This window comes from Lissotriton helveticus, chromosome 11, assembly GCF_964261635.1.
Source record: "Lissotriton helveticus chromosome 11, aLisHel1.1, whole genome shotgun sequence".
In the NCBI taxonomy this organism is placed as follows: Eukaryota; Metazoa; Chordata; class Amphibia; order Caudata; family Salamandridae; genus Lissotriton; species Lissotriton helveticus.
In genome coordinates this window covers 1001787727-1002941159 of record NC_136072.1, presented here as the reverse complement: position 1 = coordinate 1002941159, position 1153433 = coordinate 1001787727, and the positions used below count along the sequence as shown (strand labels likewise).

Here is a 1153433-nt window from a genome sequence, read left to right as displayed (position 1 = left end):
TCGATCACCAGCGTCCCTTCCCTGACCCTGCAAGCTTCCCCCATGTACCCTGACTGCCCCCGCTCTCACACGCACAAGTCATGAGCCCTCCCCTCCCGCATGACTCTGTCTCTGAGAAATCGCACCCCGCGCCTGACCAAACCCCTCCTGTCCCTCCATGAATACCCCTCCTTTGATGACCTCTTCCTCTGAACCTAATTGTCTACATGGATCGTTGGTCATCCCTTAGCCTGAGGATACAGTTCATTGCCCACTACTGTATGCACTCGCCTCTCTTGAAAGGAGCCACTATTGATCATGACCACCCCACCCCCTGAGATTCGATCAGGAGTACACATTCCAACGGAATCAACAGCACACTCAGCTGCATGACAGCCCCCTCCTATTGTATGGAGGATAAGGGCCCCTACTGTAGCCACGTGTTGGAATATCTTCGTACTTTACAATGTCTTGATTGTACTGAAGGATGTGTGTGTGTCATAAACCTGTGTATAAAAGACAAAGCCTCAGAGAAACTTGTTAGAGCACCTCCCGAAGACACTATGCGAGTGTCCCAAATGACATGCTCTCCTCATGAGTAATAAACTCTGTTCTTGTTTTCCTACTTCCAGTGCCCGTCTCTTCATTTGGTAATTATTTATGATGGGAACGAAGAGTCGCCCTGCACCAGCAGCCTGGGCATCGGGTGCGATGTGGGCTGACTTTTCAACACTTTCATGGCTTTAATGTATTCAGATCTGTTTTCTATTCCTAATGGGGAAAATTAGAATAGCTTCTATTAATATCTGCGGACTGAATGACCCTGGAAAAAGGTGTAGGATAAGTCATGACGTCCAGATCTTGAGCGCTGATATTATTTACCTTCAAGAAACCCATATAGAAGCAGGAAGAAGTAAAATCATAAATCTAGATGGGTTTCAATTAATCTCATGGACGACGCAAAATGTTAGAACTAAAGGAGTTGCAATATGTGCACGCGCGGTCTTGCTAATTTTTCACGATCTCTTTCGGATAAATTTGGCAGATGGGTAATTTTGCAATGCTTAATTGATAATTACACGTTTACATTATTCTCTGTTTATGGACCGGTATTAGATGAGCCTGAGATGTTCAACTGGCTGAGTTTAGAATTGGTTGGTTGGCCACTTCCAATTATATGATGTGGCGATTTTAATATAAAATTGAGCTGTCCGTTATCTGATCACCCTGAGATAGAGTATCAGGGGCGGAAACCAAAAGTTTATAAGTCTCTTTCCCAACTAAAAGAGTTGCATGGATTAGTAGACGTCTGGGTGCAATTAGAGGGAAATGATACAGGGTTTACCTATTTCTCCGCCCCGCACAGAACTCACGTAAGATTGGATTATTTTTCTACCTCTCAATGTATGGCTCAGGGCAGTAAGATTACCAAATTTCCGAAAGTAATGTCCGACCATAATCCTCTGGTATTGGAAGTAAATATTAAATGTAAAACTCAAGCAACCAGTTGGACTTTTAATAGGGCCTTGTTAAATGACAATTCTTATAATCACTATATGGAAACGTGGATCCCAAGGTTTATAGAGGAAAATCTGGGAAGTATGTGCATTCAAAATGTCTGGGATATCCTGAAAGCAGGCATTAGGGGCAAGACGGCAAAATTTGGCTGGGAGATTCAAAAGAAAGAGAAGAATAAAATCAGCGAACTGTATGACGTGCTGGGAAAGGCTGAGACTAATCTTGTTAAGGTTTTATCTGAGGGTGGGGAGGCTGATATTGCACAAACAAGGGTTACAATTGCGAAATCTGCCATAACTGAAATCTCATTTGCTAAATCAGCTGGTAGATATTTAGCCTGGCTGTCTAAACTTTATGAGAATAATGAAAGGGTGGGCCACATGTTGGCTGTTCGGATTAGAGAAAAGGAGGCACAAACACATATTACAGGAATCCTGGATCCTGACATTGGCTTACTTAATGACTCAGGAGCAATACTTGCAGCATTTCAAATATTTTACCAAAAACTATACTCGGAAGACATAGATGATAATTGCGGGATCCAAGCTGAAATCGAGAATTATCTCAATGAGATAAAATTTGGTAAACTGACTTCTCATGATCAAAATATGTTTAGATGCTCTGATTAGAGAGGAAGAAATACAAACAGTTATTGAATCTCTCCCGCCTGGTAAAGCGGTCGGGACTGATTCTTTCCCAGGCAAATTATATAAGATTTTTTGGACCCAATTGATGTTAATATTGTTTGAAATGTTCAGCTTAGTGCAGGGTGAAGAAGCACCCCCAGATTCTGGGAAAAAAGCTAAAATTGTTGATTTTTTTGAAGAAAGGTAAAGGGGTGACTGATCCCGGGTCATATAGACCTATTACTTTCTTTGATCAATAGTGATCCAAACATTTATTCCAAGATTTTTGCAAACAGAGGAGCGTAAGTTGGTATCTCCCCAGCAACATGTTTTTGTTCCTGGCAGGGAAACTATTGACCACATCCGTCGGAAAATAGCCCTATTTGATTACACTAAGGTTACAGGAGACCCTATGGTCTTAATTCTGCTGGATGCAGAAAAGGCATTCGATAGGGTCTCCTGCCCTTTTTATGGGCCGTCATGACACACAATGGTATAGGGAAAGATTTTTAAAAGCTATCCAGAGCCTGTACAAAGACCCAACTGCTAGTATAGCATAGATGGGAGCTCATTCGGGGCTAATTAATATAGCATGTGGCACGAGACAAGGATGCCCGTGCTCTCCTTTATTATTTGCCATCTACATCGACCCTTTAATTAGGAAAATTCTGGAAGACCAAAGAATCCAACCTGTCTATGCTAAGGCGGGGGGGGGGTCAAAATGATGGCATATGCTGATGATTTAGCTATTATAACATCTGCTCCTTGCTCCGCTCTTGAGGAAATAAATAGGTTAACAATACAGTTTGGTAAATTATCTGGATATCATCCTATCGAAACATAAGATTCAAATTGTCATTAATGACAAAAGTACACTAGTGGATCACCGAATAGTACAGAGTGCCAGATAGCTAGGTATAGAAATTAGTTCTAAACCAGAAGATATTGTTAATATTAATTTGAAACCATTGATGCTGAAAATCAAGTCAGATTCTCGAAGAATGCATAATTTACATTTGACATTAATTGGGAGGAGCAATATAATCAAAATGATATTTTTACCCAAAATGTTATATTACTTTAGAGCGATTCCTCTTGAGTTAAACAAAACTTGGTTTTTAAAGTTAAATCAGTTAGTCTTGTGGTTCTTATGGGCCGGGCAACGCCCACGTAGGGTTCTTAAATATATGACTTTAACCAGAGACCGGGGAGGGTGGTCTGTGCCTAATTTTCAAATCTACTATTGGGCATCAGCTTTGAAACAGATTGTTGAGTTGTTGAAAGGGGAACATTTGGGATATGGGGAAATATCAATTTATCATTTAATTTAATTTATGGGGTAGAAGCTAAAGAACTTTTTATGCGCCATATAGACTATGCCTATTTCAAGAGGGTAAAATTCGAGGTTTTGCTTGGTGTGTTTAGGATCTTGACCGCCGTCAGGAAAAAGTTTCTGATTGGGCGGACACATAGATACTCCCCCCTCAATAATAATAAATTACTCCCGGAAATATTTCAGGATGTATATTTCAAACATTGGTACAAGAAAGGAGTTTTGTGTATAGGAGATCTTTTAGTCAATACCGAAATACTTACTGTTGACGTAATAAAAGAGAAATTTGGGATCGGGAATGATAATTTTTTAAAATATTTGCAGATAAGGGATTTTGTTTCCAAAAAATTAACTTCTCGGAACAGAATTCCTTTATTAGATCTGATTTTGGGGGGACAATCTACCACGTCCACTTTATATAAACTTATAAATGAAGGGATGGGTGATGATATGTCAAAGCATCTTGATAGGTGGCAAGTGATGTTACACGCAGTGCAGGGAGAGTGTGAAGACTCCCTCTTGTTTAGTCAAGCCACATGTATATCAGCAAGTTTACAAATACAATGTTACAAGACATGGTGTAATCTGTATATTACTCCCGCTCGTATTCATAAATGGGGAGGGATTTCTGGGATGCGTTGCTCTTGGTGTGGGCTGCTGGCAGCAGAAAGCACCCACATGTTTGCGACCTGCCCTAACCTCTTTCAACTGTTGGTTAAAATTGAACAACGCCTTGATTCTATATTGGGATATTCTGTTGCATTAACCCCCCAGGTTATAGTATTAGGGATTAGTAATCAGTAAATGGAGGAATCCGACCGGAAATTGGTTTATATAGCAATGTCAGTGTTTTGGCTGTGTCTTGCCAGTGTTTGGCTCGATAAGAATCCTCCTTCTATACATGTTTGGTTTGGTAAATTACTGTCTATTTATAACTGGGAGATCTCAGTGTTTAGGAGAAGGGGAGTTAGGGCAAGGTTAAGGGGGGAAAAGATCTGGGAACCTCTAACTAGATGGTTAAATAAGGATGAATCGGCTAATGTATGTAAATAACTCCTTGCTTTTTTATTTTTTCATGTTTTCTTCTTTTTTTCGCTGTCTGGTATTATTCTGTGTTGCCGAGATCCACCGGGGGTGGGGGATGGGGGGGGGAGAAAAGTAGAAACCTGGACCTCAGTTAATTGTCGTATTATGTAAATTTGTGTAACACTTTATTTGTTCTGACGTCCTAATAAAAATAAAAAATAAAAACAAAACACATTTTGCCAAGTTGCAAGACCACTGACTTCTCAACTCCTCCCACCCTTACACAAAACCTAAAAAGACAGGAAATTCACCTGCGACCTCACCTGGAAAGTGTAGAGGCTGGATTGCTTATGTCAATAGGAGAGTGAATGTGCGATATTTTCAGTGAATGAGTGACTATGTTCATGTAATGTGAAATTAAGTGAATTGGTAATTTAGCAATCATTTCTTTGTGTAAGTATACTTAGTTACTGAAAAGGGCTACATCGAGGGTATGCGCCATTGTTTTGTTCATATGCTTCATGTATCATATTAAGGGATGAAATATTTGTTATATGTTACAGTATGTTTTTTGTATGTTTCTGCTCTTTTCCCCTCTTAAAGTCTGATTCTAGCATTAGTGATATAAATGTTGTACTGTGGAATTATATGATTGAAATAAGGTGTGTGATCAGAAAGATTGCATGCTAGGGCTACCATTAATATTATGTATTTTTCTGAAACAGGTGCTTTTCTCCTCTTTTTAGTTTGTTGTACACACTATTGATTTGTATCACAGTTAACTAAATGTTATTTTTTTCAGTGAGTTTTAAGTTTTTTTAATTGAAACCCAAATCACCTAGAAAAGAATATGGTTCACGTTTAGTAGGATAATAAACAACATGTGGTTATGTGGGGATGGTGAGGGGTCTGAGAACAGTAGTGTACTCATGGGTTGTGCCTCTAGTCTTCATGCAAAGCACAATAACTGCCAGTCAGATTTGACAGTACATATATCATAACTTGCCTTGTCAACAACCAGAGAGGACTTGCTTGGCCCTTTAACAGCTGCCCCTGCATCCAGCTCCAACCTTACAGGATTTGACAAAGAGCCAAAGGAAGCATCTGATGTTGTTTCTTCCCTGGCTTGAGGCTGATCACTGGCACCAGGCAAAAATGAATATCAGTGGCTAAAGGATGAGTATAGGTGATCATAGGCTGTACTGTGTATCAATGCTCCTAGGAAGTAACAACCTTTAATGGTCTTAGCCATTAAGGAGCTTCAATGATCCCAGAATGTAACCATCATCAGTGTTATCAGGCAGTAAGGATTGTAAGAATCGATCTCAAAATAATGACCACCAGTGGGGCATGGCTAGCAGCCAAACAGGGAGGCTGTGTAACGTAGGAGCTCTGTAGGCAAAGCGGCCCCTTCTCATAAATCCGCACACTAATCCGGCGCAAATTTACCTCTGGAAGCAGAATCCGAGGTAGGAGAACGTGCGGCACCGTCCGACACAACCCCGAGGAAAATCCGTTGCCGGGAACCGGGGAAGACACAAAGTGCTCGGTTAAGGCCTACCTGCAATCCAGCAGCACCGGTGTCGAGTGACCGTCTGCCCAGGCGGATGTGAGAGGAGGACGGGTGCGGCAACCGGAAGACAACCTGGACTCCGGTGGTGAGCAAGATCATTAAGGAAGCGCGACCGGCGGCGGAGTGGCTGAGGGAGCGTGGCATCGGTGGAGGAGGCGCAGGGGGAAGTCGGAGGGTCTATCGACGCAGCAACGTTGGCAGACAGCGGAGGCATAAATCACGCCCCGCCATCGCGATTCTATCTGACGGACCCCGCTGCAGGAAGCAACACAGCAATTGACCCATCGTCGTGGGACAGCCGTAGCGCTCATTGATCTCTTCCTCCCTCCCCACCCCCCCTCCAAAAATAGCCGGCACCGGAAGCCCGGAGGGCTGAGGGACCCCGCAGAGTGAGCAGAGTTCTCAGCCGGCTGCTAATGACAGGCGGTGCGAGCCCGCACCACACAGTAAAGACACAGAAAAGACACGAAGCGCCCAGGTGGAGTACCGATGCGCACAGCAGCCTAAGGGGGGCGGCGGAAAGGCTCGGCGACAGCGTCGGTGTTGTGGGCTCCCAGAAAGAAGAAGACGTGCCACTACACAGGGTCGAATACACAGTACTGCATATGTTCTGATTCAGGCACAATAGTCATAGCGTATCCAGTGAACGAGACGCTACAGAGAGAGTGCCTCCATAAGGTGAGCACATAGCAGCAACACCTGACGGCGTCTGGACTGACACGTCTCTGGCAAAACCGGCAGACAGTGACAGTGGGCTGTATACAGACATCGTAGCGCCCCACTACAGGGTACCCCGGCGCAGTGTTAGTCACAGCGAATCACAGTGAGGCGTGCCGAGAACAGGATAACTGCTGGTGAAGAGTCACCTACGCCCTGCAACTTAGATAAGACGAGAACCATGACAGGCAGGGGGCCGAAAAATACGACAACGCAAGCAAAGCTTGACAAATACGCCTATGAAAAACACAACCCGCCACAGACGGAGGGACGCACCTCCACGGGAAAAGGCCAAGATGGAGAGGGGGCAAAGAAAGTAACGTTGGAGGACATAATGAAAACGCTATCCAATGTACAGACAACGGTAGGGTCCATCTCCACGGATGTGAACCTATTACGAGCAGACTTACACAAAATGTCAGAGAGGGTTGCACAAGTGGAAGTGGTCACGAAGTCCTTGGTGGAAGACACCTCGGAGCTACAGCTGGCAATGGAACGTATGGAAGCCGTAAATAAAAAACTTCAAGAGAAGCTGGATGATCAGGAGGGGCGATCGAGAAGGAATAACGTGTGAATTTTAGGAGTGCCGGAGTCGGAGGGCAAACGTGCGATGGACCTGTATGTAGAGGAACTGATCAAGACCAAGTTACAACCCAAAGGCCTGTCACATTTTTTCTCCGTGGAGAGAGCACATAAGGTGCCCGGCGGAACTCCGAAACTGGGTGCTGCACCACGACCAGTGCTGGCCCGCTTGTTCAACTTCAGAGATAGGGATGAAATACTCCAAGCAGCGAGGATTTCGCCACCGATCAAGATTCAAAACTCAACACTTGCCTTTTTCCCAGACTACACGGCGGAAGTAGCCTGTCGTCGGAAAACTTTCGCAGAAGTCAAGAAAGCATTAAGAGCGAAAGAACTGCCTTACTCGATGCTGTTTCCGGCACGACTGAGAGTAGTTGCCAACAACAAAACATGGTTTTTTGACACACCCGAAACTGCACAGGACTGGCTGGAGGGTTGGCGACAGGTGGGAGCACCTCACCGCACCAATAGAAGCCAGCGGAACCAGCAGACCAGAATCCTCACAGAGACACAGACGCCGGAACGGGACATTCTGGAAAACCCATCAGAGGCGGGTTCCGAGGACGGCAGACAGCAGCCAGACTCCTAAGGGGCCGACTATCGAACAAATAACGTCTGTCGTCCAATATGACGGACGTGCTGCCCTTGGACTCTAGACCGGAAGAAGCTAAAGAGGGCGGAGGGGGCCGCTGCTACCATGAGACTCCTTACCCCCGCGAGCCAGTACATGGTTGGGCATGGGACAGAGCACTCTGCTGAGTTGGGGAGGCGGGCGGTTTTATGCCTGTGGAGCAGGGAGGCAGGGAGGGGGGCTGGGGAAGAGGGTTCAATTGTTCTTGTTCAAGTTACGACAATGAATACACACACACCGCCCAACAAGACTGCAGGTATATCACACTGACGACGGAGAAATGGCTGGGCACATTCAAAACACCTCACTATGGCACAACACTTACAATCTACCGCCAATAGTGGCATGATCCAACATACCACGGTTCAACCCCTACGGATTCTCACTTGGAACGTGAGGGGGCTGGGGGACAAAATCAAGAGAGGGTTGGTACTGCAAGCTATCAAGCGTTAAGGCCCCGCCTTGGTGTTACTACAAGAGACACATCTCACAGGAAAGGCGTACCAGGCGCTAGACAGACGAGGCTACAGAATGGCAACGCACTCCGAATTTACCACAGGATCGAGGGGAACAGGCATCCTGGTAAAAAAGACCTCACCATTCATTCTTTTACAACACAGGGTGGATGACCAAGGACGTTTTGCAGCGATCCATGGGCAATGGGAGGGCCGACTTCTAAACATAGTGTCAGTCTATATACCGCCAGCCCTTCATGCGGTTGCTTTGCCGGCACTGGGAGAATTTCTACTGAATCTCCCGGCGGGAGATACCATCATCGGAGGAGACTTTAATTCGGTGGTGGACCCAATATTGGATAAATTCCCGATACGAGCACGCACATCCGGTCCCTCCAGTTTCCAGGGCTTTCTAGACACAATGGGCCTGACAGACATTTGGAGACACAAACATCCCACCGCGACACAATACACCTACCACTCATCAGTACACAACAGTCTGTCCCGTATAGACTATTTCTTGATGCTTGGCAACGGACTGAGCAACGTTGATAACATACATATACTGCCCAGGGTTCTGTCGGATCACTCTCCGATGGTGTTGACTCTCTCCAGCTTGGAAAAGACTCGTAAGAGGATATACCCCATATACCCTAATTATCTGAAAGTTCCCAAACTTAAGAAAGACCTCAAGAAAGCAACTACATATTACTTCAATGAAAACAAAGCTTCGGTGACATCTCCCACGATCCTTTGGGAAGCATATAAGACGGTCCTTCGAGGACAAGCAATAGATTCCATTACTGGCCACAAAAAAGCACAACAACGGGAGCTTTCTGAGTTGGAACTGTCACTACACACAGCAAACGTGACCCATATGGCAGACCCCACGGCGGAATCTGCACACCTCTGCAATTGCGCCAGCAGCAATATAAGGAACATCTCAGGCTGCAAGTAATCGACAGTATCTCAGCTACAGCCCGTAGAGTTTACGATATAGGAGACAAGGCCGGAAAAATGCTAGCCTGGTTAGACAAAAAGGGGGGGCAACAGAGGCATACAGCAACTACGCACAAGAGAGGGACTACTACAAACGCGCCCAGAAGAGATTGTACACACACTGGCAGTTCACTTCCAAACAGTCTATACCCCAGAGAGAGAAATCACAGAAAGTGCAGCATTAGATTCCCTTAATCACATAGTCATCCGGACACTCCCACCGGAAGCAGTCCAAGACCTAGAAGCGGACCTCACGGTCGATGAAATTCAACTGGCGATACATGCGATACAAACCGGGAAGGCCCTGGGACCAAACGGGATTCCCATAGAATGGTACAAGCTCATGTCGGAAACGCTTAGCCCGCCACTGCTGGCAATGTACACGGAGAGCTTAAGGGCGGCGGAGCTTCCACTGGATCAGCGTACCGCAACGATCGTAGCGATCCCGAAGCCCGATAAACCGCCGGTGGAATGCTCCTCCTACCGTTCGATATCTCTTCTCAATGCAGAAGCAAAAATTCTCACAAAACTATTAGACAATAGATTAATGACCCATCTCCCGCTGCTGATACACCCAGATCAATCGGGCTTCATGCCCAATCGGAGCCCCGCTCTCAATCTCCGGCGTGTGCATGGGGTCCTAGCGCGAGCTCCGTCGTTGCTGGAACCGGCGGTGATCCTCTCCTTGGATGCCAGAATGGCATTTGACATGGTGGAGTGGGGATACCTCTTCGCCTTGCTGTCCCATATGGGATTCGGCCCTAAATACATGGCTTGGATACGCCTCCTATACGCCAACCTGGTCGCTCAGGTTACTGCTAACGGCCACATCTCTCTCACAATACAGCTAGCAAGAGGGACCCGCCAGGGCTGTCCCCTGTCACCCTTGTTGTTTGCCCTGGTTTTGGAACCGCTGGCGACATTATTAGGAACAACGCCGTTATTAAAAGGGATTAGCTGGAAGGAGGGATGGGAGGATTGTGTATCGCTATACGTGACGATATGTTGGTATATTTAATGGATCCAGACAGGAGCATTCCAACACTCCTCGCACTCTGTGATGGCCACGGGAAAACGTCGGGATATACACTAAATTGGTCAAAATTCGTAATATACGTCCTGAAGGGACCAGAGCCCTCACTCAATGTGGACTGCCCGCTTATGCTGGCATTGGGCTCCTTCAAATACCTTGGCATATGTATCACCAACAGCGCGACGGAATTCTTTGATAGGAATCTGAAACCTCCCCTAGAACGTCTGAGACACGATGTGAAACACTGGGCGTCATTACCACTAACACTCACCGGCAGAGCGGCACTCTATAAAATGATGGCACTCCCGAGGTTTTTATACGCCCTGGAAAACACCCCGTACCCGGTCTCCCCACGATACTTTCAGCAAGTAACAGCGTTGGTCTCCAATTTGTTGTGGAGTAACCGTCCGGCACGCATAGCCCATATCATACTAAACAGAAGTTGGTACGAGGGGAGGATTGCACTGCCGAACTTGCAAATGTACTACTGGGCTGCACAGCTCAAAATAGTGAACCAATGGCTACATGCACCTCGGGACGATCCAGCCTACAGGGCCGATAGGGCACAATTAGGCACAGACAGCATGCTATCAGTGCTCTATAATAAGAACCAGGCGGCAAAATTAGTAGGACCCACGAAGCAAACGGCAACGCTATGGCACACGGCGCAGGCAAAATTGGGTTGGAAGAGAACGATCACTAAACTCACCCCACTCTGGGACACAAAAGCGTTGGGACGACTGAGACGGAGTAAGGGATTTACACAATGGTATAACATTGGAATATCCACGGTGGGAGACTTATGGGATAAAGGGACCGTGATCCTGTTCACCCTGCTCCAGCAACAATATGACCTGGGGCCGAACGAAACTTACAGATACGTGCAGATCAGACACGCATTGCTACAGGCAATACCGACGGACTCCGACATCCCGGAGGATTGTATGACTAAACAACTACTGCCTGAACCACGACTTCCTGAACAACGAAAGTTTAACCACGACCTATTCTGAACCACTACTTATTTTTTAACGACTTCCTGAACAACGAAAATCCTTTAAATGGCCAATTACTAATTGATGAGACTATTTTCTTTAAAATAAACAAGTTAATTCTGTGTCTTTCTTCGTATAATTGCAAATAGGAACTTGCAGTTCCAGCATAGTAATTAGCTGCATATTGATAATATTTGATCGATATATACAGCCCTACAAGGAATGCTTGGTAATTACTATTATTGAAGGGCAAATGTTCTTTTTGATTGTTATTTTAAATAAGTTAAGTACCGGACAAATCTAGGAAGACACAGGACCCTTGCGCTTAGATTACAAAATATCTGATGAGGTGTACATGAATTCTATGATAGGTGCCACTAATCTCATTATCTGAAGTAGAAATAGCAATGAGATAGAGGCACCTAATAGAGATGGATTCACATAGGGCTCTCACTATCAATAAAACTTGATTGACAATGGCATTCATTCAGTCTGCGCATATCAGCCTACAGGTGTATTAGAATGTTAGAATACACATCTAAACGATTGTATGACTAAACATAAACACATCTAAATGAGAAAGAATTGACCACGTTGAACAACAAGCCAACACTGCCATCTACTGGCTAAAACAGGTAACTATATTCTAAACCAATAGCATCAGCATCAGTCTTTGTTCCGACCTTCGTGGATCAGCCCTTCGTTGTTCCGTCCTTCGTTGTTCCGACCTTCGTGGATCACATGGGGACACTCCTACAGAGCTTTGGGCCGCTCACTCTTAGAGCTGACTGGTGGCCGCGGCTGTTTTTTTTCCTTTTTTTTCCAGTTTTATATAGCGCGATCTCAGCATGAAGGTAATGGAGAACTTTATATGTGCCCCAGTTGCATTACAGACGGGCATATTATTGTGTTAGGCACAAGGAGATGAGGTGATTTGCCCAGAATCACAAGATGCTTGAGCATCTCCGCCGAGACAAGACGGAGGTCTTCATCCTTGGATCCACCCCCTCGGCCTGGAACGACTCCTGGTGGCCGACCACACTGGGAACAGCTCCAACACCCACCGACCACGCACGCAACCTAGGGGTCATACTCGACTCCCCCCTCCTCCATGACTAAGCAGGTGAACGCCGTCTCTTCCTCCTGCTTCAACACCCTCTGCATGCTCCACAAGATCTACAAGTGGATACCCACCGAAACGAGTAGAACGGTCACCGAGGCCCTCGTCAGCAGCAGGTTGGACTACAGAAACGCCCTCTACGCAGGAGCCTCGGCCAAACTCCTGAAATGGCTTTAATGCATCCAGAACGCCTGAGCTCGCCTGGTCCTTGACATCCTTTGCCGCAGCCACATCACACCCCACCTGAGAGACCTGCACTGGCTCCCCATCAACAAGAGATAACCTTCAAGCTCCTCACCCATGCACACAAGGCACTCCACAACACCGGACCAGCGTACCTCAATAGCCGACTCAACTTCTACACCCCCACCTGCCAGCTCCGCTCCGCCGACCTCGCCCTCGCCACAGTCTCCCGCATCCGAAGAGCGACCTCCGGTGGCAGATCATTCTCCCACCTCGCCGCCAAGACCTGGAACACCCTCCCCATCCACCGACGGCAGACCCAAGACCTTCTGACCTTCAGAAGACTCCTCAAGACCTGGCTTTTCGAGCAGTAGATGCATTCCCCACCCCCCAGCGCTTTGAGACCCTCACCGGTAAGTAGTGCGCTTTACAAATGCTATGATTGATTGATTGATTGAGACTCGAGCTCACTTCCCCATATCCAAGGTCGGCCTCTTTGAGAGGGGGCATAGGTCCCGCCCACTTCCGTTCTACAAACCTGTCTGTATTCCATCCCACACAATAGGCCTCAGGGGTTATGGCAAAGCATAGCACTGGAAATACTGCATCAGATGCCATCGGGCTGATGTGTGTATTAGGAAAGAAAGTTAAGGCAGTGGGTCTGACGTCTTTATGGTACAAAGCACATGTTAAAGCCAACACCCATTTACCGATGGATCAAGCCTGGAGAAAGAACTGTATGTTGCTCTCAGAGGGAGAGGTTGTTGTTCAGCGGTGAGAGCTGCCGACTCAGGAGCTGGGGACCAGTGTTCAAGCCGTGTTGTCGACTCAACATCCGCAATTATTAGCAAATCCGGAAGTAGCCCTTTAAATTAAAAATAATTAAAGTGAGGGCTGCTTGGAAAGGGAACCTGCGCATGGCGTGCTGAATGTTGCAGGAAACCATATCGCGCCTGCAGTAGGAGAAACTTATTAAAGAAAGTAGTGCTTGCAGACTAAATAACAACAGAAGTTAAGTGGCCAGTAGCCTTGGAAGGTTACAAATGAAAACAAGGACGTACTAAGGAGGGATTAACAAGGCCATTACTCAATCCAACGCCTGCATTTACGAAGGACAAATACACAAGCCAATGAAAAATATGGGTGGAGAGTGCCATACTCCACTACAGCAGTCTCGCTGAGCAGAGCATGGATGCTGACTCACGCTCTTTAGGGTGTTTTTCTGTGTAAGAGCAATTACTTTTCAAAGTCTTCAGAGGTTGGCATGCCCCTGTAATCCCATGTAGGCCCCAATGTTCTTCGTTTTTTTCTACGCATCTTACCTTACCCAAAGGCCAGTGTGGTTTCTGTACTTCTTTATCCTCAACCTTATTCCCTGGCCTTGCCCAAGTACCAGTGAGGATGCACCCCTGTGACAATTTGGAAGCTTGCAGTTGTCCGGTGTCAAGTTTCAAATTGCATACGTGACACTGGGACTGCTGACAGTTGCCTTAGTCCTCATTGTCTTGCTAAAACATATTGAGAAGGAGAAACGTGGTAGTAGGCAGTTGACACTGTGAAATGTGTAAATTGGGAAGTATGACACAAGAGTTGGATAGTTTCGATGTGGACGTCATGATGGTTCCAACTGCTGGCACACATTATTGATGGTGTGCCTATTGAGAGGGTATTTGTGTATCACACCTCTCTCTTCCATGGTTTGAAAGTCTGGAAAGGGCCTGTAGATGGGAGTCTATCTTCCTGCTCTGTCACCGTACCTATGTGTGGAGTGTATACTCATCAGATGTTACGTCACATTGTCCCCAGTAACATTTACTTAGACAAACACAAAAAACATACCAATATATGTCAGTTCAAAACAGCATTTAAAAAGGTGTATACAATACATACAACACCATACACACTATTTCCAGCTATAAGGCAATTTGTGTAAAGCCTGGAAAAAAGGACAGTGAACTCGTATTTGGCCAGTGACAAATTTTGAAGAGGCCAATTTAAGCAGTAGACAGTACAAATGGTCCAAGGAAACAACACATGACTTACGGAGGTTTACAGGCTGTAATCACAGTAGGATCATGTTATGAATGCCATTTGCTAAACCACATTTGTCGGTAATTGCGCTCAGCACATCATTCCTACAACTGTAGCATGGTGTACACTGTCATTTTGTGAAGTCTGCATTGCACACACAATGACATACACTTCTAGTATACGCTGTACATTTGCATTAGTCTGCACATGGACAATTAAGTACTAAACACATAGGTCACTTACAATGTTCAAGTGAATTAAACTGTGTGAGTAGGGTGCGGTAAATTTGAGGGTTCTGGGGATCTCGCAAGTTTGCATTCTGTACCCCATTAAACCACACACCCTTTCTCCCCCTGAACATCACCCAGATTTAACATTGGCTGACAGTGGCTTTATCCAATGTCCTGTGGTGTACTTGCGAATCTTAATGGACATGGGCTGCTTGCTGCCTATGAAAAAGAGGTGAAGAAATACTGTAGCAGTGCGTTCATACTCGTTTAACCTGACAAGCGTTTTAGGCTCCTCTCAAGGTGACCATGTCAAGGGGGTGTGTGCGATTTACTTAGATGCTCCTTTAACTCACAATAATGTGAATCCAGACATATTGGAGGCCCAACCCACAACATTAGCAAATGTATTTGCGCCGACCGCAGCCTAATTTCAAAGTTGCGGTAGGGAGTTCTACCCCAGGCAGACTCAGCTATGGGCTGTTATTTGTTATACTGAAAGTCTCAGCTCATTGGATGTGTCCTCCTACATTGAAGACCTACCCAGTAAACCTCCATTCCAACTGGAACAAGCTGCATCATGGGCAGCTAGCAATTTTGAACCGTGTAGTGGGCGGAGTGTCACTCATCAATCAAAGCCATTGGATAAAGTCGGATGATGCGACCGATGCGGACCAATCCTTTTGATCGCCTACACAGAAGATCGCCTATGTGGTGTACATATATGTCGTGATTTGTAATACAACTCACTTGCTTTCAGAAACTGCAGTTTTCCAGAATTCCCATCTCTCTGTTGCTGCTTTCATCCTCTGGGTGCTGTAATGACACGCTGTACAGGGAGCAGCGCCCCTGCCTTCACACTTGAGGCGCTGGAGACCCTAGTAGACACGGTCCTTCCCCTGTATAAGCAGCTGTATGGTACACCAGAGGAGCAGGTGAGTACTATTCAGGCAGAAAGTACTTACCTACATGTCAGGTATCCATTCACATAGAGCACATTGTGGCAATGAAACCCAGATAGGCTTCTGATTACAATTGTATGAATGTGTGTTGGGAAATGTTAGGGACATATGTACTGGTGTATGTGTGACAGTACTGTTATGTACTTGACATTGTACTTGTCATGTTCACACATCACTATAGACCACATATGTTGTATGAGTATTTTTTAAACATGTAGACATCACTTTTAGACAATGTTAAATGTGCTAGTTTTTTTGCTAAAGATGTACTGGTGGAGTCATAGCTCTTCAAACTCAAATGTTGATTGTAATCTGTCAGTTGCATATGAGGATAATATGAGAAATGTATAGTCACAACAAAAACTCAACACACATAAGACCACATTAACGTTACGTCAGCCATATCACAGCACCTCAGATAGCAGTTCACGGATCACTGCCAGAATATCGACGGACCGAATATCGACCTACAAGAATATCGAGTACAGAATATCGATGGACAGAATATCGAAATCCTATCTCTACATATCAAAACCAAAATATCGTTGTTTAAAATATCGCTTAAAATATTGTTTTTTTAAAATGTCTTAAAAATAATATAAAATTAATTAAATAATAGATATAATTTATAAAAACATAGTTAAAAAGTTACAAATTAGAAATAATAAATGTAATATATAAAAAAATTAAACATACATATCTAAAAAATGTATATATATGAACATAATAATATTAATAAATAATTATTACATTTAATTATAAAAGGCTAGAAACATAATAAACATTATAAATACATATATATATATATACATACATAAACTTGTAATATAAATATAAACATGTAAAATATATACAATAAATTAAATTATTAAAATTAATATTTATTTATAAAAAAATATGTTACACTACATTAACTATAATAGTAGGGAAAAAGTTGGATAGCGTGGTGGATAAAATTACTATTCCCACTCCAGAGAGTGCAACAGTAGGGAAAGCGTTGGATAGCGGAGGGGAATAATTTCCTATTCCCACTCCACAGATGTAACTGTAGGAAAATTGTTGAACAACAGATGGGTTAAAATTACTATTCCCACTCCAGTAATTGCAACAGTAGGGAAAGTGTTGGATAGCGGGAGGGTAACAATTACTATTTCAACTCCAATGAGTGCACAAGTAGGGAAAGTCTTGAATAGCGGGTGGGTAAAAATTACTATTCCCACTTCAACAAATGCAACAATAGGGAAAGTATTAGATAGCGGGTGGGTAAAAATTACTATTCCCATTCCAGTGAGTGCAACAGTAGGGAAAGTGTTGGATAGCGGATAGGTATAAATTAATATTCCCACTCTAACAAGTGTAACAGTAGGGAACGTGTTGGATAGTGTAGGGGTAACATTTACTATTCCCACTCCAGTGAGTGCAACAGTCAGGAAAGTGTTGGATAGCGGGTGGGTAAAAATTACTATTCCCACTCCAGCAAATGCAACAGTAGGGAATGTTTTGGATAGCGGGTGGGTAAAAATTACTATTCCCACTCCAGTCAGTGCAACATTAGGGAAAGTATTGGATAGCGGAGAGGTATACATTAATATTCCCACTCCAACAGGTGTAACAGTAGAGAAAGTGTTGGATAGCGGGTGGGTAAAAAAGACAAAAAACTTTATATAAATATTATATAAAAAATAATAACAATTTTTATTAAAATTAAATTACTTCCCCCTCTACTCCCCTATCAATCCACAATCCTCTCCTAAACAATTTACACAGTTAACATATTTACCAATTAGTTATTAATAATTAATATCCAATTAATAACTAATTAATACAACTTTTTTAACACAATTAACAATATAAAATATTAACTACATAAATATTAATTAATACATTAATTAATTAATTAATTAATTAATTATAGTTAAATTACTTCCCACCCTACTCCCCTATTTAACCACAACCTGCTCCTAAAAACAATGACACAATTAACATATTTACCAAATAATTATTAATAACCAATTAAAAATAATTAACAACTAATTAATTAACAATATAAATGATTAAACACAAAAAATTAATTAATAACATAATTAAATTACTTCCCACCCTATTCCCCTATAAACCCACAACCTGCTACTGGACTAAAACACAATGGGGCAGATTTAGAAACCCCTTGTGCCACTTTTGCATCACTTTTAACAAGGGAAAAGCGACGCAAAAGTGGCGCAAGGGGCTTGTAAATAAGCCCCAATATATATATATATATATTTTTTTATAACTTCTGAAAAATGATTAATAATATATTATAATTAAATTACTTCCCAACCTATTCCCCTATAAACCCACAACCCCTGTACAGAATTAAAATTCGCAAAAATGAATTAACGTAAAATTAATTACTTGTAAAAAATTCAAACATACATTAGAAAAACAAACTATTCTTTTAACACATATACTAACATACAAAACACCCCCCAAAAATTCGATATTATATACAACAATATTTTTACTTACAATAATACTGACTTCGATATTAACTAAAATTATATTTCTTACCTGCATGTCGATATTCTTGTTGATGATATTCTTGCAGGTCGATTTTCTGTCACATCGAAATTTAAACATCGATATTATTGCATATCAATATTTAAAACTCGAAATTATGTCTGCATACCGCAATTCACAGTGATCAATAATGGTCATGTCAGATATAGAATGGCCACCAGATGTATAGGTTGTTATGTGAAGTCAGGCCATATGATGGTCATGTTTGAACAACAGTCCGAGCATGCAGAGTCGGAAACAAGACAAGGATTTAAGCCCTTTATGGTCCATTACCTCAGCTGAAGCACAGTTATGTGGCCAATGGTACTGATGTACAGAGTAGGCCATCTGTTGCTTTACATAGCATCTGTTGTGGCCTTATCACGTCTCACTGGACTATTAATTCGCAAATATTCTCTTAGTGTAGCAATATATGTACAGGTGCATGCAGTGAGACACAGACCCAGAAGTTACAAAACATGTACTCTTTTTGTTTATCAGTATGTTTGCCTGTAAGAAAAACCCTTTACCATACCTGTTAGCAGTAGACTGTCATGATTTTGCACATTTGCGATATCAAACATGTCAGCTGCAGATCTTTAGAGACATCTGCAGTGCAGTTCGGAGGTGCATCACATGCTGTGTTGTACTGTGGCAATGATTGTTGCACAATGGTATGTTGATGTTGTCCCCTTCACACTGGCACATATGGCATACAGTGTATTGCAGAAAATGTGTTTCGAAAGTCTACCACAGACAAACGTGATTTGTTTTCCTAATGTGTTGGACACATGTCCATTGTTCCTCAGAGTGAGATTATCAAGTTAAACACACATGCTGCCTTACACTTTGTTCAAAAAACGTTTACTCGGCGTAATGACAAGCTAGCAGTGTTGTTTTAGACAGTGTGAATCAGTTAAGTTGTCCAAACTAGTCAGGTGTATGTCCAGGGCAGAACTGCTACTGTTCCTGTCAGGAGGACACAATGGTGTGTGGGGTTGCCTGGTAAAACATTTCATACTACCTGTGGTCTGGTACCAACCAAAGTGAAGTAAGAGAGGTGGCGTAATCAATTAGGGCAAGGTCAGGATGGAGGGTGGTGCCAACAGAAATTTGACATCATTTAAATCTTTGTTTATTTTTTTGGTCACTATGTGTAGTGCAAACATTTGAAGTCTGCTAACTTGTCTGATTCCAGTGCATCCTTACAGGTCAATGTCCATGAGAAGGTGTTCCTGTGGAGGACCATCACACCGAAGGAGCGCTCCCTGGGGGTCATACGTCGGTGCAGTGTTCACTGTCGCAAACGTAGGCAGGACTTGAGAGGTTGTAGGTGAAAAATCACAGAAGTCTAGCTGAGCCTGTCACCCCCAGGCAGAAAGGGCATACACTGCACCCTGACCACCCCTAAAGGCCCGCCATACTGGTGGTGGCCTATCCCAATCTTAATGGGCAGTTGAGAGCCAGACAGCAGCAAGGAGGGGGTGAGTATGGGCCCTAGTGAACATTGTGCAATACCATGTATGTATTTTTTCCAGGCAGTTCTCACTTTTAGATTTAAGGAAACTCTGCACTCATGTAATGTATACAATTGAGCATATGCAACGATAGTAGTAGGTGCATGGTAATGTCCATTGACTGTGGGACATGTAAGGCTAAAATAGTCATGGTATTTCCAGTTGTGCAATTCCATGGTAGAATGGCCACATGGTAAGACAATGTCTCAGAAAATATACATTACACCTTGTGCTCATGCGCAACAATGATCCCAAAAATAACTATTTGTTATCCTAGTCTTTGGATTTAAGCACTCCTAGTTAAGTGATGCAGGACAACTTGACTGTGACATGCCATACAATACATTCATGTAGCCGACAATGTGCAATTTGAGGTCTTGGTAAGAGGGGATTTAGCTGTGTTGTGAAAGAGCTAACACCACTGGTGATATCTATTGTCCAATATAGAAGCTGGCAGGTGTGAACCTATGTGTAGTAATTTCATATGTTAGACTGGCCCTTACATAAATTGAAGGATTGAATGCATCATGTCTGATATGTAGCTAATTGCATATTTTGGCCTATATGTAGATGACAAAATATGTCTGTGATAGACTTACAGAGTAGGTGTCACTTAGTATCAGGGGTGTAAATACATGTATGTGAGAGTCACACATTCCCAATGGCATTGATTGGTGTCACAAGGCAGATCAAAATGTTGATGCAAAAACATGCACAGGTTGAAAAATAACTGACCTGTCTGGAATTGTGCGTTAGCATACCACTGAGAAGGACAGATTCAGTCAGGTGAGGAACATATATGCATCTATGAAGGGTCAATATGTGCATAATAAAATGTATCAGGGAGAGATTGGCTGACATGTTGGGGTGATATGTGTACATCAGATTTTCACTGTGATTCGTGTTGCCTTAAGATTGAAAGTTGCATGATTTTCCTTTCTGTTATGGACACAATAAAGGATGCTTCTGGGCTGGGAGGTATTGTAAGGCACATGTCCTTTCACTAATCTGCAATCATTGTTACTGGCTGAGTAATAAGCTGTGCTCACATGCACCAATGTTGACTGTGTGCTTTCCTAGGCAAGTTCTTGTACACTGGTCCTCTGTGCTGACATAACACACTACTTGGAGACATTTTTTGTTCTTTTAAGTCTTCTATTCTACAGGTGACTTCTATATGAGGTATGCATGTGGCTCTTACTACTGCATCATCTGCCAATGGTCAGGCGTGCAAGTGTCATTTAAACTGGGTGGAATGGCCTATTCCATGCCTCCTTCATCTTGAAGTAACATATTTAAATTGGTTCACTGTAGCAGGTGGTCTGCTGTTCAACATGGTCTGGATTAGGGACACCTCAACATCTGCTGATTTGTTAGTATTGACGCAAGAACTCATGTTTGCTTTCCGTGTGCAATCTCCCTTTGATAATATGAGGTAGGTATGTTATACTACAAGGGCATAGGAAGTAAGAGTCAATATATCTGCTGGTACATACATGAGGTTAAATTTGGAACAAGGTCCCACATGAAGTTGTAGCAGACTGTGGTTAGGACACCATTATGTGAGAGAGCGCCCAGGTCATGTAGCTTTATGCATGTGCTAATGGCTATATATGAACTAATGTACAATACTTTGACCGAGCACACACTAAGTCCAAACAAATCAATTATTATGACACATTTCTTGTATATCCTCTTGGTCTTTAATTTTCTTTCTCTTTTTCCCAGCCAGCCAACACGTACTTTGTCATTTTAGGGTGTTCCCCACGACTTCCTCAGGGCTGGAAAATAACATAAATATAGTAGTAGTGTAGTGTGAGAACACCACATATGATATTATACACATGAACCAACTAATATGATAAAAAATTGGCTGCCATTGGGTATCTTGGGGCATATTATCAAGACTGGCGATAAAATTATCGCCGCTTTAGCGGCAAGAAGCGGCGATAATGGGCTTGATAATATGCTCTTGTAAATTTCCATAGCAGCCCAGATTCTGCCTTGAGCCCCACCCTGTTCAACCTTTATGTGCAGCCGCTCGCTGCGGTCGCCGGGATGTGGGACCTTAACATCGTCTCATACGCGGACGACACGCAGCTGGTGGTTGCCCTATCGGAGGGTGCAACCGGGGATCATGTCAGATTCAGAGCTGGGCTGTCTGCATTGGCTGACTGGCTGACAGCTAACTGCTTAGAGCTTAAAGCGGCCAAGAGTGAGGTTCTACTGGTTGATAGGAACACTTATTTATGGGGAGACCACTGGTGGCCAGCTACTTTGGGGAAAGCTCCGGAACTGAAGATAGAAGTCAAAAATCTCGGAGTCTGACTAGATTCGACCCTCAGCTTTTCCACCCATACAAAGAAAGTTGCCGCCACTTGCTTTGGCATCTTGCGTAGTCTGAAACCTGTCTTAAAATGTTTTGACTCCGAGACCAGACAGATGATAGTCCAGGCCACAGTGATGTCTAGACTTGATTACGCCTGCTCATTATTGTTGGGCGCAAATCAGGCTGAAATTATCCGAATGCAACGCATTCAAAATGCGGCTGCTAGAGTTCTAGTAGGCTTGCCTAAATTCAGCCTGATTTCTGCGACCATCCGAAGGCTCCACTGGCTACCTGTAGCTCAACGAATACAGTTTAAGACCCTCTGTATTTCGTTTAAAATCTTAAGACTGACAACTCCCAGGATGCTCTGCCCGCTTCTGAACTTATATGCTCCTCTGCGTACATTACGTTCCGCGGGCCAAAATTTGGTCGAAGTGCCTCGGGTCAAACGTAGTAGAGCGGGAGGACGTTCTTTTCGCTTTCTTGCAGCTAAAGCCTGGAACGCTCTTCCATCTTACATCAGAGGAATTCAAAGTCTGTCCGTTTTTAGGAAAGCTATAAAAACTCATCTATTCCTGTAAACATTTTTTGGAGATGCCTATTCACTACTTCGCTCATGGTTCTTTTTCTTTTCTGGAGTTTCAGCGCCGGGACGCCCCTTCGCTGGGGCAGCTGTGCGCTTTATAAAATTTTATAACATAACATAACATAACATAACATAACATAATATGTCCCCTTGTCTTTTAATCGCATTTTAAATAGCCTTAAATCTGCTTCACCTAACGACATGCTCCCGATCCATATTCTCCAAAAACTAAAACCTAATTCATTATCATGGAGTTACTCAATGCATCATTGAGGGAAGCAATCTTACCAGCCACGTGGAAACACTCTATGGTTCTTCCCCTTCTGAAAAAACCCAATGCCAACCCGGCTGAACCCTCGAATTTCCGCCCGATCTCCTTGCTTCCCGCTTTCTCGAAATTTTTGGAAAAACACGTTAATAAACAACTCACTCAGTTTGTGGAATCTTATAAAATCTTGCATGCGTCACAATCAAGCTTTAGAGCAGGGTACTCCACAGAGACCACGCTCCTGGGAGTCACTGAAGCAATGCGCCAGCATCTTGACAGGGGTCAAACGGTGGCACTCATTTTGCTTGACTTGAGTACCACTTTTGACACTATGTCACACACTGTTCTATTAAAAGTACTTCAATCCCTGGGTATTGTCGGCTCGGTGTTTAAATGTATTAAAAACGTTCTAACCAGCCAGACTTTTCAGGTTTTTTCCCCATCTGCTAGCTCTAAGACCCATGCCTCTCCATATGGGGTACCCCAGAGCTCGATCCTAAGCCCTGTGCTATTTAATCTCTATGTTAGCCCACCAACTACAATTGCGAAAGAAGCTGGGTTGTCTATCTTTTCTTATGCTGATGACACCCAGCTAATCTTCTTCTTATCCTCCAACGAGCCATCCACTGTGTCATCTCTACAGGTAGGGCTGCGAAAGATAGCTAGCTGGATGCACACTAATTGCCTAAAGTTAAATGGTGGAAAAACTGAGGTTCTGATCCTGGGGAAAAACAAAGACCTCTGAGGCCCTCGTCACTGCCTCCCCCCAAATGGGCGATCTGCCTCAACCGGTGCAAACAGCACGTAACCTAGGCGTGGTCAGAGATGATCAGCTATCTATGAGGCAGCAAGCAGTCAAGGTCACATCAACTTGCTTCACCATCCTAAAATGGCTCTGCAAAGTACTTTGGATGTTGCCTGGTCCCACACAAAGAACTTGATCCAGGCCTTGATTATGTCCGGGCTGGACTATGGCAACATCCTGTACCTAGGAGCAAATTAGGAGGTAGTTTGAAAACTGCAAGTGGTTCAGAACTCTGCAGCTAAACTGCTCCGTCATGTGCCGAAAAAGTCCTCTATCTCAGGCTCTCTCCGTGACCTCCACTGTCTCAGGATAGAGAACCATACTAAATTTAAGGCCTTAAGTTATATGCATAAGATCAAGCTGGGCACAGCATCTCAATACCTGAGCTCCTTAGCCCATTCATATCTCCCTGCTTCGATCCTCCTCACAAGCCAGATTTCTAGTTCCCAGGTTCAAACTGTCACATATGGGCGGTCGGTCCTTTTCTTATCTGGCCTCCTTGCTGTGGAATTCGCTACCCACACCGCTCCGGCACGAAACCAGTTATAAAAACCTTTGTAAGGGCCTTAATACCTGGCTATTTAATAAGTAGATGTTGCTCTTTCTTTCGCACTGTGTTCTGTGGTGCGCCTTATAAATCTAATTTAATAATAATAATAATAATTTGTCTTTGTGGAAACCCAAACCTTTCTTACAAGGACATGGTAAATGGTGCACTGTGAAATTCAAATCAAAATAATTCTTTGCCACATCCGTAGAACATAATACACCACATTTAACAGCTGTATATAACCATACATGATTTATGAAATAAATAATTGAAATCCAGTGTGTCAGATGGGGTGAAGTGGGACGTGGTGCAGTGAAATCACACCTCTAAATAGGTGACTATTTACGCCTCCTTGGTGGGTCAATGCAATCTCCCATAAAGTGTGGACCTGTGATCTACAATCACGCAGTATGTTAAAAGAATGCAGCGCATACCTGTCTTCCTGGAATATCGCTTATTGATACCTAGATGGTAATATGAGCAAATTTCAGTCAGTGTATCAATTCCAAATGCGCCCAAAGCTTGAACCACAAGAATATGCCGCGAGTCTCAAAAACTATCCCACTTCCACGCTGGTTCTACTTCTGTCCCGACAAACACTGCAAGGATATCCCACTTGATCCGTATTCTGTGTAACAATAGTATCCAAAATAAAACCTAATTTTAGAAAGTTGTGATACATTTATATAGCATAAGTATAATGAATATGCAAAGCTTATCGATCTCACCTTATGATCTCTATATTGCACTTATAAGTAGCTCCGTATTTGAGTATCCTCAATATATATATGTTCATGCCCATGCAATGTGTATATCCATATCAGATTGCATGAGTGTCCCCCATCTATAATGACAAAAAATAAATATTCCAATGTAGGGGGCGTGGCTACGGGAGCAACCAAGATGGCCGCATCCGCGTAGAGCTCCGCCGGTCTGGCAATTCCAGCAGCCCTTTATCCTTGTTGAGCGAGCGGAACCACTTCAAATCTGCTCCCTCCGTGACCCGCGGAGCTGTGCTACTGAGGGAGGTCGATCCGTGGTGCCTGCGCCTCTCCGTTGGACGGTGACCTCCCCTGCAGAGTTCCGGCCTGTACTACGACATCGCCGACACCGCGACAGAGCCGTCGGAGACGGGGTGAGCCTTTTACTGTTTGCTTTGCCTGCCCGCGCTCCCCGCTCCGCTTCCCCCCGCGCTGGGATTTATCGCGGCGCCCGGTCCCCCAGAAGGTCCATCCTACCGGGCTCACGCAGCCATTGGGACGAGGCCGATTTTCGGGCCTACTCCGTCCCTCGGCGCCGGGGCCCACAGTAGGTTTGGGGGCCGGCCCGGGGCGCACTCGAGGTCAACGCGATGCCCTAGCAGATAGGAGGCAGGGGTGTGGCTGTGGACTGGCGAGGTGCCGGCGATTGGCCCCTACCCTCCTCTGAACACCAGAGGGGCGATTGTGGACTGCGGTGGAGCTCTGGAGTCGCTATCTCCCCCAGTCCCTCCCACGGTCTGGCCTGAGCGTTCGGCCCCCCGGGTGGGGAGCTGCAGGATATCCAGCCTGACCGTCCTGTTGGCCCATCTGCCGGAGCGTGGCTGATCTGGCATGCACTAGCCTGTGGCCGACTTCAATCACCTGCAGCCTCATCAATATCTGTCCCCACAGTGACGCAGTGAACCCACTTGGCACTCTACAGTCCCCGACGAACATACCACCCTGGCAGCACCCTGCAGGGCAAAAATCACTGTACCACTGGTGACCTCGGCGGTCCCACACCTACGGCCCTGGGTCTGCCCTCCTGCTGGCCTTCCTGCTTCCCGTGGATTCAACACCAAACCGACTGTCCGGCTCCTCAGTGCCTATACACACTGCAGACAGCGCCGTCTTACCTGGGCTCCACCTGATCTCCAAAATGGTTAAAAAAGACCCGAGACAGAGCAAGCTCCAATTTGATAAACCACCGGATGTATCCTCGGACCCAGCGGCGGACCCTTCTGCTGCGGTGGCCCCTCCTGCGGAGGAGACAGACTCGGACTCCCTGGCAACTGCCATGATTGCCGAAATGAGATCTGGCTTCAAAGCCCTAGACGCCCGCTTTGATGATCTCAATGGGCGTAAAAATCCAGGGCCACGACCGCAGGCTCGATGTGGTGGAATCCAGGGTCTCGGATCTTGAAGATGGCGCTTCTTCATCGCTGAAACGACTGGAGAGGGTCGAGAAAATCCTCAAGGATGTAGCGATGAAGAACGAAGACTTGGAGGCGAGGGGTCGACACAAAAACATCCGCCTTCTTGGCGTACCGGAGACGACGCCCACTGGTCGACTGGACATATTCGTGGAGAAGCTCTTGTCCGAACTATTTGGTAGAGAGACCTTCACCCCAGGATTTGTAGTTGAACGGGCACATCGGTCACTGGGCCCTTGCCCCCGCCCGGGCCAGGCCCCCAGACCGATCATTGCTCGTCTAATGAACTTTCGTGATCGGGACTCTGCCCTCCGAGCAGCTCGTGAGAAAGGGAACATCCAATGGCAGGGTAACAACTTATCCTTCTTCCCAGACTTTACGCTTATAGTACAAGAAGCTAGAAGGAAATACCAGAGCGTTAAGGCCATGTTGAGAAATCTGGGACTCCGGTATGGCATGCTCTATCCTGCCCGGGTCCGAGTGGACTTAGACGGCAGACCTAGAATATTTGACTCTCCACAGGCTGCACTGGAATTCTTTCACAATTTTAAACATAAAAAAGCGGCCAGACAGCTGGTTCTCGTCCTCCCTCCCCGTCACAGCAGTCTTCGCAATCTAGCGTAGACCTTTTTGCCCATTCCGGAAGTGCTGAATAATTGCTTCCTATTACTCCCTTGGTTCATCAAATGTTTGATGGTTGTTGCTTGTTCTAATGCATAGTTACCATTCTACTGTTTAAATGCTCTTAATGCTGGTTGCCTGACTGGCGTGGCGTCGCCATGCCCCATGATGAATACCTCCATGGTTTATTTTTGTGGGAACAATGTCTGGGTATTCTTCTTTCTAGTTAGGGAGAAGGTGGGCGGCAGGCGGGAGGGGTTCTATGTTGTGGTTATTATTTTTCCCTTTTTGGGCACTACTGAATAAGTATTGTGATTTGCAGAACATGGCCATCTTGGAGTGGGGTGAGTGGAGTGAGGCATTTCCATCTGCTAGCGCTTGTTTGCGCATGTGACGCCTGGGAACACCTACTTAATGCTCCTCCCCTAGCGCAGCGGGATCGCGCAGCGGGCGTGTCCTCGCGTGGCCGGAGTCGTGCCAGAGTCCTGCCCGTCCGCGCTCGGTTGCGCTGGTTTCGCGGTGGCCTTAACATCAGGTACATCATTAATTATGCTTACGTACACCAGGGAAACTCTCCTGGCGATTAACAATTGCCTGCCTCCTTGCGCTGGAGCCCGTGTTGACCCTTTGTGTGGCCCCCACCATTGTGCTTGTGGTGGTTGGCTACTCGAAGCACCATCTTGCTTGGGGTCCAGTATAGTGCAGCCTGCCATAAGCAGCAACGTCTCTCCGCGACATCTCACCATCTGGAATTTGAACGTAAGATCGGCGGTCAAGCATTATCAGGATATTGCTGATCTTATGGACAATGACCCCCCTGACATCTTCTGTCTGACAGAGACATGGCTGCAGGATACCGATTCTACTGTATTGAATTTGGCGCTCCCCGCGGAGTATTCCATCTACACGCTCAACCGCTCTTCGAGAGGGGGTGGAGTCGCTCTTGCAGTTAAATCTTGTTATCCTTGCGCCTGGAGAGTGCAGAACATCACGGGATGCGAGAGCGCCCTGTTCAAGGTTGCAGTTACATCGCATTTTACCATGTCAGGATTGCTTATTTATCGCCCACCTGGTAGTTCCGTGGCATTTAGGGAGGCTCTTCCCGAGGCTGTTAGTTCACTAGCAGTAGGGTCTGCCAATTTTTCTATCATTGGAGACTTGAATCTCCATTTTGACACTCTGTGTCTTTCTTCAGTGGGAGGGATGGTGGCGGATCTCGAGGCCCTTCAACTGTTCCAGCTGGTCTCGGACCCCACTCATAAGGGTGGCCACATTCTGGACCCCTTTTTCTCCAACTTAGAGAGGGCTACAGTGGCCCCCCCTCTCCCCCTGACCTGGTCAGACCACTCGCTCGTGACTATCTACTGTCCTCTTATAGAAGCCCCACTTAAGGCGCCACTGCGAGCTATGCCCAGACGGCGCTGGAGCAAACTTAAGGCGGAAGATCTCCATCGCCTTCTCACTGATGATCCTCTGGGTGCAGTGGAGAACGTGGAATCTGGTTATGACCATTTCTGCGGATGGGTAACCAGAGCCCTCGACTCCCTTATCCCGATGGTTTCCAGTAAGTGTGGCCTCCGCGCCCCCAGCCCCTGGTATGATGGCAATCTGAGGGCTCTAAAAAGTGTCTGTAGACGTGCAGAGAGAGACTGGAGGAAGAGGTATGACAGCAGCAAAAAAAACCTGTATATGGCTGCGGTTAAGTCCTATCACCGCGCGGTCTGTAGAACCCGGGCGGCATATTACGCTCTGGAGTTTCGCAGCAGTGGGAATCCTGTTAAAACCATCTTTAAGGCCCTTAAAGACCTTGTGGCTAGGAAGCCTGCCGGCAATTCCATCAGCTCCAATACCCACTGTGAAGCGCTGGCGGCTTTCTTCCTGGAGAAGGTCCAGACCATCTATAGGGCTTTCCCCACCACTGCACAAACCAGTACGGGGCCACCCATCCAGCAGGATCAGGTGGTGCTAGATTCTCTCCCCTGTCTCTCTTTGGAGTCTTACACGGCATTGGCCCTTCGAGTCAAGTCTGGGTCGCCGGTTGACCCGCTCAAGCCACCAATGTTCAGAGACCAGACTTTTGCTCGCCCGGTCTGCGACTTAATCAACATGTCGCTATCATCTGGCCAGGTGCCTTTGAAATGGAAGCATGCGGTAGTTATGCCCATTTTGAAAAAACCATCTCTCGACCCCTTAAAATCGGAGAACTACCGCCCGATTTCGCTTCTCCCGTGGCCAGCCAAACTCGCGGAGGTGCATGTTAACACCGCCCTCACTGATCATCTGTCGCGTGCCAACATTCTGGACGACACCCAGAATGGTTTTCGGGCCGGCCACAGTACGGAGACAGCATTGTTATTTATGGTCGAGCACCTGCGGGCAGTTCTGGATGCAGGTCAAACGGCGGCGCTTGTTTTGTTAGACCTAAGCGCCGCCTTTGACACGGTCTCCCATGAAATTCTCCTGCAGCGGCTGGAGGAGATAGGGGTGACTGGCACTGCACACCAGTGGTTTCGTTCGTTTCTCAGGGATCGTTCCTTCTGTGTGGCGTCCCCGCCCTATCAGTCCAAATGTCATCCTCTGTCTCTTGGGGTTCCGCAGGGTTCCTCGCTGAGTCCCACGTTGTTTAACATCTACGTGAGGCCGCTGGCTGAGGTGGTGAAGCTCTGTGGTATGACCATGGTGTCATACGCAGATGATACCCAGCTAGCGGTCACGATCAGCGGGGACTCTGGGGTGGATGCCCCAAGATTCAGAGAAGGACTTAGGGCGGTGGCTGGTTGGATGACGTCCAACTGTCTCCAACTTAACGCCAAAAAAACGGAGGTGATGGTCTTTGGGAAGCGGACGGACCTTTGGGGAGATACCTGGTGGCCCCCTGAGTTGGGTCCCACCCCCACTCCGGTTGCGGAGATCAAAAATCTTGGTGTCTGGCTGGACCCTTCCCTCAACTTTGTTGGTCACACTAAAAGGACGGCGGCGTGCTGCTTTGGCATCTTGCGCAATCTGCGACCTGCCCTTAAATATTTTGATGCCGCAACCCGTCAACTTGTGGTACAAGCAACGGTTTTGGCTCGGCTGGACTATGCCAGCTCCCTTTTCATAGGGTTAAACCAGGCCGAGCTAACCCGACTTCAAAGAGTGCAGAACGCAGCGGCCAGAGCAATCGTAGGTCTTCCTAGGTTTTGCTCGGCCGGTCCAACCTTGCGAGCCTTGCATTGGTTACCCGTTAGGCAGCGGATCCATTTTAAAGTACTGTGCATATCTTTCAAGATTCTGAAGGGCCTACCGCCTCCCTTACTGTGCCAACTTTTGTGCTCTTACATCCCGGGCCGCACTTTGCGTTCGTTGGACCAAGAACTAGCGGCAGCCCCTCGGTTCAAACTCAGTCGGGCGGGGGGTCGCTCTTTTAGGGTGCGGGCAGCCGCGCTCTGGAACGCTCTCCCCTTGAAACTCCGGACCCTTGGCGACTTGCTTTCCTTCCGCAAGGCCGCTAAAACCCTTCTGTTCTCTGAGTTATGTTAAAATCCATACCCCCATTTTTAAATAATATTTTCTGTTTTCTGTTGTGTTGTGTTCGCCACCTTGTCGGTGCGCCGGGACGCTCCTTCGCTGGAGCAGCCGTGCGCAATACAAATAGCCCTAACATAACATAACATAACATGAGGATGTTATTGAGTATTGTGGGTCACCTATGCTTTTTTCCAATTGTGCCTTATTTTCAATATGGTTGTGTTAGGAAATGTGCCCGGTCCATCCGGACTATCCTTGTTAACTTGGAATGTTCGGGGTCTGAACGATAACTGGAAGCGGAGACAAGTCCTGAGTTATGTCGCACGCCATAGAATAGACATCCTCTTTTTGCAGGAAACACATTTAACTACAGCATTGGCCTGCGGCCTCGCCTCTGGATGGGGCCCACATAGGTATTTCTCTGGTTATAGCTCGTATTCACGAGGAGTGGCTATCCTAGTACATAAGCGCCTCCAATTCACACACTTCGCCACCCACTGAGACCCAGAAGGTCGTTTTTTAATCGTCACGGGTCAACTACTAGGTCATAGGTTGTCACTGGTCTGTGTTTGTGGCCCAAACACTGACACTCCCTCCTTTTTTCAATCCCTATCCTCCCGTCTCCTAGCAATAGACACAGGCCTCCTGATTGTTGGGGGGGATTTTAATTTGCTCCTGGATCATGATAGGGACACCACCGCCTCCACCCCTGACTCCAAACCTCATTCCCGCCAGGCCCTTCAAGATATCTGTGCTCATTACTCCCTAGTAGATATTGAGGCACAATCACACCCTATCTCCCCCGCCTTTACTCACTACTCCAGATTCCACAACACTTGGACCAGACTGGACTACTGGCTAATATCCCCTACGATCGCCGGCTGGTTGGGATCACTCCACACTCTCCCTCGCACTCTCTCAGATCACTGCCCGGTTGTCCTTCAACTGTCGGTCCCAAGGGAGGGAGGCTACGAGAGAAGTTGGCGCTTCCCCGGTAGGGCATTATTAGATCCTGTCTTTATAGAGGAGGTGCACCAAGCTATAGAAGACTACTTTGACTTAAACACTGGCTCTGTAGACACATGGGCGGTCCTGCGGGAGGGATTTAAAGCATACATCAGAGGGGTGTGCATCTCCAAACACGCGGGAATCCTCCGGGACCTACGTTCCACCTTAGATAAACTCGAAGACGACATTTCCGAGATTGAATGGCGAAATTCTCAATGCCCCCTCGGAAACACTATCAGACACCCACCTAGCACTCTATCTTAAGTTCCGAGACGAAGCAGATTGGGAACTCTCCTTTCTAAACAAGCACTGCGTAGCGCGGCGTTATGGAGAGGGCGAACGCCCTGGTCGCCTGTTAGCTAACACACTGCGGCCCCCTAGAAGCCCAACCTGTATCATTTCCATGTTGGGACCAGATGGCTCCCTAATACACTCAACACCGGCAGTTTGCAAGCTCTTCGTCGCATACTATAAGACCCTTTACACCTCACACCTATCCTGGAATCCTACTGAGCAGGAGGAATATCTATCTGAGGTGGCCCTTGCGTATCTGGAGCGCTACATGCAAGAGTTCCTTTTAGTCTCTATTACCGCAGACAGTATCATTGAGGCCATTGATGCCTTACGCGGCTCTTCCCCCGGATTGGACGGCTTCTCTGCTGACTTTTACAAAACATACAAGAACCTCCTGGTGCCTCGCCTGGTTGAGGTCTACGCGGAGGCCCTGGAAATCGGTACACTCCCTCCAACTTTTAGGGAAGCGGTGATAATTCTACTGCCCAAATCCGGGGAGGACCCTCTTCTTTGTGGCTCATATAGGCCGCTGTCGCTGCTGAACACAGACTACAAAATCCTAGCCAAGGTAATGGCTATCAGACTGTCGCTTCTGATGGAATTCCTCATCTCTCCCGTACAGTCAGGGTTTGTTCCGCATAGATCTACTTCCCTCAATCTCCGTACCTTATTTACCACCTTACACCGTATCAATCCTGCCACTCCAGCCGCTGCAATATTACTAGATGCGGAGAAAGCATTTGATTCACTGGAATGGCCTTTCTTTCTATCGGTCATGCGCCGGATGGGCATGCCGGAGTGCTTCGTCGCGACCATAACTCTTCTGTACACCAGGCCCACGGCAAGGCTGCGGCTTAATGGCACATTATCAGGTCCCTTTTCGTTGTCACGGCGTACAAGACAAGGCTGCCCCCTCCTCTCTTTTGTTTATTCTTGGACTCGATCCATTGGCCAGGCAGTTCCAAGAAAATCACCTCCAGCGCGGGCTACAGTTCCCAACTGGCCCATTGTTGATGTCTATGTATGCCGATGACATGATTCTCTACGTCAGACACCCCCACAGTAATCTATCCCCGTTAATACGGGAAATGATTAGATTCGGTACATTCTCAGGACTAAGTACTAATTGGCACAAATCGGTCATTTTTCCACTTACCGCCAGCACCACTCCCTGTCCACTAGAGTTTCCGCTGGAATGGTGCCAGGATTCCGTTAAATACTTGGGAATACATGTCCATCTAGACACTGCACTGCTGATACGGTTAAACTATGGCGCCGCAATCTCCAAACTAGAGACACAGATCAATCACTGGATAAACTTACCCCTCTCCATGGCTGGGAGGGTCACAATCATCAAAATGGTGGTACTCCCGTGATTTTTATATTATTTTTATAATATACCGGTTCCTCTAACCAACACCTTCTTCAAACAACTTCGCTTCCTTCTTCTGCGCCTGGTGTGGGGTGACCGCACTCCCCGTGTCAGCTGGAGAGACCTGACCATGCTGGCTGATGGGGGCGGGCTGGGTGTCCCGACTTCTATTTGTATTATTTATTGGCCCAATGCTCCTATTCCTATGCATGGTTCCACCCGGATGCACGAATTCCATATCTACGCCCGGAAGCGGACTTAGTTCTCCCTAGGCAGCTGCTCACAATCCTCCCCACGGGCTTCCCCCGAGACCCTAGTGACATACAGACGGTATCTACCACAAGCTGGGCCTGGGTCAAACTACGTAAATTGCTGGGATTGCCGTACTCTATTCACCTGTGCTTCCCCTTCCTAATGCCTGCCTTCTCCCCATTACAGGAGAGGAGTTAGTGAAACGCACGTTAAGGAAATTTGACATTACCACTATCGGCGACCTCTTCCCTGAAGGCCACGTGTTCTCTTTGGCGGAGGACACCCGATTCTCTGACCGCTCCTTCATGGACACATTTGTCCTCACACGGATTCGATTAGCATTGAGGGCATGTTTTCCCTCCTTTCCTCTAGCCCCTGACGAAGTTCCCCCACTTACAGGGGGTCATACTTTGGACTTGGTTTTTACTAACTGTTCCAAAATCCTATGTTGTCCCCATAGAAGTGTAAATTGGTCTGACCACTTCCTAGTGGAGTTTTTCCTATTAGGCATAGGTAAGCCCTCTCTTAGGCCTTCCCTTCCACCCCTCTGGTGCCGTCAATGGCATAAAGTAACTATGGAAGATCTACAGAGGGAATGGAAGAAACCGGATTTTTTAGAAACAGATGATGTGGAATCTGCACTGCTTAAGTTTAACAACTCCCTAGTAGAGGCAATTAATAACATGGCACCCCTTAAACTCCAAAAACAATACCCTACTTCCAAACGTGAGGTATGGTATTCTGAACAGCTTAGAACAGAAAAACAGGGGTGTAGAAAACTGGAGAAAGCATGGAGGAAAACTCGGACGGAGGAAAGAAAGAAAGCCTATTTAGAAGCCCAATCCACCTACTATAAACACATTAGATCAGCCAGAAGGAATTGTTTAACCATGCAAATAGCCGAAGCAGGCAACTCCTCTAAAGAGCTATATAAAATCTTACAGACTTTTGTTAAACCAGGAGCTTGTGAAAGCCCAGATGACTTCTCCCAACCCCTATGCGATAACATCTCTGTATTTTTTGAGAATAAAATCGAGATGATATATGGAAAAATAATGAAGGCCCCCAGACCCAGTAACATCACTGTTAATATTCTGCCCCAATCATCCTTGTATGGTGATAGTTCGCTAATGATGTTTCCAGAAATTAATGACTCTGATTTTACATCCTTAATCAGTCATGTCAAAACAGGGTCCCCTGATGATTTTATACCTGCCAAAATGGTTGCCTCCCTGAGCACGTTGCTCAGGTCAGAGATGCAATTGGTAATGAATCGCTCCCTTAAGGAGGGAAAGGTACCCTTAGAGTGGAAGAAATCTGTGGTGAACCCTATTCGTAAGAATACAACATTGCCCTGGACAGTCCTTTCTAACCTCCGCCCCATCTCCCTCTTACCATATCTCAGCAAGATGACCGAGAGGCATGTAAACACCCATTTGTCTAAGTATATCGAGGTGGCGGGAGGTCTGGACCAATCTCAATCTGGGTTCAGACCTAATCACAGCACCGAATCTGCCCTCCTATCCGTGACCGATAACATCAGGATGGCGCTGTACGGGGGGGCTCTATGATTCTGGTGCTGTTAGACCTTTCCGCTGCCTTTGACACGGTGTCACATGGCATTCTTCTCTGTCGCTTGCAAAAGGTGGGGGTAGGAGGCAAGGCTCTGTCCTGGTTGGAGAGCTTTCTCTCCAACCGCTCCCAAAGTGTCAGGCTGGGTTCCCTACGTTCCACCTCTAGGGAGCTCACCAAGGGGGTGTGACAAGACTGTTGTTTGGGGCGGCACCTCTCCTTTGGTCACCAGATTGGTGGCCCCTAGATCTGGGGCCGGTTCCCTGTCCCAAGCTGATAGCAAAGAACCTCGGAGTACGTTTTGACCAGGCCTTGCTGCTAAGAGAACATGTCAGTCAGGTGTCTGGATCCTGTTTCCATACCATCGGACTTTTAAGACGTATTTTTCCATTCCTGCCTGATTTACACAGAAAGACCCTTGTTCAGACCCTTGTAATAAGTAGATTAGACTACTGCAATGGCCTTTACATCTCTGCCAATGAGGAACAACTCGGTAGGTTACAAGTGGTCCAGAACACCGCGGCAAGACTGGTCCTTAATGCCCTGACCAGATCTCCCTCCAGTTCCCTCCTTGACACACTTCATTGGTTACCAGTGCGACAACGTATTAAGTTTAAGGTTTGTTGCACTATATTTAAATGTCTTTCTGGCTCAGGACCAAAATATCTAACAGAAAAATTCATCCTTACCGACCTAAACGTGCTTTACGTTCTAGCAACCAAATGCTTCTTTGGGTACCCCACGTGAAGAAAGTGAGACAGGGAGGTCGAGCTCTGTCCTACAAGGGCCCCATAATGTGGAATTCACTCCCCTTTATCCTGAGACAGGGCATCAACTTCCAAACCTTTAAAAAGTCTCTTAAAACCCATCTCTTCCCGTCTATATAACTATAGAACATCCTACTTGCGTTTGATAAGCAACACAGCTCTTGGCACAAGCGCGGAGATACCCCTTCGGGGGTCGAATTCCTGCACTATACAAGAAAATAAAATAAAATAAAATACAGTAGTGATACAGAGCACATCCAATGCACACTTGATATCAAAGTTGTATCGACAAAGCGCATCACTTAAGCCTAATGATGACTCTAAAATTAGAGCCGCTTGGGAGGCAGATCTAGGCGGTCCTATATCAGATGAGCAATGGGCATACTGCTGTAGAGCCACAACGGACGTCTCCTTGAATAGCCGACACAAGTTACTGCAGTTCAAGTTTCTCCGGAGACTGTATTTTACCCCAGCACGCGCCCACAGGATAGACAATCCCCGGCCCCATCACTGCCAGAAGTGTCATTCCCCCTTCGCCGACTTTGCACACCTGACATGGACTTGCCCCAAGATACAGCAATATTGGCTAGAGGTACACACAGTCTTGGGTGATATACTCTCTATTCCCCTTTTACCCACACCTGAGATTGCACTGTTGGGGTACGTCGCAAAATTTCCCATGGGCATTCGTAAACTAGCAGCAATTTGCTTCATGCTGGCCAAGAGGGAGATATCTTTGCACTGGGGCAGTGGGAGGGTCCCCTCTCTGCGAGCGTGGCTACATAGTTTGGCATTCTGTAATATTAACAGTGTAGAGTACAGCACCCTTCCTCCCCCCACCTCCAGACCGGTTGATATATGGGAACCCTACCGCGCCTACATTTCCCGGCAGCTAATAGCACAGGAAACCCCGACACAATCCAGCATCACCCCGACTGGGGTAGGTTGACCATACCACGTTTCTGTATCAAAGCAACGCGATACTGACTTCTGCTTACATATCCAGCTGGCATTGCATTTGTAGCGATACTCGATTACTATAAGTCATTGTAACGTTGTGCACACTCCTGTTCAGTATATCGCCCTGGACGGTATTTCAAATTTAAGCTAGCAATGTGCTCCCTCTGCATACCATTATTTCGCCATATGTCAATTCTGTTTTTACTTTTTTTTGACCATGTATTGCTCCAGTATTATTATTGTCAATGCTTGATATAGTTTTGCACCATTATCATTAATCCATGGTTGTATTGCTTTATTATGTTTTTTGTCTCCTATGCTTTTTGCCCATTTTCAATCTTCTTTTGTCATGTACATGCTTCTATAATTTAAATAAAGGTTTAAATAGATTTGAAAAAAAAAAAAGCTCCACAAGAAAAAATAAAAAAAATATCCCAATGTAAATAAAGTATAGATTAAATGGAAATATGACTGCCGACCATCTAGGTCTTCTAGTCATGTAGATCACATATCCTATGATGTAAGCTGTTTTACCTCCAATGAAGATGCCAGTAAACATCCTGCTGATATTCGTCTTTCCCGCCGTGTACGGCTTCCGGTTATCAGAATTGACATATTGGGTTCTGATTTAAATATGAAGCAATGCTGAAACCGCGCTGAAGCGTGCTTCAATAATCACCCAATCTGGGCGCCATCTTAGAGGGATAATGTATCTCAAATGTGGAGCAACTGGGCGCATTGCATGGCCAACCATGGTCATAAATAATTTCTACATGTCAATATTTAGAGATTCTAACAGTGAGCGGTGTCAGCCAATATTTGTGCCAACGTATTCAAGTCCTATTAACATGTATTACGAAATGGCCCGATGTGGACGCCATGTTTGATGAGTATGTCTGCCATGAAGAGTGCCTGAACGTCCATATGAGCATCAAAAATTGCCCGACTTTATTTCCGGCAACTAATATTTAGACTTATGACCAATGTTTATAGAGATGTTTCTTCTGTCGACCCCTGAAATCTTAATGTGATACTGAAAGTGACTGTAGCGCGTGTTCATGCCACATATCACCATGTTGCCATTGGTAAGTCCGAATGTGTGAGCACCTTATAGAATATGGAGTGCATGTGGAGCCCATAAAGTATTGTGGTATTCAAAAATGTCTAACAGTGGTGTATACTGCATCATGTCCCTCTCCAATATTAGTTCACAGTTGCGATTAATTGGCATTATTGGGAATGAAATTCAGATAATAGAGAACAATTCTTACGAAATAAATGACATTGTTTGGCTATGTATACATGATAATTGCAAATATCTCATGTCTCTTGTTGTATATGGACTGAGATCATGACAATTCATCACAATATTATTGTACATATATGTATATTGTACTTCCATTAACCTCCAACTATGTTCCCATGGACATATTTTTTCCCCAAGAAAATACTGTAGTTCTTGATCGTTATTTAAACCATGCTCCACAGCTCTAAGACGCAGTATCCAGGTATCTTCCCTGCATCTTAAAGTCAGTTCCCTATTACCCCCAATGGGGTCCAGCTCAACATGATCCATGTCAAAGAAAGTAAAGTGCTTATGTGGACCTTGCGGCTTGAATTCCATTATATGTGTTGCCATTGGATATCTCACATCCTACTATTTCACAACTCTGATCTGTTCATTTATTCGTCCCCTTGGTGTTCTTATGGTGCTGCAACATATATGTGTTTGTAAGCACATTCCAAAATGTATATGACATATTTCGTATTACAATTAATACTATGTATAATGTCATAAGATCTACCATCTGCACCATTGAACTTCTTTTTCTTATCATCGACCCATCTACATGCCCCACAATTACCACATTTATGAAACCCCACTGTTAATTGGGTCAGCCAAGTGAAGATCAGTTTATGTCTGGGATAACTAGGGCTCAATAGTGATCTTAATGTTGTCTCGTCTATAAGTGATTCTGGGTGTATCCGTTGTGTATTCGTCCAGGGTCTTATCAGATCATAAAATATACCAGTGTTTGTAAATGCTTTTCCTCAGTATCTTGGACATTTCGTTGAAACCTGTGATCATTCTTATTCTCTTTGTCTCACTGTTACAACTCTGTTTGTCTCTTAGAGTATCTGATCGCTGTATTTTGAGGATCTTGCTTTCGGCATTCTTAATGATATGTTTGTGAAAACTTCTTGCCCTGAAGCTTGTCTTCATGTTTTCCATACATGAAAGAAAATCTCTATCCTTACTGTAGTTCATTCTTGCCTTGACTAGTTCACCAAAGGGTATGGCTTGAATCTGGTGTCTACGGTGTGCGCTACTAGCATGTAGCAGAGCATTACATGAGGTAGGTTTCCGATGCAACCTGCTAATGAACTAATGCAGTCATCCAAGTATATATTGTGAAATATGCAATTGTGGTAAGAGTTGTGTTTAGACCTATGCGGCCAGTACATGTAGACAATTGAAGTTAACTTTTTTACAATATGTTTTTCAGCATCACACAAGGGCAGTGAAGGAGACTGTCCCACAACTCTTGGGAAAGCAGTTGTCCTCAGTGGTTCATGTGGTGGCAGTGACCAAGAGGGACCCAGTGGCACAGAGTGTGATGGGAGTACCATGGAGGAACAGACAGATGCAACAGCAATGTCATTATCATCTGAATCAAGCTCCAGGAAGCCTTCCCAGGTGGTGGTGGATCCCCCTGGACCTGTGTCTACTCCATCTCAGTCCACCACCACCTCCACCATCTCTACCCTCACTGCTGCTCCCCAGCCCTGTGGTCGTTTCCCTAAAAGAGGAGAAGTCTCCTTTGCCTAAGGTACTTCACCACCTGCCTCTGTCTCTCCTGCTGCCCTGAGTGTGGAGGCCATTGACCTCCTGAGGTAGATCTCTGTGGGTCAGACAGCAATGCTGAATGTACTCCAGGTGCATACCAATCTGCAGACATAGATGGTGTCATACCTGGAGGGTATTCACTCTGACATGTCTTCCCTACAGATAGCAATTCAGGCTATAGGGTGCACACTCATGGCAACCTTCACCCAATTCCAACTTTCCACCCACCATTGTGTATCTTCCCCATCCACAATCTCTATTCCCATACCTACCCAAATCACATGCAGACATGACCACGCATCCACCTCAACATCCACATGCAGCACACAAACACAGAGACATAAGGCAAAAGATAGACACACACACACACTCAGCTGACAAGAGACACCCTCACTACTACATCCATTAACATACAGGCAGACTGCACGCCGACTGCACCACAAACAGGCAGACACCACAGCAGCAGACACAGCCACTACAGACACCACACCAGCAGACACAGACAAATCACATATATCACATCCCTCTTCCTCCACAACCCCAACCCTTATCTCACCTCATCCCCAGTCTCTCAAAAACTCTGCATGATTGTCCTTGACCTCTTCCCAACCCAAACGGACTCACCCCCTTCCGAACCTATGAAGAAGACCCTGCCACCCCTACCATCCCTTCCACATCAACCCTAAAAAAACAAGTCCAACCCACTACTAAAGCCCAACCTACAAACCAAGTAAACTGGAAAAAAGGGTACTTACCCATCCTGCCAATGCCCCACCCCCTCCTGAAGCCCAAACATAATCTTCCCCATCCCAGTTCTTCCAAGGGAGCAAACGTAGGCTAAAAGTTCCCCCCTTCCCTTCACAAAATTCCAAAAATGATGAAACCCAGGCCCCCACCAACAGAATCCTGCCCAACCACTGACCCAGCTGACCCTCCCATTCCTGAGCCCTTCCAAGGACCAACCATCCCACCCTAGTTTTGTCCTTTTGGTGACTGGCCTGCCTCCTGGATGCTCCTTCCTGGGGTGGGTGGGGGGGGGGGGAGGAGCAGGTTTATCCCTAGTGATGTATCTGAAGGCAAGTTTGGATGGGCCACAGTTGGCTCGCTCGCAGCGGTATCATTTGGACTGGCCATTGGCCTTTGTTTTTTGAAGAACCAAATTTATGGATGAATAAAGTACTTTAATTGTTTTTCTATTCCTGTTTCCAACAATTGCCACTGATGCTGTTATTCGTGTGTGCCAAGCAATGTGGAGTGTTTGTATATGTCCAGCTAGGATGTAACAGCTGAAAACACTGGCACATATACCCACATTCTTTGACTTCTGGGCTGTGGTAGAGTGGATCAGTCTAGTGATGTTTGGCTTTGAAACTAGTTTATTTTGTTCATAACAACAGGAGTTTGAGTGGCTTCAGATAACAGGGAATTAGGGTGGAGTCTCATAGGGATGTGTATCATGTCCAAGTGGCCACCTTTTACAGATATAAATGCCACATACATGTGATCTGAATTTAGTAGCACACATATGATATGTCATTACTTCTAGCATTGAACTAGATCTTAATAGGTGATTTCACTCATTGCATTGTACCCAAGATGCAAAAGGTTTTCTTATTGGCAATTGGGTGTTCTTTGCAATTCATTTTGTTGACACAAGTATAGCTTCATTACATAGGTATTGTAGTAGGTTCATTTCTGAGATTAGGACATTGTAATCATTGTATTACAGATATCTCCGCTATTACTTCTGGGGAAGTGGTAGGTGATGCTGCTTCAAACTCATCTTTATGTCTGTTCCTGATGGTGCTGCACTCAGTGGAGAGTAAGTGGAAGCCTTCTGTGCAAAATAGTTTTCCTACTGTCAATGCTATACACTATCATTCCCCAAACCACTTCATGGCCTGCTATACATCTGTCAGCGCTCGCTCCTCCAATGCACCTTCCTGTCCCCTCATGTGGTACTTCTCAAGGTATAGTGAAATATGTTGCACACACCCGATATTAAATCAGTTAATATATGATTAAACAATGACTTGCTTGTCTGAATTTTTGCTCTATTTACAATCATTTGGCATGGTGGTCACGAATTAAGCTGCCTCCCTCATGAACTAAATGATTTCTATGGCAAGTGCACACTGTCACTTGGAGCCTGGCCTCAAAGCAAAACATCTATTTAACTTCCTTGTACAAATACAATAAAAAATGTGTAAAAATCTTTTGCACTTGTTTTTTATTGTAATGGGTGATTTCCCACACTTATCGAATACTTTTTATAAAAATGAAAATTGAGAAGGTACATTCCTTGATGTTCATAGCGACATGATAAACATTTTTAGAAAATAACATTACATATTTTCTTGATCTTTGACGTAGAGATCAATGCTTCTCTCGAGGAGGTGTTATGCGTGCCCAATGCATTTCGGGAAGAAGATCCCTTCTTCAGGGGCCACTGCAAAAAATAATAATCAACAAGAATGCTAATTTCAATGTTCTCCAACATACAGAAAGGGGATGATTGTACAGACGCACTGTTGAGGTTTTTACAAGTGAATGTGGATTTCAGAAATACTAACATAAAAAGTGACTTGTCTAATTGCTTATGCAGCCATGGATAAAAGCCAGCTTGAACATTCTTTTGGCCACTGTGAAAAAAACAAGAATAATGCTGTGACTTAAATGGTGCAAAATGTGTTGAAACATTAATAGAGACTTAAGTGTGATATGCATGCGAAAAGACAGAGTGAAATGAAGTACCTACACCAGATGATTGACAAGGGATGCAAAATTAATGAAAGTGATTAAAGTGGAAAAAGAGCAAAACAATACCAACCGAAGTTCTCCTAGAATAGCACACACCTGCTTCCAGGCCGCCCGAAGAGCATCCAAGGACCCTTCTCTTGTCGGACCTGCAGCTTCAGCAGCACCCGAGCCGCAATCCACCCACCAGGACAGGACTCAACCACCTAAGATGCATACTCCTGAACACCCGCTCCGCACGCAAACACACCGTCGAACTCTGGGACCTACTCAACACATCCTCCCCGGGCATCATCTTCCTGACAGAGACCTGGATGAATGACTCCTTGGCACCCGACATTGCCATAGCCATCCCGGATGGCTACAAGATGACCCGTAGAGACCGCACCAATGGAGGAGGAGGTGAAATCGCCATTGTCCACAAGTCCACCCTCAAGGTTTCGACTAACTCTAACGAAACCCTCAACACCGCCAAACACCTGCACTTCCAGATCCACACGGATCCCAACACATCCCTCAGAGGAACTCTGATCTACAGACCCCCCCGGACCCCGGCCACTGTTCATCGACTCCATCGCCGACTTCGTCAGTACACATGCCCTCGCCTCGACGGACTACATCCTCGGAGATATGAAGTTCCACCTCGAGAACAACAACGACACCAAGTCCGCCACCCCGGTCGACTACCTCGCCAACCTCGGACTCAGACAGCTTGTGACAACGCCCACCCACTCCGCTGGCCACACCCTTGACCCCATCTTCTCCGTAAGCTCCCACGTGTCCTTCAGCCACACCTCTGAACTCCAGTAGACCGACCATCGCTGCATCCACTTCACCTTCCGGAAACCCATCACGCCCCACCACGCACCACCACACCCATCGGACCCCCTGTCGCAGCTGGAGCAAAATCACCGAAGACCAACTAAACACCACCCTTGCCCGAAGCCCACCCACAGACCCCACTGACCCCGATGCCGCTGCCAGCAACCTCAGATGCTGGATCGATGACTGCGCCAACACCATCGCTCCAATCAAGAATCCCTCCAACAGACGCACCGACAAGAATGCCAGCTGGTTCACCACGGACCTCCAGACCTCCACACAAAACTGCCAAAAACTGGAGAAGAAATGGTGCCACGAACAGACACCGTAGAACCAAGCAGCCCACACGAACGCCATGCGCCAACACCATCACCTAATCAGATCCGCCAAAAAGACCTCCTTCAAGGACCGTCTTGACAATAACGCACACAACAGCAAAGAGCTCTTCAACATTGTGAAGGAACTCTCCAACCCCAGCTCCAACACCAACAACATCCCACCATCGCAAGACCTGTGCAGCTCCCTTGCCTCCTTCTTCCACCGCAAGATCGCAGACATCCACGACAGCTTCGACAACCAGACCACCATGGCAGCCAACAACACCTCAGACCCCACGGCCACCACCCACAGTGACCCCCTGCTCACCTGGACTAACATCAACAACAACTACACCATCAAAATCATGAGCACCATCCACTCCGGCTTCCCGTCAGACTCCTGCCCTTGCCACATCTTCAACAAAGCCAGCACCACCATTGCCCCCTATATCTGCACGGCCATCAACATCTCCTTCAAGACCGCGACCTTCCCGGAGAGCTGGAAGCACGCCAAGATCAACGCCCTGCTCAAGAAACCCAAGGCAGACCCGAGGGACCTCAAGAACTTCCGGCCCATCTCCCTGCTCCTGTTCCCAGTGAAGGTCATCGAGAAAACCGCCGACAAACAGCTGACCCGCTACCTTAAGGAGAACAACATCCTGGACCCATCCCAGTCCGGGTTCCGTAGCAATTACAGCACCGAAACGGCCCTCATCACCGCCACCGATGACATCAGGGACCAGCTGGACAACGGCAAGACCGGAGCCCTCATCCTCCTGGACCTCTCAGCCGCTTTCGGCATGGTCTGCCACTGCACCCTACGCACTCGCCTCCATGATGCAGGAGTCCGAGGCAAATCACTGAACTGGACCACCTCCTTCCTCTCTGACAGAACCCAGAGCATTCGCCTCCCCCCTTCCGATCCGAGGCCTCCAAGGTCATCTGCGGTATACCCCAAGGATCATCCCTCAGCACAAAATAGTTCAAAGTCTACATGGCCTGCTCGTCCGCGTCACCAGACTGCATGACCTCAACACCATCTCCTACGCCGACAACACACAGCTGATCCTCTCCGCCAAAACTAACCTACGCGAAGGAATAGAGCCGTCACCGAATGGATGAAGAACAGCCCTCTGAAGCGGAACTTGTACAAGACGGAGGTCCTCATCATTGGCTCTATCCCCTCAGCCTGGGATGACTTCTGGTGGTCGACTGCCCTGGGAGCAGCACCGACACCCACCGACCACGCACGCTACCTGGGATTCATCCTCGACTCAACACTCTCCATGATCAAGCAAGTCAATGCCATATCATTCTCCTGTTTCAACACCCTCCGCATGCTCCGAAAGGTCTACAGGTGGATCCCCACGGACACAAGAAGAACGGTCATCCAGGCCCTCGTTAGCAGCAGACTGGACTACGGAAACGCCCTATATGTGGGAGCCCCGGCCAAACTGCTGAAACAACTGCAACGCATACAGAATGCCTCTGCACGCCTGATCCTCGACATCCCTCACCACAGCCTCATCACACCCCACCTGAGAGACCTGCACTGGCTTTCCCTCAACAAGAGGATCACCTTCAAGCTCCTCACCCACACACACAATGCACTCCACAACACCGGACCAACATACCTCAACAGACGACTCACCTTCTACACCCCGAACCGCCAACTTCGCTCCCCCGACCTCGCCCTCGCCACCGTCCCCCGCATCCGAAGAGCAACCATCGGTGGCAGATCGTTCTCCTACCTCGCCGCCAAGTCCTGGAACACCCTCCCCATCCTCCTACGGCAGACCGTTGACCTACTAACCTTCAGGAGGCTACTCAAGACCTGGCTATACGTGGAGTAGCAGCACCTCCCCCAGCGCCTAGAGACCCTTACGGCTGAGTAGCGCGCTCTACAAATGCCCTGATTGATTGGTTGATTGATCGTTCCGACATACTGTGCTGTTAGTATGAGAAGTTGAGTAAAAAGCCAGAACATATTGAGGATGATAGGGAATGGCAACTTACTTAAGGTCATGAAGATATGTTCAGCTCTCCGAAAATGTGAGGTTAAAAAACCTATGGAATAGCCAATATAGACATATGACTGTCGCCAAAAGAAATTTAAGTAAGCCAAATGGTGAAAAATGTGTCTGCATTCTAAGGCAATGATACCTTGCAGTTGTTTCCAATAGGGAAAGCAGCGCTGTCCTGATAAGCTAAAGATTGTTGGATTTACTGGATGTTGTCCCTAAAAAATAGTGGGATACAGTGAACTGTGATGTATGAGACTGACTGATAACATAACTGCTAACATGAAAAGTCCCCAGTAAAATTCTTATCTTTGGTAAATGCCGTGCATGACTCAGGAGTCTTTGTAAGGCAGCCAGGCACCTAGAAGCACGCCGCCACCGCCAAGAGTCACTTTGCAGCAGACTACACGCGCCGCCGCTCCGGGACCACAATTCCCGGCAGCCTACGCGGCGGCGCGCCTTGTGACACCGTGAGGGCGCCAGGAGGCGCACATAAGCGCCACAGGAACCGGCGGAGCGGGGGAGACGAAATCAAACTTACCTGCCAGACGCCGCCACCGCCAGGAGTCTTTGTAAGGCAGATACGCTAAAGTTTGTTGGATTTACTGGATGTTGCCCCAAAAAAATAGTGGGATACAGTGAACTGTGATGTATGAGACTGACTGATAACATAACTGCTAACATGAAAAGTCCCCAGTAAAATTCTTATCTTTGGTAAATGCCGTGCATGACACCGCGAGGGCGCCAGGAGGCGCACATAAGCGCCACAGTAACCCGCTTCGCGGGTCGCGAGCGGGACGCCCGGGGCGAAGCCCGGGCAAAGGGCGGGCCCTCTACGGCCCTCATCGGCAGGAGGAGGCAAGGGCAGGGCCAGAAACGCTGCAGGAAATATTACCTCAAGTAAGACTTATGGTTTTAAGATTCTCCTACGTGATAATATAATCGTACAAAAGTGATTTTGTGTGTACATTGTAAACATGTCTACAAAAACTAAGGAAGCTCCGCAAAACACTCTTGACAATTACCTTGTCCAAACTGTGAAAAAAATAAATACGCAGAGGAGAAATTCTCTGGGGTTGAGCCAATCCCCAGACCAACGATGTCTGTCCCCCTCTGCATCTGTTTTGATTGATGACACCATTCTGCAGGAAGCTTATCATGAGGGCATATCCAGTGGCCCTATTTCTCAAGAAACAAGTGGCACACCTGTTAACGTAGTCCCGGCCTCTGAGGTCTCCAATGTAGAGGCTGAGAGTGACATTGACATTGACTCCGATCAGGAGAAACAGACTTGTGTTTCATCTGACGAGCAGACACCCAAAGGGCGTGCCACCAGGCCAAGACGATTATGCACCAAAAATCCACCTAAGCAGGGTGGACCACAACCGGGGATAAGGAGGAAGAGGGCTATTACCCCAAAGCCAAAGCAAGTGAACACTGTGGAGGACAAACTAAATCATACATCTGAGGACGCTTTTTTTGAAAGAATCGCTGATTTTCTTGAGTTAAAAATCAACGCTATTATTAAACCCCTAATATCAAAAATGGACAAACTGCAAGCGGAGATTAAGAAACTGGGTGGACTCCATACTACGGTTGCAGGTGGGGTAGAAAATATCACTATGTTAGTCACAAACTTGAGTAATAACACAGGGGGAAATGTTGTCAGAAGAGATCTCACCGCCTCATCCACCAACATCGACTGTTAACAGCGAGGGTCCTCTATTAGTCAACATTCCAACAGTTAGAACCCCTTCTGTCAGCATCCCCCCAGTAAATGCTCACTCAACGGACCCCCTGCAATTTATAGTTGAAGCAACACCAGTGGTTTTAGTTTTAGCGAATGTCCCTCCTCTGGAAGGGGGAACAGCGGAAAGCTCCACTTCTCTCATAAGCAAGGCCTTACACTGGTTAACCAGTAACATGCGGCTAGCTCCAGGGGGAAAGTACCATCTGGCAAGCGTAATCAAGTCAGCAACTAGGGTCCCCTGGTTGGGAAACCGGCCGAAAAAGTTTAAAGGGGACTGTGTGGCAGTGAGCTTTTCAAATCAAGACGCCCTTCCCAACATTCTTGCTAACTTATTCCCTCCCCAACGCAGACAGGGTACTGTTGTTCCCTTAACCCTAAAGTTTTTTTACGGTGAACAGCAGAATGTTACCCACCCAAGGACTCCTGCGCCAGGGTGGGATAGAAATTGGGATTCAAACCTCAGATGGGGGCAGGACACAAGGTATAACGTAGCAGTCCCTCATTCCCATTTAGCACCGCACAATCCTTTTGTAGAACCTCTCCAACTGTTTAATCGCTATGCCCCATTATCCTTCATGGATCAAAACGATTGACTCTCTCCCAGACAAGACAGTAATGGTGAGGGTCTCTCGCTTGCTTCCAGATCACTAGATCGGAATTCTACAGGCATTAGGGTCTGCAGAATCATGAGCTGGAATGTCGCTGGCCTCAGAGCCAAATACAACCATAAGAACTGGCTGGAGATAAGTAGACCCAACGACATTCTTGCTTTTCAAAAAACCTGGGAAACGTCAGACAGACTTGCTCTGGACGGCTTTTCCCATTTCACTGTACCGGCAGTTCCTAGTAAAACAGGAAGGGCGAAGGGGGGCTTGGCTATATACATCTCCCTAGATATTCAAGGAAAGCCAAGACAGATTAAAACTAATTCAATAAATATCTTAGCAGTTGAACTAACTACACCAAATTCACAGCCCAGATTACTTGTTAATTTTTATAATTCTCCTGTCAGTCAAATACCGAATGAGCATTTGGTAACTCTAGAGGAATTCCTGTCTACCCACAATGAGAATAGTGTCCATGGGCTTGAGGTGATCCTTATGGGTGATTACAACACTCACCCATGCCATGTGGATTGCCATGTGGAACACGAGGATTTTTCCTCCTATTCCTCTACACCGCATTTCGAACACTCATCACGTGGAGAGGCTTTGGAATCGCTCCTAGCAACTTTTAATCTTTATGAATCATATAGCTGCCACACAGGCTCGAGGTTACCAACATACGTGGGTAACAACACAGGCACAATTGTAGATTACATTTTTTTATCTTCTAGTATTCTGCCTGAAGTGTTCAATTATAAGGTAGAAACTACAGTTTTTAGCGATCACAATCCCGTAATTTTAGAGATTGTTTCACAGGGAGTTTTGGGAAAGAGGGTGATTGAAGCTTTATGTGTGACAGATTAGTCCTGAGAGATCAGAACCGCAGACTGAAATGGGATCAAGTAACCCCAATCACCTTTTTACAGGATACTCTGGCTAAAGTTGAGGGGGAGGTTGCAATTTGCTTGGATAATAATAACTCTGCTACTACCATGATAGAGGCTTTCAATGTTATCTGCCGTCAGGTCAATTTAGACCTGACCGTAAAGAAAAAGCCTAATATGCTTAGGGGCCCCAAATGGTTTGACTCAAATTGTTCCAAGGCTCACTCAATCCTCCTGAATGCCCTAAAAAATAAACCAAGAGATAAAGAGCAGATAGCATCACTGAGGAAACAATACAGTTATGCTATCAGGACGAGGAAATCTGAGATTAAAAAGGAGGCCTGGAATGATTTATTGTCACCTGATATACAGAGAAATAGCGCTAGATTTTGGGCAATAATAAACCATCCATACTTCGTGGGACTAGAGAATCAGAGAGCAGACTGCATCATACCTGACGAACAGTGGGTCACACATTTCAGTAACATTTATAGCTGTCCTGATATCACTCCAGGCTGTGAAATGCAATTCACACAAGCAGTAACTACCATCTCTCCTTTTAGTTTAGAGGAGGTGAAAAAAGCAATTAATGACTCGCCCGATGGGGTTCCCGCAGATTTCTTTAAGAGTGCCCCTGAGTTGAGTGCCAAAATTCTCACAAATATTTTTAACGCTACAAGGGATCTTATTTTTCCTACTAGTTGGGCCAAGTCCACGATAATACCGATCTTTAAAAAAGGACAGAGAACAGACCCGGCCTGTTATAGGCCAATCTCTCTCATTGATTCCAGTGTCAAAATCCTGGGAAGAGTCCTTTTAGGAAGACTGACTCAGCTTTTAGAAGGGAAGGGTGTCCTATCAAATGCACAATATGGTTTTAGAGCCAAAAGAGGAACTTTAGATCAGTGTCTAAACTTAGAACTGATCATAAATAAATATGCAATCGCCAAGGGGGGCTCTCTGTACATGGCCTTTATGGACCTCTCCTCAGCTTTTGACCTGGTTAACAGGGCTAAGCTGTGGGGGGGTCCTTCTGACCATGGGCATTGACGCTCCTTTGGTCGGGTACCTGGCCGAGTTACACAGGGATCTTATGACCTCGGTCAGAGTGACCAGGGAAGGGAGATGCACTTGCCACTTTAAGTCAGAGAGGGGGGTTAGGCAAGGGTGTATCCTTGCCCCCCTTCTCTTTACTCTATATATAAACGATCTTGAGGCAGTCCTGGCAGCTTCCCACACCGACATTCCGCGTGCAGGTGAGACAAAGATACCTGTCCTCCTGTACGCGGACGACGCAGTCCTCTTGGCACGTTCCGGAGTGGCACTAAATAAACTCCTTTCATCCTTTGGGGATTTCATGTCCTCGTTGGACATGAAAACCAACACAGATAAATCTCATGTAATGATTGCAGGAGCTGCAGGCAGGAAAAGAAAGTCGAAAACATTTTTTTGTGCTGGGAAAGAGGTCAGGAGAGTTCCATCTTTTCCATACTTAGGGGTGTCCTTTGATGAAAAGGGCACGTGGGGCCCCCAGCATTCCGTCAAAAGCAACGCTGTGGCAAGAGCAGCCGCTGGGTTGCTTGGCTTTGCTAAAAAACTTGGAGCCCGCCCCATGGAAAGCATTATAAAGGTCTATAAAGCTAAATGTTTGTCGGTTGCCCAATACGGTTCTGTTATTTGGGGGTACACTAATCATGATAAAATCCAGAAAGTAGAAAATACATTTCTGAGAACCCTGCTTTCTGTCCCTCAATCGACTTCCACCCATATAATACATACAGAGCTTGGACTGGGCTATATAACCGACATTTTAAAACTAGCCCCAGTTACTGGATGGTTGAAAATTTGGCTCAACCAGGAGCTAACATTAAATCATATCATCCTAAAAGATTGTTTAGCCCTGGATAGAGCCCATGACATTCCGTGGGTAAAATACGTTCACATGCAGCTAATTTTAGCCGGCCGACCTGAACTTTTCTCATCTCCACATTTGATAAAGCAGGAAGATTTAAAAACAGTAAAAAATACCCTGACAAATTTTTATGTTTTTGAGAGGGAAGCCACAGAGCTAAATAAACCCCTGGTCAGGAAACACTGTATGTTGACATCTGTCCCAGGAATGGAACCATACCTTTTCCTGGTAACTAAACCATGCCATCGTTTCCTTCTAACGAGATTTCGTTTTGATCTGATTCATTTCATTCTGGGCAATTTTAAAATATGGAATAGACCTGATAATGCTGAACCATGTGATTGTGATCACTTTTCCACCCAGGATACGACTCATTTTATCATGTTCTGCGGCCATTATACTGAGATTAGGAAAAAATACCTGCTTCCTATTTTGTGCAATTTAGGTTTTACTCAGGTAAAACCAGCCTTGATGTTCCTGCAACTCCTTCCAAATGTAAAAGTAGCTTTTCATGTTGCTAGTTTTTTAGTTGCAGGAGCACGCATAAACAAGCACCGTACAAGAACTAGGCATCTTATTCCTGAACATTGATTACTCTTTTATATTTTACTGATTTTAATATTCTTAATATTTATGCATAACTTATTCTGTACATTGTGTTTTTAGAGTTTTAAACATTGACTGTACTAATTTGTGTTCTGATGAAATGTTGTTATGTATTAATGCTCGTTCTTTTATGATTTTTAATAATCGAATAAAGATAATTGACTGACTGACTCAATGCAGTTGATCGCAAAATGCGGTTGCTGCACTGATGAACAAATAAAATAGCTTTCTTTGAGAACAACAAAAAACAAGTATTGAAAATGCAATAGGTCTCGCCTTTTATTAAGTTAAAACCATATGCTTTGCGAATGGTATTGTATAGCAAAGCAAATGGCTTTAACTTAATGAAAGGCGAGACCTATTGCATTTTTAATGCTTGTGTTATGGTACGAAACCTGAATGCCAATAAAATATTCCAGTCAAATGCCTGATAACTTAACTGTACTCTAGAACTGGTAGCAATTGTGGTGCTGGTTATTAGCGAAAGATTTTGTTTGCAACTACATCAGTAACTATGACGAGCCAATCAGGTGCTGGTGCCTGCCCCGGGTATGCTAAGGTTCTCTATAAACCCACCAGCAACAAGCTCGAGGAGCGGCGCTTGCGCCCTAGGACACCACTCCACACTTCTTCACTTCAAATATTTTTTATTGAAGACACACAATAAGACAAATAATAAGATAATAAGATGATGTCAGTAATAATCATAGTAATATTCATATTAATGCTAAATATAACATTAATGATACGAATAATGATAATAATAATAATAATAATAATAATAATAATAATAATAATAATAATAATAATAATAACAAAAGTGTTAATTGCAACAAATAATGACTGTGCTCAAGAGCCAAATAAAACCTTTTTAGCAGAGCGCATACTCAATAGTACATGAGTGATCAGATCAACCCTTCCACATGGCAGGGCAAAAGCAAATGTTTACTCCACTGTTGCAAGGAGTAAAATACTCCACTGTTGCAAGGAGTAAAAGGCATTCTAGACATAACAATGTTTGTGAGATCATGGAGGGTCATAAAATGAAGGCGATGCGTCAAGGGATTTCCACAGTTTCCTGTGCGATTTCCGCCATGGTGAGGTATGGAGAGATTCATTATCAGCACCCCTCAAAGATTATAGCCATTACTGCCCCATTCTAAAAGAGACTTCACCAGCATTTTTCCATTTGCATAGAATGACTTTACATGCTAGAGTGAGCATGAGGTCCAACAAATGACGATCCTGCAAGTTCACAAGTTGAGGATCCAATACCCCATATAAAATATAGGAGAATTCTCTTGGAGGTAAGATATTAAAGGTTTTGTGTATATAATTGTAGATCTTGTCCCAGTAGGATTGTAGGGAATGGCAATAAAAGAGCATGTGGGCAAAGTCGGCCATGTGAGATTTACAGTTCCAGCATAGTTTAAGCGATAGCACCACTCCACACTTCTAACTATATTTTGTGTGCCATATAGTGCTCTGTGAAAAAGTTTGTTACTTCATAGCGCTGCAAGTGATAGGGGTCACTATTTCATTGTGACGGTCATTTTTATTGACCTCTGGAATGATGCCAAGCTATGGAGGCTGTGCCAGGATGCAAGCCTATTACAGGGAGAACCCACCGAGCCTTGGTAGTGTCATCCCTGTGCCTAGCAAGAAATAGACACCTTGTAAAATCCATATTTAAATAATCAGTACCTCGGATACATTTGACTCGTAGTTAAACTTTGTAAAACGTAAACTGGGAAAAATGTAAGCCCATAGTACAGTAGTGATGAGATGAAGTGTAGTGTCTACGTTTTCAGCTGTGTTACAGGATGTAGAAATGGAGGCGCGGGCCAGCGTGCCACCCCATGCCGGCCACCGTAACATGGAAAAAGCTAAACTATAAGTCCCAGCATGCATATGCTTAGTGTTATTAAAAAACACTCACTTTTTTAAAATTGCCGTCAGCCGATAGCAGAGATAAGGGTGATCCGTGCCCCCTTTCAAAATTTGGACATCCTACGTCGATTGCTTCACTGAGGATATAAAATATTTTTCGAAAACAGATAGCAATCTGTCTTGATGAAAACTGGAACGTGCCGAGGCAAAAACAGTAACCACAAGAGCAAACCATCAACAGAAAAAAAAAAGCAACTGCCACTCCCGCCCTTCCCCGGCCAAAATAAAGTGGCATAAACTCGAGACTTCGCCCTGGCCTGCCCGGACCATGGCAAAGCTCCACTGTGTACTGCTCTGACCCAGAAACACTGACCTGGGGCAGCTGGTACCGACCCAAGCCTGCAGCTTGAAATCTGAGAAAAGAAGCAATGGCCACTCCCGCCCTCTCCCAGACGAAATAAAGTGGCGTAAACTTGAGACTTCGCCCCAGCCCACCCATACCATGACAAAGCTCCACTGTGTACTGCTCTGACCCGGAAACACTGACCAGGGGCAGCAGGTACCGACCCAGGCCGAAAGCCTGTTCCTGCAGCTTACTATCTGAGCGCATAAAACCGGTCATGAAGTTGTTCCACCGGCGCAAACACTCAATAACGAGTTTAAAAAATAATTGAACTAGGTTGAATAATTGCAAGGAGCGCGATGCAAAAAAAAACACGCACCGCTATTGCCAAAGCCCTTAATGGGAAAATAAGTCCTCACAAGAGTAAACAAAGAAACAGTATCATACCGCCAGTACACGATACAATCCCAGTGGGCATGGCCTAAAGCGGACAGGGTGGCAACCAGCAGGGTCTAAAAATTCTCCAGTGCAATCATAGAAGTTTGTTTACCATAAGTAACGACGAGAAACGACACACGCCAAAGGAACTTGCAGGCGGAGCGGACACAGGACTTCTGGAACCGTATTGATTCCAAGAAGCCCTCGCATGGCGAGAGCAGCGCATGCTCGCTGCTAACGCCAGGCGAGGCCTATCCAGGACTAATCGTGGATTGAAGAAATTTGTTTTGTGAAGATATAACCCAATTTATGTCAAAATATGACCCAGTCTGTGGTGACACTATGGAATGTAGGTGTTCCCAAGTAATATGGATATGAACTGGATGAGAATAGAGCATAGTATCCTGACTAAGTCTGTTAATGTGGTGGTCAGTGAAGTCTGGTGCTGAAAAAAGAAGAAATAAAGAGTACCTTACCACAGAAGAGACTCATTTTTTTTCAATTCACCACTCGTGCGTGTTTGTTAAAAAATGTTGGGAATAGAGAAGGAAATTTGCTCAAGCGAAATGCATATGCAATGATGATAACTGACAGAAACAATGAATGTGATACAAATAAGAGAATTTGAGCTGAATGTAGGATTACAGCAAAATTGTTTCAGAATGAAAAATGGCTAACATGAAAATCTAGGTCGACCATATCAAGCATGTCTTAGTGCACTAACGTTATTTCAAAACAAACAATGATGATCTTGATAATCTAGATTAAACAAAGCACTAGCAAATACACTGATTTGTTACAATTATATATACATTGTTTCTGATGTCTCTAACATGGATCATCAGCGATATGGTGGTCTTGTTGCGCTCTTAATTGGTGTTGTGCCATTAACGGAACTGGCAGACACTGGCACATACACACGCTCTTTGACTTCTAGGTTGTGGTAGAGTGGATCAGTCTAGTGATGTTTGGCTTTGTAACTAGTTTATCTTGTTTTTCATAACAGGAGTTTGAGTGGCTTCAGATAACAGGGAAGCCCAATACCTATCTCCCTGAGTCGTTCCACAAGTCTCAAGGGGGACAGGGTATCGAACGCTGCGGTAAGATCAAATAAGACTAGTAAGGTGGTATGTCCTGCATCTACCTGTGACCTGATGTTATCAAATACCGCAGTGAGGGCAGTTTCCGTGCTGTGGCAGCTTCTAAACCCACGTTGAGAGCCATCCAAAATTTGGTGGTCCCTCAGATAGGCACTTAGATGGGCGTTCAGGTGGGATTCCAAAATCTTAGCTGGAACCGGCAGGAGAGAAATAGGATGAAAATGTTTATGTTTCGTCAGATCCAATGATACACATAAGTGTCTAAAAGCTTCTGAAGCACCAGGCCCGTACGTGCTATTAAAACCGCAGCATCCACATACAGCAGGATGGGAATGCAGGCTTTGTTAATCTTTGGGATGTCAGGGGTTGAATCTAACAAAGGGGCCAGAACTCTGTTTGTGTACAAAGAGTAGAGAAACGGAGCGAGAACGTGCCGCTGGTAGACCCCTGTCCCCCTATTAATAGGGAAACACCTGGTGCACTCTCCCTGCTTACCATAAGGGACACATGCCACTGCCCTGGGATATAGTTGTCTGATAAAAAGGATGATGGCCTTGTCGACCATCATATCCTTCATAATTCTCCACAGATAATGATGAGCCATTCAGTCAAAAGCTTCTGAGAGGTCCAGAAAGGCAGAGTAAAGCTTGACATGATTGGCTTGTGAGTATTTGGCGATGAGCAAATTTCCATTTTACACAATGGTCCTGAGTCCCTTTCCCCTTCTTAAAGCCATACTGGGTAGGGATCAGGACATTTTTGCTAGTATCCCATTCCTCCAATCTATTTAATAGGACCTGACCCATACGTTTAGCTGTACTGTTCAGGAGTGAAATAGGCCTATAATTTTTTGCCTCCAATTTCTCCCCCTTTTTAAATATCGGGATTATAACAGATTTTGACCATGACTCCGGTGGGGTAACCTTAGCCAGCACATTAAAAACATTGGTCAGAACAGGGGCCCAGAAGTCCAGGAGCACAGTGAAAACGTCTATTGGTGTGCCATCTGGGCCCGTGGCCTTATTATGTGTGCATTGAGAAAGAGCTTCTCTTACCCCAAGGAGGCTAAAAGTACGAACAAGGGGTGGATTAAGACTAATGGTATTCATGGGCAGTTGCCTTCCCTCGCTCCCATTTCCAAATATTATTGTAAAGTAAACCACCCATGATCCTTCATCCACATGACTGTCTTGGTTGGGGTCAAGGGATGATTTCAGAAATGGGGCATTAATTAATTAATGTAGTTAGTCATGTATAAAAGATATTTGTGTTTTGATTTTCACCATGTATGGTGTATATCTGTATGAAAGGTTTGGGACACATTTTGAAGGTCTCATCCATCATCCAGGTTTGACAATGGCTTAGTTTCAGTAAGTTATTTGCTGTAGAGAATATTAGGATTCATTTCTCATTGTCCAGGTTGTTATGTAAGAGGAAAGGTTCCTCGTTATGTGTCCTTGTTAAATGTTCAGGTATTTCTATCTCCTGATATCTTCTACGGGAGGAGTGTTGCAGGTGGTTTTATAGTTTGTGTAATTTACATTTTTAAACTGGGTATACGTGGTAGTTGGCCTGTGATGTGTTCGGGGACTTCAGTCAGTATATCTTTAACGATTTTTGGTGAGGGGTCCTGGGAGCTAGTGCTTGCCTCTCTTATATCCTGTAATACCTCCCTTACTTCTATTTCTGTTATGTTTAGTGGATTGTGCTCTCTTACATGAATTACACCACTATATTTTGTAGTGCCCTCCCATAGCATGCATTAGAATAATATTTGGCACATTTTTAAGTCATATTTTTTGTTGATTCACTCTCATGACTGTAGGTGTAGCCCATGTGATTTAGTAAGTGTTTTCCTTTCTGCTATGTTATGTATTTTGCTGTCTCTATTATTGTAACCGAAAGTAGTGCAATAGTATAAATATATGCAATATTTTAAAGTTTGAATGTCTGTTATTTACATGTAAAAAAATGCTACTGTTTCTATTTTGTATACTTACATGTATTTTCTGTTTAGATTTTTCAAACTGTTTTGAAGCTTTTCTGTTAGGGTGGTCTAATGTGGAGCAGATGCTTTATTTTCTGTTGGAGGATTAAAATGTTAGTTTCATTTTAAATGTTCATATACTGGTAGTTTGTAGAGGTTGAGGTTGTTAGTTTTATTTATACTTGTTATTTGGGTGATTTTATAGTTTTTTAATCATTTATGTATACTTTTTTTTATATAACTGTATTTAGCATATCCATAGATCATTGTACATTTCCAGTCAATATGGAAGTTATTGAATTACAAAGAAATATGTAAGTTACAGTCTAGGCAGGTAGGCAATATGATACAGATAATCATAGCAGGACAATAAAAAGGAAAAACTCTAGATGGATTTGCATATTTCACATCCACCCCCATCTCCAGGTTGTATATTGCGACTAATTGTGTTGAGGTTTACACCCAGTGCGCCAAACATACCATATTGGCTCTCCCTGAAAACCAACAAACCTTTCAAAACACTATGACAAAGAAGGGCGACTGAGATGGTAATGCAAGTTACCCCACACCCGTAGGGACTATGCCATGTTCCTCCTGAATAGTGGGTTCTGCGCGCTGAGTGGCCAAGTATTCTCTAAATGGGGCCCATATGTCTTTAGGTCTAGAAGATGGAGGGGTAGTGGCAGCATACAACTCACTTTTCATGGAGCACGTGGCGAGGCTATTCAGCCATCCTTTCACCAATGGTGCACGTTTCCCATCCTAGTGAATGGCAATTTCCCTTTTAGCTAGCAAAAGGCCGATGGTGACAAACCTACGAATTTTGGGAGTGAACTGTGCTACATACCCCAGTAAAGCAATTTCAGGTAGTGGCACCACCTGGACCTTCACCATGCTACTGACAGTGTTATGTATTTGAACCCATAATGCATGTATACTCGGGCAGGTCCATGCCAGATGAGCGAAATCAGCGTTGGGGGCTTAGCATTTAGGACAGTGATGGGACCTAGACGGGTCAACTCTGTGTATTCTAGCGGGGGTAATGTATATTCTGCCAAAAATCTGAAGTGTATTAATTTGTGGGGGCTATTAAGGGAAACATTTCTGGTGACTGAGCAGCAGTAGGACCATTGCTCATCAGTGATTTGAGTACCAATATCTGCCTCCCATGCAGTGCGGAGTCTATCATCGTTGACCGGGACAATCGCTGCACATGCCTTGTAAAGTTCGGATATCAAGTGTGTTCCACGCTCGCTTTCTATTACCAAAGTCAGCAGGGTGAATGACGGAGGTTCAAGTGGAATGTCAGGGGCTATGGCACGTAACATAGAGCGCAATCTCATAAAAAGAAATTTGTCCATGAACGTAGTGTCTAGGAATCTAGACACGTCAGCTGGGTTGAATATGTGGCCTTCAGGAAATAGATTCCCCCAGTTTAACTATGTTGAATTTAGCATATGTACGTTGTACAACAGTTTCGCCGGTAACTGGAAGCCATTTTGAATTCGGGAGTGGGAGTGCGGAGGAATAGAGAATAGGGGTGCGAGTGAGACACCTCAGTTTCTCCCATGCCCAACTGGTCATGGACGCCATTTGGATGTCTCTAGGATCTCTAGGAAAACCTATAGGTAAGATCAATGCTAGTGAATCCGGAAGGACCAGATCTGCTTCAGACCATAAATAAGGGATTCTGGCATCTGGGTGGTACCACATCTGAGTAAAACTGCACTGAGCTGCAAGATAATACAGCTGCATATCTGGGACACTATATCCCCCTCTATCATAGGATAATGTCATGGTTTGCCAGCTTACCCGGGCACCTTTATTGCCCCAGACCAATCAAATCAAATGGGAGCAAAGGGTCAAGAAAAAACGATTAGGCAGGGGAATTGGAATATTATTAAATAAATACAAACATTTAGGGAGGACGACCATTTTGATGAGGGCCACTCTGCCCGCTAGAGACAGTGGGAGACGAAGCCACTTGTCAACCTGTGCTTCCATGGCTGAAACAGCTTGCCCATAGTTTAGTCTGATGATGTGCTCAGGGTCCAAGTGTATATGAATGGCCAAATATTTAACAGAATCTGTGCACCACTCCATTGGGAACTCCAAATCCCACTCAACTGTAGCTGTCGTGAGAGGAAAAATCACCAACTTACGCCAGTTGATGCCCAGCCCGGAATATGTACAGAAACGCAGAATTTCTCTGAGGAGAGGGTCAAGATTAGTTTGTGGGTCCTGAACGTACAGGATTGTGTCGTCCGCATATAGCGATACCAACAGCGGGCCTGTATTGAACTTAGGGGCCAGATGTAGGAGCCCTAATACCGGTCGGTATCGGCCGAATTCGACCGTTACCGACCGGTATTAGGGTTTTCTGATGTAGGGGGCCTATATTTTACCGATTCTGTAAATTTACCGAATCAGTACATTTACAGAATTGGTAAAATACCGAATCGGTATATTTACCGATTCGGTAAATCCATATGTAGCTGGCACTCCTAAGAGTGCCACAGGCCCTTAAGAGTCAGTATTTTACCATCCAATCCTATTGGGTGGTAAAATACCGAATTCAGGTGTGCATGCACTTCTGTGCATGCACACCTGCGCAATGTGACACACAGACATGCCCTTAGGGCATGTATGTGTGCCACATGTCATACATGCCTGTACTTGGGGTGCTAGAGGGTGTGAAAGTGACACTCCCTGCACCCTTGCAGGATTCGGTATTTACCGATTCGGTAAATACCGAATCGGTATTGCCCATTGATTCCTATGGGCTTCAAGGCCCATTGGAATCAATGGGCAATTCCGAATCGGTATTTACCGATTCGGTAAATACCGAATGTTACAGATTCGGTAATTCAAAATAAAAAATTACCTGCATCTCCCTCCTTCTAATTTACCGATTCATAAATACCGAATCGGTAAAATTCGGTATTTATGAGTCGGTAAATTAGAGTTACCTACATTTAGCCCAAAGTGCCTTATGTAGGTACTTTTCTTGAAAATGACGCATTAATGGGTCCATAGCCAGAACAAATAACAGTGGTGACAGCGGACAGCCCTGCCTCGTACCCCGAGAAAGTGTGAAGGAAGTATACAGCGTTCTGTTTAATTGTAGCCTGGCAGTCGGCTGACTATACAATAGGGCCGTCGTGGCTACGAAGCCCGCCGGCATCCCCATACGTTGCATAATGGATATTACGAAAGGCCATTCTAAAGAGTCGAACGCTTTTTCAGTGTCTAAAAGGACTGCGGTGGCTAGGATCTCAGGGCTTATTCTGTGAAGTGTATTGAATAGAGTACGTAAATTGAAGGCAGTCGAGCGATGGGGGACGAAGCCAGATTGCACCGGCCAGATAATGGAATCCATCAATAGGGGAAGTCTAGTGGAGAGAGCTTTAGCCAATATTTTATAACCAAGGTTCAAAAGAGAGAGCGGGCAATAAGAGCCGCACAGAAGGGGGTCTTTCCCAGGTGTAGGGAGAAGAATGATAACCGCCTCTCGCAACGTAGGGGGCTAGGTCTGTCTTTCCAATGCTTCCGCATATACTTCTAGGAGTTGAGGAATCATTACATCTTTTTTTTTTTGATAATCAACTTTATTGAGTATATAAAACAGCGAAAAGCAATTCATTAGTTGCAGCTCATGAATCAACATATACGGCGGATCAGAATCAATAATACATATAGGCAGGGTAAGCCCATTCCAGTCCAGCAGCTCTTCCTACAGTACAATAACGGTGGAGCAAACAACATTCGATACAACAAGAATCATGGCGGAATCATGTTGAACCATTTCCCCCATATTTTGTGGAAAGTCTGAAGAGCCCCGGGCTTCAAACAGGGCCTCCTCCTGAGTGCTGCACCATTCAACCCCCCTCCTCCACCCCTTCACAGTAGGTGCAGCGGAACGCGACCAGTGCATCGCTATGTCTCTTTTGGCCACAGCCACCGCCGTCCCCAATAGGCGTTTGTCCATCCTAGAACCATCCAGGCCGTCAAATATCCCCAGCAGCATCCGCAGTGGGTCATGGGGAACCTACCATCCCAGGGCTTGTGTGAGTTCCCGCTCCACCCCCTTCCAGAATCTCCCTATCACCGGGCAAAGCCACACCATGTGGAAAAAATCAGCGGGGGTTGAGCCGCATTTCGGGCAGTCTGGGGAGGGTCGCAAGCGGTCACAGAAGAGTCGCTCTGGGGTGAAGTAAACCGCGTGTAGGTAGTATATCTGCACTAGGCATAACCTGGAAGACATGGTCAGGGTTCTGGGCGCCATAAGGGCATGTCTCCAATCTGCCTCCTCCAGGGGGCCCACCCAGTCCTCCCATCGAGCGTGCAATTTATCTAAGGACGCGGGCCATTATTCACTAGGGAGCGATAGATGCGGGACACTCCTCCCTTGCGTAGGTTCCCCATCATCACCTGGGCCTCCAGCGGACTGAAATCTGGAAGGGAGGTCAGCGAGGGGAGATGTGCGTGGATGGTGTGGCGCAGCTGCAGATATCGGAAGTGCTGGGCGTGGGGAAGGGCATGGCGCTGCTGTAGGTCTGCAAAGGCAAGGATATGGTCCCCCACCGAGATGCCAATCAGATCCTAGCGGCGGAATCCATTCAGGGACGAAACATCTCGGAGCCAGTTGCCATGCCAAAGCGGTGTGTGACGAGTGAGTTTACGGTCCCACCCCACGTGGCGCAGGGCGGCACGCCAGGCCAGCAGGACCGTCCTAGTGATTGGCGCTATGGTCTGTGGCACCGGGCTGCCTTATAGGAACGCCTGGATTTGTGGAAAGTCCGTAGCCTCAAGCTCTAAACGGTATGCTGGGTCGGACCAGCCGCCCGCATACCAGTCGTGGATGACTATCAGTTTAGTGGCAAGGTGGTAGAGATAGAGGCGGGTCACCCCTAGCCCCCATCAAAGGGGGGATGCGGCTGTGCGTCAGGGATATACGCTGTTGTCCGCCTCCCCAGAGGAATCGGGACAAGGTCCCATCAAGTTCGCAGAACCAAGTGCGGGAGGGGGGGGGACTTGGGGGAGATGTTTTGTAGGATGTAAAGGAAGCGGGGGAGGACCATCATTTTGAAAAGGGCGCTTCTCCCTAGGGGGTTGAGGGGAAGGGTTTGCCATTTTTTAAGATCCGCCTTCATCCGGACAACCAGGGGCGTGATATTCAGTACCCACTCGAGTTCTGGCAGGAGGGCTACCCATATCCCAAGGTACTTAACCGAGTGGTACCTGAGTGGAATAGACGACTGCCAGTCATAGCACTCCCTGGAGGGATGCAGCGGGACCAATGTGGATTTGGCCGCATTGAGCCTGGAGTCCAGAGACCTTTTCGATGGCAGCGAGGATCCGCAAGCAACTGGGGCCTGAATTTGCTTGGTCCGCCAGATATAGAAACACGTTATCAGCGTAGAGGGGTATTTTATCTACGTGGCTCTCGTTCCAGGCCCACCCCTGGACAAGGGGCTCCCGCCAGATGAGCGTTGCCAGGGGCTCCATTGCTAACGCAAACAGAAGTGGGGAGAGGGGGCACCCCTGGTGCGTACCTCTGCAGATCGGAAAGGCCTCAGAGAGTTCCCCATTGACAAGCACCCGGGCCCTAGGATTGGCATAGAGGACCCTGATGAGGCAGCGAAACAAAGGGCCAAAGCCCATCGCCTCCAGCACGCCCTGTAGGTAGTCCCAGTTCAACGTGTCAAAGGCCTTCTCGAAGTCGAGGAAGAGAAGGGTCAGGTACGGGACAGGCGGGCACGGTGGGCCAAGGCCAGGTGGAGGCGATGGATGCAATGACGGGTACCCCGCATGAACCCACACTGGTCGGGATGGACCAGGTCTTGCAGGAGAGGCTGAAGCCTCCGGGCCAGCATTGTGGCAAAGAGCTTGATCTCAGTGGTAATAACCGAGATTGGGCGGTAGTCCGCACAGCTCATGGAGGGCGGCTGGGTCTTAGGGATGACCACTATCGTGGCCAGGTCCGACTCGGGGGGAAAGAGACAGTCTCCGCCACATGCCGAAAGAGGATTCAATTCAATTCAATTCAATTCAGTTAATTTATATAGCGCGCTACATACCCATAGGGTCTCAAGGCGCTTGGAGAAGGGTGGGGAATTACTTGTCGAATATCCAGGTTTTAAGTTGCTTTCTGAATGTTAGGTGGTTCTGAGTGAGGCGAAGGTGAATGGGAAGTGAGTTCCAGGTTTTTGCCGCCAGGTAGGAGAAGGATCTTCCTCCCATGGTGGTTTTGTTGATGCGAGGTACAGCAGCAAGGGCTTGGTGGGAGGAGCGTAGCAGGCGGGAGGGGGTGTAGAAGGAAAGTCGTGTGTTGAGACATTCGGGTCCAAGTTTGTAAAGTGCTTTGTGTGCGTGGGTTAGAAGGCGGAATGTTATCCTCTTATTGACGGGGAGCCAGTGGAGGTTTTTCAGGTGACCAGAAATGTGGTCTTTACGCGGGATGTCTAGTATGAGTCTGGCTGATGCGTTCTGGATGCGTTGGAGTTTTTTCTGAAGTTTTGCGGTGGTACCGGCATATAGGGTGTTTCCGTAGTCCAAGCGGCTTGTCACCAGTGCGTGGGTGACCGTTTTTCTAGTTTCGGTGGGGATCCAGCGAAATGTTTTTTTGAGCATGCAAAGAATGTTGAAGCAGGATGATGAAACGGTGTTGACTTGTCTGGTCATCGAGAGTGAGGAGTCCAGAATGACGCCCAGGTTCCGTGCGTGGTCTGTCGGGATGGGTGCTTTTCCAAGGGACTCTGGCCACCACGAGTCGTCCCAGGCGGAGGGGGAGGTGCCTAAGATAAGGACTTCTGTTTTGTCGGAATTCAGTTTCAGACGGCTCTGCTTCATCCATTCGGCTACTTCTCTCATTCCTTTATGTAGGTTGGTTTTGGCGGTGTTAGGGTCTTTGGTGAGTGAGAGGATCAGTTGAGTGTCATCAGCGTAGGAGATGATGTTGAGGTTATGTTGGCGGGCGATGGCCGCGAGGGGGCTCATGTATACGTTGAAGAGGGTAGGACTGAGTGAGGATCCCTGTGGCACGCCGCAAATGACTTCAGTGTCCTCAGATTTGAATGGTGGGAGGCGGACTCTCTGGGTTCTTCCGGAGAGGAAAGAGGTGATCCATTCCAGTGCTTTTCCTTGGATTCCGATGTTTCTGAGGCGTTGTAGCAGGGTGCTATGACAGACTGTGTCGAAGGCTGCGGAGAGGTTGAGGAGGATGAGGGCGACTGTGTCTCCATTGTCCAGAAGAGTTCGTATGTCGTCTGTTGCTGCGATGAGTGCGGTCTCAGTGCTGTGTTTGGCTCGGAAGCCGGACTGAGAGGAGTCGAGGGATCAATAGTCGGGGAGCCAGGATATCCCGGAAGGCAGCGTAGTATTCCTGTGGATACTCGTCAGGGCCAGGCGTCTTGCTATGGTGAAGGAGGGGGATGGCCTGCAGAACCTCGTCCAAGGTAAAGGGGCAGTCCAGGGCTTCCGTGGATTCACGAGTGAGAGGGGAGCCGGGCACCAGCCCCGTCCAACAGGGTGGTCAGGGGCGCATCTGCTGGTTGCGCCGCATAGAGGCAGGTATAGAAGTGTGCAAAGGTTCCGGCAATGGCCGCGGAAGTCACCTGGAGGGTACCGTCATGTGCACGGACCTCTGGAATAATGCGATGAACTTTGGGATAAGAGACCAAGTTATGGAGGAGTTTACCATTTTTGTCCCCCCAGCAGTATACCCGCGCCACCGACGACCGCCACAGCATTTGGGCCGAGTCCAACGAGAGCTGACGGATTTCCTCTCGAACCAGCGCCAACTGCCGGGTGGGGTCTGCGTGCCCAGCAAGAGACCTCTCTGCCTCCAGCCGCGCAGCCTGGGACTCCAGCTCCGCAAGCCGGGCCAATTGGTCCACACGTTTGGCATGTACAAGCCCCCTTGCCACCCCGCGAATCACGGCCTTGCCAGCTTCCCACAGGGTCCGCGGCGAGGGAACTGAACCCTCGTTGGTGGAGAAGTAATGGCCTAGTTCCTGTCCCAATGAGTCCACCAGTGTGGGGTCCTGTAGGAACCAAGCTTTGAGACGCCAGACCGCCCGTGGGCCCATGGGGGAAGAGCCAAGGTCGGACAGTCCCCTGGGCAGAATAGCAGCTCCAGAGACCAGGTGGCAGTCAGTGGCCGGAAGTAGGAGAAGGTCAATACGGGAATGAGTATGGTGGGAGGCCGATGTGTGGGTATATTGCGCCTTGCGGGGATTCCAGATCCGCAACACATCGCAGAGCCCCAGGGCCGAGGCCCAGCACGATAGAGCGGCAGCAGAGGAAACCCAGACCACAGACGGAGTCCCGGTCGTATCGCGTTGAGGCTGCATGACGGTGTTGAAGTCTCCCCCAACCACCGTGAGGCCATGCAGAAGGGAGGAGAGAACCTGTGTAAGGCATCGAAGCGTCGGGGGCAGGAGGGCCGGGGGGATGTAGAGATTTAGGATATTTAGAGGGCAACCCTCCACCATGCCCGATATCGCCACATAACGCCCCTGTGGGTCAGTGTCGGCCCTGGTCAGGGTAAAGGGAAGGCCTCTTCTGAGCAGGATTGCCACCCCTCGGGACCCGCGTGTAAACTCAGAGTGCCAGACCGTCGCGAAACCATATCGGGCCAGGAAGTTGCATTGCGTACCTAAGAGGTGAGTCTCCTTGAGAAGAAGGACATCTGCCGCTTGGCGGTGGGCGGTCCGGAGGATGGCCGTGCATTTAATACGGTCCAGGAGACCATTGACGTTGCAGGAGAGAATGTGGAGGGATCTAATCAGCGTGTACGCCATTAGGGAAGGAAAAGACGTGGGGGGGCGGAGGATCGCCAGGGAGCGCACCCAGGAAGAGAGGGCCAGTGGCGCCTCATGGAGGCAGGAGGAATCGATCGAGGGCAGTTGATGGAGCAGGAGCACTGGAGGCCCGAGCAGGAAGGAGGGGGGGAGCGACCGCCCGCAGCCGCCCCCGTGGCGGGCCGTAGGCGGCCAAAAATAACAAAGAAGTGGATAATAGGAGCTGCGTGTCAGGTGTGGACCCACCCACCATATTTCGCCAAAAAGGAGAGCTGCAACCAGCCACCCGTAGGTAGCACCAACAATGGCAGAGGAGCAGCCGAACAAAGCTGAACCAGACAGGGGCCCGTAGGCGGCCAAAAGCAACAAACCAATGGGAGTCAACGGACTCTCCACCCACCCATGCCCCCCAACTCCCCACACCCTACACTTCAAAACAGGAAACATCTGTCACCCTAAATTCCAAGCAAACAGAACCCTGTTAGGGGAAGGTACTAAACTAAAACGGTTAGTAGGGAGCAGTAGCACCAGTCAAGAGTTTGCTAAGGAGGACCCCCTCCATATTTGAGGATGAATGCCAACAGCTTTAAACAAAAGAGCTTCGAAGATAAGTGTGAGTCAAGATAACAGTGTCAGTCTCGCAGAAGACAAAGGGGATGTGGTGTAAAGGGTGAGAGGAATATAGGGCAGGAGCACAGACTAGGAGAGCGTAGAGAGTTCAGGGCTCTCTCCCCACAGGGGATCGCCATGGGCAGGCAGCCCTCCAGGCATTGAGCGAGGCTCAGGTGGCTGGGCCGAGCAGACCCAGCAGGCCGGACCCGGCCAGGAGATCAGGCAACAGTTGACATCGGGTCAGACCGCCACATCGTCCGGAGAACCACGGATCACAGGGATGCCGGACAAGTCTGAGTCCGACCTTGCCTTCCACAGGCTCGCGCCTGCCTCAGGGGCCCCATCCATGACAGCCAAGGAGGGGGACAAAGTGGAGGAAGGGGCACCCTGCTCCATGAGCAGAGATGGGGCCCTCTGGGACCCCCTCCCCGGCGAGTGAGAGGCCCCCTCTTGACGGCGCCACCACGACCTGGGCCCCTCGAGGTTTAGCTGGGTCTTAGGCCTCCGGGCGGGGGATGGGGCTCGCCCGGGCAAGAGGGGGCGCTTCTCCGTAAGCCAGGTCCATGCTGCCTGCGGGCTGTCAAAGAAGAAGGTCTTGTCCTGGAAAAAGACCTTAAGTCGAGCCGGGAAGAGGAGACCATATCGCAGACCCAGCGCCCTGAGCTTTTGCTTGAACTCGTCGTAGGACCTACGCTGAGATTGGACCTCTCGAGAGTAATCTGGGAAAATCATTATCTTAGAGTTTTGAAAGAGCAGTGGGCCCAGGTCCCTGGCGGCCCCAAGGATGGCGTCCCTGTCCCGGAAGTTGAAGATGCGAAGAATGATGGGCCGGGCCGGGGCCCCATGAGGCGGCTTGGGCTCTATCGCAAACCAGGGGTAGAACATCTCTGCAGGCATCCAGGAGTGGATCCAGGTTTTGAGGAAGACGGCAATGGGCCCCCTCTCCACTCCCTCTGGAAATCCCAGGAGGCGCAAGTTGTTTCTGCGTGCCCGATTTTTGGCGTCCTCCGCCCTGCTATGGAGCTCCGACGTCAGCCTCTGAAGGCAGGCCACCTGGGTTTTGAGGGTGGTCAGGTCATCCTCCACCGTGGAAATACAGGATTCCGCTGTGGTGATCCGTGCCGTGGCGTTACGGAGGTCCTGTCGGATGAGGGCCACATCCGCCCTTACTTCCCCAATCTTGTTTTCCACAGAGGCCTGGGACGTACTTATCGCTTGGAGAATTCTGGTCAGATCCCCCCTCAGCCCCTTGCGCGGGTGGGGGGCAGGTGCTGGATTCCTGGTCCGGTTTAGTGTACTGGTCCTTCCGTATCTATGTCGGGGGGACCGGAGTCTGCGTGGTTTTCCCCCTGCCCATGGTTGAAGCAAGCCAGATGACGGCACTCAGGGGACGGTCCCGTCTCAAGGACCAAGTCCAGAGGGTCGAGCCTTCCGGCTACTTAAAGGAGGCCCGAGTCCCTGGGATCCAGCGGTGGAGCGGCAGACCCACTGCGGCCACAGTCCCCCAGGCCTCTCCCCACGGCGCAGGCAGCAGGATCCAGGGGGCAGGGAGGCAGGGGGAAGGAGGGGGGAGGTGCCGCCCCCCGTACAGCGAGGGACAAGTCAAGCGAGAGGTCCCCCGACGATCATGCAGGATGGGGCAGCGGGCTGTCAGTAGTCCTGGCTGGCTCCTCAGTGGAAGAAAGCAGGGCCCCACAGACGTGCTTCATGGGCCGCGTTGTCAGCCAGAGTTCCCACACCACCAACGCCCGGGCACCGGAGAAGAGTTCCAATTTCAGCAGAGGGAGAGGGTGCGGCACCCCGAGGGCCCCTAAACACGTGGGGAGTGGGTCCAGGGGACAGGCACTCGGTCAGTCAGATGTCCCCGTCGGTCAAATGCCTCCGCAGGACCCCAGAGGCACAGGGGCAGGACGCCGAGGGGGCCGGGCAGCCACCGGGCGGGAAAGCAGTCTCCAGCGCTAGTGCCCCTCGGGCTCCCCAGGCCTTCCAGCCCACTCACACAACACACGGGCGAGGCCAACGGGGAGCCCTCCGCCCAGCCCCAAGCCCCTCCTCACCTCTGAAGGCACTCGGCGGCCCCGGTCACAGCAGGCCGCGGGGGCAGGATCCACGGAGGCAGCGGGGCTGCGGCTGCTCAGGGCCGTCCCCACGGGAGCCACACACCGCCTCGTTGGCCGGAGCAGAGTGCCGGGGGGGCTATTCGCAGAAGCCGGCCTCAGGCGCCACGTCGCACACCTAGCGGCGGACCGGCAGGATTGGCAGGTAGCAGGTCGCGCCAGCAGCTCCACCCACCCGACAGGGGCAGGGAGCCGCTCAGGTAGCGGGGAGTCGCCGTCTGGGGCTCTCAGTGCCGGGCCGCCTCGCTGGCTCAGATGGGGGCCGCCATTTTGTAGACCTCGCGGCCAGGAAGGATCGGGCTAGCGGAGGTGTCTCCCAGCCCTGAAGAGACACTCCGCGGTACCGGGGAGTGCAGGGCAGCCAGGGGAGTCCGGCCACACAGGGCTGTGCACCGATGGCAACTGCTGAGAGCGGATGCAGGGCGGATGATGGATGGGGGGTCCGGAGCACTCTTAGAGTGCGACCGCCATCTTGATGCCTCAGGCCACGCCCCATCAATACATCTTTAAAGGCTTTATAGAAAGCTCCCGTGAAGCCTTCCAGGCCAGAGGGTGAAGAAGGATTGAGAGCTGTAATGGCTTCATCTATGTCCGTCTCGGTTATAGGTCCCACGAGAAAATCCTGCATATACCTCTCGAGATACACAAGAGCTACCTCAGAGAGATAAGCTTCCTGTCCTGTCCTTTCTTTTCCCACTCTGGAAGTATATCATTTCTTAAAATGCGCCAAAAACTCCCCCTGGATGTCCATTGGATCTGTGAGAAGTTGCCCTGAGTCCGCACGTAATTGAGCTACATATGCGTTTTGATAGGGAGGTCTAATCATCTGGGCCAGGACCCTACCCGGGCGCTCACTTTCACCGTATCGCAAGGCAGTCTGGTATTTCCCCATAAACAGGATTTCTTTATCGGCCGTGTCTCTGTAGTCAGCAAATAAGGACAATCATTGTTTGTCGAGTTCTGGGTTTTTCATCCGGAGTAGTCTGGAGTCCAATTTCGTGAGTTCCTGTTAAATTTTTGCTAGCGTTCTACGCAGATCCCGCAGCACTCCTCCATGTTTGGATATGCATACTCCCCTTAAGTAGGCTTTAAAGCCCTCCCACAGCATTGCCGCGGAGTCCACAGAGCCAGTATTGATTTCAAATTATTCTTTGATCGCCTCCCTGATGTCCTTATGGAATACTTCTTCCTCTAAAGCACGATTTGGGAACCGCCACTGCCTCTCGAAGCCCTCAGGGCGTGGGATTTTCAGTGATAATAACACCAGGGAGTGGTCAGAATATGTGTGCTGGAGCGTTCGGACGGAATGACACCAATTGAATATACCTGGGGAAGCCAGCCAATAGTCTATTTGTGTCCATGTGTTGTGAGACCTTGTGTAGTGGGTATAGTACCTGTGCGCTGGGGGCTAAGGGCACGACCGATGTCTATTAAAAAGAAGTGGTCCTTTAGAGAGGCCAAAGCTTTGCGTGCGTGAGGTTTCCGGTCTGGTGCGCTGGAGGAACTATCTAAAGTAGGATCAGGAGTAACATTAAAATCTCCCCCAAGCAATTGGAAGGTCGGGCAGATGCGTAAGAGAAGGGAAAGCAGGGAATAGTAAAAGTCTGGGGAGTCAATATTAGGGCCATAAACGCAAACTAACGCAACTGTATGGCCCATCAGCGTGCCCGTCACTATCATGTATCTGCACTCGCTATCCTTGGTCTCAGAGTGAAAGCAAAAGGGGATCTTCTTGTGTATAAGGATAGCCGTACCACTGGCATAGTTGCTGTAGTTGGCTAAGAATCTATGAGTGCCCCAACTCAAAGCGAAGTGATTTTTATCAGATTTGGCCAGGTGGGTCTCCTGGAGGAAGGCATTGTCAATTCCGTGTCGAAGAAGATAATGGAGTACTTGACGATTCTTACGTGGGTCATTTAGGCCACGAATGTTCCATGTCACAACAGCCAATTCTGAGGGGGTAGAGTCATGTCCTTTCTTAGCCATGTGAATACTGACAATACAAATCTGTCTTGCAACAATCTATCTTGCCTAGCATACCTGACCGTATTAGACTGAGTAAATAGCACATTAACAATGAGCAATAACCAAACCCCTCCCACCACCCCCCACGCCAGCCTCCCAACCCTTACTGAGAGGCCATCCCCATCCTGCTAAATAAAAACAATTCTCCTAGTGGAACAGAATTACCAAAAACAAATCCTGTAATAGGTTCAAAACTCTATCAGAAAACATTTATACGGTGTTCACCGGGGGTGGAGGCAACGCCTTAGTCGCCATAGGGCAATAAGCTAAATGCAGAATAAAGTACATCCCATAGCATTAAACATCAGCTGACGACAAAGAAAAAAAGAAACCTGTATAAGGATTCAACCATGTCCGTGCCTGAGAAAAGTTCCATACTAGATTCAGATCTGCTCTGTGGTGGTGAGAGTCTATGTTCATCTTTAGAGCGAGTGTTATTAGCCTTGTACTTATGGCAGAATTCCTGCACTTCAGCTGGACAGTCGTATATGCGGGACTTGTCATTGAGGTAAACTCTGGATACAACATGCCACACCTCAGTGTAGCTTTCACCCCGTTACATTTCCTTCTAGCTTCCTGCACCATAATTGTAAAATCCGGTAACAGTGATAGTTTGAAGCCCTGCCATATTGTTTCGCCGCGTTCATGTGCCAGTCGAAGCGCAGTGTCTCGATCCCTAAAGTACATAATTCGGCCTATGATAGGTCGAGGCAGGCAACCAGGATTTGGTCTAGGTCCAAGAGACCGATGTGCGCGTTCCACCACAAACCCAGCTGTAAATGTGTCTCTGCCAAAGAGATCAATGAGGACCGTTTCCACGAAGGTGCTCATGCGGCCGGTGGCAGTGGATTCTGGCACGCCAATAATGTGCACGTTTTTGCGGCAGCTATGCGATTCCAATTCCTCGTTTTTGATAGCGACCTCCTTTAGGATTCGTTCCACACGTTCTAGCCTCTTAAGCGTCTGCGCAGTGCCCTCTTCGAGATCTGAGGTGCGAGACTCCACAACATCCAGGCGTCAACCATGTGCTTGAATCTTGACCCCCATGTCTGCCATGTGTTTGTCCAGGGAATCAAATCTCACATCCAGCGCCCTAAAGCCAGCACGCATTTCTTGCAGGAGAGAGCTCATTTGGGTGAAGGATTACTCAGCAGCTGAAGTTTTCTGTCCCCCCTCTGCCATGCCGCTAGTTTGCTCCTGCGCTGTGGCTGACACTTTGTCGAAAGTAAGTAGACGCTGTTTCAGGTCTTTATGGCCAATGCCGCAGTTTGTCCTACATTGCAGGACTGGAGGTGCCGGTAAGGGAGAGCGGAACTTGTAGGTAAAGTAAAAACTGAAAACCCAACCGCTGGAAGCAATGGCACTTTTCTTGCGCTGCACAGTGGAAGATTGTAGGAGGCAATATGTCAGTATGCCAGAGCTGAAGCAAGCAGAGGGGTCCAGGCTGCAGGAAGCACACCACTCAGGCTACGCCGTCAGAATGAGGGCTTGCAATGCCTGTAGAGTAGAGGATAGTTCAATGGTCGACACAAGTCACAGAAAGGTGCGTGGGAACTGATGGCAGAAAAGGGGGGGCAATACGCCACTGGCGGCCCATGCTGCGGTGGTAATGGAGCCGCCGCGGGTGCTCAATAGGGGAACGAAAGGGCGAGCGCAGCAAGGGGGCTGAGTCGGGCGCCGATGTAATCGCTCTCGGAGCTGCCTCGCCGGCATCCACTGCAAGATGCATGCTCCAGCCCGGTCGGGCAGGAGAGTTCACCCGCGGGACCCTGTCCCTGCGAGCCAATGCCCAAATGCAGTATGCCGCGTGGGGGCCACCCCAGCACACGTCCACAGGAGGCCTAAGGACCCCCCGCTAGTGTTGCATCGGGAATGCCGGCACTCAGCCGATTAGCGCCACAACCCGCCCCGCCTACCTACCACAGACATTCGCTCCATGCCCCGCCACACGCACCGCATAGGCTGTCTCACCGCCGGGTTACTGCTGATCACGAAGGAGCAACCATCTTAAAGTCACAGGAATAGACGCCGTACACGTCGAAACTTCCCCGTGCAGGCACAGTTTCAGAGCACCCAAGAGCTCCGATGAATCAGAGAGCCCAGCGCATCTTCAGGCAGCACATTTCAGGCTTTTGGGTGACATAGGAGAGCAGGACGATGGTGAAATGCCCAAGCGGCCAGGGGAGCTTCAGAGTCGCACTGCCATCGTGGTCTGCGGCTTGGCCACGCCCCCCAATCAGTTATGTATACTTACTTTCTGATATCTTTTTTCTGGTTTGTGATAGATGTTTTTTTCGGACAGTTTATCATTTTTCCAAGTTATAGTTTTTTCTTTTAGGAAGTCAATGTAAAGAGATAGAAGTTCGAAAGTGTTTTATTAATATTTTCTATTTTACATTTTTAAGTTTATTAGCAAGTATGTTTTAGCCCTGCTTCATCAGAGCTGTAAAAATACAAATACATACAATATACAATCACAAACAGACCACAAAGGATCACATTACATTTAAAAGCAACGTACACATTTATAACAAGAATATATAAAAAGCACAAGAGACAAATGGGGAATGGAGTGAGACTCAACGTGCCAACTTTTTGACATGTAAACACAACACTTAAAAAGTCACCCCACCATATGTGCATTATGACAGATTAGTCTAAAAATAGGGAGTGGGGGACTGGTGAACTTGGAGGAGCCAACGGGTGAACTCATGTGGTTATAAAATGTCTACTTTAGGGGAATCATAGAATATCTATAGCTATGTCATCAGGAGCAAAAAGAAGCTAATCGAGAGTACAGTTGACACCCTAAGAGACGAGGGATAAGAATACTATGTATTAGCTGAGTGAGTTTTGAGAAAAGGGGAGTGTGTGCTCCTTGAAAGGTCAGAAGTGTACTTTTTTGGATAAATATCCGTTCTTTAAAAATTCCATATGGAGGACAGGACTACTTTAAATTGCAGTGTGACATCTTTATTATTTTGTTGTGAAACATGGACAGCCGACACATGTTTTGCCCCCTATTGGCGAGTTGCGCCAGGGCTTTCTCAAGGCTGTAGACAAAGATAGATGAAATGTTTTAGACACAACGAGATAGCATTTGACCCCAAGAACCGACAGAGAAACCACCTAGAGTGAAGAGTGGTTGATGGGTTTTCGATGCAAGAGGGCGAAAAAAGTACACTTCTGACCTTTCAAGGAGCACACACTCCCCTTTTCTCAAAACTGCTTTCTCTTATGAAGCTCAAGAGGTCCAGAGCTTCGAGTGTGTTTCCATCCACTTGAAAAACCAGCTTACTCAGCGTTGTTTAGCCTTGGAATCCTTGGACCTTTCCTGCTTTGTCAGTAATTAGCTGAGTGAGTCAAAGGAGGAAACAAGAGATGTGTAAGTTGCTTTTAAATGTTATGTGATCCTTTTTTGTCTGTTTGTGAATTTATATTGTATGTATTTGTATGTTTTACAGCCCTGATGAAGTTCACATGAGTCAACGAAACGTGTTGGCTGTTTTTCTTCTTTTGCAAGAAAAATAAAGAATATTCCGAACAAAACAGAACTAAATTCAATCAATATTTCAGAATACTAACTAAGCAGTGCCCTTCACAAACATTGGCTTAACTTTTCTGACCTTTTAGGGGTAGCATCTTTTGAAACAGCAGGTGCAGTGATTGTGCACGCAACATCTTTGCCTTGCAATATTGGACTTTTAATGAACTGGTGATGAGGGAGGTGCGATTTGGTTCTGGCTCGCTGTTTCTTTGTTTTGTAAGCAAGTATGTTTTAGTTTAAATATAAGTTTAATTGGTTAGGTGCTTGTTGAGATTTCTATATTTCTTCTTTTATGGTCTGGTCAGAGAATCTGGCGGAGTTTCCTCATCTTCCAGCATTTGTCGTTTTTGAAGTCTTTATTTGTTTATATTGGTCTGCCTTTTATATTGTTGATTTCATTTTCTATTATTATTGGTTACAATTGTTTATACATTTTTATTCTATTGGTAGGATTTGGTTTTGTTTGAATTCTTTTTTTATAATTTATTTCCTTCTATGGTAAATGCTAATTTAGGTTTTATTTATAATGTATTACATAAAGCTAGATAGTTTTGAGATTGATAATCTGCTGCGCAGACGAAACGCGTCTCTCTGTCATTGCGGGGTCGTGGGACACCTAAACAAAATAAATTAGCCTGATACATACAGATTATGCGTACATGCCACTTTCTCCTTGGAGTTGGATGGATGACTGGGATATATAAATATATATACAAATACCAACTCCTTATTGTAACAAGGACCACTAAGATTCGCCTGTGCTGTGAATTTCATTTCATGAAACAGCTTACATTCTTATTTTATTGGTTGGGTTAGTTGTAGTTTGAATATTTGTCTATCAGTTAGGTCCTTCTATGGTAAATGCTAATGTAGGTTTTATTTAGAATGTACGATACATAGTTTGATACTTTCTGTTTAAAAATCAGTTTTTTTGTAGATCTGAAACTGAGCCGACTTGTCAGTCAAACTTTAGCAGTCATTTGTCAGTGCCAGAGATATCTGGACTAGCAATTGGTGAGTGCACCCAATTTCAAATAAACTAAAACTATGGGACGAGTGAGCTTTTTCTTTTGTTTTCCATCTCTTGTCTACATGCTATAAAGGATTTGCAGACTTGAAGCTCTCTGACTGGCTGCAACTTGAAGAAAAATGCTGCCACTGTAATAACAGTATTATGTGGACTTGGTCCCTATGTCCATAAAAAGAAATGGAAGGCACCATAATGAAGCATGGGGAGCATCTCGTGACCCCTTGCTCAGGTGATGGTGGTGACCCAAACCGAACCCACAACACTTAACAAGGTAAAGTCACTTTTTTCATAGGGCCTGTGGACCACATGTCTAGCCTTTCTGCCCCAACACAGTCCCCCAGGGTCTTTGGAATCCCAGCAAGATGTTCTTGGACCACTGTTGAGAATCCTTCAGGAGTTCATGAGCTAGTAACAAGTCTATAGATCCCACCTGTGATGTTCAACAATGATTCAGGAGTTAGTGAATCCATGAACTCCAAATGTTAAATATGGTCATAAACCCTCAAAAAACACAGGGCCATGCCACAGGCCCAGCCCTGCAGCCAACCCGAAGGCTGTGCAGCAGGGGTTGGCTGCCCAAAGTGTGTTGGGTGGAGGCCCTGGCCAAATTCATCTGCACAGTGCCTAATGATGGGACTAGGGGTCAACCCTAGCTGAACACAGCTGAAGGATATGCATAGCAAAGGTTGACTTCTCACGGAGCGTTTGGTACAGGACATGGCCCTGCGGCAACTAGCACTGTGCACAGCTGAAGGGCGTGCGCAGTGGATACGCGTATACTCTCATAGAAGTTCTAAGTAGTATATGATACCAAAAAAAAGTGAAACTCACTGAAAAAGCAAAGGTTAGAGTGAAATTATGGTTAGCTGTGGTTATCTCCGCTCATAGTAATTATAAACAATTTCAGAAATTTACTGCAAGACACAGTCGAAGTGCAGTTATGCTTATGATTTTAAACCTAAAAATCCTTTGCAAGCTATGAATAGGACTGCAATCCATGGCTCGCACAACAGCCTACTTTACTAATGATTTTCAACATCATATGTAGGCCTTTATGTTGTTGGTTTCCCCGAACAGGGCCGCAACGCAGAATTTTGTTTTTCCCGTAAAATGGAAAACCATGCCATATAATTAGAACTTTTGTGTATGATTCAGCATTTCATGGTGGTGTGCGTCGGAAGCACCACAGCTTTGTGTAGTCTCACACAGCCAGTCAAACAACAAAACCACAGAATTTTGTGAGGCTTAACAGTTTCGCAGAGCACAATCGAAAAACATTTAAAGTTCGAAAATCCCCCGCGCATGGACGTATTGCATTTCCTGCCACCGCTGCTCATTGGGCCTCTTTGAGTACAAAGAAGGAAGACTAAACAGAGAAAACTATTGTCAAAGTTTCCGGTGTATATCTGTCCACGATTATCAGTAACAATAAAACAGCCTCATTTGGCAATGTCCAATTTGCTTTGGATTTTCGGCAGCTAAGTCTTTATTTCTCAGCAATGTGAGTAAATGCTCTCAAAGCATATTTGACCTGTGCTATTTCGTTAGGTCTGTCCCAGTGACCCTGGCCCCAATTCCACTGTTAAACAAAACCCGTCTATCCGGGGACCTATCAGGCTCTATTACAACTAATGTGGCCTGGCAGTTGGAGGGAGGCTTTGTTATTTTAATTGGATGTTGTAGTTCGAAAGGTTTTACATAGATCTTATACATTTGTGAGACATCTATTTGGCATACTTTTATTGGCAATGTGAATAACCAAATAGTTTACTTGTATATATAATGCACAGCTGTTAAGAATCTGTTAGTTGCAATGGAACGAGTCGTTCCATGTTCACATATGATACGTTTAACTGTGCAAAGGGATGGAAACCGGTAATGCATTCATATGAACCATAGATTGAGAAATGTATTTAAAACAAGTTCTGCCAGGGCCAATTGTTCTCTTTTTCAATAGCGAAAAGCTTTTTCGGTGTGGTGCTTGAGGTGGTAGTGAAGTGGGGGGCAGGTGGTAGTGGTGTGCTGGAAGATGATAGAGTTATGCAAAAAGTGTGATAGTTAAAAGTTAAATGCAGGGTGGTATAGGGCGATAGTGCAGTTTTGGGGGTTCTATGGTGGTGGTGTGAGGAGTGCAGTGTTCTCAGGCGGTAGTGTAATGGGGATATGTGTTACTGCAGTTGTTGGTTGGTAATGGAATTCTAGGGATTTGAAAAGTACTATTAAGAGGTTAATAGAATGCATTTAAAGGGCTTATGGTATGAAGGTTGCTAGGCACTGCTATAGGTTAGCAGTGCAGTACTAAGGAAGTGGTATTTAGCAGTGTGGGTATGGTGGTGTGTTCCTTCATACCTTTTCAAAACATATTCAGGTATATATTTCTCCCAGTTCTCTTTTGATCAGTCTCTCATCTCACATGCACTCTTTCGCCCTCCCCAATGACCTAAATTAGGACTCATCTTTACTCCTCTATCTGACCTTCTTCTATTTTATCTCAAATATGATCTCCCTGTTACCTCTGGCTTGACAGCGTAGCAATTGCTGGACCTTATGTGATTAACAGAGAAAAGCGCTTTACGGAGTATATCAGAGAGAGTGTCAGTGGTTCAGTGAAGATTTCGGGTATTCTGAGTATAACTTTTCTTGCAGCAAAAGATATGAGTTTCCACAGAATGTGTGTTTTTATTACACCCCTATTGGCTGGCGGTGGGGTTTTCCTAGCCCAATATGGTTGCCACGTTCATACATAATGACGCGTGGCATGCAAGATATAAATCCTCCGCCGTGCTGTAATGGCATTGGCTGAAAGGCTTTCCACTGACTGTATAGCATGACCCTGCAGCAGCTTGGTCAGCAGAGGTGCCATAATGCAGATAGCTACCAACTAGAATGCGGACAGATTTTTTTTGTAAAACATTTTAATTGCCATTTTTCATTATTACATACATCACATCTTTCATTGCCGATGATTTTGGCATTCAATGGATCCCGCATGGGGACTGATTACTACGACACACCAACATATGGGTTGAAGGCTATTATGCCCTGTCACTCAGTCCAATAATTGGCAAGGACCCTCACGAGTCTGTGTCCATGTAGAGGTAACCTACGCAGATGTTGCTCGCCAGGTCCCACTAGGGCTGTGAGGTGCCTTATCTCCCAGCACGCGAGCTCGTAGGGTATTCAAAATTTCTGCCTTATGTTCAAACCATGAATAAACTTGGGGTAGAAAACTGGGATGCACTGTGTCGTATGTTGGAAATGCGCGCTTGAGAACACCTGAGAGCGCACTATTGTGAGATACCATGATGTACTTGCGCCGAATCGGACTGGGGGAGGGGGAGGGACAACGCTCAAAGCTTTCTGCGTGGGAGGGTGGCAATGGGTCGATGACTACTATTTGGACTGACCCATTGGGTGTACTGACCTGTTGCATTCCCACTCGAGCATCCCCAGGGGCTATACAGGGCCTAGGGGAACCCCCCCCCCCGGCGTTTCCGCCACTTTCGCCGTTTCTTGTGTAAAGGAGTAAAGCAGAATGGCCCATGGCATGGGGATTGGATGTTTGCAAAATCCTTGGGCTTCCTCCCCCCGCAGAATTCCCTCTTCCGCTGAATCCCACTTCTTGACTGCACCCACCCACGCCGCCGGGTGGGGCATCAGGTGTCTTCCAGTGCATTGTTATGCACCGCTTGGCCAAGAGGAGTACTAGGGAGGCAAATCGCATTTCGACCTTCATGTGCTTGCGACGCTTACCGATTCCAAGGGGGCTGGCTTCCCACGTGTAAAGATCCCGGAGGCCAGTGACCATTCCAAGGGTAGTATGGACGGTGCACCAATAGCTGTGGAGGGACGGACAGTCCCACAGCATGTGAAACAAGCATTTGCAATGCAATAGGTCTCGCGTTAACTTAAGTTTGAACTATTGGCATTGCTAAATATTGCAACACCAATTGCAACAAAAGTCTATAAATTGTAGGCCCAAAAAAGTGTATTTATTTTTGTAGCAATGGTGGCTGGCTGCGCTATAGATGAATATGTTTAAAAGTAAAGTGCGCCATACTGCGATTGCTACAGTAGTTAATTGTGGACGTGTTAACAATTGATGTGTGCACTGATGGCTGGTGGTGTGTGTGCCTGTAGAAATTGTGCACTGATGTTTGGAGGTGTGTGTGCCTGGTGGAAGTGTGCACTGCCGGCTGGTGGTGTGTGTGCCTGGAGAAAGCGTGCACGGACGGCTGTTGGTGTGTGTGCCTGGTGAAAGCGTGCACTGACGGCTGTTGGTGTGTGTTCCTGGTGGAAGCTTGCATTGATGGCTGTTGGTGTGTGCCTGGTAAAAAACGTGCACTGACAGCCGTTGGTGTGTGTGTGAGTGTGCCTGGTGAAAGCGTGCACTGACAGCTGGTGGTGTGTGTGTGCCTGGTGGAAGTGTGCACTGACGGCTGGTGGTGTGTGTGCCTGGAGAAAGCCTGCACTGACGGCTGGCGGTGTGTGTGCCTGGTGAAAGCGTGCACTGATGGCTGTTGGTGTGTGTGCCTGTTGAAAGCTTGCACTAATGGCTGTTGGTGTGTGCCTGGTAAAATGCGTGCACTGACGGCCGGTGGTGTGTGTGAGTGTGCCTGGTGAAAGCGTGCACTGACGGCTGGTGGTGTGTGTGTGCCTGGTGAAAGCGTGCACTGATGGCTGGTAGTATGTGTGTGTGCCTGGTGGTAGCGTGCACTGACAGCTGGTGGTGTGTGTGTGTGTGTGCCTGGTGAAAGCGTGCACTGACGGCTGGTGGTGTTGGTGCCTGGTGAAAGCATGCACTGACGACTGATGGGGTCTGTGCCTGGTGATAGTGTGCACTGACAGTGTGGTTGTGTGTGTGGTTGTGGTTGTGTGTGTGTGTGTGTGTGGTTGTATGTGTGGTTGTGTGTGATGGGTTAAAGCAAAGGCAAGGTGGCAATGTTATAATGACGTGATGATGGGAGTAAAATGGTGCCTTAATGTTACTTCTGCACCCAAGGATTTTGGTAACTATAAGTCAAAAAATGCTTGTTTCAAAGTTGTAAGGACACTGTGAGCTGTAACTATGTCACATCAATAAAATATAAGTAGACTTTAGCATTTTTTTGTGCGCATTTGTTGGGGTTTACTTTTGTACTGGTTATTTTTCAGAGTATATTCTGGGGTGTACACCCACTTCTGACACTTCTGTGCAACCATACGTGCCCCTGCAGCCCCAAATACAGTGGAATTCAGGGTTAAACGTTTGGGTGCCATCCCTTAGCTCAGCGGGTTGGGTGAATGTTGCAGTGAGATGTTGGAATCGCTGCGAGACTGACTGCATCTTCCAAGCGTCAACGTTAAAGGACTATTAATGATTTCTACTTACCTACAGACAACTTAGTTTGTTTTCAGGGTTTTTAATATCGGAAACACAAACTGATAAACCAATGACATTACACTGTAGCGGCACACTTTTAATAGAAATATATATTCAGCCTTTAAGGGCTATCGGTTGTAACTTAAGAAGATGTTTTTATTTCAATCACAAGAAGATTTCTCGAACTCCAAATAAAAGGTAAATATTGGTATTTCTGAGTGGTAATCACACAGTGGGACAGAGAGCGATGCATTGGGCTCGGAAGGTGCAACTGCACCGGGCCCACACTGCCAGCCTTGGGTGCATCGATGGTGGTGCAGACGCATTGACACACTGGCTACCAGAGCGGCTGCTGTTTGTCACCAGAGGTGAGAGCCTCGTGATGCCTCGTGATACACAGTGCGCCGAATGTGAGAATCCTGCAGTGTGCAGGTTTATTTCATGGTCTGGACGGGTCCACGCTTCCTGAACGGGGGTGCCTTTATAATACAATACGGAGGAACTGGTTCAGTCAAAAAGTGACTAGCGCGGTCTGTTTTAACCCCCACCATATACTGCGCCCTATGCTGCGAAGCCTGTGTACACTGTTACCGAGGAGCCGTCATAATTTGGTTGCAGAAGCAGAGGGAGTAAATTCTAGTCCCGGCTCCCCTGTGTGCCAGGGTGTGTGATCCTGGGTCATCACCTTGTTCTTCTGTCCCTCGTCTCACTATGCTAAACGGTAAGGTTGTGAGAGGGACGGGCAAGGAAACACTTGTACTAATCATGATTTTTATAAAAACATGGCATTGCCACCGAGCCGCCTCTGTGTGGATGAAGCTGCCTGTGACGTGAATTCCACTTTTATTGTACTTAAAGAGTCTCTCCTTGTTTCATAAAGCCGGCAGCCAGCCTGTTTATCAGCGCCGCGCGCATCGTGAACAGCGCCGCGCACCTCTGCAGACTACCCCTGCATTCCAAAGTCAGTCACGTGAACTGTTCACGAGGCGCGCGTCGCGATCCAATTCTTTCGCCCATGCTTTCTAATGCACAAGCTCACGCGCGTGACCTAATCCTATTGGAAAATGCTGCGCGTGGCCAGATCTTGTCTCCCCTCATTGTCGGCTGAGCCGACAGCTATAGTTCTCTCTCTGAGAGCGTGCTTTCGCGCGCTTTTCGCAGCGAGCCCTAAAAAGGAGGAAGCGGGCTCTCGACATCTTGGGCAGGCGAAGGTACCATCGGGGAACTAATTCTGGAGCTTTGCAGGAGAGAGATATGCCCGATGCAGGATATGTAATTGTATGTTTTTGAAGCGGTAGTTGACCTTCTTGGTGTATGCTAGTGCTTTGACCCACTCCCTATCATTTAAAGGCCTGCAAAAGTCGTCTTCCCATTGTTCCCTGAGGGATGCAAGTGAGGGTTGCTTAAGGGATCGTATAGCTTTGTATTTCCAAGTAACTAGGTGCCTCCCTGGGCCCACCTGTAGGATTGCGTGAAGGACTGGGTGTGTTGGTGGCTCGTCCTCTAACGTGTGCCAGTGTTTACGACAGTCATTTAGGAGCTGCCTGTGCAGCAAGAACTGTCCCCCTGGGAGCTCAAAGTCATTCATGAGTGCCTCAAACATCTGCAATTGTCCGTCAAAATAGAGTGACCCAATGTCTGTCAGGGTGTGCTCCGTCCATATGTCGTCTGGTTCAGATACAAGAGGAAATAACTCCAAGAAACAGGTTTCTTTTTTAGAGAAAGGCCAACAACCAAAAATCAGGTACAAGGCACCATGGGAGATGAGAACGCGGAACCGCTTCTACAAATCGTAGGAGGACCGGGTACCGTTGTCAATCTATCAACAAAGATACTCTCCACTGACGAGGAAGCGGTCTTGAACCTTGGCCTCAAGTTCGTACCATGTAAAAAGACTGACTTTACCAAGATAAAACTAGAGGCTATAGGCTATAGAGACTATAGAGGCTATAGAGTTCTGTAGAATAATAAGATTGAAAGCCTTTTTTGCAAATCAACCAGCTATCATGAATAATGAGACTACAGGACTCAGAAATAAATCAAAGTTTGTCCCAAGTCAGAACATCCCAAAACAGATATATGCCTTTGAGCAGGTCTTGTTATCATCCATTAATAAACTTGAAAAAAGTAAGAAGTATATCCAGCAAAACATGAGTTATAGACAACGAGCGGCAATACGGAGCCTGAAAGAAGATTCATCAGTTGTGATAAAACAAGCTGATAATGGCAGTAGTCATTTGGCCTCGCGATATGTATCTATCTGACGGACTCAAACAAGTTACGAATACAACATGGTATCGACTGCTACCGGAAGATCCAGTCAAAGAAATTCAAGGTACAATTGCAGAAATTTTGCAACTTGGTAGAGATGGAGGATTTCTGGGTCCGAAAGAGTATGATTTTATATTGAAAAAGTTTCCCAGAACCCCTGTCCTTTATCTTCTACCAAAGATTCACAAAAATCTGAGTGAACCCCCGGGACGGCCCATAGTATCGGGTTGCGACTCGTGCCTTGAGCCTATCTCAAAATATGTCGATTTTATTCTGCCGGCTGGTGGTGTGTGTGCCTGGAGAAAGCGTGCACGGACGGCTGGTGGTGTGTGTGCCTGGCGAAAGCGTGCACTGACGGCTGTTGGTGTGTGTGCCTGGTGAAAGCTTGCATTGATGGCTGTTGGTGTGTGCCTGGTAAAAAACGTGCACTGACAGCCGTTGGTGTGTGTGTGAGTGTGCCTGGTGAAAGCGTGCACTGACGGCTGGTGGTGTGTGTGTGCCTGGTGGAAGTGTGCACTGACGGCTGGTGGTGTGTGTGCCTGGAAAAAGCGTGCATTGACGGCTGGCGGTGTGTGTGCCTGGTGCAAGCGTGCACTGATGGCTGTTGGTGTGTGTGCCTGTTGAAAGCTTGCGCTAATGACTGTTGGTGTGTGCCTGGTAAAAAGCGTGCACTGAAGGCCGGTGGTGTGTGTGAGTGTGCCTGGTGAAAGCGTGCACTGACGGCTGGTGGTGTGTGTGTGCCTGGTGAAAGCGTGCACTGATGGCTGGTGGTATGTGTGTGTGCCTGGTGGTAGCGTGCACTGACGGCTGGTGGTGTGTGTGTGTGCCTGGTGAAAGCATGCACTGACGGCTGGTGGTGTTTGTGCCTGGTGAAAGCATGCACTGACGACTGATGGGGTCTGTGCCTGGTGATAGTGTGCACTGACAGTGTGGTTGTGTGTGCGGTTGTGGTTGTGTGTGTGTGTGTGTGTGTTTGTATGTGTGGTTGTGTGTGATGGGTTCAAGCAAAGGCAAGGTGGCAATGTTATAATGACGTGATGATGGGAGTAAAATGGTGCCTTAATGTTACTTCTGCACCTGAGGATTTTGGTAACTATAAGTCAAAAAATGCTTGTTTCAAAGTTGTAAGGACACTGTGAGCTGTAACTATGTCACATCAATAAAATACAAGTAGACTTTAGCATTTTTTTGTGCACATTTGTTGGGGTTTACTTTTGTACTGGTTATTTTTCAGAGTATATTCTGGGGGTGTACCACCACTTCTGACACTTCTGTGTAACCATACGTGCCCCCGCAGCCCCAAATACAGTGGCATTCGGGGTTAAACGTTTGCGTGCCATCCCTTAGCTCAGCGGGTTGGGTGAGTGTTGCAGTGAGATGTTGAAATCGCTGCGAGACTGACTGCATCTCCCAAGTGTCAACCTTAAAGGACTATTAATGATTTCTACTTACCTACAGACAACTTAGTTTGTTTTCAGGGTTTTTAATATCGGAAACACAAACTGATAAACCAATGACATTACACTGTAGCGGCACACTTTTAATGGAAATATATATTCAGCCTTTAAGGGTTATCGGTTGTAACTTAAGAAGATGTTTTTATTTCAATCACAAGAAGATTTCTCGAACTCCAAATACAAGGTAAATATTGGTATTTCTGAGTGGTAATCACACAGTGGGACAGAGAGCGATGCATTGGGCTTGGAAGGTGCAACTGCACCGGGCCCACACTGCCGGCCTCGGGTGCATCGATGGTGGTGCAGGCGCATTGACACACTGGCTACCAGAGCGGCTGCTGTTTGTCACCACAGGTGAGAGCCTCGTGATGCCTCGTGATACACAGTGCGCCGAATGTGAGAATCCTGCAGTGTGCAGGTTTATTTCATGGTCTGGATGGGTCCACGCTTCCTGAACGGGGGTGCCTTTATAATACGATACAGAGGAACTGGTTCAGTCAAAAAGTGACTAGCGCGGTCTGTTTTAACCCCCACCATATACTGCGCCCTATGCTGCGAAGTCTGTGTACACTGTTACCGAGGAGCCGTCATAATTTGGTTGCAGAAGCAGAGGGAGTAAATTCTAGTCCCGGCTCCCCTGTTGGCCAGGGTGTGTGATCCTGGGTCATCACCTTGTTCTTCTGTCCCTCGGCTCACTATGCTAAACGGTAAGGTTGTGAGAGGGACGGGCAAGGAAACACTTGTACTAATCATGATTTTTATAAAAACATGGCACTGCCACCGAGCCGCCTCTGTGTGGATGAAGCTGCCTGTGACGTGAATTCCACTTTTATTGTACTTAAAGAGTCTCTCCTTGTTTCATAAAGCCTGCAGCCAGCCTGTTTATCAGCGCCGCGCGCCTCGTGAACAGCGCCGCCCACCTCTGCAGACTCCCCCTGCATTCCAAAGTCAGTCACGTGAACTGTTCACGAGGCGCGCGTCGTGATCCAATTCTTGCGCCCATGCTTTCTAATGCACAGCTCACGCGCGTGACCTAATCCTATTGGAAAATGCTGCGCGTGGCCAGATCTTGTCTCCCCTCATTGTCGGCTGAGCCGACAGCTATAGTTCTCTCTGTGAGAGCGCGCTTTCGCGCGCTTTTCGCAGCAAGCCCTAAAAAGGAGGCAGCGGGCTCTCGACATCTTGGGCAGGCGAAGGTACCATCGGGGAACTAATTCTGGAGCTTTGCAGGAGAGAGATATGCCCGATGCAGGATATGTAATTGTATGTTTTTGAAGCGGTAGTTGACCTTCTTGGTTTATGCTAGTGCTTTGACCCACTCCCTATCATTTAAAGGCCTGCAAAAGTCGTCTTCCCATTGTTCCCTGAGGGATGCAAGTGAGGGTTGCTTAAGGGATCGTATAGCTTTGTATTTCCAAGTAACTAGGTGCCTCCCTAGGCCCACCAGTAGGATTGCGTGAAGGACTGGGTGTGTTGGTGGCTCGTCCTCTAACGTGTGCCAGTGTTTACGACAGTCATTTAGGAGCTGCCTGTGCAGCAAGAACTGTCCCCCTGGGCGCTCAAAGTCATTCACGAGTGCCTCAAACATCTGCAATTGTCCGTCAAAATAGAGTGACCCAATGTCTGTTAGGGTGTGCTCCGTCCATATGTCGTCTGGTTCAGATACAAGAGGAAATAACTCCAAGAAACAGGTTTCTTTTTTAGAGAAAGGCCAAGAACCAAAAATCAGGTACAAGGCACCATGGGAGATGAGAACGCGGAACCGCTTCTACAAATCGTAGGAGGACCGGGTACCGTTGTCAATCTATCAACAAAGATACTCTCCACTGACGAGGAAGCGGTCTTGAACCTTGGCCTCAAGTTCGTACCATGTAAAAAGACTGACTTTACCAAGATAAAACTAGAGGCTATAGGCTATAGAGACTATAGAGGCTATAGAGTTCTGTAGAAAAATAAGATTGAAAGCCTTTTTTGCAAATCAACCAGCTATCATGAATAATGAGACTACAGGACTCAGAAATAAATCAAAGTTTGTCCCAAGTCAGAACATCCCAAAACAGATATATGCATTTGAGCAGGGATTGTTATCATCCATTAATAAACTTGAAAAAAGTAAGAAGTATATCCAGCAAAAAATGAGTTATAGACAACGAGCAGCAATACGGAGCCTGAAAGAAGATTCATCAGTTGTGATAAAACAAGCTGATAATGGCAGTAGTCATTTGGCCTCGCGATATGTATCTATCTGACGGACTCAAACAAGTTACGAATACAACATGGTATCGACTGCTACCGGAAGATCCAGTCAAAGAAATTCAAGGTACAATTGCAGAAATTTTGCAACTTGGTAGAGATGGAGGATTTCTGGGTCCGAAAGAGTATGATTTTATATTGAAAAAGTTTCCCAGAACCCCTGTCCTTTATCTTCTACCAAAGATTCACAAAAATCTGAGTGAACCCCCGGGACGGCCCATAGTATCGGGTTGCGACTCGTGCCTTGAGCCTATCTCAAAATATGTCGATTTTATTCTGCCGGCTGGTGGTGTGTGTGCCTGGAGAAAGCGTGCACGGACGGCTGGTGGTGTGTGTGCCTGGTGAAAGCGTGCACTGACGGCTGTTGGTGTGTGTGCCTGGTGAAAGCTTGCATTGATGGCTGTTGGTGTGTGCCTGGTAAAAAACGTGCACTGACAGCTGTTGGTGTGTGTGTGAGTGTGCCTGGTGAAAGCGTGCACTGACGGCTGGTGGTGTGTGTGTGCCTGGTGGAAGTGTGCACTGACGGCTGGTGGTGTGTGTGCCTGGAAAAAGCGTGCACTGACGGCTGGCGGTGTGTGTGCCTGGTGAAAGCGTGCACTGATGGCTGTTGGTTTGTGTGCCTGTTGAAAGCTTGCACTAATGGCTGTTGGTGTGTGCCTGGTAAAAAGCGTGCACTGACGGCCGGTGGTGTGTGTGAGTGTGCCTGGTGAAAGCGTGCACTGATGGCTGGTGGTGTGTGTGTGCCTGGTGAAAGCGTGCACTGATGGCTGGTGGTATGTGTGTGTGCCTGGTGGTAGCGTGCACTGACGGCTGGTGGTGTGTGTGTGTGCCTGGTGAAAGCATGCACTGACGGCTGGTGGTGTTTGTGCCTGGTGAAAGCATGCACTGACGACTGATGGGGTCTGTGCCTGGTGATAGTGTGCACTGACAGTGTGGTTGTGGTTGTGTGTGTGGGTGTGTGTGTGTGTGTGTTTGTATGTGTGGTTGTGTGTGATGGGTTAAAGCAAAGGCAAGGTGGCAATGTTATAATGACGTGATGATGGGAGTAAAATGGTGCCTTAATGTTACTTCTGCACCTGAGGATTTTGGTAACTATAAGTCAAAAAATGCTTGTTTCAAATTTATAAGGACACTGTGAGCTGTAACTATGTCACATCAATAAAATACAAGTAGACTTTAGCATTTTTTTGTGCATTTGTTGGGGTTTACTTTTGTACTGGTTATTTTTCAGAGGATATTCTGGGGTGTACCCCCACTTCTGACACTTCTGTGCAACCATACGTGCCTCCGCAGCCCCAAATACAGTGGCATTCGGGGTTAAACGTTTGCGTGCCATCCCTTAGCTCAGCGGGTTGGGTGAGTGTTGCAGTGAGATGTTGGAATCGCTGCAAGACTGACTGCATCTCCCAAGTGTCAACCTTAAAGGACTATTAATGATTTCTACTTACCTACAGACAACTTAGTTTGTTTTCAGGGTTTTTAATATCGGAAACACAAACTGATAAACCAATGACATTACACTGTAGCGGCACACTTTTAATGGAAATATATATTCAGCCTTTAAGGGCTATTGGTTGTAACTTAAGAAGATGTTTTTATTTCAATCACAAGAAGATTTCTCGAACTCCAAATAAAAGGTAAATATTGGTATTTCTGAGTGGTAATCACACAGTGGGACAGAGAGCGATGCATTGGGCTTGGAAGGTGCAACTGCACCGGGCCCACACTGCCGGCCTCGGGTGCATCGATGGTGGTGCAGGCGCATTGACACACTGGCTACCAGAGCGGCTGCTGTTTGTCACCAGAGGTGAGAGCCTCGTGATGCCTCGTGATACACAGTGCGCCGAATGTGAGAATCCTGCAGTGTGCAGGTTTATTTCATGGTCTGGACGGGTCCACGCTTCCTGAACGGGGGTGCCTATATAATACAATACGGAGGAACTGGTTCAGTCAAAAAGTGACTCGCGCGGTCTGTTTTAACTTCCACCATATACTGCGCCCTCTGCTGCGAAGCCTGTGTACACTGTTACCGAGGAGCCGTCATAATTTGGTTGCAGAAGCAGAGGGTGTAAATTCTACTCCCGTCTCCCCTGTTGGCCAGGGTGTGTGATCCTGGGTCATCACCTTGTTCTTCTGTCCCTCGGCTCACTATCCTAAACGGTAAGGTTGTGAGAGGGACGGGCAAGGAAACACTTGTACTAATCATGATTTTTATAAAAACATGGCATTGCCACCGAGCCGCCTCCGTGTGGATGAAGCTGCCTGTGACGTGAATTCTACTTTTATTGTACTTAAAGAGTCTCTCCTTGTTTCATAAAGCCTGCAGCCAGCCTGTTTATCAGCGCCGCGCGCCTCGTGAACAGCGCCGCGCGCCCCTCTGCAGACTCCCCCTGCATTCCAAAGTCAGTCACGTGAACTGTTCACGAGGCGCGCGTCACGTTCCAATTCTTTCGCCCATGCTTTCTAATGCACAAGCTCACGTGCGTGACCTAGTCCTATTGGAAAATGCTGCGCGTGGCCAGATCTTGTCTCCCCTCATTGTCGGCTGAGCCGACAGCTATAGTTCTCTCTGCGAGAGCGCGCTTTCACGCGCTTTTCGCAGCGAGCCCTAAAAAGGAGGCAGCGGGCTCTCGACACCTTGGGCAGGCGAAGGTACCATCGGGGAACTAATTCTGGAGCTTTGCAGGAGTGAGATATGCCCGATGCAGGATATGTAATTGTATGTTTTTGAAGCGGTAGTTGACCTTCTTGGTGTATGCTAGTGCTTTGACCCACTCCCTATCAATTAAAGGCCTGCAAAAGTCGTCTTCCCATTGTTCCCTGAGGGATGCAAGTGAGGGTTGCTTAAGGGATCGTATAGCTTTGTATTTCCAAGTAACTAGGTGCCTCCCTGGGCCCACCTGTAGGATTGCGTGAAGGACCGGGTGTGTTGGTGGCTCGTCCTCTAACGTGTGCCAGTGTTTACGACAGTCATTTAGGAGCTGCCTGTGCAGCAAGAACTGTCCCCCTGGGAGCTCAAAGTCATTCACGAATGCCTCAAACATCTGCAATTGTCCGTCAAAATAGAGTGCTCCAATGTCTGTCAGGGTGTGCTCTGTCCATATGTCGTCTGGTTCAGATACAAGAGGAAATAACTCCAAGAAACAGGTTTCTTTTTTAGAGAAAGGCCAACAACCAAAAATCAGGTACAAGGCACCATGGGAGATGAGAACGGGGAACCGCTTCTACAAATCGTAGGAGGACCGGGTACCGTTGTCAATCTATCAACAAAGATACTCTCCACTGACGAGGAAGCGGTATTGAACCTTGGCCTCAAGTTCGTACCATGTAAAAAGACTGACTTTACCAAGATAAAACTAGAGGCTATAGGCTATAGAGACTATACAGGCTATAGAGTTCTGTGGAAAAATAAGATTGAAAGCCTTTTTTGCAAATCAACCAGCTATCATGAATAATGAGACTACAGGACTCAGAAATAAATCAAAGTTTGTCCCAAGTCAGAACATCCCAAAACAGATATATGCATTTGAGCAGGTCTTGTTATCATCCATTAATAAACTTGAAAAAAGTAAGAAGTATGTCCCGCAAAACATGAGTTATAGACAACGAGCGGCAATACGGAGCCTGAAAGAAGATTAATCAGTTGTGATAAAACAAGCTGACAAAGGCAGGGCGGTAGTCATTTGGCCTCGCGATATGTATCTATCTGACGGACTCAAACAAGTTACGAATACAACATGGTATCGACTGCTACCGGAAGATCCGGTCAAAGAAATTCAAGGTACAATTGCAGACATTTTGCAACTTGGTAGAGATGGAGGATTTCTGGGTCCGAAAGAGTATGATTTTTAATTGAAAAAGTTTCCCAGAACCCCTGTCCTTTATCTTGTACCAAAGATTCACAAAAATCTGAGTGAACCCCCGGGACGGCCCATAGTCTCGGGTTGCGACTCGTGCCTTGAGCCTATCTCAAAATATGTCGATTTTTTTCTAAAACCATTCCTTAAAGAAGTGAAATCATATTTAAGGGACACTACACATTTTTTAACAAAAGTAGAAGGCATTCCTTTTGAGCAACAAACGCAAATAATGGTGACGATGGACGTGACGTCCCTCTACACGCAGATCCCCCAGGACAAGGCACTAGAGGTAAACAGATATCCACCAAGCACTCGTCTTTCAAATAGAGTCAATTAATCCAATGTTCATGCGTTTTTATTCCATCTTATCGTCATTTGATTTCTTCATCCAATGTGTTACACAATATCAGCCAACACGTGTTTCGTCTAGTCAGTCTATGACATATAGACTTCTTCAGGGCTGCAAATAATACAATAACCAATAATACATATCACAATCCTGTACTGAATATTCATACGCAACTCAAATGCACCGAACAGTGTATTTAGAAAAGAGTAAACAAGGAAGTACCAATCACCCAGAGTGAAGCCAGAAGTATCCAAATCGAGAAACAAGTGTGCTTACTACCCAAGTAAGAGTACCATGCACACAAAAAGAGACAGTTATAGTTGGAATGACGTACCAAACTTCAAATCCAATGCTGCAAATTTAATAATGGCAAGTAACCTGAAATACCAAATGAGACCCAGTCACAAACTATACCACACAGACATAGTCACCATGAAAAGTACAGCTAAAACCTTATTAACTCACCAATAAGGTAAACAATAGATCGTGTAGCACGTGAATTTCAAATTCAATTCTATCTCCTCAATCCAATACGAACGAAAATCTAATCTGTAAACAAAACTTATATCACTTTACATTGTCAGATTACTTATGCTAAAATTATCACTCGCTAGGCACCTTAATCATACATCAAATCTTAAACTCATGTGGCACATGTTACTCTCATTATTATACAATTCATTAGAGCCAACACATATCGTTTTTAAGTACAAATGTGTCAGTGGATATTATCCATTTGCTTATACTCAAGATATATTACTTGCTTAGGAAATTATGGTCTGTAAATATAGTTGTATAAATATAACTTATCAATTTGTTAATATTCAAAGTACCACTCGCTATACAGTTCACAGCAAAGTCTCTCATCAAATATCCAACTCACTTAGTACCTGAGAGTGTTAAGTAGTTCATAATCCAATTTATCAGTTCTAGGCGTCTTCAAATCAGAAACCGCATATCAGCGTAATGAAGGTCCCAAACCTTCATCGAATCAATTATAAATTCTAGCTATCCTCGTTTCAGTATGCTGCAAATAAAATGAAACTCGCATCAGTATTTACCCAATAATCAAACCTAACCACATACTGCAACCTCATAACTCATAATGCAACTCACCGCATCTCTGCCTTGACAATATCCAAATGGTCGCGTACTACGCAAGCGCCATCTTAGAGTGGCAATATATAGGAGAAACAGCGGGCGCCATCTTAGAGTGGTTATTCTGCGCATTCATAATAAAACCTACAATTATCTTCACCCAATCGTACCGTTTGCTAACTGAGATTTGCACAGAATTGATTATATTCATTAGATCTGCATTGTACAAATACAATAAATTAAATTGTTTGCGCGTCCCGCCGCACTTATTCTAAAATTAAAATAGTGTCATATATAGACCAAATTATAATTGCACCTAGCCATATTATATTCAAAGCACTTTCGAGTGGTGGCTCTTAAACACTCTATAATATCTAAACAGTAATTACTATATGTGCCATCTTACCACATATCTGCGAATATGTAAAATTAACAGACCCACGTATGACGGTATATGTGAATGAAAGGGTCCAAGTGGATTGTCATGTCTCATGTCAACTTAACAGCCAAACAGTCAGATCAGCACAACCAGGAACGGGGAGGATAGGCAAAAGGGGAACAAGGTGAATAGTACAATATACACCAGTAAAATAACATTATTCAAACTCATAAATACTGCGTTTTTTTGTATTTTTTGAGACCAAAAATACAATCAGTTGCTATACATTCAATAAATTTAAATAAACTTCAGAGCAAAACCTGAACTACATTATACATCCACAATTTATTCCTGCCCTAAGTAATATTCAAATTCGTGGTCAATATTTAGACCACGTTCAACTGCTTTAAGTTTCAATAACCACATCACTTCTCTGCGTCGCAGTTGTAATTGCCTGTTCCCACCTCTAACATCACGTTTGATATGATCAATACCATGATATCTAAACACATGTTTCTCTTTCTCATGAAAATTTCTAACAATGTGGGAGGCAATGGGATAACGTGTATCCCCAGTTTTCATTGCTCTAAAATGCTCTACCATCCTTTCTTTCAATTTTCTGATAGTGCTCCCAACATAAAACTGTTTGCATGAACAAACTATAACATAAACAACAAAAGTAGTATCACAATTAATAAACATATTAATTGAATGTTCTCCAGTATTGTTATAGTTAAACGTCTTAATCTTATTTATAGCCCATCTACAGGAACTACATCTTCCACATTTGTGGAAACCTATAGATCGCTCAGTGAGCCAATCAGGAACAGTATTCTTCAAAGGGTAACTCGGACTGACGAAGTTAGAAAGGGTACGACCCCTTCTAAAAGTTAGTCCAGGTTTATTTCCAATGTAGGGTATCAGGTATTTATCCATATACAGTAAGTGCCAGGGTCTATTTAAAATTCTATATAGTTTGGCACTATCAGTACTATAGTTTGTAATCAAACGGATCTTAACATCTTTGCTCTCACTGGATTTTTTCTCAAGAGTTTTTGACCTTTTAAATTTCTTAGCTCGAATCACAGCATTTTCAACCACTTTGCTCTGATAACCTTGTTTCAGAAATCTCTGTGATAAATCAATAAGATTATGCTCAAAGTCATTATCTGTAGAACAATTCCGTCTTGCCCTTACCATCTCACCATAAGGGATCGCATTTATTTGACTCACAGGGTGACAACTTCGAGCATGTAAAACAGCATTACAGCTAGTAGGTTTGCGAAACATGCGACTGCAAATTTTACCATCTTCGATAAACAGTTCAATGTCCAAGAAGCTGATGCTATTTCTGTCATAATGAGTAGTGAATGCCAGGTTCAGTGCATTATCGTTCAAGTAATCAAAAAAGCCTTTGAGTTCATCAACTGAACCTGTCCAAATAAGAAGGCAATCATCTATATATCGCCCCCAATAGTGTATGTATTGTATCCATTTCTTACCGGATGGGCCCCAGATTCTCTCCGTCTCGAAGAACCCCATAAAAAGGTTCGCAAAGGACGGAGCGAACCTAGAACCCATCGCGGTTCCAAGGCGCTGTCTAAACCATTTACCATCAAAGAGGAACACATTATTTTGAAGCACCAGTTTCGTCATCTCCAGAATCATCTGATTATGATCATAGTATTCCGCACTTCTATTACTCAGAAAGAAGTCAATGGCACGAATACCTAATTCATGATCGATGTTAGTATAAAGTGATACCACATCTAGTGTGACCAATATCATCCTGTAATCCCATATCAGATCATTCATTAGATTGAGTACATGCTTTGAGTCCTCAATAAACGAAGGTAAGTTTTTAACATAGAGCTGTAAAAAGGTGTCAACATATTGGGAAAGGCGCTCAGTTGGCCCCCCAATACCAGAAATAATTGGTCTGCCTGGTGGTTTAACCATTGATTTGTGAATTTTAGGTAGTGTGTACATGCATGGTGCACGTGGTGTAATAACCTGTAAATAAAGAATTCATTGTAGTCAATAAGCATTTGTTCATACCAAATTTTCAGTTGGTCATTAATAGTCTTTGACAGGGTTAGAAGAGGATTACTTTGTCATTTTTCATAATACAAAGTATTATTCAATTGGGAATAAACTTCCTCATTGTAATCAGTTGTATTCAAAATTACTACGTTCCCACCCTTATCTGCTTTACGTATGGTAATGTCAGGGTTATTCGTAAGTTCTTTTAGTGCCAACCTCTCCCCAGGCAATAGATTGTCTTTATAATTCTTCATTCTTCCAGAACATTTTGCATCCGTAATTCTATCAATGTCTTGATTGACCGCCTTAAAGAAGGCTTCAATTGTGCTACCAGATGCCACCTGAGGTGTCCATTTTGATCTTTCTTTCAACCCACTACCTTCACTCAAAAATCTTTCAATCTCCAAATCATCCAATAACTTCAATACAGTCACAGGATCTTCCTCTCTCTCAGTAAGGGACAATAATAATTGGGTTTCCTTAAGTTCTTGAATCGAAATGTTGCTCAAAGGTTTTATTCTCTCATGTCTAGTCTTTTCTGGTACATTAGCAAAGTACTTTTTTAGTTTAAGCCTCCTTACAAACTTGAATAAATCAATTTTAGTCAAATACCAATCAGACATAGTCATAGGGCAGAATCCCATTCCTTTTTTGAGTAAACTGATCATATTCTCAGACAACTCAGTTGATGACAAATTTACAATTTCAATATTTCCAACATCATTAGCATCATTTTCAACTATGGTTTCCATGATCTCAGTCGCATGCCTACCCTTCCCCCTTGTCCTCCTACCGCCTCTACCACCTCTCCTGGTTTTTTTGCAATTGCCGCTCGATTCCTCTCTATGTCCCTGTTCCCACGGCGTAACCTGCGCACTTCTACTAAAAAATTATTTTCAACTGATGGGAGGGAAGAGGAATCAGGAATTTCCTCATTGTCGCTACTAGAAATATTACTAGTACCAGGATCACTATCACTAGCAGATGGAGTGCCGCTCCTCTGTTTTCCAGTCATAGATTTGGTCATCAAATAATCAAACTTTCTTGCAAAGGTATAAACACGACCTGAACGGTAGTCTCTTTCGTCGCGCTTAATCTTTCTAGCTTTCCTTTGGTTAATGTCATTTTGTAAATCATTTAATATTTCATCTAAAATAGTATAGTTTTTAATGGTTGATTCAGGAAGATTCATCTCTTTAATTTCGTCTTCCACCTTCTGTATCTCAACCAATAATTTTGCTATTGTCCTCTCAGCATTCTCAATAAGGATGTTAATCAAATTATTAGAACTAGTATTAAGTTCCTTCTCCCATGTTACATAAAGGTCAGGCTCCAGATCTTCATATGTTGGTATAATCTGGGACCTGAGGCCCCGTGGAATCCTATTGAGTTTCAGATATTGTCTCAAAGTCGCGGCATCCCACCATTTGTTCAACTCAGTACGTTTAAGGGATTCAAGCTTAACAAACTTGGCTCTCAGGCCTTCCTTTTTAGTTTCTTTAAGATGGTCCCATGGCAGCTCCTATTGATCCTCCTGCCACTAACTTGTCAAATAGTTGTTCTGCCTCCTTATCTCTATTCATCTTAACTTATGCGGCTGCTCCCAAAACACAATAAACAATAATAATATAAGGGTAACAGTTAAACTGGAGCGCACTGCGTGTATAAGTGAATGTATATACAAATTCCAGTCCAATTGGTGCTCTAAGTGGAAAGAGTAGGTTACCACTACTCAAAATCAAGTCAACAAGTGACTAAACTTAAACAGATATCCACCAAGCACTCGTCTTTCAAATAGAGTCAATTAAATCCAATGTTCATGCGTTTTTATTCCATCTTATCATCATTTGATTTCTTCATCCAATGTGTTACACAATATCAGCCAACACGTGTTTCGTCTAGTCAGTCTATGACATATAGACTTCTTCAGGGCTGCAAATAATACAATAACCAATAATACATATCACAATCCTGTACTACAGGATTGTGATATGTATTATTGGTTATTGTATTATTTGCAGCCCTGAAGAAGTCTATATGTCATAGACTGACTAGACGAAACACGTGTTGGCTGATATTGTGTAACACATTGGATGAAGAAATCAAATGACGATAAGATGGAATAAAAACGCTTGAATCCCTTAAACGTACTGAGTTGAACAAACGGTGGGATGCCGCGACTTTGAGACAATATCTGAAACTCAATAGGATTCCACGGGGCCACAGGTCCCAGATTATACCAACATATGAAGATCTGGAGCCTGACCTTTATGTAACATGGGAGAAGGAACTTAATACTAGTTCTAATAATTTGATTAACATCCTTATTGAGAATGCTGAGAGGAAAATAGCAAAATTATTGGTTGAGATACAGAAGGTGGAAGACGAAATTAAAGAGATGAATCTTCCTGAATCAACCATTAAAAACTATACTATTTTAGATGAAATATAATGGTCCCATGGCAGCTCCTATTGATCCTCCTGGCACTAACTTGTCAAATAGTTGTTCTGCCTCCTTATCTCTATTCATCTTAACTTATGCGGCTGCTCCCAAAACACAATAAACAATAATAATATAAGGGTAACAGTTAAACTGGAGCGCACTGCGTGTATAAGTGAATGTATATACAAATTCCAGTCCAATTGGTGCTCTAAGTGGAAAGAGTAGGTTACCACTACTCAAAATCAAGTCAACAAGCGACTAAACATAAACAGATATCCACCAAGCACTCGTCCTTCAAAAAGAGTCAATTAAATCCAATGTTCATGCGTTTTTATTCCATCTTATCGTCATTTGATTTCTTCATCCAATGTGTTAGACAATATCAGCCAACACGTGTTTCGTCTAGTCAGTCTATGACATATAGACTTCTTCAGGGCTGCAAATAATACAATAACCAATAATACATATCACAATCCTGTACTGAATATTCAGTACAGGATATTCAGTACAGGATTGTGATATGTATTATTGGTTATTGTATTATTTGCAGCCCTGAAGAAGTCTATATGTCATAGACTGACTAGACGAAACACGTGTTGGCTGATATTGTCTAACACATTGGATGAAGAAATCAAATGACGATAAGATGGAATAAAAACGCATGAACATTGGATTTAATTGACTCTATTTGAAAGACGAGTGCTTGGTGGATATCTGTTTATGTTTAGTCACTTGTTGACTTGATTTTGAGTAGTGGTAACCTACTCTTTCCACTTAGAGCACCAATTGGACTGGAATTTTTATATACATTCACTTATACACGCAGTGCGCTCCAGTTTAACTGTTACCCTTAAATTATTATTGTTTATTGTGTTTTGGGAGCAGCCGCATAAGTTAAGATGAATAGAGATAAGGAGGCAGAACAACTACTTGACAAGTTAGTGGCAGGAGGATCAATAGGAGCTGCCATGGGACCATCTAAAGAAACTAAAAAGGAAGGCCTGAGAGCCAAGTTTGTTAAGCTTGAATCCCTTAAACGTACTGAGTTGAACAAATGGTGGGATGCCGCGACTTTGAGACAATATCTGAAACTCAATAGGATTCCACGGGGCCTCAGGTCCCAGATTATACCAACATATGAAGATCTGGAGCCTGACCTTTATGTAACATGGGAGAAGGAACTTAATACTAGTTCTAATAATTTGATTAACATCCTTATTGAGAATGCTGAGAGGAAAATAGCAAAATTATTGGTTGAGATACAGAAGGTGGAAGACGAAATTAAAGAGATGAATCTTCCTGAATCAACCATTAAAAACTATACTATTTTAGATGAAATATTAAATGATTTACAAAATGACATTAAGCAAAGGAAAGCTAGAAAGATTAAGCGCGACGAAAGAGACTACCGTTCAGGTCGTGTTTATACCTTTGCAAGAAAGTTTGATTATTTGATGACCAAATCTATGACTGGAAAACAGAGGAGCGGCACTCCATCTGCTAGTGATAGTGATCCTGGTACTAGTAATATTTCTAGTAGCGACAATGAGGAAATTCCTGATTCCTCTTCCCTCCCATCAGTTGAAAATAATTTTTTAGTAGAGGTGCGCAGGTTACGCCCTGGGAACAGGGACATAGAGAGGAATCGAGCGGCAATTGCAAAAAAACCAGGAGAGGTGGTAGAGGCGGTAGGAGGACAAGGGGGAAGGGTAGGCATGCAACTGAGATCATGGAAACCATAGTTGAAAATGATGCTAATGATGTTGGAAATATTGAAATTGTAAATTTGTCATCAACTGAGTTGTCTGAGAATATGATCAGTTTACTCAAAAAATGAATGGGATTCTGCCCTATGACTATGTCTGATTGGTATTTGACTAAAATTGATTTATTCAAGTTTGTAAGGAGGCTTAAACTAAAAAAGTACTTTGCTAATGTACCAGAAAAGACTAGACATGAGAGAATAAAACCTTTGAGCAACATTTCGATTCAAGAACTTAAGGAAACCCAATTATTATTGTCCCTTACTGAGAGAGAGGAAGATCCTGTGACTGTATTGAAGTTATTGGATGATTTGGAGATTGAAAGATTTTTGAGTGAAGGTAGTGGGTTGAAAGAAAGATCAAAATGGACACCTCAGGTGGCATCTGGTAGCACAATTGAAGCCTTCTTTAAGGCGGTCAATCAAGACATTGATAGAATTACGGATGCAAAATGTTCTGGAAGAATGAAGAATTATAAAGACAATCTATTGCCTGGGGAGAGGTTGGCACTAAAAGAACTTACGAATAACCCTGACATTACCATACGTAAAGCAGATAATGGTGGGAACGTAGTAATTTTGAATACAACTGATTACAATGAGGAAGTTTATTCCCAATTGAATAATACTTTGTATTATGAAAAATTACAAAGTAATCCTCTTCTAACCCTGTCAAAGACTATTAATGACCAACTGAAAATTTGGTATGAACAAATGCTTATTGACTACAATGAATTTCTTTATTTACAGGTTATTACACCACGTGCACCATGCATGTACACACTACCTAAAATTCACAAATCAATGGTTAAACCACCAGGCAGACCAATTATTTCTGGTATTGGGGGGCCAACTGAGCGCCTTTCCCAATATGTTGACACCTTTTTACAGCTCTATGTTAAAAACTTACCTTTGTTTATTGAGGACTCAAAGCATGTACTCAATCTAATGAATGATCTGATATGGGATGACAGGATGATATTGGTCACACTAGATGTGGTATCACTTTATACTAACATCGATCATGAATTGGGTATTCGTGCCATTGACTTCTTTCTGAGTAATAGAAGTGCGGAATACTATGATCATAATCAGATGATTCTGGAGATGACGAAACTGGTGCTTCAAAATAATGTGTTCCTCTTTGATGGTAAATGGTTTAGACAGCGCCTTGGAACCGCGATGGGTTCTAGGTTCGCTCCGTCCTTTGCGAACCTTTTTATGGGGTTCTTCGAGGCGGAGAGAATCTGGGGCCCATCCGGTAAGAAATGGATACAATACATACACTATTGGGGGCGATATATAGATGATTGCCTTCTTATTTGGACAGGTTCAGTTGATGAACTCAAAGGCTTTTTTGATTACTTGAACGATAATGCACTGAACCTGGCATTCACTACTCATTATGACAGAAATAGCATCAGCTTCTTGGACATTGAACTGTTTATCGAAGATGGTAAAATTTGCAGTCGCATGTTTCGCAAACCTACTAGCTGTAATGCTGTTTTACATGCTCGAAGTTGTCACCCTGTGAGTCAAATAAATGCGATCCCTTATGGTGAGATGGTAAGGGCAAAACGGAATTGTTCTACAGATAATGACTTTGAGCATAATCTTATTGATTTATCACAGAGATTTCTGAAACGAGGTTATCAGAGCAAAGTGGTTGAAAATGCTGTGATTCGAGCTAAGAAACTTAAAAGGTCAAAAACTCTTGAGAAAAAATCCGGTGAGAGCAAAGATGTTAAGATCCGTTTGATTACAAACTATAGTACTGATAGTGCCAAACTATATAGAATTTTAAATAGACACTGGCACTTACTGTATATGGATAAAGACCTGATACCCTACATTGGAAATAAACCTGGACTAACTTTTAGAAGGGGTCGTACCTTTTCTAACTTCGTCAGTCCGAGTTACCCTTTGAAGAATACTGTTCCTGATTGGCTCACTGAGCGATCTATAGGTTTCCACAAATGTGGAAGATGTAGTTCCTGTAGATGGGCTATAAATAAGATTAAGACTTTTAACTATAACAATACTGGAGAACATTCAATTAATATGTTTATTAATTGTGATACTACTTTTGTTGTTTATGTTATAGTTTGTTCATGCAAACAGATTTATGTTGGGAGCACTATCAGAAAATTGAAAGAAAGGATGGTAGAGCATTTTAGAGCAATGAAAACTGGGGATACACGTTATCCCATTGCCTCCCACATTGTTAGAAATTTTCATGAGAAAGAGAAACATGTGTTTAGATATCATGGTATTGATCATATCAAACGTGATGTTAGAGGTGGGAACAGGCAATTACAACTGCGACGCAGAGAAGTGATGTGGTTATTGAAACTTAAAGCAGTTGAACGTGGTCTAAATATTGACCACGAATTTGAATATTACTTAGGGCAGGAATAAATTGTGGATGTATAATGTAGTTCAGGTTTTGCTCTGAAGTTTATTTAAATTTATTGAATGTATAGCAACTGATTGTATTTTTGGTCTCAAAAAATACAAAAAAACGCAGTATTTATGAGTTTGAATAATGTTATTTTACTGGTGTATATTGTACTATTCACCTTGTTCCCCTTTTGCCTATCCTCCCCGTTCCTGGTTGTGCTGATCTGACTGTTTGGCTGTTAAGTTGACATGAGACATGACAATCCACTTGGACCCTTTCATTCACATATACTGTCAGACGTGGGTCTGTTAATTTTACATATTCGCAGATATGTGGTAAGATGGCACATATAGTAATTACTGTTTAGATATTATAGAGTGTTTAAGAGCCACCACTCGAAAGTGCTTTGAATATAATATGGCTAGGTGCAATTATAATTTGGTCGATATATGACACTATTTTATTTTTAGAATAAGTGCGGCGGGACGCGCAAACAATTTAATTTATTGTATTTGTACAATGCAGATCTAATGAATATAATCAATTCTGTGCAAATATCAGTTAGCAAACGGTACGATTGGGTGAAGATAATTGTAGGTTTTATTATGAATGCGCAGAATAACCACTCTAAGATGGCGCCCGCTGTTTCTCCTATATATTGCCACTCTAAGATGGCGCTTGCGTAGTACGCGACCATTTGGATATTGTCAAGGCAGAGATGCAGTGAGTTGCGTTATGAGTTATGAGGTTGCGGTATGTGGTTAGGTTTGATTATTGGGTAAATACTGATGCGAGTTTCATTTTATTTGCAGCATACTGAAACGAGGATAGCTAGAATTTATAATTGATTCGATGAAGGTTTGGGACCTTCATTACGCTGATATGCGGTTTCTGATTTGAAGACGCCTAGAACTGATAAATTGGATTATGAACTACTTAACACTCTCAGGTACTAAGTGAGTTGGATATTTGATGAGAGACTTTGCTGTGAACTGTATAGCGAGTGGTACTTTGAATATTAACAAATTGATAAGTTATACTTATACAACTATATTTACAGACCATAATTTCCTAAGCAAGTAATATATCTTGAGTATAAGCAAATGGATAATATCCACTGACACATTTGTACTTAAAAACGATATGTGTTGGCTCTAATGAATTGTATAATAATGAGAGTAACATGTGCCACATGAGTTTAAGATTTGATGTATGATTAAGGTGCCTAGCGAGTGATAATTTTAGCATAAGTAATCTGACAATGTAAAGTGATATAAGTTTTGTTTACAGATTAGATTTTCGTTCGTATTGGATTGAGGAGATAGAATTGAATTTGAAATTCACGTGCTACACGATCTATTGTTTACATTATTGGTGAGTTAATAAGGTTTTAGCTGTACTTTTCATGGTGACTATGTCTGTGTGGTATAGTTTGTGACTGGGTCTCATTTGGTATTTCAGGTTACTTGCCATTATTAAATTTGCAGCATTGGATTTGAAGTTTGGTACGTCATTCCAACTATAACTGTCTCTTTCTGTGTGCATGGTACTCTTACTTGGGTAGTAAGCACACTTGTTTCACGATTTGGATACTTCTGGCTTCACTCTGGGTGATTGGTACTTCCTTGTTTACTCTGTTCTAAATACACTGTTCGGTGCATTTGAGTTGCGTATGAATATTCAGTACAGGATTGTGATATGTATTATTGGTTATTGTATTATTTGCAGCCCTGAAGAAGTCTATATGTCATAGACTGACTAGACGAAACACGTGTTGGCTGATATTGTGTAACACATTGGATGAAGAAATCAAATGACGATAAGATGGAATAAAAACGCATGAACATTGGATTTAATTGACTCTATTTGAAAGACGAGTGCTTGGTGGATATCTGTTTATGTTTAGTCACTTGTTGACTTGATTTTGAGTAGTGGTAACCTACTCTTTCCACTTAGAGCACCAATTGGACTGGAATTTGTATATACATTCACTTATACACGCAGTGCGCTCCAGTTTAACTGTTACCCTTATATTATTAAGGCACTAGAGGTGATGGGACTGTATTTAGAACGTAGAGAGAGACCTCACAGAGTGCCTACATCATTTATTTTAAAATTGGCTGAAATTGATCTAAGAAAGAACTATTTTACCTTCAATGAGCAATTCTATATGCAAGTGAAGGGGCCCGCCATGGGGTGTCCTAATGCCCCAGAAATGGTGGTCTTCTTCATGGCACAATATGAAGAGAAATTTGTGGAGATGAATAATCCATTTGAGGACCACATTAATCAGTGGTTACGCTATATAGACGATATCTGGCTCCTGTGGCAAGGGAGCCAGGGTCAGCTGTTGGCGTTCCATGAATGGCTTAATGCCAGACATGAAGATATAAAATTTTCCCTTGATTACAGTAAACTTAAAATGACATTTTTGGATGTCGAACTAACATTAGCTGATAGACATTTAAAAACATCGCTGTACAAGAAGGCTACTGATAAAAACACCATCCTGCATCATAGAAGTGCCCATCCTAGAAACCTCAAAGCGAATCTGCCTTATGGGCAGCTTCTGCGAATACGTAGAACCTGCACGGAGTTGAGCGACTACTATGACCATGCCCAAACCTTCTATGGTGCAATGGTACAGAGGGATTATCCTAAAAAACTTTTAAAACACTCATTTAAAAGGGCTCGATTTACACCTTGAGAATGCCTCCTCCAGACGAAAAAGAAATAAGAGTTAGACAGATTAGTGTGTGTGACAACTTATGGCCCAGACACACACAAAATCAGACAGGCGGTACTTAAATATTGGCACCTTCTCGAAGGGTTAGAATGTCCCTTTCCGCGACCCATTTTTGCTTTTAAAAAAACCCAAAGCATAGGGCAGCAGATTGTAAGAGCGGACATCTCAATACCAAAGGCGAAAGGCGACTTATTGTCCCTTTGAAATATGAAACCATTGGAAGGCCATCACAGGTGTGGGAACTGTGTTGCGTGTCCCAATACAATCGAAGGGAAAGAGTTTAATCACTCAGGTGTTAATTGGAAACATCAATGTTTTACAAATTGTAAGACAAAAAATGTTGTCTATGTGATAATATGTCCATGTGAAAAGATTTACATTGGAAAAACAAACCAGCAAGTCAATCTCAGAATGAGCCAGCACAGGTCACGCATTAAAAAGAAGATCATGACAGCCCCAATAGTTGAACACTTTGTAGAGAAAGCTCATGGGGAAAATGATTTCAAATGGTCAATTCTATTTACTGTCAACCACACAAAATGCTCTGCTGATGTGGACAAAGTGTTACTACAAAAGGAAGCGTATTTGATCCTCAAATTTAATAGTACAGTGACAGGACTCAATAGCCTATCTGAATTATCTGAAGTGTAAAACACAGTAATCCAAAAGGACTTGCTACATTGTATACAAGCACATCCTACACAAGAAGTATTATAAACTGTGCACTGATCGGCTTGTCCAGATAAACATTTTGATACTATGTGCCATATAATGTCCCCAAACTCATTAGTACAGCAACAGGACTTCCTAGTCTGTTTTTTATCCAGAGTATAAATTTGGTGCCGTAATATGGCCTGCTCAAATGCGTATAACATCATCCCTACATAATAAGTAATACAAACTGTGTATTCTCTGATTTTGCCAATAATACATCCCGGCACTGCGTGCCCCATAATGCTTTGCTTTAGTAAGAGGAGCTTAAAGACGCGGCTTTCCAAGATGGCCGCCGCTCCATTTGTTGACGATTTGGTCTACGTGGGAGGTCGAGCTTAAGGTAAATTGCTGCCGGTCTGTCCCCGCTAAAAGAGACGCGTATGTAATTCAAACTGAGGTAAAGTTGGTGTTTGTAGCTAAGCACACTTTATTATGTTGGCAGGTACCGTGTGAGAACAAAGGTCGAACCAGCTGGCGAGTGAAGAGCTGGTATCGAATCATGATCAGGTACTCTTTAGATTCACGTTATGGGAAGCATGGGAATTTAATATTAGGCGAGTACACACAAAATGCCTACAATTGTACCAATCTTGTTCCCCCATTAGTTTGTTGCCGTATCTTGTGGGGATTACAAAATAAACCTCGAGCTGGCGAAAGCTGTTATCTTCAGCCGTGTCTAATACCGCTGAGGTATGTTGCTCACGCAGATAATTTCAGTAATGTGCATATTGAAACTGAGCTTGCTGTCTGTGAGTATACTCCTAATTGGCACTATGTTTTTGACAGAACCCGCCCCGAATTATCGATCGGCAGAATAAATATTGCTCCCACGAGAGACCTCGTAAAGTAAAGTTGAGGTAGGAGCCCATTATTTCTGTGAACTGTTCCCAGTTTGTATGCCCATGATAAACAAAGGCGGCCTCACACAAACGATATCCTTTGTTTTTGTAGGGAACAATTAACCCTGTTGAACTTAATGAGTCACGACCTTAGAAATAAGGAGACAGATAGAAAGGTCAATTTGATCCTTCCTTTGAAACCTGGAAGGTTCATGAATCAGTTCGTTACAGGTACACATAAAGTTCTTGCAGTGCTTTTTTGAGACAGGTTGAAGGCGTTTAGGTTTTAAATAAAACTTTATTGTTTTTTACATCTCACACAGAAAAGTGGCGAAGCCCTGATGAGAATCCGGGAACTTGTTTTCCCTGGATTTGAAACGTGAGAACGCAAGAAGTAATCGTTGTTTTGGCGATTGTGTTCCCATTTATGACTTTGTCCTTTCCTTTTTGGATTTATTTTATTTATTTTGAAAGTTTTATATAGCGCGGACAAGATCCTTGCGGATATCAGAGCGCTTTACACAGAAGGAGTACATGAGGGAGCATAGTCAGACAGGTAAATCAAGTGAGCAAACAGTACATCGTCAGACAGGTAAATCAGAAGGAGCAAACAGTACAATCAAGTAAATCATGCATAGGGTGCAATATGAGCTAACGATCGGTGCATAAAAAACAAGTAGAAATATAATACTGCAATAAAAGGCATATATCGCTAGTTGATAATAGTCTAAAGAGGCCATTTCTTAGGGTGCTATATGAGCTAACGATCGGTACATTATAAACAAATAGAAGTATAATACTGCAATAAAAGGCATACATTCGCTAGTTGATAATAGTCTAAAGAGGCCATTTCTTAGGGTGCTATATGAGCTAACGATCGGTACATTATAAACAAATAGAAGTATAATACTGCAGTAAAAGGCAGACACTCGTTAAATAATAATAGTCTAGAAAGGCCATTTCTTAGGATGCTATATGAGCTAACTATCGGTGCATTAAAAGCAATTGGAGGTATGATACTGCAAAAATGGCAGACATTCGCTAATTAATAATAGCCTAATGAGGCTTTCTTAGGGTGTGTTCAAGTAGTGAGAAAGACTAGTCCAGGATGGCCGACAAAGAGAGAGAGAGAGAGAGAGACCAGTCTAAGATGGCAGCCAAAATGTAGGGAATACAGAGTTTGGTTTCCCTTTCTACTCTGGGAATGTCGAGTTAGTCCATCTTCCATGTTGATTGAGGGGGAGAGCAGAGTTCAGCTTCTATGCTGCTAGATGGTGGCTTATCTCTGTTTTGCTGCTCCCTGACCGCGTTGGTATGTAGCTTCATGGTCATCTGGTGGGCAGGGGGGCGATTTTTGGTTCCAGCTTCATGGCCCCAGCCAGATTAGCCAATGGAGAGTGAAAAAGCCCGCGAAAATACCAGTCACAAAAAGATATCAGTGTAGAAGTCCGGGCAAAGCGTAAAAAACCTGCATGAGTGTTTAAGATGATGGTATTGCGAGTAGTTGCCCTTCGAGTCGCCCCTGAAGCTGTTCAAATAGTTTTGTGTGCTGTATTCCAGGCAGAGAGTGAAAAGACCTGCATGGGTATTTTGGTAAATAGCTCTGCGTGCAGTTACCTTACAAATCACCACTGACGCTGCTGCTCACATCAGGCTTCTCCCAAGTTGCGCAGTGGTTGCCCCCAACACACCGGTAAACAGGGCATACCGGCACTGTGAGGGGGGGGAAGCCTCCCGCCAAAATGCTGCCCCAAACAACTAGACAATGGCACACCGGAGCCGTTCCAGATGCCCCCCGTTCCGTACTCACCGAACCACTGGACGGCGGGGGGGGGGGGGGGGAGGCCTCCCGTCGAAGCACTACTGAAGACACAGTAGCATACCGGAGCAGCTCCAGACGCCGACCGCTCCGTTCTGAAAGAATCCTTGGAGGGGGGAGTGCTTGTTCACCCGCGCCGGCTCAGCCAGCGCCGAACTCCGTCCTCAGCGTCACCGATCCTATGCTGCCGAGGGTGCCCACCGATTCAGCCGTTCTAGGGATGGGTCAGCAACCGAGCTCCAGTGCTTTCCTCCGCCTTGTAGCGGGGGACCACTTCCAGCCCTCCGAAGTCGTCGAGCTGTCTGGAAAAGGCTCCTGGAGTTTCAGCCGCCCCTTTTGATGCGCCGCTCTTATGCCGCCTTGGATCCAGTGCAGGGCTGGTGGCAGGGTGGTCCGCAGTGTCGGCAGGTAGTCCGTGGTGTCGGCTCAGCAGCACCGCGTCAGCGATGAGTGTGTCAGAATCGAAAGTCCGATCAGGGCATTTCAGGGGTCATTATTCAATCCAGTTACTCGATCCAGTTACTCTTTTGTTCCGTCCTTCTTACTCCTTTCGTTCCGTCGTGCTGGTAGGTGCTAACAGGGATAATGCCCGAATGGGATCCCCAGCACTGGGAGCTCCTCACAGGAGCTCCTTACCAGGCGGCCATCTTGTTCATCCATATATAGATTCATATAGATATAGATTCATTCCATATAAAGATAAAAACATAAATGTATGATGTTTGTTTGTTTGATCAGCCACATCTCCAGCCACCTGAGGAACCTGCACTGGCTCCCCGTCGACAAGAGGATCACGTTCTGGCTCCTCACCAACGCACACAAGTCTCTCCACGACCTGGGCCCCAAGTACCTCAACGACCGCCTGACCTTCTACACGCCCACCCGCCAGCTACGGTCCACCAGCCTCGCCCTCGCAGCCGTACCACGCATCCGAAGAGCCACCGCCGGAGGAAGATCCTTCTCTTACCTGGCTGCCAAGACTTGGAACTCCCTCCCCATCCACCTTCGGCTGACCCAGGACCATCTCGCCTTCAGGAAACAACTCAAGACCTGGCTGTTCGAGCAGTAGCATACCCCTCCCCCCAAGCGCCTTGAGACCCTCCCGGGTGAGTAGTGCGCTATACAAATGGCATGATTGATTGATTGATTGATGTATTGTTTTTTGAGATATGTGATGTTTATTTAATTTAATTTTTTGGAATGTAATATATGTTTGTAAATAGCATTGTATATTAATGTAATTACTTGAATGTACAGTCTTTTCTCCTTTTTTTGCTTGAAATACAAAAAATAGACCTGAAAGTAGAAGGGTATAAATGAAAATAGCGGGTCAAACTTAATTATTTTGGGTTTGGTCTTTGTATTAAGTTCTCTTAATAAAGAAGTGTGGTGGAGGCAATTTTTGTTGATGTTCCGTCCATATGTGCAGCATTCTCTCCGTGTAGTGTGCGTGACCTTTGGGTAGCCCTACCAATGGCAGGAGAGGAGTACGGGGGCGCCGCACGATTCATTCTATAGATGCGTGCGAGACAGGCGTGCGCCATCACCAGCTGTATTGGCCTGGTCGGGGGGAGGGTGCAGCACCTGGTAATAGCATGCGATGGACGGCGGGAATTTTAAATTGTCCAGCCGCAGTGGTCAGGTCTCTTTGCGCCCGACCCGCTGTCCAGCAAGACACCCATTGTAATTGGGCGGCCAGGAAGTAAGCCTCAAAGGATGGCGCAGCTAGCCCTCCTTGGTTGAGAGGTAGCTGCAACTTTGCCAGGGCGATACGCCTGCGGCCAGAGCACCAAATAAGGGTCCCCGGCAAGGCATCTAGCTCGCTGAAATACGAGCGAGGGGGAACCACCGGGAGGTTGGAAAAGAGATATAGGAGTCTTAGGACTAGGATCATTTAACTAGAATGCTGACAGATGCGCTTAAACCAGAGTTTAGTTTTTACAGAGTTTAAGTGCTGCAACCAACAGGCCATACTAGTATTTGTTAATGTTATTGTGACTGCACCCTGCTCCGTCCTGATATCAAAGCTATGTCTGACTTCCGGTGCGTGCATGGTACGACAGCATGATCTCCCCTGAGACTCTAAGACCTTTGCCTGAGCGACTTGTAGTTCAGGCATGCAAGGTTGGAGTTGGATTCTGCAGTGTGAGAGGCTTGTCATTTCTGATATGTTGGTGTTTTTTTATTCCAGCTGTTGGGGTGACTGGCTTTAACCTTATTAGCGAAATCCCAATTTACCCTGCTAATGTTGGAATTCACTGTGACCCTTTCAGACTTCCTGTTCGTTAGTAGCTTAAATGTGTATATGTTGAGCATGCAGGCACAGGCATGCTATTGTAGAAGCCTAAATATAATCAAAGACAAAAGCGTCGATTTGATGGAGTATACTGTATGTTTATGACTGACAGAACCGCTGAAACCTTGAAAGATCGACATACCCGCCAACTTGGTTTTGGAACATTATTGAAAGGATGAGTGCTGGTTACTAAACTAGGACTCACGGGCCTGAATTGCACAAAAAGGACATCGCGGCTGAACGAGGGTAAACAGAGTTGGATTATCGCATTGGGATAGAAGCACCTAAAACCAGGGCCGGCTCTAGGCATGTGCAAGCTGTGCACCTGCACAGGGCCACCAAACCCCAGGGGCCACCACGACAATATATATCCTTAATATATTAATCCTCTGAGGATGGATACATATTTGCGTGGTGGCCCCTGGCAGGGATTTGGCGGCCTCCGGCTCTGTTCCACTTCTAAACACCCTGTCCCCCTCCCCTCTTTACTGGCCTGCGCGCTCCGCCCCGCCCGGACCCCTCTTCCGGGCCCCCTACCTACGCTCCTTGCCCAGGGCCACCATGAGCCTAGAGCCGGCCCTGCTAAAACTGCTGAATTGTCATAAAACCAAGTTCTGTCTGTGGCTCGTACCCACTCAGGAATGACATCTACTCAAGATAAAAAAAAAATCGAATGAGAATCTTTTGACTGACAATGAACATTCGCAGTAATGGCGGATGCTTCTAAGAACTTGTAGAAAGAAGCATCAGTCCTCTTTTGTCATCTATGACTGGAGTTACCAATGACAGTCAAAAGCGGTGCATTCAAACATAATTGTTATCGACATTTCCAACTATAACAAGCATTGTAAAAGGCTTACGGCAAAATGCATCTGCATGGTTAATAAACGGACATGTGAAACCAGCTGAGTGCTAGCAATCTCTTTGAAGAGTGTTGTTGATATGGAATATATATATATATATATATATATATATATATATATATATATATATATATATATATATATATATATATATATATATATATATATATATATATATATATATATATATCACGCTCAAGCTTGTACCAACAGGCGGGGGGAACGCATGCACGGACACGGGCCTCAAGCTGCAGCCCGATACCAATCCATGATCTAGAAGCTGCCTGTTTACCACATCCTTTAGCAGCCCCAGACACCACTGCCTGACGCGTTTCAATAAGTCTTCATCAGAGGCTTCGGTGAAGGAGAAAGACACACATATGCCAGTACTGCAGTTAGGCTTTATTATTGGCGCGCTGTGGATCAGCTGATAGCGAAATAACGCATTGATTGCTGGTACCTGCAGTCCAGAGGGATTTGGATATCTCCTCAGCATATGAGCGAAAAAATGTTCTGCTGGCAATTTCGGCCCCGCAATGGGCCCCGGCAAACAGGTGGGTTCTGCATTCAGTGTCCGTGAATCCACGAAGAGAGGGGTGCTGGATGCACTCCTCTGTGGCCCCCAGGGATAGAGGGTTGGTTCGCTACCAGCGGCATGGCGGCCGCTAAAACATCACGCTCAAGCTTGTACCAACAGGCGGGGGGAATGCATGCACGGACACGGGCCTCAAGATCCTTCTCTTACCTGGCTGCCAAGACTTGGAACTCCCTCCCCATCCACCTTCGGCTGACCCAGGACCATCTCGCCTTCAGGAAACAACTCAAGACCTGGCTGTTCGTGCAGTAGCATACCCCTCCCCCCAAGCGCCTTGAGACCCTCCCGGGTGAGTAGTGCGCTATACAAATGGCATGATTGATTGATTGATAGATGTATTGTTTTTTGAGATATGTGATGTTTATTTAATTTAATTTTTTGGAATGTAATATATGTTTGTAAATAGCATTGTATATTAATGTAATTACTTGAATGTACAGTCTTTTCTCCTTTTTTTGCTTGAAATACAAAAAATAGACCTGAAAGTAGAAGGGTATAAATGAAAATAGCGGGTCAAACTTAATTATTTTGGGTTTGGTCTTTGTATTAAGTTCTCTTAATAAAGAAGTGTGGTGGAGGCAATTTTTGTTGATGTTCCGTCCATATGTGCAGCATTCTCTCCGTGTAGTGTGCGTGACCTTTGGGTAGCCCTACCAATGGCAGGAGAGGAGTACGGGGGCGCCGCACGATTCATTCTATAGATGCGTGCGAGACAGGCGTGCGCCATCACCAGCTGTATTGGCCTGGTCGGGGGGAGGGTGCAGCACCTGGTAATAGCATGCGATGGACGGCGGGAATTTTAAATTGTCCAGCCGCAGTGGTCAGGTCTCTTTGCGCCCGACCCGCCGTCCAGCAAGACACCCATTGTAATTGGGCGGCCAGGAAGTAAGCCTCAAAGGATGGCGCAGCTAGCCCTCCTTGGTTGAGAGATAGCTGCAACTTTGCCAGGGCGATACGCCTGCGGCCAGAGCACCAAATAAGGGTCCCCGGCAAGGCATCTAGCTCGCTGAAATACGAGCGAGGGGGAACCACCGGGAGGTTGGAAAAGAGATATAGGAGTCTTAGGACTAGGATCATTTAACTAGAATGCTGACAGATGCGCTTAAACCAGAGTTTAGTTTTTACAGAGTTTAAGTGCTGCAACCAACAGGCCATACTAGTATTTGTTAATGTTATTGTGACTGCACCCTGCTCCGTCCTGATATCAAAGCTATGTCTGACTTCCGGTGCGTGCATGGTACGACAGCATGATCTCCCCTGAGACTCTAAGACCTTTGCCTGAGCGACTTGTAGTTCAGGCATGCAAGGTTGGAGTTGGATTCTGCAGTGTGAGAGGCTTGTCATTTCTGATATGTTGGTGTTTTTTTATTCCAGCTGTTGGGGTGACTGGCTTTAACCTTATTAGCGAAATCCCAATTTACCCTGCTAATGTTGGAATTCACTGTGACCCTTTCAGACTTCCTGTTCGTTAGTAGCTTAAATGTGTATATGTTGAGCATGCAGGCACAGGCATGCTATTGTAGAAGCCTAAATATAATCAAAGACAAAAGCGTCGATTTGATGGAGTATACTGTATGTTTATGACTGACAGAACCGCTGAAACCTTGAAAGATCGACATACCCGCCAACTTGGTTTTGGAACATTATTGAAAGGATGAGTGCTGGTTACTAAACTAGGACTCACGGGCCTGAATTGCACAAAAAGGACATCGCGGCTGAACGAGGGTAAACAGAGTTGGATTATCGCATTGGGATAGAAGCACCTAAAACCAGGGCCGGCTCTAGGCATGTGCAAGCTGTGCACCTGCACAGGGCCACCAAACCCCAGGGGCCACCACGACAATATATATCCTTAATATATTAATCCTCTGAGGATGGATACATATTTGCGTGGTGGCCCCTGGCAGGGATTTGGCGGCCTCCGGCTCTGTTCCACTTCTAAACACCCTGTCCCCCTCCCCTCTTCACTGGCCTCCGCGCTCCGCCCCGCCCGGACGCCCTCTTCCGGGCCCCCTACCTACGCTCCTTGCCCAGGGCCACCATGAGCCTAGAGCCGGTCCTGCTTAAACTGCTGAATTGTCATAAAACCAAGTTCTGTCTGTGGCTCGTACCCACTCAGGAATGACATCTACTCAAGATAAAAAAAAAATCGAATGAGAATCTTTTGACTGACAATGAACATTCGCAGTAATGGCGGATGCTTCTAAGAACTTGTAGAAAGAAGCATCAGTCCTCTTTTGTCATCTATGACTGGAGTTACCAATGACAGTCAAAAGCGGTGCATTCAAACATAATTGTTATCGACATTTCCAACTATAACAAGCATTGTAAAAGGCTTACGCCAAAATGCATCTGCATGGTTAATAAACGGACATGTGAAACCAGCTGAGTGCTAGCAATCTCTTTGAAGAGTGTTGTTGATATGGAATATATATATATATATATATATATATATATATATATATATATATATATATATATATATATATATATATATTTACCCACTGGCGGCTGCGAGTAGATAGTTATATTTAGGACCTTGTTTCCATAGGAAAAGCGTTTTTTGACTTGCCTATAACTTTGGCGCTGTTTGACGAATCTTCATGAAATTTACCCTAAAAAAGTGCTCCGGTGATACTTGTTGCACATGGAAAGTTTTGGGGGGATTTGTAAAGTGAGAGCTGAAATAAATGGCGTGAAAAAAAGGGGAAAGTTTGCAGTGTTAATTCCCATAGGAACCTGTTTACACAACTACAGCCCGAACCACTGAATATAAGAAAGATAGGTGCTGTTACGCAGATTGTTCTTTTAGTTATTTGGTGCAAATCTGTTCAATAGTCTTTGAGAAATTCAAGTTGAAAATTATAGTGATAGCTCTCGCGCAGATATTTTGCGACGATTTTGCGGTCGATCATGAATGCATGCGCCAACAGGAATGCTGTGATTGGCTAGACACAACCAGAACAGAAAGTTGCAGCTGCCATTTTATCCACCGGGATTGGTACCCGGGGCTGAAAAATTCTGTGAAAGCTAACAGTTGGGTCAGGATGGAGGAACTCTGACCCCATGTTTGAGAAATGAGGCTGTTAGTGACATAAGTAATGTGTCCACAATTGTTTTTTTTTAATTGTGCACAATGTTTGTGATGATGATGCGACTGCCAGCATGGCCCCGATGTACCGTCACGGAAACGTCGTGACTATCGAGACGACATTGCAAATATTGGTGGGGAATATAAAACAAAAAGTATTTATATCTGTATGTACACCCTAGCTGGTCTCAGCCGCAGACTCATGCACCTACTCACATATCCACTCATCCACCCACTCATATACCCACTCAGACACTAATGCACCCACTCACAGACTCACTCTGAGACCTATGTGTGTACTCAAATAAGCATTCAGAGGCTCATAGGCCCACTCACAGATGCATTCCGAGGACTCACACGCCCATTCACAGATCTACTCAGACACTCACGTACCCACTCACAGACCTACTGAAAGACTTATGCTTCTAGTCACACACCTACTGAGAGATTGATGCACCCATTCACAGTCCCACTCAGACTCATGCACCCACTCACAGACCCACTCAGACACTCATACACCCACTCAGACATCCACTCAAACACTCTTGCAACCGAACAGACTTAATCAAAGACTCATGAGTCTACTGACATACCCACTCACAGACTTATATACTCACTCACAGACCCACTCGGAGACTTGTGCACCTACTCACATAACCCAGTGAATCATTAATACACAGGGTTATAGAGATATGTAGAGAATGATAAAGGTTTTAATAGAGTTACTTAGTGATTTATCTAGTGTGATGATTAGAATTAATTATATAGTTATACGTTTTTTTATGTGGTGGAGTCTATCGTTTTCACGATGTATCTGCAATGGAAAATAGGTTTTAACAATGGTTTTTCTAGAAAACATGACTTTAGAGAATACATTAATAATCTAGTAGTGTGTAAAATACTGTAATATGTGTGCATATATGTGTTTTATACTTTATGAAAAAGGTGCGAGTGTCATGGTTAACGACGTCTACAACATGCAAACATGCTACTTTGGGAACAAGGACATGGGACCCAGGACCCAGTACACAGTCCCAAGGCTCGGGCCCCACGACCCATGTCCCAGGCCCCAAGAGCCAGGCACCAGAACTCCGGACCAAGGCCACTGACCCAAGACTCAGTACACAGGTCCCGGACCCAAGACCAGGACCCCGGGACACAAGCCTCACAACCCTAGCACCAGAACCTGGGACCATGGCCACAGGACCCATGTCCCAGGCCCCAGGCCCAAGGATTCTGGGCCCAGACCCAAGAACCCATGATCCAGTCCTCATGAGCCAGGTCCCTGGACTCAGGCATTAGGTCCTGGACTTAGGACCCAGGCACCAGGCCCCGGAAACAAGGCACCAATACTCGGGACCAAGTCCACGGGGGCCATGACCCAGGACTAAGGCCCCAGGTCTCAGGACCCTGGACCGTTCACTAAGGCCCCGGGAATAATCCACCAAGACCTGGGACCAAGGCCACAGGACCTAGGCCCCAGGCACCAGGAACAGGGTCACAAGACTCAGGAACCAGGACCAGGGTCACAAGACCTAGGCACCAGGACCCAGGCCCCAGAAACCAGGCCTCAGTACCAAGGACTCAGGACACAGGCACCAGGCCCCACCCAAACCCCATGACCCAGGCCCCAAGACCCTGGGAATCTGTCATGTAGCAGGCCTGAGGATGGAAATCAGAATGGGGCGCCCGGTCATAGGCCATCTGGTCACTGACTGAAAACAGCCAGACCACAAGGGGGTCCACAGTACCCTGTCCGTAGTAATCCAGAGGAAAGATACCCCCCTTTCTTTTAATCAATGTGCACCAGAGGCGTACATGCACCCAACTTCTTGGAGCCCTGTCTGGGCTGAAGGAAGCAAATGAACCCTCATCAGGACTTGCAGGGCAGCCCAGTTATCTGGTCGCCCCAGTGCAAAGAATGGTGTGCGACTAAATGGCCAGGCTCATGGATTCCTGAAGCCTGGGTGCTCGGAGCCCCAGCTGGGCTTCAGGCACTGGGGCCCTAACGGAGCTCAGACCCGGGACCTGCTGGCACCTTATCGCACAGGCGAAGTGGTGGAGGCTTCCCCAGGCCTGATGGAACCCCGTCCCAGGCTCTTGGTAGTATGACAGGCCAGATACTGGAGCCTGGGGCAGGCCCTCATGGCGGGCTACTTGGACCCGGTCAGAGCTCCAGGATCCAGGTCATAGGACCCAGGAGCCAGGCCCTAGGCACTAAGACCGTGGACCAAGGCCCCGGGACCAGGCAGCAGGACTCGGGACCAAGGCCACGGGACACAGGTCCTGGGCACAGGACCCAAGCCCTGCGACCCAGGCCCGGGACTGGGGACCCAGGCACCAGGTCCCAGGCCTCCGGCCCTAGGACCCGAGACCCAGGCCAGAGGTACCAGGGCCCAGGACTCAGGTCCCAAGACCCAGGCATCAGGACCCAGGGCCAAGGCCACAAGACCCAGATCCCGAGCCCAGGACCTGGGGCCCAAGCCCCACGACCCAGGTCCCAGGACCTAGGACCCAGGACCAAGGCCACGGGACCCAGGCCCCAGACCAAGTACTGCCCCCATTCTTGTAATCTGGGCGCACCGAGTGACAGAGGGGACCGAAAGCACTCATACACCTGACCTCCTGGAGCCCTGATTGGGCTCAAGGAAGCAAATGCACCCTCATCAGGACTCCCAGGGCAGCCCATACATCTCGCCGCCCCAGTGGAAACCATGGCATGTGACCAATGGCCAGGCTCAGGGAACAGTGCTGCAAGGGGGCCCTGATGGAGCTCTGACTCGGGGTCTGCGGGCACCTTATTGCGTAGGCGAAGTGGGGTACCAGATGGCCCAGGAAAAAGGCTCAGGATTCAGGCCACAGGGCCCAGGACCCTAGACCCAGACCCCTTGACCCAGGCCCCAGGACCCAGGCACCAGGACCTAGTACCAGGGTCACGGGACCCAGGTCCTGGGCCCATGACCCAGGGCCCAAACCCCATGACCCCAGTCCCAGGATCCAGGACCCAGGCCCCAGGACCCAGGACCAAGGCCACGGGACCCAGGTCCCAGACCCAAGTACTCAGGACCCATGCTCAATAATCCATGACCCAGGCACCAGGACCCGGGACCAAGGCCACAGGACACAGGACCCATGCAGCAGGACCAAGGCCCAAGGACACAAAACCCAGACCCAAGTACCCATGACACAGGCCCAGGACTCAGGTCCCACAACTTAGTCATTAGGACCCGTGACCAAGGCCACAGGACCCAGGCACCAGGACCCAGGATGTAGGCCCCCGGACACAGGACACAGGCACCTGGACCCAGGGCCAAGGCCCTGGAACCCAGGTCCCAGGCACCAGGGCCCATGTCCTGGGCCCCAAGCCCCACATCCAAGCACCCAGGATCCAGGCCCATGGACTCAGGTCCCAAGCATAAGGACTCGAGACCAAGGCCCCGGGAACCAGGCACCAGGACCCAGGACCATGGCCCCAGGAACCAGGTCCCAGGACCAGGACCCAGGTCCAGAACCAGGGATTTGTACCCTAGGACCCTGCAACCAAGGTTCTGGGACCAAGAAGCCAGGTGCCAGGATCCAGGCCATGTACTCAGGACCCAAGCATCTGGATCCTGGGACCAGGGACCCAGAAGCCATGCACCAGGTCCCTGGATCCAGGCCCCAGGATCTGGGACCCAGGCTCCAGGCCTCAGGCACCAGGACCCAAGACCCAGTTTCCAGGACAGAGGCCACGGGACGCAGGATCCAGGACAAAGGACCCAGGCACCAGGTCCCAGGACCCAGAACCATGCCACAGGCCCAAGGATTCAGGACACAGGCACCAGGCCTGAGGATGGGAATCAGGATGGGGGTCCCGGTCCTGGGCCATCTGGTCATGGGCTGAGAACAGCCAGACCAGAAGGGTGTCCAGGGTACCCTGTCCATAGTAATCCAGAGGAAAACTACTCCCCTTTCTTGTAATCTGTGCGCACCGATTGACAGAGGGGACCAAAGGCACTCATGCACCCGACTTCTTGGAGCCCTGGCGGAGCTCAAGGAAGCCAAATGAGCCCTCATTGGGACTTCCAGCCATCTGGCAGCCCGGCCATCTGGTCACCCCAGTGGAAAGCACAGGGTGCGGTCAAATGGCCAGGCTCAGGCGACCCTGCAGCCCGGGTGCTCAGAGCCCCAGCTCAGCCTTAGACATGGGGCTGCAAGGGGGGCCCTGACGGAGCTTCGACCTGGGGACCGCTGGCACCTTATTGCACAGGCAAAGTGGGCAAGGACTTCTTGGGCCTGATGGAACCCCGTCCTGGGCTCTTGGTAGTGTGGTAGGCCAGAGGACAGAGCCCATGGCGGTAGGGCCTACCCTGGGACCTGGCGGGTCCCTTGGGCCCAGTCGGAGCTCCAGGAACGAGGCCCCATGAACCAAGACCCATGACTCTGGACTCAGGCCCCAGAACGCAGGCACTAGGACCCTGGACCCTGGACCAAGGCCACAGGACACAGGCCGCAGGTCCCGGGACCAAAGCCACTGGACCCAGGTCCCGGGCCCAGGACCTGAGACCCAAGCCCTGTGACCCAGGCCCTGGGATTGGGTACAAAGGCACCAGGACCCAGGCTCTGGGACCCAGGCCCCAGGCACCAGGACTCGAGACCCAAGTTCCAGGCCTCAGGCATCAGGACCCAGGTTCCGGGACCAAGGCCACTGGACCCAGGATCCAGGACATAGGACCCAGGCCTCAGGTCCCAGGACCCAGTACCAAAGCGCCAGGCCCAAAGACTGAGGACCCAGGCACTCTGCCACGCGGCAGGTCTAAGGCAGGCATAAGGATGGGGGCCCAAGTCCTGGGTCATCTAGTCACTGTCTGAGAACAGCCAGACCATAAGGGAGTCCAGGGTACCCTGTCCATAGAAATCCGGAGAAAGCTACACCCCTTTCTTGTAATCTGTGCGCACTGAGTGACAGAGGGGACCAAAGGCACGCATCCATTTGACTTCTTGGAGCTCTGGCTGGGCTCAAGAAAGCAAATGAGCCTTCATCTGGACTTGCAGGGCAGCCTGGTTTTCTGGTCACCCCAGTGGAAAGAATGGCATATGATAAAATGTCCAGGCTCCGGGGACCCTTCTTCCCAGGTACACAGAGTCCCAGCTGGGCCTCAGGCACAGGGCTGCAAGGGGGCCCTGTCAGAGCTCCGACCCAGGGCCCTCTGTCCCCTTATCGTGCAGGTGAAGTGGTGAAGGCTTGGCAGTGCAGCAGGCCAGGGAGCCAGGGGTGAGGCCCTTGGGCCCACTCAGAGCTCCTGAACCAGGCCACGCAGGTGAAGCTTCTCTGTGTCAAGGAGATAGCTTTTCTCTCCAAGTGCACCTTATGCTGCCTAAAAGTAGCCCGATCATCAAAAAGTACTTCCAAGTATCTATACGTTGTTATTTTCTCCAATTATTTTTTCCTATGAAAAAATGTATGCTTCTTTTTTATTTTTCTGCTCACTTCCAGGATCTCTTTTTTAGGTTAACTGTCAGCCCATCTATTGCGGAATATGTAAAAAGTCGATCTATGAGTCGCTACAGGCTAATTTCTGTCTGGCTAAGTAATATAACGTCGTAGGCATATAGAATGCTAGATTTGGGAATGGAATCCTGTTTAGGAGAGTGGGAATTTACTTTATCCAGATCAGTTGTGAGGTCAGCTAAAAATACATTTCCATATTTATTAAATTCTTTAATTCAGCAATTTTCTGGTCGATTGCTGATCTGCTGTTGCCATTATAATGTAAATCAATTTGAATATCCATTTTCTCTCATTGATAGACCAGGGCCTCCAGTGTTAGCTGTGAAGTGCCTAATTTAATATCCCATACAGGGACTAGATTTTTGATTTACGCTCGATTCTGTTGAAAATAGGAGCCCATTTTGAATTCTTTTGATACCTCTTGCTTTTTTCCCATAGCCAAGAGGGGCATGCCCTACAGCTTTAAGAGCTTTCATATTGCAGTGCTACTTGCCCAGATCTTTCAGAAGTTGTTGGTTGTACCACTACTTGAGTTATTCCTTTGTTCACTTCAACTTTAATTTCTATTGGAAAGGGATTTCCATTTGTTAGAAGGAGAGTCGTCGGATCCACATAGGTTTGATCTTGTTCTTGATTATACGGATTAGGTGATATTGGTAATTATTGAAAAGAGTTCCAGATCACTAACTTGGCCCCATGTGGTCTCCTTAATTATATCCTCTAAAACTTGTGGTTTGGTTTTGGTAGTCTGAGGTGAACAATTCATTGTTTTTATTGGTATTATAAGGCCTGGTATAATAGTCGAATTGCTTGATGTAGAAAACAGAATGCTACTCGATCTTTTAAAAAGTGAAATCGTGAGATCTTTCAAACATACGGGCTTCTGGTGAAATTAGTGATTGGTTATCTCTTGTTGATTTGACTTTCATAGAAGATTATGATGTTTGGAGCCTTTTCTTTCTTTTTGTTGCATTATGAGGAATCCTTTCCCTTCCCGACCTCATGGCTTGGTTTTTGTAATAACAATAGCAATGGAAGTATAGCAGACTATTTCTCCCTACTGTTGATAGTAAAAAATTGCAGTTAAAGGAATTATATAATATATATATATATAAATATATATATATATATATATATATATATATATATATATATATATATATATATATATATATATATATATATATATATATATATATATATATATAATATATTCACTGAAAAAACCATAGGTTTCACACCAGTTATAGTTAGCTGGAAATTTTACTCGCATAAAACCATTGAAATTCCCACGTTATAGTTAGTTGGACTCACTATAACTTGCACGTCTGCAATGCACTGCTGATGACGTCACATATTACATCACTCATGACAGTGTTTTTAAAAAAAAAATTTGATTGGTTAACTGGCTTATTAAGTGTATCTTAGTGAATACATATATTAGCGAGTAATGTTTAAATATTTAAATATATGCATGAGTGATGTAATATGTGACGTCATCAGCAGTGCATTGCAGACGTGCAAGTTATAGTGAGTCCAACTAACTATAACGTGGGAATTTCAATGGTTTTATGCGAGTAAAATTTCCAGCTAACTATAACTGGTGTGAAACCTATGTTTTTTTCAGTGAATTTCAAAGGTTTTTTAAATGCTAATTCCTAACTATAACTGGTGTGTAACCTATGGTTTTTTCAGTGAATATATATATATATAAAATTTCTATGGCAAAATGAAACCCCTCATTTTGTTCCTTTTCAAATTAAATGTATTAAGTGTTACCACTTTATTCCAATCAAGATGACTTCAGGTGTGCCATACTTTTGTCATAAGTAAGACTGTTAGCGTTCTAGTTGTTCTTTAGAACACTCTGGGACATTCTGTCATTGGGCTATAGTTGGGCTACATCTGGCTGATATTTGGGCTACATTTGGGCTCTTTTGTCTCTGGTGGCCATCTTGGGAGACTGCATATCAGAATTTTTTTAATGAAATATAAGAGGATTTGAGAAGTCACTCAAAATGTGCCCTAATTTTTCTTTCTTCAGCACTAATCATAATTTCTATGGCAAAATGAACCCCCTCATTTTGTTCCTTTGCAAATTAAATGTTTTAAGTGTTAACACTTTATTCCAATCAAGATGACTTCAGGTGTGCCATACTTTTGTCATAAGTAAGACTGTTAGCGCTCTAGTTGTTCTTTAGAACACTCTGGGACATTCTGTCATTGGGCTATAGTTGGGCTACATCTGGCCGATATTTGGGCTACATTTGTTTTTTTTGTCTCTGGTGGCCATCCTTGGGCTACATTGGGCTACATTGGGCTACATTGGGCTACATTTGGGCTCTAACATATATATAGCCCAATGTAGCCCAATATATATTTTTTCAAAGTTAATTTTCGTAAAAACCACTGGAGCATATATCTTGAGACATAGCAAAGGCACATCGGGGTACCAGTCCCTACACTTTTGCCAAGTTTGGTGGAAATCCATTCAGCCGTTCGGGCTAAAAGTGAGTCCAACCGCCCTATGGAAATTAACATGGGGAAAACACGTTTTGGGACCCCCCTTTTATCTCGGCCTCCGCTTGGCGGATCCCCCCAAAACTTTCAGGGAAGGAGCGGAGCGCAGCGAGGCAAAGTTAAGGAAAATTACAGGCAGATCCCTCATTCGGCGCCAAAGTTATTCCCAATAGAATGTTGCGGATTTCCTATGGAAAACTATCCTAACTATAACTACCTACTGGCGACCGCCAGTAGGTAATATATATATATATATATGTGATCAAGCACTCTGTGAAGCGCAAAACGCGTCGTGATGACTGGGAGCACCGAGGCCGAATAAATTAATTTTGCACTGAAACTGGGTTCGTGTCCGTACTTGCAGCCTAGAAGTAATTCTGCGCCGTGCCGGATTATTCTTGGAATATATATATATATATATATATATATATATATATATAGCCTGCTGCCTGGCTTCCTCTAGCTGGGATCTGCAACAGACAAGCATAGTATTGATTACCATCAGTTGGTAAATTCCTAATTCGTTTCCAATACTTTCCTGGTCAAATTTAAAAAAAGGCTACATTGGTGCCACCTTCTCCTCAGGGTGACTAGTAGGGCACAAGCACACCTGCAGCCTTTTCAGAATCCAGAGACCGCTGCCAGGCCATTCAAGCAAAATCTACAGCACTTCTATCTGGTAGAGATTATTATGAGCTGTAGCAAAGGACTTTCCACTTCCTGTTGGTTCGGCGTCAAAATAAGCAATAAGCACAAGGTTATGGATTCAGCGTGGAGATTGCGCTTGGTGCTGGTGAAGTTTGGCGAAATTGCAGAAGTGCCGTGCCGTACCTGTACTTCTCCCTCCACTTTCCCCACTTGCATGCAACGCCGACATATGGCGCACAGTTCTAAAATCCAGCACCTGCTCTGATCCCCTCTTCCTACCACTGATGTTCCCACTCCAGGCTAAACATGCGGGGGATGTTCGGGAGGGGTTGCCTTACTGCAGAAATAGTGGTGAACTGTTGCTGTACGTTTCCAGGTCTCTAGACAGACCACAGGGCAATCAGATTGTGGCAGTCAGATGTATCACAGTATTTCTTTTCATAGGGGGTTACATAGGAAGTTTTTTGACAGAATATAAGGAGTGGGATAACTAGAAAAAGGGTGAGACGTGCACCCCCCCATGAAAAGCAAGCCACACCAGCCTAATGCCGGCTGCTTCCACCCCTGCTGGGTGACTGGCATGGCCCTAGAACCTCGCATGAACTTCCTTACACTCTTCTTGTCCACTCTTTGTCCGTTCCAAGCTCCTCCTAGCTCCCTGTGCTCCTAATGTACGCTTCAATCGTCTCTTACCACTGGGGTCTGTTCGTCCCAGAATTTAGACCGAGCCGGGGGCAGGGACCGGGAGTCACAAAGCACTAGGAGAACAGTTTGTGTAGGGTCTCGCCGGCAGTGATTCAGTGTGTGACGTTAGTACACTAGTACACGCCCTCCATTTAGTAGAGAAGGAGTCTAAAGTGGTTTCTGAGTGGTACTCCAACTAGAGATTACATTACACCTGGTTGAAACAGACGAAATCTCTGGGTGATACACAAGGGAACGCCTGTGTTTTTTTCCAGTGAATTTCTATGTTTTCTTCATTCTGTTTCCTAACTATAACGTCCCTGTAAAACTACAACTGGGCACAAGTAGGGGGGGATTGGGCGTCCCTGACTTGAGAGGATACTATTACGCATGACAGCTACAATGGCTGTCTTTTTGGACTGCCGGGCGTAACCTGCAAGAGATAGGGTTTACGGACCGTGATATAGATCGCAGCTCCATGCACACCCTGTTGTTACCCAATAGCAGGCTCCCGAAACATCTCCCCATTCTGCTGCGCACCACGCTTCGATGCTGGAAAGCGGCACTACACTACACTGGCAAACACATTTCTTATGCGGGTAACATCTCATTGTTGGGGATTACGTTGATGGATGGCCACATAACTAAACGTAGAATAACACCATGGCTGGATGTGGGGATCTGCACAGTGGCTGATTTGTTCGGGGATGGGACACTCTTGGACCACGATACCTTTGTGCATGAAATGGGAGCGCCAGCGCACTTATGTTTATTGCATTCTGCGCTGTTCCAATATGTAAAATCACAATGGGCCTCGCAGAGGCAGGAACTTGTTAAAATGCTTTACTATATGGGCAGAGGTAGACACCTTGTTAAGTGGCTATACGTAGGAATCCGTTTCCACACTGAGGTTGGTCTAGACTCACTGCGAGAGGCATGGTCAGAAGATGCAGGACGTGCCTTGACAGACAAGGAATAGGGGGTCATTGTGGAACGCCCCAAAAAGATTTTGCGGAACGCAAAATTTAAATGTATTCACAGCATGATCCTTCATAGGGAATATCTTACTCCCCATAAACTGGATAAAATGTTTCCACAGACGCCACAGATGCCACACCACTGCCCAAGATGCCTATTAGAAGGGGCTGGTCTTTTACATATGTTATGGGCATGCCCCAAAATAAGGGGGTTCTGGAATACTGTTAGGCGCATAGTTCGTGAGGCTACACGTCGTGTATTACAAACTACAGTAGAAGAATGTATATTAGGCTTGCATGCACATGTATCAAAACACAAAGTACAATACTGTTTTGTAGACCTGGCGCTCATTTTTGCACATATGAGCCATTACTATGCGCTGATAGTCGCGTAGGCCACCCACGGAGCACACATGGCATAGTGAACTGCTTCGATGGGGTGGAGCGGAGAGCGCTGCCCTGCGCCGAGAAGAACTGAGAGGACAACGTAAAATCCCAATAGCTCTGGAGTGGGATGTTATGTTGGAGGCTCTCAAGGCGGTGGACATAGAGCAGTATAATACTCCTGACTGCACACAATAGACCATATAAAATGTAGATCACATCCCGAACACCACGACCTGAGAAGTATTCCTGTCATTACTTACGAGTGTATAGTATTCACAAGAGCGGAAGAGGCTAGATAAGACAGCTTTTTGTATACCTAACCTTGCACAGGACTGGTGGGTGGGGGGAGGGGAGCGTTGTCTGGAAGTTTGGCCTCTGGCCTATCCTGAAAATAACTGACATACTCCGATGATAATGTATAATTGTTATGACATAGATTGCATTTGCACTATGCTAAGACAAACAAGGATCGAAATGTATAATTCTATATTACACGTGGCCAAAGTGTGATAATGACCGCTGTAATGGACTGCTATGAAGATACATGTTTTGAAAAACAATAAAAGTATGTTTAAAAAAAAAACTATAACGTCCCTGTAACCTTTGTTTTTTGAGTGAATTTCTAAGGTTTTGTAAATTCCATTAGCTAACTATAACGTCCCTGTAACCTTTTTGTTTTTTTCAGTAAAAGTACTAAGGTTTTTTAAATGTTAAGTCCTAACTATAACGTTCCTGTAACTTTTGTTTCTTTCAGTTAATTTCTATGTTTTTTTAACTAGTTGTCGTGTTTGCAGAGTGGTGGAGAAACGGGGCTGGGCCTAGGACCACATCTCAACAATCCTGCTGTCTGCGACTTACTGGAGGTAAGCAAAGGGGTTCCTGGTCCCAAGGACCCTTAGCATCTAAGGGGACGTCATTTCCCAACTAGCAGTGAACCAGAAGGTGTGTTTGCAGAGTGGTGCAGAAAGGGGGCAGTGGCTCCTGCTAGCCAACGTGCTCTTATCCAGAAACTTCATTTTTTACATCATATTTTCTACGCTGTCTTGCCCTTTTCAGTGCTTCCACAGCTCACTCATCATTTTATGGGGAGAACAAAATCTTCTTGTCGTGTCACTGGTTCTTCAATACCATTCTCATCTTTGGCAGACCATAATCCTTATTCTGTTCTTTCAACTAGTATGGAGAACTCTGAAAGTAATTCACCACTTTCCAATAAGGAAACTTTGGTAGCTTCATCTAATATTCTGCTATCCACCAACAAGCTTACTCCTAAATTGACCACTTCAACTATATTATCCTCTGGAAAACACATGAAAAAAGATTCTCCTTCACCTATTGCATCTCCTTCACCAAACATCCTGGAAGTGCTTCTTGAAGAAATAAGAGCCCTTCGACCATGCATGGAGGAAACAGATATGAGGCTTCAAGCTTTGGAAGACAAGTTGTCGACTAGGGAGACTAGGGTTATGTAGATGAAATCCGAAATTGCGCTACTCAAAAAACACGTGTAAAATTTGGAAAACCGCAACAGGTGTAATAGTTTGTGCATCTATGGTCTGGCAGAAGGCTTGGAAGGCTCAGAGCCATTTCATTCTTCAAATTCTTCCTTCCACAAGTTCCTGGTTTACCCAACTCTCCTGTTTTAAATAGTCAAAGAGCACATTGTTTAGGTCATATTCCAACCATGGCAGCCTCTTCAACCAAACCTCGAGGAGTTCTTATATACTTCTTGGAATATACATATTTATTGAAGATCTTGCAAGCAGCTAAACTCAAAGGCTGTATTTCATGGAAAGGCTCTAAACTCTTCTTTGCACAATATTACGCCAAAGATACAGCAGATTGAAGACAGAAATTCCTGGAAATTAGGCCAGCACTTCGTTCTATCAAATCCAGATTTGGTCTCTTTCACCCCTGTTTGTTCAAAGTGACTTGCAAGAATAGAACAACACATTATGAAGATCCTGCTTTATTACAACGATTCTTGGAGCAATGCAGAGAAGAAGATATGGATGCTTCCAGATACGCTACTGTTTAATCTTGTGCCGTCATTGGTCTAATATGCTCTGTTGTTCAGATTATGTTGTTTTTGTTCCGTTTAGTTAAGTCTCTCGAATTTCCCTATGTTATACTTACCTGTTATGTTTTCTCTTTTATTAGGTGCAGTATTTCCTTGATGCTTATCTTTTTGTTATTCCTGGTCTGCTTGGGTGATGTTCTCCCTCCCCGGCCCCCCCTGAGTTACCTGGTTAGTTGTGAGATTTTCCTCATGTGGCTTCACCACACTCATTTATTTCATGTCTTTTGTAGTCAGTCATTATGTTTTTGGAACCTATGGTATATGTTTTTTTATTTGTTATAATTGTTTCTTCCTCTTTTTCCCACTTTACCTATCCTTTTTCAGTCACTTTTCTTCTTTTACTAATGATTTTTCCTTTTCCCTCTTCTTTCTCTATACCTCCTCCTCCTTCCCTGCCTATCTTTATTTTTCCTACTTTCTCCTTTTTCATAACCACTCCTTTCCTTCTCTATGCTATTCATCTTTGCTGGTTTGGTATTGCAAACTTTATGCTGAACATTATTACGTATATCATACTGTTAAGTTTTAGTTGTTTTAATTATTATTACATGCATTTTATGTCTGATCGATTAATGTACATGGCTTTAAGAGTCGTTTCATGGAACGTTAAGGGTTTAGGTTCTCCTATAAAACGTCAACAGGTATTCTCTCATTTATCCAATCTAAAGCGTAATATAGCTTTCTTACAAGAAATTCATGTTTTAGAAAAGGAAATCGCTAAACTTAACTGACAATGTGTTGGCCATGTTTTTGCCTCTCCAGGTACAGGTAATCATAATGGTGTAGCCATTTTATGTCATTAACGTCTTGACTTACAAATTCTTTCACAAGATTCTGATGATGTGGGTAAATAGGCTTCTGTTTCACTGTTATTGAATAATATCCCTTTGACTCTTTGTAATCTGCATGCACCTACTGCCCCAGATGCTACTTTTTATCCTACAATATTATCTAAGTTGATGTCTTTTCATGATGATTACCTGTTAGTTGCTGGGGACTGTAATTTGGTTATGGGCCCTAATATTGACGGCAATTCCCAATCCAGATTAATTTCCTCTACCATACACTCTCAATTGACATCTACTATTCAACATAGATCTCTGGTGGATGCTTGGCGGTTATGCAATCCTACACTTTGAGAATATTCTTTCTTCTCTCCAGTACACTCTTCCAAATCTTGCTTAGATTATCTATTCACTTCAAAAGCACTCACACAGCATATGTCTCATTCATATATTGTTCAATATTGATTTCTGATCATGCCCCTGTTACTTTAGATCTAGATCTTCTTCCTTCTACTCAACGTACATGCAGATGGAGATTCAACAACTCCTTTCTCCTAGATTCCAAGTTTACCCAACAATTTGAATCTTTTATCACCACTTTTTCCTTGAGAATGAAACTCCATGCATATCCCCACAGATTATCTGGGATGTCTTTAAACAACCTCCAGAGAACAAAATAAATCTTCTTTACTCACTTTCCGATCAATTATGGCATGCATTCAACAATTAGAACCTTCTTTTTTCCATACAAATTCTAAATCCTCCTTGGATGAGCTATTTAAAGCCAAATTCGAATTCAACAAAATATCTACTGAAAATGCTAACTCATTTTTGCTGAAAACCGCAGGCAAATATTATGGGGGGCAAAATAAAGCGGGGAAAATTTTACCCAATTATCTTAAAGTTAAAAAAGGATGCACCAAAATTAGTTCTATCCTTTCTTCTAACCGTCACTTAGTTTACAGAAATGAGGATATTCCATCAGAATTCACTCAATTTTTTCCAACTCTTTACACTCCTGAGTACTCAGTACCTCAGGATGTTATACTTCAATACTTATCTTCTATTAATCCTCCTTCCTCTTCTGATCTAGATATTTCAGTGTTAGAAGATGATATCCAAGAATTAGATATTTTTTCTGCTATTCAATCCATTAAATGCGGTAAAGCTCCAGATCCTGATGATTTTACGATTGAATTCTATTCTTATTTTTCTCGTATTCTTATTCTTATTCCTAAATTGCATCAATTATTTCACTTCTTTATATCTTCTAAAAAGTCCTGTGGCTCTTTTCAAGAAGCTTTGACATGCTTTCTTCGCAAGGAATGTAAAGATAATTTTCTTTGTAAAAATTATAGACTCATTTCTCTAATTAATTTGGACTTTAAAAATTTTGCAAAAACTTTAGCTTTATGCTTAGAGAAATTTGTACCTCTATTATTTAGACGAGAACAATGTGGTTTTATTAATGGTAGACATCTCTGAGACAGCATTCGACTTTTCCTTAATGTCCTTACTAATGCCAAATAGTGTAAAGATTATTTAGTGGCCATCTCTTTGGATGCTAAGAAAGCTTTCGATAGAGTCGGTTGGTCATTTATTTTTTCCAGTTTGTCCTGGTTTGGTTTTGGTCATAAGTTTATAAATTATGGGCCATATGCATGAACACATTTTCCCAAAGACACCTTGCCTTTAGGTTTGCCCTCTTTCTCCTCTTCTCTTTATATTAGCTCTCGAACCCTTTTTAATCAGGAAACGTTCAAATTCTCAGATTACTGGTTTTCAATATGGCTCCAATGAATTAAAACTCTCTGTTTATAAAGATGATATTTTGCTCTTTCTATCACAACTGCAGATCTTTCTACCGCCTTTCTTATCGGAAGTGCATTCTTTTTCCTCTGTGTCTGGTTATAAACTAAATAGTGACAAATGTGAAAACCTCCCATTAAACAAACTATATTTTTCCGTGGATTACATTTCTTCAGGTTTTCGTTGGAACTCGGATAACATCAAGTACTTGGGTTTACAGTTCAAATCTTCTATTAAAGAATCCATGGTAACAAATTTAAGGGAACTACAAACAATATTAAAAAATACCACATCCAGGTGGAATCCCATGTTTTTATCTTGGTGGGGCCGTCTTGACACGATCAAAATTATGTTGGTTCCTATAGTAATTTTTTACATCTCTAATCTTCCCATAAACATTCCTAAATCACATTTTAAAACAAGTTATTGTATTCTATTGAAATTTCTATGGAGTAATAAGAAACCTTGTATGTCTTTACACAAACTTAAAAGACCAAAACAATTAGGCAGTGTCAATTTCCCAGAATTCCCAGTCTACCATACCGCGTTCTCTCTTAAACAAACCTCTCTGCTACTTCAAGAGGACAACTAGGATTCACCACTACTGTTGTGGACTACTGTTGAAAAACGATTTCTTTAACCTTTCTCCTTCCAAGAATTTTTATCCTTTACTCATCGTCCTTTGTCTTTCTCTTCCCATTTTTAATAATAGTTGCAGAATTCTTCAACCTTTACTTAATAATCACCTCTCTCCTAAAGATCGTTTTTGCAGTCTTCATTATGGTACAATAAACATCTTAAAACCAATAATAGAATTATTTTTTGGAGAGACTAGTATGTTAACGGGCTTCACTGGGTACATCAACATTTCCAAAATGCTACATGTATAATTTTTTCAGTTGTTCAAGCAAGTTTTTATTTACCTACCACTTATGTGTCTAAATATACATCCCTAATTTCGTACAACAATTTAGCACTCATACTTCTTCATTATATTTGCCTCCTACTATCCTCTCTGTCTTGCCTCTTTCTCCATCTGCATCTCAAGTTTATAAACATTTATCCTCTTCTCCAGTTACTCGAGATAAGACAGAGGTAGAACTTCTATGGGAAACTGATCTCCAATTGACCCTATCTATCATTACCTGGAATAAGGTCTGGATTAAAATTAGGAAATCCACTAGGGCTGCTAATACTACCCAAACTTTATTTTATATTTACAACAGACTTTTATTGACCCCTGTTTCATTATATAAAATAAATCCTACTCTCTGTCCCTCTTGCTGATCTTGTAATACATCCCCAGCTGATTTGCAACACGTTATTTACTTGCCCTCATGTTCATAACTTCTGGAAACTAGTGTGGAGACAAATTAATAATATCTTTCATGGAGGAGCCAAGCTGGCGACCGAGATGGCTGCATAGACGCTCGGCTCCGTGAGCCTTCTCACCCCGCGCATACATCCTGGCAAATATCCTGAGCCGTAACGACATATTTAAGTAGGCGAAGGACAACTTTCACTGACCGTTTGCTCCTGAGGCTTTTACGTGCGGCAGACCCGTGGAAATGTCCCCGACTGTTTTGCGGCCTTCACGGAGCTGGGACCGGGGTGTCGAGTGAGGAGAGTAGCCGGCCGCAACTGCGACAACAGCGGCCTCTGGTGGAGGTGGGGAGTCGGCCGGAGGGCACCGAAGATCTGATGGGCCGATGGCGACGGTGCCGACCCAGTCCATCTAGCGGAGTGCCTTGTGGGATGTGCGGTAAAGCAGGGTCGAGGGGAGTGCACGATACTTGGCCCCCTTTCCAGTGTTGTGTCCGGGCATGACTAATGACTTCTCCCGGACTCGGCGGGCGGCTCCCAGGGAGCGGCGGAGATTTTGTTTAGCCTTTTAGTGACCCTTCGCTGAGAAGCCTGCCTTGACCTTCGGGGTCCTCGTGGTGAATCCTGTTGCGCCCTGGTGTGGGGCCCGGTCCCGAGGTGAGGTGGAGAAGGACGAGGCCGGATCAGTTAAGATGGCGGAAGGCACCCTCTTACGCAGACCACATCCAGGCAGAGAAGCTGCTGTGCGGGAGAGTCCTGGGGTCTGGCGACACGAGATGGAGCCCACGTCCAGAGATATACTGGCTGCGCTAACAACCCTGCATATGACCCTGATCCGGGACGCCCGGGATCTTGGAGGAAGGATGGCCGCCATTGTTGTCCCACCGTTCCACACGGACATAGTTCGATCTCAAGGAAGCGCCGATGTGCCCGCCTCTGCGTCAGTGATGAGTGCTCCAGCTACGCCTATGCTCGTGGAGACGCTGGAAGACCCGGTTCATGAGATCGCTTTGGACAGATCTGTTGTACATGTGAGTGACTCGTCGGGGCACTTATCTGGGGAAACAACGTCGATCTATGGTTTGTGCTGCCCCGGCGGCGTTTCAGCGCTTACCGGATGGTGTGACTCTCTTTCCCTGGCTGGTGAGACTGTGTTCGGACTGGAGGATGTTTTCGGGGTCGATACTGACACAGTTGGATTTCCGCCATACATATTCGGCTGGGTTTTGGTGGCTGAAGTCCAATGGAGTAACAACGCTGCCCGGTCCGCCCGGATCTCTTGGACCTTCCACGCTGCTCTGTATGCCGATTCATAAGTGGATGTATGTTGGTACTACTGATAGAAAAGGCCAGGGGTGAGACCGTCTAGGACATAGTGGACCTTATTGTTGGCTGACGGTGATTTGGGGGACACTCAGCGGGGATGTTATTGATTGTGCTATCGGTGATTAATGTTTTCCATGGCTATTCTGATCTTGCTTTTAGGATGTTTACTGTGCGCGGTGGTGGTGGGGGGCCGGGTGGCCAGATCGATGGCTCTTCCCCACATTTTTTCTCTTTTTCTTCTTTTTCTCTTTTTCTATATTTCGGGTCTCTTATTTAGGGCGACAGGCACGCTGCTGGGGGGGGATAGGCCGTAGCCTTCTGCAGGGATGCAGGGTGGGGGGTAGGGGGATGGGGTTTGTTAATGTGTCCTTTCTTTGTTTCTATGGCCCTTTGTCTTTCTTCTTTTTTGGTGTCATTGTTTTTCATGTTTCCTACAGTATGTTTCGTTTTGAGGGGTGGGGTGCAGCTTTGTTACGAAACGTGTTTGTTTTTACATTTATCCTGACTTGTATGCCTTACCCCCAATACTTCAAACGTATTTGCACTATTTGCGGATTTACTGCTTTATGCTTGCTATTGTAGGACCTTGTATGACCGTGTGGCATTGATTCTGAGTTTTTCTTTATTGTAAAATGAACCTTCTCGAATCCTGAATCTTGCATTGTACGCTTGAATACAAGTTATATCCTGGACACTTATTAGACCCCGATTTTCGGGCTGCTGTATTCTTCTATATTGATTTGCTGTACTTACGACTTGACTAGCGGCCGGCCAGGATGGTTGTAGGCCCATGCGTGTATTTACTTGAAGTAACAATAAAGGTTCTCAAAAAAAAAAAAAATGATAATAATATCTTTCATACACAGATCCCCTTCACTTTTGTTAACATATTTCTTGGTGGTGTATCTTCTGATTGGGAATCATACTCAAACAATTTTCATATTATAAACCTACTCCTTGCGGTTGCTTTTCAACAAATCACTAAGGCATGGAAGTACACCGCCGATATCTCTTATCAAGCCTAGTGGTATGGGGTTTGTTATAATCACTGGTTAGATAGAGCACTTGTTCATCCCATCTCCCTTGCTATAAAACTAGAATACCTATGGTCATTTATTACTCATTTTCTAGACATATCTGCAAATATAACATGCACTCATAATCCCCAAGTTGAAGAAGTTCCTAAACCTCCATGAATTCATTTTTGTTGTTTATTTATCTATGTTTTTTTATAATCCATGTTATACATTTGTTTGTGCAATTTTCCATGTTTAATATGCATTTCAGTAGTTATTAATATTTATATAAGTGGTTCTGCTAAAATTAATATCTTACAAATGTCACTTTCCTCCCACCTCCCTTCCCCTATGTCTCTTTCCGTCCCTTCCCATATTACCTAACAGATTATACAGTTAAGATTGTATTCCCTATTTCTGTATTCATTGAGATGTTTTATATTATATCAATAAACTTCCTTTTCAATTTAAAAAACACACCAAATGCCTGCTCAACAACACTACAAGTTTTCTTTAAACATGTTTTAAATCTCTCTTGTCCATCAATTTGAAGATGTGCAAATGGAATCATCATCCGTGGTTGAAGAGCATATCATTGATACCTATTAAATATACCATAATTATCAGTAGTAAGAAACGTTAGCTAAAACATCAAAAAGTACAAAAATATCTACCAAATAGTAGTTTACCTGAAGATAAGATTAAGACAACATTGTGAACAAGAAAGTACATAAGCTTTTGTGTCGTACTTGCATTCCGAATGGTAAAGCAAGACAACACAAATTAATAAGTTAAGAATATTTATGGAGCCACATAAGTGCATATTTACAAAAGCTTGCAGGCCTTTGTAAAAACAAAAAGTAAAGGTACGCAGCAGATGGCAGTGAACGCCATGACAGTTGTTAGTGACATGCATTCCATTGGTAGAGCATCAATGTTACTGTACATTCGGCCAGGTAAAAGTTTAATAAAAGTTGTAAACCTGGGATGATATCTACATCGTGTGCCTAACAGATACACAGAAAGAGTTTTAAAAAAATCTAATCAACATTATTATGCAGTACACAAAGAAGAAAATAATTAGTCATAAGTTTTTATTGAATGCAGGGAGGAATTTTTGACAGCCTAAAAAAATACAAGGGTGTAACACAAGCATCCTTGCAGCAAGAAAGACACAGCACAGAGTGGGCCAGTGCTATGAGGAAGCTAAATTGCCATATAGCTGTATAATACAGTACATTTGTGCTCTCCTTGTGTCACACAAATCAGCAAATTGAATTACAGAATTTAACTACGAGAAGGAGTATTACATTAGGGTAGTAATAATGACATATGTAAAAATTGTAAAACTTTCCATAATATCACTAACAAAATTAGGGCCCGATTATGATGGTGGAAGTCCCACCACTGCCAGCTGTGCGGTAGCAGGCCCTCCCCCATCTGACTGCCAATTCCCCCTGCCACATTATGATGGCGGGGGAATCATTCCGCAAGCATGGCGGGCCCAAAGACCACCCGCCACGCTTCCATCACAGGCAATCATTACGATTGCCTGGCAGAGCGGACAGGACCTGCACAATGGTGGCGGTGCCTATCAGGCACTGTCCGCCAGATTACAATGCTGGCTTCAGCCAGCCTTTCCATGGGGGTGGAACCGCCATGGAAAGGCTGGCGGAGATTGGAATCGGGGACCCGTTGCGGGCCACATCAGTGTGGTGGGGGTGGTGCTCTGGGTGGGTACCCATGGTGCCCCCCAACATTTCCCAGCACTAAGTTGAAGGCACTGTGTGGTTCCTGCTACATAGTGCAGGAAAATGCACTGCTTGATGTTTTAACATTGTGAACGGTGCTGCAGCCAGCAGTAAAGTCTGCAATGTTAAAGCCCTGGCATGCGCCCGCCATACGGCTCATCGTAATTTGGTTGGTAGGACCACCGCATGACTGGCGGGTGGACCCAACCACCGCGGGTGGACTCAGGTCCGCCCACCATCGTAATGACCCCCAAAATTATTTTCTACTTTAATAACTAAATAATAAAATTACATAGGTAATCGAAACAAAAAGTATTTATTACATCTGTTAAGTCATAATAAAAACCATTATTACCGATCGGGAGTGAGTTTCCATAGAGGCAATCCTGGAAATGCTGATTAATCAAGCAGTGCCAGAAAATGTATGAATCATGGGCACTTCCTGGATAATTGCCTACAATATTGTATATTGACCTTTAGAGTCAACAATTGCCAAACATTAATTGAATAGTTGTGTTTGTGCTGGTGGAATATGTATGCTGTATCTGCAGTTGCTACCAATTACACTTCTGAGGAGTCAATTGCTGGATCGCCTCTTTCTTCCTCAGATCAATGAAGCTGATCTTTCTGCGAAATATCCATTACTCACTCCTTCACAGTAGCTTACGTCGATGCAAACGAAAGCTCTCTCCTTGGTTGGAAAGTGGTTAGAAATTATTGGCATCTGGCATTTTCTGATATAGGGATGTCATTGCGTGACTTCTTGCGCCTGCAAGGGATAAGCATTGCTTTCTGAAACATTTTGAGCATTGCAATATACTGCATGAGGCTGAATAACGCACCCTGTCCTTCAAGAATAGCACTGCATACGTCTTACATTAGGATTTACATGGGAACACCCACCATGCATACATTCAAATCTGCGTCATGCAAGCAAACGCAATGCAAGACTTGCAACATGCAGAGAAAAGCAATGCAATACGCACACTGCTTGGCTTTGTAAATATGACTTAAGCCTGTGCATTGACTTGCGTTGACTTGCACGACAATGCAAGAACTTAGTAAATGTGCCCCCCAATTTCTAGCAAAGGATACAACAACAAAGAATTAGCTTTTAAGTATTTACTAATACTTAGAAGCAAACCATATCCTTGAACAGGCACAAAACGTCTTCTGGCCTAAGCATAGTACAGACTCGGCGCTACAGGCAGTCACAGAGCAGCTACGGTCTGCTATGGATGAGGGCAGAACCTCAGCACTGATCCTGCTGGATCTCAGTGCGGCCTTCGATGCGGTCTACCATAGGATATTGCTATATCGGCTAGAGGAGATCAGGGTCAATGGTAATGCCTTGGCCTGGTCCACATCCTTTCTGACCAATCGGTCCTTCCAGGGTTCTGCCCCCCCTACACCTCCAATGTCCATCCTCTAGGCTGTGGTGTTCCTCAGGGGTCAGCCCTAAGCCCCACTCTATTTAACATTCATGTCCACCCCCTAGCCCCTGCTGGCCAAAGCCGGGAACATGGCTATGGTATCATACGCCGATGATACCCAAATGGTATTTACCTTCTCCAGCAATATTAAATAAGACCAGGCAAAATTCCACGGCGACCTTATGGCCATTTCTAAATGGATGACCAATAACTATTTTTAACTGAATTCCGCAAAATCAGAAGTGTTTTTGGTGGGTCTAGATACCCACCTATGGGGCAATCATGGTGGCCTAAAGCCCTAGGCACCCCTCCCCAGCCTAAAAGTGTGGTTAAGAATCTGGGAGTGTTGATGGACAGCACCCTTTCGTTCAAACTGCAGGCTAAGGCTGTGGCATTTGGTCTTCTGTGTGGCCTAAAACCCATTCTGAGGCTATTCGATGCATCCGCCCGACAGACGATTGTTCAATCCACTGTGCTGTCACTTTTGGACTATTGCAATGGGCTACTACTTGGCGCCAACAAAACTGTGACGAAAAAGCCTTAACCGGCTCAGAATGCAGCTGCCCGCATGCTTTTCGCACTACCTACACATTGTCATGCCTCTGACCTCCTTTGAAGGCTTCACTCGTTACCTATAGAACAGGGAGTTCACTTCAAGAAGTTATGTACCACACATAAGATCCTGCATGACCTGGGTCCGCAAATTCTGAGCGATGTATGCTCGGTGTATACCCCGGCTTGGGCCCTGGGTCGGCGGATCTACACCTAGCCTGTGTCCCGCGGGTGCGCAGTACCAGAGCGGAGGACGTTGTTTTAGGGCATTGGCCCTGCCCTCTGGAATACCATCCCTCTTGCTGCCCGTGGCATGCAAGACCACTGGGCTTTCAGGAGACTGATCAAGATATGGCTCTTTTTCAGTCTCTGGCCTACTTCCTCTCTGTCCGCCTATACCCTGGCTTAGCGATGGGAGCCCCGTTGCTGGGGCAGCCATGCACTCTATAAATGCTGATACCATACCATATTTCCAAAGTTACTTGGAAAGCTCATTCATCCTAGCTTTTGGGTGAATTAAAGAGATTAACTCATGCCAATACCTGAAATAATGAGCTATTATAACTGTTATAACCTAAATGGGTCGCAACATTCATTTGTTATTTCTTTATGAATTGCTTCCTTTTATGCTATATTTTAGCATGTCCACTTTATTGATGGACTGTCATGGTAACCAGCTCTTCTCCCTCATGTGTGACACTCTGATGCCCCCAAGGGCCTGGCTCAGCTAAACAAAACACCCAAAAATAAATAAATACAACAGTGCGAGTAGCTTCATAAAGGAAAGGCTAATTGCGCATTAGTTCTACTCAGCAAGGAGATGTTGACCAAAACTATGAGGTTAGACTCTGCTTCAGCTTTGTGAGGTTGTCAAAATTGTCATTCTACATCCTTGTCGGAGATTTCGTCCTCATCACGTTAGCTTGTTTCTAAATATTCACGTTTTTGGAGGTACTGTAAATAGTGCACAAGGACATAAAGGGTTTTGCCAAGGATCACACAATTGGGGGAAGAGGAGATGTGGTGGTTCTGCAGTCGACAAACAACGTAGCCCCTCGACCATAAGTTGTTTGTTGTACACAATGTGATGATTTCTGATTCATTTATCCCATCACACTTCTGTCCCTTTAGTTTTCCTTAGCCAGGAATAAGATTCCCATATTTTACCCTGTTGCTTCCCTCCTAAGATATATTACTAGTTTTCAGAATGTTTTCTTATTCATACCAACCAGGGCAATAGGAACTTTTGCGGATAGGCAGGAATACTTCATTCAAAAGAGTTGAATAATTCATAAAGCAACATAAATGTAAATTATGCAGCAAAAACTCAATTTGTGCGGCATAATTTGTGATTGAAGACAAATTATATGGAACATTATGCAGCATTATCTACCAATTAAGACATTTTAATTCACATTTATACAAAAAGGATTTCAATTCTATACAAGGTACAAATGTTTCCTCATAAACAAACCTACACATATTTGGCACGATTCACAAAGGTATCCACATATGTAGGCTTAACTTACACATTCAAACAGCCCTTTTAATGAATGTAAACCCCCATACCATTCTCAAAAAGTGTTTTACACTTGTAAAAGCGTTATCCCTGTAAATATTTTCATATGAGTAAATCTACTGCCTGTGGTGGGAGTGATATCAGAACAAGTATACCCTAAAAGTTAATGCACATCCACAAACATGCTTGCTTGTGAGTATTCCACATTATTTTCGTACATTCCCACCCTCGAAACAGATTTACTCTTGTCAAGCGCGTTAGTAAATTCCTTTTCCAGGGTGGTAATGAGGAAGGAACGCTCCCAAAGTTGTTTGGAGTGTAGGGAAAGGGGTATTTCCAGGGGGATAAGTATATGTCTGTAGGAGAGTAGGGTCTGCAATCCTATGATCACCCAGATTTTTGCTTTTTGCTGCACTGGTTTACGACTTTCCCTGGCTGTGGGCCTGCTAATCAGACCCACAGCCTAGCTGTTCTCTCTATCCAAATTGTACTCAGGTACTGAATTGGCACTGGGCCCTCTCCAAGTCCCTGTACCCAGGGCTGAGGTGCACCCAGAAGTCTCCCAGGGGCTGAAGCATGTATTGTGCTACCCCTGGACTGACTAACTAAACTGACACAACTGGCTGCACGACAGCTGGGGCAAGGTGGTGTACTCACCCTTTGCTTTAGATATAGTACACCTATATCTAACCCCAAAATGGACACACAGATCTCCTATCAGTCACTCCTATGGCAGGCCTTAACAATCCTGAAGGCAGAGTGCTTGGAATCGTGTGAGATGGTGCTCTGGCATGAGCTGAGCCTGTCTGCGGCTTTCGGGATCTATCCCTTAGCCGTTTCCATGATATCGCATACCATATACTCTTAAGTGCATTATAATCCTCGCGGTTATATGCCAACTCTGGTATCGCTTTATCAAAACATGTTGAGTAAGGTGTCATACGAATTGGAATACTAACCCCTCGCCAATTCTGGCGACGGGGTTAGCATTCCACCCTTCTAGAGGGACACGACATGTATGTAACCTGTAACCCCGGTTAAAGTCAAACAGAGCCTCAGCTCCACAAAATGGATGCTGCCACCGAGACACAAGTCTGCCCTCCTGCTGCTGGGAGTCCTCCCAGAGCAGGAGATAAGGACAAAGGGTTTCCTGCCAGGGGCGGTGCCAGCACCGTCCCAGACAGGATTTTGTGTATCCTAGGTAGGCAGGGCTTCAGAGGAAGGTGACTGCAAGTGGCACCCCGGTGCTCACTGTGCATAGGCCGGCTGAAACCAGTTCCAGGGGCACTCCAGCCCCTGGCCTGGGGAAAGCCCGCCAAAGGAGAGGGGTGTAACCACCCCCCTCCTGGTCCCACCCATAGGGCAGGACTTAGTCGCGTGCCAGCCCCCTTTTCCCAGATAAAGGTAGGAGCAGGCCCCCTTCCAAATTAGATCATCTTTGGAATCAAGACACGACTTTCTACGAAAGGACATCAAGATTTCTTCTTCAAGATTCTCCATTGTGACTAAGGAGTAGTCACCCTGCATCCGCGGGCACCACCTTAAGAACACTGCGGTCTGCTGCAAGTCCTTCCTCCGGAATCCGACTGCCCAGCTCGACAAGACCCGGCTTCCCTGGCACCTCCGACCTCTACTCACCTCTACAGCCAAGCTGAGAACTGTGAGTGCGACGAGACCTCAAGGGACCGACTATTGCCAAGACTGCACGACTTCTTCACAGCAAGCCCGCTGAGTAATCTCCTGGCGAGTGCTTTGGGGTCCGAGAAGCCCCAACCCTGAGCAGCTCCAGCACCGAAGAGCAGCCCCCCAGCATCTCCACGATCGGCGTGGGGCCCTTCTGCTTTTTGCTGCTCACCGCGTTGTTTGGCTACTAGCCCGCTGGCTTGTGGCCTTCTGAACGACGCCCGACGACATCACTGCTGCTGGTCTGGTTGCTCCAGACTGACTCTTGCTCCCTTCCAGAAGAGGAGCACCCCGGACCCTCCTGGTCCGCTCAAGACACCATTTTGAGTCCACCGCGTGGGCTTGAATTAGCCAAGGCTTTGTTGCCCAATCCTGGGTTCTTCGACGCCGACAGCTTCATCCATCGTGGGACAGCTCGCCCCTCCATCCTGGTCGCCGACAACGCCTCCTGGTCCGTGAGATCTGCAGAGCCCAGCGTCGCCCACTCACCTAGTCGAGGTGACTACCATCCGGTGCCCTCCTGGTGCCACCTGACTACTGGCTAGTAGTCACGAACTTGGTCCCCTCTGCTTTCAGGTGTCATCCATCTTCAAGATCCAGGCTTGGATCAACTCGAACTCTCTTCACTGGTCGCCTGCCAGCATCTTTCTTCCAGGCTCCTGGTTCGTCAACGAGGATTCCCGACGTCTTTTGAGACCTATGCAGCTGCAGCCCCTGGGCTAGGTAACTTCGGCATTTCGGTGCCCCAGCATAGCCTCACTATCCAAGGGTCAGGATCCACTTTTGTTTTCTCCCTACCAGGTCGGGTTCGCCCGTGAACACTAACTTTAACTTTACTAGCTATCATAGACTTTGTCCCGCATCCCGCGTGAGAGTGCACACTCTGCACCCGAGTCCCCTGGGCCTCCTAGAAGTAATCTAACGATTCTATAGTCAAGTCCTAGCGATTCCAAAGCCTATTAGTACTGTACTTACCTGCTAGTAGTTTCGCATTCCACTTTTAGAGTATATGGTTTTTCGTGCCCCTCGGGCATTTGTATATACTGTGCTAACTTAAGTATTTTCGTAAGAGTTTTGTTGTGTGCTTAGCTCCCTGACTCATAAAGAGTTCAGGGTAGTCTTGTTATAAATAAATACACTGTTTATTTTCATAACAACTTGTGTGGTGTCCTTTCACTGGGTGTTCAAGGGGTAATGTGATGGTAAAACAGCTGGCTTAACACGCCCTCTAGAGTCTTAGCCTTAGACTGCTCGTATCCATGCTACTAGGATAGCTGGTCTATAAGGTTGACTTACAACCAATCATCAATAAGGGTTGTTTGGACTGATATATAGTGATCACTAGAATAGTGAGCACTGCACATCAGGCCAACTTCTCACAATGTCCATGGAGACAAAATAAAGAAATATCCTTGAAGTGTTTTTGCGCTTGCTTGGGGATTTTCACAAATACATACATGTATATTTGCCATACGAAGGTGGATTTTAGGACTACTCTTGACAATACACAAAATCGGCAAACTCTGCTGTCAAGGAGTTCTCCTAGAAACGTTTGTAATTTCCGAAGTGTAACTCTGGCATAAATTTAGCAGAAAACCGATAGGTTTACATTTACATTTACCCTTTTATGTTATGAATCAGGTCTTCTAGGCACATCTTAGAGATTATTGTTTTTAGGCATCTTTGATGAATATGTCTTGCTTGGATGCAATTTTACTATGCCTATTCTTTGTAAATTACAGAGTGCAATAGATTACGTAAAACATATAGAGGGCTGCACTAAGCTAAAGATAAGTCTAAAACTAAAATACACATACTTTATAATTACAGGTATGAATCTTCTGTTCGTTCAGTTATGTTTTAAAACTTGCCTTCAGTTTCAAGTTTACTCTTTGTTCACACAATTGTGCTTGGAAGTATTCATTGCCTTAGAAACAGCCAGCAACACAGTATTGTACATTAAATGGCATGTTTATTGTATACAGTCTCACCATAACCTTGAAAAGAGAATTTTTATTTTTAGTTTCTTCGACACTCCAAACACCCTCTGAAATAACCGAAACTTCGATGTAAACGTACAATTGCATGATTAACGAACCAAACATGTTAATGACAAAGAAGGAACCATTCTTTGAATGTAGGATTTTTGCTTTCAGATACAGACAAAAACTAATGTCCAAGTTTGTCAGTCTGGGATATTAACAGCATCTGGTCAAAATTGGCCCCTTTTTCTTGCCGGACAACAGCAATTGACAGTTGATGCGTGACCAATTAACTTTTGCCAATTGTCGGGCCTCTCCTTGCACCCTGTGTACAGTTATGAAAACATGTTGTAAGAAATCGGGTTATTAGTTGAGTAGGTTAAGTACCCACCTCAGGTAAGACTCACTGGCGGCGCAAGGCACTTGTTAATAAGCCCCCTAGTTCTTTATAAAAGGTGCAGCTTTCCTCATTGCATTTAGATCCAGCCACTGACATTCTTTGTGAATTGTTCTAGTGATATTGCAAAACTAATATTTATGCTAGATTGTGTTTAGTTTTAAGGATGGGGCATATATACCTATCCCTTAACCATCATTGTGTCTTCCTGTATGAGGATGGCTTACAAATTTCAAACAGTAGACACAGTAACTAGCCTAACACATTCTGTGAAACTTGAGCAGGCATATGTGCAGACCCTGCTATGCTATATCTTCACATTCGGTCCCTGAAGACAGTGACATAGAGACAGGTGTAAGAGTAGAGGAAACCAGATATTGTTACTTAAAAGCCATTGATCATGTGAGAACCAAGTGTCTGAACTCCGTAACTATCTACTGAAGGAAATTGTAATTGCAAAACATTAGCTACAATTTTAGGGTGGAAGACATTGCCATGGTCAATACCGGAGTGGTGCTGAATTGAGATGTTGTAGTTTGTTACATTTTACAACTTAACTGTATCCAGTATCATTGGTGGTAAAGGGGAACATTTTATGATGCTTTAAATATTCATGCATAGGAATGTTTAGAAATACAAAGGCAATCAAACTAGTAAAAGTGATTATTTAATTACCTGTGTCTTTTACTTTGACTGCCGATGCCTTAAATTTACTAAAAATTATTTTGACATTTACATTTTCACTTTGTAAGGTAATAAATAACCAATGTTCACTCTGTGTTCGTTGCACAACCCAAGTGTTTACAAGTTTTATTTTCTGTGACAATTACTATGATGTTTGTGATGTATTGTTTTGTATTGTACTGTAATTGCATTTATATAGCACTTATTATTCCTGATGAGTTGTTAATAATTATTGTTGTAAATTTGTTGGTTATTTTGTTGGTCCTTTATGCTGAGGAAACTGAAGTGGTGGAATAAATTAATAGGATTAAGGTGTAATTATTAGAGTGAGTTCATACAAGGGGAAAAAATTTGATTAGTAAATAGGATGGACGAGGTTAGGTATAATGAGGTACGAAGGAGAGGTTACACAGAAGGGGAAAAAGTTATTTATGGGAGAGAGATAAGTCAATGGTTAGAAAAGGTAAGGTATTGCAGGAATTATTACTCAGAAGGAGAGTTTATCATTTGTAAGGATGAGGTATAGTTAGTTTACTTAAGTTTAGTGGAGTATAGTAGAGAGTGAGGAAGAAGACGTGATAGGGTAGGGTATATTCAGAGGCAGTACGGCAGGCAGATGATGGAGTACAAGAAGGGTATCTTTCAAATACAAAGGTAGGAGTGAGAATACTTTCTGACTATAAATAAGGTTAATTTTCATGCAGGGTTTAATTTTTGGGATATTGAGTTAGGATGCAATGTGATGTAGTACAAAGAGTAGAAAAGAAAGGTTGAAAGTTGATTATCTATTTTCATGTGATATAAGCTGTTAAGTTGTTGCAGTTTAGATTGTTCAATTTGGCGCTGTTGGTGTTGAAACACTCTGGGCCTGGTTACGATGTCGGTCGGACGGCTTCCGTGGTCCTGTCGGAGGTGGTCTGACCGCTGCGGTCTTGTTGGAAGCGGTCGGTGCGACCGCCAAATTATAATGCATGCTTTCTGTACTACGACTGACCGATGAAAGACCGCCGACTCCGACAGCCTTTCATGACCATGCGATAGAGAAAAACAACATCCATAGGGCAGTAAAGGGATCTCCGACAGCAGTCCGGATTACAATGTGAGTTTCCAACGACTCGACCATGGCGGTCTGGCCACTTGTCTCGAGTCATTGCAAACGATGGATTGGGATTCATACTCACCCAAATCAGCTTCTCCCTGACAGTCTCTGGTGGGGATTCCTTTCTCTAGGTCCCCTCTACACCTCGGCAGCTGAACCCCGAAGAGTACGACCCTGTTGATGCAGGAATGTAGGTAAGTCCGTAGGTGGCATGTATCTCCATTGACTGGACTGTGCACAGAGCTCTACACTCCAGCAATTGGGTACATGCTGCACAAGGCATATCCCCACATATGTCATGCATGTGTATACATATGACATGTTTCCTGTGATGTTGCATAGAGTTGCAGTGATATATTTGGGGATATGTCCACAGACATAGATGAAACCGCCGCAAAAGCAGCAGTTGCATTTTAATACGGCGGGGAAACTTTCCTGGCCTCAGCAGTTGGAATCAAATCACGGATGCGGCAGTCGGACGGTCGGTCCTACCTGCATCGTAATCAGGCCCTCTATTTTTTTTTACTTGGATTGTACATGGACTTCTGTTTTTTTAATATGGACTGTTAAGTTAAGTAACATGTTCCGATAGCGGGTCGTTTAGCTTTGGAAATTGGGATTTTGAGGATTGGCAATTCCTCGGATTTGAATTTATCATTCTGTTATGTGTTTGTTAGAGACAGACGCCTATGTGGTAAGTTTCTAGGGGTATGTGGTTATTCCTAAGATTTTACAGGGAGATGTAAAAATTAGTTTAACAAAGAAAAGGTTCAAATTACCCTATTCAGCATCTACATATGCATCAATGAGCAAGTGGGGAAAGCTGTTCTGAAGATAGTTAAAATACCCCTTTAACCCTGTTAACCACAGTCCTGTTGTTGGAAGCGATTACTCTAAATAACGTGAGGACATATTTGTTTGAATCAGTACTATTTTCTTTGTTGATTACGTTCAAATAGCCACAGGAGGGGCTCTGGAATACTTTTTTGACACTTTCACAGCCCCAGGAAGGATCCTTATCGCCAAGGAATGTCACACTGATGCGGCTTAGCGCTCACAAGATGTTACAGCAGACTATAATATATAAAGCACCTTCATGTTCCTCCCTTTTCTATTCACTTCTGTAGGGAAGGTACGTGCTGCTAATTGCAACATTCCTAGTGCTTACTGAGATATTTTAAATTCTATTTTTTTGTTTAATTTTCTTTTAAAATGAAGAAAAGAGGAGGAGGAGCTTCGCGCGCAACTGAGATGGTCGCGTGAGCACAGGGCTCCCGGACCTTCGCCACCTCCGGCACTTATCCTGACTATAATCCTGGATATGACTACGGACCATCGCAGATGAAAACCAGCTGATATGATAGCTGCTTTCAAAATTTGAATTGGTCCAAGAAAACCGATTTTATGGTGATTTGAACTTTCCTGGCCTGCTCCACGGTCCTGCCCCGGGCTCGAGTTGGTGAACTGCCTGGATGGTAATTGAATAACAGCGGCTTCCCTGGTCCCACTTTCCACCCTGGACTTGGCTTTCGGTTTCGCTTTTGGCCCAGACCCCTTTATGCAGCAGATCTGGCCCCGCCTCTCCCGAATCACTTCACTTCCCGGTCCCACTCTAGAACCGGGATTGTATACCACCGCTCGGTGTGTGACTTGGAACACACCGTCCTTTGGTTGAGCGTCTGTGGGTGATTTTGACGTAGCCATTTTCACCAGATCTCGGGGTCCCCTCGGTGGCGCAGCGTCCAAGATGGCTGGCAAGCCAGAGGTTGACAAGCGGAAGACCAAGGCTGTTCACCGTGGGGGCTCCGTACAATCTAATGTCATGGACCGATACACTCATCCCAAGGAGTCCCCCAGTGGCACTGGCAAGCCTCCAGCGGACAAGGGAGATGACCTTCCGGCGGACGAGGACCCGACTCTGCACGATATCATGGGCGCCATTGCGAGTATGCAGGCCTCCATCGGTGCGCAGTATGAGACCCTGGCTCAAATACTGGATACAGTGGCGATCGATGTCACCTTGATCAGGGCGGATTTGGCTAAGACAAACGAAAAAGTAAAATCCCTGGACTTGAAGACTTCCAGCCTCACTGCGGATGTCTCCGATCTACAAACGGAGGTCCGCGATCTACAGTCCTCTAATGACTCCTTCTCCCGTCGCTTGGAAGATTTTGAAAGTCGTTCTAGGCGGAACAACGTTCATATTGTGGGTGTCCCTGAGAATTCGGACAACTTAAATGTCGATCTTATTGTAGAGGACCTCATCGTCAACCATCTTGCACCCAAAGGCCTGAGTAAATTCTTTGCAGTGGAGCGGGCTCACAGAGTGCCGGGCGGTAAACCTAAGCTGGGTGCTACCCCGCGGCCCATCATCGCCAGGATATTTCATTTCCGTGATCGGGATGCTATCTTGCAGGCATCGCATTTGGGTGGCCCCACGAAATTTGAGAACACGACGGTGAGTTTTTATCCCGATTTCACTCAGCTCGTACAGAAGCAAAGAATGAGGTTTCAAGGAGTGAAGAGACGATTGAGAGACAGGGACATGAAATACGCGATGTTATTTCCAGCCCGACTGCGTGTGGAACATGGGGATCGGACGTTCTTCTTCGATCGCCCTGAGGCTGCAAGGGACTGGCTCGACACGCTGCCCAGGCAGCAGGAACACTCTGAACATTCTGGTGGAGCTGAGGGTGGACTGATGGACCAGGAATAATACTGTGACTTGGTTCGCTGGACTGCACCTAGATATTTCGGCATGTTTTGCGGATCCTTTAACTTTCTTTAATTGTGGTGGCCCTCCAGGGGTGGCGGGGGGAGTGAGTCTCTTCCTCCTCTGGGGTTTCTTTTCGTAGATTAGTTATTTGCTAGGGCGACAGGCACACTGCAAGTTGGGGGGGCCTTTGAGTCTAACGCAGGGGTGCAGGGTGGGGGGTTCTGTTTATTGGGTAGGTTTGGGGGTGGGGGGGAGTTGTTCTTGTTTTGTTCCCTTCAAGGCACTATATTGATGGACATTTGGACTTGGCTGCTGTGACTAATGTGGGGTGGATGCTGCGACTACGTTTGGGATGGGGGTAGGGGGCTAAAATTGCTGTGTTGGAATGTTAATGGGTTGGGGGACAGGATAAAACGGGGCGTGGTGTTACAACTCTTGAGACGTCTTTCCCCTGATGTTGTGCTGTTGCAGGAAACGCATCTGATGGGCAACACATGCCAGGCTATGAACCGTAGGGGCTACCGTCTCCTGGCACACTCCGGCTTTACCACTGGCTCTAGGGGGGTAGGTATCTTGGTTAGAGTTTCCCTCCCCCTTGAGATCGATGCTGTCATCCTTGACGACAGGGGGAGATATGCTGCCATTACGGGACGGTGGGAGGGAAAGGTCGTCACTTTGCTTTCCGTTTATGTCCCACCTGGCCTTCAGACTACGACCTTTGCTGACCTGGGGAGGGTGATACTGGGGCTCCCGGAAGGTATCCTTGTGGTGGGTGGCGATTTTAACTCTGTGGTCTCCGGACATGTCGATCGCTACCCGCCCAGGGATCTTGGGAGGTCACAGTCCTGGCTGGGTGGCTTTCTTGACACTCTGGGTCTAATAGACTGCTGGCGGCTGCTGCATTCTGGACAATGACAATCCACCTTCCACTCTGGTGCACACGGTAGTCTTTCCAGACTTGACTATATCCTGATGCCCGCAACACAGGCCCCTCTTGTTAAGAAGATCAGACATTTGGCTAGGGGTATTTCAGATCACTCCCCCTTATGGCTTGTAATGGAAACAGGTCCGGGAACTGAGGGCCGGGTAGCCCCGGTCGACCCTTGGTATCTCCGTGACCCTAAGATCCGTACTGAACTGATCAAATCACTCGACCATTATTTTGTGGAGAATGTGGGGTCTGTGTCATCATCTGTCTCGCTATGGGAAGCCTATAAGACGGTCGTCCGCGGCCAGGCCTTATCGTTAATTCATAACGCTAAGAAACGTAAATGCGAGGCAGTGGTCCGACTTGAAACTGAGATATCAGACATAGAAAGAGAGCTGGAATCTGATGTTACCCAGGACAGGTTACAGCTTCTTCACCTCAAACAAACTGACTATAGAGCATTGGTCACTGATGCCGCCAAGGTGATGAGTAGAGAGCAGCAAGTCCGGTTGTATGATGTGGGTGAAAAGGCTGGAAAGTTGATAGCTTGGTTGGACAAGAAGGAGAGGGCTAGTCGTGTGGTTCCTTTGATTGTTAGGGCGGATGGAGTGAGAGTGACTGACCCGTTGAGATTGTGGAGTGTTTTTCTGAGTATTTTCAAACCGTATACTCCCCTGTATCGGACAGACCGGAACAGGATTCGCATTTGCTTCTGAGGGACATTGATTTGCCCTGCCTGTCGGATTTGGATAGGGGACTGATGGACGCGACACTCTCTGTTGAGGAGGTCACGACCGCAATCCGCTCTGTGAGATCGGGAAAGGCCACGGGTCCGAATGGTCTCCCCATCGAACTCTATAAGTTGCGCCCAGACAAAATAGCACCACATCTTCGCTCGATGTTTTTAAAATCGCTTGATGCGGGTACCCTTACATCTGATCAGAGGCTTGCGTCTATTGTCGTGATTCACAAGGAAGGGAAGCCGCGAGATTGCTGCGCGTCGTACAGGCCCATCTCGCTTTTAAACGCTGAGCCTAAGATCCTCGCAAAGGTGCTTGCGAATCGCTTGATCTCTGTCGTCTGCGACCTGATCCATCCGGATCAGTCCGGGTTTATTCCGCACCGGAACACGGCGCTGAACCTTCGGCGTCTACATGGCGCCCTTGCGAGAGCGTCTTCGCTGCGTGAATCGGCCATTTTGGCTTCTTTGGACGTCACAATGGCGTTTGATACGCTGGAATGGCCATATCTCTGGGCTGTCCTTGCCAAGTATGGTTTTGGCCCAGTTTTTATCAGTTGGGTGAAACTATTATATCAAGACCCCTTGGCTCAGGTGGTTGTTAACGGTCGTGTTTCTGGCATATTTTCTCTCGGAAGGGGTACTCGTCAGGGATGTCCGTTGTCTCCGCTTCTTTTTGCTCTTGCTTTGGAACCTTTAGCGGCTTGGCTGCGCTGGGAGCCGTCAATGAAGGGAATACGCTGGACCCCTGATTTCGAGGACCGGATATCACTTTATGCCGACGACATCCTGTTATACCTCACGTCGCCTCGGAAGTCGCTGGTGGTGCTATTCGATGTCTTGACTTCCTTCGGTAAAAACTCTGGCCTTGTGATCAATTGGTCCAAGTCCTGCGTGTACGTTCTCTCGGGGGATCCTCCTCTCTTGCCGCGTGGGTGCCCAATACAGGTGGTACACGCGGGTTTCAAATATTTGGGGGTGTTTATCACCTTGGATCCTGTGGTTCGCTATGAACGTAACCTGCTGCCCCCACTTCAGCGCTTGCGATCCGATGTTGTGGCATGGCGTAGGCTTCCATTGTCCCCGCTCGGGTGTGCGGCTCTATTTAAGATGATGTCATTGCCCCGATTTTTATATGCGCTACAGAATACTTGCGATACCATCCCGGCCAGCTATTTCCGGGAGATTGAAAGCTTGCAGCGATAACTGATATGGGGTGGACGGTCTCGCATAGCACTTGCCAAGTTGACACTTCCTTGGTATGACGGTGGAATTGCTCTCCCGGATATTAAGCGCTACTACTGGGCCTCCCAACTGGGGGCGATTAACCACGGCATGTATGATCCCGCGTCGAATCCCGCGTTCGAAATGGATAGATGGTTGCTGCCTGGTGGTGAATACAATAGGGCGCTTTATACGAAATCTGCAGGGAAGCTGCTCACTGGCCCTACCAAGATAGCGGTACAAGTGTGGCATCGTGCGAATGATGCCATGGGATGGAAGAATAGACTTACACGCGCTACACCGCTTTATGCCTCTGAGAGGCTGGGCTCCCTATGGCAGACGAAAGGCTTTGATATATGGGACGTGATTGGTATATGCAGGGTGAATGATGTGTGGACTAAGGGTAGAGTTAAAACCTTCGACGAGTTGAGATTGGAGTATGACCTGAGTGACAGGGAGTTTTTTAGATATGCTCAGATCCGACATGCGCTGATGAATGAATGAATGAATGAAAATAATTTATAACGCGCAAAACAATAACCCGAAGGTATCAAGGCGCCTAACAATAAAATCAGAAAATAAAACCATTCATCCACTACACATAAGCTTGCAGAAAGAGGCGAGTTTTAAGTGCACCACGAAATGCCTGTAAAGTGGGTAGGGACCTAAGGTCGAGAGGGAGTTCATTCCACCATTTGGGGGCAAGGGTGGAAAAAGCCCTGCCACCCCATTTGGCTTTTCTTATACGAGGGGCTGACAGAAGCAGTTTCCCGGAGGAACGCAAGTTCCTTCCAGGGATGTAGTTGGAAACGATGGAGCTTACTCCCAGGTCACTGTTATTTGTGATGGCTCTATATGTCATGCACAGGACCTTGAACCGTACACGGTGTTCTACCGGAAGCCAGTGCAATGTTTTCCTGGCTAACGTAGCCGATGTACGTCTGGGGGCATCCAGGACAAATCTTGCCGTGGCGTTTTGGACCACCTGTAAGCGCTGCAGCAGGCTCTTATTCAGCCCCGCATACAGCGCATTACAGTAGTCTAGCCGCGAGCCTATTAGAGCCACAGCTACCTGCTTTCTGGATTGGAGCGAAAGATATTTCCTGATCCTCCGCAGGGTGTGTATTAGGCCCCAACATGTGGAGATGGTTCTGCTCACCTGTCCATTCATGTCCAGAGCTGGATCAATCATCACCCCCAAGTTCTTGGCCGAAATGGTGGGGGAAGGACAAGCTCCAAGTGAGTTAGGCCACCAACTATCTGACCAGATGTTGTTGTTCCCTCCAAACACCATTACCTCAGTCTTCTCTCCATTCAGTTTAAGGGAGTTCTGAATCATCCAGTGACCAACCGCCTCCATACAAGATCTAAACTTGGAGGCGGTCTGCACATCTGAATGGGAGAGAGAGACGAGGATTTGGGTGTCATCAGCGTAGGAAACTACCTCCATCCCGAAAGATCTTATAAGTCTGGCCAGTGGGGTCACATAGATGTTAAATAGGGTCGGACTAAGAGCCGACCCTTGAGGGACCCCACATAGCACAGGTCGGGATGGAGATAGAAACTCACCCAGTTTGACTCTTTGCTCCCTCCCAGCAAGGAAGGAGGTCAGTAGATCCAAAGCAGCCCCCCCCACCCCCACGTCCCTCAGACGAGATGTAAGTACTGAGGGAGAGAGGGTGTCGAAGGCCGCAGTCAGATCCAAAAGGACCAGGAGGGTGGTCTGACCCCCGTCCACTGTCCTACAGATGTTATCGAGGACAATGGTGAGGGCCGACTCGGTACTATGTTCCCTCCTGAATCCATGCTGAGAGGAGTCCAAACAGCCCGAACATTCCACGAAGGCCGCAAGGTGCTTGTTCAGATGAACTTCAAGCATCTTAGCCGGAGCGGGGAGCAGCGAAATAGGGCGGAAGTTTTTTAAGACCTCCGGGTCAAGGGAGGCCTTTTTTAGCAGTGGTTTTACCACTGCCTTCTTCCACTCCAACGGGAAGACACCATTTCTTATAGCTAGATTCATTATCTCCAGCAGCGGTGGTAAAAGGGTCTCCCGACACTGCTTAATGATTTTTAGTGGGCAAGTATCCATAGGAGAACCGGATTTGATTTTATTAGTCAAGAATTCAAGATCCTCAAGAATAAGAGGTGGAAAAGAATCCAAGGAACCCAATGAGGAGGAGTCAGTGGTTGGCGTGTCTATCTCAGCCGTGACAGTAGACACACTGATGCAGGCTCTTTGTTTTTCAAGAGCTAGGTGGATGTCCTCTATCTTCGTGTGGAAAAAAGAGGCAATCCTGTCGCATAAGTCCTGCGAAGGTACGACAGGGTCAGGGGCCTGTAAATTGACGAGGGAATCAACAATTTTAAAAAGCTCCTTCGGTGAGGAAAGTGAGGCTGTCAGGGTCACAAAGTAATCCTGTTTAGCCTGCACAATCTCAGCCTTATATTTCTTAATAAGGAGTTTGTGGGCCTCCTTATTTTTAAGGTCCCAGCTGGAGTGCCACAGCCTCTCCTTCCTCCTTACCTCTTGTCTGAGAAGCCTGAGGGAGTCGGAGAACCACGGGGCGGATGGTTTCTTCCTAGCTCGACGGCGGGTCAGTGTAGGGGCCAGTTCATTCAGAGCCTCAGTGATAACATACTCATGATGGCGGTTTTTCCTCCGGGTACTACTGTTCCGGAGGCGTCACCACTTGAGGATCGGGTGCTGGATGGGCACGTTCCCGACAGTATGATATCGCTTATTTATAAAAAGTTGATAAACGATAGGACTGATCTTTTACAGCGACTCAGGGAACTGGCGATGGTTTGGGGTTAGATGACGAGGACTGGCAGATGGCCATATCCTCGCCGAAAGAGGTCGCAATTCCGGCCCGCCTTAGGTTTGTGCAGCTTAAGATTCTCCACAGGATCTATGTCACTGGTCCGCGCTTGGTCAGTATGGGTTATGCTTCGGATGGGCTGTGCAGGCGTGGTTGTGGCCTTCCGGGCACCTTTCTTCACATACTCTGGGAATGCCCGGCGGTTGTTCGTTTCTGGAATCGACTGCATGCTGTAATGGAAGAGGTCACGGGTGTTGCGTTGTTGCCTGAAGCTAGACGATGCTTGTTGAATGTTTGGGAACCGAATGACTATGATTTGTCACAGACTCGGTGGGTGACCCTTGGCAACATGATTGCCAAGAGGGATATCGCCCAGTTGTGGGGCTCCCAGAGGCCACCCACAGTTCTGGCATGGAAGGAAAATATGGATTGGTGTATGTTCAGGGAAAAGACAGTGTATGTGGCCCGTGGCAGGCCCCGCAAGTGGGGTAAGATTTGGGGTCAATGGAATTCCTACCGGGGAGATATATGTACACCCCCCTTCACACACTTGGTGGCGGATCCTCCCTCCCCTTGACCAGACATTCCTGCTATCATGTTGCTTTGATTGTCTCAGGACTTGATGTATCCCTCAATCCTCCCATCCTGCAATGTCATTGATTGTATTATGGTCTTATGCTTTCCTCCCCGCAGGACGCACCGCCATTCGATTGATTGTTCTGCCTTGATTATTTCTTTTTGTTCATGTTGTTAAAAGTTTCAATAAAAAGAAATATAAAAAAAGTTTGGTTATGATGAAAGAGGTGCAAATAACTTACATAATACAGCGGGCTCCCAAACAACGCAGTGCAGAGATTGACATGTTGGAGAGTAAACCATTTACAATCTGAATCACTAAAACTTCCCAGATGGGAATGTATTTTTATGTGTATGAGTTCTGGTTTACCTGCCCTATCTGTACTGGAAAAGGCCTGCCTCCTGTTGCCATCTAAACATTTTTTCTGGCTCCAGAAGAGTTATAACTACAAGTTAGAATTAATTTACTGCGAGGCATTGAGAACCATTGTATATAATGGTCAAATATACTAAGAGTGTTTGAACTCTAGGAGAGCATGGAGTCATTAAAGGTACATGTAAGGGAGAAGATTATACCGGAAGAACCACAAATGGCCCAGCATGGGCAGAATTTGCTGTGGCAGGCAGAATGTTTAGCAACTAGATCGTGTTGTGCAGCAGTTATCAGGTGTAAATGTTCTTTATGGTGACGTGTTGGCTAATCAAGGCTGATCGAAATGTATCAGACCTGTTTGAAATACTACATATAATGCCTGATATTTTCGTGGTTATGTGTTGTCATGGGCTTTGTAAAGTGTTCAAACAAACACAAGGTGCAAATATTGACCCAAAGAGCAAGGAAAAGAGCGATAATATATTTTTATGTGCAGGGTTTAGACTACACGCTTCCCTGGTAAATGTGCTCTTTTATATAGAAAAAATGTGGTTTGCAATTTTAGCAAGGTGAATCGTTCTGCTCTTTTTTTTTTTAAAGAGGGCTGGGCTATGTATTGTCCAGCTCAATTTGTTAAAAGGTCTTGGGTCAGTCTGTAGAAACTGAAAACTGAAAACGAAATACAGTAAATAAAATGGCATTCCCTTAATTCATAATTCTTGAACTGTATTGAACCTATCAAATTTTAAGACCCAAGATTGAGTAAATATTCATAGTCTGAAAAAACGTTATCTTAGTTTTTCAGTAAAGCTTTTAATTTTTTCTTTTTAGCTGGTTTTATGCTGTGATCTTTTTTAGACTTTTATAGAAGCGCTGTTGTTTCCTTTAGTTATTATTTGTAATGGACGTGTGCTTGTCGTAATGACTCCCATGTTATGTATTTTATGCATTTTTTATATACACTTTTGTGATTTTTGTCAAAAATCGAATAACGTTTTACTACTACTACTACACTAAAATATCATCCAGACCCTCACAGCAAAGAATAAACATTTGAGTTATATAACAAAAAAAAGCATAAAAAGAGGGTTACTTTGGTAATAAAATTCAAAAATATCCCGTCCTTATCTGCTGACCAAACACTGTTTAGGTAGTATCGCAGTATTTTTTTTGTCTTTGATGTTTTAATACTGGAGCAACCCGTATATCCTTCTTAATCTAAACCAACAGTGACCTATTCAAATCACAGATTCAGCCTAGCCAGAATCCTGGTAGCTTCAAGTGCCTAGTGCAGAACAAAAAGGGGTAAACTATTCACCTTATGTCGGAGTGGATACGTCAGAATTGCACCATAACAATCTGAAACTCGAAATGGTCCTATATATTTGTCTAAAACAAGCAAATAATCCAAAATGGACGTCTGCTGAGTCTCATCAATCGCATCGATGCTGCAAGCCACAGGTGGCAGGCCTATCGACTTTCCCAGTGCAAAGCGTGTAGATTGATTTTTATTTGATTTTTATTCTATAATATTGTAAAGTTTAATTTTTAAAACGTTTTACTATCCCACTTGACCTACACACCAGTCATGTTTAACTGCTACTCCAAGGCGCCAGCATACACCCGAATATTATTTATTAGGCAAAAACCCCAAACTCCTGATGCCTTGTTGTCAATGAATTCAGTGCTTTCTGTGGGAAAAGCTCAGGATTTGGCTGAAGAGCCTAGAAGCCTGTCTGCCTGCTGAGCAAGGGAAGTAGAGTGCCTGGCCCTGCAGGAGGAGTGATTATCCAGGAGGGTAATGCCTGAGGGGCTCTCAGAGAAAGTTGACAAGCCAACGGAGCCAGCCAGAGGTGGCTTGTACTTTGACAAGATCTCCTGATCTCTGTTCGGTACATGAGGGAACTGTATCAAGATTGTACCAGAGCATACATTCCCATATTGCCTGGAAGCCTGCCATGGTCTTGGGAGACTTGTGCTACCAGAATTGAAGGGAAGGGGAAAGCCACTTCACTGCCAAAGTGGAGTGTCCTGATCAGCCCGAAAGCTGCAGCTGCCCAAAGACACTTCCATGTGGGATATGACCTGAAGGCTGCAACTGCCGCTGCTGAGGGTACGAGTAGTGTTGTAACAACAAAGATCTATTCTCTTAACCTTAGCCTTAGTCAAAATGTGTGGTTCATACACTCAGCTGCTTAAACATTCAGTGAGAGTTTTCTTGATTGTGTTAAATGCTTCCTCCTCAGTGCAATGAGTAGCATTCCAAAGTAAGGGATGGCGTTCTTGACCTGCAAGAAGGGCTCTATCAGCAAGTAAAGTACTATTGCTCGCAGTCTTCTTCCAAAAAAAGGTGCATTTTGGAATGTATTATTTTTATCATAAATTATCGCATAAAGAAATAGCATCTCGGGGTTTGAGGGGGAGAGCCCCGGAGGGTGGGATTGGCAGCACCACTCACCCCCAAGGTTATCATTTTTCAGGGCTACAGGCGCTCTGCTGATTGGGGATGTCCGGCGCAGTTGGCTGGAATGGCAGGGTAGCAGGGTGAGGGGCTTTTGTGGGGGGAACGGGGGGCTTGGTTCACCTGTGGTTTTTGTATTCTATCATGGTTCTAATTCCATCAACACGCTTGCGGGGCGGAGGGAGCGGAGGGGGGGAAGGGATGGTTCTTCCACATTAAGGGCTGGCAGGAGATATGGCGGGCACGCACTCACTTAAGACGCAACATATAAACATTTTATCCTGGAATGTGAACGGCCTGCAGAATAAAATCAAACGAACAGTCGTTCTACAGTACCTCTGCAGACATGCTCCTGATGTAGTCCTCCTACAGGAGACGCATCTGTTGGGGAATCACTGCAGGGCCTTGGACAGATTCGGGTATACCCTCCGTGCACACTCTGGTTTTACGACAGGCTCAACGGGTGTGGGTATACTTATAAAAAACTCCCTGCCATTGGTTCTGGGACAAAGTTGGTTTGATCCCCTGGGTCGCTATGTGGCACTATCTGCACAATGGGAGGGCCGCCCTCTGAACTTCTGCTCACTCTACATACCCCCGAGGTTGCACATGTCCACTCTACTGGATGTGGGGCGGTTGCTGCTGGACTTGCCTCCGGGGACGTTAATACTGGGCGGAGATTTGAATGATGTCATGGCCAGAGACTTGGATAGGTCGTCGCCCTTGCTGGGTGGGGGGGGGGGGCTCGCCACCTCAGGGACTTTACGCAAGCAATGAGTCTCCTTGATCTATGGCGAACACATAACCCGCACCTCAGACAGTACACGCACCTATCGGCGGCCCATGGGTCCTCCTCTAGGATTGACTATATTTTCACGCGCGCAGACAGCATGAACCTGTTCCGAGATGGACACCTTCATGCCAGAGGAATTTCAGACCATGCACTGGTTGGGGTCCAGTTGTTGGGTCCCACCCGGGACTGGAGCGTCCCCCTCGGCTTGACTCTTTTCTCTTTAAAGATAAGGACTTTCAAGAGCGCTTTGGGGAGAGAGTGGATCAATATTTTACTGAGAACGTAGGCTCCGTGGAATCCCCCGGGATAGTGTGGGAGGCATACAAAACCGTGGCAAGAGATTTTGTACAAGCCGAAGTAGGGCGGAGGCGTAAAGATAAATATGCACAGGTGGAACGTTTAGAGGCGGAGATTATAGCTCTGAACAATGAGACAGGGCTCACCCCGGACCAAGACCGAGTTAGACTGCATAGGGCGCGCCTGCTCAGCAAAGAAGTGAGGGATCTCCAGACGGACCAAGCACGGGCGCACGCACTAGCCACCCAGCGCAGAGTGTAAGACATGGGTGACAAGGTGAACAGAATGATCGTCTGGTTGGAAAGGAGAGACTGGGACCGTAGCTGGGTACCAAATATAGAGCACCCAGATGGATCGGTGAGTACCACCAGTAGGGCCATAGCGGAGGACTTTGCGCGCTATTGTGAAGAGGTCTACCGCTCCCACACGTCTCGTAATGGCCAAGACTGTCGCGACTTCCTTGCCCCCTTGCAACTTCCGGTCCTGGAGGCGGTGGACAGGGATGTGCTGGAGGCTGAAATCACAGTCAAGGAAGTAGAAGAGGCCATGGGGGATTTACAGACGGGGAAGGCCCCGGGACCCAACGGGTTTCCGGCAGAGGCATTCGACTGTGTGGCCAGCCACATTGCACCGCATCTATGCAATATGCTCCTTGAGGCGCGTGACGTGGGTCACCTTTCGCGGGATTTGCGCTTGGCCACGATCGTGGTGATCCACAAAGCGGGGAAACCACATGGTATCTGTGGCTCCTACAAGCCTATCTCCCTCCTCAACTACGAGACGAAGGTCCTTGGAAAAATCCTAGCTACGCGCCTGGGGGCGGTGATCCAGTCGCTGGTCCACCCGGACCAGTCGGGCTTCATGCCCCACCGGAACACAAGACTTAACCTGCGCCGGCTGTTTTGGGTTCTACAGACAGTCACCGCACCGGCGGGAGCTCCGGCGTCCTTGCTCTCCCTTGACGCCCATATGGCCTTCGACAGTGTCGAATGGTGCTATATATACGCCGTACTGGAGGAACTGGGTTTCGGACCGAACTTCTGTTCATGGGTGAAACTGCTGTATGCGGAACCACTGGCGCGAGTCCGAGTGAATGGGGCCACGTCTCGTGAGTTCTGACTGGGACGTGGCACGAGACAGGGTTGCCCCCTGTCTCCGACCCTCTTTGCCCTGGCACTGGAGCCGCTGGCACACTGGGTGAGGACGGACCCGGGGGTGTGGGGGATAGCAATGGATGGCGGTTGGGAAGAGCGTACCAGATCAACTGGAGTAAATCCCTCGGCTATGTTTTGACGGGACCCCAACCGCCCGTGGTGGTAGGATGTGAGGGCCTGGTGTGGCAGGAGGCGTTTCGCTACCTCGGGATATGGATTACGCCGACGGCCTCGGAGTTCCTCCGGCTTAATGTACAGCCACAACTTGACCGCTTGCACGGCGACGTGCAACACTGGCGCACCCTGCCGGTCTCCCTTATGGGGAGAGCGGTACTCTTCAAAATGATGGCCCTGCCACGGCTGATATACGTGATGCAGAGCTCCCCCTTTTTGATCCCGGACCAGGTTTTTAAAACGGTGGAGGCGGAGCAACGTTCCCTTCTGTGGAGCGGTGGCTGCCCGCGGATTGCCCTGAGCAAGCTGCAGCGCGGTCCCTATGAGGGGGGACTGGCGGTCCCTGACATCCGCCTCTACTACTGGGCGGCTCAGCTGGCCAATGTTAACGGCTGGGTTTTTGCCCCGCAGGAGGAACCGACGTATCGGGTGGATCGGGCAGCCATGGGCGTGGGTACCTATCTAGCGGCCCTTTACTCTGGGACACGGCGTAGTCTACCCTTACCCCCCCAGACCGCGGTGGTGGTCCAAATCTGGAAGCGGGCGACGGAGTTGCTCGGCTGGGAGAGGAAGCTTACGGCTCAGACGCCCCTATGGAAGGGGGACTTCCTGAGGGAAGTAGTTAAACTCCGCGATCTGCATAACTGGAGCCTCATTGGCATAGACCTATTGGGTGATGTCTGGAAGAGGGGACAAGTGGTGGAATTCGCGGCTTTGCAGTCTGAATTACAGATGGGGAATGGCGAGTTCCTCCACTACCAACAATTCGCGCATGCCATAAATTCACACTTATCGCAGGGGGACCAGCTACCTGAGTACGCCCCGCTCGAAGACAGACTGCTTCTAGACCCAATGATTGATCAGGCTATCTCACTCACCTACAAGAAGTTAATCAATAACCTCCCAGATATACTCGGGCCACTGCGGGAAAAATGGGAATCCGATTTGGGCTTACTAGAAGATGACGATTGGAGCGAGGCCTTACAGTGCCCCAGGGAAGTAGCGATTCGGGCAAGATTTCGTCTGGTACAGCTTCGTATACTCCATAGGTCTTACACCCCATGCACGATGCAATTTAAAATGGGATACTCTACATCACGCTTCTGCCTGAGAGGGTGCGGGTACGAGGGTACATTCTTCCACATCCTCTGGGACTGCCCCAAAATTCGCTCCTACTGGGTCAGGTTGAAAGACATAATGGAGGAGGTGGTTGGGGCGGAGGTGCCGCTGGAGGCCAGGTGGCATATATTAGGAGTCACGGGAGAGGTAACATGGCCCAAGGGAGAAAAGGTGTGGTTGGCCTTTGCGAGCTTGGTGACTAAGAGAAATATCGCGCGTCTCTGGGGGAGTGACCTGCTACCAACAATAGAGGAATGGGAGCAGGACTTGGACTGGTGCCAGAGGGCGGAGAAGGTCATATATAACAGTAGGGGCTGCCCCAGAAAATGGCAAAAGATCTGGCAGGCCTGGAGAAGGTACAGGGGAGAGTTGATGGACGCCTCGGAGGATGAGTAGAGGGGCCCTGCCAAGTCGGGCATCGCCCGTGATATGTCTGTGTTCCCTCCTTACAGGGAGGCTATGGTTTTAGGCTCGGCTTCGGGCTGCATTTTTAGAGGAGGGATGGGGGAGGAGGGGGAGTCCGGAGGATAGGTGGTTAGTTGGGCAGGGGACGGACTGAAGGCCGGAGTCAGGCTAGAGGGTACACTGGACTGGAGGTGGAACATCCCAATAACCGTTAATGATTGGACTGATGTGATTTTTGCATTGTAAGCTAATTCTGCTCTTTCACTTCTCCTAAGTATGTATTATGATGGAACTGTTTTTCTTTCAATAAAAAGATGTTTTAAAAAAAAAAGAAATAGCATCTCAGTTTTATGTGTAGAATTGTTCATTTTACATTGTGTGTATTATAAATTAGATGGTCAAAATATGCAGACATCCGCTCCTTAAATACCTGTCCATAATATGGTAATATCATCAGTGTATCGTCCCCAAAAACAGATATATTGTGACCATTATATACTCCACTGTACCAGGCATACACTCCCTCGTACCAACCCATAAATTGGAATAAGCAGGGACAAACCTTGTAGTAGGGGTGTGGCAACAGTGTGGGGTATAGGCACACCATCACACTGTGATGATGTGTGCCAGATATGGTTTTCAATATGGTTCTGTTCTGTTCTTTACATACAAGATTGTTAGGAGTTGTGATTACATAGTCTTTTGTTTCATGCAACATGATAAGAATTGAAGTATTGGAACATTTGAACTCACTGGAGAGGATAGCTTTCAGCAATTGGACTTTGTCAATATGGTGATTGACTTTGGAAATTATGGCACTATGAATAGCTATACAAGGATGTGAAAGGATGATGCATGAATACTAGTTAGTCCATTACTAGATATGTTTCTGCACACTTGGTAACCAGCTGCATTTTACATAATTTCTTTGGTGCAGACATGAGACACATTACCTGAATATTGAAATTATTGGTGAAAGACACTTGCAGAACAAGATTAGGGACTTCACAAAAAACACTCCTATAAGAAAGCCATCCTTTTCACATTGATCACCCCCATTTTTTGACAGATACTGGTGATAACTGACTCTGACTGCAGCGTGTGCTCCTACTAGCCAAGCCACAGGCCAGTACCATGATTGAAAAGGTATATGGTAATTAGGTGTAATTGCAATTGATACTGACAACCAAACTGTACGTCCCTAGTATATGATAGGGCATGTAGGTTTAGAGACCAAGCAGCTTAGAGTCCTCCCGCTTAGTTTATCTGACCAGGGGTCCATCGCGGTCAGCCTCAAACTTTTCTTTGTCCAGGTAAAGTGCGACCAGATGCCCCATGTTGGTGCTATATGTATTTAACTACTAGAAAGTGATTATTCATTAAAAATTCATATCTCGGGTTCCCCATATTGGATTGTTGGTGTCATTTTAATCTTAAAACTATATCCTATTGTTGTAAATTGGTTGTGGATTTTTATTGTGTCTTACTTATTCAATGTATCAGTGTTTTTAAATGCTTACATGCCTGTTTCCTAAGTTAAGCCTGGCTGCTCATTGCCAGCTACTAAGGGTTAAGCTAGGGGCTAATGTATTGAGACCTTTACTGGACCTTATATTGCATTTTTGGCCTTATTGCTAGTAGTAGGTGCACACTAACCCCTACCAATAATCCACCTTCCAACATTTGGCGTTCAGCAGTGAGGATACGTACTTGTGTTTAAATTACACTATACAGTAGATTAAGTTAGGATCTTTAAAAATCCTCTAAATTGACTTAGAACAAAACGTTTGTTTTAAAAAATTTGAAATTTGGACTAAACAGCTTTTAATAAAATTTGGGATTTTTCTAAATTGTTCTTTATTTGTTTGCAAAGTTCTTTTTGACCCAAAACTATGGATACCATGGAGTTTGATGATCTGGTAAATCTAACCAACCTCACAGTAGCTGAACTTAGGGGAGAGTTGAGGACTAGGGGGCTACCAGCTGCTAATAGAATCAGCCTGCACCCCAAAGGATTGCACTCTAAAGGACTGCCCCTGCTGCACCCTGGGAACTACAGTCCTGAGGACTCTGCCTTGCTTCATAAAAGATGAAGGAGTGGTCTTCCTGAAAGCAACAGGTTAAAAGAGCTCACCTACATCATCTCCCCCAAGAAGTCCTCAGCCTAGAGTGCGCCCAGTGGACTTTTAAGTATTTGGGCAGGTGCTTTATGGGAACTGTAGTCCCAACTTCTGAGGAACAACTCAGACTCTGGAACCTTGAATCTGTGTTGTGACCACCTTGAACCCTCAAGAGAAATTTCAGGAAGAAGCTCCAGACATTTGGAGAAGTTGGAGCCACATTTGGAAAAAGATCCATAAGGTGAGTGACCCAACATCGAGGGTCAAGCTGACTACTTCATACCGTGACTGGGCCTAGATTTCAGGTTTGTCCCGCTGAAAGCTGTGGAGCTCAAGACTACTAGGAATTGACCGGGTGCTCCCGCTGAATCAAACAACAAAGCTGCTGCGAATCCGGCCTGCTGGAGAGGCCCACTTGACATCGAGAGAAAATTCTCCAGAAAAGTTTCTAAGTGCGAAGGGAAAATTTTGACTGAGGCCTCCCACTTAGTGTATCCGACCTGGGCTCCATCGTGATTAGCCTCAAACTTTTACTTTGTCCTGGTCAAGGGCGACCAGATGTCCCGAGTTGAAACTATATGTTTTTAAGCACTAGAAAGTGTTTATTCATCACAAATTCATATTTTCGGTTCTCTATATTGGATTTTTGTCTTTTTGGTGTCATATTAATCATAAAAATATTTACTATTTCTATAAATTGGTTGTGGATTTTTATTGCGTGTTGTGTCTTACTTATTTAATGTAATAGTGTTTTAAAATCACCTAGATCCTCTCCCTCCACTCCATGGTTTTCGGAGGAGCTTAGACAAAAAAAAGCGGAATGCAAAATATTAGAATGCAGTTGGAGGCTGACGTATTCTGCGGAAAGCAAGACAGGTTATCGGGCAGCTCTTAAAGAATACCGTAGAATGCTTACAAAAAATAAAAGAGATTTTTTAGCGGAGAGAATTGACAATGCTAAAAGCGCTTCCAGGGAGATTTTTTAAATTGTTAAATCCTTCACTGATTCTTTAGCCCTCATCCACACTCACCCCCCTTCACAGAGTCTATGCAACAAACTCTCTGAGTTCTTTGAGGAAAAACTTGAAGTGATTTATGCTTAATTTCCTAAACCCGGGGAAGAATCCCAGATTTCTGTTGATCAGGGCCCAGGGAAGGCCCCTTTGTCAGTCCTCTCGGAGTTTGCAGAAGTATCAGAGGAAGCCTCTCTCCTGGAACTGCAGAAATGCAATTCTGGCTCCCCGAGTGACCCTTGTCCAGCAAAACAATATAAAGCCCTGGCGGGGTTCCTCAACCCGCACCTGAATCCCATCTGGAATTCATCACTCAGATCGGGAATCTATCCGATGGCCTGGAAACATGCCTTTTTCAAGCCAATGCTAAAAAAAGTTAATGCTGATCCGGAATTTCCTGGTAACTACAGACCCATCTCTCTACTGCCCGCCCCTCGAAGGTCTTTGACTAGCTAGCTTATCAACAACTGGCCGGCTTCATTGAGTCTAATGACCTTCTTCACGAGTCTCAATCCGGCTTTTGTGCTGGCTATAACACGGAATCAGCATTAATTGAAATGGCTGATTCGATACGCTGGGCGGTAGATGGAGGTTTAAAGGCGTGTTAGCGCTGTTAGACTTGTCTGCAGCATTTGACGCCGTCTCACACCCTATCCTTCTGAATCGACTTAAGGCCATAGGAATTCAGGTCACAGTACTGACCTGGATAACGTCCTTTCTCTCGGACCGCAAACAACAGGTCCGGATACCCACCCTTTTATGTCCTCTGGTAAACCTCTTAGATGGGGAGTGCCACAGGGCTCTGCCCTGAGCCCACTTCTTTTTAATGTTTACTTAACCCCGCTTGCGGAGGTGATCTCTAAAACTGGGATCAAAATGATATTCTACGCTGACGATACCCAGCTATTGTTCACTTTTAAGGCGGTATCTGTCACCACTTTTGATCCCCTCAAGGTATGTCTTAAGAACATTGCAGCCTGGATGGACCGCAACTTCTTGAAACTTAACGCTGATAAGACCGAGATCTTATTTTTTAATCAACCCTCCCCTCTCTCCTCCAGTCTGTGGTGGCCTGAGGAACTGGGCACCGCCCCACTTCCCAAAGAATCGGTCAGGAATCTAGGTCTTAGATGGGACAAACAACTATCCCTTGGAATGGAGGTGCCAACAGTCGCAGCCGCCTGTTTTGGAAAAATGAAAACCATCAGAAAATGTATTAACTATCTGCCTAACTCTACACGCAAAACGGTAGTCCATGCACTAATAACCTCTCATTTGGACTACGTGAATGGATTATACCTGGGCCTTTCCCTTGGATTGATCCGCAGACTGCAGACAGTACAAACGCTGCGGCCCGCCTTGTCTGTGGCGCTCCACTCAGACAACATATCTCCCCCTTTTTGCGACAACTTCACTGCTTCCTATCGCTAAGCAAATCGAATTCAAGGCCCTGACATTAGCATTTCGTGCGGGCAAAGGACTAGGGCCGGTCTATCTCAGAAGGAGACTTCGCCTATATGCTCAGACCAGATCTCTACGGTCCAACATTCAATGCCGGCTGGTTACACCCAGATTCAAAAAAGCTAGATCTGGAGGGAAATCATTTGAGGTGGGTGCCACTCAAAGTTAGAACAAACTTCCCCTGTACCTGCGCCTCATTCAGTCGGAACCCTTGTTTCCCAAATCCCTTAAAACTTGGCTATGTAGTCGTCAGGATTAGTCTAAGCTTGGTCAGTTGCCCTGCTCTTTGTCTGTGATAGCGCCGGGACATCCCACTGGGGTAGCTGCGTGCTTAATAAATGAATATTTATTATTATTATTATTATTTAAAATGCTTTACACTCCTGTGTCTTAAGTTAAGCCTGCCTGCTTGTTTCCAGCTACCAACGATTGAATCAGCGGCTAATGTTTTGAGACCTTGACTGGACCTTATTTTGTGTTGGTCGCCTTTAGCTAGTGGTAGGTGCACACTTACCTTTACCACTAATCCACCTTACACCCTCATTTGGGTAAGATTTTCTTATGATCTTGCAATGTACTTTATTCTAAAATAATAAGTGTTACATTTAGGGTGTGACCAAAAAAGAGATTGAACTCACAGTTTGGCTACACTCAACATGCTCATTTGGATAGTACAGTTTCCTGTGAGGTAGGTAGGCTCTGGTACTAACATTAAATAATTATGCTAGGGGAATAAAAAAGGGGGATAATGAAAATATAGTTTACATAGGCTCTATAGATTTCATAGGTTTAGCCATTGGTTTACTCTTCATCAGCCTTCTCATAGAGGTTTGGAAAATCACTATTTTATGGAAATCAAGTTTGTTTAGCTACAATAACCCATTTACCTATCATGACACATAACTATTGGCATAGTTCTGGAAGCCCTAGCTTTTTTAGAGTGAATCAAAGGGTGATAAATTTGTCCCAGGATATCGAATCGGACACATCCTTGTATGTAACCTTCTGTAGAGGCTTTGGCCCTAGGAAAAGTTGGAAACATCATGAGGTCTCTTTGTATTGTGGGAGGGTTCATTTTTGAATGAGACATCTTCCTAGCTCCTTTCTCAATATGGTATCCAAGATACAAAACTTCCTTCTGGCAGCTTTGCAGTTTTATCTGTGATACTTTGTGTCTGTCCTCTGCCAAATAATTCAACAGGGCAATGGAATCTTGTCTGCATTAATTCAGTGGGTCGTTGATATACTGAACTAAGACTGAATTGCGTGGCAACTGCAAGGTCTCTGCTCAATCTCTCGCATTATCACAAGGTACATCCTTATACCCTCCATTTACGTTCTCCCTCCATCCTTGCTGTTCTGCATCTAATCTTACGTCTGAACAACTATGGATTTCATTATTTGTTTGGGTCCAGGGGCGTAACACAGTCCCCCGCAGCCCACGCGGTGCGGGGGGGTGGGGCCCTAGCTCCAACGGGCCCCCTCAGCACTGAACGCTGGCCGGGATAGCTCCTGATTGAGCCCGGCGGGGGCCCCCCTAAGTACCGTGCAGGGAGGCCCCCTCACTTTTTGTTACGCCAATGCTTGGGTCTGATATTTCTCCTTCTCTTTTACATGTGCAGCTCGCTCTCATGCGTTCAAAGCATCATAGTGTGCAGGCCTGGGTGGGGGTTTCACCTGATACAACACTTACCTCAAATTCCCAGTTATTCTTAGATTGAAAGTTCCATGAGTGGGAAATTACAAACTTACAAGGACCCTATCTCTGTGTGATTGTATTCCATTGCTTGACCCAATTACATGTGCATAAAATGGCTTTGGCTGTCATGTAAAGTGCGGGAGAAGTCTAGGGAGGGGCAACCATGCTCAAACAAACAGGTATTAACACATCTTCATATAACAACGCTCTTCATTTCTTGCAAATTTTCATCTTTACTCTGTATGCAGCACAATACAGAATCAATAAACTTCAATTGAAATAACTGACAGTTCTCAGCAAAGCACAATGCAATATGCAACAATACTAGTGCCCAATCTCAGTGTGGCACCATTGAAGTTACAACACACAGCACAGCATTCTAAGGTATAATGATCAATTGCAGTGCGGCACAAACTAACTGACCGATACCAGTGAGGCATGTTATGACGTAACTCGCAGCAACTCACAGTGGTTCTTACTCAACAGTGATCACCTTCACATGAGCAATTATTGAAGAAACAAAACAATAACTCTTGCCTGCTCCACTAAAGATAATTCAAAATCAGCAATCACACTAGGGGAAGAATGGGCAATAGTGCCATTCAGGCACTATCACACACACAAAGTAAATTCTCGACCAGTGGAATATCACCATGACTAGTTCGATCTGCTTCTGTGCGCAATGGATTTGACCAAACATCAATCTTAGTTAGTACCCTATCACAATAGAAGTTTAATAAGTCCCTATCTTAAGTGTGACCAATAGTGCTACATGGTTCAACACCACAAACCTTAACAGACAAATCACAACCTAATATAACTCAATAGCTATCCCGGGATCATATACTATGACACTCCAATAACCAAACTTTAACTCTTTGCAGCAAGTATGTTTCTCTACATAAGAAACACACAAAACTGCATTTCAAATCTTAATTTCAACACAGAGCCCTTCCAGACCCGACTTGACACCACACTGCTCCAATATGCCGCATCTTTGAGTGCCAATGGTTTCAGCTACCAATTTTGGATCATAGCGAATACTCTTCCCAATTGTAGTGATATCAATAAAGGGTTGTGATTGGACAGTGTTCTCGCTGGATTGCTAGATAACCTGCTCTGCTATCTGAATGCAGCACTGGTGGTGCATTGGTGCAGAAAAACATCTGTGCGAGTGTGCAGGACATGATTTGGGGAGTAGTGTGACTACTTGTGGTGCATGTGGTATTTTGCCATCCAAACATTCCTCAAGTTCCAATTGAACACCCATACAGATAATGTCTTGCACCGCAGCCCAGCAGCAGTATGTAACAAGGGAGGGGGTGTGGGGGGGGTTTGCAATCCATGTATATTGAAGCCCATTACACAATTAAAGCAGCCTCCCATCAATTGATGCTCAAAATGCTCTTTAATCATTAGTGGAGTGATCATTTGTAGCAAACCTGCCTGCAGAGTTCTAGGGAGGTAAAACGTCAAAGGTTGGAGCTGCCTGTTGTTCAGATGTCCAGACATATTAATGTACTGCCCTTTTGGGTCAATCTGGTGTTCTATTACCTTGAAGAAACCATGGGTCGCATTCAGATCAATAATCACCTAGAGTATATAGTGTAGGCCTTTTCAAACAGCTGGCCTCTTCACATTCACTGTAGTTTCTTTTCCTCTGTCTCTGTCAGATGAGTTGTAAGTTTCCTGCAGCCAATTTGAACCCCTCGCCTCTTTAAATAGTCATGCAATTGTCTTCTTTCTTCAGCATTTTCCACCCTTTTGACATTCCAGGTTAGACAATTATATTCTGCTGGCCTGTCCACTGGTGTAGAGCAATGTATGTGTGTGCTTGGGCATGCATGAAAGTCATCTTGGCCGATATCCTCTCCCTTAGTGAACCATGCCCTCTACATGTGACAATATCACCTCTGCCTAGATGTGGACTTGCTTTACCTTACCCACAGATTGTGACCTGCTTCTTACTGCTTTTCTATGTCTGTGAATTTAGGAACTGAAACTGAAACTTTCCCAATTGAAACTCAAATTGTGGACTGGGTTTTTGTGAAGCTGGTCATGCAAGTCCTGCCTGGAAACTCCCTAGTGTTTATCTAGTATGGAGGCTTAATGTTAAGTGGATAAGTATCCTTTGAATTCTGTGTGGTGCAGACACAAAGTTGAGCCAACTGGTGGTGCACATGCATATTCCCTGCCACTCCATGGGTAGAGTACCACCCAGTAATGGGCTCCATCATTATATCATCTCATGGATGATACTTCCTTACTCTGCTCTGAATTAATTCAATACAGCTCATATCCTTGATCAGGGCTGCAGAAACATCCAGGACACAGAGTTAATGTAGCTATGTAGTTTAAATAAAAATAAAGTTATCTGCTGATCTTGGTGTCACCTTTGGCAGCGTTTCCATGCCAATGCTTAGTACCACTAATGTGCTGTCGTCCTCATTGCTGTTACAATAGTTTATCTGGCAATGACTGACCAACCTGGCCGCGAGAGGTGGCCACCACCAAAAGTGTCTCCTTTTGGTTCTCCTTTGCCTGCTCCACGGTTGGGGTTGTGAGTTTGGACTATTGGGTGCTTTGCTTCTGATTCTGTTTCTTACACTTACACCTGCCTTATCTGGTCTCCCAGCTCATGAAAGCACCCACCTCTGTGAGGTACTATAGTGTTTTCAACCCAGTCGCCCTTCTCTTTGGGCTCAGTGAAGTAACTCTTTTGATTCTTCATTATTTTCAGTTTGGCCAGAAACAATAAACCATATTTCAGTCCAATTTCGTGAAGTTTCCGTTTCACCCCCAGGAATGATGCTCTATGATGTTGTATAGCTGTTGTGTAGTTTGGGAACATTAGAACCTTTCGGTTGTCCGCTGTAAAGTGCAGCTGCTTCCTGACTACCTGCAGTATGGTCTCCCCATCTTTCAAATGCAACAGTTTGGCCACAATGGGGTTTGGTGCAGACCCTGGGCAAGCGGCTGATTGAAACCCGATGAACCAATTATAGGGAGAAAAAAGCCAATTATTCTGTGGCACAACTAATCCCAGGATACAGTTCTCAAGGCATTTAATCATGCTGTTGCCCTCAGCACCTTCAGAGATTTTCTGTGTCTTCCAATCTGTCTTTCAGGATCCCACTCAGTTCATAAGTTGCTGCACCTGGCAACGCACCTCCGAGGTCTGAGGTTGCAGTTGTATGATACACAGGTATGTAATCTAGGAATTTTCTTTAGACTCATTTGTATGGCGCACGAATCATCCCCAAGGGGATCTCTCGGCGCCAAAGAGGGAAGGCTAAGTATAAAATAAAATCTTTAAAATAGCCAGGTCTTGAGCATTTTTTTAAATTGTGGTAGGTTGGGGGCAGGCACGAATTTGTTCAGGGAGCTCGTTCCAATGTTTGGGGGCCAGGTAAGAAAACGCATGACCACCCATTTTGAATTTCCTTATTCTCCGGCTGCCGAGCAGGCTGCGATTGCTGGATCTGAGTTGTCGTCCAGGTTGATAGCGTTCAATTTTATTAGTCAAGTAAGCAGGTCCTGTTCTGTGCAGGGACTTAAAGACAATGCATAGCAGCTTGACGATAGCTCGTTTCCTGATAGGAAGCCAATGTAGTTGGCGTAGTAGAGGAAGGGAAGGGGTTTGTGCTCGTTTATTAAGGGCAGGACAAGCTGCCGTATTTTGAACAACCTTCAGTTTGGATAACAGGTCTTCCCTAATTCCTACCAGCAAAGAGTTGCCATAGTCAAGGCGATTGATTAGGAGTGACTGAATGAGGGCCTTTCTGGCGTTAAGCATGATCCAGGGGAAGATCTTTCTGAGCATCTGCATGGTCCCGAAACAAGTGCCTGACAGAGTCTTCACCTGTTCTTCCACCAATTTGTCATCTGCATTTCAATATGCCACTCACAAGGGCCAGAGACACAAACAGCATTTTGTAGTACATAAAGTACTACTTTAGTAGTATTACTTACTTACTACAAAATGCAATTCACAAACCTATGAGTGGAAATTTCCACCTTCACCTGTCCTATTTTTTTCCATGGGATTATCCTCACACATGTAGGTTTACTACCTAGTTGTAAATGTGGGAGGGCTCAGGGCAGTGGCTGGAAACTGTTGAATATCTACTACTCAATATAAATGGCGGAAGTGGGAGTAAACGGGTTTAGAGAGGTCTAAGCAGGAGTTTAGGGTAGGACATCCACCCACAAAAGAGAGCCCATTTCTACTTACAAACTACACTTCTGATGTGATTACAGCCAAAAAGAACACTTATGTGAGGGTGGCTCATTGTATATGAAGTACAAAGTGATGCATGTATGAGCAATAACTGTGCTACATTTGAAGATGGTTTACGCTAGAATAATAAACAGCTGCTGAATGGTAGCAGAGGAGATGAATTGATCAATGTGTTGTGAGAGAGAGAGAAGACAGCGTGAAAGCAGAGAAACCCTTTCCCCACCAGGTTCCTGCGCTGCACTTTGTTTTTAAATAGTGATATTTTTGCCAGTTTTCTTATGCTCTTGTTTTTCTTTTTATGTTTTTTTCTCTGAAGCTGTATATTTGCCAAACGTAACATATAACAATTTTGGCATTATTTGTATGTAACGGAACTCACTCTAAATGGGTTCACTCATGTCAAGCAGCCTGGCGTTGTGATGTCAGTGTGCTCTGTAGAGTCTCACTAAGTGTTAATAGTCTAAAATCCTGGACGTGAAACCTGCTTTATATGAGATTCGTCTGTATTTATCAAATAGAATCATAGATGGATAACTGTGAATCATGGGGCTGTTTTTCACCAAGTTGTTCTGAGTGACATCAAATAGCCAATGAGAGTGTTATGTATGATGTCACTCAGATCCTCAAGGTAAAAAAATATTCTGTTATTCACTTTTTGCCCATCTAAAATTTTATGTTGTATCTGGCCTCGCCAGATCATCTGCCCCTGCTTCCAAAGTGCATGCAGAGGCAGCGGAGTAATGGGGGATATTGAAATATATATTGAAATATTGAAAACGTATCCTAGCCTGCTGCCACTCACTGACATCACTCTCAATATATACCCTCACACTCCCCAAATAAAAAACATAAATGCCTGGCTTCATATCACCTGTTGAAAAATCCTGCCTGTCAAACTCCAAATATTAAACAAAAATACATGGCCTTCGGCCACTCATCCAAACTACTTTCTACATATACATATATACATATACTCCCACTCCTGCGAAAACTGTTTGTTTACGATGAAAGCTTCTTATGGAAGCCATGTACAACAAACATGTTAATGTTCAGCCAGCGTTGTTTCAGTTTGCGCACAGGGTCATTCCACCAATGAGGTGACGTTTCTTTGCGGGCAAATCAATAGATAGGATCAGGTTTATTCGGGGTGAGTCCATCTTTAAAGGTAAACACCCAAACATTTGTGTGTTTCTGAGCATACATCAACATTTTGCTGTACGTTTTTAAGCATGAAAATGAATTCAAATTGATCGAAAGGTTGAGGTTTTGTCAGGCCCGCTTTAGCGCCGGTGGCGGCCTGTGCGACCATTTTTGTGGGCACCCCCCCATTAACCACCTCTGCCATAGATTCCCTCGCTACCAGCTTTTAACTGTGCCCCTCAAGCCTCCTTAACCACTCTGTCTCTCAGATGCATTTAATTAGTTTTATAGTGCCACTCATACCAGTGTAGGGTGTAGGGTGTCAGAGCACTTTACATCACACACATTACACAGATACAATCATACATCTGTAAATCACTGTGTAGGAAATGTGACAGAAGACAGAGAACATGGTCTAGAAGTCACATGACAAACATACTAGTAGGCAGTATAGTTTAGATTGGTCTGGAGAAGCACAAACTCAAAATTTAAAATGTAACACCATGGTTGGGGGTTCTCTTTAATAATCAGAATTTATTTATATACAAATGAACCCTTTTTGCAACATTAGAATGATCAAATACCTTACAGCTTGCATGCAGCACTTTGATGACTGTTAATAGCTCACTGTTCTGTTAGGATTTTAACTTATAAACAACAAGTAACAAAAGGATCTCACTCACAAAAAGCAGTAACCCACTGACCTATTTACATTATATGCACTTTGTGAACTGCAGGGTACATGTTCTTTGAGGCAGGCACATTAACCCTCTGTGCTACCTTACCACAAGTAAAAAATGCCAATCTCTCTTTAGGAAGAACATTAATCACCAGACTTATCTTGACATTTATATTGTTGGCTCAAAACTGCTGGAGGGCAGGAACGCGGCAGCAAGTGCTTTTAAAACCATGATATACTTGCAAACACGACGCCCCCACCCGAAGTGCGTTCACACGGGTCGCACAGCCCTAGAGCCAGCCCTTGGTTCTGTGTGTAGAGAAAAAACCTACTTTATAAGATCGCTTTTTCACGGTCAGAAATGTGTATCTGGAGAACATTCTATGTGAAAACTGTTATACATTTGAGTATTGCTGTTCATCTACAACACACACAAATATCCACTGGAGGTCTTTCTAAATGATAAAAAGGTAGAACAAATGACTCCTAATATGAGGTGACCAGAGAATGTTCTTATGACTTAAATGCACCAATGTTCAACCTTAGTGATGTGATGTTGTCAGAGTTGCTGTGTTCCTTTACTCCTAAAATTATTTTAACCTTTATATCAGTTACAAGAAGTAGTTGGCACTTGGCACATCCAACCGAAATCAATTCAGCATCATAGGCATGCGCCTAATTTGTTCCATTGCATCATTTGGTCAAGACCTTGTCTCTCTTTCTGTGTGCATCAGAGACTTCCATTAGTGCAAGGACGCACTGTCTGAAACTTTATTTGTCTGTTTATTCATTTTGACGGTTCTGCATTTCAGTATAAAAATCATTTACTTTGTGTTCCTTCTTCTTAACCCACAACATGAAATATCCTGTTGAGTAGGTCTGCGCTAATGTACTCGCTGATCCATTACAACTTCACCTGTGTAGATTACATTATGTCACCTGGGAAGAGGGCAGATGCCTCTGTCTGTTGCTAGAATCATGTTACTGTTCGAGGAAGCGTTTTCTGTTACAGGTTCTGTATAAGTAGCAGAAGTCTGACAAAGAACGGGTCAGGTTGGAATAAAATCTGTGGGGTGCCTGCTTTCATGACTCCTTTCTTTGAAAGGACTAGAAGGCATGAAGCCAGAAAGTTGATAAAGCATTTCATTTACTAAGGATCAGTCATTTGGCACATGTATAATTACAGGTAATCTCGCCTGGCACCTCTTGAACATGTGTCTTTTAATTAGCCGCCATAGCATTCAAAGATGACCGTATAATATTAGATGGTTAGGAACATGTATATTTACCAGAAGTAAGGAAGTAATGTGATTAACCTCTCTACATTATCCTTTATCTCTGCTTTGCCGGTAATCAGTTTTCAAGAGCTAATTTTCATAGTTTCAATCGACCAGAGTCTGAGTGATGCTGAGAATTACTGGAGGTTTGGTACTCAAAGCCTAGTGGCAATGGGCTGTCTGGATGCAAAGCCTGTGACTACTATGTACTGACAGCATGGCAATGCTACCAGTAATCCACCTTCCTGCACTTTCAGCTCTCAATGATTTGCGGACCTACATTAAAAGAAAATGCCTCATTCCTGGTTGTTGGAAATGTGCCCTTTCTTGAGGGTCACCCCAGGTTTTTGCTTTCTTTGACAGAACTCATTTTTGTTCACCATAGGACTGTGCACACTTTACTACTGCTAACCTGTGGTAAAGTGCTTGTGCTCTCCCTCTTAAACATGGAGAAATTGGCATACACCTAATTGCCACATTTAATTTACCTATACGTCTCTAGTATTTGGTACTATATGTACCTAGGACCTGTAAATTAAATGCTACAAATGGGCTGCAGCACTCATTGTGCCTCCCCCAAAAGTAGCCCCATAAACCATGTGTACAGGCCTGCCCTGCCAGCCCTTGTGTACAGTTTTAAACTTCCATTACGATCTGGCAAAATAAACCTCTTGCCAGACCTAACCCTTCCTTTTTAATACTTAGAAGTACCACTAAGGTAGGCCCTAAATGCCCACGGTGAAGGGTGGTTGGTAGTTAAAATGAAGGGTATATTCAATTACAGTTTTACACCTTTTAGCGGTGAAAAAATCCCAAAGTTGTTTTTCACTGTGGCGAGGCTCCCTCTACCATAGAAAGGCACTAGGTTACATTATAACACCTTAATTTAATTACAAAATGTCACTCGTTCTTTCACCGTCACGTCAAAACTTTATGTTTTTTGCATCTTAATACTCTGAGAATGCCCATCCAGGCTTATTTGCAGGCAATATCTTAAAACTTCATGGTTCCAGAACATTCATTCTACCCAATGCATTTCGGTCCACAAGACCTTCTTCGGGGGTTTCTATAATGTTAAAAGCATATTTCAATGAACACTGCATTTTACACAATAATGTTGCAACAAACAATAAGCCCAAATATCTCTTATCAAACGTTTAACTGAATTATGTGTGTTGACTCCTAAACACGCTGTTCACTGCCCCATCCTGCAATCTTTGCGCTTCCCGCTAAAACTACCCCAGTTCACATTACACTTACTCTGGATGTGCCTTCCCTCTGAACCTCGCACTCAAGACCCCTTTAAAAAAGAACAAAAGTGAACCATAAACAAAAATACGAACTACGTCGATCTAAATAAAAGTGCGCCTCCATTCACCAACAGGTGTCCTCTCACAACTCAACATTTCTGTGTAAAATGCAGCGTTCGAAATGCTCGGCTAGTGATATTGTTTTAGGTCAAATGGCGCCACTTAGAATATCACACTTTATGTAAAAGGTTCAGTTTGTTGGACGGTGCTATAAGGTAAAGAGAACCACAATCCCTCTTTAAGTTTGGCAAAAGCCTACTCAAGTAAAAAGCTCCCTAGCACACTTTATAGATTAATGTTCTTCACAGTATATAATTGTTTCCACCATTCGTCACTCTTGCATTCATAAATAATTCTTGTCCTTAAGGTCCAGTAGATTCTTTTGTAGTTTTATTTCTGGAGATTCACAGCCGACACGTGTTTCGTCGTATTGGGACGGAGTCTTACGAAAGATCGGGGACTGAGGAGAATAACGATAGAAGCTGGCGAAAGCCACTTTTTCAAGAATTGGAAGCCACATACAGGCTACTTCAACCAATAGGATCATTACACAACAGACGCCCCCAAGTGAACCCCATTGCGGGTTGGAATTATCACCGAATAATAAATACGACCGATTTACTCTGGAAATAGCCTTGACAAAGTCGTGGTTTACATTCCCAATACGACGAAACACGTGTTTTGGAACCATGAAGTTTTAAGATATTGCCTGCGAATAAGCCTGGATGGGCATTCTCAGAGTATTAAGATGCAAAAAACATAAAAACGTTATGTCTTTGACGTGCCGGTGAAAGAACGGGTAACATTTTGGAATTAAATTGGAAATAAAACTTGGATGAATTTGGTCAAACTATGGAATATGTGTGAATATTGTTTACACAAGTGTATACGGCTGTGCAACTCCTTAGTCGTGTGATATCAAGTAGTTACGGACATTCTGCGCCCTTTTACAGGGCTTAATATGTCATGTGCTTGTTTGGGACGAAGCATATTGGAGCTTTGCATGCTAAACGGGATAAAAAACATCAAAAGAAACATTGAGTCAGACAATGAAAAAGAAAAGGGTGTGCTTCAGGTCAATTTAAAGTGAAATGATATCCAAACTCCCCACACATAACAGACTACCCATTATATCTCTATACAATGTGCATACCCATCACCCACATGAGTTTAGTGGGCACCTGGGTGTGCTTCAGGTCCTTTTTGCTATATTTCTCTTCACCAATGTGAACCGCAGGTGCAAAAGAGAATTTGATTCCATGGTAAGTCCACATCTCCTGGAATCTCTAGGAGTACAAATGGTGGAGTGGAAGGAATGGGCACTTACAGTATCGATGTGAGCTCCCCAATAATCTCTCACCAATATTCCCTAATGAGAGGACAACTTGAGAGCACATGAAAAACTCACCATTGGCGTCATCACATCTAAGGCAATTGTGGGATGGTTCCCTCCCCATTTAAAGAAGAGGTTGCAATTGTAATATACCCTGTACAATATTTTCAATTGAATGTGCCTGAAGCTTGTTTTTCTCACAATTTAACAGGGGGTGCATCAATGTGCTCTCCCTGTCTACATATTCCATCCAATCTATCTGGTCCATTATTAATGAGCATCTGGCAGGTGATGGGGATCGCCTTCGCAGGTATCCCCTCCGCCGGTTTTCAATAGGATTACAACAACTCCTCTAGGGTCTCGAATCAATCGATTCTGCCCAAGGACATGTCGTACTTGGAAATAGGGAAACACCTGTATAGAATCCAACTTATAGTCTTCCTGCAGGTCTGCAAAGGACTTCATCCCCTGTGTACCGGCCAGATTTTCCAACATTGAGATACCAATGGTATCCCATTTAACGTACCATACTATTTTTGGACTTCTTTAAGATTGTCACCTTTCCAGAAGGGGGTCATCTCACTACAGCTCCAGTGTCCCTCTATATATTGCACTACTTTGTCCCATGCCTCCAGCGATGCCTGGATGGCCCAAGGTGGACAGATCTGGGGCCCTATTTCATATATGGCGCACTTTCCCTGTTTGCGACACAGTGCACCTTCAAACAGGTGTGCTGTGTGCAAACAGGGAATGTGTGCCCTATTTTGTTGAATGTGCTGCCCTCAGGGCTGCTGTGAACTCATGCTGCCCTGGAGGCAGCGCATTCAAATGAAATACAGAGCGCCTGCTTCAAAGCCGCTCCGTGTTTTACTGTGGAGGCAGTACCCGCCTGCACTTTAAAGCGAAGAGAGAGATCCCTTTGCAGGCAGGTGCAGTGAGTGACTGCACCAGCATGCAAGGGGATGTCTGAGGGGTCCATAGAACCACCTTATACATCTCCAGAGGGCTGTCATGAGGGGGCGCACTAACAGCGTGCCACCTTTTTGTGGCGCACTGTCATTGTGCCTCCTGACAGCTTTTTTATGTCTGCGCCCACATCCATAATATGACATGGGTGCGGAGGTAAAGAAATTCCCTCATTTGCTGCCATGCCCCCATGCAAATGTGAGAACCCCACTTGAGATAGCTTTGGCACAACATGTGCGCCAGCTGTATCTATATTATATTAATGCCCATACAAGTGTCTGTGGCCCCTTCTGTTATACCAAAGTTCCCTCTGGTTGCATAAAGGAGGTGCAAATGCCCGTTGGGCCCCGCCCCCCGGGGCACTTCTGTAATATGGAGCCTGGTGTAGTTCTTGTTTTTGTGCTGTTTGACGAATCCACAGAAAACTTTCCATTCAAATAGCGATTGTGACTGAGTTTCAACATGTGATGTTTCATGCATATCTGTCATGGGGAAAAGGAAGGGGTCAAATAATAAGCGGGGTCAAATAATAAGCGGGTTCCATTTTAAGTCCCATGGAAAACTTTGCTTACTGCAACAGAAAAAACCTGTGAACATAATTACATAAAACTTGGCTTGAAAGTAGAACTTTTCTGAGATGTGTGCCCATGCATGGTTTGATGTAAATCCTTCAGTAGATTTTTGAGAAATGATCTTTACTCAAAGTTGTTTGGCAGATTTAAAATTGTTAATTCTAGAAATATCTTCATAGTTAGTTTGTGGACAGCACGCAGGCCCGCATTTTGAAAAATAAATAAGGGAGGTGTATTCTCTTGTAATTTATTTCACGTTTTCTGACTCAGATCCCAGTCAGGGAACCTAAAAGCTAAGGCTAGCTGTCAACTTCTGGAAAATCTGTGTTGCAGCTGCTGTTACCCAGAGCAGTGCTCGATGTCCACGTCAGGAAAAAAAGGCGTAAGTAAGATGATTAGACCCTGACCCCCAACCCATGTGGTGGACTTAAAGGACCCCATGTTAGACCTGGCATCATTGGCATGAGTCTCTCCTCCATTTTTTCTGTTTGCCTCCTCTGTTTACGATGTTTTTGCTGGTAAATGCTTTGGGCACTGTGCCACTGCTGACCAGTGCCACAGTGCAAGTGCTCCCTATGTGAAATTGCTGTATTGATTGAATTCCATGTTTGGCTTATTTGGTTTACTGTCAGTCCCTAGTAGAGTGCACCAGGAGTGCCAGGGCTTGTAAATACAAATGCTGCTAGTGGGCCTGCAGCACGTGTTGTGCCACCCACAAGAGCGGCCTAGTAAAAGTATGTCTGAAGGTCTACCATTGCTAGACCACGTGCAGTCTGGTACTGTCACGCAGACTGTGCAAGTACACCTACTTGCCAGTCCCTAAACCTTCCCTTAACTTCATGTTAGTCACCCCTATGGTAGGCCCAAGGGCAGGGTGCATTGTAAGCATAAGGTAGGACAAGCCTGACAAGGTTGGCATGTCCTAATAGTGAATTACAGCCATATTCGTTTTTCACTAGTGTAAGGTAACCTGCTCTCCATCAGTTAGAATGGGCTGCCAGGATTATTAATGCTATAATCCTAGCGGGCTCGGGGAGCATGGTGCAATGTCAAATTTGGTATCCCTGAACTCAGGGTTTAATAACGCATCCGTTTGGGTGGATGGTTTTTGGACTCTGTGTTTGAAAATAGCACTTTTAGAAAGTAGCTATTTTCTTGTCTAACTGCCTACCGGTCTCTGCTGGTTCTGGTGTGCGTGTGACAGGAGCTGGGTGGCTCCAGAGGTCTGAATGAGTGTGGGATGAGTGGGGCATTTGCATTGAGAGTAGGGGAAGAGTAGCTCCTGATAGCCTGCCCTGCCTGATACAATGCTGGCTCAGCCCCCCTGCTGGGCGACTGATGACTCTGTGCCTGCCAGGGACTTTCCTGGCCCACCTCCTGCCGGGCAACTGATGGCCCTGCCCCTGCCAGTGACAATGCTGGCTCCGCTCCTGCTGGGCGGCTGAAGACTCTGCCCTGCACAGTGAATAGGCCAGGTGCTTCGGCCTGGCAACACCCACAACAAACCCAAGAGGGGGGGAAATTCCCCTGCATGGACAAAGGGATCAAAGCCAAAAAGGGGTATAAGAGAAGGACCCCTGAACCAAGAATTTAGATCACTTCTGACAAGGAAACCTGAACCAAGGACAAGAAGCCTGCTGATCTAAGGACTGCCTACCCCTTCTGCCAGAGTGCTGTTTGTTGGGGGAATCCTGCATTGCTTCTTTATTTTTGCCAAGGAACCAGGAGAGAGGAACTGTGTGTGTACTCTCAATCTTTGCTAAGAAAATCTCCAAGGGCTGGAAGAGTGCCAGTCTCCTGTTGAAGTCACAGGGCTAAAGGACTTTATCTATTTGCTAAAAGTGCTTGTTGCTGGAACCTGAAATCCAGCACCTCTGAAAGAATCCAGCAATCTCGACGCCGACGGACGCCGCCGAATCCAGCTCGACATCGTGAGTAACGGCTCCAGTGTCCCGCACCTTCGACGCCGGCCGCCGGGCCCGATCAACGCCAGTAGCGACGCCAGTGAGTAGCGAGTTCGGCTCCAGCTCCAAGTGACCTCGTGTCGGCACCGCTGCTGATCGCATCGACTTCGAGCCCTCTCGACGCCGTGAGCGCTGCTCACTCTTGCAACAGCGACATCGATGACGCCGTATCCTGCTTCACCTCGTGAGCGCTGCTCCTGCCTGACTTCGGTCGACGCCGCTGCAGATCGCCCCGACTCCGAGGCCCGATCGACGCCGAAGACGCGACGCCGGACATCTCGACGCCGCTGATCATCGAGTGCTTCACTTTTCCAAGGTACTGTGTTGTTGGGGTCTGTGCGACTCCGGGCTCGACGTAGCGCTCCTCGCGGTCGACGCCGAACCTTTGGATTAACTTTGCCTCGACGTCGTGTGACTCCCGTGTGGGTTACATTGTTGCCAAGAATTGTGTTTTAGAGAAGAAGAGTTGCTTTTGATACTAAAGACTTTGTGCTAAGAAGAAACCGTGCTTGAACTATTATTTTTCCTTCCAAGAGTATTTATTGAGACTGTGGTATATTTTTGTCGTTATTTGGTCTTGTGCTAAGCCTTATATAAAAATCCTTATTTTTATAATACTACTGTGTCGTGTCCATTTGTAGTGTATTCACTTTATTACTGTATGTGGTCATAAATGCTTAACGCACTGCCTCTGAGATAAGCCTGTCTGCTTTGCCAAGCTACCAAGGGGGTGAGCAGGGGTTATCTAAGTGTGTGATCCCCTTGCCCTGACTAGAAAAGGTGTGTCCCTATTTGTCAGAAGTGTATACCTCTGCCAACTAGAGACAGCCGCTTTTAACACCCCCCCTTATCACATTTAAATTAAAAAGATATACTGGTTTTCACAAGGGTTTGCAACTTTTGGGTAGTTTAATAAATTCGCACATCTAAAAAGGAGGGTGGAATTTCCTTTAGAGTTCACAAACCTTGCAGTACATCAAAACTCGATTTGGGAAAGAGATGATGAAAGACCACTACATATTATATCAATGGTAAAAAAAAAGAATTAAAACTTTGTATACAGTTTTAACATGTTTCATTGCCAATACAGTTTGCGCACAGTTTTTTGAAAAAACAAGAACGATTAATACATTATGTCATCAAAACATCAACACAATCACTGAAAAAAACACGACAAGTCATGATACAATTAGGTTTGACCGGGATTTGTTAAAAAATATGTTTACAAAAGTTCATACATTCACTGAAAAACCACAGTTAAAGTGAAATTATGTTTACAAAACAAAAGTCAAAAAATCCCTGAAATTTACGAATTATGGTTGGTTGGCTACACCAAACATAACTTGTGTACTAGGCATGCACTTTTCTTGACACATGATGCCACTGATATTAATATTTATAACATCACTGATTATTTCTCAAATGGCATAATTGATGGATTCACTGATGAGATCACTGGTGACTTCACCAGTGACACCATGATTACATCACCGGTATACTCACTTCCCAATAAACACACTCACCTCGAGTAGCTTACAATATACTGTCTTGCCTACCAGTCCAGCCGCGACTCCTCATACAATAATCTCACTACTCATTTACAGACCATAAAGGAATCATGTAACCACTAGCACAAAAACACATACCTATCAATATACAATATCAGACTTACCATCATATACTTAATCAACAACTAAATGTAGAAGCATGCGCAAAGTTTTGCAATCACATTTCTATCATCATATACTATAAGAAAAACAAATACTCAAACACACCTACTATCAGATAGCCACACATCCACCAACACCAAAAAAAATGATAATATATATCACACAGATGGTAAAAAAGTAACTACTTGATATCACACGGCACTACACCTAACATCATACATTCACAAACCTATCTCATTCATCTATATCCTCCCAGTTATGTGGCCTTACACACCCACTATCAAAAAAAACATTCAAAAATAATTTATACTCAATCAAGCACTAACGGTCATGAGCACATCCAGCACCACAGAGTCAACTAAAAAGATTTTTTGTCTGCCCTTTAACGTCCTTCTGGACTTTTTCTTCAGCGCTTAGTCTTCTGAACTTTCTGGAAAGTAAACAATGAAGACTGCATGTGGATTTTCATGTGCTTCTTTTTTACCATAGGAGGGCTATTTCCACAGAAGAGTAGGTATTGTGTGAAGAAAAAGTATACTTTTCTGTGAGGTAGATAATGAGTGAATCAGAAATCCAAAGGTTTAGAAAGGTTTTCAAGAGACAAAGACAAAAAGACTGAGGAGCATATTAGCAAGAACCTCGTTAAAATTATCGCCGTAACTGCTGCTGAAACGGCGATAATGGGCTTGCTAATATGCGTTATAGAATTCCAATAGAAGCCCAGGTTAGATGTCCTGCACATCTAACCTGGGCTTCTATTGGAATTCTATAACGCCTATTAGCAAGCCCATTATCGCTGTTTTAACGGCAGTTTCCTGTCGCTAAAACAGCGATAATTTTAACGAGGTGCTTGCTAATATGCCCCCCAAGATTCCTGCTCCAGGAAAGTGTTGTCAAGCGGTAGAAAAAAAGCCTGCTGGGATACAGGCAGAGTGTTCTCCCTTAAATGAGCAGTGTCAATTTCCTAGTCTATAGCTCGGGGATTTCTTACGTTCAATAAAATTATCCTGAGTTTCTAACACACACAGTGTTGCAACTGTGGCCACTTCAGACAAGATTCCACCAATGGCTATTGCATTCCGGATTACTATCAGTGACCACCTCAGTGCATCAGCCAAGGTCACCATTAACAAAGTCAAAACAAGCTTTACACATTTCTACCTTATTGCTTTCATATGATATAGAAGTGATATGTGCCCCCCACACCTAAGAAAGAACATCAGTAATAATACTGCCCGACAAAGCATGAATTACCATTTAAATATCAGCACTAAATATATTTTCCCTCCAGATATCAGCTAATCAGAAAATACCCACATTTTACTTTTAAATACAACTTTTTTCAATTTTGGAAACATTCCTTATTCAACCAAACAAAAGCGTTTTAATTTACTAGGTTGTGCTACTCATATGGGGACTACTCACAGGAAGCCCTCTCTATTTGTTGGAGAACCTGCTATACAGACTGCAGCCTATCTACTTACATTGGCTACGCTTCTCTCACTTTTCCTTTAATACAGATTGCAAAATAGTTTTTTTTGTCTATGTTCTTATTGTAGTAACATTTTTTTTAAAACATGGCTTCTTTTGTCAAAACAATAAACGACAATTGGCCTATGTAGCATGCAACAGACAAATTCCTCCACCAAATCCAGAATAAAGGAAAAACTGTGTAGTGAGGAATTAGTAAGCAAGTTGTAGAAATTCCAGTTTCTTAGAGGGAAAAATCTAAAGTCAGCCAAAGCCCTCTAAGAGTTCAGGCTGATCAATAAAGCAGGATAGGCAGGATTCAGCCCGGAACAGCAGGAGGTGGCATGAGGAAGCAGGGGGGAGGAGCCTTCTGGAGTGAGCAACAAGCATGATAAGCAATGTTGCTGACTTCCTGTCTCCTTTGATATGCTGATAGGAATTTTACCCAGAAGATGAACTAGAACACAACAGGAAGTATTCTTTCTCCATAGTGGGTTGGGAAGGAAAGTTCAGAGGAGAGTATAAAAAATATAAAAAATAAGGTATCCCCAAAGTAATTTCAGGAATAGAACCAAAATAAAATAAAAGTAGAGATCAGGATTGATTCCACAAAGCAATGGCGCTATTGACTCTTGCTGCTAGCTGAACATGGGTAAGACCCAACCGTAGGAATGCAAATGCATGTGCATGCACTCAAGTGACCATGCCAGACCGCACCTGAGGCGGTGCGGCCAAATGACTCAAAGCTAAACTTGCGCAGTAGAAACCAGCAGAGTGTAACGCATCTGAGAAGCGGGCAGAGATGCCTCTGCAGGTAGAAAGCTTTGACATCAGGAGCTTCTCTGCCTCATAAAAATGGAAATGCCTTGACCTCTCAGCGTGTGTCTTAGAAAATGTGGCACTGGGATCAGCCTATGAGTGAGGCAATTAAGTGCTTACCGTTTCAATGGAGAAAACTTGATCGCTCCTCTCAGGCGAGTTTCCTCCAAACGGCCTAACGACTCCAACCGCTGGTTCAACGAGGAATTAAAGGCCTTCAAACTCTTGGTTCGCCAAGCCGAACGAGCCTGGAGACGTCATTATTGCCCCAGTCTTAAAGCCCAGTACACCTCCCTCCTGTCGCAAAAAAACTATCTTAACCACCAAATTGGACTACTTCTCTTCGAAAATCTTAGTTGCCGAGAACCAGCCCAGAGAAATTTTCTCTATAGTCCATAACCTTGCATATTCTGACAGAACCACTCTCAAACCTCCTCCGTCACAGTCTTTATGTGACTCCCTGAACATTTACTTCTTGGACAAGATTGATAAAATCAAAGCCAATATCCCCCCTCCCTCTTCCTCCTTTCTCATTCCCCCTTGTCCTTTCGCTAAGGCTCGTTTTGACTCGTTCCCCCCCTAAACGGAAGAATCCCTTCTCTCCCTTCTACCTTTGATTAAATCAGGTTCCCCATTAGACCCTTGTCCCGCTCACATCCTCAGGCTCATGTTCACGACCTGTGTGTTACCCCCACTCTTTTTTCTCAACTGTTCCCTATCTCAGGGCGTAGTTCCTCCAATTTTAAAAACAGCCATAATCCTTCCCATTCTCAAAAAACCTGGCGCTGACCCCTCTGCTCCTGTCAACTACCGTCCTATTTCTTTACTACCCTTTTTAGGGAAAGTTCTGGAACGACATGTGACCAGAGCCCTCACCACCTACGTGGAAGAAAACCAAGTATTAGCCCCCCGTCAGGCCGGATTTCGCCCCGCTCATTCCACCGAGTCTGTGGCGTTATCTGTCCTTGACAACCTTAGAGAAGGTATGGACTCTAATCTTCCCCAGGCCCTGGTCCTCCTCGACCTCTCCGCCGCCTTTGACACGGTGGACTACTCCATCTTACTTTCCCGTGTCAGGGCGGCCGGGGTCGGCGGTGTGGTCCTTGTCTGGTTGTCCTCCTTCCTAAGGGACCGCACCCAAGCGGTGCGGCTGGGCGACTTCTCGGCTGAACCCTGTAGGGTCCCTTGCGGGGTCCCCCAGGGTTCCTCCCTTTCCCCATTACTCTTTAATTTGTACATTGCCCCCCTCATCTTTGCCCTTCAACAAATGGAGGTCTCCGTATATAATTATGCGGATGACCTCCAGCTCATATTCTCCCTATCCTCATCCCCTGATTCTATGTCTAACTTTCAAACCACTATGATCTTTATCCGGGACTGGATGAACCACAACCACCTGAAATTAAACCCTGACAAAACCGAATTGGTTTTGACAGGTGGTTGTGCCAGTCCCTGGTCTCCACTCTTTTGGCCCCCATCCCTTGGTCCCCCACCATCCCCCTCTCCTTCCGTTAAAACGCTTGGCTTCAAGATCAATGATCAACTCACTCTGCACTCCCAGGTGAGTTAAGTGGTGTCCTCTTCCTTCCTCTCTCTCCGCACTGTCCGCAAGGTATCCCGCTTTTTCTCTTTCCCTGCCCTAAAGATCATTGTACTGGCTATGGTCATTTCTCGATTAGACTACGGCAACGCTCTATACTGTGGTATGCCCGCTTACAATGTTCGATGGCTACAGCTGGTACAGAACCAGGCCGCTCGCCTAGTCTACAATCTGGCCAAATACCACCACGTCACCCCGCTTCTAAAATCCTTGCACTGGCTTCCTATTCGCGAACGCCTCCAGTTCAAAATGGGTTGCATCACTTTTCAGGCTCAGTCAGGATCCGCCCCTGCCTTTATCTCATCCGAGATTAAAATCTATGCCCCCGCAAGGGAACTGCGATCTTCCTCTCAACACCTGTTGACTGTTCCCCGGTTCCAGCGAAAAAAAATGGGGAGGCTCCAAATTCTCTACACTCGCCCCCACCTTTTGGAATTCTCTCCTGCTTCATCTTAGATCCTCCACCCAATATCCTCTCTTCCGAAAGGCACTAAAAACCTTTCTTTTCCTACAGGCTTTTTCTCAATAATCCCTCTTTATGTACCCTGGTCCCCTCTGCTAATTGAGGCTCAATGAACGACAGCGCCATGAAACCGTCAGGTGTACGTGCGCTTTAGAAATGATTTAAACTCAAACTCAAATCTCTGAAGGAAAGCAATCAACTAGTGATCACAATGATAACATGATTACATCATGGGGGTGTAGCTCTGGCATTATTACATTTAGATAAGCATATAATATTTTCTGATTGTTTTTAGTGTTTGGACTTTAGTTAAATGAAAAAGTACTAGACAAAGCAACACCACATCATAAACCCTAACTTTGTTGGTAAGGTAAGGGATAGAAACATGAAGAATAATGAAGGAAAATACAGCCAATCAAGCAGCATTGTAAAACAAACCGAAAGTTCCCACTGTCTCTTGAAGCAGATAGCATCTTTCAAATCCCAGCATTCTGTGTTTTGGCAGTTGCCTCTCAGAGTCAGATTTTTTTAAAAGTGTTATTAAAGGTTCTCTCTAATGAAGCATATACTATTCATGGATGAAGGTCAGTGAAGTGGGAAGGCCATTATGCTTTACTTGGATGACAAGTATGTAACATTTCCTTCTGCATCTCAAGACCTTCATTGATATTCATAAATGCTACAATAGATTAGAAAGTTCATCCCCAACTGACCATGCAGTATCCAGAGATGAGTGGTAGAATATCGCCCTCATCACTACTATCATCCTGTAATCCAGCCGGAAAGATTCTTCAAACCAGCCTGGTTGTCTATAGTGTCTGCTTTGGTATATGAATCTATAATGCAATGTTTAGTGAAGGTAAGAAAAGTGAAAGTAGCAGCTTTACAGATTTCTTTCAGAGGTTTGTTTCTCATCCTAGCCACATATTTACTTTTCCCCTGGTGGAACGTGCCCTGGTCCTTTCTGTTTAAATACCATTGAGTAACAAAAAATATACACGAGACAAAGACTATTTAGACATCGATAGGCCTGTATGTTGCAGTTCATAATTAACTAAGAGCTGATTAGATTTCCTGATGTTTTATCTAAATTAGAATTGAGAGGCATTTCAACTAAAAAGACTGGTAACAAGGTCTGAAACCAGAAACCACTTTGGGAAGAAAAGGATTGGTTGAAAACCATAAAGACATTTTCCTAGCCAGTTAATCAAAGGAGCATTGTCAAGAGAACTAGGTTTCGGTTATCTCAATGCAAAGTATTGACATTTTGCATGTTGAGCAGTAGCAGACCTACATGTGGAAGTCCCATTCTGTCAAAGATGCTTGGCATCATTGATGACTTATTTGTGGTTTTGTTTCTAGTGCCTGCTCAGTATGTCTGCTTGTACACTGATGGAAGATGGACTGCCTTGAAGGACAGGTTCTTGGAAAAAGCCAATTCCAGATTGTCTGTGCTTGCAGAGAAATATATTTGGTTGTTGTGCCCTCTTGATTATTCAAGTAGTGCATCTTGGAGGTATGGTACATGTAGATTGAAATTGTTTTCTCAGAGAAAGTAGGAAGGCCTTGAGGCTAAATGAAGTGCCCTGAGCTTCAAGTGATTGATATAGCATTGAGTCTGTATCTACTGGAACAGTACGTCTCTACTTACTGTAGCACCCCAGCCTACAAGTGAGGCATCTGTGACAATGGCATAGGGAGCTACAGATGCAAGAGAACTCTCTTCAACAAATTACTCTCATTGCACCACCGTAGTAAATACTGCTTCTTTGACTGACATTGTCAGGTGCACCTTGTCTTCCCAATTGGTCCACTGGTCCTCCACACATTATGGATCCACTGGTCCTCCTCACATTATGGGTCCACTGGTCCTCCTCACATTATTGTAGTGGCCTTGTAAGGAGCCTGCTACTGGGGATAACACTGATACAAGAAACCATTCAACCTAGTAGAGGTGCTATTTGAACAATAGGTTTCAGAATTATGTGGATCTGATACTACTTGTTTACATTTATGGCACTTTCTTCTATGAAGGAAACACTTTTCCTTGGTTTGCATCCAGTGTCACCCTGAGATAGAATAGTGTCTGGACAGTTCCCATGGTGGACTTAGCCAGATTTACATGAAGACCTATCCAGCTTAGGTGAGAAGCTCCTCTATGAAAGTCTTTTAGTTGCAAACTCAGTACCCAGTTTCCTGGCTAGTAGTAATCCCCAGCAACCTCACCTCTGATATTTATAGTTTGTCACTGAGACTAAGAACTGTGGAAAAAGCCTGCATGTACTATGTGCGTCAAGGCACCTTTGACTCAAGCACTTCTATTATGGTCACATCACAGTCCAACCCAAATGAAATCTGATCTGTCGCAATGTTTTACAAACATCCTCTGACAAGAAGATACACATGAACATGATACAGTAACTAAACAAGCGGTGTAAATTATACAAATGCCATTTGGAAGCTCGTCTTCCGTGCATTTGATTACTCTCTGTTGGAAATGTTAGTGTTCTGTTACATTTTTTGGCGCTATACTATGCCACAGGGCACGTTTTCCTACTTATAGATTGAGATTTGCTAAAAATCCTGTTTGCACGTTGATATATTTTAGGTGAATGCTCATGTGCAATCATTATAACCAGTGATACCGAGAATGAGTGTAAATTAACAGAGGGGTTCTGTGATACTGCAGAGCAACAAATCTGCATATTGCAGTGCCACTTGCAACTATCTAAGAGTTATCTAGGCTTATTGTGAAAAGCTGTTTCTACTCCGTCTCCACAGTCTTGTTATTTGAAGCTCTTAGGGAGAAAGCACGGAGGGTTTAGTTTCTAATCCCCCAGTGCTTTCTCTCCCCAAGATACAAACAGTTGCAACACATGTCACTGAAGGCAACATAGGAGACAAGAAGCAAGGTCTCCATTGCTCCAGCAGCTCCGAAGTGTATGCTGCTCGGTGTCTGTTGTACTTTATATATGTAGTTGCAGTTGGGATGCTATTTATGGTGAAGGGTCAGCACTATTGCTGACACCTCCACCCTACCCAGCGATTGCTGCCATATAGGTGTCATTACAGACAAATTTTGCTGTTTGCCAGGCAACATTTCACAGTGGCGGCTGGCATATACTGAGGGGGGGGTTGTTGTTGCACGCACACAAATAAAATAAAAAAATAATGAAAATAAAAACACTTACCGGATCGTACAGAGACGACGTCCTCCTTGCTCCAGACCTCTTCTGCTGGGACTGCAGTGCTGGCCCCAGCAAACTCCCTTGACCAATCCTGGCCTGCTCACAGTGCACAGTATTTTGTTGGTTACATGTCATTTAATGTAATGCAGTGCTACTGACCCATGTGCTTGAACATATGAAGTTTAATATGTCCAACATGTCTACTATATGAAATATACTCTACATTTACATGAAATATTTCCCTGGATTTTTTCCCCTATGGATTCAATCCTGTGTAATTAACTGTGTCGCCACACATTTATATATATTTGTCCATTTAATAATACCCTTGATACATTATTGTTTGATATAGATTATTGCCCTGGTCTCTTTAGGGTTTATAGGCTACCTCCTGCATTTTGTTACCACATGTACTAGTGGAGAAGCGTGGCTCAGTGGTTAGAGGCGGCAGACCCGGAAGCTGAGCTCGGCCGTGGACCAGGGTTCAATTCCCCGCCTCGGCGGGTCTCGGGCTCAAAATTCCACAGACTCGACAATTCTCGCTCCGGTGCCTACTCGACTCACGGGGTCACACTCTGCGACTCTGGGCAATAGCTTGCTTAATCTCCACTACGGCCCCTTGCGGCGGGATGCCTGGCTATCACCTTGTGGATACCCTGCCGGGGTATCTCACAGGGGAATACCAGGATGGGTTCCCTAAGCAAGCGCCTTGATACCTTCGGGTGATACGTGCCCTATGTAAGTCGCAATACATACATGCTTTTAACGAGCATGAGAGCAGCACCCTGATTGGTGGGAGCGGCCTTTCTGGGCAGTCCCCAGCGGAGACCTTCATTTGCTCTCAACCTAGCTGTCTTTAGACAGCTGGGTTGAGAGGTTCCAAGTGTGCATGTCTTGCTGGCCGGCGCAGGACTGCTGGCCAAAGTGGCATGCGCACTTTAAACAGTGCACAGGCAGCCCTCTGCCCACCACTCCTCTCTGCTGCCACTCAGCAGGCCCTACTCGTCCTGACACTCAGTTCAGGATGGACTGATGAAAAATAAAATGGCAATGAATTGACATTTTATTTTTCATCTCTGGGGCTTTGGGGGCCACTTAAGTGTGGCGACAATCCTCCGCTCCAATGAAGTAGCTGCCTCTGGTATTTCAGTCTCACAAATAGCTATTGGTCCTTAGGTTTGTTTGTCTACCTGCCTATAGAGTGCTTCCTTTGTGTAGCTGCCACACCCTCTTCCCCTCATACTATTCGCTCCTCAAAGCTTCCTCTCCCCATACACTGTTGCTGTCTCCTTCCGCTCCATAGCCACCATCCACACCGCCAGCAACCGCAGAGGAGGATAGCCATCTGTACTTAGCCCGCCACTATCTCAGCAGAACATGCCAAGAAATTAAAATATAAGTCCTTTATTGATATACTCGTGCCCCTCAGTCCTCCAACAGTCGCTCTGTATGGTGTCCAAGCCCTGCCAGAAGGACCCACTACCTGCTATCTTTGTGATAGGTCCCAAAAAATGTAGTTTGTCATGATCTGTTTCTTTGGGTGTTGGCATTGCACTCCTTCTATGTATGTGGACTGTACTGATATGTAATCAATCAACCATATCATTTGTAAAGCGCACTACTCAATCGTGAGGGTCTCAAGGCGCTAGGGTGGGGAATGCTGCTACTGCTCGAAAAGACAGGTCTTGTGAGTTTTCTGAAGGTCAGCAAGTTTTGGGTCTGCTGTAGGTGGATGGGGAGGGTCTTGGCGGAGAGCTGGGAGAATGATCTGCCGCCGAAGGTGCTCTTCGGAAGCGGGGGACTGTGGCGAGGGTGGGGTCAGCGGAGCGGAGCTGGCGGGTGGGGGTGTAGAAGCTCAGTCATCTGTTGAGGTACGTTGGTCCGGTGTTGTGGAGTGCCTTGTGTGCGTGGGTGAGGAGCTTGAAGATTATCGTCTTGTTGACCAGGAGCCAGTGCAAGTCTCTCAGGTGAGGTGTGATGTGGCTGCGGCGAGGGATGTCGAGGATCAGGCATGCAGAGGCGTTCTGGATGCGTTGGAGCCGTCTCAGGAGTTTGGCCGAGGCTCCTGTGTATAGGGCGTTTCTGTAGTCTAACCTGCTGCTGACGAGGGCTTGGGTGACCGTTTTAGTCATGGAGAGGGTGGAGTCGAGGATGACCCCTAGGTTGCATGCGTGGTCGGTGGGTGTTGGGGCGATTCCCAGTGCAGTCAGCCACCAGGAGTCGTCCCAGGTCGAAGGGGTGGATCCGAGGATGAGGACCTCCGTCTTGTCCGAGTTCAGCTTCAGTCGGCTGTTCCTCATCCATTCAGCGACGGCCTTCATTCCTTCGTGAAGGTTGGTTTTGGCAGTTTTGGGGGTCCTTGGTGAAGGAGAGGATCAGCTGGGTGTCATCGGCGTAGGAGACGGAGTTGAGGTCGTGCCGACAGGCGACGTGGGTGAGCGGTGCCATGTAGATGTTAAACAGAGTTGGGCTTAGGGATGAGCCCTGGGGTACGCCGCAGATAATCCCGGTGGCTGCGGAGCGGAAGGGGGGAAGGCGGACGCTCTGTGTTCTGCCAGAGAGGAAAGAGGTGGTCCAGTCCAGGGCCTTCTAATGGATCCCGGCGTTGTGGAGGCGTGTTCATAGTGTGTGGTGGCAGACCGTTTCAAACGTGGCTGACAGGTCCAGGAGGATGAGGGCCGCCGTTTCTCTGTTGTCCATTCATATAGAAAAACAATGGTTCCTATGGCATATTACTTTTTTGCTACTTAATAAATGTATCAGGCTCAATAGCAATTCAATCATTAGAGGTAGGGTGGCAGGAAGAAGAGAGACACACAACTGTACCAGTTCAAGATATTTTCTTGTATTTCAAATTGACAACGAATAATGCTTATAATTTAGCTGCGACATACATATACTATACAAAGTGCAATGTGTCCCAAGTGATATAGTGAGCGAATCAAAAACGTGTACAATTGAATGAACTATACAAGTTTCAGCTGTGACTATTTACAAAGAAGGAAACTAGACTCAGAACAATTATTTCAACCAATGGTTGTACAGCTACTATACAATTATAGGAACTGTGTTAGTCTGGTTCATTTCCTAGTGCGTCTACGGCGTTTCGACCCTTAGAATAGGGGTCTCGTCAGGACTGGGCAGTGAGGGACGTCTACAAAAATAAATAATAAAAAATGTAACTATATGTATAATCGCCATGAATATTAAGTATTCACGGGAAAAGTCAAAAAGATTACCTTGCAACAGGGTATATATAGCCCATGCGTGAAGAAGTAAAATAAATGTACTTACAGTGAACCCGACCGGGCACTGTCGAGAAGTGGATAAACCATGAATTAGTGACGTACATTGGCATACAGACTAAACAATCCAAAACAGGACTAATATATCCGTGCAACTTACCACTGTATATGACAGCTGGTAACGTGTCCTATTTTGAATTTCACGGTCAATGCCGTCGCTGCGCAAAGTATTCAGAGATTATCTATGGCGAAAAAACGCTATCGTAAAAAGATAGTCCGAATATGCAATATATCCAAGAGTACACTGAATACAGTGGCTCTCTTCTTCGTACCTTTGCGTATCCGTCATTCAGCTCGATGGCTGCCTCCGATCGTTTGTATAATACAAAGTTTTTGTCGCGCAGTGCAACGTCATCACGGTTATAACGTGATATGCGACGTGTGTAGAAAAAATAGAAAGAGGACTGGCGGGTGTTTGCAGAGTTCGGGTCCCCATACTAATGTGTTAAGTCAAAATGTTAGACTATGTCAAAATGGGGGCGTATCCCGTGTGTAATCGCACTCAATACCGGCTGTCCATAATTCTAGTCTGTTGTTTATGCGTACAGTTACACGGTGTATGTATTGACCCTAAGGACTACGAATGTCAATTTCTCTGTCAATAAAGCCAACGTGAATTATATAAACACAACCTACATGGACATATCATAGTAATACAGCAAAATATAGCACAAGTATTAGAATCAGCAATGCATCTATTACAACAATAATATTGGACAAGGATCTTAAGGCAACTCTATATACTTCTGAGTGTTTACCACTGTATATACATTTTTAGAGAACACAGATGACACAGAATATAACCAAATTATTTCAATCTAAAATCTGAGCTTTTTCAGTTCTTCAGGAAAATTCGTTTGAAACTCTTCTCAAAGATCGCGAATTTAACATACAAGAGTCAGTGACAGGGTTAAAATTACCATCAACCTTTTACCCTACAAACAGTATGATGCCTCCTGAATTACTCACGTTTGAAAAACTCATTCTAGAAGAAGTGGACAAGTGGAGAAAAAGCAAACAATATATACCATACAATATTACTCTTTCAGAACGACAGGCGCTTAACAGCTTAAAAAAGGATACCTCCATCATATTGAAACCCGCAGATAAGGGTGGGGGGAATTGTTATTCAGGAAAGGACTGATTATGATGCTGAGATAAAAAAACAAATCTCAGAGGAAAAACATTATAAAAAACGTACCCGTAATCCCTTGTGTGAGATCAGAAAGGAGATTGCGTCTATCACCAAAGAAGGACTAGAGGAAGGCTTTATCACAAAAAAAAATTAGATTTTTTGAACTCATCAAACCCTAGAACCCCGGTTCTATACACCGTCCCCAAAGTCCATAAAAGTATAACACACCCACCAGGCAGACCAATCCTGTCGGGATGTGGTTCTATTTTGGAACCGATTGGTAAATATATCGACTTCTTTATAAGAGACTTTGTTCCCCTTCAACAGAGCTTTGTGCGCGACACCATGCACATAATTAACTTAGTTGAAGGATTATCGTATAACAAAGATACTGATTGGCTGGCTACTTTGGACATATCGTCCTTATATACGAACATCCCACAAAAAGACAGCATTTGCTGTATAAAAGAGCTTCTTGACACTAGACCGAGACCTTGGAATGTGCCAACTTCATTTATAATTTCATTATTAGAAGTAGCACTCCAGAGAAATTATTTTGTCTCTAATGGACAATTCTATGAACAGTGTTGTGGAACAAGTATGGGTGCAATTTTTGCCCCAAATCTGGCGAACATCTATATGAATCATGTGGAAGGACTTTATGTCTTGAATGATCAGAATCCATACTATGCCAGCATTAATTGCTGGCATAGGTATATAGATGATATTTTTCTTATTTGGAGGGGCAATGAAGAAGATTTCACCAGATTTATTCTGTATCTTAATACTGTCCAAACCCATCTTACTTTCACATCTACTTTACATAAGAATACCATTCCGTTCCTTTATCTGAATATTCTTAATATAGATGGCAAACTAGTTACATCTCTCCATAGAAAACCTACGGAGAAAAATACATTGTTATCATACAAGAGTCAACATCCAAGAGCTCTAAGGGATGGCCTGCCTTTTGGGCAATTCTTGAGGATTCGTCGTAATTGTGCACGACGAGAAGACTATATGAAAGAGTCAGAAGTCCTAAGAAATAAACTGCTAACGAGAGGATATCCTAACAAATTAGTAAAAAAATCACTAAAACGTGCCTGGTACTGTCCTCGAGAGCAATTATTGGTCATTAGACCAAAAAAAGAAATGAAAAAATTGTATGTGTCACTACATTCGGAGTCCATACTAATAAGATTCGGAAAACAATCACAAAAAATTGGAACATCATTAGAAGCATTGACCCAGAAATTGATGTACCTCTATTTGCATATAAAAGAGCGAAAAATTTAAAAGATCATTTGGTTAGATCATCCACTGAAACAACTGCCCAGAAAAGTGGGACGCTTGAATCCACTTGGAATCTGCCTCCCATTCTTGGTCATCACCCGTGTGGCAACTGTGTGATCTGCCCACTAACATGTAAAACAGCTAATTTTACACAAGGCAATTTTGATCACAAACTTGATTTCTTTTCAAATTGCAACACACGAAATGTCGTGTATTGCATTTGGTGTCCGTGCAGCTTACCCTACATCGGGCAAATGCAACAACTGATAAAAGCCAGAATAGGGCAGCATCGTAGCCGCATAAGGAAATCTGTTTTGACTGCACCTCTTGTTGCCCATTTCAAAGAATGTAATCACTCTGCAGATGAAATGAGGTGGCAAGTTGTAGATATTGCAACATTACCAGAAAGAGGAGGCGACATTTCTCAAATATTACAGCGCCGTGAATGTCACTGGATTGATAAAATCAATTCAATAAATGAAGGGTTGAACACTGCTGATGAATGGAGGGGCTTTGTATCTAACCTGACTTAAAATACATATTAAAAACATGTGTTAGATTTCTGTAAATGTTACAATGGTTACACTATGCACTATATTGACAATTCCATCTGTTCGTATTCTGTGTCATCTGTGTTCTCTAAAAATGTATATACAGTGGTAAACACTCAGAAGTATATAGAGTTGCCTTAAGATCCTTGTCCAATATTATTGTTGTAATAGATGCATTGCTGATTCTAATACTTGTGCAATATTTTGCTGTATTACTATGATATGTCCATATAGGTTGTGTTTATATAATTCACGTTGGCTTTATTGACAGAGAAATTGACATTCGTAGTCCTTAGGGTCAATACATACACCGTGTAACTGTACGCATAAACAACAGACTAGAATTATGGACAGCCGGTATTGAGTGCGATTACAGACGGGATACGCCTCCATTTTGACATAGTCTAACATTTTGACTTAACACATCAGTATGGGGACCCGAACTCTGCAAACACCCGCCAGTCCTCTTTCTATTTTTTCTACACTCGCGCATATCACGTTATAACCGTGATGACGTTGCACTGCGCGACAAAAACTTTGTATTATACAAACGATCGGAGGCAGCCATCGAGCTGAACGACGGATACGCAAAGGTACGAAGAAGAGAGCCACTGTATTCAGTGTACTCTTGGATATATTGCATATTCGGACTATCTTTTTACGATAGCGTTTTTTCACCATAGATAATCTCTGGATACTTTGCGCAGCGACGGCATTGACCGTGAAATTCGAAATAGGACACGTTACCAGCTGTCATATACAGTGGTAAGTTGCACGGATATATTAGTCCTGTTTTGGATTGTTTAGTCTGTATGCCAATGTACGTCACTAATTCATGGTTTATCCACTTCTCGACAGTGCCCGGCCGGATTCACTGTAAGTAAATTTATTTTACTTCTTCACGCATGGGCTATATATACCCTGTTGCAAGGTAATCTTTTTGACTTTTCCCGTGAATACTTAATATTCATGGCGATTATACATATTGTTACATTTTTTATTATTTATTTTTGTAGACGTCCCTCACTGCCCAGTCCTGACGAGACCCCTATTCTAAGGGTAAAAACGCCGTCGACGCACTAGGAAACGAACCAGACTAACACAGTTCCTATAATTGTATAGTAGCTGTACAACCATTGGTTGAAATAATTGTTCTGAGTCTAGTTTCCTTCTTTGTAAATAGTCACAGCTGAAACTTGTATAGTTAATTCAATTGTACACGTTTTTGTTTCGCTCACTATATCACTTGGGACACATTGCACTTTGTATAGTATATGTATGTCGCAGCTAAATTATAAGCATTATTCGTTGTCAATTTGAAATACAAGAAAATATCTTGAACTGGTACAGTTGTGGGTCTCTCTTCTTCCTGCCACCCTCCCTCTAATGATTGAATTGCTATTGAGCCTGATACATTTATTAAGTAGCAAAAAAGTAATATGCCATAGGAACCATTGTTTTTCTATATAAACGCACTGCCCTCTCTTTTTCGCGTTTCTCTGTTGTCCAGCAGGGACTTGATGTCATAGGTGGCGGCGCTGAGGGCAGTCTCGGTGCTGTGGTTGCTGCGGAACCCAGACTGGGAAGGGTCCAGGATGTTGTTCTCCTCGAGGTAGCAGGTCAGTTGTTCGTTGGCAGTCTTCTCGATGACCTTTGCCAGGAACGGGACTAGGGAGATGGGCCGGAAGTTCTTGAGGTCATTCGGACCCCCTTGGGTTTCTTGAATAAGGCGTTAATCTCGGCATGCTTCCAGCTCTCCAGGAAGGTTGCTGTCTCGAAGGAGGTGTTGATGACTTTCCGGAGATGTGTTGCGATGACTGTGCTGGCTTTTTTGAAGATGTGGTGTGGGCATGGGTCTGACGGAGATGCGGAGTGGATGGTGTTCATGATCTTGATGGTGTTGTCATCGTTGATGTTGGTCCAGGAGAGCAGGCGGTTGGTGCAGATGGTGGTCATGGGGGCGGAGGTCTCAGTGGTTGTCGGGGCGGTTGTGGCGTTGAAGCTGTCGTGGATGTCTGCGATCTTGCGATGGAAGAAGGTGGCCAGTGAGTCGCACAGGTCTTGCGAGGGTTGGACGTCGTTGGTGTTGGAGCTGGGGTTGGAGAGTTCCTTCACGATGTTGAAGAGCTCTTTGCTGTTGTGCGCATTGTTGTCTAGGCGGTCTTTGAAGGCGGCCCTTTTGGCTGTTCTGATGAGGTGATGGTGTCTGCGGGTGGTGTTCTTGTGGGCTGCGTGGCTGTCCGGTGTTCGTTCACGGAGCCAGATCTTCTTCAGCTTTTGGCAGGTTTGCTTGGAGGCCCGGAGGTCTTCAGTGAACCAGCTGGCTTTCTTGTTGGTGTGACTGTTGGAGGGTTTCTTGATCGGGGCGAGGGTGTTGGCGCAGTCGGTGATCCACTGTCTGAGGTTGAGGACGGCGGTGTCGGGGTCGGTGGGGTCGGCGGGTGGGCTCTGGGCGAGGGTGGTGGTTAGCTGGTCTTCGGTGACTTTGCTCCAGCAACGGCGAGGCATCTGTTGGATGCGGTGGTGCTTCGATGTCTGGGGCCTGTCCGTTTTTTTTATTTTAAAATGTGGTCGTCTTAAAAGTCGATGAAAAATATATGTATGTGTATTTTATAACCCTGGGCAAAGCACTAGGCTACGCTCGCGCAGTTTGCGAAGTTTCCACTATTTGCACTACGCGAATTGCACGTAGCACAGAGCAAACACGCGTAGCATATTGCAGCGGTCATTTTTTGCTTGCTCGCGGTCCTCAACATCAAGTTGGCAACCGCGAGCAAGCAAAATGACATCCCGGCAAGACTTTGTCCTCGTTCACGATCAGCAACATCAAGTTGCCGATCGCAAGCGTGGAAAATAAACCTCCCTGCGAGATTCTCAACGTGTTGAAGTCAGGTTTCTCATTGCGAGTGGTTCGCGTATGCTCGCGATGAGAAACTACCAGTCCGCGTTGAGAAAGTTCCCGCTCGAGTAAATATCTACTCGAGCGTCAGAAAACTGTAGCTCGCACTGTGCAAGATGCTGTTTTCATTTATTGCACAGTGCTGGATGCTTGTCGGCACTGTGCAATCATTGAAAACGGCATCTTGCACAGTGCAAAAAGGCTACTACGCAGTTCGCGTAGCTCGCGTACTGTGAAGTGCACTTCGCGTAGCTACGCATAGCGCTACTTCGCGAACTACGCAAGGGTTTGTATTTTACATACTATAACTGTGTGGCAAATACAAACCTCTATAATTCAGATGCACCAACATTGCTTCCTTAGATGTGTTGAAACCTGAGTTGGTGAATGTTATGTGATCACGTTCCAGTAAGACTGGAAGCCCCAATCTAAGGTAGTTACCTCATTTCCTAATAACAAATCCCAAGCCCATCCTTCTTCTGTTTTATCACTTTAAGCTGTAGTCTCTTTTCTTTGTTCATGACATACAGAGACTAATAGTCACATGGCTTGCCTTAGTGATGTAAGCACCCATGATCCTGCCGTTCCAACTAAATATGGCGGCAACTCTGATAGGCTGGGAAGGGAAGCACACAAGAGGAGCAGGACATGGTCAGGGAGTGGCTGAGCAGGAGCAAGAGCTGCCCTTGCAGTCCATGCTTATTGTGGAGAGTTTCGATCAGTGATTCAGGCCTGGCTGGGGGCGACAGAAAATATATACAGGGATTTTAGGCCAACAGGATATTTGTGCCATCTCAGTCATTCTTTGGGTGATCGTGTGGATCCCATGAGTAATGCTTGTGCTGGGATAATGTTGTTCATTTTTAGCATGTTATTTCATCACTGCTGCTGCCTCAGTCCTCAGCCTATAAGATTAGTGCGTCGTTTGCACATCCATCCATTCACTGACTAATTCATTCCCTCACACATCAAAGCATGCACTCACGTATTCGGCCACTAATCTGTCCACTCACCCATTCACCTGTGCATCCAACTGTTGACTCATTCTCACTTTGATCCACTGAACCATTCACATCACCACATACACAGTTGAAAATTATTGAAGAAGTGACTTCACTAATAACATAGACTGGCTTATTGGCTTTGGTAATATTCAATTGGACTAGATGCAACATGTGAGTTAATTTGCATTGCTGATAACTGCTAAAACTCTTCTCCAAAAAAGGCCCATGAAGGCACTTAGCTAAGGCATGATCCTTGTTAAGGTTTATGGATGCAGATCCCCCTCTCTTGAAGCCCCTGAGGCTGTGGCATGCTAGATTTTCTGAGCATTCATGAGTCGTTCCTACTAATGTCATCTGAGGGAGTGTATCATGTGACCGGGCAAGGCCCATGGGGCTATTAAATCAGTCTGTAATGAAAGCTGCAAGGGGTGAAGCAAGTTTAAAAATAAAAATAAGATCATCAATTTAGATGTCCCTAAAGACGAACTGCAGGATGGAGAGGAAGGAATGAGCATTTACAACGCAAGCCATAGTTCATTCACTGGGTCCACGCACTGCGCTTCCCTCAGATACCAGCGGATCTGAGGCTGCCCATGGAAGGACGCTACAGTCACCTGAGGAAGGAGGTAATTCTGTAGCTGGGGAACTTTCTGGAAGCAACCTCTCGCCGCTGCCTCATAATAACACTGTGGGCCACTGAGAGGGTATTGATACTCCTTGGGTACTGGTGGATGTAGCTCACAGCGAGCCAGCCAGCACTCCAGTTACAGGAGATGGAGTCGATTCTCCTCAGCCCCTTTGGACTGCCTAAATTGAGCTTGAGCAGGGCTCCCAAGAGAGGGGCAATGAGGGATTATAATCACTTGCTTACTTCGATAAAGTTATCGCTTGCCAAATCGGACCCACCATCTGAGCAAGTATCTCAAGTCCACCTGGAGTCAGTTCCTGGGAATCATCTCCATTTCCACTGGGCCAATGCAATGTGGGGATGTTAGTGTGGGTGGGGAGGCCAAAAGCATACCCTAAGGAATAGTACAAACTACGGCGAAAGCCAGGTCAAAGTATCGCTTAATTGGCAGTGCTGCCCAGTCTGTCCCTCCGGCAACCTCACTATTGGATTCTCTTCTTCACAACTTGGACGTAATTTCTTCAGCCTTCATATTTCACTCTGACAAATTGAAGCTTCAGGTCGATCTCCTTAATATTTTAGCCGTTCATTTAATGGGCAGCAATAACAATTGAAAGGCCTTTATCAAAATGAACTTCAGAGAGCAGGCTGATTCCATGACTAGTTATCATACTTGCCCATGTACAACCACACTTGACCTCCTCTCCTCTGTCCCGACAGTACTCTCTGACATTCTGGAGGAATCAAAGGTTCTAGCCTCTAGTTGGAAAATCACTAGCTGAGGCTGCGCCGTTTGGAGGAGTTTATTTCAGAGGAGGAAAAGGCCAATACGGTCACTCAAGTCCTCCCCTCAGGATGACAAGGGTGCAGGGTCCTCTAATGAGACAGCTCACCCCAGCAAGGTTCCACCCTGCCCCGGTCCTTCAGTCTGTGCCCCGATGTCCTCAGGTCTGATGAATCAGGCGTATCCTGTACCCCCTACACCTCATAGGATGCTCTAAAAAAGGGAGTGAAAATGGCTGAAGAAAGCTAGAAAGAACCAGGGCATCCAGGGCAAGCGTGTCAGTCTTCCTTGGGCTAATCAGTGGCGGCTCACAGAGGGAGTACAGCGGGCGGGGGAAGGGCAGGGTGGGTGAGTAGTGGAATTGGACTTACGACGGCCAGGAGTAAAGTAAGTAAATAAATAAATAAAACTATTTACCTTTCTTTTCGCTGCATCGCTAATTCGACGATGCAGCAAGTGCAAGGTAAATAGTTTTATTTATTTATTTACTTACTTTACTCCTGGCCTTCGTATGTCCCACTCCACTACCCCCTGCCCTATCCCTCCCCCGCCCACCACCCCGCAGCACTCCCTGTGCGAACCACCACTGGGGCTAATACAGATTTATTTGTCCACTTAACATCTAGTCCCACGGCTCGGACCTTATTATGAGTCATCCCATTATCCGCTTCAATAGAGAACATACCACCAAAGGGTAAGTTGATCTACCCCATTTTTCAGCCAACTGTTGCTTTAAGGCTCCCCAACTTCAAGTCTGGGTGGACATCAGTAATCAAGACTCAACTACCAATTCAGAGGCTCTCTCCTAGTGTCTTGTCCATCTCCTCAGATCACTTACAATTTACTTCTGAGCACTCCTCTCTGACAAAGACAGCAGCGCCCCCTCTGTTACCTGCTACATCCCGTGATTTACCCACTTCTTCTATAGAGGGGGCTGCACCAAACACTGAGTGAGTCATCTACAATCATCCCTACATAGAGGGAATGCCCCCAAACACCCTTCAAACCGACCAACATCAAGAAAATTGCCCTAAGAGATTCACAACCAGATCCTTAACGTATCATAGTACAGGTGCTCTGGCACCAGCATCTCTGTCTCAGGAGTTGTGGGAAAAGCTTGTGAATGTGGTTTATTTTACTCACAGGGAGTTTGAGATTCACACAGGGGCTGCCGGGTGGAATTGCTGTATGGCAACATCAACAGGCTCAGAGCTTTATAGCGGTTCCCTATTGCATATGAAGAAACTAGAGTTGACTCCCTGAGTGCTATACTTAAACTGATTGGCACTCTAGAAGTTTTGGAGCACATAACATCAAATGATCTTGAATTTATGGTGTTTAAGCCTCACCCGATGATGCAAGAAAGAGACATATCTGTGACCTCTTGGTCTACCCAGGAAAGGTCTGGGAATACAGAGGCAATATTTTTGACTGGGGCATTGATGTTGTATTTCAGACCCCTCTGCGTTATCGCAGCCCACTACATCTGACTACCTCTTACCCTGTTCTGTCTCATAGAGGTGTTTTTAGAGGAGCGCTTGGTGCAGAACAGCAAAGGAAGGATTTTGAGCATCTGCAAGTCACCCGCATTTATACTAATGGCCGATCCCAGCATATTGCCACATATCCTCTCATCCCTCAGGATAGTAGCTTGGGGTCCCGGTGAACACCGGAGCCCTGTAAAGCATGAAATCTGCACCTGCACTGTGTTTCTGGGAACTTAAGTGCTGAACCCAGTTTAATGCTGGCTGAACCAAGCAATGGGCCCCTTAGGTCAGCTCATGGTAGTATTCTACCCAAAACAACCACCCCGTCTACACAGAGGTGCTATGGAAAGAGACCAGTGGGAGAAGTGTGGAAATGCCCAGCTGGTTATTTAACCACCCTCGGGGTTCCCTCCTGGATCACCTTAATCCCTATGTCACAGAATCTCCACCCCCACTACTGAATATCACAAATAATCTGGCAAAAAAGCTGATGCTTCTCTTTCGGAATGTAGCTGGCCTGAGGAATAAGTGCCACAACGGCTCATCGGTTGATTTAATGGAGTCCTTTGGAATTGCATGTCTGCAAGAAACCTGGGTCATAATGCCTTCACATCTAAACGGTTTAAAGTTTAAGACTTTCCATATTGCTGCTTCCCCTTCTGCCTCTGGTCAACCCATGGGAGTTCTGGTAATTCACCTCTCAGTTATGGTTCATACTAAAAATCTCTTTTACAGTCCTTTGTATCAATTGCTCGGCCTTGAATTTCAGAGATGGCTCAAGGCTTGGCATTCTTAACTTCTACAATAATATTCCTTCTGTCGATGAGTTTTTTCTGGGCGAGACATGGACATGGACACCCTTATTTTAAGAGGAGGAAAAAATCTGAGCATTGTTTAAGGGGGAGTTTAATGTTCATATTTGCCCTCCTGCCATCTGAGATGCTTGCGCGGTTCTTGATTTAGATGGGTCTCCACAATCGCACTTTATGCATTATGTCCTTGGTAAAAGCATTAATTTTATTATGATTAATCATAATTTGGGCTTTGCTAACTAATCTAGCAGAAATAATGTTTCTTTTTTAAATACATTTGTGGATAGAGGTGGAGGCTCCCTCATTGATTTTTTACTTTTCTCGACCAACTTCGACTGCTGTATCAGCAATTTTGCCTCCCACTCATGCCCTTTTAGTGATCACCTGCTGCAAAGTTCATCCTTTGACATCCCTTCCTTACAGGCATAGCACACATCAGTGTTCATGACAAGAAGGGCTTGAGGATAAAGTGGGAAACTGTCACTACTGAGGATTTCTTATCTGAGCTAGTTGAGGACAGTCACCCATTGTTTAATATCTATTTGGATGATATGGCGAACCCTACTGTCTTTATTGAGGCTTTTTCATCCTTGTCTGAGGCTATTGATGCTTTACTTGAAAGGACCGGTAAGCCGCATTCAAGGAAGGGGAAAGACTGGTTTCAGATAGAATGTTCAAGCACAAACACAACACTTAAGCTTGCTCTCCAAAACCCTTCAGGAATTCGCAAGAAGTGACCCAGTGTAGGAAAGGCTATCATCAAGTAGTCAAGGCCAGTAAATATTTTCCGAAAATGAAAGCCTGGGAGGATCTTGAGGGACCTAGCCGTAAGAAAGATCCTAGGGCTTTCTGGTGTGTTGTGACCTGGCCTTATTTAAATGAGGCATATGAGCCCTCTCTATAAAGCTCCATGTGTAGGCAGGAGTAGGCTTTTTGGAGGGGTTTACTCTGCCGGTCCAGGGGAGGAGGAGATGAGTGAATCTAGGTTCGCTCCCTTTGCAGATCCAAAGATAGATTTCAGCCCAAATATCTACATACAAAGTCCTGGATGCCATTAGAATAAGCCCCAGCTGTAAAGCCCCCAGCCCCGCTAGGGTCCCACTGGACCTCTTCAAGAGTCAGTTGGAACTCTGGGCTCCATCGGTCACAAATGTTATTTGGGTGGCTAGTCACTCCAGGAAATTACCAACTTGGTTGCAATCATTCACCATCCCCATTTTTAAAAATGGGGACCAAGAGGAGTTGAGCTGCTACCTCCAGATCTCTCTTCTGGACTCTCTGGTGAAGATCTTGGGCCATGTTCTGTGATCACATATTGAGTCCTGGGCAGAGGACTACAGAACACTATCCGATGTCCAGTATGGGTTCAGGAGTGGGCTCGGGCGGGGGACCAATACCATAACCTTTCTCTCTTGTTGGGCAAGTATACAGGCTCTATTCAGAGTTCCTTTTTTCTGGGTTTCATGGACCTGTCCAGCACCTTTGATTGCATTTTGCATAGTAAAATATGGAACATAATGGAAGATCTTGGCGAGGACATGTCCATAATCAATCCCATCAGAGAGATTTGATTTACAGGGACTCGAGTGCCTCAGTGAGGTTTGGTTTGGGAGGGGAATGATTGGGTTCATAGTGGGGTAAGGCAAAGTTGTATTCTCATGCCTTTCTTCTTCACACAATACATCAACCACCTGGAGAAAGAATTGGTCCAGATGTGCAGGGACTTGCCCCAGATATGACAGCATACTATTCCAGCTCTGTTGTATGCAGGTGATGCTGTCATTATGGGGTGTACCCCCCTGGTACTGCAGCACCTTTTAGATCGCTTTTCAGTCTTCATGGAAGGGTTGGACCTTAAGGTTGATGTCAGCAAAACCTTTGTTATGTCTTGCAGCTCTAAGCATGCAGCTAAACTGGAATTCTTTTTGCATTCTGAACCCATCCAAACCACAAACCAAACAATTTTAGTTACCTGGGTCTAGTTTTTAATAATTCTGGGTCTTGGCACCCGCAATTGGAAACCAGAAACAGTGAGTTTGCGAGGAGCATTAACACCCTTTTTTGATTTGCCATTAACTTAGGAAGGAGATCAGTTCATCACATGCTTGCAATCTACCTGGCCCAGGTTTGGGGCTTTAACAAAGTTTCTGGGTTACAGATAACTGGACATAGGTTTGCCCATCATTTCTTTCCCTTCTCCAAAGCACTGCCACTTTTGTTTGTCTTAATGAGTTGGAGTTAATCCCCTTGGAGGACAAAATATGGCTACGCCCTCTTATGTAGTGGCTGTGATTTTGGACCAATGAGGCTTTGGTATTAAACACATTATATTTTTCTGTACATTTTACTCTAAACCCAGATCATGTACTATTAAAGCCCTTTTGAACAAATTCTCTTTAAGACATTGTTCGCAAGCACTTTACTTCCTGCAAAGCTTCGCTTCTGATGAGATCATAATGACTGTCTATACCTATCTTAGATTGGTAACAAACATCAGTAGCTCCAAGGGGAAAAGTGGGGATGCTACCACCGGGCCATGTATTGACCAACAACCTATGATATTATGATGTTGCAATCCCGTGTTGGTTCACTTTTTGGATCCTCCCCATATTCTGTTTTGTCAATATTACTATGCCTGCAGAAAGAGGTTTTGCACCCGGGTGTCATGTCCTTTAGGATAGTCCTGTCATGCACATACCAATTGCATACATTTTGTCCCATCCACACGACATAATAATCATACACGGGTGATCTTTTACCTAGGAACTTACTTCTGTCTTTTCAGCAACTAGGCTTGCGGTACGCTAACTTAATTTCAGTACCTATTGTACATAAACATGTCCCTAGGCACTGTAGATTTATTCTGTATAAGGGTCACCACTTTTTTCATCCATGGTCAACAGCCAGCTGTGCATGAGTGTTTTTGTTTAGAAAAGGATTAGCAAAGGATTAGTGAATTTTTTCAAAACATATTGGGGCAGATTTATGAAGGCCTTGCGCCGCCGGTGCGTCACTTTTTCCCATGTTAAAAGGTGACGCACCGGCGGCGCAAGGCCTTCATAAATCTGCCCCATTGATTCTGGAAAAAACCCTGGAGTGACCACTTTTGTATAAAAGACCCTCACTCACCCTTAGAAAGACAGAGGAGAATTCCTTCTAGGCTGGACCAAGAGTCTGCAGGCTGATCCTCCGACAGGCAAAAATCTGACATCCCTTGCAGGGTACCATCCTCGAGGCAGAGACGGGGTCCTTCATTCAGCACCATCAGGGGAGGGGTTAGCACTTCCCCAGGGGATTCTGGGCTCCACTAGGATCTATCCTGACATATACATACACATGCTTCACCTACATATCTAGGCTAGGTACATATAGGTAGGCTAAGCATCGTAGGAGTACGCCAATGTTATTGTTTTATATAATATGCTTTTATTCATCTTATCAGCACTATGGTAGAACTGTATCTACTTTTTACGATATTGGTACTAGCGATCACATTTGTCTGCTCGTGTCTTTTGATTGTCGCAGCAAATATGTTTTATACTAGATTGACGCTTGACCAATAAATAAAGAGCTGTCCTTCTTGGGGAGGTAGGGCCGGGCCCGCCGTTTTGGGGAGGGTGACCGCCCCGGGCGTACCCTTGCCAATCCCCTGCGTCCACCACGCGCTGCTTCTTATATTACAGCCCTCAGTGATGGCGGGCCTGACCGCACCACGTCTTCGGCGGAAATCACTTCCCGCTTCCTTGCGTTCTACTCTCGACTTTACTCCGCTGGCCCGCCCCCCTCTCAGGAGGATTTCAACCAGCATTTCGATTCCATTGCTCTCGTCTGGCTGGCCGACTACCACCCCAAATTTCTCGACTAACCTTTTTCAAGGGAGGAAATTTTGGCGGCAATAGGCGACCTGCCGAGTGACAAGGCACCGGGTCTTGACGGTCTGCCGGCCTCTTTTTATAAAACTTTCGCCTCCACCCTTGTTCACATCTAGCGGCCATGTTCAATGAATCGTTTGACATAGGCGAGTTTACACCATCCCTTCGCAAAGCCTCATTGACCCTGCTTTTTAAACCAGACAAGCCTGCTAACCGGTGTGACTCCTACCGCCCCCTCTCCCTCATTAACATTGATAATAAAATTTTCGCCAAACTGATCGCTTCTCGCCTTCTATTATTGAAGCCCACCATTGCCCTCCAGGACCATTCTGGCTTCATCCCCGGTAGGGCAACCTCCCATAACCTTCGCACTATTTTTTCCGTTTTGCACCAAATCAACCCTGAGCTTCCTGCTGTGGCTGCCTTGCTCGACGCCACCAAGGCGTTTGACACGCTGGAGTGGCCCTTTCTTTTTTATATCCTGTCGCGCATGGGCTTCAGTGCCCATTGTTTGCGAAATATTAAGCTCCTCTATACCAGTCCCACTGCCCGGCTTCGCATAAATGGCCAAGTTTCGGACCCCATTAGCATTGCTCAGGGCACTAGGCAGGGGTGCCCATTGTCACCCATGCTTTTTGCGATCGCCTTGGAACCCCTAGCTGCCCGGCTGCGACAACACCATACACATAGAGGCATTGGCTTTTTGTCTCGCTCCCTCCTGGTGTCCGCTCCCTCCTGGTGTCCATGTATGCTGATGATGTCACCTTCTATGTTCGCCACCCCCAAGATAATCTCAGTCCCCTGGTACGGAAGGTTATTCGTTTCGGCGGGCTATCGGGTATTCAGGTAAATTGGAGTAAGTCCGTACTCTTCCCATTGACCGACGCCACCCTCCCATTCATACCAGATTTTCCTTTTGAGTGGGCTTCCGGCCCTACGCGTTATCTGTGCATTTGGCTAAGTAGGGACCCAGACAAGCTTATCAGGTCCAATTTTGGCCGTGCGGTGGACTGGTTTGAGTCTAAGATACCTCTATGGAGCAGATTACCGTTGTCCTTGGCTGGCCGCTTGCCATAGCCAAAATGGTTTTCCTCCCTAAATTTCTCTATCTTTTCTTTAACATACCCATTCCTCTCACCGCTTATTTCTTTCGAAGGCTACGTTCTTTAGTCGTGTTCCTGGTCTGGGCGGGGCGGCAACCCAGGATTGCTTATGACATCCTGACCTTGCCCATGTCGGCTGGCGGGCTGGGCGCGCCGGACTTTCGACTTTACGCACTTTGCGCTCGGGCAAGTTTTCTCTATTTTTGGCTGAATCCCACCCCCTACCAGCCTCATGTCGCGGTTGAACTGGACATTGCCTCCCCCTGGCCACTGTCTACGGCCTTGTTTGCCCCTACGGTACGCCCCTGTACTGAGGTGAATACGGTGGAAACACTGCGCTGGGCATGGAAGGCGATTTGCCGTCTCGCTGGTCTTCCCCTCTTATCTGCTAATGTTGTGCCCATTACTGACCACCCAGACTTCCCATCCCTTCAGTCTTCTAGTATGTCTCGACACGCGGTGCTACGGGGCATTCGGACTGTTACTGATCTGTACCCCGAGAATTCCTTCTACAGAATCCCCTACCCTGATGGATACGCTCCTCTATTATCAGCGACCTGGCTGGAGGACGCTTCCCGCTGTCAGACGCTACTCTCGGAATTCTGGATCTGTTGCCCGCTAGATCTAGACCTCTTGATATCTGGGGCCCCCTGGTCACCTACCTCCGTCCCGCTCCTCCTGTGGCGAGAGTTCCTCCCCTGTGCTCCCCGTCGACCCTGTGCCCGCGGAGGCCACGCAAGCAGTCATTGCGTAGCCTCCTTTCCTCTCTCCCCTGCAAGCTGCTGGGCCACTTGGGATCCTACACCCCCCAATGTATCCCCTGCTCCTGCCATAGCCTCTCCCGCGCTCCCCGCCCGCCCATGGCCCGCGGCGACTGCCGGTGCTGGTCTATGCTGAGCCCCTCCCTTTTTTTTTTCTTTCTCTTTTCCTTTCCATTGGCTGTCCCTGTGCATCTCTGCCTCATGGGCCCCTCTCCCCCTGAGCCCACACGCCAGTGTGGAAACACTCCTGAGGAGTCCGGTCCTGCCAGGACATTGTGCTATGGGCCTCTAGTTACTTTTAAATTGCTCATGGTAACTGTTATGCCTATGTCGAATTGTACCTTATTATATTGCACTGTATTACTGTATGGAACTGCCTTTATGTATGCTATTATTGTACTGCGCCTACCTTCATAAACCGTTATAAATAAAATATATATATATATTTTTTAAATTATGCTGAGCAACATCAAGCGGGAAGCAGCAGCAGTGGCTATACGCCAAAGCCTAAGGGAAACACCTCCTGCAAACCAGGAGCGTGCATTACCAAAAATTATCGAGAACACCTATGCTTCACTAGACAGAGATAGTTTGAGAGCCAAACCAGGAACACCATAAGTGGTGAGTGATTCTGACAGGGATAACTCAAAGCCTGTACCTACTTCTTCTAAAAACAAATAGGATGATAATCAATCTAAAAATAATAATAAAATAAACACTTCACGATCAAGGGGTGGGTCTCCCCAAAGGGAGTCCTCTGAGAAGAGGTATAACCTTAGGAATCGTGATAACATTAGGAAACCTGACAGGTATCAGGGTACTGTTCCTTTCATTCCTTTCAGGGTTCATCAAAAAACTCGGAGAGGCAAGGACGATCAGAACAAAAAATTGACCAAAGGGAAACACATTGCACTTCAGATTTCATTTTCAAACAGGAAGAGCAACCAAAAGCAAAGACGCAATTCAAAAAGAAGAAAGTAGCCGGCTTAAAAATGAGAAATGCCCAGGTACTGAGGACTTAGCTTCTGAACGGGGAATGGGATCTAACGATGCTAGGCTGCATGGCATAAATAACAACAGCTCGCCAGAACTTGAAGGAATTTCTGGTGACAGCAGTATTGAATGAATACATCACGGTGGAAACACCTGATACAAGAGTGAGTGTCCCACACCTTCTACACAAAATTAATCTCCAAATAGAGGGGGACATCTCAAGAAAAATTAAAGGTCTCTTTTGGGAAAATTTGACCTTTGGAAATGACATCCTGTTAGCAGAAAAAATTGGCCGCCTGAATTTATAATGGATTACCCAAAAGGTGAAAGTGTCAGTTTGACTGCTTTTCCCGACCTCCTTACTGTTTCCTTGAAACACACGCGGAAGTGAGCACAAGCGCTAGCTCTGGCATTGTACCGCAACCATGTAGGGTGGAATGTGAAGTCCAAACACCATGAAATCCCATTAAAACTACTCTGACTACACAGAGACAGTACCCTATTAAAAATGAGGCGAAAAAACAGGTCAAAGAAATCTTAGACCAAATTAAATACCAAAGTGTGACTGAAACTTGCACCACGCCAATGAACAACCCTTTGTTTCTAGTAATGAAACCTGACAACACATATCGTTTGGTTTTAGATTACAGACAATTGAACACATGCACAAAATATTTGCAGTTCAGACCGCACATAGTGCCGCATTAATGAATAACATTGTGCGGAAGAACGACAAAACAGCACAAGATATTTCGAATGGATTCTTCTGCCAAAATATAGCTCCTGAAAGCCGATATTTGACGTGATTTTCTGCCCTCTGCACTCAGCGTCAGTTTTGTCGCCTGCCCCAGGTCTATAAGAACAGCCCCTGGTTATTCTCGGCAAGAGTGCCAGAGCTATTACAAACTTGCAATGAAGAGGCAGTGTCCTATGTAGATAATATTTATCTGACGGACGTTGAATTACTTGAACACTTGTGCAGGGTGAACAACATAATTATTGGTTTTGCCAATTGTGGCTACAAATGTATTAAAAAAAAGTCAAACATTGCCCATCTAAGCGTCCTATTTTTGGGATATAACCTTACAAGTGAAGGCAAAAGCCTGGCCGCAAATTTTCTAGAAAAATGTGCACTAATCCAGCCTCCAAAGATTCTGAAGGGTTTACAATCCATTCTAGGATACATTCAAGACAATGCAGAAAGAGTAAAACCTTTCTATGACCCAATCAGACCAGATTTCACAGCTAGCAAGTGGACTCAAAAACATACACTTTATGTTCAGTTCAAACTGACATGATAGCTTCAAAACACTTGCAGACACAGGTAAACGTCTGCAACCTGATAATACGGGTCGTCCCCGGGTTATCAGGGTATACCTACATCATGTTCAATGATGGTGAAACAGTTCCAATAGCATACAAATCTCATTTGTACACAAATGCTGAAAATCGATTTGCAGCAACAGAAAAAATACTGACTGCAGTACAAACTGCTGTGGGGAGAGAAAGATCACTAGCACTGGGGAAACGCATTATCGTTGTAACCCCTATACCGACTTTAGAAGCGGTAACCAAAGCCAGCATTCCAAATGCAAAGGTATTGCATCCACGTTAGATACAATGGGCTAATTCTCTCACTGCAACAGATGTAGAATATAGATATGATCCTACACTGAAAATAAGAGCATTCCTGCAGTATGAACAAGAATAACCTCTCCAGAATGAAATCTTGCCTCTAGATCAGTATGAATACATCATTTATACTGACGGTTCTGCTCAACCTGCCATTGGAAGTAAACAGCAGTATAGCGCTGTGTGTGCTATAGTGAAATGTCGTATGCGGGATGGTAAGTTCCATCCCAGCAATACGACTACGCAATCTCTGGGAGATTGTACAGTGCAGCTGGCAGAACTGAAAGCCCTGATACTAGCACTGCAGTACAAGGATCGGGAATTCCCCACACTGATTGTGTGCGATTTGTTTTACTGTGTGCAATTTTACAATGAATATCTTCACTACTGGGGCCAGAATGGGTATAAAGACGGCAAGGGTGGCACGATTAAACATAAATTGTTATGGGAACAAGTGGCAAAGCTGAAAGCATGCCTACCATCAGCTTAAGTTATTCCCACCTTGAGTCATCAGCGTGTTGGCATACACATTGAAAAGAATTCACTGGCTGATTAAACCCTCAAGGCGACAGTGCGAACTGCTGCAGTTGCTGCAATCACCCGTTGACATACGAGAATAGACGGAGTAATACTAGTAGCTATCAATGCCACAAAAAACGGCTCAGCCGTACTGTCAAAAGGCTTTCTACTCAAGTACTCCTACAAGTTAGATGCGCAAAACACACTGTATGCTCAAATTCCAGGAGTGGGGGATAGGGTATACTAAATAAAGAACGCAGATTAGGTTTAATTCCAGCTGCACACGAGGGTCTGAGCTCTGTACACGCAGGAGTCACGGCAACAATTTAATTATTGAAGCAGCGATACTGGTGGTCGGGGCTGACAAAACAAACATAGGACTATGTTCTAAAGTGCAATATTTGCCAGCAGACGAAGAGTTCCATCATTCACAGGCCACCACAAACACCATTAATGATATCAGGCAGACCTCTCGTATGTGTCTATTTTGACCACTGCTGCCCCTTAAATTCAGACGGGGCTTACAAGTACATCTTGGTGGCAGTGGATTCATGCTCTACAGTCCTATGGGTTTGGCCCCAGCACTCGGCTGATGCTCGAACTGTTATAAAGGATTTGAGAGTATTCATTGGGACATAAGCTATTGGCACGTTACATTCCGACCGTGGCCTAGCATTTAGCTGTCTGGCAAGGAAGCCATGGAAAGTATGGGTGTGGCCTTGCGGTACTCCACCCCCTAGCATCCCGAGGGAAATTCGGTGGTGGGGAAAAAAACTGGGACCTAAAGCAATCCTTAACAGCAAGGGTATTAGGCGTGGGTGCTACATGAGTCAATCACCTATATGGGGTCCAGAGGGCACTCAATAATATGCCAAGAAAATCCTTGGGAGGCCATACCCCTTATGAAATGCTGTTTGGGACAAGAATGTGGGTACCTCATCGTGATTCTGCCAGCACAGTGGCGGGTGCAAAACCATTTGAACTGAATGACTGTTTGGATGTTTTACGGGAACTCAATGAACTCAATGAATTCTGAGCATTACAAACAAAACGTGCTAGTCAAACGCACTGCCACTGGGGAAGTGAAACCAGTTCCAGCAAGACCTGCCTGGGTCCTGCAGGTTGGGGACCTGGTCAGGGAAAAGATCGTGGACAGAAGAGAGTTTAGGCCATCTTACAGAACAGCTGCATCTGTCCTGGCAATAAAGGGAACAAGAACAGTACTTCTTCCCCCTCTTGCCGGCAAAAAAGAGAAAAGAATTGTCTCCATTGATCTGATCAAACCGCATCATGTGGCCGATTCTCAACAGTAGGCCACGTGGGGTCCTAAGTAGCCGCATATCTCCTCTTGTTACTACACAGGAAGTTCAGACGCAGAGACTGATAACCTTTCAAGACTCCGCCACACAGAGTGACGGAGTAACGAATAATGGAGTACAAATCACATTAGTTGAAATTGTAAAACATCAAGAAGAAACAACATTGCAAGTTGCAATTCAGCCCAACAATGATGTCTACATTAATGTGCCTTCAAACGACACAGCTGCCAGTTCTGCTAAACCTGTAGAACTGCCAAAGATAGATCAAACTGTGTCTGGCTACTTCATCAATTACGATGATTTCTCTTCAGATCCAAATGAACCTGATCAAACGCCACTATTTCAAAGAAAGAGAAATTTCTACAATTCTATCTTTTGCTAAAAAAGACTTACTTAGTGCCACCATGGTTGCATATTTGGTTCGCAATAGGGGTAGTATACTTGTTAATTTGGATTTGCCCGTGACTGTCTTTTTTCTGCTTCTAAACGGACATTCTCTCTCAGAACGCTCTGCAGTGCAATCTGTGAACTTGGTGAACCAAGAGACTTGTCCCTGGTGAACATTACAGCAATTCCAATACCTGAAGGTAAAGTTTTGGATAACATTTCTTATGATGTATATGGCCCCACTGAACACTTGAAAATTCCACATTTGTTTAAAATTTCTTTAAATGATTTTATTACTCCCACTACATTCCCTGATGATTGGAACATTATACATGTAAATACCATGCTTTCAGATTTAGAACAATGTACTGCATTTTCTTACAGGGAATTGTATGAGGATACAACCAACTACGATACCATGTTTTGTTACCAACATTATGGTCACCATTTTTTGCATAGTGCAAGTGCACCACGCACTGCTAATGTGTACCATCAATGGGAACATTGCCCAACACCACCAAAGGGGAGTTCTGCCACATTCGCACAGAAATTTGCATACTTTTCAGAGTTCAATACATCAGACCCAGAATTGTTTTTCTACAAACTTGCTCAGACTAATGCAACCGCAAAGATTATGTTGACTAATACTAAACTGATATATTCAGCACCCTTTATTTCCCAACTGTCTATACAGGGTTTCAACTACTGGAGAGATACCATAGACACAAAATGCATCCGGGGACAAGAGAGTAACAGGTTCAGGGAACTGAGGCTTTATTCAGAGCTTGCCTCATATAATTACAGATGATTTTCCTGACCAGAACAGTGCAACAGACTACCTGTTACGGGTTCGCAAAAATCAAAGAGCTGAAAACACTGAGCATCCCCTCGCGCGCGGTAAACGTTTACCACAAAACTTTATCCCCGCAGGGAATCACAACGCGGTCGTTACAACGACTGCTTTGTGATTCCGCATACCATTACTCCGCAAGTCGGAACAGCGACTTGCGGAGGGGGGGAGGTGTTGGATTCCAACACCTTCCTTACTGTCCGCACAGATTGGAGTTGGAATAGTAAATTATACTATTCCAACATCCAGCACCCCCCCTCCGCAAGTCGTTGTTCTGACTTGTGGAGTAATGTTATGCGGAAACACAACGCGGTCATTGTAACAACTGCGTTGTGATTCCCTGCGGGGATCAAGTTTGCGAGATAATGACATACATTCCTCGCGCGCACCTATTAACAGTATCACAAAAAACCTAACAAGTGAGGGGACACATGGTACAAGTACATAAAATTCATCATCTCCCGGTTGGAAGGGTTGGCTGGTTTGGCCCGTAGACACAAATATGTGTAACTCGAGATTCAAGGGTACCACTGAAGGGTTTAGTATCCATAGGTCTGACCCACGCTATTTCCACTCAGACGATCCAAGGGTAGTGACTTCTTATAATGTTGGGAAGTTTTGCCTAGACTGGCTAAAGACCTCGACACCATCACAGGTGAAACAACACTTGTCCCTTCTGTCAGACAACATGGATCTTAGGGATTTCCTGTTAGGTTCCAAGAAACCACGTAGTAAATGCTTCCTGTATGCCATCTATAATGAGGTTTGGAAAGTCTGCCAACAGGAAGCTGCCAAGAGACTTCGTGAAATCGATAGAATTAACCTAGAAAAGGCCTTAGCTGTGGTAGACAACAGCATGACCATGCTCTTGTCTCGTATTTATTCATTGGGCAACATTGTCCTCAGCTATCGACATAATGGAACAAGATGTGTCTACTTTACAATAAGTGGCATTCGCAGCTACGCGCTATTGTGCTTTTAAGCTGGACGCTTCAATCATTGTGTTCTGGCCATGTTCCATGGTGCTACATTAAAGACACAAATCTGTTTTCGGCTTGCAATCTGACCGAAAGACAAATGACCATGGCATGCAGAGATGCGAAGTGCACCATGCTGCTCATTTAAAAAATAGAGAAGTTACCTTTTACTGTAGCAGTCACAGTTTACGGAATGGTTAATCCATGGCTATATCACACTGCCAATCATGACATTCCAATTCCAGTACTGCCTGAAAAATTAACCAGTAGGCAGGCATGAAGCGTTGGTCGAAGGGTACATACGAGAAACCTGGGAGTTACCATACACATATAGGTACAGGAACAAGGAAAAGGAAGTTTTCTTGAGTGGTTCAAACTGTGAAAAGGCCTTAAGTGGGTCTTTAGTGTAAAGAAATATTTCTTCACGGAGCATGTGATGTTTCAATAGCAAACTTGTCCTGCTACCTGAAGGGTTCCCCAGCTGCTGTAATTCTTCCAGTTGTTTAGTTACTTTCCAATGGGAGTTACTTGATGCTGAATGACCAAGGCTGCTGTCGTATGACGCCCGGCATTGCTTATCTAATGACAGCCAACTCCAGGGTTATTTGTTGTAAGCAAGTATTGTTTCCCCCAGATCGCACATTTAGGGACGCACCACTATGGCCTTCACTGTATGTATCCAACATAGGGTTTGATTCTTTGAGCAGACTGAAAGCCATGCTGTTTCAGTAAAATGTGGCCTTAACTTTCGCCCGAGAGAACTTTGATCTCCAAGTGGTAAGGTGTTCGGCAGAGATACAGACTCTGGTCCGTCCGAACTTCCCTCTCCATTTCAGAGAAATGGTCCATCGTATCTTTAACATGTCTGATACGCGGGGGATAGAACACTTATTTAAGAGCATTGGATCAGGTCTGTTAACCACCTTTTAAACCATTTTCGGAGTGATTCCATCACTTATACACTCCGTACTTGGAGGTGTTTTTGGAGGGCTTCCTTTGGTCCTGCTTTCAGTGGCAGGCATCCTGATTTTAATTCTATTGTTTCGCAATGGATGTCAACATCACTTGAGAAATGGAGAGAACTCTGCTGGACTGACTGTGTCGGAAGTGATTGGGGCTCCTCGTGGGTATACCTTGGCTACGAGAGCTGAGTGAGCATTGGTTCCTGTCTTTCAGACCGGCCTGGCTTGACTGCGACCTACCAGTATTTCGCTGCCTCTTTTGCGGATTCGGACGCATGTTGGACCCCTGCCTGACACTTCCATCGGTTGCGCCGCCGGACATAGACATGCTCTTGGCGCCTTTGCAGGCCCATGTGCACAGTTGTCCACAGCATATTCCCATGTTGATGATGGCATTCCTAGAGCCTCCACGGGACACTTCAGCTCAGGCACACAGGCATCTCATTCTTCCCCAACGACTGCCGTGGGAACAAATGATGACCACCTCTGCTCACTTGATATCATACTAGAGGTGCTAGAAGGACTGCCTCCTGTGGATGACATGTTCAGTGATGTTGAGTCTTCAGCGCAGGATTCTTAAACAATCAGGGCTTTCCTGTGCTGGGAACCGTTTGGCAACTTTTTAAACGTACCACATTAAAGGTAAAACTGACTTTTTTTTTCTTCTCTGCTCTATCTAAACATAGAGGCTTTCAAGATGCTCAGAAAAACAATGACAATATATTCAAACACATAAAGGACCTTTTATGAACACTTTTTAAAGAAGAAGGCTTTTGCTATAGAACTTGCTTTTATGGACACTTTTTAAAGTACTTTTTGTGTATATTCTAATATACATGATTGTCATGCCTTTTTTAGCTTTGCTATTGTTACCTAGCTGACCTTGTTGACCTTTTGATGAGGAGTGGGTGTCATGTCCTTTAGGATGATCCCGTCATGCACATACCAATCACATACATTTTGTCCCATCCACACATGCAGGCTGATCCTTCGACAGGCAGAGATCTGACATCACTTGCGGAGTGCCATCCACGATGCAGAGACTGGGTCCTTCATTCAGAACCATCAGGTAAGGGGTTAGCACTTCCCCAGGGGATTCTGGGCTCCACTAGGATCTATCCTGACATTTACATACACATGCTTCACCTACATATCTAGGCTAGGTACATATAGGTAGGCTAAGCATGGTACGCCAATGTAATTGTTTTATATAACATGCTTTTATTCATCTTATTAGCTCTATGGTAGAAATGTATCTACTTTTTACGATATTGGTACTAGCGATCACATTAGGCTGCTCCTGTCTTTTGATTGTTGCAGCGAATATGTTTTATACTAGATTGACGCGTGACCAATAAATAATTATTGAAACCGTTCCAATTGTCATTCTATGTGTATTTTGAGCAAGTAAGCATGAGTGACTAAGTGAAAGATACCATATTGTTTCCACGATACCTGAGGAATCAGGGTTGTCATGTTCAGTGATTGCCAGAAACTACCTACACCGCTGTAGAATAGAGGTGGGGTGATAGTGGCACTGTAGAGCTAGATGGTCTAATGGCTGACTCATCCTGTGGGAGTGTCCAGAGTCTGTCTGCACACGAAGCCCACAGCTTAGGTCATCCAAAACGTGCAGGTCCTGGGGGGGTCCTGGAACTACACGACAGGAGGTCCCGGTTTTGACTTTGCACTTTATAGCATTACTAATTTTTTTATTTGTGTATCAATGAATGTTTACTGCTTTTTATAGACCTTTATTTATGTATACCACTACCAGCACTTTAGTTAGTGGCCCCCGTCTGCCCTTTTCTGCCTCTCAAAAAATCATAGGACTGAGGCCCTTTGTATCTCTCTTCCTCTCCTGAGGTGTGAGATCAAGGTTCTGGGCTTCAGTAATGTGGTCCTGACATTATGCCTGCTATCACTGGTCATAATGTTGATTAAGCCTGATGACTACTTCTTGTAGAGCTAACATCCACAGTGAGTCGATCTATTGGCGTTCCCCCCTAGTAAACCTTAGATATCTCAGAGGTGACAAATAGGTATATAAGTAGCGCATAGCGGACACTTATCTGAGATTTTTGATGTCCTTCCCTTTCCATCGAATCTAATTCAAATGTGTAATGTTGTTCCCAGGATACTTTTGATTGGGGAATGCCCAGGCTTGAAGGTGCTTTTTAAGAATTGCTTTTATTATGTATTGTCAAAGGCATGTTTGGATATTAATTGTATTTTAATGTTTTTTCTCACTGTGCTTTTATGGTATATTTATTTAGATCGAATACATTTTATTCTGATCAGTTCTTCTGAGAGAGAGAGAAACTTTGTTTATTTAGACCACAGCCTTTTAAACAATACAAAACAGAATCAAGATCATACAGTGTAAACAATCTAATTTCTATTCCATAATAAATATTTAAAATACAATGCATGTTAAAAGAAGGTAGCACCCTCAGGACCTAAGATTCATTAAACACAATTTACAGAGCACTCTAAGTTTCAAAAGAAGGTGAATTTGCATTTTATAGTTGGCCTATAAATAATTAAAAACATTGCCTCTTCTATAGTTTTTCCCTTACAAATTCTTTTATAGCCTTCTGGAATTTTACCAATCCTATTGCAATTTCCAGTGAGGACATATCTGTAAGTAGGCAGGCCGCTTGGGCACGTGAATTTATCTTATGTCATAAAAATATTGGACGTAAAAACTGTTTCCGTATGGCAAGGACAAATGTGCAATCGAGCAATATGTGCAACAAATCATTTTTAAAACCTAGCCCACAATTGCATATGCCATCTGGGCCAATCAATACAGACTTTATTTTTCCGTCTATCTTCCAAGGATTAATCCTGACTCGGGTCCTTAAGATCTCATGTCTTAACCCTTGGTTAGGCAATATATCCAGATACGAAAACCAGGATTCGTTTTCCCATTAATTCTTTAACCACTGGACCGTTTTTTTCAATGACATATAGTCAAGGTCCTGGGCCCTTGAGGAAGCCCGACCTTGTTCCCTAAGCATTCTTTTTGTAAAATCGCCACCAAGGAGTGCTGGGAAAGTCTCACGTCGTTAAGGCTCCCTGCTACTTTCTGGAGGGTTCTTCTCACATCCTTTGTCCAACCAAGACGACTTGATTGGATCTCCTCTCTACACCATTGTGAGACCTTCTGTGCAACTCCAGGGTCCTTGCGCTTCCAAAATCTTAGTAATGCCATTTGAGCCTGCACTGCAGTCTTCCATATTACATGAGATAATTTAATGAACCACAGAGTACTGTACCATCTCATTCGCTTGGGAAATACTTTAAATGTTATGGTTCTATCCTGTCATGGTTCTATCCTGTCATGTGTTCCCCCTGGGCAAATTTGTGCTTGAGTTTCCTCTTTAACAGATAAGAGTGTGGTTTCAGGTGTTTGTAAATGACACCTTGATAATGAGAGCTACAGTTGCTCCTAATGGTATTCCAGAAACTATTTGGATGCACAAGTGCTGTGTTATTGTCTTTTCTTTTGTTAGAGCACTCAATATACAGAGACTGCTTGTTGGCCATTTCTTTGGTGAACATCAGTGGTGGTTTCCCTGCATGCTCTGGTCTCTAAAGAAGGAAAATAGCAGGGCCCATCTTTACTCATTCTTTTAAGCAGGACGACAGCATCCAAGTTTACCGGGTTGCATTGTGCAAGTGGGAAAACTACAAAGACTGACCTGCTACGAGTGTCATTCCCTGTGCTGGTGCTCAAACAAGGCTGCCTGTGCACTCTCTAGGATATGATTTGTACTGGCGCTATATTGTTCCTGTACAAAACCCAACATATAGACAAAGTCAAAAGGTTCCTATGAGGAAAGTCAGGGAAAGTCAGGAAAATGGTCAGGCGATTTAGTCGATGTTTCTTAAGTAATTTTGCCCGGCGTTAAACGCCTCTAATACCATACGAAGTTTATCAAATAAAGAGGCAGGCGCTGGAGACAGGAAGACAGGAAACAAGTTTTATTCCGACGGAGCAGAACACATCAGATCGGACAACAAGGTATCGTCTCGAGGTGCTCTCTAGCAGCCTCTCTGAGGCCTGGCCTTTTATACACTGGTTTACGACATGTGACCGCTCTTTATTACAATAAAGACATTGTGAAGTAATGAAAAATGACATCCCCGGTACCCCCCCCCCCCCAGTTCCGGCTCATTCCAACAGGTGGCTACAGTAGAGGTCCTCACCCCCCATACAATAGGAGGGGGCTATCACGCAGCTGAGTGTTCCGCCGATTCCTTTGGAATGTGTGCGCTTGATCGAATCTCAGGGGGTGGGGAGGTCATGATCAATAGTAGCTCCTTTGAAGAGGGGCGAGTGCATACAGTAGTGGGCAATAAACTGTATCCTCAGGCCAAGGGATGACCAGCGGTCCGTGCTGACAATCGGGCTCAGAGGAAGGGGTCATCAAAGGAGAGATATTCATGAAAGAAAGGATCAGTGTGGACAATCGAGCATAGAGGAAGGGTTTATCAAAAGAGGGGTATTCATGGAAGGAAAGGAGGTGTTGGTCAGGCGCGGGGTGTGATTCCCAGAGACAGAGTCATGCGGAAGAGGAGGGTTCATGACTTGTGCATGTGAGCGCGGGGGCAGCCAGGGTGCATGGGGGAGGCTTGCAGGGTCAGGGAAGTGCGCTGATGATCGATCGTGAACAGGGAGACCATGGTACCTAAAATGGCTGTCGTGCATGTTCATACGTGAGTCTGAGGAATGGGCAAGATGGCGCAGATGATGTTCAGTTCACGAACTAAAATTCCACACCTACGCATTTGAACTGTGCTGTGCAATATAGCACATTTCAATATGATGTTTTTTTTAATAGAAATGAACATATTCCACCATGTTTCCACCTGCTTCAAGTAGGCATTAGTTTTTGAGGCTACGACTGGTCAGGCTTTCTTAGCAGATCAGACTTTGTGTCAAAACCGAGAGATGCTTGCTCTGATCCATACTGATAACAACCCCTATAGTTAAGAGTCTTAAAGCAAAGCTGTGCGAAGCGGTGCAAAGCAGTTTTAGCATTGTGAAAAGTGCTCCATTCCAGCACAAAAGGTATTTTGCACTTGATAGTAAATATCATGCATATCTTGGTCTCTTTTTGCATCAAGTTAGTGGCAGCACAAACCTTTACTAAATCTGGGCTTAAAGGTGTAAATGATCAACGCTCGGTGATTCTTAATGTTAAACAACTCTTCTAAATACAATATGCCTTTTCAGTTGGATGCTGGATTAAATAAATGGGAGTATGAGCCATAGAAGAGGACTTGTGGCCACCTCTGGAAAGAAAATTCTTATTACCATACTGTTGATAATTGTTACCAGCAGATTGTAGCATCCCCATCGGGGAATAAAAGGTTTATGCCAGCTCTGTACTCAAAAGCTTGCATTGAGATATATTGCGCAGTAAGCAGTGATTGTCCTCTTCCTCTCTGCTTTTTCATTGAACATAATTCTCCTGTTCCACCACTCCTGGAATCATAAAATAGAACTCTCTACATAAAGATATTTGCAATTTAAAAAGGAACCATATTATCGACTAAGGACCTTACTACAAGTTTGGCGGTCTGTGAACCGCCGGACCCGCGGTCTGACAGCTGCGAGCTCGATGGTCCAACTGCCGTGTTACGAGATGGGCAGTGGCTCTGCAAAGACTACGGCCGACACCAACAGCCAACAACCAGGGTTGTGGTTGGGGAAAAGTTGCTGCCATATGGCAGTACAGAGCAGTTACACCGCCGTCAGTATTATGAGTTGGCTTTCCGATGAGTCGACCGCAGTGGTGGGACTGCCAGCTTCAAGATGGTGGAAGCGAAGGATTTGGGGTGCATAGTCATCTGTTTCCTGTTATTTCAGTCCAGTGTTCCCAGCAGGCTGCGCACATGCGCTCGCGCGCACGTCTGTGACCACCAGCGCGCATTGACCTGTGTGAAGCGCGCACTCAGGACAGCCCGCTAGAACGTTTGCGCCGCCGCATTTAAACGCGAGCGGCGCCAATAACAATAATTTTCTGTTTGGGGAAATGGTGTTAACACGGTGCAATAGGAGAGCACAAAAACGTGATGTCACAGCATGAGAGTGTATTTTGGAAAGCAGATTGGCAGCCTCTGCAGGCGTTCAGCAGCAAGCACCCCTGCACTCGCTGCTTTTGTTTTCTAATGGAGCACGGCAGCGGGCTGTTTATGGGCCTTCGTGAAAGTATTTGTTAATCACAGCGCCTGACTGCTGCGATTAACTGGAATACTTTCACAAATGCCCCACAATCGGCCCACCGCCGCGCTCCATTAAGAAAAGAAACGCAGCGAGTGTAAAAACAGGCCGTGTGTTTTACATGTCATGCTTTTACATTTTATGTATGTCTTTTCTTAATGGAGCGCGGCGGTGGGCCGATTGTGGGGCATTTGTGAAAGTATTCCAGTTAATCTCAGCAGTCATGCGCTACGATTAACATAAATACTTTCGTATTCAAAAATCTTTATTTCGATCACAGATCATAAAAGATGCAAAACAGTATATACAATTAAAAGCTTATTAAACAAGTGTGATCCGGCTTGAAGAAAATTAGTTTTAGATATTAAGTAAAACAGTGAGAAAAACCACTGATAGTGTCCATTATACCAGTCTTTCCATCATTCGACTGCGGGTGAACCACAATGAAGTTAAAAATTTTGAAAGTGCAAAAACTACAGGGGGAGAAAGGTCTGATTTTAAGACTCTATAAGCGGTTTGGCAAGATCTGAATCCCAAGTTCCTGAGCATCGGAACTAACCAATATTTCCTGCTCCGCTCGTAGCCTTTGCAGAAGAAGACCGCGTGCATGTCGTCCTCCTTCGGGTGTGCACACATTGGGCAAGATGGTACAGTGGAGCACGATGTCCAGGACGCTGTAAACGAAGCTAGAGGAAGGCATCCATAACGCCATTGTAAAAACAGTTTCCTTGTTAGTGCAGGGGAGATCTCATCTATTGTTTTTTCGAGGGAATAGGTGTCTTTCATTTTCAGGAATGAGTTTGTCAGGGACCCCTCTCGAGTGTCATTAGAGGCTCTTGTGAGCATCAAAGCGTAGTAGGCACTCGCGAGTACCTTTTTTGGGATCTTGGTACATGAATTAGGAGGATCTGTCCATAGTTCCGGGAAGCCCAATTCCTCGAACCTTCCCTTGACATAAGTGAGCCAAGGAATCCTCTGTATATTCCGTAGTTCCAAGAATTCCTGTAGTTCCTCTCTGTAGGTTACGAGGTCTGGGCTACACCACAGACGCCTCCAAAATTTTAGGGGTTTAAGTCCCAACTCCTCTGTTATGGGTTTAATTCCCAGGTCTAATCTAAGTGGTAGTAATGGGGTGCTCTGGGGGAGGGCAGCTATCTGTCTCAAAAATTTATTCTCAATGACCTGTAGCTTTGAATGCTTGGTGTAACCCCACAACTCACCCCCATATGTAACCCCTGCCCTAGCTTGTGTTTTATATATATGAATAATTGGGGTGAGTGGTCGATAACTTGATTTATTTGCCAGGCGCAAAGTGCCACCCGCCAACTGTGCCAGTTTGATGTTCACTTTGGCCTGGTGCGACGTCCAAGTTAGATGTTCATTTATAATAATCCCCAGGTATTCAATATTATGCACCCGTTCTAATTGAACCGTGCCTAGCTTAGGAGGGGCTCTATTTCGGGAGTTGGGATTTAAAATCATAAATTTTGTTTTTTGGGGGTTAACTTCCAGTCCCCGGTGAGAGCAGAACTCTAGGAAGCCATCCAAAATGCGTTGGATCCCCATCGGAGATTTAGACAGCAACAGGGTGTCGTCTGCAAACATAATTGCAGGCACCCTGTTGCCAGTCAACTTTGGGGCGTCAGAATTTGCAATCCTGTTTAGGTGGGCAACAACCCCGTTCACAAAGATGCAAAACAGGGTAGGTGCGAGCACACAACCCTGTCTTACACCTCTGCGAACGGGGAACCTTTCTGTTAATTTCCCACCTTTGCCACACCTAACGCGGGCGTAGTTGTTACAGTGAAGTCTCATCAGGATTGCCAAAATGTCCACGGGGACATTTAGCTCTTCCATGACTCTCCACAGCCTTGCTCTAGGCACCAAATCGAAGGTGGCGCGTAGGTCTACAAAGATGGTATAAAGACTGCCGCCCTCGATTACCGCTGTTCTCCAATAAAGCAGGTGTAGCCTGAATATCTGATCTATGGTGGATACACCCTCCCGGAATCCAGCCTGGTATGGGGACAGGATGTCCATTTCTTGAGTCCACATCTGCAAACGATTTAAAATCAGTCTGCCAAAAAGTTTTTGGGATATGTCAATCAGACTGATAGGTCGATAGTTGGATGGGAGCAGGGGGGATCCCTTTTTATAGATTGGGACTACCTCTGCTCCCCTCCAAGTGTCGGGCACAGTCATTCCCCCCAGAATGGCATTAAATATTAATGTGAGGTACGATGCCCAAATCCCTGGTTCCTGTTTAAACAGGTCCCCCGGGACCCCATCCAATCCCGGGGCTTTTCCAGCAGCTAGGCCTTTGATAGCCTCCCTCACCTCTTTTTCCGTAAATAAGGCCCCTGAGGAGGTAGGTGTAATTAAAGGTCCCTCACTTCTAAGATCCACACCTCCCTCTGCATACAGCGCTTCAAAGTGGGCCTGCCATACCGAGGGGGCTATGTTGGGCTCTATTGCTGAAGATAACTCAACCTTGCCATTTGCTACTACACGCCAAAATTTACGTGAGTCTCTAGTTGACAATGCTTTAACGAGATTCTCCCAATAGTCGTAGTCCCATTCCGCCCTAGCGTTCACTAAAAGGGATTTATACTTGCTTCTCCTGTCACGGATTTCTTCCCTGCTAAGGCGTCCCTTAATGGCAGATAGTAAATTGGCTTTGGCTTTCCTACACGTGGCGTTATACCAAGAGGTCTTTGGCTTGTAACCCTTCCATTTCATAGAGGTTGTGAACAAATCTTGTTCAAGGGAGTCAGTGATGTTTTTGTGGATTTGTGCTAACTCTCCTCTAATATCTTCATCTTGGTCTTTAGTGCCTAGGTGGAAGGCACTCTCCAATAATGGGATTAACCTTTCATAAAGACAGGGTATTTTGTCCGTGCTATTGGCCAACTTCTCCCACTTGACTTTCCTGCGATTGTTTTCAAGAAGGAGGCCCGACTTGTCTTTGCCAGATCCCTGTGATATGTCCTCGTTCCCAGGAAGGGAATAAGTCAGTTCCAGGGAGTTGTGGTCACTATCCGATCTTGGGCACACTTTAAAGTCGACTATTGCTGGCCACATAAAAGTTTTGACCATGATATAATCAAGTCTAGATTCACTACCCAGTTTATTGTAAGTAGGGTTACTTGGTATATCCGAGTTACAACGGCCATTACATGCCCTAAGACCAAGATTAAGAGTAAGGGCATTTATCTGTAGGGCTAGGGGAGTCCAGGCCCTTGGGGGTGGTGCCGCCGTCTCAGGTATAAGCCAGCAGGAATCTTCATCAAGGGAAGGACCATCACGTAATCCAGGCAAAGGTTCATAGTGGGAGTTAAAATCGCCCCCAACCAAACAGGCGAGATCACATGGAATGTCCTCTAAAAACCTAGCTAACTCGTCTACAGTGGGCGACTCTTTGTGCATTTGGGTCGGCCTAGAATAAATATTAATGACTAATAGCTTCAATGAGTCAGGCCATTCTAGTAAAACAGCCAACAGATCGTCGGAGGCGGTCTCCACGATGGTGGCTTGGCAGCCTAGGTCCGTTGCTACCCCTATCATTAATCCCCCAGATGGTCTCCCCTTTCCCCCCCACTTGGCTGTTTTGGAGAAAGAGGCAAAGCCAGGTAAGTCTATTGCTTCTCGCGCCCAGGTTTCTTGTAAAAGTATTAAGTTTTTAGATCTAATATAAGAGCCCCACTCTAAACAATCTAATTTACTAGAGAGCCCTGCCACATTCCAAGAGATTACTATTATGTGTAATGATTGGTCACAGGGCGAGCTTACAACAATATCGATGGGCTCAAGATGGGCCCATTGGTTTGGGGAGGGGTGGGTCGTACCCAATGGACTACTAGCAAGGGGTGAGGGAGGATTCGTCATACGTAAAATCTGGATCGGTTCACCTGAACTTGTTGTCGTTTGAACCGGCAGTATAGATGTATTCATATCAAATGAGGGAGCTGTAAGTGTGTTGATAACAGTTGGGGAGGTTGCGGAAGCAACGTTCCCCTTTTCAGCCACCTGTCAATCTACCATATCTAGGTTACTATATCGATTTTGTATTGGTAGATAGGCAGGATAGTGGGTTTTATATGGCCCGGGAATTCCCCTCCTATGGCCACCACCCCCTCTCCTCCTCCTAGTGACGGTTTCCCACCCATCCTCATCCCCGTAACCAGGGAAGTACTCAGCTGGTCTTCCCCTGTGTGCAGGGTAATTGTTGGTCTCTCTGGGGCAAATTTCCCAACCCTCCAATAACTCTTGGTGGTGGCCCCACCTGTGATCCTCTGAGTTATATAAATTGGAGGGGTAGAAAAAAGAGAGGGAAAGTGTTTGGATGGTGTTACCAAAATCCTCATCAGGAGCACTGGAGGAGATATATGCAGCTGTATTGGGGTCTCTGAAGGAGACCAGAATACAGTCTCCTCTGATGGATTTCCTAGTATGCCCCACCCATGCTACTCTCTTGGTCGTAGTAATATCACTCGCTGTTCCTCTCGGAAGTGGTCTATTTACCGAGAGCCAGTTTATCACTTTATTCTTGAGTGAAGTGTATGATTCAAATGTGGGGGGGTCGAGTTCAGGGACCCCAACCAAAACTACGGTATAGGGGGCTGCTTCTGGTGGGAGGTTAACAAACTATAATTTTCGTTTGGTATGTTGTTTCTCTCCCTCGAGTGGGAGATCATGCTTCGTTTTTATCAGTGGCGTAGGATTTGATTTTGATGCTGGAGCTGGTTTTGGGGTAGCGGTATTTGGTTGCTGTGTAATTGTCGGGGCCTTGTGTGCAACTATAGATTGTAATGCGTTGGTTTTTGCAGGTTGTGTGGCTTTAGATTTTGGATCTGATGAATTGTTTTTTGTTACAACCTGTGGATTATTACCTTTGACAGGTTTAGAGCCTGTACCCTCCTTTGATAATTTGGTCCCGCTATTGTCAGTTTTCCTAGCATCGGCAAGTTGCACAGTTGCCTTTTCAATACTCACTAATCTTGCTTCTATCTTAATCAGTCTCGCCTCAAGGGGACTTAATAAAGACCTGAGCAGTGAACCTATATCCTCCAAGGTGATATCATCTGTGGAGGTATCTAATTGGACGTTATCAGTAGATTGTGGAAGTGGGGTTAGTTTGGGTGGTCTAGAAGTGGTTGACATTCCCGATCTTTCCACCGTGGAAGCAAGGGCAGTTAGTTTCCTCCCCTTACCTCTAGCGTGTTTAGATTTGGGAGTTTTGGACCTAAGTTCTTCGAAGTTTTGTGGCCCCTGCGTCTTTTTAGGTATGGCCCCCTCTCTAGCTCCCTTGTTTTTATCGCTATTGGGTTCTACAGTTAGAACTGTCTCTGTGTTCTGCGATGATATAGGCTGGGTGGTTTGGTTGGTGGGTAAAACCATAAGACTCATATCCTCTAGATCACTTAGAACATCAATAGTGAGTTCAGGACTAATTGTTAGGGTATCCGTGAGATGGCATGGTACCTGATCAGGGCTATGCGTGTTAGGCCTACCCGAACTAATTTCTGGGGTTCTGGCCAATGCAATAGGTCCCATGGATGATCTCCTTACCCAATCTATTTCTTGTGATATTCTTCGCTCCAGGACCTGGATCTCCTCAATCAGGAGTGAGCCGGCCTTGGCAAAGTAAGTATCCATAGGGCCTTTAACCGCTCCGGCTGCTGCAAGGGAAGATGTTTTACTTCTTGTTTCCCGTGTACACATTTCGCTAAGTGTCAGTAATTTTGATGGGGCAGGCAAAGAGAAGGGGCCCGGACCGGACTCTCCCGTACTCGAACGGCCTCAAACGGCCCGCTCTTTGCCCGCTCTTCGCCCCGGCCTTCGCCCCGCGCGCGTCCCGCGTGCGCGTTACTGCCACTGATTATATACGAAGGTCAGGTGGAGGGGGCGGGAAGAGGACCAGCTGCGGCCGATCAGCGCCGCGCTGCACGCTGGTCCTCGCAGTCCCGCCTCAAGCCTTGGGGTCCAGATGTAGGCTCGCAGAGGTCGCGTTGGTGCTCCTATGCACTTGGGAGGGTCCAGGGACAGGTGTCAGGCAAAGTCCTTAGCCTGCGAGCGGCTCCCGCGGAGCGGGGGCCGCGAGGCGTAGCTTGGCAAACAGGAAGGAGAGTGCACGAAGGGAGCAGCACTCTCAGCAGTTCAGTTCAATGGAGGTACCCAGGCTGCTCACACACCGCGATGTTTTTGACGGGTGGAGGGGCGGGAAGAGGACCAGCTGCGGCCGATCAGCGCCGCGCTGCACGCTGGTCCTCGCAGTCCCGCCTCAAGCCTTGGGGTCCAGATGTAGGCTCGCAGAGGTCGCGTTGGTGCTCCTATGCACTTGGGAGGGTCCAGGGACAGGTGTCAGGCAAAGTCCTTAGCCTGCGAGCGGCACCCGCGGAGCGGGGGCCGCGAGGCGTAGCTTGGCAAACAGGAAGGAGAGTGCACGAAGGGAGCAGCACTCTCGGCAGTTCAGTTCAATGGAGGTACCCAGGCTGCTCACACACCGCGATGTTTTTGACGGGTGGAGGGGCGGGAAGAGGACCAGCTGCGGCCGATCAGCGCCGCGCTGCACGCTGGTCCTCGCAGTCCCGCCTCAAGCCTTGGGGTCCAGATGTAGGCTCGCAGAGGTCGCGTTGGTGCTCCTATGCACTTGGGAGGGTCCAGGGACAGGTGTCAGGCAAAGTCCTTAGCCTGCGAGCGGCACCCGCGGAGCGGGGGCCGCGAGGCGTAGCTTGGCAAACAGGAAGGAGAGTGCACGAAGGGAGCAGCACTCTCAGCAGTTCAGTTCAATGGAGGTACCCAGGCTGCTCACACACCGCGATGTTTTTGACGGGTGGAGGGGCGGGAAGAGGACCAGCTGCGGCCGATCAGCGCCGCGCTGCACGCTGGTCCTCGCAGTCCCGCCTCAAGCCTTGGGGTCCAGATGTAGGCTCGCAGAGGTCGCGTTGGTGCTCCTATGCACTTGGGAGGGTCCAGGGACAGGTGTCAGGCAAAGTCCTTAGCCTGCGAGCGGCTCCCGCGGAGCGGGGGCCGCGAGGCGTAGCTTGGCGTAGCGTAGCTTGGCGTAGCTTGGCAAACAGGAAGGAGAGTGCACAAAGGGAGCAGCACTCTCAGCAGTTCAGTTCAATGGAGGTACCTTTCACAAATGCCCACAGTGAGCCCGCAGTTGAGAAAAGAAATGCATCCAGTCCAAAAGCACAGCGTGTGTTTTACACGTGTGCTTTTGGACTGGTCGATGCAGGTGGCATTTGTCTTCAGGCGCGCATTCTCTAGTGGGCTCAAAAAGCTTCAAAGTTATCAAGGATTATTACATGGATGTCTCATCTCTGCCTGGCCACCGGGTAGTTCATTTCTCGTAGCTGGAAAACCGAGCCCTCCACTTGCAGAGACAGACAGAGCTGAGCATAAATAACAACAGCTCGCCAGAACTTGAAGGAATTTCTGGTGACAGCAGTATTGAATGAATACATCACGGTGGAAACACCTGATACAAGAGTGAGTGTCCCACACCTTCTACACAAAATTAATCTCCAAATAGAGGGGGACATCTCAAGAAAAATTAAAGGTCTCTTTTGGGAAAATTTGACCTTTGGAAATGACATCCTGTTAGCAGAAAAAATTGGCCGCCTGAATTTATAATGGATTACCCAAAAGGTGAAAGTGTCAGTTTGACTGCTTTTCCCGACCTCCTTACTGTTTCCTTGAAACACACGCGGAAGTGAGGACAAGCGCTAGCTCTGGCATTGTACCGCAACCATGTAGGGTGGAATGTGAAGTCCAAACACCATGAAATCCCATTAAAACTACTCTGACTACACAGAGACAGTACCCTATTAAAAATGAGGCGAAAAAACAGGTCAAAGAAATCTTAGACCAAATTAAATACCAAAGTGTGACTGAAACTTGCACCACGCCAATGAACAACCCTTTGTTTCTAGTAATGAAACCTGACAACACATATCGTTTGGTTTTAGATTACAGACAATTGAACACATGCACAAAAATATTTGCAGTTCAGACCGCACATAGTGCCGCATTAATGAATAACATTGTGCGGAAGAACGACAAAACAGCACAAGATATTTCGAATGGATTCTTCTGCCAAAATATAGCTCCTGAAAGCCGATATTTGACGTGATTTTCTGCCCTCTGCACTCAGCGTCAGTTTTGTCGCCTGCCCCAGGTCTATAAGAACAGCCCCTGGTTATTCTCGGCAAGAGTGCCAGAGCTATTACAAACTTGCAATGAAGAGGCAGTGTCCTATGTAGATAATATTTATCTGACGGACGTTGAATTACTTGAACACTTGTGCAGGGTGAACAACATAATTATTGGTTTTGCCAATTGTGGCTACAAATGTATTAAAAAAAAGTCAAACATTGCCCATCTAAGCGTCCTATTTTTGGGATATAACCTTACAAGTGAAGGCAAAAGCCTGGCCGCAAATTTTCTAGAAAAATGTGCACTAATCCAGCCTCCAAAGATTCTGAAGGGTTTACAATCCATTCTAGGATACATTCAAGACAATGCAGAAAGAGTAAAACCTTTCTATGACCCAATCAGACCAGATTTCACAGCTAGCAAGTGGACTCAAAAACATACACTTTATGTTCAGTTCAAACTGACATGATAGCTTCAAAACACTTGCAGACACAGGTAAACGTCTGCAACCTGATAATACGGGTCGTCCCCGGGTTATCAGGGTATACCTACATCATGTTCAATGATGGTGAAACAGTTCCAATAGCATACAAATCTCATTTGTACACAAATGCTGAAAATCGATTTGCAGCAACAGAAAAAATACTGACTGCAGTACAAACTGCTGTGGGGAGAGAAAGATCACTAGCACTGGGGAAACGCATTATCGTTGTAACCCCTATACCGACTTTAGAAGCGGTAACCAAAGCCAGCATTCCAAATGCAAAGGTATTGCATCCACGTTAGATACAATGGGCTAATTCTCTCACTGCAACAGATGTAGAATATAGATATGATCCTACACTGAAAATAAGAGCATTCCTGCAGTATGAACAAGAATAACCTCTCCAGAATGAAATCTTGCCTCTAGATCAGTATGAATACATCATTTATACTGACGGTTCTGCTCAACCTGCCATTGGAAGTAAACAGCAGTATAGCGCTGTGTGTGCTATAGTGAAATGTCGTATGCGGGATGGTAAGTTCCATCCCAGCAATACGACTACGCAATCTCTGGGAGATTGTACAGTGCAGCTGGCAGAACTGAAAGCCCTGATACTAGCACTGCAGTACAAGGATCGGGAATTCCCCACACTGATTGTGTGCGATTTGTTTTACTGTGTGCAATTTTACAATGAATATCTTCACTACTGGGGCCAGAATGGGTATAAAGACGGCAAGGGTGGCACGATTAAACATAAATTGTTATGGGAACAAGTGGCAAAGCTGAAAGCATGCCTACCATCAGCTTAAGTTATTCCCACCTTGAGTCATCAGCGTGTTGGCATACACATTGAAAAGAATTCACTGGCTGATTAAACCCTCAAGGCGACAGTGCGAACTGCTGCAGTTGCTGCAATCACCCGTTGACATACGAGAATAGACGGAGTAATACTAGTAGCTATCAATGCCACAAAAAACGGCTCAGCCGTACTGTCAAAAGGCTTTCTACTCAAGTACTCCTACAAGTTAGATGCGCAAAACACACTGTATGCTCAAATTCCAGGAGTGGGGGATAGGGTATACTAAATAAAGAACGCAGATTAGGTTTAATTCCAGCTGCACACGAGGGTCTGAGCTCTGTACACGCAGGAGTCACGGCAACAATTTAATTATTGAAGCAGCGATACTGGTGGTCGGGGCTGACAAAACAAACATAGGACTATGTTCTAAAGTGCAATATTTGCCAGCAGACGAAGAGTTCCATCATTCACAGGCCACCACAAACACCATTAATGATATCAGGCAGACCTCTCGTATGTGTCTATTTTGACCACTGCTGCCCCTTAAATTCAGACGGGGCTTACAAGTACATCTTGGTGGCAGTGGATTCATGCTCTACAGTCCTATGGGTTTGGCCCCAGCACTCGGCTGATGCTCGAACTGTTATAAAGGATTTGAGAGTATTCATTGGGACATAAGCTATTGGCACGTTACATTCCGACCGTGGCCTAGCATTTAGCTGTCTGGCAAGGAAGCCATGGAAAGTATGGGTGTGGCCTTGCGGTACTCCACCCCCTAGCATCCCGAGGGAAATTCGGTGGTGGGGAAAAAAACTGGGACCTAAAGCAATCCTTAACAGCAAGGGTATTAGGCGTGGGTGCTACATGAGTCAATCACCTATATGGGGTCCAGAGGGCACTCAATAATATGCCAAGAAAATCCTTGGGAGGCCATACCCCTTATGAAATGCTGTTTGGGACAAGAATGTGGGTACCTCATCGTGATTCTGCCAGCACAGTGGCGGGTGCAAAACCATTTGAACTGAATGACTGTTTGGATGTTTTACGGGAACTCAATGAACTCAATGAATTCTGAGCATTACAAACAAAACGTGCTAATAATAATAATAATAATACTGGATTTTATACAGCGCGAACAGCTATCTCACGAGGAGGTGTCCCGGCGCTAGTAGAACACAGATAGCCTGGGGCAAAGATAGGAGAACTAGCGTGGCTGGGTGAAGAGCCATGTCTTGAGCATCTTCTTAAAGCAGGATTCGGATGGGGCCTGCTGGATTGCTTGTGGTAAGGAGTTCCACAGAGCGGAGACGTTTGCTGAAAAGGTACGACCGCCAAGGCGGGCCTTTTTTGCTCGCGGGACGACCAATTGGACACGGTCATTAGACCGTAGTGCGCGTCTTTGGGAGTATCTTGGAAGGCGTTTTTTTAGGTAAGGTGGGCAGGAGCCATGCAAAGTTCTGAACGCAAGCGTCAGGGCTTTGAATTTTATGCGGTTGGCCACTGGCAGCCAATGCAGGGTTCGAAGATGCGGAGAGACTGATTGCTTGAAAGGGATTCGCAGTAACAGTCTCGCAGCCGCATTTTGAACTACCTGAAGTTTGTGGGTCAGGTATTTTGGGAGGCCCAGGTATAGACCATTGGCATAGTCCAGCCGTGAGGTGACAGTTGCATGGACGACCATTTTTCTGCAGCTCTCCGGTAGAAGTCTAAGAATTTTTCGGAGGTTTCTTAGCTTGCTCAAGCAGCATCCGGCCACTTGTTGGATATGGGAAGTAAAGGACATTTTATCATCCCATCTCACTCCAAGGTTTTTTGCCGAGTGACTGGGCGAAGGGGGGGGGCCCATCTCCAAAGGCCACCAGAGATCTGGGGCGGGGGTGGGACCCTTGCCGAAGAAGATGACTTCGGTTTTATTGGCATTTAGTTTTAATTTATTCATATTCATCCAGTGAGCAATGTCCTGGAGACAGCCTTTAAAGTTTGAGAAAGAGTCCTGCGTCACCTCAGAGTATGGAAATACCAACTGGGTGTCATCGGCATATGAGATTGCCTTGACACCCCAGTTGGCAATTAGCGTAAAGAGGGGGGCCAGGTAGATGTTGAACAAGAGAGGGCTAAGGGCCGAGCCCTGCGGGACTCCACAACTGAGAATTTTGGGTGTGGAAGAAATCGTCCCAAGTGCCACCTTCTGCGTTCTCTGAGATAGGTAGGAGTTTATCCACCCCAACGCTCTGTCTTGAATGCCTATCTCTGCCAGCCGGCTGAGTAATCTGGCGTGGTCCACCGTATCGAAGGCGGCCGACAGATCCAGGAGTACCAGCATTGCTGAATTTCCTGCATCCATCGACCACCTCACTGATTCGGCTACCTCTATGAGCGCTGTTTCTGTGCTAAAGCCGGGCCGAAAGCCAGATTGAGTTTCATGTAGAATGTTGCTGGTTTCCACGAATTTACACAGTTGGCGTTGTATAACTTTTTCCAGCATTTTTCCCGGGGCGGCTAGGAGGGATATTGGGCGGAGATTCGTGAGGTCATCTGGATCCCCATTTGGTTTTTTCTTTAGGGGAAGGAGAGTAGCATGCTTCCAGACGTCTGGGAAAACTCCTGACGTGATGGAGGAGTTCCAAATACATTGGAGTGTGGGAGCTACCGAGTCCGCTATGGCACTCCATAGTTTAGCTGGACAGGGGTCGTCAGGTGAGCCGGATTTACAGCGGCTGAGTTCCTGCCTCACCTCGTTCAGGGGGATATGCATGAACTGGGAGAGGGTTTCTCCTGGCTCACCAGTGTTCGCTGTGTCCTGCTTCACTGTATTTATTACTGGGCCAAAAGAGTCATACACTTTCTTTATTTTGTGATCAAAGTATTCTGAAATTTGTTCGCATAGTCTAGGTGTGGGAACAACCTCTCTTTCAATGCATTTTGGTTTGAAGAAGGACTGTACCACTTTGAAGACTTGTTTACTGGACTGTTCTGCCTGTAGAATCGAGTCCGCGTAGAAGCGTTTTTTATTATTTCTAATGGCTTTCCGGAATTTTTTGGAAGCTTCCTTATATCTAGTTTTTTCTTCTAAACCGTAGTTTACTCTCCAGAGTCTCTCCAGTCTTTTACATGTCGCTTTCTCCTCCCTAAGTTCCTGCGAGAACCAGGGAGCTGAGGGGGATTCTCTTTTTGATAGAGCCCGAGAGGCTGGGGCAATGGAGGAAACCATCTTTCCTATCCATTCATTGAGTAGTATAGCATCCGTATTGGAATTATTTGTCAAGGAGGGGGTGGTTTGTGCCAAGACCGGGACCATGGTATCAGGGGTCAGTTTTTTCCATTGCCTTTTCATAAAGTAGCATTTGCTTGACGCCGGGATGTCATTCAGTACGTTCAGAGTAAATGGGACGAGTGAATGGTCTGACCATGTCAGAGGGAGGGGTGTTTCAGACCGCACATTCTTGATATTAGCAAAGATGAGATCAATAGTATGGCCCCCAGAGTGTGTAGGGCCCTCATTGATCAGTCTGAGGCCGGCGGCATCTAACGTTGTTCGTAGCAGCTCTGCCATGGCGCAGTCTGCTTTATCCATGTGGATATTGAAATCACCTACCACTAAAAAAAGGGAGTGGAGGAGCGAGCTCTGTACAATCGTGTCTAATAAGATAGTTAGATAGGGGTCCGTGCCGACCGGGGGGCGATATATCACCAGTCCTGCTAGTGAGAGCTGAGGGCTCACTTGGAAACAGAAGTGGAGACCTTCAATTCCCTGGATAGCAGTGGGGGCTGAGGATGTCAATACTAGAAACTCTTTGAAAATAATAGCTACACCACCGCCTCTTTTTGTCCCAGGGCGGTTGGCGAGGCATATTTTAAATCCCGGAGGGATTGCAAGAGCGATGGAGGTCAGGTTATCCTCCTTGATCCATGTTTCAGTTAAGAACAGGATATCCCAATCCTGCTCTACTAGTAGAAGCCAGACCTCATCTGTGTGTTTGGCGAGGGATCTACAGTTAAGTAAGCCCGCCCTGAGGCTAGTTTGAGGTGGGGGTTTGGGATTGGGGGGTATCGCGGGGGCAGCGCTGCCAAACGCTATCCCGCAATTGCTACAGGTTTGAAGGGAGTCAAAGGTTATAGGGTCCATAGAGTGAGGGCAGCATTTAGATGGGGGATTGAATGCCCTTAGGTCCTCACCTGACCACGCTATCTGTCCACCTTGTGTTCCGCCACCTGCAGCATGTCTGGCCCCGGCCGCGGTCTGTTCGCGGACGGGCGCAGACGGGCTTGCCTTAGGCGCGCCTTCGGCGCGCAAACGGCGCTCCCGCTGCGCTCGTCCGCTGCGCTTCCGGTGGCAACACATAATAAGTAGAGGTGGAGGAAGGGGCGTGGCCTAACGGGTGGTGGGCGTGGCCTGCGTGCCCCCGGGGAAGGCGTCCACACCAGGAGTATCACGTGGCACAGGGGCTCGAGGTACAATTGTATTGCTTCACAAAGTATACACTCAAACAAGGTAAAACTGTTTTAAAATCACATCATTTTACACACAATAATTTTAAAAATCGCTAGAGTGACTCTCCCGGCTTCCGCCTCAAGAGGTCTGAAGTTCTGCCTCGCGCTCCGCTTGGCGCGCTGTTTAAATGCGCGTCGCAAGGGGCGTGGCCTAACGGGTGGTGGGCGTGGCCTGCGTGCCCCCGGGGAAGGCGTCCACACCAGGAGTATCACGTGGCACAGGGGCTCGAGGTACAATTGTATTGCTTCACAAAGTATACACTCAAACAAGGTAAAACTGTTTTAAAATCACATCATTTTACACACAATAATTTTAAAAATCGCTAGAGTGACTCTCCCGGCTTCCGCCTCAAGAGGTCTGAAGTTCTGCCTCGCGCTCCGCTTGGCGCGCTGTTTAAATGCGCGTCGCAAGGGGCGTGGCCTAACGGGTGGTGGGCGTGGCCTGCGTGCCCCCGGGGAAGGCGTCCACACCAGGAGTATCACGTGGCACAGGGGCTCGAGGTACAATTGTATTGCTTCACAAAGTATACACTCAAACAAGGTAAAACTGTTTTAAAATCACATCATTTTACACACAATAATTTTAAAAATCGCTAGAGTGACTCTCCCGGCTTCCGCCTCAAGAGGTCTGAAGTTCTGCCTCGCGCTCCGCTTGGCGCGCTGTTTAAATGCGCGTCGCAAGGGGCGTGGCCTAACGGGTGGTGGGCGTGGCCTGCGTGCCCCCGGGGAAGGCGTCCACACCAGGAGTATCACGTGGCACAGGGGCTCGAGGTACAATTGTATTGCTTCACAAAGTATACACTCAAGCAAGGTAAAACTGTTTTAAAATCACATCATTTTACACACAATATTTTTAAAAATCGCTAGAGTGACTCTCCCGGCTTCCGCCTCAAGAGGTCTGAAGTTCTGCTAGTCAAACGCACTGCCACTGGGGAAGTGAAACCAGTTCCAGCAAGACCTGCCTGGGTCCTGCAGGTTGGGGACCTGGTCAGGGAAAAGATCGTGGACAGAAGAGAGTTTAGGCCATCTTACAGAACAGCTGCATCTGTCCTGGCAATAAAGGGAACAAGAACAGTACTTCTTCCCCCTCTTGCCGGCAAAAAAGAGAAAAGAATTGTCTCCATTGATCTGATCAAACCGCATCATGTGGCCGATTCTCAACAGTAGGCCACGTGGGGTCCTAAGTAGCCGCATATCTCCTCTTGTTACTACACAGGAAGTTCAGACGCAGAGACTGATAACCTTTCAAGACTCCGCCACACAGAGTGACGGAGTAACGAATAATGGAGTACAAATCACATTAGTTGAAATTGTAAAACATCAAGAAGAAACAACATTGCAAGTTGCAATTCAGCCCAACAATGATGTCTACATTAATGTGCCTTCAAACGACACAGCTGCCAGTTCTGCTAAACCTGTGGAACTACCAAAGATAGATCAAACTGTGTCTGGCTACTTCATCAATTACGATGATTTCTCTTCAGATCCAAATGAACCTGATCAAACGCCACTATTTCAAAGAAAGAGAAATTTCTACAATTCTATCTTTTGCTAAAAAATACTTACTTAGTGCCACCATGGTTGCATATTTGGTTCGCAATAGGGGTAGTATACTTGTTAATTTGGATTTGCCCGTGACTGTCTTTTTTCTGCTTCTAAACGGACATTCTCTCTCAGAACGCTCTGCAGTGCAATCTGTGAACTTGGTGAACCAAGAGACTTGTCCCTGGTGAACATTACAGCAATTCCAATACCTGAAGGTAAAGTTTTGGATAACATTTCTTATGATGTATATGGCCCCACTGAACACTTGAAAATTCCACATTTGTTTAAAATTTCTTTAAATGATTTTATTACTCCCACTACATTCCCTGATGATTGGAACATTATACATGTAAATACCATGCTTTCAGATTTAGAACAATGTACTGCATTTTCTTACAGGGAATTGTATGAGGATACAACCAACTACGATACCATGTTTTGTTACCAACATTATGGTCACCATTTTTTGCATAGTGCAAGTGCACCACGCACTGCTAATGTGTACCATCAATGGGAACATTGCCCAACACCACCAAAGGGGAGTTCTGCCACATTCGCACAGAAATTTGCATACTTTTCAGAGTTCAATACATCAGACCCAGAATTGTTTTTCTACAAACTTGCTCAGACTAATGCAACCGCAAAGATTATGTTGACTAATACTAAACTGATATATTCAGCACCCTTTATTTCCCAACTGTCTATACAGGGTTTCAACTACTGGAGAGATACCATAGACACAAAATGCATCCGGGGACAAGAGAGTAACAGGTTCAGGGAACTGAGGCTTTATTCAGAGCTTGCCTCATATAATTACAGATGATTTTCCTGACCAGAACAGTGCAACAGACTACCTGTTACGGGTTCGCAAAAATCAAAGAGCTGAAAACACTGAGCATCCCCTCGCGCGCGGTAGACGTTTACCACAAAACTTTATCCCCGCAGGGAATCACAACGCGGTCGTTACAACGACTGCTTTGTGATTCCGCATACCATTACTCCGCAAGTCGGAACAGCGACTTGCGGAGGGGGGGAGGTGTTGGATTCCAACACCTTCCTTACTGTCCGCACAGATTGGAGTTGGAATAGTAAATTATACTATTCCAACATCCAGCACCCCCCCTCCGCAAGTCGTTGTTCCGACTTGTGGAGTAATGTTATGCGGAAACACAACGCGGTCATTGTAACAACTGCGTTGTGATTCCCTGCGGGGATCAAGTTTGCGAGATAATGACATACATTCCTCGCGCGCACCTATTAACAGTATCACAAAAAACCTAACAAGTGAGGGGACACATGGTACAAGTACATAAAATTCATCATATCCCGGTTGGAAGGGTTGGCTGGTTTGGCCCGTAGACACAAATATGTGTAACTCGAGGTTCAAGGGTACCACTGAAGGGTTTAGTATCCATAGGTCTGACCCACGCTATTTCCACTCAGACGATCCAAGGGTAGTGACTTCTTATAATGTTGGGAAGTTTTGCCTAGACTGGCTAAAGACCTCGACACCATCACAGGTGAAACAACACTTGTCCCTTCTGTCAGACAACATGGATCTTAGGGATTTCCTGTTAGGTTCCAAGAAACCACGTAGTAAATGCTTCCTGTATGCCATCTATAATGAGGTTTGGAAAGTCTGCCAACAGGAAGCTGCCAAGAGACTTCGTGAAATCGATAGAATTAACCTAGAAAAGGCCTTAGCTGTGGTAGACAACAGCATGACCATGCTCTTGTCTCGTATTTATTCATTGGGCAACATTGTCCTCAGCTATCGACATAATGGAACAAGATGTGTCTACTTTACAATAAGTGGCATTCGCAGCTACGCGCTATTGTGCTTTTAAGCTGGACGCTTCAATCATTGTGTTCTGGCCATGTTCCATGGTGCTACATTAAAGACACAAATCTGTTTTCGGCTTGCAATCTGACCGAAAGACAAATGACCATGGCATGCAGAGATGCGAAGTGCACCATGCTGCTCATTTAAAAAATAGAGAAGTTACCTTTTACTGTAGCAGTCACAGTTTACGGAATGGTTAATCCATGGCTATATCACACTGCCAATCATGACATTCCAATTCCAGTACTGCCTGAAAAATTAACCAGTAGGCAGGTATGAAGCGTTGGTCGAAGGGTACATACGAGAAACCTGGGAGTTACCATACACATATAGGTACAGGAACAAGGAAAAGGAAGTTTTCTTGAGTGGTTCAAACTGTGAAAAGGCCTTAAGTGGGTCTTTAGTGTAAAGAAATATTTCTTCACGGAGCATGTGATGTTTCAATAGCAAACTTGTCCTGCTACCTGAAGGGTTCCCCAGCTGCTGTAATTCTTCCAGTTGTTTAGTTACTTTCCAATGGGAGTTACTTGATGCTGAATGACCAAGGCTGCTGTCGTATGACGCCCGGCATTGCTTATCTAATGACAGCCAACTCCAGGGTTATTTGTTGTAAGCAAGTATTGTTTCCCCCAGATCGCACATTTAGGGACGCACCACTATGGCCTTCACTGTATGTATCCAACATAGGGTTTGATTCTTTGAGCAGACTGAAAGCCATGCTGTTTCAGTAAAATGTGGCCTTAACTTTCGCCCGAGAGAACTTTGATCTCCAAGTGGTAAGGTGTTCGGCAGAGATACAGACTCTGGTCCGTCCGAACTTCCCTCTCCATTTCAGAGAAATGGTCCATCGTATCTTTAACATGTCTGATACGCGGGGGATAGAACACTTATTTAAGAGCATTGGATCAGGTCTGTTAACCACCTTTTAAACCATTTTCGGAGTGATTCCATCACTTATACACTCCGTACTTGGAGGTGTTTTTGGAGGGCTTCCTTTGGTCCTGCTTTCAGTGGCAGGCATCCTGATTTTAATTCTATTGTTTCGCAATGGATGTCAACATCACTTGAGAAATGGAGAGAACTCTGCTGGACTGACTGTGTCGGAAGTGATTGGGGCTCCTCGTGGGTATACCTTGGCTACGAGAGCTGAGTGAGCATTGGTTCCTGTCTTTCAGACCGGCCTGGCTTGACTGCGACCTACCAGTATTTCGCTGCCTCTTTTGCGGATTCGGACGCATGTTGGACCCCTGCCTGACACTTCCATCGGTTGCGCCGCCGGACATAGACATGCTCTTGGCGCCTTTGCAGGCCCATGTGCACAGTTGTCCACAGCATATTCCCATGTTGATGATGGCATTCCTAGAGCCTCCACGGGACACTTCAGCTCAGGCACACAGGCATCTCATTCTTCCCCAACGACTGCCGTGGGAACAAATGATGACCACCTCTGCTCACTTGATATCATACTAGAGGTGCTAGAAGGACTGCCTCCTGTGGATGACATGTTCAGTGATGTTGAGTCTTCAGCGCAGGATTCTTAAACAATCAGGGCTTTCCTGTGCTGGGAACCGTTTGGCAACTTTTTAAACGTACCACATTAAAGGTAAAACTGACTTTTTTTTTCTTCTCTGCTCTATCTAAACATAGAGGCTTTCAAGATGCTCAGAAAAACAATGACAATATATTCAAACACATAAAGGACCTTTTATGAACACTTTTTAAAGAAGAAGGCTTTCGCTATAGAACTTGCTTTTATGGACACTTTTTAAAGTACTTTTTGTGTATATTCTAATATACATGATTGTCATGCCTTTTTTAGCTTTGCTATTGTTACCTAGCTGACCTTGTTGACCTTTTGATGAGGAGTGGGTGTCATGTCCTTTAGGATGATCCCGTCATGCACATACCAATCACATACATTTTGTCCCATCCACACATGCAGGCTGATCCTTCGACAGGCAGAGATCTGACATCACTTGCGGAGTGCCATCCACGATGCAGAGACTGGGTCCTTCATTCAGAACCATCAGGTAAGGGGTTAGCACTTCCCCAGGGGATTCTGGGCTCCACTAGGATCTATCCTGACATTTACATACACATGCTTCACCTACATATCTAGGCTAGGTACATATAGGTAGGCTAAGCATGGTACGCCAATGTAATTGTTTTATATAACATGCTTTTATTCATCTTATTAGCACTATGGTAGAAATGTATCTACTTTTTACGATATTGGTACTAGCGATCACATTAGGCTGCTCCTGTCTTTTGATTGTTGCAGCGAATATGTTTTATACTAGATTGACGCGTGACCAATAAATAATTATTGAAACCGTTCCAATTGTCATTCTATGTGTATTTTGAGCAAGTAAGCATGAGTGACTAAGTGAAAGATACCATATTGTTTCCACGATACCTGAGGAATCAGGGTTGTCATGTTCAGTGATTGCCAGAAACTACCTACACCGCTGTAGAATAGAGGTGGGGTGATAGTGGCACTGTAGAGCTAGATGGTCTAATGGCTGACTCATCCTGTGGGAGTGTCCAGAGTCTGTCTGCACACGAAGCCCACAGCTTAGGTCATCCAAAACGTGCAGGTCCTGGGGGGGTCCTGGAACTACACGACAGGAGGTCCCGGTTTTGACTTTGCACTTTATAGCATTACTAATTTTTTTATTTGTGTATCAATGAATGTTTACTGCTTTTTATAGACCTTTATTTATGTATACCACTACCAGCACTTTAGTTAGTGGCCCCCGTCTGCCCTTTTCTGCCTCTCAAAAAATCATAGGACTGAGGCCCTTTGTATCTCTCTTCCTCTCCTGAGGTGTGAGATCAAGGTTCTGGGCTTCAGTAATGTGGTCCTGACATTATGCCTGCTATCACTGGTCATAATGTTGATTAAGCCTGATGACTACTTCTTGTAGAGCCAACATCCGCAGTGAGTCGATCTATTGGCGTTCCCCCCTAGTAAACCTTAGATATCTCAGAGGTGACAAATAGGTATATAAGCAGCGCATAGCGGACACTTATCTGAGATTTTTGATGTCCTTCCCTTTCCATCGAATCTAATTCAAATGTGTAATGTTGTTCCCAGGATACTTTTGATTGGGGAATGCCCAGGCTTGAAGGTGCTTTTTAAGAATTGCTTTTATTATGTATTGTCAAAGGCATGTTTGGATATTAATTGTATTTTAATGTTTTTTCTCACTGTGCTTTTATGGTATATTTATTTAGATCGAATACATTTTATTCTGATCAGTTCTTCTGAGAGAGAGAGAAACTTTGTTTATTTAGACCACAGCCTTTTAAACAATACAAAACAGAATCAAGATCATACAGTGTAAACAATCTAATTTCTATTCCATAATAAATATTTAAAATACAATGCATGTTAAAAGAAGGTAGCACCCTCAGGACCTAAGATTCATTAAACACAATTTACAGAGCACTCTAAGTTTCAAAAGAAGGTGAATTTGCATTTTATAGTTGGCCTATAAATAATTAAAAACATTGCCTCTTCTATAGTTTTTCCCTTACAAATTCTTTTATAGCCTTCTGGAATTTTACCAATCCTATTGCAATTTCCAGTGAGGACATATCTGTAAGTAGGCAGGCCGCTTGGGCACGTGAATTTATCTTATGTCATAAAAATATTGGACGTAAAAACTGTTTCCGTATGGCAAGGACAAATGTGCAATCGAGCAATATGTGCAACAAATCATTTTTAAAACCTAGCCCACAATTGCATATGCCATCTGGGCCAATCAATACAGACTTTATTTTTCCGTCTATCTTCCAAGGATTAATCCCGACTCGGGTCCTTAAGATCTCATGTCTTAACCCTTGGTTAGGCAATATATCCAGATACGAAAACCAGGATTCGTTTTCCCATTAATTCTTTAACCACTGGACCGTTTTTTTCAATGACATATAGTCAAGGTCCTGGGCCCTTGAGGAAGCCCGACCTTGTTCCCTAAGCATTCTTTTTGTAAAATCGCCACCAAGGAGTGCTGGGAAAGTCTCACGTCGTTAAGGCTCCCTGCTACTTTCTGGAGGGTTCTTCTCACATCCTTTGTCCAACCAAGACGACTTGATTGGATCTCCTCTCTACACCATTGTGAGACCTTCTGTGCAACTCCAGGGTCCTTGCGCTTCCAAAATCTTAGTAATGCCATTTGAGCCTGCACTGCAGTCTTCCATATTACATGAGATAATTTAATGAACCACAGAGTACTGTACCATCTCATTCGCTTGGGAAATACTTTAAATGTTATGGTTCTATCCTGTCATGGTTCTATCCTGTCATGTGTTCCCCCTGGGCAAATTTGTGCTTGAGTTTCCTCTTTAACAGATAAGAGTGTGGTTTCAGGTGTTTGTAAATGACACCTTGATAATGAGAGCTACAGTTGCTCCTAATGGTATTCCAGAAACTATTTGGATGCACAAGTGCTGTGTTATTGTCTTTTCTTTTGTTAGAGCACTCAATATACAGAGACTGCTTGTTGGCCATTTCTTTGGTGAACATCAGTGGTGGTTTCCCTGCATGCTCTGGTCTCTAAAGAAGGAAAATAGCAGGGCCCATCTTTACTCATTCTTTTAAGCAGGACGACAGCATCCAAGTTTACCGGGTTGCATTGTGCAAGTGGGAAAACTACAAAGACTGACCTGCTACGAGTGTCATTCCCTGTGCTGGTGCTCAAACAAGGCTGCCTGTGCACTCTCTAGGATATGATTTGTACTGGCGCTATATTGTTCCTGTACAAAACCCAACATATAGACAAAGTCAAAAGGTTCCTATGAGGAAAGTCAGGGAAAGTCAGGAAAATGGTCAGGCGATTTAGTCGATGTTTCTTAAGTAATTTTGCCCGGCGTTAAACGCCTCTAATACCATACGAAGTTTATCAAATAAAGAGGCAGGCGCTGGAGACAGGAAGACAGGAAACAAGTTTTATTCCGACGGAGCAGAACACATCAGATCGGACAACAAGGTATCGTCTCGAGGTGCTCTCTAGCAGCCTCTCTGAGGCCTGGCCTTTTATACACTGGTTTACGACATGTGACCGCTCTTTATTACAATAAAGACATTGTGAAGTAATGAAAAATGACATCCCCGGTACCCCCCCCCCCCCAGTTCCGGCTCATTCCAACAGGTGGCTACAGTAGAGGTCCTCACCCCCCATACAATAGGAGGGGGCTATCACGCAGCTGAGTGTTCCGCCGATTCCTTTGGAATGTGTGCGCTTGATCGAATCTCAGGGGGTGGGGAGGTCATGATCAATAGTAGCTCCTTTGAAGAGGGGCGAGTGCATACAGTAGTGGGCAATAAACTGTATCCTCAGGCCAAGGGATGACCAGCGGTCCGTGCTGACAATCGGGCTCAGAGGAAGGGGTCATCAAAGGAGAGATATTCATGAAAGAAAGGATCAGTGTGGACAATCGAGCATAGAGGAAGGGTTTATCAAAAGAGGGGTATTCATGGAAGGAAAGGAGGTGTTGGTCAGGCGCGGGGTGTGATTCCCAGAGACAGAGTCATGCGGAAGAGGAGGGTTCATGACTTGTGCATGTGAGCGCGGGGGCAGCCAGGGTGCATGGGGGAGGCTTGCAGGGTCAGGGAAGTGCGCTGATGATCGATCGTGAACAGGGAGACCATGGTACCTAAAATGGCTGTCGTGCATGTTCATACGTGAGTCTGAGGAATGGGCAAGATGGCGCAGATGATGTTCAGTTCACGAACTAAAATTCCACACCTACGCATTTGAACTGTGCTGTGCAATATAGCACATTTCAATATGATGTTTTTTTTAATAGAAATGAACATATTCCACCATGTTTCCACCTGCTTCAAGTAGGCATTAGTTTTTGAGGCTACGACTGGTCAGGCTTTCTTAGCAGATCAGACTTTGTGTCAAAACCGAGAGATGCTTGCTCTGATCCATACTGATAACAACCCCTATAGTTAAGAGTCTTAAAGCAAAGCTGTGCGAAGCGGTGCAAAGCAGTTTTAGCATTGTGAAAAGTGCTCCATTCCAGCACAAAAGGTATTTTGCACTTGATAGTAAATATCATGCATATCTTGGTCTCTTTTTGCATCAAGTTAGTGGCAGCACAAACCTTTACTAAATCTGGGCTTAAAGGTGTAAATGATCAACGCTCGGTGATTCTTAATGTTAAACAACTCTTCTAAATACAATATGCCTTTTCAGTTGGATGCTGGATTAAATAAATGGGAGTATGAGCCATAGAAGAGGACTTGTGGCCACCTCTGGAAAGAAAATTCTTATTACCATACTGTTGATAATTGTTACCAGCAGATTGTAGCATCCCCATCGGGGAATAAAAGGTTTATGCCAGCTCTGTACTCAAAAGCTTGCATTGAGATATATTGCGCAGTAAGCAGTGATTGTCCTCTTCCTCTCTGCTTTTTCATTGAACATAATTCTCCTGTTCCACCACTACTGGAATCATAAAATAGAACTCTCTACATAAAGATATTTGCAATTTAAAAAGGAACCATATTATCGACTAAGGACCTTACTACAAGTTTGGCGGTCTGTGAACCGCCGGACCCGCGGTCTGACAGCTGCGAGCTCGATGGTCCAACTGCCGTGTTACGAGACGGGCAGTTGGCTCTGCAAAGACTACGGCCGACACCAACAGCCAACAACCAGGGTTGTGGTTGGGGAAAAGTTGCTGCCATATGGCAGTACAGAGCAGTTACACCGCCGTCAGTATTATGAGTTGGCTTTCCGATGAGTCGACCGCAGTGGTGGGACTGCCAGCTTCAAGATGGTGGAAGCGAAGGATTTGGGGTGCATAGTCATCTGTTTCCTGTTATTTCAGTCCAGTGTTCCCAGCAGGCTGCGCACATGCGCTCGCGCGCACGTCTGTGACCACCAGCGCGCATTGACCTGTGTGAAGCGCGCACTCAGGACAGCCCGCTAGAACGTTTGCGCCGCCGCATTTAAACGCGAGCGGCGCCAATAACAATAATTTTCTGTTTGGGGAAATGGTGTTAACACGGTGCAATAGGAGAGCACAAAAACGTGATGTCACAGCATGAGAGTGTATTTTGGAAAGCAGATTGGCAGCCTCTGCAGGCGTTCAGCAGCAAGCACCCCTGCACTCGCTGCTTTTGTTTTCTAATGGAGCACGGCAGCGGGCTGTTTATGGGCCTTCGTGAAAGTATTTGTTAATCACAGCGCCTGACTGCTGCGATTAACTGGAATACTTTCACAAATGCCCCACAATCGGCCCACCGCCGCGCTCCATTAAGAAAAGAAACGCAGCGAGTGTAAAAACAGGCCGTGTGTTTTACATGTCATGCTTTTACATTTTATGTATGTCTTTTCTTAATGGAGCGCGGCGGTGGGCCGATTGTGGGGCATTTGTGAAAGTATTCCAGTTAATCTCAGCAGTCATGCGCTACGATTAACATAAATACTTTCGTATTCAAAAATCTTTATTTCGATCACAGATCATAAAAGATGCAAAACAGTATATACAATTAAAAGCTTATTAAACAAGTGTGATCCGGCTTGAAGAAAATTAGTTTTAGATATTAAGTAAAACAGTGAGAAAAACCACTGATAGTGTCCATTATACCAGTCTTTCCATCATTCGACTGCGGGTGAACCACAATGAAGTTAAACATTTTGAAAGTGCAAAAACTACAGGGGGAGAAAGGTCTGATTTTAAGACTCTATAAGCGGTTTGGCAAGATCTGAATCCCAAGTTCCTGAGCATCGGAACTAACCAATATTTCCTGCTCCGCTCGTAGCCTTTGCAGAAGAAGACCGCGTGCATGTCGTCCTCCTTCGGGTGTGCACACATTGGGCAAGATGGTACAGTGGAGCACGATGTCCAGGACGCTGTAAACGAAGCTAGAGGAAGGCATCCATAACGCCATTGTAAAAACAGTTTCCTTGTTAGTGCAGGGGAGATCTCATCTATTGTTTTTTCGAGGGAATAGGTGTCTTTCATTTTCAGGAATGAGTTTGTCAGGGACCCCTCTCGAGTGTCATTAGAGGCTCTTGTGAGCATCAAAGCGTAGTAGGCACTCGCGAGTACCTTTTTTGGGATCTTGGTACATGAATTAGGAGGATCTGTCCATAGTTCCGGGAAGCCCAATTCCTCGAACCTTCCCTTGACATAAGTGAGCCAAGGAATCCTCTGTATATTCCGTAGTTCCAAGAATTCCTGTAGTTCCTCTCTGTAGGTTACGAGGTCTGGGCTACACCACAGACGCCTCCAAAATTTTAGGGGTTTAAGTCCCAACTCCTCTGTTATGGGTTTAATTCCCAGGTCTAATCTAAGTGGTAGTAATGGGGTGCTCTGGGGGAGGGCAGCTATCTGTCTCAAAAATTTATTCTCAATGACCTGTAGCTTTGAATGCTTGGTGTAACCCCACAACTCACCCCCATATGTAACCCCTGCCCTAGCTTGTGTTTTATATATATGAATAATTGGGGTGAGTGGTCGATAACTTGATTTATTTGCCAGGCGCAAAGTGCCACCCGCCAACTGTGCCAGTTTGATGTTCACTTTGGCCTGGTGCGACGTCCAAGTTAGATGTTCATTTATAATAATCCCCAGGTATTCAATATTATGCACCCGTTCTAATTGAACCGTGCCTAGCTTAGGAGGGGCTCTATTTCGGGAGTTGGGATTTAAAATCATAAATTTTGTTTTTTGGGGGTTAACTTCCAGTCCCCGGTGAGAGCAGAACTCTAGGAAGCCATCAAAAATGCGTTGGATCCCCATCGGAGATTTAGACAGCAACAGGGTGTCGTCTGCAAACATAATTGCAGGCACCCTGTTGCCAGTCAACTTTGGGGCGTCAGAATTTGCAATCCTGTTTAGGTGGGCAACAACCCCGTTCACAAAGATGCAAAACAGGGTAGGTGCGAGCACACAACCCTGTCTTACACCTCTGCGAACGGGGAACCTTTCTGTTAATTTCCCACCTTTGCCACACCTAACGCGGGCGTAGTTGTTACAGTGAAGTCTCATCAGGATTGCCAAAATGTCCACGGGGACATTTAGCTCTTCCATGACTCTCCACAGCCTTGCTCTAGGCACCAAATCGAAGGTGGCGCGTAGGTCTACAAAGATGGTATAAAGACTGCCGCCCTCGATTACCGCTGTTCTCCAATAAAGCAGGTGTAGCCTGAATATCTGATCTATGGTGGATACACCCTCCCGGAATCCAGCCTGGTATGGGGACAGGATGTCCATTTCTTGAGTCCACATCTGCAAACGATTTAAAATCAGTCTGCCAAAAAGTTTTTGGGATATGTCAATCAGACTGATAGGTCGATAGTTGGATGGGAGCAGGGGGGATCCCTTTTTATAGATTGGGACTACCTCTGCTCCCCTCCAAGTATCGGGCACAGTCATTCCCCCCAGAATGGCATTAAATATTAATGTGAGGTACGATGCCCAAATCCCTGGTTCCTGTTTAAACAGGTCCCCCGGGACCCCATCCAATCCCGGGGCTTTTCCAGCAGCTAGGCCTTTGATAGCCTCCCTCACCTCTTTTTCCGTAAATAAGGCCCCTGAGGAGGTAGGTGTAATTAAAGGTCCCTCACTTCTAAGATCCACACCTCCCTCTGCATACAGCGCTTCAAAGTGGGCCTGCCATACCGAGGGGGCTATGTTGGGCTCTATTGCTGAAGATAACTCAACCGTGCCATTTGCTACTACACGCCAAAATTTACGTGAGTCTCTAGTTGACAATGCTTTAACGAGATTCTCCCAATAGTCGTAGTCCCATTCCGCCCTAGCGTTCACTAAAAGGGATTTATACTTGCTTCTCCTGTCACAGATTTCTTCCCTGCTAAGGCGTCCCTTAATGGCAGATAGTAAATTGGCTTTGGCTTTCCTACACGTGGCGTTATACCAAGAGGTCTTTGGCTTGTAACCCTTCCATTTCATAGAGGTTGTGAACAAATCTTGTTCAAGGGAGTCAGTGATGTTTTTGTGGATTTGTGCTAACTCTCCTCTAATATCTTCATCTTGGTCTTTAGTGCCTAGGTGGAAGGCACTCTCCAATAATGGGATTAACCTTTCATAAAGACAGGGTATTTTGTCCGTGCTATTGGCCAACTTCTCCCACTTGACTTTCCTGCGATTGTTTTCAAGAAGGAGGCCCGACTTGTCTTTGCCAGATCCCTGTGATATGTCCTCGTTCCCAGGAAGGGAATAAGTCAGTTTCAGGGAGTTGTGGTCACTATCCGATCTTGGGCACACTTTAAAGTCGACTATTGCTGGCCACATAAAAGTTTTGACCATGATATAATCAAGTCTAGATTCACTACCCAGTTTATTGTAAGTAGGGTTACTTGGTATATCCGAGTTACAACGGCCATTACATGCCCTAAGACCAAGATTAAGAGTAAGGGCATTTATCTGTAGGGCTAGGGGAGTCCAGGCCCTTGGGGGTGGTGCCGCCGTCTCAGGTATAAGCCAGCAGGAATCTTCATCAAGGGAAGGACCATCACGTAATCCAGGCAAAGGTTCATAGTGGGAGTTAAAATCGCCCCCAACCAAACAGGCGAGATCACATGGAATGTCCTCTAAAAACCTAGCTAACTCGTCTACAGTGGGCGACTCTTTGTGCATTTGGGTCGGCCTAGAATAAATATTAATGACTAATAGCTTCAATGAGTCAGGCCATTCTAGTAAAACAGCCAACAGATCGTCGGAGGCGGTCTCCACGATGGTGGCTTGGCAGCCTAGGTCCGTTGCTACCCCTATCATTAATCCCCCAGATGGTCTCCCCTTTCCCCCCCACTTGGCTGTTTTGGAGAAAGAGGCAAAGCCAGGTAAGTCTATTGCTTCTCGCGCCCAGGTTTCTTGTAAAAGTATTAAGTTTTTAGATCTAATATAAGAGCCCCACTCTAAACAATCTAATTTACTAGAGAGCCCTGCCACATTCCAAGAGATTACTATTATGTGTAATGATTGGTCACAGGGCGAGCTTACAACAATATCGATGGGCTCAAGATGGGCCCATTGGTTTGGGGAGGGGTGGGTCGTACCCAATGGACTACTAGCAAGGGGTGAGGGAGGATTCGTCATACGTAAAATCTGGATCGGTTCACCTGAACTTGTTGTCGTTTGAACCGGCAGTATAGATGTATTCATATCAAATGAGGGAGCTGTAAGTGTGTTGATAACAGTTGGGGAGGTTGCGGAAGCAACGTTCCCCTTTTCAGCCACCTGTCAATCTACCATATCTAGGTTACTATATCGATTTTGTATTGGTAGATAGGCAGGATAGTGGGTTCTATATGGCCCGGGAATTCCCCTCCTATGGCCACCACCCCCTCTCCTCCTCCTAGTGACGGTTTCCCACCCATCCTCATCCCCGTAACCAGGGAAGTACTCAGCTGGTCTTCCCCTGTGTGCAGGGTAATTGTTGGTCTCTCTGGGGCAAATTTCCCAACCCTCCAATAACTCTTGGTGGTGGCCCCACCTGTGATCCTCTGAGTTATATAAATTGGAGGGGTAGAAAAAAGAGAGGGAAAGTGTTTGGATGGTGTTACCAAAATCCTCATCAGGAGCACTGGAGGAGATATATGCAGCTGTATTGGGGTCTCTGAAGGAGACCAGAATACAGTCTCCTCTGATGGATTTCCTAGTATGCCCCACCCATGCTACTCTCTTGGTCGTAGTAATATCACTCGCTGTTCCTCTCGGAAGTGGTCTATTTACCGAGAGCCAGTTTATCACTTTATTCTTGAGTGAAGTGTATGATTCAAATGTGGGGGGGTCGAGTTCAGGGACCCCAACCAAAACTACGGTATAGGGGGCTGCTTCTGGTGGGAGGTTAACAAACTATAATTTTCGTTTGGTATGTTGTTTCTCTCCCTCGAGTGGGAGATCATGCTTCGTTTTTATCAGTGGCGTAGGATTTGATTTTGATGCTGGAGCTGGTTTTGGGGTAGCGGTATTTGGTTGCTGTGTAATTGTCGGGGCCTTGTGTGCAACTATAGATTGTAATACGTTGGTTTTTGCAGGTTGTGTGGCTTTAGATTTTGGATCTGATGAATTGTTTTTTGTTACAACCTGTGGATTATTACCTTTGACAGGTTTAGAGCCTGTACCCTCCTTTGATAATTTGGTCCCGCTATTGTCAGTTTTCCTAGCATCGGCAAGTTGCACAGTTGCCTTTTCAATACTCACTAATCTTGCTTCTATCTTAATCAGTCTCAAGGGGACTTAATAAAGACCTGAGCAGTGAACCTATATCCTCCAAGGTGATATCATCTGTGGAGGTATCTAATTGGACGTTATCAGTAGATTGTGGAAGTGGGGTTAGTTTGGGTGGTCTAGAAGTGGTTGACATTCCCGATCTTTCCACCGTGGAAGCAAGGGCAGTTAGTTTCCTCCCCTTACCTCTAGCGTGTTTAGATTTGGGAGTTTTGGACCTAAGTTCTTCGAAGTTTTGTGGCCCCTGCGTCTTTTTAGGTATGGCCCCCTCTCTAGCTCCCTTGTTTTTATCGCTATTGGGTTCTACAGTTAGAACTGTCTCTGTGTTCTGCGATGATATAGGCTGGGTGGTTTGGTTGGTGGGTAAAACCATAAGACTCATATCCTCTAGATCACTTAGAACATCAATAGTGAGTTCAGGACTAATTGTTAGGGTATCCGTGAGATGGCATGGTACCTGATCAGGGCTATGCGTGTTAGGCCTACCCGAACTAATTTCTGGGGTTCTGGCCAATGCAATAGGTCCCATGGATGATCTCCTTACCCAATCTATTTCTTGTGATATTCTTCGCTCCAGGACCTGGATCTCCTCAATCAGGAGTGAGCCGGCCTTGGCAAAGTAAGTATCCATAGGGCCTTTAACCGCTCCGGCTGCTGCAAGGGAAGATGTTTTACTTCTTGTTTCCCGTGTACACATTTCGCTAAGTGTCAGTAATTTTGATGGGGCAGGCAAAGAGAAGGGGCCCGGACCGGACTCTCCCGTACTCGAACGGCCTCAAACGGCCCGCTCTTTGCCCGCTCTTCGCCCCGGCCTTCGCCCCGCGCGCGTCCCGCGTGCGCGTTACTGCCACTGATTATATACGAAGGTCAGGTGGAGGGGGCGGGAAGAGGACCAGCTGCGGCCGATCAGCGCCGCGCTGCACGCTGGTCCTCGCAGTCCCGCCTCAAGCCTTGGGGTCCAGATGTAGGCTCGCAGAGGTCGCGTTGGTGCTCCTATGCACTTGGGAGGGTCCAGGGACAGGTGTCAGGCAAAGTCCTTAGCCTGCGAGCGGCACCCGCGGAGCGGGGGCCGCGAGGCGTAGCTTGGCAAACAGGAAGGAGAGTGCACGAAGGGAGCAGCACTCTCAGCAGTTCAGTTCAATGGAGGTACCCAGGCTGCTCACACACCGCGATGTTTTTGACGGGTGGAGGGGCGGGAAGAGGACCAGCTGCGGCCGATCAGCGCCGCGCTGCACGCTGGTCCTCGCAGTCCCGCCTCAAGCCTTGGGGTCCAGATGTAGGCTCGCAGAGGTCGCGTTGGTGCTCCTATGCACTTGGGAGGGTCCAGGGACAGGTGTCAGGCAAAGTCCTTAGCCTGCGAGCGGCACCCGCGGAGCGGGGGCCGCGAGGCGTAGCTTGGCAAACAGGAAGGAGAGTGCACGAAGGGAGCAGCACTCTCGGCAGTTCAGTTCAATGGAGGTACCCAGGCTGCTCACACACCGCGATGTTTTTGACGGGTGGAGGGGCGGGAAGAGGACCAGCTGCGGCCGATCAGCGCCGCGCTGCACGCTGGTCCTCGCAGTCCCGCCTCAAGCCTTGGGGTCCAGATGTAGGCTCACAGAGGTCGCGTTGGTGCTCCTATGCACTTGGGAGGGTCCAGGGACAGGTGTCAGGCAAAGTCCTTAGCCTGCGAGCGGCACCCGCGGAGCGGGGGCCGCGAGGCGTAGCTTGGCAAACAGGAAGGAGAGTGCACGAAGGGAGCAGCACTCTCAGCAGTTCAGTTCAATGGAGGTACCCAGGCTGCTCACACACCGCGATGTTTTTGACGGGTGGAGGGGCGGGAAGAGGACCAGCTGCGGCCGATCAGCGCCGCGCTGCACGCTGGTCCTCGCAGTCCCGCCTCAAGCCTTGGGGTCCAGATGTAGGCTCGCAGAGGTCGCGTTGGTGCTCCTATGCACTTGGGAGGGTCCAGGGACAGGTGTCAGGCAAAGTCCTTAGCCTGCGAGCGGCACCCGCGGAGCGGGGGCCGCGAGGCGTAGCTTGGCAAACAGGAAGGAGAGTGCACGAAGGGAGCAGCACTCTCGGCAGTTCAGTTCAATGGAGGTACCCAGGCTGCTCACACACCGCGATGTTTTTGACGGGTGGAGGGGCGGGAAGAGGACCAGCTGCGGCCGATCAGCGCCGCGCTGCACGCTGGTCCTCGCAGTCCCGCCTCAAGCCTTGGGGTCCAGATGTAGGCTCACAGAGGTCGCGTTGGTGCTCCTATGCACTTGGGAGGGTCCAGGGACAGGTGTCAGGCAAAGTCCTTAGCCTGCGAGCGGCACCCGCGGAGCGGGGGCCGCGAGGCGTAGCTTGGCAAACAGGAAGGAGAGTGCACGAAGGGAGCAGCACTCTCAGCAGTTCAGTTCAATGGAGGTACCCAGGCTGCTCACACACCGCGATGTTTTTGACGGGTGGAGGGGCGGGAAGAGGACCAGCTGCGGCCGATCAGCGCCGCGCTGCACGCTGGTCCTCGCAGTCCCGCCTCAAGCCTTGGGGTCCAGATGTAGGCTCGCAGAGGTCGCGTTGGTGCTCCTATGCACTTGGGAGGGTCCAGGGACAGGTGTCAGGCAAAGTCCTTAGCCTGCGAGCGGCTCCCGCGGAGCGGGGGCCGCGAGGCGTAGCTTGGCGTAGCGTAGCTTGGCGTAGCTTGGCAAACAGGAAGGAGAGTGCACAAAGGGAGCAGCACTCTCAGCAGTTCAGTTCAATGGAGGTACCTTTCACAAATGCCCACAGTGAGCCCGCAGTTGAGAAAAGAAATGCATCCAGTCCAAAAGCACAGCGTGTGTTTTACACGTGTGCTTTTGGACTGGTCGATGCAGGTGGCATTTGTCTTCAGGCGCGCATTCTCTAGTGGGCTCAAAAAGCTTCAAAGTTATCAAGGATTATTACATGGATGTCTCATCTCTGCCTGGCCACCGGGTAGTTCATTTCTCGTAGCTGGAAAACCGAGCCCTCCACTTGCAGAGACAGACAGAGCTGAGGATCCCTGCAGCCAATAAAATGACATTTTAAGCCTACAATATTCATGAGCCTGAGCTGCTGTGCACCACAAGGCTGAATATTCGGGGTTAGATAATGGCTAGTGACGTGATCCATATTACAGGGCAGTCAGCCTAGTGTGGGGTCTGTGGCCCTCGTGAGAAATAAAGATTCTAACTATCGGAGAAGTGCAGGTGCATGGAGGGAACCGGACAGACATTCCGACCAAAGTAGGATGATTTCTGAGATAGAATGCATGTGCGGGTGTAAACTGGGTCACTTTCAACTTTGTGAAAGTGACCTAGTGGCTCCTTCCTGACTGCGTGGAGGCAGGCCTGCATAACTTTAGGGTGACGCTGTAACCTCCACCCTGAGGCAGGTGGAAAGCTGCGAGCGGCCAGCATGAGCTCCAGGTGTATGGCTTGCCCGTGCCTGTTCTGTCCACTTTTGTCTCTGTGGCTCATTGAATGGAGCCAGACTACCTCTGCGACCATGAAGCTATGGACAGTGTGCGACAGGCTGCTAGCGCTGAGAAGTGACCTAAGGGAAACCATCATTCTCTCCTGCTTCACCTCACTGCACGGCTGATTTCCTGCACATCTAGCCTCGGGATCCCAAACATGCAGTCACAGGACGAGTTGAGGGTACGGGTCAGACAAAGATAACATAAAATAAATAGTATAAGAAATGAGAAAGAGGTGACGGAGTTGGAAAGAAATTAGAGGACAGAAATGAGACAAGACATTACGGAAGGAGATATAAATTTACAGGACGGCATACCAAGGGAGGAGATGAGGGGGAGAAAGCATTAGAGATAGGGAGAGGGGGAAGAGAAGGGCAAATGGAAGAGGGTGGAAAGACTGCAGGGAACGAGATAGAAGTATACAAAGAGAGGCGAGAGAGGGAAGAAGAGGGAGGCTAAAGACACTGATAAAAAAGGAACAAAGGCCTACATCTAGGAGCCTACTGCTCTAAACCAGTGGGTAGGACTCAGAGACTGTGATACAAGGGAGGACAGAAAGAGCTAAAAAGCGCGGATGAGGAGGGCAACAGACTGCTAAGTAGGAGGAAAGAGGCTGTAAAGACAGTGATGGGGAAGAAGAGATTTGAAGATGAGGATAGAGAAAGAGAGAGGAAAAGATGACGGATGAAAAGAGGGAGGATGCAACCAGAGAGATAGAGAGAGAAAATACATTCTGGAGACTGGTAGAATGATGTGAGTTACCAGCTCTAACTGTACTACAACTGACAACTACTGACCTACCCCAGGAAGCGGGGTGGGAGGGTTAAGGCGGTGGGGACAGCACCACTCACAATGTGTCTGCCGCTGATTTACATCAGTTTCTTATCATTACCCATGTTAAAAATTTGACTTCAGCTTCTACCATGTTGTAACTGGTCAGTCATCATCCCAGAGCCTTACTCTAAGTCACAGTTCTCCAGGGTCCATCATCTATGTTTTCTCTCAATGACCCCCCTCCCCAACTCTTTGCTATCACCTTAAACTTAATTACATGTCAAATCTAACCAGAAACTAATGTTAATTATTGAAAGTTATAGAAACATGACCATGCAACTCAGCACATCACAGCTGGTAATTATTCAAAGGCTGACATGTGCTACTGTAGTTTATCCTGACTTCCTAACCATTGCTCATACACCATAAACTTTACCAGCCAGCGTTTAAAGTGAGACTATAACTCCCAGAATGCAATGTCATGTTGGCTAAAAAGCCAATCCTCACAGCACACATGATGGGGCAGATGCAATTTCTGTCAGTTACATTGGCAAGCAACTCCTTATGGTCCTATCTTTTATTGCAGCTTTACCTCACAATAAGCAAGTTAGAATAAAGGAATTAGGTTAGTAACATTGCATAATCACGTGTGGAGAATTGTGACAGCTTTAAGTCAAGAAATTGGATAATTCATGGAATGCATAATTGTTTGACTGTCACACTAAAGTGTCACTCAAAGAGAATGGAATGACACATAAGAACACTCAAACTTGTAAATGCCAATCTCAAATCTTGACAGCTATGTGCAGTTTGTATTTATTTATACTGCACTACCACGTGTTTAGGGCGGAACAACTTTGGGTTTTGCGCTGGCGCTTCCCAGCATTCTTTTTGACCTTACTGCAATAGCAACTGATTATGCCTGAGACTGAGTGACAGCAAAATCTCCGAGTTGCACTTGCTATGCAATGAAATTAGCTTTTTAGGCAAGCGCACAGGTCATGAATGGTCATATCAATGAGCTAGTCTTCTGAGCAGCTGCAGTGTCTGCCTGCTGTCTTATACTGAGCACTGCAGTCACTCAGTCTGTCTGTGGTCAGTGCCTGCCTGCCCTCTTCTACTGAGCACTGCAGTCACTCAGTCTGTCTATGGTCAGTGCCTTTTCTTCCGTTCTCCGGTGCTTTGCAGCAGTATTAAACTCTTCATAGAGTTTCTTGTTGCTCCAATAGGTGTAGTTTCTGATATTAATGTTCCCCTGGTCTTCATTACTTAATTTTGCTCCTGAGACATTGTCACGCATAGTCGTTGAAATGTCACTCAAAATTTCTCTGAAATTAGGAAAATGTCACACATAGTAATCTGAAACCTTGCAGCTATGTGCATCTGCTACTTAGATGTTTACATAACATGAACAAAGTTTTAAAATATTGTGCGTGAAGGCTTGCAATTAGCACTTTTGCAAAAATCGTGCTTTATCTTTTTTGCAAGTTCTATCCAGCTTTACGTGCATCTTACAGCTGCTTCCAATCAATGTGAATATCAGGTTAGAATTAATTGCAAGCAACTGGCTTGTGCTTGTAGTTTTTGGGTTTGCATGAAAGGTTTCTTCGGGGGAACCAAAAACTTTGTTTTGACTGTATTTTGCGCCTCATAATTATGCCATTGACTTATTTTTTGGTGTGCTTCCTATAAAAGCTATTCAGCATGCTTTTTCCGCTTTTAAAAGAAAAAAGGAAGATTGTTATGAATCAAGGCAAGAAAGTGGGGTTGCAAAAGATGACTTTTAAAACGTGGCGCTTTACAGTGCAGGCAAAGGAGTACTTGAGAATTTGTAAAGCATACTGTTCCTCATTACTAATGGTCCTTTAGCTCCAGTTACCACATATCATAATTATAACACAATCAATTGTGTAAACATCAATGTTCGTTTTTATTGTGTGCTATAAATATCGCACATAAAACTAGGCCGTAATGAGGGTCTAAATCTGCTCACTTCCATATTGTACCAAGGGCATCCACAGATGTGGTGCAAGCAAACAGGACTTTGGGTAAGATAGTCTGATAAAAAGACATTATATAGCCGCCTACTTAGTATACATTCTTTCCAGCACTGTGATGGGCCTCACAGCGACCCAGAAAGACCTCAATAAACATGTTTACATACCATTCAGCTCCAAAAACCTTCTCACGCAAACTCCTAATATCATGTCACTGAACATCTGTTATTCACAGTTATTGATCTGTGTCAGGGCCAGAAGCCAATACCAAACAACCTGCTTCTGCTGTGCAGATTCTAACTTAGCAAAGGGATCCATAGCAAAGGACCAGAAGGGGCCTGTTGGACAAATACTGCTGATTACTAATCCAAGGCACAGGTGGGAGGAGGATGGGGAAGATGAGAGGAAGCTCTCAGAGAGGAAATGTTGAAAAACAATACAGGATTCTCAAAGTAACTTTCACTAGAATTGTGACTTATTTCATTGTAGGCCTAATAGGGCCATTCACGGTATTTTTGATAGACTGATAAGATAAAAGATGAAGCGCCTTTGCAGGATCGCAAGGTGTATTCCTCATAGAAGATGCAGTACAAAGAACATAGGAAACTTTTATTACATTTAGCTCAATCCTATAATGTTAGAACTTCTAGATATGCTCTTTTATATTTACAGTAACTGTCCACAAAGCTTATAGACAGGGCTTAAAATGGAATGAAAAAACTAGAGGGTCTCTTAAAGGGGTGTGACCGATGTAATTAAGGGCATGGCTTAAAAACACAAACTGAAAATCTGTGCTTAGCATAGTGTGCTGCCTGAATGGTACTCTGCTGCTTCTGTCACTGCATCCAAAAGTATAATTCAAGTAACATTACACCAACAACAAGCCAAGACTATTGGCTTTGTCATCAGTTGTATTTTGCTGCTTCTTTCTCTCTCTGCATCCAGCTATATAATATAACAAGCAGCATGCCAGATGCCACCTGCATCAAGTCCAAAAGCACGACGTTTAAAACAGTTTATGCTTTTGGACTTGATGCATTTCTTTTCTTAGTAGAGTGTGGCTGCGGGTCTGATTGTGGGCCTTTGTGAAAGTATTCAAGTTAATCTCATTTTATACACTATCTTTGATGGGATAGCCCGACATTACTCAGTAGCTTGCCCATCAAATTGTAAATACGCACGGAACTTATTTTGTATATGCGTTCTTGTATAGGCTCCCAACATTTCCCCACCCAATGAACATTGCTCCAGTTAGGAATCTTTAGTAAAATCTTATGATGGTCCCACCGGTGGAGTGTTGTGCTTTTCTAAACCCGAACTGTACTTGTCTGTGTAACTAATTCATGTCATGGCAAGCGAAACCAAATTGCAAACCTGCATTAAGACCCAAACATGGCGCTGTATGTCTGGAAATGCACAGTCTTTTCACTTTGCCAAGCAAAACTTTGGAGTGATATTTGGCGCTGCATGCACGCGCAGTCTGGTTCCTGGCACACATAGCCATAACTTCAGCGCACAGAGACCCTACACTGCCGCACACAGAGGAAAAAAATTAGAGGGAACATTGTTTCAGTCAGAGTTTGATGTGGATCCCTTTCTCCAGCTCCCACTTCACAAGAGCTTCTTCACCCCAAGAATTACAACCCTGTTTGCGACAAAATACATGGATCTCCGTTTTGTATCATATACCCATTGGCAGGACTAGCCACATATGGGCCAGACTCCGGTAATGGTTAGGTGGTATTTTTCCACATATATTATGCATGTGTGTGCATTCACCACATATGCAGTCCAAATGTTCACACAGACCTTGACCTTGAACTAATCATCACCATCGCAAGATCTCCGCTGCCACACTGTCTGCCCCATGGTAAACCTGTAATATGCGGCCTGAAGACCACCAGCGCTATGATAACATGATCTTCTGGTGGCAGGAGAAGCAGTGTTTGGTAGGTATGACCGCCAAAATCATAATCATGCCCTAAGTAATCTGTCAATCCTCCTTTTTCTTTGTAAGAGAGTGATCTTTTTGTTTTATTTTCCTTTCAAGTGGGCACCCATCATGTGGTCTCCCAGCAGCTGATATGAAAATTCCATCTATTTAAGACATCTTAGCATCTCCAGCTGGCAAAATATGGTTTTTAATCTCTTTTTCCTTCTTCATGCTTCCATTGTTTGTGTTGTATTGTAATTACATTTGTATAAATCTTGCTTATTGGAATTCGTTTTGTGCTCTTAAGGAAACAATTCCATGCATTTAGTCCAGTTTCTGTGAGGTAGATTGAATGAACAGATGCTAGGGGGTCCATTACAATGTCGGGCGGATTTGCTCCGCCAGGCTGGCGGTGGCCACAGCCAGCCTGGCGGAGGAAATCCGCCCGACATCTATTGCCCAATTCCCCCCCACCATATTAGGATGGCGGAGGGGCCCATGGCGGTGTGAAACACCGCCCGCCTGTTTTCTGCCCCGGTCGCCTTGCGGTCGGGGCGGAAAATGATTATTATGGAGGCGGTGTCTGTTAGACACCGCCCGCCATATTACAATGGGCTTTTGCTGATGCTTTTCCGTGGCGGCAATGCCGCCACGGATAGGCATGTGGAGACTCCCTGCGGGGGCCCCTTGAGGCCCCCTGGGAGTCCGTGGCTTGGGGGGTGCACATGGGGGGTACCTATGGTACCCCCCCGCATTTCTAAGTGCAACATGGCAGGCACCGCGCGGTGCCTGTCATGTCGCGCTTAGAAAAGCACAACTTGCACTTTTACCATTGCAGCGGGCAGAGATTTCTGCTCTGCCCGCCGCAATGGTACATATACAGGATGCGCCCGCCTGTGTGGCGGGCGCATCCTAATGCCCTGATCGGAACCCCCGTCCTTATGGCGGGCGGTCCCGGGTCCCGGTATGATGGCGGGCGGACTAAGTCCGCCCGTCATCATAATGACCCCCTAGGTGTGATCTTTAATCACAGTAGAGTATGTGAATTCATGCAAATGGTTGGTGGTATTAATAGATGAGCTACAGGAGCTTAGGTTTTTTTTATGGTGCTGGGGTAAGACTTTTAAAGGAGAGGTTGTGATCTTCAAGTTGAGATGTGGACAATTTTCAGAAATGCAATAATATTATTAAGGCAAACATAAATATTTGTTAGAGGAGTTTATGCACAGAGAGAAGGGGGCATGCAAAGGAGGGAAAGTAAGGAGAGGATCCTTTGAATGAAAAGGAGAGATAAGAATTGGAAATCTTACATGTGGCGAATGTTGGACCTGGCCCTTTTTGCAGGGTAACTCCCAAATGTTTGCCTTCTGTTAGTAAACCCGTCTTTGTTGGCATTAAGACTCTATTAATCTTTTCCCTGCTAACTAGTGGTAGAGTTATTTTGTTCTCTCCCAAAACCATGGTTAAATTGCCCTACACCTGATGGGTACATTTAATTTACTTGTAAGTACCTAGGGCCTCATTTATGAGGCCGTGCGTCACTTTTACGCCGCCGGTGCGTCACTTTTTGTGACGCACCAGCAGCGTAAATAATGTGCTTTGTTGCACCATATTTACAAAGTGATGCATCTAGGTAGATGCGTCACTTTGTAAACCCCTGCGCCACATTATACCTGCGCCAGATACAATGTATTCAAGGGGGGTGTATTGACGCAAGGAAGGGTCGTAGAAGTGACGCAGTGAAATCTATGAGATTTCACTGCGTCACTTTTAGGACGCCGTTGCGTCAAAATCCTGCGCCTGTCTGACAGCAGGCGTAAGAATGATGCAGGCCCTTTCACATGGGGCTTGCCCCATGTGAAAGGGTGCATTGCTGGAGTTGTGTCACTTTTGTGACACACTCCAGCAATGCGTCACTTTTGCGCATACAGATATGTCAGAAATACTGACGTATCTGTAACTCCTTGTGACATGATGCGTCATACATTAAATATGACGCGTCATTGGTGTCGCAAGGAGTGTGCAGTGAAAAGTGACGCATCGCTGTTTTCACGCAGCGATGCGTCACTTTTCATAAATGAGGCCCCTAGTACATAGTACCACATGTACTCAGGGATCAATGACATAATATTATTGAAAATAAAATTGACTCACAAAAATATTGCCAAAAAAATGTTGGTCACAAAAATATCGGCATCCCTTACCTAGTTAACAAAAACACAAATGTCAATCACCAAAATCTCGCCTTAAAAATATATATTTTTTTAACAATATCGACAACACAAATATTGGAAACAAAAATATTGTTACCTTCATATGACTATATAGAAATAACAAAAATATTGAAAAGCACATTGTTAACCAAAATGTTACAAAATATATTTTTAAATCTTATTTACATTATATAAAAATAAAATTAAACTTAACATAAATATATATATATATATATATATATATATATATATATACATACATATATATCTCAATCGTCAAAATATCTTATTAAATAACATTCACATTTGTATAACTCTTGCTTATTGGAATTCGTTTTGTGCTCTTAAGGAAACAATTCCATGCATTTAGTCCAGTTTCTGTGAGGTAGATTGAATAAACAGATGCTAGGGGGTCCATTACGATATCGGGCGGATTTGCTCCGCCAGGCTGGCGGTGGCCACCGCCAGCCTGGCGGAGGAACTCCGCCCGACATCTATTGCCCAATTCCCCCCCACCATATTAGGATGGCGGAGGGGACCGTGGCGGTGTGAAACACCACCCGCCTGTTTTCTGCCCCAGTCGCCTTGCGGCCGGGGCGGAAAATGATTATTATGGAGGCGGTGTCTGTTAGACACCGCCCGCCATATTACAATGGGCTTTTGCTGATGCTTTTCCGTGGCGGCAATGCTGCCACTGAAAGGCATGCGGAGACTCCCTGCGGGGGCCCCTTGCGGCCCCCTGGGAGTCCGTGGCTTGGGGGGTGCACATGGGGGGTACCTATGGTACCCCCCCACATTTCTAAGTGCAACATGGCAGGCACCGCACGGTGCCTGTCATGTCGCGCTTAGAAAAGCACAACTTGCACTTTTACCATTGAGGCGGGCAGAGATTTCTGCTCTGCCCGCCGCAATGGTACATATACAGGATGCGCCCGCCTGTGTGGCGGGCGCATCCTAATGCCCTGATCGGAACCCCCGCCCTTATGGCGGGCGGTCCCGGGTCCCGGTATGATGGCGGGCGGACTAAGTCCGCCCGTCATCATAATGACCCCCTAGGTGTGATCTTTAATCACAGTAGAGTATGTGAATTCATGCAAATGGTTGGTGGTATTAATAGATGAGCTACAGGAGCTTAGGTTTTTTTTATGGTGCTGGGGTAACACTTTTAAAGGAGAGGTTGTGATCTTCAATTTGAGATGTGGACAATTTTCAGAAATGCAATATATTATTAAGGCAAACATAAATATTTGTTAGAGGAGTTTATGCACAGAGAGAAGGGGCATGCAAAGGAGGGAAAGTAAGGAAAGGATCCTTTGAATGAAAAGGAGAGATAAGAATTGGAAATCTTACATGTGGCGAATGTTGGACCTGGCCCTTTTTGCAGGGTAACTCCCAAATGTTTTCCTTCTGTTAGTAAACCCGTCTTTGTTGGCATTAAGACTCTATAATCTTTTCCCTGCTAACTAGTGGTAGAGTAATTTTGTTCTCTCCCAAAACCATGGTAAAATTGGCCTACACCTGATGGGTACATTTAATTTACTTGTAAGTACCTAGTACATAGTACCACATGTACTCAGGGATCAATGACATAATATTATTGAAAATAAAATTGACTCACAAAAATATTGCCAAAAAAATGTTGGTCACAAAAATATCGGCATCCCTTACCTAGTTAACAAAAACACAAATGTCAATCACCAAAATCTCGCCTTAAAAATATATATTTTTTAACAATATCGAAAACACAAATATTGGAAACAAAAATATTGTTACCTTCATATGACTATATAGAAATAATAAAAATATTGAAAAGCACATTGTTTTTTTTATTTTTATTTTTTACTTTTTTTGAAAACCTTTATTGAACATAAGGCAGATACAATCACCAGCCAGCAGAAACATAGCCGGCTATCATCACAAAGACGGGCAGAGCAAATCAATAATGCAAACCACATACAACCCGCCTCGAAAAGTCCAGAGTAACAACCAGGACACTATCGCACCATAACGGCGCTAGGATAAGAGAGGTTTCATTTTTCTATGAGAAGAATCAAAAAAAGAACAGGATCCGATGACATACAATGTAGGAACGCCAGGCGTAGGGGACGTCAAAAGCAGGATATACACATTCGGGACCACTGCAAGCGGGGCGCATGCAAGAACACGCATTAAAACAGGATAAACAACAAACATTACAGCACGCCCCCCCGCGCAGCACCCGCCCACTGGATCTAATAAGAAGTCATTAGAACATCCCCCATACTGGTTGAAGACACAAAAGCATACGGTAAACCACCCATCATTCGGAATCCCATAGAGAAAGGGGGAAAGAAAGAAGTGAAAAAGGCAAGCAGAACAAGAAGAATTAGAGGCCCTAGAAACTGAAAAAGAGGAAGAAAAACGAAGAATACCCCCCACCCTGCACCCCTGCCTCCAGCTACGGCCTCCCCCTCAGCAGAGTGCCTGTCGCCCCTGTCATGAAACCCGAAATGTAGAAGATAGAGAAAAGAAACTACCACCCACCTAGTCTAAAGAAGGAACCCAAGCGAGGGAAGAAAAGAAGGAAATGGAAAATGGAGGGGAGCCCTCTAACAGTCCCCCGGCCCTCCCTCAGCAAGGAACGAATGTAGACAGGACATAATACACCCCCGCATGAACGCAACAGAATAGAACAATGCACGAGGCACAGGAGCAGCCCAGCATGACAACAGAAATAAAGCAGTACGTCACACATCCCCCTTGAACCCCGCAGGCAGGAAATATCGAAACGGAAGAAACAGCATTTGTCTTTGACCCGTCCTGCGCACATCACAATGGCCCAACAAATCGTCACACCCCAAGTCAGCAATCATAAGGATTAAAGATAGCGGAGGAAATCGAAACAACATCAAGTCTGTAGTGTCACACTGCGAGCAGACCACATCCGCGCCCGCTCCCCGCCAGCGTGGTGGATCAAACCTGAAACAGCAACATGATTGCCACGTCGCAATCAAAAAGTCAGATCAGGGAAAAGAGCGTCACAGTGTAAAGAGAGGGCGGAGCAGAACCAAATATATCGACAGCATGGCGCGAAAACAAAGTCCCTAATTCGGTTCCAGGCAGGGGCCCACGGATAGTCACAGATCACAAACGTCACCCACTGGAGATAGCTCGAGAGCCCACGTTACAGGTTACAGGATATCAGTACCGGCGCCATCTTATCGCGCCTGGGTAAGCAACGCACCAGTCGGGCTCAGTAGGTCCGTAACAAAGACAACACCCTCCAGCATACCACACAGTGAACGGGCATCCTGCGAGCAAATAAAACGGAGATTAGCTTAGGCAACAGGGAAATCGCCAAGATGTAGGTCTGCTCCATGTCCCCCATGTCGTCAAGCGCCCTTCCTCCATAGGACAGGAATCAGGCCAGGGAGTAGTATCGCGGGTGTGGCACGCTGCTCCCTCCATTACGTTCCGAGGAAGTACCATCCGAAATCAGGTCCAAGGTATGCGCAGCCGGGCATCAGGCGTCCTGGGATAACGATCGGGGCACTGAAACAGCGGAGACTCGACCAAAAACACACCGCCACCGGGGGAAGCCGCGCTACAAAATGCAACTGAGCTCAAGTTCAGGATTCTCCCGCAATGAGCGGGACAGGACCAGCCACGGTCCCTGGCGGCAGCCGAGTAAAGTTCCAAAAACAAGAAGGGGGGGGGACAAACGACCCAGGGAAATCAAGAATAGTCGGTCTCGTAGGCATGTCCCCCATCAGGTGGGCGAGCGACCCGAAAATCGGCCGACCCGATTCAATCCGGCGCCGACCGGCCCCCACTGCAACCGGTGGCCGTTGTTGTTCGACTGGCGGCCGGATCAGCCTTCAGGCGAGTCCCCGGTCTTCACGCTGCCACAGGCCGCAAACGCCACCTTCCGTTTCTCCCCTTGTGGAGGTAGTACAGACCTCGGGGACGCGCCATCAAGATCCGGAGCTGCTCCTGCGTCCGCTCGCGTCCATTGTCATTCAGGACAGCAGGCGGAAGGCGTCCGGAGGAGGAGATGACACACGGAGCCGGGGGACTGAGCGGCCATCTTCGATGCCGACTTGGCTCCGCCTCCAGAAAAGCACATTGTTAACCAAAATGTTACAAAATATATTTTTAAATCTTATTTACATTATATAAAAATAAAATTAAACTTAACATAAATATATATATATATGTATATATATATATATATATCTCAATCATCAAAATATCTTATTAAATAACATTCACATTAAACACATATAAAATTATATTTGACCTTACAATAAATAAACTAAGTAAATTAATTTAACTAATCTTAATTAATTAAAAAATGATAAATGCCAAATAATTAACCAAACACTCTCTTTGTATATCTCTAACACTTCCCAGATATTATAAAACAAATGCAGCAAAATCACCAACCTGCAGAATCAGCAATTAAATTCCACACTCGGACACCGCAAGAAACGCATGCTATTAAGTACGTAAATTCCTTTACCCTCTAAACGTAGAAAATAAAACGTAAAGCCTGCAATCCCTATAAACGAACCAAACATTAACTTTCAAAATATAACTAAAGTAACAAAAATGTCCCCAGCCGAAAACAATCCACTGGACCCACATTTCAACAGCTTCAATGGAAAAGTGAACAAAAGACCAGAAATAGTCGTTAGCAACATATACGTAAGTATGAAATGCTAATAGATCAATGTAATGTTTTCTCTACATTTGCAAAATAAGGTTAGATTTATAACACAATACTTAACAATTTTTTTTAACTATTTTCAAGCCGAATGGTAGAAAGAGCAAGATATGTAAGAACAAATGTATATGTGAAAACAAATGATGTAACTTATTTGATTATTTTTTTTACAACTAAATATTTTAAAAATGTTAACAAAATACATTATGTGTGTTACTTTTATAAAAAGTGTAAGAAATCTTATTCCAACATAATAATGAATGATATATGATTTTATATAAAAGTAAACACTGTACAAATAAACATAAAAACATTTTTTTTGTGTGAAAAGACTCAATGTAGTGTAACATGTTAGAACAAAGGGGTCACACTTACTATTCACACACCAATCAAAAACAATTTGGGAAAGGTGTTGAACACTAAAGGGGTGACAGTTACTATTCCCACTCCAATCTTTTCCATCCGGTAGGCCAACATTGCCATTTCATAGGCTGCAAACCACAGCCCAATATCTTCATGCGTATGAAAATCCTAATGACATCTTTAGGGAAATATACTCATCCTTCTGTAGGCACAGAGATGCACTGCCACCAGAGGTATTAATTTCTAAGCTTTTGGCTTTGATCTCCAATTCCCTCAACATTTTCCTTTTTTTTTTTTACAGAGTTTTATATAGCGCAACTTGACCCGAATCGGGTATCAGAACGCTTTACATAGCACCTGTTGCATTACATCAAGACACATTAATTTTTGTTAGGCACGGGTAGATTAAGTGGTTTGCCCAGAATCACAGTATGTTCAGCGCCATTGCCAAGACTCAAACCCAGTTCACCAGATTTGAGGTCGACCGCCCTAGCCCTTAGGCCAACTCCTCTCCCCATCTTCTAATCTCATTCACTCTCTTTCCAATGCTAACTTGTTATTATCAAACTCCAACTTCTTATCCTCTAGGTCCTTTTGACCCACCATCTTTAGCTTGGTCAGTTCCATTTCATGCACTCTATTTCTCTCCCTGTCCTCCAGCTCTCCTGGGGACAGGCCCTTGGAAGAAACACTGCTGCCTGGCGGGGAAGGTACTCTCTTCCCGGCTGGAACCAATGGCCCATCTAGCTGCCCATCTGTATCTTCGGCCCCTTCCACATGCTCAGGGGCATTTCTAGCTTCCACCCAGGTCCTCAGCGCCTTTTGGAACTCATCCTTCTTGGTGAGGCCTGGAGTAGCAACTTTAAATTTTCTACAGAAGATTTTCAGCTGTTTCACAGTGTAGGTATCCAACCTCTCTTCCTCAAGCTCTAGATCCATAGATGCATTGGATGCTGCTTGGCTCATGGCAATAAGAATTGGCAGTCTTTAACTAAAATAACAGTTACAAGAGAAAGAATCCTACCAAAATGGATGTGGTTGCGTTTGGTCTGCACTCACTAGTAGTGTACTCCAATCACTGTATATGAGTCACAAATGCAAGTCCAGAATCCTCACCGCTGACCACCAATGTTAGAACTGGGAGTCTCTAGTTGGCAATGGTTTGCACCTTTGTCCCAATAGGGACCCTTACTTCTAGTCAGGGTAAGGGAGCTACACTACTAAAATAACCCCTGCTCAACCCTGTGGTAGCTTGTCTCAGAGGCAGTATGTAAAGCATTTGTGAACACATACAGTAATACAGTGAAAACACTACAGATGGATACCACACTGGTTTTATAAAAATAAGTATTCTTTATATAGACTTAACACAAGACCCAAACGACAAAAATCCACAATACAGTATCAGACAAATGTCTTTTAGATGGTACAAATAGCTTAGTTCAAAGATGATGGTAAATTCGACACGTTTCTCACAAAGTACCTTTAGATGCATAACGCAAGATAAACAAAAGGTTCGCAGGGGGAGCGATGCGTCGTTTCCTTGCTTCGGGTGAGGCGAAGCGTCTGTTCTTCAGTGCTTGCGCAAAGTAGGCGATGCGTCTGTTTCTTACCGGAGAGGAGGTGATGCATCGATCTCGTGTTGCATTCTGGTTGCAATGTGACAAGATGGCGTCTCGATGTGATGCGACGGTCCGGTGCGATGCGATAAGATGGCGTCTTTGATGCGATGCGACGATGAGAAATCGATGCGTGCATGCCCGATGGCCATGAGGTGACTCAGGAGCCGCGACAGGCCCTGCGACACGCTTCTCCAGTGATGCAAAGGTGACCCTTGCGGTGGCGACACGCTTCTCCGGTGATGCGATGACAAAGAGCTGCGATGGAGGCGGGCTTCTCCGGTGATGCGACGGCGACCTCTGCGGCGGTGACACGCTTCTCTGGTGGTGCGATGGCAACAGCTGCGGTGGCAACACGCTTCTTCTCGTTGCGTCGTGCTTCTAGCTCCCAACAATACACAGGCTTCTGCAGACAGAATTCTCAGCAAGGAAATGCAGGTGGGAGCTGGTGGTGAAGTCTTGTATCCCTGAGACTTCAGCAGGAGGCAAGCATAATTCAAGCCCTTGGAGATTCTTCTTCAAGATGATGAAAGTTCAATAAAAGTTCCTTCTCCTTTCCTTGGCAAATACGTAACCACTGCAGGCCATCCCCAGAAAATGCAAAAAACACAGTTGATGGACAGAATGTAGAACAATGTCATACATTCACCCCAGTACAAGGATCTGGGCCTAAATCCATCGTTTTTTTGCACTCCACACCACCCTGGGTTAGACACTGGCTATATGCAAATCAGCTCTGACCCTGTGCCTCATGGGAACAGTCCAGTCCGAACTACCAAGCCATGTCTTTCCCAGACCGGAATCAAGCATCCAAGGACCGGTTTCTGGCTATCAGCCTTCTTCAGCCTGGATAGCTTGACTCCAGTGGTGTGGAGAGCCTGGGACTCACGTCTGAGCATCCCCAGCCCACTCGGGGTGAAATTGCAAAAAACACAGACGTGAGTCCCAGGCACTCCACACCACTGGAATCAAGCTAGCCGGGCTGAAGAGAGGGGTTATCTCGAAACCGGGCCGGTCCTCGGATGCTTGTTTCCGTTCTGGGAAGGACATGGCTTTTGTAGTTCGGACTGGACTGTTCCCATGGGGCACAGGGTCAGCGCTGATTTGCATATCGCCATTGTCTAACCCAGGGTGGTGTGGAGTGGAAAAACGATGGATTTGGGCCCAGATCTTTGGACTGGGGTGAATGTGTGACATTGATCCACATTCTGTCCATCATTGTTGTGTTTGCAGTTACCGCTCTAAGTGTACTGGGGATGCTCAGACGTGAGTCCCAGGCACTCCACACCACTGGAATCAAGCTAGCCGGGCTGAAGAGAGGTGTTACCTCGAAACCGGGCCAGTCCTCGGATGCTTGTTTCCGTTCTGGGAAGGACATGGCTTTTGTAGTTCGGACTGGACTGTTCCCATGGGGCACAGGGTCAGCGCTAATTTGCATATCGCCATTGTCTAACCCAGGGTGGTGTGGAGTGGAAAAACGATGCATTTGGGCCCAGATCTTTGGACTGGGGTGAATGTGTGACATTGATCCACATTCTGTCCATCATTGTTGTGTTTGCAGTTACCGCTCTAAGTGTACTGGGGATGCTCAGACGTGAGTCCCAGGCACTCCACACCACTGGAATCAAGCTAGCCGGGCTGAAGAGAGGTGTTACCTCGAAACCGGGCCGGTCCTCGGATGCTTGTTTCCGTTCTGGGAAGGACATGGCTTTTGTAGTTCGGACTGGACTGTTCCCATGGGGCACAGGGTCAGCGCTGATTTGCATATCGCCATTGTCTAACCCAGGGTGGTGTGGAGTGGAAAAACGATGGATTTGGGCCCAGATCTTTGGACTGGGGTGAATGTGTGACATTGATCCACATTCTGTCCATCATTGTTGTGTTTGCAGTTACCGCTCTAAGTGTACTGGGGATGCTCAGACGTGAGTCCCAGGCACTCCACACCACTGGAATCAAGCTAGCCGGGCTGAAGAGAGGTGTTACCTCGAAACCGGGCCGGTCCTCGGATGCTTGTTTCCGTTCTGGGAAGGACATGGCTTTTGTAGTTCGGACTGGACTGTTCCCATGGGGCACAGGGTCAGCGCTGATTTGCATATCGCCATTGTCTAACCCAGGGTGGTGTGGAGTGGAAAAACGATGGATTTGGGCCCAGATCTTTGGACTGGGGTGAATGAGTGACATTGATCCACATTCTGTCCATCATTGTTGTGTTTGCAGTTACCGCTCTAAGTGTACTGGGGATGCTCAGACGTGAGTCCCAGGCACTCCACACCACTGGAATCAAGCTAGCCGGGCTGAAGAGAGGTGTTACCTCGAAACCGGGCCGGTCCTCGGATGCTTCTTTCCGTTCTGGGAAGGACATGGCTTTTGTAGTTCGGACTGGACTGTTCCCATGGGGCACAGGGTCAGCGCTGATTTGCATATCGCCATTGTCTAACCCAGGGTGGTGTGGAGTGGAAAAACGATGGATTTGGGCCCAGATCTTTGGACTGGGGTGAATGTGTGACATTGATCCACATTCTGTCCATCATTGTTGTGTTTGCAGTTACCGCTCTAAGTGTACTGGGGATGCTCAGACGTGAGTCCCAGGCACTCCACATCACTGGAATCAAGCTAGCCGGGCTGAAGAGAGGTGTTACCTCGAAACCGGGCCGGTCCTCGGATGCTTGTTTCCGTTCTGGGAAGGACATGGCTTTTGTAGTTCGGACTGGACTGTTCCCATGGGGCACAGGGTCAGCGCTGATTTGCATATCGCCATTGTCTAACCCAGGGTGGTGTGGAGTGGAAAAACGATGGATTTGGGCCCAGATCTTTGGACTGGGGTGAATGAGTGACATTGATCCACATTCTGTCCATCATTGTTGTGTTTGCAGTTACCGCTCTAAGTGTACTGGGGATGCTCAGACGTGAGTCCCAGGCACTCCACACCACTGGAATCAAGCTAGCCGGGCTGAAGAGAGGTGTTACCTCGAAACCGGGCCGGTCCTCGGATGCTTCTTTCCGTTCTGGGAAGGACATGGCTTTTGTAGTTCGGACTGGACTGTTCCCATGGGGCACAGGGTCAGCGCTGATTTGCATATCGCCATTGTCTAACCCAGGGTGGTGTGGAGTGGAAAAACGATGGATTTGGGCCCAGATCTTTGGACTGGGGTGAATGTGTGACATTGATCCACATTCTGTCCATCATTGTTGTGTTTGCAGTTACCACTCTAAGTGTACTGGGGATGCTCAGACGTGAGTCCCAGGCACTCCACATCACTGGAATCAAGCTAGCCGGGCTGAAGAGAGGTGTTACCTCGAAACCGGGCCGGTCCTCGGATGCTTGTTTCCATTCTGGGAAGGACATGGCTTTTGTAGTTCGGACTGGACTGTTCCCATGGGGCACAGGGTCAGCGCTGATTTGCATATCGCCATTGTCTAACCCAGGGTGGTGTGGAGTGGAAAAACGATGGATTTGGGCCCAGATCTTTGGACTAGGGTGAATGTGTGACATTGATCCACATTCTGTCCATCATTGTTGTGTTTGCAGTTACCGCTCTAAGTGTACTGGGGATGCTCAGACGTGAGTCCCAGGCACTCCACACCACTGGAATCAAGCTAGCCGGGCTGAAGAGAGGTGTTACCTCGAAACCGGGCCGGTCCTCGGATGCTTGTTTCCGTTCTGGGAAGGACATGGCTTTTGTAGTTCGGACTGGACTGTTCCCATGGGGCACAGGGTCAGCGCTGATTTGCATATCGCAATTGTCTAACCCAGGGTGGTGTGGAGTGGAAAAACGATGGATTTGGGCCCAGATCTTTGGACTGGGGTGAATGTGTGACATTGATCCACATTCTGTCCATCATTGTTGTGTTTGCAGTTACCGCTCTAAGTGTACTGGGGATGCTCAGACGTGAGTCCCAGGCACTCCACACCACTGGAATCAAGCTAGCCGGGCTGAAGAGAGGTGTTACCTCGAAACCGGGCCGGTCCTCGGATGCTTGTTTCCGTTCTGGGAAGGACATGGCTTTTGTAGTTCGGACTGGACTGTTCCCATGGGGCACAGGGTCAGCGCTGATTTGCATATCGCAATTGTCTAACCCAGGGTGGTGTGGAGTGGAAAAACGATGGATTTGGGCCCAGATCTTTGGACTGGGGTGAATGTGTGACATTGATCCACATTCTGTCCATCATTGTTGTGTTTGCAGTTACCGCTCTAAGTGTACTGGGGATGCTCAGACGTGAGTCCCAGGCACTCCACACCACTGGAATCAAGCTAGCCGGGCTGAAGAGAGGTGTTACCTCGAAACCGGGCCGGTCCTCCGATGCTTGTTTCCGTTCTGGGAAGGACATGGCTTTTGTAGTTCGGACTGGACTGTTCCCATGGGGCACAGGGTCAGCGCTGATTTGCATATCGCCATTGTTTAACCCAGGGTGGTGTGGAGTGGAAAAACGATGGATTTGGGCCCAGATCTTTGGACTGGGGTGAATGTGTGACATTGATCCACATTCTGTCCATCATTGTTGTGTTTGCAGTTACCGCTCTAAGTGTACTGGGGATGCTCAGACGTGAGTCCCAGGCATTCCACACCACTGGAATCAAGCTAGCCGGGCTGAAGAGAGGTGTTACCTCGAAACCGGGCCGGTCCTCGGATGCTTGTTTCCGTTCTGGGAAGGACATGGCTTTTGTAGTTCGGACTGGACTGTTCCCATGGGGCACAGGGTCAGCGCTGATTTGCATATCGCCATTGTCTAACCCAGGGTGGTGTGGAGTGTTCCCATGGGGCACAGGGTCAGCGCTGATTTGCATATCGCCATTGTCTAACCCAGGGTGGTGTGGAGTGGAAAAACGATGGATTTGGGCCCAGATCTTTGGACTGGGGTGAATGTGTGACATTGATCCACATTCTGTCCATCATTGTTGTGTTTGCAGTTACCGCTCTAAGTGTACTGGGGATGCTCAGACGTGAGTCCCAGGCACTCCACACCACTGGAATCAAGCTAGCCGGGCTGAAGAGAGGTGTTACCTCGAAACCGGGCCGGTCCTCGGATGCTTGTTTCCGTTCTGGGAAGGACATGGCTTTTGTAGTTCGGACTGGACTGTTCCCATGGGGCACAGGGTCAGCGCTGATTTGCATATCGCCATTGTCTAACCCTGGGTGGTGTGGAGTGGAAAAACAATGGATTTGGGCCCAGATCTTTGGACTGGGGTGAATGTGTGACATTGATCCACATTCTGTCCATCATTGTTGTGTTTGCAGTTACCGCTCTAAGTGTACTGGGGATGCTCAGACGTGAGTCCCAGGCACTCCACACCACTGGAATCAAGCTAGCCGGGCTGAAGAGAGGTGTTACCTCGAAACCGGGCCGGTCCTCGGATGCTTCTTTCCGTTCTGGGAAGGACATGGCTTTTGTAGTTCGGACTGGACTGTTCCCATGGGGCACAGGGTCAGCGCTGATTTGCATATCGCCATTGTCTAACCCAGGGTGGTGTGGAGTGGAAAAACGATGGATTTGGGCCCAGATCTTTGGACTGGGGTGAATGTGTGACATTGATCCACATTCTGTCCATCATTGTTGTGTTTGCAATCCCCAGAAAATAGCACACTGGCACAGGGGCAGTCAAATCCCTCAGCTTCTTTTGGTTCCTGTCCTTGGCAAAGGTTTGTCTTGATTCCTAGAAGTGGTGTAAAGTATTGGGGTTTGGGTCCCAATATTTATACTACTAATTTATTTGTTCTCTGAAGGCAGAGAGTGTCTGCACCTGGCCAAAACCAGTTCTGTCCTCACTGGTGCAGCTTCTTGGCAGGAGGTGGAGACAGCATTGTTGAAAGCAGACCGGGCCTAGGTAGCTGAAAGGAAATCTCATCCCCCGACTCTCTATTCTATGAGGGCTCAGTGGAATGAAAGGAAATCTCTGCCCCCCACTCTCTATTCAACCAAGGTCCTATTCATCCCAGCCCTGACTCTTAAGACTGCTGGACCCCAAGCCCTCCTGTCACTCACAAACCAGACATGCAATACACAACCTAGCAGAGGCAGGCTGGATGGTTAGGTAAAAAATACCTACTTTCTAAAAGTGGTATTTTCAAACACAGAATGTAAAAATCACCTTCACTAAAAGATGTATTTTAACATTCTAGTTCAGGCATACTAAATTTGTGTTTCTACCATGTATCCTGGGTCAGTTAGGATTACAAGATGCTATAATCAAACTGCCCATTCTGGCCTATGGATACAGGTGGCCTTGCAATAGTAAACAACAAAATTGGATGTAATTCACTATCAGGACATGCCAAAAACCAGGGCACGTCCTACCTTTCACTTACAATGCACCCTACCCTTTGGTCTACTTTAGGGGTGGCTAACATGTAGAAAAGGGAAGGGTTAGGGACTGGTAAGTGGGCGCACTTACCAAGTCGACATGGCAGTACTAGACTGCACACAAGCGCTGCAATGGCAGGCCTGAGACACACTTTGCAAACTGCTTCTGTGGGTGGCACAATCAGTGCTGCAAGCCCACTAGCAGCATTTGATCTACAGGCCCTGGGCACACATGGTGCACGGTACTAGGGTCTGACCGGTAAATCAAATAAGCCAATCATGGAGTCACTAGTCCATTACAACAACTTTACAATAGGGAGCACTTGCACTGTGGCACTGAATAGCAGTGGCACAGTGCCTAAAGCATGTTAACCAGCAAACACATATAAAAAAAAGAGGAGACAACAGCGAAAAATGGAAGGGAGACTCGCGCCAATGGTAACAGGTCTAACATCCCCCTCTCTTACTTTCTCTTATTCCCTCTTTATCTGTCTCTCTCTCAATCCTTCTCATTTGCTGTAAATCGTGACTGACCCTCTCTTTCCTCCTTCCCTTCATTCATTCCCCTGTGAAATGGATTTTAAAGAAAGAAACACTTTTGCTGGAAAGGTCCTCTTTTTCTGACTAATTTCTACTCCAAAGTGCAGCCTCGGGACAGAGAGAAATTAAAGGTACAAAATACAAAAAATAAATAAATAACTAAACAAAGCAAGACATTGGTCACAAAGTGGCCTGATGTGATGTTATTCGCACACCACAAATTAGAGTCACTTTACAGCGTTTGCCAGCAAAGCACTTATTTTGTTTTCTTGTCTTTATTTGAACAGCATTGTTTCCCCTGGGTGGGGAAGTGCACCATTCCTGGAGGGCCTGCAATACCTGGTTAATGTGTAGGTAGAGTGGAAAACGTTTAATGTGATCCTTATCCCTTGTTTTCATTATTTTAGGTCACAAAATGTGTACCATGACACTGTTCAGTGATGTGCTCTTTATAAACCATACTGCTTACATTTTTGTATGGATATAACCAATGGACATTGAAACGGGTCTTAGGCTCATGCAAAGGTGAGCGTTTTTACACAATAAAGCAACACAGTTTTTTTTTGTTTTTTTGGTTTAACTTTGCACCTTTGGCATGTACGGTTGACATTAGCACTATCTGGGCGACGTCTCAGCACATCTACAACGGGTGATATTAGCGTAGACAAGCCATTTCCCTTTTAAAAAAATTGATCTTACATAGTATCACAGTAACGTTCCTTATGCGTGATTTGGAGTAGATATCATGATGAAATTTGTACTTACACCAGTAAAGGAACCGTTGGTGATGCCTGTTATTCCATGAATTATATTTTCAGATAATTGTGCTTTTGAAAAGTAATGAATTCTTTTCTTACACCTAGCATTGTACTATGTGTATTACTTGCAGTATTCCACTGATGAAGGTGTTCACACCTAAATGCATTGGGCAATGTAAATATTTTCCTTCGAGTGATGAAGAATTGAAAAATTATAAAATGAACAAATTAATGCGTGATCCACAGAATAAACAAGAAAATACAGATGATTGATTTTGCGTCAATTTCAATGTCATAAAGCATTGATTTCAAAATGTATACAGACAGTATGATATGGTTTACTAATTAGTGATTTGTTGAAGTAATGTCTATGGTGACAAAAACTTGAGATTACTGCAATTTATTTTTGAATTAAGGTAAAAAGCACCATAAGGGCATGTGAATAGTGCATCCTCATATGCAAACAGGTTTTGTCTGTTTGTTTCTTTGGAGAGGATGTGGCACCATAGCCAGAGCTGCTGAAATTGGAACTGGGGAACCAGGTTCAGCCTTCATGAACAGCCCACAAGACCACTCTTCTGAGGGAGCACTTTCCCATGCTAGACCTTTGAAGGCCCGCACACCTTAGAAGCCCTGGTGTCATAGCACCAGCAGTCTTTGTTTTTCTACTCCTGCTGCCTGACTTGAAGGCTCCTCACCTCGTAGCACAGCGGCCGGGCTTGGCTCCGCCAGAAACGTCACTGAAACCGACCGGCCGGGCTTGGCTCCGCCGGCTGGACTACAGCCCCCAGCATCCCTAGGGGGGCAGCGACGATGCCAGCAACCAGCGCGCCAGGAAGCGCATAAATCACCGGCAGGGGCCGAGTTCCCCGTCTTTGTTTTTCTACCCCTGCTGCCTGACTTGAAGGCTCCTCACCTCGTAGCACAGCGGCCGGGCTTGGCTCCGCCAGAAACGTCACTGAAACCGACCGGCCGGGCTTGGCTCCACCGGCCGGACTACAGCCCCCAGCATCCCTAGGGGGGCAGCGACGACGCCAGCAACCAGCGCGCCAGGAGGCGCATAAATCACCAGCAGGGGCCGAGTTCCCCGTCTTTGTTTTTCTACCCCTGCTGCCCGACTTGAAGGCTCCTCACCTCGTAGCACAGCGGCCAAGCTTGGCTCCGCCAGAAACGTCACTGAAACCGACCGGCCGGGCTTGGCTCCGCCGGCCGGACTACAGCCCCCAGCATCCCTAGGGGGGCAGCGACGACGCCAGCAACCAGCGCGCCAGGAGGCGCATAAATCACAGATAGGTCCCTCGTCCCGCGAGGACGCGCTCGGGACACGCCGGACGAAGCCGGACTAAGGGCGGACAGTCTAAGACAGTCCGAGACAGGCAGAGACTGGACTGGGCCAGTGACTTTGTCTGTAATTCTAAGGTGAGACTTTCCCATTGCTCGAGGACGATCCAGGATATCATTTGCCATTAACTTTGTATGATTTCAGGCTAAGTTGCTTGGAGGGTTAGTGACACACGTTGCTTTTGTATCTACGCAGTGTTCCTGAGAGGGTACTGTATATATTGCATACTGGTGTACTGGTGTACTATGTCTAGCAAAAAGCTATCCCCGGCGAAGAATACTATGGACAACTACCTGGTACAGGTAGTTGCTAAAATTAACAGTGAGAGGAGATCCTCACTTGGATTGGGTATATCTCCTAAATTACCTACGTCCATTTTGCCGGTATTTGACCCAGTTCAATCGCCTGAGCCAGTTAATAGTAATTGCTCTATTGTATTACCTGATCTTGATGATAACGCTATTTCGGACCAAACTATTTGTGTACTGGAAGTTAGTGCCAGTGAAGATGAGGCTGAATTACATCTACTTGAGGAAAAAGCCCCTACTCCAGTGCCTGCGCCGCGCTGTACTAGAGGAGCTAGAAAGGGCTTGCCCAAGCGTGGGGGGCTTCGCTCAAGTCGTAAAAAGCCTGCCTCTCCGGCCAGTAACACTGTGGTGGAAGAAGTAGGGTCAATTGATGATGTTTGCATGTCTCTAACCAATGAGCAATTTAAGAAGCTGCTGGGCTTGATAGATACCAAGATTAAAGGAATTGTAAAGCCGTTCGTAGGCAGGATTGAAAAGCTCACTAATGAGGTCAATCGACTAGGGGGCCTTTTGAGTAAAACTCTGGACGAAGTAGAGAAATTGCCTGAAGAGGTAGTAAACAGGGTTGAGTCAAAGAAGGGAACTTCTAGATCTGAGGGTGGTGGAGGAGCAGCTCCACTGTCTAATCATCCCGTGGCTCCCCAGGTAGTTGTAGCAGAAGGCGAGCAAGGGGTAGTTGTACCTCCAGTAGTACCTTCAGCTCCGGGACCTGTGAAAGGTTCGGTTGAGCTTATAGTTGAGGCTTCTCCTCTAGTCCTTGTTTTAGCCAACGTTCCTACACTGGCCCCAGGACAGGACGAAACTAACACATCATTACTGGCCAAGGCCTTACATTGGCTCACTAATAATATGGTGATAACTCCCTGGGGCAAGCAACAGTTGGCAGAGGAACTAGTTATGGCCAGGAGGGTGGAGTGGATTGGAAGCAGCCCAAAAAAAATTAGTGGTGATTGTGTTGTCTTGAATCTTTCAGATCCTGAGGTATTAACCAATATATTGCCCAATCTTCTACCGCCACAGCGAAGATCCACTGACATCATCCCACTTACCTTAGACTTTTTTTACCATCGGAGTGGGAGGGGTCCTAATCGGAGTACATTAAGGACAAAATGGAATGTGGTATCAGTTAAGGGGAGGAGTGTGGCCAAAACCACTGAATGGGGACTACATCTTGAGAATAGGTTCTCGGCCCTCTCCAATTTAAATGACTGTGATTGACTCCTTGGGGGTAATAGTTTATTACCAACACTTACAACAGATCAGAGTATATGCACACTGCCTGCCCATAATGGTAAAGAGGATGGCCAATTGGACGCTTCAAGTATTGTAGCTCAGATAAGCTTAGCAGCACCAGAAGCAGGAGTGCCTTGTTCTTTGATTTTAACTCCTGAAGCACATTTTGATCGTTTGAATGGGGTGGGAAACCTAATCTCTTGGAATTTGGCTGGGCTGTGTTCTAAATTAGATTGTGGGGACTGGCTCAGCTTTGTTGGTTTATATGATGTTTGTATATTCCAAGAGACGTGGGCATGTGAACCTGTTTTTGTGCTAGGTTATTTAAATTTTTCTGTGCCAGCAATAAAGGGTCCAAAAGGGAAACCAATGGGGGGTCTTACAATTTGGGTTTGTCAGACCCTTAAACTTACCATTAAAAACATAGAGACTGGCCACAATGACATTCAGTTGATCAGGGTAACCAGTGACATATTGGGGTCGCTTGATATATACAACATATATGTTAGGAGCGCAAATGGTGGTCGATCTGACGTTCTAACTGCCTTGGGTAATTTTCTTGATATATTTTCCCCTGGTAATAATGTTGTGATCGCGGGCGACCTTAATCGGACCTTTGAGCCTCTGGTCATGTGTGAGGCCTCACTTGGTTCAGAAGAGGACTCCCAATGGGGTATTCCTGTGCTAGATCTGAAGCCAGTCACACGTTGGATCGAGGACATCATAGATTTGAATGCCATGTGCTTTGAAAAAGGTCTAAGAGCTTTGAACGGACGAACTGCACTGGACAAAAACGGCTCTATGACCTTCGATAATGGAAGACACAAAAGTAGGATTGACTATGTGATTTGTAGTCTTTTGTTGTGGCCATCTGTCTGTGATATGGAGGTCATTACGAGACCTGAGAGCGACCACAACCCCCTATGTGTAGAGCACAAATGGTGGTCCGTGGGGACAAATTCAACTTGCCTGAATGCTCTTGTTCCACCTTTGGTCATTCCAGAAAATAACATGCATAGGCTTAAATGGGCTAGCGTAGTGACTAATCAGCAGGCTATCGATAACATCAACTATGAAACTGACAAAGCTATAGTAGCTTTGGAAACAATTAGCGTTTCTTCCTCTGGCCTGGGGGAGGTGGTTGATATCCATGACACCCTTTTTGCTAAGATTAAAAAACACTTTTTGAAACCTGCAAGGCGTAATGGAGTTAGAGTCAGCAAAGATGCAAAATGGTTCAACGCTGAATGTAGGGCTGCACGACTGGCACTGGGCCAGGCCATCAAAAAGAGGGTGGCCGAAACTACCCGCCTAGCCAGAAAGAGTTACAAAGCAGGTATAGTGAAAGCTAAAAGAGCCTGGGACGAGGCTCACTGGTGTAAACTGAAGAAAGCCAGTGATAGAAAGGACTCCAGAGCGTTCTGGAATATTGTTAAATGGGGGAGTGAGAGAGTAGAGGAATCCCCTAACAACAACGTACCTCAGGAGGCATGGGTAGAATTTTTTAGCTCACAGTATGCTCTTAATATTCAGATTACAGGTGAGGACAGTATTATTAAGTCCTTTTCTCAAGGTAATCTTTTTACTGACAAAGAGATTATGATTGCTATACATGCTGTGAATAGAGGACGTGCTCCTGGTTTGGATGGCGTCCCTGCAGACATTTTTTTAAATGATAAAGAGCGGTGGTGTAAATATATCTATTTACTTATCAATTTCATTGCTAAGGGTGCTGAGGTCCCGGCTTCTTGGAGAGGAGCAGTGATTATTCCAGTGTTTAAAAAGGGAGACCGTGCACAGCCGATTAATTACAGGCCAATAAGTCTGATCGACACTGTACAAAAAATAGTTGGCCGTGTGGTTGTAAATAGGCTCCTTGATTGGGCAGAAGATAATAATATTTTATCACCTTATCAAGCGGGATTTAGAAGGGCAACAAGCACGGTGGACCAAGTATTCCGCTTCCAATTGCTCCAATGGAAGACTGTGGTGCTGGGAGGAGGCAGCCTTTACGCGGCATTTGTCGATTGGAGGGCTGCCTTGGACCTGGTGCCACGGGCCAAATTGTGGCAAGTTTTACAGAACTTGAGGGTTCCTGAGGAACTATTGACTTTGGTAATGCGATTACATGAGTTTACTTTTGCTAAAATACAGTGGGGAGGCCATGATAAGGTCACAGATGACTTCCCCGTAGAAAGAGGGGTTCGACAGGGGTGTTCAATGGCTCCAACCTTGTTCACTTTGTACATAAATGGTATTGTCCCCCGCATGGTAGCAGCTTCAGTAGATGCACCATTTCTTTCTGGGTTAAAAATTCCTATACTAATGTTTGCGGACGATACGTTAATTTTGTCCAAAACCCCTGGTGGTTTACAGCGTGCCTTGTCCATTTTTGAGTACTTCTGTAAGGAACATGGTTTGGAGGTGAATGCCTCTAAAACTAAACTCATGACCTTTAAGCCACATCGTAGCTATAAGTCCAAAATTGTCATGAGTGGGCGGCCTCTTGAGGTGGTAAACTCATTTACATATTTGGGAATTCGTATTGCAGATAATAACAGGTGGAGTCAGCATATAAATATTGCTACCTTGCGACATAAACAATTATCGGGAGCCATTAATTTGGAACATAGGAAGTCTTTGACTAAACCCGTTAAGTCAGCTTTGCTGATCTACGAAGCTATGGCCATAGGGTCAGCACTTTATGGTGCAGAGATGTGGGGATTTGAAAATTTGAATTCTCTGCAAGGGTCAGAGAACAAATTCCTAAGGCTACTCACTGGCACCCCAAAAAGTACTCCTCTTCTGCCTCTAAGATATGAGCTTGGTAGGAAACAAATCAAGGACCTAGCCAGATTACGACCAATCTTATATTGGCGAACACTATGGACCACTCCCGAGTTTGCGCATTATGCCGAAGGTTTTATTGATGTCATAAAGGCGGACTGCTTCCATAAAATTAGTTGGCTCAATACACTGAAGGCTACTTTGTTTGAGCTTGGGTTAAGTCCTATATGGCTTGATCCAGCAGGTGCATCATTTCCTTCCAAGTCGGATCTAAAAAATATATTTTGGGAGCATGTTGCCAGCAGGAGTTTGAGTAATTCTAGCAATGGGTCTATGTCTGCGGGTTTCCTTGAGGTAAAACTGTACCCGGCTCTGGAGTCGTACTGGGATATTATCTCTAAGCCAGGTGACAGGAAGCTCCTATTTCAATTAAGAGCTGGAGCCCTCCCCATAAGATCATTGACAGCCAAATGGGGTTCAGGGGGGTGTGACACCTGCCCCGCATGTGGAATTGGGAAGGAAACTCTTGGTCATTTTTTTTTCGCATGCAAAGCATATTGTGTCCCAAGGCGCGTCTGGCTACCTCCTATGTGTAGGAACCTTGGGACCACTTGTAGTTTTGTTGCCCTGCGCATTATATGTTCAAGCCCACTTACATGGATAATAATAGCAACAGCAAAATATATTGGTTGGGCATGGGCGATCAGGCAGAGACTGCTAGTTAATTAACTATTCTCTGTCTGTAAAATCTGCCTCTACGAACCTGTTCTTATTGTTTTTAGACCATTAATGAACCTAGTAATTTTACAGAGACTGCTAGTTAATTGACTATTCTCTGTATGTAATTCTTGTTTCTATGAAATTGTTACTATCACAGAGACTGCTAGTTAATTAACTATTCTCTGTTTGTAAAATCTGCTTTTATGAATCTGCTCTTATGGCTTTTTAGTTTAACAATGAATTTGGTAATTATACAGAGACTGCTAGTTAATTGACTATTCTCTATATGTAATTTTTGTTCCCAGGAAACTTACACCACGGCTTTCTGAACTAAAAATGTTTTTATTATAATGAATCAATCAAATCTTTTTTTAATCATTTAACAATACTGTGAGAATTTTTTAATTGAATGTATTTTTATGGAGTCAATAGTGCTTTGCAAATGCTTATGACTGTAAATTTAATTTATTTTAATATTGTAAATAATTGTGTATGCTATGCTTTTATGAGTAATTACTCGAATAAAGCACTATTTGACTTTAATAGCACCAGCAGCTGGGCCCGAGTGGTAGCTAGTGTGGATAAACCTTAAAGGTCTGTCAACCACAATCCATACTGAAGTTCACATCCTGACTTGCGGGCAGGCCTATGAAGCAGCACACCCTACAGCAACAGTGACTCTGTTACTGAGGTCACAGGACCCTTGAGGCCAGTCTACCTCATCCAACAACACAACATCCATTGATACCTCCACTGGCCTTGTTTCAGCAGTAGTAGCTGCAACTCACCAGGGATCGACAATGCAGGGTTTGCACGTACACCAAACTAAGTTTGCAAACTTCACAGTCTCTGTGCTTCATGCACAAGCACTTTTAACATGTGCTGCCTGCTTTGTGGCCACTGGAAATATGCAACAATGGAGGACAAAATTATGCTGCAGTGTTGACTAATTATTCAGCAAAAAAAAGGATGCAGCGTAATGCAATATATTTTCTGATACTTTATTATTTTGGCAGTTTTAAACATACTAACAATCTCTGCAAACATTTTTTTCTCATTAGTTCCAGGGTGACATAGATATGCAGTAGTGAGAAAGGTGAACAGTCAACCTTTGCAAAGAGCCTTCAACTTTGCAGCAACACAAGTCACATTTTTATGTCTCTCCTAGACAGCGCATGTGCTGTCGCAAGACCTATACTAAACACAATATGGAGGGTAATTTCTCCTGTCGCTTGCCATTGGTTGATTCTGCCATTGCTTGTGTTATCTGGCTTAAGGTTGGCTTTTGTTCGGATACGTCACTTCCGTTTTACCTCCATTTTGCAGGAAGCAGCACCGCCCACCTACAGTTTAGTTCCGCTACTGGCTGTTATCTATTAATTTAGGGACTACTTGTTTTCTTTGATGCTCCTGAAGTTTGCACACTGCCGCCGATATCAGGTATCAGGGGCTCGACATGAGCACAAGTTTTGTTATAGATGGACACATTCATTTTTGTTAGGCATGGGGAGAAAACGTTATTTTTCCAGAACCACCGGATGTTAAACATCCCTGCCGAGACGAACCCGGTTCCCCAGCTGTTCCCCAGCTTCGAGGTTGCCTGCTGTAGCCGTAAGGCTACATCCTCTCTTCCTCTTGTCCTATAACGAGCCCATATGGGCAACCAAACACAACCCATGTGCATTTAAAAGCACACAACCATTTTCATGCACACAGAAGTGTATAAAAGAAGGCACAGCCACAGCAGCTCCTGAGTGGGAACAACAGGTACCCTGCTTTCTAATTAGAGAAGCAAGCGATTCATTGATTCCCATTTCCACAATAACCTCTTTTGGCTTTTCGTTGGCAGCAATGGTAGCACATGATAACACAGTGCTGCCTTCCTCCAGAGACACACTGGTTTGAGTTTGTGTACACACGTATGCTGTGCGAGTGCAAGCCTACATCTGCTGTAGCAACAAGGGGGTAGGTTTCCTTATCACATAATATGGTGAATTTTTGCACGCGAATAAAGTGCTGTCTCATTAAGTGGAACCACATGTGCTATTATTTCTTTTTTTCACAAGTTTTATATAGAGCAAACTGGACCGAAAGATATCAGGTATCAGAGGCTCAACATTAGCACAAGTTTCGTTGTAGATGGGCAAATTAATTTTTGTTAGGCACGGGGAGATTACGTTATTTTTCCAGAATCACCGAATGTTAAACGTCCCTGCCAAGACGAACCCTGTTCCCCAGATGTACCACAGTTTCGAGGTTGCCCGCTGTAGCCGAAAGGCTACATCCTCTATACATCCCGTCCAATAACAAGCACATATGGGCAACCAAACACAACCCATGTGCATTTAAAAGCACTCAGCCATTTTCATGCACACAAAAGTGTATAAAGGAAGGCTCGGCAACAGCAGCCCCCTCCTGTTTTCACTGCGGGAGATGATACCAAGTGAGAACAACGGGTACCCTGCTTTCCAATTTGAGCAGCGAGCGATTCATTGATTCCCATTTCCACAATATTCCCTTTTGGTTTTTGGTTGGCAGCAATGGTAGCACATGATACCACAGTGCTGCCTTCCTCCACGGTGCTCCTGGGGGAAATTGTGGCTGTCTCCACCACCGTCACCGCAGCATATGAATTTATTATAATATTGCGTGTAATAGCTAATGGCATTGTAAGTGACAATGCCTTTCAATTATGTTTTTGTTTTTAAAACATAAATAAAAGGCATAATCATTTACAATAGAAAGAAGTTGAAGGCTGGGCACTCCTTGGTTTATATTATTGTATGCTCTATTTATGATTTTTCAAATGCGTGCTGCTAAGGTAAGCACAAAGTCCAGATTGTGCTATTCAAACTACTCGCAACTCAAGTGGAACCCACTTGACCTTATGCGCACTGTTGCTTACCCTGCTGGGAGGCTAAATATATAACCGGTTAACATAAATATAATCAATCATTTTACCAACGGCAACTAAACACCATCACTTAAAGCATTGATTTATTCATCATTACTTTACTTTGTATTCTTTTTAGAGTGTAAATTCAAATTTCAACCAATTGCATATTCATTGATTTACATTTTCTCAAATTCTTCACATGTACAGTTACTATTTATTCAATGCCCTATGCATTTCGAGCCTCTTGGCTCTTCATCGGGGGCTGAATCTGCAAATAAACAAACAAAATACATACTATTCATTGTGTTCCTTCAGCGTATACAAAAATGCAGTTCATGCCTATTTACACATTGTGACTTGGTACTGTGTGAAAATGATCACATGCTGTTCAACTGTGACTTCAATAATATCAGATATGGTAAAGGGATTTTGAGGAACGTGGTGGGAGTGCTGTGTTTTAAACATGCAAAATGTGTGGAGAATTCTACATGCGCTAGTTGTTACCCCTTGAGTGACTTTCTCCGGTCATGCAATTAATCAAATACCGCTAGGGACGCTGAAATTAAAGTCAAGCTAAAATTAAAGTTAAAGTGTCACCCAAAACTTTCTAGGGCTCCGTGAGTACTGACCTTCACAACGCTAACTATATTATCTCGCGTTTCCGTTAACTTGTGCCGTTTCCTGTCCAACCTAAAACCACAAGAAGATTCAACTGTGTTACAGCTGAATCCCGTCATAGCTATTTGATCATTTAAAATCCAAGAGACCCAAAGTACCGCACTAAAGACCAATCCTACCTTCTCAATACACTTGTATTCGTGGCGGAAGGAGCTTCGAAATGCTACTGTTGTTTAAACACCATGCTGTGAAAAAATACACAGAATACGATCACCAACCTCGCTCATAGTTGAACGGGGGACCAAGCTTATTGCCAACAGTACTCTGCGCATTTACCTTAACGCGGGTGTCTTGGCTCGGTAAACCTCAGTTGCAGGGAAACCTCGGTATCGGCTGTGCTTCAACTAAGTACGAGTGCTCGGGCGGATCAGTTTTTTAATGATTATTAAAAAACGGACTAACGGAAAGGTGCTGTTAGTGTCGGCGGCCATGTTGGTGTGGGATAACTATAAGACGTGTTATATGTAAAGTTAGTGGCATGACTATCGTGATAATACTGAAATACAATATTCCAATAACTTCAATGCACATTATAAGCATAATTAATTCAATAAACATGAACATTTATGGTTTTATGTTGTCTACTGGTTTAGCAATTATGTTACATCAACAACTTTTCTGATCGCACGCAGGCGACGTTGGGGCAATATTCATATAAAGCATCCTAAATCAACCCTATCATTGATCCCTTTTGGATCCTGTGTATCAAGTCTCCTTATCCAGAAGATCTCACGTTGTAGCAATACTTTGGTGAGATTTTTGCCAGGAGTGGGTTTAATAACCTCGAGGACCTGGAATTTTACCTGAGCTATAGTATGTCTATGTTTAGACCAGTGAACTGCCAAACTGCTATTGGGGTTATTGTTTCTTATGGTGCTTTTGTGTTCTGATATGCGGGTCTTTATTTTTCGCTCCGTCTTCCCGACGTATAAAAGCCCACAGGGGCATTTTATGGCGTAAACCAGATTCGTAGTGTTACAATCAGCGTTGTGTTTAGTTTTGATAGTTTCACCTGTGTGGGGATGCGTGATGCTGTTGCTCACTATGACATTGTTACATTGTACGCAATTGTAACACTTCTTGGTCCCATTATATGTCTCCTTAGGATCCATTTGAGGTGCTTTCAACATTTCTTTTATATTTTTGGATCTTTTATAAGCAAATATAGGTTTGTCATTGAATTTACCTTGAAAGTCCATCTCATTGCTCAGTAACTCCCAATGTTTGTTGATGCTTTTTTTAATCTCTCTGGAACTTGTGGAGTATTTTGAAACGAACACTTGACGAGTCTTTTCTGGTTTGTTTGTGGTCGTTAGCAGAGATTCTCTGGTTTTTCCTGTTGCTCTTTTGATTGTGTCCTGTAATAATGATTCTGGGTATTGCTTCTCCAGGAATTTATCCACTATTTTCCCTTGATTCCTTTCAAAGGATTGTTGGTCAGTACAGATCCGTTTTGCCCTGAGTACTTGAGAATATGGCAAGTTCTCAATCAGATTTCTTGGGTGAAAACTATTATACATTAAGGCTGTGTTCTTATCTGTTGCCTTATGAAAAACCTCCGTTACAATTTCTTTGTCTTGTAATTTTACTAGCACATCCAAGAATGATATTTCTTTGTTTTCAATTGTTCTGGTGAGATGGACTTTCAAGGTAAATTCAATGACAAACCTATATTTGCTTATAAAAGATCCAAAAATATAAAAGAAATGTTGAAAGCACCTCAAATGGATCCTAAGGAGACATATAATGGGACCAAGAAGTGTTACAATTGCGTACAATGTAACAATGTCATAGTGAGCAACAGCATCACGCATCCCCACACAGGTGAAACTATCAAAACTAAACACAACGCTGATTGTAACACTACGAATCTGGTTTACGCCATAAAATGCCCCTGTGGGCTTTTATACGTCGGGAAGACGGAGCGAAAAATAAAGACCCGCATATCAGAACACAAAAGCACCATAAGAAACAATAACCCCAATAGCAGTTTGGCAGTTCACTGGTCTAAACATAGACATACTATAGCTCAGGTAAAATTCCAGGTCCTCGAGGTTATTAAACCCACTCCTGGCAAAAATCTCACCAAAGTATTGCTACAACGTGAGATCTTCTGGATAAGGAGACTTGATACACAGGATCCAAAAGGGATCAATGATAGGGTTGATTTAGGATGCTTTATATGAATATTGCCCCAACGTCGCCTGCGTGCGATCAGAAAAGTTGTTGATGTAACATAATTGCTAAACCAGTAGACAACATAAAACCATAAATGTTCATGTTTATTGAATTAATTATGCTTATAATGTGCATTGAAGTTATTGGAATATTGTATTTCAGTATTATCACGATAGTCATGCCACTAACTTTACATATAACACGTCTTATAGTTATCCCACACCAACATGGCCGCCGACACTAACAGCACCTTTCCGTTAGTCCGTTTTTTAATAATCATTAAAAAACTGATCCGCCGGAGCACTCGTACTTAGTTGAAGCACAGCCGATACCGAGGTTTCCCTGCAACTGAGGTTTACCGAGCCAAGACACCCGCGTTAAGGTAAATGCGCAGAGTACTGTTGGCAATAAGCTTGGTCCCCCGTTCAACTATGAGCGAGGTTGGTGATCGTATTCTGTGTATTTTTTCACAGCATGGTGTTTAAACAACAGTAGCATTTCGAAGCTCCTTCCGCCACGAATACAAGTGTATTGAGAAGGTAGGATTGGTCTTTAGTGCGGTACTTTGGGTCTCTTGGATTTTAAATGATCAAATAGCTATGACGGGATTCAGCTGTAACACAGTTGAATCTTCTTGTGGTTTTAGGTTGGACAGGAAACGGCACAAGTTAACGGAAACGCGAGATAATATAGTTAGCGTTGTGAAGGTCAGTACTCACGCAGCCCTAGAAAGTTTTGGGTGACACTTTAACTTTAATTTTAGCTTGACTTTAATTTCAGCGTCCCTAGCGGTATTTGATTAATTGCATGACCGGAGAAAGTCACTCAAGGGGTAACAACTAGCGCATGTAGAATTCTCCACACATTTTGCATGTTTAAAACACAGCACTCCCACCACGTTCCTCAAAATCCCTTTACCATATCTGATATTATTGAAGTCACAGTTGAACAGCATGTGATCATTTTCACACAGTACCAAGTCACAATGTGTAAATAGGCATGAACTGCATTTTTGTATACGCTGAAGGAACACAATGAATAGTATGTATTTTGTTTGTTTATTTGCAGATTCAGCCCCCGATGAAGAGCCAAGAGGCTCGAAATGCATAGGGCATTGAATAAATAGTAACTGTACATGTGAAGAATTTGAGAAAATGTAAATCAATGAATATGCAATTGGTTGAAATTTGAATTTACACTCTAAAAAGAATACAAAGTAAAGTAATGATGAATAAATCAATGCTTTAAGTAATGGTGTTTAGTTGCCGTTGGTAAAATGATTGATTATATTTATGTTAACCGGTTATATATTTAGCCTCCCAGCAGGGTAAGCAACAGTGCGCATAAGGTCAAGTGGGTTCCACTTGAGTTGCGAATAATCATTTACAATGCCAATTTCTTTAAACTCTTGCAAACTGTGAGACCTATTGCATTGCAAATGCTTGTTTAGTAACTTTTGATCCGTTTGAAATACAAACAAAGTATTAATTTAAATCAACCGATTATGCAGCAGATGATGTATTATGTGGTAAATATGTCAGAGCCATAATTATTTGGAATACATTTGCAAACTAGGATATTTTGCCATTCATGTTTGAACTGCTCTTGTGGAAAAGGGGAGGAGAAGTGCTGGTGGCAGAAACAGCATGGCTCGGAGTCAAATAGCTTGTGATTCCACTTTTAAGCGTATTTGGGACACTCGGTGATTGGAAACGTATCCCACTTTGTGGATGTATTTTGATGTCAATAACTCATATTAAACCTTTATTAAACATGTGCATCCATGGTTGAATTAAATAATGTAATAAGCTGTAACTGGTCAGTGAAATACCAAACAAATAATAAAAATTGGGATGTTTTGCTCTTTCTGAATACACCTATGACTCCGCCTACTGACCCAATCCGCTGGTTAGTCCCGACCTCTGATTCTCCACCTACAGTTCCACCACTTTTTTTCCCTACATCGACCACTGCTCTTGGTCCAAGTAGTTGGCGCGCTTTGGGTGACCATATGAAAGACAGATTTGCACGAGGAGAGCATCTTCTTCACACCAGATGGTTACACACTTGATCAGCACTGGACAGTGTTGGAAATGTACCAGTAGACCAGAGGAGAGTGATGATTATAGACAAAATAGACTATCTTTTTCCAAGATAAAGCTTCGTCATCCAATCCAGTATGCCAGGATTGGTCCAGTGTTCGTACCATGTGTGTGGTTCGCCTGTATATATAGTCATCCCCACAGCCGCCTTGGTTTGGGTCAGATTGGCGCTCTTGTGGAACTCCATGAAATATTCATCTAAACCTTTGTTAGCTGCATTTTTTTTCCTGCGTTGATTGCCCGAGGTTTTAAAACTTTGATGCATTACTCTACCTGAGGCCTGGGAAAGAGATACTCGCCCCTGCAATATATACATTATTAACCTCCAGACTCCCAGTGTGACCTAATTCCAATGGGGCAGAGCCTCCGCCTCTCAGAAGGACGGCCCGTTCTTCACACTTCCACGAATCTTGACACAGCATCTTATTGCGCCGCGACTTGGCTCTGAGGAGAATTTTCTGTTGCGCGCCCCTGCGCCCTTTCTTATTCCAAAAGTTAGTAATTAGCCGCTAATGCAGCCGCCTAATCAAAGATCAGCAGTGGCTGTAACCCAACCTGGCGGCAGATCCCGTTACCAGCTCTTATCTCGGAGACGGGGCCAACGTGTGTATACACGTATCCGCTGCACAAAGTCACTGAGTCACACGGTGAATTATAGATGAAGCCACTCGGGCTGAGGAGGTGTCTGGCAGGCCTGGCTGCACAGAGCTATGCTAGGCTGCCCCAGAACAGCACGCAGCATCTCCTGAGAGGCTTCGAGGGACCGCTCCTCGTAATTACCGCAGCTTCCTCGGCGTGGGAGATGGACACCCAGGTACCTTTAATTATTCCGTGGCGAATGCGCGGCGAGCGCCCAGAGAACGCCGATGCGCCTATGACAGCCACGGGAGTAGCGCCAGGTCTGCGGTTACGGGTTGGCATGGAAAGAGTGTGGTTGATTATATTGATTTGGGAAGTGTGTTGAGTAAACGGTGTTTTTGTTGAACAGTTTAGTTTGTTCATTTTATTTTAGCCTGCAGGTGCGTTGTCGTTTTTTTAAAAGTTACAACAGATATGTCCCACGCGAGTCCAGCAGCAGGACTGGATCCGTGCCAGATATTCGGGAAATTCACATCAGGCACACTTTTATACAATAAATCGATCTTTTTTAGGTTGCATAGGTTATCCCAAAAAGCTGGCATGGAGCCAAATCTAGCCTTCCTTAACCTAAGCTGGACATTCGAGTCTTATAACAGACCTGGTCTGTATCCTATAATGTGCTGCTTTTAAATTTCCAAGTTCTCAAATGCATATTTGTCTCAGTAATTTGCAACTCCATAGGTTCAAATGAGCATTTTGAGGATTGATGAGTCATTTAAATGAAAGTGATTCTAAGGCTTTAAATTAAGGGCTTCTTTGTAATTTTAGTTAATGTCCTTTAACTAAAATCAAAAGGATCTTTGTGTTTGTTTTGGTGGAACAATCGGATTGAATGTTGTGGATAGGAACTGTGAGACGACATTGGTGTTACAGGGCTGTGACCTTTAATCATGCCTCTTTAGGTATCTGACTGAAAGATTGCTGACCTCAGCACTACAGATGATAAAATATCAACTCTTTATATGATCACTGACATTTTACCGTGACGACCTTGTGCAGTTACTGCAAACTCTGCCAGTGAACTGCTGCACCTTCGGAAGGCAGAGCTGCATGACAAAGCTTGATTGTCAGACTGATATATTTTTATGTTCAATTATTGTAAGGTGTTCATTTTATAGAAATCGGTTAAGTGGTTGTCCATTGATCTAGTAGCTAAGCTATTTTAAATAGTTGTAAAGACCAACTGAATGAAATGTGCTTTTGTAGACCTTAGGTCATATATCTTCAAAAACTGATCACAAAAAGTTGTTGCAAATTGCACACCAAACCTTTAACATAACATAAAATGTGTATTTGTAAAGCACACGGTCACCCAAGGGTGTGTTGGCGCTGATTAACAGATGTTTATTGTTACCCATTTCAATGGTACTCATTTTATCGACCTCAGGAGGATGAGAGGCTGAGTGGACCTACCACGATTTGAACCTGTGACCTTCACATCGAACACATGATCCTACAGTGGGCACATTATTCCACTAAGCCGCCAGACCTGGTTTTCCAGTCTTTAATTTTGCCAGCCAATACGTGCTAATAGGTCTCGCAAAATTTCCAGCCCCAAAGGACTGCAGAACCACCTACCTAATCAATCAATCAATCAATCAGGGGAACTGTAAGCGCGCTACTCACCCGGGAGGGTCTCAAGGGGATGAGGGTCGGGGGTCCGCAGATCTGTTTAGCCGAAGAGCCAGGTCTACCTAATGAACAATAATACAACAGGTTGCAATTGCGACCCAATGTGTTTGCTTACAAAAATGGGTGGTGGCCTGCAATGAGCAGCACCCCAAAATCCCTGTGTTTGCATTCCCAAACTGGATATATATTTTTTAAGTAGCCTGTGTACATTAAAAGAAACGGGGCACATTTAAAAAAATCCCATTTGCGAATACATCAGAAGTAGCAAGCAGTGGTCCACGGGGATTGTGTTGAGGTTGCCCAACACTATTCCCAAAGGGGAAGCTATTCAACAGGGACAAATGCAGATGGGTTATTGCTACCTTTAAGGAGTCAATCATTTTTCAGTGGTTTATGAACGCAATTGATTGAGTTTGCAAACCATTGAAACATGGCAGTCCCAGTTGCAATTAGGAGTGGAAGTCCCTTTCACAGCTCTACCTAACTGCGATTCGGAGTGGGTGGGTAAACCTATTTCAAGAATTGGAAATGCTTTCCCAACTCGCAAAATAGATTAAGTACTTATCCAAAAGCAATTTTGCGGGCTTAAACCTGCAGTTTTGCAAATCACCGGTTTTGCAACCACAAAGTGGCTTTGTTCCTCTGGCCTTCTCTTCTATCCCATGCTGCAGAACTGAAATGCGCCAGTTTGTGTGCAACACTTACATATCTTGAGACTCATTGTGATTCTCTAAAGTGACAGATGATATAGGTTTCAAAACGTATTGAAATAGATTGCACCTTTTATGATTGTTCTTACAGGCAAGACTCCACTGCGGTCTCATCAGCGAGTTCTGGATGCAGGTGATAAAATAATTTATTTCTAAAGGTCACAGATTCGCTTGATACCTGAATCTGCTGGCTGAATGGAGGTGGGAAGCATACTTTCTGCCACAGCTCGAAAAGGGAAACAGTGGAGAGAGGGTCAAAGGGATTAAAAACCAGAACAGTGCAAAAGAGACAGCAACAAATATCTGTCTAATAGTGACCCACTATTAGACAGATATTTGTTGCTGTCTCTTTTGCACTGTTCTGGTTTTTAATTAGGAGATGTTGTTCGGCTAAGGAATAAAAGTTTATGTATGGAGGACACACCATCCTATTTTAAATCACCACTGTTTGTTTTTTGTTGCACTATAAAATTTGTTTTGACCATCAAAGATTAGCTATCTGATGGCGGCTTACATCTGTTGGTGGACCAAATCCAAGACCAGCAATTAATGGTGTGGCGTTTTTTGTGCCAATGATCAGGGGACTATCCAACTCACACCGGGGATGGCCAGATGATATGGCTGATCATTAAGTCTTTTTGATGGTAACCCACTATTCAATGGTTTGGATTTGTTAACCATTTTTTGGAACACATTTTTAGGTTTGGACTGTGTCTGGTGTTTTCTTTACATATTGGTAGCTGTTCACCCTTGTTATAGAGGCTGCCCTTTGGTGACCTAGGCACCCTTGAGACTTTGTTAGCTCGGTTTGGTGGCCCAGCCAGTTTAGCTGACATACAGACAGCTCGAAAAGGAACAGACTGGTATTCAGCAGAACCAACCAATTGCAATGCACAGGCGCTCAAGCAGCTAATCTTCGAGTGTTCTGTTTGTCTATAATGTTAGTGTGTAAGCTTATAGGCCTCTCTCACTAATGAGTATCATAAGCAATTAGCTGGTACAATCCCCTGCATTACTTTTTCATCCACCATCTAATCATGTTTGACCTTCATCAGAGTCTTGTGTTAAATCGGTGTTTTCTAGTTAGGAATGGAAAGCATTTTGTTTTCATAGTTAAGCATTTTATAAGTGGGCTATCTTTCATTGAACACATAACAGGATTTGTATACCCTTGATTCACATGAATAAGGCCATATCTGTGACCTATTGCAGACAGTTCACAGGAATTACATTATTCTTTTGAATGACATATTTCAGGGAATGTGAAGTATAGAAAGTGAGTTTCTCAGTCTGATGACCTTCTCACCAGTTGGTCTGCCTCCTTGTTCGGTAACTATGACAATCTCTCTTAATAGTCAAAACACACTTTCCAATCCAATCAATCCCATACATTCACTGGGCATCGTACCCTAAAAAACATAAAGCAAACACACAAGAGGTCACTGCCTGCTGAACCCATGGCGAACGGCTGTCAGTCAAAGGTTTCTGCCTTTGAGGCTCTACCATCGGAAAACATACATTTCCATGAGTCTAGTAGAGCAAGGGAACCATGAGTTTGGAAAAAGGAGCATCTGCCTCTTTTTGGAGGAAGAACCCAAACCCCCACCTCTAAATTACCCCCTCAGCAACTAGCTGTCCATTGTTAGCTGAACATTACAAAGAGGATGAGGTTAAACCACCACATAGGTACAGAAAACTCACATTAGAAACAGCTATAAAAATGATAAAGTCTTTGATATATCAGAACCTTTTTAGCAATCAAAATCAGTTACTTTTTTCATCATTTTACTACTGACAAGTAGCTGGCATGCTCCGCATTTTCTCGTAGCGTATTAAGTGTTAGAAAGGATAGTTATCTAAAAAATAAATGTTGGGTTCTCTAAATTAGATAAATAAAATAACAAAGCACTGTACTAAATGCTTGACCCAGATAGCTACTTACCTGCACACTAGTGAATTTGTTCCAATTACTTTGTTTCGTTGTTTCTGAAAACTCTCTCCGCCAGTTGGTCCCATTTTTTGCTTCAGCTTTCCATTTTCACAGATAAACAAAACACAGAGTCATGTCCTGTTAGCAACTTGCAACATTCCCTTCCCGAAACCTGCTGAACTCGTTGCTGCAAGAAAGTAATCTCTGTAAACCAGGTAACCTTTTGAAAACAAAAACAACTCCCCCCGTAACACCTTTTCACTAAGTTATATCAGATTTTTGAATTCTTTTTTTCTCAGAGTTTATCAAATCAAGTGCTTTTGGCCTTTATACAGTTCAATAAAGATTTACTTCATGACAAAAGCATGTCTGTCCTTTTACTAAACCATGAAATATAAAAATATAAATTATATATTCTTGTTGATTACGAATCGATTTATAATGCTAACCTAGATTCTGGTGACATTTACTGTCATTTATATTTCCGCACTAAATGCAAGGTCACCAAAAATATTATAGGTGCACAATTTGCACACCAGGCAAAATAGCACCCAAGTTTCTGAATTAGGCAAAAATTATTTGATACATTTCTGATTAGGCTCATAAAAGTTCTGCACGTGAATGCAACTTTTTAAAATATATTTTGTCATCAGATAAAATGCAAGATATCAGTATTATGACAAAGTGAATAGGTCGTCTCAAAATTACATCAGTCGCAGATATGTAACAGTACATAAACTCGAGATCAGCGATACTCTGAAGCTGATAGAGAGGGATCAACCAGTCCAAAGTTGTCCCATCATTTACCCCATGTTTTTGAATTTTTGCGTGGGCAAACACGAGCAAGGTAGATCAGGTCATTTATATTTGCGCACCAATCCATGGCAGCTTTCTAGATCCAGATATTGGGGGCTGATCCGAGTTCCAGTTACGAGCTATTGGCCTGATTACGGGTTTGGCGCAGCGGGGCTGGCACATGGCTACCTCCGCTGCGCCAAATGTGCACAAGGATCACCAGCCGTTTTACGGGTTGAACTCGTGTAACATGAGATCAACTCGTAATACGGTTGGCGGTCCTTTGCCTTTCCCATGACGGTGCCTGGAAAACAGGCACCGCAATGAGAAAGGCAAAAAATGTCCCAGCACCACATTGACGGTGACATCCATGACGTGCTGGAACTTTGTGGGGATACGGACAGGGGGGCACATGTTGTGCCTCCCTGAATGTATACTCATGACAGGGGGCACATGGGGTCACTGTAGGGCCCACTTTGTTACTCCACTGGGTCTCGTGTATAAAAGCTTCGCATATCAGAAAAATCAGGCCCTGAAGACCATGCATTCAAGAACTTTATCCAGAAAGTGCCAGTCTATTGAATCAAAGGCCTTTCCAAAATCCACCAGGAGGAGGGCCCGATAATCTTGAGTGCTCTGGGCATGATATATCTCAAATAACAACTATAGAGAAAGGGCATGAGCAGGCACTCCTATACCCCAGTCAATATATTAACAACAACTAAGGAGTGACTAAGTGCAAACGAATAAAAATATTTAAACAAAAAATATTTTTAGTGTCTTTATCTTTATATATATCTCTCTCTTACTAACCCCCTCAAGAACAAGGAACCCCTTAAAGAAAAAGTTCCTAAGGGGAACCAATGTCCCTGTATGATTTCCACTAGTTGGTGACATGCTTCATCATTGGGTCCCCGCTGGGGTGGCCGAATGCCCCCCCAGCGTGCTACAACGCCTGATTTACAGCGGAGCGGGATGTGGTGAGTGCAACTATGCCCAAATTAAGGTGTGAGTGTAACTGTGGGTGCAAAATTAAAAAATACAAGGTTGTTGCCTATACAAAAATCTTTAATACCGGCCAACCTGTATTAAGTTAAAAACAAAGTAGCGGACAGCTAGGTTCTATCTTAGGAAACCTGTGTCCTTTAAAACAAACAACCGGTCAACATGTTTCTGCTGCTACAACTGCAAATTCGCTCAGCATTCGTCAGGACCTAAATTATGTCCTCCGGTGGTGTACGCGCGCTAAGGCGCACCCTCCTGTGAGGCTCTAAATGTGAAAAATTCTTTTGAAGTTTAGACCATATCGTGTTATTCACGGTTAGTAGCCGTGGTAGCTCACTGCGATTTGCAGGGGCTCAAAAAACCTGTGGAGAGGGAAAGAAAAAGACAATACACAATAACATATAATGACACACATTGACATAGAATAAGCTCATTGTAATAGCCAAAATTAGTGCATAGCAATGTTACATGCACAATGTCATAATGGTGTCAAAGCCATTGTTTTATTAAGGTGACCATTCACAGGCACTCCAGAATGCACAGAGAGCCTTCAAGGTTTTATGATGTCCCCCATAGGTAGAGTGAAAAACTTCTCCACCCAGAAGTAACTACAAACGCTGGGCATGAGCCAGTGCCACTTGGAGATGTCGGATGTAGTGTCTTGTGGTTCGTCCTGGTATAAACCTGCATTGGTCTGGGTAAACCAGATCCAGGATGATTTTGGCTAATCTACGAGCCAGTATTTTTGTAAACATTGTCATTTCTAGATTGATCAATTATATAGGTCTATAGGAAGAATATCGGTCCGGGGGCATCCCTGTTTGTGGAGAACCACTATGGTGGCCCGATCCAGCTCAGCCGGGAAATTCCCGCCTCCTGAGATTCTTTGTATAGAGCAAAGAGAGGGGTGGTGGTTAAGTGATCCCTGAATTTACGGTAATATTCAATGGCAAATCTGTCTGGGCCTGGAGTTTTCCCAGATTTCAGACCAGAAAGGGCTTCCCAGTTTCTTTGGCCTCTAGGCGAACATCAAGGTCTCTTTGAGCTTTCTAGAGGGAGATGGCAGTGGAATATCATTAAGTATGGACCTATCCCATCAATATCTAGAAAAGACTGGGAGGAAAAGAGGTCTCTATCGTAAGCAGCGAACAGTGTCACAATGTCTGTGGTGTTAGCATGCCTCACCCCTTGTTTATCCAGGATATAAGATATGATCCTGGAAGTCAGATTCTGAGTGGCCAGTCAAACAAGCAATTTACAGAACGTATCTCTGTGGTCGTAAACTCTCAAGGGAAGGTGACACAGTGACTATCCATCTAGGGTCAACTAGTGTTGAAGCATCACTGCTGGCATTACCTGGCATACTGTTTTTTTGCACCATTATCCAGATTTCCAACTCTGTCATATGGACTAGTTTCTTCTGCTCCCATTTGTGTATGAAGGCTTTGGCCATCCCTCCAATCGTCGTCTTCCCAGCTGCCTACAACGGAGTTTTGGAGGAGTCCAAACCCTGATTAATTTTGAAGTAAGCCTGGTGTTCTGTGGCTAAACATTTGGTACATTGGTACTCTGTTAGATACCAGACTTTGAGATGCCAAATTGGCTGAAATGTCCCAGTTGGTGCCCCAGTTCGCAATAGGAGAGGGGAGTAGTTTGAGATTCCACATGGAAAGATCTCCACCACAGAAACTGTAGGGCATCTGTTGCTGGAAGCCGGATTAGGTCAATATGTGATAGGAACTTGTGTGCTGCCGAGTTGGGAATGTATGCATTGAAATGTGGGTCACAGATTCTCCAGGCATCACAAAGGCTCATGGATGGCATCCACGATGACAGCACTTTTGCGTTGTTTAGTCTGGATATCACTGGGGTGGATGTTGTGTCTTTAGCTGGGTTTGGTTCAGCATTAAAGTGAACCCCAATATATCAGGTGGGAGGTAAAGTAAGGCAGAACAAAATGCCTCTAATGTTTGTTTTATTACTTGGAGTGGGACATATGTGCTCATAAAGTTGAACTGTGTGTTATCCTGGGTCACCATGACCTCCACGTATCGACCCTGTGTATTTGATAGTAGTGGCTCCTCCATTGTGGCGGTGGAGCATTGCCTCACTGCTGGAGCCTGCAGATAAAACATGTAAAATAAAATAATAATAAAGCAATTCATAAAACTGATATATTAGCATTTAATTTTACAATATGGAGCCAGAGCAAAGGCTATAGGGCGGGGCCTGACAGCAGCAGGAGGAGTGATGAGAACACGGCACAGCAAGTGCGCATGACAGTTTGGCTGGCTGACTTAGGACGGCCAAACCGACATACGCACTTAGCTATCTCCATGCTGTTGCATGGAGAGCAGTTACACATAGCACAATTAATTGCTGAGAATAGAATAAAAAAGGGAGGAAAAACCAGGGAAACATATTGTTTTCGTGACAAAGAATTGTATTTTAGTGAATATACACATTTGACATATTAAGCTTCATATAATTAAACGTATGGAAGGCACTGCGTTACATTGAATGACATGTAACCTGTGGGATACTGTGCACAAGTGCTCGTGAAGGATTGTGGCGGCGCAAGTGACACATGAGAAAGTATGTACAGCGATAGGAGGGGGCTCAACAAAGAGCAAGTGAAGGTAAAGTTTACATAGTTGGAAAACCCAAACAATAAATGGTAATAAATATAAATGTAATGAAGTAGGGTGTCCTTGATTAGAGCGCAGAGAATTCCGCTGTAAAAAGTGGATGACGTTTCAGCCTGTTGAGGTATTTAGGCCATCATCAGGACCAGGTTACTTATTTATAAGGCAGTGACGAGCAGGCGCACTGTCAAGAATCCAGGCGGGATGTGGTAGAGTTCCAGGTGGGACCTGCGGAGGTTCTATTTAGGGGACGTAATTGGAAGTATCAAGGCGGAAAAGGGGAAGTGCTCACAATCGCGATAACCGAAGGGCTGCAGTTCAAGTTATTTGGAAATGTCAGCATGGGGCACGGAGTGGCGAATCACGGGGCCAGCAGAAATCAGGCACGCGATTGTGAGCGTTCCCCCTTTTCTGCCTTAGGACTTCAAATTACGTCCTGCCAAATAGAATCTTCTACAACCATGCCAATGGCCCTTTAAGGGAGACCGACATGTGAGATCAGTTACCCACACAGTTCCACTAGCCAGACTTTGTAACAGATTCTGGTAGGACATTTTCTTAGTTCAGAGGCAATGTTTTCCTTTTTCGGGCAGATCGATTTTGTGTATACAACAATCACAAACTTAATATAATTGTTTTAGCTCCAGAACAGATGGCCTGAAGTCTATTCCTTATGCTAGCCTAAAAAAGCAAGGGCCTTACCAAGCTGGATCTCAAGGTAGGGTACCGTGGACAGTTGAGAAGGAAGTATTTGATATTTTCCATCACTCTATGTTCACAGAAAAAATAATGGTGAAGAGTGCACAGCCATATGTCATATAGCCTCTTTAGCCTTTATAAATAATATATTTTGATGCAAGCCTGTCATGCAGCTTCTGGTGGATTACGATTTTAAAGATTGCTGATAGAGCTCTGCTTTCCATGGTTTTTGATTTGAACAAATATAAGAAGGAGGAGTAAATTCTGAGCATGCAATGTTCTATTCTCAGTTTTATCACCATTTGGGGCCAGATGTAGGACGCCAAATAGCGATCACAAACGCCGAAATTCACAGAATTTCGGCCTTTGCGATCGCAATTTGGTTTTGAGCAATGTAGGTAAGATTAATCTTACTCGCAAAATATTCCCTATTTTGCGATTGCATTTCAGGAATCGCAAATTGCGATTTCTTAAATGCAATGTAAGTAGCACAAAAGAAAGTGCACTTTAGCCTTAAGGAATCGCTAATTACCACCATCTTCAAGTTGGTGGTAATTAGCGATTTCCTTTAAAAAAGCACTTTTTTGCTTTTTTTTAAAGTGCCATGTGGCACACATTCATGCCCTTAGGGCATGTATGTGCACCACATGTGCACACATGCACATTTCAAGGGTGCAACAGGGTGTCCTTTTGGAACCCTTGCACCCTTGAAATTGCAACCGCAATTTGCGAGTGCCTCTTGGTTACTCGCAAATTGCAGGCGCAAATCCTATTCATTCCTATGGGCCTCTTGGCCCATAGGAATGAATGGGATGGTATTCCTTGATTGCAAATCTCAATTTGCAATTCGCAATTAAGGAATATTAAGGAATCGCAAATATTTTTGCAATTCATTCCTACATTCAATTAGGCGAGTCTTTAATAGTGATTTGATAAAAATCGCTATTAAGGACTCGCTAAATTGAATTTACCTACATCTGGCCCTTAGTGGTTTCTTTGGGATGAAGGCTTTAGTTCCTTGGCACCATGCTATTAGAAACTGCACATGGTAGATTGCTCGACGCTGAATATATGGTGGATGCTCACCCCACTAGTCAGAGTTAACCCTCTGTCCTCTATGGAGTGCAGTTATAAAAAGCAAACTTTCTTTGGGGCTTACCTCTGTTAGGGATTAGGAAAACAGAAGACACAATAACTCAGGATCGAGGAAGCAGAAATAGACAGGGTAGCTACAACAGAGCAATCACAGTGTGCAATATATTAAGAAGAAAATTACATCCTTACTTTGAGGTTCACCTATTGCTTCTGACTGAAAAATACGATGGTGGAATTCCTGGGTTCACTGTAGGTGTAGATCTGAAATCTTTCCAGAAGTAAACAAATCCTAAAAAGCTTGGCAGTACATAGCTGTATGGTGACGAACGCATGTCTCAATCCTTGCATATCTGGTGTCAGCAGCAGTTTTAACAACACAGTAAACCTGAGAGGCAGGAAGGGGAGTTACAGCAGCACTCTGATTGCTTCCTTCTGAAAGTAAGTAGCTCGTCTCCAGGGGAAGGACGTCATTTCCAGCAACATTGTTTCTCTAATTTGGGGAGCATCTTTGTCTGTGATGTTAGTAAATATGAGTGCTGTTTTAGAATGGGATTCATCCTGTTTCCAACATTTATACTACCTCTTTAATTGTGTTAATAATTTTGAGATGACCAGGAGGATTTCCCACCTTATAGGCCCCTTGAAGTGCATGTGGAAACCACTTCACTGTGGTTCATGGAGTCTTTTCCAAAGGCACATTCCCCATCCTTGAGTTGGCTGTACTCCCACGATCTCATTGCCTCCACATGGCTGCCAAATATCTTCATCCTTAATGTGCGCTTGGCCACCCTGTGTTGAGAAAACACTCAAAACATGTGTGCAGTAGGAAGACCATGGAGCAGAATCACTAAGACTGGTAAATTCCAAGACTATGGCCACCTTCTTTTTCTGTCTAAGTTTGTTGCCTATAAATCCATATGTATTTGTTGGCTGACTGGCAGGCTTCTGTTTCTTCCTCCTTTGAGATATTTGGATCTAGAGCGTCATGTATCAAGATGCACGTTCATTGACATCATTCCTACTTATAATTTTGTAGTGCAACATAGTACAGAGTCAGAGTGTCCAGGGATCATGCTTAAAAACATATTTTGTATTGGCCCAACATACAGTCTTCACAGCTCTGCTAAGGCGGAGGAGCGTCGCCCCACTGCTCTTTGAGCAGGAAAAATAAAATGGTAATAAAGCAGTTATTATCATTTCATTTTGTGCAGGCTCGGGGCTGGGTTGGGGGGTGGGGCAGGAGGCACAGGAGGAGGAGTGGTTTGCATACTCCAAGTGCGCAGGACTGCTTGCCGGCTGTCTTGGCCCGGCCAAACAGTCCTGCACACTTTGCATGTTCCCTACCAGGATATATTGCACAGTCTGGTGGGGAACATGCCCTGGCCCACAGTGCCCATCTGAGCGCTGATCTATGGTGCACAGACCAGTCACAACAGCTTAGGAGAGCCAATGACAGCGCTGCATTGCAGCGTTGTGATTGACTATGGGGAGCTTGTGCTTCCTGTTTCCGGGACTTGTCTGAGAAGCGAAGGAGAGATGTAGCGAGCAATAGAGGTAAGTGGTATTTTTTATTTTTTATTTTGTCCCCCCTCATTCCCTGCCAGCCGCTACTGATTCTTCCCATGTTCTTCCCATATTACAAAATAAAAGCTACTTATCTCTCAGTGACTGTAAGATAGTTTTGTAGAGTTTTTATGTTTTAATGTATTTATTTATTTATATGGTGCACATACTGTAATTCTGATTTCCCATAGGCACCATGAGAACTGGGTTTGACATAAATAAAACATTAAAAGAAACTAGGGTGAACTTGACACAAAAAGGGAACTGTGTGAAAATCTCCTCTGCACACTAAGATCATGGCCAAACAGAAAGATTTTTAAAGCTTTCCTGAAGAAAAGATGGCTGGAGATCAATATAAAGATACCTGGTAATGTGGTCCACCATCTTGGACCCAGTGCAAGAAATCTTTCATTATCACTCCTGGAAAGGTTTTATTGTGCAACCCGAAGAAGGCTGACATGACCCGATGTCAGTGAATTTATTAACACATAACTGTGCAGCTTGTCCTTATACAAAACAGGTGTTTCTCTATTGAGGCATTTACTGTTAAAGAAGTTCAACCTATAGTAGCACACTTTTCACCTGATGATCAGTATTATGTTATGTTATGCTATGTCATATTATGTTATGTTGATTTGTAGAAGCGCAAGTGTCTCCGAGCGATTGAGCAAGAGTAAGGCGAGAGGTCCCCACAAGGTTATTCAAATAGCTAGGTCTTCAGTTTCTTGTGGAATTCAGGAAGTGAGGAGAATGCTCTGATGTGCTGAGGGAGTTTGTTCCAAGTTGTATATGCAATGTAGGGGAACTTGCGACCTCCTGCTACACGTTTGCAACTGTAAGGTGTGTGTGCAGGTGAGAGTGAGGCTGAGCGTAGATGTCTGGTTGGATGGTGGAAGTGTATTTGGCTGTTCAGGTATGCTGGTCCGGTGTTGTGCAAGGCATTGTTTGTGTGTGTGAGGAGTTAGAACTGCCAGCATTTGTAAATGGGGAGCCTGTGGAGCTCTCTGAGATGAGATAAGATGTAGGGGGGTGGGGAGCCTGAGGATGAGTCTTGCCACAGCATCTGGATGGTCTGGAGTCCGTGTGTGAGCTGCTTGGAGATTCAGCATAGTGCGTGTTGCCTTAGTCATGTCTGAGTGATTACATGATGGTTTGTCTGGTGCCAGTGTAATTGTCAAATTCTTTGAGTGAAATTCTCAAATGTGTTAGCTCTAAAGATCAAAAAGGCTACAGGTGTGTTGGATCGCTTGATGCTAGGCTATTTGTAGGCTGACAGTACAACTGATACTATGTTGAAACCCAGTTAATTTTTGGATCAGTTAACAAATCTGGGCCTCCTTGGGAGTATTGATATATTGAAGCAGTGAGGAATTTCTACTTTTTTCCCAGAAATCTATCGAATGCCAGGCTTGTGAATACCGACGCAACCTAGTCGTGTCTCATTTATCAACCACCATATACTCCATGCCCCTTTATTTCTCTAGTCTAAGTTCTTTTTCTTCCCTTTTTCGTCTCTTTGTCACTGTTTTCCTATATTTTCCTTCTTCTGTCGTTCTCCTTTTTCTGTCTTTCTGTCTCTGGGACAAAGAGTGAATATAAAAAATGAGGTCCTTGTGCCCAAACATGAGTGCCAGTGGGCCCCACCTGCAACCACAGGATTTGATTAAACACTGAATATGTGTACAATCTTGAGCTGCCAGAGAGAGCTTGGACCACAGCTCCAAAGTTGGTTTCAGAATCCCAAATGACCCCCAAATTACAGGACATTGCTGGTAAAAGTTGTATTAAATCCAAAGAGGACAGGCAGAGATAGCCACTGAACGAATCACGTGACAAAGTCCTATCAGAAGCACCAAGGGGCATATTAGCAAGAACCTCGTTAAAATTATCGCCATTTTAGCAGTAGGAAACTGCTGCTAAAACGGCAATAATGGGCTTGCTAATATGCGTTATAGAATTCCAATAGAAGCCCAGGTTAGATGTGCAGGATTATTATCAGGGAGGGAAGTGTTTATATTATCTCTGAAGTGAAAAGTGTACCATGATGAACCAAAAACACTTATTTTCAGTGTCTGATCAGAAAACACAGCAGCTGAGCTGACATACAGTATGGTTACAAAGGAATTAGTAGGGAAAGCATCAGGGAGTGCTATCAATCACAAGAAGGCTTATTTTGTGCATAAAAACATAAGTCAATCTTGTATGATATTCACTAATAACACATTTGTGTACGTTTGTTCAGTGGTAAGATTCATTTCTGAAATGTGAAGCTGAACACAGGCCTTTCTTTGAGATCTAGTTGTATTTTTAAAATTATTTGGTTTATTACATTTAGCTTGTTGCCTCTGGATCCTTAGAGATCTGGACCCCTAAAATCTTATTTCAAAAGTTTCAAATGTATTAAGTGCTGCAACTAAACGCTTCATTTTTGGAAACAAATCCAAGTTTATAGTTTTGGAGAAAAAAAATCTCAATCGTGAAATTTAAATTAAGATAAACCAATTGGAAGTATAGTTTTGGGAGGATTAATATTGTTAAACTTTATCTAGCTACTGTCTACAATAAACAAAAAGTTACAGTCTTGAGAGAAATTCAGTAATGGAATGTTGGTTACCTTCTGTCATTGGTCACTACTGACTTCCTGCCAAAGCGCTTGATTAAAGAAAGATACCTCAGACCATATGTTAATAAACCGGCAGGGCACGAAAAGGATATCTGATGTACCTTTGTGGGGGTCTTTCTTTTATTCCATGAACCCTATACTACTCACTAGCACACATGCCTGTTGGTGAGCGGTGAGAAGGGGATCCTGCCTGTTGTTCTACAGAAAAGCATAAAGACTGAAATATAATTTTTTCTTTATTTCTTTTTATCAAAAATTAGCCACAAAGTGAATAGAATAAGCAACATTTAATCGGTACATGTTCACATTTACGATTCTTACATATTGCAAGACAGACATAAATGTTTAGTATTGCCACCTTTATTGATTGCATATCTGGTGCATCTCTGCCCCTATTGCTCCCCATGTGGGGAAACTCCATCAACCGGCATGCAGATCATCCCTCTGCTTTTGTTCAATCCCCCCAGATCTTTGACCACTTTTGGAACAACTTCTTCCTTCGTAGACCACCCTTTCAGCTTGCATCACCAATCCATATCGGCCTCCCAGTCTCGATACCTAGGCCCCGTCACCACCTTCCATTTCCTCGGGCTATTACGTTTTGCAACCATAAAACTTAGAGCGACCCAAGTTCTTTCTCTTACCGTAAGGTCAGTCTTCCCCCAAATGTTTAAGAGAGGCAATTGGGGCGAGGCCCCTTTTTACTTCCCACACAGTGTTAGCATCCGTGATATAATTTTGTTCCAGCATTTCTGAATTGCTGGGCAATCCCACCCTTGATGTATAAAAGTTCCCACCTGACACATCCTGAGGCACAGTGGTGAGCCGGAGATGCCCATTTTAACTAGTGCAGTACTTTTTTAGTATGTCCTATGCAAGATCTTTAATCTAAATCGGGAGCGTATGGCCACCTCCGAGAGGACGCAAGTGCTTCCTGCCACTCATCATCACTCATGTCTCTGAAGTCATCCACCCATTAAGCATGTATTTTCCCCAGAGTGTCGGGTGAATTATTTACTATTTTCCTATTTGATAGTAATATTGTTTTTTCTCTCTCTTAAATAGTCAGGTAAGAGCCTATCTTCTAGCGGGAGGAGGCCTGGAGCTCTGTGTCGCTAGGAATGGCACTTTGTAGTGCGCTCCGTATTTGGAGATATTGAAACATTTCACCTGAGGCAAGTTCATAGTCCCTTTGAAGGTCTATAAAGGGTATAATCTTCCCTCCCGCCCATAAGTCACCGATCTTAGAGATACCGATGAGGTCCCACTTATCAAAACCAGGTTGTTTTGCTAATAGTCCGAGGTGTACTGAATTCCAACGTGGAGTAGCCATAGTGATCTTATCTTTCCACCCCATTGCCACTGATGCTGTGTTACAAACAAGGGGGGGCTGGCTCTAATCAGTAAGGCTGAGCCTCAATAATAACTAACAAAACACAAGTGCCAGTACTGATATGAATAATTCAATCGAAAACAATCCGCATCCACATCTAGAACAAAAATCCAAAAATGGGAAATACTATTCAATAGTATTTTATTTAATGATTTTTAAAGTTATTTTCAAAATTTAGTACATAGTGCAAAATATTTCTGAAACTTACACGTGGAGCATAAAAACATTGACTAAATACTCAGTCTTACATTCAATTGTTCATGCATATCACAGGCATCCATCTTACATACTCATACAAGAAGAAAAAGAAAACATTCTTTCTGTATGTAATTAAAGAAAAGCTACACAAAAACAGAAAACCACAGGTCTGCAAATAATTTCAAAAAGTAATACACGTATTTGTTCAAACGTACATTCCTATTTAACTGATAATTTAAACAACCATCAATAAAAATTAATCCTGCAAGGTAATGTACAACATAGAGCCCGGGATTCGATTGTTTGTATATCCAGATGCTCTCGCAGACCGGTGACAACAGGGCCCTGTTGTCACCGGTCTGCGAGAGCATCTGGATATACAAACAATCGAATCCCGGGCTCTATGTTGTACATTACCTTGCAGGATTAATTTTTATTGATGGTTGTTTAAATTATCAGTTAAATAGGAATGTACGTTTGAACAAATACGTGTATTACTTTTTGAAATTATTTGCAGACCTGTGGTTTTCTGTTTTTGTGTAGCTTTTCTTTAATTACATACAGAAAGAATGTTTTCTTTTTCTTCTTGTATGAGTATGTAAGATGGATGCCTGTGATATGCATGAACAATTGAATGTAAGACTGAGTATTTAGTCAATGTTTTTATGCTCCACGTGTAAGTTTCAGAAATATTTTGCACTATGTACTAAATTTTGAAAATAACTTTAAAAATCATTAAATAAAATACTATTGAATAGTATTTCCCATTTTTGGATTTTTGTTCTAGATGTGGATGCGGATTGTTTTCGATTGAATTATTCATATCAGTACTGGCACTGATGCTGTGTGCCATAGCGCAATTGTTGTCGATGTTGGTGTGTGTCGTGGTGCACTCTTTTTTCCACCATAGAAAGCTCTGTGATAGTTCCCAGGTTCCATATTATATCTGTCCATTCTAAAGGCTGGTTCTGTTTGCGGCAAATGTACCCATTGATTCGTTACTGTGAGTTGAGCTGCCCAATAGTAATATTGTATTGCCAGGAGGGAGATTCCTCCGTCGTACCAGCTCTTTGAATGTTTAGTCAGTGCTATTTTGGGGATACCGCTATCCCAGAGGAGTGTTTGTATCTCTGATTCTATAGCTCGTAAATACTTGAAGGGACTGGGTACGGCGTGTTCTGTAATCATTTTATATAGGGAGGCTTTGCCCAATAATGACAGGGGAAGTGTCTTTCAATGTTGCACTTCTTCTTGTAGTCAATGCAAGGGGCGAGCTAGATTGCATTAGTAAAAAACTGCTGGGTTTGTGGGGACATAAATTCCCAAGTATTAAAACACTTTAGTTACTCTGACAGTGATATCATTTGAGATATCATCAGTGATGTCATCAGCGATGTCACTGACCATGTCACGAATGATGTAATATGTGACATCATCAGCAGTGGATTACGGGCGCGCGAGTTATAGTTAGTACAACTAACTATAACGGAGAAATTTCAATGGTTTTGTACGAGTGAAATGTCCAGCTAACTATAACACCCCTAAAACCTATGTTTTTTTCAGTGAATATATATATATATATTTATATATATATATATATATATATATACACAAGAAAGAACCTCCGAAAATAGGGAGCCGTCAACCCTGCAGGGCGGCCTCTTCAAAGAACAGGCCCACAAGAGGCCCACTTCGAAACACATGCAGCTTTTAATTGGAAACTTCAGCACAGCGCTTCCTACAGTCCGACCGGTTTCGGCCATGCAGCCTTGCTCATGGACAGGAAGTAACGCAAAGTGCATCTGTGCTTACGTTTTTATAGTTCTTTTCACGGCATTTGACTGAATATGTCCTGCATCTCCCACAGTGCATCATTCTCTGCAGGTAAGGATGAATGATGTAAAATACTCATGTTGTTGGCAGAAAGAATGTAATCCGCTCGGTTCCTTGATGCACTGGTTCTTCGAGTATGCTCAGCAGTCAAAAGTCATTTTAAAGCAAAGTGCAAGATTTGTCATTTTCTTCTAATTGCCAGCTTTTGTTAGACGAACGATTGGAAGGGGAGTCACCCCCTACCAAATCCCTTCCAACGCTGCCGTCTGTTTCACCACATTGGCATCTCCTTGGTAGGTCTGGCGGCAGTGTGTGGGTCGTGCTCCCTCATCACATACACAAGAAAGAACCTCCGAAAATAGGGAGCCGTCAACCCTGCAGGGCGGCCTCTTCAAAGAACGGGCACGGAGCATATATATTTTCTACATGCTTTGTTTCTGTACCTTTCTGGAGTTGTCTTCGAAAGAAACAAATGACTGGAATCTAAATGGAATCTTTCTAGAAGAGTAGCAGGAGGAGCCATTGTTTATGTGCAGATGCATGCCAGATACCATAGGAACACCTACACAGGTCTGTCATCTCCATACTCAGAAGACCCAGAGAAAAAATACCTGGGCTCACATGTCTCGCTGATACATTTCTATGTGCTGGAGGATTCACAGAAATGACAGTTCTATTGGAGTTTCATAAAAAATGCATAAGGCAAGGGCTCGTAGCCACTGAGGCAGGATCATTACAGCCCACTATCAATTGTTGCATTCCTTTATCCGAGAAGAGCAAAAGGGATGCATGTAATGCTTCAATTAATCTCACTCACTGACAATTACCTTCAGCATCATTTCAATACAAAGTGTATTTGGTTTCTGTGCCTCTACAGAGACGGATCAGTCAAATGCAAAAATGTTTTGGCTTGTCCCAGAAGCGCTAGTAGAGCTTAAATTGTGGTGCCACATCCTCTCTGCATGGGAGCACAGGTAAACCCAGACATACTTTGACTTGTAGGACATCCTCATAGAGGTTCCATGTGAGGTCTAGTGCGCAACAGGGTAAGGAACCCATACTGTGCATACCCCTCACACTTAGGGGCTATTAGGATGGCGGGCGGACTTATGTCCTCCCACCACCCTAGCGGTAGCGGGACGGCCTGCCTGCCATGCGGCAGTCCTGCCACCCCAATTATGATGCGACCGCCACCGCGGTGGTCGCAACAGGCATTTTAACATTGCGGTGGGTGCTGCTGGCTGCAGCACCCACCGCAATGGTAAAATGCCGTGTTTTGCGTTGTGTGTTCACCATTGAATATTGGAAGGAGGGGAGCAAGGAGGGATAACGGGGTGGCTCTACAATCTGTTCTTTCTACTCCCTCCCAAATAACACATCTGATAACTGGGAGGTGGTGGCAGGAACCACAAAAAGGAGTTTGTGATGATTCTGTTTCTGCATGATATGACATCATCTTTACGCAGAAGTAGGAAAATCCACAGGCTTTGCCCCTCAAGAGGCTTACAATTAGGTGTACGTACATATGACATTCTTAACTCAAAGGATCGTGCTCAGCACCATGACAGCATTTATCACAGCCTAGTTTTGTGTTGCAACATACACAACCCTCGACCTGTCCGTTACTGCTGTTTCATCTTTCAGCTGCGGAACATGAGCCTGGTATTGTCAGCAGAGAGCATTGGTCACACCAGGCACTGAACACAAACGCTACAACGTGTCCTACAAACAATTTGATGGGAGTACAGAGAAAAATATACTATTCCAAAATTAGGGGCGCAGTAGCTTTGAACATGCAGCTCCTGTGTGTCATGATTTGTTAAGGGTATATACATTCAGCAGTTGGATGAGAAGAGGAAAGGTGGTGATTTTGTTTAGAAAACACCGATGTCCAAATTGTCTGCCTCACAGATGTATTTAGTAACCAAACATGTAAAGATGCTGATTCCAGATGACCTTGGAGAACTGTAATTCTGCCTCTGGCCGTGTATTAGAGTTTGCTACCTCCTCAAGTGTGAAACCATAACAATGCTTTGCAATTAGGTGTGAAGCAATTTAGATCTTCAACAAGCATGCAGATGCTTATCTGGCTTGGCAGGATATGCAGACACTGAGGTTCAGTTTGTTACTTCAGCACTCTGTGCATCAGTCATGATTCCTTTTGAACTCCTCTCTGTACCAAGAATGCGTCAATACTAATACCACACTTACACAGCAGCTTTTGATTGGCCTTTTAAATGACTTGAAATAAGCAATTAAAGGTGCCTATTAATTGTCTGTAATGTTAGTAATTCTCTAAAGTGTACTGATACCCCCCCCCCCATTGCACTGATGCTAGATAGCCAAATCAAGATTGGAATTCCCTTAAAAAGGAATAGGAGATTTCAACATTTTTAAAAGCGCCATGTCTTCAATCCTTTTTAGGACTTTTGAGACAGTTTGAGCTATCTCACCAGACTGCTGTTTTCCAACAAATTCATACAAAATAGGAATATATTGAGAGGCTTTTGGTCGGTGGGCATGTTAAACTGGCATTCAGATTTTGGTTCTGCCACAGCATTCAGCATGTCGCAATGGGGATGTCCACTTTACTCATCGCCTCTTTTCACTGTGCAAATCCTGTGCACATTTTTCACATCCATCTAAAAATAGTTAATTTATTTTCAGTGATGAACCTTGTTTGTGCTTTATAATTTTATTTTGTTATATTAACTTTAAATAGTCGCTGTCGCTGTTAATTTTACCTGCACAATGTGTTCCGAGTTAGGTGCTGATTTATTTTGTGTCTTCTTTCAGTAAAGTTATAAAATGCTTAGGTGACATTGTAACGTTGTTGCTGCCTGCTGTTTGAGTGCTTGGTTAGCTGATGATTTATTTGTGTCTCCTTCACAAATAATAATAAAATGCATGGCACAACTGGAAGGCTTTAACAAAAAATAAAAAAGTAGTAAAAAAGTCACATCAATGAATGTTTTTTAAATGTAGAATTATTAATGCAAGTGTATGGTTACCACGTGTAGGTGGTCACAAGTTTTCTTTTTTCTTTCTGGCACATGCTTGCAATAAAAAATAAACTAACCACCACACTAGCCCTACAAGACCACAGCTGTTCGCTTTGCCAATGCTTGTTTAAAGACAAAATGGATAGTTTCAGCCCTGAATTCGATTGGCAACACGTTTCATTCCTTTGCATCAAGAAAACCAGACAAACAGTCTTCAGCCCTGGGCTTCTAAGCTGTGTGTGCAGCTGAGCAACAATGAGGCTGAATGGACTGTACGGACCAAAGGTTGTTTGTAGAAATGCTTGACTCTGCTGTTGAAGGGCATGTTGAGCAATACAAAGACTTTTAACAAAACCCTTTTATTAATGGAAAGACAGTGAAGTTCCTTCAAAAGCAGTAAAATAAGAGAGCTGCTAGGTAGCATGGTTCATCTAGGCAGAGATCACATGATCTGTGCTGCAAGGTTTTGCATCATCTGTAGTTTGGTCAACTGGTACTTAAGCAGCCTCAAAAATAAGACGTTACAGTAATCTTGCCTAGAAAGAATAATTAATTGGGCCACTGCTTTCTGGCATTCAGGACATGAGATATTTTTTGCATTATTGGGGCATATTCTCAAGGACTTATCGCCGAGTTATCAGCACTTTATCGCAGGCAAAGTCGCGATAAATGTATCGCCCCATTCACAAGCTGGTGCTAACAGCCGATATCACCAGTTAACCTGCGATAGCAGCCACAAAAACACATTACCACAGATTCCCCTGGCAACTAACGCTAATGAGATGCAGAGTAGGCGTTCTCATGCAAAAAGCAGCAAAAACAACACTCTGCAACATTCTCAACGACCAGCCAGATTGACGATAAGATCCCAAAACAGGAAATAAGGCGCGTTAGCAGCAGGAATTTAACACCTGTTCTTACCTGGTGTAAAGTCAGATGAAAAGCTGCACCATAAAAGGGAGCCCAGCCCAGAGACACACCAGAAGAACAACAGATGCCATGGAGCTACCGATTATGCAGCTCGGAGCCTCACTAGGGCCACAACACCCACCGCCGCCACACCCAGGCCTTCCACCCCCCCCCCGGACTCTCCCCCTCTGGACTACCACAGAGGCAGCGCAGACCAAGACGGGGGACCTCCAGGAAACGCACCAGCCTCACAGACTTAACACCAGAGCATGTCATTGCCCACTACAGGCTCAAAAGGACAACCATCCTCTGCAGCCTGAACATCATTACAGCGGACAACCAACATCCCACCTCATGCAAAGCTGCTGGCAGTGCTGCACTTGTTGGCCTCTGCTACCTTGCAACCAACAACCGCCAGAGTCGGAGGAGTCTCACAGCCAGTCCTATCAAAGTTCATTACAGCTGTTCTGGATGCCATCATCAGCCTAGTACCCCAGCACCTTCACTTCCCCCACACTGCGCAGGAAAATCTGGAGACCAAGCAAGGCTTCTACACCATAGCTGGCTTCCCGCAAGTGCTGGGGGCAATTGACTGCACACATGTCCTACTTGTTCCCCCTGCCAACACTGCATACAATTACCACTACAGAAAGCACACGCATTCCATGAATGCGCAAGCATTAGTGGACCACCGGGGACTCTTTACCAACTTCGTTGCCAACTACCCCGGCAGTGTGCATGATTCCTACACTGTCAGACAGTCTATCATCAACCAGCGCTTCCAGGATGGCACCTCTGGGAATGCACTGCTCGTTGCTAACTACCAAATGAAAATACCACACACCTCAACTCCACAATCATGCAACTCACAGCTCTGGGATGCACACATTACAAACTCACATACAACATGCCAAACAACATGCCCACCTACCAGACACGACAGCACAACTTACTAAGGTAACCAGGGCTAGCCATGTACATAAGCCATCAACGGCATGGCACCTCAGCCACACAATAGCAGATTGTGGGGAGAGATGAGAACTAGGCATGTGCGAAGGAGGCAAGTGATTCATGAATGAGAATGTACACAATGCCAAGTGTGGCATGGATGTGCTGGACAGACTACAGTATGCAGACCACAGACATGTCCATGTCGATATATACTGCTGGTGTTTGGAGTGCAGTGGACACAACCATGTTACCTCAGCCAGTGGGGAAGATCGCGGAAAAGTAACTTGTCACGTCCCCCCTGTAACCGTGAGCGGAGTGGGCTGGCCCGGCGTACGCCAGGCTAGCGTAGGGATGTGAATAAAAAGCACGTAGCTCTGGACGTGGTTCTCTTCCGGAATGGCCAATGTGTCTACCAGGGCGGCGCCTCTCACGATGCCATGAGCGATGTTGCCTGTGCTCCTGTGCGCCTACTGCACCCTGGGCCTCTGGTCCCCAGACCCGTCCTGCCCTCCCCTGCGCACCCAGGCCTCACTCCTCACCTGCTGACAGAGGCGTGTGTCAAAGAGGGCTCACCACGTGCCGGTACAAGCTCCAAGCCCAAGGCCCGCAACCTTGGTGGCCTCCTCTGGCCATCACAGCCTCCGTGACATAGGCCCACAGTACTCCTTTCTCGTTGACATACTCCACCTCTGCCTCCGGCCTACACTGGGGTCTAGTAGGTAACACATTTGGAACTGAGTCTTGATATCATTATGGCCGAGTTCATATGTCACTATACTCCATTCGATGTGGTGACACCAACTCTGTGCATACCATTCCAACCACACTAGTCTGTGGTCCCTTGCTGACCACTGCCTCCAGCCTACACTACGGCCAAGGAGGTCACACATTTGGAACTGAGTCTTGATTTCACAATGCAGAGTACATTTCATTGTACGCAAGGAGAGGAGTAAGAGGAAGATGCAGTTCAGTCCGGAGTGAAAAAGGATCATTGTTACGGAGGAGATCGAACACTACCAACAACTGCTCTGGTGCCACTAACTCTGTGTTTCGCAAGCCGAAACGTGGCTGTGGGCCCCTGCTGAGCGCTGCCTCCGGCCCACACTGCGGCCAAGTAGGTCACAAATTTGGAACTGAGTCTTGATTTATTTATGGGAAAGTTCATATCATTGTACAGTCCTCAACGCAGGCTGCATCCCCTTTCAACCCTGGTGCCACTGACTCTGTGCCCGAAATTCATGGAGACTCTCTGGTTGAACTTTGGTGGCATTTGAGTCTATGGCCTGGGGGTTGTCTTCATCATCATGTAGCTGATACTGACTTGGTGGTAAAAATTAGCCTGTAGCATTTTACTCCATTTGCCTGTTTTTGCCTGCTTCTGTCCTATGCATCATGCCCTGGAAGGACACCTTCCACTGTCCCCTGAAACACTCCACGACATTCACCTTCGACATCAATGATGACCCGCTCAGCTCGTGTGGCCCTACCTCAGTGCACCGCAAGTCACCGTCCCGTGGCGGTGTGCCTGTGCCGGCCGTAGTGCATCCAGGGCCACTAACTCTGTGCAGCTCAAGTAATGGACCCTGTCTGGTTGAATATTGGATGGCCTTTGGATTGATGGCCTGGGGGTCATCAATGCCATGTGTCTGTGACCCTGCGCTGTCCGCTGCCTCCGGCCTCAACTGCGGTCCACCAGGGCTGACACATCAAATCGAGTCCAGACCTGCCTGGACATCGCATCACCGCAGGATGCACACTCCACCACCGCTAGGACCACCTCCAACCAACAAGTGCCAGAGTTGAAAGAGTCTTACTGACAGTTTATCAGAGTTGCTCACACCTGTCGTGGATGCCATCATCAGCTTGATACCCTGCTCAGCTCTTCAGGTGCCCCTAACTCAGTGCACCACAACTCATGGACCATTTCTGATTGAGTTTTGTGCTGTGGACAGCTCACGCAGCAATGTCACCTCAGGCAATGTGGAAGACCTGAGACGATGATGAGGAAGATGATGCATGTGTAACACACCCCACTGCAGCTGCAGCACGAATATCCCGAAGGGACACAATACTAGACAATTTATTCACATGAGCAGGCTCAACTCTGGTGCCCCAAACTCGGTGCACTGCAACTCACTGACCCTTCTGATTGCATATTGGGTGACCTCTGTACTTGCTTCGTCTACCACCATGATGTTTCGCAGTTATTTCTGTTATACTGGTGTTTTCTGTTTCCGCTTTAATAGTGATCGCTGTTCAAGTTGTTGTAAGCACCAACCACTCCATGAGGGCTGGCTTCACTCACCTCACACACATCCAGCACAGGTCTCACTGTACATGTGACCCTGGCAATACAGGTGCCGGGCGCACGTACCCGTAGCCAGTTCCACAAACTATCTGAGTGTGTCCCTGTGTTCATAATGTATGCATGAGGGCCCCGGGCCCTACAACATTACATTGTGCTGTGTACACCGGATGCAACCATTTCACCGCAGGCAGCGGGTAAGACCTTGGACATGTAGCTTTGCCATCCCTCACTCAGTACGTAAGAGGAGTGAACTGGGTTGGCGTATGCAAGTCCAGCATGGGTGTGAATGATTATACCAGGGCTCTGGGTGTGGTTCAGTTCTGGAAATGTGCAAATGCATGTGTCTCTGTCGCAGTGTGTGTCTCCGTTGGGGAGTGTAAATGGTCCCTGATGGGACTTTGAAACCCACGTATGTGATCTAGTTGGGCTTCCATGAGGTCAAATCCCACCTGCACCTGTTCGGCCACCACCTTCTGGCAGACTAACACCTGGCCTTGTAATGAGATGGGTGCTTCTGTGAGGTGCTGGGAGCCAGCCGCAGTGGTGGGTGCTTCCTGCTGTATGGTCTGTGAAGGGGGTGGGGTCTCCTCGATGCAGCTGGGCTGCCCTGCTCCTGGAAGTGGGTTTCTTAAGATGTCCATGAGCTGTTGAAGGGTGTCGGTGTCAAAGGTGAGGAGCTCCTCTTCAGCATCACTGATGAGTGGTCTGGTCTTCTCTGCTGGCGGTGTTGTTTGTCCCTCTGCAATGTGAACGGGAGATGCATTTTGACATTGTGTTGACTTGTATGTTGATGCATTGTTCAAGTTTACATACAAACTGCATGACAATGTACATTGTGACTGTTTGGGAGGAGCTGACTATTTGATGCGGGACAGTGGACATTTGGACTACATCACGGATGTGAGGTTGTACACGTATTTATTTCTTTATTTATCATTTAATCTTATAAGGCGCACAGCTACCAAAAAGGTTTCCCGGCGCAGACAAACAGGGAAAAGGGAAAAAGTTTAAAGGTCAAACAGCCAGGTTATAATTATTCACGAGCAACTTATTAGTTAAACAACCAGGTTTTTAACTGTTTACAAAAATTACTGAAAACAGTTTCATTTCTAAGAGGTGGAGGGAGAGAGTTCCACAGAAGAGGACCCAGGTAAGAAAAGGACTGACTGCCCATTCGTGACAGTCTGATCCTAGGAACTGAGAATTTGGCCTGAGTAGAAGAGCGAAGAGAGCGTGATGGTATATAAAGATGGACGATGGATTTTAGGTACAGGATGTTGCGGTAATCCAGTCGGGATGTAATAAGAGCCTGGACCACAGTTCTTTGGGTGGAACTTGGCAACATCCAGAGGATTTTTCTGAGCCATTTAAGGATGGCGAAGCAGATAGATGCCACTTTCACTGCTTGCTGCTTCATTGACAGTTGGTCGTCAATGATAATACCCAGATTGCGAACTTGAGTAGTGGGTTGAGGGGGAATTACCATTTCAGGTGGCCAGTGCTGGGGGCCCAAAAGGTCCTTGTTATTTCCCAAAATCAGTACCTCTGTTTTTTTGCCTTTAAGTTTTAGTGAATTGGCTTGCATCCATCCAGCAATTTTCCTCAGACCAGTCTGAAGAGATGATGTCTAAGATGCCCTGTCCGCAGATAAGGAAAAGAATATTTGGGTATAGTCGGCATATGAAAAAATCGACAACGTACATTTTCATCTCACAGTTTCCTGCTATGTCAGATGTGATTGGCCAGTTCCTACACACAAGCGGACCCAGTTATGTCCTCTGTTCTACAGTGTAAGTGTTGCACTCTGTACCACATTGTCATCAATGTGGATGTGCTGTTATTGCTATGTGTGTGTGCTGCATTGTGGGAGAGTCGCCACATCAGCTGTGATTTTGCTGCCCCTTATCCCTTTGAGGCGGTGTGCCTTTGACTTATGTGCTTTTACGGTGCTGAGATGTTAGCGACGGTCATTTGTGCTCTTGGACGGTTTTTGTACTCTTGTGCATTGTTTGTCTGCAGATGTATTGTTGACGTCAGGGGTTGTTTGTGCATGTGGATGTGTCAGTGTGGCCTGCCCCTTTCCGGATGTGGTCCACACTCAGCCACCTCAGTGTCGTGCACAATGTCATGATGATTGTACTGCAGCCATGCTAATCGTCATGTAGTGTCACTTGCATTTTCAGTGTGGCTCACAAATACTCATCTTTGCTGGGTTTCGCACGTGAGCATGTGTTGGTTGTGAGATTGCTGATGTGTGAAGTGGTGGGACCCCTTTGGGCACATGGTGGACGGGGACCTACTCGGTGTTTGTATGTGTGCTGCAGTGTACCACCGGGATCAGGGACATGATACAGGGTCATTGTGGGTGTACAGTGTGCTATGCATCATTGTGCATGTGTACCATTGTGCCGATCTCCCCCTGTCCCCCAGTTCATGGTCGTTACTCACCCTGTTGATGTTGTGTCAGGTCATATCGAGCTGTGTCCGGACTCCCAACTCCTTGCACCATCTCCACATTGATGACTGTGGCCACCATTTCCTTCAGCTCCTCTTGTGGGGCAGGACTCCCACTTCCAGTCGCTGTTGCTGCCTTCCTGTTGGCAGCGGGTTTATGCTTGGTTTGGCTTTTCACATCATGCCAGCGCCTCTTGACCTCCTCCATTGACCTCCTCTGCACTCTGACAGCATTCACGTTGCTCATGATGGACTGCCATCTTTCCGTTTGTGTCGCCAATGACACAGTGGAGGTGACGAACAGTTGTTGGTAGTGTTCCATCACCTCCGTGCCGATGATCTGGTTTTCCTGCGGATTGCACCCCTGTCTTCCTTTTCCTCTTCTCCTTCGCCTTCCACGACCCCGAGTTTCCTTTCTGATGATCTGTAGGGCTTGTGGGGTTCAAGTTCACCTCTGCACTCGGTCCGGGTGCATCCATGGTGCTACGCAGTAAATTTTTTTTCCATTTTCTTTTGTTCGGCTTTTATTGTGCATTTTCCCGCATGACGCGTGGGAATTGCAGGCCTGTCGCTGGTTATCGCTGATTTTTGTATCGCGATTGGCCTCATCGCAACTTTTTTCACATTTATGTTTTGCGTCTTTTTGGCGTTGCGTTGATTTTAACGCGGTCATTTCACATGTTATCGTGGGACTATCGCATGGTACCGCTCTGTTGAGAACACAATGTTAACATGTCATTATTTTCCTACGAAAGACCGCGATGTGAAGATTTGCTTTAAGCTAATTTTGTGATAATTATCACACGTTCTTGAGAATATCCCCCATTGTGTTCTGAAGATCTATTTAACTCTGCAGGTTATGCAGCGAAAAAGCAAATCTAACAGGGCACACTTTAGTTCCAAATATATGTGAACGGGATTCCGTATTGCTCCACTTGTACAGCACACTTTGCAGACAATGTCCTTTCTTATAAAGAAATCCCACATTTCACCTTCATTTCTAGATGTGATTTCTCACCATAAATCAGAGTGACTTAAAAGCACTAGCAAGTGCTTTCATATAGCAGTTGCTGCTTCAGCAATTTCCTAGCACTGCTAATGACATAATTCCACAGCTACATCTTTGTTGACCGCGGAAGAATGAAAGGCTGAGCTGGTGTGAACATGATTCAAACAGTAGATCTTCAACTAATGCCCACATTTCTGTAGAGGGTGCATTACTTTCCTTGCTTTTTCTATCAGCTGGCAATGTAAACTTTAAGGGTCCGATTATGATGTTGGGCAGATCGCCACTGACAGGCCATAGGTGGCTGTCCAAAGGACATCAGAGGCTGCAGTCTGACCGCTGCATAATGATGCAGTTGGTCGAAGTGCATTGGGTGGAGGGACCAACGACACCTCCGTCAGGCTCAAGAAGCCAGTTGGAGCGTCGGTTGGAGAGTAATACCCTACAATGGTGGTGGTGCCTGCGGAGGAACTGCTGCAGGGAATCCGATGTCCCTTTTCTCTATGGAATGTGACATTGGGGACCCCTAGCAGGACACCCGTCCCCTGTGGGCCTCCGGTGCAGAGCTATGTCTGTTTTCTCTGCTGCAGCAGGATCATTCGGTAGGTTGATGCCAATCAAAGAAAATGAAATTCTGGAAACAGTGCACCATTCTGGGCGCTTTCATGGCTAACTGTTGACACACAACATGGATACCGACGTGGACACAATAAGAATCAAATAGGTTGATACGAGAAGTACTAAATGAAATTGTGTAACACTTTCATGTTCAGTGTGAGTAAGAATAAGTCACTTGTGATGGTACCACTCTTAACACCTAAAGCAATTGCACCTCTTTATTGGTTTATTCCAACAAAAGTGTACAGTGCAAGAGTATCTCTTGCCATTTTAGAACATTTTAATCAAATTAAAAGCAAGCATTGTAAACTTGCCTACAAACCAGAAATTAGGACCTTTCTGGATTTGTGGTCTGCTTCTGAAACATTTGAATCAGATTGTCACCTGGTCTGGTACAAGACCAGCTGGTGTTCCATGTAGGTGTCCGCATTGCAAGGAGAGGACATAAAGGATCTTGCAGGTGCAATTATATGTTCTTCCTGGGCAGATAATTATAAAACCCCATTGAAATACAGAAGCTACTGAGTGAGTAGATGAGTGTAGTAGACACTCGATGAAGAAACTACCAGTCAAGACCATAGAAACACCAAAACTTTCAACATGTCAGTACTTTTAAAATGCATTTCATTAGCACTAAACTCAATGCGAAACGGCAGTGCACCAAAAGCAGGGTAGAATGTAATATTTAAGCCTGATTCAAAAAGGTAAACGTACACTTTTTTGTAAGTTTACAATAGTTTACTAGTTACTAGTTTGCTATTCGCAAAGGTATTTTACAAGTAATATTTTTACAACTGCGGAGTGTCTGCACATTAAAAGATAGGATAGTCCTATCCTTTTAGACCCTTCAAGTGTCTCTCAGTTAGCATTAGATGTTTTTGCAGCCCCCAATGCTAGTGTTTCATTGAACTTTGCAAGAGGTTCACATAAATAAAACCATCCTGGTGAGCATTTTTTTTCGTTCCCACAGTTTTTGCATGGGAGTCAGAACCATTCCAACCCACACAAAAAACTGTGTTGAAGTTTTCTTCCCACAGATAAATGCGAACCCTTTGCCCATTGACTTCCACCGTCGGTTTCTCACCTGAAATCTGAAGGGTCTCTTTATGGGAGCATGAGAACCATGCCGAGCACTGGATTACTGGCCACGGCCCAAGCCCCCCAACTTCTCATACCCACCCGAGAAGCAATTGCATTATTGGAAGTGACACTCTGAATGGTGTTTTCTTCAGGATATTCTTTACCTGTCTTGTTGCGTTAAAGTGGGGACACGCAAAGCAGCAGAGAAGTGGGCAGCGAGGGAGCCGGGGGGCGATGTGGGCCGCACACAATACCAGGGCTGGTCTCGCGGTCTGAGCGCGCGCACGCTCGCCGGGGCCGCGCGGATCCCTCTGACAAGAAAGAGTTGCGAAGAACAACTCTCAATTGTTCCCTGTCATCTTTAAATGAGTGTCAAAGTAGGCAGGGGGGCTTTGACCGTTAACCGAACAATTTAGCTCGCCCGTTGTCAAGTAGGCCCCGCCTCCCCCTGCTTCTCAGCTTAGCCCAGGCCTGGGTCTCCCATAAATGGGCCAGCGCGCCTGCTTTGTGCTCCGACTGCCCAGTGTGAAATCCGCACTGACGTTAAATGTTTTATAATGAATAATTACTCAAAAAGAAATTGGGAGTATATGTGTTGCGGATTGTAGTGCTTTATGGCTCTGCACTTTGCGCACTCAGATGTTGTCCTTCACAAGCACCAGGATTGTCGCAGGGAGCCTTTGTGCAAATGCGATTCCACGGATTAGCCCGAATTTTTGCATTCCAAGCTGATATCAAAGGCCTGCTTTGGCATTGGCAAGGCTTTTTTTTCCACTACACCAAAATGGCATCCACGCAGCCCCTCGAAGTATTGAAAGTTTGGTCTATAAAGGAATGTTTCAACGCCGAAGATTTTCTCACTTTCTTTCTCACCCTTTTGATTTTTGAAAATGGGGTGCTTCGACTTGACCCCCTGATTTTCTCAAGGAATAAGTAGCCAGGTTTTAACAAGTTCATGAAAGCGACAAACAACAGGCCCTGAGAGCCGTTCACATTTTCCCTCGGCTGATGATTAACCTTAAGGCCACGGTTAAATTTCCCATCGATTATTTTGGGCTTTGAAAGATGTAGTGCTGGAATGTGCATGTCCAAAATGTTTGATATGGGGCTCTTTTTTTTAAATTAATTGTTGGTCATTACTTTAAACCTTTGGAAAGTTCTTGCACTGTGAATGCCTATTTACTACTACTATGTTCGTTACATGCATAGAACTCCTATTATCATTTTATTTTATCACTTAACTGTAATGCTTTATTTTAAGTGTTTTATTTTTCATTTTTCTATTTTGCTTTTTAGTAATGAGGCTCTTAGTGTCTTAGACTGAGCGAGAGCAAGTGTGCATATATATCTGCTAAAAGATGTTTATGTTGAAGGAAAATACACAGAAGTATCTGTGATAAAGTTTGGGCTGAATGTAGGAAAATTAAAGGGTGACTCATAGTTAAACGTAGATTTACTGTCTCAAAAATAGTACAGTTGGCATGCTAAAACAACATGGGTTCATGCTGTTGGGATAGTGATCATTGCATCAAAGTTGCAAATGTGGTAATCATTTACAGGATTTTGGCACAGGGCAGCGCATCAAGGCACCTGCGCCAAAGTGAAAGGGCAGGAATGTAATGTTTTTATGCAATACAGTGCATTCCTGTCTTTTCCCCCTGCACTGGTGCCGTTTCAGCAGCCTAGCGCCAACGTAGGCACCCTGGCATCATGGTGCAAGGGTGCCTCCTTGCATGCAGGATTGTTTTTGTGCAGGAAGGGGTACTTTAGCTCCTAAGAGGCATTTTCTTTCTTCTATGTGTGCTGCAGAATGAGGCACCCATAGGAAAATATGAGGAGAAATAAAGATGTTTCTCCTCGTTATGCCTCAAATTGGGAGGCATAAGGATTTGGCTGTTCCTCAGGTGTATGTGATTTTGTAAATCTGGGGCAGTGTCAAAATCCATGGGTGTTGCGTGGGAAAAACCACTGCAACTCCCATGGAATGCTTCCCAGGAGCAGAGTAAGGCGATGCAGTGATTTGCGCTTCGTTGCCTTACTCCAAATTTATGAGGTCACTCAAAGCCATGCAGGGTGGCTTTGTGTGACTTCATAAATCTGATTCAGAGCGCTACGCCACACATGTACCACTTTACCTGGTGTGAAAGTGACGCAGGGCTGTCATGAAAATGTGATGCAGGGCTCCCATAAATAAGTCCCATAGGGGATTACTCAGTTATGGTTTTCAAAAGATACTAGGGTCCTTATTTAGGAGAGTTCTGCGGATCATTTGCTTCTGAACTGGTTCAGTTGCATGGCTACGCTTTTCTCTAGGAATTTGTTTATTAAAAATAATGCTAAAACAGGACAGTAGTTTTCCTTCATCTGAGTCTCAGTTTGAGTCCAATAATAGATATTTCTATGCCTCATTTCATTGAGGCTGCAACTCTACCATGAACAATTAAGGGATATATGATGTTCTTTCCATGAAGGACAAGGGATAGACATCCTGATTTTATATAGTGGAGAAGTGTGGCTCACTGGTTAGAGGAGGCAGACCTGAAAGCAAAGGTCAGCCCGGGACCAGGGTTCAATTCCCGGCTCGGCGGGGTCTTGAGTCCTAAAATGTCCATGGACTCGACAATTCTCGCTCCGGTGCCTACTCGATTCACGGGTTCACACTCTGCGACTCTGGGCAATAGCTTGCTTAATCTCCACAACAGCCCCTCGCGGCGGGATGCCTGGCTTTCACCTTGCGGATACCCTGCCGGGGTTATCTCACAGGGGAATACCAGGACGGGTTCCCTAAGCAAGCGCTTAGAAACCGCTTGGTGATTTGCGCTATATAAATTCCTGTACATTTACATTTATAGGAGCATAGGAGGGATTGGTGCCAGCAACCATCTTGAAAGCTTCATGCCAGAATCTATTTCTTGTAGATAGTCAAGGCTCAGTGTAATCTGAAGAAGATTCAGTTGGTATTGTGGGGTTCCAATTGCTGTTATTTGAGAGATGTACGGGTAGAGAACCCTACATTTCTTTTTTTCAATGAACAGCTATGGGAGTGCAATATATTGATTATCAGACATTGGAAGAGTGTTTTGGCAGGATACAGTGGTGCCAGAATTTAGTTATATATAATAAATATGGCTGATTTGTATAAAACTGTAATCACTGAGTAAATATTAATTTGTTGTCTTGCATAGCGCAAAAGTGGAGGACAGATGAAGATTTGCGTTTAAAAGGCAAAGCCTTCTGCCTCCGGACCGGTTATAACACATACATGGGAATCCCATCCTAAAAGTGGTAATCAGAAAAATATATTCTTCTCTCTAGTGCATGGCCCGCCAGTCGAATTGGACCATCAATTATTTCGTTAGAAAGGGTGATATCTCTTTTACTCCACAGGGAGCACTAAAATTTGAACTATTCTACAGAAACACCTGAAAGCCACTTAGGAAGTAAACTACAGAAATTCATTAGGCCGAGGTAGATGATTTTTCAGAATTATAATTTTTTCTCTTCCTTCTCCATTATCATATAATCCAGTGCAGGCTGCTTCCTTGGTGGATACCTTAAGGGATAGAAAATCCCCCCAATCCTAAAAGCCTCTTTATAGACCCACAAACAGGACAACAGAGTAGTCATCTGCTGCTGCACAAAATTCTTTGGTAAGTGTCAGAAATTGGTTTATTTGTTTGTACCTGTTGGTTTTGGTGCTAAAATTCTGAGTGGGACAAAACTGGATCTGATCTCTGCCCAGGTTGCTTCCTTGCTAGGCTGCATTTGCTGCCTCACCCTGGTTCAAGGTTTTACCTTCAGACTTAAGGCCTAATTTATATGTTGGCTGAAAGGGTATTCCGTTGCAGCGGCTTCAGAGCACCCTTTCTGCCAACTCAATGGTCCGCCCGCCCATTTAAATGCAGGCGGAACTTTAGTGTAATGACGGCATAGACTACTCTGTCTCTGCTGTGGTTACAACCCCACCCCCTAATGGCCCGACGGAGTAAGGGCCTTCAGTGGTTGACCTGTTTGTCTGCCCACCTAATTTAGGTGGGTGGACATGCAGGTCTGTTTTCACTGACCATCAATGCCAGGAAAAACTTGACGTTAAGGGGCAATGAAAACTTCAAATTGCCCCCTTGTTATGAGAGCTAACTCCAGTGACGAGGGGGGCATCTTTAAAAAAAAAAAAGAAAATTGTAACTTCGGCTTCTGTGTTTATAACGGAGTTGTACAGCAAAGTTACAATACATTGCCAGGAATCATCGTGACTGCGGTTCCTGTCATTGCTTTAAATGCCTGCCGGCTCAAAAGACATTTCAAAATTTGGTGATTGGGACTTGTGCCAAAGCGACGAAATAATTTACTCCATTGCCGTGGCTGAAGAATGCTCAACCACCAAATTATAAATTGGGCCTTTAGTCACTATATTGGTTCTCAAAATCATCCAGCAGGCTGAAGCTGGAAGCAGTAGCTGGGTAGGACTTCATGAAGCTAGATACTTTCACCATGCTATCCCAATGCGCTCCTTTTCAGATCGGCAAAAAGCTCTGGTTTTCTTGCCCTCCTATGGTGCAACATCCATGGGCATGCCTCAGCACCTAGTCCAGATCCTCCAGGTAAAAATGTTTGTAATTCCCACCAGTTCAACTGCTGGCAACGTGCTTTCATGTCAACTGGAGTACCTAGGGTCCCAGGGTAGACTTATAGGCACCAGGCATCTCAACAGCCAGGGCGTCTGGCGGGTCAGTCCTCAGTGGGCAGCTGGACTTAGTTGGAGTCAGGAGTTATGGTCTTCTACATGTGTGTTTTTCCCAGGCACAGGAATGTTCTGAGGAGGTAGTTGTGGGGTCTTATCCTTTGCCCTAGCCAGTGATTGGAGAAGTTTACCTACTAAGTCCTGGCTGCCTTCTCACCCAGTGCCCACCTCATTTTGCTGGACATCTTCTCTAATTTACTGTGAAAAGTCCAAAAGGCTTCAAAATAAGATGACTGAACCCTTCTTCCAGCAGGAGTTTCACTGACATAATTCCCCTATTTAGATTGAGCCTCTTGTCCTCTAGAAGTGTGCAAACGGGGGCTCCTTCTTGCTGAGATGGTGCCAAGGGGTCTGGGAGGGCTCTGGGATTGGATAAAAGTAGCCCCATTGGCATTTCCAGTGAAAATGGATAGTGGCAAGGCTGTTTTCTGTTCTCTCATCAGTTCCTGCCTCCTCCCAGATAGGTAATCCCTGGTAAATTGTCAGCTGCTGACAACTACCCTACCTTCCTAGGTTCAGAGACCAGGCTATTACTCACTGACAGACAATGTCATTAACTTGAGGCAGTAAAATATATTGGTCTCTGGAGGAGTGATGAGTTCGATAAATCATTTTAAGCTAGTTTTATCTTAGACAGCACAAAGTACATTATTACAAAATTAGTTTCCCAATAAAGCTGTTGAAAATCTAACTTTACCAATAATTTATATTTTAAAACCTACCTGGAAAATTACATTGCATTATTTTTCTAAAATTTTCCCAGGCGCAGCTGTGACATAAATATTTTAATCATAACTAGGCTTGGCTGTGGAAATGCTATCTTAAGCTGCATGTTGAATTCAGTTACTGTGGGGGCACCTACTTAAAATAAATAGTATGCCACCTTTTTATGTATTGGGGACTCTGCCTTGTGGGCTTACGAGGCATTCTTTAGCGGCGACTTATTAATATATAAAAATAGGGGGCCATATTATCAAGGAAGCTGCGGTAGTTTATCGCCGCTTTTCCGGCAGGAAACTGCCGATAAAGCGGCGATAACGGCCTTGATAATATGCGATTCGAATTTCAATCGATGCCCAGGTTAGATGTGTGAACATCTAACCTGGGCTTCGATTGAAATTCGATTCGCATATTATCAAGGCCATTATCGCCGCTCTATCGGCAGTTTCCTGCCGGTAAAGCGGCGATAAACTACCGCAGCTTCCTTGATGATATGGCCCAGGGTTTCCTACACAGAAAAGGACACTTTCCCTTTCCATATGGCACTGGATTATTTTTAAACTGTAGGCCAGCTAGATCACAGTGATGCTCCTATTTGCCATATATTTTTGTCAAATATGTGGGTGGTATAAATACACACTGCAGCCCACATCTGACACATTGACTTCCACACCACTGGTGCAATTTCTGCATGATCTATTATGGCCTTACCTGCAAGTTAAATAGGTATATTGTGTGATACCAATTTTACCAATGTTATTTTAGGCCCAGAGCACACGCACTGTGACAGTGAATAGCAGTGTCACTGTGCAGACAATATCGGCCAAAAATAGGGCACAAAAAAGGCTTACAAATCGATGGTAACTATGCGGAAACAACAGACTTCCTCCACTTTGCCACATGTAGTATTCACAGAATGTTGCCCCATTAATATTAAGATGCAGGATTCTGCTTATGAATTGTAACAAAAGGGTTGGAAATAAGGGGATGGAGGCCTGCAAAGGACATCAGACTTCCTCCCCTGCATTTCAAATAGTGAAAATGTCATATTTTCTTTTTTTTTTTATCACAGTCCTTGTGTTATAAAGGAAAAAGGACTTCAATAATAATACGAAATAAAGCATGATGTAAATGGAATTGGGGGGAGCATGCAGCTGTTCTGAGAATCAATGCAATTTCACCAAGTGCCAGAACCAAAATTCACATAATTGAAATTTCCCCTCCCACTTTGTGACTTCAGTCCCACCTCCTTTTAGGAGTCTGTGTGGTACCAATGGTCAACCATTTGTACATTGCAAAATGATTTTGCAGTTGTAAAGCCTGTGATTTTGCAGGCTTTGTAACTGCAAAAACCTTTTCATACATCATGTCCATAATCCATTTTGAGTGGTGCAGCATAGTGATATATATGTCATAGCTGGCACTTTCAGCGAATGCTAAAGTGTCTAAGTTATCCATCATTTTCAAAAAAATCTATAACTGTGATTTCAAAAAACTCCCATGCGCCGGGTACGAAGGTGCCATTTTTAAAATTATACTGGCCCCTAATTTTACCTTTTCAGGAGCACTTATTTATCGACCGCCAGGTGCGGCATCAAACTGGTTGACCAATATGTCAGAACTTATTGGCCCCTTAGTAATGAAGGCTGCTAACTTCACAATTATTGGTGATCTGAATTTACATCTGGACAATGATCATTGTATAAATGCCTCTGAACTTATTGCTGATCTTGCGTCTCTTAACCTAACTTTGAAAAATTCTGGCCCTACACACATCGCTGGTCATCTATTGGATCCAATTTTCTCCAATATTACTAACATGGACACTTTCCCTGCCTTGCCCATTCCTTGGTCAGACCACTTTGCTATTAAATTCTCATTTCGAGTACAACTGTCAAATAAGGACATATCATCGGTTCCAACCCATGTTGTTAGAAAATGGAAAAGTTTAGATATTAACATTCTGAATACTTTTTTAGAGGACACGTCACCTTGCACTAAATCAAGAGTGCAAAATCTTTCGACATCTGTCCAAACATGGCTTATGACAGCCATTGACTCATGTCTGCCCAAAACGAAGCTAAAAGGTCAAAATCAGCGCCCCCCTGCCCCATGGTTCAATGAATCTTTAAAGCAAGAAAAAACTAAATGTAAAAACGCTGAACGCCAGTGGAGGAAGAATTATTCCCTAGAAACCAAGAAGGAATATAAAATAAAACTAACACACTATCAAAAGATGTGTAGCAAAGCTAAAGCAGCATTTGTATGTACCAAAATTACTGAAGCCTTAAATCAATCTAAAACACTTTTCAAAATAGTGAAAGAGCTGGCTGGCTCAAATACTTCACAAACTCCACCTGACCTTAATAAAACACAATGTGACCAACTAGCTACCTTTTTTGTAAACAAAGCGGATAAAATATATCAAAGCATCAAACAAGAACAGAATGAACAAAACAAAGCTTATATGGATGTTCACAATTCCTCCTTTGATAGATTGAGTAACCTCACTGATATTCTGGACCCTAGTGTCTGTGACATTCATACCGTCTCACTAGAAAATTGGCCCATGCTTAACACTGATACTGTTATCGACCTAATTAATACGATCAAATCGGGCTCACCTAGAGACCCATTACCATGCTCCATCCTAAAATGACTTAGTAGGAAAGCTATGTCTATCATCACCGACCTTTTAAATACATCCCTACAGGAAGAACATGTGTGAGATGAATGGAAACATGCAATGATCCATCCACTGCTAAAAAAAGCTGATGCTGATCCAAACTTGCCTTCTAACTTCCGGCCAATTTCTCTCCTCCCCATTTTTGCTAAGATTCTAGAGAAACACGTTCATCGCTCTCTCACGGATTTTATAACCACGCATGACCTGCTGCCCTCCCATCAGTCAGGCTTTCGCGCAGGCTTCTCAACTGAGACTACCTTGCTAGGTGTTACAGAGAATATCCGCGCTATGATAGATAGAGGAGAAACGGTGGCACTTGTGCTTCTTGACCTCAGTGCCGCATTTGATACGGTGTCACATGCGGTACTAATGCGGACACTCCATTCAATAGGCATTCGTGGCGCTGCCTTAAATTGGATCAAATCTTTGCTAGAGAATAGAACGTTCCAAGTCTTTTCTCAATCTGCCTGTTCAGACACCCTTACCTTCAAACATGGAGTACCACAAGGCTCGATTTTAAGCCCGCTACTTTTTAATCTGTATATGAGTCCACTCACAAAAATAGTAGAAGAGACTGGTTTGCTGATGTTCTCCTACGCTGACGACTCTCAGCTTCTCTTCTCTCTCTCCTCGTCGGAAAGTGATAATCCTTCCACCTTAAATCTAGGATTGGGAAAAATTGCAGGGTGGATGCAAAAAAACTTCCTGAAATTAAACGGTGATAAAACCGAGTTAATTGTCCTGGGAAAAAATAAAGAACTTTGGGGACCCCATCATTGGCCTTCAGAAATGGGTACTCCCCCTATTCCAACCACACAGGCCCGTAATCTAGGTTTCATTGTGGATGACTCGTTGAGCATGCACCAGCAAGCTTTGAAAACATCGGCTACTTGCCTCGCCATTCTTAAATGGCTAAAAAAATATGCTGGATGCTACCAGAACACACTAAAAAAACGGTCATCAATGCCTTAATAACATCCAGGCTTGATTACGGCAATGTGTCATATCTGGGGGCAAAAAAGGCAACGATCCGCAGACTGCAAACAGTGCAGAACGCAGCGCGAGACTGTTGGGGAAAATTCCAATCTTCTCATCCACCGCCAAATTCATTCGTGAGTTACATTGGCTAAGAATAGAGAACCGGATCAAATTCAAATTCCTATGCTTCATGCACAAGATCTCTACCAAAAAAGCCCCCAAGTATTTACAAAATTTTGTCCGCACTTACCATCCTTCTCGGACTTTAAGATCTACAACAGCCAACAATTGTGTTATCCCGAAAATAAAACTATCACGCATGGGTGGCAGATCCTTTGCTTTCCTTGGACCCTCTCTGTGGAATGCTATGCCACAGGCTCTGCGCTCTGAGGTGAACTACATGAAATTCAGGAAAGCCTTAAAAACTTGGCTTTTCAACATCTAAGTCAGTTGTCCGGTCATTCACTACTGAATCACAGCGCCGGGAAACCCTTTGTTGGGTAGCTGTTGCGCTATATAAGCTAAATAAATAAAATAAAATAAGTTCCTGGGGTACCTTTGTGCTACAAGTGGATAAAAAAGTTAATGCATTTTTTAATGCATTCACACCCTTGACTCTCAAAGTAGCTATTTCTAGTATCTAAGGCTATAATTTTTCATTTTGACGGAGCAGGAACACTGTCATTGATGTATACAGTTCTTTCCTGCCGGCCTCACAATTCCCCTTGTCTCATTTAGAATTAGGGGTACCCCCATGAATCAAACAATGTTGCTTTATATGACTCTGCCATGAAAAACCAATGACCTGTCAGCCCATCAGCAGCTGGACTGTGAGGTCACAGTGGCACATTATGCTAAAGTTACATGGATGAACTTCTAGCTTACATAATTGCAAAGAATAGGGGAACCCCCATGATTCAATCACTGTTGTTTTAGATGGCTCTGCCATGAAAAACCATTGACCTCTCAGCCCATCAGCAGGTGGACCGCGAGTTCCCAGTGGCACGTTTTCCTTAAGTCTTATGGATGAACTTCTAGCTTACATCACTGAAAAAACTGTTTACTGCATATGCTGGTATGTTTGTAAGTTTTTGGAGGTTAAGATTGTTCCAGAATGTTGACGGAGATAATATTATGACACATTTTCCTTAAGTCATATGGATGAACCTGCAGCTTACATAACTGAAAAAAGTGTTTACTGCAGATGTTGGTACATTTGCAAGTTTTTGAAGGTAAATATCAGTCCAGAATGTTGACGGAGATATTATTATAGCCTTATGCCCGCTGAAGAGGACTATAGCATTAAAGACCCGTTCCAGCGTTAAAGGCCTGAGCCAAAAGCTAGGGCCTTTACCAAGGGAGCAGGCCTTTCATGGCCAGTATAGCCCAGCTCCGGTGGGCTATAAGGCTTTTAGAACATTCTACCACTAGAGGGTAGAATGTTCTAACAAATAAAACATAGACCACACAGAACCTGAGGGAAATGCAATCCCCCTGGCTCTGTGAGGCCTTTGTTTACAGTGACAGCTCCATTAGAAGCCCGGTGCACTCCATTGTTTTCAGTGGAGCTCCCAATATTCCAATGGTCTTATTTTTAAAAGAGACCTTGATGTGTATCTCATTTTCCTGCAGATTACCTCAAGTGCCTTCCTTCTCCTGAAGAATGAGAGGATATTCAGAAGTGCGAGGTTACATGTGTTTATATAATGAAGAACCGTAATGAGTTTAATCATAATTAGGGCTCCCGGTTTTATGGTATTTAATTTTTTGCCATTCCGTCTGTATTTATCCATATATATTTTTTGCTAATTTTACCTGTATTTTTCCCTACTTATTTTGGGTTTTGTGGAAAAATTAAGCTGAAATTAGTATATTTCTACATTTATTTAACCAGTAAATATGCACTCATGCATGAATGTCTGCCAGGTTTCAAATTTTGTAAACCCCCACAGAAGCTACATCAATTATCTGTTAAGAAAATATGCATATTTCACTATCAACTTTGTGCATATCTATTGTTGTTAAAGCCTCTTTACCAAAATTCCTTTCTTTTTTAACCCCCTTACCTATCAATCCACACAGCAATTGGCCTGGCAGTCATGGCAGACAGTATTTAGAATTACTCAAAAAGCAACCCAATTTCCGTTTTTATGCACATTTAAAAATAAATACACACAAGAAAATGAATGTTTTCTCTCTGCATTTATCTGTAATAATCAGTAAAAACGGAACACAGAGAGCCTTTATCATAATTGGGATGAGGAGAATCATTAGAATAAAATAATATTTAAGAATTTTACAGCAGGGGAAGTAGTACTGCTGAGATTCAGCAGTTTCAAGTTGGGGAGCAAAAGCCGGTGCTGTTTACCAGCAAGGACGCAGTGTGGCAAAGTGCAGAGTTTTAGAAAGTCCAATGAGCTGCTGATTAGTGCTTTGTATGGCAAAAAGAGCGGAAGATGTAATATACAATAATTATTAAAGAGGCTGAATATATTTTATTAAACACCCAAAAACTCACATTCAAAATTGAACGGCAATTACAACACACACATTCCTACAAATATCTCTGATAGTTTGAAGGTGTCACAGACTCGGTCCAAAACCAAAGCTCTAGCCAGAGAGTGGTTCACTAGGCACTGATATATGGGAGACCAGTTATTGCACCATCTAGTATACAAAGTCAAATTGTGTTGGCTGACTGCTAGAAATTAGCTTGCACTGACAACTGTTCTCCTGTGTAAAGCAAACGTCAATGGTTCCATTCAAGCTAGTTGGGAGGAAGTGGTAACCAATAGAACCTGTGGAGATGAACTAAGAGTTAGGGTATTTACATATCTTAAAACCACTATATCTCTGGAAATCTAAGGGCTAGAGACCTCATTCAAATGAACCTGAAACCAGGACAATCAGCCTTAGCCAGAAGTGTACTTGCAGGGACCAAGAATGAATGGAAAATAAATGTTTGCGCCCCTATCAGGCTGTAAAACAGAGTGCATCAACTTCATAAAGTAATAGAATGGTATGGGGAAAGTCAGGGTGGTGTATTCTGACCATGTGTACTTTATTCAAGGATCTTCTGCAGGTCGCTGATATTTACATAGGCAATGGTCACAATGGTTCCTCTCCTGCTCACCACACTCATCTTACAAGGCTGTAATGACATATACAACTTGCCTCCTTGGTGTATGTTTAAGACAAGTAACAGACTCTTCAGCTAGATATCATAGGTCCAGGTCTTTGACTTCTAGCTAGCTTGCTCAATAATGCATTTTTTGCTATCCTGAAAGGTCTCATTTACAGGACATGTTTAAAGACATGACTTATCCCGTAAACTGATTGAAGGCAAGAGTTAATGCTCTGTCTTTATCACCTAGAATGGCAAATATCTTCTCTAATTTCTGAGGGCCTGCCTCCGTTGATGAAAAATATACATTTTCAATCTGGGTTATTGCACAAATTTGCACAGCAAATTCTCGACTAGCGTCTCACTGCTGTCCTCCATATGAATGATTGGTGAATTGAATCTTTTCCCAGCAGCCTTACAGGCTTTACAAACTAAGGGCCTGATTTTGAGTTTGACCCACGGATTTAGCATTGTCACCATAGTGTGGTACCTTACTCCTTCCATGGCTAGGATACTCCGCCTGCGGAATATAGAGATGTCATTCAGCCCAGCAGACATATCGTGCATTTACAGGAACCGCTCTCATGGCGGTTCCGGTATAGGCATTGAAAGTTTTCTTTTTGAAAATAAAAATAAATAATGACCTCCCTCTCCATCGTAGATTTCTCCCACGGTGTGAAGGACATTTTTCAGCTTAGTTTTCACTGCTGTCACCTCCAGGTTTAACCTAGTGGTGATGGACAGTGAAAACTGTCCATGTGTTTGCCCTCACTAAAGAGGACAGGAAGACACATGGTCAAACCTATAAAGGCCCTTCCTCTGTCAGGCCATCTGAGGTGTATGTAGACGGCAAAGATGGAGTAGTCTCAGCATCTACATACTGAAGTTCTACTAGACTCTAAATGAGGAGGGCAAAACTTCACTTTAGCGGAGTACCGTCTCTGCCAAAGTCTAAATCAGCTCATAAGTTTCTGATGATTTCAGTGTCAACCTTGACGCCAATTCGTTAGAATCACATCTATTTTGAAATCTTGCTTTGGACTTTAATGTGCCTATCGGCCTTACTTGCACCAACTATTTGGCTCTATCAGCTACCTTACCCATGCAATGTGAATATCTCTTAATAAATATCCCTTCTCTGAAATGTTAGTCTCTTGTTGAATGTTCTTCGCCACTTGCAGCTACTTCATAGTTTCTGCAGTCTCTTATGGGTATCTTCTCCTGGTTCTTATGCTCATAGTGTTAAGTACTTGTAAGTATTCATCATGAAAAATGGCTTGATGCATTTTGGCCAGTGTGATTTCTTTTGTGTGGTTTGATCAGTTCTTCCATTTCTTTAGTCTCATTGCTGCATGTCTGGGATGTTGCGCTAAATAGTCGGTAGTGTTGTTTACTCCCAGTTGGTATCAGGATTCAAAGCAATATTCTTCTTACTGGATGACTCGTTTTTTTTAAATCTTCGGGACTGAACGAGCCCCCACGCCCCAAAACAAAACAAAATGTAGCAAAATTCAAAAGGGGCTAATGGTGGGGATGAATGCAGAATAGGAGGTTGAGCACATTTATATATTACTAAATTGTATTTAATCTGGCTATTAAAACCAACCTTGTAACAATTGCTGCTTACGCTGCAATAGTGTATTTTGTGATAGCTACCACAAAGAGATTATTGATAACGAACCAGGTAGTATCTTTCCTAGATACGACCCATGAAATATTGACCAATATCTTGTTTAATTCATCCTTGTGCTTGACGCTGGACCAATGTTCTCTCCAACTTCCACCCATCCCTCGTTTCCTGTAATTCCTGGTTGCATATTAGGCTGACGGCAACCAAATGGATCACGTTTCCAACCAACAAGAACGTACAATTAAGACCTTACAAAAAATATTTTGAATTGACAGGTCGTTTTTGTCAAACCGTTCATGACAATTTAAGTGAAGTATTTTTATTTCTGATGAACTCCATTGCCACCCTTGGTTGGAGCGTAGATGGTGCATTTAAGCATTTTATCATTTTATTGTATGTGGAGTCATTTTACGGCAATATCACACAAATTAAAATCTAGAATCAGATCTCAACCTTGGACCACAAGCCCCTAATCAATTTACCCTAACATGCACATAATTGATCCTTACGAAAAGGTGATCTACAAGAACTAAATTTGTTATTGAGTTAGGTATACCTCAACAGGTATGAATGTGGCATTTAGTCTAGCATACTTTTAAATGTCTTACTTTGATTACTTCTGTAACTATGGCACACAAAATATCAACAGAGACCACATTTCCATTTGACATCTTTATAAACACAGGGCCAAATGTATTAAGGTTTTGCATTGCCCTTGTACCACGTAAGGGGGAGCAAGGGCGACGCAAAACCAAAGTGAGATTTATCAAGCCACGTAAGCGCGCATTACGTGGCCCTGCATGGCTTGATCAATATAGAGTAACGCAAGGCAGTGCAAATCGCTGCCATGCTTTACTCTGCCCCATCTTTATTTCTCCTAGTTTTTTCCCTCTTTCTATGTGTGCTGCAGCATACAAAGAAAGAGGAAAATGCCTGTAAGGATTGTTTTTGTGCAGGAAGGTGTCCCTTCCTACACACAGACAACTCAGCTTACAACACAGGCCCCTGTGCACCATGGTGCAAGGGAGCCTGTGTTGGTGCTAGGCAGCCAAAAGTGCGCCAGCGCAAGGAAAGGACAGGAGTGTACCACATGATGTTAAATACGGCACATTCCTGCCCTTTGCCTTTCACACAGCGCAACAAGGTGGCTTTCTGTTTTGCTCTGTGCAAAAGTATGGTAACTATGGGTCATATTATCAAGGGATTTATCTCCGCTTTTTTGGCTTTAAAAGCCAAGAAAGCGGAGATAAAATTATCTCCCTATTACCTAGCTGTCGCTAACACCAGTTAGCGACAGCTAGTAGGAGATAGCGACCATCTTGGGCCCCGCTTTGCATGTCAGAGATATTTATCACTAATGACATGCAAAGTGGGCGTGCCAAGATGTTAGCGACTGGAAACAGTCGCTAACATCGCTATCTCCTATTACCAACTTTTGGATATATTCGCGCTAAGCGCGATTATCTCCAAAAGCTAACGCCTGCCCAGAGCAGTTCTTAGCCATGTTATCCAATGGGAGGTGGATAACATGGCTAAGAGCATTAGCTCGGTAATGCATGAATATCGCTGACTTTACAGCGATATTCATGCATTTTGGCGATTTGTATCGCTTAGCAGATAAACCTTGATAATAGCAAGGCTCCTAAGCCATAAAAATCGACGCGACACGGCGATAAAATTATTGCCGCTAAGCCAACATAGCGATAATTATCGCTAGTTGTTGGTAATATGCCCCTATGTTCCACAATATCATACTTATATGGTATGGCCCTACAGTGCTACTCACTTGTTTCAAATGAAGGATATACACAAATCCCAGGTTCTGTTTGCAGGTAGTCCTGTTAAGTAATTTTACAATTATTGTATTCAATGTTGTGGTTGAATACAATAGAATTTTAAAAACTCATCTATTTAAGAAAACAGCAGATTGAAATATTTTGTTGAAGGAGTGAGAGAAGTAAGAGACCCGGAAGACTGCTTTGTACTGGGTACACTAGATGGTAATGATATTTACCAGCAAACACATATACCCCTCCCATAGAAAGTATGTTCTATGACACTGTTTCAGCCAAACTTGCTGAATGTGCAGACCCACCAATGGCACTGGGGGCGGGAGTGAGACAGTAAGGGAGTTGGTTGAAGACATTCTGAATACAGGTCACACCCACCACTTGCTATCTCAGTCACAAAGAGAGTGGCTAAATCCTGAAAGAATGGTGAAAAATTGGGAACTAGAGGACATATTATTGACTCTTTTATTGACTATATGCCTGTCTTTAACCATATACAGCCCTCCGGTGCCTTTTGCCAGGTTTGCACTTTGGAATACATACTAGCGTAAATACATTTTTCATATTAGATTAGTTAAATTCTACTTCATTAAGGGAATGCTGCCTTTGGTCTCACACACTGAGGGCCTCATTTACAAGGGCCCTAGCAGCACATTTTTGACGCTCTGGTGGCGAAATGTGCCGCAGCATATTTACAAGGCCACGCAAAGCCATGACCTTGTAAATATGTGCCCCTTTCACGCAGAAAATGGTTTGAAAGGGGCCTCCCATCAGGGTTGCTGTGGGTGTTGTCACGTAACACCTATGAAATCTGAAGCATTCCAGACTTACGAGGGATCATAAATCTGGGAAAGCGTTAGATTCTACCAGCACCTCAGGGGTAGCGTTAGGGAAGTGCAACGAGGAGAAACATCCTTATTTCTCCTCGTTTTTTCCTCTTTCCATGTGTGCTACATTGCACACATGGAATGAGGATAATACCTCTTGTGATTGTTCGTGTGCAATAAGTGTCCCTTCCTGCACAAAAATAATCACCTCTATAATGCAGAAACCCTTGCACCAAGGTGCAAGGGTGTCTGCGCAGGGGAAAAGGAGAGGAATGCACCCTATGTCATAGATAAAGCGCATTCATACCCTTTTCTTTTGACGCAGGGCAGCACTGCAAGATTCCTTGCGGCGCTGCCCTGCACCAAAACTTCATAAATGAGGCCCTGAATTCGAAGGCAGAATGCATTCCAACCATATTCTGCTATGGTATTCTTAAAGTGGGAACAAAATAGTACAGCAAACGCTTCCTGGAGTCTACATCAGCCAGCGCTAGAAGACTTCATCTTTAGAAGCATAACTGGAGAAGAGATAGAAAGGTACTTGCAGGAAAATGAGGGCAGGGCAATTAACCTGCTTGAATCAGAGGCTTTTAAAGTTGCGATACGGGGGCATTTCAAATACAAATGCAGTGTTCGAAAGCAACTGATGCAGACATTTTGCACAGAAGTCAACATACACGTATTGAAATGAATAGACCAGGAAACAACGGCGAGAAGAAGAATATTGACTGAGCCAGCGAGATACATGCACAACTGACACTCTGTGGAAAATGTCACAACTACAGACAATAAATGACTGCTAGTAACGAATCAGGCAACAAAACTGGGAGACTTCTTGCCAGGCTGATTTAGACACAATGGGAAACTATTCCCATTACTGAACTAAGCCATGAGTCAGGACGAGTAAAATACACTCAGAACGAAATAAACAATTCTTCCCTAACTACTGTGATACATTGTGCTCAACAAATAAAGAAACAGAATAAAGGAAGTTGGAAAATACCTAGATGATACTCGACTGACATGTTTAACTTCTGAACAAAGACAGGACACTAACGGACTGATCAGGCTGCAGGAATTATGAACAGCTGTGACGAGTCTATCACTGGGCAAGCACTGGGTCAAATGCACTGACAAGTGAATTCTATAAAACGTATTTAGGAAATTGGGTTACTGGTTGGGGGAATGAAACTCTACTCAATCACTAGCCACAATTCTTGTCAGGGTGAAACACATGCAAACCTCAAATTAAGCTATGCTCAACCCTCTTATAACAAGCAGCAGACAACAGAGAATATGAAGTAAATTGAGAGCCAGCACGTTACTACCACCAGATAGGGATAAAAGTTTAATGTGGATATGCTAATACAAATATATTGTCGACATGCTGCTATATAAATGTGAATAGCTAGAATGTAAAAAAAGCCTTTATATCTGTGAATGAGCACGTATGACACGTATATTGCTCTTGTAGAATATTGATGAAGAAAACTCAATAAAATGGTAAGAACAAATGGGAATATTAAGCTCCTCTGCTCGAGTGACCATCACATGAGCCTGTACCAAACCTCCTCTATCTGAAGCCCTAGCCGGCCAACCATCGCAAATTTGTGAGTGGTGCATACAATTAACAGACATTAACTAAGTGACATGTCCAGTGCCCCTAAAATATTCCACAGTTCTGATACAATGTTATTCTTAGCATATTAATTGCCACTTCAGTTGCAACACATCAGGCATTGTGAATACAATGTTATGTCCCTGTAGTATGGTGCACGTTGAGATGACAGATTTCTAGGTATGCGTTTGGATGATAGAGCATAGATTGAACATCACTCACAAGGATGTTTCCAAATGTATCGTCCTCTATTCAATGGACAATACCTACATCTGCTGTGATATGTGTGATTCATGTTCGACCTCGGCAAGCCAACTCTTCATGGTGGCAATCACAAAAGAAAACTGGGCAGTGTGGATGGTGTTAGATTTTTAATCTCAACTCTGTGACACCTGGTCATAATGACAAGATAAAATGGAATTATTTTCACTCAACCTCTGTTCCTTGCTATGTAAAACCATTTCAATGATCAGTCTTATCATTAGCCCATTTTTTGCTTTATTTTTCATTTTGTTTTGCTCATTCTGCTCGCTCACCTGTAACAACTCACAAATACCTACACAATCAGCTTGTTTCTTCATTTGCATTATCCCAGTAAAAGCTGAATTCTTAGCTGTGCCCGTCATCTTTTATGTCCAGTACTGTGCACTAGGTAGACATATGAAGAAATGCATTAGAACTTTGTATTAAAGGAAGTTTTTTTCTTTCCATTTTATTCAATATGATTCATTTGAGCTCGTAGTTGTTTGAAATCAAACTATGTTTCTTTACACATGATCACCACATTATCTTAGCGCAGCTATGGAGGTAAGTTGTTAAACTTTTGAATAATTTACTTCTAATCAATCGCTCACTCCTGACTCCCCCCTCTTGGCAATCCCCAACTCACTCTGCATCTCCCTAAACCTCTCGCTCATTAACAACCCAAATCCCATGCCCTCTTATAACATACTCCCTCCAAACTCTGATGGTACCTCTCCTCACACCCCTCTCGTTCTCTCCTCTTCCCCTCTTTGTCCCTTCTCAAGCCTCTACTTCTAATCAATCGCTCTCTTCTGACTCCCCCCTTGACATCCCGAACTCACTCTGCATCTCCCCAAATTTCTCGCTCATTAACAACCCAAATCCCACGCCCTCTTTTAACATATTCCCTCCAACTCCCAACCCCACTTCTTCAACTCCCAACTCCACTCCCTGCCCCCGCCATACTACCAAAATCCCCCTCATTGCCCCTCACTCTAGTACACACCCTTCACCGACCTTCCCTTCTCTTAACTACACTCCTTCTCCCAACACTGATGTTACTTCTCCCCGCACTCATCTCGACCTCCTCCCCTCTCCTCAATCCCTTTCTCCTTCCTCTCTCAGTGCCCTGCCCTCCTCCACACCCCCTCCATCCCTTGACATGATTTTCTGTACCTCCCCTACTCCTGACACCCCTCCCTCCCTGAACAATAACTCCCCCACCAACAAATACTGAAAATACACACTTCACCACTCCTGCCCCTTCCGCTCCCCTGCTCAACCTTCTTACCCAAACACTTATCAACATTGCCCAAAATATCTCTACCTTAGTGACCGAACTCTCTCTACTTAGAGAGGATTATAAACAATTCACATTCTTCAACCCCAGCATCCCCCACTTTACTTCTACTTCTCCCTACTCTGGCTTTCAAAAGGTCTCTTTCCCCAAACACTGGAGTACTACTCCCCTCCGCTGCCGTACTCATAGGTCTCATCGTACATTCAACGGTCTCTCGAATGCCGACCTCTCTGCTCTTTGCAAATCTTACCTTCCTTCAACACCTCCTAAGGATCTCTCCCCCACTCACTCTCTCATCCCAGTTATCCTGGGGACTAGTGGAATCCCCCTCTCTCCCATATTCCCCAGACTGCCCCCTCAACGTACCACCATCCACTCCCACTCTCCCCACAAAACCAACCCTAATGCCCTAACCTGTATGCTTGTTAACGACCACTTGACTGTTTGCCATGCATCCAAAATCTCTTACCTGCCTTGAACACTACCAAAGGATCTCTCCCCCTCACTCTCTCATTCCAGTTATCGTGGGGACTAGTGGAATCACCCTTTCTCCTAGCTCCCCCAGACTCCCCCCTCAATGTACGGCCATCCACGCCCGCTCTCCCCCCAAAACTAACCCTAATCCCCTAACCTGTATGCCTGTTAACTGCCGTTCGGCCGTTTGCCATGCATCAGAAATCTCTGAAACCTTCCTGAGTGAAGCTATTGATATCGCCCTCCTCACTGAAACATGGCTGAATGATCACTCATCACCCATCCTTGACCTACTCTGCCGCCCTGGTTACTCTATCATCAGAAAAGGACAGACCAGTGGGGATAGGAGGGGGAATAGCTATACTCTTTAGAAACCAACTCCAACTCTCTATTGCCAAGAATATTGACTACTCAACTTTCGACTACCTACACAATATCTACCACCCTCCTGCTGACAATCCTCACTTTGTAGTTGAATTATCCGACCTTCTTACTGAATCCTCCCTCTCTAACTCCAAGAATCTCTTCCTTGGAGATCTCAATCTCCACTGGAATGACCCAGAAAACCCCTCCCTTAACCTTCTTTCTAATCTCCTAGAGATTAACGACCTTAAACAACTCTGCCTTTCCCCAACTCACTCTAAAGGTGCCATTCTTGATGTCATCATCTCTAACAATGACCTGGTCTCCCTTTCCAACATCATCTCTATTGACTGGTCCGACCACAGCCTCATTCTTTTCACAATCTCCCCCTCAACCCCGATCCCGCCACCTAAAAACACCAAAACTGTGAAATTAACCAGAAACTTCAATCTCATCCCCCCAGGAGTATAAGAGTCCAAACTCCAAGCTCAACTTCGCCTCACCCCTCTTTCTCTTAACGCGAATGAGCTCACCGAGCATTTCAATAAATGGGTCTCTGATGTTCTTGACCACATTGCCCCGCCTAAACTAAAAACTCAAATAAAATCCCTCTAAATCTTGGTTTAACTCGGACCTCAACACAGAAATACGTGCTCTCAGAATGTCCGAAGGAACCTGGGGTCTACACCCTTATCCCTCCCATCTTGCCCTCCTCAGAGCTGCCAGATCCTCCTACAAGAAACACATCTTTAATCAAAAGGCAGCTTTTTTCCACTCGCAACTCTCTAGTGCCAAAAATAGACCCAGAGAACTGTTCACCATTGTTAGAAAACAAACCTCCACCACCCCCCTTAAACTTATGGCCTCCACTACCAAATGTGAAGAAATTGCTAACTACTTCTCTGAAAAAATGGCCAAGATTGATCTATCTTTCGCTCAAATTCAGACCCCTCTCAACCGTCAGGGCCCCCCGGATGCCACCTCTGTTCTCCCTGCCTTATCCATCCTGCCCCCTGTATTATCCCCATCACCTTAAGCCACGCCACCGGACTCCACTGGACCGACCACAGCTGCGTCCACTTCAGCTTCAAAAGATCCACGACCCACCACCACCCGCAACAGGTACCTCACAGGAATTGGAGCAAGATCACCGCAGACCAGCTCACCACCTCCCTCCGCCAGAGCCCACCCGCCAACACAACGGACCCCAACGAAGCAGCCCGCAACTTCACACAGTGGCTGACCGCCTGCGCCGACGACCTCGCGCCACTAAAGAACCCTCCCAGCAGACCCAGAAGCAAGAAGGCATCCTGGTTCACCGACGACCTCAAGGACTCCAAGAAGACCTGCCGCACCCTCGAGAAAGCCTGGCTCCTCAACTGGACCACCGACAACATGATCGCCCTCAGACACGCTACCCGCAAGCACCACCAGCTCATCCGCACCACCAAGAAGAAATCCCTGAAGGAACGACTGGACAACAACGCCCACGACAGCAAAGAGCTCTTCACTATCGTCAAGGAGTTCTCCAACCCCGGCACCGGCACCAACGACATCACTCCATCACAAGACCTCTGCGACTCCCTCGCCTCGTTCTTCCACCGCAAGATCGCCGACATCCACAACAGCTTCGGCGCCCCACCCACGCACCCAACCGTCGAACCAACGCCCCCCACCGCCACCCTTCGCACCTGGACCACGGTGACCACCGAAGACACAGCCTGCACGATGAACACCATCCACTCCGGATCACCGACTGACCCCTGCCCACACCACGTCTTCAACAAGGCCGACTCCACCATCGCACCCCAACTCCGGAACATCATCAACGCCTCCTTCAACACGGCCACCTTCCCGGAGAGCTGGAAGCACGCCGAGATCAGCGCCCTCCTGAAGAAACCTACAGCGGACCCCACCGATCTCAAAAACTTCCGCCCCATCTCGCTCCTCCCTTTTCCTGCTAAAGTCATCGAGAAGATCGTCAACAGACAGCTGACCGCCTTCCTCGAGACGAACGGATCCCTCGACCCCTCGCAGTCCGGCTTCAGAGCCAACCACAGCACCGAGACCGCCCTCACCGCAGCCACCGACGACATCCGGACCCTGCTCGACAAGGGGGAAACAGTGGCCCTCATCCTCCTGGACCTCTCCGCTGCGTTCAACACGGTCTGCTACCGCACCCTAGTCCAGCGCCTCAGCAACATCGGTATCCAAGAGAAGGCACTGGAGTGGATCATCTTGTTCCTCGCCGGAAGAACACAAAGAGTCCGCCTCCCCCCGTTTCGCTCCGAGGCCACCGAAGTCATCTGCGGCGTCCCGCAAGGATCTTCACTCAGCCCCACCCTCTTCAACATCTACATGAAACCTCTCGCAGCCATCGCACGCTAGCACAACCTCAACATCATCTCTTACGCCGACGACACCCAGCTGATCCTCTCCCTCACCAGAGACCCCGACACCGCCAGAACCTGCCTACACGAAGGGATGAAAGACGTCGCCGAGTGGATGAAGGACAGCCGCCTGAAACTGAACTCGGACAAGACGGAAGTCCTCGTCCTGGGATCTTCGCCCTCCGCCTGGGACGACTCCTGGTGGCCCCCAGCCCTGGGCACCGCACCCAAGCCAACCGACCATGCACGCAACCTGGGCTTCATCCTGGACCCCTCCCTCTCGATGACCAGACAAGTCAACGCCGTCTCCTCATCGTGCTTCAACACCCTGCGTATGCTTCGCAAGATCTTCCGCTGGATCCCGACCGAGACCAGGAAGACTGTCACCCAGGCACTCGTCACCAGCCGACTGGACTACGGAAACACCCTCTACGCCGGAACCACAGCCAAGCTACAGAAAAGACTCCAGCGCATCCAGAACGCCTCCGCCCGACTCATCCTGGATGTCCCCCGACGCAGCCACATCTCCAGCCACCTGAGGAACCTGCACTGGCTCCCCGTCGACAAGAGGATCACGTTCCGGCTCCTCACCCACGCACACAAGTCTCTCCACGACCTGGGCCCCAAGTACCTCAACGACCGCCTGACCTTCTACACGCCCACCCGCCAGCTACGGTCCACCAGCCTCGCCCTCGCAGCCGTACCACGCATCCGAAGAGCCACCGCCGGAGGAAGATCCTTCTCTTACCTGGCTGCCAAGACTTGAAACTCCCTCCCCATCCACCTTCGGCTGACCCAGGACCATCTCGCCTTCAGGAAACAACTCAAGACCTGGCTGTTCGAGCAGTAGCATACCACTCCCCCCAAGCACCTTGAGACCCTCCAGGGTGAGTAGTGCGCTATACAAATGGTATGATTGATTGATTGATTGACACCTTCCTGCCGCAATCGCACCTAAATCCAACCCCCGTCCACCAACAACTTAAAAACAAAGCCTCGTGGCATAATTTCCTCCCTGTCTCCGAACTTGAAGTCTCTAATATCTTGTCTAAACTAAAACCGTCATCTCACACAAAAGACCCTCTCCTTTCTAACCTTGTCCAAGATCTTAAACATGTCATTGTCCCATTCATGACCAATATCATCAACTCCTCCCTTACCTCGGGTTGTGTCCATGTCTCCCTCCAACTTGGTCAAATCACCCCCATTCTCAAAAACCCTTAAGCTGAACCTGATGACCATAACAATCTCCGCCCTGTCTCCAACCTCCCCCTCCTCTCCAAAGCTCTCGAAAAATGTGCCCTACTCCAACTGGAAAATCGCATTGACACTTTCAACCTTCTTGACCCTCTACAATCTGGCTTCCGTAAAGGCTGTAGCACTGAAACCGCATTGCTAAAAATCGTCGATGACATCCACCACACCCTGGATAAGGGTGAGTCCTCCCTACTTATTCTCCTTGACCTCTCTGCCGCATTTGACACAGTCATCCACACAACCTTACTTAACACACTCAAATGTCGGTTCGGCCTTAATGGCCCTGTCCTTAACTGGTTCACTTCCTATTTTCAACATAAATCTCAACAAGTCAAAATCCAAAATTGGCTCTCAAACCCTTCTCAAGTCTCTCTTGGTGTCCCCCAAGGTTCTATTCTCTCTCCGGCACTCTTCAACGACTTTATGGAACCCCTCACTGCCATCCTAAAACAAGCCAGAATTAACTACCACCTATACGCCGATGACACTCAACTATACTATAAAATTAAATCCCATTCTGATTTCCTGCAGCTAAATAACACCCTGATTTCGATCCAATCCTGGTTCCTCTCCAACCATCTCAAACTCAACCCTAATAAAACTGAAATTATTCTTTTCTCCCCTAAAAACAATTCACTCCCTATCCAATCTTGGATCTCTGACCTCAATGCCCTCAACTGCCCACTCTCCTAATCCAAAATAGTAAAAACTCTGGGCATAACCTTTGACAATAAGCTTACTCTCAATTCCCATACAAAAAACTAGGCAGAAGGAGCACTTTGCACACTCCACCAGCTCTAATAATTAAACCATTCATTCCTGCTGAAGATTTCAAACCAGTAGTCTAATCCTTAGTCCTCTCGAAAATTGACTACGGCAACGCTATCCTTACTGGAACTCCCAAAGTCCACCTTGCCCCCCCTCAAAACCATACTCCCCCTAGCGGCCAGACTAATAACAGACACTAGACATTTCAACCGCATCTCTCCTGCCCTTTAAGTCCTCAAATGGCTTCCTCTCGAAGTCAGATCAGCCTATGAAATTGCCTGCATTACACACAAAGTCCTTCACCTAAAGCCCCCGATCTACCTCTCAAGTAAACTCAAAATAGTGGGCTGCTCCCGTCCGATGAGAAGCACCAATACTCTCCTCCTCGTCCCCCCTCTGCAAAAAAAAAAGAAAGCCTCTCAATCTCAATCAATCAATCATGCCATTTGTATAGCGCACTACTCACCCGGGAGGGTCTCAAGGCGCTTGGGGGGAGGGGTATGCTACTGCTCGAACAGCCAGGTCTTGAGTTGTTTCCTGAAGGCGAGATGGTCCTGGGTCAGCCGAAGGTGGATGGAGAGGGAGTTCCAAGTCTTGGCAGCCAGGTAAGAGAAGGATCTTCCTCCGGCGGTGGCTCTTCGGATGCGTGGTACGGCTGCGAGGGCGAGGCTGGTGGACCGTAGCTGGCGGGTGGGCGTGTAGAAGGTCAGGCGGTCGTTGAGGTACTTGGGGCCCAGGTTGTGGAGAGACTTGTGTGCGTGGGTGAGGAGCCGGAACGTGATCCTCTTGTCGACGGGGAGCCAGTGCAGGTTCCTCAGGTGGCTGGAGATGTGGCTGCGTCGGGGGACATCCAGGATGAGTCGGGCGGAGGCGTTCTGGATGCGCTGGAGTCTTTTCTGTAGCTTGGCTGTGGTTCCGGCATAGAGGGCGTTTCCATAGTCCAGTCGGCTGGTGACGAGTGCCTGGGTGACAGTCTTCCTGGTCTCGGTCGGGATCCAGCGGAAGATCTTGCGAAGCATACGCAGGGTGTTGAAGCACGATGAGGAGACGGCGTTGACTTGTCTGGTCATCGAGAGGGAGGGGTCCAGGATGAAGCCCAGGTTGCGTGCGTGGTCGGTTGGCTTGGGTGCGGTGCCCAGGGCTGGGGGCCACCAGGAGTCGTCCCAGGCGGAGGGCGAAGATCCCAGGATGAGGACTTCAGTCTTGTCCGAGTTCAGTTTCAGGCGGCTGTCCTTCATCCACTCGGCGACGTCTTTCATCCCTTCGTGTAGGCAGGTTCTGGCAGTGTCGGGGTCTCTGGTGAGGGAGAGGGAGAGGATCAGCTGGGTGTCGTCGGCGTAAGAGATGATGTTGAGGTTGTGCTGGCATGCGATGGCTGCGAGAGGTTTCATGTAGATGTTGAAGAGGGTGGGGCTGAGTGAAGATCCTTGCGGGATGCCGCCGATGACTTTGGTGGCCTCGGAGCGAAACGGGGGGAGGCGGACTCTTTGTGTTCTTCCGGCGAGGAACGAGATGATCCACTCCAGTGCCTTCTCTTGGATACCGATGTTGCTGAGGCGCTGGACTAGGGTGCGGTGGCAGACCGTGTCGAACGCAGCGGAGAGGTCCAGGAGGATGAGGGCCACTGTTTCCCCCTTGTCGAGCAGGGTCCGGATGTCGTCGGTGGCTGCGATGAGGGCGGTCTCAGTGCTGTGGTTGGCTCTGAAGCCGGACTGCGAGGGGTCGAGGGATCCGTTCGTCTCGAGGAAGGCGGTCAGCTGTCTGTTGACGATCTTCTCGATGACTTTAGCAGGAAAAGGGAGGAGCGAGATGGGGCCGAAGTTTTTGAGATCGGTGGGGTCCGCTGTAGGTTTCTTCAGGAGGGCGCTGATCTCGGCATGCTTCCAGTTCTCCGGGAAGGTGGCGGTGTTGAAGGAGGCGTTGATGATGTTCCGGAGTTGGGGTGCGATGGTGGAGTCGGCCTTGTTGAAGACGTGGTGTGGGCAGGGGTCGGTCGGTGATCCGGAGTGGATGGTGTTCATCGTGCGGGCTGTGTCTTCGGTGGTCACCGTGGTCCAGGTGCGAAGGGTGGTGGTGGGGGGCGTTGGTTCGACGGTTGGGTGCGTGGGTGGGGCGCCGAAGCTGTTGTGGATGTCGGCGATCTTGCAGTGGAAGAACGAGGCGAGGGAGTCGCAGAGGTCTTGTGACGGAGTGATGTCGTTGGTGCCGGTGCTGGGGTTGGAGAACTCCTTGACGATAGTGAAGAGCTCTTTGCTGTCGTGGGCATTGTTGTCCAGTCATTCCTTCAGGGATTTCTTCTTGGTGGTGCGGATGAGCTGGTGGTGCTTGCGGGTAGCGTGTTTGAGGGCGGTCATGTTGTCGGTGGTCCGGTCGAGGAGCCAGGCTTTCTCGAGGGTGCGGCAGGTCTTCTTGGAGTCCTTGAGGTCGTCGGTGAACCAGGATGCCTTCTTGCTTCTGGGTCTGCTGGGAGGGTTCTTTAGTGGCGCGAGGTCGTCGGCGCAGGCGGTCAGCCACTGTGTGAAGTTGCGGGCTGCTTCGTTGGGGTCCGTTGTGTTGGCGGGTGGGCTCTGGCTGAGGGAGGTGGTGAGCTGGTCTGAGGTGATCTTGCTCCAATTCCTGTGAGGTACCTGTTGCGGGTGGTGGTGGGTCGTGGATCTTTTGAAGCTGAAGTGGACGCAGCTGTGGTCGGTCCAGTGGAGTCCGGTGGCGTGGCTGAAGGTGATGTACTTGCTGGAAGAGAAGATGGGATCAAGCGTGTGGCTGGCATAGTGGGTGGGGGTGTTGACCAGTTGCTTGAGTCCGAGGTTGGCGAGGTTTTCCAGCAGGGCGGTGGTGTTGCGGTCCTTGTTGTTCTCCAGGTGGAAGTTGAGGTCCCCGAGGAGGATGTAGTCGGTGGAGGGGAGGGCGTGCGGACTGATGAAGTCTGTGATTTCTTCGCTGAATTGTGTGCGTGATCCCGGGGGTCTGTAGACGAGAGTGCCTCTGAGGGTCGTCTTAGGGTCGGTGTGAATCTGGAAGTGGAGATGTTCGGCTGCGGCGAAGGAGTCGTTGGCGTCGGTCGTGATGCGGATGGTGTTCCTGTGGACGATGGCGATGCCACCTCCGGTCTGGTTGATGCGGTCCCTCCTGATGATCTTGTACCCGTCCGGGATGGCGATGGCGATGTCGGGTGCAGAGGAGGCGTTCATCCAGGTTTCCGTGAGGAAGGCGACGTCAGGTGATGTAGCGTCGAGGAGGTTCCAGAGTTCCACGGCGTGTCTGTGGACGGAGCGGGTGTTAATCAGGATGCACTTGAGGTGGTTGCTGCTGGTGTTTGTCTTGGCGGGTGCGGGGCAGGTTCGGAGGCAGGTGAACTTGCAGGTGCAGCAGGTGAAGGGTCCGTGGGTGCGTCTCGGGGTGGCTCGGCAGCAGGCGTGGGTCTGGCCGGCATTGAGTGCGTTGAGAGTGGCGGCGTCGTAGGTCAGTCGGGTTGTCTTGCCTCGGCGGGGAGGACCAGGGGTCCTGGCGCTGGGCGCGGGTCAGGCGCGGACGGGCGCAGACTAGCTTACCTTTGGCGCACCTTTGGCGCTCAATCGGTGCTCCCGCTGCGCGGTCGTTCTGGGGGCGTCATAAGTAAGGAGCCGGGAGGGAGGAGCAGCAGGGTGGCGGGAGCGGGGCGGCGAATGGAGTCACAGGGGGGCAGGGCCGCAGGGAGGCAGCGGCGGGAAATTCCAAGAAGCAGCGGGCAGCGGGAAATTCCCAGGAGCAACAGGAAATTCCCAGGAGCAGCGGGCAGCGAGCGAAGGAATCTGCAGGCAGGAGGCGGCAAAGGCAGGCAGGAGTGGCAGCAGTGAGTGGGGCGACCAAGCCCTGTGGAGGGCTGAGCGGTCACCTTGTTCCTTCTCTGGTAATGCTCCCAACATATGCAACACCCTCCCTATGGATTTATGCTGCAACCCCTCCTACTTCAGCTTCAAAACAGACCTTAAACTCTACCTGCTTAATACATATTGGGGCCCTTAAATCTTCTCTCTTCCTACCTGCTACTCCCTCTACCTCTCCCTCCACCCTTTGACTTTTCTTCTCCTTCTTCCCTACCCTTTCTCCCCTTCCCCCTCTCCCTTACCCATCCCTTCATGCCTTCACCCCTCCGCTCGCTCCAAACCTGCTCCCTAAATACACTGACCATGTTGTTGACCTCTTGCTGCTGTAAACAATGTGTATACTCATTATATCTTAGTCTGCAATCAATTTCCTCCGTCGCTTATTTACCAACATAAATCTTATGTTTATTATGCTCCCTATAGATCTTGTCTGAATACTGCACTTTTTTGCTGTATTTTTTACTGTACGATGTGCATTTCTTCTGATACTTTTCAAGTGCATTATCTTCATACTTTTGTGAAGTGCTCTGATACCCATGGGTGTAGCCAGCGCTATATAACACCTTTCTAAGTAAAAATAAACTCCATCTCTCTTTTTAATAACTTGTGCAGTAATTCTTAACTTTTTGTTGTTCCTTCTGTCAACTATCCAAGACTCCTTCCACCTTCATGGTGTAATTTCCTTTGCGATTTGCTTTAACATTACTTTCTAGTTCTCTGGCTTTAACAATTCTGACATTGTGTTGCAAAAGTAAGTCCTTTGACCAATTTGAGTACATAGTGGATATTGGTTACCTCGCTCCTAAAGTCAACATAACATGTCCTAATATTTAAAAGGACATAAGGCCCGTCTGCAGTATATACCATAACATAGCGTAGCGTAACGTAACATAACAACAATTCTTATCAGAAACTCACTTCAATTCTTGCTCGTAGAGGCACAAGCTAATTCTAGTTTCCTTTTTCCTAAATAGTATAGTACTGAAAATATCCATCACTAATAAGAGTTATATACTGAAAATCATTTCCCCCCCCATTATTATTATGTTATTATTCAGTAAGCAATTAGCTAGACAATGCCACTTCAATCGTTCACACACGCAGTTCACCAATATGTTTAGCACATTAACAGTAAGAAGAAAAGTTTATAATAATATAAGGGATAGTAAAAAACTACTGTTTCTCGTCATCTTACGAAGATTGATAAAATTGACTCAGAACTGACACTAATACACTATTCCTACTGTAGGTTTGAGCTGTTTCATTAAACGTGTTTGCCTGAAGAACAGGTTCCTACTCAATCATTCCCCTTTCTATCTACCTTATGATAAACATAAACCAAAATAGTTTTTATTCAACGTATGTTAAAAACATTTTTAAGCTTAGCTTTTTTAAAGCCAAGAAAGCTTATGACAATGCAATTTACTCTTTAACACAAGCATTGCTGATGACCTCATTGCCAGGCGACATTTAGTAATTCTGGAGCTGCATTGCATTAAATTGTTTGCGCTATGCAGGCTACTCATGCATTGAAGTAAACAAAAAAGTGGTGTTTGGTACTATAAGTCACTTATACAGTGGTATACCATATATACAGATCATGTAAAGGAAATGCTACTAGAGGGCCTGCAGCACTGCTTGCGTCAGATTAAGTTAACTCTTCATTTTAATTGTATCCAATTTCAATCCTATCCTATCGTGAAATGGAACTGCCCGCCATAAGGGCAGGTGTCCCGTGGGGGCCATTAGGATGTGCCTGCCACAGTAGTGGGCGCATCCTGCATTCCTGACATTGTGGCAGGCGGTGCACTTAGCACCGCCCGCCACAATGCCAGGAAGGCATGTGGTGCAGTTCCATGCACAACATGGCAGGCACCGCGCGGTGCCTGCCATGTTGTGCATGGAACTGCAGGGGGTACCATAGGTACTCCCCATGTGCACCCCCACCCCCTAGAGTCCCTGGGGCTAGCAACAGGCCCTCACAAGCAATTCCTGCATGCCTTTTTCCGTGGTGGCAGCATGTTTCCGCCCCCATACTAATATGGCTGGCGGTGTCTAACAGACACCGCCACCATATTAAACTCTTTTCCGCCCGGTCGCCTTGTTGACCAGGCGGAAAAGCGGCAGACGGAAAGACCGTCCGTTGCGGTCCCCCCGCCATAGTAATTTGGCAGGGGAAATGGGTGGCGGGTGGGGACGGATCTCGGGCGAATCGCCACCGCCATGCAGGCGGTGGCGATCCGCCGAGATCCTTATGGGTCCCTTAGTCTTAATGTTTTCCTCACTTTTAATTAAGCAAATTGCATCTTAGTATGTTATGAAGCATATATCGACAATTTCAATTCCTCCCAGTTATACAAATGGCTGTATTTTTCATTTATAAATATGGCAATGTCTATTGTCCACTGGGTGCAAGATGTCTGCTGTTTGTAAATGCAATACTTTGAAATGGGAGAAAAATAAACTATGAGTTGTATAGAATCCATATAAACATGATGTTAATGCTTCAGTTTAATTTTCTCCCGTTAAAAAGCATCACCATTACAAACAGCCTATCTTGCTCCTAGTGGTTGGTAGACAGGGTGTCATATTTATAACTAAAAAATACAACCATTTGTTTAAGTGGTGGAAATGTAAAGTACAATTTTTTTTCTTCACATTATGAACATTTCTGCAGAACCTTTTTCTGAACTTCAAACTTTTACCATTTAAAAAAAATGGTTGCATGTTTGTGTAATATATGTAATTTTGCCACATATGGCGAAAGGTATGTTGTGTGCTACAAGTACATACGACACAGGTGCTCATTCACCCATACACATATATCCCATTTATATGCTCACATGTTCACACATCCCCAAAGACAGCACTCTCACTGACACACACCTATGGCAGACCTGTCATAGTGCCCTTAGTCAAAGTACTTTGTTCAAACCATAGTGTCTGGCTCTATGGACATCAGGCTTAAAGTCAATGAAGCTGGGCGTAGGGGTATCTGGTAACACTGCACGAGTGGCTTGGCTTTCAGAAGCTCACAATGATTTTCACTGATCAGAAGTAGCTCTCAGTACAGAAAAGATCGTAGAACCCTGCTCTATACTGATGATTTCTACATTATTGTCACAAATGTCTGAGCACGAAAGATTAGTAGGAACCAAGGGATAGGTCTGCCGTCTGAACCTGTAAGATGTTTCTGAAGTGAAGGATAGCTCTGCTGTTTATGACTAGAAGCTGGACGATATGTTTAAGTTTATTTTCTCCTCTCTCTATTCCAAGCAAATTCATATTCAAACTATATGACCATGAGAGATGCTTTATGCATTTTTAAATTACAAGAGGACCTGCCCAATTAAAACCTTCTACTTCTAGGGATATATACGTGTGAAATTATAATGAACAATGTAGTCTTTAGCCTCAGTTTCCGCAATATGTTCTTGAGAGTGAAATCCCTTAACACTTCTGAGATGTGTTGGGTTCACATGGCAAGCAATAAGGCATTAGACTAGTTTATATAAATACCCGAGTGCAGCATGTGCAAAACCTATGACATTTTAATCAATGTTTTTGAAAAATTGTACTGTAACTGTTACAGGGGGACGATATTGCAGCGCTGCTGCAAAACCTGCCCCTAGGAACAAAACCAGCCTCCACAGGTCCTAAACCGGCCATCTACGATTCAGGCCCAACGGGAAAACACCCGGTGACAGCTATGGCTAGTCCGGCCCTGCCAAGCACTCTGAAGAGACAGCATTTTAAGTTGTGGCGCTTTACAGAAACTCGACAGAAATAAACAAAAAAAAAGCCTAGGTAATTCTTGTCTCCTACATTCCCTCCCTTCCCAGCATCACATTGCGCGCCCCCATTTCAATTAGTGCTCTCAAATTGAAAATTGAAAGGCGCCTTCACTCTGTGTATTCTGTGGTGAATTAGAAGAATTTCAGTACACCAGGGGCACATTATCAAGGGGGTTTATCTCCGCTCTTTTGGCTTTAAAAGCCAAGAAAGCGGAGATAAAATTATCTCCCTAATACCTAGCTGTCGCTAACACCAGTTAGCAACAGCTAGTAGGAGATAGCGACCATCTTGGGCCCCACTTTGCATGTCAGTGATATTTATCACTAATGACATGCAAAGTGGGCGTGCCAAGATGTTAGCGACTGGAAACAGTTGCTAACATCGCTATCTCCTATTACCAACTTTTGGAGATATTCGCGCTAGGCGCGAATATCTCCAAAAGCTAACACCTGCCCCTGAGCAGTTCTTAGCCATGTTATCCAATGGGAGGTGGATAACATGGCTAAGAGCATTAGCTCGATAATGCATGAATATCGCTGACTTTTCAGCGATATTCATGCATTGCGGCCATTTTTTATCGCATTTGCGATAAACCTTGGTAATACCAAGGTTTATCTGCGGTAAAAATCGCCGCAGCTTAGCGGTAAAATTTTCTCTCTAACCAGCAATAGCGATAATTATCGCTATTGCTTGGTAATATGCCCCCATATTTTATGCTAAAATGCTCTCTGGCGACGTATTTGAACTTCAGAACAGTACACATAGGGGCAGATTTACAATTACTGGCGCATCCCTGCATATCGGCAGGGATGCGCCAGTAATTGTGCGCCGCACCTCCGCCACCCATGATGCGCTGCATTTACAATGCGGGGCACCATGGGGCAAAAACGGCACAGATGCGTCACGCATCTGTGCCGTAAAAGCGGCGCATTGCTGGAGTTTTGTCGCAAGCGGGACGCAGCTCCAGCAATGATCAGGGGGGCCCTATGTGCACAATGCTGCGTCAATCCTTACGCTTGCTTTAAGCAGGCGCAGGGTTTTGATGCAGCATGGGCCCAAAAGTGACTGAGTGAAATCTTGTAGATTTCACTCAGCCACTTTTGGGGGGCGTTCCTGTGCCGGAACGCCTCCCCCTGCAATGGTACGCCTCTTCTGGCGCAGGGCTTTACAACGTGACGCATCTGGGAGATGCGTCACGTTGTAAATACCCCGCACCATGGTGCATCTTTTGCGCCGCCGCTGCGTCACAAAAGTGATGTATAGGCGGCGTAAAAGAGGCGCAAGGGGCTTGTAAATCTGCCCCATAGTTTAAATCTAAATTATGTGTATGCATTAACCGAATACTGGAACAAGTACGTGTAACCGAATACTGGAACAAGTACGCTGTTAACCTACGTTTAAGCAGTTTCAAAACGGATGCTGTGCTGCCCTCTAGAGGACAAAACGTATTTATCATGAGAACAACTCTTCTAACTACTCATGCAATTTAAAAATACTGCTCTGTCCTTGTTAAAGCGCACATTGATTTAGCTTTTTAATCACTTTTGTGCACCGAGGCCCAGATTTATGAGCTTTTGGTGCAGGGTTCTGTCAGGCTGAGTCAAAAGGAAAGTTCCGGAATGCACTATATCTATGCAATACTTTCAGTGTGTGCTGCAGACTTCAGCATAAATAGAAAGACAAAAGAAGGAGGATCAATAAAGATATTTCTCATTCGTTACGCCTCACCCCAGGAGGTTAAGGATTTGGTGCTTCCCCAGGTTTACTTCATCTTCCATCGTTGTTGCATGGGAAACCCACTGCAAACGCCCACAGAACGCCTCCTGAGTGCAGAATAAGGCAACGCAGCAATTTGTGCTGCCGTGCCTCACTTCATACCTTTGAGGCCATCAAAAGCCAGCGTGGCCTCATATATATGATTTTGTAATCTGTGCCGCCGGAGCACCACAAAATGTGACGGGGTTCGTAAATAAGCCTCACAGAGTTTGCAAATCCATGCGGCTTCAGTGTTGGGGCACAAGATGTCACTCCTGGTCTCCTGCAGCCTCAGGTAAGGGGAACTGTGCCCCTCTCTCTCAAATAGTAGGGGGACCCCAGGGCCATCCTAATAGCATTATGGGCCCCCGGACAAAGCAGTGCACAGGGCACCACCTATGCAACCACTCACAGGAATAAAAACGTTTAACGGAAAATTTGTGTTAAATTCTGGTCTATATGGGACCCCTATGCTCGTGGGGCCTCATGGGAACTGCCCGGCATGCCCATGCGTTAAGACGGCACTGGGGACCATGTACATTCACGTCCACCCCAACTCGTGCCCTGATGCAAACAAATAACAGGCCAGTTGATGAATACATGTAACATGGCTGTTTAATTGGGACCCGAACTGTAATTTTCAAAGTGAATACTCCTTTTTGCCTAATTAATGATCTGATGTTTCTGGTTTACTGGCTTTATAAACCTATGAATATATTTTTTTGTTTCATCAGATCAGTCTGTGTACAACTTGCAGTGGCCTCAGATTTAAGAATTGATGGTTTCAGCTCCTCTTGGCGGAGACTCCGTCTCACCAGCTCGTCCAACACCACAGCATTTCAAAGCTCCAGATGTTTAAATTTAGAAAAAAAGAGTCCAACTCTCGCTTTGATGGTAGAAAAAGGCAACACTTGAAACACATCATATAGAAAGGTAATATAAATTTTGAAATTCTAATACTGAAAACTTAAACAGTGAAGTACACATGTTGCTGTAAATGTACCTGTAATACACCTGTAATAAATCTGCCAACAAGTGTCAAATAGAGTGTCATGCTTCATCATACAGTGTTGTCTACAACAGTCCCAAGAAACCACACTGCTAATTTCAAGTGATACAGGGATAGGGCTCTCCCCTCTCCCTAGCGCCAGTGCTGATTTAAGCTGGCACGCGCCATGCTCACACCTTAGCACCGTAGCGCTAAGGTGCGTGCCTGAGTCTAGCATAGGTTTTGTACAAGAAGAGTACCCTTCCTTTACAAAATATTATTCCTAGACAAGTTCAAACACTTTTCCCACTTTGTATGTGGGCTGCACAGTGCAGCACGCATGCAAAGTAGGAAACGAAAGGAGAAAGGAAAACATTTCTACTCTTAATGGGTCCTTTCATATGGTGGTAACGTTTGGAGCTAAACCTTGTCTACAATTGTTTGTAGTTAGGGTTTTGCATCAGAAGGCATGGGGGGTTGCATGGGAACGCCCAAGTTCCAACCATGTAACGCCCCCTTGGTGCTAAGTACTGCAAAGCAATGGTTCGCTCTGCTTTGTGCTACTTGTAGGGTACTTTCCAGTGCAAAACAAGTTTTGCGCTGGAAAGTACATTGGTAAAAAACAGTTTGTGTTGGTTAGCATCCCTTTTGTGACGCTAACCCAGTGCAAAATATAGGAAAATCTACCCCTCAGAGTTAAATACGTATGTGACGTCACTACTGGTCAGATGATGGGTTCAAGAACAAACCTGGAACCAAGCCATTGAGCTAATAGCATCGATATGTGGACTAATGAACCTCCTGCTGAAATCAAGTAAGCAACCAGCTGGTCAAAAGCTTAAATCCCAGGGTGTGGCAGTCAAACCATGTTACCCTTTCATCATTGACAAAATGAGTTCCAGTGATCAGGCTCGCAGTAACAGATGTTCAATACTGCGCTGAATGGTGCACGAATTAGGCAGCAATCGCTATATGAAACTAAGGACCAGAAGTATGAAAAAACTAGCCACAAAAAGAGGTTGCAAACTCCATGCCAACTTTTTGAAACCACTCTTTACTTTTGGGATGCTACCTATGTACTAATAGATTGCATTATAAAATGTCCTGTTAAGGTGGGATGCAGGACGACCACCTAATGAATATTGATTAGGGAGATCACTATTTGTGACCCCCTGTCCTTGACTGTAAACACAGGGATGGTGGTCTGCAAGGAACAGTATATCACTGCGTTTGCATTTCTAAATGGGATTTTATTTTGTTAAAGCAGCCCATGTTCCTTGAAGGAATCAGTGCTGCTTTAAAAAAGAAAAACATTTTTTTCATGTTAGGAAAATATCAGAGGGAGCAGGTAGGTAGCCCCTGGATCCACTGCTCGAAGGTGGGCAGGCTGAAGGTGATATGGGCCAATAGGCATCTACAATATTTTTAATTCATGTCCAGGAATGTTATATATGTGTTAAATGTCGAACAGGGAAAGGTAAGCAAGCATCATAGAAGCTCAATGTCGCTTGCTGTTGCAGGAAAAAGTGGTGCAAGCAATCCACATGCCGCTGAACATGGAGGGGGCACTGACGGCCCGCGAGCTAGTTGGGGTTCAGGACTTTCTCCTCTTGGATTCCTTCACCAGTGATGAATCTTTTCTGGACAACCTACGCAAACGTTTCAAGGAGAACCTCATCTATGTAAGTCTGCCCTCTTCCTTAACATCTTTGAGGAATACTAACCTTTCTCATAGAACCCAACCTTGTTGATTATGGACTTGCTGTAAACCTCCCAGTAGCTCTGAAGACAAAGCAACAGGACCTCATTAATTGGCTTTGAGATAACAGAGGGATCAGTGTTTAGACCCTGAGTAAGAGTTAGGAGTAAATCTGTGCTGAGATTCTGGGTCGCCAGAATGTTTACAAGCTAAACACCACAGAATGAGGAATAATTGTGTGGGTCCAGTATTAAATGTGTGTGTGGGTGTGGTGGAATGCGAGATATTGGGCAGGGGTGGTAAAGGTGGTGTCAGGAAGGGGAGACGATTAGATGGTAAGGATTTTATCCTCCCCCTTTCCTTTGAAGGAGGTTATTCAGCACTCCCCCAAAGCAATTTTTCAAGCCAGATTTTCAGGGCAGTAAATTCTGGTCAGTTGTTTTCTGTACCTAGCAAACCATCTGGGTGTGGGATAAGTGACCCACTTAGGATTTAGTGCAGCGAACCACACAGGAGTTCTGCTGTGCTCCTCTCATAATTTGGGTCCATAGCCCTTATTGACGGATCATGAAACGAGGCCCACTATTGCTTAACATATGATGGGCCTTGAACAAAGCTGATGAATGCTCACAGACATCTGTTGCATGGTTGAGGCGCTTTACTTTCAAGCTGCCCAGTGTAATGTATGACAACTGAAGCCAGTCCTGGCTTTGGACCAATCACTTCCTCCAACTTGGGAGATACTGCTCATAGCCATAGTAGAAACCCTAAACTATAAATCCTACAATGCAAAGTGCTGTATGATACAGAGGCAGAGTTGTCTAAAGGTGTCACACATGATATGAACGAGCCATTTGTTTCTTGGTTGCAGTCATGACTCTTGCACTGGTCATCAGATAGTACAATGAAACATCAGAGAGGAAGTGCTTGGATACCCAGGTGAAATGGGTTTAAGGTGCAAGCCCAGTCTCCAGTGGACTAGTGACAGTCTGATTTATTTAGTTGAAGTGTGAACTTCACTTTCCACAGATGATATATTTACCGATGGGCAGTGAGGAGAAGTTGACTCTGTTGTGGACATGCTCAGTTCGCAGTGACATCAGTGGTGCACATTTCAAAGAAAGAAATTGGTCCACTTGCCTTTTTAAGTGAATCAGTTTATATTGTACAATTAAGTAACTTCCAGTCTCCCTAGGAAGGCCAAGATATGTGTATATTTATACTTCTCTGTAATCAATACAATTATTTGGATTGATAAATGCCATACACATTCGGACACTATTCACATAATTGTTTACAAGCTAACTTTGTTCTACCCACAACATATTGTTTTGTATCAGAGGGTTGAACATCTGTTGCCCATTATGAAATGAAAGACACAAGACTGGGTGCAACCAGCCTTTCATCCTTCCAAGTTAAAAAGCACTATTGAGTTAGCTAACATTAGCAGAATAACGAGATGCCCAAAGAGAATTCAGTTTACAATTTGCATTTTATAAATATATAGTAACTGAGCATTTTTTAAATATGTTAGCAAAATATAACACACGGATGGATGAATGAGATTTACGCAGGTAAAATTGTCATAAATATGGAAAAAGTAATTTAAGGATTCCAGGAATATTCTGAATTTCGTGGTTCATAGTGTTTTGTATTAGCACCCCGCTTATCTTGCAGAAGTGTTTACCACCTGTAAGAAATTGGGTTACTGGTTGAGGGGTGAAACCCTTCTCAAGCAGAAACCACAATTCTTCTTAGGGTGAAGCCACAAGCAAACGCTAACTTAGCCTGTGCTCAACCCTCGGGTAACTTGGCACAGAGCAGTCAGACGTAACTCAGAGGCAAAGTGTAAAGTATTTGTGCAACACTTCAAACAGCAACACAGTGAAAACACACCACAAAAGGAGCCAACAACAAAGTCAGAAAATAGAGCAACTTCTAATAAATAAAACAAGAGATGACAAAAATCCAATCAGTAGAAATATTCAATCTAAAAGATTTAAGTAAAAATGGTGCCAAAAGACGTAAAGGGCCAACTGTGGATATCTGGTTTCACTGGACCGGGACAAAGTCACAAGTTCAGGCTGACCACAATAGAAGGCCGGCCAGCTACAGGGACCCATAGGCCCGCTGGACAAAGTACCTTCAATCCTGGTTTTCAAAGTGTTGTGAAAATCTGCGTCACTGAGGCATTGCACAGCCAAAGCGATGCTGTAGGGCGAGGGCCTGCTTTGTCGACGTCAAAAATCTGTTGAACAAGTGCTTGCAATGTGAAGTCCAGAGTCGGGAATGCTTTGCGTAGGTGGAGCGATACGTCTGTTCTTAGGAGCTGTGAGGCTGTGATGTGGAGTCTGGCATTGTCGTCGAGCCTGCTGTCGACGGGGGATTCGAGGGCCTGCTGTGAGGATGGAACATTTTCTGTCTTCTGTGCCATTATCCTTATGGTAAAGCCCAATTCTCACAGTTATAAATATCATGCCTGCAGCTTTCCTCCTCATATGTTCTGTCAGTCACCAGCAGGCTTTTGTGAAACACCTTTTTTGGGCAATACGAAACTATCTGTGAGCTCTAATGTGTTTTTTTGTTTGAAAGATGTTTATGTGGAAGGATGACAGTGAGTGAAAGCATTAGTTTTCATTGCAGTGCCAAAATGATCCAGGTTTTACTGGGGCTTCTAGGACTTCTCAAAGATTGGAACAGAACCTGTGCAGCAAATGGACTTGGCTAAGCAGAGGGGATGGGTCTGGTAGACTTGTGGGTATGTATGTGGAGTGTTTTCTCTGAATTATTGGGCTTATCTCATGACCATGTCAGCACAGAGGAACTCCTGCACAGCTCGCCTCCTGGGCTGGAGCTCTCTAGTGACAGCATGGAGCTGTGCTGACTTCCTGTAGTCACCTCCTGCACAGCTCGCCTCCTGGGATGAGTGACGTCAGCATAGAACTGTGCTGACATCCTGTAGTCGCCTCCTGCACAGCTCGCCTCCTGGGATGAGTGACGTCGGCATAGAACTGTGCTGACTGTTGTGTCGTGCCTGTGATGCAACAGGCATGCACGTTAGTGTGAGGGTCATGTGACCCTGTTTAATAAACAAGGGTACGCTCAAACTTAGGCCAGTCGGGCTACGTGCGCCAACCCAGTAGCAACCACCACACTGTCTCCCGTGTCATTATTAATCAGCCCCCAGGCCACCAACATATCCTGGTCCCCAGCACTGGTGTCAGACACCCAGACGACATCACAATTGGCGACGAGGGCGGTTGGGCCCTCGCATTGGCAGACGGCGGGGCGGCTGCGAGCATCCCTGCTACCTCGCGGCGCTTGTGCCCCAGATGGCGGTGTCCCTTGCCCTGACCCCCAGAGTCTCAATCGGGGCACGGGCATTCCGGAACTGTGGCGGAGAGGCCATAAAAAGGTGAGCGCGCCCTGCATGATCACCCACTCAGCTGCTGCGTCCGCGTGGCACCGCGGCGAACACCCCCGTGTGCAGAAGGGGGAGGGGCGAGTCACTGCCCGTCACTGGAGAAGGAGCGCTCCCAAGCCGTGTGCAGCGCTCGGTGAGCAGAGGCGCTGGCACATGTGAGGCCCAGCAGTGCTGCAGCAAAGGGAGCACGTGGCCTGGAAGTACCCGGCCCTGCTGTACAAGGGGGAAAAGAACGAGAAGGCCGTAACACAGGCCTGGAAAAGGCAGCCACAAGTGCAGAAATGGGCAAGTCAGCTGCCAAGAACCGTGGCAGAGGTCAGGACAGGCGCCACCACCCCCACATAATAAGGCAGGAGAGCCAGGTCAACCAGGAAGGGTCAGCACAGCCCCACAGAAAGTGAAACTAACTCAGGTGCAAGTTTCCTCACACCCCGGAGGCCAGCAGCCATAGTGAAGGACGGAGCTGAAGCCAACGCAGTCAGAACGGCACAGCCACTAATCAGAGAGGCAGTGATCAAGGAAAAGGGACCATAAATACAGGATCAAAACACCAATCACCATGTCCACGATACCACCTATAGAACCATTTATAGTGGAGGGCTCACCCTCATCGCTGGCACCCAAATGGAAAGATTGGGTGGACCATCTCCTGATATTCTTTGAAGCCACCAAGGTCCACAAGGACCAGAAACGAGCAATGTTGCTACATCTGGGGGCCAAAGACATTCATAACATCACTAAGGCACTCGTGGAGGCCACGCCAAAGAATCACCACACACTGATAAACGCTCTCAATGGACACTTTGAGCCGATGGCCAATCAGGACTATGAGAGATTCCTATTCAGACAAGCCCGCCAGCTCCCCGAAGAGTCACTGGACAAGTATCACGCCCGTCTGAAGAACCTAGCATGCACGTGCAGATTCCAAGACCAGACGGAAGAGATTAGGGGACAAGTGATTCAAGGCTGCACCTCAGCCAAGCTTCGTGAACGGATACTGGAAGAGTCCGGGAAGTCTCTTGCGACATACTCACCCTGGGGCGCACCAAGGAATTATCGACTGCTCATGCCGCACACATGGAGGCGGCCCTCCAGTCTCCGGTGAAGTCAGAGCCGGTGAATGCGGTGATGACCAAACCCCCGCAGAAGTGGAACAAGAAAGGGTCCGGAACGACATCTTCAGGGCCGGCCAAGAAGTGTGGATACTGCAGAGGAACACCCCACCAGATGGCGGAATGCCCTGCAAAAGGCAAAAGGTGGGCGTTTCAACCATTTTGAGAACTTCTGCAGGTCCAAGTGGTATCACAAACCTTGACAAGTGGTTAATGCACTACACGAAGGCGAGAGACCCCCAAGCGATATGGATGATGATGAGGATGAAGAGCGGACAGTACACAAGGTACATATGATTGGTACCGCTGCTCGGAAAGCACGACTGTTACCCCAGTGTAACATCCGCGTGGGACCACAGGACTTCATGGCTGTAGTCAACACTGGAGCCACGATCAATATCATGGCTGCTGCTCTTCACCGCACTACGAACCCAATGCCCGCATTGCATCCCTCATCAATCACTGTATTCGCATATAGTCAGGCCACGCCCCTGAAAATAAAGGGTCGCTTTAAGACGTCCATATCTCATGGCGACCACTTCATCACCACCAATGTGTATGTCACCGAGGATGGTCAAGGCATGCTGTTGGGGTGTCAAGCTGCCAAAGATCTGGGAGTGGTGACTTTTGCCTTTGGAGTACACCAGGAGTCAATTCAACATCTACTATCCGAATTCTCTGAGGTCTTCGAGGGGATCTAAAGATTCAAAGGCAAGGAGATCCACTTGCACATCGACCCGACGGTCCAGCCCGTGGCTCTATGGCACCGGCGGATTGCCTTTCACCTGCGACCACAGGTAGAGGCCGAACTCAAGAAGCTGGAGGCCGCCGGCATCATTGAGAAAGTATCGGGGCCCATGCCCTGGGTCTCTCCGATTGTTGTCACCCGGAAGCCCAAACAGCCTGGCGTGGGGAGGATTTGCATAGACATGAGCCTGCCAAACGCTGCAATCAATAGGGAACGCCATATCACCACCACCATAGATGACCTCATTGGAGAAATGGCTGGGGCCTGTTGGTTCTCGAAGCTGGATCTACGGTCCGGATACCATCAACTGGTCTTGGATGAGGCATCTCGAAACATCACAACCTTCTCAACTCATGTGGGGTTACGGCGATACACCCAGCTGAGCTTCGGGGTGTCCAGTGCGGCTGAGGTCTTTCAGAACATTATGCACAAGATAATCATGGATATACCTGGCGTGGTAAACAACCTTTACAATGCAACTTTTACATTGCAGAGCCTTTACAACGCAACCATTACAACGCAAACTATTACAACGCATTGCTCTGGGGGGCGCTCTAGGATAGGGAATAGGTTAATTTACTATCCAATAACCTTCCCTAGTGTCCACGGGGACTAGAGTTGGAATAGTAAATTAAACTATTCACTATCCAGCACCCCAAAGCACTATGCGTTGTAATGGACTGCGTTGTAATACTTGCGTTGTAAAGGCATGCGATGTAAAAGCATGCGTTGTAATGTCATACATCCACCTGGCGTTATCAACGTCAGTGACAACATCATGATTCGTGCGAAGACCATTCAAGAACACAACATCCGTCTCACTCAAGTACTTCACCGGCTGCGGGATGCGGGACTTACCCTTCACCGGGAAAAGTGCGAGTTCCTGAAAAGGTGCGAGATATTAAAGATGCCGTGGCCCCTGCCAGTGCAACTGAGGTCGTAGCTTCCTCAGCATGGTGAACTATGGGGGGAGGTTCTTTCGCGATCTCATCAACCTGACCCTGCCGTTGAGAGAGCTCACAAAGGACTCGACCCCGTGGAAGTAGGGTCCCGAACAAGGCAAGGCCTTCAAGGACATCAAGAACGCGCTTTCAGAAGTGACCAGGCTTTCTTTCTTTGATCCTAGAAAGATGACCCAAATAGCTGTGGATTCTGGCCCCATGGGCTTAGGGGCCGTGCTGCAACAGAGACGACATCAAGATGGCGAATGGGCTCCCGTGGCATTTGCAAGCAGATCCCTCACCAAGACAGAATAGTGCTATTCTCAGATTGAGAAAGAAGCCATTGCCATCCATTGGGGGTGTCGTCATTTCCACCTTTATGTCTATGGCAAGCCATTCGTGGTGGCAACTGATCATAAACCTCTTGTGGCTCTGTTTTCCGGAACGTCCACCCAACCGCCTCCATGGATTGAGAAGTGGATGTTGCAGCTTCAAAACTACAATTGTAAGGTGGAGTACCAACCAGGGTCTCGGAATCCCGCAGATTACCTATCTCGACACCCCAGAGCAGCCATGGCACAGGAAATGGAAGATGCGGCCGATACAACAGAGTATTTCCAGTGTGTCACGGCTCACTCCTGCCCCCTTCCTCTCTCCATGTAACGCCTCCGAGAAGTGACGGCAAGTGATGAGTGTTTGCAAAGGGCCAAAGCTGCCCTGCAACGTGGCAATTGGCATAAGGCCAAGGAAGACTGGAAGATCCTGACAGCCCATGCCCAGAAACATATGGACAAAAGAACAAAACAACTGCCTGTACTGGACTTCACTTAACACTATTTATACCAACCTTTATGAATGAATCATACTGGTCCGTTTTTAGAATTTACGTCACTGAATTTTTATTAATTCGTTTTAATAGTGAAACCATATTATTTCATAAAGACTTCACTTGTTTGATTGTGCATGTACAAACATATACATACATAATTGCAACACATCCACCAACCATACTGTGCTTACATTCATACCTCATATATCACTGCACAAAAAACACCTACAACATTATTTTTTGAACCTAATGTCAAAGAAATGGGTTACACGTCCCTATTAATGGTGTTACACTTTGTTAATTTAGTCATTAACAGACTTATTTTGTTGAAAAAGTCATTCAAGGAACCAAGCCATATTATCCAAACCACTAATTTCTTTCCTTAAATCCGATTGACAAAAGGTACCAACAAACTGGTCAACAAACTGGTCGACGCGTTTCGAACCCCCAAATGCGGGGTTCTCTTCAGTCCTGACTACCGTGAGAGGAACACAGTGACGAGACGTAGACCGTCACTGCCGCGTTCTAAACAACTTAAAGGATCAAGTGGGAATTGCCCGGCGCCACGGTTGGAGATCGGGCCACTTCTAAACAATATTCGGGCCCAGTCATCACGCGCCCATATGTGAACGTAGATTGATACACGTTATTAGAGTGTCCACTGTGTCCTATGTCTACCCCCATTCATCAATATAAAGGGACTGTGACCCACAATTAGAAGTGTTGGTCCTGAAGAGAACCCCGCATTTGGTGGTTCGAAACGCGTCGACCAGTTTGTTGACCAGTTTGTTGGTACCTTTTGTCAATCGGATTTAAGGAAAGAAATTAGTGGTTTGGATAATATGGCTTGGTTCCTTGAATTGCTTTTTCAACAAAATAAGTCTGTTAATGACTAAATTAACAAAGTGTAACACCATTAATAGGGACGTGTAACCCATTTCTTTGACATTAGGTTCAAAAAATAATGTTGTAGGTGTTTTTTGTGCAGTGATATATGAGGTATGAATGTAAGCTCAGTATGGTTGGTGGATGTGTTGCAATTATGTAAATGTAATGTATATTTATAACATGATGTTTTGAAGTGTATTTTGTTATATTTGTTTGTACATGCACAATCAAACAAGTGAAGTCTTTATGAAATAATATGGTTTCACTATTAAAATGAATTAATAAAAATTCAGTGACGTAAATTCTAAAAACGGACCGGTATGATTCATTCATAAAGGTTAGTATAAATAGTGTTAAGTGAAGTCCAGTAATGGCAGTTGTTTTGTTCTTTTGCTATATTAGGCTTAGCCTTACTGGGTCAGAGCCACGACCCTGTATTGTTTTTTCTAGAAACATATGGACAGCCTCTACCATGTCCGTGATGAGCTCACTGAAGACACTACGGGGTGTTTGCTGCGGGGGCACCGGCTGGTGATCCCCACGCCCTTGATGGATCAATGTGTGCAACTTGATCACATAGGGCATCAAGGCATGGTAAAGACCAAGTCTCGACTCAGAACCAAGGTGTGGTTCCCGCTAATGGACGAACTGGTGGAAGCCACTGTCTGGTCATGCTCTGCCTGTCAGGTAATTGCCGAAGCACCTCGCCCTGCGCCAGTCATCACGGAACCTCGCCCGAGATCTCCCTGGTCTTGTGTTAGCTTGGACTTTGGTAGCCTTCCTGATGGCCGACACACATTTGTAGCTATCGATGACCATTCAAAATACCCTGAGGTTGAAATCATTGCTACCCCCAGTGCTACCGAAGTAATCCCGAAACTGGAGAAAATTATGGCTGCTCATGGACTCATACAAGAACTCCGCACTGACAATGGACCTCCTTTCCAAGGGCAGGAACTGGACACGTACGTTAAAGCCCTTGGCATAAGCCACCGTAGGATCACACCCAGGTGGCCCCTGGCAAATGGCGAAGCGGAAAGGTTCATGCGAACCCTGAATAAAGTAATACACATTGCCCATGATAAAGGCCAATCCATAGAGTTAGCCATCTTCATATTCCTGAGAAGTTACCGTCAGACGTCCCATACCACCACGGGGACCGTCCCAATACCGGCTGCGAGAGAATCCAGAGCCCTCGTGCCGTTTGCAAGACTATTTCACGTAAGACTGTTCTTAATTATGTTTGCCAGAAGTGTATTTTATAAAATGCCAGTATTGGTGCTGTTCATTGGTTTGTCTGGCCCGGAGGTCAGCTACTCATGTGTATTTTTCATGTTTGTTGGGGAGGAATGTTGTGTCGTGCCTGTGACGCAACAGGCACGCACGTTTGCGTGAGGGTCATGTGACCCTGTCTAATAAACGAGGGTACGCGCAAGCATAGGCCAGTTGGGTAATGTGCGCCAACCCAGTAGCAACCACCACACTATCTCCCGTGTCATTATTAATCAGCCCGAGGCCCCCAACATATCCTGGTCCCCAGCGCTGGTGTCAGCCAGCCAGACGACACCACACTGACGTCCTGTAGTCGCCTCCTGCACAGCTCGCCTCCTGGGACGAGTGACGTCGGCTTAGAACTGTGCTGACTTCCTGTGTTAGTTTAGTGAGAAGTGTCTGGGATTGAAACAAGGTTGTGACGTCAGTGACTGGTATCCCTGCTGGCTGCCAAGCAACAAGGCGCATTGAAACCTACCTGAGGGGCCACAGTACAAGGGGCAGCAAGCACACCTTAATGTACATCTTACTACAGTTTACCATCTCTCTTACGTGGAGTCCACATTGAGCATTTTTATTGATGAACTGAAAAGAGCAACATCTCCAGATGAAGGACACGGTGTCCGAAATGCATTGGGGCTTCCTTTCATAATGACGAGCAGTTGCAGATTTAAGAAGTAATTATTACTGAATGGACTCTGCAAGTTGTTGCCTTATACATCTCAGAGTACTGCAGACTATATTGTCTGATGACGTATACCACTTACACCAAGTATTGGCAATTTCCCACATATGTTGTTTAGATTTCTGTCTATGTAAAGTTACATGCATAGCACTCAGTTTACCGTGGAGAGCATGGCCTTTGTTTGTGTTGACTTTTGCATTCCTCGACAGTTAATCGGGGTCAGAATGGCTTTTACTGACGTGAATATTTGGAGGGCTGCTTATAGATTTTTTGGGGAAATTCAACAAGGTCTTTAAAATGTGGCCACACATGAATGATAGATTGACAGTTGCAGAGTATCTGTAGTTGAGTGTATCTTGCAAGGTAATTTTGCATTGATGGAGAGATGTTGTATCTTTGTTGCTTTTGGCCCTGAACTTTAGATAGCTGTGTGACTGACTACCCACGAGGAGTTTAAATGTGATATAAGCTTTAGTTGTCAGCCAATCACTGAACTGTACTGGTGTTTTCTCTAATGATTGAGTGCCGACTGAGACTTCACTCTTTAGATTGGCAAGTAGGATAGGATTGGTACTAGTGAGTTTTCCTTAGTCTATCTATAGTGAGTGCTTCTGATAGGAAGGGCTCTATGTATCTTAATACCTTGTCACTGGAGCAGCATAGTTCTGTGATATTGTGATTGTATAGATCCATGGTCATGAAGATGTTGTAGGTCTATTTAGTCATTGCTGATTTAATTACCTGTAAAGTTTTGGCTTTCTACTCTGTGGCGATTTTGTCACCAGCGATAGTGATGAGTATTAAAGTGAGTTGACTGTCTCCAACTGGTGTCTGGAAGCAATTGGTTACTCGTTGCCGCATTAAACTTCAGTGTCATTGTCACTAATTTCAACACCTATTGCAAATACAAACATAAAGCAAGTAGACTGCAAATAAATTAGTTCCATGAATCATGCAAATTTGACTACTAATGCATTTGTATATGATATATGTACGGAAAATGGCTCTTTTTTATGGCCACCTCCAGGTTTTTCGATTGATGCTGCTGTTTTTTCGACTCTGAGAGTGCACTGAGGCTTACTAACCAGACCTCAGTGCCCTGACCCCAAAGTGTATGTCGAATTGGCTGAAACCAATTGTAAATTGCTAACTTGCCTGAAAATGTCTAGTAAATGGTACCCTGTTACAAAGAGCAAGTAAGTTAGTAAGGTACCCCCGAGCTTGCAGCACTGATTGTGCCACCCTGGATGCCCCAGAAGTAAAACAGGTCCCCCAGTTCGTCACTGCAGACTGGTAGGGCAGTCGTGCACTGCTAGCCTGACTTTGCCATTGAAAGCAATGCCAAAGCCACCACTACCCCTGGACATGTGTGTAAGTCACCCCTCTGTCAGGCCTACCGAGCCCTAAAAGCAGGGTGCAATATATGACACAGGCAGGACATGTGTTTTGCATGTCCTGTCAGTAAAACACGAAAAACTGCTGTTTTACTGTGGAAAGACTGGACTGCCCTGTTGGCGAGTACAGGGTTACATGCTGACTTATCAGCTGTGGTACCTCTTGAACGGTTCGACCAAACTAGGCACTCTAATGTATTAAACAACTTATTACATTAAGCTCGACTTGTATTTCAAGTCAAAATTAATGTAACTTGTTGCAGTGTGCAGCTTTAGCACAGCTGGCACATTGTTGCCTTTAAAAATTCTGTGCCTTTTAAGGCACGCATGGAGCCTGCTCCATGAGACAGTTTTCTGCCCTCTTGGAGAGTTGTACCAACAGCTCTCAGGATGGAGAACAGTGAGGGATTACAAGCCAGGGAGGTGTCACCTCCTGTCTGCAGGAAGCCACTTGTGTGTTTTCCACAAAAGGCAGGCTTAAAAGGTGAAGCCAACAAGTCAGAGGGAAATCCCTGGAGTACAATAATTGACTTCACATATCAGTATAGAAACACTTGTACATTTAAATGGTAGAAACCTATGGTTTACTATGCTATAGGGAATACATAATAATTTCCACAGAGAAATAAAGTTGTTTACAATCTATTTTTAATAAAAACCATACATCTGAACAGTATAAAATACAAGACAAATTAAAATTTCAAAGAATTATTCTTTGAAAAGTAAAAAATATACCTGAAACCAATATCTTCTCATACAAAATTAGACAATACAGCAGTTAAGATTTCAGGACAATGAAAAAACATGCATATGACATTTCAACAATTCATAAGCGATCAACAATGGAAAAGGAAATAAAAACTACAAAGTGAAAAACCCCTGGTGTAACTGTGGCTTCTAAATGTCTTTGCCACTATTAATCTGTAGATCCACAGGCCTGTTTTTACATTAGCTTTTGTAAACAACAGTGACAGGAATACATGTACATCCAGTGTTTACTGGGCCCTGGTTGGATTCTTTATATCTGGGAAATGCGTCGACGCGTTTCGGTGCAGTACATTTGATTCTGTGGCACCTTCTTCAGGACTTCTTTGGTTGGGGTTTCTCGTTTCAAAGAGTCTCGGTTTTTACCTTCTCTGCAAGTATATGGGGAGAAAAGTAAGGAGTCACTTTCTTTACCTAAGGAGTAGACTGTTCTTCATTCACATCATTTCTATTGTCTATCTCCCAGCTTAATACTTATTACGATCTCTCATTAACATATATGGTACAATATCCAGGCATATGTATAACTGTCCATTGGGTGGTAAAAAATAGTTCATGCTGTATATCTACTATGTTTAGTCCATTATTATACTTTACTTCTCAATACCCTTGTTTATTCAGATCATCACCTACCCTCCGATTCCATTTCAATGTGGAAACTATTGCGGCGGGGAGTGGTGGCTCATATGGGAGAAATAAACTGACTAGTGCACAGTTCTCACACTCACACAATTACATATAGAGTATTCTCACCCCCACTGTCTGTGGTAGAAGATCCAAGCTGGGGCCTGTGTAGCGTTTCAATAGATTTCTGCAGTCTTTTGCTACTATGCCCTGATAAAAAATATATCAGAATAATAGGGGACATTATTCCTGGTTAGTGATATGTGGGTTTGAGCCTACGTTTGTAAGGATTAGTTCCATGTTCTAATTACCTTTCTCTGTTAAAAGGAACTCCTGGTATTAGGATGTCTTTTTTCGTCTTTTCAGTCCTTTAGGCAATTAAACTTGTATATCTATATAAACAAAGCACATTTATACTTATTTTATTATTTCCCTCTTTCTGATTAGGGGCTGATAATGTGTTCTTGTTCAACAGATTTCTTACCTTATAGCATTTTAAAACTCTTCTTGAACGGGCATAGGATAAAAGGATTCCTCTCAAGAACTGGATATGTTCTGGTGGAACCAAAATAAATATTAAGAGATGTTTCAATGGTTGCCCAGTCGAAAAATTATTTTGTTCATTATATGCTTTTTTACGTAGGGTCTTTTCTCTATATATAGGTATGTATCTTTCACTCTTTTAAATGTGAACCTACTATATATTTATCCCTTTATGTGTTTAACCCTGTAGCGGAATACATAGGAGATGATAGGTTATAGCGGCGGTGTTTCTATCCTACGCTCAGTCCCTCCCCGCTTTTTAACTTTTAACGATGGTTAGTCTCCTCACTATGTGCGATGCGCTTTGACACTGGTTATTCTTGTATCAAGTTAGACTCACTTTAGCCCACTACTTATTTCTATAGTTCTACAAACGAACGAACTTCTAGTGGCACCCATTATGACTCGGTCCCAGAACTCCTCTGTAACTCTTACCTCGGTCTCGCCGGAGCCGCGTCTCTGCCTCGTTCCAAATACTCTCTGGAGTGTTGGTTAGAGGCGCCTCTATTTATGTGCGCTCCTGGATTGCTAATTGTTTACACCTGGCTAATTCGTCACAGTCCGAGAGGCATAACATACGTCTCTCGTAGCGCCATCTTGGAACAGTGTCCGTGTAGCGTTGTTGCTATCGTTTTTGATATTATTCGCTGGTGCTCGTACCTTATTATTTATGTTACCAGGACGTTTACTTCAAGATACCTCACAGTGGTGGGAGTTATTACATATTGTTACATTTGCAGAAAATATTACTTGTTTTTTAATTATGTGTAGACACTAGTCTTGTAATAGTGCAAAGTATCGCTTTATTTTCACCCCCTTATTCTTTTAATTTAATAAAATGCGTTCGGAACGTCTGGGTTTTTATTTTTACATAAAGCCACTTCTTTCTTCGTTTTTAATCCTACGGCTTTTTAGATATGTATCTGCTGTTTTATATGAATGAGACATGGATTTGAAATCAGTAATTATGACTGATGTTCTGTGTGAATCCGGCGTCAACAAGTGTCTATCGTCTATTTGCCCACTGTGTGAGGTCTAATGTTTATATCTTTTAATTCTGGAATTCGTGGACTTATCTATGGGGACTAGACCACTAGGGGGAGCCCTATCCTCGTTTTTGTTCTAATATTTGTAAGGAAGTGGTTCAATGACACTACGGGTTTTCAGAACAATCATATGTTAATGTTTAATATTTTCTTTGATTAAATAAGGGCCTCCCATTCTTCTCTTGAGTTCAAGCCCTTCTTAATCGTATTAAACTTTACCATATACCACTGCTCCTGTTGTTTACGCCTGGATGCGCTGTTACCTAATCTGGTTAGTTCTTTTATTCTTTCTAAAATGACCCATCTCAGGTCTTTGTCGCTATGACCCTGTTCTTTCCAGTGGGATACTAGTGGGGCATTTTCCTTGTTGTTTTTGATGGCGGACTTGTGTTCCCCTATCCTTAATCTTACCTCGCGGCTGGTTTCTCCTATATATGCCCGGTCACATGGACACAGGATCATATATACAACATTCTTAGTTCTGCAGTTGTTTAAGGTAGTGATCTCGTGTGTGGCTCCATTGTGTTCCACCTTTTTGGTAACCACACATAGTTCACAAATGCAGCAGTTTCCGCATTTGTTGTTTCCAACTGCTTTATGTCCTCTAAGGGTGGTTTGACTTTCTGTAAGATCATCTCTGTATGTGTGTACCAGGTTTGATCTCAGGTTTTTATTTTTTCTGTATGCATATAGTGGACGCTCAAGAGTGGTTATATCTGGTCCGTTATTTAGGATTTTCCAGTTATGGTTGATGATGTTTTTCACCTGATTCGCTATCACTGAGTGTTGGCTCACCATCACTATTTTGTCCTGAGTTTTCTTTTTCTCTTTTTTAGTTAGTAGACATTCCCTGTCGTAGTAGCGTGCTCTTTTCAAGGAGTGGTTAATTAGTTTTTTTGGGTAACCACGTTCTCTGAATTTCCTTTTCATTTCTTCAGCATGTATGTAGAAGTCTGTTAGATCCGTACAGTTTCTCCTCAGACGAAGAAACTCACCAAAGGGTATTGAGTCCTTTTGACTTTTGGGGTGATAGCTGTTATAGTGTAGGATAGAATTACGGTCTGACTCCTTCTTGTACAATTCTACTTTGAGCTGTTTTTCTTGGCTCTTGATACAAATATCTAGAAAGTTTACCTTAGATCTGCTGTATACTGCTGTAAATCTAAGGTTAGAGTCTCCTAGATTGACCCAGGACAAGAACTCTTCAAGAAGTTCTATGGTACCCTGCCAGATGAAGAATATGTCGTCTATGAAGCGAGCCCAATTCCGAATGTTTTCGAAAAATGGGCTCACTTCATTGTATATATGCTTGTTTTCAAATAAACTCACATATATACAGGCTAGACTGGGCGCACAGGTCGCGCCCATGCTGGTCCCTTTCCTCTGGATGTAAAGATCCTTTTTAAATAGCAAAATATTGTTGAGGAGTACCATAGAGACACATTCTACAATGAATTCTTTGTTTCCCCCCACAATTTCGGTCTCTTCCAAGAGATTCTTGACTGCCACAATTGTATCTTTCTGCGGTATATTTGTGTAGAGTGACTCTACGTCGAGAGTCACCATGAGTTCCTTGTCCTCATCGAAATGTGTCCCTTCAGCCTTGGATATCATATCCGCGGTGTCGCGGATATACGATTTTTGTTTTTCCACTAAAGGTTTGAGGAACCTGTCTGCGTACTGGCTCAGAGGTTCAAGAAGTGAGTCAATAGACGCTACTATCGGTCTCAGGGGGGATTGTTGAGGCTTTTATGGATTTTAGGTAGTCCATAAAAGGCCGGGGTTTTGGGGTTTGTATTGTTTAGAAATTTCCACTCTTCTTCAGTAATGTCTCCCTCTTCTAAGGTTTTTTGGAGCAGCATTTCTACCTCTTTTTTTAGTTTGTTAAGTCTGGTTTGGGGAACTCTAGAGTAGTGTTGTTCATTGGACAGAAGGGTCATTACTCTTTGGTCATAGTCATTTGTGTCAAATACTACTACTCCTCCCCCTTTGTCCGCAGGCTTTATTGTTATACTGATGTCTTTGGATAAGGAGTTGATAGCCTCTCTCTGTTCTTTAGTGATGTTGTGTTCTTGAAAGTGTTTTTTCTCTAATAACAAACCTATCTCCAATTTTACAATGGATTCAAAGGTCTCCAAATTTTTGTCAACCATGCCTAGGCCGGGGGTGAAAGTGGACTTAGATCGTAGGCCCGAGTCTGTAGGTGGTTCTCTATTCGGTCTATTCTCAAAAAACCGGCGCAGTCGAATTTTACGGAAAAATGCTCTAAGATCTTTCTCTAGTTGGAATTTCGATGAGGACAAGGAACTCATGGTGACTCTCGACGTAGAGTCACTCTACACAAATATACCGCAGAAAGATACAATTGTGGCAGTCAAGAATCTCTTGGAAGAGACCGAAATTGTGGGGGGAAACAAAGAATTCATTGTAGAATGTGTCTCTATGGTACTCCTCAACAATATTTTCCTATTTAAAAAGGATCTTTACATCCAGAGGAAAGGGACCAGCATGGGCGCGACCTGTGCGCCCAGTCTAGCCTGTATATATGTGAGTTTATTTGAAAACAAGCATATATACAATGAAGTGAGCCCATTTTTCGAAAACATTCGGAATTGGGCTCGCTTCATAGACGACATATTCTTCATCTGGCAGGGTACCATAGAACTTCTTGAAGAGTTCTTGTCCTGGCTCAATCTAGGAGACTCTAACCTTAGATTTACAGCAGTATACAGCAGATCTAAGGTAAACTTTCTAGATATTTGTATCAAGAGCCAAGAAAAACAGCTCAAAGTAGAATTGTACAAGAAGGAGTCAGACTGTAATTCTATCCTACACTATAACAGCTATCACCCCAAAAGTCAAAAGGACTCAATACCCTTTGGGGAGTTTCTTCGTCTGAGGAGAAACTGTACGGATCTAACAGACTTCTACATACATGCTGAAGAAATGAAAAGGAAATTCAGAGAACGTGGTTACCCAAAAAAACTAATTAACCACTCCTTGAAAAGAGCACGCTACTACGACAGGGAATGTCTACTAACTAAAAAAGAGAAAAAGAAAACTCTGGACAAAATAGTGATGGTGAGCCAACACTCAGTGATAGCGAATCAGGTGAAAAACATCATCAACCATAACTGGAAAATCCTAAATAACGGACCAGACATAACCACTCTTGAGCGTCCACTATATGCATACAGAAAAAATAAAAACCTGAGATCAAACCTGGTACACACATACAGAGATGATCTTACAGAAAGTCAAACCACCCTTAGAGGACATAAAGCAGTTGGAAACAACAAATGCGGAAACTGCTGCATTTGTGAACTATGTGTGGTTACCAAAAAGGTGGAACACAATGGAGCCACACACGAGATCACTACCTTAAACAACTGCAGAACTAAGAATGTTGTATATATGATCCTGTGTCCATGTGACCGGGCATATATAGGAGAAACCAGCCGCGAGGTAAGATTAAGGATAGGGGAACACAAGTCCGCCATCAAAAACAACAAGGAAAATGCCCCACTAGTATCCCACTGGAAAGAACAGGGTCATAGCGACAAAGACCTGAGATGGGTCATTTTAGAAAGAATAAAAGAACTAACCAGATTAGGTAACAGCGCATCCAGGCGTAAACAACAGGAGCAGTGGTATATGGTAAAGTTTAATACGATTAAGAAGGGCTTGAACTCAAGAGAAGAATGGGAGGCCCTTATTTAATCAAAGAAAATATTAAACATTAACATATGATTGTTCTGAAAACCCGTAGTGTCATTGAACCACTTCCTTACAAATATTAGAACAAAAACGAAGATAGGGCTCCCCCTAGTGGTCTAGTCCCCATAGATAAGTCCACGAATTCCAGAATTAAAAGATATAAACATTAGACCTCACACAGTGGGCAAATAGACGATAGACACTTGTTGACGCCGGATTCACACAGAACATCAGTCATAATTACTGATTTCAAATCCATGTCTCATTCCTATAAAACAGCAGATACATATCTAAAAAGCCGTAGGATTAAAAACGAAGAAAGAAGTGGCTTTATGTAAAAATAAAAACCCAGACGTTCCGAACGCATTTTATTAAATTAAAAAAATAAGGGGGTGAAAATAAAGCGATACTTTGCACTATTACAAGACTAGTGTCTACACATAATTAAAAAACAAGTAATATTGTCTGCAAATGTAACAGTATGTAATAACTCCCACCACTGTGAGGTATCTTGAAGTAAACGTCCTGGTAACATAAATAATAAGGTACGAGCACCAGCGAATAATATCAAAAACTATAGCAACAACGCTACACGGACACTGTTCCAAGATGGCGCTACGAGAGACGTATGTTATGCCTCTCGGACTGTGACGAATTAGCCAGGTGTAAACAATTAGCAGAGAGAGTATTTGGAACGAGGCAGAGACGCGGCTCCGGCGAGACCGAGGTAAGAGTTACAGAGGAGTTCTGGGACCGAGTCATAACGGGTGCCACTAGAAGTTCGTTCGTTTGTAGAACTATAGAAACAAGTAGTGGGCTAAAGTGAGTCTAACTTGATACAAGAATAACCAGTGTCAAAGCGCATCGCACATAGTGAGGAGACTAACCATCGTTAAAAGTTAAAAAGCGGGGAGGGACTGAGCGTAGGATAGAAACACCGCCGCTATAACCTATCATCTCCTATGTATTCCGCTACAGGGTTAAACACATAAAGGGATAAATATATAGTAGGTTCACATTTAAAAGAGTGAAAGATACATACCTATATATAGAGAAAAGACCCTACGTAAAAAAGCATATAATGAACAAAATAATTTTTCGACTGGGCAACCATTGAAACATCTCTTAATATTTATTTTGGTTCCACCAGAACATATCCAGTTCTTGAGAGGAATCCTTTTATCCTATGCCCGTTCAAGAAGAGTTTTAAAATGCTATAAGGTAAGAAATCTGTTGAACAAGAACACATTATCAGCCCCTAATCAGAAAGAGGGAAATAATAAAATAAGTATAAATGTGCTTTGTTTATATAGATATACAAGTTTAATTGCCTAAAGGACTGAAAAGACGAAAAAAGACATCCTAATACCAGGAGTTCCTTTTAACAGAGAAAGGTAATTAGAACATGGAACTAATCCTTACAAACGTAGGCTCAAACCCACATATCACTAACCAGGAATAATGTCCCCTATTATTCTGATATATTTTTTATCAGGGCATAGTAGCAAAAGACTGCAGAAATCTATTGAAACGCTACACAGGCCCCAGCTTGGATCTTCTACCACAGACAGTGGGGGTGAGAATACTCTATATGTAATAGTGTGAGTGTGAGAACTGTGCACTAGTCAGTTTATTTCTCCCATATGAGCCACCACTCCCCGCCGCAATAGTTTCCACATTGAAATGGAATCGGAGGGTAGGTGATGATCTGAATAAACAAGGGTATTGAGAAGTAAAGTATAATAATGGACTAAACATAGTAGATATACAGCATGAACTATTTTTTACCACCCAATGGACAGTTATACATATGCCTGGATATTGTACCATGTATGTTAATGAGAGATCGTAATAAGTATTAAGCTGGGAGATAGACAATAGAAATGATGTGAATGAAGAACAGTCTACTCCTTAGGTAAAGAAAGTGACTCCTTACTTTTCTCCCCATATACTTGCAGAGAAGGTAAAAACCGAGACTCTTTGAAACGAGAAACCCCAACCAAAGAAGTCCTGAAGAAGGTGCCACAGAATCAAATGTACTGCACCGAAACGCGTCGACGCATTTTCCAGATATAAAGAATCCAACCAGGGCCCAGTAAACACTGGATGTACATGTATTCCTGTCACTGTTGTTTACAAAAGCTAATGTAAAAACAGGCCTGTGGATCTACAGATTAATAGTGGCAAAGACATTTAGAAGCCACAGTTACACCAGGGGTTTTTCACTTTGTAGTTTTTATTTCCTTTTCCATTGTTGATCGCTTATGAATTGTTGAAATGTCATATGTATGTTTTTTCATTGTCCTGAAATCTTAACTGCTGTATTGTCTAATTTTGTATGAGAAGATATTGGTTTCAGGTATATTTTTTACTTTTCAAAGAATAATTCTTTGAAATTTTAATTTGTCTTGTATTTTATACTGTTCAGATGTATGGTTTTTATTAAAAATAGATTGTAAACGACTTTATTTCTCTGTGGAAATTATTATGTATTCCCTATAGCATAGTAAACCATAGGTTTCTACCATTTAAATGTACAAGTGTTTCTATACTGATATGTGAAGTTAATTATTGCACTCCAGGGATTTCCCTCTGACTTGCTGTCTTGTTACCCTGTTCCCTGGTGAAAGTGGGGTACCCTCTCTTTTGAAATCTTAAAAGGTGAAGCCGCCTTTGAAGTGCAGATATGTAACACTAGTTGGGAGGGCAGCCCCATTGTCAAGGTGGAAAAACTCGCACGGGAAGAAGAGAGGTAAAGCCAGTTGCCAAACTGTTTTTTCCAGGGGCGTCTAACCATGAGGTAGCCATACTCAGGGGTGGGTTAGTAAAGTCTGAAAATTTACAGAGGGATCTTGCCATCTTGGGAGTGGGCAGAATGGTGCAACCTGGGCTAGCCAGATGTCACACTCCACAGGAAGTGGTCAACAGATGGGAAGGAACCTGGTAGCCCATTAGCTACCAACCGCATCCTGCCCTGACCGCACTTTCTGAGCATTAAGGGTGCATCCCGGGCACCCAGACACCAGATCTGGACTAACTTAGAAGAAAGACTGAAGAAGAACTGCCTTGCTGCACAGAGGGACCAGCAAAGAGAGGCCACACCGTCGAAGGCATCACCTGGTGGCTAGCAAAGAGGGGGACTGTGTCTGTTGTTTCCTGCTCCAAGGGAAGTTGCCTCCAGAGCTTGGTGAAGCTGAGAGAACTTAAAGGGCCAGCTGACTGGTCTCCTGTTCGCAGCACAGGGTTCCAACAGCTGAAGAAGCCTGATGGGGCAAGTTTGTAACCCAAAGTCTTCAAACTGCTACAACCGCCACCGCGCATCATCGAGGACCAAGACCTGATGCACAGAGTTGCACCCGAGTTCACAGAGCCCAGGAGTGCTGTTGCAGAGTTGCTGGGACCCTCAGAAGGCAAGTTATTGACCCAGGAAGGATTGGCCTGTGATCACGACACCGGATGACTGGATTTCATCCAGACGGAGAGGACTGTTTTTTCGGACCTTGCTGGTTCCCCTGACTAGCACCCTGCCAGAGTTGGTTGCCCCAGGTACTTCTAACTGACTGCATGGACACTCACCTAAGTTTCCTTGAAAAAGTTTCTTTAGGGTCAGAAGTAGGAAAATAGGAACAGTGATTACCTAGTGAATACCTAATTATGATTATTGTGAATCGCAATTAGGAAATTGATATTCCTAATATATAAACTCTTTTGAGTTTCACTAGCGATTCATAGTGGGTAGCAAACAGACCTACTTTATATAAATGAGGTAGGTCGCAATTTGTGACCCACTGGGATTTGCTGCATCATATGGATGGTGGCCTGCTGACCACCATGTCTCTGATTGCTTTTAATCTGAGCAATCATTTTTTTTAAATGCAGCCCATTTCCCTTGAAAGAAAACGGGATACATTTACAAAAGCAAAATAAAGCTTTGAAGTTTCATTAGACCACTGTCTGCTCTTGAAAAATATTTTTTCAACCATTCTCAAAGGGGACGAGGCCACATGGGGCCCCCTTCCCATTTGCAAATGGGTTACCACTAACTTTAAAATGGCGGTAAATTGTGAATGTTTCGCGACTGAATTTTGGTCGCAAAACATTAGTACATGCCATTTCAATTCAGTATTAGGAGGGCACGCCCTCAACACACCCCTTCCAAATACCGAATTGCAAAACCCAAATTGCGATTCGGTAACAGATAGCTGAATCGCGAATTGGGCTATGCACATCACAAAAAGCATTTTGCAGTTGCAAACAGTCCGATTCACCTAATTAGGCTGCTTAAATGCTTAACACATGTTCCTCTGTGTAAGCCTTGCTGCTCAGTGCCACAGCTACCCAGAGTTGAGTTGAGGGCTTTAAGGATGAAACCTACTGAACCTAAAAGGGTTGGTAAGTATATGACATGGTGAAGAGGCGCAACCACACCATATAATACACCACATTTCCTCATGTTATATATTTGGCTTGCAAGAAGTATTCTTTGTATTAAACTCTAGAAATATAGTGTCGTTTCTTTTCCACTAATCAATGCCTAATAAATAAATAATCAATGTTATCTGTCACAGCCCATGTCCTGTGAAATCAACCTTTAGAAAATGAATGAAGTATTTGTCTTAAGAGCATTCAAAATTGAATTTTATTTTTATGTTTCTCTCTCTAGACTTACATTGGAACTCTTTTAGTGTCCGTAAATCCATACAAGGATTTTGGCTTATACACACAAAATCAAATGGAGCTTTATCATGGGGTAAACTTCTTTGAACTGCCACCACACATGTAAGTATATAATTGGACCTATGTCCAGCTCATAGTAGTAAATTGATTAATATGTAACACTTTACTGCAGCAAATCTTTCTATTTTGTGTGCCGCAAATGTATATTTTTATTGAAAAGCATCGGTATAAGTGACCATCTAAGTTAATCTTCACTAGGAAATGTGCATACACAAAATGTGGCTGCAGAATAAGGGCCTGAGAGCATTCCAGCTAGCAGCGGTTAGCACAGACAAGGAGGATCATACACATTTCTTCCTCCTTGTCTTAGGCACCAAAACCAGCAATGCGTCCACCGAACATAGGGTTCTGGAGGGGAGGTAGTGAAAAAAATGCTTAGATAAATATTTAGGACTTAGTCCATAAGAAGCTCTATAGGCATGCACCAGTCCCCTAAACCTTACGGTCGCCTGAATGGGCAGCCAATGTAACTCCTTAAGATGGACTTGAACAAAAACGTTCCTTTAGGATGTTAGGTAGGAGCCTAGCTGCCAGAATTCTGCACCAACTGGAGTCCCTTGAGTATATACAAATGGAGGCCCCATTAGAGGGCATTGGCATAGTCCTGCTGAGAAGGTATAAGGGTATGGACTACCCTCTTCTGACAAGAGGCCGGAAGAAGCAACAGAAACTTCCTCATTAAATACAGGAAGCCAAAACAAGTTCCAACTGTGCTCTCCACTTACGCTTCGAAGAAAAGATTTACAAGCAAATCTCACTCCGAGGTTCTTCACTATCATAGAGGGGCCTTGGAGGAAATAGAGAAAAACTTTGCAAAATCTCACCACCCCACAAAGGGGGTTGGGAGATCCAAAGACCAGTACCTCTGCCCTGCTTGTATTGCACTTGAGGTTGCTGTGGCAAGTCCACTGAAACACTGCTGACAGACAAGCTTCAAATCTTCGTTGGGCTATAGATGTTACCATCCCAAGTTAAAATAATGTGCGTGTTGTCAGCATAAGAGATGACCTGCACTTCAAATGATTCCACCAGTGTTGCCAAACTGAACAATGTCGGACTCATGGGAGAGCCCTCGGGAACCCCAAACTCAATGGGCTTAGAGTCAGATGCAAATGGCGGCATGGACACCGACTGAGATCTGATAAATAAAAAACACTGCATCCAGGCCCAGGCGGTCCCATCTATTTTGATGTCCTTCAAACGGTGCATAAGGATAGGATGGGAAACTGTATCAAATGCCATCAAAAGGTCTAAAAGCAGCAAAGATACTTTCTTCCTGTTGTCTACTGCCATTTTAATAGTATCCGAGAACCTTGACCAGAACAGACTCCGTGCTGCAACCGGGGCAAAAGCCAGATTGTGAGGGATGCAGCAACTGGTTGGCGTTGAGATATATAGAAAGCTGGATATGAATCAATTTCTCAAGGATCTCAGAAAAGGCCATTAGCAAATAAATCGTCCTGTAATTAGCTAGGACAGATCATTCTGCCGAAGGGTTTTTGAACAGTGAAATCAACCTGGGCGCCCTAAACGCACCACTTCCAAATAGGAATTCAGCATTGATTTCAAAACCCATTTTGTGATTCATATATAACTAAAACCCATTTTGCAGATACAAACCCCGTGACTTTGCGAATTGCAGGCTCTGCTACCGGAAATTGGCTTTGTACTTCAAGCCCTAAAGATGCTAATTATAGTGGCCAGAAATGCGAACAACGCTTCTCTTTCCCAACTAGCACGACTGCATAGGAATTCTCCAATCCTCTCACTCCTAATACAGCTAGAAGGCATCATTTGTTCAGAGTAAATCCAGTAAGCATCATTCACATCTGCAGGGCTAGCACCATGGTTTCAACCATAATATATTTTCATAATTGATGAGAAAGTCACCTTTTTATGATGGTCTCTTGATTTTGTAAAAAGGAAATCCTAAGAAATTATCAATCAGACTGTCTGATCCTCTAGTCAACACTGACAGTTCGATGCTATCAATAGGGAACACGGCATCCTCAATCCAAGATGCGGAGCTCATTTTCCCATAAAAGGAAGCAAATTCACCACTAGTCTTTCCACCTGCAAAGGCATTTTCTGCTCTGTCCATATATAGAAAGAATCTTTTCCAGATCATTTATTCACTATTTTTCTTACTAAATCTTACAGCCCCAGTAAAACAGTCCCTACCTACTTCAGATGATGAGGTAAACCGGAGAAATTATTTAAACAAAAGTTTATATATACAAAACTAAAAAAAGCTCTTTGTCTTCTAGGCCACTTTGGTGCAGTTGGTTCTGTGTCCAAGCAAACACCAGTCACATAGGTCATGCATTTGTATTATCCAAGTGGTAACTGACAATTTGCAGGTAGATGTAGGCATGTATTGACAGTATCTCTGAGATCTTGAGTTGGACAGAAAAGCAAGGGTGGTCGAATTGTGATTTTTAGGTGTGACTTAAGGCAGCACCATCAGGGTTTTCAATTGACACATTTGATCAGGTAAAACATGGCAGAATATGTTCATAAAAAACAATTTTAAATTTGAATTTACATGTAGAATTTGGTGGGGAAACACCAATGTGCATGAAAAGTATGCACTCCTAAGGGGGACAGACTGTAATTGTGATGAAATTCTGTATCTCAGAGTTTTATAATGCTGCACAGTCTGTAATTTCGGGTGTAGAATTACTGATGTGGAATTCCCAGATTAGTCATCACTAGTAAAGATACCTATAATAGAGAACTACAATTACAGAGAAGACGTTTCCATCTCTCTAACTAAGGAAATGTCATACCAAAAAGTTCAGAAAAGTTTTTTGCTGAATATAGTATATCACGCATCTGCCCCATTCGCAGTAACCCTAGTTTAACTGCAACATTAGCTAATAACATGTATGTGATTTGGCAAATGTGTTTAAAAGGCATGTGATAAAATCCATGAGCCATCTGAGGGGGTTGGAAGGTTTTAGAACAAAGAATAAACACCAAGGGCCTCATTTATGAAAAAGTGACGTATCGCGGCGTGAAAACAGCGATGCGTCAGTTTTCATTGAGCCTTCTTTGCGACATGCTGGATGAGTCATATTTACAGTATGACGCATCAAGTTACAGATGCATCAGTATTTCTGAAGCATCTGTAGGCGCAAAAATGACGCATTGCTGGATTGGGTCACGACAGTGACGCAACTCCATCAATGGGTCATTTCAAATGGGCAAGTCCCATTTCAAATGTGCCTGGCTCAGTCTTATGCCTGCTGTGAGGCAGGCGTAAGATATTGACGCAATTGCATTCTAGAAGTGATGCAGTGAAATCTCATAGATTTCTCTGCATCACTTCTACAAGGCTTACTTGCGTCAGAACGCCCACCTGCATACATTATACCTGGTGCAGGGGTTTACAAAGTGACGCATCTACCTAGATGCACCACTTTGTAAATATGACACAACATGGCACATTTTTGATCCGCTGGTGCATCACAAAAAGTGACGCACCGGCGGTGCAAAAGTGACGCACAGGCTTATAAATAGGCCCCCACATCTCTAACCTTTATAAAAACTATCATTGAGCAACTGGCATGTCAGATGAGAACTTTTACTGAGGGAATTCATGAGTGAAAGAAAGTAGCAGGACATACATATCAGGATCACCTTTTTTGGATACCAGAAGAGGATCATGCCTGAATTTTTCGCGCATGTTTGGTAACAGCTTTGAAAAATGTTGATGAGAACGTAAAAACAGGGCAAAATGATATAGACGTTTGTTGAGAATGCATTGACATTCAGATTTACTGACAAGGACTATCCGAAAGCAGATGGCAACACAAAAGAAATAATACATGGAAATGATTAAGCTAATGGCATTGCACACAAAAGCTACAATTCAATGCAATAGAGTGCTACCAACAGGATTTATCAGTGATTAACTAGTAGTGACATAAGAATTTCCACCCATCACAAATTTGCTGTACCAATGAAAATTTCAGAGTACGAGGGCATGCCCAAAGCATGAAGCCTGAGCTTGTAGACCCAGTGATTCAGGCGACCCACTGAGAATATGGAAGAATAGTTTCCCAATGCCTGCTCATTTGAACCTTCTCGACAATCTATTTTCAATTGGAAGACAATGCTCCTACTTTTCAGGGTAGGATGCATGAAGAAACACTCACACCATTGCTTTCAATGGTTTTCCACATTTGCACCCATACAGCCAAAGCCAAGCGTCAAAAAGTAGAGCTACACTTCGTCTTTGTAACCCATAAGAGACATTTAATCCCAAGGTCTCCTTATGTCGTCATCGAGCAGCTCAAGGACTTCCCTAAGCCCTGAATGACTGTGGAATCATGTTGATGAGGTTACATTAGACAAGGATTATGCAAAAAAACACTTTTTATTTATATTGATTTCATTACAAGCACAAATATTTGATCGTTCATTACTTACCAATGAAGGGCAGGATTCAACTATAGACACTGAGGTCACCACAATATGACATGACGCTGCGCATTCCATAGTTATTTTATGTGCCTATGCCATATTCTGCGTGACTTGGACTAGTTATGTAATTGATAGAAATATAAAATGTAATATTTTGTTTCTGTATGTCGTTCCAACCTGTAGCTATGCCATAGCAGACAACGCCTACCGGGTGATGTGCACTGAACGCAACAACCATTTCTTCCTGATCTCCGGGGAGAGTGGAGCTGGAAAAACAGAGACATCCAAGAAAATTCTCCAGTACCTGGCAATGGTGTGTCCCACCACCCAAAAACTTCAAGTGGTCAGGGATCGGCTTCTTCTGTCCAATCCAGTGCTGGAGGTAATTGATGAGGACGAGATCTTATAATGCCTGAAGAACAGTTTCTCATGTTAGAAATGCAGTAGTTAATGTGAAGTGTCTACGGGTTCTTTGCCTTTGGCTTCTTCGCGTTTAGAACTACATCTAATATGTCCACAATTTACCATTTGTACTCTTTATCCATGTTTTTTTGAGGTCCATCAGTTGTAGGCCTAGATAATTATCCAATTAAAAACATAAGATTATGTGTGAACTTTCGTAGTGAATAGGTGCATGGAATGGCAGATTGTGTATTGCAAACCTCTAACACTTTAGACAGAGTTATATCTGACCACGCAAATTGTTATGTAAGTACAAAGGCATTGTAGGGCTGCTGATTTCTTGACAACTGGCAGGGGCGACAAAGATAGTTCTTAATTTCATGAATTTTCTTCTAGGTCCTGGCTCTCTTTCTCTCTCAGCTGGTCAGAGAGTAATAGGAGTGCAAGCTCATCTACTTGAAGTCTAATAAGCATAGGGCTGCGGGCAGGATGCAAGTGTGACTATATGGCATCCATGTCTTGTCCAATGGCACTCATCAGCTTTTTTCTCCCCCATAGTGTATGTTGGAACCTGCTTCTTTCAGACTCATTGATTTCCTACGGAGACCTCCACACCTTTTTTCTCTCAGATGTTTTGCTATTTCACACTCCATTTTCTCTTCTTTCTCCAACTTAGATAATTTATGCGGCAACTCTGTGGTTTTAAGCCAGGTGTGGCCTGCCATTTACAATGGGTGAACCACATAATTTCTTTGTTTCCTGCATGGAGAACAGTTATCTACCTCTGCTTTGTTTGCCACCATAGCTACAAGGTCATTCAACAACGGATGTATGATGGTACGACGCGGGCTATTACCACGCGTACCGTTACAACGCGTGTTTTACAACGTAAGTCGTTACCACGACTTGCGCTGTAGGGTGCGGACTTAGGAATAGTTTAATTTACTATTCCAACACCAGTCCCCGTGGATAGTAGGGAAGGTGTTGGAATAGTAAATTAACTATTCCTTGTCCTTGAGCGCCCTCCAGCGCAAGTCGTGGTTACGACTTGCGTTGTAAGAGACGCGTCGTAATGGTAGCGCGGGGTAACATCCGCATCGTAAAAGATGTTCCCCTTCAACAACGGTCTCCATTGCATGAATACTACTGGGACCCTATCTCTTAGGAGATGCCGGATTGCTTAATTTGGAAGAAATGGTTGGAGGTCAATCTCATTGTCCCCGAGCAAGAAGTATAATCCACTACTCAACCATTTTCCCCTAGTTCCTGATAACCTGTTTCAGCCAGATTGATAGCAATGTCCAGGTAAGGGACTTCAAGAGTCCAATGGCAACTATATTTTTAGGAACCAAACATTCCAGAGAATCTATTGCACCATTATGTGGCATTTGCTCTCTTGGGGCTGAGTTCCCAGCATCCTGTTGGACCACCGGTTTAAGCCAGTCTATCCTACTGGGCAAAATACTGATGAATAACTGCACCCTGGACTAAAGTTGAGGGACCTCATGTCAGTCCTTTCTAGTGACTCGGTTGGTTGTACATGTGAGAAAAATCTAACTCCTTCTATGGGTGCAATATATTGCAGTCTTAGACAAAAAAGGCATGTTATAGCTCCTTGATTATCGACCTTGCCCAAGCCTAGATCCTGCTCAGTGAATGAGGTTTTTAAAAGAAAGAAGGCTCGATGTCAAAGAGCAAGATCATTAAGTTGTGGATTGACCCTTCCTACATTCTGAAGCACATTAGTCAACGCTCTCCGAGTCAGCATTCCTGACTTAGTCCTTCTATCCCGTTGACTGCCAGGAAGCCTCTTGGGGGAAGGGACCTTCAACAATGTAGAAACATACATCAACAGTGTATTTTACTCCATTCTCTTCACATCTGCACTTGATCTGGAAAGGAGTCCGTACCAGATTCTGTGCTGCAGTGTTAATCTCTAGAACCCTGAGGAGCACATTCGGGTACCAGAGCTTCATCTCCTCTGTACTCCACTACTTCTGCTTTGGGAAGATGGACTCCACTTAAGACAGTTTGACATTTGACTTATCCGATCATTATAGCTAGATCTGACTCTGTATGTACTGCATCCCTAAAACCCAAACTTGAGATTGGAAACGTGCTGATAGCCAACTTCAGCCCAGGCTTATTCCTGGAGCCTTGGTTACGACAGATGTCTTTCTGAACTTCTTCCACAATCTTCTTGTATTCTCAGTACAACGCTCAACAGGTCCCCCAAGCACATACTGAGCCACTGCAAATGGAGTGAGCACTCACACTCATATTCCTTCTGTAAGCACTGGTACCAATCAGTTGCCCCCTCTAGAAGGCCCACAACTGAATATCCCAGGAGGATCATCATGGGCAGGTGAGATTCTGGCGACTCTATCTCCTAGTCTTCTCGTCATAATAGTCTATGCTTAGATGATTCAAACACAGACCTTGATGTCAACACTGGTGACACTGGGATTTGTACCCAAAAAAGCCCTCTGCTAAATACTAGAAAAGGTACTTGAGGGTGTGTTCCTCAAGACACCGCTGCCCCAATAGGAGAATATTATAATTTATGTGCTGGTGGCAGCCTTGGCTTCTGGACCTACGTCTATGCTTGTTATCCAGGCACAGGTCATGAAACAAGTCATGACACTTGGAAGAACCCACCCTCTGAGCAGGTATTTCAGCAATTCAGGCACACAAACACCAGCACCCAAAGAGAGGCTCATCTTTTCGGTGAGCGCCCCTCAGCTTAGTCTGTAGCATTAATGACATGGGTGCAGCTTCTCTGATTGCAAAATCTTGCTTCTTTCACTTAGACAAGGAGAACAAAGTCTGATGTCCTATGACAAAAAATGTTTCACTTGTAAAGTCACCTAGACAAGACATGTTACTACCAACACTATAATGACAAGTAATCAGCAGAATCTGTGCCAGGAGTTCAACCGCTATCCCTCCCTGTGCACAGACTATGAGTGCAAATTCACAATCAACTTACGGAGTGAAGCGACTGAACGGAAACTGCTGATATCTCAAAAACTCATTGCAAATGTTGCATGTCTATGTGCATGTAAATGTGGCCGACATTTTGGACCTGAAGCCTGAGACCTAGGGAAATCTCATGGGATGAGCATCAATCATCCCGCCACAACTTCTATTGGCTGCCTAAAAAATGATTGACTGTGTTCAGTGAATCTTCCAGTTGTTGATGTTCATGTTTCTACTCTATGGAAACAGATTTTAAAAATCAATCTGAAGTGCTATGTCAGCAATAGTAATAGTCAGTATTCTGGTTCTCTCCTCTTGGTCTTAGTTCATGTGGCTCTACTCCAGTTCCAGAGGAGCTTCACCTCCAATCCTTGAGCGTGTATTATATTTCTAGATGAAGGATAGTGGTAGCCATCTTTTGTGTCACCCCCATCTTGTACAGGGGGGCAGAACCTAGAGAAAAGTGGGCTTGAAGAATATTTTTGCATACACAGCAGGGTAACTATTGCTAGAGGGGACATTACCACATGGGCTGTTGTTAGAGTCATCATTACCACAACATTACACATGGAGTTGATATTGCTGCATGTGATGATGCCATCACTAACAAAAAGAAGAGAGGATCAGAGTAATGAATATTATAGATCATTAACACAGGCATTCTCATTCAAATTATGACTGACTTTTTCACCAACCACAGTTTATTTTATCCAACTATTTAAGGAGTGGATGCATGTTGCGATGTTTGATATGAAATTGATTTTTTTGTAGGTCTTTTGACTTACGGCTGGTGGTGGAGAAGGAAGTTTTTCAAATTAGTAAATAGAGAACCAGACACTGTAATTCAAAATCAAAATCAGATCTCTAACAAGCACAGTGATTAGGAATATGAGACTGGCATCCTGTCAAATCAAATCAAACCAAAGCAGCTTTAATCGATTTTTGTACATTAAAAACCATAAACGCGCAGTACAGGATAACAAGCACAAGTATGAATCACATGATATAATACAATTGCCAGTTCATTAAAACAATCCATTATTCAAAAAGAGAGAAGCAAACCAAACTTTTGATTACTCTAGGCAAGCTTTACTGTGTGTTCCTGTATCTGATAATCGCTTTAAAAAAGAAGAGATGGACATAATAATCATTTCGTTTTCTAAAAATTGTAGCCTTAAAAGTGCTAATCTACATTGTATAAGAGCCAACATCTTCAGAATGGGAATTAAAAACCTTTTCCTTGGTAAGACATAGTATTTATAAAAAAGAATACAATGTAATGTAGATTGTGTTGAAATGTCGTCACAAGGACATAACAACAAGTTTCGAGACCAATTATTTGTTTCAGGTAAGGTAATCATTCTGTAAAAAAAAACACAGCGAAAACGGGATAGAAGCATGCGACTAAAACTACTCTGTACCTCTATTAAATAAGGTTGTATACCTAAACATGTCGTCATCAAGTGATTTTCCATGACTGTTATTTTTCCTTTTTCAATGCGCCAACGTTTATTTTCTAGGTGCTGTAACTAATTTAATTAAAAAAAAAATCTAGATATTGTTTCCAAACTTATAGGGGAATCCAAATATTCAGGATGACCCATATTGTATGACCTTTTTTTTACATAACTAATCCAAGGTATTTTCGTCGCCCCATCCAGTTTAAGGCAGTCAAGGATTCCTTCTCTATTGAGGCCTGTTTCCATGGTTACCCACACCTTATGCCACAATAAAAGTGGATTTATTTTAATAATATCGGATACATATGTCAAACCAAGTTCCCTATGGCAGCTAAAAGTAGTATTTGAACTGGGGACCACCAAAAGATGGCGAATAAAAGCATTTTTGCAACGTTGTATATGTTCGACATCTGCTGGGCCCCAGATGCCCGCACCATATGTCGCAGTAGATACACATTTAGATTTATAAATGTCTAATAGCTCCGGGACCGGTCTCCCATCCAATCTTTTTGAAAAATTAATAACTGCGCCTATAGCTCTTGAGAAAGTCAGTTTTCTGACTTGCATGGCCACTTTCCACAAGCCAGTCCTATCAAAATTAATTCCCAAATACGAGAATCTAGCCGTACTTTCTATTTTTTTCTTCTCAATAAAAATGTTGCATGTTTTACTCTTTTTTATACCGCAGCTCATGGTATAGGTCTTGCTAATATTTACTTTCAAACTCTTTCTTGCATGTAGGTAGCAAAATTAGCGACCGTCCGTTGTAGACTTATCCGTGTACGGGCCATGATAACTGCGTCATCCGCATACAATAAAATAGGGACTGGGGTATTATTAATATTAGGGTAATCTTGTCGGCGATCAATCAAATATTGTCCTATACTATTAATGTATTTAGAAAAAAGGAAAGGGGCAAGTATACAACCTTGTCTCACCCCTTTTTTTATACAAAATTTGGTTGAACATTTCCCCTTTAGCCCATATCGAATCCTCGCCCCTGCATCCCTATAAACTCCTTAATAAAGGATAGTAAGGGAGGGTCAACATTCATGTCTGTGAGGATGCTCCATAGTTTGTCATGCTCTACGGAATCGAAGGCTGAACTTAAGTCAACAAATGTCAAAAAAAGGTTGGCCTCCTTGGCTAATGAATATTTACCTATAATTAATGCTAAATTAAGTCCCTGCTCTATCGTGCCTAGACCTGCTTGAAACCAGTATTGGAAAGTTGATAAAACGCCAGTATCTTCGTAATTTATTAAAGATAACTCTCCCAGCAAATTTCATTAGGGCGTCCAATAAAGAAATTGGGCGGTAGCAACTTGGATCATCTCTATCTCCCTTTTTAAATATGGGGATAACGATTGCATCTGACCATGTGGGGATAAACCTACAGTGATTACAACTTGTTAAAACGTTAGTTAAGAGCTGTGCCCATAAACCAATATTCGACTTATAAACGTCCACTGGGACGCCATCTGGTCCTGGTGCCTTCCCTGAGGCGCTCTCGGTTATGGCCCTTCTAACTTCCTCATATGAAATGTCAATATCTAGAGGGAGTGCTGGCGGTTGTACATTAACTGCTCTTCCCCCTACCACAGAGGCTGACTCGCTTTGATCCAGAGTTTCGTCATTGTAAAGACCATTGAAAAATTCAACTAATTTTCCCTCGATAATTGCTACGTCTATGACATCAATCTCCCTGTTTACAAAAAAGGGGGCATTTACCGCTCTCCAAAAGCCAATATTATCCTTATTTATGCTTGCCTGGTGCAGGGCCTGCCAGGCTTCCTTTTTCAATTGCAACTTGCGTTTTTTTATTGCTAGTCGGTAGCAGGTTCTCGCCTGTCTGAGTTCTTCACTGCTTCTCTTTTCATTTCGAAGGACATTTTTCATGTGGGTGTGCGCCTTGCTATATGCCCTATTGAACCAGCCCTGTGTCTAATGTGACCCCTGTCTCCGTTCCCTGTTTAGTAATTTTCGTGCTTCCCCTGTTATTTTGAGGAAGGCGTCAAAGATTTGTACGTCATCCTTCGTCTGGGAAAGAAAGATTTCTAAGTCCTCTCGTTTCTTATTAACCAATGTTGTAAGAAAGACCACTGGGTCCACTTTGGTCCAGTTTATGGAGTATCCATTTGTGCTAGCGAGATTAATGTTGAAATTATAATTCATCTCATTCTTGTTAAAAGTTCTAGCAGTCCCTTCAACAAAGAGTTCCAGAGTAATCGGATAATGCTCACTCATTAGTGTTTCACAGGTTTTACAAATACAGACATTACAAGAATACCTGCGAGACATCAAAGCAAAGTCAATTATCGAATTACAACTCCTCCCATTAAATGTTGGCTCAAAGGGTACATGGGGTGTACACAGTGCATTCGCGTACCCTAGGTCAAAACGAAAGACTATTTCATTCAGTGAATCCCCCACAGTTATGTGAGCAAAATGTGCCAACGTGTCTTCACTGTCAATACCTAGGCCACAAATGCCCTGTTTACTATGTTGACATAAAAAACAGTTGAAGTCACCTACCCATATAATGCACATATCCCCAGACATTACTTCTGCCATATGGTTCAACATTTGAAATAAATCCCTTAAAATCTTTGCTATCTTAGGTTTGGGGATATTATTATAAAAGTTTATTAGCACTGTGCCCTTTTCTCCCCCCAGACTCACTGAAAGTATCTGATAGAACTCAGTCTCGCTAACAATCTTCATTTTTTTCACCCTCGACGTATTGGTCACAAAGGTGCATAAACCCCCTTTATTTCGCCCCTGCTTACTAAAACTAGCTGGGGTGCTGAACATTCTAAAGCCACTGATAAGTATTTCTTCAGTTAGCCAGGTTTCTTGAAGACAAATTAAGAGGTAGTCTTCTATAAAGATTAACCAATGAGAGTCTCTCACCTTGGATACAAGTCGTGCGAAGTTCCACAACAGTATTTTACTCACTTTGCAAATTTTATCCTTTAACAGCCCTTCCCCTGCAGCACTAGTGGGTATAATGTTTCCTAAGTTATCCCCTGACGAACTCAAGGTTAATGTTTTAACTAATCTATTATTACTGCCATCAATGGTTTTAGATACCTGTCCATAGGTTTCCTCACTCTCTGTTCTATCGTCTTGGTACACCATACAATCTCATCATTTGGCGTGATGTAACCACTTCCCTGTAATCTCAGGGTATTATGTTGTATAAATAACCCTTCCTCCCTGCTTTCACCATCCCTTCTCCCATACTGTGCATTTGGTCAATCTAGATCTTCCATTGACCCTGACTGGTCAAATCGATTATGAAGTGGGATAGCCCATGGTTTTATTATGTCATGACCGGGGTACCTAGTTTGAATTTTTTTGGTGGTGCTTAGATTGCGGGGGATAAAACGCCCCTAGTGGTAATACATTAATTTCACTGTGGTTAAAGGATAAATTCCCTATCCTATTAAGGATTAGGCGCACTAGCCTGGGATCGCTGAACGTCAAAACTATACAGTCTGCCTGGAGGATTTTTGACTTTGTCATATAATGCATCACTAAGATCAGTGTGTGTTTCCAACCAATGCAGAGATTTATTTCGGAGCTCCTACCATCGTTCTTGTTTCTGTGTATGTATTACGGGGGCATTAGCTAAAATTACTATGTAAGGTGTTGCTGCCGGTGGTAAACCGAGGCGATCACCCACTGTAGACCCTAATTAAAACCCCGTCTTAGTCGCCAGAGGCACATGGCTGGTGTATTATTATTTCCAGCTCCACGGTTAATTGGACCATTATTTGCTTTCTGACCAGTTCGAGAGTTAATAGATTTTTGGGGTGTAGGTCTAGATACGACCTGTAGGTTATCTGAATCCGAAATAACATGTGGGTCTGATATCAATGGCACCACTTTGGAGGTTCCCTGGGTCGGTATCTAATAAGACTCCATCGTCTTGCGTGTTTACATCTCTTATTGTGTTTTTATTATTTCCTTTTAAACACCCTTCTAAATTCGCCACTCTGTCTGTTAACTTCCCAAGAGCTGAGACCATATAGGTATACACATCATCAATTTGTTTCGATAGTTTTTCCAAAACCAGGGTTTGTTCCTCGATATTCAGAGTGGATTTTCCTGTACTACCCATATTTCTAGGTGCTGGTGTTTTGGCTTCTGGTTGTTTTCCGGTAATTTTCCTTTTCTTAGTTGTTAATTTTTTGGACCTATTTACCTGACTATCCCCTATGGGTTTGTTTGCTGCTGTGCTACCCATGATCGGGTTTTTAATGCGTTTAGATGGTGGTTGGGGATCCTCCTCTAACTCACTCGCCTCTAGGTGGTCAAAGATCTCCTGTATACACCCGTTCTTACTACCCTGAACAGTGTGGTTCTCCTTTTTGGGGGTAATAGAAAGATTTAGTGTGTTCGAATAAGCTGAGCCTTCCGTTTGGGCCCCCCGCCTCCCTTTCGTAATGGTCTCCTCCACCGTGTTAATTTGATCTTCAATGGCAGCCATTGCACCAGTCAGATAAGTCAGTAAAGATGTTTGTCCCACTGGTTTTAAATTTGTATTTATCGTTCCGGCTGCAGGTTCAACTGCGTGTCTCAACTTCCTTTTACTCATGTTTATAACAGTTGATCCTGTCATTAACTGACCATATCATTCAATATGCCACTACCACTCTAGCATTCACCAGATGTAAGAAAGAACGTTTTATGGCCTGGCATTCATAATCACTTCAGGATTGCAGTGGTTTCTCAAGCTTTCGTTAGTGAGAATGCCTACATGATAGTATGTGTTTCTTGATTTCTGACATCTTCATTGAAAGTTTGCAATGCCTTATTGAGCAGTAAAATATATATTGTACTCCTTGTATGAATGTATAACACTAATCACCTGTCTTAATATGAATAAGAGAGACATTTGGCAATGCATTTTTTAAACATCTTTACAGTGGTTGGTTTGATTTGTCACAACAGAACACATGCTTCATATGCAGACATATTGAAAATCATACAAATCCTTATAATTCAACATGTTTTCATACTATTTTGCAGAATAACAAATGGAGTTTATATCAGGGTGCATGGTTTTTAGAATAGGTTGAAATTAGGCTATAGGCAGACTTTTGGACTTCGTAAAGACTCATGGGAGATGTAGGGAATTTTTGGAGGGATATTAATAGAATGTAACCTCTTTTTTCCTAATAGGCTTTTGGCAATGCAAAAACTGTGCATAATGACAACTCCAGCAGATTTGGAAAATATATGGACATTCAGTTTGATTACAAGGTAAGGCAGCCATGATGATGGAGACTGTTAACAAAGCAATCAAGAGTGTATGTGATGTGTAAAGTATACAACCTTTATCCTGCTGGCACTCAAATTAACATATGGCTTTGAAATAAGGATGAGCTTGAATTGTGCAGGGCTAGGTAAGAGCTTTCTTTTGATTGAGTGCATATGCAGCTTGACGGCTTTCTCTCTGACATTTGTGGCTCCTCTGAAGGGGCGGGGGGATGCTGTAGGCATATGCTCCCTCTCTGGCCGTAGTTAAACACTCCATGTTATATTCAGTCTCTCGATGACTGTCAACTAGCGTCTGTACGGATGCTCTTCAGAGAGTCGGCTAGAAATGAGAGGGAGCATTGATGAGGCATTGAGATGACTACATACAAACAGGGGGGTCGAGAAAGTAGTGGGGCCATACAAAAACCCTTATTAACGTGGAAAGTGAAGGGACTTTAGACACTGGATATAATTTAGGGGAAGATTGGGGATAGGTGGTTACTGTGGCTGCATGACAGAGGAGATAACCAAGAATGGTGGAATAGAAGGACATGGAAATTTACTCATGGTGTCCATGAAATAATAACCAGAGCAGGAAGACACATGCAAGTACTGATTGAGGTATGTAAATGGCACAGCCCAAACAGACACTGTACAAAAGATGAACAAGCATTTGCAATGCAAAAGGTCTTGCATTAACAAGAGTTTAAGCTATTGGCAATGCAATAGATTAAACCCTCGCAAATGCGAGACCTACTGCATTGCAAATATATGTTTTTTTTACTAGCGCCCATGCGGCACTTTCACATTCATGAAGGCTGCGCCCCTTCCTTTAAACAAGCCGCGTCTAAAGAAAGGGGCATGTCCGACATTGAAGTAAAACTGCAGCATTAAGGCTTAGACAAAAAAAAGCATCTGTTTGTCAAGTTGACAAACAGATGTTTTTTTTGGTAAAAAGTGCCCATGCCGAGCTTTCAATTTAATGTCGGCCGCATACCTTTCTTTAGATGCGGTTTGTGTAAAGAAAGGGGGGCAGCCTCTATGAATGTGAAAGCACCACATGGGCGCTAGTAAACGAAATGCGGACCGCGCTGCTAAAATAAATAAATAAAAAAACGCGACCACTATAGTTGAAGCCGGCCGCCATTAGTAAAAATTAAAAGAAAAGCAGGCGGTGTGCTGCGAGGTAGTGGGTGGAATAGGGGAAGAGCATTAAATAAAATACTGCTCACCGACTTATAAAGCAGACCATGTAACAACACAGCGGTGCGTCCATTGGGGCGTAGGGGCGTGGCCCCACTAAGCCACATGGACGCACCGTGGTATTTTTGGCAATAATTACCTCTGTGTGACTGTTATCAGCGCTACCGGCCGGGAATCCGCCGGGAGTGGGAAACACCCGACTCAATCGGGAGTGCGCAGGGGGTGGGGCTGGCTGGGCTGCTGCAGCTTGAGTGACAGTCCACACTCAGCTGCAGCAGTACTGCGCATGACAAGGTGAGGTGCCACCTTGCCCGAGCATGCGCGCTAGACTTTCCCTATAGAGAGGGGTGCTGCTTCTTACAGGTGCCGCCGCTGAAAACACGTTAAAAAAGGGCGAGTAGTAAATGTGCCCCCCCAGTGCCAGGATTGGCTAGTCCACCGCTCGGAAGGTGTCACAGGAGTAAAGGCGGGCATTTAGCCCGGCCCTGGCATCGACACGCGTCAGTGCCCGTGCTCGCGCTAGCACCTTGAGAGCAGTTAATGCGAGGAAAGAATATTCACATCTCAAAGATATGTCTTAAATTGTAGCACCTGGCTCGGATTAGTGTCGATGGTAAAGCGAGGCTCATCGCCGCTGGCTGCAGGCCCCGGCGCACCGAGGCTGCCCCTGCCTCCCTGTTTGTGTTTCACAATGCGCACGAACGCCTGACTTTTACAGGTTTATCTGTGCCAATGCAGGGCGCTTTTCTGTGGGGACCCACGTGCCACATGGTCGAATGGAACCTTCTCATGCCATGAAGGATGAAGGTGGGATGTCCCCAAGGATAGCAGAATCTGTTGATGAACAGCACGTTAACCAGAAAGAAATGGGGGTATTTGTTTTCGTGTCCCTTCCGCCCTTGTTTCCTACTGTGTGAATGAGGCGGATAGAGTTTACCCCCAAGACATCAATAATTAAAGCCTCATTGGCATATCCGCAGCTGGCCCTGTGGTTTCACTTGGGACTGGACAGGTGAGCGCTGAGCTGCGCGAGGGAAGACGGCCCAGCTTTTGTAAGCGCCACGCTTAATCTGCTTTGGCCCGTAAATTCATTTTCTCTTCTCTACTCATTTTATCGGAATGCTTGCTTTTTATGCTACAAGACCCACACCTGTGTCTGCGCAGCAAACATCAATTAAGACTCAGAACAAAGAAAATGAAGTATATTAACAGGGGAATAAAAAAGGTACGCTTGATCTTTACAAAATATATCGCCTAAACTTTACGAAGGTACAAAATGCACTTTGTAGAATTAAGCTTTTTAAAACTTCACGATTTCTGCTTTGTATTTCTTTGTTGAGGTGAATAATTCTTTTAAACAGGTGAAAAGGGGCCTGTATTAACTATCTCAAATGTTTGTATTGAAGTCAGTTTTAGTTTCCAGCAAGGAGGAGGAAGTGACGCCTCCTCTAGCTCGAATGTTGTCGTCACCCTTTGCAGTCATTCTCTGATCTAGATTTCCCTTGCCAAATGCTTTGTGGAAAAGGATTCCCAGTAAACCCGTTTATGGGAGCTGAGCCCGATTCTACTGTGGGAGCATGGAATAAAACGACACAAACCTTTGGAAATGCCATCGTTAGCGCGCCGTTGTCATGTTCCTTCTACTCGCCTTGTGTTTTCCATGCTCGTAAAATCCTCTTGCGGCCCAGGACGCAGTTCTTTTGTGTGGGAATGGTGCTGAAACAAACGGGCCACTGCAGTTTGTCTTCAAACAATATTGTTTGTATTTCAAAAATGAAGGCAATGTTTTTGAAGAAGGAATCCTGATAGAACAATAAAGAGCTGTATTTCACTCGTGGGATTACAGAACATGAACTTGTTTTAACTTGTGAGTGTTTTTACGTTATTGCTTTAAAAGATTTGAGCTTTTCATATTGCATATTGGTTTGCTTTACTAAACAAGGTGGGGGCAGTGAATCCGAGGCCATTTGCATGATTGAAGACGGATATAAAGGTAATTTTAAGTGCCTTGTGTGTGTATGAAATGGAATGCATTATTAATGAGCATTGCTTGGGCTAAGGTTTCAGCCTGTTTGCAGAAGTATTCGTCAGCCTCATCTTTTCAGGCTGAACTTGTTTAATGCCATAATTGCAATGAGGGGTTAGCTGTGAGGCTGCTTTATTCCATCAGTTTTCGGTTGGGGGTCCAAGGCGCCAAGAATGTTATTAGATTTCCATTGTCCACTGAAGGTTCAGCTGCAGAGCAGAGAGCAGTTGGGTGTGTTGGGGGTGGTGCTGCGGGGATGGGGTGGATGTGGTGGAGTGCGAGGAGGAAGGATGGGTGATGAGGTAGGGCAGGCCTCTTCACCGAGTGCCTCATGAGCTGCTGGAAGCTGTCCAGGCACCGAACCAAGGTTCGATTCTCGACCTTGGCTCAACCTCATGCCATTCTGGGTACACCACTTAATAAATCTCTCCGCGCCTATAAAAAATGAATTTGTTTGTCTGTAATGTAAAACTCTCCAATACCTTCGGGAAGAGTTCGCTTTGTACAAAACTGCAAAAGTAATCTGTCTTGCCCGTTTTTTGTTTGTTTTTAGAACAAAAGCTTTATTGTACAACCTTAATCTATAGACACGTTCCAGTGCTAGCAGTATGTAGACACTGGGTGTGATATGTCATGTGTGCCACATGTCGCTGTCCTGATGAATAACACAGAAACACTAATGTGTGGCCTTGTCACCAGGACTGAGGGCACACCCGATCTGTTTTTCTCCAGCTGTCCGATTCGACGTGACACGCGTTCCGTTTACTAACATGAACTGCTGCTCAATAGAAATAGGGAACTTGGTGCCTGGGGGTCTGTTGGTCTGTGTGCCTGGGGGTCTGTTTTTCTGTGTGCCTGGGGGTCTGTTTTTCTGTGTGCCTGGGGGTCTGTTTTTCTGTGTGCCTGGGGGTCTGTTTCTCTGTGTGCCTGGGGGTCTGTTGTTCTGTGTGCATGGGGGTCTGTTGTTCTGTGTGCCTGGGGGGTCTGTTGTTCTGTGTGCCTGGGGGGTCTGTTGTTCTGTCGGCCTGGGGGTCTGTTGTTCTGTGTGTATGGGGGTCTGTTGTTCTGTGTGTATGGTCGTGTGTTGTTCTGTGTGTATGGGGGTGTGTTGTTCTGTGTGTGTGGGGGGTCTGTTTCTCTGTGTGCCTGGGGGTCTGTTGTTCTGTGTGCATGGGGGTCTGTTGTTCTGTGTGCCTGGGGGGTCTGTTGTTCTGTGTGCCTGGGGGGTCTGTTGTTCTGTCGGCCTGGGGGTCTGTTGTTCTGTGTGTATGGGGGTCTGTTGTTCTGTGTGTATGGTCGTGTGTTGTTCTGTGTGTATGGGGGTGTGTTGTTCTGTGTGTGTGGGGGGTCTATTGTTCTGTGTGTGGGGGTCTGTTCTGTGTTCCTGGGGGTCTCTTATTCTGTGTTCCTGGGGGTCTCTTGTTCTGTGTGCCTGGGGCGGTCTGTTGTTCTGTGTGCCTGGGGGCCGGTTGGTCTGTGTGCCTGGGGTGGTCTGTTGTTCTGTGTACCAGGGGGGCGGTTGTTCTCTGTGTACCAGGGGGCCGGTTGTTCTCTGTGCCAGGGGGGCGGTTGTTCCGTGTCCCTGGGGGTCTGTTGTTCTGTGTGCATGGGGGTCTGTTGTTCTGTGTGCCTTGGGGTCTGTTGTTCTGTGTGCATGGGGGTCTGTTGTTCTGTGTGTGGGGGGGGTCTCTTGTTCTGTTTGCCTGGGGTCTGTTGTTCTGTCGGCATGGGGGTCTGCCCGGTGGTATGTATGCATGTGGTACTGTAGGTGTGTTAGTCTGAGAGTGCATGGATGTTTACATGCATGTATCATCTATGTCGAGTCAACATGTGCTTGGATGGTGTGTATCTGTATTTACTATAAAAGTCAAACACATTCGCTTTGCCAATATGTGGATTTCATCTCACTTCAAAAGCAAATTTAAAGTCTAATTTTACGCCCACTTTACCTCTCAGCCTTGGTCATAGTTCCTCTAGAGAGATAACGGATGCAGAAATCTGACATTAATAGAAACAGAGTGGCTGGCTTTTATCTGGTATAAATGCTATCTCCAAGGCCTGTAAGTATGAGTTTTTATGAAATTGCATTTCTGCATGTTGCCTAGCTGCAGGGAGGAGGTTAATATTGTTGTGTAAATATCTCAGTGCACAGGAGTCTGTGGCAAATTACCCAGGACATAAATACAGTGGGGAGTTCATTGCATTGATTGTAATTCTTTTCCCAAACACATGTAAACTCAAACATACTCACACATGCAAACAGCCAAAAACACCAGCACATGTAAACGCAAACCTGCTCACACATGCAAACAGCCACAAACACCAGCACATGTAAACTCAACCATACTCACACATGCACACAGCCACAAACACCAGAGACCAACAAGCAGACAACCACATCCACTCACTTATTCTGATAATGGCAGCAAGCATGCGTACCGGAGGGCCCTAGAACAGGTAAGGTGCCAAAGATATAAAGACAACACTCCTAGCATTACAGAGTAAAGCTCATTCTCTTTCCGGTTTTTCAAAGCTGTTCCGCTTAGAAAAGGGTCAGTTCCTCTTGAGCATTCCACAAGAGTGACTCGCAGAGTTGCTACAGAAGAGTCACGTGCTGCTTCCTGGGTGTATAGGCCTATGGGGAAGGCATATGAGTCATCAGTCATTGCTTCATAGGTTCCTCGCAGTGACCGTGTGTAGGACCTGTATAATTTGATCATTGAATAGTCATATTGTATGGCTAAGCAGACCTTGAAGTTCAGATTTTTTCTTTTTTGAGTTTTATATAGCGTGAACTAGACCTGAGACATCGGGTATCAGAGCGCTTTACATGAGCACCAGTTTCGTTATAGATGAACACCTTCATTTTTTTATTGGTAGGCACGGGGAGATTAAGTGATTTGCCCTGAATCACAGGATGTAGAGTGTTGTTGCTGAGAGTCTAACCAGGTTACCCAGCTTCAAAGCCGACCGCTCTAGCCGTAAGGCTACATCCTCTCCCCTTGATTGTTGATTGTAGTCAATTGGTCACAATTATGCAACTCTCCTGTACGGATCGCTCATAGTATTCTATTTACTTAATAAAAAATGTTTGGGGAAAACAACAAAAATGTTTGCCCATATAACGTTATTTTGTATTGCACGTTCTTTAAATGCCATTGTCGACATCCGCCATGCCGCTGTGCTTTTTCCTTGAAGCACATGTCTTTTCAATGCCATCTGAAATTCCTGCAGAGATTGGATGGGCCACATATTGGGTGATGTGGAGTTTCAGTGTAGAAGGACAGAGATGTAAAAGTCCCAGAACTAGGAGGCAAACATGGTGGCTTTGGTGTTGTTTGAAGGTTGTGATTGGTGGATCTAAGGTTCTGATCTGGTGTGTAGTATGGTAGAGTGTCAGAGAGGGTGTTGGGAGCCGCGTCATTTGCTGATTTGAAAGTTGTGATTGGTGAATCTAAAGTTCCGAGTTGGTGTGTAGCATGGTAGGGTGTCAGAGAGTAGGTTGAATGCCATGTCATTTGCTGATTTGTATGTCCATGTAAGTGGTTTGAATACGGTCCTGTTCTTGAAAGTGAGCCAGTTGGCCTGGTGACCGGATTCAGTCTGAGCATAATAGGACGGAATGTATGAAGCTCTGTGGTTATACTGAATAAACAGCTACCTATGTTATGCCATCTATTAATGTAATAACTGCACTTTCACAATTGCTTTATTAACCTTCCTGCTTTCTCAAATTTGCTTGAAAATGCACGATTTTTCTTCTTTTTTTTCAAAATTTTCTTGGGGGGGGGGAGTGTATCCCCCCAAACCCCCCTTTTGGGGTTCGGGCTTGCTCGCTGCGCTCGCTCGCTACGGTGCTGTATGCAAATCACTTTGCGCCCCACCACTTTCAAATGTCACCCACCGCCCCTGAACCAGTAAAAGGTCCAGTTGCTATGGAAGGTAACAAATGCAAACAAGGCAGTACCAAGGAGGGACTAACAGTCCTAGTAACTACTTGGAAACCAGCATTTACAAAGAACAATGAAACAAGCCAGTTGAAAATATGGGCGTAAAGTGGGCACGGCTTCAAAGCCATACTCCAATACTGCTTGCCTCGCAGCAGTGCATGCGCTGCCCAGGCTCAACCTGAAGAGGGATACTGGAAGGAAACCGAGATGCAGATGGAGCATTGTATTCCTTTGGTGGGGGTAATAGGTCAAAGTAAGTAAGATGGGCAGACCTTTTTTTTGCCTACATTTCTCTTTTGATTTCAGACAGGAAAGAGCCTCTGATCAGAAGATGGATAATTTAGCACATGTAGTATCAGAAGAGACATTACTCAAAGTTGTTTTTAGTCAAAGAACAAATAATTGCATCTATGGACACCTTCTAATGGACACGCCTTAAAGCAGTTTGCTATTCTGAAAGTACCTCCCAGCGGCAGATTGAATCCAGAATTGATTTTAGCAATTCACCCATTTGAGTCTAGGTGGCGTTGAAACAGTGCTAGTCCCAGATCTTCCTGTGTCAGTCAGTAGTGGTCTAGGTCCAGAGGTGCCTGCTACTCTTAAGCTCATAGTTTTAAAAACAAAACATTTTTCCCAAAACATTTTACATATTTTTAAACATTTCACTGTTCTAACCCTAAAAAATGAAATGTTTACATCTCCACCTGAACATACTTTTATGTGTTTTTGTCCTATTAATCAAGTTTTCCTGTAGTGTTACTGGAAAGCTGCACCAGGTTTAGGTTTCAGGGTTTACCACTGGGAATGCCATGTGATAATTCCTGCAGGCCTGCATTCCCACTGTGCAGATTTATACATATTGTAGAATTCTGCACCGGGGGAATAGATCCCCCGGTACAACTGCACATCTTTTTTTCTAAAAAGGAATGACATTTTTCCACTTGAAGAAAGTTCTATCTCTACTCCTCTACAAATCGGGGGGTGACCTTTCCCCCTTTCCTACCTGAAAGGGAAGTTACTCCAACACTTGAATCGAAAAAATGTTCCATCCATTTTCAGAGTTAAGAGGAGGTGAATAAATATAGTATCGGAGCACTCTAAACAGTAAGATTAGAAAAGGTCGAGGTTCACACTGACTTCTTGTGTAAGCTGTGTTTGTATTTGTTCAGAAAAGGAAAGAAAGAAAACAAATTATCCAAATAGGCAACATGTGTTTTGTCCCATCGAACTTCCTCAAGGCTTTTATAGAAAGTATCGAAAATAGATGTTTTCTTTGAAACTACATAACTGACTCCAAACGCACACAGACCTAATGGTCATTTCATAGCCCTAATCTTGCCGGCATCCACGTACTTGAAAACAAAAGCAGTCAGGCTTAACGTAGAGGCACTTTGTTCAGTATTTATGCAGAACACAACCATTAATAAAGTGAAAGCACAACACATGAAAACTCCCATACCAATTTAGGGAAAGAAAGTACATTTTAATACATTAAATGACACCAAAATGAATTAAATCCAATCAGTAGAACCGGAGCTATGAATTTTTTAAGTTTTAAGGGAAAAGTGGCACCTAAAAGATTAAAGCACCAACCACGGGTATCTGGTCATTCGAGACTAGGGCAAAGTCAAGAATTAAGGCCAATCACGATGAAGTACGATTTGGCTGCACAAGGTGGATTGGGCCCCGTCTCGGTATACCTTCGGACTTAGAAGAAATTTCACAGAAAAGTTCCTGAGAAGGTGAAGTTCAGCAAGGAAAGGCAGCTGGAGGTGTCCGAAAAGGAGACGCTGTCACCAGGGAATCGTTGTACGGAGTTGTTGTCAAGATTTCTACACTTGAACTTTGTAAATTTTTGGGGAGTCAAAAATCTCCAGGGGGACGGAGATGCAGACAGGGGCTATACAAGGCTGGATACCCTTGCTGAAGGCCCTACTGAACATGATGTGCTGCAGAGAGACGAGCCTAGTGGGAGCTACTGTGAATTCAGGCTGACTAACGATGCATCTCAGGTGGATCGGCGAGCTGGTAGGTCCTAGTCTCCTGTTGGTTCTCCGGACACTTTTTTTTAGATCCCAAGTTTCAGGTTTTGACTGGAGGAACACCTTTTGGAATAAGTCCATAGGTCCAGGACTGATGGGGCACCATTTCGGGGGATTCAGGTTTCACTCCAGGCAGAGGCCAATTGCAGAGTTCAAGGACTCTGGTGCTTGTTATGTCCCTATAGCTCACTCAGGAGGCCAGCCAACTAACTCTTGGAGTCACTCTGATAGTCCTGGGATCAAGCAGCAAGGCAGGCCTCAAGCAGCAGGGCAGTTCTCTTGTAGCATCAGGACAATTCACTGAAGTACAAATAGGCTTCAAGCAGCAGGGCAGTCCTCTGGAGTACAAGGCATTCCTTCTGGGTGTACCTCATAAGTCCATGAGTGTACTGAAGAGTTGGTCTGAGGGCCCAGCATTAATACCTGGTGCCAGCCTTTGAAGTGGTCAAAACGTCTAGGCTACCCCATATCTGGTTCTGGAAAGTTCCATACTTCCCCTGCCCAGGCTCCAAGTAGTCTAGGGCGACCTAAGATCAGTGTCAAGTTCCTTTGTGAGTGTGCTGGATGCAGCTCTTTGAAATGTAAGTGGGGCAGAGAACAGCTCCGGCCTTTCCATCCAGGCAGGATGGCCCATTATGCCAACAACTTGTCACCCTTAGTCTCACTGGGAGGAATACACAAAGGCCAGCAGGAACTATTCACAGTCATGTGCCCAAGAACACAGGCTGCAGGCACCATATGGTTAGGACAAGAAAATGCCAACTTTCTAAAAGTGGAATTTTCAGAATTGTCACTGCAAATCTAACTTCATCATTAAAGAGGATTTTACATTACAATTCTTTTGAGACCAAACATGATATTTCCACCTGTTCCCAATCAAAAGTTAGCATGTATTAGTTGTAATAAGGTAACCCAGTGTTATCCTATGGGAGAGTTAGGTCGCACAGTAGTAAAAAACGAATTTGGGAATTTTTCAATGCCAGGACAGGTAAAAACTCAAACACACAAGTCATAACTTTAAGTACAATGTTGAGGGCCTACTTAATGAATGGCTTATATGTATTAAAATGGAGATTTAGGCCTGTCAGTAGATTTATTTTGACAGGTTGAACTGGCAGTTTAAAACTACACACAGACTGCAATTGCAGGCCTACGTCATGCTTTAAAGTGCTATTTATTTGTTTTTTGAAATTCTGTTTATTGTAAATATAGTCAAGGCACAATACAATCATACAGTAAGTATAAGCACTAAATCCAGACAGCAGTAGGTTCTTAGCAATCTGCATATCAATTTCACATAGCTCAGTCCATGTGGCAGTATTCCAATTGTTGAAATCACAACACCCCGTCACCTCCATCATCACAATCCCTCTACACCCGTACCCGTGATTTAAATGGCTATTTTAGTGAGTGGCACAGTAAATGCTGTAGGCCCTCTAGTAGTATTTAATTTGCAGGCCCCTGGCACATGTAGTACCACTTTACTAGCGACTTATAAGTAAATTAAATGTTCTAATTGACTGTAAACCACTTTTACCATATTTAAAGGAGACTTTAGTGCTGGTTACCAGTGGTAAATTGCATAGAGCCCCAATACCAACAAAAACCAAATCTAGACAACAGGAGCGGAGAAGGTAAAATGTTTGTGGGAAGACCATACCAGGTCTAACAGGCTGCAAACCTACACGTGTTGTCAAATATATCTTTGTAAATAGGCCCCTATGCCTTTTCAGAAATAGAAAGCTACATGTATGTGACCCATATTTATCCTGTACATAGTTTTTATTACTGGATCATGATGCAGATTCCTGCCACCTGTGTGCCTCTATGCCTATGAATAATAGATTCTTTCTTGAGGCTGCCCAAATCCTTCTCAAGGTGACTTTCCTCACTTTAAAGAGCCTCTGTGACATTCTCAGCACTGTTGTGTAAGGAGAGCGATATACAACAAATCTCCAGCTGGTTATTAGACTTTGGCACGTACTAGCACAGGAGAAAAAATGATCTCCATCAACCACATAGTTAAAAAGTTCTCCAAACAATAGGCACCTCTAATAAGACCCTTCAATATAAGGAATACAGTTGCTTCACGCCACTCAGACTTGAAGTACCAAACCTGTTTGAATGTCACAGAGAAAGATCAGTGAAGAAAGAAGGGTATTCAAGTGGGGATAAGGGGTGAGAACAATCCTGGAAAAGGTCAAAGGAGTCTATGCAGGCACATTACAAGCCGGTCTTTAAGAAAAAGCAGGAAGGTCATAGATATTGAGCATAAAGTACATGAACACCGAGGTTCTGAGTGGGGCGGGGGTATGATATTATGTCTTCAACTAAGCAAGTAATGTCTGAAAAATGAATACAAAGAGTTTCATATGATAGATTTAAGGTCATTCGAATTGCTATTTTGTGACTTTCTCTTCCAAAATATTAACTGAAGCACAAACTTGTGCCACAGGCAATGGAAGTGACCGACCATAATTATGGTGACTGTGCATTGTATTAATGTTATTACTTATTTTTTTTAAACTCATTCAGTTGGCGAGCACTTTTGCATGGTTGTTACTGTAAAAACTGGAAAGTATTTCAGTGTCTAGAGGGTGAATAGCCAACTTCCACATGTTTGTTGTTTACAGGAAATACTTGAGAAATTTGTTTTATCTGAAGGATCCCTTGTTTCTTGCAGGATGCTCCGGCAGGTGGACACATCCTGAGTTATCTGATAGAGAAGTCCAGAGTTGTCCATCAGAACCAGGGAGAGCGGAATTTCCACATCTTCTACCAGCTGCTGGAGGGAGCAGACGACAAACTGATGACCTGGCTGGGACTGGAGCGCAACTCCCAGAAGTACAGCTATCTTATACAGGTTGGAATAATTCATTTAATCATACCTGGTGGTGATGGGAGTTAGGACCCACTTTGTGCTGCAGCAGGGCGTGTAATAAAATGATGCCCAAGGCATTTTGAATCATCCTCCAGATTTTGGATATTTAGACTGGACTAACGTTGCTTGTATCTTTTATTCAACAAAATACTCATACGGCTAATTTGTAAGAGGACTGAAAAGCACAAGCATTTCTCTTGTGGCCAGCGAGCTTTACATATTTTAACATCCATTTTTATTCCATTTTATAGTATTTAAGCATAGCGAAAATTTCGATTTGACTTTTAGGGCCCGATTGCGATGTCGGATGGACTGGAGTCCGTCCAACATCGCTCTGGAAATGGAATCGAATGACCTCCTGTCATCAGTTCCAGTCAAGCATTAGGATGCAACAATCCTATAGTTTATCATGGGAGCATGCCTTCCGCAAGGAATGCATGCTCCCATGGCAAAAAGCAGAGGTGCCGTTCATCCCTGTACCCCGTGGTAGGCACCTAAACAGGTGCCCCCTAGGCTGCCATTCGGCAGCCTTGCACCCATGGGGGCCCTGCTGGTGGCCTCCGAAGCTGTTTCCTAATGCCTTTCTGTGCCGGAAAGGCTGGCACCAAAAGGCAGTGGGATACTGCCATCATAATCCCTCAGCCAGAAAGAGACGGCCAGGGGATTACTGCAGGGTTTGCGGATGGCGGACAGGCTCTCTGAGCCCGTCGGAAGCCATTCAGAAATCCGAGTCAGATTCCCTTCCGACCAAACCCATCTAAATGGCTCGGTCGGAAGGGAATCCGAACGGCAGATTACCATGCAGGCAGGAGGGCTCCGACCGACGGTTGGAGCCCTTCCTGTCCGCATCCTAATCGGGTTCTTATAATCAATGTGTGGATACAATTATTTCAATACTTTTACAACTGGCAATTTACTAAAAGTACTAAACCGAGCCTTTTCCCTTTACTCCCTCCTCTCTTACATTCATTCATCTGCAATATGGGCACATAATTGTCACTCTAATGGACTCGAAAATCTTGAGGCCTGATTTGCAGATCCTCTGAGGTACAGCCAGTATTTAAAATCTATCGCCCCAGGGTTCAGAATTTATTGAGTAAGATACATTGCCCCTATTTGATATTTTTTCCTTTAATGGGGATTAACATGTAGATTTTGGTTACTGCACCAAATCCAGCATGCTCCGGTAATTATTGGGCCTTTGTCAAAGTTAAATTCCTGGAGGTTGACCTGCCTAAATTTGACGGGGTGCAAACTTTATCAAAGCTGGTAATGCTGGGTTCAATAAACACCACAAAACTCTTAAATCCGACCCTTGCACAACCAGAGGTTTGTACAAGGGTCAGAATGTTCCGGGGCACTTCTAATCAGGCCCTTTGTTTCTCATTCATAACTATTGACTATGACATTTTACCAATAATAATAATACTAATACTACTGGTAGTGTGATATCAGCCATAAATCCAGGTCAAATGAGTACTGGCAAGTCAATACTACCAAGTGTGGTTGAATGGTTGAACTATTGTGTAGTCCAGATTTTCAGTTTCATGTAGGCAGTTAGTCACTGTTAGGTTTGAATTCTTAACCGTGATACAGGTCTTTTGCTGTCTGAGGTATGGGCAACTGTTTCCAGATCCAGAATGTCACCACACACTGGAATAAGTGGTAGGCAAGTGCACTCGAGAAGCTGTCACCATCTCATGAGGAAAAAAAGCCAAAAATTTAAAGAAGCCTCCTTGATAGGTGAATGCTTCAAAGGTTTAAAAGAAAACCAAGAATGTGGAATCCAATAGAATTAGTCAGGAGCACGTAGTCAGTTCAGCAAGTGGAGGGAGCAAGGGAACAATTAAATGAAGGGCTGGCTTTAGGGCAGTGCGACCGGTGCAGCCGCACTGGATGCCGACCTGTGGAGGGGGTGCTGACCACAGGGGGTTGTACTGTGTTTAGCAATGATTTGAGAGATGAGGTCACTTTTGCCTGGTGACAGTGAGTGAATCCAAGGAGGCGGTCATGGGTTGTGGGGGTGCCAAAAATGATTGTTGCACCGGGCACTATAAGCGCTAAAGCCAGATCTGAGTAAAGGTACACGCTCTCCAACCAGACTGGATCCTTTATATATTAAAAGAACAGGAAAAGGAAAGGGCAACAAACACCACATTATAGTAAACACAAAAGGAAAGAAATCAAGGAAGAAACAGCCAGGATAGAACAGGAAAAGAAACAGGAATGAAAACTTGAACTGAACAATTGCGGAGCAGCTTTAAAAGGCAACAGCAAATCCTCAGGTAGGTGATTGCTATTTTTGAGTTGGAGGACCACGGGGCAGCACCTAAGTGCCCAGGATCACAAGAGAAGGCATCCTGAGGTGAATGAAACTCACAGCCTGTACCTACAGACTTTATGCAATGTCTTCTGATACCCAGAAACTACAGGACCATGCAAGATATTGTAGTTCTCAGGGGCCCAGGTGGCTGAGACGCTGTAACCGCAACAGTGACTTAAGTAAACATATAGCCATGGTAAGAAAACTTGCTTGCAGTCCATATGGTTTTGGTGAGGATATATGGGGAGTGGAGACTAAGCTATCCTACTATTCTCTGTAGCATTGCCGAGACACAGTAGAATTTCATGCTGTCGATGGTGGTGTAGGGAATACTGCAGTGCAAATGCCCAAAGTCTACAAAAGCAGATAAATAGTGAGCACTTCATAAAGAGGTTATACACTCAAGTTGCTGTTCACAAACTGCGGTTTGTAGTATGCTTGTAGTAGTAGCATAGTACTACAAACATGCCACAAAATGCAAGGGGCTATTCCCACAGGCTACTTATACTTTTGAATAATTTACTTGTGTAATTTACTCTTCCTTTTTTAAGTAACGTTTCTATTTTAGGCTATTCACAAAATCCAAGTGTAAATGTAAAAGTGTAAGACTAAATTAAATGTGTAAATTACTCAAAGTGTAAGTTACCTATGTGAATATCCCATGTAAACTCTGGAGATCTCTTTCGAGCATTCCACCTAAAGAGCACCAAATCATTTTATCTATATTAGCTTGGCCAGAATCTCCATTCTCTACTGTTAAAAATGTTGGAGGTGAGAGCTCATAAACACCAAAAAACAAGTGCTTATATTACTGCTATTTTCAGGTTCATAGCACAGATTCATAGATAAAGTTCATGCCAACTTTAAATTTCAAAATATCAAACAAATGAGTAAAAATGTGAGCATGTACAGTGTTAGTGTTATTCCAAAGTTGAAGCAAGGGGCTTGGATGTGTGCTATACACTTGGGAGACAGCACTTTCGCATTGTAATTATACTGAAAAACAAGTTGCCTTCTTATGGAGTACCCATTCAATACCAACAGCACAGTCTTTCTATTTAACCTCACATCTTGCCCACAGGCATTTTTCAAATGTGTGGCAGAGAGTCAATGCACCTGAGATGACAGAAGATATTTACACAACCACATTTAGATGAGCCATTGATCCATTTTAACTTACATACAAAATTACTCCAAGACTTTTTGATGACAACCAAAATTTTACAAAATTTGTGACTCCAGAGGAAACAATGGAACTAAATCACAAAAGGCATTGTGGAGTACGTAAAATAGTACTCCAGTTGTGCCATTTCTCACATTACAGAATACAAAGCAAAAGAGTCTGAGGGAAAAATTGATGACTCTTCCAAAAAACGATTAATTGTATTAGAAGCCGAAGCTTCCCATGCCTTAAAATCAACCCTAAAGAGTATAGAGACCAGTCTAGCAATGTATGCTCCAAAATTGATAACAGCTGCCAAAGACCACCTTGCAGACAAAGCCTGGATTGAGGAACAATCAGTCTTGAAACATATTTTAACTCCATCTCACACTGAAGAGGGATCTTAGTGAACTGATTAGGATTTTGCTGATGCGCCTAGAGCTCTATAAAACTTAGAGTAAACTGCTATCTTAAAGACTCTGAAATCCCAACAGTTGGCCCACAGCAAAGGAAAGTCAGAGTCTGACAAAAAATGCCTTTCATGCTTTGGATGGAGATACATTTTTTTGTGGACATCTATCCATATCCATATGTACAGAAAGCAAACCCTCAAGAAAGAAGATAAGTTTCAATAGCAAGGTGCTACATTCGCCAGTGGCTAAGAACTTGGCAAGATGAAATGTGTCAAAATCAGTAAGATGTATCTATCCACTAGATCACTCACCATTTGTACAACATTTGATAATGATATGTCCATCATTTGTAATGATTGCAATAAAGAATATTACCTCCAAGGTGACCAGAGAGGGAGTAAAAGACACAAAAACTGCAATGCTGTACCTTCTGTGTAGCCAATACTCATCTGTGAGAGGCATGGTGAGGCAATTTCTGAATGTATTTGATACCATGTTCAAGATTCCACAACAGCAAGTGAAGTAATTTAGACATTGACACTTACTCCAATGTGAAATACAGAGAACTATAAAATGTGGGCAATGTGATACTGTCATGAAATTCCAGGTCAGAATCTAAATTGGCTGACCCATATTGTAATTAATTGGGGAACGGAAAAATAAAAGCTTGTGAACAACAAGAGATTTTTTGAGTCAAAAGAATTCTGTTCCATGAATTATATAATCGCAAATGGGTGGAGTCTTCCCCTACTTTTTATATGATGCTATTTATCTGATGTTTATTACTTCTAGTTTGAGAAATTGTCCCTAACATACATTTGTATTGCCACTAATATGTGAACATTTTTCTTTTTTGTATTGATTTGTTTTTAATAAGTTTTAAAGGCTCTATTTTGATATTATTTTTAAGGCAACCATTAAATAAAATATCAGACATTTACAAATATTATAATGCCATTTGATTGTAAGCTCCCTCCTTCCTTGCTAAAATCATTTTATATTTCTACAAAAGTCAGACTGTCATGTTACCCTCTTTGTTCTCAAACCTATACTGTCAAGCTAGCCGTCTCGTCATATATCAAATGTGAATAGAACTCTTGGGTATTAATTCCATAGAAAAATGCTTCTCTTCGAATTTTCCTTTGGCTTTTCCTTTTTAAAGGAATTTTCTATCTTCATTTTTTAACTTTAAAATGCTCTCACATGAATATTAAAAGTTAAGTTAAAGAAGCAGCTGATTAGTTATTATTTAAGAATCGTATAATGAAGCCCATTGTGACTTAGCTTTTGCATTCATTTATGCACTATGTGAAATAAGCAGAACTTCCATATTTCTATTAAACTTTCTTTAAAACTTTTTTGAAATAGTGGACATGCTCCATTCACTCTGTTTAGACTTTAATCTATCCTGTAAATGAATTTGTGGAGGTCAGGCATCATTTTTGTTCTTTCCTGCCTTTTTTGTCATCTGTTCTCTCACTTATATGTTGATATTTTTTTTGTAACTTTTTTATTATAAAAAGAAACATAGAAGAACAGACAAGGCAATATAACAGTAGTACATCAATCGGGCGAGTGCTCAAGGAGGACGGGAGGTACAAGTAGTATGATACAGGAGTTGTTGTACACAGGGGAGGGGTCCGGAAGCAAGAAATACAAAATCAAGAACAAAATACACTACACTGCACCAGGAATGTCGGGTCAGGGAGACTGGGAGGGACTAGAGATCTCTGTGAGAGGGGGCGTACATATATCTCCCGGTACGAGTTCCATTGATTCCAAATTTCCCCCCATTTTCTGGGTCTGCCTCTCGCCACATATACAGTCTTCTCTCTAAACATGCACCAGTCCATGTTCTCTTTCCAGGCTGTCACTGTGGGGGGCCTCTGGGACCCCCAAAGCTGTGCAATGTCTCTCTTAGCAATCATATTACCAAGGGTCGTCCATCGTAGCTGCGACACATCATAGTCATTTGGCCCCCATACATTCAGCAAACATCGTCGGGCCTCTGGCAACATCACAATACCTGTTACTTCATTCACCACCTCATGTATACGGTTCCAAAAAAGTACCATCTCAGGACATTCCCAAATTATGTGGAGAAAGGTACCAAGCAGACCACAACCACGCCTACAGAAGCCATCCGTCGAATATCCCATACGGAGCAGGCGGGGGCCGGTAACATAAATTTGATGAAGGATTTTAAGCTGGACCAAGCGGAGACGGGCCGGGATTGCGACCTCCCTGGGAGAGGAGATCGCAGATTGCCAGTCCTCGTCGTCCAATTCAATACCATCCGCAATCCAGGTCGCCCTGAGGTGCTCGAGCAAGCTCGAGCGATCATTGATCATCTTTTTATAGATCAAAGAAATTGTGCTATCTGGCACGTGACCATCTAATATACGATCTTCGAGGGGGGAGCATTCCGGAATATCGCTACCCGCGGGGAAAGCCGAATTTAACGCGTGGCGAACTTGAGCATAACAGAAGAATTCCTTATCACCTAGCTTATATTCCGCCTGTAGTTCTGCGAAAGTCTTTACCCTGCCCTTAACCCAGAGATCCCGCACTTTACTGATGCCAATCATATCCCACTTCTCGAATCCTTTCGTTCTCCACAGGCAACCCAGTCTCGCAGAAGCATAAAGCGGGGTCGCGCGGGTCAAACGATCCCTCCAGCCCATAGCCGCGGTCGCACAATGCCACACTCGCACGGCGATCCCGGTGGGACCCGAAAGCTGCGAGCGAGAGGTTCCGGAATAGAGCGCCCTGTTATAGTCTCCCCCCGGTAGCAGCCATCTATCCATTTCAAACGCTGGATTCATAGCCGGGCCATACATCCCGTGATTAATTGCAGCAAGCTTGGAAGCCCAATAATACCGCCTGATTTCCGGAAGTGCTATACCGCCGTCATACCAGGGAAGCTTTAACTTTGGAAGAGCGATATGCGAATGTCCGCCCCATATCAATTGCCTCTGTAAAGATTCTACCTCTCGGAAGTACCTCGACGGAATCACATCAAATGTATTCTGGAGTGCATATAAAAACCTCGGTAAGGACATCATTTTAAAAAGAGCCGCTCGCCGTAGTGGAGACAACGGTAATCTACGCCAACTCACTACGTCCGATCGTAAACGTTGAAGCGGAGGAAGTAGATTACGCTCATAGCGGACCGCAGGGTCCAATAATATAAAAACTCCCAAATATTTAAAACCCGACTGCGACATCTGGATAGGACATCCACGCGGCAGGAGGGGGACGTCACCAGCGAGCACGTATATATGAGACTCGGTCCAGTTAATGACGAGGCCGGAGTTTTCCTGGAAAGAGTTAAGCACGTCAAACAAAACATTTAGCGATTTTTGAGGCGACGTGAGGTACAGCAAGATATCGTCCGCATATAGTGAAATGCGGTCCTCAAAGTTCGGAGTCCAGTGTATACCCCTCATCGAGGGCTCCCACCGTAGCCAGGCTGTGAGAGGTTCCAAAGCAAGGGCAAAGAGAAGCGGAGACAGAGGACAAGCCTGCCGTGTGCCTCTCCCAAGAACAAAGGGTCCGGAGACCCGGCCATTAACCACAACCTGTGCCAGTGGTGTCTCATATAGAAGCTTTACCCAACTAATAAATCCAGCGCCAAAACCAAACTTTGCAAGTGCAGCCCAAAGATACAGCCATTCGATTGTATCAAAGGCCATCGTGGCATCCAGGGACGCCAAGATGGCCGGTTCACATAGTGCCGTCGCCCTCGCGAGAACACCATGCAAGCGCCGCAAATTCAATGCTGTGTTTCGATTTGGGATGAAGCCCGACTGATCCGGATGGATCAGCTCACTAATTATTTTTATCAGGCGGTTTGCGAGCAGCTTGGCAAGAATCTTAGGCTCAGCATTTAAGAGTGAGATAGGCCTGTAGGACGCACAGCGGTCCCGTGGCTTCCCCTCCTTATGGATCACCACAATGGTCGCAAGACGCTGATCACGAGGAAGGGAGCCAGTTTCCCGCGCCGCTAAAAACATATCTCGTAGATATGGCGCTAGCATGTCAGGGCGCAGCTTATACAGTTCGATGGGAAGACCATTAGGGCCCAGAGCCTTTCCGGAGCGAATAGAGCGCACTGCGAGAGCTACCTCGTCAATGGAGGGTGCAGCATCCAACCAGTCCGTCGGACTCAGACAAACAAGGCAACGCGATATCCCTTAGCAACAAATGGGAATCCTCCTCGGGCCTGTCAGATACCGGAGAATAAACTTCTCCGAAATAATCAGCAAAGCATTCAACAATGTCAACCGGGTCAGTCACTCGCATGCCATCAGATCTCTCAATCACTGGAATTACACGGCTCGCACTCTCCTTTCTATCCAGCCAAGCAATCAATTTCCCTGCCTTATCGCCCACATCATACAGCCATCCCTGCTGTTCCCTACTCATCATCTTAGCCGCGTCGGTAACCAAATTCTTATATTCAAGTTGCTTGAGACTAAGGACATGAAGTGTGTCTCGGGTAACATTCCGCTCCAAGGCACTCTCCATCTCAGTAATTTCAGTCTCAAGAAGGACAACTGCCTCATTTCGACTATTCTTAGCACACCCAATTAACGACAATGCTTGTCCCCAGATGACCGTCTTAAATGCTTCCCACAGTGAGACAGGCGAAGACACAGACCCCACATTTTTATATGTTGACTTTTAATTATAAATGCATCTCCTGGGCTCCGAAAGAGTCATGGAAAGATAATGCTCCCATCTGCTCCTTTTAACATTCCTTACAGTCATTACCATCAAGATTGTGTTCCTTAATTTGACACGGAGTGTGAATGAGCTTCAGGCTCTTTGTGTCGATCCATCTTACACTTCCTTTTTGCCAGCCAAACTGGCTCTACAAACATGGGCATCGTTCCTGCCAAAGGTGTGACACCATTCCATGTTGGTCAAACCATCACTCTGCTGGCGTCCTATGCCTGGCCCCTTTAAGGAGGAGGAAATACTTCATTGCTTAGATCCCAAGAAAGCACTGAACTTTTTGTGCGGTTCTCTGAAGCAAAAAATGGCAGAGCAGTGCTGAAGTAAACCAGCTCCCACTGGATAATGCTCTGCGTGAAGATTTGCTATGCACTCGCAAAAAAAGTAGCCTCCAGAAGAACTGTGTGCTCGTTCTGCCAAGGCCAAAGCTGCTACCACTGTGTTGGCATGCGGAGTCCCTGTTCTAGACATTTGCCAGGCTGCTACGTGGGTTCCCTTCACATGTTCACACAACATTACTGCCTGGAAATTCAGGTTAATCGGGAGGGGCATTTTGCCTGATCGGTCTTGTAAGACTTTATGTGTTGAGTCCATTCACAAACCCAATGGGTATTACTTTAGTATTTATTCAAACGGTGAGGAATCTGTGGCTAGAAGTCTCTATCAGAACAAGTTACTTACCTTACGGAAAGCTCTTTCTGGTAGATACTCTAGCTGTGGATTTCTCATCAGCCCTTCCAGTTCTGTGACTGGACTCTATCAATTTATAGAATCCCGAGTCTTGGAATGTGCACACTGTCAACCAATTCGCTTTTGGGGCTCTGTGTCTGGTGGGGCAGACATTCTCAAAAAGCATCTGATGTCAGTGTGTGGGAGTGTTGCTTATATAGGCCCCACATATCATTTCTGGAGCGGAACGGTGTAAGTGTGGAGCCACAAGGTGCCACTTTCTGGCATGCAGAGGTACTGTGGAGAATGTTCCAGATCCAGTCTAACACCTGGGGAATGTTAATAAGGTGAGGAATCTACGGCTAGATAGAGATAGAGAAGGTAGGTAACTTTTTCTTTTTGTCCATTTCGGGGGTTAGGCAGCTGAAAAAATAGTGATAAGTATTGATTTCAAAAGGTTTGGAAAACACTGAGAAAGCACCACTGAAATCCCTAAAAAATAACCACTGAAAATAACCTACACATAACCTACACATAAACTTTGTACAGCTCAAGACGATCTACAGAGGAATGGTTTCTTTCCTCCGAAGAGTTCTACAATCTTCAGGGCTGCTGCGCACAGACAGCCCAAAATCAATGTTTTTTAGAAGCAAACGGAGGTGGGAAAAACAGCACAGCATTTCCATGAAAACAGAATACCTGCTAGAAGATCAATGGTAGAATGTGACAAGTGAAAGCAAATATAGACAAGTTGGGAAGACCTGGTGTTGGATTCGACCCTGTTTGGTGTCTAAAGAATTATAATTTAAAACCATCTTTAATGGTAAAGTCAAATTTTAAGAGACAATTCCTAAAATGTCACTTTTAGGAAGTTGAAAAATACAGTATCAAGTTATAGCACATGAATTGTTTTGAGACATGGGTGGGGGCACGATATGGGATATGTTATTGGTAGGTATAATTTTGTCCTGCATCCCGTTTTTTACATTAGGTTTATATTGAATGGTCAGCTGAGCTGTTTTTTTTAATTGTTCTAGAAACCCCTGACGAAGAGCCTTTCGAGCCTGAAATGCATTGGGTACGAATAAAGTGTTCACTTCATAATAAGATTGACCTTTATGAGCTGTTGTAAAAAAGCCTCAATGGGCATGCAGGTGGTGTGAGAAGAGTTGAATAAAGAATTCAGGTGCAATCACACTGTCTCCGTAGTGATGAAGCAAGGAAGAAATCTATGGAATAAGGAACTGTATAAATACATTGGTATTGAGTGTGTACTATGGAGTACTTGGATGAATTGGATACATTAGAGGGATTATTTTCCACACGGCAGTGCAACAGTTAGGAGCGCGAGAGAAGCGCCCTTTAAAATACTTTTAGGAAGTTGGCATTTTCTTGCCCCAACCATTTTGTGCTTGCAGCCTGTATCCTGGGTCACATGACTAAGTGTAGCTGGTAGTTGGTCTTTGTGTACTACTACCAGATAGTGAAACAAAGGGGGTGTTGGTGTTGGCAGGATGAGCCATCTCTGACTTGATGGGGGGCATAGCTGTCCCCTACCACACTTGTACAGCATAACGACTCTGCCTCAGTACACTCACAAAGGATTTCACACTAGTATATTGTGACCCCAGACAAATCTGGGCCAGGGCAGGGAGGCAGAGAATTCCAAGCACCTCTAGGGTGGACACCTCTAAAAGCTTCCCCTACTTCAAAGCTAGCATCTAATATACATATTGGACACCAGACTCAACCAATCAGTACACTCCTGGATCCTGGTATACTAGAGAATAAGGACACCTTGCTGCCCTGCTGCTTGAGACCTGGCCTGCTTGCTGAGAAGGAAGACTGGGCCTGCACCCTTCATCCCATGCTGAAGTGACTCCAAGGGTCAGCAGACTGACCTCTTATTCTGAGCTAAAGGGTCATAACAAGCTAGTGTTCCGTCGCAAACTCAAGACTTGGCTGTTCACTACTGCTTAATATAGTTCTTCTAATGATCAGTAATCTACAGCGCCGGGACACCCCCTTCTGGGGGTAGCCGTGCGCTTTACAAGCTTCTTAAATAAATAAATAAATAAGCTCCAGAGACCTCCCTGCATCTGCCAAGCCGACCTACTGCCTGGACCTGCCTGATCCCTGCTGGCCTCTGCCAGGACCTGAGCTGCCCCTCAGGTCCTGGACCCTTAGTGTGGCATCAGTTGAACTCCTCCTCAAAGAAAAGGAGAAATACTGAAGTTTTGGGCTCTTTGGAACCGCAAAGGGCTGATTCGTACTAAGATCTTGTCAACCACACTGACCACCAATGCAGGACTCTGATGAATTTGACTACTTCCACTACAGCGACCTCCAGCTACCACCACCAATCCGAGATCTGCACTTGGCACTAAAACATCACCAGCCTGCTGTGACTACCAACGCAAATCTCTAGCATTGACCATCTGCGATGCTCAATAGGATCCTCAGTCTACCGTGATGACTATTCGCTACATCTGGCTTGCTCTTCATGTTACAGCAACCCACAAATCCAGTAGGCACTCCTTGCCCCACGTGGCCTTCTCCATTGTGAACTGGACTCTTCGTGCTCGACTTTCAAACGGTAACTCTTTCAGCTGGACTAACCTGGTCTCTGTATCCAGGCCGCGCTCCATCGCGGTTGGTCTGAACATGTGGCTTTCACCCAGTCTTGCACAAACAGATAGCTACAAGTGTTAGTTTGTACTTTTAGGCCATGTACTTACCGGGAATCCTTAAGCTTGCATAGCTCCGGTTATACTGTTTGGATTTTTGTCATTTTGATGTCAAATAATGTATTACATTCCACTCTATTTTTCTAAATTGGTGTGGCATTTTTCTTGTATTGTGTTTTCACTTTGTTAATGTTTGAAGTGCTGCTAAAATACGTATGCATTGCCTCTAAGTTAAGCCTGGCTGCTTATGTGTCAAGTTACAATGGGGTTAAACACTGGTTAATTTGGGGTCACTTCTGTTTCACCCTGACAAGAATTGTGGTTGATGCTTGAGTAGGTTTTCACCCCCTCAACCAGTAACTCAATAAAGGACACCAGGTCTATCAATCAGGGATTTATAGAGCACAGCAAATCACCTGTGAGGGTCTCAAAGCACTGGGGTAGCTATCTGCTTTGTTGCCATTTGAACAGCCAGGTCTTGAGTCCTTTCCTGAATTCCCGGAGCACTGGGGAAGGCTTTTGGTTCCCTGGGAAGGTCGTTCCAAGCTTTGGTCGCCCGGTGTGAGAATGTGCGTCCTCCACTGCTGCTTCTGCAGATCTGAGGATCTTCCAGATCTGAGGAAGAGGAAGGCAGAACATAGGTGTCTGGTCGGTTGGTGGAAGGTCATACATTTCTTGATGTATGCTTGTCCTTCGTTGTTCAGGGTTTTGTATGCATGGTTCAACATCTTGAACTGGCATCTCCTCTTGATCGAGAGCCAGTGTAGTTTCTTGTGGTGTGGCGTGATGTCGGTCCATCTGGAAAAGTCGAGGATGAGTTTTGCCGCTCAGTTATGCATTGTCTGCAGTCTCTTCAGGAGTAAAGTCTAGACAACTATGAAACCAAAGCCAACAGAAAATGCCAATACTTTGTCAGCAAACATTGGCATCCTTTGATGAGTGAGGATGCCTTTTCGATGAAATGGTGTGGAATCGTCCCCTACAACTTTCCACTGTTTCCCCTCATTGCATGGGCAATTACAAAAGGAAACAGGAACCAAGCGGCATTGTATTTATTGCCCTGGCATCGCTGAGACTATTGCTGCTCAAATCACTTCCATCTGCCAGAAGCCCTACAGATTCCTTTATGAGGAATATGGTCCCTGAGCATATTGGTGTAACGAAACTTGAGGGGCCCCCCTGCAAAGTGCATGGAGGGGCCGCCTTCAGAATTTACTCCGGAACTCTCACGCCAGGGTACTGCACTAAGGGGGCCCCCTGTAGCTCGGAAGTCACGCCACTGCCTGAAAATGATAAATTCCCCCATGTGTATAGTTTATGACTGCCAGCAAATGCATGGCCAAGCTACAGCTCCATCTACAATAAAGAGCTATACAAAGGGGAAATATACTGCTGTTGATGTGTAATGCACTAGTTTAGCCACATTACATTTCTACTGCATCAAATATTGCCATATCTGCTTTTGCATGGGACATTGGGAATCAATCAATCAATCAATCAACCATAGCATTTGTATAGCGCGCTACTCACCCGGGCGGGTCTCAAGGCACTGGGGGGAGGGGTCCGTTTACTGCTCGAAAAGCCAGGTCTTGAGTTGCTTCCTGAAGGCGAGATGGTCCTGGGTTCGCCGAAGGTGGGTGGGGAGGGAGTTCCACGACTTGGCTGCCAGGTAGGAGAAGGATCTTCCTCCGGCGGTGGCTCTGCGGATGCGCGGAACGGTGGTGAGGGCGAGGTTGGTCGATCGTAGCAGGCGGGTGGGCGTGTAGAAGGTCAGTCGGTTGTTGAGGTACTTGGGGCCCAGGTCGTGTAGAGCTTTGTGTGCGTGGGTGAGGAGTCTGAACGGGATCCTCTTGCTGATGGGGAGCCAGTGCAGGTCTCTCAGGTGGTCGGAGATGTGGCTGCGTCGGGGGATGTCCAGGATGAGACGTGCGGAGGCGTTTTGGATGCTTTGGAGTCTTTTCTGAAGTTTGGCTGTGGTTCCGGCGTAGAGGGTGTTTCCGTAGTCGAGTCGGCTAGTGACGAGTACCTGGGTGACCGTCTTCCTGGTATCGGTGGGGATCCATTGGAAGATCTTGCGGAGCATGCGCAGGGTATTGAAGCATGATGATGTTACGGCGTTGACTTGTCTGGTCATCGAGAGGGAGGAGTCCAGGATGAAGCCCAGGTTGCGTGCGTGGTCCGTTGGCTTGGGAGTGGTGCCCAGCGCGGGGGGCCACCAGGAGTCGTCCCAGGCAGTGGATGATGAACACAGGATGAGGACTTCCGTCTTGTCAGAGTTCAGTTTCAGGCGTCTGTTCTTCATCCAGTCGGTGACATCTATCATCCATTCGTGTAGGCTGGTTCTGGTGGTGGGGGGGTCGTTGGTGAGGGAGAGGATAAGCAGGGTGTCGTCGGCGTAGGAGATGATGTTGAGGTTGTGTTGGCGTGCAATGGCTGCGAGGGGGCTCATGTAGATGTTGAAGAGAGTGGGGCTGAGTGATGATCCTTGTGGTACACCGCAGATGACTTCGGTGGCCTCTGATCTGAACGGGGGAGGCGGACTCTCTGGGTTCTTCCGGCGAGAAACGAGGTGATCCATTCCAGTGCCTTCTCTTGGATTCCGGTGTTGCTGAGGCGCTGCACTAGGGTGCGGTGGCAGACGGTGTTGAATGCTGCGGAGAGGTCCAGGAGAATGAGGGCCGCCATTTCCCCGTTGTCGAGCAGGGATCTGATGTCGTCTGTGGCTGCGATGAGGGCGGTCTCGGTGCTGTGGTTGGCTCGGAAGCCGGATTGTGACTGGTCGAGGGATCCATTCGTCTCGAGGAAGGCGGTGAGCTGTCTGTTGACGGTCTTCTCGATGACCTTGGCCAGAAACGGGAGGAGCGATATGGGGCGGAAGTTCTTAAGGTCGGAGGGGTCAGCTGTTGGTTTTTTCAGGAGGGCGCTGATCTCGGCGTGCTTCCAGCTCTCCGGGAAGGTGGCGGTGTTGAAGGAGGTGTTGATGATGTCCCGGAGTTTGGGTGCGATGGTGGAGTCAGCCTTGTTGAAAACGTGGTGGGGGCAGGGGTCGGTACGGGATCCGGAGTGGATGGTGTTCATCGCGCTGATGGTGTCTTCGGTGCTGGTGGGGGCGTTGGTTCGGTGGTGGGGTGCGTGGTTGGTGCGCCGAAGCTGTTGTGTATTTCGGCGATCTTGCGGTGGAAGAATGAGGCGAGCGAGTCGCAGAGGTCTTGCGAGGGAGCGATGTCGTTGTTTCCGGCGCTGGGGTTGGAGAGCTCTTTGACGATGCTGAAGAGTTCCTTGCTGTTGTGGGCGTTGTTGTCCAGTCGTTCTTTGAGTGCTGACTTCTTGGTGGTGCGGATCAGCTGGTGGTGATTGCGGGTGGCGTTCTTGAGGGCAGTCATGTTGTCTGTGGTCTGGTTGATGCGCCAGGCCTTCTCGAGGGTGCGGCAGTTCTTCTTGGAGTTCTTGAGTTCGTCGGTGAACCATGAGGCTTTCTTGCTGCCGGGTCTGCTGTGAGGGGTCTTTAGTGGTGCGAGTTCATCTGCGCAGTCGGTGATCCACTGTGTGAGGTTGTTGGCTGCTTCATTGGGGTCCGTTGTGCTGGCGGGGGAGTTCCGGCTGAGAGAGGTGATGAGCTGGTCAGCGGTGATCTTGCTCCAGTTTCTGCGAGGTACCTGTTTGGGATGGTGGTGGGTCGTGGTTCTTCTGAAGCTGAAGTGGACGCAGCTGTGGTCAGTCCAATGGAGTCCGGTAGAGTGGCTGAAGGAGACGTGTTTGCTGGAGGAGAAGACTGGGTCAAGCGTGTGGCCGGCGTAGTAATCAAAGACGAATGAGTACACCTTGCGCAATTTCGACAATCCACTGATCCGACGATAAGCTCTTTCTGTTTTCCAATAACATTATTAAGGAATTTCTTAAAGGTCTCTTCAGAAACATCCCTACAGTTTATCCACTGCCAATCAAATTGGAAATTAATGCAGTTCTTTCACAGCTAACGATTTGTCCCTTTGAGCCTTTTCATAATTTTAACATTAGGTACATTTTCAAAATTCAGACACTATCAAAAATGAATTTCCCATTTTCCACAATGACAAGGTTATCATTCAGATTAATCACAAAAATGGCTCCCAAGGTGTTCACAGATGAATGAGGAGTTTTTTCCCACACCCATCCGAAAGAGCCCTTCACTCTTTAGATATAAAAAGGTGCTTTTAGTTTTATATTGACAAGTTAAAATATCCAGCTGCGGCCCATGTAGGTAAGAGAGGTGGGGCAGTGGAGCCAGCTGGGCCGGATTTCAAGGGACGATAATGAGGGAAAATTAAAGGAATAATTAATTTTCCCTCTTCATCATTCGTCGAAATCCCCCCTACCCGGCCCCACTGCCCCACCGATCTTACCTGCAGGGACCACGGCTGAAAATATCCAGACTGACAAAGCAATCATTTGTTTCTATCAGTTATCCAGAAAAGTGTCATCTACTGTTCAAACAAGGGTTGCCAGGCAGATAGCTGCAGCTATTTCTTTCTGTCTCACTGAAGCTAATCAGCCACTAAGGAGTAACGTTTTAGCACACTCAACATTTGTCATAGGAGCAACAGCAGCTCTGTTTACAGATGCTTCTGACCAATATCTGCAGGGTGGCCATCTCCAAGAACCACCATACATTCATACATTCACCAGGCGCAACTCGTAGAACACAGAGGCTGCAAGAGACTCAGTGGTGGAAAAAGCAGTTATTTTAAATCTTTTCTGTTAAGGCGAGCCTGCGGTCCCTCTTCTACTGCTTTGTGTTATTATTCTGTTTTTGCTTACTATTCTGAAGCAAGCGTATGAATTCCTGATTCAATGCTGGAGTTACCCGTAACTTCAGTTCCCCAGAGTTACTATCTTTCATAGATTCACACAAGACTCCTCCCAACCCCTTTTCTCAGTGGCGGCTGGTAGGGAAGGGTGGCCTCTGAAATAAATAATAATAAAAAAGAAGGCTTACGTGCTGGTTGCCGGTCGCCAGCCACCACCTCCCCTCCATCCCACGCAAGAAACAGGAAGTACCCAGGTTCCCAGACTCCCCTTGCCAATCACGACGCTGCTGTCACCAGCATGACAGCAGCATTGTGATTGGTCGAAATGCCATGGTTGGGCACTCAGACAGAGCGTGGCAGGCTGGACATGTGCTAAATGCACATAATGGTTTGACCGGCCCAAGACGGCCAGCCAAACCGTCATGCGCACTTAAGGTCCAGCAACCACTCCTCCTCCCTCTGGCGTCACGGGAGCCCAACCCCGCCCTACCCTAACCTGGCTGCAAGCTCAATACTAAAAATAAAATGTTAACACCGTTCTTCTGCCTTAGTGGAGGAGCTGCCTCTGCCTTTTCTGATGTTCAATGGATTGAATTTATATTCACTTGTGCAAAAACTCTCAGGCACCAGAGCCTCTAGTGGGAGTTGAGTACTAAGCCCCTTCACCTCATTGGCATGATTTTTAGTGGCTCAGCTACTATTCCTATGGCAGATTAATGCATTTACTACGAAATACTATTTAAGGACACCAGAGCTTCCTACCTCGACGACAGGGATCACTGAAAGATGGAGACATCCAGTTAAAGGTAAGTAACTCGTTTATTAGAAATGAAACCATAGTATTTGCTATAAGTGAAACTGCTTGAAATATGATTTTAGGACTCACATGCAAAACAGTACAACCATGAACATGATTACACATTATTGAATGTAGGATTTCAAAATTAACTTCCTACTAGAACTGATATCAATGAAGAAACATTTTGGATAGCTTGTTTTTTCTTTTCTTTATTAGGGTCGATGTGCCAAAGTGAGTTCCATTGATGACAAGAATGACTGGAAGACTGTTCGCAAAGCCTTCTCAGTTATAGATTTTAGCGAAGCAGACGTTGAGGTATAAAATGAATGTAATTATAACTTTGGGAAGTGCGGCCAATATAAATGTGTACATTGACTCTGATGCCACAATGTTGTGTTGTATTGTTCATTAACTAGGTCCCTTTTCTGAAGCCGCAGCAGCAATGGATGTCGTTAATGGGTTTATTTGCACTTATATATTTGGTTATTTGGTGTTGAAGGATTTTACTCATCATCAGCCAAGATCTTTTTGCCAGAAAATCAATCCATCTATATCCCACAATGGAAGGTTCACTACGGAATCTCCATTCGCGGGACCACCTGCTTATAGTAGCCCACTAAGATTACTTCCATTTTAATTTATCAAATTACTGCTTACTGAACTTAGATTTCTGTTGCCATTTATAGAATGGTCGAAAGATTAGTCCCTGAATCCTCATTGCTGTTTTTTTGCCACCTTCATAAAATCATGAGAACAATAGCATTTTAACGTTTAACCCGATTCTGCTAACACACACTGCACATCCAATTGTTCTAGCTAAGTTCACAACTACCGAGGTGTGATCTTAATGACGATAGATGGATCAGTAGTTATATATTGAAAGCTATCAAGAAAATTGGTTACATAAACACGGACACTTAGCAGTTTGGTAAAATTCACATTGAAAAAAATATGCAGTTTTTCTAAATCTGATTTTTCAAATTAGATTTCCTAAAGGCTTTAATTAGACTGGAGAATGGGAGACTGTAATTCTCTGGCTTCTTTTTTGACAATAATAAATAAATTATCTGAGATTAAATTAACCAGTTCAGCGATGGTTTAATTTTTGGTTGGATGATTCTAGCCCAACCTAAAGGATATGACTCCTTTGTCCCGAGTCAGTGTCCTGCACCTCTTTTCAAACACTTGAGGTTCAGGTTCTGCTGTCAATATTTGTCCATGTAGATTTCCAAAAAGTTACAGTAGTTAATCAATAGCTCTATTGCACTTGACATCATTCTGTTTGAGCTAATTTAGTGTTGCCAACTCTACTCCCTTAGGAATCATCCCTTTCACTAGCTGAGCCTGTGAGCAATCGCACCATCTTAAAGGCCGCCTATCTTGGACGCTAGTTGGAAAAGACAAACATTACACAATTTTAGAACTTCATTGAGTAAATACCTTATGCCATTGCCATCAGAAATCACTGATGCCTGGCAAAAGTACATGAATGGTACTGCTGGCTCAACCTTTTTTTTTTTTTAAACAATTCTTTATTGAGCATTTTTTTTTTAAGCAGAGACACTCCCTTTCCCCTATTCCCGCCCCCAATCCCACCCCCCCTCCGGCCACACTTGATAGGTAAATTGAAAGATAAATTATAAGGAAAAAAAGAAAGAAAAAAAAAAAGAAGGAAAAAAAACAAAAAACGGGAGAGCGAAATACATTTCTTTACAACTTGGTCAAATATCGAAGGATGATCAACTCATGTTAACGTCACATTAGTTACAAATATGAAATGTCATTTTTTACACTTTACGATTCAGTGTGTTGCATCCACTGTATAAGAGGGCCCCAGATTTCAAGGCCTTTTTTTTCCTCTTCGCCCCTTTCCTCCATTATATAGCTATTTCTAAACTATAAGTAGCTAGTAGTCTCGCCCGCCATTGTTGAAAGGTTGAAGGATTTAGATCCAGCCAGCTAGATGCTAGACATATTCTGAGAACAGCCATGGAGATAAATATAAGTAATATAAGTCCCTGTATTTCCTTTGGCCTGAGATCTCCATCGATTCCTAGCATTATTTCAGCTATTGATAATTCTATTGTTGTGTTCCAAACTCCAGAGAGAAATTTAGAGATTTTGCGTCTGATGAGGCCTAATGTATCGCAAGTGGCGAATATATGTATTATGTCGGCTTCATGTGACGCACATCTTGGACACTGGGTGCCTTTACCTGTACTCCACTTAGCTATTTGTTGTGGTGTATGATAAAGTTGAAAAAAGGTTTTATAATATTGTGTTTGTAACTTGGGGGACATTAGTAATGTGTGTGATGATTGGTATGCCAGTTGGACTGAGTCTGCATTTATGTCTAATTTATTTTGCCATTTAAGGATATGTTTATCCATATTGTCTGGCAGTGAAGAAACTAAGTTGTTATAAATTTCCCCTATTTTGGTGGTGTTCTTGCGGATAACAGCCTCTATCGTTTGAACTTTGTGAAACTCGGCATTACCACCCCCCTTTTTCATTAAGAAATCTCTGATTTGCAGGTATTTATAAAAGTCTCTATGTTCTAGCCCATACTCTTTCTTCAGTTCTTTGAACGATTTAAAGCCGGTTGGTGAAAAGAGGGCACCACATCCCTATATCCCTATATTAACCCATCTTTGCATACATGTGTCCCAAAATATCCCTGGAAGGTTGTGATTTCGCCAGAGACTCGTATAGTAGAAATATCTTCCAATTCCGAGGAGTTTGCGTATGTTTTTTTGCGTTATATATGCCAGCAGGTGTTTTAAAGCGAACTTTTTTAAAATGATTGTCATAGATCAGCCGCCACAGATGCCCATCTGTATCGGATCCGAGGATGAGTTCTTGTGGAGTTGGGACTCCCCCTTCTTGTGTTGGATGTCTTTTTGGTGTCAATAGGGCCTTGCCATATTTCAAAAGTGTAGCCCACCAGTATATCTTAAGGTTTGGGACAGCCAGGCCCCCTCTGTCTCTGGGTAGTGAGATGTACCTGTAGGCTCTGCGCGATCTTTGATATCCCCAAATGAATCGGGAAAATATTTTGTCAATTTCTTTGAAGATTTGCTGATCAAAATTTAGGCAGATGGTCCGAAAAAAGTATACAAATTTCGGTAGAAAAATCATTTTGATAACGTTACATCTACCTATTAGGGTAAGATGTAGATTGTGTAATTTACTGAGGCTTCCCGTAGTTTGTTTCAGAAGTGGATCTAAATTGATTTTTACTAGTTGGTCTAGGTTAGAGGTTATATTAATACCCAGATAAGTGGCATTCCCAACTATTCTCTCGTCGCTATAATTTGTGTTTTTATTGATAATTATCTGTGTTTTGGCCTGATTTAATTTGTAACTTGAGATTTCCCCAAAGCGGATAGCTTCTTCTTCCATCATTTTGACTGATAAACTGGGGTTACTTGTGGTGATCGCGATGTCATCGGCGTATGCTAGTGTTTTGGTGTTTCCATTTGTTGTTTCGATAGGTAATATGCTCTGGTTAGCCTCTAGTTTGCGAATAAAAGGTTCTATAAATATCGCAAACAGTAGGGGGGAGCACAAACACCCCTGTCTTGTTCCTCTAGTCACGTATATCCTGCCCGACATTCCGCCGTTTACCATTACTACGGTTTCGGGGTAGTGGTATAGACTTCAGATGGCATTGATAAATTGATCGCCGATTCCACTCTTTGACATTGCTGCCCATAGGTATTGCCAGGAGACCCTATCAAACGTTTTTTCAGCGTCCAAGAGTATAAGTGCCATATGGTCTCCTGCAACCTCTGCTACGTCAAATAGTGTGATTACCCTTTGTACGTGATCAGTAGTAGATCTGCCTGGGACAAATCCGTGTTGTCGAGCGGATATGATCTTATGGATGATTGGAGCTAATCGGGTGGCTAACATTTTAGAGTAGATTTTGGAATGGCAATTGATTAATGTAATCGGGCGATAGGATCCGAGTTCGGGTGGATCCTTGTTTTTCTTCGGAAATACCACAATTTTAGCCAGTGCCCATGATTTTGGTGGGTTACCCGCTGAAAATACTTGAGTCATTAGGGCCGTTAAATTCCTTTAAGTGATTTGGGAAATTTGACATAAAATTGGCGGGTATGCCATCTAACCCTGCAGCTTTTCCTGGGGGTAGACTGTTTATGGATAATAGAATTTCGATCCACTGAGGTGTTACCGCTAGATTGTCTTGGTCTATTTGTGAGAGTTGGGGCCTCGGAGCTTAGTCTATATATTGAGTGATTAGTTCTTGATCCTTGTTGGTTTCTTTATATAAATTTTGATAATATGTCTGAAATTCTAATCTGATCTCTTCTGTGTGTTGTGTTAAATGATTATTTCGATCTTTTATCTCTTTAACTGTGTTTGCGGTGTATTGTTGCCTTGTGCGGATAGCTAGATGGTGCCCGATTTGCTCACTTAATTCGTATGCCTTCTCTTTATGCATTGTGGCTTTGCTGATTGCTCTTTCCGCGAATGTTTCCGTTATTCTGTTTCTTGCTATAGCAACCTTTTGTAGTGCAATTCTATATTTTGACCCCCCTTCAACTGTTCTTATAAGCCCTTCTTCTGCTTCTGCTAGTTTCCCATGTAGTTCTGTTAATTTTTGGGTTTTTTCCTGATTATTTCTGATAGAAAATCGTAGTGTTTCTCCCCTAATTGCGGCTTTGAGTGTGTCCCATACCACTTCTATTGGTGCGCTGCCTAGGTTGTCTTCCAGGAATTCTGGTATCCATTTCTCCATCAGTTGACAATATTTTTCATTTAATAATAAGGCCCTTTCAAATGTCCAGTTGTTTGGATCTTGTTGAATTTTATCAATATCGATGTTTAGAATTAATGGATTATGGTCTGATAGGACCCTGGGTAGTTTTTCTATATGACACTTATTTATTATGGTGTGGGAAACGAGTATGTAGTCTATTCTGGTAAATTTCTGATGGGGATGAGAGAAGAACGTATATCCTGCTTGTTCGGGGTGCTTATATTGCCAGCAATCGGTTAGCCCCTGTGTATTATGCAGCGCCTCAAATGCTCGAAAGACCTTGGGTTTTCTGCCCTTGTATTTAAATTTGTGGCCCGAGGCCCTGTCTGAGGATAGGTTTAGATTAAAGTCCCCATACATGACAATTGGCAGTGGCCAGTGTGTTAATTCGTTAGTGACATATTCTAGGAGACCTGGATCATCTGTGACACATCCGTAGATGGAGCAGATAGTTAGTCTCTTTCCAGATCCATAATTACATTCTGCTGGCTCAACCTTACTGGTTGTTGGAAACAATACTTCTGGGAGGCATAACTGGTTTTAGAGGAATTATGTCGAATTGCAGACAGCAACAATATCAGAGCTTTGCTGTTGTTTGACATTGCAGCAGCTTTTGACACCATCAACGAGAGAATCCTACTCAACACCTGGAAAAAAGTGTAGTATGCCCACCACCTTTTTTATGTACTTAGCCATTTCTTAATGATGCAATCAACCAAGCAGCAATTCCTCCTTATTTGTTGGAAACCCACTTACTTGTTGAGCCTCTTAGGGCTGGTGTATTTGTCCTCTCCTGTTCCAATAATGAATGTTGTATTTTTACACTTGTGTGGACTAAACACATACTTTGTTAAATTTGCCAGACACTGTCCCGCAAAGCATGCATTGTGCTAGACAGTGCCTCTCGACTGATAATGCTGGGTACAACACAACTGCATAAAACGTAATGACGATAATACTGAGGGGCTCTTAGTAGGCAAATGTACTTGGTAACTGGTTTTCAGATGTATGGCTGGCTTGTGTCATGTTACTTCCAGCACCAGCACCTGTAGGAAAGAATTTGGCGGTGCAGATGAATAATGACTTCATTAGCATGCCTTTTTTCAACTAAAGGTTCACCTGCGATTTACTATTACTCCCTGGCAGTGCAGGACTTTTGTAGCTGTAGTTATGGGTAACACCAGCTGTGATTACTTGAGTGAGCTTACGTAACAAGTGGAAAAATCTAAAGATTGAAAACGTGGCAATATGTCTAAATACAACTTTCTCAAAGGGAACAGCTTATTATTGTTGAAAAACAGCATTGCTTTCAGTTCAAACATGGGTAAGGTTTAAGAGCCAAACTACAAACCTTTATCTATGAACATTTGTGTCTTACTCCTATCTTAGTTACAAATTAGTCATGAATAATAGGCCTGCTTACAAGCATTTTCTGTGATTCGTAGTGTCTTCGTCCAGGCTTATGCATGAGTTACTCATAAATGTCAAGGATTAACACAAGCTTACTCATGGGAAAATCAGTTTAAAATGGATGGGAAACCCACATGTAAGAAAGGACTAAAACTCAACCGTTCGTGGAAAGTATTCTGTGAATCAGGGCTGGATAATCAAACATTGACATTTGAGGCAGGAGTTAAGCACAAGTACTCATGGAAAAAACTTTGTGAATCCGGCCCAAAGATGCTTCCACTGGCACAATGGCCTTTTATGAAATAGGATCCAGGTTTTTTAACAAATCAATTTCATTTTGTCTGAATGATGGCAACTACCAAGCAGGGCATCAAAATTGTGCATTTTAAGGAAGATATATCCAGGTCAGTCATAATTTTAGAGCTTCTTTGCAGCTGCCCTCGACACAATCAGCCATGCTTTAATGGTGGATAGATTGAAGACATTGGCATTGAAGATCTTGTTTAGAAATGTGTCAACTCTTTTCCTCCTGATCGTTCATAGACCACTTTTCTGCATCCACTTTTCTCCCTCAATGCTCAGTTCTTTCCTCATTACTGCTTAATACCTATAAGCTCCCTTTGCCCTGTTTGTTATGCTACTTGGGTGCAAAATTCTACATATACGCCAATCGCATGTTAATGTTATCAGTACTTATAAAGCGCACTGTGACCCAACGGGTATACTGGCGCTAAGATACGTATGCCCTACCATTGTAAGTGTAGTGGGAGAGACAATGTTCCAAGGGACTTTTGGAGGACAATGAATTATATTCTGGGATAAAGCCAGGTCTTTATTTTCTTCCTAAACCCCAACAGGTCTTCCATCTGTCTCAAGTCAGTTGGAAGTTTATTCCAGAGTCGTGCCGCTGCAATAGTAAAGGCTCTTCCTCCCGATTTTATTATTCGGAACCTGGGAACTTTCACCAATTTAGCTGAGGAAGAGTGAAGACTGCGAATAGGGACATACCATTCAAATTTGTTCTGCAGCGGTTTAGGCCCCAGACCATGCAGAACTTTAAAAACAATACAGAGAGACTTAAATTGTATCCTCTGTGAAACTTGAAGCCAATGAAGCTCCATAAGTGCCTGGGCGACTGATGAGCTTCATGACCTCATTAAAGCTAATTTGGCCGCCATCATGTGGATTCTCTGGAGGCTACCAATCAAATATCTTGGGAACTCTAGCAGCAGTGCATTGCAATAATCTAGCCTACTCAACATGACACTCCTTACTATCAGTGCTCTAGCCTGAGTTGGTAACATTGCCAAAATCTTCCGAAGCACTCTGATAAGGGCGAAGCAGCTCCCAACTGTCTTATTTATTTGAGCTTCTAGACTCAGCCTATCATTGAAGCTGACTCCTAGATAACGCATCGTCTCAGAGGGTATCAGTGGTGTGACCGCGGCGATAGGCCAGAAGCCAGTTGGGAGTAAGAGTGGAACTTTCCCAACTGCACAGCATAGAATTAGAATAAAAATATTTTTTAGCTAGTGTGCAGTGTCCTGCATACAGGCATGAAAATTTTCCAATGATATTGATTGATACCCCTCCAGTGACAAGATACGTTGGGTGTCAACTGCATAGTTCACAAGATTGATGTTATGCGACTTAATGACAGCAATCAGAGGGCTCATTTAAACAGTAAATAATATCAGACTGATCGCAGACCCCTGAGGAACTCCGTGCCGGACATCAGTAAAGTCTGATTGGTAAGGGCTACTGCCTGACGTCTGTTGGCCAGGTAAGAGTGTAACCAATTCAGAGCAATGCCCTCCACCCCAAATCCCTCCAGCCTCTCCAAGAGGACCTCATGATTAACCGTATCAAATGCGGCAGGCAGGTCCAGCAGAATCAATATAGCTGACTGTCCCCTGTCTGCTCGCATTCAAAGGTACTATTCAACCTGACCAAATTATAAGCCTCTGTATTGTAACCTGCCCTACCCCATGACACTTTAGCTAGTACTCTAACACTCTGCATCATTGATTGCACGGAGGGTTCTCAAACTAAATTCAACAAAAACTGAGCTGCTCATTACCAGCCGGGGCATTTACAAACTAGAATTCCATCACAAGGCCTGATCTTATGGGTTCCCTTCCACTCCCCTCAACAATCACTCAAAATCTACCTATCTGCATTGACTCAAATCTCTCTATAGGATACCAGATTTACAAACTTGCAAAGTCTGGCATCTGGAAAATTAAGTCACTGAGTCAAATTCTGCCAAGCATTGCCCTGGTAATGTTAGTAGCCCTGATCCAGTCCTTCCTCAACTGTGCAAATTCCATTTTTCTCGGACTTCGCAACAAGTCATTTACATAACTCTAGCTGGTACAGAATGCGGTGCTTTATTTGGTGCGGCGAGGGTGTGTTGCTGCTTTGTCGGAAACCTACCGGTGGACTTTCTTCCTTCCTGATTACCATCCCACTTCTCGCGGCCCCCGCTCCACGGGCGCCGCTCGTGGAGTCATTTGTGTGGGAGTGCTGTTTCGGACTATCAGAGGCAGTGTGGAACTTAGCCCAGAGACTACCCTACAGACGCCCAGCAGGACTGCGAGAACCAGCGTGCTGTGCGGCTGGGATCTGCCGCAGCTGGTCCTCTTCCCGCCCTTCCCTGCAGTTTAAAAATCTCTGACAGGACTTGTGTCTTTGGGTGCTTTATTTGGTGCGGCGAGGGTGTGTTGCTGCTTTGTCGGACACCTACCGGCAGACTTTCTTCCTTCCTGATTACCATCCCACTTCTCGCGGCCCCCGCTACGCAGGCGCCGCTCGTGGAGTCATCTGTGTGGGAGTGCTGTTTCGGACTATCAGATGTAGTGTGGAACTTAGCCCAGAGACTACCCTACAGACGCCCAGCGGGACTGCGAGGACCAGCGTGCTGTGCAGCTGGGATATGCCGCAGCTGGTCCTCTTCCCGCCCTTACCTCCAGTTTAAAAATCTCTGACAGGACTTGTGTCTTTGGGTGCTTTATTTGGTGCGGCGAGGGTGTTTTGCTGCTTTGTCGGACACCTACCAGCAGACTTTCTTTCTTCCTGATTACTATCCCACTTCTCGCGGCCCCCGCTCCGCGGGCGCCGCTCGTGGAGTCATCTGTGTGGGAGTGCTGTTTCGGACTATCAGAGGCAGTGTGGAACTTAGCCCAGAGACTACCCTACAGACGCCCAGCGGGACTGCGAGAACCAGCGTGCTGTGCAGCTGGGATCTGCTGCAGCTGGTCCTCTTCCCGCCCTTCCCTCCAGTTTAAAAATCTCTGACTGGACTTGTGTCTTTGGGTGCTTTATTTGGTGTGGCGAGGGTGTGTTGCTGCTTTGTCGGACACCTACCAGCAGACTTTCTTCCTTCCTGATTACCATCCCACTTCTCGCGGCCCCCGCTCCGCGGGCGCCCCTCGTGGAGTCATCTGTGTGGGAGTGCTGTTTCGGACTATCAGAGGCAGTGTGGAACTTAGCCCAGAGACTACCCTACAGACGCCCAGCGGGACTGCGAGGACCAGCGTGCTGTGCAGCTGGGATCTGCCGCAGCTGGTCCTCTTCCCGCCCTTCCCTGGAGTTTAAAAATCTCTGACAGGACTTGTGTCTTTGGTTGATTTATTTGGTGTGGCGAGGGTGTCTTGCTGCTTTGTCGGACACCTACCGGCGGACTTTCTTCCTTCCTGATTACCATCCCACTTCTCGCGGCCCCCGCTCCGCGGGCGCCGCTCGTGGAGTCATCTGTGTGGGAGTGCTGTTTCGGGCTATCAGAGGCAGTGTGGAACTTAGCCCAGAGACTACCCTACAGACGCCCAGCGGGACTGCGAGGATCAGCGTGCTGTGCGGCTGGGATCTGCTGCAGCTGGTCCTCTTCCCGACCCTCCCCTCATCTACTATTTAGTCCCATGTTCAACCGCGCACGCGGGACGCGCGCGGGCGTTCGCCGGGCTAAGCCCGGGCAAAGGGCGGGCCGTCTAAGGCCGTCCGAGGCCGAGAGAGGTCGGGTTGGGTCCCCCTTCTTTCATGTGAGTTGTGGATTATATTGTAGTTATTTATTGCTGTCTTATCGGGGTGGGGATCGTTGTGATTCCTTTTCTTAATTATTACACTTGGGTTTGGTGGAATCCCTCGTTCTATTGGTCGTATTATTGCTATCTCTTGAAATTATGCCTCTACGATCTGGGAAAGAAAGACTTGTACAAGTCACTACTTCGAATGGGGTGTTTACCGGCACTATTGACCATTTTTTTTTAAACGAACTACTTGGATTTTGGAAAAGGAAATTGCTCTTGCCGAAAAACGTTTATCCATTGATCTTGTAACAGGGAAGCGGTCATCGTTGGGGAAAATTGGGCAGGTAGTATCTCCCCTTCAAATATGTCAACTTGATCCTAGTGTCAACTTATGCCCAAGCCCCGAAATGGCGTCAGTGGACCTGGAGCCCGATGTTGACAGCCACGTTCTAGATATATCAACGAATAGCTCTCTTACTAACAGCCTATTGAATATTGCTGCTGATCGTTCTATATTATCTAGTTCATCACCTAGTCTTGAGCATAAAACCCCAACCACGGGAGAACCTCTTAGACTCAAATCTAGTAAGAGGAAAAGAGCAGAGAAATTCCAGAAGGGGGGAATTGCAAAGATATCTAAAAACAAGTGTACAACACAATCTACACAAGTTTTAATTACACCCCCCACCAATACTCCTGCCCCTATAAATCCTACTGAACATCTTCCAAATAATAAAACTGACGACGTCCTCTTGGTCAAGATAGAATTCTTGGTAAAATCTTTAATGTTGCCGTTATTAGAACGGACGAGGATGTTAAATGCCAAAATGGACCAGTTGGATGTGCTAGTAAGAGAAAACACGGTCACGCTAAAAAACCTAGCAAAAGGTCCTGTAAAAATAGTAGATGTCCAATCTGGGTCTCTGAAACCATCTAAAAATGACATCTCAGGGTTAGTGTCAACAGCCAAACCAGCACCCTTGCTTCCCCAGCAAGAACAGCAAAGGCTGGGGAAAAGCAGGAATGATAATAAACTTCTCAGGGGTAAACCTCCAAAGGAAGGTGCGGCAGCTAAACCTCAGCCTGTTCCCAGTATGTCAGCCAAAGCCATCCGGCCATCGGTACAAGGCAATCCGGTTACTAAGTCTGCTCATCCAAAGCCGCCATGTGTTAACTTACCTCCTGAATCAGCCCCTTACACTATTATTTTGACGGGAGTTGTTCCATTAGAGGAGGGGAAACCGGAATCATATAGGGAATTAAATAATAAAGTCACTTTCTGGCTAAATAAGAATAGAACTCTTCCACCTATGTCCACAACAGAGATCCTGAACGTCAGAAGAGTAAACTGGGTAGGCCAATGCCCAAAATATCTGGAGGGGGACTGTGTTATAGTCAGTTTTAGGGAGCCTTGGGTGGTGGACTTTATTTGTAGACAACCAAGATTCGGCAAAGTGGGTGAAGTCCAATCTCTAACCCTACATTATTTCTATCCCCAAAGAGGCAGATTTTGTGGTCCATCCCACCAAATACCACCGTATCAAAATAGTAGACCTAGAGGAAGGCACCCTTCTGATCTGGTAACACATTCCCTGTTTTTTCCCCAACTTTCAAACCGGTATGACCCGCTCTGTGGTTTGGAGGGGGTTGACTGACTCCAGCGCAAGCTAGTTGGTAACATCAGTTCAGCGAACATAGTTAGCTGTCCAGAGGGCATTGATTTATCTCAAGTCGGGGTGGAGGAAAGTAGTTCCCCAGGACAGTGTAGTCAAAGTGAGGTGGTATGAAGTCCCTGGCGGGGGGTCACAGTGGGGGTGATTTCAATGGAAGTATTGTCGAAGCTGGTTCTGCAGCCGGAAAGCTGTTGGGCGGGGGTGGGAGGCCAGGAGAAATCCCAACGGGGGCCACAGACCCAAGTCAACCTAGTGTACTGATAAATCAGGATCCAACGATCAAAATAGTTTCATGGAATATTGAAGGGCTGAAGGGGAAACTAGATGGGGTAGAATGGGGAGAGTTTAAAGACCTGCATGATATTTTAATTTTTCAAGAAAGTTGGGCACTTGACCCAATCTTTCGTGCGGGCTATATTAACTTTTACAAACCAGCTATCAGGGGGAAAAAGGGCAGACCATCCGGTGGCTTGACAATATGGATTAGACAATCCCTTGGTTACAGGCCACAGGAATTGATAGTCCAAAATATGGATATCCAGGGATTAAAACTTAGTAGGGAAAATCAACAGGATATATTTTTAATTAATATCTATGCACGGGGCCTATCAGGAGGGCGGAGTCCAGCAATCATTGATGATCTCGAACTTTTGTTGGATTCAATTGGGAGGGACAAGTTCATAGTAGTGGCAGGGGATTTAAACTGCACCTTTGAACCCCTTCAAAGTGAGGGAGAGGACAGTTATGGAGAGGTTGACCAGATATGGAATGTTCCACATCTTGCCCTAAACCCTATTAAAAAGGTTACTGAGGCAGCTCTGCACTGGCTAGGCTTATGCCTAGAGTGGGGTCTAAGAGCAGCCAATGGACGAGCAAACTCGGACAAAATTGGGCAAGTAACCTTTGATAATGGAGTCAGTACAAGCAGAATTGATTACTTCTTAATCAAACTAGAGTTTTGGTCATTATTAGATGACACGGTAATCTCTGCACGTCCAGAGAGTGACCATAACCCTTTGATATTAAGTCTGAAATCTGATGCCGGGCACGGTAGAACTAACGCCACTAATTGCATTACAACCAAGGCCATCTTAACCAACGATAGACGTAGGGTTCGTTGGTGCAGGGTTTTGGACGACCCAGTCATCCTCGACAAAATATCCCACGTAGTTTCTTCTTCTGTGAATGTAGTTAAGTCAGTGATTGCAAATTCAGGCCCACCTGAGCAGATATGCATTCAACATGAGCAACTGTTTGATAAGTTGAAAACTCTCTTTACGAAGCCAGGGACATCTGGGAAAGCTGTGGTACGCTCTCCTAGTACTAAATGGTATGACAAAACATGTCGTCAGGCCCATAGCTCCCTGATCAATGCTATTAAATCCAGGGTTACATTAGATATTAAAATGGCAAGGTTGAATTATAAGAAGGTCCAAAGGGAGGCGAAGAGAACGTGGGACGACCGCCGCTGGCAGGATCTGTATGAAGCCTGCTTGTCTTCGAACCAGATTAAATTTTGGCAGGTTGTGAAATGGGGAGGGACTCAGGACTCGCAAACACCAGTTAATTATGTTCCAGCCGAGGATTGGGTGGCGCACTACTCAACCCAGTTTAGTGGTTTGGAGGTGGGCCCACCGAAAGCCCCGGTATACCCGAGGGCCTCGCCCTTAACTCCACGCTCACCCCTAGTGATTGAAAATAAAGAGGTTGAGAAGGCGTTAGGATTGGTCCAAGCAGGGTAAGCTCCCGGTATGGACTGCATCCCGGCTGACCTTTTCAAGTATGATCAGCATAATTGGGTGCCTTATATTACGATACTAGCTAATGCCATTGCTAACGGGGCTAGGATTCCAGATTCATGGAGAGGGGCGGAAATTCTACCTATTTACAAAAAAGGAGCTTGATCGTCTCCAGGGAATTACCGCCCAATAAGTCTTATAGACGCCCTGCAGAAAGTCATAGCAAGAATGGTCTTGGCTAAAATCCAGGTATGGCTGTGTAAGGAAAACATTCTATCCCCGATGCAAGCGGGTTTCAGGTAATGCCCTAGCACAATCGACCAAGTGTTCAGATTTATTCTGATATACTGGAAGGTCGTGTTTTTAGGTGGAGGTACTATATATGCAGCGTTTGTGGACCTTAAATCCGCATTTGACCTCGTCCCGCGGGACAAGTTGTGGGTAGCCTTGGGTAAAATGGGAATGCCACCAGAACTCCTGGAGCTAACCGCAAGATTGCATGAGGATAATTTTGCTAGAGTTAGATAGGGCAGGCAGGGGCAGGTGACCGAGCCCTTTCCTGTTACTCGTGGCGTAAGACAGGGGTGCGTTCTCGCACCAACCCTGTTTTTATTATTCATTAATCAAGTTGTGCAGTTCCTAGCAGACACGCCTACTGATGCGCCTGTCTTGGGCGTTATCAAGTTTCCTCTACTCATCTTTGCAGATGACACGTTGATTCTGGCAAAAACCCAAAAGGGTCTACAGACTGCGATAAACAAGTTTGTGGACTTTTGTAAAAATAATGATCTAGAGATCAATGTGTCCAAAACTAAATTCATGGTCTTAACCAAAAACAGACCACAACGGAGCAATGTTAGTATGAATGGTATTGACTTAGAACAGGTGGATGTCATGACCTATCTGGGGGTGGTTTTAGATCACAGGCTGCGATGGAAACCACAGATCGATGCCCTTTGTTTAAAATTTGCCCGTTTAACAGGGTGTCAACTAAAGGAGCAACGATGTTTACAAACTAAAAGGATATTGCCAGCATTAAAAATCTATAATGCAAAGATAAGTTCTGCAATCCTTTACGGTGCGGACCTATGGGGCTTTGTGGATCTTGCTCCTTTGATAAAAATTCAAAATAAGTTTCTGCGCAGCCTGGTAAGTCTACCACAATCAACCCCAATCCAACCTTTATTATTAGACATGGGCTGTCATTCTATTAAAGACTTAGCACGGTATAGGATGGTAGCTCTGTGGAGACGTATATGGGCTACACCGGAACTGGCTTTATTTGCTAAAGAAATTTTAGATTTGAGATCGGGTCAGGAAACCTTCCGTGGTTTCGCGAAGTGAAGCCCATATTGCAAAACATGGGTATAAGTCTACAGTGGTCAGAAACGGGAAACAATGTTTTTCCGTCCAAAAAAGAATTTAAATTATTATATTGGGCGACTGTAAAAGAACAATATGTCATGTTATCGCAGTCGGCAAATTTGACAGGTTTGTTTCTGAGTCACAAGGTAGACACTAGATTAGAGTCTTACTGGGACATCATCATTAGAAGTTTGGACAGAAAACTCTACCACCAGTTTAGAGTTGGCTCGCTACCTGTAAGGATGTTTACACACAAATGGCGCAGCCAGCAAACAGAGTTCTGTCCTTGGTGCAGTGGCCACAGGGAGTCCATCGGTCACATCTTCTTTGCCTGCCCTGCATATTCCGCTCCTCGGTGCAAATGGCTAAAACCCATTTGTAGGAGGATTAAGACACGGGTGTGTACGGAAGCTCTCTGGGTCTTAAGAACAAACACCTCAGAGTGTGTGACTATAGGTGTGGCAAGATTTTTAGGGTGGGCATGGATTATCAGAGCTAGGTTCCCATCTGTCTTTTGATTAGGTGTTAGTTTTTTATTATGAACGAATTTCTGTACGTCTTTTGAGTCAATTTAATTAAGTTTTAACGATTAATGATGTATAGAGGATAATGTGAATATCTTAAATTGATAAACTGATTATGTACTGGGTTTTATGAATTGTGTATGTATTTTTATATGATGTCTTTTATGGTGTAAAAATCTAAATAAAGACGTATGAAACTGAAACTGAGCTGTAGCTAGCACCAGACATAGAGACTGTGTGACTCCTAAATTCTGAGGTCCTCACTGGTTGCCTTGTGTAAAGTGTGTGCTTGTCAAAGCCTTGGTAGAGGTACATAAGGTAATCCACAATTCCTCTCTCTTTTTCCTGGCTCCCAAATTCCGGTTTACGGTCCCAGTGTGACCATTTTGTTCTATTGGGCAAATGGCTCCTTCAAGTCCCTATGATGTAAACAGCCTAATCTGGGAACTGGGCCTCCTCAATTGTGCCTTCCAAAGATTGGTACAAACACCCTGCGCTTCGACCCCTAAGCCTTGCCTTACGGTTTTTGGTAAACAAAACAAAAAATTGAAATTTATTTTTTAACCAATTAAATGATGGAGTTGCTTTTCATGTATTTTTGGATTTTTTAAAATTAATAAATCAACTGTAATTGTTTTTGCTCATAAGGCCTTGGATATATTGTGCCTCTCTATAGTGCCATGAGGCTTCTGTCTACATGCACGTATGAGTAAATACTAATTACATAACATAACACCAATAACAACAATTACCAGTGATTGTGCTTCTGGTTGGTTAACTAAAGAAGATTAAGTGATCACACACAGTTGCAGACCAGAGACGTTTTAACTCATGGGCAAAGATGGCAATTGCCCAGTGCCCCCACTTTCCTAGGGGCTCCTGGCAAAGTGATGCTTCGCTCTGCTTAGCTCACCTCTTTACATTTCTTCTACTCAATCACTCTTTCCATGTCTGTCTACCTCTATCTATCCCTCACTCTTTCTCTCTCTACCTATTGTCATCTTAAGGATTTTTTAAACACTGGGCAAGACATTCTACGGATGTTTTTATGTGTGACCTTATTTCTGAAAGTTTAAGTATATTTCAATATTGCTTGAATTAGCATAAAATGCGCAACGACGTTCAAGATTGTACCGAAGAGGGAGACCCTAAATGTGTCTAGCCCACGGCTCAAAAGCCTTTAAGATGACACTGTTGTAGGCTATTTTTGCTATATCTTCCATATCCATTTACTATTAAGCAAATCACTAAATAGTTCTGTCCTAAGCCATAGTAGCACAAAACGATCTTTATAACAACCTCATAAAAATAATACGTCAACATACTAAATAATAAGGCCTAATAGTCATCTGTGTTCTCTCCCTATGTCCCCTCCAAAGAAACACCCTGTAAACTAAGGGAAATCTGTACTCTATTTGGGCAAAAAACATATTTTATCACTATTTGAGTTCAACTGATTTTAGGATTCTATTCAGTATGATAGTCTTTGATTTCAATAATTTCGAAAGTTCACATCTAGGAGTAATCCACCGTAACCATTTCTTTGGAGAACCTAAACTAACAACTTAAACATCCTTAGATATGTTTTCACAATGTGAATACCTTATTTGAAGTTTTCTTTTGGGGTTTTCAGAGTGTTTTAAACATTTTCAAAGCCCATAACAAAAGAGTAGTGTATGAAATATTTGGGCAAAATCTCACTTTTGTGTTTGAACTGGTGTTTTTTAAAATAAAAATCCCGCAGACATACTAAATAAAGAAACATTTTGGTTCTGTTTAATGCAAATACATATTAAAAAATGTACATTCAAATCTTACAAATGTATGAACTTAGCACCGTTGCCAGTTCACAAGTACTTGAGTTTGAACTATTCAGTTTCAGGAAATGTCGTACACACTTGAACATTAAACTGTGCCATTAACAAGTTCATTGATGTTCATTATGGGTTTAACCATATTTGTGGGTTGTCTGTTTATCCATTTTTGTGATGATGTGATTCTATATGTTTTCATGTCTGGTTTTCTGTTGTCTGGCCACAGCATCTATTCGGAATAATTGCCAGTGTTTTGCACCTGGGTAACATTCAATTCACTGAAGATAACCATGGGCGTGCCATCATCACCGACGGCAGCCAGATAAGATGGATATCTAAGGTATTTTCTGTCATACTTATTTTATTTATTTACATAGTAGAATTCCTGTGTGGTGTTCCTTCATTCGGTATCCCTGCCATTGCTTGTTGGACACTAGCTGGAACAGCTGTGCCTATAGTAGTTTTTTAAAGAGAATGTAGGTAGGCTTGGGCTAGGTAGGAAAGCAATCCAGAGAATAGTGTGCTCTTCTTCCAGTGCCCTGACTTAAGGCCTAATTACGATGTTGGTGGGACCGCCACCTACAAGGCCGTCGGTGGAGGTCCCACCGACATACAAGGCATCGGTCCAACAGCCATATTTGGATGCAGGCAGTCGGACCACATTGGTCGGGGGAAAAGGCTGCTGTCTCCAACAGGATCCACAAATATTGTTTGAGGCCTACCATGCTTTTAATGAAGCATGCAGTTCAAGCATTAGTACTTGAAAGATGTGTTCTAAATTAAGTAGTCTGCTGCCACTGATTTGTATAACTTTTCTCACAAAAATGTGCTGTAAGAAAAAATGATGAAACACTTGCATTGTGCTGCTATGATTAGTTGCCACACTCACTTATTAAGTTTCATAGGAAGGAAGAGTTTGAATGAAGGAACATTTAGTTTGAATTTATTGCCCAGTTTTGAGAGCACTTCTATGTAGCAAGCATTAGTAAACTCAATAGATCCGGTATTTGCAGCCAGCTTTTTGGCTGTGTCAATGCTTGTTTTGTTTTGTCATGGTTTGTCTATAACTATATTATTGAGGGCGCTGCCGGGTCTTCGCCAGCAGCAAAAACTATTGTATGAAAGCAAAAATAATGTTGGCAGTCCTTTGCACTAAAGGGAACAACTGTGTCCGGATGTGGTCCTTGTGAAGTGATGTGAGTCACACTAAGGATAACCCATAGAAGGAGTGGGCTGACCCATTGCCCATCCTTGCTATGTGTATGATTGTATGCATGTATTTATATATATATATATATATATATATATATATATATATATATATGTATATATATATATATATATATGTATATATATGTATATATATATATATATATATATATATATATATTTTTCCTTTTTTTCTTTTCTTTCGGAGAATGGGTTTCCACAAAGGTCCCGGCCCCTCCAAGAGTAGCGCGTGCCCAGGTGTGGATCCCGGTAACATCAACAACCATAATTTCCAGTGTCCAAGGAACAAGGCAGACTGGTGTTGAAATGTGTAGAGCGCGCTGCTCATTAAACTACAATCTGCAATTTACCTGCTGGGAGTGCGTGTGCTTTTTCCCTTGGAAACTGGAATCAAAAGGGCTTCAGTTATGACTGAAAAGAAATACTGTGGTCTTATGTAGCAGAATCATATTTATGTAGCCATCTTAGCTACTATCTTAAGATGTTAAATGGCAGCTTTTGGTAAAACTCCTTACCAGTGTTCACAACGAGGGTGTAATAGCTTCACAAGTCTGGACTAAAACTTCAGTGAGCACACTACTTTGGACTCTTGCCTACTTGTCATAACTGCTGGCATGTGGGTCAAGGACATGTACCGGCCTGTAGCTTTTTGCTGCTCTGCATGTTTTTACTGACAAGACAGCGGCAGTCTCCCCAGATTTTGAAATTTACTGCAATGAGATAAATTAGTTTCTTAAATAAGTTTTTGAACATTTTCATTACACCTGATTTAGAAACTATACTTTGCACAGTGCAGTAATTTAACGGGCCGCTTCTCCTGCTCTGTCATGGTTCTTCATGCAAGCCTAGTAATAGGCTTGGACATTTACAGAATTGACTGATGGGAATTTTACATTGCAGACCGAAGGGAATTGATACGGTCACAAGCTCCCTGCCCTTTCATTGCATTTTTAATGTCAATGCATAAACGGTGTGTGTGTGTGTGTGTGTGGGGGTGAGTGGGTGAGTGTGTGTATATAAATCTATATATCTAAATATCTATATACATATATATATATGAATATATACATTTTTCATTTAAAATTCGCAAGTGTGGACTCAATCATATTATCACACAACCATGCTTTGCAAGTACATTTGAATTTTATTCCACAGGAAGTATCTATCTATCTATCTATCTATCTATCTATCTATCTATCTATCTATCTATCTATCTATCTATCTATCTATCTATCTATCTATCTATCTATCTATCTATCTATCTATCTATCTATCTATCTATCTATCTATTATTGTTCAAAGATAAGAGGGGGGTCCCAGAACTCGTTTAGGCACCAATGCTTTTTCCATAGACTTTGTACTCTCAATTAGCTGCAAAACGCCCAGTTCGGAGTTTGATGAAATTTGGCAGGATGACACATCATAAGGTGCACATGATCCTTTTAGGTACGACAGGTAATATGATCCTTGGTGTGTACATGATCCTTTAGGTACTCTGTACAGTGATCCTTGGTGGGCACATGATCCTTTAGGTACTCGGTAAAATGTACAGAGTATAGCAGAACTCCTATTTAAAAAATATTTTTACAAATATAGGGGCATATTCTCAAGGAGTCATCGCAGAGTTAACGGCACTTTACCGCAGCCAAAGTGGCAATAATTTTATCACCCCATTCACAAGCTGGTACTAACAGCCCATATCACCAGTTTACCTGCAATAGCAGCAGCAAAAAACATCGCCACAGATGACCCCGGCAACTAACGCTAATGAGATGCAGAGTAGGCGTTCCCATGCCAAAAGCCGCAACAACATTCTCAAAGACCAGACAGATAGGCGATAAGAACCCAAAAAATGCGATAAGGCACATTAGCAGCAGGAAATTAACGCCTGCTCTGACCTGAGGTAAAGTCGGACGACTGCCTGCACCACAAAAGGGAGCCCAGCCCAGAGCCGCACCTGAAGAACAACAGATGCCAAGGAGCCAACAAACATGCAGCGCGGAGCCCCAAGAGGGCAACAACACTCACTGCCACCAACCCCAGGATCCACCCCCCGGACCAACACTGAGGCAGCACAGACAAAGACAGCGACCCTCAGAAAACGCAATAACCTCACAGACCCAACACCAGAGAATGTCATTGCCCACCACAGGCACAAAGGGACAACCATCCTCCGCATCCTGACCAACATTGTCCACAGGCTGATGGTACCAACACAGCGGACAACCAACTGCCCACCTCAGACAAAGCTGCTGGCCGTGCTGCACGTGTTGGCCTCTGGTACCCTCCAAACAACAACTGCCTGAGTCGGAGGAGTCACACAGCCACCCCAATCCAAGTCCCTCACAACGGTCATGGAAAGCCCCATCAGCTCGGTACGCCACTCTCTATCCTTCCCCCACACTGCGCAGGAACATCTGGTGACCACGCAAGGCGACTACGCCACAGCTGGCTTCTCACATGTGTCAGGGGCAATTGACTGCAGCCATGTCCTACTTGTGCCCCCTGGCAACACTGCACACAATAACCTCAACAGAAAGCGCATGTATCCCATCAATGTGCAGGCAATAGTGGACCACCGGGGACTCTTCACCAACATCGACGCCAACCACCCAGGCAGTATGCATGATCCCTACATCTTCCGACAGTCCAATATCAACCAGCGCCACCAGGTCGGCACCCACGGAAATGCACTGTTCGTTGGCAAATACCACATGAACACACCACACACCTCAACTCCACAATCATGCAACTCACAAGACCGGGCATGCACACATCACAAGCTCACATACAACATGCCACACAACATGCACACCCACCAGAAACTACACCACAACATACTGTGGAAAAATTGGCCAGCCATGTACATTAGCCATCAACGGCATGGCACCTCAGCCATACAATAGCAGAATGGGGGAAGAGTTGGGGACCAGAGATGTGCGAAGTAGGCAAGTGACCCATGAATGAGAATGTACACAATGCTAAGTGTGGCGTGGATGTGAGGGCCAGACTGCAGTATGCAGACCATACACATATCCATGTCGACACACACCCAGCTGGTGTTCGGAGTCTAGTGGACAGTGGACGCAACCATGTCAGCCCAACCAGTGGGGAAGATCACGGCAATGTAGCTTGGTACGTTTACTTGAATGCCCAATATGTCTGCCAGCGCGGCGCCTCTCACCCTGCCACGAGGCCGACGCCGTTGCCATGAGTGGTGTTGCCTGCGATCCTGTGCGCCTGCTGCACCCCAGGCTTCTGGTCCCCGAACCAGTCTTGCCCGTCCCTGCGCACCCAGGCCTCAATGCCCACCTGCAGACACCGGCATGTGTCGAAGAGGGCCCACCACGTGCCGGTGCAAGCTCCAAACCTGACCCAGGCAGCCTCCACAGACCATCACGGGCTCCACAACATAGGGCCACAGTACTCCTTTCTCGTCAATGTACTCCACCGGCATACCCAGCAGACAAGTAGGTCACACATTTGGAACTGAGTCTTGATTACGCTATGGCAGAGAACATAATTCATGGCAGAGGTTATATCACTATACTCCCTTCGATGTGGTGCGACCAAATCTGTGCATAGCATTACAACCACACGTGTCTGTAGGCACACGCGGAATACTGCCCTCGGCCTACGCTGCACTCGAGTAGGTCACACAATTGGAACTGGGTATCGATATTTCAATGGCAGAGTACATATCATTGCACGCAAGTAGAGGTGTTTGAGGATGACGCTTTGCAGTCAGGAGGAAAATAGGATCATCGTTACGTAGGTGAACAAACACAATCGACAACTGCCCTGGTGTCACTAACTCTGTGCATCTCGAGTCAATGACACATGGCTGTGGGCCACTGCTGACCGCTGCCTCCTGCCTACACTGCAGTCGAGTAGGTCACATAGTCTTGATGTAGCAATGGCGGAGTTCATATCATTGTACCAGCATCATCGCAGACTGCATCCCCTCTCAGCCCAGGTGCCCCTAACGGCGGACTAACGGAGTTGCTCACTCCTGTCATGGATGCCATCATCTGCCTGATACCCTTCTCAACTATAGTGCCCCAACCTCAGTACATTGCAACTCAAGGACACTTATGTTTGCATTTTGGGTGACCTCTGTACTTGCTCCGGCTACCACCATGATGCTTCGCAGTTGTTTATGTTATGCTGGTGTTTTCTGTTTCTGTTTTAATGGTGATCACTGTTCAAGTTGTTGCCAGCCCCAACCACTCCATGCAGGCTGGCTTACACTCACCCCACACACATCCAGCACAGGTGTCACTGTACATGTGGCCCTGCCAATAAAGGGGCTGGGTGCATGTGACTGTAGCCAGTTCCACATACTATCTACATGTGTCCCTGTGGTAATGTTGTATGCATGGGGGCCCTGGGCCCTACGACAATACATCGTGCTGTGTACAGTAGACGCAGACATGTCACCTCAGGCAGCGGGTTAGAGCTTGGACATGTAGCTTTGTCGTCACCCACTTAATACGTAAGAGGAGTGAACTGGGCCGTTGTGCACAGAGCCAACGTGGGTGTGTGACTGATAATTGTGTGCCCCTGGGTGTGGTTCTGTACTCGGAATGTGCATCTGCATGTGTCTCTGAGGCAGTGTGGGTCTCCTTTGTGGGGTGTAGGTGGGTCCTGAAGGGTATTAGACAACCGTGTATGTGATCTGGTTCGTCTTCCATGGGTTCGGACCTCACCCGCACCTATTCGGCCACCTCCTTGTGGCATTCTGACACCTGGCATTAGGATGCCATGTGTGGTTCGGTGAAGTGTCAGGAACCAGCCGTGTAGCTTGGCTGCCCTGGTCCTGGTGATGGGTTGCATGGGATGTCTATGGGCTTTTGTAGGGCGTCGGTGTGGAAGGTGTGGAAGGTGTGGTGGTCCTCTCCGGCATCACTGATGAGTGGTCTGCTGTGCTCTGCTGGAGCTGTTGTGTGTCCCTCTGCAATGTGAAGGGGAGATGCATGTTGACATTGTGCTGACATGTATATTGGCGCATTGTTCTTGTTTACATGCAGATGGTATGACAATGTACATTGTGACTGTTTTGAAGGTGCTGGCTTTAGATGCTGGACAGTGGACATTTGGACTACATGACAGATGTGAGGTTGTACGCATACATTTCCATCTGACAGTTTCCAGCTCTGTCAGATGTAGTTGGCCTGTTTCTGCGCTTGTGCAGAGCCAGTTGTGTCCTCTGTTCTGCAGTGTCGGGGTTGCACATTGTACCACATTGTTGCCAATGTGGATGAGCTGTTATTGCTATGTGTGTGTGCTGCAGTGAGCCACGGGGATCAGGGACATGATCCAGGTTAATTGTGGGTGTGCAGTGTGCTACACATCATTGTGCATGTGTGCCATTGTGTCCATCTCCCCCCGTCCCCCCTGTCCCTGGTTGTTACTCACCCTGTTGATGTTGTGTCAGGTACTTCCGGGCTGTGTCCAGACTCCCGCCTCCTTGCATCGTCTCCACACTGATGACTGTGGCCTTCGTTTCCTCCAGCTCCTCCTGTGGCGCAGCACTCCCACCTCATGTCACCGTTGCTGCCTTCCTGTTGGCAGCGGCTTTGTGCCTGGGTTAGATTTTCACATCATGCCAGCGTCTCTTGGCCTCCTCCATTGGCCTCCTCGACACTCCGACTGCATTCACGGTAGTCTAATTGTGTGTCAGTTGATGGTAGTGTTCTGTCACCTCCATGAAGCTGATCTGGTTTTGCTGCGGACTGCACCCTGTCTTCCTCTGCCTCTTCTCCTTGGCCTTCCCCGACCCAGTTGTTACTTGCTGGTGGTCTGTGGGGCTTGTGGTGTTCTCGTTGGCATCTGCACTCAGGGTGCATCCATGTTGCTTCGCACTTTGGATTGTTTTTGGTGTGTTGTTTTTGTTGCTTTTATAGTGCATTTTCCCGCCAGACGCGTGGGATTTGCAGGCCTGCCGCTGGTTTTTACTGCTTTTTGTATCGCAAATGGCCTCATCGCAAGTATTCTTGCGTTCGTGTTGCGCATTTTTGCGGCATCACGTTGACTGTATCGCAAACATTTGCCGCGTTGTCAGGGGCCTATCGCATGGTGCCTCCTTGTTGTGAATACTTAGTTAACACAGCGTAATTTTCCCACGATAGACTGTGATGTTGAATGTTGCGTTAAGTTACTTTTGCAATGGTTATAACACATTGTTGAGAATATGCCCCATAGTGTACTTCAGTGCATTTTCAATTATTTACATATTTAAATCTTCACAAAAACATCTACGTAGTACTGTGGTAATACATCAAAATTGCCTTGCTACTTACATATTTTTTTTTTTTAAAGGAGCAGTTCTCCCTACACTCCTGAAAAAATAAATGGACAGTTATGAATACATTTATCTAACTATTATCACTTTTATCAAGTGGTCAGGGCCGGACTGGCCGTAGCGGGCACCAGCATTTTCCCAGTGGGTCAGAAGGGTGGGGTCTGATTTTGGACCTGTGGGGGCCGGTTTTGTTACTGGGGGCCGGTTTTGCAGCAGTGCTGCAATATTGGCCCCCTGTAACAAAAACCGGGAGCAGTGCTTTTCACTAGCACCCACCCACCCCCATCCCCTCACTCCTGGGCCGGTCGAGCACATTGCCAGGACTTGTTTCTGCTGTTCCCAGTCCAGCTTTGAAAGTGGTAATAGGGAGAGAACAAATATAAAAAGTAATACTTACCTATAAATCAAGCCTTAACCCAGAACGCACCGAAAATTTGCAGAAAACTACACTGCTACCTTTTACACTTTGTAAAGACAGTAATTAGCCGATCAGATACTGCCTTGTTATCAGCATGTACTGTGCTATAAGGCCATCATACGTCAGTACACCAGAGCACAATATATGACTTGGGGCCTTATTGAGAGTATGGCAGTGCTGGAGCAGGACCGCCCGCACTGCCAAACCCATTTACAAACCGCCTTCAGATCAGGAGCTTTTCCTGCCTGGCGGGGGGTTATTTGGCATTCCCAGGTAGTGCCTATGAATAGGCACCACAGAGGAATGTCAAAGGAAGTGCTTGCACGGCATGGACTGCTGCAGTCCATGGCGTACAGGTGCTGTTGTGCATGCACACAATGGGGCACATGATGTGCCCCCCTGTGTGCATCCACATGGCGTGAGGCACAAGGGGGCTCTGTAGGGCCCCCTTTGTTCCCTCACTGCCACCCTTTTCATGGCAGTCGCACCACCATGACAAACGTGGTGGTGAGGAAGCTCGTAATGTGCTTGGTGGGGCCGCAGCAGCTCCATCAAGCATATTGCGGGCTCAATACTGCTGCACCACCATCAGAGATCTCTGATCCCTAGTGATTGGGGTGGTCCCAGAGTGGCCCGACTACCCTGGTCATAATGGGGCGGTCGGAAGACTACCACCACTGTGCTCCCACAAGTCCTGCCAGACTCGTAATAAAGCCCTAAGTATTTTACACTTATAACTTTACCACTACTTACACTGTTGACACCTACTATCACAAATTAGAATTTATACCTAATAATCTCAATTTCTGGCCCATTAGATCTACAGCATTTCTCTTACTTTCATGATTCGTCTGTTTCAAGTACCACACTCCACTCTATTACACTCCACTCTGTGACACTCCACTGTACGCTACTCCACTTTACGCTATTACTCTGTAAACCACTATACTACACAGTCGATATGTACAAAAAGAAATTGCATTATTCCTGGACTAATTCACATTGTATACTGTTAAGAAATGTAAAATAGCCTTTCCTAATGTACAAAGGCATATATGCGGTCGCAAATTAAGATTTATACCGAGTAGAAACCGCAATTTGCGATTACTAAAATAGGAGGTCACAAATAGGGATTTCCTATTTGCGATTTCCTAAGCACATGTACAAAGAATTCTCTAAAAGCGAAATTTCATTTAGGAAATGCTATTACCATGGTATCCTATCCGATGGTAACCAGGTGCAATTTAAAACAAGCATTTGCATTTCAGTAGGTCTCGCATTAGTTAAATTCAGAGCTGTTGGCTTTGCAAATGGAAAAATAATATGGCGGAAAAACAACTTTTTTTTGGGACTATTTATTTTTTATTCATTGACTTTTATAGTAATGGCGGCAAGCCGTGCGGCGTGTCACCATTGTTACAAAATAAATATATAGAAAAAGAAATTTGTTTGTTTATTGAAATGGGTAATTCTTATATTTTTACTTCAAGTTTGTTTAAATCTTTTATGTGCCAAATCTTAGCTTAGCTCGTGTTTTGGCTTTAAAGCCAAGCTAAACTTGATACTGGCTCGCTCTCTGAATTTGCTGGCTTGCCCACCTAGGTCTTGGAGATTGCAGTTCCGTGACGTAGTACTCTGGCTGGGAGACTGACACACAGAAATCCACCTCAGACTGAAATAGCAACTTTACCAAAACAAGGCAAGAAAAAAAAGCATGCAGGCTCCGTTAATTAAATAAATAAATAAAGTTGCCCGGCGAGCGCTGCTCTATGCTGTTTGAGAGGTGAGAGGGGTGTTCTCTGCAGGTAAGACAAGAAAAAAGAAATCGCACGGGTGCTGTTAATAAATAAATAAAGGTGCACAGCAAGCTCTCTAAATGCTGTGTTGGAGATGGGAGGGAGGTGCTTTTGAGGCAAGGCAAGATGGGCGCTATATTAAATAAATAAAGGCCATGGCGATCACTGCTCGATGCTGTTTTGGAGCGGTATTCTTTGAAGGTAAGCAAAGAAAAAAGTAAATCATATGGGCGCTGTTAATAAATACAGGTAGAAAAGAGCCAGATTTACAGCCCTGTTTACAACAGAGCTTTGAAAACCACGAGCACTGGTCTCGAGAGCTCCAGATTAGAGAAGAAAATAGTGCTCACAGACTGAAACATGTAACAGGGGCAGTTCTTGAAAATGGGAGGAGCTTTGAAAGCCCATATCCTATATACAGCATGCCTCGCAGAGACAGTGCAAGCGCTGCCTAGGCGAGACCTAAAAAGCACCTCAAAATGCATTTTCTAATGTGCCATAGAGGGCGCACTTGCCCAGAGGGCATTGGAGCACTTGGTAGGATCCGCACTTACCTTTGCATGTAATTAAGGGGGGACTGAGGGCCAAAGGTACCAATGGTTTTGCATTCCTTAAATTGTGATTTCCTACTAGGAAATCGCAAATTAGGAAATGCAAAACCATTCATACATATGGCTCTTAAGCACATGGGTATGAATGGATTTGCATTCCCTAAATTATGATATTCTGCTAAGAAATTGCAAATTAGAAATGCAAAACCATTCATTGGCCCATAGGCTGATAGATATAAATGGTTTTGCATTTCCTAAATTGCGATTTCCTAACAGCGATTGCGACTCCATAGGAATCGTTATTAGGAAATGACAATTTTTTGTACATTTCAATTTGCATTTCTTAAATAGCGATTTCTTAGGATTCACTATTTAGGAACTGCAAATTGGAAGATTCATACATATGTTCCTAGGTCAGTAGACTATACACTACTGCACTATTAGCTAATCAACTGTATACCACTCCACTGTACGCTAATCCATTGTACGCCACTCCACTCTACCACACTCCATTCTACACCACTACACTCTAAATCACTAAACTGTATGCTATTACACTGCATGCCACTCCATTCTATGACACTGCATTGTTTGCCACTTCACTTTAGGCCGCTCTAAAATACGCTACTCCACTCTACACTATTTCACTCTACGCAACTCCATTCTACGACACTACAATCTACTCTATTCCAGTCTATGCCACTCCACTCCATGCCACTCCAGGGTACACCACTGAACTAAATGCTATTCTACTGTACCCTACTCCACTGTATGTCACACCACCCTACACCACTTCAGTATATGCCACGTCACTCTACGACACTCCACTGTAAGGTATTACAGTCAACGCCACTCCACTCTTTGCCATGCCACTCTAATGTATGTCACTCCACTGTGTGCTACTGCAGCCTATGCAATTCCTCTGTATAACACTCCGCTCAATGTCAATCCACTCCGCGTTATTCCACTATATGGCACTTAACTGTACGCCACTCCACTGAATGCCAGTACACTGAACGTTATTCTATCTACACTACTCCACTGTACGCTACTTTACTGTATGCCACTCTACTCTACAGGACTTCACTCTACACTACTGCAGTATGGGAAACAACCTTTATAATGCAACTTTTACAACGCACTACCATTACAACGAAACTTTTACAACACAACATCTATTACATCGCATGCCATTACAACGCAACCATTACAACGCATGACACTACAACGCATACCACTACAATGAATGTCATTACAACACATACCATTACAACGCATAACATTACAATGCATAGTACCCTTACACTATCCAACATTTACCCTACTGTTGCACCCCCTGAAGTTAGAATAGCAATTTTTACCCCTACACTATCCAACACTTACCCTACTGTTGTACCCCCCTGGAGTAAGAATAGTAATTTTTACCCCTACACTATCCAACACTTACCCTACTGTTGCACCCCCCTGGAGTTAGAATAGTAATTTTTACCCCTACACTATCCAATACTTACCATACATGCAATGTAATGTTATGCGTTGTAATGGAATGTGTTGTAAAGGTAGTTTTTAAAAATTCGTTGTAATGGCATGCGTTGTAATGGAATGCGTTGTAATGGATGTTGCGTTGTAAAAAATGTGTTGTAAAGGTATGCGTTGTAAAAGTATGCGTTGTAACGTCATACATCCCTGAGGTATAAGCTATTCCGCTCTATGACTCTCCACTCTATTCTATGCTATTACAGTGTACGACCCTCCACTGTATGCTACTCCACTCTACGCTAATCCACTGTACACAACTCCGCTCTATGACACCACACTCTACACTATTCCACTCTATGACACTCCATTCTATGACACTCCACTCAACGTCACTCCACTCTACTGACCCCACTATACTGTATCTCAGTCCACTATAGGCCACTCCATTGTATGCCATTCGATGATACACAACTCTACTGTACGCTATTCCACACTATGCAACTCCACTCTACACTACTCCACTCTATTTCACTCCCCTGTATGCTAAACCACTGTCTGCCACTACACTCTACCACACTCTACTTTAAGCCACTACACTCTCAATCACTCCACTGTACCCCACTCTACTCTTCGTCAATCCAATATACACTCTCCACTGTACATAACTGCACTCTATGCCACTACACTCTACGATATTCCACTGTATGCCACTCCACTCTACCAAACTCCACTATATGTCACTCCACTGTATGTTTTTCCACTGCACGCCACGGCATTGTACACCACTACACTGTATGCCATTCTACTCTGTGCTATTCCACTCTACTGCATTCCACTCTACACCCCTGCACTCTACACTATTACACTCTAGGCCTTTCCACTCTACACTAATTCACTCTACGCTATTTCACCGTACGGCACTCCACTGTACACTACTAAACTCTATGACACTCCAGTTTACGCCATTACACACCATGCTATTTGACTCTACCACACTCCACTCTACCACACTCCACAGTATGTTATTCCTCTGTATGCCACTCCAGTCTGCGCAATTATATTGTACGCAACTCCACTTTACGCTATTCTACTGTATGACACTCCACTCTATGCCAATCCACTGTAAGCTATTTCACTGTATGGTACTCCACTGTATGCTACTACACTTTAGGCCACTCCAGTTTACAATTCTTTACTCCACCCCACCCCACTCCACTCTACACTATTGTAATGTACTCCCCTCCACTGTATTCCACTAGACTCTATGCTATTCCACTGTATCCCACTCACTTTACACCACTCCAATGTATGCCACGCCCCAATATGCTATTCCATTGTACACCACTCCATTCTCCAGCACTCCACTCTACGCATCTCCACTATACCCTATTCCACTGTATTCTATTCCAGTCTACGCCACTCCACTCTTCCCTATTACACTGCATGCCATTCCACTCTAACCCACTCCACTGTATGACACTACAGTCAACACTATTCAACTCTACACTACTCTTAAATACTCCACTGTATGCCACTTCAGTCTATGACACAGCACTCTATGCCACTCTACTGTGCGCCTCTCCACTCTAAACTATTGCAGTGTACCCCACTCCACTCTACACTATTCCACTATACACTACTGCACTTTAAGCTGTTACACGTTACGCCACTCCAGTTTACAACTCTCTACTCCACCCCATTACACTCTAGTATTGTACGTCACTCCACTGTATGCCACTAGACTCTACGCTATTCTGCTGTACCCCACACCACTTTACACCACTCCAGTGTATAACACTCTACTATCTGCTATTCTAGCCTATGCCACTCCACTCTCCCATACTACCCTATACACCACACCATTTTTTGCTGTTTCACTGTACACCACTCGACTCTACACCACTACACTCTACCCTATTCCACTTAATGCCACTCCACTCTACACCACTCCACTCTATGCCACTCCACTCTACGCCACTACATTTAGCACTACTCCACTCTACACCACTCTACTTTAAGCTACTCCACAGTATCCCAATGAAGTTTACGACACAGCACTCTACCACTCCAGTGCATGCCACTCCACTCTAAACTATTAAACTATACACCACTACATTCTACCCAACTGAAGTGTACCCCACTCCACTACACTCTACGCTACTCCACTATAGGCTATTCCACTGTACGCATCTCCACTCTTCACCACTCCACTCTGCACTGTTTCACTGTATGCCATACCACTCTACACCACTCTACTGTATGCTACTACACTGAACGCTAATCCAGTCTACACCACTCCACTCTACACTACTCTACTGTATGCCGCTCCACTCTATGGCACTCCACTCTACAACACTAAACTCTATGCTATCCCACTCTACGCCACTCCACTCTATGCCACTCTACACTATTAGACTGTAAGCAACTACACTCTACCCCACTCCACTGTAACCCACTCCACTCTACAACAGACCACTCTACACTATTCCACTCTATGCCAATGCAGTCTATGCCACTTTAATTTTCACCATTTTAGTCTGTTCCACTCCACTCTATTCTACGCCACTGTGCACTATTTCACTGTACTGAACTATTGTACGCACTCCCCTCTACGTTAATCCACTTTATGCCACTCCCATCTAAGCCACTCCATTATACGCCACTACGGGTCCCTATTCCACTGTGCACCACCCCACTATATGCTACTGCACTCTATGCCACTCCACCGTACGCTACTCCACTCTACACCATTAAACTCTATGCTACTACTCTCTACAGCACTCTATTGTATGCCAATCCAGTGAATGCCACAACAATCTACTCTACTCCAATGTACGCTATTCTACTGTATAGAACTCCAGTGTATGCCACTTGTCTCAAAACTATTACACTTTGCGCCACTCCACTCTATTGCAATCCAGTGTATCCTATCCCAGTGGATACCACTCCACTGAACACCACTGCAATGTACGCTGCGCCACTTTACAGAATTCCACCGTATACCACTGCATTATACCACACTCCACTGAACACCACTCAACTCCACTGTATTCCACTGTGCAACACAATACTTTACCACACTTTACTCTGTGATACTATCCTCCACTATACTCTGTCACACTGCACTTAACCGCACTCAACTCAATGACACTTGGTACTATGATTTGAAACACATTTATATTTAAAAAAATTAAAAATGACATTTAATGAAAAAAAACAAAGGTAAAAGCTGAGTTAAAGTTAGGAAAACTTTATTCTTTCTACAAAACTCAACTTACACTGCACAAACGCTTGAATTTCTATAGCTATAACTTAAGTTTCTAATTTGAGCATCATCAGTTATAACCTACATTTATAATATGGTATTTGGACAAAATATCAAACTATACAAATATTGAGTTTTTAATATTGTGATATATAATGTTAAAGCAAAGGACAAACAACAAATTAAATTAAAACGGGTGAAAAACAAGGAGACCATCTAGGATGCAAAAAATAAAATGGGAACTGGAAAGATGGGAAACCCTCAAACTAGCACTCTCCAATAAATATCTGAAGACCTTCTGGGCAATAGTTAGTTCAGGTGACACTGAAGGGAAACCAGGCATTGACCCGAATATAGCCTCTGAAGCTTGGGAGAATCACTTCCAGTCCCTATACACCGATAAGGAAGCTGCAGCGGCAAATGTCAAACTCCGAATAACAACTATTGGTATTTCTCAGGAGGTGGGTACAGGGATCACTATGCCGGACGTTTTAAATGCCATTAGTAAGCTTTCTTGAAACAAATCACCGGGTCTAGATAAATTACCTGGAGAGCTATTTTGGGAGGAGCCAAAAATTTGGGGACCATATTTGTGGACCCTATTTAAGGCCGTCATGAACGGCATGGATCCCCCTGACACTTGGCTTGGGGAAGAAATAGTCCCAGTCCTTAAAAAAGGTTGTCCTCTTTTACCTATCAACTATAGGCCAATTAACCTAATCAATCTCACCCAGAAACTCTTTGCTCGGGTACCTGAGTCCCTACCAAGCCGGCTTCAGGAAAAACACCTCTACCGTTGAAGAAATATTCAGACTCCAACTTCTCTTCTGGAAAATGGTGACAATAGAGGGTGGCAGTCTCTATTTAATATTTGTTGATCTGAAGTCAGCTTTCGATCTTGTAACGAGGGACAAACTCTCGGACGTACTCAGAAAGTTGGGAATTCCATCTTTTCTCCTTTGGATCATAGTGAGGCTTCAATTAGAAAACCTTGCCCTAGTGAGGTACGAGAAATTTGGCAATTTAACTCCCCGCTTTCCTGATAAAAAAGGGGCACATCAGGGTTGCGTCCTTGCACCCAGTTTATTTTGTCTATTCATCAATGGACTTATTGATCAACTTATAAAGGTCAAGGACAACGATGCCCCTAGGCTTGCCTCTGGCAAGGTCCCAGCGATGTTGTTCACTGATGACACCATTCTTCTCTCGAAGACGCCCATGGGGATCCACTACATTCTTGATAGCTTTGATACCTTGTGCAAGAATAGGGTCTGGAGATCAATACATTAAAGACCAAATATATGGTCTTTAACCCTGACAGCAAGTCTCGCTCCAACCCATCTCTGAATGGCACCTTGCTTGAAAGAGTACCCGTTTTTGATTACTTGGGCGTTTACTTGACAGAGCATTTTGAATTGGGGCAGCAGATTACTAAAGCAAGCATTTAAACCAGCGGAGTCAATATTTGAAATCTATAAAACACAAGCAAGGGGTGCTACACTGTATGGGGCAGAATTGTGGGGGCACTGCTCTACCACCTGTGTTGAACAAGGTAGAGAACAACTTTATGAGGCAGCTGTTAGTTTTCCCCTCCAGCACCTCCCTCACCCCTTTACATCTGGATTTTGGCATTAGGTCCATCAGCGAAGAGATCGCACTTACAGGCAGATTCATCAAACAAAAATCCGCTCGCAAAGGGCCAGATTCTGAGAATCTGGCCCCTTGCGAGCGGTATTTTTGCATTTGGGATGCATCATTCCAAATGCAAAAATCGCTAATTAAGAATTCGCTAAATTGCGATTCTTTGCATTTAAGGAATCTCAAATTGAGATTCCTTAAATGCAATGCATGAAAGTGAAAAAATAGCGAATTTGCTATTAGGGCACGCAAATTACCATGAAGTACAACTTCATGGTAATTTGCAAAAACTTTGAAAAATGCACTAAAGCGCATTGTTCAAAGTTTCATGTTGCGTACACACATGCCCTAAGGGCATGTGTGTGCGCAACATATGTGCACACATCATTTCTGGGGTGCAACAGGGTGTCCTTTGGACACCCCTGCACCTTTGAAATCGCAATCTCAATTTGCGAATCGCTAATTGCGATTAGCAAATTGAGATTGTCTTCCCATTCATTCCTATGGGCCTCTAGGCCCATAGGAATGAATGGAGAGATATTCCTAAACGAATTAATAGAAATCGCAATTTTTTTTGAGATTTCTTGATGCATAGCATTTTGCTATTCCTTAATAGCGATTCGGTATTTTTCGCTATTAAGGATTAGCAAAATGTGTTCTTGATGAATCTGGGGGTATGACCCTTAACTTTTTGGCAGCTATGGGTGACCCCAGAATTGGCCACCTATCGATCGGAGCTTAGAGACTTCCTGAGCTTCCCAGGCACCACAAAAAGCATATAAGGGACCTTTGTACCAAACTGGGTAAAATAGATCTATGGAGATCACCTGAGGAATACTGTCCATTGATCACACGGTTGGGTGAGATCCTACAAAACATATAAACTTTCAGCCACCCAGGAAAGCTCGTCTTGCGGCCGTTTGGCAGACGATTTCATGCAAATTAAAGACGAGTATAGCCTGGAACTGTATGTGCAGTTTTGACTAGGGACCCTACCGCTCCACGCTTTTACAAACAAATGGTCCAATACACACTCGTGGATGCCCTGCTTGTAATTGTAAGGAAGAGATAGAGCTGCATGCTCTTTTCTGCTGTCCTACCTATACACTACCTCGGCAGTGCTGGCTCATCCAATTATGTAGGAATCTAGGGTTTGTCCACTGCGCTGTGGCATTGAGAGTCTTAAAGTATGACACGCATGCCCCCATTGTTTTTGCCGTATCTCGTTTTTTAAATTCAATGTGGTATGTACTGCGGACCTTTCTAAGATAAAAATTATGGGGCAGATTTATGAAGGCCTTGCGCCGCCGGTGCGTCACTTTTTCCCATGTTAAAAATGACGCACCGGCGGCGCAAAGCCTTCATAAATCTGCCCCTATGATTGCAGCATTTTAATCCCATTTTCCTTTCATCCTACTCTGGTTTTAGTGCCTCAATTTTAACTGTTTTTTGGCAAGGAATTTTTGATTATGGTCTTTTAACAGATCAATGTACTGTACCTTAGTACCGGATCGGGACCAGGTCCAAGAAGAATCAAAAATGCACTTTACTACTGTCAATATGTTTTTAAATATACAACTTTTTTTTTATTTGGAAGGTCATGTATTATCGATTATTCAATTGTACATATTTCTTGTATTTTTATGACAATGCACTTTTTATGGTCTTTCAGATCGAAATAAAGTTATTGAATGAAATGGATACATAAATATCATGATGCATAAATATTGTTTACAAAAATATCGATTTGCTAAGATAAGTAATATCACTGTGAAAAATATCTGTGTTGTTAATATCATTTACAAAAATATAGTAGTAAAGAATATAGTTTTTTAACAATTTTTATGTGTTTTAGCTTATATTCTAATTGAATATGTTATTAATTGTTTGTGTAACTGTTGATAATGTTTTTTTATATAGTTTGTACTTTTTAGTTATATATAATTTTAATTTTATCGTTAATTGTACTTTATAGTATTGTAGTGGGTTGTAAGGTTTGGAGGGGGTTCAGGGTGGGAAATGTATTAATTATAATAAAATATTCATTAATTTTGAATTAATATTAATTATTTAATTGAAAATTAATTATGTAAATTGTGTTAATAATACATTTTTCAAGTGATATTCTAAGTGGGGTTTTTTGGGTTTGCAGGGGTAAAGGGTGGGAAGTTAATTCACTCTAATTGATTAATAATCAATCATTGGTTTATTATTAAGTGCCTAATTGATAATTAATTATGTAAATTGTGCAATTATATTTTCAAAATGTATTTTAGGTGTGGGTTCTTAAACTTATAGGGGCAAAGGGTGGAAAGTTCATTAATTATAATAAATTATTAATACATTTTAAACTAATTTTGTATTATTTAATTGATCATGAATTAGGTAAATTGTGTAATTATGATATTTTTCAAGTTATATGTTTAGGTGCAGGTTGGAGGGGAATAGGTTTGGAAGTTAAGTAATAATTAATTACTAAATAATTATTCATTGTAATTGAACTATTTAATGTATTTATAATTATGTAAATTATTTAATAATTGTTTTTCTGTTTTAGATTCGGTGAGTTTTGTGTTTAAAGGGGCATAGGGTTGAAGTTATTTATGTAATAATGCATACAAAATTAAGTATTCATTTATTAAAAATTGTTTCATTTATTACTTAATATGTTAGTTGCATTATACATAGTTTATTTCAATTATATTTTAATTGTTGGCTGTTATGTTTCTGGGAAAATAGTGTGGCATTTTAATTACATTAATACTATTAGTTTTAATTGATAATAATTATTAGAAATTGTAATAGTTATGTTTTTTGTTTAGTTTTTTAAATATATATTTATAATTTTTATATTAAGAATTTTATATTTTTGGTTAATTAATAGAGTCGCAAAAATATGTTATTTGTTTGAAGTGAAGTACTTTCTCTCTAGTGCAGCACAGAGTGGAGTGGGAATAGCAAATTTTACTCCTTCAGAGTCCAACTTTTTCCCTACAGTTGTAACTTGGAGGGGGAATTGTAAATGTAATCCCTCTGATGTTCAAAGTTTTACCTACTGTTGCACAGACTGGAGTGGGAATAGTAAATTGTACCCCTCCGGTGTCCAGCGCTTTTTCTACTGTGGCACAGATTGGAGTGTGGATAATACATTTAAGCCCTTCGGTGTCCAACTCTTTCCCTACTGTTGTACAGACTGGAGTGGGAATAGTAAATTGTACCCCTCCAGAGTCCAACCTCTTTCCCTACTGCTGTCTACATTGCAGTAGAAATAGTATATTTATTTTTCACTGTTTAACTATATGTGATTTTATTATTTGTTTAATTTGATAGTATTTTATAATATCTGTATACATATCTCTATATATATATTACTTTTAAAAAATGTTTTTGGCAAATGTATTTTTTCTTTTATGTTTGCATATATATATATGTGTGTGTTTTATAGTAAAATGTAAAATGATCTTTTTTAACAATAGTGTTACGTTATATATATGTATATATAAACATATCTATTTATTTGTATATTTAGTATAAAATGTTACTTAAATTTATGTATTTCACATTATAGTAATGTGATACATACAAATATTTACTATTTTAACCTATATATTTGGTTTAAAAATCGATATTTTGGTCTTTTTATTGGAGTATTGAACAGTGGTGGAGAGTGGGGATAAAGTATTGTATTGTGGTATACAGTGAAATGTTATTGATTAGAGTCACATAGGACAGGGTGCAATAAAGTGTCATTGAGTGGTGTGTTATGTTGTAGAGTAGAGTGGCATGGGGTGGAGTAGAGTGGCCTGGCTTAGCGCACAGTGGAGTAAAGTGTCATAGGGGCTGATTACGTTGGCGGGCGGACAAAGACCGCCTGCCACAGTAGCGAATGTGGGACCGTCCACAAAGGGTGCGGCGGTCCCGCACCTGCAATCAGGTTGCCACCGCCACCGTGGCGGTGGCATCCCCTATTCCCTGCACCGCCCGCCACAATGCTGGGAATGCACGATGTGCATTGGCATGCACAAGGTGACAGGCACCGCATGGTGCCTGCCACTTTGTCCATGCCAATGCAGGGGGATACCATAGACTGACTGACTGACTGAATTATTTATAAAGCGCACTTATGCCGAGGCGTCTTGGCGCTGTAGGAGGAATGAGACAGAACTACCAGTTAGGCCATGGAGAAGAGCCAGGTTTTCAAAGCTTTTCTAAATCGGATCTCATTTGTATCAAGGCGTAGCTCGGTGGGCAGGGTGTTCCATAGTCTAGCAGCCTGGTAGGAAAAAGACTTGCCACCCCAACGCAATCTCTTTGTTCTAGGCAGGCAGATCAAGCCCAGACTACCCGATCTTAGTGTGCAAGACGGCACATAGCGAGGAAAGAGGTTTACCATGTCCTCAGCCCCTCTTCCATTTACAGTTTTGTGGACTAGACAGAGGGCCTTGAATTGCACTCTTCGTCTAAAAGGAAGCCAATGGAGTTGTCGAATACTGTTAGATGTCGGGTGATGTTTGGGGAGATCTAACAATACTCTGGCTGCAGCGTTTTGCAATGACTGGAGTTTTGTGAACTGTCTTTCACCAATTCCTAAATACATAGCGTTGCAGTAGTCAATGCGTGATAGAACCAGGGCTCCAACTACTGTTTTTCTCAATGTAAAAGGTATAAATGGTAGTATTTTCCTAAGGACCTTGATTGTGAAGAAACAGGCCGATGTGACTTGATTGATTTTTGAAGTACATGTTAGGTCTTTATCAATCATGAATCCTAGGTCCTTAAATTTTTGTGCCGGGACGGGGCAGGTGCCAGCTTCTGGAGGCCACCATAGATGACTCCAGATAGAGGGTTTTTGTCCGAATTCAATCACCTCTGTTTTTTCGGTGTTGAGCTTCAAAAGTTCTTATTCATCCAGCTCCGCTGTGACTTCTACCATCTGGGAGAGTGACACCACTAACTGAGTGTCGTCAGCGTAAGACACCAGTTGCAAGCCATGAGTTTTTATAAGTTTAGCCAGTGGGGTCACGTACTGATTGAACAGGGTAGGGGAGAGCGCTGATCCCTGGGGGACTCCACACGGGAGAAAAAACTCCCCAGAGTGAATTCCCTCCCAGTGGATTTCCTGTACTCGGGCTTCTAAAAAGGACCTAAGTAGGGTTAAGGCTGTATCTGTAATACCTACAGCTTTAAGCCATTCTAGTAGGACCCCGTGGTTAACGGTATCAAAAGCTGCCGTCAAATCCAGCAGTATTAGGACAGCTCTGCCTCCTTTGTCCATGGTCCTGCGGATTTCCTCGGTGGCCATTATTAAGGCTGATTCCGTAGAATTACATGACCTAAAGCCGTGCTGTGTGGGGCCTAATATGTTATTAAGGTCCACAAATTCCATTAACTCCTGATTCATTGCTTTTTCAAGTATCTTGGATGGTAAAGGAAGACAGGATATTGGACGGTAGTGCTTGGTCTCCAATGAGTCCAGAGATTCCTTTTTCAAGATGGGTCTTATGCAGCACTTTTTCCATCTTTGAGGGAAAACTCCAGACCTTATTATCTCATTAAGAAGAGGAGTCAAAGTAAAGCTAATTACTTCGGGGCCAGGTGAAGTATATAAGGGGGACATGGATCCAGGGGTGAGCCTGATTTAGTTTGGATTAGCAGGTTTGTGACCAGGCTCTCATTTAGGGAGGAAAGTTGAGATAGATGGTTCACAGGGGATTCTGTTTCTTCCCTGTAATCAGTTCCCACTGCTGCTGACAAGTTGTGGAGTTCATCATAAACAGCTTGAACTTTTTGTTGGAAAAACAGGGCCAGATTATCCACAACATTTTGGTCCGGGACAAAAATTGTGTCTCGAGGGCACTTCGCTAGATTCATTACGGTTTTTAATAGTTCCTTCGAAGAGTTCGTGGCCTCTTGAATTTTTGGGGTGAAGAAGGCTGATTTAGCCTGTTTTATCTTTATTTCATAGTCTAGCAGAGCACTAGTATATTAATTCCTGTGTTGGACGCTATAGTCGGATCTCCAGATCCGTTCCTGGCGTCGGCATTTAATTTTAATAAGTTTAACATCAGCTGTGTACCACGGTGAGGTGACTAATCGTCTCCTTGGTTTCTTTATTCCCTCAGGGGCCAGCTCATTTATAGCCTGATTGATCCATACATTGAATTTGTTAGCCTCACCATTGCTATCCTCTATTGAGGGGGCATTTCTGGACAGCATTTTAGTTAACTGGTCACCTTGAATGTTTTTCCAGGCCCGAGTTTTAGCTAAGAGGGAACGATCCCTTCGACGGGTGATAGGGGAGTTGGTTTTTATTTTAAAGTAGATGGCCACGTGGTCCGACCATGGAACAGGCTGGTAACCCACATGTGCACCCCAAAACCCTGGGAGCCCACTACGAGCCCCCAACAGCAAGGACAGCGAGCCTTTCCATGGCTGCAATGCCACCATGGAAAGGAGAGTGACTGCCTGCATTGTAATATGGATGGGGGTGTCTTGCGAGTCGACCGGTGGAAAAGCGGCAGACGATCTTTCTGTCCGCCGTGGACCCCCCAGTCATCATAATATGACAAGGGGTCTTTGTTGTCTGGATGGCGGGCGGATCGCCCCCGCCGGGCCGACGGTGACCACCGGCGGGGGCGATCCATCCTCCATCGTAATCGGCCCTTAGAGTGAAGTGAACTGTTATACAATGGAGAGGCATGGCATGTCATAGTGTCTTGGAAAGTGTCGTAGAGTGGAGCAGAGTGTTGTGCCACAGAGTGGATGGTAGTGTTGTAGGCTGAAGTGGCATGGAGTACAGCAGAGTGAGGTACAGTGTGGTAGAGGGGAGTTTTATTGAATGTCGTAGGGTTGAGTGGCATAGAGTGGTGTGGTGTAGAGTAGACTAGAGTGCAGAAGTGTGTCATAGAGTTGTGTGCAGTAAAGTGGGTTGGAGTGGTATAGAGGGAGCTGCATGGAGTGTCGTACAGTAGAATTGAGTGTCGTACTGTGGCATAGACTGAGCTAGAGTCCTGTACACTTACATAGACTGGAGTACACTGTTGTACAGTGGAGTGCTATGGAATGGAGTATTGTGTGGTAGAGTGGAGGGGCATATAATGCTGCTGAGTGTTGTAGAACAGAGTAGAGAGGAGTGTAGTTAGGGAGAGTGAAGTAGTGTACAGTGGAAGAGCCTGAAGTGGAGTGGCCTGTAGTGGAGTGGAGTAGAATGTAGTGGCACCCAGTCAAATACTGTTGAGTGGAGTGTTTGTACGTGGAGTGGCGTGTTGTACAGTGTTGGAAGGTGTTGTAGAGTGGAGTGGCACAGAGTGGAATAGCATACAGTGGAGTGGTGTGTCATAGAGTAGAGTGGCTTGTCGTAGAGTGGAGTGGCATGTAGTGTCTTATAGTGGAGTGAACTGTCATAGAGTGGAATTGCATGTCATGGAGTGGAGTGACTTTTCATAGAATGGAGTGTCATGTTGCACAGTGAAGTGGAGTGGTGTGCCGTACAGTTGAGTGTGGTGTCTTATAGTGGAGTATCATCTTGTACAGTCAAGTTTGAATTGATGTAGTTTGAAAATGGTTGAACGGATGAATTTAGCAGGAATGTAGAATTTGGTGTGCAGGGTAACGCAAGGCAGAGGCTTGAGCTTGCATTTCTCCTGATTTCCCAAGCAACGCAGAGCGACACATGATGGCCTTACTCTACTTGGTATACCGCATTGCCCTTGCGATACCATGCATGACGCATGGGTAATGCAATACAATGATGAATATGTCCCTTAGTGAAATATTGTGCCATGTAATACTGCATTAACTCTGTGGTATACCACGGTACATACCGATGACAATGCAGTATATAATTTGGTTAATTTCTGCATTTACAAAATGAAAAATTTAAATATTAGTTCTAATACACTTTAGTTGAGTTCTGAGTTAGGGCCTTAAATGTAGGTAAGTAGGTTTCATTAAAGTGGTGATGCATAGGGAAATGTACTAATATATTATCTATATATTTTTTGAGACAGTTTATGTAGTAGCGCTGTTTTTCCTAGCAAATACGTTTAAAAAAAAGTTTTTAAGTAGCGCAGTCATTTGTAGGTATTACCCCAGTACTGAATATACTTTTTGTATACTTTTTGTAAAGAATTAAACAAACAAAACATTGAAAATACACTGTAGTAGACTATCAGCTAGGTTCATGAACGAAAAATCGGCTCGCAAAGGGCCAGATTCTCAGAATCTGGCCCTTTGCGAGCGCAATTTTTGCATTTGAGATTCATCATCCCAAATGCAAAAATCGCTATTTGCGAAATCGCATATTTGCGAGGAATTGCATTTAAGGAATCTCTATTTGAGATTCCTTAAATGCAATTCATGAAACTTTTAAAATATGCGAATTCGCAATTTCCGCCCGCTATTTACCACAAAGTCTGACTTCGTGGTAAATAGCGAAAACTTAGACAAATGCACTTTAGTGCATTTTTCTAAGTGGTATGTTACACACACACATGTCCTTTGGACATGTGTGTGCGCAACATCAGGCTACATTTCCATTTCAGGGGTGCTACAGGGTGTCCTTTGGACATGCCTGGCACCCTTGAAATCGCATCCTTATTTGCGATTAGCAATTTGCTAATCGCAAATAAGGATGATGTAGGAATCGCAATATTTTTTGCTATTCCTACATGAATCCCGTTTTGCAAGTCCTTAATAGTGATTCCTTAATAATCGCTATTAAGGACTCGCAAAACGGGCCTATGATGAATCTAGCTGTATATTTGTAAAATATATTGGATTACAGTATTTTTCAATTTTTTTACATATTTTTTTTAAGTGTTTTATGTACCACAGTACTTCTTAGGTAGTACGCTGGTACCCCAGAATTTTTATAAAAACATAGAAACCTATCATTATTTTTCCCAAACTATTACTGCTTCAGTAAAGTGGTAATAGGTAGGGAAAAGTTACAAAACCTAATACGTGTCTACATCTAAGTCCCTAATCTAGAACATAGTCAAAATGTGATTAAAGCAACATGGTAACCTTTAACTTTTGTAAAGGCATCCATTAGCCAATCACATAATGACTTGTCCTCCCATGTACTGAAAAATTACTGGAACAACAGATATCATTAGGTTTAAATGCTTTATAACATAAAAAATACTTACCCTACTTACCTGTAACAACAAAAAGGATTATCTGCAGACTATAATCTAATAATCCTGCCAAATTTCATGAATATCTGAGTCATTGTTTGGCCGCAAGCTTGAGTACAAAGTCTGTAAATAAATGCATTCATGTCAAAACGAATTTTGGGACCCCCTTTTATCTTTGCACCCCCTTGACCAATCTCTATGAAACTGTGCATTGTCTGCCAATGTATAGAAAGAAATAGGTCTGCAAAATTTCGGAGAGATTCGTCAAACAGTCACCGCATTATTAGCAAGCAAAAATCTGAGGAATTCCTATCTCTGGCAACCCTTACTATAACTACAGAGTGGCTACCACCACTCTGTAATGGTTAGATATATAGATATGTATATAGTAATACTTAGTCATTCAATACTATGATCCAGCCTACGCTTGCAGATTATAACTAGTCGCAAATTGACTTTTCTAAATGTCTACAACAAAAAAGGATGAGATGATCCTAACTGCATGCTTCTATCCTCTTAGTTGCTAGGTGTTCCACTGTCAATTCTACAAGAAGCCCTGACGCACAGAAAGATTGAAGCCCGGTCGGAAGAGGTAAGATGCAATTACAACTACTAAACTGTTGCATATCAGTTACACCTACAACATGTTATTTGTGGTCTTTGATGTCATAATGTATTAGAGCAAATGTGTACAATTTGAGGCTTACATTACCAAAGAGGTTCATCACGACCACTACTAGCTGCTAGTAATGCATTGTTGAAGATTGTTTGCCACAATATCACATACAGAAATAACAACTGACATAAATAAATCTAATTTACAAAACTAGTGTCCCACTGAATGTAAATGTTCCTTTATTGACTCCAATTGAGCAATCTTTATTTATACTTAAACTTAAATTATTTCACCAATTTGATGTCAGACGGTATTCTGGTACCACACCTGGTTGATAAAGTTAGACACCTTAGGGAAGGATGTTCCAGAATAAGGCTGTAAAATGCACACTGATTTCTCACCTTGTCACTTATTTTTAAACCTCATCACTATTCATACCATGATATTTGTTAACTATTGACCATGCAACTCACTGCATGAATTATAAAGTCCTTCTCGGGGGCTCTTGGGACTTTACAAAAAGACATGTGTCTTGCTTGTGCCCATATTCTTGTACCTTACTCTGTAGCTGGTGGAGAATGTATTGCATTGTTTGATAGCTTTTTTTTTAGCCTTTTTCTCTATCCCTTAACATGGCCCCAAAACTCTTTAGGTAGGGCAGTAGTTGATTTTCAGTTTGCAGTGTATTGATTAAGGTCTTGACTAATAGTGGCATGTCTTGGTGTTATACATGCTACCCCAAGATGTTATCCAGACTTGATGCAGTGGAATTTAACATCTAACCTGTAAGGCAGGATGTCAATGGACGGAGAACAATACAGCGAACAACGACAGCAAAGAGCTCTTCACTATCGTCAAGGAGTTCTCCAACCCCAGCACCGGCACCAACGACATCACTCCGTCACAAGACCTCTGCGACTCCCTCGCCTCGTTCTTCCACCGCAAGATCGCCGACATCCACAACAGCTTCGGCGCCCCACCCACGCACCCAACCGTCGAACCAACGCCCCCCATCACCACCCTTCGCACATGGACCACGGTGACCACCGAAGACACAGCCCGCACGATGAACACCATCCACTCCGGATCACCGACCGACCCCTGCCCACACCACGTCTTCAACAAGGCCGACTCCACCATCGCACCCCAACTCCGGAACATCATCAACGCCTCCTTCAACACCGCCACCTTCCCGGAGAGCTGGAAGCACGCCGAGATCAGCGCCCTCCTGAAGAAACCTACAGCGGACCCCACCGATCTCAAAAACTTTCGCCCCATCTCGCTCCTCCCTTTTCCTGCTAAAGTCATCGAGAAGATCGTCAACAGACAGCTGACCGCCTTCCTCGAGACGAACGGATCCCTCGATCCCTCGCAGTCCGGCTTCAGAGCCAACCACAGCACCGAGACCGCCCTCATCGCAGCCACCGACGACATCCGGACCCTGCTTGACAAGGGGGAAACAGTGGCCCTCATCCTCCTGGACCTCTCCGCTGCGTTCGACACGGTCTGTCACCGCACCCTAGTCCAGCGCCTCAGCAACATCGGTATCCAAGAGAAGGCACTGGAGTGGATCATCTCGTTCCTCGCCGGAAGAACACAAAGAGTCCGCCTCCCCCCGTTTCGCTCCGAGGCCACCGAAGTCATCTGCGGCGTCCCACAAGGATCTTCACTCAGCCCCACCCTCTTCAACATCTACATGAAACCTCTCGCAGCCATCGCACGCCAGCACAACCTCAACATCATCTCTTACGCCGACGACACCCAGCTGATCCTCTCCCTCACCAGAGACCCCGACACCGCCAGAACCTGCCTACACGAAGGGATGAAAGACGTTGCCGAGTGGATGAAGGACAGCCGCCTGAAACTGAACTCGGACAAGACGTAAGTCCTCATCCTGGGATCTTCGCCCTCCGCCTGGGACGACTCCTGGTGGCCCCCAGCCCTGGGCACCACACCCAAGCCAACCGACCACGCAAGCAACCTGGGCTTCATCCTGGACCCCTCCCTCTCGATGACCAGACAAGTCAACGCCGTCTCCTCATCGTGCTTCAACACCCTGCGTATGCTTCACAAGATCTTCCGCTGGATCCCGACCGAGACCAGGAAGACTGTCACCCAGGCACTCGTCACCAGCCGACTGGACTACGGAAACGCCCTCTACGCCGGAACCACAGCCAAGCTACAGACAAGACTCCAGCGCATCCAAAACGCCTCCGCCCGACTCATCCTGGATGTCCCCCGATGCAGCCACATCTCCAGCCACCTGAGGAACCTGCACTGGCTCCCCGTCGACAAGAGGATCACGTTCCGGCTCCTCACCCACGTACACAAGTCTCTCCACGATCTGGGCCCCAAGTACCTCAACGACCGCCTGACCTTCTACACGCCCACCCGCCAGCTACGGTCCACCAGCCTCGCCCTCGCAGCCGTACCACGCATCCAAAGAGCCCCCGCCGGAGGAAGATCCTTCTCTTACCTGGCTGCCAAGACTTGGAACTCCCTCCCCATCCACCTTCGGCTGACCCAGGACCATCTCGCCTTCAGGAAACAAATCAAGACCTGGCTGTTCGAGCAGTAGCATACCCCTCCCCCCAAGCGCCTTGAGACCCTCCTGGGTGAGTAGTGCGCTATACAAATGGCATGATTGATTGATTGATTTTGCACGCTGCACATACAAACAAGAGTGACTTGCAATCTTTGAGGCTTTTGGGAATAGCAAGGTCTTGATTGCTTTTCTGATTTTTATATAGCTGTTGATTATTCTTATTGCCTTTGGGATCTTCAAACAGTGCTTACTTTGTACAGGAAAGGAGCTGCCTCCAATGCATGCAGGAGAAGAGCAATATTTGGGCTGAGCTTTCTACTTTGGCTGTATAGTTTGAGTTTCAACAGAAGAAGGTAGAGCTCTACACCTGGATTGCTCAGTCTGTGATACAGAGCACTTGGAGGAGATTTTTGTTCGCTCCTGTTTAAAGGTGTTGGGCTTTGCAGGCCGGGTGATGTCTGTTTTCACCTGTTCAACTCTAGGACTTCTCTGGAAGCCTTTTTCCGGATTAGTTGTAGTTCATTAATCCGTTTTTCTGAAATTCCAATTTGAAGGCCATTTGCATTGTCAAGGCATCGGGGATAGAACAGCTATTGATGCCTAAATCTGTGTGGTTGGCCTAAATAGAGGTAGATACGTGATCTCCAGATAAACAAAGTGTCTCTGGCTACATTCTTAACAATTGTGTGAAAGTTGGGAGTACAATGTCACACCAAGATTTTTTACCTACTTTGATGTGATGTGCCAATCCTAGCTAAGGTTGGCACTCTATTTGGGGGTCAAAGTGCCGCCAAGTTGCATGGTTGAGAAGCTTTATTTGGCTGAACTAAGTAGGATGATTCTTTAACATCCATCGGACTACTCTCTAAAGCCTGTCACCTAGGCCGGAAGAACTAAGTTCTACATTTTTTCAAGTTTTAAGGTGATATGGGTATCATTTGAATAGTTATAGCTGATGAGCTTGCAGATGTTGACAAGATCATTAAGTGGTGTTAGGCATACGCTAAAGAGTAGGGAAGCAATTATCGAGTCCTGAAGCACTGGGTAGAAGTGTGTTAATATAACAATTTGAGGGCTGCCATTTAGTTAGGATTTTATCCAGGTGAGGATGGTTCCTTCAATGTCTGTATCTACTGGTCTTTGTAAGAATAGTGGATGGGCCACAGTTTAGGATATTGAGGATGGGTACAGAACAAATGGTGCTTTGCCTTCATTCTGATCTGCAGTGTTCTTGGGTTAGCCCAGGTGGAATGCTGATTCAATACTTTGTATTGGTCTGCATTCCATGTAGCCATCGGGCAGGAGTTTATTTTGTTTATATGAGTGATTAGAAAATTCAGTCTTTTCCATGGGCTTAGCTAGGGACAGACTATTGGGTATTTGTTTGTAGCTAGAGAGGTTGGATTTATTGAGTCCCAGCTTTTTTAGTATGGGTTTAATTTAAGATGTTTTCAAGTTGTGTGGAAACTTTGAGTTGAGAGAGAGATGTTGATGATTACTTGGTTTAACATAGAACAGTAGGTTTAGCATGAGATCATTCTGCTTTTGTAGTATCGATTAGATTATTGGTAGCTCTCAGAATTAGCGGGTTGTAGGACTTCAATGTAGACTGTGATTTGAGGGTTGCATTATTTGGCGAGGTTTCATGATGAGGTCATTAAAATGGTCGTAATTTCTTAATCCTAAATAGGAGTACCTATGTACTTCCTCCAGCTCTTCCTCATTTAACCAATAATGCCTGCAATACTTAACGCTGCCAAAAGTCATATGATATGATTTTGATTTATATTTAGGAAGTTGGTCAGACTACAAGCTTGTTGCTTGCTTAAGTACCATTGCAAAACTATGCATATCTGATCAAGCAGCTCAGTGTTGAGGGTAGTACACTGGGATTTTCCAGGGCTCAGTGCCCAGCGTAAGTTTTGCATGCTTTCCTTTTTTAATCATACAAGTGCTCAGGTCTCTGTATATGGGTTTGGAGTCCTTGTATTGTTACCTTGGATAGTGCTCCTCTTTTCAGCCTAATTCAAGGAAGCATATGGTTGATGGAAAGAAAGACAGTTTTAAAAAAGCCCAGTATATAGCAAGTACATTTTTACAAATGGCCAGTTCTGTTAATTAGTGAGCAGCAAACAGTTTTGCATGGTGGACTAACCCACTCAGGGCCAAGATAATTATATTATTGACTTATATCCAATCCATTCAGATTCAGACAAGCCATTTGCGTTTGGTACCAGAATATCACACCCTAAATATTGTTTGACAAAAATAGCATGTCCTAAATATTATTTACAAACATTTTGACCAACTGAAGTTAATATTAGGAAATCTACACCAATGGAGCAGTATAGGATAGTTAGGCCAAAATACTTATGCCACAAAATGTTTATTGTAGCAAACAATTTAGTGACAGGGTTTGCAAAACTATCAGCCAGATTCATCAAATAAAAATCCGCTCACAAAGGGCCAGATTCTGAGAATCTGGCCCTTTGCAAGCGGTATTTTTGCATTTGGGATGCATCATCCCAAATGCAAAAATCGCTAATTAAGAATTCGCTAAATTGCGATTCTTTGCATTTAAGGAATCTCAAATTCAGATTCCTTAAATGCAATGCATGAAAGTGAAAAAAATAGCGAATTCGCTATTAGGGCACGGAAATTACCATGAAGTACAACTTCATGGTAATTTGCAAAAACTTTGAAAAATGCACTAAAGTGCATTTTTCAAAGTTTCATGTTGCGCACACACATGCCCTAAGGGCATGTGTGTGCGCAACATATGTGCACACATCATTTCTGGGGTGCAACAGGGTGTCCTTTGGACACCCCTGCACCCTTGAAATCGCAATCTTAATTTGCGAATCGCTAATTGCGATTAGCAAATTGAGATTGTCTTCCCATTCATTCCTATGGGCCTCTAGGCCTATAGGAATGAATGGAGAGATATTCCTTAATTGCGAGTCGCAATTTGCGAGTCGCAATTAAGGAATTATTAGAAATCGCTATTTTTTGTGTGATTTCTTGATGCATAGCATTTTGCTATTCCTTAATAGCGATTCGGTATTTTTCGCTATTAAGGATTAGCAAAATGTGTTCTTGATGAATCTGGGGGTTAGAGCCTTTAATAATGTAAATACTCCATCACAATCGTCTTGTGGAAGGGACCAACACCGAGACTCTCCATGCTTATGGCACTGCTCGAGTGTTGCAAACTACCTTGCACGTTGGCTGCAGAATAGATGTTCAAACTCTAGATGATCGAGTTAGAGCTACACTGGCCCTACTATCCAGTTTGACCAGTATAGAGATTTTAGGGGCCTATTTACTAGGAAACTGTTGGAGCGTGGCGTTAAGCCTAAGAAGGCTAATGCCACGCTCAGACAGTCTCCAAACACAGGGATGCGCCGTATTCATAAGAATAGGGTGCACCCCTGCCTTTCCCTTAGCGCTTAGGGTGCCCTTTGCATCAAATAAACAATCAAGAATGGCGATTTGGAACTTCTATGTGTGCTGTATTGTGCAGCACACATAGAAGTTGCAAATCGTCATTTGTTAAATGATTGTTTATGTGCAGGAAGGGACAACTTAGCATTTCTCCACTTTTTGCCATTTTTTTTGGTCCAAATTTTGGTGCTGCCTCCTGTTTACACCCACCACAACACCCATTGCCCACTCTTTTCACGCTAAGTATAGCGTGAAAGGGTGCCTTATTTACAAGGCGGCATTACGCCACGGTATGTGGCTTAACACTGCCTTGTAAATAAGGCAAAGCCCCTATCGCCACAGAAACATCGATAAAAGTGACGTTCCTGTGGCGATAGGAGCTTCTAAATATGACCCTGAGTGACTTTACTAGTGGTTCTAATTCAATAATAAAAAAGAGCCATAAATTCCTACTTTTTATTTCTTTAACAAGTGTAAGGAATTTTTTGGGATTGCAGCACTGGTTGTGACATCCTGTGTGGAACATGACTAACACAAGACTCCCAGCTGGCCATTTGCAGGCTGGAAGAGCATTTTAACTACAGGCCTAACTTTTCCTTTTAAAACAACGGCAAGGTCTGACTTCCCCCTTATATATGTATATATCACCCCTATGGCAGGCCTATTAAGGCATAAGACATGGTGCAACGTATTCCACAGGCAAAACATGTAACTTTACATGTTTTAACAGTTGAAATACGGAACTGTCGTTTTTACTGTGAAAAAGCTTGGCTGACCAATTGGCTAGTACAAAGTTACATGCTGACCCCTCAGCTGTGCTAACTCTGGAACGGTGCAACCAAAGTGGGTCACCCAAGGTATCTAACATCTCATTACATCAAGCCCGGCTTGCTTCTCAGGTCAAAAGTAATGTAACACGCTGCAGTGTGCAACTTTAGCAATTTTGCCACTTTGTTGCCTTCAGGCCCCTGTGCCCATACTGGCTGCAGACGGGGTCCTGTAGCTGAGACAGCTTTCTGCTCTCATGGGCCCTCCTAGGGAGATGTGCTGACCATTCCTAGGAATTGTACAATAGGGGCCTGTTCTAGAAAGATGTGTAACCTCGCTTCTGCAGGAAGCCACAACGGGTGTTGGCCAAAAAAGGCAAGCTTTAAAGGAGAATCTCACATACATGAAGTTTGAACTTAAATACACATTAAAACGAGAGACAAAAACAAGTGACAACTTTAAATCATCATAGCCAAGTTAGCAGTGGAGCAGCACGGAGGCCAGTGCAAAGGAGAGGACGCATTCCAGGCCATTGATTACCTTTGGAGACACCCTCCCCTCCGTGGCGAGCTCATAGGGCAAGTTTAAATAAGAACCTATAGGGCCAATGGGCAATTTTTGGGAAGGGGCAACCACCCTTTTTTGAAAACAGATTTGCCTATTTTTGCAATCTGTTTTAGGACAATAGGCTTATTCCATATATTTAGATTGGTTTGAGTGCAGTAGGGATCACATATGGTCCTGATGAGTAAAGCAGGGGGGTCTGCTTACGAAACATGTCGACCAGGGAGGGCATATTAAAGACACCCTACCTAACCCCTTTTTAATGTTTCCAGCTGGAGAAGCTAATAAAATATATTTTTTCTACTAGCCAGGAAACTTTTAAAATAATTTTTCTCCTGATCACCACACTCCCTACCACTCCCTTTTCCCTACACCACACATAGCCTATCACAAAATATAGTGCTCCCACGTAGTCATCGGTCGCAGCACGCCCCGCCCCGTAGAGGGACGGGAAGACCCCCATGATGAAGCATGACACCATGGGATTCATAGTGTGTGAGGGGTATTTTAAAAACACATAGTGTTCCTCCTGGACATCTCCCGGAGCAACATTCCCACACTTATGCACTCCATGTGATTTATCACAATAGATATAGATGTAACGTAAGGATAGAATCTCTGTGTTTATAAACTGTGTACTGGAGGTGGATTCTATCCATTACCTCTACACTCCATATCTTTGGTGTTTTGGCCATCAGCAGAGTCGCCATCATTTTCAAAGACACCATCAGCTGTACCACATACACACTCACCTGCTACTTGGAACAACTCACGTTCAAACTACACATCACTGCACACGTCAGTCTACTCCAAACCCTAATTTCCAGAAAACCAGGACCTCGCATCAACTTCGCCAGCAACATTACAGACTTGGTCACACCCCTAATCATAGACTTAAGCACCTTCATCCTCCTCCGAGAACTAAGATTTCACCCATAAGATCACACTGACCCAAACTCGACATCCCTTGTAGAAAAAGTCTGCAACCTTGGCCTATTTTAGCACTTTACCTGACCCACTCATGCACTGGACATCTCCTAGACCCCAATTTTGACCCCCTCAGCAACATCACAGTCGGCAAGTCATCACTGATGACTCGGACAGACCATGACCTACTCAGTTTCAGCATCACTGTCCCACAATACCTCAGACCTAGTACCACAACCATGTCCTACCAGCTGGGCTGGTAAAAAAATCCCAGAAGAGAATTAGACTTCCGGCCTTTCCAGGCACCAGCCCGATAACACTAGCAGTCTGCCAAAAGCTGTCAGAAACTTCAGCAGCTAGAAATCTGTATGCGCCAACACCCTGGCTCCTCTCAAGCACAACACAACTGCAAGAACCTGCCCAAAAGCCAGTGATATACAGAGGAACTCAGGCTGAGAAAATGTCACTGCAAGCATCTGGAGCGCCGGTGGAGAATGTGCCAAGTCACCTCAGACAAAGACATCTTCAAATCCGTAATGAGACGTTACCACCAACAGATCCGGAACACCAAGCGCCCAACACTATGCCAGCACTAACAGCAGTAAGGAAATCTTTGCCATCATTTTCCCGTATCTGCAGCCATCTCCAGCAATATCACCCCCTCACGAGACCTCTGCAACAAGCTCTTGAAATAATCCTTCTATAATAATATCACCTCCATAATCGACTCTCAACCTGACCTCCTCACTCTCGCAACTCAGCATCCTATCTTGGAAGTAAAATGGACCCTGGCATAAGGGCCAGTCGTCACCACAAATTTGAGTTCTGCTACCATGAAGTCCATCTACTCGGGGGGCCCCATATCACCCATGCCAATACCACTCCTTCATCGAAAGACTCCTACCTATCAGCGAATCACTCACACTCATTATTAACGACTCCATTAACGCAGTCACATTCCCTGATGCCTGGAAACACGCCCTGTCACTCCCCGGCTCAAGAAACCCTCCGCTTAAACACCGTGCTTGCCAGCTACACACCGATATCCCTCCTACCATACCTGGCCGGGGTCTTAGATGAGCTTGTCAACAGATGCCTCATCAACCACATCAGAAAACACCAACTCCTCGACACCATGCAGACTGGCTTTTTAATTCCAACCACAGTACAGAAATAGCACTGATCATCACCACTGCAGATGAACTTCGCATGATCCTTGACAGAGGACATATGGTGACAATCATCATTGTGACCTCTCTGCAGCATTTGACACGGTCTCACACCCGATTCTCATCCGAAACAGCATGAGGTTGGCCTCTAAGGACCCATGCGCCACTGGATCTGCTCCATCCTGACTGATAGAGCCTAGGCTGTCATCCTAGCGCCTTACTCTTTGGAAGCCTGCAAATATATCTGTGGAGTGCCTCAGTGTATGTCCCTCAGCCCCACTACATGATCCCTCTGGCCAATGTCATCCTCCCACATGATATCAACATTCTCTGCTACTTTGACAACACACATCACATACTCTCACTCTTGGACAGCACCCCAAACCAAGTAACAAGCTAATCTCCTGTATCACTGAAGTCGCCAATTGGGTGAAATTCAACTGTCAACACCCACAGGACAGAAGTAGTGTCTTTTGCAAGAACACCTTGCCATAGGGATCCAACTGGTGTCCAATGGAACTCGGTCCCACATCCAACCCGAGCACCCATGTGAAGTATCTGGGGATCATCAATGACAGCAAACTGGACATGACCACACAGATCAACGCCGTCACAGTGTCTGCTTCCACATCCTAAAGACGCTTAGGAAGATCTTCAGATGGATCCCAAGCAACATCATAGAAAGCGGTCACCAAAGCTCCAGCCACCAGCAAGCTGAATTACAGGAACACCCCCTACACCGGAAATGGCAGTCAACTCACCAAAAGACTACAAACCATCCAGAACTTGGAAGCAGACTTATCATCAACCTCCCAAGCAGAACTCACATCACACAGCAACTCAGAGAGTTCCACTGGCCCCAATACACAAACAAGCTCAGTTTGAACTCCTCACTCACACGTTCAAGGCACTACACAATTTATGCCCACCTACCTGAACAGTTGCATTTCATTCCACCAACCGCCCAGACATATCCACTGAACAAGGACTTCTACTTGCACACATCCCATGAAAATACAGAAACAGGTCTGAAAGCCGAGCCGTCTCGTACATCAATCCTAAAGCATGGAACAACCTTCCACAATGAATCAGAGCCACCTCCTCTCATTTTGAATTCTGCAAGAAGCTGAAGCCCTGGCTTTTCAATTAACCTCCACTGCCACAGGCAAACACACCTACTCAACATCAGATTACCTTCAATCAATCAATCAATCACTGCATTTCTAAAGCGTGCTACATACCCGTGAGGGTCTCAAGGCGCTGGGGGGTGAGGGGGCGCTGCTATTGATCGAAGAGCCAGGTCTTGAGAAGTCTTCTGAAGGCCAGCAGGTCCTGGGTCTGTCATAGGCTGGTAGGGAGAGTGTTCCAGGTCTTGGCGGCGAGGTAGGAGAAGGATCTGCCGCCGGCGGTGGTCTTCCGGATACGAGGAACTGAGGCGAGGGTGAGGCTTGCCGAGCGGAGGCTGCGGGTGGGGGTCTGGAAGCTGAGTCGGTCGTTGAGGTATGTGGGTCCGGTGTTGTGTAGCGCTTTGTGTGCATGGATGAGGAGTTTGAAGGTGATCCTCTTGTTGACGTGGAGCCAGTGTAGGCCTCTCAGGTGGGCTGTGATGTGACTGTGTCGGGGAACGTCGAGGATCAGTCGTGCCGAGGCATTCTGGATTCGTTGTAGTCGTCTCAGGAGCTTGGTTGTTGTTCCTGAGTAGAGGGCGTTCCCGTAGTCGAGTCTGCTGGTGACGAGGGCCTGGGTGACGGTTTTTCTCGTGTCGGGGGGGATCCATTTGAAGATCCTGCGGACCATTCGGAGGGTGTTGAAGCAGGATGCAGAGACGGCGTTGACTTGCTTGGTCATGGAGAGGGCGGAGTCGTGGATGACCCCCAGGTTGCGTGCGTGGTCGGTGGGTTCCGGGGCAGTGCCTAGTGATGTGGGCCACCAGGAGTCTTCCCAGGCTGATGGGGAGGGTCCGAGGATGAGGACCTCCGCCTTGTCTGAATTCAGCTTCAGTCTGTGGTCCTTCATTCAGTCGGTGACGGCCTTCATTCCTCTGTGGAGGTTGGCTTTGTAGGTGAGGGGGTCTTCGGTGAGGAAGATGATCAGCTGGGTGTCGTCGGCGTAGGAGATGATGTTGAGGCTATGTTGTCGTGCGACGTGGGCGAGTGGTGCCATGTAGATATTGAACATCGTCGGGCTGAGGGAGGATCCCTGAGGGACGCCGCAGATGATCTCGGTGGTTTTTGAGCGGAAGGGTGGGAGGCGGATGCTCTGGGTTCTGCCGGAGAGGAAGGATGTGGTCCAGGCAAGGGCCTTCTCTTGGATTCCAGCGTCATGGAGGCGTGCTAATAAGGTGCGCTGGCAGACCCTGTTGAAGGCTGCTGATAGGTCTAGGAGGATGAGGGCGGCTGTTTCTCCTTTGTCCATCAGAATCCTGATGTCGTCGGTGGCGGCGATGAGGGCGGTCTCGGTGCTGTGGTTGCCGTGAAAACTGGATTGGGAGGGGTCCAGGATGTTGTTGTCTTCGAGGTAGCAGGTTAGCTGTTTGTTGACGATCTTCTCTGTCACTTTTGCGGGAAAAGGGAGCAGGGAGATGGGCTGGAAGTTCTTGAGGTCCTTGGGGTCCGCCTTGGGTTTCTTCAGTAAGGCGTTGATCTCGGCGTGCTTCGAGCTTTCCGGGAAGGTTGCTGTCTCGAAGGAAATGTTGATTGTTTTCCGGAGGTGGGGCGCGATGGTTGTGCTGGCTTTGTTGAACACGTGGTGAGGGCAGGGGTCCGATGGGGATCCGGAGTGGATGGAGTTCATGGTTTTGATGGTGTCTTCGTCGTTGACGGAGGACCAGGCGGTCAGGCAGCTGGTGCGGGTCGCGGGGCGATATTCTTGGTGGTGGGTGCGGGGGTGTCAGAGTTGAAACTGTCGTGGATGTCGGTGATCTTGCGGTGAAAGAAGGTGGCCAGGGAGTCGCACAGGACCTGTGATGGAGGAATGTCGTTGGTGTTGGAGCTGGGGTTGGAGAGTTCTTTCACGATGCTGAAGAGCTCTTTGGTGTTGTGTGCGTTGTTGTCTAGGCGGTCCATGAAGGCAGTCCTCTTGGTGGTCCTGATGAGTTGGTGGTGTCTGCGGGTGGCGTTCTTGTGGGCTGTGAGGCTGTCTGGCGTTCGGTCGTGGAGCCATTTCTTCTCCAGCTTCCGGCAGGTGCGCTTGGATGTCCGGAGGTCTTCGGTGAACCAGGCGGCTTTCTTGTTGGTGTGGTTGGTTGTGGAGATCTTGAGAGGGGCGAGGGCGTTGGCGCAGTCGTTGATCCACTATTTGAGGTTGGTCGCAGCGGTGTCGGGGTCGATGGGGTCGGCGGGTGGTTTCAGGGCGAGGGTGGTTGTCAGTTGGTTCTTGGTGACCTTGCCCCAGCAGCGGCGTGGCTACTGTTGGGTGCGGTGGTGTTTGGTGGGTTTCTTGAAGGTGAAGTGGACGCATCTGTGGTTGGTCCAGTGGGGTTCGGTGGTGTGGTTGAAGGAGATGTAGGGGCTTGCGGAGAAGATGGGGTCCAGTGTGTGTCCGGCAGCGTGGGTGGGGGCCGCCATGAGCTGTTTGAGTCCGAGGTTGGCGAGATTGTCCCCGAGGAGGATGTAGTCCGTGGAGGCGAGGGCGTGCGTGCTGATGAGGTCGGCGATGGTGTCCTTGAACTACGGTCGTGGTCCGGGTGGTCTGTAGACGAGTGTTCCTCTGAGGGTCGTGTTGGGGTCGGTGTGGATCTGGAAGTGCATGTGTTCGGCAGTGGTGAGGGTGCCGTCGGTGTTGGTCGAGACTCTGAGAGAGACCTTTGTGGGGGATTTTTCACTTTACAAATAAAGACAAACTGAACTGAACTGACACTTTACAAATACACAAAATATAACATAACCAACTGACAATCATCCAGGTGTGTGATATTCACCTCCCTCCTATAACATATATAATTGTAGAATTTCTTTTATGACTTGGACCCATTTCACCTCTTCAAATTATAGACATAATGTTCCATCCTTAATGCAGTGAACATCAGATTTTCTTTTTTATTTGATAAAATTCTTAAAGACCTGCCTACTTTTAATCTTCACCCACCAGTTCTCCCTGCTATTCGTATACCTATTCCGCCCCACCAGGCTACCCTCCTTTTCCTATTTCTACCACATGCTTTTTTACGTTGATTATCCAACTTAGGCCCTGTTTGGGAGTTTGGTGGTCTGACTGCCGGGCAGCCAAGCTGGCAACATCTCGACTGCTGTATTAGGATACTACCGCTGGGCTGGCGGTGTGTCCTCGACTGCATGATTTGGCTCATAAAGAGAGTCTGATGCACATGCCAACGCAGTGCAGCGCCACTTGCACGTCGGGCACGCTGAATCCATGCACCATGTTGTCAATGGCACACAGTGCGTGCACGACAGTGCTAACATAGGTGGCACAATATGTGCCCCCAGCCACAATTCACAATGGGCTAAAATGCCCTTGGGCCCTATTTTGCCCCCCGCCTTTCCCCCGACCATTTCATGGCAGGGTCCTGCGCAATGAAAAGGTTGGCAGAAAGGCAGGTTGTGATCACCACGGTGGTACAGGCATTGGCACCGCCTCTATAGACTGCCACTTTCCACACTGCTGCCACCACTGGATCCAAGATCGTGGAGGCAGTCTTGTGGCAGACCGACCACACTCCCGGTAATCGGGCAGTCAGACTTCCGAGGGAGCAGCGGTCGGACCGGTAACAATGGTGCAGCAGTCCTAAGACTGCTGTACTCCTCATCATCAAATTAACTTTCATAATCAGGCCCAGAGTCTGATGAAACTGGTTTCAGACCGAACACACTCTGCCCACTTGATTTCTTTCAACTTGATGGCATCCCCCTGAGTCAAAGAGTGAGCGTCAGTAGTACAGTCAATACCCATACATTGGGGGAGATCATCATTCTCCACTTGATCATAAAAATGTGGCTAAATATGCCAAAGATTTCGTCTTTGGTGAATTATACTTCAGAAGAAAATAATAATGATTTTCCAACAACCCAGAATTGGAGCTAGGAATTTTTTGGTCACAGAGAGATTCACCATACTGTAGAAGGAATGTGAGAACCCACTAATTAAGGCCTTACCACATACATCTATCAATTTGGTTTCAAAACTTACGTCGTGGTTATACTAGCTATTGTTATGTTTCATGATTTGTGGGATTGTCAGCAACATATCTCAACATCTTGGTGTAGACATTTTCATTAAATATTACAACATTTTACCATATTGAATAGTGAGATTGCCACTAAATACGACAAACTTTAGCACATTAAGTGGGGTTCCATATTGGCCACTCCACTATTATGTCTATTCCTTGTGAGATAGAAACATTTACCAATATTTGCCTATTATACATTACTAGTATGTAATACCTGAGATAATATCCAACACCTTAGTTGTACCAACCAAGAGATCACCCGTCGAACAACTAGTCTCACCTTGAATTGACCAGCCAAGTTTCTTTTACCAATGTTAGAGACCAATGTTAGCGGCATAATACATTTGTTTCTTGCACTAGCCCCATTAGCCAGAACCATTTATCATGTCACTATTCAAATCAAACAGTTGTCCATTATTTATTCAAAAGAGATTCCACAATAGTCAGGGCCTTGACTTGTAAATTTGCAGAAAAAAGAACATTGTACAAGAGTTTACCCAGAAACACAAATCAAAGTAATAGGAGCCATGCAAGTTCACTGAACAGACCTTAAGTTTATTGAAGACGGGATTGAGAACCTGGGGAAGGTTTACCATGTGGAACCCATGCCACGAGATAGGTATTGATTTTAGTAGGATATGATGAAGACCTCCTTTTTTATGACCACAAAATATAACAATGTCTAAGCTTAATTGTGAGCTCAAGACATTGTAATTTGTATATTTTTAAAAGTGCAGTACTTGTTTTATCTTTGATGTGAAATAAGCCTATGCATCTTTGCAGCTCAGCCTGTAGTTCTGGAAAAGGTCAGACGTCACCTTGACCTATGGTCCCTGTATTGTGCACGGCAGCACATGCACCCTATCTTTTACTATCATGCAGAGTTTCTCCAGTATCACGATTCAAGAAACACGCTTTCTAAGGTGCTGATTTAAATATTCATTGGCAAAGCCAGTAGGTCTCTTCTTTAGGTCCTGTTGGCTCTGCCAGAGCAGAGGTTTTAGTGATGCTGTACATCATCCCCGATGCTGTCAAGCGTGACTAAAGAAGAATAAAAAAAATCCCATGTCATGGTTGCATGTGTCATTTTTTAGGGGCCCGGACCACGCATGTGCGAGCCTACCCAATTATTTATTTTCTTTTTTATGTACTGATCTGAGTTTTTTTTTAAAGCTGATGGAGGTAAGCGACATGGGGGATGGGAAAGCAACACAGTGGCATGAATGCAGGTAAACAACATGGAGGGCACAAGTAGGGACAGAGAAAACAAATGGACAAGAAAGGGGGAAATGTGGAGCGTGGGGAAGAAGCACTCAGGCAAGAAAGCAACATGGTAAGGGGAAGCATAAGAAGCATGTGGGTGTGCAAGAAAAAACATGAGAAAGAGAGAGAACATGGAGTGCAGAGGGGGGAAGAGAAGCACACTAGGAAGACAGCTGGAAAATGCATGCACTCTCGTGGAGTGCTTAAAAACAGAAGACAAATGTAGCTTCCTAAAAGTGACCGGAGGAAGGACACAGGTACATTCTAAGGCTTCAGTGGAGGCACAGATGCAAGATGGACAAGACAAGCCATTGAATAAAATTCTGGGAAATGAGAGCAACAGTAACGCCAACCTATTGTAATGCAATAGGAGGGCTACAAGTCCCTTTATGTTCTTGGCAAGCCAGCAATATGTCTTTGGCAACCAGACAGCCGCACTGAGAGGTAGACTCAAGTTAAAAAAGAAGATGCAGTAGTGCAAAAGAAAGCTTTTTCTTGATACACTGGTTGCAGAAGGAGAAGAGAATCCAGAGGCAGAGCCTCTTCTTCGATCAGGCTGGCATGACAGCAGCTCACCATTCCCAAAATTAATCTCATGGAGGACATTCAAAGGGGGAAGTGTGACTTCAGGAGCTGTTATCTGTTTTCATTGCCACTTGCTCCCCTGCTGGAATGAAGTGCATTGTTTAGACATGTTAATGCACCTAACACCTTTCCAAGCCCTTTCTCCTCTGGCTCCTCTCCTCTATTGTCAGGTGCTATATACTTGGTTGAAAGGACTTGAAACAGTGGTATATGCATTAGCATGTCAATACACTGAATGTGAGATGCATATGTGGGTCGAATTAAAAGTCCATCTCCCATTCAATGTTCTAGATTTTTCTTCTGTGAACTGTCCCTTCTCGTAATCATGAGTGTCAGCTTGGTTACAATTATCTTAATCAGAAAATCATCCCACCATGTTCTCATTTCACAAACAAATGCAATCTGCGGATTCCACATTCCTGATGCCGTTCATCTCAACCAAATTGTTTGCCTCCTTCTTCTTCATGTTTGTGATCTTGCACGCATTGTAAATCAACTACGGTTTTCATATGAAAGTGATTGTTTCATGTTATTAATGCTTAGTCCAGTGCTTAATTTGTAAAATATGAAGTCCAGGTGCTCAAATGTTTGTCGGAGGCCACACCCATGTTTCCCTGTCTCCAACTACTTCCTCTACTGGCTCCACCCACTTATTTTATTGGTACTGCTAAAAGTAAGATTTAATACCCAATCTGAATTGCAGCAAGGGAGCTTTCCTCATAGTAAGGTTTTGATAGGAGGTCCCAAATTTACACATTTGAAAAAGAAACTTCAATTTAATTACTTTTGGGAATAAGAATAGGAGTCCTAAAGTATTACAGGAAGGTTTTGTTGCAGGCCACGCTAGAGAAATAATTTTACTCCAGAGCAAAACAGAGTACATTTTCAGCATGACCTTGTCCTAGAAATTACAAATATAGCTCAAAGGTGTTGAACAATCACAGACATGTAATGCCCTGTTTGGGAGAATAATGTAGCGGTACTTTAATAAAGGGTGATGATTCAGCTCAAAACATATGATTCAGAAATTCTTAATGCGCAAATGGGTGCAATGCCTGATATTTATACGTTTCTCTCGTCTTCATTGCTTGATTTTTCTCGTAAGACAGTGTCATTCATAGTCGTTGTTATGACACTCATAATTACACTGAATAGACTGAAATTATGAAAATGGCACTCATAGGAATCTGAAACCTTGGCAGCTATGCGGCAGGAGTCAGTGTCACTGGGCGAAGGGTGCACTGCAAGGAGGACAGAAGGACTTCACAACCTGGCAAATGAAAATCTCCACCGTGAGCCCTGCTGCCAAGAGAAGAGCACTTCCTTCCAGGCCTGACTGTTCCCTATTTACTCATCCCCAACCTCTGCTGTGAGGTAACCGTGCTGCTTCTGCCCCTTTCATTTGATCCCACACTGGTAGTGTGTGGCAAACATGGGGAATACAGAAAGAAAAATTAAATCCATATTGTTGAATATACTTTTATAAATCAGGTATTGATTGGCTGAAGGGAGCAGCACTGTATGAGAACAATGTGTGGAATATGAGAAGTGTTTTTCTCTTGAGTCACTTGTTATGCAGCATTAACTCACTGGGGTAGTCGGGTTGGAACTTGGAAGTCTGTTACAGACTCATGGCTGTGACTGAATTCATATGGTATCGGTCCCCTCTCGAGCATTATTTTTCTGAAAGCATCACTACATCACACTGGTGTGTGCCACACGGTGTGATTCACTTATGTGCTTTTCACGTCCTTTCAGAGATGTCTGTCTGTGATTGTCCAAGTAAAGTTAAGTGGACCAACGTTTAACTTATGTGATTATTATAAGCTTTTCCTCGGATTCAATTAAGCAAAAAACATTCTGTTTTCATGGATATGAATTCGCATTCACCCAGACCCCACTTGTTCCTTGAATCAGGAGTTGGAAGGGCCAGAATTGTCTATCGATTTTTTTATATGAATGTGTTTTTGCAGATTTTAATTTATATTTATGATTTTTGAATTTTGTTTTCTCTGTCATAGAGATTGCTAGGTATTAACAACCACAAGGCTTGAGGACGACGGTAGCATAGAAATAAACTTTCAACTGGCGCATGCCACCATATTGCAATGCACAAGCACACACACACAGATGAAACACAATGAAAAACAGTACATTTTTATGAATAAGTATTAGGGGTTAGATTAAAGGCCCTGCTCTTTCTGCCTCCTCCTGGCCTGGGGCATTGCAATTGCTCACGGTGCCAGGCGCCGAAGATATGATTCCTCAGGGCAGGCTTCAACCTCGGTTCACTTAATACCAAGTAAGTCTGATTATTACCAAGCAGCGTTGGTTTGTCTACTTACGGTTACTGGTGGGTGGTGCTGCATTTCTTAATAAGCCTGCTGCAGCCTACCCTCAACGTCTACTGAACTTCTGGTGACTGGTGGGGTGCGTGTGTGGCCGAGCGTGGCGTTTTGAAAAAGATCTACGCACACTGCCTCACAGCCCCAACCCCCCGGAAGAACCGTGGGGCATATTAGCAACAAAGTGGCGAAGAGAGGTGTTAGCTTAACGCCTCTCTTCGCCACTTCAGAAACGCTAGGCTGCACCATATTAACAAGGATATGGTGCAGCCTAGCGTTTCCCCCTGCGATGGCGATAAGTTTTACAACTTAACGCCAGCGCAGGCAGGGAAGGTTTGTTTATGTACAGGAAGGAGTTCCTTCCTGCACAAAAACAAAGCTTAAAGGCAATTTTGTAACTTACATGTGTGCTGCTTTATGCAGCACACCTGTAAGTTACAAATTGGCATTTTTAAAAAGAGGTTTGTTTATGTACAGGAAGGGACACCTTCCTGTACATAAACAAACTTTGGCATTTCGCTTTTTCCATGTGTACTGCACAAGGAAGCACACATGGAAAAAGCAAAAACGAGGAGAAATGAAGCATTTCTCCTCGTTTCGCCACCTTAAGAACATTCTGACCTGTTCTTAAATTTGGCTCTGCCACCTATTATCGCCAAGCTTGATAATAGGTGGCTGCGTCGAAGTGAATGGGTGTTGCGGTGGAACGCCCACTGCAACACCCACTGCACGACCCACTGTACGCCCCCTTTCACGGTGAGTTTATCGTGAAAGGGGCCCTATTACCAAGGCAGGGTTAAGTCAATTAACGTGGCTTCAAGCCACGTTGATTGACTTAACGCTGCCTTGATAATAGGGCGATACAGATATCGCCGCGTTATCGGCAGAAAAGTGCCGATAACGCGGCGATAAGGGGCTTGTTAATATGCCCCTAAATCATGCCCAATCAGTGTCCCGTCCACCGGCAACACGAAGCTAAGGGCCTTAGGCAAATTTACATTTGGATATGGTTTGAATCTTTATATTATTGGCTCTCACTGCTGCAACACTCTTCACAAGGAACTCTGGAGATGAACACCACTGTTTGTAGTGAGTCCGTTAAGTGATCATATTTACTTTGGCACAATACTATTTGATGTGCAGACGCCAGGTGTAGACCCGGCCCCGATAAATAAGTGCCGGTACTAAGCACCGGCACAAATTAAGCACTGGCCCATGTACCTTAAATAACACATTGTTTTTGATTGGCACGTCTATCCTTTAATTCACTTTCCTACCCTCACTGAAGCACCATTATCCCACCCTCCTTTTTCTGATGGAACCATGGCTTAACAAGCCACCCCATCACAATATTGCGGCAGCTATGCACTTGCGGTATTTTATTAGCCATCAACACAGTGAAGACAAGAATGGGAGAATGGACATCGTTTATTGTAACTCAATTCAGTGCTCCACTTCCCAGTTAGGTAATCTTAGAGAGGCGGAGAGTTAGGCTTCAGGGATGCGGCCAGAGCGATCACCAGTGCTTGAGATTAGTTCAAGTATTTCATCCATCACTTTGTTTTTGATTGCTCTGTCAAGGCGGTGGTCTCGTGCTCACTGTGTCCCTGAAACCAAGCAATACCGGGCTGATGAGAACACAATTGGGCAAACTGGCACTGGGTTGCTTGCGTTCCAGTTCATGGAGGACCTGGCCTGGCAGTACACTCTGGACGGTTTCGATTGGAGCAGAGTCAAGATTGATTTGGAAATGGCTGAGTCCTGACTGAGGTGGAATGCTGTGCAAAATTACAATGAACTGAGATGCGGCCCAAGTAATAACCGGCGCCTGATTAATTTGAGCATTCCACACATCACCTTTTGTATGCTTTAGTTTGTTGCCCTTAGTGGAATGGGTACGTCCAGACGTGGGTCCCATGCACAGCACACTGTATCACTGGAACCAAACTACACCCGGCTGATGAGTCTATAACTCTGGCAGAACTGGTCTTGGGTTGCTTGTGCTTCGGTTCAGGGAGGACCTGGCCTGGCAATGATGTCTGGACTGTTCCCACTAGAGCAGAGCCAAGGCTGATTTGCATACGACTGGGTCCAAACTGAGATGGCAGGGTTTACAAAATAACGGTGGATGGGTAAATGCCAGTGACTGATAAGCATTCATTCATCACTTTCTGTATGCTTTAGGTTTAGGGTGAAAAATGGCGCAGTCGCCAAATCGCATAATTCCAGGGCACCTAGTTTTTTTGCTTTCTTTAGTGAAAAGTAGAGATGCTATCTAGTCGCCTTCCGGTACACAGACTGCAGCAAAAACAACAGAAGTCGAAAAAAAATAATAGCTATACCCTTGAACCCCTGATGAATCAGTACATGAAGCTAGGGTGTTCCACTTTAAAATCATCGGATGAGCTTCACACTGACTCTTGGCATTCATTATGTTTAAACTAAGTTGAAAATCGGTCAAAAGAAAATAACTATTTCTCTAAATTAAAACATATAAAACGTCCGTTAAATGATCGCCTTTAAATTCCTGTTCGGGTGGTAAAGAATAAAGTTGTTTTAATCACCTTATGCTAGATCAACCTACATCCATTGGATTTCATCCTTGAAAATCTTCTTGTACGTAAGCTTGAAGCTTGCTGTGAGTGTGTGACGTAACAATGAGAGAGGTTCATCACTATAGAAACGCGCGCATTCTAAGCCCTGCAGTCTTATCAGCTGTCCGAGGCTCCCCATCTTGTATATCTGTCTGACCATTGAGCAGTTCCCCCTAGCAGGGGAAGAAAACGAGGACCCGAGCGGCACGGGTACGACATTAAGATGAAAGGCGTGGAGTCCGAGAGGGTAAGGGCCAACCACTTCTTGGCCAGCTGCCTAACCCGTGCCAAGTTTCCAAGCCGACTTAGAGCGCTAGGGCCCCCTGCTGTGGTTCCCACTTCTCTCAGGATGTTTTACATCTGTACAACTCGTGGACAAAATGCGAGGTATATTTATAATGTATGCTCGAGGGTGAGTGATCTCTATTGCTTTTGTCTCAGTTTTCATAAAATAGAACAGGCCTTAAAAGTGTACCTATTTAAGACGAAATGTAGAACGATAAAAAACGCCCGTGTTATTTGACATCGTGAGTGTGAAACTGACCAGTAATTAAGCAAGCAGATCAAAGATTTGAAGAGCATTGGCACTACTGATTAAGTAGGGTCTCGCTGGTGCTATGTACCGCCACTGTGGGACAAGTGCTACAATCAGCCTTGGGAAGGGCAGCTAAGAACATCATCATTCCAAATAACTAAAATCATAGGGTTAGCAGCCGCGGCCCGTGCAGGTAAAAGTGGCGGGCCAGTGGGGCCAGGTGGGGGGTATTTGGACAGACGACGACGAAGGGAAATTATTTATTTATTTAATTATCCCTTGTGGTCGTCTGGCAGAATGCAGCGCACATAGAAGGAAGAAAAGCGAGAAGATAGATATTGCTCCTCATTACGCCTCCCCTGGCGTAGGCTTTTGACTAATTCCCAGGTTTTGTAAATCTGGAAATGCATCAAAATCCATGGGTGTTGCATGGAAACACCCACCGCAATGCCCATGGAACGCCTCTTTGACACAGGATAAAGCACCTTGCCCTGCTTTGCCATATTCCATATCTACGAAGTCATGAAAAGCCATGTAAAGTAGCTTTGTGTGGCCTCATAAATATGGGTCTGCGCTCTGCTCTGCTGCTGCGTAAAAAACATTACGCAGGGGCGGTGCAGGCTCCTTGTAAATATGACCCCCAAAACCCAGGCGTAGGAATGACACATTGGCTATTTCAGAGGAATTTAACCAGCTGAAGTGGCTTGAAACAGTGTAATCTGCAATCAAGTCACATCCCCTCAACAGGTAAGTGCACAAATAAGATAGGCAGCACAGTCAATCACACAATACACACCATTATTGACTTATGTCACACATATGTAGGCATCGTGGTACACATAGCGGTCGCCACTATGCAGTTATAGTTCAGACCATGCTTCCATACGTAAAAGCAGAAAAGCATTTAAGCATGTTTTGTTTTCCTAATTACTTTGGCACGGTTGATGAATCTTCATGAAACATTCCCAAAACAAATGTTCTTTGTGTAGGAAGTCCATAAATTCAATTAAAATGAAGAGGCGTAGACGGAGATTAGTAACAACTTGTTTTAATATAGCATACACGTCTGCTTGCCTCCTCAGTTGGTCTCGCTCCCTCTCCCGTAGCATGTGCGCCTCCTATCAATCACGGTTCACTGCCCTATTGTACCTATATAACATCTGCCATGTTATCGCCATCTGATGTTCTGTGCTATTGGTCTACCTTGGTATTTTCCATTGTGGCCATGTGCATGGTGCTCTGTCTCAGTGTAAATATGTAACTTGTCTATGCAATCTTGTTAATAAAGGTTTTTGAAAAAAAAAATGCTCAAAAACGTTGTATATGTATCACATTACGGAGCTAACAGATCTCCTGCTGCTACCACACCAACAATGTGGCGGCAGCCATCTTAGGACTCGGGACTCCGTTCAAGGTCCAAAAACAAACACCCACAAAAAAGGCATATGGGGCAGGGTAGAGTTACCTGTGGTGGGGTAAAAAATGCTTTCTTTTTTTTAAAATACTGCTGCGAATTTGCTGTGGATCCACAAACTTGTAACAATTAAAAAAAAAAAGCTCATGTCAAACCTGCTTCTCTCTGCAGAGGCCGGGGGCTCGGCAAAGTTTTAAATTAGGGGAGGGGCCCATGCCCCCTCCCCATGCCTTAAAGAAGCCCCAGAGACCCCATCCCCTAAGGCCGCTTGTTGGACTTGGCCCTTTTGGCAGGTTTACCCCTAAACCTTTTGCCTTTTATGTGACCTGATATTTGTAGTTTTTGGCCTCTGCGCACTTTAGCACTGGGACCTCTCCAGGGGCCTCAGCTTAAGAGGCTTTTTTTTTAGATTCCGTCCCACTGCCAGCTCTAACGAGGGACCAGGCGGATCTCTTGGACCGCAATGTTCGGCTGGAGGAGGTCATTGCTGCCATCTCCCGCTTGAAGCTGGTGAAGGCGCCAGGACCGGATGGCTACCCTGCAAGCTTTTATAAGACGTTTTGTGCACAAGTGGTCCCCCTTCTCACAAACCTTTTTAATCCCTTTTTGGACCCGGGGATGATCTCGAGCGACCTCTTGAAAGCTACTATCGCGGTCATTCCGAAGCCTGGGAAAGACCGCTCGCAATGCGGGGCGTATCACCCGATTTCCCTCCTTAATGTTGATCTGAAACTCTATTCGGGAATTTTGGCTGCCCGCCTTGCGCCTTACATGGGCGACTTGATCGAACCGGACCAGGCGGGCTTCATCCCGGACCGCCAAACTTCGGATAATACCAAGAGGGCTTTGCACCTGGTGGAAAAAGCCATGCATACTCAGGAGGAATTCATGATGCTTGCCATTGACGCAGAGAAAGCGTTTGATTGAGTCAATTGGCCCTACTTGGAAAGAGTCCTGGAGAAGGCGGGGTTGGGGGAAAAGTTCCGTACTTATGTTTTGAATTGCTATAAATTCCCTACTACAGCGGTTCGAGTTAACGGTTGCACTTCCCCTATCGATTTGCTATCGAACGGGGCACGAGGCAGGGGTGCCAGCTGTCTCCTCTGCTTTTCGCCCTTTACATGAAGCCATTGGCGCAGAGGCTGAGGCTTAACCAGAGGGTGCAGGGAATTAAGTTCGGAGGCTATATTCATACCATTAGCCTTGATGCGGACGACGTCCTGCTTACATCATCCCAGCCCCGAGAGTCACTGTCTGCATGCCTCGAAGACCTGCATTCTTTTGCCCAGGTGGCCAGCTTTAAGGTGAATATGGCTCTCGACCTGTCCTTAGAGAAATTAACTAGAGAGTTCTTGCAGGGCTCGGTTCCCTTCCAATGGGCGACAGATGCGATTCCCTATCTCGGGATTCAGTTGGCCTCCTCGCTCCCGGCCACGGTTAGCATTAATTACTCCTTACTGCAGCAGAAAGTCAGGTGGGAGTTAGGACGGTGGAAGCATTATCCTTTCTTCCCCAGATCCTCAATCTGTTTTGCACTATTCCGTTGTGTCCAGCAGTGGGTTGGATCAAACAGACACAGTCGGAATTGGCTCAGTTTATTTGGAACGGCAGAAAGCCGCGCCTAAAGCTGCGGTTGGCTACCCTTCCCCCTGAGTCGGGGGGACTTGGCTTCCTGCACCTGTTGCTCTGCTTTCAGGTGGCACAGTTGCGCCTTCTCGTGGAGTGGAGCAGATGGGAGTCCAGCAAACACTGGCTTTTCCAGGACCAGGCAGTGGTGGGTCACCCATTACAGGAAATCCCCTTCCTTCGTAGGCAGCATAGACCCCCCAACTTGTATGCCTTGCTAGAGATCGCGGGTCACCCGACCAATAATGTCGCCACTTCTGGCTTCGGGCCCATATACTTTACTTCACCATATACATTGATCAGATGACCACGCAATCTACTACCAATAATTGTGAGTTCCCTTTCGATTTATTTCCAGTGTACCCAACTTACCATCCACCGTTATGGGTACCTATGACCACGATGGGTCAGGGAGCTAGCTGTAAAAGGAAAGGCAGCAAAATACAAACCCAAACATTTATTTACTTTATTTTATGAAATGACCACAGACAACTGGAAGTTTTGAAAGTTTATCTTAAATTCAAGTAAAAGACAGTCATACAGCTTTATCAAAAGAAATACTAATGCGACAGGGAACCCGCTAAGTGAGAGGAAAACTAAGATAAGGGCAAAGTGAACACGCTATAAATCTGAGTTACTTTAGTCAGTTTTATGAGAGAGAAACCAAGACCATATCAGGAAATTGCAAACTGTAATACAGAAAATGATTTCTAAAAGGTAGGGTAACATAGGAACACGCTATGAAATGAAATTGCAAACGATTTTATGAAATGCAATGGGTTGCAGGAGAAAGCATGGAAAATTATTCACTTGCAAAGGTATGTCTTTATTAAAGCAAAGACGGAAAAATAGGAAGGTGCAGTTTAAGGATTTCAGAGCGATATTTACCTAGACTGGTGTGAAAACCAACCCTGGCCACGGGTCAGTTAAGGACAGGGAAACCCTCAAGGAAGGATAACCCTCAGTGGGACAGCAGGTACAGAATGGACACCTCAGGACAGGACAGGAAACCCAGATTCGGATCAGGAAAGGACCACCAGGATACGACCAGCACCCACAGTTCGGAAGCAACGCCTGCGCTCCACCCTCTCTGCAGCTATCAGTCAGGACCCCGATTGGGTCAGCGAATTCCCCAGCAAAGTGCTCCGCCAGCACTTAAGGTTCAGTAAAACCTTCAGAGTCTATGGTCAAATTTCGGACAGAGAGCTCCGCAGCACCTCTGTATCAAGTCACCTATTGAGTGCGTTGGGTCAGTGACAGGTCAGCTATTCAGACAAGTCGGACGATTTCTCTAGCTAAACCTAGGCTAGATATACTGTTTTGGGACAGGGTACCACCCCCCAAATGTTGCAAAGTGTCAGAATCCCCAAATTTCGATTGGTCCTAAGGTAGGATTTGGTTAACACACCAATCAGAACAGACTATTACAAGCCCTACTTAGCATCCTAGGGTGCCGCCTAGCAAGATTGGGGTTCCCACGAGAAGTCGCAGAGAATACAATGGAAAGAATACAATTTGATACAAATAGAATACAATCATGATGCCTTGGCTGGGTGAAGGTGCACGTTCCCATGCTGGCGCTGGCATCAACCTTCTTTGGCTTGGTTTCAATGTCACCGCACCATCGAGTGATTCTGCGCAGAAATACCCTCCAAGATGGACTCCCCAGCCCCGTTACCCCTCAGTGTCGAGGATACATGAAAAGTAAGCGAAAACAAATTAATACATAGAAATAAATGAATGTATTACATGTTATAAGTTCGTACTTTAGTTTCATCATTATAAAAACATACTATGCATTAGTGAATAAGTGCAACGAATAACATCACAGAAGCAGCAGCACAAAGCTTCAGCACGTTAATACAAATATGCGCCATCTTGTGGCTATTACGCATGCGCACCCTTTCCCTCCAAAACTATCTCTAAGTGTAGTCACGTGAGTGTGACTGACGCATGCGCAGAAGTGGAAAGTTAAGCAGCGGCCATTTTAGGGACACAGATTAATCGTATTAGTAAAACACATATGCAAGCGTCTCTATGATACATATTTATCGGAAATAAAGATATTAGTAAAACGTACAATTCGTTACGAGGTTACAACGGTTTCGAGGTTCATGAATCGAGCAAGTCGCGATGCGAAATCTTGCTCTATCAATCCCCTCTTTGATGATATTTACTATCATCACAAAAAATGGAACCAGATGCCAACTTTCTTTCACACCTTGTACATTTCTATCTCTTCCAACAAGCGATTCAGCTTCTCTTTTTCATTTTTGGTAGGGTGAGAATTTTTCACCTTTTTATAAATCTGATTATTCATTTCTTCCAATTCAAGTTCATCCGCACTCCGTTTCACTCCTCTTGCATTCACCTGATACTTCTTAGTATGCTTTCGACATTTGCAACAGACGAATATGAGAAATAGGATAAGACCTATCACTCCAATTGGCATCAGTACCTTTAACAATAAGCTTTTACCTAAACTACCAAACCAATGACCTACATTGGAGAGACCATCAACCAGTCTCTTCCAGGCACTGTCAACCTCGAGTGGTTTGAGTTCCTTTTCCAAATTAGTAATGTTTTTCACATATCTTTTGAGCTGTACACTTTTGTCCGGAATGTAAGTGCAACAATGTTGCGCCTTCAACATCCGGCAGACTCCGCCCTCTTTTGCTAATAAGGTGTCAAGAGCAAGTCTGTTCTGCAAAACCATTGATCTGATCGCAACCATTTCGGTATTGACCAGCAGAAATCCATGAGCTGTGTCAGTAGACAACACATCCACTATTGTGGATAATTTGCAAATTCTGTGAGTGTTCAGAACCACTCCCACTCCAGGTATCAGTGCACTAAAAATACTACCCATTATTTCACCTCCACTTTCTCTTTTGCTACGCACTAAGCCATTAGTATTTTCACTGCTTCCAGCAATTTCATTCACATGGTATATTCTCGGGAAAACAATGCCAAAATAGCAGCTTCCATACCAGTGATCCGGCAATTTGAAATAAGCCTTGTCTCCACATATATAATAAATTCCAGGAAACACAGGCTCTGACCCATTTTTGAATCCCCAACCTCCAATTACCTTATAATTGTGCTCACATTGACTGGAACCAATGAAAATGTTATTATAATAACTAGTCTTCTCGCGATGAAGACAGAGTTTCCCTTTCTTCTCGAAATCCAGCAACAAAGCAGGCCCTGCCCCGCCATTTGAGGTGCTTTCCATGTTTTCAGCCCATTTAGGTGTTTTCTGCCTTTTGTCATTTGCCTTTCTTTGGACACTCTCCCTTCTTTTCTCTGCCATGTTCAAAAATATATTTTCTTGTTCATGTAATGTACAGGTCAAGTTATCTCTGTGTGCTTCAGCTATATCTATATTGCCTATAGTCAGAAAGTAGTCTCCCATATATCGTATTACGTCACTTTTGGTATGTACAGGATTCAGATTTCCACGTATAGGAAGTTCAGAAAAGATCACGTCATTGTTAGAGTAATAGTACTGTAACGGTCCTCTTTTGTAAAATAAGCTTGCTAAAATACTACAGGAGATTCCATAGGTCAGAGGTAGGTGATGATATGTCACGCCTTCAGCCACAGAAGTAGGTAGCTTCATGCAGACATAGCAATCTTCTATTTCCATAGTTTCTACATAATGCACTAACAGGTTTGCGAAAACATTTAAATGAGTCTGGTTTCTAACTCCATGGTAATGTAGTCGTTCCTCATCTGATGCTTCTAAGTCTCGTTTTGTCTGTCTGAGTGCCTTTTCACGTCTTTCTACACTTCGTGTTGTCAGTTCTTCAATGTCAGGAGTCTGGGTAGGGTCAATATTAGTATTTTTGCTAACCATAAAAGGAATGAAAACTGTTAATCCTATCCAGATTACTATAACTATAACTATACTACATATGCACACCTTGCAGCATGTTTTGCAACAACTGCGGCTAGGTCTACTACTCACATTTGAATCAGACATTTTGGCTCAGAATAAAATTTTAACCCCTCTTTGTGGCTTTGCCCCGGTATTTTTATGTTGAGCAATTTCACGGCGGCTCTTCCTCTTCTTCTGCCGAGTAATCAGTAATCTGTTCTCTGTCGCTTTCGTCAGTAATATCAAGATCTTCAAAGTTTTCCAAAATTAAGTAGGTCCACTCCGGATCCTTGTATTTTTCGTTTTGTCTTTTTATTCGCTCACTCCTTCTCTTGGAGCTATCTTCAGGTATTTCTGCAATTCGGGGACTTTTCCTTATATCTGCAAGTTTCTCTTGGACTGTTTTTATCCTTAATCTTAGTCTCTTAATATACCTTGGCTCAATGTGCTTCTTTTTCTTGAGTCTTTTAGCTGGCACTGTTATTTGGCTTTCTTCTAATGTCCTTTTATTTTCACTTGTTTGTGGCACTTCAATTTCTGCCTTCTCACTTTCTGTCTGACTAGTCCCAGGTCTTGTATCTATTTCTTCTGCCTGGTTACTAAGCTGGCCTTGTTCAGGTGAGTTTTGACTTTGGCTTTCAAATGTCTCTGTTTCTGTGTCCTGAACACGTTCTTCTATTTCTGCCTGATCCTGCTCGAGCACTTCGATCCCTTGATTTTCTTCTGCTCGAACTATTACACTATGTCTAGTCTGTCCCTTTTCGACATCAGGAGTCAGCGGAGGAGTATCGATCACTTGTTCTGTCCCTGTCTGACCTTCTTCTTCGTCCTCAGATTTGATGTGAATCTCAATGATCTGAGGGTCTTCGCCTGTGCCTTGCTCGACCTCTCTATTCCACTCCCTGTCTTCTCTTATTCGCTCTCTTGTTCTGAGTGGGTCTCCCGGAAGGTCGATTATGGGTATCCACTCTTCTGGCCAAATCCTCTGCAGCTCGTCATCAGCTACTTTTGGACCAACAGCGGTGGGATCCTCAGCAGTACTAGTGCTTGGCCACACGTCATCAGTTACCCCTGGACCAACGCCTACGGGACCCTCACTGGGACTGGTGCTCGGCCGTCTGATATCAGCTACTTCAGGACCAACAGCTGTAGACCCCTCAGCTGGACGACCTTCTGCTCCACGTTCCTCGTCGGGTATCACCTTCTGGGTATGGCTGGCATGGATCCACTTGGGAACGCCTGCACACTTCACCGCTGTCGTGGTGACCAGGATTACTTGGCGCTTTTGTCCCCACCTGGGTTCAAGGCAACTCGAACGAGTATGCTTCTTTATCTTAACCCAGTCACCAGGAACCAATTTGTGAACTGGGGTGGTCGGGTTGGCGACGGCGTCTGCCCCAATCTGGCGAGAGATAGAACGCACTTGGTCACCCAGTTGCTTGCAGTATTCAAGTACCAAATCATCAGAAATGCTTAACAGTTTGTATCCTGGTACCCAAGCTTGTCTCATCACTCTTCCCATCAATATCTCATGGGGACTCAGGCCTGTTCTTCGATCTGGAATGCTTCTAGGTCCCATCAGAACAAGAGGCAAGGCATTTATCCAGTTCAAGCCAGTAGAGTCACACATTTTTGCCAATCTATTTTTTATAGTGCCATTTATTTGTTCTACCACTCCAGAAGCCTCTGGATGATATGCACAGTGCAGCTTTTGAGTGATCCCGAATGCTTTGCAAAGCTGGGCCAAAATTTCATTCTGAAAATGAGTGCCTCTATCTGAATCAATAAAGACTGGAACCCCGAACCTAGGTATCAACTCTTTTAGTAGGAGCTTAGCTACTGTTATGGCGTCATTCTGTGTGGCATGGTAAGCTTCCACCCATTTTGAAAATAGGCAGACGATGACTAGGACATACCTTTTCCCCTCAAACCGAGGCATGGTAATGAAATCAATTTGTATTCTCACAAAGGGACCCCCTGATCTCCCAATTTTCATCAGTTCAACTACTGTTCTTTTGCCAGCGTTGAACTGCTGACAGGTCAAGCACCTCTGGCAGAGAGATTCTGCTACCTTCCTGAATTTCTTGTTGTACCACGTCTGTTGAAATACCAAAACCATGGCGTCCCTCCCAATGTGTGATCCCTCATGTATCAATCGAGCCATTGGGGCAAGCAGGTGTCTGGGTAACACAGGCATACCATTTGGGCCCACAATGACACCATCCTCACGTCTCGGTTTACAACCTTGTTCTTTCCACTTCTCTTTCTCTTCCCAGGGCGTCACATGCTGCCATTCTCTCACTTCATCCCATGTAGGCACTTCTTCAAACATTCTAAGTTGGCAGCTGTTTCCAACCCCACCCCGATTGGGATTTATTCTCATTTGATCCATAGCACATTGTTTTGCCACCCGATCAGCAAAGTCATTCCCCATAGATACAGGGTCAAGGCCCTTCTTATGAGCAACACATTTGACCACTGCCAATTCCTTTGGTAATTGGATTGCCTCTAAAAGGTCTTGAACAACTTTTCCATTTCGAATGGGGGTACCTGAAGAAGTCAGGAATTCTCTTTGTAGCCATAATTGGCCAAAGTCATGCACAACCCCGTAACAGTACTGGCTATCAGTATACACTGTTACTTTTTTGTCTTTTCCCAATTTGCAAGCTCTTATCAGAGCGATCAATTCGGCTACTTGTGCAGACTTTACTCCAAATAAATAGGATGCTTCTTCAATTTTGTGTAACGTGACTATAGCATAAGCAGCACTTAGGCCTCCTAGCTCATGCCTCAGGCATGAACCATCCACGAACCATTCCTCATCATGTACAGGCAAAGGAGTTTCTTTTATGTCTGGGCGTGGTTTAGTACTAAACTCTGTCAGGTCAATACAGTCATGCTCATGATCTCCCTTATCTTCCATTACCATTGAGTCAGGGAGTAGAGTGGCAGGGTTTAAAATGTTACATCGGGTAATGACTATATTTGCAGCACCCATGAGAATCCTCTCATATTTAGTCAGCCGACTAGGGGTGAGATACTGAGTTTTCGTACGAGTCAATAGGATCACAACTGCATGTGGAACATACACAGTTACAGGATGTCCCATAATAATAGACTCACTTTGTTCTAAACTGGTGCAGGTTGCAGCTACTGCTTTTAGACATCCAGGTAGTCCAGCAGCCACTGGATCCAAAGTGGCAGAAAAATATGCCACAGGCCTTCTGGTCAAACCATGCTCCTGAGTCAGGACGGACAATGCACAATTGTCACGAGTGTCACAGAAAAGGCCAAACTCCTTAGAGTAGTCAGGCATTCCCAGAGCAGGGGCTGTACACAGGCAATTTCGCAACTGTGTGAAAGCTGTTAGGCTCTCATCATTCCATTCAACTGGGTCTTTTGCTCCTTTCTTTGTCATTTGTATCAAGGGCTTTGCGAGGACTGCGAATCCCACAATCCATTGCCTGCAGTAACCTACAACTCCGAGAAACATTCTGATTTCTTTCTGAGTACGGGGTAACTGCATATTTTGAATTATTCTAACTCTCTCCGAGGTGACTTTTCTGATACCTTTTTCTATCTGGTGTCCCAGATATTTCACTGATTTTGAACAAAACTGTAATTTCTCAGGGGCCACTTTATGTCCCTTTTCACTCAGGTGATTCAGTAGGGCAATGGTGTCAACCACGCAATCCCTATGGCTTTTAGACGCCACCAACAGGTCGTCAATGTATTGTACCAAAACAGATTTTCCAGGTAAGACTAAAGTTTCCAGGCATTTTTTCAAGATCTGATTAAAGATAGAGGGGCTTTCTGTGTACCCCTGGGGGACCCTGTTCCAGACATATACGTTACTGTTGAAAGCAAATGAGAAAAGAAATTTGCTATCTGGATGCAATGGGATCGAAAAGAAAGCATGACATAGGTCGATCACAGTGAACCATTCAGCATCCCAGGGAATCTGATACAGGATGACTGCTGGGTTTGGGACAATGGGACAGCAAGGAACCACAATTTTGTTTACCTTTCTCAGGTCCTGCACTACTCGATACTTGCCACTAGGCTTCTTAATGCCCATAATGGGTGAATTACACGGGCTACTCATTACTTCCTGTATGATGTTTGCTTCTAGCAATTTCTGTATTTCAATAGCAACACCTGCCCTCACTTCGGCACTCATTTTGTAAGGCTTAGTGTTAGGGTAAACTGCATTTTCTTTCATTGTTATCTGTATTGGATCTATATTTTTCATTAAGCCTACATCCTTTCCAGTAAAGTCCCATACTTCGGGCTTCACTGTCTGCTGGAGTTCTTCAGGTAAGTCCTGTATAGTCAGTCGTTTTATTTCTGAGTCAGGTCTAATTAACATTAGCTTGTAGATACCGTCTTCATCTGGGGTTTGAATTTCGACGCCCTTTGGTGTGCAAAAGATGGTACAATTCATTTTGCACAGCAAATCACGTCCCAGTAAATTTACCGGACTGGTATCACAGACAACAAATCTGTGCATTTGCTTAAAGTTTCCAATTGAGATCTCCATGGGTTCGGTAACAGGTGTACTAATCAATTGATTAGATACTCCTACTACTTGGATTGCTTCTCCCGAGAGGGGTAGGTTTGGAACGTCCACTGTTCTCACAGTAGAACGGGTAGCACCAGTGTCCAATAGAAAGGTGACATCATTTCCATCAACCTTTCCTTCAATGTATGGCCCTGACTGGTCTACCGGCAAAGAGGCACCAAGTACGCACTCCTCGTCCTCCCCTCTCAGGCCCCGTCAGTACTGGTCATCACAGAAAAACGTATCGCTCAACAAATACTGCGAAGTTGCTGTATTTCTATCTTCATTGCCTCCCCAGACTTCTACATCATCACCCTGTGGTGACTTCCCTTTAAATATAGGCTTTGGCGCTCGTGGCACTTGAATCGTTTTTACCTGCTGCTGGGTCTTTCTTTGCTTTTCCTTCTGCGTCTGTGGAATTAAATCAGGTGTTTGGGCATTATCATTTTGTAAATACGGACACTCGTCTCGCCAATGTCCAATTTCTCCGCACTGATGGCAGGGAAATTTCTTTTTGGCTTCCTCTCTACTCATTTTAGGTCGGGGCTTTCCTCCATTCCCTCCCCCAGGACCTTGGTTCTGAGTAACTTTATTTAATTTACTCAGTTGCTTTTCTTGCTGTTCTGCGAGCTTCACTTGAGCCCACATCACCTTTTCCTTCAGGGCCTTTTTCTTTTCTGCCATTTCGTCCTCACAGTACTTTGCGTACCGTAGGATCTCATCTAGCTTTTTGGTATGCCAACAGATTTTATTATCCTTTATCCACTGACAAATTTCGGGTCTTAAACCGTTTACAAACCTGTAAATGAAGTGGGTCATGTCCTTCATCTCGATGTTATCTATACCACTGTATGTCTTGAACACCTGCAACAGCCTTTCATAAAACGAGTGCACTGTCTCGTCCCTTTCCTGCGTGGTTCTATCTATCTTGGTCCAATCAGTTTCCTTTGCAGGTACCTTTATTTTCAAATGTTGAATTACCTGTTCATACTTCCTCATCACTTCCTTTGATGGTTCCCCTGTTTTTTCATCTCTCGGGTATTCCTCACTAGGCCAGGCTATGGCTATTTTACACTCAGTCCACAGATCTACAGGGACCACTATGTCGAAGAACCCATCCAGGTCCTTCCATAGGCATTTCTGCACTTTTACAAATCTCTCTACCTGCCGGTACCAGTCGACTGGCTTTTCTCGCAATTTCGGGAAGTCATTTGTAAAGGACACAATATCCTGACGGGACCATGGAACATGTACATATTTTCCTCCTGGTACTTCACGCATAGGGCATAACTGTTCTGGCTTTTCAGCTTCTCTTAGAGCGAATTCGGGAGTTACCTGCCTAGACCTGGCCTCATCTTTTTTCCTAGCCCATCTGGCTTTCCATTTTTCTACGTCTCCCCATTTCTGCAACACTGTCAATAGTTCTTTGACCTGTGCCTTTTTCCCTGATATATTCAGGTTTTCCAAATCCTTGTCTGAAAATTCTGCTCGGTATGGCTTCTGCAAGGGTTTCGATTTTGAAATGTCTATTCCCATACTAGCAGCAGTATCTGTCAATTTTTCATGAAGTACTCGGACATTGCGGGTAAGACTTTTGCACATAAACAACAGCTCTTCTTCAGAGTAGGTATTTAATCTGTCTAATCCTACGTTTCCTGCCATTAATTCTTCGATTTCTACTCTCAGTTTGTAGAGGTCTAAAGGTTTCGTTTGCGAAGTTTGTTTCTCTAATTCTTGACTCCATCTTTCGATTTCCTCAGGTGTGACCAAAGTGACACTTCTAGTACCCGAAGTCGATTCCATCTGAATCTCCCTTGTATTGAAAGGATTATGTCTTTTCTGCATCCTTTTCCCTGTATTTCTAATGGGCAGATCCAGCAGTGAGACTTCAGACTCACACTCACTCGTCTGTTCATCTACAATTAAGGGTTCAGGTCTGGGCTGTGCTATGACGGGGGTAATGACTGGAGGTTTTGGACTTTCATGCCGATCCCCGTACAATGAAACCACAGGTCCGATTGTTACTGGGATTGTCAATGCTTTAGGACTGGTATTTAACTGGGTCATTTTATGAATGATCTCAGCTCTCTGTTTTGCTAGAACCTCCCGCTCCTTCTCTTCCAGTAATCTCTCTAAAGATTTGTCATGTAACACCTGCGGGGTCAGTGTGGGAGCATAACTTGGGGCAGTGGGATGAGTCTCACTAGGTCCTTCACCATAATTTGGTTTTGGGAATAAACTTCCTGATCCTAGGGACCTTCGTCCTCCTCATACTGTGACTGTAATAACGGCATTCCTGAACTTGAGGGTCTCATCTCGCCTCCATAGGGAGGTCGAGAACAAAAATCTCCTTCACGGGAATACCCTGTCTCTCCACTAGCTGACATTCTGGGGTATATGTTTCTGGGATCTATTGGTCCTAGACTCTCGGTATAGGGAGGTATATGGTAACCCCCTCCTACACTTGCGGACCTAACTTCTTCCTGGGGAGGAAGTCTTCGGGAAATATCTCCTGCACTGGAAGGTCGATGTCCTTCATTATAACGAGGCAGACTTCTTGTACATAGGTCATCTAATAATTCATCATCCGACTCTCCGATGGGTACCCAATGTTTAGATTTTTCTAACCGTTTCTGTCCCACAGAAGGATCATCTGCTGGCATCATGGGAAACAACCCTTCCACTATCATTTTGTTGTAAAATAATATTGTGCTTTTAAAATCGAGCGCCGAGGCCACGCCCCCTCACCGAGGCCACGCCCCCTTCCGGCACGCATTTGTAGACGCTGATTGCGAGCGTCTGCCCACTTACAGCGAGTCCTCCTGAGGCGGAAGCCGGGAGTTGAACTCTAGTTATTTTAAAATTGTTACAGCAACTGCTTGCAAATATTGTGCTCTCTGCTTTTTTATATGTGAATTGATTTTACTGTTGTGTTATACTTGGGGGGCTCATCAGAGTTAAGGGGAAAAACTTACTAGGCACTCTGACACCGCTGACACACTCTACAAGCCTTTTTTCGGCACTGCCGCCTCGCCGATTCTAGACGACGGCGGGCGCCATCTTGAGGGAAGCAGGGAGAGCGCTCTAGTCGCGCCATACTCCCGCCCCCTTCTCTCCCCATATTATGTGCAGACTAGCCAGACGGCGCAGCGGGCTGGCGCAGCGGGCGCGCCGGTTGCGCGCCGAAGCCGCGCCTAAGCCAAGCCCGTCTGCGCCCGTCCGCGCTAGGATCGCGCCGAGCGCGGGCCATGCTGCTCTTGCACTCCCTGTCCTCAGGTACGACTCGCCTGTATTGCTTTCCATGCGTTCTACTTCATTTAGTCCTTCCTGTCATGTTTTCGCCTTCTCAGACGACCTTAGGGGCCCCTTCTTCTGTCAATCATGTGGTTGGTCATCCTCTTGTTCCGCCAGCCCTAATGTTTCCCTTCCTTCCCAAACTTGCCTTAAGACTACCTTTTTCAATAGTGGCCTCATTAACGCCAGATCCTTAGCATGTCACGCACAAGATATCCACGACCTTATCGTATCAGCCGATCTTGATGCCCTATTCATTACCGAATCCTGGCTGCATGATGCCTCCAACCCTGATCTTGTAACCGCCCTTCCTCCTGATTTCACCATCATCAGGCAGGACAGACCCATTGGTCGGGGAGGCGGGCTGGCCATCATTATAAAGAAAACATTCAAGTGCCATACACTTGATCTGGCCGCCTTCAAGGATTGCGAGTCCCTGGGATTTGTTATCCAAATTAGTTCCTCCTCTGCCTTCTCTGGAGGACTTGTCTATCGCCCCCCGGAAATGCCACTTCATTTTTGGACTCCCTTGATGAAACTTTGGCAGCCCTCCTTACCCACTATCCCTCCTTCACCCTCCTAGGGGATTTCAATCTTCATTTGGAGTCTTGTTCTGATTCACACTCTCTTAATTTCCACCATTCCCTCGAGATTTTTGGTCTCTCCCAATTAGTTTCCCTTCCCACTCATTGTGCCGGGCACACCCTGGACGGCATTTGCACAAACTTAGCCTTTTTAGAAGTCTCCCCCCCCTACCACAAATATGGACAGATCACTGTCTCATCCCTTTCTCCATCCAATCCAAAACTCTGCCTCCTCCCCCCACTAAACACTCCCATACCCCCTTTCCAGTTAATTGGAAAAAGGTAGCTGAGTGCATCAAACTCAACCCCCTACCGACTGTCCCTCCCCCGCCCATAATGGGTGATGCAACAGTAGACTCCATAAATTTTCATCAGTGGATTGACAGAATGGTCTCTGCTAATTCAATATCTGCCACTCAAAAACCAGCTCGTGGTAAGAAGAAGCCTAGCGCTCCCTGGTATACTCCGGCCCTCACTGACTGCCATCTCAAGTGTAGGCTTATGGAGAGAAAATGGAGAAAGACCTATGACCCTACTGCCAGAATCCTATACATCCTTCAGAGAAAACAATACCTTTCCGATATAAAAAGGGCAAAAACTGTATTTTTTACTCAAGAAATAGATTCAGCCAATCAGAAACAGCAAACGATTTTCAACATCGTAAAATCCTTCACTCATCCCAAGGCTTTGGCACGTGAAATTCCCCCCTCACAAATTCTCTGCGACCAAATCGCCGACTTCTTCGAGGAGAAAATTCAGAATATCCATAAGGACTTCCCCTCCCCTCCCACTCCAACCCAAGAACCCGACTCAACCACGCCCCTACTTAGTCAATTCACACCAGTCTCCCTACAGCGAATGCAAAAAGCCATTTTGGCTTGTAAATCAGGTGCCCCCACGGACTCTTGCCCCCCAGTCATCCTTCACCACCTCATCGAGGCTGTTAATCCTCTAATTAATGCCATTGTGAATCAATCTCTCCACTCCGGTGTTGTTCCCTCTGACTGGAAGAAGGCCATAGTCAAGCCCCTTATGAAAAAGCAAAATAAACCCCCCACCGATCTGACTAATATGCGCCCAATTTCCCTTCTCCCAGTACTAGGCAAAATTACCGAGCAATTAGTCCATGAGGAACTAAAACACTTTGTGGAAAATTTACATATCTTGCACCCACAGCAATCCGGCTTCCGCCCCGGCCATTCCACAGAAACCGCTCTGATTGAGTTGTCTGACACCATCAAGTTCCTGCAAGATGAGGGCAGGCAGGCTGTCCTCATCTTGCTCGACCTAACCGCGGCCTTCGACACCATCTCTCATGCTATTCTTATCAATAGGATGCGTGAGATTGGTGTCTCGGGCTCCGCGCTTGCTTGGATAATTTCATTTCTGTCCAACCGCTCTCAAACGGTTTCCTTAGGCCCTTATCTTTCCGGCGAACGCCCTATTACCTCAGGTGTGCCTCAGGGTTCCGTCTTGAGCCCTCTCTTTTTTAATGTATACATGGTCCCCCTCCTTACGTTGATTGAGTCACATGGGATTCTAGTGACATCCTATGCTGACGACACTCAACTCGTCGTCACTATTGACAAAAGAATCCCTGACGCTGCCATCAGATTCCAAAACTGCCTGTCAGAAGTCTTCTCCTGGCTCAACCTGAATCATCTGAAATGTAACAGCGCCAAAACCGAAATAATACCCCTCGGTAAAGGTACACTCTTTTCCCCTAAAGAGTGGTGGCCTCATAACTCCGAAGCACCACCTAGCGCGGTTGTGTCAGCCCGCAATCTGGGAGTTCAATTCGATGCTTCCCTCAGCTTCGATGAACATGTGCGTATCACCGCAGGGCGCTGCTTCAGCTTAATCAGGCAACTAAAGAAATTCTTTAATTTTTTGCCCATTTCAGCCAGGAAATCAGTCGCGGTTGCGCTCATCCTTTCCCGGCTGGATTATTGTAATGGCCTCCTAGCAGGCATTAAGAAGTCCTCACTAAAAAAATTACAAACTGTTCAACACGCAGCGGCCAGGCTCGTCCTGAAACTCCCCCGTAGGTCTTCGGCCACTGCAGCCCTTAACGCACTCCATTGGCTGCCCCTCCACAAGAGAATCTTGTTTAAGCTTTTAGTCACCGTCTTCAAAGCTAACAAGTGTACGGGTCCAGCTTACCTAATCAAGCGCTTTCAGCGTTATACTCCAACTCGCTGCTTGAGGTCATCAGGCGCTAATTTCATCTCTGAACCCCGAATCAAATTAAAAACAAAGGGTGGAAAGACCTTTTCATTCCTTGCTGTTAGGGCATGGAATCGCCTCCCCCCTAATCTTAGGCATGCCCCCTCAGAAAGCCTTTTCAGGAAATACCTGAAGACATGGATTTACTCTCAATCTGACTCCTCAGTTCTCGCAGCTATCTGATCCATGCTATCCAAGTAGATCTGCTGTGGGCCTAGCGCCAAGATGCTCCCTCCGGAGCGAAAGAAGCGCTTTACAAAAAACCAATAAATATCAAATATCAAATATCATGTTCTGCCTCCACTGTTTCATCTTTTTAGCTCGTGCTTCTTGCTTCAATGTTGGATAAAATTTAGTTAACCCTTTATCCATTCAGGGCTTATCCCTTTCAAAAGCCTCAATTTCCCATTCCTCTAGTGCTTCATACTGCGTTAACCTAGGTCTGGGATGTAAGTCATTCATTCGGGTTCTCAAATTAAATAGAATTCTGCTGTTAAATGTTCCATCTAACGGAAAAGCCAATACTCCGTCATCTTTCGTGTATTTTACCCAATTCTCCAACCATACACAGGTGTTGTACCCTTTATCGAACATCATGAAAGATGCGGGAGTGTTGGGCTGCGGTATGACAACACCTTCTCTAGTTTTAATCGGTTTGTCCTTTTTGAAATAATTCTTCACTTTGTTTACGAGAGACACTTTTCTCTTAGTTCCGTACATAATGTCGTTTTTTACGCCTTTCCACTGATCGTTCTCAAATCCCATATAACGTGGATCAGGTCTGGTATGCGGTCTATACGAATGCCACATACGATTTTTGCGAGTGACTTGTTTACAAAATCACTTCCAATCCGAGTGCGCCTATTATTTTCGTGCGACCAATGAAATGCACGAGTTCAAATAATCTCAACCAATGGGTGCGCGGCCTTTCGCGAGACAGTTCTCACGCTTTGGCACTCACCCCTCCTTTACAATTTCAGCTCTGCTACCAGCTCGCTACGCCTACCAATCCCAACGCGGCACGGAGTGACGTCAGAGCCGCTTCGCGACTGACTCCCTCCTTCACAAGGTAACGGAAACTTTCTTACTTTCTAAAGTGTTCAGTGCTTGGTTATTTAACAACGAATACACATTCGCCACTGTGCTCAAGTGTCTAGACAGGAAAGATTTGTTTTACTGCAAGTAAACTACTTCCATTTACTTTTCACTCACTACGAGTAGATCTCTTCTGCCTACCCTTCACACTAGCATTGGTGAACCTGTTACTCCCCTAGACTCATCCACCATTCCGGGATATATCCGAGCCTAAAGTTTCCCTAGCGAACCCCTTTGCTTTCACTCGAGCTCTGATGAACCTGCTACTCTTCCGGTGCGACCCTCACTAGGTTATGCCACAGTAGGAATTTTGCCAATGAACCTCGTTACTAACATTTATTCAATCATACATTCAGAAAAACCCTAGTCAGTGCTTCCAGTTCTGCCTAACCTGCACCAACTTTCCTTAGAGCAAATGACCTCAAAGCAAGTGGATTCTATTCACCACTCGCTATTCAATTCCCCGGGGATTCCTAACAACATGCAAGACGTTTTACGTACGAATGGATTAATACATATAACAGTATAATAACAAGAACAACAATTTTAAAACATTTCATAATTTTTCAAAACAAGCATTCCAAGTGAGTGATCAGATCACCTGAAGTACCTATTCTCTTATAGCAGCAGATAAGGCTTCCTACCTAGCAGCATCCGACTTTAGCTAGACTAACTAGCCCTACCTAACCTTTAACTATTCCCTAACCATCCTCTGCGCTACCAGAAAATTACTGCTAGAGATCGCGGGTCACCCGACCAATAATGTCGCCACTTCTGGCTTCGGGCCCATATACTTTACTTCACCATATACATTGATCAGATGACCACGCAATCTACTACCAATAATTGTGAGTTCCCTTTCGATTTATTTCCAGTGTACCCAACTTACCATCCACCGTTATGGGTACCTATGACCACGATGGGTCAGGGAGCTAGCTGTAAAAGGAAAGGCAGCAAAATACAAACCCAAACATTTATTTACTTTATTTTATGAAATGACCACAGACAACTGGAAGTTTTGAAAGTTTATCTTAAATTCAAGTAAAAGACAGTCATACAGCTTTATCAAAAGAAATACTAATGCGACAGGGAACCCGCTAAGTGAGAGGAAAACTAAGATAAGGGCAAAGTGAACACGCTATAAATCTGAGTTACTTTAGTCAGTTTTATGAGAGAGAAACCAAGACCATATCAGGAAATTGCAAACTGTAATACAGAAAATGATTTCTAAAAGGTAGGGTAACATAGGAACACGCTATGAAATGAAATTGCAAACGATTTTATGAAATGCAATGGGTTGCAGGAGAAAGCATGGAAAATTATTCACTTGCAAAGGTATGTCTTTATTAAAGCAAAGACGGAAAAATAGGAAGGTGCAGTTTAAGGATTTCAGAGCAATATTTACCTAGACTGGTGTGAAAACCAACCCTGGCCACGGGTCAGTTAAGGACAGGGAAACCCTCAAGGAAGGATAACCCTCAGTGGGACAGCAGGTACAGAATGGACACCTCAGGACAGGACAGGAAACCCAGATTCGGATCAGGACAGGACCACCAGGATACGACCAGCACCCACAGTTCGGAAGCAACGCCTGCGCTCCACCCTCTCTGCAGCTATCAGTCAGGACCCCGATTGGGTCAGCGAATTCCCCAGCAAAGTGCTCCGCCAGCACTTAAGGTTCAGTAAAACCTTCAGAGTCTATGGTCAAATTTCGGACAGAGAGCTCCGCAGCACCTCTGTATCAAGTCACCTATTGAGTGCGTTGGGTCAGTGACAGGTCAGCTATTCAGACAAGTCGGACGATTTCTCTAGCTAAACCTAGGCTAGATATACTGTTTTGGGACAGGGTACCACCCCCCAAATGTTGCAAAGTGTCAGAATCCCCAAATTTCGATTGGTCCTAAGGTAGGATTTGGTTAACACACCAATCTGAACAGACTATTACAAGCCCTACATCTTAGGGTGCCGCCTAGCAAGATTGGGGTTCCCACGAGAAGTCGCAGAGAATACAATGGAAAGAATACAATTTGATACAAATAGAATACAATCATGATGCCTTGGCTGGGTGAAGGTGCACGTTCCCATGCTGGCGCTGGCATCAACCTTCTTTGGCTTGGTTTCAATGTCACCGCACCATCGAGTGATTCTGCGCAGAAATACCCTCCAAGATGGACTCCCCAGCCCCGTTACCCCTCAGTGTCGAGGATACATGAAAAGTAAGCGAAAACAAATTAATACATAGAAATAAATGAATGTATTACATGTTATAAGTTTGTACTTTAGTTTCATCATTATAAAAACATACTATGCATTAGTGAATAAGTGCAACGAATAACATCACAGAAGCAGCAGCACAAAGCTTCAGCACGTTAATACAAATATGCGCCATCTTGTGTCTATTACGCATGCGCACCCTTTCCCTTCAAAACTATCTCTAAGTGTAGTCACGTGAGTGTGACTGACGCATGCGCAGAAGAGGAAAGTCAAGCAGCGGCCATTTTAGGGACACAGATTAATCGTATTAGTAAAACACATATGCAAGCGTCTCTATGATACATATATATCGGAAATAAAGATATTAGTAAAACGTACAATTCGTTACGAGGTTACAACGGTTTCGAGGTTCATGAATCGAGCAAGTCGCGATGCGAAATCTTGCTCTATCAGCCTCATATATCACTAGGGTCTCCATGGAGGTTTGGGATCATACGAATATCAAGCATGAGCTTACCACCTTTCCGTCCCCACTAGCCCCTTTCATGGATAATGTTTTAAGCTTGGGTGGGGGCGCACAATTATGAAGTCCAAAAAGAGCAAAATAATTTTTGTAAGTCCTTTCTTTATTTGTACAAAAAGTTTATTAGTTGCAGAAGTACGTTGATTTCATTGTATAAAAGCAGTTGGTCAGCTAACGCGTTTCTCTCCCATACAGGGAGCTTCCTCAGGGCTTTTGGCCGAATTATGGCCTCACAATTATATGATGGTTAGTCAAGCAATCGCTGTGAAGTTCTTGTCGGGAAGGATTGGACCCAAAAAGTGTTGAGCAGATAATCAAAGACGGATCCTTTTGTGGTGTGTATCTCAAACCGTCCCGTTACTTCTCAATGTAATAGAGAGAGTTCCTATTTTGTTTTAACGAATCAGTGTTTGAAATGCGTCCCTGGATCAGGACCTTTTCAAAGTTTGTGTTATAATAATTGGTCCGATTGGCAGTGCATCACACCGTCTCTTCCCGATATGACAGACTCAATTCTTTGTATATATATATATATAGAGTTGGCGGCTCCGTTATCGGATGGGGTCCCTGAATCAGGACTTTAGGTCCAATAACTACGTCCTCCAATGCAGAGGGTCCGGCTGCCGGACCCTCTGCATTGGAGGATGCCGTTATTTCAAACACTGATTCGTTAAAACAAAAAAGGAACTCTCTCTAAGAACTTCACAGCGAGGTTGCCGGAGGTTGAGAGGCTCCGCTACCTGCATGCGCGGCACTGGGTGCTTAGCGAATCGGTACATTCTAAGGCGGATAGGCGGTTATCACCGTATGAACACTGATTAATCACATGCACATCCGACAAAAAACTCATTTCAGATTTGTATAAGATGTTGCAGGCTAAATACCCGCATACCTATAGCTCGGGGAAGGCGCGCTGGAAAAGGGAACCGGGGAGGACGTTCAGCCATAAGGAATGGAAGGGCATTTTTTATAGAGCCAGACACTCTGCCTATCACATGGGTCTTACAGTTACACTCACCAAAGTTGCCACTTATTGGTATTATACCCCTGAACGGCTGCATGAGATGGATCACTCTAGAGAGGCAACATGCTGGCGGGATTGTAGTCAGGTGGGCACACTGATTCACTTGCTTTGGGACTGTGTTCATATTCAGGGATATTGGAAGCAACTTTTGGATAAGGTGGATGCAACAGAAATCCCGCGATTTCCTTCGTATGTATTGTTGGGCCTACCATACCAACTCACATATCCACTGCGCTCCCGCAGGGGTCGCTTGATTGCGATTGTGTTAGGTTCTGCCATGCAGAATATCATTTCCCATTGGCATACTACACATATTCCTACATTTCAAGATTGGCTCTACCACTTGTGGGTTGTGTTGGGCATGGAGAAGATTTCATTGACTTTGGCTGGGGATGGGGCCAAATATGCTGAGCAGTGGCAACCCTTTCTGTCTTTGTTGGCCTCAGAGTTTCGGGAGGTCACTTGTCCTCGCTTCTTGCGATTGTTGCTCCTCTCTGATGTGGGGGACTCGATGACAGGCTAGTGGAGAGGAACTTCTGGATGACTGGATTGGTGGACTTGGAACGTGGGAGTAAGGTGGGGAGGGGTGGGTTATGGTGGGTGGAGGGGGGTTTTGTTTGCTTGTTGTTTTTCTTTTATTCAACACTGATAGTTTGCACATACTAAACGCCCTTTTTCGAACCTTAACCCACGCTTTCGAATGGTCCTACGTGTTTCTTTTAAGCTTTGACATTCGCTATGCAATGGCTGAAAGGAGTGATATTGATGAACGCTTTCATGTATGTGCTCTGATTTTTCAATAAAAAGATTTAATACTAAATGTTGGACTTGGCCCTTCTGGCAGGTTCTCCCCTAAACCTTTTGCTTTTTAATTGTGACCTGGTGATAGTGTTTTTTGGTTTCTGCGCACTTTACCACTGTGTCCCAGGGTAGAGTGCGTGCGTGTGGTAAGGTTGGCCTGCCCTCCAATAGGAATGCATGGGGAATGTATGTGTCCATCTTAGTTCCTGATGCGTGGGGAGTGCAGGTGCGAGTTTGGTATGTGCGGACTCTTGTGATTAAATGCTGCACGATGATGTGTGCAGCATGATTGTGTCTAGTGTGAAAGTGCCACTTCTAGAAGTTGGCATATTTGTGTAAATTATGTGAATTGGCTGTCTGGCATATGATTGGCTGGAGCTGGCTGGTGTGCCAGTCTCCAGGAGTCAGGATGGGTCTGCCCCAGTGGTGAATGGGAGATCTGCATGTTAATGTGAGGGAGGGGTGCACCTGAGACCTGAATAGGGCTGGGCTTTCCCCACACAATGCTGACTCCGCCCTCTGTGGTGCGTCTAATGTCCCTAGCCTGGCCAGTGAATGGAAAGGGTGGCTGAGCACAACAAAGTGCTCCAAAACCAGTTGCATCTGGTTTTACCTTCACCCTGCACCTAAGGACAAAGGAAGGCTGTGTATAAGAAGGGGCTGTGACCCCATGTAAAAGGTTCTCTCTTGCGGATCCTGTCTTGAGGGAGGCCTGCTGCTGCTGGGCGCCAGGAGAACCGCCACTGTGACTGCCTCCCTGCCTGGAGGGCCCTGTGAGCTGGCACCTGGGCCCAGCCTTTGCCCCCCCCCCCTGCCTGCCTAAGGACTTTCCTGGACTTTTGTTGCTGAACTTGGCCCTGTAGCACCAGGGAGCGCTTGATTTGCTTTTTAGGGCTCGCCTGCTGATGCGCTTGCGCATAGCTGGCGAAGCTTGATAGTGGCTTATCCAGAGTTTAACCACTGGCGATTCCATGCAGTGCATGTGCGCTTTTTAGGTCATTGCGCAAGCGCAAGCCCTAAAAAGCGCGTGCACAATGCCACCAGCCGCCTGCCTGCCTGCCTCGCATTACCACATCAAAGGCAGCCCAGCCTCCCTCCCACAAGCTTCTCAGCGTGCGCTCTGCATGTCTCCTCCCAGCGCGTTTGTCATCCCCTAATTATTCACGGCCGGCCGGCCGTACTTTCAGTTTCATGGCCGCCAGTATATCTATTGGGCTTTGTTTACGCATTTGCGTTTTACCTTTACATGCATTTGACATATTTACAGTTGCATTACATTTTACATTTATTTCGAGATTTAGCCATAGGTAGACTAAAATGATTTTTCCTGACACACACAATTTACAGTGAAGTGCTGGAGCCATGACTGAAACCTAGGTCCCCAGGTTCCTTAATAGTTACATTTGCCACTAAACCATATCTAATGAAGCATTTAGTTGTATTCTTGTGTTGAAATTATTTTTTATTAAGTTTCATGAAAATGTCAATGAGAATGATTTGTGGAAAAAAAACACGTTTTTACCTGCTGGCTGGAATCGTGTCTTTTTTTCCTGTTCTTTGCGTTTGGGCTATATTTTAGTACACTTGCTCCCTAAAGTGCTTGAAATTATAAATGGCATTTCTGTTGGGTTCCAGAGGTTCCCTCGAGGTCTGTTTAATCTGTAACTCCGCCCGAGGCGCTCTGCAGCATCCTGCTGGAGTGACCTCCTTTTCAACTCTTCTTTGGCAGCTGCACTGTAGAGGTATGATGTGCCAGCATCCTCTGATTGTCAACAGACCAACCCGACCCGTGCTGCCCCTCCCCCCGCATCTTACTACAACCGCGGTGCCCTTTTGTACTCTCACCAACTGCGCTCTGCAGTGGGTGTTTTTGTTGAATATTTTCAGTTATTTCATTTGGTGCGTAGAATACTGCTAAATAGGAAATGACACGTTAGGCCTAGCAATTAACTATGAAAACTGCTTTTTGTAGACTTTCGCTGTTCTTGCACCACGTTTGCTCTTTCCAAAGGAACCGAAGTTTAAACTATAAGGTTACATATTTAGCATGTCCAAATTGATCCTTTTTCCACTGAAAGGCAGGCTTTCGTGTTTTCCGAATGAGCTTCTCAACCCTAGTTCGAAGAACAGTGACAAAACTGCGCATGCGCCTCATGCTCTCTCTGACCACATGTTTGTTGGGGCAGGTAGAGGAGAGCTCACATCCAAGGTCTATCAAAAGTGGCATATCGTCAAAGGTTACAAGGAATGGTGCAAATCTGCTCACAAGTTAACTTACAGGAAGTGAGCGAATGCAGCAAAGGGCATTAACTCTCTATCTACCTCACTAACTCACTCTCTCTCTCTCACTACCTCACAACCTCACTCTCCCTCACTACCTCACTCTCCCTCACTATCTCTCTCTCTCTCACTACCTCACAACCTCACTCTCCCTCACTACCTCTCTCTCTCTCTCTCTCTCACTACCTCACTCTCTCTCTATCTCGATCGGCCTACCTCACTCTCTCTATCTCACTACCTCACTCTCTCTCGATCTCACTACCTCACTACCTCACTACCTCACTACATCACTACCTCACTCTCTCTCTATCTCACTACCTCAGTACCTCACTACCTCACTACCTCACTCTCTCTCCCTATCTCACTACCTCACTAAATGTAAATGACAAAGCTATTAATTTAGCTATTTTCAAAACCAACACATAAATAAAAAAATTGTCATTTACAAGACAAATAGCTCAAACTTTTCAAATGCGAGACCTATTGCATTTCCAATGCTTGTTATTTAGGGAAGCAGGTGCCCACCCTGCATTTTGCCGCAATCTGGCCAGTTTCTATGGTCCTAGCGGGTGTCCACCCCGCCAGGGACCTTGTGCCCGTGTATTTCTTTAAATTGAAGCGCTGTGTTTTAAACCGGGTGCTTACCCCGTACTTCTCCTGAGAAACGCCGTGCCGCCATTAGCCAGTGCGCCCCTTAGCCTAGAGGCTCGTCCACAGGGCCGTGCTGCCATTGGCTGCCCCAAGGAAGAGTTGCCGCGGCCGCCATTGGCTAAACGGGGGCAGGCTCGACAGAAGGGCCACGCTGGGATTGGCCCAAGCACCCCTGAGCCTCCCGAGGGCCACGCTGCCATTGGCTGCCCACAGGAGGGAGTCCCGGAGAGAGAGTTGCCGGCAAAGGAACCGGGAAGCAGACGAGGCAGGCGGGGCTCCCGAGTGGAGGGAGAGCCCCGCACGCTGTGTGACCCGGCAGATGCCTGCCCCCACCGCAGTGACCGGAGCGCCGCCGTCGTCCGGTGAGTGCGGGCGTCCCGGTATTTGGATGTAGAGCGGCCCCGGAAGGCAGTGGGCCGCTCCAACGACGGGGCAGTTTGCTGGTTTCGAGTCCCCCGAGAGGGACTCCCATGAAGGGGGCCAGCTTGATTTAGCTCACGAGGGCTCCGGGGGCATTTTTCTTTGTTTTGAGCCCCCCGAGAGGGACTCCAACGAAGGCGCCATCTGTATTTAGAGCCCACGGGGCTCAGGGGGGTATTTGGTTATTCAGAGCCTGTCGAGGCTCCAACGTGAGGGTATTTGTCCATGTCAAGTCCCCCGAGAGGGACTCCCCCGAAGGCGCCATTTTGTTTCTGGAGCCCCCGAAGCTCCAAAGGGCCCAATTGTCCATTCCTCGAGTCCACGAGGTGCCCACATGTTTTGCAATTGGTGATTCAGCTGCCAGCACTTAGTGGGCAGCTGCCACGTTTAGGCTTGTCCTGCGCAGCCTGCCCTAACATTTTGGACACAGGGCGTTTCAGCCCCAGAGAGGCCAGTTGGCCTGGGGACAGTTCTGTTGTTGTGCCCTTGCGTGGGGTACATGTTCATGCCCTATCTGCTTAATGTGATTGCTGCATCATGTGTAATGTTTTATACCTCTGAATCTATGTGATGCTTAGGTGGTTGTTTTTACTAGTATAGGTATACTAGTGAGGTCCTGGTTCCCTGCGTAATATTTTCCTTAGGTGGTTAGGGTTGCGTAGGTGATACTTACCTCTTACCATTGGTTACTGGTTGTGTTCTCTATTTTCTATTGTGTGCTACAGTTATTATATGTTCTAAGTGCTAATTCTAACAAGTATCCTAGTTCTAAAAGTGCTTATTCCTGACAGTGGTCCATGTGGCCCTGTCCTGTACATACACCCCCTGTAAATTCTGCCTGTGCCTGTTGGCACATTGTAAAGTGTATGTTTTGGTCTAATGTGTTTGCTATAATACAAAGGCTATTTTTATATATAACCTTGTGAGGAGTTTCCTTTGTGGTGGGCCTTGGGTGTTTTTGCTGGGTGCGCGCGCAAACACTTAACCTACATTGCCTCCGGGATAAGCCTTACTGCTCGCGTCACGTTACCTAGAGGGTGAGCAGGGGTTATCTTTGGCGTGTAACTCCCTTGCCCTGACTAGAGTGGTGGTTTCTGCCTGACTTAGGCGCAATCCTTAGCCAACCGGAAATCCCATTTCTAACACTAAACATAACCCGAACTGATGGAATAGTGCTTTATGCACTATCATTTCTAAGAGATGCATGTATTGTAAAGTTGTACATTATTGCACGTGAACTATTATATATAACGTTATTCGTGAAAGTTTTGTAAAGAAAGTGTAATACAAAATAATGTTTCCGACAGACTAGCATCAGTGTTAACTGGATTAGCTTTTTACTGGGGCTAAAAAAATGCTTTTTTTCCTGGAGGTCGAGCCAGTCAATGATACCTTGATCCGAAGGGTACAAAGTCCATTACTACAATTTCTGATGTTCTATGAAGATTTACGTACTGGTCACAGTCCAGGTTGCAGCGGAAAGCTTTCTTCTTCAATAAATCTGATTTTACCATTGACGTTAATTGATCCTGGACTTGGAATCTGAACTTCTCTCATCCATTAGAGCTGACTCCTTAAAAGAAGAGATAACGTAGATGCAAAGGGTAGTGTCTAAAAGCTTATACTAAGGCTGCATATGGATGTTTGTTCATGCCAGACTAATGGGGTGTATTCAATTATCTTCAACACCCACATGCGTGCATTCATGTGCACATACGTTCATTTATGTGTGTGTGCACCCGCATGCACTGAAGACGCAATGTGATTGCTGAAAACAAACATGCACTTAAACTATTGGTTTTGAGGAGGGGGCAGAGGAAGAAGGGCAAAGTCCTCGATATCGAGGGGCTCATTTATGAGGTTTTGACATAGGGCACCGCCACAAGGAATCTTGCTGCACTGCCTTATGTCAAAACAAAAGGGCAGGCAGTGGCGGAGCAAGGGGGGCGGGCTGAGTTTTGGGGTGGTGGACTCCCCCTCTTACCTACGGCCGTCGGTCGGCAAACACAGGAGCCACCAGAAACCTCACTCTTATATTCGGCCACCATGATTGGCAAAAGCAGGGACTGCCAAGGGTGGCACAAGGCATAGCTATGCTACTGAGGACAGGAATGCACTGTATCTTTGAGTTATGGTGCATTCCTGTCCTTTCCTCCTGTGCTGGGGCACAATGGGCTGCCATGTGCCAATGCTGGCATCCTTGCACCAAGGTGCAAGGATGCCTGCGTTGCGTGGCTGATTGATTTTGTGCAGGAAGGGACACCTTCCTGCAAAAAACCAATCAATTCAGGCGATTTCCTCTCCCTTTGTGCTGCAAAATTCGGCACACATAGAAAAAGGAAAAAACGAGAAGAAATTATAACATTTTTCCTCGCTGTGCCTCCGTAATGCCACCCCTGGGGTGTGCTAGAATCTGACCCATTCCCAGGTTTACGATTTCTCATAAATCTGGGAATGCTTCAGATTCTATACACAACAACACCCTTGGAACGCCCATTTCACCCAGTGTTCTGCTTGAAAGGGGCACGTATTTACAAGGCCATGAAAATCCACTTAAAGTGGCTTTACGTGGCCTTGTAAATATGCCTGGGCACATTACGCCACCGGAACGTCAGAAAAGTGACATTCTGGCAGCGCAAAAGTGCTCATAAATGAGGCCCGGAGCTTTTATGTACATGATGACCACATTATGAATGCCAAACTATTATTGCTGAAAGCATCCATTTACAGGAAAGTATGGGGGATATGCTGATGCTATGTCACATTTGAGAAATATCTATTTTTGGTTGTTCATATGAAAAATACAATGCAAATGTATAGGAAATAATAGACTCAAAAGTACTGCCAGAATATCAACATTAAATAATTATTCCATTCCAAAAGATTTGACTTGTTTAAAATGTCTAAAACTAGCCAAATCTGCTTTGCACTTCTAGTTGGATTGGGTTATGTTCCCACATTCCGACAATCGTACCATATTTGAAGGGCATGGTGCATTAAGGGCAAAACTGGAATCTTCTTACTAAGATATTTTTTTTATGCATGGGCGATACATTGGAAGTAGGTGTTTTTGCATGATATGTTTTAAAGTTTGTTTTCATATACTGCCCTTGAGGATGCCATTAGAATGATCCTTTAATTCATATAGAGATAGTAACAATGTGATACCTCATAATACCTACATATGAATAATAACCTTTCATGGAAGGAGTTAGGTCTCACTCCAAACATGTTTTCTTTGGGCAAGATGTACGACGTGATTTTGCATGGGTTTGTGGACTGTTTGCACATGCAAAATCACTTTTGGCCATGTACTAACAGCATTTTGCGAGTTGCAAAAAATTGCGACTCGCAAAATAGTGTTTAGCCACTCGCAATTAGGAAGGGGCGTTCCAAGGCGTCCCTTCCTAATTGTGACTTGCAGCCCTATGTAAGAACGTTTTGCAAAACTCACAATTTACTGCCCTCTTCAAGAGGGTGGTAATGCAGATCCCTTCCCCTTTGCAAATGCCCTGCCCATGAAAAATAAAACAAAAACATTTAATTTTTTTTTTTTTAAATGCATGTTGTTTTCCTTCAAGGAAAACTGGCAGCGTTAAACAAAACTGCTTTATTTAAAAGCAGTCCCAGACATGGATGTCTGCTGAGCCCAGCTGACCACCATACCTGGGAGGGCCAGCCATACCCAATGGGGTCGCAAATTGCGACAGCCTCATTAATATTCATGAGGCATGCAATTTGCGACCCCATTGGGAATCGCAAACAGTGTCCCAGGCACTGTTTTACATTGGTAATTGCGACTCGTATTTGTCGCAATTGGTGAGTCGCAATTACCAATGGTCGTACATCTGGCCCTTTGGTTGTAGCCTTCTAACTAACTTGAAAGTGATTGGCATGGATTGCTGAGAACTTAATTTCAATTTGTGATTTGTATTAATTGGCATAAGATACTGTCACATATATGTTGGCATGTAGTATTATATTTATGACATCATCATATGCACATTTTGCTTCTAAAAAAATAAGAAAAACCCGCCGTCTTCTTAATCTGACAAATACAAAGAAAATGTTCTTCATGTGTTTGTTTGCTGCAGCTTCTTACACCTTTGGATGTAGAACTTTCGTATTATGCTCGGGATGCTGTAGCAAAAGCAATTTATGGAAGGACATTTAACTGGCTGGTCAACAAAATCAATGGATCATTAGCCAACAAGGTGAGTGAATGAAGAATACATAAAACTTGGCATGTCAAGGAAAAATGAGGATAATTGTTAGTTGCTTTTTAAATAGACTAATACATTTACTATCTCAAGAAACGTAACAGTTGTGGGCACAAAATGAAATATTTTTAATAGCTAGTCATCCAAGTTTATCAACACAACAGTACAAAAGGTAAAACAATTCAAAACGTTTTCAAGTGCTTCATTGATTTGACTTTTACTTTCAGTAAAGCAACAGGATTCGTAATTTGTAAATGTGACGAGTTTTAGCCAACCTCTCAAAAATGGGTTTCGCTTCACTTTTTACAAATACCATTCCGTCATCTTCTCTACACTAAAACAAGTCTTAAACACTTCCTTAAAAATTAAAAAGATTCTCACTCCGAGGGACACTAAAGTTACCCACGGTACTGACTTTTGGCGATATCAGAATGTGTGTGTTTTTTTTAGAACAATACCCCTGCTGTTTCATTCACTGTCACAGTGTGTTCAAATTGAACAGCTCATTCGCTTTTTATATGTAAATAATCTTTAGCAAATAAGCCATTATGTACAACATTAAGGGCCTGATTTAGATCTCGTGGCCAGGTTATTCTGCCGCAATGGTGATGGATATTCGATCCGCCGAAATATAAATACGATAATGGGATTTATATTAACCCTGGGCAAAGCACTAAGTTACGCTCGCATAGTTTGCAAATTTTTCGCTACTTTGCACTACACAAATTGCACGTAGCACAGTGCAAACACGTGTAGCGTAGCATAGTGAAGCGGTCATTTTTTGCTTGCTCGCGGTCCTCAACGTCAAGTTAGTGACCGTGAGCAAGCAAAATGGCATCCTGGTGAGGCTTTTTCCTCGTTAACGATCGCGAGCGTGGGAAATAAACCTCCCGAAGAGATTCTCAACGCCGGGAGGTCAGGTTTTTCATTGCGAGTGGTCGCGTATGCTCGCGACCGCTCATGATGAGAAACTACCAGTCCGCATTGAGAAAGCTGCCGCTCGATGTAAAAATCTACTCGAGCGGCAGTAAAAGACAGCTTGCACTGTGCAAGATGCTGTTTTCAATGATTGCACAGTGCGGACAAGCATCCTGCACTGTGCATTCATCGCGAACAGCGCACTACGCAGTTCACGTAGTGCTACGCGTAGCTCGCGCCCAGGGTTAATTTATATTTCGGCGGATGGGATATGCGTCACAGTCCTGACGTACTAACATCGCAGTCAAGATCTAAATCAGGCCCTTAGTGAAGGATCTGAGGGTAACACAACTTAAAAGTGATTTTTGTAAGCTGGGACTAAATTAAAATCCTCCCATAGTGGGAACCAGATAACATTGCTCACAAATTGTGACTGAATCCATGTTATTCCCTTACCATGTAATTTTCCACTAGGCAGACTGTAAAAATGTTCAGTTTCAGAGTGAATGTTCATATAGCCACATCATTCAGTGTTTTCCTTGAAAGCTTCACTTGGTTTTTAGGTCTCACTTAGATATTGCTTTAGCTGACTGTTGTTGAAAGACCTTTTGTGAACAATGACAATTCTTACAGTGAGTTTTCAGTCAGCCCATAGCTTACCATTGGTTAGTTTGCTTGTCAATCTAATTTGATCGATTCTTATTCCATGGCTTTCCTTCCTCTTCTTGTATTTGTACCTCCTCGGGTACATACTTTGCCTTCATTTTGAGTACAAGACTTCTTTAATTTCTAGGTCTCACTTATGGAGAGTTTTAGCTGTCTAGCGAGAGTCTCATGACATCACTCAACACACATATTCAAAATACGAGGCTCATTTACAAGCCCCTTGCGCTGCGGGTACTCACTTTAAATTTGGGAAAAAGTGAAGCACCAGCGGCGCAAGCAGCTTGTAAATAAGCCCTGACATACTTACACACAAACATACATATACTGAATGGGTTTTTTGAACAGCATCTTTCAACCACTGGCTACTGAGGACAAAATAAGCATTGACAAAGGCAAAGTTCTGCCAGCCAATATTAAACCTATTAGCGTTGCCAATGCTGGTTTCTTTTTCTTTCAGCTCTCCATGTGTTTTCATACTCTATCCAGTGTGTGCTGCTTCACTGGTCATAGTACCACTCCCGTGGGAAACAGCCTCTAGGTTTCTTCCTCCAGCTAGTCTGTTGCTCCCCCCATCTCTCCCCTTATCGCTGTACTTTTTAAAAACTTCTCCCCTGAGGTCCTCCTTTGCTTCTCCATCAATACCTGCCGGCTGTTGATTCACACCACTCAGTGGCATTCAGTTGCTCTCTCTCTCCTGTTGTTCCTCTGTCCGTTCTTTTATATTTTATTTTGAGTAGGGCTAGCTGCTGCAATTTTCTACTAGGCCGCTGCTTTCTTGATATTGTGCTTTTGAGCAGTCCACTTTTTCATTAGTTTAATTTACCACTCCCAGATGTGTGTCTGCCATCTTAGAACATAGAATTAAAAGAAAAAATTATTGCCTCAATTATGATGCATATGTGTACATGCGTGATGAAACATGTACATGTGCATCTTCATACTGGTACAAACAAAGTAAAAAAAAGGTGGTCACCATGTGTGGTGAAGTATGCGAATTGATACATGGTCATGTTTGGGCCGCCATTTTTGTGTGTTTGCTAATACTGTTGAGTACCGGCAACCACCTTTTTTTCTTTTGGACGACGTTGAGCAGTGTTTGCCCAAAAAATTGACATAGCCAAAAGGTTGGCCAACACCTTTTTAGGACGAGACCTTTTGTCTTTTCTAATGCTTGTTTGCTGTATACAATTGTGTAATCTATATCTGTAACCAACTGGTCAAAATTCTGAAAATGTTGAGGTTATTTATGAAAGTGAAAACCACTGTTTTCTTAACGTTTGCCCTTTAAATAAATCAGCAGCTCATTTAGTTTTCTAACTAGTGGACAAATACAACAATATTGAATAGTTTCAGTGTAAATCAAAGCCCTATCTCACTCTAACCATTCTGAGAGTAAGCGGCTTCTGGTACTGTGCCCAATGTACAACCTGCAGCGTGTTATATGTCAACCCTAATTCCCCTCCTCCCACCTGGACTCCAGGCCGCTGACTTCTTGCCTCCCACACCAGTCCTAAGAGATGGACGCATGCTCTGTGTAACCGAGGAAGGTCAGAAGATAGGAAATCACTCTTATGAGAGTGTCAAATACCTACTACGAGTGAGATAGCCAATTGGAGGTGTTTTTTTCTAGCACAACCAGTACAAGCCCAAGGCTCCCAAAGTCCTTACAAGAGCAGTGGCTGTTTGTGGAGTTATTAAGAGGTGATGGGTGGTTTGCTGGTCTAGGTGTGATCCTGTGGACATCTGACACAGTCTAGTCACAAAGCCAAATGAACATAGTATGGAAAACAACGTCAGTTCTGTATAAATTAACTTTTTCAATGATTTTTGGACTACCACAAGGTGGTCTTTTAATGTCTTTTACCTTCCAATATGTGAGATAGTTATAGAGTATTAGGTTTCTCCAAAGGTTAATACCCGACTGATCAGATCATTAGAGGTGGTGTTTGACTGTGTCTTGAGGAAAGGAAGACTGAGGGCTTCTGCACAGCCATATTCAAATCAAGGCAAAGGTCTAGTTGTTATCAGCCGGAGAGACCATCACATTTTCAGGTTTAAAAGTTTCCATCACTCTGCCTGATGACATTCATATAGAATTTGTGAAGGAAGTGGAAGAGGAGCTGCAATTTATAGAGATCCCTTATGATTTATGTGGTCTAGACAATCCTGTTCCTTTGAGCAAGGCGACCGAGGAGGAGCAAAAACAACCAATATTTTAATAGGAACTGCTGCATAATTTAAATCACATTATCACCATTCATGAGAGAATTTCCCTTTCTCGCTGGACACATATGACAAGCAACAGTACTTAGGGCCTGATTTAAAGTTTGACAAACGGGAGTCGGGCGACTATCATATTTTCCCCACTAGCTCGGCCACCATGAAACTTATGCCTGTGGAGTTGGGCCTGTTTGTGTAAAGCACATTAGACCGTCATACCTATTAAGAGTCGATGGTCTGTTGTACTTGTTTTACTCTTCAGGCCTAAGAGAATACTTGGAGCTTGCTTATATAAAACAAAAAAGGTTGTTCAATGGCTGCATGAAGCATGGCTGCAACTGACAAAGCATTCCGTTTCTTCAGAGGAGCTACCATGGTAACAGCTCCTCTGAAGGCATAGAGATTTCTGCCAGATCGGCAGAAAAATCGAAACATGGCAGGCATTTGTCTTCCAGGGTAGATGAGGTTGTCATCTCCAATCTCCTGGCGGACAATGGACCATTGCCAGTTTCTAATTGGCTCCTTAGTACAAAGCACTAGCCTGAATCGGCCTAGCTCCTCTGATTATTGCCCTTACTGTTCAGGCATTGAAACCACCTCTTCAGCATCCTCTTTCTATTTAACCTATGCACACACCCTTGCACATGAGTGCAAGGGTGTGGGTGTGTGTGTGATTAAAAAACACAAGTTTCATACTGACAGGGTACCCTTAAAATACAAAATACTATCCCTAGGCATATTTTAAAATTGCCGTTAGGCACACATGCAAAGTTTGAAATATTTGGAAAGAAAACCCTTTTTTCCACATTACGCCTGCCTCGAGGAGGTATACATTTTTGGTGCAAAGCCCTGTTTATTTTTTTGTAATAGAGCTTTGCATCAAATTCAACGGTTGGTTGCATGGGAGTGCCCATATACCTACAATGGAATACCCCCCTTGCCGCAAAGTAGCTCAAAGCCCTACTTTGCGAAACTTAGGGATACTTTCCAGTGTAAAACAAGTTTTGCTCTGTAAATGTAATGCCAATTCATCACTTTTCACCTGTTAGTGTGTTAGTAAATTTGTCCACAGTGTTATTCAATGTACTTCCTGTTGCTGAAAAAGTCAGGAGAGTCGTGTCCTATTCCATATTTCAGACACCTTCAAAAATATATCAGATAAAAAAGGGTTCAAGATTATCACAGCAAAGAGTTTAGTTTGCCTCATGTTTCAAGGGAATTTCTTCTAAGCTCAAGACTTCAAAAATGTTTACTAAACCAAGGAGGATTCTGAGGTCCATGCTTCCAGTTCTGAGTATTGCCTTGCAGCCAACCACAAGAGTGCTTGCCAAGATCCTGGCTGAGGTGTCCATCCAACTCTGTGTACATGCTGTTGGCATCTTTCTTTACCTGGATGGTTTTTCATTCCAAGCACCAAATGAGCTTTTGACTGTAGAATATCTGCACAGTACAGGATAGAACATCAGTGACGTCTGCGTCTGTCTCCAGAAGTGGAGTGCATCTGAGAAACTTTTTGTGAAAAACTACTGGTCACCAACTCAAAAAAGTACCTGCAGATTAAATCCTCAGACTTAAGGATGGTTAGGATAGTCCTACAATCATTCCTTCTTAGGATTCAGGGATTGAAGAAGCATGAAGACACAAGCTAGGCGAAGTACCCTTTGATCGCCTAACCCAACAAATCTGACTATGGTTTTCTCATATCTCCTTAATCACACTTCTGAACTCACAGCTCAAGAGGACTTTGTGCAGTATTACTCTTTCTGTACAAAGGTGGCCCAGAAAATTCTACAATATGGAAATATCCACTTACCTAAGGAGTCTATGATGTTGTTATGTTAGTCCATAATGGGATGTACAGAGAGGCCATAATCTAAAAAGCAGCATTTATTTTATTTTAATGCTTCAAAATATTGACCAGTTACCGGCAATTCATCTACATCAGATTGTGGCTTATTTTAAACATCTAGCACATTTCCCTCTGTGGAAAGTGACAAAATGTATATGTACATAAGCGGCGTTCATTTGTGTTCACCCTCGCCACTGTTGAAGGTAAAGAAAGTCACGAAACAGTGGCCCCGCCATCTTGTTCCCTTTTAGGCTCCATCACGAACATAGATAGTAGCCATCTTTGTGTCATGACCTCCCTGCCCATTGCCGATAGCCATCATCTCTCTCTCTCTCTCTCTCTCTCTCTCTCTCTCTCTCTCTCTCTCTCTCTCCAGCCCCGCAAGCACCCCGCGCCCCGACAGCCCCCGGTCTCTCCTGTTCGGGCCATAAACGCACCGTTAAACACGACCTTGTCTCCGTGCTGAACCCCTGCCCCTCGCTCTTTCATCCTACCCATAGAACGGGCCCTTTTGGTAACCTCTTCCTCCCTGCCCGATTGCCCGGCCTGATCCCAGGCCATCACCCAGCCCAACAGATGCAGTTTATTGCTTCCTACAGTAGGACCTCGCCTCACATCAGAGGAGCGGTGATTAATCAAGGCCTTCACACCCCTCGATCTGACCGACACCCCCCGCATCCCTCCCAGGAACACCCTTCCTCTCTTCTGGTGGCCCCCCCCCCGGCTACACCTGGCCTCTCGACCCAGTCCCACATCATAAAACTAGGTCTCGTGGATGTACCCCTCCGGCCCCGCATAGCGAAACACGATCTTATCGCCCGCCCAACCTTAGATCTGACCACCCCCTCCTGCCCTCGTGCCCTGTTGGAATGTCCGGCTGCAGATTACAATCACGTGTCACATTTGGGAGGGGAAAACAACATCAGAGCGGTCAGTATGGGAATGGGCCTGGAGCTGGGGTCCCAAACATGCCCTTTTTGTACTTCAAAGTGTCTTTATTGCAATAAGGAATGTTTGTGCATCATAAACCTGTGTATAAAAGACGGAGCCGTAGAGAAACTTGTTAGAGCACCTCGAGAAGATACCCTGTTGTCTGATTTGACGTGTTCTGTTCCGTCGGAATTAAACTCCTGTTTCCTGCCTTCCAGTCTCCAGCGCCTGCCTCTTTATTTGGGTAACCGTGAGTTGGGTGAGAAGCGGCTAACGCCGGGCAAACCTAGAAAAGGGGTAAACGACCTGATCTGCCTGAACACTTTTTCATCAATTGGCGTCCCAAGCGTGGGGCCCATCAGCGACACGTGGATCCAGTGAGAGAGGTCCCAACAACAGAGTGAACGACTGCAACGATCGGGAAGAGCTCCTGCCCGATAGACCCTTGTCTGGCAGCCGATCATCCGAACTTCACCGGTTCCGAACAGACCTCTCTCGAGTGATCTACGGTCCTGACTGGGAACCATCAGGAGTGCCACAGCAATTACGGAGAATAGAGGACGATCGGGCGCTGGAAACGGAAGACGAGAAACCGTCCATACGGTCCGGGTAAGGTCGTGGAAACACGACAAATTGCGAATTGATTGTTTGATTGTCATTGGAAAATACTAGTATTACGCATTTTGATTGTTTTGTCCTGTGAGATTCTCTGTCTACAAACGGGGAAGGATAGGAGTATTCTCCCTTGGCAGATAGTGAAGGGTGGGTAGCGCAGGCTTTTGCCCCCGTTGTAACCTGTCGCGCCTACTTCCCTCTCCATTTGATTGATTGTTATCCAAGCATTTATTGTTTTGGAATTGGTTCTTTTTGGATCATTCTCTATTTGCAAACAAGCACATGGCCGCCATACTCTGTTTAGTCTTTGCAGATAGTGAAGGATAGGTAACGCAGGCTTTTGCCCCCGTTGTAATCCGTCGTGCCTATTTTTATCCCCCACTGATTGATTGTTTGACCGGACCTTGATCGTTCGGAATTGGTTCTTGGAAAGGATCTTCTCTGCCTACAAACAGAGAGGAACAGGAAGATCTCTCTCTTTGCAGATAGTGAAGGGTAGGTAGCGCAGGCTTTTGCCCCCGTTGTAACCCGTCGCGCCTATTTTATTCCTCATTTGATTGATTGATTGTTTGTCCGAACTTGACTGTTTGGAATTGGTTCTCTCTTTGGGTATTCCCTATTTGCGAATACTGTAGAATAGAAATATTCTACCTAGTCTCCGCAAAGTAGTGAAGGATAGGTAGTGCTGACTTTTGTCCCCGTTGTAACCCGTCATGCCTATCTCCCCCCCATTGCTCAGTAGTTGGTTCAGCCCGGACCATTTATTAAAGGTAGACCATCTGGCTCCACCGGAGGACACCCCTAATAAAAAGGACATATATAAAGAAAATGCGGATTAGCCGCAGTATCGTGCTAGCAAATAAAAGAACATAAGAATCATTAGGAAAAACAAAAGGAATCGAGTAAAGTCAGTAGGCCACTGATGAGATCTCTTTTCAACCTTACTGAAATGGAAACATTAGGAACAACCCCTCAGGAAATATGAAACTAGTGAGGAAAGCCGAACTCAACGCCATGATGACTGCGAGACAGCTCGGCTCCACCGACCACCCCGCCCAATTAACGACAAACCCTAGGCAAATATTAGAAATATACAACACTATAGCAAAGTAACAGGTTAAAACGTTTTTATTTTGAACAAAAATATATTAAACAACTATTTACACGGCAAACGGCTGCAACAACAAACCCACAATGCATTTCGCCGTCTGCTTGACGCCGTTCCTGTCCCTCCTTCCCCAAAGTAGCAATGTCGGACTACTTTGGGCTACTTTCTAGTAGGTTTTTGGGCGTCAGAAAGTCTACAAAAGCCGTCGGCGGCGGCCTGGGGTGGAGAACCATTACGCGAATAGTCCGGAGGCGACACCACGCGCCAAGGCCTGTCCCCGGGATGAACCAAGGGACCCGTTCCTGGGGCCGTGGCAAAGAACGGCCGGCCGCCAAAGGCATGGGCCCGACCCGGAATGAACTGGTCCTCCCATTCCCTTCTTCTCCCGGCGCCTTGCAGGCCACGGGGGAGAGGGGGATGTCTTGCATATGCCTCCGACCCCCCCCTCTTCTTCATCGCCTGGTCCGGCCATAACAAATGTCAGCGAGACGCCATGGGGTGCACTGGGAGGGAGAGGCGGCGCGGACGAGCATCTCCCGCCTCCCCAGGTGGAGGCCCCTCAGCTGCACCCCCAACGCTCCACGCACCCGGCAAAGGGTTCGTCCACTCTTGCTGTGCAGTGTCGCTCCACACACCCGGCAAAGTGTTCGTCCACTCTTGCAGTATAGGGACGCTCCACACACCCAGTAGGGTCTCATCCACTGTGGCGGTGCTACGACGCCTCACCCAACAGGCTGGAGTCCGTCTGCTCATTTGACCCAGTGACTGCCGGTAGCTGCAGAACTCCTAAAAATGGCGGTCGACCTTGCAGGAACGAACCTGGCGTGCAAGGATGGCCTGGTCGCTGGCCAACTAGAAAAACGAGTCCTCCGTTCAGAAACGTTCTCCTCAGCTTTGAAGATTCTACGAGAGTTGCGGAGGGCCCTCGACCTCCGCGGGCCCCCAACCGCCACCGATGGGAAATGACTGCCATGATCACCCGCAGAATGACCAAGACGTATCCACGAGACGTCGGCGCCCTCATGCTGGTGCCAGCCTCAGTTTTGAATGACCCAAGATACTGCAGACTACCGATTTGATCAGTTCCGGTGGAACATCAGTACGACCCGGTAGGAAAGATTGTTGCCCCTCCCTTTTCTTTGATTGATGGTTCATGTCACCGGTCCCTTCTGTTGCCCCTTAACGAAACTTCTGGACTACCGAAAAGAAGTTCTGGCCCAACCACGAGTTGGTAGAGACAGTTTGACTATACTTGGACCCGCCTGACCCCACCCAAAATGGCGCCGGTACAAACGAAACTCACAATTCCCCGTTGTGTTCCGGATGCTCAGACTTGATATCGTGAGATATGTATGCAGTTTTGAAGCACATGGCGGGAGGGGATGAGTATTGCTTGAACATTTGAACAATGAATTTGATATTAAGTTTTGACGCATCATTGATTACAGTATTATTGAAAGTTCGAATCTTTTTGACACTGATGGTACTTACCCACAATGAATTTTCGATATGATTTTATTGCACTTATCGTACCTTGATGAAATAAAACAACCACCGACTCAGTTATGTTTTCCGCAGATAAATATGCCCTCATGTACAGTTCCAGTCTGCTCCGTGGCTGGCCCACGTGGTTGTAGGCCTGCATTTGTACGTCAACATTTTTAAAATAAAGATTTTGTGACAAACAAATAGTCGTAAGCTTTTGGATTGGTAGTTTCGAATACATAGCCCTTGTTTCCGATCTACGTGAAATAAAGCAAGTCGATTACTGAAAGGTTAAAAAGCAAAGTACCTAGGAATATTGAGAATGTGAACGATCCAAGTTGTTGCGTGTGTTTTTTTTACTTTTGTGCAACCTAAGGCAATCGATAAAGGTCCCGATGTTCTGTTTTACTTTGTATGCCACATATCTCAGGGAAATTGTTTCAGATGCCCCTAAACCAGACCCGGTACCACTGTAGACCACCCCGACTCCTCGAAGAAGAACACGAGTTCACCTACTTTACCCTGATTGCCCTTTTGTTTCGACCCCCCCCCCACACAAGATCCGCAATACCACACGTGGGCGATCTATGCAATGTGCAGTCCATAAATGATTATGCCTCCCGCACCACCAGTCCCATGGGGCTTAAAACGCCGAGATGGAAGGGACTGCACCCCGCGGAGATAGGTCGAAATACGTAGTAAGTAAAAAGCCTTTTAGGTTTATGCGCGCGAATGTGTCTTTAAACGCCGCCCCCACCCCTTCTTCTTCCCCTTCTTTCTGCAGGTCGCATCAGAACATCGACTAAAGTGTGGAGAAGACCTAAGCAACGCGGATTTGGGTGATATGAATGCATGTGTGTATGACCGAATGTGTGTAACTCGACTGGATATACGTTGCACGCGTTGACCTGATAAGAGAGATGTTTTTGTACGACTTGAGTGATGATTGGACGGCCGATGGAATGGGGAAAAAGGGGGTCTGAACATAGCACCTATACACGATGAACAGACATAGATATAACGCACCCTTACTTAGAAACAACCATCTCTCTGATAATGCAACCAAGAATGACGTGCACCTACGAGAAGATTCTTACGCCATGAAACTCGAAGTTGCCCATTTAACACCCTCCGTTGCCTTGGCCTGGATACCCGTCCGCTAAAAATGATTCAAAGATCCCGCCGTAAGTACTAGCCCGACCAGGATAGTTCCCGAACAATTGACAAAAGTATAAGTATTTGCAACAGAGACGAACAGCAAAAGACAGCCAGGCGAATTAAATAGGAAACTAAGGATGCGCAGCATGCAGGAGGAAATGTCTTTGGCCAAGTACTGTTCTATGTTTTGTCTTGAATTCTGTATGTAAATGCATGTACCCCTCCTCTCGCCTGAATTCATGTGTACGTGGTATATGGATTTACGTTGTCCCTCAGTCTGTGTTTCTATATAATATGACCCCTACTGTTTTGTGTTTTGTGCGCATCAAAATGGCCTATTATTGTACACGTTTCTCTCTCTCGTCCTTTCCCTTCATGTTGTACGTGTACCGAATAGTTCATTTAAAATGCGAACGACCCCTGCTCCCTCTTCCTCTGTGTGGTAATGTTGTGCCCCGCCGGCACGAGCCTAATTGGTTTTTCGAACACAAAGGTGATCGACAAAATTGCCAGAAACTAAAACAATTGTAATTTGCCATGTTACTACCTCTCCTTTTCTGTAAAAATGACAGAACTCGAATTGGCTATAAGGAAAGGACAGGTAAGACGACTGATGTCCCCCTAATCTGGCCCTTTTTATAGGAGGACTATACGTCAGTGGCCTTCTGCTCTCAGCTCGTTAGAAGCACAATCTCCTAAGCCCAGATTGCCCCACCCCTCCGCACCCAAGTACGGATGTCCAAAACGTCCCCGTTCCTCCCGCTTGACCCCAGCTCCGTAAACTCGAGGTATAACTGATGACCCTGCTTAAACTGTTGCTCACCGAGAAAAGAGTGTTTAGCCTCTACCCCTCTCTCATGATGATAAAAGACTGCCAGGACTAGGGTCAGGAATCCACATGCGACATGAATGAACGCCAAATAGACCTAGTTCAAAATCAGTAGACACGCCTGTATACATACTCCACAGTGATAACTTCTGACCGTGACCGATGAAACGTACCCCCAGCTACCTAGATCTGGGACGGAATTGAAATGTATAAATGCCTTCTCTTGCCAGTTCGCTAAAACCTGTTTTGTACCCATTCAAGGATACACAGCCACCGGAGGAGAGGGGCTGGACGTGACGCACAGCCTGGCCACAGATCGTGAGGCGCGTGTGACCTCGACCTAAGATGGAGCCGCAGAGCAACGGGACGCGGGACGATGCACCACTCTCAAACGCAGAAAACGAAGGAATGGGGGGCTGCCTTGAAGCCCTCTACTTGTTGACCCACGCGTGCCAGAAGTCCCCGCCCTTTTGAGCCCGATTGATGGACCTGCCTGCGCATCACCCTTTTGCTCCCCTGGTCCGTCTCAAAGATCCGGTCCCACTCTGCCCTCTCCTCCCCGATTATCCGACAAAACCCCTTCTATCCTTTCCACGTGGATTTTGACTCCGAGACAGAAATGCAGGTGCCCAACATAAGGCACCCTTAAGAGAGATTAGCTAGGAAACAGGACTGTGGCCTAACGGCAAAGGACAGATCACACCCTGCGACGTGTAAAGAAGGACCCGAGCTGGACCTATAGCTCCACCGCCGTGCTCAACAGCGCCAACGGAAGAAAACGAACTACCAGAACCTACCAGTGATGACTCGCTACTAATAAAGACACTGTGGCAAAGACCCCCCCCTTTTTCGGAACTTTCTACACCCCTTGACTAATTGCTTGTATTGGACTAAATTCCTCCCTCAATCACTTTTGCCTGTAAAATGTTTCATCGGTCACTTTTAAGTACGACAAATGTAAATTTATATGTATTCGACCTCGTATGTCGCATCAACTACACACGGTTATATGTAAGTCTACCAATATTGACAAACACTATTTCATTGACTACACACGACTATATGTATGATAAACGCGGAAATGATCTATCTTATGTAAAAAGCGGCGACTGTGGAAAATGACAAAATGTATATGTACATAAGCGGCGTTCATTTGTGTTCACCCTCGCCACTGTTGAAGGTAAAGAAAGTCACGAAACAGTGGCCCCGCCATCTTGTTCCCTTTTAGGCTCCATCACGAACATAGATAGTAGCCATCTTTGTGTCATGACCTCCCTGCCCATTGCCGATAGCCATCATCTCTCTCTCTCTCTCTCTCTCTCTCTCTCTCTCTCTCTCTCTCTCTCTCTCTCTCCAGCCCCGCAAGCACCCCGCGCCCCGACAGCCCCCGGTCTCTCCTGTTCGGGCCATAAACGCACCGTTAAACACGACCTTGTCTCCGTGCTGAACCCCTGCCCCTCGCTCTTTCATCCTACCCATAGAACGGGCCCTTTTGGTAACCTCTTCCTCCCTGCCCGATTGCCCGGCCTGATCCCAGGCCATCACCCAGCCCAACAGATGCAGTTTAATGCTTCCTACAGTAGGACCTCGCCTCACATCAGAGGAGCGGTGATTAATCAAGGCCTTCACACCCCTCGATCTGACCGACACCCCCGCATCCCTCCCAGGAACACCCTTCCTCTCTTCTGGTGGCTACACCTGGCCTCTCGACCCAGTCCCACATCATAAAACTAGGTCTCGTGGATGTACCCCTCCGGCCCCGCATAGCGAAACACGATCTTATCGCCCGCCCAACCTTAGATCTGACCACCCCCTCCTGCCCTCGTGCCCTGTTGGAATGTCCGGCTGCAGATTACAATCACGTGTCACATTTGGGAGGGGAAAACAACATCAGAGCGGTCAGTATGGGAATGGGCCTGGAGCTGGGGTCCCAAACATGCCCTTTTTGTACTTCAAAGTGTCTTTATTGCAATAAGGAATGTTTGTGCATCATAAACCTGTGTATAAAAGACGGAGCCGTAGAGAAACTTGTTAGAGCACCTCGAGAAGATACCCTGTTGTCTGATTTGACGTGTTCTGTTCCGTCGGAATTAAACTCCTGTTTCCTGCCTTCCAGTCTCCAGCGCCTGCCTCTTTATTTGGGTAACCGTGAGTTGGGTGAGAAGCGGCTAACGCCGGGCAAACCTAGAAAAGGGGTAAACGACCTGTTCTGCCTGAACCCTTTTTCATCACCTCTCCAACAGTCATTTACCAAGGTTCACTTATTACCTATTTCAAACTACTGAAGAGGGAGTACAAATGTGTCTTTCTTGTTAGTTGCAAGCAGCCAAAAAACATCCTTTAGGGATGAAATAGAAAGAATCCTCTTTAGAACTAACCTTGTTTTCGTGGAACATGAACAGTGCTTTGCCTCATTCAAAACATTTCACTGTTGCAAACTTCAGTTTCTCTCTTGAAAAAAGTCTTTCATTGTTGCCTCGCATCAGCTAGATCTAAAGGACAAAGCAAAGGACTATGTGATAGTGACACTCCCAGATAGAGTAAGGCTTTATTGTCATATAGCAATAAGGATCATGCTCTTCCTCCTTCGCCAGCCACGGAGTAACCAACTCGAGTGGAATCACACGTCCACGACATTCTACAGTGCGTTACTTGAAAAAAGGACCGTATAGCCCTGAATAAAACAGCACAATAAAGAAACGCCAAGTATATCAGAGTCAAATATTCCTGCTCTAAGTGGCATCTCATATTTATGCCAGCTAGGTGATATTCAAGTCAACTTATCTGTTTTCTTTGCACAGCTGGAAATCTTCAAGCAAGAAATCTGTACACTTTGGGTGTTAAAACGGTTCTGAGATATTATATGCAGATAGAATTAATGACTGACGATCTACAAATCAGTTGTTTCTAGCATATGGTTATTCCAATATGAGGAAAAAATTATAAAAGCAAGGTATAGCTCAATGGATTACGTCCTGTATTAAGGAACTAGAGACGTTGGTTCCAACGGCATCCCCCAAGCAAACACCGGACGCATTTGCGAAGCGCAATTTCCTTTATACAATTGCAAGAGCTGATACACATGTAGGGTGCTCTGTGCTGAAGACAACATTTTGTTGCAAGCTCACATTCCAATCTTCAGAGGTAAGCAATGCTTTGTATATCTAATCAAAACCTGTACATTTTTTAAAGATCCTGAATCGGAGAAGAAAAAAGTGTCTTACCTCTAACTACTGTCATCTTGCAAAGGTATCTTTTAATCTTTGATACAGTCACATGTTATGTTAATTGTTATGTTAATTTAATTTGTAATGCGCCCAAATCACCCCAGATGAGGTATCTCGGTGCAATGAAACACATCAACCTGGCCTTGTAAGCCGTTTAATGGGTAGAATTGTACTCCACATGCTACTAGGTTCTCAGCACTTTGGAGAAAGTAACTGAAGCCCATCCACATACTGATTGAAAGAAACAGCCACAACAATGTGGGTGAGCTCTAAATATGGGATATAAATATGGGCATTGTTTTATGTGTTTTTCTAAAACTAACGTGCACTTACGTACCAAGAATTCCCAGCCAGGAGACCAATACTGTTTAGAACTTGTGAGCCTAGAAAACATAGAGCTCTGTAGTTATAAGTAAGCAATTTTTTTTTATCTGTGTTGATTTCCTATCTATTAATATTTCCTGTGACAATTAGGGTAGGGTTCTCTGTAAGATTTAAGATACTTATCACTATGTAACCCTCTTAATATTGTACTTCACAGGACCCACCAAAAACAAATGTAATTGGACTGCTCGACATTTATGGATTTGAAGTTCTGGAAACAAACAGGTAAGTTTGTCATTAGTTATCAATTGATGTTCTCGCAAGCCCGTCTATCAAGGATCTAGCTATCACATGTAGCATTCAATACGGTGCCTTATCTGCAAACAAATGAAAAGTTCAATTCAATACCTTATGTTGTTTTTATACATTACAATGAAAGTTATTCAGAGTAATATTCAACCATCTTTAAATTATTCTAGGCTAAGTGATTACCATGGAAAAAAGTGTAGTATCTCACACTACTGTACAAGACAGACTTTGACAAGGAGACAGTATTTTGGAGGTTCCAGTGTTAACTTACAATGTAAAATGTTGATCTTTGGCCTCCAGTCACAAGTGTAGGTGCGGATATGTAGGATGTGTTTACTCAGAGCTGATTGGGTCACTATGCGCAGGTCCTCCATATGGCTTCCTGTGAATACACAGAAATACTGCGCATGCTCTGCGTCTGAATATTCATTAGTTGTCCGACTGAGTTTGGTGACTGGATGATGACTTGCTAGAGTCAGCAGGCTGTGCCTCCTCTGTGATACATGCCATTATTGTGGAATGCCATGTACACTTGTGTTACATGGATCTTCTTTGGTAGTGTATATTCATTGGTCCTCTGCATGAGCTAAGAGAAGGGATTGTAAATTGCTGGGACCCGCAGACTTTTTGTTATCCATGCGAAAGGCTGAAATTGGTAGAGTCAGATTCAAAAGTTCCTTCGTACATATATTATGAGAGATTTTTTTAATTATATACATATATATCTTTTGAAGAGGTAATACATATGAAGCGGTTGAATGACTTAAATACAAAAAGTTATGTTTACTTCTTAATTTTTATACTCTTTAGTAAGAAAAACTTGACTTTGGTGGGATGAGAAAGTGCACATCATGATTCATCTCTGAAAACCCACACGTCCTTGCAGTATTTTACTAAATGAATATGTGTGTGCCTAGCACTGAATTATAATGTGTAATATGTAATAACATGTAATAACTAGCAAAATAATTTAGTGAAACTTGAAACATAATATAGAAAGGAATTCAAAACACACAATTATAATTTAAAAAAATAATAGCAACAATAAAACATTTATATCTTTTTTACATAGATTTGCAAATGAGACTGGGCAGTTAGTTGAGTGCTGCCTCTTTAAGACCACTAGCCCTTCAGCACCCATATTATATTGCATCAGTCACAGGTCTTTTAATCAGAGTTTGTGTCTAATCTGAACACCATGGTGTGGAAAATGATGAACACTGTAAGGGAATTAAAATAAAACCTTTCATAGAGAGGCCGGAAGGAAAACATCTCCAAGCTATTTGGACCATATTTGCACTGGTCCATCTCTTTTGGATGCATTCTTCAAAATCGAGGCACTGGTTTATAATGCTCTAATTGCAGAGGTACTATCTGTGTTACACCACCTGAGAAATTGAGTTCAAACAATGTAACAGCAGAGGATATTATAGACTCTACCCCTGCATTTCTAGCATCAAAGCTGCTAAATGTATCAGATGCAAAGGTCATCCTTCTTTTCTCCTACGAAACATGGTAGGATTCAGCAGAGCATTTGTGTAGGCATAAACACCCCACGCAGGAGAGACCAGCTCAGAATTACTTCTCCTCCTGAGCCAAGAGTTAATATGGGACTCACAGTATCTACTGATCCTCCTAGCATCAGTGAAAGAATCATAAAACTATCCCTTTTTGATTAAACTTTGTATTTCAGGAGAATTTTCAGGACAGTGAAGAGCTCTTTGTTAGCTTTGTCCAATCTACACCAGTTAGAACATCAGTGATCTTGGAATCTTTGGGGCACACTAAAAGTGAACACTGTTTTTAGCATCATTTGTTCTAAAGCAGGTGACAAACTATTCTTACCTCACCTTGCCCGAGCAGGGCCTGCCTTAGAGACATGAAATACACTACACTGCTCCCTCCGATAATCCTCTATTTGTAATAGACCACATGGTCTATTACAAATAGAGGATTATCCAGTAATGGTGGTAGTTTTAAGCGATGAAGAAAAGATGAGCATAGACGTCTTCCTCTCTTTCTTCAGCCCACCACACTTTCTTCTCTGGAAAAAGCAAACAGATTGGAAGTAGGTTAGTGCCAATGGCACATTGGCCCTCTGAGCAGTTAGTTCCAGTAATTTATACCTATGGAACAACATGGTTAATTATACTTAGCATGACCTTGATGAACGACAAGAAGCCATTATGTTTTCACTGGCCAGTGGTTTCAAATCATATCATTAAAACATTTACCAATATAGTAGATACTGCAGCAAAAAATATGGAACATGGATTTTCTTTTTGCAGTTTCACAATTCATCCACCTTGAAATGAAGTTCAGCAGAAGATTGTAGACCTGCCTGGTATACTTATCTTTTTCAGAAAAATACCTTGTTTGAAGTACAAGCAGTTGGGGCTGTCCAAATGAAAGCCTAGAACCAGACACACTTATAGCAGGAGACCTAGAAAGGACGAAGACTTAACCCTCTGTATATAAAAGAAGCATAATTTTCAAAAACATCAAATTTCACTTGTTCAAAAGGAGCAAAGATATCAAAGACCCAGGTGTTTTTCAAGAAAAGGAAGCAACAGTGACTACTTCCTACATTTTCCACTACTCTGTGCTATGATGGGGTGGGTGACTGTTAAGAAATCAATTTTGTCCAGCCTTGAACACTATGTGTTCTTAGTCACTATATATTATCCAGAATGGTTACATTCTACATTTCCTAGCTTTCCCACTACAAACACATTCAGGACAGCGGTTAGCTGCATTTCCACCTATTTCACCAACAGTAAAAGGACTATGCAAAGTACAACAGATAGGCGACAGAGAAAGTTCTCAGTTACCACCAAAAAGAAGACTTATTCTCAAGATATTTCCTGGTACAGCCAGAAGATTGTGACCTCGCCTGGATCTGAAATGCAGCAATATAATTATCAGTAATGAGACTTATTGAATATTTGCTCCGGTGCAAATAGTTCCTCCTATCCAAAAAAGAGAATGGCTATTTACAATAGATCTCTGTAAAGCCTATCCTACCTTCAGGGAACGCTATTTAGGAAATACTAGAGGTTTCAAGATGAGTTTTTGCTTTATTGTTGTAGGGCCTCATAATGCGATCTGAATTCTACCCTGAGATTCATCTCCAGTTACATGGCGTTGGTGGCACCATCACAAACATTTCACTAGTTAACATATGTTAACTAAAGACACTGGTACCATACCTAACTGCCTTTTCCGCAATGACAACAAACTCTTCATACATACCTGGGAGGGAAAATGAACTAAGAGTTTATATTTACAACAATGAGGGAAATATGTGATAAAGTGGTGGTTTTCTCCAGTATATCTTATACTATAGCTGTTTGTCCGAATACTTTAAAAGTCATAGCTGGGACATCCCTATAGAAATCCCCAGTCCTCCTATATTGCAATAGTCTCAGAATTACTGGTTTATTGTCTTCTTGGCTTCTGCGGCTTCTTCTAAACACAACCCCAATCATTGCCAGGATGCCTGAACTACCATTTACATTCCGGAATACCTGTAGACAGTAGAATTCAAGCTATTAGTGCACCAATTAATCTAAAAAGATGGTCACAACATGGACCAAAGATCTGTTGTTGGCATTCAATTATGCTATTTTTGTATCCAAATATCAATGTGGTGTGATAATTTCCTGAAACGTCTTAAGCCAACTTTGTTTGAAGAATATCATGCTTGACACTAGAACTGCAAGGTACTGTGTGACTTCTGTTGTTGCTTGTGCCTCCACCACTCACAACATGTGAATCACTAAAGATGCAGAACAAAAGAAAATTAAAATGTGACACCAAACAAGAAATAACTTGTTCTCATTACCCTTGCTGTGTTTTGAAAAGTTTTCTAGATAGTTGAGACCTAGTAGATGCAAATATAAAAAAGTGCAAATTTTTCGTTTGTATATTTAATGGCAAGTAAAGCTCATCAACCTTAAAAAACTAACAAATCATTTACACAGTCACTAAAAAATGTTTACCATTCATTCAATGAGCCATTTGTTTTTTTGCATGTCTATCCTTAAAATATCTGTCACTCTCATCTACATTTTGGAGTGGTCCAGATATCTGTCTCTCTGGCTGCTTGAATGTAGGACATTGGTTTACTAGTTGAGGTGGTTGAACCCCTCCTCTAATAGCAACCACAATTCCTGTCAGGATGAAACACAAGCAAACCCCAAATTAGCCTGTGCTTAAACCTCTGGTAGCTTGGCACAAAAGCAGTTACGCTTAACTTAACTTAGTAATATGTTAAGTATTTATTCAGCACTTCAAACTGTATTCAAGTGAAAACACAACACAAGAAATATCTCACATCGATTTAGAAAAAGAAAGTTTAATTTAATAAATTATTTGAGACCAAACAATATAAATCCAATTAATGGAACCGGATGTATACAGTTTTAAAGATTTAAGTGAAAATAGTGCTTAGAAGCACGGAGGGCCAACTGTGGTTATCTGGTCGCGCCAGACCAGGACAAAATCATAAGTTCAGGCTGACCTTGATGGAGTCTGGGCTGGATACAGAGACTAAGCTAGGCCAGCTGAACAAAGTACCTTACATTCTGGTTGTGGAGAATTACAAGATCCTGCATCAAAGATTTGTCGCGCAGCTGCAGTTCTGAGAAGCTGAGGGTTGCAGTTTGCGGTCCTGCATTAGAAATGCGTCCAATGATGCCATCAATGGGGCTTAGAATGCGATGCCCTGCATCATCGTCGAAGATGCTGTTGAGGAATGCTTGCAATGCAAAGTACAGCTTCAAGAAGAGATGCGTCACGCTGTGTCGGTTGTGCCTAACAGATAACCACTGGGCTGGCAGAGCACCTTCAGACCCATTACAAAATAAGGACTGGTGTGTCACCACTGGGGAGGGCAAGACTAAAAACAAACAGAATACAGGTGCTGAGGTCAAAGTGGTTGGAGTTGTTTCTGTCCCTGAGGCTCTGATCATAGGACAAGCCAACTAGCCCTTGGAGTCATGCTGGTGGCTCTGGGTTTAAGGTGCAGGTCCAGCGCTCCTCACTCAGACAGCAGGGCAGCAGAGTAGCAGAACATCAGAGTAGCAGTCCTTCTTGCAGCAGAACAGCACAACAGTTCTTCTTCTGAGTCTTCCACAGGTCCAGATATGTACTAAAGAGTTGGGTCTGAGGGTCCAATAATTATACTTGGTGCCAGCTTTAAAATAGGAGAAGGTTCTGGAGCTGTTCAGCCCCAGAGATGCATTATTATTATTATTATTATTAAATGAGATTTGTAGAGCGCACTGACACCATGAGTTTCCTGGCGCTATGGGACATCGAATTCCGGGACTGAGGTAAAGTGCAGGGTTAGCAGAGTGAGGGAAAGAGAAAAGTTTTTAGCAACTTCCTAAAATGAAGGAGGGAGCTGCTAGATTTGATGTTCAAGGGAAGGGAGTTCCAAAATTTCGGAGCCAAAAAGGCAAATCTTCGTCCACCAAATTTGTTAGTTCTAGTTTTGGGTGTGGTAAGTGATTTTTGATAGGTGGAGCGAAGATTGCGATTTGGACAGTAGGGAGTGATGAGGGAACTCAGGAAGGCAGGGCTAGGGCAGTTGAGGGCTTTGTACGTGAGGCAGCCCAACTTGAAGGCTACCCTTTGTTCGATTGGTAACCAGTGAAGTTTGTACATCATGGGTTTGGCGGATTGCCATTTAGGAGATTTAAAGATGTTCCGGGCTGCCTGATTTTGGACCACTTGAAGGCGGTGAAGGAGGGTTTTTGGAAGTCCGTGATAGATGCCGTTGGAAAAGTCCAGACGGGAGAGCACAAGGGAAATGATAACCTGGGTCAAGGCAGGTGTGGGAAGTAGATGGCTGACCTTCCGGATCTTTCTGAGCTGGAAGGAGCAGGATGAGATCACGGAGCTGATGTGAGGTCGGAGGGAGAGTTCAGCGTCAATAATTACGCCGAGAATTTTTACAGAGGTGGAAGGGGTCGGCGGGGGGCCCAGTTCGGAAGGCCAGAACTGGGTTCCCCAGGAAGAGAGGCTGGAGCCCGGGAGGAGGAGCTCGGTTTTCCCGGGGTTTAGCTTCAATTGGTTGGAGTTCATCCAATCTTGGATATGAAGCATGGCAGAATGAAAATTGTCTATTGCATTAGGAGAATTGAGTGGAAAAATAATCTGCAAATCGTCGGCGTAGTTAAAGACTGTAATGTCCCAGTTACGGAGTGACTGGAGTAGGGGCCGGAGGTACAAATTGAACAGAAAGGGTGACAGGGAGGAGCCCTGGGGGACTCCGCAGGTTGTGGGGGTTTTGGGTGCTGTGTAGGGGCCCAGGCGGACGGCTTGGGATCTGTCAGACAGAAAAGACCGGATCCAGCTGAGGGCAGAACCCTGGATGCCAGCCTGTTCGACGCGGTTGAGCAAGATGTTATGGTCAACCGTGTCGAACGCGGCCGAGAGGTCCAGGAGAACGAGAGCCTGGGGGGTTCCTGAGTCAGCATTTTTCCTCAGTGTGTCGAGGACAGCTAGGATAACGGCTTCAGTGTTGAATGGAGGCCTGAAGCCGGCCTGATTAGGCTCCAGATAGCAGGAGGACTCAATGAAATTGGAGAGGCATCTGGTGACATGTGTCTCGAGGAGTTTTGAAAAGTAAGGCAGAAGCGATATGGGGCGATAATTGGAGAGTTCCGCTGGGTCCGCGCCAGGTTTTTTTAGTAGCGGGACAAGGATGGCTTCTTTGAAGGATCTCGGGACAGTGCCTGTGCTGAGTGAACTATTCAAAAGAGGTAGTATGCATTCAGGTAAAGAGTGACATACTCTACGCAGGACTGAGGGCGGGCAGCCATCATTCGGGGAACCTGATTTTAACCGGGATGCGAGCTGTACTAGGGAGGTGAGGTTGATGGGGGGAATTCAGTGAAAACAGAGGAGTTATTGGAGGAAGATTCCAGGGGGGTGATCTGAGGGACAGTGGAGATCGATCCCTTAATTTTATTGATTTTTTCGATGAAAAAAAGGTTGAGGGCGTCACAGGTTGCCTGGGTGGGGGTCTGGCCTGGGAGGGTTCTATCGTCGGATGTCAATTCATTCATAATTTTGAAAATTTCTTTGGCTTTGTTGTCCGAAGAGGAGATTCTGTCCGAGAAGTGAGTAGATTTGGCAGAGACTATGGCCATTTTATAGTCTCTGCGAGCTGAGATGTATTGTGATCTAGCTAGTTCGGAGTAATTACGTCTCCATGCCCTTTCAGATTGACGTACCTTCAATTTCAGTTTTTTGAGGTCGTCCGAGAACCATCTATGGGAGTTTTGGTGTCTAGTCGGGGGAAATTTGATAAGGGGGGCGAATTTGTCACTGGCTGACTGCAGCCAGAGGGAGATGTCGTTTTCAAGTTTGTCCACGTTGGTGCCTAGGATACGGGCAGGGCGGGTGTCTGATAGGTTCGCAAGAAATCCTTCAGCGTCGTAGGCATTCCATTTGCGGGATAGACCTCCGGCCATCAGTGAGATGGGGGGTTTGCCACTGATCGTGAGAGTGGTGTCTATTAAATGGTGGTCTGACCAAGTACAGGGTGAAACAGAGGGGGGGAGAGGGTGAGGTTTTGGGTCCATATTTGGTCTAAGATGTGGCCCTTGATGTGTGTGGGCAAAGTAATTTGTTGGGACAGATTGAGACTGGTGAGGGCCTCAAAGAACTCCGAGGCATGGGGTCCGGCCTTGATGTCATTGAACCAGTAATTTAAGTCGCCAAATAGGGCAAAACTAGGATGGGAAGTGAGGAGATTAATCAACTGATCAGACAGAGTGGCCGCGAAAGTTGGCATTGGTTGGGGGGGGGGGGCGATAGAGAAGAAGGAAAGTTAAGGCCCCGCTGTCCATGTTTAAGCTGAATATGAGGTTGTCGACTCCCAAGAGGGAGATGGATGAGGTGGAAGTGGAGTTCAGGTGTTTGGAAATTATGGCCGCTACCCCGCCCCCCGGGCGATTTCCTGGCCGATCGGCGCGGAGGGTGTAGTAGTCTGGGGGGAGGGCTGCCAGAATATCAGGGAGTGAGTCCACCGTCAGCCAAGTTTCAGTAAGCAGGAGGACGTCGGGTTTTTCATTGGAGAGAAGGATGAAAATATCGGCGTGATGTTTTACTAAGGATCGAGTATTTAAATAGAGGACTCTGATGGTGGTATTGCTCTGAGTAGGCTGACTGGAAGATACGACCGAATCGGTGAGGTGCCGATCTGGTTGGGCAATATCGGCCGTGAGAATGCGTCGGATGGTAGAAGGGGAGGGTGTGAGGTTGGGAGACTGTAAGTCCCGTAAGGAGGAGGCCGAATATGTAATGAAATGGCCAGCCTGGCTGGTCCCTGGGCCCGGTCTGGCGCGGACGGGCGCAGACGGGCTCGCCTTAGGCGCGCCTTAGGCGCGCCCGCTGCGCTCGTCCGCTGCGCTTCCTAAAATGGCACATTTTTATGGGTGCCGGAAGATGCAAATGGGGGGTGTGTGGCCTAAAAAGGGGCGTGGCCAGCGATCTCGCCGGTGATGGCGGCGGGGAGTTTCCCTTTCCCCAGAGTCCCGTAACAGCGCTCAGTCCGCTGACAGGAGGAAAGTGTGGCCCCAAGAGGAGCAGGTAGTGCAACAAGTGACAGATAAAACAATTTTTTAAAATGAGTGCAAAGATTGGCCTACTCCCGGCTTTCCGCCTCAGGAGGATAGATGTCACAGCCGCGCTCGTAGTCAGCGAGGCTTAAGTGATGAGGGCGGGGGCGTGGCCTAAAAAGGGGCGTGGCCAGCTATCTCGCCGGTGATGGCTGCGGGGAGTTTCCCTTTCCCCAGAGTCCCGTAACAGCGCTCAGTCCGCTGACAGGAGGAAAGTGTGGCCCCAAGAGGAGCAGGTAGTGCAACAAGTGACAGATAAAACAATTTTTTAAAATGAGTGCAAAGATTGACCTACTCCCGGCTTTCTGCCTCAGGAGGATAGATGTCACAGCGAGGCTTAAGTGATGAAGGTGGGGGCGTGGCCTAAAAAGGGGCGTGGCCAGCGATCTCGCTGGTGATGGCGGCGGGGAGTTTCCCTTTCCCCAGAGTCCCCTAACAGCGCTCAGTCCGCTGACAGGAGGAAAGTGTGGCCCGAAGAGGAGCAGGTAGTGCAACAAGTGACAGATAAAACTATTTTTTAAAATGAGTGCAAAGATTGGCCTATTCCCGGCTTTCCGCCTCAGGAGGATAGATGTCACAGCCGCGCTCGTAGTCAGTGAGGCTTAAGTGATGAGGGCGGGGGGCGTGGCCTAAAAAGGGTAGTGGCCAGCGATCTCGCCGGTGATGGCTGCGGGGAGTTTCCCTTTCCCCAGAGTCCCGTAACAGCGCTCAGTCCGCTGACAGGAGGAAAGTGTGGCCCCAAGAGGAGCAGGTAGTGCAACAAGTGACAGATAAAACAATTTTTTAAAATGAGTGCAAAGATTGGCCTACTCACGGCTTTCCGCCTCAGGAGGATAGATGTCACAGCCGCGCTCGTAGTCAGCGAGGCTTAAGTGATGAGGGCGGGGGGCGTGGCCTAAAAAGAGGCGTGGCCAGCGATCTCGCCGGTGATGGCGGCGGGGAGTTTCCCTTTCCACCCAGTGCAGCTCAAAAAATATCATGATTAATTATTGGCGCAGAAAAAACTCAATGTCTACCTCACACACCTATCAATCGTAGTGTGCTTTGTGGTAGTGAACTAAGATTAGTTACTCAATCACACGCATCCCAAATCTATAGGTGCGTGACTATGCAACACTCACGTCATTCTAGGTGAGGGGCATAGCAGTGTGATAATTGTCTCTTGATTCACCATATGACAATAACGAACAAACACAACATCAAACACAAATTCGAAAGGCTTACTCCTAATGATGGGTCGTTGGGCAGCACCGGATAAGGGAGGGGAGGCCTGCATATGAAGACATATTCTGTAAGATAAGGCATAAAAACATGCTTAAAATAATGCTAAGTGCCCGATCAGGAGATTAAGGGCACTCGAAAAACTCGAGTCACGAGGCATAGGGATTCATGTTGCCTCGAGGTGCGGAGGGTCGCTACTTACAGTTTCGCAGGTCTAACAAGGCAGAGTACCTATGTGGTCCCTCCACGCGCCCGTAATCGGAATGAAAACGGGGCCGGGGATAAGGCGGCCGCCATCGGGGATGTTGGGGGCGTGTCCGGCCTGGCGTAATGACGTCACGCCGAGGCTCAGTCGTTTACTACGGAAGCCTCGCGGGTACAGAGTTGTTGGTTGCCATAGTTACGTTGCCAGAAGGACGCTCGTACTCTGGTGTTTACATTAGTGTGGTGGAGAGTAGAGCCACAGAATAATAGGTGATCTGTGGGTGACGTTAGTACTCCGTTGTATGCGTTAGGTTTTATTTATGCAAGGGGGAGTGGCGCCACAGTTAAGTGATCCAGAGTTGGTCTAAAGGGAGATGCTTATTACTTCAGAGGGATGCTTATTACTTTAGAGAGAATCTTAATTAAGGAGGCACAGACAATAAGGAACATGACGTGTCCTAGCTCAGGATAGTAAAGCTTGTGAGGAAACAAGACGTAGCAAAAAATATATTATATATAGGTATATAAAAATATATATTAAAAATATATATTAAAAAGGACACGTCATTCATGAGATACTGTTACGAGGGCTGGCAGTTAACAGCCCTGAGGTGCCTGGAGTGATGAAGGCATGTTGTAGACATCTGTGAAATAGGGTGTTTTACAGGACATTAGCCCATTGTATATTATCATTGAGACCATTGATATGTGTGGACAATCTGTACACCCATCTTTGTTCTTTTTCATACAGACGTTTCTGTAGATTAGGTCCAGTAGGTAATTGTTCGATGATAGTCCATATCATGTCGTTTGGCGTATGATTTTTCTCCAGAAAGTGGTCAGTCAGTCTGGTTGCACTCTTTTTACAGCGAATGGTGCTGCGATGTTCGCATATTCGTTGCTTGATCTTACGGGTGGTCATTCCTACATATTGTTTTTTGCAGGTGCATTCAATTAAGTAGACAACATTGCAGCTATTGCAATTTGTGTGAGCAATTTGCCTCCATTCTTTCCCTTCTTCCAGGTTCAGTGTCTTTGTATTCCTCGTGAGGTGGCATACACAGCAATTGCCACATCGATAGTGACCAGTCACATTGGGGAGACCCCAAATCTCAGTGATAGATTGGGTGATTGGAACAGTCTTTACTTTGGGCCTGGTTTTTACCAAGGTGTCCTTCAGATTGTGTGACTTCTTGAAGGAGAAAAGGGGTTTCTCCCAGTGTAGATTTCCAGAATTTATAATCGCCCAGTGTTTATTTATACTCCTAGTCACCTGGTTGGATATTGCGCTGTATGTAGTTACGCAGGTCAATGGTATGGAGTTGTTGACTCTTGTTCTTTCTTCCAGGAGTGCCTCTCTCGGTTGATTCCTAGCCCTCTTCTGGCACTTCTTTATGATCTTGTTGGGGTATCCGCGATTCTGCAATTTCACTGATAGGTCAGTGGCTTGTTCCTTATATTCAGATAGTTTACTGCAGTTTCTTCTCAGTCTGAGGAACTGTCCGTATGGTAAGTTTTCCCTAAATGGACGAGGGTGAAAGCTCTCGAACCTTAAAAGGTTATTTTTAGCAGTTGGTTTGTAATGAGTACGGGTCTCCAGTCGGTTGTTTTCCTTGCTTATCACCACGTCCAGGAACACAATTTCCTTCTTGTCATAGCAGTTTGTAAATCTCAAGTTGCCATCACAAGTGTTAATCCAGGAGATAAACATATCCAGTTGTTCGGTGGGTCCCTGCCAAATTGCTAGGACATCGTCGATATAACGTTTCCAAAAGATCAAGTTTTCGCGAAAGGGATTTGTGTTATTGAGGATGAACTTCTGTTCAAAATCATGGACATAGAGTCCGGCCACGCTAGGGGCAAAAACACTTCCCATTGATGTACCCCCCGTCTGTAGGTAGAGGGTGCCCTCAAATTCGAAGTAGTTGCATTTTAAAGCCAGTTTCGCACATTCCAAAATGAAGGCTCTTGGTGTATTGTGTGGCCACTCAGTATTTGCCAAGATGTCCTCAAGGACTCGAATGGTGTCATCTTGGGGTATACTTGTATACAGACTTTCAATGTCGAAACTTAGTAGTACTGTATGTTCGTCTACACTCAGGTTTTGTAATAGGTTTAGTAGACTTTTGGTGTCTTGTAAGTAAGTCACTGTGTTTTGAACAATGGTCTTTAAGAAAAAATCACAAAATCTCGATAGAGGTTCCAAAAGAGATCCAATCCCTGATACGATTGGACGTCCTGGTGGTGGTAGTCTGCCCTTATGCATTTTGGGAAGTATATAGAAATAGGGAATTTTTTCTTCAGTGGTGCATAGATAGTCTGCTTCCTGTTTTGATATCTTGCCAGTAGCTTCTGCAGTTTCCACTAGTTGCACAATTTCTGATTTCAGATCACCAGTAGGATCTGATTCCAACATCTGGGAATGTCTGTTATCACTCAGGAGTCTGAGGCATTCCTCACGGTATGTTGTTACATCCATAACCACCAGACCACCACCCTTGTCCGCAGGTTTTATTATAATAGTCTCACAGGCACGTAAGTCACTTAGTGCTGTGTTTTCAGCATTGCTCATATTTTGAAATTGGGTAGTGGTCTGCATCTTTTCAACATCGTTGTAAACAGCCTGTTCAAAAGTGATTAGTTCCACAGGGGTGGTATGTGTGGGTGGCGTGAAGGTAGATTTCACTCTCAGTCCGGTTTCATTCTCAACCTCATTCCCTCTTGGAGGACCCTGTTTCTCAAAAAATGATTTCAGTCTTAGCTTTCTGAAAAATCCAGCCAACTCGCAGTGTAATTGGAACTTGTCCACACGTGCTGTCGGGACATAGCCTAGACCTTTGTTCAAGACACTCTCTTCTGTTGTCGTTAAAGGTCTGGAGGAAAGGTTAGTAACTAAGGTTTCGTGTTGCTTGGACCCGCTTTGCTCTTTGTCCGGTTGCTCACTGGGTCTTCCTCTTCCCAGTGTACCTGGTTTGATTGTCTGTTTTTTCCTCTTCCCCGTCGGCCCCTGTGAAAAAAAGGGGGTTGAAATTGGTTCTGATGAAACGGGGGTGGTTGGAAATGTGGCTGGAAGGGTGGTTGCCATCCATACAAGGGGAAATGAGGCGGATGATTATAAGGGTCTTGGAACATAGGTGGATTAAAATTGGGCCAAGTGTTCTTCCCTCTTCTCCCCCCTCTGCCTCTTTGTCTGTTGCCGCCAGTATTTGACCCGTTGCTACTGTTAGACGAGTTGCTAGAGACATCTGAATCAGATGTAGTTTTCTCAGGTGGTTTAAAGTCTGGGTCCGAGTAAGGATAGGTGTTTTTAAATGTAAACCTTTTCAAGTCTTTTTGAAACTTAGTGACTTTTTGTTGGGTCAGATTTTCTCTGTATTCATTAATTTCCTTATTCATTTCCTCAAGTTTCCTTTTGTACCCAGTGATGCTTGTCTTGATATGTGATTCAGTCTTTTGAATTTCGATCTGGATAGCTACCGTTAATCTTAGGGCTGTTTTTAGGATTAGCACAATCCAATCATGCGTGCAGTGCCACGCTATTAGGGCCCAATCTTTTCTGAAGGTAGGATCATTCAGAAAAATTTGTGGACCATTCGTAACCAGCAAACCTTTTGGAGCCATGTCATTAGTTAAGTATTCTTTTAGAATAGTACCATGTAGAATGGTTCTTATACGATCTCTCTTCATCTCTGACAGCTTTTCCCAATCACCTGTCTGTGATATAGTTTGTGAGATATTAGCATCAGAAAAACCAGATTGTCCACACATATCAATGGTCTCAATGATAATATACAATGGGCTAATGTCCTGTAAAACACCCTATTTCACAGATGTCTACAACATGCCTTCATCACTCCAGGCACCTCAGGGCTGTTAACTGCCAGCCCTCGTAACAGTATCTCATGAATGACGAGTCCTTTTTAATATATATTTTTAATATATATTTTTATATACCTATATATAATATATTTTTTGCTACGTCTTGTTTCCTCACAAGCTTTACTATCCTGAGCTAGGACACGTCATGTTCCTTATTGTCTGTGCCTCCTTAATTAAGATTCTCTCTAAAGTAATAAGCATCCCTCTGAAGTAATAAGCATCTCCCTTTAGACCAACTCTGGATCACTTAACTGTGGCGCCACTCCCCCTTGCATAAATAAAACCTAACGCATACAACGGAGTACTAACGTCACCCACAGATCACCTATTATTCTGTGGCTCTACTCTCCACCACACTAATGTACACACCAGAGTACGAGCGTCCTTCTGGCAACGTAACTATGGCAACCAACAACTCTGTACCCGCGAGGCTTCCGTAGTAAACGACTGAGCCTCGGCGTGACGTCATTACGCCAGGCCGGACACGCCCCCAACATCCCCGATGGCGGCCGCCTTATCCCCGGCCCCGTTTTCATTCTGATTACGGGCGCGTGGAGGGACCACATAGGTACTCTGCCTTGTTAGACCTGCGAAACTGTAAGTAGCGACCCTCCGCACCTCGAGGCAACATGAATCCCTATGCCTCGTGACTCGAGTTTTTCGAGTGCCCTTAATCTCATGATCGGGCACTTAGCATTATTTTAAGCATGTTTTTATGCCTTCTCTTACAGAATATGTCTTCATATACAGGCCTCCCCTCCCTTATCCCGTGCTGCCCAACGACCCATCATTAGGAGTAAGCCTTTCGAATTTGTGTTTGATGTTGTGTTTGTTCGTTATTGTCATATGGTGAATCAAGAGACAATTATCACACTGCTATGCCCCTCACCTAGAATGACGTGAGTGTTGCATAGTCACGCACCTATAGATTTGGGATGCGTGTGATTGAGTAACTAATCTTAGTTCACTACCACAAAGCACACTACGATTGCTAGGTGTGTGAGGTAGACATTGAGTTTTTTCTGCGCCAATAATTAATCACGATATTTTTTGAGCTGCACTGTGCACCCCAGGAACAATGAACTATAATTAATCCATAGAAACTCAGTATGGGATGATTCATGAGACACGAAGACAGGAGACTTCGTCACTTCACTACGTTGCAGGCTTGTAACGAGTTTTATTGTGATTATTACTTTTCTCTCCACAGGTCTTTTCAGGATAACCACCACCGGGTTATACCTCTATTTGTTTTGTTTTGCCTGGTACCACGAATTTTGTTACCTAGGCACAAAGGAATGATGGCACGGCAGGGTGTTAGTGTACCCTGACCACCCATTTCTTTGATCTGGTCCTGAAGAAAAACCGGTAATCCCTATGACGGTTTGAAACATGTAGACCCACCACATATTCTCCAGATACATTCGGTCATAAATATACCTATTATTGTATCGACACTTACATTTTATTATTGTCCAGTAGTCTTAAGAATAAAGTTTTTTCCAATAAGTCATACCAGGACAATTTTTAACTCACCTACTTTTTCTTTTTCACACCCATCACTCATATACCAGCTCCACTGTAGTTCAGGTGTTGCAGCACACCTTGATGGCACTTGGCCATCGAGGTGGCCCTGATGATGAAGCATGTCACCGACCAGGTCGGTGAGTGAGGGGTTATTAATAACCAAAGAAGGACCTCTTCTTTCTGATATCGAATCATCTCACCGGAATCGCTCTTTGAGCACCCTTTCTGGTGGTACTCCTTATTTTGTTAATTAAGATACCTAACCCAGGGGACTAGGAGTACTATTCCGTCCACTCCGGTGGATAAAATCCCTTCACTCTCTCTTATTGTTTATATTATATCTTGGCAGCGCACAGCTGCGAGAGTTTCTATTGTCCTTCTTTACACCTGTGACTTTCCAACTTTCACACTCAAACACACAGTAGACACCATGGGAGAAAATCAAGGCCTTTCATATTCCACTGAAGAGATAGACGCCATCATGGGCAAAAACTCTCTGGTTTTTCTGATGCTAATATCTCACAAACTATATCACAGACAGGTGATTGGGAAAAGCTGTCAGAGATGAAGAGAGATCGTATAAGAACCATTCTACATGGTACTATTCTAAAAGAATACTTAACTAATGACATGGCTCCAAAAGGTTTGCTGGTTACGAATGGTCCACGAATTTTTCTGAATGATCCTACCTTCAGAAAAGATTGGGCCCTAATAGCGTGGCACTGCACGCATGATTGGATTGTGCTAATCCTAAAAACAGCCCTAAGATTATCGGAAGCTATCCAGATCGAAATTCAAAAGACTGAATCACATATCAAGACAAGCATCACTGGGTACAAAAGGAAACTTGACGAAATGAATAAGGAAATTAATGAATACAGAGAAAATCTGACCCAACAAAAAGTCACTAAGTTTCAAAAAGACTTGAAAAGGTTTACATTTAAAAACACCTATCCTTACTCGGACCCAGACTTTAAACCACCTGAGAAAACTACATCTGATTCAGATGTCTCTAGCAACTCGTCTAACAGTAGCAACGGGTCAAATACTGGCGGCAACAGACAAAGAGGCAGAGGGGGGAGAAGAGGGAAGAACACTTGGCCCAATTTTAATCCACCTATGTTCCAAGACCCTTATAATCATCCGCCTCATTTCCCCATGTATGGATGGCAACCACCCTTCCAGCCACATTTCCAACCACCCCCGTTTCATCAGAACCAATTTCAACCCCCTTTTTTTCACAGGGGCCGACGGGGAAGAGGAAAAAACAGACAATCAAACCAGGTACACTGGGAAGAGGAAGACCCAGTGAGCAACCGGACAAAGAGCAAAGCGGGTCCAAGCAACACAAAACCTTAGTTACTAACCTTTCCTCCAGACCTTTAACGACAACAGAAGAGAGTGTCTTGAACAAAGGTCTAGGCTATGTCCCGACAGCACGTGTGGACAAGTTCCAATTACACTGCGAGTTGGCTGGATTTTTCAGAAAGCTAAGACTGAAATCATTTTTTGAGAAACAGGGTCCTCCAAGAGGGAATGAGGTTAAGAATGAAACCGGACTGAGAGTGAAATCTACCTTCACGCCACCCACACATACCACCCCTGTGGAACTAATCACTTTTGAACAGGCTGTTTACAACGATGTCGAAAAGATGCAGACCACTACCCAATTTCAAAATATGAGCAATGCTGAAAACACAGCACTAAGTGACTTACGTGCCTGTGAGACTATTATAATAAAACCTGCGGACAAGGGTGGTGGTCTGGTGGTTATGGATGTAACAACATACCGTGAGGAATGCCTCAGACTCCTAAGTGATAACAGACATTACCAGATGTTGGAATCAGATCCTACTGGTGATCTGAAATCAGAAATTGTGCAACTAGTGGAAACTGCAGAAGCTACTGGCAAGATATCAAAACAGGAAGCAGACTATCTATGCACCACTGAAGAAAAAATTCCCTATTTCTATATACTTCCCAAAATGCATAAGGGCAGACTACCACCACCAGGACGTCCAATCGTATCAGGGATTGGATCTCTTTTGGAACCTCTATCGAGATTTTGTGATTTTTTCTTAAAGACCATTGTTCAAAACACAGTGACTTACTTACAAGACACCAAAAGTCTACTAAACCTATTACAAAACCTGAGTGTAGACGAACATACAGTACTACTAAGTTTCGACATTGAAAGTCTGTATACAAGTATACCCCAAGATGACACCATTCGAGTCCTTGAGGACATCTTGGCAAATACTGAGTGGCCACACAATACACCAAGAGCCTTCATTTTGGAATGTGCGAAACTGGCTTTAAAATGCAACTACTTCGAATTTGAGGGCACCCTCTACCTACAGACGGGGGGTACATCAATGGGAAGTGTTTTTGCCCCTAGCGTGGCCGGACTCTATGTCCATGATTTTGAACAGAAGTTCATCCTCAATAACACAAATCCCTTTCGCGAAAACTTGATCTTTTGGAAACGTTATATCGACGATGTCCTAGCAATTTGGCAGGGACCCACCGAACAACTGGATATGTTTATCTCCTGGATTAACACTTATGATGGCAACTTGAGATTTACAAACTGCTATGACAAGAAGGAAATTGTGTTCCTGGACGTGGTGATAAGCAAGGAAAACAACCGACTGGAGACCCGTACTCATTACAAACCAATTGCTAAAAATAACCTTTTAAGGTTCGAGAGCTTTCACCCTCGTCCACTTAGGGAAAACTTACCATACGGACAGTTCCTCAGACTGAGAAGAAACTGCAGTAAACTATCTGAATATAAGGAACAAGCCACTGACCTATCAGTGAAATTGCAGAATCGCGGATACCCCAACAAGATCATAAAGAAGTGCCAGAAGAGGGCTAGGAATCAACCGAGAGAGGCACTCCTGGAAGAAAGAACAAGAGTCAACAACTCCATACCATTGACCTGCGTAACTACATACAGCGCAATATCCAACCAGGTGACTAGGAGTATAAATAAACACTGGGCGATTATAAATTCTGGAAATCTACACTGGGAGAAACCCCTTTTCTCCTTCAAGAAGTCACACAATCTGAAGGACACCTTGGTAAAAACCAGGCCCAAAGTAAAGACTGTTCCAATCACCCAATCTATCACTGAGATTTGGGGTCTCCCCAATGTGACTGGTCACTATCGATGTGGCAATTGCTGTGTATGCCACCTCACGAGGAATACAAAGACACTGAACCTGGAAGAAGGGAAAGAATGGAGGCAAATTGCTCACACAAATTGCAATAGCTGCAATGTTGTCTACTTAATTGAATGCACCTGCAAAAAACAATATGTAGGAATGACCACCCGTAAGATCAAGCAACGAATATGCGAACATCGCAGCACCATTCGCTGTAAAAAGAGTGCAACCAGACTGACTGACCACTTTCTGGAGAAAAATCATACGCCAAACGACATGATATGGACTATCATCGAACAATTACCTACTGGACCTAATCTACAGAAACGTCTGTATGAAAAAGAACAAAGATGGGTGTACAGATTGTCCACACATATCAATGGTCTCAATGATAATATACAATGGGCTAATGTCCTGTAAAACACCCTATTTCACAGATGTCTACAACATGCCTTCATCACTCCAGGCACCTCAGGGCTGTTAACTGCCAGCCCTCGTAACAGTATCTCATGAATGACGTGTCCTTTTTAATATATATTTTTAATATATATTTTTATATACCTATATATAATATATTTTTTGCTACGTCTTGTTTCCTCACAAGCTTTACTATCCTGAGCTAGGACACGTCATGTTCCTTATTGTCTGTGCCTCCTTAATTAAGATTCTCTCTAAAGTAATAAGCATCCCTCTGAAGTAATAAGCATCTCCCTTTAGACCAACTCTGGATCACTTAACTGTGGCGCCACTCCCCCTTGCATAAATAAAACCTAACGCATACAACGGAGTACTAACGTCACCCACAGATCACCTATTATTCTGTGGCTCTACTCTCCACCACACTAATGTAAACACCAGAGTACGAGCGTCCTTCTGGCAACGTAACTATGGCAACCAACAACTCTGTACCCGCGAGGCTTCCGTAGTAAACGACTGAGCCTCAGCGTGACGTCATTACGCCAGGCCGGACACGCCCCCAACATCCCCGATGGCGGCCGCCTTATCCCTGGCCCCGTTTTCATTCCGATTACGGGCGCGTGGAGGGACCACATAGGTACTCTGCCTTGTTAGACCTGCGAAACTGTAAGTAGCGACCCTCCGCACCTCGAGGCAACATGAATCCCTATGCCTCGTGACTCGAGTTTTTCGAGTGCCCTTAATCTCCTGATCGGGCACTTAGCATTATTTTAAGCATGTTTTTATGCCTTATCTTACAGAATATGTCTTCATATACAGGCCTCCCCTCCCTTATCCCGTGCTGCCCAACGACCCATCATTAGGAGTAAGCCTTTCGAATTTGTGTTTGATGTTGTGTTTGTTCGTTATTGTCATATGGTGAATCAAGAGACAATTATCACACTGATATGCCCCTCACCTAGAATGACGTGAGTGTTGCATAGTCACGCACCTATAGATTTGGGATGCGTGTGATTGAGTAACTAATCTTAGTTCACTACCACAAAGCACACTACGATTGATAGGTGTGTGAGGTAGACATTGAGTTTTTTCTGCGCCAATAATTAATCACGATATTTTTTGAGGTGCACTGTGCACCCCAGGAACAATGAACTATAATTAATCCATAGAAACTCAGTATGGGATGATTCATGAGACACGAAGACAGGAGACTTCGTCACTTCACTACGTTGCAGGCTTGTAACGAGTTTTATTGTGATTATTACTTTTCTCTCCACAGGTCTTTTCAGGATAACCACCACCGGGTTATACCTCTATTGGTTTTGTTTTGCCTGGTACCACAAATTTTGTTACCTAGGCACAAAGGAATGAAGGCACAGCAGGGTGTTAGTGTACCCTGACCACCCATTTCTTTGATCTGGTCCTGAAGAAAAACCGGTAATCCCTATGACGGTTTGAAACATGTAGACCCACCACATATACTCCAGATACATTCGGTCATAAATATACCTATTATTGTATCGACACTTACATTTTATTATTGTCCAGTAGTCTTAAGAATAAAGTTTTTTCCAATAAGTCATACCAGGACAATTTTTAACTCACCTACTTTTTCTTTTTCACACCCATCACTCATAAACCAGCTCCACTGTAGTTCAGGTGTTGCAGCACACCTTGATGGCACTCGGCCATCGAGGTGGCCCCGATGATGAAGCATGTCACCGACCAGGTCGGTGAGTGAGGGGTTATTAATAACCAAAGAAGGACCTCTTCTTTCTGATATCGAATCATCTCACCGGAATCGCTCTTTGAGCACCCTTTCTGGTGGTACTCCTTATTTTGTTAATTAGGATAGATGTCACAGCCACGCTCCTAGTCAGCGAGGCTTAAGTGATGAGGGCGGGGGGGGGGCGTGGCCTAAAAAGGGGCGTGGCCAGCGATCTCGCCGGTGATGGCGGCGGGGAGTTTCCCTTTCCCCAGAGTCCCGTAACAGCGATCAGTCCGCTGACAGGAGGAAAGTGTGGCCCCAAGAGGAGCAGGTAGTGTAACAAGTGACAGATAAAACAATTTTTTAAAATGAGTGCAAAGATTGGCCTACTCCCGGCTTTCCGCCTCAGGTGGTTAGATGTCACAGCCGCGCTCGTAGTCAGCGAGGCTTAAGTGATGAGGGCGGGGGGCGGGGCCTAAAAAGGGGCGTGGCCAGCGATCTCGCCGGTGATGGCGGCGGGGAGTTTCCCTTTCCCCAGAGTCCCGTAACAGCGCTCAGTCCGCTGACAGGAGGAAAGTGTGGCCCCAAGAGGAGCAAGTAGTGCAACAAGTGACAGATAAAACAATTTTTTAAAATGAGTGCAAAGATTGGCCTACTCCCGGCTTTCCGCCTCAGGAGGATAGATGTCATGGAATGTCCTGCCTTCCTTTCCTGGCTTCAGCTTGTCTGGGGGCACAAAAGACCATGTAAATTATTTTGCGAGGATGCTGAGGCAGAGCTTATTAAAGGTAATAAGGAAACCCAATGTTATCTTTTGGAGCTTGGGGGGTAGGCTTTTTTCAATACCAGGACATGTTAAACTTAAAACTAAATACACTGCACCCAGTCCTTTGGGTTGTTTAGGGCTGATGCTAGCGGTGATTTATATGTATGGGTTATTTTTGTGTATTAGAAAGTTATGTTTAGTCCCGGCAAAAGGTTTATTTTGCCAGGCCCAAATGGCAGTTTAAAACTGCACACACAAGCTGCAATGGCACACCTTGGGCATGTTGGTGGCACATTAAGTGCTGCACATCCACTGGTAACTTTTAAATTTAGATGCCCTGATTAAATGTAGTACCACTACCACTTTATTATGGACCTTTAAGCAAATGAAATGTGCCAATTGGGTGTAAGCCAATCTGACCTTGTTTTAGGGAGTGAGCATACGCACTTTAGCACTAGTTAGCAGTGGTAAAGTGCACAGAGTCCTAAGGTCAACAAAAACTAGATCAGCAAAAATAGAGAAGTAAGGCAAAGTAAGGATAAACGTTTGGGGGAAGACCACCCTAAGGTTGACTGGTCTAACGCTCAAGAAATATCCTTGACTTTCACAATAACTCCGTTACTCCAGGAAAGAATCTAGAACATAAAAATGAGATTGCAATCACTTTTCGTTTTCAATATGTGAATCGTGAAAAATGTTAAAACTTTGTCTCAAGTCACAGAATAATTTAAAAGTAAACCTGAGTGGATTGTAGAGTTACAGACAATATGCAAGTGTACCCTTTACTCTTTGTCCAGTAAAAAACACTCACTCCTACTCTTTGCTGAAATACCTTTCCAGTGGGAGAAGTGACCTTCAAAAAGTCTGTGAATAATATTAAACTGACAGGTTTGCAGGTATTTATTAACGTCTACAATATTACTACCTCAGAACCCTCACTTGCCTTACAACTTGTCTGTTACAACAGAGAATTGTCTGCTGTAATAAGACCAGTCAGCAGGTGGAAACGTCTGCTGATCTGTACACCATGTTTGAGCATGAACGTGTGATTTACACGTTCATGCTCAAACACGTTGGTGTATTCTAAATGTGTTGAAAGATTCTCCCTCCAAAAGTGGGCCATGTTAAGCCTAGAAAACATAGAAACACAGAGATGAAACATGATATTTCGAATTTCCGTCAATTAAACCTTGCACAGTTGTTGCTCTAATCATAACTGCACAAAGGTACATGAATACCTCACGGGTTTAATCCAAATAAAAAAGCTATCAATTAATGAATAAAATATCGTACCCATGGAGTTACCAGAGACATTTTAAGGCATGGGCAATTGCCCAGGGGCCCCACGCGCAAGGGCTCCCTGGGAAAGTGAACTCCCTCTCTATCTCATTTCTGTGTATTTCTGTTCCTCAATATACATAAAACAAATATCTCAATATTGTTAGAAAAGATGGAGCTTGAATTAGCAGAAAATGGGCAATAAAATTCAAAGTTGTGCCAAACAAGGGCCACCAAAATATTTCTTGCTTAGGGCCCCCAAAATCTTTACACTGGCAGTCACTCCTGTCTGAAAGAGAATACACTTCAATACATCTAGGTCGGCAGCTTTTTCTCACAACATAAGATCACCTGCAGCAAGCTTGCACGCAGTCCTTTTATAAATCTGAATGTATGGTGATACAATACAATTTCCAGCTGGGTAAATTATCAGTTGAGCATTTGTTTAAGATAAAGAAAAACGTACTTTTAAAAACGTACAGTCTATTTGATCGGAGATAAGAAAAATGCCTCCTTTCCCAGAAACATCTGAATTCTAATCTCTTCAGTGGACATTTGGTAAAAAAAAAAGATAGTGCAGTGGTTTGGATCCAAGTAGTAGATTAACTTTATTCTTCTTTTAGAGTCTTATGTTGGAATGAGTCAGGGATGGCGCAACCTCCCACTCCACATCAGATCCTCCTCCTCTCTTCTTAAAATGTGCAAGAAACTGAAGACCTGGCTTTTCAAATAACCAACCTACCCCAGGCAGGGCTAGGCACACACACCTGATTGGCACCAGGTTACCCTCGTGGGTGACAATGCGCTTTAAAAATACACAACACATAACACTCACTTTTTACTTACTGCCCAGGCACTTCTTTATTCAGTAAATCACTTGTTCCATCAATAACTGTCTCATTCATACTGGCTCACTCATTTCATCATGAAGTTGCTTGCGCATTCACCCCTTTACTAAATTGTAAATATTTAATTTGATCATTGTCGTTCTTAACATGGGCCAGAGCTGATGCCAAGTGCAAGTAATGAGAAAGAGCAATTGACACCCTGTGTTACAAATTTCCAGGATTCGTATCAGAACATGTAATTGTGAGAGCAGAATGTTATAAAAAATATAAAATTCACATCAGCTTCCCCCTCCCTTGCCCTGTGGCTCCCACTTGCAATTGAATGATTGTGGCAAGCAAATGCTGTTGGTTGTGAAACCTCTATTCCCCTTGGCAAGATCTTGCCCTCTAAAGGAGCAGAAAAATGGGCTAAGGATTTTGGCAAGTGAGAAGGAGAGTCATAGGCTGAAATCATTTCCAGGACAGAATATTGGAATGCTCATGTCAAATCAATGGAGCTAACACCTTAGATTAATTCCTGTTCTCTCCTCAATAGTTTCAACAGACAGGGTCAGATCAAGGTCCTTTTTATCTAGTAGTTATCTGTTCAGGGTCACTCAGCCAATTGGAAGGCTTATTTCGCAGGAAATAACTAGAAATATTTTACAACTCACAGAGCCTTCTTTAGCATCTTTTTACCTGTGGTTGCCTGCTTTTCATCTTCTTCTTGCCCGAATGCTTCTGATGTTTACTATTTAGCAAGATGCCGCCTTGCATGATACGACCACTGGTGTTCTTACTATGCGATGTGGGTTATCTAGAAAGAAGGATACACCAGCCACTTCTTGTGTCTCTGCCGACAAACGTGGGAAGGGAACCGATGGGTGAGGTTTTGCTCTGGAATACTAGGATGTGAGGTTTCACTGACAAGGTCTGACAGGAAGCGCTGAAGTCCTCTATCTAATTTAGCAGGCTGCTTTTACTTACTATAGAAGCGGACACAAGGTCCTTGGCATTTATGTGTAGACAACTGGAAACAATGATTTTGAATGTGAGGTTTCAGTACAGCTTTGGAAGTACTAGAAGTGCCAGAGTGGATGCGCTACCAGCAGAAGTACATTGCCTTGCTGTGGAGACAGGCTTGCTCCTTGTGCATGACTGCTGAAATCTGTCTATTACAAATGACCTGTTTGTCACCTGGAGGCTACTGATAACCTTATTATTCTTAGTTGTGTGGCAGTAATTGATCACTTGCAGCTTGGGACCACAAATGCAGGACCTAGTAATTAAAAGTAATTATTCCCATAGCTGCAGGTAATAGCTCTTAATTATTTCCTTACTTAGAGGGCTGTTTAATTGGTTATTTCCAGGTTTTGCCAAATCGAATTTTTTTTTTAGACTTTCTCTTTTTCACTGGTCATTATGTTGTCATAGCACTGATAAACACTCAGAAGCCTATACATTGCTGTTGTGTTTTAAGTAATAATACTCTGATGGGAACTTAAATTCCACATAGTATTTTCCTTCTTTATAATAACAAAACACATGAATGTTTTCAACGATAAACAATACTATACATTTATTTTTTAAACTCATCCTCACCAGCTTTGAACAATTCTGCATCAATTACTGCAATGAGAAGCTTCAGCAACTGTTCATAGAAATGACTCTGAAGGCTGAGCAGGAGGAGTATGAGATGGAAGGAATAGAGGTGAGAGATGAATGTTATAGTTTATCAAAAACTGTTACTATAAAGTGTACATTTACACTTCCTCAGACCCTATTTGCTGCCCACTTCCAGAATTCACTTGCAACACCCAGTGCTCATTCACTTTACAGCTTCCCACTGATTTCCTTGACAATTCCAGTTCATAGATAGCAATCACTGTTTACCAAAGTTGCCTCATAGTTCCATCCCTAAATTTCCAACATTTTTCGGACCTCCCTTTTCTAATGATCCACTCTTCATGAAGCTTTTATTGTCCTCCCTCACATCATCACTGTCAGCTTCAAGTTGAAGAGGGGAAATTAGAATTACGAAAACACTCCATTTTGTTGATTAAAACATTAAGGAGTATATTTACAAGGGGATATTGCCACCAGAACGTCACTTTTAGCAACGTTCTGGTGGCAATATGCCCTTCTCCATATTTACAAAGCGGCGTTAAGCCACTCTTTGTGGCTTAACACCGCTTTGTAAAAAGGTTCCCTTTAAACGCATCACTTTGCGTGAAAGGGGCATGCAATGGGTGTTGCTGAGGGCATTCCACAGCAACACTCATTGCTTTTGACGCTGCCCCAGATTTGCAAGGATCTGTAAATCTGAGGCAGTGCAAAAAACTAATACCATGCAAGAGCAGGAGTTAGAAAGGTGAAACAAGGAGAAATAATTTTATTTCTCCCTGTTTTTGCTTTTTCTATGTGTGCAGCATTCTGCAGCACACATAGAAAGAGCAAAATGCCAGTAATGATTGTTTAGGTGCAGGATGGTGTCTGCTTAGATCACATTGTACCTACACAATGAAACAAATATGATACATACTTTCTCTTCCAAACCATACAACATTAAAGTAAAGTAAAGTCCACATTTGTAAAGCGCACAATCACCCGTAAGGCTCTCTAGGCGCTGGGGGCCGTCGGGAAGATTAAGCAAGCTATTGCCCAGAGTCACATGGTGCTGGGCTAACCTGCCGCCGGAGCCGGGGATCGAACCGTGGTCCCCAGATTCCAGCGTCAGTTGCCCTGGCCGCGGCGCCACACCTCTCCCACATTAATGCAAGAGTCCCACAAGGCTCAATCATCTCACCCATGCTTTCAACATCTATATGAAAGCATTACCAAATCTGATCAATGGTTGTAACTTCACCTGCTATACCTACGCAGATACTTCTGAAATTGGAAAACCCATAGGACATTGTGACGCATCTTCCAGCACTTAGGATTCCCTTACAACGTTCAAGCTACTATCTCTGTTTTCCTTTCAACTGGATTACACTAAGGGCCTGTATCATGGCTCACCTTTGCCAACTATGAGAAGATTACAGACAATTTATAATGCTGCTGCAAGGCTACTTCTACATGTAAACCACATGCACACATCTCCCCTGTCTTGAGGGCCCTACACTGGTTATCAGTTGCCATGAGATCCACCATCAAGCTGTTGGTATCACACATAAAGCAATAAATGACAAAGGATCACACTTTATCAGGAAGAAATCAACAAATGCACACAACAAATAAACTGCACTCAAGAATGACTCCCTGCATCAACATTCCTACATGCAAGACAAAAACTATGAAATTTACTAACCTCACACATAAGAACCACTGACAACCATCTTAGATTCAGAAGATTTGTTAAGAACTGGCTCTTCTCCAGACAACAATTATACGCAAAACACAGTAGTGTACCACAACAGTATTCTCAGACATGACAAACTCGGATTCCCACAGCATAAAGATGTAGCTGTGGTTATACATGAGTCATTGTACATTCAACTATGCTTCCTGATATAAGCTGATGCAATTTTCACTCTAATTATTTACTTTTGTGTACACCAATTATATGTTTGCAAGCACAATTTTCTGGGTTGTGAGGGATTTGAAACATCATAATAGTGTGAGATGTTGTGGGTGGGGAAGATGTGAATAATTGGGTGCCTTGTAATAATATGCCATTTGACTCAGGAGTCTTAAGACTTCGCTCTTTTTGAAGGACCAAGTTACCCATCAGTGATGAACCGGTCAACATTGCTGAACACAAGCCCATATTTCTGTGTACCTATGATGTGTTGCTAAGCACTTGTTTATTTGCTAAAAATATATATATTTTTTTGACAACATTACTCAACTGTGCAAGACCAGGAGTAGTGCAAATTATTGGGGTGATGAAAGTGCTGGCTAATAGAAGTAGCAGCCTGAAGAGGTCCATCGAAAATATTTTTTTTAAAACAGTTAGTGAAAGAGAAGCAGGTATATCCCATCACTCTAGGTGTCTCTTGGCCGGTTAGAGCAACTTATTGTAATTGTTTTTTCGCTGTTGTACTCACTGAAATCACAGTGATCTGTCATCTGCAGAGCTGAGAAGGACTGAAACTGTCTAAACTCCTCTGCTTTTCATTTGTTCCTTGCTTGCGTGTCCCCTTCTCCTTTAGTGAGGACGAATTTATGGTTAGAAATGAGGGTTTGGTTAAGAAGTATCTCAGCATTTTACATCAGTTCTGCCCATTTTTCGGACCGCCCGTGGCACAGAGACTACATGGCCTTCAGTTTTACCCTTGCTCTAACGCGCCAGACCATATGCCATAGTTCTGGTTTACACCTATTCTGTCTGCCTCCTTAATTTGTGAATCTGCCCTGTGTATTCATTGCCCTTTCTGTAGAATATATTTTCCACAATGGTACACTCAAACAAATGCACGTTTCCTGTGACCTCTCCGCCCCAGTTCTAAAAGGATGAAAACTACCATCAAAGGGCTTAATTAGAATAATTTATATTGGGATTTTTAGAAATGTACGAAATATGACGACGCTGTCGCTGCTCCCTCAATCTTGTGTTATTACCATGTGTCCAGGAATCTCATCTTAAAGATTTGCTAATTCGGTTATTGTTTATAGAGCGAAGCAGCGTGCAGTATAGCTGGGAGTGATTTGGCCTAGTGTGCGCCAAGAAAATACAAAACCTAAAGCATGATCAGGGGGTGGCATAAGGGCAGGATCTACGTGATCATCCGCACAACCGCATAACTGAGCTCTGGCCCCTGACATCCTGCAACTCTCTCTTATCTATTTCTCTATTTATCGACTTTTCTATCTTACTGGTGCCTCTCTATTTTAATCAGTTTCTCTGCTCTAAATGTTTCAGTTTTCCTGTCTTTCCTCTCTTTGCCTACGTGCCTTTGATTTTTTGCCTCATTCTCTGGGCTTTTTTTGCCATTCTTTTTCTCCGTTTCCCTATTTCTGACTTTCTCCTTCTTTGCTCCGTTGTATGTTTCTCTACCTCGTTCTTGTACAGACTGTCTGTTTCCTGTGCTTTGCCCACAACTGTGTTGACAATGGAAAGCATGTACTTTGGAAACCCACACATGTATGGAGGCTTGGGTGATGGTTGGGGTGTGGAGCAGAACATGGATCAGTGAGGAAGGGCTTAGTCCTAAGTAGGAGTAAATATATGTCCATTTATTGTCCTCCAGAACATAATATGCAATATTTTTACACAGTATCCCACAGAATTGGGAAGGAAAACTAAGTGTAATCTGGCTTATTTGTTTGGTCACTAACAAATGTTACTTGCTCACTCCTGTTACTCAGTGCACCTGCCTTTAGGATTAGGAAAGGCTGACTGAGCCTATCCTGGATATGAGCTTGTTGACCTGCTGACCTCCACTTTCCCCCAGTAGTGAACGCTCAGCGTACTGAGCTATCCCGCCAGTTCGCAGTTTGTAAGCTCTGGTCAAGAGTTTCTGTTATGACACAATCATTAACGGCCTGTTGAAGGTCATAGCGCATAAAGAGAGTGTCACATGTTTGCATTTTGTGTGAGACAGCAAAGTGGTTAAATAATCACTTACTGAGAATTAAAAAACATGCTTGTATCATCTGTTATATAAATCCTATTATTAGCTTAGTACACACATTGCCCAATAGACCTTAGATATACACACAGTCTCTGAAAGTATATAATGTACGAGTATGTATATAGCACTTTACCCCCTTTATGTATGCATTCATGTAAGCATCGCTTACATTTCACTGGGATAATTAGTGAGCACTTCATGAGAATGCTTCAGCAGCCCTCTTCTCTGCGCCCAGGTGTAGGACTTGGCCCTTTGTGGCTAAAGTTCCCTAAACTTTTTGCTTTCCCCCTAGATCTTTTTTCTGACATGATGTTGCCAACTTAGATACTTTGGAAACTTTGCCACTGCTAAACATTGTCAAAGTGCAAGTGGTCTCTGTATAAAGTGTAATGCTAATTGGTTGTCCATGAATGGTATGTTTGCCTTACTAGTAAAGTCCCTAGTAAAGTGCACTGTGTGTGCCAGGGCTGGTAATGTAAATGCTACTAGTGGGCCTGTAGCACTAACTGTGCCACCAACACAAGTAGCCTTAAAAAGGGAACTCAGGCCTGCCATTGCAGGGTCTGCGCTCAGTTTGTTAAACTGCCATGTTGTTCTGGCAATTGCACCCACTTGCTGTACCTTACCCTTCCCTTTCTATGCACATCAGACACCTCTATGGTAGGTCCAGGGTACCCCCTGGGTAGGGTACAGTGCATGTGAAAGGTAGGACAGGTACTAAGGTGTATACCATGTCCTGACAGTGAAATAATCTCCATCTTCCCCACAGGATAGAATGGGAAGGCTGTGTAATATGTTTTCCAGCCTATCTTCCCAAAGGCTTGAGACGGAGAGGTGAAGTTTAGAGTGCCTGAACTCACAATATAATAACACATGTTTTTATGAAGGTGGTTTTTGCATTGTGTGTTTAGAAGTCACTCTTTTAGAAGTGGCTGGGTTTTTGTGCTCTAACATTTCTCTGTGTCTCTGCCTGGTTGTGGATTGACTGTCTGGATTTGAAAGCAATAGGATCTGGGGAATGTCTTGACCCAGGGGAGGAGGTGAGACAGCAACAGGCTGACCTGCATCTGGAGTGTAGGGGGATGAGTAGCCCCTAGAGGTGAAGAGGCCTGAGTTGCTGCTATAAAACAACTGTCCCATCTCCTGCTGAGTGTTTGAGAATCCAGACCCCCACTAATCAAAGGAAGAAGAGAAGGTGTCACTGGCAGGGAGGCACCCTGAACTAGTTTGAACAGGGGTCAGTGCCCCCCTAAACACAAAGACTTCAAAGCCATTGAGGGGTATAGCTATGAGAACTGAAGCCCCTGAACTATGGAGAATGGCTTCATCAAACTTGAACAAGACTGGAGCTACTTCGTGGTCAAGAGGAACCTTTGCCAAGGAAGAAACAACTGAAGAGACTGAAGGAAAGGAATGACCCTTACTGTGCGTTCTGGGGCTTGCCTGCAGTTTGCTGTTTTAACCAAGGAAAGGCTAAAGGGACTTTGCTGTGTGCTGTGTCCCCCTGCTTGAAAGGACTCTGCTGTGCTGTGTCCTGAAGTAACTTATCCCCAGGGGCCCGAGGTGAGCTGGCTCCCTGTTGTGGAAATTCAGGAACACAAAAGTTTCCATGAGAGTCTCAGCGACGCTGTATGTGTGTGCTTGTTGCAGCCTGAGACCCTCGTAAGCAGTGCCCTGTGATTGTGGGCACCTGGAGTCCAAGCGAGGATGAGCGACGCAGTGTGCGTGTGCTTTTTGCAGCCTGAACCCTTTGTGAGGATTGTCCAGTTATCCTGTGCACTGGAATCCAAGTGAGTCTCAACGACGCTGTGTGTGTATGCTTTGTGCAGCGTGAGACCTTCATGAAGATTGCCTTGTTATTGTGCACCCGGAATCCAAGTGAGTCTCATCGACGCCGTATGTGTGTGCTTTGTGCAGTGAGCCTGCCATGAAAAGGGTGGCAAAAAATGCAAAAAAGGGGGCCCTGTTAGGGCCCTCTGCCGGATTCGGGCCTAGGGATGCATGTGGGGAGGCACATGTTGTGCCCCCTGGAATTTGCACCCCCGTTCCTGTACAGTGTTGCATGCATGCCACACTGGGCAGGAACGTGCTGCAGGTGCTGCAGGTGCTGTCATGGCGGCGGTCTGCTGTTAAGGCTCTCCTGTGAGCCTTACACAGATGCTGCTGTCAGACCGCCACAGCACCACTTGCCCGCCCTGGATTACACTCATAATCCAGCGAATGCACGTTGGCTTGGGGGACCTCCTGTCAATGTGGCGGTGTTGGGCCGACAGGATAGCTGCCAGAATCGTAAAGAGGCTCCGAGGGTTAAGCAAGGTGTGATGTACAATGCGACTTTAACTAAGCCCAATCAAGCCTCTGGCCCTCAGCTTAAAGAAGCTTGTCTACCACTAATCATACATTTGACCCATTGACTGTCTGTTATTTGTAACATGGACACAAGACTACCCAAAGACTCTAACACAAATGCTATTGATTAATTGCAAAGCTGCCTGATAAAGTTAAAATAAAAAACTTTCAAAATAGTGTTAGTCACCAACTTGTTTTAAGTTACTCTCAACTATATTACACCTATTTGTTGTTCCTATGGCCAGAATCATAGTACAAGAAACTTCTGATTTCTGCATTATTTTATTTTATTTTAACTGATCGGCACAGTGTATTAAAGACATTTAATTGTAAAGACATTACCTGTAACTACATACATTAAATGTTGTAACTTATATTTAATATTGTGCCTCAAATAAACCTTCACACCACCCCTTCTGTGGAAACTGTAACTGCATGGCCAGCGCAATTCAATTAAACTAAGGGCCGTATTCAAAGTACGGCAGGCTGCACGGCAGTGGAAGGCTATATGCCTCTACCATGGCATATTACTGCCTGCACAATTTAGAGATCTCCTCCAGGAAGGCTGAGGTCTCTGTGCTTTTAGTGGATCCACTGCCAACATGACCCTGCTACGGGCACTGAAGCTATGCTGTGCCTGAACAGTAAAGTTGTTTTGCTTTCCAAAAGAAAACCTCCCAAGCTGGAAATTTGTTCTTCAGAAACAAAAAAGGAATTGCTCTGACATGCTGGCAGTTTTAGATACATCATGCAGAGTCATTAATCCTATTGCCTGTTCGGGACTGCCTGGCTTTCCCTGGTGGTCCGGAACAGAGAAAATTGGCTTCGGAACATCCACCCTGGCTATTGAGGATGGTCTGATCTCCATTGATCAATGGCCCAATGAAAGTTGGCCCATCGGTCAAAGGTGTTTGTCAGCAGAATCATGTGTCTATGCAGTCAGACACATGGTGATTACCCTGGCTCTGTATAGAGCGGTGAAACAGCGAGTTTCATTATGTTTTTGGCAGAGTATACTGTCCACCAAACTCTAAATAGGCACCTAAATCTTGGTCAGCCATTTAAAAGCTGTAGCATCCTAAGCTGTGAGTCAGTAAGGAGATGATACACTCTCAGGGAGATATTGCAAGGTGCCGGCTACAACTAACAGTCCCTGGCAAAAATGCCTGCAAGTAATGCTCATATCGATTGGGCTATCACCATTCACCTTAAGAAGTCACTAAGCGAAACTCAGAATTACTTAAAAATGTGCCTTGATGGTGCATCAATATAATGAATGTTTTGTAAAACCTTTGTTCAGTTTAGAGACATTTCTGGATTAAAAATGGGGAATTCTATGTTAGATCATAATGTAACTTAACTAGTATCATAATTGGGAACTTCTTGATTTAGAGCAGCATACTGGATCATTTACACATGCTTTAATATATCTCAGTTTTGATCTCTGTATAGTGCAAGCCGTTGATTTACCTGTAGTTGAAGTTGAAAAAAGTGCATATGTTTTCACTTTTGGAGAAAATACCTGAGAAATTCCTTTTATGCGTGACTTCCTCTTCTGTGTGATTACAGTGGGAACCAGTGCAGTTCTTCAACAACAAGATCATTTGTGACCTGGTGGAGCAGAAACACAAGGGGATCATCTCCATAATGGTAGGAACATGATAAACTTGACCTGCTTTGTTATTTGAAAGTATATTCACATTTACAGAGTTAAAGTTTAGTTTAAGAACCTTATGTCTAGTGCTTCAGTATTTGAGGAGGTAACACAATACCAGGTAATTTCTTATACAGCAATTGCAGTATTTCTATTACTTTACAAAGTCAAGTTCCACACTGCCGTATAGGGGATAATATAGTAATACCACATTTGTGCGTTTTTTGAGCTGAAAAAAACAGAGTCTTGCTGGTTTCCTTACACAAATGTTGTCACTAATTAACTGCTCATCTTTCAAGATTTGGGAATGAAAAAACCCTGGGTGGAAAATTTGTCAACATCTTGTTATTCTGATTTGGGCACGAACCTATGCCCAAATTAGGATTGCTAGGGCTCTCAGAATGTTGACTCAAGACAATTATTGTGCAATATAATTAGAAAACGATTCAAATCATACATAAGAATATATGGTCAACTTGCAAATATTTCCTGCATACATCCCACTCAATAAATGGGTGCATACTGATAGCTTAAACCTAAATATACATCTTGTCCACAAGCCCATAGCAACTAAACCTGGGCGGAGTACACGGAGTACCGCTCGGCGGAACTCGGCAAAGTGCAATAAAAACACCGCCATGCTATGCATATCTCCGCAAGCACAGAGTTTCTTTAGATCGATGTAGTTTGCGGTGATTTACCGTGTCAGGTGCTTGTCCGCACTGTGTAGTCATCGTGAACGGTACCATGCACAGCGCAAGCGGGTGCTGCTTCCTTTCTGCCACTCGAGTAGACTTTTACTCAAGAGGCAGCTTTCACAACACGATCGGGCGGTTTCTCAGTGTGAGCAGTTGTGAGCATACACAACCTCTCGCAATAAGAAACCTGACTGCCCACGTTGAGAAATCTTGCCGGGAGTTTAATTTTCCACACTTGCGTTTTCCAACTCGATGTTGACGATCGCGAACGGGGGAAAATCTCGCCGGGAGGTGGATTTTCCTCGCTCTCCAACTTGACTTTGATGAACGCGAGCAAGGGTAAAAAACTCTGCTATGCGGAGCGGAGTTTTTGGGAACTCTGCGAGCCCCGTGTAACGGGTAGTGCAGTAAACTCTGCAAACTCCGCGAGCAGAGCAGAGTTCACCGCCCAGGCTTAATAGTAACTTGATTTGGCTGTCCTGTCTTCAGCAAATTGGTACAATTATATATATTTTTTCTTCTAGGTATCCCCCTTTTTAGATTACATGTGGTGTTAATTATTTTGGTGCAACTGACAAATATAGAACGCTTGCTTGTTTAATGTCACTTTTCATTGTAATGTGATGATCAAGTTTGCTTGAGTATATGCACAGTATATAATCAGAGTTGCATTCTCTTTTCTAAAATAACTGTTAACAAGTTGAAAACAAAATGTCATGGAGCCTGATAATGTATTTCTTGTCTATTATTATTTATTTATAATTAAAAGAACACGGTTTCACAGAATGAAAATAAGCAAAAGGGCATCAGGCCTGTTTTCAGCGAATTGTTTATTGTAAAAGTTTCACCAATGATCAGATAATGGTATATAAGTTAGGAGCAGAGTTGGAAGTGCTAGAGAGGACTTCATGCCAAGAGACCGAGACAAGACACGCCATGCAGAATCACTTCACCTCCTTTTCCTAAAGGCTAACAGGAGGCACATTCGTCCTTCACTTGCTGAGGACTTCCTCCCAGCTCAGATGAGACTAGAAGACTATTCTATTATAGTGAACATTGACTTCATTGTTCGAGGCAGGTATGAGACTGTGAACAAGCTTTGGATTAGGCATTCCTTTGGACCTGAGTCTACCTTAGTAAACCAAATATGGTCTAGGGAATGTAAAATGAATAAATAGATGCAACCACTTACCTTGCGCTCGACGCATTGCTGAGTCAGCCATGCGGTGAGAGCATGGTAAGTGATTTTATTTATTTATTTTACATTCCCTATCCCGTCATTTGTCACTTTCATCCCCAACCCACCACGCTTACCTGCACGGGCCACCACTGCATACCACTGGTAGATAGACCCTCAGTAGGTTTTGGAAGACATATGAGGTAGAAATAGTCATATGTAAGTAAGGCTCAACATGGAAATAGAAGGCTTACCTTCTTCCTGAAGAAGCAAACTTTACAAGCAGAGCATCAGTAGAATGAAAAACAGATTAATCCAGAGAGACAGCTTTTGAAGAAGAAAGGACTCAAGGACACCGAGAACAGCACATTATTCCCTTCAGTTGAAGTGGATCCGAGCTTCTGAAGATGATCAGCAAAACTCTGCTGGCAGAACCCCCAGATTATCACTTTATCCTACTAGACAGGCATATGTCATTAGGAACTGGAGACTGTGGAAGAACTGAAATTTCTTTAAACAGATTTTCTTTGTTTAACCACCAAACTAAAGAAGTCCAAATAGCCTGAGAAGCTCCTGGGTTAATGTTGTTGACCTGTGAATGGGCCTGGATGAAATGCCCTAGAACTTTCAGATGGGATTGGACACATGGAACTAAGAACGTCAGGGCCACCATGAAAGCTAGAAGTCATAGTCAGGACGGCCCTGGAGCCCTAGTCTCCAGGGCAGTCCTGGGAATTAAGTGTGGATCTCAGAAAAAAACTCCTCCACCAGGAGCCTGATATGCCCTGACGTTGATGGCATAGACCTGTAACGCCAAAGCCTAATTGGCCAGGATGAAATGTTGTAGGACTTTCATATAGGATTGGACCCATCAGGCCAAGATTATCATGGCCACCATGAGAGCCTAAAGCCATAGCCAGGACTGCACTGGAGCCATTAGGAGATGGACAGCACACATTTCTGAAAAGAACACCACCCTAGTCTGTTCAAAAGTGGGTGCCAATAAACATCAAAATCTGGTAGGGCAGAAGGTTTGACTTATTTGTGTTGGTCAGAAATTGGAGATTCTGTAGAGATTATGCAAACTCATACATACCAGGTTGACATCTTTCTGAGCCTTGGAAAAGGAATCAGCAATAATTCCCCAGTCATCTAAATATGGAAATACTCTGACAACCTAGGATTCCAAAACGGCCATGCAATACTTGATAAAAACATGAGCAGCTGAAACCATCGCAAAGGGTAATACTAAAAGATGATAGTGAAAATCTCCCACAGTGAACCTCAGGTACCAATGATGACTTGGATGAATGGAAAAATGAAAGTAACATGAAAAGCAAAAGGTAATCCCCAGGACAGATTAGGGTCAGAATGGACCATAATGGCAAACAACCTTTACAACGCAGTCATTACATTGCAATACCTTTATATAGTAGTCATTACATTGCAACATCCTTTACATCGCATGTAATTACAACGCAGCCATTACATTGTATGTCACTACAACACGTCATTACAATGCATGACACTACAACGCCGCCATTACATCGCAAGTCATTAAAAAGCATACCATTACTACGCATAGTACCCTTACACTATCTGACACTTACCCTCCTGTTGCACTCACTTGAGTTAGAATAGTAATTTTTACCCCTACACTATCCAACACTTACCCTACTGTTGCACTCACCGGAGTTAGAATAGTAATTATTACCCCTATACTATCCAACACTTACCTTAAATGCTAAGCATTGTAATGGTATGCGTTATAATGGTATAATGCGCTGTAATGGAATGCGTAGTAAAGGTAGTTTCTGATAATACAATGTAATGGCATGCTATGTAAAATAATGCATTGTAAAGGTTGTTGCGATGTAAAAACTGCGTTGTAAAGGCATGCATTGTAAATGCATGCGTTGTAACGTCATACATTCAACAGTAATAGTGTCATTTTGAAAGGCGGATGCAGGATGTACTTGTTGGGGTCCTTGAGGTTTAGAGTGGGCTAATAATCTCAATCTGGCATTTTTACCAAAACAAGAATCAAATACATTGAGATGCCACAGTGTATGCTGCTGTGCCACATCCTTTGAAGAAGTCTAGAACTCCGGTATAGCATCCACACTTCCTAAGAGCTGGCCCAGACCTGCTTTAGCGGTTGTAATATTAGTGGCAAAAATGAGCACCTACAATACTTGAAAAAAAAGGTTTCTGACGAGGCTGAAACATTTCTGAATGTGGCTCGTCCCTCCGCATTCCTTGCAAGGTATGATAGACCCATATGTGATTCTTTATGTAAAGATGTGCTGGTGACCTCCCCTGGAATAAGCGCCAAGACATCTAAGAGATTTTGAATGAAGGTGTCCAGTCAATTGACGAGTGAAAAAACAGATGTTTCCAATCTAGTTGCTCATGGTAATTCCCAAATTATTTCCCTGCGTCATACCTCCTGCTTACTTTTGATGGGAATAAAACCTGATATCCAACAGAAGGTCATGAACCTTTCCATTCCCAGATATTTGAAGTTTGGAGATCGACTCATGGCAAAAACAATGCAGAAGGCTGAGGCAAATATCATAAAACCAGTCTGACTTAAGAAGTAAGATTTTCATAAAACACACTATGAATCATCTAGAAAAAACATTCCATTGTCAGATGGTTTTACCAATTTTCTGGTTGTAGCATCAACCAGAACTTGAAAAAGTCTTACCAGGCAAGGCAGACCAAAGGAAGAAGAGATCTCCAACCAATAGTTGAACCAGGGAAACCCCTTCTCAGCGACAAACAACAACCCCTTCATTCATCCCTCTGATAAAGTCCATGATGGGAAACTACTCTCTAAAAGAAAGATATACCCATACAAGAAAAAGTTTGTGGTAAATATTGTGCAAAATGCCTATACCTAGAAATTCATGCCACTTTCACCAGCTGTTCCACCCAAAAACACACAAACAATACTTCAAAGAACATCTGCTTAATGAAGTTCACATCCTGTTACAGAAAAAGGAATGGAACCGAATCAATCATGTGGAAATGGTTACTGGATATAGCCCTGTGAATTCTTGGTTGAGAGGGAAGGGCCAGTGTAGGAATGCGACCCATTTAGGGCTTAACAACAGCAAACTCGTAAGTCAAAAATAAGACATTTATGTAGTTGACCTTACAGCCACCAGATCCTCCATTAGCTCCACAAAGGGCCCTTTACGCGTTCAATAGATCATTTCCAAATATCAGTGGCAGAGCAGCATTATAAATTCATACAGTTAAAGATAGGGATCAACAACTACCAATCCAAAGTCCTGCCATTCATCTGAAATCAATGAATGTATTCTTGTAACAGTGGTGGTGGCGGTGAGTCTAGAGAGAAGAGGATTTACATTTATCCTTATCTTAATGACTTTTTCAAAAAGCAATCTTCTCCAAAATCTGGGACTCCTGATTTAACTCATCAAGTCCATTTCAACTTCAGTTTATAACATTTATGATAAATAAACAAAATATGACAGAGGAGAAAAATGTTCTAGCTGAAAGAAATGTCTTTCTCTCTAACCTAAGCACTTTTCTTTTTTTTGGTTTATTAAACCAATTGTTTACAAAATACTGAAAAATGCATGCATTGGTCCAATTAAGCATCAAACTGTCAATTCTATAAATGTACATCAAGTGAGTAATTATCTACAGATACAAACTATAAAGTATACCATATTTTACATCTTGAAAAGTACATCTATATATGGACATGCCTGTAAAATATTCAATCTGCCCTATAGAAAACAAACCTTTTCCCCGAAGTAATCAAAGAGCAAATTGTTACATACCAGCTAAATGTGCAATTTCTTGCCACCCATTTCCAGTTTTCCAGACTTTCAACACTAATGTAAGCACTTCCCAATAGAGATTCACATCTACTTCCTTCTGTACTCCCGTGCAAGATAAATAGTGTTTCCCATGAGTATATGAACCTGAGGCCGATCTAAAAATTTCCGGAGGGCCAACTAAGCCAAGCTTGGGAAACTAGCAAGACAAACTAAGCCTGTCTCTGGTGGCCTCGCACGTGTTACATGGAAGTGCCAGCACAAAATAGAGTAACGGGTTTTCCTTTCCATCATGAGTTTCCATACTAGATAATAATTATATACGCATCCTTGATGGGATAAGTAGCTAATATGGAACAGCTCCAGATGCAAGGAACCTGACCTTCAAAGAATCCTCATATCACATCAAACACTGCAAATTTAGCACAGTCTAACTTGGCCTTCATCGAGACTACAGTTGAAATTCTTTTTTGTTTGTCTTTTTCAGAACACCATTACTTTTGTCTGTAGTATATTGATTCTTAGATAGTTTGCTTTAAAGTAGTATTGACTAAACGTATCTAATGAATGTTGCAAACCAATAGGTGTGAGATCAAACAAGACAGTATATTCAACATGATACAAAGTTTGAGGGAGCTCTTTGTGCAGTTGTAATGGAAAGCATCTCATATGCCCTAGTGTCTTGGGTGCATCAGAAGTGTAGATGGCAAAGCATAGAGTTACTAGAATACATTGTTGGCTCATCTAGTTGCGTGTCATAATCACTTGAGACAGTTTCCCATTCTCCGCAAGTTAGTTATGCTATTGTACTTTGCTGCTTCTTTGTAAAATACTATGCATTATGATGTTTCATGTACAGCATGCTAGTACAGTGTAGTCTTGTGCATTGTAAGGAAATGCCTCTTTGCATGATCACCACCAAAGTTTTCGACTGATGCAGCTGGTTTTTTTCACTCTGAGAGTACACTGAGGTCTGCTAACCCGACATCAGTGCCAGTGCTCTGACCCTAGCAAATGTATGTGTTATTGGTCTACACCCAATTGGTATAATTTTACTTACTTATAAGTCCCTAGTATATCCTACCAGTGGTACCCAGGTCCTGAATGTTAGAGTGGCACACCAAGGCTGCAGCATCTATTGCGCCACCCTGGCTGTGACAATCTGAAAACATGTCTCCTAGCCTGCCACGGCAGACTGGCAGACCAGTTTGAAACTGCTAATTTGACTTTGCCATTTAACCCAATGGCAAAGCCAAACCTCCCTCTTTAATATATACAAGTTACCCCTACAGTAGGCCTATCGAGTCCTAAAGAAGGGTGTTGAATATTAAAGAGTAGCACATGTATTTTTATACTGCGTAAATGTTAATTGCCCGATTGATGAGTGCAGAATTACACACTAACTACTCAGCTGTGCTAGCTTCTGAATGGGACTACTAAAGTTGATACTTCAAGGTATCAAAATTATTATTGCATTAAACCTGACTTGATGTCCAAGTCGACTTTAATGTAACTTTGCAAGAAATGCAATTTTTAGAAAATTGTCATCTGTTGCCCAAAGCTTCCTATGACCAGTTGCAGATGTGGGCCCTAAGACAGCCTTCTGCCCTCCTGGGGAGAAGTGTGAATGACTTCTAGGAGTATGAACATTAGAGGCAGGCCGTTAGTAGAGGTGTCACCTCTCCCTCGCAGGAAGCCACACAGGGTGTGGGCCCAAAATATGATCTTCAAAGGGGAAGTCTGCCTTGAAGGAAAGATGATAAACACACTACTATAGGGTGGGCGTCCATGCTCCACACACACAGAGAGGTGTGCTGCCATCTTGGGAGTGGTAAAAATAGTGCACTCTAGGATAGTTAGACAGAAAGTCGACACCTGGCGGGGAGGGCCCTAGAAGCCCATTGGCTAGTGACCACTACCTTCTGGGCATAAATATGGCAATCCTGACACCTAGACCTCAGAGCACATCTGGACTGGAGAGATGACTAAGTAGGACTGCGTGTGAAAGATATATTTGGCTGAAGAGAGATTTCTGTTTGTAGAAGTCGTAAAGATCCAACAACGGAGTGGGTAGCTTTACTATTTTGAATCCAATCAAGGTCCTCATGGTGTAGAACCGGCTTACAAGCAACTAGTCTTACTGACATACATTTGGTCATGTTGGTTCTGTTTGCATACTGGGTTCCATAGATACTATGTTCTCCGTGGACGTTTTAAAAATGGATCTGGATTGACAGAGCGCTTGTCTCCTGAGGTGGAAGCCGGGAGCAGCTCAAAGATCGTTTAAAATTTTTTTTTTAAGTTGTTGTTGTAATATTGCTCACATTGCTCATTTTGCACATCCCACTTACCCTTACCCATTTAATTTAGTGGCCTTGCCCTCTGCAGCCGATCAGGCGCTGGGAGGAGAAACTGATTGCTAGTTTTGCCGCCATCTTAGGGAAGGTGCTGGGTGACGGTGCATTTGGCCGGACAATCCCCCCCCCTGGTCAGTACTTAAGGCGCCTCCTCAGCAGCGCATTTCATTGACAGAGCGCTTGTCTCCTGAGGTGGAAGCCGGGAGCAGCTCAAAGATCGTTTTTTAAAAATTGTTGTTGTAATATTGCTCACATTGCTCATTTTGCACATCCCACTTACCCGTACCCATTTAATTTAGTGGCCTTGCCCTCTGCAGCCGATCAGGCGCAGGAAGGGGAAACTGATTGCTAGTTTTGCCGCCATCTTAGGGAAGGTGCTGGGTGACGGGTCATTTGGCCGGACGATCCCATCCCCGGACAGCATAAAATGACATCACACTCTGCGCCCGTCCGCGCCAGGACCGGGCCTAGGGCCACACTCCCTGCCCAAAATCTTCCTGACAGAGAGCAGCTGAGTTACTCCAGCCAGGAGCTCCTATCGCTAAGACCCAGAGCTACATGTCCTATTATCGAGTTACAGAAGGAAGGTAAAAACTGTCCATCCTGCTCGCGCGCTTTTGCATTCGCATCTATCGGGGACCCAAACCTGTCCCAAAACCAGTCCAAGAAACCAAATCATAGAAATATCGCTATCAAGGCTGGCTTAATCAATGTCAGGTCCTTGGTTAAACACAACATCCATACAGCGGAACTGATTGAAAGCCAAAAAATTGACCTATTGTTTGTTACGGAAACCTGAGCAGATGAAGCCTCGGATGACGATCTGACCTTGGCTATCCCCGAGGTCTTCTCCATTTATAGAGCCGACAGGAAAATGAAACGCGGGGGAGGTTTAGCAATCATAGCAAAAGAGGGGCTTAGGATCAAGAGTTCAGAAAAAGGGAGTAACCCGGACTGTGAAACCCTGATCTTTCAGATTAAGATTACAAACAATTACACGTTCAATGGCCTATTAATTTACAGACCACCCAGTGCCAAAATACCTCTAATTGAGCTACTAAGTCCGGTCTTAGAATCTAGTGTGATAGGCCCTGACTACACACTTCTAGGAGACTTTAACCTACACTTGGAGAAAACTTCTGATCCCAAGGTAGCTTCTTTCAAGGATGCATTGGCAAACTTTGCCTTGGACCAAAAGGTATACCTAGACACTCATTGTGCTGGTCATACATTAGATGGTATTTTCACCTCATGTCAGATCCTAAACAAAATTGGCACTCTCCCGGTCCCATGGTCAGACCACAAGCAGGTCTTCTTCTTATTAGAAATTATAGAAGACACGGGGAGGCCCGCTGAAATCCTTAAGAATATTACATATCCTGACTGGTCACAGGTCAACCCTCAGGCTCTTCTTGACACACTCCGCTCATCATACCCAGTTCTTGATGCGGACAGCAATACAGCCTGTAAGCAATTTAATGGGTGGTTGAATGCCGCAGTCCAGGTCACAGTCCCACAAAGGAGAGTGACTTTCAAAAGGAAAACCCCCTCACAGCCATGGTTCTCAGAAGCACTGAAGACACAAAAACAGACGTGCAGACGGGCAGAGAAAAAGTGGAGAACCAATTACGACACCAAGCTCAAACAAGAATATAAAGCAGTCCTAGCCAGCTATAAAAAATTAATAATGACGGAAAAAACAAATACTTTGTGCAAAAAATCAATGAGTCAAAATACTCTAGTAAAGCTCTCTTTGCCACTGTAAAAAAAACTATAAAAAATTGAAAACAATAGTTCAGAAGCAATGTCGTCAGACTTCTGTAACACATTGGGTGAATTCTTTGTCAACAAGGTATCCTCAGTTTATGATTCCTTTAAAAGTCACCACCCAGATAATGCAGACCAGGCTCTCTCACACCTAACAAATCTAGCGGAACAATCTGCCCAATCCACACTGTTCCATTTCATCCCTCCTACAGCAGATCAAATTCGGCAAGAGGTGCTTACCACTAATTCAGGCAGTCCAATAGACCCTTGTCCACCTAAAGTAATGCAAATCTGCCCAGAACAGCTGAGCTTGTTACTAGAAAAACTATTTGCTCAAATCCTAAGAACGAACACTTTCCCAGACGACTGGAAAATCATATCGGTTATGCCTTTATTGAAAAAATCAAATCTGGATTGCGAGGAACTAAGCAATTATAGACCACTAGCCAGGATTCCTTTCGCTGCGAAAATCCTCGAGAAACTGTTAAACAAACAGTTATCTCGCTACCTGACGGATGGTAACTGGCTGGACCATTCTCAGTTCGGTTTTCGGGAGGGACTCGGAACGGAAACCGCTCTACTTACAGCAGTGGAAGAACTTAGGAGGGTGCTGGACAATGGAGGGAAGGCCGCCTTGGTGCTATTAAACCTATCGGCGGCCTTCGACACGGTCAGCCACGAGATTCTCCTAACCCGTTTGAGAGCAGCTAAAGTTCATGATTCCACATGTGCCCTCCTCGCCTCTTACCTAGATAACAGAACCTTCTCGGTGGAATTAGGAGGTGCAAAGTCTAAACCATTTAGCTCACCATGTGGGGTCCCGCAGGGGTCCTCTCTGAGCCCCACCCTTTTTAACTTGTATGTGGCCCCTCTAGAAGAAATTATAAGGGATTGTGGCTTCACTCCAATATCCTACGCCGACGATACCCAAATCATGGTGTCCATCATCAAGGATGTGAAGGAGACGGCAGAAAAATTTCAACTATGTATGCTACAGGTCAGCCAGTGGATGAAAAAGAACTGCCTAAAGCTTAACCGGGACAAGAGCGAGGTGATGATACTAGGGGGGCGACACAAATATCTGGTCCCCAGCATGGTGGCCCAATATTCTAGGCAGATGTCCAGATTCGTCAGAAAAAGTAAAGAATCTGGGCATTACTCTGGACACCAGTCTTTCATTTGACGCCCAAGCCAGCAAGCTGGCCTCAACAATCTGGTTCATCTTAAAGATGATAAAAAAATATCGCCTTACCTACCAGAGGATTCTCGCAAGACAGTGGTGACAGCTTTAGCCTTGTCAAGACTGGACTACGGGAATGGCTTGTACGCTGGGGCTAGGACAAAGATCCTAGCCAAACTACAATGCCTGCAGAACGCAGCAGCCAGGCTGGTGCTCGGCATACCTAAATTCGAGCCAATCAGCCATAAACTAAGAACCTTACACTGGCTTCCAATTGCAAAAAGGGTGCAATTCAAATCATTATGCCTGGCCTACAAGGCGCTTCAGGGAACAGGATCGCAATTCCTGAAGTCCCACCTAAAACAATACGAACCAACCAGACTTCTCAGATCCAGCCAATTGAAACTCATCAGGGTCCCAAAATTTAGTCGAGCCAGCTGGGGTGGAAGAAGCTTCCTGGTGCACGCAGCACGAATGTGGAATCGGTTGCCTCTTGCTATAAAAAACAGTACATCTTTGGGATCCTTTAGAAAGGCAGTCAAAACTTGGTTGTTTTCTGCATAGCTCTAGCTGCCGGTCTCGATAGTCGGCGATCTGTCATAGCCCCAAGACGCCTCCGGGCAATCGCGCGCTTAATAAGTGGACAAATAAAATCAAATAAAATAAAATAAAATAAAATAAAATCTGTGACTGGTGTCTATTGTGTAATCCCTAATTTGTAAAATAATAAGTACCCAGGCTCGAACGTTTTACTCAGAAACCTGCCATGCACTGCTGAATATTGGAGTGCTGATAACTGAGGCTATCTAACCTTGATTTCACCTAATCCCTCCTTTATCCGCCACCATACTCTCTCTGCCCTTTTATCGCACTTTTGTAGTTTCTGATTCATCCCAACTTTCTCATTAGCATGGTTATTCGGTGCTTTCCTTCCTCCTTCATTCTTCTTTGCTGCCTTTCTCTGTCTTGTTCTGGGTCAAAGACTGATGATGAAAAGTAGATACCATTCCCACAACAAGCATTGGCAAAGATAATAGGTCCGGCCTATTCAAGAGCTATTGACTTTGCCAATGTGTTTTAGCCACATTGTACACCAGCATGGCTGCTGTTCAGCTTTGCTATAAAGTTAGTGGCATAAAGGACAGTACAATGGAGCGGAGTGGCATAGAGTGGAGTATAGAGTCGTAGAGAGGAGTAGAGTGTTGTAGAGTAGAGTGGCATTGAGTGGAGTAGCATAGAGGGGAGTGTCATGGAGTGGCATAGAATGGAGTGGCATAAAGTGGAGTGGCATAGAGTGGAAGAGTGGAGTAGATTGTCAGACTGGAATGGATTAAAGTGTTCTAGAGTAGAGTAGAGTGTTGTAGAGTGGAGTGGCGTAGAGTGGAGTGGCATAAAGTGGAGAGGAGCGGTGTGATGAACAGTGGAGTGCTGTAGAGTGGCGTAGAGTGCAATGTTGTAGAGTGGTGTGGAGTGGCCTACAGTGGAGTTGTGTAGAGTGGAGTGGCGTAGAGTGGAGTAGAGTTTCTAGGAGTGGCATTGAGTGTCAGAGTTGAGTGGCGTAAAGTGGAATGGAGGTGAGTAGAGTAGAGTGTCGCAGAGTGGAATGGTGAGGAGTAGAGTGTCATGGAGTGGAGTTAAGTGTCGTGGAGTGGAGTTTTGTGGAGTGAAATGTTGTAGAGTAGAGTGTGGAGTGGCCTACAGTGGAGTTGTGTAGAGTGGAGTGGCGTAGAGTGGAGTAGAGTTTCTAGGAGTGGCATTGAGTGTCACAGAGTTGAGTGGCGTAAAGTGGAATGGAGGTGAGTGGAGTAGAGTGTCGCAGAGTGGAATGGTGAGGAGTAGAGTGTCATGGAGTGGAGTTAAGTGTCGTGGAGTGGAGTTTTGTGGAGTGGAATGTTGTAGAGTGTTTTTTTTTAAACTTCCTTTATTGTTTTCATTAAACAATCAATATTCTCTTACAGTTTTATTCAGGATATCCAATGTCTTACATCATTTATTACAGCATAACTATCTTTGTGCTACGTGTTCAGGTCAACTTTTCACGCAGTGCTCCATGAAATGAAATTAAATGAAATGAAAATGAAATGTAAAAAGGACTTAATTAAGCGCACTGCGGCCAAGCGGCTTCCTGGCGCTGAGGGTTAGACCAGACTCACAGAGGGGACTCAGGAGAACTAACAAGGGAAGGCCTGGGAGAACAGAAAGGTTTTAAGAGCTTTGCGGAAGTGAGTGTAAATGGGGATGGAACGGATGGATAAAGGAAGGCTGTTCCAGAAACGTAGAGATTATTGTAGAGATTATTGTAGAGATTATTAATCCAAACTCCCAACTCCTCCCCTCCCCCTTATACCAGCTTTCTTTGTTCAGTGCTTTATTAGGTACTTTAGGTGCCTTTTTGATAGCCATCATTCTGTTATGGCTCAGGCTCCTTCCCCTTTTTTATTTTTGGTTTCTTACTGATTATCACTAGCTTGCTCTTCTTGTCTTTGGGTATCCCCCATTTTCTGTTGCTCCCCCTCATTTACATCTTGCTGTGTGGGTGGGGTAGTCCCACTACCTCTTGACTCATCATCCACCAAGCTTGCAGCCCCTCTGGCAGTTTCTCGTCCCGTCTAGTTTTCCTCATGTGTTTCTCCTCTGCCATTGCCCATTCCTTAAGGTCTGCCCTCTACTTATCCATAGCTGAGCCCTGTGGGGTAAGCCTGTGTATTGCTATTCGCCTCTTGGCTATCGTGAGCCCTAAATTCAGAAAACGTCTGCTAGTTTTAAGTTTTGTATTTCTGGGTATCAGTCCCAAGAGACAGCTCCTTATTTCTAGTGCTACCTTCCACACAGTCACCCTGATAAGTTGCTCTATTATTTCTGTACAATATTCTTGTATTTTGGAGCACTGCCAGACCATATGCAGAAAATCGGCCTCCGTGTGCCGACACCTGGGACATCTTAGGTCTTGCATTGTGTTTATAGTGTGCAGTCGTCTGAGGGAGAGGTACGTCATGTGTACAGTGTTGTATTGAATCTGCTTAAATCTAGTACATATTGAGACTTTACGGACTTCCTTGTGTATTTTTTTTCCAGGCTGCCTGCGTCAGTGGCTGTTCACTGCCAGTTTTTCCACCACTCTTCTACCCTAAGGGGCCTGCCTTGTTTATCCTCCCTCAATGCTCTGTATAAGTGGGTTACAAATGTCCGCCCCCTGCCTTGTGATCATTATTATTAGGGTTTGTGAGTGTTCTGGGGCTTCTGGAAATGTCTGCCAGAGCTGTTAGACCGTGGCTGCTATCTTTGGGTCCTGCAAGAATTGCCCTTTGCCGAGCGTGAATGTTTCCATCGCATCTTGGTATGTTATGAACTTGCTTTTAGGATATAGGTCTGTCAAAATTAGCCAGCCCCCTCCTTTCCATTTCTTGACTGTCATTTTCTGGGCTACCTGGGCAAACTGTGCTATGGTCCAGACTTCTGCGTCTGGTGCGTAGGGCACTTTCTTAATGACCGTTCTTACCATCCTGTCCCATATCCTTGCCATCAGCTGTACCAGAGGGGGGAGCGCTTCCTGTATGCCCCTTCCTTTCATAAGCAGTGCCCCCAGTTGCTGCCTGCCATAGGTGCTTGTGAACAGGGTCTCTCCCATGAGGGGTCTGTGTCTAGCCATGGAATTGCATGCTGTAACTGTGATGCTAGGTAACATAGCTCCAGGTCTGGGATCTTTATACCCCCTCTATCCCACTGCCATTTCATTACCTCTAGTGCTACTCTGCAGCATTTCCAGTTTCACAACAGCAGTGTTAGGAGCGCATCCAATTCCTTTAACACTTTTCGCAGAATTTCGTAGAAAGAGCCCTGCATGACATAAAGGCATAGGCAGAACCACCATTTTGTTCAGGGCTCCTTTAACCATTAGGGCCAATTTCAGTGTCTTCCAAAATTGTACACTTCCGTGTAATCCATTTACTATCCTTCCTATATTCAGTTCGTAAACATTATCTTCCTCTCCGGTGATGTGTATGCCCGGGTACCAAACAGTCTCTGTTGCCCAGAGGAGCTCTAACTGTGGGAGCTGAGATGTCGTAAGTCCCTTCGCTTGTCTTAACATGTACAGCTGTGATTTAGACTTATAGATTCACAGACCCAAGGCTTCCCTACATTTTTCCAGCACTCTGATTATTATTGAGGTAGAGTGCATCGGGTGACTTACGTACACTAGAGCATCATCTGCATAGAGTGACACCACATGCTCCATCTGGCCAATTTTTTTGCTGTGTCCCTTCAGTACTGATCTTAGGTAACATGCCAGTGGCTCCATTGCAATGGCAAATATCGGTGGTGAGAGCGGACAGCCCTGCCACGTCCCTCTATGGAGCGTCATACTTTCAGACACATTTTCCTGTATGAACCCTGGTCCTTGGCTTTGTGTATAATAGTTATACCTGTTTGATAAATTGAGGGCCCAGGCCCGTTTTATGCAGTACTAGCCAAATATTTTCCCATCTTAAAGTTGTCAGCTTGTTCGATGTCTAGAGAGGCCAGAGCGCATTCTTCTGAATCCGTGTCTAAGGTCTGCATAACATGTGCGAGCCTGCGGATGTTCCTTAGGGTATTTCTGCGGGGTATAAACCTGACTGGTCATCGTGTATGAATTGGTGAAGATAGGTAAGAGTCTGCTCGCCATAATATGGCTTATGAGCTTCAAATCCACATCCAGCACGGATATTGATCTGTGCACATTTGGTAGTGTCGGGTCCTTCCCGGGCTTAGCTACTACCACTAAGAGCACTTTCCGCATTGAGCTTGGTAGCCCTTTCTTCTACCATGCCTCTGCAATTACCTCTAGCAGTCTATCCGCTACCAGTTCCAGGTACTGCTTATAGAATTCGGGCGTGAGGCTGTCCATGCCTGGTGACTTTGCTGTTTTCATGTGTATGATCGCAGTTTTTAATTCTATCTTGGTCACCGGTGCACCGAAGGCTTTGGGTGCTTCTAGGTCTAATCTGGGTGATACAATCCCTTCAAGGTAAGTTTGTATGTTCAGAGTGTGTTCGGCGTTTTGGGGTTTCATATATACCTTGTTTAGGTGTGCTGTGAATACTGCGTTAATTGTATTTAGCCAGCCTGTCCCATAATTCCGGGGGCTCTTTCTATAGCAATACATTTGGAGAGTGTGATATTATCGAAGGCCGTGCTGATCCAATTTTCCAAGAAGAAGTCCGCAGCCGGCCCTTCTGCTTTTTTGGGGAAACAAATAAACCTAAGGTTGTTCCTCCTTGATCACCCTGCAGCATCTTCCACTGTGGACCTCTTCACGCAGTATCACCACCTCCTTTTCAGAATTCATGACCCTTCCACTACCTTTCCAAGATCTAGGAGTAAGTGGTTTATGTCCATCACTATTGTATGCATCTTGCATCTTTGTCTCCAGTGCCACTCTGGAGTCTCTAATGGCCTCCAATATGTCCACCTTGTCCTGTGCTATGGCACCTTGGTTGGTCATGTCTTCCAGGTTATCATCTGCTCTGTTGATCCAGGATTTGGGACTGTATATTGCACAATTTTGTTAGCCTACCCACCTCTCGATGGCTTATCTTTAACCATTGTCTGTTAGGGTATTTTTGGGACTGAATGTTCCTACGCAAGATTGTGCTCTTCGCCGTGCTTCTCCGCCCTGTTTAGTGATCTGTGTTGCTTTTGGCGATGGGAAAATTAGGGGAAAACTGAATCTTACTATCACTGTTACGCTCTCTGCAACTGTCATGGTGGGGGGCTTCTTAAGTGTTCAAATGTTGCCCACTGCATAGAGTCCATACGTCCTGGTTGGAGGCTATTTAGCAGGCCTCTGGGGGGGTACAGTCCTCCTCAGCCTTCTTGTCCACCCTCCCCCGCCGCAACCGCTTCTTGTACATTGCTGCTTTTACTGCCAATATGCTCTCTCATCGCTGCAGCTTTGTGCGTGCCGGTATTTAAACTTTCCTTCCGGATGTTTTTTCTTTTGTCAGTTTTATTTTGTATATTCAGACCCCACTTCTGTCCCAGCAATCGGCCCCCGCCTTCTGCTCCTCTGGGCGCTTCTGGAGCGTCTCTACTCACGGAGGGGACGTTTTGAGCCTTTGAAGGGCTGCACTTCTTCCCGGCTCGTTGTTCTGTAGGCACGATGCAGGCCACACTCAGGCAGGCCTACTCGCACTCAGGCTGCTCGCGTCCCACTTCGTAGTTGCATCCCACTGGGAGCTTCCACCAGTCTCACGGCTGCGTCCACGGAGACCAGGTTCTCTGTGCATGTTGTGGGTGCTGCAACTGTTCTAGCTCTTTTATGGGTTGTGGTGCAGGATTTCTCAGCCTCCACGGCCTTTGGTGGCGTTGGAGTCAGGTGGCGCCATTACAGCATCAGTCACGCCGCTCACTTCTCGCTTCCTATAAGGCTTTGTTTTTTGCAGTTTCCTGACGGCGGCCCTCTGTTTTTGTTGTCGCTGCGTCCAGATGGCTTCTGACAGCTTTTTATATGGTTTTTTGCCGGTTCTGCCAGGATGTGTGCTGGATTCGGTATTTAGGGGCAAAAGCTCCGCTCAAGCACAACTACCCAGCGATCTTTTCAGGCCACGACCCCCTAGAATGAAGTGTTATAGAGTTGAGTAGAGTGGTGTAGAGTGGAGTAGCATAGAGTGGAGTGGCATAACGTAGAGACGAGTACAGATTTGTAAAGTGGCATAGAGTGTCCTAGAGTGGAGTGGAGTGGAGTGGAGTGGCGTGGAGTAGAGTTTGATAGAGTGGAGTAGAGTGCCATAAAGTGGAATAAAGTAGAGTGTTGTAGAGTGGAGTGCCACAGAGTAGAGAGGTGTAGAGTAGAGAGGCATAGAGTAGAGTAGTGTTGAGTGTCATGGAGTGTCATAGAGTAGAGTGGCGTAGAGTGGAGTAAAGTGGCATGGAATGAAGGATACTTCAAAAACACAGAAAAAATAGCTGCCCCCTCTGTCTAATATATAGGCTCAATAAGAGTCCTGATTTTGCAAGGTGCAAAGATGAGCTCACTCGTACCAGAAACAAGACCACATATTTAGAAAAATATAAACATTCTTTTATTTCTTTTACATTCAATTTTTAGTATGCAATTTCATGTCAAAGTAATCAAATCCAGAAAGTGATTCAGTACGATAAATAAATCAATACACACCCCAACACACACCCGCATGTCTACAATCAAACTGTGCAACAATCACACTCATATAGAAAACACCCATACAAGTCAAGCATACCCAAGCATCCTTCATTTATTTCACACTCATCATCCTTCCAGAGTCAGATGTAGCACTAAATTGCTGTCCAAATCGGACTCTCCGTCACACGATGAGAGACCAGCTGACAAAGACAATGGCAGGACAGACTATACAACGCCAACTCGCGTTTCGGTGCTGGGCCAGGTCTACGGCCACACCTTTATCAGGGCAATCAGACATGTGAGGGGAGGGGAGAAAGGGTGAAGGAACAGCATACAATCTGAAATAAGTAAACACAGTTTCAATTTTACATCCATAGTTATTAGTATAGCCAAAAATATCAATTTATCGAAACGATAAGTGTGAATTGATGTACAATTTATACAACATATCTGGTAAGGGACAGTGAGCTCAAAACAATGCATCAGGGAAAAGTTCCAACAAATCACTTCATAAAAAAAGAGAGCAAACAACTCTTCATGGCTGGAATCCCATAGGACCACTACAAAAGACGAATTTCGTTGCGCGCACTGCATCCCCAAATGCAATGCAGTGCGCGCAATGAAATTCGTTTGATTTATTTGTTTACTTACCTGCAAACCTCCATTATCCATACATTACTAACCCCCACCCTGCCCCTTCCCCTCCCCACGTCACCGCCCCGGCAGGTACTCCCCTACCGACCGCGGCTGCTCAGCACCCTCAGCCTCCTACTTCCAACATCTAAGGCATGGGCGTGAAATTAAGGAATAGGATTGTTTAAGTTATACTTTTAGTAATGAGTACTTACCAAAATAAAGAAGCTCACAGACAAGACTTTGCTCCTCTTAAGCATGCAAGATTGATTACTCCTGGTGGCAGAGATAAGGAGAATCAGTCAAGCAGAAAGATAGGAAGCAGGAAACCTTTTCTAGGGAATACATCACATTTACTGCTATGAACTAACATAAGGGAGACAAATGAAAACACATTTACTAACACAAAAATGAAAAAAAAAGTTCCCAGAAAGAGAGCAGTTGTAGAAAATCACAAAGAGGCAGCGAAAGTGATAGGAAACAGGCTATGCTCCACATGGGGGACAAGGACATGCTTGACAGCCTAAAACAAATAAAGCCAGCAAATAGAAAGCAAGGAAATGTGAGTTACAAAACTCAAAGCCAATGGTACACAATGGGCGAAATACATTTCCAGGGAACCTTTCGGCATGTCCCGCTATGTCTTTGAAACTAGACAAGAAAAAAGGAGTTCCAAGTAAGAGAGCAGCATGTCTGAACCCAGTCATCTGTGCTATCTGGGAGGCTGTGTCCTCAATCAAAAGAGTGGTGATGAAGCCACTTTCTCAAATTAAGCACTGCCATTGTGTGCCTTCAGCAGAGGGTGAATGGACTTAGGAAATTGTATCCTTTTTTGGGTCACCCTCCTCCCTTCACATTCCTCAATTCTTCTCATTATCTTTGTGACTGGAAATATGTCAATTGAGGGGCATAGGAATGGCTGCACCATTTGCGCATGGCTGCACCATTTACGCATCATGTTGTTGATAAAGCTTACCGACAGTGTCACTGTGATATTATGGGACTCAAGTAGCATTCTACGCACTGTAACAGCATAAAAATAAGTTACAAGGTTTCCACCTAGGGAAGACTATTTCTGTGTTAAAAAAATCTGTAGATAGAATACTGTACCTCCCAGAACTAACATGACCAAAGGTGTATCACTTAAAAAGGATTCAATGGCACTATGTCTTAGCATGACAGAAATGAGTGAATAAAAAAATATGAGTACTCAACAGCATGCCCATGACTATTAGCATTTTCTTTACAATCTAATAGCGTTTCAAAACGAAGAGCTCTGTTTCTTTGGCACATTTGCACTACTTCTCATAATGCACATTCTTTACTGTCACAATAATTTAACAAAATATCCTTTCATCTTTGCTGTTTAAGGATGAAGAATGCCTACGGCCGGGAGAAGCTACAGATCTGAGTTTCCTGGCAAAGCTGGAGGAGAAAGTAGGAGACCATCCTCACTTCCTGACGTACGCATGTATACTTTGCAAATCTTACACAAAAAGTGCCCTGCTGTAGTGATACAACATAGTAGGTCTGCTCCATGTAGCATGAAGTAACAGAATATTCAAATGGAAAACCCCTACTTTCTAGTGACTTTAGATTGTCAGTGCAAATGTGTTTCCTACGTACACACACATTGACACTCAACTTCCCTTTTGAGGCATGAGAACTGACACCCCCACCACCCTTCCAGAAAAGTTGATCATTACAAGATAGTCAATGAGATATTTTACGAAGACGTTGCTTTAGAGACATTTACCTTGTAAAATAATTTATGGTGACATTTTTTTGGTCTTGGTACATGATATGAGAGAGTTACAAACTAGTGTTTTCTATGTTTCCTAGTTCATTTGTTCAGCTCATCTCGGTAAAGACAACGTTGACTAATTGATTGTAAAATGTTCGTCAATCGAAAGTAGTTTGAAACACAACGATATCCCAGCGTGCTCTGCCAGTTTTCAATTTTAATAGGAAATATTGTAGTACTGAGGCAGAAACGATTAAAGCATCTATAAAGTTTATGATAGTAGAGGGTAGTCTATATACTCTTATAAAACGAAACATCACAGTTCATTTAATTTGAATGTTCACCCTCTTTCTGCATTGCCGGTTAACTTGCATATCACAAAACATTCAGGGCATGTGATATTGTATTTTTTTTATTTGTTATTGAATGAGTAGATCTGTTCTTCATTTCGCGAGTGCTACGTATATGAAATAATAATTACCAGCAACAACATTAAATATTTACGTACTTTATCTGTCTCGTAATGTTAAGCTGTGCATGCCAAAATGTTCAATATCAATTCATAGAATTTGAATGCCTAAAATAATAAATTTGCTACCTATGTCATTAACAATTCAGTTGCAGTTTTTTCAAGGGATAACGTCCTTAAACACTAATAGCGTGATGACGCTGGGATTCTCATACAGATTTTTCCTTACCAATTCTTGGAATCCCTGGCCGACTAGATCTCTTTAGTCTGCAAAGAAGTGTAAAGGGAAGTTCTCTACGTTCATGCTTATGGCAATTCTTCCAAGGGCCATTTACATCTCAATCCAAAGGACCACTGACTACGAAATGAAGTTTAAAGATTTATTACAAAGCCAAAAATAACTGAACATACAAGCACCTCAGTAAGAGGTTTAAGAAATAAACCGGCACTAATACAAACAGAATCCTACGCAGAAGTCTCAGACGACTCAAAATAAAGACCAATGTAAGTTCCAAAAGCATTTGGCAAGCAACAACAGGTCCCACTGGAAGTCTTGACTGCATCTGTTCCAAAGGGAAAGAAAGGATTAGTCTGTCCCTACACTAACTCTAAGATGACATCCCTACATAACATACCTCCCAGACAAGAGAAAAAGGTGTCAGCTGTGAAGGCTCCCTAAGAAGCTCATTCACTTTTTCCAGGTAAGTAGCCCAAGCTACTGAGCTCGTTCTAAGATGCTCCTTAATTTCTCCTGCCTAGCTCCCACTGAGACCCCTGTCTAACTGCATTTCCAATTGGACTACCTTAGACAGCACTCAGTCTGACTCCAACTGACTCTAGCCCTAACTCCGTTTGCGACTGACTCTCCTCCCTCAGGGCGCTTTCCCTAATACAAAACCCAAAAACAGTAGGCACGCCCATGGCACACCTCCTTCAGGCAGGTGCAGCCCCTCCTACTTTTCCAGCACAGATTCGTCTTCTTCTAAAAACCGTTGCTGTGTCCTTGGGTCCCAGGCACCTTCTCCGTCAAATGTTGCATCTCTACATTCCAGTGGACTCCCATTCGTTCCTACTCCAACAATCTAACTCCTAAAACAATGGATTATTCTACCTAACGAGCTACGTGACCTTGCACCTGCAAAAGAAATCCATGAGAAACAATCTTACACACGCTCTAAGTTACATTTCGAATTCAACTGTGAAAAGGAGCCTTTTCCCAAGGGATAACATTCAAAACTGCATCTCTGGTTATGCTAAGAAAATTACTGTTAGGCCTCTGCTGGCAATCTCATGTCTCAGGCCTTTACACTTTTAAATGCATTTCTAATACAACAACATAAGCAACACATTTAAACCATTCTAAAGCAATATTTCATTACACTTCTAAACGTTATTCCTTCTCATGTTAACATCAAGCATTTCTTTAATGGGCAACCTACACGTGCAACTCTAATATGGCACGTTCAAATCTAATGTAATAATTTAAATATGAAGCAATAATTTCTACGTTATTTAAGACACATTCTCGAACATGTCACTACATTAATCTTTAATTGATATAAGCACACAACTACATATTGCACTGATCCCCGGCCTAATACTACATTATAAATCGCACAATAACATGGTCCTCTAAATATGCGGGTGCTGACTACCAGTAATCATGATGCACCCCTACAATTTTAAAAATAACATGGCGTTCTATCAGTCGTGACTACGAGTTTGGCAGTCCTCCTGTCGGCCCGCCACACCCACACGACAGGAGGACTGCCAAGCCTTTAGCGCATCCGCCTGCCAGAATCCAAGTGTAATCCATGGCGGGCAAGCAGTACTGGGGCGGTCTCACAGCAGTGATATGTTACACTCATAGGAGAGCCTATGAGTGTTACAGACGTCTGCCGTGAGAGCGCCGAGTGCACGTTCTTGCACAATGTGGCATGCACTACATTGTGTATGCCACACCATGCAGGAACAGGGGTGCATTTCCAGGGGGGGCACATGTTCACCCCCAGGAGAGGCAGGGGGCCCTTTTAGAGTCCCCTTGGTTCTCTTGCCACCATCCATTTCATGGCAGGCTCGCCGCCATAAAATAGGTGGTGGACAGGCAACTTGGAATATGCTCAGCGATGCTGCAGCGGCACTGCCAGCATATTAGTGCCCCTGACTGCTGCGCCACTGCCGTGGGATCCGGATTCCGACAGACACAGTGGTCCTGTGGTCGTCTGATCGCCACACTCAAAATACAGTGGTGGTGGTGGTCGAACCGCCGTACTCATAATAAGGCCCTAACTATATCTGCCCATAGGCAAATTTCCCGAAACATTTTTTTAAATCCAGATTTCAACTCATCATATGCCTGAAAAAGTATTAGTATGCATCAGTGACCGCATTTACTTCATTTTTTTTTTTAAATAGAAATTCAAAAGTTAGTTTTACCCCAAAACTCAATTTAATAATAATCAAAAATGGGTTTCAACATATAGCAGTTCAACTGCCACCTTTAACTTTCCCTTTAATGCAGAGAAAAAAGTGAAAATGTAAACCTAGGGATGCAGCCATCTGCGTGAGGCTGTTATGTGGCCGATATGCACCCCTAAGGCCTGGGCTCAAAGTGAGGCCTTTGTATGGTGCAAAAAACAGGGTTTGCTGTGCTATGGAGGTAGAGAAGTGAATCTCTGCTCCCTTTGTGTATGCATTCTCAGGCTGTAGCCTGTCTTCAGTTTCTTAGCACTGCCACCTCAAATGTGGTGGTGAAATTCTTCTTCTGTGTCTGATTTAGGTGGCTTGGAGGGATGCGCAACCATCCCTGTGATTGTGTCCCCCCAACGGGAAGTGTGAGTTTTTTTTTGTCTTGGTTCCAGGGCAGTCGGTTGTTACTGGACAGTATCCACAGTGGGGTTTATATTTATGTTTAATAATGGTTATTAGCATTGGTAATTTCCCACTCATGTCCTTTGATCTCACACTACTGCACTCTAATTGAATAGGCAAGTGATTTTCTTTGTACACTTAACTCTACGAAGATAGTAAGACTGGGCAACCAAGTCCAGCTCAGGAGCCAGTAATTGGCTTGGAACACAGATACAGAATAATATAGTAATCATAGCACCTGGTTGCTTGTGACGTGAGCATTATATACTATTCAAGGGAGACCAGTAATGACACCATATAGGCTGCATAATCAGTGTTTCATCAATGGGATTGGTGACGTTGGAACTGAACTTATCACCTACAGTAAGTACCACAGGGTTCTAAACTGTAGAGGCCCTTATCTGTTAAATAGCTGCCCACTGTGAACATTTATTTATATGTATGCATGAATATGCTATTTCTCCTGCCTCCTGTCCATAATACATGGATTACATAGTCAGAATTGGGCCTAGGTTATTCTGGACACAGAGGGAACACTGTCACCAAAGATATTGATTGGAAATGGGTTAAGAAACGGGTGTGACTTGGCTCCGTTGCTTTTTTCATTATTTATAATGGATTTTCCAGCCATTCTGAGAACGCTGCGGGGTACCTGCCCAAAATTAGATGGGAAACATATTGCATGCATGCTTTATGCAGATGACTTGGTGATTGTGGATCAAACAGAGATAGGTTTTCAAAGAAAGTTCAAAATGCTTGGTGAATACTGTAGTCGTAACTTTAACGCCGCCGGTGCGTCACTTTTTGTGACGCACCAGCAGCGTAAAAAATGTGCCTTGTTGCACCATATTTACAAAGTGACGCATCTAGGTAGATGCGTCACTTTGTAAACCCCTGCACTACATTATAGCTACGCCAGGTATAATGTATGCAGGGGGGCGTTCTGACGCAAGACAGGGTCATAGAAGTGACGCAGTGAAATCTATAAGATTTCACTGCGCCACTTCTAGGACACAAATGCGTCAATTTCTTACGCCTGCCTCATGGCAGACGTAAGACTGACGCAGGCCCTTTCACATGGGGCTTGCCCCATGTGAAAGGACACATTGTTGGAGTTGCGTCACTTTTGTGACCCACTCCAGCAATGCGTCACTTTTGCGCCATACAGATACGTCAGAAATACTGACGTATCTGTAACTCCTTGCGCCATGATGCGTCATACTGTAAATATGATGCATCATTGGTCTCGCAAGGAGGGCGCAGTGAAAAGTGACGCATCGCTGTTTTCACGCAGCGATGCGTCACTTTTCATAAATGAGGCCCTAAGATTCTGAGCTTCAGCAAAAAGAGGAAGAATTTGAGCTGGTTCCTAGGCTCCATAAAACTGGAGATAGTTAAGGAGTAAAAATACCTAGGAATCTGGTTTGAGAAATCTATGAAGTGAAACGTACAACTGGATGCACTAAGAATTCAGGCCCTATCTTCGGTTAGTGGTCTGAGGAAATTTAATAGACCTATGGAGAAATGACAGATAGACCAGTTGTGAAAGCTTACACAGCTATGGTACCTCCTCAGTTCTTATATGGTGCTGGATTGCTATTCTTAAATGGTAAAAGGAAGTGGCATGGTGAAGAAGGGAAATGCGTAAAATAATTATTGTCCTTACCCAGATCCTCCATGATCCAGGCAATAATATTAGAAACTGGAATGGTTTCATGGGAGAAAACGGCAAGTATGGCACTAATACGATTCTGGAAACGCCTGGGCTGTGAAGAGGAGCAAAAGGTTTCCATTGGTGGACATGTGAGACCCTACAGAGTGAAATGAAGTGGGCAAAGGGGGTCAGAGAAACAATTGCTATCACAGGACCATGATAGGCAATACCTGGAAGGGAGAAGATCTGTATGTTACATGATTAAATCCTGGCATAATGGTCAACAGTTCCCATATGTGGATTTACTTCCCAATCATTGGTTTAGGAAAGAACTATTGAAAATAAGTATTGGGATTAATCCATGTTATGTGAATGATAGGATTAAAAGGATCATGACTGACCACAAATGGAAGTGTACCTGTAACCAAAATGCAATATTTCTCACATCTTTCTTGATTGTCCAACTGTTCTTGAAGATTGAATACTGTGTTGTGTTGTTTCAACTTTTATTCGATTATAAAGTTGTATAATCATAAAAAGTACATTTTTATAAAAATCGTTAATTAATACAATAAGAAAAAAGATCATTTACTTGGAACAGTTATAATGTTAAAAAACAGTTTTACGACGAATTGTTGTTACTGATTTTAAAAAGGTCGCTATCAGTTTCGCTTCATGTGGGTTTTTCGGTGTCTGAAGATAAGCGAGTGCTGGATATGTATATCTGAGTCCGCTTAAACGTAAAAGCGGCAGAATCCATTTTTTCCTTGCTAGTCTATAGTATTTGCAAAACAAGATGACGTGGACCGTTGATTGTTTAGAAACCCCATCACAGGGGCAGCATATCAAGTTTCGAGACCAGTTATTCAGTTCAGGAAATGAAACTGTGCGGAAGAAAAGATCGAACCGTAATCTTGTCAATAGGAATTTTTCATAGTTCGAAAGAAAAAACGTCAGGTAGGGCTGTATCAGTTTCCCTGGCTGCAATATGCGGATTTTTTCATTTTTTGTTTTAATAATCTCAGCTTGGTTGCGAAGCTCTCTTAAGTGGCCCATGCAAAGTTCTTTCAGCTGTTTCCTAGAAATGTCTTCTATTGATGGTGGTTCGAGGAAGTATTGCTCACGATCTAGATCTTTAAGGAGTTTATGGACGTAATTGAGCCACGGTATTTTTCTCCAGTACGCTAGGCCGAGGCATTCAGTGATAAGGGAGCGCGTTATGTGGCTTTCAGGGTTACACCATATGCGGTGCCAGAGTATAAGGGGCTGGCATCGTATGGTGTCTATTATATATTCCATGCCCAGCTCCCGATGTGTTGATAAAGTCGGGGAGCTTTGAGGAAGAGCTAGGATATAATTAACAAAAGCGTTCTCCGTTACCTGTAGTTGATCAATGCGACCGTGGCCCCAGATGCCTGCTCCATACGTGGCCACACTGTGGCATTTTGCATAATAAATCGTTAGCAATTCCGCTGGGGCTGGTTTACCGAGTTTTCTAGAGAAAGCACTTACTGCTGATACTGCTCGGCGAAAGTTGAGGTTCCTGGCTTCAATTGCCTTGTGCCAGGTCATTGTGTCTTCCACAAGTATTCCCAGGTAGGGGTATATCGATGTTGTTTCCAGCTTGTTATTATTAATGAATATGGGTTTTGAGGCTCCCCGTTTTGGTCCGGTGGTCATTGTGAAAGTTTTTTTAATGTTTACTTTTAGACCCAGGGAGTCCATGAATGCCACGTATTTATTCAGCTGTCGTTGGAGTTGGTTAGGTGTCCGAGCCAAGATGACCGAGTCATCGGCATACAAGAGGATGGGTATCGGGCGGCGTGCTATCTGTGGAAGGTCCTGGCTCCCTTCCAACATAGCCTGTTCAATCCCGTTGGTATATAGATTGAACAGGAAGGGAGCCAGTACACACCCTTGCCTTACTCCTCGTGATATTTTGAAGGGGCGTGATAGTTCGCCGCCAGTTCCATAGCGGACTCGGCCTTCCGCGTTGGTATATAATTCCCTAAGGAAGGCTAGTAACAATGGATCCACTCTGAGGCTAGTCAGGGTCTGCCACAACTTTGCGTGCTGAACACAGTCAAAAGCCGCGCTCAGGTCTACGTAGACCAAGTAGATGTTACCTCCTTTCGCGCGTGTGTATTTACCGGCCAGGAGGATCAGGTTTAAGGCCTGTTCCACCGTCCCAAGCCCCTTCTGGAAACCATATTGCAGGTCTGTGATGGTGTTGTTTTCCTGGGCCCAGGATTGTAAACGGTCCAGGAGTAGTCGACCTGCGATCTTACCCGTGGAGTCCAGAAGGGAGATTGGACGGTAGCACGCGGGGTCATTTCGGTCCCCTTTCTTAAATATTGGCAGAAGGGTAGATGTTGACCATGATGGAAGAAGTCCGATTTCAGTGACTGCAGACATTACCCGGGTGATTATTAGTGACCAGTAGTCGCTGTTATGTAAAAACAAGTCCATTGGTACCCCGTCTGGGCCGGGAGCCTTGCCGGTTTTTGAGGCTTTAATGGCCTTTCTGACCTCGGTAACTGTGAAACGTAGGTTAATGGGATGGAAATTGTTCTTTACTTGCTCCTGGATTTCTAATTGAGGAGTGTCCGGTGTTGGGCCAAAGATTTTTGTAAAATTATTGACCCAGTCATTCTCTGTTATTGCCACATCTAGGTGCTGGGGGTCAGTGATGTTTTCTAGAAAAGGCGATCTTATTGTCCGCCAGAAAGTGACACTGTCTTTTTTTAGTGCACTCTCATGTAATTGGCGCCATAGGTCTTGCTTCATCTGTCGCCTACGTTTTTTCCGGGCGTTATTATACTTTTTCCGCCGGTATGAAATGAGTTGGACATCTCTGGGTTTTTGTCGAAGAGCTTCTTTAAGAGACGTGAGGGCCTTTCGGCAATCAGAATCAAACCATCTCGTCGTGGAGGGTTTTGATTTGTTTGCTGTGTTTTTGAATAGCTCTTCCCTAATTGCTCCTTGAATGTTGTTGAAGGAGGCAATAATTAGTTCGGGGGATGCCTCTGCGGACAGACAGTTCATTAACCATGGTTGCGTTTTTGCTATTATTTTTTGCGTTGTCTCTTCTGGATCGATCTTTGACCATTTAATGGTGTAGCCGTTCTTCTTTTTTAAGGTCAATGATTGTTGGTCAAGAGAGCTGACTTTTGTTGGAAATGAACCCACTTTTCCCGTGAGGAGTTTCACACTCAGGGGGTAGTGGTCGCTAATTGGACTGGTTCCTACTTTATAGTTTTTCAATAAGCCTTTACAGGTGTTTGAGGCTAGGATAAAGTCAATGGTTGTCATGCAGCCTCGTCCGTGGAAGGTGGGTAAAAATTCCTGCACCGGGTTAACTAATTCATTCACGAAGTCTAGATCCAATGTGAAGAGGATTTCGTTAAGCTTATTTCCGCCCGGGGTATGTACAAAATGAGGGATGGGATTTCCTGATTCGTTCTGTAGTCCACAGATCCCACTTTTATGATTTGGACATAGGGTTTGATTAAAATCGCCTCCCCATATGTAGTTGAGTGTTACATTGAGGTTTGTGCTTTGTAGTGAGGATAAAAATGCCACCATTTCATCTAGATGGGAACAGCATTCTAAGGTACCTGCATTGTTGTAATAGTTTACAAGTATGAATGTATTTTCCATTACTGCTATCTGATGGGTAAATTGAATGATTTGGAATATGGATGTTTCTTTTAATAATTTCACTGTGAATGGAACGGTGTTAGAGAGGTAGATCGAGAGTCCACCTTTAGGCCTTCCCATAGCACTAGGCGTTGCTTTGGTGAAGATGGTCTTATAGCCCACTAGATGGAGAGGGGTTGTGCGCCAGGTCTCTTGTAGGCACAAGATTTGGTAACTCTTTGCGGTATTCAACCATAAAGGGCATGTTATTTTTGCGGTCAGGCCTGCGATGTTCCAATAGGCTATAGCTACGCTTGTGGCCTCTTTATCTTTCACGTTAATGGATATTGACAAGTTGTTGGTGTTGACTTCGCTTGCTGCGTCTAGCTCGATGTTTAATCCCTGGCTAGTATCTACTTCTGCTGAGGGAATACTAATCCTGAAGTTGTTTAGGTGGGATGTTGGTGTCTCAGGTGTAAGGGCCAACTCTAGCCGTGCTGTATATTGATTATCAGACACATAATATTGTGTGGTGTCAGCTTTGTGATTGTAGGGCTTGTCCAGAAAAGGTCAATCGACCATTTCGAGGCAATCGTAGCGATTTTGGGTTGGGAAGCCCTGCCATCCTTCATATGCTTGATAGGGTCTATCCTGCCAGTAGGGGATTTGGCGTTCTATATACCTTTCTCTTTGTCTTTGTCCACCCCCAGCTATGTAATCATGCGGGTATTCCTTCTGGTTCCATGGTACTTGGTGCCATGGGTCCTGATTTCGTGGATCTTTGGGATGATGGTGCCATACCCAGGATGGAGGATTGCGATGTTTCGCTGGGGGGTAACAGAATGAAAGGTGGCAAGCATCTATTCCCCCTTTCTTATCGAGTTGAGGCCACGCGCAAATGTGGTCTACAGTTGCGGGGTCTCTACAGGTTACGATGATACAGTCACCGCGTATTGTTTTTTTCATTTTGCCTATCCAGGCTACCCTTCGGGCTGCGGTGATCCCTCCCGAAAGATGGGATTCGAGGGGTCTGTTGATACTAAGCCACTGCATGGCCTTATTTTTTAATGACCATGCAGTTTCTGGTGTGTCGTCTGTTAACTCGGGTACTCCTGTTAGAACTATTGTGTAGGGAGTAGCTTCCGGGGGCATATGGGCAGGGCGTCTAATTATAGAAGGTTTTTTTGGTGTGTTTTTGGGTGTATTTTTGAAAGATTTTTGAGGTGGCAGGGGATTCGATGTGTGGAGTTCGGACTTTTCTGGACCGATTCTGCTGTAATCTGTATTTGCTATTAGGGGTGAGTTGTCTACTGCAGTTGTATCTGTGGGTACTGTTTGCTGTGCTATTTTAGGATGAGGTTTCTCCTTCTGAAGGTGAGGAGTGTTCACATTAGGTTTGGGTGTTACAGTGGTTTGTTTTGGGTTCTTCTGCGCTATTGATATTGGGTTTGGATGATTGAGTATTTTCTGCGTATGTGGTTTGTTTTGCTTTTTAGATAGGTGCGAGGTATTACGCTGCCCCTTTATGTCTATCCGAGTATTAGAATCTAGAAGGGTGGCCGAAATTATCGTTAGTTGGGCTTCAAGGTTTCTGATACTTAGCTGAATTGGCTTTAAATGTTGATATGGTAGGTCTTTGGTTGTGGTGAGGACTTGTGAGGTGATTCTGCATGTCTTACATTGATTAGAGGTATTATCATTTGAGATTGCCTTATGTGGAAGAGTTATTTCGGAAATATGTAGTATGCTATTAGACGTTGAGGAGTTTGAATGAGTCGTTGTGTGTTCCTGACCCACTGGACTGCGTGTTTCCCCACTATTTATTAATCGGGTTTTCGGTATTGCTCCTTCTCTCTCACCTTGCTGGAGCAAATTATCGGTGGGTTGGATAACTCCCTTAGTTTGGCAACCAGCTAGGTCAGGGGTTGCTTCCAGGTCATCCGATGTGATGGAGAGATCCGACTCTGAGTGCGTGACCGACAGGTCAACTACCGATGGTACTGTGTTCAGGTCTGGAGCTGTTAGAGTCACGGGAAGGGAGCTATTTTGGGTGTTGAGATTAATTGGAGAGGCGGCGTTTGCTATGGCGCCTAATGAAGATCGCTTTGCGTGTGCGTTCATGAGATCTAATGATACTCTCTTCTCCATTAGAGCTATGCTTTGGTTTATAGTCTCGTTGACCCGCGTTATGAATAGGTCGATGGGACCTGTTACTTGTGCTACCTCCTGCGCGTGTTTGGATTTGGGTTTGGAGGCACTTCTTGTTTTGGGCGGCATAATTATTTATCGCTGGGTCGTTGTTGAAAGAGGGATGGCCCGGTCCGGTCTCTATCGGGCACTAACGGGCAACAACGGGCCCGCCCTTGGCCCGGGCTGCGTCCCGCGCAGCGGGTGCCGCGAGAAGTTGTAGCGCTTCGCTGGGGGCGGGGCACTGGAAGGGGGCGCGGCTCTCACAGGAAGAGGACCAGCTGGAGATGGTGAATGCTGGTCCTCGCAGTCCTGGGGCCGGCGCCTCGTCCTCCTCTGCGGCCTCGCGCTCCCGGTCGCTCAGCGGGGCTTTAGCTGGAAAGCTGTGCTACACCTGTAGCGGGGATCAGCGGCAGGAACAGAAAGAGAGTCTGTAGGCGGTGAGTCTTTCTCCACGAGTGGCACCCGCGCAGCGGGTGCCGCGAGAAGTTGTAGCGCTTCGCTGGGGGCGGGGCACTGGAAGAGGGCGCGGCTCTCACAGGAAGAGGACCAGCTGGAGATGGTGAATGCTGGTCCTCGCAGTCCTGGGGCCGGCGCCTCGTCCTCCTCTGCGGCCTCGCGCTCCCGGTCGCTCAGCGGGACTTTAGCTGGAAAGCTGTGCTACACCTGTAGCGGGGATCAGCGGCAGGAACAGAGAGAGTCTGTAGGCGGTGAGTCTTTCTCCACGAGTGGCACCCGCGCAGCGGGTGCCGCGAGAAGTTGTAGCGCTTCGCTGGGGGCGGGGCACTGGAAGGGGGCGCGGCTCTCACAGGAAGAGGACCAGCTGGAGATGGTGAATGCTGGTCCTCGCAGTCCTGGGGCCGGCGCCTCGTCCTCCTCTGCGGCCTCGCACTCCCGGTCGCTCAGCGGGGCTTTAGCTGGAAAGCTGTGCTACACCTGTAGTGGGGATCAGCGGCAGGAACAGAAAGAGAGTCTGTAGGCGGTGAGTCTTTCTCCACGAGTGGCACCCGCGCAGCGGGTGCCGCGAGAAGTTGTAGCGCTTCGCTGGGGGCGGGGCACTGGAAGGGGGCGCGGCTCTCACAGGAAGAGGACCAGCTGGAGATGGTGAATGCTGGTCCTCGCAGTCCTGGGGCCGGCGCCTCGTCCTCCTCTGCGGCCTCGCGCTCCCGGTCGCTCAGCGGGGCTTTAGCTGGAAAGCTGTGCTACACCTGTAGCGGGGATCAGCGGCAGGAACAGAAAGAGAGTCTGTAGGCGGTGAGTCTTTCTCCACGAGTGGCACCCGCGCAGCGGGTGCCGCGAGAAGTTGTAGCGCTTCGCTGGGGGCGGGGCACTGGAAGGGTGCGCGGCTCTCACAGGAAGAGGACCAGCTGGAGATGGTGAATGCTGGTCCTCGCAGTCCTGGGGCCGGCGCCTCGTCCTCCTCTGCGGCCTCGCACTCCCGGTCGCTCAGCGGGGCTTTAGCTGGAAAGCTGTGCTACACCTGTAGCGGGGATCAGCGGCAGGAACAGAAAGAGAGTCTGTAGGCGGTGAGTCTTTCTCCACGAGTGGCCACGACCAATCTTCCTAAAATAGGAGGGTAGGATTCGTGCACAGGCATAGACTTGTTAACTGAAATGCACTCACTAGATGTAGCATGTGCAATAGTGAGGTTTATGCTTGAAGTTAAAAAAGTTTAAAAAAATGTGTAAAGTGGATGTTTTATCACTGGTATTGATTTGATGAAATGTACTCCAGTTTTTATAAAATGATACTTGGAATTAGAATAATTGTTATATAGAATATACTTTTAGAAGATTTTTTAACGGATTTGGAGTTTTATACAGGTGTTATATAGTCTATAGCTTGAGATGGTTTTTAAATTGAAGACTGCTATATTTGTATGTTCGTATAAGTTTAAGGACCTAAGGTCTAAATGAACAATCTTTTTGACAAAATTGCTATTTCCATAACGCGAACCTAGCCAAATGGCAACATTTCAGTCAGAGAGGGCACCTTTAGCTAAGAGCTCAGAGTTTGTGCCCTTCAGAGTAGTCTTTTTCTGCTCTCTAAAAGTGAATTGCTAGGCCCAAATAGTACCGAAGCATCCATTCTTCATTGAAGGTGGACACCATTGGTTGCGGTTCCTGGAACCACTCCAAGCAGAGGAGACATATAAAATCCTCAGGACTTGAGAAACCACTCCCCGCAGTCTAAAGTTCTGTCAGTTTGGGTCACCCAAGATGGAGCTGACCCTCCATCCTAATCTACTGGTGTGAAACAGAAGACAGGCCTCAGGGCGAAGCCTAAACCCTTCTCTTCTGCCCTTTTCTTTGCACCTCAGAGCAACAGATTAACCGACTTCGTCTTTTTTATTTACAATTGATGCATTAAGTTTTGCCTCTGTGTACTGGTGGATAGTGATACCTAAAACAAAATTAAGGGGTAATAAGGACGTTAACATATTGTTGAATTCTATGCAGTATGTGATTAATATATAAGGACCACTGACAGGATGAAAATGGGATTACAGGATTAGGCCCAGAGCAGCAGAATCTTCAGCTCTGGATTCAATCAATCAATCAGGGGTTTATAAAGCGTGCTACTCACCCGTGAGGGTTTCAAGGTGCTGGGGGGAAGTAGGGGGGGTGGCTGGAGGGTGGGTGCAGCTCCGGATCAGTCATAGAGCCAGGTCTTGAGTTGTTTATGATGTTATTCAAGCCTAGTCAGACCGAAGCTTATGTCCTAAAATCTCAGACAATTACTGAATGCAATATGGAGAAAGCTAGACATTGGTGTATACTTGGTGGCCGGGGCCTGGCTATTTAATTTTAGGACTGAGATGACAATCCAATTGATGGATTTTACACTGGAGGGATACCCACCGCACTCTCTCATGACAATATAGGAAGGAACTCATAATGAAATAGAAACAGTCACTGAAAACAGCTGTGTTTAATAAGAAAGTGATACAGACTAGGTAACTGCACAAAGAGGGAAGACAGGAGTGGGGGAAATTAGTTGATTGTCTCAGCTCCAGGGACGGGATACAGTGAAGGACGAGGATAGTTTTGTTTTAGTTAACATAGATGTTATTTTCAGATACTGGTAAATGTTTTTCTTTCTAAGTAATATCTCAATGTTAAAAGTAAAATGATGACTTTCCAGTCTTAAATCATTTTCTCCAAGATGCACATACTTTCTCTTTTTTACTTTTGTCTAGCCGGAAACTTGCAGATCCAACAGCTCGAAAAACAATTGATTGGGTTGATTTTCGACTTATCCACTATGCAGGAGAAGTAACCTACTGTGCAGTAGGTGAGTGGAGTAATATATGTGAAGTGAGTTCAGAAGAGAAAAGTCATTCTGACAAAGTTCTTCCTTAAAGTGACCTGAATTTTGCATTTCTTGAGTAATTCAGTTTTCATAGTTAAGTTAGACAGTATTTAGCAAGATACATTGTCTTAACAGGCTATATTCAGAGCAGACAAACAAGAACAGAACAATTTAGAATCAGAACAATTCACGTATAGTAAGTACTAATGAAGAAGTATGTAAAAGAAGTATATAAGATTTATACTTTGGAAAAAAGAAATGCTCATTTGAATTACACCTTTACAAACTTAGAGGCCGATTATGATGGCGGACGGACCTGAGTCCGTCCGCCACCATAGAGAAGGAGGGACCGTCCGTAGAGGCAGCGGCGGTCCCTCCGTGCTAATTAGGATGTGACCGCCACCCTGGCGGTCACATCCTGTATATTTATCATTGCGGCGGGTGCTGCTTGAAGCAGCCCCCGCCGCAATGATAAAAATGTATGTTGTGCATTTGCAAGTAACAAAGCGGCAGGCACCTCGCGGTGCCTGCCGCTTTGTGCAGGCAAATGCAGGGGGGTACCATAGGTACCCCCCATGTGCACCCCCACCCCCCCTTCACCCCTGGGGGCCCGCAACGGGCCCCCAAACACAAATCTGTATGCCTTTACACGGCGGAAATGCTGCCGTGTAAAGGCATCTTTCTGCTAATATCCTAATATGGCTGGCGGTGTCTGATAGACACCGCCAGCCATGTTGAAGCTTTTCCGCCGCGGACGGAAGGCGTCCGCGGCGGAAAAGCTGCGGACTGAAAAACGATCCCCCAGCCATCCTAATCTGGCGGGGGGTCTTTTTCAGTCCGCAGCGGTTTTCCCGCATCCTCCGGGCCGGCGGTGGCTTCCGCCGGCCCGGAGGATGCGGGGAAAACCGCAATCGTAATCAGGCCCTTAGTCATCATCATCATCAAAATATATTTATTCAACCTAGGCCATAAAAGCTAAACAACATCGTCACAGTAAATACACAGATTTTCCAGGAGGATCATTGTTTGGCCATTAAAGCAAGGCAACATAGTCACAATAAAGACACAGATACATATTCAAGGATGATTAACAAGCATAACGTTTCCTGATGTTAATTGCCACTCTTATAAAATTTAGTAAAGCATGACAAATATGTAGTGAGTCTAAACACTGCAAAACACAAGTGCTTCCTTATGGTGCTGTAACTTTGCCTTTTGTAAAATAGGTGCCAACAAGAGAATGCCTTGGTACTGAGTACAATGGACAGAAGAGAATTCGATGGCTCATGCTTTGCGTAGACACATTATTACAGCAGCAGGGGGAAAGATCATGCTGCCAAACCCCGGAAACTGGGAAGGCAAATTTAAAATGTAACATACATAACCAGAAGAGTGAGGTAGTAGCGCTGGCTAGGGTCTATATAATCAATACCCCATAGGGTTCTAGACTCTTTGTGGTTGACACCGATGAATGATTTATTATTGTTTCTTTAGTATGGGCTTTCTCAATACGACTATTCCTAAAATAATCCCAAAAACACTTTTTATCAGTTGTTACGAGCTAATTATTACCGGGTTTTTGAATAGTTCTGGCAGCCAATGTTCTCAAAGAGGAAAGGCACGGAATATGATCCACCCCATCTAGTGACAGACAATCGGAAATACAAATTCTAGCAAGTCCTTCCTGCCTCTGGAGTCCCCCAACATGTAATCCATATCAACAGGAGAGCAAGGCCAAATAAGTCCACATCAGAGTGGCCCTGTAAGCCAGTGCCATAGACCCTCACTTAAGTGCATTTACTTTTATGTAAGGTCAGCATCTCAGGAACGGGTATATGTTTTAGCCTGCCAGCAAATATAAATACGGACTCCTTTTCTGTTAAAATACTGTTTTCTAGAAATCGAATAGATGAAGAACAAGGAAGTATGGAGGGATGAATCTCAAATGTATTCTCGGTTAGGGCACAATTAATTACCCTAACGTTACTATTTAGTTTTACACCAAAAATTACAAATTATGTAGTTTCACACACATGCCATTGGACCAGTCTCTGACCCACAAATCACTTCAACAATAAATTGATCAAAAGACATACAACAATATATACAATGACCAACATAAAACATACAACTATGTATATATATATACACACAACACAGTTTCTCCAATACCGTAACAAGAAATTAGAAACACTAGTGTTCACCCATACTATCTGGGTGATACACTTAAAGGTAGTCCTTCTAGCACACGAGGTACCACACCTCTCTATCCTTTCAGAAATTTGCGTCTAAATAATTCAACACGTTTGCATTAGTGCTGACTCCTCTATCAAACACAAAAATACCTTTGACAGATGTGCTTTAAAGAATATCTAAATAGTTAAATGATTTTACCTTTGATAAAAGAGAATCCCACATAGCAAACTATTTAGATTTCATACTAGGGCTGCCAAGGGTCATTATATATGATTTTATGGAATTAACTTGTACATCCAGGTCATTCATAAAATATAACAATAATTTGAGAAGAAGCTGTTAGCCATTTGCTGTATGATGACAAAGGAAGCATCGTCAGCATAGAGCAGGATAGGGATAGTTATGCCCCATTCTTGGTATGTCCTTTCCATTTTCCAAAACTCAGTAGCTTTTAAGCCCCTTTTCCACAACTGAAAAGGTGACGATTTATCTTCTTTATGAAAATAGACTGATAGAGGCATACCCTCATCTTTGTAGGTTGGTTGTTTCATAACCTGTGGACACAAAACAAGAAAGGTCAGTCTCTGTCTTATGTAGTTAGTTCTAAGCACTACTACCAGGGAAGCATAAGTTATGTGAAGAGTCCGTTAATTCAGTTTTGTAGACTGTGTGGACTAGATAGCCCCCTTCCCTGCATTTAAAATTAAAGACAAACCACTTTGAAGCACTTACACTGAAAGTCAGCAAAGACCAGCTGTTACACTTTGAAGTCAAAAAATGTCCTTCTTGGCTGTCTCATCGTACATGGCATCTAACTATTCAAGCCTTGCTATTAATTGTTTCTCCAGCAACATTCCATTGAGTTGCTGAAACACGTTGAATTTATCATTTACTACACTACTTGAGCTAAATTCTCCAATATTGGATCTTTTACAGATTGAAATCACAGGTCTGAATCCTCGTTACATTACCGAAGTTATAATTTTACAAAAGCTACATGAACAGCATTTAAAACAGTATCCATCCACTTATATTTGGGGAGTTTTCCTTTTATCATTTAGTGATTGGACTTTAAATTCAACCTCTGTATCTCAGTTTAGGTTCTCTCCCAACATATTATGTTAGATAGACCTTGTTGTAATCATGAACTCAATTCAAATGTCTTAATATATGCTTAAAATAGCTTTACTATTCTTTTGCTGCAGCTGTGCTGCACAAGACATTAAAAGACAGCTTAGCTACTGTCTAGGAGGAATCTTTCCCAAGTGCCCGACTTTGCTCTTGTTAAAAAATGTTCTTAACATCATGAAAGAGAAAAACAAGCAAAGTCTTTCTGAAACATTGGCAGAAATGCAACAAATGTAACATATATTTACAATACACACCTATCACAGGGCAATCTTTAACTAAAAAATATAATGTACCAAATTAAGTGAGCAATATGATTAAGAACAAGTTTCTCCACCTCTGTCCCCTAAGTAAGATCTTTTACCTTCTGCAAACGTGCGAGTTAACTACGCTGACTCTTGATGTGGCCCTTTCACAAGTTGATTACTGCAATAGATGTTATCAGTCGGTGCCGGTAAGCATGGTGGAGCAGGGGCAGGGTGAGGGGGTGGAGTCCGCCAATGACGGTTTTATTTATTTATTTGTTTTCCCTATTTCGTCATCTGTTGACTTCTCCCTCCCTAGCCCCGCCCTACCCCCGCACTGCCCAGCAGTCCCACAATGCTTACCTGCACCAGCCGCGACTGGAAGGTATGAAGAATCCGGAGAAGATTTAAACACATTAAACTGGCCTTGAATTGCCTCAAATGGCTTCTAGTCAAATAAAGTGTTAAATGTATAAATCTTCGTTCTTTCAACAAGGCCTTTCATGGTACTGCCCTAGGTTTGTGTGAAGTTACAAAGTACTGGAACCCGCAGCTTACTTTTTAAACTTCACCAGTTTTATGAACTGAGAAATTTTAATTGTAATGTGCACCTTAAAAGGGACCCTTCCCTGCTCCATGAACATGGCACTATGACGCAAGGCTGCCAGTGCACTGATCAGCATCCTTTTACCATGGTTGCCAAGTGGTGAAAGTTTGAATGTGGGACATTCAGCAGTGGGGAAAGCAGACGTGGCTGAAGAGTGGCTTTTATTTTTATTTATTTTATTTTTTATTTTTTTTTAAGTTTGATTTATTGAGGAATATATAGGGGGAAAATGAAGGGAAAGGGGGAAAGAGAAGAGTTACAATAAGCAAATGGCAGAAATAATCATTAAAAATAAAAACATCATGAAATAAGCATTACAAGCATGAAAAAGCATGAACATATCATAGAAACAGGAATAATGTAAGCGAAAATACAATGTATATGAATACAAAAACAATAATAATCAATTATGAGTATGAGTACACAAGTAATAAGAAAGTTATGGTGGTTTACGGACTTCAACTATGTCTGGAGCAGGAGAGGGAGGAACTGGAGCAGAGGAAGAAAGATATGTTACCAAAGGGAGCCAAAGTAGGTCCCGTTTAATGGCTAAGGAGATGGGGGATACGTAATTGGTGTCCAAACGGTGATTAAAACAAATTGCATTCCACCAGGATTGATAGGTAACATTCGCAGCTTGTTTCCAATTAGAGGTAATGATGTGAAAAGCTACAGCAAGGAAGAGGTCAAGTAAAGAGTAATGGCTGGAAGGGTGGGGAAGTTCTGACGAGAGGGAACCTAGAAAAACTAGTAGAGGCGAAAAGGGGATCTGGAAATGGAAAATCTTTTGAATCTGTTTCCAGATCAACTGCCAGAACTTAGAAATAGGGGGACATTCGAACAAAATGTGTTTGAGATCAGCAGAAGGGAATGGACAGGACCAGCAGGAAGAGGGAGTATCTGAAGCAAAACGGGATAAGGCGAGTGGGGTAAATAAAATTCTATGGTAAATAAAAAATAAAGTTTGGGTAGTGTTAGCAGCTCTAGAGGTCTTATGGATTTTAGTCCAAATTTTGTCCCAAAGAGGAACCGGCCATGTCTGAGAAAAGTCCAGTTCCCAAGCAAGTTCAGTATGAGATTTAAATCTATTGTTGGAAAGACGAAAAGAATTGTATAAGGCGGAGGCAGAGGGTGACGTGTCCAGTAAGAGGGAAGTAGGCTTGCAAGTTGCCGGAATTTCGTTAGAGGAAGGAAGGGCTTGAAGATAAGAAGGTAAGGCTGGACAAAGGGCGTCATATTGAACTCGGGCAGAAACGGGTAAAGAGAAAAGAGATTGAAGGTGTTGAAATGAAATAGGTTTACCTTGAGAAACTAATTGAGATATCCAGGAAAGGCCTCGAGAGTGCCAAGTTTTCCAATAAATGGTACGTTTTTTTATTTTAAGGAGAGCATTATTCCAAATCGGTTGTTCGTGAAGAGAAAGAAGAGATGAATAAGAAGACGAGACATAAGGAGAGTGCGAGAATATGAAAGAATAGGAGAACGAAGACGAGTTAAAGAGGATGAAAAAGATAGGAATTCTTGAAAGGTAAAGGGAGAAATAAAGGAGGATTCCATACTTAACCAAACAGGGGGATAGTGAGGTAGGTCAGATGATAACCAGCGAGTTGTTTGCTTTAGAGAAAATGCGCGATGATAAAGTGTGAAATCGGGAAAGCGGACTCCAGAGTGAAGTTTGTCTTTACGTAATGCAGCAAGAGCTATTCGGGACTTTTTACCATTCCAAAGGAATTTCAGTAGTAGGGAATCAATTTTCTTAAAGAAATAGAGGGGAATGTGTAAAGGAAGCATGGAAATAGTATAAAGAAGTAGGGGAGATAACATCATTTTTATAGAATTAAGACAACCCCACCAGGACAAAAAGAGTGGATGCCAACGAGTGATAGCTGCATCCATTTTCTTATATACATAATCAAAGTTGAGCTTGAGAGTATCAGATAATAAGGGAGCAAACCAAACCCCTAAATATTTAATTTTTGAAGATTGCCATGAAAAACCTGTAGAAGAGAAAAAGTGCTTCTGACAAAGAGGATTTAAAGGTAGAATCTCACACTTGTCAGCATTCAAAAGGTATCCGGAGACCGCAGAAAATGAGGAGACTTGTTTAAGAAAAGATGGGATGGAAGTGACAGGGTCGTAGCAGTAAAAAAGAATATCATCGGCATAGACCGAGAGCTTGACTTGCTGGGAACCAAAAGGAAAACCAGAAATAGTGTCATCTAAACGAATTTTTGTAAGGAAGGGTTCCAAAGCCAAAATAAAAAGTAAAGGAGATAATGGGCAGCCTTGTCGAACTCCTCTATGAAGGGAGAAATAATCCGAAGACATGCCATTAACAAAAATAGAAGCTTGAGGATTAGAATAAAGCAAGGAGATAACAGAGATGAATTTAGGAGGAATGCCAATCCAACGTAAAGCCTGAAACATAAAATCCCATCCAATGCGGTCGAAAGCCTTCTCCGCATCAAGGGAGATAGCAGCAAAAGGAAGAGTGAGCGAAGAAGATTTACCAAGGATGTTAAGAAAAACTCGAGAATTATCTGAAGAAAGACGTCCCTTTACAAAGCCGGATTGTTCAGGTCCAATGATGTCCGGTAGAAGAGAATCCATACGCAAGGCTAATATTTTTGCTAGAATTTTATAATCAGTATTAACTAAAGATATTGGTCTATAATTTTTGCATAGGGAATGATCTTTATCCTCTTTTGGAATTAAGCAAATCAAGGCTTGTTGGAATGTGCCGCTAGAAGAGCCAGAGTCGGAAAAAGATTGAAATAAAAGTAGGAGCTTGGGGCGGAGAAGAGAAGCGAAGTGACCGTAAAACTCAATTGTAAAACCATCGGGTCCTGGGGATTTACCATGATGAAGTTTAGAAACCGCATGGGAAATTTCGGAAAGAGAAATATCACGTTCTAAAGTTTGAAAATCCACATGTGAGGTTGAGGGAAAAGGTAGGGATTGAAAATAAGCAAGAAGGTCATCAGGAGTAGGAGATTGTTCAGGAGTGTAAAGCGTATCATAGATTTTAGCGAATTCTGCCAGAATTTCTTTATCCTTAAATGTAGTTTCAACAGAAGATGTTTTAATAGACTGAATTTTTGTGCGTTCCTTACGAATCTTTAAATAATTAGCCAGGAGCTTCCCCATTTTATTCTTACCACCGTAAAACCGAGAATTACATTTGAGAAGAATATTGGAAGCGGCTTCTGTTGTAAATTTGTTAAATGATATTTTGGCATCAATAAGAGCCTTAAGGGAAGAGTCAGATTTAGAAGTAAAATAGGCTTGCTCTAAGGTCTTAATATTGGCTAAAATTTTCTCTGATTTGGCCACATTTAACTTTTTCCGTCGGGACACGAAATTAATAATAAAACCTCTAGCAGCTGCTTTAAATTAGTCCCAAACCATAACAAAAGAAGAATCAGGGGTTTGATTTAAAAGAAAGAATTCCTTAGCAAAAGTATTAAATTCAGCGTTAAAAGTGGAGTCTGTAAGTAAAGCATTATTAAAACGCCATCTGCCAGAGGAAGGAGAAAATGGAAGTAAGTCTATGTCTACAAAAACAGGGGCATGGTCGGAGAGTAAAATGGAGCCAATCTCTGAGCGGATAGCGTGTTGAGATAAGGGTTTACTGAGAAATATATGATCAATACGGGATTGGGATTGGTGAGGCGGGGAAAAGAAGCTGTATTCACGAAGGTCGGGGTTGCAAAGTCTCCAAATATCTACAAGGGCATTATTGTTAAATGAGCGGAGAAATTGCGTGTGCATTCTAGAGGGGATAAATTTTACTTTTGAGTGTCGATCTAGAAAGGGATCAACAATTTGGTTGCAATCGCCAGCAAGAAGTATGTACTCACCAGTAAGGGAAGATAATTTGGTAGAAATAGCAGGCCAGAAAGACTTATCAATTGCAGTAGGGGCGTAAACATTAAAAAGAGTGAGAGGGATGTTATCGATAAGTAAATTAACAATAAGCCAATGACCATCAACATCACATTCATGAGTAATCGAGGAAACATTTAACTTTTTATGTAACAAGAGTGCAACTCCATTCTTCCTAGAAGTCGTAGGGGAACAAAAAACATGACCCACCCAACAACGCTGAAGTTTCAAAGCTTCCGGTTCAGTTAAATGAGTTTCTTGAAGGAGGGCAACATCAGTTTTAAGTCTTGCTAAATGCGAGAGAACCCTCTGTCTTTTGATGGGGTTATTTAAACCTTTAACGTTCCATGTCGTTACACGGAATGAAACAATTTAGAAAACAGCTATAAGCAACATGCTTAATAATGCAAAAAAAATACAATTGAGAAGAAATGAGAAACATAGAAAAGAAAAATGAGAAGAAAAAAGAGTCAAGGATAATAAGAATGCAGATTGCAAAAAGGAAGAGAAAGAGAAGGAAAGAAGAGAAAGCAGAAAAAGGGCAAAGTTGAGAGGAGTCGAAGAGCTGAGAAGTAGGGAATAGGACAGCGACAATAAAGAATAAAGAGACAGTACATGTCCGGAACGAACGACTGAGAGACATACTTACGAAAATGAAATTACCAAACAAAGAAGGGGAATGGTGGTGGCAGGAGACGACGACGAGACATCCAGAGCGAACACCAAAACCTCAAATATTATGACATCTAAAAAGGCAGAACAAGGGGGGAAGTAGGGTAGAAACGAGATGAAGTGATGAAGGGGAGTACCTGTTGAGAAAAGAGAAACATGAGGATAAATATTTGAGCGTATAAAGAGCAAAATAGAGAGACAAAGAGGACAAAAGAGAAAGGAGATGGAAAAAGATGAACATATATGACTAATATACAAGAAGAGCAGTGAGCGCTTTATAACATCAACATTGCAAACAATGAAAAGCCAGAACTACAATCGGATGCAAGCATCAATAAAGAGAATTAGTAAGCCAGTCAGCCAGGATTGGACATATCCATGACGTCAGGAGCATGTCGTCGAAGGAAAGCTTGTAAGTCCGCAGGGTCGTCATAAGTGGTGGTTTTGTCTTGAAAAGTAACCTTGAAGAGGCAAGGATGCAAAAGACCGTATCTGGCATTGAGGGCTCTGAGCTGCGGTCTCATGTCTAAGAATTTCTTCCTGCGTTCTGCGGTGGCCCTGGAGACATCCTGGGAGATGTAGAGACGATGACCTTCCCAAATGATCTGTTTCTTGAGTTTGGCAGCTGAAAGAACTTGGAGAAGGTCAGTGTATTGGAGGAAAAGCATGATAACTCCTCTAGGTTTGGTAGCAACTTTAGGACCAAGACGGTGAGCTCGTTGAATGTTGATGGACGATAGAGCTGGAGCATCCAAGATCTTAGCTAGGAAGGACTGGAAGAATGCAGTAGGATTAGACCCTTCTGAAAGTTCCGGAAAGCCGTAAAGGCGTAGGTTATTCCTGCAGTTTCTATTCTCCAAATCCTCCGTCTGTCGCTTAAGTAGTAAGATCTCTGCTTCCATGGAAGGGATGCGAGAACAAGAAGATTGGAATGAATCTGTTGTCTGTTCCAAAGCGAGAACACGTGTGTCTAAAGACGACCACTTCTCCTGCATCGCCTGCATATTCTTGGTGGTGGCTTCCATAAAAGGCTTGAAAGCACATAGTTCCTCTAATATGAGATCCATAGAGGAAGAAGAAGAGGATGAACTTCCAGGAGAAGGTGGATCCTTTTTAAGGCGTTTAGAGGAAACCAAAGAGGATGGCGTTTTACCTCCGTTGGAAGCTTTTGGGATAGCTCCGTGTGGTGACTCTGACTTTGATGTACGGCTGTCCTCCATGTCTGGGATGGGGGAGTCAGAATCCGAACCAACCAGAACTTTAGGAGTAGATATGAGTTTCAAATTGCAAATTTTCCCCATGAGCGCTCAACAAAACAATTGGAAGGAGTCAAAGATCCCAGTGAGAGAACGCAGGATGCTACGCACAGCAGTAAAAAGGGCATAAAATTGCAGTCAGATCAATAGCAGAGAAGAGAGAATCAGCAAAGCTCCTTGAAGGACCAGAGAAGACAAAAGGCACAATGTTACGTGGCACCTGAAGTGAGTTCAGTATAGTCAGGAGGACAGAGCTGAGCGAATCATAGGAAATAAAAGCCACTTAATTGCTTCACCAGTAATAAAAGGAATATCCTGCATGTGAATGGACATTGAAAAATTATGAGAGTAGCGAAGACAACATGGTGCAATCTTGAGGTATGCCTTGCTTAGTGAAGAGATGTCCCACACGCTGCAGAATAGTTGAATGAAAAGAAGATGGCATCAAAAACAGTGCAGGAAATATCAAGAATTCCAGCTGGCATATGGATATAATAAGTGAGTCTCATAAATATTCCTTTCTTAGAGCGTCAATTGAAAGATGGTAAAAGCTCTGTGAGAGAACGTGGAGAGGCACAAAACGGCGGGTGAATACATGCAGGTCACTGCGAGTGCGAGTAAAAAGGCGTTATGTGGCACCTCAAAAAGTATCAAGCAGGCTCACCTTGTAAACCGCTATATTTGTTGTGCTGAAGGGCAGGTTGAAGCGCATATGACAAGCGGCATGATTATGGAGCCGCAGGAAGTTTTCCGCCGGCCGTGATGTGGAAAACGGCCGGCATACAAAATGGCGGCCGCGACTCTGAAGCTCCGTTTCTCACATAAAGGGGAGCCGAAATAAGTGCAGAGCCGGGAAACGGAGACGGCAGATAGCGCGCCTCACATTCCGGTCTGCAATGCTGGCTTCCAACGTGCAGAGATGTCCGTCTGTGCTGCGGAAACAGAGATGGTACCGAGGCTCGGTGAGGAGCTCCGGGACTACACCGCCATCTTCATCGGCGGTCAAGCCACGCCCCCGAAGAGTGGCTTTTATGATCCTTGGAGTGACAGCAGATAAAAACAATTCTCTGAAGCCGATGTCCCGTCCATGTTGAACAGGACATCCAGCTGCAGGGTATCTAGCTTGTTTAGTGAAGTGAATGTAGGGGTCTGATTTAGATTACAGTGAATGGGTTACTCCATCACAAGGGGGACTTATATCCCATCGGATGATATTTAAATGCCATAATATCCTAAAGGATTTAGATTTCGGCAGACAGGAAATCAGTTGCGGTTGTGAGGAGGAACCCCTCCGCCGTTACCTAAATCAGGCCCTAAGCCTTGAGTGAGTTCATGGAACCTAGCCTTCCTCAGTGAAGTGCAAAATTTCCCCACTACCACAATTTCCGAGATGTAAGTATTCACTTCACCCACCCCTTCCCTGTTAAAGGGTTTCTAGCTAAATGGCTAGTCTGTAGTTTGAAGTTTATTGTGTAATTACTTAAAACCATTACAATGCACAAATTAAAACATATAGCACAGGATGTTGATCAATAAAAAATAAAAAAGCTACTAATGCCAGTCTTTAAAATCCTACTGATGGGAGGGTATATAAGCAACCGGCGCAGACTCTATGATTAAAAAATTAAATGATAAAAGTCAGTGCTGCCAATTAGTGGTGTAGAATGCTCTTGAAAGAAATAGTCCTTGAGGGCTAATGTTCATTGTGTGTAGGGGTTCATCAAGATTTTAGTAGCTCTCTGCTTGTCCCATTTTGTCTTTCAAGAGTATGCATGTTTGATGTATCATTTTTCCAAAGTTGGACATGTTCTTCACTATGTCCACGGTGTAGAGTTGGCAGATAGCATCCTTTGCTGTCAAAGTGCCCGGTTGGAGAAGTATGGGTCTAAGATGGATTCAACGGGCTTGTCGTAAAGCCGGACAGCATAACAGTATGTCTACCAAGGACTCCCTTTTGTAGTTGCATAAATTACACTATGTGATGTCTGAGACTGCTTTCCAAGTTGAATATAGTTCCTTTAAGGGATGCGGATGTAATCATGCAGCTAAGATCTGGTTTAGTGCCTGTCAACACACAGCCTGCATGAGATAGGGCTTGATTGTTTGTAGCATTTGTGGAAGCCGTAGGGTTTTGAGATAGTCCTTGGCTACAAGGGATTCCAAGTGCGAGAACAAAGAAGCAGTTGCTTTTTTATTGAAAATGTGATGGTTGCGTAATCCCAATTCTCAATGGCTAGTTGCAGTAATTCCTTTGCTATGGAAAGTTTGACAGACGAAAGAATGTTTGGTTTTGAGTCAATGGTTTTTATGCAGGCTTTAATGGAGCTGTCAGGGGCCACAGTTGCCAGATAGGAGTTTTTAGCTAAGGCGGCCAACCCTTCAAATTTTTTGGAGTGAGGTCAAATTCAAGACGGATCACAGTGTTTCTTGTAGAAGCGGGCAGACAAAATATTTTTTGGTACGCTGTGCATTATATTTTCTCCAGGTCTTCTGCCAGCATTCCCGGGAATGCCTTTTGCGCATAGTTAAGTGAAAGCAGTGCGTGACCATCTTTCCTTTCATCCACATTTTATGTAGATGAATGAGGGGTGGCCAGTCTCGTTTAGCCAGACACCTAGATAATTGTAATTTTGTACACAATCCAGACTCAAAATACCAAGGCGCCACTTAAAGTGCTTTTTTTTGGGTGGCTACCAAAGATCACAATTTTAGATTTGCTTCATTTGCTGTCAGCTCGTTCTTGATATTGTATTCAGACAGGGCATTGAGAGCTTTTTGGAGGCCTATTTTAGTGTGGTCCAAAAGAACGAAACCGTCGGCGTACTGCATTAGGTGGATTTTTTTGTTTCCAATTTTTGGAGTGGCGAGCAGGGCCTACTGGGTGTTTTTGCATTCTGCCGAGCTGGGGGCTGATGTCACTGCGGTGGGGGTTAATTTTGTTGATGGAGACCTGCGTGTGCTTCGAAATACACAAAGCGGGAGCCGGACAGACCATTAAGGCCTGGGGCTCCATTTTTGTGGATCATTTTTAGGACAATGCATGCTGCTGCCTCGCTTGGAACTATGGGTTCCACAGGGGACTTGGGGGCTCAGCTCTTGAGTTTTCCAATAGGATCGGCTGGGCAACTCAATTTGCATAGATGGTTTTCAGGTCGTTCGTGTACAGTGACTTCATGTGCACTACCCAGGTCTCCGCTGGCACTGAGTTCCCTCTATTGGAGGATCCATGGATTATATTGTGTAGATATTGGCAAAATTGTTGTGACTTGTTTGGTGATAGGAGTTCAAAAATCTCTTTCCATTTATCCTTGGTGGCTTCCCGTTTTAGTTTCCAGACGAAACGCAGGTGTGTCTTTACTGCTGAATACAGCTGGTTTTTAGAGGCTTTGGTTCTTATTTTGTTTGTATGCCCTTTGTTTTATTTTTAATTGCTGTGCACTTAGGGGCTTATTAGGATGACGGCACCCTAGCTGTACCGAGGTCCCGCACCGCCAATTAGGATGCGACCACCACCCTGGCTGTCGCATTCCTAATCATTAACATTGCCGCGGGTGCTGCTGTAAGCAGCACTCGCCCCAATGCCAATGAGGCATGCTGTGCATTGCCATGCACAACATCACAGGCACTGCGCGGTGCCTGCCACCTTGTACATGGCAATGAAGAGGGTACCATAAGTGCCCCCAAGTGCACGCCCCCACCCCTCTGGGGCCCACAACGGGCCCCCAAAGCAATTCCCGCCAGCCTTTCCTTGGCGGTATTGCCACCATGGAAAGGCCTTGTCCGCCGGTAAACATAATATGGTTGGCGGTGGCTGGAAGGCACCGCCACCATGTTATGCCCCAGGTCCGCCCGGCCAGCAATTGTACCAATTGCCGACCGGCGGAAAAGCAGCGGTGGTGGAGGGTAAATCATGTTGTGATGGTGGGCGGATCATAATGCCTGCCATTATAATGACTCCCTTAGTTTGATCTGGGGAATTGGTCCTAGGGTGTAGGCTGTCATGCTTGTTTTGCTGTGAAGGGGGCTGCCTCGGAGCAGCGTGCCCAGTTCTAGTGCAAGACTTTCCCATTCGCCTATGATAGTCAGCATGGTATTCCCATTCGACCAGCCAGTCCATGTAGATTTCCATGAGTTAAATTTGTTGATGGTAGTCTGCATCCATTTTATTCTCCTCAGGGGTCTGTGTTGTTCCTCACCGTTTCACTGCAGAGGGGCCTGATAGTGTAATGGCTTCCCGCTGTAATCTGTAGGCACAGCAAAAGGGCTGTATGATCGCTTTTGCTCCGAGGGAGCATTTCATAGCTTAGCATGGCTTTGCCTAATTGCTGTCTCAATAGGATGTAATCAATAGTTGTCTGATTTTTGTAAGTGGGTGGATGGACTATTACCGGCTCAGACAATGTAGATAAAAAGTTTGATGATTTCAAATTGTGGGTTTGAATGGAGGATGTTGAATCTCCCATGGCTCCCAGTGGCGCTGCAGTTGGAATTCCATTCCCCTAGGTGGTGCATATTGAAATCCCCAAGGATAATAGTTTCCAAGGATGCATATTGTGTTATCAGGATTTCAATCTGCTTGATCAGCCGGGTAAGCTTATCATTGGATCCTTGGCCATGGGGATTATAGTATACCTTGATTAATAGTAAGGGTAGTGGTCCTTCAACACCCTTGAGCCCTTTCAAGAAGCGTCGGATTGGTAACGCGGGCCCTCGGGCAATGCCCGAGGGGCCGGTGCCGAGTTCCAACTGTGGGCTGCTTTTTGGAGCAGGCTGGGGGCAGATTTGAGCGGTGTCACTGTTGTTCGGATACAGCCAGCGGCCCAGTGGGTGTATGAGTGGCCTTTCTAGAGGCAGATGGGTGCTCATTACCTCACGTTTAGCAACAGGCAGAGGTGTCACTTTCTTTCTCTTGCAGGGCCAGCTCAATAATGTACGATCAATCAATCAATCAATCAATCAATCAAGAAATTTGTATAGCGCGCTACTCACCTGGAGGGTCTCAAGGCGCTTGGGGGAGAGGGGTCCGCTACTGCTCGAACAGCCAGGTCTTGAGTTGCTTCCTGAAGGAGAGGTGGTCTTGGGTAAGATGGAGGTGGATGGGGAGGGAGTTCCAAGTCTTGGCTGCCAGGTAGGAGAAGGATCTTCCTCCCATGGTGGCTCTTCGAATGCGTGGAAGGGCGGCGAGGGCGTGGCTGGTCGATCATAGCTGGTGGGTGGGAGTGTAGAAGGTAAGGCGGTTGTTGAGGTACCTGGGGCCCAGGTCGTGGAGGGCCTTGTGTGCGTGGGTGAGGAGTCGGAACGTGATTTTCTTGCTGACGGGGAGCCAGTGCAGGTCTCTCAGGTGTCCGGAGATGTGGCTGTGTCGGGGGATGTCCAGGATGAGTCGTGCAGAGGCGTTCTGAATGCGTTGGAGTCTTTTCTGCAGTTTGGCTGTGGTTCCGGTGTAGAGGGTGTTTCCGTAGTCCAGTCGGCTGGTGACGAGTGCCTGGGTGACCGTCTTCCTGGTTTCGGTGGGGATCCATCGGAAGATCTTTCGGAGCATGCGTAAGATGTTGAAACACGCATACCTAGGCGGGCAGGGTGGCCTGAGCGGAAGTGGCCTCACTTGTTTTCAGTCACCAGTGTAAACTAATCTGTGCATTTTTTTTATCTATCCCCCCCTTTTTATAAAATTTCACTCATGCAGTTTTTTTGAGGAAAGGCAATATGCAAATGTGGGCCACTTTTTTTTTAGCGTGCCCGGGCCAATTTTGAATCTCAATCCAACCCTGCTTTAAAGATGCTGACTAGAAGGATGTCGGAAGTGCTTTTTAATTCTGTAAAACACAACTTTAGAGAATGCTTGATATATATGGAGATGCCCCCAGAAGGTCTACCGAATAGGTTTTTATTGCTAGTTTGAAAAATTCTGCGTAGCCTATTAGAGGATTAAGTGTGGTTGCCCACATTTCTTATGCGCAAATTGGGTATGCCCCTGCAAGGAGCGTGGTCGCTGTGGAGCTTTGCAAGATCCTGTGCTTGCCCTCAACATTCTACATCAAGATGTTTAGTGTTTGAGTGCTTCCTACAATACTGCTGTGGTGGTGGGGGTCTAGCTAAATGTTCACGCCAAACTTTCCCACCACATGCTACGGTCAGACTCCAAATTCAATCTTTCTCTGATGTTGCCAACATACAAACAGTTCGGCGGAAGGTCTCTACACTTTAAAGCCTTCTCCTTTTTGAACTTGCATCCTGTAACTCTCCCTTCTTGAAGCACATTTCAAAAATTCACAAACGCCCTAACCAGCAATCTCTTTTATCCTTCCTTAGGTTTACATTATTTTTAACCCATCCTTGTGCCATTTCCTTTACCCCTTCAATGTTTACCTAACATGTAACACTTTCTGTGGATGCCCTAGCATGTGCAAAATCATTAAGCATAGTGCATTGATTTCCTTCATCATCAGCATGGTTTGTGAAGGTTTTCCTCCGTGATATTGCAGTATCACAAAAGAAGATACCTTTCCATTCATTAGTTTATTTTGCATCACATAGGAAGACATTTTCTATATTAATGAATGTTCTTTCCTTCATTCTGTTGAGGAGACGATGGAAAAAGAACATTGACCTCCCTCTGTGAGAGCTATGTCCTTTTAGGGTTCTCTTAGTTTCAGGTCAAGTTTATGGTTAAATTTGCCCGGTTACTTAAAACCCTTGCAAAATTTGAACAGACATTAAAACACGAAAAGTACACAAATGAATGTAAAAGATGTAGCCTCGTGCATCAGGGCATTTTAACAACTGAAAACAGGTTTGAATAAATACATTAAAACCATGTTGTGAAACTGAAGTGCCAGCAGCTCTTTAAAGTGCAGACCCGGCAGTTCCATTGTACGAAATATGCCCATAGGGTGCTCAGTGTGTGGCTCTAAGACAGGTAGCGGGTGCATGCACAGTGGCGTAGCTAGGTCTTTTGCTGCCTTTGGCGGTCCGAGCGGGGGAGAGCTGGTGATTGCTGGGTTTGCCGCAACAGCCATGGAGAAGAGCCGGGGTGTGTGTATATGTAGACTAATATCATTAAAATACACAAGTTCCCAATTTATCACAAAAGATAAACTACTGAATGTAGCACAGACCACATGCTCTAGAGCTCACTAAATCGCATCACAAGACTTCTCTTTGTGACAAGTCACAATGACCATAATGAGAAAGGCAAAACAATGATATAAGTGATGAAATTAAGAATAAAAATTAAACAATGGTGAACAACAAGACTGTCACAAATTATTGTAAGAAAATTTCATACATATTTATTACATATATTTATACATTTGCCATAAATACAATTATCATGTGCATGAAACATAAACACAGAATAAAAAACAGGAATAAAAACAGTGCCAAAATTGTATGTTGAGCTAAAGCAAGAAGTAGTTGTCGACGCAGCGTTTCGGTTTATTTGAAGTTAAAAACACCTTCTTCAGGACAGTTCTAAATTAATAAATACACATAATTATTCTCCCGCACATTAAAGTGAACAGTCATTGTTGTCGCAATTTAAATCACTAGCACTATTCCTACAGTACATCAATATAACTATACATACGAAGCATAATTTACAATGTGGTCACATTATCAATGCATGCATCTCTTTTTCTTTTCTAAGATATTACAGAGTGTGGTCTTTTCGGGTACCTTGTCTTAGTCAATAAACTGTAAGGGTTTCCATGATTAGTGCAAAATGTACAGGTAATATCCTCAATTTTACAAAGCAACTATAGCTACAGGGTACCCAAATATAAGTTACATTCATACCTTCAGCTTAGCACAATTAGGGAGATGCTTATTCTCCTTACTCGTTCCGTGAAGGTGCCGTAGACCATATGTAGGTATGTGGATCCTGTTAGGCAATGATGATTAACCTTAAATTAAAAAAGATACATTTGGAGGCTTTGTAGCAGTATATTTTCTTATATCTCTATTTAATAGTTGCTCCGCCATTTGTTGTATAGACCTATTTACCTTAAAATTTGATTAGGGGGGCTATACGAGTAATCAGAGGAGTCACGAATCATTAGTTCAGGTTTCTGTCCTTGAATCTAAGGAAAACAATTGAAATGAGCCTCAATTTAATGTGACACTCTGTCTGTTGACCTAACAGAAATAAAAATTCTCGCAGCCAACTCACCTAAAGAGGGCGAAGGGAAAGGCAGTGATAATAAATTTCATAATACCACAGATGCAGTATCAATCCTGCTTGGTTTGGTGGCCATATACGAAGGGGGAAAGCTACTCCCAACTGGATATTTCCTTCCGTAGAACAATCTATAAGAAAAAACGATTTATAAATAGGCGTGAACAAGGGTATATCGTGCCTTTTCTAAGCTCACGGGACAAGGCATATATCATGTCTCTTGGGCGCTAACTATGTGTTTTAAGTATATTATTGACAACGCATTACATGGGAAGGTGGTGTAACATGTTATTAAAGGTGTTAGTAATGCCCACCACACATTGTATTTGAATTGGGCTTTCTTCGCGAATATATAAAGGACGGTTTTAAAAAAAAAAGAATTTTATTAACAATGTCACTTAAATGTATGCAATTGTATCGCACTATGCAATGTAGCTTTTTTTGCCCTGTAAACGTTTGTTTGCACTCAATGAGAGACCACTGTAAAGTTAAGACTGTCAACACAGCAATAAAGAGTCTTTTGGCTGATATGAAGATTCTTAAAGGGGCCATCCAGTGCAGTTTAAAAAAACAGTTCTCTTTAACTGGCCCTGCTTCACTAACAATACCCATCCCAGAATGACTCTTATATCATTTCATTCACCACCCTATACTCACCCCCTTACTTGCACTCATTAAATTGCGTATCTGGATCAAAACATCTCCGCTAAAAGCCCACAGGCCCATCCGGTATTGCAGCGCCGGCCTGACGAGGCGCACCCAATGATGAAACATGACACCCCACCAGGTGTGTGAGGGCACTTCGATCTGACCACGCGGATCCCCCTTGATCTGTATGGCCAGATTATCGACTTCACTTGAATAGGGTCAAATTGACCCTTCCTTGAGGAACTACTACCCCCAATGCTTTTGCTTAGGTTTCAGACCTCTTCTGACATCATTCACCGGATGACCCCTTTAATATTTGTTATGTATCAACAAATTTCAATCATACACATAGTAGAACTGAGCCATTTGGTCAGTTTAGATATATCACATTGCATGTGGTACTATGAACATTATCTATCATTTCGATTTCTAATTAGAAATTAGAATATTACACCCCTAATCATCATGTGAGACATGTAAAGTTCTTATGTTATGCTATAAGGACATAGGATACTCATGTGCATGTACTAACAAACCCTCTGGCATCTAAATACTTAAACGTGTCTGTGTCAACACTTACATTTTCAACCTTTTTGCAGGATTTCTGGAAAAAAATAATGATCTCTTGTACAGAAACCTGAAGGAGGTAAGACTGATAAACATACTGCTTCATTTGTATTTAGTAAGCTTGCTTTGCAACAATAATTTCAATGGCTTCATATTTGGTATTTTTTTAAATTAATATATGGCTCAAGGGACCTCACATTTATGGCATATCTCATGCCATTGGGATACAATCTTTGATACGATTTAGCACGGGAAAGGCACTTACAGACCCCTGGTAATGCTACCCGTTGTTTCAGGTGTTTCCCCGGTGTGAGTTATTTAGTATGAGAACATGGTATGTATGCCTATAGTAAACACGATGAGAAAGAGAGAGAGAGATTGGAGTAACTGGAAATAACTGGAAATAACTGGAAACCTAAAGTTGAATTGTTTGATGACATTAAATGGCCATAATACATGCAATCTGGCATGCATGTTTATACAGCATGAAAAATAGGCAAGGATTTATAGAATTCATACCTTACTATTATTAATGAGACAGGACTGCGTATTTGAATCCTAGCGAATTGGCGTGAATGCAAGGATGGAAGCCTGGCAGACAGCACACCTCCATCTCTGAATAAATGCTTGAATTCACACTACCAAAATGTAATTATTGTTGCCTATGTCCCTTAAAGGGATACAGGGTAACTATAAAGTACATTTGTGGTATGATGCAGCAGTCCCATAGTCTGCTATGTTCCTCAGCCAATACCTGAAGATGACAGGTGATACCTGAACGGGACATTGACACAGCAGAACCGGTGTCTAATGTATAGCTTCCGCTTTGTGAATGATGGTTTGAAAACAAGAGTTTGTGACTGCAGGGAAGGCCACAGAATGTCACAGACCATTGATACATTTCCTTGTTAGTCACATGTACCACCAGATTTATTTGAAATTTGCCAGAAAATGTTATGCTGATTTATTTTTTGTACTCACAAACACTGCAATTTAGCCCATTTCAAGCTATGTAAGTACAAAATCATTTTGTTCAACTCCAGGGGCTTATCATGATCCTATTCTCTCCGTTGTGTGGACGCAAAAGGGGTCTGAACATCTCTTTCTCCCATCTTCAGCACAACGCTAAAAATCTCTAAGTTAGTGCATGAGCTCGGAAACACAGGGCAGTAATGTGAAGGGAACTCACACAGAAAAGAACAATGAAGTACTAATGATAACAAGCTTACATCTCTATAGGTATGAGTCTCATTACCTTTAAGTTGCCATGGATCATTTTAATTAGGATGTTATGGGGTGCTGAAGTGCCACCTCATTGAATGTGATCACACTACGTAACAATCATTTGATCAGGACTGCTGGATAAAAACAACATTAACCATGTTTTTAGCTAACTTTTGAGGAGCATTAATTTTGAGGACCCTCTGGTTGTCTCGCGTTTGTGTGTGAAACATGAATGTTGTTGGAAGGTGGTTTATTGGTGGGGGTAAGTATGCACCTAACACCAGTAATAAGGCCACAGACATGGTACTAGGTCCTGAAAAGGATCTCTATAAATGAGTTCCTTGATAAACCCTTAGTACTTGTAAGGCAAAGTCCCCAGTGCTGCAGTACCAGAGTGTGCAGCAGGAGCAGTCATTTAAAATGCAAGCCCTTTAGTGCAGATCTGGATTCCAGCAGGGCAGTCCTCGTTGCAGTTTCTGGCAAAAGAACTGAGAGACTATGCAGCTCTCATATATTTAGCCTCAGGTCCTGGGGATCCAGCAGAGGAGCCCCCCTGACCAGAGGGGCTCAGGGGGCCTCCAAGGCACGTGACTACTTCCTCCAAAGTGTGACATAATCTTGTCCCAGAAAGCACTGCTCTCCTCCCAAAATCCATGATGGCTGAAATTCCAGCAGAGCAGTAAGAGCTAACTAAGCCAACCCACAGTGTGGCTCATTGCTATACCTATCCTCCCCCTACCATCTGAAAATTCCTTCCTTAAGCGTGTTATCTGTCTGGGGCACATGGGACAGGGTAGATAAGCCTGGCATTCCTTGACTGTCTTCGTCTCCTTTGAAACCTCATGCTAATGACCCTTCCCCCCTACTCTGTGATTCCTGTGTAGCAGTAGAGCTCTCTCTCCAGCAGATAGTATCTCCCTTTATAGCCACTTATCACCCAATCAAGGCAGTTAGAGCTGACCAATCAAGGAAGACTGCAGGAAGGCTAGATTTTGGCTTACAGACAAGAAAGTCTTACAACTCCTTTTCTGTGCAAGTTATGATAATTTAACAAGGGCAATCTGTTGGATTTATCAATACCATTCTTGCAAGTCTTTGAATGATATTTTATTTCCTTCCTAGAAATAATTATGTGTTCATAAAATATTCCATAGTCTTAATATTTTAGGTCCAAAAAGTGGCTTGTCATATTTGTGATAGGTGGAAGGAGAAGGTCTACTGGCGAAAGAATTTGGGTTCAGTTGCTTAAGTGAACAACCACTGGAATCAACTAACTAAGTGCATGCAAGGAACTCCAAATGAATAGGTGCAACACCATCAACTCTACCTCGTTCTCTGATGTATTTTGTTGTGGGATGTAACACCATCAGACTATGAATACTTGTGCAACTTTACTTAATCCATTTCCACAAACCCAACATTATATGTAGTCAATTAGGGCCACATTATGTTCATGCTGATGCTCAACATTTTGTGCACTGTGCAGAATGATGAATTTTTATATTACTGAGATTGTCCCTGGTAGTACTGGGATCTATACTGTTAATACTATGCATTTCCTGGTAATTCTGACAGGTATCTCATAAGTGATTTCCTTCTGGAGAAAGGTTTTTGAAATCCTGGTAGAAACAGTGTTTGTGCCAATTATTCTCAAAGTATTGGAGCAAGCTCTATGTAGGGCAGGAAGAGCTGCAATTTTTGCCACCACTCAGTGTATGCTGTGTAACTACTGATCTCCAGACAGCACAGAAAGGCCCTGAGTGTCACTTACACTGAATGGATCAACCACTCTATGTGAATTACAGCTGGCCTATTTTTTTAAGCAAACATTTGAAAAGTATTCTCTTTGTCAGAGCGCAGAGAATGAAATCATGATATGCCCCTTCAAGCCCATTTTACCCTCATCCGTCTACTTGCCACCAAATAGCTACTTTATTTACAATTAGCTCCTCTTTGTTATCTCCATGGCTGTATGCAACCATTTGAAAAGGATGCTGCCACCTCAACTGCCCCTCACCTTACCCCTTTTAGCCTGATTCTATCCCCTGTCAGTAAGCACCACACAGTGAGGTAATGCTACCTCTGTGGTAGTTATGCTTTAGAAAATGAAATGTATTTGCTGTTCACATTTGTAACAGAACGTTATTGAGTGTGCAGCCAATAGCTTTTTGAAGGTGCCACTAGAGCAATTCAGCCCTGATGCCTTTTTTTGGCAGAGAAGTAGGGGTTATTGAGGAAAGCCTTGAGATCCAAAATGTCCTTTGCACAATCATTACTGGATGATCAGATGGTTGTGTGTCCAGGAGCTACTGTTAACTGGGATCTTAGTTGTTCTTTCTTCTTTTTAGGTATTGATAAAGTCTAAGAACTACATAATAAGAGACTGTTTTCATTCATCAGAGTTGGACAACAGAAAAAGACCTGATACAGTGAGTAACTTTTGATAAGCTTTTAAATAAATATTTACATATTTTGTCCTAAGCCCATTACAACTACCGTAATACCTGGCAAGAAAATAAAACAATGCCCTTATTCAAAAGGGGCTTTCAAGATTTAGGACTACTCCCAAAAGATAAATATTTGATGGAGACAGCTGTAACTCATACAGTTTCTTCTGTAGGCAGTTCTGGGTGAAAAAAGGAATCTTGCTACTGTGGTGGGACCCAACATTGACTGATGACGGTGATGTACTCCATGCCATTAACTGTAACTCCCATTAGGATTGCTTGATCAATGCCACCAATAAAAACATTATAACTTTAAAAAAAAAATAGAAATGCTATTGTTATGCATTCCTCCTCTTTTAAAAAGGTAAACGCCCTATCTCTTTACGTGCTATGTTCAGCCTCAAAAGTGAAATGAAAATGTGGCCAGCGGCAGAAGCAGAGAGTCTTGAAGACTGAGGATTTCTTGACAGGCTTCCAGTAGTGCTTGACTAAACAGAGACATACGCTGGTACTTCTATTAATTCTGAGGACCAGATGGGTGGAGGTCTGTTGATAAGAAGTGCAGGAAGCCTGGAGTAAATGTTGTCACATTAGTCAAGGCAACTAATGATCAAAACATGCGCAAGAGTGCCCTTGAGCATCCTAACTCCTTTAAGATCCTTAATCCTTACTCACATTCAGCATCAAAAAACGGGTGATCATTAGCTTGTTGACATGGGCTTCGAAGGAGAGACCATAGTCAAAGATGTTTCTGAGATTGCGAGTAGTGTCAGTCGTAGTGCAGCAGACACAGAGAGAGTCGGGCCACCAGTCAGAAGTCCAGATAGCAGCACTAATAAAGATTGAGAAATTTTGTTGTATTGGTGCTCAGTTAAAGAGAGTTGTCATTAACCTATTAAATGACTTGACAGATACACTGTTAAAACTGAATCGAAAGGGAGGAAAAGTCATCTTGCAGGCTTAGGATGATTTGAGTGTTGAAAAAATTGAAAGCCATAGGCAGCAATCAGGTCGGCCAGTGGAGCAACATACAGGTTGAAGTGCAGGGGCCTCAGGCAAGATCACTGAGGAACACCACACTTGTTGGCGTTAAAGGAGAGGATCTGTTCCATAGAAACCACCTGCATCTGAGTTTCAAGAAAAGAAGCAAACCCACTAAGTACCGGGTCTGGGAGGCCAGCAGCAGCAAGATGGGTAAAGAGAATGTCATGGGAGACTGTGTCAAGCTCCTCTGTCAAATTGAAGCGAATCAAGACCACAGTGCCCCCAGAATCCAGAGTCCCCCTGATGTGGTCAGCAGAGGTAGTAAGCACTTTTTCTTTGCTCATACTAGAGCAAATACCCAATTGATGTTTGTGCAAAACAGAGTGGGCTTCAATATATTTAGAAAGGTGAACAAACAAATCGTCCTATGGGGAGCTAGGACCAAAGGGTTCAGCGGGAGTTTCTTCAGGAAGTTAATAACAAGGACATGTTTTTAAAAAAAAGGGAACTGCCTCTGTAGGCGGGATTAGTTACAGAATCATAGTAAAACAGGGGCCATAGACAGTGTAATACATTTAGTAATCCTGGAAGGACGGGGATCAAAGGGGGAGCCAAACAAGATATCCTTTATTCTGAAGATAATGCCATCCATTTTATCCAGGGTGAAAGTAAACCAAACAGAGAAACTAACAGAGGACATAAAGGGCACACCAGAAGGTAGATTGAGGAGTGAAAGAGCTCAGTATCTGCTAAATCTTAGTGTGAAAAAAGTCAGAGAGAGCTTAGCACAGCTGTTGAGACTTGATTCTCCTTTGTTTATTTTTAATGTACAAGATCCTTTAATCCACATTTGATCCAACAATGACCTTGTGGCAGCCCAGCTTCTTAACCAATGGCAGTGCCAACACCTTAGGAACTATACTGCTGGCTCCATGCGAGGGTAATCTGGAGCGAATATAGCCCTGCCTTAACTATCAGCACACATTTACTACGACCGGGGCTGGACTGGCCATAGCGGGCACCAGGCAATCCCCCAGTGCTCCGCACGGGTGAGGGCCGGTTTTGGGTCCTTGGGGGCCGTTTTTGTTATAGGGCCGTTTTTCCAGCATAACTGCAAAATCGACCCTGTACCAAAATCGGCTGAAAACCGGCCCCGGCAAACAGCTCGGCGGCACCTTCGGCGGCCGAGCACTTTACCAGGGCCGGTTGTGGTTCTCAGTCCGGCCCTGACTACGACATAGATCATGATGCCAACCTTCAACTCTACACTTGTCCCATTTTGTGCATTACGGCAAAGAGATATATATATACTGTAGCCATGTTGTTCCACATGTTTAAAGTGAATTTGGATAAGGAGTAGATAAACTTCCATAGGTTGAGTACAGTTTCATCCCTGCGATGATCCAATTGAGCACATATGATGGATGCTCATAAACTCATCTAACCCCTGTACATGGACAATACTCAGGTTTCACCTTGTGTGCTTCTATGAAAGGCTGCCATGATGAGAGTCATAGTTCATTACCAACATTACGTTTAGTCTAATTAACATGATGGGATCTCCTCATTCCCAAACCCAGCTTGCTGGGCAGTTCACTTAATCAAGCATAGCCATGTATACTGGTGAAAAGTCTGTCAGGGGAGAGAGTTATTGTCAGATTTCTGCTGAAATATTGTCCACCAATGGAGGCTGTAGATCCAGTCGCTTTGTCAGAGAAACAATCACCAGCATGTTGGAGTGCTTTAGTTCTCCTGTGAAACCTAATAAATGGGTGTGAAATGCCTTGATCTCGTTAAAGGAGTTTGGGGACAAATGATATTATACAAAATAACGGACATATCATTGTAAGTGTTATTAAACAAATGTTCTTAATGTGTTTCATAGGTTACTACTCAGTTCAAGCACAGCTTGGCTAGTCTGATAGAAATCTTGATGGCAAAGGAGCCTGCCTACATCCGATGTATCAAGCCAAATTCTGCCAAACAGCCTGGTAAGAGATTCATCACTCAGTCAAATGCTGCACGTGTTCTCCAGTTTCACCTATCGCCTACATGAAGCTGATATATTCTTCTCTTTCCAATCTTCTCACCTTGTCTCCAGTTCAGAAGATCCAATTGTCTCACAGCCATCAGGCTTTGGCTGACTATGTCCCCCCTGCTAAACTCCACAAAAACAGAGCTTACTTTCCCACCCACATATCCAATCATATTCTCAGCCCAATACTCCCCCTGTTAATGTAATAGCCAAATATTAATTCTTCCCTTATGATAAAAATCATCAACTTTGCCACACGCACCCTTATCAACCTTCCTGAAGATCTCACACATTCAAATAAAGACACTGCACCTAAGGGCCTATTCACAAAGGTAAATGCACACATCTGTATTTGCTCACATGTATGTATACTTTTTTGATATTCTCCATTTCTGAGTGTAGATTTCCATTTAAGTGTAGACTTACATGACTCAAACCTCTCACTTCGGGGTTCAAACACCAAAGACTTAATTTCCTAGTGTAAAGATACCTCCTGTAACTTTTGACAGGTGTTTGGGATTTACACTACTGTGGTAGAGATCTTCGTATAGGAAAGTATTTGAAAAATGAGTTATTACCTAAAACATATATTCAACATATTTTAATGTAACATATCATTATAAAATAATTTAAAATACACATTTAACCTAAATCTAATAAAACACAAAATCACAGCAGATTAACTCTTCACACGAATGTTCATGAAATATTTGAATCATTTAGATAAACTTTGTATTCTATTTAAAAAAAAAATTAAATCCCACCCTTGCTAGCATTTTGTTAATTATTATTTAGCATGTTTAATAAAACTGTGTTTAATTAATTATAATTAATTTCCAATGTTTAATAAAAATTGTAAAATATAATTTCATGTTTAAAACTGTTTAATTAATTATTATAGAATGGTAGAATATATTTGTAATGTTCTTATTGTGTATATATATATCAGAAAGAGCTACTTTCGCCGCCACTCCAGTCTCCTTACCAGCAAGCAGACACAGACCCAGATTGAGTGCTTAAGATAATCGTTTAATGTCTGCCATTACGCGTTTCAGTCCTCCAGGGACCTTGATAACATGACGAAATTAAGTTTTTCTAAATATAACTAAGCTTTAACCTTTATTTTTTTCTATTGTGTGTATATATATATATATATATATATATATATATATATATATATATATATATATATATATATATATATATATATATATATATATATAAAAAAAATATATATAAGTATGTGTGCATATATATATATATATATATATATTTATATATATATATACATACATACATATATATATATATATATTACCTACTGGCGATAGCCAGTAGGTATATATAGTTAGGATTTTTTTCCTATGGGATTTTTGAAAATTCTATGTCGAATAACTTTGGCGTTTGAGGACAGAATTGGCTGAAATTTTCAGGAAAATGGAACATTTTGTGTCTGAGCAGCCCCTGAAAATTTGGGGGGGTTTCGTCAAGGGGGGGCCGAGAAAAAAGGGGGGTCCCAAAACGTGTTTTTCCCATGCAATTTTCCATAGGGCGGTTGGCCTCACTTTTAGCCTGAACGGCTGAATGGATTTACACCAAACTTGGCAAAATTGTAGGGACTGGTAGCCCGATGTGCCTTTGCTATGTCTCAAGATATAGGCTCCAGTGGTTTTTACGAAAATTAACTTTGAAAAATATATATTGGGCTACATTGGGCTATATATATGTTGGAGCCCAAATGTAGCCCAATGTAGCCCAATGTAGCCCAATGTAGCCCAAAGATGGCCACCAGAGACAAAAAAAACAAATGTAGCCCAAATATCAGCCAGATGTAGCCCAACTATAGCCCAATGACAGAATGTCCCAGAGTGTTCTAAAGAACAACTAGAGTGCTAACAGTCCTACTTATTACAAAGGTATGGCACACCTGAAGCCATCTTGATTGGAATAAAGTGGTAACTCTTAAAACATTTAATTTAAAAAGGAACAAAATGAGGGGGTTCATTTTGCCATAGAAAGTATGATTAGCGAATATATGACGAAATCCCGCATGTACTATTAGGCCGCAAATTAAAATAACGAAAACGTTTAGAACGAATATACCTTTAGCATACACTAAACAACTAAACTACCCTAAACCCTAAAACACTACCCCCAGCATGACCCTACACTACACAAACAGTACAACACTACCCTAAACCCTAAAACACTACCCCCAGCATGACCCTACACTACACAAACACTACAACACTACCCTAAACCCTAAAACACTACCCCCAGCATGACCCTACACTACGCAAACACTACAACACTACCCAAAACCCTAAAACACTACACCCCAGCATGACCCTACACTGCGCAAACACTACAACACTACCCTAAACCCTAAAACACTACCCCCAGCATGACCCTACACTACACAAACACTACAACACAACCCTAAACCCTAAAACACTACCCCCAGCATGACCCTACACTACGCAAACACTACAACACAACCCTAAACCCTAAAACACTACCCCCAGCATGACCCTACACTACGCAAACACTACAACACTACCCTAAACCCTAAAACACTACCCCCAGCATGACCCTACACTACGCAAACACTACAACACTACCCAAAACCCTAAAACACTACACCCCAGCATGACCCTACACTACGCAAACACTACAACACTACCCTAAACCCTAAAACACTACCCCCAGCATGACCCTACACTACGCAAACACTACAACACTACCCAAAACCCTAAAACACTACCCCCAGCATGACCCTACACTACGCAAACACTACAACACTACCCTAAACCCTAAAACACTACCCCCAGCATGACCCTACACTACGCAAGCACTACAACACTACCCTAAACCCTAAAACACTACCCCCAGCATGACCCTACACTACGCAAACACTACAACACTACCCAAAACCCTAAAACACTACCCCCAGCATGACCCTACACTACGCAAACACTACAATACTACCCAAAACCCTAAAACACTACCCCCCAGCATGACCCTACACTACGCAAACACTACAACACTACCCAAAACCCTAAAACACTACACCCCAGCATGACCCTACACTACGCAAACACTACAACACTACCCAAAACCCTAAAACACTACCCCCAGCATGACCCTACACTACGCAAACACTACAACACTACCCAAAACCCTAAAACACTACCCCCAGCATGACCCTACACTACGCAAACACTACAACACTACCCTAAACCCTAAAATACTACACCCCAGCATGACCCTACACTACGCAAACACTACAACACTACCCAAAACCCTAAAACACTACCCCCAGCATGACCCTACACTACGCAAACACTACAACACTATCCTAAACCCTAAAACACTACGCCCAGCATGACCCTACACTACGCAAACACTACAACACTACCCTAAACCCTAAAACACTAGCCCCAGCATGACCCTACACTACGCAAACACTACAACACAACCCTAAACCCTAAAACACTACCCCCAGCATGACCCTACACTACGCAAACACTACAACACTACCCTAAACCCTAAAACACTACCCCCAGCATGACCCTACACTAAACAACCACCACAACTCTACACTACACTAACACAACACTACACTACACAACACTACACTACACTACACAATCACTAACCCATGAAAAAATTAACACAAACCCACTTACCTCTCTCGTCATCGTGGTTTTCACAACGCAAATGCATTTACCATACATGCCTTTAAAACGTAATTCTTTGTAAAGGCATGCGCGATAAATGCACATGCGTTTTGAAACAATGCGGGATAATGGTATGCGAGGTCAATGACCTTGCGGGATAATGGTATGCGGACTGAAAGTCTGCGGGATAAAAAATGCGGGAAAATGGCTGCAAACCATGATTAGCAGCAGACTTCCCTGGTAAGCACTAGCTTTACTACAGTGATCTAATGAGCAACTAGAGTGCTAACATTCAGAATTTATGGCAAATGTGTGACACATCTGAATGCCTTCTTGGTAGAACCAAAGTAAACAAGCATTGAAAATGCAATAGATCTCGCCCTCGTTTAAGTTAAAGCCATTCTGTTTGTAATGAGGTGGCTTTTTAGCTTTGCTTTTATTAGTGTTTTTAAAACTTTCATGTAAATAACATGCATATGTATGCATATATGTATATGTATGCATGCATTTATATTTATATAGATATGCAGATTATATATGTTTATATATGTATATTACCTACTGGCGATAGCCAGTGGGTATATATAGTTAGGATTTTTTCTCTATGGGATTTCTGAAAATTCTATGTCTAATAACTTTGGCGTTTGTGGACGGAATTGGCTGAAATTTTCAGGAAAATGGCACATTTTGTTACTGAGCAGCCCCTGAAAATTTGGGGGGGGGTTTCGTCAAGGGGGGCCGAGAAAAAAGGGGGGTCCCAAAACGCGTTTTTCCAATTCATTTTTCCATAGGGCGGTTGGACTCACTTTTAGCTCGAACGGCTGAATAGATTTACATGAAACTTGGCAAAATTGTAGATATGGTTTGCCCGACGTGCCTTTGCTATGTCTCAATATATGTGCTCCAGTGGATTTTGAGAAATTAACGTTTAAAAAAATATATATATCTGTGACAGCGCTCCGGTTAGCGCCCCGGTTCGCGTACCTGACGCGTAACGGAACTTCGCGAAGCGAAGCTGATTGGCTCTCCGGTGTCTGTCAACATTCTAAACAGTCCGGAGCGGCCGCCATCTTGTCTCTCGGTACGATCGAGAGACAAGATGTGGTGAAAAACGAAGGGGGAAATGAAGGAAAGGGGGCAAGGTAGACCACTCCTGACCCCCTAGGATTGATGAGGGGGATATTAAAGTCCCCCGCGATTTTTCGCGGTAGAGGCGCTTCCCGGTACGCGAACCGGGCAGCTAACCGGCAGCGTAACGGGAGTCCGCCATCTTGTGTTTTTGGAGCGTCCGGTTCGCGTACCGGGTAGCGTCCCGGTAAGTGTAACAAGGGGAAAACCAAGAGAAACAGTAAAAAAAAAATTAAGGGAATAGATTTGCAGCAAACTTGGCAAAATTGTAGGGACTGTTTGTTTGATGTGCCTTTGCAAGGCCTCAAGATATGTGCACGTGTGGATTTTGTCTAATTAAGGTTAAAAAATATATATATATCTGTAAGCGTGCTCCGGCACGCTTACGTTACGGGTTTTGTTTGCGCTGCAGAGCCGATACGTCACGGTTATGCGACGCGCCATGAGGCGTCTCACGTGGCTACGTGATACGTCACGTAATAAAGAATATATTTTACAGCTATAGATATTAGCTTTTAAAAAACCAATGAAATTCACTTAAAAAACCATAGGTTATAGACCATATATAGTTAGGAATTTGCATTTACAAAACCTTGAAAATTCACTGAAAAAACCATAGGTTAGAGACCATATATAGTTAGCTGGACATTTTATTGACATAAAACCAATGAAATTCCATATATAGTTAGTTGCACTAACTATATATCGCGCACCCGCAATCCACTGCTGATGATGTCACATATTACATCATTCATGACATGGTCAGTGACATCACTGATGACATCACTGATGACATCTCAAATGACATCACTGATGACATCTCAAATGACATCACTGATGACATCATGACACACCAATACCAGTTACTACATATGCACTCACTGATTCCTACGTCTACACACACATTCACTCATTCACCCATACAATCACTCATACATACAGTCACTCATTATTACAACACTATCATATGCACTCATACACCTATGCAGACACTCACACACTGCCACTCATCCATGGAGTTACTCACACACCTAGTCAGTCCTGTAAAGAATCAATCACACTTCCATTTCCTCATCTATACAGTTAAACACAGAACACCATACTTCAGTGACATCACTGATGACATCACTGATGACATCTCAAATGACATCACTGATGACATCTCAAATGACATCACTGATGACATCATGACACACCAATACCAGTTACTACATACGCACTCACTGATTCCTACGTCTACACACACATTCACTCATTCACCCATACAATCACTCATACATACAGTCACTCATTATTACAACACTATCATATGCACTCATACACCTAGTCAGTCCTGTGAAGAATCAATCACACTTCGATTTCCTCATCTATACAGTTAAACACAGAACACCATACTTTTCACACATATACTAACACATACTTACTCTCTTATACAATCACTGATACAAGTACACATTGATATGCACAGAGTCACACACCTCCCAGCCAGTCACACACACACTCAGTCTTCCATACATCCACTCATTCTTCAATATGTAAAACATATTTAAACTTTACAAAAACACACAGACACTAGATGATGTCATCAGTGATGTCATTTGAGATGTCATCAGTGATGTCATCAGTGATGTCATTTGAGATGTCATCAGTGATGTCATCAGTGATGTCACTGACCATGTCATGAATGATGTAATATGTGACATCATCAGCAGTGGATTGCGGGTGCGCGATATATAGTTAGTGCAACTAACTATATATGGAATTTCATTGGTTTTATGTCAATAAAATGTCCAGCTAACTATATATGGTCTCTAACCTATGGTTTTTTCAGTGAATTTTCAAGGTTTTGTAAATGCAAATTCCTAACTATATATGGTCTATAACCTATGTTTTTTTAAGTGAATATATATATATATATATCACAATGGAAAAAATTAAGGTTAAAGCTTAGTTATATTTAGAAAAACTTATTTTCCCTATGCAAACCAAGTTTAAACAACATAAAATTTAAAAATTCTAAAGTTCTAGTTATAACTTTCAATTTATCCACCACCTTCAAATTATTATAATTAGTGGACCTTGTTACACACTCTTCAGCTGCACCAGACAACAGTAACTATAACTCGCCATTACCATGCACTGTGTTTTAACAAATAATTAAATTTGAGAGTTATAAGTGCTGTTATGAATGTTATGATTTTACATGCTATAAGTGATGTAGTATGCTAGGGTATAAACAGTGTACGGAAAAGGCATGAGTTATAGTTAATGTGGTGTGGAGACTGTGTTCGGAGGTGCGCATCTTATAGTAATTTGAAGGTGGTGTGTAAATTATAAATTGAAGTTATAATTGTACGTTTGAAATTTTTTATGTTTGTGTATTTTAAGTTGGGTTTGTATTAAAAAATACATTCGTATTGCTAACTATAAATTATCCTTAACCTTTGTTATTTTTATTGTATGCTAATGGTTTTCATTTTCTAATAAAAATGTGTTTCAAATCACAGTGTGGAGTGTTATTGGCTGGAGTGTCATAAAGTCGAGTGTAGTACAGTACAGTGAAGGAAAGTGTCATAGAGTCTAGTGTCTTAGAGTGGAGTCATTTGAGATGTCATCAATGAAGTCATCAGTGATGTCACTGACCATGTCATGAGTGATGTAATATGTGAGGTCATAAGCAGTGCATTGCTGCGGCATACGTTATAGTTAGCTCAGGTAACTATAACTGCTGAATTTCTCTGGTTTTGTAGAAGTGAAATCTGAGCCAAAATATAATGTCTCGGTAACCTTTGATTTTTTTCAGTAAATTTCTAAGGTTTTTTTACTTGTATTTTTAACTATAATGACCCTGTACCTTTTGTGTTTTAACTATAATGACCCTGTACCTTTTGTTTTTTTGAGTGAATTTCGAAGTTTTTAAAATCTTATTTCCTAACTGTAACCTGTAACCTTTTAGAGTGAGTATGTGACTGAGTGGCTGAGTGTCTCAGTGGGTTTGTGAGTGAGTGTGTGAATATCTCAATGTGTGTGAGAGTGTGTGTGAGTGTCTCAGTGGGCCTGGGAGTGGTGCATAAGTGTCTTGTTGGGCCTTTGAGTGAATGTGGGAGTCTAAGTGGGTCTGTGAGTGGGTGTGACATTTTCTGAGTGTGTGTGTTTCTGAGTGAGTCTGTGAGTGGATGCTTCAGTGTCTCAGTGGGTCTGTGCGTGTGTGTGTGTCTCTCATTGGGTCTGTGACTGGGTGAATGTGTGCTTGAATGGATATTTCAGCGGGTGTGTGGGTCTCTGAGTGGGTCTGTGAGTTGGTGCATGAGTGTATGAGTGGGTCTGTCAGTGGGTATGTGGGAAAAATAGTAGGGGGCACACAGCAGCTGGTCCTAATGCCAGCTCGCCCATGATGGTCCTTCTGTCCAGCTTGCCTGCAGTCTGCTACTCGCTCCTGCCTTTGGTTTTGTGCCTCCTCTGCTCATTTTCTGTTTGTTTTTGTGCCTCTCCTCTGCTCGCTCCTTCCCTTATATGTAGCCTCTTTCTGCCCATTATTTTGCCTCTTTCTACACACTCCTGACCTTTATTCTAACTCTTACTTCTCATTTATGATCTCTATTTTGCCTCTTTCTGCTCATTCTGACTGTTATTTTGCCTCTTTCTGCTTGCTCCTGACCTATATTTTGCCTCTTTATGCTTGTTTCTGACCTTTATTCTACCTCTTTATGCATCCTTATGACCTTTATTTTGCCTCTTTCTGCTCGTTCCTCGCCTTTATTTTGCTTCTTCTGCTTTTTGCAAACTTTATTTTGCCTCTTTCTGCTCATTTCTCACCTTTATTTTGTTTCTTTGTGCTCATTGCTGACCTTTATCTTGCCTCATTCTGCTTGTTTCTCAACTTTATTTTGTGTCTTGCTGCTGGTTTGTGACCTCTATTTTGCCTCTTTCTGCTCGTGGCTGACCTTTATTCTGCCTCTTTCTACTCCCTACTGAACTTTATTTTGCCTCTTTTTTCTGAGTTCTGACCTTCATTCTGCCTCTTTCTGCTCATTCCTGACCTTTTTTTCTGCTTCTTTCTGCTTTCTCCTGCCCTCTATGTTGCCAATTTCTGCTCACTTCTGCCCTCTATGATGCCTCTTTCTGCTTGTTTCTGACCTTTATTCTGCCTCTCTCTGCTCTTTCTGACCTTTATTTTGCCTCTTGCTCCTCGTTTCTGACCTCTGTTTTGTCTCTTTCTGCTTGTTTCTGACCTTTATTCCGCCTCATTTCTCATGCAGCAAGCAGGGAGCTGTACTTGCAGGAGCTGTGTTTTGATCTGTTTCCCTGCACGCATATCTGTGTTTAATTTGTTTTATTATTTTACCGCAGATTCACAACCCTGTCGTGCATTCATGGCAGAAATTAAAAAATACGTTTTTGCCCTTGCAGGGTCCTTCTGGGATCCACCTCAAGAGGCCTCGGGGATCAGAGTAGGCCTACCCTGCCCCCTTTTCTTTATTTTTATGAAGCCAAGTCCTAACACTTCCATTAGGAAGTGTGGGCAGCCGATCAGATTCAGCCTGGAAAATCTGATTCTTATAGATACATAGGATCTGCGTCCCTATATGTACAAATTTGAATTCCTTTTAATAACTCTGCAACTACTGAACGATTTACTGCAATTCGAAAAAATTTCACTTTCTGGACCAACAGCTACATTTCTACAAAATTTTGTGTAATTCCGTTGAGTGGTTCAGTCTGCAGTCGTGTCTAAAATTCCTATTGGATACTTTTGTGATTTTGTGAAGATTCGTCAAACGGCGATATAGGTAAGTAAAGAAAATGCTTTTCCTTTGGAAACATGGTCCTAACTATAACTACCTACTGACGATATATATATATATATATATAGCTGACTCCATTTAGTTTTTTACATAGCTCTTTGAATGTGATGTTACTTTTAGGGTTTCCCCAGTTACCTGCTTTCTTCAGAGAGTTCCTTAATGTGATGATGATTTCAGTCATTGGGCACCGGCCCAATATTATTCAATATCATTTAATTTTATTTAAATTGATTGTACATCAATTTTTGATATTATGGTTTTCTCTATTTATTATTGGGTAGCTGCTGCTATGACATATCTGTTTTTAATCTTTAGGCATGATTCCCGGGGCTCCGGGTACCATTTATTACTGCTGCTAATCCCTATATTTTTTTGTATATACAGATGTTTGCATTTGCACATTTTGCACTTTCTTATAACACTTTGGCACTTTTTTTGGGCAATATTTGTACATGAGTTTGATCTAATATTGTATCTTTGAAGATACATCTTTGCACAAGTGTCATATATTTACAGATATTTTGCTTCATTTGCACATATTTAAACATGAGGATTTATCAAGTATTATTTGCACCATCGTAGAAATGGTTATTTTCCTTCACTATTTATTATGATGTCCTTTCATGTTTTTATACTATATGTGTTAGTTAATATTTATTGTTTTTATCTACAATATTTATTTACGTATTTATGTATTTAAATTTCAAAACTGAAACAGTGTGAAGCATATCTGTATAAACTCAATGTACATACATGAATAGTATCTTTTTAGTTTCTATGACCATGTGATAGTAAGAATGAGGAGTAGACTCAGGTGCATTGTATTTGACCATAACATCTTTAGTTGCACTATTTAAGTATCACGAGAACAGTGGCGTGCCATGTGATCAAGACAGACTGGGTCTGTCGAAACGCGTCATGCTGGGGCACTGGCCAGGACTGACTGGATGCCATTATATCAATAAAGCACTGAGACACTTTAATTGAGTCCCTCGAGTGGTCCGTACCTGGTATTCATCGTGCTGAAGGATGTTGGCGTATTGCAGGTTTTTGCGCTATATATATATATATATATATATATATATATATATATATATATATATATATATATATATATATATGATACAGCTATATACAGAGGGGTTGAGGCAACAGTACAGTACCGCACTTAACAACCAAATAAGTAGGGTAAATTGTTAATCTATGTGTAGTGCACAGAACCAGGAGTAGAACCCCTCTCTACTCCATTTTGAAAGAAACTTTCAAAACAACATTTATCACAAGTGATCCAGCACTCACAGAATTGTGAACAATATGTCCGGTTACTGAGAGTTGGCATATGTTCACCAATGATTTATACTGAAGTCACATCTAAATATTCAATACACTACATAAATCACTGCATCGGACGAAAGTGTCTAAGATCAATTATTCTTTATTCATGTTCTTCCTTTCAAAAACGTAATTGCGTAGTAGATTTAGTAGCCAATGCATTTCGTCCTACACTGACTTCTTCGGGCTACAAAAGTACATACAAAATGTACAATTATATACCATTTTTAAAAACAGGCAGTACTGTATTTCTACACACTTATTTTAATTTACTCATAATTCACCGTATGTAGGTTTGTGAATAGAAATTTGTAGTAGGTGAGTAGTACTACTGTAGCACTACTTTATGTACTGTAAAATGAAGTGTGTGAAAAGGTCACCCAGTGGCTAAAGGCTAAGCACACCACCCAACAAAAATGTCCCAATCTGGTCCATAAAGCAATTCATAGATCTATTATCAGCTCCCAACTATTTTCCTCAACTTGCATCATGTGATGTTCCTGCTAATTCTCTATGGTTGCCCGAGAAACATATTTCTCTTCATTGTCCTTCCCTTCCAACTACTTAAACCCCTTCTCTGGATCTCTTCGCTGATATATATAAAAGCTAGTATCTCCTCTATAGAATTTAAACTAATTCTGAAAACTCCCCTCCTTTCAAATGGAAGTTTCCTCAAGAGGAATTATTAGCTCATATGCTTAGCTATAAATTTGCAGCTTTGTATGTTTCATAGATTGACATACTTGAGTGTTTTCCTACTGTCAAGCGTTGAGTCCAATGGTGATATTTCCATATCAGTGCCAATAAATTGCATTATAAAACAGCTTTAAATAATACCACTTTAGTAGCGCAGTCCCCTCATTTAAAAATAAATCAACAAATGAGGTGAGAGCGCTCTGATCTCTACTGCCCCAAAAACCACAAAACTTCTGATTTCTACCACAAGTGTAATGGAAGAGAGTTCCTCTCAGAGTTCTGCCCGAGATCTTACTTTTATTTAATTGTCTCACTATTTTCCATAACTTCTAAACTATCAGGAATTAATCAATCAATCAATCAGAACAATTTGTATAGCGCGCTACTCACCTGGAGGGTCTCAAGGCGCTGGGGGGGGAGGGGTCCGTTACTGCTCGGAAAGCCAGGTCTTGAGTTGCTTCCTGAAGGAGAGATGGTCCTGGGTCAGCCGTAGGTGGATGGGGAGGGAGTTCCATGTCTTGGCCGCCAGGTAGGAGAAGGATCTTCCTCCGGCGGTGGCTCTGCGGATGCGTGGTACGGTGGCGAGGGTGAGGCTGGTCGATCGCAGCTGGCGGGAGGGCGTGTAGAAAGTGAGGCGGTCGTTGAGGTACTTGGGGCTCAGGTCATGGAGAGCCTTGTGTGCGTGGGTGAGGAGTCCGAACGTGAACCTCTTGCTGTCCGGGAGCCAGTGCAGGTCTCTCAGGTGGGCGGAGATGTGGTTGAGGCGGGGGATGTCCAGGACGAGTCATGTGGAGGCGTTCTGTATGCGTTGAAGTCTTTTCTGTAGTTTGGCAGTGGTTCCCGCATAGAGGGTGTTCCCGTAGTCCATTCGACTGGTGACGAGTGCTTGGGTGACCTTCTTCCTGGTTTCGGTGGGGATCCACCGTAAGATCTTTCGGAGCATGCGCAGGATGTTGAAACAGGATGACGAGACGGCGTTGACTTGTCTGGTCATTGAGAGGGCGGAGTCCAGGATGAAGCCCAGGTTTCGTGCGTGGTCCGTTGGCTTGGGTGTGGTGTCCAGGGCAGGGGGCCACCAGGAGTTGTCCCAGGCGGAGGGGGATGATCCCAGGATGAGGACTTCCGTCTTGTCTGAGTTCAGCTTCAGGCGGCTGTTCTTCATTCATTCGGCGACGTCCTTCATTTCCTCGTGTAGGCTGACTCTGGCGTTGGCAGGGTCGTTGGTGAGGGAGAGGATCAGCTGGGTGTCGTCGGTGTAGGAGATGAGGTTAAGGTTGTGTTGGCTTGCGATGGCTGCGAGGGGGCTCATGTAGACGTTGAAGAGGGTGGGGCTGAGCGAGGATCCTTGAGGTACGCCGCAGATGACTTTGGTGGTCGCGGATCGGAACGGGGGGAGGCGGACTCTCTGGGTTCTTCCGGCGAGGAATGAGATTATCCACTCCAGTGCTTTCCCTTGGATTCCGATGTTACTGAGGCGCTGTATTAGAGTGCGGTGGCAGACTGTGTTGAATGCTGCAGAGAGGTCCAGGAGGATGAGGGCAGCTGTTTCCCCGTTGTCGAGCAGGGATCTGATGTCGTCGGTGGCTGCGATGAGGGCAGTCTCAGTGCTGTGGTTGGCTCGGAAACCGGACTGTGAGGGGTCGAGGGATCCGTTCGTCTCGAGGAAGGCGGCGAGCTGTTTATTGATGGTCTTCTCGATGACTTTGGCAGGAAAAGGGAGGAACGAGATGGGGCGGAAGTTCTTGAGGTAGGTGGGGTCCGCTGTTGGTTTCTTCAGGAGGGCGCTGAGCTCGGCATGCTTCCAGCTCTCCGGGAAGGTGGCGGTGTTAAGGTAGATGTTGATGATGTTACGGAGTTGGGGTGCCATGATGGAGTCGGCCTTGTTGAAGACGTGGTGGGGGTAGGGGTCGATTGGGGATCCGGAGTGGATGGTGTTCATCATGCGGGTGGTGTCTTCAGTGCTGACCGGGGTCCAGTTGCAGAGGGTGGTGGTGGGGGCGTTGGTTCGGTGGTTGGGTGCGTGGTTGGTGCGTCGAAGCTGTTGTGTATGTCGGCGATCTTGCGGTGGAAGAAGGAGGCGAGTGAGTTGCAGAGGTCTTGCGAGGGTGTGATGTCGTTGTTTCTGGTGCTGGGGTTGGAGAGCTCTTTGACGATGCTGAAGAGTGCCTTGCTGTTGTGGGTGTTGTTGTCCAGCCGTTCTTTGAATGTTGTCCTTTTGGTGGTGCGGATAAGCTGGTGATGTGTGCGGGTGGCGTTCTTGAGGGCGGTCATGTTTTCTGTGGTCTGGTTGTGGCACCAGGCTTTTTCGAGGGTGCAGCAGTTTTTCTTGGATGCTTTGAGTTCGTTGGTGAACCAGGAGGCTTTTTTGCTGCCAGGTCTGCTGGAAGGGTTCTTCAGTGGTGCGAGGTCGTCGGCGCAGTTGGTGAGCCACTGTGTGAAGATGCGGGCTGCTTCGTTGGGGTCCGTCGTGTTGGTGGGAGGGTTCTGGCTGAGGGAGGTGGTGAGCTGGTCGGCGGTGATCTTGCTCCAGCTCCTGCGGGGAACCTGTTGTGGGTGGTGGTGGGTCGTGGTTCTCTTGAAGCTGAAGTGGACGCAGCTGTGATCAGTCCAGTGAAGTCCGGTGGAGTGACTGAAGGAGATGTGCTTGCTGGAGGAGAAGACGGGGTCAAGCGTGTGGCCGGCGTAGTGGGTGGGGGTGTTCACCAGTTGCTTGAGTCCGAGGTTAGCGAGGTTGTCCAGCAGGGTGGTGGTGTTGCTGTCGTTGTTGTTCTCCAGGTGGAAGTTGAGGTTTCCTAGGAGGATGTAGTCAGAGGAGGCGAGGGCGTGCGGGCTGATGAAGTCTGCGATGGCTTCGCTGAATTGTGTGCGTGGTCCAGGGGGTCTGTAGATGAGAGTGCCTCTGAGGGTGGTCTTGGGGTCGGTGTATATCTGGAAGTGGAGGTGCTCGGCGGCGGTGAGGGTGTCGTCGGAGTTGGTCGTGATGCGGATGGTGTTCCTGTGGACGATGGCGATGCCTCCTCCGGTCTGGTTGACGCGATCCCTCCGGTGATCTTGTATCCGTCCAGGATGGCTATAGCGATGTCGGGGGCTGAGGAGACGTTCATCCATGTTTCCGTGAGGAAGGCGACATCTGGTGATGTTGTGTCGAGCAGGTTCCAGAGTTCGACGGCGTGTCTGTGGATGGAGCGGGTGTTGAGCAGGATGCACTTGAGGTGGTTGTTTCTGGTGCCTGGCCTTTCGGGTGCGGTGCTGGTCCGGAGGCAGATGAACTTTCAGGCTTGGCAGGTGAAGGGTCCGTGGATGCGTTTCGGGGTGGCTTGGTAGCAGGCGGGGTTCAGGTCGGGTTTGAGTGCGTTGAGGGTGGCGGCGTCGTAAGTCCGTCGTGTTGGCTGGCATCGTCGGGGGCCAGGGGTCAACCTGTGCCTCTGGTGAAGACATTAAAAGTTTTTTGCAAGGATATGCCTGAATCACCGAAGAAAAACCTTTTTGAGGCATATGACTCCTGTGGAAAGATAAGGCTGTTTACAGACGATCCACATTCTGAATGCATTTATTGTCTTTTCCCACAAAATAAACCCAAGGATTATAAAATGTGTTGACAATTTTGGGGAAGTTCTTGAAGTGATAGAGATGACTGACTTCTCGGATGACAGCAGAAGCTAGAAGCCAGTGACCTTGTCTCTTCTGACCATTCTAAGGCTATTCTTCCTGAAACTCCTCTTTCAGACATCTGTAGAGCTGCAATGTGGAAAGGCTTTCACAAATTTACAACAAGAGAATTAGCCCTCAGTGCAACGATTTTAAGTTCTCTTCTATTAAATTGAGCCTCTTCTCGCATATGTATAATCCATTCAATGATGCCATTGAATGCTATATGTGTAATCTGATTATAAATTGAATACTGCTTACAATTCTGATTTAAGCATGCAAACTAATAAATGATCAACTGCTGGTATCAAACTTTTGCAAGCGACCTTCCCTCCTCTCTAATCAGAAGCTTTTGTTATCTATGTCCTTTCACACTGGTCTACAGAAATCGGAAGTATGGTGGCCTCTATAGGGAGTACATTCTCACCTAAGTGTATGATTCCCTCCTGAGGCGGAAGCCGGGAGGTTGCTGTGTCACTCTGCTCAGAACTTGACTATTTTCATTTTGTTACCATCGCTCGACTTACTAAGCTTTTAAATTGTTATTGTCCCCCTTGCTTGTGTTTCACGACTTTTAAATTGTATTTCTACTATCAGCTTGATTCGCTAAGCTTGACTTTTAAATTGTATCTTTACTATCAGCTTGATCCACTAAGCTTTTAACCATACTGTAGCCGGGAATTGCGCATTGCACTTTGTTCCCCCCTCCTCTCCGCTTGAAGCACGTAGCGCGGTCTCTGCACCTCCCCACCCCCGCATATCCACACTCACCGGGTCAGTCTCAGCCGATTTAGGCGCTGAGGGCATTTTTCCAGTCCCGGGCGAGCTCAAAACTGCAGCGGCCATATTAGGTGGGGGAAGCGTCAGATGCTTTCTAGTGGCCAGCATAAAAGGGGCACCCAGAGCTAGGTATTGACCTCACTGTGTGTATGATTCCCTCCTGAGGCGGAAGCCGGGAGGTTGCTGTGTCACTCTGCTCAGAACTTGACTATTTTAATTTTGTTACTATCGCTTCACTTACTAAGCTTTTAAATTGTTATTGTCCTCCTCGCTTGTGTCCCACGACTTTTAAATTGTATTTCTACTATCAGCTTGATTCACTAAGCTTGACTTTTAAATTGTATCTTTACTATCAGCTTGATCCGCTAACCTTTTAACCATACTGTAGCCGGGAATTGCACATTGCACTTTGTCCCCCCCTCCTCTCCGCTTGAAGCACGTAGCGCGGTCTCTGCAACTCCCCACCCCCGCATTTCCACACTCACCGGGTCAGTCTCAGCCGATTTAGGCGCTGAGGGCATTTTTCCAGTCCCGGGCGAGCTCAAAACCGCAGCGGCCATCTTATGTGGGGGAAGCGTCAGACGCTTTCTAGTGTCCAGCATAAAAGGGGACGGGCATGCCTCCGCGCAGCGGACGCGACCAGTGGGCGCGCCGGACCCGCGCCGGAGTCGTGCCAGAGTCCTGCCCGTCTGCACCCATCCGCGGCCATGACGTGGCCGGGGTGGCCAGAAATGCTGTCCATCTCTGCCTTCCTCCCGTCATTTCCTACGGTAGGGAGACACTTTTGAATCATAATCCCAAACACTGTACTTTGACGCACAACCCTACTCCTGACCTCTCTTCACTACCTTATAAACCCTGTAGCACGCGAAAGGGCGAAGAAAACCCTAGGAAACAATGCCATCTCCTTCAGGCACCCGCCCGTCACCCCCCGCATGCAAAAATATAACTATAAAAGCGGGCTTGATCAACTGCCGATCACTAGTGAAACACTCCCTAGACATAGCTCAATCATTGGAGGACAACAAGTGGGACCTCTTTTTTCTAACCGAAACCTGGTTAGGGGATGAAACCAACCCTGCCCTATGCCTCGCCATACTGCCAGAATATAACATCCTGTGCGCCAATAGACAGAGTCACCACCCAGGTGGAGGAGTAGCCATAATTTACAGATCTCAATGGACTTTCTCCTCCTTCCCTTACACTCAAATAGAATGCATTGAAGCACTACCTTTTTGTGTTAAACTGGCAGCTAACCTCATATGCTCAGGCCTATTAGTCTACCGCCCTCCCAAATCCAAGACATCCCATCTCCCTGCCCTCCTTGACTATGTCCTTCAGGCAACCTCTCGCTATGCAAACTTTACCCTGATAGGGGACTTCAATCTCCATGTAGAAAATGCCACTGACCCCACCATTCTTAATTTCCTCTCCACTTTATCGGATGGCGGTCTAAATCAACTAATTTCCAGCCCAACTCATAAGGCCGGACACACTTTGGACCTAATCTGTACTAATCTGGCCGATATTTCTATAAGTGAACCTTTCCCTGTGATCTGGTCTGATCACTTTTTTATCCATTTCTCCATTTCTCTACACCACCAAGACCGACCCAGACTTCCGGCCAAAACAGTTGGTCGTAATTGGAGCAAGATTTCCTCAGACAGTCTAGCAGCACACCTCCAGTCGGCTGCCCCCAAGGAAGCCACAGACTTGGACACTAGACTGACCAACTTTAATAGCTGGATTTCCTCCGCTATAGACCATCTCGCCCCCATCAGGCCCATCAAAACCTTCCGAGCTGCCCCCACTGCACCCTGGTACTCTGACGTACTCCGCAAATGTAAATCGGCCTGTAAACTATTGGAGAGACGATGGAGACAATCCTATTCCCCCGACGACAAACTTAAATACAAATCTGCCCTTAAAGACTATAGGAAGAGGATAATCGACCATAAAAGAATCCATCTTGAGGAGAAAATTAACCGGGCACAAGGATCTACAAGAGAAATATTTAACACCGTCAGAACTTTCACTGACCCGTTGGCCCTTAAACAACAATCTCCGGTGTCACAGACCCTTTGCGATCGCCTCTCTGACTATTTTGAGGATAAAATTGCCACCATATATGATTCCTTTCCTTGCAATACCAGCCCAGGCACTAACGAAATAGGTACAGCCCTCTCCGACTCCGCTCCTGTCCTCACTAATTTTGAAGAGATTACCCTTGACCGCTCTATGGCAGAATTATTAAAATGCAGATCTGGCTCGCCCACGGACCCGTGGCCGGCCAAACAATACAAATCTTTGGCACCCCTCCTCAACCCCGTTTTAAACGCCATACGGAATGACTCCCTGCAGACAGGCATCTTTCCAGACTCCTGGAAGCATGCCCGACTAGTTCCCATCCTTAAAAAACCTAATGCAGACCCTAATGAACCAGCCAACTACAGGCCTATCTCATTATTACCCGCACCTGCCAAAGTACTCGAAAAGCTAGTACAACAGCAACTAGCTAGCTTTTTCGAAGCCCATGGTGCTTTCCACGGCTCGCAACACGGGTTCAGACCTGGACACAGTACCGAGTCAGCACTAATTGAGATCACCGATTCCGTACTGTGAAAGATGGACGAGGGGTCAAGAGCGGTGTTGGTGCTGTTCGACTTGTCGGCAGCATTTGACACCGTCTCCCACCCCGTCCTTCTCGACCGTCTACAGGCTAAAGGTATTCAAGGCAAGGCCCTGGAATGGCTTGCTTCTTTCCTGTCTAATCGGACACAGGCAGTATTCACCCCCCCCTACACCACGGACAGTCGCCCGCTCAGGTGGGGAGTCCCCCAAGGCTCCTCACTAAGCCCCCTTCTGTTCAATGTTTAGTTCTCTCCCCTGGCCGAGATTATTGCCCAATCAGGAATAAAGGCTACCTCATACGCTGATGACATCCAGCTCCTGTTCTCCTACGACAACCCCTCTCAAACCACCTTTGATCCATTAAAAGACTGCCTCCGCAACATCGCCCGATGGATGGACAACAACTTCCTCAGGCTTAACGCAGGAAAAACTGAGGTCCTCTTTTTCCACCAGCCCTCGCCACTGGACTCCAACCTCTGGTGGCCTCTCGACCTGAGTATGCCCCCTTTACCAAAGGAATCCGTAAAAAACCTAGGGGTTAGATGGGATTTCAACCTCTCATTCCATAAACAAGTTCAGACGGTGTCCGTTGCCTGCTTTTCCAAAATTAGGATGGTGTAAAAATTCATCAATTTCCTACCCAGCAACACCAGGAAAACAATTGTCCAGGCACTGATCACTTCCCATTTGGACTACGCCAACGGCCTGTACATAGGACTGTCCACAGGCCTTTACCATCGCCTCCAGACAGTCCAGAATGCCGCAGCACGGCTAGTCTGTGGCATTTCCCTCCGTGAGCACATCTCAGCACATCGGCGGAAATTACATTGGTTACTAATTCAAAAAAGGGCAGAATTTAAAGCTCTAACTCTGACCCACCGTGCTGTAAAGGGAAAGGGCTCTGCATACCTCTCCTCTTGCCTCCACCCCTACAGTAATGCTAGACTCCTCTGTTCCAGCTCAAAAAACCTTCTCGCCACCCCAGATTCAAAAAAGTACGCTCCGGTGGCAAAACCTTCCAAGTTTGTGCCTCCTCCCGTTGGAACAAGCTCCCTATCTCCATCCGGATGATACAGGACAAACTCTCTTTCCGCAGAGCTTTAAAAACTTTCCTCTTCTGCTAGTTCCATCTGAGTCAGACCCAGCATACGTATCCCCAGAAGCGCCGGGACACCCCGTTGGGGTAGCTGCTCGCTATATAAAACACACTAAATAAATAAATAATAAATAAGTGGATGAAGTTTTTTTTTTTTTCTAAAGAGGTGCTTGTGCTATTAAAGTGGTATTTGTTTAATTTATTTTCTAATGCAATGTCTTGGCTTTGCTATGAAATATCACTGTAGGACTTCTAGCTCTACAACAGTGATTACTTCAAAGCATGGATTTAGGAAAAATATCAAGGCTGGAGAACTTTAGTTACAGGTAATACATTGATTCTTGTGCGTGCAATGCAAATTGTCTTTTGTGAACATCACTGCCATTCTTTGAATTTACACAAAATCATTAATGTATTTGTTTTTTATAATTGTTTATCCATTCATATTAATTCCATCAATAATTAATTTTTATATTTTTTCACCCATCTGTAATAATTGTATGCACCTTTTGATAGTAATTATATTGCTTATTAGTAGGTCAAAGTCTAAATAATATTTGGAAGCAGGAAATGGGGGATTAGTAACAGAATGCTAGAAGACGGACAACCGGAGTTGGTTACAGCTATGACTCCATTGGGATTCGATTTGCTCCCATATTGAGTCAAGCACAGCTTTCTTATGTGGGCAGGCTGGGTGTGTGGATGTAGTAAAGAGTATCGCTTGTTCATTTCTTCCCCATTGCAGAAGCAAATGTGTTGGATCTATTTGAGGCCTTGTCGGAATACATGTTTTACACAAATTGAAGCAAAAATGTATATTTGTATTTTCATTATTTTTTTAAATAAATGAAAGTATATATAATTGTATGAAAATATTTTTGGATATTCAAAAATATTTTTCAATTCACTTTCAACTTTCATGTTTTCCCCATTCATTTTATGCTGTGCCTTCATTGGTTAATGTTAGAGTGTGTTGCAGTACTGCTGATTCGCCATGTGTGGTGCTTGTCTTACTCCAAGGCTTGGGTAAAGGCGATTTGAGTCTATTTTTCAGTAATACTAGTAAAGCAGATGGAGTTGTACCTTTTGTAAGTAGCAACTGTCTTACTCTTTCGTGGATATGTTTTAGTATTTGTTTGTCCCTTCCTAAACCTCTCCCTTAGTTTACCTAAGCGCCACCCATTTAGTAGAAATACTCTTAATTTTCCAACAAATTCTCCTGTACCTCCCACATTTACTACAGAAACATATACATCCATTGTAGTGTAGTTCCTATATTCCCAATAGGCTCTGCGCATTGTAATAACATAAACGATAGTTTAGACGTAGGACTGAGGTCGACTGGGTGTCTACTGAATATGTTGGACTTAAATATGAATGCCAGCTAGCTCAGAGGTCACTAGAAACTTTCAAGAGTAAACAAGGAGGTGTTAACTTCCCTGAATAGACAAGAAGGGATTCGTTTCTGACAACCGCATAAACATGACAACTTTGCTCCCTCCAGAATAAGGAGTATATCTCCAGAGTAGCGGAAGCAATAGATAACTATTTTACTCAGTCAATCGTGCATGCTTAGTTTCACCAGAAGCGCAGAGAAATAGAGAGGACGTGCGTTTTCAATAAAACTGGTTATTTATTGAACAGTCTTCATTCTCATGCAAGAGAAGTGAGTTGCCACAATTGCAATACTTGTCATAAAGTAAAGTGCGTACAGTAAAAGGAATATTATGAAATAATACTGTAAAAGCATGGTACAGTTTCTAAGCCATACCGTGTTTAAAATAGATAAAATATATACATATATAAAATCATTGACTAAACGTACTCAACTGGTGCTTCTAAGATACGCCTACCCCGGTGTACCTAACCTAAGCCTAGTAAGTGGGAAGGAGTAAGTGAGCTGCAGTTTAAGTTAAGATAGTTTTTGCCAAGAATCTGAATCAAGAATTCTCTAAGGATCTAATCAGCTCCATACCTTGTTTATAGAATGAAGGAGGTCTTGTATCTCGTTCTCAGGACTCGATCTCCCAGTAACCCGCAAGGGTGATTGGAAACACTGGAGCTGGATTTCTCGGCAGGAGAAAAGACAGCGTCTCTCTCAGTGCGTCAATGGGAGGGTCGGCTTCCTTCGGCACTTGCCACAGCAGGTCGTCAGGCAAGTAGATAGCTGATCTGCTCCAAACCACTGTGTGTTTTGCTAGGGCAGCTGTTGGTATATTTATACCTGGAAGGTGCCGGGTTTGACTCCAGGAGTTCTTGGACACATCAAAACAAAAGCAAGGGGAATTCCCGGGCTGCTGGAGGCTTGGTTTGTGTAAAGAACGCGTTGTGCTTTCTAGGAGTCTATGGGAGTAGCCTTGCCGTATTTGGACTGCATTGGCTATGACTAAATATGGATATGATTCTTATGCCTTTATAAGGATATGATTTGTTATACCCACATCAGGGCATAAATCGGGAATATTTAAATAGGGTCCTAGATGCGTTCACAACACCCACTCCACGTATAATGTCCATCATTACTAAATACTAAGCAATATTAAACATATACCTATGCATGTGTTTTCCAGCCCACCCCAAAATACATAAAATGCATTTGAAATGGTATGTGCACGAAAAATGAGTACTATACTGTACGCTTTTCAAGCAATGATATCATTCAGATTATGCATTGTACATTGGATGATGACTGAATGAATCATGAAAATTACATTTATGAAGTGGCTCTTAATACAGAAGAGAAGGTCGAGACCATTTCATCACATATTTATACAATACTGTACATGTGCTAGAGGCTAATGCAAAATATTGTCTCTAGAGTTTCAAAAATAGAAATCTTGTTCTCTAAGAATAGTTCTACTTTAAGCAGAGTACCATGTGCCAAAGAAAAGTAAATATTTCGGAAACTTGGAAAAATAGTTTCGCTTTCAGGACAAAAAATAGTTCCACAGTTTTGTAGAAGTTTTTGTTTTTCAAAATTGAAGGTCGAATTCAGAGTTCAGGGTACGCTGTGTGCTCAAAAGTTATTCTCATTGTTAGGAGAGAACATTAACTCAGATAGGCTGGCAAAGAATTCGTCTACAACAGTAGGTGAAAGTTGGACCAAGTCCGAAAAAGTAGAAATAGTGCACATATGAGAAGCATTGCCATCATCGGTGTCTAGATCAGCAATGGTCACAGAAGGTTGTACCTGTGTGCCGCTTTAATCTTGTACCTCACCATCACCTAATCGTAATGGTGAAGTCTCAACGAATGCCGTCATCAGAATAGGTAGCCGCTGGGGACAACACGTTCCATGAGCCGTTGCCGAACCAAGCAAAGTATCGACAACCATAGGTACTGCTGATGGTAGTGTGAGACAGACGTCCAACACGCATTCTTCTCCGCATAGCAGGCATCGTAGAACAGGTAAGATGCAATCTTGCCAGATTGGTCTGAATGAAAGAAACCATGTGGTATTCAGATCTCTTAGCCGAGCTAAGCCGAGTACTTTAGTTATTCTTTCTCGATATCTCATCGCTAGGATCGTTTCTTCCATGGTTGCCTGAGTTTTGTTTGTGGCTGGATTTGCCATATCGGAACAGAAGGAACAAAAATAAAATTCCTGCTATGAGTCCCAAGATGCGAGGCAGGCCGCCAAACACAGAGTGCACGAAATTCGGGAAGATGCTCAGGACTGCTTCAAAGGGTGCTAACAGTCCCGAAAAAAGTGTCTTTAATACATGTGCGATGCCACTGGTATCAGACATGTTTAAAATTTGACCTAACATTTCTACGAAATGTACAAGGCAATTTGTCGATAATAATGCATGTATCTCTGCCGCTGTCCTTGCAACTTGCAGATCATACGTTTCTTTAGACGAGGTTAAAGGCACAGTTGTTTGTAAAAGAATAGACTTCATTCTGCTTAAAGTATCAATTCGAATAGAAGAGATATTCAGAGAAGGCCATACTGCTGCCTCCTTGCCTGGTTTGCTGTTTGGATACAATACTTGCATATAGCAAATGACCCTGGAAGTCACGCTCACGAGATAGGCCGTTCCTGGCACCATGCCACAACCGCTGTGGTCACCTATTATAATGTAGCTGCCGTTGGAAAGTTGTCTGAAAAAAGGCTCTATCTGTGTAGCAGGGGTGCCGTGCATGTGGCATGAAAGGTTATTTGATGCACCTTCGCCACTCCGTCCATCACCACCCCCTTTTGTACCGCTTTTGGCCGCCATAAGTGTGGCAGGGTATGCTCAGACGTGAGTTCCTTGCTCACTTTGCCACTGGATTCAAGCAAGCCGGGCTGAAGACGGCTGGAATGCCAGAAACCGGTCCTCGGAAGGTTGTTTCCGGTCCAGGGAAGACATGGCTTGGCAGTTCGGGCTGGACTGTTCCCATGATGCCGGTAAACCATGTTCCCGACGCATCCTGAAAGCCTTTAGCCGTGTGGACTTTAGACGTAAGAGAGAGAAGAACTAATCCCTTCCTCTGCTGTGTTATTCCCTACCGAGTGGGCACTTGAAGTTGGCACCAACCCATAGGTACCCCCCGCGGGGTGTACCCCAACCCTGGATATTCCAGCTACGGTTTACAGGGTCCGTAATTTATTTTTGGATCCCTGTAATTTGGCCCTTTTGTCCTGAGGAAGCCCATAGATACGTGTGGCTGAAACGCGACCGCGACTGCGTCGACATTCTGTGGAGGAGTCCGTTTCTACTGTTAATTTGTGCTAGACTGTATCATAAGCGCCGGTCTAAATAATCATTTTGGGGTAATTAATTTCCCCAGGCGCTGTTACATAGGACTACCTGGTAGTGTAGCATTGCAATTCAATGCGCACATAGATATATAAATGTTTTTTGTGTCATTTTTGGTTTTTTGTTTGTTTTTTGTAGGGCTGTGTTGTTTTGAAATTCGTGTGTAAATATATATATATATGTGATGTATATGTTGTATATTGTATTATATGGAAAGATTGAGTTCAAGTGAAGGTACTCTTGCTGTATATAATTACTTGTTGCTTGTTTTATGTGCTCCACCTAGTTGTTTGATATGGCTATATATGTGACTATAATTTGTGTATTCATTACTTTATAAAATTCATTTTTTGGATATATCAAGGCTTTTAATTTAACCTTGATTACAAATAAATACTGAATCGATCCCTCTGTGCTCCTTTGTATTTGTATACATCTTTTTGATGTCATGTGCTCATGTCCATGAGGGTAATTTGGGCACAACCCCTTCTTTTTCCTAGGACTGTTCCCATGAGGCACAGGGTCAGACTGATTTGCATATAGCCATGTCTGAACTGGGATGGCAGAGTGGGCTAAAGAACGGTGATGTATCAAACCCAGATCTTTTGACTGGGTGTGAGTGTTTGATTGGTTCAGATGCTCCGTCCATCACCACCCCCTTTTGTACCTACTACTTATTATTGGCCACATGATTGTGGTTTTACCAGGTCGATTGATACAACTCTGTTCTCCTTTTTACCAGCAAGGGGCGGTAGTACTACTGATCTTGTTCCGCTGATAGCTAAGACAGGTACTGTTTTTCTGCAAGAAGGCCCAAATTCCTTCTTCACCGCGATCTTTTCTCTGACCAGATACCCAATCTTTGGAATCCAGACAGGTCTTGCTGGGACAGGTGGTTTTTCTTCAGTGGCCGTTGGCTTTAGCTTTATGTTACTTAGACTTCTTCTTGTTTCATTTAAGTCCTGTAAAACAGCCAAACGATCTTTGATATCAAAGGTTTTTTGTTCCACCACTGAAGTCTGACAATCGAGGTCACTGATGATCATTCTAGAACCAAACAAAACTTCATACGGAATGATTCCCCCCCAGAGAATTTCTTGGCAGATTATTAAGACTACGTTGGACACTTGTTAGATGTTTGACCCACCCGTCACCCGAACCTAATACCCTTGCTGTTATAGATTGCTTTATGTCACGGTTTTTCTCTCCACTACCGCATTTCCCTCGGGATGGAATGGACTAGAGTACCGCAATGCAATGCCCAAGCTGGCCATGGCCTCCTTGTAAGCTCGAGAGCTAAATGCAGGACCCTGGTCAGAATGTAGCATGCCAATTGCGTATGTGCCGATAAAGACTCACAAATCTTTTATAACAGTTTTAGCGTCAGCCGAGCGCTGGGGCCACATCCAAATGAATCTTGTGCAGGAATCCACTGCGACCATGATATATTTATAGTTGCCATCCCTTTGTAAGGGACCACAGTGGTCCAGGTAAACACATGCTAATGGTTTATCTGAGATCAGAAGGGGCGTCCGTGCTGGTCGTTTTACTGTTGATACCTTAATTTTTTGGCATATTTCACATTCTAAAACATAGTTTCTAGTTTGTTTTCTCATGCGTGGCCACCAGTATCTCTGCTTTAATAACAATACTATGGCGGAAACACCAGCATGTGCAGAAGCGAGCCCTTCATGTGCCGCTAAAATTAGTCCTAACCTGTGTTCCATGTTTGGAATTGCTCTATCCCCCACTCCAGGGATTCGAGCAAAAGGAACATTATTTGCATCAGTTTTGTATTAGTACTTTACTGGAAAGCCTTTCGGGAGTGTCTTACCACTGTCTTTTACTGAAGGACTGACAGCTTGCATTATCTCGCTGTCTATTTTTGTTTTTGACCGGGTAATGGCAGCTAGGGAAGCCGTTTGCACAGCTGTCTTTGCGGTCTCATTAGCCAATGAATTCCCTGCAACGTGAACGCCATTACGTTGATGACTCAGTGTATATATCACGTGAGTCTTTTGTAGTTCTTTCTGTAAAAGAACTACTTGTTCCCAAAGCATTTTATGCTTGATTGTGCCACCTTTTGCATCTTTGAAACCGTTTTGAACCCAGTTCTGCAAGTATTCATTGTAAGACTGGATGCAATAATATGAATCGCACACTATCAGTGTGGGGAATTCGCGATTGGTATTTTCAAGCGCCATCTTGAAAGCCTGTAGTTCAGCTCGCTGAGCTGTACAATCTCCGAGTGATTGAGTTTTGGTGACCATCGGTCTAAATTTTCCTTCGTGCCACCGACCTTTAACGATCGCGCACGCAGCACTATATGCTTGTTTACCGCCAACTGCGGGCTGTGCTGAACCGTCTGTATATATTATACAGCCGTAGTGTTCGAGAGGCAGAATTTCAGTCGGCAGAGGACATTCATATTCGAATTGGAGAACGCCTTGCGTTTTTAAGTTAGGATCAAATTCGTATACTACGTCTGATGCAGCAAGAGAATTAACCCATTGTATCCATCTCGGATGTAGAGCTTTAGCATTCGGAATGCTGGCTCTTGTTACTGCCTCTAGGGCAGGTACAGGTGTTACGATTATTATACGTTTACCTTGAGCGAGGGCTCTTTCTTTTGCTACAGCAGTTTGAACCGCAGTCAGAATTTTCTCAGTAGAACTGAATTTCATTTCAGCTTGTGTGTACAAGTGTGATTTATAAGCTATTGGTACCGTTTCTCCCTCATTAGAGGTCAGGTATGTGAATCCGCATCTTCCTGGGATGACTCGGATTACAAGGTTGCGTTCGTTTGCTCGTGTTTGCAGTTTTGTTTTAGTTAACATGTCTGTTTGTATTGATCTTAAAATGTTTGTGTGATTTTGTGTCCAATTAATTGGTTTGAAATCAGGTTTTATTAATTCGTAGAGTGGTTTAACCCTCTCTGCGTAGTTTAGAATGTATGTTCTTCCAAAATTCAGGAAACCTAGAATTGATTGTAAGTTTTTCAGCGTTTTTGGAGCTTGGAGTACTGCACACTTCTCTAAGAAGTTGTCTGATAGGCTTTTGCCTTCACTTGATAACTCATATCCTAAAAATAGGACAGTGAGGTGGGCAATTCGTGACTTTTTAAAGTTGAATTTGTACCCTTCAGCTGCGAACCCAAGTATAATGGTGTTCACTCTTTTGAAGTGTGTCTCCAGGTCATCGTCTGTAAGATAGATGTCATCGACATAGGATAATGCCTCATCAGCATACATTTGTAGTAATTCTGTTACCCTGGCTGAAAATAATCCTGGGCTGTTCTTGGATCCCTGTGGGAGATGACAAAATTGCTATTGGGCCCCCATACAGGAGAAAGCGGTCAAATACCTGCTTTCTGGTGCTATGTTTTGGCAGAAGAAACCATTTGAAATATCTAATGTCGTTTTATATTTTTTGCGCACAATGTTATTCATTAGTGCTGCGCTGTGTGAGTTTTGTACTGCAAATGTTTTGCAACAAGAGTTTAGGTGTCTGTAGTCCAAAACTAGACGATAAGAACCGTCTGGCTTGGAGACAGGAAACAAAGGATTGTTCATTTGTGATGTTTCAATCACCCCCTGATATTCAAGTTGATCTAAGATCTCTCTGACTTGTTTTTTAGCTTATTGCTTAACAGGATACTGCCTCTGTGCAGTTGGTTGATTTTTTAACTGAATTTTATGGTGAGGAGAATCCTCATCCCATCCTACATGATTTTTATATAATGCAGGAGCTTGGGCCACTGCCCATTTTCTAGCAAATGTGTATTTTTTATGAATTGGAATGTGATTTGAGAAGGCAGGCATAATCATTTCTTTGCCATGTGGGCACTCCCTGACAAACTCTGGTGGCCAGTCTTTCTCTGCTAGCAGGATATCATAGCCTTTATATAGGTTCTCCCAAAAGAGACCTCTTATTTTCCTAGTTTTGTCCCCCTCTATACGTAATGTTATTTCATATCATTTATGGGGTACACTAACCCTGGTGTCTGCAGTTTCCACCTGAATATATTCATTCGTGTCCAGTGTCTCCAGAAGATTCATCAGGATCTTGCGAGCAATGGTTACTTCTGCTGTGCTGTCTAGCATTGTCTGGGCCCATTCTCCGTTCTTGATTTGTGTCCTCAGAATCCTCGGCATGTTTTATTTTAATACTGGCTACTTTCTTCTTTAGAAATTGTAATTTTTTACTTTGATGAGCAGGTTCCTTGTCTTTCGACTTGACGTGCTCTTCTTTGTGTTCTGACCGTCCTCTTCTTTCCGATTTCTGTGAGGAAGTCTGAAAAGATCGAGAGGGACGTGTATCAATATCTTGATATCTGTCAGGTTTTCTTAATTTATCCCTATCTCTAAGGTTGTATCTTTTCTCAGAGGGCTCCCGTTGTGGAGACCTGCCTCCCCGTTCTGGAGATCTGTTTCTCCGTTGGGGAGACCTTCCTCTGGACTGGAACTGTTTTTCTCTGGGAGTGGTTTGTTTATTACCCACCCACTTCTTTTTTGGAGTAATGAGATTATTTTTAATAAAGGTTTTTTCAGGATTTTCAGTTAGTTGGGGTTTTAGTGGTTTCCCACCCAAACTATCTCTACCTAATTCTTCATAGGATTTTTCAATTATTCTGGCAAGTTCAAAAGGTTGTTCTGCTATATCTGTTTCTTTCAATTTTTGGCGGCAGGTAGTACCGTCAAGTGTTAATTGAACTAATTCTCTATATGCTTTTGTTAATTCCTGTAGCTGAACAAAAAGTTATTCGCTGGACATTTTTTCAATGTCAGGATGCGGTGTGTAGCTGGCTAGAACCGGCCATGTGGATTCTGGTCTACCTAGTGGACCGAGCCTGGTGAAGTGATTTTGATGTTTTAGGGCGCCATTAAACCAGAGCTGGCGCTCTTGGTATGTTAGTGGAATTTCAATGTCCTCAAAAGGAACGTATTCCGTTGGAAGTTCCCCTACTTTGTAGTAGTGAAAATCGCATGTCACAGCATGTGCTGCTGGAAAATGTATCCAGGAATAGAATACCTCTGTCTGACGATATTCATGGGCCTCTACCACAAATATGACTGTACCACCTCTTGATGATACTCCATATTCTATAACTTTGTAAGTTACACTCTTCCTTACATTGACTGGTATTAGTATAGCCTCCGGGTCATCTTGCCAGAGACTTGTGTCTTCCGCTAAAAGTTGAGCTGCTATTTTAGCTCTCTCCCTTTCGTCGTCACTTTCTGACATGTTTTCTGACAGAAAGTTTTTGCAGAGCAAGCATCAAGGAAACAAAGATTAGGTGCACAATATTTTGGAACCCTGTATCCTTCAACGTTGACTAAACCAAGAACTAATACATAGGATTCTCATCCTACTAAGTTTTGGCGGATATTAACCTTTCACCCACTCCAGACGTCTATTGGAGTATTTACGGGAAAAGGGGGTCTGTGTGAAAAGCACGACTGAGTTACTCTAATGGGGATTATGGAGAGATGTCACATCGACCAATGCTTAGAGCCTTTGAGGCAATGATTCCCTCCAAAAGTCCTGCATGGAGCCGAGATCCTTTATTTGAGCGGTACGGGATCCTGGGACGTGATAGAGGGGAAATGTTTAAAAAGGCTCCTATCACTTCCTCAATCTTCTATGATACATGCCATAAGAACAGAAATAGGCACAAAGTCCTTGGTGATACAAACCCAGATGGCTGTAATCAGATTTTGGAAGAGACTGGAAGACCCTGAAAGGCAATAAGTAGCACACTGGTGTCGTAAAGAAATCCAGAAAAGTGAGCTAAAATGGGCTAAGGCCAGTAGGGAAAAATTGATGGGAATTTGCAAAGTATTGAAGATCGAGGTAGACCAGGTAACGTACCAAGTCCTTAGTACCAAAGGAGAGCTGAAGCAAAGGGGGAAAGAAGTTTCCAAATTGAGAGATATAGAATATTTATCAAAGAAAAAATCAGTAGCACATATGTTAAATGCTTGGTCTAACGAAAATTGGTTCCCCTATCTAGACATTCTACCAAACCGTGGGTACAGGCAAGAGATCCTTAGGTTACGGATCGGGACTAACCCATGGTTAGTAAACAGAGACCTCAAAACAAAAATGTTAGACCAGCAAGGTCTCTGTAGGTGTGAGCTGGGAACCAAAGGAGACCTGTTACACATCTTGCTAGATTGCTGGACACTTTTAGAGCAGAGAAAACTGTGGCTGCGGCCTGTATTTCTAAACCATGATATAAAAACAAGGACGCAGGCAGCCAGCCTCTTAGCAGAAATTCCCTCTATTGATATTGTAATTGCCCTGGGGAAATTTATAAAGGGGGCCCAGAGAGCACTGAGAAGTCAAGAATAATATGTAATACTGTAGTACAGTTTGGCTGACTCAAAGGGCCTGTAGGGGTAAGAAAACGAAAAGGTTTTTAACTTGTAAATACAGGTTTTAAGAAATGTAGTCTTTAGTGGAATTTTGCATTTTTGATAATGGGTGGAGACCCTTTTTAACAGATTAACTTTAAAAAAAGTTTTAGAAATATATTGTGTATACTCCTTCCAGAATTATGTTCATTGCATTGTTTAAAGACTAAGGTCATAATAAACATATATTTGACTATGACTATGAGTTACTCTAGTATCTAGCGTTAAATTATCGCCTTACCAAACGTTGGGCGCCATTTAGTATAGTTCCTATATTCCCAATAGGCTCCTCGCATTGGAATAACATAAACGATAGTTTATACGTAGGACTGGGGGTCGACTAGGTCTCTATTGAATATGTTAGACTTAATTATGAATGCCAGCTAGCTCAGAGGTTGCTAGAAACTTTCTCGAATAAACAAGGAGGTGTTAACTTCCCTGAATAGACATGAAGGGATTAGTTTCTGACAACCGCATAAACATGACAACTTTGCTCCCTCCAGAATAAGGAGTATATCTCCAGAGTCGCGGAAACAATAGACAACTATTTTACTCAGTCAATCGTGCATGCTTAGTTTCATCAGAAGCGCAGAGAAATAGAGAGACGTGCGTTTTCAATAAAAGTGGTTATTTATTGAACAGTCTTCTTTCTCATGCAAGAGAAGCGAGTTGCCACAATTGCAATACTTGTCGTAAAGTAAAGTGCGTACAGTAAAAGGAGTATTATGAAATAATACTGTAAAAGCATGGTACAGTTTCTAAGCCATACCGTGTTTAAAATAGATAAAATATATACATATATAAAATCACTGACTAAACGTACTCAAATGGTGCTTCTAAGATACGCCTACCCCGGTGTACCTAACCTAAGCCTAGTACGTGGGAAGGAGTAAGTGAGCTGCAGTTTAAGTTAAGATAGTTTTTGCCAAGAATCTGAATCAAGAATTCTCTAAGGATCTAATCAGCTCCATACCTTGTTTATAGAATGAAGGAGGTCTTGTATCTCGTTCTCAGGACTCGATCTCCCAGTAACCCGCAAAGGTGACTGGAAAAACTGGAGCTGGATTTCTCGGCAGGAGAAAAGACAGCGTCTCTCTCAGTGCGTCAATGGGAGGTTCGGCTTCCTTCGGCACTTGCCACAGCAGGGCGTCGGGCAAGTAGATAGCTGATCTGCTCCAAACCACCGTGTGTTTTGCTAGGGCAGCTGTTGGTATATTTATACCTGGAAGGTGCCGGGTTTGACGTAAGGTTGGACATAAGACGTCACTAAGAACTCGCAGTTCTTTCAGGACTCCAGGAGTTCTTGGACAAATCAAAACAAAAGCAGGGGGAATTCCCGGGCTGCTGGAAGCTTGGTTTGTTTAAAGAACGCGTTGTGCTTTCTAGGAGTTTATGGGAGTAGCCTTGCCTTATTTGGACTACATTGGCTATGACTAAATATGGATATGATTCTTATGCCTTTATAAGGATATGATTTGTTATAACCACATAAGGGCATAAATCGGGAATATTTAAATAGGGTCCTAGATACATTCACAACACCATGTGAAGAGATCCCCACACTCATGGTGGAGATCTCTGCACATAAGAAAGGTACAGGCAGAGATCTCTAGCCGCAAACTTGTGGATAGCATTTGTGATTATGTAAAGTAGTAGTTTTGAAGTACTATTTCCCTACTCAACACAATATTTTGTGAATATGCCCCATAGTGTGAGCTTGCCTTTGAAGTTCCCAGCTAGGCTGAATTCCTTCACCCAGGTGTGTGGTAGGGAATCAGGTATATTTTGAGTAGATAGTCCTCTGTGGGTGAATAAAGGCACCTCATTTACATGTCACAAGATTAATGTCCATTCTTGTGACAATCAGATATACTCAGTCTCACATACACTACTGTATGGCCATTCTGATAGCTGTTCAATTTACTCTGTGCCATAATTCGACCACACCACAGAGGATGCATAGGTGAAAACCCATGTTCTCTGACCCCAGTGATATTTCAGTAAGTAATAGCATGCAACAGGTATGCATTTTAAATCACTCTTTGGATAGCAAACAAACAGCAGGAGAAAATAGTAAAAATAATGACATGTTTTAAAATCATTAGGAGACTGTTAAAGAGAAGTTAAATAGCAGTCCCTAGTAGTAATGAGTAGTTCTTTAGGTCTAATTGCAGTTGCTACCCCTAACTGTTGCACTCTTGACCATTGTTGACTAGAAAACAAATGAGTCTATTGTTATCATGAATGATTGTGTAGTGGAAATCCCAGGTATACTGTGAATTGGTGATGGCAATCACAATGTAGACATGACATGATATCATAATGTAGGCACATGTAACACATTTGCTTCTGCAAGGGGAAGGGAATGAACAGTTGTTGTGTAGTTCCTATATTACCTACACAGGATCTGCTCGTTTGGATAACATAAACTGTGGGATTGGTGGCGGACTGATTCTGAGCACCCCCACCGGATATGTTAGCCTGTCTGTATCAGCTAGCTCACAATGCCACTAGAATCTCCTCTTAGCGGGGAGAGAATAGTTTCTGGCAACCTCAGAACATGACAACCCTGATCCCCAGGATAATGGAAACAATATACTACCTTTTGCTCAGTCACTTGTGCTCACTTAGTTTTTCTCAGAGATACACAGAATAAACAGTCTGGGCATTTCAATAAGGATTTATTGAACAGTTGTTATTCTAGTGTAGAATAGATGAGCTGCAGCAACCATTAGATAGTAGTAGAGATATATGATTAGCAGTACTACGAAAGTAAAGGGATGGTACAGTTCTACCATTTTGCAATAATCATGAATACATACAAGTATATAAAACACATGATAAAAGTCCCTACTCTAACTATGTCTCCCTAACTAGATGTACCTAAATGTACCTAGCATCTGTGTAGGTGTTATGCCAAGAATCCCTCTAGGATCTAGTCTACCCCATTACCCAAGAATGAGAGAATATGGGACCCCATCCTAGTCTCTAGTTGGACACCCTGTGAGGGATGTTAGAACACTGCGAGCTGGAGTGTCTGCATGCAGGAACCTTAGCATCCCTAGTCAGTGTCTCAGCCGAGAAGTCACAATCTCCTCTGTCCTTCTAAGCGAGACATAATGTATATATACCCATAGGTCTCCCCAGGGGTCATACCTTGCTGTGTTACTGTGTTGGCCTAAAGGATGAAATCGGGCCTGAACTTTATACAGAGATGTTACACAGGAGATGGTAGTCCTGCTGTGCTTCCAAGAAACCTCATGCATAATGTATGAGATTTGAACTAGGGAAAAACCTGCGTTCTGAATACAGTGTTGTATCTACGTAAAAGGTCAGTCCCTAAGAAACTTTATGTATGTAATGTAGGGAAGAATATAAGTGAACGGTTGCGATGTTACCTGCACCTATATAAGGTACATGGAATACAACACAGTCAGTTTGTTTGATGCTTTATAATGTCAAAGTGGTTTGATTTGAACAGTGAGAAATGTTACTGTAGCAGTAAGGTTATTTATGTTGCTGTATCAATGAAGTAAGTTGCTTTTGACAGTACTCACCTTAATCCATTTGTAATACCCTCCATTTTGTGATGGAAAGCAGCAGTCATTTTGTGACTCAGCCCAGCTGGTGAAATTTTGGGAGCTTATTAAGAGTGTGTCGAGTTGATCCTCCATCAAAATGTGACAGATATCCTGTACACTATATTACAAGTGACATAGGCTATTGAGTACTTGTAATACAGTCATACGGGTCATCTGCTTCGTTTGTGATGGATATACCACCTGCAAAACTGTAAATAAAGTCTTTAGGTGAAAATGACAGGTGGAAGTGACCTGCTATCACATACATAAAATAACCACATTCTTCATCTTTACCTTGGTTGCTGTGCTCTGTTATGCTATAATTTAGTAAAAGTGGTGTACGTGCCCCTTCATATTTTAGTTTGTTTTTGTTGTTGTTTCTATGCATTAGAATATATTGTTATACTGTGTCAAAAGTTATTTCCCTCTTTCTATACTCAAACACTATATATTGTTGTGCCTGTTTGTAAAATGAGTGGTTGCAGATGTCAGGTGGAATTTAGGCAGTCTAAAGTTTCTAGTTGACTTTCCTGTCTGTGGAATGGTGAAGTCAAGAACTGTGACTAGATGCTTCACTCCAACCGAAGACTTGTTGTCAATCGCTTTGTTTGCTTGACTACTGACTGTAGGTAAATTTGATGATATTCTGGTTCGACACCAGGTGAAGTATCTAGGACTCATGGAGCATTTGCGTGTGAGGCGAGCTGGATTTGCCTATCGTCGAAAGTATGAACTGTTTCTACAAAGGTAAGCTCTTGAGTTACAAACTTTTATGATGGGGGAATTTGTGCTGGTCTTATAGATGTGCATACTGTTTCACAGTGAGTATAGGAATGTATGTCAGCCGAAGGGAATGTTTAGTGTGATTGTCCTAAAAGAATGGTTTAGTAGCCCAATCAATAATTAGCACATGGAACCAATTTGCATGTCTATTGCTGCTTATTGTCATGAAATACATATGATGTTCAGCTTCAACAGCTCTTAAATGAACAAGAGTATTTCTGATGTCCATTCGGAGATTTGCAACCTAATCATGCTCAAGCAGACCTGTTTCCTGGTGGAAGGCAACATTAGCTCTTTGATACTATGCCTCCACGATGTATGTACATAGAATGTGCATACGTATTTGGAAGCACTTATGTACTGATACAACTTTGACTCATAATCAGACAAAACATTCAGCTAGTGCAGTTCACTTACACTAGGTTGAATATGGTCTTAGAATAGACTGTGTTGTGTCATTTAAAAACAAATTGAATACATAAATAATTTATTTTTTCTTTCTATTTCAATTTCTGACACTGTTGGTTTGTACTGCAACCTAACACGCCTTAAACACTAGGACTCCTTGGCAAAGAATACTTTCAGTATACCTGCTAATTGGCAAATCAACCACATTGAGATTAAGACAAATCCATCCAGATTAAAAATGAATTCTAAGATGTTCACTTCGACACATTTTGAATACATTTTTATGCAAAGTAAAATGGTCCAAATTAGAAGAACATTATTTTCAATGACAGTTCTTACGTATATATGACATTGTGTATTTAGCTTTCATAACTTTCCACTCATGTATGTTTACCCAGCTATGAACATTGGAAGATAACTCAATTGTGTTTTCTTAAGTTGCAGTTAACTTCAAACTGTTTACAAATATTCCATCCCAATGAAGACAGATTCTGTACATTTGAGTCTCTGAAAATAATTATGTGAGACCAAATTTGTCATGCGTAGACGTAGGTTTAGGTCCAGGGCAAGCATGTGTAGAGTATGGTTATTGGTAAAGGTGGCATTTCCATCCACAAAGTGTGAGTACCATGCATGTTGAGGGCACTGTACTTACCTCAAAGTTTGGAATGTCAATCACTGAGCCAAAGCCATCTAAAATGATAACCAATTAGCACTCTAGATTGGGGAGCTGATCTGCAACCTGCTTTATTGGAATTGACTTCACACATTAGATGATAAAGTTGTGAACCCAGCCATTTAACTGTAGAAGTGTCACCAGATGGCAATGCCCAGTTGTTAAGGAATTATGGAAAGTAATCCCTTTCGAGTCAGGCAGGTGGGGAATGCATTGAGTAAACAGTTTCCCTGCCTAGTTATTTCCACCCGACTTGCCACAGGAGCATCAGATGAAAATATTTGTGTCCAGGGTAAATGTGTTGTATTGTCATGTGAAGGTTGCTTCTAGTGGGAAGGATCCCTTTTGGCCCGCTTGCCAGATGTAAATGTGGCTCACCAGTACCTTTACATGCAATTGTGGGCTCTATGAGAGATCTATCAGGGCAGTTACCCCATGCTCACTGCTGAAAACAAAACCAGCTGTTCCACTGCTATGTTAAGATGTATGTCCACCAGTTTTGTAAGTTGAATGGACATACATAAAGCTCAGAATGCATTACCATTAGTCACTCCCCCGAGCTAATGTTGCCATACCCATAGTGCGGTGCTCTTTGCAGGCAGGACTTTAACCAAGGGAAGCATCATCCTTTGATTTCTAATGGAGTGTCCAATTATAATGAGGGTTTTTTTTTGTTTTCTTCAAGACAATTGGGTTCTTGTATGTGCTGCATCTTCTATCCACATCAAAAAGTAATCTACATGAGTCCTGAAGGCCTGTAATAACGTATGTGATGTTATGCTATGTTATACTATATGACTCAAGCTATTGCTACTCTTTAGACTTTGCCCAATTGGTAACAGGCTAGAGTTCATTTAAATTGGAGGTAGAGAGTGTGGCTGAAAGCTAATTTAAATGGGAAATGTTTAATGTTGTATGTTAGGATCCTACAATTATTTGGTGTTGTGTACAAAGAAGGTGTATGATACTGTGCTTTTTGGTAGCTTGTGAGAGGAAATAGGACACATTACATACATACCTGGTGAATTATTTGTGCCTTGAGCCTGGTAAAGACCACTAATTATTTCATAGTCCAAGAAAGTGAGGACGGCAAATAAAGGACAAAGATCTGTCTATAGGGGAAAGATTCTGTTGTCGAGATGAAATATTTTGATGGTAAGAACGGAATTGTATCATAAGGCAGAGGAGAGCTAATAATAGATTAGGGTCTGTGGATGTGGAAAGCTTCTGTTATTGGGCAAAAGGTTCTTGAGTGAAGAATGAAATGGTTCATTTGGGAACGCATTCCTTTTCCAAGGTCTGGATCAGGACCATGATTACCAGAATCACCACAAAGGTAATTTCTCAAACGTATTTTATGTTTCAGTTGTATGAAGAAGTCATTGTTGTTGTAGCCAGTGGCAGCAGTTTAAATCTGATGCAATACCTCCTGAGAAATAGTCATTCAATCTGATAAGCTAACTTCTAATCAGACAAGTATGACTTTTAAGCGAATGAGCTTTGGGGAGTATAAAGAATATTATTAGAATTTGGTTGTCCTAATTAACCTTTGATTTTTTTCATGACATGAATTTGGTGATCGATCCAACGTAGTCTTCTAATCAGTGGTGGATTTTTAATGAGCTCCTGTTAGTAATTTATATATCTTTATACCTCTACATGTCTTTTTTTATTAACACTACAACCGTTTTTTTTACTGTTTTTTTTATGTCAGAGGTGGTAGGTTAGTATTTGGGATTAGGTGTACTCTGAGACTAATCTTTATTTGCGGCCTTTAGCATATGGGTTAAGTTATGTGCCACTTGAGGATTTTTATGAACTGTCATGTTGTGTAGTTCTTCCCTTGGCTGCTCGTAGACCCATGCATTCTCCAAAATTGGATCTTTCATATCTCAAATACTTTACTATTCTCCATCGTCAAATACTTTACTATTCTCCATCGTCAGGCTGGGACTCTTCGGTAGACAAACTTAATACAGCAATGTTTCCGTTCACTTACATAACATTGAAATAGCCATTGTTTATATGTAGTCCTTGCACCTCAATGTGCGACCCAACTCTGGCCAATAAGGTGGAGAGACACAGAGCCACCAACTCCTCACTGAGCTGCTCAGAATCTCTACCAAAGTCAAGCTGATAATAGGGGAATCCCCAGAACTTTGCCATTCACTTGATAGTGATGTTTTCCCCTTAAGGTTTTGTTTTCCAGTCCTGCCCCTGGGACTTCACCTATCTCTGTTTAAAAGAAGATAGGCAGTTTTAGTGCCTTTTTGGGCAATTGCTTGAGCTCTTGAAGTCTTTCTTGTGACTGACATTCCCTCCAAGATTAGAGCCTTATTTAGGCCTTGCCTATCCTATCAAGCCAAGTAGATCTAACAAAACAAGCTTTACAAGAAATGCCTGCTGTGCTGTGATTTTGATATTTATTTGATACCCAGTGATTCTAATGATGACTTTGCCTATCACCAACCAACGCTTTACACTAATCAGTCAGGGTTTCCACCTCTTCCCTTAGTCATGGTCCCAGAAGAGTTATTGCACATTTTATAGCATATCCTGACGCCCCTGACTTCTCAAGCTGCATGTTCCCCTCTCCAAACATAACAGTAGAAGGAAAAGTACAGGCGTTGTTCCCAAACTGGAGCCTTAATACCTTGGATCATTAGGTTCTGGATAACATCCTGCATGGTCATGCAATAGAACTTTGTGCCAGGGCTCCTCGAACACCACTGAGAAAAGAACACCATCTACATCTGAAGACCTTAAAGGTGATGAATGAAAAAAATCTTCAGAAAATGGATATTCAGCCTTTACCAAAAGCCCAGTGCAAACAGGGATTTTATTAATGTTTTTTTGTGTGCAAAAACCCAGGAGAATGGCATTTGATTCTAGACTTCAGGATACTCATAAGGTTTATAAAAAAAACAGTCCTTCAAGATGATCTCCCTCCTTTATTTTCTATAACACTTCAACATGATCGACTTCCTAGCATCTTTCTATTTGGTGGATGTCTATTTGTATGTACTGATCCATCGGAAACACAGGAAGGTTATTCAATTCAATGATCATCCCCTGCAGTTCAGAGCACAACTCAGTGTACTTTTGGTACCAAGAGTCATCACCAAATTCATATCTGATGTGGAGCACCCTTGTAGCAGCTGACTGTAAGGAAACTCCCTAACTGCATAGCTGACTCTTCAAGGGTCCATTTTCTGTGTTCCTGGGCTCTTGCATCTGCACAGCTGTCCTGAAGACTTATCATTCACAAGAAAGAGATGAGAAACTAACATCACTAGTGCAGGTTCTCAACCTTTATTCTTGGGACCCTCAATTTCATCTTACCACGGGTGAATCTCTCTAAGGATTTGGAGCCCTGCTACATGTCAGTGAAGTATGTCCAGGGTCTGCAGACTGTACTGACATATGCTCTATGTAGGCACAATTGGGATTACTATAAGTAGGATATTAATATGAAATAGCTGAAATTGATTTACAAGTAATGGGGGCACATCCCACCCATGTCTGTTTGTCACTCCCCATAATGCAAAAAGTCCACTTTTCACAAACAGGTTGGTAAAACCCAGCAACACAGGAAGAATCTCTGTCAATTTCTTGGTCAGGAATCTTTGCATATGCTTTTCCTTCAGTCTTTCTCCTCCCACAAGTACTCCTAAAAATAAGAAAGAGAAGTTCAGTTTGATTCTGATAGCATTAGCTTGGGTCAGACAGTTCCGGTACACAGATGTTTGGCATCTGTTAGTCAACATTCTGATTCAATCCAGAACACATCCTTGACTACTTACCAAGGATCATAGTAGGATTATGCTTCACAATCTGCAATCATTTCACCTGACTGCCTGGCTGCTAAAGACTTAGGTCCTGACAAATGTATTACAGGTGTCAAAGCATATAATGCAGTTGTAATACGGGTTACAGGATATCCGTCACATTTGTGATGGAGCATCCCATCCGCCAAGATCTAACTCAGGCTGTTAGAGTATGGCTCGTTCAACATTCAACCTAATTACCAGACCATCCTGAAAGTAGTATGAACAGCCTCTACAAAAACATGTTCCTTAAAATGGAAAAGACCGTGGGCCGATTCACAGAACTAACTTAAGACAAAATCCTAAACTTACTACCATTTTGGTATTCACAGAAGGCACTTACTCATTTTGGTATTCAAAGAAGGCACTCATTCTTGTATTCACAGAAGGCACTTACTCATTGATGAGTAAGTGCCTTCTGTGAATACCAAAATTAGCAACTTACTCATTTTGAGTAAATTACTCATTAAGGTATTCACAGAAGGCACTTACTCATTGATGAGTAAGTGCCTTCTGTGAATACCAAAATGAGTATCTTACTCATTTTAAGTAACTTACTTATTTTGAGTAACTTACTCATTTGGGCATTCACAGAAGGCACTTAAGTGCCTTCTGTGAATACCAAAATGAGTATCTTACTCATTTTAAGTAACTTACTCATTTTGAGTAACTTACTCATTTGGGCATTCACAGAAGGCACTTACTCATTGACGAGTAAGTGCCTTCTGTGAATACAAAATGGTAGTAAGTTTAGGATTTTGTCTTAAGTTAGTTCTGTGAATTGGGCCCCTTGCTTTTGGGTGGCAGATCATAATCTTGACGCCATGGACATCTCACCCAGATGATATAGTGTTATTGCTATGGCAATCCTTATTGCAGCATGTTGGACTTGGCCCGTTTCCCCCAAAATGTTTAGCTTTTTGCCCCCTAATTTGAGATGTCTCCCCCATGGTAATAAACCTCTATGGGTCATGTGTGGTGTGAGATGCCTTGTTAATATGTAATGTCATGCAATGGTGTGAGCACTTGTCAATTTCCCCCATTGTAAAACGTACCCTGGTGAAATGCTGTGTTTTAAAATGGATGCCCAGGCTATGTGTGTGCCACCTGACTGCAGGAGGTTAGCAGTCTAGTCGTCAGGTACCCAGCCACCCCAGCATTTGGAGGGAAAGCCTGGCACCCAGGGTGCTCTACTCCTCCCCCTGAGCCAGTTTAGACCACAAGATTCTAGAAGGTTCTGGCACTGTCTGGGAAGAGGGTATAAGTAAGGGGGATGTGCCACCATGCTTGTAAACAGAGCTGGGACAGGAGTGCGAGGGGACCTGCTGCCAGGGGATACCGCCACTTGGGCCTGTGTGCTGGACCTTGCACCGAACCAGAACCTCCCTACTGTCCCAGGGCTTGTAAAGCCCCACTTCAGGAGTTCAAGGCTGCTGTGTGGGAGGAGGGCCACGCTGCAGTGGGGATGGTGAAAGCCTACCACCTTGCTTTGATGATGCCCCAACTACCTGCTGACCTGGCCCAGTAGTGCTATTGCTCTGTCCCCCGGGCCCCTGAAGAAGGGGGGCCCCCCTAGGTCCCTGAAGCTGTTGGGACCTTGCACCACGCAAGCGCTGCGCAAAGAAGCGCCCAAAAAGGGAAGGAGTGCTGTGGACTGGAACCCCCGTCCCCCAGGAGGTGAGAAGAATTACCCTGGGCCTGTTGCTGGGACTGTCCGCCCCCCTTGTGATGTGTGCCTGCCAAGCGCTGTACCTGCTAAGCACTATCCTCGTGAAGCTGTGGCCCTTTGGAAGAGCTGTGAGGAGCTGCCTGTTAAGCGCTATAACTTTGGAGCGCTGGGGAAGTGCTATATTCCTGCCCCCAAAGCGCCTTTGTTTACTCTAAGCGCTATTATTTCCCAGAGCGCCGTATTGGGAGGATTGTGTGGCCCCAAAGGAACTGTGGACCTGAATAGCGACGCGGGTGCCTACCCCGCGTTTTGGCGCGCTTTTGAGATTCATGAAAAGGAAGCCTACCCCTTATCGCTGCCGATCTCACCACCGCAGCCCGGGGAGTGTTGGCGCTGCCTCGCGCCGGTTGTAAGCTGCTGTAATCACCGCCGCGGCCCGGCGCTACATTGGGGAGGCCTCCGCTGCTGTGAGTGCCGTCGCGGCGGCCCCTGGTGCCAGGAGAGGGCCGCCGGAGTGGGGAGAGGGCCGCGCTAGGCCCTGAAGCCGCAGAGTGCCAGCATCACGTAGCTGGGGCGCCGGTGATGTCACCAGCCGCGCCCCCAGCCCGGCGCACACGGATTGGCCCGAGCGGTTGTGCGCAGCGATTGGCTGCCGGCCGGGCAGCCAGAAGAGGTTGCCGGGAACTCGGAGAACCCTGAGGGAGGTGTTGCGGGGGCTCCCATGACCAAGAGGAAGCCCCGTGTCCACCGAAGCGACCGGAGCGGGAGCCCACCCCGCCGGTCTGAGCTCCCACCTGCCGCGGAGGACAAGCTGTCTTCGGCGGGGCCCTCGGAGAGTGAAGGAGAGCCCCGCGTGTGCCCCGCGCCAACCGCAGGGTCAGAGTCCCCGAGGACCCCGCAAACGAGGGTCGGAATCAACGGGAGGAGGCCCGGAGCCCCGCATTACTGAGAGGGGACCCCGCGAGTTAAGCGCTGGGCAGCAGGGGCCTCGAGGCACATTGTCGGTGTCTGGCCCCTAGCGCAAAGGAGACCCCAGAGGAGCCGGAGCCCCCACCTTCCCCCGCAGGATTGTTGGTGAGTGGGGCTTGTGCTGGAGTTGGGGGGTGTGTCGGGGCACAGGGTCGGTGCCCACTCCCAGGGACAGTGTTGCCTTCCAGGTGCCCCGTCTGGCAGTGGGCACCTGCAACGAAGGGCCAGTCAATAAAGGAGGAGACTGCTTTAGTTACCCCTATGTGAGACCCCTAGAGTACCCTGTGACAGAAGGGGCCCAGAGTGTTGAGGGGCCACTGTTGGAAGGGGATATTGAATCTAGAGACGCCCTCCCTTTGGGACTGCGCCCATTACCACTGTTTAGATCCCTGAGGTAGCCTTTAGCCCATGTGTTGCCCCTAGAGAATGTGGGCCTAGATAATGGTGACACCTACATACTAATGTGCCTATGCTCGGGTGCTCAGGTTGATGCCCCATGTGAATGCCAAAGTTAGGCTTCTGTGTTCTTTCTATGTGATGGACCCAATGTTAAGTATAGGCCTGATGTTAAGGTTTTGCGCCTAATGTTGATTTGATGGGGTATTTACTTGCCCCAGGATGCTCCAAATAGTTCTTGATGCCCATGGTAAATGTGAATATGCCTTTCTAGGCCTGATGTAATGTGGTATGCTCATGGTTCCTTTTGTTGCAGTGGATGCAGATGCCATGCAGGAGATGCCTTCATACCTAATGTGTATTTTAGGTCCAATGCTTTAGTTTACGCCTACAGCTTACTTCTGGGTGAGGCCAAGGATGAAGGTCTGAGTTTGCCCTGCAATATCAATCATATGTTTTACGCATTTCCTGACATTCTTTTCATTTCAGCTGGACACCCATGGACTTACTTACCTTTTATTCTTTTCCTAGTTTCCTTGTACATAATCCCCCCGGTATACTTGCTCTGGCGCCAGTTGGAGCCTCATTGTGATTACGGCTGTTATTGTGTTTTACCTTTGCAGGTTGGAGATAATACAAAACGTATTCTTTTTCCAACCAGAAGCAGTGTCGTGTCTCTTTTGTGGTGAGCCTGGTGCGTTGTCTGTGGGTACTGCGTGAATGCTTTACACATGTCCTCTGAAGTTTGGCCTGCCTGCTCTGCTCCATGCTACCCCCCGTAGAATTGGCAACCCCATTTCTAACATTGTTGGCGAGCGGTGGGATAGGACTTGTGTTTGCGCAGTATCACAGCGGCCACAGGTTACATTGCAAATAGAGCACTGAGAAGTAATCACAGTTTTTGGGGAATATTGTTTGGCTGAATATTGATTTTCTGATTACTTCCTCCTGAAAAGTGTTTTGGAATTGTGTCCCCTTGTTCCACTGTGGGTGTGTCCCGGGTGTACCTTGCCACGATGGGGTTGGTTTATGATGAGGACGAACTCATGGAGTACACCGAGCAGGAAGTGATAGATTTCTGCAAGGAGAGAGGGATACCCCCAGTAGGCAACATTAGAAGGAAGTTGTTTCTCTATGAGGCCCTCAAGAGGGGGGAGCCCTTAGAGATCGGTGGCGACCTGTCTGATTACCCCGCCCCTCGATTATTTGAAGGGTGGATTTGGTAGAGACCAGAGGGAGGGCTCCCAATCCATTACCCTGGAGGGTGGTTACCCCGATGAAGAGGAGGAAGAGTTTGATAGGGCGGAGACGCCAGTAGCTGATGAGGACACCGTAGATAGGGAGTCTCGCACTGGGTCCAGTCCCGGGGGCACTGCCCCATCCCTTTCCCGGTCCCCAGAAGAGTGGGTAGACAGAAGGGAAGAAAGGGAGCATCGGCTGGCGCTTGCAAAGCTTCGACATGCCAAGGAGTTAGTGCAGTTGTGGGTGGAAGAGCAGAGGCTAGAGACGGAAATGGTCCTAGCGCAAGAGAGGATGACGGAGAGACTAGCTCAGGTAAGTAAGTTGTCCCCTGAGAGTGGTTGTTTTTTTGGTCTGGATTCACCAGTGAGGGTGAGATCCAGTGGTGGCAGTGAGAGTGGTTCCAGTGCAGGTAGTCCCACTCCCAGAGCCCAGGAGACCGTGCCTGATTCCCAGGAAGAGGGGGACGGGTTAGTGTTCAGGGGCAGGGGAAAGCTGTCCCACCAGTCCTGGAAGGAGTTTGCGGAGGAGTGTTGGACTGCATTGGAGGGTTGGTTGGTGGATTGCACAGTGGATAATGGGGAAGGGTTGTTCCAGGTAGTCATCAAGGAGCGCTTGCTACGCAGTTGGTTTCCCCAGTTGCGGCACCATCTGTTGCAGTGTAGGTTCTCAGACCCCAGGGAACTTGCACGGGAGGCAGACCTTTGGGTAAGTGCCAGAGAGTCTGAGAGGGCATTGGGGAAGGATCCTAAAGGGAGTGGTGCAGGGATCTTCCGACCCAGCGAGGCGGAGGAGGTGAGGAATAGCCCAGCTAGGTCCCAGGATAGTGAGATGGTTGTAGGGCCTCACATCCCATCTACAGGAGGGAGTGAGACGGGGAGGTGTCCCGAGGTACCCCAACCGCAGTCACAGGGCCTGGAGAGTTTGATAAGGGAACCCCAGGTTGGGAGCCTAGGCTGTCCGGATGTGCCTTCCAGTGAAGGGGATCCCCTCGTGTCAGGAGAACCCGGATCATCAGTAATCGGAGCTCCAGTGGTTCGGGGGTCTGACCAGTCACAGGGTTTAGATCCTGGACTGGGGTTCCAGGTTCAGGGGTTGCCTGACCTGGAGGGTGGGGTACCTGTAATTAAGGTCCCTACCGGTTTGACTCCCAGGGGTACTTCTCCGGGTAGGAGGGTGTGGAACTCTGGGAGGGGGTACAGAGGGACGAAGGTTTCTCCTCTGTCACCGGCTCAGCCACAGGGCGCAGATCCCGGGTTGGCTGGCCAGGTTCAGGGGTTGGCTGACCTGGCGGGTGGGACTTCTGTAATCAGAGTCCCCCCGGATTTGACTCTCAGGGGTACTACTCCAGTTAGGAGGGTGCTGAACTCAGGGAGGGGGTGCGGGGGGGGACTCGCCCCTGTCACCGGATCAACCTGAGGCTTTGGGCTCCAGGTTGGGGAGAGAGAGGTTGTCTGAGGGTGTCCCTAGGAGAAGGAGAGGGCGGAACCCCAGAAGGAGAGGTAGGGGGAGGAGTGCTGGTCAGCCCGAGGGTTCGTACCCCAGGTGGGAGGACCAGTGGCAGTTCGGTAGGAGGAAAGTGGTAAAAAGGTACTACGGGCCTGAGGCTAGAGCCTCCCACTCTGTGAGAGAGCAAGGGCCAGAGACTTCTGGATGGCCTAGAGGCCAGTCCTGGCCACATCCCACTAGAGAACACCAGTGGGGTGGTTTGGTTGGTGAAGGGAGGGTTGCGAGAGTGAACCATCGGGTTCCGGAGTGGAGAAGAACCTGCAGATGCCCCTGCAGTTGCGTCCACCTTTTTCCGCCCCAAACAGGGAAGCCCATCAAGGCAATGATTGGTCTACCCTGGCTTTTGGGGGGGGGGGGGAGTTGTGTTGGACTTGGCCCGTTTCCCCCAAAATGTTTAGCTTTTTGCCTTCCAAATTTGAGATGTCTCCCCCATGGTAATAAATCTGTATAGGTCATGTGTGGTGTGAGACGCCTTGTTAATATGTAATATCATGAAATGGTGTGAGCACTTGTCAATTTCCCCCATTGTAAAACGTACCCTGGTGAAATGCTTTGTTTTCAAATGGATGCCCAGGCTATGTGTGTGCCACCTGACTGCAGGAGGTTAGCAGTCTAGTCGTCAGGTACCCAGCCACCCCAGCATTTGGAGGGAAAGCCTGGCACCCAGGGTGCTCTACTTCTCCCCCTGAGCCAGTTTAGACCAGTTGCCTCAAGATTCTAGAAGGTTCTGGCACTGTCTGGGAGGAGGGTATAAGTAAGGGGGATGTGCCAACATGCAGTGAGACAGAGCTGGGACAGGAATGTGAGGGGACCTGCTGCCAGGGGATACCACCACTTGGGCCTGTGCGCTGGACCCTGCACGTTTCCAGAATCCCCCTACTGTCCCCAGGGCTTGTAAAGCCCCACTTCAGGAGTTCAAGGCTGCTGTGTGGGAGGAGGGCCACGCTGCAGTGGGGATGGTGAAAGCCTACCACCCTGCTTTGATGATGCCCCCACTACCTGCTGACCTGGCCCAGTAGTGCTACTGCTCAGTCCCCCGGGCCCCTGAAGAAGGAGGGCCCCCCTAGGTCCCTGAAGCTGTTGGGACCTTGCACCACGCAAGCGCTGCGCAAAGAAGCGCCCAAAAAGGGAAGGAGTGCTGTGGACTGGAACCCCCGCCCCCCAGGAGGTGAGAAGAATTACCTTGGGCCTGTTGCTGGGACTGTCCGCCCCCCTTGTGATGTGTGCCTGCCAAGCGCTGTACCTGCTAAGCACTATCCTCGTCAAGCTGTGGCCCTTAGGAAGAACTGTGAGGAACTGCCTGTTAAGCTCTATAACTTTGAAGCGCTGGGGAAGTGCTATATTCCTGCCCCCAAAGTGCCTTTGTTTACTCTAAGCGCTATTATTTCCCAGAGCGCCGTGTTGGGAGGATTGTGTGGCCCCAAAAGGAACTGTGGACCTGAATAGCGCCGCGGGTGCCTACCCCGCATTTTGGCGTGCTTTTGAGCCCGATCTCACCGCCGCAGCCCGGGGAGTGTTGGCGCTGCCTCGCACCGGTTGCAAGCTGCTGTAGTCACCGCCGCAGCCCGGCGATACATTGAGGAGGCTTCCGCTGCTGTGACTGTCGTCGCGGCGGCCCCCGGAACCAGGAGAGGGCCGCCGGAGTGAGGAGAGGGCCGTGCTAGGCCCTGAAGCCGCAGAGTGCCAGCATCATGTGGCTGGGGCGCCGGATATGTCAGCAGCCGCGCCCCCCAGCCCGCCGTGCACGGATTGGCCCGAGCAGCCGTGCCCCATGAAGGCCGCGCAGCGATTGGCTGCCGGCCGGGCAGCCAGAAGAGGTTGCCTGGAACTCGGAGAACCCTGAGGGAGGTGTTGCGGGGGCTCCCGTGACCAAGAGGGAGCCCCGTGTCCACCGAAGCGACCGGAGCGGGAGCTCACCCCGCCGGTCTGAGCCCCCACCTGCCGCGGAGGACAAGCTGTCTTCGGCGGGGCCCTCGGAGAGTGAAGGAGAGCCCCGCGGGTGCCCCGCGTCAGCCGCAGGGTCAGAGTCCCCGAGGACCCCGCAAACGAGGGTCGGAATCAACGGGAGGAGGCATGGAGCCCCGCATTACTGAGAGGGGGGCCCCCGCGAGTTAACCCCCCACCTTCCCCTGCAGGATTGTCGGTGAGTGGGGCGTGTGCTGGAGTAGGGGTGTGTGTTGGGGCACAGGGTCGGTGCCCACCCCAGGGACAGTGTTGCCTTCCAGGTGCCCCGTCTGGCAGTGGGCACCTGCAATGAAGGGCCAGTCGATACAGGAGGAGACTGCTTTAGTTACCCCTAAGTGAGACCCCTAGAGTACCCTGTGACAGAAGGGGCCCAGAGTGTTGAGGGGCCACTGTTGGAAGGGGATATTGAATCTAGAGACCCCCCCATCCCTTTGGGACTGCGCCCATTACCACTGTTTAGATCCCTGAGGTAGCCTGTAGCCCATGTGTTGCCCCTAGAGAATGTGGGCCTAGATAATGGTGACACCTACACACTAATGTGCCTATGCCCGGGTGCTCAGGTTGATGCCCCATGTGAATGCCAAAGTTAGGCTTCTGTGTTCTTTCTATGTGATGGACCCAATGTTAATATAGGCCTGATGTTAAGGTTTTGCACCTAATGTTGATTTGATGGGGTACTTACTTGCCCCAGGATGCTCCAAAGAGATATTGGTGCCCATGGTAAATGCGAATATGCCTTTCTAGGCCTGATGTAATGTGGTATGCTCAAGGTTCCTTTTGTTGTAGTGGATGCAGATGCCATGCAGGAGATGCCTTCATACCTAATGTGTATTTTAGGTCCAATGCTTTAGTATACGCCTACAGCTTACTTCTGGGTGAGGCCAAGGATGTAGGTCTGAGTTTGCCCTGCAATATCAATCATATGTTTTACGCATTTCCTGACATTCTTTTTATTTCAGCTGGACACCCATGGACTTGCTTACCTTTTATTGTTTTCCCAGTTTCCTTGTACATAATCCCCCCGGTATACTTGCTCTGGCGCCAGTTGGCGCCTCATTGTGATTACGGCTGTTATTGTGTTTTACCTGTGCAGGTTGGAGATAATACAAAACGTATTCTTTTTCCAACCAGAAGCAGTGTCGTGTCTCTTTTGTGGTGAGCCTGGTGCGTCGTCTGTGGGTACTGCGTGAATGCTTTACACATGTCCTCTGAAGTTTGGCCTGCCTGCTCTGCTCCAGGCTACCCCTCGTAGAATTAGCAACCCCATTTCTAACACAGCATGAGAATCTTTGACAGATCTACTGTTTGTTATGAGGCTTCTAATGAATATTTGCCTGACTAGCTGAGAAAATCTGAGCAGCTCAACGAATGCAGGGAGTTCGAGTTCTGTATCTCTCCAACTCATTGTCCAAAGTTCAGGTCACACAATGGGGTGGATGGACTGCATAAAGTCTATGGCTTTTTCAATGTTATTCAATCATATGGAAATACTGCTGTATCAAAATTGACTAGTGAAGGTCCCCAGTCGAATGACAGGAAATATTAAAGCATATGAACCTTTACAATATACCAAAGCTAGAGAACTGTGGGTACTGGTAAGTACATGTTCTTGCTTACTGTACCGTGTCTAATGATGTGTCTTTTTAGATACAAGGCTTTGTGTCCAGATACATGGCCCAACTGGCATGGCCCCCCAGAGGAGGGAGTGGAGAGACTTGTGAAGTATGTTGGCTACAAACCTGAAGACTACAAAATGGGAAGGTAAAGCTACACGAAAGAGAGATAAAGGTCTTTAAGCCTATGTCAAATCATGACAACGCTGCTCACCACACTTCTGTCATAGGTCAAAAAGCTACACACTGTCAAATAATAGCTGGAAGACACCCGGGAAATCATGTTTATGAATGTGATATTAACTCTAGCGCTTTAAAGTCACAAAGAAGCTAACAACACACTTAATAGATGTATTTCAAGTGAAGGTTAACCATCATAAGACACAATATGAAGAGTCAAACATATACATATTGCCCAAAAGAGATTTTTACATTTAGCAGTCTGTAACTGAAGCAGCACATGTCCAGTTAGATTTATTTATACTAATTCATCATCTAAGATACCAAACCAGATATACTTTTTCAAGCTCTTTTCCATTTCCCTGAAGCATTATTTTAACAGTTGATGCCTTTAAAATGGAGATGAATCTCCATTTTAAAGGCACAAAACAGAGTTTGATTGAATAGGCAGAGGCAGTCTCCCGTGGCCATCTGATAACTGACAAAAAGATAGATACCTGCCAGTAGGTCAGAAAACCCCATGAAAAGGTTTCAGGGAATATACAATAAACTAAAACAAAGACTGTAAAACAATACAGAGTAAATGACAAAGCAAGACATCTTGCGCATTCAACTACAGAAAAAATAAAAGTAGAAATGACTCACCTCACTCCCAATCTCTTGCAACATTGTTACATCGAGCCTTTTAGCCCTTAAATGGTTTTAGCCCTTAAATGTCCACGAAACCTACCTCATAGTTACTACAATATGACCAGTATCAGCAGCACTCATCGTTTTATGTGTGCAACCTCTGGTATAAAATAACAACACTACACCAAAGGTGGTGTACTGGAAGGAGGGAGGTATAGGCGTTACTTTCATATACCTGGAGTTTTGAGGACAGCTCAGGTGTTGCTCATCCATTTCTTTTGTTTGAACAATGAACTGGAGCAATGAAAAGAAGACTAAGACATATTTGTGCAAGGGAGACCTCTCAAAATCATCTGTAACAGTTTACTTCACTGCTTATACACTTCTTTGCTTGGCATGCATTCTGTACTGAAAAATATATATATATAGGTTAGTATAGTATGCGTACACATTAAGGAGGCAATTAGGATGGCGGGCGGACTTTGCCCGCCCACCATCCTCACGGTACTTGGGACCGCCCGCCATAAAGGTGGGGGTCCCGTGGGGGGTATTAGGATGCACCCGCCACAGTGGCGGGTGCATCCTGCATTTTTAACATTGTGGCGGGCGGTCCTCTCAGCACTGCCCGCCACAATACTAAAAATGCATGTATGCATTTGTATACACAAAGCGGCAGGAACCGCGCGGTGCCTGCCGCTTTGTGTATGCAAATGCTGGGTATGCAAATGCGTAAGTACCCCCCATGTGCACTCCCCACCTCGCCTTCACTCCAGGGGCCTGCAGGGGGCCCCCGAAGTGAAGACCGCCTGCCTTTCCGTGGCGGCATGGTCACCACAGAAAGGCATCTGTTGCAGCCCATACTAATATGGCTGGCGGTGTCTGATAGACACCGCACCCATATTAAACCTTTTCCACCCCGGTCGCAAGGCGACCGGGTCGGAAAAGCGGCGGACGGTCTTTTCGTCCGCCGCTGACCCCCCAGCCATGCTAATATGGCTGCCCGGCCGGGGGCTCCTAATGGGCACCTAAGAGTGGTACATACATATAGCACTGCACACAACTACTGTACACAACATCATTAGCACAAGATACTAATGACTATGTGTAACACAGAGTTTCTGTACTTATAGAGAAAAGGAAAATATCTGTGTGCAAACACAAGTAGAAACAGACCTAAGTGCACACCTGCTCTGAGCTTCAAAGAAAACAAACTCAGTCACCACTAGAAATGGACCTACTTGCACACAACGATAGTGCTAATACTCTGGGTTTCAACACCACTGAGCCCCTTACTAAAACCTAGATGATTTAGCTCCGGTCCTGGTGTCCGGTGTCAAGTTCTGATGCCAAACGGAGCTTATTGCTAAAACGCAGGTAAGCATCCAGTTGAAGGAAGTCTGGATATAGAGTATTGCAACCACCAGCTTTTCTGGAACTGTTGTGAAGCGTTGAGAAAGAGAAATAGGAGGTATAAATACCCAGGATTTGAAGATACCAGCTGAAAAGTTTGAATTTTGCTAGAGTTCTCTAAATGTCACAAGAGGATGATAACAGGCACCTGGAAGGAGCAGATAATTTATAACTCCTTTGGGGTGCCTGGCCTAGCATGGAAGGTAAGGAAGGTGACTAGAAACAAGTGAGTCTTTCATTTGTTGAAGAATAATGTGACACATAAATGGAAATGAATGGCATTGCAAAAGGTTTTATGGACAGGGAGCCATGTGCTCAGAATAGCATAAGTGTGCTTATGATGCTGCTACTCCAACCCTCTGACTTCACATCCTGACACAGGGGTAGTCCTATGACGTCTAGAAACGTGTGGCTATGCTTCATTGTACCATATTTTTGTATATGTAACATATATTATTTACCATGTGTGACCTAAAAGATTTGGAAGAATATTCACTGTGCAAGAGACACTCTCCCGTTCCCAAAACCATCACCTTTGCCACTTTCTTTTCTCTAATCCACAGACATCAGAGTTTGCCAATGGAAAAGGTAGTCCAGTGTACGTATACTCTTAGGCACTTCCTGTGACCAGAAATACAGATCAATATAATTACCAATGATATGAATCAACACATTGTGATACTTTTCATAAGAATAACTGAGGATCATTCTGTTGCTCTATAGTTCTACAGCATTGGATCTTTCACAGATTTGAAACTGTTTGATAGCCACTTAATTTTCTGAAAAGCTTAAATTAACTTTTTACCATCTTCATTTGTATTGCTACTGGTGACAGCACTACTGTTGACGAGAACAACAGCAACAAAGACTCTGTCAATAACACATCTGTCAATGACAACACTGCTAACAAGCACACTCTTAACAAGGACAACATCATTGATGGTGAAGGCACCATCAATAAGGCAAGTTTCTACTTCATCTGAAGTTTTTCATTCAGAGATGGATATTCCATTGATGGTAGTAACTGAGCCTAAATTACTAAGTAAAGTATCTCCACAGCCGCCGCCTAAGCTTCTAAACTCAGAAGAATCATAAAATGATGGTTCCTTTAGCCTAGCCTCCTGCCCAATGCAATTAATAATAACATGTCTCGACTCCTCCAAAGTCCAACACTTTCCCTACAGTTACTCTGGTTGGAGTAGTAATAATAAATCTGATCCCTCCAAAATTTAACACTTTCCCTAATGTTGCTTACGTTGGAGTGGGAACAGTAAACCTGACACCTCCAGAGTCCAACACTTTCCCAACTATTGCTTATGTTGTAGTGGGAAAAGTATATCTAACCCTTCCAAAGTCCAAGATTTTCCCTACTTGTGGTCAGTTTGGAGTGGGGGTAGTGAATCAGACCCTTCAACGTAAAAAAAACATTATCTGATTTTTAATAGTTGCTTTATTATTTTTGTGTTTTAATTTCTAAAGTTAGTTTAATGTAAATGTTTGTATTATGAATAGTCTAGTAACTTTTTGTATTTATTTATTTTTATTTTAATGTATTTGGATTTTTTTTAATTTTTCAATAGCTTGTTTGTAATTATAGTTAATGTTGTTATTTTTTTATGTATGTTTAAATAACTATTTTATTTAAAAAAAATGATGTTTACTATTTTTTGCAGTTGTCTCACCAAATATTTTTTTATTTTATGTTTGTGAGTTATTCATTTTATATATATTGTTTTATTGGAATCGTGTATTTTTTAATGTAATATTATTTTAGAGCTAATATATGTTTTCAAGTTAATATAGTTTTTTAATAATTAAAATCATGGATGTTTACTGATTGCATGATGATACTGTGGTCTTCTATATTTTTGTTGTTGATATTTTTGACTTTACAGTCAAAGGATGTAAAGTCGATACTTGTGTTCTCAATATTTTTGGCACTATATGTTTGTTGCAGATATTTTGGTGCCAATATTTTGTCACTCAATGAATCAAATTGCTGGAAGTACTGCAGCAAAGACTTCAGCAGCCTTTTCAAGAGTTCAGAGAAGGAGGTCAGTCCACCTATTAAGGAGGATATCAGTCATACAATTCCAACCTAGTTAAGTACAGCAACAGCCTTACAATAAGTACTATTTTGGCAACTAAATAAAGACCTAAAAAAGATTTTATGACATATTTGGACTTACAGAACTCTTCCTTGCACATTCCCATCCACGCCAGACATCGAAAATATTTGTGTTTTGCTCATTGTCATTATCAATTCAAAGTGCACTTATTTGGTTTCATATCTGCCTCAAGGATCTTCTAAAAATGCATGGTGCTAGTGGCAGCCTATCTCAGGAGATAGGGTCACCAACTATTCTCCTTGCGTTGATGATTAGCTGATAAAGGGAGATTCATTCCAGTGTGCCAAAGCATCCATGAAAACCTATCTATGACTTTTCACCAAATTAGGCCAATCCTTCAATATAGACAATTCTTCACTTCTAATTTACAAATGCATATAATTCAGAGAGACAATTCTGGATACCAATAAGGCAAGAGTTTTTGAATCCATTAAATTACTTGACTTTACAGGGCGATTCAAAGCCACATAGAAATCTCCTTGGGACTTCTCTGTGCTAAGTGGAAAGTTGATGTGGGGAGGGTGTTGAACGATAAGGAATGGATCCTGGTACTGGACTTCCGCCACACTGTCTCCAGAAATACCAGGTTCAAGAACATCCAACTCCACATCCTCCACCCTGCATACTTAACCCCAGCGCAACTTAACCGCTATTTTCCCACGGTGGACTACTTTGCCCCTGATGCTATTCGGGCGATGCAGACCTCCGCCACATGCTGTGGTCCTGCCCTGATTGCCTACTGGTGGGATAGCCACACTGCACTCCATGTGGTCACTGAACTATATATAAATAGGAGGCCTGTGCCCTCTGTGTTTTCAAATCCAAAAAGAGCCAAACCATCTGCACATGTGCCTCCAGCCTGGCCTTACTGCTAGATAAGAGGAAACTTACAATGCAATGGAGGGCCATTGTTGACTTAGCAGGGAGCAGTACTGAAATGGGGGACTAATGAAGGAACCGCCCCCTGTTTCGAGGAAGCACTGCACATTAGCAAACGCCTCATGTCCCCATAGTGGCACACGCTATTAACAGAATTCCTCAACCTCATGCCCCAGGATGATCGCCCTCTCCTTACCAACACCCCACTTTTAGGGCCCACTCCCCCTTACTCCTTCGACATTTCACATACCATGGTTGCACGGGGAGCCTACCTTTGTACCCTGGCAATCCCTTCAACTGTGCTCAAACTGCTACCCATTATTCGCTAATACATAACGGACTATGTCTGCCTCCAAATACATCCCTCTCCCGAGTTCTTGTTGTGGAGATTACACACAACTGCCTTTTTTTTAATTTAATGTATAGCATGTAATTGTTCACAATATACCATGTAAGCACTATGTTTCGGTGTTTCACACTATTGCATATCTTTGTAATATCCAATATACTGACTTTTATTGCAATAAAGTGTTCATGTACCTTGTAAAACTCCTCTAATAAAACATTTTCTTTTTAAAGGCAAGTGTTTGTGCATCAGACATCTGATACCTACCCCTACACAATATTGCGAAAGAACAAATAAAACACTTGATTTGAGTCCTTACTGTATTTCTGCAATCCCATTCTGCCGCTTGTACAAGAGGAGTGGTGTTGGCGTGAAGGTGCAAACATCCACGCTACCACTCCGCCAAAGCTCATGCTGGCTGCCCGCCAGATTATGACTTATTTGTAGTCTGTTAGGCGGGTGGCGAAGCGGTTCAGACTGTGGTGCCCTTTAACATACTGCAGTGCCTTTTAAAGGCACCTCAATGGAAACTCCTCACAAGGTTCCTGCCTGGCATGGACTTGTAAATACATGCCGTGCAGGAACCTCTGTGAATACGCACAGTGGGGCACATTTTATTCCCCCCTGTGTGCATCCACATATGTGTGAGGCACAGGAGGGCACTGTAGGGCTCCCTTTGATTCCTCTGCGCCAGGCTTTTTTTTGGTGGTTGAACTGGCATGAAAAGCCTTGCTGGAAGGATACTCGTACTATGCCTGGTGGGATCGTGGCGGTCCCGCCAAGCATATTGTGGCCTCTGACCACCACTCCTATGCCAGGGAACGGTGGTTCTAGTCCTAGTGCAGTCCGACTGCCCTAGTCATAATCGGGTTGTCGTACCTCGGGTGCGGCGGTGCCTGGATCTTCCATCCTAATCTGGCCCTACAGGAGGAACTTGACAACCAATGGTTACATATTGCAGGTTAATTTAACAACCAGGTGAATCATGGTAGTAAAATAAATGTCCCTAAATAAAAGATGGTATTTGGAGAAACCATAGTAATAAACACACATTTATTATTGCACTGCAAAAGTCAAATGTATGCTTATTACCACAATACAATAAAACTGACCTGAAAAACCTTTCTTTACTTCCTCAGATACTGCATGTAACAATTGCTTTATATAGGGAAACTGCTCTCCTAATAGTCACTAGGGAGCCCATTAGGATGACGGGCGGACTTTGTCCGCCCGTCATCCTGTTGTGTGGAGATACCGCCCAGCATAAGGGCGGGGGTCCCGTTGGGGGCATTGGGATGCACCCGCCACAGTGGCGGGCGCATCCTGTATCTTTAGCATTGTGGCGGGCGGTGCTGAATGCATCGCCCGCCGCAATGCTAAAGATACGTGTAGTGCATTACAAAGCACAACGTGACAGGCACCCCGCAATGCCTGCCACGTTGTACTGTGCAATGCTGGGGGTACTATAGGTACACCCCATGTACACCCTCAACCCCCTGGAGTCCCTGGGGGCCCACAACGGGCTCCCACCGGGTGTCTCCGCATGCCTTTCCATGGCGGCATTGCCGCCATGGAAAGGCATTTGAAAATGCCCATGCTAATATGGCTGGCGGTGCCTGATAGACACCGCCACCATATTAAACCTTTTCCGCCCCGGCCGCAAGGTGACTGGGGCGGAAAAGCGGCAGACGGTCTTTCCGTCCGCCGCAGTCACCCCCGCCATACAAATATATGGCGGGGGGTATTTCCGGGTAGGATGGCGGGCGGATCGCCCCCGCCAGGCTGGTGGTGGCTACCACCAGCCTGGCGGGGGCGATCCGCCCACCATCCTAATGGGCCCCTAAGTCTCTATAGTGTGACTTTACCATACTGCATACATTTAAAATCTGCATCCTAATTTTGGTTTAAATACCTTTTGTAAAGACAAGTACACATGAAAAAAATACCTTGGCATACACTATATATGCAGATGTCGAAGCGTACAATATGCTGTTTATTACCAATACTATTGTTGAGGGAGGGGAATGGCATCATGACTCACTTGAGGCTTTGCCTCTTGTGAGTCATGACTCCTCCCTATACATATATATATGGCGGTATTGATGGAGAGCGGTAATTTCTTCTGGTAGTTTCTCAATGCAAAACCCTCATGCTACCTCTAATTTACCGCTCAAAAGGTGTTGGGCCCTTCACACCATGTATTACCTTCAGGAGACTTTAAATAAAGATGAACAGTCAAAATACAAGTATTATTGTAAGCCAATAAAGAGAGTTGTTGATTATTTTAAAGGGTTTTATTTTCTAGTCAAAAAGTTAATTTTTCTCTGACCCTTTATTCATTAGTAAAATATCAATCAGGTTACAGAATTTGGAAAACAGGAAAAATATCAATAATACAGAACACATTACAGTCTGCATATAAGCATTACATGTAGTTATGAAAAATGTGGCGCAAAAGTCTTAAAGAGTTTCTAAGAAAAATAGTCTTGCAAAGCTAATCAGTACTTAAATAGTTTGCAAAAATATGCTATTAAGAGAAATAAATGCATAAATCAAATAAATCTTTTCAGACCTAATTAATTAGTCAAAACATATTAGCATCTAATCCTATCCTGATCCACTGCACTCTCTGTCTGTCTGTGTCTAAAGAGGAAAGCAGCCCGCCCTTCACAGGCCTCAAAGGAATGTGGCATGAAGTGCCAAGATATGACGTGGAAGCAAGAAACCTCCCCCTGACACTCCTCGGACACAAGCCCGCCCTTCAGCAATCTCCCGGGACGTTTCTCGTACCTAACCCATAGAAACCAGCTGAGCTGAGAAAAAGAAGAAGTGCCAGCTCCCATCCAGAGAGGACAGTATTTATACCATAATTATTGGCAGAGTACACAAAGATGTAACATTTTTCAGTAAAACCTTTACGTGATTGGTCAGTCATGATGCATGAGGTCACACTTCCCTGACTCATTCTAAAAACCTGACTTCACTAGTCTTAACAAAAGAAGCATACATGAATAACTACATTTATAAACATTTGCAACATTTACTAGGAAAAATGTTTCAATCTAATTCATCCTTCCTTCCTTCTCAGCGCAGTAGATGGACACTTTTAACTAACACTGGTACATTGGCAGAATCACAAGAATGTATAAAGTTCAACGTGTCCTTGACTCCTTTAGGAAAGCTGGTACAGTCTGCGCATGCTCTCTTCTCTTTAATGCAAGCCATAGCCTTGCTGGATTCACAGGCAGCCATTTAATTGTAGGCCCCAAAAATAAAACAAACACAAAGATAATATTAATTTCATGTAAATCAGCCCATTATGTTTCCCTCCCTCTTACTAATACCCCTTATAAATGTTTACCTAGCCAAGCTATTAGTGAAAAGCAGCTTTTCTATTATTTATGACAACATGCAAAATAAATGTGAAAATAGCATTTTCATGCTTTTAGTGTAACATTTAAAAGCACACACAGTTAATATAGCGCACACTGTTAATACAGCACACACAACAACATGCTTTAATGTTTTAGATAGCTTTTCATGCAAACAAGCATTTAGTCCCTTGTGTCGTGTTTGGTGCATTATTAATTCACACACATTATAAAAAGAGGTGTTATTAACTGAAAATGTTTATCAAAATATGCAACAAGTCAAAGTCTATTAAGACAGGAATAATAAATTTAGATTGGCAAGGGATGAGCTGGGAAGAGAAAAACACATTCTATTAATCTTCAAAGGTAAAAAGGCCACTTTTTCTCTACATTGCAAAAAAAACATGTTAATGCAGCAAAAGCATTTTCAGGTCTCACTTTCATGTTTTTCATGTGCCATGTTTTTAACCTGCACCAAAATGTGCGTGGCAATTTAAATGCAGCCTGTCTGAAGCACAAAAAATAAAACAATGCATGACTGCAGATGAAATCTGCTCCATCAAATCCACCCTTCTGATAATTCAAATCATAATAAAATGATTTATAATTCATCACACATATTTAATTTCACAAGTGACAGTATATATATATATATATATATATTTTTTAAATTGCAAAAGCTGAGCCTATAAGAATGTTACTTCTATTTCTAAGGCAAACACAAGTCTGGTCTGTAATCAGATCATATATAGCCACGCTCAATTGTTTTAGTGCAGAGTTCTGTAAGTAGCTTTTTGGAACAGTTAGTCTTCTTTAAAATAAGTAACTAAAATATTAAAAAAGGAATTCAACATGACAGTTTCAGCATTTCTTTGCTCTGTGTCATCAGCTTGTCATCAGAATGGCTCATAAAGTGTGGCATTCTGTACTTTTTCCATGCAAATTAGACTACTTAGGTGCTGAGAAACTCTGGCAGAGCACCATCAATCCTTTGCACTTTTTCAACCAAGGCCTTTCACTCTTATTTTCACTTTGATCAGATTCAGATGTTTCACCACAGCATCTCTCAGATCAAAACCGTTGCACCATCCATTATGCAGATCTTGTGTAGCAGCTGCAATCTGGTGAGAAACTGCACACTGTACATCAACCAGACCTACAAAGCAATGGCTAGTGTTCTCAGTGTTTTCCACAAGTGCATTTGCATATGCATTTTCAAGCCACTTTAGTGTTGCTGAAAAACAGTCTTTTACAAAAGGTAACTCAGTGCTGCCATTGTGTTGCTTTATTATGCTTGACACTTCAGGCAGATAGCTACAATCCATTCCTTGTCCAATCTTTTGTTCTGCACTCATTATCTTTAAGCCCACATTATGATCTGATTTCAGAGAAACTGGCAATCTATACCTGGGCATCAGTCTTTGCAATAACACATTTGCCACTATGCAGTTGTCATTTCTCTCAAAAACAGTTCTGATACAACCCTGTTGTGCTGCTTCAAAAACATTTTCTTGAGCCTCTTTAAATTTAACTGTGAAGATTCCATAGAATGTACATGCTAACAGAACACAATTTTGTGCAACTGAATTAGCATTTCTCTCTCCCATGACTACAGTGACTCCCAATAGAGCAGATATACTGCATGTTATGGTAAGGGCAATCAATTTCGAATTTTGGGCTGGGGTAATTACTAAAAGCCATGAAGCTTTGACAACATCATGTATAAGGAGCACAGCATGTGCTGCTTTTAATGTGTCACCTTTCAAACTTGGGCCATCTACAAAAAGGACATTGTTGGGCTGACTCAGATGTTCATCCTTCAAGTCTGAATTTGACTTTTTGCATATTTGCATGATATTTAGACACTCATATTCAGTTTCATCACAATCCAATCCATTTGCTGCCATTTCTGTGAAGTTAGGGTCAAAGGTCATTGGGCAATACATCACAGACCCTTGAAAACATTCATCTTTTTCAATAGGCAATGAGAGAGCGCAGCCCTCCCTCTCACTGCAAATTAGTGTATTTTCTTTCAAATAAACCTTCATTCCTAGTGCTGGGGCGCGCCATTTTTTCTCTTTCAACTCTAGGAATGCTTTTGTGCAGTTGTTGTCCAATGGAAGCGGATCAGACACACCAGAGTGTGTCAGCCTCAGTAAAGGCTTAGCCACTAGGGAAAGGTTTAGTAACCACTCTCTACAGCAGCTAACCATTCCCAAAAATGTTCTGACTTCTTTCTGAATTTGAGGTGAATTCATCTTGGAAATTATTTCCACCCTCTCTGGTGACACCTTTCTACCTCCCTTTCCAATTTTGTGTCCCAGACATTCATCTTCTTTTTGACAGTACTCCTGACTATTCTCATGCAATGGCACTGTGACATGAGCTTGGCAAAAATCAATAAAAATAAGCCATTCTTCACCACAGGGAATGTGAAAAAATATATTGGCTGGATTCGGTACCACAGGACAACATGGAAAAAATATGCTTTTAATCTCCTGCACTATTCTGTTCTTTTCATTTATTTTCTGTGAACCTGTGATCAGAAAGTTACACAAACTTCTAATCAATTCCATCAAAAATCCTTTTATTGGTAAAATTCCTGCAACTGATTGTGTTCCTGAATACATGTCATCTGGTTCAAATTTTAATAAGACATGTTCAGCACATTTTATTAGCCTGGCATCCTTCTCTGTGAACTCTCTTATTTCTGTGTTTATTATTTTTTCCAAAGCAGAAGGTAATTTTTCAACAGTCTTTTCTGAAAACAATGCTACAGCTGTCTCTTGATGGGCCATTTTTAAATGTACATCCTCATCAGGAATCTGAAAAATAACATTATCTGATGTACAGTAATCTGAGCTGCTTACTTTGCAAAATAATTGTTTTCCTGCTAGGCCTGAGTCACAGACAACAGTTTTGCAGATTTCCTCAAATGGGCCTATTTTTGGTGCACATTTTTCTAAAACTGGGTTTGTAATTTCTTTCTTTAAAACTCCCGCAACTAAATCTGGACTTTCCACTGCCTTCACAATGGAATTGGTAAATTCAGAATTGTGAGTGTTAAAACTCTCATTTGCAAACAGAGCAACCTGTTGAACTGGGTTCTGATTTTGTCTCTGGAAATAATTCACATTGACTCTGGACAACTTATTTAAATTCATGTTGGCATTTTCCATATTTTGTGGGACCATCTGTGCTTGAACAATTACTGCCATAGGTACCTGTTTCTGAACTGACATTTGCATTTGCTTAACTGGCATATTTTGCATCTGCAATTCTCCATGTTTTTGTGCATCATGTTTAAATTTATATTTCTTCTTCCAATGCTCAAATCTGTTATAAAGATGGCAACAGGACACATTTTCCAGCAGTACAACATCCATACCTGAATTTGCACTAACCAAAATACCTTTACTTCCATCCTGTGCTCTTTTAATCTGTACCCAATCAACATCCTTTGCTGGCACTCTGCCCTTCAGGAAAATAATCACTGCTATATTTTCCTCCAAAACAACAGAAAATGATGGTGCATTCATGCTAACCCTTTTCATTTCACTTGGCCTTTCCACAACTTTAGATTCAAACCACAATTTAGTCTGCATGGCAATGTAAAAGAACATTTCCAAATTAATGCACAACTCTTTAAAAAAGTCATCAAATCCATCAACTTGTGGGTACCACAGCACAATTCTGTCTCTCAATTGTGGGAATGTGTTCAGAAATGCTGCAAGTTCACTTTTATTCTGTGGCATATGAACATACATTTCTCCCACCTTTTCTCTCAATGAGTAAGCAAAAGCTTCTCCCTCATTCTGCTTATTATTTTTCTCAATTATATCTGGTGGCTTCTTTTCCTTATCCATTTTCCTTGCTAGGTCTGGTGGTTTCTTTTTTTCTCATGTTTTCTTGCCCACTTGTCTCCTAATTTCTCAAGCTCATTGCATTTAAAACCATATTTTATTTCTGCAATGTGCAAATGCATTCCTGAAGAACACATTTTCTCATTTGCTTCATCATCCATGTGTACCCTGACACTTTTCTGAAATGGAAAACTTCCTGAAACATCAGTTTCATATTTATGAGCCAAATCTGTCAGTCCATTATGTGTAGTTAATGCACATGCAGCTGTTTCCATACTCAGGGAAATTAATTCTTTTTCCTGACACTGGTTCACATTTTCATTATTTAAACAGCAAGGACTGTTAATTTCTTCATGTTCACATGTTCCATTTAAAACACTAGGCTGTCTCTCTTTTCCAGGGCCTGTGTTAATATGTTCTCCCATGTTTTCTATCTTTTTAATCACTGCTGCTTCCTCAAAGCAGGTTTGAAAAATCCCATTTTCAATTACATTCATTTTATCCTGGGCTGTAGATGTTGTAAATACCATTTTTCCCTCACCTTTCAGTGCTTGGGGTAATTTCTGTTCAATAATCTGTGTATTCTGAGTTTCTGAAATAAACCCTGCCATAATCACTGATTCTGCAGCTCTTTGAACCTTTTCAGTAGGGACCATATTAATTGGGACAGTCATAATTTTTCTAGGCATTATCTGTGCACCTGCAGTTTGTAATTCTTGAACTGAATCAGGCACATTTGAAGGAGTAACACCTGGAGGTATCACTGTCAGTGCTGAATCAACAGGTAATGGGTCAATACAAAATGTCTGCACAGTTCTCTCAGTCTGTATTTCTCTCTGTTCAACAGAAGCAGTAGCCCCTGTAGTATTTACTGGTTCATTATTTTCAGTATTTTTCATGGGAACCACATAAAGTGGTGGACACTCAGTTAACAATTCATCCATTATTTCATCCCCTGAATCATTATTTATTTGAAGCTCTTTGTCAGCATTAATTCCCTTCTCCTGTATATGGTGCTTTACCTTTTTATCCTCACTTGCTTTCTCTCTTGCTGTCTTTTCCCACAGGCTTAAGGCCTCAAATTGTGCAGCTTTAGATGGTGTCTTTATTTCACATAAGACTTCCCTTAATTTGTCAATTATTTGCAATTCAAAAGTACCATCTTTTGGAAACCTCAAAGCACCCTCTTTTTCAGTAATCTTGCACCATTGTTGAACCCACATACATATGTTTTGTCCCAAACTGGTAGACATAAAATGCACAGGTGTTCCTTCAGGAGCATCACCAATAAAAAACACATTTTTCACTTTACCTCCTAACAGCTTCTTTAAACCTTCAAACAGTTTCATTTTTGCAATAGTTCAATGCAATTTCGTTTTTTCCAAAGCTGTCAGTCTCAATTTTAGTCAGTTTTACTCCTACCACTGACCCTCCACAAAATCTTACTGCAATATTTCTCTTAATCAATAACTCTGTTAGTAACAACATAAATACATTCGCTACTCTGTCTGTTGTGCTAAATAAAGGATAGATTTATATTCACTGCGAGTAACACATTCCGCTTACCCTTCACAAAGTAAGACTTTCCGTTTACTCTTCAAACACTACAGGTAAATCCCTTCCGCTTACCTTTCACTCAAGCTCAGAAGAACCTGCTACTCCTTTGGACTTATCCTTCAGGATATATCTTAGTCCACCAGCGAACCCTTTTGCTGTCAAAATTTTGCTACTCCTTTGGTGTGACCCTTTCTAGGTGATATCAGACCAAAGTTTCACCAGCGAACTCTTTGCTATCAATCACTCACACAGAAAAATAGTCCCTAATTTGACACTGCCAGCCCTTCCTAGCTTCTCAGTGTCTACATGAGCCCCCTCGCGGCCATCGCACGCCAACACAACCTGAACATCATCTCCTACGCCGACGATACCCAGCTGATCCTCTCCCTCACCAACGACCCCGCCGCCGCCAGAGCCAACCTTCACGAAGGAATGAAAGAAGTAGCCGAGTGGATGTCGACCAGCCGCCTGAAGCTGAACTCGGACAAGACGGAAGTCCTCATCCTGGGATCCTCGCCCTCCGCCTGGGACGACTCCTGGTGGCCCCCCGCCCTGGGAACTGCACCCAAACCGACAGACCACGCACGCAACCTGGGCTTCATCCTGGACTCCTCCCTCTCCATGACCAAGCAAGTCAACGCAGTCTCCTCGTCGTGCTTCAACATCCTGCGCATGCTACGGAAAATCTTCCGGTGGATCACCACCGAGACCAGGAAGACTGTCACCCAGGCCCTCGTCACCAGCCGACTGGACTACGGCAACGCCCTCTACGCCGGAACCACCGCCAAGCTCCAGAAGAGACTCCAACGGATCCAGAACGCCTCGGCCAGACTCATCCTCGACATCCCACGACACAGCCACATCTCCGGACACCTAAGAGACCTGCACTGGCTCCCGGTCAACAAGAGAATCACCTTCCGTCTCCTCACCCACGCACACAAAGCCCTACACGATCAAGGCCCGAGCTACCTCAACAACCGCATCAACTTCTACGCTCCCAAACGACACCTCCGTTCAGCCAGCCACGCCCTCGCCGCCGTCCCCCGCATCCGAAGAACGACAACAGGAGGAAGGTCCTTCTCCTACCTGGCTGCCAAGACCTGGAACTCCCTCCCGACCGACCTGCGCCTGACCCAAGACCACCTCGCCTTCAGGAAGAAGCTCAAGACCTGGCTGTTCGGGCAGTAGCAGCACCCCCCCCTAGCGCCTTGAGACCCTCCGGGTAAGTAGAGCGCTCTATAAATGTCTATGATTGATTGATTGATTGATTCCAACAGGCGAGTAACCTCAGTGCAGTGTGGCTTCCATTTACCACCCGCTATTCCTTCCCGGGATTCCACAGGTGTGCATACCTGCGTGTTCCAGACAACATAGAACAAGACTGTAGTGTAGCTCCTATTTTCCCATTAGGCTCTGCGCATTGGAATAGTACCTACGGCAGTAAAGGCCTAGACCAGACGTTAACTAGGTCTACTACTGTCGATACTAGACTTAATTTTTGGGTTTGCCAGCTAAGCTCAGAGTTCGCTAGAAACTTTCTCGAATGTTCAAGGAAGGATTAACTCCCCTGATTAGACAAGAAGGGATTTAGTTTCTGACAACCATAGAACATGACAACTTTGCTCTCCCCTAATCAAGAGTCAATCTCAAGAGTCGTGTGAGCACAAGGCAATTATTTTACTCAGTCAGTACGTGCATTCTTAGTCTCATCAGAATGTAGAGAAAAGGAAGAGACGGGCGTGTTCAATAAAAGATGTTATTTATTGATCAGTCTCTTTTCTCGTACAAGAGAAATGGATCGATATTATTGCAATACTTATAGTTAAGTAAAGTGCATACATTAAAAGCAATAGTATAAAATAATACTGTAAAAACATTGATATGGTTTCTGAGCCATATGATGCTTTAAAATAATTAAAATATATTTACATACACATATACATTTGACTAAACGTACTCAACTGGTGTTTCTAAATACGCCTACCCCGTGTACCTGACCTAAGTCTAATGCGTGGGCGGGAATAGAAAGTTACAGTTTAAGTTAAGTTTGTTTTTGCCAAGTGAATAACTAAAGAATTCTCTAGGAGGGGTTATTCAGTTCTGTACCTGGAATTTAGGATGAATGAGGAATGGTATCTCTTTCTCTGCTCTCGATATTCCAGGCTGCCTGCGAGGGCTGCCCAGAAACGCCGGTGCTGGGTCTCTCGGCTTGAGATAGCAGCGCGTCTCTCAGCGCGTCAGGAAGGCGGGGCTGCTGCCTGCGGGGTCTGCTTCTGCTCTCGGCTTCGGCAAGTATGGCTGCTCCGTCTTGTCACCACGCGTGTGTTTTGCATAGGGCAAGGTCGGCAATATTTATACCTTAAAGGTGCCGGGATTGACGTAAGGATGGACATAGGTACGTCAATAAAGATGTCATACGACTTGCTCGTTAGCACATTCTTTACTAAAGTTCTCTGTGAAATCAAAACAATGGCCGCACGGATTATCCAGGTTGTCATAGGTTTGATTTGTTATGAGAACGTCGTATGCCTTATCAGGGGCTGGAGGAATGTCGCTTGTCTAATTAGATCTCAAGCGTTATGACCTAATCAGATAACACGTTCCTGTGCCGTAGTGTGACTGCGTCAGATAACGGTATCTGCATCATGGGGGATTTCTTGCCTCATGGGCTGACTGTTAATTAACTAGCTAGGTAGTTTAACCAGAATAGGGTCAGGAATAGGGGGATCGATTCAGAACCTATAGAAATACACGACACCCACTCCACGCTAACTATGGTCATATCTACTAATCTATGCATAGTATAACATAGTACAACATACTATAGAGTATAGTGTATACCTTACCACCCCAAAATACATAAATGCATTTTGAAATTTTCAAATATACTGAAAAATTGCAGTCATATATATTGTATGCACTTAAGCTATGAATTAAATGCAAAAGTAAACACGCATTGTTATGCATTATTGCTTGTTGGTATATGAGAAATACACATGAAATGGCTCTTAATATGGCTATACAGAAAAAAAGTCGAAACCATTTCATCACATAAAATATATTGTGAACATACCAGCGGGCAGCTAAAGTCTATATAAAGTCTATAAAGTATCTAAAAAAATAGAAATCTTAGTTCTCTAGGAATAGTTTCTTACTTTAAGCAGAAGATCAGTGTCCCGGAAAAAAATATATAGAAAAATATTTTAAGGGGCTTTCTGAAAAAATTGCTGTCCGTGAACTGGATTGTAATTGTTCATGTGACTTTATTTTGAAAGTTGAAGGCCGGATTCAGGGAACGCCGTGTGCGAGTTTACTCAAAAGTCTCTATTTCTGTTCCGGAGAGAACATCATATCATTCAGGCTTTCGAAAAAACTGTCAACAGCTTCATGGGAAAGTTCCACTAAGTCGGAAATAGGGGTAACCATGCATTCATGCGCATGATTGTCTGCATTGACATTCTGATTTGCATTGCTGACAGAAGGTCGTACCTGTTCGATGCTGCTTTCATCTTGAACTTCACTACCCTTCAATCGCAGTGGTGAAGATTCCAGGAATGCCGTCATCAGAATTGGCAGCCTTTGAGGGCAGCACAAAGCGTGAACCTTGGTAGGAACCAGCAGTGTATCTGCATCCACCGGCGCATCCGATTGTAGCGTCAGACAGGTGTCTAACACGCATTCTTCTCCGCATAGCAGACACCTTAGTACAGGTAAAACACACCTTTGCCACATTGGTCGAAATGATAGAAACCAAGTCATGTTCAGGTCTCTAAGCCGGGAGAGTCCCAGGATTTTTGATATCCGGTCCCGGTATCCAATGGCTAGGATCGTATCTTCCATTGTCGCGAGAGTTTGATCTGTGACATGGGTTGCCATAACGAAAAATAAGGACTAGGAATAGGATTCCTGCAATTAGTCCCAGGATCAGGGGAAGTCCGCCAAAAATCGAATGGACGAAATCTGGAAAAATACCCAGTATGGCTTTGAATGGTGTTAATGCCATCGAAAATACTGTCTTAAATACCTTTGAGACCCCAGTGGTATCAGAAATATTTAAGATTTCGCTCAGGATTTCCGCGAAATGTACGGGGGAATTAGTTGATAATAATGTATGTATCTCTGCAGTCGTCCTTGCGACTTGTAGATCATACGTTTCTTTAGATGACGTGAGCCTTGTAGGCGTCTGAAGAAGCACTGTTTTCATTCTGCTTAAAGTGTCTATTCGAATAGAAGTAATTTTCAAACCGGGCTATGCCCTTGCCTCCCTGTCTGGTAAGGAGCTGGGGAACAAAGAACGTCCACAGCACTTGACCTTCGCCGTCGTAGTGACGAGATAAGGAGTCCCGGGCATAAGACTACAACATCTGCGGTCTACAATAAGAATGTAACTCCCATTATAGAGTCTTTGAAAGAATGGTTCTATTTCAGTTGCAGGTGCGCCTTGCTGGTGACATGAAAGGTTGTATGAATTCCCTTCACAGGCTCCGTGCAAACTAATACCGTTACACAGAAGTGTGCCGCTTAGTGACATAGCACAATTGTTGCCACTAAGAAACACTTTCTGTCCTTTGTTACTGACACATGCATGTGAATAGGGCAGGTTCCAAGTTGTTTTAAGGTACCCCTTTCCCAATTTCTCGTACATGCCAGCCTGTATATATTTTTGGCAGTATTGAAACCTGAAGGTTGAGATTGGAATATTTATGATTCCGTGGATTATCCATTCACTGACAGGTCGTTCTGACATTGTCAACGGTAATCTTTCTAGTTTTTCAATGCTCAAGATTGTATAATCAGCACCCTTCTGCGCCATACCGATTTGTCTATCAGTAAGGTTAAAGATTTGGAATAGTGACGTTGTGTTGATTAAACGCCAAGGCACATAGCCAGAACGCAGATTTTGTAACGTCCAGCCAAGCTGTACAATAGAACGCAATTGTGACTGACCATGTTGTAATAACAGTAAGTCTTGCGATAATATATCGATTGCTGAAGACACAATGCTGTCCAATGAAAAAATTCTGGAGGACAGAGTCATTAACCCATTGTCCACTACAGAAAGTGATTTTTCCAAATTAATACGATCAATTTCACGTATTCTCTCTGCTGTTTCAATTTGAGTAACCTTCCAGGCCTCATTGTATGCTGCATATACAGAGGCTGCTATGAAACGCTTTTGACGCTGTTTGCGTGGTCCCATTATGAAATCACGCAAGTCAGTACCATCAGTAAGTAAAGTTAGGTGTTGCTTAATTTCAGGCAGTGTGGAAGACTGTAGCCATTGAAGGCATAATTTGCCCACACTGTAGGTTGTTATTATCCCTGGGTGATGTCTTTGGGGATATCTAGGGTCTGGCCTGGTCATTTTGAAACCCTGTGTTTTATTCAGGAATCTATCTTGACAGTTATTTGTATCTGTGGGCCAGATCAACCATTGTTTCCAATCAGGATGTGTTCTGTTTTGGTTAAGTATATGGTTTATGTCTATTTCTTCATCTGTATCAGAGTTATTGTTAAACATTGTTGGCTTTGGAATAGACGGGTTATTTAAATCTTTGATTTTGGCTAAGCCAAGACAGGTGGTTTGTTGAACAGTGTCATTTAAAAATATCATTTGTTCTGGGATCATGCAGGCTCTAAACAAAGCTTCTATACCCTGTACTTGCCATTCTTTTGTACCCCAAACACTTTTCAAATCAACATTTTTGTCCCAATAATCGAATCCAAAAGTATTCATTTTTTCAAAGAATGAATCAGAATAAATCAATTTTGTGTTGGTTATCATGGTTTTGGTCCCTGTCTTGTTTGACAATTTATAATAAAATGTTTCAGCATTACTAGTGTTAAAACTTTGAAAGTATGAATATTTGTCATAAACGGTTCTAGAGCTCCCTTTTGGAGGTGTAGCACAATGTTCCCATTGATTATAATTTAAAACATTTCTAGGTTGTGCAGATTTATGCAAGAAATGGTTACCATAGTGGTTATAGCAATACATACTATCATAATTTGTAGAACCTTGCAAATAATCATGTTTTGTAAATTTAGCAGACATTACTAAGTCAGACATCATATTGTTTATACTTTCAAAGTCCCAATCATCAGCAAATGAGTTTGGTTTTGCAAAGTCACTCAAAGAGATCTTAATTTGGTGTGGATATTTCAGGATCTCGACCGGACCATAAATTTCATAGTCAGTGTTGTCCCAGGCTACCCCACCAGGTATTGGAATTGCTGTGAAGTTGGCTGAAGAAAGTTCTGAAGAAAGTTCTCTTTTCTCGACGTGTGAAGATGTGTGTGGTTTGAGGACCAAGTTGATGTTCTGACTTGCTGTGTCCATTTTAGCATATTTTCCCTCAATGAAGCGTCCCAAAGTAAATACCATGATGAGCCAAAGTATGAGGATAAATGCACCAAAACCCACCCAAAATTCAATCCATGGAGAAATCAGATATGTTTCTTTTAGTTGTTTCAAAAGTTCCTTCGCTTTGTCTTTAAAGGATTTTGATGATGGCTGTGTCTTTTGTTCGCTGAAACCTTCAGAGGAATCATCGAAGTTGATGAAGTAACCGGATGCAGTTCTGTCAATTGTTCCAATTGGTTCAGGATTTTTGTTTCTTGCATTTTCCCTTGGTACTTCAGTATAGATTGGTGTGTCTCTGCTAAATGTCTTTATTTGGGTTTTCAGAGGTCTAAGTTCTATTGCATTGTTGCATAGTCCTTGTTGTTCTTCTGTAGGCGTTTCGAATGTGATGAGCCTCTTTGTTAGGACCTCTGTACTGGTAGCAAACCTTGGTGTTCTGCTACTTATTGGGAGTCCACTTGGCCTACTGTTTGTTATCGGCCACATGTTGTGGTTTTACCAGGTCGATGGATACAACTCGGTTCTCCTTTTTTCCAGCAAGTGGCGGTAGTACAACTGATCTTGTCCCGTTGACAGACAAGACAGGAACTGCTTTTCTGTAAGAAGGCCCAAATTCCTTCTTTACCGCGATCTTCTCCCTGACTAGATCCCCGACTTTTGGAATCCAGACAGGTCTTGCTGGGACAGGTGGTGATTCTTCAGTGGTTGTTGGCTGTTGTTTCAACTGTATGTTGCTCAGGTCTTTTCTTGTTTTGTTTAAGTCCTGCAAAATAGCCAAACGGTCTTTGACATCAAAGCTTTTTTCTATTACCACTGAAGTCTGACTATCAAGGTCAGAGATCAACATCCTAGTTCCGAATAATAATTCGTACGGACTGAATCCCTTCAGAGAATTTCTTGGCAAGTTATTTAGACTACGTTGGACACTTATTAGATGTTTGACCCACCCAGCTCCCGAACCTAATATCCTTTCTATTATAGATTGCTTTCTGTCTTGGTTTTTTCTTTACACCATCCCATACCCTCAGGAAGGAAGTGAGAAGATTCCCGCTGGGCTGTGCTCATTTGGCCATTCTTTCCCCCCCCAGGCTGGATTGCCTGAGAAAAAGAAAAAAATGGTCGAACGTAGCATGCTCTTAGCGTATATGCCATTTAGACTCGCAAATCTTGTATAACAGTCCGGACGTCAGCTGAGTGCTGTGGATCTACATTATAAGTGGGAACTAGCCTGTATATGTTAATCGCAAGCCATTCTTTTTAGTGGTGATGTTATCTGCAGTCAGATTCCACCGTATTTTATTTTTTCTCTCCCCACTACGATTTCTGTTGCAGTTTGGGCAGTTTTTTACAAAGATGGTAAGATGGAGGCTCATGCCTGGCCACCAGTACCGTGATTGTAAATCTTCCAGAGAATCTTTTAGTTTGAGGTGTTCAAGACCCTCACCCATATGTGCGTCTGCGATTAACAAGCTTCTCCTGTCCATGTTTGGAATCACTCTATCCCCCACTCCAGGGATTCGAGCAAAAGGGACGGAGTTTGCATCGATTATGTATGTATAATTGAGTGGATAGTTGATCGGTAACGCTGAGCAGTCGCCTTTTGATGACGTTTTCACCGCCAGCAATGTTTCACCGTCAATGTATTTTAATGTACGCTTTTTTCGATCTACGGGAGCCGATTTAGTGGCTGCCGCTGCGGCTGTCTCAGCCAATGAATTCCCCACAACGTGAACGCCATCACGTTGATGACTCAGTGAGTGAGTCACGTGAGTCTTTGGTAGTTCTTTCTTCAAAAGAGCTACTTGTTCCCAGAGAAGTCTCTGCTTTATTGGTGCATCTGTGTCATCTTTGTAACCGTTCTGAATCCATGTCTGCAAATCCTTGTTATATGCTTTGACGCAGAAATATGAATCTGACACTATAAGTGTCGGGAATTCGCGATCCGCATTATCTAGCGCCATTTTCAAAGCTATTATTTCAGTTTGCAGTTCTGAATTAGTTTCTACTGAGTGTGATTTTGTTAATAGAGGTCTTAGTTTACCTCCGCGCCACACTTCTTTTGTAATCTCACATGTGGGATTGTATGCATGTTCTCCCCAAACGGAGGGTTGAGCATGTCCGTCTGTATAGATTACACAGGCGTAATGTCGTAGAGGCAGAATGTCGATTGGCAGAGGATACGTCTTTTCATATTTTAGATTTTCCAATTCTTCTAGTTCAGGATCAAAGTAGTAGTATACTTTGTCCGTTGTGATTGAATTCACCCATTGTATCCATTCCGGATTCAATGTTGTTGTTGGTAAATTACACGGTGTTGTTAGTGCCTCGAAGGCTGATTCAGCTGTTCTGACTGTGATATGTCTACCGTCAGCTATGTCTTTTTCTCTAGCTATTGCGGTTTGAACTGCTTGAACAATTTTTCCTTTGTTGCTGAATCTCTGTTCAGCTTTTGTGTACAAGTGTGATTTGAATGCAATTGGTACCTTTTCTCCCTCATTAGAGGTCAGGTATGTGAATCCGCATCTCCCTGGGATGACTCGGATCACAAGGTTGCGTGTATTATCACGTGTTTCTAATTTTGTCTTAATTAGCATGTCTGTTTGTAAGGATCTCAAAATGTCTGTGTGTGTTTGAGTCCAACTGGATCTTTTAAAATCTGGTTTAATTAGATCGTAAAGGGGTTTGACCCTTTCTGCGTAATTTGCAATGTAAGTTCTTCCGAAATTTAGGAAGCCTAGAATTGACTGTAGGTTTTTTAGTGTTTTAGGAGCTTGGATTACGGCACATTTCTCTAGGAAATTGTCTGCCAGGCTTTTGCCTTCACTTGATAACTCATATCCTAAGAATAGGACTGTCAGATGGGCAATTCTGGACTTTTTGAAGTTGAATTTGTAACCCTCTGCAGCGAAACCAAGTATTATGGTATTCACTCTTTTCAAGTGAGTCTCCAAGTCATCATCTGTTAAGTAAATGTCATCGACATAAGATAATGCTTCATCATCATATTGTTGTAGTAATTCTGTTACTCTCGCTGAGAATACCCCCGGGCTATTCTTGTACCCCTGGGCTAACCGACAGAATTGTTTTTGAGTGCCATTTACTGAGAAAGCTGTTAAATATCTGCTCTCTGGTGCTATGTTTTGACAAAAGAATCCGTTGGAGATGTCCAAGGTAGTTTTGTATTTTTTGCGCACTATGTTATTCATTAGTGCAGCACTGTGTGAATTTTGCACTGCAAAAGTTTTGCAACATGTGTTAAGGTGTCGGTAATCCAAAACTAGACGGTATGAATTGTCTGGTTTGGAGACCGGAAACAAAGGATTGTTCATTTGTGAGGTGCAAGTTTCAATCACCCCCTGGTATTCTAGCTGATCTAGTATTTCATTTACTTGTTTTTTAGCTTCTTGCTTAACTGGGTACTGCCTTTGTGCAGTAGGTTGTGATTTTAACTGGATTTTGTGAGGAGGAGAATCCTCATCCCATCCTACATGATTTTTGTATAAAGCAGGTGCTAAGGCCACTGCCCACTTTCTAGCAAGTGTGTATTTTTTATGAATCGGGATTTGATTCGAGAAGGCAGGCATAATTACTTCTTCGCCATGAGGGCACTCCCTGACAAACTCTGGTGGCCAGTCTTTTTCAGCTAAAAGGATGTCATAACCCTTTGAGAGGTTATCCCAAAATAGTCCCCTTATTTTCCTAGTCTTATCTCCCTCTATACGTAATGTTATCTCGTATATTTTGTGGGGCTTGCTAACTCTGGTATCTGCAGTTTCCACTTGAAGGTATTCATTCGTGTCCACTGTCTCCAGATGATTCATAAGGACTTTGCGAGCTATGCTCACCTCTGCTGCGCTGTCTAGCATTGTCTGAGCCCACTCTCCGTTTTTCAGTTGTGTCCTCAGTATTCTCGGCATTGTTAACTACCTTGATACTGGCTACCTTCTTTTTTGGAAATTGTAATTTCTTTTTCAGTTGAGCAGGTTCCTTGTCTTTGGACTTGGCGTGCTCTTCTGATCGTCCTCTTCTTTCCGATTTCTGCGAGGAATTCTGAAAAGATTGAGAGGGACGTGTATCAATGTCTTGATTAACCCTGGGCGTAGTTCGCGGAGCCGCACTCCGCGGAGCTACGCGAAGACGCAGTTGCACTCCGCGACCTTCGCGTAGCTCCGCGGACATGCGTAGTAGCTTGCTAGACCCGTTCGCGCGCCGTTTTTCGTCTTCGGGAGCGCGGTGCGCGTGTTCGGGGCGCTGCCTGCATGCTCGAGATAGCTAGCGCGCTAAGTTACTCAAGAGGTTTGTCCCGCCCGCTTGCGTTCCCTTATTTCCAAAGTGCGTGATCGCGTCAAATATCGCGCGAACTTACCCCCGGCGCACGCGATAATGTTATTCAGCGCGCGAGAACTACGCTATGCACCGGATCGCGGAGTAATCGACAGCTTCGCGTTCTCCGTAGAACGCGGAGTTGCCAAAACTCCGCAAGCTCCGCGAACGGAGCGTAGTTCTTCGCCCAGGGTTAGTCTTGATATCTATCAGGTTTTTTAATATTATCCCTATTTCTAAGGTTATATCTATTCCCAGAGGGTTCACTCTGGGGTGACCTTTGTCTCGGGTTTGGAGATTTCTCTCTTCGCCTAGGAGACCTTCCTCTGGACTGGAATTTCTTTTCTTTAGGATTGGATTGTTTGTTCCCATCCCAGTTCTTTTTTGGTGAATTATTATTATTATTAAAAAACATTTTTTCTGGACTTGTAGTCAGTTGCGGTTTTACTGGTATTCCACCTAGACTATCTCTGCCTAGTTCTTCATAGGATTTTTCTATGATTCTGGCAATTTCAGCTGGTTGGTCTGCTATATCTGTCTCTTTTAACCTCTGGCGGATCGCCACGTTTGCTGCTTCACCTTTTATGTTGGCTAGTAATATAGCCGAGACCTGCTTGAAGTCTTTTAGTAATTTCATACCAAGAGTTAAAGCAGGTTCTGGACCGTATTCATCTTGAATTTGTTTTAGCACATCTGGTATCACCGAAATGGATGGAACACCGTGCGTTTTTGTGTAGATGGAAGCAAAGACTGTACCCCAAGTGTCACAGTCCTCAATGTGTGGTGCGATTCCCATTGGGAGACATATAATCAGAATCCTGTGTTTTTCTAATGGGGTGGTGTTAGGAAACACCGCCTCTATTTGGGTAATTTTCTGTGCCAACCAGAATGGTATTTGTTCCCGTTTTGCTGGGACTTTACCTAGGCAGGATTGGATGTTCTGTGGTGTAATTTTATTTGTGTTCCCCTGGTGAGGGGTCAGCTGTGGAAGTTTAATCGCTGGCTGAATTGTTGAAGTCCGCATTACATACTGAACTAATTGTCTGTGAATTTTTAGTAGTTGTTTTAGCTGTATTAACAGCTCTGCTGCAGGCATTCTTTCGATGTCTGGATGTGGTGTGTATCCGGCTAGGACCAGCCACGTTGCTCCTGGTCTTCCTAAAGGACCGAGCCTTGTAATGTGATTGTTATGTATTAGGGCGCCATCAAATAAGAGCAAATGCTCTTGGAATTTGAGTGGTACTTCCACCTCCTCGAAAGGAGTGTACTCATTAGGAGGTTCCTCTACTTTGTAATAGTGGAAGTACTTTGTTACAGTATTAGCTGCTGGAAAATGTATCCATGTATAGTATACCTCTGTCTGCCGATATTCGTGTGCCTCGATTACGAATATGACTGTGCCACCTCTAGGTGTCAGTCCATTTTCTATAAGTTTTAAGGTTATAGATCTCCTTTTGGCGACCTGGATGAGTATTATATCCGGGTCTGCTGTTTGCATGGTAGCATCAGCATCTGCTATTTCAGTAGCTAATCTAGTAACCTCTCGTTCTTCATCGCTGTCCATTTTGCTGACAGGATGGTATTATGTTTATTTGCAGATCAGGTTTCTTTATGGAAACAGAGATTAGATGCACAATATTCTGGAACTGTTTTATCCTTCAACGTTGACTAGACCAAGAACCATACATAGGAGTTCCCTCCTGCGAGGTTTTGGAGGATATAATAACCTTTCACCCACTCCAGACGTCTTTGGAGTATTTGGGAAAAGGGGTCTGAGTGAGAAAGCACGACTGAGTTACTCTAAATGTCTTACGTTAGTTTTATCGCCCTTTCCAAACGCGTTGGGCGCCATGTAGTGTAGCTCCTATTTTCCCAATAGGCTCTGCGCATTGGAATAGTACCTACGGCAGTAAAGGCCTAGACCAGACGTTAACTAGGTCTACTACTGTCGATACTAGACTTAATTTTTGGGTTTGCCAGCTAAGCTCAGAGTTCGCTAGAAACTTTCTCGAATGTTCAAGGAAGGATTAACTCCCCTGATTAGACAAGAAGGGATTTAGTTTCTGACAACCATAGAACATGACAACTTTGCTCTCCCCTAATCAAGAGTCAATCTCAAGAGTCGTGTGAGCACAAGGCAATTATTTTACTCAGTCAGTACGTGCATTCTTAGTCTCATCAGAATGTAGAGAAAAGGAAGAGACGGGCGTGTTCAATAAAAGATGTTATTTATTGATCAGTCTCTTTTCTCGTACAAGAGAAATGGATCGATATTATTGCAATACTTATAGTTAAGTAAAGTGCATACATTAAAAGCAATAGTATAAAATAATACTGTAAAAACATTGATATGGTTTCTGAGCCATATGATGCTTTAAAATAATTAAAATATATTTACATACACATATACATTTGACTAAACGTACTCAACTGGTGTTTCTAAATACGCCTACCCCGTGTACCTGACCTAAGTCTAATGCGTGGGCGGGAATAGAAAGTTACAGTTTAAGTTAAGTTTGTTTTTGCCAAGTGAATAACTAAAGAATTCTCTAGGAGGGGTTATTCAGTTCTGTACCTGGAATTTAGGATGAATGAGGAATGGTATCTCTTTCTCTGCTCTCGATATTCCAGGCTGCCTGCGAGGGCTGCCCAGAAACGCCGGTGCTGGGTCTCTCGGCTTGAGATAGCAGCGCGTCTCTCAGCGCGTCAGGAAGGCGGGGCTGCTGCCTGCGGGGTCTGCTTCTGCTCTCGGCTTCGGCAAGTATGGCTGCTCCGTCTTGTCACCACGCGTGTGTTTTGCATAGGGCAAGGTCGGCAATATTTATACCTTAAAGGTGCCGGGATTGACGTAAGGATGGACATAGGTACGTCAATAAAGATGTCATACGACTTGCTCGTTAGCACATTCTTTACTAAAGTTCTCTGTGAAATCAAAACAATGGCCGCACGGATTATCCAGGTTGTCATAGGTTTGATTTGTTATGAGAACGTCGTATGCCTTATCAGGGGCTGGAGGAATGTCGCTTGTCTAATTAGATCTCAAGCGTTATGACCTAATCAGATAACACGTTCCTGTGCCGTAGTGTGACTGCGTCAGATAACGGTATCTGCATCATGGGGGATTTCTTGCCTCATGGGCTGACTGTTAATTAACTAGCTAGGTAGTTTAACCAGAATAGGGTCAGGAATAGGGGGATCGATTCAGAACCTATAGAAATACACGACAAGACACTAACTTAACATGAAGAGTTAAAACATGTAATCAATAACCAAAAAAGTATGTCCTATGAAATTACCAATATAATCAATAACACCATCAATTCAAAATGAGCAAAATGTCACCAACAGTAAACAATCCTTACTATTTTCAACACTTCAAAAATACATGCTAGCATATTAACAACATTTCACAACCCTATTGATACTCACACCACTTCTTGCATCACTTGCCAGTACTGCTTTGCCAGTCTTCAGGTTCTGAGCATTGGAGTCAGGAATCAGGACTTGGACATTTATCTAACTTGGGCAATTATTTTATTTCCCTCTTAAGGTCAATGATCCATTAGTTGAGTAGTTGATGGTGAAATCAATAATTACTAATCACCAAACTAATCAATAATGACCATCCTCTGCTTACCAAAAACTGATGGAGAGCGGTAATTTCTTCTGGTAGTTTCTCAATGCAAAACCCTCATGCTACCTCTAATTTACCGCTCAAAAGGTGTTGGGCCCTTCACACCATGTATTACCTTCAGGAGACTTTAAATAAAGATGAACAGTCAAAATACAAGTATTATTGTAAGCCAATAAAGAGAGTTGTTGATTATTTTAAAGGGTTTTATTTTCTAGTCAAAAAGTTAATTTTTCTCTGACCCTTTATTCATTAGTAAAATATCAATCAGGTTACAGAATTTGGAAAACAGGAAAAATATCAATAATACAGAACACATTACAGTCTGCATATAAGCATTACATGTAGTTATGAAAAATGTGGCGCAAAAGTCTTAAAGAGTTTCTAAGAAAAATAGTCTTGCAAAGCTAATCAGTACTTAAATAGTTTGCAAAAATATGCTATTAAGAGAAATAAATGCATAAATCAAATAAATCTTTTCAGACCTAATTAATTAGTCAAAACATATTAGCATCTAATCCTATCCTGATCCACTGCACTCTCTGTCTGTCTGTGTCTAAAGAGGAAAGCAGCCCGCCCTTCACAGGCCTCAAAGGAATGTGGCATGAAGTGCCAAGATATGACGTGGAAGCAAGAAACCTCCCCCTGACACTCCTCGGACGCAAGCCCGCCCTTCAGCAATCTCCCGGGACGTTTCTCGTACCTAACCCATAGAAACCAGCTGAGCTGAGAAAAAGAAGAAGTGCCAGCTCCCATCCAGAGAGGACAGTATTTATACCATAATTTTTGGCAGAGTACACAAAGATGTAACATTTTTCAGTAAAACCTTTACGTGATTGGTCAGTCATGATGCATGAGGTCACACTTCCATGACTCATTCTAAAAACCTGACTTCACTAGTCTTAACAAAAGAAGCATACATGAATAACTACATTTATAAACATTTGCAACATTTACTAGGAAAAATGTTTCAATCTAATTCATCCTTCCTTCCTTCTCAGCGCAGTAGATGGACACTTTTAACTAACACTGGTACATTGGCAGAATCACAAGAATGTATAAAGTTCAACGTGTCCTTGACTCCTTTAGGAAAGCTGGTACAGTCTGCGCATGCTCTCTTCTCTTTAATGCAAGCCATAGCCTTGCTGGATTCACAGGCAGCCATTTAATTGTAGGCCCCAAAAATAAAACAAACACAAAGATAATATTAATTTCATGTAAATCAGCCCATTATGTTTCCCTCCCTCATACTAATACCCCTTATAAATGTTTACCTAGCCAAGCTATTAGTGAAAAGCAGCTTTTCTATTATTTATGACAACATGCAAAATAAATGTGAAAATAGCATTTTCATGCTTTTAGTGTAACATTTAAAAGCACACACAGTTAATATAGCGCACACTGTTAATACAGCACACACAACAACATGCTTTAATGTTTTAGATAGCTTTTCATGCAAACAAGCATTTAGTCCCTTGTGTCGTGTTTGGTGCATTATTAATTCACACACATTATAAAAAGAGGTGTTATTAACTGAAAATGTTTATCAAAATATGCAACAAGTCAAAGTCTATTAAGACAGGAATAATACATTTAGATTGGCAAGGGATGAGCTGGGAAGAGAAAAACACATTCTATTAATCTTCAAAGGTAAAAAGGCCACTTTTTCTCTACATTGCAAAAAAAACATGTTAATGCAGCAAAAGCATTTTCAGGTCTCACTTTCATGTTTTTCATGTGCCATGTTTTTAACCTGCACCAAAATGTGCGTGGCAATTTAAATGCAGCCTGTCTGAAGCACAAAAAATAAAACAATGCATGACTGCAGATGAAATCTGCTCCATCAGTATTTAGTTGACTACTCTAATTTTAATGCCAACAAAATATGAGAACATTTCCTATTCAAATTCCTGTTCCACAAATATTTGTTAAGATGCATTTATTAGGGGTAGTAGGGTTTAGATTTACCATTCTGACAACAACCCACCTACATGGTTGAAAAAACATATAGTTGTGGCTAAACTATGTATATATATAACAGTCCTATTCTTATTGCATATTCTATCTCCACTATTAAAACATTATATACATTTTTATAAATAATTAATTTTAGGTGAAATATAAAATATGTTACTGTAAAATGTAAATTCATTTTTGATAGTTTGTTTAAATTGGGAAATTCTCATTAAAAGCCAATAAATTGACAATTGTATATAAAACACGTTTCTAATGTCCAAACAATACCAAGAAAATCTATACAACCTAAATATTTAATTTTAAAAATCCATAAAATCCTATCCTTATTTTTTATGTATTTTAATAATTGTTATTAAATGCATTAAAATTTAAATTACATTTTTTAAAATAAACATATTTAAAATATAATTATTACAAAATTAAACAATACCTACCCATTTCTCAATAAACTCTACAGTATACAAATGAATTTCAAAACAAGCAATGAATGTAATTAAGGTATAAACCCTAATTATTTAAAAATAATACTTTGTTTCTTCAGTTTTGGCTTCTTGGAGATGAAGATATGGAATACAAAGATTTCTCTTAATGCAACACTAGAATCCAAAGAGAAAAAACAATTCTGTATCATCTCAAGAGCTATAGACTTACAGAATCTGGACCAGTCAGGGCTCACCACGCTCATTATCCTGTCTTATAAAACAGATTTTATCTAAGGGTCCTAATGAGTCGATCCTGCAGACAATATAAACTGCATGTTCATGTAACTGCATTTAAAACGTTTACACATTTATAGCAGCATTGTACGTTACATGGTTATGAGTATGGGTGGACAGGAAATTCCACGCCGCCAATTGAGTTTGTGGAGTTTTGCCCACTTCGAGTATCGCGGAGTTCCAGTGAGCAAGAATTTGCAACCCTTAGCGTGACTTTTGGGCACTAAAAAGTCTACCCAGCAAGATTTTCTCAACGCGGGTAGTCATGGCAGGCCGTGACCATTCACGTTGGGAAAGCTGCTGCTTGGGTAGGAAATCAATTAAGCAGCGTCCTCTGGCATTCCAAATGCTGCTTAGAAGGTGATTTTACAGTGCGGAACAAGTTCCCGGCACTAAAAATCATCATGAGCATTGCGAAGTGCCGAATTCCACCTGCTTGCAGAACTCCGCTGAATCTCACAGAGTTTTGTAACTCAATCCACCCCTAGTTATGAGAAGGGATTAGTTCTGCACTTGCTGTGTGTCTGTACTGAATTACAGTACAGTACAGTACAGTACAGCAAGTACATGGGAGATGATGTGGTCCGTTGGCTAGACTGCCAACTTTGGTGCTGGAAACCAGGGTTCGAGCCTCGGGGTCGTGTCCACATTCTGTGATTCGGGCAAATCACTTAATCTCCCGTGCCTGAGTGTGTAATGTAAATACGGTGCTCATGTAAAGCGCTCAAATACTTTCGGGTCGAGTTCGCGCTATATAAAATATGCAACAACAAAAAAATTCAATTCTGAATTTCATATGCTTCTTAAACCTATGTTTTTTTACCTTGTTGGTACTTAGATATTGCGCCAAATTGTGTCTGAGTTCTATTTTCGCCTACACCTACGCCTCTGAATAAAAGGAGTGAATGGCTTTGACCAAGGGGAGCGGACATCCCCATTTAGCTACTTTGTCCCATAATGTCTGGCAATAAATGCAGTCAAAGACCTGTTGGAATTGTATTCCATGTAAGACAGCACTGTTGTTAATAGTGGAGCACCTCTATCTAAATCTGGTTTGATAGAAAGGTATGGTTTTGTTGCTTTCAACCCAATTCTCTAGTTCACCTAAAAGAATTCTTACATAAGCTTCTGCTTCAATATCCACTAAGGCAATTAGTCACAATAGTTGGCTGGGTCCAATCGATCTCTCTTTTTGTAGATAGGGTGTAGAATGGACCCAAGTCAGGACTAGGGAACTTGAGAATCTTGGAATGATGGGGGGAACAGAGGAGCTAAGCAGTGTGTCCAATGCTCAGTGTCTACTCTGAAAAGGAAGCTTGGTAAGGGATTGGGATAATGGGTCACCATTTACTCTAATTGATTGTATAGCCCTTATGGTGTTCATTTTGGTGCTCAGTTTAGCAGAATAGTCATATTTCTCAGGTTGGAGTGTTGGCTGGCTGGTGAAAGTCGATTACCCCGTTTTGTGCAGATTGGAGTAATTTTATACAATCAACCCATTTTATTTGTGGTACCCCATTTCCCCTTGAATTCAACTTTTTTTCTAGCCTAATAGTCTGCACAATGTCTGCCATTGTCCCTTTTAAAATGTATTTTTTGCTTCCACATAGTGAGACAGTAAAGCCTTCTTGTGTTCATAATTTGGAGAGCTGCCACTTTGTTCAATTGTATCTTAGTGCATATTTTTTTGTGGATGTGTAAGGGTCGTTTTTAGTCTCTTTGCTTTGGTAGAGTACCAAAGATTGGGTTTGTAAGCCCTATTTTGCATGGTGATGAGATGGTCAAGTCTGATTGTATTCTGAAGTTGATTGTATATTGAAGCTATGATTGTTTGTCAAGTACTAACAGAATATTTGTCAATTGTGAAGTAGATAAACAGTTCAGCATTTGCCATCGACACTTGCTATGTTTTGAATTCGTCCAGTGAATCTTTGCTCCATTTTAACCTCATAAAGAGAGTATCAGAGTCATGACAATCGGGGTTGCCTATCAGTTAAATATATTCAGCTGGGGTATATCCAGACTGAATGACGTGGCTTGGGGCAAGTAGTCACTTTCCTTTCATTGTAAAAAACAGAATATAGTACATGTAGAACTAAGCAACACTGAAGTAAAAATAAAGCAGTGTGGACACACCCCTATTTGTGAAGGGGAGGTCCTCACCAGGAAGATTCCAGACATGAAGAGTTTCTAACCAGGCAATGTAGTATGAGGCAAAAAGATCAACAACCTTTTGCCATAGTACAGAAGAACCATTTACCGTGGAGCCCTTATAGCCCAAGTTGGTAAGATTAACGTCTCCTGTAACAATGATTTTGTGTGTTGCAGGATCGCAAATTAGTTTTGCTATAGTGTCACAAAGGTTCACTGTTTTGTCTTTTCAACAGCCACTGGGAAGTTCAGGTAGAGATTGATGATAAGAATTGAGGATAGGAAGGAAAATTGTGTGTCATACTGTTGTTAGTCCACATGTTCAAATAACTAAATAAGCAAATATTTTAGAAACTGTAAAATATATTTAAACACATAAGTCACAATAGTAATACATTGTTCATCAATGAATAATTATTAAATAATATTACATTTAATAAATATATATTCATAAACCCTTCCCACCCTACTTCCACACAAGCACAACACAATAAAATAGAATAATTATCAAAATGTATCAAACATAATAAACACAAACACGATACAAGTATGATATTAAAATATGATCATATATAAATATACATAAATACATGTATCCATTTTTTTCATTTTTTAAAACAACCACATATGCATAAAATGTTACCAAAAATATTTGGAACAATTAACCTATTTAATTAACAAATTAACCAATTACTAATTCAGCAATTATTAAATAAAATATGTATATGTGTATATATATATATATATATATATATATATATATATTCACTGAAAAAAACATAGGTTATAGACCATATATAGTTAGGAATTAGCATTTACAAAACCTTGAAAATTCACTGAAAAAACCATAGGTTATAGACCATATATAGTTAGGAATTAGCATTTACAAAACCTTGAAAATTCACTGAAAAAACCATAGGTTATAGACCATATATCGTTAGGAATTAGCATTTAAAAAACCTTATTTTACCCACACAAAACCATTGAAATTCCATATATAGTTAGTTGCACTAACTATATATCGCGCACCCGCAATCCACTGCTGATGAAGTCACATATTACATCATTCATGACATGGTCAGTGACATCACTGATGACATCACTGATGACATCTCAAATGACATCACTGATGACATGACTGATAACAACATCCAGTGATTTTTTGTTTCTGTAAAGTTTAAATATGTCTTACATATTGAAGAATGAGTGGATGTGTAAGTGTCTGGACGAAGGATTTAGTAGGTGCATGACTGACTGTATGAGTGAGTGATTAAATGTGTCTCACTGAGTGCATGGGTTAGTGACTAAACTGTCTTAATTTGTGCATCATTATGTCTGTTGTTCTGTAAACTGCTGCATGTGTTGATCAGTAGCTATATGAGTAACTATATGGGTTATTGATTGATTGCCCAAGTATTTGTATGGGAGACTGAGTGTGTGTGTGGCTGGATGGGAGGTGTGTGACTCTGTGCAGATCAATGTGTACTTGTATCAATGATTGTATAAGAAGGTAAGTATGTGTTAGTATATGTTTGAAAATGTAAGGTGCTCTATGTTTAACTGTATAGACAAGAAAATGGAAGTGTCATTGATTCTTTACAGGACTGACTAGGTGTGTGAGTAACTCCATGGATGAGTGGCAGACTGTGAGTGTCTGTATAGGTGTATGAGTGCATATGATAGTGTTGTAAAGATGAGTGATTGTATGTATGAATGATTGTATGGGTGAATGAGTGAAGGTGTGTGTAGACGTAGGAATCAGTGAGTGCGTATGTAGTAACTAGTATTGGTGTGTCAATGGTTTCAAAAATTATACTCTGTATTTAACACTGGGTGAAACAGAGGTTATATTAAAATGTGAGGAGATGCATTGTATTGTCACATGAATGATATCATCAGTGATGTGGTCATTGATGTCAAATGAGATGTCATCACTGATGTCATCAGTGATGTCATTTGAGATGTCATCAGTGATGTCACTGACCATGTCATGAATGATGTAATATGTGACATCATCAGCAGTGGATTGCGGGTGCGCGATATATAGTTAGTGCAACTAACTATATATGGAATTTCAATGGTTTTGTGTGGGTAAAGTAAGGTTTTTTAAATGCTAATTCCTAACGATATATGGTCTATAACCTATGGTTTTTTCAGTGAATTTTCAAGGTTTTGTAAATGCTAATTCCTAACTATATATGGTCTATAACCTATGTTTTTTTCAGTGAATTTTCAAGGTTTTGTAAATGCTAATTCCTAACTATATATGGTCTATAACCTATGGTTTTTTCAGTGAATTTCAATGGTTTTTTAATAGCAAATATCATAAGCTGTCGAATGTCAAGTACGTGGTAAGTAAAAACATTTTCGTGTTTATGCACACTGATCTGCTTTGAATGCTGCCCCCCCCCCTCATTTCTATTAGGAGTACTCTCTCTTTGCAGATAGTGAAAGGTAGTTAACGCAGGCCTTTGCCCCCGTTGTAATACGTCGTGCCTGCTTCTCTCTCCATTTGATTGATTGTTATCCAAGCATTTACTGTTTTAGAATTGGTTCTCTTTGGTTCATTCTCTATTTACAAACAAACACAAAGTCGCAATACTCTGTTTAGTCTTTGCAGATAACGAAAAATCGTGTAAAAAAACAAAAGGAATCGAGCAAAATCAGTAGGCCACTAATGGGATCTCTTTTTGACCTCGCTAAAATAGAAACATTAAGAACAACCCCTCATGACAAATACGAAACTAGTGAGATGAACTGAACTCCACACCATGATGGCTGCAATACAGCTCGGCTTCGCCACCCACCCCGCCCAAAATAACGATAAAGAGCGGCTGCCATGATTGCTCGCGGAATGGCCACGACGGAGCTACGAAATGGTGGTGCTCTCATGCTAACGCCAGCTTCAGTCTGAAACATCCAGAAACACTGTAGACTACCAATTCGATCAGTTCCGGTAGCGCCCCAATGTAACCCGGTAGAGAAGAACTAGCCCTCCTCTCTTTGACTGATGGTTCTTGTTGCCTGTCCCTTCTGTTGTCATTTAACAGAACTATTTAGCCTGCTGAAAGGGGTTGTGTTCCGACCGCTGGTTGGTGGAGACATTTTGACTATATTCTGGACCTGCGTTGTCGCGTAATGCGTCATATGACGCGCCGCGTTAGCGCATCCGGAAGTCATCCGGGGCGCGACGCGCAGCGCGTAACGTAAGCATAACAGGTCATGTGACTTGTTAATAAAACTTTTCATTGGTTCATTTTACTTTTCCTATTCTAATGATGAAAGGCTTGGTCATATGACCTAAAAATTACGCTTTTTATTACTTCCGAACATTATTTTTTCTTAAATATATGTTATAATGTTCCAGGCTAATGTAGTTTCCCGGAAAATTTACAACTGTCCTGCAAGTAAAATATATTCTTTTTTCGAGAAAAAGGGCGTTTCTTCGTCCCATGACGGAGCCGTTGAGCAAAAGAGGGTGGACCTGCTGTCTTAGTCGCCGATACGCCTGAATATGAGATTCTTATCGATCACTTTATGTTGCAGGAGTAGAAAACACAACAGCCATTGACCATTTATCTTTACTGCGTTCCTGCGTATTATACCTTTTACCCTTCATGTGATTGGTCTGCTTTATTTCACTTGCCTTTTAATGATTCTAAAACAGTGACTATTATTAAAAACGTTACCAATGTATATACTACTACCATGTTTTCTTTTAAAAACCTTTATTGTGAAAATTTCATTATACAAATACGAGCCTATAACCACGTGGGCCGGCCACGGAGCAAACTGTAATCGTATATGATGAGTAGACATTTACACTGTAGAGGAGCGTAACGGGCGGGCCATTAGGTTGAAGAACTAAGGTGTCTAACAGTTGCGGAATCGGTGGACGTACATTTTATAATTAAAATACGACAGGGCCAGTTACAATAAAATTATCTAGATATACATTTGCGGGCAAGTACCATGCGTGACGTTAATTCGAACTTTCAATAGTACAGTAATCAATAACACATCAGAACTTAATATCAATAGGGATGTCAAAATACTCAATCAATTCTCGTCCCCGCCCGCCATGTGCTTCAAAACTGCATACGTATCTCGTGATTTCAAGGTTCTGCAACCAGTACACAACAAGGAGTTACAAATCCCATTTATTCCGGCGCCATTTTGGGCGAGGACGGGCAGGTCCAGGATATAGTCAAAATGTCTCTACCAACCATCGACTATGATGATGTTCATATGCTGTATTTATAGAGTAACACTCATCTGTCCACATGAATTTAATTTGCCACAATCTAAACATATCATTTTAATCTTTGCAAAGTTCTTCTAAATATTTGGGACCGTTTCCCTTGCCTCTGATGCTGTCAGTGCCACTTCTTTGATGAATGTACTGGCAGGTCGGGGGTTCTCCTCCAAATCTCTCTTTTATGCAGCACTATAATTAATTGGTGCCACCTCTCCATATGACGATGCATGGTATAGTTACCATAACTATATTTTTTTTCGGTTCCTCTGGAGAGTACATCGTGGCAGATGAAGCGTATAACGTACCGGGCATTTACCTTTTTTTGCATGTAGAGGAAAGGAAAAAAAAATCGAGCGTCCGAGTTCTAAGGTGTCCCAGGGCCATTTTAGTGGACCAGTCCCAAATCCAAAGAACAGGCCGCCATTTTGAGAGTCCTGTTGCAGCCGCCTGTCGCTGTAGCATCAAGAGCGGCCAAAACTCAGCTGAATGGCAACTGAAACGGTAAAGGGGCGCCCCACTACAGCAGACGAGCCTCCACCTAGGAAGGCCCATTCACGCCGCCTCCCCCCCCCCCTTCAGGCACCCCACGCCGTTATTCGGAGCAGTATTGTAGGATGGCCACACCAGTGCAGCAACTTGCTAGACACCACCTCGGTGGTAACCGAATCTCAGCGCCTTGTGGTGTCTTCTATTCAGAAAACATTGTTGTGCTGCCTTCGACCTATTCGCCGCAAGTGCGCACGCAACTCAGCTGCATAGCTTGGTAGACACCACCTCGGTGCTAACCGAATCTCAGCGCCTTGTCTTGTCTAGTCAGAAAATATTGTTGCGCTGCCTTTGGCCCCATTCGCACATCGGTCCGCTACTGCCGCCATTTCACAGGCCAACGGGGCGCCCCACGCCGACTTTCAGCATTGTAGGATGGCCACACCAGTGCACCTTACTAGACACCACCTCGGTGCCATCCGGATCTTGGCATCTCAGCGCCTTGTGGTGTCTTCTATTCAGAAAATATTGTTGCGCTGCCTTTGGCCCCATTCGCACATCGGTCCGCTACTGACGCCATCTCACAGGCTAATGGGGCGCCCCACGCCGAGTTTCAGCATTGTAGGATGGCCACACCAGTACAGCAACTTGCTAGACATCACCTCGGTGCCATCCGGATCTTGGCATCTCAGCGCCTTGTGGTGTCTTCTAGTCAGAAAATATTGTTGCGCTGCCTTTGGCCCCATTCGCACATCGGTCCGCTACTGACACCATCTCACAGGCCAACAGGGCGCCCCACGCCGACTTTTACCATTGTAGGATGGCCACACCAGTGCCACAACTTGCTAGACACCACCTCGGTGCCATCCGGATGTTGGCATCTCAGCGCCTTGTGGTGTCTTCTATTCCGAAAATATTGTTGCGCTGCCTTTGGCCCCATTCGCACATCGGTCCGCTACTGACGCCATCTCACAGGCCAACGGGGCGCCCCATGCCGACTTTCAACATTGTAGGATGGCCACACCAGTGCGGCAACTTACTAGACACCACCTCGGTGCCATCTGGATCTTGGCGCGTTGTGCTGCCTTCGGCCTATTCGCACATCGGTCCGCTACTGACGCGAACTCACAGGCCAACGGGGCGCCCCACGCCGACTTTCAACATTGTAGGATGGCCACACCAGTGCGGCAACTTACTAGACACCACCTCGGTGCCATCCGGATCTTGGCGCGTTGTGCTGCCTTCGGCCTATTCGCACATCGGTCCGCTACTGACGCGAACTCACAGGCCAACGGGGCGCCCCACGCCGACTTTCAGCATTGTAGGATGGCCACACCACTGCTGCAACTTGCTGGACACCACCTCGGTGCCATCCGGATCTTGGCGCGTTGTGTTGCCTTCGGCCTATTCGCACATCGGTCCGCTACTGACGCCGCCTCACGTGCCAACGTATTTTCTCCGCATTTTATACCCTATGCCGCATAACAGGTCATGTGACTTGTTTATAAAACTTTTCATTGGTTCATTTTACTTTTGGTTTCCTAATGATGGAAGGCTTGATCATATGACCTAAAAATAACACTTTTCATTGGATGAAAACTTTTTTTTTTCCCAAACGATGAAAGCCCCACCTTGTTTCTGGATGTTTCAGACTGAAGCTGGCGTCAGCATGAAAGCACCACCATCTCGTGGCTCCGTCGTGGTCATTCTGCGAGCAATCATGGCAGCCGCTCCCCACCAGAAGCCTGCAGGAGTCGGGGGCCCCCAAAACTTTTGTTGAATCCTCAAGGCGGAGGGGACGCTTTCGAGAATGGGGTCCAAGACCTAGCAGACAGTCGTCCGATTTCCAAGGTGTCCCAGGGCCATTTCAGTGGACCAGGCCCAAAAAGAAAAGAGCCTGCCGCCATTTTGAGAGTCCTGTGGCAGCCGCCTATCGCTGCACCGCAAGAGTGGGCGCAACTCAGCTGAATTGCGGCTTTTGACACAGTGGACCAAAAGCGGACGGAATGGCAACTGAAACGGTAAAGGGGCGCCCCACTACAACAGACGAGACTCCACCTGGAGAGGCCCGTTCACGCCGCCTCCCCCCCCCCCGGGGCGCCCCACGCCGTTATTCGGAGCAGCATTGTAGGATACCAAAACCAGTGCGGCAACTTACTGGACATCACCTTGGTGCCATCGTTCTGCTGCCTTGGAACTATTCGCACAACAGTTTGCTACTGATGACCCACCCCCCGCGACGCCCCACGCCGGATGCCGAAATCAGTGCGGCACCCAGGCAACATCACCTGGGTGCCGTCCAGAAATCTGGACGTTGTGCTGCGTTGGGACTATTCGCACAGCGACCGCTACTTCGTTGTTTTTCCCTAAAAATGTTTATATGTTTTTACTGTTTTTGTTTTGTTGTATATATTTATAAGTTATTAAAGTTTTATAATCTTACTACTTTGTTGGAGTGCTATATATTTTTAATGTGACACATAATTGTAAAAACTTTGATGTACAAAGAGTCATCCCTGGAATCTTCCGCTTCAGGCTCGGTCCCCTCCCCAATCACAATACAGGATGGTTTTCAGATAGTAGGAACGCGTGTGCTGTGACGGATCTCATCGAGTGTGGGCCTTGATCTACTATAACTCCTTTGAAGAGGGGTGATTCTTTACAGCTGGGGCCATAAACTACATCTGCAGGGCTAGCTGATAGCCTAGGACCGGCCTGGACAATCGGACACAGAGGAAAAGGAGTGTCAGAGGGTGCGGTAGTGAATAGGGCGAAAGGGAGGTGTCGGGCGGGCACAGGGTGTGATTCTCAGGGAAGAGCAGCGCAGATGGGGGGAGGTTTATTACCCATGCATAAGACAGAGAGCGGGGGTGACCAGTGCCTGGGGGAGATGCTTGCGAGGGTGAGGAGCCTTGCTAAGGATCGACAGCGTGCAGAGAGTGGGTCTGGTCAAGTCATCTAAAATGGCTGCCGTGCACGACAAAAGTGTGGCATTTGAAAAAAGGCAAGATGGCGCAGACAATGTTTTTCAACACTTCCTGATTTCCTTCGAATCGAACGTTAACAGACGTTGGGGCATATTACCAAAGTTAAGCGATATTTATCCCTAACGATGCTTAGCAACGAATTTTTTACCGCTAAGCATCGTCAGAAATTATCGCAGATAAACCTTGCTATTATCAAGGTTTATCGCAAATGCCATAAAAAACGACCGCAATGCATTAATATCGCTGAAAACTCAGCGATATTCATGCATTACCGAGCTAATGCTCTTAGCCATGTTATCCACCTCCCATTGGATAACATGGCTAAGAACTGCTCAGGGCAGGTGGTAGCTTTTGGAGATATTCGCGCTTAGCGCGAATATCTCCAAAAGTTGGTAATAGGAGATAGCGATGTTAGCGACTGTTTCAAGTCGCTAACATCTTGGCATGCCCACTTTGCATGTCATTAGTGATAAATATCACTGACATGCAAAGTGGGGCCCAAGATGGTCGCTATCTCTTACTAGCGGTCGCTAACTGGTGTTAGCAACAGCTAGGTAATACAGAGATAATTTTATCTCCGCGAAGCGGAGCGCTGTTACAGATATATATCTTTTTTTGAACGTTAATTTCTCAAAATCCACTGAAGCACATATATTGAGACCTAGCAAAGGCACATCGAGCTACCAGTCCCTACAATTTTGCCAAGTTTCGTGCAAATCCATTCAGCCATTCGATTATTATTATTATTTTTTTTTTTGCCCCGCGGGGCCCTTTTAAAACCTCCACATCAAACCTAGGGGGTCAGGGAGGATCTACTATGCCCCCTTATGGTCATTTGCCCCTTCGCTTTGGCCTCCTCTTGTCTCTCGATCCTACCGAGAGACAAGATGGCGGCCGCTACGGACTGTTTGGAATGTTTACAGACGCCGGAGAACCAATCAGCTTCGCAAAGCTCCGTTACGCGAAAAGTACGCGAAGCGGAGCGCTGTTACAGATATATATCTTTTTTTTAACGTTAATTTCTCAAAATCCACTGGAGCACATATATTGAGACCTGGCAAAGGCACATCGGGCTACCAGTCCCTACAATTTTGCCAAGTTTCGTGCAAATCCATTCAGCCGTTCGATTATTATTATTATTTTTTTTTTTGCCCCGCGGGGCCCTTTTAAAACCTCCACATCAAACCTAGAGGGTCAGGGAGGATCTACTATGCCCCCTTATGGTCATTTGCCCCTTCGCTTTGGCCTCCTCTTGTCTCTCGATCCTACCGAGAGACAAGATGGCGGCCGCTACGGACTGTTTGGAATGTTTACAGACGCCGGAGAACCAATCAGCTTCGCTTCACAAAGCTCCGTAACGCGTAAAGTCCGCGAACCGGAGCGCTGCCTGGTCCGCTGTTACAGATATATATCTTTTTTTGAACGTTAATTTCTCAAAATCCACTGGAGCACATATATTGAGACCTAGCAAATGCACATCCGGCTACCAGTCCCTACAATTTTGCCAAGTTTCGTGCAAATCCATTCAGCCGTTCGGGCTAAAAGTGAGGCCAACCGCCCTATGGAAAACTCAATGTTAAAAACACGTTTTGGGACCCCCCTTTTTTCTCGGCCCCCCCTTGACGAACCCCCCCCAAATTTTCAGGGGCTGCTCAGAAACAAAATGTTCCATTTTCCTGCAAATTTCAGCCAATTCCGTCCACAAACGCCAAAGTTATTAGACATAGAATTTTCAAAAATCCCATAGAGAAAAAATCCTAACTATATATACCTACTGGCGACCGCCAGTAGGTAATACATATATATAAATATATATATATATATAGATATAGATATATATAGATATAGATACATATATATATATATATATCTATATATATATATATATATATATATATATATATATATATATATATATATATATATAATTAAAGGCACAGAGGCTAATATTATGCATAATCCTTTATTGCTTCCCATAAACAGCAGCAATAATAACCTTAGAATTAGAGTACATTAAAAACTCTAGAACATAGAACATGCATATAAACCCTTCATATTCCCTGAATTCCACGCTGAAACTCTTCTTCTTAAATTTGACCTAATTAAAAAAACACAATGCACAACAGGTCGAATGATTATCTTCTCATTAAAACTGTGGTAAATCTGCATTTTATAGCAAGGCACAGAGGCCAATGTAATGCCTGTTCAAAGTTCTTCTATTACTCTCTGTAACACATTCTCCACCGGTTTAAAGTCGAACTTCTTAAAAAGTTGTATCGTTAGACCAATCTGCAGCCTTCATTATGCCATTCAATCAATCAATCATAACATTTGTATAGCGCACTACTCACCCGGAAGGGTCTCAAGGCGCTTGGGGGAAGGGGTCCGCTATTGCTCGAACAGCCAGGTCTTGAGTTGTCTCCTGAAGGCGAGATGGTCCTGGGTCAGCCGAAGGTGGATGGGGAGGGAGTTCCATGTCTTGGCCGCCAGGTAGGAGAAGGATCTACCTCCGGCGATGGCTCTTCGGATGCGTGGTACGGCGGCGAGGGCGAGGCTTGTATAGCGTAGCTGGCGGGTGGGCGTGTAGAAGGTCAGGCGGTCGTTGAGGTACTTGGGGCCCAGGTCGTGGAGAGACTTGTGAGCGTGGGTGAGGAGCCTGAACGTGATCCTCTTGCTGATGGGAAGCCAGTGCAGGTCCCTCAGGTGGCCGGAGATGTGGCTGCGTCGGGGGATGTCCAGGATGAGTCGGGCGGAGGCGTTCTGAATGCGTTGGAGTGTTTTCTGTAGCTTGGCTGTGGTTCCGGCGTAGAGGGTGTTTCCGTAGTCCAGTCGGCTGGTGACGAGTGCCTGGGTGACCATCTTCCTGGTTTCGTTCGGGATCCATCGGAAGATCTTGCGGAGCATGCGTAGGGTGTTGAAGCATGATGAGGAGACGGCGTTGACTTGTCTGGTCATCGAGAGGGAGTAGTCCAGGATGAAGCCCAGGTTGCGTGCATGGTCTGTTGGCTTGGGAGTGGTGCCCAGGGCGGGGGCCACCAGGAGTCATCCCAGGCGGAGGGCGATGGTCCCAGGATGAGGCCTTCCGTCTTGTCTGAGTTCAGTTTCAGGCGGCTGTTCTTCATCCACTCTGCGACGTCTTTCATCCCTTCGTGTAGGTTAGTTCTGGCGGTGGCGGGGTCTCTGGTGAGGGAGAGGATCAGTGGGGTGTCGTCGGCGTAGGAGATGATGTTGAGGCTGTGTTGGCGTGCGATGGCTGCAAGAGGTTTCATGTAGACGTTGAAGAGGGTGGGGCTGAGTGATGATCCTTGCGGTACGCCGCAGGTGACTTCGATGGCTTCGGATCGAAACGGGGGGAGGCGGACTCTCTGTGTTCTTCTGGCGAGGAACGAGATGATCCACTCCAGTACCTTCTCTTGTATACCGATGTTGCTGAGGCGTTGAACTAGGGTGCGGTGGCAGACAGTGTCGAACACTGCAGAGAGGTCTAGGAGGATGAGGGCCGCTGTTTCCCCGTTGTTGAGTAGGGTTCCGATGTCGTCGGTGGCTGCGATGAGGGCGGTCTCGGTGCTGTGGTTGGCTCGGAAACCGGACTGCGAGGGGTCGAGGGATCCGTTCGTCTCGAGGAAGGCGGCAAGCTGTCTGTTGACGGTCTTCTCGATGACTTTGGCAGGAAAAGGGAGGAGCGAGTTGGGGCGGAAGTTCTTGAGGTCGGTGGGGTCCGCTGTTGGTTTCTTCAGTAGGGCGCTGAGCTCGGCATGCTTCCAGCTTTCCGGGAAGGTGGCGGTGTTGAAGGAGGTGTTGATGATGTTCCGGAGTTGGGGTGCGATGGTGGAGTCGGCCTTGTTGAAGACAATAAAATAGAATAATTATCAAAATGTATCAAACATAATAAACACAAACACGATACAAGTATGATATTAAAATATGATCATATATAAATATACATAAATACATGTATCCATTTTTTTCATTTTTTAAAACAACCACATATGCATAAAATGTTACCAAAAATATTTGGAACAATTAACCTATTTAATTAACAAATTAACCAATTACTAATTCAGCAATTATTAAATAAAATATGTATATGTGTATATATATATATATATATATATATATATATATATATATATACACATATATATAAATATATATATATATATATATATATATATATATATATATATATATATATATATATATATATATATATATACACATATACAGTAGGTCGCCAGTAGGTATATATAGTTAGGATTTTTTCTCTAATAACTTTGGCGTTTGTGGACGGAATTGGCTAACATTTTCAGGAAAATGGCACATTTTGTTTCTGAGCAGCCCCTGAAAATTATGGGGGGGTTCGTCAAGGGGGGGCCGAGAAAAAAGGGGGGTCCCAAAACGCGTTTTTCCCATGTTAATTTCCATAGGGCGGTTGGCCTCACTTTTAGCCCGAACGGCTGAATGGATTTGCACGAAACTTGGCAAAATTGTAGGGACTGGTAGCCCGATGTGCCTTTTGTAGGTCTCAATATATGTGCTCCAGTGGATTTTGAGAAATTAACGTTCAAGAAAAGATATATATCTGTAACAGCGCTCCGCTTCGCGTAACGGAGGTTTGCGAAGCTGATTGGTCATTCTGTCACTGGGCTATAGTTGGGCTACATCTGGCTGATATTTGGGCTACATTTGTTTTTTTGTGTGTCTGGCGGCCATCTTTGGGCTACATTGGGCTACATTGGGCTACATTTGGGCTCCAACATAGGCCAATGTAGCCCAATATATATTTTTCAAAGTTAATTTTCGTAAAAACCACTGGAGCATATATCTTCGAGCTAAAAGTGAGTCCAACCGCCCTATGGAAATGAAGGAAATGAATGGGTAATTTGTAATTAGCAAATAGCTCATCGCAAACTAGGAATGGTAAAGAATCGCTATTTATTCCTTAAAGTTCGCTATTTAGGAAATGCAAAAAACTTTGATGATACATATGGCGGTTCATCTCTAACAAGATAAGAAGCATAGGGATACATTTATGATGACTGGCGCATCACCAGGGATGTGTTAGTCATTCTGTGCCGCTGTTCCGTCACCTATGGTGTGCTGCATTTACAATGCGGCGCATCATGGGGCAAAAACAGCACAGATGCGTGATGTATCTGTGCCGTAAAGGTGGCGCATTGCTGGAGTTGTATCGCAAGTGTGATGAAGCTCCAGCAAGGGTCGGGGGTGCCCCTGTCGCAGGGTTTCTGTTCTCACACAGAACTGTGGACAGAGGATTGGAACCTCGGCGAATTAGGGTGTCCCAAAACTCACGTTAGTAATCAAAAACTCCTTAGCAAGCTAGGTACAGTGTCACATTGGATATAACAAACTCTCAATGTTTAGACAATCCAGAATATGAACTTATAGTACCTCAGGATACGTGGAACTCATGAACAGTCGGTCGTTATATATTTCTTAGAAACCAGAACATGGAGTTAAGAAGAACACATGTGTATTTGAAATGTTTATTTACTAATGCCGTCTTCACAGGCGTAGTATCTTAGATAATACAAGTACACATATTATCAGTAGCAAAATTACCAGCATAGTTACTAGTACATAAAAAGCGAATGGTGATAGTATGTTAACATGCTGTAAATGAATAAGAGTTAGCAACACTTATAAGCAGCCGCGGGCCGTGGAGGGAGTTACGGTGGGGCAGGGAGGCGGGGAGGGGGAGGGGCAAGGTAGAGAGGGCTCCACCCTGCTTCTCCCCCTCCCCGCCTCCCTGCCTCACCGTAACTCCCTCCACGGCCCGCGGCTGCTTATATCTCACCCTCCCTAATACACATATTATATTATTTGCTAAGAAGGTCTCTTTGTGTTGGTTTAGGGCGTGCCCATACTTTAGTGTCTTAGATTTGAAGGAATCACATCAGCATACACCAGCTCTCTCTTCATGTGAGCCGCATCAACTGTTGTGTATGTGTGTTCGGCAAAGCAATATAAAACCCGCCTCATGCCCAGAATTGGCAGAAGTTGCACTTATGTTATGAGTATGAAGTCGTGGAGATCAGACCTCATAACAATTCTGTATCGTGTTGTTCTTGAAACTTTAGCACTCGCTGTACAGATATAGTTTAACAAGCAAAGCAGATAGTAGAGCAATAACATATTATTCTCATGTAAACCACGATGAACTACTAGGTGGAAAGCTAAAGCAACAACTAAGTGTCGTGTGCAGAAGTTGCAAAAAAGGAAAAATGGCGTTTAAACCGGTAATGAGCCCATGCTAACTTAACACGGTGTAAAGATATCCAGGACCTAGATGACACCTCCCCATGATCCGGAAACGAACTGAATAAGATAATAGAAGTGCCATCTCATGAGAGCAGATTGCAAGTTTATATATGGACGGTCCGCAAGGTAAAGCATTAAAAACTAGGAAAATTTAATGCTAAAGAAAAATAAAACAGCCAAGTACTTTATCGAGTCTTAAGCCAATAGGCAAGGTAAATAATAAAAACTTGACAAATAAGTCAATGAATTGTCAATGAAATGCTAGTACTCAGCATATCAAACATGAAAAAGGTCTATGACATAACTGTGTATGCAAAATAAGCTGCAACAGCCTCCAATAGGAAGTCACCGTCTTCATCCGAAAACAGTTCAGCCATCCAATTTAAAAGCGGAAAAGAACATACGTGCTCTCCCAGCACCGGATCCTCTATCACCATCAGAGGACAGCTCGGTGGGTTTTCAAGAAAGCTCTGTTCCAAGAAAGACTGTGCTGCCGCCAGTAAATTCCAGGGACCAAGTAGTCCATGCATCAATGCCACAGCCATAATCCTTTCGCCAGGACAAACCAACTCGTGAGTAATGATAGGAGTCATCAGCTGATTAAAGTCGACGTCAGGAGAAACCGGTCCGCAGAGACACAAATCAATGGCCCAATCGAAATCACAGGTCAGGCAGTGAAATACAGGCTGGACACAGGTGAAGTAGGAGAATCGAAAAGATAATCCATATGCCGTGCTTAATATCGCCAACGGCATTGTGCCATAATATTCTAGCATGCGATTGCGGAACAGTGTCAGCAGCTGCAGGGTGGGAGGTTGCATAGGAGGGACATCCATATTTAAAAATGTAAAAAAGCACAAGAGCGTCCGCTGGTAATGCAAGTAAAAATGCCAATCCACGAACCAGAGTGGAGAAAATAGAATGAAAGGAAGCAGGGATGAGTCCAAAGATTTTCTCAAATGAAGTCACGAGACCACTGGTAACAACTTTAAAAAAGTGCGCCAGGGACTTTGCGGAGGATGCGTTAAAGATAGTCGGAACCATCTTGCTGAATTTGAAAGGCAAATCTGAATTGAAAAGTGTGTGCACCTCTGTACGGGTGTTCGCTATGTGAAGCAAGAAAGTTTCACGGGCCGAACTCAAGGCCACCTCTCTCTGAGACAAAAGAGCTCTTATTCTTGCCATGCCGTTGAAATCTGTCCCAAGGTTGGTATTTGTGGCCAGATTGAAAACTCCCTATGTTCATGTGTGGGAGGAAATAGAACATTTCTGCAGCAAATAACCCGTTCACTTACTGTTACGATAAAAGGAATACTTTTAATTAACTCAGAACAATCTTCATTATTGAGCATCAAATAACTACCATTTTCCAACAACTTGAACGTGGGGATGATAGCAGGAACTGGCGTGCCTTGCAACACGCAAGCCATATTTGGTCGGTGTTTGTTGCATGAACCGTGTAACTGTATGTGCCTACACATTAGTGAATGATCTGGCGTCTCAGTGCATTCCTCTCCATTCAGATAAACTTCTTGATCATCTTTGAAACATCTGTATGTGTATGGAAGCGACCAGACCTCATGAAGAAAAGCACTACCTAAAGGTTCATAACGACCTATTGGTATATATTTCATACAATTTGAAAACTTATATAAAGCAAAAGGCAGCCTTATTAAACCGTGGATAAGGCACGTTGCCAAAAAACCCGCAATCCTCTGCTGATGATGTCACTGAGCATGTCATGAATGATGTAATATGTGACATCATCAGCAGTGGATTACGGGTAATAGTATCTCTAGTTTACTCCCCTATAGCTGTCTTTCTTTTAACATAAGTGTCTGTTTCCTTCCCTTATACTTACTGTTTTTGGTTCGCTTCCGGTTCGCGTACCGGGGAGCGAACTGGGAAGCGAACTAAGAGAAATAGAGGTTGGCACAGTTCGAAATATTGTACCAATTTTTTAATAACGGGGAGGTAGTTCTGAAAAGAACTTTTTTTTTTTTTTTTCAGAACATTTTTTTACTTTTTTTGAATTTTTCTGAACAGTTTTATATTTTTTTGGGTTTTTCTTGGAGGGGGCAATGAAAACGATTCATTGTAAAGGGCTCAACAGGAGCAACAAAACAAAAAAAAAAAGTATTTATTATTTTGGGCGTTTCGTACAAACTTGCATATGATAGTCAATAGCTCTGTTGATCAGAGTGATGCTTTTTTCTCCGTAGGAAATGAATCCATCGCAAAATACGCAGATGTGTTTTACATCACCAAATCTCATTTGTATATTTGGCACCATCTCCCTGCCCTCTGGTCCCGTTACTTCCGGTACAACAGATCTTCTGGCCATAATAGGGAGATTATCTAGGTCGTTCCGAAACTGTGCAGCACTGTAGTTGTTAGGATGCCACCTAGTCATATGGCGATGCATTGTGTAGTTTCCGAAACTGTATTTTTTGTCGGTCCCTCTGGACAGTCTATCTTGACATATAAGGCAAGTTACGTATCTTGCATTTACTTTTTTCTGACCTTTGGGAATTTTAAAAAATTGCCAAATGAAGTTTTCTTTCCGGTGAGACGTCCTGGGCTGCTCAGGCAAAAACTGCCTCTCTTCGTGCTCGTCCTCCTGTTCCTCTTCTTCCTCTTCTTGTTGAATTATAACTTGAGCAGGTGGTCCACTCTTCCTTGGATGTGGTGGAGGTGGTGGGGAAGCACCAGCTGAAGCTACTAAAGAAGCCATTGCTCAGTGATCACAAAGGGTCTTTCTCTCACAATGATGAAAGTCAGAGTGAGGAAAGAAGGAGGGATTTTCATCATTTGGGAAAAACAAGAGTTCTCAACCAATCAAAAGTGTTCATTTTAGATTATATGACCTAGTCTTACATCATTAGGAAACCAAAAGTGAAATGAACCAATGAAAAGTGTTATTACCAAGTCACATGACTTGCTGTGTTTACGTTAAGCGCTTTGCAGGGCCTCCCGGTTTGCTTCCAGAAACCTGCGCTTTGCGACTCGCTTCGCGTACCAGTTCGCTAACGTTGTACGTCATATGACGTATCACGCGACAACGTGAAACGTCATGCGGACGGGAGGCGTCACGATGTTGTTTTCTGACGCGGCACTTGCGGTAAAGAAACGTTTACCGGCTCGCGGTGTATTTCGCGGCATCAAGGTCAGCTAACGGGAAGCTTCCCGATTCGCGAAGCGGGAACGAAGAAAAAAAAATATTTAAAAAAAAAATTATTCATAAACATATAAAATATATTTTGGGATTTAAAGAAGAATACATTTTACAGCTACAGATATTAGCTGTTAAAAAACCAATGAAATTCACAGAAAAAACCATAGGTTATAGACCATATATAGTTAGGAATTAGCATTTACAAAACCTTGAAAATTCACTGAAAAAACCATAGGTTATAGACCATATATAGTTAGGAATTAGCATTTAGAAAACCTTATTTTACTCACACAAAACCATTGAAATTCCATATATAGTTAGTTGCACTAACTATATATCGCGCACCCGCAATCCACTGCTGATGATGTCACATATTACATCATTCATGACATGGTCAGTGACATCACTGATGACATCACTGATGACATCTCAAATGACATCACTGATGACATCACTGATGACATCTCAAATGACATCACTGATGACATCATGACACACCAATACCAGTTACTACATAAGCACTCACTGATTCCTACGTCTACACACACATTCACTCATTCACCCATACAATCACTCATACATACAGTCACTTATTATTACAACACTATCATATGCACTCATACACCTATGCAGACAGTCACACACTGCCACTCATCCATGGAGTTACTCACACACCAAGCCAGTCCTGTAAAGAATCAATCACACTTCCATTTCTTCATCTATACAGTTAAACACAGAACACCATACTTCAGTGACATCACTGATGAAATCACTAATGACATCTGAAATGACATCACTGATGACATCTCAAATGACATCACTGATGACATCATGACACACCAATACCAGTTACTACATACACACTCACTGATTCGTACGTCTACACACACATTCACTCATTCACCCATACAATTACTCATACATACAGTCACTTATTATTAGAACACTATCATATGCACTCATACACCTAGTCAGTCCTGTGAAGAATCAATCACACTTCGATTTCCTCATCTATAGTTAAACACAGAACACCATACTTTTCACACATATACTAACACATACTTACTCTCTTATACAATCACTGATACAAGTACACATTGATATGCACAGAGTCACACACCTCCCAGCCAGCCACACACACACTCAGTCTTCCATACATCCAGTCATTCTTCAATATGTAAAACGTATTTAAACTTTACAAAAACACACAGACACTAGATGATGTCATCAGTGATGTCATCAGTGATGTCACTGACCATGTCATGAATGATGTAATATGTGACATCATCAGCAGTGGATTGCGGGTGCGCGATATATAGTTAGTGCAACTAACTATATATGGAATTTCAATGGTTTTGTGTGAGTAAAATAAGGTTTTCTAAATGCTAATTCCTAACTATATATGGTCTATAACCTATGGTTTTTTCAGTGAATTTTCAAGGTTTTGTAAATGCTAATTCCTAACTATATATGGTCTATAACCTATGGTTTTTTCTGTGAATATATATATATATATATGTCCAACAAACCCTCCAGAAAGAAGGCAGAGGCCACGGTAGGGGAACAACTTGAAGGTTTATTTATTACAAAAATAGGCACACCGGGCGTATGCATTTCGGCTATGTAGCCTCTTCAGCGCCCAGCATAGTTCAGGAGGAGACTCATGTGCCACAAGGTTGTTGAAAGTGCAACAGCTGAAATAGATGTAGATCGCTCCGCCCATCACATTGATCACATCTATATATATACACAGAAACTTCCTGACCGCCTAGTGCTCGGCTGAAAGCCTTCAGGTGTAGACCTCTTTCGAATTCCCCTCGAAAATCACGGACCAACACGAAGTATCAAAGTGCAAGCAGTGCAAGTTTTTAATTCGGCTTTATAAGACAGGTGTCTTCCATATATATATATCTAAGTAATGTCCTGCCCTACTTCCCTACAAACTCAACAACCTACCAAATGATATACCAATTAAAAATCTGTTAATTTATGTAAACACACAAACGTTACATTCAATAATATTAAATACTGATAAAATTAAATGGATATCATTCCTTAAATATGCTATCAAGCCCAAAACAAACTTTAATAATTTATAACACTCAAAACAATAATATAGTACAAAAAACAATGATATATTATAAACAATAAAATCAACAAACTTATATTGAATACTTCAATATTTTAAGAAAGTTAAAGAAAACAATATTCTTTTCTGCTATATTATGCCCCACAATATACAGGACATTGCAATATTTTTACAATGAAAAAAAGACCAACATCATTTTTAAAATATAATTAAAATAAAACACCACAGACACTCCTCTCCAATAACAACAAATATGAGCAGAATATAGGCCTTTATTAATTCAAGGACCCAGCCACTACCAAGAAAATCTAAGGGGTCATCTCAGTAAGTATTTCATTTTTATTATTTTTTGTATTTTTTTATTTGCGCTTGCTAGCGTGCAATTACCCACTAAATGCCAGCAGCCACTGCACGTAAGAGAAAATATCTAGCAGAATGCCAACCTGACTGTGGGGGATTAGTTTAAATAGCATGAGCATTATTGAATTTTTTTTAAAAATATTAATGTAAAAAACTGCAATTCTTTATTAAGTTATTGTGCTTTTTTCAAAGTAATCTCTGGAAGTCCTCTACGCTTCTCTATTGAATTCACGAATGTGAATCATGGTGTGAGTAAGAAAAGATTATGGGTCTGATGAATTAAAGAGAGGGGTCGCAGTACAATGTTTACATTACGCTACAACCAGTTCTTCCATTTACAATGCAAAAGATGATCAAAGTCCTTGCAGTGCAAAAGTTATTTTCACAAAAAGTCACAATCTACCTGCCTTGTGAATTTTAAAGAGGCACAAATCTGATTGGGTCTCCTTGTGAAAAGTAGTGAATGCTGATTTGTTCATCCCTGCACCGAGTGGCAGGCACCTTATGCCACACGGTGCAGGGATCAACATGGGGGCACCATATGTGCCCCCTCAGCCACCAGCCGGAGGCCGCTGGTTGAAAGGGGCCCTGCTAGAGGCCCCCAAACTTGTTTTCCGACAGGCTTTTTCCATCGTAATCCAGACGGCGCCAACGCCGTGCATATGTATTACGAGCCCATCGGAATCCAGACAGAATGACCGGCCGGTTTCACTTCCGGAGACCTAAATTGTAATTAGGCGGTCGGAAGTGAAAGCCTCCGACCTAAAGTCGGAGGATTTCCCACCGAGATTGTAATCGGGCCCTAAGTCTCATAGCCCAAGCACACATCATCAAACAAAGGAACAGTCTGGCTGGCCTATTGTTAGTGATTGTTACAGGTGCAGGACTATTTGTGTCTTCTTTGGAGGACACCCTTAAGGGTATAGTGGTTAAAACGGCAAACTGGTACATTGTACTCGTGGTCTCAGAGGATTCCTTGCAATATTTTCCAGCTCCTCTTTCTGCACCTCCTGATGTCTGCACCTTCACAAGCAGAGAGTAAGCTGTCAAATGTTGACAGCTTACAATTTAAAAATGAATAATTACCACCAAACCTTTGCAAATGCCAGTGCTTAATTGGAGCCGGTGGTTTCCGGTACTTGACACCGTCACATTATTGTCAACACCGGCTCTTGTCTTATTTTTTAAGGAGCATAACAACTGTTATTTAATAAATAAACATACATAAAAATCTCTAATAAGGTATGTTGGGGGCATGTTTTAGTAATTTTAATGTTATTTAAAGTCTGAATTGTCACACCTGTATGAGTATGGTGGCTAATAGGGATAGTGCTGTTATTGCCAGAGCTAGTGGCAGCAATGGGTGGTGCAAGCTGCAGTCCCCTGCTGACAATGGCTGGCCCTAACACTTCTTTTTTCACTAACTAAATACTGGCAAATGCAGATTTTCCACAGTTTTAATGGGAAGAAAATCATGATTTAATTAAAGGCACAGAGGCTAATATTATGCATAATCCTTTATTGCTTCCCATAAACAGCAGCAATAATAACCTTAGAATTAGAATACATTAAAAACTCTAGAACATAGAACATGCATATAAACCCTTCATATTCCCTGAATTCCACGCTGAAACTCTTCTTCTTAAATTTGACCTAATTAAAAAAACACAATGCACAACAGGTCAAATGATTATCTTCTCATTAAAACTGTGGTAAATCTGCATTTTATAGCAAGGCACGGAGGCCAATGTCATGCCTGTTCAAAGTTCTTCTATTACTCTCTGTAACACATTCTCCACCGGTTTAAAGTCGAACTTCTTAAAAAGTTGTATCGTTAGACCAATCTGCAGCCTTCATTATGCCATTCAATCAATCAATCATAACATTTGTATAGCGCACTACTCACCCGGAAGGGTCTCAAGGCGCTTGGGGGAAGGGGTCCGCTATTGCTCGAACAGCCAGGTCTTGAGTTGTCTCCTGAAGGCGAGATGGTCCTGGGTCAGCCGAAGGTGGATGGGGAGGGAGTTCCATGTCTTGGCCGCCAGGTAGGAGAAGGATCTACCTCCGGCGGTGGCTCTTCGGATGCGTGGTACGGCGGCGAGGCTTGTATAGCGTAGCTGGCGGGTGGGCGTGTAGAAGGTCAGGCGGTCGTTGAGGTACTTGGGGCCCAGGTCGTGGAGAGACTTGTGTGCGTGGGTGAGGAGCCTGAACGTGATCCTCTTGCTGATGGGAAGCCAGTGCAGGTCCCTCAGGTGGCCGGAGATGTGGCTGCGTCGGGGGATGTCCAGGATGAGTCGGGCGGAGGCGTTCTGAATGCGTTGGAGTCTTTTCTGTAGCTTGGCTGTGGTGCCGGCGTAGAGGGTGTTTCCGTAGTCCAGTCGGCTGGTGACGAGTGCCTGGGTGACCATCTTCCTGGTTTCGTTCGGGATCCATCGGAAGATCTTGCGGAGCATGCGTAGGGTGTTGAAGCATGATGAGGAGACGGCGTTGACTTGTCTGGTCATCGAGAGGGAGGAGTCCAGGATGAAGCCCAGGTTGCGTGCATGGTCTGTTGGCTTGGGAGTGGTGCCCAGGGCGGGGGGCCACCAGGAGTCGTCCCAGGCGGAGGGCGATGGTCCCAGGATGAGGACTTCCGTCTTGTCTGAGTTCAGTTTCAGGCGGCTGTTCTTCATCCACTCGGCGACGTCTTTCATCCCTTCGTGTAGGTTAGTTCTGGCGGTGGCGGGGTCTCTGGTGAGGGAGAGGATCAGTTGGGTGTCGTCGGCGTAGGAGATGATGTTGAGGCTGTGTTGGCGTGCGATGGCTGCAAGAGGTTTCATGTAGACGTTGAAGAGGGTGGGGCTGAGTGATGATCCTTGCGGTACGCCGCAGGTGACTTCGATGGCTTCGGATCGAAACGGGTGGAGGCGGACTCTCTTTGTTCTTCTGGCGAGGAACGAGATGATCCACTCCAGTGCCTTCTCTTGTATACCGATGTTTCTGAGGCGTTGAACTAGGGTGTGGTGGCAGACAGTGTAGAACACTGCAGAGAGGTCTAGGAGGAAGAGGGCCGCTGTTTCCCCGTTGTTGAGCAGGGTTCCGATGTCGTCGGTGGCTGCGATGAGGGCGGTCTTGGTGCTGTGGTTGGCTCGGAAACCGGACTGCGAGGGGTCGAGGGATCCGTTCGTCTTGAGGAAGGCGGCAAGCTGTCTGTTGACGGTCTTCTCGATGACTTTGGCAGGAAAAGGGAGGAGCGAGATGGGGCGGAAGTTCTTGAGGTCGGTCGGGTCCGCTGTTGGTTTCTTCAGTAGGGCACTGAGCTCGGCATGCTTCCAGCTTTCTGGGAAGGTGGCGGTGTTGAAGGAGGTGTTGATGATGTTCCGGAGTTGGGGTGTGATGGTGGAGCCGGCCTTGTTGAAGACGTGGTGGGGGCAGGGGTCGGTTGGAGATCCGGAGTGGATGGTGTTCATCGTGTGGGCTGTGTCTTCGGTGGTCACCGTGGTCCAGGTGTGAAGGGTGGCGGTGGGGGGCATTGGTTCGACGGTTGGGTGCGTGGATGGTGCGCCGAAGCTGTTGTGGATGTCGGCGATCTTGCGGTGGAAGAACGAGGCGAGAGAGTCGCAGAGATCTTGTGAGGGAGTGATGTCGTTGTTGCCGGTGCTGGGGTTGGAGAACTCCTTGACGATGCTGAAGAGTTCCTTGCTGTCGTGGGTGTTGTTGTCCAGTCATTCCTTCAGTGATTTCTTCTTGGTGGTTCGGATAAGCTGGTGGTGCTTGCGGGTGGCGTGTTTGAGGGCGGTCATGTTGTCTGTGGTCTGGTCGAGGAGCCAGGCTTTCTCGAGGGTGCGGCAGTTCTTCTTGGAGTCCTTGAGTTCGTCGGTGAACTAGGAGGCTTTCTTGCTTCTGGGTCTGCTGGGAGGGTTCTTCAGTGGCGCGAGGTCGTCGGCGCAGGCGGTCAGCCACTGTGTGAAGTTGCGGGCTGCTTCGTTGGGGTCCGTTGTGCTGGCGGGTGGGTTTTGGCTGAGGGAGGTGGTGAGCTGCTTGGCGGTGATCTTGCTCCAGCTCCTGTGGGGAACCTGTTGCAGGTGGTGGTGGGTCGTGGTTCTTTTGAAGCTGAAGTGGACGCAGCTGTGGTCGGTCCAGTGAAGTCCCGTGGAGTGGCTGAAGGTGATGTGCTTGCTGGATGAGAAGACGGGATCAAGCGTGTGGCCGGCGTAGTGGGTGGGGGTGTTGACCTGTTGCTTGAGTCCGAGGTTGGCGAGGTTGTCCAGCAGGGTGGCGGTGTTGCGGTCCTTGTTGTTCTCCAGGTGGAAGTTGAGGTCCCCTAGGATGATGTAGTCAGCGGAGGGGAGGGCGTGCGGGCCATTCAAACTGGATTCCTTTAAAATAGCCTTACTAGCCATTGCTCCCCTTGCCGAATGTGCACCAAAGACACTTACATCAAGACCTGCCATTCTCATCACCTTTCTAACCCATCTTGCTAAAGACGGCGCCGACACAGACCTAAATGGCTTCCTGAAAGAAATCAGAAGATGTGTAAAACCACACTCCCTCAGACTTTCTGCTCTTTTCTCACATTCCTTCAAACAATGCACCACACAAAAATAACTGTCTCCTTCCATATTAGGATAAAAAATTGTTTTAGACATAGTCTTTGTCCTTTTCCTTAACTCAAAACACACACCTTCTGGTTGGTAGTTCTCGAAGACACCTCCAAAGCTCTGATATCTGAAACTCTCCTAAAAGAAACTAGACACAAAGGAATTGCCATCTTCCAGGATAACAACTTCAGACTTTGACTGAATTTGACCCCACCCTTCCAACTCTCTCAAGACCACTGACACATCCCAAAGAAAAGTGTACTTATCTCTAGAAGGCAACTCCATACAAACACTCTTAACTATTCACTTCACCAAAGCATGCTGTCAAACTGGTACTCCTTCCACCAACGTATGACCCGCCGAGATGGCTGATATACTCAGATTTATTGAATTATAAGCAAAACCTTTCCTAAATAAACTCGACAAATAATTCACTACCTCTACTACAGCGGCTGAAACGGGATCCAGGTCCCACTCAGTACACCAAACACACCATCTTCTCCACGCTGACCTATAGACTTTAGTTGTACCTGGTGCCCATGAAACCTTGATGAGTTCCGAAGCCTCCTCTGATAATCCAGACACCTGCCATACTCTCTTGAAATCAGACATCCTAACAGTTTCAACTGACCCGTCATTACAAGATCGTGAGAGATTTCCTGTGCATCCAACAAAATCTGCCGAAAGCTTGGTAACAAGATAGCATCTTTCATCAGCAAATTCATCACATCCCGAAACCAGACTTGTGCTTGCCAAAACTGCATAATCAGCCCATCCTTGCTTTCTCTCTCCTCATCTTCATTAGCAGCCTCTGAATCATTGAGTACGGAGAAAAAGCATACAGCCTCTCTGTTCCCCAGTCCTGCAGAAAAGCATCTATCCCTTTTGCCTCTGGATCCGGCCACCAACTGTAAAACTCTTGCAACTGTGCATTCAACCTGTCCACAAACAAATCCACTTCCAGTGGTCCCCATTTCTCCTGTAACCTCAAAAATATCTCCCTGTTCAGTTTCCAACTGCTCACATCCTTCAGGAACCTTGAATTCCAGCCCCCTTCCAAATTGCTCTTTCCTGGAATATACTGCACCTGCACCAGGTAGAACCTCAAAAACTCCTTAGCCAACTCTGCCAAACCCCTAGAACGAGGTCCTCACAATATGTTGACCTAACAAACTGCCGAAACGTTGTCCATCTTCAACTGAACACAACATTTGGCCTGACCTTTCAGAAAACTTCTGATTTCAAAAGACCCAGCCAGGGGCTCCAAAAAATTGATATGCAAACTCCTCTCCTTCTGTGACCATTGCCCCCCAGTTGTCAAAGCAGCACACCTTTCTCCCCAACCATACAGACTCACATCCAACTCTATTACCACCACCGGAGCCTTCCCAAATATTGCTCTCCCATTCCATGCTTCCAAACCCATCAACCACCATTCCAACTCCTCCAGAGTTTCCTGATTCATCCTTACTTTCTGTGAATTCTTCACTCCCTGCCTTAAATGATAAGCTTCAGCCTTTGAAGTGCCCTGTAATGAAGGGGTGCTGGAAAAATCTCCTGAATTGATGCCAAAAGCACAACCTAGTAATATCGCCAACTGGTGTAATGTTATCCAATCTGCATGCCTTACTCTCTTTACCTCCCTGCAAATCTTTTTCACTTTCTCCCTAGGCAACTCCAACACACATTCCAAGGCGTGTATCTGAAAGCCTAAAAATGTACTCTCCAGAGCAGGTTCCATGCCCGACTTCTCTGTGTTCACAAGGAACCTCAAGTCCTATAATACCTTTACTGCAAACTCTGTCTGTTCTAACGCCATACGTTCCTCCTCTGCCATTATCAAAATATTGTCCAGGTACACAATTAATTGAACTCCCCTGGATCTCAAACACGCCACAACTGGCATGTTTGAGACACTTGTACCTCCTCTGTCTTCTGTTCCACCTGAATTGGAGATAATCTCTGTAGTCCACAAACACCAGAACCGTCAGAGAAGCATCCTTCAAATCCAACTGAGTCATCCAGTCTCCCTACCTTTACAAATCCCTTAGCATATGAATGCCTTCCATTTTGTAATGGTTGTAACACACCCAATTGTTCAATTCTTTTAAAGTTATCACCGGCCTCATACCTTTTTCTTTCTTCTCCACCCAAAAATGTTGCTCACAAAGCAATCCGACACCTTCTCCGCAACTTCTATTGCCTCTATTAACAACAAAGCCCACACTTCTTGAGACACTAATTCCTCACGATCTTTTGCAAATCTCAACTTTCTTGGACACTTCCCCTGTCCCAGAACCCCCATAAAATCTATATGACATGCTTGTACTGTTTCCAAGACCAAAGGATCCTGTGTGATTTCTCTCCACCTTGAAACAAACTGGGCTAGTCTGTCGCGCAATTTTACATGGATAGGAATAGGGTCTTTCCATAGTCTTACCTGAAGAACCTCTTCCTCTTCTTTTGGAATGCATTCCATGGGACCTCGCCTCCGTCTCTGTGGAAAAAATCCACCTTACTCTGTTTTGTAATTGTATCCCTACCCATATCCATAGGATCTGAAACCTCTGGATCCTGTGTGATTTCTCTCAACCTTGAAACAAACTGGGCTAGTCTGTCGCGCAATTTTACATGGATAGGAATAGGGTCTTTCCATAGTCTTACCTGAAGAACCTCTTCCTCTTCTTTTGGAATGCATTCCATGGGACCTCGCCTCTGTCTCTGTGGAAAGAATCCACCTTACTCAGTTTTGTAATTGTATCCATACCCATATCCATAGGATCTGAAACCTCTGGAAAAGGATGTTCGAGTGATACCCTGTGGAGAAGTGTGGCTCACTGGTTAGAGGAGGCAGACCTGGAAGCAGAGGTCAGCCCAGGACCAGGGTTCAATTCCCGGCTCGGCGGGGTCTTGAGTCCTAAAATGTCCATGGACTCGACAATTCTCGCTCCGGTGCCTACTCGATTCATGGGTTCACACTCTGCGACTCTGGGCAATAGCTTGCTTAATCTCCACAACGGCCCCTCGCGGCGGGATGCCTGGCTTTCACCTTGCGGATACCCTGCTGGGGTTATCTCACAGGGGAATACCAGGATGGGTTCCCTAAGCAAGCGCTTGGTGATTTGCGCTATATAAATTCCTGTACATTTACATTTACATTTACCCTGTGCACATCGGGGAATCAACCCTGCATTCTCCCGGCCGTACTAAAAACCTTTCTGATATCTTTATGTGCCTTCTACAAAGAATTGAAGATACCCACGTACCTTGACATGTTCCTGACAAACTCCTCTCCAAACAGCATACCCTCACTCGCCAAATTCCTTATTCACCAATTCCACCAATTTCGTATCGACTTTCATTAAAATACTTTTGCGCCTTTTAATACATAAGGCCATATTTTAATTCCCAACAATCAAATTGTCCTGTGCATCCACTAGCGCAAATCATCCATGCCCACTCCTGTATTATTAGCATGTGCCTCCTCACACATGTCAAAGACCTTAGCAAGTGGACCAAGCACTTCAAGCAATCTATCTTGACATCCCTTTCGAACCTTGCCCAAACGCTCATCTGGACTCGCCCTGATTTGTTAAAATAACTCATCATCTTAGGGTCCAACTCAGGAGTATAAGCAACCTTAGACTGCAAAGTAGGTCTCGGACACTCCGACCTAAGCCGGGTCCTTGCCTCTTTTGGGATCTCTCTACAGATACAATAACTTATATACTTTGCCACATGCACAGCTGGTGTCCACTGCGGTGGTAATGGGTGCTGAATCATCAGGGGGTCGAACATTTATTCCCCCAGGGGATCCACAAAATCGCCCATCTCAAGTTTGGTTTTTTTATCAACCAACTTTCTTCTCTGCTGCAAACTCTCCTCATTATCTGACTCCTCAAACCTTGATGAGCAAGTAATTTCCACATCCCCACTCGTTGAGGAATTATCACATGCAACCACACTGTGGCTTCTCTTTTTTGCCTTCAAAGCCTCTCCTTTAGCCTTTATAGCTTGCCAATCATTCAGAACCTTACATTCATTTTCTTTAGTAACCTTCTTTGCACTTACATTTTTCTTCCTCTACATTCTTTTAACGCCATCCTGCCTTGACCCACAGGCCACAACCTCAACCTCTTCTGTAGACCAGAATTTCTCTTCTTCAAGCTGTTCACTCATCTTTTTCTCCACACTACTTTCTATCTTTTTATCAAAATTTACAGCTATTTCACCAAACATCTTGTCCATATATTATTTAAACCTTTCCTCAAAATCTGTTCCCTCATTCTGTTCCATTTTCACCAGTTTCCTACAATTACACACTCTTCTGACTGTATTCTGTCAAATATAGTTTTTTCCAATTGAAAATCCCCTAAACTCTCTTGCAACTCCCAACTGCCCAATCTCTGACAGAACCAAATAAATCCCTCTGTCACAAAAAACTATTGCATTCCTCCCCAAAACATGGCCATTCCCTTTTCCTTAGTTTAATATGCCTTTTCCCTACTTCCTAAAATCGCCACTGTACGTCAGATGACAACAAAGTACCTTCTTCTGCCGAGGCTAGCACGAGTGCAGACATGGACGTTCTACCCTCTCAAGCCTAGCGCGGGTACTGCCCAGCCTGAGGCTCAGATCCCTTACCTTGTGCAGCAGACACGTGCTGCCAATGGACTTTGCGTGCATCAAACGACTAACAGTACTCTTACCGTAAGCCTAAACATTAACTTAGTTAAAAGCCCTTCGCACGCATAACACCTTCTACCTCATTAAAATTTCACAATAAACCACCCAATATCCTTGCGCATACAAGCCTTATGTTCCTGGATTTTTCATCAAGATTAAAACCTTCATAAACATTAAAACTCAAAGACACTTAACCCAAAACAACCACATACTCCAGTCCATTCATACCCTGACTCATTTAATACGTAAATGCACAATATTAATCTCAAATCTCTCATATGCAAATTTGCAGCAACAAAAGATGGAAGATGGCTGCTTTTGAAGGGTTTATATGCATGTTCTACGTTTTAGAGTTTTAGAGTTTTTGATGTACTCTAATTCTAAGTTTATTTTTGCTGTTGTGTATGGGAAGCAATACATTATGCATAATATTGGCCTCCGGGCCTTACCATAAAATGCCATTCCAAATTTTACAACTGTAAAAGTGGTCACAAAACATTTGTGAATTCCCTGACAAACGTCAATTGGGGAGGTCGGCCCCTTAGCCACCTCCTTTCCATTGTGACTTGTAAGGCTTTGCAATGCTTGCATTCTTCTTCTTTCTGTATTTACGAATTGCACTTCACCTATGTGTACTGCGAATTCAAACTTTACGTTCACAAAGTAATTGGTACTAGTGTTGCAAATGCAAAGTCTTTTCTGCATCGGTCCCCAGGTTGTTAAGTAGTGTAACATGTTGCACAGACTAATTTACAAAAAAAAAAAAAGTCCTGATATAAATATAGATCAATTTGTTCAACTACATTATGTCATACCAGTCTCATTATACTATTCATGTATGACTATCTTTCAGCACTTGCAATGTAGTTCTAATGACACTTTCAGAGGTGCCCATTAAAGTTAGGTCCATATCCGGTTTTCAAGATAATCACATTTGATGATATGCAAACCGTGGAAACTCATTTACACAACAAGTGATCAGTCTGAAAACTTGCCTTGCACCTGGTACTGGGTTCACATTTAAAGTCTTATGAATGGGATTTTTAAGGTAACTACTTACAATGCAAATTAGTTAAATGTAGGCACAATGCATGTGCCATATTTGAAAATTCAGAAAATCTGACATTGATCCATGCAACATGGACCTATACTGAACGCCTGTGAACCTTTTGGGGCATATTTACAGCCCCTTGTGCTGCTGGTGCGTCACTTTTTTGATGCACCGGTGGCACAGTGTGGTGCTCCATATTGTGCAGGAATGTGTCCCTTCCTGCACAAAAAACTTAGGGCCAGATGTACAACCATGAGAATTTGCAACTCGCAAATTGCGTTCAATTGCGATCCGCAATTTGTGAGTCGCAAAATGCCATGTACAACAGTGTCTGAGACACTGTTTGCGATTCCAATGGGGTCGAAAATTGTATGCCTCATCAAGGCACTCGCAATTTGCGACCCCATTGGGATTGGCTGGCCATCCCATTGATGGTGGTCGGCTGGCTCAGCAGACCTCCATGTCTGGGACTGCTTTTCAATAAAGCAGTTTTTTTTTAAACGCAGCCCATTTTTCTTAAAGAAACACGGGATGCATTTACAAAGAGAAAAGACATGTTTTTATTTCATTTTTGAAGGGCAGGCAGTGATCCCTGGGACCACTGCCTGCCCCTAAAAAATATTTCCCCCTGTATTTGCAAAGGGGAAGGGGTCCCCTGGGGACTCCTTCCCATTTGCGAGTGCATTATCACCCTCTTGAAGAGGGCAGTAAATTGCGAGTGTTTTGCGACCACAATTGCGGTCGCAAAGCATTCATACACAGGATAGAGGGTCGCTATTAGGAAGGGAAGCCCTTGAAACGCCCCTTCCTAATAGCGAGTTACAATTCCTATTTAGCGAGTCGCAAAAAAATTGTGACTCGCTAAATAGGAATTGTACATGGCCCTATTCGTTTTGGTATGTGCAAAAGGGTCTCTAACCCGTTGGCGCATGCAATTTAGGGTTGTTCATCCAGCCAATGTCCACTAAAACACAGACACCCTTGCACCATGGCACAAGGGAGCCTGCGTTGGCGCATGGCAGCCAATTGTGCGCTAGTACAGATGAAACCACAGGGATGCAACATACTGTTGTAAATATGCAGCATCCCTGTGCTTGAAAATGACGCAGCGTGGCGTAGCCAAATGGCTGGTGGGACCACGCTGCGTCACTTTCTTGTAAATAAGGCCCACTGTTCTCTAAGAATTTTAAGGTGCCACGTTTCTTCTTCACAAAAAGGCACCATGTACAAAGTGCTACATAAAAAAATAAGTTATTATTATTATTATTATTATTATTATTTCTGGGGACAAGTGCAATGTATTGCCAGTGCTAAATGTGTGCCTGTGATTGCCGGTGGAGCTCACCGGCACTCATTTTATGGGACCAACACTTATTTTTCTGCATTAGACATTTACAGCGAACTAGAGAGGGAAAACACACAAACCGATAGTTAGAGGTGGAGTGAGATGGAAAAACCATCAGAAAACGACAAAAAGGAACCCGCAGGAAAAGGGTAAAGGGCCAGGGACTCACTGGCACTAGATTCAAGATGCATGAGATGAGTTTAATACTACATAGCATTGGTAGGGACGCACCAACATCTATTTGCACCGGCTGCAGGGTAGGGCACCTGCACTTATTCTTTACAAATTAAGCACTCCAGTTAGCAAATCAAATTGTACGCTAATGTGTTTTGTGGCAAATTGTTTTCACTCTGATTCACAAAAGTGCAGTGCTGTAAATGTATAAATATGCATTTTTCTAATCAATTTGCTATGTTGTTTGTGTATTTGACTGTAGGACAAAGTTATTCATCCGCTTCCCACGCACACTCTTTGCCACCGTGGATGCATTTGAAGTGAAAAAGCATCAACTAGGTACAATTTACTTAATATTCTTCTGAAAATCAACATGAGATATTTGAAAACGACGTACAATTTACTTAATATTCTTCTGAAAATCAACATGAGATATTTGAAAACGACTTTTTTTTTTCGTCACGGGGGCATTTTGAGGTACTGAGGGTTCTTGTCTAGCAGAACTGCCATTATTGCAACTGTTTCTGTTTTGGTCGCTCTCTTGACCAGTGTGATCGCTCCGTTAACCAGTGTGATCGCTCTCTTGACCAGTGTGATCGCTCTGTTGACCAGTCTGAGACAGTCTATACCCAGGGAATGCACCTGACTTTTGCTTTGTGCAGCTAAGCAAGTGTCGGCGTTCTCTTGTGAGAGTTTACAGAGCTGTTGAGTTGCAAACATTCTTTTATGCCCTTATTACGAGTTGGCTGTTAAATACTGATATTTGTAGTAACTTCTGTTCTGTACATATCTCTAGTATTGCAATAAAAATGGCATCCCTCATAAAAAGCGAATGTTTGGGAAAAATTGCCAGTACATATCCGGACATGTGGATTTTGGTGCGGAATGACCAGAAAATCCTATTATTGGGGAAGATCTCATAATTGGGTGGAATTGAACACATCTGACAAATTTGCACCAATGTAGGGCCAACTTTTAATGAGGGCCTTCGTCGAGTGTGATGACATGTATTTACAAAACGAGGCGCAGGGCTAGTAATTCTACTAAAGCTAGGGCTTTACAGCATAGTTTCCACAATAACATAGAATGACATCTGGAAAGTGCTAGTAGCATGTGTTGTAGAATGTGTTAGATTTTCAACAATGCAAGTTTGCAAAGATGTGAAGATGAGAGTCTAGCAACTATGCAAGAAATATGTTTTTAAAACATCTCTAGATCATAACTTGCAACACTGGAATCCTCTGAAAACATTATTGGGGAAGAAGGGATCTTATGCCACATTCGCACACTGGTGATTTCCTGCCAGTTGAAGTTCTACCCTGGTTGGGAAGGCTTCCCACAACAGGGAATCACCAATGTGTAAATGAGGAGTAGCCATTCTTTACCCACTGCACCTCAGGTCTAACTAGAGCCCAGAGCTGTAGTGAAGAAAAAAACCTCTGCAGACAGCCAATGTTCAATTTTGTAGAATTATGCACTCCTTCTTGATGTGACACCTCGCTACAGGTACTCAGCGGCAGTGCTTAACCTGTAAAGAATGCTGGGATCCAAAGATTTTCTTGGGAGCTGCCATGACACTCCTGAATGCTTGGGTTACTGGGTTACTTGGGTTGTTGACATCCAAAGCTCCCTTGTATTAATTCTACCTTATGCCTCTTTCTTCCACCATCCTCCTCTCCTGGTCTCTTTATCTCACTCCTGCAGGATCTTTTTAATCCTTGCTTTATTTGCTTTCGCAAACGGAAAAATTTCCCAATGTTATCCTTACCTAAGATGTCAGAGGCACTCATAAAATATCTTAGTAGTTGAAAACCTTCTTTTATCCAGACCCTAACAGAATATGTTTTTATGTGCTACCTGTATGATATTTAAGTCTCTGTAGCGTCAAAATACCAGATTATTCACAAAGGTAAACTTACATGTGAGTAAATCTCCATCTGTAAAGTTACTCTTACACTTTTGAGTAATTTTACTACTAGTCACCATTTCCTAGTGAAATGTAACTCAAAATTGTAACCTTCAAGACCTTACCCTCTGAAATAGGGAGTGGCGTCAATAAAAATGGCAAATACAAATGTAAAGTTACATAATAGTAGTGACTTTACAACCGTATTTAACACTTGGCAGAGACCACTGCAATCAAATCAGAGATCTCCCTGCTGTAAAATATAGGGAAATTAAAGTCGAAAAAATTATGAAACTATTTTTGTGTTAAATTTTAATAGTAAGTGATATATATACATATATGTGTAGATATATATATATATATATATATATGTAGATTTTTTTAATGTTACTGCACTATTAACTACATTTTAATTTACGTTTGTCATAAATGTATGTATATTAAATGAAATTAAACATATTTTTTATTTAAAAAATTATTAAACCTCCCTAACGTAAAATCCTTATATTTATCATGTACTAAAAGTTACTAGAAGTTATACATACAAATAATTTAATTTAATTACTTTTTATAAAAATATGAAGATATATTTATTTTTAGAATGGAAAAGTTGAATACATTATTTAACATAAAATAATATGTATGTATAATTTATATTTCATTTTTTATATATATTTTAAACAAACTAACATTATTTAATGTACAAAAGACAGGGTGGTGGCTGGGGAAATCGGCGCACCCACAATACTCATACAGAGTAATTTTCTGAGATTATTGATATCTCAATGTCCATATATGTTGGTTGGTGCTCAGGAGGAGGGAGAGCCACCCAATCTTCCTCGACTGCAAAAGAAAACTTCTCCTCAATACTTAATTAGAATCTCTGAGCACTCAATAAGTCAAGAAATCGTTATACTTGAAGTATCCACTGTCCTTTATTCGAACATCCGAACATTTCGTATTGCTGTTTATCAGTTAAGATCCTTGCCAACATATGTTTCGTCTGTTTTTGGTTTTAACAAGACTTTATCAGGGCTGAAACATAAAGTTAATGGCATTGTAAGGAATGGGGACAGATCATGTAGTTTCAAATGGGGAGGGATATTAGATATATCCAGTCCCATCACCAGGGTACATCACCAAAATTGCGCCATAAACGTCCCTTTCAGAGTTTTGGCACAGATGTGAGTCTTGTAATATGAAGCTGATCAAAGAAGGTAAATTAGGCAAAACGTAAGGAGATGTGAAATCAGGAAAATTATAGTGTCCAAAGTAGTCCGATTTGTGTGAGTTTGTCATTCAGTCACCGTTAGTACCATTAATTCCCAATTGTTTCATAGATGACTCTAACTGCATGCTACTGAGTATTGTATGGCCACAAGGGGAAGAGCTTACCATCAACGTAATCTCTATGTACCTATAAGCTGTATTGGGTACTTTATCCTATAAGTAACCAAATATCTGAAAACTAAAACAAATCCTAATCATATACTATTACGAGGTATGTATCTTTCCATCCAAATTATATAGTATTAATGCTTCACTTACCAAATGCACCAAACGACTGTTTGAAAAGAAATTATGGTGTGTTGTCAGTGCATCTTTATATCTTAAATAAATACTATTCAATTGCTATGTCTCATCTTTCTGTCTCTCTTTATTTCTGGATTCAATCATGATTTTATCTTATCACTTGGGTGGATCACTGGCATAATTAGTATTAGGATTCTACAGCATACATAATGGCTGCATCTAAAGAATTGTAAGCATAGACATTAGATCTACGACCTTTTCCCACAGTAAGAGCTGCGAATAATTGTAGTAGAAGTCCTTCAAAGGTTATATAATTCAGAATGAGTCAATCTCGGAGAAGGACAAGCTTATTTACATTTTCTTATGGTTATTTTAACTTTACAGGAGACGTCAGGGACACAAGGGCTTTGACCGGCCCGTAGCTTACACAGTGCCATTATTTTTATTTAATATATAAAGATGCACTGAAAACACGCCATATATTCTTTTCAAACAGTCATTTGATGCATTTGGTAAGTGAAGCATTAATGCTAAATAATTTGGATTGAAAGATACATACCTCGTAATAGTATATGATTATGATTTTTTTTAGTTTTCAGATATTTGGTTACTTATAGGATAAAGTACCCAATACAGCTTATAGGTACATAGAGATTACGTTGATGGTAAGCTCTTCCCTTTGTGGCCTTACAATATGCAGTTAGAGTCATCTATGACACAATTGGGAATTAATGGTACTAACGGTGACTGAATGACAAACTCACACAAATTGGACTACTTTGGACACTATAATTTTCCTTATTTCTCATCTCCTTACCTTTTGCCTAATTTACCTTCTTTGATCAGCTTCATATTACAAGACTCACATCTATGCCAAAACTCTGAAAGGGACGTTTATGGCAACATTTGGGTGATGTACCCTGGTGATGGGCCTGTCCCCATTCCTCACAATGCTGTTATCCTTATGTTTCAGCCCTGATGAAGTCTTGTTAAAACTAAAAACAGATGAAACACATGTTGGCAAGGATCTTAACTGATAAACCGCAATGTGAAATATTCGGATGTTCGAATAAAAGACAGTGGATACTTCAAGTACAACGAATTCTTGACTTATTGAGTGCTTGGAAATTCCAATTAACATTATTTAATGTATTTTGACATTAATGTATTACTGTATTTGTTATGTTCCATGGATGAGTGTTGCAGTACTTGTGAGTGGCCATGTGTGCCGCTGGATTTACTCCACATTTATATTTGCAACTGTTTTGTGTCTTTTCTGCTTTAGTAGCTTTATAATGACATCCTTCCGTAGAGCAGCATCAGTGGTACATTAAGACTAGTGTAGGCCGCTGAATTAAGGTAACATCACAAATGACCAAAGGAGGGCTTCAGATTTCAACGAAATGATTATGGGCCTAATTATGATGTCTGTCGGACTTGCATCCACCTGACACCATATCGGTCTGGAATTGCCTAACCGTAGATCAGCGGTTCTGACCTCACAATTTGGATTGGTTGAAAACATTCATTTTCCTATGGCAGCTTGTGCCGCAGGAGGTAAAGGCCAGCAGCACAAAGTGCCACAGCAAAATGGATGTTTGAAAACATCCCTGCTCCGAGTGGCAGGCACCACAAGGTGCCTGCCACACAGTGCAGAGAAAAGCCCCAAGTCGCCCTAGCGGATGGCCAGGGGGAAGAGGGCCCTGCTAGGAGGCCCCAAAGTCACGTTCCACTTGCCTTTTCATCATGGGAGGATGGCCATGAAATGGCTGACAGAAAGTGGCATCATAATCCTGACAGCAGAGCCAAGCATGGCTTTGCCGTCATTAGGGGATTATGGTGCCTTCCAACATACCGACAGGATCCTTGAGCTCGTCGGAAGTGTGTTGGAATCACCCCGCAAGTTTCACTCTCACTGCTGTCATCCTAATATGGCGGTCAGACTGAAACCTATGATGTCGGGCAGAAAGCCTCTGACAGCTGGTGTGAGGCATTCCGCTCGACATCGTATTTAGGCCCATAGTTGCTGAGGGAAAAGAGACCAAAAAGTGAAAACATCATTTGCCCTGGGACACCTCCATTCCCTACACTGAAGGGATGGGGAGCAGAGGAAATGTATGGTGTGCAGACTTTTATGGCAAATTATCCTTTTTGACAGTATGGTGTATGCTGTATTACCCATATTATTGAGTTTATATGACCTTTAAAAGTGATACTAGCTAGACATGGCAGCATGAGAGGAATCCTTTCTGTGGCCTGTCTTGAAAGGGTGCTCTGCACAGTAAAGGGTAAGGATCACTCCATCTCACCAAAATATTCCAGCCCTTTCTTTACCAATTCTGTGAGTTCTGGTCTAGGTTTAGTTGAGCGAATTCATTTAACACACATGAAGATAATGATTTGTTAAAGGAGAGCCCAGGGTATAGGCTGCCAACTGTCACAAAGGCAACATACTCAAAGCCAAAGCTGAATCTGACTGCTGCGAAGTCGCCAACTAAGTAGTAATTGTTTCTGTTTCGTGCACATTTGTGGGTGCACGTGTGTGCTTGTGCAAATCAATCCGTTTGACTGAGATCAAAGATGCAAAACTATTGTTCTTTCAAATCTGGTGAATGCCTACATAAAACCATCTATTTTTGTTTGTAGTTTCCAAGATCCAGGCCAGATACAAAGGATGTCTAGGTCTCCGAGCATTCCGGAAGCAGAAAAAAGCAGGTATGCCTCAAGCATGTGAATATTTCTAAATTTGTTTGAAACATTTGCGAGGAGCTATCAGCTGATCTTCCATTCAATTTCTTCATTTAAAATATTGCTGGCTGTTGTGTTACCAGATTTTTTTTATTTACATGGTTATAACCCATAGTGCCATGCATCAATCTAAGTATGTTGGAAATGGTTGACTGTTGGTTTTACCTCTCTTCTTAGGACATGTGTGCCAAAGACAATTAATTTAATCACACCGAGGGTAGCGGGCACAACCGTAGTGTGCCAGGACTTCTGTATATGTCCCACAAGTGCCAAATATAAAAAAAAAACTTTTACAGACCCTTTTAGCATGTGCTGTTTTTTGCTCTTGTTCAACAGCTCCGTTGTCCGCAAGACCAATATACACAGAGTGAGCTTTGACTCACTTTTCTTTTAGCCAACTCCGAATATTTCTCTCTCACTTCATGCTTATAGCTGTTTAGTTTATCATTTCTCCTCTTATGGAGAGCTTTCATTGCTATGCATGAGGGATTATTTTACCTTTCAAAAATGCACTAAATAATCACACATTACATTATTTATCTCTTTGATGTGTTGTATGCAGAAAGCAATTATTTTTGTTTGGTTTTGCACTGCAGCAGACTTTAAAAAATGTTAGTGAGTACTACAATATAAGCCAGACCTATTTGCTTTGCCAATACGTGTACACTGTTCTTGAAATATGTTATTTATTTTTCTAGTACAGAGTTTCATGCAGCACAACTCATGAACTTTTGATCACTAGAATGGGCTAGGATAAACAGTTGAAGTAGGGCTGCCCAAGAGCGTGATGGTGGCAAGATGAATTCTACCAAATTCTACTTGATGTGATGCATTAAGTTTATAACCGGTGCGCCTTGATCTCTGCCCTTCTAGTCCCAAGTCTACCATTGAACGCCAGCCTTTATAGTTAATTTGTCAGCAGCTTCCTGAATTGGAAATGATAAGGTTCGCTTCTCACATTGGGTTTAGGATATAAGGCACAAATTGGCTAATCATTCTAATAGGTTCCAGCAGAGTGCTTTCACAGGCAGGTCAGGTCCTTCCCCAGATTGAAGCGTAGTGTATCTATCTGTTGTTGTGGCCTGTACAAACTTTCTCAAACCTTTAATAAAGCCTTGTGTAGATACCGCTACAGTAGTTCAGCTACCCCATCACTAACTACTTCATGCTAAAACTGTTTCACTAGAACACCCTAAATGGTCTTTTGAAGAATCCTGCTTCTACTATTGTAGCCAACCGTGTATTTATTTTGATTTTTCTTTTCAAAAGGTTTGCGCCTACATCCTCATTTATGAGATGAAATTGTGAGGGATCAGCTGAATAATCGTGCTAGTAATTTAGAAAGTCAAGAAAATTGTTAATTGTTGGTGAACCAACATTAGATAAAGCTATTACCATTGCAAAGAAAATGGAAAACTCCATCACTGATTTGGAGGTTTTGAACCATGATAGGAAAAAATAAACTCTTTCAGAAAGTGAAAGTAACCTATTTAAACCACAAGAGATAAATGGAATTGGAAACAAGAATGCTTTGTATAAGGACAAAATAAGTTGAAAGATCTGAAGATAAAATTAAAGGTGAATATTTCAGGTGTGGTAGTTTTAAACATTTTGCTACGTCAAATATTTGTCCTGCTTTTAAGGTTAGATGTTATTGATATAAAAAACTCAGTCATTTTTCAAGAGTAGGCAAACCTGCTACAAATGAGAAAAAAATAAATTTGATAAGACATTTAAAAAACTGAACAAATGATTGAGGATAATTCGTCAGAGGATGATGAATGGATGGTAGTCAGTGAATCTAAACTTAGTGAAACTAGTTCAAAAGTTGATGTTATTGATGAACGTATTTTACACGTTGATCAGTTTTATAACACCCCTAAATGTAAAGTAAAAATTGCAGGAATGGATGTTGACGTGTAGGCAGACTCTTGTTCACCGTACCCATCAATTGATAAATGCCCGTACATGAGATTGTCTGGTATGAAATTTGAGTGCACAAAACTTAATTCAGTGGGTTACTGTGGAGTAAAACTATCTACATTGGGGTATTCTGATGCTTCCATTGCATTTAAAAGAAATTCAACTGTAGGAAAAATATATGTGGTGGAAAATGGAAGATTGGTGTTAAGTTCAAAATAACAGAAATCACCCAGACAAAGTTGTAGTTGTGAGCATAGCAGAAGATGACAAGTGGAGACTTGAATTTCCACTTGTATTTCAAAACAAATTAGGGAATTTGAAGGGATCTTCCCATCTGATTATTTTTAGGGAAGGAACTATACCTACTCAAGGTTCACAAAGTAGGAATGGTTCCTTTAGCTATGAGAGAAGCATTGAAAGCTGAGCTGAATAAATGTTGTGATGATGGTACCATTGAACCCAACATGGAGTTGTACGTATGCACGTCGATTACGTGATTTAAACAATAGAATTTGGGCGTACCTGCATCCGTTACCAAACATAAACCACATGTTAAATACTCTTATGGAAGGCAAATGTTTTACAACATTAGATTTGTCAAAGGCACACCATCAAATAGTATTGCACCCAGATAGTAGACATCTAACGTCATTTGTAACACCACAAGGAGCCAATACATTTTGAGGATGCCTTTTGGTGGAAATAAGCCTCTGCAGTTTTTCAGAGGGTTGTGCAGAAAATAATAAGCTGGTATACAGTTGTTACAGTTGTTACAGTGTTTCAGGACAACATGCTGATTTATGGCAAGGATACGTTGGATCATGATATGATTCTGAGGCTAGTTCTTGAAAGACTGCAAAATGTTGGTTTAATGATAGGAATGGAACATTTTTAATTTGCTGAGGTTGAGTATTTGGGCCACATAATAGGAGCAGAGTGGATCAATCCTATACTTTAATTGCTAGCGGCTATTGAATGTGCTCCCAGTCCAATTAGTAAAGAATAATTGAAGTCATTTTGGGGATTGGTGGAGAACTGTGGAAAGTTTGTAAGTCATTTTGCTGCAATAACAACTCTGTTAGAACTGGGGTTTCTGGTTGGTAGAGGTGTGCACCCTCTCCAAGCAGGAACTACCACTCTAGTCAGGGTAAGCTGGATACACACTAAGAGAGAATCTGTGCTCACCCACTGGTAGCTTGGACCAAGCAGTCAGGCTCATCTAAAAATGCAATATGTAAAGTATGTGTGCAACACGCACAGTAATACAATGAAAACACCACAAAAATACTCCACAAGGATTAGAAAAATAGATTAAATTTTTTTGAGTAAGAACAAAATGACAAAACTCCAATAAGAAAACCCGGAATTATGGATTTTTAAAGATTAAATTAAAAAGTAGTGGTTAGAAGCAACTAGCGCTTCGGGGTTACTTGAGGTCATGCTGGACTGGGGTAAATCCAAAGTCCAGGCTGACCGCAAAGGAGAGCTGGCTGGGTACAGGACTTATACAGGTCTTGCTGGAAAGGTACTTGGGATGGAGAAAGCATCGACTTCGAAGACTCGATGCGTCGGTTCAAATCCACGCAGAAGATGAAGGCTTCATCAATGAACCCCTTTATGATGCAGGCACTGCGTTGTCATCGAGCTGCACTGTCCATCGTCATCAAGCTGTGCAGTCCATCAAAGTGATGTCGTCGATCAGCTCCTGCGTTGGTGTCGAAAGGCAATGCGCCAGTTCCAATCGGTGTAAAGTCATCACAGTGTCAATTTTGGCACCACTTGGCAGGGCAGGATTCACAGATGACAAAGTCCAGGTGCTGTTGCAGAGTTGAAGGAAGTCTTTGATGGCCCTGGGTCTTCAGAACAGGAGGCAACCAGCATGCTCTTGGAGTCACTCTGGATTCAAGTGAAAGGGGTCCAGTCCTTGTCCTCAGCAGGACAGAGATCAGCAGGCAGCAGGGCAGCACAGCAAAGCAGAGAAGGAGTTCTTCCAGAGCAACAGCCAAGAAGAGTGGCAATCCTTGTAGCACAGCAGTTGTTACTCCTGGCAGAGTTCTTCACAGGTCGAGTAGTGTACGGTCTTTGTAGGGTCAGGGCCCCAGTACTTATACCCAGTTGAGATTACCTCAAAGCTAGCCCTTGAAGAGCATGGGCCCCCTTTTCGTCCTGGCCCTGGCTCCAGACTATCAGTAGGGGGTAATCAGCCCTTTTTGTGGGAAACAGAGCACTGCCTATTCAGGTGTAAATGTCAGCACCCCTCCTCTCTTCCTGAGCTATGGGAATGCAGATGAATGCAGATAAGTTCTCTGTCACACCCCCCCTTCCTGTGTTCGTGGTTGTCTAGAGGGAGCTGTCACCCACCACAGACATGTATTGGAGACAGGCTGCAAGGCACACAGAGCAGTAAGAGCAGAGAAATATCCATTTTCTAAAAGTGGCATTTCTAAAATGGTAAAATTAAATCCAACTTTACTATTAAAGAGGATGTATCATTATTATTTCAGAGATATGAAACATGATGCAGCCACTCCTTTCTAATCAATAATTACAGCTTAAAGGTGTATTAAGGAATTCCCAATGCTATCCTATGAGAGTATGCCTCACAGTAGTGAAACATGATTTTAGCTGTTTGGCACTACCAGGACAAGTAAAACTTAAAAGTACACGTCCTACCTTTTAGTTACACAGCACCCTGACCCTAGGGCTATCTTAGGGGTGACGTGTGTGTGATAAAAAGGGAGTTTAAGGCTTGGCAAGTGGTTTTAAATGCCAAGGCGAAGTGGCAGTAAACTGCACACAGAGGTCTTGCAATGGCAGGCCTGATGCGGGTTTGAAAGGCTACTTGTGTGGGTATCACAACCAGTACTGCAAACCCAATAGCAGCATTTAGATTGCAGGCCAGGGGTACATGGTATACCACTTTACAAGGGATGTATGAGTAAACTAAATATGCTAATCAATGCCACCATGTTCAGGGGAGACGCACATTTAGAATATATGTCGATACTTCGCAAACTAAAACAACGCATACTTTTACAACGTTTTTAGTTCGCAAATACCATTACATCGCATTTTTATATAACGCATACCATTACTTCGCAAGTGCTTTACAATGCATATAAAATGTCTTTTCAATGGATCCCAATACCAGGCATACTTTTACAACGCATTTTCTTAAATAACCCCCAACACTACGCTAATTTCCACATCGATATACACTACCCTACATAGCACATACTCCACAACACTACCCTAATCCCTCAAACATTACCCCCAGCACGACCCTTCCTCTTCCCCCAATCCAGTCCCTACATGCAAACACTACCCTGCACGACCCCCAACACTACCCTAAACCCTAAAACACTACCCTACCCTACACAAACAACACTACACTACCCTAAACCCTAAAACACTACTCCTGCTCGACCCTCCCCTTCCCCATTCCAGTCCCAACACTTAAATACTACCCTTCACGAAACTCCCAACACTACTCTAAACCCTAAAACACCAGCCTACGCTACACAAACACCACAACACTACCCTAAACCCTAAAACACTACCCCCTGCATGACCTTGCCCCTACCCCCAGTCCAGCCCCCACACTGAAACACTACCCTACACGACTCCCGACACTAACCTAAACCCTAAAACACTACCCTACACCACACAAACACTACAACACTACCCTAAGCTCTAAACCACTACCCCTGGAGGACCCTCCTCCTTCCCCCATTCCAGTCCAGCATGACCCTACCCCAGTCCGCTCCCTACACTGAAACACTAGCCTGCACGACTCCCGACACTAACCTAAACCCTAAAACACTACCCTACACCACACAAACACTACAACACTACCCTAAGCTCTAAACCACTACCCCTGGAGGACCCTCCTCCTTCCCCCATTCCAGTCCAGCATGACCCTACCCCAGTCCGCTCCCTACACTGAAACACTAGCCTGCACGACCCCCCAACACTACCCTAAACCCTAAAACACTACCCTACACTACACTAACACCACAACACTACCCTAAGCTCTAAAACACTATCCCTGGACGACCCTCCCCCTTCCCCCATTCCAGTCCCTACACTCAAACACTACCCTGCACGACACCCCGACACTACCCTACACCCTAAAACACAACCCTATGCTACACTAACACCACAACACTACCCTAAACCCTAAAACACTACCCTACACTACACAAACACCACAACACTACCCTAAGCCCTAAAACACTACCCCCTGCACGACCCTACCCCTAACAACAGTTCGGTCTCTACACTCAAACACTACTCTGTACGACCCCCCTACACTACCCTAAACCCTAAAACACCAGCCTGCGCTACACAAACACCACAACACTACCCTAAACCCTAAAACACTACCCCCTGCATGACCTTGCCCCTACCCACAGTCCAGCCCCCACACTGAAACACTACCCTACACGACTCCCGACACTAACCTAAACCCTAAAACACTACCCTACACCACACAAACACTACAACACTACCCTAAGCTCTAAACCACTACCCCTGGAGGACCCTCCTCCTTCCCCCATTCCAGTCCAGCATGACCCTACCCCAGTCCGCTCCCTACACTGAAACACTAGCCTGCACGACCCCCCAACACTACCCTAAACCCTAAAACACTACCCTACACTACACTAACACCACAACATTACCCTAAGCTCTAAAACACTATCCCTGGACGACCCTCCCCCTTCCCCCATTCCAGTCCCTACACTCAAACACTACCCTGCACGACACCCCGACACTACCCTACACCCTAAAACACAACCCTATACTACACTAACACCACAACACTACCCTAAACCCTAAAACACTACCCTACACTGCACAAACACCACAACACTACCCTAAACCCTAAAACACTACCCCCTGCACGACCCTACCCCTAACAACAGTTCGGTCTCTACACTCAAACACTACTCTGTACGACCCCCCTACACTACCCTAAACCCTAAAACACTACCCTACAATACACAAACACCACAACATTACCCTAAACCCTAAAACACTACCCCCTGCGTGACCCTACCCCTTCCCTTAGTCCGCTCCCTACACTCACCTACACAACACCCCGACACTACCCTAAACCCTAAAACACTACCCTACACTACACTAACACCACAACACTACCCTAAACCCTAAAACACTACCCCTGCACGATTCTACCCCTAACAATAGTTTGGTCCCTACACTCAAACACTACCCTGGATGACCCCCAACACTACCCTAAAACCTAAAACACTACCTTACAATACACACACACCGCAACACTACCCTAAACCCTAAAACACTACCCCATGCATGCCCCTACCCCTTCCCCTAGTCAGCTCCCTACACTCCCCAGCAACACACCCCTGACACTACCCTACACTACACAAACACCACAACACTACCCTAACCCCTAAAACACTAACCCTTGCACAACCCTCCTCCTTCCCCCACTTCTGTACCTACACACAAACACTACCCTGCACGACCCACAACACTACCCTAAACCCAAACACACTACTCCTCAAACACAAACTCTTTAAAAATAAACAGCTCCTCTTACCTCTCTCTCCTCGGTGCACGCCCCTTGTCCTCGGCTGCAAGCGTTCACTAATCAAAGGCGGTGAGGGCAGCAGAAGTGTCCAAAAAGCCCCACGCCAGCGCACAGGAGCCTGCAGATCCACCCCGGGCACCAGCGCCTGTCCCCTACTTGCTCCAGCTGCGCCGCTCAAGGCCCCACAGCTCACCAGTTGGCCAGGCGCACATGATTTGCATGCATGTACAATGTGCTTAAAAGTAGCAAAGAAATCAGGGAGCACTGTCACAAAACCCCCAGATGAAATAGCACACACGAGCTGCTGAATAACTGAGGAATAGAACTAGAAGATTGCATGGCTCCAGGAGAGGTTTTGGATATTGCCAACGGGAAAACACAGGCCGCAGGGGAGATTCAGAGGCCGCCTCCGCCCCACTGCCGTCATAGCTGCCTCGCTGCCTCCTCGGGTGCTCTGCCATCTGGGCGCGGGTTTTGGTTAGTGCCTCTATCCAATGGACCAGGCCGGAGGGGTCGCCACTCCAATTCCGGGCGCAGCCAACCGTGAGTATACATGCATTACAACGCTTGCTTTGTAACAGCTCATGCGATGTAATAACATGCGTAGTAAAGGCTACCGGTTGTTACAGCACGTACGCTGTTACGCTTGTGTTGTAATGGTATGCGAAGTACAAGTCGCGTACTAATGGCTGTTTAACGCACATTTACTTTAGCACTGGTTAACAATGGTAAATTACTTAGGGCCAGATGTAGGTAATCCCGAAATACCGAGTCCTTAATAGCGAATTTTACCGAATTGTTATTAAGAACTTGGTATTTCAGATGTACGTAATGAATCAGTAAAATTTACCGATTCGGTAATAATCGTAAAAAAATAGCGATTCGGAATGAATCGGTAAAAAAAAATACTGATTCCCCATTACCGAATCGTTATCACCGAATCCTTAATACCGATTTGGGCCCAGATGTAGGTAAAATAGATTTACCGATTTTTAATTACCGAATCCTACCGATTCGGTAATTAAAAATCGGTAAATCTAAGGGGTGGATATGTAGGAACATCCAGATGTTCCTTTTACCGAATCGGTAAATATCTGTATTTACCAATTCGGTAAATACCGACCGGTAATGCCCCATTCATTCCTATGGGCTTTGAAGCCCATAGGAATGAATGGGCATTACCGGTCGGTATTTACCGAATCGGTAAATACCGATTTTGACAAGGGTGCAGGGGGTGTCACTTTGACACCCTCTAGCACCCCCAAAAAAGATTCGGGGGCCATGTGGCAGGCATACCTGCCCTAAGGGCAGGTCTGCCTGTCATATGCCACAGGTGTGCATGCACACATGTGCATGCACACCGGAATCGGTTTTTTACCATGAAGTTGGATTTCATGGTAAAATACCGATTCTGTAAGGCTTGTGGGACTCAGAAGAGTCCCACCTACATCTCATTGTTACCGAATCGGTAAAAATACCGATTCGGTATTTTACAGATTCGGTAAATTTACCGATCGGTAAATTTACCGAATCTGTAAAATATGTGGCCCTACATACCATTTTGTGAATCTCGGTCGGTAACGGCCGAAAATACCGATTTTCGGCCGTTACCGACCGACCTACATCCGGCCCTTGGTAACTAGCGATTCGGTAATTTAAAAAATCGGTAAATTGTCGAATCAGCCAATCCTGTGCATCCTCATTAACTCCCAAACAGGAAGTGGCCACACCCATGCAGGTTCACTGAAGCTGGAGCTGATTGTGAGGCAGGAAGCTGAGCAGAGATGCCAGGAGCAACTAAACTGAATTTTGGAGAGAAAACTGTGCAAAATGGACAACCAGGAGAGGGAGAAGGAGTCAGGTGAAAGAAAAAAGAAGCACAAATTCAGTGAGAGGGAACTGGAGGTCCTAATTGAGGATGTGACCAAGGACCACGACAAACTGTTTGGCAAACAGTCCCTGCACGTGCCTGAGTCCCAGAAAAGGCATATTTGGCTTGCAATCCAAGAAAATATAAATGCCATTGGAGTCACCCAGCACTCCTTTGAGGACCTTACAAAAAGATGGTATGATCTGAGGAAGTCTCCTAAGGCGAGGCTGGCTGAGAGGCAGAAGCAAGCCAACCTCACAGGTGGAGGGAGAAACACAGCACCTGCAGCAACTGCCTGGATCTCCTGGTCGAGTCCACCCTCCAGCCGGAGAGTGTGAGTGGGATTGGGGATGCAGACAGCTCAGTCAGAGCTGCCAACAAACAAGGTAAGATGCATTCACAGCATGCTGTGCCCCCCACCCCCTACCCCCAATCTCTAAAGAGGCATAGGGACTCCCACTCCAGTACATGTTTTACTTAAAACCTGCAATGCTTTATGGGAGATGTAGTCAGAAGTAACACATGTCAGAACAGTCAGTCCACTGAACCCAAAGGCATGTGACACCAATTAGCAATTAGCAAGCAGAGGACAGTCAGTGTGATTGGCAGGCATGAAAATGTATTACAATGCAAATGCTGCCAGATAAGTGAGCAAATGTACATTATGTCTTCACAGGCGAGCCATCTTGCAGGGCAGCAGAGGGGAGCAAAGGAAAGGCACCCAGGATAGAGAGGACACAAGAGGAGGAGGTCCAGTCGCCTGCAGGGCATACCACCCCACCACCACCATCACCATCACCACCACTACCACCATCACCATCGCCACCGCCAGCATCAACGCCACCTGCACCGAGAGGCAGGAGGCATGCAGTGGCCACCCTCCAGCAGATGGAGGTGTCCAAGGAGGATAGCACAGGAGGACAACAGTCCACAGTGGCTGAGGATGCCAACAGGGCAGGCTCACAGTCCCCCACAGAGTGCACCCACACACGTTCCAGATGCTGCAGGGCAAGGGCAGCCAGTCCTCCTTCTCAGGGCAAAGATGAGAGTGTATTCGCTGGCCTTGAGGGGAACATGTTGAAGGTCCAGTGCCTGCAAGGAAAGGCCATTAGGTCAGTGCAGCGGCAGTTGGGACAGATGAATGGCCACATTCAGCATTTTGAGAGGGGCATCTGTTCCATGAACGCTACTGTGGCTGAAGGCATAAGGGACGTGTCCGAGGCAGTGAGGCTGCTGTGCAGCAAATTAGATGAGGACCGTTTGTCAAGGCGCAGGGAGTGGCAGAAACTTGGCAATTACAGCAAGGCGGTGAACCGCGTCTCCACTGTCACCTCTCTGCTATGCAGGCGCTCGGTGGCCATGCAGGAGGAGATGGCCCACTGCAGCCGTGATATGGCAAGGGGGCTGGTCACAGTGATCAGTGCACTAGAAGTGCTACAAACTGACAATGTAGCCTCTGCAGGTGATGTGGGTGACAGTGAAGAGGCTATTAGCCGTAGTAGCATCACGCCTCCTCCCACAGAGTCCAGGAGGCGCAGCGAACGCCACAGCGCTGCCACAGGACAGGCTGGCAGTGAGGACAGTGGGGCCAAGGAACGCAGCAGTACAGCGCGTGGGCACAGGAAGTAGAGCCAGCCATATCTTGATTTTACTCAAATAGGTAATGTAACCCATTTTTTGTATGGACACTGCATTTGGTTTAGGCCTAACATGTGACGCACTTCAATTTTTGGTGGTGTGCTATGATCATTAAACACCATCACTCATACACAGTAACTGACTATGTCTCGTTTCTTACTCAGAAATAGTTGCGTGTGATCTCAGCCCGTCTGTGTCTCCCATCCAGTGCTGCTGCCACACCTGTTGCGCTGTGCTCTGGCTGTGGACAGTCCTCACCCTCGTCCTCAATCAATCAATCAATCAATCAATCAATCCATCATATCATTAGTAAAGCGCACTACTTACCCGTGAGGGTCTCAAGGCGCTGGGGTGGGGAATGCTGCTACTGCTCAAAAAGCCAGGTCTTGAGGAGTTTTCTGAAGGTCAGCAGGTCTTGGGTCTGCCGTAGGTGGATGGGGAGGGTGTTCCAGGTCTTGGCGGCGAGGTGGGAGAACGATCTGCCACCGGAGGTCGCTCTAAGGATGCGGGGGACTGTGGCGAGGGTGAGGTCGGCGGAGCAGAGCTGGCGGGTGGGGTCGTAGAAGCTGAGTCGTCTGTTGAGGTACGTTGGTCCGGTGTTGTGGAGTGCCTTGTGTGCTTGGGTGAGGAGCTTGAAGGTTATCCTCTTGTTGACCGGGAGCCAGTGCAGGTCTTTGTGATGTGTGATGTGGCTGTGGCAAGGGATGTCGAGGATCAGGCGTGCAGAGGCATTCTGGATGCGTTGGAGCCGTCTCAGGAGTTTGGCCGAGGCTCCTGCACAGAGGGCGTTTCCTTAGTCCAACCTGCTGCTGACGAGGGCCTGGGTGACCGTTCTTCTCGTTTCAGTGGGGATCCACTTGTAGATCCTGCGGAGCATGCGGAGGGTGTTGAAGCAGGAGGAGGAGACGGCGTTGACCTGTTTAGTCATGGAGAGGGTGGAGTCGAGGATGACATCTAGGTTGCGTGCGTGGTCGGTGGGTGCTGGAGCGGTTCGCAGTGCAGTTGGCCACCAGGAGTTGTCCCAGGCCGAAGGGGTGGATCTGAGGATGAGGACCTCCGTCCTGTCCGAGTTCAGCTTCAGTCGGCTGTTCCTCATCCATTCAGTGACGGCCTTCATTCCTTTGTGGAGGTTGGTTTTAGCGGTGTGGGGGTCCTTGGTGAGGGAGAGGATCAGCTGGGTGTCATCGGCGTAGGAGATGATGTTGAGGTCATGCCGACGGGCGACATGGGTGAGCGGTGCCATGTAGATGTTAAACAGAGTTGGGCTGAGGCATGAGCCCTGGGGTATGCCGCAGATGATCTCGGTGGCTTTGGAACGGAAGGGGGGAAGGTGGACGCTCTGTGTTCTGCCAGAGAGGAAGGAGGTGGTCCAGTCCAGGGCCTTCTCTTGGATCCCGGCGTTGTGGAGGTGTGTACGTAGTGTGTGGTGGCAGACTGTGTCGAAGGCGGCTGACAGGTCCAAGAGGATGATGGCCGCCGTTTCTCTGTTGTCCAGCAGGGACTTGATGTCATCGGTGGCGGCAATCAGGGCAGTCTCAGTGCTGTGGTTGCTGTGGAACCCAGACTGGGAAAGGTCCAGGATGTTGTTCTCCTTGAGATATCGGGTCAGTTGTTCGTTGATGGTCTTCTCGATGACCTTTGCCGGGAACCGGAGCAGGGAGATGGGCCGGAAGTTCGTGAGGTCCTTGGGATCTGCCTTGGGTTTCTTGAGTAAGGCTTTGATCTCGGCATGCTTCCAGCTCTCCGGGAAGGTTGCTGTCTCGAAGGAGGTGTTGATGACTTTCCAGAGATGGGGTGCAATGGCTGTGCTGGCTTTGTTGAAGATGTGGTGTGGGCATAGGCCTGACGGAGATTCAGAGTGGATGGTGTTCATGATCTTGATGGTGTCGTCGTCGTTGATGTTGGTCCAGGAGAGCAGGCGATTGGTGCTGATGGTGGTCGTGGGGGCGGAGGTCTCAGTGGTTGTTTATTTATTTATTTATTTATTTTATTCGATTTATATAGCGCGTTATACCCTGGGGTCTCTAAGCGCTGTTGGGGCGGTCATGGCGTTGAAGCTGTCGTGGATGTTTGCGATCTTGCGGTGGAAGAAGGTGGCCAGCGAGTCGCACAGGTCTTGTGAGGGTGGGACGTCGTTGGTGTTGGAGCTGGGGTTGGAGAGTTCCTTCACAATGTTGAAGAGCTCTTTGCTGTTGTGCGCGTTGTTCTCTAGGCGGTCTTTGAAGGAGGCCCTTTTGGCGCATCTGGTGAGGTGATGGTGTCTGCGGGTGGCATTCTTGTGGGCTGCGTGGCTGTCCAGTGTTCGTTCACAGAGCCAAATCTTCTCCAGCTTTCGGCAGGTTTGCTTGGAGGCCCGGAGGTCTTCAATGAACCAGCTGGATTTCTTGTTGGTGTGACTGTTGGAGGGTTTCTTGATCGTGGCGAGGGTGTTGGCACAGTCGTTGATCCACTGTCTGAAGTTGTGGGCGGCGGTGTCGGGGTCGGTGGGGTCGGCGGGTGGACTCTGGGCGAGGGTGGTGGTTAGCTGATCTTCGGTGACTTTGCTTCAGCAGCGGCGAGGCATCTGTTTGGTGCGGTGGTAGATGGTGGGTTTCTTGAAGGTGAAGTGGATGCTGCGATGGTCGGTCCAGTGGAGTTCGGTGGTGTGGTTGAAGGAGACGTGGGGGCTTGCGGAGAAGATGGGGTCAAGCTTGTGACCGGCGGAGTGGTTGGGTGTTGTGACGAGTTGTCTGAGTCCGAGATTGGCTAGGTTGTCGATCAGGGTGCTGGAGTTGGTGTCGTTATTGTTCTCGAGTTGGAAGTTCACGTCCCCGAGGAGGATGTAGTCCGTGGAGGCGAGGGCGTGTGTGCTGACAAAGTCGGCGATGGAGTCGCTGAACTGTGGTTGGAGTCCAGGGGATCTGTAGATGAGGGTTCCTCTGAGGGTGGTGTTGGGGTCGGTGTGCATCTGGAAGTGCAGGTGTTCGGCGGTACTGAGGGTGTCGCCGTTGTTGGTCGAGACTCTGAGAGTGTTCCTGTGGATGATGGCGATTCCTCCTCCTGCTCCGTTGGTGCGGTCCCCCCGGGTGATCTTGTAGCCTTCCGGGATGGCTATGGCTATGTCGGGTGCCGAGGCGGGGTTCAGCCAGGTCTCCGTCAGGAAGGCAACGTCTGGGGAGGTTGAGTCGAGTAGGTCCCAGAGTTTAACGGCGTGTTTGCAGGCGGAGTGGGTGTTGAGAAGGATGCATCTGAGTTGGATGGGTTCTTTCCTGGTCGGAAGCATGGTGAGTCGGATGCTTGTGAAGCTGCAGTGCCGGCAGGTGAAAGCTCCGTGGGTGCGCATTGGGGCGGCCAGGAAGCAGGTGTGTCATCGTCCGGTGATGAGTGCGTGGAGGGTTCTGGCATCGTAGCGGTGTCAGACGTCGTGGCGTTCGCGGAGTCCAGGGGTCCTGGCGCTGGGCGCGGTCCAGGCGCGGACAGGCTGTCGACGGGCTTGCCTGTCCCTGCGTGGCCTCCATATGAGGACATGTGGGAGGGAGGAGCAGCTGGGAGGCGGGAGCAGGCAGCAAATAGGATTGCAGGGGGGCAGGCCGCAGCAGTGGAAAGAACAGGCGGGGCCGCGGGAGAACTGGGCACAGGAAGGAAAAGCAAGTTCAGGCAAGAAAACAAGTACAGGCACAGAGGAATAAAAACAAGTCTGGGCAAGAAAGCAAGTACAGGCACAGAGGAATAAAAACAAGTCTGGGCAAGAAAGCAAGTACAGGCACAGGGGAATAAAAACAAGTCTGGGCAAGAAAGCAAGTTAGGCACAGGGGAAAAATACAAGATTAGGCTAAAACAATACAGGCAGAGCGGTGCAGCAGTGTGGGGAGCGACCTGCCTGCGAGCGTCCTCAGAGTCAGTTAGGTCCACTGCTGTTCCTTTCTTTGTGGCAAGATTATGCAGCATTGCACATGTTGCTATTATTTTGCAGCAGATGATGGGGCAGTACTGACGTGCACCTCCACTTTTGTGGAGGCACTGGAACCTTCTTTTCAGTAGTCCAAAGGTGCGCTCCACAACGTTGCGCATGCTTTTATGTGCCACATTGTATCTTCTCTCACTTGGGGTTGAGGGGTTGAGGTACTGCGTTAGGATGAATGACCGCACGGCATAAGCGCTGTCACCTAAATGGGAAAGGAAGTGCCATTAATTGGAGTCACCAATACATTCATCCAAGGTATACATCAGGGTGTGTCACATTGATTTACCTAGCAGTTATCCTTCTCCAAATTCACCACCAGCCAGACGTGTGTAGATCCCACTGTTCCTGAATATGTAGGAGTCATGGGTACTCCCTGGAAATTTGGGCACAATGTCAGTGATGATGTTCTCTGCATCACATATCACCTGCACGTTGATGGAATGCGTGGATTTGCGGTTGCGGTATATGTATTCTGTAGCAGCAGGTAGGCAGATTGGTATGTGGGTCCCATCTATGCACCCTATTACATGTGGGAACGGTGCCTTTTGGTAGAAACCCATCTATGTCTTCTGCAGTTCCGCCTGTGTGCTGGGGAAGTGTATGTAGTGATGCATTCCCTGTATCATGGCATCCAAGAAGGAGTTGAAGAAACGGGACAAGCAACTCTGTGACACACCACCTGCCACAGCTATCACACCCTGGTAACTTTCTGATGCAAGTAGGTGCAGGCTACAGTGCACCTGCACATGTGTTTTATGGCGTGCGCCCTTGGTGTCTGATGCTCCAGGAATGGGTGCAGGTCCTGTATCAGGTCTAGGATGGTTTGTGGGTGTAGTCTGTAGCTCTGATGTATTTCTGCCTCAGTCATTTGGAACAATGTGACACGCAGTCTGTACACACGCTCCTCCCGTCTCTAGACCCTCAGGCCTGCTGCTTGCAAATGTAGCCGCCTTTTTATGACGTAGAGGGCCGCCATTGTGTTCACACTGTTGCATTTTGGGGCTGTTTATATGCAGTGCACCTGATTACCACCTGCTTTGAGTCAGTGGTAATTACCGATTCTTAAATACCGATTTTGGCAAATTCGGTATTACCGAATTTTGGTACATCGCATTTGCGATTAATTACCGATTCGGTATTTTTGTGTTTCAGTAATGCCAATCTGTAAATAAGGAATCAGTAACTGGTTTCCCTTATTTTTACTGATTCCTTATTACCGATGGCGTTCGGTAATACCTACATCGCACATGGGTGTATACCGGTCGGTAACGCTGAAATTTTACAAATTTCGGCGTTACCGACCGGTATTTAGCTACCTACATCTGGCCCTTAGAGTCCTAAAGGCCAACAAAAGGATACAGCAAAAAGAGAAGGTAAGCAGGCAAAACATTTGGGGGAAGACCACCCTAAGGATGACAGGTCTCACACATGTCCCCCTAGCTGAAAGTGGGGAGATCTATCCAACGTTTACGGAGTTCTCATCAATAAGGTGGAAGAACCTGGATAGACCATCAGCATTGGCGTGGTCTACTCCTGGTCTGTGTCCCACCCTGAAGTCTATAACATGTAGGGAAATGGACCACTTTAACAGTTTTGGATTCTCACCCCTCATTTGCATGAGCCACCTGAGGGGCTTGTGGTCAGTCTGAAGCAGGTGAGTGCAAAACAGGTATGGCATCAACGTCTTCAGTGCTTAGACCACAGCACAGGCTTCTTTTCCTAGAGCACTCCACATTTTTTCCCTGGGAAGTAACCTTCTGGAGATGAAGGCTCCAGGTTGGTCTAGGCCCTCTTCATTTAGCTGTGATAACACTGCCATGTTCTGAGGCATCTGTCTGAACTATACATTTCTGGGAGAAGTCAGGGACTGTGAGCACAGGGGTTGTGTACATGGCATGCTTCAGGAAGTCAAATGTTTTTAGGCATGTCTCTGTCCAAATCACATTCCTGGGCTGCTTCTTAGCGGTCTGTCACGGGGCAACAATGGTACCATATCCCTTGACAAATATTTGCAGTATCTAGTGAGGTCCAAAGAATTCTCTGACCTCAGTGTGGGTTTTGGAGTGCTCCCAGGCCATGGACGTCTCTATCTTGGCCTGGAGAGGCTGTACCTTACCTCTGGCCACCAGGTATCCCAAGTATTCCACAGACCCCTGCTCGGTCTGGCCCTTACTCGCCTCGACAGTCAGGCCTGCCAGTTGCAGAGACTAAAGCACTTCCTTGAGATGAAAAGGTGGTCCTTGCAGCTGCTACTGAAGACAGATATGTCAACCAGGTAGGCAGCTGAGAAGGCCTCCATACCAGCAAGGACCTGGTTCAGCAACCTCTGGAAGGTGGCAGGGGCATTCTTGAGTCCAAAGGGCATCACATAACATTGGTAATGGCCCTTCTTGACCTCTTCTTTGTACCTTCTGTTAGGGCGATCTGCCAGTACCTTGATGTAAGATCAGAGGTAATTAAGTACTTGGCAGCCCCTAACCTGTCAAACAGCTCACCAGCCCGGGGTATGGAATGAGCATCTTTCTTAGCCACTGCATTTAGCCCTCTATAATCCACACAGAACTTCTCATCAGGTGTGGTGTTCGGTGGGGCAGCTTTTGGTACCATAATCACAGGACTGGACCAGGGGCTACCTGAGGGTTCTTTCACCCCCAATTCCAGCATTTTAGAGACTTCTCTCTTAATACCGGCCCTAGCCGACAAACTGTAAGATTTATTTTTAACAGGGAGGTTGTCCCCTGTGTCCACATCATAGGTACACTGGTGGGTAGTCCCAAGAAGGGACAGAGAGGAGTATAGTTCCAACACTTAGTGGCAGTCTGCTGTTCGGGAGTTAGACTGGGGGAAAGGAATACTCCCTCCACAGACCCATCTTTCTCTTTGGATTCTAAGAGGTCGGGGAGAGGTTCGCTCTCCACCTCTTCCTCTCCATCTGTTGCCATCAGTATGGTGAGCTCAGGCCTCTCAAAGTGGGGTTTGAGGCAATTTATATGGAGTACCATGTGGGGATGCCTGGGGGTCTTGAGGTCCACCAGGTAGGTGGCCTTACCCTTCCTCTCAATCACCTCAAAAGGCCCAGACAACGTTCCTGAAGGGCCCATGGTTCCACTGGTTCCATAACCCACACTTTTCTGCCCAGACTGCAATTCCACAGTGGTAGAATTTTGGTCTTAGCACTTTTTCATCACTGCCTGACTGCTTTCTAAGTTGCCTGGAGCTTGCTTTCAAAACGCAGCCATTTGGCTACTGAAGACAAAGATGTTGCTAACTGCATCTTGGGGAATCTTCCTGGGAGTTTGTTACCATCCTTCTCTGACCAAACTCAGAGGTTCTCTGACAGGGTGCCCATACAGAACCTCAAAGTGCCTGAAGCCCACTCCCTTCTTTGGTACCTCCCTGTAGGCAAACAACAGGCATGGCAAGAGTATTTCCCACTTATTCCTCAGGGCCTCAGGTAGGCCTCTAATCATGATCTTCAGGGTCTTGTTGAATCTCTCAACAAGCCCATTTATTGTAGATGGTAAGGAGTGGAGAACTTGTGGGTTACCCCACACTACTTCCACATTGAATGCATGTCTGAGGATGGGAAGTATGTGCCCCTGTCAAACACAACTTCCTTGGGGAAACCCACTCAAGTAAAAATTCACACCAGGGCTTTTGCTACAGCAGTTGCAGTCATGGTCCTCGGAGAGATTGCCTCTGGGGACCTAGTGGCATGATCTACCAGAACCAGGATAAACCTGTTGCAGTCTGGGGATCCATAGGTTCAACAATGTTGATGCCCACCTGCTTGTATGACACGCAAGGGATTAAAGGGGGCTGTAAGCCTCTGTCCTGCCTTTCCACTAGCATAGCAGGTCACCTACAGAATGCATCTGAGGAATTCTTGATGTTAGGCCAATAAAAGTGGGGGGTAAGCCTTGCTAAGCTGGCGGGAGCAATGTTTTTGCACAAAATACTGTGGCTTTGCCAGGGGCGCATTGATCTGGGTCCACCCGGGGGTCATTTTTCAACCCCTAAGGTCAGAGTTGGATCCTGAAGGGAGCTACGTACTGGTGTGGGAGCAATTGGATAGCAGGGAGATTCTTTTGGGAAGTACATATGCCCCCAATGAAGTGCAATCATCATTCCTCTCTCGTCTCTCCATTACATTTATGAATTGGACCCATATACCGTGGATTCTTTGTGGTGATTTTACCTGGGGTTTTTACCTGAGTTTGGACTGCTCATACCCACCTCTTCCTACATCCCCCGTGGTTACCTCAGTGGTCCAACTCACACAATGGCTACAACACTGGTCTTTATTTGAATTTTTGGAGATCACTCCATCTAGTTACTAGGGACTATTCCAACTACTCCTCTCCGCACAACTTATATGTCCGCCTCAATCAGATCTTAAGTGACCTGGCTACCAGGCTAATGACAGTAGGCACAGACTACTTTGGGAAGACCTTTTCCAACCATAATCCCTTGCAGATGCAGTTAGAGTGGGGTGCGGTGCGGCCGCCGGTCTTTATCTGGAGACTGCAGCCTGGTCTGTTGTAGGACCAGGTCTTCCGTGATGCCACGGACTAGACCATCTCCCAATACCTGGTTGAAAACTGTAGTATATCTTCTTCCAAATGCTTTGATCGGGAGGCAATGAAGGTAGTAAAAGGGCCATTGCATCCGCACTGTTGTTAGGGGCCAAGGCTGTCCTACACAGAGAGCTCTTACATATTTTGCCCTCACTGACTCTTCTAGAAAAGGATGCTCACAAAGCAGAGGGCTTAAATGGAGGCTCTGGGTGAGCATCCCAGACTTGTTTAGCAATTGCTCCATCTTGATTTGTATGCATACCAGGCCAGGATGCATGAAGATGGAAACAAATGGACCGCTTATTGGCCTGGTTATTGCGCTGTACCAACCCGACATTGGCCATCACAATGGTCAGGAGCCTTCAGGGGACTCTGGCCACGGATCAGGTGAACATCCATGAGGCATTCACAGCACATTATCAAGCCCTCTATAACCCCCCAAATGTGGACCGGCATGGTGCCATGCGTGCCTTTTTGTATTGTATTGTATTGTAACTGTGTTTTGTATCGCGCCAACTCACCGACAGGTCTCAAAGCGCTACTGACCAAGTACAGCAACAAGATGGAATAAAAGTACGGGGGTGTCTGATCTAATAGCTGATTATTGGGATGGAGAAACATCCCTGAAGAGTAAAGTTTTCAGGGTTTTCCTAAAGTGAAGGAGGTTAGGTTCTCTGCGAAGCGCCTCCGGTAACTTATTCCAGATGGTTGGTGCCTGAACTGAAAAGGATCTGCCTCCTTTAGTTGTTAACTTGAAGCGTGGACAAGATAACAGAAAAGATCCGGACGATCGCAGGGCGCGCTTTGGTTCGTATAACTTGAGCCTTTCTTTTACATAGGCTGGCGCGTGTCCGTGGACAGCTTTGTGACAGATACACATACTCTTAAATTCAACTCTCTGCGCTATAGGCAGCCAGTGTAGCCTATAGAGCAGAGGGGAGGCGTGAGACCTCCTCGGCAATCCGAAGATCAAGCGTGCTGCATCATTCAGGATAACCTGAAGACGGTTGATGGAGCTCTTTGGGAGGCCGAGGTACAAAGCATTGCCATAGTCTATTCTAGACACTATGGTGGCTGATACAATGGTTCGCAGCATATTTCTCGAGAGCAAGGGGGCGAGTTTACGTAGTTGTCTGATCAGGTTGGTACAGGAGCCAACTACGGTGGATACTTGGTTGACCATCGAGAGTTCCTGGTCAATTTTCATGCCAAGGCTCTTAACACTGGAGCAGGGCTTTGGGGTAGGTCCTAACTCTGGTGGCCAAAACAAATCATTCCAGGGGGAAGTAGAGGTGGAAACTACAAGCACTTCCGTCTTGTCTGGATTGATTTTCAGCAAATTGGACGACATCCAATTCACTGTAAATCGTAGAATGTCTTGGGCCAGGGACTGAGCCGATGGAGTATTGTCGATACTCAGCAACAGCTGAGTGTCGTCAGCGTAATTGAAGACTTTGCAATTCATGTTTGCCAGGGACTCAATCAATGGTTGTAGGTACATGTTAAATAAAAGCGGAGAGAGTGCCGATCCCTGCGGGACTCCACAGGCCAGCATGCCCACATCTGAGACCTGGTCTGCCAACTGAATCCTCTGCGTCCTTCCTGTCAGAAAAGCTGTTAGCCATTTAAGGGCTTGCTCTCCTATCCCACATCTAGCCAGTCTGTCCAGGAGCAATGCATGGCTGACGGTATCAAACGCCGCTGAGAGATCTAGTAAAATCAGGGCGCTTGGCCTTTTACCGTCAGCCATGCATCTTAGCTCATCTAGTACCGACAGCATTACCAGTTCTGTGCTATGGTGGGCACGAAAACCAGCTTTTGGACTTGCCGACCCTCACAGAACTCTCTCTGTTAGACAGGCATGAGCTCAATTCTCTTCTCACGCTGCAGGAGGCTACGGGGGCCATCAGGGAAACAGCGACTAACAAAACCCTGGGATTTGACGGGCTCCCAATCTAATTTTATAAGACATACGAACACCACTTGGCTGCTACATTATTGAAATAATTTCAGGACTCCCAGGAACGTTGCTTTCTCCCGCCCACACTGTGTGAATCGTTGACAGTATCCCTCCCTAAACCAGACAATGACCCATTAGATCTCATCTCTTATCAGCCATTATCCATGCTGGGCATGTACTATAAGATCTTAAGCAAATCCGGATCAGAATTGTTTTGTGCCTTGGAGATCCACTACCTTAAACATTCATTGACTCCAGCAAGTGAAGGAAGTCTCCAATATCCACTGGACATATGCTGCATGCATGGTGCTGGAATTGGAGAAAGCCTTCGATACAGTCAACTGGGGGTATGTTTACTTGGAACTAGCGGCCTTTGGCATCCCAAACCAGCCACATGGCCTAATAAGGCTTTTACATACCAAACCCATGGCACGAGTAAAAATTGGCAAAAACATCTCTCCTTCCTTCCCAGTGAGCAGGGGGTCATGGCAGGTATGCCCGCTGTCCTCTATGCTCTTTGCTCTGGCAATGTAACACCTGGCTCAGAGGCTTCGGCACCAGGGCCAGGCCTAGTGCATTCCTCTGCAAGATACGATGCATGTTGTTTCATTATATGTGGATGAAGTCCTCATTTACATCCATGATACCCAGGAGGGAATTGTTGACATTCATGCCATATTTCAAGAATTCCACACTGCCTCTGGGTTAGGTGTCCTGTCAATTCCCATTACACCCTGATGGCCCTCAACAACATCTGTTAGTGGACTCACAATGACTGCGCTGGGAATCTCGCACTTTTCACTATCTGGGAAGTAATATCTATCATGCAGCCCAAGACCTAATAAATGGCAACCTAACCGGAGCCAGGGCCTCGTTGCACCCCGGATGACATTCTGGAGCACCTTGCCGCTCACAGTGCAAGTTAGGATCTCACTATCAAAAATGGTAATGCTCCCCCGGCTACTTTATTATTTTAGTAATCTCCCAGTCCACATCCCAAAATTTAAGTTCTGTTCATTACACTCTGCACTGGGCAGCTTCATTTGGAATGAGGGGAGGCAGTGAGTTGCAGTCTGCAAATTACAACTACTAGTGGAGAAGGTAGGGCTAGGGGCTTCACATTTTTAACATTATTGCTTGGCAGTGCAACTACAGTGGCAGCTCACTGGCTGGCGGACCTCCTCATAGAGGAGCTCAGCTTTCCCGTACTTGACTGACCACATAGTTTGATCCACAGGCTTGTTCTATCCTACGTCAAACTCCCACACAGTGCCAATGGGTTACCAAAGATAGCACATAACAGCCTTCAACTCGGACTGCCCCAGTATTCCCCGTAAATCCCATAAATTCTATAACCCAGTTTGCTGAACGGTTAAGCAGAGTGGGGATGGAGGCCTGGGAGACAGCCAGTGTCACTACACTTGGGAGCAAATGTACAAGACGCTATCGCCACCATACCGTCACCTATAGTGACGTTGTGGTGGTGATAGGGGCTGCGCCTTATGTACCAGGCTGCGTTAAGCCACTTGTACATAATGGGTGTTGTGGTGGCCGTTCCACCACAACACCCATTGTATTTGACGCTGCCCCCTATGCACAAGGGTAGCGTACATAGGAGGCAGCACCAAAATTAAGACCAGGAAGACGCTGGTCTTAACATGGCAAAATGAGACGTAATGCATTATTTCTCCTCGTTTTTGCTTTTTCCATGTGTGCTGACTTATGCAGCACACATGGAAAATGGAAAAAGGCCAGTGTTTGTTTATGTACAGGAAGGTGTCCCTTCCTGTACATGAACAAACCTTTAAATAAATTCATTTTTGTCACTTTCATGTGTGCTACATGAAGCAGCACACATGAAAGTGACAGAATGGCATTTTAGGATTGTTTATGTGCAGGAAGGGACACCTTCCTACACATAAACAATCCTCCCCTGCACGCAGACACCCTTGCAATCTGGCTAAACTTGGCGTCATCTCAGGGGGAAACACAAGGCTGCACCATATCCTTGTAAATATGGTGTAGCCTTGCATTTCAGAAGTGGTGGAGCGTGTCACTAAGCCAAGGAGCCTAACGGCACTCTGCGCCACTTCCTTGTACATATCCCCCTTGGTGCATTACTCCAGGACAGAGTGCTCATGCCCTATGATCGCTTGCATGAGGGCTGGCCATTTTCTGGCCTATGCTAGCCTATTGGCGGTACTGGAAAACTTATGGGGCATAACAGATACAGTACCTGACAAACATCCGTTATTGCACACGATATATATAATGGCAGGCGTAAACTCATAACATGGTTCGTAGAGGCCCTTACATATACTACACATGACCCACTTGCACAGACCCGCAGATGTTGGGAAGGTGATGTAGATAGAGCCCTGACACGCAAGGAATAGGAACGAGTGCTCCATTAGCCCAGGAAAATATCACAAGGTCCCAATATATTCAACATAACATTCTTCGCAGAGCGTACCTTAACTCAGTGACCCTCCCGCTAATATTCTGGACCTCTTCCACATGACCGCACTGCCAACAGCAGGGGGCTGATATAGGACACATGTTCTGGAATTGCCCGGCTGCCAGAATGCTATGGGATGCAGTTTCTGATGCACTAATTAAAGTCACCGGTCGCACAGGGGTGTGCCCCTTAGAGGGCTCATTACTGAGTCTTTTTAAATACCCCAAAACTTCTAAAGCCATATACAGATTTAGTGACATAGAACTATTGATTACATATAGGCTCCTGACCACGTACTGGAAAGCACAGACACTGCCGGCAGAGTCTCAATGGTGCAGGGCTGCACTTAAGCGAGAATGGGCGGAGGCAGTAGCACTTAGGTGGGAAGAAATACTCCATAGCGGCAGAGTGGGACAATTTGTTAGCGAATTTGCAAGCTTATAATGAAGGCTGCTCAGGTTAATGCGAGCTAATACTATGTTAACTGACGTATATTCTCCGCTACCTATGCCCATACATGTTTGTTCCTTGTTTCTTGTCATTTATCCTGGTGCTGTAGTGCCCGCCTGGGATTTCCCAGGTATAAGACCACCTTAAGTTGGACCACAATATACAATGCTCTTTGGACAACTGGTAGCATTATGGACATTGTGCTTAAACTCCAATGACTTTGTAACTGATGCACGACAAAAGGGGGGGGGGGTTAACCAATACCTTGAAATTACCTGCACATTACTAATGTCGCCACATGTTCTTATTTGTTTAACCAGTTATATAAGTTGATGATACGAGCCATGACTTCCTCCAATTTTGTTGACCAAAGATATACTGATCCTGTTTTTGAAATGGAATGAACACATAACCATAGTACTGCGTCTGTGTATAACATTTTATGGTACCAGTATGAAAATGAAATAAAAAGGTTTTTAAAAAATGTGTGTGTTTGGGTGGGGTGGGTCCTAGGTGTGTAGGTCACCAGGCCGAGTCCTTAGGTCCCCAGGCTGAGTCCCACTGCGAGGCTTCCTTTCAAAGATCACTACTTTGATCTTGTCCTTGTTGAGTTTGATTCAGTTGTGCTTCTGTCATGCATGATCTGAAATTTTGCCTGGTGTTGGGTGTTTAGTCCATGACCAATAATATCAGGTGTGTGTCGTCGGTGTAGCTGTGCTGAGGATGTGTGCACGGATGAAGCTAAATTATGCAGATGTTGAAGGGGGCTGGACTCAGTAAGGAGAGGATTTTGTGAGCTTCTAAGGAGTAAGGAGAAATGTTGACTGTTTGTATTTCTGGTAAGAAAAGTGCACATCCATTGGGTCCTTGGATGCCAGCCTTGTAAAGTTGTCTGATCATGATGGGATGGGAGACTGCAGAGAGGTCTAGTAGAATGAGGACAGTAGTTTCTCCTCAATCGAAGATCATTCAGATGTCCTCTGTTGCTGCTATGATGGGTGTCTGTACAGTGTGTACTGTACTGGGCTGGTGGTTGGCTAGGGATCTGTTGATTGCTTTCTCTAGAACCTTGGCTGGGTATAGAAGGAGGGGGATCGGTCTGCAGTTTGCAAGTTTGGTTGGGTCTGCTGAGTGCTTTTTCAGGAGGGTGTTGACGACTACCTACTTCCAGGAAGATGGCTGTGTTGATGGAAGTGTTGAAGATTAGGGTGAGCATTTTGCTGATAAGGATTGAGTCTTTGCATGGTGAAGGCAGGGGGCAGACGGGGCCTTGGAGTGGATTGCCTTCATGATTGATGTGGTTTTCTCTGTGGTGATAGGATTCCATTTTGTCTGGATGTTTTTGTCTGATACTGAGAGACCTTTTCTGAGGTTGATGGAGTCCAGTTGTGGGGCGAAGATGGCTGTGATTTTGTTGCAGAAGTCTGACAGCTCATTGCACAATTCTTGGGTTGGTGTGATATTGCTGGTGGTTGATGCAGGTGTGGTGAAGTCCTTGATGATGGAAAATTTATTTTGCTGTTGTTGGAGCTGTTGTCGATGCACTCAGCTAGGGCTTTCCTTTTGGTGTCCCAGATTTACTGATGGTAATGTCTTTGGGCAGATTTTAATATTGCCTTGCCTGATTTTTCTTGGCTCATTCTTCATCTCCGATCTAGTTGCTTGCAGTGCCATTAGGTCACCCTGAGTCCGTTTGTGTACTAGCTGACATTCTCGCGTCTTTGCTTCTTTTCCAGGGGACCAGGCTGTTGTCACAAGTTGTCAGTTGTTGAATTTGTTGATGTCGCTTGATAGGTAGCCTGTGTTTTTTAGATCGGTTTTGTGTACGGTGAAAGCCCATCCATCTCTGATAGTTTGCTCCAGTGTCAGCAATCAGGGCCGCTCACGGAGTTTCTTCTGTGGTGGGGAATGTTGATTAAGAAGCTGAAGATAGAGTGGTCCATGGTATGATCAATCAACTATCACAGTTAACAGGCTCTGATAATGTTATGTTAGTGGGTGTAATTATGATGAGGGCAATGGAAACTGAACAGTTTCACTTGACACTGTGGGTGTGTCATGCAAGGGTATGGAGTAAAATGTTGGTGTCAAGGGAGCCCCAACTGCTCCTTAAGCAGATCTGCTTTTGTAAAGGGAAAAATAATCAGATTTTGAAAGCACGTACTTGGCTCCAGAAAAATCCCTGCGAGATATATCATAGATAACTGTGCCGAGGGTTAAGTTAAAAGTAGTTGGTGGTCACTCCTTTTGGTGGCAGAAGCGGCGAAGAATTCTTTGCCCCATTTCCTTTGTCAAGAGAGGTATTTGTCTAATTTTCATAAACATAGCTATTCCTAATGTATAATTATTGTAGTGGGATTTTTTTAGTTTTCCTAGCCCTAGCATGTTGGCAGGACTGGCTAAGGTTTTTGTGTTTTACCATTAAGATACCATTGTAGGGAGAACGTTTGTGCTTATTAAATCTATAACCTTACAAAATCTAACCTAACGTAGATGATAGCTATAGATATGTTTGGGAATTATTTTAGATTTGGCACAGGGAAATTATCATGACTCAAGTGTTCGAACATTGTACTTGTACTGTCATTTGCACCAAATGCTGTTGCTGGCTGTAACTGTGGCATGGCTGTGTTTGCAGTAAACAGAGGCTAGTGTCCGGTATGTGCAAGGAAGTTGAAAGTGGCACACACGATTAGTGCATCTTCCAAGTTAAGTCACATGCAAACTCATTTTCTTACACATGGTTAAAATTCCATTGTCTATCATCCGTGATACAACTTTTAGGTCTTGCCTACAACAGCTTTCAGCTGTCTGTTTGCGAAGACCTCTTGTCCGCCAACCCCATGCCATTGTGACTTTACTGTTACTCTCATTTGCTTGCTTTTTATTTGATCGCTTTGCTTTCTCCTCTTGTGTTTTGCCCTCCCTTGGAGTGTATCCTCTTTACCATCCTCTTGATTGGATGTATTCTTCCATTGCCTGTATTCAAGGAACTATTTTGTTTTTTTCTTTCAGGACTGCATGAGAGTGCATGCATTTTTTGGCTCTCTTCCTTATTTGGTGCTCTCCCCAAGCACTTGCCTCCACATGCGCTCAGTGTTGCTCAATGACCCCCACCAAGGTACCCTGGTCGTCCATTACAGTCCCCTCCCTTGCTTCCATTGCTTACCTTTTTAGTTTTTTTATTTGCCTTCCCGTCCCTGCCTAACCTCAATCTCCTCCATTGCTAATTTGTACCATGCCTTCTCCCCGTTGCTTCACCCCACCCCCTCCTCCATTGTTACCGCCTATTTATTGGTCTTTAACATTTTTGGCAGGCCCAGCAACTGGCATTTGTTGTTGTTCCGCTCTGCATTACCAAAGCAATTTTACACAAGTAAAGTTTAATTTTCCTATTTAGCAACCCAACTTGGATCAGTCTATAAAAAAATGATTTGCACACACAGCCATGGCTGTGTCATTACACCTTTTTTCTTTCTGTTTTTTCCAGTGCTGTACATCAAATCAAATAGGTCAAAAAAGGTGAGACCTATTGGCTTTGCAAGTACTTGTTACTTAATCATGAATTTCCCTGTAGAAATATTTACTTCTTTGACCAATGCTATAATTACATTATTTCTACTTGCAATTTAGGACAATTTGAAGATGTTATGTTTTTAAAAAAATTGGAAATATGTTTTCAATTGGATATTGAAATAAGTTGTTTTATATTTTGTTATTAAAATTGTATTGTTGTATGTGTTTTCATTTTTTACATTTTAGTTATTTTTTTATGACTACATTACAGCACAACCAAATCTGTTTTTACTAAAATATACTTACCTATCGTCTAAAAGAGACAAAATATTTACCAAATATAACCAGTTTTTGTTTCTGCCCTTTTATAGCTATAAAATTAGAAGCCTGCTGGAGAGGAGTATTGGCACGAAGGGAGGCCAGGAAGAGGGCATGGGCCGTGGAGACAATCAAAAAGTAAGTTTGGGCATTTGACAAGGTGTAGTTTAATGTTTGCAATTAGTACTAGAATTGGTATGGGTCACTGAGTGGTAGGAATTTTGCAGCTCCCTGCAGATTTCAGAACTTTCCCATACAGATAAATGTGAGGAAAATGCATGAATTTAGCTAAAGTTTGATGCTTGCAGGAGTTTCTGAGTAAGAAAACCTGGTAGGATTAATGCAAGCCTCACCACTTTGGATTGGTCAGGGTCTCTTGCTTTCAGAAATGCCCAGGTTTGTAGTGTTCCCTGGTAGCCGAATGAACAAATGATAGATTTATAGAGCACATGACTACTCAACAGAGTGTCTTGGTGCTGGAATGGCCAAAATCTGTCCACAGCAGCTGCCCATAGCTAAGGCAAAAAGATGGGTTTTAATGCCGTCCTACACCGGGAGAGCAGCTGGGTGTTGTCCGTATAAGCGATTGTGACCATTCATAGGATTCAACAAGATTAGCTAGAGCGGCCATATAGATCTTAAATTATGTTGGCTAAAAGAAGAGCTCTGTGGCACTCCAAAGACTAAGCCAGGGGTCTCCAACGAGTAGCTCGGGAGCTACTGGTAGCTTGCCAGTACCTTCAAAGTAGCTCTCAGAGATGAAGCCAAACCCAGTATCAAATTCAGAGAGTAGGCGCCTATTAAAGAAGGCGATACAAAAGGGGATGATGGACGGAGCATTTGAGCAAATCAAACACTCACCACCAGTCAACTGATCTGGGTTTAATCCATCACCATTCTTTAGCTCACTCGGCCACCCCAGTTCAGACATGGCCATCTGCAAATCAGTCTGACCCTGTGCCTCATGGGAACAGTCCAGCCCGAACTGCCAAGCCATGTCTTCCCTGGACGGGAAACAAGCATCCTGGGACCGGTTTCTGATTCATAATCCTCATCAGCCAGGCTATCTTGAATCCAGTGGCCAAGTGAGCAAGGGACTCACGTCTGAGCATACCCTGCCACACTTAGAGCAAACAAAGCGATACAAAAGGGGATGATGGACGGAGCGTTTGAGCAAATCAAACACTCACCCCCAGTCAACTGATCTGGGTTTAATCCATCACCATTCTTTAGCTCACTCGGCCACCCCAGTTCAGACATGGCCATATGCAAATCAGTCTGACCCTGTGCCTCATGGGAACAGTCCAGTCCGAACTGCCAAGCCATTTCTTCCCTGGACCGGAAACAAGCATCCTGGGACCGGTTTCAGGTTCATAATCCTCATCAGCCAGGCTATCTTGAATCCAGTGGCCAAGTGAGCAAGGGACTCTCGTCTGAGCATACCCTGCCACACTTAGGGCGAACAAAGCGATACAAAAGGGTGGGAGGGTATGCTCAGACGTGAGTCCCTTGCTCACTTTGCCACTGGATTCAAGCAAGCCGGGCTGAAGACGGCTGGAATGCCAGAAACCGGTCCTCGGAAGCTTGTTTCCGGTCCAGGGAAGACATGGCTTAGCAGTTCAGGCTGGACTGTTCCCATGAGGCACAGGGTCAGACTGATTTGCATATAGCCATGTCTGAACTGGGGTGGCAGAGTGGGCTAAAGAACGGTGATGGATTAAACCCAGATCTTTTGACTGGGTGTGAGTGTTTGATTGATTCAGATGCTCCGTCCATCACCACCCCCTTTTGTACCCCTTTTGGCCGCCATAAGTGTGGGAGGGTATGCTCAGACGTGAGTCCCTTGCTCACTTTGCCACTGGATTCAAGCAAGCCGGGCTTAAGACGGCTGGAATGCCAGAAACCGGTCCTCGGAAGCTTGTTTCCGGTCCAGGGAAGACATGGCTTGGCAGTTCGGGCTGGACTGTTCCCATGAGGCACAGGGTCAGACTGATTTGCATATAGCCATGTCTGAACTGGGGTGGCAGAGTGGGCTAAAGAATGGTGAAGGATTAAACCCAGATCTTTTGACTGGGTGTGAGTGTTTGATTGATTCAGATGCTCCGTCCATCACCACCCCCTTTTGTACCGCTTTTGGCCGCCATAAGTGTGGGAGGGTATGCTCAGACGTGAGTCCCTTGCTCACTTTGCCACTGGATTCAAGCAAGCCGGGCTGAAGACGGCTGGAATGCCAGAAACCGGTCCTCGGAAGCTTGTTTCCGGTCCAGGGAAGACATGGCTTGGCAATTCGGGCTGGACTGTTCCCATGAGGCACAGGGTCAGACTGATTTGCATATAGCCATGTCTGAACTGGGGTGGCAGAGTGGGCTAAAGAACGGTGATGGATTAAACCCAGATCTTTTGACTGGGTGTGAGTGTTTGATTGATTCAGATGCTCTGTCCATCACCACCCCCTTTTGTACCGCTTTTGGCCGCCAAAAGTGTGGGAGGGTATGCTCAGACGTGAGTCCCTTGCTCACTTTGCCACTGGATTCAAGCAAGCCGGGCTGAAGACGGCTGGAATGCCAGAAACCGGTCCTCAAAGCTTGTTTCCGGTCCAGGGAAGATATGGCTTGGCAGTTCGGGCTGGACTGTTCCCATGAGGCACAGGGTCAGACTGATTTGCATATAGCCATGTCTGAACAGGGGTGGCAGAGTAGGCTAAAGAACGGTGATGGATTAAACCCAGATCTTTTGACTGGGTGTGAGTGTTTGATTGATTCATCACCACCCCCTTTTGTGCCGCTATTAAAGAAGGCAGCACTGCTGATCTCAAGATCCTGAGAGTGACAGCCAGCCAAACCTATGGCAGTAACTTATACTAAACACTCAAACAAACAAGGTATCGGCCTATGGGGTCTGCCACTTGACAGTCTGTATCTAATCTCAATATAACTAAGCCACAAGGAGATTGACCATCTTGTATCCCTGCTTTATCAGTCACAACATGTGTGTGCCCAGTGGACCATAAAAGAAGTACGACAGTAGTAGCCTGAGCAGTAATGAGTTCTGTCCCACCAAAGTGTAGGACTGCAGGAGTCAGAGTGAAAATGTGTCAGTTGGGTGTATAACCAGCTCAAGACCTGAGGAGTACTAAGAAAAGGGGGTCCCAGCAGTAAGACAACGAATATGTATCATAAGTAACTCCAAGAAAATTTTCACTGAATTCACAACAATTGTTATTTAATCACAATGTTGTCATATATAAATTGTCAAAGAACATTTGTTAAATAATTCAAAATGTATTATAGTGCCCCTGGAAAAGGGAAGGAAGTGGTAAGGTGAAGGGTAGTGAAGGTAAAGGATAGTGACATATAAAAAAGGCCAAGCGTCCTCACTGTACTATATGTTGTACGTCAAACAAAGACATATACATCATTTTTTTTTTTTTTTATTATATTTTTTATTGCGGAACTGTTACACGGCCATTCAGCCCACAACCCGGGGGTCAGGCGGCAAAGTAGGTACAACATATCATAGACATATACATCATGAATGAAGAAAATCTTAAAGAGATATCATGCTCCACATAAAAAAAAAATTCAAGTCATGGAGTACAGCTGAAAAGTACACAGAGCTGTCGACGTTTCGACCCCTTTATAATAGCAGGTATTAATTATCTCCTTGTAGTGGGGTCTTCATCAGACCTGAAGAGAACAGGGCATGATTCAGACCAGAGAAAATGAAGAGACTCATCAGCATTCATGTGCGTCCCTAATAAATACTATTGCTTCTTGAAAGCTACGTCTGGTGTCAAGGACCACCAAATGTCTATGCTAGCCCCCATTATAAGGGTGTTATCTCTGACATAATTGTGCCCATTCCTGACATAATAGTGCCAATGGCTTAATAATGGTCGTCCTTGACTATTTGGGGTATTTTTGGTCTAGTTGTGGGATACTGGCAGCCATCATTTACATACTGGGAGAATGACTGGCCTACATTTACATATTCCTGGCGTAATAATGGTCATGACTGATAAATGGTATCTGCCTTGACCCTTTCAAGCTTTGGCCCAACTTTGGCCCTAGTATAATGGTGAGCATTATTGGCATAATACAGACATCCGTGTTTCTGGTCCAGGGAGGACCTGGCTTGGCATTTCGGTCTAGACTGTTATCATGAGGCACAGGGTCAAGACTGATTTGCATTTGGCTGGGTCTAAACTGGGCTGGCATGGTGAGCAAAAGAACAATGGATTTGCCCGAGATCTCTTGACTGGGGGTGAATGCATGATACATTCAGCATTCTGTCCATCATTTGTTTGCGTAGCACTTTTCACCCTAAGATCGATGGGTATGCCCAGATGTGGGTCCCTTGCTCACTGTGCCACTGGATTCAAGCTAGCCTGGCTGATAACGGGTGACATACCCTGAAACCGGTCCCATGATGCTTGTTTCTGGTCTAGGGAGGACCTGGCTTGGCAGTTCGGTCTGGACTGTTCCCATGAGACACAAGGTCAAGACTGATTTGCATATGGCTGGGTCTAAACTGGGCTGGGATGGTGAGCAAAAGTCTCTTGACTGGGGATAAATGTATGATTCATTCAGCATTCCGTTCATCATTTGTTTGTGTGAGCATCTGTGGCACAAGACTGTGGTATTCAAAGTAGTCTGTTGTCCATATGAGGCATTTGTACATGGGAGTACTTGATGAAAATGAAAAGCTGATGTTTTGGGCCTGTGCATTTCCTAAAATCTGAAAATGGATATTTTAAAGGTAGTTTTTGTTTTAAAAAATTGATTTTCTCCTGTTAACCCCTTCGCTGCGGCCGCGATTTTTCCACTGTGCGGTAAACAAAAGAACAGGGCGGGGCCGTGACGAACCCCAGCCGTCATCCGCACACGCCCACCGCGGTGCGTGACGGCTGGGGTTCGTCACCAGCATGGGAGGGGTTAAATTAAGTTTGCTTGGCCACAGTGGAAAGTCGTATTTGATAGAAAGAAGTGCACTTTCAGAAACTGATGAATAATAATCCAAGCAGAGCTGGGGAGACGTACTGCTCTATTTATACACTTTGTGCCATAGGGCATGTCTAGATTTGAATGTTACTTCATAAGTCAGGTGGCGGCATTTTATATTGATGAATATTTTCTTGGCATTTCTAATGGTAACCGCACCAGGAATACTTGGGTGGTAACTACTGATAATCCTGCTTAGGGTGGTCATAGCGTAATCACTATTTTACAGTTATAAAGTTTGCTAGTAGCTCAGGAAGACTTTCCTTGAGCAGAAGTAGCTCTCACTACAGAAAAGGTTGGAGACCCCTGTCTTATATATTAGTCTCCAGTAGAATCACTTTCAACAGACCCGTGACCTGAGGTGAACTCCCAGTAATTGGATTCGTAATAAGTCAACTATCTTCCCCAAGAGAAACTGGACATTTTATGGGATAAACCGACTGAATAAAACTTACAAGTTCTTACCCTTGGTATTGATCATGTAACAGTGGGATAAATAGGAGACCTTTCTAAAATTAATGTGAAGCAACATTCCCACACAGAAACTTTAAAAAACGGACCAGTGGACTTTGATCATTTTCAACAAGAAGAAATATTCCTGTCTTTTTTGTGTGTAAATTTGTATGTGGTATACATTGTATGCACTTTTACAGTTCCCCACTGGAAGAAGGACAACGGTACCATCAGCACATAACATACTGTGCTGAACTACAGCCGAGTTGACTTTCTTGTATGTATTTATATTGTTTGAGGCCTCTCCTCTCCTCTGCTTCCTATGGCCACACACCAGTCTTATATGAAGATTAAAATAAACAGGCCATTTCTGATATGTTTCTTCTTAAACCTATAAGATAAAGCAGTGGGTTCACGCTACAGAAATCTGCTGATCACAGTTTTAGTAACTGTCAAATATTATATATCTATATATATATATATATATATATCCAACGCTCACAGGAGACCCATTGGAGAGATGGGCCCCAGTGGGCGTGGCCCGTGGCTTTCTGGGTGATGTAGTGCACTAAGATGAATCCCAAGTGGGTGAATTGCTTTCAGTCTCAAAGTGGCTCTATTGATAAGTGCTGAAAGTCCTGGAAGGGACCTGCCCCGCTTTGTGGCCGCCGCACTGAGCCATAGAGCCGGTCTCCCCCCTGCAAGGGCACGAGCTCCCCTCCGTTCGTGGATTACGCAACACCACAGTTGTGATGCTGACATCGACCCGCGGCAGCGGTGGGCTTCTCTCCGCGACCGGGACAGCCGCTGAATATATCCAACGCTCACAGGAGACCCATTGGAGAGATGCGGCACGGAGGTAAGTTTCAGCTCACTTTATTTCAAAACGGACAGCCTGCCAGCAGGAAGCTTCAAGGAACAGCCTTCTTTCTTTCTTTCGACGCTAGACGCGTTTCAGGATTCAACCTTTCTTCAGTGGCATGTGGGGCATACTGACTGGAAGCGCTGCAGAGCGTGCATATTTAAAGTTCCCAATGGATAGTGCCTGCCCCGGGGGATGGGGTCCCCGGGGCTAGAAGTGGCCCGGGAGGGGACCACACGGCCCCCTCCCCAAAAATTAAAAAATAAATAAAGGCTGGCCCCGGATGATGGGGACCCCGGGGCCAATAGAGGCCTCAGGAGGGGGGCCACACAGCCCCCTCCATAAAACAAAAAAATTATGTGGCCATGCACGGGGGGATGGGGTCCCTAGGGCGGATTTGGCCATTCATATATATATATATATATTTTTAATGGGTGTCAGGCCCTAGGGAAGGGGAAGTAAAAAGAAGGGGGGCCACACAGCCCCCTTCCCCAAAAAATAATTTTAAAAAAACCGCGATCGTGCCAAAGGCCCTGCTCCCTCCCAGCAACATTCTGCAAACGCGCCCTGTGGCGTGTTTTAACCCCTTCCACACTCATGACGAGCTGGGCTCGTCATGAAGTAGCCTCCTCACACGCTCATGACGAGCCCAGCTCGTCATCTTGTGTGGGATTTCAGATTTCTCAGCACAGCAGGGGAATATGCTGAGCAGCCATGGGGTTAAATTGGGGAATTCATTCCCCTTCAATACTGGGGGTCCCTGGGGGCCAACAAGCCCACCAGGTACCTCCAGTAAGCGCCACAGGGCTGCATTGCAGAGAGGTGGTCCAGGCTACGCCCCCTTTTACACCTCTATGCCACACAGCTCTATGGCGCTTACTGGAGGTACCTCGTGGGCTAGTTGGACCCCAGGGACCCTCAGGATTCAAGGGAACTTAATACCCCAACTTAAAATGTGCCACGGGGCGCGTTTGCACAGTGGTGAAGGGACGCGACGGCCCTGAGGTGCCATGTGTGCAAACAGGCCATGTGGCACGTTTTAATTTGGGGAATTAATTCCCCTTCAATCCTGAGGTCCCTGGGGGCCAACTAGCCCACCAGGTACCTCCAGTAAGCACCACATGCCTGTGTTACAGAGAGGTGGTCCAGGCCACGCCCCTTTTTACACCTCTCTGCAACGCAGTTCGTGGCACTTACTGGAGGTACCTAGGGGGCTAGTTGGACCCCAGGGACCCTCAGGATTCAAGGGGACTTAATCTCCCATCTTAAAATGCACCACAGGGCGCGTTTTCACAGTGGTGAAGTGAGAGGGGGTGGGGGCCTGAGGTGACGTGTGCAAACAGGCCCTGTGGCACGTTTAAAGTTGGGGAATGAATTCCCTTTCAATCCTGAGGGCCCCTGGGGGCCAACTAGCCCACCAGGTGCTTCCAGTAAGCGCCACTACGCTGCGTTGCAGAGAGGTAGTCCAGGCCATGCCCCTTTTTACACCTCTCTGCAACACAGCTCTGTGGCGCTTACTGGTGGTACCTGGTGGGCTAGTTGGACCCCAAGGACCCTCAGGATTCAAGGGGACTTAATACCTCACATTAAAACGCGCCACGGGGCGCGTTTGCACAGTGGTGAAGGGAGGGGGCGGAGCTGAGGTGATATGTGTGGAAACACGCCCTGTGGCACGTTTTGAGTTGGGGAATTAATTCCTCTTCAATCCTGAGGGTCCCTGGTGGTCAATTAGCCCACCAGGTACCTCCAGTAAGCGCCACTGCGCTCTGTTGCAGAAAGGTGGGCCAGGCCACGCCCCTTTTTACACCTCTCTGGTGGAGAAAGGGGGCATGGCCTTTGTCTACCTTTCACCAATCCCACTGCGAGGGTCTTACTAGAGGTAAAAGGTAGGCTAGTTGGCCCTTAAAGGACCCCCCAGCAGTGAAGGGGACTTCAATCCCCATCCAAGAGCGTGCCAGGGAGCGCGTTTGTAGAGTGGGCAAAGTGGGCGTGGCCTGGTACGAGTACTTACCAGTGCTGCTGTGTGGGACTGACTGGAGGTAATAGTTTGGGAAGATGGCCCCCAAGGATGTCCTTGGGGGCCAACTACCCCTCTTGTTACCTCCAGTATGTCCCACACAGTGGGATTGCTAAGACGTCTTTGGAGGCCATGGCCCCCTTTCTCTACCACTCTGCAAACGTGCCTCATGGCAGACTAAGGGATGGGGGATGAAGTCCAATTTAGTCCTGAGGATGTTTGGGGGCCAAGAATCCCTCCTGGTACCTCCTGTAAGTCCTATGCAGCGGAATTCCTGAGCGTTGGTTGGACTCCCAGCACCCTTTCTCCACCCCTCTACAAACGCGACTACTAGTTAAAGTAGCATATTTCTGCACCTCTGATTTAGAGTTAGTTTTAATGCCCCTGCCCTATTATATACTAGGGCCTTACAGAGGAGGTCATGCTAATCACAGGGGTACCCCATTGCATTGTGTTCCCTAGTGTATGTAGGTATTTTCACTGTATTCTAAGTGTCTTTTAGCATAGCACTGGCTCTAGGCCTGGTTAGTCAGAGTTAGTTACCACCAGTACTAATCTGAAAAAGTTTTAGGCACAGGATGATTTTGCAACAAGGCCTCTTTCTGCTCCTCTGTTGTTTCTTTCTGCACATGTCTTGCTTCTTCCTGCACTTTTCTTCGTTTTTGTGGACTTCTGTTGCTTCTTTCTGCATTTCTTTTGCTTATTTCTGTGTGTTTTTCTTCTTTCTTCACATGTCCTACCTCTGTAGACATAGTTAGAAACTAGCATTTGAAAAACCTTTGAAATTCACTTTCAATTCAATTCAAGGATTCTTTATTCGATGATTATAAATCACCATAAAAGCACATACATTTATACATGAATAAAAACTTTATAAAATTTCATTAAACCATTATCAGAATCCTAGTGATGATAGTTATTTACATATGACAATAAAGAAAGGAATTTAACACTTTTAAGAGAAAATTAGTAACAGATTTTAGGGATCATTCCTCTCCTCTGGTTACCCTTAATCGGACCGCCACTTTGATAAAATTCATTATACAGCACAATGTTAAAGGATCCGATGCTTTCTGTAAATAGGTTAAGGCCTCTCTGGCATGTTTCAGTTTGGCTTGTTTTAGGATTTTCACCAAAAATCTACGCCTGGGTATTGAATAAAAAGGGCCCAGGAGTACAAAGTGAAGGGAATCCTGCGGAGACCTGTTGTCGCAGCCGCAGGTTCCCTTCTGCTCAATTTTGGTTAAAAATCCTGCTGGTGATGCCAATAAATACGGGAGTAGGTTTAATCTAAAACGGCACATCAGGAATCTGTCATGGGCATTATGCATGAGGTACAAGTATGGCTCCATTCCCTCTGTACTCTTAACCAGGTTATGAGCCCTTACAGTCTTTTTGGACCCTTCAGCCTCAGCTCTCTGAAGTGCTTTTTGATCTAGGAAAGCTTTTTTTACAATCGCCTTATGCTGTGGTACAATTGCTGCAGGGTCAGTAAAGAGGTTCCTGTAGCCGATTGACTCTAGGGTACTCTTTACGTATTTGAGCCATGGGATTCTCATACATTTATCTCTTTCCAAACAATCTTTTAGAATTTCCCTGTTCAGAGACGCCTCGGGGTTTACCCACATTTTTAACCAGGTCAGTATTGGTCTGAGTTTTACCATATCTTCTAAGTAAGGCCTCCCCAATTCTCTATGTACTATGGAGCCCGCGGTGCTTGGGGGTACTCTCAGAATAGTTCTTAGGTATTTATTTTCATCCCGCTGTATTTTCACAGTATTAACAAAGCCCCATACCTCTGCCCCATAGATCACTTTGGAGCAGCATATGGAGCTATACAGATTCATCACCTGTTCAGGGCTCCATCTTCCAACCCTCCTACCGTAACCTGCAATAGCACCATTCGTAGTAATCATTTTACAGCAGCGCTCCTCAACCAGGGAGTTAAATTGTAAAGAGCCATCAAAGGTTACACCTAAATAGGAAAATGTTTTGACCTCTTCTATTTTATGGCGTCCTATCGTGTACGTAAATTTGGTGCAAGGTTTATTGCCAGCCAACAGCACATAAGATTTGCCCAGATTGACAAAAAGATCTAAAGAGCCCATGAACTTAACAAATCCGTCAATCAAAGTCTGTAGGCTCCTAGGCGTACGAGCGAGCAGGACCGCGTCATCTGCATAAAGCAGTACGGGGATATGACGCAACCCCACCCTTGGACAATCTGTTTTTAAATTTAACAGGAACTGCTCCAAGTTATTTATATAGAGTGAGAATAAAAATGGGGCTAGAATGCAGCCTTGCCGTACCCCGCTCTTACAGGGAAATGAGTCGGTCAACCCACCCTCTCTATTAAATCTGACTTTTGCAGAGGTATCACTATGGAGTTCCCGTAGAATGTTAATTAGGGCAACCTCAATCCCCATAAGCGACATCATAACCCAGAGTTTCTCCCTGTTTACGTGGTCGAATGCCGCTGCCAAGTCCATGAACCCCATATAGAAGGCTTCGTTGCTGGCCGTGGTGTATTTGGCAGTCAGCATATAGAGGTTCAGGCATTGGTCACTGGTGGACCTCCCCGTTCTGAATCCATATTGAGTGTCCGAAAAGATGTTATTTTCCTCGGTCCACTCGGACAATCTATTGAGGATCGCCCTACCCAGGAGTTTGGCAGACACATCGATCAGAGAAATAGGGCGATAACACTGGGGATCGTCCCTATTACCCTTCTTAAAAATAGGGACGATTATAGCCTTTGACCAGGACAACGGAAAACCACAAATGATGGCAGTGTTTATGACCCTAGTCATTATGGGGGCCCACAGTTCTACACAGCTCAGAAACAGATCAGGGGGGATCCCGTCTGGACCAGGAGCCTTATTTTTTGTTAAGCCCTCTATTCCAGCAGTGATCTCCTTAATAGAAAACACTACTGAGGTGCCTTCATGAGAGGTCCCTACATACCCTTCGGTTGGGCCTGGATCATGGTTATACAGCCCCTTATAGTGAGAAACCCACTGTTCTGGTAGTATGTTTAGTCCTATCTCCAGGGCATTATTCTCCTGGAAGGTAGGTTGGTTAATAATTCTCCAAAACCCGGACATGTCCCTGTTCTCCCCTGCTTCTCTTAGGTCTGCCCACGCTTCTCCCTGTAGAGCTAGTTTCCTCCTCTTGGTCTCGCTCCTATACTTGTTCCTACACACAGCAATTTGCAGGGTGTCCCTGGGTTTGTTTTTGAGGCTGCTTTTGAGCTCCCTCAAAGCCTTTGAACGATCTCTATCAAACCAGCGTGGGTTACATTGGTTCCTTATGGGCGCACTAGTTTTTAGTAGGCCATCTATGAGATCAGCAATCTGGCCAAATGCTTCAAGCAACCGTAGGCCTTGTACACCTATATCTAAACAGTCATCCATGGCGGATTTTCCAGAGTCCAACAAGGATTTATAGAAGGTTTCCCCGTCTATTTTGGACCATCTTAATCTTCTTCCCTGGTCTGTTACCTTCTCTGTAATCAAGCCTTGGTGTCTACTTCTTGAACCCACCGCATGCAGCAACCCCAGTACAAGTGGATTATGGTCACTGAAAGTGCTCCATTCTATCCCTACACTGATAACTCTATTTATAAGAGATCTAGAAACTAAAATGTAGTCAATAAAAGAGGAGCATCCTCTGCCCTTAAATGTTGGCGGTAGACTGCCATCCCTCTGCACAGCCATCAAATTAATAGTGTGCACTAAATCGCAGTTAAGAAGGAGTTTGCTAAAAGCTAGACCATCCGGTGTGTGCGAAAAATGCGGTCCTTTCGCTACGGGGCAATGAGACCACTCTGCATCTATTGGAACCAATGCCGAGCATAGGTGACAGTTAAAGTCTCCCATGACCAGTAGGGCAGGTACCTGTCCCGCTTTCCTAGCCCCGATTTCCTGACCCAATCTGTCATCTAATTCTCCTATAAAAGGAGTATGGCCTCCCCCTGCCCCGTTATTATAAATGTTGAAAACAGTTAATCTTAGCCCCTTTCCTTTAAACCGTACTGCTTGTATAGCAAGTGAGTCCCAGTCCGTAATAGACCAGCTGCCCGGGAGGTTTAAATCCACGTATATAGATAGTCCTCCCATGGCTCTCCCCGATCTCGTTTTTTGTGCCGGGACAAAAAAGCATTTGTACCCCTGGATGTGAAAGTTACTGTTTTCTAGGGCCCATGTTTCCTGAAGGCTAATTATGTGAAATTTACTAATATAAGTGCGCCACTCCTTATTGTTAACCACAATGACCACAATCTGCAATTCTATGTTTGACACAGGTATCTACCCAGAGATTTTAAAAAAGACCCTCATAAAACCCCTCCTCAAAAAACCCAACCTGGACAGGGAAGAACCCAAAAGTTACTGCCCAATTGCCAATCTCCCACTCTTTAGACTATTGCAATGCTCTGTTCTTATGTGCCCAAGAGAGAGTGTTACAGAAGATGCAGGCTATTCAAAATGCTGCGGCCAGGCTTCTAGGACGCATTCCCAAATACCAATCGGTATCACCCATCATAAAACAGCTCCATTGGTTACCTGTACGAATGAGAATAAAATTCAAGTCTCTCTGCCTGGTATATAAGGCTTTACATAATGCTGGACCTGCATTCTTCACTCAAAATCTTATCCCCTACCATCCTTCCAGAACGTTACGATCAGCTAGCTCACATGATCTGGTGGTACCACGTACCAAATCGGTCTCATGGGGAGATAGAAGATTTCTTGTAGCTGCACCAAAACTTTGGAATACCCTGCCACATTCAATTAAAACAAGCACATCCCTTTTGTCTTTCCGTGAGCAGCTTAAGACCTGGCTTTTTAATCAATGAACCTCCAGCTCCCCCGTGGGTTGAACACTGCAGTAACTCAGCGCCGAGATGCCCAAGGGCCTTCGTTTCGCGCTTTATAAGTGTTGAAATAAATAAATATATAAAAAATATAAATTTAGCTGCCAAACCTGCTATATTCCAGGATATTTTTACACGAAAGACAAGAACCCACACTTCCATTAATTTCACACCATATACTTTAGGGATGAAAAAAGATAAACACTATTTAATGTGTTTACCTTGGCGATTAGTTGCGCCAGTTTTATTCATCAATTTTCAAAGAGAACATGTCACTATAGTCAAGAGAAATATCAAAGCCTTAAACGTAATGGCCAATTAGTGTCCAATATTTACAATGAAAAATTCAATATTTACAATTAATATTTACAATTGCGAAATGTGATTTAAACAACAAATTAACAAAACATACATAAGTAGTGAAACTGTGCAAAAATAGTACACAAACGTCATTATGTGATATCATTTCACAAATAAACTGAGGGGAATAATTATCCACATATTTTTTAAACTAACATTTTTTATGAACCAACAGTTTTTTGAAGACTAAAATGTAGTATTTGGCAAAAAATGGAGATTTTTGGTAGGTCTCCAAAAACAACACGACAACCTCTCGGTAGCAATGTTAATAGGCTTTTAAATCAAACAATTTTGATGTTTACAGGACTCAATCCTATCCGCCTACGCGTTTCGAGTTTGTGAGGGTTCTTCTCAAACTCTCTTCAGGGCCAAATGAATTCCATTCCCCATTTGTTAAACCTAATAGTGAAAACATAACAAATAATGAATGCTTAGTGCTAGCTGCTTCCATCAACCCGCTAAAATCTCCTCCTATGTACAATTTGTTAAAACATACCTCTAGGGACGCGAGGTAGGTTAGTTCATCCAAATGATTTGAGGAATTTTGAAGGATTTTGAAGGATTTGTGCGTTTTTCTAGAAAAACAGGAGTTTTATATGTGATACCTGTTTTTAAACAAAAGGTGCCATTTTCAATGAGACAGACTAACATTATGCTCCTACCTGGCTGTAGTTGAAAAGGCCATCTGGTCGTACTGCTATTTATCAGTTTCCTTCATTTGCAAAACACAGCGCTGTAATTGGAAATACTCGTGTTATTTTATTTCTGAGCCAGCATGCTTCACACAATCTTATGCTGTGCTGGCCTGGGTGGAATCGCACTTACTTTAATTATGTTCAACCGTGAGGTGTATTAGTTACCAACGGTATCCCAGTGTGCTTGACACTCACGTTGTCACCGCCGGGGTTTTTTTTTCCTTTCGCCGCGGCTCTGTTGAAATAATGAATGAGCGGAAATCAGAAATGAATTCCAAAACGCGCTGTGCATTGAGTTGGAGCCGGTAATGCGTGTAATTGCATTTAGCCGGGCGGCTCAGTTTAAATGCAGGGGGACCACGGTCGAAATTATTACAACAAGGTTAGCCCGCGTTGTGAAATCAGCGGGAGCCGCTAATGCGCGCTGTGACATTTTAACGGGCGGCACGGCTTGAGATTTACTCGCGGAGAAGTCCGCGCTCAGAATTATTGAAGCCAAAATGCTCGCATTTGTGTTTATGCGCAACATTACAGTTTAAAGCTGCTGGGCTATCTTAATTAGCGCGCTGTGGGCAGGCGTCTTGAAAAATCGACATACCTTTCAGTCTCAGAGCTTGAATCACTTCCTCATTCCTTCACATGAAGTGAGTGGAGTTCTGGCATTCTTCCTAAACGGGCTACGCCTCCAATATAGACCAATCACAGTTGAAGGAGTTTTGTGTGGTCCAACTCAAGCATTCTGGGGCATGTAGTCCAATGACTTAAAGTCTAGAAAGTTCACTCATTGAGTTCAGACCTGAGTTAATAGTGTCAAACCGAAGTATAAGGTAGGCCTCTTTTCGCAGCAGAGCCTCCTCTACATTAGGTGACCTATGCTGTGGGTCAATCGCGGCTAGAACAGTCCACTTGAAATCTGTCTCCTTATGGTTTGCAGTGGTGAAATGTTCCACCATTGGGGCATTTTGCACTTTTCTCTTTAATCTAGAACGATGTTGTGTGATCCTGACATTTACTTGCTGGCATGTCTTCCCTATGTACAATTTGTTGCAAACGCACATTGCAATCTCAAGCCGTGCCGCCCGTTAAAATGTCACAGCGCGCATTAGCGGCTCCCGCTGATTTCACAACGCGGGCTAACCTTGTTGTAATAATTTCGACCGTGGTCCCCCTGCATTTAAACTGAGCCGCCCGGCTAAATGCAATTACACGCATTACCGGCTCCAACTCAATGCACAGCGCGTTTTGGAATTCATTTCTGATTTCCGCTCATTCATTATTTCAACAGAGCCGCGGCGAAAGGAAAAAAAAACCCCGGCGGTGACAACGTGAGTGTCAAGCACACTGGGATACCGTTGGTAACTAATACACCTCACGGTTGAACATAATTAAAGTAAGTGCGATTCCACCCAGGCCAGCACAGCATAAGATTGTGTGAAGCATGCTGGCTCAGAAATAAAATAACACGAGTATTTCCAATTACAGCGCTGTGTTTTGCAAATGAAGGAAACTGATGAATAGCAGTACGACCAGATGGCCTTTTCAACTACAGCCAGGTAGGAGCATAATGTTAGTCTGTCTCATTGAAAATGGCACCTTTTGTTTAAAAACAGGTATCACATATAAAACTCCTGTTTTTCTAGAAAAACGCACAAATCCTTCAAAATCCTTCAAAATTCCTCAAATCATTTGGATGAACTAACCTACCTCGCGTCCCTAGAGGTATGTTTTAACAAATTGTACATAGGAGGAGATTTTAGCGGGTTGATGGAAGCAGCTAGCACTAAGCATTCATTATTTGTTATGTTTTCACTATTAGGTTTAACAAATGGGGAATGGAATTCATTTGGCCCTGAAGAGAGTTTGAGAAGAACCCTCACAAACTCGAAACGCGTAGGCGGATAGGATTGAGTCCTGTAAACATCAAAATTGTTTGATTTAAAAGCCTATTAACATTGCTACCGAGAGGTTGTCGTGTTGTTTTTGGAGACCTACCAAAAATCTCCATTTTTTGCCAAATACTACATTTTAGTCTTCAAAAAACTGTTGGTTCATAAAAAATGTTAGTTTAAAAAATATGTGGATAATTATTCCCCTCAGTTTATTTGTGAAATGATATCACATAATGACGTTTGTGTACTATTTTTGCACAGTTTCACTACTTATGTATGTTTTGTTAATTTGTTGTTTAAATCACATTTCGCAATAGTAAATATTAATTGTAAATATTGAATTTTTCATTGTAAATATTGGACACTAATTGGCCATTACGTTTAAGGCTTTGATATTTCTCTTGACTATAGTGACATGTTCTCTTTGAAAATTGATGAATAAAACTGGCGCAACTAATCGCCAAGGTAAACACATTAAATAGTGTTTATCTTTTTTCATCCCTAAAGTATATGGTGTGAAATTAATGGAAGTGTGGGTTCTTGTCTTTCGTGTAAAGTTATTGGGCCCTTACCCCACTTCTGTCCGTCTGGGCCACACTCTCCCCTTTTTGAAAAATATTCCAGGATATGGCTCTCATTTCATCGTGAACATACTTTGTTCCCCCATTAAGCCCAATTCGTTCCACAGTCTCCACCTGGCCAGGTTCCGACCCATTTCCTCCCATTATGGGTTCCATGGCTGTAACCATAGTCTCGTTTGCCTCAGTTCCCCTAGCCCTACTAGGTAAGATTTGCAGTGTCGACGGATTTTGCTGCCCAGACCCCGATATTGAACCCCCTCTAGTTACAACATCTGGGCATTCATTTCCCCTTATCTTGGAGTGTCCAACCGTGAGTCAATCAACTCCCTCAAGTCCATTCAGACAACTAAATCGGTTAAAATTATGGAAGGGTGTCACCGGGGGTTGAAAGACTGGCCGAGCCTTAGAGTCATAGTTTCTACCCCTCCGGACAACCCTCGTCCAGTTGTCGTAAGCTTGAGCGGGATACATAGGGGTTGGAGGGAAGAAAAAAGACACTTGTAGAGTCTGAATTGTAGATTCGAGAGATCTGTTCTTCCCATGGCATATATGTGTAACAGTCCCCGCATCACGAAAACTCACCAGGATGCAATCCCCTATTATAGATTTATTTGTATTGCCCACCCAGGGTACCCTTCTCACCATAATGATTTCGTTGTTAAGATGGGTCGGAAGCGGTCGGTTCCAATTTAACCACTTGATTACCTTACTTTTCAGTGAGCAAAAGTTCTCGCCTTCGCCCACTTCAAGTGGGGGAACACCGGCCATAATTACCATGAAATCATTAGCCTCTGGGGGGAGATTGAGTCTTCGGGGTCTAACAGCAGGCTTTACTGGGGGTGGGGGAGCAGTACTGCCATTAATTGGCATAGGGGGAGCTGGACCTACTGGCGCGGGTGGAATATTAGTTTTCCGTGGCTGGACTGGGGCTAAATTAGACATAAGAGGTTGAGGAGGTGGAGCTGCAGTGGTCACCAAACTAGCTAGCGTATTAGGGCAATTGGATGTAACAATAGGGGGGGGATTAGTCTCCAGAGAACTACCCTGATGGCTGACCGAGGCTTTCATACTACTTATCGTGGCCTCCAGGATAGTGAGTCTAATCTCAACCTTTTTAATACTCTCACTGATCGGCAATAACAGTGACCTAAGCAAAAATTCCAGATTTCCTATCGGGACAACAGAAGAAGGAACATTGGTAACATTATTTACCATGGTAACAACCGAGTCAGATGTTATAGTCACCTTTTCGGGTGGTGTTATATGTATGTCTCCTAGTAACCTCTCCGTGGTTGGGGGGGGTTTAAGTTTCTCTCAAACTCAGTGTGAGGGATTTTTGTTTTGGTTTTTCCCTGGCCACCCCTCGACTTTCTCCTACGTTTGTTAGGTGGGGGGCCATGTGCCCCATGTGCAAGATTTGGCTTAGGTTTAGCTTTCCTACCTTTAATGGCTGGAGTGGGCTGGGTGATTAGATCAACAGTCACACAACTTGGGCTAGTAGGGGGGGTAACATTGATGGTCGATTCAGTGGGGTTATTGGTGCAATCCCTCAGAAGAAGAGGGACATCGTCCAATGGAGATGGCTCCCCACTAGGTGGTATACAGTTGTCTCCAAGGGGCCTATTTTTCAGGTTTTCAATAGAACGTCTACGCTCCACCCTGAGCTTGGTCAAAATGCTTTCCTTCTCCCCTTCTCCCACAGCCCGTGGGAAATAGTTATCCAAAGTCCCATTTTTAACTCCCCCCACCTTCATGGGGGTACCCTCCGTGGCCGGGGAAGGCATAACAAACAGCTTTAAGTACAAGGCTTAGAGGAAGAACGTAGCAAGATACAAGTTAATAGTCCAATATACCAAAAAATTGCTAAAGAGAGTAGGCCCTGTCCGGCCTTTTCCGGCCTATGAGGGCCTTAGAGGGCCCGCCCTTTGCCCGGGCTTAGCCCCGGGCGCTACCGCGCGCTACCGCACCGCGGTGGATGTGACTTACTTATAAAGGGCCTGTTTATCAGGATGGGGTCCAGTTGGGCGGGGCAGATGGGGAGAGCACGCCAGGTGGAGCAGGCGCGGATACCGGGACTCCTGGGAAAGCGAGTCCCGGTTCTCGTGCTCGCAGCCCCTCTGTACTTGCCTCCGCCCTCAGCTACTCCAAGATGAACAAGCGGTGATTGGCGCTGCGGGACCCGCGAAGCGGGTACCGCGAGGTGTGTAGTCTGGTCCCACAACAACGATCCTTGCAGGCGGCAGGTCAGTTCCAAAGGCGTCCCACGGAAAGTCACAGGCACAGGAGTTTTAACCGGGTGGGGTCCAGTTGGGCGGGGCAGATGGGGAGAGCACGCCAGGTGGAGCAGGCGCGGATATCGGGACTCCTGGGAATGCGAGTCCCGGTTCTCGTGCTCGCAGCCCCTCTGTCCTTGCCTCCGCCCTCAGCTACTCCAAGATGAACAAGCGGTGATTGGCGCTGGGGGACCCGCGAAGCGGGTACCGCGAGGTGTGTAGTCTGGTCCCACAACAACGATCCTTGCAGGCGGCAGGTCAGTTCCAAAGGCGTCCCACGGAAAGTCACAGGCACAGGAGTTTTAACCGGGTGGGGTCCAGTTGGGCGGGGCAGATGGGGAGAGCACGCCAGGTGGAGCAGGCGCGGATACCGGGACTCCTGGGAAAGCGAGTCCCGGTTCTCGTGCTCGCAGCCCCTCTGTCCTTGCCTCCGCCCTCAGCTACTCCAAGATGAACAAGCGGTGATTGGCGCTGCGGGACCCGCGAAGCGGGTACCGCGAGGTGTGTAGTCTGGTCCCACAACAACGATCCTTGCAGGCGGCAGGTCAGTTCCAAAGGCGTCCCGTAGGTTTTAGGCACGTTATAGTTAGAAATTAGCATTTAAAAAACCTTTGAAATTCACTGAAAAAAACCTAAGTTTCAGGCACATTATAATTAGACATTAGCATTTAAAAAACCTTCAGAAATTCACTGAAAAAAAAATGGTTTTAGGGAAAGTTATAATTAGTTGGACATTTTACTCGTACAAAACCAGAGAATTGCCCCCGTTATAGTTAGTTCAGCTACCTATAACTCGTGCCCCCACAATGCACTGCTGATGATGTCACATATTACATCACTCATGACATGGTCAGTGACATCACTGATGACATCTCAAATGACATCACTGATGACATCATCCATGTGATAATCTGATGCATCTTCTCACAGCCTAATATATCCTTTGATACACCCACTCTAAATTCCAGACTGCCATTCTCAAAACCATAGATACTCCAACACCAATCACTACATACCCACTCACTGATTCTTAGGTTTACACACACATCCACTCACTCACCCGTACAGTCACTCATACTCATGGTCCCTCAGTACAGGGCTATCATATGCACTTATACACCTAAATAGACACTCACACACCGCAACTCATCCATAGAGGTACTCACACACCTAGTCAGTCATGCAAATAATCACACACTCCCAACCCACACAAACACTCATACAGATACTCAGACAACCAATCAATAACTCATATAGACACTCATGTAGCTATTCACAAACCCATGCAGCCGCTTACAGACCAACAGACAGATGGATACAGACATTCACACAATTTAGTCACTAATCCATGCATTCAGTAAGATACGTTTAATCACTCACTTATAGACTCAGTCAGGCACTACTAAATCTACATTCAGACGCTTATACACCCACTCATTCTTCAAAACGCCTTTCCCTATACATATTAATCCTATTTAAACTTTACAGAAACACACAGTCACTGGATGATGTCATCAGTGATGTCATTTGAGATGTAATCAGTGATGTTGTCAGTGGTCACTGACCATGTCATGAGTGATGTAATATGTGACGTCATCAGTAGTGCATTGCGGGGGCGCGAGTTATAGTTAGCTGAACTACCTATAATGGGGTAATTTCTCTGGTTTTGTATGAGTGAAATGTCTAACTAACTATAACTGTCCCTAAGACCTATGTTTTTTTCAGTGAATATATATATATATATATAGATACATGTGATCAAGGCCCATTGAGGGCTGAACCGCGTAATGGTGGCGGCGCAGAGCCCAGAATAAAGAATACAGCACTGATATTTGGGTTTGCATCGTCTTTTCGGGGATAAGAAGTTTGAGACGAGTGCCACACGTACTATCATAAGTGCTTCGCGGAATCACTGCCCCAGAAGCAATTTTACTATTCATAATGTGTTCCACTGCCCGGCGCACTTGCGAGCGATAATTATTTGTGTAAATTCACACGAGCATCGCATTCCGCCTGCAGCGGTATTGAAACTAAGATGTACAAACAATTCAAGTCATAAGTCAAGTCATAAAATTTGTATAGCGCACTACATACCCAGAGGGTTTCAAGGCGCTTAGGAAGGGGAGGAGGATTACTTGTCAAATATCCACGTTTTAAGCTGCTTTCTGAACGCTAGGTGGTTCTGGGTGAGGCGAAGGTAAACGGGGAGTGAGTTCCATGTTTTAGCAGCCAGGTATGAAAAGGATCTGCCTCCCATGGTGGTCTTGTTGATGCGAGGTACAGTGGCGAGGGCTTGGTTGGAAGAACGTAGTTGGCGGGAGGGGGTGTAGAAGGACAATCGTGAGTTGAGGCAATCTGGTCCGATGTCGTAGAGTGATTTGTGTGCGTGGGTAAGCAGTCGGAAAGTGATCCTCTTATTGACGGGTAGCCAGTGGAGGTCTTTAAGGTGACCAGAGATGTGTTCGTTGCGTGGGATGTCTAATATGAGCCTGGCTGAGGCGTTTTGGATTCGTTGGAGTTTCTTCTGGAGTTTTGCGGTAGTGCCCGCGTAGAGGGTGTTTCCGTAGTCCAGTCGGCTCGTGACCAGAGCGTGGGTGACTGTTTTCCTTGTTTCGGAGGGGATCCAGCGAAATGTTTTTCTGAGCATGCGAAGAATGTTGAAGCAGGAAGAGGATACGGCGCTGACTTGCCTGTTCATTGAGAGTGAAGAATCCAGGATGACGCCCAGGTTCCGTGCGTGGTCTGTCGGGATGGGTGCTTTTCCGAGGGCTTCCGGCCACCAAGAGTCGTCCCATGCGGAGGGGGAGGTACCTAGGATGAGGACTTCTGTTTTATCTGAGTTCAGTTTCAGACGGCTGTGTTTCATCCATTGACTGTTTACATTATATTAAGTAGATTTTAAATCAATTTACGCGCACATGTGCAGAACTCAGTCAATCACATACCGTGAGGGAACCTAAGCATGTTGAAGGTTACCGCATGAGCCAGCCGTCTCCGATGTAAGTGCCTCGTCTCCCATACACGCGCCCAGCGTCCACACGAGGCTTCAGCAATGCAATGACACACAGGCAAACCAGATGGGCTACCATTGTGGGACCTTTATTGGGAACATCCATGGGAAGAACAGTATGGAAACTGTAGCATGTTGTGGTAACTATTATTATTTCCGTTTCACGAAATGATGTCACTGAGGTTTGGAGGATGACCTTATTTCGGCTGTGAATTTAAACATGCTGTATGTAAAAATGGTCATAAATATATGCTGACACATATGGGTTTGGTGAAAAACGTAACAGGAGAAATAATTTGAAAATGAAAAATGATTTCTGAAGTAATGCTCGTCCTGGGTACAAAAATGTAAAAATAATAATTATGTAAAAAGTAATAAATAATTATTTAAAGACAGGTTTAGCCACACTGTAACCATGGCAATTTCCAGTTCTAACCTGTACTGTAATTGAAAGACACGCCCAGGAGGTGGTGCATATATAAACGCCCTAGTTTGAAATGCAGATGTAGTGAACAAGGCGGCAACGCCGAAACGCGTCTAAGCAGACACTGATCTTTGAATAAAAGTTTGGATTCAGACCCACGGAGTCAGCGCCTTCTTCAATCGTACAAGCATGGTATGAAAGAATATATATATATATATATATATATATATATATATATATATATATATATATATATATATATATATATATATATATATAATTTTTTATTTTTATTTGTTTTAATCCAAGGAATGCGGCACAGAATATTGGCATCTTATTTCAGGGGATCCTGATATAGGAAAAATGGCAGGTAAAGAACCACTGATTAGCTACAGGAAAACAACATCGCTAAGAAATTGTTTAATACAGAGCCATTTTAAAGGAAAACAAACTATCAGAAAAAATAATTGGCTTACAGATCAACGAAATGGATTCCGGAGATGCAATATTTGCATAGCCTGTAAAATTGGTCAAAACAAAACATCGTATGAGGAACCGAGTGGTAAACAAATACCAATTCAAGGACAAATATCATGTGCATCAACTCATGTTGTATATGTGGTACAGTGTAAATGAGGCTCCAAATATATTGGAAGTACGACATGTGCACTCAAAAAACGCATACTAGAGCACATAAGGGCGGTAAAAAACAAAGACATGGCATATGCTACCGCCAAACACATGGGAAACTGTCAAAACAGTGATTGGAGAGCCATGTCATATTATGGAATCTTCATGTTGGATGCAAATGAAAGAGGTGGAAACCGTTTGAGGAAATTAAGACAAATCGAATCAAAATTGATCATCAGACTTAAAACTAAAATGCCGAGGGGGATGAACTTTGATGAGAAGCTTTATGTGCATCTTGAATAACAGAATTGATTTGAACTATAGCTGAGGCAATAACCATTAACTGAAGGGGTACTGTACCCTTATCACACATATATTGGAACATTTTTTGAATATTTGAATATAGTAATGAATGCATCGCAGGATTTTGGTAATCAAATGGATGTTCTATAAGAAATGTAATAACAAGTCTGCAAATGCATTTCTGTGTTGAGCTAATGGTTAGACAATTAAGAGTACGGGTACAATACCCATTCACTTTGTTCTAACAGGTTCTGTGTGATCACGCTATAAATAATGTTGGTATACGATATAGCATAATATAGCGTAGATTGAGCAGCAAGAAACAAGCAAAGCAAATTACTTAATATTGTTGACAAATGTTAATGCAGCATCCCTTATGCGTAAACAATTTTGCAACTTGTAATGTAACGAACTACTAGTCCCAGAAAGCACCCTAACTGCCAACTGAGATAAATAGTAGACATAGAGAAACACTCACTAACCGTGAACAAAGCCTGTTGAGGCTGAAACGCGTTGGTCCGAGTACGAGTTAAATAAAGGATTTTCGTAAATTATCCTATCTGTGTGCCGCATTCCTTGGATTAAATTGTTTGAATTGGGCCAGGATCTGGCCCCTGTGTAGAGCACCCGCAGCAGCGCGCATTGTGGTGGAGGATCGATTTTTGAAAGAAGATATAGATATATATATATATATATATATATATATATATATATATATATATATATAGACTCAGAGCGGGAAGGGGCGTCTTTGCAAGGCATGCCAAAGTGCACCCTAGATGAGCAATTATCTTTTTTATGCGAACACAGACGACAAACTCTGCCCTCGCACGCAGAAAACAAACTATGGCCAAACAAGAACTGGAAGCGAGGACAAGTGATAATGAAATTTGAATATGAAATCTGGGCTTATCATACTGCCCTGCCAACAACTTCAACTATGTAAGAACAAGATTAGATGTATTTAAATTAAAGCTACAAAAATATCATCTATTGAACCGAAATACAGACAAGAATGACCCAGTCTCAACAGTGAATTTGGACGGTACTAACACTATGGAAGTCTCACAAACCGAAGAATCTTTCTTGAATGAGATGCAAGAATTATGGGACCCACAACAAGTGAGAGATAGATCAGTCGTGCTTCAGAAACAACTGAATGAATCCATTACTGAATCCAATGTGATGTCGATATCAACTGGATATCCTCTAACCCAATTCAAACCCAAGTTGACCTTCAATCCGATCATGTTGAAGGATTTGATTGATCTGTTCCATGACCAGGTAACAGACAACTGAAGGAAATCAATATAAAGACACACAGAGGCAAACAAAAATATAACAAAGAAAAAGCGGATTACATTACTTTAATATCCAAATTGAAGAAAAACAACACAGGTATAATCCGAGCCTCTGATAAGGGTGGACATATTGTTTTAATGACTAAAGACAAGTACACCAAAGAAGCCTACAACCAGCTAAATGACTGAGCGTGCTACACTAGATGCAATGGAACTGATCTAAAAGCAATGTATACAATCTTTCATAAAAAACTGTGAACTTGGAAATCAGACAGTCTACTTTCTGGGCAGGAATTCAGATTTCTAAAGAATAATTTCCTTGTGGTACCAACCATTTATTGTTTGCCTAAGATACACAAAGACCCGGAAAATCCACCAGGGAGACCTATTATCTCGGCGAGGAATGGGTGCCTTGAGCACACATCACAATATGTGGATTTTTTTCTTCAGAGTCTGGTGAAAGCCCTTCCATCTTACGTGAGTGACACAAGTGACTTTTTACGGAAAATTAAGAATCTTGTATGGGAACCAAGCTTTTTCTTAATTGCCCTTGATGTCAGCTCACTTTATACGAGTATTCAACATGCAGATGGGTTGAGAGCACTTGATTTCTTTTTGGAAAAATCTATGGGCAATATGGTGAACCACAAAAATATGTTAATTGAAATGGTTGATTTCTGCTTGAATAACAATATTTTCATGTTCAATAACCTTCTCTACAGGCAGTTAAGAGGTATTGCAATGGGGGCCAGCTTCTCCCCAAGCTATGCATGTTTACACATGGGCTGGTGGGAGGAGCTGGTACTCATGACAGCACACAAGAAGGCTATGACTACCAATGTCAAGTCACGGTTGCGGTTCATCGACAATCTGTTTATTGTTTGCGATGGTAGTTTGATTACAGCTAACGAACTTGTGCAGGCAATTAATGTAAATAACCTAAACCTGCACTTCACTGCCAACATAAGTACTACTTCAGTGACCTTCTTGGACACAGAGGTCTATGTTGAGAACAACAGACTAGAAACCAAACTACATCGCAAATAAACTGCTGGGAATTCCACACTCCACGCTAGTAGCTCCCACGTAAAACACCTGGTGAATAGTATCCCCTTTGGTGAGATGTTGAGGCACAGACGGATCCACAGTAAGGAGTGTGATCTACTATTAGCCCAACAAGAAAGTAAACAGAAATTTAAGGAAAGGGGATACTCTGATAACATCATTGATAATGCTATTGTAAAATCCATGCGTAGAAACAGGTTGGAGCTACTAGGTGTAGCAGAAAATATGACTGACACTGGTATTGAGACCAACAGGGAGGAAACCAAAAAGGAATTTAGAATCATAGTCCAGTACAGTCAGCAGCACAAGAAGGTTGAATCCATTATAAGGGGGAATTGGCCTTTGATTTTGAGTGATCCTATAATGGGCCCCAGACTGCCCAAAAGGCCCTCTATGAACCTACAGCAGAGGACGCTCTATGCAAGATGAACTAGTTAGAACTAGTCCCGAAGTCATTGAATCTGCAAATTGGTTACAAACTCATACTGGCTTTTTTAAGTGTAAATCATGCAAAGAATGTCAGCAGGGTGAGAATAAAACAACATACTTCACCCAGTTTGACCAAAAGGAACATAAGATCATCAGACTACTTACATGCACAACAGAGTATGCTGTTTATGTACTGTCATGCCCATGCAATCTACTTTATGTAGGGAGCACAAAGCTCCAAGTACACAAAAGATTATTGCAACATCTTAAAACGATAAATAACCAAGACAACACTTACCCAGGGGCAAGGCATTTTAAGTCCAAGCATGGTTCCAAAAGCCGAGATTTGAGATACTTTGTTATCGATTCTATTCCTGCTAGTAGAAGAGGTGGTAACAGAGAAGAAAAACTGCGTCAACTTGAGACCAGATATGTTCTAGAATTAAATACAAAACAACCGTTTGGTCTTAATGTTACCGAGGATCTGTTTACATGCCTTTAATAATAATTTCCCAGATTATTGACAGATTTTTAACCAGGATTGTTTTATATCTCTTAGAGAGTTATTTATGGGTTATCCTCTAAACTGTGGAATTTACTGTTATATTTATTGATTATTTCTGAGTATTTTAGCAACCTTTTACACATTTTATGTACGATTTTTTACACATGGGAATTCTCTAAGCTTATTTAATCTATTTTGGATTGTAATATATTTGCTTATTTAATATTTATTGTGTATCTATTTGGCTGTATATATGTGTAGGTTTATTTGTTTGCTCATGGCTAATAGAGGGATATTTTATCCACAGCCTGGCATGTGATGATCATTATCTATATTACACCATGTATCCCATATTTACCTCCCTGGTATTTACACCAGTATCTTATGAAGTTCCAACTGTAGTGGCAACAGACAACCACCTTTTGCTAATACACCACACATTTATTGCACTTGCACTTTCACACAATGCATGAGTATTTAATGAACATTGAGTACACATCTCTGGGGCGCCAGTGTTTGATCAAGTATTCAATCGTACTCACGTTTTCTTTTGGACAGCAATGACTCGATGTATTTATACAGGCATATTGGATCTGATTGTACCGAAATGAGTTTTCGTGTCAGTAAACATGCTTATGTGTACAACAAAAATGTTTTACCACAAGCGATATTTGCAAATAGGTCATGCCCGTCAGCAACCCCCATGTAACCTCAAGACAAATTTGCAAAGATTGGCGATACAAGAAAAAAAAAATCATACACTCACTCAGACACAAATGCATTACTCACAGACCCACTAAAGCACTCATTCACCCGATCATAATCCCAGTGAGGCTCTGGCACCCACTCACAGACTCTCTCAGACACTTATGCACTCACTCACAGACCCACTGAGAGACTCACACACTCACACACAAACCCAGTCAGACACTCATACACCAGATCACAGACCCACTCAGACACTCATAAAACCTCTCACAGGCCCACTCAGACACTCACAGACCCACTCAGACACTCACACACCCAATGAAACACGCGTACTCACTCACACACTCACTCTTAAAGGTTACAGGTTACACTGTAGTGTAGTTCCTATATTCCCAATAGGCTCTGCGCATTGGAATAATACATCCTATAGATTCGACGTAGGACTTATGTCTCCTAGGTCTCTATCGAATATACTAAACTTAATTGTGAGTGCCAGCTAGCTCAGAGGTCACTAGAAACTTTCTCGAATTCACAAGAAGGGATTAGATTCTGACAACCGCATAAACATGACATCTTTGTTTCCCAAGAATAAGAAATGTATCTCTAGAGTCGCGGAAACAATAGATAAGTATTTTACTCAGTCAATCGTGCATGCTTCGTTTCAACAGAGGTGCAGAGAAATAGAGAGAGGCATTTTCAATAAAAGGGTTTATTGAACAGTCTTCTTTCTCATGCAAGTGAACTGCTACAATCGTAATGCAGGCTGCAAAGTATAACGCATACAGCGAAAATAGAATAATAAAATAATACTGTAAAAGCATTGTATGGTTTCTAAGCCATATAAAAGTACATACATAAATACACAGACTAAAAATACTCAACTAGTGCTATCTGAAATACGCCTACCCCAATGTAGCTAACCTAAGTCTCGTACGCGGGAGGGAGTAAGTATTGTCTAGCATAGGTTTTGTGTTCTTTGCCAAGAATCTATCCAAGATTTCTCTTAGGGTCTAATTAGCTCCATACCTTAGTTTAGAATGAAGGAGGTCTGGTGTCTCTGTCTCGGGACTCGATTTCCCAACACCCCGCAAGGTGAGCTTGGAAACACTGGAGCTGGATTCCCAGCGAGAGAAAGGGCAGCTTCTTGATCAGTGCGTCAGCTGGAGGGGCAGCTTCCTTCGGCACTTGCTGTAGTGAGCTGCATCGGGCAAGTAGATAGTCGAACTGCTCCAAACCAATGTGTGTTGCTAGAGCAAGTGAGATGATGTGAATGCCCTCTGTATGGTTAAATGTGGTAAAACTGATCTTTTATGAGTTGGAGTCCAAGGGAATCTTACTTTTTACACATAATGTCCTCTTAAGGTAGCCTGTCATGAAATTGTGAAGAGCCTCCCATAAAAGCTATCATTTTGTCCAAGAACAACAATGGCACTGGCTGTTTCCATAGCATCAACACTGCCTCAGAACTTCCTGCCTACTGAATCCATCATTCTTACTTTCCTTCTCAGGAGGCACTCATGATATGGGATGGTGTTTTCTTGTTGATGTCACTATGACAGAATCAGGAAGAGGAACTGCTTGCAGGAAAAGGGGGTCCTACTCCAGAGGATTGTACTGCTTTTGCAGCCCTCAAGGCGTAAACTTTGCTGAAGCTGGAGTTAGGAACATCTCCATTGCAGATTCCAGATGTCATGGAACCAATGGCAGCAAAGGGAGAGCAGAACATTGAGGATGTAGTATCTCATAGATCACTGAAGATACGTTGCATCATCGGAACTGGAAGATTAAGTTTGTTGACCCCTCACACCAAAATCTCATGAAAGGTGGAGATGTCATCAACAGGCAGCCAATCCATAAGAGTTGGAGAGTAGTAAGAAACTGAGGAGCATATAGTAAAGTAAGTGCAATGAGAGGATCTCAACAGTTATGAGATCTGTGCTGATTCATTGACCTTGAGCCATGAGTAGATCTAGAATGGTGCCTAGACCGATGATGTGAAGGTGTCTGACAAGAATGGTGATGTCTTCTTCTAATTCTAGAATGTCTCCTTGGGGATCTGGACCTTGCTCTGGGAGATTTTTGTCTCCTGGCTGGTGCCACTCTAGACTCAGCAGGTGACAGAGGGGCAATCAGGGAAGGTAAGCTTGACGGAGGTAGAGCTGGCATAGGTAGCGTTGATGAAGGAGGAGGCACTATGGGCTGCGCAGGTTGAGGTGACTCTGGTAGAACAGCTGGTTCTAATTATGATGGATAAGATCATGAAGCGATATATGTGTCTATGTGTGCGTATACATATATATTTCCCTGAAAAAAACACTACGGTTTTAAAACCAAAAGGGTTCTGATATTTCCCTGTTTTACGTAACTGACATAACTATAACGTGCACTGTCATAGATTTATTGCAATATCAGTAATGTAACATATGAGTTTATAAGCAATGTATCATAACAGTGCAAGCGATAGTTATGTCAATTATGTATAACTGGCAAATATCACTGCTTTTTTTGTTTGAAAATGCAAATGTTTTTTCAGTGAATTTCTATTCTTTTTTTTAGCATAGGTTAAAATCTTCGAACCAGTCAATCAATCAATATGTTTATTTTGCGGTTATACACCATAAAACAAACAAATAGATGAATACATTTAAAAATACTTCCATGAATGCAAATATTTTAAAATCATCATTATGACTGGATTCACAAGTTCAGAAAAAGTTCTTCTCCTAGTGTGATTATAGGCTGAACAAAATACTAATTATGGGCCAAATAAAACAAAATAAGACATTTTCCAATTCATATTACAAGTCAAACAATTGTCAGTAGAATCACTGTGACCTTCCCATTTAAAGCTATTAGTTAACCAGTTCCATATCTGACCTTAACATAAAGGGCCTTATTATGACTTTGGCGGTCTTGGAGCAGGCCACCACAACACTGCACCACTCCAAGACCGCCACGGCCAAAAAAAAACGACCACTAGTGTTATGTTTTAGTCCTCAGGATCGGTTTGTTGAAAGGTAAGCCCACCTCTAAATCTAGCCAACACCTGGATAGCCTTTATGGCACAGAGTGTTAACAGGATTAAATGAGGGGAAATATGAAAGAGCAAGGAAGGAAAGGAAGGGGACTGCAGGGAGTGAGATCTGAAAGACATAAACAGAGCATATACATAAGACTGGGTTCCTATGTTTAAACAACACTATTCTATCAAAGCTACGATGAGGATCATACCTGTAAAAGAAAAGACAAAGCCTTGTGGATGTGTAGAGGCAACGTAGGGTGAGATATGATGCAACTATAAAGAGACAGAACGGACATGAACATCAGTAATCTACAGGAACATATACCTCAGTGCTCTACACAACCCCCTATTATCACCTGCTCTGTTCACCTACCTAGATATGACTCCACTAAACATCACAGAGGTAGAGTGTGTCCCACACCTCCTAATCCCCTGTTAATAGAAAGGTCACATATCATGTTACACATATAAATATATATTATATCTCCACACAGTGTTAATATTCCACATCAAGCTCCTATGGAAAATCCCTTGATGAAACCCACAACTAATACGTCTTAGCTGGGTTTCCGAAGTGTCTTAATTACCACCAGAAAAGAAGCACCTCGAAAGAGTAACTATCCAAAGTTCGATAGCTACTTTAGTCACACCACCGTTGGTCGAAAATACCAACCGGGACAAATCCAAGTAATAAACGTAAAACAAGAACAGGCACTAAGCACAGCCTCCACAAAGTCAAAAATAGATCAAGAACCTGCCAAAATCCAGGCCGCCGCTGAGTAAGCCTCTCAGCGTCGCGGTAACAGCACTCTTACCGCACCAAGTACCAGGAACACAGGGGCCGATTCTCACATCGGGTCCGGAATCACCGACACCGCTCCCCGGCCGCCATTCCCCTTTTCAACAGTCTCGCGGGAGCACAATGCACCGCAAAGGATGTCGGGAGAGGTAGTTCTTTCCCGGAGTATGCCGGGAATTGTAGTTCGCGGTCACCCGCGATCGTGACAGTACATCCCTCTCTCAACCGCGCGGACAGGGGCCCGGCTTCGAGGGGCATCTCCTATGAAATGCGGACACCAACCGCAGGGCATGAACACCCAGGGCAGGTTCCCATGAGTTCTCTTCCGGCCCATACCCCTTCCAGGACACCAGATACCACAGCTTACTCCTCCTGAAACGGGAGTCCAGAATACGTCGAACCACATACTCCTCCTCGCCCTGCACCAATACAGGCGGAGGACGACACTTGCTCTTTGACCTCGATGGCTTCAGCAAAGAAACATGAAACACCGGATGGACGCGGAGATGAGGAGGGAGTTTCAGCTTCACTGCCACCGGATTCACCCGTTTCAGCACCCTATAAGGTCCAATGTATCTAGGGTTGAACACACTGTGTTTCTTGAAACGCAAATTCCTGGTAGACAACCATACCTCATCCCCTGCACAATATAGAGGTCCTTGCCTCCGGCGTTTGTCCGCCGCAACCTTATACTTGCTTTTCACAGCTCGCAGATGTTCTTGTACTTTGACCATAGTCTCCTTAATATGTGCCACCCTTTGAGCCACTCCAGGGAGCAAGGAGCTAGTTTTAGGTTGCACAAAGGGGAGGAATCGAGGGTGTCTGCCGTACAAACAGTAGAACGGAGTATGTTTGGTGGAGCCGTGTGTGGCATTATTGTAAGCCACCTCCGCCAGCCACAAATAATCCACCCAATTCTCTTTATCAAGGTCCACATAACATCTTAGGTACTGCTTAAGGGTCTGGTTCAACCGTTCAGTCTGGCCATCAGTTTGCGGGTGGAAACTGGTGGAAAGGGCGGACTCTATATGCAAGGAGGAACACCATGTCTTCCAGAACTGAGCTGTGAACTGCGCCCCTCTGTCAGATACAATGACACTTGGCAATCCATGCAACCTCACCACATTGACCATCAACAGCACTGCCAGCTGACCCGCCGAAGGTACTTGTTTGCAGGCCACGAAATGCCCCATCTTGGACAGGTAATCGACCACCACCATAATGGCCGTACAACCTCTGTCTGCTGGAAGGCCGACTATGAAGTCCACCGATATCCGATCCCAAGGGATCGATGGAGTAGGGAGGGGCTGCAGCAACCCCTGCGGACGGCCGTGGTCCGATTTCATTCTAGCACATTGAGCACAGGCCGACACCCAGCGCCCCACATCAGGTCTTACTGAGGGCCACCAGAACTGTCTCAATACACGCTCCAGGGTTTTGGTCACACCCAGATGTCCTGCACTAGGCGATTCATGGCACCAAACGTATACCTGCCGTCTCAAAGCCCTTGTAGGCACCAGTAACCGGTTACGAAACATCGGCAGGCCCCCATGCAGTCTCCATTCCTGATGACAACCCAACCACGTCTTCCAGACAAAGGAGTCAACGCCCAGCCGAACATCCCTCAAAAAGGTATCCGGCTGTAACACACACACCACTTTTTCCGGAGACACTATGCTTGCCTCAGGTTTTTCTTCATTCGGATTGTAGGTCGACTGACGAGTGAGAGCGTCAGCCTTCCTGTTGTCTGCTCCCGGGCGGAATGTGATGATGAAATTGAATCCGGAGAAAAACATCATCCACCTAAGCTGTCTAGGAGACAGATGACGCGCAGCAGACATGAACTGCAGATTCCGATGGTCGGAATAAACAGTGACCACATGACGAGCACCCATCAGAAAGTGACGCCATTCCTGAAAAGAGTCACGAATGGCCAACAACTCCTTTTCAGCGATGTGATAGTTTATTTCTGCTGGATTCAACTTACGTGACATATACGTAGGCTGTCCTGTTTTCAGTTTCTATTTTTGGTAAATTCTGGTGGGGTTTTTTCAGTGTTTTCAATATCTTAAAAAACAGTTGTTATCAGTGGTTACACATTTTCACGCCACTAAAAACAACAGAAAAAGTGTTTTCCCGGTGTTTATGGAACGTTTTGCTTTTATCATTGCTTGCTTTCTGCACTGAAAGAACATGGTATATAGACAGTGTGCGTATAGTGTATATGCGGTCCAAAGAGATTTTTGCAAATTAATCTTATTGTAGTACACCATACAATACTTCTTCAGTGAGTCTTTGGTCATGTGCGCTCGCGCTTTCCTTCCCATGTAAACTTCTGTGAAAAGGCCCTCTCAGCATTCATAGCCCCTTGGGCTGAGAACCGTCAGCTAAGGGGCACAGTTGGGATGACTCTTTCTTTGATGCCACATAAAGCACGAAATGATAAATATTTGCATTTTAGTTCCTGGGCATAAGAAAACAGTGCACCAGAATGGACTAAAAAGTCAATAGCATCCCTCATTAACTCTGAAGATTGTAAAGATGCTCTCAGCATACCATCTAACAAGTGGCAAGGATCTCCTACAGGGAATCACTTCAGCTCGGGTATCAATTTTGACAGGTCATCACACAAATGTTTTATATACATAGCTGAATCACTACAAATACAAACAATATCACTCCAATCTTTGTTGAACTTGGAAAGAACCTTTTTTGCAGAGCATAATAAATGACACTGTGTTCCATGTTTTCCAAAAGTCTGGTGTCACGTTTTCACCACTATCCCAGATGCTTGGTGATATATATACTTGTCACTATACCTTGCATTTAATGTTTAAAGCCTGAGGTTTTGGCAATTCACCTACTATCAATACTGGCCCACTAGAAACTACTGATGTATTAAGAGTTTTTACCCATTCTCTGTGGGTAAATGTGATGTAACATATTAGGAAAGATTTTTATGAAACTAGCCATTTTACCTATCAATGAAAGAATCAAATGCAGCCAACATATCAAATGTGAGTTTGATATGTCCTGATTCTCTACAGTTTATAAAATTATTAAACTAAATCTAAAATGTGAAACTAAACCCTGCATCTTTAGACCAAAGACCATAAAACTGAAAAAAGTAAAAGGAAGACGAAACAATATTTTAGTGGCATCCCTAAAGAACAAAACTCAAGCAGAACAATGTTAGCCAATCTTTCTTACTGCTAGCTTGTATAACAAAGTAAAATTGTATTGACCCCTTCAGTAAGAACAAAATGACTATTTCACTTTATTAATCCTTTCTTTGAATGGCATTTAATTTGTGGTTATTCAGGTGTTTTTTCAGTGTTTATATGTTTTCACCGGTGAGGGCTATTTTTCTTTCAGTGGTGTTTTATCAGTTATTATAGGTTTAAACCTAAAACCCCACAGCCTACATATACGCCACTGGGTGTAACTGACCCGTATCAGAATGGCGTTGAGAAAAGACCGCCCCTATCGCCACCTCCGAGGCGTCCGCCTCCACTATGTAAGGCTTGCCTGGGTCTGGATGTGACAACACAGGGGCCGTTACAAATGCTTCCTTAAGGGACGAAAAAGCGGACTGCGCCTCTTCTGTCCACACAAACCCTTGTCCCTTCTTCAGCAGATGAGTGATGGGCGCCACCAACCTGGAGAACTGATTGATAAAACGCCTATAGAAATTGGCGAAGCCCATGAAGCACTGAACGTCCCGCACACTAGTCGGAACAGGCCAGTTCCGTACCGCTGCCACCTTCCTTTCCGCCATTTCTTGACCCTCCGGACTCAGCATTACTCCCAAAAATTCCACCACATGAACATGAAAATCGCACTTGCTGATCTTGCAGTATAGATGATTAGCCTGCAAAATCGTAAGCACGTTGGTGACATGTTGGTAATGCTGATCCTCCGATTCAGAATACACCAGTATGTCGTCTATATAGACGATCACATAGCGGTCAATGATGTCACGGAACACATCGTTTAAAAAGTACTGGAAGGCCGCAGGGACGTTACAGAACCCGAAGGGCATTACTCTGTACTCAAAAAGTCCATATCTGGTTTTGAATGCCGTTTTCCATTCATCCCCGCTACGCATGCGGACCAGATGATACGCCCCCTTTAAATCAAGCTTTGTGAAGATAGTGGCCTTTTTCACTTGTTCTAATAGCACACTGATCAAGGGCAAAGGGTACCTATTCTTGATGGTAATGGCGTTTAATGCGCGAAAGTCCACACATGCGCGCAGCTCTCCATTCGCTTTAGGGATAAAGAAGAGAGGCGATGCGGCTGGGGATTTGGATGGGCGTATAAAACCCACTGCTAACAACTTGTCCAGATATTCTCTAAGATGTATGGTTTCAGGTTCTGTTAGTGCATAAATCCTTCCACACGGAATAGATGCACCCGGGACCAGATCAATTTGACAGTCGTACTGCCTATGCGGCGGTAACACCTCAGCTTGTTCCTCGTTAAACACTTGGCCAAATGACTGGTATGCAGAAGGGAGTTGAACAAATTTTTCGGCTGCTGTGGCGATACAGGACCCCCCTAACAGACTCTGAGCAGGTCTCATTGCTCCCTGGAAACAATGATGCAAACAATACTCGGAACTCATATGCACCTTTCTCGAGTCCCAGTCTATCTTGGGGTTATGTTTCTCCAACCAAGGCAGTCCAAAAATGATGCCATATTGAGGAGCCCTGATCACACCAAAAGTAAGCATCTCCACATGCATGTCCTCCAACCTCACCTCGAGTTCTTCAGTGTCATAACCAATAGGACCCATGCTCAGCTTCCTCCCATCCACCGCATACACCTCTTCTGGCCTCTCTCTTTGCACCAGAACGATACCTAGGCGTTTAGCCTCTTGATAATCTATGAACATGCCCGTTGCCCCAGAATCCACCATAGCTGAGGTTTCTATCGCTTTCCCAGCCAACATTAATACAATGGACACGTATAGATGATTTGTCACATACTGTTCTTTTTTGCTCAATGAAGGGACATATTGAGGACTCCAAGAAACCCCTTCCTGTTTCCTAGAGTCTATTAGTTTTCCGATGCCTTTTCTGCATCAGCAGCAGCCACTCGGTTACCCCTGAATCGGTTAGATTTAGGTTTCACAGGGCATTCCCTTACATAGTGGCCTTTCTTGCCACAGTATAAACAAAGGCCCTGTTTACGCCTTGATTCCCTTTTGGCTGGGGACAAGGCTGTTCTCACAGCCCCTATTTCCATGGGCTCGGATGAAGGACCGGCACTAGCTTCTTTAGAGGCATGTGTCTCTGCCACTGGTTTTCTTCTGTTATCTCCTTTCCTCTCCCCCAGTCTATGATCTAAACGTAGGGCCAAGTTAATCAATCCCTCACAAGTGGTAGGCTGGGGGTCTATTTGTGCGATCACATCTTTGAGTTCATCATTCAAACCCTGATGAAACAAAGATGCCTGTTTGTTTTCGGGCCATGTGGTTTCCATTACCAAGCGTCTGAAGGCATTCAAATATGTTACCAGATCCTTTTTTCCTTGTCTTAGTTCTAATAATTCTCTATCTGCAGTATAGGAATCTGCCCTTCTGTCGAACACCCTCAAAAATTCCGTTTTGAAGGCCTCCCAATCATGCAACAAAGGATCGTTACGGTTTACCAAGGGGACAGCCCACTGTGCAGCATTGCCCGCTAAATAAGAAATCAGAAAAGCCACCTTCGCCTGATTTGTGGGAAAAGATCTAGGCTTACAGGAATAGTGCAATGCTATCTGGGTGAGGAACACCTGCACCTTGTCGGACTCCCCACTAAACCTTTCTGATGAAGCCAATGGCACTGACACTGGCATCTCTACCACAACCGGTTGAGGCGGAGGCGTACCCCCTGCGTCAAAGGGATTGCGTTGGACCCCATCCACACGAGCCCTCAGGTCTGCGGTCTCTAATTGAGAGGCAGCTACCTCTAACTGTAACACGCCCAGTGCCTCTATCACATCCTCTAAAGTGGCCATACCAGCACAACCCGACCGGGAGGACAAGAATTCGTGGGTCGGTGATTCTGTTATGTTTTAGTCCTCAGGATCGGTTTGTTGAAAGGTAAGCCCACCTCTAAATCTAGCCAACACCTGGATAGCCTTTATGGCACAGAGTGTTAACAGGATTAAGTGAGGGGAAAATATGAAAGAGCAAGGAAGGAAAGGAAGGGGACTGCAGGGAGGGAGATCTGAAAGACATAAACAGAGCATATACATAAGACTGGGTTCCTATGTTTAAACAACACTATTCTATCAAAGCTACGATGAGGATCATACCTGTAAAAGAAAAGACAAAGCCTTGTGGATGTGTAGAGGCAACGTAGGGTGAGATATGATGCAACTATAAAGAGACAGAACGGACATGAACATCAGTAATCTACAGGAACATATACCTCAGTGCTCTACACAACCCCCTATTATCACCTGCTCTGTTCACCTACCTAGATATGACTCCACTAAACATCACAGAGGTAGAGTGTGTCCCACACCTCCTAATCCCCTGTTAATAGAAAGGTCACATATCATGTTACACATATAAATATATATTATATCTCCACACAGTGTTAATATTCCACATCAAGCTCCTATGGAAAATCCCTTGATGAAACCCACAACTAATACGTCTTAGCTGGGTTTCCGAAGTGTCTTAATTACCACCAGAAAAGAAGCACCTCGAAAGAGTAACTATCCAAAGTTCGATAGCTACTTTAGTCACAACACCGTTGGTCGAAAATACCAACCGGGACAAATCCAAGTAATAAACGTAAAACAAGAACAGGCACTAAGCACAGCCTCCACAAAGTCAAAAATAGATCAAGAACCTGCCAAAATCCAGGCCGCCGCTGAGTAAGCCTCTCAGCGTCGCGGTAACAGCACTCTTACCGCACCAAGTACCAGGAACACAGGGGCCGATTCTCACATCGGGTCCGGAATCACCGACACCGCTCCCCGGCCGCCATTCCCCTTTTCAACAGTCTCGCGGGAGCACAATGCGCCGCAAAGGATGTCGGGAGAGTTAGTTCTTTCCCGGAGTATGCCGGGAATTGTAGTTCGCGGTCACCCGCGATCGTGACAGTACATCCCTCTCTCAACCGCGCGGACAGGGGCCCGGCTTCGAGGGGCATCTCCTATGAAATGCGGACACCAACCGCAGGGCATGAACACCCAGGGCAGGTTCCCATGAGTTCTCTTCCGGCCCATACCCCTTCCAGGACACCAGATACCACAGCTTACTCCTCCTGAAACGGGAGTCCAGAATACGTCGAACCACATACTCCTCCTCGCCCTGCACCAATACAGGCGGAGGACGACACTTGCTCTTTGACCTCGATGGCTTCAGCAAAGAAACATGAAACACCGGATGGACGCGGAGATGAGGAGGGAGTTTCAGCTTCACTGCCACCGGATTCACCCATTTCAGCACCCTATAAGGTCCAATGTATCTAGGGTTGAACACACTGTGTTTCTTGAAACGCAAATTCCTGGTAGACAACCATACCTCATCCCCTGCACAGTATAGAGGTCCTTGCCTCCGGCGTTTGTCCGCCGCAACCTTATACTTGCTTTTCACAGCTCGCAGATGTTCTTGTACTTTGACCATAGTCTCCTTAATATGTGCCACCCTTTGAGCCACTCCAGGGAGCAAGGAGCTAGTTTTAGGTTGCACAAAGGGGAGTAATCGAGGGTGTCTGCCGTACAAACAGTAGAACGGAGTATGTTTGGTGGAGCCGTGTGTGGCATTATTGTAAGCCACCTCCGCCAGCCACAAATAATCCACCCAATTCTCTTTATCAAGGTCCACATAACATCTTAGGTACTGCTTAAGGGTCTGGTTCAACCGTTCAGTCTGGCCATCAGTTTGCGGGTGGAAACTGGTGGAAAGGGCGGACTCTATATGCAAGGAGGAACACCATGTCTTCCAGAACTGAGCTGTGAACTGCGCCCCTCTGTCAGATACAATGACACTTGGCAATCCATGCAACCTCACCACATTGACCATCAACAGCACTGCCAGCTGACCCGCCGAAGGTACTTGTTTGCAGGCCACGAAATGCCCCATCTTGGACAGGTAATCGACCACCACCATAATGGCCGTACAACCTCTGTCTGCTGGAAGGCCGACTATGAAGTCCACCGATATCCGATCCCAAGGGATCGATGGAGTAGGGAGGGGCTGCAGCAACCCCTGCGGACGGCCGTGGTCCGATTTCATTCTAGCACATTGAGCACAGGCCGACACCCAGCGCCCCACATCAGGTCTTACTGAGGGCCACCAGAACTGTCTCAATACACGCTCCAGGGTTTTGGTCACACCCAGATGTCCTGCACTAGGCGATTCATGGCACCAAACGTATACCTGCCGTCTCAGAGCCCTTGTAGGCACCAGTAACCGGTTACGAAACATCGGCAGGCCCCCATGCAGTCTCCATTCCTGATGACAACCCAACCACGTCTTCCAGACAAAGGAGTCAACGCCCAGCCGAACATCCCTCAAAAAGGTATCCGGCTGTAACACACACACCACTTTTTCCGGAGACACTATGCTTGCCTCAGGTTTTTCTTCATTCGGATTGTAGGTCGACTGACGAGTGAGAGCGTCAGCCTTCCTGTTGTCTGCTCCCGGGCGGAATGTGATGATGAAATTGAATCCGGAGAAAAACATCATCCACCTAAGCTGTCTAGGAGACAGATGACGCGCAGCAGACATGAACTGCAGATTCCGATGGTCGGAATAAACAGTGACCACATGACGAGCACCCATCAGAAAGTGACGCCATTCCTGAAAAGAGTCACGAATGGCCAACAACTCCTTTTCAGCGATGTGATAGTTTATTTCTGCTGGATTCAACTTACGTGACATATACGCCACTGGGTGTAACTGACCCGTATCAGAATGGCGTTGAGATAAGACCGCCCCTATCGCCACCTCCGAGGCGTCCGCCTCCACTATGTAAGGCTTGCCTGGGTCTGGATGTGACAACACAGGGGCCGTTACAAATGCTTCCTTAAGGGACGAAAAAGCGGACTGCGCCTCTTCTGTCCACACAAACCCTTGTCCCTTCTTCAGCAGATGAGTGATGGGCGCCACCAACCTGGAGAACTGATTGACAAAACGCCTATAGAAATTGGCGAAGCCCATGAAGCACTGAACGTCCCGCACACTAGTCGGAACAGGCCAGTTCCGTACCGCTGCCACCTTCCTTTCCGCCATTTCTTGACCCTCCGGACTCAGCATTACTCCCAAAAATTCCACCACATGAACATGAAAATCGCACTTGCTGATCTTGCAGTATAGATGATTAGCCTGCAAAATCGTAAGCACGTTGGTGACATGTTGGTAATGCTGATCCTCCGATTCAGAATACACCAGTATGTCGTCTATATAGACGATCACATAGCGGTCAATGATGTCACGGAACACATCGTTTAAAAAGTACTGGAAGGCCGCAGGGGCGTTACAGAGCCCGAAGGGCATTACTCTGTACTCAAAAAGTCCATATCTGGTTTTGAATGCCGTTTTCCATTCATCCCCGCTACGCATGCGGACCAGATGATACGCCCCCTTTAAATCAAGCTTTGTGAAGATAGTGGCCTTTTTCACTTGTTCTAATAGCACACTGATCAAGGGCAAAGGGTACCTATTCTTGATGGTAATGGCGTTTAATGCGCGAAAGTCCACACATGCGCGCAGCTCTCCATTCGCTTTAGGGATAAAGAAGAGAGGCGATGCGGCTGGGGATTTGGATGGGCGTATAAAACCCACTACTAACAACTTGTCCAGATATTCTCTAAGATGTATGGTGTCAGGTTCTGTTAGTGCATAAATCCTTCCACACGGAATAGATGCACCCGGGACCAGATCAATTTGACAGTCGTACTGCCTATGCGGCGGTAACACCTCAGCTTGTTCCTCGTTAAACACTTGGCCAAATGACTGGTATGCAGAAGGGAGTTGAACAAATTTTTCGGCTGCCGTGGCGATACAGGACCCCCCTAACAGACTCTGAGCAGGTCTCATTGCTCCCTGGAAACAATGATGCAAACAATACTCGGAACTCATATGCACCTTTCTCGAGTCCCAGTCTATCTTGGGGTTATGTTTCTCCAACCAAGGCAGTCCAAAAATTATGCCATATTGAGGAGCCCTGATCACACCAAAAGTAAGCATCTCCACATGCATGTCCTCCAACCTCACCTCGAGTTCTTCAGTGTCATAACCAATAGGACCCATGCTCAGCTTCCTCCCATCCACCGCATACACCTCTTCTGGCCTCTCTCTTTGCACCAGAACGATACCTAGGCATTTAGCCTCTTGATAATCTATGAACATGCCCGTTGCCCCAGAATCCACCATAGCTGAGGTTTCTATCGCTTTCCCAGCCAACATTAATACAATGGACACGTATAGATGATTTGTCACATACTGTTCTTTTTTGCTCAATGAAGGGACATATTGAGGACTCCAAGAAACCCCTTCCTGTTTCCTAGAGTCTATTACTTTTCCGATGCCTTTTCTGCATCAGCAGCAGCCACTCGGTTACCCCTGAATCGGTTAGATTTAGGTTTCACAGGGCATTCCCTTACATAGTGGCCTTTCTTGCCACAGTATAAACAAAGGCCCTGTTTACGCCTTGATTCCCTTTCGGCTGGGGTCAAGGCTGTTCTCACAGCCCCTATTTCCATGGGCTCGGATGAAGGACCGGCACTAGCTTCTTTAGAGGCATGTGTCTCTGCCACTGGTTTTCTTCTGTTATCTCCTTTCCTCTCCCCCAGTCTATGATCTAAACGTAGGGCCAAGTTAATCAATCCCTCACAAGTGGTAGGCTGGGGGTCTATTTGTGCGATCACATCTTTGAGTTCATCATTCAAACCCTGATGAAACAAAGATGCCTGTTTGTTTTCGGGCCATGTGGTTTCCGTTACCAAGCGTCTGAAGGCATTCAAATATGTTACCAGATCCTTTTTTCCTTGTCTTAGTTCTAATAATTCTCTATCTGCAGTATAGGAATCTGCCCTTCTGTCGAACACCCTCAAAAATTCCGTTTTGAAGGCCTCCCAATCATGCAACAAAGGATCGTTACGGTTTACCAAGGGGACAGCCCACTGTGCAGCATTGCCCGCTAAATAAGAAATCAGAAAAGCCACCTTCGCCTGATTTGTGGGAAAAGATCTAGGCTTACAGGAATAGTGCAATGCTATCTGGGTGAGGAACACCTGCACCTTGTCGGACTCCCCACTAAACCTTTCTGATGAAGCCAATGGCACTGACACTGGCATCTCTACCACAACCGGTTGAGGCGGAGGCGTACCCCCTGCGTCAAAGGGATTGCGTTGGACCCCATCCACACGAGCCCTCAGGTCTGCGGTCTCTAATCAAGAGGCAGCTACCTCTAACTGTAACGCGCCCAGTGCCTCTATCACATCCTCTAAAGTGGCCATACCAGCACAACCCGACCGGGAGGACAAGAATTCGTGGGTCGGTGATTCTGTTATGTTTTAGTCCTCAGGATCGGTTTGTTGAAAGGTAAGCCCACCTCTAAATCTAGCCAACACCTGGATAGCCTTTATGGCACAGAGTGTTAACAGGATTAAGTGAGGGGAAAATATGAAAGAGCAAGGAAGGAAAGGAAGGGGACTGCAGGGAGGGAGATCTGAAAGACATAAACAGAGCATATACATAAGACTGGGTTCCTATGTTTAAACAACACTATTCTATCAAAGCTATGATGAGGATCATACCTGTAAAAGAAAAGACAAAGCCTTGTGGATGTGTAGAGGCAACGTAGGGTGAGATATGATGCAACTATAAAGAGACAGAACGGACATGAACATCAGTAATCTACAGGAACATATACCTCAGTGCTCTACACAACCCCCTATTATCACCTGCTCTGTTCACCTACCTAGATATGACTCCACTAAACATCACAGAGGTAGAGTGTGTCCCACACCTCCTAATCCCCTGTTAATAGAAAGGTCACATATCATGTTACACATATAAATATATATTATATCTCCACACAGTGTTAATATTCCACATCAAGCTCCTATGGAAAATCCCTTGATGAAACCCACAACTAATACGTCTTAGCTGGGTTTCCGAAGTGTCTTAATTACCACCAGAAAAGAAGCACCTCGAAAGAGTAACTATCCAAAGTTCGATAGCTACTTTAGTCACACCACCGTTGGTCGAAAATACCAACTGGGACAAATCCAAGTAATAAACGTAAAACAAGAACAGGCACTAAGCACAGCCTCCACAAAGTCAAAAATAGATCAAGAACCTGCCAAAATCCAGGCCGCCGCTGAGTAAGCCTCTCAGCGTCGCGGTAACAGCACTCTTACCGCACCAAGTACCAGGAACACAGGGGCCGATTCTCACATCGGGTCCGGAATCACCGACACCGCTCCCCGGCCGCCATTCCCCTTTTCAACAGTCTCACGGGAGCACAATGCGCCGCAAAGGATGTCGGGAGAGGTAGTTCTTTCCCGGAGTATGCCGGGAATTGTAGTTCGCGGTCACCCGCGATCGTGACAACTAGATTACACATTTTTTAGTCTCTGGCGGGTGGTTCTTTGGTGGTCCCACTGCAGTACCTTCCTGCATGGCATGGGCTGTCAAGTCCAATCCCTGCAGAATCTGGGGGTGCATGCATACAAGCGGCACACCGTCTGCCCCCCTGCATGCATTTCCTGGTGCAGAGGCAACAACATGAAAAGGGTGGCAGTGAGGAAACTCCTAATATGCTTGGAGGTGCTGCAGCGGCGCTGCCAGCATATTAAGGGCCTCAGACCACTGCAAGTCCACCAAGGATCCGTGATGGCTGGCGACAGCAGCGGTGCCATGGCAGTCAGACTGCATTTTGCCCTGCTGGGAGGGATAAGTTTAGTGAGGTTAGCTTATGAGCTAAAAACTTGTCCATTAGGCTACTGCTTCTCACAGAACGATGAATTACATGATTCCAGAAAGCATCAACTGATGTCTCCCCCCTCCCCCAGTCCTCTGGTAATCAACAAAGGATCATGACGGACAGTTTCTAATGCCATATTTATCAGCCAGGATTTTACATGGGCAAGTCATCGCAACTTATGATCTTTACCTACAATCAAAATAATTTCAATACCTTTCCTGTAAGAACAAAGCTCTGGTGTGGACAATTTTCGAATACAGAAGATAAGGGGTCTAAGAGCTATCAAATCCCCAATCCTCTTCAGCCCAAGATCAAAATACAATGGAATAGATGGGAGTACCATGGTGTAAATTCAGCAGGGATCAGTCTCACATCAGGACAGATCAGTAGTGTTGACTGTTCACCATATTTAAGTGCCAAACAGTACAGATGTTTGTGCATTGGCTCCTTATATCTCAAAAGCCGGTGATAAAGACCAAGAGGTTGTTGCTCTGTACATTTCCCTAATGGATGATGCTCTGTGTAGCAGTAGTGCTTTGTTCTTTTGCACGTGGACTTTCCACAAAAGTGAATTATCAATCCTGATCCCCAAATATTCAATCTTATCTACCCTATCCAACAAAGGTTCACCAGTCCTCACTCCCCTTCTGAAAGATTTGTGCACCCCTAAAGTCATACATATTAAGTTTTGGCTACAAAAATCAGGGCACAAAAATCTATGAATTTATCAAGTGAATTCTACAAGCCCATAGAGTACAAGACATATGAAGGGAGCCATCTGCAACTAGAAGTGCAGGGACAGGGTTGCCATACAATACAGGACCATCGTGAACACTGTTGTTTAAGAAGTCTATGGCATCATTTATGCAGAAAGACTACAAGGTTGGGGCTTAAACACAGCCCTGTCTTACAACGTATTCCACAGGGATATTGTCAGTTAGCTCTTAATACTTACCCCACTTCTCTTGAGACTATTTATCTTCATGGAGCCTAATTATAACATCTAGAATATTTAAAGGTAAGCCCATTGACTTGAGGGTGTCCCAAAGTTTGTTCCTAGGGACAAGATCGAAATCAGTCCCCATGTCATCCAAATACAAATGTTCCTTTTCAAATTTGGGATACTTCTAACAAATTAAAAACTTGATTGGTAGTACTGGTTGGTTCTGCTCCTAAAACCCACTTTGTACGGTGATAAAACATGTGTCTCTTTCATCCACTCTGATATCTTGGCAAATATTTTCTGTAAATGATCTATCAGGCTAACTGATCTACAGTTCACTGGTGTGCTCATTTCACCTTTCTTAAAAATAGGTATAGTTTCTTCCCCACAGCAATACTCAGAAATGGTAGCTCATAAAATATTTTATTAGACAACAGATATATGTGTGTGCCCCATACTTCCAGCTCTGAGCTACAAAGATCCCCCAGCATTTAGGCTGGGCCCGGAGTGTTTCCTGTTTTTATAGTTTCTATTGCTTTAAAAGTAGCAGACAGTGAAAAACAAGGAATATTGATTCCTAGAATCAGAACTAGAGGACGGGACACTAATTCCAAATGGACTAAAGTGGCTTCACTCATGCTATTGGAATAAAGGTTTACAAAATAGTGTTCCCAGACTTGAGGCTGTATATGATGATCTGTGGCACTACTGCAACAATGTGCCAAAAGGCTGTGTTATCATTACTTTTAGCAGCTTCAAGAAAATCTGTCTAATTGTCCTTATCCCAATTCCTCTTACTGACATCTAGGACACCTCTGTAATTGGCTCTTGTTTCTACAATAACATAATATTGAGTGATCTGGGTCGTCATTCCATTAAGGACCTAGCCAGGCTACGGCCTCTCTTATACTGGGCTAGGTTATGGCGGACCCCAGAGCTCTCAAAGTACTTAGATGGTTTGAAAGAGGTTATGAATCTTAATGGCGTCCATAAAATTAATTGGATCCGCAATATAAAGAAGCTTCTGCACGAAACTGGCTTGCCAATTGATTGGGAGCTCAGAGTTCCTTTATCCAAGGCTGAAACTAAACGAGTTTACTGGAATTGGGTTGATGAACAAGATCTAAGGGACCCATCCCAAGGAAGGTTGACTGAAGCGTTTAAACAGCACAAACCTAAGCCTGGTTTGGAGCCTTACCTGGATTTTATCAAGAAACCGCGAGACAGATCTTTATTTATCCAGTTCAGGTTGGGAAACCTCCCCCTCCACGAGTATACCTGTAAGTGGAAGCCCCCGTATCAAACCTCACCTGATTGCCCAATTTGTGAAGGTGTCATTGAAAGTATCGCTCACGTCTTCTTTGTATGCCCAGCCTATGTAAAACCCAGAAAGAAATGGCTTAAACCAGTGTGTTTATTGCTCGGAACCAGGGATCATTCCTCCGCACTTAGAATACTCAAGGCTGATACTAGCACAAGCTTAGTGTGTGGGGTCGCCAAATTCCTGAACTGGGCTTGGCTGATTAGATTAAATGCTATGAGATGACCCTAGTTTTAGCATAATTTTTAATATTCACAAAGCTGCTAATGTTTAATATGCCTTTTAAACTATTTATTGTAATACGAAGGTTTTTATTGTGCCCTAAATGTTACATTTATGAATTGTGGCTTTTATGTTTTGTATGTGCTTTTATGATATCTTGTATATCGAAATAAAGCTTTGATGATGATGCAATATCATAAGGCATGGATGAGTTTATTGCGGACACAAGAGCTATTTTAGCCTTTCAACAATCACTGGTATACCATGGGTATGACCTCCATGGTGAAGGAAGGGAAGTTCTAGTCATCTTTGTACATAACTCTTTCAAAATGCCAACTAAAGGCTTGTGAATCTCATTGATGGGAATGGCACACGTGGGGAGATCAATATTGGGAGGAAAAATTATATTAAAAGATTGGTAAATTTGCTCCGAAATTGCTGGTTTTCATTTTCACTTATTCCACCTCACTTACCTTTGTATGGCTTCCAATTATTTGGTCTTTAATGACCTACCTCTTCTTTCCTTATAGAGCACAGATCACTTCTTCGGTCAAAATAAGTTGAAGAGCGTTGTGATATCTATTCCCATTACTTAGGATCCTAAAATCGACTAAATTATGGCAAAGATGAATGTCCAGAATAAAGTTGTCTATTCTACTTCTATAGGATCCCAGAGTAAATGTATATGGCTTTTCCTTATCTTATAGTGAACAGTTGTTACATGCACACAGTCCATATGTAAGAGTTAAAGAGGAAAGTTGCAAAGCGACTGCTTGAAGGGCCTCTACAGGATCGATGTCAAGCATACAAATTTCCAAAACCTTATCTTCTTGATCTTTGACATTACTCAAACACTATAATGGTTTATAGGTGACATTAAAATTCCCCAGTGTAAGATAGATGTTGGTTCAAGATAGACGAAGACACATTGTTTCTTGGCACAGTACGATTGTAAATATAATATATGTTTATCGATACCCTTCACTTGTCCATATGTTTAATGCTAAAATATCCAGGGTATTGATTTTCAATTTACTAATTACAAATTTTAGAGATGTCTTTTCCCAGATAAGCAGTCTACAAACTGAATGACCTGAATGTGTTGGAAATGCTTCAATACTATAGGTCGTAAAACCCACGCTCCGGGCCAGCCCATGTTTCTTGAAAAAACAGAAATTATGTTTATCAATAAAGTCGCTCCACTCCGAGACATCTGAGTTCTGCTGCAGCCCTCTATATTCCAAGATAACATCTGTAAGCTATTGCTAAGATTAACCAAACAAGGAGGCCGATTATGATTGCGGTTTTTCCGCATCCTCCGGGCCGGCGGAAGCCACCGCCGGCCCGGAGGATGCGGAAAAACCGCTGCGGAACCTCCAAAGACCCACCGCCATATTAGGATGGCTGGTGGGTCTGGAATTCCGCCCGCGCTTTTCTGCCGCGGTCGCATTACAACCGCGGCGGAAAAGCTCTGATATGGTGGCGGTGTCTATCAGACACCGCCAGCCATATTAGGATTGTGGGAAAGACATGCTTTTCCGCTGCGGCTTTTCCACCGTGGGAAAGCATACAGACTTTCACTTCGGGGGCCCGTTGCGGGTCCCGTGGGTAAGGGGGTTGGGGGTGCACATGGGAGGTACCTATGGTACCCCCCTGCATTTGCGTGCACAAAGCAGCAGGCACAGCGTGGTGCCTGCTGCTTTGTGCATGCAAATGCGATGCATGCATTTTGAACCTTGCGGCGGGTGCAGCTTGAAGCTGCACCCGCCGCAATGTTAAAGATAGAGGTCACATCCTAATCTGCTCGGAGGGAACGCCGCAGCCCCTGCGGACGTTCCCTCCTCCTCAGGGGTCGCGGACGGACTCAAGTCCGTCCGCGATCCTAATCGGGCCCAAGGTTCGGCCATCCCAGAGGAAGAAAAGCTTTAAACAGATGTCATATTTATATCAGTGAATTTCTATGTTTTTCTTCACATAAACTAATAACCTTTCATGATATTTCTGAGGCCATCCTCCCTCTGCCCATAGTCGGCCATTCTTAGCGGGGGTTGGGCACAGGTCCTGGCAAACAGCAAGGTCCTGTGCCAAACCTTTTTCTTCATGTTGAGGCTGCCAATCACTTTGTTCAGTACAGCTGGAAGCTTGCAGGACCAACAAATAAGATGTGTGTTTTCATGCTTTTTCCTGCGGGAGACCCACGGCACCAAAAATCTATAACATTTAACCTAAGAGGTTCCTCATTTGTCTGCAAAAATATAAGCAACTTGTGCTCTATGTGATACTGCTTTACATGTTTTTCTATTGGTATTAAGCATAAATAATCAAATCAGCTGGAAATCACACCCACCAGTGCATTTCAATGAACAATAGTTATAAATTATTCAAGTATTGTACCATTTGATTGTCTTCTCGTTTAGATTTATAAAGGGATTCATCAACCGAAAGAACCCGGCAGGACCCGACAATGCAGGCTTCATAAGTTTCATGCAATACACCTATCTGTCGAAACTGAAGGATCATCTGCCAAAGAACGTACTGGATAAAAGATGGCTGGCGCCTCCCGTGGCCATGGAAAAGGTGAGCCCTGCTACATGGCACCGAAAGGTTCCTGCATATCTGTTTTCTCTTACACATCATTGAGCACCAGTGATGTAACAAGGATGCCATGAGCCTCAATACAATCAAGAAAAATGGCGCTCTGCAATGTCTGAACCTGTTCTTTTTCTGGCAAAATGTTAAAATAACATATGGGAATCTTGCACATTTTAGAACATAATTTATTTTAAGACTTAACAAGCAGCTCTGAAGAAACTCTAATGAAATATTTTAATATTTGTAATTTTCAGAGTGAGCCTGACTCTCCACCTGGTAGTTTATAGACTTGGGTGTGTTATAAAATGTAGGGGCATATTACCAAGGGCCATTATCGCCGCCTTAGCTGGACTTTTTCCCGCTAAAGTGGGGATAATTTTATCGCCCTATTACCTAGCTGGCGCTAACACCAGTTAGCGACAGCTAGTAGGAGATAGCGATCATCTTGGGGCCCACTTTGCATGTCAGCGATATTTATCGCTAATGACATGCAAAGTGGGCGTGCCAAGATGTTAGCGACTGGAAACAGTCGCTAATATCGCTATCTCCAATTATCAACAAAGCCTTAAATTTTGGAAATATTCGCGCGATAAGAGCATTGTCACGATAATGCATGAATATCGCTGATTTTTCAGCGATATTCATGCATTTCGCAGGATTTTTATCGCTTTTGAGATAAACCTTGATAATATCAAGGTATCTCAGTGGTAAAAATCGTCGGAGCACGGCGATATAATTTTAGCCGCTAACCATGCATAGCGATAATTATCGCTATTGCTTGGTAATATGCCCTGTAGTTTCTAGGTTTTTCTAGCAGATTCAATAATCGTGGCATGCAGCTTAACAGGTTTTCATTTTTAAAAGTGTATAAAAGCACATTTCTACAGTTTTATGCTCTGCTTCTTTCAATTTTCCTACCTCCACCCTCAATCAAAGCTAAATGGGGAAATTAAAATGTACACATATTTCACAATCTTGCACCTCAAACCATAGACTTAGCTGTAATGTTACACTGATTTTGTAGTCTCAGCAGTTTATATCTAGTGATTTTACTTTTATGAAAATATACCACTAAAGATCCTGCAGTGTCCCCACATAAGCCATTAAACAAGTACCATAGCAGCAAGTCCGTGTCTTCTGGCACTGAGGAAATGCTGTGTTTTCAAAAAGGAGGGAGAGCGTGATCCAGAGGGATCGATTGGGGCGTAATTACCACTCAAAAGGAGTGGAAGGTCCAGCCTCAGTCCGTGCCCTCAGTCGATATTATATTCAAGAAAAGTGGACAAGGCTGTTCCTCGGGTAGAAAGGAAAGGGAGTGAGGTGCACTGGTCAAGGGAGAAAGTGGTGGTTAAAGGGTGTTAACCTCCCACTGGGTGTCCATTATGTTGGATATGTTTGCCCCACACACCCTTGCAGGTGTCATGCTTCATCATAGGCGTTGCTCCTCGTCGGGTAGGCGGTGCAATTCCCAACGGGCTCACCTCAAAGAGGGGCTCTTTGGCGGAGATCTTTTGAATCCAACTGCCTATTGGTGAAGTGTGGGTATGGGGCCAGAGGGATTGTAGGCTTGATTTGTGAGTTAAAATGTAGCGTAGGGTACCTGAGACTACTTTATTCGGGTGGTCCCCCGTTACAATTAAAAGGTGGAGCTAGACTAGACTATCTGGAAAGTAATGTTTCCTTGTTCTAGGCTAGACTAGGATATAAAAAGACGGTCGACATGTTTCTCGCTGTGTGCATTCACTTGCGATTCGTCAGGACCTATATGGTGTTGTCTACAAAAGAAAATAGCTTATGTCAACTAAGATAGCTCATACATCAAATTATGGGAAGAGTTTTTACCTCAATTATGCTGTTCCTTGCCTGAGGTGGGGAACAAAAACAGGTAGATTATGAGCAGTAGTGACATGATAACAGTGACCAGGTGCATACATGGTGACATGCTCAATGGTGCAATAGCGCGCTAGGCATGTAACCGTTAAAAGGCTGGACCACATTTCATGCTTTGGTGTGGAGCAGCGTGGTTTATAAGGGTGCAGCATATAAGTGTGTGGCTGCATGCTGGTGGATCAAGTGATTAAAAACAGTGTAGCAGCATTCAGTTTGTTGTAATGAGAGAGGATATCCCCAACTTACCTAAAAGTCAGGAGTTATCCGCCCCATCAATACTCGGCGGGTTGTACAGCGTGAAAGATGCCTCTAGATTTGAGGCTAGGTAATAGGGAGTTAAAAACAAGGTTTGCACGTGTTTATTCTAACAATAAGCAAACTGTGAGCTGATCTCCCTAGTCTAACACTTGGACACGGGTGTTGACTAGCAGGGATGGACACAACCCGTTCTGTGTGTACTGGAAATAAGGTTAAGATCGTTTTTGTCTAACAGTTAGCAAGCTGAGAGTTAATCTCCCTAATCTGTCACGTGGCAGCGGGCGCTGACCAATGAGAGTGGCCACAACCCGTTCCGTGTGTACTTGCGATCAGGGACCTTGTTCCCAAAGAAAAACGGCACTTGCCTAATGTGGTGTTCCCCCACCTAAGAGGACACAAGTTTGATATATTACTGGACGGGTGAACAATCTTCCCGTATTGGTCATTGGTAATAGCGGTACAAGTGATCCTAAGAAAAAGTCCCTGTGCTGTCCTGAATATTGCTCGTGTGGCGTGGAGCCACGCTTGTGTAAGGGATGTATATAGTTGCTGCCTAGTAAATGGCCCTAGTTCTATCTTTCTTACCGTTGCCTTTGTTTGCAAGCGTCACTCACCTAAATCTCTCCGTGTGGCTGGCTGTAGTCCTACAAAACAACAACTCGTAGTGGAGGGTCCGAGGGAATGTTTAACGACCAAACAGGTGAACACCCCCAGTGTAGCTACATCAAGAACAAAAAGCCTGTAGGTCGAATTACGCTGAGATACTTAAACTAACACTGGACAAGTTTGCACATTAAAGATTACATCAATAATCAGAAGTCAGACGGGCTGCCAACAATTGCTGTTTGAGTCCTATCAGCCCACCCAAGTGGCGGAGCCTCATCATGTAGGACACCCAAACCTCGGTCTGTGTGCGAACACCCTGATGTATTTTGGCTTCGCATCACTCGGCCATGGTCTGGTCACCGCAGTTGTTCTTGCAAATGGTGGAGCTGATATGTGCAGTGCAAAAATTAAATCAAGTGAAGTGGTTAAAATGGCTGTCAAGACAAACAAAGACCTTTATTAGTGTTTGTTTAGACGTCAGATTAAAAAATAGTGAAAAGACAGTGTGACAAAATCACTGTCTAAATTGCTTGGTGGAATTCATTAGATAGGGCCAACATGTTTCTGCCAATTGGTGAAGGTTCACCGGCATTCGTCAGGGCCAAGCTCTTATGTATGCTACTGCAATAACACTATCAATCGTGCTAGAAAAAATAAATCAATATTTAGGAAATCTAACAGACCATTATCGAGAGAAAAAGAAGAGTGGTCAATCAAGACCATCCTACCACACTTTCTCAAGTGGCTCAACAGATGCAAATGTTCTTCCCTGTAATAAATCCAAAGAAAGAGAAAATAACCATGGAGATATTGCATACACGTGGTGCTCATTTAGAGAAAAACATTAAATTAAGACTAAAGTGCGCACTTGGTGAGAAGTGCTATTCTTGTGCAAAGCCAGTGATAGTTTAACTAAACTCAGCCCAGCCAATCACGAATTAGTGATGGCTACTTGAAATGTGCGCTGTATCATGTCGCCGACAGATAATCTGTGTATTGTTTCAAAAACTTAATATAACACTTACCCAACCTTGCGTGGGAAGCATGCCTCACCTCACCCGGCAACTGCTCGGAAGAATAAGGCCCCGCTCTAAACATGTAAGTAAAGACAGTTCCTTTATTAGATACCTGTCACAGGATTTGACTCTGTTACAGTTTAAAGAACCCAACAATTTACTGAACTGTCCAACGTGATCACCCCCACGGGAACTAAGATGGAGACATTCAACGACCAGAACTAGAAATCTCCTCTAGCTAATTTTAGGTTATAGCTGCGTGGTGTTAAATAGCGCAGATCTGTTTTCCATACACCAACTGCAGGTGGTATTGCTGGTGATGAACGTGAGATTTTCCAATGTACTCATACCTATAGGGGAGATAGTACACACAATCTCTCTCCTACTGTTTGTAATAAGGTGGTAGCTCAACCCCAGGTCACAAGAATGATTCCTGCAAACTGAGGAAAAGGGGTCATTCGTATTTGGAACTCAAAATCCTTTAGCCCACATACAGTCAAGCAACAACGTGGCTAGATACAGTACAAGACTGAGATGGGGCAAATAGATGTCACCAGATCTAAGTTGGGCACTAGCTACAATTAACCCTGGGCGTAGTTCGCGGAGCCGCACTCCGCGGAGCTACGCGAAGACGCAGTTGCACTCCGCGACCTTCGCGTAGCTCCGCGGACATGCGTAGTAGCTTGCTAGACCCGTTCGCGCGCCGTTTTTCGTCTTCGGGAGCGCGGTGCGCGTGTTCGGGGCGCTGCCTGCATGCTCGAGATAGCTAGCGCGCTAAGTTACTCAAGAGGTTTGTCCCGCCCGCTTGCGTTCCCTTATTTCCAAAGTGCGTGATCGCGTCAAATATCGCGCGAACTTACCCCCGGCGCACGCGATAATGTTATTCAGCGTGCGAGAACTACGCTACGCACCGGATCGCGGAGTAATCGACAGCTTTGCGTTCTCCGTAGAACGCGGAGTTGCCAAAACTCCGCAAGCTCCGCGAACGGAGCGTAGTTCTTCGCCCAGGGTTAGCTACAATCAGCTGCACTCAGCCTAATGAAGGACTTCGAAAACCATACATTCCCCTCTTACCTGTCCGTCGGTACCTCGCGGCGTGATCTCGAGCCGAAAGGGAGGCACCGACGGTCAGGCGGGGACGCGATTATATACTAATGCTGAGTACGTGATTGGGCTCAGCTGGTCGTCACGGTAGCACGTCGGCGCATGTGCGCTGGTGTACCACTAATTGCCATGAACAGCGCATGCGCAGATAACGGAAACTCGTCCGACGCGCATGCGCGTTGGTATCGCGCTCACCTCTGTGAACCGCGCATGCGCAACCACCAGACGTGGTTAGTCACGCATGCGCGGAACTCCGCAGCGCACAAATGTCACTACATGCATCAGTTTATCCCGCAATCCTTTGTCTAATTAACTAATTAACTAAATGCTGGCGACAAGCGCCAACCGATGTCTCAGCTCGGGAGCAACATGACTCGGGAAAATTCAGCTCTGTGCCCTGAAAGAGCGAGTGTTCTCTAATTGACCACTCTTCTTTTTCTCTTGATAATGGTCTGTTAGATTTCCTAAATATTGATTTATTTTTTCTAGCACGATTGATAGTGTTATTGCAGTAGCATACATAAGAGCTTGGCCCTGACGAATGCCGGTGAACCTTCACCAATTGGCAGAAACATGTTGGCCCTATCTAATGAATTCCACCAAGCAATTTAGACAGTGATTTTGTCACACTGTCTTTTCACTATTTTTTAATCTGACGTCTAAACAAACACTAATAAAGGTCTTCGTTTGTCTTGACAGCCATTTTAACCACTTCACTTGATTTAATTTTTGCACTGCACATATCAGCTCCACCATTTGCAAGAACAACTGCGGTGACCAGACCATGGCCGAGTGATGCGAAGCCAAAATACATCAGGGTGTTCGCACACAGACCGAGGTTTGGGTGTGCTACATGATGAGGCTCGGCCACTTGGGTGGGCTGATAGGACTCAAACAGCAATTGTTGGCAGCCAGTCTGACTTCTGATTATTGATGTAATCTTTAATGTGCAAACTTGTCCAGTGTTAGTTTAAGTATCTCAGCGTAATTCGACCTACAGGCTTTTTGTTCTTGATGTAGCTACACTGGGGGTGTTCACCTGTTTGGTCGTTAAACATTCCCTCGGACCCTCCACTACGAGTTGTTGTTTTGTTGTACTGAGCAGCTTCGGCTGCAGGTCCCTTTTACCGTATTCAAGCATCACACAGCAAGAGTAGTGGTGCCACTGAGCTCACCCAATTTATTTTAGTTTTCTGTTCACCACTGTTTTCTCACCATGGATGACTTCGGTGGCTTAGCGTTTGACGATGAGGATTTGAACACCATCCTCAGCAATAACCCTAGCATATTAGATGACCTACCTTCGACCTCTCATCCCACGACAGAGGATGACTGGTTCAAATTGCTGAATCTTAAGAAAAATCACTCACGTGTCTCTCTACACGGAGTGATTATGAATGAGTACCTACATGGCAAGTGTGCACCGTCAGGTTTGATTGTCACCACGGCACCTCGACTCTTCCTTGCTGATAAAGAGTTCCTGAAAAATTGGGCACTGATTGCATGGCGGTGTACCCGTGACTGGCTGATCTTGATAATCAAAACAGCCAAGAAAACAGCCGATGCACTACTAATAGAGATTCAAATTTTGGAGGGACAAATCAACACAGCAATCCGCCCTGTAATTTATAAGAAGAATCTCGAAGATGCCAACAAAACCAACAAGGAATATCGTGATAACATCCTACTGAACAAAATAGAGAAGTTCAAGAAAGATCTGGCACGCTTCTCTATGGAATCAGCCTATCCCTACTTGAGCGAGTCCTATGTAGCTCCTTCCACTAATTCCAAAGGCAAAAGATACGGGTCGAATTACTCGTCCTCGGGCTCAGACTCAGGCTCCAGTGACCAAGGGAATTCAAATGCAGGCCCCAACGTTGGTACGCGGGGTAGAGGTTTCCAAAGGAGACCCAACAGAGGTCGAGGTGCTCAACAGTACCCCAGTCCGGGCCAATGGTGGCCTCCAGGACCTTGGAATTACCACCAGCTACCCATGGGACCTCCACCAATGGGCCACCCTATGCCCATGTATCCACCCAACCCGCCATTTTATTATGATCAGTCTTTTTTATGGCAGGGACGGGGCAGGAACCGCGGCAAAAGAAGAGGCCAACAAACTGTGAACTGGGCCCCAGAGACCACCAGCAACAAGACAGGCCCCACAACAGGAGCTGCGACTTAGTAGTGAACCTGAGTACAAGGGTCATTACACCAACTGAAAATGCCGTCTTGAATAAAGGGTTGGGTTTTGTCCCCACGAATGAAGGAGATCTGTTCAACCTAAGGTGCGAACTCGAAAGCTTTTACAGGAAAATACGCCTGCACTTCTTTTTCAAAATATCTCGTTCAAATGCCGGGGAGGTTGACACACCTAACCAGGGTGAACAAAACACTGGCCTCAAACCCAAATCAACCTTCACACCATTGAGCCAACAAGTGCCAGCCAGTGTCCTAGCCTTCGAGCAAGCAGTGACGCATGAGGTCATGAACAACACCCAACAACGGAAGAACTTCTTTTCCAACATGTCTACCTCGGAGAAACTAGCACTGTCTACTCTAGCAAATGACAAATCTCTCACCATTAAGCCAGCCGACAAGGGCGGTGCCATAGTGCTACAAGACACCAACATTTATCATGAAGAATGTCAGAGACAACTGAATGACACCAGAGCTTATAGCCGTCTCACAGAAGATCCTACTCTAAGAATCTCGAACGACATTAAGAGTTTAGTAGAAGAAGGATCATCGGAAGGCTGGATCACTCCTCATGAAGCGAGATATCTCATTACAACGCACCCAGTGATTCCATATTTCTATTGCCTTCCCAAAATACACAAGACCCAGAGACCGCCCCCTGGACGACCTATCATTTCTGGTATAGGTTCCCTACGCGAGCCTTTGTCTACTTTCGTAGATTTCTTTTTGAAACCGATAGTCAAGGAGACACCGACATATTTACAAGACACAGGGGATGTGCTGAGACTATTAACAGATGCAGAGTTCAACGTCGAGACAGACCTATTGGTTAGCTTCGACGTTGAGTCGCTGTATACCTCCATCCCGCAACAAGAAACGTTGGATTGTATCAGAACTCTCTTAGAGGCTAGACAAATGGACACGATAACACCAGTAGCCTTTATAATGGAGTGCGCAAGGCTTGCCATGATAGAGAATTTTTTCCAGTACCAAGATGAGCTCTATCTCCAGGTCTCAGGGACCTCAATGGGGAGTGTCTTTGCACCCAGCCTAGCCAATCTCTACATGCACCAATTTGAACAAGATCATGTATTGAACCACAGTAACCCATTTATTCGTCAGGTGGTTCTGTGGAAAAGATACATTGACAACATTTTTGTTATCTGGAGAGGTTCGTCCACTGAGGTGTCGTCTTTCCACACTTGGCTGAACTCAAGTAATCAGTTCCTCAAGTTCACTATGGAGAGTAGCAAAGAAAAACTGGCGTACCTTGACCTCCAGATTGTTCCAGCAGAGGGAGGCCTACAGAGTGAACTCTTCAAGAAACCCATGGCACGAAACTCGCTACTATCATTCCAGAGCTTCCACCCGCGATCACTGCGTGAAAATTTACCGGTGGGTCAATTTCTAAGGGTGAGACAAAACTGTTCCTCTAACAGTTTATACAATCACTATGCTCAAGAACTGTCATCCAACTTGAGAGATCGGCACTATCCTAACCATCTTGTACGCCGAGCGTGCAAGAGAGCCCTCAATAATAATCGAGAGGCCCTCTTGCAACATAAGAGATCAGATGCCACCAGAGATCGGATGACTATGGTACAAACTTTTACTACATCCTCAAATGCTGTAAAGAAGATCATTCTGAAACACTGGAAGATCTTAAATACAGGGGCAGGAGCAATACCACGCCCACTGTTCGCATTCAGGAGAGGACCATCCATCAGGGACAGCCTGGTTCACACCAGACCACGGATTGCCATGAAGCAAACCACGAATACCCTCTGGAACACCAACCCAGTACAAGGCCATTACCCGTGTGGCAGCTGTGCGGCTTGTCCACAGACACAGAAGACCCTAATGATAGACATTGGCACTAACAGACCGTGGCGGCTTACAAGGCATACGAACTGTAATTCAGAGAAACTGATCTATTTGATCACTTGTCCCTGCAAGAAGCAGTATGTGTGCCACACAACGAGAATGATCAAGTCTCGCATCAGCGAACATAAAAGCACGATCCGTTGTAAGAAACAATCTACAGGCCTCACTAATCACTTCTTAGAAGCAAAACACAAAGCAGAGGACTTAACATGGGTGGTACTGGAACAGCCATACATTCCACCACACATCGCTGATGTATCCCACTTTCTCTTTGTCAAAGAGCAACGGTGGATTTTTAAACTGAAGTCCGACATCAACGGGCTCAATGACAACATTCCGTGGGTCTCGATCTGAGTGCAACACTTGCCATCTGGTACTCCATGGAACTATAACTTTGGCTTATCCTATGCCTGTAGAACCTGAGGTTTCTACAGTGTCTTCTGCAATCAGAGCCCCTGTTGATTGACCTACAAGGTGCTTCATAATGACAGCTAGACATCATAGGATATCGAGGGGTATTAATCCTGACCCCTATGCTTCTATCAGCATCCTTACCATTATGGCAGTCACTCTTCTTTTTCTCTTGATAATGGTCTGTTAGATTTCCTAAATATTGATTTATTTTTTCTAGCACGATTGATAGTGTTATTGCAGTAGCATACATAAGAGCTTGGCCCTGACGAATGCCGGTGAACCTTCACCAATTGGCAGAAACATGTTGGCCCTATCTAATGAATTCCACCAAGCAATTTAGACAGTGATTTTGTCACACTGTCTTTTCACTATTTTTTAATCTGACGTCTAAACAAACACTAATAAAGGTCTTTGTTTGTCTTGACAGCCATTTTAACCACTTCACTTGATTTAATTTTTGCACTGCACATATCAGCTCCACCATTTGCAAGAACAACTGCGGTGACCAGACCATGGCCGAGTGATGCGAAGCCAAAATACATCAGGGTGTTCGCACACAGACCGAGGTTTGGGTGTCCTACATGATTGTTAAACCTGAGACGGGTCGGGGACAATCGGTATTTGCCCGGCGGTATTGCCTCTGTGACCCTCTAGTTATTTAATCAATGAAGAGGCAGGCGCTGGAGACTGGAAGGCAGGAAACAAGGTTTTTTATTCTCTCCGGAGGAGAACACAACAAAACGGGCAGAAGGTATCGTTCTGAGGTGCTCTAGCTACATTTCTGAGGCCTGGCCTCTTATACACTGTTTTATGACTTTATTGCAGCATGTTAAAGCTTTGATGTATGGAAAAGACATTCCCGGAACTCCCCTTTGGGCCCGTTCCCACACACATTTACAGTTGAAGTCCCCACCCTAGTCACAACAGGTGATGAGTATCGCACAGCTGGATATTCCGCCGATTCACGGAATGTGGGGGGTTTGATCGGATCTCATGGAGTGGGGGCTTTGATCAACCCGGGGATCCTTTGGTGGGGGAAGCTTTCTATTGTACGGGGAGGGGCAAGGGACAGTATCGGCAGAGCTGGGTGTCGGCCTGGGAACGAGGAGGACGAACGGGCACACGGGAAAAAGGGGTTTGCATCAAAGGGCCGGGGATCATAAATGGGAAGAGGGGAGGTGTAGCGCTGAGAACAGGACGAGGGCCCGGGGCAGAGCAGCGCTGAAGAGGGGTTTTATGATTCGCGGCAGGTGCAGGCAGGGGGGTTGTCAGCGTGCAGGCTTAGTGAGGGCGAAGGGCTATATCAGGGGCCAGCGGCATGCAAAAGGGTTCGCTCTGATCAGGGCATCTTAAAATGGCGGGTGCGCACGACAAAAGTGTGGCATCAGGGGAAGAGGCAAGATGGCGCAGATAATGTTCACCAAACCGTACTAATTTTCAACAGTCCTCCCTTTAACATATTCAAGACATCTTGCTGGTTCATTTTCTACTTGGTTCTATTGTGGTGGGCATGAGAAAGAAAACGGTAGGAACCCTAGATGAAAAGAGTTGTAAACAATACATTTTAACATTTCTAGTTTTAGGAGGTGGACCTATTTGATAAACTTTGATCAATTTGTTTTAGCAGGAAAGTCATAGAAATGTAATACAAAAAACGATTCTGTAGCGAGAGCAGCAAGTATATTTCATAACGTGAACTGGTAGGTTATTACATATATCAGATTCGGATTGGAGCATGATCAATACAATGGCGGCTGGGAGAGAAATGAGGCATAGCAGAAACGGTGATTGAGGATGTCAAATGTTCGAAGTTAACGAGTTCTCATTATTCTTTGTTGTCTTTCGTTGGCGCTGTGGAGCACCGGCGGTGGAGCTACAAGTCCAGCTCTATTCTAAGTTCTGCGTTGCAGGGCACGACCCTTTCCTCGCGTTTCTGGTCGGAAAGGTCCTTTTCGCCCTGTGTCCTTTGAGGTGATTGTCAGAAAGTTCAGATGGAAGAAGAGCGTACAAAACAGTCCATAGGGTAGGTCGGAGAAAAAGGGGGATGGAGCAAGGCCAAATTAGGAACAAACTAGGGGAACGAGAGACTTCAGATGGGCGGGCTCATGACCGAGTCTGGAGAGCGGGGACCTTTCGGCACACATTCGAACATAGAGCGGGGGCATCAGTTTAGCCCTTTCTTCTCACTTTGCTGGAGGTAGTGCCTCGTCCTGTAGCTCTGTTCTGTCGCGGTCTCGCCTTGGCCCATGTCGTAGGTGTTCCATAGTCTGCAGTCAGGCCTCGTGCTCCCACATCCGGTCCTTCTCTCTCCTGACAGCCGTACCCTTAAACGAGTTTGAAAAGACAGTCTTTAGAGAATTTGCAGAGGAAGGAAATCACAAAAGTCTATTTCTCTCCCAGCTTCAGATAGAAATGAAAACGTCCGTTATTTTAGGGTTCACAACTAACATATAAATGACCGATGACGGGCCTGTTGGAGGTATTATGGCTTTCCTTCATAATTATTTATTACAGTTTCGACAGTTTATCTGATGGAGACCCACCTTCGTAAGACGGGCTTGACAAAGTTATGCCGTTCTCTAGGGCTTTATATTTACCAAGGGTACTGTGTGCTATCGACATGGTACTAAACAGATATTTTGCTGAGGGACGAACATAGGCTAAACAGTTCTTTTTATCAATGCGTCCTGTTTTTCAACTAAACATTTTTCACTTTTGGCAGGGTTCATTTCAACGATTTCTTCACTTTGGTCTAGTCTTTTAACCTTGTAACACATCATTCTGGTTCCTACGTAGCTTCCTACGGCCTGAGTACTTAGTCAGAAAAGACAGGGGTTTTATGGGAGACAACTAGGGACATAGAAACTTGTGGTAAGGGCGTAAATCGACCCATTCCTCACAACCGGGAATGAGGGGTAGTTTCATAACTCCAGTTTGGAGCGGCTGATACAGGGGATGTAACAGGGGTGATCATTTTTCCTGTTTGGGTATTGCGACAATTCGGGGCGGGGAGGGTCGCGTATTCTGAGGTCCTTGTTTTATACCATAGGAGCCGTTGACATGTAGTTCCCTTAAACGGGCCAGATTAGGGAACCTCTGTCGTCTTACCTGTCCTTTCCCTTACGGCCCAACCTCGGTTCATTGACTTCTAGCGGAAAAGGAGAGGTAATGACACGGTCTCAGGGTGATTGTATTAAAGACAAGTTTTTGTGCAAATACTGACGGTATTTGAAGCCAATTAGGTGGTGCGCTAGGGGTGGCAGTCTGCCAATTTCGGGGCTAATCGCTCGGAAGAGTGGGAGTGCAAAAGTAGAAGGAGAGAGAGAGAGAGAGAGAGAGAGAGAGAGAGAGAGAGAGAGAGAGAGAGAGAGAGAGAGAGAGAGAGAGTGCAACGGCAGGCTAAATAGTACACGTGCAACAGAGAGGGTGGCAGTGTATTCAAGAAAGGCTATTTAGTGCATTACACAGTAAAGGACATTCACGGGTCTGCGTTAGGATCTTGTAATCATGCAGTTTGAGTATTAGACAGGGTAGAGGGGACGTGCCTTGAGAAAAGGAAAGAAGAGAGGAGGTACCATTTTGTCGCACTTTCTCGCATTCTCGGTCCTTCGACCAGTTGGGTCAGTGCCTCGGTCACACACACACATTCTCTCATAGTTTCGCATCATACGTGACATGGGTTCATTCGTCCGGTCTGGTTTAAGGGTGATCACTTTTTATCGGGTCGTGCTAATTTTTCGGGTTTGTTCGATACGTGAGTAGCTTGCAGGCGTGCTTAGGCACCACCTTGCGGCGCTAGTCTTCTTCGTGTAGTAGACATGGCAAGGCTTCAGATCTTCGCCACACCTCGGCTGTAATCTCTGATGTAACCTGCAGAGGGAGGGAAAAAAAGGGGGGAGGGGAGGGAACAGCATTCGCGCATATTTAAATACATGTATTCAAGAGTCCTTTACTCACCTCTTACTCGTCTTCCCTCCTCGGGGCAGAGTCCCCGGGGATATGGTTTCTGGAGTCGGGGGGGGGGGGCAGTGTGTCCATATAGGTCGTGTGCGGGGAACGTGAAAAGGAAACCAGAGGTGCCTAGTGCGAGGTATCTAGTCAAAGGACGTATCTCACTATCGGGATCCTTAAACCTCCTTCAACGCTGTGGCGTTCTAAGGTTCTTCGGTTCTTGGGTCAGCCCCGTTCCCTGATACCTTGGAACGTTGTACTTTATAACATTTACATCATTTCATTTCACCCTCCTTTTACATTCCCTCATTTACACCGTTCGTTTTACCCATCCTTGGAAGTCAAGGTCTTCCTCCACGCGAGAGTTCATGAGTCAGTTGCGTACTTTGAAGGCAGAGTGTCGTGTTGTCGATCCGATCCGTCCTCCAGGGCTGGGCAACCATCTTCTTTCAACCTTAAAGAGAGAGCAGAGTAGGGTGCACAGAAAAGAACTTTCCCACCGATCCCACATTTTTTTTTTTAAATAAAGCATGCAATACCCGTCCATAGTTTCGAAAACCTTTATTTCTCGGAATCATTTCAGTACGTGGATGATGAGGGTGCAGTCGTATTTGGTCGGACATGGCAATGGTTAAAGCGCGTACAGTGGGAGTGTCGTCTTGCGGAAATAAATACATTGGAAAGTTTTATTCATTCATTTGCAGGAAACTAAAACGTCTATTAATTGGCTGGGGGTTCGGGGGCATTTATTTCATAATTTAGAAGCATAATCATAATAGTTGCAATCAGATTTCCTATATGCATACTGTATGTGTGCGTCGTAGATGAGGTTATACATCAGCTATAAAAATATAATACATTGTACATTTGTAATCAACATTTTTAACGGGATCCTTTCATACTGTTCGTCGAGTGAGCTCTCCTTGTCTTTTCTAGCCAAGTGTACAAAGGATCATATAAAGTCTCAGAACATCAAGTTTATATTAGTGCGAAGGAACACCACGAGGTGTTCGCAAGTCCCTCTTGATACCGGCGCCATTTTGGGCGGGGCCGGCTCAGTCCGGAAGTAGCATCAGGGGGAAATGTTTCCCATTACTGGCAGTTTGGACCAGAGTCCTTTTCGGCAGTTCTAGAATTCATGCTAACAGAAGGAGTGGCAATGTCATGTTTATTTCGTTGGCGGTCAAGGCAGCCGTCCCTTACCGGAAACCTGCAGAGGCCGAAGGTTCCGCCGGGGACTTTTGTAGGATCTTGAAGGCTGCGGAGATGCTGTCGGAGATGGGGGCTCGTGCCCCAGTGGGCAAATGTCCGAGTTATATTGCTGGTCAAAGTTACTCTAGTGGCCGGGGCCCGCCTTCCAGCGGACCCAGACGCCATTTTGAGGCCCTACAGGGGCCACTCTCGTCGAGTTTGCAAGAGTGGAAGAGATCCTTCGGAGTGAAAGGAAGAGGTCCCTGTTGTGTGAAAGCGGGACGTTCGGCTGGGGTGCAGCTGTGATGCCCCCACCTGGGGGGGCGAGGGAGACTCGTTCGCGCCGTCTCCTTCTCCCGGTGCACTCCATGCTGCTCTTTTTCATCGCCCCGCATGAAGGTCTCTCCACATCCGGTGTTCCCCAAGACTTGTGCTCAGTGCTGTGGGAGTCTGGCCACCTGTGGCGCGCATTCGGCGCGGCACGAGTATCGGTGCAGTCATTGCAGGTTCGGTGTTCCGAAAATATGGCCACCATTGCACGTTCGGTGCTGCGCAAGTACTGGGGTGCCACCATGGTGTGTTCGGTGCTGTGCAAGTATGGGCACCATCGCCTGACTGGGGGTGTTCGGCGTTGGGCCGGGGGCTGGGAGACCTCCTATCGGTGGAGGTGGGAGAGGCTCGTCCGCGTCGCCTCTCCCTCCCGGCCCGACCTGGACACATTCCTGCTGGGGTATGGACAGGGCATCCGCCGCCCAGAGCTGCTGCGGCTGTTGCGGAGGAGAAAAGGAAGAGGTGCCTCGCTCTTCTCTGGACATGTGGCGGGACTACTTAAGTCTATCCAGGCCCGTTGCGGCTGGGCCGAGGAGGCATGTGGCGGGACTACCGGCAACTACCTAGGGCCGTTGCGGCTGGACTCCGCTGGCCCCTGCCTCTCCTCCGGCTTCCCCATATGTTAAGATTTCCTGACCAAGAGTTGGCAGCGGGGCCCGCCTTATATGGGTTGCCGCTGGTTGGGCGTAGCCGTAACCCTGCCCTACTTTGGAAGGTTCCAGAATGGGGGGGGGGCGAATGTTCTGTTTGACTTTCATTTTCTACAGTTTACCGTTATTATTTCTTGTTTGCTGTGTTAAATTAAAAGTTCAAGTTCATCAATGGTCTACGGATTTTGTTGTACCATTTCTTTCTTTCCAGGTTGCTTTTATGCTAAGTTTCTGCTTAACAGAGGTTGAGTAACACGGAAACACGTGTAGAGGGATGACGCAGATTCGTACATTACATACACACAAACTCAGACGGGGGGGGGACAGTACAAGTACGACATACAAAGACCCAAGACGAATATCAAACAGGTATTGGTCATAATTATCTCTTTCCGTTTGTGAATCTTAAAGCGTGGCTGGGTTCCCGTCTTGACGTTGCCCGACCTAGGAGAACTTGAGCATGCCGCTGAAATTGTCCTGGCGAAATCTGTGCCATCGGGCATAATCAAACGTGGTGGTTCTATCTGGTCTGTCTATGTAAGTCGGGTTCTTCTTTGTCTCGCGCTTTTTCTCATACTGCCGATCTGTCGTTCCTGTCGGCCCTTTGCCTTTACTCACGCTCAGTAGAGTCGGGCATTGGGCTTTCCAGTGTCCGACATATCTACAAAAAGCGCATTGGTCTGGCCCTAAGTCTGGTCGTCTTTTGCGTAGTGTCGGGGGATAACTTGTGGGTAGCGGTGTCCTGGGGTTGTCCTGTCGGTATATTTCTCTACTTGGTTTGTCCTCGTCTTTTCTCTGTCGTTGCATAGCCTCTCTGCGCCACATACCGAGACTGTCGAGCATAATAGGCGTTGTCTTATTATTTCGAAGGGCTATTTCTAACGTTTCTATTTTATCAAGGTCAAAGGATCCTGCCAGTGGCCACTGTTTGTCTTGACTTTCTTTGGTATACTTGTGCCACAATTTATTATAGGCTATGGTAACTAATCCATAGTTTATGAACATGTCCTTATTAGGGGTGCCTTCTAGTGGAGCTGTATGGTCCACCTCTAATACACGGTCCGGGCTGAACCAATTATCAATCAATGGGGAGAAGACAGACATGACGGCTCGTAACGAGGGACTAATAAGTCAGCAGTGCCTATCTTATCACTAGGTGCAAAGACTAGACAGAATATTCCTATTCTACGTTGTTTGCAGGCAGTGAATACCTCATGAACAGAAAATAAAAAAAGAGTAACCAAGAGCGCGGAACAATCAAGCAATTAATAAATAAATAAATAGGATAGAAAAAGGACAATGGGGAGAGTAAGTAGGGCGCAAAAGTCTGCGTCCTCTACCCTTTCACTAACCGCAAAGAGGAAGCTGTTGTTTCCGGTTTGCAGACAGAGAATCTCCAGAAGACAATCTATGACCAGTAGTTCGGGGTTAAAGAACCCAGTTAATCAGTGAGGGAGTGGGGAGTCTCCCAAAAACCGTTAAGAAATAATAGAGTCAGTGGGGGAGAAAGATAGGCGCGACGGTTACGTTACCTATCCTTCACCGTTTGCAAAAGAGTAGGAGCCTACTGTTTCTCCGTGTGCAGACAGTGAATCTCCAAATAGGTCAAACAAAGAGTAATACTAGTATTTTATAAATAATCAAGCAATCAAACAATCAAGCAATCATTTCGCAACTTGTCGTGATTACACGACCTTCCCCGGACCATGTGGACAGTTTCTTGTCTTCCGAATCCAGCGCCCGTTCGTCCTCTTTTTCTCGTATTTCTCACGGCACTCCTAATGGTTCCCAGTCAGGACCGTAGATCACTCGAGAGAGGTCTGTTCGGAACTAGTGAAGTTCGGATGATCGGCTGCCAGACGAGGGTCTATTGGGCAAGAGCTCTCCCGATCGTTGCAGTCGTTCACTCTGTCGTCGGGACCTCTCCCACTGGATCCATGAGTCGCTGATGGGCCCCACGCTTGGGACGCCTATTGTTAAACCTGAGACGGGTCGGGGACAATCGGTATTTGCCCGGCGGTATTGCCTCTGTGACCCTCTAGTTATTTAATCAATGAAGAGGCAGGCGCTGGAGACTGGAAGGCAGGAAACAAGGTTTTTTATTCTCTCCGGAGGAGAACACAACAAAACGGGCAGAAGGTATCGTTCTGAGGTGCTCTAGCTACATTTCTGAGGCCTGGCCTCTTATACACTGTTTTATGACTTTATTGCAGCATGTTAAAGCTTTGATGTATGGAAAAGACATTCCCGGAACTCCCCTTTGGGCCCGTTCCCACACACATTTACAGTTGAAGTCCCCACCCTAGTCACAACAGGTGATGAGTATCGCACAGCTGGATATTCCGCCGATTCACGGAATGTGGGGGGTTTGATCGGATCTCATGGAGTGGGGGCTTTGATCAACCCGGGGATCCTTTGGTGGGGGAAGCTTTCTATTGTACGGGGAGGGGCAAGGGACAGTATCGGCAGAGCTGGGTGTCGGCCTGGGAACGAGGAGGACGAACGGGCACACGGGAAAAAGGGGTTTGCATCAAAGGGCCGGGGATCATAAATGGGAAGAGGGGAGGTGTAGCGCTGAGAACAGGACGAGGGCCCGGGGCAGAGCAGCGCTGAAGAGGGGTTTTATGATTCGCGGCAGGTGCAGGCAGGGGGGTTGTCAGCGTGCAGGCTTAGTGAGGGCGAAGGGCTATATCAGGGGCCAGCGGCATGCAAAAGGGTTCGCTCTGATCAGGGCATCTTAAAATGGCGGGTGCGCACGACAAAAGTGTGGCATCAGGGGAAGAGGCAAGATGGCGCAGATAATGTTCACCAAACCGTACTAATTTTCAACATGATGAGGCTCAGCCACTTGGGTGGGCTGATAGGACTCAAACAGCAATTGTTGGCAGCCAGTCTGACTTCTGAATATTGATGTAATCTTTAATGTGCAAACTTGTCCAGTGTTAGTTTAAGTATCTCAGCGTAATTCGACCTATATGCTTTTTGTTCTTGATGTAGCTACACTGGGGGTGTTCACCTGTTTGGTCGTTAAACATTCCCTCGGACCCTCCACTACGAGTTGTTGTTTTGTTGTACTGAGCAGCTTCGGCTGCGGGTCCCTTTTACCGTATTCAAGCATCACACAGCAAGAGTAGTGGTGCCACTGAGCTCACCCAATTTATTTTAGTTTTCTGTTCACCACTGTTTTCTCACCATGGATGACTTCGGTGGCTTAGCGTTTGACGATGAGGATTTGAACACCATCCTCAGCAATAACCCTAGCATATTAGATGACCTACCTTCGACCTCTCATCCCACGACAGAGGATGACTGGGTCAAATTGCTGAATCTTAAGAAAAATCACTCACGTGTCTCTCTACACGGAGTGATTATGAATGAGTACCTACATGGCAAGTGTGCACCGTCAGGTTTGATTGTCACCACGGCACCTCGACTCTTCCTTGCTGAGAAAGAGTTCCTGAAAAATTGGGCACTGATTGCATGGCGGTGTACCCGTGACTGGCTGATCTTGATAATCAAAACAGCCAAGAAAACAGCCGATGCACTACTAATAGAGATTCAAATTTTGGAGGGACAAATCAACACAGCAATCCGCCCTGTAATTTATAAGAAGAATCTCGAAGATGCCAACAAAACCAACAAGGAATATCGTGATAACATCCTACTGAACAAAATAGAGAAGTTCAAGAAAGATCTGGCACGCTTCTCTATGGAATCAGCCTATCCCTACTTGAGCGAGTCCTATGTAGCTCCTTCCACTAATTCCAAAGGCAAAAGATACGGGTCGAATTACTCGTCCTCGGGCTCAGACTCAGGCTCCAGTGACCAAGGGAATTCAAATGCAGGCCCCAACGTTGGTACGCGGGGTAGAGGTTTCCAAAGGAGACCCAACAGAGGTCGAGGTGCTCAACAGTACCCCAGTCCGGGCCAATGGTGGCCTCCAGGACCTTGGAATTACCACCAGCTACCCATGGGACCTCCACCAATGGGCCACCCTATGCCCATGTATCCACCCAACCCGCCATTTTATTATGATCAGGCTTTTTTATGGCAGGGACGGGGCAGGAACCGCGGCAAAAGAAGAGGCCAACAAACTGTGAACTGGGCCCCAGAGACCACCAGCAACAAGACAGGCCCCACAACAGGAGCTGCGACTTAGTAGTGAACCTGAGTACAAGGGTCATTACACCAACTGAAAATGCCGTCTTGAATAAAGGGTTGGGTTTTGTCCCCACGAATGAAGGAGATCTGTTCAACCTAAGGTGCGAACTCGAAAGCTTTTACAGGAAAATACGCCTGCACTTCTTTTTCAAAATATCTCGTTCAAATGCCGGGGAGGTTGACACACCTAACCAGGGTGAACAGAACACTGGCCTCAAACCCAAATCAACCTTCACACCATTGAGCCAACAAGTGCCAGCCAGTGTCCTAGCCTTCGAGCAAGCAGTGACGCATGAGGTCATGAACAACACCCAACAACGGAAGAACTTCTTTTCCAACATGTCTACCTCGGAGAAACTAGCACTGTCTACTCTAGCAAATGACAAATCTCTCACCATTAAGCCAGCCGACAAGGGCGGTGCCATAGTGCTACAAGACACCAACATTTATCATGAAGAATGTCAGAGACAACTGAATGACACCAGAGCTTATAGCCGTCTCACAGAAGATCCTACTCTAAGAATCTCGAACGACATTAAGAGTTTAGTAGAAGAAGGATCATCGGAAGGCTGGATCACTCCTCATGAAGCGAGATATCTCATTACAACGCACCCAGTGATTCCATATTTCTATTGCCTTCCCAAAATACACAAGACCCAGAGACCGCCCCCTGGACGACCTATCATTTCTGGTATAGGTTCCCTACTCGAGCCTTTGTCTACTTTCATAGATTTCTTTTTGAAACCGATAGTCAAGGAGACACCGACATATTTACAAGACACAGGGGATGTGCTGAGACTATTAACAGATGCAGAGTTCAACGTCGAGACAGACCTATTGGTTAGCTTCGACGTTGAGTCGCTGTATACCTCCATCCCGCAACAAGAAACGTTGGATTGTATCAGAACTCTCTTAGAGGCTAGACAAATGGACACGATAACACCAGTAGCCTTTATAATGGAGTGCGCAAGGCTTGCCATGATAGAGAATTTTTTCCAGTACCAAGATGAGCTCTATCTCCAGGTCTCAGGGACCTCAATGGGGAGTGTCTTTGCACCCAGCCTAGCCAATCTCTACATGCACCAATTTGAACAAGATCATGTATTGAACCACAGTAACCCATTTATTCGTCAGGTGGTTCTGTGGAAAAGATACATTGACAACATTTTTGTTATCTGGAGAGGTTCGTCCACTGAGGTGTCGTCTTTCCACACTTGGCTGAACTCAAGGAATCAGTTCCTCAAGTTCACTATGGAGAGTAGCAAAGAAAAACTGGCGTACCTTGACCTCCAGATTGTTCCAGCAGAGGGAGGCCTACAGAGTGAACTCTTCAAGAAACCCATGGCACGAAACTCGCTACTATCATTCCAGAGCTTCCACCCGCGATCACTGCGTGAAAATTTACCGGTGGGTCAATTTCTAAGGGTGAGACAAAACTGTTCCTCTAACAGTTTATACAATCACTATGCTCAAGAACTGTCATCCAACTTGAGAGATCGGCACTATCCTAACCATCTTGTACGCCGAGCGTGCAAGAGAGCCCTCAATAATAATCGAGAGGCACTCTTGCAACATAAGAGATCAGATGCCACCAGAGATCGGATGACTATGGTACAAACTTTTACTACATCCTCAAATGCTGTAAAGAAGATCATTCTGAAACACTGGAAGATCTTAAATACAGGGGCAGGAGCAATACCACGCCCACTGTTCGCATTCAGGAGAGGACCATCCATCAGGGACAGCCTGGTTCACACCAGACCACGGATTGCCATGAAGCAAACCACGAATACCCTCTGGAACACCAACCCAGTACAAGGCCATTACCCGTGTGGCAGCTGTGCGGCTTGTCCACAGACACAGAAGACCCTAATGATAGACATTGGCACTAACAGACCGTGGCGGCTTACAAGGCATACGAACTGTAATTCAGAGAAACTGATCTATTTGATCACTTGTCCCTGCAAGAAGCAGTATGTGGGCCACACAACGAGAATGATCAAGTCTCGCATCAGCGAACATAAAAGCACGATCCGTTGTAAGAAACAATCTACAGGCCTCACTAATCACTTCTTAGAAGCAAAACACAAAGCAGAGGACTTAACATGGGTGGTACTGGAACAGCCATACATTCCACCACACATCGCTGATGTATCCCACTTTCTCTTTGTCAAAGAGCAACGGTGGATTTTTAAACTGAAGTCCGACATCAACGGGCTCAATGACAACATTCCGTGGGTCTCGATCTGAGTGCAACACTTGCCATCTGGTACTCCATGGAACTATAACTTTGGCTTATCCTATGCCTGTAGAACCTGAGGTTTCTACAGTGTCTTCTGCAATCAGAGCCCCTGTTGATTGACCTACAAGGTGCTTCATAATGACAGCTAGACATCATAGGATATCGAGGGGTATTAATCCTGACCCCTATGCTTCTATCAGCATCCTTACCATTATGGCAGTCATGTGTTCATGCATTTTAGTAGCTCTGATAGACCAAATCGCTCGAGACTGCATGCATTCGTGTACAGGTAAGGATAGATCATGCAGCTGACTATTGACAGCAAGTCACACAGTGCCCGGCTTGATTATGTTTAGGACCAGGTCTGTACCTAATGCATGCACCATGCTCTCGCTGATGTGGGTCCCAGCCTTGTTAATCCACAATGCTATAATTAGTAGGCATTGATGGTTACCCGGTTCTGGACCCAGTAAGGTCATACCATTAATCCTTCTCTCTTTCAATTAGAGAACACTAGCTCTTTCAGGGCACAGAGCTGAATTTTCCCGAGTCATGTTGCTCCCGAGCTGAGACATCGGTAGGCGCTTGTCGCCAGCATTTAGTTAATTAGTTAATTAGACAAAGGATTGCGGGATAAACTGATGCATGTAGTGACATTTGTGCGCTGCGGAGTTCCGCGCATGCGTGACTAACCACGTCTGGTGGTTGCGCATGCGCGGTTCACAGAGGTGAGCGCGATACCAACGCGCATGCGCGTCGGACGAGTTTCTGGCATCTGCGCATGAGCTGTTCATGGCAATTAGTGGTACACCAGCGCACATGCGCCGACGCGCTACCGTGACGACCAGCTGAGCCCAATCACGTACTCAGCATTAGTATATAATCGCGTCCCCGCCTGACCGTCGGTGCCTCCCTTTCGGCTCGAGATCACGCCGCGAGGTACCGACGGACAGGTAAGAGGGGAATGTATGGTTTTCGAAGTTCTACATTAGGCTGAGTGCAGCTGATTGTAGCTAGTGCCCAACTTAGATCTGGTTACATCTATTTGCCCCATCTCAGTCTTGTACTGTATCTAGCCACGTTGTTGCTTGACTGTATGTGAGCTAAAGGGTTTTGAGTTCCAAATACGAATGACCCCTTTTCCTCAGTTTGCAGGAATCATTCTTGTGACCTGGGGTTGAGCTACCACCTTATTACAAACAGTAGGAGAGAGATTGTGTGTACTATCTCCCCTATAGGTATGAGTACATTGGAAAATCTCACGTTCATCACCAGCAATACCACCTGCAGCTGGTGTATGGAAAACAGATCTGCGCTATTTAACACCACGCAGCTATAACCTAAAATTTGCTAGAGGAGATTTCTAGTTCTGGTCGTTGAATGCCTCCATCTTAGTTCCCGTGGGGGTGATCACGTTGGACAGTTCAGTAAATTGTTGGGTTCTTTAAACTGTAACAGAGTCAAATCCTGTGACAGGTATCTAATAAAGGAACTGTCTTTACTTACATGTTTAGAGCGGGGCCTTATTCTTCCGAGCAGTTGCCGGGTGAGGTGAGGCATGCTTCCCACGCAAGGTTGGGTAAGTGTTATATTAAGTTTTTGAAACAATACACAGATTATCTGTCGGCGACATGATACAGCGCACATTTCAAGTAGCCATCACTAATTCGTGATTGGCTGGGCTGAGTTTAGTTAAACTATCACTGGCTTTGCACAAGAATAGCACTTCTCACCAAGTGCGCACTTTAGTCTTAATTTAATGTTTTTCTCTAAATGAGCACCACGTGTATGCAATATCTCCATGGTTATTTTCTCTTTCTTTGGATTTATTACAGGGAAGAACATTTGCATCTGTTGAGCCACTTGAGAAAGTGTGGTAGGATGGTCTTGATTGACCACTCTTCTTTTTCTCTTGATAATGGTCTGTTAGATTTCCTAAATATTGATTTATTTTTTCTAGCACGATTGATAGTGTTATTGCAGTAGCATACATAAGAGCTTGGCCCTGACGAATGCCGGTGAACCTTCACCAATTGGCAGAAACATGTTGGCCCTATCTAATGAATTCCACCAAGCAATTTAGACAGTGATTTTGTCACACTGTCTTTTCACTATTTTTTAATCTGACGTCTAAACAAACACTAATAAAGGTCTTTGTTTGTCTTGACAGCCATTTTAACCACTTCACTTGATTTAATTTTTGCACTGCACATATCAGCTCCACCATTTGCAAGAACAACTGCGGTGACCAGACCATGGCCGAGTGATGCGAAGCCAAAATACATCAGGGTGTTCGCACACAGACCGAGGTTTGGGTGTCCTACATGATGAGGCTCCGCCACTTGGGTGGGCTGATAGGACTCAAACAGCAATTGTTGGCAGCCAGTCTGACTTCTGATTATTGATGTAATCTTTAATGTGCAAACTTGTCCAGTGTTAGTTTAAGTATCTCAGCGTAATTCGACCTACAGGCTTTTTGTTCTTGATGGCTGTAGTCCTACCCTTCGTCCGCCAAGATCGGGCTGATGTGTTATGCGCCGTGTCTCCCGGATAAGAACAATTTGTTTGGGGCGTGGCCCCGTCCCAGGACTGGGTCTGGGATGTACATGTCACGTGACTTGGTGGGTTGACAAGGTGGCCATTTCGTAGTGGCTAAAATTCGTGGGGATCGAGTCGGTTTGGCTCATTCTGTTCGTTGTATTAAGCCCAGGAAGGCTGGTGCAGCCTGCCCCGTCTCTCCCTAATCAAAGCAAAATGTTTTTGGGCGTGATCATGCCTCTGGCGGGAGTTCCGAGGTTTGGTGAGTGATGTGCGTGTCACATGACTAAGTTGGAAAACAGGGCGGCCATTTTGTAGTGGTTTGTGATCGTGGGGCACTTAAGTAAGAGAATAACACCCAATCGGTTAATTATGTCCGGAGCCAGTTGGGGTGCAGACCAGTCTGGTATATGATGCCATTGTAGATGCGTGGGAATAAAACAGTAAGTCACCTGGTGTCTAATAGAAAACCACATGTGGAAGGTTGGCTTTAGTATTCCAGTGGCTGTTCAATTGAGGCTTATAAGGTTTAGGATATCGACATTCAACCCCATTATATGACTAGGTAGCTAAGGTGTTGAAACTTGGATCAACTTAGTGGTACTAGCATTGTGGGCACCTAGTCAGGTGGTGTTAGAAGGTGGTGTAGGGGGAATATGTGGTGTATCCTGCCCTCATAATGAACTCCACGGGATGTCCTCGTTTAATCCCTCCCTGTCTGTGGCTAAGCGGTGTACCCATCGTTGCTCTTTAAAGAAAAGGCTTTGTTTGGAGCAGTTGGGACTAGCCTCTAAGACAAGCCATTTGAGGGAGTCTGCAGTGTGTTTGTGCTCAATAAAGTGCCTACACATTTTGGTGTTGTCCTTTTTACAGCGGAAACTACTGCAGTGTTCTGTAATACGTGTCTTGATGGGACGTGAGGTCATACCCACGTATTGTAGATCACATGGGCATTTTAGCAGGTATATGCAGTGTGAGGTGTTGCAATTCGTGTGACCCCTTAACTCCCATTTAAAGGACTCTGTCAGCTGTATTGTCTTATGTATGGCAGTGTATGGGCATACGCTACAGGACCCACAGGGATAATGTCCCGTCACTGGAGGTAGATGCCACAGGGTGGATTGAGGGGGCTTCCTGATCGGTTTTGGTCTAGTCTTAATCAGGATGTCCTTGACATTTTTAGATCTCTTGAATGCGAATCGTGACAACTCAAAAGATAGGTCTCCTGTGTTCAAAATCTGCCAATGGCGTTTGATGATACTTTTAACCTGTGTTGAGGCTGGTATGAAAGTGGTAACACAGGTCATTGGTTCATTATCACTGGGGGTTCTCTCCCTTTGTTCAAGTAGGGCATCCCTATGATTATTCCTGGCTCTTTTCTGGGTTTTAGCTATGTCTCTGATCGGATACCCTTTCTCCAATAGATTTCTGGATAGGATAGTGGATTGTTTCTTGTACTCCGATATGTTACTGCAGTTTCGCCTCACTCTGAGGAACTGTCCGAACGGTAAATTTGTTCATAGCGCTTTTGGGTGATGGCTGGAGAAATGTAGGAGGCTATTCCGGTCGGTAGGTTTCCTGAACATAGTCGTACTCAGTTTGCCCTCCGTGAGTTTGATCGTCAAATCAAGGAAGGGGATCTCTGTTTCGGACACTGTCATGGTGAAATGTAGATAGGGGTTCAGTGTATTGATCCAGTCAAAGAACGCTTGGTAAGAGTCGCTCGTTCCCGTCCAGAAAATCAAGATGTCGTCGATGAACCGCCTCCACAGTTTGATGTTACTGTGGTAGGGGTTCATTTCTTGGTGTATGTGCTTCCCTTCGAAGTCAGCCATGTAAAGACAGGCTACCGAGGGGGCAAAAGTACTGCCCATACTGGTGCCCTGCGTCTGGTGGTAAAACTTCCCTTTGAACTCGAAATAATTTTCTGTCAAGGCCAGGGTTGCGCATTCCATGATAAATGCCGGTGGTGTATTGGACCCCCATTGGACACTGTTGAGAATTTCTTCTATCACCCCCAGTGTGGCCCTCTGTGGGATGTTAGTGTAGAGGGCCTCCACATCGAGGGTGATTAGAAAGTCGATCTGTCCATCTGTCTGCCCGTTTCCCTGGAAAGTCTCAAGGGTGCGCAGGACATCTGTGGTGTCCTGTATATAGGATGGTATTTGTTTGACCAACGGTTGTAGGAAGTGGTCACAGAACTGGGACAGAGGCTCGAGTATTGAGTCTATTCCCGATACTATGGGGCGTCCAGGTGTGGGGGTCGTCTCCTTGAGGATTTTCGGGAGTATGTAAAAGTAGGGGGTCCGTGGGTCCTTCTTGACCAGAAAGTCTGCCTCCTTTTTGCTTATCCATTCTTCACTTTCCGCCTCCTCAATTAGGCCTGTGATAGTGCTTCTGAGACGTTCAGTGGGGTCAGATGGAATCGGGGTGTAGTAACGTCTGTCTCCCAATTGTCTCAGGCACTCTGTCTCATAGTCTTTAGTATTCATGAATACCGTAGCACCCCCCTTGTCAGCCTGTTTAATTGTGATCACTGGGTCATTGGCTAGAGATTCCAGTATAAGCAATTCAGCTCGCGAGATGTTTTGGTGACTATTTTGGAGATTTAACGTCTTGATTTCTTTAAGGACTGCCTGTTCATAAGTGAGAACTTCATTGGGAACCATCCCACTATGTGGGGTGAAGGTAGAGGGATTGTGTAGACCTGAATCATCGATCGATTCATGTGGTCTCCCTTCAAAAAAGGCTCTCAACCTGATTTTCCGGAATAATTTCTGTATCTCGCATGTTTGTTGAAACATGTCTATTTTAGGAGTTGGTACAAAACCTAGGCCTTTCTGTAGTACCTTTTCTTCCTCTCTTGAGAGTTGGCGTTCTGAGAGATTAACAACCAGGCTTATTTGCGTGCCGTCATGCTCCTGGTGTCCATCCCTTGTTGTGGTGTTGTTTCCCACTGTACTCTCTTTTCTGGTGCGTTCCCTCGCTTTCGCCCTCGCCCTCTGCCCCAACCTCTGCCTAAAAAAGGTCGGTTATCACCCTGTGGGGCAAATTGGGGAGGATATTGTGGGCCATAAGGGGGAAAGGTTTGTGGGAATTGGGGGAATTGCCACAATGGTGGTATTGGGTATGGAGGATGTTGGAAGTTTTGATTACCTTGTCCTCCCTGTCCTCCCCCTCTTCTTCCCCTACGTTGTTGTTGGTGTATTTGCCAATCATCTCCACTGGAGTCACTTCCACTGTTAGAGCCCCTTCTGGATGAGGTGGCACTCGAGTCTGATTGGTAGTTGGTTCCTGGTGGGACATAGTCGTCTCTTAAGTAAGGGTATACCTTTTCTTTGGAGAACCGTTTGATGTCTTTCTGCAGTTTTGTGACTTTCTGGTTCATAAGGTATTCCTTATGTTCGGCTAGCTCCTTGTTGAGTTCTGTGAGTTTGGTTTTAAAACCCGGATTCGGGACTGCTGATTTGAGAGCACTCTCTGCAGTTTGTATGCGGGTAAGTAATTCGTCTGCCAGACGTTTGGAAGTAATAACGATCAGAATAAGCAGGTCATGGGTGCATTTCCATGAGATTAGAGACCACTCAATTTTAAATTGTCCGTCCTCCCAGAAAATTCTGGGAAAGTTCTTTACAATAAGCCCATTGGGAGCAATTTTGGCCTTGAAGTATTCCGCCATTAGTGCCCCGTGGAGAGTTATTCTAAACCATTCCCTTTTCAGGTCAGAGAGGGCTTGCCAATCGGCTGTATTACTCCCTGTGGCTGTACTTGTCTCTACACCAAGGATTGATGGGATTCTTAGAATGGCTGCTGCATTTTCTTCCCCAAAACTCAACCCCTGGCCGTCCATTTTGTGGAGACCACAGGGGAATCAAGGAGAAGGACTTGTTCCAAAGGAACAAGGAGGTGTTGTCTTGGTTGTTGTGAATTGTTCGTACCACTCTTATGTCGGTGATGTTGACACCTTGCACCAAATTGGTCTAGGTATGGGTTGGGGGATAGAGCCGGTCTTACCCGCCAGAAAGGAACTCCCACGGTGGTTAGCCGTGCTCGGAATGTTTTCAAAAAGGAGGGAGAGCGTGATCCAGAGGGATCGATTCGGGCGTAATTACCACTCAAAAGGAGTGGAAGGTCCAGCCTCAGTCCGTGCCCTCAGTCGATATTATATTCAAGAAAAGTGGGCAAGGCTGTTCCTCAGGTAGAAAGGAAAGGGAGTGAGGTGCACTGGTCAAGGGAGAAAGTGGTGGTTAAAGGGTGTTAACCTCCCACTGGGTATCCATTATGTTGGATATGTTTGCCTCACACACCCTTGCAGGTGTCATGCTTCATCATAGGCGTTGCTCCTCGTTGTGTAGGCGGTGCAATTCCCAACGGGCTCACCTCAAAGAGGGGCTCTTTGGCGGAGATCTTTTGAATCCAACTGCCTATTGGTGAAGTGTGGGTATGGGGCCAGAGGGATTGTAGACTTGATTTGTGAGTTAAAATGTAGCATAGGGTACCTGAGACTACTTTATTCGGGTGGTCCCCCGTTACAATTAAAAGGTGGAGCTAGACTAGACTATCTGGAAAGTAATGTTTCCTTCTTCCAGGCTACACTAGGATATAAAAAGACGGTCGACATGTTTCTCGCTGTGTGCATTCACTTGCGATTCGTCAGGACCTATATGGTGTTGTCTACAAAAGAAAATAGCTTATGTCAACTAAGATAGCTCATACATCAAATTATGGGAAGAGTTTTTACCTCAATTATGCTGTTCCTTGCCTGAGGTGGGGAACAAAAACAGGTAGATTATGAGCAGTAGTGACATGATAACAGTGACCAGGTGCATACATGGTGACATGCTCAATGGTGCAATAGCGCGCTAGGCATGTAACCGTTAAAAGGCTGGACCACATTTCATGCTTTGGTGTGGAGCAGCGTGGTTTATAAGGGTACAGCATATAAGTGTGTGGCTGCATGCTGGTGGATCAAGTGATTAAAAACAGTGTAGCAGCATTCAGTTTGTTGTAATGAGAGAGGATATCCCCAACTTACCTAAAAGTCAGGAGTTATCCGCCCCATCAATACTCGGCGGGTTGTACAGCGTGAAAGATGCCTCTAGATTTGAGGCTAGGTAATATGGAGTTAAAAACAAGGTTTGCACGTGTTTATTCTAACAATAAGCAAACTGTGAGCTGATCTCCCTAGTTTAACACTTGGACACGGGTGTTGACTAGCAGGGATGGACACAACCCGTTCTGTGTGTACTGGAAATAAGGTTAAGATCGTTTTTGTCTAACAGTTAGCAAGCTGAGAGTTAATCTCCCTAATCTGTCACGTGGCAGCGGGCGCTGACCAATGAGAGTGGCCACAACCCGTTCCGTGTGTACTTGCGATCAGGGACCTTGTTCCCAAAGAAAAACGGCACTTGCCTAATGTGGTGTTCCCCCACCTAAGAGGACACAAGTTTGATATATTACTGGACGGGTGAACAATCTTCCCGTATTGGTCATTGGTAATAGCGGTACAAGTGATCCTAAGACAAAGTCCCTGTGCTGTCCTGAATATTGCTCGTGTGGCGTGGAGCCACGCTTGTGTAAGGGATGTATATAGTTGCTGCCTAGTAAATGGCCCTAGTTCTATCTTTCTTACCGTTGCCTTTGTTTGCAAGCGTCACTCACCTAAAGCTCTTCGCGTGGCAGGCTGTAGTCCTACCCTTCGTCTGCCGAGATCGGGCTGGTGTGTTATGCCCCGTGTCTCCCGGATAAGAACAATTTGTTTGGGGCGTGGCCCCGTCCCGGGACTGGGTCTGGGATGTGCATGTCACGTGACTTGGTGGGTTGACAAGGCGGCCATTTCGTAGTGGCTAAAATTCGTGGGGATCGAGTCGGTTTGGCTCATTCTGTTCGTTGTATTAAGCCCAGGGAAGGCTGGTGCAGCCTGCCCCGTCTCTCCCTAATCAAAGCAAAATGTTTTTGGGCGTGATCATGCCTCTGGCGGGAGTTCCGAGGTTTGGTGAGTGATGTGCATGTCACATGACTAAGTTGGAAAACAAGGCGGCCATTTTGTAGTGGTTTGTGATTGTGGGGCACTTAAGTAAGAGAATAACACCCAATCGGTTAATTATGTCCGGAGCCAGTTGGGGTGCAGACCAGTCTGGTATATTATGCCATTGTAGATGCGTGGGAATAAAACAGTAAGTCACCTGGTGTCCAATAGAAAACTACATGTGGAAGGTTGGCGTTAGTATTCCAGTGGCTGTTCAATTGAGGCTTATAAGGTTTAGGATATCGACATTCAACCCCATTATATGACTAGGTAGCTAAGGTGTTGAAACTTGGATCAACTTAGTGGTACTAGCATTGTGGGCACCTAGTCAGGTGGTGTTAGAAGGTGGTGTAGGGGGAATATGTGGTGTATCCTGCCCTCATAATGAACTCCACGGGATGTCCTCGTTTAATTCCTCCCTGTCTGTGGCTAAGCGGTGTACCCATCGTTGCTCTTTAAAGAAAAGGCTTTGTTTGGAGCAGTTGGGACTAGCCTCTAAGCTTGCTGTATTTAACAAAAGTTAAATATTTCCACAAACATAAGCCTGCCATTTTATGAAAATTCAATCTGTGGGTTCCAAAATAACAGCTGTTCCTTGTTTTTCAGAGTCACACATATTTCTCCTCCTGACTATCCAAAATGTTTGGCTAAAAAAAAAAAAAAAGATCTTCCACAAATTCTACTTTATCTTCTTAATCAAGTGGCCAAATGCACCACTGGCTGACTTGTAAATATACTGTTTTCCTATGCACCCCCATTCTTTGTGAAGGTTAAACTTCACATTCACATTAAGGCTGTACCTATCATGGGTTACCGTCATTTGCCAAAGGTGTCCATAGTATGCCATAGATGATAAGGAAATGTCAAGGATTGGCACTAGCTGAAACAGACACACAAGGAACCACAACAAGCCAGGGAGGGACCACCAATTACAGTTAGGTGCCCATGCAAGTGAGGGTCATGCATGCCAGAGAGGGAAACCAGAAGGCATATGCCTGTGTTACTCCTCATATGCAGGGATAACTAACATATGTACTGGCATTGCCACACCGCAGGGTCAAACACAAAAGAGTTTACACATACATGCATGTGCACACACTCACCAGCAAGCCATAAAAACACACCAGACAGACACAAACTCACAAACATGTTGGTACACACACACACACATATATACTCTTCCAGACAGCCAGACACATTCACACGCTCTATCAGACAGCCAACCTCAGAGACACACACACACTCATGTTCACAGACACACACTTACCACACAGCCAGACATTTAAACACACACACACACACAATTTACCTGCTACCCAGCCAAACACACAAGTGCTAGCACATATGCACAGAGCATGATTATTACCTCTGACACCATTTATATATATTTTATTGTTAACTATTAAAATATTTCTCCTCAGCATTTGTTGCAAGTGCATTTAATATAGCACAATACATTTGTAGAATATATAAATCGCTGGTAAAGAGCAATTGTTAAATACAAAAGATGATTGCCTTCATGTGCAAAGTACTAAAGGTTCAAATAAATGTGTTTTAAGAGTAACACAGGGTGTTACAATACAAAGGTAACACTGGGGGTCCATACAAGGGTTACTACTGATCACAGCTATTGGCAAACTTGGCCCAAGGGCATTAGAGCCCTTTACCTGAGCTTCAGATTACATTGCACATTCTTGTTTTCGAGTCACGTTGAGATTAGGGGATTTGCCCAGAATCATAGAATGTTGCGGCGAATCCTCACCTCAAACCTAGTTCTCTCATCCAAAGTTGGCAGCTCTGGCCATTGGGCCATATCTCCTACTAGGAACATGAAAGGAGTTGGTAGTCAGGAATACCTCAGTAGTATTTATTACTTTGTGTTCAGGTCTTCCTCGTCACAATCCCTACTCAGTGAGATCTCCATTTCTTGGCCAGCAATAGTTCATACCATAGCTTAAATTAAAAATAAATCAAATATAGCTGATTTTCTCTTCCTGTAACTAAAATCAATACATTATGTTGCCACCCAAACATCTTTTCCAAGATCAATAAAATATTAACAATACAATATATCCTTTCTGGTTGCCTCTCTGAGCAAAGCAGGACTGTGACAAGGAAGAGCTGAACTTGGAGTAATGATGATTACCGGTAGGTAACCGTGATATTACCACCTCGTCCATCTTCTCATCCCAGTCCTTACTGGATTAGATAGTACCCAAAATACCAATTACTTACATGATGGTAGATATACAACATTTATTTTCATCTCAGATCAGTTCACTCAAACATTGTGATAGATTTACGCTAAAACTTTATCACCAAAGATAACTGAAACCCCTATGCTCCACCTGTAAATGATAATAGTACATAAATGGGAGGCCCAAGTAGCTGCCATGTCAATATGCTTCAGGAAACCCCCTCTAATATAGCCTAAGAAGCCAACATGCCACTTGACGCCTTCCTCTGGACTGGACTTGGTAAGAACATATCAGAACTCAAATTGGCCAGGATAATGATTTGCTTTAGCCATGTGCTTAGTGCTAATGAAGGCTGCAAACCCTGGCCAGACAATCTAAATATGATAAATAGAGGCTACACTTTCCTGAAAGATGCTGTCATTGTGACATATACAGACAATGCTCTATGCAAATCAAGATTGTGTAACCTCTTTTTTTTGGGAGCGGAAGGATTAGGAAAATAAAGCAGACGAACCAAGTCTTGAGATACATGGAAGTCTGATGAAACTACGTGCACAAGAGAAGGCTTCTGTCTGAAGATGACCTTATCTGCAAAGCAATAAAGAAAAGGATCAAAACAAATCAAAGCTCCTAACTCTCCGATTCCTCGACCTGGACAAATAACAACCAAGATAAGCACTTTATAGGAGAGAAACCTGAGGTCTACTGAACTTAATTACTCAGTCAGTGGAATTTGTAAAGTTCCTAAAACCAACTTTAGAAGAAAGAAGAAGAAATGGGACCATAAATCACTGGGAGCTTAAGCAAACAACCTCTTGGTGGCCTGGAAACCAAAGGATATGATTTCTAAACGCATGGTTTCCTAAAGGCTCAAATGACTGCCCATTGACTATACAGTATTGAAACTGCAAGCCTCAAACCAATCAAATCCTGCATGAAGTCGAGTCCTTTTCAGGATACACTCACAAGGGGATAAGAGGTTTGACAAAGCCTCATGTAGAAAGTGATCCCCAATGCCTAGCATAAACGTTTGAGATAGTAGAGAGTCTTTGTCTATTGAATCGTGATGACCAGATACTCACAACATACTAACGAATGAAGGTTTAACTTCTCAAGCTCTAAACCGACAGTGAAGTCTCTCCAGAGAAGTTCTTCCAAGGTTTGGTGCTAATAGAGGTGATGGCTACAGAGAAAGAAACCAACGGGAAATGACTGATAATTGCAAAAGAAAAGGAAAACAATTTCTCCAGGGCCAAAAAGGGCCCACTAGTAAAATTTGAAACCAATCTGATATTACTTTCTGAATCACCTTGGGAATCAGAGGCATGGGGGAAGGGTGCACAAAAGCCCCTCTCCAACTGGATCAAAAATACATCTACCTCCCATACTTCTGAAGCTGGAAAAAGACTGCAGCAACCAGTTACCTGGCAATTCTCCTTGGTGGCAAAGAGGTCCAGCCAAGGGGTCATAAACCTCTGTGATAAATGCTGGAAGACATTTGGACGCAGAACCTTTGTTAGCGATGATGAAACGAATTGACTCAGATGGTCTGCAAGCAAGTTCTCCCTTTAGGGAAGATATACTTGTCTGGGAGAAATAAGTTGATGCTCCCCCCAAAGAAAAATGACCTGGGTAAACTGAGATAGGGCTGAAGGACCTGTTCCCTCCTGGCACTGGAGATAGCTCTTAACCACCTGATGGTCTGTGTGAATCAACTCTGACTGATTGACAATCATTGGAACAGAATGAAGCAATGCTAAATACACCACCTTTAACTGTGGGAGTGCAGAGAAGAACGGATAATCCCCTGCTTAATGACTCTTCGGGCTCTCATTCACCCTCTTATAGGGCTGGGTCCCCATCATATTATGTCTGCAAAAGGTACCGGCTGTTTCTTGGTGGCGTTTTGTGAATGAAGAAATCTGACCAACTGTTAGGCTTACGCCCAAAAAGCTCATACATGCCGCCAAGCAGTCACAAAAGCATAGACACCTTTGAAACCTTGGTCAAACAAGACATTGCCAGAATCAACTTCCAAAGAAAGCCACAATCGAATATCACTCGAAAAGACAAGGACATTTTGAAAAAAATAGCCAACAACAACGCAATCAAATGCCTCAAGGCAGATAAGGGTGGCGCATTAGTCATCGTAAACACCAGTATGTACATATCCGAAACACTGGAACACATCTCTGACCCTAATACATACATGCTACTTGAAGGGAATCCAACCTCTGAATTTAAGAAAGCACTAATGGAACTCATTTGCAAAGCAACGAGTGATGAGATCATTGATGAAAGAACCAGGAAATACCTCATAGTGGAGAACCCTCGCAGTCCGACCATTACCATGCTCCCAAAGATCCATAAGAACTTGAGGAACCCACCTTTTCGACCGATAGTTTCCACCAGAAGTTCTATTCATGAACCAGTTGGCAAATTCTTGGACCGTTACCTACAGCCTTTAGTTAAGATCCAAAAGAGCTACATAAAAGACACCACTGAGTTTCTGGCTAAACTTGCTGAAGTACAAATACAAGAAGGGGAGAATCTCATCTTATGCACTGCTGATGTTAACAGCTTATACACATCCATTCCTCATGGCGGAGGGATAGAAGCCGTTGAAAAAGCCATCTTAAACAGTGACATTCCCACACCCTTACAACCATTCCTCATGGAACTAATGATCTACGCGCTTTATCACAGTTATTTCACCTATGACCAACACTGGTACTCACAACTGTCCGGGATGTCCATGGGCAATTGCGCCATGCCAACGTATGCCAATTTGTATTTGGCTGAGTTTGAAAATACATACATCTACGACAACAAAAATTGGACAGACAATCTTAAACTTTTTGTTCAATACATTGATGACCTGTTCTTTATCTGGAAAGACACAAAAACTAAACTTGAAGACGAACTCATTCAATTAAACACCAGAGACCAGAGGATTCAATTAACCTGGAATATTAGTGACCATATGGTAAGTTTCTTGGACGTTTCCATTGAGCTAACTGAAGGACAAATTGTGACAGACCTGTCCAGGAAGGAAACAGACCGCAATAACACCCTCCACTATACCAGCTTTCATCAGAATTCACTCAAACGGCATCTCCCGTATAGTCAAATGTTGCGCATCAAGCGGATAACCTCAGTCCCTACCACTTGTCACACTCGCATGAAAGAAATTGAAAACAGATTAAAAAACAGTGGGTACCCCCAAGACATCATAACTGAGGCAACAGAAAGAGCAAATGCCATCACACGCACTAAAGCCCTCACCAGAGCTAATAAAAAAGAAGATAACCGAATGGTAGTGGTTTCACAGTATTCCACCCAAAGTCATCAATACAAAAAGATCATACTAAACCACTGGCGCATACTCGCCACTGAACCAGACTTTAAAGAATTGTTCAGAGAGCCTCCGATATTCGCTTACACCAGGACAGCGAACCTCAAAGAGATACTATCAAGGAAAGCCACAAAGCAAATCACATGCAATGGTACACTTCCGTGTCACAATTGCAGCAGTTGCAATAATGTTATAAGAGGAAACTACATCAACCACCCCATGAGGGGGCACAACATTAAGGTTAATGTCAATGCCACTTGCGACTCCATGAACCTCATTTATCTTCTAAAATGCCCATGTGGAAAAATGTACATAGGGAAAACAGAAAGGAAAATAAAGACACGGCTCAATGAGCACAAATCTAACATACGGACAAGAAACGAACGATCAAGCATAGCTATGCACTTCCATGAACAAAGGCACAATATAGCTCAATTGAAATATATGGTACTAGAGTTGGTGAAAAAGAAAGAAGACAAAGACAACAATAGAACTCTTTTACAACGCAAAACAACTTGGATTTATCGATTGCAATCTTTGAAACCATTCGGCCTTAATGATCGCATCGAATTTAGTTGTTATCTGTAAAGCACGATTTTGACGTCATTACGCATTGTAAAAATGTACTGTTGGTGTTTTTACAAACCATGTTTTTACTTTATTTTCCTTGTTTCATGCATATAACCATTAGTTTTCATTTCATCCCACACCCATTATCGCTTTACAACAGTTTCCCTTTCACGTTTTTTTCACTACTTCAAGATGGCCGCCACATTTTTGTAAAGTTCCATAGTCCACCTTCGATGTCTAACAGACAACACGACTCTTCCGGGTACTCGGTTGATTTAAACACCCTAACAACGCAGGTAACACACCCACGATCCGGTCTCCCTGACGGTTCCCGAACCGAGGAGTCCTCAGACTAGACCTCAATCTTTCAGCTTCGCACTGAAGTAAGTTTAGACGCCAGTCAATACCCTAGCGCACCAACGCTAATAGCGAGCCCCATCGTGATAGACCATTTTTTAAACCCCGCCTTTTGTTCCAACAGCGCAAACAATTTGCATCATTCACAAAACGCCACCAGGAAACAGCCGGTACGTTTTTCTCCTGGGTACACGTTCACAACCACTCAGCACACCTTTATGGTTTCTTTTTGTTCACCCTCACACCCCCCTCATCACCCAATTGAAGTTGCATGTTTTTGCATACTACTGTGTTATTTAAGCTATGTGATGAATACCTTGAATTATTGCAAAAGTCAATAGTGCTATTTATTTTCATTTTACAGAGCTCCTTGAGAAAGGGCCATGCCCGAAATGCATTGGAGCGTGTTTTGTTTGCATTGACAAATATACATTGTTCAACCACTCAATCATAATTGGAAATGAAATGAAATACCCTTGAAGTAAAATTTGATTCAAATGAACTGTTGAATTTGTAATCAAGAATAAACCAACATATCATTGACAACGGAGTCTGTGTTTCATAACGAACCATATGGTGTGCCCACAGGGACGCATTAACATTGTCAGTGCGCTAATCAAGTACTCATTTATCCAGCGTATTTGGTCGGTTACGCTACTTGTTGGAGCACCCAAACCTAAAACAAACTACATCAAAACTTAAACTTTATATAAACTTTTTATGAACTACTGCTGTGCAGCCACCTTTTTTTGCTTGACTCCTCAGCTAAGGCAGAGAAGCATCGCCCCACTGCTTGTTGAGCAGTGCAAGTTAAAATAAAATGCTAATAACAAGAAGTTATTATCATTTTATTTTTCTGTGCCACTCAAAACCATGTTAGGTGTATGGTAGGGTTGGGCTCCCCGCCGTCAGAGGGAGCAGGAGTGGTTTGCACTCCCTAAGTGGGCATACCAGCTTGGCCGGTCCTCTAGGGCCAGCAAAACTGCCATGCGCACTTAGCATGTTCTCCACTGGGATGTGTTGCCCATCCCGGTGGAGAACATGCTCAGACTCCCTGGTACTGCCTGAGCAGCCAAACAGGCCGCTCAGACCAATCACAACGCTGTTCATGCAGCGTTGTGATTGCCTGGGAGAGTCCAGGAGCCTGGGTGCTTCTGGTGCTGCAGAGGGAGGGCGGAGGAGAAACATACGGAAAAGAAGGTATGTTTCTTTTTCATTTTTTTCAGCCCTCCCACCAGCCCACCACTCCCATTCCGAGGCAGCGGCCATTGGGTAACACTCTCATGAATTTCGTGGGTTTTTCTTCTTTTTTGAGGTGAAGGGACTGAAAACATGTTCACATTATTTACATACATAGTAGTCAACACCTTTACTTGGGATATATATTCATAGCAAGATGGCAGGCAGCAACTGACAACCAAAACGCAGAGACGTTTCATTTCTTGAAATAAACTGTTTGGAGACTATATATGTATATATCTATCTTAAAGACTCACCTTGCATGAAGCCTGGTTCTGTCCACCAGACAGGGAAGGTGCGAGGAGTGGGTGCAAGTCCCACTTTTACATCCAAAGAGCAGTGTGTAAATATATATATATATATATATATATATATATATTCACTGAAAAAACCATAGGTTAGAGACCATATATAGTTAGCTGGACATTTTATTGACATAAAACCAATGAAATTCCATATATAGTTAGTTGCACTAACTATATATCGCGCACCCGCAATCCACTGCTGATGATGTCACATATCTGAGGAAAACAATACCTAGGCAGTATTTCAAAAATATCAGACAATATTATAAAGACCAACAATGGCAGCAGAACAGTTTCTAAGTAATAACAAAATTTATTACAGTCACATAAAAGGATTACATGTATCTTGCATCAATAATTAAAAATATACCTTCCTTAGAAAGTACATATACATAAAAAATACGTGAACATGAGTGAATAAGTTGTGTGTCGACGCGTTTCGGCGGCCAGCGCCTTTCTCAAGACAGTTTACAACTTTCTGAAAATAAAAACAATAATCAATATACAGAGTATTATCATTCATTATAGTTTTAGCTACACAGTGCGAGAATATTTAAAAATCACGTATATACATAATTCAATTTCTAAACCTAGAAACAACTGTTCCGCCAGCCGGGTCCTGAATTAATATAATGTAAACACAACTGATGATATGACATAAATAGCATAACGTACATGATATCACATAACGTAACCTCTATTGTAGCTTTCTACTGATAGGATCATTACTTAGATCTTTGAATAACTTTCAAACATGGATGATACATTATGTGGCTGTTACCTACGCTAATATACTGATGGCCATTATTGACTAGTGAATTCTTTACACAACATGGCCTCTGTTGTGACTTTACACTTATCGACCTAGGTCTTTAGATAGCTAGGAAGCATGACTGATGCATCTTATGACTGTTACTTACGCTAGTATTCTGATGAACATTATTAAACGTTTATTAACCATTAAAGTCAGTTACTTGTTTCTGGTGCAAGACAAGCTACGACTCAATCAATCTGTTGCCAGGTATAGATGATCTGTTAATTATAATTCACATACTGATCTTGGCCTCTAATAAATAATAAATACAATAATGGCTCCCAATTAGATACATCAAGACCAAATAGGCAAAGGGAGGATAGAGTAACAGAAAAGAAGTGAAAAATAGAATAAGATAAACAGAAACTGGTCTTTTGGTTCCGTACTACATGTGTACTGGCAGTACTATTATTCATTACTATTGATGAGTCCAAGCCCTTGGGGATCCCTTATTTAAAAATATACGGACAGTTCTAGTATTAATAGAAACTCATATTGGCTATTTATATTAATGTGCAAGTTCATTTTCAATTGCAGGGTTAGATATCTATGGAATTAGGTCCACTTACCTAGCAAAAAGTGAAATAAGACAACGATTCGCGACACAGTGGTTAGCACTTCACACTGTGGGGATCCATATAGTGGTTAAAAAAGAATTGCCGCTTCAATTTGTGAACAATTCTATAATTCACATATTACATCATTCATGACATGGTCAGTGACATCATCAGCAGAGGATTGCGGGTTTTTTGGCAACGTGCTTTATCCACGGTTTAATAACGCTGCCTTTTGCTTTATATAAGTTTTCAAATTGTATGAAATATATACCAATAGGTCGTTATGAACCTTTAGGTAGTGCTTTTCTTCATGAGGTCTGGTCGCTTCCATACACATACAGATGTTTCAAAGATGATCAAGAAGTTTATCTGAATGGAGAGGAATGCACTGAGACGCCACATCATTCACTAATGTGTAGGCACATACAGTTACACGGTTCATGCAACAAACACCGACCAAATATGGCTTGCGTGTTGCAAGGCACGCCAGTTCCTGCTATCAGCCCCACGTTCAAGTTGTTGGAAAATGGTAGTTATTTGATGCTCAATAATGAAGATTGTTCTGGGTTAATTAAAAGTATTCGTTTTATCGTAACAGTAAGTGAACGGGTTATTTGCTGCAGAAATGTTCTATTTCCTCCCACACATGAACATAGGGAGTTTTCAATCTCGCCACAAATACCAACCTTGGGAGCAGATTTCAACGGCATGGCAAGAATAAGAGCTCTTTTGTCTCAGAGAGAGGTGGCCTTGAGTTCGGCCCGTGAAACTTTCGTGATTCACATAGCGAACACCCGTACAGAGGTGCAGACCCTTTTCAATACAGATTTGCCTTTCCATTTCAGCAAGATGGTTCGGACTATCTTTAACGCGTCCTCCACAAAGGCCCTGGCGCACTTTTTTAAAGTTGTTACCAGTGGTCTCGTGACTTCATTTGAGAAAATCTTTGGAGTCATCCCTGCTTTCTTTCATTCTATTTTCTCCACTCTGCTTCGTGGATTGCCATTTTTACTTGCATTACCAGCTTTTTTAAATTTTTAAATATGGATGTCCCTCCTGTCCCTCCTGTGCAAGCTCCCGCCCTGCAGCTGCTGACACTGTTCCGCAATCGCATGCTAGAATATTATGGCACAATGCCGTTGGCGATATTAAGCACGGCATATGGATTATCTTTTCGATTCTCCTACTTCACCTGTGTCCAGCCTGTGTCCAGCCTGTATTTCACTGCCTGACCTGTGATTTCGATTGGGCCATTGATTTGTGTCTCTGCGGACCGGTTTCTCCTGACGTCGACTTTAATCAGCTGATGACTCCTATCATTACTCACGAGTTGGTTTGTCCTGGCGAAAGGATTATGGCTGTGGCATTGATGCATGGACTAATTGGTCCCTGGAATTTACTGGCGGCAACACAGTCTTTCTTGGAACAGAGCTTTCTTGAAAACCCACCGAGCTGTCCTCTGATGGTGATAGAGGATCCGGTGCTGGGAGAGCACGTATGTTCTTTTCCGCTTTTAAATTGGATGGCTGAACTCTTTTCGGATGAAGACGGTGACTTCCTATTGGAGGCTGTTGCAGCTTATTTTGCATACACAGTTATGTCATAGACCTTTTTCATGTTTGATATGCTGAGTACTAGCATTTCATTGACAATTCATTGACTTATTTGTCAAGTTTTTATTATTTAGCTTGCCTATTGGCTTAAGACTCGATAAAGTACTTGGCTGTTTTATTTTTCTTTAGCATTAAATTTTCCTAGTTTTTAATGCTTTACCTTGCGGACCGTCCACATATAAACTTGCAATCTGCTCTCATGAGATGGCACTTCTATTATCTTATTCAGTTCGTTTTCGGATCATGGGGAGGTGTCATCTAGGTCCTGGATATCTTTACACCGTGTTAAGTTAGCATGGGCTCATTACCGGTTTAAACGCCATTTTTCCTTTTTTGCAACTTCTGCACACGACACTTAGTTGTTGCTTTAGCTTTCAACCTAGTAGTTCATCGTGGTTTACATGAGAATAATATGTTATTGCTCTACTATCTGCTTTGCTTGTTAAACTATATCTGTACAGCGAGTGCTGAAGTTTCAAGAACAACACGATACAGAATTGTTATGAGGTCTGATCTCCACGACTTCATACTCATAACATAAGTGCAACTTCTGCCAATTCTGGGCATGAGGCGGGTTTTATATTGCTTTGCCGAACACACATACACAACAGTTGATGCGGTTCACATGAAGAGACAGCTGGTGTATGCTGATGTGATTCCTTCAAATCTAAGACACTAAAGTATGGGCACGCCCTAAACCAACACAAAGAGACCTTCTTAGCAAATAATATAATATGTGTATTAGGGAGGGTGAGATATAAGCAGCCGCGGGCCGTGGAGAGAGTTACGATGGGGCAGGGAGGCGGGGAGGGGGAGGAGCAGGGTGGAGCCCTCTCCACCCTGGCCCTCCCCCCCCCCGCCTCCCTGCCCCACCGTAACTCCCTCCACGGCCCGCGGCTGCTTATAAGTGTTGCTAACTCTTATTCATTTACAGCATGTTAACATACTGTCACCATTCGCTTTTTATGTACTAGTAACTATGCTGGTAATTTTGCTACTGATAATATGTGTACTTGTATTATCTAAGATACTACGCCTGAGAAGACGGCATTAGTAAATAAACATTTCAAATACACATGTGTTCTTCTTAACTCCATGTTCTGGTTTCTAAGAAATATATAACGACCGACTGTTCATGAGTTCCACGTATCCTTAGGTACTATAAGTTCATATTCTGGATTGTCTAAACATTGAGAGTTTGTTATATCCAATGTGACACTGTACCTAGCTTGCTAAGGGGTTTTTGATTACTAAGATGAGTTTTGGGACACCCTAATTCGCCGAGGTTCCAATCCTCTGTCCACAGTTCTGTGTGAGAACAGAAACCCTGCGACAGGGGCACCCCCGACCCTTGCTGGAGCTTCATCACACTTGCGATACAACTCCAGCAATGCGCCACCTTTACGGCACAGATACATCACGCATCTGTGCTGTTTTTGCCCCATGATGCGCCGCATTGTAAATGCAGCACACCATAGGTGACGGAACAGCGGCACAGAATGACTAACACATCCCTGGTGATGCGCCAGTCATCATAAATCTATCCCTATGCTTCTTATCTTGTTAGAGATGAACCGCCATATGTATCATCAAAGTTTTTTGCATTTCCTAAATAGCGAACTTTAAGGAATAAATAGCGATTCTTTACCATTCCTAGTTTGCGATGAGCTATTTGCTAATTACAAATTACCCATTCATTTCCTTCATTTCCATAGGGCGGTTGGACTCACTTTTAGCTCGAACGGCTGAATGGATTTCCACGAAACTTGGCAAAATTGTACGGACTGGTAGCCCGATGTGCCTTTGCTATGTCTCAAGATATATGCTCCAGTGGTTTTTACGAAAATTAACTTTGAAAAATATATATTGGGCTACATTGGCCTATATATATGTTGGAGCCCAAATGTAGCCCAATGTAGCCCAATGAAGCCCAATGAAGCCCAATGTAGCCCAATGTAGCCCAAAGATGGCCGCCAGAGACAAAAAAAACAAATGTAGCCCAAATATCAGCCAGATGTAGCCCAACTATAGCCCAGTGACAGAATGACCAATCAGCTTCGCAAACCTCCGTTACGCGAAGCGGAGCGCTGTTACAGATATATATCTTTTTTTGAACGTTAATTTCTCAAAATCCACTGGAGCACATATATTGAGACCTAGCAAAGGCACATCGGGCTACCAGTCCCTAATATTTTACCAAGTTTCGTGCAAATCCATTCAGCCGTTCGATTATTATTATTATTTATTTTTTTTGCCCCGCGGGGCCCTTTTAAAACCTCCACATCAAACCTAGGGGGTCAGCGAGGATCTACTATTTCCCCTTATGGTCATTTGCCCCTTCGCTTTGGCCTCCTCTTGTCTCTCGATCCTACCGAGAGACAAGATGGCGGCCGCTACGGACTGTTTGGAATGTTGACAGACGCCGGAGAACCAATCAGCTTCGCTTCACAAAGCTCCGTTGCGCGAAAAGTACGCGTCCTGGAGCGCTGCCCGGTCCGCTGTTACAGATATATATCTTTTTTTAAACGTTAATTTCTCAAAATCCACTGTAGCACATATATTGAGACCTACAAAAGGCACATCGGGCTACCAGTCCCTACAATTTTGCCAAGTTTCGTGCAAATCCATTCAGCCGTTCGGGCTAAAAGTGAGGCCAACCGCCCTATGGAAAACTATGTTAAAAACACGTTTTGGGACCCCCCTTTTTTCTCGGCCCCCCCTTGACGAACCCCCCCCAAATTTTCAAGGGCTGCTCAGAAACAAAATGTGCCATTTTCCTGAAAATTTCAGCCAATTCCGTCCACAAACGCCAAAGTTATTAGACATAGAATTTTCAAAAAACCCATAGAGAAAAAATCCTAACTATATATACCTACTGGCGACCGCCAGTAGGTAATATACATATATATATATATATATATATATGTATGTATATATATATATATGACAGAATTCAAGACTTGTAAATAAACTGGGCACCACAATACTTGTAGTCCGTGCCCGCTTCTGTTTAGAAGATTGTTGCATTTGTGATTTTTTGCTGGAGAGAAATGTGACGATGCAGATACCCAGCCGGACGGGTCTGGGCTTGTTGGCGACGTCACCGCCCAATATGCAGCATATTAAAAATCATGCCGTCTTCACAGCGCGATAAGCAAGTCCATCCAATCGAGAGATGAGTAAAAATACATTTTTATTTCCAGCAGGCAGCCCAATGTAGCAGCATCACGCATTTCAACCATCACAGGGACTTAATCATATGCAAATCTGAGGATCAGTTGTACTTGATTTTAAATAGACTTAGACCATAGTCAGGGAGGAAAGACACTGTAAGCAAAGGGTAAACTCGAAAAAGAGAGCCATTCAGTTCGATTTTCTTGTTCTTATTCACAGTTTTGGACCAAGAAACACCTCTTTCAACTGGTACTCTTATTCTATTCATTGCTGTTGCATTTATTTAAAGAAATGTTCGAGTTCGCAAAGTCTCAGTCCCAGTAACTCTCATATAAGGACTACCATGTCCATAATGCATAGCTACTGTACTCCAAAAATGCGGCATATCGTCCTTCTAATTTACACTCATTACAGATTTCTGCCAGAGTATCAATCAATCAATCAATCAAAGCATTTATATAGTGCGCTACTCACCCGGAGGGTCTCAAGGCGCTAGGGGAGGGGGGTCCGCTACTGCTCGAACAGCCAGGTCTTGAGCTGCTTCCTGAAGGCAAGGAGGTCCTGGGTCAGGCGGAGGTGGGTGGGGAGGGAGTTCCAAGTCTTGGCGGCCAGGTAGGAGAAGGACCTTCCTCCTGTGGGGGACGGAGGCGAGGGCGTAGCCGGTCGATCAAAGTTGGCGTGTGGGAGCGTAGAAGTTGAGGCGGCTGTTGAGGTATCCTGGGCCTTGGTTGTGTAGGGCTTTGTGTGCATGGGTGAGGAGACGGAAGGTGATTCTCTTGTTGACCGGGAGCCAGTGCAGTTCTCTCAGTTGTCCAGGGATGTGGCTGCGTCGGGGGATGTCCAGGATGAGTCGTGCAGAGGCGTTCTGAATCCGCTGGAGTCTCTTCTGGAGTTTGGCGGTGGTTCCGGCGTAGAGGGAGTTACCGTAGTCCAGGCGACTGGTGACGAGGGCCTGGGTGACCGTCTTCCTGGTCTCGGTGGGGATCCACCGGAAGATCTTACGTAGCATGCGCAGGATGTTGAAGCACGACGCGGAGACGGCGTTGACTTGTCTGGTCATGGAGAGGGAGGAGTCCAGGATGAAGCCCAGGTTGCGTGCGTTGTCTGTTGGTTTGGGTGCGCTGCCCAGGGCGGGGGGCCACCAGGAGTCGTCCCAGGCGGAGGGTGAAGATCCCAGGATGAGGACTTCCGTCTTGTCCGAATTCAGTTTCAGGCAGCTGTTCATCATCCACTTGGCTACATCTGTCATCCCTTCGTGTAGGTTGGCTCTGGCGGTGGCGGGGTCGTTGGTGAGTGAGAGGATCAGCTGGGTGTCGTCGGCGTAGGAGATGATGTTGAGGTTGTGTTGGCGTGTGATGGCTGCGAGGGGGCTCATGTAGGCGTTGAAGAGGGTTGGGCTGAGCGAGGAGCCTTGAGGAACGCCGCAGATGACTTTGGTGGCTTCTGATCTGAACGGGGGGAGGCGGACTCTCTGTGTCCTTCCGTCGAGGAACGAGATGATCCATTCCAGTGCCTTCTCCTGGATTCCAACGTTGCTGAGGCGCCGCACTAGGGTACGGTGGCAGACAGTGTCGAAGGCCGCGGAGAGGTCTAGGAGGATGAGGGCCGCTGTTTCTCCGTTGTCGAGCAGGGCTCGGATGTCATCGGTGGCTGCGATCAGGGCGGTCTCGGTGCTGTGGTTGGCCCGGAAGCCAGACTGTGAGAGGTCGAGGGATCCGTTCGTCTCGAGGAAGGCTGCCAGCTGCTTGTTGACGGTCTTCTCGATGACTTTAGCAGGAAACGGGAGCAGCGAGATGGGGCGGTAGTTCTTGAGGTCGGTGGGGTCGGCTGATGGCTTCTTTAGTAGAGCGCTGAGTTCGGCGTGCTTCCAGCTCTCCGGGAAGGTAGCGGTGTCGAAGGAGGTGTTGATGATGTCCCGCAGGTGGGGTGCGATGACAGCGTCGGCCTTGTTGAAGACATGGTGAGGGCAGGGGTCGGTCAGAGATCCGGAGTGGATGGAGTTCATCGTGCGGATGGTGGCTTCGGTGCAGATCGGGGTCCAGGCGCGGAGGGTGGTGGGGGGGGCGGTGGTTCAGTCGTGGCGTGCGTCGGTTGAGTGCTGAAGCTGTTGTGTATGTCCGTGATCTTGTTGTGGAAGTAGGAGGCGAGGGAGTTGCAGAGGTCTTGCGAGGGGGTGATGTCTTTGATTCCGGCGTTGGGGTTGGAGAGCTATTTAACGATGTTGAAGAGTTCCTTGCTGTTGTGTGCGTTGTTGTCCAGTCGTTCCTTGAATGCAGTTTTCTTGGTGGCGTGGATCAGTTAGTGGTGTTTTCGGGTGACGAGCTTGAGGGCAGTCATGTTGTTCGGTGTTGGGTCTCTGCGCCAGGAGTAGATAAACTTAAAAACAAAATGTCCACCTTCTCTTGCCTCATATATGTAGCAATGTAGCAGCATAATGCGTTTCGACCATTGGGATGCCTGCAGGAAATACTTATTTTTACTCACCTCTCGATTGGATGGGGTTGCTTATCGCGCTGTGAAGACAGTGTGATTTTCATATGCTATATATATATATTTTTATAACTTATCGCACAGAGTTTGCTGTCTATGTATTAGAGTGTTCATGCAAACTCAGATATGTAGGCAGTACCAAATTACAAGCTTTTAATTCCATATTACAACATTTGAGAGCTATAGTGAACTCGGATCCCAGTTACCCGGTGGCTAGACACTTCAAACATGTACACAACAATGACCTAAAAGAACTGAGTTATTTTTGACATTGATAAAGTGCCCAGATCACTCAGAGGAGGTAACAGGGAGAAGAAGCTCAGACAGTTGGAGTCTCACTGTATACTAATACTTGATACAAAAATGCATAATGGTCTTAACACCGGGGAGGAATTGCACTACTTTTTATAAGTGTATTATTTACTAACTGTGAGCTGTATCTGTACTTTACCCATTTTTATCGCTCCATATTAATCCGAGGTTTTTAGCGAGTTTTTAGACGAGGTTTTACTATTGGTTTTATCTGGAGAAATCTGGTTTTAACCTCTGGTTTTACCAGTCTTTGACATGGCAGAGGCCGGAAGTTTTTATGGTCGATTTTAGAGAGGTGTTCCATAATGTTTTCACATGGTTTCTAATATCAGTCCTATTCATGTCTCTCTCTGGTTTTAATACTGTCAATTATGTTTCCTTATATGATTGTACTTATAAAGAATTTTGCACTGGCTAAATACGAGGGGTAACTGATGACAATATTAATGATGAGGACTATCCATGGTTTTCTCCTACTGTCTGCACTAAGTGAGATTCCATATGATATTGATATTGAAATTGCACTTTATGATATCTGGTAGTTCTTACATGTATGTAAAGCATCTCATGTCCTTCTCTGCAAGATTATTAACAGTTATGCTGTTTTAATAACTGGTGATTAATCAGGATTTAATTTTATTATTTTTGCACTAGCACTTTACTATTCACTTTATTTATTTGCATTCTTGCACAATATAATGCCCGACAAAACAATCAATACGAGTTGCACATTGTATAAAGTTAAATTGTTAGAAGTGTTTCTTCTAGCTCGATGCTTTAAGAAAAGGCGGGCAAAGTGTATTTGTTTTTTTTCACCATTTACATCTATATTTATTGCTGGTTGGCCCTGGGCACGTCATGTGATCAAGACAGTGTTTCACTGTCGAAACGCGTAATGCTGGGCACTTGCTGTCAAACAATACTGCTGAAATCCATTCAATAAACCTCACTGGAAAAAAATCAACACGCTGTGGTCCGTACCTGTTTCTTGGGGGATCCCGGGCAGAACAGGATTGTGAAAATATATATTTGTTCTCCTGTCTTTCTACTTGACAATGGATTTAAGAATAAATTAATATTACTGAGAAACGTCTGCGTGAGTGCGCCCTCATTTTGTTTCTACTGGGCACAGCGGAAACGGTGATAATATATAAATATATATATATATATATATATAAATATGAACAGCAACGTCTCCGGTCTTGAAAGAGGCCGTCTCGCAGGGCGGTCCGTGGTCAGGGCACCGGCAGCCCTGTACAATATTGCCCACAGTACTCCCTCGGTCAGGAAGAATTCTCACGGACACCTCGAATGGGTTTGCAGGTAATTTATTCACACAACAGACTGCACAGCAACGCGTTTCGACTTTCGTCTTGGTCACGAAAGACCAGCGTGACCAAGACGAAAGTCGAAACGCGTTGCTGTGCAGTCTGTTGTGTGAATAAATTACCTGCAAACCCATTCGAGGTGTCCGTGAGAATTCTACCTGACCGAGGGAGTACTGTGGGCAATATATATATATATATATATATATATATATATATATATATATATATATATATATATATATATATATATTCCAACACTCAGTAACTCCTGAAGATCCTCAACCGGAGAGGCGTAGAGCATGCTGCTAGAGGAGCACGCCAGTAAAATGCAATAGCAAATGTCCACAAATAAAAACGCTCTCTCAAGACCAGTTGAAATGTGCTAAAGTTTCTTTATTTGAGCAGCATCTCCTGACATGTTTCGTCTTACTGCAGCCTTTATATATTAATTGCACAGTGGTGGTCATCATAGTGAAGTTATAGTGGGATCAGAGTTTCCATAAGAAGAATGTTTTTTTCTTTTGCAAATAACTTTGGTGCCATGTGACGAATCTTCATGAAACGTTGCCACAAAAAGGTCATCTACCTCAGCTCCTTCCTGGAAAGTTTTCGGGTGATCCATTAAGCAGGGGCCAAGAATAAGGAGTTGTTTCAAACGTCATTTTTCCATGTTAATTCCCATGCTTAATTTTGATAAGCGATACAGAAACAATGAATGAAATTAGTGTTCCTTGCAACTTGGCAGAAAGTTAGAACTTTACTCAGAAAGAGTGCTTATCCATATTTGATGAAAATTCATTCATCCATTTTTGAGACATTTTTTTTTAAAGAGGTGCTCAGGGTGGTCTTCAAGGGGTCAAAGTTATAGTGAAATCTGGCCAATTTGTTAAATGGAGTCCCAATTTACCGTAAGTGTAAAAAACACAGAGGCCTGTGATTGGCCAAGTGGACTTTTTCTTTGTCATCCTTTGCAGTTCTGCAGGACCAATACCAGTACCAGTCTTGTAATAACAAGCCACAACTTCAAGAAAAATGTTGCAGCTGCCATTACAAGACACAACAACTCTGTCCCTTTGTCCTTAAGTATTTAAAAAAAGAGATATAAGGGGGCATGGTAGGAATACCCTGATCCTGTGGCACTTGAGGGGGCTCAGATGGACCCCGTATCCCATCCCCCTACAGGGCAAACAAAACAATTCATGTCTCGGTGCCACAGTATTCCCATGAGAGCCATCGTGGCCCTCCAGTGATGTACCACGGGACTCACACAAGCTGCACCCCCATGGTATTACAGGGCCAAGCAAGCTTCTGTAAGTGAAGCTTGTACATTCCTGTGGTACCTTGTAGGTGACGCTTGTGCTGCCGTACCACATGAGTGTCTAAGTACTGTGAAAAAAAAGAAATATGCGGGGTGGGGGCCTGTTGAGGTTTCTTTGCGGGTTGTTAAGCCATCCCTACACCATGCACAGTTGAAGGCCATACGTGACAGTGGATTGGGAACCCACAGGGTATTGTGCACAGGGACTGGCTGCGGCAAAACCCATGCTGTGCAATTTTCAAGGCCCTGCATGGAAGGGGGTTGGACATTAGTGGGTAGTTGGGCACAGGGTCTGGCTATAGGCCATGCCCTTCTGCCAGTCTCTCACTGCACCCAGTCAAAGGCCACTGTGCATAGTGGGAGTTGGCCTCTGTGGCAATACTATGCACTCCTAAAGGCTCTGCATGGAATGGGGTGGGCACCCCTGGGAGGTTGTTTACAGGAATTGCCTGTAGACCAGGTCTTCCATCAAACCCCCACTGTGAATGGCCAAAGACATGTTGGGAGTTGACCTCTGCAGCCAGGCCCTGCAGCCAACCCCATGCCATGCAAGACCAAAAATAATGCACGGCGAGCACTTGGGGGTCCACTGCATGTTTGGTGCAAAAAGCTATCTATACACAGCACTGGAGAGTCTCCAGAGGGGTGTTGTTGGCAGGGCCTGGCCAGAGGCTTGGCACCCGCAGCCTGTCTCCAGCTACACATAGGCTGGTCAGGCCCTGCAGGCACCCCCTACTGTGCACGGCCAAAATCCATGTGCCACTGGGGGTTGAGCCCTGCTGAGGGTTTGCCACAGACCAGTCCCTGTCACCAACTTCCTGCTTAGCAAGGCCAAGTCCATGTGCGTGGGAGGCAGGGCTACAGCTGTGCAGCCAGGCCCCTCTGTGAGGCTAACCCACTACTGCACATGGTAAAGGTCATGCAAAGTGAGTAAAGCCAAGTCCTTTAGCCAATCCTATGTTTCGCATTGCCAGAAGAGGTTGGACCAGGCCCTGAGGCAAACCCTATGCTGCATAAGGGCTAAAGTATACAAAAAACAAATAGCTCTAGCAGGATACATTTAAAGATACAATTTGCAAGGAGAACACTCTGCTTTACAGTGAGGGAATCTCTTCCTCCTTGATGCCAGACCTGTAAGCTGACTGCGTTTTGTTCCCACGAGATGGCTGGCATAGATTTGAGGACAGTGGACGCGACCCAAGCAGTTTTGCTAAGCTGAGCAAGGGGCCATGGTCCCCAGAACCTATAGAATCACCTGCAATGGTCAGACTTCAGGCGCCTGAGAGCACTTCCTGTCGAATAGGTCTGGTTGTTTCATACCTCCATTGTGTTTGTACACACCCTTGCCCAGTCCTGAAGAGGCCTAGAACAAACAAGTCAACCTGAAGACCACAACTTAAGGAGCCTACCAGACAGACCTCTAAAAAAGCTATAATTCTATTTAGTAACATTGCTCTAAATATTCAGAGGAATTTGATAAACAACTCTTTGAGCTGGTCTTTTTTGCCTTGGGTGGTCTACCTGCTAACTGTACCAAACCTCTAAATATAATACATTTAGTAAGCATTGTGCACTATTTTTAATACTATGATTTTGCTGTAAAGTTGTCTTTATTTGCACAAAAACCTTTATCTTTTCTTTACCATTTGACTTTTTCTGTTTAGGCTTAGGTAAAATGAAAAAACTTTGCTTCATGAACGTGTGTTGTCTCATTCTGCAGAATACAACATCCTGGCCAATATATCAAATATTATTTTGTTTGAAAGTATTTAAGTAAAAATCTAAAAAAAACTTTAGCAATAACAAATTAATAAGCTCTTTTTGGTCAAATTGTATCTTTAAATGTATCCTGCTAGAGCTATTTATTTTCTTGTATACTGTTGATGTGCAGCCTAGGCTCTAGAGGGTGATATGGGCTCAGTCCTCATTTATTTCAGTGTATACCCCTAAAGGCCATGTGTTGCAATGGTTGGGGCCTGCAGCCAACCCAATGCCATGCTTGTCCAAAGGCCATGTGCAGCAGGAGGTTGGGCACCCATGGGGAGTGCGGCGCAGCCAACCCCAAGCCATACATGGCTGAAGTCTATGCCTTGCGGGGGTTGGGCACCTGCAAGGGGTTGACGGCAGGGTGTGGCCACAGGCCATGTTGCGAACTCCAAATCATGCATGGCCGAGGCCCATGTGCAGTGGTGGGTTGGCCATCCGTGGGGGTTTAGGTGCAGAACCAGGCCCTGCAGCCCATCTCCGATTCGTATTGCCAAAGTGGTAGGGAGTTGGTCTCCCGCAGGGGGTTGATTGCAGAGTCTATCCACGTGCTAGCCATGCACATCTGGGGGTTGGGGACCTTTGGGGGTGAGGGGCATCGCCTGGCCACACGCTGGCCATGCACAGTGGGATGTTGAGGGCGGGTGGGGACTTCACCACTGGATTTGGCTGCTGGTCAAGCCGTGCGGCCAACCCCATACTGCTCATGGGCAAAGTCTAAGTGTGGCAGGGGTTAGGGGCCTGCAGGGCAGTAGGCAAAGGGCACGGCTTCAAGCCAGAATCTACAGCCAACCCCATACTGCTCATGGGCAAAGGCTATGTGTGGCAGGGGTTAGAGGCCTGCAGGGGGTAGGTGCAGTGCCAGTGCTCAAGCCAGGCCTTGTGGTCCGCTCCAAGCCACTCATGGCCAAAGGCCAACTGCGCTAGGTTGTTAGCTGCCAACAGGAGGTTAGGTTATAGTGCTTAGCCGGAGGACAGGTCTCAAGGCCAACTGCCCACTTGGCATGGCCAACATTTGGGTGCAGTAGGAGTGGCCTCCCACAGTGGGCTGACTGCAGGGCCTGGCTGTATGCTCTCCATCAGTGGCAGCGTTTCTGGGCTTGAAGGGAGTTTGGGGCACGGCCAGCCCCGCTGCATATGGTGAAAGACTGTGCGTCAAACCCCACACCGCACCAGGCCAAAGGCAATGGGGGTTGGGTATCTGTGGGGAGTTGGGTACAGGACTTGGCCTGTGTCAAGGCTCTGGGTCAACCCCATGCTGCACATGGCCGAAGTCCATTTGTGGTAAGGGATTGGGTACCCGCAGGGATTGTGCACAGGGCCAGCCTAGGTATTATGACGAAATCAAAACTGTACATAGCCAAATTCGATTCATGGCAGCTGGTTAGCCACCTGCGCCAGATTAGACGCAAGGCATGGTCCTGTGGCCAACCCCTTGCTATCAGGGGTTTGGCCTCCTGCAGGTAGTTGATGGCAGGCCTAGCTGCATGTTGGCCATCTGTAGTGGGTGTTGGGGGTCTGCAAACGGTTTGGTGCAGGACGTGGATGCAAACTAGTTTCTGCTGCCAACCCCACAGCATCTACTGCCCAAGGGTATGTGTGGCCAGAGGCTTTGGTGCCCACGGGGCACCTGGCTTGTGAAAGAACCATTTGAGCTCATACATAATATGGACATTAAGTTTGTTTCATGGCAGCTTTACTTTTGGAGCCCTTATCCAACAAAAGAGTCAAATGAGAGTCATGACTTCACTTTCCTAGCTCCTTTCCTGTGTTTCTACAGAGACCATGTACTTTGGCACTCCAACCCAAAGTGTATTCCCGAGGCGCCTAGAGCATGTAAATTAACCCGTTTCTCAAAGAATTTTTCCAAAATCCTCCCACATATGCCGAAATAGTGCTTAGAAATTTGAAGATGCCAAAAGTTCAACACTGACTTCACCAAGTGATTTCAGAGGTCTAACTAGCTTTTAGTTGTCTTTGGTGACTTGCAAAAGAAACATCCACTCTCAAAACAAGACAGAGGGTGATGGATTGACGTAGATGGATTGCAGCAGAGTTTACTTTTGCCACACCAAGGATGGTTATCCCTTATCCTTTCAAGAGTCTGCACATTCTACTAAAGTGGTAGGAGCTGCAGCAGCTTTCTATGCCGATGTTCATTTGTCTGATATACACACAGCAGCAATGTGGAAGAGCTGCTACACATATACAAGACAGATTCTTCTAGAGACTCATCGGTTTTCTAAGCAGCCATTTGTCATTTCTTTCATTGAAATAAGCCTCTTTCATGTGAGCTACTTTATGTTTTCAATTTATGAATTTGTTCTTACTGAAAATGGATACTGGATACTATTCAGATTCACACATGTGAATCTATGAACAATCAAATGCTTGAGAAGAATAAGTTATTAAACTATAACTACAGTGCTCCTGCATTGTTATCTTTCGTAGATTAACAAGTGGCCCTCTCTGATCAGATGCTCTGGTTGCTTATATTCTTTCAAAGTTGTACTAAGAAATCTGCTCCATTGTGATTGAAGTATTTGAATTTATCATAGACACCAACACTGGAGAACTGCACTTAGCTAAGTAAGTTGTTTCATCTGTTGCTAGAAAGGACAAATTATGTGGCATTGTGAGGGACATTCTCTGGCTGTATTATTTTGATCCATTTGAGCTAGAAACCAAACTTTTGAGGCAAGGCAGAGAGGCCAATATTATGCACTATCTGCTTTTTTGCCCTCATACACAGCAGCAACAAATAATGTAGGATTGTAATAGAATATATGTAAACATTCTAGAACTCTTTAGAACATGCATATAAACACAGAAGCCGCAGCCATCTTCCTACTTTTTTTGCTTCTCATGTACACATAAGTACATCTTTCAATTACTTAAGAAGTTGTATGAGACTATAGGTGTTGGGGTTTGAAAAATAAGGAGTGTATGGTTTTAAAGTGGATGTTGAAGTTGTGGGATGAACCTTAAGATTAGCATTCTCTGGATGCGTGATGGGCATTTAGGAGATGGGTAGTGAGATACTGTTTAGGGACACTCAAAACATGAAGGTCGGAAAGGAGGAGAAATGGGACAGAGTGTGTTTCTTTAGTACGCAGGATTAGTTTGGGTATTTATAGGCTATGTGGCAGCTAATGTGAAGAGAATTAATGGTTTGTTGAAATAAAAACAATCCATTGCATGTTTTTGGCAGCGTACGAACTTTAAACATGTGTGTGTTCCAGAATTGTATTTTTTAACATACATTTGATGAGGAGGACAGTTGCGGTATTTTTGGTGGTGACGTTGGAAGATTGAAATGCTTATCAATAGTTGGCAGCGCTAGAAGGTCTCAGGTGGGGGAGTCGCGAGCTGTGGCTTGTGACATGCAAGGTACTTGAGGCAATTCTTGAACACGCACTGTAGGAACTTCTGCAGCTCGCAAGTATGAAACGCGAAGATTGTTAAGTCAGGCCCGCCGCACGCATGTGTGTGCAGCAGCCATTTTGACAGATTGGGAAAACATGTTTGTTACAACATTGAGTCAAAGGTGGCCATATTTTGGGAAGTAATGATCCTAAATCTGAGGAGAAAAGCTTATGAACAGCTGTGAGGAGTGAGAATTGAGAAGAGATTAGCGGTGAAGAATATTGATTTTTGGTGATCTTGTTTTATGAGAAGAATTTAAGTATGGAACAGCTTGAGGGAAAAGTTTTGGATGGAAAGGTCAGGGAGTTCATGGAGAGGATGAATTAGAAGAGAAGATGGATAAGAAGGTTGACAGTTGCGTAGTGAGAAATATGGGAGAAGGTGTTCAGAGGAAAATAGAGGATGAGAGATACTGGTCGACATAGGAGGTTGAGCCAGGAGCCACTGGTTCAAATGTTGAAGGAGTAAGAGGGCGCATAAAAGCAAGCATGTGGGGATGTTAAAGGAAAACAGAGGGTCTGGTTGTAAGGCACCAGATGCAGGAATAGCTATAAAGGCAAAAGGGGATGTTATAAAGGCATGGGGAAAAAATCACTATGTTGTGGCTTATGACGAATCGGCCACAAGTGGGGATGTGGAATTGAGTTGCTTATCAGAATTTGATGAGACAGAGTAAGAAAGTGAGAAGTGTAAGAAAAAGAAGGTGAGGAATAGGAAGATTAAGTTGGAGTTGGGGGATTTTGTAGATCCATTGAGAGAGGCAAAGTTCTCTCCTCTTTTGATTCAACACCCACTACCACCACAGTGGACACCAGCTGAGCACGTGGCACAGTATATATCATATTGGATTTGCAGGGAGATTCCAAAGGAGGTTCAGACTCTGCTTCCTTCTGAGTGTCTGGGACCTACCTTGCAATCCAAAGTGGTGTACACTCCAGAGGTGGACCCCAAAATGTTGAATTTTATCAACGAAGTAGTATGAGACCCAAGAAGGGGGGTTGCATAAAATTTTGATAGGGTGTCAGGATAGGCTATTGGACATCCTAGGACCCCTTACAAAAGTATTTGATATGTGTAGGTAGGCACACACAAATAACACTAAGGTGGATGTGGTAGAGTTAGCCAGTGGGTGCAGAGGGCTAACTGTCTTTTGGGCAATACAATGCTGTGTTATGTATGGAAAGATGAAAGAGTACTTTAATTAAGGTAAGCCCCAAGTTGGTGGAATTGGTGAGTAAAGAATTTGAAATTGAGAGTAATGGTATGTTGTTTGGTGGGGAATCCATCAAGGATGTGTCCACATATGTGGGCACATTCAATTTGTTTCAATAAAGTCCAGGAGATCAAGGGGAATACGTCTTCTAGTCTATCTAGACGATGTTTTGATAATGGCAGAGGAGAGAGAGATGCCATTTGACAAGACAGAGTTTGCGGTGCAGATTGTGGAAGATTTCGGATTTGTTGTAAACAGGGAGAGGCCTGTCTTAACACCGGCACAGGAGATACATTTTTTAGGTTTTGAGATACAGACCTTGGAGGGAGTGTTGAAGTTACCTATGGATTAAGAGAAGAAAATTTGCAAGGAATTGAAGAGAGTGAAGGAAGCAGAATAGATTTCTTTGCATCAGACAGCAAGGTTATTAGATGTCCTGTCAGAGTCTATTCAGGAGATCTTTCCTGCACCCCTGCAATATAGGGCACTTCAAAGGATGAAACAATATCATTTACGCATGGGAGAATGAAGTATTCACAGAATCAGGACACAATACAGGAGGTTAACTGGTGGTTAATGAATATGGAAGCATGGAATGTAAGGGCTATGTTTGGGGAAGTCCTAGAGGTAGTAATCGAGTCAGATGCATGTCTGTATTGTTGGGGGCCAAGTGTGGGTCAGTGACAACAAGAGGACATTAGTCACTGAGAGAGAAAGGCATATCAATTGTCTGGAGTTGCTGGCATGGTCATTCGCAGTGAGACATTTTGTGAAGGATCAAGTAAAGTGTTGTGTTCTGTTGAAAATGGACAATGTGTCAGCAGTTTGATATGTCAACAAGATGGGGGCGGTTGAGGGCGTTAGCAGGAATGGCAAAGTAATTTTGGAGTTTCTGTTTGAACAGGAAGATTGTGGTACAGGCAGGGCATATTCCAGGGAAGTTCAATGTAGAGGCCAATTGGAATTCAAGGAATTTAAGGGACACAAACAATTGGAGGTTGAACAGGGAGGTGTTTTTGAGTCTGGACAGGAGATGGGGTCCTTTGGAGGTAGATCTTTTTGCAGACAGGTTGAATGCGCAGGTGAAGAGTTTCTACAGTTGGAGACCGGATCCGGAGGCAAAAGCGGTGGATGCTTTTCTTCAGAATTGGGGGAAAGAAAGATTGTATGCATTTCCTCATTTCTCATTGATTCAGAGAGTACTAATGAAGGTCAGGCGTGAGAGAGCAGAGTTGGTGTTGATCACTCTGTTTTGGCAGTCACAGGTGTGGGTTCTGGATGTGATGAGTCTGTTGATAGACGATCCGGTGTTGTTACCATGTTTACAGCAGTTACTGGTCAATCCCAGGGGGAATACCACAAGTTGGTAGAAGGTGGTCAGTTGATGTTAATGGCTTGGTTGATCTCAGGAGAGTGTGGCAAGTAGCTGGGTTATCAGAGGAGGCTTTAGAACTTATTAAGGAATCCTGGGCTCCAGGGACAACAAAGGCATAGAGGGTGGTATGGAGAAGATGGAGTAGGTGGTATGCTGCACGGGCTTTGGATCCCGTTTCAGCACCTGTAATGGAAGTAGTAAATCATTTGAAAGAAGTGATTAAGAAAGGCTTGGCTTACAGTTCTGTAAATTTGAGCAGCTAGGTAGTTTTGGCAGTTCATGAGTTGGTGAATGGGATTCTGGTAAGACAACATGTCTTAGTACAAGCATTTGCAATGCAATCAGTCTCGCATTTTTTAATGCTAGAACTATTGACATTGTAAATGACGATGTTTGTTACTTATGTTTTTTGATCTGTTGAATTTGGCAACACATATCATGTACTGGCAGGGCTGAATATCTGCATTATAGCCAATCAAGAGAACATTTGAGTAAGTTACTTAAGCATTGATAAGGCAAACTGGTTAAGCGAGAACAACACATAAACCATCACATTACATCTCCGATGACGGGCATGGGGGTCACATATCGCATCGTACACACACACTGCATCACGTGCAACCAAAATAAACACAGGCAGAAAGGGCTGGATAGGACCGCCTATAGTCAACTCTCTCAAATGCAACTAAAATGATCCTCATCCTTGCAAGAGTAGGGCATGTACAACCTAGAATTGCCTCGTTCTCATTCACATTTTCTTTATTTTGTTGCTCTGCTTGTAGTTATTGTACACATGAATTTTACAGTACCAAAAGCACCATTAGCAAAACTTTAGAATAACAATATTGAAGCTGTAGGCTAAATGAGTGCTAAAGTGTGGGTTAAATGTGACAACTATTGTCTAACTATTTATTCATATCTGAAATGTGGAAATAAAGCTAAAGTTGCAGCTATGCCCGTCCGATTATTACCCAGCAGGTGGCACTAAAGGCTTGTTTGCGAACTTTGTGGAAACCACTGGATTTCTGGAGCCAAATCAAGCTGGGTTCCGTCCAGGCCATTCGACCGAGACGGTAACCCTGGCAGTCCAGAATACACTTCGGTGTAACGCAGACAGGGATGTCCACCAGGCACTGGTGCTTCTTGACCTGTCTGCTGCATTCGACACGGTCGACCACACTATTTTGGTCGGCCGTGTCGAGCAGGCAGGCCTCAGAGGTGCTGCCCTGAGCTGGGTGGAATCATTTCTGTCCGACCGGACTCAAGCAGTGAGATTGGGCACCTTCACAGCCCCTAGAATTAAGAACGATTGCGGGGTCCCTCAAGGCTCATCCCTGTCCCCCCTTTTATTTAATTTATACTTGCGCCCCCTTTTGTACTCCTTGAGGAAATTCAAAGTGTGGATCTTTAACTACGCGGATGATCTGCAATTGGTTTTCCCCCTGGGGTCGCCGGATGCTGTCACTGAGTTTAGGGAGGTCATGGCTCATATCCAGAGATGGATGGGCCTTAACCACCTAAAACTTAACCCAGGCAAGACTGAATTGATCTTGCCTGGGAAGAGCGAACTCAGCTGGGGACCTCAATTTTGGCCTCCGGAGATGGGAAACCCCCCCTCCAAATCCCGCACAGTTAAGAGCCTTGGAGTCACCTTTAGTGAAGACCTCTCCCTGAAAAGTCAGGTAGGGTCAGTGGTTTCCGCTTGCTTCTTTCAGCTGTGCAAGATTAGAAAGATTGCCCATTTCCTAACCCATTCTGCCCTGATACAGGTGACCATCGCCCTTGTGCTGTCTAGGCTGGACTACTCGAATAGTTTATATTTGGGCCTTCCAGCCGGGCAGCTCAAGAGGCTGCAGCTGGTTCAAAATCAGGCGGCCAGGCTGATCTGTGGGCTTCCTAAATGGCAGTCCATCAGGCCAGGCCTGGCAGACCTGCACTGGCTGCCGGTAGCCCAGAGGGTGGCTTTTAAAACCGGCTGCATTATCTTTAGGGCATTACAAAGTAAAGGCCCCAAATTTATCATCAATCTGCTTGCCAGATACACCCCCTCCCGCAACCTCCGCTCTGGTCACAAAAACTTGCTCATGGTGCCGGTTGTTAGGAAACAACGTCAGGGCGGCAGCTCTTTTCATTTTCTTGCTGCCTCCCTCTGGAACTCCTTGCCAGCTTCTTTAAAGTCACACGAGGATATTCTAGCCTTTAGACTAGCCTTTAAGACCTGGCTTTTTAGAGAAGCTTATCCTTAGACGTTCTAAGTTGTCCTTCTGTTGTTGTGTTATGCTCTGTAAACTTCCTACAGCGCCATGAAGCCTACGGGCGTACGTGCGCTTTATAAGCTAAATTTAACATAACATAACGACAAATGTACAGTACGTCAGTAAAATCTTTGTGTTAAATTTTCCCATTGCAATCATTTATATGATGAATGATTTATCGATAGCCTCAAAACCAACTGTGAAAAACGACTGAAACACTTGTAAAGTGATAGCATGTGTAGTCATTCGTACCATGTTTTTACAGATCAATCAATCAATCAATCAATCAAGCAGGCGTTTGTTAAGCGCGACTACTCACCTATAAGGGTCTCAAGTAGCGAGGGGTGGGGAGGAGTGCAGGTTCCCGTCCACCAAGGAGGGGGTCTGTCGAAGAGCCAGGTTTTGAGGTTTCATGCGAATATGGGGAGCAATGTTGTCTGTCTGAGGTGGAGCGGCACAGCGTTCCAGGCTCTGGCCACGAGGAAGGAGATGGTGCAGCCTCCCGATCTGGTCTTTCTGGTGCTGGGCACCATGGTGTAGGAGAGCTGGGTTGATTGTAGGGTCCTTTGGGTGCGTGGAATTTGAGTCGGCTGGTCAGGTATGCTGAACAGCCGATGCTGTTGTGGAGGGCCTTGTGTGCGTGGGTGAGCATCTTGAAGGTGGCTCTAGCTTCGATGGGGAGCCAGTGAAGTGTGTGCAGGTGCTGGGAGATGTGGTGGTGTTTTGGCAGGTTGAGGGCCTGTCTTGCAGCGGCGTTCTGGATGTTCTGTAGCTTGCGGGGGAGTTTTTTTTGTATTCCAGTGTAGAGTGCGTTGCCGTAGTTGAGTATGCTGGTGACCAGGGCTTGAGTGACGGTCTTTCTGTGTTCGAGGGGGATCCATTTGAAGGACTTACGTAGGAAGCGGAGGGTGTGGAAGCAGGAGGACGAGACGGAGTTCATCTGGTGGTCCGTTTTGAGCTCGGAATCCAGTATGATTCCCTGGTTGCGTGCATGGTCCTTGGGGGTTGGCGGGTTTCCGAGAGCGGGTGGCCACCAGGTGTCGTTCCAGGCATTGGGGTTTGGGCCCATGATGAGTACTTCTGTTTTGTTGGTGTTTAGTTATAGGCAGCTGTTTTTCATCCATCTGGCGACAGCTTCCATGCCTTCTCGAAAGTTGTGTCTGGCTGTGTTGGGTTCATTGGATATGGAGAGGATGAGTTGGGTGTCGTCTGCGTATGACACAATGTTGAGTCCGTAGGTTCTAACGATGGGGGCGGGTGGGGCCATGTAGACATTGAAGAGCGTTGGACTGAGAGAGGAACCCTGGGGGACTTTGCAGGTGGTAAGTGTAGGGTCCAGGAGAAAAGGGGGGAGTCTGACCCGCTGCGTTCTGCCAGAGAGGAAGGGGTTGATCCAGTCGAGGGCCTTGTCCTGGATTCCTGGGTCGTGGAGTCTGCGTATTAGGGTCCGGTGAGAGACTGTGTTGAACGCTGCTGAGAGGTCGAGGAGGATGAGGGCTATTGTTTCCCTTTTGTCCAGTAGGGTGCGGATGTTGTCTGTTGCGGCGAGGAGGGCGGTTTCCATATTTTGTTATTTTCTGAAGCTGGATTGGGAGGAGTCGAGGATGTTGTGCTCTTCAATGAATGTGGCGAGTTGGCTGTTGATGGCTTTGTCGATGACTTTCGGTGGGAACGGGAGCGGGGAGATGAGTATGTATGTTAGAATTGGGGGTCTCTGATTGGCACAGGTAGGTGACAAGCAGGGACCCTCTCCTCTAGTCAGCGCAAGGGAATTACCCTCTTAAAAAAAACCTGCTCACCCTCTAGGCGGCGTGGCGCAAGCAGTCAAGGCTAGTTCAGAGTGCCAACAACACTTCCCAGAGGTGGCGCAGATGTTCTTCCCAAGTGACACTGAACACTGCAATGTCATCCAGGTAGGCTGCACTGAACTCATCCAGTCCAACCAACACCTGGTTGACCAACCTCTGAAAGGTGGCAGGGGCATTCTTCATCCCAGAGGGCATAACACAGAACTGGAAATGCCCATCTGGTGAGGATAATGCTGACCTCTCCTTTGCCCCATCAGTCAAGGCGATCTTCCAATACTCAGACGTCAAGTCAAACATGCTGAGGTACCGTGCAGCCCCTAACCGATCAATGAGCTCATCAGCTCTGGGGATGGGGTGCGCGTCGGTCTTCGTGACCAAATTGAGCCCTCGGTAGTCCACATAGAACCCGAGTTCGGGTGTGGCACCCGGCGCTGCAGCCTTCGGGACCAAGACCACTGGGCTGGCCCAAGGACTGCTGGAGGACTCAATCACCCCAAGTGCAAGCATCTTTGAGACCTCCTCTTTGATGCAAGCCCTTACCCTGTCAGTTACCCTGTAAGACTTGTGCTTCACAGGTAAGCGGTCTCCTGTATCCACATCATGGATGCACCAATCTGTGATACTAGGAACCAGGGAGAACAGATCAGAAAACTGTCCCAGCAACTGGCGGCAGTCATTCTGTTGCTCAGGGGTCAGGGTGGAAGAGAGGTTAACACCATCCACTGACCCATCTAGCTCTGTGGCCGCCAGGAGGTCAGGAAGAGGCTCAGTCTCCTCTTCCATTCCAGCATCTGTTGCCAAGAGCATGCCCACTTCAGACCTCTCTAAGTGGGGCTTAAGACGGTTGACATGCAGGATCCTCAAGGGGTTCCTGGAAGACCGCAAGTCCACCAAGTAGGTAACTGGACTCTTGCGCTCCACAACCTCAAATGGTCTGGTCCACTTATCATGGAGCGCGCAGGGCTCCACTGGGGCCATTATTATTATTATTATTATGCGTTCTTATATAGCGCTCGATTACCCATAGGCATCTCGGCGCTTGCCTTGGGAACCTGTCCTGGTTTTTCCCTGTGAGATACCCGTACTGGGCATCTCCAAGGTGAAAGCCAGGCATCCCGCCGCGGGGGGGCCGTAGTGGAGATTAAGCAAGCTAATGCCCAGAGCTGCAGAGTGTGAACCTGTGACTCGAGTAGGCACCGAAACGAGAATTATCGAGTCCGTGGATATTTGGGCTCCAGACCCTGCCGCGTCAGGAATTGAACCCTGGTCCCGGGTCTGACTTCTGCTTCAGGGTCTGCCGCCTCTAACCAGTGAGCCACACTTCTCCACGACCCACACTTTCTGGCCAGGTTGAAGCTCCACCAGAGTGGCATTCTGGTCGTACTACCGCTTCATCTCCTCCTGGCTGGCTTCCAGATTCACCTCAGCGAGTTGCCTGAAACGCCTAGTCTGGTTCCTGAAGGCCAGCATGTAGCTATATACATCCTGGGGAGGTTTCCTGGGAGATTGCTTCTAGCCTTCCTTGACCAGACTCAGAGGTCCTCTGACCGGGTGTCCATAGAGAAGCTCAAAGGGACTGAACCCTAGAGATTTCTGTGGCACCTCCCGGTATGCAAACAACAGGCATGGTAAGAGGACGTCCCACTTACGCCTCATGGGTTCCTCAAGACCCATAATCATGCCCTTTAGGGTTCGGTTGAACCTTTCAACTAACCCATTTCCTTCGGGGTGGTAAGGAGTGGTGAACTTGTAGGTTACTACACACTCCTCCCACAGGGACGCACCACAACGAGCAACGTCTGCCCCGAACAACGCAAGCTCTGAGCTCATGGACGCCATCAACGAGCCGTAGCCTGCACCGCGACGGAAGGGACACCATGACCTGCAATACTTTCTTTTTCTACACCGCGATGAACACCGGAACCGGCTCGCACTTCCGTGCTGGCCGCCTCAAGGAAAATGTACTGTGTTTGAGTCTGTCGACATTTGAGTGGGCCCGGACTGCCGCGGTCCGCTGGATTTGTAAGACTCTGTGTTCTTTCAGCATGCCGTAGCCGGACAAGGCTACCGACTCGCACACAACTTTGATTTACACCTTTTTAACCAGAACTCTTGAAATTTAAAAGTACTGTGGATTCTTTTTGTCGTTTATTGGTCTTGTGATAATTCTATATAAAGTATACTTATTTTTTATATAAAACCTTGTGTGGTGTCCATTTGTAGTATTGTCACTGGGTTACTGTATGTGGTCACAAATGCTTAACTTACATCGCCTCTGAACTAGCCTTGACTGCTTGCGCCACGCCGCCTAGAGGGTGAGCAGGGGTTATTTTAAGAGGGTAATTCCCTTGCCCTGACTAGAGGAGAAGGTCCCTGCTTGTCACACCTGTGCCAACCAGAGACCCCCAATTCTAACACTGTAGTTTTTGAGTTTTTGAAACATATTATGATTCATTATTGCAGTGAACCGAAATTAAAACATATTAACTAATATTCTGCTTCCTCTGTGGCTTTGTGTAGTTTATTTGTTTAATTTACAGTTTATTTGTGTAAATTGACTAACCTTTGGCAGTGGTTTTCGTGTGAACTATTGGTACGGGCATCATCGATTGTAGGTTGCAAGGGCTGAGGGGCTCAAAAAGGCTAAGCTAAGCTTCAAAACAGGCAAGAGTGGTTTGCGGAAGTGATAGAGGGACAAACAAAAGGAACCATGAGTGAAGTTGCCATGGGAGGGAACGAAGCACACAATGGAGGGTAGGGCAAAGCTTAAGTCAATTGCAAAGGAAAAAAAGCCCACCAACGCGTCCAAAAATACATTGAAGAGTACAATTACATGTAATTGTACCAGTTGAAGCAATGGAGTGGGCTGTTGTCAGGCTCCTCCACACGAATCCTCAGGGCTGTGTTGATGCTCAAAAGAGGCCCACCTCTAGACAACCCCAAGTCTGGCTTTAGGAAACAAAGCAGACTTTTGGGGTAATCGAGCAGGGGAAGGAAAGGGTAGAGACTGCGGGGAGGGAGATTCGAGGAAGAGAGAAGAACACAGAGTAAGCAAAAATGCCCACAGCTGACAGTTGACACACAACAATAAGGACTGCGGTGTTAACCCACTCCTACTCCTCACCTGAAAAGCAAAATAAGTTGAGCCTAGACCATAGAAGAGGGCAGTGGCAAGATCACATCAATGCACTATGTTTGCAAGACAAAAGAATGAAGAACATCATGGAAATGAACTACTGTAGTAATTACAACCTCATAGGGTACATTTCCGATATTCCTATGGCACCTACCAATGTGGTTGAAGTGAGGTTTGGCGTCTAGCCAACAGTGACGTCATACCCTCTCTGACCTCTCTCCTAGAGCAATATAAAACAACAAAAAAGCAATAGCTTACGAGCAGTAGAATCCTGAGCCAAGAACAAAAACCTCTTGTTCCTAGTTCATTCTCATGTGTAGATGTAACGAAAGTAAATCACAATGTCATCATTCCCATTATGCAATTATCATATCCAAAAGTTTGTTTCCCTGGAAGGACACTTTAGATGAAATGAATGTTAATATTTTTTGCCAGCAATACACTCTTCTCAATGTAGTAAGCAAAAGAGACTCCTCTGCGTGAGATCTTTAACCAACAGACCTCTAACAACAGAGGAGTACATGAGCCAAAAGTACGAGAAAATAAACAAAGGCTCCTCTGCATGAGACCGACTTACTCAAGTCTCTTCCAACAGAGGAGTGCGAGAACCAAGGAAAACAAATACAAAGGCTCCTCTGCAAAAGACCCCGGATTAGGTCTCTGCCAACAGAGGAGTATACAGGCCAACGATAACAAATGACTGGGCAGTGTTAACTCCGTGGAGACCGGAGAATCACGGGTCTCCAAAACCCCACTCAAATAGGGCGAGGGATGACTTCAAGGTCGTTCGGGCTGAAATTAGGCGATCCTGAGGAACAGTGCATAAGCACTCTTACCGCCATGCATGAAACGAAGAATCACCAAAGGAGCCTGCCTTATCTTCAGATCAGGAATTATCGGCACCACGGCATCCCAGCAGTCGCCTCTAAATCCTGTTTCTGGGTTTGCGTAACGTCATCTGCAGCATGACCTGCAAGTACTGCTGGGGATTGTAGTTTATGTTTATGGATCGTCCCGAACACCTCTTTGCCGCAGCAAAGGCAGGCAGTGATTTACCGGCAGCCAGGAGACCGTGACAGGACATCCCTCCTCCGAGGTTCACTGACTGCCAGATGGCTTGTCAGGATGCAGACGATGGAACCTGGCAACCAGTCTGGGGGCGTGCACAGGAGCGACAGGTTCCAGGTAGTCCTCCTCTGGACCGTAACCTTTCCATGAGACCAAGTACCATAACCTGCCCCGCAACCTCTTAGAATCCAGAATAGCATTAACCTCGTACTCTTGATCTTGTTGGACCCATATCGGCCTGGGAGGCTTCCTCACTGGCCGAATAGAGGGTTTTAGTAGGGAGACATGGAAAACCGGATGTATTCAGAAGTGAGCAGGGAGTCTCAGTTTAACCGCTACAGGGTTTATGTGTTTCATCACCCAATAGGGGCCTATGTACTTGGGATTAAACACGCTGTGCTTCCGGAACCTGATATGTCTGGTAGGCAACCATACCCAGTCCCCCTGCTTGAATATTGGACCAGGCCTGCGGTGCTTGTCTGCTTGTGATTTGTACCTCTCTTTGGCCTTCACCAGATTTTTCCTACCCTCTAACAGAGTCCTACGCATAAGCATTAGTCTTGAGCGCAAATCAGGTAGCTTGGCATTATTCGAAGGCAAGATTAAGCGAGTAAACCGCGGATGGAACCTATAGGTGCAGAAAAAAGGGGTGTATTTAGTTGACGAATGTATGGCATTATTGTAGGCTATCTCAGCCACCCATAACCACTCAACCCAAGCATCAGTAGTGGTATTGACAAAGCACCTCAGGTATTGCTTAAGAGTTTGCTTTAATCTCTCTGTCTGGCCATCTGTTTGGGGATGTAAACTTGTGGAGAGAGAGGAGGTAACGTGCAACATAGCACACCAAGTTTTCCGGATCCTTGCCGTAAACTGGGCCCCCCTATCAAACACTATGACTTGGGGAAGACCATGGAGACGGACTATGTGGGTAAGCAATAGGTGAGCCAGTTGGCTAGTTGTGGGGGCTTGCTTACATGCAATAAAATGACCCATTTTGGACAGGTAGTCTGTTACCACTATGATAGCGGTCATTCCTTGGTCTTTAGGCAGCCCTACCACACTGTCTACTGAAAATATTTCCCATGGCATCTCAGGTGTGGGCATGATTTGAAGTAATCCTTGTGCTTGGCGGTGATCCGTCTTCATTTGTACACAAGTAGTAGAGTCCCGTACCCATGAAAGAACTTCTGGAAGAATAGCAGTCCACCAGATTTGTCGCAGCATCTTTTCCAGTGTTTTTGCGCCTCCCATATGGCCTGCACAAGGAAGGTCATGACACCAAGTAAGCGCCAATTTCCGCAGGGTACATTCGGTAGTAGTACTTGTCTACCTTTCATGGGAAGGCCTTGACGTAACCGCCACTCGGGGTGACATTTGAGCCATTTTTGCCACTTTTTCCACTATTATGGAAGCCAATTGACCCGGGCGAAACCAACCAGATTTGGGCTTAACAGGACATTCCCGAAGGAAATGACCCTTCTCACCGCAGTATAAACATAGGCCCTGCTTGGGTTGATGGTCCCTCTCACTGAGCGTTAGGGAAGCTCTCACTGTACCAACTTCCATTGGTTCGGATCTTCCTTCCGTCGTTTCCACAGAAAAACCTCCATCACTTATTTCCTTTTATGATCCCCTTTCCGCTCACTTAACCGTTGGTCCAGATGGAGTGTCAGATCAATAAGGGCTGCACAAGTACGAGGTTGTGGTTCAATCTGCGCAAGGACATCCTTCAATTCGTCGGTGAGGCCTTGATAAAAGATTACTGATGGCTTGGTTTCTGGCCAGTCGATTTTTGCTACTAGCCATCGGAAATGATTTAAGTAACTAACCAGATCCGAAGAACCTTGTTTGAGCTCAAGCAAATCTTTCTCGGCTGAAAAAGTCTCTTCCCTACGATCAAAGGTTTTCTCAAACTCGTTTCGGAAACTATCCCAGTCATAAAGCATTGGATTGTCTCCCCTGACTATGGGAACCGCCCACTGTGCTGCTTCCCCACCCAAATAGGAAATTAGAAAGGCCACCCTAGCCTGGTTAGTTAAAAACAATTTTGGTTTACACGTAAAGTGTAACAATACCTGGGTCATAACGCCTGGACCTTTTTTCTATCCCCATGAAATCTCTCTGGTGGGGGCCAAAGGTACTTGGGATGGCATCTCCACCACCACTGATGCCGGGTGAGAGGTACCCACATTAAACGGGTTTCTCTGTAGCAAGTCAACCCTGGTTTGTAAAGCTGCGGTTTCCTGTCGTGAGGCAGCCGGTTCTGCCTGCACTAATACCAAGGCCACCATCACATCATCCAAGGAGGCCATCCTTAACTTCAACACAACCGGGAAGAAATAGAAATTGTGGGCCGATAATTCTGTAAGGCTCCTCCACACGAATCCTCAGGGCTGTGTTGATGCTCAAAAGGGGCCCTCCTCTAGACAACCCCAAGTCTGGCTTTAGGAAACAACGGAGACATTTGGGGTAATCGAGCGGGGGAAGGAAAGGGTAGGGACTGCGGGGAAGGAGATCTGAGGAAGAGAGAAGAACACAGAGTAAGCAGAAATGCCCACAGATGACAGTTGACACACAGCAATAAGGACTGCTGTGTTAACCCTCTCCTACTCCTCACCTGAAAAGCAAAATAAGTTGAGCCAAGATCATAGAAGAGGGCAGAGGGCAGTGGCAAGATCACATCAATGCACTATGTTTGCAAGACAAAAGAATAAAGAAAATCATGGAAATGAACTACTGTAGTAATTACAACCTCATAGCGTGGTGAACAACCTTTACAACGCAACTTTTACCACGCAGTGCCTTTACGACGCAACTTTTACAACGCAAACCATTGCAACGCATTGCGCTGGGGGGCGCTCTAGGATAGGGAATAGGTTTAATGTACTATCCAACACCTTCCCTACTATCCACGGGGACTGGAGTTGGAATAGTAAATTAAACTATTCACTATCCAGCGCCCAAAAGCATTATGCGTTGTAAAGGTATTCGTTGTAAATAACGCGTTGTAAAGGCATGTGATGTAAATGTATGCGCTGTAACGTCATACATCCTCATAGCGTACATTTCCGATATATCCCTATGGCACCTGCCAATGTGGTTGAAGTGAGGTTTGGCGCCTAGCCAACAGTGATGACATACCCTCTCTGACCTCTCTCCTAGAGCAATATAAAACAACAAAAAATCAATAGCTTATGAGGAGTAAAATCCTGAGCCAAGAACAATAACCTCTTGTTCCTAGTTCATTCTCATGTGTAGATGTAACAAAAGTAAATCACAATGTCATCATTCCCATTATGCAATTATCATATCCAAAAGTTTGTTTACCTGGAAGGACACTTTAGATTAAATGAATGTGAATGTTTTTAGCCAGCAATACACTCTTCTCAATGTAGTAAGCAAAAGAGACTCCTCTGCGTGAGATCTTTAAGCAACAGACCTCTCCCAACAGAGGAATACGTGAGCCAAAAGTACGAGAAAATAAACAAAGGCTCCTCTGCACGAGACCGACTTACTCGAGTCTCTTCCAACAGAGGAGTGCGAGAACCAAGGAAAATAAATACAAAGGCTCCTCTGCAAAAGACCCCGGATTGGGTCTCTGCCAACAGAGGAGTATACGAGCCAACGATAACAAATGACTGGGCAGTGTTAACTCCGTGGAGACCGGAGAATCACGGGTCTCCAAAACCCACTCAAATAGGGCGAGGGACGACTTCAAGGTTGTTCGGGCTGAAATGAGGCTATCCTGAGGAACAGTGCATAAGCACTCTTACCGCCATGCATAAAACAAAGAATCACCGAAGGAGCCTGCCGTATCGTCAGATCAGGAATTATCGGCGGCGCGGCATCCCAGCAGTCGCCTCTAAATCCGGTTTCCGTGTTTGCGTAACATAATGTGTGGCGTGACCTACAAGTACTGCTGGGGATTGTAGTTTATGGATCGTCCCGAACACCGCTTTGCCGCAGCAAAGGCAGGCAGTGATTTACCGGCGGCCGGGAGACCGTGACAGCTGTTGGAAATGTCAGAGTGGCAGCATCGGCTTTTTTGCGCAACTTGAGTTGAGTAGGTGGGAGGGGGGAAGAAGGTTGAGACGCAATGGCCGGAGCAGCCGACCGAGGCACAAAGGGTTTGAGTCTCGGCATTGTCTCAACAATATCCTGTGATTATGGAATCTTCCGGGTTGAAACCAAAAATTAGATGAAAAATATATGAATGTGATTTGAGAGGGGTGAGGGGGTAGGTCTGACAGTACAGCATGGGGAGAGTAAGTGAGGGGCAAAGCTGAGTGTGATTGGAAAGAAAAATTACAGGCAAAGCTAAAGCTGTTGAGAAAGGAAAAAAAGTTAAGGATGATCGGAAAGGAAAAAAAGTGAAGGTCAAAGCTGAAGCCGGGAGCATCAGCGGGCAAGCAAGAAACATTGCGGGACCATTCAATGGAAAAAAAGAGTGCGCCAAACACGATAAACAAAGCCAAGAGTAAGGGGACATGTAACAGGGGCAGTCCCAATAAAAATCAACACACTCAAAGGCGGGATAATGAAAAGCAATTTTGACAGGCAGAGGATGGAACAAATGGAAAGCGGTGGGCGTGGTCTATGCCTTCAAACCGGATATAGCAAGCCCAGCAGAGCAGCTGATGTACACTGCTAGACTCGATCTAAAAAGGATTATGAAGAGTGTTTGGTTGGAGAATCATCCTAACGCAAAGTATGTTTATTTATGGGATGTGTCCAAGGTGTTGAAGGAAGTTGAAAGAAGAGGAGGTAATGCGTTTTTGCTGTTGTTATCTTGGAAGATGGTGATTCTACTGTGTTTGGTGTCTTTTAGGAGAGTTTCTTATAGAAGAGCTTTGGAGGTGACCTCTAGGAGTTTTCAGCCTGAGGGTGTGTGTTTTAAAATACAAAAACGTACAAAGACTATGTCTAAGTTGATTTTTTTTATGCTAGAATGGTGGAGCATGATAATATGTGTGTGATGTGATGTTTCAGAGAGTATGAGAGATGGACCGTGAGGTTGAGATGTTCTCAGTTGCTGATTTTCTTTTAGGCAACCTTTTAAAGCGGTGTTTGCACCTACTTAGGTTAGGTAGATTGAAGAGATAATGAAGATGGCATGCATTGATGTGAGTGTTTTTGGGGCACATTCGGGAATCGGACCTATGGGAAGTAAAGCTTTTTTGTCAGGAAGAAGTTTAAGTAGCATCATGAAACCAGTAGATTTAAAAGTTCTTATTCTAAAGCTGTAGTAAATGCTGTACAAAGAGTAATAGATGAGCCTTAAACACTCATAATATTAGCCTCTGAGCCTTGCCATAAAATGCGGATTTTCACAGTTTTAATGTTTTAAGACATGCAGGCTAATATTATCCCTCACAAATGTTATGCCTAGCCCTATTGATGTGTTTTCCAGGACAAAGTTAAGAAGATGGGTTCAGAGAAGAATATTGGTGATATGAGAAACATATGCAGGATTAAAACATTTGCAGTTTTTATAGTTTCTTCTTGAGTTTGGACTATGAATAATTTGCAGCACGAAAAGAAGGGAGATGGCTGCGGGTTCTGTGGTTAAGTTCTTGTTCTAAAGAGTTCTAGAAGGTTTACAGAAGTTCTATTACAGTTCTACTTTCTTTGTTGCTCCTGTGTATGAGGGTAATATAGTAGATAGCACATAATATTAGCCTCTGTGTCTTTAATAAAACCATGATTTTCTTCCCATTAAAATTGTGGAAAATCTGCATTTTTGCTGAAATTTCCAAATTGTGTGGCAAGTGTGTTCAATCCATGATTTTGCAGAATCAGAATAGTACAATTCCTCTGGCCCTCTCCATTTTCAGTTGCTTATTTATTAATCTATTTATTCATGAACTGTAAACAAAACCTGAACATTCTAATTCTATTTCCTACCTATTGCTAGCTGCATCTTCAATAGAACAGTTTCAACAATCGCTCCCTCACACAGAAAATGTTTTTAACAACACAAAGAGTGTTTTTCTAAAATTCTACAATCCCAAGTACAGAATTACCTATTGCTTTTTTTGTATTGCATTCAAACAGTATAGCTGAGTATGCCACTTATTTTTAGTACAATTTCTCTGTTTGGAAAAAACACTTTTTTCAAGATAACTATCTCCAAATAAACATGCAATATATAAATTGCATGGATTATGGTGACATTTACAAACCTCTTGGCCTTCGGTCTCGTGGTTTATGATGTCACTGGAGCTTTTGAGTTGCATTATTTGGCCATATTACACATTTGCCCATTATGTATCTATATATATCTATCTATCTATATTACCTACTGGCGGTCGCCAGTAGGTATATATAGTTAGGATTTTTTCTCTATGGGATTTTTGAAAATTCTATGTCTAATAACTTTGCCGTTTGTGGACGGAATTGGCTGAAATTTTCAGGAAAATGGCACATTTTGTTTCTGAGCAGCCTTTGAAAATTTGGGGGGGGTTCGTCAAGGGGGGGCCGAGAAAAAAGGGGGGTCCCAAAACGCGTTTTTCCCATGTTAATTTCCATAGGGCGGTTGGCCTCACTTTTAGACCGAACGGCTGAATGGATTTGCACGAAACTTGGCAAAATTGTAGGGACTGGTAGCCCGATGTGCCTTTTGTAGGTCTCAATATATGTGCTCCAGTGGATTTTGAGAAATTAACGTTTAAAAAAAGATATATATCTGTAAGCGCGGACCGGGCAGCGGCCTAGGACGCGTACTTTTCGCGCAACGGAGCTTTGTGAAGCGAAGCTGATTGGTTCTCCGGCGTCTGTCAACATTCCAAACAGTCCGTAGTGGCCGCAAACAGTCCGTAGTGGCCGCCATCTTGTCTCTCGGTAGGATCGAGAGACAAGAGGAGGCCAAAGCGAAGGGGTAAATGACCATAAGGGGGAATAGTAGATCCTCGCTGACCCCCTAGGTTTGATGTGGAGGTTTTAAAAGGGCCCCGCGGGGCAAAAAAAAAAAATTATAATAATAATCTTACGGCTGAATGGATTTGCACGAAACTTGGCAAAATTGTAGGGACTGGTAGCCCGATGTGCCTTTGCTAGGTCTCAATATATGTGCTTCAGTGGATTTTGAGAAATTAACGTTCAAAAAAAGATATATATCTGTAACAGCGCACCGCTTCGCGTACTTTTCGCGTTACGGAGCTTTGCGAAGCGAAGCTGATTGGCTCTCCGGTGTCTGTAAACATTCCAAACAGTCCGTAGCGGCCGCCATCTTGTCTCTCGGTAGGATCGAGAGACAAGAGGAGGCCAAAGCGAAGGGGCAAATGACCATAAGGGGGCATAGTAGATCCTCGCTGATCCCCTAGGTTTGATGTGGAGGTTTTAAAAGGGCCCCGCGGGGCAAAAAAAATAAATAATAATAATAATCGAACGGCTGAATGGATTTGCACGAAACTTGGTAAAATATTAGGGACTGGTAGCCCGATGTGCCTTTGCTAGGTCTCAATATATGTGCTTCAGTGCATTTTGAGAAATTAACGTTCAAAAACAAGATATATATCTGTAACAGCGCTCCGCTTCGCGGAGATAAAATTATATCTGTATTACCTAGCTGTTGCTAACACCAGTTAGCGACGGCTAGTAGGAGATAGCGACCATCTTGGGCCCCACTTTGCATGTGAGTGATATTTATCACTAATGACATGCAAAGTGGGCATGCCAAGATGTTAGCGACTGGAAACAGTCGCTAACATCGCTATCTCCTATTATCAACTTTTGGAAATATTCGAGATAAGCGCGAATATCTCCAAAAAGTAACAGCTGCCCTGAGCAGTTCTTAGCCATGTTATCCTATGGGAGGTGGATAACATGGCTAAGAGGATTAGCTCGGTAATGCATGAATATCGCTGAGTTTTCAGCGATATTAATGCATTGCGGTCGGTTTTTATCGTATTTGCGATAAACTTTGATAATAGCAAGGTTTATCTGCGATAATTTCTGACGGTAAAAAAATCTTTGCAATGCATCGTTAGGGATAAATATCGCTTAACTTTGGTAATATGCCCCAACGTCTGTTAACGTTCGATTCGAAGGAAATCAGGAAGTGTTGAAAAACATTGTCTGCGCCATCTTGTCTTTTTTCAAATGCCACACTTTTGTCGTGCACGGCAGCCATTTTAGATGCCTTGACCAGACCCACTCTGTGCACGCTGTCGATCCTTAGCATGGCTCCCCACCCTCGCAAGCATCTCCCCCAGGCAGTGGTCACCCCCGCTCTCTGTCTTATGCATGGGTAATAAACCTCCCCCCATCTGCGCTGCTCTTTCCTGAGAATCACACCCTGTGCCCGCCCGACACCTCCCTTTCGCCCTATTCACTACTGCACCCTCTGACACTCCTTTTCCTCTGTGTCCGATTGTCCAGGCTGGTCCTAGGGTATCAGCTAGCCCTGCAGATGTAGTTTATGGCCACAGCTGTAAAGATTCACCCCTCTTCAAAGGAGTTATAGTAGATCAAGGCCCACACTCGATGAGATCCGTCACAGCAGAAGCGTTGCTATTATCTGAAAACCATCCTGTATTGTGATTGGGGAGGGGACCGAGCGTGAAGCGGAAGATTCCAGGGATGACTCTTTGTACATCAAAGTTTTTACAATTATGTGTCACATTAAAAATATATAGCACTCCGACAAAGTAGTAAGATTATAAAACTTTAATAATTTATAAATATATACAAGAAAACAAAAATAGTAATAACATATAAACATTTTTAGGGAAAAACAACGAAGTAGCGGTCGGCTGTGCGAATAGTCCCAACGCAGCACAACGTCCAGATTTCCGGCGTGGGGCGGGTCATCAGTAGCAAACTGTTGTGCGAATAGTTCCAAGGCAGCAGAACGCGCTGAAATCTAGATGACACGAAAGTGATGTCTAGTAAGTTGCCACCCAGCAAATAACGGCATGGGGCGTCGCGGGGGGTGGGTCTTCAGTAGCAAACTGTTGTGCGAATAGTTCCAAGGCAGCAGAACGATGGCACCAAGGTGATGTCCAGTAAGTTGCCGCACTGGTTTTGGTATCCTACAATGCTGCTCCGAATAACGGCGTGGGGCGCCCCGGGGGAGGCGGCGTGAACGGGCCTCTCCAGGTGGAGTGTCATCTGTTGTAGTGGGGCGCCCCTTTACCGTTTCAGTTGCCATTCCGTCCGTTTTTGGTCCACTGTGTCAAAAGCCGCAATTCAGCTGAGTTGCGCCCACTCTTGCGGTGCAGCGATAGGCGGCTGTCACAGGACTCTCAAAATGGCGGCAGGCTCTTTCCTTTTTGGGCCTGGTCCACTGAAATGGCCCTGGGACACCTTGGAAATCGGACGCTTGTCTGCTAGGTCTTGGACCCCATTCTCGAAAGCGTCCCCTCCGCCTTGAGAATTCATCAAAAGTTTTGGGGGCCCCGACTCCTGCAGGCTTCTGGTGGGGAGCGGCTGCCATGATTGCTCGCGGAATGACTACGACGGAGCTACGAGATGGTGGTGCTCTCATGCTGACGCCAGCTTCAGTCTGAAACATCCAGAAACAAGGTGGGGCTTTCATCGTTTGGAAAAAAAAAAAGTTTTCATCCAATGAAAAGTGTTGTTTTTAGGTCATATGATCAAGCCTTCCATCATTAGGAAACCAAAAGTAAAATGAACCAATGAAAAGTTTTATAAACAAGTTACATGACCTGTTATGCGGCATAGGGTATAAAATGCGGAGAAAATACGTTGGCACGTGAGGCGGCGTCAGTAGCGGACCGATGTGCGAATAGGCCGAAGGCAGCACAACGCGCCAAGATCCGGATGGCACCGAGGTGGTGTCCAGCAAGTTGCAGCACTGGTGTGGCCATCCTACAATGTTGAAAGTCGGCGTGGGGCGCCCCGTTGGCCTGTGAGTTTGCGTCAGTAGCGGACCGATGTGCGAATAGGCCGAAGGCAGCACAACGCGCCAAGATCCGGATGGCACCGAGGTGGTGTCTAGTAAGTTGCCGCACTGGTGTGGCCATCCTACAATGCTGAAAGTCGGCGTGGGGCGCCCTGTTGGCCTGTGAGATGGTGTCAGTAGCGGACTGATGTGCGAATGGGGCCAAAGGCAGCGCAACAATATTTTCTGACGAGAAGACACCACAAGGCGCTGAGATGCCAAGATCCGGATGGCACCGAGGTGATGTCTAAGTTGCGGACTGATGTGCGAATGGGGCCAAAGGTAGCGTAACAATATTTTCTGTATGGAAGATACCACTAGGCGTTGAGATGCCAAGATTCGGATGGCACCGAGGTGATGTCTAGCAAGTTGGTGTGGTCATCCTACAATGCTGAAACTCGGCGTGGGTCGCCCCATTAGCCTGTGAGATGGCGTCAGTAGCGGACCGATGTGCGAATAGGCCGAAGGCAGCACAACGCGCCAAGATCCGGATGTCACAGTGGTGGTTTCATAGTTGAGAGGCACTTCATCTGCAGTGGGGCGCCGAGATCCGGATGGCACCGAGGTGATGTCTAGCAAGTTGCTGTACTGGTGTGGTCATCCTACAATGCTGAAAGTCGGCGTGGGGCGCCCCATTAGCCTGTGAGATGGCGTCAGTAGCGGACTGATGTGCGAATAGGCCGAAGGCAGCACAACGCGCCAAGATCCGGATGGCACCGAGGTGGTGTCCAGCAACTTGCCGCACTGGTGTGGCCATCCTACAATGCTGCGCCGAAAGTCGGCGTGGGGCGCCCCGTTGGCCTGTGAGTTCGCGTCAGTCAGTGGGGGCTGTTTGAGGATCTGACTGCATTGGAAAGCAATGTGATGCTGTGCGTCGCCCCCAAGATGGAGGTTCCTCGGCTGCAGTGGGGCGCCCCTTGGTGTTTCACTCGCTATGCAGCTGAGTTGCGTGCGCACTTGTGGCGAATAGGCCGAAGGCAGCACAACGCGCCGAGATCTGGATGGCACCGAGGTGGTGTCCAGCAATTTGCCGCACTGGTGTGGCCATCCTACAATGCTGCGCCGAAAGTCGGCGTGGGGTGCCCCGTTGGCCTGTGAGGTGGCGTCAGTAGCGGACCGATGTGTGAATAGGCCGGAACCAGCACAAGGCGCCAAGATCCGGATGGCACCGAGGTGGTGTCATAGTTGAGAGTTCTGAGCAGCGCTTGTAACACTGTCTGAAGCTTATTTGCACCTGCTGCAGCTTCACTATTGCCCTGGTGTGGCCTAAGATCGCCCATGACATAGGCGGCCACCTCCCGGGGTCCGGCGGAACTTTTTTCCTTTTCCTTTCTGCATCTTGTCCCAAATTCGTTTGACCTGAAGACACGACCAGGTCCCTGAATGTGTGCAGGGGGACGCTATTGATTGAATCAAAATGGCGGCTTCACACAAAGCTGACTCAAGCGTTTTCTGGTGGTTTCATAGTTGAGAGGCACTTCATCTGCAGTGGGGCGCCGAGATCCGGATGGCACCGAGGTGATGTCTAGCAAGTTGCTGTACTTGTGTGGTCATCCTACAATGCTGAAACTCGGCGTGGGTCGCCCCATTAGCCTGTGAGATAGCTGTTCTTTGGATTTGGGCCTGGTCCACTAAAATGGCCCTGGGACACCTAAGAACTCGAACGCTCGATTTTTTTTTCCTTTCCTGTACATGCAAAAAAAGGTAAATGCCCGGTATGTTACACGCTTCATCTGCCACGATGAACTCTCCAGAGGAAACGAAAAAATATATAGTTGTGGTAACTATACCATGCATCGTCATATGGAGAGGTGGCACCAATTAATTATAGTGCTGCATAAAAGAGAGATTTGGAGGAGAACCCCTGACCTGCTAGTACATTCATCAAAGAAGTGGCACTGAGAGCTTCAGAGGCAAGGGAAACGGTCCCAAATATTTAGAAGAACTTTGGAAAGATTAAAATGACATGTTTAGATTGTGGTAAATTAATTTCATGTGGGCAGATGAGTGTTACTCTAATAAATACAGCATATGAACATCATCATAGTCGATGGTTGGTAGAGACATTTTGACTATATCCTGGACCTGCCCGTCCTCGCCCAAAATGGCGCCGGAATAAATGGGACTCGTAACTCCTTGTTGTGTACTGGTTGCAGAACCTTGAAATCACGAGATACGTATGCAGTTTTGAAGCACATGGCGGGCGGGGACGAGAATTGATTGAATATTTCGACATCCCTATTGATATTAAGTTCTGATGTGTTATTGATTACTGTACTGTTGAAAGTTCGAATTAACGTCACCCATGGTACTTGCCCGCAAATGTATATCTAGATAATTTTATTGTAACTGGCCCTGTCGTATTTTAATTATAAAATGTACGTCCACCGATTCCATAACTGTTAGACACCTTAGTTCTTGCAACCTAATGGCCCGCCCGTTACGTTCCTCTACAGTGTAAATGTCTACTCATCACATACGATTACAGTTTGCTCCGTGGCCGGCCCACGTGGTTATAGGCTCGTATTTGTATAATGAAATTTTCACAATAAAGGTTTTTAAAAGAAAACATGGTAGTAGTATATACATTGGTAAAGTTTGTAATAATAGTCACTGTTTTAGAATCATTAAAAGGCAAGTGAAATAAAGCAGACCAATTACATGAAGGGTAAAAGGTATAATACGAAGGAACGCAGTAAAGATAAATGGTCAAGGGCTGTTGTGTTTTCTATTCCTGCAACATAAAGTGATCGATAAGAATCTCATATTCAGGCGTATCGGCGACTAAGACAGCAGGTCGACCCTCTTTTGCTCAACGGCTCCATCATGGGACGAAGAAACGCTCTTTTTCTCGAAAAAAGAATATATTTTACTTGCAGGACAGTTGTAAAATTTCCGGGAAAGTACATTAGCCTGGAACATTATAACATATATTTAAGAAAAAATAATGTTCGGAAGTAATGAAAAGCGTAATTTTTAGGTCATATGAGCAAGCCTTTCATCATTACAATAAGAAAAGTAAAATGAACCAATGAAAAGTTTTATTAACAAGTCACATGACTTGTTATGCTTACGTTACGCGCTGCGCGCCCCGGATGACTTCCGGATGCGCTAACGCGGCGCGTCATATGACGCATTACGCGACAACGCAGGTCCAGAATATAGTCAAAATGTCTCCACCAACCAGCGGTCGGAACACAACCCCTTTCAGCAGGCTAAATAGTTCTGTTAAATGAGAACAGAAGGGACAGGCAACAAGAACCATCAGTGAAAGAGGGGAGGGCTAGTTCTTCTCTACCGGGTTACATTGGGGCGCTACCGGAACTGATCGAATTGGTAGTCTACAGTGTTTCTGGATGTTTCAGACTGAAGCTGGGGTTAGCATGAGAGCAGCATCATTTCGTAGCTCCGTCGTGGCCATTCCGCAACCAATCATGGCAGCCGCTCTTTATCGTTATTTTGGGCGGGGTGGGTGGCGGAGCCGAGCTGTTTTGCAGCCATCATTGTGTGGAGTTCAGTTCATCTCACTAGTTTTGTATTTGTCATGAGGGGTTGTTCCTAATGTTTCTATTTTAGCGAGGTCAAAAAGAGATCCCATTAGTGGCCTACTGATTTTGCTCGATTCCTTTTCTTTTTTTTTACACGATTTTTCGTTATCTGCAAAGACTAAACAGAGTATTGCGACTCTGTGTTTGTTTGTAAATAGAGAATGAACCAAAGAGAACTAATTCTAAAACAGTAAATACTTGGATAACAATCAATCAAATGGAGAGAGAAGCAGGCACGACGGATTACAACGGGGGCAAAGGCCTGCGTTAACTACCTTTCACTATCTGCAAAGAGAGAGTACTCCTAATAGAAATGAGGGGGGGGGGCACCATTCAAAGCAGATCAGTGTGCATAAACACGAAAATGTTTTCACTTACCACGTACTTGACATTCGACAGCTTATGATATTTGCTATTAAAAAACCATTGAAATTCACTGAAAAAACCATAGGTTATAGACCATATATAGTTAGGAATTAGCATTTACAAAACCTTGAAAATTCACTGAAAAAACCATAGGTTATAGACCATATATAGTTAGGAATTAGCATTTAAAAAACCTTATTTTACTCACACAAAACCATTGAAATTACATATATAGTTAGTTGCACTAACTATATATCGCGCACCTGCAATCCACTGCTGATGATGTCACATATTACATCATTCATGACATGGTCAGTGACATCACTGATGACATCACTGATGACATCTCAAATGACATCACTGATGACATCACTGATGACAACATCCAGTGACTGTATGTTTCTGTAAAGTTAAAATGTGTCTTACATATTGAAGAATGAGTGGAAGTATAAGTGTCTGGACAAAGGATTTAGTAGGTGCATGACTGAATGCATGAGTGAGTGATTAAATGTGTCTCACTGAGTGCATGGGTTAGTGACTAAAGTGTCTTAATTTGTGCATCATTATGTCTGTTGTTCTGTAAACTGCTGCATGTTTTGATCAGTAGCTATATAATTAACTATATGGGTTACTGATTGATTGTCCAAGTATTTGTATGGGAGACTGAGTGTGTGTGTGGCTGGCTGGGAGGTGTGTGACTCTGTGCAGATCAATGTGTACTTGTATCAATGATTGTATAACAAGGTAAGTATGTGTTAGTATATGTTTGAAAATGTAAGGTGCTCTATGTTTAACTGTATAGACAAGAAAATGGAAGTGTCATTGATTCTTTACAGGACTGACTAGGTGTGTGAGTAACTCCATGGATGAGTGGCAGACTGTGAGTGTCTGTATAGGTGTATGAGTGCATATGATAGTGTTGTAAAGATGAGTGATTGTATGTATGAATGATAGTATGGGTGAATGAGTGAAGGTGTGTGTAGACGTAGGAATCAGTGAGTGCGTATGTAGTAACTAGTATTGGTGTGTCAATGGTTTCAAAAATTATATTCTGTATTTAACACTGGGTGAAACAGAGGTTATATTAAAATGTGAGGAGATGCATTGTATTGTCATATGAATGATATCATCAGTGATGTGGTCATTGATGTCAAATGAGATGTCATCAGTGATGTCATCAGTGATGTCATTTGAGATGTCATCAGTGATGTCATCAGTGATGTCACTGACCATGTCATGAATGATGTAATATGTGACATCATCAGCAGTGGATTGCAGGTGCGCGATATATAGTTAGTGCAACTAACTATATATGTAATTTCAATGGTTTTGTGTGAGTAAAATAAGGTTTTTTAAATGCTAATTCCTAACTATATATGGTCTATAACCTATGGTTTTTTCAGTGAATTTTCAAGGTTTTGTAAATGCTAATTCCTAACTATATATGGTCTATAACCTATGGTTTTTTCAGTGAATATATATATATATATATATATCAGGAACAACTCCTCCCACCGTTCGTGAAGAAGCAGAGACCAACACGGGGACGTAGGAGGAAGCACATTTATTTGACATCAGGCATAATGCATTTCGGCCAAGGCGTGGCCTTCCTCAGATGCCGTCAAATTACTTTCAGGTGACTCAGTCCTTCATTTGAATCTCACTGCCACAGCCTCATTGGATGCAGATCGTCACACCCCCTCATACAGCACTCTGTTTAAGATTCGAAGGAACTACACCTCCCAGAATCCATTGCACAGGTAAGTTAAGCTTGTGGTGTGTCCTTGTGGATAACGATATTGTGGCAATATTTCTGAAGGTCAACAGTCCATTCCCTGCATGCTTCCTCCCGTCCCCACGTTCCAGCCCCTCATTGTCAATTGTCAAGCAGGCAGGGTTTGAAATGACAGTGCTGATTTCAATATATATATATATATATATATATATATATATATATATTCGCTCCACAGGCTCCCTTAAACACAGGAACCACTCGGACACTCCAGGTGCTTGCAAATTAGTTTATTCGGCAAGGGAATAACGACGCGTTTCGGGGATTAGCCCTTGATCACGCGCACGAGCTTGGAAAAGACATATGAAAGGGAAATCCGCAAGTGGTGGGAGGCCACCAGCTTGCAAAAATATTTGGAAGTGGGACGCGTCCCTAGAGGACTAAGAATTCTTCTGGTCCCATCATATGAAAATCCAAACAATGAACTTCTAAGAGAATGGTCGGAATTCATGACAGATGTAATGCAAGGTATGCTAAAGATGCTAGTGAAACATGCATGGAATGATAGAGTGAAGCTACAGGAAGAGATCAAGGACATTGAGGAGAAAATTAGTGGCGACAAAGATACACAAAAATGCGAGGAGCTGCGGGAATCAATGAAAAAAAGATTAATCAGCTATGAAAATACAATCAAATTAAGGAAACAAACAAAGTTTATTCGAGACGAAAAGGACTATGCAAATGGTAGGATTCTGACATTTGCTAGGAAGTATGATGCTCCAAGGAAGACCCTACAACAGGGAAAACTGAGAAACCAAACTCCTGTGAGCATCGAAGAATCTGAAGTCTCTGTCGAAGACGCATCTCGGGCAAGGAATACCAGGGAGGAGAGAGGCACTGGGGGTGGCGGCCGCCTCACCGGAGCAGGAGCAACTGCCTCCGCATCAGTCCCGGATTTGGAACCTTTTTTCGAGGAGTACGAAATTATAAGGGGACTCAGACAACGACCAGCAGCTACAACGCACCCGCCAAAAGCCACAAGAGGAAGAGGAAAACAAGGAGGGGCAGGAGGGGACGCACAAGGACGATCGACTCCTGTACAGACGAGGAGCACTCGAGGGAAAAATTGGAAATGAATCCAGTAACATCAGGACAGAACATCATTGTAAATCTGTCTGATAGGACACTGACAGAGAAAGAAGAGAAAATTCTCCAACTTGGATTAACCTTCTGTCCTACTCCGGCTTTTGATTATACACAGACACGGATAGATCTGTTTAGATTTATCAGAAAAATGAAATTGCAGAAAATCCATATGATGCATCCAAGAGACAATGATACACTAGAAATGGAAGAGACTGATCCATTGGAAATATTAACCAACGATGACCTGGAAACTATTGCAACAGCACAAACCCTGATTGGAACAGGTAACACACAGGATTGGGATGTGCAACCCACACAGATGCTGGGAGAAAGTGGGATCGTCCAACACAGTTGCAAGAGTACAATGACAATTAAGTCAAAAACTAATCCCAGGACTCCACATGATGGGATCGATACCTTCCAGGAGATAGTAATCAAAGAGTTGAAGAGTCTACAGGAAGAGGAATTTGACTGGAGGAGAAGAAATTTGAAAAAAGAAGAATGGGAAATAATTAAAAGCCTCAAAGAAGATGAAAATATCGTAATTAAACCAAGTGACAAAGGCGGGAACATCGTGATTTTAAAACGTAGCCAATACGAGGATGAGGCACTTTCCCAGCTAAGAAACAAAGAACATTATACTCAAATAAAAAGAGAAAAACATGCAGAAAGTACTGTGGCCTTCAACGAATTGATTACAAAGTGGAAGGATGAAGGAATTTTGGATCTTAGAGACTGGAAAAATTTAAAGTTTGATTTTCCACAAATAGCCACATTCTATCACCTACCAAAGGTGCACAAAAGCAAGGTGTGGCCACCAGGACGACCAATCGTGTCTGCTAAAGACAGTCTATTAGAGAAAACATCTACCTATATAGACAGGTTCATTTCCCCGTTTGTCAAGGATCTCAGTTCGTATCTGAAAGATACGAAAGACTTTTTAAGGATTATACAGGGTGTGAAATGGGAGGAGGACATGTTCTTAATCACACTAGACATTGCTAGCCTATACACCTCGATCCGACATGAAGATCGACTATTGGCGATGAAGAGCTTCCTAGAAAAAAGAACACTCAGGTTTCGCAGTCATAACAAAATGTTGTTAGAACTCACAGACTTTTGCCTCAGAAACATTTTTTTATTCCTAGGGCAACTGTACTTGCAACTCCAGGGGACCGCGATGGGCACGTGCTTCGCCCCCAGCTACGCGAATTTATTCGTGGGCTGGTGGGAGAAGCACGTGGCCTGGGCGGGGACGAATGAGCGGTGGATGAACAACATTATGTTGTGGACCCGCTACATCGATGATTTGTTTTTGGTGTGGCGGGGCTCCCTAGAAGAGGCTGAGGAATATATAAATGAATTGAATAATAACAATTTAAATCTCAGGTTCACCAGCAACATAAGTAAAAACGAAGTCTTCTACCTGGACCTTCGGGTCTATGTTGAGGATGACGCCATTCAAACAGCTATCTACCGCAAGCCCACGGCAGGCAATACAATCCTACACTCGAGAAGTTACCATCCCCGTAGTGTAGTGAATAACATCCCGCTGGGTGAGTTCTTACGTATGAAACGTAATTGTTCAACGAATGCAGAATTTGAGAAGGCAAGGAGTGAATCCAGGAAAAGGTTTCAGCAAAGGGGGTACTGTAAAGGCATCTTAGACCAAGCAGAGTCGAAGAGTAATGTGGTAGCAAGGAATGATTTACTGATAGATAAACCCAAATCAGCCGAATCAGCGATCAGGATGATAACAGACTATTCTGAGAAGTCACCAAAGGTTTTTAACATCATGAGAAAGAATTGGAAAATTCTACAAACTGACTCCATAATAGGGAAATCGCTATCCAACTACCCACTAGTATCTTACAGAAAAGGAAACTCACTTAAAGATCATCTAGTGAACAGCCATCATGAACACAAAAATAGGAAGAAAGCAACAGTCTTGGGCTTTTTCCCCTGTATGAAATGTAAGGCCTGCAAAAATTCACACAAGGTCAAAGAATACCAAATACCGGGGAAGAAGAACAAAACTAAGATCTCCAAATTGGTCAACTGCAATTCGGAGTATACTGTTTACTGCCTGTTATGCCCCTGTGGGAAAAAATATATAGGAAGCACAGTGAAGCAAACCAAACTCAGGGTCCTCGAACATATGAGGGCCATCACCTCGAAAGACCAGAGCTACCCGGTAGCCCGTCATTTCGAGAGGATGCATAAAAGTAACAGTAACTTAATTACTTTCTTCATATTGGATCAACTAGTCAGAACGGAGAGAGGAGGTAACTGGGTAAAAAAATTGCGAACTCTAGAGTCTAGATTTATCATCCAGCTGCGCACGAAAATCCCAGAAGGGATGAACAACGAGGAAGAGATGTGGACACATATCTGAAATGTTGTTCTATGCAATACCCTTGCTGAAAAGGAAGGAACAATATAATCTAAATAAACTGAGATAAATGTATTCCTCAAAAGAATGTGTAGATAAGAAGCTGATGAGATAAATATGGTGTCTGCCCCCATCTCCAAAGAAAAACAATACGATGCAATGATGTATATAGGAGGAGAATCATGCCCATTCAGGGCTTGACTGCAAAAAATGTAGAAAATGTAAAAAATGTTAATAATTATAATTCAAAAAATAATTTGATTTGCAAAATAAATTGAGCCTAGATACCGTTGTTTCACAGATCCGTGAACCATTCACTAAGGCACTAAACAAAAATGTTGAGAGCTTTGTGAATGAACGGCACAAATAACAAATGGCGATCAGGGATATGTTTGACAATACCCCGTATAAACGTTAATATCACTTTCAATTTGATTATGATTAATATATGATTTGAATATATGATTACTTGTCAAATGATATGGAATGAAGTACAATGTTTAAAAGAGCTGCATAGTGAAATTGTCCAGCTATGTAACCTAACTATGATAAGATGGCCGCCACAAAAAACGTTTAAATTGCATGAATTGTGCCGTTTTTTATGTTTACTGTTTTTAAAATCACGTGACAGGGAGTCACCACAAACTTTATTTAATTTGTCACCCAAAAAAATGCCAGTTTACACTGACGAAGGCGGCAACGCCGAAACGCGTTTGTAACCTGCAATGCGAAGTCTGAAATAAATAACTTGGCTAGAACCACGCTGGAGCAGCTTTGAGTGCTCTTTTTTATCCATTTCCAAGGAATGAGGAACTGGGCGTTCGTAATATATATATATATATCTATCTATCTATCTATCTATCTATCTATCTATCTATATATATATATATATATATATATATATATATATATATATATATATATATATATATATATATATATATATAAAATTACCTACTGGCGATAGCCAGTAGGTATATATAGTTAGGACCTAGTTTCCATAGGAAATCCACAGCATTCTATTGGGAATAACTTTGGCGTCGATTGAGGAAATTGCGTGAAATTTTCCAAAAGTTTGGCCAGCTCAGTTCTGCTCCTTCCCTGAAAGTTTTGGGGGGATTCGTCAAGCAGGGGCCGAGAAAAAAGGCGGGTCCCAAAACGTGTTTTCCCCATGTTAATTTCCATAGGACGTTCAGACACGGCTACAGCCCGAACCGCTGAATGGAATTACACCAAACTTTGCATAATTGTAGCGACTGGTACGCAGAAGTGCCTTTTCTATATTTGGTGAAAATTGCTCCAGTGGTTTTTATGAAAATTAACTTCAAAAACACATATATATCTATATAAGCTTACTGTAAGCTTACTGTAAGCTTACTGTACTCTGTACCTTCCCGAGTACAAGCTGCATTCTGATTGGCTGCCAATGTCTGTCAACACTCCAAAACAGAAATTGTTGGGAGCCATCTTGTACCTCGGTAGACTGAGGCACAGGAAAGCAGAAAAACAAACGTGTAGAACTCAAAAAGGGGGCAGGGTAGAAGCACCCTCACCCCCTAGGCCTACTCAGGGGGTCCCACAAGGACCCCCCAGACCCCCCCAAAATTTTATTTTTTTGAGATCTGATTGGCTGTCAGCACTTCATCCAAGAAGTGTTGGCAGCCATCTTGGGACCAATATACATGATAGCACCTCATTAAAAAGCATTGTAGTTCATAGAGGGTTTTAGGACTTTAGTTACATTATAAATCATTTGTTGATGGTACCATACTCATTTTAGGAATTGTGGTGTGTTCTAAGGTGAGTAGTAGAGAGTAGTAGAGAGTGAGTAGTAGAGAGTGAGTAGTAGAGAGTAAGTAGTAGAGAGCAGTAGAGAGTGAGTAGTACAGAGTAGTAAAGAGTGAGTAGTAGAGAGTAGTAGAGAGTGAGTAGTAGAGAGTGAGTAGCAGAGAGAGAGAATAGTAGAGAGTAGTAGAGAGTGAGTAGTAGAGTGAGTAGTAGAGAGTAGTAGAGAGAGTAGTAGAGAGTGAGTAGTAGAGAGTAGTAGAGAGTGAGTAGTAGAGTGAGTAGTAGAGAGTGAGTAGTAGAGAGTAGTAGAGAGAGAGTAGTAGAGAGTGAGTAGTAGAGAGTAGTAGAGAGTGAGAAGTAGAGAGTGAGTAGTAGAGAGTAGTAGAGAGTGAGTAGTAAAGAGTGAGTAGTAGAGAGAGAGTAGTAGAGAGTGAGTAGTAGAGAGTAGAGAGTAGTAGAGAGTGAGTAGTAGAGAGTAGTAGATAGTGAGTAGTAGGGAGTGAGTAGTAGAGAGAGAGTAGTAGAGAGTAGTAGAGTAGTAGAGAATGAGTAGTAGAGAGTGAGTATTAGAGAGTAGTGGAGTAGTAGAGAGTAAGTAGTAGAGAGTAGTGGAGAATATTCCAAAGTTTGGCACAGCACCACTTGCACAATAAGTCCAATGTCACTGACCATGTCATGAATGATGTAATATGTGACATCATCAGCAGTGGATTGCGGGTGCGCGAAATATAGTTAGTACAACTAACTATATAGGAGCAATTTCAATGGTTTTGTATGAGTGAAATGTCCAGCTAACTATAACACCACTAAAACTTATAGTTTTTGAGTGAATTTCAAAGGTTTTGTAAAAGCTAATTCCTAACTATATAACTCCTGAAACCTATGGTTTTTTTCAGTGAATTTCAAAGGTTTTTTTAAATGCTAATTCCTAACTATATAAGGCCTGAAACCTATGGTTTTTTCAGTGAATTTCAAAGGTTTTTTTAAATGCTAATTCCTAACTATATAAGGTCTGAAACCTATGTTTTTTTCAGTGAATTTCAAAGGTTTTTTAAATGCTAATTCCTAACTATATAAGGCCTGAAACCTATGGTATTTTCAGTGAATTTCAAAGGTTTTTTAAATTTTAATTCTATTAGCGGATAACGTTTAAATATATTAATATCCTAGTGGGACCACCTGAGCAGCCCTAGGGGGTCAGGGTGTTCCTACCCTGCCCCCTTTTTGTGTTCTACACGTTTGTTTTTCTGCTTTCTTGTGCCTAATTCCTAACTATATAAGGCCTGAAACCTATGTTTTTTTCAGTGAATTTGCAAGGTTTTTTAAATGCTAATTCCTAACTATATAAGGCCTGAAATCTATGGTTTTTTCATTGAATTTGCAAGGTTTTTTAAATGCTAATTCCTAACTATATAAGGCCTGAAACCTATGTTTTTTTCAGTGAATTTGCAAGGTTTTTTTAAATGCTAATTCCTAACTATATAAGGCCTGAAACCTATGGTTTTTTCAGTGAATTTCAAAGGTTTTTTAAATGCTAATTCCTAACTATATAAGGCCTGAAACCTATGGTTTTTTCAGTGAATTTCAAAGGTTTTTTAAATGCTAATTCCTAACTATATAAGGCCTGAAACCTATGTTTTTTTCAGTGAATTTCAAAGGTTTTTTAAATGCTAATTCCTAACTATATAAGGCCTGAAACCTATGTTTTTTTCAGTGAATTTCAAAGTTTTTTTTAATGCTAATTCCTAACTATATAAGACCTGAAAGCCCACCAGGAATCTCCAGTATGCACCAGGGGACTGCATTGCAGAGAGGTGTAATTAAGCCACGGCCCTTTTTACACCTCTCTGCAACGCAGCCCCCGTGCATGTTTGAAGAGGGGGAACTCATTCCCCCTGCATACTGGGGGCCCCTGGGGGCCAACTAGCCCACCTGGAACCTCCAGTATGCGCCAGGGGGCTGCATTGCAGAGGTGTAATGAGGCTATGCCCCTTGTTACACCTCTCTGCAACGCAGCCGCCTGGCGCGTTTGCAGAGGGGGAACTAATTCCCCTTGCATAATGGGGGTCCCTGGGGGCCAACTAGCCCACCAGGAGCCTCCAGTATGCGCCAGATGGCTGCATTGCATAGAGGTGTAATGAAGCCACACCCTTTTTTACACCTCTCTGCAACGCAGCCCCCGTGCATGTTTGAAGGGGGGGAACTAATTCCCCTTGCATACTGGGTGCCCCTGGCAGCCATCTTGTGCCTTGTTCGAACCAAGGCACAAGAAAGCAGTGAAACAAAGGTGTGAAACTCGCAAAGGGGCCAGAGTAGAAACACCCTGACCCCCTAGGCCTGCTCAGGGGGTCCCACAAGTACCCCCAAGGCAAAATAAATAATAATTTATTTTTTTTTAAGTTGCGGGGTACAAAAAAACAATAAAAAAAATATAAAACAACAATAAGAATAAAAAACAGTTCTTTTCAGAACTACCTCCAATTTATATAAAAATGCTACATTTAAAAATAAACTCTGTCTTTCTTTTTTTCTCCAGGGTACGCGTACCGGTACGTGTACCGATACGTGTACCGGGGCGCGCACCCCCTTAAAAAATTTTTTTTAAAAATGAGTGTGTGTGTGAGTGGTGTGTGTGTGTGGGGGGGTGGGTGTGGGGAGTGTGTGTGAGGGGGTATGTGTGTGGGGTGTGTGTGTGTAGGATGTGTGGGTGTGTGTGTGGGGTGTGTGTGTGTGGATGTGTGTGTGTGTAGGATGTGTGTGTATGTGTGGGATGTGTGGGTGTGTCTATGAGGTGTGCGTGTGTGTGTGTGTGTGTGGGGGGAGGTGTGTGTGTGAGTGAGTGTGTGTGGGATGTGTGGGTGTGGGGGTGGATGTGTAAGGTGTCGGTGTGGGGGTGTGGGGTGTTTGGGTGTGGGTGGAGGTGTGCGTGTGTGAGGTGTGTGTGGGGAGTGTGTGGGTGTGGAGGTGTGGGGTTGTGTGTGTGTGGGTGTGTGTGGGACGTACTTGTAGGTACCTAAAACAGCCACAGAACCAAAAGCTCTTTTCAGAGCTACCCTACCTGTAATCACTCAAAATGATTATTTTATTATTTATTATTATGATTATATAATTTTTGTCACTATTTTTCCCCATGGTACGCTCCCCGGTACGCTCCCCGGTGCGCGTACCGGGCGCTCCCCCCGCGAAAAATGAAAAAAAAAATACTTTTTTTTTTGCCCCGCGGGACCCTTTAATGGCCCCCACATCAAACCTAGGGGGTCAGGGGGGGTCTACCCTGCCCCCTTTTGGTCATTTCCCCCTTTGATTTTTGCCACCTCTTGTGTCTCAATCCTACCGAGACACAAGATGGCGGCCGCTGCGGACTGTTTCGAATGTTTACAGACACCCGAGAACCAACCAGCTTCCCCTGCGCAAGTCGCGTGACGCGCCCGGAGCGCTCCCCGGTGCGTGTACCGGGGCGCGGCCATAGATATATAATTTTTTTTTAACCTAAATTACTCAAAATCTTGTGGAGCACATATCTTGAGACATAGCAAAGGCACATCGGGCTACCAGTCCCTACAATTTTGTCAAGTTTGGTGAAAATCCATTCAGCCGTTCGAGCTAAAAGTGCGACAGACCGCCCTATGGAAATTAACATAGGGAAAACACGTTTTGGGACCCCCCTTTTATCTCGGCCCCCGCTTGACGAATCCCCCCCAAACTTTCAGGGAAGGACCGGAGCGCCGCGCCGCGAAGCAAAGTTGCTGAAAAATTCAGGCAGATTCCTCAACCGGCGCCAAAGTTATTCCCAATAGAATGTTGCGATTTCCCTATGGAAATCAATCCTAACTATATATACCTACTATATATATATAAAATTTCTATGGCAAAATGAAACCCCTCATTTTGTTCCTTTTCAAATTAAATGTATTAAGTGTTACCACTTTATTCCAATCAAGATGACTTCAGGTGTGCCATACGTTTGTCATAAGTAAGACTGTTAGCGCTCTAGTTGTTCTTTAGAACACTCTGGGACATTCTGTCATTGGGCTATAGTTGGGCTACATCTGGCTGATATTTGTGCTACATTTGTTTTTTGTCTCCGGTGGCCATCTTTGGGCTACTTTGGGCTACAGTGGAGAAGTGTGGCTCACTGGTTAGAGGAGGCAGACCTGGAAGCAGAGGTCAGCCCGGGACCAGGGTTCAATTCCCGGCTCGGCAGGGTCTTGAGTCCTAAAATGTCCATGGACTCGACAATTCTCGCTCCGGTGCCTACTCGATTCACGGGTTCACACTCTGCGACTCTGGGCAATAGCTTGCTTAATCTCCACAACGGCCCCTCGCGGCGGGATGCCTGGCTTTCACCTTGCGGATACCCTGCCGGGGTTATCTCACAGGGGAATACCAGGACGGGTTCCCTAAGCAAGCGCTTAGAAACCGCTTGGTGATTTGCGCTATATAAATTCCTGTACATTTACATTTACATTTACATTGGGCTACATTTGGGCTCTAACATATATATAGCCCAATGTAGCCCAATATATATTTTTTCAAAGTTAATTTACGTAAAAACCACTGGAGCATATATCTTGAGACATAGCAAAGGCACATCGGGGTACCAGTCCCTACAATTTTGCCAAGTTTGGTGAAAATCCATTCAGCCGTTCGAGCTAAAAGTGCGACAGACCGCCCTATGGAAATTAACATGGGGAAAACACGTTTTGGGACCCCCCTTTTATCTCGGCCCCCGCTTGACGAATCTCCCCCAAACTTTCAGGAAAGGACCGGAGCGCCGCGAGGCAAAGTTGCTGAAAAATTCAGGCAGATTCCTCAACCGGCGCCAAAGTTATTCCAAATAGAATGTTGCGATTTCCCTATGGAAATCAATCCTAACTATATATACCTACTGGCGACCGCCAGTAGGTAATATATATATATATATATATATATATATATATATATATATATATATATATATTACCTACTGGCGGTCGCCAGTAGGTATATATAGTTAGGATTTTTTCTCTATGGGATTTTTGAAAATTCTATGTCTAATAACTTTGGCGTTTGTGGACGGAATTGGCTGAAATTTTCAGGAAAATGGAACATTTTGTTTCTGAGCAGCCCCAGAAAATTTGGGGGGGGGTCATCAGGGGGGGCCGAGAAAAAAGGGGGGTCCCAAAACGTGTTTTTGCCATGCAATTTTCCATAGGGCGGTTGGCCTCACTTTTAGCTCGAACGGCTGAATGGATTTCCACGAAACTTGGCAAAATTGTAGATATTGTTTGCCCGATGTGCCTTTGCTAGGTCTCAAGATATGTGGTCCTGTAAATTTTGAGTAAATTAGGTTTAAAAAAAGATATATATCTAGAGCCGCGCCCGGTACGCGTACCGGGGAGCGCTCCAGGCGCGCCACGCGACTTGCGCACGGCAAGCTGATTGGTTCTCGGGTGTCTGTAAACATTCGAAACAGTCCGCAGCGGCCGCCATCTTGTGTCTCGGTAGGATTGAGACACAAGAGGTGGCAAGAATCAAAGGGGGGAAATGAGCAAAAGGGGGCAGGGTACACCCCCCTGACCCCCTACTTTTGATGTGGGGGCCATAAAAGGCTCCCGCGGGTGAAAAAAAAATAAAAAAAAAATCGATTTTCGCGGGGGGGAGCGCCCGGTACGCGCACCGGGGAGCGTACGGGGGAGCGTACCATGGAGATAAAAAATGACAGACTTTTAAAAAAAAAAAAAAGCTTCTTTTTATAAATTGGAGGTAGTTCTGAAAATAACTTTTTTTTTGATTTTGTTGTTTTATATATTTTTTTTTGTTTTTTTTGTTTTATATTTTTTTTAGACTTTTTAAAACAATTTTATATTTTTTTTGGATTTTTGTCAAGGGAAAAACAAAAACAAGGATTCCAAAACTGCTCAACAGGAGCAAAAAAATTTGAAAATTTAGGGACTGGAAGAGCAGCGGTGTTGCTGTTTCTTTAGGGCAATGAGTTCAACACTCTGCTCCCCATAGCAGAGCAGTTCGTCACACTCCGTGCACAAAAATTTGATGCCTGCAAACACCGGCTGAATGTTAGGGACCATTCTTCCACGGGGTGGTCCCGAAGGTGTTGCTCCACCAGTGGAGGTGCTGCCGCCATCTGTGGGTACATTCCGTGCCAGCTCTCTGACACTCTCCCTGGCAAAGTTGTTAGGGTGTCTTCTTTTCACATGCCTGATCAAATTAGCATTTCCAAAACTATATTTTTTCAGAGGATTGCCTCTGGATAAACTACTCCCACATATTTTGCAGGTTACTTTGGGAGCGTTGACTTTTTTCTGTCCTTCAGGGATGTCGTAAAATTTCCAGATGAAATGGGTTTTTTTCTTTTGCTGAGGAGGGTCCTCATCTAAAAATCCATCTGAATCACTGCTGGATGACTCTCTTGCAGCCATTGCTGGAGATCAGAAAAGTAGGAGATATACAGAGTAGACAGAACAGCTCTTGCTCTCTCCAAGTACAAAGCAATAGTGAGAGAAATGGGTGGGTTCCACACAATTTGGGAAAAAAAAAGTTCTGAACCAATGAAAAGTGTTATTTTAAAGTCACATGGTTTGACGCGCTTACGCTACGCGCCCCGGGGCGCGTCCCGGGCGTGTATCCTAAGCGCATCGGGGCGCTTACGTTGCGCGATCGTATGCGCTTCCGGGTGCGCTTACGCGGTGCGTCATAAGACGCATCTCGCGGCTACGCGATACGTGTCTTATGACGAAAGGCGTGGCGGCTACGCGATACGTCACGATGTTGTTTTTGTTCGCGGCAATAACGCTTCCGGGACGCGCATCAGTACGCGCCCCGGGGCGCGCCGCAAGATTGCGCTTACCCGTGCGTTCACCTGTCCGCGCCCCGGGAGCGCACCAAAAAGAATATAAAAAAAAATAAAAAAAATTATAAAATATAAAATTTGATTTAAAATGTATTATTTTTATAAAGATTTGCTATTAAAAAACCTATGAAATTCACTGAAAAAACCATAGGTTATAGACCATATATAGTTAGGAATTAGCATTTACAAAACCTTGAAAATTCACTGAAAAAACCATAGGTTGTAGACCATATATAGTTAGGAATTAGCATTTACAAAACCTTATTTTACTCACACAAAACCATTGAAATTCCATATATAGTTAGTTGTACTAACTATATATCGCGCACCCGCAATCCACTGCTGATGATGTCACATATTACATCATTCATGACATGGTCAGTGACATCACTGATGACATCACTGATGACATCTCAAATGACATCACTGATGACATCACTGATGACATCTCATTTGACATTACTCATGACATCATTCATGTGATGATACGATGAACCTCTTCAGACTCTAATATAACCTTAGATACACTCAGTGTAAACAGACACTCACAGACTGTCACTCATCCATGGAGTTACTCACACACCTAATCAGTCTTGCAAAGAATCAATCACACCTCAATTTCCTCAACTATATAGTTAAACACACCTTACTTATTGAAACATATAATAACACATATTTACTCTGTTATACAATCCCTGATACAAGTTCACAATAATGTAGCACTGAGATATCAATTCACTCACCAATACACTCATGCACACAGTAAACCGCCCATACAGCTGTTTCCACATGCACTTTTGAACCCATACATCTAGTGAATCAACTGCTCACACATCTATGCACAGAGTCATACACCTCCCAGACACCCACACACACACTCAGTCTCCCATACAAATACTTGGCCAACTAATCAATAACCCATATAGTTAGTCATATAGCTAATGATCAACACATGCATCAGATTACAAAACAACAGACACAATGGTGCACAATTTAAAACAGTTTAGTCACTAACCCATGCACTCAGTGAGACACATTTAATCACTCACTTATACAGTCAGTCATGCACCTACTAAATACATTATCCAGACACTTATACATCCACTCATTCTTCAATATATAAGACATATTTTAACTTTACAGAAACATACAGTCACTGGATGTTGTCATCAGTGATGTCATCAGTGATGTCATTTGAGATGTCATCAGTGATGTCATCAGTGATGTCACTGACCATGTCATGAATGATGTAATATGTGACATCATCAGCAGTGGATTGCGGGTGCGCGATATATAGTTAGTACAACTAACTATATATGGAATTTCAATGGTTTTGTGTGAGTAAAATAAGGTTTTGTAAATGCTAATTCCTAACTATATATGGTCTATAACCTATGGTTTTTTCAGTGAATTTTCAAGGTTTTGTAAATGCTAATTCCTAACTATATATGGTCTATAACCTATGGTTTTTTTCAGTGAATATATATATATATATATATATATATATAAAAAAAAACAGTTCACTCTTTAACTTCCATCCGGCGAATAGAAAGACATGAACCACAGGAAGGTATGGCTTGATTTAGTTTTTATTCCTCAAGAATGACGTGTTTCTGACTACAGTAGTCCTTGCTTACATACAGGGAGATGAAATTCGCCATGTTTTAAATATGCTTAGTTAGTCACCACGTGACAAATGGGTATAGAAAAAATACTTAAACTATATTTAGCAGCTCACATTTCATAGTCTGTTTTCCAATGTTGACTTGTCAGTAACTCACGTTGGCTTAGCACATTTACAATCATGGTATATTAATGCTTGAAAATTCAATAATCTATTTTTAAATTACATAAGTAAATAAATATTGTGATAATTATGTACATAGTATTACACACATAGAGAGAAAAGAGGGCAAACCCATGTAAAAGCATTTGGCTAAAAACCTGGTTAAAATATTGCCTTCTAAAAGAGATAAAAAGCATATTAAAAGCCTCCAAGAGTAAAAACAGAAGCTATCTAACAGTGCTTGTTACCAATTACAGCTGCCTCATGTGCAAATACTGCAATAAATCACGGAAACCATCGACCTGTGCAAAAAGTTACTCAATATTTGGGACCATAGTTGGAACATCTTTCCTGTATAAATACTTTGTACACAAATTGATCACTATTCTAAGTGTTTCCAATAGGCCAATCTGAGTTTCATTTAAATTATGTCTGCATAAAATGCAAATACTCAAATTCCCACGGTTTCCATAAAAAAAGGGAAATAGAAAGAAGATCCTTTAGTCTGAACATACAGATGTTTAGAAATTTGCAAATGAGGCGATAAATAAAGTGCAATATACTGAAAAAAAGAGCTTCTATAACTTTACTGGACCAAATAAAGTGCAATTGCTACCTAAAAATTGCACAAAACTCTGTACACGTGGTATAATGGAATATCATAATAAAGCTTTGATTGGGAAGCATAAAGCACGAATAATTCTATGCATAATGCATAGAGTTGCCTAAGTAGTAGAGGAAAGATAATGTCTGGTGGGTCATAATCTTAAGAAGAAGAGGACATCATTCTTCAGAAAAGTAAGGGTACATTAAAGTAATAGCCCCATTCACAAGTTAAATGGCTTTATAAGAAGTAATGTAAGTATTGTTTAACCCGTTGGGAGCCTTACTGTCCAATTCCAGATTGGTTCTTGATTCCAGTTGTCGCAGCTTTCTTTCCCTGTCGCCACCCAGCTTTCTGCTGCGTGATTATTTCCCTCCTGAGGCAGAAGCCGGGAGGTTGCTGTGTCGCTACTCTCTTGTTTTTAACTCTTGTAACTTTGGCTTGATTTAATAAGCTTTTAACCTGCTACCACCTCTCCCCATCTCCTCGCTACCTGGGCCACTCTCAGCCGAGTGTTGACGCTGAGTAGTTCGGTCTCGGGCAGGCGAAGATTCATAGCGGCCATATTGGGTGGGTGCAAGCACTCTGACGTGTTCTAGAAGCGCATAAAAGGGGCATTCCTGAGTCTGCGCTCGATTCTGCTGTGTGATTATTTCCCTCCTGAGGCGGAAGCCGGGAGGTTGCTGTGTCGCTACTCTCTTGTTTTTAACTCTTGTAACTTTGGCTTGATTTAATAAGCTTTTAACTTGCTACCACCTCTCCCCATCTCCTCGCTACCTGGGCCACTCTCAGCCGAGTGTTGACGCTGAGTAGTTCGGTCCCGGGCAGGCGAAGATTCATAGCGGCCATATTGGGTGGGTGCAAGTGCTCTGACGCGCTCTAGCCGCGCATAAAAGGGGACGATCTTGTCTCCGCGCAGCGGACGCGACCAGCGGACGTGCCGGACCTGTGCCGGAGTCGTGCCAGAGTCCTGCCCGTCTGCGCCCGTCAGCGCCATGGAGGCGCTGGGGGCCGGGACGGCTGTTCGACTAATCAACCAGGGCCAGGTTAGCTTCTATTACGACTCACAGACGCTAACTGCACTCAAACCCCCCGCTAAGAGCTGTCACCATATGCTCACCCCGGAATTGCTTCTAGATACTCCCTTGTGCCACTGCTTTGAGAAAATTACCACCTTGCATCGCCTTACGCCCCGTCATAAACGCTTTAGGGCTGAGAAAACTGAGCCCCTCCTGCCGATCATTGAGGCTGGGTTCCTTATTAACGCTAGGTCCCTAGTTAAAAATAACTTTGCTTTTAGGGACTTTATCTCGGAAAGAAACCCCGCATGGGCATTTGTTACTGAGACCTGGGCCTCCGAATGCTCTGGGCCGGAACTTTTAAACGCCATTCCCCAGGGATATTCCTTGGCCAGAATGGATAGGCAGGTCCGGAGAGGGGGGGGGTTAGGAATACTTCACAGAACTTCGATAAAATGCCATCTCGAATATCTCCCTGTAGTGTCTTTCCAGGCCATGTACTTTGTCCTTAGCTCCGTCCCTACTATTTCCTTTGCGGGCATCCTGATTTACAGACCACCGGGCCCTAGGTCTAGTTTTAGCATTGACCTATCACAAGTGCTGGAACCCTACATGGATAGGCCTAATTTAACTATCCTAGGGGATTTTAATTTTCATCTGGAGGATGGCACCTCCAGAGACACTACCCACCTGTTGGACTCCATGACTTTTTGTGGGCTAATACAAACAGTGATAGGGCCTACCCACTCCGCCGGACACACGTTGGATGTTTTTTTTTCCAATGACCCTAGAATAAAGATAGGGACCCCCCTTCCCCTGTCTTGGTCAGATCATCTAACCGTCCTCAGGGTTCGTCCCTGAGCCCCACGCTCTTCAATATATATGTAACACCTTTGGCCAGGCTTGTCAGATCCTTTGGTCTGGAAGTCGTATCCTACCCTGACGACACCCAGATCATGGTCTCCATCTCACATACCGCTGACATCACTGCCCTGAATTTTAAAGCTTGTATGGAGGCAGTCGCGGAGTGGATGGTAAGAAATTACCTCAAACTTAACGGGGAGAAAACGGAGGTGATCATCTTCGGAGGAAAGCAGGAGACCTGGTCTGCAGACTGGTGGCCCTCTGCTCTCGGTTTTTGCCCCACACCCACTCAGTCAGCTCGGAACTTGGGCGTTATCTTTGACTCCTCGCTTTCCTTCGATAAGCAGGTCAGCAGGACGGCCTCAACCTGCTGTGGGGTTTTGCGAATGCTGAGGAAAATCGTACATTACCTGTCGATCGAAGCCCGTAAACAGGTCACGGTAGCCTTCATAGCCTCCCTCCTGGACTATTGCAATGTACTTTATTTGGGAATCACAAAACAACTTGTCCAGCGTCTGCAAATTGTGCAAAATGCGGCCGCAAGGTTCGTTATTGATGCTCCTAGGCGTTCATCAGACGCAACCATTAGGAAAAATCTGCACTGGCTCGCCATGCAAGCCAGGATTGACTTTAAGGCCCTGTGTCTCACCCATCGCGCCCTTCATGGGCTTGGGGCAGAAGACATCAGTTCCCTTGTGTCCTTCTATGTACCCGGTATGGAACTTCGTTCAGCGAACAAAAACCTTCTTGCTGTCCCCAGAACTCTGAAGGCAAGATGGGGCGGGAGGGCTTTTTTCTCCCTTGTTCCAAGGATGTGGAACGCCCTCCCTGTGGAACTTAGGGGTCAACCCTCTCATCTTCAGTTCCGGAAGGCCTTGAAGACCTGGCTCTTCAGGGAAGCCTACCTCTAGTCGATTTTCTTCCCCTTCCTCACACTCAGCTTGTTTCTTTCCATCTCCAGCGCCTTGACGCCTTTGGGTAAAGTTGCGCTATACAAGGCTCAAATCAATCAATCAATCAATCACCCCTGCGCAGTTTGGGTACAGCTTTGATGACATAATATTGTAAACACTTAAGATCATTGTTGTGTTCAAATTTAAAATGTTGTGCGAAAGGGTACATAGGGTCTTTATTTACAATTGCACGTAGGTGTTGCAATATTCTGACATGCTCCTGCAGCTTGGTACTCCCAACATATAGCAAGCCAGAGGTGCATGTCAGAACATAAACTGCAAATTCCATTCTGCAATTAAAATTGCCCTTGATGGCAAACGCAGTGGGGCTGAATGGGGTAGAGTAATGGGTAGTATTAACCCCAAATTTGCAGGCTCTGCAGGGAGTGCATATAAAAAACCCTTGTCTAGTAGAAAGCCACTTATTGGAAGTAGTAAGTTCTGTACTGCCTTTCGCAACTTGTGACCACATGGATGGACCCTTCCTAAATGTGATGGTAGGTTGGTCAGGGAGTCTTGGAGCTAATACTCCATCTGTCAATATTATAGGCCAATTATGTTTAATTATCGACCTAATTGTCCTATCTTGCCTTTTGTATGTAGTAATAAGCCGAGCTGCATCATCTTCCAATATTGACTCACTGTCTTCTCTTGGTTTAGGCAAGAAAGTATTTGACCGCGTTTAGACCAGTACCATGTTCAATGCTTGGATAAAGCGATTCAATATCGAGAGTGATAAAAATCAGATCTTCTGCCCATATGGTATTGTGCAATTTCATAAGAAAATTTCCGGTATCTTTCACATATGTGGGGAGTTTTTTGACTAAGTTTTGTAAAAAGAAGTCGACATATTCTGTCGCATGCTCGCCCATACTGTATATAGCTGATATATTAGGTCTGCCAGGTATAGGTGAACAGTTCTTGTGGACTATATATATCGATAGATAGATATATTCTTCTATGAATTCTCAGTCTGTGTAATGCCCAGACTGCTGTCCATCTCTTGAAACTAATTTCGCTGTGTGATATGCTCACCCTCCTGAGTGGTCACAGAAGTTTTTCAGGTGAAGGCAAATGTGATGCTGCAGCACCAAGTTTCCTATAATTCATAAAAAGCTGAAGAAAACCCTATTCAAAGAAAACTACCACTGGCTTAAGTGTCCAACCTTGACCACTCCCTGATGTTTGTGCACAAGGGACATACTCTTAGTTTGGTGCTCAGGGGTTCTCACACTCAGTTCACATTCTGCAAATACCAATAGATGCATAGATTCATGTGAATAAGATTCAGCTTTTCTCACTCGATTTCTGCATCACCATAGTGTCGGCTGCCCATCCATGCTTTGGGTGTTTGTTGATGATAATGCTTTCGACTTTATGTCTCATGTGTTTTCCGTCTTGATTTTCTAGAAGTCTTCACTGAGTTAAATATCTGTTGCACTTCTTCTTGGGTATCAAAAGTATACTGTCTTTCTCCAATGGTGGAATTGTTTATCATCAGGCATACCACTCCATCTCAGCTCTGGATCCTTGTATGAAACTAAGTGTGTCAGAATTTGTTAATTCCTAAAATCGCACAACCTCTCAGAACTCCTTTGCACAGACCTCACCATGATAAGCAGAGTGTGGTCAATCGTAGATTGGCCCATGTTTACACTGCAACTCCTCAGAGTGACTGTTCGATGACTTTTTATTGGCAATTGTAGATCCTCTGAAGTACATGCTTAAAAAAGTCAGGCAATCATCATGTTCTTCTCCTTCAGGAACCCTAAAAACAAGCACATTTGTAGCTCTCAGTTTATTTTCCAGTCACTCTAGTCCTTGTCTGCCAAATCTTCACTCAACACGCGAAGCTTCTCCAGTCCTGGCAGTGCTTGCTGAGTTCAATTTTTTCAATGCTTAGTGTGCCCCCTGTGAGTAATTTTCCTTCCAGCTTCGTCTTTCATTTTTTTATATATTTTTTTTCATGGAATCTGCAGTCTTTGCACTAACGTAATTTTGTCTCCCAAGGATCGTGACTGCCCTTGCCCCCAGTTCCCCTTTGCAATAAGTTGATTTCTAATCAGGAGCAGCTCCTCTGCTAAGGCGGTGGAACATCGTCCCACTGCTCTTTGAGCAGGAAAAATAAAATGATAATAACATAGTTATTATTATTTTATTTTTCTCAGGCTCGGGCTGGGTCAGGGGTTTCGAGGCACAGGGGGATGAGTGGTCTGCACACTCCAAGTGGGTATGACTGCTTGGCCGGCCGTCCTGGCCCGGCTAAGCAGTCATGTGCACTTTGCATGTTCCCCACCAGCCTGCATTACACAGTCTTGTGGGGAACACGCCCAGGCCCTCTGTCCACACCTGACCGCTAATCCACAGTGCTCAGAACAGTCACAACGCTGCATTGCAGCATTTTGATTGGCTTAGAAGAGCCAATCACTATGCTGCATTGCAGTGTTGTGAAGCAGCATTGTGATTGGCTATGGGGAGCCTGGGTGTTTCCTGGTTCCGGAGAAGCCGAGGACAGACGTGGCCGGTAAACAAGGTAAGTGGTCTATTTTTTTTTATTATTTAGATGCCACCACCCCCCCTCCCCCGGCCCTCCACCCTCATTCCCTGCCAGCCATTACTGTTTCTAATATCAGTGTACCTCCTCAAGGAGAAAAAAAATACCTAATTTTCCTTAGCATGACTGTCTTTCTCAGTACAGCCTTGACATGAATGAATGCGAGGCTTGCCACCATGTGCCATGGAGGATCTCCCTCCACTCAGCTTCCTCAACACCTCCTATATTGTACCAGTATCACCTGCTGACCTCATTTCAGAAGGTGATCAGCCTTCAGTCAAAAAGATGTCTTTCACTGTGAGGACCTCTTTCTCCATACCCGTTATGCAGCTAATTTGGAATTCTATTTTTTTGCATTGTTTATAATGTTCTTCCGTTCCAAGATAAAGAATGTTGCGTTTACCTGGAATCCACTTTGAAACAGTATAAATATATAAAAAAAAAATACAAAAAGATTGATTTCCAAGATAGACACCTGGCAGCATTGGCAAAGCCAATACATGCAGTAGCGAAGCATGACTAACAGCCAGATGCATCAAGCTAAAAAACGGTCGCAAAGGGGCAGATTCTCAGAATCTGCCCCTTTGCGACCGGTATTTTTGCATTTGGGATGCATCATCCCAAATGCAAAAATCGCAAATTTAGAATTCACTAAATTGCGATTGTTTGCATTTAAGGAATCTCAAATTGAGATTCCTTAAATGCAATGCATGCAAGTTCCAAAAATAGCGAATTCGCTAATAGGGCACGCAAATTACCATGAAGTACAACTTCATGGTAATTTGCAAAAACTTTGAAAAATGCACTAAAGTGCATTTTTCAAAGTTTCATGTTGCGCACACACATGCCCTAAGGACATGTGTGTGCGCAACATATGTGCACAGATCAATTTCAGGGGTGCAACAGGGTGTCCCTTGGACACCCCTGCCCCTTGAAATCGCAATCTCAATTTGCGAATCGCTAATTGCGATTCGCAAATTGAGATTGTCTTCCCATTCATTCCTATGGGCCTCTAGGCCCATAGGAATGAATGGGGAGGTATTCCTTAATTGCGACTCGCAATTTGCGAGTCGAAATTAGGGAATTCTAAGAAATCGCTATTTTTTAGCGATTTCCCCATGCATAGCATTTTGTTATTCCTTATTAGCGAATCCTTATTTTTCGCTAATAAGGAATCGCAAAATGGATGCTTGATGCATCTGGCTGTAAGTGGCTTTGCTAATGCTTTTTTCTGTATTTGTTTCATGGATCGCTGGCACCTCACCCTTTTCTCATTTGGAAGATATCCATGAGCCCTTTTAAGCATGCTTTTGGTGAGAGTGAGTCAGCTTTGCTTGTTTCATGTAAGTGTATCTATAAGCCAGTGAGTCGTTAGTGCATTGTTTACTATTTATGTTCTTTTGGTTCTTGATTCCAGTGATTGTTTTTGGGGTGCATGGTCAAACATATGTGGTATCCTTGGAGTTTTGGTGAAAGCTATGGCCGATTTCGTTGCTGTGTATATAGCTTTCTGTTGCTAAATACAGATATTTGTATCCCTATGTGTAACATAGTGGCTCCATCTTCACTATTTTCGGCAATTTAGCCTTTGTTCCATCAGGCCAATAATATAAACGAGGCCTACATCTTTATGAACTCAATAACATACCCACGATGGAATACTATGATTACAAGTAAGTAACATGTTGTTAATTATAGTCTAAATTCAACGAAAATTTGAATCCCCAAACTTATTTTATAGATATTTGTCACAAATAATTGCACTTTCATTGAGACCTGTAATTTCTAGGATACTCCTTCTAAAGTCTTCTCTTTTCACTTTATGTAGACATCCGAAATACTACACAAGCTTTGCATCAGAACCCTGGTGCGAAAATACTGTCGAGGAATTACACCACAGAAAGTACTTCAGGTGTGTTTTTGCAACACGTAGGTCATTTTTCTGAGTAAAAGCTTTTAAAATATATATGTTTTATTTAGTTTTGGTAGGGTTTTTAATTGCATTTTAGTCACATTTTTCCAACTGCCAAAAATGTACTGTTTATGTTTGTCACAAGTATCCATAGTGGCGCTAACTGAGACCTGGTAATCTGAGTAGAATTCACACTATATATTAACATTACAAATGGAGGAGGCTAAAGTAAACAGACTTAGAGATGGCTTAAAAACTACATAACCAAGATCTAAATAAAATATACATAGACTCTTCAGGAAAGGACTGCAGAAAGAGTGTTTAGCATATAAACCTCTCATAAAGTAACAGCACTATTTTAAAAAAAAAAGTACCTACTCATAGGGCAATTACATAATGAATGTGAAGGAAACTGAGAATGTAACATATGTTTACCTTATGATACCTTGTTTTTCTTTTAATTTTCTAGATGCAACAGAAAACAGTGACAAGCAATATGTTCAAAGGGAAGAAAGATGGCTACAAACAGAGTTTAAATAAGCCATTTTTAGACACCAGGCTCAGTAAGCATTCAACTTAACCGAGCATTATTTTGCGTGGAGAAAGGTTTTTTTCGAAGAATTGACATTGAACCTTTTCTGCATATTTCATATTTCCATGTTATATTGGTGGCTATGTGCTCTATGCTTTTCTTTCTTTAGCTTGTTAGTAAATTGAAGGCTGTCGGCCAACATGTAAAGGGACGAGAAAGGTATGGATCATCAACAACGTACTGGCAAAAATGTTATCCATACCATAGGTAGTTAGAATTGAATGTTCTTTGAGTGTTTTTTTTCGATATGAGCAACAGCTCATCAAATATGTGGAATTTCTGCTCTCACTACTGCCGCTAGTGACAGTCTGAGAGTTGCAAAGGTGCAGACCTTGATATCAAAGTCTTTGCTTGCTTTTTCTCTCATCTCCATTTTATCTTGTGGTTTGTGTTGAGATTCATGCTCCACTGTTTATAGTTGAAGTCAGTCTTCTAGGCCTTTAGATGCCCTTGAGTTAATCAACAAAGGAACAAGCAAAGATTCTGAGCAACCAAACGTTGGCCATTTACAAACTTTCCTCTGATCCTTTTCAAGCTTGGAAATGATCGAAATTTCTAAATTGAGCAAGAAATTGGAACACCCATAAATTAGTTGGCGGTATTAGAGAAGGGGTTTCAATTTGAGGAAACATATTTTCCTCATGGATATTTGTTTTTAAAGTGAAGTTGCACAAATATAATGTAATTTCCATACAGTTTTACAACTGCATACACAAAATGCCCCTGCAGAGTCACTCATCCTAATTCACAAATATTTTCCATGATTACACCCCGGAACTTGCAACATTCATAGGTTGCCTGTTGTTACCTGGGAAGATTTTGTGAATTCCAAAAGTCAGAAATCTGCAAGCATGTAAAGTCCGAAAGTTGTGTAAAGATTTTTAAAAAACTTTGGGTAATCAAGCCAATCTAAGACTTTCTGCTTTGCGACTTATGTGGTTCTAGGGACTGATGGTGATAGACTGAATAGAGGTTTGGACGCCAAAGCTAGTACTCTCTTTTGGGATGAAAAATAATAATTTGGAAGACCTAGGATAAGACTGTTCAGTCAGCTTTTTCTTAGTACAAATATTCAAACGAAGGTTTCATGAAAGTGCCATGGATGGAAAGTAAGCATGGATTCATTATGGTGTGGAATTTCAGGCAGCAACGCTTGTGGAGTATAGTAATCAGGAGAGGGCCAAGTCACGGTTGAAGTGTAAAAAAGCTGCACATGAAAGATGCCAAAAGAGATAATGGAATGGTCATTACAAGAGAGAAAATTGATAATTTTAGTTTTGAATGAGATTAACATAAAGTGTGTCAATGGTAGATCATAATTCATTTTTAAAGTTGGAAAATGGTGAATTGGAAGACAAAGAATTTGGAGTTACTCGTAATAGGGTAAAAAAGACAAATGAGTGATTATGTCACGGAAGGGGTTATGATAACAAAGAAGAGGGCTGCAATGAACAAGATTTTGGGGAGGGTCATGGCAATGTTTTGCTATCAACTCAGCTGTGCCACAAGACAAAGAATATGACTGATCATCTAGATAGCACAAAAAGAACAGTAATGTGTCCATGATTCCCAAGCTGTTTAAGGGCATAGCACGTATGTCATGACAACTATGTCAAAGAAGATAGATACATCCAAGAGGATAACAATGAAGGTAAGATAATTGTGTTAGGCTTTGATAATACGTTTGGAAATAAGAGGGAGGGAGGGTGGTTCCAGTGAAATGCTTTTTGCATGACCCCCTTTGTTTGGGATTGTTGGGATGCTTGGAGGTGAGGTACGAAGTGATCCTATTGACGACTAGTCTCTTGAGGCTTGTAGAAAAACATAAGGTAAGGTGATAGAGGATTAATTAGAAGTGGGCATTAAGGAGATTTTTATTAGTGTGAATCCCGCAATTTTAATGCCAATGAGTGGGGAGAAGTCGATATCTGATAGAGTTCTAGAGAAAAGAATGTGTTGATAGTTTGGGGTGAAGGTTTCTGAGGAGTATGAGAATAGCTATTCTGATATTTGTAGCAGATGCATTTAGTTAGAGAATATAAGATCAAGGTTTTTTTTTGTCAGTGATGGTGGAGAGGAAGGGATTACTGAGCATGGCATGGTCAGATGACAGTGTAGAAAGCAGGCGACGCACCCCGAGTGTGGACATAAAGATAGTACTCGTAAATGCCAATTTTGAATTCCCAAAATCATACATTGAGATGTTTGGTCTAAGTTTAGACCAAGCATCTAAGTTTACCTTTGTGACTTGGGCCCTGAAAGTTTATCTATAGGACAAGAGCCTTCCAGAATAAGTGCCTCATTTATAGTATGGTACCATAATTAGAGATCGCAATCTGCTTGGCAGGGATCGCTATGCCTTTAATGCACCCACCGTTGTGGCAGATGAACTGAAGGCAGAGCTGAATGCTGAGCAGTCACCAGGTTTTTTCCCCTGCTCTGAAACGAACTTTCAAAGGTAGTGGTGCTGGGACAATTTTCAGACCGGGAATCAATTATATCCTGAAAAATCCAAGCATCACACGAAAAGCAGGTGTCACACATAAGAATGCCAAATCAGCAAGAGAGTGGTAGCAGTGGAAAACAACCATTATAACACACTACCTTTACAACACAACATCCTTTACATCGCATGCCATTACAACACAGCCATTACAATGCATGTCACTACAAGGCAGGCTATTACAACGCATGCCACTACAGCGCATGCCATTACAACGCATTGTAAGGTAAGTAATGGGAAACAGTAATTTTTACCCCAACACTAATCAACACTTACCCTACTGTTGCACTCACTAGAGTGGGAATAGTAATTTTTACCCCTACACTATTCAACACTTACACTACTGTTGCCCTAAAAGTATTATGCATTATAATGGCATGCATTGTTTTGGTATGCGTTGTAATGGAATGCATTGCAAATGTAGTTTCAAAAAATGCGTTGTGATGGCATGCATTGTAAAATCATGCGTTGTAATGAATGTTGCAATGTAGAAAACGAGTTGTAAAGGTATGCGCTGTAAAAGTTTGCGTTATAACGTGTCCTATTCGGTACCGATATAGTATGTAGCTGGCGTTGCATTTGGGGGCACACTGTCACAAATATATTACTTAAGCATGGTGAGGTACTACACTGTCATTTACAGACAGCACATCTTCTATTGAATTGACCACTAGATTTGCACCCACGTACAATTATACTAATAAAACTACATAGCACGGAAACAATAATGTCTGCAAATTCGTTTTTAGTGAATATTTGCCGTTTGTTCATCGCCAAGAAAAATTTCTTGATTTGTTTTGATCCTATTAAAATCGTTGTTTGCATCACAATTTGGAATCAGACAAAAGGTGTTTCACTTGTGCTTCCCTGACTGTTTATTTATTTTAAAATATCTATGCAGTTTATTTACAGGGATTTAAAGTGTGTTGTGCATTAGAGAACACAACTTCCACAGCCTTCCCTTTCACACCAGCAAGATTATCACATCGTTTACAATTTATAGTAAAAAAAGAACAGTAAACACCAATCACCCTGATGAGTTTGAGAGTGAGTATGTATTCCTTTCCTTTGAAGTCAATGGATGATACGGGTAAATCCTTCCTTACTTTGATTTGATCTTAGCAAAAGCCATAGTCATATCTATTCCATTCTTTAGTAATTCAATTCAGCTTCATCAGGTTTATCCAGATTTTGTTTATTGAACAAAGAGGAAAGACAGCTGACACGTGTATCACTTTCAATTTTTTTGTGTAAATGACTCGTCAGGTATTCCAAGGTCCTCCGGATAATCCGGTGTGTGGTGAAAGACTTTCGCCGCACACCGGATTATCCGGAGGACCTTGGAATACCTGACGAGTCATTTACACTAAAAAATTGAAAGTGATACAAATTACTGTCGTGCATTTGAAAAATTGAGGAAATTAGAAAAATGTAAACGAATTGATTAGCCTTGAGAAAGCCCTGGCGCTACCTGCCACATAAGGTCAAACACGTGTCGGCTGTCTTTCCTCTTTGTTCAATAAACAAAATCTGGATAAACCTAATGAAACTGAATTGAATTATTAAAGAATGGAATAGATATGACTATGGCTTTTGCTAAGATCAAAGTAAGGAAGGATTTACCCTTATCATCCATTAACTTCAAAGGAAAAGAATACATACTCACTCTAAAATTCATTTTTCAAATTTTTGAAGCTCCTTAGGGTCCAGGGCTTTGAGTATTGCTCCTTCATTTTGTCGATAATTACGAACAAAGATATAGGCCGGAGATCCCTGGACCTTCAATTACTGTTGCAACTAATCACCCTGATAAAAGAAAGACAAGCAATTTGTAAGAAGTCTAACTGAAATGTGTCTCTGTCTTTTAATGCAGAGCAAATGTAACAAGATAACACAATTTAAAGTCACTTTTAATGAACGTCACCTTTGGAACTCCAGCCTGGTTATTTTCGGAATGCTGCCCCATCTACTTCCAGCTCCTTTGTCCAAAGTAGGAGTGTATGTTGTGTAAAACAATAAGTACCTGATCCTAACAAGCTCGGATCTTTATCCCTGCGCATGGGGACCACTGCAAGCATTCTAGGCCTCTCATGGTGGGCTTCAGCACAGAATACCAGGGATGGTCACTCTGCCCTAAATATAGCAGGACGGTCCTTGCTGAAACCTGGCAGGCCAGGGGCCGAAGAGCCATCCGGTAAAGGGCTATTGACAAAGGTTATCTTGAGGTCACTCTTCTTTTAAAGAAGGGAGGTGTACATTACATCATTTGTTTCTTTTAAGGCCGATTGTCTGCTTTGTAAAAGAAAGATAGCAAAAACTGCATAGTTCCAGAATCCACACTGATAAAAGATACCCTTGATAATATATTTGCACCTACTGTAATTTCTTGCTTTAAAAAAATCTTGTTTAGGACGACAGTCATATCATATGGATCAACCCACCTATTACGAGCGTTTATTTTATAATGTGAAAAGAAATTCTATAAAGCTTAAACGATTTGATCTGATAAAAATAAATATTTTATGGCAGGTGTTTTGACCTGTACATGCATTGTTGTACTGTACTGATTTTTACACATTTTTCTTTCTCAGATGAACAGGACATCAGCCCCAAAGTGTTACAATTAATTAGCAGTGAGAGGATTAAGGTAAGAATAATATGTAGCTAGACAACTCCCAGTGGTGGGTGTACAATAGGGCGTGCGTGTTGCACGAAAATGTATTGCACATGTGGCACGTGTATTATCTTTAGCACATAAACATTTGTAAACAGCATTTAAACCTTTAAACGTAAATTTATGCATGTGCAAATACAGTAAGAGAAGACAGAAATGTATAAAGTGAAATATATATGAATACACAAAACTTAAAGAGAAAGCCATTACCCATACAAACGTACATCCAATCTGCTGTCAAGTAGGAGTTGTTAGATTTGGGGGTCTCTAGTTTGCTTAGGTAGGTACCTGTGACAAATAGGGACCCTTGCGTCTAGTCAGGGTAAGGGGGTACACTTTTAAAATAACCCCTGCTCACCCCCTTGGTAGCTTGGCACGAGCAGACAGGCTTATCTCAGAGGGAGTGTGTAAAGCATTTGTGAACACATACAGTAATCCAGTGACAATACTACAGATGGACACCACACAGTTTTATTTTAAAAATAAGTATACTTTATATAGGTTTAACACAAGACCATAAACGAAAAAAATACACAATACTGTACTTAAAATGGTAGAATTATCTTCTTTATAATAGTTCTTAAAATACGACACTTTGAGTCAATGTACCTTGAAATGCGTTGAAAATTTGGTGCAAAGAAACAAAGATGGTGCTTTTCTTCTCGATGCAACATGCTTCCCGGTGATTCGACGGCGTCTGCTGCAACGTCGATCCTCTTCTCCGGCGATGCGAGATACTTTACATGATGCGAGCCGCGACAGGCCCTGCGACACGCTTCCCAGTGATGCAGCAGCGTCTGCTGTGACGTCCGCCACAGGCCCTGCGACACTCTTTCCGGTGATGCGGCGGCGTCTGCTGAGACGTCGATCCTCTTCTCCAGCGATGAGCCACGACAGACCCTGCGACACGCTTCCCGGAGATGCGGCGGTGTCTGATGCGATGTCGATCCTCTTCTCTGGCGATGCAAGGCACGTGTGTTGTGAAGCGGCAGTTCGGCGACACGCTTCCACTTCAAAAGAACTCCCCAAGAGTTGTTTTGAAGTGCCTGCAGTTGTGCTGGACATTTTGGAGGACTTGCGATGCGCAAGTCCTCCAAAATGTCCAGCACAACTGCAGGCACTTCAAAACAACTCTTGGGGAGCATTTGGGTGAAGTCTGTTGTCCCTGACACTTCAGAAGGAGGCAAGCTCTGTTCTCAAGCCATTGGAGATCCTTACAAGTTGATGAAAGTTCCTCTCTCCTTTCTTTGGCAGTCAGGCAACCACTGCAGGCCAATCCCCCAAGCAACACTTCAGCTTAGGGATAGTCTCTCCTCAGTCTCTCTTATTCCACTCCTCAGCAAAGGTTTCTTCTTGTTGCCCCCTCTTTTATACACAGTTTCTCTTTGTTCTCTGAAGGCCTTTGCCTAGTCCAATCCAGTTCTGGTCAGTCCTGGAGCACTCTGTTGACATGACTCCATCTTTCCTTTCACAGTGCAGGGCAGAGACATCAGACGCACCACAGGAGGTGGAGCCAGCATTGTGGAGGGAAGGCACAGAATGTTAACACCAACTTCACTAAAAGATGTATTTTACAGTACAGGCATACTAAACTCGAATTTCTACCTAGTTCCCTGAGTCAGTTAGGATTATAAGATGTAATAATCAAACTGCCCATTCTGGCCTATGGGTAATAGGTAGCCTTGCAATAGTAAGAAACGAACATGGCTGTAATTCACTATTAGGACATACAACACGCATCAGGGCTTGTCTTATCTTATACTTACAATGCACCCTGCCCAAGGGACTACCATAGGGGTGTCTGATATGAAGAAAAGGGAAGGTTTAGGGACTGGCAAGTGGGTGCACTTGCCCAGTCAACATAGCAGTACCAGACAGCACACAGGCTCTGCGATGGCAGACCTGAGACACACTTTTACAGGCTGCTTCTGTGGGTGGCATAACCAGTTCTGCAAGCCCACCAGCAGCATTTTGTTTACAAGCCCTGGCACACTCAGTGCACTGTACTAAGGTCTGACAAGTAAACCAAACCAGCCAATCATGGAATCACTAATCCATACATCAATTTACAATAGGGAGAGCATATGCACTTTAGCACTGCTCAGCAGTGGTAAAGTGCCCAGAGTTATAAAACCAACAAAAACAGGTCAGACAAAATACAGGAGGAAGGCAAAAAATATAGGGATGACCCTGTAAAAAGGGCCAAGTCCAACAGGAGTGCATTATGGCATATATCAAACCAACACCTGTGTGGACTGGGCAACCTACCCCAGTCCACACATGAAATCAATAACCTAAAAAAATGTCTCAGCTGTAACCTCACCTTTCAAGGGAGATCGGTGGATTTGGAGAAGTTGTGTTGCACCATTAGTCAGTTTCCCAACTTGTGGAATAAAAGAAACAATATAGGGGCATATTCACAAGTAGTTATCGCAGCGTTAGCGGCAGCTGTCTCCCGCTAATGCGGCGATAATTTTATCGTGCTATTACCACGCTGTCGCTAACAGCCGTTCGCAACGGTTTTTAGGCGAAAAAGTCTGTTGGAAAGATCGACACTTCTGTTAGCGATAATTATATGCAGGAGAGGCGATCCTGTGCAAAAACTGTCGCAAACCCCACTTCTCCATATTCACAAGGGGATCCTTGAAGTTCTGAAGAGCAAAAAAACTGTCTCTAACTGCAGTTAGAGCCGGTTACTTAAGACCAGAAAATAGCTGGTCTTAAAAATGGGGATAACACTTGGGGCCTCATCTCAGCAGGTTTTGATGCTGGACAGCGCTGCAAGCAATGTTGCAGCGCTGCCCTGCGACAAAACTACAGTGCAGGAATGCGCACCATCAATAAGATAGTGCGCATTCCTGGGTCCCAGTCATGAAAAGTGTTGCAGCGCTGCAACAAGACAGCGTTGCAACAATTCACACTACCCTCTTCTTGCGACAGCATGGATGCGCTGTATTTACTGGACAGCGCTCCATGACGCAATTAATGACAGATACGTCATGAATCCTGACGTATCTGTCTGTGCTAAAGTCATGCATTGCTGCAGTCGTGTTACAACCATAACGCAACTCCATCAATGCATTGGGCCAGCCTATCCCTGTGGTACTGCATCACCCTCACGCCTGCCATCAGGCAGGCAGAGGGTACTGGCGCTGTGCATGGGCGCACAGCATCCGCCATTGAGAAGTGCTGGGGGGGCTGGACATGGACAGCTGTTGCATGACTGCCCATCTCATATGCAGAATGCATGGGGTGCATAGGTGGGTAGGTCATGTGCATTGTTAGGTGGCTGTTGGAGTGCCTAGGCATTGCACAAGGGATTGCATAATTGCATGCAATGGACTGACTGCATGGGTGCCTTGACAATGAGAGGGGCACTGTATCCAGAAGCAGAAAAGCAGCTGAGGGGACACTCTGTTCAATCATATCTGCACACGTGCTTCACATAGTACAGCCTGCATGTTGTGCACACGCTGACAAACATCCGCGTGCTGAAGGGAGGGCAGAGAACAGGAAACGAAGACATTTTATACACAAAACCGAGAAAGGGGCGGGCTTTGTACAAAGCTAGTACAACCGGTTTCACAAGCCGTTCTCCCAGGCCTTCCCTTATCAAAGCTTTCTGTCGCTCCCAATCATGGTTTGCCATGAAGGACCGCCCAGTGGCACACCCTTCATGGATGGGCAATGCAACACTGGAGGATACTCGCCGGCACCTGTCCCCCATCACCCAGACTAACCTCCGAGTCACCCAATGCCCTACCAACTGGCTGCCCTCACAGCTGTCTAGCCTCCCCAGCACCTATCAATGGCTGCCGCTGTGCGCACATGTACAGCATGCATACAACGTGTGTGCCAAAGGCGCATACATAGTTGCAATGCATGCCATAACATCACATTCCATTCCACTGCATACTAATACTAGGCACATTGCAACAGTGGAGTAGGTGTTGCATAGCGGAGACATAAATATCACTATTCCCACTTCAGTGAGTGCAACCCAAAATTAACCTTTGCACCCCAAACCCGACCGTGAACCATGGACATGCCGATAATTTTCAGGGTTAGATGGCGATAAAAAACGACTGCTAACTGGTGTTTGCAATAGGTATCGCTGGTCCTTGTAAATATACCCCATAGTGCGGAGTTTGAGATTTGTACAGGCAGTGCGATTCCTCAGCTTAGCTTCCACTTTTAGCGAGCATCAAAGTGATTGAATTACCCATAGTAACTACTTTTAAGTCAATTGTAAATAAAAGTTTGTTTTTACTCAAAATTGCTTTGATACTTGGTCAGAAAGAAGCTGGACACAAGCTGCTCGCCTGTGACACTCTTAACGCATCATGATAAGACTCTGCTTTTGTTTGATGCCTACAGACAACAAAATGTTTACAAATGCAATGTACTTTTAATTATATAATAGCATTTTTGATTTATATGTGTAGACAAAGCTGAAACAATCTAGATGGGTAATATGTGTGTGCTTATTGATTATTATAACTAAAAACAAACACAGATCCAGGAAAAATGTTGTGTTTAATGTTGATTAAATAAACTGTATTGCTTAAACTATATTTTTTGCTATTCAACCTGTAGCCCATTTTAATTTGTGCAACTAAGAGAAGCAAAGAGAATCTAATGTAGGTTTCAACTCTGAACCTTTTTTCTAGTATGGCACACCAGTGATTAAATATGACAGAAATGGTTTCAAGCCACGGCCACGTCAGCTCCTTATCACGCAGTCCTCAGTGTACGTAGTGGAATTGGCCAAGATCAAGCAGAAAATCGAATTTGCCTCCCTCAAAGGTAACCAATTGTGTATTCCAAATATGTCATTCAAATGCCAGAGGCAGGAAAATATGTTGAGCACTTAAAATGGAGTGAAGCTTGTTGTATATGATGGACAGCTTCCTGCATGTTTCGGCTTATTAGACGTTGAACAGGCTTCATCTGGTTAGAAATAGTGCCAGCCATTAATGTCAATCCTTTGAGGAACTTACCTATGTAAACAATTTTCAGAGAAAGGATAATTTGTCCATACTTCTTTATTTTTTTATTAAAGATCAGCAGAGCTGAAAATGACAGACTGTCATTACTTAATTACTCAACTTTTAAATTACATATCAACCTCCTAAGATCAGACCAACTAACTGCTACTCAGTTTTATAAGACCAGCTTGGCCTCATATGGCCAGAGGAACATTAGCGGTGGGCAACAACGACTGATGAGGGGAAGATTAAATCCTAGACACAAAATGTTCTGTTAGTTACCACAGAACTACCACAGAAAGTCACCATCCCTCAGAACCCACCTCCCCAAAGAAAAGCTGCAAAATAATCATGTCCCAAAACAACAGCCCCCACTCCAGACAGATCCTTTGTAGGGATCACTGACATAATATCGACGTCACAAATATCGAGATACACAAATATCGAGTGAAAAATATCGAGTGACAAAATATCGACTCCCTATCTACAAACAGGTAAGTACCAAAATATCGACTCCAAAATATCGACCTACAAAAATATAGACTGTCAAAATATCGATTTTTTTAAATGTCTTAAAATTAAGTTAAAACTAATATAGTAATATATATATTTAATATAAACTTAGAAATAATTATTTTAAAAATTTAATTAAAACATATTATTAAATAAACATATATAACATTTTTAGCGTAGCATAGAAAATGGTTAAAATTTATTGTAACAACTATAGTGAGTTCAACATTAGCAAAAGTGTTGGATAGCGTAGAGGTAAAATTTACTATTCCCACTCCAGTGGGTGCAACAGTAGGGAAAGCGCTGGATAGCGTAGGGGTTAAAATTACTATTCCCACTCCAGGGATGTATGACGTTACAACGCATACTTTTACAACACCTACCATTACATCAAAACTTTTACAACACAAAAACTTTTACAACTCATACATTTACAACGCAAGATTTTACAACGCATATACCTTTACAACGCATACCATTACAACATAAGTATTGGTAAGTATATAATATTATTTTTAATATAAATTAGTTTAAAATATTATAATATAATTTAATTTTATTTAATTGTATTTAATTAATGTAATTTAAATGTAATTTTACTTTATTTTTACAAAGTACCCCTGTACCCCAAAAACCCTAAACTGACCCTGAACCCTAAAAATACCCCTCTACCCAAAAACTGAAAACTGACCCTGAACCCTAAAAATACCCCTTTACCCAAAAACTGAAAACTGACCCTGAACACTAAAAATACCCCTTTACCCCAGAAACTGAAAACTGACCCTGAACCCTAAAAATACCCCTTTACCCAAAAACTGAAAACTGACCCTGAACCCTACAAATACCCCTTTACCCAAAAACTGAAAACTGACCCTGAACCCTAAAAATACCCCTTTACCCAAAAACTGAAAACTGACCCTGAACCCTAAATATACCCCTTTACCCCAGAAACTGAAAACTGACCCTGAACCCTAAAAATACCCCTTTACCCAAAAACTGAAAACTGACCCTGAACCCTAAATATACCCCTTTACCCCAGAAACTGAAAACTGACCCTGAACCCTAAAAATACCCCTTTACCCAAAAACTGAAAACTGACCATGAACTCTAAAAATACCCCTTTACCCAAAAACTGAAAACTGACCCTGAACCCTAAAAATACCCCTTTACCCAAAAACTGAAAACTGACCCTGAACCCTAAAAATACCCCTTTACACAAAAACCCAAACATATAACATTTTAAAAATTATTAAATACTTAGCAATACTTACGTTGTAATGGTATGCGTTGTAAAAGTATCTGCGTTGTAAAAACATGCTTTGTAAATGTATGCGTTGTAAAAGTTTTTGCGTTGTAAAAGTTTCGTTGTAATGGTAGTGCATAGTAAAAGTTGCGTTGTAAACGTTGCATACCCACTCCAGTGGGTGCAACAGTAGGGAAACTGTTGTATTGCGTAGGGGTTAAAATTACTATTCCAACTTCAGAGAGTGCAATAATAGGGAAAGTAAATACTTCACAAATAGATATAAATAACATAAATAGTAATACCAGTTACAAATAAATAAAATATTTTACTTGTGTATAAAAAATATTAAATATTTATTTATAAATACAAAATAAAATTATTTAATTATAAAAATTGCCTACTCATACTAATTAATTACCTATTAACAATAAATTAATTTAGAATTTCAAAATTAATAAAATTATTTTAATTACCAATTATATTTTAATTAATTACCTATTAAAAATTAATTAACAATTAATTCTAAATAAATACCAATAATTTAAATGACATATTTAATTAATTATAATTAAAATACTTCCCACCCTATTCCCCTATAAACCCACAACCCGCTACAGAAAATAAATTTCTCAAATTAAAATATTTATCAATTAATCAATTATAATTAATTACCAATTATATTTTAATTAATTACGAATTAATAATTAATTAACAATTAATTCTAAATAAATATCAATAAATAAATTAACATATTTAATTAATTATAATTAAATTACTTCCCACCCTATTCCCCTATAAACCCACAACCCGCTACAGAAAATAAATTACTAAAATTAAAATATTTATCAATTAATCAATTATATTTAATTACCAATTATATTTTAATTAATTACCAATTAATAATTAATTAACAATTAATTCTAAATAAATATCAATAAATAAATTAACATATTTAATTAATTATAATTAAATTACTTCCCACCCTATTCCCCTATAAACCCACAACCCGCTACAGAAAATAAATTACTAAAATTAAAATATTTATCAAGTAATCAATTATAATTAATTACCAATTATATTTTAATTAATTAACAATTAATAATTAATTAACAATTAATTCTAAATAAATATCAATAAATAAATTAACATATTTAATTAATTATAATTAAATTACTTCCCACCCTATTCCCCTATAAACCCACAACCCGCTACAGAAAATAAATTACTAAAATTAAAATATTTATCAATGAATCAATTATAATTAATTACCAAATATATTTTAATTAATTACCAATTAATAAGTAATTAACAATTAATTCTAAATAAATATCAATAAATAAATTAACATATTTAATTAATTATAATTAAATTACTTCCCACCCTATTCCCCTATAAACCCACAACCCGCTACAGACTTATATTACACAAAAAATAAAAATTATTATTAACTTACCTTAAATTCGATATTTTTGTTGGCTATATTATGTCTAGTCGATATTATGTCCATTCTATATTTTTGATTCGATATTATGTCCATTCTATTCGATATTAATTTTCTCTAGTCGATATTTTTGTTGTCTATATTATGTCTAGTCGATATTATGTCCATTCTATATTTTTTACTCGATATTCTGTCCAGTCGAAATAAAAGACTCGATATTATGACTCTTTACCCCTTTGTAGGATTACATATTTCATTTTGTTACCACATGCCTGTTCAGTAGATCACGAGGAGTTGTTATCCTGCATCAGATGCTTGTTTCTCATCTCACTTTACCTACAGTTCAACCTACATCTATGCAGATGAGTCAGCATTCAGATTGCCTTCGGCACCTTTGCTCTAATCTAAATAAAGCTTAAGAAATGTTTTACTGATTTCCAGGTGTGTAACCATTGAAGACAGACACTAGTACATTCTCTGCGCAACTCTTGTCATCCACAAACAATGTGTCCTTGTGAACAGTGTCCTGAAAGTTAATCTATGTTTTCTTGGTGTGTAAACAACAGCTTAGAATGGTTCTATTTCTATGACAGAAAGTGGTAGGTGCAGGGAAATTATACTTGGTAACCTACCAATGATATTCATGCTGTACAGCTGGGAAGGGCTTGTCATCTTGGACATCTCAAGTATTCTAATCATAGAAGTGAACCTATAGGAGCCTTCACATACTTCACAGGGTTGAAGATGAACCTAGATAGTGTTTGGATGCTGACATGCCGGGGTGCTTCCGCGGACACACATGGAAAAGCAGCCATGTTGCCTTTTAGGCCGGTGCAATCCCAGAGGGATTCAACAGACTCTAAAATGATCCGATGGAAAGAATCCAAATGTGGCAAGTTGATTAGGGATATTATTGTTTTCTACCCTGTGAATAGGCAATAAGGAGAGGGCTAAGGGTCTTTCCAGTAACTCAGATAGTGAAATTAGCTAGAAGTCAGGAGCACTGCTGTGTTTTACTTTTTGTCTGTACTTTGTACCACTGGTTACTTATTGTGTATGCCAGTGATTACATACTTTGGACACCAGTGATGATCAGTACATATTCGAAAGAAATTAAAGTCCTGCTCAGTATGAGTGATTCAGTGTCAACCTATTGGCGATCCTAGCCCAACGTTTTATTTATGTCGATTTTAGGATATATTGGGATATCTTTTGTGTAAAGTGAAGATTAGTCCTTCATGTTTCCTTGCAAGTCATTGCAGTGTTGGCTCTTTGTTGATACACTTGTTTGTGGTGGGAATGTCATGCCAAGTTCCCAATCACCCCAATCACAGGCTTCATTCCTGCTATAGGCATGAGCATAAATGTAAGTTCTTGGAGTCTGACTGTTTCTAGTGCAATAATGGCCAGAAAATTAGTAAGACCTTGGAAATTCAGACTTTTGTTTTATGGTATATGAAATAAAGAAGCATCAATTATTACATATCTCTAGAATCTGTTAAACATCAAGGGTCTGATTTAAGATTTGATGGATGGTACTCTTTTATCAGGGTGGCGGAGGACATTACCTCCACCATCCTGACGGTCTAAGGTTGTATAGTTTAGAAATGACCACCAGCCCAGAGGTAATCTCAGTATGTTAAAAGAAACTAGCATCATGGCAATTTCTTTCAATGTACAAAATGTTTTGCGTATGGCGGTCATCAGTTTTAATGGCCGTTTACCAAGCTTTTCAAATGTTTTTGTTTTTCCGAAACAAATTCCCGATGTGGAGTCAGAAACACAAAACCCTAAGACCCCCACATCGTAAGAGTTTTCTACCTAGGTATAGAGGACATTATATATTTTTGCCCCTCACCACCAAGTTTTTCCTGGTGGTGAAAGACAGGCAAAAATAGACTTTTTGCCATCCACTGTAATTAGAGTGGATAGTGTAATGTCCTTCCTCCAATAGCCCCAACTCAGAGGAAGCTTTCCGACAACTGAGTCAACAGCTACTCAGTCGATGAGAAACTTAAAATCCGAATGTCTCTCATTTAGGCAGCAGGTCTAAGGGTTTAGCTGTACTCCGTCGTGTTTGTGTCGAGCACCCTGTCTAAAGTTATAGCCATGTTAGGATGGAAGTGGTCATTACATAGATCAAATTTTTTTTAAAGTACTCTGAATTATACATTTATTTTCTAGGTATTTCTGTCAGTAACCTGAGTGACGGGATCTTTATCATTCATGTGCCTGCTGAAGACAATAAACAAAAGGTGGGAGTTCACTTTAATTGTTGAGCAGTTTCTATTTGATCATAGTTTTATTCATCTAGCTCAATTATTTAAGATGCCATGAAGTATAAATGAATAAGCACTATCTGATGTTGAACTATGTCATGTTGTCCATGCATATTTGTACTATATACACATAATTCGATAAATACCTATGGCAATATTAAGGATGTCTATACCTTCGTTTTAATATCATATGTCCAGACAGTGTGTAGAAATGTAAAATCAACGATTAACATAAACAAAACAAAATAATCATGTTTTTAGTTGACAACAAAGCAAAGAGCGTTTTTGCATACATCTAATTTTATAGTGCACTGCAAAAGTTTCTGCTAGATAATTCTGTGTGCAGAGTGCTTTATATGAATTTAGGGCCTCATTACAATGCCAGTCGGACTGCCATCTGTGTTCTCATCGGCGTCGGTCGGACCGCCGCGGTCTTTTTTTTTTCCCCTCATTTGCCTTTTCGCTACCCATAACTCAACCTGACCACTCTGGGCTTTCCATCTCTTTTACTGGTTGTAGAGGAGGGGGCCAAACAGCGCTCTTAAGAATAGAAACTCCCATCCAGGGCAGGCCTGACAAAATCAGAGGAGTCTACTTCCACAGCGCATCAGCCCCTACCCCACATCTTCTCGGTAACAAGAAGACTTTCACCAGCCGAGGCAGGCTAAGGCTTAATCATAGGATTTATGCTTTATCAAAACCAAAAACCAAACACCCCCTGCCCTCACCCATAATGAGTCAAAAAGGAATCCAAAATGTATATCTCTATTTCGTCTGATCCGAAATGTCAAGTTTTGCTGATTGTCTCATAGCACATAGCCAATCTGCTACTATAGGCAAAACTGGGGAGACCCACAATTTACAAATCTCTCTTCATGCCAAAAGTACAGAATAAAAAATAAGCTTAGCAGTGTCATCCGTGCCCTTACCTTGTAAGCCGAGTCTTCCAGATATAACTGACTCAGGACTTACCTTCATCTGTAACCCAAGGTCATTCGACAGACAGCTACTCACGGCCTCCCAGAACGCTTGAATCTTCGGACATAGCATGAACATATGCAGATCATCTTCATTAGGAGTGTTACACCTGGGACACGCCACCATACCGCCTGAACCAAATTTAGAAAGTCTTTGTGGAGACCAGTACGCCCTGTGCAACGTGAAAACATGATTCCTCCTTAAATTCGCAGGCTTAACTATTTTGTAAAGCATAGTCATTGTTACTTGCCATTGGTCTTCTGTAGCGATCTCAGGCAAGCTGTCACTCCACAGGGACTAAGGTAACTTGAATGGGCCGTCCTCCATTTCTAGCATCAGCCAGTACCAAAGTGATATTTCTTTCTTGAATACAGCATTAGAGAAAAACTTATCCTCAAACTCGTTGTACAGACCAATTTGATCACCTGATGCCGCCGACCAGCTTTGGATCTGTAAATACTTAAATCTGGAGAAACAACAACCCCATACCCCCTCACAATTCCCCCAGAGAACTAGATTTCCATCCGGAAACAGGTCCTTCCACCTCTGCGGACCTATCTCCTTTAATGGTTGAGCCAACAAATATCTGGACCAGAGTGGACGCGTCCCAAATCATAGCCATTTGGCTGTAGTAGGGAATTTTCAAAACTCTCCTAATTCTGAAGCAGGTCTCTGCTATGTCTCTTAAAACCTTTAACCTGACCTTTTAAAAAAAATTCGGATCAGCAAATTTATACATAAAACCTTTTTCATTACATTTTTGTTTCCTCAGCAAGGCTTCAAACATTTCCCAATCACCGTATTTGTCGGAATATCCAACAGCATCCTGCTGTTTTTCAATAAAAAGCCCATGAATAGTATTGTAAATCCAGAGCCGCTAAACCTCCTTTAACAAGTCTTCTCCTGAGCTTCTTCCAAGATAGGTGCGGTCCTTTTGATGCCCACAAAAAAGTGCTAATCTCACTTTGCAAGCTTGCAAACCAATCCCTCTTGAATTTCAGGGGGATTGTTTCAAATAAAAAAGTTAACTTGGGCAACAGCATCATTTTAACCAAGTTTGTCCGACCAAATATTGTGAGTGGCAAATGCAACCACCCTCGTAGGCTGGCACTTTTCTCCTTTTTGAGCTCAGTAAAATTAACCTTGGTGAGGTCTGCAATATTCTGCGTTATCCTAACTCTGAGATATGTCATCTCATTTTTACATATAATACCCTCAGTGTTTATATTCCAGGCCATAACTTCTGTTTTTTCTTTGTTAATATCTTAGCCTGAAACAGACCCGAAGTCTTTAGTTAAGTCTAGCAGAGAGGCCATAGATTTTTGTAGATCAGGAGTATAAATGATTATATCGTCTGCATATAATCCAATCTTTCTGGACCAGCCCTCAAACTCAAAAGGTATAATATACTCAACGGACCTTATCTTGCGCGCTAGAGGCTCTATGTATATATCAAATAAAAGTGGTGACAACGGACGGCCTTGTCTAGTGCCTCGTATAATCAACACTGGCTGAGTTAGAGTCCCATTAACCAATGCCCTAGAGGTAGGAGCTGGATATATTGCCGAAAGAGCTTTACTGAAATATACTCCCAGATTAAGGTGTTATACTAATGCTTGCAAGTACACCCAATTTACATGGTCAAACGCCTTGGCGGCATCCAATGCGATAACCGCCAAAGGAAGATCATGAGCAGATGCCATATCTATAGCACCAATGATGGAGAAGGTTAACTCTTTCAAATATCTCCCCCTATGAACCCCTTCTGGTCTTCCTGAACTATTTGTGGGATAACAACATTCAGCCTATCTGCCATTATTTTAGCAAAAAACTTATAGTCTGTGTTACCCAATGGGATGGGCCTGTATGATTCCACAGACTTGGGGGACTTCCCTGACTTTAATATTAATGTTATGTTATGTTATGTTACTTTATTTCTTTTATAGCGCACGGCGACTCCAGAGGAGCATCCCGGCGCTTTGGCAAAGAAAAACAGCATAGAAAGCAACCACACAACAGAAAAGAGCAGAAATAAAAAGACTATTTCCTAAAAAGCCATGTCTTCAAATCCTTTCTGAAAGTAAGAAGACAGGGGGCCGATCTCAGGGACAATGGTAATTCGTTCCATGCCTTGGGTGTCAGGTAGCGAAAAGATCGACCTCCCAATCGTGCACGGCGAATTGCAGGGACAGTAAGCAAAGACAGACCAGATGATCTGAGAGTCCTGCTTGGCACATACCGGGAAAGACGTTTCCCAATATATTTGGGGCCAATACCATGTAAGGCCTTAAAGGCCACAGTCAGGCATTTAAAAAGGATTCGCTTGGAGATAGGTAGCCAATGAAGGGTGTTCAATAAGGCAGTGGCACCAGCTCTCCTCGGGAGTCCAAATGAGATGTAAGCCTCATTCCAAGAAGGCCCACCTGCACTACAGAATCAACCAACTCCCTATCAAGCAGAAAGTAGTCAATTCGGGATTTGTGGTTATATTTTTTATTATGGAAAGTAAATCCTAGCTGCTGTCTAAACCTATGTCTCCAGATGTCACATAGACCAAACTGGGAAATCAACGACCTAACCCTATTTGACATTTTAGGGTTCACCACTGCTCTACTCTCTTCAGAACGATCTAATATATGATCCAATACTTTATTAAAATCACCCGCCATCATGATCTGTCCTGGAAAATTCAGTAATTCCCTAGCCACATCATCTAAAGGTTCTATATCATCCTGATTCGGACCATAGTAACACACCAGAATAAGAACCTGCCCACATATCTTTAACTTAACAATCAGCCGCCTACCTCCTACACTGGCCGCTTTTCCTTCGACGGAGGTATTTAGACCATGCTTAATTAAAATCGCGACCCCTTTCGTCACAGCTGTCTGGAGCGTATAAATGGCATGAGCTAACCGCCTCTGAGCCAAAAACAGCTTCTTACTCTCCTCCCCTGTTAAATGAGTCTCTTGTAGTATTATTATCTGGGCCTTAGAGTCCTTCAGATAGTTCAAAATCAGATCCCTTCTTCTTTTCACACGCATTCCATTTACTTTCCAAGATAGAATTCTCAACTCTCGAGAACTACCCCCACTCATCCCAGACATAAAGATCGACTTTCTCACACCCATCCTTCCACTGACAGCAAACAAACTCCTGAGGAATTTTTCCATATTTTCCTTTCCCTGTCCCACTCCCCAGCCCCGCCCCAAGAGCAACCTAGACTCCACCCCCCCTCCCTGGAAAACCCATCCAAATTACCCATGGCTATTAAGCCCTATGGGTTCTTCTAGACGGGCAGAATTGTTAGAAAACTTTACAACTTAAACAAATAACTAATGTACACGTATGGATTCATAAACCAAAGTATAGGAGCAAAAGCATTACCTGATTATATATCCCCTGGTTGACACTGTTCCAAAAAATTATCGACCTCCTCAACGAAGCGAAAAGAGTGCATTTTATTATTCCACATAACTTTTAACATCGCCGGGAACTTCAATTGGACCGAAGCCCCCAACCTCCTCAGCGGCTCAATCCTTTTGCCAAGCTCCCATTGTCTGTTAGCAGTAACAGGCGATAGATCAGATAGATCAGACCTAACCTCCACCTTTACACCATCTACTTCAATTGTTTTTTTTCTTAAGGGTACATGCCAGGATCTTTTCTTTTAAAGTATATAACAAAAAAATTATCAGAATTCTCCTAGTTTTAGCCCGATTCGGGTTCAGCCTGAAGGGATCACAATGCACTCTCTGAATATCCCTAGATATCTCCTCCTCTGTCTCCTCCAACTGTAGCTTGCTCTTTAATAACTGCACTACATAGTTATTTATATCTGTTCCTTCTTTGCCCTCCGGAAGTTTCAAGTTATTCCTTCTCTGCATGTTTTCCAACCTTTCTACCCTTTCCTCGTATTCCCTCTCTTTAATCTTAACTGCCTCGAGCTCCTTTCGATTCACCATCACTTCCTGTCTGAGATCCTTAACGTCCACTTCTAATGCGACTGTACGGCTGCTTAGATCATCCATCTTTTTCTCTAACAAACCACAAGCTGCCCTAATGCTTTCCTGGTTTGACTCAGAGATCTCAAATCTTTTATGCATCTCCGAATCTAATTTTTTGAGCAAAGAAACAACAGACACGTCACTACTCTCATGTTCCACTTCAGTTGCTGTCAGCTGGATCCCCTGATCTGGCTGCATTCCCTCTGCATCCAGTGCGCTTGGACTCCCTGAGGGGTCAGTACTGAGCCCAGGACCACTTACTTTGGGGGGCAGAACCTGCTGCAATACAGTTAAATTCACCTCATCCTGAACTTTTTAGGCTTCGAAAACATCCTCCATCTCCAGTGATAGGACTTGGAAGGGGTTAGGACTTAAGTGAATAGACCATTCAACTGAATCTATGTTAGGTACCTCTCCCAGACCGTTCCCAGCAACCGCCAGAGTAGACTCCCCGCCCTGGTTACCCTGTCTAGCTTTTGGAGATTTTGATGAGCCCACTGATTTAGTAGGAATTTCCCCCTTCAAAATCAAAGTGTTCGGTAAAACCTTAAAAAACGACTTGAGTGAGGGGTTACCTTGATCTTTTGCTCTAATAGAGCCCTCTTTCCCAAGTTCTTGCTAATTTTACTATTATTGCTGGTTTTAACAATGACCCTGCTCTTGGCCTTAATCCCAGACACCTCTTATTTTCTTGGGGCAGGAGCACCAATCTGGTTAGGAAAGATATTTTGTGACTCCCTGCCTGCGCTCCTTAACACGTATCTAGAGGTCCCACTTAAGCCTCTTGGTACCCCAATTTCCAAACCCACAATACACCCCTCAACACAGTCGCCCACAACTGATTTACTACTGAGCTGTAACACCTTAACTCCCTCAGAGGTGCTATTCTTTAACCCAGAAGGAGAAATATTTCGGGATTGCTTCTTAGTACAACCACAAGGAAGGGGTACCTTTACCACCGTTGACGGAGCAAATTGGTTGTTTGTTCGGTCCTTCCTGCCGACCTGCCTGTCACTCCCCCGGCCTCTTTCTCGGAAGTGAATTCTAGCTGCAGCCCGGCAGCCCTTACTGACCCCCAGCGCCGCTCTGTCCCAACTGAGCTCGGCTTGTGCTGCTGGCTCCAGCTCCGCCTCCTTCCGTAATGCCGAGCCTTGATCAGCTGAGCCCGCCATATGCCATACAGTTTGCTGGTTATTAACTCCCGGGGAAATCACACCGCAATCGTGCCGGATACGGGGGACATGCAAGAGAATGTTTCAAAAACAAAGAGAGGAGTATCCCCTATGAAGTTGAAGTACAGACGTATCTGGAGGGCAGGTTTTTGGCAAGAAGGAGGATATTCATCCTTTTGTTTAAAACCCCTCACTCACCAACCTAGTGGTGACATGCTTCATCATCGGGGTCCACCTTGGCGTCCTAGCGACACCAAGGTGTGCTACGACACCTGTACTACAGTGGAGCGGGTTGTGACTGTGGGTGTGAAAATTTTTTTAAAAATTGTCCTGGTTGTACTCAAAAATATAGTTTTAATTATAGAGCAACTGAACAATGTTTAAAAATTACGAGGGCGAGATCCTGGTAGGGGAGTTACGACCAGAGGATCTCTATATGTGTTGAGTGGTCAACATGTTTCTACCTTAAGGGCAGTTGCCCGGTATTCATCAGGACCAGAAAAACAGGTGGACAGGGGGTGTGTGCTCCCTAAAAAGCACACCCGTGCCTTGATCCCCTGTGTACCTACTGGCAAAACGGCCAGTGGTATATACTGCTCAGTAAAATAATTGGGCAGATGAAAGAGTGAAAATGAGACCTGTAAGGAGAGAAAAAGAGGGGTAAACATAATCAGGTTTAATGTTGACTTACTCTCCTGTAACGGCGTGCAGTGTCTCAGTGGAATGAAATATAGTGCCAAAAGGGGTTGATCTCCAAATAACATGATACCGTGGTGATGGAGTGGGATACTAATCAACATCTATGCCAATAATTGGTGCACGCGGGTTGCATGCGGTGTGAACTCGGCACTTGTGAGTTTAAATATTCAGTATTTGGAGTGCCAGTGTTGGAAAATGCATGACGACTTCAGCTCAGGATGGCACTGTCTCAATTGTGAATATCACGTGGTGCCTGTGCTCCTAGCAAGATAGAAAATATCTGGGCGGATGCTCTTCCATGGTAGGTGAATATAAGGTGGAGTGATCTAAGGCATAGCGGTATCTCGGTAGTGCTATATTCATTTCAACTGCAAAAACAACAAGTGATGGACTGAATGTGGATCAATGTCACACACTCCCCCAGTCAAAAGATCTGGGCCCAAATCCATCGTTTTTTTGCACTCCACACCACCCTGGGTTAGACAATGGCGATATGCAAATCAGCTCTGACCCTGTTGCCCCATGGGAACAGTCCAGTCCGAACTACTAAAGCCATGTCTTTCCCAGAGCGGAATCAAGCATCCGAGGAACGGACCGGTTTCGAGGTAACACCTCTCTTCAGCCCGGCTAGCTTGACTCCAAGTGGTGTGGAGTGCCTGGGACCCACGTCTGGGCATCCCCAGCGCACTTAGGGCGGCAATTGCAAAAACAACAAGTGATGGACTGAATGTGGATCAATGTCACACACTCCCCCAGTCAAAAGATCTGGGCCCAAATCCATCGTTTTTTTGCACTCCACACCACCCTGGGTTAGACAATGGCGATATGCAAATCAGCTCTGACCCTGTTGCCCCATGGGAACAGTCCAGTCTGAACTACTAAAGCCATGTCTTTCCCAGAGCGGAATCAAGCATCCGAGGACCGGACCGGTTTCGAGGTAACACCTCTCTTCAGCCCGGCTAGCTTGACTCCAAGTGGTGTGGAGTGCCTGGGACCCACGTCTGGGCATCCCCAGCGCACTTAGGGCGGCAATTGCAAAAACAACAAGTGATGGACTGAATGTGGATCAATGTCACACACTCCCCCAGTCAAAAGATCTGGGCCCAAATCCATCGTTTTTTTGCACTCCACACCACCCTGGGTTAGACAATGGCGATATGCAAATCAGCTCTGACCCTGTTGCCCCATGGGAACAGTCCAGTCCGAACTACTAAAGCCATGTCTTTCCCAGAGCGGAATCAAGCATCCGAGGACCGGACCGGTTTCGAGGTAACACCTCTCTTCAGCCCGGCTAGCTTGACTCCAAGTGGTGTGGAGTGCCTGGGACCCAGGTCTGGGCATCCCCAGCGCACTTAGGGCGGCAATTGCAAAAACAACAAGTGATGGACTGAATGTGGATCAATGTCACACACTCCCCCAGTCAAAAGATCTGGGCCCAAATCCATCGTTTTTTTGCACTCCACACCACCCTGGGTTAGACAATGGCGATATGCAAATCAGCTCTGACCCTGTTGCCCCATGGGAACAGTCCAGTCCGAACTACTAAAGCCATGTCTTTCCCAGAGCGGAATCAAGCATCCGAGGAACGGACCGGTTTCGAGGTAACACCTCTCTTCAGCCCGGCTAGCTTGACTCCAAGTGGTGTGGAGTGCCTGGGACCCACGTCTGGGCATCCCCAGCGCACTTAGGGCGGCAATTGCAAAAACAACAAGTGATGGACTGAATGTGGATCAATGTCACACACTCCCCCAGTCAAAAGATCTGGGCCCAAATCCATCGTTTTTTTGCACTCCACACCACCCTGGGTTAGACAATGGCGATATGCAAATCAGCTCTGACCCTGTTGCCCCATGGGAACAGTCCAGTCCGAACTACTAAAGCCATGTCTTTCCCAGAGCGGAATCAAGCATCCGAGGACCGGACCGGTTTCGAGGTAACACCTCTCTTCAGCCCGGCTAGCTTGACTCCAAGTGGTGTGGAGTGCCTGGGACCCACGTCTGGGCATCCCCAGCGCACTTAGGGCGGCAATTGCAAAAACAACAAGTGATGGACTGAATGTGGATCAATGTCACACACTCCCCCAGTCAAAAGATCTGGGCCCAAATCCATCGTTTTTTTGCACTCCACACCACCCTGGGTTAGACAATGGCGATATGCAAATCAGCTCTGACCCTGTTGCCCCATGGGAACAGTCCAGTCCGAACTACTAAAGCCATGTCTTTCCCAGAGCGGAATCAAGCATCCGAGGACCGGACCGGTTTCGAGGTAACACCTCTCTTCAGCCCGGCTAGCTTGACTCCAAGTGGTGTGGAGTGCCTGGGACCCACGTCTGGGCATCCCCAGCGCACTTAGGGCGGCAATTGCAAAAACAACAAGTGATGGACTGAATGTGGATCAATGTCACACACTCCCCCAGTCAAAAGATCTGGGCCCAAATCCATCGTTTTTTTGCACTCCACACCACCCTGGGTTAGACAATGGCGATATGCAAATCAGCTCTGACCCTGTTGCCCCATGGGAACAGTCCAGTCCGAACTACTAAAGCCATGTCTTTCCCAGAGCGGAATCAAGCATCCGAGGACCGGACCGGTTTCGAGGTAACACCTCTCTTCAGCCCGGCTAGCTTGACTCCAAGTGGTGTGGAGTGCCTGGGACCCACGTCTGGGCATCCCCAGCGCACTTAGGGCGGCAATTGCAAAAACAACAAGTGATGGACTGAATGTGGATCAATGTCACACACTCCCCCAGTCAAAAGATCTGGGCCCAAATCCATCGTTTTTTTGCACTCCACACCACCCTGGGTTAGACAATGGCGATATGCAAATCAGCTCTGACCCTGTTGCCCCATGGGAACAGTCCAGTCCGAACTACTAAAGCCATGTCTTTCCCAGAGCGGAATCAAGCATCCGAGGACCGGACCGGTTTCGAGGTAACACCTCTCTTCAGCCCGGCTAGCTTGACTCCAAGTGGTGTGGAGTGCCTGGGACCCACGTCTGGGCATCCCCAGCGCACTTAGGGCGGCAATTGCAAAAACAACAAGTGATGGACTGAATGTGGATCAATGTCACACACTCCCCCAGTCAAAAGATCTGGGCCCAAATCCATCATTTTTTTGCACTCCACACCACCCTGGGTTAGACAATGGCGATATGCAAATCAGCTCTGACCCTGTTGCCCCATGGGAACAGTCCAGTCCGAACTACTAAAGCCATGTCTTTCCCAGAGCGGAATCAAGCATCCGAGGACCGGACCGGTTTCGAGGTAACACCTCTCTTCAGCCCGGCTAGCTTGACTCCAAGTGGTGTGGAGTGCCTGGGACCCACGTCTGGGCATCCCCAGCGCACTTAGGGCGGCAATTGCAAAAACAACAAGTGATGGACTGAATGTGGATCAATGTCACACACTCCCCCAGTCAAAAGATCTGGGCCCAAATCCATCGTTTTTTTGCACTCCACACCACCCTGGGTTAGACAATGGCGATATGCAAATCAGCTCTGACCCTGTTGCCCCATGGGAACAGTCCAGTCCGAACTACTAAAGCCATGTCTTTCCCAGAGCGGAATCAAGCATCCGAGGACCGGACCGGTTTCGAGGTAACACCTCTAACCCAGGGTGGTGTGGAGTGGAAAAACGATGGATTTGGGCCCAGATCTTTGGACTGGGGTGAATGTGTGACATTGATCCACATTCTGTCCATCACTGTTGTGTTTGCAATTACCGCTCTAAGTGTACTGGGGATGCTCAGACGTGAGTCCCAGGCACTCCACACCACTGGAGTCAAGCTAGCCGGGCTGATGAGAGGTGTTACCTCGAAACCGGGCCGGTCCTCGGATGCTTGTTTCCGTTCTGGGAAGGACATGGCTTTTGTAGTTCGGACTGGACTGTTCCCATGGGGCACAGGGTCAGCGCTGATTTGCATATCGCCATTGTCTAACCCAGGGTGGTGTGGAGTGGAAAAACTATGGATTTGGGCCCAGATCTTTGGACTGGGGTGAATGTGTGACATTGATCCACATTCTGTCCATCACTGTTGTGTTTGCATATTCATTTCAACAGCATCTGACTCATTCGTGTGAGTGAATAACAATTAGTAAACATACATAACGAACACACATGTAACAATGAGGAACAAACTTAGGCTCAAATGGCATGAATGAAGGCTTACTCAATTATGAGCTCTCTGGGCTTCAACGGGCAGGGCGTAGGTTCAATGCCTTAAGCGTAACATATTCTGTAAGATTAAAGAGAGCGCGGGCGTTGTAAACCTCTGTGCAGCTCAATGCGCCCTGAAAATGGTGGACGACGCCCTCGTAGACCCGGTGCATACTTGTGTACCTGAGCGCTGACATAGAAGATCTACTTACAGTTACTGGCAGGAAAGATCAAATCCGACCTACTCCTAACGTCCTCTGCTCGGCTAGTGGTTGCGAGGGCAGCAGGACGCGGTAAAGAGGAGTTGGCCGTTTCCGGAGTGGGGCGCGGCCTGGGCTGGTGTGGGGGCGGGGCTAGCAGTGCGCAATAGCGTGCTGTCGGTAGCTAGGCTACCGTGTGTAAACAGACGGGAGGTTAGGTTGTCTGACAACACAGGTTAGGTAGAGCCGCAGAGCTGTTAGTGAACAGCGTGGCATGGAGTGCGCAACAGCGGACTATCGGTAGCTAGGCTACCGTGTGTAAACAGACGGGAGGTTAGGTTGTCTGACAACACAGGACAGGTTAGGTAGAGCCGCATAGCTGTTAGTGAACAGCGGGGCTTGGATAATTACTCATGAAACGAGAAAGGACACAGAGGTGGAGAAATTCCACAGGCTAGGGAATTAAAGGGGTAACACTTTGGAATACTTATTCTAGTATATAAGTGAGGCAGACTCCGGTTTGTTGACCGGTATTGGGTCGTATGGAGGGCATGACACAATGTTGTGTAAGGTGAGGCTAACACAGGTTAAATACCAATGTTGGGTCTTGTGGGGGCTTAACACACAGATGTGTTGTGGCGCGTAATGCATATGGGTGGGCGCTTGGATAGCGCATGTAGCCGCGGGTGCTATTCTTTAACCCAGAAGGAGAAATATTTCGGGATTGCTTCTTAGTACAACCACAAGGAAGGGGTACCTTTACCACCGTTGACGGAGCAAATTGGTTGTTTGTTCGGTCCTTCCTGCCGACCTGCCTGTCACTCCCCCGGCCTCTTCCTCGGAAGTGAATTCTAGCTGCAGCCCGGCAGCCCTTACTGACCCCCAGCGCCGCTCTGTCCCAACTGAGCTCGGCTTGTGCTGCTGGCTCCAGCTCCGCCTCCTTCCGTAATGCCGAGCCTCGATCAGCTGAGCCCGCCATATGCCATACAGTTTGCTGGTTATTAACTCCCGGGGAAATCACACCGCAATCGTGCCGGATACGGGGGACATGCAAGAGAAGTCAGCACTCGAACCTTTCCACCTCCAACCCGCTTAAAAATGCCATACGGTACACCTGCACAGTCTCCTACGCGCCGCCCGTCATGAACAGCACCCGCAACTAGCCGGCCGCCATGTTTTCCCCCTTCAGAGCTCTATAACGGACCGCCGCGGTCTTGTCGGAAGCAGCCAGACCGACTGCTGAATTATGATGCGTGATGGATGCAATCTGACCGACCGCTGGAAGACAGCCGACTCTAACAGCTTTTCTCTGACCTCTGAGATGCCAGCCAGAGAAAAGCTGCAGCTGTAGAGCTGTAAAGGGAGTTCAGACCACTATCTACATTTCTGACAAGATGACTATGGTGGCCCAACCGACAACCTTGATTCTTCTTAAACTAAGAATTTGGGGCGCATATTCAACCAAACCAACTTTTCCTCGACTGTCTCCGGCGTTGATCCCTTTCACCAGGTCCACCCTACACTGGGGTAGCTGAAGACTACAACGCTATGGACGCCGGAATGCAGGTAAGTCCGTAGGTAGTATAGATCCCCTTTGACTGGACTGAGCACAGATCGCAATGGGGTACATACAGCACAAGGGTTATCCGCACATATGACTGAGGTCATGCTATTTGGAGACGCTCCCCTATTGTGGTCACCGGACTGGTGGCCTTTAGATCTGGGCCCTGTCCCTAGCCCCAAGCAGACTGTAAAGAACCTGGGGGTTCGATTAGATCAGGGATTATCACTTAGGGATCATGTCAACCAAACAGCAGGATCTTGTCTGCATGTAATCGGTCTCCTTAGACGAGTGTTTCCCCTGCTACCGGACACATCCAGAAAGACTCTGGTCCAGGCCCTAGTGCTTAGTCGCCTGGACTATTGTAATGGGTTACTGATATCAGCTACTGATAACTCACTGGGTAGGCTTCAGGTGGTCCAGAACACCGCAGCCAGGCTGGTTCTCAATGTCCCTCCGAGAACTCCCTCGCGCCCTCTTCTGGATAAATTGCACTTGCTGCCGATCCGGGCACGGGTGCAATTTAAAACCTGCTGTATAATCGACAAGAGTATTTATGGCTCGTATCCTCTTTACTTAGCTGAGAAATTTGTTCCATACAACCCAGCACATACTCTCCGCTCCAGCAACCAAAATCTACTTCAGATTCCCTCAATAAGGAGGGCAGGACTGGGTGGAAGAGCTTTTTCGTTTTTAGGTCCCACCCTTTGGAACAAACTACCTCTCACCCTCAGACAGTGTACCAACCACCTAGCGTTTAGGAAAATGTTGAAGACCTTTTTGTTTTGATTCCATCTCTGTCTTCAATTTGACGAGCACCTATCCGTATCTGCAGGGCGAACAAAGCGCAGAGATACTCCTTTGGGAGTCGAGTCCAGCGCTATATAAGCCTATAAATAAATAAATAAATAAACAAATGCATGTGGGTACAAATCACGTTTCCTGTGAGCTGCTTCTACACACTAGTAGCGACATATCTGGGGATATATGCACCGCTGTAGATGACACCTTCGCAGTAGCAGCGATTGCATCGTAATATGGCGGGGGAAGTTTTCCCGGATTCTGCGGTCAGAATTGGATCACGGCCGTGGCGGTCAGACAGGTGGGTCTGACCGCCATCGTAATGAGGCCCTTAGTACTAGCCATGTATGACTTTGTTTGGTACATTTTAATTTGACTGCTGCAAAGAATTTTCATTTTGCAAGGTTGTTCAAGAGTGTCTTAAAAGAGGTATATAAAGATCCTGTTCCTATTGAGATTAATGTGGTCTTGAAGTAATTCAGACATAGATTCTTTACGTCGGCAGATCTTGATTGCATTTTCGTCCTTACATTGGGCCCGATTGACAAAAGTAATCTGAGACAAAATCCTAACTTGACGATATTCGGTATTCACAAAGGGCATTTAGGAGTAGTACTATCTTTACTACTCCTAAATGCCCTTTGTGAATAGCAAAAGTCGTAAAGTTAGGATTTTGTCTCAGTTTAGCAGCAGTAAAGTTAGGAATCCTAACTTTACTACTCCTAAATGCCCTTTGTTTGTACCGAAAGTCGTAAAGTTAGGATTTTGTCTCAGCTTATGGAGTAATAAAGTTAGGACTCCTAACTTTACTACTCTTAAATGGCTTTTGTGAATACCAAAAGTCATAAAGTTAGGGTTTTGTCTCAGATTACTTTTTTGAATCAGGGCCATGGTGTCTGTGAGTAAAGTTGTGAGCATGTTTCTTTTTTTTTTTTTTTATTTGAGCAAGTTCCACCGTATACAACAATGAAGGACCATAATTCAATTCATATGTAACAAACAGGATAAACAATTAATAATACAGAATGTATCAAGGGTTCTCAAATCATAATCTCCGACTAGACAAATAAAACCTGAAGAATGAAAAAAGGATAATAATAATGATCATATGCACAGTTACAATACATTTACGATGACAAAAATAGAAATATAGAGTTCAAATTTCTTGTCCTATGGAGATTTTAAGATCCCCTTTCATTCTCATACCAGAAAGTAATGGGAGCCCATATCTGGGCCCGAGCAATCTAGATTTCTTCCCTCTTGTTTTGTATATAGCTGATTCTTGTTTGTAAGTCCCCAAAAACCGCCTTAGCCACATTTGAAAGGTAGGTGCCTCTAGATCTTTCCATCGGGCAGCGAGTATGATTCAAAGGACAGCCATGTGTTAGGGGTGTTACTGGTCGTCTCACTTAATTCAGGGAGATTTAATTTCTGTTCTTGTTTAAGTTTAACTTTTAATTAAATTATTGTTAGATTTAAATACATGATTAGTTGATTTAATGTAACTCTGTGATTCATTGTCAATGAGATATAATATTTAGCATTTACATTTAGCAATGCTTGTTGATTTAGTTAGACAATGTGTTGGATTCCCTACTAGATTGTGCGCTCTCCATGAGCCAGACTCGCGCTGGCTCTCGTGACTTTATTTCTAATGTGAGCGAGCTCGCGCTGATCTCGTGCCTGAAGCGAGGTCTATAAATAGACCTTTTCCTTAACGGTTCAGCGCTTCGTCTCGTTGGTTTCCTGAAGAGCGCTTCTGCTCTTGAGGGTCTGGATCGTGTATACGATCGTTATTTCCTTCCTAAGACCTGCTTTCTTAATAGGCGGTGTTATCGTCTGTTCCTCAGCCCCCTCGACGAGCTTAACAGTAAGCTGTCATTCCCTTCGTTGCTCCGCGGCCCCGCTGAGGAATCTCCTTCATGAAAGCGGGTGCCGGGTTTCAGTTTCCTTCATCAGCCGGCAGTTCGAGCCTCCTGTCCTCCGCCTTCGCTTGGGAAGAACAGTAAGAAAAACAATTTTGGGCAATTTGGAATTTGCGAGTGTAACGCTGCTCCTGTGTGGGAATTGACTACTGAGGCTGAATTCCTATGTTATTCAGTAAATCAGAGAGTTCATCAGCACACAAGGAGGGCACAAACAAGACTTGGCAAACTCAAGTTTAAAAAACTAGGAAAATAGAAAAGACGGCTTGGCAAGTCAAGTTTCAACTCTGTTGAGTGAATTGGCAATAACATTAAGGACCAGTCTGGTTCAGAGAGGTCAAGAGATAGACTCAATGTTTTAAACAAGCCTTGGCAAGACAAGCTCTAACATTGTTAATAGAACTGTTTATTGAATTAAGAACTGACTGTGAGCTTTGAAGGTAAACGCTGATTCAAGAAACAAGCCTTGGCTAAGACAAGGGTCTAATGTCATTGTCAGTGGTGAAACAAAACATGTAAATAGGAAAATTGTACAGCCTAGGAAAAAGAAAGGTTGAATTTTCTTTTAAAAAAAAGAGTATTATTTTGGTGGTTATTTAATAGCAGTAGCTATTAGGAGTAGGCTATTGTGTTTTTTCTCTCTATCACCCTACTGCAGATATTCATTAACAAGAAGATTTGCTGAAGGTTTCAGGTATGAATACTGCATGTTAGAAATCAGTTCAGTTCATTAACCTCATTAACAAACTAACGCATGTAATTAGAAGGTTACTGAAAATTCTTGCTTTTCACCTTATAGAGTCTTGAGTTAAGGCTGAACAACTGAATTCAAGAGAGAGTGCGAACGAAGGCCACAAAAACCGATGGTCAGTAGGAGAGATGTTTAGACATTTTCTGAGTTAAGGGATAGTTTGAATGTTATATTTATTGGTGCATTTTTGAACTACAGAATTGCGTGAAATCAGAGGAGCGCATTCAAAGAATTGATAGCGGCCAGGAGCACTGTCGAGAGAAACAACAGAAAGGACAACAACTGAAGCAAATGTTTATTTATATGTTGTTCGTTTCTCTGTCCACTTCCCCTTTCCCTTAAGGGGAAGTTAATTCAGTCAGAGTTGAATTCCTGATTGTGTTGGCTAATCCTTGGGGGAGTTGGGAGTTTGCAACTTCAAGAGGAAACGTCAGGAGTGACCTTCAGGACTTCCCAACAGTAGACGAAGCCGCTCCTTCCCATTAATTAAAATCGTTTCCTCTTGGAATTGTTAACTCACCCCCATGGATGTTTCACAGTTGTCACAGTTAGTGCAGAAAATGACTGTGGAAATGGAAAATTTGCGATTGGAGAATCAATCGCTTCGTCAAGAGTTGGATGAGACAAGAGCGGGTTTTTCTGTTTGGAGAGATTCCTCTAAGGAGAGAAAACCGGTTTTAGCGCCAGCTAGGTTTGGGACTGATGTGGGTCAGCCACATACCTCAGGAGATCGGTCTGATAGTCAACCAGTACAAGTCACAGTCGTTACTCCTACACCTGTCCCTTTAGCTAATCCAGAAAGGTTTTCAGGTGATAATAGTAGATTTGCTACTTTTCTTAGTCAATGTCAATTGCATTTCATGTGTAAACCTCAAATTTTTTCTTCTGACACTGCTAAGGTAGCATTTATAATTTCTTATCTTGGAGGGGTGGCTGCGAATTGGGCTATGCCCTTGGTGGATAATAACGATCCTTTGCTTCATAATCTGCAAAATTTTAAAATTGCTATGTCTAATTTATTTGCTAAGCACACTTTAATACAGTCTTCTGATAATGAGTTATTGAGTCTTCGGCAAGGGACCAAGGATCTCATTTCTTATATCACTACTTTCAATAGACTTTTGACTGAAACTCATTGGCCTGAAGAAAAGAGGATTTCCTTGTTTTATAGAGGTCTTAAAGACGATTTGAAAGATTCTCTTGCACACATAGTTAATTTGCCTGGAGATTTCAAGGAGTTTCAGGATTTAGTGGTAAAACTTGATCACAGGTTAAGTGAACGTAAAAATGAAAAAACTAGGAGTGATTTTAGAAATACACTGGTTAGAAGTGAGAAAAAAGAGTCAGAAGTTAAAAATGCTTTTGTTGAACCTGCTTTGTCGAGTGGGTTTAAAGGTCCTTTAACCCCTGAAGAAAAAGAACGGAGACGTAAGGGCAATTTGTGTTTGTACTGTGGCAAGCCTGGGCACTTTGCCAAGGATTGTTCTGTAAAACCTGCAAAAAAGAAAGTTCTAGCTATTGAAACTCTTTCTATTAATCCGTCGGAAAACTAAAATTCTCGAGGAAAGCCGAGATCGTTTCCTCGAGTAAAATTTCTTCTAAGATCTCCAAATTTGTCACGAATGTAACTACACATATTCCCAAACATTTTACTATTCGGATGGTCTTTATTTTAACTACCCTTCAAAGACATAGTATTCCTGTACTTTTGGACTCTGGGGCTACAGGGAATTTTTTCGATATTGGGTTTGCCCATAAATTGAATCTGAAATTTGTTACCAAGGAGGAACCTGAGTCTGTGAGGGCTGTTGATGGTTCGGTTTTGTCTTCTGGGATGATTCAATTTAACACTGAACCATTGACTTTAGTAGCAGATAATGGTCATACTGAAAGGGTGGTTTTTGATCTTATTGATGCACCAACCTTTGGTGTCATCTTGGGCATTCCTTGGTTGGAATTACATAATCCCAAAATTGACTGGATTAAAAGAACTGTTACCTTAGAGTCTTCTTTTTGTAAGTTGCATTGTTATCAAGAAACCAAAGATCCAGTGATGCCCCTTTTTTGTGCTGCTTTAAATGCTGAAGATAATAGGCTCCCAGTTGAGTATAGAAATTTTTCTAAGGTTTTTGATCCTGTTGAAGCAACTAAATTACCACCACACAGAATTTTTGATTGCAGAATTGACTTAGTTCCTGGTGCTATTCTACCTTGTAGTAGAATTTACGCCTTAACTGAACCTGAAAATGTTTATTTAAGGAACTATTTGGATGAACTTTTGGAATTAGGTTTCATCCGTCATTCTACTTCCCCTGTTTCGTCTCCTCTCTTCTTCGTTGCGAAGAAGTCTGGGGATTTGAGGGCTTGTATTGATTATAGAGCGGTAAACAAAGCAACCATTAAGAATAGGTATCCATTACCTTTGATTCCTGTGCTTCTTAATCAAATTAAAGGCTCTAGTGTTTATACCAAACTGGATCTTAGAGGAGCATATCATATGATTAGAGTCAAAGAAGGTGATGAGTGGAAGACCGCTTTTCGTACGAAATTCGGTCTTTTTGAGTATACAGTTATGCCGTTTGGTCTTTGCAATGCTCCAGCGGCTTTTCAATATTTCATCAATGAGGTCTTGCATGATCTGTTGGATGTCTGTTGCATTGTTTATATTGACGACATCTTAATTTATTCTAAAAATATGGAAGAACATGTACAACATGTTCAACTAGTATTACAGAAATTGAGGGACCATTCTTTGTATGCGAAATTGGAAAAATGTGTTTTTAATGCCTCCCAAGTGGAGTTTCTTGGCTATTGTTTGTCACCTGAGGGGATTCATATGGATCCTAAGAAAGTTGAAGCAATTTTAACCTGGCCAATTCCTGCTTCTATAAAAGACACACAGAGAATTCTTGGATTTGCTAATTTTTATAGGCGATTCATTTCTAAATTTTCAGAAATTGTTACTCCCATTACCCAGTTATTGAAAAAAGGGAAAGCCTTCTCTTGGACTGAAGAAGCTGATCAAGCGTTTTCTTTGTTGAAAAAGGCTTTTACCTCTGCTCCCATTTTGGTTCATCCTGATCCTGATAGGCCTTTCTTTGTGGAGGCAGATGCTTCGCAGACAGCTATTGGTGGTGTGTTGCTTCAAAAGGATTCAAATACTGGTCACCTTCATCCTATCGCTTTTTTCTCTAGGAAATTACTTTTAGCTGAGCAAAATTATACGATTGCAGAACGAGAACTATTGGCCATTAGAGACGTGTTTCAGGAGTGGAGGCATCATCTCTTGGGGGCTAAACATACTATCACTGTTTATTCTGACCATAAAAATTTACAATTTTATTCCACAGTTAAAGCTTTTACTCCTAGACAGATGAGGTGGCTACAATTCTTTAGCGAATTTGACTTCTTAATTATGTACCGGCCTGGAAATAAGCAGTTGTTATCTGACACACTTTCACGATTAGTTTGTGAGAAAGATTTAAATTCTGCTAAAGAACCACCTAGTATTTTGCCCTTGGAAAAAATAGCTGCTGAAATCCATTCTGAAAGTTTCTTAGATGCTATTAGGGAAGAATTAAAAACCTTTAATGTTCATGAATGGTTATCGAAGAAAGGAAATGCTATTAGAGATGGTTTTTTCTATCACAACGATAAATTGTTTATTCCCACAAGAGATTTACAGGATATGGTTATGCAATGGAATCATGATTTGGCAATCGCTGCTCATCCAGGTATTAACAAAACCATGGATTTATGTCAGCGTCATTTCTGGTGGGAAAAAATGATTTCTATAATTCAGCAATTTGTGAAAGCTTGTCCCGTTTGCTCACGTCAAAAGGCCTTACATGTAGTTCCAATGGGTTTACTTCGTCCGATGACAATACCTCCTCAACCTTGGCATACAATCAGCCTAGATTTTATTACTGATCTCCCTAAGTCTAATGGTTATACTACGGTTCTTGTAGTTGTGGATTTGTTGTCTAAAATGGGACATTTTATTCCCTTACAAAAGATTCCATCTGCAGCAGAATTTAGTACTGTGTTTTTATCTACTATTGTAAAACTTCATGGTCTTCCCTCAAAGATTATTTCAGATAGGGGTCCTCAATTCATTTCAAAGTTTTGGTCACAACTCAGCAAACAATTAGGAATTGAGTTAGCTCTGTCTTCTTCTTTTCATCCACAGACGGATGGACAGACTGAAAGAGTTAATCAGCATATTGAACAGGGTTTAAGATGTTTGTTAACAACTTCTCCTGGTCCTTGGGATGAGGTTTTGCCCTGGGCGGAATTTTCTTACAATAACACTACTCATTCGGCTTTGGGTTGTTCTCCTTTTTATTTTCTCACTGGTCAACATCCGAGATCCCTTCCAATTATTTTACCTGAGGAACAGCAGTCCATGCCTGCAGTTTCAGACAGGTTGACATTTCTGATGGATATTCAGGATAAGGCTAGAAAACAATGGCTTAAAAGTAAAATGACTATGAAAAGAACAGCTGATTCTCATCGCAGACCTTCTCCTTTGTACTCGGAAGGTCAATTGGTTTGGCTATCTACTAGAAACATTCAGTTAGAGGGTCCCAGGAAATTGAAGCCTAGGTATCTGGGGCCTTTTCAAATTGAGAAGGTTTTGAACCCTGTATCTGTTAAATTAATTTTGCCTGAAGAATATGCTATTCATCCTGTATTTCATGTTTCCCTTTTGAAACCTTTTGAACCCTCTACTCGACCTGATAATCCACCTCCGCCAGTGGTCATAGGTGATCATGTCGAATATGAAGTTAAATCTATTTTAGACTCTAAGAGGATTCGGGGTACCTTGTTTTATTTGATTGATTGGAAAGGTTATGATCCTTCTGAGCGATCTTGGGAACCTGAAAAGAATATTCATGCCCCTAGACTTGTTAGGTCTTTTCATGCTTTACATCCTGACAAACCTCGACCTGTAAGACGACCTTTGGGGGGAGGAACTGTTAGGGGTGTTACTGGTCGTCTCACTTAATTCAGGGAGATTTAATTTCTGTTCTTGTTTAAGTTTAACTTTTAATTAAATTATTGTTAGATTTAAATACATGATTAGTTGATTTAATGTAACTCTGTGATTCATTGTCAATGAGATATAATATTTAGCATTTACATTTAGCAATGCTTGTTGATTTAGTTAGACAATGTGTTGGATTCCCTACTAGATTGTGCGCTCTCCATGAGCCAGACTCGCGCTGGCTCTCGTGACTTTATTTCTAATGTGAGCGAGCTCGCGCTGATCTCGTGCCTGAAGCGAGGTCTATAAATAGACCTTTTCCTTAACGGTTCAGCGCTTCGTCTCGTTGGTTTCCTGAAGAGCGCTTCTGCTCTTGAGGGTCTGGATCGTGTATACGATCGTTATTTCCTTCCTAAGACCTGCTTTCTTAATAGGCGGTGTTATCGTCTGTTCCTCAGCCCCCTCGACGAGCTTAACAGTAAGCTGTCATTCCCTTCGTTGCTCCGCGGCCCCGCTGAGGAATCTCCTTCATGAAAGCGGGTGCCGGGTTTCAGTTTCCTTCATCAGCCGGCAGTTCGAGCCTCCTGTCCTCCGCCTTCGCTTGGGAAGAACAGTAAGAAAAACAATTTTGGGCAATTTGGAATTTGCGAGTGTAACGCTGCTCCTGTGTGGGAATTGACTACTGAGGCTGAATTCCTATGTTATTCAGTAAATCAGAGAGTTCATCAGCACACAAGGAGGGCACAAACAAGACTTGGCAAACTCAAGTTTAAAAAACTAGGAAAATAGAAAAGACGGCTTGGCAAGTCAAGTTTCAACTCTGTTGAGTGAATTGGCAATAACATTAAGGACCAGTCTGGTTCAGAGAGGTCAAGAGATAGACTCAATGTTTTAAACAAGCCTTGGCAAGACAAGCTCTAACATTGTTAATAGAACTGTTTATTGAATTAAGAACTGACTGTGAGCTTTGAAGGTAAACGCTGATTCAAGAAACAAGCCTTGGCTAAGACAAGGGTCTAATGTCATTGTCAGTGGTGAAACAAAACATGTAAATAGGAAAATTGTACAGCCTAGGAAAAAGAAAGGTTGAATTTTCTTTTTAAAAAAAGAGTATTATTTTGGTGGTTATTTAATAGCAGTAGCTATTAGGAGTAGGCTATTGTGTTTTTTCTCTCTATCACCCTACTGCAGATATTCATTAACAAGAAGATTTGCTGAAGGTTTCAGGTATGAATACTGCATGTTAGAAATCAGTTCAGTTCATTAACCTCATTAACAAACTAACGCATGTAATTAGAAGGTTACTGAAAATTCTTGCTTTTCACCTTATAGAGTCTTGAGTTAAGGCTGAACAACTGAATTCAAGAGAGAGTGCGAACGAAGGCCACAAAAACCGATGGTCAGTAGGAGAGATGTTTAGACATTTTCTGAGTTAAGGGATAGTTTGAATGTTATATTTATTGGTGCATTTTTGAACTACAGAATTGCGTGAAATCAGAGGAGCGCATTCAAAGAATTGATAGCGGCCAGGAGCACTGTCGAGAGAAACAACAGAAAGGACAACAACTGAAGCAAATGTTTATTTATATGTTGTTCGTTTCTCTGTCCACTTCCCCTTTCCCTTAAGGGGAAGTTAATTCAGTCAGAGTTGAATTCCTGATTGTGTTGGCTAATCCTTGGGGGAGTTGGGAGTTTGCAACTTCAAGAGGAAACGTCAGGAGTGACCTTCAGGACTTCCCAACACCATGCCTAGAAATACGGATATTACTTCCTCCTTATTATATCCTAGAGAATCATCAAGGCCAAATATGTACAAGGTCAACAAAGTTCTTAAATTATGTCCAAAGATTTCTGTCCAATAATCAGAAATCATCTTTTTAATTAGATCTAGTTTGGGACAGTCGGCAAACATGTGTATAAGATTCGCTGGAGACAAACCACACCTAGGACATTGATCGTTAGGCCTTTGGCCCCAAGGGTATAATTTGGCAGGTGTATAATAAAGGTTATATATAGTTCGATAGTGTTGTGCCTTTAAGTTAGATGCTAAAAATAATTTAGAAGATAGCATCAGTGACATGTCAACATCTATGTTGGGATTATCTAGTTTTATTGCCCATCCTCTCTCGACTCGCTCCAAATCATCACGATGACTCTTTATTAAAAGATTGTAGATACTACCTATCCTAGTGGCCCACCTGGCTATAATGTCAAAGAAAGGGATAGTCTCTGATTGTATTTTTGGTGAAAGTTGTTGAATAGTAGTGTACACTTGTATATACTTTAGATAGTCAGTGGGAGGGATCGAGAATTTCTGTTGTAAATCCCCAAAGGATGCTATAAATCCTTGTCCAAGAAAATCGCCCACAGTTGCAATCCCTAGATTCTACCATTTTCGAGAAGTAGTATCAATAAGCCGAAATGGTAAAATCGAGCTATGCCAGAGAGGAGTATAGTTGGTATATTTTGGAATTACTAGATGCTTCGATACACGTTTCCAAATCCTCCATGAGTCGATAATAATTTTAAATTTAATTTTTTTAAAGTATGAAGGTTCTACTTGCCTTAATAGCAGCCCTCTAGCTTTGTCCCCTAATGCTAATTTATATATCGATGGTATGTTGTGTTCTAATAGAGCAGCTGCTATTGGCTTGATGTTAAACAAAGGGACCATTTGCTGAAGGAGAGTCGCCCATAAGTATAGAGTCAGATTTGGAATGGCTAGCCCTCCCCTACATTGTGGTAAAGTCAAGTGTGGCATTGCCCTCCTGATTCTCCCATAGCTCCATACAAATTTGGACATACAAGAGTCCATGATTTTAATGATATTATCATCGACCATCAGCGGAATTGCCCGAAATAGATATAATATTTTAGGGAAAACGTTCATTTTAAGGTAATTCCCTCTACCTACAATTGAGAGATGGAGATTGTTCACTCTTGAAAGATCTTTTTTTTTCTTTATCAGTGGGTCGTAGTTAAGTTGGTTAATATCTTTCACCTTAGGAGAAATACAAACTCCGAGATAAGTAGCTTGATTAACTCTATATGGGCTTTCAAAAGGGGTATTGTCTGTGCATAGAACCATTGTCTTGTCCCTATTCAGGGAATACCCTGAGTAGGAGCCAAAGATCTGAGTAATTTGTTCTATCTCTTGAATTGCCTCAGTGGGGTTTGGTGTTAATACCGCGACGTCATCGGCATAAGCCAAAATTTTGGTATGAAACATACCAACTGTCATAGGTTGAATTAGATTGGAAATAAGCAGTTTTGAAATTAGTGGGTTAATGTAAAGGGCAAATAAAATTGGGAGCACGGACACCCCTGTCTCGTGCCTCTTTGAATACTGATAAACTCCGATTCGATGCCCCTTATGGTAAGTTTGGCCTTTGGATCAATATATAAGGCTTTGATAGATTTAATGAAGCACGGTCCAAAGTTATTTAGTTCCAAAACTCGCCATAGAAATTGCCAAGAGACTCGATCGAAAGCCTTCTCGGCGTCGAGCAGGATCATCGACATCTGGCCCCCGATACTCCCATGATGTCAAAAAGGGAGATGGCTCTACGGGTGTGATCTGTAGTACCCTTTCCAGGGATAAAGCCATGTTGCCACGGGGAGACCAGATGTTCGATAATCCTGCTGAGCCGGTTAGCGAAAATCTTGGCATAGAGTTTCGAATCGGAGTTTATGAGAGGAATGGGCCGATATGAAGATGGCAACTCAGGGGGTTTTCCTTTTTTTGGGAATATGGCTATATTTGTAAATTTCCACGATTCAGGTGGGTTGCCATGCCATTGTACGCCAAGAAACAAATCTAATAAATATTGCAGTATTTGCTTTCCAAGTATTTTATATAGATCATGGGGAATTTTATCTGGACCGGCGGCTTTACCGTTAGCGAGCTCGGAGAGTGCTAATTCGAGCTCGGTAGATGAGATCTCTTTATCCAGATCTTCCTTGGTTAATTCATCAATCATCTTAAGTGAGTCAGAATCACCTAGCCAGTCCCTTAGGAAATCTTTGGTGTCTACTACTACAGCTTGGTCCTCATTCTGATAAAGCCTTTGATAATAACATTGGAAAGCACCTGCAATATCTACAGGTGACGTATGTTTCTGCCCCTCAAAGTCAATAGAATGTATAGCACTATAAGATTGTTTTTGGTGTGTACGGAGGGCAAGCTGTTTTCCCACATTTTCCCCATTTTCGTAAACATTGTTTTGGTTCAACTGAAAAATTTCGGCTGCTTTTTGTGTCAAACCACTATTGATCTCTGTTTTTAGAACCAGTATTTTACGCAGTGTGCTCTCACAATCTTCCCCACGATGTATTGCGTGCCATGTTGTTCTTCTAGGTTTGTTAATTCGGAGCTAAGTTGTTCTCTCGCACTCTCCTGGTCCTTCTTACGTTTGGCAACGAAAGCAATAGTCTCCCCCCTTAGGGCTGCTTTAAAGCAATCCCAGACCAATCTAGGGGCACTATACTGATTATAATCAAAAAATTCCTGTGCCCAAAGCGTTATGTATGTTATATACTCCTGATTTACCAAAAGCTTCCGGTCAAATGACCATTGGGAGTAGGGCCTCTTATAGTTGGTAATATCAAGGGTAAGAGTAAGTGCATTATGGTCTGACAGTGTTTTGGGGGATTTAGTTATAGCCGCGGTTATGGAGTTCCCTATAGATGTCATTATATAATCAATCCGGACATATTTATTATGGGGAAAGGAAAAATAAGTATATCCGGGATCATATTTATTTTTCAGGTTCCAAATATCAATTAGGTTGTGACTATCCATGAGTTGCCTTACTGCCCTATAGACTTTAGGCTTACGACCCTTATAAATCTGCTGTAAGGATGTATTCTGTGAAAGCCCCAGAGCTATATTAAAATCGCCACAGACCACTAATGAGCCTGGCCAAGACGCCAGTTCTAACTCAAGATCATAGAATATCTGAGGGTCGTCTTGGTTTGACCCGTACAGTGAGCAGATGGTAATGCCTAACTCCAATTGAACTATTGCCAAATTGTAATATGGCTGGGGAAGTTTTCCCGGATTCTGCGGTCGGAATTGGATCACGGCCGTGGCGGTCAGACAGGTGGGTCTGACCGCCATCGTAATGAGGCCCTTAGTACTAGCCATGTATGACTTTGTTTGGTACATTTTAATTTGACTGCTGCAAAGAATTTTCATTTTGCAAGGTTGTTCAAGAGTGTCTTAAAAGAGGTATATAAAGATCCTGTTCCTATTGAGATTAATGTGGTCTTGAAGTAATTCAGACATAGATTCTTTGCGTTGGCAGATCTTGATTGCATTTTCGTCCTTGCATTGGGCCCGATTGACAAAAGTAATCTGAGACAAAATCCTAACTTGACGATATTCGGTATTCACAAAGGGCATTTAGGAGTAGTACTATCTTTACTACCCCTAAATGCCCTTTGTGAATACCAAAAGTCGTAAAGTTAGGATTTTATCTCAGTTTAGCAGTAGTAAAGTTAGGAATCCTAACTTTACTACTCCTAAATGCCCTTTGTTTGTACCGAAAGCCGTAAAGTTAGGATTTTGTCTCAGTTTATGGAGTAGTAAAGTTAGGACTCCTAACTTTACTACTCTTAAATGGCTTTTGTGAATACCAAAAGTCATAAAGTTAGGGGTTTGTCTCAGATTACTTTTGTGAATCAGGGCCATGGTGTCTGTGAGTGAAGTTGTGAGCATGTTTCAATATGTAAGCGTTCTAATTTCTTATAGCAAGGAACAAGTGCAGCTGTCTTCCAGAATGTGTTTTAGAATGTTCACAAAGCTCATGTTCTAATTGCTTTTAGCAAGGAACAGGTGCAGATGATTAATTTGATGAGGCTGTCTTCTAGATTGTGTTTTAGAATGATCACAAATTGAACTATTGCCAAATTGTAATATGGCTGGGGAAGTTTTCCCGGATTCTGCGGTCGGAATTGGATCACGGCCGTGGCGGTCAGACAGGTGGGTCTGACCGCCATCGTAATGAGGCCCTTAGTACTAGCCATGTATGACTTTGTTTGGTACATTTTAATTTGACTGCTGCAAAGAATTTTCATTTTGCAAGGTTGTTCAAGAGTGTCTTAAAAGAGGTATATAAAGATCCTGTTCCTATTGAGATTAATGTGGTCTTGAAGTAATTCAGACATAGATTCTTTGCGTTGGCAGATCTTGATTGCATTTTCGTCCTTGCATTGGGCCCGATTGACAAAAGTAATCTGAGACAAAATCCGAACTTGACGATATTCGGTATTCACAAAGGGCATTTAGGAGTAGTACTATCTTTACTACCCCTAAATGCCCTTTGTGAATACCAAAAGTCGTAAAGTTAGGATTTTATCTCAGTTTAGCAGTAGTAAAGTTAGGAATCCTAACTTTACTACTCCTAAATGCCCTTTGTTTGTACCGAAAGCCGTAAAGTTAGGATTTTGTCTCAGTTTATGGAGTAGTAAAGTTAGGACTCCTAACTTTACTACTCTTAAATGGCTTTTGTGAATACCAAAAGTCATAAAGTTAGGGGTTTGTCTCAGATTACTTTTGTGAATCAGGGCCATGGTGTCTGTGAGTGAAGTTGTGAGCATGTTTCAATATGTAAGCGTTCTAATTTCTTATAGCAAGGAACAAGTGCAGCTGTCTTCCAGAATGTGTTTTAGAATGTTCACAAAGCTCATGTTCTAATTGCTTTTAGCAAGGAACAGGTGCAGATGATTAATTTGATGAGGCTGTCTTCTAGATTGTGTTTTAGAATGATCACAAAGGCCACGTTCTACTTGCTTATTGCAAGGAACAGGCGCAGGGGATTAATTTGGTGCGGGCTGTCTAGAGGAAGGTTCACGTTGAGGTCATCTTTGTCAGTTGCTCAAGGCCTATCCTTCTGGATTTTCTGTATGTTTCTGCACCTGAAAACTGACTGTGCATATACATGGTAAAACATCTGTAAAAGCTATTAAGCCTTTTCAAACAAACCGGGGAACACCAGCTGCAGCTAGCTATTACCAACAGTCAGACTCGGTAGAAAACGTTTGTTTATTTATAAGTGTTGAGAGGAATTATATAAGTCTTGCCAGTCAAGAGAGTTGAGCTGTGGCAGGAATCCTGCCAGTCATGTTGAAGTAAACAATCATTCAGATGTAGAAATGTTTCCCTCTTGAAATGACTGTACACCAGAAAATGATTGAAAAGTTTGAGATTGATGACGGGTTTCATCATTTTGTTTTTGTTTTGTGCTAGAAAAGAGAACTGAAGAACCCTGAGGGATCTGGGATGGATAGGTGTATTGCATGCTTTTGTAATAGGGACAGAATTTCTAGTGAGATCATGGTGGACATTTCTGAGGAGAACTTTGGAGGAAGGAGGAAACACTAAAAGAAAAGGTTTTGCGTAGAGTTCTATAACATAATCTTGTACTGTATTTAGAACCGAAGGGTCTGATGTTACCATTTGCCACTTTGTTCTATAATAAATAAGACAACCTCCTACCAGAGGTTGGCCAGAACAAAGACTGACCTAGCTGTGTGTTAGCTCTGAAGCTTTTTGTCCCTGACCTTGATATCCTCTGCCTCTTTGGGGGTAGAACGGAGGCTTGTAGTCCTGGGAAGGGGAGTAGTCGTTGCTTTTGTTGTAGTGAGAGTATATCCCTAGTGGCGGTAGTTAAGGCCAGTAAAGCAGCTCTTGCCTCAACTGACCCTTGCAAAAACCTGTTGTGAAGAAAAAAAAATTAAGAGATTGCTGAGCCTTGTCAATAGAAGTTAAGGCAGTAACATATTTACTGAGCTCTTTGATAAACGAGTCTCCAAACCAAGAGCCCTCTGCCTTGATACCTGGGTCTAAAGTAGCCAAACTTGCCAACTTAGGACCCAACTTGAGAAGAAGACCCTTCCTCCGTTCGTGGGTGATGGCGGGGTTTCCATTGTCTAAAAGACAAAAGGCCCTCGGAATCCAAAACAACAGTTTTTAAGGTCAACTGTATTCTTTTCCATCTAGCTGCTTTGCCATATCAAATATGTGAGCCAAGCGACCAACAATATCAACCAGTATATCCTAGCATGTGGACCAGCCTTTGTTCACACCTTTGAGGGGATCTTTGCCAAACTTAAAAAAGAAAGTGAGTAATGTAGAAGCAATTGTTGAGGTGGGGGTAATACTGGAGGACAACGAGGTCTAGGGCATTTAGATTTCTATTTGGCTCTGGTTTGTTTGTCTAAGGACAAGCGAAGTCTTGAGCTAATATAGTAATATTATTCCCCACATGTCCGACTGGAAACCATTCTGTAGAAGTAGGATGGTGTATAAAGCCAGGGTCAAACATAGGTATCCCCTTGGCATCAAGGATAGTTCTTACCACGAAGGGATGAGTAGAAGAGAACAGAAATGTGGACTTATTAGCAGGAGGGGAAGAAAAAAGATCAAAGGACCCATCGTTATCCGTATCATCATCCATATCTTTATCACCCATGTCGTCATCTGTATCTGTGATATAACAAAGTTTGAACTCTTCTCCTGTGTATTGTTAGACTTCTTTTGCACTTCTAAGGTGTTTTATAATTCCCCTCCTTGTTTGGAGGCCTGGGAGGAACCACGGCCTCATCCATATGTCAGGGAACCTCACTAGTCAAAAGTGTGACTTTAAGGAAAGTGGGAGCTGATTGCACTTTCTTTGACAGTGCATGTAAAGAAGAAGTGGCTTTTTAATTTCTGCTTCCCCCACAAAATGGCCATAAATGTCTTTACCACAATATTCACCACAGATATTTCAATGTTCTTTGACATTTTATTCATGAAGGTGCCACAGCCTGTTCTACAGAAGAATAAATATATTCATTCAAGTCATTTTAAAACTGTTCTTCATCATCTTCATTACCTTGCGACATGGGAGAACTGTCTAACTCCATAGTAAAATGAGTAACCAAAGCCACAAATATACCAAATTAGAAGGAAAAAGTTTCGAGGCTCCAGAGGAAATGGCACTGCAAGCGGAGGCACAGTTGAAGAAAATGCCACCAAAACAAAGCATCACCAGGAGGAAGTGGTAGGTGGCACAAGAGAATGCGCAACAAATATGGTGAACGCTGTCCATGTGCAGTGAGAAACACTGTTGCGGGTGCACTAGGCAGCTGAAAAAAACGCGAACACAGTGTGCCAAAACATAGTAAGGCAAACAATTGTTAATATTCCAAATGCAGAGTACAAATACATTTCTTGAATAAGGAGCAATGTACAAGAATCCGTTTTTTGTACCCCTTTGGCTAGCTTTCTAGCCTTATGGGAGAAGTAGTTTTGTTAAGTTTCTTGACTGCTGCTGTTAACAAAACGCAAAATTAGAGAATAGGAGCCTCTGGTCTTGCAATAAAATTTGGAGATGCAGAGAGAGAGGTGGAAAGAGAGAAAAGACACAGATGGGCAGGAAGGAAATGGGCACAGAAAGGAAAGAAAAAGGGAAGTAATGATCTCCCTTCACAAGGGAGAGGGGAGAGCAACAAGGAGGACAGACCATTACAACAAGTGAGGAGGCATGGAGCAGAAGGAACACAAGGTGTCAGAAATGAGTAGACACCACAGAGAAAGGACCTGAGGATAACCACTATCGGAAAGATGACTGTCCTGGACAGAGGAAACCCGAAAGGAGCTTGGACAACAGAGACTCAAGAGAAACATGGAAGCGAAGGGTTGGAGGTCAAGGAAGACACCAAAGATATTGATGAGGAGGAGGAGGAGGACAGCTGGTCAGAAGACTGGTGGATGCCACCAGAAGTCAGTAAGCAGCCAGTCACAGTACAGGAGAGTTGTGGCTAAGAGGGTGAGTGACAGTTAACCCGGTATAGGGAAGGGCAATTGGGCCAGAAGGTTTTCTTTTTCTTTCTTTCTTTGTTTCTATTTTCGCTGTTCCTGTTTCTGCTTTTGTTTATTAACGATGGGAAGATAATTAGTTAAACTTCAAGTTCAAAATAACTTTATTCGGCTTCAAAGACCATAAATACTTGACAGGCATACATTACACTTTAAAATGTTCATACCATATTTGTGCGACAGCATAAATCAAGTCAATAAGAACAAGCATTTCAAAGCATTCAAGCAGTTAAAAGAGGGATATAAATCTTAGTGTCATATACTCAGTGTGACATTCTACGTCATCAATCGAAAAGTTTCATTGATATATAAAAATTGTTGTTTTAAAAGTTGCAACGTTCCCGATCTTCTATGGTGATTCATTAGGTTTTCTAATGGCCATTGCAACTTTAATAATAATTAGCCACAGCAGTGCAAATATCAAGGGTAGCCAACGAGTGTAAGACATTAAAACCTTCAATATAAGTACAAGGCTGGGTTTCCCTCAAAAGTGGGGCTGAACATTTTCCCTTCTGCTCTTTATAAAGGGAGCAAACCAACATAAAGTGCAGGGTGCTCTGTGCTGACAAGTTATCACACGGGCAAGGTGTGGGTTTATCGACCCAAATTGATTGTTTTGGGAATACCACTAAAAAGTGCAAACTGGTAAACGAAATCAGGTTAAAAGAAATCGGGTCTGGGTATTGGTGGTAAAAGTTAGATAAAATTGCTTTTATGCAGTGAGCAGCCGTGAGAGACCTAACATCTCACTGTGCGAGCGGCCCTCAGTTACCCTAAAATAGTATTCCTCTTTTATAATGACTTGATTTGTGTTGATACTAGCAGGATTGTCATAGTGGTGCCACAAACCTATCTCATGGAGTTTATGTCTCACGAATCAGAGCCAGGGGATCGACAAAGCATTATCTAGATTAACATAATCCTAAATGACGTCCCTTGTAAACATTAATTCCTAAGACAGCCACATTTTTGCCCATAATAACATAGGGGCAATAGCTATTCGATCCTCTAAAAATTCTAGCCCCAGCTTACGATGGCAGAAGAGTGAGGGGGCACTGTTTGGGGTCATCAATCGCCTTTTAATGAATTTGCTTTCCATGACCTGTAGCTGGTAGCTTTTGTGGTAACCCCAAACTCCTGCCCCATAGGATGCAACAGATAGGGTAACTAGCTCTGTCACCGGCTTGTGACCTAGATTACAGCGGAACAACCCCTCCACAACCCAGCTAGTATGTTGCACCCTAGCTGTGACGAGAGGACCCCAATTCATAGTGTTATTAAAAATGTTTCCCAAGTATGTAAAATTGGTCAGCTTGTCAATAGTCTTACCCCTTACAGCAAACCTTCTGGTTTTAGTCGATTTAGGGCTACACACCATAACATAACATTTGATAAAATAGATTTTTAAATCAAGGGCCAACTTGAAATCTGTAAAAGCATTGAGTGACTTTTGGAGGCTGTTTGCTGTCAGAGCCTTTAGGCCAGTGTCATCCGCGTACGATTGCCACAAATTTGGGGAAAGCCAATTTCCTTGTCTATTAAAAATGCCTCTAGGCCATTAGTGTAGATTAAAAAAAGGAAAGGAGCTAAAATGCACCCCTGCCGTACACCTTCTGTGGAAACAATATGCCTAGTTTTTTCCCCCTGGGGCAGTTTCTTACGGCAACAGTGGTAGAGGCATGTAGCCTATGCAAAAGGGAAATAAAAGCTTCCTCAACACCCATTGCCCCATTAGTGCCCACCACTTCTCCCGATTAACGGTATCAAAAGCGGCGGACAAGTCCATGAAGGCCACCTGGCCCTCATGTACTTGCCATAATAAGGGACAGGTTGAAGCACTGTTCTGTAGTGCCCAACCACCTCCTGAAGCCATATTGCATTTTTCATATGATCACTGGGTTGGTTGCCCAGGTTCAAAGTTGTGCAAGGACGACCCTCCCCAAGACCTTAGCCATAGCATTAATAAGGGAGATCGGCATGTAGCAGGCAGGATCACTCCTGTTGCCCTTTTTAAACACAGGAACCACAATGGCCTACTTCCTGCTTTAAAAACATTGGGCAGCAGAGGTGGCCAGAGATTGGGTTTGCTTTTAAACAAATCAAATGGGACCCCATCGGGCCTGAGGCTTTCATAGAGAGTCCCTTTGCTAAAGCCTCCTCAACCTCAGCTACTGAGAGGGTGCATTTATTTGGGAGGCCGATGTTAGGTCTGAGGGTGGATCCTCACTTTTCTCCTCTAATTGGACATAGATTGGGTTAAATATGGCCGAGAAATGGGATTCCCAAGCGTCCCCCCAGGATCAGAGAGTCCATATGCCCAACCTGGTCCGTAAAAAAGGGGTGATTAATGATGTTCCAAAAACGTTTAGTTTTTTTGAGACACTGGCTCTCTCCAACTCTTCCCAAGCTAATCTCCTCAGTTCTTCTTTCCTTTGATTAACACCTTGGCTGCTAGGGGTTTTCCCCTCCTGCGCTAACATTCTTAGAATACCATTGTTCATGACAAAGCCAGCTCGTCATAAGCACAGCTCAACCGTGCCTCATGACGAGCTGGCCTTGTCCTGAGCATGGAAAAGGTTTATACCACTTTTATATACCTGTATTGCACTTTTAATGTGGGTTCTATTACAAGGATTAGCATGAAGGGACATTTTCCTATTCTTTTGGGCTCTGGAGCACTTGCTGTTAAACCACCGCCTCTTTGGGGTTCCCTTATCTGTACAGGTCTACTAAGTCTTTTGGCTACATCTGCACAAACCAGTTCAAACTAGTAAACAGCCTCTTCTGTAGGAGCATCGTGTTGAAGACATCTCATAATAGAATCCACATTTGCTAGAACAATTTTTTCCTCGAATTCGGTAGGGTTTATTTTACCGCAGTTTAATCTTACCCCTTTGTTGCGGTTATATTGAATGAGGCGACCATCACCTTTCCCTGCCTGGGCTATCATAATGAGGGAAGCGGTGAGGGGATTCTGGTCGCTGGCATTATTTGGTTCCACCTCAAAACGCCCACAAGCGGCAAGTACTTCCTCAAGATGAACATAAACTCAATAGAACTCCCCTTGCCTCCTCCAACATAAGTGGGGCTCTGTTTTACAAGGCTAGTGACAGAATTGTTGATAAGGCCCAGGTCATTCTCAATAATAATGGAATTTAAGGCCTCGCCCTGTGGTGTATGGATAAAATGCGGCTGAGGCTGGCTCTCTATGTCCAGCAGCCCACATACTGGTTTGGTGCGTTACCTACAGGTTGTACCGTTGAAGTACCCCACCCAGAGTATAAATAATGGCTGCCACTTCCCTGAGATAGTATTAATTTCTGCCTGTAGGGCTTCAATAATATGGCAGCTACATGGCAAAGACGTTATAATACCAATTCACCACCAGTAACTTGAACCGGATCAGGTTGGAAATCAAGATTAGTTTAATTAACCCCAAGGGCTTGTAAGGACCCATATTTAACTGAAATTATCAGGACCAGCCCTCCTTTAACCCTCCCTGCAGGTGAAGGTGTTGCATGGACGGTGAAGGAACGATAACCGTCCAACACAATGTCGTCCTTATGCCACGTTTCCTGGAGACAAATGATGTTAACCCATAATATACTCTAGCCACACCTCATTGGACAATTTTGGACGAATACCAGCGATGTTCCAGGAAATAATTTTAAATGGGAGAGTGGTGTGTCCCTGATTCGCCGTACCCACAGATGTAAAGTTAATGGCAGGCATAGTGACAGGAGTTGCCAGGCCAGACCCCTCTCCTCCGGAGTTATCATTAGGGATTGAGTGGGAGGCAGGGAGCGCTCTTAAGAGTGAGCTATATTCTTGCTAGTGCTAATAGAGTTGTATAAAATGGTACCAGATGGCTCTGGGGGTAGCTTGCCACCAGTATCAACAGCATCTGAGTTTCTCTCTAGATTGATGCTTTGTAAACTAGGTCTTCTCGTTTCAACTGAACTACCCAAAAGCACAGCCAGTCAGACGATTTCACAAGCAGAGAGAGCATCAAAATGGTTAGGATGGGTGAATGAAAAGGAGTGGGAGGGGGGAATCTATTCTGGTGTAGCAATAGGGGCTGTTGTCTCATGATAGTCTCCTGGTTGGGAGGATAGAAAAAACCTAGTAGGTGAGCCTTTATCAATTCACTAGGTGAATCTCTGAGATGTGTCAGAGCAAGATGCGCATACCTAGCATTGCTAAAGTTAAGCACAACACAATCCCCATCCACACATTTGGCCATGTAACCCAACCAGCTCACCTGCCTTGCCATGATGATATGTTCAGGCCAGTTTGTCTGAAATAGAATTTTCCTAGAGCACCAATGCGCAAGATTTGTCGATAAGGCTCTGACCGCTTTCTTTTTGGCCTGTGGGGATATGGGGGACCACCGTCAGGATCAATATGTATGTTGTGCAATCAGGGACCATGCACTGGGCCATTTGTATTTGTGAATTCTTGTGGCAGTCCCCCTCCCCCCCCCCCGCAATTCAGAGGGCCAGAGCTAGCTCGATTTATGACCCCATGTCCCAACTTTCAGTTCTCCCAATGAAATTGCTTTCCCGGCCAGATTCCCAAAGAGTCGGGAGCATTAGATGATAGTTGGCGTTAATGAGGGGGAGTTCTTGGGAGGAGATCTATTTGCTTATAATAGGCGCACCGCTTACAGTGGCTGACCCAGTCAGAGAGGCACTAAGGGGAACATCATCTACCTTCTTATCAATGCTTCTTGGTCGGATGGACATGTCATCTTGTTTATCAGTTGCCATTATGTTCCCTGGACCATGCAATAAACGGGCGAGATGCTCTTCTATGGAAACTAAACGGGCAAAAATGGCCTGCCAAGGCCTCTTGTACTACTTTACTGAATCTTTTCAGTGGATATGTCCTTTTCATCCTGTGCAGTAGTTCTTCCTCCTTCAATACGAAATCTACATGGGTGAATTTGTTTAGATCTCTTAACCCTTGGTGAGTAGCCTTTCCGTCTATGGTCAACCCCTGCCCCTGCCCCTACCTCTACCAGTTCATTACACTTCCTCTGTCCTCCTGTTGCAGCCTGGGACCCAGTCTCTACAGTGGCTGGACGAGGGGTAAGCTCAGCTCCATCATGTGTGGTACATAAATCGCCCTGGCCCAGGATTATAACAGTTGGTGAAAGTGGGACTTGTAACCTTTGAGCAACATCAGTATTGGCCGTGGCTATTTGAGAATCAGCGATGGCGGGAGCTGATTGGTCAGAGAGTGGGGCTAATGAGAGTCTTTGCTCAGCCAGTTCTATTCCCTTATTAATAGCCCCAACCACTTTTTGAAGGAAACCATCTAAAGTAGTGTCAGTATGTTTTACAACCGGCATTGGTTTCCTTTTCCCCTTACTGGAGTTTGACTTGTGGCTAGGGAAGGTTAAAGCTTTTTACTTTCACACAGCTTCAACAGGTTGAATCTGGATGTCTCTATCCCGAAAGCCCGAAATGAAGGCAAGAAAAACGAAAAGGATAGGCCCAGCCCAGCCTCCGACGGGCTCCGACGGGCATGGATGGGCCCACCCTTGGCCCAGGCTTTGCCCGGGTGCTGCCCGGGAATGCCCGCATGCTTCCTGCGCTGGAGGCGACCTGAGCTGTCTTTATGAGCCTCTGGGTGCGAAAAGACCACGTTGGCACCTCCTGGTGCAAGGGATGTTGGGGGATGGAGTCCCCAGTGGAAAGTGAGGCATGCCTGCGGCAAAGATGGGCTCCTTAATAATCAGTTAAAGGGTCCTCAGTACACCAAAGCACCAACATTTACGTGGGATGTCCCTCCCCCTCCCATTATTTAAGGTGAAAGTTTCAAGGAGAGCGGGGAAACTGACTATCTCCTAACCTGTAAAAGAAATCAAAGCATGTCCTAACTGGGAATATACTGTTCTTTATTGACACTGGATATTGGGAGAGAAGAATTTGAAATATGAGGAAGTTTATTATATGAAGATTGATTGGTAGAAATTAAGGATGTGTATTTAGTTTGATAGGAAAGTGGAAAAGAAAAGCGAGATTGAGCTACAGAAAAAGAGATACAGATATCACTTTGGAAAAGTTGAAAGATCCATTTGAAGCCTTTAGTGTACCAATCTTTCCAAAAAATGGTTTTATTGTTCAACTTAACAAACACATAATGCCAAATTGGTGATTGTAAAACATTTTTGCTAGGATTTCTACAAGAGATAAGAATAGGTTGAAGTCAAGTCAAGTCAAAAATTCTTTATTCGACAACTTAATGTTATAAAAGTAACTATATCCTACAACAGTGCAGTTCATTAACACATTTTTAAAATTCGGGATTTGTTAGAAAAGTATTCCTAATATCAATCAAGTAACCAGGGCTAAAAACACATACAATACAAAAACATAATATAAAATACAAAGTGCAAATGAGCAAACATGGTCAAATACAAAAAACACTCAGCTTACATTGTTCCTGTAATCAACCAGAGAATCGAATCACTGGGATGCATATAGTACATGGACATTCTATAAAGTGCAAAGTGCAGAATAAAGGAAGCTCAAAGTGAAATACTCCATGTTTACAATATTCCTAGTGTCAGTCCGACGACCAAGACCCTGTGTACATGCTGTACAAAAACATTGTATGAGGTGCAATGGAGCAAGCTCAAACGAACGGGATAGTCTCTGTTTATGACACATAGTGGGTCTCAGAATAAAAACCTATTAAAACATAATGTCAGTTAAAAAGCCAATTTTTTTCTGTGCCTAATTGCTCCTGTTAAAAAACTAGCAACCCCAAAACAGACCATTGTGGAAGATAACATTTGGAGGTACAGTAGGGCTGGCCTAACTTGCACAAAGTGACAATCGCTGAGTAAAGGTAGGTTGAAGTACTTTACAAGTATTCTTAAAAATCGGAAGAGATAATGATGACGGTCTGGACATAAAAGATAAAGTTTGCATTAGTGTGAAAGGGTAAAAGAAAGTTTTTTCAAGATCATTCCATAAAGGAGATTTAAAGAATCATCTTCTTGTAACAGGAGGGAGGTTTGTTTAAGGAAAAGGGCTAAATGATATGTGTGAAAATCTGGAAAGTTAACCCCTTCCCCCCCAAATGTTTAGGTCTTTTAAGTTTTTGAAGAGATATCCAAGATTTTTTGTTATACCATAACAATTTGGACAGGATAAAGTATATTTTTTATAGTGATAAGTGGGTCTATTTACCGGCATATTAGAGAGAAAAAATAAAATTATAGGTACTGACATCATTTTTATAGTGTCCAAACGACCCGACCAAGATAAAAATAAAGGATTCCATCAAGAGGAGAGTGAAGTTAATATGGTAAGAAGAGATTTAACGTTTAAAGAGACGATATCTTTGATGGAGTCATTAAACCATAATCCAAGATATTTAATTTTATCTGGATACCAGCGAAAAGAAGAGGAAGCAAAATCCGTATGGAAACATAGTCTATTTAAGGGAAGGATTTACCATTTATCAGTATTTAACTTATAACCTGAGACAGATGCAAAGTTGTCCACTTCTAAAAGAAAAGCTGGTAAAGAAGTTTGAGGTTAAGAAATAAAAAGTTAAATATAATCTGCGTAAACAGAAAGTTTGAGCTGTTTATCACTAGAAACAAAACCATTATATCTATATTGGAACACATTTTTATTAAAAATTGTTCTAACACAATAATAAATAGTAGAGGTGAAAGAGTGCAACCTTGTCGAACACCTCTAGAAGGAGGAAAGAATGGAGACATAAGACCATTAGCCAGAATAGATGATTTGGGAGAAGAATACAAAAAAGATACATGACTAATATATCTAGAACCAAACTGGGAAAGTGCGGAAAAAATTAAAGGCCAACTGATTCGATCAAAAGCTTTTTCCGCATCTAAATATATCGCTGCTAAAGAAGATTTATATGATTTAGACTTACTGAGAACATTAAAAAAAATCCTGTGTTGTCCGAAAGATGCCAACCTTTAATGAAGCCACACTGCTCCCTCCCAATTAGATGAGAAGATAGGATCTAAGCATAAAGCAAGAATGACGATTCTCCAATTATTATGCAGAGAGAATCTTGATTTCATTAAAGACAAACGTAGACTAGCATTATGCAAATACTTTTATTTGCTGCCCAAACATGCAGCCCTTTAAAGAATGTAACTACACCATAAAAAGTAGAACATTAACAACATGACAAGTAGACTAAGCAGGCTCTCATCTTCCTTGTGGGCTGGGATGACACAGCTGAACAACTTGAAAATTCCAGTAAATCCACTTATCTTTAAAATTGTTATCTGAGAAGAAAAAGACACTGTATAGTGAAATGCATAAGGACTATTAAAAGTAATTTACAGTAATGAAATGCAATAGCAATATAAAAGTAGCATAATAAAAACACAATATAGCATAAAAATAACCGAACCCAAACCTCTCAGGGAGAGGAGGGTGGGATAATGCTAGCCTCCGTTTGTCTTTAATTAAATCAAGATTTTCTCTGCATAATAATTGGAGAATCGTCATTTCATTACAAGACCAGAGGCTATCATTATGCATGTTTAAAGCCATGTAGAGCTACACTGCTAACATGCTCTATTGGTCTCAAGTAAAACTTAGAAAAGGTACTTGCATTAGTCCAATCTGCTGTTTAAGTATTTCGGGCAGAGATCCTCCGGCCCAAAATACTTTGCTAGCCATTGCACCCCTAGAAGAGTGAGCTCCAAATCTAGAAACATCCACTCCAGCCTCATGCATAATCAAATGTACCCATCTGGCTAGGGTCGCTGAGGATACAGGTCTAAAGGGTCTTACATAAGATAAAAGAAGTTGATCACAACCAACAGGTCTAAAACTTGAAATCTTGTTTTCATAGCATTTCATACATTTCACAACACATAGTTTTTCGTATTCATGAAAGAAAGAATAAAAGATGTACTCAGACCTTGTTTTTTTTCTTTTCCAGATGTCAAAATGGACGCCTTCACATGAGTAAAATCTATTAGTTCTAGAGCTTTAATGTTAGTTACTCTTCTAAAGGAGATCAGACACAGGGGAGTAGCTAATTTCATTGAGATTCTTTTAAGGGAAAGTGACTCGTTGTCAGGTTAAGAAAGGAAGAGATTAAAAATAAGGTTAACATCCCAAAGGCATTGGTAACAAGCCTTGGGAGGTCTTCTTAGTCTAATACCCTTCATAACTCTTTTGATAAGGGAGTTGCTACCAATTGCAAGATTATTAAAGAGAGAGTGACCTGAAAAAATTGATGATCTGTAGCAAGTGATGGTTCTAAAGGAAAGACCTAAATCAAAGAGATGAGCAAGATAGTTAGCTATCTGTTGAAGAGGACATTGTACAAGATCCAAATATCTTTCCAGGCACCAACAAGACCATTTTCTCTAAATGCCCTTGTATCTTTTTCTTCTACCTGGAGACCATGAATCTTCCCATAAGCTTTTAGCTTCTCCCGAAAGGTCTGAATATCTTCCTGAATTCCTGATATCCAACAAGCAAGAAGGTTCATCTTCCCTTCTGAGACTAAAGGGTGTTCTTCTCCGTCTGGACCCTGGAGTAGGCCTAAGGAGGATGGAATCAGCAGAGGAAAGTCCACTGCTAACTCCATCACCCTGGGGAACCAAACCTGGGATTTCCAAAAAGGAGTTATCAGAATGATGGAGCAAGAATCAAGTCTTACCTTCCACAATAGTCTCTGAATCATTGAGAAGGGGGGAAAGGCATAAGCCTTGATCCTTCCCAAGGCTGGAGAAAGGCATCTACTCCTGAGGCATAGGGGTCCGGCCTCCAACTGAAGTAATTCTCCACTTGGTGGGTCAACCTGCTGGCTAATAGGTCTAATAGGTCTAATTGTATTGGGCCCCAAAGGTGTTGGGTCTGAGAACAATTTCTGGATTTAGTTTCCAGTCGCTTGAGTCGTGGAGGAAACGTGAGTTCCAGTCTGCTCTCACATTCTGTGAACGCAGGATGAATTCTGCTCTGAGGGTAATCTTTTGGTCCCAACAAAAATACCATATTCGTTTCTCAAGATCTGAGAGACTTTTGGATCTTGCACCTCCAAGGCGATGTATGTCGGAGACAGCTGGGAAATTTTCCAAACGGATTAGGGTATTGGAGTTCTTCAAGATTTCTTTGAAGCTCATAATTGCATTGAGAGCTGCTAGCATCTCTAAGCAATTTATGTGGAGGGATTGTTCTCCCTCTGGTCTCTAAATCTTTTAGGCGAGCACCCCATCCTTGATTGCCCACATCTGATTCTAAAGTGAAATCTGGAACATTCCCAAAGATAGCTTTCCCGTTCCAGGCCTGGAGGTTTTTCAACCACCAATGAAGATCCTCTCGAGCATCTTGTGAGAGAGGTAGAGAGTCCTCATACCAGAGGCCCTTTCTCAGGCCCAGTGCTTTCAATCTTTGCAGACCTCTGTAATGAAGAGGACCTGGAGAAATGGCTTGAATAGAAGACGAAAGAAGTCCCAAAACTCTGGCTAGATCTTTTAGTCAGATAGAATCTTTTGAAAGGATAAGTGAAACATGTTTTTTTATGGATGTATGACGGTACAACGCGGGTTTTACACCGCAGTACCATTACAACGAGGGTTTTACAACGCAAGTCATTACCACGACTTGCGCTGTAGGGTGCTGGACATAGGAATAGTAAGACTTACTATTCCAACACTAGCCTACGTACAGTAGAGAAGGTGTTGGAATAGTAAATCTACTAATCCTTAGACTAGAGCGCCCTCCAGCGCAAGTCGTGGTAACAACTTGCGTTGTAAATCCCTTGTTGTAATGGCACTGCGGTGTAAAACCCGCGTTGTAATGGATGTTCCCCTTTTTTTATCTTTGTAACTTTCTTGTGGGGAAGGATTAGATTTGAATGAATAGTTTCTACATTGCAACCAAGGAATTCTAGTTCTTGTGAGGGGGTCAGAATAGATTTATCCATGTTTATAATGAAGCCCAGATCTTGAAGGAGATCCATTGTCATTTTTAAATGCTCTAAAAATTTCCAATTTGTCATGGCACATGATGAGGATATCATCTAGATACATTATTAAACGAATTCCCCTTTCTCTGAGATAGCTGACCACTGGACGAAGGACCTTGGTGAAGCACCAAGGGGCTGATGACAGGCCGAATGGGAGGCACTGGAACTGATAAAGAGTCCCTTTTCAAGTAAAACGAAGATATTTGCGGCACTCCTCATCCATGGGTATGGTAAAATAGGTGTCTTTTAGGTCTAATTTTACCAGCCAATCCTTTGTTTGCAAGATGTCCCTCAAAAGATGGATACCCTCCATCTTGAAGTGTCTGTATGTTAGAAATGTGGTTAGATATTTTAGATTTATGACGGGACGCCAGCCTTTGTCCTTCTTTTTGACAAGGAAAATAGTACTTAAGAAGCTCTTTAGGAGCTCTGAAATAGGAATTTTTACAATGGCTCCTTTGTCTAACATTTGTGAAATTTCTAGATTTATTAAGATGAGTTCTCCTTGTCTAGAGAAATTTCGTTTGGAATCTTTTTTTGAAAGGGTTCTTTCCAAAAATCTATCTTGAAACCAGTTACAGTTTTCAAGACCCAAGGATCTTGTGTGATTTGAAGCCAATTGTCTGCGAAAAACTTGAGTCTTCCTGCCACTTTGGAAGGAAAAGAGGGATTCAGACTCACCTTGGAAAGATGGGTTGGCGAACCTTGATCTTCCACCACGCGCTCTTGGACCCCTTCCTCTCTTGGGGTAGACGTTTGAGCGGGATCCTCTATAAGTAGATTCAAGATTGCCTCTTGAATCTTGTGGGTAGAATCGCAATTTGCCTAGCGGATGTAACGGTAAGTTTCAATTCTATTAAGGACACGGAGGCGAGGATTATGCTTTTCTTCCTTCGCTATTTATTTCATACAAAAACACAGCAGCCTCAGAAAAGCGTTCAACCAATGCTTAGAAACCAAAAACAGTAAAGAATTAATCATAAAACATCGTGTGTCACTTGACAAACTACAACTCCCATGAGTCCATTATATCAGTCCATAACGTAGTCCTTCCACAATGTCCATGAAGGCTAGATATGCAGTCTCTCTTCTCTGTTCCCCCTCTTTCTTCGCGCGCATTACGCTCACTCCTCATTGGTCTTGTTTGGAACCTTCATTTCCTAACAGAAAAATACGATAGCATAAGCGTTTTAACACAAACCACACTTACAATCATGTAATATACAGTATACATTATGAAAATCTAGCAAAGTACAGAGTCAGATTGTAAACCTGATTACTTACTGCCATACGGGTGGGTTCTCACTCGACGCAGTCCTGGGAGGGATAATCCTCGCCTCCATGTCCTTAATGGAATTGAAACTTACCGTTACATCCGCTAGGCAAATTTCGATTCTATGGCAGGACCGGAGGCTCAGATTATCATAGCTCAAAGCTTACTCACCACCAACTGAGCAATACCCACCATTGGTTTAAAGTAAAACCTCTTAAAAGTGGAATCCGCGGACCAATCTGCTGGCCGCATTAAATCCTCTAAACGAGCTCCTACAGAAAAAGCCATAGAGGCCATGGCCCCTCTGGCTGAATGAGCTCCAAAACGCTTAGTATCAATGCCTGCTTCTTGCATGACCCATCGCACCCACCTGGCAATGGTGGGGGAGGAGACTGCTTTGTGTGGTTTTCGCAAGGCAATTAAAAATTGTCTTTCACCCGGAGGACGAATATCCAGAATCATATCTTCATAAGCTTTCAGGCATTGAACCACACACAATTTGGGGACATCCACAAAAGCCGGGTACGAGATAGTTCTTGATGCCGATTTTGTGCGACGCCCCACTGTAAAAGTAACCCCGTCCGGGGAAAAAGTTCTTGCTGAAACATCCAAGGCTCGGACATCCGACACTCTACGGCAAGATACCAAACAAAAAAGCATAGCCAATTTGGCTGAAAGTTCCTTCAAGGATAAATACGCATTAGGTTGCCAAGACAAGAAGAGGTTCAGAACCACATTGACATCCCAGAGGACCGAATACCGAGGCTCTGGAAGTAACGAAAGACGAATACCTCGTAAGAGTCTACAAACAAAAGGGTGATCTCCTACTGGTGTCCCCTCCACTGGATGATGGCCCGCTGAAATCGCTGAATGCATTGCGTTAATCGTTCTGTACGCCAGGCCCTTGGTTGCCAATTCCCAAAATTTAGAATGGGAACAACTCCTGCGACCAGGGGATCCAAGTCCCGTCGAAGACACCAACGCATCCACTTAGCCCAAGCGGATCTGTAGAGCTTCGCTGTACTGTTTGTCCAGGCTTTGGACAAAAGGCCCTCAGCTGATCTCGAAAGGCCCGGGAGCGACCAGCGTCGCCAGAAAGCCTCCATACCATAAGGTGGAGAGAACCGTGAATGATGAGATGATGGGACTCCCGATCTGAATTGAGCAGAAGGTGAAGAAACCGGAGGAGTAGGATTGGAGAATCCCAAGAAAGTTCCAGAAGAACTGGAAACCAGACTTGGGACCTCCAGAGAGGTGTCACCATCACCAGCTCCACATTCTACCGGCAAACCTGAGCCGCCGTCCCCATCACCATCGAGAAGGGGGGAAACGCATAAGGTCTCTCCTGACTCCAATCTTGGAGAAATGCATCCGTGGCTTCCGCCAGAGGATCCGGCCTCCAACTAAAAAACCGCTGGAGTTGATGATCTAAGCAGGACGCAAACAGGTCCACTGAAAAAGGACCCTACAGTTCATTCAGCCACTGGAAGACTGAACGTACAACATCCATTGACTGGAGTCCCGCAGATACCTGCAATGCCAGTCCGCCACCTGATTGGCCTGTCCCGGCAAGTATTCCGCCGTCACGGATACATGATGAGCTAGACAGTAATCCCAGAACTCTTTCGCTAAATTCGCCAGAGCTCGAGACCGTGGACCTCCCAGGTGGTTGAGGTATCGAACCGCTGAGACATTGTCCATCTTCAACAGCACGCATGACTTCGCTGAATCTCTGGTCCAGCAGCGTACTGCGAAAGACCCTGCCAGAAGTTCCAAACAGTTGATGTGCAACTTCTGTTCTTTGGACGACCAGGTGCCTCCTGTGGAGAACTCACCGCAGCGAGCACCCCAACCCGACCTGCTGGCGTCGGATTCTATTACCAAATCCGGGACTGACCCGAAAATCGCCGACCATTCCAGGCTTCCATGTCGGATAGCCACCACGGCATTTCCTCCTTCACCTCTTCCGAGAGAGGCACCATCTGATCGTAGGACATGCCCCTCCGGAGATGTTGCGCTTTGAGATGCTGGAGCGCCCTGTAATGAAGGGGTCCCGGGAAGATTGCCTGGATGGAGGAGGAAAGAAGTCCCACCACCCTGGCAATCTGCCGCAAAGAAGTCCGGTCCTTCGTAAGAGTCTGTCGTAAGAGATGTCGGATCTTGGCCATCTTTCGCGACGGAAGACTGAGAGAGGCCCCTACGGAGTCTATGACAAACCCCAGAAAGGTAACCCTCTGACACTGACACGGTACCAGGACCGACTTGTCGCTGTTGATGATATACCCCAGCCCCTGTAAAAGGGCGACCGTCTGTCGAAGCTGAGAGCTCAATGTCTCCGGATACTGGGCCATCAACAGGATGTCATCCAAATAGACAGTCATGCAAATACCTTGTCCTCGCAGGTACTCCACCGCTGGGTGCAACTCTTTCGTGAAGCACCATGGGGCTGCGGAAATCCCAAATGGAAGGGCGGTGAATTCGAACACTCGATCCCTCCAGAAAAACTGCAGAAAACGGCGGTGGGGAGGATGGATGGGAACCACCAGGTAAGCATCCTTGAGGTCCAGCCGCACCATTCAGTCTTGTGGAAGGAGTACATCTCGGAGGAGGTGTATCCCTTCCATCTTGAAATGCCGGTAAATCAACCACCCGTTGAATTCTTTGAGATTGATCACCGGTCGCCTGCCCCCATCGGTCTTGTCCACCAGAAAGATGTTGCTGAGGAAACCCGAGGGGTGCCGAGTTGATTGATGAATGGCCCCTTTGCGAAGCAAGTCTGAGACCTCTTTGTCTATCAACTGCGCATCGGACTCTGAAAAAACTATAGGCCCGCTGGGCACCTACCTGAATGGGCTGATCGTAAAATTCTATATGAAACCCGCGCACGGTCTGTAAGACCCATGCGTCTGCAGTAAGAGATGCCCACTCCTCGTAAAAGGCCGCCAGCCGACCGCCAATGCGCACTTGATCTGCAGAGATGACACTCACCGTTCGAATTATTGGGTCCTGAGTTCTTCCGGTACCCTCGACCACCGAAGCGTTGCCCTCTTGTGGGATAGCAATTGGTGAAGTTGGCTGAGGTTTGATATTTTCCTCGCCCGGAGCCTTGCCCTCTATTGTTGGCATTCTGTCCGCCACGACCGGTCGCACGGCCCCTACTGCGACCGGCCCCTTGGGAAAAACGTTGCTGAAAAATCCTTTTGATGCTGGACTGGGCTTTGTCTAGGGAAGTAAAGGTCGACACAAATTTCCCTAACTCTTTTATGAAAGGTTCCAAAAAAGACCTCCTTGGGGCTCTGCGCCCACCTCCGGAGAGGCCAAGTCCCCCAATTTCGGGTCTAGCTTAATCAAAAGCGATCTCCGGTGCTACGTCAATAGGGCGCAATTGGCGTTACTTAGGAATATCATCACCCTCTGCGCCCAGTTCCACAGGACGTCGGGAGAAATGGCGGCCCCTGTAACCTTCGCCTCCTCCGCCATGTCGAGGATCTTGGTAATAGGCCTGACCGCGTCCAGCAGTTTGTCCTGGCATGACCGCCAGGTGCGGTCAATGCCTGTGCGCGGATCTTTCATGAACTTCGCTAAGAAGATGGCCATTTTCGCATCTAATTCAGGTGTCAAGGCCACCTTACCTTCCAGCATGGGTTGTGGGCACTCCCTCTGCAGGCATCCCCTAGCCTCCTTCTCCAAGGGTTTTCGTAGGCGGTTTGTGGATGGATGATCTCATCCGGATCCAGCATACCTCAACTGTCCCGAGGTAACTCAGCGGCCGAGCTCGATGGCCGCCAAGAGCGCACCGACTCCCCATCGTCGTCCGTATCAGGGGAGTCCCCACCAGGAGATGGAGGAGCCGTACCCGAAGCCACCAAGGGCTCAGGATCTGAAAGCGGCGCTGGGGGGGCGGCAGTCGCCTTAGCTAAGAAAGCGTCACGCAGACGCTCAAAGGCGCCTCTATCCACCCCCTGCCCCCTTTAGTCATCCCTTCCCTGCAGGGCTTCTTCGGGGCAGGGGGACCTTCCCCTGAGGGGCCAGGGAGACCCGTAGGTGCTCCTGATTGGTTTGCGCAAGTTTAGAACACTATTCCACAATGCGAGCTGAAAGACGCTCCTCCATGGGCTCCACTACCTCCGTAACGCAACAATAAATGGAGCTGTCAACTGCGTGGTAAAAGTCCTCATCACTTAAGTAGGACTGGGGTTCCTCCTCAAAATAGGCGTCTTGCTCCATGACAGGCGTTGAAAAAAAGGGACCCAAGCACCCCTCTGAACGCTACCCAACCAGCGTGGGAGTCAGCAAATATGGGCAGACCAAAGGACTGCAACTCTTTTTGGGCCGATAACGTGGCAATGAAGGCTGCACCATACCCTCCAAAGCACGCTGACCCTCTTGCTAAGGACCGGGTCCAGCCGCCCCACTGTGCGCTACCACACACTCTCTGTCCCTCCGACAGCCGTCACAGTGCAACACTGCCCGCAGGCGATTAACGTGGTCAAACAGCTATACAGACCCCCCCAACGGGCGTTCACATGTAATTTCAGGGCATATACAGACCCGGAGACCGAGCGTTCGGTGAGGCGGCAAGGGCAAGGCTCTGGCTCGGCGAACTCCTCAGCGCGGCTCCTCTCAATGAGGAGAAACCGCGCTGCGGAGCAGCGAGACGTCGGAACGCCCTCTAGCAGGTGTTTATGCACCGCACTCTGCAACCGGGGAAAAAAAGCTGCGTTAGGAGCGAGAAACGTTCCCGCGACTTACAGGGCTCTATGAAAGGAAGGAATACTCTCAGAGCCCTCCCCCCCCCGTCCCCAATACAGACGGCAATATGCAGAAACTAACAATCACAGGGAGATCAAAGAAAAATCACTTAACTGGCTGCGTGAGCAGAGAAGAAAGAGGGGGAAGAGAGAAGAGAGACTGCATATCTAGCCTTCATGGACATTGTGGAAGGACTACGTTATGGACTGATATAACGGACTCATCGGAGTTGTAGTTTGTCAAGTGACACACAATGGTTTATGATTAATGCTTTACTGTTTTTGGTTTCTAAGCATTGGGCTGACATGTTGTCCCCTCCTGTCAGCCCTTCCAAAATGTGGATGTCCCCCGAAGACTCTTCGCATGTTGGATTGTGCCTTAGAAAAGGCATTTAATGTGGCCAAATATTTTCCCAAGGATTTGACAAAGTTATCACCAAATAACATACCCTTGGCATCACACATGTCTTCCTTAGCGGAAAGGTCCGCAAGTTTGAGGTTCATTCTGAGAAGGACTGCCTTCCTCTGTTCGGAAATTAGGTTGGCGTTAGCGCTTCCAACAAAGCAGATTGCACGTTGAGACCAACCTCTTAGGAGCTCGTTATTACTCGGAGTATTGTTGGTCCGGGCTTCTTTCGCCATATCAAGAATTTTGGAAAGAGGGCCCAGGACATCAAGAAGCTTATCTTGACACTGCTTTAAGCATCTTTCAATCCCTTTCCTTGGGTACTTCCCCGATTTAAAAAGAAAAGTGATCAATTCTGGGTCATGGTTGGGGATATTACAGATCTTATCCTCAGAAGAGGGTCGAGGGCACTCATTGCGCAGTAAATTGCATGTATCGCTGTCCATGGGTTTCCTGACCCATTTAGATAAATATCAACCAACGTGGTCCATAGGCCACCATTCCGTGCTGCGAGGATGACGAATAGCTGTGGGATTGAACATCTCCTCCCCCAGGGGGTCTTTAATAGTAAAGGAGGATGTTGAAGGGTGTTCCAATTCCTCGTCAAGATCCTCAGGGGTATCTTGGGGGTCAAATATAAATTCATCTGTCTCAAAATCATTAAAAAAAAAGTGAGGAGTCCTCATTAAAATCATTTGTATTGTATAATATACCATTCTCTATAATGCCGCTATGGGCACCTCTTCTCCCAGTCCCAGGTAACTGGGATCTCTCTATTGTGCTGCTACGAGCACCAACATCTCTTGTAGCATAGGGCTACCAAATTCAGCAGCATGGGTAAATGCCTTATTCATGTGTTTTTTCTTTTGGAGTACTTTACCCCTTATCTGAGGTCCACTGCCAGAGGGGGAGTCCCCATCAGAAAGAGAAAAGTAGATCTCTTCTTGAGGGGAGACCCTCTTTCTTTTAAGTAGAGCAGCATTAACTGCCTCTCTGACGGAGGATTAGACCTCCTTGTCTATTAATTGTTTTAAATCATCCCCCAAAGGTTCCTTAGTGCCTGAGGTGGGGTATTATCATCAGGGTTCATAGTGGTAAGTATTTTCAGATTTTAAATGATTGTTAAATAAAAATTAGTCTTAATAAGGCTTAATCATGTATAAATAGATAGAATTACAATTGTTTACCCTGGTAGGGTTTACTCACTGTTGTGCAGATTCTTTGCACAGATAGTTTGAGTAATATTCCTTGAAGTGGCAACACAGTGTAGCGTCAAAAAAGGCCACCGGGTGACAATATTGCACTGAAATGTGTAATATCTGAAGGAAACGAAAGAAAAGTGCCTAAGTGCTAGCTAGCTAGCATTCAAAGGAAGGATTTAACCTTTAAAGGTTTCCACGAGCGGCAAGGTCCATGAGCAAACAGACAGCACTTACTGACCTGATAATGAATATGATTGTGACGCGGTCGTTGTGCATGACATAAATCAAAGAGTTATTCCCTGCCATAAATTGGACAATGGGAAAGGCTCGAAGAAAAGTGGTAATTATCTAAAACTTAAAACAAAAATCAACACAAGCTCAATATCCTAAATATGAAAGGTACAAATTAGAATAAACATCAATACAGGAGAATATCTTAAATATGAAGATACAAATAACAAAGAACTCCTGAAAAGGTATCATAGCTCAACAAAACATTCATAATCAATAAAGGTTAGTTCATAGAAAGAAGGAGTACTTAGCTGTGTCAGAGCAGCGAACAAAAGAGGAAGATGAGAGCCTGTACAGTCTACTTGTCATGTTGTTAATGTTCTACTTATTATGATGTAGTTACATTCTTTAAAGGGCTGCATGTTTGGGCAAAAATAAAACTATTTGCATAATGATAGCCTCCGGTCTTGTAATGACATTTTTGCAAATATCTTACAATCTATATTTATTAAAGATATTGTGTGATAATTTTTACATAATGTATTATCTTTATTGCCCTTAGGAAGGAGACATATTAATGCTTCTTGAAATGAACCACCCAATGTCTGTTTAGATATAAAATAGAGGAAAAGATGATGTAATTTTGGTATTAGAAGTTAGTAAAAATGTGAATAAAACTCTATAGTAAAACCATCAGGTCCCGGGGCATTAACACGTTTAATCAGACGGATAGTATTAAAAATATCTTGAATTTGAATATCGACGTCCAAGAAGGAGAAATCTATGTCAGGATTGGTAGGGGAAGAGATTGAAGATAGGTGTCGAAGGGCTTGCTAGTGAGTAGATTGGGATACCGGAGTATAGAGGGTCTGAAAGAATTGAGTACATTCTGAGAGTATATCTTAATTTTTATGAAAGTTCTATTGGAGGAAGTAAGAAGAGTATCAATATTAGTATGTTCTTTTCTAATTTTAAAATAATTAGCAAGAAGCTTTCCTGCCTTATTCTGACCACCTTAATATGTGGAACTGGACTTTAATAAATATGAATTCGCAGGTTCTGTAGAAAGCTTATTGAATTCAAATTTAGCTTTAACTAATCATCAAGATAAGTCATAGATTTGGAATTATAAAAGGAATATTCTATTTGTTTAATCCGAGAAATATGTGCCTTGGAGTTAAGGGAAGATAACTTGCGTTTCCGGGCCACAATGGAAATAATGACATGTCTAGAGAAAACTTTAAAAGTATCCCAAATAGTTTGAGGGTAAATATTGAGAGCTTAATTTTTTTTAATGTATAGCTAAATTGTTCAAAGGCTTGTGTAAATGTGAAATCTAAAAGAAGTGCATTATTAAATCTCCATCTCTTAGTATCAGGAGTAAGTGGAAAGAGATCTAAATCCATGGTAACCAGGGCATGATCTGAAATTATTATAGAACCTATATCTGAGTGTATAAGGTGTTGAACAAGTGTTTGAGATATAAACGAATAATCTAATCAAGATTGAGAGAGGAAAATATATTCCTGAAGATTCGGGTTACATAACCTCCAAGCATCAAGAAGAGCTCTCTGACCTATAGTAGATGTAAACTGAGAACGGATGTGTGAAGGAACATAGCGGGCTTTTAATCGCCTATCTAGAATAGGATCATACACTATATTAAAATCACCACCTACTAATAAATAATCATCCTTATAAGTCATCAATTGAGACAGCATTTGGGGCCATAATGATTTATCAGGATTGGTTGGTGCATATAGGTTAATAATGGTTAAACTATTTTTATCAACAAGTAAAGAAACTGAAACCCATCTACCTTCATCATCTGAATTATGAGTGAGGACTTGTATGTTAAGGCTTTTATGACACAATATAGCAACTCCATTACGCTTCCCTGAACTAGGCGATATAAGAATATGACCTATTCATTGTCTTTTAAGTTTAGTAATTTCCTTATATGAAATATGAATTTCTTGTAATGAAACAATGTCACCTTTTAAACTAGAAATATGTGCTCAAACCCTTTGACGTTTTATAGGGGAACCTAAACCTTTAACATTACATGAAATAAACCTTAAAGTCATCTAAAATATATTAATATGATTACGATATTAAAACAGGTAAGAGAAGGTATCAAAATGTACAGACAATAGAAAAAACAGAAAGTATAGGGGATAGAAATTGAAAGAGTCAAGAAAGAAGAAAAAACGAAAGTAATAAGAAAAGGAAATAGACAAAAAAGAATGGGAGAAAAATGTACAATTGAACAGAAAACAGAGAGAAAAGTACATTTGATAAGAAATATTTGGTAAAAAATGGGATAAGAAAACTGAAATAAGAAAAGATAAAGAAGTTTAGGCAAGAAAAAGACAAACACCATATAGAAAAAGATAATGGAGAAATGAATTTACCAGAAAACATGCACAAAAACATATACAAAGATCGAGGGTGGTGAGGCCACATAAGGGAAAGACACAACCAACTGGAGATTCCAGGGCGGAAACGGAAGGGAGGGAGCACACCATCCAGATGGACTTGAAATCACATTGAAGAAATTTTTTTAAAATAGCACTTATCAAAAAAAAACATGTTATATAAAATACAACACGATACAGTTCATTACACATTACAAGAAACTGTGACTAAGCTTAAAATAAGATATTATAGAGTCAAACAGCAGAATGTGAAGGAACAGCACCTGAAAAAAGACATAATCTGTAAAATGCAACACAACACAGCACAATACACATTTAACATAACAGGGAATTAAACTTAAAATGAGATAATATAAATTTAAACTGTGGGTTTAGTGACTTCCATGTCCTCCTGTTTGAAATTCTCCACAAAGCGTTGTAGTATAGTGGGGTCTTCATAGGTCGTAGTTTTATTCTTATAGGTAACTTTGAAAATACACAGATGTATAAGACCAAATCTGGCATTAGTATCATGAAGTGCTGCTCTCATGTCCAAAAACCATTTCCTTCTGTCCACCGCCGCTTTAGCGTAATCCTGAGAATAGAAGAGGAGGGACCTTGCCAAGAAATTCTTCCTTGGCCTTTGACTGCCTGCAGTACCTTCAGCAAATCTGTGCATTCCTCCAAAAAGTACATGATAACACCTCCTGGCTTAGGAATTGAAGAAGTAATTTGTGGGCTATGGCCTAAACTGTGAGCCCTTTGAATATTTAAAGCTGGTGTATTAGGAAGGCCAAGAATCGTTGGAAGAAAAGATTGAAAGAAGGTGATTAGATTAGAGCCTTCAAGGCCTTCTCCTAGACTATAAATTCACAAGATTTTAACCTGCTTCTGAAGTTGTGAGACTTGCAGCTGTATAGAAGGGCTTTGATTCACAACAGACGGTAAAGAGTCCACTCTAGTCTCTATTTGAACAACTTTGCTCTCCATAGAAGACCACTTCTCATCCAAATTCTGAAGAAGTGTATTGGTTTCTTTCAGGTATGGCTTAAGGGCTCTTATTTCTTCAAGAATTAGCGCCATGGATATTGAAGGGGAGATACAGCCGGCGAGGGAGGGTCTTTTTTAACCCTTTTCCTGATTGAAGTGTCGAAGTGGCAGCTAAATTTGCTGTTATATTACAAGAGAGAAGGGGGATATTTGCAGAGCTGGTGTTTAAAGGAGACGCCATATCTTGCTCAGACTCTGCCATAGTCTCTTGAAGGGCGCTGAACGGGTTTCAATCTGCCATGAATGGAGGAGCAACAAAGGTGTTACCAGCAAGATTGGCCGACTTTGTTCTCCCCATACACAAAGGAGCTAAAGAAATAATAAGCTCTATATATTTGAAAGATGTGCCTTAAAAAATTGTATTATAAATAAAACAATAGTTGATCACTGGTTTCAAAAAATTGTTGTTCAGAGAAACAAAGAGCCGGACTTCAGGGATCTTTGACAAGAACAAAGCGTCATCAAAAATGCCTTTAATCACCATTAAATGAAGATTCTGGCCGTCGTTTTTGAGAATAAACATCCAATGTGAGAAGGAACATTGCTGTGAGCAGAGAATAATGAGGAGATTAGTGAGAAATCACCTCCATTGTTCAGTATGAGGAAATCATCCTTGCGGTGAAAAACAAAATGGCGGGCGCGAGTCCTGAAAGGAAACGTGCCAGCTGAAAAAGGAAGTAAAACCGCTCACCACAGTGTCAAGGAAAAATTCAGAAGAGCAGTAGTGGAACACTTCATGCTCTAATGAAGCCAGGTAGAGCGGCGCCGAATGAAGACATCCAGTCAGGAGGGGCTCGATTCTCCTAGTCCGCTGCGGAGCTCTACCAAGAGGCAGCCATCCCCGTCGGCGCCACGCCCGATAATCTTACCTGGGTGTTCTGGTATCTTTTTCCAAGGGCGCTGGTGGCATCATCCCAGTAGACCTGAAATCAAGAGAAGAACCCGTTTTAGTAAAAAGGAAGGACAGTATCCTGACACACTCTTGGTGTAATAACAAGCACAATTACTTTTTCTCGATGTGGGAGTTCCAATTATATTTTTGTTTGCTTCTTTTTAACAAAAAGCCATCATACTCAAATTAGAAAAGCCTCCAAAGGTGTATTCCATCCATTCCTCCACAGTGCATATAAGGAGTTAATGATCCTTTCAGGTAAAGGAAATTTAATACAGTCACTTATAAAACAATCCTTCAGAGAGTGTATAAAGTATAAAGGGTGGCACTATTGCATGGTATTGTACTGCTTTGTTCAGAATCTTCAGGATGCCGCTCACAAACATTTCTGAAAATTTCTAAGTGGTGTAAAATGTATGTGTTAATCACACCAAAATACACATCCATGTGTTAAAGTGCACTGGGTAGTCATTACAAAGTCATAGAGTGCCTGGCAGTGCCTATGATAGAGAATTTGCTATGTCTTGATGCCTGCAAGAATGAGACATTCTTAAGACTGGGCAACCCTTCTTCAATTATTTTCCAATGATCTCCTTGCAAAGTTCCATATCAGCATCTTCTAGAAGCATCCACCGTTTGAGTTGTATTCTTGATTCCAACATATCAATGAGTGTGCATGCTAAGAATGTCACAAACAACACAACCTTCCTTCTGCACTCTCCTCAAACAGAACTTCCCCTGTTGTTACTACATCAAAACCTAGCTAAAATACTTTCCCTACTGGTCTTCAAAGTTAACTATTGCAATGGAATATAGAGGACTGCCCTGCAACGACTGTGTCTGTTCAGAAGGCACAAAGCTATGCAATCCCCTCTTCTTTGAACTCAAGCACAATAAAAACATAACCTCTGCACCGTTGTCTCTTTGTTGGATCCTGATCAAACAAAACATTGATTTCAAGAACCTGTGGCTGGTGCACAGGACACTCCAGGGTCAATCACTCTCCTACTGCACCAATTTGCTGCTACTAATTCAGCAGACCGGACCACTGTCCAAAATCTACTCTCCTTACATCCAGCGAAGTGCAAATGTTTTAGTGAGAGATTATTCCTTTCTCCACACTCCCCCCATTTCCTCTACAAACCCCCACATCTCCACCATTGAAGACATTTTTTTAAGGTGTTTCTGAAGATACATCTCTTCTGATAACTGTTTGGCCTGCATCCCAGCTGACAAGTTTTGCTCCAGAGACTAGAAAATGTTTATAAAGTGATGACTATAAATCTATTTTCCATATCAACTGTATTAACTTAAATGCTCCTTGTTCTTTTAAAAAATGTTAACATTCAAAGAAACGTATGGTAGGTGTGTTAACTCTGGTGTACTACTGAAGGTGCATGGATGGGTAATGGGAGAAGCAGACTGTCTGAAACATATATTCACTCTGAATGAGTATTCCATGAAACTGCTCTTGGGAAAATGCAGCTGTTGCATCTTCACACATGTGCTCCTGGAACATTTTGTGGCACCGCCAATTTTTTTTAATCTACTCCAAAAAAAAGCCATAAGTCTACAAGAGCATATCTAAATGTTTTGTACATTTCAGTGTACTGACATTCTCGGATCCTGAAGACGCGTTTGTCCAGTTGGCTTGGTCATTTTGCAAGTCCTAAATGCCAGCGGCCTAGGACCAGTGTTTAGAAAGTGACTGCTAGCTTGATATCTGAAGCCCTGAGCAAGAATCAACCTGACTAGCTACAGATCTGAAAAAAATAATTTGTGTAGAACTAGACTATACATTCGCTTTCTCCTCTACTCTTTGTGAGACCCATCAAACCATTCCCCCAATATATCACTCTTGAAACTTGAGCAATTGGCGTTGAGGTTGGTAGAGTTGCCTTGCCCAAACTTACTCAAGTTGCAGAATACATCCTGCTAGCACTGGACATGCCATCACAAGTGATCTTAGCCCTTCTAGAATACCTAGAAGAATATAAACAGGTGTCTAGCTTCAAAATGAACATGGTGAAAATGCAAGCGTTTGATTCTAATTGCAGGTATGGTGGCTACACTGAGAGAGATATGTTTATTTTGAGGTCTAAGAAAATTACCAGGTAATTTATTCATAAATCCTACCAGGCATATCAACACCCTGGGCAAAGCATATTACACAGAACCCCTTAGAGAAATCAGGAACGTCCTTCACAGGTGGGATTCCGTATTCCATTTCTGGCTAGAATCTATTAAGGAGAATATTCTTTACAAAGGTTTGCATGTGCTCCACTGCTCCCAGTGATGTTGGCACACATATTCTTACTCAAAACCTTAACTAGTAAACATGTTTGTATGGTGCAGGAACAAGGTGCTGGTTCTACCCATTATGTTTCAAAAGTTCATAACCTTGTTATGGTGCCAGCATGCCTCGTTGTGCTAGATATGCTTCCCTTGCAGTGCTAGCCTTCCTCATGTGGCGTCATGGCCTTTCTTGTTGCACCAGTCCTAGCCATCATGCAACTTGGGATACATTAGGTTTGATCTGAAGTCTCAGGCATCTGTCCTGAAGCAGGACTAAGCATGGTTTTGGGATTTGTGGGCCACAGGGACCACCATGAGTTTCACGAGCTCCCCATCATATCTGAGTGGCGGTCATCTTTGGTGCAAATCCTGTTAGATTTCCAACTCTTGTGGTATCAGCAGATATCTCAGGTATAGAGCTATAAGTGTGTGTGAGTGGAGAAGTGTGGCTCAGGGGTTAGAGGCGGCAGACCCGGAATCTGAGATCGGTCCTGGACCAGGGTTCAATTCCCCGCCCCGGCGGGTCTTGGGCTAAAAATTCCACGGACTCGATAATTCTCGTCCCGGTGCCTCCTTGACTCACGGGTTCACACTCTGTGACTCTGGGCAATAGCTTGCTTAATCTCCACAACGGCCCCTCGCGGCGGGATGCCTGACTTTCACCCTGTGGACACCCTGTCGGGGCTTCTCACAGGGGAATACCAGGACGGGTTCCCTAGGCAAGCGCCAGGATGCCCTTTGTGGTGACAGGTTGCGCTATATAAGTATACCTACATTTACATTTACATTTACAAAAGCTGTGTCCACTTGGAAAATCTCACTGGCTTTTAAGGATTCTGATGTGGTCACACCTTATCTATCTCATTCAGCTCCCTTGCCTTTAAGGATCTGAGGTCTCACCATCTTTAAGCACCCAAGATCTCACCATTAGGGACATCTAATTTCCTGCCATCCTGGACATCACAATTCCCACTGATAGTCATTCTGTGGAAGAAATAAAGGCCAAGATATACGAAGGCCTTGCATTGTTATTGTGCGAAATTCCAAATTGCATTACAAAGACTTCAGTGAGATTTAATAAGCCACACAAAGCCACCTTGCATGGCTTAGTAAAGTTAGAGTCTCTGCCTTGCGTGTCCTCGGAAGGCGTTCCATGGGTGAAGAGTGGGTAGTCCATTCCATCCACCCATGGATTTTGGTGCATTCCCAGATTTCCTAACACTAGTAAACCTGGGAATGGGTCAAAATGCTACGCCTTCCCAATTGATGTGTAGCAAGAAGAAATATGTGTATTTCTCCTTGTTTATTCCTCCTTCTATGTGTGCTGCATTCCACATGTCTGATGTGGTGATGGCATCAGGTTGGCGAGAGCAAGGAGGTTCCAAATCCTTTCTGTCTGTCGGATCAAGCCAAAGGACAACAAGCTAAACTCTATCTTAATGAGAAAAAGCCAAAGCGGGAGGAAGGGAACTCTAAACCTGACTGTTCAATTTACTAGAGAGTGTTTAACAAATGATGGCTGTATAGCTGTAAGACATTGTCAGGCATGTCCTGCAGAGGTCCCTTGGATATTGCAAAAAGGACTATTACCTGCAGGAATTCTGCAGCACGTAGAAAAAGAAAAAAGCTTAGAGGATTGTTTTTGTGCAAGAAGGTGCCTCTTCTTGCACCAAAATATTCCTTGCTGTAACACAGGCACTGTTGCACCATTGAGCAAGGATGCCTGCATTGGCACTAGGCTGCAGTTAGTGCACCAGCGCAGGAAGAGAGCAGGAATTTCCCATATATTAGTATACATTGTGCATTCCTGCCCTGTCACGCAGCACAGCACAGCACAGCTGTTGTCTTGCTACATTGTGTTGTTAGTAAATCTTCACTAAAATTAACAGCCGACTAATCAAAAACCGTTACACACCAAAAGAGTAACAAGTCTGTGAAATTATTGAGCAGAACAATGTGGTGCTTTAGTTCATGTAGTAGTTAGAGATTGTGCCCATAGTGTCACAGTGCCAGATCATAAGGTTGCCAAGGTAACTGAGACAGGCAGACCCAGAGGTTGAGGTACCTAGGTTCTACCAGAGTGCTAAGTCCCTGTTATTACCTTGTCACTCTTGCATGACAGTCAATCATCATTGTGACTGATCCTTAAGGCATGTTTTTTTTCTCCTCTCATCACCTGTTCACCCGCTCATATGCACCTTTAAACGCATGTCCGATGTGGCGATAGAGAGCAAGAAGGATCCACATCTTTTCTGTCTGTGAAACTGCATGTTAAAACACTTTCTGCCACTGAACCACTGAACTCTACTCCCTTCTACTCAGCTCTAGGATACTCTGCTCCCCTCTATGACACTCTGCTCCAACAAATCCAGTCTAAATCACTCTTCTTCCCCACTCCACTCTAGGATTCTCCACGCCACTAACTTTTAGTAATGCTCAACAGCAGCAAAAGTGGTGTACAACATGGCAAAAGCACATCGGCAAAGTCAATAGTTCTTCTATTGGTGAGATCTATTGGCTTTGCCAATGCTTGTGTTTTTTGTGTGTTGCTTTTAACATGTACCCGAGTACTTCAGCTCCTTGTAAAGGTGCACACCCTTGGCCAAGTTCCTGCTCCCAATATCCTCTCAATCTTTCTATTATTTCTCTAACGCAATCATACAGAACAAACAACTTCCAGCGCCTAAATACTGGGATGGAATTAAAAATTAAGTGCGGAGCAAGACCTCTGACCTCCTGGCCAGGGAAACTGCTCTCCCCTCATGCAGCTCCGTCATTGCGCCTCTGCCCCCAGCGCCTTCTGGTCCCCAGATAAGGTGTTTGAGGCCCTCCTCCACCCACAGGCTCCTGCCAGTGCCTCATCCCTGGTGGCTCAGTAGGAGAGCCTTGCTCTTTTGCTGGTCCACTTTTCAATCCTTTCTGTTTGTTTTCCCTGTCTTTGTCTGTCTGTGCCTTGGTGTCGGTCTTTGCCTGGTGGACTGTTTGTACAGTTTGTGCCTTTTTGTTTCTTTGTGCCTTTTTTGCCTGTTTTCACTGTTGCTTTGTTACCGTTTTGCTCCCTTTCCCGCCACTACTGCCCAAGCGGCCCCTCCCCCCCCCTGCGTATTCCCGCTCCTGCCTCCAAGCTGCTCTCCCTCCCCCCAACCCCTACTAAATGGCAGCCGCTGCACAACAGGGTGCGTAAGACCTCTGACCTGCTGGTCAGGGAAACTGCGCTCCTCTCGCGCAGCTCTGTCATTGCACCTCTGCCCCAGTGCCTTCTGGTCCCCAGGTAAGGTGTTTGAGGCCCTCCTCCACCCACAGGCTCCTGCCTGCACCTCATCTCTGGTGGTCCAGTGGGAGAGCCCTGCTCTTCTGCTGGTCTGCTTTTCTGTTTGTTTTCCCTGCCTTTGTCTGTCTGTGCCTTGGTGTCTGTCTGTGCCTTGTTGACTGTTAGTACGGTTTGTGCTTATTGTCTTTTTGTGCCTTTTTTGCCTGTTTTCACTGTCGCCTTGTTGCCGTTTCTCTCCCTTTCCTGCTGCTGCTGCCCATGCGCCTCTCCCCCTGCGTGTTCCTGTTCCCGCCTCCCAACTGCTCTCCCTCACCCCGACCCCTACCCCTACTTAATGGTGGCGGATGTGCGGCAGTGCAATGGACGCATGCAGCGGGCGTGCCGCTGGTGCGCCGAAGGCACGCAAAGGCAAGCCCGTCTGCACCCATCCACGATGCGACCATGACCAGCGCCAGGGACCCTGATCCTCCAACACCCCCACCGTTACGACCCAGCAACCCTCCATGCACTGAACCCCGGACGAAACAACAACTGCCTGCTGTCGACGCCAAACACCACCCAAGGCCAGTTCTCCTGGCGCCCAAACCCCTGAGCTGCATCCTCCTCAATGTACGCTCCCGGCACAGATATGCAGTAGAAATCTGTGACCTCCTCAACAACCTCTTGCCTGACGTTGCCTTCCTCACAGAGACCTGGACCAATGCCAGCTCCGCACCTGACATTGTAACCGCCATCCCCGACGGTTACAAGATCCAGAGGAAAGATCGCCATTGTACACAAAAGCTCCTTCCGACTCATAACCACTATCTCGAATGACTCCTCACCCCTTATGAAACACACCTATTTCCAGATCCTGATCAACCCCAGAACAACTCTACGTGGAACTCTTGCCTACAGAGCTCCCGGACCCTCTGCCCCGTTCACTAACACCATTGCAGACCTGATCACGCCCCACGCCCTCACCTCCCCGGACTAGGCACTACTCAGAGACCTTAATTTCCACCTCGACAACCTCAGCAATCCCAACATCACCACCCTCCTGGACAAGCTCACCAAGATCAGACCGAGGCAGCTTGTCACCACCCCCACCCACAAAGCAGTACACACCCTTAACCCCATCTGTGCAGGAGGAAACAACATTTGCTTCAGTCACACCACGCAACCCCTCTGGACGGACCACCTCTGCATCTACTTCTTCTCGAAACCCACCGCACACAAGCCTACACCATGCCCCCAAGCAGAAACTGGAACAAGATCACCGAAGAGCACCTCAACTCCACCCTCAGCAGCACTTCTCCACCCAACACGACCGATGCCAACTCTGCAGCTAACAAACTCCACAGATGGATCACAGACTGCTCAAACACGCTTGCACCCCTCAGAACTCCGACAGACAATGCACCACTAAAGCCACCTGGTTCACCACAGACCCCTGAGAATCCAAGCGCAGGTGCCTACCACCAACTCCCCAGATCTGTGACAGATTCTTCTTCAACTCCCACAACTCCAAGGGACTCTTCAACATCATACAAGAAATCACCAATACCCCAGTGAAACCTCAGACATCCCTCTCTCCCAGGACCTCTGAAACAAACTTGTCTCCTTCTTCCATCACAAGATCAGGACTCTCTACAACGACTTCGACAAACAGAACCAAGGCACCAACCCAACACTGACCACCAGCAATGCCACCCAGCCGACCATCACTGCCTGGACCCCTGTCGCCACAGAAGACACCACAACGACCATGAGGAGCATACACTCCGGAGCTCCCATCGACCCCTGCCCCCCGCACATCTTCCACAGGGCCACCTCCAGCATAGCCCTGGAACTACGATGTACAATCAACTGCACCATTCCCTGGTGACTGGAAATGCGCAGAAGCCCTTTGCATATTCAACGGATCACAAGAACTACGACGTAAAATCAACTGCACCTTCGAAACAGGCACATTCCCTGATGACTGCAAATGCGCAGAAGTCAAACCCCTCCTCAAGAAGCCCTCCGCAGACCCAACGGATCTCAAGAACTACAGACCCATCTCTATCCTCCCCTTCGCCACCAAAGTCACCGAGAAGATCGTCAACAACCAGCTCACAGGGGGCGGAGCCGGACCGGCGGCCAAGATGGTCGCTCGGGTTCCCGGCTCCGCCGGCTCTCCTCTCCTCCCGCCTGATCCCGTCGCCCGCCCCGCACAGCTCCGGTGCCCCTGTGTGTCGGATGGTGCGCTCAGCGGACACGCCCGACTCCGAGTGCTCTCCGTGCTCGGGAGGCGAAGCTACGGACCTCCGTGATTGTGGCCTGCTCGAGGCGGGCAGCCGGGACCCCGAGTGATTTTCCTGCCGCCTGGAAGTGCGACAACAACGGCTGCGCGGACCCAGTCGGTACCGGTGACCCACTATGCTGGTCGGCCCGCCCCCAAGGACTTGGCGTTAATGTGGCTTGTGGAGCGTAAGGACATGATGTATGCTGTTCTTTGGTCCCCCCCCCCGATGGAATTGGTTATTTGCGGCTGGCTTCTTGCTGCTCTTTTGGGACTCGGCTTGGCATGCGACGCGCTGCCTCTCCCCGCATTCCAGTTCCTCGGAGCTGGTTGCGGAGCGGTACCGCTGTTGCCTTATCCTGATTGTGGGGGGGGGACCGTCTGTGCTCCTGCACCACTAAGTGGGGGCGATGCCTCTATTGGACGCTACTGTTTTGGAGCTGTTTTTGCCATCCCCCCTTTCTCTGCTCCTGGGGCGGGCGGCCCTGACACCGGTCGCTGAGGCTTCTATGGGGGGTCCCTTTTGTGAGTATTGTTGCACGGAGGTGTTTCTACATATGGCGTAGGCAACGCGCCCAATCGACGGACGGGAGTGGGATCTCCTGCCTCCCGTGCGCTAGAAGGGCATGCCTGGTTCTGGATTGCTACAGGGGTGAGCCCGTTATCACCGGACTGGGGACGACAACCTGCCGCTGGTCTCCTGGTTGTGTGACATTGTTTGTGTGGCTCCGGCTCCGCCGTACTCTACAGACACTATTCTGAGACTTTGTTGGCAGCGACGGAGAGGTTCTCGTATCCTGGCGCGGAGTCTCACGGTGGGTGCCGGACGCTACAAAATGGCCGTCCTTGTTATTCTACGCATTGTTCACCGGATCGTATGATGTTAAAATGGCGGCGGCTTCCCTTTGATGACGCAAGTACCTGGAACTTTGTAAGGCTCCCTGTTCTGTTCCGCTCTGGTCTGCCCATTCGATGAGATTTAATTGCCTTCTTCCGCCTCCTGATATTTGTGACATATTTCTGCTCGGGACGGCGTGATTCCTGTGCATCAATGGCGTCCCGTTCCGTGTGTCATCGTGGGGGACTTTCCGTCTTGCTTGGGTAGTTTGAGGGGCTGGGCCGTAATCCTGACTCTGATCATGTTGCTTTTTGATACATATTGTCCATCCTGGTAATACTATGATGACGGGGGGCGGTGGGGGGGGGGGCCGGGGGCCTGTATTGGGGTCCCTCCCTGTTTCTATCTTCCCCTTTCGTGGGGTTTTGATTTTCTTCTCTTTTCCCTTTTATTCTTTGTTTCTCTTTCTCTTGTGTGGAATATTGTCTCTTTTCTTTCCCTTTATCTCTCTTCTCTATATTTCGGGTTAATATATGGGGCGACAGGCACGCTGCTAGGGGGGTAGGCCGTGGCCGTATGCAGAGGTGCAGGGTGGGGGGTTGTTGTTTTTTGTTCACTTTTTCTGTTCTATGGCCTTGTATGTTCCTTTTGTTTTTTGTTCTTCTCTTCCCTTTCTTCCTTTTTCTTTCCTTTTCGCGGGTATGCCTGGAGGTAACTCGCCGTGCGTCTTCCTGATTCGAGTATGTGGTGTATGTTTTATGTTGTTTTACTGCGTGGCGGGCGGGTATTCTTTTAGGCGGGGACGTGTATGTGGATTGCCTATCCTGTGTCTTCATCCTGACATAATGTCCTGCTTATGTTGCTTCTGCTGCTAATATCCTTTTTCTTATATTTAATCTCGGCCTTGATGGGCTCTCATTGTGTGGTATCATATCCTGACTTTCTTTCATTTAAAAACCAAACCTTCCCTAATCCTGTGACCGTGTTGGTATTTGGATCTCCTGAGTTACAACATTGACTTACGAGGTGTATTTCCGCATTGCTCCTGTTTTGTATTGTTTATTGATTATACCTCTGTTTCTATGCTCGACCGCACGGTTGGGGTGTTATGACTGTAACTGTCTAATATGAATAAAGGTTTTAAAAAAAAAAAAAAAAAAAAAAACAACCAGCTCACAATCTTTATAGAATCCAACGCGATCCTTAACACTTCTCAATCCGGATCCCGCAGCAACTACAGCACCGAGACCCCCCTTCCTAGTCGCCACGAATGACATCCGCACACTCCCTGACCAAGGCCACACAGCAGCCCTCATTCTACTAGACAGCTCAGCAGCATTCAACACTGTCTCCCACCGCACACTATCTGCCAGACTCCCTTGATGCCAGCATACAGGGAACTGCCCTAGACTGGATCTGCTCCTTCCTCGCCGGACAAACTCAAATAATCCGTCTCCCGCCCTTCCTCTCCAAACCCACAGAGATCAGATGTGGAGTACCCCAAGGATCCTCCCTCAGCCCCAAGCTCTTCAACATCTACATGGCCGCCCTCGCAACCATCGTTAGAAAACACGGACTCAGCATAGTATCCTACGCCGACGACACCCGGATCATGCTCTCTCTCACCAAAGAACCCAACATCACCAGACACAGTTTCCAGGAAGAATGAAGGACATCACATCCTGGATAAGCAGGAGCTGCCTGAAGCTCAACTAGGAGAAAACCAAAGTCCTCATCCTCGGATCCACACCATTCCGCGTGGGACGACACTTGGTGGCCCTCTGCCCCTGGTAACCCTCCCACACCCACAGACCACGCCCGCAACCTCAGCATCATACTCGACTCCTCCCTCACCATGAACTGGCAGATCAATGCTGTATCCTCCACATGTTTCAACACCTTCTGCATACTCCACACAACCTTCAATATTGGATCCTCCCTCGAATCCAGAAAGAAAGTCACCCACGCACTCATAAGCAGCAGACTGGACTACGGGAACGCCCTCTAAGCTGGAATCAACAAATCTCTACTCCACAAACCCCTCCTCATGAAGCCCTCCACAGACCCATTGGATCTCAAAAACTATAGACCCATCTCTCTCCTCCCCTTCGCCACCAAAGCCACTGAGAAGATCATCAACAACCAGCTCACAATCTTCATAGAATCCAACGCGATCCTCAACACTTCTCAATCCGAATTGTGCAGCAACCACAGCATCGAGATCACTCTCCTAGCCGCCACTGATGACATCCACACACTTATTATTGTTATTATCAACGCTTGTAAAGTGCAGCTAACACCTTACAGGTACCCTGGCGCTGTGATACGAATGTCTAGCTTAGCGTAGATACAGAAGGAGTGCAGTTACCAGAAGAATGAAGAGATTAACTGGATGGCGAAGGACATACTCAAGGATAGAGCCAAGTCTTTATCCTTTTTCTGAACTGCAAGAGATCATCAACACTCTTCAACCAAGTCCACATGGCATCCCTCATTCTACCAGACCTCTCAGCAGCATTCAACACCGTCTCCCACCGCACACTAGTCACCAGACTCCACGATGCCAGCATACAGGGAACTGCCCTAAACTGGATCCACTCCTTCCTCACCAGCCAAACTCAAAGAATCAGACTCCAGCATTCCTGTCCGAACCCAAAGAGATCAGATGCGGAGTACCCCAAAGATCCTCTCTCAGCCACACCCTCTTCAATATCTACATAGCTCCCTCGCAACCATCGTCAGAAAACACGGACTCAGCAAAGTATCCTACACCGACGACACCCAGCTCATCCTCTCTGTCACCAAAGAACCCAACATCACCAGACCCAGTTTCCAGGAAGGAATGAATGATGTCGCATCCTGGATGAGCAGCAGCTGCCTGAAGCTCAACTCAGAGAAAACATTCTCGGATCCACCCCATTCTGCGTAGGACAACACCTGTGGCCCCCCGCCCTCATTATCCCTCCCACACCCACGGACCACTTCCGCAACTTCGGCATCTTACTCGACTCCTCCCTCACCATGAACTGACAGATCAATGCCGTATCCTCCAGGTGCTTCAACATCCTCTGCATACTCCGCAAGACCTTCAAATTGATCCCCCCCGAATCCAGAAAGACAGTCACCCATGTAACCTAACCAGCAGACTGGACTACGGGAATGCCCTCTACACCGGAATCAACAAATCTCTACCCCACAAACTCCGGACCATCTAGTGCGCCGCAGCCAGACTCGTACTCAGCATCTCATGACAAGACCACATCACCCAGCACGTACGAGACCTCCGCTGGCTCCCCATCAAAAAAAGAGTTACCTTCATGCTGCTCACACACTCTTACAAATCCCTTCACAACACCGGACTCCAATACCTCAACAAAAGAATATCCTTCTTCACCCCCAAGAGAAGCCTCTGCTCCGCCGACCTGGCCAAAATCCCCTGCATCCACAGAGCCAGAACGGGAGGAAGATCCTTCTCCTACATCGCGGCCAAGACCTGGAACTAACTCCTGCTCAACATCTTACGAACCCCCACACTGCACGCATTCAGGAAGAGCCTCAAGACCTGGACCTTCGGAGGAACCAGAGATGCCCAAAATCCCCCCTCCCTCCAGTGTCCTCAGACCCTCAAGGGTGAGTAATGCACTTACAAATCTCTGATTGATTGATTGAATGATTGATTGATGTTCTTTCTGGTAATAGAGAGTCTAGATGCTATTGACCATGACGCTGTCACTCACCCTATCCATAAGTTCCAACCTCCTCTACATTTAAACCTTAGGGCACTTTGTTGTTGCAAATACTTGTTGATTCTACCACCCAGTACCCCTGATACCACCTTTCCAAAAATGCCTTAGAGTTGTTCATAGGTTAGTGTACTAATTAATCTTTTTACGTTAACGCATTTTAGAAAAATTTAAAATACTTTTTGATCACATCATGGTAGCACATGTAAACACATTACGCTTTTAATAAACAGCAGTTAATGAATCTAACTATTTATATTGATGATTGCTATGAAGTCACAATACAAATCATGTATTATGATGTAAGACTATTCATTTCTTTTTTCCTGCTCCCAGGGAGATGCAATCTTACAGTGTGACCAGATATTTGAAACCATCACCAAACTGTGTATGCTGACCAAGAAAGAAAACAGTGTAAATGTTGTCCAAGGAAGGTATGAAGCTGGGCATGCATATATGTGCATCCATGTTTAATCATTAGATAATAGAGTTCTGAATATATTTAACAGAATGGCATTTTTGTGAAAGGTCATCTGTTCTACATGTTGTCGAGAAGTTAAAGGTGTGAGAAGTTGAAATTAAAATGTCTAAAGAAAAAGAATCTCAAACCAGGATGCAAAATCTTAAGGTCAATATATTCACTAATTGTAGGGGTGTTTTACAGCTAGAGAAAATGTTCATTCTGTAACACAAATTGTACAATAAAGTAGACAACATCTTGTTGTTAGTCTTCTTGCCTCCAAACAAACCCAATTAGTTAGTTTGTTGTATTAGTGCTAAGTAGAAGCTCTACCACAACCATTCCATAAGGTGAAGTGAAGCAGTCTTAGAACTGATCCATGGTGCCTATTAGACCTCATTTTGGTGGGGGCACAAGGCAGAAATGGGCTACAGGACCCCAATCATAATGGTTGAGCTCAGTTGGCCCTTAGTCCATCCTACTGTAATTCTGCAAACTGGAACAAGTGTGCAACCCTTTCTTCAGTGGATGCTCAGAGTAGCAAGGACGAGCAGTCACAGGCTCCGATGGAGATAGTGTTGTGGGCAAGAGCTCAGAACTTAGCAGTTGACCAAAAGTCACAATAACTTCATGTCCAGACTAGTGCTTGTTTTTTTGTAAAATCAAGTACTTTAATCACACAGCAAAACTAAATACTATACAAATACATTAGCAAATATAGGGTTGTAGCTCTGTTTATGATTTCAATATTCCCTACACACCTCCACCCAATTACAGCATTCTCTCCACACCAGGTGACCCTAGAAGCTACATTACCCAATATGCTGTGCATGAATTAGGAACTGTTACCCCAATAGACTGATATGCACAGCTCAATTCAATAGGAAAGGATCAGGTCCTCTCTCTCAATTTGCTCTGAGATCATCTCAGTCCTTTGCTCTGGTCGCAGGTAAAGCCCTGTGGTGCCTGTAAGATGGTTTCACATATCAGATGATGTGATGGGTGGAACCTGCGCCTTCTCCTCAGCACCAGAAATGATGTATGATTACTGCATGGTGGAGCCAGATGTCATAATATAGCTTGTTCGGAAGTTGTGTCCTCCCTGGCCAACCGGGCTCTTCTCAGCAGCGACAGGTACCACACCACACTGAACTTTCAATATCAACCTGCACATATAATGACCTCGCAATATCTATCTACACTATATCATCAAAGTTATTAGATGTGAAATTAGAGTAGTAAATCTATGCTTCCCTGTGTATTCTTAGCTTGACAATATAGTGGTTGTCGATATTATGGAGTCAATATATGTGCAGGGTGGTATTTCTGGGTTCAGTATTTTGAAATACAGCCATACAATATTGGAAAAATGGGCCAGGTAATGCATTTTAGAGCACAATTTGAAGCAAAATAGGACCCAAAGAATGCAAATGTCGGTCATAGCTGTAGAGCTTTCTATTGGGGTTGACATTAAGGTCCCTGGTGAACACTCGTGCTAGTGAAGTATAACCGAGATGGTCTGTAAATACCAGGTACAAATTGCACTTACCTACAACCGAATCTTGGGAACCACAATTGATCCAGCAGGTTCTCTCCCCCACTTAAAATTTTATAAAAGATGAGCTACATTTTTCATTCTAGGGCATAAGGTGTCCTTTAATTGGCTAAAAATAGATAGATTCCAACAGGACACCTAAATGTGTCCAGTTCTTTAATTGTGAGCCACAGTTTATCTTGGCCCAGACTGATGGTGTTTGAGGTTCACTTCTCAAGAAAACTTTAGAAAAATTAAATTTATAAAACATAATTTACTAGCAAATTGATTAAAAAGTCATGGGTTCATTTTTAAAATGTATAAAGCATCTACTTAAATTCAGAACATTCCCCTTTCTTCCGTTTTCAACCTGTTCATTCAGAGTGAAAGGGTAGGCTCTCTCCTTTGAGAGCTTGGTCAGTTGCATATGTATGGCTCAGATAGTTTCTATATTGAAACATAGTTCTGTAGAGAAATAAATAATTATCTAAAAGTAATCAATAAAGTTTAACAATTTTGTTGTAGGGACTAGAGTATCTGTTGAAGAGCTGTCAAAACAGTCACAAAAAAGGTTTTGCTATTAATAAATTTAAATTAATAGGGTCCAATCAGACTTAGGATATAACTTGAATTACCACCATTCTGTACAAATGCCAAATAAGAAAAATAACTCTACGTTTCACATCTCTGAGTTCTGCATTCTAAGGTTTATTCATATGAGTAATAATAGCACAGTTTATTTACTGCACGAAGAAACAACACTAACAGTCGTCTATCAGCACCAATCAGAGCCTTTTATGAGTTCAGGGAGTCCTGAAGACAGTGTGCAAATTGGGGAGGGCAGTGTGAGTTCAATGAGACCTGGACTGAATATGCAGTTGGGCAGACTACAACGAGTTCAGGGAGACCGGAACTTCGTGTCAACCAGGGACTTGTGTGAGTTCAGGAGACTTGGGCTATCTGTAATATTCAGGGTGAAGCATGTGAGTTCAGGGAAAACTAACCTGTTTCCCAATTAGGGACAAGTGTCTGAATTTAGGGAGATCTTAGTTATGTGTGTCATTTAGAGGGACCTAAGCTGTCTGTGCCAACCTGGAAGATGTGTCTGAATTCAGGGAGACCAGGATAGTCGATGCTAATAGGAAAGACTAAGTAGCCTTTGCCAATTGAGGAGAATTGTGTCAGTCAGTTCATTAAGCCCGAAGCTGAAACAATCTGGCAGACTATTGTGAGTACAGGGTGACCTCAGCTGTCTGTGCCAGTCAGGGAGACAGGCAAGCTCAGGGAGACCTGTTTATGCCATTCAGGAAGGCTTGTGTGATTTCTGGAAGATCTCTGTTGTCTGGGACGTGGCTTGGAGTCTGTGCAAGATGGTGGCTCCCTCTTGTGCTCCGGTGAGCCCGCTGCGCCAGTTCGAATTTTACAGCAACCACAGCAGCCTAAATGTGACCCCCATCACAAATTCGACAGGCTGTAGTGTCCTGCCACAAGAACACTACACGGCAAGGGGCCAATCCTGTTGTGTTAGGTGGTTTTCTAGCTTCAATTGCTGATAGAGCGTTGGGCAAGATGGCAGCGCCTGCTCCGTTTATTCAGTGACTGCCAGTGCAGTCACGGCCACATCCAACCCATGATTCATGCAGTTATTTGTGGACTGTTTGGCTACTCTCTTTTGCATGGTACCACCAGCAAAGGTTCGGTACACCACACTGCTTCAATCTGCTTCACTTTGGCTCCACCCACAAATGTCCCACCTCTTTGAATGCACATTCTCAGGCCTTACATCTGATTGTTTAATGATCTTTCTAGACATTTTCATTGTACTACCTCGGCTCCCATAGTACTGGAGCAGCAGCTACAAGTGAATCCGTAGTTCAATGGATGACATGAACTCTCCCCTCTTATCAGTCATAATCTATAATTGCTAATCCTGCGATCTCCATCCTCCAACACTACGATACCTGCCTGGTACTTTAAATAGCCCCTGCCTCTTCCTGAGCAATGTACTCACACTATAGCCCAGTGTCACATTGCCACAATTTCATCATGATTTGCCCTCTGGAGTGAGGCTCATGGAGTGTCTGCGGTGGAGGCAACATTGAGACAAGATTCTGAGGCAGCATTCAGTTTCTGGTGGCATGTCACTTCTGAACACTTGCCATTGTGCGGTCCTAATTATTTTCTCTGTCTGACTTTCTCAAATCTTCGGACTCCCCACAGCGCTGGATCTCCTCATAGCTGAAGTAGTGGCACCCACAATTATTAAGCATCCCTCATTTGCCTGGCCTATTCGACTGTGGTCTGAACTTTTTGGAGAGTCATCTCAAGCCCAACATGGCAGACTCTAAGGAAAAGAAAATGGAAGTGAAGGGAACCTAAAGAGGCATTAAGACATATATGGATTTCTTGCAGATGGAAGTTGGTATCATGTAGTACCTCAAAGACCTGAACATCATTAACACAAATGAAGAGAGCTTGTTAAGTGCCATTGCAGACAGACACAATGTCCACTTCAAACAATTCTTACAATCGGAATCTTTAACAGCCACCCTCAAATGTGACATCACAGAACTAGAAGATCACAAAAGAAGGATCTTTGGTCTTACAGATGTAGTTGAGGATGCTGCACCACTGATGACAGTATATCTAGAAAGTTAGACCCCTGTAACATTAAATCTCCTTCCCTGAAGATTTTGAACTTGAATGTGCTCATCAAATTCCTATATTAAAACCCAAGAACTCCTCTTGACTGAGCCCAGTAATCTTCAAACCTCTGTGTCGCCAACATTCTGGAATCCTCTTGCTCACATGACGAAGGCCAAATCAATCTCATGGCACCAAAATATCCATCTCAGAGGACTTTGGCAGAGACACAGTGACAATGAGAAAGAAAAGTTTTCTTTAGACCTCAGGAGGTTTTCTTATAGAAAGATCAATCCAACATTCATTTGCCATTCTAAATTTAAAATCATCTTTAAAGGAAATATATTGATCTTTACCGAACCATCAGAACGTAGTACTTTTCAAGAAAATACATGTGAAACACAGATGGACGAGGAAACTACCTCTTCTAGAATAGCTATGTTAACCCCTACTTGAATATCTTGTTGGACACAATGTGATCTTGCTCGAATTCCTAACAGCCTTGTGCTCTGCCAATCATTTGAAGCTGTACTGATGCCATTGTTCTCCTCACCTGCCCGCAGGATGGTCTTTGGATCTCTATGTTGTACTAGTGGTTGTTCACTTTTTTTTACTCATTTCTTTCACATGTTTCTTGTATGTCTAAGGTTGTCACATAAATACAAAATGTTACCTCATCTTACTCACTATATTGTCATTGTTGATATCATACTTAGCTGGTCATTTGTCTAACCATTTTGTAATCCTGTCTTCTTTGGTGCTTTCAGCTGATGTTGCTAACTGGAGATATTGCTCAACCGGCTAGGTTGTTGTTTTCATTTTTATAAATATTGTTGATGCTCTGACTATACCAGATTTATCTAGATTGCTTTCAGTATACATTCACTCTAGGTGCAGGGGGTTCCCCTTATGAGGATATCCCCATAGCTCCTTTGTTTGATAGTTTATATCTTGGGATCTTCCTCTCCTCCTAAGGGGAGGTTTTAGTGGATGACTCTTTGTTTTACTATCACTTTCCCCCTTTCTTCTCTCATCTCCTCCCTTCTATGAGACACTCAACTGGCTTACTGCACATACTTGATATGAAGCTCAACATTCATATCCTCAGCTCACAATTTCACTAATCATGTTTATCCAAAGCTCCTCCTTGACCACCTTGAAAGTGGTATCTCTTGGCACCAAAGGTCTCAATCACCTGGCTAAAACCAAAAAAGATCGCTCAATATTTTGAAAGTTTCAAAGGCGATGTAATATTTCTTCAAGTACCTACAATTGGTTTAAAGAGGCTTTGTCCATGCGCCAATCTCCAAAAATTCTGTTTTCTTAATTGCTGCGGAGCCGGATAATGTTGTCAGATTGCCAATTACTATTACAGTGTAGGGATATGGAGCTCTATGCCATTACCATCTATGCACCTAATAATGATGATCCTTAATTCTGATCATCCATGAATGCCAAATTGGTGGATAATGCCAAATTGGTTTGCTTACCCCAGACAGCCTGTATTATTTTAGGAGGTGACTTTAATCTGCCAATAGATGTCATTTTAGACAGACACTCAGGCTATATTTATGACACCAGTTGCATCACTCTTGCACCACGCAATGTGGTGCAAGAGTGATGCAACTCAAAAATAAGACTTATGAAGCCATGCAAGGCCACCTTGCATGGCCCTGAGTGGCTTCATAAATCTCAAGTAAAGCAGCACAGCGTAAATCTCTGTATGGCCTTACTCTGTGCTAGGTGTCGCATGGTGGGTGGTTATTGTTCCCACGTAACTGCCATGGTCTTAGACGCATTCACAAGAACTTGTAAACCTGAGAATATGCCAAAAAGATACACCTTACCAAGAGAGGCATAACGCGGAGAAAAATCTTTATTTCTTCTCATTGCTTTCTTTTTGTATGTGGTTGCATTCTGCAGCACACATAGAACTATGGATATGCCTCTCACAATTGTATTTTTGCAGGAAGGTGCCCCTAATCCTGCATTCCTGCATGCAACACAAGCACCCTTGCACCATTTTTCAAGGATGTCTGCGTTTGCGCTAGGCTGCCAAAGTTGAGCCAGTGCAGGAGATTGATGGACGGAGAAAAGGCAGGAATGTGCTGTATTCTTTTAAAACGGCGCATTCCTGCACCTTTCCCTGTCACACAACGCACAAAGGTGACCTGCTACACTGCACTGCGTGATAAGTCTCATAAATAAGTGGAGAAGTGGAGAAGTGTGGCTCACCAATTAGAGCGGCAGACCTGAGGCAGAGGTCTGGCCAGGGTTCAATACCCGACACAGCAGGGTCTTGGGCTCAATGTCCCCGGACTCGATAATTCTCGCCTCGGTGCCTACTCTAATCATGGGTCCCACTCTGCAACTCTGGGCAATAGCTTGCTTAATCTCCACAACGGCCTCGAAAGTGCTAGGATGCCTGGTTTCACCTTGGGGGTGCCCAGTAGGGGGCATCTCACAGGGAAAGCCAGGAAGGGTTCCACAGCGGTAAACAGCGCCAGGATGCCTGAAAGGTGATAGTGCGCTTTACAAGTATACATACATTTACAAATATGTCCCTCAGCTTTTAAAAACATACTTCCTAAAGCTCACAAAAGCATGCACAATCTTTGCTCTTCACACGGTCTTGCTGATGTTTGGAGATTTCTTAATCCAACATGCTGCGGCTTTACCTTTTTTTCATCTCCCCACAACAGTTTTTTCCAAGGATTGTCTATTTTTTAGTCAATGCCTCCCTTTTCCATGAAACCTTTAGCGTTTCAATTGATACCATCTGCATCTCTGACCATGCCACAGTTGCTATCTCGGTAAGTATCAATCCATCCCCACAAATGTTCATGGCGTATGAACAGTTAAATCATAGAATGTGACTCCGATGTACTTGTGTTAGATTAAAAACCAGCGTAAGTCTTTCAAGAAAATACGATTTCTGTTTCCTCTTCTGTCACTTTTTGGGTGCTTTATAACGCGTGTTTCGGGTGATATGTTTTAGTCGTATGGCCAAGAGAAATAAAGATGCTGAATCTTCCCTGGACCCTGAAAAAACGACAGAAGGATAATAAAAAGAAAAAATCTTTACAGACACTATAGATTCTACACTGCTGGAGGGCCTCAAACATGTATACAACACTATTGTAAACAAGTCCATTAAGGGGTTTAGGCTCAAAACAGTAAACATCTCTTCTACCTGAATAAAGCCTGGAAGTCTATGGCGGCCTTTCTAGCATTCAATCATAACAATAGACTTATAACGTCTATTAAGGATAGTTATGACAATAACAAAGCCAAGACTGCTGCTATCTTAGAGTTCTTTAAGTCATTTTATGCTTCACTTTACAGTCGCAACATAAACGGTTCCAAGGAGGCATGTTTATATTTCTTACACGCCATCCCCATGAAATCTCTTTCAGAAGCAGACAAACTCTCTAAATAAGCCAACTGAAAAAAGCTAAACTCCTGAATGCAATCAAATTAATTCCAGAAAGCAAAGTCCCAGGCCAGGATGGTTTTCCTGTTAATTTGTATTAAACATTTGCTCACACAATTCTACTCCCTCTAGAAACACTGCTTAACCATGTTCCTCCTACGGCAAAGTAACCGGTACTAAGGGCAAAGTTAAGATTGTCATCATCCCTAAGGAAGGGAAAGACCATTCAGATCCTAAAAACATCAGCTGGAAATCGCTGATAAATATAGAGGCAAAAATATATGCAAAGATATTAGCCAAACGCCTTGAACTCCCTCATAACCAAATAAATTCTACTCCCTCTAGAAACACTACTTAACCATGTTCCTCCTCTGGCAAAGTAACCAGTACTGAGGCCAAAGCTGATATTGTCATCATCCCTAAAGAAGGGAAAGACCATTCAGATCCTAAAAACGTCAGCCGGATATCGCTGATAAATATAGAGGCAAAAATATATGCAAACATATTAGCCAAATGCCTTGAACTCCCTCATAACCAAATTAATTCATGCCTCCAAATTAGGAGGGCAGACTAAGAAGCAATAATACTCAAATGTTCTCTCATATAATTGAAAAATCCTTTCTAGCCCAGTCACCGGCTACCATCGCTATAAACATTGGACGCCAATAAGGCTTTGGACAAGGTCTTTTGGACATATTTAGAAGCAACACTCCACAAACATAACCTGGGTGAACTTGACTCAAGAATGAACATGGCATTTAAGCTGTACCCACAGCGAAGTGTAGAATTAATGGTACCACCTCCACCCCTTTTCCATTGCAGCAAGGTACTCGTCAAGGCTGTCCACTCACTTGTTTTTTGTAGCAATAGATACCCCCTAGTAATGATAAACAATTCCTCTAATATTAAGGGTCACTACTTTGGCTCTTCCATGCTCAAGACTGCAGTATATGCCAATAATATTCTGATTTTTTCTGAAGATCCAGACTCATACATATCGACTGTGATAAAATATTATACACTAATTTTCTATCCTCTCGAGTTATTCTTTAATTAAAAAATAAAACTTAGGTGTTACCCCTCAACAGCTATTGTCACCCTTCTTTCATTATGGCCGTCTTGGGCCTTCAATGGCAATCTAAATGTATCAAATATTTATGTTTTTGGTTCTCTAGCCACCAAACTGAGCTGGTTATATACAACGAGCAAAGAACAATTTAAACAATTGAAGACATTGGGATCCCCTAAACATATTTTATGGTGGGCCAGGCCTGAGACATTGGAAATGATGGTGGCCCCTATAGTGAGTTTCTTATCTAGCATGCTTTCTGTTGCCTTTCTCAATCATTCTTCTCAACCATGGATACGGCCGCTTCAAGCCTTTCGTTGGTCTAAAAATAAACCCAGAATTGCTCTCAAACAATGTTGCCTGCCATAAGAGAAGGGAAGTTCTAAACTCCCAAACTGGTTCAATTATCAGTCTTTTTTTATCTCTCATGGCTCCTGTTGGTTAGATAATGATTTGGGGCCAGATGTAGGTAAATACTATTTACCTATTCCTAAATACCGAATCATACCGATTCGGTATTTAAAAATAGGTAAATAGTATGTAGGTAATTTTTCGGTAAATTTTACAGAATCTGTAAAATTTGGTATTTACCGATTCAGTAATTGCCATTCATTCCTATGGGCCCGGAGGCCCATAGGAATGAATGTCAATTACCGAATTGGTAAATACCGATTCGGTAAAAGGGGGAAAACATTGAAGGGTGGCAGGATATCACTTTGAGACCCTGTTGCACCCCTCAATTGTGTATGGGTGCACATGTTGCAGAAGTACATGCCCTAAGGGCATGTATGTCTGCAACATGGCACTTTTGGAAAAGCAAAAAAATGCTTTTTCAAAGGTTTTCATTACTTACCACCAACTTGTAGTTGGTGGTAAATAACGAATCCTTAACTGAAGAATGCACTAACTTGAGTGCTCCCTACATCCTGGATTTGGTAATTTACCGAATCGGTATGTTAAGAATACGGTATTTTACCGAATCCTTAAATTACCAATTCGGTAAAATACCGAATCCTACAAAAATGCCACCTACATCTAAAAAGCCCAATACCGGTCGGTAACTGCCAAAATTTGTTAATTTCGACCGTTACCGACCGGTATTGGGCCACCTACATCTGGCCCTTAATTTCTAGTCAAGAGACTACCATTATGCATTGTATCTTTTAATCCCGAACTGGTTAAATTATCAGACTCTTTTTTTATCTGCCAATGGCTCCTCTTAGTTAGATGATGATTTAATTTGTAGACCAGATAATACCATTATGCATCGTATCTTTTAATCTCAAAATGGTTAAATTGTCACACTCTTTTTTTTATCTGCTCATCTCTCCTCTTGGTTAAATGGTGATTATACTACAAGCTTTCTGTGGCTTACTATGGAACATCGTCTCTGCTCGGCATTTTGATTACGGCTTTAACTATGTCTCAACATATCTTTTTCCCATTCCAGAAGTATTATCCTGAACACTATCCAAACCTTACAAATGCTAGACAGAAATCTTTCCTCCAACATTAATAAATCCTACTCTCTCTACTTATGCAATGATTTTTTTTTTAAACTACAAATTCTGCTTCCATAGGCCCCAGATGAGCATCCAATGGCATTGGTTTGGTCTCAGATCTCCATTTGAATACCGAGCTCCTACCCTTCACTAGCTCACTAACATTGACTTTTATGACTTCTTAAAAATAAAATCAAAGATGTCCAAACTGGGACCGCTCCAGAGGCCCACCTTGCTTCATTTCGCTAGTTGAAGTCGTTAAAGGGTACATATGGCTTCCAAAATATATAAAAATCTACACAACCTCAAAACTAATCTTATCCCCCATTCGAAGGCGTGGTCTAAATATTTTCAAAACTCTGATTCTCCCCCTTTCCTGGATGAGGCCTGGCCCACAATTTCCTCCAACTTGCTTAAAAGCAAACTCTTTCCATCGCTATTCCCCAACAATGTTTTGCATCTCATTTTGTGTACCAACAAAACTATTCAAACTCAGACTGATAGAATCGTACCATTGCTGGTTATGCAAGGAGGCCTGCATACGTTTTTGACTTATAAATAGCCAACTCCATATTGGGATAGTATAACCAATAGACTCAATCCGATATTCAATATAAATACCACTTTAGATTTTGCCTTTGTAATGTTAGCCCCATATGCAACCCCTTCTCCTCCAGCCTTTTCAGACGCTGATAATTTTTTTTATTAACTCAAGGCATCAAACAAAAAGACACAATACAGATGAATCACATTATAATCTGCAATACAGTAATAGAATTGGAAGAGGTGAGACGAGGGAGGGGAACACAACCAAAAATATAGACCTATTAGCAGCATCATGGGAAGGAGGAACCTCTAACACTGAATCTCTGGGTGGAGTACATAGTTCACCCCTATACTGATTCCATGGAGTCCAGATTGCGGCCCATTTTCGAGGACGCCCTCTCGCTATATATACAGTTTTTTCTCAAAACATACTCCAATCCAAATCCCTCTTCCAGTTCTCGATGGTGGGAGGAAGTTCAGCACCCCAATGTTGGGCGATATTTCTTTTTGCAATCATGTAGCTCAGTGTGAACCACTTTATTTGCGCATTAATAAAATCAGTAGGCTCCCATATTTTTAGAAGGCACTTTCTTGCCTCAGGCAAAAGCAAGACACCAGTAACCTCCCGAATAGTATTGTGTATTTTACCCCAATATTCAGTCATACATCGGCACTCCCAGCAGATATGTGGAAAGGTACCTACCAATCCACACTTACGTCTACATAGTCCCTCCTCCAACAACCCCATCCGCACTAGGCGAGGACCAGTGACATAAACCCTATGTAATATTTTTAGCTGTACCAGCCGCAGCCTTGCAGGAATAGCGACCACTTTCGGGGAGACACGGCCATTTGCCAGTCTTCATCATTTAGTTCTATTCCATCTCGTGTCCATTTAACCCTAAGCTCTTTTAAGCAGGTCAGCTCTATTGTTGATAAGTTTCTTGTAAATCAGGGAAATTGTTTTATCGGGGAGATGTCCATCCAGAATCATGTCCTGAAGAGGCGAGGCTTCCGGTAACTCTTCATCTACAGGCAGGGCAGTCGACAATGAATGTCGGACTTGCATATACCGGAAACCTTCAGAATCCGAAAGCTCAAACTCTGCCTGCAGTTCTTTAAATGATTTTATCCACCCCTTGCCCCATACGTCTTTAATAGTTGATATCCCTATCAGTTCCCATTTATCAAATCCCTTAGTATTCCACAGCTTACCTAATCTTTCAGATGCAAAAAGGGGGGTCGCCATTGTCAATTTATCTTTCCACCCCAGTGAGCTCATGGCATCATGCCAGATCTTCACTGCGTGTTTTGTCGGTCCCGTGAGGTCAAGTCTCAACGATTTAGAATACAGTGCCCTATTATAACTGTTTCCCGGAAGAAGCCATTTGTCCATAGCATACCCAGGATCTTCGCCGGGCCCATATGTGCCATGATTAATAGCAGCCAATTTGGAGGCCCAGTAATAACGCTTAATGTCCGGGAGGGCAATACCACCATCATACCACGGGAGCGTAAGCTTAGCCAGGGCAAAACGGGGCCTCCCCTCCCAGAGTAAACTGCGCTGAATCCCCTCAACCTCGCGGAAATAGCTGGCGGGCACTGCATCCAATGTATTCTGAAGGGCATATAAACATGGCAAAGACATCATCTTGAATAAAGCTGCCCGGCCCAACAGGGAAATCGGAAGCCTTCGCCACTCTTAAGTCTACGCAAAGGCGGAAGATTTTCAGCGTATCTAGCCATCGGGTCCAAGGAAATAAAAATACCGAGATATCTAAATACAGTCATAGTAATCTGAATGGGACAGTTTCGCGGACCACCATAAGGGACTTCTGAGGGGAAGTCAAATAGAGCAGAATATCATCAGCGTATAGTGAGATCCGATCCTCCCACTCAGGAGACCACCGGATTCCACAAATTGATAGTTCCAAGCGGATCCATGCCGCCAAAGGTTCCAGGGCCAGGGAGAAAAGAAGAGGAGAAAGAGGGCAGCCCTGTCACGTGCCCCGTCCTAACTGAAAAGGTGCCGATACTCTTCCATTAACCACAACCTGAGCGAGTGGCGCAGTATATAACAGCTGTACCCAGCCAATAAACTCTGGTCCAAATCCAAATTTAGCCAGGACCGCCCATAAATAAGACCACTCAAGAGTATCATAGGCCATGGTAGCATCCAGGGAAGCGACAACAGCTTGCTCTCGCAGAGTATGAGCCCTGGCTATCACACCATGTAATCTTCTCAGATTCAAAGCAGTATTTCTGTGTGGGATAAACCCTGATTGGTCCGGGTGAACCAATCCACTAATCACCTTTGCTAACCTATTGGAAAGTAACTTAGCCAATATTTTAGGCTCTGCATTTAATAACGAGATAGGTCTATATAGGTGCATTTATTTTTGGCCTTACCTTCCTTATGAATCACCAGCACCGCTGCCACTCTTTGTTCTCTGGGCAGCCATCCTTCCTCCCGGGCCTCGACAAACATACCCTTTAGATAGTGAGCTAATCTATCTGGTCTAAGTTTATACAATTCAATTGGGAGCCCATTAGGTCCCAGAGCTTTACCCGAGTTCAACAAACGAATAGCCTGGTATAACTCATCAATAGTTAAAGGACTCTACATAAAATCAAAATCCTCTTTAGACAAGCAAGGAAGCCGTATATCCCGGAGCAAGAAATGAGAGTCTTCCTCTAACCTATCCGGAACTGAGGCATAAACAGTTTGGAAATATTGCGCGAAGGTATCTACTATACTCTGTGGGTCTGTAAGCAACTCTCCTTCATCTGTAAGCAACTCCGGGACCACGCGCCCAGCCCGCTCTTTTTTGTCAAACCATGCAAGTAGTTTCCCTGCCTTATCTCCGAGATCGTATAGTCTTCCCTTCTGCTCCCTATCAAGAGCCCTGGCTCTATCAGTGACCAACGAGTTGTATTCATGCTGCTTTAGACGCAAAACGTGCAGGCCAGCCTGCGTCACCCCCGCTCCAACTCCTCCTCCACTCTACAAATCTCGGACTCCGCCTCAACAATTTCCCCGTTCTTTTCCTTTTTAGATCTAGCTATTAATGCTAAGGCATGGCCCCTGATAACCGTTTTAAATGCCTCCCATAGTGACACCATAGAGGACACCGAACCACCATTATCTACAAAATAATTTTCCAAAGCCTTCACGAGGTCCCTGTGAGTCTTGGGATTTCGGAAATACCATGGGTTAATAGGGGCAACTCTACCTGCTGAATGCGATGCGATTCGAAACCTAAGCCAAAGTGGAGAATGATCAGAGATGCCCCTAGCTAAATGAACCACTTCACAGATAAATGATACTTGATCCGCTGGGACCAGACAATAATCTAACCGGGAGAGACTATTATGCACCCCAGATTGGAAGGTGTATTGCCTGCCATCTGGGTGAAACAATCTCCAGCTATCTACCATGCCCACCGCGTCCATAAACTCAGGCAACCATCTCTGGGCAGGCCTGATATCTCGTGGGGGATATCTATCCAGCAATCTCGAAGCTACAGCGTTGAAATCTCCACCCATAATCAATAATCCTCCCGGCAATTCAAGCAGCAGTTTTCCCAAATCAAATAAGGTAGCAGACTGCTGACCCGGGGGAACGTAAACCGATAAAAGGGTTAAAGCATGACCCTCCCATGTACCCGAGATCCCAGCGTATCATCCCCTTTCATCCACCCACGTGGATTCAATCACTAAGGGAAGTGCTTTCCGAATCAGGATACCTGTCCCCCTGGAGCCAGATGTGAACCCTGCATGAACAATCAAATTATAACCCATTCTGTGCATAACCATGCATGAGTTTCCAACTAAATGCGTTTCCTGAAGCAAAACCACATCAGGCGCATGTCGCTTTAAATATTGAAGGACCACTCTACGTTTGATCTTGTCCCCCAACCCTTGACATTCCAACTTATATCCTTGAGTTCCCTACCCCCATCATCATAGGAATAAGCAAATTGTTCATCTGGTGTCTGTTGCATACCAATCAAAAACAAGACATTGATGCCGTTGATAACACAACACATACCTGAAATAGAACCAACTACTAATATTGTGACGTGCAATACTTCAGAATACTCTTGGCTCTTCTCCCCCACCCCCCACTATGCAGCTCTGCATTTCACTTACGTGCATCCCCAACTAGCAGTGTGCCTGTCGCCCCAAAAAGCCAAATACTAATCTACTACTAATAGAGGTAGAAAACAGAGGGAGGGCCTACACTCGCCCGCCACCCCTCACACCATCACATCCACCCCGCTTTCCGATCAATATATTCCAGCGCTTATGTGAGCATAGCAAAGCAACAAAGAAGTATTTACGTCCCCCTTCCACCCGACCTCAGCCCGTTATCATTTAGGCTCAATACACCAATCGTACATTATTCTTGACCTCCCATCTCGCCCATGTCCTGGCCCTCTATTTCCGAAGCAATCACACTATCTAACCAGTCTATTGCCCCCTCAGGATTTTCAAAGAACCAGGTCTTTCCGTTAAATTCAACTCAGAGCCGAGCTGAGAACATCATTGCATATTTTAGTCCCTTATCCCTCAATCTTTTCTTAACTGAAAGGAAACTCTGCCGTTGTCTCTGAACCAGCTGGGTGAAGTCTGAAAAAAAGGAAAGGGTCACATTCTCATAAGGCAATGGGGGTCCATTATGTGCGGCCTGCAAAATCACATCCCTGTCTTGGAAATTCAGGACTCTTGCGATCATTAGGCGCCCTCGGCCTCCCCAGGGACTCTGTGCGCACGTTCGACGTGAACAAGTAACTAAGGCCTTTAGGCTTGAGATAGTTAAGAACAAGAGTTTTGATAAACAAGTCCGGCGTCTGGCCTTCTGATTTCTCAGGAATCCCAAGAATGCGGATATTATTACGTCTGACTCTTCCTTCATATTCGTCCAGCTTACGATCCATAAGAGTTCTCGATTTCTTGAGATCCTGGAACCTCTTGTTGCAATTGACTTACATCGTCAATTAGGCCATTCGTCTTAAGTTCGAGTGATTCACTTTCTCATTGGTTTTCGAGAGATCTGTTCGGATTAACCCCATCTCGATTGTAACAGTGTCTAGTTTGGCGTCCAAAGCTTCCATCTTCTGACCCAATGATGCCTGCACCCCATTAATTGCTTCCATAAGATACGTTAAGGTAGGTTCAGCTGGATCTGTCTGAACTTCTTCTCCCACTAATGGTGTCTTCTTGACCTCCCCCGGGTACCCTTTCGGGATAGTGTACCGATCAAGTTTATTAACTTGGATTGCCCTGGATCCCTTGGAGGATCGCGGTGGGAGCCTATCCGAATCCAACCTTGCAGCCATGATATCGTCTATCACCAGACCCAATCAGAATGAGGATATTACCAGCACAGGGTCTTCATTCACTCTATAGCCTCAATGTCCAACGAAGATAGTGCTTAAGGGCGTCTCCCTCCTGCCCCCATTCGGCCTCCTCCACTCTGCCAGGCCAGAACTCTCACAATATAGCCAAACACACCAGAACAAAAATAGGAATGCAAGGGGTATTACCCTCAGTAGGTCAGCCAAAGGAGGTGTCGCACAGATGGACAAAGACGAGGGACCAAACACCTTGTTCCCCGTCCCCCGCCCAACCCACACCAAACACGTCTCTGAGAACACTGCTACCGTTCAAAGCGCATCTCCTCAGCAAGGCCTCCACTATCACCAGGGCTAGTCGGGCAGTCCCCTGCAAGCTTGGTACACACTGCAGTCGCGTCCACCCCACAGCATCCCTGGGTACCAAAAATCAACCGGCCATCAGCTGATCGCCTACAAATATTCCAGGGGTTACGCTATGGTTCCATATGTCATCCAATGCAGTCGTCCCTAGTTAATACAATCAGAGTGAATGGCTATCGTGCCAGCAGCTATCCCATCCACCAATCGACCATTTACTCCCGAGACAATGGCCAGTCACCGTCTCCCCCGGAGCCTCAGGGCTGCACTGCAGATCTTTCGAGCAGACACGGCCGCAGCGCTCACAAGCCCCCTCAGTTCAGCCCTGATTCATCAGCCTCCATTGGGCCATAACATGCAGCCCCAACTCGGCACCAGGGGGAGAGGGGGGCGAGAACTCACCCCCGCACTTCCCCCCGCACTGCTGCACACCCCACCAGGCGGCAAGCACGGCAGGCAGCTCCCGGCATCACCGCAATCTCTTCCTCAATATCAGGCAAAGGAACCTCCTCAGTCACGTCCCCCCGGCCAGCTGCACGTATCCCAGGCCGCAGTGCCAAAAAGTTATTTACAATGAATCACCAGGGCGGGCAAATATTCGGTACTTCAAGGCCAAACTTCGTACATCATAATCTGCGAGACAGAGGGCACCAAATACAGCAACTTAGCCCATCCAGCAACTGAGAGCCTCGGGCCGGGTCGGCTTCCCTCGCGACCCCGATGTTTTTAAACTTAAAGTCGGCCTCTGTAGTCACTCGAGGTCGCGGCTTCCAGTCCAGACCAGGCCCCAAACTTCTGGGCGATATAACTTCGGTTTACGGGCTCGTAGGAGGGTCGGGAGAACAGGTAAATGCGTCGCTCACCTGCACAAAGCAGAGGGTGGCGAATAATAACAGGATAATTTGCAGGATAGTTGTGGCTGGAGCGGAGATCGGCGGAGCCGAGTCTCTACACGACCATCTTGGTCGCCGGCTTGGCTCCTCCCTCTGTCAGCTCACTCTTGTTGGCATATTATATTTTCCTAGGATGTCACCTCTGTTTCTCTTATTAACACATTTATATACTATCTTGCTGTACACATCAAATTTTAGATAACTTTGCTTTTCTGCTTCGTTCTTGAAAGAGTGGATATATTTAACTTTATATTATACCTTTTGAAGGGTGCTGTCCAATTTCAAAAAATAGTTTCTTGGTTGGTAGGCTGTCTATCTTCCTTAAGGCCCGTGTGGGGATCACGTGTCTGGACTTTGCACCTTCTATTCCTACATAACGTATGGTATTTTAAAAGTAGTGCTGATTATTCCTTAAATTCCCGGTTCTCTTGTCACAACTTTATATTATACTCTGATGGTAAGCACCTGTATTTCAGCAGTCTTTTGCTGATTATATATTTCACTTTCTCTGAAAATCAATAAAATTATTTTAAACAAGGAAGACGTCTGCTATCTATACCAACTGGGTAGACTTGTGTGAGTTCAGGGAGAACTAAACTGTGCCAAATGGAAGACTACTGTAAATTCAGGGGTTCCTCAGCCCTCAGCTGTCTGTGCAAATGAAGCCCACATACAAGTTTAGGGGGACCTGATCTGTCAGTGCCAATTAGGGAGACTCATGTGAGTTCAGGGAAACCTTGGTTGTATGTGTTCTCACCTCACAAGGAAGTGAGAAATAGTGGAATACATCACCTGTTCCCCAGTTTCCGAAACAAACACACTGTGATGATCCCACTTCCTGTTTCCCAGGTCTCTGACCAGTCTCAGCAGAGATCTATTGACCAGGACTCTGATACGCCTTGCTTCCTCCTACACATAAACCCCCAACAATTAAACCTCCACAGTACGATATTGGCGTTTTGAGTAACCCTGAATGTCACCTTAAAGTGGACTGGCCTCCTGTGCACCTCAACTCAAACCTAGGCGTGGAAGACCCTCCACACCAGGTGACCATCCGAATACATGTGATCTTGCAGCTCTTTTTATATACAAGGAGACAGGAAATAACCTTTACAGCGAGGTTTTTACCTCATTGCGCCTTTACCACGCATTCTTTAGCATACATATTTTTACAGCGAATATGCATTTACAATGCATGCCAATACCACGCATTTAAGGTAAGTTTGGGGATGTGGGGGGTATCTCCCCAAAAATACAATGTTTTTAAATCTAAAAACAATGCGTGGTATTGTCATGCGTTCTCGATGCATATTCGCGGTAAAAACATACGCGCAAAAAAATTAGCGGCAAAGACATGAAAAGTAATTTCCTTCGTTGTACCATCGTACAATCCAAGGAGATCCGCCAGCCGGAACGCCCATTCATACTAAGCAAATGCTCTTGCATATTTCTAACTTTCAACTTGACACTGCCTATAATCACATTTGATCCCCTCTCAACCCTTTTATCCCATTCTGGCTCTGGCCTTGCCTTGACCACCACCTTCTCAGCAGAGCTCTTCAGTCAGTCCTGAACTGTCTTTTCTCAACCCGTTTCTCCCCAAAACAGAGCCAGAGGCCAATACGGGTGCAGCTCACAAACCATGTGTTAGAAGGAAGCACTTCTGTGCCTCTGGTGCTGGCTCCGTCAGTGACACCCTCCAGCAGAATGGCCAGAGAAAGGGATCAGAGGGAAATGGTAATGTGAACATGTAGCAAGGTCATGGAACCCACCTCGCCATCACTGTACCACTCCAGCCCCTCATCTAGAATCTTTTACACATGCTCCTACTAACACCTCCCCCACATACACATGCAGACATACACAGCAGCCACATCTACAAGTGCAGAAAGGGGTGCCAAAGTACCCCACTTCCATACTCCTCCCAACTACCTGAACTCTGACTGGAGCGAGGTATTAGAGAACGGTGCATAATCCAAAAGTGTTTTCTCTTGTGCAAAATATGAGGCAACTAAAAAAGTACCTAGTGTGTATGAGTCTGAGTGAAAGTTTACCTTACACATAGGGAGGTGACACTCATTGTGCATTTAATGTCACTTTCTTGAGCCCTCAGCGGCTGTTCCATGTACATTCCTAAAAGATCTTTCAACCCTTGGTTAATCAATCAATCAATCAATCGGCATATGTATAGCGAGGCTTATCACCCCGCTGAGGATCTGCTGCCCTATTTGAAGCTCCAGGTCTTGAGCCCCTTCCTGAATTCGGTGGGTGAAGGGGAGGTTTGCAGGTGGAGGTTGTTCCAGGACTTGGCAGCAAGGTAGGAGAAGGAACGTCCTCCGCTGCTACTCCAGCGAATGCAGGGAACATGTGCAAAGGCAAGGGAGGCAGAACGGAGGTTACTGGTGGGAAGATGGAAAGTCAGACAGTGGTTGATGGAGATGGGTCCGGTGTTGTGGAGTGCTTTGTAGGTATGAGTCATCAGTTTGAAATGACATCTCTTCCGGACAGGGAGCCAGTGGAGGATTCTAAAGTGGGGGGTAGTGCTGGTCCATTTGTGGACGTTGAGGATGAGTCTGGCTGTGGTGTTATGAATGGTCTGGAGACTTTTGAGGAGCTGTTTGATGGTTACCGTAGTTGAGTCAGCTCGAGATAACTGCTTGGGTGATTATTTCCTGGTACCTATTGGTATCCAACGGAAGATCTTATGGAGCATGCTGAGGGTGTGGCAGCAGGAAGAGGACATGAAATTGACTGGTCGCTTCATGGTGAGTTGACTGTCTAGGATGATTCCGAGCTTGCAGGCATGGCCTTCAGGGATCGATGTAAGGCCGAGTGCAGTGGGCCACCGATTGTCGTCCCAGAGTGATGTGTTGTTTCCGGAAATGAGCACTTGCGGCTTACCCGTGTTCAGCTTCAGGTATTTAGACGTTATCCAGTCGGTGACACTGGTCCTGGCATTCTGGAAGTTGGATCTGGGGGAGTCTTCCATGAGGGAGAGGATTAGTTCCATGTAATTGGCATATGAGATGATGTTGAGTCTGTGGGTGCAGACAATGTCAACTAAGGGTGTCATGTAGGTGTTGAAGAGGGTGAGGCTGAGGGAGAAGCCCTGTGGGACACAGCAGATGATTGTTTTGTCTTTAGAGGTGAATGGTGTTAGGCAGATCCTCTGTGTTCATCCTGTCATTAAAAAGGTGATCACTTGAAGGCGCTGCCCCCAATGCCGATGTGGTGGAGTTTGATGATGAGGGTTTGGTGGGATACGGTGTCAAAAGCTTCAGAGAGGTCAAGGAGGCTAATGGCTGCAGTCTGGCCTCGGTCTAGTATGCATCAGATGTCTTTGGCACCAGCAATCAGGGCAGTCTCTGTGCTGTAGTTGGATTGGAAGCCAGATTTGGAGGCGTCCAGCAGGTTGATTTCCTCCAAGTGCTCGGTGAGCTGGTGATTTAATGCTTTTTCGAGGACCATGATGGGGAAGAGAAGCCACAAGATGGGGTGGTAATTCTTGAGTTTGCCAGGGTCGACAGAGGGTTTCTTAAGGAGTGATTTGATCTCAGTGTGTTTCCATGCTTCAGGAACGGTGGCCATGGTGATGGATGAGTTGAGCATGTTCTTGAGGGTGAGGCCAATTTTTGTCATCCCAGGTTGAAGATGTGGTGGGGCAGGGGTCCGTTGGGTCACCGGAGTGGATCGAGTTCATGATGGTAATGGTGTCCTGGGTGGTGAACTGTTTCCAGTCATTGAGTGGCTGTCGGTGGTTTTGGTGGATGTGCAGAGGTGGTCGCGGTTGGTGGGTTGAGGTTCAAAGTTGATGTAGATGTCTGATATCTTGCAATGGAAGTAGTCTGCCAGCGTGTTGCAGAGGGCCTGGGATGGGCAAATCGTGTTTCCGATGGCAGCTGGGCAGCAGAACTGTCTGATGATGCTGAAGAGTTCTTTAGGGTGGTTTGCACTCACCTCGATGCGGTTGGTTAGGGCATCTCTCCTGGCCTCCCTGAGATGGTGGTGGTAGTTGCTGAGGGCTGGCCTGAAGGTGGTGAGGTCTGCCGGGTTATGGTACACAGACATAATATCGACTCCAAAATATCGTTTGGACATAATATCGACTCCAAAATATCGTTTGGGGAAAATATCGACAGGACAGAATATCGACAGCCAAAATATCGTTTTTAAGGTAAGTGAAGTAATATCGTTTTTAAGGTAAGTGAAGTAATATCGTTTTTATTTTTAGGGTTCAGGGTCAGTTTTGGGTTTTTGGGTAAAGGGGTATTTTTAGGGTTCAGGGTCAGTTTTGGGTTTTTGGGTAAAGGGGTATTTTTAGGGTTCAGGGTCAGTTTTGGGTTTTTGGGTAAAGGGGTATTTTTAGGGTTCAGGGTCAGTTTTCAGTTTTTGGGTAAAGGGGTATTTTTAGGGTTCAGGGTCAGTTTTCAGTTTTTGGGTAAAGGGGTAGTTTTAGGGTTCAGGGTCAGTTTTCAGTTTTTGGGTAAAGGGGTATTTTTAGGGTTCAGGGTCAGTTTTAAGTTTTTGGGTAAAGGGGTATTTTTAGGGTTCAGGGTCAGTTTTCAGTTTTTGGGTATTATTTTATTATATTTTATTACTATATATATGTTTAATAAATATGAAATAAAAAAATATTTATTTAACTTTCATTAATTATTTAATTATTATAAGTTAATTTAAGTAATTTTAAGTATATTTTAGTAATTAATTATTAATATTAATTTAATTTAACACTGTTTTTAGTAAATACGATATTTTTTACAACTATATTTTTGTAAACGATATTTTGTACTCGATATTTTTGTACTTACCTGTTTGTACATACAAACTCGATATTTTTGCTGTAGATATTTTTTCCTCGATATTTTGGGTAGTCGATATTTTGGTAGTCGATATTCTTTCAGTGATCCCCGGGTTATAGCTGGAGCACCAACATCTCTCCAGTCACTTGCATTTGAGCTTGAGGTTAATTGTGGGGTGTGAACCAGCTGGCGTGCTCGATGAATATGCTGGTGCTGCCCTCTCCCATGGAGGTGAAAGAGTTGGCAGAGGTGGAGATCCAGTTGGAGATGTTATGGACATCTAGATTGAGAATGGTGGTGGGTTCAGGACTGGTGGATTTGAGGGTGGTGGTCCAGAGGGTCTCCGTGATTTTGCTCCATCTTCGGTGTGAAGGGGTGGGGGGTTTAGTGAGGGGTACCGGTACTTCTGTGAGGGTGAAGTGGATGATTATGTGGTCAGTTCAGATTAGCTTGGTTACATGGGAGAACTTGATTCTGTCGCTGGTTGTGAAGATGGGGTCCAATGTGTGTCCTACATGGGGCTGGTGATTTGCTGGGTGAGGCTGATGTTGCTCTTGCTCTCTAGGAGGTTAGTGGAGTTAGTGTTGTTGAGGTCATTGAGGTGAAAGGTGAGGTCTCAGAGGAAGATGTAGTGCTTGGAGTCTATTGCCAGGGAGGTGATGAAATCAGACATGACGTTGCAGATGCCTGTGCAGGGGCCCAGGGGCCTGTAGGCCAGGGTTCGTTTGATTATAGTTCTTGCGTCTGTTCTGATCTGGAAGTTCAGATGTTCCATGATTGGAGAGATTTCATCTTCAGTTGTGGTGCAATGGAGGGTGTCCTTGTGGATGATGGCGATGCATCCCATGTGCTTGTTGGAGGGATCTCTGGGCATCACCTTGTAGCCATGGGGTGTTGCTTTGGCGTGGATGCGGAGGTTAGCCAGGTCTCTGTGATGAACATCACGTCCGGGGTGAGGGTGGTTATGGTGTCCCAGATTTCCATTGCGTGTATGCAGAGGCATCGGGCGTTGAGCAGCATGCACTGGAGCTGTTTCCCCGGGTTGCGGGCTGGCTGTGTGGGGGCAGTGAGGGCTTCAGTATTGGAGGGGAATAGGCAGGAGTGGCAGGCGAAAGGTCCTTCTTTGGATCATGATGAGGCGCTACAGGGTTAAACCATTGGGTTAACACATTGCTCCCTTTATCCCCACTTTCTGGTGATCCTCTACACTAGACTTGATTTAGGGAATCACACCCATACAGGGGGCATAGGAGGCATGAGATTTACAATAGCTCACTGGATCATTATCCTACCAGGCCACTGTCATCCACATAGCAGCCTATGCACCCATCTACCTCTGGCACAAAGATTCACTAATCCATACCACCATAGGTTGGATCACAAAACTGTTACCTAATGCACCCCTCTCTTGCAGCACAATACGCTCAGCACCCTCCGTTTTAGAGGCCTCATCATCAGGTAGAAGCAGTGTTTGCACTTGCCAAATCCATTGCATTGCAATAAAGCTAGAAGAACGATTACTGGGCCAGGGTGTGTCCATTGTGGGACTGAAGTCGGAGAGGACAGACCATTCTGGAACTGTGAGTGGGACAGTTCTAGGAGAATACTAACTTGGGGCAGGAGTGTCGGACAGTGCTTTAAATGGGCCGGTACTCACCGGTACGGTGTACCGGCACTTCTTAGATTTGTCACTCTGAGTACCGGCACTTCTCTTCTGCCAGAGGAGAGTACTGGTACTCATGAAAAGGGAGGTCACTGGCTGAGAGTGCGAATGAGAAGGTGGGGACGTTTCTGTCTGCCAAGGCGCCACTTCTGTAGCCCCCATCCGAGCCCCTGCTGAGCTAATCGTCAGGGCTCACTTGAATAATGAGGTGCTCACGGTCACGCTGTGCTAGACAAAGCAGGGTGGAGATTCATTTTACCTGCTAGTGTGCGCGTGTGATTTTAAAAGCGCAGCACTTCAGGTAGTGAAAAGTACTTTAAACATATACATTTTAGCAGTGGCAAGGGCGGCGGATTCTCACACTTCCTGTACTTTCTCTGGATCAGAGGGTTAATGCCCAGACAATGCGATGGAAGAGGCTCTTAGAGCGCTAATCTAACAGCGTTCTGCACTGAGAACCCACCTTCCTAAAAAAAATTTCTCAATTACCCAGTGTGCCTGCATTTGTATGACTGGTTTTTTAAGAAAAACGCGTGAGGGAGAGAGACAATCAAGGCATGCTCAGGAGGTATTTTAAAGAAAATGGGTGGCACATTGTGTTTACATGTCTATGGTGACAAAGGTTCATGAATAACGTAGTAGGGAATGTTGGTTGGTGGGTGAGTGAGTGGGTGGGTGAGTGAGTGGATGGATGAGTGAGCTAGGGTGGATGTATTGATGGCTGGATGAGTGAATGGATGGATGAGTGAATGGATGGATGGGTGAAAGAGGGTGGATGATTGGATAAAAGGGCGGATGATGGATGTGTAAATGAAAGATTGGATGGATGGATGGATGGATGAATGGAAGTGAGGGAGGATGGATGAAAGGGTGGATGATGGATGAGTGAAAGGAGGTATTGAGTGGATGGTATAAAGGAGTGAAAGGGTTGATGGATAGATGAGCAAAAGGATTGATGGATGAGTGAAAGGGTAGATAAAGAGATGGATGAGTGAAAGGATGAATGGATAGGTTTAAGGATGGATGAATAGGTTTGGATATGAAGGGTGGACAGACGGAATGGTGAAAAACTGAATGATGGATGAAAAACCGAATAGACGACAGAATGTAAAGGGTAAATGGTGGACATCAGCAGGTAAATGGTAGGATGAGAGGATGACTGGATAGATCGATGGAAGAGACAAGAGATATCTGGGGAGGGTCATGATGATTTGCTTCATTTGCTAATTGCCATAAGAGCTTTGGTTTGATGTGGGGTTATTTTCAGTTTCTTCCTACTCACGTGCTCAAAAATATATAGTATTGTGCCAAACATCATCAATTAACAGTATGGAATTAAGAAGGTACAACTATTGCAAAAAAAGGAAAAGTTAACATATTATCGAATTTCTCTTTAATTTTGTATGAGTTAACCTGCTTTGTTTATATAAACACATTTATCATGTGTTTTGGTGTGTGCTGTAACTATTATGGAAGTTGTTAATTATCATTATGTCTTGCCCTTAGCCCCGCCCCTAGCCCCGCCCAGCCCCGCCCACTCACTACAACTCTAGCTTATTTTAATGAGTACCTGCACTTATTTTTTCCCATTTAAAGCACTGGTGTCGGAGCAAAACAGACTTTTCAGGGCTGCAAAATGACAGTCTGTCTGGGCGGATGCACAGCATACGCTACAGAACCTCCCCAGCATTAACTTGCGCCCTCTGCTGACACTTTAAGTGTGGTTCACAGCACCCTGTCTGCCCCGAGCTGTTAATTATACTGATGGTTTCAGCATAGCTGTGATCAGTGGCTCAAAAAGATAAAGGTCCCACAGGTGCAAGGGGTGCACCAGTGATGGAAAGAAAACCGCCCCCTTGCCACAAAGCTCCTTCTGTTCTTTCCTGCGATCCTTTTGGCCTTGTAGCAAGATGTGTTTAACTCTGGCGCTTGCAGTACACCTGCCGGAATGCAGGGTGTGACTTTGACAATTCCACTAAACTTACGTTTCAACCAAAAATGCAAATGCATGCATAAATTATTTTCTACAACATACTTGGTGTTACTTCAACACCGTTCATGGAAACGTTTTTTCAGCCATCAGTGGGCTGGTGGGCTGTGGAAATTTTTAGCTGGTGTGATATTCACACACTTTAGTCTGTGAATATATGTATGTATGTATATAGTATTTTTATACCGCAAACCCAGCCAAAAGGCTGCAGAGTGTGAGGGCCTAGAAAAAACCATTAGCTGTAAAGTGCAAGTGGGGCATTGACCGTAGTTCTGAAATTCCTCTAAAGAATACAAAAAAAACTTTATTACAGGTTAGGAAGAAGTATTCTCAGGGTACAGGTTTCCCAGTTCAGCTGATGCAAAAGGCTGGTTTTGTGGTGTCGCTTCCAACAAGACCAAAAACAAAATGCAAAAGAAGGCCATGCAACATACACTACCACTGGCCAAAACAAGGATAGAGATAAAATGGAGAGATGAAATAGAAAATTAGGTAAGGGAAATTGAGGAGTGGGGGGTGCAGAGGAGAAACAGTAGAAGACCTGGAAGGTTCATAGTCTGGCAGATAATCTAGCTGACTAACAATTATACATACAAGTTATACTGTATCACCAGATCTGCTCCATCCCTATGCCTCTTCCTTATACTACTGTTGCTTAAGGATGGAAAGTAAATGCTCATGTGTGAGCTGTACATTCACAGACATGACAGATTGTCAGAGACTTGTTGTGGCCTACCTCCCAATCCTCCCCTGTAGGGAACGGACAACCTATAGATTTATGTGACCCATTATCGCTGGAAGAACCTGCATACTACTGCCACATTACGTGACTTACATGATTGGCTGCTCTGGTCTTTTTACATATGGTCTGTGTAAGATATTGGGTTGTTAGTTGAGAAGAATTGAACCTCCATTTAGGCAACAACCACAGTCCTTGTCAGGATGAAACACAAAGGTCACTAAATTAACCTTTGCTTAACCCTCTGGTAGCTTGGCACAAAAGCAGTCCGGCTTAACTTAGAGGAAATGTGTAACGTATGTATGCAACACTCAAACAGTAATAAAGTGAAAACACAACAGAAGAAAAATCCCAATTTACAAAATAGAGAGATTTTTATTAAATAAAATGACACAATACTGATCAAAATCCAATCAGTTGAACCAGAGCTATAAGCTTTTAAAGTGTCTAGAGAAAATAGTGGCAAAAGCACAAAACATCAACTGTGGTTATCTAGGCCCACTGGACTGGGATAAAGTCAGAAGTTCAGGCTGACTGCGCTGGAGCGTGGGCCGGGTACAGGGCAGAGTGCGGCCTACTAGGAGTAGCACCTTTTTATTCTTGGAGCTGTGGTGAAAAGACCTGAGTCCATCTGCACTGTGCTGCATCGGTTCCAGTGAGCAGCTGATCAGGAGCTGCGAGGTGCTGCAATGCATCCGCCTGGACCACGCTGCATCGGGTCCAGTGAAGCCGCCAGTCAGGAGAAGTGAGATGCGGCAATGTGCGGTACTGCATCAGGCTGCTTCGTGTTGCGTCACTTCTGATTAAACCTTCAGTTACTCCAGAAGGAGGTCCAGGATCTGGGAAGGCACCTCTTGGGAAGCATGACTCACTGCAGCAGAGGCCAGCGGCATGGCTCAGACAGGTCCAGTTGGTGCTGGCCAGCTGGGTAGTTGCAGTACAGACCTCTGGAAGACGTTTGTGTCACTGTACCACAAAGATGAGACAACTCAACTGATCCTTGAAGTCACTCTGGGTAGCCTGAGATCAGGCAAGCAGGTCCAGTCTTCTTTCTTTAGAAAGCAATGCAGTTCTTCAAGCAGCAGGGCAATCCTTTCATAAATTCATCTGAATTTTCCACAGGATCAGGAGTTGTCTCATTAGTGATTCTGAAGGTCCTCTTTTTATGCTTGGTGCCAGCCTTAATGTGGGGTCATCACCTGACCTTCTGCAAAAACTGGCTGTGGTCAGTACTTCCCTTTCCTCTGGTCCTATCTTCAAACTGTCTAGGGTGACAAAGGCATTAGCAGTCCTGGCGTCAGTTTTCTATGTGTGTGCTGTGGGCAAGGTTCTTTTCAATGTAGTCAGGGCAGCTTCTCCCTGGCCATCCTGCAAGGAAGACCCTCTCCCAGCTACACCCAGTCCCATTGTTCACTGTCTGGATTTAATACATATTCTTGACGGGGGAACCATTAAGAGGCCCAGGCAGTTGGAAACTCCTAGAAAGGCCTCAGAAACCTTTGGCAGGTATGTGACAGCTTTCTAAAAGTAGCATTTTCAAAATGATAATCTAAAATCCAATTTTACCATTAAAGAAGATTTTAAATTACAATTATTTTGAGTGTAAATAGTATTTCTCTATCTACTCCCATTCTGACGTTAGTACGTATTGATTGAAATAAGGTAAACCAGTGTTTGCCTATGGGAGGGATATGCCTTACAAGAGTGAGAACTTTCAGGACATGTAAAACATAAGCCTACATGTCTTGCTTTTTAAATACCGTGCACCCCATCATGTAAGCCTTTCGGGACTACCATAGAGGTGATTTACAAGTATTAATGAGAAAGGTTAAGTCCTGACAAAAGTTTTAGTTTGCCAGGTCGAAATGGCAGTTTAAAACTGCACTACAGGCTTTAGTGGCAGACCTGAGACGTTTTGCAGAGCTACTTTAGTGGGTGGCAGTGCGAGTGCTGCGTCCCACTAGTAGCATATAATTTGTAGGCAGCAGGTACAGGCAAACCATTGACTAGGGACTTACAAGTAAATTAAATGTGCCAATTAAATGTAGCCCTATTTTACCATGTTTTAAGGAGAGACAACAAGCACTTCAGTGCTGGTTAGTAGGGGTAAAGTGCTCAGAGTACTAATGCCAACAAGAACAGGTTCAGCAAAAATGAGGAAGTGAAGGCAAAAGGTTTCGGAGAATATCACGCCAGGGAGGTCAGGTCTAACATTCTTATTTGTGGATGAATATTTTATGAATCTATAATCAATATATTTAAACAAGCATTTACAATGCAATAGGTCTCGCTTTATAAAAGTTTGAGCTAATGGCATTGCTAATAATAATACAAACCCAATAGCTCAAACATTCAGTAATGCCAGACCTATTGCATTGCAAATGCTTGGTTTGTCTTAAAATGGAAGATGGATTTAATGAATTTGCGAGATGTGAAAAACTGAACTTGTAGCCTATGTAGGGCTTATGGAATGTATGCCATTTTTATGTGTGATATGTCTATCTTAAAATTAATAAAGAAATGTAAACAAAAATAAACAGTCACATTCCAAGGCAGCACACAATGTTCTAACCGCAAAGGATTTCCAGGAATATGAGTACTGAGAGACGCCACTTTATCCCTCTCTCGTCTCTGAGCAAAAAAGAAGGATTCTTCTGCTATTTCCATGGTACTCGTGAATAGCCCATTTCGTACAGTTGTTTTACACATGCATTCTGGTACTTGTGGCCTCGTGTTAACAATGGGAGGCAAATCCAATAACAATAATATTACGTACTGATACTGGACATAGCGCCCCTGAGAACTCTGCACACACACAAACGCAGGTCCTCGCATGGTGCACTCCCTTGGATGTACACACTGAAAGGCGGAAGCACCGACTGCACTGCGATATGTGATTTTAAATTACATTCTGGGTCAACACTATCATTATTTCTTAGCACTGCAATGTGATTGTATACAGCTCATCACAGCCACACAGGGCCATCTTTAGGGCAGTGCGACAGGTGTGGCCGCACAGGGCACTGAGTTTGGGTGGGTGTTTAGATATATATGGAAAAGTGCTGGAAATAACGTAAAAATACATACATGCCACAGAGGTGGATGAAAGTAAAGTTTATATTGCCTCGTAGTGCTGCCCACCAGGCCTAGATTCCGGCGGAAGTGGGATCAGCTGCTTCGGGTGAGAACTCTTTCCTGCTGGGAGTGTAGTGTAGTTCCTATTATCCCAATAGGCTCTGCGCATTGGAATAATACCTTCAATAGTATAGGCCTAGACCAGACGTTAACTAGGTCTACTACTGTCGATATTAGACTTAAAGTTTTGGGTTTGCCAGCTAGCTCAGAGTTCACTAGAAACTTTCTCGAATAGGCAAGGAGGAGTTGAACCTCCCTGGATAGACAAGAAGGGATTTAGTTTCTGACAACCATAGAACATGACAACTTTGCTCTCCCCTAATCAAGAGTGTATCTCTAGAGTCGTGTGAAAACAAAAGACGACTTATTTTACTCAGTCAGTACGTGCATTCTTAGTCTCACCAGATTGTAGAGAAAAGGAAGAGACGGGCGTGTTCAATAAAAGATGTTATTTATTGATCAGTCTCTTTTCTCATACAAGAGAAATGGATCGATATTATTGCAATACTTATGGTTAAGTAAAGTGCATACATTAGAAGCAGAAGTATAAAATAATACTGTAAAAACATTGATATGGTTTCTAAGCCATATGATGGTTTAAAATGGATAAAATAGATACATACACATATACATTTGACTAATCGTACTCAACTGGTGTTTCTAACTACGCCTACCCCAGATGTACCTGACCTAAGCCTAATACGTGGGCGGGAGTAGAAAGTAGCATTTTAAGTTAAGTTTGTTTTGCCAAGTGACTGACTAAAGAATTCTCTGCAAGGGGTTATTCAGTTCTGTACCTGGAATCTAGGATGAATGAGGGATGGTATCTCTCGTCTCTGGTCTCGATATTCCAGGCTGCCTGCGAGGGCTACCCGGAAGCGCCGGAGCTGGATTTCTCGGCAGGAGAAAGCAGCGTCTCGTTCTCAGCGCGTCAGGAAGGCGGGGCTGCGCCAGCGGGGTCTGCTCTGCTCTGGGCTTCGGCAAGTCTGGCTGCTCCGATCTCGTCACTACCGCGTGTGTTTGCATAGGGCAATATCGGTAATATTTATACCTTTAAGGTGCCGAGATTGACGTAAGGATGGACATAGATACGTCAATAAGGATGTCATACGACCTGGTCGTTAGCACATTCTTTTGCTGAAGTTCTCGGTGAAATTAAAACAATGGCCGCAGGGTTTTTCCCAGGTTGTCATAGGTTTGATTTGTTTTGAGAACTCCGTATGCCTTATCAGGGGCTGGAGGAATATCGCTTGTCTAATTAGATGGCAAGCGTTATGACCTAATCGGATAACACGTTCCTGTGCCGTAGTGTGGCTTAATCAGATAACGGTTCCTGCATCATGGGGGTTTTCTGCCTCATGGGATGGCTGCTAGTTAACTTGTTAACCAGAATAGGGTCAGGAATAGGGGGATCGATACAGAACCTATAGGAATACATCACAGGAGGTGGCATGACATCATTAGTATCGCCTGCCTTCACCTTGGCTAAACACGTTGCTTTCCATATTGGAAAGGGTATTCTGCACAGAGGAATGCACTGCAGCCCACACAGGCAGACAGAGGACACAGAGACACACAAACACACCAAGCACCATAACCCATACATGGGAGAGGGTGCAAGCGGTGATGCATGTACATGACACACCACAACCAGATTATCATACGTCATAGGTGCTTTGTAATGTCAACAGGGATTTATATAATGCTGTGTGCCGTTATTATGCTTCGCATCGCTGTGATGTTTGGGTAACTTTACAAGGAAAAACTGCCATCTGTCCACCAACACACCACAACTAAGAAACACAGATACAACTACATGCTACATCGCAAACATACACACACATGACAGTCCTGACAGATCAACACAGGGAGAGACAAACTCACACACATCCGAACAAAAACACTCACCAACAAACACACGTTTAGAAGTTTACCACAATCCAAACATAGAGATTAGGTAAACTGACATACACACACAAAGTAAAACAATATAACCAAAAAAGAGAGATGGGGATACACCCAAAAAGACAGTCATGTGGACGTACACACAAACGTGCGAATCCTAGCTTAGACAGAGAAAAACTGGGAAGTGCATACTGACACATTTGCAGCAACACTCTACACACCACCGACTGACACTGACTACAACTCTAACATGCCACCAACACACCACAACTCAGACGGATAGACACTACAATAGACACATTGAAGTAAGCTTGCGTATTCACACAATACGTACAAAGGCTAAGACCAGGGCCACTGGAATTATACGGCAGGGCTATGTGGCAAGAGAAGGCAAAATTACATCAACTCACCACAAATCAAACAGACTAGGCATAGAGATAGGTTGATAAGCACAAGATCTCAAACACACATACAGTCAAATATCACAGCCTAAACAAAAACATGAACACACACACACATCTACGGAGGTCAACCGACTAAAACACAGATACCTGAAAACAAACACTCTCGAAGATAGACAATTATACATAAACGTGCACACAAAAAGTTAGACATGGAGACATACTTATGGAGACTTTGGTGGACACAGACACATGTATACACAGAGATAGGCACCCACATGGGTGCCACTAAAGAGATAGTTGAGCACACAGCTATCGTATTATAATTGCTTTTATTCCGATGTAAAAACATGTACGCACATGTGCCACACATACAACTATTGTCAATTTGTGTGCAGTTTTATATGTAACAAACATCGCCCGAAGGCACCGGAGCACTTTACAGGAGGACCACATTACACAAGATCATATTCCTTACTTGAGCACTGGACGTTTCAGTGATGCGCCCAGAGCGCCAGGGTGTCGAGCCGACGCGAGACTCTAACCTGGTTCCCCAGATGGCAGCTCAGGCCTATAGGCCACACTTGCCTGGGTTTCAAGCAGGGAAATGCAGCATCGGCTCCAATATGGCCGCAGGTGGAGTCTATAGAAAGTTTTTTTGCGAGACTGGGCACCCCCCTTACTTATAGGATTGCCGGTTTGGGGGCCGAGGCCTTTGGGGAGTGGATGGAGAGCGTGGCCACCGTGTGGTTCCCTCACCGTAGCGGAGCATCTGACACAACTACGCCCGGTGGGCGGATGCTGGCGGTTACTCGGGTGTGGAAGCAGTGTGGGAGGCATTTGACCACATGTCGGGCGGCCAGGGCCATCGCGTGGACACATGATTTCTTATGCATGCTGGTAGCTTGAGGATTAAAGCGACGCCGGCACCGAATGCAATTCCTGCCTCTCAGACTCACGTGATCTTTGCAGCTTGCGGGTAGTTTAATGGCCCAGAGAGGTATCTGGATTCGAGGTGGGTGCTGCCGAGGCTCTCTTCTAGGAGCTATTTACAACAGGGGTCACGAAGTCCCATTCTGACTGCAGAGACGCTTGGTAACCCGGATCTCGACCCCCCTATCACAGGAACTGCACGCGGTGAGTGTGTGATGTGCTTGCCCCCCCCCCGCGTCGGATTGCAGAGCAATGTAGTCTAGTCAAAGCCATGGCTACTGCTTTTTCACCTGATGCAATGTCAACCATTGACATGTGTAAAGTGTGCAATCTACTATTAAGTAAATACTGGAAATAGACATTGCATCACGATTTATTCCCCTACTTTATACGTAAAAATGGAGTTAAAGGCGTTTACATCCCCCCCTCCTTATTCACGCAATATATGCAAGAACGATATAGAAAACAGGACACTGTTTACGGCAGTTAGATTAACAAGTAAGCAACAAAAACAGTAATGCGCGCGCACCACAGAGGAGCGGGGGAGGGAGCTTGGCAGCGAGGCGAACGCGTGCTGCTGCGCGTTCTAGCCACGGACAGGAATGGGCGTTGCAAAGGCGGGACAAAAATATTTACAACAAGGGGTGGTGATGGACAGAGTCTCTGAATTAAGCAGAATACTCTCACCCAGTCAAGAGATCAGGGCTAGATCGAACACCGTTTTTTAGCTCATTGCACCATCCCAGTTTCAGAACCTGGCTGTATGCAAATTAGTCTGTCCCTGGCCCAGTGCATCATGGGAACAGGGCAGACCAGACTACACAAGCCAATTCTTACACTGGGAAAGGAACAAGCTTCCGGGGACCGGTTTCTGACATTTCAGCCGTCTTCGGCCCGGCTTGCTTGAATCCTGATGGTGCAATGAGCAAGGGACTCACATCTGAGTATACCCTTCCACGCTTAGGGTGGACAAAAATATTTACAACAAGGGGTGGTGATGGACAGAGTCTCTGAATTAAGCAGAATACTCTCACCCAGTCAAGAGATCAGGGCTAGATCCAACACAGTTTTTTAGCTCATTGCACCATCCCAGTTTCAGAACCTGGCTGTATGCAAATTAGTCTGTCCCTGGCCCAGTGCATCATGGGAACAGGGCAGACCAGACTACACAAGCCAATTCTTACACTGGGAAGGAATCAAGCTTCCGGGGACCGGTTTCTGGCATTTCAGCCGTCTTCGGCCCGGCTTGCTTGAATCCTGATGGTGCAATGAGCAAGGGACTCACATCTGAGTATACCCTTCCACGCTTAGGGTGGACAAAAATATTTACAACAAGGGGTGGTGATGGACAGAGTGTGGAAGGGTATGCTCAGACATGAGTCTCTTGCTCACTGCACCACCAGGATTCAAGCAAGCCGGGCCGAAGACGGCTGCAATGCCAGAAACCGGTCCCCGGAAGCTTGTCTCCTTTCCAGTGAAGAATTGGCTTGGTAGTTTGGTCTGCCCTGTTCCCATGAGGCATGGGGTCAGACTAATTTGCATATAGCCAGGTTCTGAACTGGGGTGATGCAGTGAGCTAAAAAACGGTGATGGATCAAGCCCTGATCTTTTGACTGGGTAGGAGTGTTCTGCTTAATTCAGATACTCTGTCCATCACCACCCCCTTATATGAATCGTTTTAGCCACCACAAGTGTGGAAGGGTATGCTCAGACATGAGTCCCTTGCTCACTGCACCACCAGGATTCAAGCAAGCCGGGCCGAAGACGGCTGCAATGCCAGAAACCGGTCCCCGGAAGCTTGTCTCCTTTCCAGTGAAGAATTGGCTTGGTAGTTTGGTCTGCCCTGTTCCCATGAGGCATGGGGTCAGACTAATTTGCATATAGCCAGGTTCTGAACTGGGGTGATGCAGTGAGCTAAAAAACGGTGATGGATCAAGCCCTGATCTTTTGACTGGGTAGGAGTGTTCTGCTTAATTCAGATACTCTGTCCATCACCACCCCCTTATATGAATCGTTTTAGCCACCACAAGTGTGGTAGGGTATGCTCAGACATGAGTCCCTTGCTCACTGCACCACCAGGATTCAAGCAAGCCGGGCCGAAGACGGCTGCAATGCCAGAAACCGGTCCCCGGAAGCTTGTCTCCTTTCCAGTGAAGAATTGGCTTGGTAGTTTGGTCTGCCCTGTTCCCATGAGGCATGGGGTCAGACTAATTTGCATATAGCCAGGTTCTGAACTGGGGTGATGCAGTGAGCTAAAAAACGGTGATGGATCAAGCCCTGATCTTTTGACTGGGTAGGAGTGTTCTGCTTAATTCAGATACTCTGTCCATCACCACCCCCTTATATGAATCGTTTTAGCCACCACAAGTGTGGAAGGGTATGCTCAGACATGAGTCCCTTGCTCACTGCACCACCAGGATTCAAGCAAGCCGGGCCGAAGACGGCTGCAATGCCAGAAACCGGTCCCCGGAAGCTTGTCTCCTTTCCAGTGAAGAATTGGCTTGGTAGTTTGGTCTGCCCTGTTCCCATGAGGCATGGGGTCAGACTAATTTGCATATAGCCAGGTTCTGAACTGGGGTGATGCAGTGAGCTAAAAAATGGTGATGGATCAAGCCCTGATCTTTTTACTGGGTAGGAGTGTTCTGCTTAATTCAGATACTCTGTCCATCACCACCCCCTTATATGAATCGTTTTAGCCACCACTAGTGTGGAAGGGTATGCTCAGACATGAGTCCCTTGCTCACTGCACCACCAGGATTCAAGCCAGCCGGGCCGAAGACGGCTGCAATGCCAGAAACCGGTCCCCGGAAGCTTGTCTCCTTTCCAGTGAAGAATTGGCTTGGTAGTTTGGTCTGCCCTGTTCCCATGAGGCATGGGGTCAGACTAATTTGCATATAGCCAGGTTCTGAACTGGGGTGATGCAGTGAGCTAAAAAACGGTGATGGATCAAGCCCTGATCTTTTGACTGGGTAGGAGTGTTCTGCTTAATTCAGATACTCTGTCCATCACCACCCCCTTATATGAATCGTTTTAGCCACCACAAGTGTGGAAGGGTATGCTCAGACATGAGTCCCTTGCTCACTGCACCACCAGGATTCAAGCAAGCCGGGCCGAAGACGGCTGCAATGCCAGAAACCGGTCCCCGGAAGCTTGTCTCCTTTCCAGTGAAGAATTGGCTTGGTAGTTTGGTCTGCCCTGTTCCCATGAGGCATGGGGTCAGACTAATTTGCATATAGCCAGGTTCTGAACTGGGGTGATGCAGTGAGCTAAAAAACGGTGATGGATCAAGCCCTGATCTTTTGACTGAGTAGGAGTGTTCTGCTTAATTCAGATACTCTGTCCATCACCACCCCCTTATATGAATCGTTTTAGCCACCACAAGTGTGGAAGGGTATGCTCAGACATGAGTCCCTTGCTCACTGCACCACCAGGATTCAAGCAAGCCGGGCCGAAGACGGCTGCAATGTCAGAAACCGGTCCCCGGAAGCTTGTCTCCTTTCCAGTGAAGAATTGGCTTGGTAGTTTGGTCTGCCCTGTTCCCATGAGGCATGGGGTCAGACTAATTTGCATATAGCCAGGTTCTGAACTGGGGTGATGCAGTGAGCTAAAAAACGGTGATGGATCAAGCCCTGATCTTTTGACTGGGTAGGAGTGTTCTGCTTAATTCAGATACTCTGTCCATCACCACCCCCTTATATGAATCGTTTTAGCCACCACAAGTGTGGAAGGGTATGCTCAGACATGAGTCCCTTGCTCACTGCACCACCAGGATTCAAGCAAGCCGGGCCGAAGACAGCTGCAATGCCAGAAACCGGTCCCCGGAAGCTTGTCTCCTTTCCAGTGAAGAATTGGCTTGGTAGTTTGGTCTGCCCTGTTCCCATGAGGCATGGGGTCAGACAAATTTGCATATAGCCAGGTTCTGAACTGGGGTGATGCAGTGAGCTAAAAAACGGTGATGGATCAAGCCCTGATCTTTTGACTGGGTAGGAGTGTTCTGCTTAATTCAGATACTCTGTCCATCACCACCCCCTTATATGAATCGTTTTAGCCACCACAAGTGTGGAAGGGTATGCTCAGACATGAGTCCCTTGCTCACTGCACCACCAGGATTCAAGCAAGCCGGGCCGAAGACGGCTGCAATGCCAGAAACCGGTCCCCGGAAGCTTGTCTCCTTTCCAGTGAAGAATTGGCTTGGTAGTTTGGTCTGCCCTGTTCCCATGAGGCATGGGGTCAGACTAATTTGCATATAGCCAGGTTCTGAACTGGGGTGATGCAGTGAGCTAAAAAACGGTGATGGATCAAGCCCTGATCTTTTGACTGGGTAGGAGTGTTCTGCTTAATTCAGATACTCTGTCCATCACCACCCCCTTATATGAGTCGTTTTAGCCACCACAAGTGTGGAAGGGTATGCTCAGACATGAGTCCCTTGCTCACTGCACCACCAGGATTCAAGCAAGCCGGGCCGAAGACGGCTGCAATGCCAGAAACCGGTCCCCGGAAGCTTGTCTCCTTTCCAGTGAAGAATTGGCTTGGTAGTTTGGTCTGCCCTGTTCCCATGAGGCATGGGGTCAGACTAATTTGCATATAGCCAGGTTCTGAACTGGGGTGATGCAGTGAGCTAAAAAACGGTGATGGATCAAGCCCTGATCTTTTGACTGGGTAGGAGTGTTCTGCTTAATTCAGATACTCTGTCCATCACCACCCCCTTATATGAATCGTTTTAGCCACCACAAGTGTGGAAGGGTATGCTCAGACATGAGTCCCTTGCTCACTGCACCACCAGGATTCAAGCAAGCCGGGCCGAAGACGGCTGCAATGCCAGAAACCGGTCCCCGGAAGCTTGTCTCCTTTCCAGTGAAGAATTGGCTTGGTAGTTTGGTCTGCCCTGTTCCCATGAGGCATGGGGTCAGACTAATTTGCATATAGCCAGGTTCTGAACTGGGGTGATGCAGTGAGCTAAAAAACGGTGATGGATCAAGCCCTGATCTTTTGACTGGGTAGGAGTGTTCTGCTTAATTCAGATACTCTGTCCATCACCACCCCCTTATATGAATCGTTTTAGCCACCACAAGTGTGGTAGGGTATGCTCAGACATGAGTCCCTTGCTCACTGCACCACCAGGATTCAAGCAAGCCGGGCCGAAGACGGCTGCAATGCCAGAAACCGGTCCCCGGAAGCTTGTCTCCTTTCCAGTGAAGAATTGGCTTGGTAGTTTGGTCTGCCCTGTTCCCATGAGGCATGGGGTCAGACTAATTTGCATATAGCCAGGTTCTGAACTGGGGTGATGCAGTGAGCTAAAAAACGGTGATGGATCAAGCCCTGATCTTTTGACTGGGTAGGAGTGTTCTGCTTAATTCAGATACTCTGTCCATCACCACCCCCTTATATGAATCGTTTTAGCCACCACAAGTGTGGAAGGGTATGCTCAGACATGAGTCCCTTGCTCACTGCACCACCAGGATTCAAGCAAGCCGGGCCGAAGACGGCTGCAATGCCAGAAACCGGTCCCCGGAAGCTTGTCTCCTTTCCAGTGAAGAATTGGCTTGGTAGTTTGGTCTGCCCTGTTCCCATGAGGCATGGGGTCAGACTAATTTGCATATAGCCAGGTTCTGAACTGGGGTGATGCAGTGAGCTAAAAAACGGTGATGGATCAAGCCCTGATCTTTTTACTGGGTAGGAGTGTTCTGCTTAATTCAGATACTCTGTCCATCACCACCCCCTTATATGAATCGTTTTAGCCACCACTAGTGTGGAAGGGTATGCTCAGACATGAGTCCCTTGCTCACTGCACCACCAGGATTCAAGCAAGCCGGGCCGAAGACGGCTGCAATGCCAGAAACCGGTCCCCGGAAGCTTGTCTCCTTTCCAGTGAAGAATTAGTTTGGTAGTTTGGTCTGCCCTGTTCCCATGAGGCATGGGGTCAGACTAATTTGCATATAGCCAGGTTCTGAACTGGGGTGATGCAGTGAGCTAAAAAACGGTGATGGATCAAGCCCTGATCTTTTGACTGGGTAGGAGTGTTCTGCTTAATTCAGATACTCTGTCCATCACCACCCCCTTATATGAATCGTTTTAGCCACCACAAGTGTGGAAGGGTATGCTCAGACATGAGTCCCTTGCTCACTGCACCACCAGGATTCAAGCAAGCCGGGCCGAAGACGGCTGCAATGCCAGAAACCGGTCCCCGGAAGCTTGTCTCCTTTCCAGTGAAGAATTGGCTTGGTAGTTTGGTCTGCCCTGTTCCCATGAGGCATGGGGTCAGACTAATTTGCATATAGCCAGGTTCTGAACTGGGGTGATGCAGTGAGCTAAAAAACGGTGATGGATCAAGCCCTGATCTTTTGACTGAGTAGGAGTGTTCTGCTTAATTCAGATACTCTGTCCATCACCACCCCCTTATATGAATCGTTTTAGCCACCACAAGTGTGGAAGGGTATGCTCAGACATGAGTCCCTTGCTCACTGCACCACCAGGATTCAAGCAAGCCGGGCCGAAGACGGCTGCAATGCCAGAAACCGGTCCCCGGAAGCTTGTCTCCTTTCCAGTGAAGAATTGGCTTGGTAGTTTGGTCTGCCCTGTTCCCATGAGGCATGGGGTCAGACTAATTTGCATATAGCCAGGTTCTGAACTGGGGTGATGCAGTGAGCTAAAAAACGGTGATGGATCAAGCCCTGATCTTTTGACTGGGTAGGAGTGTTCTGCTTAATTCAGATACTCTGTCCATCACCACCCCGTTATATGAATTGTTTTAGCCACCACAAGTGTGGAAGGGTATGCTCAGACATGAGTCCCTTGCTCACTGCACCACCAGGATTCAAGCAAGCCGGGCCGAAGACGGCTGCAATGCCAGAAACCGGTCCCCGGAAGCTTGTCTCCTTTCCAGTGAAGAATTGGCTTGGTAGTTTGGTCTGCCCTGTTCCCATGAGGCATGGGGTCAGACTAATTTGCATATAGCCAGGTTCTGAACTGGGGTGATACAGTGAGCTAAAAAACGGTGATGGATCAAGCCCTGATCTTTTGACTGGGTAGGAGTGTTCTGCTTAATTCAGATACTCTGTCCATCACCACCCCCTTATATGAATCGTTTTAGCCACCACCAGTGTGGAAGGGTATGCTCAGACATGAGTCCCTTGCTCACTGCACCACCAGGATTCAAGCAAGCCGGGCCGAAGACGGCTGCAATGCCAGAAACCGGTCCCCGGAAGCTTGTCTCCTTTCCAGTGAAGAATTGGCTTGGTAGTTTGGTCTGCCCTGTTCCCATGAGGCATGGGGTCAGACTAATTTGCATATAGCCAGGTTCTGAACTGGGGTGATGCAGTGAGCTAAAAAACGGTGATGGATCAAGCCCTGATCTTTTGACTGGGTAGGAGTGTTCTGCTTAATTCAGATACTCTGTCCATCACCACCCCCTTATATGAATCGTTTTAGCCACCACAAGTGTGGAAGGGTATGCTCAGACATGAGTCCCTTGCTCACTGCACCACCAGGATTCAAGCAAGCCGGGCCGAAGACGGCTGCAATGCCAGAAACCGGTCCCCGGAAGCTTGTCTCCTTTCCAGTGAAGAATTGGCTTGGTAGTTTGGTCTGCCCTGTTCCCATGAGGCATGGGGTCAGACTAATTTGCATATAGCCAGGTTCTGAACTGGGGTGATGCAGTGAGCTAAAAAACGGTGATGGATCAAGCCCTGATCTTTTGACTGGGTAGGAGTGTTCTGCTTAATTCAGATACTCTGTCCATCACCACCCCCTTATATGAATCGTTTTAGCCACCACAAGTGTGGAAGGGTATGCTCAGACATGAGTCCCTTGCTCACTGCACCACCAGGATTCAAGCAAGCCGGGCCGAAGACGGCTGCAATGCCAGAAACCGGTCCCCGGAAGCTTGTCTCCTTTCCAGTGAAGAATTGGCTTGGTAGTTTGGTCTGCCCTGTTCCCATGAGGCATGGGGTCAGACTAATTTGCATATAGCCAGGTTCTGAACTGGGGTGATGCAGTGAGCTAATAAACGGTGATGGATCAAGCCCTGATCTTTTGACTGGGTAGGAGTGTTCTGCTTAATTCAGATACTCTGTCCATCACCACCCCCTTATATGAATCGTTTTAGCCACCACAAGTGTGGAAGGGTATGCTCAGACATGAGTCCCTTGCTCACTGCACCACCAGGATTCAAGCAAGCCGGGCCGAAGACGGCTGCAATGCCAGAAACCGGTCCCCGGAAGCTTGTCTCCTTTCCAGTGAAGAATTGGCTTGGTAGTTTGGTCTGCCCTGTTCCCATGAGGCATGGGGTCAGACTAATTTGCATATAGCCAGGTTCTGAACTGGGGTGATGCAGTGAGCTAAAAAACGGTGATGGATCAAGCCCTGATCTTTTGACTGGGTAGGAGTGTTCTGCTTAATTCAGATACTCTGTCCATCACCACCCCCTTATATGAATCGTTTTAGCCACCACAAGTGTGGAAGGGTATGCTCAGACATGAGTCCCTTGCTCACTGCACCACCAGGATTCAAGCAAGCCGGGCCGAAGACGGCTGCAATGCCAGAAACCGGTCCCCGGAAGCTTGTCTCCTTTCCAGTGAAGAATTGGCTTGGTAGTTTGGTCTGCCCTGTTCCCATGAGGCATGGGGTCAGACTAATTTGCATATAGCCAGGTTCTGAACTGGGGTGATGCAGTGAGCTAAAAAACGGTGATGGATCAAGCCCTGATCTTTTGACTGGGTAGGAGTGTTCTGCTTAATTCAGATACTCTGTCCATCACCACCCCCTTATATGAATCGTTTTAGCCACCACCAGTGCGGAAGGGTATGCTCAGACATGAGTCCCTTGCTCACTGCACCACCAGGATTCAAGCAAGCCAGGCCGAAGACGGCTGCAATGCCAGAAACCGGTCCCCTGAAGCTTGTCTCCTTTCCAGTGAAGAATTGGCTTGGTAGTTTGGTCTGCCCTGTTCCCATGAGGCATGGGGTCAGACTAATTTGCATATAGCCAGGTTCTGAACTGGGGTGATGCAGTGAGCTAAAAAACGGTGATGGATCAAGCCCTGATCTTTTGACTGGGTAGGAGTGTTCTGCTTAATTCAGATACTCTGTCCATCACCACCCCCTTATATGAATCGTTTTTGCCACCACAAGTGTGGAAGGGTATGCTCAGACATGAGTCTCTTGCTCACTGCACCACCAGGATTCAAGCAAGCCGGGCCGAAGACGGCTGCAATGCCAGAAACCGGTCCCCGGAAGCTTGTCTCCTTTCCAGTGAAGAATTGGCTTGGTAGTTTGGTCTGCCCTGTTCCATTGAGGCATGGGGTCAGACTAATTTGCATATAGCCAGGTTCTGAACTGGGGTGATGCAGTGAGCTAAAAACGGTGATGGATCAAGCCCTGATCTTTTGACTGGGTAGGAGTGTTCTGCTTAATTCAGATACTCTGTCCATCACCACCCCCTTATATGAATCGTTTTAGCCACCACAAGTGTGGAAGGGTATGCTCAGACATGAGTCCCTTGCTCACTGCACCACCAGGATTCAAGCAAGCCGGGCCGAAGACGGCTGCAATGCCAGAAACCGGTCCCCGGAAGCTTGTCTCCTTTCCAGTGAAGAATTGGCTTGGTAGTTTGGTCTGCCCTGTTCCCATGAGGCATGGGGTCAGACTAATTTGCATATAGCCAGGTTCTGAACTGGGGTGATGCAGTGAGCTAAAAAACGGTGATGGATCAAGCCATGATCTTTTGACTGGGTAGGAGTGTTCTGCTTAATTCAGATACTCTGTCCATCACCACCCCCTTATATGAATCGTTTTAGCCACCACAAGTGTGGTAGGGTATGCTCAGACATGAGTCCCTTGCTCTCTGCACCACCAGGATTCAAGCAAGCCGGGCCGAAGACGGCTGCAATGCCAGAAACCGGTCCCCGGAAGCTTGTCTCCTTTCCAGTGAAGAATTGGCTAGGTAGTTTGGTCTGCCCTGTTCCCATGAGGCATGGGGTCAGACTAATTTGCATATAGCCAGGTTCTGAACTGGGGTGATGCAGTGAGCTAAAAAACGGTGATGGATCAAGCCCTGATCTTTTGACTGGGTAGGAGTGTTCTGCTTAATTCAGATACTCTGTCCATCACCACCCCCTTATATGAATCGTTTTAGCCACCACAAGTGTGGAAGGGTATGCTCAGACATGAGTCCCTTGCTCACTGCACCACCAGGATTCAAGCAAGCCGGGCCGAAGACGGCTGCAATGCCAGAAACCGGTCCCCGGAAGCTTGTCTCCTTTCCAGTGAAGAATTGGCTTGGTAGTTTGGTCTGCCCTGTTCCCATGAGGCATGGGGTCAGACTAATTTGCATATAGCCAGGTTCTGAACTGGGGTGATGCAGTGAGCTAAAAAACGGTGATGGATCAAGCCCTGATCTTTTTACTGGGTAGGAGTGTTCTGCTTAATTCAGATACTCTGTCCATCACCACCCCCTTATATGAATCGTTTTAGCCACCACTAGTGTGGAAGGGTATGCTCAGACATGAGTCCCTTGCTCACTGCACCACCAGGATTCAAGCAAGCCGGGCCGAAGACGGCTGCAATGCCAGAAACCGGTCCCCGGAAGCTTGTCTCCTTTCCAGTGAAGAATTAGTTTGGTAGTTTGGTCTGCCCTGTTCCCATGAGGCATGGGGTCAGACTAATTTGCATATAGCCAGGTTCTGAACTGGGGTGATGCAGTGAGCTAAAAAACGGTGATGGATCAAGCCCTGATCTTTTGACTGGGTAGGAGTGTTCTGCTTAATTCAGATACTCTGTCCATCACCACCCCCTTATATGAATCGTTTTAGCCACCACAAGTGTGGAAGGGTATGCTCAGACATGAGTCCCTTGCTCACTGCACCACCAGGATTCAAGCAAGCCGGGCCGAAGACGGCTGCAATGCCAGAAACCGGTCCCCGGAAGCTTGTCTCCTTTCCAGTGAAGAATTGGCTTGGTAGTTTGGTCTGCCCTGTTCCCATGAGGCATGGGGTCAGACTAATTTGCATATAGCCAGGTTCTGAACTGGGGTGATGCAGTGAGCTAAAAAACGGTGATGGATCAAGCCCTGATCTTTTGACTGAGTAGGAGTGTTCTGCTTAATTCAGATACTCTGTCCATCACCACCCCCTTATATGAATCGTTTTAGCCACCACAAGTGTGGAAGGGTATGCTCAGACATGAGTCCCTTGCTCACTGCACCACCAGGATTCAAGCAAGCCGGGCCGAAGACGGCTGCAATGTCAGAAACCGGTCCCCGGAAGCTTGTCTCCTTTCCAGTGAAGAATTGGCTTGGTAGTTTGGTCTGCCCTGTTCCCATGAAGCATGGGGTCAGACTAATTTGCATATAGCCAGGTTCTGAACTGGGGTGATGCAGTGAGCTAAAAAACGGTGATGGATCAAGCCCTGATCTTTTGACTGGGTAGGAGTGTTCTGCTTAATTCAGATACTCTGTCCATCACCACCCCCTTATATGAATCGTTTTAGCCACCACAAGTGTGGAAGGGTATGCTCAGACATGAGTCCCTTGCTCACTGCACCACCAGGATTCAAGCAAGCCGGGCCGAAGACGGCTGCAATGCCAGAAACCGGTCCCCGGAAGCTTGTCTCCTTTCCAGTGAAGAATTGGCTTGGTAGTTTGGTCTGCCCTGTTCCCATGAGGCATGGGGTCAGACAAATTTGCATATAGCCAGGTTCTGAACTGGGGTGATGCAGTGAGCTAAAAAACGGTGATGGATCAAGCCCTGATCTTTTGACTGGGTAGGAGTGTTCTGCTTAATTCAGATACTCTGTCCATCACCACCCCCTTATATGAATCGTTTTAGCCACCACAAGTGTGGAAGGGTATGCTCAGACATGAGTCCCTTGCTCACTGCACCACCAGGATTCAAGCAAGCCGGGCCGAAGACGGCTGCAATGCCAGAAACCGGTCCCCGGAAGCTTGTCTCCTTTCCAGTGAAGAATTGGCTTGGTAGTTTGGTCTGCCCTGTTCCCATGAGGCATGGGGTCAGACTAATTTGCATATAGCCAGGTTCTGAACTGGGGTAATGCAGTGAGCTAAAAAACGGTGATGGATCAAGCCCTGATCTTTTGACTGGGTAGGAGTGTTCTGCTTAATTCAGATACTCTGTCCATCACCACCCCCTTATATGAGTCGTTTTAGCCACCACAAGTGTGGAAGGGTATGCTCAGACATGAGTCCCTTGCTCACTGCACCACCAGGATTCAAGCAAGCCGGGCCGAAGACGGCTGCAATGCCAGAAACCGGTCCCCGGAAGCTTGTCTCCTTTCCAGTGAAGAATTGGCTTGGTAGTTTGGTCTGCCCTGTTCCCATGAGGCATGGGGTCAGACTAATTTGCATATAGCCAGGTTCTGAACTGGGGTGATGCAGTGAGCTAAAAAACGGTGATGGATCAAGCCCTGATCTTTTGACTGGGTAGGAGTGTTCTGCTTAATTCAGATACTCTGTCCATCACCACCCCGTTATATGAATTGTTTTAGCCACCACAAGTGTGGAAGGGTATGCTCAGACATGAGTCCCTTGCTCACTGCACCACCAGGATTCAAGCAAGCCGGGCCGAAGACGGCTGCAATGCCAGAAACCGGTCCCCGGAAGCTTGTCTCCTTTCCAGTGAAGAATTGGCTTGGTAGTTTGGTCTGCCCTGTTCCCATGAGGCATGGGGTCAGACTAATTTGCATATAGCCAGGTTCTGAACTGGGGTGATACAGTGAGCTAAAAAACGGTGATGGATCAAGCCCTGATCTTTTGACTGGGTAGGAGTGTTCTGCTTAATTCAGATACTCTGTCCATCACCACCCCCTTATATGAATCGTTTTAGCCACCACCAGTGTGGAAGGGTATGCTCAGACATGAGTCCCTTGCTCACTGCACCACCAGGATTCAAGCAAGCCGGGCCGAAGACGGCTGCAATGCCAGAAACCGGTCCCCGGAAGCTTGTCTCCTTTCCAGTGAAGAATTGGCTTGGTAGTTTGGTCTGCCCTGTTCCCATGAGGCATGGGGTCAGACTAATTTGCATATAGCCAGGTTCTGAACTGGGGTGATGCAGTGAGCTAAAAAACGGTGATGGATCAAGCCCTGATCTTTTGACTGGGTAGGAGTGTTCTGCTTAATTCAGATACTCTGTCCATCACCACCCCCTTATATGAATCGTTTTAGCCACCACAAGTGTGGAAGGGTATGCTCAGACATGAGTCCCTTGCTCACTGCACCACCAGGATTCAAGCAAGCCGGGCCGAAGACGGCTGCAATGCCAGAAACCGGTCCCCGGAAGCTTGTCTCCTTTCCAGTGAAGAATTGGCTTGGTAGTTTGGTCTGCCCTGTTCCCATGAGGCATGGGGTCAGACTAATTTGCATATAGCCAGGTTCTGAACTGGGGTGATGCAGTGAGCTAAAAAACGGTGATGGATCAAGCCCTGATCTTTTGACTGGGTAGGAGTGTTCTGCTTAATTCAGATACTCTGTCCATCACCACCCCCTTATATGAATCGTTTTAGCCACCACAAGTGTGGAAGGGTATGCTCAGACATGAGTCCCTTGCTCACTGCACCACCAGGATTCAAGCAAGCCGGGCCGAAGACGGCTGCAATGCCAGAAACCGGTCCCCTGAAGCTTGTCTCCTTTCCAGTGAAGAATTGGCTTGGTAGTTTGGTCTGCCCTGTTCCCATGAGGCATGGGGTCAGACTAATTTGCATATAGCCAGGTTCTGAACTGGGGTGATGCAGTGAGCTAAAAACGGTGATGGATCAAGCCCTGATCTTTTGACTGGGTAGGAGTGTTCTGCTTAATTCAGATACTCTGTCCATCACCACCCCCTTATATGAATCGTTTTTGCCACCACAAGTGTGGAAGGGTATGCTCAGACATGAGTCCCTTGCTCACTGCACCACCAGGATTCAAGCAAGCCGGGCCGAAGACGGCTGCAATGCCAGAAACCGGTCCCCGGAAGCTTGTCTCCTTTCCAGTGAAGAATTGGCTTGGTAGTTTGGTCTGCCCTGTTCCCATGAGGCATGGGGTCAGACTAATTTGCATATAGCCAGGTTCTGAACTGGGGTGATGCAGTGAGCTAAAAAACGGTGATGGATCAAGCCATGATCTTTTGACTGGGTAGGAGTGTTCTGCTTAATTCAGATACTCTGTCCATCACCACCCCGTTATATGAATTGTTTTAGCCACCACAAGTGTGGAAGGGTATGCTCAGACATGAGTCCCTTGCTCACTGCACCACCAGGATTCAAGCAAGCCGGGCCGAAGACGGCTGCAATGCCAGAAACCGGTCCCCGGAAGCTTGTCTCCTTTCCAGTGAAGAATTGGCTTGGTAGTTTGGTCTGCCCTGTTCCCATGAGGCATGGGGTCAGACTAATTTGCATATAGCCAGGTTCTGAACTGGGGTGATGCAGTGAGCTAAAAAACGGTGATGGATCAAGCCCTGATCTTTTGACTGGGTAGGAGTGTTCTGCTTAATTCAGATACTCTGTCCATCACCACCCCCTTATATGAATCGTTTTAGCCACCACAAGTGTGGAAGGGTATGCTCAGACATGAGTCCCTTGCTCACTGCACCACCAGGATTCAAGCAAGCCGGGCCGAAGACGGCTGCAATGCCAGAAACCGGTCCCCTGAAGCTTGTCTCCTTTCCAGTGAAGAATTGGCTTGGTAGTTTGGTCTGCCCTGTTCCCATGAGGCATGGGGTCAGACTAATTTGCATATAGCCAGGTTCTGAACTGGGGTGATGCAGTGAGCTAAAAACGGTGATGGATCAAGCCCTGATCTTTTGACTGGGTAGGAGTGTTCTGCTTAATTCAGATACTCTGTCCATCACCACCCCCTTATATGAATCGTTTTTGCCACCACAAGTGTGGAAGGGTATGCTCAGACATGAGTCCCTTGCTCACTGCACCACCAGGATTCAAGCAAGCCGGGCCGAAGACGGCTGCAATGCCAGAAACCGGTCCCCGGAAGCTTGTCTCCTTTCCAGTGAAGAATTGGCTTGGTAGTTTGGTCTGCCCTGTTCCCATGAGGCATGGGGTCAGACTAATTTGCATATAGCCAGGTTCTGAACTGGGGTGATGCAGTGAGCTAAAAAACGGTGATGGATCAAGCCATGATCTTTTGACTGGGTAGGAGTGTTCTGCTTAATTCAGATACTCTGTCCATCACCACCCCGTTATATGAATTGTTTTAGCCACCACAAGTGTGGAAGGGTATGCTCAGACATGAGTCCCTTGCTCACTGCACCACCAGGATTCAAGCAAGCCGGGCCGAAGACGGCTGCAATGCCAGAAACCGGTCCCCGGAAGCTTGTCTCCTTTCCAGTGAAGAATTGGCTTGGTAGTTTGGTCTGCCCTGTTCCCATGAGGCATGGGGTCAGACTAATTTGCATATAGCCAGGTTCTGAACTGGGGTGATACAGTGAGCTAAAAAACGGTGATGGATCAAGCCCTGATCTTTTGACTGGGTAGGAGTGTTCTGCTTAATTCAGATACTCTGTCCATCACCACCCCCTTATATGAATCGTTTTAGCCACCACCAGTGTGGAAGGGTATGCTCAGACATGAGTCCCTTGCTCACTGCACCACCAGGATTCAAGCAAGCCGGGCCGAAGACGGCTGCAATGCCAGAAACCGGTCCCCGGAAGCTTGTCTCCTTTCCAGTGAAGAATTGGCTTGGTAGTTTGGTCTGCCCTGTTCCCATGAGGCATGGGGTCAGACTAATTTGCATATAGCCAGGTTCTGAACTGGGGTGATGCAGTGAGCTAAAAAACGGTGATGGATCAAGCCCTGATCTTTTGACTGGGTAGGAGTGTTCTGCTTAATTCAGATACTCTGTCCATCACCACCCCCTTATATGAATCGTTTTAGCCACCACAAGTGTGGAAGGGTATGCTCAGACATGAGTCCCTTGCTCACTGCACCACCAGGATTCAAGCAAGCCGGGCCGAAGACGGCTGCAATGCCAGAAACCGGTCCCCGGAAGCTTGTCTCCTTTCCAGTGAAGAATTGGCTTGGTAGTTTGGTCTGCCCTGTTCCCATGAGGCATGGGGTCAGACTAATTTGCATATAGCCAGGTTCTGAACTGGGGTGATGCAGTGAGCTAAAAAACGGTGATGGATCAAGCCCTGATCTTTTGACTGGGTAGGAGTGTTCTGCTTAATTCAGATACTCTGTCCATCACCACCCCCTTATATGAATCGTTTTAGCCACCACAAGTGTGGAAGGGTATGCTCAGACATGAGTCCCTTGCTCACTGCACCACCAGGATTCAAGCAAGCCGGGCCGAAGACGGCTGCAATGCCAGAAACCGGTCCCCTGAAGCTTGTATCCTTTCCAGTGAAGAATTGGCTTGGTAGTTTGGTCTGCCCTGTTCCCATGAGGCATGGGGTCAGACTAATTTGCATATAGCCAGGTTCTGAACTGGGGTGATGCAGTGCGCTAAAAACGGTGATGGATCAAGCCCTGATCTTTTGACTGGGTAGGAGTGTTCTGCTTAATTCAGATACTCTGTCCATCACCACCCCCTTATATGAATCGTTTTTGCCACCACAAGTGTGGAAGGGTATGCTCAGACATGAGTCCCTTGCTCACTGCACCACCAGGATTCAAGCAAGCCGGGCCGAAGACGGCTGCAATGCCAGAAACCGGTCCCCGGAAGCTTGTCTCCTTTCCAGTGAAGAATTGGCTTGGTAGTTTGGTCTGCCCTGTTCCCATGAGGCATGGGGTCAGACTAATTTGCATATAGCCAGGTTCTGAACTGGGGTGATGCAGTGAGCTAAAAAACGGTGATGGATCAAGCCATGATCTTTTGACTGGGTAGGAGTGTTCTGCTTAATTCAGATACTCTGTCCATCACCACCCCCTTATATGAATCGTTTTAGCCACCACAAGTGTGGTAGGGTATGCTCAGACATGAGTCCCTTGCTCACTGCACCACCAGGATTCAAGCAAGCCGGGCCGAAGACGGCTGCAATGCCAGAAACCGGTCCCCGGAAGCTTGTCTCCTTTCCAGTGAAGAATTGGCTTGGTAGTTTGGTCTGCCCTGTTCCCATGAGGCATGGGGTCAGACTAATTTGCATATAGCCAGGTTCTGAACTGGGGTGATGCAGTGAGCTAAAAAACGGTGATGGATCAAGCCCTGATCTTTTGACTGGGTAGGAGTGTTCTGCTTAATTCAGATACTCTGTCCATCACCACCCCCTTATATGAATCGTTTTAGCCACCACAAGTGTGGAAGGGTATGCTCAGACATGAGTCCCTTGCTCACTGCACCACCAGGATTCAAGCAAGCCGGGCCGAAGACGGCTGCAATGCCAGAAACCGGTCCCCGGAAGCTTGTCTCCTTTCCAGTGAAGAATTGGCTTGGTAGTTTGGTCTGCCCTGTTCCCATGAGGCATGGGGTCAGACTAATTTGCATATAGCCAGGTTCTGAACTGGGGTGATGCAGTGAGCTAAAAAACGGTGATGGATCAAGCCCTGATCTTTTGACTGGGTAGGAGTGTTCTGCTTAATTCAGATACTCTGTCCATCACCACCCCCTTATATGAATCGTTTTTGCCACCACAAGTGTGGAAGGGTATGCTCAGACATGAGTCTCTTGCTCACTGCACCACCAGGATTCAAGCAAGCCGGGCCGAAGACGGCTGCAATGCCAGAAACCGGTCCCCGGAAGCTTGTCTCCTTTCCAGTGAAGAATTGGCTTGGTAGTTTGGTCTGCCCTGTTCCCATGAGGCATGGGGTCAGACTAATTTGCATATAGCCAGGTTCTGAACTGGGGTGATGCAGTGAGCTAAAAACGGTGATGGATCAAGCCCTGATCTTTTGACTGGGTAGGAGTGTTCTGCTTAATTCAGATACTCTGTCCATCACCACCCCCTTATATGAATCGTTTTAGCCACCACAAGTGTGGAAGGGTATGCTCAGACATGAGTCCCTTGCTCACTGCACCACCAGGATTCAAGCAAGCCGGGCCGAACACGGCTGCAATGCCAGAAACCGGTCCCCGGAAGCTTGTCTCCTTTCCAGTGAAGAATTGGCTTGGTAGTTTGGTCTGCCCTGTTCCCATGAGGCATGGGGTCAGACTAATTTGCATATAGCCAGGTTCTGAACTGGGGTGATGCAGTGAGCTAAAAAACGGTGATGGATCAAGCCATGATCTTTTGACTGGGTAGGAGTGTTCTGCTTAATTCAGATACTCTGTCCATCACCACCCCCTTATATGAATCGTTTTAGCCACCACAAGTGTGGAAGGGTATGCTCAGACATGAGTCCCTTGCTCACTGCACCACCAGGATTCAAGCAAGCCGGGCCGAAGACGGCTGCAATGCCAGAAACCGGTCCCCGGAAGCTTGTCTCCTTTCCAGTGAAGAATTGGCTTGGTAGTTTGGTCTGCCCTGTTCCCATGAGGCATGGGGTCAGACTAATTTGCATATAGCCAGGTTCTGAACTGGGGTGATGCAGTGAGCTAAAAAACGGTGATGGATCAAGCCCTGATCTTTTGACTGGGTAGGAGTGTTCTGCTTAATTCAGATACTCTGTCCATCACCACCCCCTTATATGAATCGTTTTAGCCACCACTAGTGTGGAAGGGTATGCTCAGACATGAGTCCCTTGCTCACTGCACCACCAGGATTCAAGCAAGCCGGGCCGAAGACGGCTGCAATGCCAGAAACCGGTCCCCGGAAGCTTGTCTCCTTTCCAGTGAAGAATTGGCTTGGTAGTTTGGTCTGCCCTGTTCCCATGAGGCATGGGGTCAGACTAATTTGCATATAGCCAGGTTCTGAACTGGGGTGATGCAGTGAGCTAAAAAACGGTGATGGATCAAGCCCTGATCTTTTGACTGGGTAGGAGTGTTCTGCTTAATTCAGATACTCTGTCCATCACCACCCCCTTATATGAATCGTTTTAGCCACCACAAGTGTGGAAGGGTATGCTCAGACATGAGTCCCTTGCTCACTGCACCACCAGGATTCAAGCAAGCCGGGCCGAAGACGGCTGCAATGCCAGAAACCGGTCCCCGGAAGCTTGTCTCCTTTCCAGTGAAGAATTGGCTTGGTAGTTTGGTCTGCCCTGTTCCCATGAGGCATGGGGTCAGACTAATTTGCATATAGCCAGGTTCTGAACTGGGGTGATGCAGTGAGCTAAAAAACGGTGATGGATCAAGCCCTGATCTTTTGACTGAGTAGGAGTGTTCTGCTTAATTCAGATACTCTGTCCATCACCACCCCCTTATATGAATCGTTTTAGCCACCACAAGTGTGGAAGGGTATGCTCAGACATGAGTCCCTTGCTCACTGCACCACCAGGATTCAAGCAAGCCGGGCCGAAGACGGCTGCAATGTCAGAAACCGGTCCCCGGAAGCTTGTCTCCTTTCCAGTGAAGAATTGGCTTGGTAGTTTGGTCTGCCCTGTTCCCATGAGGCATGGGGTCAGACTAATTTGCATATAGCCAGGTTCTGAACTGGGGTGATGCAGTGAGCTAAAAAACGGTGATGGATCAAGCCCTGATCTTTTGACTGGGTAGGAGTGTTCTGCTTAATTCAGATACTCTGTCCATCACCACCCCCTTATATGAATCGTTTTAGCCACCACAAGTGTGGAAGGGTATGCTCAGACATGAGTCCCTTGCTCACTGCACCACCAGGATTCAAGCAAGCCGGGCCGAAGACGGCTGCAATGCCAGAAACCGGTCCCCGGAAGCTTGTCTCCTTTCCAGTGAAGAATTGGCTTGGTAGTTTGGTCTGCCCTGTTCCCATGAGGCATGGGGTCAGACTAATTTGCATATAGCCAGGTTCTGAACTGGGGTGATGCAGTGAGCTAAAAAACGGTGATGGATCAAGCCCTGATCTTTTGACTGGGTAGGAGTGTTCTGCTTAATTCAGATACTCTGTCCATCACCACCCCCTTATATGAATCGTTTTAGCCACCACAAGTGTGGAAGGGTATGCTCAGACATGAGTCCCTTGCTCACTGCACCACCAGGATTCAAGCAAGCCGGGCCGAAGACGGCTGCAATGCCAGAAACCGGTCCCCGGAAGCTTGTCTCCTTTCCAGTGAAGAATTGGCTTGGTAGTTTGGTCTGCCCTGTTCCCATGAGGCATGGGGTCAGACTAATTTGCATATAGCCAGGTTCTGAACTGGGGTGATGCAGTGAGCTAAAAAACGGTGATGGATCAAGCCCTGATCTTTTGACTGGGTAGGAGTGTTCTGCTTAATTCAGATACTCTGTCCATCACCACCCCCTTATATGAATCGTTTTAGCCACCACAAGTGTGGAAGGGTATGCTCAGACATGAGTCCCTTGCTCACTGCACCACCAGGATTCAAGCAAGCCGGGCCGAAGACGGCTGCAATGCCAGAAACCGGTCCCCGGAAGCTTGTCTCCTTTCCAGTGAAGAATTGGCTTGGTAGTTTGGTCTGCCCTGTTCCCATGAGGCATGGGGTCAGACTAATTTGCATATAGCCAGGTTCTGAACTGGGGTGATGCAGTGAGCTAAAAAACGGTGATGGATCAAGCCCTGATCTTTTGACTGGGTAGGAGTGTTCTGCTTAATTCAGATACTCTGTCCATCACCACCCCCTTATATGAATCGTTTTAGCCACCACCAGTGTGGAAGGGTATGCTCAGACATGAGTCCCTTGCTCACTGCACCACCAGGATTCAAGCAAGCCGGGCCGAAGACGGCTGCAATGCCAGAAACCGGTCCCCGGAAGCTTGTCTCCTTTCCAGTGAAGAATTGGCTTGGTAGTTTGGTCTGCCCTGTTCCCATGAGGCATGGGGTCAGACTAATTTGCATATAGCCAGGTTCTGAACTGGGGTGATGCAGTGAGCTAAAAACGGTGATGGATCAAGCCCTGATCTTTTGACTGGGTAGGAGTGTTCTGCTTAATTCAGATACTCTGTCCATCACCACCCCCTTATATGAATCGTTTTAGCCACCACAAGTGTGGAAGGGTATGCTCAGACATGAGTCCCTTGCTCACTGCACCACCAGGATTCAAGCAAGCCGGGCCGAAGACGGCTGCAATGCCAGAAACCGGTCCCCGGAAGCTTGTCTCCTTTCCAGTGAAGAATTGGCTTGGTAGTTTGGTCTGCCCTGTTCCCATGAGGCATGGGGTCAGACTAATTTGCATATAGCCAGGTTCTGAACTGGGGCGATGCAGTGAGCTAAAAAACGGTGATGGATCAAGCCCTGATCTTTTGACTGGGTAGGAGTGTTCTGCTTAATTCAGATACTCTGTCCATCACCACCCCCTTATATGAATCGTTTTAGCCACCACAAGTGTGGAAGGGTATGCTCAGACATGAGTCCCTTGCTCACTGCACCACCAGGATTCAAGCAAGCCGGGCCGAAGACGGCTGCAATGCCAGAAACCGGTCCCCGGAAGCTTGTCTCCTTTCCAGTGAAGAATTGGCTTGGTAGTTTGGTCTGCCCTGTTCCCATGAGGCATGGGGTCAGACTAATTTGCATATAGCCAGGTTCTGAACTGGGGTGATGCAGTGAGCTAAAAAACGGTGATGGATCAAGCCCTGATCTTTTGACTGGGTAGGAGTGTTCTGCTTAATTCAGATACTCTGTCCATCACCACCCCCTTATATGAATCGTTTTAGCCACCACAAGTGTGGAAGGGTATGCTCAGACATGAGTCCCTTGCTCACTGCACCACCAGGATTCAAGCAAGCCGGGCCGAAGACGGCTGCAATGCCAGAAACCGGTCCCCGGAAGCTTGTCTCCTTTCCAGTGAAGAATTGGCTTGGTAGTTTGGTCTGCCCTGTTCCCATGAGGCATGGGGTCAGACTAATTTGCATATAGCCAGGTTCTGAACTGGGGTGATGCAGTGAGCTAAAAAACGGTGATGGATCAAGCCCTGATCTTTTGACTGGGTAGGAGTGTTCTGCTTAATTCAGATACTCTGTCCATCACCACCCCCTTATATGAATCGCAAAGGCGGGACAAGCGCCCGCCTTTGCCCATTCCCGTGCCGTTTAAAAAAACAAAACATGTTGAAGCCAATGGCGGGCGGCGAAAGCCTGCTCACATGCACGAGCGTGTGAGCAGCTTTAGAACCCCCTTACAAGAGGTCTCGCACTACGCGTGCACTGCTACGCACTGCAACGCTAGACGTGAGACCTAAACAAAGGTTAAGTGGGGGCCTCATATACAAGGTTGTCAGATTCGGGACCTTTTAGTACTGTGGGTACTCTTTGTGTACTTATGCGTGTTGGTTTGTAGGGTCACCCTTCCTTTATATTTTATTGCTCCTGGCTAGACCTAAGTCTAACAGAGCACTTACAGATAGAGATAGCGGGGTCATATTAAAGTTTGGTTGATGGTGACATTATAAATGGTTGGTGGTATACAATATAGTACAGTATGTTGCATACATTTAACGTATTCACATTGTGGAATTAGTGTGGTCTGGTTTAGAAGTAAATTGTCTGGTTAATATCTGACCTGCAAGACGTACCCACACAACGCAGGGTTCATAGCTGCAGGATTAAGAGCAGAAAAGCTGGAACAACGAAATAGATCATTAACCCCCTGATAAAGGACTTTGGGAATAGTCCGCAATGCATTGGGATTTGGGATGATACATTTATGCATAGACCCACTGATGTTTGGATTCATTTCAGGAGCTAAAGAGGTGTTGGTTTCATGATGTTGACAAGTGAATTTTGTGTGTTGCACATGCATGCCTCTACTTCAGCATTTTTCTCTTCCCCATTTCCTTCCCCTTCCACACTTTTCCCACAACTTTTGAGGCTTTGGGGGCAGACGTATTAATCAGAGAGGATAGTTTTGTTAGTGTGCTTACTTGAAAGAATTTCCCAAAAAAGAAATTAAACACCTATCATCCCAATCAGCCTCTAATCTTTAGAATGCAGCGCACAAACGCTATTAAAGTTTACATGTTTGTAAATAGCGTCACAAGATTTGGATGTTTTTAATGCTAACTTGTTGCAAGCTAAATTTTTCAAACTGTTGATTTTTTAGTTTTCAACTTGTTTCTTACTATTTGCTAAAAACTTTAAAATAAAAACAAACATTATCATCGACAAATAACATTGCAAAATAACATCAACATGGATCTGTGTTTTCCAGCGTTAAATTTAATTTTATGGGGAAAGAAGGGACTGTTGTCTTCACAAGTGGACAGGAGCCACAAGTCTACAAAGCCAAGAACGGGCATCTAACAGTGGTGAGTCTACTTTTGTTGACCTGAAATGTGACTAAAGGTCCCCCGTTCTTCTTATGATTTAGACATACTTGTAAAAATATATTGTAATAATACAAACAACATGCATGCTTTACAGGTTTTCCGTAGGCTTCTTTCCCAACAGGAACTGAAGCAGACAACATGGAGAAATAGAGATAATGACACTTATCTCTGTTGCAGGTACAAAATAAGAATGCAAACTGATTTATGCCATCAACACTGAACAGCCTTCCAAAGAACAGGGCCTGCACGTAAAAGCTGACCTCATAACAAAACCAAGGGTCTGATGTAGCAGAGGACCGAGAAGAGAATCTGTCTACAACAGATTTTACATTCTGGTGCCTGGTGGCTTAGCTGCCCAACTTAGAGGTCAGTGCATGTGAACACGCCACCAGCTCATACATACCCAGCTGGGCCATTCGGTGCCAACTCTTCCAAAGATGGTGGCAGCTTAACTACTCTATATGCAATGAGCCATCATGGTTGGTGGAGATAGCACTCTAAAAGACTGCCATTGAACAGGACATGTTAAGGACACACAACCTTGTGTCCTTAACATGCCGGGAAACTAAAATCCTACACCAGCATTGACCACGTCCGAGAACAATTTATGGTGTAATTGGAACCAAATTAAATTAGTTTGATGATAAGATGATCTGTGATTAATGAATCAGGGGTGTTGGGGCCAAGGCGAAAGAGAGCAGGGGGAGTTAGGTCATAACCTGAATCTTTGCTTGTGAATAACAACAGAAGGATCTCCCTTGCAATCTCAGGAGGTACAACGATCAACCCTTGCTGGGCTCTGAGCTGCTTCATAATTTATGGACTATCTTGTGGATCAGAGAAGTAATTGTCCTGTATGTAACCATACCAGCTAACTTGGTGGGAATGTGTGTTATGAAGAAGACAAATCGCTTACCATTACAGAGGTCAAAATAAAACTGTATTGCTCCCTGATGCACAGAGATTTAGTTATATTTGCACCAATGATTAAACAGCAGGTTCATTATTTTGCTGTATCATGTCTATATATGAGAAGCATATTCAGTTAGGCTCATCGGGTCTTCTGGGCACACACGATTCCAGCTTCATAAGTGATCCATAAAAAAAGGTCTCCAGTTCCATTGCCACATGTGCACTACAAGCCTGCACTACTTGGAAAGTGAGAAACACTGCTTGTGGGCATAAAACATTCTCTGTTGTGGTATCAGTGCAGATCATTATCTTTTTGCTAGGAAGGATTTCATGGCCTAGATTCCAAAATATCTGAATATGACCAGTCCCAATGTGGCATTGAAACTATACATAGCTACATCTAATGTTGTAGATACTTTCATATATGGGTAAAGGAAGGGAACACCTATCAAGTGGTTCTCCACTTATGCCTAAACTTTGCGATCAGCATTACTTATTCAGAGATGGTATTTTATCGAAACCTGTCCGAACTGTGCATGAGGAATTTTGACTCATGAGCAAGATACCTCATAAACTCATAAAGCTATGACTCCTAGGTCCCCTTGCCACCACAATTAACAGTAATGAGCACTGAAATTGTTCCTCTAGGGTCTGGAGAAATCGTTCCCCACTGTATTATTTCTGCAGTGCCTTTTAAAAAAATGGGTAGAGATCAGGGATACTTTGGTTGATAGGACTACAATGACCATCAGTAGAACTGAGATGCCCAGAGACCCACAGACTTCTGGAAAAAAGGGATGTTCCATTGGTTAGAATACTGTCGCCACTACCCAACGGAGGCTCCCCCGCTAAGGCAGGTTAGTGCCTCCCGCTGCTCTGTGAGCAGTTCAAAAATGAAAAATGAAATGATAATAACGCGTTGTTATTACCATTTTATTTTTCTGTCCTGGTTCAGTTGGTTTACATTTTAGTTGCGGTGCGGGCAAGACTATGCTGTTACAGGAGCAGGGGGGGAGTGGTGGGCATGCTCTTAAGTGTGCATGACTGTTTGGCCGGCCATCTTGAGCCGGCCAAACAGGCATGCACACTTATCATGTTCTCCACCTGGCTGTATTGCACAGCCTTCGTGGAGAAAATGTATAGGCTCCCATTCCCTGCCTGAGTGGCAAACCAAGGCACTCAGACCAATCAGGACGCTGCTGTCATGCTAAAGACAGCAGTGTCGTGATTGGCTTGGGGAGTCGAGAAGTCTGTATGCTTCCTACTATTGGAGTCGACTGAAGAGAACCAAGAGGCATCGGCTGCCTGCAGGTAAGTGATTTATTTTTTATTTTTTATCCCCCCTCCACCCTGCCACCCTCGTTAAGTAGCAGCCACCACTGCTCCTACCATGGCCATCTGTCAGCAATTCTGGTGATATTAAAGCTCTGATTACGGAATTTTGGTGGGGCGGTGGTGCAAACCGCTTTGCCACCGCTCCACCAAAGCTCGCGCCCCACACATGCCAGATTCCGACTTTTTCGTATTCTGGCAGGCAGGCGGCTTGGCGGTCCCATGGTGGTGCCTCTTTTAAAGGCAGTGGTGCCATTAAAAAAGTCACCGCAGTGGGACCACACTACAAATTTCCTGCACAGCATGGACTCAAAAGTCCATGCCGTGCAGGAACCTATGTGCATGCACACAGGAGGGCACATGTCATGACCCCTTGTGTGCATCCACATAAGTTTGAGCACAGGAGGGGCCGTGTAGGGCCCCCTTTGTTTCCTCTCTGACATGAAAAGTCTGGCTGAGAGGAAACTTGTAATGTGCTTGGCGGGACCCTGGTGGTTCCTCCAATCATATTGCTTGATCTGAAAGCCACTACTATGCAAGGGAATGGCAGTTCCCTGGTGGAGCAGGCGGTAACAGAGCGGCGGACTGTCCAAGTCATAATCAGGCTGTTGGACCGCCGGTGCTGCGGTAGCTGGATCCACCCCATGAGTCTGGCAGTTCTCGGACCACCAGACTAATTAGGGCCTTAGTGTTGTGATGAAGAAGTGGACATTGTGAGGCATTCGAATGTTCCTGTGTGATTCGCTGCCAAGCCTTTTGGAACTGAGTGACAATGAAAGTTAAATGACCTCTAGCAGTGAACAGAAGCTTAGTCAGTTTTGCTTCTGTTGCTCTAAATTCACACAGCAGTATATACAGATGCCCTTCCTTGGCCTGCTGAGGGAGCAGCCAGCTGCTGTAACTATGGTTAGTTAATCCCTAACAAGATAGGAAGCCATTTCTCAGAATTGATATGACAAGAGTATGTGTCTGTTGGAGGTAGTGTTATAGTAACAAGATAGCGTACCCATACTTTTGCTTAATTGCATAAAGACTACATGAATTGGAGGAGAAAAAAACCTTTCTATCAAAGAAATAAAGGCTGCATGGTTTTCCTCAGTATCTAGTGTCAGAATTGACTTCATGCAGTCAAGTTAACCCGGGATTCACAATCCTCTGGAGTTTATTCCATGTCTGTAGGTTCAATGACATGAGCATGGTGTTCCCCATTGGAGCCTAAGAATTATCGACCCATCTCATGTCTGCCGATTGCAGCCAAAATTCTTGAGAGGTCAATAAACGAGTAGCTGTCGCCCTATTTAGACATTAACAACTTGCTGGACCCAAGTCAGCATGGATTTTGGTCAGGCCATTCGACCGAGACTGCGTTGGTTATGGCAACAGAGGATATTCGGAGACAGGTGGACAGGGGGGGTAGAGCGATCCTCATCATCCTTGACCTATCGGCAGCATTTGACACCGTGAATCACACGGTGTTAGTGCGGTGGCTGAAGGCGCGGTGATGATTGGGAAGGTGGCTCTGTCCCTCCTATCGTCATTTTTAGAGGATGGAAAATGTACAGTCTGAAACATTCCTTCTGCCTTGTGGAGTCCCACAGGGATCGGCACTGTCTCAGACTCTGTTTAACATTTAAGTCACCCCACTCGCCAGTATCATTAGACAACATGGGTTCTCGTTTGTGTCTTACGTCACCCCACTCGCCAGTATCATTAGACAGCATGGGTTCTCGTTTGTGTCTTACGCAGATGACACACAGATTATCATCTCAGTAGCTAAACAGGCAGGAGCCTGTTGCCACGAGTTTCCATACATGTCTGACTCACATCATGAGTAACAATTATCCGAAAATAAACACGGATAAGACAGAGGTGATGGAGTTCTTCGGTAGTCTGTCCCGGTGGGACTCCACCTGGTGGCCGATAGAGGCTGGCGTATGTCCAACACCATCCTCTAAAGTTAAGAACTTGGGGATCATTGTTGATGAGTAACAAGGCTTTTCGCCCCAGATCAACCGGGTAACTTCCACTTGTTTTTATAGTCTGAAGCTTCTCAGGAAGGTGTTTCCTTTTATTCCGCAGGAGCTACGGAAAACAGTGGTAGTGGCCTTAGTCTTATCCTGTCTAGACTACTGTAATGCTCTATTCATAGGCATAGACAAGGCATAGAGGACTAAATTACAGTTTATCCAAAATACTGCGGCTTGTTTATTACTGAACATTCCTAAAAGTCACCCCCACATCTGCGGCCATTAAGTCACTGCACTGGCTTCCAATACAGCAGCGTCTAGAATTCAAGGCCTAACTTCTGGTTCATAAGACACGTTATGGCGGAGGGGCTGCTGACCGTAGAGCCAGATGGGGTGGAAAGAGTCTATCGCACTGTGCCATTAGGCTGTGGATCCAACTACCTATCACAGTGAGACTCCAACCAAACAGGACAGTGTTTAGGAAGCTAATAAAAACATGGCCGTTCCCCAGGGCCTAAGCTGTCGGCTCTGCGGACACTGGTCCTAACTCTCTCTCCCACTAGCACCAAGACGCCTCGGCATTCGTGCGCTCTACAAATGTTAATCCTATCCTATCTCAGACAGATAGCAGGCCGGTGACACATTTTTTAACTTTATTTTCATTATATTACTAGCTTAATTTTCTATTGGTGCTGAAAAGAGAGCCAATGGATATTTGCTTTGATGTAGAGAGGACAGAAATACCCAATATTGTTTCAGAGGATGGGCTGTGAACCTGTTGTCTTTTTCATTTATAATTACACTTGAAGAACTGTATTTCCCTTAGACTTTCGGACAGTCAAACTTACTACATTAGATTGCGACTATTGTAAAAAATCTATCTGAAATATAAGGCCTGAAATGTTCTCAGTGGCACACCCTGCACATTTGTAGATCTAGACCTTGGTTGGCCTAGATCAGACAATGAAAATGCTACAACATTCTTTCCGCACCATTGTCAGTGTCCTCTTCGCAGTGTCTAATTTCATGCTAGTATTCACACTTACAACCTGTAGCCTTGGTAGGCCCTGAAAGTAGGTCTTAAAATAACCACCTCTACTGGATGGTTTACTGGTGTTGATCCAACTGTGACTTGTGACTGAAGCAATGTCATGGCTGGATCAATCAAGCAGACCTGTCCTGATGATTCAGGAACACCTCTTCTAAGAGTGCTTTAAAAAAAGTAATTAATTATTAATGTCCTTTTGAAAGCTGTGAGTTTGCTGTCACCTTCTAAGGCTGCAAGCACTGTGATTGTTACCATATGAGCATAGATTATGGATATAGGGAGCACCTAGGCCTAAGGGCTAGAGCAGTTAACCTCGAAGCTGGGAAACCGGGCAGGGACGCTCAACATTCTGTGATCCTGGCCAAATCACTTAGGGCCAGATGTAGGTAATTCTATTTTACCACTTCTTAAATACCGAATTTTACCGATTCGGTATTTAAGAAGTGGTAAAATAGATGGGGGTGGGGGGGATGTAGGTAACACAGACTCGGTAAATACCGAATCGTTAAGATTCGGTATTTACCAATTCTGTAAATACCGATTCGGTAATGCCCATTGATTCCTATGGGCATTGAAGCCCATAGGAATCAATGGGCATTACCGAATCGGTATTTACCGATTCGGTAAATACCAATTCCAGCAAGGGTGCAGGGGGTGTCACTTTGACACCCTCTAGCACCCCAAAGACGGGCATGTGTGCCATGTGGCACACAGACATGCCCTAAGGGCATGTCTGTCTGTCACATGGCTAGGTGTGCATGCACACATGTGCATGCACACCTGGATTCGGTATTTTACCACCCAATTGGATTGGGTGGTAAAATACCGAATCTGTAAGGCCTTTGGGACTCAGAAGAGTCCCACCTACATCTGGGATTTACCGAATCGGTAAAAATACCGATTCGGTATTTTACAGAATCGGTAAATTTACCGATTCGGTAAATTTACCGATTCTGTAAAATGATGCCCCTACATCCCAAATACCCATTTACCGGTCGGTAACGGCCGAAATCGGCTGTTACCGGTCGGTAAATAGCCTCCTACATCTGGCCCCTAATCTCACCGTGCCTAACAAAATGAATGTGTCCATCTGTAATCCAACTTCTGCTCATGCAAAGAGCTCTGATATCTTCGGGTCGAGTTTGCCCTATATAAAACTGACAAAACTAAAAGAGAGAGATTTTCAGGTTCTGGTTAGGTAGGTCATGTGTTTTTAAGTAGTGTTATAATTGCCATCCCTGAAGGCAAATCCTATGAGTTTCCAAAATGTCAATTCATAACAAGCCTAATATTTCCTGACACTCACACATTTATTTGTGGGCTGTTTTGGAACAGAAAATGAGCTGTCCCTCAACAGCAGAAGTAGCAAATGATGGACTTGGAAGACTGTCATTTCCCTAGTCAATATCCTGCCATGTTCGTCCTCTCAGAGAGGACCGAAGAGGGCAGGCCTCCTTGGTTTGGTTGAGGCAGTGAGCCTGGTGTCAAAAAGTGGTGAATTTTCCGTCCTATTTAGAGACAATAGAGATTCTATGCAATCTATTGCTGATGGAACATCTACTATTTTCTGGTGTCTGCCCTACATGTGCCAAACTCTAAAAATGCCCAAAGATTTCTGAATCCAACTTCTCTAAGTATACGCACTTCTAAGATTGCCTGAAAAGAAGAATTGATTGCTGAAAACCGTGTCTGCTGGATATGAAGTGTGGGACATGCCCTTCACCTCTACATATGACTACAGTGGTGGGATGAACATCTTGGCTGTAAGTATTAGGACAGTGGTACAAGGCTTGCTATTTGTCGTCTAAGGCATTTCAATAACATTCAGCAACATTTTCAGCTGTTTGAAATTTGAGTCAATATACTCACATGAGAGTGGTCTCATTAATCTGTCCATGGAACTTCTGACATGGAAAACTGGCAGGGGCGTTTAGCCATACTGCTAGGAAGAACTGGGTTAAATAGGCATGGGCCTCCACGGATCAGCACCTCAACCAGGAACAACATTAAGCTACGTAAACACGCTACAGCCAGTATTAGGTTATTCTGGCGCCTTTGGATCTCTAGTACTGGTATGGCACAGGGGCGCCATAGGATATTTTCATAGCAGTGTCTTTGTGCCTCTTTGTGAAGCAGCCACTTTCGCAGTCCGCCCTCTGATTCCAAGCCCTTCCAATGTCTGTATCATCTGTATGAAAAGAACAGATCAGGCCTCTACAACTACCAGCCTGCAAAAATGAGCAAATACTTACTTCTTTGTATTTAGGACCTAAGAATTCCATGGCGGGCGAGCTAGCTGCAAAGAGGTGTAAATCCTATTAAGGGTCTACCCAAAATTTAGGTCAAGCACCAAATGGACAAGTGGTTTAAGTCATCATTCGAGTATTGGATCCTACAATATTTGAATCAGGTAACCTACAGCAATGCTGAAATGCTGGAAGGCAAAAGGAATCCAGCAGACAGGACCATGCTGACTGCAAATCTTGAAAATAATAATTCTAGAGAAAAAGAAACTCTACACAATCTGGACATTACAGAGATTATGTAGTTAAGTCAAGCCTTCTCACCGTGAAGAAAATTGGTCTGAGGGGAAGGTAAGTAGGTGTTTGTGTTCGGAAGGATGTTTGTGGACATAACACGTGCCCAGTATTACTGCCAAATTATTACTGCGGTATACTTTATATGCTGTGCACTCGTCTCAGGTGCCCTTTCACAGCTGACAGAACATCCTAGGCGTGATGAGTGAGGCATGGAAAACAATCAGGGTTAGTCCATGGGAACAACTATTACCTCTGACTTGCTCTTTGGTATCGTTAGCACTACCCTTGCTACCACTAGTTCCAGGGGTCATGAAGTGAGCAGTAGGATCAAAAAGTAAACAGGGCTCCTCAGCCCAGTTTACCTTTAAAAGTCTTCACTCCTTGCCCTTCCCTGACTTTTACTTAGCCCCTACCCTGACATTTCTCTTAGCAGCAGATAGGCGTGCGGAGGAGGTCTGTGGGTGAGGCGGATAGCAACGTGTGAGATCATAGACAATTAAATTGTGTGTGTTGTCTCTTCCACTACCTCCAGCATTTTGGTGAAGTGACTTCCATAGACAACAGAGTGGTTCAGAAGCATTGCGGTAAGGTAATGGCAGTGATTACAGTTGGCAATTTGGACTCTATAGTAATGGTTCATTCACATTTTACATTGAAAATTTGTGTTTATGAAGAATGCTTCTGCCTGCAGATTCCTCACCTGTGCAACTATCCTAGGCCATAGAGGGGATCTGAAAAAATTGCAAAGCTCTCAGGTCACTGGTTGAGGGTGCCGGACTTGGTCAACGCCGGAAGTGACATCAGGCAGTGACACCGAGGCCACAAAGCACTCACCCCAGTGCAACAACATTAGTTCTCTGTGGATTGGGAGCTTAACTCTCTGTGAAGAGTTTCCTCACATAAAAATTATTTTGAAGCAATCCTATGCCGCCTCCCGAGAAATCAGGGTTCAAACCCTGCAGGGACTGTGAAGGGCACATGTCCATTATGAACACCACACAGTTTGTTTTTTGTGTCTAGGGTCAGACCATGAGTCCCGGGCCTGCTCTTCTTACTTCTGGCTCAGCATGCACCCTAAAGCAACAAAATATGGGGAGGGTAAGCGTTTTACAGCCAGGGCAATGGAAGACCATCATCCGCGTAATGGTCAAGGCATCATCCTCCTCTTTACCTGGAAAAAAAGAAGAAGCATAGGAAATTGAAGTAACACTCCAAATGTATAAGATGGTTGATTTGACTTTGGCGGCTCCTCCTCTGTGCAGTCCAGGCTTAGCTCTAGAGCAACCTCCCAACCTTCCGGAGCCCTTGGTGACAGTGCCTGTAAGGTTCTGCTTTAAGGTTCTGACTTTGGCGCCTTCTTCCCCTGAGTTCCAGACCTCAGGGTCGGACCTAGTGGTGTTCCTTAACACCATGTCTATCTTTTCAAAGGCTTTGATGCCCTTGGGGCTGGCAGCCCCTTACCAGCTTCCAATGTTCATGTCAAATCCTGTAGGAATGGCCAACAACTTTTGCAGGTTTACAAAACTGCCTGCATGATATTTTTGAAATGGACTCTGATCCTATTGATTTCAACCCCTATGGAGATTTTGGGCATGATACATATGAATTTCAAGGACTTTACTCCACCAGAAGCATAGACACTTTCTCAGAGTTATCTATGGGCTTCCCCACTCATCCACCAATGCCTGAAGTAGTCTCCGTGCATAAGGTGAAGCTGAAGACTGCCAAAGTCTTAGACTTACAACTACCCACCAGAGAAACCAAGACCAATGTTCTCACAGAGGTCCTTAAGCCTTCTTTTTCAATGGTGAAACCCCTTCTTCCCTTTCATGAGGCTATTTTAGAGCCAGTTTTAGAGGCATGGGAGAAACCCTGTTCCACTCCGGCAGTCAACCGGCTTGTAGGTCGTCGCTATCGCCTAGCTCCAGGTGAGCCAGTGTTTCTGTCAACCCATCCCTCACCGGAGAGCAATTATAATTCAAGCCTCCTGTTTCCTGGGCCAATTAAAACATTTCGAGGCTTGGGCCAAAAAAGCACTTTCCACAGGAAATATGGTCCTGAAGTCACTTAATGCTAACTGCCTTCTATTTAGGTACAATCATTGCTTCTGGAAAATGGCCCAGATGATCTTGCCACATGTTCCAGCTGACATAAAAAAACATTTACAGGAGCTCATTCTAGATGGTTAGAATGCCTAATGTTATAAAATCAGGACTTGACACTGCCAATTCTATGGTCGTTCCATTGCCCCTTCGATCACCATTCGTCATCATGTTTGCCTGAGCACAACCACCTTTTCTGTAGATGTCCAACCAAATCTTATGGACATTTCTTTTAAATGTGGTGCAGCTTTTTGGTGATAAAGGTAATTCAGCTTTGGAGCATTAAAAAATCAGCAAGGCACTGCACACTCACTTGACCTGCAGCTCCTGCCTCCGACTCAAAAGGGTCTTCATTTAATCTAAGACAATATCAGAAACAGCTCCCACAACAGCCTAATCCCCTTGCCAGGCAGTGCAGAGGTTGAAGCCGGGGAAAGGGCAGAGGTTCTGCCTTGCAACCCTCTTCTTCTTCCTCCTCCTCATCTTCTTTACCACCAAAAAAGCAGGTTAGCTTCCCCAAGTCTACACAGAGCCTGTGGGAGGGCAGGCGTCTCATTTTCTTTGACCTCGAAGGCCATTACTTCGGACCACTGGGCCCTTCAAATCATAGAATAGGGCTACACCCCTCCCTTTCTTCAGGCTTCGCCCCCCAATCTCAGGCCCTCCCTCTTCACGCCCTTCAGACCACCCATCCATTCCCCAACAGGAGGTGGCAGGTCTTCTCTTGAAAGGAGCAGTGGAGTTAATGGCAGCACAGGAGAGGAGCCGAGGATGTAATGCACTTTACTTCTTCATACCCAAGAAGAACGGCGGTCGTCATCCCATCCTAGTCCTCAGGAACCTGCACTTCTTCCTCAAAAAGCAAAAGTTCAAGATGCTGACCCTAGCTAATGTTCTACAGGCCTTCTGAGCTTGGAGCCTGGGTGGTATCACTCGAGCTGCAGGATGCGTATTTCCACAGCCCAAGCCTTGGGTCGCACAGGAAGTACTTGTGATTTATGGTGGGTTCAAACACTTCAAGTTTGTAGTACTTTCCTTTGGCCTAACTTGAACACCTCGAGTTGTCATGAAGGCAATGGCAGTGGTTTGCTGCCCATCTCAGAAGGTTTTCTGTATCACGATGACTGGCAAATCATAGCCAGTTCAACGGAGCTAGTGTCAATCCATCTGCAGTTGACAGCATCTATGCTGTCTGACCTGGGTTTTTCCATCAGTTACCCAAATCTTACCTGAGGCCGTCCCAACGACTCCAGTTCGTAGGGTCAGTACTGGAAACCACCCTTCTCTGTGCCTTTCCTCCACCTCAGAGGATACGGTCATGGTGGAAATGGTCTCATTCTATCACCAAGGTGTGAGAAGCCCAGTCCTGAAAGTCAGCAGATTCCTAGGTCTGCTGTCTTCCTGCATTCTGCAAGTCATGCATGCATATTGGCACATGAGGGCCCTGCAGTGGTGCCTCCATAAACAGAGGCTTCATTACGATGGAGACCTGTCAGTTTCCACCGTAATCTCCCCCAGCACTGCGCAGAAGTGGCATGGTGGGGGAACAAGATGAACTGAAGCTGCGGGATAGCCTTCTCTCCCCCTCCGACCGTGACTACAGTAGTGACGGTGTGACGGTTGCTTCCACCCTAAAATGGGGAGTTCATCTGGAGATCAGGGACCTCTACTGTCCAGAAGAACATTTTCTTCACATCAACCAGCTGGTATGTTTCAGCTGGCGCTCAATGCCTTCCTCTCCTCCCATCCATGTTCAATCCATCCAGATCTTTTTTTTTTTCTTTTTTTTTTTTCCAACCAAAACTATTTATTTTTTATTAACACAGAGTACATTAAAGATAGATACAAGTTAGTGTTTTTTTGTAAACAACTTTGCACAGTAAATATGTATATACACAATACATAAACCATGGATGACCTTCAGTAAAAACGTAGTTAACTAATATTGCTTTATTACTGATTATGTTGCATTTGTAAATTGCAAAACAATTCAAAAAAGGTGCTTGTTCTTTGTGGCTAAGTCCCTAGCCCTCATTCACCCTAAACAGCAAAATGGTGTTGTTTTCTAGCTGGAAAACAGAATAGAATATAACAAACAAACCAAACAAACAGAGAATAAAATCAAAGTTTGGAACACCTTTCAGGTCATTATTACTAAGAATTAACCCATGATTTACCTAGTCTAGCAAGATGTGTAACATTCATCAGCTGTAAAATGCTGTACAACGAGAAATAAATTTACAGCAACCGAGCCATGCTACCTTAAAGTCCAAGCTACAAGTTAAAATAAAAGCAAATGAACAATATGAAATCGAGGAAACAAAAGACAGCTCACACTTCATTTTAATCAAGTCAAGTGGTTACAGCTTGCTTTGGCTTTTTTCCTTTCATTCAAGGCAGGAGGGCTTTAAGCGATCCACCTTGCGCATAATATTTTAATTGCCAAGGCAAATATTATTCTGATATTGCCCCTAGCAACGTTTTACTTAAGAATATAGCCCCACAAGAGCAGGGATAGTGTTTAACAGGAGCATGCCATACCTAAGAATTTCTGTAGTAATTAATAGTCCTAGGATACAGGAAAATTATAGATTTATCATGCAATGTCTATTAGCTCTTTAAAAATGTTTTATGTTGTGGAAAAGCAGCCACAAAAGGAATACCATGATAAGTAACAGAAATATGAGAAACCTATACTCTTCAAATTAATTTTAAAGACCAATGATAGAATACAGGTAGAGGACAAAGCAATTCTTGCTGAACAAGTCTTACATATTGCATTAAAAGAGTACATGTAAACTTATATATATATCACTACTTTTTTCATTATTATTTTGACATCTGTGTTAAACTGGCTTACAGTTTTATCCAGTGGAGGTTTATTCCTTGGCAATCTACACTATATTGTAATATAGTATTAAGGCCTACACTGACCAAAATTAACTTTTTGTAATGTATGCAGATGTATTACTTAACATCTGTTGACTCTGAAAGGAGTATCATAAGCTTTTATTCGATATGCAAGATATCTTATAAGCACATATACAAAACGTCATTACAAAATACAAAAAGACATAGCTTTAAGAAGTCAGTATAAGAACTCATTTAAAAAGGATAAAAGGACATAAAGCGCCCATAAATAACTTAGCTAAAAAAAGAATTAAATCGCTACTGACAATCTCTTACATCGAATGAGCCAAAACTGTTTTAAAAATTTAGCAATTCCGCACACAATGGGGGGGGAAGTGTCTGTAATTAAAATGCGCAAGGCGACTAGGTGGCTACGAGTACCCAAGATTTGGAAGAGGGGTTTCAACCAATACCTCCGGGGCCTGGCATAATCCGGACATTCAAATAGAACATGCACAATAGACTCAACCCTGTTCGGGCAACAAGCACAATTCGGGGAGGCACGGGCCACTGATGTCCAATTTGATACCACAGCTCCTAGCGGGAGGGATCCAACTCTAAATTTAAAATACAGGGCTCGGTCAAATGGGAGTGTGATCAGGTCCAAATAGGGTTCAAAGGCCACAATGTCTTTAGTTTGTAAAAATGAGACCGTGGACTTGCAGTGCTTCGAGTTTGTGATTAAGCGCTCCGCCGTCCATTTCCAAAAGAGCGCTTTAACAACTTCTTTAGGAGGGGCTGTGCGTGAAGTCCAACAATCCCCAAGACCAATCTTCTCCAGGAGCTTCTTGGTTTCACTCAGCCATCTGATCTTGGCCCAACCCCCCAAACTCATTATTTCCCCCAAACCATCGGCGTAAGATTTTAAGTCCTCACCCCTCCAAATTCGCGTCCACAGTAGGAGAGGGCGAAGCTGAGCCTGATCTTGGATGCTCTTACAGCCCGTGTCCAACAGCACTGGTACAGATGGCGTGCTCAGTGGAATGGAAATAATAGATTTTAGAAGTTTGGTCTCCGCTATCGCTAGGGCATCCAATCGGCAGTGGCCCCACAGCTCAGCCCCATACAAGGCTGATGTCACTACTTTAGCCTTGTAGATGTCAATTACTGGGGAAAGCGATCTCCTAGGTGAGGCCAAAAACTCCCTCACAAGTGCTCCTCCTACTCTTCTGTGATTTAGGACCATTTTCTCAATGTGATTTGCCCAGGACATCCTATCCGTAATCCGAATACCGAGGTAATCGAATTCGGCTACTTTCTCTAAGGCCACCGAATTGAGTGTAGGTGGACGGCCAAGTTTCCTGGGAGGATTTAGGACTAGGTATTTTGTTTTGTCCACGTTTATAATTAACCCTTTAGCAGCGCAGAACTCCTGGAAACGCGTTAGCAATTTCTGCAGGCCTTGGGGGGTCTTGGAGATCAGAAGCGTGTCGTCCGCAAAAAGCAATGTGGGGATACGGACTCCTCCGAGACAGGGGGCGTCGGCTGGTTCTTTTTGCAGATGTTTTACCACCCCATTCACATAAAGTGAAAATAGGGTGGGCGCCAAGACGCATCCCTGTCTAACACCCCTTGACACTGGGATCCTCTCAGTGAGTTCTCCGTCTTTGCCCCAGCGGACCTGCGCAAAGGTATGGTCATGGAGGCTAATGAGAAGGGACAAGATGTAAGGAGGTATTCCCAACTCATTGAGTACCCTCCAGAGCTCTTCCCGGGGGACTAGGTCAAAGGCAGTCTTCAAGTCTATAAAGGCCAAATAAAGACTGCCTTTGCCCAGATCCACGACCTTCCACCCCAGGAGTGCCAACCTAAACACCTGCTCAATAGTCCCCATACCAGCCCGAAAACCTGCCTGAAAGTCCGATAGGATTTTGTTTTCCTCCACCCAATGTAAGATCCTTCCAAGGACAGCTTTACCAGCTATCTTTTGGGTGGAGTCTATCAGGCTTATGGGGCGGTAGTTTCCCGGGGTTTCCCTACACCCTTTTTTGTAAATCGGGACCACCACCGCCCCTTTCCAGGATTCAGGCACTGCCCCTCCCATCATGATGTCATTTAAGAGGGCGGCAATGATCCTACCCCATTTTACTGGGTAAGCCTTCATAAGATCCCCTGGGAGACCATCTGGACCCGGTGCTTTGCGAGGGGCCACCCATCCTATGACCCCCTCAATCTCTAAGGGAGTGAAGAAATCATATGCATGGGGGTCAACCGCTAATCTAAATTCCCTCCCAACATTTAGTTCCCCATCTGGGGGGAGGTAAAGGGACCCGAAGTGGTTTACCCAATGTTGCGGGGGGATATTGCAGGGTCTCACAGATGCATCTGGTTTATTCCGTGTGCCTATGAGATTCCAAAAGGCCCTAGAATCCCTACCCTTACTAGCCTGAAGTAGGTCCTCCCAAAATTTGTCTTCCCACTCCTGCCTAGCAATCTTAAGGGATTTATTATAGGCCTTCCTTGTTTCCTGTATCTCACTTCGGGATTTGCGTTTAACTGCCTCAACTAGTTTGGCCTTATGAAAACTACATGTTTTAGTATACCAACCCTCAGCAGGTTTTCTAAATGTTTTTTTGCCCAAGTTGATAGGATGGGATGAAAACACACTAGATAAGGCTTCAACCAGGGAGGGAAAAAGTCCACTCGCTCTACCCACCCCCTCTAAAGAGGTTCTAAGATCTGTTACCGCTTGATTTAAGAGGGTTAAGATTTCCCCTACCTTTCCCTCAGAGAGAATCAATTTTGCCCATTTTATTCGTCTACCACAATGGGAGACTTCGGACACATCCGGGAGTACGGCGACCGGGTAAATGTTATCCTTCATTAGGGGGCGCCACCACTGATCCATACTCAGGGAGAGTGAGTTGTGATCACTCTCCGTCGTATGTGCCACCTGCATGTCCTTAACAAAAGACCATAGACACACATCTATTAGGATGTAATCCAACCTAGAGGTGTGTCCTGGCCTATTATACGTGTGAGCACCCCCCCTATCTGAGGTTGTCCTCCCATTTGCTGCCCTTAGATTAAATTCCAGGCTCAGGGAGTATATCTGGAGCGCCACTTCAGTCCACCTTCTGATCGGTGGGATGTCCAAAACCGGAATCCCCAACCTAACATCATCCTCATCCTGTTCGGTGGCAACGTCCGAGCCCAAGGGCTCGAACGTACAGTTCATGTCACCCGCCACCATTATACGCGTCTTATGAGGGGTGTTTTTTAACAAGGACTCGAGGAGAGATATTACAGAAGACTTCCTCCCACCCTTGGTTCCCCGGGCATAAATGTTATAAATATTTAAAACAGTTCTTCCCCTTGGATCTATTAGGGTAATGTTTTGAATGTCCGGGCAACCTGTGGGGAACTCCACTACTCTACAATCTAAAGAGGCTGCAACCCATATGAGAAGGCCGCCCGAGGGTCGCCCTCTCCCTGATGCCGAAGCCTGAGCAGGGGAAGAATAGGAGGAAAAACCCACCCTATGAACCGGGACCAAGCTCCATGTCTCTAGGAAGAGACACAGGGTGTGATCGTCAACACATGCAATGAATTCCGGTATATCCAGTTTTCTTGCGATCCCTGCGACATTCCAACTGCAAACCTTAAAGGCTAGGTCCGTCGCAGCTGAAGCGTCGCTAGGCGCAAGAGTGTCCCTAGCGGTGGTCCTACTCATGTATGTAGGAGGTATGCCGGGTTCTTGGGGAATTGTTCTGTTGACTCGTATTTCTTCCAGTCCAGTGCTTTATCTTGAGTTCGAGGTCATGCTCAATCCATCCAGATCTTGATGGACAGCATGACAGGAATGTGGTACGAGAACAAACAGTGGGGGGTAGGGTCTCACTTACTTTGTCTGGAAGCTTTGAGGCTGTGGTCTTTGGCACACCATCAAGTGATCAGCCTCACCCCCAAACACCTAGTGGGGTCTCTGAATTTCAAAGCCAGCAGCCTGAGCTGGCGTTATTTTGCCGATCACAAGTGGCGTCTTCCACTAGAGGTAGTCCAGGACATCTTTGCCCAGTGGGGCACTCCTAAAGTTGACTTGTTCACCTCTTCAGAAACGGCTCAATGCTAGTAGTTCTGCACCCTCCAATATTGAGTGGATCATTGGAGGAGCACTTTCTGAAATCTTTTTTCTGTAGATTTTTTACACAAAAAAGATCTGAGGAGCACTAAAATGGAAAATAATCACATACTGTGAGTAGTAAATTTGCAAATTCAAAGACATTTAGGAGCATGTCGTTTTGTGTTTTGAAAGATGCACCATTTCTCAAACGCCCGAATTTCTGTAAAGTCGTAAGTTTCATGAAGAGCAAACACGAGCGAATACTCATATTAGGCAACACTGTTAGCACAACTGGAAGACAGAGAGTGAGGGTAGATGAAGAAAGGCGCAGGTAAGCCACTGATGTACAAAACTACATTTGCATACAGCACAAGCTCGTAAATAAAACTTCATAAGCTTGAAACCGAATGATGTAAAAAATGTATGAACTATATAAATATATTATTAAGAAATTAGTCCTGGGGTTGGCGACAGGGACTATTGGGATGTGCAGTGGAGGATAAATGTACACGCCCTTGGAGACAGACCTTGCCTTAAGTCCAAACCTCGTAGTGCATGGCCAAAGATCATGAAACACAGGGACTGTAAACACGGCTGGTTGGACACAGGCCCTGCATTCAATACCAGGGGTGCATGGTTGGACAGGACGCAAGGGTTGGATACACTAGCAATGGCCCTATATCAGTAGCTAACTTTGGCTGGATCTGCTCCCTCTTGTACTCAGTACAAAGAAGTTCAGTTGACAGACATCCTGTGTGGCTACAGCAGGCTTCTCCAAATAGTATCTCTCCAGTGTGCATCCGTTGGAGGGTTTGCTCTCAGTGATGGTTGAGCCGTTGGAGTCCATGGATCGGCGCAGGTCAACATCGGCCGGCACCGCTTTGGCACAGGTCCACAGTTCTTCTGGATCTCGACTTACAATGCCGGTCTTCAATCGGCCTATACCGACACTGACTTCAGTGCCATTGGTCGAAGTTGCCTCTCCTCCTCCGTGAGGGTGTCATACGACATCGGATGCGGATTTTGGTTCCTTCTCAGGAAGAGGTTGTGGAAAGACAGTCTGTGTTGATTGAGACAGGGTCCTTTCAGCCCATTTCTGACATTAATGTGCCATAAATGGAGGAGAGCTGGCAGTCTGTTCTGGGACAGGCTAGTGGACTGGATTAATCACCAGCTTCAGTGTTGCTTTCTCCCTCTGGCTTTGCTAAGAAAAGTGGCTAGAGTTTTAAACTTGTTACTTCCTACGGTGCAAAGGTCCACAGACGCTTTGGTTGAGGTCTGTTTTCAGGGACAGACAGAAGAAGAACCTGTTCTTCTGTTTGGGGAGGCCCTTTTTAGATATTTTATTAGGTACTTGGACCAGGCCTGAGTCAGGGGCCTCCATGGACAGAGATACTGCACATAGACACCTGCCTGCACCGGGAGACTGTTGTTTGTCTTCGTAGACACCCTTCCACCTGTAGCTTGGTGGCTCAGGTTTTGATTTCTTCATGGGATGTAGATTCTGTATCTAAAACTCCAGTGGGTAAGGAGTCTAGGAGTTGTGATGCATGTGGTAAACACATCTTTGCTTCGGCAAGCTCAGCCTTGAGATCCATAAATACATCTTGTGTTCTGGGACGATAATACCATGCCTTAAGGGATTCGCTACAGAATATGTTACTATCTCTTCTAGATAACTGCAGCTCGGAGATTGGTGATTTGATTAAAGATGGTCAGCAGGCGGCTAGGCTTACCATAAGGTGTGGTATGGACACAACAGACTCTGCGTCGAACAATGGCATTGGCAGTGGCATTAAGGCATCATGATTGGTTGGCAACTTGAGGTTTCTTGGAGCCTGTCCAGTCAACTCTGATTGACAGGCCATTTGATGGTGCCCACCTTTTTTGGAATCAAGCTGATGCAGCGTTAAGACGCTTCCATGACAGACAGAGGTCTTCTGAATCATAGCTTTTCTTTGTTCATTACTATTTCTTTATAAGCGAGTACGTTTTGTTAGGGCATTTTGTATGTCCGTTTTTGGTTTGCCCCCTTAAAATCCTGCAAGAGCAAGTGTTTTATTTTCAGTACCATTTTTTCCTTGTTAAGGATTGGTTTAGATAACCGAGGGAGGTTTCCCTTTGTCACTTGACCTCTGAGGATGAGCTTTGTGCTCAAGAGGTTATTGTCACGAGACTTGTCTTCTGATTTTCTGACACAGGCTTCTTTGAAGCGGTTCAGTGTGCTAAAATGTGCATTAGTTTTGAACGTTTGTGGTCCATTGGTATGCCAGTGGTAAGTCTAGTATATAGGGACGTTCTGGTCTTCATTCGTTAGAGTACTCAGTGTAGTATGTCCTCACTACTTGTGTGGTGTTCATTTTTATTACAGCGCTGCTGGATTCAGAGCCTACACTTTGTATTCTTTTGGATACATGTTCTTGTCGGTTATCCTTCATTAAAGTCCTTTTTCTACTATGTGTTCTATGGTGCAGGTTGTTTTCTCTGTTTGAGCGGACGGCATATCTACATTTTATTATAAGTGCTTCCCTTTTTGGAAAATTGTGTGAGTAAACTCAGAATTTATGGTATATTACGTTGTAAGGCCCGAGTTAGTTACCTTCTTCTCTGTGGAGGGGATATGTGATTCATTTATATTTATTCACTCCTGGAACATAATGGGGTGAACTCTATCTTATGCTATGTGATAGGTAGTGTCGGAAAACAAACTGATAGAGACTTCTACCTGCAGTTTCCTTACCTGTTTTCGGTTATATAATTTATGCTTGGAGCTCTTAGGCTTTATAGGAAGCTCTTCTTGTTATTCTCCCACAATGCTTTTTGTATCTGTTTGGAGGATATATATTACCTATCTTTTTGGGTATGTACCTATTTTCTCTGTGTTTTGTAAGTCCTTGTGAAATCATGGCTGTTACTTCTTGAGGTGGTCTTTTAATCACATTGTGTTTCTTATCACAATGCTGCATGGGCTGTTGCTAACAAGGATTCAGTTTATGTATTATTTCTTTTAATGTTTTGTTTTTTCCTTATTTAATATTTTGTTACTGCACTAAAAGGTACATTCCTTTTTCTTCTTTCACTTACCTTGGTATTTTGAGCGTGCCCACTGCTCGGAGTCATGTTCAGACTTTCGGGCCATGACAATAAAGACCATTTATGTGTAGATACCTGCAGTCCTGGTGTAAATATGGGTCAGTGAGGCTCTAGTTGTCGGGCCACACAGAGTCTATTGTGACACAATTTTATGTATATTATACATATGTCTAGGTGATACACATTTATGGCATAATCTATGAAAATCAATACTGAATTCAAACCTATTGGTGTCATTTCAGTCATTTACAGTGCATTATGTAGTCTTCGAGTGGTCATTTGGTTCTAACAAAATTCTTTATACATTTGGTGCTCATTCATCTCGGTATAATTGAATGAGTTCTGAGAGTCTTTCTTTTGGACAGTTCTTTATCTGATATTTCTTTATTGTTGTGATGAATGCAGATTACGCAACTTTTGTCTTGCACTTGGCCTTTTGGACAAATAGTTTTCTTTCCCCTTTGGGGATAGAGGATAATGTCTGTTAACTAACAGAGGGTTCTTTAGGCATTTTGCCCCCCCCTTTCCTTCAAGGGCAAATTCTCTCTGACTTTTAAGTTTTTTATGCATATGTTCTGTGACAGTGATCATGGATTCTATTAAGAGCCAAGCTCTTGTTCTGCTATTCCTACGTACATTTGGTCGGTTGTTAGTTATAACCGGCTGGTTCTCTTTGAGAACTTTTGTAGGATTTGTTCGTCAGACCCTCCTGCAGTGGGGTATTGCTATGGTATTTCATTCAATAGTTAAGGAATCCGTGGCTAGATGTCTCTATCAGATGCAAAAGTTACTTACCTTTGGTAACGTAATATCTGGTAGAGACACAGTCTAGCTGCAGTTTCATTAACTTCCTTGCTATTCTCCCCACTCTGCGAAAGAACTCTGAGGTAAGGGTTATACCCTTTTTCAGTACTGGTTTTATATACCTGTGATAACTATCTCAACGTATGTTGGGACTCAACAGACTACTTAGCCTGGCCACATAGGTTTTGTTTAGATGGGCCATACCATCCATTTACACATGTGGGTGGTTGGTATGGTGGGGTTTGTTTTCTCTTTCACTCTGGATTCCACATCAGTGGACAGTATTGGTTTAATAGTTTTTTCTTTGAAAGTCTTTGTTTAATATCATCATACCTTGTATTGGCACTACCAATATGTCACAATACACAATAGAGCAGATCAGGTCTAGAAAAGGAGTGTGCCTAAGCCGGACTATGAAACAGTTGGATGCCCGTGTAGGAAAAGTATTGTTGAAGAAAAAATGCAGTTTAAACACATAGTGTTGTTAAAAGCACAGAGGCTAGGATGATTCCCATCAGACCACCGTTATGGTGGAAGTTGCGTCATGTGGGAATACCTGAACAATCCATCGCGCAACCGACCGTGTAGTGCCGGTGCGGGAGTGGATGTCAGTAGTCTAGCTCTGGTGTCTTACTTAGACTAATATAAAGAAAGTGCAGTGCTCAAATGATAATAAACATAAAATAGACTACATAGATCCTTATAATATTGAAGAGGACATCTAGGTGTCTAAGGTTAAAAAACACGCTGGGTAGTAAGACTACCCTGTAGCGCAATGCAGAACGGTCGACATGTTTCAGCCATAAGGGCGTTGCCCCGGCTTTCTTCAGGACCTTTAAAAAGACTAGCTACTGCAATTACACACAATAAGTTCAGTGAAAAAACAATCAATTTAAGTGAAAAGATTCATCAATAGATGTACTTAAAAGTTACATATCTGTCAGGAGCCTTGAGCATTTAGTCTTGCCCACTGAAGGAAGAAAGATATAGCTTCTTCCCAGCTTTGTGTGGGTGAAGGCCTCACCTCACCCGGCGACCGCTCGGGAGTAGGAGGCCCCGCTCTATCCGTCGGTGCCCCTGTTGTGTGACCAAGCGGAACCTCTACTTCCGCTTGGTCACACAACAGGGGCACCGACGGATAGAGCGGGGCCTCCTACTCCCGAGCGGTCGCCGGGTGAGGTGAGGCCTTCACCCACACAAAGCTGGGAAGAAGCTATATCTTTCTTCCTTCAGTGGGCAAGACTAAATGCTCAAGGCTCCTGACAGATATGTAACTTTTAAGTACATCTATTGATGAATCTTTTCACTTAAATTGATTGTTTTTTCACTGAACTTATTGTGTGTAATTGCAGTAGCTAGTCTTTTTAAAGGTCCTGAAGAAAGCCGGGGCAACGCCCTTATGGCTGAAACATGTCGACCGTTCTGCATTGCGCTACAGGGTAGTCTTACTACCCAGCGTGTTTTTTAACCTTAGACACCTAGATGTCCTCTTCAATATTATAAGGATCTATGTAGTCTATTTTATGTTTATTATCATTTGAGCACTGCACTTTCTTTATATTAGTCTAAGTAAGACACCAGAGCTAGACTACTGACATCCACTCCCGCACCGGCACTACACGGTCGGTTGCGCGATGGATTGTTCAGGTATTCCCACATGACGCAACTTCCACCATAACGGTGGTCTGATGGGAATCATCCTAGCCTCTGTGCTTTTAACAACACTATGTGTTTAAACTGCATTTTTTCTTCAACAATACTTTTCCTACACGGGCATCCAACTGTTTCATAGTCCGGCTTAGGCACACTCCTTTTCTAGACCTGATCTGCTCTATTGTGTATTGTATCTTGTGAATAGGGGTTTGAGCAGACGGGTCATTAAACATTCCCCTTGACCCCCCCACACCTTTTGTTTTTTCTTCTACTACCAATATGTCCCATAATGGTGTGATTCAACAAACAGCTTAGTGTTGTTTTTATAGGTTTAGTTAGCTGTTACAATGTATTTCATTACCATTGATGTACGGTCTACACAGTGTAAGGTTTTCTTCCTTTACAGGATGGTTATTCATCAGGGTGCAGGGTTTCATGTAGTCCTGTGCTTTGTCGATTTGTTTGAGGTTTTTCTTTAAAATCCATGTATGGTGTTACCATACCATTTGTTGTTTATTTTTTATTAATGTTTCAAAGATGTTTTACCTGTTTGGCACACTGTTTCTGTAACCAGTTTCTATAGTGGCTTCGCATTGTGGCATGGAAGGTTTCACAGAAGAAACTCACATCTGTGCACCAGAGGGGACTTTCATGGCTTCACTCATGTCATGACTGGAGTCAATGTCATTGCAGAGCCGTATGACACCGTCCCCCGGCATGCAGAGGTACTGCTGAAAACATTTCCAGATCCAGACTGGTGCATGGCGATAATTCAAAAGTTAATTAATCTGCGGCTAGACTGTGTCTCTACCAGATATTACGTCACCAAAGATTAGTAAATTTTACTTCTATTTTACACCTAGAAAGTCCAGAAAATAGAAAATCTTTTGCTGTGGTGAAACAGAAGGTTATGGCCATGAACCTAAAGTACATACTCCTGGGTCCAGCTAAACTGTGGATGATTCAAGGAGGAACAATCCACTTTTTTGTGTACCCAGATGTGGTTTGGGAATGATTTCAGGTTGTCAACAGATCCAGTACAGGATCATTGACATGTAGAGCTGGTTGGAAACAGAATATTATTTGGTGAACAACAGGGCCCACTTCTGGAGGCAAGTAGTCTCGGAGATCCTTGCAGATTGACTTCAGAATACTAGTTCACCATGTCAGCAAATTGAGACTGGAACAGCAACCTGAAACCTGGCAGAACACACCTCTGAGAATAACCCTGAGAGAGGTGCAGAGAGATAATCCAGATTGAATGAATAATGCAAGTACTTGGTGAGGCTACATCCTATGTACTGTCCGACCTGCAGTCAACCACGACTGGGGATGGTGAACTTTGGTAATTGGAATTGGGGGACTCCTTGATGACACAGTGAACTGTGGTAAGTGGATTTGTGGGACTACTTGATGACCCAGCAGGGAATGATGACTAATCAAAAAAGCAGAACAATCCAAAGTCACACAAGACATACCTGGACAATCCGGGCTAGCGAATTTATATACAGCTTACAGTGACGAATGAGTAAACACATAAGAAAGATTACCTGGAGATCAAGGGCCACAGTGTATTTCGGAAAAACAGGGAGTGCAGACATTCCAAATGTCACTCCATTCAAATTTCATTCTTTCAGGAGACAAACCTCACAGATGAGGAAGGGCAAAACCAGGAGAAAAAAATTAAGAGATCGGCTGTTCTTTTCCACATATTCAGCATTTGCAGGAGCAGTGTCTGTCTGGGTGGTACCAGTTTTTAAGTTTGTTTTTTTGCATTTTCTATTACATTTTTCTGGAATCATGCCTTCACTTTTTGTGAAGTACCCTTATAGGATTAAAGGTCAGCTATTGATACTCAAGTGTGCATGGGCTGTCTTCCAGTTCCCGGAGAGGTTAAAAGCTGTTTGCTTAGAAGAAGGGGACGTTTTCAATTCCCAGTTCTGAAAAGATGTTCACTGCCACTTCAAACATCAGAGGGTTACATCCACATGATGGTTGTATCAGTCCCAGCAACAATAGAAGATTCAAAGACACATACCATCAAAGTTGAGGCTCCAAAAGCAAACATTCTTAATCACAGTTCACCAACTCATCAGTATGACTTCCCTCTAACTCCCGACAATGACTTCAACTCACAGCATCACATTTCTGAACTGCACAATGAGCCAGCCTCTATATAGAAACAACCAATAGAACCAGTGCCTCCCCATCACAGAGGGAATGGCATGTATTCAAGATACTTACTGATTCAAAAGAAATTTCCCAAGATGGAGTTCAGACCCACCCTACATGTACTTCTTACACCAAACAAAACAGAAGCGAAAGGTTCTGCATACTATCCCTTCATCGGATATTCTTTCAACTCAAAAAAGAGCTGGATGTGTGTTGTGGATTATCAGAATGGGATTTCCAAAATCTAGTAGGAACTTCCTACAGTCTGCGATGGGAAAATTACACGTCAAATACGCAAATGCTCCCCTTCAGGTTGGAGTTCGATCCTCAGACCTTTTTCAGATTATTTCATTAGTTATCAAAGAATCTTTACCTACTCATATTTGATTGGATTGCTCATCACAGCTCACATGTCAAAGTAAAGCAGCATCTCCAAACCACAGTCTCCCTCCCATAAGATATGGGTCTACAAATCAACTTTCAAGCACCACTTCATGTTCCTTCATACCTAATAGGAAATCTGAACAACAAACAAGCAAAAGTGTTTCCTTTAGACGAGGGAGTGTGATCAATTTGAATAAAATGTAAAATGTGAATAAAGTGTAAAATGTTCATGATGATTTAGAAACTGCAGGCACAATAAATTTAAACTCTACTGGAGTCGATGAACTCATGCATTTTCATTGTCCCAAATTCAATTAGACGTGAGTCCTCTGAAACAATGTATTGAGGATCAAATGTCCCAGGAGAAGGAAAGTTGAAATGACTCCGTAGTGGCCACACAGTACCTTTCGCAGTGGACTTACTCTTTTCCAGAGGTTGCCTTTACTTCAGAAGCTTCCTGTTCAAAAAGTTGCCACTGACACCCCACTTGTGGGTGTCAAAAACGATCTAGGCAACTTGGTGGTCAAGGAAGAAAAGGCTGAATCACATCATGACCGCCCTGATTCCATCAGCGGTGGACGCTCCTCACACAGCTCCCTGCTCTACAGCACGCCTGGCTCCTTAGCGCTTCTACGCCTCCCGGTATCGTAGCGCTTCAAAACCAGAGGGGTCTCTGCTTGCCCAGATTGTAAACATCGCTAGATTGACTGCCTGGCTGAGCGAGTGATCCAAAGTGCGCGAGTGCTCCATAGTGCGCTTTAATAATTGTTTGCATAGTGCTGTTGTTACCATTGTGCTCGACTGTAGCGCTGCCACGTGTTTAGACATTGCTGTGTTGATACCCCAATCCAGGTTTCGTTTCACGTCCTGCGGCCATTTTGGTGTTATTATTGTGCCTCCCTGACCCAATCCCGGACCCGCTACCGCCTCCCAGCTGACCCGCCCTCCCACTGATACTATCGTCCGCCCTACCGCTCAGTGCGCTGTGACCGCCCTGATTCCATCAGCGGTGGACGCTCCTCACACAGCTCCCTGCTCTACAGCACGCCTGGCTCCTTAGCGCTTCTACGCCTCCCGGTATCGTAGCGCTTCAAAACCAGAGGGGTCTCTGCTTGCCCAGATTGTAAACATCGCTAGATTGACTGCCTGGCTGAGCGAGTGATCCAAAGTGCGCGAGTGCTCCATAGTGCGCTTTAATAATTGTTTGCATAGCGCTGTTGTTACCATTGTGCTCGACTGTAGCGCTGCCACGTGTTTAGACATTGCTGTGTTGATACCCCAATCCAGGTTTCGTTTCACGTCCTGCGGCCATTTTGGTGTTATTATTGTGCCTCCCTGACCCAATCCCCGACCCGCTACCGCCTCCCAGCTGACCCGCCCTCGCCCCTCCCCTACCACATATGACAGATGCATTTCCGCGCAGCGTTCACGCGCAGCGTTCACGCGCAGCGTTCGCGCCCCATGCGCGCCGAAGGTGCGCCAAAGGTAAGCCCGTCTACGCCCGTCCGCGCCTGGACCGCACCCAGCGCCAGACCCCCTGGCCCCCGCGGCACCCAGCACACTAGACACACATACGATTCCGCTACTCTCCTCGCCCTCAACGCCGGACGCACACCACAATGCTGCGAAGCCACCCCAGGACGTACCCACGGCCCATTCGCCTGCCTCTCCTGCAAGTTCAACTGCTTCAGAACCCTCACCAAATCCACCTCCTCCATACACAGCTCCGATTCTAACCGCCTGAAGTGCATCCTGCTTAACACCCGCTCGGTCCACAAACACGCTACCGAACTCTGGGACCTACTCGACACTACGTCACCGGACATCGCCTTCCTTACAGAAACATGGATGAACACATCATCAGCACCCGACATCGCCATAGCCATACCGGACGCTTACAAGATTATCCGCAAAGACCGCCCCATCCAAACAGGAGGAGGCATCGCCATCATCCATAGGAACACCATCAAAATCACGACCAGCTCCAACGACAATCTTGCAACCGCCGAACATCTCCACTTCCAGATCCACACCGACCCCAGGACTACACTTAGAGGCACCCTCATCTACAGGCCTCCAGGGCCCCGCACTCAATTCAGCGATGACATCTCCGACCTCGTCAGCCCACATGCCCTCGCCTCCGAGAACTACATTCTGTTGGGTGACCTCAACTTCCACCTTGAAAACAAACACGACTGCAACACCTCCACCCTTCTGGATAACCTGGCCAATCTCGGACTCAAACAACTTGTTGACACCCCCACTCATGTAGCCGGACACACGCTCGACCCTATCTTCACCTCCAGCAAGCACATCTCCTTCGATCGCACCACAGCTCTCCATTGGACGGACCACAGCTGTGTTCACTTCAGCTACAAAACCACCCTGAACCACAATCGCCCACAACCCATCCTCGGAGAAACTGGAACAAAATCACCTCCGACCAACTCCTCTCATCACTCAACCAAAATCCTCCCACCCTCTCATTAGACCCTAACCAAGCGGCCAATGATCTCAAGCAATGGATCACCCACAGTGCGGACGAATTAGCACCCCTGAAAAAACATCAGATCAAATCAGCCAGCAAAAAGGCTTCATGGTTCAATGATGACCTAAAAAAATCCAAGAAACTATGCCGCACCCTGGAGAAAACTTGGAGAAAAAACACAACCACCGACAACATGGCCACCCTCAAAGCAGCCACCCGCAACCACCACCAACTGATTCGATCACCAAGAAATCAGCATTCAAGGATCGTCTCGACAACAACACCCACAACAGCAAGGAACTTTTCAACATCGTCAAAGAATTCACCAACCCCACCGCAGCATCTAACGACATCACCCCTTCCCAAATCCTCTGCGACGCGTTATCCTCCTTCTTCTACAACAAAATCGCCGACATCCACAACAGCTTCGAGAACACTCCCAACGACCAACCCTCCCCACACCCCTCAGATCCCACTCCACCAACCAACTTCCTTAGCGCCTGGAACACAATAACCACTGAAGACACCATCCGCATAATGAACTCCATCCACTCTGGCTCACCAACCGACCCCTGCCCCCACCACATCTTCAACAAAGCTGACTCCATCATCGCACCCCATCTTCGTGATGTCATCAACTGCTCGTTCAACTCTGCCACCTTTCCAGAAAGCTGGAAACACGCCGAACTCAGCGCCCTCTTGAAGAAACCCACAGCAGACCCCTCTGAACTTAAAAACTACCGACCCATATCCCTCCTCCCATTCCCCGCCAAAGTCATTGAAAAAGCCGTCAACAGCCAGCTCGCCGCCTTCCTTGAATCCAACAACTCCCTCGACCCATCTCAATCAGGGTTTCGAGCCAAACACAGCACCGAAACCGCCCTCATCGCAGCGACTGACGACATCCGAACACTACTTGACAACGGAGAAACCGTGGCCCTCATTCTACTCGACCTCTCCGCCGCTTTCAACACGGTCTGCCACAGCACCCTCATACAACGCCTCAGCAACATCGGCATACAAGGAAAAGCCTTGGACTGGATCATCTCGTTCCTCGCCGGGAGAACTCAAAGAGTCCGACTTCCCCCATTCAACTCAGAAGCCACAGAAGTCATATGGGGAGTACCACAAGGGTCATCACTCAGTCCCACCCTCTTCAATGTTTACATGAGCCCACTCGCATCCATCGCACGCCAACACAACCTCAACATCATCTCTTATGCTGACGACACCCAATTAATCCTATCCCTCACCAAAGACCCGAACACCGTCAAAACCAATCTTCACGAAGGCATGAAAGAAGTAGCCGAATGGATGAAACAGAGCCGCCTAAAACTCAATTCAGACAAAACTGAAGTGCTCATCCTAGGATCCTCACCCTCTGCCTGGGACGACTCTTGGTGGCCCTCCGCTCTGGGCACAGCACCCACTCCCACAGACCACGCTCGTAACCTTGGCTTCATCCTAGACTCCTCTCTCTCGATGTACAGACAAGTTAATGCAGTCTCATCCTCCTGCTTCAACGTACTTCGCATCCTCAAAAAGATCTTCCGCTGGATCCCCCTCGAAACAAGAAAGACTGTGACCCACGCACTGGTCACGAGTCGGCTGGATTATGGTAACACTCTATACGCCGGAATCACAGCAAAATTACAGAAAAAACTCCAACGCATCCAAAATGCATCAGCGAGACTCATATTAGACGTCCCTCGCCGAGACCACATCACCGGACACCTAAAAGACCTCCACTGGCTTCCCGTCAACAAAAGAATCACGTTCCGTCTTCTCACCCACGCACACAAGGCCCTCTACAACCTAGGACCCGAATGCCTCAACACTCGACTATCCTTCTACAAACCCACCCGCCAACTAAGATCGTCCAATCAAGCCCTCGCCACAGTCCCGCGCATCCGAAAATCCACCATGGGTGGCAGATCCTTCTCCTTCCTGGCCGCCAAGACCTGGAACTCACTCCCCTCTCACCTCCGCCTTACTCAAAACCACATCTCATTCAGAAAAGAACTTAAAACTTGGCTATTCGACAAATAATGAACCCCTCCCCAAGCGCCTTGAGACCCTCTGGGTGAGTAGTGCGCTATATAAATGCTTGAACTTGAACTTGAACTATCTCTTACTGTAACTCACAGCAGTTCACCTAGATCTAAAGGGGTCATACTGTCTATGACGATGAACAGTTTTAATGTAGACAGACAATCACCACTATGCACTATCTGAAGAAAAGAAAAAGGGGGCACAAGGTCCAGGATGTGGAAACCAGGCTCTATTGCAATTCCCATTTGAAGGTCTGATCTAGGATCTTTCTTTAAACATTTCCTTCAATTCCACTGATAACACTAATCCTGTTAAATCCCTTAATCCTCTATGGTGATTTCAATGCAGCCAACAAGACCCTCAACAAGTGCTTGTTTCTTATATTTTTAAATGGAAAAGGTACTGCTTATGGTGTCAGCGATAGGGTCGGAACACCTGCCAAAAAGATGTTATATTGACGTTCTTGCTCCCCATTGCTTCAATTAAGGTGCAGTCTGTTTGATAAAATGTCACCTTGCAACTATAACAGTACATGCAAAGGAATCTCAACAAATACTGTTTGTCCAGAATCTAGTGATCAACAACGTCTTGAAGGCATTCATCCAGGCAGCATAGTGGTTCAGGGTTTGTGGTCAAGGAAAGGCTGAAGCAATCCATATAGTACAAACAAAAGGACACAGTAGCCAGGCAAAAACCGTAGCGCTCACGGTACAAAACCAGGGAAGGTAAAGGAATTTAACAAATAAAAGGTGCTCAAGAACAAGAGTTGGATACCAAACAACCCCAAATATAACCCACAGCCCAAGGTTAAAGTAATACAAGACAATTGTCCTGAGTACTCAGTGTTCCACAAGAAATTAAACATCCAATTTTGGAGTTGTTAGGTATCTGTAGTCTTTAGTTCGGACTACCAATTCTTTCTTTCACACTTTTGTTTCCGTACATCAATCTGATATGTAATGTTATGTTATGTTATTAACATTTATATTGTGCATGGCTACTCAAGAGGGTCCCGGCGCGGAAGCCAAATGAAAACGATGTATACACCAATAATGCACTTGGCACAGCCCACAAGCATTATATCATATGGCATTTAAGCCTCTGACACCATCAGGGATGAATTGTAGTAAATAGTATATCTGTTTCCTTATGTTGCGTTAATCAGGTACAGTCAACATGTAAATACCATAGTACATTATGTCATCACACCAGCGTATATGAATCGCAGAGGCTTAACGCTGCCTTATAAATAAGGCACCCTTTCACGCTATGCTTAGCGTCAAAGGGGTGGGCAACGCGGTGTTGCGGCGGTCGTTCCGCTGCAACACCCATTCATTTTGAGGCTGCCCCATATTTACAAAAGTGGCGTAAATATAGGGCAGCGCCAAAATTAAGACCAGGGAAAATCTGGTCTTAACAGGGCACAACGAGGTGAAATGCTTTATTTCTCTTCGTTTTTGCTGTTTTAATGTGTGCTGCATTGTGCAGCACACATAAAAACAGCAAAACGCCATGCATGATTGTTTATGTACAGGAAAGTGTCCTTTCCTGCACAAAAACAATCATCTTAAAAATGACGAGTTGAAACTGTGCTGCACAAAGCCGCGCACATACAAGTTACAAATCACCATTTAAGATTGTTTATGTGCAGGAAGGCACACTTTCCTGCACATAAACAATCATTCCCCACAACGTAGGCACCCTTGGACTATTCTGCAAGGGTGCCTACATTGGCGCTAAGCAGTTGAAATTAGCGCAAGCACAGGGGGAAACTCGGGGCTGCCCCATATTGTAAATACGATGCAGCCCTGCATTTCAGAAGTGGTGGAGCGCAGCGTTAAGCCAAGAAGGCTAACGCCACATTCCGTCACTTCATTGTAAATATGCCCCAAATTTCTTGTGGAACTCTGAGTGCTCCAGAAAATTGTCTTGCAATCTATATATCTCCAAAGGCTTATCTACTGTCTATGACTACAGACAGAGTTTTAATTCAGACAGACAGTCACAACTATGCACCATCTACAAAAAACGAGGAAGAACAAGGTCCATACCCCTACCTCTGGAGGCACAGAGTATTAGGACATGTGTTCTTGCCAGGAACCTGTTAATATAGGCAGTCTATCTCCCAGGGATAGAAAATTGTCAAGCAGATATTTTCAACAGGATCATTTTGGAAAATCACAATTGGGCCTTAGATGACAATGTTCCTTTAAAAGACTTCCAAGAGTGGTGTTTTCCATAAATAGACAAATTCACCACATTTTAGAACACCAAAGGCCAGATGTAGGTAATCCTATTTTACCGATTCTAAAATACCGAATTTTACCAATTCGGTATTTCAGAATCGGTAAATGGGATGTAGCTAATTATTCGGTAAATTTTACAGAATCGGTAGGATTCGGTATTACCGATTCGGTATTTACCGAATCGGTATTTACCGATTCGGTAAATACCGAATCAGTAATAGGGGGACCATGTTCAACGGTGGCAGGGTGTCACATTGACACCCTGTTGCACCCCTGAATAGAGCATGGGTGCACATGTGGCACACATACATGCCCTATGGTCATGTATGTCTGCCATATGGCACAGTAAAAAAAGCACAAAATTGATTTTTATTAAGGTTTTTGATATTTACCACCAACCTTTATTTGGTGGTAAATACCGAATCCTTAACGGTGCAATGCACTCATTTGAGTGCTCCCTACATTTCGGATTCTGTAATTTACCGATTCGGTATTTTAAGGAATCGGTAATTTACCGATTCCTTAAATTACCGATTCAGTAAATTACCGAATCTGAAATGTAGCCACCTACATCCCAAATGCCCAATACCGGTCGGTAACGGCCGAAATTCGGTAATTTCGACCGTTACAGACCGGTATTGGCCCAGCTACATCTGGCCCCAAATGCCCAAACGTCATGTTTAGGCTATGGAAACCAGGCTCTCTCGCAATTCCCTGTTGATGATCTGATCTGGGAAATTTCTTTACACTTTTTCTCACAATTCCACTGATACCATCAGTCCTGTTGACGCTTCCTGAGGAACAATGATCCTCATTGCTCTCCTATTGCCAATTAAGTGGTAGTTTTTGGGCCTTTTTTTCAAATGTTACTAAAATCACAAATGAAGCTTCCATGAACACTGAACCTGTCAACCAGACACTATGGCTAGCTGTTGAAATTAGCGCCAGCACAGGGGGAAACTCGGGGCTGCCCCATATTGTAAATACGATGCAGCCCTGCATTTCATCAGTAGGATTCGGTATTACCGATTCGGTATTTATCGAATCGGTATTTACCGATTCGGTAAATACCGAATCAGTAATAGGGGGACCATGTTCAAGGGTGGCAGGGTGTCACATTGACACCCTGTTGCACCCCTGAATAGTGCATGGATGCACAAGTGGCACACATACATGCCCTAAGGGCATGTATGTCTGCCATATGGCACAGTAAAAAAAGCACAAAATTGCTTTTTATTAAGGTTTTTGATATTTACCACCAACCTTTATTTGGTGGTAAATACCGAATCCTTAACTGTGCAATGCACTCATTTGAGTGCTCCCTACATTTCGGATTCGGTAATTTACCGATTGGGTATTTTAAGGAATCGGTCATTTACCAATTCCTTAAATTACCGATTCAGTAAATTACCGAATCTGAAATGTAGCCACCTACATCCCAAATGCCCAATACCGGTCGGTAATGGCCGAAATTCGGTAATTTTGGCCGCTACCGACCGGTATTGGGCCACCTACATCTGGCCCCAAATGCCCAAACGACATGTCTAGGCAATGGAAACCAGGCTCTCTCGCAATTCCCTTTTGATGATCTGATCTGGGAAATTTCTTTACACTTTTTCTCACAATTCCACTGATACCATCAGTCCGGTTGACGCATCCTGAGGAACAATGATCCTCATTGCTCTCCTATTGCCAATTAAGTGGTAGTTTTTGGGCCTTTTTTTCAAATGTTGCTAAAATCACAAATGAAGCTTCCATGAAAACTAAACCTGTCAACCAGACACTATGGTTAGCTGTTCCACCCTGATGTCCTTGAATTTGGCATCATGGTTCTTGAGTTCAGGCTATAGCTAGAGCTAAGATGAAGTTTGTTTTGATAAAATGACACCTTGCAATTATAACAGTGTATCGAAAGGGTCCTCACCTATTGAAAACCACATTTACCATGGTCCCAGTGATTAAAGACTTCCTGGAGAGCACAAAGAAGTGATTTCCTATCAGGACACCTTCACCCACACAGAAATTAAAATTGGTACTCTTCAATTTGATGTCTCCTTCAGTGAGCACATACACATGGCTTTATTGCATCATCTTTTGTGGAAGAAAGCCATTATAGTTGCTATCATAGTAGCATGTAGAGCTAGTGATCTGCAGGCCTTTTCAGCTACTGAACCCTATACAGTTTTCTACACAAAGGGTATTGATCTGAAATTGCCCTACTTTTTGCCAAAGGTGGTTTCACAATTTTGTATCAATCTGTCCATTACTTTACCAGTCTTCTTCAGAAGCGCTGCCACTTGTATCTGCTTGTTTTTAGTCGTGTTTTCCTTTCCTCGTGTCCACGTAGCAGTTGACAGGTGATGCAATGTAGTGTTGTGAAGGGTATTTGCTTCTATTGAAAAATGTGGTACATTCACAAAAGTTCTGAAAACTGCCTTTGTAGGGGTGCTTAGGTACACTAGACTTTTCACACTCTAATTTATCTATGGATTTCAAGTATTCTGGGGGCCCAACACACACAATAGGACATTATTCTAACTTTAATGACTTTAATAAAGATCTCTACAATGCAGAACCAGGACTGTAAGCAACCATTTCTTATTTTTCACACTGACAAATCTCATACATTGTGAAAGGAAACATGTACCATGCACAACTTGTCAATAATAATGAAGACCATTAACATTTTAAACATTGTGATTTCATTGTCTATTCTTTGTTGAAGGTATCAGTCAAAATAAAGTCGTGACAGAGACTAGAAGATCTTATGAGGTGGGAAGGCATCTGCTCAACAAACGACCAGGAATATCAGCTGAAGCACAAAGCATACACATTGTTTGATATTGTCCAATCCAAGGAATATCAGAGACGTGCTTCCTCTCAAGTCATTTTGCCAGAATACCCAGAGGATTGGTATACAACTAAGAAGGTTGTCTTCTGATCATTGTTAATGAAATACAGTCAGCAGGTTAAGACTACTTCATGGGACCAACAACAGCTCACAGCTTTTTTTATGAATCTTAAGTAAATGTCATCTTTAGAAAAATATCATTGGCCATTTTGCAATGATTAGATCTGCTAAAAGTAATCTGTGAATAAAGTACATGTCAAAACTAAATAAAAAACATAGTGAGGAAATGTGACATTTAAACTTTCATCCCATGCAGGCACAGTTTTGGGTTTCCTGATGTAAACTCTCTGCTACAGTTATTAGCATGCAAGTCATGTTCATTACAGTACTCTGCTTGGTTATACACTGTGAAGACCAGTTATTTGTTGAGGTCGTTATTTTTTGCTATAGTTTGCTGCAGCAAGCTTCCTCCATGCAAACCCCAGAATTACAAAGTCATTATTTGTGTGCTTTCCATCTGTCAATGACAAAAAAAAGATGTGGGCAGATTATGTTTCCCAAGTCCATGAATGCCAATAAGCTCTAAAAGTCCCAAAAATGCGCCTATTTTTATGTCAATGCAAAAGTAGAAACTGTTGTCTATTGGGGAACTAAATATTTTTTCAGTTGTAGATTGTTAATGGTGATGTATTAAATAAAAGTCACAACGCCATAGTATATGACCCACTGTAGGTCGGATGTCGCAGAGGATAATCCACAAGGGTCCGAGGCTTTGCCTTGCTATACTTGGCTCACAAAGCCACAGTTTTATGCTGTTCTTTCGTTGTGTTTGAAATACGTTTGTCAAAGTATGCCGCTGGGTACTTCTGACAAAGTACCAGAGGTGTGGCATTAGCTTTCCCAGTGCAGCTGCTAGAATATTGACTACATGCATGTTGTACTGCTAAGTACTGTAGCGGAAAACCAAAATATTGACAAGGGAAGCACCTATAGGTAAGATGTACTATTCTTAACTCCCTGAAGATGAAGGGCCCGATTCACAGAATGAACTTAAGACTAAATCCTAAACTTACTACTATTTGGTATTCACAGAATGCACTTACTACTTTCGGGATTCACAGAGTGAACTTACTACTTTCGGGATTCACAGAATAAACTTACTACTTTCGGTATTCACAGAATTGATTTAAGACTACTAACTCTAAGTCTGAACTCGGGCCAGAAATTCCAGCGCAGAGGCGGAGCTTCCGGCCTGGAGGCGGAGCTTCTGGCCTGGAGGCGGAGCTTGCGGCTTGGAGGCGGAGCTTCCGGCTCGGAGGTGGGGATTTTAGCCATGGCTGAAATCTCCACCTCTGGGCCGCAAGCTCTGACTCCGGGACGGAAGCTCTGCCTCTGGGCCGGAAGCTCCGCCCCCAAGCCAGAAGCTCCGCCTCCAGGCCGGAAGCTCCAGCCCGAGTTCGGACTTAGAGTTAGTAGTCTTAAATCAATTCTGTGAATACCGAAAGTAGTAAGTTTATTCTGTGAATCCCGAAAGTAGTAAGTTCACTCTGTGAATCCCGAAAGTAGTAAGTGCATTCTGTGAATACCAAATAGTAGTACGTTTAGGATTTAGTCTTAAGTTCATTCTGTGAATCGGGCCCGTAGATACCAGCAAGAATGGGACACAATGCTATGACCAAGTATAACAGGAAGCCCCATACATCCTTTGACACTGGCGCATAATTTAGCAGTTCCATTGGATAGCACCCTCTCCCAGGAAGCCCAGTTTATGAATGTGGTATACGTTCTAAAAAAGATTCTCCACTTCAATATGTTCTCTTTGCATATGTCAATAAGTGACACTATCATTCTATCATGTTTTGAGTGCACTAATTCCATCTATCTTGAATCTCCAAACGTATTCTTACATCAACTGCTACTTGCTCAAAATGCTGCCCCACAACTGCGTCCTAAAACAGAAGATCACATATGTTGCATGTACTGTGATCTCTATTCTATCTACCAAATCGATCTTGGTAACCTTTAAGACCTTATCAATTGTTCACGAAGTCCTACACCTCAGATCACCCTCCTTCCTTCTCTATACATGTTCCTTCTAGCAACGATCAAGCTCTCAGATTGGCAAAGCACTTTTTGCTCACCACCATCAGGACCAGTACAGTCACTTGTGAATATCGTGCCATTTCTACAGCAGCTCCCAATCTGGGCAACTATCTCCCTTTGAGTCTGTGGGCAGAAACAAATCTATGCTTTAGATACATTCTTCAAACACAGCTTTTTATTAATAGTGTATCTTCTGGGCTTTTTCCCCAGAGTCCTGTTAGGTTTTAATGTTGTGGCATCTATGTACAAGCGCTCTACAAATAATTTATAAAAATTGCATATTAAGTACTTGGTGTTAAGTATAGTAAACTTATACCTAACAATATGTGTTTAACAGTCAATCTTTTTGCCTTCTCTTTTTTTGCTACAATCTTTTTGTAGCACAGTATTTAGGTATTGACACGGAGTTTGGATTGCAACAGTAATGTCTTTTGAGTTGACCCCTTGTTTTGCTAACCTCAAAATTGCAAGCTTGCCAGAGATTCCCGGCAAGGCTAAAAATGTTCCACCCATCTGTAGTGTAAATGTTGAGTTGTATGAAGATAGTTGTGTGAGAAAGAACACTACTAAATCACATTTCTGGTCTACACAGAGGTAACATTTCATAGCCAGTACAAGGTCAGTGGCAGGCCCGGACTGGCCATTGCGGGCACCGGGCAATCCCCTGGTGCGCCGCAAGGGTGGGGGCCGGTTTTTTGGCCCTGGGGGCCGTTTTTCTTACAGGGCCGTTTTTGCAGCATAGCTGCAAAATCGGCCCTGTAACAAAATCGGGCGAAAACCGGCCCTGGTAAAGAGCTCAGTCGGACTCCCAGGGGGCCGGCCGAACACTTTGCCAGGGCCGGTTTTGGTTCTCAGTCCGGCCCTGGTCAGTGGGTATATAACTGTTACTATTACCTAGGGGTTATTTCATGACATTCCTGATATGGAATGCATGTGTGAAAATTCAAATCCAAAAGACAGCCACATCAGCTGATGGTTTGTACTTTAAAATGTAGGTGGAAGAAATAAAATGTTTCCATTGTTATGTTAAAATTATTTATAGCGCACACCTACACTAGGCGGTTTCTTGGCGCTGGAAACAGGAAAGAGCTTGCAACTCATCAACTCATTCATATGCATGAGAGAACAGCCAGGTTTTCAAGAGTCGTCTGAATCTAAGATCGTACGATGATGATGATCTGAAGTTAGGTGGAAGTGAGTTCCAGAAACGAGGGGCCAGAACAGAAAATCTGGCTCCACCTAGCCTCTTCTTTTTAAAGAGAGGTATGACAAAGAGGTCGAGGTGTGGGGGCCTCAGGTTACAAGCAGGGGTATATCTGTGAATGCGTGAAGAGTTAAATTCAGGGCAGATGCCATACAAGGATTTGAAGATAATACACCCGATCTTAAAAGCAGTGCGCTGTTTCACTGGTAACAAGTGGAGTTTCCTCATCAGGGGAATGAAGGGCCACCTTCGATGTTGGTAGATCAGCCTGGCTGCCTGGTTTTGTACCAGCTGTAGTCTCTTTATTAGGTATTCTGGAAGAACGAAATAAAGCGAGTTTGCACAGCTGGTATGAGACTAGTGCGAGGACAACCTGAACGAGAGCTTCAACGGTGAAGAATCTACCAATTTCTTTGAATCTTCCGAAGCTGGAAGAAGCAGGAGGAAACTATGGACCAGACCGGAGGCTTAATTGAAAGATTATTATCAATAAGGACCCCCCAGGCTCTTCACTGAGGTAGAGGGCGTGGGAGGGGGGGGATGCCCAGCAGACCAAACGTTCGAATTCCATGGGTTTTGTGAGCCTCCAACCGGAACAAGTTCTGTCTTGTCTGGGTTTAATTTTAAATGAATGATGTTCATCCAGTTGCAGATAAACAGCATGTTTTTTGGGAAATTCGAAGTTAAGTCCAGAGTATTGTCGATTGCAAAAATAAGTTGCATATCATCAGCATAGTTAAAGGTGCACACGTTCATTTTCCTCAAGGACTGTACCAGCGGAAGAATATACATGTTAAACAGGTGGGATGATCCCATTGGTTAAGGCACATTCTGCTAAATGTAATGAATGTGGGAACTCCTTTTCTTTAGAAAAACTAACTCAAAATTTACATTTTTAAGGAACTATTAGACAATGGCCTTGTACACCTCGAGGTGAGGTCAGGGAAGAGTCAGGTATACAGACAGTCAAACTTTGTATGGCTTAGAGTTCACTATATGTTTGGGCTAAATTTAAAAAGGCAGAGTTGATCTCATTTGCAAATTATGTCCTGGCAGAAAGGTCTAACTTGGAGGCAGCATATACAAATGTTTCCATTGTGGGACTTGCATGCCTGGGCAGTTATAATTAGGTGAACGTTTCTTTCATTTCCACCAGCTGAAAGCGAGGTTTAGCGTTGAACTAACTTGCTTGAGTTCAGAAATTGATAATACATTATTAACATCCTAAAAAGACATGCACTTTGTGGTGAACATTAATTTGGGTTGGAGGGTTATGCTTTCTTCAGGGAGCAATCCACAGTTCATATAACTATAGGAGAAACAGGTCATCAATTGAATAAAGATGTGATATGGAGATTGATTAAAAAAAAACAAATATTTGGCACTTGTAAGGCAGCCTCTTTACCCTGCGCTCTTTCCTATGCCACTGTGTGATTCATGAGGTAGTAAAATTGCCCATTTTCTAAATGCAAGGAACAGCAAGATCATCCTTGCAGTCTCAACCTTTTCAAAGGACAATATTACCATCTATATAAAATGTAATGTCTATAATGATCTAGGCATGGCTATTTGTGTATTTGTAAGTGGTAAGGACTTTCCCTGGCCTTTTAATGATAATGTTATTCTTTTCCTGGACTTTAAATGATAGTGTTATTATGGCATTTTACCACCTGTTTATTAATGATTAGGACCGTATTCATAATGTATTCTTGTTCACATTTGTAAAGGCTTTGATAGCCAAATACAATAAAAGACTGAATTAAGGACTGTTCAAATATCCATGGAATTGTAAGTTTTATTTTATATTTGCACTTTTTCTCAACATCTAATACCTAATTTGTTTATGCATCACAAGCTCTGCTGCTTTCTCCCATGGATTCTACAGATTTATAGATGAATAACTGTACCGGATGGGTGGTAGTCAGTATGGAATCCCCTTGGGATGAAGGATGCACATTTGAAGTTATGTTAAAAAAAGGTATATCAAATATTCAGTTTACAGTAAGTCTGTGCTCTTCAAATGTGTTAATTATTGTGAACATGTAATATGGTGAACATATCAAAACATTTGGAGATTATTTTCATTGAAGCTTTGCATTTGGTTTTGCAGATTAAAGATATGTATTCTGAAACTGCCTTCGACCTACATTTTTTTTTACAGTTGAATAGATCGTGTGTGTCTCTTTGTAATCACAAGGCCAGCCACACAGAGACTTGAGGATTTTTTTGCAGTTATACATTGAAGTTGATAGTGATGGCAATGCTTACTCATCTCCTGGTTCTTCCAAGCAAGTCAATAACTCCTAGAGTTGTGTTCCTATCTCACTTCATTTGAATTGGTCACCTTGATTTTTTGTCAAACGTAGTCTACATTTCATTGATAAACATGAACTAACTCCTTGTAGCATGCACTAATGAATCTCTGCTTGCCTGTTGCATTTTGTAGAGGATACGTGACCAGGCAGTTTCAGCAGACTGCTCCTTTTGAGGTAAGATCAGGCTCATTTCCATAAAAGTGGTCTCCTTCAATAAAGGCATAGAGAACCAAAACAAATGATAGCAAATGCTACTGCTGAGTTGTCCTAGTTTTTAAGATGTTTTAGCTCAAGCACTTCGATAACATTCGTTGTTCATTTTCAGATTATACATCACATGCACATCACATTCATTTGTATGTGTTTGCTTATCAGAGTAATCCAGCCATTTGCAGTTACGGTGGCATTAAATCCCTCGAGGCATTTCGAAGCTGATTCAGGGACCCACTCCAGGTCCCTTTCAGTGTCTCGGGACCATCACTTACTAGTAGTCGCTCTTGTGGCATTTGCATATGGGTAACATTTCTGTATTGCAGACACCAGGCCTATTATCTTGCCTTGTGGTATCGAATCATTTCCTGCCAGGATAACTAAAAGGTAATATAAGTAGGTATAAAAGTCTGATCATTAAGCTACAAAGGGTAAAGAAAGAAAAGCAGGCGCCTGGAATATGCGTTAACCTGAACAAGTGAATACAACCCACCCTAAAAATGTTTCATTGTTTTCCCAAAAAGTTAGGAATAACGTGTAAAAATGTTTTACTATGCATCAGGCTATTCGGACTAGAATCAGGACACGCAAAATAACCAGCCACGGCGAATAGGAACCATGGATACAGTCACAAACTTCTCTTCTGAGTCAAATTTCAAGGTGGTTGGAAACGAGGCACATCTCAAGAGATGCAGGGGCTCCTTCTCTGGAACTCACTTAGGGCCAGATGTAGGTAAATTTTATTTTACCACCTCTTAAATACCGCATCATACCGACTCGGTATTTAAGAAGTGGTAAAATAAAAGTACCGAGATGTAGGTAAATACAGATGTGCATTTACCGATTCGGAAACAATCGGTATTTACTGATGCGGTAAATACCGACCGGTAAATGCCCATGCATTCCTATGGGCTGAATGATTGGGCATTTACCGGTCGGTATTTACCGCATCGGTAAATACCGATTGACACAAGGGTGCAGGGGGTGTCACTTTGACACCCTCTGGCACCCCCAAAAGAGGCTCGGGTGCCATGTGGCAGGCATACCTGCCCTAAGGGCAGGTCTGCCTGTCATATGGCATAGGTGTGCATGCACACATGTGCAAGCACACCAGAATCGGTATTTTACCATCAAATAGTATTTGATGGTAAAATACCGATTTTTTAATGCTTGTGGGACTCAGAAGAGTCCCACCTACATATCAATTTTCCCTATTCCGTAAAAATACCGACTCGGTATTTTACATAATCGGTAAATTTACCTATCGGTAAATTTACCGAGTCTGTAAAATACAGGGCCCTACATCTCAAATTGCATTTACCGGTCGGTAACGGCCGAATTCGGCCGTTACCGACCGGTAAATGCCTACCTACATCTGGCCCTTAATATCTACCAGATGATACCACGTCTTCAAAAAGCTTATAAAACCTGCCTTGGCTAGACCTGCTTCTATCAATCAGCAACAAAGAGCTCAGGCCCATGAAGACATAACACGCTGGGCCTTATCCCATGCACGCCTCAACTTTGTGCAAACGCTGATATATATATATATATATATTCACTGAAAAAACCATAGGTTAGAGACCATATATAGTTAGGAATTAGCATTTAAAAAACCTTGAAAATTCACTGAAAAAACCATAGGTTATAGACCATATATAGTTAGGTCTTAGCATTTAAAAAACCTTATTTTACTCACACAAAACCATTGAAATTCCATATATAGTTAGTTGCACTAACTATATATCGCGCACCCGCAATCCACTGCTGATGATGTCACATATTACATCATTCATGACATGGTCAGTGACATCACTGATTACATCACTGATGACATCTCAAATGACATCACCGATGACATCACTGATGACAACATCCAGTGTCTGTATGTTTCTGTAAACTTTAAATATGTCTTACATATTGAAGAATGAGTGGATGAATAAGTGTCTGGATGAAGGATTTAGTAGGTGCATGACTGACTGTATGAGTGAGTGATTAAATGTGTCTCACTGAGTGCATGGGTTAGTGACTAAACTGTCTTAATTTGTGCATCATTATTTCTATTGTTCTGTAAACTGCTGCATGTGTTGATCAGTAGCTATATGAGTAACTATATGGGTTATTGATTGGTTGCCCAATTATTTGTATGGGAGACTGAGTGTGTGTGTGGCTGGCTGGGAGGTGTGTGACTGTGCAGATCAATGTGTACTTGTATCAATGATTGTATAAGAGAGTAAGTATGTGTTAGTATATGTTTGAAAATGTTATGTGCTCTATGTTTAACTGTATAGATTAGAAAATGGAAGTGTGATTGATTCTTTACAGGACTGACTAGGTGTGTAAGTAACTCCATGGGTGAGTGGCAGAGTGTGATTGTCTGTATAGGTGTATGAGTGCATATGATAATGTTGTAAAGATGAGTCATTGTATGTATGAATGATTGTATGGGTGAATGAGTGAATGTGTGTGTAGAAGTAGGAATCAGTGAGTGCGTATGTAGTAACTAGTATTGGTGTGTCAATGGTTTCAAAAATTATACTCTGTATTTAACACTGGGTGTAACAGAGGTTATATTAAAGTGTGAGGAGATGCATTTTATTGTCACATGAATGATATCATAAGTGATGTGATCATTGATGTCAAATGAGATGTCATCAGTGATGTCATCAGTGATGTCATTTGAGATGTCATCAGTGATGTCATCAGTGATGTCACTGACCATGTCATGAATGATGTAATATGTGACATCATCAGCAGTGGATTGCGGGTGCGCGATATATAGTTAGTGCAACTAACTATATATGGAATTTCAATGGTTTTGTGTGAGTAAAATAAGGTTTTTTAAATGCTAAGCCCTAACTATATATGGTCTATAACCTATGGTTTTTTCAGTGAATTTTCAAGGTTTTTTAAATGCTAATTTCTAACTATATATGGTCTCTAACCTATGGTTTTTTCAGTGAATTTCAATGTTTTTTTAATAGCAAATATCATAAGCTGTCGAATGTCAAGTACGTGGTAAGTAAAAACATTTTCGTGTTTATGCACACTGATCTGCTTTGAATGCTGCCCCCCCCTCCCCCTCATTTCTATTAGGAGTACTCTCTCTTTGCAGATAGTGAAGGGTAGTTAACGCAGGCCTTTGCCCCCGTTGTAATCCGTCGTGCCTGCTTCTCTCTCCATTTGATTGATTGTTATCCAAGCATTTACTGTTTTAGAATTGGTTCTCTTTGGTTCATTCTCTATTTACAAACAAGCACAGAGTTGCAATACTCTGTTTAGTCTTTGCAGATAGCGAAAAATCGTGTAAAAAAACAAAAGGAATCGAGCAAAATCAGTAGGCCACTAATGGGATCTCTTTTTGACCTCGCTAAAATAGAAACATTAGGAACAACCCCTCATGACAAACACGAAACTATTGAGATGAACTGAACTCCACACCATGATGGCTGCAATACAGCTCGGCTCCGCCACCCACCCCGCCCAAAATAACGATAAACTCTATGCAAATATTACAAATATATACAACACACCAGCAAAGTAACAGGGTAAAAAATTTTATTAAACAACTATTTACATAACTATTTTATACTTTTTGTTGCCCGATCCGGCTAGCTCAATCGATCGAGCATGAAACTCATGCACTCTGATGGTTCAAAGTTTTGAGGAGTGCTTGTAACACTGTCTGAAGCCTATTTGCACTTGCTTCAGCTTCACTATTGTCAAAGTAAAGTGGGGACTGTTTGAGGACGTGACTGCATTTGTGAACAATGTAATGCGGTGCCACCCTGAACCGCTTGACGGAGGCCCCCGAGGGACGGTGTGATGGCGCGGACTCGGAGGGGGCGCTTGGCTCCGGCTCCCTCCCCAAGTCGTGTTCTCCTGGTGTAGCCTGAGATCGCCCCCGACATAGGTGGCCGGCTCCCGGGATCAAGCGGAACTTTTTGCCTTTTGGTAACTCTTCCATTCTTGACCTTGTCCCACAATCCGTTTCACCTAAAGACACGCTGTAGTGGGGCGCCCCTTTACCATTTCAGTTGCCATTCCGCCCGCTTTTGCTACACTGTGCCTCTTCCGCTATTCAGCTGTTTACCGCCCGCTCTTTCGACTACAGCGTCTCGCTCACCATGTAGTTGAGTTGCTCCCGCTCTTGCGGTGCAGCGATAGCCGGCTGCCACAGTACTCTCAAAATGGCGGCCGGCTCTTCAGATTTGGGCGTGGTCCACTAAAATTGCCCTGCGACACCTTGGAACTCGGACGCTTGTCTGCTAGAGATTGGGCTCCATTCTCGAAAGCGTCCCCTCAGCCTTGAAGATTCTACAAAAGTCTTGGGGGCCCCCGACTCCCGCAGGCTTCTGGTGGAGAGCGGCTAGCATTATTGCTCGTCGAATGGCCACGACGGAGCTACGAAATGGTGGTGCTCTCATGCTAATGCCAGCTTCAGTCTGAAACATCCAGAAACACTGTAGACTACCAATTCGATCAGTTCCGGTAGCGCCCCAACGTGACCCGGTAGAGAAGAACTAGCCCTCCCCTCTTTCACTGATGGTTCTTGTTGCCTGTCCCTTCTGTTGTCATTTAACAGAACTATTTAGCCTGCTGAAAGGGGTTGTGTTCCGACCGCTGGTTGGTGGAGACATTTTGACTATATTCTAGACCTGCGTTGTCGCGTAATGCGTCATATGACGCGCCGCGTTAGCGCATCCGGAAGTGATCCGGGGCGCGACGCGCAGCGCGTAACGTAAGCATAACAGGTCATATGACTTGTTAATAAAACTTTTCATTGGTTCATTTTACTTTTCTTATTCTAATGATGCTTTCGAACATTATTTTTTCTTAAATATATGTTATAATGTTCCAGGCTAATGTACTTTCCCGGAAAATTTACAACTGTCCTGCAAGTAAAATATATTCCTTTTTCGAGAAAAAGGGCGTTTCTTCGTCCCATGATGGAGCCGTTGAGCAAAAGAGGGTCGGCCTGCTGTCTTAGTCGCCGATACGCCTGAATATCAGATTCTTATCGATCACTTTATGTTGCAGGAGTAGAAAACACAACAGCCCTTGACCATTTATCTTTACTGCGTTCCTGCGTATTATACCTTTTACCCTTCATGTAATTGGACTGCTTTATTTCACTTGCCTTTTACTGATTCGAAAACAGTGACTATTATTAAAAACTTTACCAATGTATATACTACTACCATGTTTTCTTTTAAAAACCTTTATTGTGAAAATGTCATTATACAAATACGGGCCTATAACCACGTGGGCCGGCCACGGAGCAAACTGTAATCGTATATGATGAGTAGACATTTACACTGTAGAGGAACGTAACGGGCGGGCCATTAGGTTGCAAGAACTAAAGTGTCTAACAGTTGCGGAATCGGTGGATGTACATTTTATAATTAAAATACGACAGGGCCAATTACAATAAAATTATCTAGATATACATTTGCGGGCAAGTACCATGGGTGACGTTAATTCGAACTTTCAATAGTACAGTAATCAATAACACATCAGAACTTAATATCAATAGGGATATCGAAATATTCAATCTATTCTCGTCCCCGCCCGCCATGTGCTTCAAAACTGCATACGTATCTCGTGATATCAAGGTTGTGCAACCAGTACACAACAAGGAGTTACGAGTCCCATTTATTCCTGCGCCATTTTGGGCGAGGACGGGCAGGTCCAGGATATAGTCAAAATGTCTCTACCAACCATCGACTATGATGATGTTCATATGCTGTATTTATTAGAGTAACACTCATCTGTCCACATGAAATTAATTTGCCACAATCTAAACATGTCATTTTAATCTTTCCAAAGTTCTTCTAAATATTTGGGACCGTTTCCCTTGCCTCTGATGCTGTCAGTGCCACTTCTTTGATGAATGTACTGGCAGGTCGGGGGTTCTCCTCCAAATCTCTCTTTTATGCAGCACTATAATTAATCGGTGCCACCTCTCCATATGACGATGCATGGTATAGTTACCATAACTATATTTTTTTTCGGTTCCTCTGGAGAGTACATCGTGGCAGATGAAGCGTGTAACGTACCGGGCATTTACCTTTTTTTGCATGTAGAGGAAAGGAAAAAAAATTCGAGCGTCCGAGTTCTAAGGTGTCCCAGGGCCATTTTAGTGGACCAGGCCCAAATCCAAAGAACAGGCCGCCATTTTGAGAGTCCTCTTGCAGCAGCCTGTCGCTGTAGCATCAAGAGCGGCCGAAACTCAGCTGAATGGCAACTGAAACGGTAAAGGGGCGCCCCACTACAGCAGACGAGCCTCCACCTAGGAAGGCTCGTTCACGCCGCCTCCTCCCCCCCCCCCCTTTCGGGCACCCCACGCCGTTATTCGGAGCAGGATTGTAGGATGGCCACACCAGTACGGCAACTTGCTAGACACCACCTCGGTGCCTACCGAATCTCAGCGCCTTGTGGTGTCTTCTATTCAGAAAACATTGTTGTGCTGCCTTCGACCTATTCGCCGCAAGTGCGCACGCAACTCAGCTGCATAGCTTGCTAGACACCACCTCGGTGCTAACCGAATCTCAGCGCCTTGTGGTGTCTTCTATTCCGAAAATATTGTTGCGCTGCCTTTGGCCCCATTCGCACATCGGTCCGCTACTGACGCCATCTCACAGGCCAACGGGGCGCCCCACGCCGACTTTCAGCATTGTAGGATGGCCACACCAGTGCGACAACTTACTAGACACCACCTCGGTGCCATCCGGATCTTGGCATCTCAGCGCCTTGTGGTGTATTCTATTCAGAAAATATTGTTGCGCTGCCTTTGGCCCCATTCGCACATCGGTCCGCTACTGACGCCATCTCACAGGCCAACGGGGCGCCCCACGCCGACTTTCAGCATTGTAGGATGGCCACACCAGTGCAACTTACTAGACACCACCTCGGTGCCATCCGGATCTTGGCATCTCAGCGCCTTGTGGTGTCTTCTATTCAGAAAATATTGTTGCGCTGCCTTTGGCCCCATTCGCACATCGGTCCGCTACTGACGCCATCTCACAGGCCAACGGGGCGCCCCACGCCGACTTTCAGCATTGTAGGATGGCCACACCAGTGCGACAACTTACTAGACACCACCTCGGTGCCATCCGGATCTTGGCATCTCAGCGCCTTGTGGTGTCTTCTATTCAGAAAATATTGTTGCGCTGCCTTTGGCCCCATTCGCACATCGGTCCGCTACTGACGCCATCTCACAGGCCAACGGGGCGCCCCACGCCGACTTTCAGCATTGTAGGATGGCCACACCAGTGCAACTTACTAGACACCACCTCGGTGCCATCCGGATCTTGGCATCTCAGCGCCTTGTGGTGTCTTCTATTCAGAAAATATTGTTGCGCTGCCTTTGGCCCCATTCGCACATCGGTCCGCTACTGCCGCCATCTCACAGGCCAACGGGGCGCCCCACGCCGACTTTCAGCATTGTAGGATGGCCACACCAGTGCGACAACTTGCTGGACACCACCTCGGTGCCATCCGGATCTTGGCATCTCAGCGCCTTGTGGTGTCTTCTATTCAGAAAATATTGTTGCGCTGCCTTTGGCCCCATTCGCACATCGGTCCGCTACTGCCGCCATCTCACAGGCCAACGGGGCGCCCCACGCCGACTTTCAGCATTGTAGGATGGCCACACCAGTGCGACAACTTGCTGGACACCACCTCGGTGCCATCCGGATCTTGGCGCGTTGTGCTGCCTTCGGCCTATTCGCACATCGGTCCGCTACTGACGCCGCCTCACGTGCCAACGGATTTTCTACGCTTTTTATACCCTATGCCGCATAACAGGTCATGTGACTTGTTTATAAAACTTTTCATTGGTTCATTTTACTTTTGGTTTCCTAATGATGGAAGGCTTGATCATATGACCTAAAAATAACACTTTTCATTGGATGAAAACTATTTTTTTTCCCCAAACGATGAAAGCCCCACCTTGTTTCTGGATGTTTCAGACTGAAGCTGGCGTCAGCATGAAAGCACCACCATCTCGTGGCTCCGTCGTGGTCATTCCGCGAGCAATCATGGCAGCCGCTCCCCACCGGAAGCCTACAGGAGTCGGGGGCCCCCAAGACTTTTGTAGAATCCTCAAGGCGGAGGGGACGCTTTCGAGAATGGGGTCCAAGACCTAGCAGACAAGCGTCCGATTTCCAAGGTGTCCCAGGGCCATTTCAGTGGACCAGGCCCAAAAAGGAAAGAGCCTGCCGCCATTTTGAGAGTCCTGTGACAGCCGCCTATCGCTGCACCGCAAGAGTGGGCGCAACTCAGCTGAATTGCGTATTTTGACACAGTGGACCAAAAGCGGACGGAATGGCAACTGAAACGGTAAAGGGGCGCCCCACTACAGCAGACGAGGCTCCACCTGGGGAGGCCCGTTCACGCCGCCCCCCCCCCCCCCCGGGGCGCCCCACGCCGTTATTCGGAGGGCGGCAACTCAGCTGAATTGCGGATTTTGACACAGTGGACCAAAAGTGGACGGAATGGCAACTGAAACGGTAAAGGGGCGCCCCACTACAGCAGACGAGGCTCCACCTGGGGAGGCCCGTTCACGCCGCCTCCCCCCCCCCCCGGGGCGCCCCACGCCGTTATTCGGAGGGCGGCAACTTACTGGACATCACCTTGGTGCCATCGTTCTGCTGCCTTGGAACTATTCGCACAACAGACCGCTACTGATGACCCACCCCCTGCGACGCCCCACGCCGGATACCGAAATCAGTGCGGCACCCAGGCAACATCACCTGGGTGCCGTCCAGAAATCTGGACGTTGTGCTGCCTTGGGACTATTCGCACAACCGACCGCTACTTCCTTCTTTTTCCCTAAAAATGTTTAAATGTTTTTACTGTTTTTGTTTTGTTGTATATATTTATAAGTTATTAAAGTTTTATAATCCTACTACTTTGTTGGAGTGCTATATATTTTTAATTTGACACATAATTGTAAAAACTTTGATGTACAAAGAGTCATCCCTGGAATCTTCCGCTTCAGGCTCGGTCCCCTCCCCAATCACAATACAGGATGGTTTTCAGATAGTAGGAACGCGTGTGGTGTGACGGATCTCATCGGGTGTGGGCCTTGATCTACTATAACTCCTTTGAAGAGGGGTAATTCTTTACAGCTGGGGCCATAAACTACATCTGCAGGGCTAGCTGATAGCCTGGGACCGGCTTGGACAATCGGACACAGAGGAAGAGGAGTGTCAGAGGGTGCGGTAGTGAATAGGGCGAAAGGGAGGTGTCGGGCGGGCACAGGGTGTGATTCTCAGGGAAGAGCAGCGCAGATGGGGGGAGGTTTATTGCCCATGCTTAAGACAGAGAGCGGGGGTGACCAGTGCCTGGGGGAGATGCTTGCGAGGGTGGGGATCCATGCTAAGGATCGACAGCGTGCAGAGAGTGGGTCTGGTCAAGTCATCTAAAATGGCTGCCGTGCACGACAAAAGTGTGGCATTTGAAAAAAGGCAAAATGGCGCAGACAATGTTTTTCAACACTTCCTGATTTCCTTCGAATCGAACGTTAACAGACGTTGGGGCATATTACCAAAGTTAAGCGATATTTATCCCTAACGATGCTTAGCAACAAATTTTTTACCGCTAAGCATCGTCAGAAATTATCGCAGATAAACCTTGCTATTATCAAGGTTTATCGCAAATGCGATAAAAAACGGCTGCAATGCATTAATATCGCTGAAAAGTCAGCGATATTCATGCATTACCGAACTAATGCTCTTAGCCATGTTATCCACCTCCCATTGGATAACATGGCTAAGAACTGCTCAGGGCAGGTGTTACTTTTTGGAGATATTCGCGCTTAGCGCGAATATCTCCAAAAGTTGGTAATAGGAGATAGCGATGTTAGCGACTGTTTCCAGTCGCTAACATCTTGGCATGCCCACTTTGCATGTCATTAGTGATAAATATCACTGACATGCAAAGTGGGGCCCAAGATGGTCGCTATCTCCTACTAGCGGTCGCTAACTGGTGTTAGCGACAGCTAGGTAATACGGAGATAATTTTATCTCCGCTTTCTTGGCTTTTAAAGCCAAAAAAGCGGAGATAAACCCCCTTGATAATATGCCCCGTTATCTCTCCCACACTACCGGTCCCCCTGGGCTTAAACGCCGAGATGGTAGGGACTGCATCCCGTGAAGATAGGCCGAGACGTCACTCAGCAGAAAAAAAAGTAAAAAAAAAGTCTATAAACATACAATAAGTTAAAAGTCAATCATTCTTCATTCCTTGTAGTACGCTCCCCAGTCCGCTTCCCGTTACGCTAACCGGGCGCACCCCACCGGAGCCCTTTTAAAGCCTCCACATCAAACCTATGGGGTCAGGGAGGATCTACTATGCCCCCTTATGGTCATTTGCCCCTTCGCTTTGGCCTCCTCTTGTCTCTCGATCCTACCGAGAGACAAGATGGCGGCCGCTACGGACTGTTTGGAATGTTTACAGACGCCGGAGAACCAATCAGCTTCGCTTCACAAAGCTCCGTAACGCGAAAAGTACGCGAACTGGAGCGCTGCCCGGTCCGCTGTTACAGATATATATCTTTTTTTGAACGTTAATTTCTCAAAATCCACTGGAGCACATATATTGAGACCTAGCAAAGGCACATCGGGCTAACAGTCCCTACAATTTTGCCAAGTTTCGTGCAAATCCATTCAGCCGTTCGGGCTAAAAGTGAGGCCAACCGCCCTATGGAAAACTCAATGTTAAAAACACGTTTTGGGACCCCCCTTTTTTCTCGGCCCCCCCTTGACGAAACCCCCCCAAATTTTCAGGGGCTACTCAGAAATAAAATGTTCCATTTTCCTGAAAATTTCAGCCAATTCCGTCCACAAACGCCAAAGTTATTAGACATAGAATTTTGAAAAATCCCATAGAGAAAAAATCCTAACTATATATACCTACTGGCGACCGCCAGTAGGTAATATATATATATATATATATATATATATATATATATATATATATATATATATATATATATATATATATATATATATATATATATTTTTTTTTTTTTTTTAAATTTTTTTTTATAATTCTCAAATCATCCAGAACATGCATATAGAATATACCTGATGCTATATTTAAAACTTCAGTAAGAGCCAGTTGTGCCAATGCATGATTCCAAATGCAACATGCCTATTTACTAAATTTTGGCAAATAGTGCCTTTGCAGGATTTTGCTACTCTTTACTATCTGTAAGGCAGGGTTAATAAATGTGTCCATTTCTTTTTAACCCTTATTACTGGGAAACATGAGTAGTAAACACACTAAAGGTTTCAGACATACCTTCTTGCAAATAATGTTTTGCATGTAATTATTGCGCTTAGCTTCAAATACATCACCTTTGTGTTTAAGGTTAGGAAAAGAAGACAAGGGTCCCATGTGCAGAAGGATTATGTCGCATGTGTATCCACTTAAATTTAGCTTGCTGCTTGTGTGGGCGTTCAGTTTCAATTCAACACCCGCACTCTGCTCTGTGTTGGTACTAGTAATCTTGAGACGCTAAAATCCTAGAATCCAGGGTAATAATGCTTTATGCAAAGGTTAACACGACCAACCCCAAATTTTCATCAAAAATCTTTTTGTCTACATATTTTATCACCCACTTAATTAATTTAATTTATACAGCCAATGTTTCACAATAAATTCAATAAATGTAATATTGATTATCTATCGTTGTTTGAATGTCAATATTCAGTAGGTTCACATCAAATGGAATGTTTCAGGAGAACCCATCTCCTTTCATAAGGTTATGTTTTCCGCACAGAGAACACCACATTTTGAAGCCAACTTACCTTTTTACTTCCTGTTAGGAAAATGGTTTCTAGCTAGTGTTTCACATTTTAGCACCTGCTATTTGGATCCGTAGTTTCCTTGCTATCAATAAAGGTACTGTCCTACACTCTCCTAGGACATTTCACCTAAATTCATAACTAAACCCCCATACTTTAAAATACCAATATAGTTCCAATTCAGTCCATATTTATATATGGGATGAAGAAACCCTATTGTGTATATTAAGGATATTGCAAGTCACTGTCAAGTTATATTACCATACAGAGCAACGAGGTCGAAGGCAGAGTTTCTTAATAAGGTCATGTAACTCCTGAGGTAAATCTGACAGAAATCTTAGTTGATTTGGCATTGCACCAAAACCCGTGGCTGTTTGTGGAAATCTGATCCTGTAACATCCCGTTGGTGCAATGCGGCACAAAGTGGATTTGGGTCTGTGAAGAGGGCACCTTCCCAATGCAAAACACCTTTTGCATTGGAAAGTAAATTGCTGCTGATTTGCATCACACTAGCACAAAGCCTTAGTAAATCTGGGTCTTTGTCTTTCCGGATGATGCAACACAACAAATAACATATTCTGTACACTTAGGGATCTCAGCATAACCTTATCGCCATGCCAGAGTTATTCTTGCTTCTCAGCTTAAAAATGGGGAAGAGATTTGAATGTGTCTATGATTGATGAACTTGTTGGTAATTTATTATATACAGTCCCTGGGGAATTAAAAGCAGTGTGTATGTGGAACCTAAATAGAAATTATCACTAGTTATTTGCCAAAAGGTTTTTAATTACTGTCACAAACAAGATGGAGTCTAAGTATTGTAAGATCCAAGTCACAACATATAGGGTTAGTAAGCTTTGGCAGATATGGTTCTATGATCATTCTCTGGCCTCAGCTGCGCAATACATTGATTCATTTAATGAATGCTCAGATGCCAACTTGAATGCTTTGCTTAAGGATTCACAAGGTTCAACTAGTTCTGTATTGATTGACAAGAAATTGATGTGGAAAATACCAATGGTTCTCTTGGAATTTTAGATAATAATCTTTCTATGATAACTGAAAGTGTGTATTCTTTCCTGCAGTCACAGCCTCACAACTAAAATAATGAAATCTACCGTAGAATCTTACAAGGGTGAACGGAGGCAATACAAGCCAATTTTTGCTTTGCAATCTTGCATAATGGTGATAAGGACACGTTGTGCTCCCTGGAATCCTCCCAATGACACAAAGCAATGCATTAACGGATTGCATTAATATTGGGATTTCTCCACCTTTACGCTAACAAAAGTGCAGTATGTCATGGGTGATGTACAGTATGATTTAATTGCCTGCAAGTATATGAACATGTGTAGGGTGCTAGAAAGTGATCACCATTCTACTTTGGACTGTGAATTTATTTCATTGATAGAAAAAGCCATGTAATTTTTATTTTCTGATGAATACACGTACCTGCAGATTCTCACTTAAAAAAAAATAAACTCTTGCACCCACATTCCACTGAAACTTTCTCAATAGCTCTTCCACATCGACTGGGGCATTGGTATGTACATGGCTCAGCATGCTGCACTGTGTGACGTCACTGGAGCCATAAGAAGCCCCTGTTGGCGTACTGACACCAGTTCCCTTTTTCCATGCCTTCGAAGCGTAATGGTTTTCGTTTACTCTGCTTAGGGAAATGTTGAGTTCTTTGAATATTTTTCTAATTTCGCCTGTGTTTTTTCAGAAAAATGTCTCCACCTCGAAAATCAGGATTTCAGCCCTGCAAGAACAGTGAAGGCCAGATGTCTATCACTGATCCTCAAGACATCTGCCTTTGGTGTAGGATCACATCATGATGTCAACGCTTGTTTCTGTTATCAACACATGAATCTGAAGGCCCAGAAAGAAAGAGAAGTGAAGCTGTTCATAGCCAGAGCAAGACATGACAAAAGGGGTCATCAAAAGTCTCAAACTAGGTCAAAGTCTCTTTCTCCTCATACATTGAAGTCGGCTAGGAAGAAACATAAAATGAGGTGGCTTCATAGCTCTCGACTCCGCTCTATGAGGTATGAGTCATTGAGGCCGGAGTCTCCCCATCCGACTTCGGAGAAGGGTTGACAGGGTTAGACTACTTTGCCTTTGACTCCTGCACCACAGTTGACTTCCCTTCAGGACATGGTGCTGATCTCAAATCCGGGTGTTCATCCTCAGCAGGAGTACCCAGCCTTCCGAGTTCCAGGTGTGAATCCTAGTCACTTTTTGAATGCTATGTTTAGCATCTTTCATAGGGCAATGACTCCATCTATTGCGCCTGTGGACCCCTTGGATCATTTGGCTTAATATCTGGGAGGCTTTCCAACACCTTACCAGCAAGCTCCTTTAATGGCCTTCATGCTGATGGCCCAGGTTTCCTGGCCCACTCTGGTGGACATTTCTAGAAAAAGGACTCCTCCTCTGATCCACCTGGTGCGGTGTTGCCGATGCCGCAAGTGACTTCCCTGGCTCTGTGCCGACATCGCAAGCTTCTACTCTGGTGCCTCTTCTTACCTCTCTGGTATCGCTGATACAAGACATATAAATGACCACTGCAGCTGACTGCTAAGTTTCATTCGTAGGAGGAAGTGATTTGATTTCGATGTTATAGTGTGTCAAGACAAAAGGAGCATACTTGATATTCCCTAGTAACCTAGACAATCAATATACTAGCTGGAAAATAATACATACAGAAAAAATTTCTGAAAGCTTATGATTGAGGGAGGGCTAAAATGTCCTTTCCTGCAGATATTTCAAATTACCAAATTGCTTACCTTCGGTATTCCACTGATCTGCTAAACAGCTCACCAGCTAGAGAACAGTAGTTGAGAAACTACTGGTAATGAACACTGTTAGGAACAGTGCTCATTACCAGTAGTTTCTCAACTACTGTTCTCTAGCTTTTCACTCATTGTGTAGCCAACACAATTTGGTAGTGTAGCACCCTTTGATTAATTTGTTTACATTGTATCTTAATGCACGAGTGCACCTCTAACTTCTCTCTGTTAAACAGCTCACCAGGCCACAAAAGTATTACAACAACAGGCATGTATAGATTACGCCGATAGGCACCTGGCTGTCACGATGATGTCTACAACTTCAGGAGAAAGGCCAAAGGCACCCAACTGGTGCCACACACCTCCAAGCATGGCAATGTAGGATGTGCAGGTTCAGGTGCAGGACACTACCCTGTTGCTGTGACAAGAATGTCTCCCAAAAGGGCAGCCTAATCGGTGGACAGATTCTCATGCCCAGGTGTTCAGGAAACCATACTTCCAATGCCATTCTGGATCCACTAGGATGACTTGGGCTCATTCGTCCCTAATCTTCAGAATTTGGGGCAGGAGTTCTATTGGCAGAAAGGGGTATGGAGTCCTGAGTTTCACTTGAGCAGAATCCTCCTCCAAGTGAGAGCTGCTTTGCAAACTCCCAACAAACAGAAATGCTGTCATTCTCGTTCTCAGTAAAATAAATAATGGGGCAATCCAGAAATCCTGGGAACACGGGTAAATATATAATAAGAAACAAATAATGGTTCCCTCAAGAGAAGTGGAAATTAGTGCAAGATAGTGAGCAGTAGGGCGCAGACACCTCATAGGTAATTATAATCATGTAAGCGTGACCACGTTCTCCATTAGGAGCGACTGACGGCTGTGGCGCATCCTCGTTTTCTATACAGATATCTTTAGTGAGCAATATTGGATATATTGCATTTATGACAACAGATCCGAATTTACTTCCCATACATGAGTGATGCTTACATGATTGTAATTACTTATAAGGTGTCTAGTTTTTTGTGTCCTAATGATGACTCTGCAACAAAGGAATGCTTAGGGGTCGAAACGTCGACATACATGTGTTAGTTTTAAATGAACACTTGCTAGTAGAACCCATTGGAGACCAGGGTTTTCTGTTGTAAAACTCAAGCATTTTTAAAGTCAACCTATTGTTTTTACACTACTCGCTTTAACACTGTGCCGTTCACAAGGAGTGCGTACTGTCATTTTGTTGAAGTCTGTATGCACAATTTCTCTATTGGTATGTTTATGCAATGCATGTACCTGCAGCTTTCACAGGCTTGTGCATCTAAATACACAGGTACTTGTTTAAACCACTGAAAGGTTTTCGAGTTCTATTTTTGTTCACACTTTTTTTTGCCTTAAAAGTAAAGGCTTTCTACTTCTCCTGAGGGACCATTATTTTTTTCTTATGACATACTCCTTCTCGGCGGTGGTGAACAGACCGAGCCAAGGTTCTCGCCATTCTCTGAAGGGACCATGCACCAACTCCAGTGCAAACGCCATTCTTAATCCACTAGGTGTCAATGGCTGAGTTTGTTCACTCTGGGGTTAAAAGATCCCACCAGGTGATGCACCAGTAGATTCCTCTAGTGTTCTAGCCATGTCCAGAGGCACAGAGCCCCCTGATACATAGCCCGCAACCCCACTGAGCGCTCTTATTACAGCACCACATGGCTGTTGTCTGTGAACAACTGCACCAGCTTCCCTTTGATGGTTGGCGGTGGAGGGAGGATGAATAGGTGCTACTAAAGCATTATCATGCTGACGAATGTGTGAAAATGAAGGTGACGCCCCCCACATATATCCATGACGCCTACAGAATACTTGAACTCGGTGGTAGAATGGATACAAGGGACTGGTAGGATGTTAACTCCTCTCCCTATTATCTTTTTTTTCACTTGGTATGTTAATAGACCATATTTGAGTTTTTCTTAACCCTGAAGAAGACCTAAGACCAGCTTTAGGTTATTTGAAAAGGTCGAAACATGTTGGTAATTATGTTCCCTAATGTCAAGTGTTTCATTGATTACACATAATGACCAATATTTGAATATTTTAAACATATCAGTGGTACTCTATAATAAACTAATGATTGAGTATACCCCTAGGTATTTTTAACTACAATTTCCCTTCTTGTCTAAATAACAGGACGCAAGACATTGTCCTGACAGCAGATTTCTAAGCACTCCCAGGGTTCAGACTAGATGCCCTCGGTTGAGTCCGCTGGAGTGGCATTGTTCCTACCCCAGTGAGAGAGGCCGTTAAATGATGAAGCATGCCTTGATAAGTTAAGGGTGAGAAGACCTCTCAAAAATCTTTTGACGATCCCCTCATTTGGAAAGTTAGGATTGTGAGATACCAGTTCATACCTTTCAACCCTCAAATAGTTTTGTGTTATGTAAGAAGGGTTTCAAGGCCACGTGTATGGCTCTAAACTCCAACATGTTGATGTTGCTCCGAGCCTTTGCCAGATGCCAGAGGGCTCGGATCTCCACCTCTCCCAGATGGCTACCCCAACCCAAAGCAATGCATCGGTCACCACTGTTAGTTCTGGGTTGGACCGGGAGAGAGTCTGCCACTGACCAAATTGCAGTCCCACAGCCATCACTGCAGATCTTTTTCAGTCTCCTCCGAAATCTGGACTTGGATGGAGCTGTCACCATGGTGCTATGCCACTGGGGCTTGAGAACCCAACACAGAGCTTGCATATGCCACTTGTTGTGCTTGACCAGCCAGATGTAGGATGTCATCAGTCATCCTCACAGAGATCCAGGAAAGAGGTTAAAACATCGGGATCGTAGGCCACATGTACTGGGCTCCCTGCTGGGGAGGATAGGTGTGAAACTGCACCGTGTCCTGAATGGCTGAGATGAAGGAAGCACCAGTGAAGGAGTCAAGTGTGAATTCAGCACATTTATGGTGCGAGGAGATTCACCATAGTCTGGAGCTGGGTGACAACTGCCTAGGACGAGCCCACCTTCAGCAGCGAGTCATCGAAGTAGGAGAAGCATGAAACCACCACCCTCCAAAGATGTGTTGCAACCACCGCCATAACTTTCATGAACATCCAAGGGGTGCAGGTGAGGGTAAAGGAGAGCACAGTGAATTGAAAATGTAGGTAGTGCCTGGGGACCTGCAGAACGGGGATATGGATATAAGCATTGCAGGTCCAATTAAATCATCCAGTTTCCAGGGACAAGGGCAGGCAAGAACAGGGTCAGAGTGAGAATCTTGAATTTGACCTTCTGTGGTAAGACATTGAGAGGGCAAAGATCCAAGATGGGACGAAGGTTGCCATCATTTTATCAGCACCAGGAAGCAGCAGGTAAAACAGCCACATCACACTTTCAGCATCAGCGCTCTCTCTATGGCTCCTTTGGCCAAACGAGCCTGCACTTCATGCTGCAAAAAGGATAGGTTATCCTCTGTCAGCCATTCACCGTATGATGGAAGATCCAGCAAGGAGTGTTAGGCAGTATGCCCGCAACACAATTTGCAGGACTCACTTCTCCAAAGTTATCGTCTTGTCAGATACTGCCTCCGACAGGGTGGCTGTATGTTGACATGTGTACGCTAAAAGAGTTTCGGCGTGCAGCCGGATGGAGAAACTGGAGACTGAGCTTCCCGCTGCCTTTGTTGTCCATGTGGCTGGCGAGTGCTGTGGCCACGAAAAGAATGAGGGGAATGCTGCACCAGATGACATTTCTGGCGATACTGAAAGCCCATACCGTGGACATGGAGGGGGTGAAACTGATGTTTCAGCTGTTGTGGGAGAGCAGAAAGGCCCAGGGAGCATGCCGTCACCCTGCTGTCTTTGAAGCACTCTGGGGTCGAATCTGCTTTGTCCCCATGCAGCTAATTGTTGATTGGCCGCATCACTGCGGAATCCTTGGGAATTAAAATAGCTTCTGGGGGGATTGTGAATCGCTTGTAATGTTTTGCTGCTCACATCTTTTAAAAATAATTCCTTGCACATCAACCAATTAAAGTGTTTTTTTTTAACCATGTTTTTATTTTGTGGAGCAAACCTTTGTCACCATTAAATTGTACCTCACCTGGGGCTTGTATTACGGCGTTTTGAGCTCTTGTGGGACTCGTTTTTGGTCCCGGGCGGCCATCTTGAAATTGCCGCGCGCTGACGGAGGTCAGCGTTTTAGTGTTTGCACGATCACCGGCCCTGTTCCTACTTAAGGGGCTTGGTTTGGTCGGGTGAGCTGCTTAACTGAAGCTCACTGATCGACTCGAATTTGTAAATTGGGAATTAAAATAGCTTCTGGGGGGATTGTGAATCGCTAGTAATGTTTTGCTGCTCACATCTTTTAAAAATAATTCCTTGCACATCAACCAATTTCAGTAGTTTTTTAACACTGTTTTTATTTTGTGGAGCAAACCTTTGTCACCATTAAATTGTACCTCACCTGGGGCTTGTATTACGGCGTTTTGAGCTCTTGTGGGACTCGTTTTTGGTCCGGGATGGCCATCTTGAAATTGGCGCGCGCTGACGGAGGTCAGCGTTCTAGTGTTTGCACGATCACCGGCATTGTTACTACTTAAGAGTCATGGTATTGACGCGCAGCGGTTTTGCGCAGCGGTCGCGCCAATGTCGCGACAAAGGCAAGACCGTCGGCGACCGTCCGAGACCTACCGGGACCAGGGGCCAGGACTCATGCCCAATTTTCTCCCCTCCTTAATCCAAACCTACATTACTCGGCAGATTACTTGCTCAGCTTGCAGGGAAGGAAGGGTGAGGATTGCAAGCTATTATGTCCATTAGCGGCCTACTCTCGGTGCAGTGGTTGCAGTTTTGGCTTTAATAATCCCAGCTTAAATAATACATACCGCACGCGTAACAAAACATCCAATTTTGGGAGCATTAACTGCCGCTCCCTACCAAAACACGTGGAGGATGTGTTTAATCTGTTACATAGTGAAGGACCTGATGCGATCTTTCTAACGGAAACGTGGTTGAATGACAGTTCAGGTCCTGATATGGCAGGCGCCCTCCCTGATAATTACTCAATAATAAGGAGAGACAGAACTCCTAGGAAGGGTGGTGGAATCGCGATTATTTATAATAAGAACTATTCATGCAAATTTGAGAATTTCCCTCTACAGGAGTGTGAAGCAGCCTTGTGTAAACTTATGCTTTCTCCCCAACTCACTCTATCCGGGGCCTTAATTTATCGTCCCCCAGGACCAGCTGGTGCCTGGGTGCCCAGCTGTCCGACCGGTTGGGCTCCTTTGCTTCTTAAGTTAGCCAATTTTACCGTTTTAGGAGATTTAAATCTTCATTTGGAAAACATTGAGTGCCCAGCAAGCAGGGCGCTCATTGCGGACCTTTTTGCATTGAATCTTCCTCTTTGCAATGATGGCCCCACGTACAGAGCGGGTGACTTGCTGGACCCTATTTTTTCTAATCTGCCTGGCATTAAATGTTCGCCTGCATTACCACTGAGTTGGTTAGACCACTATGCAGTTAAATTCCAATATAGTAGTCAGTCCACCCTGCCACCTTTGCTTCCCGAATTACCCAGTCGATCTAAAAATTGGGGAAAATTGGATATTGCTAAATTTAATAAAATTTTGTTAAACAATGCCCCTGCACAGGAATCCATTACTCTTGCCTCTTTGAATAGTATTTATAATTGGATTGCCTCTGCGGCCAATGCGTGCCTGCGATTGTCGGCTGAAAAATGTAATGACCATCGCCCCCCTGCCCCAAGGTTTACGGAGCAGTTAAAAATCGAAAAAAGTAAGTGTAAAGCGGTGAAAAGAAGGTGGAGAAGGAACTATGCTCCAGAGGCCAAACAGATTTACAAAGCAGCACTGAAAAAATATCATGCATTGTGTAAAAAGGCACGTGCTGATTATGTTTCATAGTCCATTTCGGGGGCAAAAAATTGCTTGCGGACTCTGTTTTCTATGGTTAAAAAGCTGGCAGGTGCTTGGACTGAACCCAGTCCGCCTGTTCTTGATGAACTTTAATGTGATTCCCTAGCCGAGTTCTTCATAAACAAAGTTGAGCAAATTTATCAGAAACTAGGGGGAATTAATGTGTCAACCCCAGCCCTCCAGAACACTGCCCGGATGTATTCCGGTTCAGAAGTCTCGCGGTTAAAACTGGAACAGTGGGATCTTTTGGATATGGGTTCCCTATTAAAAATTTTAACTAGTATTAAATCGGGTTCTCCTTGTGATCTGCTTCCAGCCACAGTGCTTCTTCAGATGGAACAACCTGCTGTTGAAGTGGTGATGGGGCTACTAAATGGAGAAGCACAGATGCCCTCAGTCTGGAAACATGCAATGGTCTTACCTCTGTTGAAAAAGCCTAATGCAGATCCGACCATGCCATCTAATTTTAGACCCATGTCCCTGCTCCCGACGATCTCGAAGGTCTTGGAGAAACACGTTAATGGACAGTTATCCTTGTTCGTGGAAGCGTCTCAATTTCTGCACAACTCGCAATCAGGGTTTAGAGCAGGGTTCTCCACGGAGACCACTTTGCTGGGCTTTACTGAGATGTTACGCCAGCGCTTGGACGCTGGCGACACAGTTGCCCTTATTTTATTAGATCTAAGTGCCGCTTTTGATACGGTTTCTCATACCGTATTACTTGAATCTTTACAGGCACTGGGTATTGCTGGGATGGCGCTTGGTTGGGTGTCTTCCTTTCTAGCGGAACGAACATTCCAGGTGTACTCCACCAGAGCCTCGTCTAAGTCTTATTCCTCCCCGTATGGTGTGCCACAGGGCTCTATTTTGAGCTCGTTGTTTTTCAATATTTATGTGCAACCATTAGCAATTATTGCGGAAGCGGCAGGGCTTGCATTGTTTTCCTATGCTGATGATACACAAATCATCTTTTCATTATCAGCAGGGGGAAAACAGGACCCTTCGAATCTGCAACTAGGCTTGCACAGGATTGCAGCTTGGATGCAACTAAATTTGATCAAGCTTAACGGGGAAAAGACGGAAGTACTCATTTTTGGGAAAGAGTATGAACGTTGGGGCCCCCAACATTGGCCAGCTGAAATGGGACCTTTACCCACACCCTCCTCTCAGGCACACAATCTAGGCTTTATCATTGACAATAAATTGTCAATGAAACAACAGGCAGTTCAGACAGCAGCCACCTGTTTTACCTTCTTAAAATGGCTAAAAAAATGTATCTGGATGCTCCCTGTAAATACCCAAAGAACAGTCATCCAGGCTTTAATAACATCTCGCCTGGACTACGGTAACATTCTCTTTCTGGGATCTAACAGAGAAGTACTACGTAAGCTTCAGGTGGTGCAAAATTGTGCTGCTAGATTGCTCTGCGGCCTTCCCAGAATGTCCAACATGGGAAATGCCCTGAGAGAACTGCATTGGCTCAAGGTAGAACATCGCATAAAATGTAAAGCCTTATGCTATATGTTCAGAATAAAGATCGGCTCCATCCCCAAATATTTACAAGATCTGGTTCATGAGTACCACCCCCGACGCCTGCTTCGTTCGTCATCAGGAGAACTGTTTGAAATCCCGAGGTTTAAACTGTCGAGAATGGGAGGCCGCTCCTTTGCTCTTCTTGGGCCAACCTTATGGAATTCCTTACCTGATGCGATGAGGAGGGAGAAGCTGTTTCCCGTCTTTCGGAAACAATTAAAAACCTGTTTTTTTAACCGACATTGCTAATTCCGTTTTTCTCCTAGCTTCTGTTATGGCCTGCACTGGGAAACCCTTGTTGGGTAGCTGTGCGCATTACAAAATAAAATAACATAACATAACATAACAACTGCTGTCCTGCATAGTCTGTGAAAGGATAGCATGGGTTTCCTCTGGGACCATGGGTAGACCCTTGGTGACTGAGTCCCATAAAGCATGAGAGTAGCAGCCATGGGGAGAGTTGATGTTTACAGAATGAAGAGCCAACCTCGTGGAATAAAATAGTATTTTCCTTCTTTTCGTTTCAACTCCCTGTCAGTGGGAGTTGTGAAGAACAAATTTGATTGGATTTTGGCGGCCGAGGTCTGTACCACAAGGCTCTCAGGAGTAGGGTGCCGAGTGTGTAAATTCAGATCATCTGGACCAAGAGCAGGCTCATAGTGCCTGGCAACCAGCCAATTGACAAGCAACCCTGAACAGGGTTTGGCCAAAAGAGGTGGTCTTTACAGAGAAAAGGTGGGCTCAGATTTTGTGTGGCCTCACTGAAGTGGAAGAGGTGTGGTGTAGTGGCCAGGGTGCCTGACTCCGACAACTAGTAAATAGATGTAAAGATATTGTTAGTAATCCAGTAGAGCCCATAACATTTTCGAGAGGAGAACACCTCTCCTTTTTTTTTTCATGGGAAATAGTGCTGCACTACATTCTACATCTACATTCAACAGGACTCGGGGGGAGGGAGGGGGGGCATAACACATTAAAGAGACATTGTTATTGCATGGAAAGCCTGTAATGTCAGTTGAAGGATGGCAACTGATCATTGACAGGAATGTTCTGCGATAGCTCTGGCTAGATGAGGCACGACAATGCTGGATTGCCATGCAGAGTAGGCTATCTGAATAGGGGGTGGGGGGGGACTAGTCCAGTAAACTGTTATACTGGCTAACCACGCGCAGTGCTGCGGCAAGGGTAACCCCATTGATGTCTGACCAAACTGGATGATAGAGAGTGGAAGCACAGCAGATAGTGAATGCCCTTGCTGATTATTTCTTTTTCTTTTTTTAAAATGTCTTTTTATTGATTTTGCATCATACAGTTTGCACGGGTCATACATTCGTTATCAAGTTACAGATACAGTAGATTAAGAATCAGTAGGTATCAATCCAGCATCTATTGTTTCTCTTCATGTTATAGCCTGCACTTCTCAGACTCAGGGCCTCAGTTCAGAATATACACTATGTTAGTCAACGTTCACCCTTGGTACACCACTTGTTCTGCATTTTGACACCAGTCCATGTCTGACATCCATTCTCTTAATAACGGAGGCTCTGACATGCCCTATGCGCCTTGCAACGTTTCACTTTGCCCCCAAGGCTAAGGTGACTCATATACAATGGAACATGGGTCTAGGTTGTTCCCCGGATATGTTCAGTAGTATTTATTTGGCACTCTTTAGGACCGCCTCAGATAAGACTTGGGCCTGTGATTTGTTCCAAAAAAGACAGGATAAGGAGACACGTCCATAGTATATGGAAAATATTGCTTCCTGGCCACATCCCTGTAGGCACGTCGGTGGCAGTGTTTTCCCTATCCGGTAGAGGAGGGTCCAGGAGTAGTAGGACCAATGTAAGATCCGTAATTGGATCAAGCAAAACCTAGTTCTAATGGCAATTTCCTTTGGGCTTTGCAACGCCTCGACCCATTCCTCATCCTCTATGTCCCACAGATAATCTGTCAATTTCTTACGCGGTGATAGCATCACATCTGGGGAGTTGTTTAGTAATTTCTTATAAGTCAGTGATATACCCTTGCTAGACATGGGGTCTGCTATAAATCTGTCCTCTAAGGGGGATAGATCTGGCAACGATTCCCCCTCCCGTATGTAGCAACTCAGTGCATGACACAACTGTATGTATCTACAGCATTTTGCTTCCAACATATCGTATTCCTGTTGAAGATCGGCGAACAATACCATAGCCTGTCCTCTCCAGATGTCTCCTAGGTGTTCTATCCAGAGTGTTACCCAGCGCTTAAAACCCTTCAGTCCTATCACCTCTCCCAGCATATCGGTTCGCCTCAGTGGGGTCTCCTATGTCGGTCTGTTGTGCCAACCACCATGTTGCCTTCCACCAAGCTCTGGCCACCGAAGGGGTGTGCTCAGGAACAGACATTTCCTTCCTCCTCTGATAAAGAATAGTTTCGAAGTTTCTGTTTCCCATCGCATATCTGTCTACTCTATACGCAGGCTCCTGTTGATCTGCGAACACCCAGTCATTGACCACCGTCAGCTGTGCTGCCTAATAAGCCAACCTCGTATATAACCCTCTGCAGCTGGCGCAGAGCTATTCGAGGGGCTGACCCCTGCCACAATAAGAACCGCACCTCCTGGTCCAGCCTTTGAAATATCTTCGCCGGGAAGCAAAATGGCCTGTTTTGCCACACAGCATAGATGATGTGGGAGGGTCATCATTTTATATAGCGCGGCCCTCCCTGACAGTGTGAGGGGTAGAGTGCACTAGTGGGCTATGTCATTGTGTAATTGGTCTAATTGATGATATATATATTCAGTCAGAGAAACACTTAAAGGTTCCTGGTGATATGGATGCCCAGATATCGGAACCCGTCATCCACAACTTGGGCCTCATAATCCGACGGCAGTTGGGGCAGCCCCCCAGACCCCCCCCCCCTTAAGTGGGAAGACCAGTGATTTAGACCTGTTAATCTGATATTCAGAATGGTCACCAAACTCTGCAAATATCTGGAGCATCCTGCTCACTGATCTGTATGGGCGAGTGATGTACAAGAGGACAACGTCTGCAGAAACCGATATGCTCTCCTCCCAACTGCCAGGCATTGGTACTCCCTTGGGATCTCTTCGCATCCATGTCGCAAGTAGCTCTAGTGCCAATGTGAAGATTATTAGTCACAGGGGGCAGCCTTGGCGAGTCCATCTACCCAAGGAGAACACCTGAGATGTTACTCCATTAACTCTTACCCGGGCTAGGGGTCCCTCTACCCAAGGAGAACACCAGAGATGTTACTCCATTAACCCTTACCTGGGCTAGGGGTTCCTGATATAATAGCATAATCCAATAACAGAAGTTTGGTCCGAAGTAAGTATGAGCGCAAAATCCGTTTTGCGGATTTTCGGTAAATTCGCGATCCGCGAACTCCCGCGAATTTACCGCGAATTCGCAAATCCGCGAGCGGCGGATTCCGGGGGCAAAAGTTCAAGCCTTGCTGGCCTGTTGTAACTATTTTACGATGGCGCCGGCAAGCTGCCAGCGCCATCCTAAAATAGTTACTAAATTAGCTTCAACAGGAAGCTCTAACAGATAAAATAAAGCAGGTGCTCGAGCGCCTGCTTTATTTTATCTATTAGAGCTTCCTGTTGAAGCTAATTTAGTAACTATTTTAGGATGGCGCTGGCAGCTTGCCGGCGCCATCGTAAAATAGTTACAACAGGCACAAAACGGTGGCGTCTTCTTGAATAAATATGAAGGGCAGGGTTCATTCTGGCACGACGGTCCTGGCACAAAAATTAAACCTCAACAGCAGCACTTACAGATATCAATTAAGCATGTGCCCTAGTTGAAGCTTAAATTCAGTGACTCATTCATCGGCCCAAAAAACAATCGTGAGCGTTGTCAAGGCTGGGCAGATGTGCCTTCTTCCCAAATATACCATCGAAAATCAGCTGTGATGCTGGACAGAGGCCTTTGCATCCTTGACTTTCACGAGCGCAATCCTCGTGCTGTTCCTGTGGCCAGGAGCTTCTGTATCTTCATCTGCTGCTCTGATCGGTCTCTGACCTTTTATACACACAAGAGGCATGTGCACTCGCATGGAAGCCCCGTCCGTTTGGCCCCGCCCACACACTCGTGGTGTGCACCGTCTTCCCGCCATTTACCCACTATGATAGCTCACTAAAGGGACCCCTGCGCCCTTCGGCGCGATTGCATAGTAACACACACCTGGTCGCTGTAGACAACTCTCTGGCACTTTAGGTAGCTGTAGTGTAGTAAAAGCACTATACATTTACCCAACGAGGTAGCACTTACTGATTATCCAGTATAAAGTACTCCAGTTGAGTAGAGGTATGGCACAAAACGGTGGCGTCTTCTTGAATAAATATGAAGGGCAGGGTTCATTCTGGCACGATGGTCCTGGCATGGAAGCCCCGCCCCAAATCCGCCGATCCGCAAATACGCAAATCCGTGAATCGTGGATCCGCAAAATCCGCCCATGCTTAGTCCGAAGCCCATCCTAGGCAATACTGCAAAGATGTAGTTCCAATGTATGACATTGTTCTGCATTCTGTCCATCAATTGTTCTTTTGCATTTGTCACCCGGAGTGGGACAGGTATGCCCAGACGTGGGTCCCGTGCTCTCCATGCCACTGGAGTCAAGCTATCCTGGCTGATGAGGGCTGAAAGCCCGAAACCGGTGCTAGGATGCTTGTTTACAGTCCAGGGAGGACCTGGCCTGGCAGTTTGGGCTGGACTGTTCCCATTGGGTGCAGGGTCAAGACTGATTTGCATGTGGCTGGGTCCAAACTGGAATGGCATGGTGGGCAAAAAACGATGGATTTAGGCCCAGATATCTGTACTACGGTGAATGTGTGACATTGTTCTGCATTCTGTCCATCAATTGTTCTTTTTGCATTTCTCTGAGAAGGGCGGCTCAGTTTGACTTAGGACCCCAAAGAGGCGTCTACGGTTTAGCTGGGTACTACGATGGGGCATGAAGCCCGATTGGTCCGGATGTATATGGTTTTGATAATCCCCCTCAGTCTTGTAGCCAGCACCTTGGCTAGCACTTTAGCCTCCACGTTGAGGAGGGAGATCGGTCTATATGAACTACATTGGGAGGGGGGTTTGCCCGCTTTGTTGATAGCTACTATCGTAGTGGCAAGCTGGTCTCTTGGCAGACCACAATCCTTTCTGGCTTTTTGAAACATGGCCAGCATTGGTTTAACCACCACAGTCGCACACATCTTGAATAAATCAATTGGCAGGCCATTGGTACCCATTGCTTCCCCAGACTGTAGCCCTCTTTTGGCCCCCACCACCTCCTCTTCCATCAGGTCCATCTCTAATCCCTCTCTGTCCTCTTGTGTCAATGTCTGTATGTCAAGAGACCGCAAAAGCTCCTCGCTGTCTAGTTCCGATTCCAAATCTGGGGGGTCATATAGAGCCTCATAATAGGTAGCAAATGCCTTTGCTATCTCCGCATTTGTCTTCCGCCGTGTCCCGCCCGGCATCCCTAACCTCCAGCACCAGGTTCTGTCTCAGTCCCGGCGCTCCAACCAGGCCAGGAGTATACCTGCCCTGTCACAGATATCATATAGATGACACTGCGTCAGCAGGGCATATGTTCTTGCTCTGTTTCCACAAAAGCAAGAAGAGCATCTTGCTTCAAGCTCAACTGGTGAGGCAAAGTCTCTGTTCCGTTTGCCACAGCCTGTCTTTCTAGCACCAGGACCTCCTTTTCAAGGGCCGCAAATTCCAGACGACCCTCCTTCTTTTCCCCCCTATGAGAGCAAGGACCCCACTTTATAGGTTTCCCAAAGGACACATGGGGAGCCCACTGTCTCTTGATTCTATGTCAGGACGGAGGCGAGGATTATGCAGTCCTTTCTTCTCTTTATTAAAATAGCCATTCAAAGAAAAAACCAATCGGTATATAACAAGAGAACCACAACTCCCATGAGCACATGGGGCACAGTGTCCATAGTAACCATCAGCCAATCACGATGTCGTCCGTCGTATAATTATCCATGACGTCCCTTCCTCTTCCTCTTTCTTCTCTGCTCGTCAGATAAGTCACTTTATTTTCCTCTCTGACGTACTGTTGTTCGATTGTTAATATTGCCTGTGCAGTAGCGCTGTTTCTAAAGTGCGCTTTTCTTCCAGCTTTGCCCTTCGGCAACCGACGAGCGACGGGCTCTGCCTGCGCTGTCACCGCTGATTTAACGCAGACTGTGCGAAGCGCGCTCGCGCGCTTCCTCGGCTCTGTGGGGTGCCGCCGGGGTGTGAGGGCTGCGCTCGCGGTTCCTCTCGGTCTCCGGTGTGCGCGCTGAGGCAAGTGATTGACGGCCTCACCAACCCTCGCTCTTGACACCGGTCTCGGTGCTTCCCCGACGCGCTGTGCGCGGCGCCACCTGGTGGCGGCTTGCAGTTACCGCACGCGGTTTCTGACATTTAGACTGTGCGAGCACCGGCGAGGGGGCTACCTTTTGTATTGTAGGAAATAAGGTGTTTGTGTGCTCACACCCTCCCAAAAATGCAGTCTGCTGAGCAGTCAAGCGCCCCTATTCAGGAGGGGGAGGAAATCTGCTGCTCCCAGCCCTTGCCACCGGCGGTTGATCGTGCGCTTTCCCAGGCATTAGACACGGTACTGGCGCCCCTGCGGGAGAGAGTGGATGCCCTCACCCAAAGTATCCCCGGGGTGTTCGGTGACGCGGTGCCTGTTAATCGCGGACCCAAGGGTGCGCAAGGGGGAGGGAAAAAGTCAGCTAAGCATCACGCGGGGCACCTGGAAGAGTTCGACCGCTTGAGGGACTCTTTCCGCAAGAGTGCGCGAACGCTCAAACATGTACCCTGCCGGGAGGGCTTCTACCCCGGAGAGGATGGCGACGAGGTCGCCCCGGACTCAGACCATGAGGATGGTTTCCCCGTGGAGGGAGAGGGTGTTACAGAGGATGATGCCTCCTCCTCGGAAGACGATGAGTATACCGGGCGACCCTGGCGTCCAGCGTCTCAGTCTTCGGGATCCATGGAAGGGGATGACAAAACTTCGGATATGTTTGATCCGACGAAAATCTATCATCCACGTTCGTCGGAATGGATCCCTGACCCCAAGGTTGCGATGTATGTGGCGGGAAAGGTTCGCCAGCCCCTGGAGAAGGAGGTTCGGACCCGCATGCGGGGGGAGTGTCCTCGCCCAAAGCTGGAAGGCAGAGTGGCGGCCACCCCGGACATCGATGACAAGCTTTATGCGTTCTTCGCAAAATTTATGAAGGACCCTAGGAAGGGCATAGATCGTTCCTGGCGCAACTGCCAGGACAAGCTCCTGGACGCCGTGGGCCCTGTGACCCAAATCATCCAGTTGGCCGAGAGGGCCAAGGAATCGGGGATGGCGATGTCCACGGAGGTCGTGGCAGGTTGGGCTCAGCGGGCTCTGTGCTTCCTGGGCAACGCCAATTGTGCGTTGGCAGCGGAACGGAGGAGGTCTCTCCTCATTAAGATTGATCCTAAGCTGGGAGATCTGGCCACCGTGGAAGCAGGGCCTATTGCACAAGGCAAGTTGTTCGGTGAACCCTTCATAAAGGAGTTGAATAAGTTTGTCACTACCTTTTCGGCTCTTGACAGAGCGCAGACTTCCATTAAGAAGATTTTTCCCGGACGGGTTTTTGCTGGGGCCGGAAGAGGGCGGGGTCGCTCCTCCGGCCGCCAGTTCCAGCAAGGCCCTAATAACAAGAACCAGCAGCGCCGTAACAACGGCTGGAACGACGGCCGCCAAGGGAGCTTCTAACCTAGCCGAGGCGCCGGCAAAGGGCACGGCAGAGGCTATCACGGTGGAGCCAATGCACCGGGAGGCCCATCCGGTGAGTGTTACCCTTTTTTCCCCATCTGCTCTGGGGGGGAGGTTACGGAGTCATCTCCACAACTGGTGCAAAATCTCCTCAGTTCCTTGGGTACTTCAGACGGTCAGGGGCTTCCGGATAGAATTCTACGGCACCCCCCGTCAGAGGGTTCGCCCTCGCCCCCTGGCTTTTTCCGCAGAAGACACGATCTTAATCGACAACGAGGTATCGGAACTCCTCAAGAAAGGAGCAATCCACAAGACACACCTTCACCCTTTAGGATTCTTGAGCAACATTTTCCTAGTCCAGAAAAAGGACAAAGGTTTTCGCCCGGTTATCAACTTACGGGAATTCAACGAGTGGCTGGTCTACCGCCACTTCAAGATGGAGGGAATCCATCTGTTACGCGACATTCTCCTCCAGGGGGACTGGATGGTTCGCCTGGACTTGAAAGACGCGTACCTTACGGTGCCGATCTTCCCGCCTCACAGGCGTTTTCTACAGTTCTTATGGAAGGGGGAGGTCTTCGAGTTTCTGGCTCTCCCCTTCGGCCTATTGTCGGCCCCATGGTGCTTCACGAAGCTCTTGCGGCCTGTAGTGGAGACTCTCTGCGAGAGAGGCGTCCGGTTGATCATCTATCTCGACGACATCCTGATCTTGGATCAGTCGCAGGACCGGATTCGTTCCAATTTGAACATGACTATTGCCTTGCTCCAGGATCTGGGGTTTGTGGTGAATGCGCAGAAGTCCGAACTTCTTCCGAGGAGGCAGATGACCTTTCTGGGGTTCCTCATAGATTCGGAGACGGCTTCCCTCAGCCTCCCACAGCAGAAGGTAACCAAGATTCGCAAAGTACTCTCACAGACTCTTCGGAGAGACAGAATCTCCCTGCGCCACCTGGCACGGATCGCAGGTCTCCTATCTTCCTCGATTCAGGCTATTTTTCCGGGCCCGTTGCATTACAGGGCCCTCCAACGGTTGAAGGCTCAGCACCTCCGGAAAGGCCTCACGTACTCCGAACTCATATTCCTCATGGAGGAAACGAGGACGGAGCTGCGCTGGTGGATAGAACACATGAGTGCGTGGAATGGGAGAGCGATCTTCGGATCGAGCCCGGATCTGATCATCGAATCGGATGCCAGCAGAGCGGGCTGGGGAGCCCGCTGCGGCGAGATTACGATGGGGGGCCGTTGGTCGGAGGAGGAACTTCAGCTCCATATCAACTGCCTGGAGCTCCTGGCGGGCTCCTTCGCGGTGAAGTCTCTCACCCAGAACCAGGTGTCGTGTTGCATCCTGCTGCGCATGGACAATGTGTCAGCGGTACAATACATCAATCGCTTGGGGGGACCTCGGTCCCGGGCCCTAGAAAACCTGGCAAAAGATTTCTGGCACTATTGCCTGGAGAAACGTATTTCGGTGTCGGCGGAGTATCTCCCGGGTACGCAGAACTCGATTGCAGATTGGCATTCCAGGAACTTCCAGGATTTCAGCGACTGGCGTCTGCACCCGACCGTCTTTCGGGCTTTGATGACCACTTGGGGGCCGTTCTCAGTGGACCTGTTCGCCTCCCGACTAAACCGTCAACTCCCGAGGTTCGTGAGCTGGAGGCCGGACCCGGAGGCGACGGTGGTGGATGCTTTTCTACAGAACTGGTCGCTGGAACAAGCTTACGCGTTCCCTCCCTTTCTAATGATTCCTCGAGTAGCGGCGCAAGTTCGCCGGCAGCAAGCATCGCTGGTCCTGGTGAACCCTTTCTGGCGGGCTCAGGCCTGGTTTCCCCCACTGTTAGAACTGTCGTGGGACTGTCCGATCCGACTGCCCTCGTTCCAGTCGTTACTTTCGGGACCCTTGGGAGAGGGTCACCCGCTGGTACTTCAAGGGACCTTACACCTCATGGCGTGGAGGATTTCAGGGGACGCTGGCAGGACGGACGCCTTTCGGCGGGCGCTGAGGAGCTCATCAGCAGAGCTTGGGCCCCGGGTACGGTCAAAAGGTACCGCTCGGCTTGGCAGCGATGGCGTCGTTGGTGTCTGGGAAGACACGCCGATCCCGTGGGGGGCGACGTTATCCACATTCTGAATTTTCTGGCTGAATTGGCTCAATCTGGTTTGGCCTATCGGTCTGTCAACTCTTTCAGATCCGCTATTTCGGCCGGGCATGCCCACATTGATGGGAAACCGGCGGGGGAACACCCTTGGGTTTGCAAGCTCATGAAAGGGGCTAGGCTTTCCAAGCCCCCGGAACCTAGATACCAAAACCTCTGGGATGTCAACATCAACCTGCGCTTCCTGTGTTCATGGCGCGACAACCAATATCTGAACAAGAAGGAATTGTCGTCTAAGTTGGCGATCCTTTTATGTTTGGTTTCGTGCAAACGCGTCTCCGACGTGCGGGCACTAGATATCACGGTACGCATGTTCACTCCGGAGGGAGTTACTTTCATGGTGGCTAGAAGGACCAAAACTAATATCAGATCGGTGTCCTATCCGACGTTTCCGGAGCAACCAAAACTGTGTGTGGTGCGCTGCCTCAAGGCGTATGAGGACATGACAGCGGAATACCGCCCTCCGGGTGAACGGCAGCTTCTCATTGCTCTGCAGAAGCCGTTTAAGGCGGTTTCGGTTCCATCCATCGCTAGGTGGGTCCGTTGGATCATGACTGAAGCGGGGGTGGATGTGACTAGATTTGGAGCACACTCCACGAGAGGCGCAATGGCTTCTAAAGCCATTCAGGTGGGCGGTAGGCTAGAGGACATCATGGCAGCAGCGGATTGGTCCTCGGAGTCCACGTTCAAAAAGTTTTACTTCAAGCCCATCTATGGCGCAGCGGAATTGGTGGTGAATAAGCTTTGAAACTGCATAATCCTCGCCTCCGTCCTGACATAGAATGATAAATTTCCTAGCTAACGGAAAGTTTCAATTCTATTAAGGACTAGGAGGCGAGGATTATCCCTCCCGAGACTCGCTGGTCTCGACCCACCCGAACAACCTCGTACTTCAGTAAGTATTGGGTTTTCGATTGATTTCACTGTTATGCTTATGCAGAGATTGGTTGGAACAGGATACGATTTGTGTAAATGTTCTGGACGTCAAGGTCGTTAACATTGCATGCCTTTGGTGATTCTTGTCAATGCTGTGTACTGCCTCTTTGATTTCCTTTGGGATAGAAGAGCTGGATAACGGTTGTCTTGTTTGATTTAGGACAAGACCAGAAGGATTGAAGAGCGTTCCTGGGGCTCTTTCCTCACAGAGAAGAAGAGGAAGAGGAAGGGACGTCATGGATAATTATACGACGGACGACATCGTGATTGGCTGATGGTTACTATGGACACTGTGCCCCATGTGCTCATGGGAGTTGTGGTTCTCTTGTTATATACCGATTGGTTTTTTCTTTGAATGGCTATTTTAATAAAGAGAAGAAAGGACTGCATAATCCTCGCCTCCTAGTCCTTAATAGAATTGAAACTTTCCGTTACGTTACCTAGGAAATTTTTCATTCTCTTTGAAGTATTGGGTGGTATCTTTTCTATTTTTTTCTTTCGCTTCCCACTTTCGAAGGTACCACATATCTATTTTAGGGAATACTGGTCTGCTTGTTTGGGGCCCTTGTATGTGCACTCCTATAGGAGAGTGATCCGAGATGCCTCTTGCATGAATTGTTGCAGACCGGAACCGCTTGGCCGATTTAGTATGTGTCAGGAAATAGTGAAGCCGGGTGTAGCAGGTGTGTGCTGAGAAGTGTGAAAACCGCCCGACAGCGGGATTGTGTTGTCTCCACAGATCTACCAAACCCATGGCTTTTACAAACGAAGGGTGCACCCCCTTTCTCCAGCCTGTCCCACCTCACTCATTTTGTCTAGGGAGACATCCATTATATCATTGACATACCCCGGACCCACACCAATGTTCCAACCAGTAGAGCTAATAATACTGCGCCTACTTCTGGCAAGGTTCCCATATGCAGGCGCGGTGGGATATATAGGGTGCACAGATTTATTGCCTCCCCTGCCATGTACCTGTCACCGCCACAAATCTACCCTGCGAGTCATTCCAGGTGCGGTGCACTGTAAACAGGATTGTTTTCTCAAGCAATATCCCCACTCACCTCGAATCCATTGTGTAGCTGGAATGAGCAATCAGTGTGTACCCAAACATGTCAAGAGCCCTACAGCTTGTGCCCTTAAGATGTGTCTCTTGGAGCAATATAATGTTCGGAGCTTGTCTTTGTAGGTGTTGGAGGACCAAAGTATGCTTAATCTTGTGGCCCAGCCCATTGACGTTCCACGACCAAATATGTAGGTCTCTGCTTGGTTGATGAATCATTTTATTAAGTGGAACATTATAATGGGATCACTACCAAGTGGGGCACCTCTGCCCCAGCTCCTATTATCTCCGGATCTCTCTGATGTCCTCCATCAGACCTGTCAAAGCAATTCTGCAATGATGCCTCAAGACTCAAAACAAAAACCCCCTCAAGGAAAACGTGCCCTGAAACCGCCCAAACCTCCCCCTCCCTGCTACCCTGCCTAGTGAGCTAAAACTGACCCATCCTCCCAACTTACAGAGTGCCTGTTGCTCAGTATAGAACAAAACAAAACCAAGTTTAGGGGTGGGTAACACGCGCCAGCCCAAGATTCAATTGCATGAACAAGCAAATATGAGTATCTCCTCTAATCAGGATCTCGTTGCAGTAGCCCACATTCATTTCTTATGTTGGGAAATCTTACAACAACCATGATCCCCTGCTTCCCTAACCCGGCCCACCAGGACCCATGTTGGCAATTAGAGACCATTAAATTTACAAAGCAGGAGGATCTGAATATACCGGTCAGCTAGTAAATGCTAATATGATTTCCTCATGGATCTGCCGTCTGGTCAGGGAGTCAATGGCCTTCAGGTGAATCAGTGCACCGGTGGGTGGTCGACTCCTTTGGCCTTCAGATCTCTTTGTTCTTAGTTCCTTTTTGATGTGCCGGTCGCCTCCGTCCACCCACTCCCAAGCCTCTTCAGGGGTGTCAAAGTGCCACATCTTGCCATAGCGAATGATCCTCAGCCTGGCCGGATAGAGCATCATGTACTTAATGTCTTTTTCCCCGGAGAGCTCACTTCATTGCCTCAAAGCTCCTTCTTTGCCTCTAAACTTGTATGGTGAAGTCCAGGAAGAATCCAACAGTTGCATTTTCTATGTACAGACCTTGCTGATTATTATGCAGCCCTTTATTGAAAAACTATTTTTAAAAGGAGCAGCACCAGAGAATCTCTGTCCTCACTCATTGCGGACCTGCCGCTGCAGCGCCCGTCAGACTTAGACAGGAGAGTCCTGATCAGCCCCTAACAGCCGAGGAGCTTATCAAGGCCCTCTCAGACAGGCAAGACTGGCTTTTGACAGCTTCACGGTAGAGTATTATCTGAAACCAAGGATGTCCTTGCATCCAATCCTCCTGGACATGTTCTACGAAGCCTTTGAAAAGGGGCAACTGCCCACAGAGCCGGTTCTGGCAACCATAACAGTATTGCACAAAGAAGGGAGGCCACCCGAAGAGTGTGCATCATGTCGCCCAATCTCACTCATCAATGGGGAACTCCAATTCTATGCAAAAATGCTGGCCAGCAGGCTGCGTTGAGTTATCTCTTCTCTGGTGCATGCTGATTGATCAATGTGCCTTCATGCCGCATCATAGCACCAGACATCGTATCTGCAGGGTACACATACAAGGACATAATGCGCTCCTCCTTCGACTTTGAAAACGCATTCGATACCCTGGATTGGGGCTTTTTGTAGGAGGTACTCCACTGTATGGGATTTGAGCCCCAATTCATCTCATTTGTGAGGATTCTATACAGGAGCCCCAGATCACAGGTGTGGGCAAATGGTGCAGTATCATACAGCTTTCCCACCCCTGCTACTTGCCCTTGCCATGGAACCACTGGCAAATTGGGTTAGGTGTGATGCAAAAAATAATTGGAACGGTGTGACAGAGGATCACATAGCCCTGTGAACATATGATGTACTGCTCTCCTAGCCAGAGTCTCTGGGCCCACTTATATTCCAGATGATTGATTCATAAAAACAGGCCACAAGCCTGAAAATAAATTGGCCAAAATCTCTTTTGGTGCCAGTGACTGGAGCAGCAGGCACCGCATACTGCCAGACCCGGACACCAGTGCGTAGCCTGAGTTTTAAATACCTCGGGGTTCACATCAGGCTGCTTCCAGTGATGGCATGACCCCTGAATCTCAATCTGCTCACAAAATGCAGGTGGATCTCGGGAAATGGGCGAGATTCTCCTGAATATTCTTGGCAGAATAGCACGCTTCAAGATGTTAGTATTGCCTTGTTTTTATACACGCCAAAAGACTTTCCCTGGAAGATCCCTCAAGGGGTCTGTGACAAGTCGATTGTGTAGAGAGCCACCCGCACGCCTTCACCCTCGGGACGGGCACGCCCCGAGGTATATAATAAAAGCGCGGTAGACCGCTCGGGGTCTTTCCGGCGTACCCTACCTCCAGTGTCTGTGTCCAGTTATTGTGCCCAACACATCCTGCGCGAGGCCCGGACCCCGCGCACTACAGATTGGACCGAACGGTGCAGGAGAGGAGACACACCCGAGTACCCCGGGGGCACTTCCCAGCCCTACCTCGTGAAGACCATACTCACAAGTCCTGGGCGGGGTAGGAAAAAGGGATTGGAAACAGCTGAGCTGGGAGAGAGGGATCCCGAAAGTGGATCCCGGCCTCAGGCAAGTGCTCAAACGGGCTGGGAACACGGTGGTAGGTTGGTGGGGTGTTCAGGCCAACTACTCCGGGTGGTAAGAGGGGCAGGTGGAAAACCCCAGTTTTGGCGAGAAGGTAGGAGGTAGAAGGGAGAGACGGGCTACAACTATTTTCAGGGACCGCCTGGTTCTAAGAGGCCCTGTTGTTAGTGCAGAAAGCCGGATCCTCTCACCTCGAGTTTTTTTTTCATTTAAGTTGAGAATCCAATACTCCTGGGAAGACGGGCTGTATGGCTGACTAGAAAGCCTGCTTTATTTTCATAGGAAGATTTGGGCAGAGGAAATAACCGTTCTCTTGTTTCTTTGGACTGAGGGCCCGTCCGGTGAACCACCTGAGGGGAGAAAGACGGCATCGACAGGGAAGACGCCAGAACACCGGAACCTCCAAAGGACATTAAAGCCTTATTTTGTGTGGCAAACAAAAATAAAACCAGCTTCAGTAAACCCGCATCACGCATCTCCCCTTCTTGTACAACGTGACAGGGTCTACAGCAAAATAAGAGCCTTACTCTGGGCTAACAAGGTCTCACATATCACATTCGGAAAATACACTGAATCCACATATGACAAAGGCATGGCAGGGATTTACGGCTCTTCTATTGGGTGTCCCCGTTGGTGGTACTGAATCACTGGGTGCATGGTGGGTAAAATGACCGAGCTTTCCGAACTGAGTTTGCATACATGGGAGTGGATAATGTACTAAATATGCTATAAGGAGCCGCACTCCTGGCCTCCTACCGCACGAGGTTTGTCGAGAAATTTACATGGTGTAGTCATGCCCTGTCACTACAAGATATTGGGAATCCATCACTCGAGCCCTAATGCGGGTGCTGGAGTGCCCTTTAGGGGTGTAGGCATGCATGCCGCTCTGGGTCCTGTTGGAGTACGTTAGGGGTAATAGAGGGGAGCGAGCGCTGGTGCGTATAGGCACTGTGAAAGCTAAGAGGGCCATCCACCAAGTATGGAACTCAAGCACCCCGCCGACGATTGCGGCATGGTGTCAGATGATGGACTGGTACGGCAAAACGGGGAACCTGTGTACAAGGCGAGGGGGTGCCACCGGGAACAAATACATTTGGGTTAAATGGTAGTAGACCTACGAAATAGCTTAAACTGTAAATTGGAGAGATATGTGATTATTTGCATGGATTTATACATGTATGTGTGTGTGCGCAAGGTCTTTTTGTGACTGTTTAAATTGTATTCAACAAAAACAGATTGTTACATGTCTGCAGGATACATTCAAGTAGAAATCATTGTCTACTTTGGGAGCAGACAGGGATTGCCACTCCTGAATGTATTGAAAAGTAAGCCCAGGACTGAAACTATGGTGCAATGTGTGCTACAAATGAAGGGATCTGGCAACTCTATCCCTAACACCATGCAATACAGGCAAAGTTGTGGCACGGCACATCCATTGCAGCATCCTCACCTAACTGGCTCAACTGTACCTGCATATGGCGCGGGGATGTGGGCGGGGAAAGGAAAAGGGTAAATCAGACTCCTGTAGAGGCAAAGTAAGCTTAACATAGACTGCCACTTTTCATTTCACTTTGCCATCTTGCAAGATAACTGTGGGAAATATGTATTAATTGAATAATAGGACTGTGTATGGTACTATCTATACTTCAGGTTATACTATTTATCGCTTCATAGTATAATAAGCAACGTGTGGTCAATTAATAATTGTGTGATTTGCTAAACAGTGTGTTTGAGCACCTATTGGCAACAACTCAGTCTGATAAGCACCTTATTCCTAGCACTCTACCGATAAAGAACTCAAGCTCTCTAAAGATAGAATTGAATGATCAGTAATCAACTCTTAGCCAGTAGTTGAAAATAAAGTAATAGTAAAATAGTACTGTGATTTAACACCCTGCTGCGAACACTGTATACGATAGCCAACAAAGGGAAAATATAATTAACGCCTGATGTGAAAAATAACGTAAAAGTTAAAAGAAGCATAATGGTGCTCATCTATACCCTGTTCTACATATAGAGAAAACCCCAGTAGAGGAAATAACTCGTCCTCTAGATATTATCATCCTGATTAATATTACCAGTTACAAATGAGGCATGACTGACTCGTGGTAACGCAAGTATAGAGTAAACGTTTATTTTATTTGTGCACTCCACCCCAACATTTTGCTGGTGGGAATGTGGCACAGTTTTTGCTGGCTGTGATGCATCAGAAAAACACAATAAAACTGCATCACAAAATCGAGCTTACGGTTACATTTATAAGGCGTGCAAACAATAATAACTGCTGAAATGGGTTTTATTACACATTTGTGTTCGCACTGAACTAAGTAAGTGCCAACATGCAAGATAAGGGGCATGTGACCCAATAATACATTATGTACTGTTTTTGGGTGTGCTATTGTTGTTTTGAATTTTTTAATTCTTGTCTCTGAATAAAACCAATTGTAAATCCTTCAATCTCTGTAAGGCCCTGTAATGTAAAGGACCTGGAAAAATAGCCTGAATTGTAGATGGTGAAAGCCCAACAATGCGTGCCAACATTCTTAAAGAGATACAGTTCAACTTGAGTGTATTCCTTAACTCCTTTCGAATTATTTTTAACTTCTCTATGGGTAACTTCAGAACACCCTCCAACGTATCTATTACAAAACCTCAAAGTGGAGTTTGCTGATTCGGAACACATTGAGGCTTTTTCCTGTTTACCACAACACCCAGCGACTTCAGCAAGTCTACTGCTAAGCTTGTATGAGAAAGAAGAGTCTTTCTGTCTTTATCCATTATCAGAATGTCGTCCAAATAGATTATTAAACGCACACCCCTCTCAGATAAGATGCCACTGGTCTTAGAACCTTCGTGAAATACCAGGGTGCGGACGACAGGCCGAATAGCAAACAA

General features: G+C 44.7%; 1 protein-coding gene and 1 long non-coding RNA gene across 2 annotated transcripts; one reads left to right on the top strand and one right to left on the bottom strand.

Moving 5' to 3' along the window:
- Positions 1–358944: 358944 nt before the first annotated feature.
- Positions 358945–1108119, top strand: MYO1H (myosin IH). Its single transcript, XM_078666099.1, has 31 exons — positions 358945–359112; positions 381781–381896; positions 386466–386664; positions 396313–396393; positions 408295–408474; positions 426289–426387; positions 443635–443748; positions 469750–469821; positions 522460–522579; positions 538132–538199; positions 563459–563564; positions 571348–571428; positions 591575–591666; positions 605967–606061; positions 625492–625538; positions 629032–629112; positions 632000–632105; positions 667317–667434; positions 681776–681889; positions 747004–747080; positions 752827–752895; positions 781207–781291; positions 830197–830356; positions 933843–933926; positions 934396–934489; positions 939613–939668; positions 944366–944501; positions 950068–950138; positions 1017218–1017315; positions 1073357–1073453; positions 1107966–1108119. The coding sequence occupies exons 1-31, from the start codon at positions 358975–358977 to the stop codon at positions 1107987–1107989; spliced, it is 3078 nt and encodes a 1025-aa protein (XP_078522225.1). The 5' UTR covers positions 358945–358974; the 3' UTR covers positions 1107990–1108119.
- LOC144791417 (uncharacterized) lies at positions 869190–870352 on the bottom strand. The gene is made up of 2 exons (XR_013602382.1): positions 870238–870352; positions 869190–869332 (listed from the first exon to the last, which is right to left on the bottom strand). It is a non-coding gene; the product is annotated as an uncharacterized LOC144791417 (long non-coding RNA).
- Positions 1108120–1153433: the final 45314 nt, after the last annotated feature.

What these genes read in the sequence shown, in the direction of transcription:
- MYO1H (XM_078666099.1), top strand. Translation starts at nt 358,975, where the DNA reads ATGCCGCTGAACATGGAGGGGGCACTGACGGCCCGCGAGCTAGTTGGG. An exon ending in AGTACAGCTATCTTATACAG is followed by an intron (nt 408,475 to 426,288) that starts GTTGGAATAATT and finishes TTTCTTTATTAG; the next exon opens with GGTCGATGTGCCAAAGTGAG. An exon ending in AGTGAAAAAGCATCAACTAG is followed by an intron (nt 747,081 to 752,826) that starts GTACAATTTACT and finishes TTTTGTTTGTAG; the next exon opens with TTTCCAAGATCCAGGCCAGA.